Source organism: Larus michahellis, chromosome 1 (genome assembly GCF_964199755.1).
Source record: "Larus michahellis chromosome 1, bLarMic1.1, whole genome shotgun sequence".
Taxonomy (NCBI): domain Eukaryota; kingdom Metazoa; phylum Chordata; class Aves; order Charadriiformes; family Laridae; genus Larus; species Larus michahellis.
In genome coordinates, this window is record NC_133896.1 from 208,093,703 (window position 1) to 209,247,135 (window position 1,153,433).

Consider the following 1,153,433-nt stretch of genomic DNA (forward strand, 5'->3'; position numbering starts at 1 on the left):
AAAAAGGTAAGTCTTAGTATGTGTTTTGTGTTGGAGTTAGGTGTTACCCTGTAATTTGGTGCTTTCTAAAGCAAACAAGGTGTTTGAAGGTATATTGTGAAGTGTAAAAGGTCTGGGCTTTATAGTGAGCAGGAAATAACCATACTTATCCTTTTTATTTGTTTGTTTGTTTGTTTGCTTGTTTGTTTTTCTTTCACTAAGAACATTCTAGTACAGACCACTAGTAGAAACACTATGTTTCAGGACTTCAAAAGATGGTAGAAACTGGGGAGAAGCCTAGAGTAACAAAAAGCATGTTCTTTGAAAACTAACAGTGTGCTAGAAGAGAGTGAACTACACTAAATGACAACTCATTTCGACACCTAAGTAGGTAGAAGCACCAGTCCCTTAAGTAGAAGGCTGTAGTAAATGAGTTAGCCTGACGTTATCACAAGCTGTGAAGAGATGAATGAAAAGTGAGATACTTTTTTCTCTGAACCCTAGGGAGCTTTGTCCTGTTTCATCCACTTCTACGTTTGTTATTCTAAGCTTATCCTAAAATCTTACATGCTAATGAGGTCAGATCAATTATTGTAGATTTCTTTTCCTCTGAAGTGTAAACACGGAGCTATAATTTCCAATCAATGGCCCTACTCTGACTCTAGAGGATACCTGGGGCATATTCTTATCATAGTCCTATTAGCTAGGTTTTCCTGGGAAGAGGAAAGGAGGGAGAGGTGTGTATTGGTTCTGCTTGCTGCAGTGTACCTCCCCTGACTAGTACAGTGAGGAAATGGTACACGTGCAGTCCCCAATGTTGTGGCTCTTCCTAGCTCCATTAGATGCTGTTAATTTAGCAGTTAATGCAGGCAAGGACCATGAGTGTCTCTTATCTAGAGGGAAATATTTTAGAAGAGAGACTCTGCCAACTTCCATGTTATTTCTGCTGCCACAATGTACACAATTATGGGAAAATTAGTTATAGAGCTGCGTGGCATTGCTCTGTCGTCTGAAAACTTCTGCTTTCCCTTGAGAGAGTGGGAGATTATAGGCAAAAAGAATGCAAAGACACTGATGCTTGTAAGTCCACTTGAACTGCTCAATGGTACAAGATTAGCTTTGTACCTATATAGCACAGAAAAAATAGCACAGAAAACCCCACTCAAGCAATTATTTACAGGGTATTTGAATTCATTTTAGTTTCTCTAAAGATCTTGTTTTATCTAAGTTTCCCATTGGTTTCTTCATGGGAATTGTCAAGATTCCCAGTAACTTGCTAGGATAAATGTTATTAAAAGTTTTCAGTTTCTCCTTATTAAATTAAGATTCTAGATGCTAAGTTTATATTGGCTAGCAGTGACAAATTGAAAAAAAAATTGAAAATAAATAAAAATGAACTAGGGAAGTAAGTCTGAGTTTCATAATTCTTTGTGCGTATAAACTGAAAGTGATACTGCTGTCTCTGGAATACAATCTCCGTGTTGTTAACTGATCGTTAAATGATATAGCTGCCAATGGGTTCTCTTTGTTTTGTTGTTTTGGGTTTTTTTACTGCAAGTTAACATTGTCAGAGGAGGAGAGTAGCTAGCCAAAATCATAGTTTAGAAGCCAAACCATGTAATTTAGTATGTACGGATCATGTTATCCTGAGATATTGGTCTCTGCGCGCAAAGGTCTACTCACACATGCATTTCTATCAGAGTTTCTGATTGTAATCAATAATTACAGATCAATAATATTTCTTGAAAAAAAACCTGTAGTCTTTTTAATACATGAGCTAGCTCCAGGTGGTTTGGAGAAGCTTCAAACAGTGAAGTTCAAAGCTGAAATTAAAAATCATGTGTAGTCGCTCTTACGCTGTGTTTGCTTAAGCCTCCTGGGTATGTCTCTGTTGAATCTGAATATTCCCTAACTGGCTGTGGTTCTGCCTCCTGGTATGCTCAAAATAGCATTTACTTGAAGAAGTAGGTGTCTAAAACCTTGTGAGTTACAGACATTTAGACAAGCAGCTCCCAAATCTCGGATGGGATCGATACAGTACAAGTGACTGGCAGAGGAAGGCTACTCAGCATTCTATATGAAGCAGTAAATGTGGCAGCTTAAAAATCACAGCAAGGTAATGAGGACTGCTACTTTCATTTATATATCTTAGTAGCTAAAGTGTTTGCCTACAAAGTGGAAAGCTAGATGTTAGTTTCCTGCAGGCTTGATTCACAGTGTCCACCTCTAGAAGGGTGCAACTTCAGACAATGCCTTGCTCATATTTCTTCTTGACAGCTTTGGGGAGCTCCACTCAGCATGAAAAGTCTTTGGATCACTCTCTGTGTCTGTATACCATAGAGAAGTACCCCCATGCTTTAGTTTACCCCCTGGAAGCAAAGAGTCTGAGAGGTAGTAGATGTAACATCTTAACTGAAATTCGATTCACGTATTCTTTGCTGAGATTCTGTTGTAGCCTCTTCTCTGTATTATCCTTAAGTAATTTAGATACTTTATTTGCTGTAGTTTGTTGCATTAAGTAAGTAAGCAATGGGACTCTCAAAATCATAATCAAGGTGAAAAGCAAGAAACCCAGTTATCCAAAATTATTCTTTCACATACAGAATCTGGTTCCATAAGTGGATGCCATCCTTACTAGCTTTGTCACTTGTATCACCCTGAACATGAAAGAACAGGCTATAGGCAGATGTAACCAAATTTTGGTCCTGCCCTTAGTCCACTGGTGGCAAGTTTGCACCAGATAAGAACTGGGTGATTCTATGGTGCTAGATGAGCTAAAAGGCAGGGTATATTCAGCTCTTTACACAATGTTCGGGTCAAAGTGGATTTCTCTGGTTACTGCTGACTGTATACATGTTGAGAGACAGGAATAACAGAAGATTCCTGAAGGAAGCTTAGCCACTTTGGAAGATCACGATAGTAAGGATGCCACAGAAAGCTTAGCAAGAGAGGGAAAATGGGTAAACACCTCTGCTGTCTTCTTTATCACATGTCCCTAGATAGCAATTGCAACCATACTGTATAGTGGTAACAGACATCAGGACAGCAACTGGTAGAGGATCACGCATAAAGTCTTTGCTATGCTTCTTGTTTTTCAGGAGCAGAACCAGATCTACAAATACAGGGCAGTGAGATGGCATCATTTTCTCCAGCTAGTAATTTCATAGTATGATTTGCAGGTATGTAAGATCTTTAAAGGAAAGGTCTTTATTAATTTCTGACTCATCTTAATACCTCACTATTTGTAAATTTGAAGTAGTAATTGTAACCTTGTATCCCGTTTAACCCTGTGAAAAAACAGTTTATCCTTGCTGTCTGTCAGTAAGATACAACATAAAAATCAGTAAGGGCCAAGAGCTCCTTGATGTATCACATTAGTTGCCATTCACTGGAATACTGAAGTCCTCAGCGTTCAGTACTCTCTAGCACGTAACTTGCGTTTAGACTGGCTCAGCAGATAACTGGTGGAAAAAAGATAAGGAAGTCTTTTTATGATACAGTGTCATCTAGGTTTTTTTTGGGAGCATCGAGATCTGCTAGGGTGGACTGAGTGTGAGAAACAAGCTGACTCCAGTAACAACAGGCAAGGTAGGCCCATTGCTAATAAATACTTCCCCGTGCGGACAGGACACGGCTGAAATGCCCATCCAAAGGGCAAGTCTTACAAGCCTCTTGGCAGTCATAAAGTAGTGAAAGCATTTTGCCAAGGAAAAGGCTGGATTGAGTTCCGAAAGATAAATCTGGACTTGGCCAAGTTAAACACTGTGATAGAAATGTTGGATGACACGTGAACTACCAGTTTACCAAAAGCAATCTCTCCCCTGAAAACTAACTTTAATTACAGAAAAGTTTACTTGGAAAGTACCGCAGTTCAAGATTGAGAAAGTACCTAACAAATGCCATTTTGAAGTAAATCTTTAAGTATTTTTTCATTAATCTAAATATGTGTTTATGGAGGTAGATAAACCAGAAACTAAAGCAAAAAACTCCCCTCATTACCTAAAGCTCTGCTTTTGTGCATGCACAGAAGTGCCTAGGTCTTGACAGGGCTACGTAGTTTTGAGTTTATGAGTTCTGCTTGAATCCAGGAAAAGGTATTCTTTATGGCATATAAGGGCAGAATAATTTCTGTGCCTAGTGATTAAAGCCTACAAGGATGTGTTCTAGTCCCATTCTGCTCTAAAAACTAGTCAAGCAATTTCTGTGAAAGCCGTTGAGTAGCAGCCGTAGGGTGAAAGACACAGGCTATGACTCTGGGTGTCTAGGGTCAGCTTCAGAGCAAAATACATGCAGTGAAACGCATTTTCTTCTTACAGGTATGGAAACTGAGACAGATTAATGGGCCAGAAGTAAGTTACTTCCATAAACTTGTCTACACTTGGAAGTTTACTAAAATACCTATTGCAGAATAGCAGTGTCCCCTTGAGGATTTACAGCAAAATGATCGTACTAGAATAAATTAGGGATAACTATTTCAGTAAACCTCAAAATGCATAAAAGATATATAATGCAACATTAAATTCCCCAAGAATATTTTAGCCACCATATTCTTGTTCTGGCTGTTTTTAGCATTTTTTTTCCATTTACTGTATAATTGATCACTGCTGACGTGGGTTTTTCCCTTCTTCCTCTGAAATATGTAAGTTACATTATAATTTCCAAGATATCGAAGTGTTTACTGCCAAAAAGTAGGAAAGTGCTTCTTGTTTTAGTATAAAACCAAATCAAATAGTAAGTGAAATCTATTTTTCATGGCTCCATCTATGAATGCACAATAGATCTTCATGTGAACAAGGGAAATGTGCACTTTCTTTGAACTCTGTCCTCTTCTCATCAGTGTTTCATTTCTTGTTTAATTCATAATGTTTTCATTACATTAAGGGAACAACAGGGTAGCCCTCCTGTAGATAGTGGAATAGCTATGTTTCCTTGTACTATAATCTACAGGGTAACTTGTTTTGTTTGAGTTGAAGTCCTGTTGGTTTTGCATTTCTTTTTAAAAAACTACACATTTTTTGTTGTAACTGCTTTTTCTTAGTAGCAGTTTCATAAAGTGTATAACCAGAAATGTCATGTCAAATATATTACAGGCATATTTAAAATAAACAAGTCACACATCTAAAAAACAATTAAATTAGGCTATTACAGCCACCCTGGGTAATTCTTCATGTAACTGATAAAGATTCAGAATGGAAAATAGTGTGGAAGTGTTGAAATTAAGTTTGCTATGATATAAAACAATCCAGATTTCATTTTTTCATATCAGGAATGTAAAATGGAGTATTACTCGATAATAAACCCATATTTGGGAGAAGAGGGAGAGAAGATACCTGTTTCAATCTGCCTTCAACCTTCTGGTACCCATGGCCCACAAAACTATCTGATGTTGCTCAGAGCCATGGGAAATGAAGTTGCCATTGAAGTTGCTGCTAGTCTATGTTGCTATTCGATGTACAGTCGTTTGTGATGTGGTCCTTGTCTAGCGTTGTAATTATGCAAATGATGCTGGCTGAAGACAACTACCTTAGAGAGCTCATAATCTGGTATTCTAAAATTAAATTAGACGTTGATAAAGATTATGTATTTTGTTGCTCTCTCCTCCTTGTATTGGAAAAGGAATATTGTGTAATTTGTCTATCGTGATGATCTACCTTCTTTCTCTTCCCCACATTTTTAATGCAGTATGTTTTCACATAAAAATATAGAAATTTAAGGCTAGAGAGGATCAAAGGGAGCATGCAGTATGAATTTCCTCACTAAGGCTCAATCAAGTGTAGCTAAGCCATCCCTGAGAAAGAACTCAACTGCCTATTAGTGTTCTCAATAAGAGTATTTTCTTAGTTTCTTCAGATAATATCTTCTGGTGTTTCACTATCCTGCCAAAAAGCTTCTCCAACTTTAATGTTTGCTGTCGATCATATTTCTTCCTTTTCTTCTCCCTTGGACATGAAGAAAAATTGATTATGGTCTTTTTTTCTGACATTTTTACCATGTCTCCTCCATCTTCCTTTCTAGACCAAATTCACAGCCTTTTGTTCTTTTTTTCAAAAACTCTTATTCTTTTTAAAAAATCCTGCTCTTTAAAAAAAAATAATCAGACTTCTCTCTAGTTTCTTGCTAGACATGCAGTTCCTAAACTTGACATAGAACTTCCTGTGAGGACTCACCAAAGCTGACTTTGTAGAATTAGTTATCATTCCCATTATTACATCCTAAAAGGAGACGGCTCTTTGCGAGGACATCACTGTGTAAACCATTGTAACCCTAGCCCATTTCTGTCCACGCCATCTAGCTAAGTATTTGTCATTCTTTATTTTCTGTATTCTGTATTTTATTTTCTCACAATTGCACATTATTTTGTTCTTCTGTTTGGTCAAAACCCAGTAAGATGAAACTAGTTATCTTACTGATTTGTCAAAAGAATTTTAAATTCTGATCCTTTCACCAACAGTATTTTCTATTTAATCATGAGTGGTTTTGATAAATGAAAATTGGAATTTGGAAAGATCTCTTTGGAGTTGTGCAATGTTCTCCCAGCATGACAGGGAGCTACTGAAAACTAGTTGTTTGAAAGTGAGTTTGAAAATCAGTTTTTCCAACTGCTTGTTTATGCTTCTGGTGCTAAGACTCATTAGCCTTCTCCATTAGGATGCCAGTGCAGGCCAAAATTTAAAAGTTATGCTAATGTAAAAGCTTATTGCATCTTTTTATTTACTAGGCTGCTTACTCTGTTGAAAGAGGAAACTAATGAGGCTGAATATTTTCCATGCTTGCCAAGTCTATGCCAGTGGTTTAGTATTCCATCTTCTAGGTATTTTCACGTTCTCAGCATCTTTTGTTTCTCAATAATGTCTTCACTGTTCCCTTTGTCTTTCTGTTACATCTTACTTCTAAAAATTTTTCATATAACTCTTTATGCCACATTACTTCCCCTCACATCTTAGCTTTTATCGATGTGTCCTTTGTCTCTTATGTTCATCCTGGCTTTCCGTTTGGTATGATTCATTCTTCACTGTTTCAAGTTATTGAAGAGCTCTCAATGCAGCCGTAATGGTCTCTGCTACTCCTACTATCTGTCTTTTGCTCTGGAATAGTTTGGTTTACAAAATAATCTTTCAGTAATCCTACCTGTACTCCTTTCTTCTTCAAATTCTTTCAGAAAATGACTTTACTTACCATCTCCCTGTTTGCTGAAACCTGTTTCCTGAAGACTCTTGCCCTATTCAACTACTTTTGCAATGTTTGTTTAATTAGAATAACATTTGTCCTTTAATGATCATCCCCTAAAGATAATTTTTAATTCTTTCCAAGGATTAAGAACCATATCTAAAAGAAATATTGCTATGAAGGAAAAGACTACTCTGTAAAATAAAATTTGTCTTTTATATATTCAAAGGACTTAACAGATTTATCATCCAATTTACAAAAATAATCAACTTTTTTAGTACCCTCTTAAACAAAAAATATTTCTATTAAATTTGTAGGTGACACTAAGGTGCAAAGTTCTGCACGTGTACTGAGAAGTGGTCTGTAGTTCCAATGAAGAAGTGGCCTAAAAAAAAAGACCTGGAAAAAGTTATTTATTCAATAAATGTAATGGAAATATTCTACATTTATGTGCAAATACAGGATAAGGAGCAACTGTTTAAATAGAAGGTTTACATAAATCTTGAGGTTAATAGCAGATTCATGAGCTGAACTTGAATTATCAGTTATATCATTGCAAAAAGGCACATTTTGTGTCATTTCCGTTATAACAGAAAGGTCTGGGCTTTGTCCGCTTCTCAGGTATGGTGTTTCAAGAAGGATATGGAGTTGGTGGAAAGAGACAGGCAGGGAATAGTGATAATGGTCAAAGATCTAGGAAACAAGAGGAAATGTTGAAGGAAGGTAGAGTGGGTTTTATACAGAGAGAACACTGAGGGGTGATACAAGACTATTTCAAAGGGGAGGGAGTATCTATTTTACACGTTCAGTTTAGTTAGACAAAAGGTAAGTGATTTAAATTACAGCATGAGAGGTTAGACTAGAAAAAATGGCTAGTGATAAGGGTACTTAAATATTGGAACAGTCTCGTTTATTCTTAAAAACTGTAAATAATAGAGCACTTGCATTTTTTCACAGAAGACTGTCTAACCCATCCTTATCCTTAAGTAATGTCAGCTGTGTCTAAAGTAGAAAATCTCTCAAGGTTCCGACTAGGACCTGTTTTTTCAGGGTATGATATCTTAGATTACATCATCTCTCTGAATTGTCTCATTTTCTCTCCTACTGATAACTCCTAGCCATGGGGACTTTATCAGTTTCACTAAGAACCAAAAACATAATTGAAGTCCTAACATTTGGGTTGCAAGGCTATGAGTTCTTGGCCATTCACATTTTTATCTATCTTTTCAAAGGTTAAGCTTAATTAGGCCTAATTGAAAGCCTGTTGAAATCAAGGGAAGTTCCAACTGTTCAGTGGGCTTTGAATCTAATCATTTTAGCTTTGTTGAACATCTGTTACTTAGGTCTTGTCTTTCATTTAAGTTTCTGCTGAGAAAATACCTCAAACTCTTTTATCCACGTACTTAAGTTGCTGCAGATGAAGAACTTTCTGTGGCTTGAAACTGTCAGGGTGGTTGGTTGCTGTGGCACAGAGAGGTTTCCACTGATTTCTGAAAGTAAGAGTTTAACCTTATGTATCTAGAACAAACGAGTATGTTTCCTCTTCCTACATCCTTGCCACTTCAAAGAAAGTTCTCATTCATTGCGCTTGAAGAAAAATGTGGTTCAGTTTTTATGACTCGGTTTCTGCATCTCAATCTGATGCAAAGGAGTGGGAACACTGATTTGGAAGAAATCCTGCTGAGTTTTGAGTTGTGTTCATGGCTCATGAGAAGAGTGGTAGGATTTCATGCAGCCAGGGAGTTTCACAATAGCAAATTATATCTGTCTTTTCAAAAAAACATTTGAAGCATTACCATTATCTATATATTTAAAAGGTTGGGAAATTATAAAGCTACAATCATATATATAACTGAACTCTTTCTTATTGTGCATGTATCTAGCAGTAAAGTTTTTAATACTTTTAATAATTTATTTTTTTATTCTGTACGCTTGCAAGCTTGTAGTGTAATTACTAGTGTGTCTTTGACTTACACAACACAAATATTTTTAATGGCTCTTTTATCCTCCGCTCATGTCTGGAAATCTCTTAGAAGCTACTGTGTAATAAGTTCAAAAGTCTCTTATAAGGATCGTACAGCTTTAGAGACTCTATTTTGAAAGCCAGACTGCTGTGCTTTGATAATATCTGTCATGTGGGATATTAGGAAAAAAGCAGAGTGAGTGTAGATGGTAGTCAGCCTACACAGACACAGCTTTGCCTCATCGGTGCTGTGAGAAAGTAAGGTACCTTTCTGAAAGAGATCTGGAGCAAGTGACTTAAATGACTTGTTCAAGGTCTTACTGGAAGCCTATGACAGAGAATGGAGTTAACTCTCATCTTTTGAGTTCAGGTTTGGAGCCACAGCTCCTCGATCATGATTTTCTCTTGTTCTGATGGGCAGTTCAGTGAACGTAGTGATTATGTGAGCATGATTCTGTGTTAAGAGATTAGTATTAGGGATAAATTGTATAATTCTCACTCATCTGCTGAAATAAACTGATATAATTCCATTTTAATGGAGAACAGGTTCTATGTTATGAAAAACATGATTGCATAAAGCAAATGAAAAGAACCATAATCATACAGTATTGTGATAACAGAAACGTGGAGAACCAGTTTGAGGTCTGAGTGAAACAGTAATGCCCATGATGAAACAACATCTTCCAGGCAGTAGCAGAATCTTCCAACCACATAATTTAGGTCTTCTCAAAAGATAGGGTAGCGTTATGGCTTCAGATTGCTGAGGCAAAGGACAGGACAGAGTCCAAACAGAACCAGAGATGGACATATGCCAAAGGAACAGTATTTCTCATGCAAAAATCAAGAGGAAATGTGCCAATCTGCAGTGCTTCTGCCAACAGGCTGTCTATCTCGCTTAGTCCAAAGGGAAAGCCTGTCTGGGGGTTCTAGCAGTAAGGAGATGCCCTGGACTCAGTCTCTGGTACTGTATGATGTGGAACATAAAATGTTGATTGGGCACTTGAGAGTTGGGTTTGATGACCTGGAGAAGAGAAGGCTCCAGGGAGACCTCATAGCGGCCTTCCAGTACCTGAAGGGGGCCTATAAGAAAGCTGGGGAGAGGCTGTTTGCAAGGGCATGTAGCGATAGGACGAGGGGCAAAGGTTTTAAACTAGAGCAGGGTAGATTTAGACTAAACATTAGGAAGAAGTTCTTTACAATGAGGTGGGGAGACACTGGCACAGGTTGCCCAGAGAGGTGGTGGAGGCCCCATCCCTGGAGACATTCAAGACCAGGCTCGATGAGGCTCTGAGCAACCTGATTGAGTTGAAGATGTCCCTGCTCACTGCAGGGGGATTGAACTAGGTGACCTTTAAGGGTCCCTTCCAACCCAACACATTCTATGAACTTTGTAGGCAGAAGTAGGTCACATCATCTGCCTATTTAACAGGAAACTCATTTAAAGGTAAGTTACCTCATGTTGGAATTTTTTCCTCCCCTCCTACAAACAGCTGTTTTCATTATACTTAAACATCTTCGCCTGAGGTGTGATCTCTGTTGTGTCATAGGTTTTGTTAGGATTCACTCTCTGGATTGGAGGCCTTAAATGTGGGGGAGCAGAATGCTGAGTTGGCAGTATCTTTACACACCTGCAGATCTCTTGCTTTCTAGCTATTACCTTTCTCATCCCACTTCTTTGTATATCACTGACGCCTCTACTATTAATTTGATTTCACAACTGGATCTTTAGCTTTGATAGATATTTTTTTGTGGATTTGTGCCTTAACAGTGGTTTAATTCACATCTGAAATATTTGGAATGACGGTATCTGCTTTTACTTTGGCGTAGATCTTCGGCTCTCCTGAGGCAAACTAAACAACATAGACTTCTGTTTCCATATCTGTTTATGTCACTTGCCTATAATCTCTTTATTCTCATTTCTCCAATTTAACATTAGCTATAAACTGTTTCAGTCAAGGATTGTCTCCTTGTTGTGAATGTGTGTAGGATTCTTATTACAAGAGAATGGTTGTAAGCGCTGCAACAATGCGAGTAAACAACCCTGGATCTAACTCATCTGCTTTATCATGTGTTTACAAAACAACTCATTCTCCTGGAATGGGTTTAATCATGCTAGTGTTCATCCCATGAAGGATAAGTTTTGTGCTGATTCAAACTGCAACTAGCAGTTAAAATTCAGAAATGCCTACTTGTGTTCTGGGTTAAAATTTTCTATAAAAATTCTGAAGAGTAAATGGACGCAAATGTCACCAAAGCAGTTTTCTAAAGCTTTCATACTGAAGAAAAAACCTCAGACTTTGAAGGAGCAACTGAACGATTAAAGTATTCATCCTATATGAAGTTTACAGGCTGCTTTTCAGGATGCTCCATGCATCACATGGTCAAGACAAGAAAAAAATGCTGCAGTGTCCCTGAAAGCAGTGTACGGAACAGGATGGAGTGCAGGTCAAAATCAAATCCCCTTGTGCGGGATGTTGGGAACAGTGTGTGTGTGTGCTGTGGGGTCGTAACACAGCTGCAGGAAGACGGGAGAGCTGCATTAGGGAGTGCTCCTCAAGAGAGAGAGGGTTAAAATTTTAATGCCCTTTTGAGTTGAGGAGGGCTCAGAATTCTGGATGCCCTTACTTTTCAGAAAATACTCTGTCAGTTTGAACTGACATTGCCTAAGAAATGCAAAAAGAAATTAGTCTTTTCTTATTTTTTTTAATGAAAAGATTAGTTTTACTGTATTGGTACAGCACATGATTTGGTCTGTGTATGTTAGGCAAGTCTACAGTGCAATACCCAAGTGCAGTCAACGTGGCATCTAAGCTGAACTGCAGCCAGGGCTATGGAAAAGGGCACTTCTGTGCTCTTCCCTGCCCACAGCTGTGTGATTTTGCCCTTTTCTTTGCCCTCGCCATCTGACCCCAGTGAAGGCACACTTATCACATAAGTAACCCTACAAAACTGTCAACAGTGCCAGAAAATGGGGGGAAATGAAATGAAGTTGGGCTATTCTAATGCATTAGTTTAGCTGAACCATCGATCTGTGTTGTTAAAAAACACGACTGATTATTTCCGTAAGGGTTACTACAGAAACAACTATAGGCTTGCTTTGCCACGCCAGTTGATAGTCTGGGTATGTGCTGAAATCAAACCAGAGATCCACAGAAAATTTTACCAAAAGAAATTTAAGCACTATTTTAGGCAAGAGTTTTGAAGACTGCATTATAGGACTTGTACATCAAAATACTGGGTTGGGTGTCTTCTAGTTTAGGGCCATATGGAACTATACTGGTAAAACATAGGTGTTTCCTGCATTAAGGAGCATCTAAACTTTTAGATTAGGTTTCCTAAAATGTCAAATACCTCAATTTTTATCTTCCTACTTGCGATTTCTGGAAATTAAGCTAGGATAGTGAGCTCTTCTTTCATTATAGTGAAAACACACACAATCATTTGCCCTAATTTTTCAGGCAGTTTTAAAAAAGCTTACTTAAAATGTCTTTAGAGTTTTAATATTTTTAATTCATTTCATGCATCCTAAGCCCATGTGATTTAGGTCAGACACTGTACTGCTTTTTGTTGGTTTTAAAAAAAACATGGAAAAGATGACAAGTATATACTACGTTGAAAAAAGGATAGATTACACGGAAAAGTAAAGTCAAGCTGGTTTTGGCTTCTGTTATGTAAAAAATAATGCTTTAGTGAAAACTGTAAGCTGCTCTTGAAGAATCATGTGATTTTTATAACTCTTGGGAGTTTGCTTCTTCCTTTGCCATAACAATCAGGCATAACTATAAAGAATTGCTGTGCCTGAAACTAGTTTTAGTGCCGCTGCTATTTTGACAGTTATCTGTGAAATTCAGGGGGGAAAAACAATTCTGTTAAATTGGATTCAGTCTTTCAGGTAATCCCTTTCTTAACAGCTGTTGGCATTTTCTCACTTCCTTAAATTAAAGGAGATAGTTAGTTCTGAAAGTGAATCATCTTGGCCAGCATGTATCAAACCAGTGATCACCAGTAGAAAAATGTATCAGGTGAATACAGACAACAGTTCACACTAACTGGAAAGAAAATAATTATTTTTTGACTGAAGGAAATATAAAGGATGACCCTTGGGCAAGATAAACTAGGAGCATGATTGCTTCTACTGCTTTAATAAGGAACCTTGTTCGTTTGAGCCTTACATATATCAGCTGCAATGATATGTTATTTCTTTTGGTATGAATGCAAACCCATAACACCTAAAACTGCTTAGCTATAGGTAAATTCAGGCTTGTTTTTTGTTTTTCTGGTGTTTTGTTGGGGTTTTTAAAATTTATTTCAGGCTGGAATCTCCAGTTTCTAATTGATTTAATTTTAATTTTATATTAAAAAACATTGCTGTTTCATGTTAATTAATTTGATTATATCTTCTCTGTCTTATTCAGAGAAAGTTAATGAACAAGTAATAGTTTACACCAAGAAGAAAATTTTCCTCTCTGTTAGTAAGTGTTCTCTGGTCTTTATAACAAGAAATTACAGTATTTGTAGGTTTTTTTATGAACATTTGTAAATGTTTTTGTAATATTACCTACAACAAAAGCCACATGAATATGGTGAATGTCACACTTTCTTGGGATGTTAAAAAACAATGTGATTTTTCCATGTGCACACCACCTACCAGAAAAATACATGTTTTTCCCATTTTCTGAAAAATATCAGATGATTCGGGGAAAAGGGGCCACCACAACAAAGAAAGAAGTTTTCATAGTGTACTGCTCTTCTGATCTTTACCATGGAAAACCAAGAAGTTAGAACCATAAAATTAAAGCACACCATAAAACAAAATGCTATGTCTAACAGCATGTCTTTCAGATGTCTTCACTAACAGATTTTTTGTAGCTCTAAAAAATAAGCGATGTGGGATAGCAAATAAGCTTTACGCAGATTTACATTCCATGGGTTTCCATTCTGAAAGCTCTGCTGATTCAGCTACCAAACCTGTAATATGCTGCAGTAATTGTATATAAAATTGCTGCTGTGCTGGCACGATTTTGCTGCTTTTGGTTTACATGTTTAACATTTTCTGTTTTCTTTGGTATCCCAATGCTATGTTTAATATAAGGAAGTATTCCTACACACGGAGAAACAGAGTCTCACTAGAGTTCCGTGTATTTGAACAGACCTGAAGCACCGCTGCCAGTTCGGTGACACTCAGTCCTTGAACCTCTGTGTACTCAGTGTCTGCGTGGGCTATCTGCCTTACATTTTCATTACACTAAGACTGGCTGCTTTTGACTGTCCCTTACTGCCACCTCATGTCGGGCTTCTTATCTTTAATCATCACTTACGCAGTCTTATCTGCTCACTGTCTTATGAGGTAAACAGTCTTGGGCCTCACCACTTACATGGGAGGCTGCCAAGAAGTCTGACTCACTTAAGTAATACGAGACTTTTTAGCTTGTTTTTTATGGCCTCTATTACTGTAATATCTTCAGACTTTCCAGTTTTTATTTCTAGTTTGTGTATTTATTTCCCCACAACAAACAAGGAGTGTAGATTCCTCATTTGCTCTGCTCCTCTCCCTCCTTGGCACGGTAGAGGGAAATGTTGGTGGATCAAAATAAATGGTTTGAATTTCCTCTTGAAGTAGATGGCGACTGTATTCTCTGCTGAAAGTGTTAGAATTATGAGCCTCATGGTAAGAAACCTTTATTATTCATTCCTGAGAGATGGAATCTCATTGATTCATCCGAATGCGCCCTTTTAGGGTACACAACTTTTCCACAGAGTTATTTGGCATCTTGGGTGATTTTAAATTTTCCCCTTGAATTATGTTTTGTTTTGTTTTATTAGATACATTTTACATTGAAATTAAGTATCTTCTGCAGTCCAGCTCCGACAGGATTTGGATGCACAACTGTACAGAGGTGCCCTGACAGCCCTCCAAGGTCCAGAGTTCATCCTACATCTCCGAACACTCCCGGCAGAGTTGGGGAGGTATGTGCCTTGCTGAATCTAAGACCTCCAGCTCCAGTTATTCTTGCCATGTATCCCTAGTGGCTGCTTCCCATCCTCCTCAAAGCACGAGTGTGGTGTCCACCTTCCTTACATCCCCTGACCTTTGAGCTGATGGGAAGACATACCTCCCCTCTCACACCAAAGCGCTCTGAAGGCTGATATGAAGCCCAAGGCCTCCAACAGTCTGTAATTACAAAGCCAGGAGGCTGACCCTGACTGCCAAGAGGACCACAGGCACCAGTAGGCGGTTAGTGAAGAAGGCTGGTGTGGTAGAGGTGTGAGCTATGAGACATTTGGAACAAAATGCAGATGTGATCTAAATGACAGTAGGTTGATCTTCTCCATCCAGATGTAGGTGAAGGAGTTGGTATCATCCAGCTGGAGGCTGTGCTGGATTTTTAGCAGGAAGTGATGGTCTGATTTCCCTGAGGACATGTTTTGTGGGTACATACCTGTCCTTTTCCTGTATTCCTGTGCACCCAGGTTTTGATAAAATCTCTGTCCAGGACTAGGCACTTGTGAGGATCTAAATTGCTGAGGAAGACAGATGTCTGCTGGCAGAACTGGTGCATCCTGGTATTAAAGCATTTACAACAACAATATTAACAACTGAATTGCATCCTAAGATGCATCAGGTGATTTGGTAGGACTCAGTGACCTCAGCACCTCTCTGGCCCCACAGCTTGAAAAGAGAATTACAACCCTGCTGATGCCTGTGCGGTGGTTGAAGGCTCAGGAGCTGGAGAGGTGCCAATCTCCAGCAGGGACACAAAGTGCCTGCTTGCTTTACTTTCAGTCCTTCTCCCTCTCTATGGGAAGGTGCTGGAGGAGAAACAATGAGAAAATGGATCTTTGATCAAATTCCCGTTATCTATCCCTAGCTTAGTAACTGCTATACCAAACATACTGATTGCCGTGAATGCCTTTCAAAAACCTATACGTACCCTATCTATTCCATGGAGTGAATTAGACATCCAGCTTAGAACAGTGGCTGCCATTTCAAGAGCAAAGTCCCTTGAGGCTGAAGTTAAAGTTGTGTCCATAACAGACTTTGAACTCTTTATACCTCCTTTTTCATCCCTCTGGAAATTGTCTTTGACTGATTTTTTTTTTTTTCTCAGAGATTCATGGTTCCTAGTCTCCCTCCTGAAGTTGTTTGACTGAAAGTTAAGAACCAGTAAAATGCAATGTAAACCTGTTAGCCTGCCTATGAATTTTCAAAGCCCTCTATTATTCTACCTTTAGCCTGTCTTCCTCAAAAATTTTACTTATATCCAAAAATCTTAACTGTAGTCCAGTCACATGTTGTTTGTTCCCTTCTCAGATTAGAACTCCTCCTCTCAGCACAAACACAGGCAGACACACACATGCACCCTCCCAGAAGAGCTTTATTCCATAAAATCCCCTGCCTGGATTGGTTGAACTCCTGCCTTTATGGCAATTACTCAGGTCCTCTCAAGCAGCCTCATATTCTTCAGGTTTAACAAGGCAGGCATCTGTTACTCTTTTACTAACCACGGGGTAAAGAACAGCTGTAAATGACTCATCATATTTTCCAACCACTGACGTGAGACGCCAGTGCAGAACTCCAGTTGGCAAGATCTGCCAGCAGATAAGAGGACATAAATCAGTTTATATTGCCATTATTTCCTGAATGTATCATTGCCTAAAATGAGTGGGAGGGAGTCAGGGTATCAATATTAGCTACTGTTTTCAGCAATAGGAGGCTAGGACAAGTTCATCCATTTAATTCTTTAAATGATTCTTTAATCAATTCTTTCTGCAGAGGGATCTGGACAGGCTGGACCGATGGGCTGAGACCAATGGTATGAGGTTCAACAAGGCCAAGTGCCGGGTCGTGCACTTGGGTCAGGACCATGCAGCGCTACAGGATTGGGGCAGAGTGGCTCGAAAGCTGCCCAGCAGAAAAGGACCTGGGGGTGTTGGGGGACAGCCACTTGAATATGAGTCAGCAGTGTGCCCAGGTGGCCAAGAAGGCCAACAGCATCCTAGCCTGTATCAGGAATAGTGTGGTGAGCCGGACTAGGGAAGTGATCATCCCCCTGTACTCGGCACTGGTGAGGCCCCACCTCGAGTACTGCGTTCAGTTTTGGGCCCCTCGCTACAAGAGGGACATTGAGGTGTTGGAGCGTGTCCAGAGAAGGGCTACAAAGCTGGTGAGGGGTCTGGAGGACAAACCTTATGAGGAACGACTGAGGGAGCTGGGGTTGTTTAGCCTGGAGAAGAGGAGGCTGAGGGGAGACCTTATCACCCTCTACAACTACCTGAAAGGAGGTTGTAGAGAGATGGGGGCTGACCTCTTCTCCCTGGTGACAAGTGATAGGACAAGAGGAAATGGGTTCAAGTTACGTCAGGGGAGGTTTAGATTGGATATTAGGAAACATTTTTTCACTGAAAGGGTTATTAAACATTGGAATAGGCTGCCCAGGGAGGTGGTGGATTCACCATCCCTGGAGGTGTTTAAAAAAAGGGTAGATGGGGCACTTAGGGACATGGTTTAGAAGTGGTTTTTGTCAGGGTAGGTTAAAGGTTGGACTTGATGATCTTAAAGGTCCCTTCCAACCTCAGCAATTCTATGATTCTATGATATTTTAATTTATAAATCAGAAGTGTGTACATGGTGCATACACTGAAGAGACTAGAGACAAGTAACTTGTCCTTATAGTTGCAAGTGCTCCTAGTGATTTTGCTTTTTAGTACTATATTTTTCCATGATACAAATGTCAGTGCCTTGAGAGAACTAATATGCTTTAACTGCCCTGACCAGCCTCACCTGGGACCTTCATCCACAGTTGCTGCCCATTGGTCTAGGAGCTCCTCTTAAGCTTATGCCTGGGCAGCAAGTTCTTCTCTGAGCTGTGTTGTAGGTTGTGGCCGTGTCTCCTGGATGGAGTCAGACCTACATTGATTGTCTTCGAGATGGATTTCAGACCTATCTTTTAGTATTGTCTCCACTCTGGTGGAGTGTCCGCTGCTTCTGACTGGGCTATCTGCATGGACCATGCTGTGTCTGGGCCTGCTGTACAGATGCATGAGGAGTATGCCCTGGTTCGTGATGGCACTGCCTGTACTATGGTGACCCTTGGCTCCTGCTTATCCTTCCCCATGGGACAGCCTTTTCTTTCTGCTGCCCGCCAGTGAGGAGTGGCTGCACTCCCTCTCTGGCATTGCAGTCACCAAACCTGATGTGAAGAAGCACAGCCAGTGTGGGCAGGAGAGTGGGACAGTCCCTCGTCACCGGCAGCCAGGAGTTAAGCTGTGTTAGTTGTGGAGTGACCTTACACCTGAGAGGTCTTTCTCCTGCCACAATCACTTTTCTGGGGTTTAACTCCAGAAAACCAGTATTTCATCCACCGCTTTGAACTTCATGATCTCTTGTCGCTTGAAGTGACTGAAAATCCATATTGAGTTTCCTGTGTTGGTGATTTGAGGGCACAGTGTAGGTATGGCTTTGAAAATGTTGGCAAATGCTTAGATGGAGTTTGGAGGTGACCTTAAGCAGGTTCCTCATTTAGTCAGATCATGCTGGGAGAAAAGCCTGATGATTGATATTTTTTTGGGGGTGTTCTTTTCCCCTCTTTTCACCTCTCCCACAAAGTCAGGCATGTGGACCTTTGAGTAGCCATTTGACTTTTTTCTATTTTTTTTTCTCTGTCATTATGTTAGTTTTCTTTTCATTAGATCAGTATCACTCTCCTCAGTTGACTGGGAATTTCCCCCAGGAGTGTGCCTTGCCAAAAGTAGTATTATTTTATGACAGATTTACATGAGAACAGGTTTTTCAGGTTCTTGGTGGTAAACTGTATGGAAATATGTAGTTTGGAAAACTGCACTTTTCTGTAGAAAACTCAGCAAGGTCACAATTTTTTCTTCTTTTTATATAGCTGCTTTCAGCTCATCAAATAATTGCCAGCAGTGCAACCAAGGACTGTGTCCAGCATGCAGTTGTTATGGTCGCAGAAACTTTTATCTCCCTGGAGGGGTGTTGCACATCTGCCAACAGTTTTATTGAAGTTAGGAAGGTTTGCAACTTGATTTCTGTTCTTCCCCAAAAGAATACTTTGCATGTGGGAATTCGTGTTTAGTACCGTTGCTTAAATTGTGAAGGAACCTGAATATGTGTTTCTGGCAGGGTGGCTTGTCACGCAGTGGAACATGACAGCCACAGACAAGTAGGTCGCGTTAAAATTTCTCCTTCTTGTAAGGTGGCTAAAGAAGGGATACGATGAATACCTTCTTCCATGGCTAAATCTTGTCTCAGAGCCTAGTAGGCAACATCCTTGTGCACTGAGAGCACATATATCACTTCACTAGTGAAGTCTCTCCTCTGTTCTCAGTCTGAGCTAGTGGAAAGCTCTGTCATTCACACTTGCAAACTAAAACTCTGTAACATGAGGAAATAGTTAATTAGGGCACAGTTGTGGGTGATAAGTCTGTAGCTGGAGACTCCAAACCAACTGTATAAAGTTGCACAAGCACCATTAGCGAACTATAAACTGAAACCAACGCACCTCATTGAATACCTACATTTGAAAAGCCCAGCTGGTGTAATTGAGCATATAGTTAGGCAAACAGATTTGGGTGTACACCTTTTAAAACCAGCCAGTAAGGCTGCACTTTTAGCACTTGTTCCTGTTTATGCTAACTTGTAGGAATTGGGGAATTAAACATTAGCATATTTATTCAATTCAGACTTTCAGGTGATTTTGAAGAACTACATCTGAAATGCACAAGGTTTTACTGAAGAACTGTATAATTTAAGAAAATATGAACTTATGATGCGGTTTTAATCAGCCAATATGTAAAACTAGTTTTAACCTGATATATAAATAATCTCACTATTTAAGTAAAGAACATATCATTAAATGGTTAATATTGCTGAAATAAGCATTTTGCTTGCTAAAATGAAATCTTTCAGCCATTGACTTCTGTGCAGATTTTTCCCCTGCTTTGTAAGTGTATTCTACATAAAGTTTTAATGTCCCTATGCATTTAACCATCTAAGCATCATTTTTGAAGTACTTCAGTGTATGCAAGTTTGAAATAAATAAGTTTGAAAACATAGCTCTTAATAAAATAAATGTCGCATATGACATTTTACTTAAATGCTATGGATCTGATGTTTATGTTGAAAACAATTTATACTCAAATATTTATAAAGCTTCTCAAATATATACTCCTCCAACGTGAGTGAACTACTGTTTGTGGTTGATAGAAATACTTGTCTTTTCATTTTGTATTCACATAACTCAGTCCTAAAATGCCCTCTACTGGTCACAGTCAGCAGGCAGGCAGCAAAGCAAAAGTGTTTAAAGTTGGAAAAACCCAAGTGATAATGTGAGTTACATCATCCAGCACAGTTTCTGGATCTTGAAGGAATTCCTTATTAAAGTTATTTAAATTTTATGACTGTGTAATATGGAAAAAATTAAAAGGGAAAAAATTAACTAGTGCTAGTGAGACTTAAAGATGTTTCTGAAGAAAAAATATATTTTCTGGTACTGGAACTAAAATGCTTTTGGTTGACGTCATCTCTTTTTCCCCACTCCGGGACACAAACAACATTATTTTACTGAAGCTAATAGGTGTGCTGGGAAAAAAATCACAAGTTCTAACGTATTGATATTCTAAAATCATCGAGCAAGGAGAAGCCAAATGTGTAACATAAAATTGTAGCTAGGGGAGAGTAAAGAGTTTCACCACTGGCATTCCCTGATCTGTCAGAGTTGCCTTCCCTTACCCAATCTGATTATAATGTGTAAGTAGAAGTGGGAGATCTAAATTGCTTTGTATTGTGCTGATGGAGTAATGGGCCCTGAGAGTAAAAGATGTTAATGCACGAGAAACAGCTCAGTGTGGTTCTGGAGTATGTGTACAGTGATGGTATACTGCTTAGTAGTGTGAAAAGACATCATCATTAAAATCTTCCTGAACTTTTTTAAAGTCTTAAACATGGAAAGCGATTGATATATTTGAACTGTAAAATATTACAGCTTTTATTTTATCAAAGCCCTTCTGTTTAAAATATATGAACACATATATACATGAATCTTTTCCATGATAGACTTATAGATAGTCAGAACAAGGTTATAACTTTCCTTGTTAAAGAGAATATTGGCACAGGCTGAAGGTTGTTTGGCAATTCTTACCATTAGAGTAAGATCATGCTTCTTTTAAGACAAGAAAAATTTATTCAAAAAAATTTAACAGATGAACAGCATATTTGAAAATTTCCCATTTCTGTTGTTCATACCAGCAACCATAGGCTCTGGGAATGCATAGATAGTGTTCGGCAATACTGATACCTGACAAACTTGTAATATCCTCAGATTTTTAAAATATTGCATTTTATGCAAAAAATATACATTTATGGTTCATGGAAGTGTCTGTGATTACTTCATCTGATTTTTTTTGTATGTCAGATTTGTAAGCCTCACTGATGTCTGTAGAACTATAACTGGTCTTTGAACATCAGTTTAGTTTCAACTTCTCACTGGCAGTGTCAAATAAATCTCGGTGGTTTTTTTTTTTCTTTGTTTATTTTGACACAATGATATTCATCTTTTAGGCCCCTTAATTACATGGTGAAAATTATGGATCTAAGAAATGATAGATAGCTGTATTGGGTAGTATTCCATTCTTGCATTAAGTTTTCTGCCAGTTAAGTCTCATTTCCAGCATACCAATTCTAGTGATTTATTACAGTCTCATGCACTTGATTGTATGCTCCTAATATGGTTGCTGTGTGGTTATAGGCATTTTTGGAGGGATAAATGATGTTGTTTAAATTTGACAACATCTATAAACACTGGAACATAAGAGACTTAAGTTATAGTTCTGTTACTGTGGACAACTAGTAGCACAAATTTCTGTACTCAGGTGTAAACACTGGCCCTGTCTGAATCTCAGAGCTTTCAGGATCTGAAGCTATTGATTGGCTACCACACTTCATATTTTCTTGGAAGAATATGTACTTCCCTCATGGTTCAATTTGAAGGAATCGATAGGGCTAGAACTTCAGGAGTGCTGAAATACTCCTTTGTGAAGTTGAGAAGAGAGGAATAGTAACGTGGTGAAAAAATGACTGAGGGATCGCTTAAGTCTTTAGTAAAGAAAGACCTATGCATTGTCAGATATATATGGCAGCAATGATGACTAATTATTGTATATGTGGAGGGAGAAAATGGGAGGAGAAAAACAGAGGGAACAAGTGAAAATACCAGTATTCTGGGTCTTTTCAGTCAGTCAAAGTATTTCTTTTAACTATGGAACTCCATCTTCACAGTGGCTTGTGTGGATACAGAGAGAAAACTACCAGACATGCTGTTTCCAGCAACGGTTATACTGCTGTATCCTATTTTACTTGCTTTGACTCTCAAAGACGGAGAATTCAAGACTGTTTTTTTAAACTTTCACAAAAGCTCCTTCCAAAATCTTAAAATGTGGGCATTTGAATTATTAATTTTGTCTGCCTTGCATAAATATGAATATATGGATGATTTATGATTAAAAGATACTTTAATTATCTGTGAGATAATACTGTTATACTGTCTCCTAAACCATATTACCCTTTAGGTTGATTTTAGAACTGTGTGTAAGTAAAATGAAAGCAAGTAAAAATTTAATCTTGAATGATGTGTGCCACGCCTAAATTTTTTGTTGCTTGTATTTCTTAAATCTTATGAATAGATACTGAATATAGTCTAGATTTCTCTCTTAAATTATTCACAGATAAAAATTAATTTACTATCCACAAGATGCCATTATTGTTCCAGGAAAAGAGGATTGTCGGTATATTTATATGACAGTACTAGTAAAAAATTACTTAATATATTCTAGACATTTGTGTATTAATGTATTAATGTTTTAACCTCTCGCTTGCAATGGTTGTCTGTCTTCTCCAATACCAGTTATCAAAGCAAGGCTTTTTACCAAATCTCCCAAAATCTGAAAAGCACAAGGAGAAGTAAAGTCCAACTCCATCTAGAGGAATAGTGCATCTTTAATATCATTCTCTAGCCAAGACCATCAACTGTATAGCACTTAGGAACATTTTTCCATTTATTGTCCATAAAAATCTTCCTTCTCAGAGGGCAACGTGAGCAATGATGGAAACAGTGGTCTGGAGACCAAATAGAGAACCACCTTGGGTGAATTTCCAGTGGGTTAGCCACAAGAACCACACCATTTAGTGAAATAAAATCTAAAATGTATTTAAGCAGTCTGGGTATAGCAGGTCCTTGCCCCTGTGTTCCAGCTGTGACTGGCACCATGGACCTGGGGGAACAGGACGCTCACTCCGACCCCTCAGTGTGCCCAAGACAGGCCCACGCGGCCTGTCATGTACCTGTAGCTGTTCCAGCTTCTTGTACAGTCTGGATACCTTTGGATGCCCCTTGTTAGGACGCATTTACAAGATAATAAAGGAAGTTCTCTAATCTTTAGGCACATGTTCCACCCCTTTCCAGAAATCTTACTATTACCTATGCATCATTTGCATCACAGAACTCATTAAGATTCTTCCTTTAATGTTTGATTATTGTTAACACAAGTAAAACATATGTCTATAAACAAATAAGGGCTAGAGATTTTTAGCAGCGTAACATGCTGATCTGTTTATATATCTTGCTTTATAATGTGCTTAAAGACTGTGTTACTCTGTTGTTCCTTAGGCCAATAGTAGTTGCACTACTTTTGTATTCATCAGAACCAGACGCTGGTATTTTTTCCAGTCATCATCGAAATGTTGCCTGGAACAGATCAGAAAGAATCCGGACTTACAGAAAAAAAGTAGATTTGGAGTTATCCCTCTCAGGATATAATCTTTGAGTAGATGGCTGTTAAAAGATTTTTGTTGACTGTAAGTCCTTATGATGCTAATACTGTCTGCTTGTCATTGATCACTTTTTGTGATAACCTTGTCCAGTGCCGTTAGTATTGGACACAAGCCTCCACTTGTTATTGCTTTATATTTCCTCAATGTATTAATCAAACACGGAACTTATTTTTGGTAGATCCGTGTAAGTTGGTGTGTGAAATCAGCTTCAACTGCTTAACAGCATTCTACAAGAAATACTGGTATTTGTACTGTCATCCTTCAAGATCAAGTAACTTATCTCAAATCTTTTCAGATACAAGTCCTGGGCTACTGTATATTTACTCAGAACACATTTTTTTTTCCTCCTTCTGGAGTCTAAATAAAGAGTTTTCTCATAGGAAAAAAGCAACCAAGACTTTGGCATTTGAGTACATGAAAATAGATAATCTATGTTTTGGAGCTATTAATTCTTCATGATTAATAGGAAATATGCTAGAAATGATATATGTATTACATGCATGTTTTCTCTGTGCATACATGCAGTAACATAACCTACTGTTAGAATTCTAACTCCTGACTTCTCACATGTATTAGGGTCAGAAACTCTTTTTTGTCTAGGTGAATACTGATTAGTAGTAAAGGCATTTTAACTAAACTGAGTTAAAATTTATTTTAGTGAATTATTACACTTTGTTAGTATAACTTCAATTGTACGATGTATCTTGATACTGTCATGTAAAAATTTCGAGCTATTTCACATAAAAATAATCACAATAAGTGCTGGAGCTTAATTGAAAAATAGCAGCACAACTGAACCAAGAGTACAGTCTAAGTTATGCTCACTAAGCAGGCCAGACCTGCTGATATGCTAGGTCTTTTGTGGAAGTAGCAGGTCTTTCTTGACCAAGGCACTTGCCTTTTCCTAAGTTTTGAAATCTGTTCTAAAAAATGTGTTTGTCTAATCCATGATGTTACACAATAGGATTTAATATCTTGTGTTTGCTATGATAGGCAACTTCATGTTAGAACAATAAAAGAAAAATAATTATTTTTAGAAAGCAGGCAAGGAGGGAAATGAAATATCTCTCAACAGCTAAATGCTGGTGAGACTCAGAGTTCCTTAAATTGGTGCCTGCATCTTTCAGCTGCTTCTGGCTCCTTGGCATTGTACATCATCTGCTAAAATCTGCCCCAAATACCACTGTGACTCAGCTTACCCATTTATAAAGAATAAGAGGCCATATATGCTCTCCTGCATACTGCCTCAGTAAGCTGTGCTTTCAAGATATGTTTTCATTGTCTATGCCACCATTCTGTAGCTTTATACATGTCAAGAGACTGCTTGAATGCTGTCAGGAAAGTGGTCTTTCTACTCCCGCGGAACAAATATTCCCATTCTGTTACATTGTTTTCTGAATCTTCACAAGTTTTCAGACAGCATAACTCCACTTCTTAAAAGCTTGCCCAACTCCATTAAGTTGCCAGGTCTCATGCCACAGGTCCATTACTCTACTTACTACCTGTGTAACATCAAGGGTTTATTCATTTCAGAATGTTTGCACTTTTAGGTGCCTTAGCTCTCCTCGTTGTACTTGTCTCTAAAAAAATTTGCAGATAAAATCTTCTAGTGCATTTCCTTGTTGTTATGGTTCTGAGCTGAATTAGTCTATTTTAATTTACAGACCCATGTCTTTATTTTTCTGGGGGGGAAAAAAAGTTAAACGATAATAATTACATATTAAAAGAGAAAAAGTATCTCTAATAATTCAAGGAAGCTGTCTTAGAGCACTGAGATTTCACAAAATACATGATCACCATGTTGTAAACCATATGTGCTAGGCAATACATAGTTCTTGCTGGATGTGTGCAATAAGAACAGAGGTGCACGTATATTTCCCTTTTTAATCTAATAGGGAGAGTTTCAAAGTTTTGGTTTTGCCTCTGGTCAGCAGGATTATTTTATCTGATGGTGTAGCTGCTGAGAGTAGCCTGCTTTTTGTCTTCTCAATGTTTGAACAGTTGACAGTCTTTTTTTGACAAGCATTGGAAAATAATGCCCTAAACAACATGTCCAGTCCTTTTCTCAGCAAAAGCTGTCTGTGTGCATTGCTGAATGGCCTATCATACCATCACAACTATGGGAATTTTGCCATTCAAGGGATTAAGTATCCTCAAGGGCGAACTTTACATCTCAATTACAAAACCTTAATGGTTAAATCTTTTTGTTTTAAAAGCTATTGCAAGAATTTTTCCTCATGTTCTGTCTCTGTGTCAATGTCCTTTTTCGCTCCACCCTATCATACTATTCCCTACGCTTCCTTGCCTCCCCAAATGTCCTTCCTGCATATCTATGTTTTGTCATGCAGCTCTCATTCCTGGTCTTCCTGGTTGATCAAAATGGAGAGAAAAAAGAAGGAGGAACTTACCTATACCCTCTGTACAGAGTGGGTGTCATTTAATTTTGTAAAGCTGTCTCTTCACTTATTGACTGGCTCTATCAGCCGTCCAGGTTATTTTGGGCAGTGGCATGCTTGTAAGGCAATGAAGATGTTGCTGTCTCTGGTTCCTCTTTCCGCTGCCTTCTGTGCCTGAAGTGCTGAGTGGTATTTTGTAGCTGGAAACAGAACAACCTGCAGGGAATAGAGATGCAAATGTACGTGTCAAATTTATGTGACAGGAACGGTTTCTAAATGCTTAAGATTTTTTGTTTTGTCTCCTGTTAGAATTTTTTATAGTAGCCCATCAGCCTACCAGATGCCTCATAAAGACCGTATTTTTCTTCTGACAAGAAAATAAGAACTAGCAAACTTATACTGAGAAGTCCTGCCACATGAAAAGACTGAGAGGTAATATTTGACATTTTGACAGGAAGATAGTGAATTCAGTTCTCTTCTCGGTAATAATTAAAAAATAAACCCTATAGCCAGTCTGAATAAAGAATGTACTTTTCAGCTTGGTGATTTAGAAAACATCTGATTTTGTGATACTTGCAGTAAAATCACAGTGGCTGCCAGGAGATCTTTTGTTCATCTTCTAAAACTCTGAATAAAAATGCAAACCCTTTGCTTTGCTGCTCGCCCCTGCTTTAGTCACCAGATCTAATATCATCATCTAGCTGATTAGGTAAAAGACGTGGAAATTTTATACCTTGTGTGGTGGGTTGACCTTGACTAGATATCAGGTGTCCACCAAGCGGCTCTATCACTATCTATCCTTCCTCAACAGGACAGGGGACGAATAAGAGATAGAAAAGCTTATGGGTCAGGATAAAGATAGGGAGATCACTCACCAATTATCATCACAGGCAAAACAGACTCAATTTGGGGACAATTATATTAATTTATCGACAATTAAAACCAAAGTAGGGTAGTGAGAAACAGACAAAGCTAAAACCATCTTGCCCTTGCCCTTTCCTTCTTCCCAGCTTCAACTTCACTCCATTTCAGATTCTTCCACCTCTTGCCCCCTGAGTGGAGCAGGGGGATGGGGAGTGGGCATTGCGGTCAGTCCGTAACACTTCATCTCTGCTGCTCCTCCCTCCTCACACTCTTCCCCTCTCCAGCACAGGGTCCATTCCATGGGATATAGTCCTTCATTAACTTCTCCAACATGGGTCCTTTGCATGGACTGCACTTCTTCAAGAACTGCTCCAGTGTGGGTCCTCCATGGGCCACAGGTCCTGCCAGAAAACCTGCTCATGCATGGGCTTCTCTCCACAGGCTGCAGCTCCTGCCAGGAACCTGTTCTTGTGTGGGCTCTCCGTGGGCTGCAGCTTCCTTCAGGGCATTTCCACCTGCTCAGCTGTGGGGTCCTTGATGGGCTGCTGGGTGGATATCTGCTCCACTGTGGACCTCTGTGAGCTGCAGGGGGACAACCTGCGTCACCATGGTCTTCTCCATGGGCTGCAGGGGAATCTCTGCTCTGGTGCCTGGAGCACATCCTCCCCCTCCTTCTTCACTGACTTCAGTGTCTGCAGGGCCGTTTTTTTCACGTATTCTCTCTATTCTAGCTGTTGTGCAGTGTTTTTTTATCCATTCTTAAATATCTTGTCACCGAGGCACCACCAGTATCGCTGATGCGCTCAGCTTTGGCCAGCAGTGGATCCATCTTGGAGCTGGCTGGAATTGGCACTGTTGGACAGGTGGGCAGCTCCTGGTATCTTCTCACAGAGGCCACCCCTGAAGCCGCCCCACTACCAAAACCTTACCATAAACCCAGTACATCTTGCATCTTCTCAAAAGGAAGTGGAATACTGAAATTCCTTCTAAATGTTTATAAAGACATGTATAATCATTATTCTTCAATGTCTGTTGTTTTAAAAAAGTGCTACTATTTTACCCTCCAAAATACTATTTCTAATGAAGATAATATTTCCTATTTTCACTGTCAGAAGCATATGTGTCACATAAATAATGATAAGACTGAGAACAATTGTTTTTCTAGCTGAAAATAATTGATTTTACTACTTTGCCTCCTACATTAATGGTGGTAAAATTAGTTTTCTCATATCTCTTTTCATATAAATATTTTTTTTCATGTTGAGTTAAATTTCTGTTTTTACTTGAAATGGTGAATGTTTTGGATCTTTCCTTAACTAGGGCTACAGAAATCTTTGGTGTAGGGGTCAATGCTGTATCTGAGGTTTTTATTAATGTGGGTGTTTTTTTGTTTCTGTCTTTGAAGAGTGCTTGTTTTGCCATTTAGGCAGAAGCTGTTTAGAAGCCATAGAAAATGGAGTACAAAGTCTTTCTCCTGTTACTAAATGTCCTATTTTAATGCATAAAAAATAACTGATATGTTAATAATGTTTTGGGAAATTTTCTGGTTTTTGCATAGCTGTAAGTCAGCAACACATGTATAAATATGGAAAATTAGGAAACCCTACAGCAGACAATGTATGTTGATCTTCTTTTTATGAAATATATCCTGAAATTTATTCACTTTAATGTATGAAAAACAATAAAATTCTCAATGTAGCACGACACCACTTCTCTTATGGGAGGATATTTTACAACAGTGATTCCAATAATGAACCTGATGGAAACATGTCCTGTACATGACACACCGCTATTCTGTTCTTTCTTAGTCACTAATGCTTTGCTGAGAGAGATTAAGCTGACATTTGTGCTGTCATTGTTATACAGTTTATTTAATAGAACAAATAGCTTCTTTGCTTCTGTCACAAGACAAAAAGCAAAGAAACTAATTTCCACCACTTGTGACTTTTTAAAATGAACAAGAATTGTCCTTTGTGACAACAAATCTGACACGACTATGCCTTTATCGTAGCACCACATAATTACAGACTGTCATAGAACACCATTGGGAACAGTGAGTCTGTCTTCTTTACTCTCCCCCAATCAGGTATTTATACACACTTACAAGATTCCCTTGAGCCTTCTCTTCTCCAGGCTGAACAGTCCCAGCTCTCTCAGCCTCTTCTCATATGACAGGTGCTCCAGGCCCTTAATCACCTTTGTGGCCCTTTGCTGGACTCTGTCCAGTATGTCCGTGTCTCTCGTGTACTGGGGAACGCAGCACTGGACACAGCACTCCAGATGTGTGTCTCCTGCTGAGCAGCAGGGAAGGATCACCTCCCTCAACCTGCTGCATTGTTCTTTGTAATGCAGCCCAGGAGGCTGTTGGTGCCTTTGCCACAAGGGCACTTTGCTGGCTCATGGTCAACTTGGCATCCGCAGGACCCAGAGGCCCTTTTCTTCCAAGCTGCTTTCCAGCTGGTGCCTGGGGTTATTCCTCCCCAGGGGAGAACTTGGCATTTCCCTGTGTTGCACTTCAATGCTGTTCCTTTCTGCACGTTTCTGTTGTTTTTTGTGGTCCCTCTGAATGGCAGCACACCCATCTGGTCCATCAATCACTCCTCCCGGGTTTATATCATCTGCAAATGTGCGGAGGCTGCATTCTGTCTCATCATCCAGGTCACTGATGAAGATGTTAGACAGTATTGACCCCAGTATTGACCCCTGGGGCACACCACTAGTGATCGGCTTCCAGCTGGACTTCACCCTGCTGATCACAACCCTGTGGGTCCAGCAGTTCAGCCAGTTTTCAGTCCACCTCACCGTCTTACTTCATCAGTTTCCCTGTTTATCATTAGTCTTAGATCATGCCGGGAGTGCAATAACAACCTCTGGGAACTTGCATTACTTCTATAGTGTGATTTCTAAGTTTTCTCAACAATACTGTCGTTGGCTGGGGACTCCTTATTCCTGAAATGTAACTCTAAGCAGTAGAATCACAGAATGGTAGCTCATATTGTTTTTATCTTTTTTATATTTATTCAAGACTGTTTACAGCCCGAGTTAATCGGATAAATTCTACGTTTGGTAACTAGCATTTTAATGAAGGTGAATAATGAGCCCATTCCAGAAAACTGATGTCGTGGAGGAGTAGGTTTGCTGTGGGGAATAGAGGGAGATTCTCCCTTCATCCTCACGACCACAACTTGCTGCAGCAGGACCAATCCAGGGAAACCAACAGAGGAATTATTCTATGCTTGTACACCCTTTCCCCCTATTTAGATGACTTTGGGACCTCTTCTGTGCTTCAATAACAGATTTTGCTAAAATACTGCACTGCTGATAGGTCATTGGAAGATATTTTACTGTGGAGACGTGCCTTACTCCGACACATAAAATCCCTGTGATGGCAAGAGCCTCTTGTGCAGTACAGGGAAAGTCCAGCCTGTAGCTGTTGTCCTTTTTAACTCTCTGCGTATGGGTTGGTTTTAAGTGAAAGCTCTCATATTAGTGTCTGCCACATGGACTTGTTTTGCAAATGCCTGTCCTTTTTAAAAAAGATCTGTTAATATTTTCAACCACTTTATTAGCACATTTGAACTTTAAAAAGCAAGGATTGTAAAGTTAGGAAATCCTCCTTATTATTTCAGAAGTAATGTTTGCCTCTGGAAAGGGAAATCCCCTTTTTTCCCCCTTGAATGGATTTCATCTATTACTGGCAACTAATTTCTTTTTTTTTTTTTTGGCAGCTAATTTATCTATTTATTTTTTTTAACTATAATCGGTATACTTTTGCTTTATATGTTGGAATCCTGCCTCATCCTTAAGTGGCACATTTAATAAAAAGTTTGTGGTGGTGTTTTGTTTTTTTTCATCTTGGATATCTGTTCTCCGGTGGAAGCCTAAAAGTAATAGATGGTTCTTCCATTGTATCTGTCTTTTGCAAGTTTGGAGACCTAGACATCTAATTTTCAGCTTGATTTATAAGCTGTGCAGCTGGTAGTGAATTTATGCACATCGCCTCGTTTAGACAATGTATTCTGGGACTTATCTTGCAAAGTTCTCATTTTCAGAAATAGTGCTTTTTTTTCAAGATCCTTCATGTTGCAAAGAAAATTAACACTTTCCTCTGAAAGCAAGACGTTTAGGGAGAAATTCATACAGTCCTTTCAGTGAAAGTACAAGTGATCAATACTTTGATATGTTGTTGTGCTTTTTGTTTGTTTGTTTCTGCACTCTTCCTCTCAGTTCTTATGCCTAAGGAAAGACCTTACATTTGAAAGTTCTCTGACTTTTTTTCAGGTCTTTTATCAGTACTGAGTTTGTCCTCTTCAAAATTGACTTCTTTGTTGGTGTTTTTGTGATTAAGTCAAGATTTTGGTTGTTTTCGTGATTTATGGCCGAATTTTTATTTATCAACTTGCTAAGAAAAGTCTGGGCTTAATGCAGGCGTAAAATTCTCTCTAGTTCCAGTCTCTTCCTCAGTGTTTGGTGACACCAGTGTTGATATTGTCGTCTCTTTGGTGCCTGGAATATCTGCCATAAATCTAAAGATTAGTGGAGAGGAGCATCTCTCTCTCTCTTTTTTTTTTTTTCCTACAGAAACAGCAGTTATTGCTTCCAAAAACTTCAGAACATAAAATAAAAAAGTGAAGTAAGATTATTTTTTTTTTTAGTGTAAAAACTTGAGATAAATCCCAGTAGAACTGGAGCAAATGAAGGGATTGACTATTAGGGATTAGCTATTTGCTAATTAGCTGTTAATAAGTGATAAATTTTCTCTGCCAGCATATATATCATCTGCTTTGATAGTTTAGGGAGCACACTTAAGTTGTTCAATATGAGTGATGTCATTGTGGAATAGTACTTGTATTGCAGCTAAAGTAGTTGAAGATTTTCAGGTGTATTTTTTTTTCTTTTAACAATGTACCTGGGTCTTACAAACATTAAAATTTTCAGTAAGAAGTGAAAATTTTGAGATATTTTGTAAAAAGAAAAAGAGTGGAGGTGTCCGGTAAAAACCTTACAGCACAAGAATGTTTTGGTTTTCCATTTGAAATTATTGTATTTTGTGAATTATACAAAGTTGCAATCAATAAAATATTTTGATTTTCCTACTAGAAAATGATTTGACCAAACTGAAATCAGGAAGTTTTTATGGAGAACTATAATTGCAATGACTTTTTTGTTTTATTTTTTTCTTCCTATGACCGAAATATACCTGTTGCACAGCATGCTGTATTGAAGATCTGCGTCTCAATCTTTGAAATAATTAAGAATGTATCAGGTCTCCGTGCTATATAATTGAAAGAACTGGTAGGAAAGTTGCTATTATGGTGATCAAGAGTCATGGAAATACAGACCAAGAACAAGCTTGCGTCTTAATTTAAAATCAAATTTGTGCATTTCAAACAGATTTGGCAGCATTTTCAGTATACTGAGACTAAAACAGCTTACACAAAGAATGGCTTGCGCTCTGGGGGATCTAGCTGTTAATCAGTGCTCAGTATTGTGGGAGAGATGGATAGACATGGAAATTGATTGCTTACTCATCCAGAGTTTCCCTGGTGATAATGTCCTCCTAAGTAGAGGGCAAATTATCTTTTAAAATAAATAAATTAAAAGCCATGGTATGCTTTTGTCTGCCTCCTCTTAGTATGCAGAATTAATAATTTAAAATAATTTTGCCTAAGTTCAAATGGTAAGTATTGTAGGGACTGTCAATACTGTACACTACATCAGTTACAGAAGAACTTCAATGAAACTAAGTACCACAATCTGTTTTTTAGAAGTTTGGACCAATTCAGGCAGAAATGTAAGCCGATGCACTGACTTCATTCCTAATTGACCTGCCCTTCTGCTGTCTCCGCTTCCTGTACATGAGGAAAGCAAGAAAGGGAGTTTCACTGTCAGCCCATAGACATATTGATCAATGCAGCTAATAATCACATACCAAATAAACCTATTTTAGCACCACTGACACTAATTTCCTAGTTGAAGGTTCACGTTTTTCCCTTCTCCTCTGAGTTTTGGCAGAAATTTTTTCATCTAACAGCATATAACTTTATAAATTGAAAATTCCTCAGTCCTAGCCTGCTGTTTTGCTCTGAGCAACAGGGCAGTCAAATAAACAGGCAAAGCACTGGAAAACTGACAGACACGAGATTCATAAGGGCAAGTTTAAGTGCTCCTCTAAAACCAGTTTGAAAGCATCATTAATCATGCTGGGCACTGAGCCAGTATAAGCAACGAGTTACAATTGTATTCCTCATTTTAACAGAAAAGATGAACTTTTCTCTGCTTTCCTCTGCATGGTTCTTTGCACTGAAAGTCCACTCAGCCTCAGCTAGAAGTTTTAGTAGATTAGAAAAGAGAGACAGCAGGAGGTTTTAAAATGATAAAATGAACATATTTCAGTTGTTTCACAACAAGTTTCAGTTGTCTCACTCCCCCTTTCATAATCTTTGGGTTACAAAGGTGTTCTTCCCTCAAAAACATATCCCTTGCTTTGATTGTAAAACTAATGGCAAGTTTTCGTTCTTTCTTCTTCTAAGGGATACTCTACACACTGTGCAAACAGGCAAAAGAGAACCAAAATAGATCTCCAGATTATCCATTCCTCTACAGGAGATTACTAAAAGGACACACTGCCTCTACCAAAACTAAATTTAGAAGCATTTCTGTGCACCGCTTGCCTTGTCCCCGAATTTTAGTTTACCAACACCTCAAAGATCTCACCAATCAAAATTATACTGAAGACTTTCAAAATAAAATTGCCAATAGAAACTTTTTTCTGTGGTCTTGCTGCTCCTCCCTTGCTCCCTGTAAAACCGGGGAGCAATAATTTTTCCCTCTATAATTTACTGCAGTGATCTGGGGACTAATTTATGCTAATCAAGTCCTTTGAAGAGGGAAAATGCAATTCTTCAATGTTATGAATATAAATTTCAACTTTATGGATGTAGGTTTAGAGGCCTTCACTTCTCAAAGACTTGCATGTCACCAAATTCAGGAAGAATGTACTTTGCCCTTTACCTAAACACTTGTTTTATGCTATTTTCCTCCAAAGTAAAGATTAATTTTGAATATGTGTATTTCAGTGCATAAATCTAAATAAATTTAGGATTAAACCTGGGATTCTAGGAGGTACATATATGTCATCCACGTTTCTGTGGGTTCTGAGTCTTGCTGTTGCATGCTTCTTTATTTAGCTCTTCAGTTATAGACAAAAAAAAATGTGTTCAATTTTCTTGTTGAAATAAATACCGATCTCCTCAATTTAATGCAATTTTCATTTAGTTCAAGGTGAAGTTTCACAATGGACATTTAACTCGATAATGAGGCATCGGTATTAATTTCTAACCTTTGCATCAGCGAAATATTTTTCACGGAAATGAGGAAGTATATCTTCAAGTCAAGATAAACAATGGAAAATGCCTTGTTTTGTACCTGGAGGTGCTTACTGGTGCATTAGGGTCCCAGTAAGAAAGCACTCAGACTCTGTAAGCTATCATTTAAAAAGCTATTTATTACAGTTAACACTACAAGAAGAGAATAATATAGTTAATCTTATGTCCCTTTAGATGCTTGAAAGCGCAAGTGGTGGAGCATCCATAGAAGAGATTCTCCCCTTTTGGTTCTCGTTTTCTTACAAGGAAACAACTCTATTCATCATTTCTACTGTTAAACAGGAGGGATGTTCACTTGAGAACTTCTTGCTGCACTGTTAGATAAAATCAAAGCCAGGTAGGTGGTGTAATTGCCGGTACCGAGTGGGAGCTGCCTGCGGGCTCCTCTGTTAAAGTCAACTGACTGTGTTTATCCTGCAGCCAAAATTTGTGCAGCACAGGCCTGAGGTCTGTGCTGGTCATGCCATGTACAATGGGTGAGCAGTCGGGACCACTGCACCACTCTGTAATGACATTTTAAGAAGCAAGTTATATTTTAAAAATTACTAAGGGTGTGTTGATGCCTCGGAACTTTAACTTCAAGAGGCTTTTATATTTTCCTCCATTTCAGGGATAATAGGATAAATTAGGTTCCAAGTGGGAAACCCTAGGGAGGCTGCCTGAATTCCTTGTTAAGTCCACAAGCAATTTGTTAGGTAAATAAACCGTAAGTGTTCTTAAATCATTAATTCAAATTCAAGGTTATTTGTAAAGTTAAAGACTGCTAATAAATTGGTGTCACAGAGCTGGTAAAACCCATCATGTATGACCAACTTCGGTATAACTCCCATGATGTGAATGCAGTTACTTTATTTTACATTTGAAAAGCAAAAGAGAAAGAGCCAGGCAAAGAAAGCAACTAAAATGAAGTGAATGAGACTTAATGGAATATTTAGGAAATAAGGAGTAGAATGCAAAAGTAGCAGTGCAATGAACACTTCCCACTTAAGAGTGTGGGCTGAACACTGTGAAGATGCAATTTAATTATGCAAAGTACATTTCATTAGTTGTTTCTTCTCTAATAACGCATACCAGCGTGTATATCTATCTGTCTAAAACCACAGTTTATCTTGCGATAAGAGACCCGGTCTCACCAGGCCTTCTAGTACTGTGAGGTTCCCCCTTAATTCTCTTCCGTGAACTCTCATCTAAAATTTCTTGTATGCACAAGAAGTTCTTTTTTATTGTATAGCAATAATTCTTATCATGTTCTCTCTGTCATTTCACTCATGCAGAAGCAGGAGGTGTGGGGGGGACACTAATGGGTTGCTGTTTTCCACACTACTCACTGCAAGTAAAAATTACATTAGCTTGTTATGTATTCCGCATAGAGTTCTGTACTGTGCTGCACACACCCAACGATAAGAACAAGAAGACCACTGGTAACTAGTCCAAACACTTCTCTGTATTTTACCTGGACACAGTGAACATTTATTTCTTTTCTCTTCCCTTCATTCTTTATATAGCTCATAAGAAAATAATTGTTTTTCCTTTTAAGTTCTGTAGTGCTTTTAATAATCTATTTAAGCACCGATCAATAAAAAATAATCTTTCTAAAAGCTCTATATACTGAATAGGGGACTGGATAGTTCTTCATTTTCTCCCCAGAGCAAATTGCTAAACTGTATTGTAATGAGGCTGCAATACAGTGCGTGAAAACACACCCACATGAAACTGTGTGCCTTATAGAGCTTTTTCTTGGGTAGAACACAGGAATAGTAAACCTTTCATAATTGATACTAGTGATTTCACTTAATATTTTCTAGCATACATGAGACTAAAATGTGATTGAAAACAGGCTAAACACCTAAAAAGAACATAATATATTAGAATATAGTTGTCTCCTATGCTTGTGCTTGGCTTTATGGGAAAAGGAATTGACCACATGTTCAAGATCAAACATAGAATAAAAGAATGAAAAAAAGCACAAGGTTACAGTATATTTAGACTTTAAATATGTAAAATCTGAAGGTCTGGTGGGTTTTTTTCCGCTTACATTTAGAAGAAAAAATTATTCATCTTCAATTGGACTTCATCTGAATTTCTGTATTTGTGTTGAGAGACAGCATCAAAACCACATTAATCCAGCCAGGTTTAATCATAATGTTTAGACAGTTCCAATGCTAGAACTGGAGAGATTCACCTCAGGCAGCTTTAAATATGTGAAAGATGATGCTTAAATCTGAGCTTGTCACCCTAGTTGCTTTTGCAGTCAGTGGAAACTAATGGGCACCTCCAGAGAACACTTCATCTGGTCTATGGACACCAGGGAGAGGTGTCTTATAATATGTTGTGAATCACCCTGTGGAAGTGGCTGTTTCTGTGGCCTACAGAAGGAACATGCAGAGACTAGTTGAGATTGGAATATATATATAGCGAATGGATCTCTTTCCATGTTACCTATTACTTCAGGAGTATATGTTTAAGCTTTCTGTGGAGTTCACAAGCTATTTGGAAATCAAAGAGCTGTTCACACAATGACAGAGCTTGGGTTTTTAATAGATACAGAAGGGAAAGGAAATAAACAGAGCCTTCTGTGTCCATGCTTCCTTCTCAATTGTACAGGACTGAAGCATATTAGTCATAGAGTTACCCTCCAGAACAAATTATCTTCCTTATTTCGGTGTCCAAGGAGGAGATAAAAGGGGAAACTTTGGTCTTGTATACCCTGTAAGCAGCTGGCAGCTTCAGGAGACACTCTTGGTCTCCAATGTAATATTTTGTAAAGCTTGATGTGAATATTACATACTGCCTACAATATAAACCAACAAGAATTTTACATATCTATGTAATATAGATACATATATTACATTAAAAACCTATTGTAAACTTTGACATCTTTCTATCTGGAATTTTAAATACTTTATGCAGAACAAAAAAAACATATTTCTGTCAAAAGTATCACAAGCAAAACTGGCTGTGTGAGAAATTTCATGAGGAAAATATCCAAATATAATTTTGCCTGGCTATTTTTTGCATTTTGGAATCATTTATTAGGTTATATAAATCCTGTTCAGGTGTGTAAGTAGAAAGGAATAATTTAACATTTCTGATCTATTTGTGTGATAAAAATTAGAGGTTTTTAACTACTAGAAGTAGTAGTTATTTGATTTTTATTAAGTGAAACTGTTATTAAGATTCCATATTGGATATTTAACATAATTTCTTTGTTGAAGTGCTTGCTTGTTGTAACCAAAACAGGCAAAGTCTCATGTTCCTTGTCTTCTAAGGTTGTGTTGAGTTTTGATTTGAAGAAGTCCTCATTAGACTTTCATGTTCTGCTTTCGTTTTGGGATGGTCTGCTATTTTTGTTCCTTGCGTGAATGTTGGTTAAGTTCTTACTTCCAACAGTTGTTTTATTAGCCACAATTACATCTTCTGTGCTCCTCCTGTGGAGTAACACAATGCTGCTGTTGTGTCTAAGTAGCATGTTTCTTAAAATGAAGTAAGTGGCAATGTCAAGCAGGGAAGATGTGTTCTTGACACCACTTGACATTATGTTGAACCATTTGCTTAAGCCTGGGCTTCGTTTGAGTGTATGATCTTAACTGGGTGTAAGATCTAAAGTCTTAATGATGCTAATTATTTATTGGCATATTATTATATTTCAGTGCATTCTGCAATGTATTACAATGAAGGCAATGGCATGCATTTTTCAAAATCTAGTAAGATTATGATAAGAGCTTTTTGCTATTTGCTTCATTCTTTGGTAATTGTGCTTAGGACTGATGTTTGTTAAGTTTATGGTCTTCTGGGTAGGAACACTGCCTGCTACTTCAGCTCCCACAGCTTCAACCTGGCCTCTTTTTTTATTTCAATAAGATAAAATGTCAGTATGCTTTGTTTTTAAGCGGGCTTCTGTCATACTTACATATGCAGTGACCATGTTTTCACCTGCAAATATCCTTTGTGTTAGGTTTGCAACTATGCTGTCACTTTGTTTGTATTATGTTTGGTATTCTGGTGTCATGTTGGTGCAATTAATCTATGATTTTCAGCTCTTCTTCTGCCTGTGGTCTTTCCAAGACTTGTTAAGCGTTCTTCAGTTGCTACTCTCTTTATTCTTTTTTCTCTGAGTTGAGGAAAGCTTTTCAAGGTCTTGGTGAAAAGATTTTTTGAGCTGTGACTTAAACTTGTTTATTGTTGAATCCTCATATCACATTGGATTTGTATCTTTTTCATTTCCCTATTATTTCTCAAAATTAAGTTAAAAAGAGAAAAAAAAAAAGCTTGACAAGTTTCTGTCTTCTCTTATCTCTTTTTTAGGCAAATTTTAGATCTTCTTGTTGGGAACATTATTAAAATTGTTGTAATCTATGATAATGTCATGCAGAAGATAATCCATATCGTGTTAATGGTGATTTCTTTGAATGCAAATGCTGTAGTTCTCTGAATTATGCTTTAGTTTCTTTGGAAATTGTTTTTGCTTTAGATCAGCTTTTTATTCTAGTGGAGAACCTACTTTTCTTGAGGTAGATTTTTAATCATACTGCACATAAATTAACGTCACCTCCAGATGTTCTGAGGGGCAGATTTGTTTCCTTCGAGTGTCTAGAGCATTACTGCTTTTCTTGAGACTCCTGATTATTTTGGGGGTGAACATGTGGGAAGAATGATCTTCCAACTGTAAGCCTGATGCAAGCCACAATTTCATTAGTGCTTTACTATTTTGATTTTGAAAATGTGTGTCCAATTTCCTTCTCTTTGTATTTATCTGTCTTGACAAAAGTTCCTCGTTGCTGACCTTAATGTTCTTGGGAATTTTGTCAGTCCAAGTTTGTAGGCAGTTGTAGAATTAACCTTTGATCTCAACTTTGTGTCATCTCTTACTGTATAACATTGTATAATTACTATTTTCATGTAGTGTGTTTAAAACCTGGCTCAGAGCAATTGCTGTTAATTGACGTTTGGTCTATCAGCAAATTTTTCTGCTTTAGAAGTCATAATTAATGCTATTTGCTTTGAGTGCTAATCCTCTGGCTTCCTTGAATATTTTATGACCCTGTTTTTATTCTTAAATTGCTTTTTTTCTGCTCCTGGCCATTGACATGTGCTTATTACAGTGATTTTGAATTACATTAATCCAATTCTTTTAGCAGCAGCATTATATTGTTGCAGTTACCGTTGCTCTTCCATAAATCTACTTTCACAGTTTGTTACACCTTAATAAAAAGCTTTTTGGAGCCCTGGCATTCCAATCAGCAAGGCATTCCAAGAAGAGTAGGTTGGTTGGTATGCATTGTTTTTAAGGGGTACCTTGTTATAGTTCTGTAACTTCATTTTTTAGCCCTCTTTCTGGAATTCCTACTACACTGAAAAAAAAATGCAAAAATAAGTAATGGTTCTGGTTTTCTACTGTATTACAAAGCAACTGGGGGGACTGAATGCCAATCTATATCTGATAGCCCTCATATGCGACTAGTTAAATGACGAGCGTTACAAGTCCCATTGCTTTTCTGTAACGCAGCTAAGAAGAAGTGTGGCTGACCATGGTCATCGAATCACCTGAACCAACACACCAACTCCGGCATTTCTCTTCCCAGTGTCATCTGAGGTGATTATCTCATTTAACAAGGGAAGGTTGAAAGGCAAGAAAACTGAAGACATTCTGTACAAATAAGTACTTCAGATACCACACGTCTTGTATTTTCTGGGTTTGGAAAAATAAAATGGTTGTGTTACTTAGTAGTTTGTTTATAGTGAATGTTTTAAAGTTACCTACTATTCCATACTAATTTTCATACTGAAGGCCTGGAAAATGGTTAAACGAATTCTTCCCAAACTGTGCTGCAGAGAGGATCCATCTTCTGACACAGTTTTGTAATCAAGTGGCTGTTAATAATTCTACAATACTTTTTCACTGTGGACTAAACTGAATATTTGGATACTCTTTCTAATTAATATTTCTCAAGCAGCATAGTTAAGAAGGATTAAAAAAACAAATAACTTGTCAAATACAGTGAGTTATAAAGACTTTAACTTCCATTCTGATGTAAGTTGCACCTCTTCTAGTCCCTAATGATGTCATATTTATGCATTTCTTGAGAAACTGGGAGGAAAACAAAGATGAGTATGTTTAAATGAAATGCAGACAAAGAAAGATTAACAGAGATGTTTTGGGTAATCAAAATGAAATATAGCATGGAACATTTTGTCCTTTTTTACAAAGGCAAGAGAGTATAAACAATGTGATTTTTCTTTTTGTTGCTTATTTTTCAAAGGAGAACGATGAAAAGATGTTGTCCCACCTTAATGTTCCATTTTGCCTGCTGGATCTATATGCTAAGCACAGTAACCTGGGACAGGACTCTCTTTAACATACCAGTTATTCAAATTTATATAACAAGATGTACATGCCTGCAAGCTCATGTATCTATCATCTGGTCTAGCATAGAGTTAACAATCCTTCCTTTAACAATCCTGCTTCTCTAATTCCACACATTGCATTGGGAACCTGGATTGAAGTCCAGGAATAAGAGGCCTAAAGTGGAAATGTACATCTTAAATTCATTAATTTCATTGGATTTACCAAATTTTTATCTTTGAGTGGAAGCAAAATCATACCCTAACAGTTTGAAAATAATGTAAAATGGGAGTTCAATAAAGGCTTTTTCCTCTTGGCCACCAGCATTTATAGACACCCTGTTTCTCAAGTATTTTCCATTTTGCTTGTTCATGTCTCAGATTAGGCAACCCCAGTGGTGAAACAGAAATAAAAATGTCAACATTTTAAAAGCCTGAGTCCTTGTGAGATACATAGGTTTATATTTTGTGGTGATAAAATATTCAGACCAGCCAGGTAGTTTTATTGCTCTCTTCTTGGGGACAAATAAATCAATAAGGAGAGCACTTATAAAAGCACTTCAAAGTAGGTAAGATAATAAAAAAGTGGATAGCTAGTTTTAGCATTTTATTTATTTTACAATAAACTTTTAATGGTTTCTGTTGGTTTAAGTTATTTTGAAAAATACCCATTTTACTCATCTTCCTGTTTGTTATTTTAGTTTTGTGACCTGATCGTATGAATGGAAAGAAAAACTACTGATTTAACAATTTTTAAGAAGAAATATGACTCAAAAATACTAAGCATGTAGCATTTGCATGTGCACACAAGCAAAAAGAAATAAAAGAAGAAAACCTTGTGGGGCAGAGAATCCTCCATCTATTTTATAATAAATTATATCTTTCCTGAAAAACTTTGCAATATGCAGCAATTAGATGGGTTAATCACTTCTGATCTAGGAGCATCTACTGACATCATTAATTTGACTGTGTATTAGCAGTGCTAGAAAACGCACCATGAATAAGGTATACACATTCTGAGTGGTGTTGACTTAGCCTGTTTACCATTTTAATCCATTAGTACTTGGGTGTCCTAATTATCTTGTGCATAATATTAAATACATTACTTGCTGAAATAGCTAGCTGAATATTACTTCATAAAATCTTCACATGCAGCGTCTAATGTGTGTAACTATTGGGAAGACTTAATTGTATATATCAAGAGAAGTACAAGTGGATATTGTATTTAAATATGGAAAGAGTAATAATAGAGCCCTGATCAGAGGGCTGGAGCACCTCTGCTATGAGGACAGGCTGAGAGAGTTGGGGTTGTTCAGCCTGGAGAAGAGAAGGCTCCGAGGAGACCTTATAGTGGCCTTCCAGTACCTGAAGGGGACCTACAGGAAGGATGGGCAGGGACTCTTTATCAGGGATCGTAAGGACAGGACATGGGGTAACGGCCTCAAACTGAAAGAAGGTAGATTTAGATTGGATATCAGGAAGAAATTCTTTACTGTAAGGGTGGTGAGACACTGGAACAGGTTGGCCAAGGAAGTTGTCAGTGTCCCATCCCTGGAAGTGTTCAAGGCCAGGTTGGATCTGTCAGATCTTAATCTGACAAGTAACACATTCTGGCATCTTTCTCAAGGATGTACTTGAAGCAAGAAAAGTTTACGTTGTACCAGGTGCTGTGCATAAAAAAAAGTTGACCAAATTCCTTTTAACTTTATAGCTATACTTTTTTTCTCATAAAGAAAACAAACCAATTGAAATTGTGTGCATTAGCTTGTCTCTATTCTTACTATGTTTTATATTTCTAAAGGATTGTCATATTTATCACTTCATTGAAAGGTCGAGATCATTGCTTAAAATAGAAGGGGAACCTGAATGATTGATTCAGGCATCCAGTGCTGAAGAGGCTTCTGCTAGATACAGATTTTACAGTCTTTGCTTAAATCTACCTATGGTAGCTGAGATGGAGCATGCCCAGTCAACATTGCCTCACCTTTGGCAAATCAGAAGAGAATTAAAATATATTCCTCGTTTTTCCTGATGTCCTTCTTTTCCTTGGGCATCGTCTGCAGCAGGAATTTATGGCAGGTACCCTTTGGAAGGAATGGGATGCATTTAACGAATTGTAAAGTGAGGATGTAGTGGGGACGTATTGTATTTCCGCAGAGACAGTGGCTGGTCTTCGGGGGAAGGCCTTGGATGGGTGCTGTAAGCAGCCCAGTGTCCTGCACAGACCTTAGGCCTGTGGCACAGGGATTCTGTCCGCATGGACCTTGGACACATGTCACAGCCTTGTCTCTTGGTCTCTGTGTGGCCCAGTCCGCTGCTTTTTCTGACTGGACTTTCCAGCTGAGCCCTGGACCACATTTAGTGCTTGATCATGTCAGAACTGCACTACATTGGTGAAGAAACCTCTTATTATCACCACGTGTCCCTGCTCAGGTCTTGCCGGTCTGTGTCCTGGTCAGTGAGAGCACAGCTCTGAGCCTCAGCTCCTGGGTTGCTCTCCTTCACGGATCAGCCCTGCTCTCGCCTCCCCATCCTACCACCATCCACCAAATGCATATCTGGGGGACAGACATCTGACACCACGGCTAGTGCTTAAGCAATATAAAGCACTTGTAACAGAGCTCCGTTCGTCTACAGCATTAGTGCACAGAGCAAAGTTATAAGATATAAAAAGGAAAAGGATATTCCCTGGAAAGGTAGTGTCCTTCATAGTTGAGTTTAAAAAGAGAAAAATTGTGTGGATATATTTGATATTTGATTTTGATATATTTCGTTTCTACAGTTAGGTGTGGTTGTCCATGCCACTGTGTTGACTAATAACAGTCATGTTCTCTCTCTCCACACAAACGAAACCCACTGAAGAGATCTAGATGTTGGTGTAATTATCATTATTTTCTTATTTCTAGCACAGCAGCGGTGTACTGAATCCCTTGTCAGGGTCACAAACACGAAGTTCTGGGCACAGACATGGAAAGGCTCCAGGTATCAAAGAGTTTATCATCTGTATATAGAAGGTACGGAAGTGTCCAGCGTGTAAAGAATGAAAGCTGTGTCCTCAAGGCCACCTCAGATTAATGTCAGATGAAAAGAGACTACAGAATTCATTAAAGTTGTACTTTATCCACTGGGCCACGTTGCTTCACTTGGAAATGCATTGGAAGCATAGTGCAACAATAGCATGGGAAACAAGGAAATGAAGGTATTCAGCTGGTGGGTACTTTAAAAGCATTTGAAATACATTAGTGACAGACCTGGTTTTAAAAGCATCAGTTTCTGTTTTACCTGCAGCATTTGTACCATCAGTGGTTGTCTGCCTGGATAATTAAAGAAGTGTTAATGGTACCAATTAAGAAGTGAGAATGTGATTTATTGCTCTTTTTTACTTTCCAGGTCAGACGAGATGCAATAGGAAAATACATATCCAGCAATCTAAAGACAGTTTAAACTGAAATAGTTCTTTGCAATTTAGGCATTTAATTAAAAGCTTTAAAGTTTAATTAAAAAGTTAAATCATTTGTCTATTTCTGTGGAAATAAACCCAGTGCTTTTGTGTTTGGATCAATTATATAACATAAAGCACGGTGAGATAAGTATACTGTTTTCTGGTTTGAAGTTATAGCATTTTTCGTGCATAACAGCACAACACATAAAAATGTATTCAGGGTACTAGAAGCAAATAGATATATTGTTCTATTAAGCACAGTGTGAGAGTAAGTTTTAATCGAAAAGGATATTTTTTTCCTTATATTCTGGGATGGTACAAAGACAAAAAGCCTTTTTTAACACAGTGAAGATAATAAAGAGGAAAAACTGGGTCTTTTCTATTCTACTTTAAACTTTCAAAATAGCAACCTTTTGCATTCATATAGTGGTAATAAACACTCAGCCAAACATCAGAGAAGAATACTGAAGAATGAGATGTCAGTGGGAATTGTTTAATTAGCAGTGATTTTGAGGTTGTATTTTAAACAATATTAAACAGTAGGACATAAAATTTTCATCTCAATACTTACACCAAACTTTTCAAAAGGGGTAGCAAGTAGAGTAACAGACTTGTGAATGTCTCAGGAATTAAAAAATGCTCAGAACAAATACAGTTGGGAGTAGAAGTAAGTAAACTGTGGCTAGAAGTAAATAAATGCCTACTGAACACCCCTCCTTGAAAATAACAGGAGCAGCTAGATATTACTAAAAATAACTCTGTTCTTTAGGAATGTAAATAAGAACGAAGTTCTTATAAACTTTATTTTTCCTGTGTCAATGAGGAACCATTCATTTTGATAAATATCCTTTCTCTGGAGTATCTCCCAGGTGAGATCAAATCGTCAGTTAACTGTTTTAAACTACTCAGACTAGCACAGGCTAGCACTCTCCAAGACAGTTCTGCTTAAGATGGGACTAGTTCAAAGTGTAGACACAAACTGGAACAGATCCATGCACGGTGCACTCCTTGCAAATAATGCAAATTTACTGGGCTACATTAGAAAAAGACAAGTTCAGTGGATTGAAAAATGTTATCCCCAATGCCCTGTACAGTTCTGGGCTCATGGTTCAAAAGGGATGTGAAGAAACTGGAGAGATTTAGCAGATGGCTATCAAGATGGCTTGTGCTTAGAGCAACTTTGATGCAAAGAGGGTGCAGGATCTGTGACCCTTTACTGTGGGGAAAAGGAGGCTCAAAAGCAATCTAATTATCTGCCTAACACTATTGGAAGTGCAGCGACAAGGATGACAGAGAAAAACTTTCTTAGTTGTGCCTGATGATGTGACCAACTGAAATGGCTCTGAATTGTGGTTTGAGAAGTTCAGAATGAACTTCAGGGAAGAAAAAAATCTCTAGGAGATTGATGGAGCAGTGGAACAGGTTTCTTATTGCGAGCGTAAACTCGCTGATGCCACCTGGTCATGGGGACTTGTCTCTTAACCTGAGCAGTGTAGATAAAATGTCTGATACTGATAGAGTGCCTAGTCATTGAAATAATGTGTGCTATGGACCACTCCTGGTGGGACGCATGGACATGACTGATCCAGATTTATTATCTACTCTTTGTAATCCTCCAGTACTATCCCATCCGGCTGTATGTTCCTAGATTGTCTTGCTGCTTCATGCCATGCTCCTTAATACATAGCCTCACTTTTATCTTACAGAAACATTAATTTGATCAGTTGTCACACAACCTTCATGTAACATCAGTTTTGAATTGACACCTTCCTGCCAACCCCCCAACAATTAAAATAATGTCTTCTGGTCACAGGGACTTCACAAGGGGTTCAGAGGAGACCTGGAGTCAAATGTGATGTAGCCGGGTTGTGCCACTGGCAGGGTCAGAGATCAGTCCCAGACCCTGTTTTGTTTATGAGGGTACACATCATCACTGGCAAGATTCTGGGATGCCGTCCTAAAGATCTACATCTGATTCCTGCTATTTCCACAGTTTTTTCTACATGAGATTAAAGGTTACTTCATCCACTTCTTCCTCTACTTGCATTCTTTATTTTCTGGCTGCCCAGCTAGAGTACTGTAGGATTATTTGAAAAAACTGTCGTACCTGAAAGCAGGCAGCAGTTCCTTGAGCATATTAAACTCAGTCTAATATGTTTTTTGCTAATAGATAAGGCATGTGGTAAAGTTCCCAAAGTAGGGCCTTCTTCATTGGTCTGTGCCCAATTTCTCCATTTATAGAATAGGATAATTCCCTTTTACCCTCCTCAAATGACATTATGAATATGTAGTTTTATTAATAAAGAACTTTGTGTAGTACCATGAACTGTAAAAGCATTTGACAATAAATAATTTTTTTTCAGAGCAAGGCTTGAATCATCTACAGTAATATAGCAAGGTAGTATGTATACACAAATTATTCAGGAACAATTCATTAAGTAATCACTGATAAAGGTTGGGAGAAAAAAAGTGCTGTATGGAAGCCTGTGCCAAAATAATGCATGTACATAAATTGGCTGAATTAGGACTGCTAATAATAACATCAATTGTGGCATATCCTGATTTTTAAATAAAGGTTGTTAGCCATTCTAACATTTACAAAAGTAGTTTTGAGAACATTAAAAAATTTGTGCCTTCTACTTTTGTTGGAGAGTAGCACAGGTATTTTTCCATGCTCTTCTTATTTTCTTGTATTACTCAGGCTCCGTGTAGAAGAAACATCATATAAATTGCATTGAGTGTGCATGCCTCAACTCCTGGAATATAATTATTAGGCTGTACTTCAAAAGAGTGATAGTCCTACACTAGAGGAAATAAAGGGTAGAGTAATCAATGCTGGTGATGACTTTTATATGCAAAAGAATAGAATCTACTCAGATATTGTTGAATATGGAATGCCATGAATAGACTGTGAAATGTATATCACAGGTGCTGCGACAACAGTTCTCTTATCTGAAGGCAGTTGTAAAAATCTGAAACAAGTCTTACTATGTGTAAACCATAAGATTGGATTTATATAGCAGTTCAAGAGTGCATACATTTTATAGATGCTATAACAGTAACATGTATGAGGTAAAAATGAATCACCTGCTTAATTTTATCTACTGTCAACGTCAAGATTAAAGTGTTGTTTTAAAATACTCATCTTCTCTGTAAAATCTGTGACTAAATGACTGGAGTTATGTTTTATATATGCCTAATCCTAATTTCTCTGCCTTTTTCAAACAGGTTAATTATATTCATGGGCCATTGTCACATTATTCACTTGGAAGACCTTGATTATGCATTACACATCGGCATTTCATAACTCAACATCCAAAATAAGCACTGTACTCAAATGTGAGATGACATTATTAAGTCTTAAAGCTCTAAAAATATACGGGAATCATAATATGAGGGTTTTCTTAGAAATAACTTACCCAGCATTGAGGTAGACGTTGACTGTTCTATTCCATAATTCAAAAACTGTTCTGCATAAAGAGTACTCATGTAGAGCTGATAAAGAAAACAATGCTGAGGTTATCAATACACAAATTATTTTCCTAGGGGTTAATTTTAAGAGAACCTTTCTCAATTTATCACATAACAACCCATACTAAATATATTTGGACACAATCATGTAGAGCATTCTATAACTTAAAAACTATGTCTGCATGGCATTCCACAGATTTTGATATAGACAAATTTACTCCAGGGAAGTTGAGAATTCTGTTCTGTTAGATAATAGCTAAATAAAAAAATCAGTGCCTGGATCTCTGTGTAGAAAAAAGGCTCCCAGTTTTCCCATTCCATATAACAATTTACAGGCTTGTCAGGCTATATGCTAGATGCTAGCGGGGGGTGGGGTGGTAGGAAAAAGCTGGTGTACAATAAGCAACTCACTGAACTTCTGGCTACCAGATCAGCCACAGTAGTTACACACCTTTGTGAAATTTTGCTGGTGTTTCATCATCTTTCTTGATGTCATGTCTTTATATTCAGACGGTAGCATGGATATATTTCTCCAATTTCTCCTTTGAAGAGCAGAAGCCTTGAACTCTGCTGCTGCACTGAAAAAAGCGAGAAATGTGCGGAAATTGGCACTTAAACCTATTTATTCCAGGGTTGGCCCTGGAATAGTTTACCTACTGTTCAATATTATATTGATTGCTCCAAAGTTAAAATGTCCTCATTGAACTTTAACATGGAATTCAAGATTAGCTTTGTAATGCATGTCCCTTTATTGGATGTAGATGGCAAGTAGTTAATGTAAGACTGTTGTACTAGTGCTGCCATATTGTGGGGCTACCTGCTTAGTAGCCCAGACTAAAACACTCCAAATCCAAGATAGCTAATCTATCTGTTTAGCATTTTTATCTTGGTTATTATCTTCTGCCACATCTTTATTGCTTGCTTTTAAGGGCTGATTACCCATATGCTAAGTACCTTCAAATTCCAACATGATCTGTATTTTCAATTAATGTCATACATTCTAATGAACTTGTAACTAGATGTTTCCATGCCTGCAATGCTACGGGTGTCTTGCGTGGACCTTCATTAGTCCTTTGATGGCAAAGGAAGTCCTGCTCAGTGGCCTGTTGTTTATCTACTGATTGTTATTCATGTATATAGAATCGTAGAATCATTTAGGTTGGAAAAGACCCTTGGGATCATCGAGTCCAACCATCAACTCCACTCTACAAAGTTCTCCCTTACACTATATCTCTTAACACCACATCTAAACGAGTCTTAAACACATCCAGGGATGGTGACTCCACCACCTCCCTGGGCAGCCTATTCCAGTGTCTGACCACTCTTCCTGTGAAGAGTTTTTTCCTAATGTCCAGCCTAAACCTACCCTGCTGCAGCTTGAACCCGTTCCCTCTTGTTCTATCACTAATTACCTGTGAGAAGAGACCAGCACCAACCTCTCTACAATGGCCTTTCAAGTAGTTGCAGAGAGTGATGAGGTCTCCCCTCAGCCTCCTCTTCCTCAAACTAAACAGTCCCAGCTCCTTCAATCGCTCCTCATAAGATTTATTCTCCAGGCCCTTCACCAGCTCCGTTGCCCTCCTCTGCACTCGCTCCAGCACCTTGATATCTCTCTCGTATTGAGGTGCCCAGAACTGGAGACAATACTCAAGGTGTGGCCTCACCAGTGCTGAGTACAGGGGGACAATCACCTCCCTCCTTCTGCTGGTCACACTATTTCTAATACAAGCCAGGATGCCATTGGCCCTCTTGGCCACCTGGGCACACTGCTGGCTCATGTTCAGCCGCTTGTCAATGAGAACCCCCAGGTCCTTTTCTGCCAGGCAGCTCTCCAGCCACACTGCCCCAAGCCTGTAATATCATTGTTTCCACTGCACAGTCTCAACAGTTAGACTGCTTTTGTAGCAGGAATGCTACTGCCGCTGCCTGCAACCGGGGCTGAGGCTTTTCACTAATGAAAGCAGTAGATGTTGAACTTGGTCTAGAAGTAGGTGCCAAATAGAGAGAAATACCTAGGTCAGGCAGACTGCATTACCTCCTACTGGTTTTCAGAAAAATCTTTAGATTCTATGCATTATTACTAAAGCTATTTTCAGTAGACTGCATTGCCCCACTGGGGCAAAGCTATTAAAATTTTCATTTAAAAAAAGTACCTAAGTTACAATGAAAGCCATACAAACGCCCTTTTTCTAACCAAATCCAATATATAAAATCTTTATTAGCATATAGTAGAGTAGCATATCTTCCTATTAAAACAGAAATAAGAAATAACTTCCTTTTGGAAAGATAAGCTCCAGGGTTTACATGCATCTTGTGAATTGCTTTTTGTTGTTGTTGGTATTTGCTTTCTTTCTGCATTGTGACTCACAGTTAGAATAAATATATGTTTAGCATGCTGTGTTCTTGATTGCACACTCAGCTTCCTAATAATAGACGGTATACCAGGATAATAATGGTATTGTATCAACACTCTAACACATTCTGTGTAGGTGCAATTAACCATCTACACAGATGGGCTATCAAATTGCTCTTCTGCATGACACTTGCGTAATCAGATATCTTCTAGGCTAACATCGGCTTAGCTCAGGTTAAAAGTGACAAAGCAATCTTCTTAGCCATTGGGTCTCAATGATGTTTGGGCGTGTGGAGCAAACAGTAAAATGGGTTGTGTTATTAAGGGCTGGAACAGCATGAAAGCAAGAATATAGTGGGTTTCAGGGAATAGTAGGACAAATTATGGGAAGTTCTTTTGTGCATCCAACACTTAGGATGTCTCCAGGAGGTGACAAGATAGACAAAGGATGGTAGGATGGGTAAAAGCGGTAAAATTCAGAGAACCGTGCCTTTGTCCTTGCTGATATTAGTGTTCCCAGTAACCAGCCTATCCATTCTATATTTGAATGATGAAATATATGATTAAAATGCATGAAATTTCTCCTATCTTGAGTGCCTAAACAAACACTTAAATAAAGAAATTGTGCCATTTGTATATCATTCTTGCTTTTATGTTGTTGGTTGTGCAAGTTTTTTGCTGTATTTTTGATGGACATTTTGAAAGCCGATGCATGTAGTCATGATCAGTCTGTTAAACTCTATTTTCAAATAAATAGAAGAAATCATGAAGGGAACAAATCCACATGAAGGGAACAAATCCACATGAAAGGAACAAATTTGAAAGACTTTTTTTTTTTTTTAATTTATAACTTTTCCCTCATAACATTTTGGTGACTGGGAAATGAAAGTAAGATTTAAGAATTTATTGGCAAAAATAGATAAGAACAGCAAAGAGTCTGCTAACAAACTGAGTAGAGCATTCAGCGCTAAACTTAACTGGTAAATTAGTGGCAGTAGCAGCAGAAAGTCACTGCGCTCTACCACAATGAACTAAAGTATTTGTTACCCTTAATACGTGTACCACTTCTTAAGTATACCTGGTTTAGAGAAAGTAAGTTCTGCAATGGATAGTTTTCTCAAAAATTCAGTAATTGTTTAATAAAGAAAATTTTGTTCTAGATTTTCCTGTGAAATTAGCAATACTGTTACGGGCTTGAGTTAGGATACCGGGTTAGATGGATCGTTTCTTTAATTCTGCTACTGCTTCTGCACTTTCTGAAGGTCTACACATCTTTCTTACATCCGTAAATCATTTAATAAATCTTAAGGCTTCATTTTTTACCCTCAAGAACATGCATGAATTTTTTACATCAAGTTCAACCTCAAACACTCTATACAAATGTTACATAGTCACTTCAAGCTGAAATGTGTTTTCATATCCCTGAGGTATAAAGCGAAAAATTCAGAACCTGCAGTTCTCTTTCTTTTCAAGAGAGAACTTCTCACCACCACCTTTCTGGACTTTGTGTCCATGAATAAGGTCAGTGGAAGCTAGAGTGTTAGCAGATTACATTTAGCAGGAAGTGCCCAGATGGATTTCATCACCTTTTTTTATTCAAAAGTTGTGACTCAGTAAGCTGCTTCTAACTGTGTCTATAGTAGCCATTTTATCCTCAGCTTCTCCTTTTTGACTAAAATAATGAAACAGAATTATAAATAATACTTCAAATTAGATTTTTAAAACATATATGCTTATATATTATAACACTTTACTAATAGTTCTAATCAAGAGTACACTGGGATTTCAATCCAATGGAAATATATGTCACGTTTCAGTATTCTCTGTTTTCCGTAATACCAGATAAAGAGTAACAGCAGCCTTTGTTAGACAGGAGAGAACAGGAATGCAGTACTGTATTCTGACCCCAAAATAGACCTCAATATTTCTTTAATATTAATGAAAGCATATAGCATTGTGAATACTTTTGCTTAGGTATTCCTAAAAAACCCCAATAAGGCTTAACGTGGTTTAACCCCAGCAGGCAGCTGACCCCCACACGGCGACTCACTCACACTGCCCCAGTGGGATGGGGGAGAAAATCAGAAGGGCAAAACTGAGAAACTCGTGGGATGAGATAAAGACAGTTTAAAAGGTAAAGTAAAAGCCACGCACACAAGGAAAGCGAAGCAAGGAATTCATTCACCACTTCCCATTGGCAGGCAGGTGTTCAGCCATCTCCAGGACAGCAAGGCTCCATCATGCGTAACAGTTACGTGCGAAGAAAAATACCATCACCCAAATGCCCCCCCTTCCTTTTTCTTCCCCAGCTTTTAAGTGTGTCATAAGGTATGGGACATCCTTTTGGTCAGTTGGGGTCAGCTGTCCTGGTTGTGTCCTGTCCCTGCTCCTTGTTCACCCCCAGCCTTCTGACTGGTGGGGTGGTGTGAGGAGCAGAAAAGACCTTGACACTGTTTAAGTCCTGCTCAGCAATAACCAGAACAGTGCTGTGCCATCAACATTTTCAGTACAAATCCAAAACATATCACCATACAAGTTGCTATAATGAAAATTAACTTCATCCCAGCCCAAACCAGTACAATTCTGTATATGAAAAACAGCAAAATATCTTTTCCTCGCTCAGGCCATAGCTCGCTGTCTTACTTCCCTGATGCTGTTCTTTGTAACGTACAGATGATGGATGCCTTCTGCTGTAACGCTGCTAAAAGGTCAGGCAGTGCCTCATGGCCTCCTTGAGGGGCCTGGTCAGTCAGGAGTTGATAGTCTTTGCTAGATGTAGATAAAATGTTAAGCCTATTTTATATACCGTGCTTTGTACTTTTTAAGTTCTTCTGGGGAGGAAGCTGTGTTCACCTGGAATGTGTGTACAGGTCTCAGAATAAGCAGCCATACTACTGTTAGATTTCTTAACTATGGTATAGATTGTAATCACTACATATAAATTAACCTCAAAACTTTTGCTCTTCCTGAAAAACCACATTTTCTGCACCCTGTTCTGGAACGACTTCTTCCTTCTCCTTCCTGATTTCCCTGAAAATATTAAGGATTCCCTTTCAAATTACCTTGAGGGGAAAAAAAAAAGGATTGTCTATTACAACAGTTAAGAGCGTATTTCCCAGGGAAACCTATGATTATGTATCTGACAGGTGCTAAGCTCCTCTTTCCACGTTTATAATGCAATAGTTGGTGTGGAGAATTGTATTCATAATGATTGATTCACTGTTTATACTTTTTTTACAAAATTCAGCAGTTGTCCTAGGAAAGCATTGTTGTTAAAAAAAGTGTTTAAGCACCCGATAACATTAAATTATACCTTTGCCTCTTTAAGTTGTTGAAGAAAATGTTAAAATGTGTCTTGATAGCCTATAAATAAATATATAGGGAAAAAAAAAGATTTCTGTCAGTGGTAGTCTCTTTAATCTGTAAACTAGAAGTGTAACAAAATCCCTCAGCTGGAAGCTAGGTACGGACAAATCCTGACTTGAAATGAGTACGGATGATTAATCATTGAAACACCTAGGGATGAGGGAGTGCTCTGCCACTTCTAATCTTCAGATCAATATTGGGTATCTTTCTAAAACAAAAGCTTGAGTTTAGGTGAAAACTCTGGGTTTGATGCAAGAAATCCAGTAGTGGTTAGGCTATTTTGCATTTTCCTTTGTTCCTTAATTTTATGAATTTAACAGATATAAACAAAGCTAAATGGGTTCTTAGGTATCTTTTTTGGGGGGACGTAGATGGAGTTAAGCATAAATGTTAGAGTAGTTCTGAAAAAAGTCTTGTTTGTCTAGTATGGACAAACAATCGTCTTTGCTGTTGTACAATTGTCAAGATAACCTTTTGAATCATATATTGATGCTGACACTACTGCCACCAGTATTCTAATTAATTTTCCTTTTGACTTTATTAACTGTGCCATTATGCTTCTCAGATGCAGGGACTGAAGCTGTAGCTGTAGCTATTTTTATTACAAAAGAATGAAGCTCAGATGTGATTTCAGTAAAGCTTAGCAGCACAGTCTTTCCACTTTACACTAAGTTGTTTATTCCTTTCAATATTTTATCATTTGGTATAAAACTATACATGGAACACAATTTATCAGAGAGCTAGAAACTCACACTGACAACTTCCCATTATTATTTTTTTATTTCTCAGTACTCTGTACCTTTGATTTGCATCAGAGCAACTGTTTTGGTTTTCTCCTCCTTTCAACACAGGATGTGTCCATACTGGAATTCTCTGATATTCTTTGCAAGCTGTTAATAGGATCTGAAAAGTTTGCTTGTTCTTGTCTTTTGTGCCTGTGACACTTGTTTGAAAGTCAGTAATATTTGCTTTTCATTTATTACAAGCACAGAAACATTTTTTATAAGCCAGGTTTAGAAGGGGGGAATACAGCTACACTGCAGTGGTCTTATGATCAAATTGAATGGTGGGGGAGGAAAGAAGTAACTGAAGTACTAAGAAACAGTCATATAAAAGAGAGAGACAGGAATCTGGGAAAAAAAAAAGAAAAGAACTGAGACACTGACAGCAAAATTGGGTAGTAAACGAGACACCTGGAAACGAAAAAGACCTATTAATACCATAACACATCACTCCTCTGCTTGTAATGTGATATTTTTCTAAATATATAACCTAACATCCTCTCCAGTATCATTTTAAACATAAAATTGTGCTTCGTTCTTTTACTGAAATTATTTGTACGTTATGCCCTAAATATATGAGTCTTTTTTGCCATTTAATGACCTGCGCGATGTTTATAAACCATGTCATAACAGGAGTCATAACAGGAGTGTTTCTTGCTTGCAATCACCCTGATTCTTCTCACAGCATCTCCATCTTTATGTCAACGTGAAGCCAAACACCAAACAAAAAGATACCTGTGAAAGCTGCACTGAACTAGGTAGGATCCAGTAAGTTACAAGTTTTGAATCGAGCTCTACTATTGTGTATGTCTGCCTGTTCCTTACCTGAAAAATGAGGTAGTTAGTACTGTCTGAGCTCATAAAGCGAACACAGATACATGAAAGACTGTTACATACTTAGGTGTAGCAATAACGAGAGCCAGATAAATGGGTAGGCGCTGGTTGTACGGGCATGTGTGCTTGTGTGGAGTCAGAGGATGCATGGTATGTTAGCGACTTTAATGGGACGTGCCTGAGTGCACGGCTGCCTTTGGACAGCAGCTCTGAACCCATCATGGTGACAGATCGATGACAGAATTCAGGCACTGAAATACTCCACGGAAGAAACAAGCTTCTTTGGATGATCTCTGTAGGTAGTCAGCCGTTGCAGGGCTTTTTTCTTTTTTTAGCTATTTGCATTTACAGTGAAAGTTACTAAATATACTAAAAATATGAATTTGAGAGTTCAAAAAATTATAGCTTTTTTATCCATTTTGTATCAGTTTATTGTAAACTTGAATTATCAATTCATTACAATTTAATTTTATGCAAGCTTTCAAACACCTGAGCGTTGGTGCTTGAGGTGTGGCCTTTTGTTTGTGATATTCATAAAGTTACAGTATTCCTGCAGAAAGTACACTTTTACTGCTAAATTATGTGAAAGTATAATTTTAAAGGCTGTTTTAGAAATACAGAGGACAAATTTACACAAAAATTTTGCTTATATAGTGAATTGTTGTAACTCCACTTGAAAGAAAGCTCTTTGGAGGAAAAAATAGCTGGAACTTTGATCATACGGATGATTTAATGTTTACTGTCTCCTATCCTACTTTTCTAGTGCTAAAACTGATAAGAAAATAGTTTTAGTTTAACTTATAGCAGCCAGTTCCATTCTAAGAGTATTTGCATGTTACTACCCTGAATATCACTATACAAAGGACAGAACAGACAGACTTTCCTTTGACATAAAAAGCGATTTCCCTTTGCTGAAAGGCATGTTGTTTGAATAGGTCACATTCAGATACTGTTTGTAACATTATAAGTTATTCTATCATACGTTTGGTGGAAGATTCATGATAAATATTCCTAAGTGACTTAAAATTATTTGAGAATCTGAAAGTGTGTTACACTTGATTTACCTATGAACAGCAAAAAGCATTTCTTGAAACTGGTAATACTCAAGTTCGGTGTTACGAATTCATCACTCATACATGACCTGAGGAACCAGCCTAATTTTAAGGGACTGAGCGATAGCATGACACATTTATTTCAGCTGTAGTAACCCTTATACTAAGGGCAAAGATCTACTAACATGAATTAGCTTCCATTAGGAAGCTACACTATACATTACCGATGCTCTGATTTTATCTGAATGTCAAACATCAGATCTTCACCTCCCTTTCACCTTTAACTTCTTTTTTTTTGCTATTTAATCACAAATCATTCATTCGTTTCCTTGCAGAGGAAATATTATTATCTTTCGCTTGAGTTATAATTTTAACAAATGGTTAGTGAAGTCTGAAGCTGAGGTATTGTTTTTGGAGGAAGAGTCACTGGGTGGGGTTCATATCACTAAGCTCAACACAAATATTTAGACATCTAAAGTCTAAACATCTGTATCCAAACTAGTTGTCCAGACGCTATATTCCAAAAGAAGGAAATAAGGACCTTAAAGAGACCTGTCTAATTTTATTCCTCTACTGTAGCAGGAGACCATACTCTCCTTTTCTTTTTTTCTCTCCATTGACTGTAAGGGGAGTCTAGAAAATTATCTCTATGGCTTTCAGTGTCTACAATATGGAAGCACAAAGTTTGGTGTGTCGAGGAACACAACTTTCAGATGTGTATGCTTTCTTACAGAAAGGGTTTTAAAATTTCATCTTTATAGATGATAATATTGTTTCATAGTGTTCTGTAACCAAAGAAAAATATGAATATTCTTCAGTTGCTTGCTATGTCTTTAAATAAATATTGTGGTATTTTGGGAACAAATAAATATTGTTCTAGCTCTTACTTATGCCTTCGTTAATTTTTCTAAGTAATGAGAATTGAGAGATTAGGAGGGCAGAGTAGGAAAATGCATAAATGTTATTTTAAAGAATAAACAGAAAGGAGAGGGCATAGTATCTCAGCAGGCAGTTTACTAAGCCAGTGAAGGGGATTTAACTATATTAATCTATATATATATTCAGGATTTTAAGCTGAGGCACAGGAAATCTTGGCTTACACTCTTCAACTAAAATGTTTATTTAAGAAAATTAAAAACCCTGCATGGTGGTATGAGGGGTGCAAAAATATGAGAGAGAAACACACGTGCAGACACCAGGGTCAGTGAAAGAAGAGGGGGAGGAGGTGCTCCAGATGCCAGAGCAGATGTTCCCCTGCAGCCCATGGTGGAGACCATGGTCACACCGGTTAATGGTGTAGGTGGCGGTTGAGGAGTCAGAAGTGAAGGAGCGCATTTGAGACGGGGAAAAAGGTGTGGGGGAAGGTATTGTTTTAATTTAATCTTTGTTTCTCACTATCCAAATCTATTTCAATTGGTAATAAATTACATTATTTTTCCCCAAGTTGTCTCTTCTTTTTGTGTCAGTAACAGGTAAGCAATCTCCCTGTCTTTATCTTGATCCCTGAGCTTTTTTGTCCCATTTTGTTCCCCTGTCCTTTGAGGAGGGGGAGTGAGTGAGCAGCTGGGTGGGTGTTTGGCTCTTAGCCAAGTTTAACCCACCACAGGCAAGATATGACTATCTCTTTGAATATGATACAACAATTAAACAGGCGAGATTTTTGTCATAAGCCAAAGGAAGCAATTTGTTTGATGCAAGGCAGGGTTAAAGATTCATGTTGTATTCTAGGCATTGGAGACACAGAACCTGTGTTAAGGTTTGAGTATCTTCAAAATTCTGCAAGAGGAAAGAAGAATACTGATTGTGACAAAACAGAATTAGGTTTCAGAAGCAGAATTAAATTACTTCTATTGTTGTGACAGAAGATGTGATACTGGATAGGAAGATGTTGCTAAGAAAAAAGGAAGAAAAGATACAACCATGATGTAATGGTTTCAGCTGGGATGGAGTTACCTTTCTTGCTAGCAGCTGGTATAGTGCTATGTTTTGTATTTGGCATGAAGAATGCTGTTAATAGTGCACTAATGTTTTTGGTTGTTGCTAAGCAGTCAAGGCCTTCTCAGCTCCTCACACCACCCTGCCAATGAACAGGCTGAGGGTGCACAAAAAGTTGTGAGGAAACACAGCTGGGACACCTGACTCCAACTGACCAAAGGGGTATTCTATACCATATGACATCATGCTCAGTATATGAACCTGGGAGAAGAAGAAGGAGGGGGGACACGTTGCACATGATGGAGCCCTGCCTTCCTGGATAAGGCTGAACACCTCCCTGCCAATGGGAAGTGGTGAATGAATTCCTTGTTTTGCTTTGCTTGAGTGCATGCCTTTTGCTTTATTTATTAAACCATCTTTATCTCATCCCCTGAGTTTTCTCACTTTTACTTTTCTGATTCTCTCCCCAGTCCCAACGGCGGGGAGTGAGCGAGCGGCTGCATGGTCCTAGCTGCTGGCTGGGGTTAAACCACAACACATCAAAAACCCAAAGTGAAAAATTGCACTGAATTTAACAGAAAAGAACAGACTGATGAAAATAATGTCATGCTGTAAATGAGATTACTTACCTAAACCAGCTGAAACAATTCATTTGTAGCCTAGAATTTGTTGAGCATGAGCTGCAGTTTTGACCAGTCCTGGCTGTCCTCTAAACTATTGATACTATCTTATTTTTGTCAGTCTATCACAGAAGGTCCATTTCAAATTGTTTCCCCATCCTTCACAATGCCTTTTTCCTCCATTGATTTGAGATCAATTCAGTACTTGGTCTACTGATTCCTACAAGGCCAAATCTATGGCAAAAACCACTTTAATTATCTCTTTCTAATCAGTGAACTGGCAGGAGGTTGTTCAACCTGTCTTCTCATTTCTGTTAGTCATCCATCTTTACTTTCCAAAGGACTGGTGTAAGTCTCTTGAGACACTGAGCCTCAAATCAGTCAATATGCTGCATCATTGCTTTCTTAAATCTACAACACACTCTGTACCTTTCAACAAGATTGATTGGGCATGAGCATGGTAGCTTTGGACTTTGGCTGTTCTTGAGGGCCATAAATAAAGGAAACAACAAATTATTATGTTCATCTCTTCTGTGTGTAAATACAAAGAAGCAGAAAAAGGCAAGTGTCTACAATGCAAATGCATATGCATATATTTCCCTGTGTGGGTGGAAAGCTGACTATACAGCGACTTCATCTGTGAGACCTGGATATTTACCTGTGGGCTGCAGCAGACTAGATTATCTTAAAGGTCAGCGCTTGAAAACATGGGCTTACTCTTTGCTCTACTGTGAAGTTTCTAGATGACCTTAGTTAAGTCACTTTTGGTCCAATTCTTGGGTGTAGACAGCTAAATAAAAGGCTGACTTTGAGATGTGTTTGTTGCTCACAAATTCAGCTACTTAAATGATGCCTAAATATGCATATGTGTGTCAGTTTAAAATTATTATATGTATCTATGCTTTACTTTTGTTAGATGAAAGATGACATAATAATAATAATAATGCTTATAACAGAAAATAGACATGAAGTTTGTGTTCAGTAGTACTTCTAGACTGCTTTGAATCATATAGAACAAACATGTAAAACCAGATAAACAGAGATCCATATCCTACAAATTGTACTGATCCCTTGCCCTGCTGCTGGTTACCACCCTGGGCCTGGTCCCACTGGCCTGGTCCTCGTTACGTCACTTAGTCGTGGTTACCTTTTCTGGAACAGACTGTTGAGCGAAACAATGGCGTAGCACTGGAATAGGCCTGAACAACTTTGCTGCTCTGAAAGACAGCTGGCTATCTTTCTAAGAGCAATTTTGCATTTTGCAATTTTGGGATATTAATTAGTTTTCCTCCATTACAACTCATAAGAAGACTGTGAACAATGAAATGACCCAAAGTGTGTAATATATCCATAAGGTAAATCTGATAATGTATAGAACTGTTCTAGTCACTTCAGTGGAATTCTAATATGCACTCACATGACCTTCTGAAGAAAAGCATAGTTTGAATTTTTTTTATTTAAGCAAAATATCTGCTGCAGTTCTTTGGGCCAAATGGCAACATTATTTTAGTAAGCTGCTGTCTGGTAAGTGGCCTTGTTGACTTAAAAGACAGTTCACAGCCTCATCACCACTTGATTCCTAATGACATTTTTATTCTGTTTTCTTACACGTAGCTGATTTCCCAGGAACAATTAAATAATTCTTTTACTACTGTGTACTATTCCTTCTGTGCTGTGCTAAGAGACAACAGGCTTCCTCTTTCTGCTCAGTGTATGCATGTTGCGTATTATGCAGTCCAACAAGTAAGGAACTATGGATAAATTTGACTGTGAAAGCACTATCCAAGATCTCTCCCTGGAATTATCAAGGTTCCATACTCTCATCTTTGCAACTCAGTATGTTCCCATATGTTCCCACATAGTTGCCGTTGAACTATGGCAACTCAAGCACCCCTACTCACGTACTATTTAAAATAGCCTCTGGTCTTTGCCTCCTTGCTCAACAATATCTCTTCTCTGCTTTGCAGCCTGTTTTGTAGCTCCCCTATCTGGTAGGAATTGTTCATCGGACTTTCCTTCAGATCTCCTATTTCATCGCGAGTCAGAGCTTTTTTAGCATTCTGCAACAGGCTGAGTAAGAGGTCGGGCAGTCCTCCTCAGAGGTCCAAAGGGTGTGCTGTTTCTAATCCTTTCACCCCAAGCCATGCCATTCTCTGTTACCAGCAGGAATGGAGGTCTGGCAAAAGGTCTGCAGTTCCCAGACTACGCAGCTGTTTTTGTTTACTGTGATACACCTGTATAAAAGAAAAACCAATGACTTCTTACACATCCAATGGATAGAAAAAGTGAGCTATGAAAGAAAGAACTGCTGCCTCAATGCAAAACCAGGGAATAATTTATTAAGGTGTAGTCTTAATTCTGTATAAACTCACAGATATTGCTTATATGAACATTGTGACAACTGTGTCTCAGCAACTGTTCAAACATTTTTTCAAGGCAGTAGTGCAATCTCTGATCTCTGATAATTGAACAGATATAGGTGTGGTGATTTGATGTTACAACTACAGTTGTCCAGCTTCCTTTTCTGACAGAGGAGACTATCAACAGAGAAGGGCAGCAAACTGAATGGATTCAGCTCTTCCAGTTCACAGTCTTAGTATCTGAACGCAAACCAGCTCCACCTGCTGAAGTCTACTGGAGTTTGCCAGTCAGAGCATGAGATCCTTGCCTCAAATGCTGTGAGAAAATCAACATCAGCTTGGTTTTGTGCAAAAGTGTAAGTGACACGGTCAGTGACCACGAACCATTAAGGCCTAATTTATCTGTGAAGCAGTTCTGTAGGGTTCCTGGCAGGAAGCCGTCTCATACATTGACTTCAGTGGAGATGTAGCAGGCATAAATTTGGTACTCCAGGAGCAGTTTTGTGTTTGGGATGCTAAAATATTAACGTTTCCAGTATGAGCATTTAAGGTCTACTAAGCACTGTAATTGAACCACCCTAGTTTGACAATTAGGCTCAGAGTAAAACAATTATTTATAGGATAGTGGAAAAGCTAATGATATCTTAGATTTCATGGAGTAATATAGCTACGCTTACAGTGAACTTTAAAAACATTGCAAATAATGACTTACTACACCCTCTTATTTCTGGGCAATGAAACTAAGATAGATGTATTAATTTTCTTTTGCTAGTCTTCAGTGCCTCCAAAATCAAGCATAGACAAATTATCTTTGAATCTCTTTCCAAGTACATTCTGGATACTCTTAATTTTTTTACAGTATGATCGATCCATAACTTTCAAGTATTGAAATATAAAATGAACTAAATTTCTGAAAGTGTTGTCTGACAGGCCAAACTACCACAGATTACAGGCTGGCAGATGTGGGCTCATAGGCAGATGTACATCAAGCACTTATAGTATGCTTGCTTTTGCGTCCTTGTTTGAAGCTAGATTCACAGGGAGACAACTGATGTCATTCCTAATTATCAGGCTGGTTTACTTAGAATAAGAAGATTGTTCAGAAAGATGATTTAACCACATTGACAGGATTTGGACAAAAACCCCTCTTGCTATACAGAGAAATCTCTCTGAGCTATCATAGTATGTAGCCACATAGTGAAATTTGCTTGGTTTGGCTCGATGTCCAAGTGGAGAGCAGTGATGAGTGGCGTTCCTCAGGGGTCAGTATAGGGACCAATGCTGTTTAACATCTTTCTTGGAGACATGGACAGTGGGACTGAGTGCACTCTCAGCAAGTTTGCCAATGACACCAAGCTGTGTGGAGTGGTTGACACGCTGGAGGGAAGGGATGCCATCCAGAGGGACCTGGACAGGCTTGAGAGGTGGGCCTGTGTGAACCTCATGAAGTTCAACAAAGCCAAGTGGAAGCTCCTGCATGTGGGTCAGGCCAATCCCAAACACAAATACAGACTGGGTGGAGAACGGATTGAGGGCAGTCTTGAGGAGAGAGACTTGTGGGTGTTGATGGATGAGAAGCTCAACATGAGTCGCCAATGTGCGCTCACAGCCCAGAAAGCCAACCATATCCTGGGCTGCATCAAAAGAAGCATGGCCAGCAGGTCAAGGGAGGTGATTCTGCCCTTCACCTCTACTCTGCTCTGGTGATACCCCACCTGGAGTGCTGCATCCAGCTCTGGGCCCCCCAAACATAGGAAGGACACGGACCTATTGGAGCAAGTCTAGCCGAGGGCCACAAAGAAGACCAGAGGGCTGAAGCACCTCTCCGATAAGGACAGGCTGAGGGAGTTGGGGTTGGTCAGCGTGGAGAAGAGAAGACTCTGGTGAGACCTTATAGCGGCCTTCCAGTACCTGAAGGGGGCCCATAGGAGAGATGTAAAGGGACTCTTTATGAGGGAATGTAGCCATAGGATGAGAGGCAATGGTTTTAAACTGAAAGAGGATAGATTTAGATTACTCCTTACTAATAAGTTCTTTACTGTGAGGGTGGTGAGGCACTGGAACGGGTTGCCTAGAGAAGTTATGGATGCCCCGTCCCTGTAGGTGTTCAAAGACAGGCTGGATGGGTCTTTGAGCAACCAGGTCTAGTGGAAGATGTCCCTGCCCATGGCAGGGGGGTTGGAACTAGATGACCTTTAAGGTCCCTTACAACTCTAACCATTCTATCATTCTATGATTGTATGGTGGTGCAGCTGATGTTTACATGACCTGCGGATCAACATTATTGATTTTCTCTCATATATTGCAGAAATCTTTGAATGTCTGGATTGACCTATTGGCTATCTCATAGCACCAAACCTGTTGGGTGGGCCTCAGTTCCTTCAAAAGGCTCTGGATTAGGAAAATGAACTTCTGTTGGAAACACAAAGTTAACTTTACAAACATGATTAACACACAAACAGATCTGAAGAGCCGTTGATACACTTAAGCATGTCATATGTAGCAGTACACTGTAATGTAGTGTAACCCTGCTGCCTGAAAGCTATATATTTTTCATATCTTTTTCACAATGTAGTTTCTTACACCATGCCATCATTTTTTAATGTAAAGGAAATGTTATCACCTATTTCACATCTACAGCCTGCGAGTTAAAAATACAAAGACTTGTCATTCAGCAGCAAAGTGGCTCTTTGTACGGCAAGACATTATAAGGCAAAGTTAATTCTGGGGTCTCCTTATCCATATGGTCTCCATGCCTGTGATTTTCCAGGTCTCTAATTCTCATTTATTGTGCGTAACTGTCTATTAAGAATGAAGAAGGCTTAATTTTCAGTATTATTTGTGAACAAAACTTTTTGTTTAAATCTTTGTATTTTTGATTCATAAGCAAGGAAGCCTAGTACCATGTGCACAGTTCTTCAAGTGTTGCTTAATTATTGTTACTTTGGAGCCATTTATACTTAAAAATTGAGGAATAGCAACTCCTATGTCTCATTCTTGCATTTATGTGACTTAACCTTTCTTTTTAACTTTAGTAGACAGAGAGGAATTAAAAAAAATGACATGTATTCTTTATAGGTCTTTCCATGAAAACTTCAGATTTTTATAGTAGAAGAGTATGTGTTGATATTGTTGGATTGTTCAAGTTTGAGGTGTGTGATTATTTTTTTAATGGAAGTATAGCTTGTGTTCCAGGGAATGCAAAAGTATAAATTAATTTATATTCAATATGTATTAAAGCTTTCATTCAATGTATATTGAAGTTTTGACCGCTCTGCTATTGAAAGTCGCAAGTTTAGCTACAATCCAATGACTGCTAAGGAATTTCTTTCTTAAGTAACGAGTTGTAATTGCAGTAAACTTATGCTGTGATATTTGTATTTTAATAAAAAGTTATTGTGGAAAATACCACATTAATATGGTTTTCTTATTCTGGGATGTTTTCTATCATGTGGCAGATGACTCAGTGTGGTTTGTGGAGTCTTACAAGTTGTACCCAAATACTTAGACTTCTCAGGAATGCAGTGAATCGACCTAGTAGTAACTGGAATCCTAGTAAACCCTGATTGTTTGCAAATGTGAAACTAATGTGAACCCTGACCACATTTTCATATCAAGTGCTTTCATTTCATCTAGAAAAGCCTGTGAGGGAAGCCTTCGGCCTAAAGGTTGTTCTCTGGTATACAAAGATTTTATCATGGTCAGGAAGAGAAAATATTATTACTTTCTCACTTTTTAATTCCAACAGCAGGAGAATTTTGTACAGGAGATACAGTGTGCATAGCTGCAAGGCATACTTCATTATTCCTTCTATGCTTACATTTCTCCCTCTACCCCAATAAAAAATGCAGGGCCTGCCAGCGTGCACATTCCTTTGTGAGCACCTGTGCCTCTCACAGCATCACAGAAAAGACTCCGCACTCCCTAGAACTTAACAGAAAGCAACTAGCTCTCCACAGAAAACAACGACCTTGCCTCATCATTTCATTATATTCTGATTCAACAGGGAAAGAATCAAAATTTTCCTCTTGAGTTGTGACTTTTGCAAAGCTAGGTAGTTGGGTAATGCCCACACAGATGGTGACAATTCCTTGCAAAGCCCAGTCTGCATATCTGTGAGGATGTCAGAGTTATGAGAACTGAGTATGCATTTTATTTTGAAATCTATGGGCTAATTCCCCCTGTATTTGTCTCTGTGGCTCTTGGAAAATAGTTTCTTCTGGAAGATGATGCTTTTCTGGCAGTGATTTTTCTTCTGCAGAAGATTTTTGCAGTTGATGCAAATGTATATCACTGAGGCTGAGATGCCTGCCTGGATATATATCTGGAAGTGGCACATCAAAGGTTTTATTTGTACTTGCATATCTTTGTGAAGTGTGGATGGAGGTCTCACGGAAAAATCTGTTACAATTTTCAGACTGTTCAGTGGGGTGGAGATGGAGAGGCTGTTCCTTTTATGTGTCAGGAGGAAAGGAGCTTGGCGGCTCCAGTGCCTGTGGAGGCTACCAGAGATCACTTTTTCCTCTTTTGCAAACAAGTTTGAAGAAATAGCATTCTTCCCTGAAATGTAATCTCTTCCGCCCCTGAGGCAATAGAGGTTTGCTGCACCTACAATGGGTTGCTGTCTAAAAATTACAGTATTATTTTAAACATGAAGTTGCTGATTTTTGTTTGTTTAGTTTTCAAAACACTGAAACAAATTCACCTTAGTGTTAACAGACTAAAGTAGGCAGAGCTCCAGGCATTTTCATCAAGGCTGAATTTAGCTTCATGGAAAATCCTCAAAATATGTTCAAGAGGAACACAGTGGGCGTGAAGTGCTTATCCCTCACTGGCTTCCCCTGGTTTTACTCAGAAAATCTTCCTTCTTGTTTGAAAGTAGCCCTAAGAAATCTTCATACAGTGTGAATGTGGTATGTTGTGAATGTGATATATTTCTATTTTTTAAATGCCCATCAGCTGTTTCAGGTCAGAACAACTTTAAATGCATACCAATTATTTTTCATCAAACATATAAGAAATACAAAGACATAAATACAAGCATAAGGGTAAGGAGAGAAGAAAGGTTGATTAGGGAAGTATTCTAAGATGACCAGACGTGAGCAGGACCTCACAAACGTAAGCAGGTGAGTATTAGCAAAGCTACAATGCTTCCATGGTTGGAATTAGGGCATCAGTCGTACTGACAGCTTCCCAAGATCTATATTTCAAAGGACTTCATCTTTTCAGTTCTTCATTCAGAGGTATGTCACTATCAGCAGACAGCACTAGCTTAAAATGTGTAAATGGGCTTTCTATAGAAAATAGACAAGTGGCAACCTCTCTTCCCACACCTCGAGTGGATCAACTGCAAGGCAGGGACTGGGTGAGCAAAGACCCTCCCACTGTAAGGGAAGATCAGTTTCGTGACCACCTGATGAACCTGAACATACAGAATTCTGTGGGACGTGACGAGATGCATCGCAGAGTCCTGAGGGAATTGGCTGATGTAGTTGCCAAGCCGCTCTCCATGATATTCAAAAAGCCATGGCAGTCAGGTGAAGTGCCTCGTGACTGGAAAAAGGGAAACATTGCACCCATGTTTAAAAAGGGTAGAAAGGAGGAACCTGGGAACTACTGCCCTGTCAGCCTCACCTCTGTGCCTGGGAAGATCACGGAACAGATCCTCCTAGAAGCTATGATTAGGCACATGGAGGACAGGGAGGAGATTCCAGACAGCCAGCATGGCTTCATCAAGGGCAAGTCCTGCCTGACCAACCTCGTGGCCTTCTGTGATGGAGTGGATACGTGAGCGGACAAGGGAAGAGCTACGGGTGTCTCCTATCTGGACTTGTGTAAGGCCTTTGACATGGTCCCCCACAACATCCCTCTCTTCATAGTTTGGAGACATATGGATTTGATGGGTGGACTGTTCAATGGATGAGGAATTGATTGGATAGTTGCATCCAGAGGGTAGTGGTCAATGGCTCAATGTTCAGATGGAGATCGGTGACAAGTGGTGTCTGTCAGGGTTCTGTATTGGGACCAGTACTGTTCAATATCTTCATCCATGACATAGACAGTGGGATTGAGTGCACCCTCAGCAAGTTTGCAGACAACACCAAGCTGAGTGGTGCTGCTGACACGTCTGAGGGACAGGATGTCATTCAGAGGGACCTGGACAAACTTGAGAAATGGGCCTGTGTGAGCCTCATGATGTTCAACAAGGCCAAGTGGAATGTCCTGCATCTGGGCTTGTATGAGTACAGGCTGGGGGATGACGGGATTGAGAGCAGCCCTGCTGAGAAGGACTTGGGGGTACTGCTGGATGAAAAGCTGGACATGAGCTGACAATGTGTGCTCACAGCTCAGAAAGCCAGCTGTGTCCTGGGCTGCATCAAAAGAAGCATGGCCAGCAGGTCGAGGGAGGTGATTCTGCCCCTCTACTCTGCTCTGGTGAGACCCCACCTGGAGTCCAGCTCTGGAGCCCTCAGCACAGGAAAGACATGGACCTGTTTGAGTAGGTCCACAGAGGAGGACCACAAAAATGATCAGAGAGCTGGAACATCTCTCCTATGAGGTCAGGCTGAGGGAGTTGGGGTTGTTCAACCTGGAGAAGAGAAAGCTGCGAGCACACCTTATAGCAGCCTTTCAGTACTTAAAGGGGGCTTATAAGAAAGATGTGGACAAACTTTTTAGCGTGGCTTGTTGCGATAGGACCAAGGAATTCAGATTAGATATAAGGAAGAAATTTTTTATGATGGGGGTGGTGAAACACTAGCACAGGTTACCCAGAGATGTGGTAGATGCCCGATCCCTGGAAACATTCAAGGTCAGGTTGGACGGGGCTCTGAGCAATCTGATCTAGTTGAAGATGTCCCTGCTCATTGCAGGGTGTTGCACTAGATGACCTTTAAAGGTCCCTTCCAACGCAAACTATTCTATGATTCTATGATTCTTTGAGTCCATGAGTCTATGAATTTATAAGGCTATGATCCTATTAATAGGAAAAATGAGGTTTAAAGTGACTTGCGGAACAGATTAAGAGAACTGTGTTAGATGGGATGGAGTCTGGTCTAACCAAACTTAATAAAAAAAAAGTTGAGGGCAAGGGTATGACGACCTTCCCCTTCCTTATTCTGGTTTTAAACAGCTTTTTTGGTGCTGTCATCGGTTATTCCCATCTACTGTGGAAGTCAGCGCTCAGTGGCTATTGCAGTCACTCACAATGTAGAAAAATTGTGGTTCAGCGCTTTCCTTCCAGAAGCAATAAATTAGGCTCTTATTAGCCATGAGGCTAGTAGTCTTTGGGGGAAAATGATGAAAATTCTCATCTTCATCAGTGAATTTGCTTCACTTGATGGGAAAAAAAATAAAATCATCCTCTTTCTCTCCCTGGCAATATTCTGGTCCTGAAGCTGCAGAACTCCACTCCCCCCATGCAGTTCTGCTTGGGATGTAATGAGTCTGCCTCTTCTGCAGAGCTGAGTCACTCCAATAACACAGATGGATTCACAGTGCCTCCTTTATGTGTTTAGCTGTATATATTTAACTTTGGAACAAAGTCTTTCTGTACAGGCTCCTCTAGAGATTGTTCAGAGCGAGAGTCTGTTTCTGTGTCCTCATCAAGAACATGTAAGAAAACTGAGGAAAAATATTCAACCTCAGTGATCCTAAGGTGCTTTGGAGCATGTGCCTTGTTAGCAGTTTTAGAACTTGTAAAACTCTGGAGTTCTAATCATAGAATATTTATGTTAGAAACCTGAGCTATATTTAACTTTATATCTCTCTATATATCTAACTATATCTAACAAACACTTAAGTAAGTGTTTGATTTTCACTGAAAAAGGCAATTTTTTTTCCCCACTTGCACCATTTTTTTACTGGTGTAAAAGCACCGTGGTGGGTAGACCTTGGCTGCCCACTAGGTGCCCACCAAGCTGCTCTGTCACTCACTCTTCTCAACAGCACTGGGGGAGAAAATATGATGGAAAAGCTCTCAGGGCTCAAGGCCAGGGAGATCACTTACCAGTTACAGTCATGGAAACACTTGACTTTTGGGAAATTAATTCAATTTATTGTCAATTAATAACAGAGTAAGATAGTGAGAAATCAAACAAAACCAAAAGCACCTTTCTCTACCCACCTACTTCTTCCCAGGCTCAACTTCACTCCTGACTTTTCTGCCTCCTCCCCTCGAGTGCCGCAGGGGGAAGGGGAATGAAGGTTGCAGTCAGTACATAAGACTTTCTCTCTGCTGCTCCTTCTCCCTCTGCTGCACTGTTAACCCCCTTGGCCTGCAGGTGAACAACCATGGTCTCCTCCACTGACTGCAGGGGGATCTCTGCTCCAGCACCTGGACCACCTCCTCCCCCTCCTTCTTCTCTGACCTTGGTGTCTGCAGAGTTGTTTCTCTCGCATTTTCTCATTCCTCTCTCATAGCTGCTGCACAGTGCTTTTTACCCTTTCTTAAATAAATTATCACAGAGGCACCACCAGCATCACTTTGGGCAGTGGTACCTTGGTCTTGGAGCCAACTGGAATTAGCTCTCTCTGAGATAGGGGTAGCCCCTGGTGTCTTCTCACAGAGGCCACCCCTTCCAGCTGCCTGCTACCATAAACCCAATACACAGCATTTACTTTCGTACTATTTCATCAGATGAGAAACTAAGATACAGAAGATGAGAATCAAGTCATAAATCTTTTTATGATAAAGCTCCCAATTTTTAATCTCCATTAACCTTTGGCATTTTATTTTATGATTTTTTTTTATGATTGCTAGTGTCTTTAATGGCTATTTGCCATTTTCCTGGAGTCTGACTTGTCCAAATTTATTTCTCTGTCCATAATTTTAACTGCTATTTACTTAGTGCAAACACTGTGAAACATAGAAGGTGATTTTATAGATCCACTGTTCAGTTTGTGAAAGTGATTGGCCTGGTTATGAGTGAGAAGTAGGAAATTGCTCTCCTGATATAAAGTGTCATCAAATGACAATTTACAAGTTGTGGAAATATATATTTTTATTTAATTTTCTAACGGTAATAATAAATCATCAAGTGAAACCTTGATCCATTTCACAAGTGCACAAATGTCAAGTGGGAGAGGAATATTCAGAAAGTGTGCATAAGGGATGTATATACATTATAAGCAAAAGGAATAAAATTGTATTGGGACGATATTATCACTATATTTGTTGGTGGGCTTTACTTTTTGTTTTTTTTGTTTGTTTGTTTGTTTTGGTTTATTTGTTTCTCAAACACTGCAGTGCCTATATGCTTATGCATGGGGAAAGGCAGGAAGAGAAGAGGTACTCAGATGAACGAATTCTGTATTCGTCTTCACTGGTGATTCAAATCAATCTGTGAATGCCTATTTGAGATGAATGCTCATGTTATCGTGGGCTTTCTAACCTGCCAGGTGTGTGCATTTTTTTCTGGCACTAATAATTAAAATAGACTGCAACATCTGAAATTCTGGCTACATAAACAAGCTACTGTAAGATAAGCTGTTGACTAAATACAGCTAGTAGATGTTGACTCCTATTGTGCGTGGTTTTATCGCATAGAAGCATATGACCTATGGTAACATAAGTCCCTTTCATTTATGCACAAACTTTCTGGCAGCTAGTATGAGGCAACAGAGCTCATGTGAGTAATTCTAAGTCAGTGGCTAATGCCCTGTAAGTTTCCAGCTTAGCTGATGTCCTTATACAACCACAGTAATTCCTTTGTATAACCAAATCAATGTTTCTTCTCTAGTCTCCTTTAGGTTCAATTACCTCTTTCCCTCTTCACAGTGACATTGTTGTCTCTTCCATTTATGTCTCCCATTAATGTCCCACAGCTACACATGTACGTGCCCGTCCTTTCTAAAAAAAATATTTTTCATTATTGCATCATTATTGTATCTGTAATAGTATATATTGTTCTAGGACACTGAGCATACAACGCTTTCCAGAAAAGAATGCAGAACAATACAGTAAGAAACTCAAATCTAAAAGAAACAGGAAAATAGTTAATCTTAACGAGCTGTTTTGGGGTTATTCTCCAGCGAGCTCCACCCTGCCTGTGACACTCACCCAGGATGTGGTAGCCATTCATTCGAGAACCTGTCACACTGAGTCCTCGTTAAGATAATTTTTTAAGGGATTTTCTCTGGAATGGTGTTGCTAAGTATCTCACTTGCAGTGTAGTGTTATGCATGCTGCCCTTAGGTTTGCCCTGATAATATAACCAAAAATCAGGCCTCTGTCTGATGTTAAAAGTAAACAAGAAATTGCTTGGTTTTGATCCAAATAACATGAGAGACAGGGAAAGGATAAAATCCCTGGTAGCCTTCTCTGACAACTTGAGTGTCTAGGGCAGACAGCACATGCTGGAATTACTATTAGTAGATGAACCCAAACCTGGACTGATGAGTTAACTCGTTTTTTCCAGGTGTCTAAAAAAAATAGAAAAAAAAAATGGATGTATGATCATTTTATCTACCACATTTACTGAAAATTTTCCGAAGCAAGAACAGATTGCAGTTCTACGCTTGCACAACATGGGGAGCTGAGCATAAATGTGATGAGTCTAAAGTTTCTCTGTGTTATACCTCTTTCCAGGCTCTAGCAGAAGCTATGACAATATGCTACAATTATACATAGAATCATGAGTGTATCATTTAGTCTCTGCTCAAGTCTATATTTTGCCCCTAGTGGAGATAAAGACAGATAGGATTTCGTGTACTTACAATTCTGTGTAGTACAATGCGTGGTGCGGTCAACACACTGGAGGGAAGGGATGCCATCCAGAGGAACCTGGACAGGCTTGAGAGGTGGAGCTGTGTAAACCTCGTGAAGTTCAACAAGGTCCTGCACTTGCGTTGGGGCAATCCCAAGCACAAATACAATCTGGGCAGAGAATGGATTGAGAACAGTCCTGAGGAGAAGGGCTTGGGGGTGTTGGTTGATGAGAAGCTCAACATGAGCAGGCAATGTGCGCTTGCAGCCCAGAAGGCCAACTGTATCCTGGGCTGCATCAAAAGAAGCGTGGCCAGCAGGTCAAGGGAGGTGATTCTGCCCCTCCTCTCTGCTCTCATGAGACCCCGCCTGGAGTACTGCGTCCAGCTCTGGAGTCCCCAGCATAAGAAGGACATGGACCTGTTGGAGCATGTCCAGAGGAGGGCCACAAATATGATCGAGGGCTGGAGCACCTCTCCTCTGAAGACAGGCTGAGATAGTTGGTGTTGTTCAGCCTGGAGAAGAAAAGGCTCTGGGAAGACCATATAGCCCCTTCCAGTACTTAAAGGGAGCCTCCAGGAAAGATGGGGAGGGACTCTTTATCAAAGACTGTAGTGACAGGACAAGGGGTAACAGTTTTAAACTGAAAGAGGGGAGATTTAGATTAGATATTAGGAAGAAATTCTTCACTGTGAGGGTGGTGAGACACTGGCACAGGTTGCCCAGAGAAGTTGTAGATGCCCCATCCCTGGAAGTGTTCAAGGCCAGGCTGGATGGTGTTGCGTGAAAAGGGGCAAAGCGGTTTTGGCAGAAAATAAACCCCCTTGCGTTCTAACACTCCTCGCCGAGGTGGGAGGCTAGGTGCGGCTAGGTTTAAATTCTGAGTGATGCCCAATCCAGCACTATCAGTCCAGTCGCGTTTAATATGTATTAAACTATTACGATTTGGATACACTAATAGTGGACTGCACCTTCAGTCTAGTCGTGCTCCTGAACTAGCACGGCCACTCTCAAGTCTTTGGTCGCGTTCAGTGAGAACGCAAAGCACGTGCAAATAAAGATATTGCTAAGTATACAAACGCGCGACAAAATTATAAACGATACAGCCTGGCTATAAATGTAGGGTAGAGATTCTCTAGAGAAATTTCTAAGTTTCCCGAGGAAGCACTCGTTATAATCTAAGTCTTACCCAAAGGCGTCCCTATGGGGGTGAAGAGAGGCTCAGCCCATCGACTGCTCCCAGAAGTCAGTGATGTAATTCTTTGCGATGGTGTCTTCCCTGGGTATCCCCCCTCTCTCGGGCTATTTTTATACTATTTGTTACCTTCAAGGTGGAGTTTGAGTGACTTTAGTCATACATACTTTTATCATGATTGGTGTAAATTTCTCTCGCTTCACAGTTAAAGGTATAGTTTACGAGAAATTCAGGGCGCAGACTCAAGAAGGAGTGGTCGCACCTTGGAGGCGGGTAGCCTTCGGGATGGAGGTGTGTTTTGGTATTATAATGACATTATAATGAGCAAAGTTCGCACAAAGGACAGCATTTCATCAAAATTTGACAAAATGTTGGCTCTGAGCATCTAGCGGGCAGCTAATTGGCAGCTTATCTGTTTCATGGTATCATCCCATTCCCGTATCCGCCATACATCATAAGGTAAAGCCACGGAATAATTGCATCCCGTCCCGTACCTCATGTAGCTTATCAGGGAACCACAGATGTTGTGTCCTTCATGCCAGCTGCGGCTATTTTCTACCTCAGAAGCCTCTTGATTTTATACTTTTCCTTAAGGTGTGAACAATGCTGTACTTTTGTATTCTTTAGCCAATTTAGTATTTATTCCACAGATGGGGCTTTGGGTAACCTGGTCTAGTGGGAGGTGTCCCCGTCCATGGCAGGTGGTTGGAACTAAGTGATCCTTAAGGTCCCTTACTACTCTAACCATTCTGTGAGTATATTCTATGAATAAATTGCATAAACCAGAATTTCTCTTAAATGTTTCCCCATATTTGCTTTTTCTGGGCCTGAGATTTCCATGCAGTTTTGGGTACAGTGTGGTTGACTGGTAATTTTTAATTTCTGCTTTGAGAATAATTACATTGGATACTCTGTTAAAAGTGTGAGAGAGACTTTTGTTCCACTTTCCACCTCTCCTATCCTTGCCCTTTATTTTATTTTATTTTTTTTACCATGTGTGTGGTGTTTTGTGTTGCTGAATGGGTAATGATATGTAAATGCTGTGTTAGAAAATCATATTAAAAAAACATTGCTGCATATAATGGCCTTGGACATCTGAACAACAACTGATTAAATCTGTGACGTAGAACTAAGGTTAAAGATTCAATCATTTTACCCATGAATAGCTGAAACATTCATGTGATAGTTATTAATTAGAACTGAACCTACACCTTCAGTTCAAAATGACAGGTTTAAATATTAGAATTAAAAAGTCAACTTATCTGTAAGATGGTGGTAACCCATGGGGATCACACTTTCAAAGGACACACATCAGGACTTCACAAACATCAATGTATAATAAGGACATCCTGCCTTTAAATATGACACAATAGCTTTTTGCTCTTTATTGTGTGTGTATATATAAGAGTCTCTTTTCACTGTTACATATTTATCTTTGTCTAGCTGATCTGTCTCAATTCTTTGGTGTTTCAGCCGTATAAGGCTGTAGCTTGTATGAGTGCCTACATGGCAGAGGCTTTTTTTGATACTTTCTTCCAGAGCCTGCTAAGTCAGTGTCTTTCATTTCACAGTCCTGTGTGCTAGCTAGTCTCCCTGGACGCTTCTGAGTGCCCTTTTGACTTTATTTTAGGACTTACTGTTTCGGCTCGTGTTTCATCTGTTTCCATTCACCAGAGGGGCTTGGTTTCTTTTCTCTCTCTCAGTATCTTTATACTCATCAGCTCTAGTCCCTGTGGTATTTGCTACATCTGATAAGGCTCTATTTCCATGGAGCTATTATATGGGATTTGGAAATGTATCATCACAAAGCACAATAATGAAGCTGAATGTTTAATGCTCTTTACACTGACAGCAGTTGGCTTCATGTTGTTTTCTATGAAATTAAACAACAAAATATTATCACAGAAAACAGGAAAATACAGCAGAGGATTATTAGAATAACACAAAACCAGATGAATTTTAGATCTATGTTCCTGCTGTTGCAAAGATTAATTGAAAGGTGATTATAGGTAATTGTATATGTTGTTCATATGTGTGGCAATTAGATCTTCTCTTTTTAATTATGAGTACAATAACAGCCTAGTGACATATCTGTTTTCCCTATTTCCCCTTACATATCAGCTTAAATACCTCTTCAAAACAGCAGCTAGCACTCCTACGGCATGGACCAACTATTGCTACTGCAGCCTTTGCAAACAAAACACGATGCATTTTAGCATATTTCTATATTGACTGTTTTTCTGGTCATTGTACTGTGGACCAGATCTAGTCCTCCTCTGAAATTGTGAGAACAATCTTAGAGTCTACCTGAAACCCCCCAAAACCTGAAGAGTGTTCATGCAGTAGCTGAAAATGACACCAAGGGACACTGAGCATGCCTGCTTGGAAAAGGGAAGGGCTTGGGTTCACCCCGAACAGAGAAGAATCTGACTCTAATTCAATGGGATGTAGTAAATCAGAGTTCTCTATGCCTCCTGAGATAGCCCTATAACCAGGAGTGAGCGTCCTGGAAGCCTGATGAAAAAGCAGGCAAAGGGGAAGTTAATTCTGCTGGATGAGCTCACAGGGCAAAGATTAGTTTGTAGAAAAATAGGGTTTTTTACTTTGGACTACTTCTAGTGTGGCCTTTATGTATGTTAGTGCAGGGAGCATATTTGGGTCAGTCCTGGAGTGCAAATTCTGATGCAGTTATATCTGAAGGGAGTTTAATTTGTGAGCTTTGAGAGTCCTCCATGGTGAGAACTGGAAAGCATTGAATTAGCATGACCAGGAGATTCACTTCAGAAGTGCACTCCCAATCCAGATTAAAATGCTAATGTAGATATACCCTTAAACTCCTAAATAAGGAGGTCTAGGTTCTCATGCCAGTGGTGAATTTCAGTGGGTTATAGCGCACATATTATGCATGAGATATAGATGGTCTGTATCTGAAGATATGCCTTTATCTCTGCTTTGATACTATGAAACAGAATAAGACTCTCATCCCAAAGGAAGCCTCAGAGCAAGTGAAATGTCAATTCTAACAATAACAGTAAAACAATTTTGATATGAATTACTTAAACTGCAGTGTTGCAAATAGAATCCAGAGTGTGAAAAATAGAACTGCCATTGGGTCTAGCCAAGCAGACATTAGGATCAGATGCTTATTCATCTGTCTGATAAACTGGAATTGGTACTTTCAGTCTTTTTAATAGTGGACAAAGATCCACCTCTCAAAGAACATCAGTACAAAAGGAGCAAGATGGAAGTCATGTCAGAGAGCTTAACACAGAAGTTAATTTGATTAGTAAGGAAATCTCCACTTTCTATATTAGCTCTGGAAATGATACAAAACTTCAATTTTAATTCTATTTTAATGCCATTCATTTGCTCAGTTTATAATTTTTAAGTAGCAGAGAATTAACTTTGTGAATGGATTTTTTGATTTGCTGTTTTTTATTTGTATGGATGAAAAGAGGAATCTTGGGAACACACACATACCTATAAGAGTGACTCTCAACAGCTTTTACTATATCATAAATTCTTGTAAATCATATTTTCATGTTTTTAAAATATTTTACATTTTTAAACAGTTGTGTCATGAAAGCTCTGGATTAAGCAAAATTATATTAATCTGAGCAATTTAAATGGAACTAGAAAACCACTGGATTAAATTATACACTGCAAATGTTTTTACAAGAATAACACATAATACGGCAAAGCATATGAATGCTACTAACTTGTCTTTTTACAGATGTGCTGTCCATGGATTGCATCTCATTGGCATTAGAAACATCAAGACTGTAAAATACAGGTGTGTCGTGCACTTTTATGACCATATTTGACATCATAAGTCTTTAATTCTGGCTCCTGTGAGAAAGAGTTAGTCTATATATGTAATTTTTTTTTTTTTTTTTGCTTCCTAGTTTGTTCACTCTTTTCTACTGCAGGGGACATATTTGTCTTGTATGGGTGATTGAAGATGATTGTCTGCGTGGACAGTAGATATAATTAATTTCTGACACCAAGGCCTCTTACAGTGTACAGAAAAAGTTCAGCACAAATAGTCCACCGATTATTGTCGAGGGCAAGAACAATGTATTTCCCAAGCAATGTCTTAATGCTGTGAAACAGAGTTATAGTATATTGGGATTTTCCAATTCTTCCTTTAAATTTTTATTCTACAGACTCAACTTTGATGAACTTCCTACGGAAAGCCACAGCTGGGGTGTCCATTGGGCAAAACATAAGATTGCAGACTTTTTAGTTTGAGGTGAGTAATAGCACTTGACTGTAGTTTAGACAGGAAGGATAATGTAATGGAAAAATGGCATCAGACAAAGCAATGCAGATCTCTCAGTTATACTATTACTATGGAATTTTATTTGATACGTGGTGACAGGCAACTATTTTGTTACAGTTAGGCACAGATAAAGAAACATTAAGCAAAATGATACCTCACCATTATCTAAATATATGTGACTATCTTCCAGATAGTCATATAACAGCTTTACATAAATTTTAAATTAATTGTCTAGGGCAGAGACCACTTGGTTAATAACTGCTTGGTGACCTTTCTAACCTTAACACTAGGGACTTTTTTGTTGCTATCATTTTGTAAGGAAACAGATTTCCTATGATGACGAGTGCATAAATTCAATTACATAGACAGATTTTGTCTCTATTCTTTCTTGAATAAACTTTGCTAGAATTTTTCATATTTAAAGGTAGAGGCAGTAATGCTTCCATAATAGGGACATTTCAATGGTTGTTTAAAATGATCAAATATTTAACATTTTTAATTATCAATAATTAAACATTGAATACCTCTTTGTTAGTATTTGTCTGTGATATTTTCATATTTTGAAATTATTATTTTTATATATCTGTAGTCTGTAAGTAGAAGCAATATATCTAATCTCTCATCGGCTGTAAGGACACTACACTAAAAGAAGAATTGCATTTTATTGGTATAAATGCAAGAAATTATGTCAACAGGTATCAGTTTAGAGCATGCAGTGTCACTAATAGGGTTCATAGGATTCGTTAAAAATGTCATGCCTTAAAAGTGACTTATGGTACGTGGTTTCAACTCCACTAAAATTAAAGCCTCTGGCACGACATTCTGCAGCTGTTTGACAATATTCAGTAAGACTATAAAAGTTTAAGATTGGAAAGAAAAGAGAACATTATGCTAGTGTCATGGTTTCAGCTGGGATAGAGTTGACTTTTACTAGCAGCTGGTATAGGGCTATGTTTTGGATTTGGGACGAAAATTGGGATGAAATGATAGCGCACTAATGTTTTTAGTTGTTGCTAAGCAGTCAAGACCTTTTCAACTCCTCATAGTGCCAACAGACAGGCTGGGCGTGTACAAAAAGTTGTGAGGAGACACAGCTGGGACAGCTGACCCCAACTGACCAAAGAAATATTGGATGCCATATGATATCATGCTCATTATATAAACCTGGGAGAAGAAGAATGACGGTGCTTGTCTTCCCAAGTCACCATTACGCGTGATGGAGCCCTGCTTTCCTGGAGATGGCTGAAAACCTGCCTGCCAACGGGAAGTGGTGAATGATTTCCTTGTTTTGCTTTGCTTGCGTGCGTGGCTTTTGCTTTATTTATTAAACTGTCTTTATCTCATCCCATGAGGTTTCTCACTTTCCCTTTTCTGATTTTCTCCCCAGTCCCAACAGGGGGAGTGAGCGAGGGGCTGCATGGTCCTAGCTACTGGCTGGGGTTGAACCACAACAGACCTTTTTGGCACCCAATGTAGGACTCAAAGAGTTCGAGCGACCATCCGACCAATTCCTCATCCACTGAACAGTCCACCCATCAAATCCATCTCTCTCCAATCTAGAGAGAAGAATGTTGTGGGGGACCGTGTCAAAAGGCCTTACACAAGTCCAGATAGATGACATCCATAGCTCTTCCCTTGCCTGCTCATGTAGCCACTCCATCACAGAAGGCCACGAGGTTGGTCAGGCAGCACTTGCCCTTGTTGAAGCCATGCTGGCTGTCTGGAATCCCCTTCGTGTCCTCCATGTACGGGGAAGGTACCAGATGACTGGAGGGTGGCTAAAGTGATGCCCATCTACAAGAAGGGTCAGAAGGAGGATCCAGGGAACTATAGGCCTGTCAGCCTGACCTCGATACCAGGAAAAATCATGGAGAGGATCATCTTGAGTGAGCTCTCACGGCAAATGCAGGGCAGCCAAGGGATCAGGGCCAGCCAGCATGGGTTTAGGAAAGGGAGGCCCTGCTTAACCAACCTGATCTCTTTCTATGACCATGTGACCCACCTTCTGGATGCGGGGAAGGCTGTGGACATTGTCTATTTGGACTTTGGGAAGGCCTTTGTCACCATCCCCCACAGCATTCTCCTGGAGAAGCTGGCGAATCATGGCATAGACAAGCGTACTCTTGGCTGGGTTAAAAACTGGCTGGATGGCCGTGCCCAGAGAGTTGTGATTAATGGGGTGAAATCCTCTTGGCGGCCGGTCACCAGTGGTGTCCCTCAGGGCTCAGTTTTGGGGACAGTTTTGTTTAATATCTTTATCAATGATCTGGATGAGGGGATTGAGTGCACCCTCAGTAAGTTTGCAGATGACACCAAGCTAGGTGGGAGAGTTGATCTGCTTGAGGGTAGGAAGGCTCTACAGAGGGACCTGGACAGGCTGGATCGATGGGCCAAGGCCAACTGTATGAGGTTTAAGAAGGTCAAGTGCCGGGTCCTGCATTTTGGTCACAACAACCCCAAGCAACGCTACAGGCTTGGGGAAGAGTGGCTGGAAAGCTGCCCAGCAGAAAAGGACATGGGGGTGCTGGTGGACGGCCAGCTTAACATGAGCCAGCAGTGTGCCCAGGTGGCCAAGAAGGCCAACAGCATTCTGGCTTGAATGAGGAATAGCGTGGCCAGCAGGAGCAGGGAAGTGATCGTGCCTCTGTACTCGGCACTGGTGAGGCCTCACCTCGAGTGCTGTGTTCAGTTCTGGGCCCCGCTGTACAAGAGGGACATTGAAGTGCTGGAGCGTGTCCAGAGGAGAGCTACCAGGCTGGTGAGGGGTCTGGAGACCAGGTCATCTGAGGAGAGGCTGAGGGAGCTGGGCATGTTTAGCTTGGAGAAGAGGAGGCTGAGGGGAGACCTCATTGCCCTCTACAACTACCTGAAAGGAGGTTGGAGAGAGGTGGGTGTTGGCCTCTTCTCCCAGGTGAATAATGACAGGACCAGAGGAAATGGTCTGAAGTTGCGGCAGGGGAGGTTTAGATTAGATATTAGGAAGAATTACTTTACTGACAGAGTGGTCAGGCACTGGAACAGCCTGCCCAGGGAGGTGGTTGAGTCACCATCCCTAGAGGTATTTAAGAAACATCTAGATGTGGCACTTCAGGGCATGCTCTAGTGGCAGAGATTGTAGGTTGTTTGGTTGTTTGTTTGTGGGATTTTTTTTTTTTTTTTTTTGGTGTGTGTATGGTTGGACTCGATGATCTCAAAGGTCCTTTCCAACCATGAAGATTCTATGATTCTGTGTGCCTATGTGCCTATGCATAGCTTCTAGGAGGATCTGTTCCATGATCTTCCCAGGCACAGAAGTGAAGCTGACAGCACGGTAGTTCCCAGGTTCCTCCTTTCTATCCTTTTTAAACATGGGTGCAATGTTTCCCTTTTTCCCGTCATCAAGGACTTCACCTGACTGCCATGGCTTTTTGAATATCATGGAGAGTGACTTGGCAACTACATCAGCGAATTCCCTCAGGACTCTGGAATGCATCTCATCAGGTCCCATAGGCTTCTGTATGTTCAAGTTTGTCAGATGGTCACGAACTTGATCTTGTACAGTGGAAGGGTCTTTGCTCCCCCAGTCCCTATCTTGCGGTCTGTCTACTTCAGAGGTGTGGGGAGAGGGCTTGTTATCGAAGACCGAGGCAAAAATTTGCTGAGTACCTCAGCCTTCCCCTCGTCTGTTGTTACCAGTTTGCAAGTCTTGCTCATTGAAGGCTATGCTTTCTTTGACCTTCCTTTTCTGGCTGACCTACCTGTAGAAGCCCTTATTATTCTTTGCATCCCTTGCCAAGTTCAACTCAAGCTGTGCTTTGGCCTTCCTGACCCCATCCTACACAACCAGCCAGCGTCCCTAAACACTTCCCAGGATACCTGTCCCTGCTTCTTCTGCATGTGCATTTCCTTCTTGCCCTTTAGTTTGACCAGCAGCTCTTGACCCAGCCATGCCTCTCTATTGCCCTCCTTTCCTGATTTCTTACACCTGGGGATCAGGAGCTCTTGCACTCTGTGGAAAGTGTCCTTAAAGATCTGCCAGCTCTGTTCTGTTCCCTTGTCCCTGAGGACAGTTTCCCAGGGAGTCCTATTGACTAACTCCTTGAAGGGCTGGAAGTTTGCTTTCCTAAAATGCAGGGTCCTGACTTTACTGTTTGCTTGACCCACATCCCTCAGGACTGTGAACTCCACCGGTGCACGATAACTGCAGCCCAGGCTGCCTCCTATCTTGATGTCATTGATTAGCTCACTTGTGTTGGTGAACAAGAGGTCCAATATTGCCTCTCCTCTGATGGGACTATTACCTGGCTTAAGAAATTATCGTCAAAGCATTCCAGGAGTCTTCCGGATTGCCTACAGTTCATTGTGCTCTACTATTCCAGCAGAAGTTGGGGTGGTTGATGTTTCCCAGCAGGACAAGAGCTGGTGAGTGCAATGCCTCCTGTAGCTGGAGTAAGAAGGTTTCGTTAATAGGTTCCCCTTGATTGGGTAGCCTGTAATAGACAACAACCACAAGGCTCCCTTTGTTGTCTTGGTCTCTAACTTCTTGTGCACCCCCACCCTGCTCACTGGCAGGGCAGTGTGAGAAGCAGAAGAGGCTTTGACACTGTGTAAGTGTCAAGCAGTAACTAAACAAGTGCCACAGTAACTAAAACATTCCTGTGTTGTCAACAGTTTTCAGTACAAAGCCAAAACATATCACTATATGAGTTGCTATGAAGAAAATTAACTCTCTCCCAGGCCAAACCAGTACAGTAGGCACAACGGTCACTTTTTGCTATGCTCAAGTCTTTGTGACTGTCCTCATGTTTGTGCCGTTCTCCCATCCCGATCTTGTGCCGAGTATATAAAGCACCTAAAACTGGTTTGTATCATTGGGTTTGTGGCCCTGTCACTGTTCCTAGAAACTTCAGCAATAGAAGTGACTGATAGAGTTGAACAAAATGCAGCTCTCTTCCACTGTCGCATTAGCAGGCCGTGGGCTGGCCAGTCTTAACTTAAAGACAAGGTACACGGTGTAATGGGGCAGCTGCCTGTAGGACAACCCCTCCCAGCTCTCTCGATGGTGCAGTTCAAGTGTACAGCATCTTCTGTGCCTGTGACACTCTAGAATTTATCTAGCAATCTGTGTGCTATCACGTTCCTTGTCAGCGATAATAAAACCTGTCTTGCCTATAGAGGGTTTCCTAATGAAGCACGGAAGGCAACACAAGCAACACCTCTGTGCACAGGTGATCATTCAATAAATCACAATTATAAAAGGCGAGGAGGTAGCTCGATTTAAACACAGAGAATTCAAGACTTTTATTCTGCTGTCACTAATGCAGTAATTCCGTGTGCACACAAAGGTCCCATGATGCTTCAAGTTGTTAATTTAATGCTGCTATTTAATGAATAAGGTAATAGTCTTGTACAAAACAGTGTAAATTGCCACAATGTCAGGCAAATTGCTTCAGGCTGATCTGGTTTACATATGCCAGACTTCATGAAATTCTTTTTTCCCCCATCCTTAAACTTGATATATTTATGCATACGTAGATTATTCCCCGTATTGTGCTTTTTGAGATATCTTAGTGAGGGTTTTTTTGCATTGTTTTCCTCACTCCAACCTACATTCATAGAAATATTTCAAAGTAAAGTGCAAATATGAAGATACCTGCATAATGCTCCTCCTGATATGTTATGTGTGGAGGCAGAGGTCTTCAAATTCTTGTCAGGATTTATAAAACTTAAGCAAACCCATTTCCAATACATCAGCTGAGGACTAGCTGTGGCATTCCTACCTTTCAGTGAAATTGGAAGTATTTTCTGAAGTCCGATGGAGTCTTCTGCACAGTGCAAGCAAAGCACAGTGTAGCGATGCTCCATTTTCCCTTCTGTCAGTTCTGTAGTAGTCTGCTCTGACAGATGTGCAAACTTTTTTTTCTTTAGACTTTCATGTCCATTAAAAGTGGGCATTACTAATTGCACTGAAAGATGATGAAAAGACTTTAAGAGCAGCAATTTAATTTTGTTTTTATAAGAAAAATAAATTGAAGTCCCAAATGAGTAGAACAAGATTGTTCCTGACAGGAGATTTTTCCTGGTGTGTACTTTTCAGTAGTCCATTTTGGATCCCAAAATTTCCATCCTTATATTTTTCCAGAAAGACAAGTAATAATGGACAATTTTTGTATATGCTATATATTTTCCATTATTACACAAACTCTTGTCCCAGGAAACCTGCACAGGACTTCGGTGTAGTGTTAGCAGAAATGGGGAACCTGCAGAGTGTGAGGAAAGATCTCAGGATTTGACCCATGGTCTGAAAGAAATCTCGTAGCTTTGTGTACTTTAGCGTAAGGAAATCTTTCTAAGAACACAGCTTACATTTAGGTATGTCAACACGATTTAGCTACTGTGCTATCTTGGGCCTGCTGCACAATTGCTCTTTGCAGAGCTTGGGAGAGGACAGAGGGATTTGGAGAGCAAATGAGTACAGGCTGGTTTGTATCAGCTTCAGTGCATTTTTATATGCTGCATGCTGCAGGAGAAGAGCAATGGATGTCATCTTTGCTTGTGACAACTCTTTCCTGAAATAAAATGACAAGAAGACACCAGCGCACCGTGGAATAGCACAGTCCTAACACTCGCCCTGTTGGGTTTAGTTTAACCACATGGCTTGTCTGGGTTCTTCTTCTCCCTGGCAGATGCAGGCAGCTGTTTTTTCAAAAGGGAAATTCTCCTTTGCAGTGTTTTCTGTGAGCCATTAGGAACCATGCTTTTACCTAGTACACTCATCAGAACAAGTGTTTATAGGAGCTACTTTGCGGGGCCTTCCTCACCGCCTGTTGGGATGCCAGGTCCCAAGGAAAAAATGTGAAGGATCCAGAGAAGAGATTTCAAGTCTTCTAATTTACTTCCAGCCTAGCAGGCTTCCAGCCTGCTAGGAGCAGAAAGAAAAGGACATTGTCTGAACATGCTTTAAAATGTGTTTTCAGTCTTGAGGCATAACTTTTTTGCTTAACAACAATGGGACATGTAGGAGGTTTGACTCTCTGTCCCACTGATGTATGGCTGGCAAGGTCATCCTTCAAAAGCTTAGCTTTCATGTTAGCCTAGGCTGCCCTTTGAATGTGTTCCACGTCATTGCCACCTGCTGATTTGCAAACCTTGTCCAGTTGAAATACTTTCTTTGATAAAGCGAACCTGTATTCCCTAGCAATGGCCTAACATGTGACAGTTGATGATATTTATAGAAAAGGTTGAGAACTCTTTGAGAATATTCTCAAACATGTTCTGTAAGAGACAGATTAGAAAATTTGGTAGTTAAACAAAACTCAAGCTGTTTAAACTCATTTGAGCTAATGCCACCTACCTCTCACCTCTGAGCTTGTGTATGCTCACACATACATATATATTTTTCTCATTTCTTCAGATCTAATGTTACTTTTTGGCAGATTTATCTCTTGCAGAGCAGTATTCAAGTTCTGATAACACTTGAAATAAATGAAGGCTGTTCCCTTAGCAACTGCCAGCTGAATAACCTTAAAATGCAGTGGGAATAAATAGAGTAAATAATATTTGTTGAATGTCTGGGGTTTGTGAAATATTCCTTTTCATAAATCTAGTAAATGGGCTTCTGCTGAATAAAGGGTGGGTTTTAAATTGATGCGTTATTATTTTGATGTGCAGTGTAATTTGTTTACTTGGATTGGGATGTCCTGACTCTGCAGCTAAGTATACTGAGAAAAATTCTGAAAGCCAATTTAAATTTTTCTCCTATTTATTTGTGACTTATGTTTGTTTTTTAAACAGCTCCTTATACCTGAAGCCATTCACTTTAGAGATAACTGTTTATATTACACTTACATGCTCACTTCATTCATTCTCTTTCTTCACTTTCTATTAATTTACGTGAAAATGATACTTACATTACTTGGAGGCCGGCTCCAAAAGAGAATGCCTCCAACTTTTGAAGCGTGGTGCTTGGGACTGTGAACTTTTATTTGATTTCCAAGCTCTTTGGGCATGTATTGAATCTTACTCTATTGTTCGCACAAAGGCCTTGTAAAATCAAACCTTGTTTTTTGTTGTTCTTTGACACTTGTGTAATAAAAACAAATAATTATTAAACAGATCAGTTTAGCGAAGAGGTTTCCTCTAACTCCTAGAATGCTGGTCAGCTGGATATTGCTTGGCTTTCTGCCTCCTGGAAGGGCAAGATAAAGTCTTGTCTGTTGCTGTGTTCTAGTTAAACGTGTCCAAGGCAATGGTTGGCATGTTTATTCCTTTGTCAAAAAATCCTGGTAAATTCTGACTGGAGGGAAAAAATGATCAAAACATCATCTTGCAATGAAAGAACTGCCACTAATTAATTTTGAATATTAAAAATTTTTTACAAAATAGGTGAGAGCTGCAAAATGCTTGAAAAACATTACAGATGGAACTTCTTGGGGAATCTTTCTTGGATAGCTGAAAGACTGCTGAAAAGGCAACAGCAGTACTACTGTGCTGTAAGACTAATGTTATTATACATCAGTATGTCACATTTCCTGGAAAGAAAATAAGAGGAAAAAATATGGTTTATTGATACTTTAGAGTGGTAAAAACCAGTGTATACCAAGCTGCTCTAAGTTTATTTTAGTGAAGGCAGGTGAGGAATGTGCAATTAGAACAGAGATGATGAAGACACCCATGCTCTAGTTCTTGTAGAATTTCAGTCCCTATCTCAGAAAATTCTCAGAGGATGTCTGTCATGAGGAATGAGTTCTGCTTTTATGGTAGAAAGTTTGAGCTTGTTGTTTTGGGTTTGTTTTTTTTTTTTGTGTTTGTTTTTTTCCTCCCCCCTGAGAAATACAGCTGTTCACTACTATTTTTCCTCAGAAGCGTTGTATGAATTTTTAAATATAAATATATATACGCACACAGTGGACCCAGGTGATCAATCATCTTGAAAATAAAGACCAAAAGCATTAAAGTGAAGCTGAGATACTGGGGCAACCTAGTACAGAAGTGGAAGAATAGTTCAGATGTGTTCTCCAAAGGGCTGAGGGTTTCATGCCTCTGTACGTTGCTTTATTGCAGTCTAGGTGGAATATTACAAAGCCAGGACCAGGATGAGACAGCGGCTCCCAGACGGCTTAGAGTGGAAATTGCTGCGGGAGAGGCTCTCTCTGGCAAAGAAAAGCTAATACTCTGGTGGGTCCAGATTTCCTTAAGTGATATCAAGCTGGGAGTTTCACAACAATAACTACGAGCATTATGCTACTGGTGGGTCTGAGTTACACGGCATGAATGTAAGCAAAAGCTGTTTTATAGACACAGACATAAGACAGTTAATTTTTTGTACTCTGAAAAAGCTTTATCTTAATTAGGCTGGAAAACTCACTTCCAGTTAGAATAATTTTCAGTTATTAAATGAAAAAGCAGAAAATATTCATCTATTTGAATGACAAAATTTAAAAACACAGTAATGCTCTCTTTAGTAAAGTGTTGCTGCTGAATACCAACAACTGTACTAACTGTGTCCATAACAATCATCTGCACTACTGATCATTAACTTCACAATGAGTAACAGCGCTGATTTATTTAATGAACCCGCAGGTAATTGCTGTTTCCTTTACTAATTACATCAGGGAAATGAGACCTGTTAGCACTGAAATGGCTTGAAATGCTTCAGCAAACCTTTCTGAAGAGTAAAATGCCTGGCTATTTTTCTCTTACCTTCTGCCCTGAGATAAGTTTTTTATTATTCCCTGCTGTTCTAATTAGTGAGAAACCTCTTTTTCATTCCTTAAATAGTGAACCTTGGACGTACCATACACTTCAGTATTCTGGGAATTTCCCCCACGTAGTTAGAACATACTGTTTATAAAAACTAGAAGACTTCTACTGTGTTTAGAAGGCAAAATAACATAGGAAAACATTTAAAATTAGTCTTAAATGCTGAAATTGTTGAAGCTGTATTTTCAAAAGCTCAGCCTAGTGCAGTACAGCTCTGCTGTTCCTGCTGGTGGGGCAGGTTTGTGGTGAGATCTGCTGGGCTTCTCTCTCACCTCAGAGCTCTGCACAAGGAGATGGTGTTCTTGCAACATTTCTCAGCTTGCACAGATTGTCGTAATAGATGAGAATACCACAGCCACTTAATCTTAACTTTCTGAGAAGAACAAGCCATAATATTTGATCCAGAATTTCCTGAGTAGAAACCTCCACTTCTGGTTGTACCTGAATACTTACTGGTAGGCTTCTAAGCAAGCTGCTTCTCTCTTGTGGAGAGTCCATGAGACAGCAATTTTCCTAGTGTCTATTCTTGCTGTGAGAAATGTATATCTCGTTCACAATCTGATTTTGTTTAACTTCAGCTTCCAAGCACTGAATCTTTTTATGTTCTTGCCTGGTTTATCTACCACAAATTGCATTTACTCTCAGGTCCCCTTGTACTTAACCTACTAAAGTGCAGATGAGAATACAACCAATCTTTACCTCATCCTTGTTCAGACGCAAGTTACTGTGAGGACAGGCTCTTCATATAGTGGCTATACCAAAAATTTGCTATGTCAAAGAGAGGTGACCTAATTGCCAGGATGCAGGAATGACTGTAGGTTGAAATGCTTGGATTATCTGGGATACCGGTTTCAGTTCCTGCTATCACAAATACTTGATTTAATTGTTTGTTAATTATTGTCAGGGCCTAACAGCAGGACTTAATTCTTCCTGTCTGAGCTATTAGTGTTGAGAGTCATCCAGCAATAGCTTAATTCCGCTGTAAAAATGTGTCATGGATAGTACATTTTATGCAGAGGGACTTTTTTAGCAAATGCCAGCCTGCTCTGCCTGGAGGATGAGAAGGGAAAAAATTAGACCTCCTCAGGATTTGAATTTGTTCACTTCCTAAAGATGAGAAAGTTCACAAGCAAGGGGTGGAAATACAAGAATCAGAATGTGTGTTTGAGGAAAATCAGTAGAATCAATACAAGTTTCCAGAAGGTCTCTAAGTCCGGTCACCATCCATACTGGGGCAAATAGCAGGATCCTACTTTCTGGCGAAACATCCCATGATAAAGTCTATATTCCCTGATATCACTGTGCCATAGCTCCAAAGCCAAACCACAAAAAAACGTCCAAGCACTTATTTTACAATTGTGAAATACCTGATAGGAGAGAGTGGAAGTCATCTTCCCGAGGCAGAGTTTAATTATGCAGGAAGCTATTCTACCACATAATAGGGGCCACCTCTTGGAAAAAGAGCACTGACCACAAAGGTCTTAGCAACCTGCAGCTGGTATTATAATTGAAACAGAGCAAGCTTCTTTTCCACATTAGCGTAACTTTGATGTGAAAGAACAGAATGATCTTAACATTCTCTTGCAATTTATAGAGATTTTAAGTTGAATGAACGGGTCATCTGTTAGTCTTTTCATTTGTCCTCTGTTGTCTTTCCATGCCCTGAAAAAACCAATCATTTTAATTGAGTTGTTGGCATTCACAGATCCTTCTGCTAACCCAAGCGAACACTCAGTCACTACTCTCATCTTGCCTGGGTCTAAAATAGCTATGTTTTGCCAATAATTTTCTTAAGGACTATAATACATCTTTCTGTTTCATTATATCAGGTGTCTGGAATGCAATTTAACTTTAAAATAGGATTATTATTGAATCTAGTTTACTTTGAGCTGTGAATTGACTTAACTGTAAGTTTTAAAGAGTTATGTTTTTGAAAAAAACCTTGTCTTTGTACTAAAATGAACTAAAATATTTTTAACTTGAAAAGAAAAGTAATTGCAGCAGAAATGAAATAAAAGATTTGAATAAGCATAAAGCTATGGAATTAAAAATTGAAAAAATGTCTGATTGCACATCTAAATTAAACAGCATGACACTGGCATGACTCATTTCAAGGCATCTAATGAGCATCAAGATCTAATGAGCATCAAGTTCTGAGGTAAATATTAACAACTCAGCAGTACTTACTGGAATGAATAAATGTACATTATACTTTTAATCTAAAACTCTCAAACAGCATTACAAATAAATAGTTCCTGTTTTGCAAAAGTGATACACAGAAAACTGTATATATTTTCAAGTAGACCATTATTTAATCGGTCAATATTGTCTCTGGGGTTCCTAAGAATAGATAGCGAACCTGATATCTTAGAGTCTTACAAGGTAAAATAGCTGTATTTTATGCAGACTATGCTACAATCACTTTTAGCTAGTTCCTGGATAAGATGTTATTTTTTTCCCCCTTTTTCACGACAGAATTCTGGAGGAATGGTTCTACATTCTGCTGTGACTACCTGGAAATATTTCCTTCCCCCATCCTCTGCCCTTGTGTGTGTTTTTGTGGGGTATATTACTATAAAACTCTGTTTTATAGGGAAATAGGTGAAGGTAAGCTCATGTGACTCTCTCAACGTTGAGCTCGTCACTTCACTCAAGGGGAAGAATAAGTTCTTCCTGTGATACTTATTTACAAATAGAGAGCTATACAAACCGAAGACATCCCAGCATTAATTTCTCATAATCTTTCATAAATTTACAATCTCATGTATCTTATACAGTAAATATAATTTCTACATTCCACTCTATACCTTCTCCATGTGCCACCAGAATTTGATATTACAGAAAGGTACATGCTGAAAGGAGAGGTGGAAGGGTAAAAAAAAGTCCAGAAAATAAATCTCTGTGTGTTGTATTTCCAGGATTCTGCTTTAAGCAGAATCATATTTTTCTCATCACCACAGGTAACTCACTTCCCTCTCTTAAACACCCCAGCAATAAAAAAAAAAAGCAGTAGAGAATAATTAGGAAAGAAGAGGAATCTTTTTTTTTTTTTAATGGGAATTAACTTTACCCATATATGTAAACCCAGAAAATTTCCTCTTGAATAGATTTTATACGCTAGAAACCTGTTTGCTGTTACCTATGCATCAGAAGTCTTTGCACCCAATTATAGGATATATACTTAGGATCTTTGCAAGGTCAGTGTGAAAGATGCTCTAAGTATACGACAGTTAATTTAAAATTTTCTTCTGTGTGAAAAATCATCTCTGCCTAAAATGGGTTCATTGTTACTTAGAATTGGGCCTTAGTTGAAAACCTTACAGAGCTCACTGACATTTCCTTTGAAGTATAACTATTTTTCAAGTTAATAACACAATGCAGTGATACACAAATCACAGCTTATTTTACATATCTTTTTGAATATTTCACCTTTCCAGTAGAATTGTCTCTCTATACCTGGAATGCACTTATAATAGGTATTCTTATAAATGATGCTGAGTATATTACCTTATAAATTTTGTCACATTCAGCAAAATCATTAATATTTCACAAGGATTATACCATTAAAAACATACTTTCATGGAATGAAAAGGTTATGAAAATGAAATGTCACACGCTATGATTTTGCCTTAAAGATCCTAGTCGTTTACATAGCACTCTAGAATGGTAGCATAAAAGAGAACAGTCTTTCTTTTTGATAGGTTTCATTCAAGAGCCGGAGTTTCACATTTCATGCAGCATGTTATGTATGGAAATCGCTTGGAAAAGGTCACCATCTATCCTAGTCACTTCTTGCTTAATTAGGCACTGTAATATCATGCATTAAGCAATGCTGTTTTAAAGGAATTCAAGGAGATATAAGAAACACTAACGACGATGTCAACTGATATTTATTTAGGTACATCAGGCACGTGCACATGCCTGCATGTCTGCCTTATGATGAATGTGAATTGGATATAAAACTGCTATATCACAGAAAAAGAAGTTTTAAACTCCTACTTCCTTCCTGCTGTAATATACGGGGGAACCCTTGGGCTGAAATACAGACACTGCGTAACTGAATGGAAAACTCTTTTTTGCTAGAATGCGTCCAGACCTTAACTGAAAAATACAATGGCAAATACGCCCAGTTTGAACTTGGGTACCAGGGAGAAGCATCAGTCTGAAGGTGCGAGACACACTGGCACTATTACTGAGCATTGGAGCAAAGAAATGATTTCAGCTTAATGTTTCAGTCGGGGAGTGCTGTAAAAGCTACAAGTTCATATAAGCTAAGGACAATAGAGGCCGCAAGTATTTTAGACTCTATTCTGTAACTACACTTTGGAAAATGTGTTAGACCTGAAACATGCCAAATTATTCAGAAAACTGCATAGAATTTTTTTGTAAAGCCTGAAGAGAAGTGGTCTTCTTTTTTTGCAGTGGGAAATTATATTTCTTGGAACTTTGGACATTACAAATTTTTATTCTTTGCTTTGCTTTTATTCTCTTTTCAGTCTGTTGGGTTTTATACATATCTATATGGTCATCAGATTGTCAGCTTTATGTGATGTTGCAATACAGTTTATTTATTTTTTTAGTATAATTTCAAAAGTTTACTGGCATGGGAAGGCCACTTGGGAAGACCATTTTATGACTAACAGATTCCATTGTCAGAAGAAATGTTCTGGTATGTAGTCTTTTTCATGGGTTAGACCTTGGTATACTGACTTTTCCCTTTAAGGTAACTATCTCACTAGTGAATTCTTCCACCCTTCAGGTACAATTAACTCTTTTCCATCTCTGCTTCTGATGAGTTCCTTACAAGCATTAAAGTCAAAAAGTATCATTTAGGTGAATGGGTAAAATTGTAGAATCAGTTTTAAACTTAAACCTGGCCCAAATTTTTTGTAGCTTCAGCTTTTTAAAATATACTAACATTTCAAATGTAATGAACGCCTTTCTGCATATATGGAGAGTTTTTTTGTTGGTTTGTTTGTTTGTTTGTTTGTTTTTTGTTTGTTTTTGTTTTTTTATTCAGTGGTGGCTTTTCACTGTTTTGGACACACTTATGAACATTGGCTAAGTGAGGAGTAATGCAGCACATCTCTTTTGCATGTCTACATAATGTAATCACGAATATATTTAGGTTGCACATGGACCATTCTGAGATATTCAGTGGACAGTCAGGGAAGCTGCTGTTCAAGCAACATATCTGAAGCTATTTTCCAGGGTTGTGATGAAGGTAAAACCTTCTAAGATCCTCAGTTATGAAAACTGAACCCTTCAAAACAGGTTTAATATTCACAAGCCTTTGAAGCCCACCTCCACAGTATACTTTAGGGTGGGGTGGGCATTTTTGCTCCCAAAGCAGGTCATGCAAAGCTATGCAGGAGCTATACAGCTCAAATGGAAGCCGCTGCTCCTCAGCAGTTGCTCAGGTTAATGCTGTTATTGAGGGTCAGAATGAAGATCAGGGTTTTATCTTCAGTCAATTCAGAATTACTGATGGGTGAAGAAAGCTTCACCTTTCAGGCACGGAAGAGGCCATGAACAGAGGGAACCTTTTATTGGCATCTTCTTCCTATTATCAGCAGTTTAGAGTGAGATTCCCAGGCAACAACGGCAGGAGAAATGGTGGGCAGGATCATGTAGGAATACTGTGTGTCTTCCATTAATATTTAATAATGGAAGAATGGCCAAGAGATATTTCAAATTCACCAGAGAAATAAGAAATTTAAGTGAATTTGTTCTTTGCTGGATTTTTTTTTTTCCAGCTAGTATTATGCAGTTTCTGAGATGTAAAATCAGGTGCTTTGGAAGAATTTTTTTTTTTAAAGTTTCTTTTATTATGCTTTCCTGCATTCATTTCTCACTTTTGTTTCCACCATATTTGTGATCAGCAAGATCCCAGTTTTCTATCTGGGTTCCTTGAATTGACAATTTGTTTTTATATTTAGGTGCTGCTGTGAAGATAGCCCAGTTTTTGAAAACAGCGAATGCAATATTTTTATTTGTATAGGGTGCTTCCTGGGAATGATAGCTCAGTGCTTGTCCTTAGGAGGTCAGGGAACAGTTCAAGCCCTTCTGCATCTACACTAGCTTGAAAGATAATTTCCCTCCCTTCTGGTCTTCACTGTGCCTCTCCGGAAGCTGTGCCTCCTTTAAATTTATAAGGTAAGTTGAATATATGAGTAGCTTGTTTTTCCTAGTCAGTCAATTCAAGTTTTTCATATTAATTTGCAGAATTAAAATAGAATTTATTTGCAATTCCACTCTTTTGGGTTGAAATGAATCCATACAGATGCAAGATGGAAAATACAATCAATGCAGCTCTATTGACCCAGACTTTGATGGTGACCCAAGATCCTGCAGTCCAGGAGGAGCTTTGCCCACGGTTCAGTCAAACCTGTGACAGGCATGGCCGCCTCCTGGGAAGCCTCCCAGATTTATTTTGTGTCTGAAGGGGATTTTATCTGATATTGAAGAAGCTCATCTGTTAAAAATATAGACGAATATACTAAAGCACAGTCCTAACTGGAACTGAAGCTGAGGAACTAAAAAGAGTAGCTGAGTTGCCCATTTTTCAAATGTGCTTTCCTGCATTCATTTGTCACTTTTGTTTCCACCATATTTGTGATCAGCAAGATCCCAGTTTTCTATCTGGGTTCCTTGAATTGACAATTTGTTTGTATATTTAGGTGCTGTAGATGTAGATGTTCTGTGCTCTGTTAGTAGCATTTCAAATTACCTAAAGTATATTCTAAATATCATCCCTTTTTTTTAATCCAGGGTATCATTTGATGTATTTAATGTCTGGATGTCTCTACAGTCCAGAAAGTTGAATTATACAATGGCTCTAAAAACTTCCAGAGTAGAGCATACAGCCTCCAAAGTCACTGGGTTGCTTAACTGTGAGTCAGCAACAGCTTTACTGAGGCTAGTTTAGCTCAGCTATAACGCTTGGAGCATCTGGGACCACTAAAAATAAATTTGGGCTTTTTTAATGGAATGAGCCAAACATACGTTTTATGTGAAAACAGCCACAACAGTTTGAAAAATATGATTAATTTTCTTATAAACAGAAATGTAAAGGTTTAAAATGAAAATGTCAGTCATCAGATGTAGAAAGATGTCTTCCTATTTAAACAAGCCAAAAGTCCAATGCAATGCACACCAAGACTCGTATCAATCCTTAAAAAGTGCTACTGAGAGCTGAATGCCAAATAGCTTCCTTGGAGGCACGTTATGCTAATCACTATGGCAATCAGTTATTTATCATTCTTGCAGACATGTATTTTCCATTTACGCTAACAGGGTGGTTGATTGGATTTTGCTCATTAAATAGGCAGAGTCAAAACTGGCCTTATAAACTGCTGTTCAAGTTAATTAGTGAGTATGTGTGTACTCAGAAGCAGAAAACTTAGTTTTAAAATTATAGGCTTCATCAATCAGGCATCTCTTCGACATTATACCAAAGTCATTCCACTTAGAGTATTCAACATAAAAGAGAAAGTAAAAATGTTGCATTTTCATTTTCCCCATTCTCTGATGGTCTGGCAATAAATGTGATGTTGTTACTCATAAAAGAGTAAGAACAGATACTTGCTTTTGCTCTGCTGTCTTACCTAAAACTCTGTGTCTGGCTTAAGAGACGATACAGGGACAGGAAGATCTTAGAGTTTTGTGTTCGTTCTTTTACAGTCTTTAGTTGATTAGTTATTAGCAGGTGACAAATGTGGCCTGCAAGCACTACCACAAGGTTACATCCTAAGCAGTAATAATTAAAACAATAACAATAAGGATTTAAAGGTAATCAGTGTTGGAAACACTGGACTTTGATTCTGGAGATCCGGTTTCAGGTCTTACATTTTATGTCCATGTGGGAGGGGTGGTTTCATTATCCTGGGTACATTCACAAGTTTCCCATGTATGTCTGTGAGTGTCCCTTTGTAAAACGGAGGCAGACGTGTTTTTTCTTCTGTTACCACAAATGATTTGAAGATCCAGCTGATGATTTCACAGCTTTCAAATGCCTTTTCTTTCTGATTTGTATCATGTGTCTGGGAGTAGATTTGATTGCTCTGGCCCTGAGAATAGGAGATATTCTGAAATCCTATAGCTTTTTGTGTGAGTAGTCAATAGTAGGATCTTTAACTTTGAATTTAAAGCACTTGGGTTCCACAGTTTCCAAACAGGAGGAGGAGGAGGAGGTTTGAGAGTCAGTCTTTCACAGACCTTTTTAGTGCTTTGTCCATTGCACAGGAGAGAACAATGGGAGAGACAGTTGTGGTGTGATAGCTTCTTATCCTTTGCCCACTTTTCTCCAAACTGAGAAGTCTTGGTCCCTTTAGCCTCTCCCCAGACAGCAGATGTTCTAGATGATACCCTAGATCACTTTAGTCATCTTTCGCTTCCTTTTTGAGCTGTGGACACCTCAAGTGCATGCCGTACCAGTACTGAGATAAAACTAAAGTTTTGTCTTGCAGAAAAATGTTTCATCTTGCTCTCAATAACCTTCCTGATGACACACAACTTGTACTGAATTCCAGCAGCTGCTAGGTAAGCCATGAGTTTCTGACTCCCTTTGAGATTGTTCCAAGTCCCCTTTCCTGAGTTTCACCTGTCAGTTCCACACTCAGCATGAGGCAAGCACAGTTTAGATCTTCTTCACCTCACGTTTACTGTCATTGAAACATTCTTGGTGCCTTTTTCCTCCCTCACTTTGTTTTGTGCAGTCATTTTGGAGTGCTTCAACATTACCTGACATTTAATTACCTGAAAGGGCTTAGTTTCATCATCATTTTGAGATTTAGGTGTCCAAAGGAGATACAAGATAACCAGATGTCTCTCAACTTACTTCTGAGCTCGGTAAAACTGGCAACATCAACCACAAAACAAACAGAAAGCTTATTGCTCCCTTTCCCTGGCTGGCATTCCTCCTCTGTAACATCTTGCCAAGAGCCTTGTGAAAAGTTGTTATGGCACTACAGATCCTGTTCTATTGAAACTCAATGAATCAAGGTGGGAGTGCAGGGGAACAGACCCCCCACTTCTCCCCTCCCCCTTCATCTGTATGGAGAGGGTTATGTGGGTCACATAGTTCCATATTGTGTTTGGCTTGTTTGCTGGTCTGTACAAGACCTACTGGCTTTTGGGGCTTTTCCCCCCATATTTTTCTCACCTTTTTAAGATATTTACGCTATCTTAACAGCTGTACTCTTTGACTAGAAGTAAGAAAGAGTTCAGCAGCCATTTAAGAACAGAAATGCCTCACAACCTCACCATAGCTCATGAAGGTAAATATTTTCTTGGTGAAGGTAAGAGTTGTGGGTGTAGCTATGTCTTGAGCAAACTGAGCACGTTTGGCAATATGCTGTCACACCAAGGTTTAAGGTGCTGCAGATCTCTTATGCTGAAGGACTTTCAGTGTTGTAGCTCTTAGTAAATCAAAAACTTTCAAGAAATGTTTGGGTCTAATAAAAAATGATCCAAAAGGAAAGACTCTGCCATTCTGCAAAGCAAACTTGCCGAGATCCAGCAATATTCAAGCCATTTATGATCTAGAAATATGATGAAATTTTTGCCACTGCAAGCCTGTTTCTCATGCTGCAATAATACATTCAGTCAGCAACCTGCCAGCTTTATCTTCTGCATTTAATGGCCAAAGCGTTGGTGAAGAGCATTAAAGACTTATATTTTCTTTTGTGGGTACTCAAATACCTTTTTTATGAGAAAATTGTAGTGATGAAATTCCTTTCACTTCACATTCAAAAGCTGTGGGATCATCTTCTATTCCTCTGAGAAAGTCAGAAAGCACTGACAGTGAGCAACCCAACACAGTGGAAACCTAGCTTAGTTTTTTTTGGGTAAGCTAGTGCAATCATTCTCAGATGGGGAAAAATGCTTCCTCTCCTGTATGTTTGGAAGGGAAAAGGCTTACTCTTTTGGATGGCTTCTTGGAATGCAAACGCTGCTAGGTCAAGAAGCTGAGGGAGCTCCAGGTCACCCTCATGGGGAACTGTGCCTGCGGATTTCCTCCTCCTTTTGTCTCTCCTCTCCCCTGACTCCATACGCACGCGTACCGTTTTACACTTTGTGGCAGGACGAGGAGGAGGGGGCTGCCCAGGGACTGTAGGGTGGAGTGAAGGGCTATTTTTTTTCTATCTCTGTAAAAGGGGCACGAGAGAGACTCATTGTACCCTGGATTATCTCTTTTTTCCTAATAGAACTTAAAATAAATGTAGCATAACCAGAAAGCATCAACAATTTGCTTTTGAGTCTTCTCCATGTTAGGAAAGAACTAATACTAGGCTTACGCATCAGCTCGGCTGATCATCTGGCAGCCCATGTGTTATAAATTAATGGCCACAGCAGAGTGGTCATTCATTCATTCATTCATTCATTCATTCATTTTTTCACCTAAAGCACATTTGAGACTTTTTAATTTGAACAAACATACATATAAAATGTTTTCACCACCTAGAATGACTCCCCAAAATAATGATAGATTTGGATGCATATATTACTCAAAAATAAAGCGCTGAGTTATACAAAACTAAGAAGCTGGATAAGGCTTCTTTTCTAAATCAGCCAGTCTCTCCGCATGGTGAAGTTTTAAAGGAAAATCAGAAGGACTACCCTGTTTTACTATCCTGTCTTAAAAAGTCCCTTTTGTAGAAGATAAGAGATGGTGTCATTACAAAATGGAAATGCTTGCTCAGCCAGGCATTAGAGCAATGCAGCTTGGAGTAAAATTGTACTTGCTAAAGCTTTGACCCAGATATGTTTCAGATACTTTCAGTGTCTTTTTATTCACATGTTTTCTGTTACTGAAAGGAAATTGATGCATTTTCCCATCTATTTTCTGTATGAAAATCAAAATATGCTGAATACATTTATTTGTGATTAACATGCATAGCGCCAGCTTTTGCTATTCATCTTGATAACTATCTTTCAGGAAGACTCTCATGTTTTTATTCTATATTCTTTTAGAATTGATGAGTTTGAGCTTAAAAGTGAAAAATCCAGCCCAACATACCAAAAAGGAGGGTATTTTTGTCTAGCCAGATATATCTATTTCATCATAGTAAAAAATGAAACAAGACGCATCACAGATTTCTTTATCGGTTTCTTCTGATGACCAGGTAGGTTTCTTATACAAGCTGGGGTGCTTAGTTACTAGTCTGACAGCAGAAAAGTAGCTCAGGAAGGAAGAAGAGCTGCGCATCTGAACACTTGTGCCAGCTTGCTTACGCAGCTGACCACTTTAATAAGTCATGTGGATATTGAAATTGCTAGGGTATAATTTTCCATAGATTTTTCTTCTAGGCTTGCGTGTCTTTGATACATATACACTGTCGTTATCTTGTTTAAAGTATTAAAAAGATGTACCACAATAAAGGCAAAGTCAGTGCTCAGGTCTGTCTTTACTGGAATTGAGAGAAAAGTCTTAGAGCAAACTCTGGGCCTGAATTTTTGGAAGCAGGCTGTCTGTAGGCATGCTTAGGGAGGCTGTTTGTAATAGCCTAAAGCCAAATAACCTATTGTAATAAAATGCTCTTCATTTTCTCTTGTCCCTGATATTGCTTTGCTCGAAAGCATAGGAAGTAATTAAGAAGGAAAATGTCTTTCATCTTCAGAGGCACTGGGATGATGGCCATAAAAGGGCAGGAGTGGGTTGCAGTTTGGAAGAAGTTCTGATAGGATATGGATTTTCAATATGCACAGTTCTCCATGTCAGCAAAAACAGGTCATTACAGCTTTCTGTGACATTCATAACCAATTTAATGGAAGTCCTGATATAATACGCTACTTAAGCCATACCCATTTTGTAATTGAAGTCCCAGTACAAATGGTGACTGTGGCAATCTATTTTTATTTCCAGAATGGACTTTTTGACTTCGTACTGCGTTGCAAAGTCATTTACCCCTATAAATATGCATTTCATAAAGAAACGATTGGAGATTATTAAAAACACAAATAAAACTATGAAAAAGAAAAATATTTCCTGTAATTGGATCATCCATTATTACATTTTTTCCCTCAAAAAGGGTATGTATATTTTTGAAAGCTTTTTTGTTTTGATTTCTCACACAAAGTATTTCAAGTATAAGGCAAAACAACTAAACTTTTCCATTGAACATGAAATGGGCACGCTGTGCTTTTGTGTCTGCACAGCCATGGGGTAGTAGTGATACCAGAAAGAATGTTATACCTGCCAGAGAGGTCCCAGAAACTATATAATACTTCATTATATAGAGGATTGCCCTCAGTGGCTTCCTTAAAAAGCATTTCTTTTCATGAATTTTTTTTTGTTAAATGCAGAGACCTTTTACCTCTGGAGCTCATGTGCAGACTTATTTTGCAATTTTTGTTAGGAATAGTTCCATGTTGAGAGTTCCAGCCTTCTTGCACCTTTTAGTTATTTCATTATGAAAGTAATATCTACCCAGGGAAACAAACATATATGTGAAATTAGAAAGATGTCAAAAAATTATTTTATTTTAATGGCTGCATCGTCCATATTCACTATTGCAGATTCATCATTTTCTTCTTGAAAGTCATGTAATTAAAAGGTTGTTGCTGTTGGAATCCTCAATGTTTGCGTCACCCTGTCCTCTATGAATATAATTCAGGAGCTGACAGGAGATAAGATAAAAGTCAATAAAAAGAGAATTATTTATTAAAAAGATCTAATGTTACAAGAACAGTACACAGGAACTATTATATTACTGTGTCTTCCACATCGTATATACCATTATATATAGCGTATATACAGATTGTATACAATATATCTAACATTTTGATATGGGCCATGACAGTATCTTTCTTTTGGTCTGCAAAACAAAGTTTCTTTCTGGTTATTTTTTTCTAAACAGGTCTTGTGGCATTATACAAAAATACAGTCTCCTCAGTGACGCTAGACTGCACTATTACAATCTTTTACATGAAAAAGGAAAGAGCTCTCCATTGCAACTAAAAAATAGTATGTCATGATAAGGAAACATCTACAAAGTAACAAATAGGTAATACATAGGTACTTAAACATTTAAAACATGTTTATTAATATATTTAAGATGCAAAATACATAGTCTGTTCATGTTGAATATAAAACATACCCCTTTTTGTCCCTGCAATACAACTACGTTACCTGATGGTATGTTCAGTATTTCTATCTGTATCTTGACACTAGAGATTGAGATATAACTAGATGCAGCTCTATCTCCTTATCAGACTTTCATTCTTTTTATAAAGCATAGCCATTTATTGTATTCAGAAAGCTATTTGACCAAAACGCCACCAGCAGTGACTGTAGCCTTTTTGAATACTCTGAAATAAACTGCACTGGCAAGCAACCGTATAAAAAATAGAGGAAGTTACGCTTAACTAATTTATAAAATAGCCATTTTGCTTTTTGGTTCACCACTTTATTCTTGTTTATTTTAACCTTTTGAAAAACAATGCAAGTTCTCTGCACAGTAGCAATGCTGTTTTACAAAGGACAGCAGGTAGTTATTTTCTAGGAGTTTGCTCTATCAGCAAGGTACATTCCACCTTCCTTTCTTTGATCTCAAAGGCTTTTCCAGAAGCACAGACATAGAAAGTCTCCTTCTGTCTGTGTTCAGCTAGCTATCCTGCCTTTGTTTTCCTAGCAACATGGTGACTAAGTTGATTTAAAACCTATTTTTTTAGAAAATTATTTAAAATATTAGTGGGTAATAAAGATCTGAGTTGAACCATCTCTGAAAAAATTTACCGAAAAAATATTCAAAAGAAAAAATAATTTAGTCATCAGTCAGCTTCTTACCTACCAAGCACTTGATGTGCGTTGTGTTTTCTTGGCTACTATTTTAAAGCTGCTAAGAAAGGGCATAGAGTGTACTAACTAAATGCCAAGTATTGTTTTGCTAGTGAGCTGGCAAAATAATACCATTTGAGACCCAGAACCCATCAACCAAAACAAATTTCCATCAAAACTTTTAGAGGGTTGGACAGCTAGAAGAACTATGCTATTAGGACTTGCCTGTTAAATTCTTTTGACTTGATTTTTCCCAGGCAAGGCAACGTTCATCCTAGATGCAATCGCTAGACCCGTGGTAGTAAAACACCTTCCCTCATAACACCGTGCACACCATAATTGTACGAACACACACACCATATACACTGAGGATCATTTTGATTCAGGTGCCAATACGTGGAAAGGCCTTCCAATGTAGTAAAATTGTCAAAATTGTCTATTGCATGAAAAATTGTTCGGTACAGCAAAAAGTAGGGATTAAAACTGATAGCACACAGTCCCTAACTCTAGTGAGCTATAGAAATAGAGCCAAATAGCTAAATAACTGGAATGATGCTCAGTAGCACTTATCCAAGTATTTTTTTTCAGACATAACATTCTCCAAAGTACATCCTACTGGAGCCTGTATATATGTGAATGATTACATTCCAAAAAATGTTAATATTCTTTCCATAATATGCTTTCTTATACACTTCAAATTGATTACCAAATACTAAAGCACAGAATGTTACTAAAAAAAGGACCCAGGGGAAAAAAGAAAGTTATAAGTGAGAAGTGGTTGGAAAAAGTAGGTTTATCTCCTTGCATTGCTTTGTTTGTCCACTTAGCAGCCTAATGTATATCATATTTAAATGCCCAGTGGATTTTTAATTGTCATATGCAATAGGAATTAATTTTTTGTTTGCTATTTAAAATATACATTTGATTAATTTGACATTAAATCATGTGGTATTTGATGAAAAAAAACTTGTTTCCTTTTAAGTTTGTGTTTAATCATTTTCTGTTTACCTTGCAATAAAATAAATGGCTTCTGTTCTGCTCCATTTTGCCACTTTCTGAGGGTGCTGTCTAGTATTGACAAATCTTTTTGCTAATTAAATACATATTCATACATTTTCACATATTTTCACAACAAATTCTCTATACTTTTGCAGTGGGCTGTGTATTTAAACTATATTTTTCTGTCTTTGCAGTTGGAACAGCCAGCCATAGGGGATGCAAGAAGAGTATTTGACAAAGCTGTATCAAACTTTGCTCTATATTTAAAAAAGATTTTTTTTTTTTCAAACCAGAGGTACGGTACTAGACACCACTGTTTAAACACCCAATGGTACATGACTGGGGTCACCAAAATCGAACATATTAAAAAAGTAAAGTACGTTTGACAAAAATTACCTTTCCTTACAAAAGTTTATTACATACAATCTGCATATTTTTGGGCCAAGAAGCATCCCCTCCCCAGAGGACATTTACAAAAAATGAAGAGAAAAAAACCTGATGAATTATTGACCGTGTCTCCAACCCTCCTCTAAGTGCACCACAGGCATTTCTATGGGTCTTTAAGAATTAGCTTGGGTTTCCAGTTGTCCATGGACATAAAACTCCATCCCTTGGTGTCATCAAGCTAAAGCAAACGAATGACAACAACGACAAAGTCTGCAGTCTTCACCATGAAGTTGAAGGAACCACCAGTGCCAAAAGCAATGTTACAGAGGACGAGGAAGTGGACAACACATGTAAGGTGGATTGAGCACTTGTTACTTTCCCTCCTGAAATGAAAAGCAAAGTAATTAAGGAACAAATGATACTAACAGTTCCCAGTATATTTAGGTACTAGATTTTACCCAAAACTTGTATTCTATTATGCTCAGCAAAAACCTAACTTTCAGGCAGTGTATTACCTTGTGAGAACTGCAATCACAAAATAGGGTCCCTATACAGACACGAGGAAGCAGGGGATTTTATGATGATATCTACAGAAACTCATATGCTGAATCCTCATATTCAGTCTGCAAATGAATAGGAAATTCCAAAAGGGTATGTGGTTTTATGCCTTAATGGCATGGTTTAAACCTAGCTGGCAGCTAGAACCACACAGCTGCTCGCACAGTTCTCCCCCTTCTCCCCCAGAAGGGCAGGGAGAAGAGGGAGAAAGGAAGGGAAAGGGAAGGGAAAAATACCCTCGTGGGTTGAGATAAAGACAGCTTAATGAACAATATCAGAAAAGGAAAATAGCAATAATAAAAATAATAATAATGACAAAAGTCTCTCTCAACACTTGGTAAATCAGTGAATTCGCACCATCCTGAGCAGTGATTGTGAATTCCTGTCCCCCAGCCAACCCCCATGTATATACTGAGCATGATGTCTACAGTATGAAATATTCCATTGGCTATTCCATTGTTCTGCCTATGTTCCTTCTCAGCTTCTATGGGAAGCTGAAAAAAAGTCCTTGAATACTATAAATATCAGCTAGCAACAACTAAAACAATATGCGATATTGATATTCCTTTCATACCAAATTTGAAACATAGCAGCCGCTAGAAAGAAAATTAACTGTATCCCAGCTGAAACCAGAAGACTTAATCCTCAAAAAGAATTAGGCTCCAGAATAAGCCCTGAGTCACAATCACAAATATTCTTCTGGAAACAAGGAATGAAAGCTAGCCTTTGATCTTGATGTCTGTCCGGAGGAAGAAGTGGTCTTTTGCCCAATAGCCCAGTGATGGTGTTAGGTCACAGCAGTCCCTTAAAAAGCCGTGCTAAGGGGAAATACGCTGTGGGCTGGCAGTGGCAACAGATCACAGGACGGGAAAGGAACCAGACTGTGCTTCTTTGGACCACAGTAGTCCTAAGTGTAACTGATCAAATGTGTGTAATTTAATCAAAAATAGCAGGTTAGAAGGAATGAAAGATTTTGTCCCTAGAGTTCAGGCTGAAAAGATACATGAAACAAGTATTCCACGGAGTAGGGGTTGGTGTCTTCAGTATTCTGATGATAGCACTGTAGTTTGTGACTAGAGCAGAGATGAAATTTAGGTCTAGATTCAAGTTCCAGGCTCACACCTTTCGGACAGTACTCCTTAAGGACTAAAAAGCAATGTTTAATAGAATTTTAAAGTGTTAGCAGAAAATTAGAATTTAGATGCATTATAGTGTTTAGGCAAAAGTGAATGTTATTTTCTGGTTGTTCTTGCCACAAATGGTTCCATCCCTTTCTTACCTGTGTAATATTGATAATTTAAATTTTTTCAACATATTAGAGTAACTGAGGAAATAGAAGCTAGACATCATAATTTACTTCATGATAATATATTAATACGTTAATAATCTGACAAATATCTACTCAAAGGAGTCAATGGAACCTACAGAAAAATTCAGCTTGTTCTAAAGCAGGCACATACACAGGGTTCAGCTACCTAAATGCATGTCGTTGTAGCTGTGTTGGATCATACACCACTGGCTGGTGGTCCAGAATGATGTGCGTATCCTCTAAGTCCCACATAACATCTGCCAGCTCTGTGCAAATGTCTGGGATACCTCAGGACATCTCAGATGTCCTTGTGTGCCTATGTCTGAATATTTAATTTCAGAAGATCAGGCTGTCTAGGCTCCACTGTAGGTCTGTACGGATTACATCTCAGCTGATGATAGTGCTATTTGAGACACCTAGTGCATGTGTGGATATCAATTATGTTTCCAGATGTTATTCAAGAAAGGGAGAGGTTTCCTGTAAATCCTCGGTTTTGTTCATCAGCCCCACAGGGATGCCTCAGATACTCTTGAACATCTCAAATGGCATTAGGTACCTTTGTTTCAGCATAGAACTGAAGACTCTGGTTAATGATTTTATCTAATAGCTAGAGAATTGTGAGAACATTTTTTTTCAGGTAGAGGATAATAGGGTTAATGAGCACTGCTATAATTGCCACTCTTCCAAATATAAGTGTAACCTTACCTGAAAAAGATGGAACTCTGATCTGTGGACTAGCAGTCCCATCCCCTCCTTCGCTGACTGCACACACCTCAATGATGTAGACACCAACATCAGGAAGAAGCACCACCGCAGAGGTTTTCTGTGTTTCTATAACTTGACTGTTGCTCTGGCCTTCTTGCCTAAATAACACCTGTGGTCAATAAAGTAGATAGTAGTCATAGTGGTCGTTCAAGTTACATACCAGACATTTTGTGTAGGTAATGCAGTCACTGGAATGTTAACTGTTCTTGCTTTCTTTAAGGCTTTCTTGACATTACATTTGAACAGTCATCAGCTTTTACTCTCTCCTCCCCCCAATGGCTTCAAAACAATAATAGCAAAGTATATTAGCAATTAATGAATGTGAAAGGACGTTGATTACGATCTAGAGTGAAGATAAAGCATTTGCCTGCTCCAGCATGAGGTGTTACACAATTTTCTTCTGCAAACATTCTCCAAAATGCATTTGGGGTTCTATTTGATTCAAATTCTTATCCTCAAATTCATTTTTGTCTCAAGAACCCAACTGTAAATGTAAAGAAAACCCAAATGTAAAGAAAATGGCCTAAATAATGTCCTTAGTGTATTTACCTTAGCTGGTTAAATCAACTGAGAATAACTCAGATCTGTCCCTGCATCTCCTGTGAAACTCAGTACAAGCTTATGGCGTGTGGGAGGAAAGCAAGGGAGTACATAGCTGCCTTTTTGGTACTTCCGCGTAAGTTTCTGTCCCCAGACAAAATTGAAAAGGTCGGAGAGGTGTAAAAAAGCAAAGTAGTCGACTGAACTTTCTCAGAATCTCAGCTATTCTGATAAAGGTTAGAGCAATTTCTGGTTTATTTGAAACATTTTGTCATTTCTTGATGATATTTCCTGATGTATCAGAGGGAATATCAGATTGCAGTCTATAGAAATGATTGTATATATGCTTCAAAAAAACCTCCCAACCACACCTCTGTAAAAACAGCGAAATAATTCTGCTTTGATTTAAAAGGTTGCAGTGAATTCCACTGCTTTTTATGATTTGTCATGTAAAAGTTAATCTGGATTTTACTCCTTAAAACTTCAAAACTTTAAATGCCAGATGTTGTCATCACTGATTGTTGAACATGACCAACATGATCACAAAACAAACTGAAGTATTTGTGTTTCTGCTTCATAAAAATATTAATTTTAATGTCATTTTAAGATACCTCATTCTTCTGCATTTCTGTAAATCCTATTGCAAACACAGTTAAATTATCGTATTAGTAGGAATTTCATTGCAGGCTGGTCTTGTTAAGAGCCACTTCTGAGTCAGATATGATGAACCGATCCCTCAGATAGAGCTTACTCGGTTTGTAATCAGTCGTTGAAAATCACAACACAGAAAATGTTGGGACATTTTGCTCTTTTCAATTTTATTTATTGCTTTTCATAGTGAGAACTGATTTCAGACAGTCTGTATAACATACTTTACTTCCACAGAAAAACAAGAAAGGGGAAAAAAGCCAACAGGGAAGAGGAGTATTCATTTGGAAGAAAGAAAGGTGAGCAAGGAAGGGGAAGCACTGACCTTGTATCCCATTACGTCGGATTCATTAGCTAGAGGTCTGACCGGCTCCCACCCAAGAGACACATGAGAGCCATCCTGTATCCACATAATATTGCTTGGTGCTTGGCTGGGAGCTGAGGAGAAAAAATAACAACACATACATAAATATAGTTTATAGGGAGTTTCCTTAAAATCAAAAGAAAAGTATTTCAATCTTTTAAAAATGAATCTTTTAAACGAGTTTACAACTCGTTGTGTTAGCAGGGTCCCAATTCTAGCTGAAATTCTAAAAGATATTTTTTTTCCCACCAGAATAGTCATTTAATAGATCGTGGTGTATTTACCCAGCCCACCCCATGAACTCCACAGAGATTACGAATTTGAATTCTTTTCTGTCCCTTCTTTGTCAAAAATGCTTTGGTTTCTAGGAAGATAACCTTTGTTATGAATGCAAAGTCATATGAATTCATGTCTAAATATCAAAGCAAAGCCATGAATCAAAACTATACACGATTCCTGATTATTATACACTCCTCTTAAAGGAAAACGCAAGAAGGCAGAGGTTGCTCCCTGACTTCTCCCTTTGAGCAAAGGTACTGAGATCACTTACGGGACTTCTTGGTTGCTGCACGCACAGCAGTGCTAGGTGGTCCATACCCTGCAGCGTTGTATGCCCTCACCGTTAGGTGATATAATGTGTTTCCTTCTAATCCTGTCAGGAGGATGGATGATTCATTTCCTTCAGTTTTGACCTTTTCTGCTGCTTCTTCCTGCTCCATATCCTTCCAGTAACCAACCTACCAACAAGAGACCAAATGAAGGATTAATATAGACATCTGGGAAGCTCATGCTTCCAGATGCTCATACTTCTTATCCTAGGGAGGGTCCTTTGGCATTTCTGCCTTTTGTCTGATCATCAAGCCCTTTTAAACACGTGGGATTTGCTGTCTAAGGTCAGAGCCAAGCAATACAAACTTCTCCAAAATGGCGAGACTTGGAATATCATGGTATTGCCTGAAGCACGTTGAATTGCTGTGTACTAGCACGAGCAGATGTAACTATAAGATGGAAGAGCAGAGGACAAACATCGGCAGGAAGTCAAAAGTATTTCAGAGAATTCAAGGAGAGCTCATCCTCTGGTAGGTCACCAGAAAATCTACCTTCACCCTGGAAAGCTCTGACCCCATCTGTTTAGAAGTGCTGTGAGCAATATTCCCTTCCTGGCCCTGTGCAACTCAGAGCCACAAGATTTCTTATTGTCATGAATAGAAAATGACAGAACACTGAAGAAAATCTTTCATTCATGTGAAAAATCTTATCTGAAGAAAAAGAAGGAAGTGGATTCAGTTTTAGGTCTTGGATATAAACAGGTTTCTGGTAAAAGCAATTTTGATAGTATGTTTATGCCCTTCCTTTTCAGACATAAAACCCCTAAATGATCTTTGTGGTTCTTAGTCCATATTTCTGGTATCTGTACTGAGTTTATCATAATCTCAAAGAGGTTATAGAGCTGAGCTAGGAATTTGACTAGTTTCTTTCCTCAGGGAACAAGTATATGCAGGGCATAACAGGGAAAAAGCAGTACTGTCTCTTTTTAATGTATCTAGGTGACCTACACAAGTAAGGTAATTCTCATGGGGCCCTATTTTCCCTAACAGGAGATGTCACTAATGTGCCACTCAAAGACTTATATTCAGCTTACCGTTATTCATGCTGAGACATGCTTGCATTTATTCCACATTTTGACCTTTTCTGCGAAGTTGGTTATTTCATAATAAGTTATTCATATTATATCTGGACAACTTTTCCTCTGAGAAAAAGGTCATGGACAATACAGCACTCTTGTGCATGTATCCCAGAAAATGGTGAACCAAAAAAACCAAGGGGTTCATAGGAAAATAAGACCAATGAGTACAATGCTGACCTTTTATAATTGCACTAGGACTGCCATTTAACCAAAAAAAAAAAAAAAATCTAGAAAGACCTGGCTGCAAAAATGCACATTTAAGGTCATATCTTCACTTCAGTTAACTTTTGATCAAGTTTGTGCCAACTCAAAATCTACTTTTTGAGTTGTAAAATTCTTGTGAATATCTTTTTTGTGTGCCTGCATTATCGCCTGCATTATCTCGTGTTAAAATGCTATTGCTTTAATTCTTAGGTTAATTACAGCTCAGATAGAAAATGTAGCTGTAGTCACCTCTTGTTATTGAAACAAGTGTGATGCACTGAGGTATTTTTGCTAGCTGAGTGCTTGACCAACTCTGTTGGTATCTGAAGTAACACCTAGTCACATCTTTCTTGGAAATAAAAAAGAATCAACAGCCATTTATTCACACATTAGAATTGAATCTCCAATGCTTATTATGTCTTGGGCGGTCAGATTCCTTTCATTGTACTTGCAATGCATCCTTGCATCACTAGAGTGATGAGGGCCACACGGTATTAAGCACTGTACAAACATGTAGCGAGAGGCAGCACATGTCCTGGAGACCCTATCATCCAGTTAGTGGTCTGATGAGGATCCAACAGGGAAATGGTCAGGAAGGAAAAGCGACTTGCCTAAGCTTACACAGGTGGACAGAAGCAGGATTGGAAATGCAACTGAAGTATTGAAATCCTGCTTCTAGAAAACCAGGAGCAAAATCATAAGTAGCTTGGTAGCTCTCATTGTAGTAGTTTACTCACGGGGCACACCAAGTCTCACGTGAATGCAATGTACAAGACAGTAGCGAGCCGCAGCTTTTGCACTGAAACCTTTTTTTTAGTATAAAGAAGTTGTGAAAACTTGTTTTTCCAAATATTGGTGTTCAGACTATATAGATATTAAAACCTGATGAGTGTGAAAGAAAGCTAGGAGCATAACTCAGCCCTTTTGGTATTTTTCAAGTGTTTGGAAATGCTCTCCATCACTGCTTATATGGCATTATCAGTTTGGATACTAATTATATTTTGCAAATGTTAAGTCTGCAAAAATAACTATGACATGTTCCCTGCACCACACGACAAAAGTGTCCTCCTTTGGCAAAGGGAAATTCTTCTGGGAATGAATATACTGTGTTAAGCAGCAAAAGCATGAAACACAATTTGGCAGTGCTTCTATTTCAGTTTCCCCTGTACTTCAAAGCCCTTAAGTGTTTGGTCTCTGCTTTTAAAATTCCCTTCAAAGTTTTGCCAGGTGAGTTTGGACTTTGATCTCAAAAAACACATTTCTCTTTCTTTCTTAATGCACACATCCATGTGTTGATGGCCAAATGAACTAAAGGAAAAAATGGTTATAAAAAAAAGAACTCCAATGATTGTTGACTGAGGTTGATGATGGAGGAACATATCCAGTTGAACTGAAATGAAGATACTGCTGATGTTTAAAAGTGCTGGACATATTTCTTAAAATATAGGGTTGGTTTATTTACCTTATATGTGTGTTTTGTTTTTTTTTTATGTCTTACTATTTTCTGTTAGCTTAATTTATACTACTCAGAAGGGATTTACCACACTTAAGAGTAGGTTTTCATTAATGATAACTTTGAATTTTGATATAGCATGAAGCATAAATCACCCAAAAAGGTAGCCTATATTTTAAAAATGAAAGAAAAAGGTGGTGGTGGTGGGGGGGGACATTTCATCTGTTTAATGCATTATTGTTTGTGAGGTTTTAATTTTTTGCTGGATTTTCTGTTCTTTTTCATCTGATCCCCAGAGACCCGTCTCTTTGAGCTGGAGAGAAAGCAGTAATGGTATTTAAACAACTGAATAGAGGAAATGCAGGAACATACAAGCTGCTTTGTCCTGACTGTGGGTTAAGCAGTTGTTAAAAGTAAACCATCACATTAAAAAGACGTTTCCATCTAAAATTTTTCTACCTCTGATACTTACAGACTACTTCCTTGAAGTCTCATGTTAAAAGGTATCTTAAATAATATTATTCCTTTTACCAAATTGGTTTCTAGGGTATGCATAGTAGCACTTTGGTATAAATCCGTGTAATCCAGTTGCAGGCCCTCTTCTCTAAGTTCAGTAGAGTCAGAGTTACTGTCTGGATACTCTTTCTGTTGACCACAGAGAATTAAAGCAACAAATTCGACATTTTAAGTAAGAGCCTAAATTAGGTAGGATGAATCAAAGTGGACAAACACAGAAACTTTCCTGCGCTGTCTGATTGAGTCTTTACCAACATCAAAGTACTGACATAACTGCAAATGAACTTGAAGAGATATCAGAGTACAGAAAGCGCTAGGGGATAGAGAGCGGAGAGCTGAGACAACTGCTGCTAGCCCTAAAAAAATGATTCAGATTTCATTAAAACTGTTTTAATTATCATTACCAGAAACCAAATCAGCTCCTTGAACTGACACACCACCTTCATGCAAATGCTAGTGCTGGCACAACTGCAACAGTAGAACCAAGGACTCAGGCCAGGAGAAGATGCGCTTTTTGTATCTTCTGCTGCTGCTTTTTGTATCATCTCAAGATATTGGAGTGACTGTCCTTCAGAACAAGATGAGAGGTTTCTGCAAAAAGGTCAATCAACCTCAGTTTCTTCCCTCTCACCAAAACAATTGCTGACTCAAAAGAAGAAAGAAAACACTGTTCAGGACTCCTGGGTTCTGGGGTCTTCTCTGGAGTGTCTTATACCCTCCTCCTCTTTTCTCAGGTATTCTCTTCTCCCACATAGTCCTGCACACACATGGGACAAAAACTGGTATTTTACCTTAACCTTGAGGACTATCAAAAAATATCTAGTCATATTTTCTTATGAAAAATCAATAATTATCTAGGTTTCTGATTTTGGGTGATAGAAAGCTAGTAGACTTGTAACAAGCTATTCATGATACAGACATTTCAAAGGGTATGGCTCTCTTGAGGCCTTCATGACGGATCTCGAGTGCGATCTATACCTTAAGGACTTGAAAACCAGTGGTACTACTGTGCTATAAAATCCTGCTTGCAGTCTTCAGGACTTTAGAGGGCATTGAATTACCTTTTGAATAACTTTGTAGGCAAAATTGACTCATACATAAAACTATCCAATTGCTCATTTTGTGTTTGGAAAAATGCATCCATTCCAAAAGTGAAGTCTGGTAAATTGGTATTCATGCTGGTGAAACACTAATTCCTCTTTTTTTCTGTCTTGCTTTACCAGCCTCTGGTAGAAACATCCATATATTCTTTCTAAATTACTTCAAGGTATACTTCACTAAATTTAAAAAAAATCCCAAAGACATTCCAGTACCTTGTAGATGTAATTTTCTGTTCCACCATAAAAACAGATAAAGTACACCCAAGAAACAGCAAAACTCTTGAATATTTCTCTTTGAAAAGACAGAATATTACATCAACAAGTTATTATGTCAAGTAATCCTCTCTGAAAATGGCATTCAAGATTTTCTATTTTTTATACTTTTTTTTTGTTGCAAGTTGATTTTTTAATTAGGTTAGTTAAGCTCCTATCCCCTGTGGGAATTCCAGTGCAAAAGACATGAGCTTTGTGATCTATACTTTAGTATTAGCCTTGGTTTTCTGCAAAAGAAAAAAAAAAGATATCTGCTCTTCTGGCAAGTAATTCTTTCCTTTTCCCTCCCTACCAGTAGTGAGTGACAAAGAAAATACTGCCTAGGGCTGAAATAGGCTTTATAACCTTCAGGTTATGGATTCTAAACAATAAGTATGAACGGTACACTATATTTTTCTACCATTCTGACAAAGTTTTCAAGCTACTTCTACTTTATCAGAGTGGAGCTGACATATATTTAGTAAGGTCGGGCGGACAGCTGACAAATCTGCACCGAAGTCGGGAATAATATGTGCTTTGGAAGATGCAAATGAGTACAGCAAACCTTGCATAAAACTCATGTGACATAACAGTTAACACTGCCTTTCACGGATGACAATGTGAAATTGGACAGGTTACTTTGCCTTTCATTACTCCTTAGCACAAAGTGCAAACAGGGCCGGAGTGAAAGCGGGTCACTGCAAACTTGTCCATCTGTAGTAAATATTCTGTCACTTTTGGTTGGTTAGACCCCAAACATAAAAAAAAACATAGCTCCCCTTTTAATAATGATGCTGCTAAAAGGCCAGGAAATGTGAAGAGCACGTAGGTGGTTGTCACTGCTGTGGTGACCACAAGCAGAATACAAATTGCGACATGAAAACAGAGTGGCTAGTCAGATTATTTTACATTCAATTTGAATCGAAGGCAACATTTTACTTGTGGTCTAGAATAATTCTACATTAGGAAAAAATTGTTGAAAAAAAAGATAAATTATTCATCTTTTTATCAAAGTCACTGGATTTCTGTACATTAGCTATTTGCTATTTGTGGATTAAGGGAGTACTACAGGCTATGTTCTGCACTGTAATAGATACGATAAAACTTTCAAAATCAGTTTTTAAATTAAAATAATTTTCACAAAAGCTGAAGAAAGTGAATCATAGGGAAGGTATAAAGCTGCTCCATATTTTTGGGGTTTTTTTGGGGGGAGTTTAGCCCCAGTGTCTTGCTGCACAGAGTCCTTCCTTTTTACACTGAGGGGATGCTTTAAAGAGAAACTATCAGTATGTTAGCAAAATTGGGCTGATTGATAGTGTCGATTTAGTGTTTCTAAGTCAATACTGCAATGCACTGATGCACTATGCTGATCCTAGAAGTCATTTCCATGAAATAATTCCCCAAAATGGAACTGAAAAGATGTAGCAATAATGTCCTGTCAGAACCGGATTGGGTTCTGTCCTGCTGAATCAGTCAGGAGAGCAGCATTTAGCCTTCTGTTTATTGAGTAAGGGTTGCTCTGATCACAATGCTTCCTGGGAATCAGGACAGAAAAGAACAAAATACTCCCTGAAAGCTTCATCTGTCAGAAAGCGGGCAGAGAAATTCTGGCTAAACAAAGAGGAAAAAGGGAGGGGTGTGTATGTCCGTAGAAAAAAAGCATCATCCTCTCCACAGATAAAAGTAGTACCTCAGAAGGCTCCTCTAATTCCCTCATGGGATGAGGTAGAAAGGAGCAGTGAAGGAATTTTATATTTCATTTCTTTCTTCTGTCAACTGGCCTGAAATATTTACTCTGTAATCTTCACGCTAGAATCCTAAAATTGGTGTACAGCACAGTGAGGTGCCAAATTATTAATAAGGTTCAACATTAATAACCTCTGCTGTATCAATAAGAATTTCCAAATTCATTCCTAAGAAGTCCATGAGAGAAACAGAGCGGGTGAGTGTTACAGCTGGGGTCAGAATATGCTGAACTCTGAGGGTCTAAACACTTTCCGAGACAGGAAGACCATGTCTAATATGAAAAGAGCCCACTGTCCTACCTGTAACAGCCACCTATCACTGGCACACATCTGTAGAGCTAAGGGAAGTGTTATGCGATAAGCAGGTAAATGCAAAATACATTGAAGTTATGAATGAATAAGTTTCTAGAGACATAATTTTCACTTTTAGAAAGAAAATCTATTTTTTATTTTAAAAATACATAAAACGAAGTTAATAGAACATTTTGAGAATCAATGCGATTGATGAAATGAGAATAAAAGTAAAAATAATAGGTGTAATTTAAAAGACATCAAGATATCTGAGAGGGTGTAACAAAACAGCCATTTTTCTGAAGAGAAAAATACAGGGTGCAGTGAGTAAGTTATTTCAGAGAATAAAAGACTGGCCTGGAAATTGAAGACACAGGTTAAGAGCGAGTGGAACACTTCAACGTGGAAAGAGATAGCATTTGCAAGGTGAATATCATCTCTATCAAATACGGTTTTGTTCTCCTCACATATAGCAGTTTTAAAGGTAAAACAGTTAGGTATCATTTTTGCTGCATGAAGCAAGCCACGTGCAAAGAGGTTAAAACATGTTTAATGTAAGGAAGAAGTGGGGATAAAGTTCAAGAGAGTTTGCAGAGTTCAGCATGGAGGCATATATGGGAAAGAGACCTGGACAAATGGAAGACCTGAGGGGACACATCATGGTCACAGCCTGCTTGGACTGTGCTGGAGAGCAATATGGGACTGTCTAAGTATCAAGAAGCTACAGCAAATCAGGTAAAAAAATACTACCTGACTGTGGGGTAAACATGCTGTCCCAGGTCAAGGCCATCCAGCCTGAGGCTGTGCTGGAGAGTGTGGTGGCTCTGGTGCTGCCTGGGCACCTAAACTTCCTTCCTAAGGCCATCAGTGATGGTGACCACCCCCCAGGTCTTGTCTGGACATGCTTCCAGGGAGACACTCTGTGCGAGTAGGTCACAAGATACTTTTAGGCATCCATATCATTGGTATCTGCTGCAGATCTACACGTTTACCCTCTTTTCATTGTTACTGTAGAGAATCAGGAGTCAGCACTCTCCAAAGGACAAAAGGAGGTACCCCAAAATCAGTAAATTGTGTCTATCTATCTGAGCTATTTCATGAGGAGCAGCATAGCCTGAACCACAAGGTCAGGATGGGTCATGTTGGCCCCAAAGGACAGGTTTAGTTCTAGGTGTGACCTGTTCCTAGAGGTTTGGATTGTAAACTGGATCCAAAGCTACAACTGGATCCAAAAGCGCGAGAAGGTCCATTGCCAGGGCCGGTTCTCTTTCCCAAATCAGTAAGGGCTGTCTCTAAGCAGAGATTTATTTGTGGACAGTGTGGCTGCTGCTTTTCGTCCTGGCATACGACCTTTTTGCCGTCTGCCCAGCAGATGTCCCCCGGCCACCGCAGGACGAGAGCACGTGGACGGCAGAGGCTCTTTCCTTCCTCTGTGTTGATTGCTCTCGGTAAATAACAAGTTTGAACTGGTCACTTAGAGCTGGAAACAGTCAATACCTAATCTTACCTAGCCTCCGAGAGAGCCATGCTAGGTCACTTGCAGTTCTTTCAGCTATTTTTGAAGTGTCAAAGAGATGTTATAAGAACTGGTGTTGAAGAGTTTTCAAGCACAAATAAATAAAAGATGTGCCAGTGCTACAGCTGTGACCATTGTTCTACAGCTAGTCATATGTATGCTAAAATAAGCATAATTTCTACTGAAGTTTCACTACTGCACATGTTAACAGAATGCAACGCTAGCAAAAGCAACAAGACTTCTCGTTATGATATTCTGTGTTCATACCTCGAATCCCTGTGGTCTTCCTAGACTTTCTTTAATATGTTTCCATGCAACAAGAATCTCTGATACAGACAAACTCGTAGCTTTGACATCGATGGGAGCAGCAGTCGGTTCTGTATTAAGAAAAATTGAAACAATAAACCTCCACTGTAACAACTTGTATTTATCAAAAACACTCCATCTGAAACTGTCATTTACTTCCTTTGTTCTACCTTAATACTCACGAGAAAGTATGACATTACGGGGAACATGAAAAACTGAACAAGATGAAGAGATTTTTATTGTTGTATTTCTTTATTTGTGTCATGCTACATCAATATCTCATCACCGACAACAGGTGCAGCAAACTGTGACAGAATCTCTTGTCTGATTTAAAAAAAAAAATCTTTAATATTTTTAAATGCCCCCCTGCTTCCACACACCCCTTTCATACGCCTTCATCAGCCTAACTCCAGCAGTAAATGGAACATTCATTCCCTTCCTGGCTTTTTAGTGCCGTTCTGTCAGCTCGGGATGAGCTTGCTGGGATGAGCACCCTTGCTGGGTGCTCGGTCAGTCCTGCTCCGGCGTGATAGCGAGTAAGAAGTGATGCCCACTGTAATGCTGTAGTGAAATGCTACGTAAAAGGAATTTTTAGGACTATGTTTTTATGTCCTTGAACTCACAGACAGCAGTGTTTGGGGCATGCCATCTTCCCTCTGCTGTGAAGCATTTACTGTTTTAGGCCTGGGATGAACACTTTTCTAAAGAAGGCATGAAGGCCTAGGATTTGTCCCTCTGACTACCTTTGTTGCTACCATTGTCCCTATGTCCATGTTCGTATCTCCATGCTATTCATAGGACACTCTGCAGTCCTGACCTCCTGATTATTTGGAGCAGAGGACCCTCCCTGCCCTCCAAGCAGGGCGGGTGTCCTTCAGTGCTGCCGGGGTATGGCCAGGGGGCTCATGGGGGGCTTAGGGATGCAGGATGCTTTACTCATCACACCTGCCCGACAGTGTTGACACAGGCATGTTTTGCTTTGCACTTTCATATCACTGAACACTTTACAGAGGTCAGACTTCCGGTGGTTGGGAATTGGATAAACATACACCTGCCACGACAGGCCGTTGAGCGTACCACCAACTTATATCACCAGGTAGTGCATTGGGAGTGAAGTGTCCAAAAACAGGCACATGTCAAACTGAGACATGAGCTAAGGAAATCTTTCGGATCTTTTGCTCTATTACCTAAATATTACTGAAAATTTGTTTAAGACAAACTATGGGGACAAGGCTCGAACGCAGACAGCGGAGCACACAGTAGCGGCGTTTCTCCACCATTCTGGTGCAGTTCACTTGCTCAGCGAAAAGGTGAATTCACATTCCCCCGCAGCCGCAGAGCCTGCGATTTCTTCCTTGGCCTAATGTTCCTCATTACATTTCTAATGTGTTGATCTGCTCTTGAAGGGCAGGCAGAGGTCGTGGCTTTTATGTTATAGCGAGGCACATCAAAGAGCTTTCTAAAAAATGTTTTTTCGGAGGCTCATTTAACTGGGTTACAGAAAAGGAGTTTCCTTATGGAAAAGCCTGAGTTAAAATGATACATTTTTCTCAGTGATCAAACTGCCGTAGTAAGATGCCTAATATGAGTCTTGAGTCATTAGCTGCACTCCTTTCTCTGATCATATTGCAGGCATTATTTTGGCACTTCTGCCCTACACTTCTTCTCTGACATGGCTTGTATGAATTTTTCTTCCTTTTTGATGTCAGATTTTTAATGTTTGAAGCTCTTTTTGATCTTCTTTTTTGTTTACTTCTGAAGAAAAGAAGCATTTCTGATGTGATGCAAAATGGTGTTCGCCAACAATGAGTGTTACTAATAAGTATAAAATATATATGGAACTTTTCAGGTAACAAAGAACAAAAAAAGTATCTCCAGGAGTAAGTGAACCGATCTTCTGAATTCAATACCAAAAAAATTGCGCTATGAAGAAATATATTTCTCATAACATGATTTTCTGTTCAATAGTTCCTCCCTGCTTTCTATTTTATGTACTACTAAGATTTGTGTGGCAAAAGCTATTTTCTAGTTTTTGTATTATTGAAGCAATTACCTTGTTGTCAGAAAAGATTGCAGTGGGATAAATAATTTGAGATGTACACAAAATGTTGGTTGGCAGCCTTTACACTTTCTATAAATGCAGAAATCATTTCCTCTTCATAGCATTCACTAGGGGTGGTTTATGTATTGTTCCGAATAGAAGCACAGAATATTTTCTGATATTTTTAAAAATCGTTTTCAACAAATGGAGTAGAAATACTTTGAATTTTTTTTTAATGTGAAGAAAGTGCATTTCTTACATATCCAGAAATTATTCACTGCAGTTTCACTGATGTTAGACATTGACAATATAAGTGTTGAGCAAAAGAACAGAAATTATATATTTAGGAATAAGGTATATTATGACTGTCTGAAAGTTTATGGAGACTAAACAACATTTTTAATTAATTCAGATAAGATGAGGACCATATAATTTCTGGTGTTATAATACAGTCTGTGCTTCGCTCCAATGTCATGCTTTATTCTGTGTGTCTAAAACTAATGATAAGTTTGACAGGTTCATTAGGTTTTTCTGTAATGGTCCCTGATGTTATAATCATATCCTTTTCTTAATATCATAGCATTATGCTAAACCTGTTGGTGTCTGCCTGAGGTCATACTGATTGAAAAAAAAAAAAAAGGGCCAACGTCTTTAATGATCCCTTTAATATTCCCTGATTGAATTAAAGATGCAGCATGGCAAGTTCTCAAAAGGCTGTGTGCAATATCCACAAAACATTGTCTTTCCATTTGCTGCAATCACACTTTAAGGAAACATGTTCAATCTGTAGGTGTTTGGCTGCAATAAAGCAGGACAAGGAATTACACTAATTGCATTGATCTGGTGTTCAATCGCCAAATGAATCCTTAATTTTGATACTGGCAAGAGAAAGAAGAGTTAGATACTAGCCCTCATTGTGTTATCCCTATTTATGACCATAAACTGATTTGTTTTTCTGAAATATTATTCCGTAAAGATTTCCACATGATCTAACTTAAAAAGCATCCAAGGGTCTGTTCATGTTTTTGTTGTTTTAACTCTTGTGTGGAACAGAGCCTCAGTCGGGACTCCTCATACAATCACTTAATATCCGTTCACTTCTCATTTTGACTCCAGAAAGGACTTTTCCCCACTTGCCTAATTCAAAATCTGAGCTCTCATTTGAAGGTAAGAACCTCAGCCTGGGTAATTGCATTATGACTCCAGGCAGCTGCACATAGTTGATATTTTGGGACTTCAGCCAGGAGCCATGACTGGGATAATTCCTGTCTGTGGAAAAAAAATCACCAAAGAGATCTATCAGAAGAAAAATCATGAGGAGTCATCCCTCTTGTGTCAACCTGTAGGTAAAGTGGTAACATTTACTCCCTTGTGGGAAATAGCTACAGGGAGTATCTTCCAAATCAGGGCATTTCCAGTAAACTGTTTCCATTCCTGAGAAAAGCCATGAGACATTATACTTGACTCCACCTCTCAGCCTGTTTGATGTGTGTCCCTGGTTTGGGGACTCCACCAGATCTATGGTGGCACGGCTGCCACAGGATAAGACTTTCTCTGGAATCTTGTGCTAGAAAGTGAAAAGATGTCTGACTTCCAAAACACCAAAAATGAGATGACTGATGAGATGATGAAGCCCTGGACAGGCCCTGGGGCTTCTCACCTTTCCTCAAGTTCTTTCTATTTTCACCTTCTCTCCGACCAATGTCTTAGCAGAGGACTTTAAAACGGAGAAAAATTAGAAGGGTGAGGAAATGAGCTAGCAGCAAAGCAACAACCAGGCCAGCAGAGCTGACCTCTGCCCTGGACCTCTTTTATTTAGTGTATTTGCCTATCAGGTAGAGCTTCTGAAGCTTGCTCCTATAACGCTGCTCTCCTTCACGCTTGCTCACAGCATACATCCTCCTGCATCTCCCCCTTCTCCACGGAATAACTCAGATTTACTACACGGTGGAGTGTCACATGGGAATAAGGAGCTGCCATATTCCATGAAGGCTTTGCCAGCATGTTACCTACACGGGGCTCGCTCACCTTGGCACACAAGTAAAAGTTGGATAAGTGGACTGATAAAATTCAGGCTTTGTTAGATTGAAAGTTCAGAGGGGCGTTGCCGTCTTCAAGAATATAAATGGTTAATTTCCACCAAGTGACATGGCAGCAAGCATTATCCTCAGCACGTGAGGAGGGGATGTGCCTGCTACATTGATTGCACACCTGACTTCCCATGGGGGCTAGTGGCATTAATCCAATAAATGCTTAATAAACTCTTACATGTCAGGGTTGTGATTTCATTCTTTAAAACATCAGTAGAGACAGCTCTAGCTGAACTTTAACAGGATCTAATCCAGATGGATCAACTGGCAGAAACAGGAAATAATCCACTGTAGTTTACAGCTTTACAGGTAATATGCTGATTTATTAATTTTCAGGTTCACCTAAACCCCAAGTAGCTCTACTTCAGCTACGAAATGAACCACAGGATTTCATGAATGTAAGATTTTAATTAAAGAAATGGAGGCTGTATTTAAAAGCGTGTAACTGCATATTATTTCCTCTAAATGAAAAGGAAAGGGTAATTTGTTTGTTTGTTTAAACAAGGGCTCAGGGTGAAAAACGAGGGGAGATGGGCCTAACTAGAACAATCCTTCTCTTTGCAGTGTCTTGTTTAATATCACATCATCCACTAGCTGGCCTGATGCAAAACTTCTTAAAGTTATGAAGGAACAAAATTGCAAAGGCTGTTGCATGGCCCTTTGCCTTTCACATGACTGACAGCTTTGGTTCTCCATTGGCTAAAGGAATTAGTACAAATCCATAGAAAGCAAGAACGAAAGCTCTGTGCAGTATCATTACATCTTGTGTGTATTAGAGAAGTGCATCTGGGGTCCCTCAGGAGGTTTTAAACAGCAAAACTGAGAGTCTCCAGGCTTTACCTCATACTGCTTAGGCCTCTCTTTTTTACATCTAGAAGTTTTTAGTAGTATTCACTACACTGTTTATCAAAATTATAGAACTTTCAATTTTTGTGAAGATAATTTCAACAGGTGCCTGAAGGAGAAGGTGGATACTGAAACTAACAGAACTAGTTCTGTATCTCCCATTGTGGCAAGCATTAAAAAAACAAAACAAATGAGCTTTATAAAAGAGCTAACTCATCTTGAAATCAGTTAGATTCCCTCTTTCTCACAGAAGCTTATTTCTTTTTCCTTTTATATTTTCGCCTATTGCTATACTGCATTTATTCTAACTTGTATTTATTCTTGTGCTGATAGGTTGTGTCTACACTTGTAAACTAAACAGGGACAGGGAGACAAGGCACCAGCCTGAGCATGGACATACAGTTGTCCATAGCATGAAATAGCACGATCTGTGGTGAAGTATTGACTCTGGCCAATTAGTGCTGCCCCAAAATATGCCTGGGAATATGCTGGTGCCTGGCCAGGGATCGTTCCCAGGAGGTGTATTTTTGTCAACTGTTATTTCTTTACATTATTTTGGGATGGAAAAGATCTTGCCCCAGGTCCTTGAGCATATAAAGGGGACTAGCTCTCACCATCCATGGCAGTAATGAATTTTATTTGCAGTACATTTGAACAGCAAATTCTGAATTGTTTAAATTGGAAAGGGTTGAATTTCTGAGCACTCGACAATACGAGACGGTTTCACTACAGATGTAAAAATTTGCAGACTTTCACATTCTTATTAGTTATCCTGTCTGTATCATCTTATTTACTCAAAATAAATGAAAAAGTATTTCACTATTGTCGGTCCATTCTTTGATTATCTTTAGTATCAATACCTTATTTGCTTGATATTTTTCATGTTTTATATACTTTCCTAACTTTAAAAAAATATCTTCTTTCACCTAAATTTTTGGCACTACTTGGTTATTCTTATCATTTGCATTATTTGGATTTTATTATGTATGCTTTTTAGTTATTCTGAACATCTTTTAATGGTTACATCTCTAGGTCCTCAGAATTAATGTACTGCCTTAGAAATGTACCATTTCTTGCAGTATTAACTTCAGGTATCTTTTACACCTTTGCCTCAGAGACATTCCAAACCATTTCCATTTCTAGTCTCAACTGTTAATTCTGTCTTATTAAACAATTTCGTGCTATTTAATGATGACTTCTTCCGCTGTTACTTGTTATGATCAGCTTTTCTGTAGTGTCTTAATTGTTCATCAAAACAAGACTATAGTAGTATTATTTCTTTTCAGTTATTCAGTTATACCGGATAAAGAATCTGCTAATTATCACAGCCGGAACACAAGGTCATTAGTTGTATTCCAAAATGCTCTGAGCAGCTAAATTCTCTCATAAATAACAGTGTCCTGCAATATTCACCTAAAATTAGAAAGGTCTTTCTCAGCATCCAAATTTATCAGGGCCATCAGCAACTGACCTCTAGCTTGACTCTCAGTTTCTTTAATTTCCCTTTTCTGAAATTACATGAAACCCAAGGATATTCTGTTTTGTACTGGTTTTGTATTCCCTGATATGTTAGCACATCATCAGCATGTTATGATATCCAACCATTTTTACTTTTGTTTTGTCTTTCCTCTGTGGCTCACACTCTGTCTAGTCACACTTGCTAAAGCAAGCCTACCTGGCCATCACTCTTACTAGTACAGCCTTTTCCATCTTCTTGTGATCACGCCTTTACGCTATCGTATTTCCATCCATTGCTATATTTCTGATTTTCCCAATTTTCCTCTTCCATTGAATTCAAGCCATGCATAGAGATTGCATATGATTTGCCTGATACTGAAAGCTTGTATTAGTAGTCTTGGCATTCTTAGCCCCTCAGTATTTAAGTGGAATGTACTCACCAAGAAAAATCTCCAAAGAACATATAAATTTTAAAATAAACAGTGCTTAACACTGCTTTTGTTCACTGTTTTATTTTCAATATCTTGTGCCTTTACAATTTTTGTTCTCTGTGGATCAAACCCATCTGTGCCTGCACCAAAGTTTGGTGCTTTGTTTCAGTATGCTCTAGCATGAATCTGCTACTGCTATTTTCCTGGCAGAAAACTCAGTCAGAAGATTTCTCCCTACTCTGTTCATGCGCCTTTTCAGCTTCAGGCCTGCACATTGCGACCTTTCTTCTGGTAGGCAGCCTAACTTGCTGAGCTCTGTGTGTGCTCTGGTGTCTCCTTCTTTTATTAAAGGGTTTCTTTATGAAAGGTTCAGGCTTGTCTTTCCCTGGTGCTGGAACATGTCTATTGTGTCCCTATGTTCTGCCTTCTTATTGAAGATAATTGAGCATCTTTTTTTCTATCCTGCATCTTTTCTGTGTCATCCTCATTCCCTTTTCAGAACTGGTCCCTGGCTCTCATCGTCTCTTTTACTTCACTGAACCATCTGACCTCTCTTTTTCTTGTTCTCTCTGTGATTGTTTGCTTCCTTTTCTAAGGTCTCCAGGAAAGAATCCTCCTTCAAACTTTTCTAATGCATTAATCCATCTTTTCCAGAGGGTCACATTTGCTTTTTTCCTTCCTGGGTTATCCTGCTAGTTTTGTACAACCTTTTTTATCTGCTTCTCCATTCCTCCATTACGTTCATCTGCATCTTTAACTCCTGGACAGTCTCTCCCATGAGCTGTATGTTGGAGATGTTTCCTATTAAGTCAAAAGGCCAATGAAGGAGAAGAAATGTCTTAAAACATCTATAACCAGTCAGGTGTTTCCCCCCTTCCTCCCCCCCACACCCCTGATAACCCTAACTTTGGGTTATCAGCATCATTGATCCCGCTGTAACCGTTGGTGTCATGTTATCTTTTAAATATCTGACTTGGAGATTGAGATAAAAAGATTAGCCCCTCCAGGTACTTATGAAAAAGTGCTTGTGTTTGTTGAGATTCTTTACCCACTGGAAGGCAGTTTTTTAAGCCTTTTGGCTCATTCACAGACACTTTATGCAGCCATAGGTCAGTCAGCTGTGTTCACAGAGGAGAACATCTTACTCAATGCCACCTGCGAAGCTGCTTGCCTGGGCACAACTCACAGCCATCACACATGAGGTTTCAATGCAGATCAGAGAGCACATAATACACAGTCACAGTCACCCAGAAAAGAGAGATGCATTCATTCTTAATAAATGAGAAATTTCTTCCTTGTCCAGAACCTGTCCTATGCAAACTCTTTGGGTTTTTTTCCCATGTGCTTAGCAGAGGCACAAGGATTTAGACTTCCTTAGACATTTTTTTTTTTTTAATGCCAGCAAACAATTTTAGATCCATCTGTAGATGTAGGTAACCTTTTAATATGCAACATAAAGTTTCCTTAGCTTTTAATAATTTTATCCTAGGCCTTTATTCTAGATGTTTGCAGAGCAGTGAATTGAGTGTGTGGTGAAAATCAAGTAAGCTAAACGTTTGCTGGATCAGCCATAGGACTGTAATACATCGTACTGCCAATCTTAATTTAATATCTTCTCAAATGAAATCCTTGAGAAAATGCACCTTCTGTTGTTTAGCTCCTGAAGTGCGAAAGTCCATGTCTCTCTCACAACCAGTTCCCCATTTTTTTCATAGCAAGTTGAAATGTCTGCTGTCCTCAGTCTCCATCTGCCCAGAACTTAGCTGTAATAAACTATTTTGTTGCTCCTTTAAATTTCCAGTATATCACCTAAGGTTATTCTGGAGAAAAGCTTTTTATAAATTAATTTAATTTTGCACTGTATTGTCACTGCACCCCATATTTTTTCCTCAAATATAAGTCTTATAAAGTATTTATCGCCATAGAATTCCTCTTACCAAATGAAAGTCTGATGTACAGAAACTTACAGAGACTGAATTAGCAAAGCTATGATGGGTAGGTACTTTCAAGTAACTGAATTATAATCAGAAAAGTTGGTTTCTAGAGATAGTCTCTGGGAGCATAAAGTTAATTTTAATAATTCTATTCAGATCGTTTGTAAAGTTCATATTTTAAAAGAAATGTTAGAAAAATTGATTTATATATTACTGATTATTCCATTTCCTGTTCAATTAACAAGCAAAGGACTACTTATTACAATTTATCATTCAGCTTTTGTTAAAATAGCTTTTTCTATTAAAAAAAAAAATCCATTAAGTTTTTGTCTCCCTTCCCTTGCAAAACTCTATTTTTATTGAACTTTCTGATTAGAGTATGAAATTGTTAAAGAATAAAAACATCACCATCGGTCTCACAGTATCATTTTCCACTGAGGAACAGCCAAGTCAACTGTAAAAATGTCTAAGTTGTACTGGAAAGATTTTACATTTAAAAATGTAATTGGTTTTATAATAATATGAATACTTGGTAATGCTCATCCAAACAGTGGAACACAAACAAATTACTGGAACTGCTTTTAGCAAAAAGACCATTTCTAACCTCTTTAATTACTGTGAGAGAATAGCAGTAGGTAATCTCTGTTACATCATGGCTCCAAAATTACATGTTTATAGTGGGCTAACATGGAATAACATTTAATGTTTTCCAGCTTCACATGAAATACCATTATCTTTATACTACATTTCTGTAGAAACAGTATGAAATACCTCCTACTTGTACTAGGACTGTACTTATTTTATTTTCCGACAGTGGCATAACTCAAATATAGTATAGTAAAGAAGAACTGAAGTATATGACTTCCAATAATGGAGCTGCTCAAAATGTTCCTGTGGATAGCATTTATTTTCCTTTTGTGTGTATGGAAATTTTCAGACACTGGCTCCTGTCAATACAGAATAACTTATTTTACTAGTACAAATTAGGTTTTTTGTTTGTTTGTTTGCTTGTTTGCTTGCTTGCTTTTTCCACAAAAATACTGTTGAGAGTTATATCAAGTTGATATCATAATTTTCCAGAAATATTTTCCACTTGTTCTGTTGAACTATGCACAGAATCTTAGAATCATAGAATACCAGACTGGAAGGGACCCCAAGGATCATCTGGTCCAACCTTTCTTGGCAAAAGCATGGTCTAGGCAAGACGGGCCAGCACCCTGTCCAGCTGAACCTTAAAAGTGTCCACTGTTGGGGAACATAAATCACATTGAATATTTGGACATCAATGTAAATTCAGAAATTTCGTACTAATGAACTAAAAAAGAGAGAAAATAATAGAAAAAAAAGAATAAAATTGCATTCTGTGCACTACTAGTACCCATTAAGCAGGAAATGAACATTCATAAATGGATTTATTTAGTCTTTGAGATGTTTGATTAGCTCATCAAAAAAAGTATCATGAACCTCAGAAGCATTAGAAAATAACATCCTTTGTTTGCTCGTTGTTAGAGAAGCCCATCTCAAAGTTAAGACTACAGAGTTCATGTTAGGAATGTGCCTTTATTAAAAGAGATTTTGTTGGTTAGGGCTAATGTGACAAAGTTTGTCACTTTCTTTCTCAGTAACCTTGGCAAGTTAGTTCACCTCCTTCTCTGCAAACCACGTTTGGTGTTACTTAGCACTTCTGCAAAGAATTTTGAAATTTAAGATTGAAAAAGCATGGTATAATAGGGCACATCATATAAAAGTAGCATGATATAGTTCCTAATATACAAGTTAACTTTATGTTGAACTGACCTCCTTCAGCTGAGCAGATGACCACAATAGGGCTGAAGGGACCATCTCCTTTGTTGTTGTAAACACCAACTTTCACCTCAAAAGGAGTCAGAGGTGGCACACTTTCATCTCTGTAGATGAACTTGGAAGCATCTGAAGATGTTACCATTTTTTCTTTCCAGCCACGTGTTCCATTGGGTCTGAAGGCTACAATATATCCAAATCCTTCTCCATTCTGAAACTCTTCGGACACTGGCTAAAAAATAAAGTTTGCATAATGATCAGACATAGTTTTACTAATTTAGAAAGCAGTTACTCAGTGGCTGACCATAATCTGTCTGCTTGTGTGAGGGTCATCCCTTACAGTCGCATTATAGGATTTTACTTTTCATGCCTGGGAACACATTCCTCCTTCTGAAGAGGAATCTTGTAAGAGAGTTTCTTCACCTAATCACCCTAGTTAGGTCACTGTCCTAGGACTGAGTAAACTCTTGGGCTCAGAAAGACTTTTTTCTTCTTTATCTCCCACTTTGTGGTTAATGCTTTAACCATCAGTCTGGTAGTGGAATAGCCCCTTCCAGTGGCCTTGTTAAAAATACAGAGCAACATATTGTTAAGGGCTCCTAAATCATGCTGTGAGTGACATTTACTACAGTGGCACTCTCTTGAGTTTTTGGTGCCAGCCTGTTTAATTTCTATATCCAAACGAGGTGTCAAGTCTTAGGGATTTAAATCTAGGATTCAGTTTGAGACTTGGGATATAATGTAATAAATGTAGTTGTCCTAACTCTCAAACTGAGCCTTGGTGAAAAAAAAAATATCTCATTTGCTTTTCTCTTCTTAGAGGATCTGTGAAATTAACCACTTAAATTGGGACAGATCTGCCACGAGCAGCCAGTCAGCAAAGGGATTTATCTGTTGAGAGGGTGAGCACTGAAAAAAGCTAAATCTTACATGTCCAGCTCAAGGAATGGAATTTTTCATGTTAATATACTGCCTACATTTCTTATAAAGTCAATGGGCTAGTTGAGGAATTAGGTTATGTTTAACAGCTGTCAGCATATTAGGCCTACGGGAAATGCTGAAAAAAGGGTGTCTAAACTCACAGAATCACGGAATGGTTCGGGTTGGAAGGGACCTTAAAGTTATCACCTAGTTCCAACCCCCCTTCCATGGGCAGGGACACCTCCCACTAGACCAGGTTGCTCAAAGCCCCATCCAGCCTGGCCTTGAACACTTCCAGGGCATCTACGACTTCCCTGGGCAGCCTCTCCCAGTGTCTTACCCCCCTTACAGTAAAGATTTTTTTCCTGATATCCAATCTAAATCTACCCTCTCTCACCTTGAGGCCGTTAGCCCGTGTCCTATCATAACACTCCCTGATAAAGCTGCTGCAAGGTCGGTTATATTCACCATAATTTGTTTTGTGGGAATAAAATTTTGTTGTTTAACACCAGTGTGTTAAACTGGTGATTAACACACCTATTCAGGAACCTAGGTGTGTTAATCTTTTCCTGAGCTCCCAGATACCCATATAACATTTCAGTAGCTCCTCATACTCAAAGTACTTTGTTGAATTTCTTTTGCCTATCTAAGTCCAATAAGACTTTTTTGGATCCTGCAAAAGCACAGATTGACTGTGCTGGAGCTGTGCTGACTTAAATTGTGGTTAAGCCTCATGGAAGTGCAGTGGCTAAACCAGACAGTACAGTAATCTGTAGTGAGCTGTTGGAGTGTTATCCAATGCACTAGGATTACTTCTTTAGCAGAAATTTCAACACTTACTTTTAATGGCATATTTTTCTGTGTTATGCTCTATATTTTACCATTTCTTGAAGAGAGACAGTGACTATAATTAGAAATGGCAGCAATCTTTCAAACTATCAAAAAATGTAAATATGCCCACTCCACAATTTATGTTCAACACAGATGAAATACCATGATTTTTTTGTGATCTTAACTTGATTAATGACTTTATGCAGTTTAAGATGTATGTGAAACAATACCTCAACAACAGTAGGAAGAACAACACTAGATATTGATGGAAACAACAAGCAAATCATAAACAAGGGGGAAGGATCGACACCTTCTGCCTTAATGGCAATTTGCACTCCTTAGCTGTAAATGAAGAAGCATCAGCTGTCTTTTGTGGAAAAAAAAGTCAATGTATACTGAAAGTTATGTTACGGCAATTCCTAATTCAAAACTGTCTGTAGTACGCGTACTGCCGGATGGGACACCCATGGGTCTCTGGTTTCTTTTGGAAGAAAACTTCCACCCTTGACAGAGAGGGAGGTATAACACACTCCAGTGTCCCCTACTCCAGTCATATGGGGAACACTATAAACACACTTAATATGAGTACTACATACTAATATATGACATTAGGGACTGGGATTGGGCCAGTTTACATCAGATACAGTTCCAGCCACCTGATGTTTTTGTCTGATTCAGCAAATTCTCTCCCAATAGAAGAGATGCTGCTGTTTATAGTTATAGACTATAAAGGAAACCGAAATCAGCCGTTTCAGCTGTCTCAGGTAGCTTGTGTTGGAGAAGGCAGACGTGCCACCAGAAGACAGCCTCTTCAGATGTCCTAAATTTTTAAGCAGTTAGTCAGAATTCTGTGTGTCTCTTACCATCTGAATCTCTCTTGTTGGCTAGGCAAAACTTTTTCATTAAAACCCCATGTCTTTGTTTGATGGGATTTTCCTTAGTTTCATATATATATATATATTTTCTGAATCTGAAAGTCTTCATCATAAATCTAGAAGTTCTGAAAAGTTCTCAAGAAAAATTTCTGTTCTACTGTGTTATTTATGTTTAGCATAGAAAGCAACTCCCACTCCTTCAATTGCCCACTGGCATGGTCATACATCTGTGTTGCATCACAAATATCTTCACAAAATAAAATCAGGTATTCAGTTTTATATTTTTTATGAAATACTTAAAAAAATAATTCTTTCTTAATTTAAGTTTAAAAAAATTACAAGGCTTTTCTTCTCTTACCTTAGCTATTGTTTCATCTGGTGTAGCGTTTACGCAAGATCCAGAAAAGTCAAATTAACCCAAGCAGTAGATCAGGAAGAAAAGACTGATGAATTAGCACAACTTTGGAGCTGCTGCAAGGTCGGTTATATTCACCATAATGCCCTCTACTCAAACCACATGATAATGTACATTACTTTAAAACTTTAGAACATATTTATAGAACAGTATTTTGTGTTCATGTCTTGCCAAGATTTGCTGTAAGGAAACCCCACTACAGTATTCTTTACTTTGCCCTCAAAGAAGTAAACATGAAACAAAACCTTTAATCAGAAAAGTCCCTTACCTCCCATGCTATTACTAATTCATGTCGCCTTCCACTTCTGCCACTTACATTAGCTGGAGGTGTCTTTGGAACTGTGAGCAAAAAGGAAAAAAAAAAAAGCAAAACAGAATGTCCAAGTTATTGAAGTTTTCCCCATAGTAATAAGTTGCTGCAGAAGACATGAGGCTGTTAAATGAGAACAGAAATAACAAACATAGCACTCTGTGGTAAAGAAAATATGCTCAAGTTTAATTTTGGAGAATTCCACAGTCAAGCTGGTAAACTCAAACAAAGCATAAACTGAGAAGAAAAATAATATTGGAATAAAAAACTGCTTAAGCGCTATGTCTTCTGAAGATTAGTCAAAATTTCAATGTACAGATCATCTAAGAAATAAAACAGGAATTATCTTGTTAACATTTGTATTTTTTGAATAGACAACTCAAATGCCAGGGAACCTAGCGTCTTTTAGACTTCAGGTAGAATCTTGGGACATAAATAATATCCCTCTACTATTTCCCAGGTTATTCATGGTTTAGATGGTTTAATACTTGCAAACCCATTCTTGTATGCTTTACCAGGGAGCCAATTTTCAGAAATTTTGAAGTAACCATCCTTAAATACCCCTCATCATTTCTTGCAAAATGATGGAAGCAATACTACCCTCAGTTCTTTAAAAATGGAGACTATCATTTTGGCTTTAAAAGCACATATAAGGAGCTGATGAAATTCTTTAGAAGAAATTGTAACTATCATCAGTGTGAATAAGTTATGACATTTTGTAAAACTTCAGAAATTTCAATTGTTCCTTTGGAACTGTACAATTTTTATTATCTTACTCAGTGCCTCTAATGAAGCTCCTAAAATGACAAATGTCTTATTTACCGTGAGGTAATGCTTGCTTTCTTTATTTGATTAAATATGTCCTAAGCTATAAGCTTCCTCTTTTTTTCCTTTCAGCAGTACATTGGTCATTGGTAGAAATCTACTGTGAGGCATTAACTGTTAAGGCCTTATTGCATGCTGTTTAGCTTATTTATTGAGTAGCACTGTGCCTTTGAACTCTAAAAAGAAAAATACATTTAAATAAATGTACACAATCCTTTCTATTTCCCATGTTGATCGTTAACAGCTTAAGTTCAATGAAAGTGCAGTTTTTACTAGATCCTGGAAGTTCACATAAAATTTCATAATTCATTTGTGTAGTGTCTTTCTGAACTCTGAACTCCCCTTTAAAGAACACAAGCCCAATTCTGCTTTTTCTCATAAGTGATGCAGACCCATAAAGCTTATCAATTGCTTCTGATTTACGCTGTTGCAAAAGAGGCAAGAGCCCTGTCATCTGTGGTTCTCAGCAGACTGAAATGGGAGATTTCTAATGCATGAAGCATCTCTTTCCAATATAACTGGGTTCATCATGCCTTTGACTTTTTCTCTCCTTCCTTCCTTCCTTCCTTCCTTCCTTCCTTCCTTCCTTCCTTCCTTCCTTCCTTCCTTCCTTCCTTCCTTCCTTCCTTCCTTCTTCCTTCCTTCCTTCCTCCCTTCCCCTTACACACAGGCTAAATGGTATCTTTTGTAATTACTCTCTGCTGAAAGCTCTTGACTTCTGTAGGAGCAGGTGATTGAATTGCTTTGCAGTTTAACTTCAGCTAGTGGGAAACCAGGTATCCAGGCTGAACTTGTAGTCCAGGCACCTTCTCGAGCAAATGCAGAGCTTTGGGGTGGTTCATCCCATCCAAAGATAACTGTCTAAACAATGGGGAGGATTGTGTAGACTCTACTGACTGGAGATATGAACTAGTTTAAACTAAGAGCTAATCTGTACATGGCAAAAGTTACTCAAATTTTCCTTTCAGAAACAGGATTATACAATACGGAATGGTGAGGAATTGCCCTCTGGTTAAAATAAGAATAAAAACAGTGCGTAACACTGGGATGAATGTTCTATGGTGAAAAGATGAAGAATCATCTGCCAGTTAATTAACATGCAAAAATTGTGATGCTACCTCTAATGGACCGTATTTAAACCTTGTTTAGCACCTGTTTTTCTCTTGCCTTTCTAAGATATTTTTTTTGGTTATATACATATGTATATAAATATATAAAGATAAATTAAATTTTTATGTAGGTGCCATGTTACTGATGCAAGTACGCTGTGCTTCTTTGAAGCATCCAACATGATGGACTTATTTAACCAGCGGTGTCCTCTTTCTAGAGTTTTCTTGTTAACAGCTTTGCAGACTGAAGCCCAATTTAAATGAATAAACATTAAAAGAATAAAACTGTCAACACAATGAATTCCTTTTGCACGAAGCTAAAATGTGCATTCACACAGCGAAACTCTCTCAAATGAATAACCATTAAAAGAATAAATGTGTCAAAGGAATGAATTTCCTTTGCACTGCAGCAAAGTAGAGCATACACAGTTAGAAGGGGACATTTAGAAATGAGTAACTGTTAAGTGAAGAAAACTATTAAAAGAAAATACTTTTTGCCAGACACCGAGGTTATATTTTAGCAACCTTTTGGCAGCATCACCTTTATATCAGTGTTATATCTGAATTTACTCACCCATAGCCTAAGTTTATTGCCATGCAATTAGTGACTTCCCAATCTTTAAGTTGTTAATTCTTGGCAGTGACACTCACGGAGATGCACTTGCACCAAATTTGCAAATATGATGACTAAACTTGTCTCCCAGACACAGGATCCATTAGGACCTCTTTTCTTTAGTGTTTACCAAAGCTGAGAAATTCAGTATTGTATCTTCTGAATAAATACACTCCTACTAGTAGCAAAAAGCTCTTTGCTGGGTTAATAAGTCTCATTTAATAAGATGAGAGAAGGACACCTACTGGAAAACGAATCACTCCGTGGCTTAACACTTGTCCTTAGGATCATAAAATGTGACTAAGCTTGACTGTATGTTCTGTAGTTCTGATCAAAGCCTTCTCATTAGCCTCTTTGCCAGCTACCTATTAGCACTTGTCTCCTGGTTTATTCTTAGACTGTCAGCTCTTTGGGATCAGGTCAACTTTTATTTTCTTTTGTTTCTTCAGCCACTGGTAAGGTTGGGAGTTAAAAGCCAGGTCTCTGTCGTTCTGGTAATGTGAACATCAAATAGTAAGAAAAAACATGTTTTGAAAGACATGGTGACGAGATATGGGTCACAGTAAATAATGGGTGTATGTTGGCACACGTTGATGTTGAAACCTCCACTTAAGACAAGCAAACAGAAATCTTGAAATGACTTTGCCAGGAATTTGATTTGAACAGAAACAGCAGGATTTGTTTCTTATTGTTTTCCATTTTCATGGAAGTACTGTGATATGCTCAAAATGAAAGTGAAATTAAACACTATTAAAATTTATCTCCCCTAATCCAAACAAAAAAACTTTTAACATTTTCTCTAAGAGCTGGCATGAAGAATATCGCCCTTGGCAATTATGTCGCCCTTGACGGTATGCTTAAAATATATATGAAGAGAAGATGATATGAAAAGGTAAAGTTTATATATGAAGCCACGGCTCATTGTTTAATAATTCATATGTATCTTACCACTGCAAGCTAAATATACATGAAAAGCCGTGTTTTTTGTTTAGGACAAAATGTATGCACAGAACTGATATTGCTGAGGGCTTTGGGGTTATAAAGCGTTGAAAAGTGCTGACAATGACACCAATATGTTTTAAATCTGTATTTAAATGTAAAGTTTGGGGAAGCTTTTGGAAGTGGTAGGTAATACCATAGGTATGAAACCACAAACATTTAGATGTTAGCTTTCCTTCCAGAGTTCCACTGTGTCCAATATTTTGAAAATTACTCTGTCCTTTAGGGTACTTAAATTAGGTTTTTGGTTGAGAGTTTTGAAAATTCCTCTTTTTTCATGTTGCATGGCTGATGGATTTTCTGTTTTTTTTTTTTTTTAATGAAAACTGTGGTTTCTGGTAGACTGTAAAGATGAGCCCATTCAGAGATTTTGAGTAATCAAAAATATTTCAATATTTTGCTCACTTTTGGGCAAATATTGAAAATTATTACATATTTCATTTTGACATTGTTAAAAAATGAAACATAGCCATTTCTATTTTAAAAAGAGATATTATTTGAATTTTGCTTCAATATTATTTTAAAGTAGAAAAATTAAAACTGGAAAGAAAAAAATTGAGTATTTTGAGTAGACAAAGATTTTAAATTTTTATTCAGAAGTATTATTTTACTTCTATTTTGCTAAAGAAAATCAAGAAAATCTATGTTTTGTTTAAAATCAGTTTCATCCTCCCCATTTTTACTTCAGTGAGTGAACTGAAAAGATCTTTTAAACTGCCTTAGCTCTAGATTCCTTCCCTTATAGAAAGGAAAGTATAATGTCATGGAAACATGGAAAAACTTGAAAAACAGTTCATCCTCTTTTTAGCATTCCAATCTTGTAAAGAAATTAAAAGAAAATGTTATTGAATTAATAATTAATAATTTTAAAGTGTTTCTGTTTTGTCTTTTTTTTTCCAAGGAAATGTCAAGTGGCTTTTTTCAATACTGTTTTGTTTATTACAAAGAGAAATGACAGATTCTTAATTTTGTAGTGTGTCTTAATTTTTGTGCAGAACAAAAGTATTTAGCAGCCAAGATTATAATTGGTTATGGTATTGCTGTAGGAACACGTAGTTAGATTTAGTCCCTATCCTTCAATTTTGCAATCTGAATAGGTGAGATAGAGGGAAGACAAAGAGAAGCCAGAGCCTTACTAACCACCTGGTTTTAGAGTAAGAAATACTAATGTGAGCTGCCTAAATTTACAGAGACGTTTCTGATAAGCAGCTGAGTCCAGATTTCCCAAATCCCAATTCTATACTTTAATCACAAGGTCTTTCTTACTCTGCTTAAATCCTGTATTCATGAAGCTATTTTCCACATGGGTATTTTTTGTATAAATTCTGAAACATCTTGTCAAATAAAGTAAAATGAAACAAAATGTTGATATTGCTACACTTTTTGGGGAGATGAATTATTAAACTTGACTTTAGTCCTTAAGAAAATGTTTGCTGGAGGTACAGTCGCAGTTATTTTTTTTTCCTTTTTTTTCATATCTTTTAAGATACAGATATAGTTTGAAAAACAACTCTTCTTAGCTGTGGAAAATGTATGGGTGGGGAGAGAAGAATTTGTTGCTAGCTCAACAGAACTTCCTAATGTGAGGACCAAAGCAAGAACACATTTGGCAGTTTTTTCTTCTCAGTTGGCTTCCTTGATATTGATCGATGGATCTATCCATCTGTCTGTCTGTCTGTCTGTCTGTCTGTCTGTCTGTCTGTCTATCTATCTATCTATCTGTCTATCTCCTGCAGTAGACATCTGGGAAACAGAGGGACGTTAAGTGAGAATCCTTTCACTGTGTGAAAGGCCAGCCCTCAAGTTGTCACCCTCCCAGGAAAATATTTCACATCTCATCTGTTCAGGAATGAAATGTAAAATGTGCCAGCATCTCCAGAAGCGGGTGATGCACTCTTTTAAACTGTTGGAAAACAAGGATACCCCAACTGGTCTCAGGATCTGCGTTTCTGTTGTTCTCATTTCCTCTGCATTTTTAATATTTGTAATTTAGTGGGACATTGAATTCATGCATGGCTGCAGGACTCAGTCTTGATAGCTTCCTGATCACCACGTATAGGACTGAAATCTCAAATGCTGTGGCATATATGCCGGGGAACCAGTTCCTTAACTTTCCTGTTAGGTATTTTAGTAGCACAAACATGTGGATTCTTTGTCAATATATCCATATATACTGCATATTAGTTTGAGCCTGCAATACTATGTGTTAGTAGCCTATTTGTTCTAAATATACCCATGCACACAATGATTAACATCTACTTTCTCTTCTCTTTTTTTTTTTTCCCTATGGAAAAGCACGTTTTCTACAAAGGCCCAGGTAATCATCTCCAAATGTCATGGATACAGCAGATTATTAATTTCTGTCTAGAGCAAAAGTAGTTATGCTAATGGGAAAAGCTGAAACTTCTTTTATACAGGTCACAAACACATAAAACACTACCACCAAGAATAAACCCCTCCCCGCTCCAGACAGGGGCAGTGTGAACCAGGTGACTTTTTCCTGGGACAAAGGCACTTTTTCTTATGCTATGAAGAAATTCTCGCTGAGAATAATGGTGACTTAATAGAAAATAAGGACTTATTAAAAATAAAGCCTGTGTACAATCTGCTACTAACAGAGTGCATTACAATGTTACCTCATAAAATCAAGACTGCATGCATGATTAGCAGGTTAAACTTTGATTCTACTCAATTTCTCTCTCCCCATGTTTCCCCATGAATAGATAATGTAATTGATGCTTTGGCCCCAGGCTTCAAATGCCCGACTGCCTTAGTGGAATGCCAGATATGTTTAAATTCATGTTATTGGCTCTTTTCACCTTGTGGACCTGTAAAATATGTATCAAGGCTAGAACTGACAGAAATGCAGCAGCTGGCTACAGGTTAGATGTGCCAGAAAATTGCGGTGTTATCCATTCCGATGAAAGTAGCTATGAAAAGCAATCATGTTAACTAAATATGAACTAACTAACAAGATTAGGGTTTAATTAGAAAAGTAAAGCAAGTGGAAACCTGTTTATTATTCTGTTGATTTTCTTACACCATCCCAAGTATTGCTTCCATGGGTATTTTTAGATAATGGACTAATATAAAACATTGTTACTATCTTGGGGAAGAAGTGATAAAATAAGTGAGGTGTGGGGAGAGAGAAAAAGACTTTAGTCTCCAGTCAAATTAGCTTGTGCCATTAAATTAAGGATGCTGATTTCCATTTAAGTATAAAATAATGGAAGCAGAATCACGCATTTGCTGCCTCTGTGGGTTGTCTACACAGCTCTCATTCAGCCTTGTGGATCTCAACTCTCACCTGAGCATGAGCCAAGTCACTTTCTCTGCTGGGAGACCAGCATTTCTGGAGTTCTACCCAGTGCAGGGGCAGCCCGCCCTGTTTGCACTTGTGGGGCACATCCAACACCACAGCAAAGAGCCAGGTTACTCTGCCTGGGTCATAAGTAGAGAGGCCAATGCTGTGTTCTTTCTGAAATATAATGTCTTTTACATACATGACTTAAGAATTGAGATCTGTGATATTAGAACTGCAGCCCATGTTAATAGAGATTTTCCCTTGAAGCTTTCAGATAAAAAAGTTAGTAATAGAGAGATTCTGAAAAATAATAGATCAGTGGGTAATACACTAAGACAGATATTAATGTCCTGATTTGGAAAACCATATATGAAACCCAATGAAAACTATTACTAGCTTTCCTATCTCTTTGACTTTGGCATCTGAAAACTGTACCAAGGGTGATACTTCACACAACCACTGAAAGAGCTAAACAGGCTCTGGACTTCGGGAATATCTGAAGACCTGGAAAAAGTGTCTGCCTGAGTGAAGCAGATCATGAAGCCCGTGGCATTTCAAGAGTGCCATAAAAATTATAAGCAGCATGCTATTTTGCAAAGAATTATATGTGTAACAGTTTCTTTTTGTTTGATTATTTTTTTGTTTAAAGCAGAGTCCATTGTGTTGTTGTTCCAACTTTACAACTCTGCAGATTCTAACAATTGGGAAGTTATAACTTATTGAAACTCCTTCTTGCTCCCTCTATAAATTAAAAAAATGAGACTGCATCTATCTTTTTTATTAAAAAAACCCAACAAAACTATTCACAACTGAAACAGAAACCAAACTTTTTCTTAAAGAAAGGTCTTTTGAAATTGAGGTGATGACAATAGACTTCTGCTGTACCATGCCATGTTAGGCAGGCACACCAAGTAAATTCCGCTTCAATTTCTCTGAAGGCTGTTAAGTTGTTTTACTGGCACCTGTCTGGATTTCAATGTTGTGCTACAAAACACTCCCTTCTTACATGACATTTGTGCAGCTGTAACTCTGGTAGCAAAAAGGTATTCCTAACTGGAAAGCTGAAAATGCAAGTAAAGACCTAGTGTGGCCTTTTTCTTATTTGAACTAATATGTTACTGATTTATTATTCAAGAAGACCTGCATTATTATCAGCTACAGCTCTGTTCATCAGGGGAAGCCCCATGTACTGGAGTACAGGTCATTGCTACTTGAGTTAAAGACTCTGTCATTGCTACTTGAGTTAAAGACTCTGTTTCTTCTGATGGCAGCAATAGTGGAGTATTACTCAGAAATAAACACCTGTCACTGGGAGAAAATATACCGCACACTGCATGCTGCATCTGTCCCCAAATTATTCTGTTTTACTGATCATTATTATGATTTATCAATTCATTTTTACACAGGTAAAGTTGCAATGATTATCCAAAGGAATATTGAAAATGGATGCGCATGACAAAGGCTTTCACTAGAGTTGTAGGAATATGTTTTAGTAAATACAGCCTTTGTTTGATAAACATTGGGAAAGAAGAAGAAGCAACCTGAAAAACAAGATAGCTAGAAGAAATCTAACATTTTCAAACTTCATTTTGTGAGAAAAACATTCATTCACAGCTTTAATACATCTGGTAGATTAAAATCCCGAACCATCCTTTCAAAAATAGGGAAAGTATTCATAAAACTGAAAGTACATAACCCCAGGGGTGGAAGCAGTTACAGGATAAACCTTATCCAGAATGTTTTTGTCTGCTTTGATATGTACCACTTGAATAAATAGAGAAGTTGTTCAAACATTTGGGTCCAGCAGAATTTTCACTGCCGATGAAATATGGTACAAAATCAAGGAAAGAATAATGGTGGTGTAATAATGTTTTTTTGAAAATCATTTGAGATGAAAGCAGCTAGTGTTTTTTATTTCATTTTCCTTTCCTCTTATTCTTAATGGAACAAAGTATGTAGCATTTGAAGCTTCTGCTATAAAGTTATCGAGTTTCACACTGTGGGGAGCTTGCAGAAGATGGGGGAGAGTTGGAAAAGTTTCCACATGCATGAATGGGAATCAAATCACTTCAGTGCAGTTCTGTGATTGCACAGTGAAATTTAATATCAGCTAGAAACTACACAGTTATTTAAAGCAGAAAAAAATAAATATGTCTTATTACAACCCAAGATAGGTTTGTTAGACTTCATTTGAAATAGTGCATCCGATTTTGGGTGCCACAATGAGAAAGACATAGATCAACTAGGGCAAGGTCAGGGGAGACCACTGGGATGGTGATGCTGGAGTACTTGCCTTGTGAGGAGAGGTTGGGGGAGCTGGGCTTGTTCAGCCTGGAGCAGAGGTGGCTTTGGGAGATCTAACGGCAGCCCCCAGTGCCTATGGGGAGGTCATTGTGAAGACAGAGATGGGCTCTTTATAGTGGTGCAGGGTGGGAGGGCAGAGACAGTGGTCATAAGCTGAAATAGGGGGAGTTCTGGCTGGATATATTGAAAGAAAAACCACAATGAGATTAGTTAACTGCTGGCACAGGTTGGCCAGAGAGGATGTGCAATCTCCCTCCTTGGAGGATTCAAAGACTCAACTGGACAAAGCCCTGAGCAACCTGCTCTGAAATCAGTTTACCCAGCTTTGAGCAGGAGGCTGGACTAGAAACCTCCTGAGATACCCTCCAGCCTCAATTATTCAGATGATTCTGTGGTTCTGTCTAAGAAAATCAGCCTGAACATTCTGCTGTGAAGGTTTATGGGTGACATATGCGCAGACTGGTGGCCTATGGAGAGCTGAGGCACAAGATTAACATATCTTAAAAGATAAGAATTTTATTTCAGAATGAGACACAAGGACACATTTTGGCATTGCCACTTGTAATTCTTATAATCTCCCTTAATGAGAAGACAGAGTGCAACACAATGTCTGTATTCGTCCGTAATATTTGCAACTAAAAACTCAGTTATACTTTCAAATTCAAGTGGAATCTTTGAATTCGGCACTGTTCTATGATTAATAATCTACTTACAAATTATTCAGCTGAAGAAACATCAAAACAAAATCAAAACTCTCTAAGCCTCCTAAATAACAAAGAAGAATAAAGAATAATTTGAAAGTGTCCTGAGATGCAGTTTTCTTCTGAGGCTTTTTCAAACCCTATCTCTATCACTTTCTACCTCTTAAAACGTGTCTCTCTAAGATGCCTAGGGACTTTTCTCAGATTCCCAATCCGTCTTTATCTCCCTTCATTCTGCCCAAGTTATTGTCAATGACTCCAAACTTTCTGAGACCACTGCAATTTTCAAGAGACCCAAATAGGATATAAAACATTTTTCTTGGGCTCCCACAGCACCATCCCGGTCAGAAATATAATGAAATTTCTTTAAATGCACTAACAGTTCATGGTAGAGTGTGGATGACAAAGAAACACTTTAAAGCCCAAGGTATTTCAAATTAAGCAGCTTCCCATGGCTTCCCTACCTTGCTGAAAAAAACTCTGTGCATCTTCAAGGAGAGAAGTTATGAAAAATAAGGGGAGAGAGGCTGCTTGGGAGCGGCTATGTGAAGAGACCAAGAAGCAGCCTGCAATTGAAGAGCCGGGGAAGCCTACCAGAAGGCAGGCAGCAATGGCTTAAGTGTAAGATGAAGAGTAAGGCAACATGTAGGGAGTAAGACAGCAGGGAATGGATTTATTTGAAATTTCTATAAATTAAACAATATTCCTGTAATTAAAACGAACTGGTTCCCCATTACAAAGAATATCACCTGAAACAGTGATTACTGAACACACAGATGTGTACCAAGGAGAAGAGAATAGTTTTATTATTATACTAAAATAGTTCTTGTTTCTGGTAGTCTTGGAAAACTAACCTTTTTATCCTCTTACCTGCTTCGTTGGTTCTGATCATTCGTGATGGTGCGCTTGGGTCTCCAGTGCCAATTTTGTTGGTTGCTACAACTCTGAATTCATACTCCACCCAAGGGTTCAGCTCAACAGCCATAGCAGACTCCATGTCGCCACTTATCACATCTGGAACTGCAGACAGTAAAGAAATGTGTAGGTCACTCAGAGATCTGAAGCTCACATGCAGTGTCTCAATGGCAAGTGGACTTTGTGATACAATATGGCCAGTAGAAATGATAGACATCAAGGATCTAATATGTCAGAAATCACAGCTAGGTTTTTGGCACTGTGGTACTCCTGAAAAGACACAGATTGAAGGATATAGCGGGGAGCTTTCTGCTTATTCACAGGTGCATCATGGCAGGTGTCTTTGTGGTGTCCTGTCAGAGCTGTTGCTAAGTAACGTGAAAGGAATGAAAAAAAGAAAAAAAAAATCAGTGCTTTTAATTTATCATTGTTCTCTTAAGACTATCTGTTCCTGAAGTTCCCGGTGGTTATTATTGTGATGAGCAGGAGTTTTGAACAGTCTACTTGTGCTGTTTGAAAATTTTTCTCACCTGTTTTTACGGTCTGCCAGCCAAGAGAAAATGGACTGCGTGCTTGAAGGTTGTAGAGGGAGATAGGGCTGTGATTGTCTGCCCCAGGACTCCAGGAGAGTGTTGCTGTGGTGTCTGTAATTTCCTCCACTATTACAACCCCTGGGGGACCAGGAGGACCTGGAAATAAAGTGGAATAATCAAACAGACCACACCATCATCGTGGATGAGCAGCAATAATAGAGGAGATGCATTCTGTAGGGAACTGGTGGAGTGCAATAGCCATGAAATACAAGGGTTAAAATGCACGCTACTACATCACGGAGATACCTCATTTCCATGATTTCTGCTGGTAAATTGTGATTGTTTCTACTCTTTAAATGCTGTGTGGGTGAGTTCCAATTAACTTGTCAGAGTGACAGCAGAAGAACTAAAAATAGAAACAGATTAAGAAAAAAAATTCCTCCATTATAATTGTTCTGAACCTAAAATTGAAGGAAAAAAAGAGCCACTTTAAGAAGCATCCAGGCTAGACTGAAGCATTGCAATCACATCTCTTTGTGTGAGGCTTGTCAGCAGGAAAGACAAATAGTGATCAAAATGAAGCACAGGTGGATGTTATTCTTGAAGAACAATAATATTACTAATCACTGAATCAAGAATACAGCATTCATCCTTTTTCTCACATTCACTCACTCAGGGAATCCGCTTGGATTACTATCCCGCTGGAAGTCCATTGACTGTTTGATTGAAAGATATTAAAAACAGAACAAAACCCAAACCCAAATATTTTGAAGTCTGATAATTATTATGGTCCAATTAAAAACAAACAACAAAACCACAACAACTTCTCACTGGAGAAATGACAGGATTATTTATTCCATTTAGCTGCACCAAATGAGAATATGCTTGTCACCATTTGTATAGGCCATGTGACGGATCCAATAGGTGACGTCTCTAGTAGCAAACATGACTTTGTGAAGAAAAATGTGGCTATAATGTCCCACTCCCACACCCAGTTTTCTTCTTTAATTCTTCCTGATATTGATATTACTGGGGTTTGAAAACATTATCCATTTGCACTTGCCAAACTAAATTGGAGGTCCTCCTGGTTCAGGATCCTCTTCCACAGTTGTTGTAACAAGATGTTTAGGGGGAAATGTGCATGTCTGTCACAGATAAATGCAAAATAAACATCTCTCTTGTGGTTCTTATACTTAAAAACTGAAATAAATCCTGAATTACAGGACTTCATACTTCAGTAAAATATTAACATTATTAATAGCTATAATTACGTATGACGAATCTGGATTTTCTTGGCATGCAAGACCCTCCTGATTCTTTTCCATCCTCCTGTTGTTGAAGGATGAAGTTTTGCTTCTGCTCCTACACAGTTTGATGATTGTGAAATCAGAAATGCACTGCTGGACAATTTCTCCAGAAATGAAACTGCAGGAAGTGTGATGATGGAAACAACTTCATTAACAGAAACCAATTGCTGCTACAATGTTTTGGGATTCCAATGCTGTTTGCATGTATCATGACATGTAGCGGAGCAGATCCCTTGGGAACGTCCATGCCCGTGAGCTGTGGTGAGAGGTGAGGTCCCACTTGCTGAACTGTCAGAGCTCAGCACCTGCGGATCAGGGTGGCAAACACTTGGGTCTGGTGTCTCCATTTGAAGTGGCAGCTGTAGTCAGGATTTCTGTATTACTGAGCTCAGCATTATTTTTTTTTTTTTTTTAGTGCTACTTCATGCAATCAAATCTTCTGCTGGCTAGAATCCTCAGTCCATGAGTAGAAACAAACTTATCTGAATATGAAAGGCTAAAAACCCCCATTAACTAAAATATTTTTAATTGCTGGGACTTTTTGTCATTTGCAGCTGCAAACAGCTTTATAGTTCCTCTGATATGCCTTCAACAAAACCATGTTTACATGATCTATGACAACAGTATGATCAGAGTTTCATAATAGTTGGGCTCAATAGCTTCAGGATGGAGACGACATTGAATCCTTTAAATGAGAAAGCAAATTACACTATTCAGTCGATTCCGTTTGCTTGGCAACGATCTACAAGCAACTAATTGACATTAAAATGTTGAAAATATATGGCATTTAGAAATAAGAGCAACAAAAATAGACAAATGAATGTTTGGAATTCAGGGGATTCAATTCCTTCCCTTCAAACAATGGAAGGAATTAATCAAAGCTTAGTATTATAGATGTATGATGGAACAAGATTGTCTCCCCAGTGCACTGCAGTCCTTTTTGCAGGAGCCCAGTGTACAGTTCTGGGCTATAGGAAGAACAAGGTTTTCCACTTCCACGGGTGGTGAGCAGCTCCAGTGCCGGGTGTCTCTGCCTGCTCAGCGGCCTTGGCTTGGCTGCTGTCAGTGCCCTTCGCTGAGTCACAAACAGTGCTGGGGTAGGATGGTGCCCCTCCTTGGACACCTTGTGACTCCTGGTCTTCTCGAGTCCCATCTCCATTTGCAGTTGAAAGGTCTGGCTTTTCTTCCTGGGAGAAAACACGGCATAAAGATGTGTCCTCTGCACCCCTGCCTTCCTGACAAGCGTTTACAGTTCTGCAATGGGAAGCACCAGGTCAGGCCTCCGTCTCAGAATAGCAGGTCCCGGGGCTAATTTAATAAAATAGGTTGATCTTCAATCTCCATCATCTATTGTTTCAGGCTATCTGTTAATGCAGGAAAATACTAGTGAAATTTTTATTTGTAGCCATGAGGGAAAGTTTAAAGGAAAGCTGGGATCTTGATACAGTCATATGCTTTTACTGGGTTGCAGCCCTAGGCCCAGAATTATATCGTGCTCCCAAGCACAAACAAAATTAAAGGGAAATATTTTAGTACTTTTCCTCTATGACAATATTTCTCTCATGCACACCGAATATTGTTAAAGAGTTTCTAGCCACTGTATTATAGGCAAAAGAACAAGCGTCTTGCTTATATAAAAATATGTAAAATATATTTATGCAGATGTCTCCTGCTAAATTCTCAATATATTTTGTTGTTGGAGTTCTCTCATGTTTTTTAAACCTTTTAAATGCATTCCTAGTCATGACAATGTGTCATTATGCTTTCTGAGATGTGTGCTCTTGCACAGTTTGCAGGATGACTGCTAAAAAGCATTTCCATTTCCAACAGCAGGCATTCTTGAAAGCGGATTAATAAAGGACAAAAGCCTCAGTGATGACAAATGTATGACAGTTAGCCAGGACCTGAGTGCTATGCAGATGTCACTCATTTTTGTAGAAATCTCATTAAATTTTACGCTTGGATGTAATCATTCATGGTGTCAGCCGGATGGCTAATGCAGAGAAGCTTTTCTCCCAAGGGCTGTGTTATTGTTCAGGATCTCTAAAACAATTTTTTAGTTCAGAAAAGCCAATTGAGGGAAAAATGCGCGGTCTGCTCAAATGCTTCTCTGGAAACTACACAGAAAATGACTGGTCATAAATGCACTACAGTGCAGTCGACCTTCACAGAGAAGACATTTGGGGCTGCAATAAGCTCTTATGCTGCTCTAGGAGCACTAGAATCCCAGTGTCAAGGATATTAGTCTGTTATCTTCTTTCAGAGGAATTCCATAGATTGATACTTCATTTCAGGACATGCATGAGTGCATTTTGGCAAACTTGTTTTATGTGTCTTTTTATTGTTGGAATGATCATCCTGAGAGGTCCCTTAGATTACTTGCCATGGTACAATGTTAATGTGAGAGTTCTTGAAAGACTATTACCAATAATAGCCATAGTGACTCAGAGAGGCAGTGCCCTTTCCTGCGAATCCCAGAATGTGCACTGATTCACTCCACTGCTGCCTGACCAGGATAATTCTTACTTTTACCAAACAACGAAGAAGCCTGATGTGTAGCAGTTCATGAACTCAGATTTCTTGACCTGAAGATTTTGCTTTCTGAATGGCAAAGTGTACTGGCTTGTCATCAGGAAGATAAGAGGTCAAGAAAAAGAGGAAAAGAAAGAGGCAATAACTACAGAATGGTGGAAAATGTGCTCGAGAAAACAGGAGTTTGACTTTTCTTGTAGCATAAATCCCTTTTTGTGTGCCCACTTATGGTAGATGAAGTGTTTGCACGTGGTGGGGAACAAGAGGATGGAGAGAAATTTCGACGTATAGTAAAGGCAATAGACACCATGGCTTTAGTGGATACACCCATATCTCCATTCCCTCCATATGCGTGTGTGCCTAAGTGGTTTCTGTAAGGTAGCTACATAAGGGCCCTGGGCAGATGGAGAGGTTATACCCAACCAGTGGCAGAGCAGAGAGGGTTAGACTCAGGGTGGGAAAGTAAGAAAGAGAAGATGTTTAATGTTACATTAATGTTTCGACCTGAATAGTCTTGACTCATTCCACAGACGAGTGTCAGGAGAAATCCCTGGTGTGTTGGCTGAGAAGGCCTTTGGTCGTTCATATGTCATTTTGTGCTCTTTTGCCCTGGTGACTTCTCTGCCTTGAACAAACTGAAAAATAGAGGATCTGGGCAAGAACACCTTGAGAGCTGCTAAGCATTGTGAGCTCAGATGCCAGGCTTCTGCCCCGAGCCTCTGAGTTGGATCTTTGTGTTGTGGCAGTTGTGACTTGACGCAAAACGTACGGACAGTGCAGGGAACATGAACTGAAATTTCACCTTAGAAAGAAAAGTACCAGTAGCCTATGAATTGCATTGTTGATGGCATAACTAGCAGGTCCCAAATAGCGTAAGAAACTGACATTGGCCTCATTCATTGGTGTGTCCTACTGACTACCTTTAGAACTGTAGCGTGCCCCTTGTCAGCTGCCCCAGTTCTGGTCCATGCTGCCTCCTTCACTCTCTCCAATCACAGTGTGGGCACCAGCACTCCCAGAACTGCACGGGTCTCTTTTAGGCACTGAGTTCTTGAACATCACCACATCTGATTTGCATTTTGCACTTGTTTCTAGGCACTTTTTTTGACTGAAGTTATAGATATGAGTTAAGTTTCTTAGAACAAAGGGTCTTCTTTAAACTTTAAAGAAACCCACTTTTTAAATCTCTTTAAATCTCTTTCACTTTCACTCCATTGAAGATATTATAACAAAGGTTCTGTTACAAGATCAGATTGCTTGAAGTGCTTCTGTCTGGAGTCTGTGGGTTAAAGGGCTGATGCTCCACTACAGATACAGATACAGTACAGATACAGTACAGATACAGTACAGTACAGATACAGTACAGATACTATACTATCTTCCAATACCGTAAATGTTTAGGCTATATTAATATACTGAAAATAGCCAAAGCACAGATCTGAACTCTAGCACTGATCCTGGGCGCTGTTATGTTGTCAGACGGTCCCTATTGTAATTTCAGCCCTGTGCAATTATAACTTTCTCAGCCAATGCCTTGGCACAATTAATAGATTACCATGGGCTGGGGCAGATCCCAGCAGGCTGTTTGCCGTGCCCATCCTGTTTTGAGAGGGGACGGGACTGGGAATGTAGCTGTGTGGATGGGAACTCTGCTGCACCCATTGGCCTCAGGGAGCAGTTTACTATTATGGACATATTCTGTGAGTCCAATTAATGGGGTTTGTGCTTAGGGCATCTTCCTGGCCTTTGCTACAGCTCAAATGTAATTTCAAGGGCCAGCAAGAATCTGCTGACCTTGTTTACGTTCCATTTAATAATGTTGTGTCTGATGGCCTTTAAACCCAAGTGCTTGTCTTTAAGTTTTATTGGCAATATCACAACTGAAAGGAGCAGTGTGGTCAACCTAACCAGCAGTTCCTGCGTTATATTTGCTCCAGGTCAGTGGAGTTCAGAGGAAACATTACTTCTCCAAAAATATATCATGAGAATGGATTTCTTGCTTAGATTGGTAGTTTTGCCAGTCTACAAGATGAATAGCTTTAACCTCTTTTTTATTTTTAGACCACAAAATGTGTGCTCTTAAACCACAGTTTGTAGTCATAAAGGCTTTCATCCCTTCATACTACAGGATTGCTCTCTGCTCCATTTCAAGACCTTACAGCATCCAGGTAGCTGTTTGATCCTAAAGATCACTTTCCTAACAGTGGGCATTCACAGTGCCACAGTGCATTTGGTTCAGTGCACAGTCTTACAATACGTGTTATACATTGTAGAAGAAAGCTGATTTTCATTTTATTTTGAAGGAATCTTCCTGCCATGAACATTGTACTAATATTTATATAGTTCAAAGGATTTTAGTTAGTTTTTTATATGCTCAGAAGTTTCCAAGGGTGTACAGCATTCAGACAGAGAATAAGACTGGACTAGAAAAGTACAATATCTATTGACATCCATAACAACAGAAAACACATTTTCAGTGGTAACAGTGAAAAGGATAATAAAAGCAAACAAAAATGAGCAAGCTATTATTAAACCACCCAGAAAATATCTGGCATCTAAATCCACTAAAATCCTTAAGTACAGACCGATGAGATAGGACCGGAAAGAATGTTAACTGTATTAATGCTTAGAGAGCACAGATCTATTTGTAACAGAACTGAGACCAACGAATTTTTTATCTTTTAGTTTCTCCTAAAACATATTTTATAATATAGATGTCATATATAAAATATTTTAATATAAATATATAAAATATTAAAATTGCTACATGTGCTGAAACAAACTTTTACGTGATTATTGACAGAAACAAGGAAACACACAGAAATAATTTCTCCGCATTTCATTTATTTGACCTCTTTTTGTTACAGAAGAGGTCTCTGTTTGTTAGCACCTCAAATTAAAAAAACTGAGCAAACGTGCCTGGCTACTGCTTTACTGTAGTTCTCTTGCAAAGAGCTAATGGTCTTTTTCTTTGCTATGCCCTCTGAGACTCAGTTACCTTGTGGTGTCAACCTTTGCTACAGGTCAAAGTCAAGGTGAAAGTCAGGTGAAAGTCAAACATTGCAGAAAAGTCAAACATTGAATAAGTCATTTGGGGACTAGTAACCTTTACTTCTTTGCGAAACCAGAGATCGGGCTGCACTGTATCTAGAACAAGTAAGTGGAGCAATCTGAAAGAAAGTCTGGTAATTTGGAGATGAGCTGGCCGCTCCATGGACTGTTGTTGTAAGGCAGTGTGTAATGCAGCATCCAGTACCTGTCTGAGTAGTTTGCAATCAATGGTACTTACACTCTTGGGTATAATGTATCGTAAACCAGCTTTGCAAGAATAATTTACAAATAGGGCTTAACTGACGGAATTTAGTTGACAACTTAAAGTTACTGAACTTTTTTATGATAAAAATATTTCTTTTGTTAAATAACTATTTAAATACTGGAGGCTTGGTACTGTTGATTAGGCACTGCAGCTTTCACAGACGTAAAAAAATCCTTTAACTTCACAACCTTGTATTCCTAACTCAGTCGTGATGATCCTACAAAGAAACGTGATGTAAGAAAGGGATAATCCTTAAAATAACCTATATTGGTGTTTGTGGTGTCACTAGCAACACTAAGAATATAGAGGTTTATATAGGAAAAATCACTCAATTCTAAGTGTTTGAAGCACTGTCCCCATCCACATCAGATAATAATATCATGGTAAATTTTGCAGTGATCCTCTAATCTGCAAGAAACTCCCTAGTGTTCTGAGAAACTGCACTGCTCCGAGAGTGTACTCACCTCAGTGCAGGTGAAAGGGATCTCTACTTTTAACAGACTATAGAGAGCCTCACGTTGATCTTTTTGAAAGCATGTTAGACTCCAGCGTGATGTTCCCGGCTCCCAGTATCTTTGCTGAACTGTAGAGATGCTTTTCTAAGCCAGCCCTCCAAACTTGCAGAAGAAAGAGTAAGGAATATAAAATAACTGGTTTTATTAGGAGATTTTTTACTTAAGCTTTTCCCTATTGCAGCCTATGGAAAAGCAACACTTCAAATGAAATTGTTAGAAATTGTGTGTTTCAAGAGCAAAAGGATACTTTTTGCAAAAAGTGAATGTAAGAAGTAGCCTTCCACTCTTAGCTCTGAGTTCTGAGGGTGTTCTTCAAAACCTCCCTGTCTATGAGTAACAGATTTTGGGCTGATGAATTAAATACACATAAAGTGAAAAACACTGTTGACCTTTTTTAATGTAGCTGATTGGACCAACCTAAGGTAACAAAGGTTAGCCCCTTCATGGTGTCAACCTTTTTTATGACAGAAGTATTTGGTGTTTTAAATGTCTCTACAGTGAAACACAGTGGAAGCACAGGATCATGAAGATATCCTTTGTAATGAAAACATGAATGCACAGATTGCTTCAAATTTCTACCGCATAATAGGGAAATAAGAATATAATAAGCCTTTTTTGGAGGACAGGCTACAAAACCAAATTAACTTACCAAGCAGGCATCGTCTTGAGGAAACCTGACACATTGCTGGCTACAAGATCACCTGAGACATCTGTGAGATGCAAGTCCCCTGGCTGGTACCTGGGTGTTTGGTAACCATGTTTGTGATGATATCATTAGTGTCAGAACATGACATGCATATTTATCCTGTATAAGAGCCTTCTGCTTTGGTAATCACTTCTTTGTGAAAAATCAGTATCGAGACAGCTCAACTACTGGTGTGCCAATGATGGATGGAAAACCAGCCAAGCTGAAATGCTCTGCTATTCTGCTTCTCTGCTACTTAATATTCACTGAAAGTTGAAGATCTGGGTGGATAAATAAAGGCTGGCAGGCAGACAAAGCACGTGACACGGGAAAACTATTCTTGGACAGATGTCAAGAATGGGATTGACATTCATAAAAATCATAAATCACTTCTGTTTCTTAAATGGCTGATCACTTCATGTGCTGGGGCAAACATTTGTTGATTATGTAGTGAATATCTATATTCTCTTGTAAACACCCTTGTTTGCATGGCAAACAGCTATTCTGCACATATTTTCCTTGGGTGAATAAACAACGCAAGGCATAAATGAAGTGAAATCAGGCAATGACTTGGGTGTCAGGAATGTAAGTCCATAGCTGTGATTTTTGTTGTATTCATTCACTCCACTAAAACTATTCCTTTGGCCATCAGACATACATAATTCCTGTTATGGGATTCCTCTGAAGTAGCACATCTATGCGGGCCTGGTGCCAGAATGGTTACCACCCTATGTGAAAAGCTGTTTTCTCTTCTGAATGTCCTTGAGCTGTATCAGCCTGCCCTATATGCCACCTTCCGCTGCTACAGGCTCTGATGACTGTCTTCCAGAAAATCTTGCAGCAATATTTAAGGCTTTACCACTACCTGCTTCATTGCCCTGCTGCAGGGCAAATTCAGTGCAGAGGATGAAATGTCTGTTATTTAGCTTTTCCCTTTCCCAATACACACTTCAGTGTATTGGCTTAAACTGTTGACAATGGTTCCCCTAAGGACTATCTTCTTTTTTTTGGGCAGTAGTCAACTCAATGAAAGAAGCAAATATTTGGGTTGCTGGAGATACCCTAAATTGTGCCCTACACAGTCAGGTTCTCATTTGTTTGTCTCCTGTATTCTGTGCTCCTGGTTACTCTGCCTCAGAAAGTGGGTTGAACAAGTCTCAATCCCACCGAATCTACTGCCTGCAGGTATATAGCATGTGCTTGAGGAGAGACAAATGTGACTTTGAGGCTGGGTCTGAGACAGCTAAAAAGAAATGTCCTACTTTGTAGATGAGCATTGAGGCTACTGAGCTAAGCTGTAAGTGGTTGTCATCACCACTTCTGCCTTAAATCAGTTCTGGCCTTTGAACTGAATCCTCTCTCTCATCCTCCCCATATTCAGAGAATAAAGGACCTCTCTGGGGACTTCCACGGAGTCAGGATGTCTATCTAGAGGGGATGATGGATCTCGAATGGATGAAAAAAAGACCAAGACTTATTTTTTTAAATACCTAATAATAAGAAAATCTTGTGATGATGAATTGCAGATAATTTTGTGGAACCATATTTTGGAGAGGAAATGCTTTTACAAGTTAGGTAGTAGCCTACGCAAATCAGAGAATCATAGAATCATTTAGGTTGGAAAAGACCCTTGGGATCATCGAGTCCTACCATCAACTCCACTCTACAAAGTTCTCCCTTACACCGTATCCCTTAACACCACTTCTAAACGAGTCTTAAACACATTCACGGATGGCGACTCCACCACCTCCCTGGGCAGCCTATTCCAGTGTCTGACCACTCTTCCTGTGAAGAATTTTTTCCTAATGTCCAGCCTAAACCTACCCTGTTGCAGCTCGAACCCATTCCCTCTTGTTCTATCGCTAATTACCTGTGAGAAGAGACCAGCACCAACCTCTCTACAATGTCCTTTCAAGCAGTTGTAGAGAGCGATGAGGTCTCCCCTCAGCCTCCTCTTCCTCAAACTAAACAGTCCCAGCTCCTTCAATTGCTCCTCAGATAACAGATAATATAACAGATAATATAACAGATGATGTCAGGTACGTCAGGACAGCAGACCTCTGAAGGTCACTGTTGACTGGCATGAGACTACTGAAATACTTCTCATTCGCAACCCATTCCAAGGTTGGAATGCAAGACACTTAAGCTGGAAAGCTGAAGTACTGCCTGGCAGGTCCAGCTGCCAGCAGAACCTCTCTTCCGGATGAAATCCGCATTATTTGTAGCATTTAAAAAATCAACCAGATAGGGAAAAATAAATAACTCGAGCTGGAAAAACAGTATTTAAGGAGCAGATAAATTACTAGGGACCACTAAAAAGCTGTTTCTTACTTTAATATATGTAATTTAATCACATTTTCAAAGCACTTAGAAAAGTATTTAAGTTTTGGTTTTAGTAGTAAGTGCTGACGGGACTCGAATCTTGGTTTTGTCCAAACGTGATTCAGAATATCTGTTTACATGTAGTTTTGAAGTGCTCCTGAAAGAGATTAACTAGATAAAATCATAATGGAAATAACATTAGACATGTATTTCACTGCAACTTACCTAAAATCAAGAAGTGGGAGATAGTGAATTTGAAAATGGTTTGAAAATGACTTAAAAAAATATTATAACCCCTTGTAGATGGTTACAGAATAGAAACTTGCTGCTGTCTTAATTTGTTTTGCTGTTCTGCTGTTCACACACAGACACACACACACGTGTGTCTATAGTAAATTCAGAAACCATCTTGCACGATTAATTACCTTCTTGTAAGTAATTAGACTCAAAAGAATTGAGATTTACTTGGCACTATTAGTTCTTTGCTCTTTGGATTGTCTTTCATTGGTGATATTTTTTGTTTTTAACTTCTACTGTATAATGCAGAGCAAAGAAGAACAAGGGCAAAAATAGTGACACAGTTAGTTCCTTGGTATATATTGAAGGGATCTTCCAATAGAACAATTAGCAAGAATGGTTTCAAAAAAGATAAATATGGTTTATGGATACTCCACAATAAATGATAATGAGACATTGCAATTGCCTGAAAATGCAGTGGTGAATGTCTGTCTGTTGAAGATCAGCATGTTAGCTATGGGCAATAGGAGTCTGCAAAGAGTTTATTTCACTTTCCTCCATCTGAAGAGGCTGCAGCAAGGCATAGTTATCTTCCAAGTCCCTTGCAATAAAGTTTTAGAAAACTGTCCTTTGACTTAAAAATAGTGCACCAGTTGAATACATAATTCAGTATAAATTTAGTCAATTTGCTAATAGCAATAATTCTGATATTCATGAATATCTAAAGGAGGGAAAAGTAGGTGATTTTAATTTAATATATTCAGTATGTCCAATTTATTTCCTGTAGAAATGGTGTAAGCAGAATGATTTTTTGAGTAAAAATTCCAATGATATATTAAGAATACTAGATGAGCCTTACAATATAACTAATGGTTGAATTGCTATTGTACGCTGGTATGATATTATCAGCATTCAATACTGGCATTTTCTGCAGAGAGAAAGGAGAGAGAGTAAGGTCAGAACAAAGATGTGCTGGAACTTTGCTTATATCGGTACTTCTAAGAGCTCATAACAAAGCTTCTGCTATCTCAGTTTGGCCATGGGCTGTAACATTTAAAACACAAAGATGTTTTGTAATATCCATAAAATTAAATTATTTTACCTAGAAACTATACTGGAAATAAAGAATAATATAGCTTTGGATTTCAGACTTTACTGCATAGTAGCAATAATTTTTCTTCACAGATGATGACTTCCTCTGTCAGGTGGAATTCTTCAGAGTTTACTGAAATATTTATTGAACCATCTGTTGCCGCTGGTCTCTTCTCCTAAGCAGTGTCCAGTATCTCCAAAAGCTAGACCTAAAGAAGTTTGAGAGGTGCTGCAATTTGGGATCACCAGAGAGTGTCAAATTGCAGACCACCGAATGCACTCTATAAGCTGAGGTAAGTGGAGAAAAAAGAATCAGAGATACTGAAATGAAAATGAAATGCCTGTAACAGTATATGGAGAAATAGATTAGATGCTCCTAAACATTTTTGGTTTTTGAAATGCTGAAATCTATAAAGAGAAATCATTAGCAACTTTGCACTGAATATGCTTTAAACATTTTCTGCAATACAAAACCATACTACATTTTTGATGAAAGCAATACTGACACCGTAGGATCTTATTGCCCTCATTTGCATAAGTTTTACAGATATCTTAAAGAAATTAACTACTTCAGCAGACCAACCATATCCTGTAATTTCATGAAAACTGAATTATACATCAAGACAAAAGCAGTCACACGGCATAAAGCGTCTTGTGAAAGCGATACAAACATTTCTTACTGTATCCTATAATTATCCAATCATAGAAAAAAGAAAAGGAGAACATTGTAAGCAAAGTATATTTGAATTTACATTCCATTATAAAGCAGTCATAGTTTTCATTTCATCAGCAAGGTGGTATGGCAATGAGACACCCACATACATACATTCTGATACTGCTTACAACATCCTTCCTTTTTTTTTTTTCATCTCAAACCTCTTCCTCAGGGAAGCATTATTTTCTACATCAAATTCAATAAACTCATTTATATAACTGGTATTCTTAAAAAAATTTGTAGCCAGTCTGCAGTGTCCTAGATAATGGCAAGCTGAGAGATTTTTGTCACTAATAAGTTCAATGGCATTAAAGTTGAGATTGCCTTGCCTACCCATAGAGCCTCCAGCTCCCATCTGAGAGGTAAAGGTAACGCATAAGGTCTTGGTAACCCACAAGGATGAATTAGATTTCATAAGGCAGCTAAAATGGCATCATATGTCTGTGTTGAGGCAACTGAATACCACCATCCCAATGGTGCCATAGCTCATAGAAATCTGATGGTCCTCAAAGTGACTTTATGGAAATATTTAACAGCTACTTTCATCAAAACGTGAAAAGCCCTGCAGTCAGCCAGAAACATTCTTTGTGATTTAAAGCATTTATTTTTCCTAAAAGTCATGGGTATGAACATATCAAATCTAAAGAAGTGGTGGATGTGGTAGAATAAGTATTTTTGAAAGATTATAATCTCTAAATATTTTTTTTTCCTTTATCTGGTGTTTTTCAAATGTTAATAAAATATCTACCTTGATTTATTCTTTCAAAAAATGTATAATCCACAGTAAGGCTGCCCAGCTGTGCTACCTAGCAGGGATCCATCTATCTTGATACTGTGGGACCCACCAGTTGCAATGCCAGTAAATGGACTGCAAATCCTTGAGTCCCATCAGGCACCGAACACACCTGAGTGTGTACACACACACACACACACACGTAGCGCAGAACGCAGAAATACTCTGCTTAACGGAATGCACATATAGAGCTATCACCCTGCTCTATTGCGAACTAGGTGGTGTCCTAGGTATGATCTGGGAACCTGCAGGATGCTGACTCTGTGTTCCTGCGCATAACCAGGAACGTTAAGTGACAGGTAAAGTGCCTCAATGGAATACAGGGCTGCGTCTAAAGATGAAGTCAAAATTTGGTGGTGAAAAACTTTTTGGAAAAAACCTGAATCACTGTCATATCTGGGGGGTTTTGGTTCATTGTTCATACCTATCATTTTATAAAGCTCTGCATTCTCTTAGAAGTAAATGAATATTCCTAAACCTTTAAACCCAAGAGAATGGCTTGACCATATGATGAAATGTTAAGCATCACATAAAAAAGCACAGAACTCACCTACCTTACACAGGATGCTAATTGTCTACATTTTAACTAATCTAGTATACCTTTTGTGCTATTACCTCTCTTAAGACTCTACATCCATTAACCAACTGTCTTTTGTTTCTCATTGCCAGGTGTGCATGTGAGTTTATGGTGAAACTGCTTTCAGAGACAGTAGGTTAACCACAAATGTTTTCAATAGTATAAAATCTGAAGAATAATGCCTAGCACAGGTGTCCTTGAAGCCCACATATTTAAGTTCCCTGGTACAATAGTTTCTGGTGATTGTGTTTCCAGGTGGCACCACGGGCATACTCACCCCTAACGAGCAGCTCCGTCTCATCTGACACGGTGTCGGCTGCGGTCTGGACCCTGCAGCCGTATCTCCCGGCGTGCATCAGGAGGATGTTCCTGATCATCAAATCTGCAGAGGACGCTTGCTGAAACAGGGATGAAGTGCCGCTTTAAAAGCCAGTAAATCTGTGTTGAAGGTAGTTCACAAGGGTGTTTCGTACAGTGTGAGAAACTCATGATTGCAGCTTTCTTCTTACAATGCTTATGTGCCCTAATACCCTCTTTTGAGGATTATCAGAACACTGCATTTATACAATTATTAATAGGGATTAAAGAAGAGGATTTCAGGTTTTTAATAACTTTGACTCTGCTTAAAGCACACTGTGCATATTTGCATGCTCAAAGAAAATTATTTCAAACTAGCACAAAGAAATTCATTAAAGAGATGAACAGAAATATTTTCGATGCAATCCTTGGCGTTAGAAAAGTCGTCTTAGAAATGAAGGACTTTTTCTTCCTTTTCCTCTCCCCTTCAATGCAGTGACATTTGGAGTATGTCTCTCTATTGTAATGGAATTTAGATAACTTAAAAGATAATGTTGGTTGATTTTTATTGACATAGGGGAAATTAATACAGAATATGATTGAGGAAATATGAACAGATTCTTGTTTTTGCTCTCGAAAACTGTATATGTTTAAATCTAAAACATACAATACCTGGATGAGTATATACATAGAACCAGTTCAAATTTTTAGTATTCTAGCCAAGAGTAATTACAATGTCCCAAAATTATGAGGAAAAAAGAGAAAATTTGAAAATAGAACAACCTTTTGGAGGATAAATGACTTTTGCTAAGAAACTGTATTATTTAATAAATTCAAGCAATAATATTAGATTTTGCACATACAAAATCATTCTTGTATCTAAAACTTACTGGAGTCAATAAATGTTGCTCCATCAGATTTAGTGAGCCCCAGTCCATAGATATTGTTAATTTAATATTGTTGCTACTTAGGGAAAGAACAGGTAAGTGCGAGCAAAAGTCACCCTGTGTAGCAACTGTAGTTTACTTTCTTAATTCCGTGTCCTAAAAATGTTTGCAACTTTTTGATTTAGTATAAGCATCAATAGTTTTAGTAAATTACCATAATTATTTTTGTTTCTTTCAAAGCATTACTTTTCTCTCAAGAATCAAATGGAAATAATTTTAACATACCAACCGAAGATAGACAAAATGTCCTGCAAATATTTCTAAACATCCTTATCATTGCTCCTTTGTGTGATATGTGAACCTAATGTTGTTTTTTCAACATTAATGTCAAGTTTGTATAACATTATATTATAAATTACATATAATTAATATTTTTGATACAATTATATATTTATATAATTGATATTTAATTATCATATATATTTATATAATGATATAATTATGTAATTATGTGATATGTAATACATAATTATTACACATATACAATCTATAATATACAATTCATAACTAATAATTACATGAACAATAATATAGAATTTATAATATATATCTGTTTATTATATAAATCACTATTATACTATTCCACTATTCACTATATTTAAACTCATTATTCACTGACTTTATATAATACTATATGTTAAAAATATATAATGTATAATACATTTTATACAATAATATAATGTGAGATAATGTAGTGGTTTAATACATGGTATATAGCATATTATATATTCATTATATTACATTATATTTACCATCTATCACATATTGTATATTATGTTATTAATAATTGATTTCTATATAGATAATATAATGTAATGTAATATAATATAACATAATTAATATATGTTACTGGATGTTCTATACAAGTGTTTATATGCACCTCCTCGGTGTTTCACTTTCAGACACATTTGTTGAGTGTTGGCATTTCCTTTCTCAGATTTTATTTACTTTGCTAACCAAGCAAAGACTGGCAGTTTTTCCTTGAATGATGTTTCCTTTGTCATAATATGCCTGTGCAGTAGTTCTAATTTGAGTCATTTTGATCCTGAATGACTAGAATTGCACCCTGCATTAAAATAAAGCCTTACTATGGGTGTACATGTTGATACTTCTCTTGCTGGGCTGGAAATACGTCACTGATTCCACCTAGATTCATATTTCCCCTTTTTTTTGGCACATGCTCATTCTATGCTCAGGTAGTTGCACTCAGATCTTTATCCTTCTCGATCATTTGCAAATCATGAGCTTCCACCTTATAACCAGTCGTCCAAATATGCATGACCTTGTGCTTTGTATTACATTTCTTGTCTGTTCCCATGTGTTATTTTCATCATCTGCTCTATTGGTAATATATCCAATTTTGTACCATACAATTGTCATTTGCATACTTTTATCTCTTATGCCAAGGTCATTAAAGACAAGATGAAATAGGATTGGTTCCAAGATCCAATCTTCTATAATTTAGTTTTTTTTTTTTCTTTCTAGGCAGAATTCCTTTTCAGCACATCTTGGCACACCTTCTTCAGCCAATCTTCTCTTCATTTGCATTTTTGGAACTGAACTTGTCCTAATATTCCATGTAGCACTAAGGCGAAATCTTTACCGAAGCATATTCACATGCAAAGAAGGAAAAGAGAGGCGGGACATCAAGGTTGCTACTGAGACCAAAGTGAATATGGGCATGACCTGTAGCTTAATAACCCTGTAGATCTAAGAGTGTGAACACAATGGCAGTGTTTTGCCTTTTGAAGTGGTCTCATTAATGCTGTTGCTGGAGGGAATATACTCAAACCAGTCAGGCCATAATGCAATTCCTGTATTCTTGCTCTGGCACATCAGAAATCACAGCAGTGGAAAAGAATATCTGAGTACTCTGCAGCTCTAAATGCAAAGGAAGAGCACACACTCCTATCAGGAGTCAACTTCGGGGTGCAATTTTTTTATGTTGTCTGCACAGCAGCATTTACCAGCCATTGAAACACGGGTTGCTCAAGATGATTAGTGATTCTGGTACAGAGCCTTAGCTATTAGAAGGATAAGGCCAGAATCAGTCCACATTTGTCCTCTCTTGAGGGTAATTTACATTTAATGTGTGTTTTGTTGTTAAGTGGCAGGAAAAGCATAATGGATACAACTGCCTGGTTTGATTGCTCAGGAGCTGTTAAAAATCTTGTCTGTCACTCTAACTTCCAGAGGGTTCATGACTGTGTGAATCCTAATATTCTTATCAGGAAAAATATACGTATTTTGTCTGCACACCTGTGTAACTGGGCAGACAAGCAGCAATTGGAAGAATCATTGCTGTAAGTGGAGAGCAGTGCAGTACCATAGATCCCCATGAAACACATTTATTACAGCATAACAGGATGTGCAGCCAGCATGGCTTAGGATGTGTGAGCGGAAAGAAATTAAACTCACTGTGTTTCATACAGATGGATATATGCTCAGACATTGGATTCTTGATCATGGGAAATAATGAGACATTTTAGCTTCCATTTAGATGGGTAGGAGCTATGTTTGAACAGGACCTCTAAAAACTACCATATTATTTGCTGTTCAGTGGTATTTATAAAGTGGTCTTTATGAATTTTACAGACTCTTCCAAGTCTTGGAAGAATGATTATTTTGTTGGTCAATTTATCCTGTAATGAGAGGTTCAAGGCCATAACAGGGTTGGGGGGTGGGGTGGGTGGGTTAAACTGATGTGCTGGCCTTCCAAATCTTAAGAAAATCTCTGCACCATGTCATTGCAGCTGCTGCTTAAATGTCAGTGATTACGTCCAGTTTAAAAAAACTGCTAAGTGGGAATGCATCAGAGACTCCATTAGCAAAAGTATCTAAGGTCAGAAACTTTGTCTTGTGCTTTTAGTCTGCTCTCAGTGGAAAAATACATAATACTTCAGCAAAAGTAGAGACATACCCTCCCCTTTGGGGAAGACAAAAACTGGGTGATGTAGAGGCAAACAGCATAGAAAGATCTCTCATCTGGACTAATGTGAGTTAGAACAGCCTGGTGTATCAGCAACCATATGCTCCCACTGTTATTAAATGCTGAAATTAGTGGTATTCAAATTTATTTGTCTACATCTAAATTTCAGCTTTATTAAGGGTACATTTTTAAAAGCTGCTTTTTATTCCAGTAATTTTATGCTCTTCTGTGACACAGCATATTTTGTTATAAACGCACTATGTCAAAGTAGCACTTTATTAGAAAAATCTGTATTCCTTGGTGTTCTGAATATTATATATTAGCCATTTAGCCAAGTATCAAAAGTATTTATATTTGTTCAGTACAAACTTCTACTGTGTGGAATATAACTTGGACTTGGTTTAAAAGCCAACTTCTAATGATTTTAAGGAAAAGTAAATGTAACCTTCAAGGCCAGCATCAGCTACAGACCTACTGTAACACTGAACACACTCCTGGTCTTCATTAAGCACCGAATAAATAATAATAAAGCTGTTGATGCTATCTGTCATGACTAATAGTTCTCTCTAGGACAACAAATTATTGTATAATTCATATTATGCTCCTGAGTATCCCATTCATCAGGTTCTGGGCAGCTGAGTGCTGAGTGCTGTGTCAATCCATCGTCCTCTCTGCTTCAGCCTGGCGTGTTATCTGAGGTCATAACTGTGTCTGCAATATATCTAATTAGCTTTACCTGTAAGGTATTGCTTGAAGTAATTTTTCGAAAGAATCAGTGCCACCTATATATAGCATTTGCTTTTGGTGTGGAGATACTTCCCCAAACTCAAAAAGGCTCCAAGGAGCATGTAATATGCATACTTCACCCCGCGAGAATCACTGTGTTGGATTTGTCTTTTGCGCCTATTACCCTAATGCTGGGGATTTGCAGAGGGGAAAAAAAAAGAAAGCTAACTTGCAGAGACCTTACTGTTGGTGAATGAATGCTTCTTCAACCATCCCACATCCTCACAGAGAGGAAGTTGTGTGTGGAATTTTTTCCTTTCCATTTCATAAATCCCAAGAGGTTGTGGGTTGCTTTGCAGTAAAGTAACTTTTACATATGGTTCTTCAAGTGAAGAGAATTACATTTATTCTTCCTGTGAGAGTAAGTTCATTATCTTGAGCCAGTTGCTAGGAAACCTCCCTGTTAATCTGTCCATTCATTTGCTGAGTTTTTATCTCTGAGCCGAGGTGGTTCTCTCGGTATCCAACCTTTTCTTCTGAAGGCTTTGCACAAGAACAATCTATAATCTGCCTGCATTTGAAATGGAGCTCATAGTTACACCAAAGAGCACTTTTTTAACATCTAGTCAGTCTCTTGTTTACTTCCCCCTACCTCTTCCGTGGAAGAATTAAACTTTGGTTTGATTATTACACAGTTTATCACGTATGTTCAAACTACAGAATCATATGCGGAAAATATATATGAAACCTAGGAACCTTAAATCTTTGTCCCGTCACTATATCAATCCTAGCTTTCATTTAATCTGTTTCTAGTGCTGCTCATTTTCCACGTTGATCATTGTACTTCCCTTCCTCACTCCAGCTGCAGTTCTGTGAACATAGCTGATTTGTCTTGGGAAGAGGGACAGAAAGGCAAGGAAGTTTAAAATACTGGATAGTCAATAGAGATGATGTGGCGACTCGCAGCTCTCAGCTTCTGCACTGCAAAGGCCTGGAGTCTAGAAAGTCTGCCTATTATTGTACCAAGGATTCAGGTTGGGAACTCTACCTGGACAACATGCAGTGAAAATTGTCCCTCTGCTTGGGAAGAATATGTCTAAAAAGAGTAGTGAGACTATTATAAATGATAAGATTCAATGGAAGCTTAAATCAATGGGAAAAAAGAGTGGGCGAACACCGACTGCCGTTGCAGGAAAACTTTCATGATGAAAGCCTAAGGGGTGTTTAAGTCATTTCTTTACTATGACTACAGGGGTTTACTGAGGCTTGCTGGCTGTCATCTAAATCTTTTGACAGTAAGAAGTGAAGATGCTTTCCTGCAAAGTGCTTTCTATAGAGAAGAGAATGCTTGGGAGGTACAAAAATCTCTAAAAGTACCTAAACATTTTGTAAGGTCATATTCTGTATAAACTGAGAACAGTAAAACAATGGTCTATAATTAAATGGGACTGAGATTTGATCCTGAAGAAGACTGACCTAGATTGTTAATGCTATCTTATTCAGCTTAAATGATTATTGAAAATATATGGGTGTTTTTACAGATAACACACAAGTTAGGTGAATTCCTGACTGATAATTTGATTTAGCAAAATAGCCTTTATTAATGAAATTCAGTATGAGTAAATTGAAAAATGATTTCGCAGTTGAATCTTGATTGTTTGACATTTTTGATTAGCAGTGGAGTTTATTTTTGGTTTATTTTCATCTCTTCATCTGAACCAAATTAATGATCTTACAAAATAACCTCATGGCAATGTTAGTTTTGTGCCATTAACAGTAAGTGCGAAATAGCAATACAATAAAGTTCTTTTAAAGTATGCTGGCAATTTATATGTGCATTATGATGGATAGTTGGCCTCAAGCCAACTTCTGTTCATAACACATTTAGGACAATTTAAGTGCAATTTCATGCAAATTCTCAGGTTTGAACACATCAACCACTTGCCCGTTTACTGCTCATGATGTTTACAAATTGCAAATATTTAATCTGTTAAAAAGCAGCAGATTTCTCTGTTGATATAGTGATAAAGGAAAATTATATTCTGAATTCTGTCTTTTAATCATATAAGCACTTTTTTGAACAAAGACAATCAAATTATCTTTACTGGTTTTGTTGTGATTAATGGTATGTGGTAGTATAATAATTGTAATATAGTAGTACCCAGTTTGATGCAGGTTGACTGAGGGATACCTGATAATACACAAGCTGCATTTTCCTCATCTATAAGAAGTAAAAAAAGATGGGTTTCAGGGTTTTCAGGTTTTCAGAATTATCCAGTGGAGGTGCCCTTCCAGTGGCAGTATTTTTGAGCAGTTTTCATAGATAAAGCAAGAATAATAAAATCAGTTGCTTTGGGTGAGCAGTGGTGGTTGGGAGTGGATGTCAGAGAGCACTGATGTATTTGGAGAGGGTAGGGAGGACTTTAAAGTGCAGCTTGAATTGCTGCAAATGAGTTTGATTCATTTTACTGAGAGAAGGCAGAGGAAGAGATGAAGTTAAATGAGTATCAGATGTCAGGTATTGTGTCGTGTACTGGGGTAGTTTTGAGAAATCTAGGGATTAAAGAAAACGTAGAAAAAGTATTGAAAATGGGAAGGAATGAGAAAAAAAGATGGGGCATGAAATGGCAAGCTTCAGGACAGAGAGGCCCATTTTACTCATGTTGCTAGATTTGTGTTCTGTATCTGAGTTGTTATTACCAGGAGAAAAAAGGAAAAAAAGACCAAGTAATATGGGGCACCTGTGCTTCTGTTTAAAGATGTATAAAGCGGGAAAAGAAGAGCATGGAGCTACATATAAAATTTGAGTGGAAGGGTGTCGGTAGTGATGGATGAAGATGACAGAAATGAAAGCAAAACCCAGCTGGGACAAATGTGGCATTTTGAGAAGACATCAAAACAGGAAGAATAAAGAGCAGACACGTGACTTGGATTTCATTTGTGCGCTGCAGGAAGAATGTTGTGACAGCCATAGGTGAACAGAGATTTATTAGAAGGGTCTATAGATGATGGCACGCATCAACTCTAGCAAAAACAGCTTCCTAGGTGAGAAATAAAAAAGGCAATGAGGAGAGGGAGAGAGAAAAGGAAAACAGAAAACTCTTCCTGGTGGCCAGCCAGAAAGAATATTCTCCTCTTGAGGCTCTCTCCAGTGCAGTAGCTGGTGATGAGGAAGATGATGAGAATTATTTTTTGCCTATTTTTCTCCTAGTTTTGTAACCTTTTCTTTGGCACCTAGTCAAACTTCCTATATGTTAATGTTGATTGGAATATGTTAATTAAGAGCAATTGTTACGCAGTGATTGATTGTTAAGCTTCTGAGCACGTATATTGTTGGATAATACTCATTAGGTATTTACATGCCTATTATCTACTTCACTGCACACTGTGGTTTGGTTTACAAAAGAAGAGACAAAGAAAGGGGGCGGGAAGGAGGGGTGAATTTCAAGCCAGTGGGAGCTTCTTCCCATGAGACCCCACCATAACGACACGATTGGGGTTTGCCTGTGCAAGGCCACGGCAACAAAACCAAGAGATGAGCACAGTAAAAACTGCAAGGGAGAAATTCTGCCAGGTAGGCTCTGGAAAACACTGCCATAAGAGCTGGGGAGAAAGGATGCAGAGCTGGAAGGGAAAAACATCAGAGCTGCAAATGGAAGGCCTTAGTGTTAGTAAGGCTGATATTGATCAGGTGTTCAAACAATTGGACGCGCTGTTATAACCCAGATTAACACGCAGTTAAATGATCCATTAGTGCCAAGTAAACAAGGGAAAGAACGGACTGCGGACTGTCATGAAATATCCTTTATTTACCCCAGGATTTTTCTCTTTAGAATCTTTCTTGTAAACAGGGGAAATACAAAATACCTTAACAGAATAAACCATAAAAATTATGTGACTGTATTTCATGACTTTTTATTACAAATTCTTTTTATAGAAATTGGTATTCGGGAATGTTAATAGAATCGCATTTTCCAAAATGCTCTGTTATCCCCTGTCTCCAAAGTAAAATTAAATAGAGGAGACGTTACTTATCATCTCTCTCCCTTACTCTCTATTCATATCCAAAGCCACAAGCACTTGGGCACACCAGTTTGTGTGCTTGCGTCACTCTAGGAAATGGTCAGAGTGTCCCATTCTAACGTAGCATGCAGGTACGTCTATAAATTCCGTTAGTGGACTGGGACTGTTTTTATCTTGGAAGTAACACATGGTAAAGGGCATTATTAGACCATGGTCTTCATTGTGTTCAGATTTTGGGTTGCAGTTACCAGTCATAAAACACAAATTTAAAAGGTTTTTTGACGAGAAATACTTATTCCATTTTGTACCCTCCGTAGTTTACAAGAAATTTGTGTTACCAAAAGACAAGATATTTTTTTTTAATTTTGAAACTGCTTCTGATCACTCAAGTGTTTAACTACTGTAGCGTGACAAACGTGCAAAACCTGGTAATGAGCATAGGGCTGAAATATCTGGAGATTTGAGTTGACAGTAATGGCTCTGTTCAGCCTCTTCCATCAGCAGGAAAGTAATGCAACAAACAGTGAAACAAATTGATAGCAATGAGGTTGATATAGCAGTATTACCCTGAACAGAAATTCTCTGTGCGCAGAGCACGTACCTTCTACAAGACTTTTGACAACTATTGCTGTTTTCCTCAGCATGGGGAGGAGGGATTGTGTTAAATAAACCCCCTATTTAATTAGCCTTGTTTGGTTTTATGACCAATAAAGAGGAAAGACATTATTATTAACAGCCCGCTGTTTTAATTGATTCCATGTAGTGTAGAACTTAGTGCTGCCTATTTAGAAAATGCTTAGGAAATGTTAACCTTAACTTCTTAAATATGATTAAAGTACTACAACAAACTAACAAGAGACTTGAAAATGTAAGGAAAGGTACAAATTTATGCTCTCTTACGGGTTCTAAGTTATCAGATTGAAGTCTCCAGTGCTAGACAGTAGTTAATGTATTGTCCAGTCTGTATCTACTGGCCTTTTAGAAGTAGTTTTCAATTCACTTCCATGTGAACAAATGACCACTGTAAAATATAACATGACAAGTTGTGCTTATTGCTTCCCATGGTGGCGGTTTCAGTTAAGATCAAAGACCAAGAAGATATTGAGACTAAATCACTTTCCTGAGTCTGAAAGGTACTCATGCAGGTCAAGGTGAGGGACACTAAGAGCAATGCTGCTCCTTACTAGTTTGTGGGTAACCACAATAAATCACTTTGCTTGGCTGCTATAAAAACAGTATCAGCTTTCAAACACAGAGTTGGAATGATGATAGCTGGATGAAAATCTACCCGCAAAATCTGACATCTTTAGCTAGAAAAGGGATACCTCCAGGTCAAAGTTAAGGTCAGTGGAGATCTTGGAAAAATCTGAATAGAATTTTGAACAGGACTGCTGGATTTGGCATAGAGTACGGAAGATCAAAGTTACCCTACTAAAAACAAGAACACCTATGTTTTCTATGCTCAAGAGCTCACTGGTGTTGCTAGAAGGAAATCTTGGCAATTCAGACTTCCATGCAAAATTAGTTCTATTAATTACACAGATTACTCCTCACAGACCCTAAAATGTTATTGAATCTTTTGGTAGACAAAGACTTAAATAATGCCAAAGGATTCTGGCTATTTGTAACCCTTTGCCTTATTGTTCTGCTACCAAGTGTACTGTGGAGTCAGCATAAACAATATTTGGGATGTTTTCCTCTCCTAGAGTGCAGTCTGCAGCTGTCATGACAGAGGAGTTTGGTCTCTATTCCTTAATATACCTTTAATGCACAGCTTTGTTCAGCTTGATTCCCTTACCACACTTATCTTCTTGCCAAGCAAGTCCCTGAAATACCTAAATTGCTATAGGTGCTAATAATAACGGCATAAACCACCTTCAATTTGTATAAAAATTAGTTCTCAGTATGAAAAATGAGAACACTATTTTTTTTGGTACTAAAGCTACAGATATAATTTAAAACGAGAAAAGCAATATATGTTATTAAGAGAAACTTTTAATTTTCCTTTTAATTGCAATTGCTAGGGAGCATGTAATTTTAGCAAGTTGAAATTTATCTACAGCCCAAATAAATATTACTTTGGTGATAGATTTTATAACATCGCATCAGAATGTTCACCATACTTAACACGTGGGTCTCCTGAAAGTAGGAGAAATGCAATCAGTGGTGAGAGGTTGACAATGGTTTTGCAATTAACAAAACCCATTCAAATAATGTTCAGTTTCTCAGGCTTTCAAACAAATAAACAAAAGCCAGAAAAGTGAATGTTTTTTTATCAGATAAAGTATCTGTGTGCACAGAACAAAATGGATTTATAGTTCTGTAACTTCATGCACGCAAAGGATATTATTTTTCTTAAATGTACTGCACTAAAAAGTATTTTGTTCATGATCAACTCATGCAATTTTTAAAAAAATATTTCATTCAGAAATGCAAAATAAGGGATATAGATAGAACTCTATCAGATTTCAAGTTTTCTTCAAGTTCCTTTCTTCTGCATTCTTAAACCTGTGTCTTTATCACATTGTGTATCACTCCTTTGAAACCGGATAGGTGAAAGGAGCTTACGCGATAGGAGAAACAGGAGAGTATTATTTCATCTTGCTTTCCCCTAGTCATGCTTTAGGTTTTAACAGAGTAGAGAAATACATTTTCATCCTTGTGATTAATTTCACATGCTTATGTGGTTAACAGAAACGATATTGAAACACAATTGACAACATCCCACAAATGAGTAGTTATGGGAATTATAGAGTTTTTGTGTCAAAACACAGAAAAATCGCTGTATTACCACAATCGTTATTTTCGAGTTTTGCATCTCTCAACTGATATTCATCTTCATTTTGGGACAATGCAAAAATCAAGATATGCCTTTTGGTGAAGGGAGATCTACATTTATTTTAATCACTACTTTCAAAGAGGGAGAAGGATGTGTCATATTATGTTTCCAACAGCATTCAGAAAATTTCAGTGACGATTGTCCTAACAGGGTCAGGTTTTGGTATCTCTGTTCTGAAATGGAGTGTTTCCCTGCCCATCCCGCCTGTAATGTGTTAATAGGTATTTTCACTCCTCTTCCAGTTGATCCAAGCCTACTCTTCCATTTTGTCTTTAGAGTGAAAACCATAAAAGAAATATCTTGCAAGTTAAATGAGTTAGGAATGCAAGTAAATGAAGCATGGCCTGACCATCTCTTGTGTAAGCAATCTTGTAAAGGCAAATGAAGCTAGTACAGCCTAAAAATATCAGGGTTTGATGCTTCATTTTGGTATTTCTTTAGAGTTGCATAATATTTCACTATTTCAACCCTGGTTTAATAGTGACAAAGTAGGATCTAATTTTGTAATATTTTACAATATATGCAATGCCTTCTTTTCAGACTGATTTTATTTTCTGAACTGCTGAAGTTTGCTGTTTGTAAAACGGATACAGCATTGACTCTATTATGAGTGATTAATACTATTTTCACTTTGTAAAGTAGCAGTGACTCTTTAGCAACACAATGAGGATGAAGTCACAAACTTATATCAAAATAGCTGGTTAAATCTACTGGGTTTTGGCAAAATTTTAGCCATGTCAGGACAATTAAAGGAAACATTAATTTCAGTGAGTTTTGCATGAATATTTGCCTGAAAATAGTCCCAGTATGTCATCTACCAGGTTCTCAATTTGAATGAGCCTTACTTCTATCACTTTGAAGGCTTTTACTGGTACAAATGAAATTAATGAAGAATTCTTGTTGAAAGATCTACAAAATCCTATTTTCATAAACCAGATTTACTTTGATAGGAGAAAAGCTGTCAGAAATTTTCTAGCCTGAGGATTCTTCCCAGCAGTTAAAAATTCCCTTCATCACAGAAGATGCTGAAACGCACTGAAGGAACCATGTAACACATTTTAGATTTTAAATTTTTGGAAATGACTTGAAGTTAAATTGTAATCATAGGATGTTTTCTTGAATAAAAGAATGTTTTAACCTCTAAGTAAAAAAAAAAATAAAAAATTGTAGTTTTACTTCCTATATATTTAGTGCTGGATTTTGAGTATTGAACTTCCTCAAACGAAGATAAGTATGCTAAGAACTTTCACACCTTGTATATATCTTACTAATGTTTTTCAATTAAAAAGTTTATTGAAGTAAAACCAAACTAAAAAAAAACAAAAACAAACCAAACAGCCTGAATTGAATATAGTATGACTTCCACAGAGGCAAGCAGAAGAATAAATTGATTGTAGCTGACAAGATTTTTAATGCAAAGTTAACTTCGCTACATTGTAGTCAAATGAGATACATTAACTTTTAAAATTTCCTGACCTTTGTGAGCTCCATTTTTCTCTGTTAACATAGCATGGACATTTGATTTACATTTCATTAGTGGGAAGATTGAGTTAAATGACTGTAGATTCTATTTCCAAACTTGTTCATAATAAGAGATTTCTTTCTACTAAGAGAAGTTCAAACCATTTAACATGGAACAGGTTGGAATTACTTCATCATACCGTTTAATCATATTAAATTGTTTTTGAATCAAGAGGTAATATTTGAAATTGGTATGCATGTTTTTTCCATATGATTCTTATTGACTTAAATAAGGGTTGCACAGCTAGAACCTACCTCAGGCAGGGGAGTTTGAAAATATACTCCTTGCTATTCAGATATTAAAATATATGCTAGGCAAGTAAAAACATCGGGAGGTAAGGACATTCCAACAGTCATGTTATCTGCGAGACAGACGTCAATGCATATAGCATCATCCTTTCTATGTTAAAATCAGCAGAAGAATGTGAGGAGGATTTGATTCAAACTACTTTCTGTTCCCTCACAAAGTTCATCAGATGCCTCACCAATAATAGTATGTATAAGTGTACACTTAATATCTTCATGATTAAAACTACTTGAAGTAATTCTAGTGACCTGCAGTTTGCACCTCCTCTAGCTATCATTTCTTTCCAACATTACTGAAACCATTATCTGTCAATTTAGTCAGAATTTGGTAAATGGGAGACATGTAAAAGCATGCAAATTTCTATCAGTTCACAGCACACAGATGACAAACGCATGGTCACTTACTGCCTTGATGCTTTCAAAGTGTCCACCTTCTTTTTCAAAGTCAATTGGCTGCCCATTGAGCATCCAATAGAAAGTGACATCTAGTGTGCTGTCATGAAGGGCTTTGCAACTGAGGACAACACTTTCTCCAACCGTTAACTCTATCTTCTTGGGAGTCAGCTCTATTCTTGTAGGTTCTTGAAATATGGAAGGATTAAAAATATTTAGATGGAAGTCTAGTTATACAGCAAGGCCAAAATAATATGATTGAGTTCTGCTTAGTCTACTCAGAGCTTACATTTACTGTTTGTTTCAAATACATAATGTCAAATATTGAAACATTCATAATGCACACTAAAACATGGCAGTGGTGAACAGAAGGTACTGCCGGTTTCATGGAAGCAATAAGGCAGGATCCTAAACAATGATCTATAGGATTTCTGAGATTGAGATTGATTCCTGATGTAATGGGTCTTTCCACTTCACTCTAGAGTGGTGAAGTAGTTCTGCAAGGGCACCTCAAGCTTTGGGGGAAGTCTCTTCCTCCTGCTGGTCCCTGCTGTCACAAATTTCCATTCTTCTGCATTGATGCCCTCCTCCCCCCCCCCCCCCCCCCCCGCTTCCTTCTCTGTGTGTCAGCTTGGGAGATTTTACTTATAGAATTATTTATAATCAGAGAGATTTAATATATATACAAAGCCTTCTGATGTATGTCTACAATACAACAGCTGGAGTATGCAACCTGATACAGGAATACAATGTTTGACCAGATGGAGGTTAGCCCCCCAGCTTGTTGGAAATGCTTTTTTATTCTGCCTGTATAATGCTGGTGCATGGTTGTCAGGGGATTCTAAGTAATAATTAAATATTAGTAAAGAGAAATCATCATTATCATCAAAGTATTTTTTCATACCTTTAACAGATACTGATGCAATGATTTCTGCAGATCCAAATACATTTACACCTTGGCATAAGTACCGTCCTTCATCAGACTTGGAAGCATTCAAGATTCGCAGGCTCCCATGTGGAAGAATAGTTATCCTGAAAGTGATAAATACATAAATGTATAAATATATCTCCCATCCTAACAGCCAAATTCCATGATGATATATTTTAGAGCTAATAAATAGGATTAAGGACTGCTGCCTCTGTAGCAAGGGATGATGAAGACGATAATTGAATTCTCTTCTGTTTCAAAACGGTTGTAATAAACTCATTTTATTCCTTCTCCTTCCTTAGTTCAAAAAGTTTCAGGGCGGCATCAGTGGATTAGTATCCTTTGACACTTATCGGTGGTGAATTTTAATGAACCTTTTGTAAAAAGTAAAAAAGGTAATTCTTCACAATTTGTCTTTAAAGTTTCACTGCTATGGTATTGTCAAATCACATTTCAATATCAAGCACAGGCCATTCCATTTAGAAAAAAATGACCTTAAAAATAAAATCTGAGAAGAATGGTAAGTAAAATGTAAAAGAGGACTAGAAAAAAAACCATAAAATTAATTGTATCTGGTCAAAATATGATTTATGGCATAACTACACAGTGTAGCATAGGGACTTAAATAATCTCTGCTTTTTTGTGGCTCAGTTTTTATTTTTTTCTTTGAGTCTTGTATGATTGCAGATACGTTACATCTCTAGGTAATTAATCCCACTGAAGCATACTCACGAGAAATGCTCAACAGTTTACATTTAGGAATTTCAAATTTTGGCTTTGTTTACACAGTATTAATCATGAAGTCTATGAAGCTACATAGAGGTGAAAATTAACACATTTTTCCTGTTCTAAAATGACAAATCCCCTGAATTTATTATACGTTAAAACTGTGGCCCTGGAAGAGCAGTAAATGATCATTGCTCCTTTCCTGACACAGAAAAACTATAAGCCTAAATGGAGCATGGCAACTCTTACGTGGTGTTTAAGCCAAGCCCCGGTTGCAGAGGTTGTATATCCTTTCCCATGTTGGGTAGTGGTTATGGCTCTCTCAAAGGGCACGGGAGGTGTGGATTGGGAGCCCTCCAGCAGGCACGGACAGTGAAAGCAGATAATCCTCAGCAAGTGCTTTCAGGTATCACATAGAAGTAGAGGAGGAGATGACAGAGTGCTTTCTTGTCCTGTATTTTGAAAGTAAGACAAGACCTCTCCGTGTGTCAGAGAAAGAATCAGGCTAAGTGGGTGACTCTTCCCCAGCAATGGTTGGACTTTTAGATATACCTCTCCAGAGAGGACTTTCTATCTGTTAATATAGTGACTAGCACTCCTGCTGGGAGTCCCCTGTTGAGGCTATGATCAGAAATCATAGAGGGTACAATGTTGTGGTTTACTCTTGAGAAGTATTTAACCAGGAGTAAGGCACTTTGATCATCCTGATTAACAGGTCACGTTGGGCTGCTCAGCAGACAAAAAAAGGAAAGAACTCCCTTTCTAGGCTGGGTGTGTTAGCATGCAAAGCTGAGTTACCTTTGTTTTAAACTAGGAGTGATTTACTAAAGGCTTAAGATTCAATAATGTGCTCAGACTAAATCACTAATCTGAGACTGCATATCTTTTTTTTTTTTCCTGACTCTTCTCTGACCGTTTGTGAAAAATGGTGTTTTATTATCTGAGGTTTATAAACATTCCGGTGGAGAAAACTGAATTTCATTCCAGTAAAAAATGTACTCCCGTTCACTTCAGATGTGAAACCACTCACTGCCTTTAACGGAGAGACAGAAGAAAATAATAGCTTCAAAAGTGAATGGGGCAGAGGAAGGACATGTCAACTCTCAAATTCCCAGTGAAATCTGATGATGCATCTCCCATCTTGCTCTAAACAAATATGTATCAGTATTTGAATCGCATCATTTGTCTAAAGGTAATTTTATAGAAAATTTAATTATATTAAAAAATTGCCCCTGTATCAGAGTTTTGAGGTTTTGGTTTTTTTCAAACAAATTAGAAGGCCTGAAATCTTGTTATGATATGTCACATCTTTGAAGAAACAATCTGCTTTAGGAACTGACAGGGACGTAAGTTTCCTTCCTTTCCTCTTGGTGTAAGTTTTGTTCTCTTATCAAGATGCTCTGTGATCAATGCTCTGAGGACATCGTATCATTAGTATGACAATAACCTTTGCAGAACAGTAACAGTTTTCATCAATATACTGTCAGCATCAGAAAAATGAAAGGACACTCCTACAGTGTTTACAAATTATAAAGGCTTATACGCAGTGTAAGTCCTCATATAAAACTGTTTTTCATTCTGAGCTCGGAGGAAAAGAAAGTTAGCTGCATATTGAAGATTATCTAATGAATCTTATACATGTTATCAGCTACATTTCTATTTAGCTAAAAGCTCTTGCTATCCACGAGGAAAAGAATAATCGCTCAATCAAAGGGATTGCAAGCACATTTGCTGGTGAATTATTTGGCTCAGAAAATGATACTTTCCTTAAAATGCCTAGCGTTCATCTGTTCTCCCTTTTTTTGTGTTTGGGAAAAAAGCCAGAGGCTGGTTATGATGGAAACTGAAATGCTTTATTTATTCACATAACACTTGCTGCACACAGCGGGAACATAGACTTCTCCTCCCTCCCTGCCAATATCTCTCAGTCATGGAGAGACCACCTGCGTAGTATGTCTACATATTTTAATAAGAAAATACCATAGCAAAAGGTTTTTTAGTTTCATAAATAAAAGGGAAGCAAAAAGAAAAGAAATGGGGTCAAGGTAGAGTTAAGGATAATTCCGGGAAAAACCCTCTAAAATATTAACTTATTAAAAACTGAGGGAAAGATGATGATAATAGGTAAATGGATAGAGGAAGAATGGATGAGGCATCAAGGTGATAGTTTACAAATTATTTTATGTAAATATAAGAAAAACTCATTGTAATCACATAAAGGAGATAGATGTTGTGCAGTCAAGGACCTGAAAAATTGGCACATGAGCTTATCGTCTATGTAGAAAAATGTTTTCATCTGTCTAATAACACGGAGAAAAAGAGGTGAGCGTTGATGTCTCAGAATCAATAAGCATGTTGACTTAAGATCAACAGCAACAAAGGATTTTAGCAGGAATTATTAGGAAAAAATAACCAATTTACCACAGCAAATGGAGATGAGGTAAAATTCAATATGATTTAACTGAAGTACACTGACTGAGACTAAATTGTCATAATATTTAATAAGAAACATTTTCTAGAGAAAATAAATGCAGATTTGACCTTCCACAGGTTTCAACAATTTTTTGCATGATGAAATTCACGACTGCTTAAACAGATTTAATACAGAAATTTAAGATGGTTAAGAAACTTGTTGAACAGAAGAGAAATAGTTTTTTTGGAAGAGAAAGGATTCTTTGAACTATTATCTTACTTTTCAAAAAGAAGGATTCTAGAAATTTGATGAAATAAACAGTTCATTGACACAAAAGATCAGCAAACATGAGGGCTTTGATGACCCTGAGCACCAGACTCATAGAAAAGCAGTGAATGTGTCTCTGAACTAACATTACTGTGCAGCAAAGGCAAATGCAACCCTAGGACATATCAGCTACCAACGTGCATTGTGGAAGTATTAATACATAAAGTGCTGAGGAGATATAATATGGAATATAGTACAATTTGATCATCAGATCAAAAAGATACAATCAGAAAGATTAATTCTAATCAAGCTGGTAACAGGAGGGTCATCAGGATGACCAGGGAGGAAAGAAAACCTTTCATTCTAGAAGCTGTTAGTAAAATGAAAGCTAAAATATCTGCATGTGAGGTGAGTTTCTATATTACATGTTAATTTATGTGTCTTCTCAGTAGAGTCAGTGGAGCTTCTATTAATAGTAAAAATATTTAGATGTCTAATTCACATTGTAGGTATCTACACTCAGATATCTCAACCTGGAACTGAATTTCACCCTCTAATCTTGATTTAGCTCCCCAGACCTAAGTGCCTGTTATGACGTGACGTCATTTGAGGGACAAAGTCCTAGCTGCTGTTCACATCAAGAGCATGACTTGGAAATTAATTTCCCCATTGTCCCCAATTGCTGTGGCTTTGCTTTGTAAAATAAAGCAATCCAAGCACATGAACTTCAGCCTATACTAAACTGTGAGGGATGCACTCAATTGAGGAGTGCATTGCTTTTTAGGTACAAATGTACATCCAGTCGATGTCCCAGTGGAATGGGACTAGGACTGTTCCAAAGAGAAACTCAGAATTAGGCAGTGTGGACAGTGTCAGCTTTTTCCTGCTCTTATTGATCCATACTACCTGCTCATATAGAAATAGCCATAAGGTATCCACCTGCACAGGTCTAACAAATGTGACACAACATATGAGAGGACTTACAGAGGTTTACAGCAGGTGTAAGTGTGTCTTTCTGGAGCCAGAATGACAGTGTAGGGACTTTCAAAGGGCAGCAGGAGATTGTCTGGGGGTAGCTGACTAAAGCTTACAGTGTAAAGTTAGAAACAGTCTAAAGAGTTAAGGAATATAATGTCCTCTAATGATGGTGGTGGTGAGCACCAAGTGTGAAGCTGGTCTTTGAACTTGAACAACTGGTCTCTCTGAAATCAATTAAGCACAAGTTTCACTGCATACTGTGTACCCATGAAGCTAAAAACCCCAACAAATTAATAATAAAGAGAGTTAAATTGAAATTGAATGTGAATTTAAAAGTGTATCTGATATCTGTGTGTATTATATTTTTCCGCTATTACTTTATCTGAAATATTGCAGCTGTTGGATGCCCAGTTTGCAATGCCTGTTGTTTTCTTTTCTAGAATATCAGCAAGTTTGGAAATACATATAATACATATTAGTAATGTTTCTATAATGTCAATTTTGCTAATGACAACATAATCCAGTAAACTAGATTGAGAATTGTAACAAAGCCACAGAAGCATGAATGAGAGGGTAAATTTTCTTTAAGGCTTCAGGATTGGACTTAGATTGACATTGGAAGGCTGCGAAATACTCAGTAATTATAGTTTTCAGACTATATTTCCAAGTGATTATTTTCACTGTAAAAATATTTGCAATGTATTCAAAGCTATTGTTCAGCAGTAACACTTAAGACTGGAAACATTCTTAGTATATTTGTTTAAACAAAAATATATTATCACACACAGATCAATCATTTAATCAATTTTATTCCTCTTTTACCAATAAAGTATGTACCAGAGAGAGTAAGATCCCTGATAAAGAACATGCTGTTTTATCCGGAAGGATGAAAGTTCATACTGTTTGCATATGGGATGATGATTTGAACAGAAAGGTGTTCTCTGAGACCAAGTGTCTGCTGAGTAGCTGACAGATGGGAATTAGGCTCATAGGAAATGTTGGATCTTTGCGTATAGATGGTGTTTGGAAGTCCTCTATCTGGCAGTCAGAAATGCCTTCTCTTAATCAGTGTTGACAGAGAGATAAGGAAAAGCGCTAATGGAGATGAACAGGGTGGAGGGTCTTCATAACTGTGAATGACAAAATTCAGACTCCTTTAGGCTTCATGTGATTTTGAGAAGAGGACTGAGTAGAATATGATACTTAGGAGTTGCTCACATGGGGAGTTTGGGAGGATTTTAAAGAAGTATCCTTTATTTTACAGTATTCTGATTAAAAAGTAGCAAGCTATTTCCTTCCTGCTGTTTTATGCACAGAAAACTTGTGAGAGTGACTGTAATCTTTGGCCTATTTTGAGGGGAAGGATAAAGAAGTAGGAAAAACAGTCATTGTTGTCTTGGTATTAAAAAGGGAGATCAATTCTGCCTGCCATATTGTTGTGATTATTTTCCCTCTGGTTAGTTCTTAAGGATAAATGAAACGTATTAGTAGTCTGGCTACTGTCACTGCTCCGCTGTCTTACAGACAAAATAGTGATTCATTAATATCTGGTACCACCCACCATGGAAGTTCTCGGATGTTATCTACAGCCAGTAGAGGACACACTGGTTTAGACGGTGGAAATTCTCGTCTCTCTTTATCACCAGGGACAGTTTTACCTTGACCCACCAGGGCCAGGATGTGCATTTGTTCTTCCTATCACATGTAAAATCAGTGAGCGAAGACTTCCATCAAGATTAAGATAATGAGAGAGGAAGCTCTAATTTTCATTCTGTTGCATCATTCATAGCGGATTCTCACAAAGAGATGTCTCGGTGCTGTGGCTAGAAATGGTTTAAAAAGTCTGGAATGGACCCTGGAGTCTGGATGCTGAAGGAGCTGAGCAGTTGAGGCAGCAAAAGTTACAGGTTACAGCTGCTACACATCCTTCAGGATTTTACTGAGGACTTGTAGCAAAGACAGTGAACACGGTGTCTGGATCTTAACAGAAAGAAATGCCAGACAGCTCACATCTGGAGCTTTATATTTTTTAAATAACAAAGTCAGAGTAAGAAAAAATAGAAGTCAATTGTGTGGTCATTTTTGGTGTGAAGGAAGAATTAGCTATGAGTAGTTTGATTATGCTATAAACACTTTTACCTTTCTCTGCTTTCAATTCTTTTTTTTTTGTTTAATTGTATTTTTACTTTATCTTTCATACAAAAGTCAATTTTTCGAGGACTTTAGAAAAATAATCACAGCATTAAGAATCATAGAATCATAAGGTTGGAAGGGACCTCTGGAGATCATCTAGTCCAACCCCTGTAAGCATTACAGTTAGTTAAAGCCTTTGCAAACTTCATCACCTAGTAACTGGGTAAAAGAAAAATGTAAGTTATTGAAGTGGTAAGAAATTTTCACCCTGCATTTCTCATCGGGGTCTAAAACCAGGAGTATGAAATTGGTTTGTGTGCATGTTGGAAATAAGAACTTTAGAGATGCAAATGGAGAGAAGCTGCACTGACTCATTTAGCCTGTGGCCCCTCACAGTGTTCTGATCTGAGCAATCTGTCATTTCACGTTAGGTTGGGAAGGGGATCTGTCAGTATCCTTTAATGTAGATTACAAGGAATCGGAACAAGTATTTGTAAATAGTTGAAACCTTTATTTCTCCTTGAATGGCTGTGGGCTCTGTCATTTCCCCTTGCTTTCTCTTGCTCCTTCATAATAGATGTACAAGCCTCTAACTCTCACAGAAAATGGATATGAGTTATTGCTGTAGTAAAACCACTTATGTAAGCAGAATGCCATCTACTTTATATACATTTTTTATATCATCACCCTAGATAGAGTCTTTTTATTTAAATATTGTTGACCTAATTAGAAACAAGACTGTGTTTAGCCCAGTCCCTTGGCAAAACACAAAATTATTTGGATTTTCTTCATTTCAGATTTTCAAACATTTATAATGGTGCAATTCCTCTGTGTGATATCTTGGGTCACTGGAATATGCTGAGAATTATCATTAATGTACTGCAGACTACTTCCAGCTCTATTTAAGCTAATCTATGCAAACTGTCTTAGGGCAGTTTTTTTCAAAGGAGCCACAACTGGGTTTCTCATTTTGTCCTTGCTGTTTTGCTGCTCAGTGACATTTGTGCATGAAAATACACAGCTCTTGCTGGTGCAAATGGTGTCCACTTAAGTAAATATAATTTCAAGTGGCTGACACTAAAGTATGATTTCTGCAGTGTTGCTGAGCAGTAAAGGCTAGAAATTACCAATATGTCAGAATTAACATGGTCTCTTGGAGCATTTTTTTCTTTGTACAAGTAGGCTGGTCATTGGTTTTAACGGTGCTTCCTACTAATGACTTTATTCAGACCAGTACTTAAGCATATAGTTTGCTTTAAAGACTCTGTTAATAATATTTATGACAATGATGATATAAAGGTTCTAAAATCTAAACATCTGCTAAGGTATTATACTCAATCAGACCCTAACTGTAAATGGAGCAGAGGTTCAAATCAGTAATCTATTACCTACAGAAATTAAACAAACAAGAAGAGTTTTAAATTATTCTATATTTTCACTGGTACACGCAAGCAAGAGAGATTAGTTGGTACATTGTGAAAATTTAGCACCGCTTTGCTAATTGGCACCTTGCCATTCTGCTCAAATATTTTGCCCCAAAATGTGTTTGTTCTTGTGTAAAGAAGAAAAACTCGAAGAATTCCTCAGAAGATATCTCAGGGTAGTGTCCCAGAGGGCAGGAAATGCCATTTAAGGTCTTTTCTGCTCTGCATTGTAGCCCAAGAGATCTTTTAAAAGCTTTTATAAAATATGCTTGGTTTATATATCTCCAAACATGCTGAAATTACTCTAAAATGATGAAAATATTATTTTATATTTTTTACAATCCATATTGTACTCTTGCTGCTTTTAAAATTAAAATATATCTTAATATTTTATTATATTAATAATTAAATTTATTTCCTCTTTTTTATACACTATTTCAATTTCAGAAATATTCTGTTCCTTAGAAAAGGTTCCCGCTTTTCAAGGAAAAGACTTTTATCACAATAATTTTTTCCATGTTCCTAAGTGACAGCAATGAATTATTAACTTATTATATTTTCCTCAGAAGCTTTTAGAAATAACAAAGTGCTTGTAGGACTTCATAATTCCCCCAGGAAAAGAAAAACGCATGCGAAAACTTTAGTTACTTTAAGATATTTCCATGTTTCACTTGTTAGCTAGAAAAGCAACATAAGTACTCGAAGGCAGACTTGATATGAAAGAGGTAAAATTCAAATAGACCAGGTGCGCAAGGGGGCAGTTCTTTAGCCAGTGTAAAATGACATAATTTCAACAACTATGTGGATCTATTTTGGTTTATCGTAGATGAAGACACAGCTCAAACCAGCAAAACTATGCTACGCTTGAAGTGTTAACCTTAACATCATCAGTATAATATGAACAGCAGAAACTTTAATTTCATTGAAATGAGATTCTTGTAAATTTAAGACTGTTAATTAGATGTTTACATGGAAGTTTTTACGTGCTCAGGGCAGCAGTCATCTAGCTAAAGCATTATTATTGTAAGCTCTGTAATAACGTCCAGTCAGACGGAACCTGCTTTCCAACGTTGATTCATGTTCTATAGCAACACTACTAGAATATTAACTGCAAGCAGCATTTCCATGTAACACAGCAATGAAATTTAATCTTTCCCACCTCCCTGAAAAATTATTTTGTTAGAGATACTGTTACTGCTTTCATGTAAATAGAAGAGTTGGGTAGGTGAGAATAATTGACCAATCTGGATGATAGAAGAGACTTCACAAAAAATGTGAGAAAGGAGTGTGCACACCTGAAAAGCAACTTTCCCTCTCTAGGCCCATGATGCTGCCTTAGTCTAGCTCTGTGATATAGAAACATAGAATCATAGAATTGACTAGGTTGGAAGGGACCTTGCAGATCATCTAGTCCAACCATCAACCTACCTCTCACTAAAACCATCAGTAAAACATATCTCTAAGCACTATGTCTTTTAAACACCTCCAGGGATGGTGACTCAACCACTTCCCTGGGCAGCCTGTTCCAATGCTTAATAACCCTTTCAGTGTAAAATTTTTTCCGAATATCCAGTCTAAACCTCCCCTGGAGCAACTTGAGGCTGTTTCCTCTTGTCCTATCGCCTGTTACTTGGGAGAAGAGACCAACCCCCACCTCGCTACGACGTCCTTTGAGGTAGCTGTAGAGAGTGACATTAGCTATAGATTTCTACATTGGTTGCAACCGACACACTTCCTGACTGCATCCTTGATGAGTGGTGGGCTTAAAAGTCAGTACCTCCTGTGAACATGTGGTTGTTTATTAAGCTATTGGTGGCAAGCCAAGGATTCAGAAACCTCCATTATCAGTAGCAGTGCAGACTAAAGGCTGTACTGTTTCTGCAACACATACAAAATTATCACAGGAAGACCGCTTTTCTAGAATACTACTTTGTTTCTTAGCATTGACAGTTCTCTCTAGTTATGTTTCTCTTTTGATAGTAAACCCATGGGTTAATGAACATACTGACAAGAGTCTTCCAACGTTTAAATTTTCATGAGGGGTTAGAAAAATACACCTAACAAAACTGTAAAGCTGACTACATTAGCTTTCTTACATTTTGTGAAAGAACCAGCCTGACCTGTGGATGCAGACATCTTGCAGGAAGGAGAGATAATCAGCTCAGTGGAGCTGCAGTTTAAAAGCATTGGCTCAGCACAAATGGGATTTGACCACAATGGAGTAGGATCTTATTTACATCAGTTTTCATGTCAGTTGAGTTCATTTTGCATTCTGGAAGAGAATCTGGTACTATGGCTGGAAAACTAGGTAAAACAAGATTTATTTTTTTCTAGTGTCACAAGGTGAAATACAGTCTTTTATCTGGGAAAAGGCATTTAAAAAAACCCGTGTGTGTTCCCTCCAGAGAAATGTATTGCCACTAATACTAAGGGTGAAAAGGGTACAAAGTTTTTACTGAAAATCAATCTATTGATTAGAGTTGTTTGAACCTTAAAAGCTTTAGTTTACTTTGGAACACCCTCCACTTTAGTCACAACTCAAATGATTTTGATTACAAGTTGTAATAACAGTTCAGTAGGAAGTGCTTCTCTTTAAAACTGACATATCCATCTACAGCTGTATCACTGTGCATGAAAGAGAACAGATGGAATTACCCCGGTGACATAAGTTATGTGCAACAGAGCGTAAGAGACAATAATAATGATACAAGGCAAAAAATTCAGCGACTGTATTTGTGCTACTCGGTCAGGCTGCTCTCAAAGATGGTTCTTGTATTAGACTGGGGTGCCCCATCATACACAATGAGGTGGTCATAGACCTCTTTGAGAGGAACGCTCTGTGAAAAATAGGGTGCCCTCAGGCTCAGCCCATTTCGCTTCATGCATAAACCACCCATGCACAACCTCTACATCCTCTCTCTCAATGTCTGTATTGCTTGTGCAATGATGGCAAGTTGTGATAGTCACGCATTCTGAAGAGGACTAGGGAGCCAGCAAGAACCAGTGAGAAGCACTTGGGGAGAATGTCCTGATGCTGGATGCCCACATCAGTTGAAGGATTTGTCTTGTTCTTGCATTGCTCTTGCCGCTGCCAGCCACAAGCTCCCTGATGGATGGGATATAGTGCTCCTGAACTTATATTTATTTATCATGGTAAGTCTGGGTACACATCGCTACACCCCACTGGTGAGACCACATACTCCTAGATGGTACAGATGATCAGTTGTGGGTTGCTAATTTCAAGATACAGACTGTCATGGTTGCAGTGCCACAGCAACAACCGACAGCAGGCATTGGCGAGGACCTCACATTGGTCTAGAGGCAGGAGTGAATGGTTGTGTGGCATCAGCTGTGTTACACCTACAGACTGGAGGCACAGCAGTTGCACAATCATTCTAAGGTCTCTGCTGCTGTAATTGTAATGGAAAACTAATCCAAATAACTGTCTCCTGCTTGCTATTTGAGAGAGTCAAAGCAGCACTGGGGCACTCATGTGGCACAGAACTCCAAGACTTCCTGTCTCTCTTCATATCTACAGCCTTAATAAATATGCATCTTCTCTCACCAGCACTGGAACAAGAACATGATACTTCTTCAGTGACATAATCTTCCCTGTTTTCCTAAATTCTAGTGGCTTTCTTCAACCTTTTTTTTCTGGTCAATCTTTCTTCCCTAATCTCTTTTCCTGCACAAAACAGCATGCTATGGTCATCTCAACTGTGGCCCCACCTCTCTTCTTCCCTAACCTTACCTACAAAGTGCATTATCAATGACATTGGCATGGAGCTAGGAACATAGAGTATAGAAAATATGGATGAAAAAGTTACTGTGTCACTGGGGATAACCCACTGCCACACATGGAGTTGTGTCATATAATTAGACAGATAGACTAATCAGAAAAAACCATTTTATAAGTTTATATGACTGTGGCAAGCTCCCTTCTGACCATAGCAGAGAGAAGTACTGAATCAACAGAGACCGCTTTGCTCACTATACAGCCACTTCTCACTTTTGCACACAGAAATATTTTTTACGGCCATTCAAAAGTACTTTGAGCTCTCTTTAATGACTTTATTTGTACATTCTGAACCTATTAGTCCAGGTGACTATTTCCCAGGGACCTGGGAAGGCTAAGCTAAGTACCTAAAGCCAGTAGTGTGAATGTGTCCTTAAAGCAGGTAGTGACAGATGGCATCAGTTTTGCCTGTCATTTTGTACTTCACCATGTCAGTATCTCTCTTTCCCTCCCTTTTGAAGTCTGGGAACAGATACAGTCAGGGATCAGAGGCGATGAAAAGAAAAATATTTTTCCTAGGGATACAGAGAGGGCTACATACAGAGTTTCTTGAAACCTGATGAAAGTTTGCTGAACTAAGAGCAAATCTGAAGGGAAGGATGAGCCTTCCAAGGACACAGTGGATGGGGATAATCCATTTATAACTTCACTTTTCTGTCGCCAAGTTTGCTTCATTTAAAAAATGTTCCTTTTCTAAGAAAACATAGCCCCTGTGGTTCAAAGATTTTTGGTGCTTTAGGGGTGCTCACTTTGATGAAAAGTTGCAGACAAATTCTCAAAACTCTGGATGACTCATGCTCCTGTCACACTTATGTTTATTCCTGCTGAACTGAGATTACACTTGTAACCTCATCATTCATTTTTTCCCCAATTTTTGAGTGTTTGAACTTGCAACCTTTGCCATGCTCTTCATATAGTTGCTTGGATATTATTATAGCATTATTTATAAGCACAAAAGTAGAAGAATGTAAAAAGCAAATGACCTTTCTTTTAAACCAAGATTTCATAGCTTCTTCCAGGGACAATCAGCAAAATCAAAGACCTTTTTTATAAGATGATTTTATTTACTGCTTTTATTGAAAGTGGAAACCTAAGCTGCCATTTAGCAGCAGGGCTGTGGAAGGGAAAACAGTAAGATGGAGTCTTTGCTACAAGGATTAGGAAAAGTGTCCTTTAAGACTGGGGTGCAGTTTAGAACCTGAAAAAAAAAAGGGGGGGGACTGTGATACCCAAAAATATCTGAATATTCAAGGTGCTACTTGACAGGTTCCAAGATCACATGTGGACTTTTATTTATGGTAATTTATTAAGCACTCCAACCCCTGGGCCTATCTTTATTGTGGAGGTATTTTGATTTATAACTTCAAATATTGACTTTAATGACATTCCTAATCAAATAAAAAATGTTAGTATGAATTGGGAGATATTTGAGCTAAAGCAAATTAGCTCAATTCAGCATCTTTTTATAAGTCGGTAACCTTTTAGAGTCCTCTACCACTGATCTTTCGCAGCTATCCCTCATACTCTCAAAAGCAGCCTTTCATTACTGAAAGGAGGCTTATATGAACGATGGGGTATAACTTTTTAATAGTGCCTGTTCTGAAAGGACAAGGGAGAATGTTTTTTAACTAAATGAGGGTAGATTCAGATTGGATATAAGGAAGAAATTTTTTACAGTGAGGGTGGTGAAACACTGGCCCAGGTTGCCCAGAGAGGTGGTAGATGCCCCATCCCTGAAAACATTCAAGGTCAGGTTGGATGAGGCTCTGAGCAACCTGATCTAGTTGAAGGTAGAATCATAGAATCATTTACGTCGGAAAAAACCTTTAAGATCATTGAGTCCAGCCGTAAACAATGGTTGGATTATGTTCCTACTTATTGCAGGAGGGTTGGACTACATGAATTTTAAAGGTCCCTTCTGACTCAAACCATTCTACGATTATATGAACATAGGAACTGTTAGTGGAGAAGAAGAAAACAGACTTAATTTAATGACAGTGTAAAGGGACATGGGTTTTGTCTCGTACAAAAGGAGACACAACAAATGTAGAATCAATGCTCAGCAATTTGAGTGTAGCTACTTTTGTAATCCAAGCAGGGAAGATAAGTTCTATGCCTGTAGTCTGTAGCAAAACAAATGGACAGACAGCCTCTTCAGTTGTTCAGCAGTGACACAAGCAGTAGATAAATCAGTTTGTTAATCAGTTGGCCCTACTGCCAAACATGAAATAAGTATGGATTTGGAGTAATTATCCTTGCAAAGGGGACAGTAGTGATCACTATACCTGTGTGAAGAGTTTGGGACCTCTGAATCATTTATGAACCATGGTCTGTTGACTGCTCTTTCACAGCCTACTGTTTCTACGTAATTGGGATTTGCATCTAAATGCTTTTCTTGGTCAGGCTGGAATCAGTTGTATTAATAATTTGTCTCTCCACATTTGGTATTTATTTAATCAACAAAGAAAAGATAGCCTAAATCACTAAGCACATCTTACCTCTAGGCTTGATGACTATTAAACAAAGGAATTCATTAAAAGGGAGATTATTGCCATCCTTGCAAAGATATGCAAATAACAGTGAAAGCACAAGAAAACTTTCTTATTACTTTCTAAGCAGTTTCATGCAAGGACCGCACATTTTCATGAGTTTTGCATAGGGAGGATAGCAGATATTAGAAAAGAGTGGGGAAGGACAATTTGGAATGGAGAAGCTGACAGAGTTTCTTTTGCAGCCTGTGTTTCCTCAGGAGGAATTCCTGCTCTTTTTCTGAACTACTCTAAAATTTGGGCACTGTGATTCAAAAGTCACAATCAGGTTGTAAACTAAGAAGAGTATAAATGGCCAAGTAGTGTTGAAATTATCAAAGTACTTCACACTAGAGCCCTTAGGCAATGCTATCATAAAAAAAAATAAAAACCAAAGGGTGAGACGAAAGATTCGTGTTCACTTTGACTATAAAGGAACCTTATAGCTGCAAGCTAATATTACATCTTCTACAATTGTTTTCATCTCAAAATGAGAATATTCATTTTGTTGATATTATACATCATTATGAACTCAAAGACCAAAGTTCACGAGAAAGCAAGGGGTTTAGAATCAAGATATAGGCTTAATCCCATTAGACATTTTTCTGATCTGGTTTCACATCTGACAGATTGAAGATACAGTGTTTGAGTCTTGGTCAGGCTCAGCTATGCTTTAATTCTTACAGTTGTGTGATAACTCAATTTTTTTACTTTCTCTTCTTTTTTAGGTTGGCTTTAATCTAATTCTTTTTTTTCCCTTTAAAGGTGAAATCATCTAACTCCAAGAATACTTACTAGAAGGCTGGTCTGTCCTGGAACACACATTAATCACAAATCCTTTTCTTCTGCTTTGACCATAGAAATCTAATCAGGCTGTAGGCAGCACAGAAGCCTAACAGACCACTGGATACATTCATTTCCACATTCACCTTTTGGGGTAGGTACATTATGAAGGAAATTTTTGGCTGATGCTCTGCCTGAATTTCAAACTCAATCAGAATTCAGTAGCTCGATACTTTCTCGTTCATTATCATGAAAAAAATATACACCAACAAGAAATTCTTGGATGCAACACTGTCCTTGCACCATATTCTTAGCTGTGATGGTACAAATGTGTGTTTAAAATATAAAATGTATTGGTTTCCTTTCCACGTCTCTGATGATTTTCATGACAGAAAATTAGGCAATATTCTAGGATAATATTCTAGTACTAGATAACTAGAGGCGTAGATGACATTCAGGTATCCTAGAGGTAATATTCTGGTAACTAACTCCATAGAATTAGCCACGGTTGTGGAAGGTTCAAATATGATAGAGGGCATTATTTTTTCCCATCAAATTTCCAGAATTACATGGGTTTTGAAAAAAATTTTGAGCATATTTCAAACTGAATATGTCAAAAACTGGTTTAAATATTCAACTTTCTACATCACTAGACATATAAAAAATGTAAAAAATCTATATTCTGGAACACTTTAAGACCTAAAGTACAGTTTAGACCTTCAGTCAAAGTACTTAATATGAGAATGGCATGAATGGAAAAGAATAAAGTTTGTGATCAACGATAGGGACTTTAAAAATTAATTTGAAAGGGCTTATATGGCCAAGCTTTGTAGCAAGTCACAAAATCGACTTCCAAATAAATAATACCAAGCCTTACCTCCTTCCCTTTATAACTTATTTTAAAAATCAATATCCCTATGTATGGAAATTTCTTTAAATAATTCATTGCCACCCGAACAGAAATGTTGAAATGCCATTGGAATATTATTTCCATGTGCAAAAGGTCAACTGTTGGGCAAAAATCACCATCTTCATCATAAAATATCAAATATTAGAAATTTAAAAGGATTCAATTTAGATTAAGCCTGTGTTCATTGAGATTTACAGATTAAGTCTTGTTTCATTCAAGGCGATACTCCTCTCTCTAATTACTTTATTATAGAATTACCATTTTCATCTTTGCAAATGCAAAATGAATTAATTACCATGTCTAAACAATGAGAATCTTGGCAATTAAATAATGACTTGCATTTTACAGTATGTTGTTAGAATACTTCTTGGTCTTCATGTTGGGACACTAGACATAAAATTCCATTTTGATTGATTTAATTAATAGGAAAGTGTTAAAATGAAATTCACAAATGCAGAAATTCAATTTAAAGGTTCATACGCCTGATCGAAGACAGCTAAGACATAGATAACTGCACTTGAAAACAGATCTGCTTAAAATGGAAACAAGGTGGATTGCTAAAGAAGTCTTGTAAAGCAGGAATATATTTAATCCAAATTTCCTATTTTCAGCTCTGGAATTTATGGATGAACTGTGCATTCTTTTTAATAGATGAAACAACAGTTTATAATTCCTAGTGTCACTGGATCTTACTCTGTCATTCCACAATCACTCTGGATCATTATCCACCATAAATTTGAGCCAGAGGAAGAGTGGTCGTGGTCATTTCCATCCAATTAGCCAAAACTCAATATTAAGAGTTTATGACAGTGTTACGTTTTTATTGGCTTTCCAATGTCATGGGAGGGCAGAGTACTTAATTCACACAAAGTTTACTAAGACTTTAGTTATTTTTTTTAAGCAATTCTGAATCAGCAGATTGCTTTTGTGCTGGCTTCAGTGTTTTCTTACATAGTTTCAGCATGTTTGGTTTCAGAACAAGCAATCTAAAAGTGGATTTACATTCTTATGAGTCACAGCCATAAGAGGAGTTTCTGCAAAGCAAAAAAAATGTCACCAGCGTAGGACACAGGGTAGGCTCTATCACTTTCCTGTGTATTTGACAGACCTTCTAGTCTTAAAAGAATAGGTTTGAACTCAGTGCATGTAGGGATTGAAATTACTCATGTATCACAGCACAGGAATTTGGATGTATATATCTATTATTTAAAATCTTTATCTTAACATAAAAGGAAAATTATTTAATTTTAACATACTAATAGAATTTTCCCCTAATGCATGCTTTCATATTTGATGTAAGATGAAGAGGGAAGTCTTCTCAGCAGCAGCTGAACTATCTTAATTAATGAATGTAATAACTGCTTCCAATTTTTCTTTTGTCTACTTGTCTTTGACAGAGATATTTTTCAGTTTCAAACTGGTAAAACACTGACAATTAAAACACGGGTGTAACATCACTTTTTCACCATTACAACAACAAGTTCAATATTATAGTTCTATTATAAAAGAGCTTGATATGCAAAATGTCTGCAATATGTACAATGAAGATGCAGTCAGAGTGGAGCACAGTGGGTAGCACAGTGGTAACACATTATTTACCTGAGTGCTACAGACTGCTCTGTGGCTCTTTCTGGAACTGGGCAATCACCCTGTTAATGAATATAAAAATCTAGTTCTGGGTTGTTTGACTTTTGACATTGCAGAAAGCTCTACTTCCAGTCCCCATAGTATTTCTTTTTTTAATTTATATCTAAGAGAATTCCTTAACATTACTTTTAGGAGGAAATGTAAAATATTTCCCCTCTAACTCTACCCATTCTGTCAAAACTGTTATTATATCTGCAGTTCAGCCAGACCACATGCATGGCATCCTGCTTCTATTTAATAGTTTTGGTATTAGAGCTTGAACTTTGCGCATCTGCCCTGGAAAAACTTCTGACGGAAAAACATTACGATCTTCATGTCCTTTACTGTCTTTCTACCAAATAGAGAATCCTGTGAATGTAGCTCAAATACTTTTTGTAACACATTATGTGGTACATATGGCAGCACCTGGTTCTATTTAACCAAGGCTTCTTAAAATAACTATTAATCTGAAAAAAATCAACAGCTGATCAATGTGCAGAGACTCATGAATTTGGAAGACTAAAAAGACAAAACTCTCACAGTAGATTGCTGTAGTTTTAGAAAGTAATATCAAAACTTTATTTGATTTTCAACTGTATTCTTTGGCTAACAAAAGATAGTCCTTTTTCTTTCCCTTGCCTTATTTCTATCCTTAGGCCTTCATTGTGCAGCAACTCTGGATTAAGAATTCAGTCATGCAATAACTAAGACTATCCCACAATACTTTCATAACTATTTTTTAAAAATATATTGTTTTTTCTTAATTTTCCTTTAATTAATGTATTCTAGCTAACACACAAACCCATCTATTTTCTCATTTAAACAAACAAAATCTTGTGCACTTTATTATAAGGAAGAGAAGGAAGATAGAGTTGGGGATTACTGTCATTTCTGGTTTTGCATATTTGTGATTAATGGACATATATGAGGTGTGATCATAGAAATAGAAATAAATTTCTACATTTATTAAATTTATATTTTATCTCGATAAAGCACTGAAGTATTTTGATTCCAAAGTAGCTGTCTAGTTCAAGCTCAAAACAAGAGGAAAAGAAAAAGTTGTCTCCATAATTCCAATGTCTTCAGTGTACAGATGAACAAGAGCTGTACTATTGCATAAGAATTAAAAAAATTCCACTGTAAGAAACTGATGAAGTTATGCTCAAACATGAAAATAGAAGTGTCAGCTTCATTTATTATTTTGAATAAAAAAAAGTGAAGTAATATTCAAAGACTAAGTGACCTAATTCATATTCCCAATAGTGGCGTGTAGATGATTTTGCCCGATCCAGCTGAGTAAACTGTATAAATCATTTCTATAAAGTTAACTCGGTAACAGAGAAATCTATGGTACATAACAGTGTATTTGTAACTGCACAGATAATGGTGACAGATAAGTCACACACTGAAATCAAATAAATCACTTGCAGAAATGAACAAAGGACTAAATCTTATAGCACATTAAGGAATAAATCCAACAAAGTGGATGAAATGCCATTATGTTAGACATAATTGAACTAAATCCAAACAAATGATCATGAACCCAAAAGGTTGAAGCTAATAACAACATGTCGTGAAAGGGAAAGGTGCAGAAACATCAGGAAAAGGTACTCATTGCTTCTAGATCGGATCTTTACAAAACATTCATTAGCAAATGTGAATTGTTCTCTTTCTCTTTCTCAGTTTCTGTAATTTCTGAACCTAGGCATGTATTTATCACAGAGCTCTTAAAAAAGAGAATATCTCTCAAAATTGACAATTAATGAAAATTCTGTTATCATTCATTATCAAAAACCAAGACTCAAAGCTCGGTATGTGATTATTTATTTACGCCTATAAAATAGACAAGATCGCCTATGTTATTATTTTTTCTGGAGTCTTAGGAATTAGAACATGTATGGTACAAATTTGCGTAGTAACTTAAAATCCTCCTGATATATAAAGTTAAATCCCATCCTGTTGGAGTTGGCTGTATTTTTTCAAATAGCCGTTGTACAGCCACATAAATAAAAAGAAAAAAAAAAAAGTTAAAGGAAAAGTAAAATGAAAAGGAAAAAGGAAAAAAGAAAAAAGGAAAAAAAAATATTTTTAAGTGCAGATTTCCATACACTTGTCACCAAATATAAACTGCCCTGGGTGTGGCTAGATTTAGACAAGATTGGGCAATGCCAGTAACAGCCATACTTGGAGGTCTAAGGCTGCCTTTGGTCCTTCATCAGCTTTCAATGATTTACCTCTTTTTGAAGTTTTCGGATCTCAGGTTGTCTGTGCTTTTCCAAAACCACACAGGTGGCAGGGACCCAGAGAAAGCATAAGAATATTATGCACAGCCAGCGACAGCTTCCTTTTCCTTTGCTGCCACCTAAATTCAAGGGAACGTAACTCTGCCCTGTGCTATCATGCAAAAGATTGGTGGCCCAAAAATCCCTTGAACCAGCAGGTAATGGTTACACTCATGGAACAGCAAATACCGTAAAAATCCTATGATACTTCATTTTTTGTTTTAAAAGTTATTTCTATTAGTTTACCTTTTGCATTTTACTTGCCTCCATTAATAAAAAATGTGATAGAAGAAATCTAAAACCCAAAGTCCAAGTGTGATTTCTTCTGTACTAAACAGGAGCGACCTGTCAAAAGCTTGCACACCAGTGCAAGATGGTGATGAAGTATCGTTTGAAAACCACTCCCTTAAAAATAGCACTAGTATTCTTAAACTTTAATACGAAAAAGAAAGTAATCAAGTTCATCTTAGCCAGGTTTGAGTGCAGCTTTGTGTTTCGATATCCTAACACAGCAGCAGGACACTGCTGGGAGTATATCTGTAGTAGAGTACATCCTGAAGGTGAAGGAGACAAGCCTTGGTTAAATTTGTGGGTTTTTTACCAACTGCCTTCTTGTTTGCCTCCTTCTTCCCCTTTTGAAACTTATTTCGTGTTAGACTGCCGGGGGTCTGTGTGTGTGTGTGCAACTCTTCCTCTGAATTCATGGGTACTGGCTTCTTAAACATAAAGGGCAGTCTGAAAAACGTTTCAAAAGGGAAAGAAATGGATAGCGTGAAGTTCAGGAAGGAGCGGTGGGCTAAAATGAAGAATTTTGGAGCAAGCCAAAGGCTGTTCACAGATAGCCAGACAGACAGATGATCATACTGGCATTTCTACTGGACTGTGTGTACCTGTAAATATGAAGAAGGGAAAAAAGACTGGGCACCTCTATGAGAAGTTTGAGAACAGCTGTCCAAACTTGGTATCATTCATGCAACTAATAAGACTGCCTCAGTGCTGGCATGTCTTGAAACTTTCTGTGACTTCTTATACTAAACACGATAAAGAGAAAACACAGTGTTATTACCTCCCTCGGCAGCCAGTGCTGTTTGTATGAATGTTGCACTAGCTAGCTGTGAATCCTCTCCTAAAAAAAAAAAATTTTTTTTTTTTTTCTGTTCTAAAACCCTGGCTTGGACTTTCTGTCTCTTGCCACCCCCAACAAAGAAAAGACTGAATAAAACAGATCTTTTGCTTTTCACAGTATCTTTTCACATAGTACAGAAGTCTGTAACTTTGCCAGAGCTATCATTAAACAATGTTGCTAGAAACAGTGCATGCTGTGCAAAAACAAGCTGGGAAAAACTTCGTTTCTTGACTTGAGACTTGGGGGAAATACTTTCTTTTGGTGAGTTCCACTGAGTTTATGGAGCCTTTTCCCAATGAAAAATCAACAAAACATGAAAAAGAGCATAGCCTTAGGCTCCAGAGAAACGCATCAGAATCTCAGTCTGTAAAATTTTGAAGCTACTTTTGAGCTGTATACATAGAATATAACCTAATAATAAACCAAAATAAACCAAACTAAACTAAACTAAACTAAACTAAACTAAACTAAACTAAACTAAACTAAAATAAAATAAAATAAAAAGTAGTTTCTGACTACCTTATTTAAAAAAATACCATCTATATTTGGGCTAGGATTAAATGTGGACAATATTTATTTAAGGAACGAATTTTGAAAAAAAATAGTTTTATGAAATAATTGAACACTCTCACAGAAAAACCTAAATAATCCACACAATTTGGCACTATCAGTAATAACAATGGGACTATGATACCCTTACTACTCATGTACCTTGCAGTACAATTGACAAGGGAAAAATTACTTCTTTTCTAACATGTCTAAGTCCTTGATGAACAACAGATAAAATCACAAGAAGGTCAATGCTATTTGACTGTAAATAGTTCCTTGTTGTTCCAGTCAAAAAGGTTGAAGTAGGGGGGCTCAGCACACACAGGACAATGCTGCTGACCCCATTGCTTTAAGAAGACAGAAACTAGTAGATAAGACCACAGGCCTGTCTAGAGCAATAATTCATCTCTAATGGTAGTGTTCGATAAGTGCTTTAGAAAAAAAATAAAGAAATCTATCACAGCCTTTTTCTAAAATCCACATTAGAGATTAAGCCCCAAAACTCTTTTGAAAGTTCATAAATATAATATGTTCTTACTATTCAGATATTTTTATTCCATTAAATGTCTAATCCTTCATGAATCTTGTTAAAACCTTAGTTTCTGTGATAGTCTATTGTAATAAGCTCTACAATGAGAATATCTGGAATGGAAGTACCATAATTTACCACAGATGACAACGGGCATGGTTATGACCTGCATTTTCATCATGAAAGGTAACTGCACCAGATTGCATTCTGAACACAGCTGAACAGCTTGCCCCGAAATATTATATTGACTCCACTTTTGTACACACAATCAGAATTAGAAAAAGAATGTTGAGTCCCCAGGAATCTTCAAAATTATATTGCCAGTAAATTAATTTATATCTGTTTATCTAGACACATTTGTGTGCATGGGTATATTTTTTATAAAACTACCTTTTGGAGGAAAGAGAAATCAAATCATTCAGTGTTTTTGATAACAAATCAAAGAGACGGACGTTAACCAGGTGTTGTACTTATAGTTCCCTTAATCCTGTCTTGAATGGCAGTTTAGTGCACATTCATTGTTGGTAGGACACTTCAAGCAGAGAAAATCTACACCCTAACAGTAGTCAGCCAACTGGACAGCTGAAATGAAATATGATAGACTGAGCTAAATGTTTAATGACTTCATGAGTCCCTTCTTATTTAATTCAGTCAAGTATTTTTATCCAGAATCTTTTAAGTCAAAGCCATTGCAGAAGTCTGCCTGCGGTTTTAACTTTGCTACAACATAGTACTGTCCCTGTGAAGAAAGTGAGTAGATCATCCAGGATTTTAAGGAAGAAAGGTGAGAGCTGAATTGTCTAAAGAGCTGGCTCCAATTTAGATGTTGCAAATATATGCCGCAAATATATGCCCAACTTCAATCCTGATTTTTTGAAATGACAGAGTTAGACAGCTAGGCTTCCCATACTACCCCCTCAACAATTTTTTTAGTCAATATTTTATGGCAATCCATTAAGAATCCAATTAACACCTCACTTCATATCACAAAGGGTAGGAGAGAGAATGGGAAAAAAAAAAAAAAAACACCACCAAACCCAAAGCTTTGTACCTTAGTTTCTCAGACTGATGCTTTGGCTTACACAGCAATAAATCCAACCCTATCAAATCAGTGGAGACAGTTTTGGTCGGCAACTGAAAGACCCTACAGAAGTACAGTGAGCCACAGATAGCTAATAAAAAATACTCGCCAGGGAATTTTATTAGAAAGTTGTCAAAGCCTTGGCACACAACTCAAGTTTATGTTATTACTTTTCATATTCAGCAAAATACTAGAACTTCTAAATACATACGAAAATTCAGGAGCCAAAATATTAGGAACTTTTTTCTTTGAGGTTAGGCACAAAATGGAAGGAGCCTTTTTAACAATTAGGTTTGTAAACTCATCCAAAAAGCAAATTTTTTGGTTCTAATCCTGCTTGACCCTAATGGTACTCATATTTCTGACACCTCTATAGCCATGAGACTGTAGGAAAAGAAAAGAGTTGGTCAACTCCGCAGTCTTCCCTGGAAGTCAAGGGACAGAAGAAATAATAGATATTAACACTGTAGCCTCAATTCTAGCATTCTTAGCTGGTGAAATTTTGTTCTAGATGCAAAAAAGTTGTTCACGACTGTCAACACCTGATATATTTTGTAACAGACTCAACTTCGTGTTGATTTCTACATCTTTGGTGTGGGTCAGTTTTGAAAGAGTATCTCCAAATAAATTCTACCCACACTCAGAGGGGCCTAATGAAATTTCTCTAGCTCAAACAGTCTAGGCTTTTGACATTGTTTCCTTGAGCTTGGTTGCTTAAATTCTTATAGTCACTTATATGCGTATCAGTGAGGCACAAAACCTATACGGCCATTATGAGCTTCAGGACCATGATACAGTTTTTGAAAGGTCTGGACCACAGGCAGACCACAGGTTCATCTGTCTGTTACGTGGATGAACCCTTGCTTTTGTTTTGTTTGCCCCTGTTAAACGCAGGACGTGAATGTTTCAGGTCTTCTCAAACTCTCAGCCTGAGTGTGCTGGCTAGCATCTATTTTTCAGTTCTATACAAACCTTCTTTTGAGATCCTTCTACTGAGCTTGGTTCCTTTATGCTTTAACACCAAAATTTTATTCTGAGATCATTTTTTATTTGCTTATCTAATTGCTCCCCTTGTTTCATTTAACTGTGGTTATGACTTAGGCTTTCAAATATAACCTAATGGATTGTATGAAATGAAACAAAATCTTTCATCATGCATTGTTCATTTTGACCCCACTGTCTGCAGTACATCGGTTCGTTTTTTAATCTCTAAGATTCACATTCTTGTTAAGTGATGTAGCAAAAATCAGTGAAGAATACAGTAATTATCTTCATTTGAATGCATACATTAATAACTGGAAATTTATTCTCATTCAGTAGTAGCAAATGGGTATAGCTGACATTAAAACACTGCATTATTGCATTAAATCTGTGATTTTTTGTAGAAGCTCATTATATTGCTGTGTATTCCACCTAGAAGGTTTAGATTTATTATTTATGAATTTGATTCCTCCTTCAACATAAAATATTAAGAGTAGTTCTATAATTCACTGAGGGAAAGGATTCATTTTCATCCAAGATGTATACAACAGTAAAAATAAAAATAAAAATAAAAAAAAACAGTGGCAAAATCTACTTTTTGCTTTAAAGGCTGGAAATATTCCTTATTTCTCGGCAAGGACTTTAAAAAGAAACATATTTAGTTAGTTTTATCTAGTCACTATATTGTTAAATTGCTAAAAATGACTGACGGCTAAAAGCAGCATTTTTCAAGGTTTCTCTGTTTTCCCACTCCATTATCAAGGACGTGGAGTGGATTTTGCTGCTGTTTGTCATGCTTCAGAAACACAGCGATTGCCTGACGAATAAAATCAGAAGAATGACAAGTGCACGGAGTCGGACCTTCGGAAAGGCGTATGTACTTCATTTAGTAAGGATATCAGCTACTCCCAAGGCTCAGATGACTGCAGTGGAATTTGTCTTTGATCCAAAGTAAAGAATTGAGAGGACTTAAAAGCAGCATGCTTCAGTGCTGTCTTGCTGTCTGAAACTGCCACTCAACTCCAGCTCTTCCACATTCGCACTAATTGACAAAGATCGTGCAACATTTGACTACCGTCTCCCTTCCAGTCTACAAAGAAGAGAATTGAACAGCGCTTTTGGTTAAATACCTTCTGGTAAAAAGTAATATACGTTATGGGAAAAGAAGCTTTAACTCCTTTATAGTCCATGCTATGTGTCTAGTGGATCCACTTCTGCTTTATCAAAATTAATGTATCTGCTCACAGAGGTTCAAAGGGGCAAACCTTGTAAAAGGATTAATGCAATCATATTCAAATGGAACTCGATTATAGACTTTGGCATGTCCAACCAAGTAAGATCAAGGGAAACAAAAACCAGTTAAGACTGGAGATAGCAGCACTAGGTAGTATCTTCCACTTCTGCCAGTATCACTGTTCGTTAGCCTCACTGGCTGTATCAGCTTAATTGGGAGTGAAGAACCAGGGAATGCTTTGAAACCTCGGTTCTTTCTTAGGCTAATTCTTTATCTAGTCCCAGTGCCAAGCTGATGCCCACCATGCCCACGCAGGCAGCCTGAGCTCAGTCTGCCCCCGTGACACCAAGCTCTTGCACTATACGGCAAAATCAGTGTCACACATTGTCGCGCGCTGTCAGTGGGTTCTGCGTCAGTCGCTACAGTTCTGAAAATAAATGCCACTATGGCACGCTCAAACACTTTTGAAAGTAATTGTACATCTTTAGCTTTGCATGGAAGGGCTCAAAGTAGAAGAAACTTAGGAGGCCCTGCCTGATCTTGCCCTCCTTTTCACATGCCTACAGTTCTGTGGATTTGTAGGGTACTACACTGACTTCTTATCTGCACCATGTCAGAGGGCTATCGATCTAAACAGTAACAATTCTGTCAAAAGTAATCAGCACTTATATAATTATGCAAGGAGAGATGCAAGAAAAGAGTTGCAATTAGAAATAAGCTTATAAAAATCTCAATATCTATCATTATAACAGATTTATTAGTATATATTGGAATTATTAGTATACATTTTGTCATAGAATATGACCCTCTCTAGTCACAAAAATCAGTGGCTTAATCACCCTTAATATACTTAGGTCCAAGATTTCACTTTTTATAACACGTCTGATTGATTGCTCATTGCCTAAAACTTCCTTTCAGGAACATTTAAATAAAGGGTTTATAGGACTATAATTTCAATTATAGTCATAAAATACTGAGACAAGATGGGTCTGAGAAAATATCTAATGCCAAAATCTGTTATGAACTCTCTTCAGAAGAATAAATTAATAAGAATTTTTATTTTCATTTTATCACCTCTCATAATTCATTTCAAAAAGACAGAAACAAGCTGTTCTATCTTGAGCTCGTCAACTGCCGTCAGGTAATTTTGAAAGTGATAAAATATAATATTAGTGTGATTAATGCATGCATTTTGTAAACAAAACAATTACAAATAAAGCTGAGTATTAGTTAAAATTCATGGTAATTGCAAACCTTCATTAACACTGCACAGCTGAGGACATTAGATAAAAGTCTTAAGAATTGCTTGCTTTTCAATCAAGCCCCTGCTATTGAATGTTTTGTAAATAGTAATTTATTATCAACTCACAGGATAGTTCTTAATGTCCTTAAATCACTTAAAATTTTCATCTAGGCTGTTTTCCTGAGTTTGTTTTTCTGTTAAATGTAAGAACAGCAGAGGCGCTGGCTGTTGAGGAGTGCTATACGGCTACAGTGAAAGAGAAATCTGAAATGGTTATTATTCCTAAGAAAACTGATAACATCAAAACAGAAGCAATCTTGTTGCCACACTACTTTAGCATAATGAAAACTGGCAGAGCAGCATCTGTTGTGTTTTAAAGCCTGAGTGGGGAGATTTCCCTGCTACCTCTGATTGATACTGGAGATCCATCACTCAGTAGAGAGCCTGAGCACGGCTAATGTATTTTACTGGTATTTTACTCCATCCCTATTTGACAAGGGGTAAGAGAAACACAGCGACATATGAACACGGTACAAAATTTGAAAGTATGCTCTATAGTTTTTAGGGGTGTATGTTCATTTGTCTCTTTTTTTTTCCTAAGATGTCATGATTATTTAAGAAACATAAAATAGGACAATGAAATAATTTTGAATGGACAGTTTAGCCCTAATCTGTTAATATCACTCGCCAGTATGTGGTGTTCTCTCCTACATCACATGACAGGGTACCGCTTCACTTGTCCCTCCATTGTCATTTGGGCAGCAGACATCTGTGGCACTACGTTACAGCGCTTAAAGAGCAGCTAGGAGTTTGCTAGAGACGTTGGAAGTGCAAGTATTTCCCAGTTTTGAACAAAGCAAGTCCGATTCTGCTGCTGCAGAATGCAGACCTCCTCCAAAATAACGGTTAATTCTTTACTTACTTCTGAATTTCACTAACTCTTTTTGGATTCAGGGTATTTATGTAGAGAGAGTGGTCATTTTACTTTGACAGATCACACTTATGAGAATGACGCTGGAGTACTGCATAAATTTTATGTTTCTACATTATATTGCAAAAGAAAAAATAATTTTGGAAAGAATTCAGAAAAAAATTTCAAGTGAATCAAGAGCTAGGAAAAGCATTATATATTGAAAAACTGAGAGTTCCATCTGCATTGTTATTTAAAAAGATTTCTTTCATGAATCTTTTGGGGCCAAGTGAACGCTAGGTCCCAAAGGGCTTCTTAAGCTAGGAGGTAAAGGGATTAAAAGTGCAAATAGCAGGAAGATACAGACAAACAAATTAAAATTAGAAGAATGCATTTCAAACGTCAGAGAGATTAGTTGCTGGAAGAAAATTCCAGAAACTACCAAGGGAAAAGCCAGTTCCTCATCTTTTTATGTATTTGCATTAAATCTAAGTTCCTTTCTAAAAGAAGACATGCTATAGTCAAATATGGTGTTTGGCAGGGAATTAAGAGGATCTGAGGTGTAAAGCAATTCAGACTAGAATATCTAGCTGCCCATTACAGTTCTAACCTCTATAAAACTAAGAAATATTCAGTTATTGTGTTCTTTTTGGCTCTTCTCACTAGCATTGACAAAGGAGCATATGCTTGGAGGCCGTTAGATGTTTCGCCACATCCAGCAACACACTTCACGGCAGAAGAAACTTAAGACCAGTGACTGTTACTGGGACATCATTCCAACTACATAGCTTCTCGTGTGAAATGGACCATCCCCTGGAAGTGATGTGAAGCATGTGTAAAGACAAGTTGCTTCTTTCATGTTTCCATGAATGTGGAAGATCCCTCTTGTCTGCCTATTGCCACTGAATTTACGATAAAGGATGCATCGAGCCATTGTAGAACCTGTCCTGAGGTATCAGAAATTACAATTCCTTGGACCTGATAGTTGCTATCTACCTGTGTAGGAAATAGCTCCTTTGATATATTACAAAGAAGAGCACATCAAGATTTGTTCGAGTTACCAGAAAAGCAGATCTGGACTGAGCTGATAAAAACTCTTTGTTCTATTTCTCTTTGCAGTAAATCACAACACAATGCTTAACACAATAACTAGACTTGATGTCAGCATGTTTTGCCTTCTTTCATAAAAGTAGAGTTTGCTAATATTTGCTGAATATGCTAATTCGATCTACCTAATATTTGTGTTTTTTTAGAAAAAAACCAAATACATCTAATAAAAAAATACAAAAAAAAAATCTTATTTGATAACTGACACAGCCATTTCACTACAACAACTTCAACAACAACAAATCAGAAGGCTAACCTCAGCCTTCCCCTAGTTTGGAGTCAGGTAACTAGAGACATTGGACCTGTATGTATACCAGGCCTGGACACGGACATTAATGTCTGATATTACATGATAAAGCATTTGCAGGTTTTCTGACTGATAGATGGTTAATACTCCTTTTTCGTACAGACACTGTGGAAGGTTCTTATGTTTAGGTAGGGAGAACATACACCATGTTTAAAGGAAAGGCAAGACACATTCAGGTTTTCATAGAATCATAGAATCATGGAACAGTTTGGATTGGAAGGGACCTTAAAGATCATCTAGTTCCAACCCCCCTGCCATGGGCAGGGACACCTCCCACTAGACTAGGTTGCTCAAAGCCCCATCCAGCCTGGCCTTGAACACTTCCAGGGATGGGTCATCCATAGCTGCTCTGGGCAACCTGTGCCAGTGCCTCAACACCTTCATAGTGAAGAAATTCATGGAACATATTTTATTCACATCTCAGGGGAATCAGCTGTTTACTTTCTGACTGAAACAAAAATGTGTGTAGGCAGGAGGTGTAGTACTAGAAAGCTATTTGTCTGAATGTGGCCTTGTTAAATATGTTTTCTTTGTCTTTCAAAGGGACTTTAACAGTTTATGAGTAAAATGGATAAAAACAAAAGACCCAAACCTTGTTGACAATCCAAGCCAATGAGAAGTTAATATATGTTATTGAAGTTACTAACACTGAAAGAAAAAAACTCTACCTTTAAAAAGTACTATATTTACTTGGAAAGAAGGATTACATTGACAAAAAACAGTTGACAGCATTTCTGTTGTGTTCAAGAAGGAACTATTGAGAAATTGATAGTTTTCATGGTACACATGTCGTCTTTTCCGGTTATCACATCCATTGTCTGGTAGTATCCATCATGTGCTATATATACCTTTTCTAATTTTTCACAATGAGAACAATAAGCCATTGGAATAATGTCCCCAGGGAAGTGGTGGATTCCCCAACATTGTACACTTTTAAGATTCAGCTGGACACGGTGCCGGCCCATCTTGTCTAGACTGTGCTTTTGCCAAGAACGGTTGGACCAGATGTTCCTTGAGGTCCCTTCCAACCTGGTACGCTATGATTCTATGATATCTTTTTTAAAAAACTTAATTCACATCAGTGTCCCTTTAAAGCAGTCGATGCATACTTTCACATCTTTGCAAGCATGGAAAACTATTGACACAATTGCCTTTATGTGTATTTGCATCCATGCCATTTGTGACAATACAAGTACTTATTCACAAATGTAAAATTTTCTCCTGGTCATACATGACAGACCATGATGGGTTGAGATGACACTGAGCACTCCATCTCCTCTGTCACAGAACTGTGCCATTCAGGAGCAAAGTGTTTTCTTTACACTTTTTTTGGCAGAGATTATTAAGATATCTGTACACTGTAAGAAAGGAAGAGGCAAAGTTCACAGACATACTTGGTTTCTCTCAGTACAAGCTGAAGTGAAGCATCAAATGCATGAAGATTAGTGCAGCTTTCTCCATGTTTGTAAGAGTAAGAACTGCCTACAGGTTTGCCACACAAGGGAAATCCCCCGTCAGTCAAAGGCACCAGGGGAGATAATGAACCATGAGAAGACCATCCGGTCAAAACTTAAGACTTAGCATGCTCACTTGCCCTGAGAAATGTGCTGAAGGGGCACACGCATGCTGCTCTGGAACATGCTGTTCAGTGGCCTTTTACAAACGGGTCAGAGGACAAACGAGAAACTTTGGTCATGTTATTTCCAGGATAGAAAATACAGGGAAAAATAAACAGGAAAAAAAAGCATCAACTTGTAACCATAACAAAATTGTACTTGGAAGGCAATGCCAGTGGTTTGTCAACAATATAAGAAGCAGAAAATTTAAGGATTAGTGCCTCAAGAATGCTGCTAATTAGAATGCCCAATCTTGTTTTCCTGTAAGCTCGTTATAATAATTCATAACTGTCCTGAGTCCACAAGCTACAGAAGAAGATTGTGTGCTTTTTAGAAATTAAATAAGTGGACAGATTTGGGGCTAATGTCACCCATTTCTATTTACTGCCTTTACAGTTCCTATTGTTGCTTTGAACATAGATAAAATCAGGCAGGAACAATCTCAGCGTATTAACTCACAAGTTAAGGCCAATGACACAATCAGTGAGCTATCAGAACAAAGCTCTCCATCTCTTTAGTATTCCAGTATCTGCTCAGATATTATTTTTTTTTTCTGCAACAGTTTAAAAAAAAAAATTAGAAACAGATTTGTCTTATAGTTAGGAAAATAGGAATTTTCTGCCACACATCCTGGTATAAATTTGCACTAGAGACATGGAAACACAGTGAGTTGACGTCTCTCCTCTGCTGGAGTTCTGTTCCTAAATTTAGGTTGGCTTTCTGTGTCAGAATCCCTGAAAGTAGTAAAAAGGTACATACCTCCTCCCTTATGAGATTATCAAACAATGTCAGTGACTCTTGCCATTGGAAAATGCATTCTGACTGGCACAGGGCATTTCAGCAATGCCTAATCTAGTGTATACCTATTTTATTAACCTTCTCTTTTGTTTCAGTTTAAGAGCTATTCTCTACGATCAGTGCAAAATAAACCATGAAGACAAGTAAAGGGGCATGGGATTGCCTGTTGACTGAAATATGTAGGTAGTTATTCTGTATCTGCTGTGTATTGCTCATTCACCTACACAGGAGAAAAAAAAAAAAAAGAAAAAAAGAAAAAAGAGAAAAGCGAAAAAAAAAAAGAAAAAAATCTTGATGGTATATACCAAAAATGCATCACCTCAATTATGGTATCAAGAAATAAAAGCCAATTATTAGATGAATAACTTATGTATATATAAAAAATAAAATATGTATAAATCAATACGAATATTTGTTACACATAGTTACTATATAAATATGATATAGTTTATAAATATATATGGTATAGTATATATACAGTACATATATAAATAATATGTAGCGCATGATAAATAGCCTGGTATTTGCCCCAGAGCATAAAGAAAACATTTTATGTGATCAACATACATTTATTACAGCTATTTCATGTTGCAGTACACGTGGATGAGTATTTCTTATTTCTTAAAGTTTTTAATGCTAATGACTGTTTTGCTTCGTATATATACCATATAAGAGGAGACTGTCTGTAGTTTAAGGGTTAAGGTCCTCAGAAGACAGTTTTGTGGCACTTCTAATTAGTTCTATATTTTTTGGTCATTCTCCTGAATGTGGTTGACAGAGGTACCAGATGATTTCTGCGATGTGTAATCATTGAAGTCACTGATCTTACAGAGACCTTATCCTCATTACTCCAAAGGGGGGTCACATTGCTCTTTTTCAACACTCAAGATCAGTACTGTGCAGCTCAACATCTTAGAAATACTTCTATTCTAATTAGAAAGTTGAGGAAATTAAACATATTGAGCCTGAATCAGGTAACATAGGAGGGAACTTGAACATAATTGGAAGAAGGTAGCAGTGCCACCAAAATGTTCTTATTTTAACAAATGCCAATTAAAATCAAAGATATTATAAGCTGAAAGTCATTTTTTCTTTAAAGTCCATCAGCCTATGATTGTTTGTTGATTAACTTGGCTCAGGACCTATGAAGAAAAACAATCTCCAAATTAGAATAAAGGTATTCTGAACTCTTAAATAAACATATTTACCCTCCGTTTCAGTACTTAGATATTCAATCCCCACTTAACTAGGATAATGGCTATGCAAATTTTTAGCGCAATTTTATCTTGTGGTTATATGCAGTTCTTAGCATTAACAGAAGGAAGGGAATATAAACAAAAAGAAGCTAAAACAACAACAATAACAACAACAACAAAATCCATTAATTCTGCATGTCTCCATATCCAAAGCAGAAGTTGAATATGACTGAAAGTGGTGTAATGGCTGGATTGGAGTCAGAAAATTTATATCAGTGCCAAATCAATTACAGGTTGCAGGTGTCCAGAATTAATTAAAATAAATTGCTATAAATCAGGCATTAGCTATCTGCCATGAGTGGAGAAAAGCAGAAAAGAAAGTAAAAATAAAAAAGTATTTTGTTTGGAGTGAAATTTTGAAAAATACCATAAAAAAAAAGTCATAAAGAAATTTGTACACTGGCAGAGTTTTCATTCTAAAATCTGTTCGAAGGTCAGTTTTCAAGCTATATTAAAGTGTGCTTCATTTTTAAGAAAGGGATTTATATCAAATGACTTTGTTGTATCCAGTGTTTATACTTCCTGTGTTTAAGATTAGAGATAATACAGCTAACAGACATTAAAATAACCTGAATTCTGTATTGCACAGAGAGAAGCTTCAGTGCCGGTAAATAAATATTGATTTATACTTGCAAGTACCTAGAAAAAAATTATATATGAACAAATATTTAAGGATCCTAAATGTTAGAAACTGTATATATAAAACTGATGCTATGAAAATATGTATGAACATTTTTCAATATTATTCTTCTTTGTCATTAAAAATCATTACTTTGTGAAATCATAAATCAGGCAGTTCAAAGGTCAGAAAAATTTCTGTCCTGTAAAAATCCCTACAAAACCACACAAGCCCAACAACAAAAACTATGTGCTTTTCTACGTCTTTGGAAACGGATTGGACAAAGTCAGCTTCTATATCCACAAAATTCCAAGGAGAATGAAGGTGCAATGCACATGACAGAAGTCACAGCACCGTTGTTTTCACTGTAATGGGAGAATTTCCAAACTAAAAACATTGGTGAAATATATCAGTTTCCAGTGGTTCAAAGACCTGTCTGAACATCCAACACATCAGAGTCTTGCTTCTTCCTTTCTCTGAAGCTAAATTAAAACTTAAACTGTAACTAAAAAAAAGATAAAAGAAGAGCAGATAAAATTCCAGGAAGATGGAAGAGAAAAAGAAAGGAAAAGCAGAACTCCAGACAAGTGTATACACTCTGATGTAAATACAGTGGGATGAAGAACATAGTATTTGGAAGTGAATAAATCTGCTTCTGTAAGCTTGCAGCCATGAAAGTGGAGGTCTACTTGAATAACTGGGGCAGGAAAGTCACTACAATTTGGAAAGATCTTCAAATAGAAAGATCTTCAATCTGTCCCCAAGACTATGCGGATTTATTCTCACAGAAAACTATATTTGTGATGAAGTCTTGAAGATGGGATTTGTCTTATCTCAGTTACTTACAAGTGTTGGGTCTTGTCTGAACTAAATGTCTGGTTCTCTGTCCCTGCAGTGAGCAGACAGAAATAAGCTTATCAGGGCACAATTCACATCGTTAGTCTTGGATGGGCATTTTGGGCTGAGTGCAGCACTCTGACCAACTCTTGCTTTACTGCTTACAGAAAGACCAGATGACTGGCTTGGAAAAAGAACCCATCTTCTTGGTTGCTAAAGCCTGATGTGACTCAAATCCTAACTCTCTGCTGAGAAAAGGAAAGTAAAACCTGTTTGGCCCAAAATGAAGTGTGAGGCAACACGATAGTCAGAGACATGGCAGTTCCTCTCCTGACAAATCACACCTGCAGGAGCCGTGATGACCATTAAGCTCATGAGATTCCTGATCAATATGTCCAAGGACGCTCTCCTGCAGCCTGGGCAGAGACTGAGGGGGATGCAATCAAGAAGCTACTGCTGCTGCATAGCTGCGTAAAACACATGAAGACACTCAAATCTTCATGATAGGCCCACAAAGCGTCTGAATGAAAAGCTGGACTGACAGTGGATATCCAAATGCATCCAGTGCACATCCAGTTTTCGTAGACTTTCAGTTCTGATCTTTACTAGTAGAAATGGGAAAAAGTATATATATATAAACCAGCATATAATATGTATAAAAGTGTGTGTGTATATATATATATATATCCTGTGCCTAGAAATTTTGATTAAAACAACTGTGCTGTATGTTAGTCTTCATTGTACATTACTCAGATGGGTGTTCTACCAATAAAGCTATTGCTTTTTTTTATATCTTTTGATATTCGGTGAAATGTGGTATTTTAATTATTAGTGTTTATGAGTGCAAAAGGGACATATACTAGAAATTGAAATGGAGAAAAACAACAAGAATTTGATGGAGAGCAGAGGAGGGAAATTTGTGTTGTGCACAGGAGGAGAAGGTGAGAGAAAAAGTCATTGGAATCATAGAATCATAGAATCATTTATGTTGGAAAAGACCCTTGGGATCATCAAGTCCTACCATCAACTCCACTCTACAAAGTTTCCCTTACACCATATCCCCTAACACCACATCTAAACGAGTCTTAAACACATCCAGGGATGGTGACTCCACCACCTCCCTGGGCAGCCTATTCCAGTGTCTGACCACTCTTTCTGTGAAGAGTTTTTTCCTAATGTCCAGCCTAAACCTACCCTGCTGCAGCTTGAACCCATTCCCTCTTGTTCTATCGTTAATTACCTGTGAGAAGAGACCAGCACCAACCTCTCTACAATGGCCTTTCAAGTAGTTGTAGAGAGCGATGAGGTCTCCCCTCAATTTAGTGGAGTGAAGGAAAATGAGGCGGCACTAGCTGCAACACCCCCAACGCTCATGAAAACATCTAAAAACACAGTGTGGAAACTCAATGTGTTTCTGAATTGCATGCAGGGATGGTACAGGACTGTAAACTCCCTCTGGCTTTTCCTGTGTGATACAATACACATGCAGTCCCTTCTGCCTGACAGAAGCGTCAGTAAATTTAGTTACCCATATTATCTTGAAGAGGAGAAGGGTGAGAAGAAAGCATGGTAAAAAGAGAGCTACCGAAAGCGGTTAAGTCTACTCATGAAGCTATTAGCAATGAACTTCTTTAGTTACCCGTGCTACCAATCAAGAGACCAGCTTTTGAACTGCCTTTTCAAGTAACTTAGCTAAAAATGCATACACTTGTAAAACAAGGGAATGACGGAACATGAGGAATCTGTAAAAGAGATGAGGAAGGGAAGACTAACAACTCGACATTATAAACAGCCAGCTAGTAGACAGTCTCACTGAATCAGTTTAGTGGAGACACAAAATACCAGTAACTTGGTGACCGGGAACGTGACTCTGTCCAATGTCAGGGTTTGTGTACTGTAAAACGTCTGTGAGTTTCATTTGCTTCTAGGTTTCTGGTTTGAAAGAGGAAACATTATATGACTCAGTCCTGGGAACCACACAGTCTGAGTTACAGCCTCGTTTTTCTGCTAGCTTGTTTCACACAGCTCCCATTCACACACCACCTGTTTCTCAGGGCATAATTTGGCCTCAGATCTCATCCACCAAATCAAAGCTTCTTATTGTTTTTTAGAGGCAACACACATGGAGGCAGGTAGATAATAAACCTGCATCGTAGTTACAGCCTGCGCCTGAAGATTTTTAATAAAATGTTGCAGACTAAAATGACTGTTCTCATATATCACCATCAATGTGGTAAATGGCTCCCATGACCCTTTGCCTGTCTATAAATCACAAACTATGAAGATATACCATGGTGATCAGATCAGTCAGTAGACGTTTAATTAAGTGCCCAGTTTTTCAAGCTGCTATTTATAAACAAGCAGAAGTAATTTTTCTCCTGCAGTAGAAAATTAGAGTCTAGATGAAGGTTTACAAATTAGATTAAGATACACATTTTCTGGATTATACGTTTAACCAAGAAATGCAGTTACATTATCTCACTGAAAAAGCACATATCAAATCCTACACTCTTTTATGGACAGTATTTTGCATTTAAAGAGGCTCCGACGAGAGCTTCAGCATGTCAGAGAAAATATTTCTATTGTTTTCATGTGTCATATTGAATATCAGTCTCACTAATACCACCAATAATACTTCAAAGTATTTTATTAAGCTGTGTTTGTGTCTCATGACAAGCAACGTGTCCTGGGACAAACTGTCAATGACAACTTTTCTACACAGAAAACATGTGCTTTTCATCTTGACTTCTGGAATTTAAATAATGAATTGCGTTTCTTCCACAAAGAATGGAACCTGCTTACACAAGCATCATTCGTTGTAGCAACTTGCATCTTCATTTGGAAACGGCATATGCTTGAGCAGTGCCTAGCACAATGGATGCAAAGACAACATTCATATCAAGTGTGCTATTTGCACATCTTTGGCAGCTGAATTGTTATAACAAAAAATTTTCTTGGGAAAGTACAAATGCAATTTTATTTGTTTCTTTCCCTTCCATTCAATTTTCTGCCTTTGTCTGGATTATGAAATAGCCTTTTATGAAATTGCTGATCTCAATTCAGATGTTAGTAGATGAAGTTAAAGGGCCATATATAGATGAGTCAGGTTATGGTCCGATACCTTTTGGGTAAAACCTAGGGAACCCATGAAATGACAAGCAAGGTGGCTGTTCAACATTCATGATCCTCTGATTTTACTTGAATTCAGTTTTTTACCTTCTTTGATCTTTCTCTCATGACTCTGAATAATTTGTATTCATTGAAATATAACATTTTTTCTGTCTATAGACCTGGGAATGAAATCCCTTGGGATAGTTTTAAATGCTAAAAATAATCAGCTTGGAAAATACTCAGTCAGACATTTCAGCTCCTTCATCATGTTTTGGGCTTAGCCTATGAATCTTTTAATGGGAAACTGGTATATCCTGTAAAATGAAAAAGGTGCCTGTTTCTTGTTTTGGCCTTTTCTGATGGCAGTTCTTTGCTCACGGTCAGTTTACTGCTAAGAATGTGACAAGAGCAGCAGCTTGTAATTTGTCAAGACTCCTTGAGACTTTTAGTTGCTTCAGTAAGTTTAATGCCTATCCACTGAGTCCCTCGTGTAGAATCCTTCCTATTGATCAAAATCCTCCACTTACTAAGTGCAAAATCCAACTTAACAGTACATGGATAATAATGACGCAGAGCAATCTACTGCAGAGCTCCATGGAGTGCTGTTAAGAACCTGGGGCATCGATACTCATTTTTTCAATCACCCTGCCATAAGAAAGATAGCAGCTGCAGAGACATTTCTGAGCTTCCAGAATGTGCATTAAAAGTGTGGCAGGTGTTTCTTTTTTCCTGGCGCAGTTTCAACACCGTACTAAAGAACAATAAGCCACAATCTACAATAAAGAAGTTCCTGTCCTCAACATTTAAGGAGAAAGGAAACCGCTTCTGAAGCCCAGAATCAAGAGCTTTAAAGCACAGTACATTTTCCTTCACTTTGTGTTCACTGAAGGGCCACTTCTTTCGTTGGATGAGCTATTCTTAATCAATCTCAACATTCTTTTACCTTTTCCTCCATTTTTTGTATTGTGGAAACGTGAATGCATACTGTGCCGTCTGCAATATTAGCAGTGAAAAGATTCAGTTGCTTCTGTAATTAAACTGTTAATTCTGTACTACAGAGAAGGCTGAACCAGTTCAATAGGTGATAGCATTTTTGTCGTCAAATATTTCCTTTTTCAGATGCTTTTGAGGCACAATTAATTATACAGTTTTGATACTTTCCTGCACCTTAGGAAAGTATCTGCTTGATTTTCTTTTGGCTTCCAAATAGAAGTTAAGTAGTATTTTAACATAATTATCTGTGCCCAGAGTATCCTTTCCTTCAAATCCTTCTCCAGTCTACCCTCCAGCCATTCTCTCACGCAAGCACTTCCCAGATGGGGCTGATGGGGCAGTCTGTCTGTCTGCAGCCTCTTTGCTGTAATAAGGTCTGACGACACAGTGCAGAATGGTACTTTAAGAACTACTGGGAAGCCCCATCCAAATTTGTCAATGGTTACGTTCTGATAATGCTTAAGTACTGAAAATATTAGACATGATATTTAAAACCAACAGACTTCTCAGGGCTCATTTCTTTCAGTTTGATAAAGTAAGGAAGTCTGTAAGCCTGAAACAGTTGCAGGAAGAACGAGATTTGGTTTTCAGCAGACAACTTCAAAATACTAGCAAACAAGTAAATGCATCCTAAAATCATGTCACAGTTGGAGACTATAGTGTGGATAGAATAGTAACTACTAATCATGGTTAATGTAGTTATTCCTGAACATGATGCACAAATGACTCTTTTTTTCAACTTTTTTTTCTCACTGTCTTGATCATTCTGCATACAGGACCTGGGAGCAACGGCAGTGGCTCAGTGAATTGATTACTGAAAAAACCTTGGGAAGCTACTCACTGGACAAAGAACCTGAATGTAGAGAAAAATGATTTTCATTAAGTCAAAAGTGCAAAAATTATAAGGAAAATGTATCTCAAGCAAAGGGAAAAACTTACTTGTGGGAAAGGGCTCCAGAACTAAACTGGGTAAATAAACAGTTTAAAAATTATTGTAGAGGGATAAGGGAGGGAAAAGGGAATATAGAGAAAGGTAAACTACGTTTTGCTACACACTGAAAGCCAAATGATGTATTGCATAGGGAATTAGAGACTGGAGAAAGAACAGTTGTCTGGGTCATTTGAAAAGGAAGACAAAATTAAGTCTCCAAACTACAGTACTTTCCCACTGATGCCCTTAAATTCATGTTAAATAGAATGAATCAAATTATAAAACCAAGTGTTACTCTGAATAAAAGAGCCCTCTGAGTATAGGAGATAATAGCCAAAGTTATCCTTTGGCTTTTTTCAGCTGACCTCACATCACTGAGAAGTTAACCATATGTACTACTAAGGAACATGCCTGGCTCTGAAGAGAAACGTATTGTCCAGGAAAAAAAAGCAATGGAAGACTTGTCCTCTGAAAATAAAATCAGATGATATATCAGGGTAAATGGAAACGTCTTTTTTTGAGTATTTACAAAACTGATGAACTGAAAAGGGGAACAGGACTTCCTCTCTGCAGTGACCTGGCGAGGAGCTACCAACCAGCAAGACAGAGCTACCTATTGCTAGGCCATTTGTCCAGTCAAGCATTTTGAGCCCAAACGGTGACAGGGTGAGAATATGGTGCCACAAGTTCAAGACTTGAATATAGGCACTGTGCTTTTTATGTGTTCACAAAGCTCTGTGCATGATAGTACAGAAAATGCCACATAACTGTCATTAAAAAAAGGGCCACAATAATATCCATGTGTGAATTTCATTCCAATGACTTCATAGAAGCCTTTTTTTGATTTTACTTTACGTCTTATTTCCTAAATTGATACTCCATTCCTGAAATGAAGTTATCTACATTTAAAAAAACCCACGTAAAAATCAACACACGCTCACAAGCAAAAAGAAACAGGCAGATAGGGGTTAAATTAAAACAGCCTAATTACAAAATTAAAAGTTAAAAATTGAGGATATGATCTGCAAATAAACAATGTTCCCAGTTTTATTATCTGACCTATGCATGATCAGTTTTATTATACAGGTCTCTACACCCTGGGGTCCTGTTGGAAGTGTCTGAATTAGTTTGTTTCAACATTATGTTTAGGCAGTGACAATTTTTTCATTAATACTATAGGGCAAAGTGCATTCAACAGAACAGGAAACCCCTTGCTAAGGAATAAATTAATTTTAATAAATAAGGATTCATTTACTGCTGTAGTTGCAAGAGTTTCTTTTTATAGGAGTTTGTGTTAGACACAAGGGATTCTCTTCAATAAAAAATACAGATTCTACTTTATGGTGTATGCTTTTATCTGAGTTTCACATGAAAGTGCAATTGAGCCATAATGCAGAAGTCAAACATCAAGCAGGAATCATGTCTTAAAGGAAAAAAGCACATGTGCTTAAATTCAACAGTCTGGATTGCACGAGTCTTTTAAGCTGACATTAGAGTTTAGAAACCACTGTGTATTAATGGAATATCAAAGAGGATGTACGATATTCCTGAGTGGGTATTCAGTGGACAACAAAGAATTATTGTATTGCCCTTGATCCTGAAATGGGGCACAGAATGAAAACCCCAAACGAAACACAACAATGCAACTACAATAATACTGTGTGCCTTGCATGCGAAAGGGAGGGAGTGTTGAAGAACTGATGCAAGACAAAATGAATTGCCACTAAGGGAAATATGGTGATAAAAACTTGAACTGATATACTGATATACTTGAAGTACTAGGAATTTTAAGTCCCCACAAATACTACTTTTCATCTGAAGGATATTCAGTACAGAGATAAAGTAAATGGTGCCATTTATGGATTACTGCCATTAAAACCAAGAACCCACAGTGAAAAACAGCATCTCTGTTGTCATATAACCCAGGCAATGTAAACACAGAGGGTCTTTTACTCCCCTAGTTTTTACCTAGAAAAAAAAATGTAATAAGTACTATAATTCCCATTACAAGTTGTCAGAGCAAAATTAGTGCCTGGTGTGCTTGGAGACACGGATTGTTCAGAGCTTACTGATGCACGAAATCAGAATGAGGAGAAATGCTAGAACGAGGAGATAGGCTGAGAAAGATTTGTCTGCAGCTACAGAGATGCCAGTCATAAAGTCTGAACGGTTTAGTGTAATTTCTCCTGAATCCACTTAAGGTCTAAGGTAAATTAAAGGTATATTAATGTTAATAGTTCTTTTAGCTTTATTTATTTGATATATATTATATAAGAGATTTCAGTTTCTGAGTTGTAAAAGATTCTGTAAATGTCTGTTAAATAGCATGCTATTTTCAATACCTGTTAGCAGCTTACAAACACATGGCTTTGGCACTTTGTTTTACTTTTCTATGAGAACGTAGGCTGTGTCCTATTTGTAAAGAAAATAAGAGTTTATCCATTAGAGATTCTAAAAGAAGATTTTTAACATCTAAATTATGTTTATTATTTGGATCATTAAAACAACCACAGTAGGGTTTGTGCTGCGGAGAAAACAGAGTCCTTCAAAGAAATGACCTGTTTTCTTCAGTTCAAGGCCTCTAAAATCCAAAAGTGCTATTCATCAAAAGGTAAACTTTATGCAGAAAGGAAAATTTTGGGATGGAAAAGAACAAATGGACCCACGCCTCAACCACAAGTGAGTCACTGATTATTATACCACATACAAAGAGAGAAATCCAGGGTGATGCCACGGCTGTTGCAGTGCAGGGGTTTGTGTCTTCATGTCGCACAATCTTGTTTGGCTCTTCCATCAGGCTGCTGTGGAGCAGCCACTACTCTGCACAAACCTTGGTCCAAGTCCATACACTGCCTGATGCAGATTCTAGCTTCAGGCCAAACATTTACCGCAGGTGGTAAACCCTCTCCAGCACTGAGACATTGCTCACTTTACAGTAAAGCGATTTCTTTCCTCTCTTCCCTGATGAAAGAATTGCAAAGTCTTAGTTTAGCTTGGATTTATAAAGCAGAGTAATTATAAAAGGTGATTTTTTTTTTTCTTTTAACTTTTCTTTAGAAATATGACATGAAATGAAGTGGTCAGGAAAGTACTGAGAAAAAAGTAAGTTGAGAGTATATTCCCATCCCAGATGAAAAAAATACAAACAGACAATGAAAAAATCAGCTATAGACCAAACACAGTTCCCAAAGCACAGCAAGCAGGAGCTAGCCGTCATTGCTACAGGTTCCACCTTCTTTTGAGAGCTCTTTCTGGCATCTTCTGGTGTTTTGCCACTGCTGGTGAGGGTTGTCTTCTGGGGACTTTTGCTTCTGTCAGCTAACAGAAGGCTTCTGTTGGCTTTTTTGTAGTAGGGTCAGTATGTGCTTTCTGTCCCCAGCTGCCTGCTCTTAAGAAGTGACCTGAGCATTTCTTCAGCTGGTGCTTGAGGGGGAGGCGTGTAACTGTCAGGCTGGAGTGCCACCAACAGAGATCTGGCAGTTGTTAGTGCAGCAGCGCATGCAGACTGAGAGACATCAGGGAGGACAGACGGGAGAGTGACAGGGTTTTCTCAGAGATCTTGAAGAGACAGAAGCCCAAGCTATGTGAAACAAGGAATAACTCAGCTAGAAAATATACTCAAAGGAACAGTAGATGGAAACTCTCAAGATGGGGGAGACTGGAAAGGCAACAGCAGCCTTCCTAGATCTTCCCCTGTAGATCCTTTACACCTGTAGACCTGCAACTTCAGGACAGGCATAGTGCCCTAGGAGCAGATGAGGAGGAGGAAGACTCATCAGAGAAGGCATCAGAGCTAGCTGACCCTGCACCAAGCATTTGCATAAAGAGGAAAAGGTGGGCAATCTATCACTAAGGTCTTTTTTTGGGTGCGTTTGGTGAATTAATCGGTTGCACTGTCTGTTTCAAAAGTCCGTAATTAGTGACATAAAATTCAGCTGGTTGCTGGCTACAAGCTGGCATCCCTCATGGAATCAGAGAGGGGCCACAGCTGTTTACCAGTCTTATAAATGGCCTGTACAATGGCAAGGAGTGCATTCAGCAAGTTCATGGATGATACCAAATTGAGAGGGGGATGAGTGTGCTGTAGAGTAGGCTTGTTATTCAGATGGACTTCAACAGGTGGAGGAATGGGCTGAGACAAATGTCAGGATCTCTAGTAAAGTTCTAAATCTGTAAAGAATAGTTCTCTGCACAAATGCAGACTCAGCACGATTAGATAAAAGCAGGCCTGCAGAGAAGGACTTGGGGTCCTGGTTGATGCCAAGCAACATGAGTCAGCAAAGCGTCCTTGCAGTAAAGAAGGTCAACCACCTTCTGAGCTGTATTAGTAAAAATGCAGCTGGCAGAATGAGAGGCAACTCTTCTCCTCTATTTGGCACTCTGTCTTCTGGATTCTCTCTGGGGCACTGAGTACAAGAAGGACATTGACATACTACAGTGAGTCCAGAAGAGAGCTACAGAGATGGTCATGGCGTGGAAGCACATGAATAGAGTGTATCAGTAGAGACTGGGAAATGTTTCTTGTTTCAGCCTGGAGAAAGGAAGGCTAAGGGTAGATAATTTCTTCTGTTTATATCCACTTATTGGAAAGTATCAAGAAGACAGAGCTGGACTTGAAGATGCATAGAATAAGAAGTAACAGACATAAATTAGAACATTTGACTAAATATAGGAAAAAAAATATACCATGAAGGTGTCCAAATACTGGAACAAGTTGACCAGAGAAGTTGTAGAAACTCCACCCACAGAGGTAATTAAGACAGGACTGCATAAAGTCCTGAGAAACCTGATACGGTTAGTCCTGCAGAGGGTTGGACTAGATGGTTTCTAGAAATCCTATCCAATCTCAGTTATTCTGTAATAGTCATGCTTTCCAGGAGCACTGCAATGTAACAGAGCAATACAAAAAAGGAGGAACAGGAGGAAAATAAAGAAAAGACAAATAATTAAAAAAAAGGTATATTTTGTTTATAATAACTCTTTACTGACCAACTCCTCATGGATACACATTTTGCTTTGAACTGATGACTATGAAAGACTTGGATTTGGTATTGTTAGTAAAGGATATAAGAAACCATTCACAACAAAGAGGTACGAGAGATGTAGAAAGGAAACTTCAAAAAAATCTTGATAAAAAAGAGTAGAAAAGAAAAGGTGTTTCAAAGTTGTGTATTACTACATCAGGAAAATAGAAGCTGGCAATGAGTCAAAGAAATTTTTGGATGTTCATTTCTGTAGATAGAGAGATAAGGAGTTATCAAGATAGGCTGAGATTATTTGTAGATTTTTTTTTTTTGTTGCTTTTTCTAGGCTGGAACCTATTTTTGCATTTTTTGGTGGGGAGAAGAGCTGTCTCTTGATTTTTACTAGACAAGAAGCTTTGAGGAAAGACTCATTATTTTTTGGATTATGATAACTTTCCAGCCAAGCTACAGAAAACCTTTTCAGTTCTAATCTCAAAACCATAGAGAGTTAATGTTCCGTGGGTGAAAGGGTTTCTTTAAAAAAACAAATATATATTACCACTAAGTATATGTCACTTGGCCTGCTAGTGACAAATGAACTACACCAGAGGATGTTCTTGGGGTTATGGAGCTGCTGTACACATTGAACTGTAGAGAAAATTTTGAAGAGGAAAGGGAAGATAGTATGAAATTGCAAAAATACAATGATAAAAATATGAGACTAATAAACAGTCACTAAAATGTCAAAAGTCTAGGAGAGATTCGTTTGAATGGTGGCAGTTGTTCTTGCCAAAGAATCAGTAATGCATAGATCTGAGAATGTTGAAAAAGGTTGTCCCTACAAAAATAACAAAAAAGGGGAAGCAAAATGTCTTTCTGCTTTATGGTTTGAGAACTTTGTAAAACTGAATGTTTTATGGAAACAAATTAAACAGCAGGTTCAGAAAGTGCATTTTCTGGTTCTGACATAATCATACTTCTATCAGGCCATATCACCTTATTATTTTGGTACATTACCATACCATCACTTTTCAACAATATTAGAGTATGTAATGAGGGGATTTTATGCATTGTGACCTTAAGTCACACATACGACAATAACACACTTTTCTCATAGGTCTTCCTGAGTTTTTAACTAGAAGTTGTAAATTTTTAATCCTTTAAAGATGTTTCAATGGCTTTAGCACAGTTAATTTAATGACACTGTGGTAAAATTTAAATTATGCATTTCCCAGCTTTAGGCTGATTATGTCTGCTGTGAACATAGGCAAAGAGATAAGAGCCAATGAGCATAATACAAAAAGCATATTAGTGACTGTGTACAGAGACAACAGGCTACGGCTGCAGGGGAAGAAAAACCACACAGTATTATATTAGGTCCAGTGAAGTGCTACAGATACTAATGTTGGTGCTTGTTTTACTAACTATTTGTTAATAATCTGATGGAAATGGCATATTAATTAACTTGGAAGCTATTGCTTGCTATAGTTTTAAAAAAGAAATTACAGAAATAATTTTTAAAAAGATTTTAGCAAGAGGAAAGAGGAAAGGGAAGGGCAAGTTTGAGGAATGCTCGTTAAAAGTCTTACCAAATATCAAATACCTCCGTGTCTGCTCTTACTAGGATGTTTTCTCTTTTTTTGAGGTTGGTCTACTAAACAGAAGTCTCAGTATATTTTTAACATTCCTGTGAGCATTACACTCATGATTCTTTTCCCTATGACTTTCATTTGTTTGCTGTAAGCTGTATACAGCCACTGAAAAGAAAATGAGAAATACAGGAATCTCAGATATGTATGTAGAAAATCTGCTTCTATGGAAGTCACTAACATCAGAGTAATCTGATTTTCACTGACGCTAGTAATTTGCCATAGCAAAATTGGTGTTACGCACAACTAGATCATATTAGGAATAGTTTCTTTCACAGTGGTAAATGAGCTTACAATTTACAAGCGTTGATGGATCATTCATGTTGTTTTTCATAAATATTTTGAAATTCTTCCCTCCTCTCTATCATTTCTTAAGGAGAAACATTTAATTTAAAGTTCTTTTAAATTAACCCCTTACCCAAAGGAGAATTTTAGGTTGATAGTGTTAAAGAGAAGGAATGTAACTCATAATCAGTAATAGCATGATACTGATTTGTGACACTAATTGCCATATTACTTAAATAAAGGAATAACTTGGCTTCCCTTATAGATAAATTGGTATACAATTTTCATGAGGAAATACGTTGTCTATTTTTTTCACAGTGAAGCAAATCTTAACCTTGACAACTGCAAAGACTGATGTTCTACTTGAAAATATGCAAACGTGTAAACATCACAGATATCCTTTGTTCTGACCTAAAGTGTCTTTTTTGCTGGTTAAGATACAGTTTCATTACCATATATTGCTTAGAAATACGCCATTGAGACTGCTAATTGGATAGTAAGTTTATGGTTGTTTATGTATTGAAATCTGTTCTTAAAGTTAGACAAAGGCCTGAAAATCATTGATCTCAACAGAGTCATTATTTTTTTATAATGACTATGTGGATTAATTATAGCTTGTTCTTTTCTAGACTAACGTAATTTTTTTTTTGTTACAAATCCCATTAGAAAGCCAGTTTCAACCATACTTTTTTTCTAGATATCAAATCACTTGTTTAATTTTTAGCATACAATTTAATTTTTTGCAAAGCATATCTAACTTTAAAAAAAAATATGCATAGATCTATTCTTCTTCTCTAGGAGCAATTAGCATACAAATACTGACAGTCCATGAATTTTCAAGATTGACAAACTGGGGAATATCATATATAATGTGAGAGAAAATGCCAAATGCATCACAAATTCCCTTTAAAATTTCAAATTTAATAAATTCCATAATATAGCTAGAAAGATCCCTAAATGATGCAATAGGTGAATATCTGTTAAAAAGCCACCTTAACTAATTTAGATTTATGACAGATATGGAAGAATATTCCCTGGGAAGGTAGCTTTCTAGCACAAAATTAATTTTAGCAGCCCATGTGTAGAAGATCTTTGTAATCTCCACACAGATCATGGATGCTGAATAGTAAAACTAACAAAATATTGCAGAATCACACAATGATAAGGGTTGGAAGGGACCTCTGGAGATCATCTAGTCCAACCCCCTGCCAGAGCAGGGTCACCTAGAGCAGGTTGCACAGAACGCGTCCAGGCAGGTTTTGAATGTCTCCAGAGAAGGAGGATCCTTCAGAAGGAGTTCCTCCTCATGTTTAGGTGGAACTTCCTATGTTCAAGTTTGTGCCCATTACCTCTTGTCCTGTCCCCAGGCACCACTGAAAAGAGCCTGGCCCCATCCTCCTGACACCCACCCTTTAAGTATTTATAAGTGTTGATAAGATCCCCTCTCAGCCGTCTTTTTTCCAGACTGAACAGACCCAAGTCCCTCAGCCTTTCTTCATAAGAGAGATGTTCAAGTCCCCTAATCATCTTGGTAGCTCTCTGCTGCACCCTCTCCAGCAGTTCCCTGTCCTTCTTGAACGGGGGAGCCCAGAACTGGACCCAGTACTCCAGGTGCGGCCTCCCCAAGGCAGAGTAGAGGGGGAGGATGACCTCCCTCGACCTGCTGGCCACACTCTTCTTGATGCACCCCAGGATGCCATTGGCCTTCTTGGAGACAGGGGCACATTGCTGGCTCATGGTCATCCTGTTGTCCACCAGTACTCCCAGGTCTCTTTCCACAGAGCTGCTCTGCAGCAGGTCAGCCCCCAACCTGGGCTGGTGCATGGGGTTATTCCTCCCCAGGTGCAGCACCCTACACTTGCCCTTGTTGAATTTCACAAAGTTTAGTTTTGACCTTTTTGGTGCTATAAATTAAAAAGTATACTCGAAGAATATGCTCGTATTTTGGAATCTGACAAGATTTCTCAATTCAAACAATCTGGGTTCATTTCACAAATTTCCCAAAATGCCTTGGGAATTCCTTCTTTAACATTCCGTTTTTCCTAATTTAAAAACAGACTTGGTGCCTACAGATTTTAAACATTTTATTGCTATATAGCAACATGTCACTGAGCAACAATAATTATTGTTTATCTTGTCACTATTTCAGTGTGACTAATTCAGTGATAATGCCCAGAGATTCCGGCTGAGGTAAGACTCTCATGTGCTGTGCAACTTAAACAGTGATTATTTCTCTATCAGGAAAATCAATCGGCGTACTCCTTCCATACATTGAACCCAGCTATCACAGAACTATTTCCATCCTATTAAATGCTGCTGGCCTTTAAAACATGGTGGCAGCATGCAGACAGCCTAGCAGGAATGTTTTTTGGCATGCATAAACTACTGAGATGCCTAAGGACTACTTGTGATGCAGGCTAAAATCCACCCAGGGTCTAACTGCTTAATAACATAGCTGACTGCATCCCAGTGCCATCCCAGCAACATTACAAGGCAGCTTTTAATTTGCTTGTGTAGGTAAATCATCTGCCCTAAGTGGTGTATAGCACATATAGGCAGGAAAATATGAGATTTGCTTTGTGTGCTGTCACACTCCTCTGCTGCGAGCACCTGTCTTGGTCCATGGCCAGTCACTCCAGAAGGATTCTTCCCGGGCTGCTCTGGCACACGCATGTCTGCATCTGTGCGACCGACTGACAAGGGAAATGATCTAGCACAAAAACAGCCCAGGTGAAATAAAGGGGCTATTTTTCACCTGAATCAGATCCCTAAATCTTTTCATTGTAAAGCAAGAGGACTGAGATGAGGGAAGGAAATTCCAGCAATTTAACTTTGTCACTGAAACCAGACCTGACTGCACTCATAGGTACAGAAAAGCAAACATCTTGCCTGAGTTCCACAAAGCAAGAAACATTTCATGCATGATGGGTACTGGACTGTTTCTTTAATCATGTTCTATGTACAAGAACGTGATTAAAGAGTAAGAGTTGTTTAGGAGCGTGGTCAAAATCATTGTGTTGTCAAAACTCATGTTGTGTAACACGATCAATTAGTCAAACAGTGCTGCTTTTGAACAAAGATCCTTTTTTGTGAAGGGATGATCTTCCCATTTGTTTCTACTATTTAGTGAAGGTTATCATTGTTTCCCTTTTCTACTTTATAACCAGATCTCTAATTCCCATTATGAGCCTGCCACAGCTAAATTAGACCATGATTTATGTAAAAATTGAAAAGAAGTGACTTGTGGAACTCTCTCAGGAAGATAAGACTTTCAGTCCTGAAGTTTCTCTTTCTTAATGTCCTCAGCATTTTCTCTCTTCACTGCTTTTTGATCATTAAAGTGCCACTTGGGAATCTGGGGATCAGCTGGTGGCATGAAGTTAAGTGTTTAACTTCCCAAGAATTTTAGATGAAGTTCTATTAAGGACAAATTATGCTGAAAGTCATAGTCTGAGGAGCCTTAAGCAAAGAAAAACCTTTAGGCGACTGATGACTTGTCATATTCTGCCTGTGTGGCGCACAAACAGGCAGCCGTTTATAACAACAGCAGAGAGATGAATCATACTTAGAATTCATTAACTGTTTGCTCAACTGATAATTACTTGAGTTGTGTAAGCAGATATTCAAGGCATATACAGCAGATCAAATGTCTTGTGGTTGTTAGCAACTTAAAAATGTTGAGCTCTTCAGCTTTTTCTTTTCAGCAGGGCTGTGTGATATATATATATATATATGGGGTACTTATATTTCAGTAACTGAGAAAAAAATTAAAGAAATGCAGTTGTATGGAAATACCAAAAAGCAAGGTCATACAGGGTGGGACTCAGATCCTTAAGTATTGGTGTCTAGTCTGTAGGTGTCTGAAGAGGTCCAAAGCATCCACATGTGCTTGATGGATACTACAGAGACTTGCACTCTGCTGACAAAGCAGCTGGAGGCCAGGGAGGTTATTGTAGGGAACTGTATATCTGTTTTTACACAATTAAATCCCATTTCAAGTGAAAATTGGTGGAATACTTCAAACAGCTACCCAATGAGTGAAGAAGAGAATGCTTTTCTAAAATAATGTGTTCTTCAATGCACTGTTACCTAAACATACACTTCTGTATTAGAATCAAGCATTATATCCTTGAAAAGAGTCAGCGAGCGCCTAAAGAGCTGTATAACAGTGTATGAAGTACTGTAGTAAGGAGAAATAACAGAAAGTATTGTCCTGAATACAATTCCTGGGAAGAAAGACAGGGATGTTTCAGTTCAGATACATCATTTAGGATCTTGTAGACCACAATTTCCTTGAATATAACCACAGAATTCATGTGGTAGCCTGTGGGAAATTATATTTTTTAAACTAATTGAAACTCATGAGTGGCCATTTTCTTCGGATATTCAACTGGGGACACAAACTAAAGTCTTCCAACCGCTTAATAATCTGGTCCTATAGTTGAATTAATTCTGAAGATCTTTCTTTATTGCCAGGAAAAAAAAATTGTTGTGTTTTCACCAAAAAGTGGAAGGGTAGTAGACTGAGCTGTTGTGCTGTCTGTGTGGCGGATGACACAGATGCAGAAAACCTTGTGCCAGGTTGAACCTGGTGCAACTTGGGGACCAATACTCAAACTGAAAATTACAGTTCAGAGTAATTTTCCAGCCATTTTACATACATATATTCTTTTTTTGCCTTCACAGTGCATGGTTTTCAGCTTAAACAGATGTCACATGGCACAGTTATATGGAATTGAACTTCTTTTGGAAAGATACCACCGTGATTATGAAGAAAGCGTATAATATATACCTCTGTTACACACAAAAGCATGTTCATATTTAAAAACATAACACAACTTGTACTAACCAAAGCACTTTATAAAATTGAATAGAAATTTCTTCTGCAAACTCAATTTTTTTTCTTGTTTCTGCTCTGAAACATCCTTTTTTTTCTTTTCTCCTTAGATTTTCTTCATAGCAATTGAGCTATAAAGCCATTAAAATAGGAACTTACAATGGAAACACTGACAGATCCTTAAATATAGTAAAGTGAAGAGTAGAACTGTAATAAGAACCTGTCAAAACTGAAAATGAAGGAGCCTGAGAGATCAGAAGAATATAAAAACATGACCATTTCTAAGTTTTTGAATGATGATATTTTTAGATTTAAGTGCTCTACATGTTTCCACTAATTGTATAGCAAAGTATGACAGATTAAATGTCTAGGCATGCAGGTCAACTACTTCTGTAGTTCAAAGATTTCAGCATTAACCTGAAGGTGGGTAAAAGGCAATAGTCTCAGGCTTCCTTGTGTCTCTGTCTAGCAACACTATAGCAATCCTATATTAGTATTTGGAATTCAATATCGCCATATGAGATCTCTTTCTTCTCTTTCTTTCCTCTGACTTCTTTCACATCTGCTGAATGTTAGAGAAACATAACTGAAAGAACACAAAATGGTGCATACTTAGGTAAAGGCAAGATTTCAGCAGCCTCAATTTCAATTCACTCCATCGTGTATTATGTTATACACAGCTTGAACACTTTGTACTCTCCAGTGGATTTATTCTTCATTTAGTACCTATAGATAATGATTCTCACTTAATGGGAACTGTTTAGTGTTTTCATGTTCTTGATAGGTCAATGCAACTAATACAATCTACCTGGACTTCTGCAAAGCATTTGACACAGTGCTGCGTGACATCCTTGTCTCTAAATTGGGGAGATATCGATTTGACAGATAGACCACTTGGCAGATAAGGAATTGTGTGGATGGCCGCACTCAAAGACCTGCGGTCAATGGCTCGATGTCCAAGGGCTGACTAGTGACGAGTGGTGTTCCTCAGGGGTCAGTACTGGAACTTAATATCTTTGTGGGCAACATGCATAAGGGGATTGAGTAGACCCTCAGTATATCTGCTGATGACACCAAGCTACGTGGAGCAGTTGACACGCTGTAGAGATGGAGTGCCATCCAGAGGGACCTGGACAGGCTTGAGAGGTGAGCCTGTGCGAACTTCATGAAGTTCAACAAAGCCAAGTGCAGGGTCCTGCACCTGGGTCAGGGCAATCCCAAGCACAAATACAGGCTGGGTGGAGAATGGATTGAGAGCAGCCCTGTGGAGAAGGACTTGGGGCTGTTGGTGGATGAGAAGCTGAACATCAGTCGGCAACATGCGCTTACAGTCCAGAAAGCCAACTGCATCCTGGGCTGCATCAAAAGAAGCGTTGTCAGCAGGTTGAGGGAGGTGATTCTGTCCCTCTACTCTGCTCTGGTGAGACCCCACCTGGAGTACTGCATTCAGCTCTGGGGCCCCCAACACAAGAAGGACATGGACCTGTTGGAGCAAGTCCAGAGGAGGGTCACAAAGATGATCAGAGGGCTGGAGCACCTCTCCTCTGAAGACACGTTGGGAGAGTTGTGGTTGTTCATCCTGGAGAAGAGAAGGCTCCAGGGAGACCTTATAGTGGCCTTTCAATACCTAAAGGGGGCCTCCAGGAAAGATGAGGAGGGACTCTTTATCAAGGACTGTAGTGATAGGATGATGGGTAACCATTTAAAACTGAAAGAGGGGAGATTTAGATTAGATATTAGGAAGAAATTTTTCACAATGAGGGTGGTGAGACACCGGAACAGGTTGCTCATAGGAGTTGCTGGTGCCTCATCCCTGGAAGTGTTCAAGACCAGGTTGGATGGGGCTTTGAGTAACCTGGTCTAGTGGGAGATGTCCCTGCCTATGGCAGGGGGTTGGAACTAGATGATCTTTAAGGTCCCTTTCAACCCAAACCATTCTATGATTCTATGAATCTGTGTCTTGAAGTTTTATATCCACATGACTATGAAGATGGAATTTCTTCATTAGTATTTCTCCAAGTTTTTAATGTCTGATATCTTCACAAGTATTCATGTCTCCCCATTTTCAGTATCCACTAATTGACCACCACAGCACTTGCTATTAATATCCAGTACTTTGTTGTTTAATGTACAGCTTCTACTGTCTGCTCTGTGGCTGCAAATCAGTCCCGATGACCTCAGGCTGTGAGGCACACAGTAAATGAAGAACATATCAAGCAGACAATAACTTTGCTACACAGCAATACATAATGGACAGGTTTTGTATGAGCAAGTGACATCTCCATTTTATGAATTTGTTGGCCAAAGCAGGTTTGGGGCAGATCTGAATGGAGAATTTCATGTGTCATGGAAGATGCATTGATATTAATTCATGATACGGCCATATTTATTATACATCAGAGCCTTCCAGCTGATCAACACGCTGGTCAACTGATACACGTCCTGATGGGAAGGAATACATAGACAGAGATAGACTTTTCTCAGTGGTGCCCAGTGACAAGAAAAGAGGCAATGGGCACGAACTGAAATGCAGGCAATTCAATTTAAACATCAGTTCCATTTAAACATAAGAATATCTTTCTGTTTCAATGTAGGTGTGATTAACTGGAATAGGAAGAAATTTGCCACATAGGCTGTGGTCTCTCTGTCCTTGGAGATACTCAAAACCTGAATGGACATGAGCTTGAGCAATCTCTTCTAGCTAACTCTGCTCTGATCAGGGGGGTTGGAACAGGTGATATCCCCAGGTCCCTGCCATTTTCAGCTGTTCTCTGATTCCTTCATATCATTCGGAAAAAAATGGAATAACGTTTTTTTATCCACTTGCAATCTATAAAAAAACACCTGCAGGAATAGAGATGTTGAAGTTTGTGTCCCAGCCAAACCCAGGACAGGCAGTTGCATTCAAACTATCCAAAATTCCCTCTGCCGCTTAACCTGCTGAAAGTTTTCTTCACTTTATTTCCAGAACTCCTTCAAACAGAGACAGAATGCAGGAAAGTAATTGTTCCACAGAAAAAGTGGCTGAATTGAAGTGGCAGGTGGAGTATTGTTACCATTTATTTTCCTCACAGAAATGCTTAATATATTTAGGTCCTCAGGCAAAGTTAACCTTGGACCTAGGTAGATGAATATGAGCAATTGTACAACGGCCACAGAGAGACTGGCACTGTTGTTCTGCTCATGGTGATCTGTTGTTCATCTGACCTTCAGAGACTGTTAATGTTTTTCTCCAAAGCTTGTTCTGTCATGTGAAGCGGAAAGCTTAGACTGCCATATGGAAAGGGAGCAGCCAATAAATGCAGAACTATATTACCAATGCATACATATATGTTTAAACACCCTTGTATTCAGATTTTTTTTTTTAGATTAAATATTAATCTGCACACAAATTGAGATATACAAGAAACATTGATAAAATAAGCATTAATATTTGAGAAGCTTCAAAAGGAAAAGGGACAAAAGCAAAATAAAACACCGCAAAACTGGCACTATAAAAATCCTGCTTCCTCCATAACCAACGTTTGTTGGTTAAATTGTGCTTTTCTTTTTGTTTCTTGGTGTTCTAAATGGAGAGGAAAAAATAGGGACTCTTTGCACTGCTAGAGTGCTTTTGAATGATTTTTAACTATAATTAATGGATATGTAATGGAAATAGTGCGCTAAAGTGAAAATTCAATGTAAGTTTAATGAGAAGAATATTTTAGATGTAGGAGGAAGAACAAAAACAGATAAACAAAGACTTATAATGCTTTTTATTACCTATGACTCTTCAAGCACATCTGTTTAAACATCGGCTTAGTCGCTACTACTGGGCAATCTAGACAAGAAAGGTAGGTGACTTTAAGAAAGTGCTGAAACAGATTACAGCTCATGGGGTAATAATATCTCACGAAATTTTGTGCAGTAGTAAATCATTAGAAAATACCTACAATTTACAGAAGCCTGAACACAGGAACTGAATGAATTTATAAAAAATGCTTGTCCAGAATTTAATCATTGACTTTATTAGCATTACTAATGATTTATATTGATGTAACTGACAGCAGATTCCAGTCTATTCTACTGTGTATTATAAAGTTTACTGTCTACATAAAATAATACTATTAAATATCACTTTTGTCGCCTTCTTTTAGCTTGATGCATAAGTTTAAAAAAAATGTTTAATTAGAAACAGGCTCCTAACTGGCTGTCTCACCTGAATAGTCTGGGTCTGGGTCTTGTTTAGAAGCTGATGCTAAAATATCAAATGAGGTTTGATTACAGATTAGGGAGTATCTGATTGGAATATTCCAGAAGCTTCATAAAAATGGTTGTTGATCATTGTACTCTTGCCCAAAGGCCCATTTCTTCCTATTGAGGACCTAAATCAAAGTTCCAACCAAACATTTTATTAAAAATCAAAGCATAAACTTATTTCTTCAGACTTGGATCTCAATAGAATCCCCTTTTCTATGAAAACAAAACTACTTATGAACTAAAAGTTTCAAAAGTTCTTCACAAAATTCTTATGGACTAAAAAACTCAATGCTCAAATCAATAACCAGAGTATAAGTTATGTACTCTGGCACAGGCTATTATGTACTGTGGCACAGGCTGCCATAAATGACACACAATCATCTGTCAGCCTATGAGACAATAGAGTCCAGAGACAAGTGGTTAGTAAAGATAGTTAACAATTTTCATTATTGTGAGATGACTAATGAAAATAGGCAGCTTAAACGTGTTTCTCTACCTACACAACTCCTATTGCTGTTGTGCTCAGGTGTGCTCTAATTCCAAAATAGAAGTATAACTATAGCTTTTTCCCCGCACCCCCCCACCCTTAACTTTTAGGTGAAAATGCTGGTGAACTTATCTTTGTTTGAATGTATTAACAACTCTCTGAGATAATGCTCTATGAAAGAGATTTCTACATGTAGTTCCTTTCAAATGCTTATAGTGATCATTAAATGTCCTGTATCAGCAAGTTTCACAGACTATATCTTGTTCTTTGGAAGTTTTAATCTTCTGCGCAGTAGACCTCCAGTACTATGTATTTTATTTAATTAAAATGTGGCTTTTGCTGCAGGTCTTGATCTCCATTAACATCTGGTTAATAGAAAGAATTGTGAATACTTTGAAATCTTTATTAAATAATTATGTTTCTATAGGAGTAATTTTACCAATTTTAAAACATTTATGAGATTGTAACACTTAGAATGATATTTTTTGTCAGCAAATAGTTGTGAATATTCTGCTCTTTCGCACTATCTTATAGACTTGCCACTCATTGAGAAGCCAGTTCAAAAGAGCTGTTATAATATACAGATGCTTTCCGAGTGGAATCAAATTATGTGACTGCTCAAAATGACAATTGCTCACCAGGGAGAGCAAACCTAGCATAGACAGACTGTGAATATGAAGACCTTGAGTTGGATACTTTTTCAAAGGTGAAAACAAACCAAGAGATGGAGCTCATAAAGACTGTTTCCACAGTTACGTTGCCAAGTGGGTGACTTTAGCCTTTTGAATGAATCTGAAACACTTGAGGCTTTCAGGCTGCACTACATTCCAGGAGCTAGAGTCAAGGTCTGACTGCAGCGAGAACTGCACCCAGCCACGAGTCCCATGAGAACGAGCTCAGCCTTCTGCTCAGTTACAAACAGAAATGTCACTTGAGGTATTCCCATCAACCAGCTTTTGGTTGGTATGGAGGAACACCTAAGGAGGCAACAGGCAAAAGGAAGAGGTAGACCGATGATAGCAGATCCACTAGTCAAGTGGAATTTCTTATTCTCCATAGAGGGGAAGGTCTCTTTTGTATTGAGACTTTTCTAACAGATGTGACTAAACGGAGCAAATTCCTTTTCTGGGCTGGCAGAATTGGTAATGATGAAACACAACATGCACTTTGTACAAGCACTGTGCAGAAGAGGATTAAGCTGTTGCAGAAAAGAAAAAAAAACATTCTGCTGTTCTATCCTTGCCCTTTCTCATTATTTAATTAGAACATTTTGGGTTTTTTTTTTTTAAATCTTCGGTGGTTTAACATTCTATGCAGATGCATTACATGACAGTTCCTAAGTGTTTTTGTTGATTTGATTCTGATAAAAAAATGATTTTTATCAGAAGTCTATGAAGAAAGTTATGCAGTTGTTTTTTAAGTACGCAGATGTGCTTTTAAAGTATATAGATGTGCTCATCAAATTCTGTCAGATTATTCCTTTTTTAAAATGTTTTACACAGTGTTCTTCCAAAGGCTCCTTTCTAGAGTGCCCAAAACATAGGAACACACATAATACCTCCACGGATTTACATTTTCTTTCCCAAAATCACAATAGTCTTCCTCATCTCCTCTTCACACAGACTTTATTGTTGTTGTTTAAAGCTTACTGTATATATAGAGAGACTGAGTTCCGTTGAAACTGACATTCCCCTCACCCTCCTGTAAACAGAAGATGTGGGGGAACTGCTCTGAATGACATAAGATTCTCCCTGAACAGATGACTAAAAATTAAGTTGAACATAACCCGAGCCTTTCAAATATTTTAAATAGTTCAACCATCTTTTTATCTTACATGTTTCATCATTTCCCATTCCAGCCTCTGTCAAAGTAATCAAATATCAAAAGCTGCAAATACTAAAAATGTAGCTCCATATCTTATTTTTTTGGGATTTAACTTCAGAGTTAGGCTATGTTTGGACAGACATCAAGTAATTACCAAAATGCTTTGCTGGTCTTGCATTAAAATGTGATTTACATGTGGTGATCAGAGAAACCATTGTGGGTTTTGTGGAGATGAGAAGAAAAGGTCATGTAGTGACAACAGCTAACTGAGTAGCTACAGCATAGAGGCATCAGTTGCAGAATATTTGATATTATCAGCATCTTTGTAATATCATTCTGTCATATCTTGTCAATATGTACAATACAACTCATACCTGTTAGTAAAATGTTATATATAATACTGTTTCAGTCTAACCCCCCCAAAGAGCCAATATGGCATGAAAAGTTACCCATTTTTCCTTCTCAGAACAAAACAAACGGCATGAGGTGGAAATAAAATTCACCTGAATGAAATGGCTTTCGCAGCTAACGAGGACAGATCGGCTCTACTGCTTTGATCAGTATTGCACAAATGAACAAAAAGGCCCTGCTTTTATCTTTCTGACTAATGCCATACAAGTCCGTTTAAGTGGTTCATTCACATACATTATGAGAAAGAAGATAAGATTGCTCTGTGTTCTTAAAGCCCATGTGCAGCGTGGCAAAACTATTCTAGTGTACAGATATACAGTCTTGTAAAGTGCAATTACAGCTGGCATTTAACCCGTAGTGCTTAAACTATGTTTAACGTAAAGAGCTGGACGGAACTTATTTAATCAAACATATTCTGTTAAACAGATGTGCTGCTGAGTACAGAAATTACTTGTATAATTAAATCCTATAATGGAATAGTATTTTTCTGCTCTGAATCATTTTAAAGCTATTCTTAGACAGACTTCCGTTGTGATAAAGCTGCAAATCTACCTTATTTAAATTATTTCAAATGAATAAGCGTATTTGATATTTTATGTGGTCCTGGCTACTTCAGCCTCTATGCTTTTAATACCCTCATACACTACATTTGTAGTATCTCTACAGTCAAATTGAAGCATTTTTGAAATGAGTAACAGAAAACAGAGAAAAAACCAAAATAATAAATTCTTTTCATCTGCCAGCATCTCTGAACAATTTAAAGACTTTTCATTTCAATATTATGGAGACAATAAAGTCACCACTGTCAGAAAAATCAGCTTGACAAAATAATTATGCCGTACCCATGCTAACATATACACGTTCTCGTCATTTGCTGTATTTTCATATCATGTCACAAAATCAAACATGCAAACACAATATTTAGTTTACCGAACAGGCTTCTGACCTCTTACTCTCCCTTAACGCTTTGTCTCCTTTCTTCCAAGTGATAGTTGGCTTTGGAGAGGCTTGCGGCTTGCACTCAATGACAACTTCTTGGCCCTTGGTAACAATTATTGTTTTCCTCCTTTGATTTAGTGGGAAAATAGGAGCTGAAGCTGTTAAAAAGAAGTACGTTAACTCTGTAGAGAACAATCACAGCTTCTAATAGAAGATTAGCATAATAGATTTGTTTGGGGGATAGAATACCCATTTTTTGGCTTGAAAATTATTACGCAACAGATTAGATGGAATTGTACAAAATACTTGAAATCAGCAGACAAGACTAGATGGCAGGTCTATAACTTAATTCAGTTACGAATTAGTGAGATGTCCTTCACATCAACATATTAAAGTAAGATTGCTTGTGAGATCTGATAGCTTTAGAAATTAAATACTACAGTTCATTTAGCTCCACTTCTCCAAAATTTTTGGATTTCATAGGTAACTTGTTAGAAGTAACTAGTTCAAAATTAAAAGAAGTTTAAATTCAACAACTATCCATAATACTCTCTCTAGAGTTGATTCTTACAAAAAGTATTACTGGTAGAGAAATTTTATTGCTTTCCCTTTTAATATTTGTCTGAATACTGGGAACTGAAAACTGGGAACTTCTTATTAGAAGATACTTAACCCAGTCTCGTTCTTAGTATCTCACTTTTGAAGAATTCCCATTGGCTATATCAGCTAAGATAATAAATGTAACAAAATGACACTAGTTACTGTAATTTCATATCAAGAAAGGACAGTTGTTCTGAAATAATCTCATTTGTTTGTTTTTTTCTTAAACTAGTTTTGCAAAGCCAAAGCCCCCCCCGCAACTATATCCGCTACACATATAGGAACATATTACACTCCGTTGCCTCAAATATGTAGGAATTTCCTACCATTATTTTGGGTAATTTTCATACCAGAGCTATTTATATGGACAATTTATTCTCTTCTTTTCCCTTTAATAATCCAGAAAATTAAACACAACTGCTTCTTTAATGCAACATTATGGTAAAAATTTAACAGGGGTACAATTTCACAAGTGACAAAATGAAAGGCTGATTTTATTGGAGCAACATATAATGGCCATTTCCAATATTAGAGGACATAAAAGAAAGTGTACGACTATCTGATATAATAGGTATAGCTATTTTATAATAGATATAAAAAACAGAGCAAGAGAATGCTGTAATCAACAGGGAACTCTGCTGACTGAATCACAAATGACAAAGGAAAGTGATGGAAAGAGAGCAATCACTGACTGCGGGGTCTAATTTATGGCTAGACAGAAATATTTTGAAGAGTTATCAGTGAAATTCTAATGTTGGCCAGCTATGAAATACTAGAAATGTACTAGATAGGTTATTCTTCAGAAGAACCAAATCTTAGCTCAAATGCAGTCTATTATTTCGGTAACTTCAGCTTTATTATTCATTCGACTGGGAGTTTACAAGAATGATTCCCAGGTGCAGGTTTCAAAATTTGCAAGATTTGAGCAGTGCACAGACCTCTAATCTCTTATATGGCCATTGAATTACTTTGACAGACACCTGTCTTCCAGCTATATCATACTCTAATAAAGATCAAGTCTGTCTCACTTAACCCCGTGGAAGTCCTCTTACCACTATTGGCCCGTTGTGTGTTACCACAGCTTGCTTTAAGGAAAACTAGAGTGTTGGAAAGACATGCTTCAAGCTTTTCTTCATTAATTCCCCACTTCAACTTTTGAATAAGGAATTTTTTATTATGTTTCCATGTAACACTATGTCGTGTATTTGCTTTACTATGGGATGATATTAGCTCAAGTATGTAATTTCCAGTATTCAATGAGTTCTGACGACTTCATAGGAAATTTTTACACCTTTAAAACTATGATCATCCTTAATTACCTTTGAATAATGGCCGTGGTAGAAATAACAGTTTAATTGTAGCAGAGACTGAAATATATTTACTTGTCTTAAGTTTCTTCTCCTGCACTTATTTTTAAAAGAGTAAAAAATATTTTTCCATATATTTGAACTGAAATAGCCTTATTTGAGAAATAGTCACAAAATATAACCTAGTCAGTAATTTATGAAAGAAAATTTTCAGTTAACAGAAGGACCTGTGCTCTCTTGGGCAACAAAGGACCCGCTCACACGTAAATAACAAGACGAAAAAAGAACCTACTTTTATCTGCTCTGCTAAGTTTGGAGTGGCAGAAGCCGTTCCTTATCATAACAGACCAAGAACAAATGTAATTATCAAAGGGGAAAAAAAGGAACAGTCTGTTCTTTTTTGATAATACTCACCTAAAATCTTCAGCTCGGCGCTGGCATAAATAGTGCCATACTTATTTTCTGCTAAGCACTGATACATTCCAGCATCTGAGAGATTCACACCGTGGATCATGAGAACACCATTAACCATCTCAATTCTGCTCTGTAACGGAATAAAAAAAAAAAAAAAAAGTTCTATACAAGCAAACAGGCACTGGAAATTTGCTGTGCTATTAGTTTAAGGCAAAGGGACAAAAGACATTATCAAGCTAAAATAAAACTGAGCAACAAATTTCCTTGGGCTTACTTTTTTCTTGTTATATAAGGGGTGACAAGAATAAAGAGGATGGGGGAGGGCAGAAAAAACTCCAAAAATACTTAAAGGTAAATATTTTTCAGTGCAAGTTCACTGTCTCTAAGGCTTGCTTTTGTCTGCTTGCTCGTTTGTCGGCTATTACCATTATATGATTTTTTCAAAGCAGTTCATCCTGTGAACTTTAATGAGGCAAGAGGTTGTGGATGTAACGTATCTGATGGTCTTCACATCTCTAGCAAATGTTTGATTTCAGTCATGGTACTATTTTCATAAAAGTAGATATAAAAGATTGCTTGCATGAGTAAGAGTGAAAGGGTCTAGTCGCCTTCCTCATTAGTGCAAATTTCTTATTTGAAAGGTCCACTAGTAGAAAATAATTACCACAGCTGGAAGAGAAGGGGCATTAATAGCTGTTTATGGAAATGTGTACTTCATGGAGCTGTAAAATGAATAATTTGAACTGCTATAAAACATCGCTAAGTTTCATTACTACATCTGAGGGTTTAATTAAAAATTAATAAAGAATACAGTGTTTGGGAATGCAGAGAAAACTGTGAAAAAAAGTTCTCTCTGTTTTAAGGCCCTAGTTTAAACTGAAATTTAATTTTAAATTTCAGAGCTTGGTGCAACTAATGGTTTGGAAAATCAGAAAACAAAACCATACAGATATTTAAATTGCTTCAATTTCAGGACTAATAGCTCCATCTAAAAAGGCAGAAATGGATAAAGTAAAGGGATATAACCTTATTTTCAATGCCTCACAGCTTCAAAAGTAAACTGTGTTTATGTTTCCTTTCTCATTGTTTGCATAATTGGATGATGTTCACAGATAGAAGCGACATTCACTGAAAAGAAAGACATTACATCTTTTATATTCATAAATCCATTCTATGAATTCATTTACAAATGGAGACATTTTCTCCCAGAACTGAACAGCTTTATTTTAATCTGGAAAAATGCATGAAATAAATTCACAAAACTTCTCTTTACTCTAAATAATTTGAGACTATAAAATGGAAAGGTGCTAGGCAAAACCCACATGATGTGGGCTGATGTGTTGATGATTCGGTGAGAGAAACAGAACAAAGTGAAATAAAAGGCAGGCCATGCCATGAGTGGTATTTTTAAAGGAAGAGAATTTTATCTAGATCGAATTCTAGACTATATCTGTTGACTGCAGTTAAGGACTTTACATTCTAGGAGTCTTACATGAAGCAATTTAATGGTCTTGATGGTGAGTTCTGTTACTTGTAGAGAATTAATGGAGTTGAAAACTGATGAAAATATAATAGTCATTGTGCCTCTTACATTACCCTGCTGGTGTTTTGAAGAGTATGATTACGTACAAACAAAATGTAGTAAATAACATAACATCAGGGGAAATATGAAGGAATCTGATTCAGCAAATGCAACACTTCTCTGAGTAACTACTATCTTTTTACACAGAAAAAAAATAGATACAAATAGCATAATAACAATATCTAAAGACAAAAAAAGCCTACTGGAGATTGTTTAGATATACATTATAGTACAATGGCAGACACTGTTGCAGACACAGCTCAGAAGGTCCCATCTCCCAAATATTTCTGAACTACAGAGAATTAGTCTTGAATGCCATTTTACATTGCTTGAGATGGTTCAGAGGGGATCTGCGTAGAAACCCTGTCTGTATAACAACACTTAGGAAACTAAGACAGAAAACAGCATTTCTGAAGTGTTTTTCAGTACTTTCTTTAACTGACTTTATCTGAATGAAAGGAGAAACATGCAACATACTGGTGACTTCTCATCTAATGTACCTGTGGCCAGAGAGGAACTCCATTTTTCAGCCAACGATATGTGGGCCTTGGCTTTCCAGTGGCTTTACATTCCCATCGGAGCTGATCTCCACTGTCTAATTGAGTATCATTAAGTTTCTCCACCCAATGTGGGTAGGCTGCAAAAAAAAATACCATGCTATATACAAAGCATATAAACTGGTAAGTCTCTAGCTGATATGCAAAGATCTAATCAATTAAAGAGCTTAAATTGCAGCCTTTATGAAGTTTAGCTTACTCTCAGAAAGAAGCAGATTTAAACAAACAACCAAAACTAAGAAAGTAATAAAATTAACAAAACTCCATAACTTTCGAGGAAATGTTGTAATGGCACCAGGCAGTGAGCAGTATAATGACCAAAAATAGAAATCTGCCTGATTTAATAAAGTCTAAAGGGTTAAATTACAGTACTATATATTAATGCATTCATTATTATTGAATTTGAGAGGATTTGCTTGGTACTCAACACAGTATTTAGTAACATTTTACGATCTAAGCTATTCAAATTTTGGTAATGAAGTCAATCATCATAGACTTTGTTTCATGTAGTTTTCTCAGTTTACTAGGAAATTATATACTCAGATAGGGATGACTGGGGCATTTGGTAAGGTATTTGCACATATTTTTATTAAAGTGTCTTGGCTTTAATTCAGATTTCAAGGGAGAAAATGCTTTTAATGCTTTTAAGCACAGAACCCGCGAGATTTCCAGTATTCATCAGGAACATAAATTACACAGTAAGACAATGTTAAGACAGTGGGTTTTTTTAAAGGTAAACAGTTGTTAGGTGTACATGTGATCATTAGTACTTAAATTTAATGTAATAATCTGTTAAAAAGCAGGGAATGTTTTTTTTTTGCAGAGAAGTAGATCTTTAGTGCAGCAGTGGATGAGATAGCTATATGTAGGATCTTATAATTTGGAAAACTTTGTAAGACTCAGTGAGGAACTGAGCATTCATATGCAGAAATAAAAAAAGTATGGTTAAAAGCCAGTTTTTGGGTTTTCATACTGTAGCCGTATCAATTGGTACAGGAAAGAGGATGATAGATTAAATTAGTAACTTAATGATATTAAGTGTTGGATTGTTGGTTTGTTGTTTTTTTTTTCTTTGAATAGTAGAGAATAAGTAGCTAAAAGGCCTTCATTGTTAAAGGAATGTAAAATTCTTCTGCTTGGTATGAATAGAAGTCCAGATCTGTCACAACAAAGCCTCTGCTTCAAACGTCGGATAATTGATAACGCACTTAAACATGGGGAACTGAGTTTAAAAATAAATCTTTGAATCTAGCTGGCATTTGACAGGTCACCAATCAAAGACGTGAGAAGATATGAAAAGGCATGACAGGTGACTAACTGCTTCTAGCTTACATCTTGTGCATGGATGATAAAGAAAGTGAATGAGGTGTCCATCATTCCTAAGCACAGAATAGTCTGCTTCAGAATCCCTGACCAGACAGTTGTCAGAAGCTGGAAACGTACCTGAAAAAGAATCACTCATTTCTCTTTCAGTAGAGGAAAACAGGGATAAGATTGACCCAGCCTCACTCCCAAACTCAAGACCAAAAACATCTGCTCCTTTATTCTTCTTATTACAGTCAAGGCAATGCACAACACGCTCCATGTGTGCTCCACTGTGCTGAATCACTTGATTCTTAACTTATATCAAAGGATCCCATGAAATCCTCAGAAGCAGTTTGCAGGAGTCTCTGCTTACTTGTTGTCTGCTAATTGTCCTAAGAATATGATTCGATTGCGTTGTATAGTTGCTGCTGCTGTTTTCTGTTTGTGCGTTTCGGTATGCACAAAGGAAGCATGCTGAGAAGCAATTGTTTCCTTTGAAAATGAGTACGCTAATATGATTTTCAAAGATATGACAGTTAAATGTGTAACTAAAAATTCATAAGTTAGCCAGTGGTGCCATAAAGTCATGCCGTTTCAAAGAGGCGCTAAACAGTTCCTATTTATATTTCATTCTTTTTATTATTTTGTTTTTCTGAAATTTTTACTATATGACCCAAAGCATATCTAGTCTCATTTTTCTGTGCTGAATTTGGTTTCATCATGAATCAGAGCGTTCAGGATTAGAGTGTGCCCCTGCTTACACTGAAATAAAACCGTCTCCCCGAGCCTGGCTGCGGAGGCGTTCTCCCCAGTGCACAGCTGCCGTTCCCTGCCCTCTATCGCTGTCCTCACAGCACAGTCTTGGCACGAGTTTTCCTCTGTGACCACAAACTTGCGGATCACAGGGGTATGATTATTGGTACTAACAGCTTTTTTTTACTAGTTGGGGTATTATTTCTACCCTAAATTTTCTCCTCATAGCCTAAATGGCCTTTGGATTCATTATTTTCAAGCTATTGAATTTGCCATCAGCCAAAGCAATGACTCCGATTCCCACCCCTTTGAGAACAAGGTAGGAAAGCAACAGGTAGATGTAGCAGGAATAGAGCTAAATAGAGCACGACTGAGAGAAATATTTTCATTAACTTTTGGCTTCCTTTCCTCTCTCTGTGTGCTCCTTACTTTGCCACAGAGGATTCCCTCTCTGCTCATTAGCGAGCGTGACTCTCCATAGTATCGTAACACTTGTTCATAAACCTTGTAGATAATTTTAAAAGTTAAATGTTTAACTGGATGTACAACCTCTGACAACATCTGACCCAATGTATTATGTTCTTTTCTTTAACAAAAATGTGTTAACATCACCATGACATACATGCAGGCAAAGAAAACTTCATTCCATAATTGCACATAATCTTAAGTAGAAGATATAAATTCTAAGAAGCATTTAAACATATTTCAAAAGTAACAGGTTCTTTTTTCTTTCTATAAATGTAAAATTCATCTTCGGGCAAAAATAGGTGTTTGCCCGGTTTTTGTCTGTCCAGTGATGAGTTTTGGGTGAATGTAAGAATATGTTTTATTATTCAGTAGTCTTTATGGATACCGTGCCATAGCTTTATACAGTGCCCCTGAGATTTTAAAATCACCATCCAATTTTTGATTTATTTTATGCTGTATTTCTGCAGCTGTTTATTTGAGGATGTCAAAATATTTTACAAACAGAAATTAGCAATAAATCTTCAAGCTTGCAGGCAAGTTTTTATATCCTCTGTGCAAAACAAAATTCAGATGCAGAAAACTCAGCCTAGTTTCTAAACTTATTAAGCAACTTTTTTACTGAAAGGAAATTAAGGAAAAAATTTTGCATAGACAAATAACTTTGGATAGTGTTCTAAAATGTGAATGAGAACAGAGCTTGGGGTGAAAAAAAATTAATTTTCTGGACAAGAGGTCAATTGGGAAGTATACAGTAGGGGAAGAATAGGTAGCTATCACAGTGAGAAAGGTAAGATAGCAAATTTCAAACAAAGCTGCAATTCTGACCACCAAAACCTCTTCCTCTCTGGCCTGTTTTACTATATGTGTTTGGGGCTAACCTGTAGTAGCAGCAATGGATTTTCTTCCTTACAGTTTTTATAAGGAAGTTATTTAAAATCAGGATGGTTCAGTACACTATGTTACACAATGTTCCTGCCCTCAGCTGCTTGTTCCACTCAGGTGTTACAGCAAACCTCCCTTCCTGCTGTGGCAGCAGTGCTGCTCATGGGGCACTGCTGCAAGCAGGATCAGGGAACTGATCCAGCCAAAAGAAAAATGGCCAAAAAAATGTTTTTGTGGTCTTGTTCACACCACGATCCTCTACTGAACTAAGACTAGTGAGCAGGTAACACAGAAGGGAACCCAAGAGGTTTAGAGTAAGAGGGGAGCAGGAATTACACAAACCAGCTGTTACCATTGTGAAAATGCTTCTAGTCAGGATTTGTGGAGGAATTCTGGTAACAAAAGGTTATTGGTCCTCAGCACAGCAAAGACATGGACCTGTTGGAGCGGGTCCAGAGCAGGGCCACAGAAAAGATCAGAGGGATGGAGCACCTCTCCTATGAGGACAGGCTGAGAGAGTTGGGGTTGTTCAGCCTGGAGAAGAAAAAGCTCTGAGGAGACCTTATTGTGGCCTTTCAGTACTTAAAGGGGTCTTATAAGAAAGACAGGTAGGGCCTGTTGTGATAGGACAAGGGGTAATGGTTTTAAACTAAAAGAGGGGAGATTTAGACTAGATGAGGCAGAATCTTTTTACAATGAGGGTGGTGAAACCCTGGAACAAGTTGCCCAGAGAGGTGGTAGATGCCCCATTCCCGGAAACATTCCAGGTCAGGTTGGACGGGGCTCTGAGCAACCTGATCTAGTTGAAGATGTCCCTGCTCATTGTTGGACTAGATCACTTTTAAAGTTCCCTTCCAACCCAAGCTATTCTATGATTCTGTTCTGTCATTCTAGGAATTTCTCCAGCCAAATTTTAATTTTGTGCTCTCTTCTATTAATCACTTTGGGCTTGAATAAAATTTCATGGAAACTTACAGGATGAGCATATGGCAAAAAATCACACACCTCAAAATAGGTTGCAGTGCATATGAGGATGTCTTGCATTATGAAAAAATTATTATTTTTAATGAGACTATAACAATCTGAAATTGTCAGCATCCAAAATACCACTTTCTGAATGACATCTGAAGCATCAGCTGCATCAGACAGTCATTGGATTGGAGCACCAGGTAAGAAACAAAAAATCACTAGTTTGTGATTAAATGTGACCAGACAGGCAGACTGGGTGTCCCCCAAAATACTCTGTGGTGACCCAGATCAGATGCAACTGACAAAATGAAGAAAATTCAAACAGACATCAAGCGAGTTTCTACAAATATGCAAATTGTGAGAGTGCAGTATGACACAGCTGGTCCTACAGCCTGCTCTGAAATTTTACAAGAAACCCCTGGTAAGGAATGATGGTCTACATCTGAATTTCTGAGCCAAAATAATTACTGTCTCCTGGAGGAATAAGTTGTCAGTGAAAAGACAATGAACTTAAAGGTAAATAATTCATGTTGACTGTTGTTATGAATAAGAGGTGCAGCAGCAAATGCTTTTTCAAGTAATGCCTCCAAATCCTGCCGTATCAGCTGTCAGCAAAGGAAACTGAGAATTTTGTAAAGTAACATTTGATTAAACTTTGCGCTGCTAAAAAGCTTCTTACCCAAGCCCTTTTACGCCTTTGGAAAGGGCTGTCATGGTTTGTAGGTCAATGAGGCACTAATGCTGTCTTCAGGGGCACTGAAGGCTGTGACAGGCTCACTGGGGACTATTTAATCTTGAGGCCAAGAAAAGGCACTGGTTGGGAGCTGGTAACAGCTTGTGCGTCTTGTTCTGCTGTACTGGAGGTCACTGCCAGTCTCCTCCACCTGGAAGCTCTCTGTTACCTACTCTGACCTCACTCTCTGCTAATGCAGATAGGTGAAACTCTGATTCAGGTATGGTTTTGACTTATCTGCAAGATAGTATAATCATAGACTTAAGAGAAACTTAATATTATACTAGTCTCACATATCTGTTAATCAGAGGAATGAGACAATATCTGAAGCAGACCCCCTTTCTGTGATGTTAAAGAAGTTGCTCTAATATTATCGCAAAATATTTTTTTTTATGTCAAATAGCATAAATTGTGCACTACCCATAAAGCCAGTGACTGTAAAAAAATTTAATTTTGAGAATGGTGGATAACTAAAACTTCGTATTTCTATTTGGACAAAGTAGAATAAAACCGATGTAGAAAATGTTTTTATGGACTCCTAGGTTTAAGTACCATTTTGATTTCTGCTCAGAACAAAAATGTGTTCAGGCTAATGAGAAAGGCAGAGTTGTGTGGAACACTACATCATATTTCTGTGATTTTATGCCACAGGTATGCAGGATGCTCTTGAGGAAATAATTTCATTTTCTAGCATCTTAGTTTCTCTCTTGTAGAGCACCTTTTAGATTACTTTAACTCTGAAAGACGAAGGCAGAGGTAATTGTAACTTGTTTATAAGGTGCTTTGGCAACTGGTAGTTTCACAGCTCTAGGAAACAGCCAGTAAGTGTATGAGCTGGGGTACACTTTATAACTCAAATGAATTTTTTTTGAATTTCACACATTTTAAGAAATGTTGTTGAAAAAGACCAGGCATGCTGCTAAACGCTCCTGGACCCCAGGGGCTGCTATACTTTCATGGAAGTAATTGACAGTAAGAATTTGTAATACCGGAGAAATATCGCAGCGTATTGGCAAAATAGGATGCTTTGAGTAGTTCCTGGGCTTGACTGCTATTTTCGGTAAAAGCCTTATAATCAGAATCATATAGTTGTTTAGGTTGGAAAAGACCTTTAAGATCATTGAGTCCAACCATTAACCTAGCACTGCCAAGTCCACCACTAAACCATGTCCCTCAGCACCGCATCTACACATCTTTTAAATACCTCCAGGGATGGTGACTCAACCATTTCCCTGGGCAACCTGTTCCAATGCTTGATAACCCTTTCAGGGTAAAAATTTTTCCTAATATCCAATCTAAACCTCCCCTGGCGCAACTTGAGGCCATTTCCTCTTGTCCTATCGTCTGTTACCTGGGAGAAGAGACCAACACCCAGCTCTCTACACTCTCCTTTCAGGTAGTTGTAGAGAGCGAGAAGGTCTCCCCTCAGCCTCCTTTTCTCCAGGCTGAACAACCCCAGCTCCCTCAGCTGCTCCTCATAAGACTTATTCTCCAGACCCTCCACCAGCTTTTCTGTCTTTATTTTAGAAAACCTTTGCTGCAAGTGCAGTAGGATTGGCATGTCCAAACCAAAAGGTGCAAACTGCCACCTTTACCATCACATACTTTTTCCAGCATATGCCAAAAAAAACCCCACCGAAGACAAAGAATTGCCCTTGGCTCTAAATGGATGAGAATGAAAAGTAAGGAGAGAGGCATCATCCAGAGATATGCTGATACCCACTAAAAACAAGGGAGCTAAGATAAAGACATTGGAAAGCTAGAGGAGACAGGAAAATTGATTACGGACGTGGAAATATTGACATATGTGGAAAATAAACTAAATATATGATGCCAGGCTACAGTTATTTGATGAAAGTGTGTAACAAAGACAGAGAACTGTGTATAGTCAGTAATGGGGAGAAAGCACTAGGAGCCATAGGCTGAAATCAAGGACAGAAAAATAAAATTGATTAACAGGAGAGACTCCTTCTTAAAGGTATCTATTAGCCTGAGGACCTGTCTAAACTGTAGCAGTTGGAATTCCACTGACTGCGATATTTAAAGACAGGAAAGAATTCAGTCTGAAAGATTTGTTGCATGATCTCCTGAAGCAGACCTTTCCTGCTAAGTATTTAAGGTTGTAGGGTTCATGGAATGACAGCAAGTGATGTAGCTTTAATTGATAAGCGGTAGGTAGGACTCAAACACACATTCCATATAAGGAAAACTTTGACTGGTAAATATTCAGGGCATGCCTTATGTAAGCTTTTGTTTCTAACCTCTAGGATGCAGCAACAATATATAAAATTCATTATTTTTACTAAATATTTTTAATTTCAGGTTGTGTTTTTTCTTTCCAATGTGATGCATGATTCAACTTTTTTATGTCCTCTCAAAAAACTTTTGGGAAGACCAATCCTTGAAAGAAATTTTGCAGCACTTCCTGAAAATCAGAACCTTCAGAAATTGTGCATACCTAGATTAAGATTTTTTTACAAAAACAGAACCCCTTCTCCAGCTCTGATTCCTGTACAATGAATTTGACAAAACTAAGCACCCAGGCACACCAAGGGTGAAAAGTTAATAAAACCATGATAAAAATCCTAAGATATTTCTAATATTGTTTTCTGATAGATACATCATGCCTAGTTTACACGTCATTGCTATATATCATATCAGGAGAAAAAAACCAGACTTTTAAAATTATAGTGATACCCTTTAAACCTCCCCCCTCAAACCCACAAACATCAAACTTGAAATTGTATTTAAGCCAGTTCTTTGAGGGAGTCAACTTTATTTCTATTTCAGACTTTTAATGCATTACTAAGAAATAAAAATATATAGCTTAATTCAATACTAATTGTATTTCAGAAGAAAGATATCTCATTTCTACTGGACCTGAGCATCCTTCGTATGTAGTTAAAGCCTTAAGTGTGGACAAAGCATCGCTGGATAATACTGTGTGCAGTTACACTTACTGTACACTTGTAGTTGTCCTCTGAAGACATTTCTTCCACGAGAGTTTTCAGCCTTACATTCATACATCCCTGCGTCCTCTAGTTGCACATTAGGTATTTCAAGCACAGCTTGGGATTTTCTCAGGCGGGCTTTACTTGGGTTATGACCATTAACTTTCCTCCAAGAGATTGTTGGAACAGGGCTGAAATATTTAGTAAAATTGCTGTTAGCACTCTTCCACTGTTAAGAATATAGATTCTGTTATCTGGTAGTTTAAACACTTAATAATCTAAGTAGCAATAAAATATAACCACAATGAAGGTTCATATAATGCTTGATATACTACACTTGCTGTAGGGAATCCTTAATAAATGGTTTGTTACATCGAATGTGTCTCTTTCATCCACAAGGGAGGCCAAGTTTTTATCGAGATCAAGTAAATCACTTGAAATACTCTCTCTAGATCTTCTTTAGCCCTCTGTGCTTTACTCCTGAACACTTTCACTCAATAGGTAAAAGAAAATAACAACTTCAAAGCCTGGATAAATTAAACGAATTCCAACACTTCCCAATTTTCCTGCAATGAAACTGCAGTTCAGGAGATCAGTAAGTGATACATTCATCCAAGTGGGGGGTTTCAGTACCACTGTGTCTTGCATAGATATGTTGACCAAAGTTTTGGAGGCCTTTTCTGTTGAAATATTCTTTAAGTTGCAAAAGTGAATGTGTAAGAAATATGTATTAATGGCATTACTGCTTCTGACTCACAGCATCACATGCTTGCTTGCTGGAGTAGAAGAGCTTTTCACTGTAGCTTGCTATTCCGCACAGGTCTATGTGGAAAATGTGCTATTTACATTCATTCTGGGGGAAGAAATGGATTAGAAAGTGTTTGCACTTATTCCATTTTCTTTTGTGGCCAAACACTCATCAGTCTTTGTGCACCCATTGGGCTTTTTGGTACAGACATACATTTGCCTAAATATGGCAATGGATACTTAAGGGGGAAGAAAAGGAAAAAAAAAAGAAAAAAAAAAGACCTCTAGTTATAAAATGTTTGTGGGCTGAAAACTAGACTGCTTCAGGTTTTCCAAAAGAAGCTTGGAGGATATCAAAAAAGAAAATGTAACTGTTACATGCTGATACATTTTCAAAAAATATATTGTATTTATTTGAATCGCTTTCAAGTCTAAGCTTAGATATAAACATGGTTGGATCTCGTGGCAGTTTAGATGGGGAAAAGTACTTCATAGCATAGATTCAAATTCAAAGCTTCTATTAATTTCTGCCATCATTGCTAACTTCTACATGCTGTAAATATTTGAAGTTGCACTAAAAAAACACACCTTTCCCTCAGTATTTGAGTGTCCTATTTGAGACACAACAAATACAGACATTGCAATCACCCATGAGTAAATCTCTGTCTATTCTTCAACCAGTTAAAATCAGGCTGTTACTGCAGCTGTCCTCAAACTTCCAGACAAGATGCTCCAAATTCTAGTACTTCATTTAGATTCAGAAAATTCCCAGACTTGTATTTGGAGGTCAGAAGGTTTCTCTAATCTTATCTGCTGAATGTCACAAATCACTGAATTTCATTACCTTCACAACGCCAGCATATAGCCCTATATGGAATGGTATCCGCTATTTATTTCAATATATCATCAAGAGACAATCATTGTTGCTCTTATCACTTTGCTGAACTGATTACTTAACCTGACGAACGATACTTTATTTTGAGTGTGGATTCTTCTCTGAGACATAGTCTCTATAATACGTCTCTGTTGTTGCAAAATGGTCCTTTATCACTGTCCCCCATGGAAGAAATACGTGTATGGAAATCTGATCACCTTTTTTTCCTTAGTAAACAAAAGAGACTCATCTCTTTCGTCAGCACTCCAATTATGTATATCTTTTTCTTTTTATAGATGGTTGTGAATCATATGATGGGTGTGGACCATGTGAGCTCTGTTTTTTTTTCCCTCCTGTATCATGATGGAAGCTTTATAACTTGCTCATCGCCTTCTTGATGACTGATTTCAAATTTTGGTGTCCTGTAGGTTTGGTTTGAGGACTCTTCTGTGCAGCTTGTATGGGCCTAATTTAAATGGTTTGCTTCCTATTAAAAGTTATTTTACGTACTGTTCAATTAGAAAATAAAAAAACCTTCCCATTCTTATCTGACACAAGCCCTTCAACTTGTTAAATTCTAAATACAAAGAGTAAATAGGATATTTATATTCCTTATTGAGTGACTTTCTGGAGATTTTGTAACTTTCTGGTTTTGGGTTCAGCTTTAAGTGTAAGATCCTTATATGCTTGTCCTCTTTCTTTATGGAATATAATATTGTCACTATTGCTGGCTGCAAAACAGCCACCATGGCCAGGCAAGTGTTTCATTAATTATTATTGATCACAACCCAGGTGCACAGTAGGAATACTTATGCTGTTACAATGCAATACTACTCAGCAACTGCTGTTTTACGAATGAGATACGTGTGCAGGTACATTTTATTTGGCACCATAAGGGTTCCATTCTTGTTGCCCATTATTTCTTATTTGCCCTTCAGCCCTACTTCCAGTAAAATCAATGACAAAATGCTTTTGCTCTATTGTCATGGAAGAAAACTTGTTCTGCTGAATAGAACTGATAGATAACTGGATTTTTTTCATAGTGTTTATTTCTGAGAAACAATGAAGACATTATAAACGGGAAAGCTGTCCCATTTAGCTGCTATGAGATTATTCTGAAATTCAGGTATTTAGAAAATGTCCTTTAAATTGTGTTTAACTTTTTTTTTTTGAAATTTGCTTTCATGTATGCTACAGAAAGTAAAAGTGTATAGTATGGCAAATACAGAGGAAACTTGTTCTCTGAATCATTAGGAAACATTTTAAAAAGTTCAATTTTTTCTTCATCAGTGTGAGGTAGTAAATGGAGTTTATCAAGGAGATAAAATTACTTTATCTGTGTAGATTTAATGATTTCAAAGGAAAGCACTCCCAAACCGCAAATCACTATTCACAGACAACTTGTAGTTCTGTTTAATGAAGCTTCTTATTTTCCTTATTTTCCTTGCATAACTTACAAGTGAGGTATGAATTTTACATCTGAAATAAAAATATATCTCTACCTATGTCTCCTCTGTGACTTGCGTGAGAATGAAATGAAAGAAAGAAATACATTTGAGTAAGGATGTGAAAGAATAGAATTGTGTGACTGTTCTAGAAAACTCATAAAATCCACCATAAAAGCTAAGTAACATATGCACATGATGTTCGTCTTTTCAAATGATCCACAGCTTTTTAAAAAATAGAGCAACAGCAGAACTATCTCTAGCATTAATATGAGTTTAATGTAATATGCATAATTGTTAAATCTTATAATCGTTACAATAAATTTTTATTGTGGTCTCAGCAGACATTTATAGGAATATGGTTTCCTTGTTTATCATAACCCTGTTCGCATTCAACTCCTATGAGTACCTTCACTCAAGTTTAAATTGAGTTCAAAGATAAGATTTCTCCTCATTTTTGTAAAAAATCTGTTGAATACTACTGGTAAATCCTAGCACCACCAAGAAAAAAATCCTATTTGATTTCAAAAACACCATCATTAAATCTCTCATTCATCTGAGCTGAAATAAAAGTTCTAAGAGGTCATTGGTGACTGTGATAGACATAACTGTGGGTTTGTCCACTTTGAATTTGAAGAAAATATGCGTTATATTTTTACATTACATCTAGAAGAGATTATAAGAGTCATTATTCAGCAGTATATTATTTGGGACAAGTGCTGTTGAATTTGTTGGGAATTCTTCACAAGTTTCATTGGAAGCAGGAAGTTTACAGAATGTGGGAAAAGGGACTGGCCATTTGGGAGAAGTATAGAAACGTCAGAGTATGCAGGGATGCAACGAGGAAAACTAAGGCCCACTTGGAATTAAACCTGGCAAGGGATGCCAAGGGCAATAAGAAAGGCTTCTTCAAGTACATCAGAAGTTAAAGAAAGACTAGGGAAAATGTGGGCCCCACTGCTGAATGAGGTAGGTACCCTGATGGTGGGGGATGCAGACAAGGTGGAGTTACTGAATGCCTTCTTTGCATCAGTCTTTACTGCTAAAGCCAGCCCTCAGGAATCCCAGACCCTGGAGGTAAGAGAGAGAGCTTGGAGTAAGGAATACTCTCCATGACCAAGGAGGATTGGGTTAGAGATCATTTAGGCAAACTTGACACCCACAAATCCATGGGCCCAGACAGGATGCACCCATAAGTACTGAAGGAGCTGGCAGATGTTATTGCAAAGCTGCTCTCCATCATCTTTGAAAGGTCATGGAGAACAGGAGAGGTACCTGAGGACTGGAGGAAAGCTACTGTCACACCAGTCTTCAAAAAGAGCAAGAAGGACCCAGGAAACTACAGGCCAGTCAGCCTCACCTCCATCCCTGGTAAGGTGGTGGAACAGCTCATCCTGAATGTCATCTCTAAGCATGTAAAGGAAGAGAACATTATTGGGAGTGGTCAACATGGATTCACCAAGGGGAAATCATGCTTCACCAATTGGATAGCCTTCTATGTCTGGTGCATGAGGGGAGAGCAGTGGACATTGTCTACCTCGACTTCAGCAAGGCTTTTCACATAGTGTCCTATAACATCCTCATAGGTAAGCTTAGGAAGTGTGGGTTAGATGAGTGGACAGTGAGGTGGATTGAGAACTGGCTGAATGGAAGAGCTCAAAGTGTTGTGATCAGGGGCACAGAGTCCAGTTGGAGACCTGTAACTAGCAGTGTTCCCCAGGGGTCAGTCTTGTTCAACATATTCATCAACAACCTGGGTGAGTAGACAGAGTGTAACCTCATCAAGTTTTCTGATGACACAAAACTGGGAGGAGTGGTTGACACACGAGAAGGCTGTGCTGCCATTCAGAGAGATCTGGATAGGGTAGAGTGTTGGGCAGAGAGGAACCTAATGAAGTTCAACAAGTGCAAGTGTAGGATCCTGCGCCTAGAGAGGAATAACCCCATGCACAGGTACAGGTTAGGGGTTGACCTGCTGAAAAGCAGCTCTGCGGAGAGGGATCTGGGAGTCCTGGTGGGCAACAAGTTGGCCATGAGGCAGCAATGTGCCCTTGTGGCCAAAACGGCCAGTGGTTTCTTGGGGTGCATCAAAAAGAGCGTGGCCCACAGGCCGAGGGAGGTCATCCTCCCCCTCTACTCTGCCCTGGCGAGGGCGCATCTGGAGTACTGTGTCCAGTTCTGGGCTCCCTGGTTCAAGAAGGACAGGGAACTGCTGGACAGAGTCCAGTGAAGGGCTACAAAGATTATGAAAGGACTGGAGCACCTCTCTTATGAGGAAAGGCTGAGACACCTGAGTCTGTATAGCCTGAAGAAGAAAAGACTGGGAGGGGATCTCATCAATGCTTATTAATAGCTAAAGGGTGGGTGTCAAGAGGAAGGGACCAGACTCTTCTCAGTTGTGCCCAGTGACAGGACAAGGGCAATGGGCGCAAACTGGAGCACAGGAAATTCCATCTTAACATGAGGAAAAACTTCTTTACTTTGAGGGTGGCAGAGCACTGGAACAGGCTGCCCAGAGAGGTGGTGGAGTGTCCGTCTCTGGAGATATTCAAAACCTGCCTGGATGTGTTCCTGTCCAACCTGCTCTGGGTGTTCCAGCTTTGGCAGGGGGGTTGGACTAGATGATCTCCGAAGGTCCCTTCCAACCCCTGTCATTCTGTGATTCTGGGAAATAAAAATCTTTTGAAAAAAATATTGGAAGCAATTTTATGCGTTTTTTTTTCTTTGGCAATTTAATCTGAAAAAGAATTTAATTGGATTTATAAAGCATATGTTTATTTCAGAAAAGGGATGATGTGGAAATGAAAGTTATGTCTGAATTTTAAAATACCTTTTCCATGGATCTGAGCTCCTAGTTTTTCAGCAATATCTTAAATAAGAATGCATCGGTTACTTTTTCTGTTTTTGGTTTGTGCAAATTGATGTGCTCTTTTGAAATATTTTACCTTCTACTGTAGTTTCAGTTCCTCTCCACACTATTTCTCTTTAGCATGCATCACTGTTGTGAGCTGTGCCTTCAAACCCACCGGTTCACATCATAATATATCTCGAAAACCTCTGCCCGTGCATTTGAGACCAGAAAAAAACCTTTCTCCTTATGCCCTCCAGCCTTGCAACTGTGCTAAATATCTTCTAATTATTACAGGATAATTATGTAGGATTAAAATGCTGAGGAGTATTATGAAATTCTTTCCATCAGATACTTTCCAGAAATGCCCATCAACCACTACCGTGATTCTACCTTTAGAACATCCCATATAAATCTGTTCTGATCACATGCAAAGATTTAGGAGACAAGATAATAAATTTTCCTTTCATTTGATTATTAAAAGATAGTACTCGTGAAATATAGCAGCTGTGAGTAATGGTGACTTAAGAATAGAAATAGAATAGAAGAAAATGATGATAAGTTTGAAGCCTATATGCAGGAACAAGTCCAGGTCTGCAAGTCACATCAACACACATCTATGACCGTACTAAAAAGGTCTGATGCATGTATCAGTGTCATATACTAATGTGGATGTGCTTTCCCACCACTGCTGGCTTGTTCTTTATGGCACGGAGCAAGGACAGTGTGCTTGCTTGGCTGCATGTCTGGCTTCATGTCATTTTCTTCACACTTTAAGTCCTAAAATGTTAGGGCATCTCTAACATCAAAAAAAGTGCTACAGATAATGATTCATTGTCTATAATGATTCATTTTTCATAGTGAATTATACTCCAGAGGCTTTGCTCCACTGATTGATCAGAGCTTAAACTATTAGCTCAAACTTGAACCTTAACTGATAGCTGAAGTTAGAGAACGCAACTGGCACTTGTGGTAATTTAAAAGATTTTTCCAAATTCTCCAATTCAAGTTAATCATGAACACAAGAGTCATCTGATTCACAAGAAAAAAAAAAGATCCACAATAAGCAAGATATTGGTTTCACAAGTAGTGAGTAAAGTGGCAAAACCATTCCATAACATTTTTTTTCTCCATTTGAAAGTTAGATAGTGGTATTTACTCTTAATGAAATCACAACAGCACAGCTAGGTGGTGAAAAATTTAACAGAAAAGAGCTGAACACCTGTGGATTCAGTGTTGGCCACATTGCATAATTCCCTATTATTTTTTTGTCATTATAGCATAGCAAATGCTATACTGTGGGATAGAGAAGGTGTTGAGCTACTACAACTGTTAAATAAGGACAGAAGTAAGCCCTGTTTTTTCCTCAGCCATCCAGTGACCCTTTTTTGTGCATCTCTGTATCACGCTCTACCTCAGCTTGCTGGCTGGGGGCACGCTGGAGGAAGTGGACATTGTTCTGAAAAGTATTAAGACATAACAACAGGTAAATTGTCACCAGCCTGTGACTTGATCAAGGCTGTTGAGAAGAGAATCTGAAGCAGCTTGAAAAGCAAAAGACATACATGACATCTCCTTTGTTAGTATGGGGGATAGTACATGAAGGATCCACAATGCAGAAGATTTTCCTGAAGAGGTGACATGTTTTCAGTGGGTATGGGTATGGATTCTCAGGGCTGCAGTACTACGGTGCCACTATGTTTACTTGCCCTGTGTAAAGCCGTTTTATAACTGGACTTTCTCTCATGTAAGTTTTCTCTATTCCAAACTTTGTCCAGGCAGAATTTCTGTAGCTGGCACATTAATCTAGGATTTCTTAACTTTGCTGTACAGATATGGCCAATGTACGTGTACAGATCAACTCCAGAGGACTAGTTACGATGAGTCCAGGACTTCCAGAAAAAAGTCTACTGCCAGTCATGATGCAAATGAGCACCACATGTAAATCCAGTGTGACCGGGGTGTGCGAGATGGCTTTGAACCTGCTGATCAGCCACAGAGTTTGAAGACAGTGAGTGTGATGATTTTGGAAGTGCTGGATTCCAGGCTCTTGTACCACACAGTATTATATGCATTAATTTCTTTGTGGGAAGTCCTGAAGAGAAAAACCCCAATGGTAACTCTGGGAACCTACTATTGACAATTGCCAGAATTTGTTTCCTTCTGGTCCTCTCAACCTCTGACACAGAGATAAAGCCTACATATGTGCTTCTGGATAGTAAGTTTGGCATGCGAAAAAGGCTCCTACATCTTTAAACTTAAAGCAAAGCCGTGTAAATTACTGAACAGAGTTTTTAGCAGTATTTACAAGTTTTCTTTGATGGTTGTGAGAGAGAAAGGGAAGGGATTGGTAATATTGCTTCTTCGAGAATGACGTTCTACTGACGGGGACTTGCAGTTTGGTGGGTTTTTTTCCCACTTTCCCTATGCCATATGGTAAAAGCAATTAACTGTAAATTTTTAGATATAAGTATGAAGCATTTAGTCAGAGTGAGGCAGAATGAGGTCCGGGAGTGCTACTTGTAATTTACCAAAGAATCTTTATTACACTGCTATGAATGATCGAAATATTTGTAACAGCATTATAAAGTCTATGCAAGAACAAGTCCACTTAAAGGAAGGCAGAAATCAATCCAGCCTTAAAAATAGGAACAAAATCCAATCCTGGTCTAGCACCTTATGACATAAATTCTTATTCAGTATGAGCTAAAAATGAACTTTAGATTGATGAAAGTTTTAGAAAGATTTATTTGACGTAAACAATATGTGCTATCAAAGGAAAAAAAAATCCTGGATCTATTCCTGTCTCACAGAAACAAACTGAGCTTGAAGATGCCATGTTCATGTTTAAAAAGGTTCCTTCATCTCATCACAAGTTTATTTCCAGGGGAAAGGACATCCCTACTTATAACATTGACAAATGCTCTTCTACTGAGAGTGTTCATTTCACTCTTGGGTTTGTTTTGTTACTGGCAAACTTTAAGAGCAGCTTCCACAGCTTCTAGGTTTGGTATCTGATAAAATTAACAAAATCTTTTCCTTGAAGTGAGAATTGGTGTGAAGGGGCACGGAGGAACATGTTTTTTTGTCATATGGGACTTAGAAACATACATTTCTATACTATTTTTTGTCTCTATCCTGCAGTTTGATTTTGGACATATCTTTGTAATTTAATACCCTATGCCATGGTTTTCCTGTTTTAAAAAGAGAAAACAGTCATTTTATGCCTCTGTGACCTGTAGATAAGTACTGGTTTTGAGGGTGAAGGAAAATTACTACCTGTGAATTTGCTTAATAGTCAATGATGCCCAGATGCTAGCACTCCTCATTCTCCTAGTAATTCTCCTATATGTAGGAAAAATACTGAATATTTGAATCCTTACATCCAACAAGGAATTGGATGTATAGTATCTAGAATGATTTGCTCCATTTAACGCAGGCCAAGGATCTTGGCATGTCATTAAATTGTGAGTACCATAATACACGTAAAACATAAGTGAAAATTAGCTTTCTCTTTGCCTGAAATTTGTATATTAAACCTGGTAAGAATTCCTCAACCCTCCAACCTTCATTTATCGATGCAGTGATTCATCATGTACCTTCATACTTTGTTTTGACCAGCTGTTCCCATGCTGGGGATAGCAACATATGTGTTAGTGTCACAGGATTCAGTGGAAATGAGAGCTGTTAATATGCTCTGAAAGTCCTTAGTATAGAATCACGTTACCTGTAAAACCAAAGGTGTTTCTGTATGTCACCATACAGAGGTGGGAAGAGGCAAGAACTGGTTTATGTTCATGGAAAAGCACAAGGTGACTTAATAATTTCCAAAAGACAATACCTAGAAAGGAGCAGCTGCTGGGGCTGAATGGCCATCCCACTTCAGACAACACTTCTGAGCTACATCTCTTGACTGCCACCACACTGTAAAGATCTGCTGACATATCCCAAAGAAACGGCCAACAGAACTGTCATACTTGGCCGTAAAAACAGTGAAGCCTCTTTTATATGATGGATGTTAGTATCATTTTACACTCATGTTATATTCCGGTCTTTATACCCAATAATACTCAGCTGCTGCTTGCCACCTTGACCCTCACTCATCTCGATGCCCCTGGGATGTGGTGTAGTGCAGTTAACAGAGGTTAACTTTAAATTTGTTTTAAACTGTGATCAGTGCATTAGGTCTGCTACTCTTTAGCATAACACCAGGGTTGGAGTGAGAGGTGGATTCATGGATTTGTATTAAGGAGATTTATGTCAGAAAAGAATCTGATCTCAGAATAGAAATCCTCATGATATCTTTTTTGACACTGGATTAGTGGGGAGGGGTCAGGTTATGGGAAGGACTTGTTTGCTTCTCCTGACGATTTATAGCGGGAGATGCCTCCTGCCAAGTCTGAAGTCAGGAAGAATCTTGCCGTCTACAGCCAAAACACAAATACCAGTTCTGAAACATTCTGGACCAGTCTAAAATAGGTAATATTGGATTTGCTAAGATCAGCCAATAAAATGACAAAAGTCAGGGAGAAAGATATGGAAGACTTAGGGCATAGTTTTAACTGGTGGACTGAAAGGAAAAAACCATACTTTACAAATCTGAAGACCAGAGAGGGTTAAGTTTTGTCCTTTGCAGTTAAGAAACAGTATGGTGCAATGCTGGAAACTTCTGTTCTCCTGTGTTGAGGGACCATATGGATAACTGCATGTGTTAGAGAATTGTGCAACCTGGATCTGTGACTCATTGTGAGATTATTTGTCAATTTTGTGTTGCTGGCAAAAACCACATACAGCTGAAGTTCAGAGGAGGAAAAGAAAGGAACCAGATACTATAAAACCTTTGGCCAAAGATGCACTTCTTGAGTGCCTTTAACCTTCCTTCTTCTGTGAAATTACTCTCTTCCTCACTATATTGTTTGCTGAACACTGACCAGTCTTTACAGAAACATCCTTTTAACATGTGGACTTACATCTCCCAAAAGTTCTGCAATATCTAGAAAAGCCTTCTTTACAGCCATTATCCTATGTCATTGTCTTAATGAGCAACACCAGCAAAAATAATTTCTTCAGAGAGTTCATGCAATTCTCCACAGTTACAGCCAAATGCCCTTCACCGGATCATAAAGATTTTTTGTATCACCACCCTGATCTTTGCTTATGTATCATATTAACTTATCCAAACACCTTTTGCTTTTACTTCTGCATATTGAAAAATCTCCAGTAAGGTCTCTCTACATGTACATACTCTGCAATGAAAATATTGATCGTGACATAAAATAAATAATAGGAGTTTTAATAAAAATTTGAAGGAGGATTAGAAAAGTCTGTTAAAAGAAATCAGGTCAAGCAGAGAAAATAAAATCCTATATTCCATGGATTTAAAACTTTGAGATACTTATTAACCAGAATTGATTCAGAGTTCATTGTTTCAAGAGAACATTTTAGAACATTTCCTAGATTACAAGTCACTAAATTTCATGCATTTGTATGACTTAAATATATGTAACTTCACCTTCTTTTTATCTTATTTTATTTCATTTAGAAAGCAAGATTTAAAAATGGACTATCAGCTGAGTTTTTGCAAGCCATATTGAATGGGATGAAAGTTTATGACTGAGTTATAAATCTCTTCAAAACAAAGTTTACAATAGAAATATTAAAGCAATATTAAATATAACAGCATGAACAACACTTCTATCACAACAGCCTGATCATAATTCAGTAATAAAAGGAAGTCAATATCTCTATTTTATTCTTACCTTTAACTAAGAATAATTCACAATAAAAACCATGGTTTTGACATTACTAAAGTGAAGTAAGGTAGCATTTAGAAAGAATATTGATAAACTGTGTAGATGTTACTATCATATAGAAATAGCCCAAGCATAAAACAGTCTCTCAAAAATACAGAAAAGTAAGCTTATGGCTTGTAAGAAAAATTGTCTGTCAGCACTGTTCTCTATTGATTCTTTTGATCTTTATGTGTTGATCTATGTGGTTAAAAAATAACTATTATGAAAAAAAAAAAGGGATGTATAAAAGTATTTTTTTTTTTAGCAAAACAATCCTCTTGGCAGTCTACATAGCCCAGGGATCCCATTTTAAAGGCAAAGATTGAAAACTTTGGTAACCTACAGGTACAGCAATAGCCCCACATCCTCTAATTTGTTCTAATGAGAAATAAAATGTGATAACTCACTCAAAATTGTCTGTTGGCACTATCATAATACAAACTCTATATTTATTTTTTTTTCTGGACGGAGACAAAAAACCAATGAATTATGAAGTTTATATGGAGAATAATATAGAAGCTTTTGTATGTTGTGACGCATGACCAAAAATGCAGTGAGAAAAAGGCTGAAGTGTGACGGTCAAGTAGGGTGAGTGTATTATACAAAATTTTACATTAAAAAATCTGTGTGAAAGAGTGGCTGTAGAAGAATTATTTGAAACAGGAAAAAAAAGTAAATCTAGAGTTATATACCAGAAGAAAAAAAAAAGGAGAGAAAAGGAAAAAGAGTGATAATTTTCTGACATTTCCTTTTTCTTGCTTTACTTTGAGGGCAAGGATCTATGCTCATTGAGGAGGGTTGTAACCAACAGCTTTTCATGCGAGCTTGGATCATTGCTCGAACTATGAAAACTTATTCATTTTGAGGCTTTTAAAAGCCATATATTTCCATCTATGCCTGCTTTTAAGTCCCATGTTAAAATAATAGTGTTAAAATAATAGTATTAAAATAACTGATAAGATAACTATACTGCAGAGTCAGGAAGTGTTAAGGAACACTCAGATGGCCATCACTGGAAGTGCTTCACTAATTAATATGGCACATGATGGGGACAGAACTTAAAGTCCTTTTGCCTAACAGCACCATTAGTTTCATATCCTTTTAATGGGGAGAAAAATGAAGACATTACAATTCTTCCTTTTAAAAAAGTACATCAAAAAAGAAATGAAAGAATTAACCAGTTGCCTCCAGATGTTCTTGGAAAAAAAGTCAGTAATATTTGAGACAAAACGAAAATGGCAACCTGCTGTCACAGAAGGCAGTGCCTGACAGCAGGATAAGCCAGGAATGCTGTGATGTGTGCAGGCGTGTCAGCTGGGAAAACGATGGCTTCTTCACCAGAACGTACCCACAGAACTACGTCATGATCTGTCTTCCCAATTTACATAATAAACTTCAGTTCAGACATTGGAATGATGGACTTGGTAGAAAACCAGGATTATCTGGACTACAAACAACCACCTCATTACCAATAAGCTCATTTATTCGTTTTACCAAAAAATCACCTTGTCTTTTTAAATAACAGAAGAGACAAGCAGTGAAAATTGTGTTACTTAAAAACAAATATTAAAATACTGCTGGTTAGATTTAGATTTTTAATGTAGGTGTTTTGAATTCTTCCATTCAGTAAGTTTTAAAGGAAATTTTTTCCTTTTTAATTATCATTATTTTAACTATGTTTAATGTAAATCTTAATCAGGATTTAGCATTTATATAAATTTAAAAGATGGAGTTCTGTTCCTATGAAAATTTTAAAAAATAGAACATATTAATATTTTGTAAATGCCAGTGGGTATTTTTATTATTCTTTTTAAAAAAAGAAAAAGATCCTCTGTCTTGTTAGGAAACAAACAAAAATTTAAGTGTTCCTAATACAAATGACATAAATGGGTGGCAGAAACTGTATCTGTATGCTGTATATACAGATGTATATGAAACATAGACATAATCCAAACACAAGCTGTTGTGTGGATGTATCAGTGAATATGGCTATAAAATAACACTTCAACAAACGTGGGCCAGCATAAATATCCATCACAAATCACCATACATCACTAATTGCAAAATACACACTCTGATATATAATGCAGCAAATTTTGACTCCTCTGTCTGTCATCCCTCCCGTTATACCTCAGCAGTAAATCATGGATATATGCAGTGATTTCTTCGACAATGAATGATGCTCATTATAAGCAGTATTATCTAATAAACATAACATAATTTTGAGGTATTTTACTCATGTATTACTTGGAGTTATTTAGCAACAATGAAGTCTATTTATAAGTGACATCAGTAACATAATATTTTCACTTACAACTGCACTGGCTACATATTGCTTGGATCAGAATAAAATCCTTCTCAGAGAATTTCTGTCTGTCAGGCAATTAAGACATTTGATTTTAGTTTGGAGACAAAAGCTGCAGAGCTCCAATTTATTTAATTCCTACAGCCATAGTGACTGGCATTTCTAAATAAACACTATTAATAAATCATTGATCTGTAACTAAAGACTAGGCTCTTTCTGGAATATTTGCCAAATGCCTACTTCAGGAAATCTCACCAGAATGTCTGTCATTCTCACAGTTACAGAAGAGAGAGAAGAGCGAGTCTTTCAGACAGCTAAATTAAACTATGAGAAAAACAGGAGCACATTGGCTTTGAGACTGGAATAACTTCTGTGTTATTTACAATAAGAATTCAAATCTCAAAATGCTAAATAAAGAAGGAACAAATTAGTTGCTGATTCAGTTTGGTAACGAGGACCCGTGGCAGTGTAACAAGAAAAGATTCTTGCAAGCTATAGGGAATAAGAGATGAGGGCAAAAAATGAAAATGATGAAAATGAATAGGAAACGTGATCCGTTTCTACCTCACACCTCAGCCTCCAGGTTTCAAACGAGGCCTGAAATGTCATTCATGTAATTATTACCGCATCAGGTTGAAAGCAATTTCAACTCAGCTGATTTGATTGTGCATTAATGGCTGCAAAAAGAAGATAAGGAATGTGCATGGTAAAAATAGCTGCCCATTATAATAGCAGCAAATGGGGTCAACTTATTAGATAACCTTACATTCCTTGATGGTTCAGGTGTTTTTGTTTTTTTTCCTTTATTAAAGGTTAATGCCAAGTACAAATGTGGAAATAAGCTAATTGAAGCCGTTCCTGTCAACCCTCGCCTTCCTTATGTGGTTGTTTGAATAGAGACTGACACTGTTTGAGAGGGTTTACTAAATCCCAAGGTGCTGATGATGGAAGGTATCAGTAGCCGCGTTTCTTGCCTGTCAGTGATGGTTGTGAAGGACAACATGTGGCATACCTCCACTGGAAAGTGACAGTTGACTTGTAATCTGTCAGGAACTGCAATTTAATTCCAGCAAAATGAGGACAACAGAAACTAACGTGTTGGTTACTGCTTCAGCCATAGCCAAGAGTAAAAGGGCCCCATTGCCAACTACTGACCTGGCAGAAGATTGGTTAGTGTTGATGACAGGAGAGAGACTGGAGCCACCACCCTCTACAGAACAGCTCTTTTCCTCATACATTTCAGCATTTCTGAGAATCTCTCCATTTATTGCTTTTCTGTCCTCTCTCATGTAGCTCTTTCCTTATCTTTATTTTATAAAACATAAGAACTTGTCTTTTACCCTATAGAAGTCCTCCCCTCATATTTGCTTTCTAAACTACTGCCTACATTTAAGTGGGGAATGAATTTACAAAAGCCGCTCTTGCTGTCCAATGTCACATTAGCCAGTCTCACAGCCCTGTGCATGGGCTATGGTCGCCCACATTTCATTTGGACTGGTTTGGTTGTGTCCTGCCTCTCCTTCAACTTCACTGGGCCTAAATAGATACAATTAAAATACTTTGTCAGAATTCCTCTGTAATTATTTGTGAATACTTTCTGTTGATCTGCTCAATAAGAGTATGTGGATATTGGTCAACCAGGAAAAACAGACAAGAAGGGAAACAAATTTAAGACATTTCTTATCCAGCCAGTAAATAGGAACTGTTAAGAGAAAAATCTGAACAAAAAAATCCAGTGACCAGTGACACACGAAGGCCAAAATGACTATAAAAACATTTAAAAAGGCCTCTCAGGTAGTGGAGACAGGCTTTGAAAGGTTGTTCTGGAAAACCAGACCTGCCGAGCAAGCTGGAGTGGTGATCCTCAGGAAAATAAATTATTGCTTTAAAACTCCTTTCCTCTTATGCTTTGCACCTACTTAGGTAAATGTGTAAGAAGAATTGGTGTGGAGGATACGGTACCCCTCAACCTAACTGATTTCTGAAGTTCCTCCACAGGAGTTACAAATATTTTCAGTTTCTTAATCAAAGCCAGGCTGCAAGGAACCTGTATGTGCTGTGAACTAAAAAACCAAGCAGGATATATGATATTGAGCAGCATGACTTCGGTGGGTTGAAAAAGACCAAAAAGAACACTACTATCAAAAGGAACTGAAAGGAATTCAATACAGTGAGATTTCTTTCAACACCCCCACCCCCACCCCCCCCGACAAAGAATTTGATGGGGTATTTTCGAAAAAAACTGACCCTTTGTATTTGTTTATTAGTCTCTAGTGAAACATCACTGATGGAACACCAGTTTTTAGCTACATACATGTACAGAAGAAAGAATAATTTCTTTGAATCCCTAGAATTGCTTCTTAGTTCTGTCAGACTGTATACTACCCTTGACACCCTTATTCTTGGCAACAATAATAATAGTAACTGCCACAAAAAAATTGAACTGTTATCAATTTCATCCTGTGTTCTATGATCTGAATAGTGTATAGAAGTAATTTCATTTCTTGTTTAATTTGTATGAAATAGCGAAGACGTATTTCTAAAATCTTTCTCTCCCTAAACTAATTTATCAATAAACATATGAAAAAAACTCTTGCTGTGGATAATAATACAGACTAAACACCCGTTCTCTAGCACTTCGGTTACACTAATTATTAGGTCAGGTAGAAACTAGACCCCTGGCACTGCCACAAAGTGTGTTAGGACATGTTTAAAACATTGTGCTCTTAGCTTCATCTTTAAACTAACATCTGGGGAAAAAAACCTGCTTATCGTGTTTATTCTCCAACTATGATGTTCTGGCAGAATAAAATCTAATTTACTGATTTATCATCACAGTGAGTAAATGTGTGTCTGGTAATAAACTTTCCTTTTTCTGTTTACAAGAATGTTACTTTTCTTCTTGACAAAGAGTCTTTTATCTTGAATGAATTACTGTCCACAGAAATGGCTGGGCAATTCATAATTGGCTACTTAGTCAATTGGTTACTTTGAGCATGCAGTAAGAACTGCCTGTGAAAACAAAATCCCGTAAAATAACGAAATAACAAATTAGGTACGTCACATCTTAATAAACAATGATGTCTAATTATGAAAGAATCTGTACTTACTTGCCAAGTGCAAAACACTCCATCTTAACAGTAGTTCCTCTTGCAGCTGTAACTGTGTAAGGAAAATGGACTTCAATTTTTGGTTCGTATTCCCCCATCACACCTGGAAAATAAGGAATGTTTAAAATATGAAATATCATCAGTTTTCCATTTGTTGAGATTATCACAGAAAAGCTCTGCGTCTCGTTTTTCGAACCTGCCCAGGAGTAAAGCTAGTAATTGGTGGAGATAACTTTGATCTGATGTGCTTTGCTCAGGTCCACTGCATATTCTAAAATGCTCTTCAGGATTAACAGCAGTACAACAGTGAGCTTAAGAAAAACTGCCTATTTTCTCAAACATGGGTTAATATTTACATTTTGAAAGATTAAAGCAGGCAATCAATTATAGAAGGGCGAGAATTTTCATACACCAAAGCTTTCTTTACCAGTGCAATGACAATTATGACAAATAAATCAACATATCATGCTGTATTCGACCTCAAGTAGTGTGTTCAGTTTTGGGCCCCTCACTACAACAAACACATTAAGGTGCTGGATTGTGTCCAGAGAAGGGCAAGGAAGCTGGTGAGGGGTCTGGAGAACAAGTCTTATGAGGAGGGTCTGAGGGAGCTGGGGTTGTTGTTCAGCCTGGAGAAAAGGAGGCTGAGGGGAGACCTTATCGCTCTCTACAGCTACTTGAAAGGAGGGTGTAGAGAGCTGGGGGTTACTCTTCTCCCAGGTAACAGGTGATAGGACAAGAGGAAACAGCCTCAAGTTGTGCCAGGGGAGGTTTAGATTGGATATTCGGAAAAATTTTTACACTGAAAGTGTTGGCGAGCATTGGAACACCATCCCTCAGGGTATTTAAAAGACGTGTAGGTGTGGTGCTGAGGGACATGGTTTAGTGGTAACTCGACAGTGCCAGATTAATGGTTGGACTTGAAGGTCTTAAAGGTCTCTTTCAACCAAAACGCTTCTGTGATTCTATGATTCTAAGCTTAGCAAGAAAAACTCAAATTATGCAAGAGCATTTGTGTATGCAGATACAAACACAGATATGGAGACACGTCGGTTATTTCATTTCCAGTGGCCCTTTTAATTTGTGAGACAATTAATTTTATCAGGGTAATGTGCTTAGTACTGCAAGATACAACTAGAAAAACATTCAGGAATGTGAAAAATATAAACATTGAAATCAATAGAGTTTTCTGGAATTTTCTGTGGAGTGACTGACAGCTTTGGAGAATGACAAGAGTTTAGGAAATTAGAAACAAGCAGGGAAGGGAGACAGGTTTTATAAGGTGAGGTGAGAGGTTTGTATTTGATGTGACTTAGAGGAAATGTCATAGTTGGCATCGCAGGAGAAGAATGTGACTATAAAGCTGTGTTCAGTTAGACAGAAGATGGGCTGCTGGGGTAAGCGATACTCAAACTAAAAGCTATATTAAACAAAGTAAGACTTGTTCAGATTTTTAGGTGATGGAAACTGAATAAAATCTGACTTGTGGACACAGTATCAACAAGACAAGTCTAGTCTAAATCTATAAAAATCAGTCAAGAGTCTCCAAAGAATTCTAGAGCAAACAAATAGGAAGAAGAGAGGAAAAGAAAGGAGAGAAAATAAATATTTTATGCAAGAAAGAGAAAAGAAAAGAGCATAAGGAGGAACATGGAAGTAGAGAAATATGAGATTTGCAGCTGAGAGAAGACCAGCTGGCAGAGATAGACAGAAAAACAACTCACAATCTATTAGAGCAAAAAAAAGTATAAAAGGATGAAATGGTAAAACATATACTTCTAGCCCGTGAAATGTTTCTCGTGGGACTCAGGAGTTTCCAGTGGGGCTGTGCTCTCTTCCTGCTGTTGCCCCACAGGCTCCTGTGCATTTGTTTTGGGATGAAGTCTAAGCATATATGCATTTAAACATGTCTTTAGGGGCTTAAGTTTAGTTAGAAAATCTAAATGCATCTGATATGTGAATCAAATAACAGAAGTAGAAAGCACAAAATGGTTTTAATTCAAAGAATGTAATTCCATAAATAATCCATAAATAAGTAGCAGTAGATTTCTTTTTAAAAAAACATAATCATGCAAGTACTACATGTACTAGCAATAGTGATCCATTTTTCATCAAAAACATGACTAAATAAATGTTTTGACGTTGTTTTCTGAACTTGTGCAGAAATACTGCCCCTTATATGAAAAGGCAAATTCTCAACCAGTTCTGTCATTAATGCCTAAAAGGTTGGGTTTTGTTGTGGAAAAAGGTAAATTAATATTTGTGTCCTGGGTATTAAAATAAAGTCAGAGCATCAACCAAATTGTAGTCAACTAAAATTTTCCCTAGCCTAGACTGAAATAATTCCTAGCCTAATCTGTAATAAAAATATATTCCCACTGGTTTGCAGCGTAAATAAATTTCATAATTTAATTACATTCCTTGTGACTTCTTTTACTGTTTTCTGGCACTTTTTTTGTGATTATGAATACCAGTTTCTGATTCATCTTAGTTGAGTCATTCATGATTTTGTAAGATATCTGTCATATCGCTTTTAGCTATGTCCTTCAGAGACTGAAAAATCTCAGACTATTAATCCTTCCTTACGGTGAATCTTTAATAAACTTGTGATCATTCCTAGTGCCCATGTTACACCATTTCAAATTCCATTTGAACGTTTTGATATGGGAAGACGAGAACAGCACAGCAATACTGGAGCTGTAGATCTTTCTACCGCATTTTTTTTTGGCTTGAGTTTCTTTTGTATTTTTCTTTTGGTTTATTCCTTATTGCTTTCCTCACGATGTAATGCTATTTGACTTTTTTCACTTGAGTTGGTGTTCATCCACAGTGGCACCCTAATCTGGGTGGAAGTACTGGAAGGGGCTATATGGTCTTCCCAGAGCCTTCTCTTCTCCAGGCTGAACAACCCCAACTCTCTCAGCCTGTCTTCAGAGAAGAGGTGCTCCAGCCCCCTGATCATCTTCATGGCCCTCCTCTGGACCTGCTCCAACAGGTCCATGTGCTTCTTATGTTGGGGACCCCAGAGGTGGACACAGTATTCCAGGTGGGGTCTCACCAGAGCAGAGCAGAGGAGCAGAATCATCTGCCTCAACCTGCTGGCCATGCTTCTTTTGATGCAGCCCAGGATGCGGTTGGCTTTCAGGGCTGCGAGCACATATTGCCAGCTCATGTTCAGCTTCTCATCAATGAATGACTTCCCTCTTTAAAAGCTCTGTTCATGGAATATGACTGCATGGTAAGATTACTGTATGGTAATGTGATAAATAAAGTTCTACTGATTGTACTTTTCTATGTATTTTCTATCAGATCTCTTGACACAGAAGTCAGACTTACTGGTCTGTAGTGCCTCAGGTATTCCTAGGAGTCCATTTTTTAAAAAAGCAGCTTTTCTACCAACACTAGTTCTAGCCCTGAGGCCTGCCGAAGGAAAACAGTACATCCTGCTTCCTCCTGCATATGAGTTTGGCTTTAGGAATTTGTTAGTATTATTATGTCAGTATTTCTTCTAAAATGTCTTATATTGAAACTTCAATTATAAGAACTTTAGTCTTGATAGGGGAACCTCCCTAAGTTCCCTTGAAGTAAACACTACTGAAAATAATTCATTTAGGTTTTATGAGGCAACTTTATATCCCTGTGGTGCTCCTTTTAAATCTCTGTCATCCATTGACTGCGCATACTCACTGACAGATTTTGTGATTCAATCGATTTACAAAAAGGTTTTTTTTGGGTTTATGTAAAACTTTGTTCCTGAAAATCATTGTGTTGTATTGTCATATGCTATGAATCTGTTGCCTTTTTAGCCCTGAAAAAATGCAACTTAAAAAAGAATTAAATTATTCTTGCCTTTCAAATTATACAGCACTTTTGAACATATCTGAGGGACAATATTATCTTTCAGATCTTATGTTTTTAACTTATTTTAACTCTCTTAAGTAGGAGCAATCTGTACAAGTGTTGAATGCCCTTTGCGAGTCAGGCCATCATTTCATATTCCTAACAAAACATGGACCTACTACTGCTTTCTACTACATCCTGTTCTTCTGGGTTAGCAGCAAGCGACATGCCTGCAGCAACTGGCAGAAAGATGTAGAAAAATTACTGAGCAATTGCTTGGTGTCCCTATGAAAATTAGGAAACAGAAGTCTATTATTGCAAAGGGATATTTTTCATTCTTATTATTTATGATCTTTGAGACCAAGGAGGCCGTTACAGTTGCATAGTCATCAAGGGAATTATCAAGGCCTTACCTTCCCACTTTACACTCTAATTGCTTTGCTATGGCTGTTGTACCTCCAGGCTCTTCATCTTTCCCAATTTCTGTTTTGGTCACTATGAATCAGTAATGGTAATACAACCACCACCTTTATTTTCATCAAGATTTTTGTTCATTTGTATCAGGTGCTAAAAGGAACCTGAACTTTGAAGAAACATTGAGGCCTTGAGTTATGTGCATTAGAATCAATCTCTCTTAGACTTATATACATGAGTCACTTTCAGAGGTTTGGTTAAGACCATAAAAAATTCTCTCAGTCATTTTTTATTTCCAGTTATCAAACATGAAATATAACAATAAATAAAATTGATCGTCACCAAATAAAAACATGATATAGGATTTTCAAACAGCTAACAAATCACAGAGCTCATATCGTCTGAACACTATGGAGGAATGGGAAGCCACTCTCAATGCTCCCGTGCTCTGCCTTTCCATGAAAATACCTCCCTTTGGACAATCTTTTACCTTCCCAGAGAGACCCCCATGATTCAGTCTTCCTTAGGCTAATTAGTTAGTTTACTACACTCCCTACTTCACAAGCTGTGCCTTTCAGCTGAGTTCAGATATGAGTATGAAAGTGCTGAATTTGTGATCAGGATGAAATGCATCACTTCAAAATAAATCTAACTTACCAGATCTTGAAAATTTGTCTACGATTAAAAAGGGAGTTAAAAGCCAAACTTCCTGTTTGTTTAAGTAAATCTTACCCCCGGGCTTTATTCTGAAACAAGTCATCCCACCTTACTTTTCCCAGTCTCCGGGTCTTTGCCCTTTCATAGAATCGTAGAATCTTCATGGTTGGAAAGGACCCTTAAGATCATCGAGTCCAACCAAACAACCTACAATCTCTGCCACTAGAGCATGCCCTGAAGTGCCACAACTAGATGTTTCTTAAGTACCTCTAGGGATGGTGACTCAACCACCTCCCTGGGCAGGCTGTTCCAGTGCCTGACCACTCTTGCAGTAAAGTAATTCTTCCTAATATCCAATCTAAACCTCCCCTGCTGCAACTTCAGACCATTTCCTCTGGTCCTGTCATTATTCACCTGGGAGAAGAGGCCAACACCCACCTCTCTCCAACCTCCTTTCTGGTAGTTGTAGAGGGCAATGAGGTCTCCCCTCAGCCTCCTCTTCTCCAAGCTAAACATGCCCAGCTCCCTCAGCCTCTCCTCAGATGACCTGGTCTCCAGACCCCTCACCAGCCTGGTAGCTCTCCTCTGGACACGCTCCAGCACTTCAATGTCCCTCTTGTCCAGAGGGGCCCAGAACTGAACACAGTACTCGAGGTGAGGCCTCACCAGGGCCGAGTACAGCTCTCCACATTTCTGTCCAGCCAGGGTCATCCCTGGCCAAGTGAAGATGAAATTAGATGAAACACTAATAAGCCTTCTGTTATACCTCTGAATACTGAAAAAGCGCTGATTCAAATGACTAACAATATTCCAGGACTAAGTACAGCTTGACTTTTTTTTAGTTAATGGCTTGTTAGTCACACAGGTGGAAATGGAGCTCAGTATTTACAGAGGAGATGATTTCCCTATTCTTTCCTTCACAGATTTTGTTACAACAATGCAATTATCACAGAGAAATTATTACATTTTCTCCAACTCAGGTAAGGAAAAGTCTTCATAAAACCAGGTTTAATTTTAATAAATGGTTTCATTTAACAAGTTGTTCCTCTGACTTGGCTGCAAATCTTTGACTTAAGTTCAAATCTCCTCTACCCAAAGTGTCCTATGAACCCTCAGCTACACTGTTGTCTGCATTTTAGCTTTCCATCAAAAAACAGATAGCACAATTCACTAAATCACAATAATGTGATAAATTGTGATGGTGAGGTGCTCGCGTACCACAGGAATAAATGTAATAGAATTTCAAACATTTACAGATATTACTGCAGCTAAAACTGTTTATATTATCCCCTGTGGGCCACTCAATGGAAATGTAAAATTGAATAAAGTAGCAAGATCAGTTTCTGATTGTCAGTCCTTTCAGTCCTACAGGCAGGATATCAGTCATTTGGAAAGGACTGATCTACTTCTTAATTTAGCCTGTCACTCCATGACTTTTACAACCCCAAAATTAAGAGTAGAAAAATTGTGAATCTATGACTGTATCCACACAAGAACACTTTTTGTCTTCATGGGGAAAAAAAAAATCAGACTGCTGAGAAATCTTGACACATCATCTTCCTCCAACTGTGTAGACACTAATGCTTCTGTTCCATTAGTCTTCTCCAGATATTAACTACCCTCTTGAATCTCCCAGAAGATAAGCTTCCGTGATAGCTCCTTAAACCCTTCCAGGTAAAATGATTTGTTTTTGTTTCAAACTGTTTAAGCAATAGCTCTTTAACTTACTTTAGAAACTAATTTTGATCGGAACAGGTTGAATATAAGATTTCTGGCTAGACGTCATCAGAGTACTAGGGAGAAAATGAAAGCCAAAGATTTCCTATACTCAGGAGAAAGATTAGGCACAGATTTATACTTGCCATTATTTTATTAGCAAAAGATACAACCCCCATAGTTCAGTGATTAAGAGTGTTTGCCTGAGAGCTTTGGGTGAAGTCCCTGATGTTAATCAGATGGTGTAGGAATGTTAATCCAGTTGTTTTACAGCCTGGATAGTGCTCTAATCACAGAATTATTAAGGATTCTTATTGGTTTGGATGTTCCTCTCAGTCTCTGGGAAATCTCCTGAGGAGTGATGAACTTGTCCTGCTGCATAAGAATTTTCTAATAATTTTACAGATCAGAAATTGAGTTTCCTACCACATTGTAATGATGATCTATTGCGTGAATATGTGTCCAAACTCAAGAAAATTTTGACTAAGAAACTATGGCAGGAATGTTCATGTATAATTTCTTCTACGAATAATCCATGATGCAAACTAGGGTTGTCTGTCATGTGGGTCTTTTTGTGACAAATGAATATTTAGCATTTTTCCTGAAGACCTGCACCACTAAACATCCCCAAATATTTATTTGGAAGAGAAAGCCCTAAATACACATATTTACAATGACAGTAAATTCACAGCACAAACCAAATTAATTAAAATATAATGTTGATACACATATTTCATCCTGACTGCAGCAGAAATTGTCAATGCATTGGGAAGAATTTATTGACTCACCTGCCGTTAATCGTATTCTAAATGGAGGGACCAGTACCTGCTGTAAGTCTCTAAAAATTTACTCTGGGAATGATTGTTTTACGATAACTGTCCACAATATTCCTTCCACTTAGAGATCTCTTAGCCAAATTTTGAGCTACAATTTTATTCTTTGAGAAGCCCTAAAAACTCTCATGTGAAATTTCATTCTGCAATGCATTTAACACTGAAGTGCCAACAATGTTTTCATATGTGACTCAGAGAGCAAATCCTATCGCATATTACTACATGGAAAGAAGTTTTTATTAGAATCTATCTTAATACCAAAGAAAATTTAGTAATTCAGTTTCTGGGAAAAAATATCTTAATGAATACAACACAAGAAGGGAAAAAACTCTTCTTTAGTTTACAGCTAGGGGATAATATGTTCATGTATTTCTAATTATGGAGGTATAAATTTAGAAGAAGGTAACGTAACCAAAACGAAATGTTTAACTAAAGGTTAAACAAAACTTTCCTCTTCCCCCTTTAAAATCCATCTTTATATTATACTCCATTTCACTAGTCCAGCAATTACTCTCTTAACTCTGCATGGAAAGCCCTTTCTAGAAGTAGGATTCCTATCTTGGAATATTTTAGAAATTAGTTGTTTATAACTAATATATATCATGTATGTATGTCATACCTACACAAGAGCTTTCTTCCTCTCTTAAACAGCAAATACAACTGGAAGCACTTTATTTTCAGTTGTAAGTGGGTGTGTTATGACAGAAGTAAAAGGAACTGGGACCAAACCCTAAGGACACAAAAGCAATGAGGTAAACTCAGAATAAGCAATGAGGGGAGCTGTGGTATTCTCTCTAGTTCTTCAAATGAGAGGCCAAAATTTCTAGTCCACAGTTTGGGCTGCAGAGATCTCTGTTTACCTGTCTCTGAAAACGTCAAGCAGTAACTATGACCAAGACTGCTGCCTCTCTCTACATAGACAAGTCTTTAGAGAGTCATAACCTAGACTTCAATCCATCCAATTTCTCACATATATGTAATTTTGGCACTGAATGAAACAAAACTTCATCCTTTGGACATTCAGAGGTGAGTGAGGGCACCTGAATGGCTTGTACACAACATTCCAGTATGAGGATTTGTGCACATATAGTTGTATGGAAACACGATAACCTGAACATTTTCGCTGACTGTGTGTTTAGGTAATTTTTCTGAGCAGCCATACGCATCAAGAAAAATCAGGACTCCACTACACTAGACAACATGCTGTCTTGCTTGACAGATCTAAGAATATGAATCAAAAAGCCAAAAGATCTATCATTGTGTTTTTGTTCCATGCTTTTTCTAACAGAAGAGGAGATTGTGCTGAACTTGGCACGAGAAATCTGTGGCAGATTTCTTTTAGGCATCACTGCCAATGTTTATTGTTCATCCTTTCAAATTGCCTGCTGTTCATCCAGGTTAGGCTCACAAAAGTTTTTCAGAAACCTGGAAATTATTATATAATTTAAATGATTAGGAGGAGGATCTAATTTTCACAGGGTTTCTAATTATCTTACTGATGGCGTGTTCACCGGTCTCAAAGAACCTAATTTCTTCTATAGTAAATGACATAATTGTTTGTACTTCAAATATGACCTTAATCTCCATTTTTCTTGCAACCTGCCCTGTTCTTTTACAGGATGAAAACAAGATATCTGCTTTCCAGTTAGGTACCAAAAGTGTCGAAATTGTTGCAGCGTCCAGAGAGGAATTTTTCATTTGATTCTGATCAATTAGGATACAAAGTAGTGTTGCCGTGATATTCGTTGTTACCTAATTAACTGGAAAGAGCTTCCTAAATGGGAAATGTTTTTCAGTTGAGAGCCCTCATATAGCCATGTAAATACAAGTACCTATTATTTCCTCAATAAGAAATATCAAACTAACCTAACATTTCTTCTCCGTTAGCAACAGCTATTGTTTTAGACCCAATAGCAACAAATCATCCTTGTTATAAACTAACTGTATTCCTAACCTCAAGCAAAATTCCTGCTGTTCACAATCAAATTATTTCAGTATGTTGATAAGAACCTCAAACTGACAAGTTGTTCTTATTTGAACATCATGCCATACCCCACGATAGCAAAGTGAGCAGTCACATGTGAATTTGTATCAAAGATCTTGAGACAGTAACATACATAACATTAGGTATGAACATTCTTAATAATCTAAAACCATTCACAACCATAAAGGTTATTTTCATTATCAATTTGCAGAAATTTTAATTTAGTCACTGCTAATTAAAATATTACCAACAAACTTATGTGTGAAATCTTAATAGCTACAGTTTGAGGCAACATCATTCCTTATCCTGAGTTGAATTTAGAAGAACATTTTTTCTGCAGTTCATTTATTTTATGCTTTGTATACTCTGTGTATGGATAAGTTAAGTCTTTCCTTTGTGTAATAAATCATAAGAAGCAAAACAAGAAAACATGAGTGCAGAAGATGTGCAAGATGATAGATGTCTAGAATCTTTAATTTAAAAAAGCTAATTAAAAAAAGCAACAACTTAATTTCCAGCAGACAGTGTTTCTACAAACTATTGGGGAAACTTAGCATTTAAAACTCCTTGAACGAAGTTATCTTAACAGAGGTCAAAGTAAACTAAACTCAAAGCAAACTGTTTCACAGTGTGAGTTCTTGTTCCACATTGAATGCTGGAACTTAATCTTTTCCAAACCTTTCCCAGTTTTCCTCCTGAAATACTCCCTTCAGTTCAACCCTTTTATATGGTCAAAACCAACAGACCATGCCAACCTCATGAAGTTCAACAAGGCCAAGTGCAAGGTCGTGCATGTGGGTCAGGGCAAGTGCAAGCACAAATACAGGCTGGGCAGAGAATGGCTTGAGAGCAGCTCTGAGGAGATGGACTTTGGGGTCTTGGTGTATGAGAAGCTCAACATCAGTCGGCAACATGCACTCGCAGCCCAGAAAACCAACTGCATCCTGGGCTGCATCAAAAGAAGCGTTGTCAGCAGGTTGAGGGAGGTGACTCTGTCCCTCTACTCTTGTGAGACCCTAGCTGCAGTACTACATCCAGCTCTGGGGCTCCCAACATAAGAAGGACATGGACCTGTTGGAGCAAGTCCAGAGGAGGGTCACAAAGATGATCAGAGGGCTGGAGCACCTCTCCTCTGAAGACACGTTGGGAGAGTTGTGGTTGTTCATCCTGGAGAAGAGGAGGCTCCAGGAAGACCTTATAGTGGCCTTTCAATACCTAAATGGGGCCTCCAGGAAAGATGAGGAGGGACTCTTTATCAGGGACTGTAGCGTTAGGATGCAGGGCAATGGCTTTAAACTGAAAGAGGGGAGATTTAGATTAGATATTAGGAAGAAATTTTTCACTATGAGGGTGATGAAGCACTGGAACCGGTTGCCCAGGGAACTTGTGGAGACCCCATCTCTGGAAGTGTTCAAGACCAGGTTGGATGGGGCTTTGAGTAACCTGGTCCAGTGGTAGGTGTCCCTGCCCATGGCAGGTGAGCTGGAACTAGTTGATCTTTAAGGTCCCTTCCAACCTAAACCCTTCTATGATTCTGTGATTCTATGATAAACATTAGGGTTAATCTTTAAGCAAATGTTTTTAATGCTAATTTTAAGTTAATTAACAACTATCAGCTTTGTTAAGGGATGGAAATAATCTATTTCCTATGACCTTGCACTTGGCCTTGTTGAATTGTGCAACTATTGATTTTGTATTATTTATTATTTATTATCGTACTATTTTATACTGGCCCTTTTTATTGCTTAATTTCTACCATTGGGTAAATTATTATTACTTCTTCCAAACTTTTCTTAACGCTGGGAAAGTTATCTTTGGATGTCTCAGTGATTTTCATACAACATATCCCAGAGTTCAACCTGAATAAGCATATGCATAACATGTTCCGTCATGGAAAAGTAGAAATTAATATCCTTAATACCTTGATAACTCTATGTTCTATTGTTATGTGAGACTATTAATCACACAGAATTAGGACAGACAAGACTCAGTTCACAGAACTATGATGACACGGAAAAGAAAAAGAGGTGGTCAAGGTCTGCATTCAGTTACATGAGAATATGTCTGGTCAGACACACCAACCTCCGTTGAGGTATAAACTAATTTGCGCTAATGGAACATAGTAGAAAATGTCCTCCGATGTCTGAAATTGTACAGGTTCTCTGGGTTTTTTTTTTTAAATTTTACCATAGCAGGTAGTATCTTTTACCATATTGAGTTTATGATATTACCATATCATATCTTTTACCATAACTATAAAGAATTACCATAGCACTAGGTAGTATCTACACAGAGATAAAATGAAGAATTGCTAAATTCTCTCCTGTACAGTAATAATGTTAAAGTTAACATCTTTTCAAGAGAGATAGAAAAGATAAAAAAGGAAGAAAAAACTGGAATGAAAATGTGTGAACTTGAAATAACTGCCTTATGGTATCAAGCATCAAATGTTTTATACTCCCTAGGTTTCTATTTCCTAAATTTGAAGAGTCTTTCTGTTGTTTTTGTTAGTCAAGATAATTTACTGCTCCCAATCAGCATCCAAGCCTGCAAAGATCCATTTTAACAACCGTGTTTATTATTTGTAAACAGTTATTAAATAATGCCTCAAAGTTTCTAATGCATTATAAAGACAGTTAATGAAATGATGCATATTTTTTTTCTTGCTAAAACTTTTTATCTCCTCAGATAGAATTTTAGAGTGTTTTTATAACCCATCTTGAAGTGAAATTGAATTGTATGAAATGACTGATTGTCAAGGACATCTGAACAAATGAGGTATTCATTTTATTCAGAATCCATTGAAGGATTTCTTGATGTTTTTATTTAATTTGCTTCATATCAAGGAGCTAAGTTCCCCTTTGAGACACATAATGAAAGAAATAAAAGATTAATAAGAGCCCAGGAAGTTTCTACATCCCTGCAGAGTTTGACAGAAAGCCTTAATATTATTCCATTTCTTCCTCACAGATAAATAGAGACCAATGTTGTCACAGGAGTGTTTTTTGTCACAAGTTGTCCAGTCCCCTTGGTACGGGTACTGTTTATATATGAAAATCCGAAAACAATAATATCAAGTAGAATATTTTTGAGTTAATGATGCAGCGAATACAGACTATATGAATTGTTTTATTTATATAGTGCCATTTGTAGAAGCTGTTTAAAACCACAAACTCTTCCTGTGGTTTCTGACAAATGTGCTCACTGCGTAGCATAACCTCAGTTGTGATGCCAACCATTAGAACTCAGACAGCTGTATGATTTTTAAACTGAAGTGAATATTTGAAAAGTTGAATGCAACTCAATTCATTTTATAATCAAAAAGCTTAATATGCCAAATTCAAAATCATACAACAGAACTCAGTGACATAGGGTCAAGTAGATTTTCAGGTAGTTGGATATTTGTTTTAATGCCATTTCTCACTTCCTTATTAGAGTCCATCCTCAGCTGTTTCTTTCTCCACAAATTACTTTAAGTTTCTTTACCTCTAATGAGCACCTCTTTTCAGCAGCTATACTATCCTATATTTTGAAGTATAAGGTATACATATTTTTAAAATTCAGTCATCTCTCTTTAATATTTTTCTTTTGACAAGGCAATATAACCTAAATCAATTTCTATCAAAAAGAAAAAGTACAGTACTATTAATGGAATATTTTAATTGTGGTGCCAGATAGTTTTTAAAAGGCGCATATTACTGCATTCTGTGAAGGAGGTAGAACAAGGCAGATATTCTAAATAATAAATATGATTTAACAACCTGAATTTTCCTGAATATTTTTTCAAGGGAGGTTTACGGAGACTGCAAAGTTAAATAGAAAGTCTCTGAAAAAAGAAAGTCTCTGGGTCTCTTCACCGAGAAACTTGCTCAGTCATACAGGAAGGCAAGCAATATACTGAAAAATACTAAAGAACTCCATTACAAGAAGGGGGCTTTTCAGAAATCCCAACAGATGAAAACTAAGGCATGGAAGCCTGGTAGAAATTAATGCATGTGAAAAAATGAATCGGGAAATTGTTGAGGAGCAGTTCATCTATGTGCAAATGTCTCCCCAATACTCCAGCACAGTTCAGAAGGTTGGATTATCACAGTTGTATGACAGCCAGCCATGAAACCCAAATTTGCTTGAGGCTGGTACATACCATCCACTTGACATTTAAGAAACTCTTCAGAATTTTCCTTCGCAGATTTTGTTTCTTATCTCAGTGACGCAGACTGCTGCATTCATCCTTATTTACTCTCTCTGTTTCTTATATTGTGTGCCCTTGTACTACTGTTAGTATGATATGGATAACTAATCTGTTGAATTTCTGCACAAAACTGGAACCCAATAAAAGCATGAAGAAATGTCATAAAGAAACAGTAGCGCAAGATATGAATAATGAATATGGCAATAAAATTCTATCTGTTTTTGTCAGAGTTCAAACTGATTAAAAAGACAGTCAGTGTTTGGGGTTTTTAACTTTTAAAGGTTGATACTGAAAAGATCAGGTCTACTATGTTAGTTCAGTAAAACTAAACACCTGAAACTCAATGATTAACATAAATACTAAACCGGCAAATCAAATAGGAAATTATACAGTAAAACATGCAGCTTTTTGCTCCAGAGGCCGTATGCTGTGCAGACAGAAATTTTAACTTATTACAATGAATAAACATTAACTTAATTCCTTTCTAATCTGTGAACACATTTTTTATTTACTATGTTAAACTAAGTCATCTGTGTTCAAGTCCAGCTTTTGTAATGCTTCTACATCACAGGACTAGTCCTTGTTCTAGAAAAAGCCATAAGCAAAACAAAATCCTCAGTCTCTCTCTCTCTCCCTTTCTCTCTGATTTATGTAAGTATGGATTCACACATGCTGAATTGCTGAAAAGTCTTTCTGAAGAACTAGAAAGCATCATTAATTGTGGAACATCTTGGAAAAAGGAAAATATAGGCACTTATGGAATCATTAATGATTCTTCTTAAAAATAATATTATTTTGACAGAAAACAAAACCAAATGCGGTTATAATGTAATAAATATTAATCTTTTTGCTTGCAAAAGAGCAAATAACACAGTTGCCTCTATTGGCAGATATTCTAACAGAATCCGAGTTACATATCATTTATATTGAAATGTCATACCGCTCCATAAGACTTATTATTGGGAAGTGTTTTCTTTTGATCTTTAGCGAAAATATCCTAAGCCACTTTTTAATAATAAGATTTAGGTACTTATTTACAGAAAAAAACACTGCAGTGTAACGCCTTGATGAAATTCAAAACTGCCTGGATAACTAACTATCATTGTAATCAAAGCTATTGCGGTGTTCTTGGTGGTACTTAATCAGTGCATTGAATTGGAGCCTGGAAGTGTAACAGGTTTTTAGTACAGCAACAGGTAAAGTTTTAAGCCATAAGAACTCAGTTCAGTTGTCTCTCCATGTGTGGTTTGTGTCATTTGAGATGCATGAATCTCCATATCTCCTGGCATCCTGCCGTTGGTATGTATGCCCTATGTGATATTTGCCAGTTCCCTGCGGATGTCTCAGATGCCTGAGAGTATCGCAGTGTGGCAGTGGCCACCTGGGTTGAGGCAACTGAGCTGAGCCCTAAAGAAAAAGACACTACCGAGAAAGGAGATTTGCTTCTCTCTGTCAGTGACAGAGCACCAGAAGAGCAAGAAGGAGTAACTGTTCTAAACAAAATGCATCAGGAGGTGTCAGATTGCACCTCAGCCTTTGGAGGCCTAAATATTCTCACAACTGTTAGAAGTTTCAAAAGAAACTGTCTCCTTGAACACCTTTCCTTTGCTGATTGCTGCAGTAAATGCATGCATATATAGAAAAACAATAAAATCATGGTTCTTAAATTAACTAGAGCATATTTGGCTTAGTATTTTTGCTTCCATGTGGTACCCAGAAATAATGCTTTTCTTACCGTCGTTTCTCAGTGTCAGAGGTGTAGGAGGACTCAAAACTCTGGCATTCGTCACTGTGTTTTTTACCAGGCATATATAGCTGCCAACATCAGATGTTTGCACCTTGGAGATGTAGAGATTGCCTGTCTCCTGAGAGATGAAGCGTCTGCTATCTTCTGCCACGAAAGATGGGAATTCATTAAATACCCAGCTATAGATGATCTCTAAAAGAACACAGAAAAAAATAAGAGAAAGTAATTATGGACACAATACTGTGTAATGTTAATGGATACACTCAATAAATGTTCATTAGATTTATTTAAATAATCTATAAAAACCAAAAGCTAAAGGCTTTTTAAACTTTTTATTTGTCTGTTTTAGAACTGAAGAGGAGAATTTTTTTGTCTCCTTGGAATTTTGAAAATAGCATAAGTGTTGAGTCCACAAATTCCCTGGGAAGATATAGTTCAGGAAAAATAATTAAATTATTCTTCAGACACAGAAAACACCCATAAAATATTAGACAATTCCCTTTTCTAATCTTTCAGGTCAAGCCAAATGTAATATACAAAGCATTCTTTTCTCTGCTTGTTCAAATTTGCAATGAAATGTATCAAGATGCTTCCCATAGAGCTAGGGATGACTTTTGCAATTGTGTGTATAAACAGTTTTTATTCCAAACATCTTTCTTTAAAATCATCAGATTCTAGTAACTGTTCAACCTACCTTGCAGTAGGTACCTATTACTGCCTACACTTCTATCTTCTTCTACATCTACTTCACTGAAGAATCACAGAAACCCTTGCTATTTGCAGCTTAAATCCCCACAACCAATGAATAATTCCTTAAACCAAAGTTATCAACTGCTTTGCCTCATAATCTGACTCATCAAAGTAATTTTTAAAAATGGTAATTAAAGGCAGTGCCTTGGTTCTTATTTTTATCCCATGAATCATTCTGTTCACCTGAAAAGTATATAGTTTTCCCTTTATACTATTATTTCCTATTATTCTGTATGAGATTATATCATGATTTATTAAAAACTTAGATGCATTAATGTATCGGTATTAGAAGTATCAGTAAAGTTAATGAGATTCTGATTTAGCAGGGAATTCCTTGCAGGGAATTATTCATGTGGAATTCCACCAATTTAGACTTTAAAGCCTTAACCTTATGTATGCTTTTTTATATGTTGTTCTCCTTTCAGTCTTGTCTTCCACTGTTTCATTTTGTCTTCACAGTTAAAAAATACACTCTCCACTTTTTAAACTGGCACATTAGCTGTAAGACAATTTCTTTTGTAAGCTCTCCCCGTGATAGTCTTTAAAGAACTGACTCCAAAATCAGAAAAGCCAAAGCAAGCTCCAGTGTATAAAGTCCCTACTAATGCTCCAAGCTGCAAACTGCTCCTTTGGTATAGCAAGTTCCAAGCTTTTACATTCAAATTTCTTAGGTGACTACTCCCAGCTTCAGCAGCGATATGAAGACAGTAATTGCATATAAGTCACTCTGGCTCTCTCATACTTGTATCCCCACTACCGTCAAAATGTTTTCTTGATATAAAGCAAGTTGGAATTTGAAAGGGTCAAAGAGGTGAGTGGAAACACCTCAAAATTTAATTTTTTTCTGCGCTTTTCTGCTAATGATGACAGAGGAACTGATATAGCTCTTCATTGTATGAGAAAGAACTGTGCAACACATTAACATCCTAGTTAAATATATGCCATAGCCAGCTGTGCGGTTTGACTCTTAACAGTATAAAAAGCATTAGAAATTCCAACTGATCTGCCTGTTCTATCCTTACATTTTATTGTTTCCTGACACGGTGGTCAGAAAGGAATAGAAAAGCACGATGACTCTCTGTTCAACCAATATAAGCCAAGAGTGCAAGCGGTGATGTAGAGATGCAGGATGTTCTAGATCAATTTTGAAGAACTTCAGTCTAGTTTTGAAGTCAGATGAAAATTTTCCCCATGAAAAATTTATGGTATTGGTACAAAAATGTTATGTTAAAGGACTAAAAATATTTACCTGACAGTAGAAGAAAACTTCTCCAAAACGGGGAATTAAGCTGCACACGTTGACTTTTTGCTTAAAACCTTTTTCAGATCCAATTGTAATTCTGAGTGGTTACACAAGACCCTGAGGAATTCAGGGCTCATGGAGAGCTCTCTGAGTGCTCAGAATTTCTTTCCTCTTCTGTTATGTTTCAGACAAAATACTAATTAGCCCAAAATATTTTTCTCTGAAAATTTCATTGCCACATTTTGCTATGATGTCTTATCTGGCAGAAATGATTCATGGCAGCATAAAATTCTACAAAGCGATGATGATGAACATGCAAGTTCAAGGAAAATGCATAGCCTTTAATTGAAGACACCTGTTACCAACTCAAATGGAAAGCAATCAGTCTCACTAATTGCACCGGCTTAAAAGTAGTTCAACCCAAATGTAAAGTAGTCATCATTGTGGGTTCATTGGCAGTTCATGTAGAATAGAATTTCTCCATTTGTGCCCTAAAAACACACACAGTTAATTATTCATTTTATTAATTAGGACTACTCCTAAGAGATGGATTTCAGGCAATAATTTTTTGTGCCTTTAAGGAAGTGGAATACTTAGTCTTTGCTGGTGCTGTATTTAGGGTGTGGGGGGTTATGTTGTCATTTTATCACCTTCTAAATGATTTTTGCTGATAAAAATTGAGTGATGGATGAATGCATACTAGGATAGGGTACTGAGAAAAAAAAGTAACAGAACTTCTGCCACATCTGAAACTCAAATAATTTATGCTATTAAGCTGCAGTCAATGTTTTTATTTGTGCATTCCTACAGCATCTAGCCAGGATCCCAAACTCCAAAGTACAGACAAAAGTGCTTGATCATTGAAGGAATTACTCCTTTTTTTAATTTCTAAAAAGCAAAAGCCTGGGAGAAACTAATAACCAAAACACTTCAAAATACCTGAAGACTTTGCATCTGAATGCTCAGATCTGGAATTGATCTGGAATTCTTAACCTTCTTTGCAGGTGAAAAGCCCCTACACACTCTTTGAAGTTTCTTTGCTATTAGACCTGCTTAATGAGTTCAGTATATATCTTAAATATAATTTTGAGGGCTATGTCCATACAGAATCCATAGGCTTCAGTGGAAATATCTCAGGGAACCCTGCAATTTCCAATACATGCTATGCAGAACAGTCAGAAACAACCACAGCTGGCTTGGGATCTGGGGACCCAACAGTTTTTAGCTGACAAAAATAGATGGATGATCTTGCAGAAGTAATTTTACAAAAGGATGTTAAGAGAATGACTGCAATTATGGGAAAATGGGCGCACCTTGACATTGATCCATTGTACAAATGTGTCACACTTCTAAATTTGCAGCCATGGTAGAGGACGAAACGTGCATTGGTGCTCATGTACTGGGGCTGCTAGTATTCCCAGTTTGTATGCCAGGAAAATTAAAATTTAGGGTTCTTAAATCACAGAATTGCTAATAAATGCTGTCCAAGTACAAAAACCTGGGATTTTGTTTTGTTTTGTTTTTTTCTTCTGGCAGTATCATGCATAGAAGAATACCCAAAAGATTACAATGACATATAATAATAACTAATAATGACAGAATGATGGACAATCAAGATTTAAAACATTGCTGTCTATCTATAGACAAGTCTGTCATCTATAGTACACGCACAGTAAAATATTCGAAAACAACAGTGAATGTATATTTACATGCCACAAGTCCCACAGCTGTTCAGCACAGGAGCACATGTAAACTACATGAGTTTAAATGTTAACTGAAATCCCACTCTTACAAAATAGTAAAGTGCTGAGTGAACTTTTTGAATTTCAGAACAAGAACCCTAGGAACAATAGGCCCAGTTGACACTGGGCCTATTTGTACACTGCTCACTGCACTTGTTAGTGAACTTCAAGCCTGTATTTTCCTACAACGGTTTAGGTTAAAAGATTTTACAAGTGTCATTTGGCTAAGCACAAAACACAACTGTCATTGTATTAACTTTTTAATAGGAGACTAAACTCCAGAGTTGCATCTCAAGCCTGACAAGTAAATAACGATGAGCTTCAAGAGGTTTTGAAGCTAAGAGTCAGTGCTACCAAAATCTAAATAAACAAAGCTATAACTGTAAAATCAGGAAGTAATTACTCTAGATATGAACCTTCTGAATTCATCTCCTTTTGACAAAGACTGAGTAAATGGTTTCTCCATGCTGCACTCATTTTGCTTTCAATAGGGAAAAAAGTTTAAGTGAAAATAGGAAACTGTGAATATTGCAGTATAGAGAAATTTGGAGTATTTTTATGGAATATATGCAGAGCTTATTTTTTATTTTTACACTCATCTATTTTATTTTTAATGTGACACCAAACCAAAAAGATGATGCAGAGTCCTTCCTGGACATTACAGTTGATTGCCAACACAAAAGAGACTTTTACGTAGATGCTATTTATCAACACAAACAGAAACAGAGAATAATTCAAAGAAATCATGAATTATAGAGGCAGTTGTAAGTTGGCATTCTCCCGTGGCTCGGGCTGGAGGAGTTTTCTGCCCGTAAGTTCTATTATGTGCAAAGTCTTGGAGTGAAAATGATTTAAATCATTTTGGTAACTGCAAAACTTGTATTTGGAAAGCCTTCCAAATGTCCAAATTGCTTCTGTGTTTTATTAAGCACTTTTTAGTGGGCTATGTAGGTGAAAAACTGGGTCACTTGGTGATAAAGTAGTGAGAAGAGAGCATCTATCTCCTGCCAAAAGGAATTTACGGTGTGAAATTTTGTTTACTATAATTTCTTAAATGATTTTTGTAGATCTATTTTCTCCTTTTCACAACACTAATTCCTAAACTGTCACAACGTGATGTACTTCCCATAATGGAGGAAGCTGGAACACTGACATATCAGCATTTTTGTTAGTGCTGTGTTGTGCTTTTGGAGATATTCTGATGCAGAAAATGTCAGTACTATGGTAACGCAAAAGTCTTTCTGTCATTGTGGGTTGGTAGGAAATAACCCCTTAAGTATTGTGAGAAGAGCTGTGCTGGAGGCATTCAGATAGCACCACACATTCACTGCTGTGGTTGTTAGTGCCTGAATGCTTCCCAGATTTGCTTCAAGGCCTTTCTCCTGAGAAACTGCTTGGTTTATCCTTTTCATATGCAGTTTCTGGACAGCCCTTTTCATCAGTCCTGTCAGGTAAGTGGTATTTCAGGTGGCAAGTGAAGACGTAACAAGAAAATCGCCATACAAACTCCTTGAAGGACACCTAAAACCTAAATGTACAGTCCATACAATGGTTAAATATTGCATCTTCAAGGGCAAAGCATGCAAACACACACCCTATAATTGCACTTCTGTGGAGTTATGGTGTTTGTACAAGAAATAAGTCTGTGTTGTGTCTTTTTTAATGTGATGCAGTGGTGGGAGGTATAATACTCCATCTCTTCCAGTATCCCGTTGGCAAATATATTTCTCTTCTTTTGTTTAGGATTTCCTCTGATTACTCAAATTCCACAAGATGGCAGTACTTGATGAATAAATGGTACTGATGCCTGGTGGTAGCCAAAATCTGAGATAATCTGGGATTTTTAGCAACTCCGAAGAAGTTGCTGCTTCTCTCTTTTTAATTGATAAAAAAAGCAGCAAAAAGTGCACTCAAGATTACAAGCTGATTTTACTATTCATAGCTATAAACCATGACATTTGTCTGATGGTTTTGCTTTACCATTCAGAAATATTTAATTTAAACAAAACAAAGTATCAGGAAAAATATATGCCTGAACCTCATCTGCTGAAAATACAAAACATTATTTTTTCTCAAGCCCAGTTTTAACCTTTTTCATCACACTTGCTGTTTGGATATTCTGTGTACGAGCCACATAATAAGGGGGCAATACGCAGCACTCTGTAATGATGGAGAACACTTCACATTCAGAAGGGGGAAGGCTTCTTTTTAGCTAAGATGAATGATAACAATGGGTTGTTCCTGCAGCCTCCCACCACAAACAGATAAATAATTTTGGTGCATCTCTTTGTGCTTCTGTGGCTTATTATCAGTGCTCATTAATCCTCCAAGAAAATATTTAATGAAGGTAATTTATTTGTTGCATTGTAATGCACCCACATAGAGCAAACAGATATTGTCAATTTATCAGCTAGCAATGAAATTGCTTCTTTTCTGCTCTGGGGGCTCTGTATCTACTGCTCACTTACCTGAAACACAGTTCTACCAATCACATATTTGTCTTTGTTCAGATTTAATTATAGTGATAAATTTTCAAATATTTTCTTTCTTATAATCATTCACACAGCTAATAACTAAAAATATGGTAGAAAAGGTAAGTGTACTGTCAAGACTGATTTTGTACTGGAGCATACAAATATTATACTGTCATCACTAGTGTACCCAGCCAATATAGTCTCATTTGTACGTTTGACATGTATGAAATGTGGCCAGGCATTGAAACATGTAAAGACAGATGAAATCTCTTTCTCATACATACACTCTTTAAAGAGACCATATAGCATACAACATAAATATGGCTACTGGGAAAGGACAGTAGATTATTATGTGTATTTGACCGTCACTGGCATGATTTTCATATTAAAAAAAAAAATATCTGTTCCAGAAATAATCAAAATACTGTGACTAAAATGAACTCAAGAACGCATGTCCTTCAGGGTCTTCTTTTTCCCTCAGGCAAGATCAGATATTATCAGCCCAGTCTTTAAAAATGTCCAGTGGGTTAATTTTCTAAATTTAGATCTTCAAAATAATCTATTTCATTGCTCAGTTAATAACGAGATAATTTTCCTCAATATTTGTGTATATTTCCTATTTTTTGCAATACTGTTTATTACTTATGCAACTTACCATAACGAAAGTATTGAAAACACTTTATTAATGATTGATATTAAACTTTTACAGTTACAATGGAAGATCATTATCCTCATCTGTATCAGCCTTCTGTTCTTGAGGCTAGATCAACCAAATCTCTTCAACTTTTCCTTAGAAAAGTCATGCTTTTGAACCATCTACTTGGTTTTATTGTTGTCATCTCTACTGATTTTCTACATCTTATAATATAGGACCCAAAGAGATGGACATAGTATTCTATCTGAGACATTAACACTATTGATAATTGCAAGAATAGTCTCACATACTCTATTGGTAGCAGCCTTTGTAGCATGTCCTAGAATTGAAGTATGCAATTTTCCATTTACTAAGTATTCCATTTTCTGTAATAGCAGTATTTTTCAGAGGAAGAATGATGTTAATCACTTGTCTCCCTTTATTCTATCTATAAATTTGATGTTTTTGTTAGTAATCTGCATTTTGCTGAATTTTGTGTTACTCATTGCAAACCGTTTCTCCAATGCACTGATCCTTTTGGATTCTCATTCTGTGTTCTGCAGTGATTGTAATCTCTTGCAGCTTGGAGTCATTCACAAATGCTCCATATAAATTGATGTTCTATGTTTTATAACACACCAGGTAACGCAGATGTCACCATATAATGCTATTTTCCATGAAAAGCAGAAAAAAAGTGGATGGTAAAAAGCAATATAAAGTTAAACAGTCTAAATAAGTAATACCAGAGAATTTAATTCAGAATTTAAGCTTTAACTTTGCAGCTTTTTTAATCAACACTACTGACTTTACAGAACTATTGAAACAAGCCTTATGAGGAAGCTGAGGGGAGACCTTATCGCTCTCTACCACTACCTGAAAGGAGGGTGTAGAGGTGGGGGTCAGTCTCTTCTTCCAAGCAACAAGTGATAGGACAAGAGGAAATGGCCTCAAGTTGCACCACGGGAGGTTTAGATTGGATATCAGAAAAAATTTCTTCATGGAAAGGGTTGTCAAGAATTGGAACAGGCTGCCCAGGGAAGTAGTTGAGTCACCATCCCTGAATGTCTTTAAAAGACATGTAGACATCATGCTTAGGGACATGATTTGGTGGTGGACTTGTTAGTGTTAGGTTAACAGTTAGACTTGATGATCTTAAGGTTCTTTTCGAACCTAAATGATTCTATGATTCTGTGGTTAGTAATTTCCAAAGACAAGAATTAGAGATAATTTTGTTCCAGCATTAGAAAGGGTAATCAGGAAAACTCACATCATTATAAGTTCATCAGCTTCAACTTAGACAAAATAATTCAATGACTAATAGGAGACTTGATTAATATCCAATTTAAAAAGTGAGATATGATTAACAATATTGGAAGAAAATAAATCTAGTCAAACTAACTCATTATATTCTTATTGTTCTTTTTATTGATAAAGACAGCATAGTCTCTAGAAGCACACCCTAATTAAAAAGAACTGGAATAACCTTAAAATTAACTTAGTGTGCTTTGAAAGGACTAAAAACTCACTTAAAAGCATGATCAAAATGATCAGTTCTGGAATTCTTTGTCCTCTACTGCTGAACATTTTAACAGCCAAAACCAAACCTCTGCAGTTGTAATCACTGATCTACAGGAGATATGAAACCTAGCAGTGACAAATGTGCAGGAAGTCACTGGTACACTCTGATTTGGATAGCTTATTATTATTAGAATGTTTTTTTATGATGAAAATATGCTGAATGTACAGTAACACAAGTTTATTATTTCTTAATAATTTGGATTATTTCTTAATAATTTGAATGAACAAGAATTCTATGGTAATGACTAACTAACTATTGTACTCATATGAAAAGTGTGGCATTGGAAAATAGTGAGGATATTGTTTAATGCTCAGGAAAAAAATATCACTGTGTAGAATATCTATATGTGAAAATTATTTTCTCTGGCAAAATGTTAAAAGGAATTTAAAGTATTATTTTTTTTCCTTTTTTTCTCTTTCACACTTTACATCTCTCTTTTTCTCTGATCATTCTGTGATACTTGAACGTCTCTACATTTTAATGGCACTGGTGTGATAGTTACAGTTACTCCAGCATGGTCTGCTTCTTCTTACTTAAGCATGCTGCAGGGGTGAGCACAATGAAAAGTCATACTCCAGAGCAGTGTTACCTGCAGTGAACCCCAGAATCCTGTACCGAAGTGGGGTGCTGCCTTACATGGACATTTCAGTTTATGACTACTGCAACAATACCAATGGATTAATGTATTTCGAAGGCATAATAAGGACATCCATCAAAACAAAAAAATAACGTGAAGTAATAGGATGATGATCATCCAAATTTGTGGAATATCGCCATTAAGTGCAAGAGTGACATTATTTCTTCTTCAGCTGAGAGATGCAAAAACTCTGCATTCCTAGCCTTCCTCTACTCATCATTTAGCAACAGAAATTCTGTTAAGCAAATTCTGTAATTTGGCTGAAAATATTCACTAGTACTCCAGTTATCAGAGTATCAGTCACTCAAGGAGTTTATTGTATGTTTCAGTTTGGCTTTTTGTACTTCCAAGAAAGAAAGCAAGTTAAATTTGTCACTTTATCCCCCATTCACCTTGATTCCTAGTGCCAGAAAGGATTAATAGTAACAGAAAGATCTATTTAACAAGATTTCACTTCAGGCTTCTGGATATGGAAATGGAAATAAAAGGCTACCGCATTTCTAGTTTATACTTCAAAACACAATGTTTTTTAACAGCCTTCACCACTCTACACGCAGTTATCATGGGAATTGTGTTGGCAAAAACTGAGTACAGGCCATAGAGTTGCCTTTGTATGGCTGCACATATTGAACTTAAGATACACTCCACTGCCTCTCTCCTTGTTTTAATATAAATCTGAAGGCTTTGGCTCAGTCTACATGCAGGTCAGTGTTTGGTGAATTTCACCATGTCCATGGCACAATATGGTTGATGGATTTTCCTTGGGCCTGCTCCTTTGCTCCTATCCTAAGATCTCTAACCAAGGGCATTACCGTTATCATCACTTTTACATGGTAAAGCTAAAGAAGATGGAATGAAGTGACTTCCCAGAAGTCATGAATCAGGCCATAGTAAAAGTGAAATCTCCACTAATACATAATTCTTTCAATTTCCAGTATTCTTTCCTCTCCTTGCCAGCTTTCTACAAGAAATGTCAAAACACACCAAAAAAACCCAGTTATAGTCAATGAATCCTTAGGAGCTGTGTAGATGAACATCGGAGATGGGTAGCTACCCCGCATTCTCCCTCTGTATTTGATTTTCAAATGTTAAAAAAAAATCAGGAGTATAAATCATATAATCCCCCAGATGCTCAAGATCTAGTGCTCAGCTCCTTCTTGGTGTATTTCCTAGGCTTAAACGTACCAAGGAATGGATCTTCCACTACATCTTTGTGAACGCAATGGAACATGTGAACATACGCTTCAGAGAACAGTATAAAACCAAATTTATAGTCCCCAAAAGACAATTTTTAAGTATTAAGAATGACAGTGACAGATGATTTTTTCACCTTAATTAAAAAATAACTCAAAGTGCAGATGAAGAGAAAGATACACGTCACATTAGCAAACTGCCCTAGAATGCTGATAATGCTGTTCAACCATGTTGTACAAATAAATCACTACAAATAACCTCAGTAACAATCAATCATTTAAATCTAACAGTGTAGAGACTGTAACTCTTACCTGTTTCTACATATAGACAATACACTATTGAGTCCCTGTGTACATTGTTCTGCACTACTGGAAACCTAGTGAACTGCTTCCATCCATCTTCTACTTGTCATATAATTGTTATTTAGAGATAATACATAGCCTTCTGTTGTCTTACTTTCAGCCTAGGGCAGTGTCCCATGATTATAATCTCTGGTCCTCAACCATGTAGCAATAGCAGTCAATGTGACACATCAGGTATATATTATATATACATATCACAAGAAAAAAAGAAGTTATTTGTTCAACTCTCCCTGATTTTTTTTTCTATAGAATAAATGTCATAATAATTATGTTTTTCAAAGCCTTTTTCCTTTCAGGTATGAAGCATGATGTTGTAAAGTCACATAATCTGGACTGTAAATCAGTGCAATTTTATTGTTTTCTTGAAATTTTCTTTCTAGATCATCCTCTGTTATCCTCTGTAAAATGGGTAGTCCTCCTTCCCTCCATCTTTCATTTGACAGAGCTGAAAATGGGCTCTTCAGGATTGAAACTACATGGTAGTTTGCTAAACTCCTAAAGGACCTTGTGGTTCTGAAGAAAAAGCCAAACCGAGACAAACTCTTCACCAGTATTACCTGTATCCTTCTTTCCATTCTACCTTCCTCTTCCTGAATTTTTATCCTTGCAGTCTCCAATGGAAGACTTTCTTAATTATTGAAAGAGGAAAATACCATGAAAATGAATGCTTCAATAAATGAATAAATGAAGTGAAATTTTCCAGTTACAGATTCTCCACTCTAGGGTAATAGCATCAACACAACAGGAATTGTATTAGCTGGCTAATGAAGTCATCAGCAATGATTTTAACAATATTGGAACATAGCATGAGAACACAGGAAATAGAAGTGGGCAATCAAAATATCAGAATTAAGTGTGGTATTAATTATTACATTGTTAAAAAGATTGCATTGTGATCAAAAAGAAGTTACTTTTCCACTGTTATTGCTCTGGAAAACATCTTTTGCTGTCAGAAGATAAAGGATGCACATGTGGTGCTGTATAGGGGTTTGAATTTGGCTGTAATCATTCAGATGTTTGTCTGAACTCTATGATATTATGCTTATATATATTCAATAATTTTCTTCTTGAAAAATCCAATTGCCTTTAACTTATTTACTGTTAAGTTATAACTATCTTCACACAGGTTACAATTGTATTGGGTAGGAAAAGAACATAAATACACCCAAATATATAATTCTAAACAATTTCTAATTTCCCCTTTGAAAGAGAAAAATGAAAACTAGATATCCAACTGGAATTGTTTTCATACTGCTTCATTTATTTGGAACAATCTTCCTGAACTGATTAAATGAGGCTATATGAATATTTATATCTCATTAAGCATTATATCACCTCAAATGGTTGTAAGTTCATCTAGTAATTACAAAATAAAGAATAACTGACTTTATTATATAGGGAAACGTGTTAATGGCATCTAATAGAAGTCAGATCAGTTCAGTCCAAAGCTTTCTCCTTCTCAGTCAAGACTGACCTTCTAACATTTTCAGTAGTCATCTCTGCCAGAATCACAGCTGAATTCAGTTAATCATGCCTAGTCTGGGAAGAGGTGCATTTTCCGAAAACTCCACTGTTTTCATCCTTTTATTTAATCCTTTAAGATTTCCACACAATGGTAATCGAGAGAAAAAGCTAGACTCGAGACCCTTAGGAGTTAATAACTTCTTATCTCTTCCTCCTTCTTATGTTTCCTCTTTTTCTCATCTGGCTGATCAGCATTGTATTCCTGGCTTCTTTTTAGTTACATTGATTAACGTGCACTCTCACTCTATTTTTTTCTGTGGCATGAAGTGGAGAGGTAATTGGGATTAATTAGGAATTTTCTGTCTTAAACAAAATGGGCTTTCTGACATTTAACTATCATCTGATGTGTTTGTAAAATGGTATTGTTTCAGCCACCAGCTTAGTAAAACATCTGAACTAAATAGCAAATGGATTGTAATAGGAAGGTTATTATGAGAGGGTCAATTCTGCAAGAGCCTACCTCTGTGACTGTACCTGCTGTACATTATTCCAGTCTTAAATCTACTGATGTCGGTCTCCTGATATTTTACAAATTATATAACCCGTGCCACAGAAAAAGTTTTTGCAACACCATTTCCTAATTTAACTGGTACCTTTACAATACTAGTTGCAGAACTGTGGTTGTGATACCATGAACATACATTTCTGTTAAACCCAGCAGAACAATGCTGTCTTGGTTAATCACTAGACTGAGGAGTTCCTGATAGTTACATCTATAATTTGTTGGAGCATCTCAGTAACAGGGTAGTATCTTGTCTCTAGGGAAGAGGAGCTTGTCCACTACAGAAACTTTTCATCATTATTGTCCCATTTGTCAAGCTGTAGACAAATAGCCACGTACGGCTATTGCCTGAAAGGCAGTAGAGCACGAGCCAGAGGGCCAACATACTCAATGCATTTTTAAAATTTAATTAATCTCCCTTGCTTCCTCTCTCTTCCCTCGATATCTTCTCACACTTTGATTCTCCTGAACTGGCAGCTGGGGTAATATTTGTTGACAATAGTGTGGCTGTGAAACTACAGCACACGTCCCTTAAGCAGAGACCTGTCAGGGCTGCCCCTTCATCCAACGTTGTGCACTGGCTTAATTGGCCAAGGTCAACCAGCTTTCTCTCACTACATTTTCATGGTCCCTGAGGGGAAGAACAGCTCCAGTGAGTGATCCAGTGGGTCTAGGGACATCAAACTTTCAGTTCCTAGTATAGCTGAGTTTATTTTTTGAAAGAATTACTGGAGTTCTAAGGGAGTGGGAAAGATTTATCAGTAGTGATAACATTTGCAAAAGGCTTTTAAAAAAATACCAAATTACAAGTTCCTTGGGAGAATTTACCACAGTTGGACCAGTAATGAATTTCCGTCCATTTATTACTTTTCAACTTATTAAAAAAAAATAGAGAAAATCTAGACTTCTACGTAAGAAAGTTTAAATCAATAATTATTTATCCATATGCCTACTATACAGACATTGCCTAGAATTTGGGGCACATGCAGATCATTAAAATGTAATTAAAATCTAATAACAACACATTGCCAACAGACTGGGAGTAACTCCTCATTGGCAAACATAGCTTGTTACAATGCTACCCTACAGAAAATTCTATCATTCCCAAACTCTTAAATTTCATATCCTCAAATGCATGCCTTCAACAAGATTGAGGAAGTAAAACCCTATAAAGTGCTCCAGGGAAGTCAGCAGCAAAATTACTGGTCATGTATTGAGTAATGAAAAGACCATAGAAGAAAAAAAAAAAAAAAAGACAGAAGTTAATTGTATTTGTTTGTTCTGTAATGAAAACTACAGGCGTAGTCATCAATCAGTTGCACAGATAAAGAATACAGATTCCTATATTGAGCCATGTCAGGGGCCATGGACATTCACTTTAATGATAACACACATGGGAATTAGCATTACTAGACAAGAAAGTTTCAAAAGCAGTCTAGTAAAAGTGATAATGTAGTGGATGCAAGAGGGAAATATCCTTATGATTCTTCCAGGGAAAAAGGTAGATGAAGAGATGAGAAGACCCTATGGAATGAACCCAGAATTAGGACAGGGACACAGAGCTTAAAGGACTGTGAACCTGTCTTCTAATATATTTTTTTTTCTCCCATTATTGAAAAGCACAGTTCAAGCTTCATTAGCATTCAGTTAAAGTCAAATAAATGCAAAAACACAGTAATGCCTAAGAGGGAAGTGCAGGAACCCTTCTACTCATCATAGCTAACTCACACAGTTGACACATGTGGCTCTCAACACAGTATTTTTAAAACTTCTAATATGTACATTATGATCATTTATATGTTATGGGCATGCAAAGAAGTGATAGAAAAGTTGTGTCATTTTGTCTTCTATATATGACATATTAAGGGTTTATTAAAGAAACTTTTCTGCCCTGTACAGTTAGCAATCATTTTCTAATACCATTACTTCAGTGGCCTGTTTCTGTTACTCAGCATCATACTCCCATAGTGAATTAAAATGGGTGAAGAATGAACTATGTCATGCAATTATGAGAGAAACAAAACAGAATTAAGATAACTGCCCTGTATGTCTTCATATAGATCCCCTTACTACAGGTCAGCTGTTCATTAAGTACACATATTTGGCTTTCATTAAAACATTAATGAGTCTTAAAGAAACAAAACCAAAACCAAAAATGGAAAACCAACCCCAAACTTCAATGTTCCTCTAAATATCACTTTTACCAGTAGAAAGAGAAGCGTCAGGGTATTAGACATTTCTGCCTTCCCAGCAAGCCTAGCAGTTAGAAGGAGATGATAGGTATGTTCAGTGAATGTGAAATTTTCTATTTGCCGTCACCAGTTGCACACATATTCACGTCTACAGACTACTAACAGAAGGTACTGACTGATGAGTAAGTTCTGCTTAACTTAAGGGAGAGTCACATTTGGAGGCATGGCCTGTCCAGCTATTGTTTTGGGAATACTGTAAGTGGCCAGTGCTTTGATAGGATCCAGGAAACAGTCTGCCTTGTTCTCAAGGTGAGAGGAGAAATGTGACTTTCACCCACACATTGGTCTCTCCTGGAAGCAAATTACATAGATTTCTATGCTGACATTGATTTGAAAATTTAGATTTGAAAAAATACATAACAGAAAAAACCTGGATGTTACTTTACTGTTTAATACACACACAACTATATTAATATCACAAATCATCGTCAGGAAGAAATCTCACCCGTAGTGACAGGTCAGCATCCAGTCACGTCTAGAGAGAGATGGAGATTCAGAGATCTAAGTTCATGCAGTCTTCCTATGAATTTGAAGAGACTGGTAATGGATAGATCCATATAAATATGGACGTTCTCTAACATTGTGCACTGAAATACCACTGTTAGATGCTTGGAACCTGGGACTGAATCCAGAGCCTTAAGATAACCTTGTGACCTTCATACACATAAAGTTAGACATCTGTGAACTGCATTCACAAAAGCCAGCTTAGTAAATGAAGAGTCGGAGGGCGCATGGATGCCTTCAAAACGGAATTTGCTGTGTCCTGCATGCCGATACCAGAGCCAATTGCCTGTAAACAAGCTAATGAGCATACTGAGGGCAGTCCAGCCCAAATATAACGATCTTGTTATCATAGCTAATTTGCCTGGAGAAGTCTACTCCTAATAATTCTGTACCTGAATGAGGTCGTTTAGAGCCTGCCTCATTATTTCTATGTATAATTTGTGCAGCATGCGCCCAACCAGAGGAGTTCCGACTAGAGAGCTACTGCACTTCAGTCGGACTTGGTTTCCTACTTGTAGCAGAGCTGCAGTCCAAAGCTGCGGTTTTAATGCAAACACAGCTTTCAGATTCATTTTGCAGACCCTGAGCAGTGAGAAATGATTGGTTTGTGTTTCCTTCTAAAGTAGTTTTCTGTGTATTTACAAAGTACACATAAACAGGAGCTCTGAAGAACTTAAAAAAACATTATTTGGCATGATTTTCTCCAACTAATAGAGAACTAGGACAGTTGTGTAGGAACTAGAAGAACAGGACAACCTCTTGGACCTTGGCAGAAAGAGTTTTGTTTTAGCAGCTTGCTGGACTAGCAATGCACTACTGTCCAGACATCCAGAAGATGCATGGGAAGGACTGTGATCCCCATAGCACTGACATTAATCAACTTTGGTGATGCATATCTCATGAAAACTACGGTTTTATAATACCAAAGGGGAGGCAGAAAAGATGCAGCCTACAACACAGTTTCCAAACTGTGTAAGAACAGCTTTGTCCTTTAGAAAGAGATAAAAAAAGTTATAGATTAACATCTGTACAGATGTTACGTGCTGTGGAAAGGTTACACAGCAGTGCTCCCTCCAGAAGGCAGCGTGCCTTTGAGGCGGGAGGGAGCAGGCATCTGCCTTCCCCTGCGTGCATCAGCGCTGTTCTCTTTCTAACAATGGGAATCGGCGTTCTCTATTAAGCTCATACTGAAAGCTTGGAATAAAAGCCTTAAAAAGCTCAGCTGAAAGTATTAATTCTGAGGGAAACATGTAAATCTGGATGAAATCTTCCATTCATTTTTAATTTCACTATGGTAAACCTTGTAATTAAGATGATTAAATGACTGAATAAAACCCTATATTTACATCCTTTAGAATACGACAATGAAAAGCCATAATCCTGTTTACAGGAAAAAAGCAGTAGAGGCCTTTTAAAATGGAGATATCAAAAAAAGCTTGTTATTTAAGCATTTGGTAATTAATGAACCTCTTGCTTAACCTAAGAGTTAAATGTCTAGGAAACCCACCTTGGAGAAAAAACTAATGGGGGGTGAGGAAAAATCAAATGTTATGTTCATGGAAGAAAAAAAAAAAGGATAAAATTTTATGCCTATGGATGATCAAATTACCTGCAATTAATATATTTCACAAGGGACATCTTAAGGATTTGCAACAAAAAAAAGTATTAGTGGAAAAACTTCTGGAGTAGACACATTAAAATGATACAGGACTCCCAATGAAGTCAGATGCAGCATTGTTCTGGAGTGATGGTCTAGGAAAAGCAGGAGGTGAGAATCTGCTAGTGGCTGTTTGTCCTAAGGAATTTGCCCCAAATCCTTTTTGTTGAATGTATTTTCCTTTGCCATTTTGAAAGAGGGGACAGTGTCCCTCCCAAAAAACTCCCTCATTTTTCTGCACAGCTATTTCTCGGCAAAGATGACAATAACTTAACAAACTCATTTATTACAACCAAGCAATAATTCTCTCATCTGAATCTGCACTGCAAATATTCTGAATATATTTCAGGTGTGCTTTTTCTTTTTTTGTGTGCCTTATTTCCACTGTAAAATATTTGGACAACATTCTAATGAAAATCTACATGAATAATCTATATATATCACGAGTTTGTGTTTGTTTGTTTGTTTATTGCATTACCTCTTGATAATATATCACAGCATTAATAAACAGAAATCCACTCTGTATACATATGAAATCTGTTTTATGATTAAATTCTTGTCAAAATAAATTAGTGTAGTATTTTTTCAGTCAGTGGTGTTTTGTAAAGACTTTCAGATTTTTCTAGAATTGTGGTCTGTAAGAATGGAATGCAGGTATTATTCAATCAAAAATATTTACTTTATCTTCCATTTGAAAACATGTTAATAAGCCTAAATATCTTTTCACATAGTGTTCTTTCACTAAGTCATCTTTCTTTTCCCACAATGATATTGTGATTTTATAAGAAGGCTCAATCCTGAAATTCTTATGCTAGTTTATAAGTAGTTATTGACTTTAGAGATTGAGGAATGGGATTCTGTTGAAGGATGAATTGCTTACGAGGTTGTGGAGAATGATTAGGTTTTATATTATATTATGGGTTTATCTCCTGGGATAAGTAAGTGAAAATTATTTGTAAAGGTGCTGATCAATGTGAATAAATCAATATAACAGAGCTTGCGGTGTTCATCCACAAAAGATTCTCTGTCATCAAAAACACCTCCATAACTCATGGTCTTGTTGATGTTAGATGTTCACACATTTCAAACATGCTTTAAATAGTCTTTAGCTTTGGTATATCCACTACAATAGCTTAGCGCTCACTTGAAATTTTGTCTCCCAGGTGATTTTAAGGGTCAACATTTCTTAGAACTATTTAGAAGGCAATACCATCCATGCCAATCAGACACAGAAAATAAAATGGAGTATCCAGAAACCCAATGCTTTCAAAAATAATTTAAAAATGGATTCTAGATGTTCCTGCACACAAAACCTTGAAGTTCCTCTGCTCTGCAAAACAGTTTTGTAACTGGAGAAGTTTCATATTCACTGCTTAATTTCAGAATTGGATTTACACACTTCCCCTGTTAAGTTCTGCTTCTGTCCAAAACAATTGTTCACAAACTGACTCTGATCTAGCAGTCATCTTTCATTAATATCTTGTACCTTATTGCCACGTCTTCATGGGATGATTTATTGTTAAAACATCACCAGGTGCGGAATTTTTTGGAAGGCACATGGAGGTAGATTTTCTCTTTCCTGGGAGACTCCAGCCGCTGTATTACCACTTGCAGTCCCATTGCAGGACCACAAGGACTTAATCCCCTCAGTATTTTGCAAGTAGGAAGCTGGAGGGAAACTGCATGTGATTCTGCATTACATGACAAACAAAAGGAAGGCCAAGTCCCCTTCCCATTCCCATGAGGTTGTGTTTACATCTGCATATCAATGCAATTTTTCAGCTTTCAGTGATTACTCCTCTACACTGCAGAACCTTTCTTGGCATAGCTATGGTGACAAAATTATGCCAACAAGGATTCAAAATATTTTTCTAGAAGTAATTTTCCTGCTGGCATAGCTTGCCAGTGCTCAAACAATATAAACTAAATCAACTGAATACTGTCTTTGAGCACAGTAGTTTCCACAGCAGGGGTTTTGCTGTCCCACTGATGAAAATGAAAGATACCAGGTTTTCATCATCAAAGGCAATGTGCATGTTATAGTAGAACATTGCATTGGAATCTGCCTAAATATAAGTGTAAGAGCGTAACTTTAGGGAAAAAATTATAAACAGCCTGATGACATATAAGGCGCATTTTGTGGAATGTCAGCTGTTACAAGGCGTATGACTACTTTGCTATTGATGCCCATCTATCCTTACACTCTCAGTTTGTTTGGGGAAATCAAATTCAGCTGTGGTGTTTAAACTGCCTCTCACTTTTTCTGCCTACGTCTTTTCCCTCTCAGTTTACTTATCATAATCAAGCCTTAACATCATGTAATCAATTCCATCACGTAGAGATTGTAGTGTCAAACTCAGAAATGGATTATAAAGGCAATCATAACAAGGGAACGCAGTCAGAAGAGAGAAAAGCAGAGAGGTGGCCAGAAGATAAAAAGTGTTAATTGCATTGATAATTGTCATGCAGTAATAACAGTCATTCCAGAATAAATAGAAACTGAACACATTTCTCTAACAGAAACTCAGAGGAGATTTTCTGTTCTGTAACTCTTCTGTCTGCAACGTGATTTTTTTCCAGGGCTCAAATTTGGAGGAAGAAAAAATCCCCTCAGTGTAGACCACATTTCCTTAAGAGGAAAAGGATATACTGCATCTATTGAAAAACATGATATTCTCTCTAGCATTGTGTCTCCAGGTGTTATGTGATATGTAAATATAAAGACGTACTTAGCTATCTGCAGACATTGCCGGAGTGCCAATTTGAAAAACAAAAATGTAACCTCTCTACATTTTCTTTTGGGAATCCACAGGCATTTCATGGGACTTATGATATTTCTGATTTCCAGCAATGGTGCAGTTGTACTGGAAACTAAGCTATACAGCGAGAAGAAGCAACCAAAATCACGGCTGTACTACTGAAAACAAAAGACAATTTGTATTCAACAGCAGTGTCTTGACACTGACATTTGGAACAATTTCTGAAAGCTTTTAAACTCTAAAAGAAATCTTCTGTGACCTCAAGGCAGCATCTTCACCACTGGTGGCACAGAGACTATTGTTGTTACATTCAAGTTTTATACTGGGAATAAGACAATCTTGTAACAGAAATTCTGCTGTTAGTCAGTGGCATTTGCAGCATACAAGCTTTAATTACTCCTTTGGTGCTCCCAAAACTGTCAGCAGAATGGTGGATATTTCATTTTTGAAGTTCTACAACCAAATACACGTTGTATCTAAAATACCGAACGTCCAATAATGAGCAACTATAAAGGACCAGCATGCATACAAGCTGCAGCCTACTGTACCTGGTGAATGAAGCGGAGGGGAGCACATCAAAACAACTCCTTGACCTTCACGTACAGAGACAGCACTTCTCGTCCGACCGCTAAAATTCCCCAGATCTATCAAAAGAACAGAGTGTTTCAGTTACATACCAAAGATTTTAAATTGTGTGGCTACTGTGACTTACATTTTATTTCCTCTTGTAAAGCTGACAGTTCCTGTTTTCATACCTTAATCTATAATAGGAGGGCCTTTAAAAATAAATCTATTTCAATTACAAAAAATTCCATGTTGCATTAGCACTTTATTACTCTCTTTAGTGCATTTGGATACAGTAAGTATCAAAAGCAAAGCAGTAGATGATATATATCCACCATTTACAGAAATATTTAATAGTGCTTTTTTTTTCTTTTTGCCATATCCTGTTTGGTTTTTTTCACCAGTAGAAGTGATTCATACGCAGTGAGGAAAAGAAATAACAGTGGAGAAAACACCTTGGCTAACATCCAGGCTGATGATGTTGCTAATGTCACATGGAAAGTATATGACACGTTGTGATGAGATGGGAAAATCAGCTGCATTGGTTCTAAAATCAAATCTGGTCTATAGCACATTTACTCTTTTTTAAAATACATTCCTTCTGACTTCTACAGTGTTAGAAATACAATTCAGCTGTGAGTAAACATATTTTCCCTCCAAAGGTTCCCCTCTAGCAGGGGAATAACAAACATTTCACTCTTTGTACAAAAACTTTTTAATGGGGCTGTAGGGCACTCCTATGAGCTCTTCATTGTGTTTATTTAAAGCCTCTCAACCAGGAGATCCAATTGGCCCATTTACCGCAGGGAACACTGGACCTGGTTCACCTTTGAGGTGGATAGCTATGCTCTAGCGTGCGTATCTGTAGCAGAAGGGATATGACAGCTCAGTTTTGCCATCTGACTGGTGCCTTCATCCATTCCTCAGCAATGGCCATTTTAAGACTCTCTTCACTCAGGGGTTTTCTAGAGACATTTCTCTCTGATGTGGATCAAGGCAAAGAGAGCTGCAATAAGAGTACCCAAAGATATCTTAGAAAAGGACCAGAAGCTTCAGTGGGCGTTAAATGAGGATCCAAAATATGAATAGATGGGGCCAGTTGGAGCATCTCTCAGTGACATTCAGCGACCTATAGCCATACCTCTTCATTTCTGCATCCAGACCAAGGTGAAGGTGCTGGTATGATCCAGACAGCACCAAACAGTTTGAACAGGTTGAGAAGAATTATTACTTTCTTAACTGCACTCAGTTGACAGTTCCCTGTCAGATGCTGAAACTCCACATCTTGCTCCATGCTTAGTAGTGCATGAAACTGAAGTTCAATGATTTTTAAAATATGAGTTGATCTTTGATAGATTTCATAATGGGGATTAGGTACCCTTTTTTAAGTAGAAAGAGACCTATAATCTTTCCAAATGCTTTTTCACATTTCTAAAAGACGTTTTGAGCATAGGCAGAATCCTAAAATTTAAGTGTATCTAAATTTGTGCTGTCTTTGGCCAAAATAAAACAGTGCTCTGATTTCAACAGCAGATATCGTGTTTGAATAGAGAAAAGGTGGATGGGCTTCAGTAGAATTTTAAAAAATAATAGGGAAACATTCCCAAATTATGCAAAATTTTGCTAGGCAATAGTTAATGAAATATTATATTGCATTTTAAAATAAGCACACCATGGGTTATATTATAATCTGATGTAATTTCACTTAAAAGTGACACCTAATGAATGTTACCCGATAGTATATTCTGTGGAAATGTAATTATTATTAGTTTATGTCTAGAAATTAGTGGGCTGGTGTATCCCTGCATAAACAGTTGTTTTGGATGGGAGAGCAGCTTGCAATGAAGTTAAGGATGCCAATTGCATGTGACTTTGGGCCTTTATGTATGTTTGCATTGAGTCCTGTATTTTTCTAAAAGGAAACTGATCTATCAACCAATAATGTCTGCAGCCTATTAAGAAACCAATGTTTAGCTTTAATTTTAATGCACAATTTAGGAACACAGTAATCTTTTTTAATGCATTATTGCTGAGTCCTTGTGAAAACACTGTGTGTCCTTAAAGACTTTTTTCAAGGTCAATTTTTCAGGCAAGAATGACACTAAATTACCATAAAATTGTTCTTGTAGCCTTCCTTCTCAAGAAAATATGATTAATCTTCTCTGTATGTGTCCTAAAACATTCAGTTTGATTTACTCCTCAAATGCCTTCAAAGCTCCAGACTGTATGCACAAACAAACCTCAGTGAATTTAAAATGTGGACAGAACTTAAACTGATGTGCCATGGCTTCAACCTGTTTTGGGAAGATGCTCAGAAACCAGAATAGCTGCTCTGTGAGAAATACAAAGGCCATTTCTCTGTGTGTAGGAAGAGATATTATCGTAGCAGTACCTCCTTCCCCAGCATTTGGAGAAAAACAAGAACTTATGTTGCAGACATCAGAAAAACAGTTCTAATGCTACTGACTACCTGAAACCCATGCTGCAAATTTGCTATATACGCTATAAAAGGAGATTTTAAAAAAAATAAAAATTAAAAGCATTTGGATCGGGGAATCACAGAGCTGAATGAATTAAAGTATTGTGCAATGAAAATGTAAGTGAAACTAGCAAAAATTCATAGCGGTGTAAGGAGAGAGCCTGCAATTTGCACAGAGAGCAGGACAAGGAAGCAATCTTTTCTACTTCTGAAAAAAGTCTCTGAGATTTGTTTTCACAGACTGTTTCTGCAATTTCTTGTAAGCCTGGAAATAATTAATCAGAATTTTCAGAAATATTTTTATTTTAAAAAATATTAAGAACTCCAGCCTTTTGATTTAAATTCCGAACTCAGTCTGAACTATTAAACTATTTATTAAAAGTCTTTAATTTTGGAAAATATTTTTTATTTTCTTGAAAAAAATTATAATTTACATATCTCTCCTGGAGGACAAAATATTTTAATTTTAACGCAGAATCCTGCATCTCCTAGGGCTATATGTTTTCATCCTCTACATTAAACATTTACTATCCATGATGAACAACCTGGAAGCCTGTCAACACAAAAGAAGGGAAATTTGTGACATCTAAATTGTAAACTCTATAGGCTGAAGTAGAAGTTTTATAGTTTTTGCTTTTTTTTTTTTCCCCTCAGGTGAATAAATGCTATTTTCTGATTAGCTATAGTGACCTCAGGATTTTTTTCCCATTTTCTGCTTTGTATGTGCACTGTCAGGGACAAATATTCCTTTTTTTCTCGAAATGAAAAACAAAGATCTTCTTTTATTTAAAAATAAAAGTAATCTGTGTGACTCAAGTTTCTATTTGTTCAAACCAATTAATTTCAAACTAAAGAAGGGAGGTAACAGGGCTTTGAATTTCAGCTCTTTTTGGCTATCTGTTGGTTCTGAATTGCATTTCATGTTAGCAGACAGTGAAAAAAAGGATTAACAGGTACAAAAGCAGGGATTTAGCTGTAAAACAAACAAATGTAAGAAAGCTTAAAAGGAAGGAAAGGTGAAGGATCATGCCTGCAGTTCCCCCACAATAAAATAATAAGTCCAATATGGAAGAATCAAATGAAAGGGACATGTAATTAATTTCCTGTAAATCTCAGCCATTTCACGTCTAGCCACATTGAAAAAAAAAAAGGAAGAAAGACAGCTAGTAAAAAAGTATTCAAAACACTATCATTTTACTTTAAAAATTCTAAAAAAATAGATAATGAAAGAAAGGTTGGACAGAATACATCTTTAGAGGTGGGTACCGTAACCTCTCACACAGCAGTGCTGGCCATCGGCTCAGTATTCTTGCTGCAGTATAAACTCGTAACGTGTGACATGTCAGACAGCCCCGCACAGAACGAGTCTATCCTTCATATTATTACGATGCACATGGTTGATTGATAAGAAAATGCCTTTTTGTGCTCCATAGGCGTTCATCTTCTGCCCTGAAAGATTAGATTTATTTACTCTTATCTCAGTGCTAGCGGCAAAGATGATAACACCTATTATATTATTTTCAAAGCAGTTCCTGGGGTTTTAGCTACATGACTTTCATACTCTTTAACATGAGGCACAGCCTTGACCACTTTGAAAATGGCTAGTTAGGTGTCAGACACCATTTCTAATGTAGCTATAGCATTAGCAATTGTATGCAAAACATGCAAAGAGCATTTAAGATGGAGTGTGTGCGGCAGGAGCAGCACAATTGTCTTTATTGCGAAAAAAATACTCAATTCAAGAAATATTATACAGTGTCACTAGAGAACAACCTGTGACACAGAAGTGTTCTCCACTACGAAAAGGAAACTGTCGAGAAATTCCAGAGCTAGTGAAGATGCAAGACATTAAATCCAATGGGTTTGCTGCAATGCTTTCTGGATGTCCTGCTTGTACTTCAGGTATAATTAGCTCGGTGTAGTATTCGATCTTTCACAGAAGTTATAAACCTGGGAAACATTCCGATCTCTGATCCAAAGCAGCTGCCAGGTAGTATGTCTGTCTCTGCAGCGGCTGTCCCCGTTCTTCTGGAAGCAGCTGAAGCATGGGTTTCTCTCAGCACACGTACTGATATAGGCTGTGGAAGAATGACACTCACCACCACAAGACTATCAGTTTAAATACGACTCAACAGACTTCTGCAGAAGGTGAAAGGAGTAATGGAAAATAAATGAGAAAAACCTCAAGGCAGTCAAAACAACAGAAAAGCTTTGCAGGACTAGCTGTAATAAACAACTAAATAAAGGGGGAAATATTCTGCCATTGGTAGAAAGACTTCTACAAAAGTTAGAGCAGTTTTTACCACTTAGTAACCTTCCAATTTGCCTTCACTGTACTTTGCTTTTTAGGCATGCATAGGAGGGATCATTCATTCCCTGTGTTCATCAGTTGGCTGCAGCTGATGGGGGCAACAGCGAAGGGGCAGGTTTTTGTGACCCAGACGGTGGTCCACTGATGATTGCCATGAAATTAGAATCAAATTAAAAATGAATAACAGATCTTGTTTTTATTTTAGGCAATTACTGCTTGGTGACCTAGCATGGAAGCTGTGGAAGGCTCTGTAGTTCATTATCAGTGACTTAAACCAGTCAATTAACTTTTAAAGGAGAAATTAGATTGGTGCAGAGGAACATCTTCTGCCAGTCCAATTCTACGAGTTTAAACTATTTTAAGTGCAAATTTATTATGGAGTTTAAAATGGACATCATATGATATGTATTAAAACATTTAAAGACACATGCTGAAGATATCTAAAGAGAAATATAAAGCAGGTGATATTCTTTCTAATAGGGTAAAAATAGCTCTACACAAGGTAAAATTCTTCTGTCAGACCAAGGACAAACTTATTCATTGCATTGTCACTACAGAGAGGATAACCTTCCTCTCCTTGTATTTGAATGACATAACTAAGAAATAGACCTTGAGCTGGAATTGTAGCTCTTTAAAAAAGGTAAGATTTACAGGGAAAAGAATTACATTTAAAATATGTTTTTCAAAATTCCATTATCACCTACATCAAAAATGTGGCTTGACTGTACACTTGAAACAATGGGAAATATAAATGTTGTGTTTAATAGCCCATAAACACAGGGTACACAAGAATGAAAAGTAGGTATTAAAAAGAAGTGACACATGTGATTGTACAGGGGACTTTTAAATTGGATGAATTAAATACCATACTGACAGAATATCAAGATGTCCAAATAAATTAATAGATCCTTTTGTATTGACAAACACCTGTTTTCTGGGAATACCAGATTAAATAGGTGGAGCCCTGTTATTCGAGTCACTCATTGGACCTAAGAGTAACTTTCAATACTGAAGACGTTAACTAGAAAAGGTGTGAAAGGAAGCTCACATAAAAAGATTTCTGCCATGACAGAAACATCATCTCACTGTGGTTAATGGGACAAGCATACATCTCGAACTTTTAAAAATCACATTACCATATGACTTTTAGGTGACAAAATAAGGGCAAGATTCAAATACTTCAGAATGTATCACGCTTATTATCATTGCTGCTGTTATTGTTTATTACCAGAAAGCTTTTGATTCCTCCATGGATCATCAGTCTGACATGACCTGAAAAAGGTCATTTTTTTCCTCAAAGAAGTTACTATGCAATCATATAATGAGACACAACAGAAAGCGAGAGCACAGAGAAGCAATGGTGTGTTTTAAGCTTGTACACCGGCCACCCTGTGTCTCCATACACCTGCAGAGCCATTGAAGAGTTTAAAGGAAGGGGGGTGGTTATAGATATTTACAGATGTTTTCAGGGACTGCCAACAAAAGATGATGAGAGGCACAGGAGAAAGCTTAAAGATTCCTGTCTGAAAATGTAAAAGATGAAGAGAAGAAGATACAAGATACTGTATTTTCTCATACCACCATCTTCCAGAAACTTTCTCAGATACTACAAGAAGTTTTTTTCTCAGGCAAAAAAAAGAAGTCATTGCGGGATCTTTGAACAATGGTGGTCCTTGAGCATGTTCTTGTGAAAAAGAAAAGAATCTTCTTTTTACCATGCAGTCAACATGAACTAAATGTATCCAATATTGATTCATTAGCCCTGAACTAAATCTTCACTAAGAAATGCAGAGTAGTTAACTAAAGGAACATTGTTTTTTCCTGTCACAAAGAAGTCATGAATCCATAAATGTGGCTAATACATGCTACCATAATATACTTTATTATAGTAATAATTAGCTATTCTGGTGAAGATAAGAAATATATAGAACTATTTCCTAAAATGATTTATTGATTCTTGTATAAAATATAGTACAATATTTTTTCCTTTTCCATTTCTTCCACAAATTAGATTATTATTTATAAGTAATTAATTATTATTAATTAGAAAATTAGAAATTTTTATAACAGGGAAAAATAGAATTTGCCTCTATTTACTGTGCCATACTTTTAAAAAGGGAATACTACTATACTACTTTTCAATTAAAATATTCACTACCTGTCATCCTACATAGATTTTATATAAAATATAAATTGATGTTCTTCTTCCACAGTTTTCTCTTCACCAGCTAATCATTTTTTATATAATCTAATCGTTCATGGCAGGTTACCCCAGGAGTCTTATGTATATTGGGAGCTTTGAAGAATTTTTTATTTGGTTACACCTAGTTTCAATAGCATCAATGAATAGCATCAGTGTCATCAATAAAGCTTAATTCTTCCCAGAGCCTTGAAGAAGAAAGGGAATTTGTAGATACCAAAATCTCCCTGAACTTCAGTAGGATTTCTGCACACATAAATCCTGAAGTGCTGGATCAAAGTGAATTAGAAGAAGAAATATTTACATGCAGAATAAAATAACAAGATTCTGTTGAAAGTTATAGAGCTGCTATATGATTCAACTTGCCATATTAATTGCACAATATCTGGGATGTTTGTGGTTACAGTTGTTGATGATCATGATTAATTAACTGCAATCTTTCTGTGTCTGTCAGGTTTCATCTATTCTCCTAAGAATTATTTCAGCATGCTTCTCAGCTGGCTCTTGTATCTGCATACTGAAATATAATGGCAAAACACAGAACCAAATGCAAATATTATAGTTAAGACTTTTTCATTCTTTCATTCTATTCATGATCTGTCATTTAGGAGCAACAGCTAAAACCAAACAAATAAACAAACAACCTTAAGTAACAAATGAAAGGAAAGATTTTCAAATACAGTTGCCAACATTAAGTCACCAAAATAAAGTGGATCAATAAATGGTACTATTTCCAGATGTCCTGAGCAAACAGATTTTCACTTGAGTAATATATGCAAAGTATTTTTTTGTAAACACATTTTGTTACATAATGTTATCTGCATCTTGAGAAACATACATTTCTGTTTGCATCCTTCTTAATATGCCTTCCTGGCACTGAGTGGTTTACTAACCTGTATAAATTCTATATACACGATATTGATAATTCTACATTTTAACTTTTTTCCTTTGTACTTATGAGTGCTTCTTCCCTTTTTCTTTTTTGCTCTTTTAGTCACTTTTTTCAATCAAATTAATTCCAAACATTCAAGGATATATTGCAAACACCATTTCATTTTTGTAACTTTCTTCAACTAGATGTGACTTTTCCTTGCTTTAATTAGGGACTAAAGATAGCAATGCCAGTTAGAATTTTGCATGATTAAACACGGAATAACTAGCACAGTACAGTTTCTTATCTTATGAGATCATATAGAATTGACAGTGACTAATCTCCTTGCTATAGTTTATTGGAAAATCACTATATATGTGTTGTGGTTCATAGGAGGCTGATCTGTAACAGTGTTAGTAACACAGAAAAAAAAGCTTTTATGACCAGTCTGTGTGAACAAGTCATTAAGGATAAGATATTCTGTATTTCATTGATCTAATTCATATTAGAGAGTAAAACATTGCTTATATATATTTAATGCTTCACTTCCATATGTACAGGACATTGTTGCAAACCTTTGGCCTCAAGGATCCTTTCTCCTACGTGTCTTAAGTTCCAAATCTTGCTTTGCCAAAGCCGGAATTGATCAGAAGAAAGGGTATAAAACATTTAAGAAACTAAAATTTTTTCGTCAGGGAAAGGTGGTAAAGGAAGTAAGCTTCCCCAGGTTCAGAAGAGATGGTGTTGAGCTCACCTAAATTAAATCTTTACAACTCTCACAGTTTTTGCATTCAAGGCTATCTTGCTTCTTTTATACTACGCTGACAGAATACCACCGTATTTCCATAACTTGTTTCATCTGACCTAGTTCAGAGCTCTAATTTGAAATGAGATTAATCCTACCCAAGAATTGATTATTTCTCTTTACTAACTACAAAGAGGATGTAGATTTACAAATTCAGGCACAGCCTTTTTTAACTTTGTGGATATTTCTATTTAGTTGGATAAATCCAGGAAAGGTGACACAGACAAGGACTCTGTAGAAAATAAAAGCCTGCCCTACCAGGGTTCCTGTTCTGAAGATAACAATGTAGAGATGTTTGATAATGTTTTGGTTGTTGGTTTTTGTTTGTTTTGTTTTTTTTTTTTTCCTGACTAAATTGTATTTTGTGTAAATGGAGGTTTTGTTTCAGAATTGCAAGTTATATGTGCATGAACTAGGACCAATATAGTATCTGAGAACTGCTGTTCAGATCTAAGGCTTGGAGAATGGCATGACTGTCCAGACTCCAGTAACAGCTGGAGACTTGCAGACACCGAGGTATGACATATCCAATTCTGACTCCACTCTAGACAAGTCATTTCACAGTGCTGACTTTTCACTAGACTAATGTGTATAAATGCCTCCATACTTCACTTCTGGTCTGTCATAAAGAAAAGAGGAAGGTCATAATCTCCCAGAAATTATTTATTTGCTCTTCTCTAAGAGTTGTGGTGCCCAGTATGACCTACAAGTCAATTGTGACAAGATAACTAAGTGCTTGGACACATCCAAGGAGTAAATCTGGAAGACCTTGGTCTTAGTTGAATAGCTCAACTGGAAATGAAGGCCTTACAAACACGGAGTGTTTCCTAGGTATCAGCTGGTTGTTACATATGATCCCAGGTAATATTTTTGATAAGGCAGTTTGTATTGGAACACGTTATTCTGTTTTATATCAAGGTGATACGAGTCACTGCAAATCACAATTTAGGATATGAGCATGTAATTGAACAAGTAACAGTCATCAAAGATAAATAAATTGTCACCAGTCAGCTGAGCTACTATAAATTACTGTCTATGTACTTTAACCTTTTCAATCTGTAAGCTAGAACACATCAATTAAAAGGTCTGTGAAGGTGGTTTGACCATTCATTTAATGATCTCATGTGTGGCCAATGAATGGCACACAATTTATTTATTTGTCATATCAGTAAACTTAAACCTTTGTAGAAGGTTTCATAATTTCATGAGATCTTGGCTAAAGCTATTTCATACGCTCTCTGAAGGGCATTTACTTCTCCCACCTCTCTTTTTGCATTCTAACGCTATTCTTCTATGCCACTTAATTTCCAATTCTGCCACAAGCTAATGTCAGAGAGCTTGTTCAGCATCCAGTATCTCCTCTCCTCTCCTCTCCCTGCCTCGCCTCGCCTCGCCTCACCTCTCCTCTCCTCGCCTCTCCTCTCTTCGCCTCACCTCTCCTTTCCTCTCTTTTCTTTTTCTCTCTCCCTTTTTTCTCAAGACTGTTATGCTACTTATCAAAATGGTATCCTACCTAAGGTATCTATATAACAAACCGTAAGACACAAGGTTGCACAAAGTAGTAATCACAGTCTTTGTTTTAGGAATGTACATCAGGCAGCAATCCCACAGTAGTTCATCTGATCACTTAAAATCCTTATTTATTTGTCACAATTATATATTACTGCTCACTGATCAATAGAAATAAAAGTAAAATATGTTTCCTGAACTAAGTCAGTTAGATGCTCCACAATATGGATTGATTTCTTTAAGCAATCTAATAATCGCTTCTCTTTTTAACTGACCTTCCTAGGGCAAAGCAAATTACCACCGAGTATGTCCCAGCTGTAACAGTGGCACAGACTTCTGATACTGCAACTAAGCATAATCAAAGCTGTGAAAGCTGTTGCTTTGGAAGTTAGGGGTAATTGGTAGTATTAATAACGCAGCAGGTAAGAATAGCAAGACAGCTTCTCTTCTCATATGGACTGCTGACCATATAACTTACAAGAGAGAATCAAATTGACGGTTGGATTCGATGACCTTAAAGGTCTCTTCCAACCTAGATGATTCTATGGTTCTATAAATGTTAGACCACGCTATCTAAGCCTGCAGCCATACCTAACCATAGTAGTATACAATGCTTTAAAAAAAAAACAAAACACCCTGAAAGGCAGATATTTACATTTAAGTCAACTGAACTTGCTCACATGTGTCTGGGTGTCCTACCAAAGAACGATACTTCCTCCTAGATTACTACTAGTGAATTGCTCAGCACTTTGTAAGCCTTAAAGCCACGATTGACCATAATCACAGGCCTATATTTAGACAACGTTTTGCCACAAGAAAGCACTGGGCTCCGTGATACAGGTATTGAGTATGTGGGCAAAATCAATCAAAGAGAAGTTAAAAAAATAAGTATCAGGCTGGAGAAGTTTTGAGCTCTGAATACATGAATTCTCCGTGTAATAGGATAACATCTGTCAGAGGAATTAGACCTGTTAGGGACCAGCCTTGTAGGATAAAGCATTTGTACCATAAAGCATTTGCAACTGTTATTCAGAGAAAGTCAGGCATAAAAGAGGACGTAAAGGAAAAATATTAAAAAGAAGTCTAGCCGTTTCAAACTCATGGTGAGCATTTGGTAGATCAGGCTAAATACATAGTATGTTTTTACCAGCAAGGAAAGAATCCAAGTTTCTGTAGTGAACATGCTGTATGAAGGAACAAAAGTGGTGATGTCTGGATTTTATACTGAAGTGGACCAAATAATTACAGACTGTGACATGAAGACTATGAAGTTGGTTGGTCAGATTTCAATATTATGAAATGATGTAAAGAATGATTTGGATGTTAATGAATATCAAAGGGAAAGTCAGAAAAAAAGCCACAGATTAAATACATACAGAACAACAGTTTCTGCAGCAATACTGCCAGATGATCACTGAATGGCTTAGAACAGGCAGATCAGTAACCTCAGACGTGCCGAAAGGATTGTTCCTGCATATAAGGTACTAATTTACAAAGGACGTCACACGGCCAAAGAACCTTACTAACCAAAAATAATAGGCGAAACTCTGGATATGTGAATCTGCAATATTTCAGGAGGAACATCTTATTCATACCTGTTGGGTTCCAGATGGTTAACTTTATATATATTATAAAATTGGTTTGTTTTACACTACTCCACTGAGAGTTATAGTTGTTTTTACCAAAAAGGGATGAGTTTTTGCTATCTGAAAATCAGGTCCTTTGAAAATGTCTCTGTCACGTAAGTTTGATATGTTGTTCTGATACCATACTTCTAAAAAGAGGTTGACAAATCCGAAAGGCTTTAGAGAAAAGTTATGAGATAAATTTGCATTACAGAAAATATCTTAAATGCGTAAGCCTAAGAAAAAATATTCTGATGAAGGTAAAGGTGAGAAAAGGAAAAAGACTTTTCCATCATTTCGTTTTCTTAAAAGAAAATACCTGAGCTTCTGAGTCAATCTCCTACTGAGATTTATCCTACAGATAAACATTATGTGATTGTTTAAAATCACTCCTAGAAATGGCCCCCTTGAACTCAGTGCGTGTAGTCAACTGATTTAAATATGTGCATAAATGTTTGTATACATTGGAATATAATTTTTAACACAGATTTCATGCATAAATTGTTTACACAAAAAATAAGAGCAAAACAAGAGATACTCTTAGAAAAGAAAAGAAGAAAAAATAATGACTCCTTTTCAATGATGTGTGGGAAAGAATAGGAAAATGATACAAGATTACTGCAGTGTTATCACTTTAATAATGATTAAACAAATCTCATTTGAAGGACTGACGTTTAAGGAGACGGTACCTAAATACCTGAGGAGAATTGCATCCATGCTATCAATGTAATTTAAAATAAACCATTTTGTTTAATTAATTTCAACCCATTTTATATGTTTCACATGCTAAGGAGATGAAATGGGATTTTTATCAGTGTAACTGCAAATTATTGACAAGAACAACTACAGTGGTAGCATACATTCATTTTATCCAAGTCAATTAATACTAAATATTACGTTTCCATTTAACAATACAAGCATGGATTGTAGGTTGAAATTAACTGTGATTAAGCTCGTTCCGAGTAAAAATTTTAGAATATTTACACTAGCTGATTTAGATAAAGTCATATCATAAATGTCTATGGCCTACCAAACATGAATCAAATGCAAGCAAACCGAAAATGAATGGTAGTGTGACTAAGTAGTGGTGACTAGTCATCGACGAGATTCATGTGTGACTATACTTTAAGGTAACAGTATCATGTTAATGCTGAGAAGGCCTTTTTTAATTGATTTTTGTGCCAATGATTTTGAATGTAATAGAACAGGATTTTCAATTCTTATCCCTATTATTTGGGAATATTTTTTTTTTGCTTGGAATATAGATGAGTTCTTTCCTTCTAACGTGTCACCACAAAAGCAATATTTGTGAGCGCTAAATTTTATTGTGTGGGGTTCAGTTGTCTGATAGCTACGTCTGAGCCAGTCATCCTAATCTTCCTTTAAAGACAATGCAAGAAATAGACACTTCAAAGGCCTGATGCATTTGACCTATTTTAGATGTCAAATTGACATGAATGAATTGCATCCTAGTAGTGCAATAGATTAAGTAGGGAATATAAACAATTAGATCAGTTGCAGCTGCCTATAGTGTAGATATCTGACATTAAAGGGGAATGAAAACAGTGAATTTAGAAGCACTTTATTATTTCCTTGATCTTCAGATTGTTTTCTTAATATCATTATTTTGTCTATAATGCTCTGATAAAACTGAGTAGAAGATGACAAAGGATTCCTCTGATATATGGAAGAAAAGTAACAAAAGGCAAGTAAAAAATCCCTTAACTGTGTTGGCCTTTCATTAGTAAAAGGTGAAGCAACAGTTTTTTACTCTTATCAATACAGCAGTGAACTAACTAATTTTTTAAAAGGTGCGCAGGAGATTAGGACACGAGTGTAGTACTTTTCCAAAAAATTTCCAGATTAAGGCAAATTCAGCCATTAACCTCATAGACTAATCTTGTCGTGGGATGAAGATACTCTTCCTGAAGGACAAAGAGGATAGCTTTAGATTTAAATCAACTTGGACATACACATTTAATTTTACACCTAATATGTTTCATATTGTTCTGCAGTATAGAAAATCCAGAAGTTATATGTATTAAAGAATTTTACATTGACTTTTAAAAGAACTTTACAATGCGGTGAACTCCACCTTTTGCCTTCCTGTTTGGTGATTAATGTACGTATGCATGAAAACCTCCACAGCAGTCTGCTGAGCCTGAGTGATCCTTAAACAATATAATCTCCTGCATCTTGGGAAGACACTTATTGGAGAAAGAGGGTGGCAGAAATGCCAGCACCATAATGCTGCATTAAATGTCCAGCTTCAGATGACTAGCAGACTGAATCCAGCATGCGTAAAAGCAGCTAGCATTTCATATTTATTGTTTGTAATTTCAGTGGAAGCAAAAGGCTTTCAAAATAACAAGGAAGCAATGGAAGTGTCTTTGTTATGCATCTACTTTACTGCATTCACTTTATAAAGAATGTAGGAAACTATTTCCCTCTCTAGAAACACCTGTAATGTCAGAGAAGCAGTGCCTTTGGGTAGGTATTGATTTTAAGTAGACAACACAAAAGACTATAGCTATCGTGTAAACCTACTTCTCAGCTTCACAAATGCAGCTTGAGTATTTCTGCCTCTTAAATTCTTCCTTTAAAATGACACCATTATTTAAACACTTCCAAGGTATTTGAGTGCTTCTTCGTTAAGTCAGAGCTGAAAGGTACTTAACAGATACATATGATGGGATATATGTACAAAGGCAAGAAAAACTTCCTCATTAAAAGTGGAGGGAGGATCGATACTGTTTTCTTGCAACACTAATTCCTAATGTACAACAAGTGAGAGTGATGGAAGAAACAAGCAAGTCCTAAACTCTCAAAATATTTCTTCATAGTCACACTCTATTGAACTGCAATACTATCGGTAATTTTTTGGATATATCTTGGCCTATCCTAGAATATTTAAATACGTTCATATATTTTAGTGTCTATAATCAAACTATACAAATAGCAGCTCTTTATATACATACCTAACATAAAGAAATAATGTGAAATCTATTCCATGTGAAAGGATCTCATTTGTGTTTCATCACTTAATCCAACTATCTTATTATTTAATACATGAGGTTGCACTGCAATATTGTTTATGTTCCCAATGTCTTGTTAGACAACATCAAACCTCTACACCTTTAAAGACACTTTTATTGCTGGTCTGGAATGGTTTTGCTCCCCTGTCTGCACTTGTCCTCCTTTAAAATAATAGGTGAATGGGACTATGACATAATCAATATGATAAAGAAAATCCAAATAGTTGAACAAATACTTACACATTTGGCAAGTAAAGCAGTAAAACAGTGACTTCTGACAAACAGTCCTGGAATCCTCAGTGGGTCATGAAGAGGTGTTACAGAAATATGTAGCTGATCAATAGAAGCCTATTGCTTTTAAAAAGATTTGAATTAAATGCTTGAGGCTGAAGGTGCAAGGCAGTCTGTAAGAACCTCTGAGAGACATCTCTGAAGTCTGGAAATAACTATTATAGAAAAAAGCCTAAACACATATAATTGCAGATTCAAGAGGTCAAAGGCAAAGGAATTAGATGCAATATAAAATAATGTGACAATGGAAAATAATGTAATACAGTCACGTCTCATCAGAGAACAGAAATCAGTTATTTCAAAAAGTTAGTGTGAAAATGGTTATCTTAGTACAACATAAATAAGGTTAAAGTTCATCAGCCGAGCAAACAGAACTGGTTCATTGAAAATAAAACTACACCCTTTTATGCCAAAAAAATATTTTTTGTTCTTCAGTTTGATGTTACCCTTGTTTATCCCAGCCTTGAGTCAGATACATTGTTTTCTAGTTAAATTAATGGTTGTTACTGGGGTACTGGGATCATTGGGAAAATAAACAAAATTCCAGATTTATTTTCTCTGCAGTTTTTCTTAAGTGTCATTTTGTCATCTTATATTACTGCAGAGAAATTCTACAGAAGACTTGTGAACCTTTCCTGAAGCGTTTTGTAGCAGAGACAATGACTGGTCAGTCTTGTTAGATCTTATGGACACTGCCTTTCAGGAGAGCTGGCATAAATGCTCGTGGCACGGTGCCCGTAGAGAAGGCATGTCCGATACATCAGCTATGAAGGGAATGCAAATTCCGTTTGCCTCCAGCAGACTGCTCAATAGCTGTTTGGTAAAATAGCTGTTGTCCTGCCTTTTTTTTCTATAATGGGAAATGTAATCTTCAGAATCATTAACTTTATATTTAACAATATTGGGGGGAGGAGGGGGGAAGAAAAGAAGAAAGTCTTTAAATGTTCAAATATATTTTTATTAAAGGTGAGTCTCAATAGAGACTCAATTGCTCAGCTAGCCTCATCCTAAGCCTCCACCTTAATGTATGTCAGGTATGAAAAGTCTCAGTGAAGGTTCGCAGATCTTACTGTGTCTTTGTTTTTTATCTTCGTGTGTAAATAAGAAAAAAGCAAATAAGCGATGTGTTCAAGGATATACATATGTATGTATTTGAGAATGTATTCCAAGGTTGTTTTGCACTGAGAGTCTACACTAGTCAGTTATAGCAACAATGAGAAAGTGCATGCAGTTTTTGCAAGTATTCTGAGAAGAGCTCTAGTACACTCGCAGTGTGAAAGTGGTCGGCATGCATCTTTGTTATGGAATGATGGCTTGTCATTCAGAAAGCACAGAGCCAAATAACCTTTCAGGAGTTGCCATTCAGAACAATTCTGAACCTAAGTTCTTTCTCATTTGGTTATGCAATATGAATATTTTCATCTGGCAGCTGATTCTAGCAAGCTTTCACAAAAGTCTTAAAAATATAAGTTTTCTACAGATGAATTCTAGCCTGTATCTGGCCTCAAATTGCTTAGCTAGATGTGGAAGGTCAAGCTTAGTATGTCTTCAGAACTGAGAGAAAGGTTTCAAGTATAGCTAATAACAGCAAAAACTGGCGGAACAATGTAGGACATTCCTCTTCTCTCCAGAAGGAAGAGCAGGACATCCTCTGTAGGTGCAACTCACAACCTTATGGTTAGCATACAAATGCAAATTTGAAATGCAGTTTAGCTACTGTGGATTAAAATAATTTCAGTTTTCTCCATACTATATCTTAAAGAAATTTACCCACACTTTCTGTAAAATGTGTGATTTTTACACAAGATATGCCTGTTCTTACTGGTTGAATCACAGAAACAGTATCTATAGGGGGACATTTGTGATTCCTTTGCAAGTCTTAACATAAGTAACTTATGAAAGAACAAATACAATAGATAAAGACTATTTATTAAGTCACCCTGTATGTTCTTCTACCCCCCAAACCATGTCTGTGGCATTAATCTGTTCTTTCGTAAGTGAAGGATTGCATATGCAGGAGGAGATAGACCTGAATCTTATCATCCAGATGGTACGTAGCAGTGATGGCCAGGTGCCAAGCAGGGGAGAACATGCTCTCCCTAGATGGCAGACATGAAGATTTAGAAGGGGAAGATCAGGAGGAATTGGACTGCGTCTCATTTGTGCCTGGGTGCCCTACAGTATTTCTACTGGTAAGCAGAGCATTTGTGCCAGATCCATGGATGGAGTGGCAGTCCTGTTTTCATCATTTGTCCTCCTACAAGGAATTCTGGCTGATAGAGCCAGAACGTTCATTGCAATTTGACCTTCAAATGCCACAGCGCCACACAACTAGATGACACAAGTCCCAGTTTGTAGTGGTTTCTTTCCACTTGCATCATATAAGCTTATAAATCTGTCCTTCATTTTTTCAGGGCACATGTAAAACCACTATTTTAAAACTAAAGCTGATATTTCTTGAGGATACTTTATGTCTTCTGCCCGTTAACCATACATTCAGCCAAATTCTGTGAATCTAAAGAGACAGCTTGTCTTTTAGATGCTCTGTCATATCAACAAACTCACAGTACTGGGGGGGAGGGGGAATCCCTTACTGTTCTCATGCTTTATTTTGACTTTTTCCCCTAACCAAATATCAGTTGCTGAAATTTCTAAACTAACAGAAAAACCCTCTTAGTAATAAGATCAGAAATCTAAAGCTATATGTTTAATGTTCTATTTTATGTTCTTCCTACAGTGAAGGACTTAAGTAATCCTTAAATGAATTTTCCATATTTAAATACATACAAATAGGTAATGTTTTTCTTCTAGTTTCTCTGTGTAATCCAAATTGGTGTCAAAGGGCTTCTGCCAGTCCTGTCTCTCAGAACATGGAAATACCTGTCTTTGCTTGTCTTCTGAATAAACTGAAAATACTGCACTTCACAGCCCTACCCTGAAGTAAATTTCACTTGACTGCAACAACATAGACGTGGTGCTTATTGCAATAGCAAAGTGAAAGTTATTTACAGATGGAGGGACATGCAGACGCTGGAAATAAGAGAAATCATGTGATCATAGGACAATTCAGTGTGGACGGAACTTCAGGAGGTCGCTGGTCCAATCTCCTGTTTAAGCAAGGTCATCCACAGGGTCAGACCAGGTTGATTGGAGCTTCATCCAGTTGGGTCTTGAAAACCCCCATGGACAGAAACTGCTCAACCTCTCTGAGGAACCTGTGCTACTTGCCTACATGTACTCACAGGGAAAAAGAAGTTTCTCCTCATATGTCTCGCTCCAGTTTGTGCTCATTTTCTCTTTTCCTCCTGCCAGTCACCTCTTTGAAGAGCCTGGATCCATCTTCATGATAACTTCCCTGTAGGCACTGGGCAGATGCTGTCCCAGAAAGCCATCTCTGCTCCAGGTTGAACAAATCCTGCTGCCCCAGCTCCTCCTCAAGGGCAAATGCTCCAGCCCCTACCACCTTGCTTGATCTCCCCTGAACTCCCTCTAGTCTATCAATGTTTTTTTCTCTACTGGTGAGTCAGAAACTGGACACAGTATCAATTCGTTGTCTCATGGAATAAATGGGTCTCATCAGTAGGGACTGTTTCTGCTAAGTTTCTGAGTCCTTTTTTTCATCTCTTAAACTTTACCTGATTACTGCTGTAATTACTTAAAGAATCTTTAAAATACTCTTGAAATTATTATTAAAATAATTGAAATAGAAGTACCTGCTTGCCTCAGTATTTATAATAGGCTGCAATTTAGGTACCATGACAGAGCCCATCAGAATTTCTTAGTGCTAAAAGCATGAGCCTGTACAACTTGAGTAAATGGGCACCTTTTAATGTTGACAAATATAAGGAGCTCAGGGGACAGTTGTGACATTCAATGCACTCTGGTGACAAGTTTCATTTTTATCAGACAAATTATCCAGTATAGTCATGGTGTAGTTCCTGTTAGAGGCAGGAAGACACTGTTCATCTTTGTAAGGCTGGATTTTTCTCTCATTTACATCAGCAAAGATTTTGTCAATATTATCTCCTCAGAAATCATGCTTTGAGTAGTCCATTTATTTTGTTGCCATGTTTTTTCCTAAATCCTTTCTGGGCATTCAACTCTTTCTACTGAATTAGTACCAAGAAATTAAAAGCCCCAGGTACAGTAATACCAGAACGACAGAAGCCCTCCACATGGACTATCTTTCTAAAAAGATTCTGACAGTTCAATAGGTAATTACATTGTCCTTTATGTACCAGCCCTCTTTGACTTGATTCTCTCGTATGCTTTGTGTCACTAAAATAAATAGAGTTATGCAACTACAACCCACATGCAGATCAGTTTCCTTGTGCCTTTGTTATCTAAATAGGAAAAGCCCAGAGGCACAGAAGGTCAACATGGGATGTAATATTTTCCAATAGCCTAATGCTGTGTAAAGCACAGCATAGAAGATAGACAAAAATGTAGGTAATGAAAAGTACAGGTGATAAAGAAAATAAACTGCAATTACTAATCTCTTGAAACTGTAAATGAAAGAATTCTAATTAATCCCTTATATTATTCCATTGACTTCACAGATCATCACAAAGGGTAAATTTAACAATTAAATACTCAGGTGAGAACTGAATGATATCTTATTTATCACTTTGTGACTTTATTTTTGTGTCAGTATCGGTATTACTGAAAAGCAGCAAGAGCTTCTAAGGGCAAAAATATTTTCAGAGAATAATAATTCACCAAAAAATACCTTCTGGGTTTCAGATCCGAGTGCCAGCCAGACAAGTTACTGTGAAGGAACTTAGCTGATCACCAGTATCTGAAGTCTGTCCAGAGTCAGCTGCTGTTCTTAGACACACGTAAAGCTAACCTTACTCTTTACAGCATGTAATGTACAGGAACAAATATGCCTACAAGATACACAGGTTTTGTGCAGGGGGCTGAAAAGGTTTTTTATGGGCATCCTGGCAGAGATCAGTTCTGCGTTTTCCATTGGGTAGCAGTATGCTCACAAGAAGATCATAAGTCATTTTGTGAAATAATACTCCCTCACCAAAACCAGTGTTTAAATTATATAGGTATGTAAAGGTATGCAATCAGCATTAGCACTAGAGAGGAAAACAGCCAAGGAGCTACTGCTCTGCACGGTATGCATCTGTGAGACACAGCAGCTCCAGGTTTCGACCCGCCTTGGAAGTGGGAAATGCAGAAGACCTTTACTTCGTACACAGGCATGGCTCCAGCTTCCCTTTGAACATGGCAGCACCTTCCATACCTTCATAGTCTACTTACAGAAATAATATACCACCAACCAGGATCTTCCATCCATCTCAGAAAGAGGAATTATACACAGATTTTTCCCTGGCTTGACCACTGTATGTGTGTGTACAATTATCTGAGGGAGCTCGAGCCATTTCCATCTTCTATTATTTCATCCTCATAGAAGAGAAAAATGATAGCTTATGCTGCAGCCAGATTTTTGCATTGTTTTTCTGTTTGGAGTACAGTAAGTGTGGATGGCCAAATTTGAGTCACGGGTATCCAGCCTACTATCCATAACAAATTAATTCGAATTCTGGTTGTTGGAACTGGAGTTTGATTTTGGCCAAGAAATTTCTCCTTTCTCCTCCATAAACCTGTCCTAGAGTAATTTAGGTTGGAAGGGACATTTGGAGATCATTACAACCCTCTTCTAAAGGCAGGACCAGTTTTGATTAGGCTACCCTGTCTGATCAAGTTTTGAATCTCTCCAAGGAACCTCTCTGCCAGAAGAGTAGAGTTAGCAAACTGCTTCTTGGGGCCAGATAATTTAGGACTTAAATATAGGGAAAATAAAAATATGTTACTCGTAATTTTGGTTACATTAACAGCCGCTTACTTCATGTCTAAATGTCTGAATTTGTTTTATATGGTTAGACATGACAAGCTTAGTACAATGATTGTCACTGAGAATAAATCAGGTATCTCGTATGTAGTTGACTGGAGAAGAGAAAATGTGTGAAAGTAAATTTCAGAGATCCCATGAGTAAAAAGATGGTACGTCAAACTCAAGCAGCTAATCAGACTACATACCCTAAGGTATACCAATAAATCAAGTTGTCATGAGCGCTCCTAATGAAGTACCATTTGTGAAAGTTTTACCTTTACTGTCTTCAGCTAGTATTTGGCAAGTGAATAACTGCCATGTAGCTCCAAACAAAAAATGCAAGAGACTCAAAAATATAGAATGCAATTTTAAAACATCTCTAGATACATTAAGAAGTGATAAATACAGAAATCACCGCTGCAATCATCTACTGTAACTCCCATGTAACATGAACTATAGTATTTCTCTAAATTAACTGCTATTTAAGATAGACAACTCTTCCAGGAAAAACAAAGCAAAACAAAACAAAACAAAGCAACAAAAAAAAAAGATTTGCACCTCTTTCCTAGCCAAGTTCTTCCAGTGTTTATTTTTATTTCCTGTGAAGTTGCAGCTTATTGCCAATAAAAAATCTTAGCTTTAAATTTTAAATGCTGAATTTTCTTACTGCTTCACCTGCTAGATTGCAGAGGCCACTGTGATTGTGTTTTTATTGCCTATGTATCAGTGCATCAGTAGCCTTCCTTTACAGAGCTAAGTAAAATAAATTCAATTTTTTAGAACAAATTCTTGTTTTCTACTCAATCCTCCAAATCTTCTTCCATTCATCAACGTCCTTTTTAACTTGCAGGCTGCAGAAGGTAGAACAGAGAGATAGGATAGGTCCCAGAAGTGACAGGGTGAAGAGGATGATCAGGAATCTTTATACTTTCAGTAGGAAAAGAATAATGATTTTTGATTAAGACCTCCAACAAAATGGAGCCTGGAATAACTCAAAATAGTCATTCCCTTAGAGGAGATATGCCATGGCCAACAAGAGGCACACTGCTACTCTGGGCTGATCCATAGGGTAATGTGAGCCACGAAGGAGCAACAAAGAACATCACCTGAGGAAACCTTATAGCACATCTTAAAGTGAATGATTGCTGGTAATACAAGATCTCTTGCATCCTATTAGGCAAAGGAGCTCAAAAACCCTGACCCTAATAAGTCTCAGATGAGAAATCCTACAGCTAGATAAAAGAAAATAAACTGCTGCTGAAAACTTACAATCAATTTTTTCTCGTTAACTTTTTTTTTTTTTTTAAAAATGCAAAGGAGCTCTATGTGAGCAACTGAACTCCATAGGAAAATCTTGTTCTGGTCACAGGATATCTGTTAGCTTCATGGAAGGTGGCAGATGCTATGTGTCAGTACAGTTCCTTGGTAATCTCAATAGTTTTCCAGCAGACTTAAGAAAAGCAGTTGTGGTGACAGACACAGAGTGAGCAGATTGCTGCGTAGCAGGAATAAGGGGATTTTTCTTGATATTGCTCTCACAGGAACAGAAAGAAGACCTTCCATCCACTGACACTCTTGAGACATTTTTAATACTATTCTCATGAAAATCTTCCTAAGAATTGCAGCTTTTTAACATATCTAGCTGAACCCATCAGGACGCAGTCACCTAAATTCAACATTTTATATCTGTTCTTAAGTCTAGATTCTAGAAGAGACAAGGATTCATTTTCTGACAGTGAAGAAGTTTGTGATTAAATATGTGTAGGAGGAACCAGTCTCTTGGAAGTTCAGAGTAACCTCAAGATGCAATTGCAAACAATTTCTTACTAGTTTTGCTTGTGAATACCTTGAAGAGAAAAAATCATTTAAGATTTAATTTCACAAAAGCAAATTTGGAGGTTAATAGCAGGCAATGACTGTTACAAGACTGCACGTTCTGTGGTTCAAATGTCCCTCACATTACACTGTCTTCTACCAAAAAATCTTGATGTGTGTCTCAGCCTTGGAACCTGCCCCTATTATCTCGCTCAGCAGCTGCTTTATAAAAGCTTGGGCAAACAGGGTCCAATGGATACAGCAGAGAGAGTCAATAGTACAAAGAGATGGCAAATAAACCAGTGCTATATAGAGTGGGATTAAGTAGAAAAGTATGGGAATAATGATTGACTCTGAAGTTTTAAATCTATACATATATGCGTGTATATATATACACACGTATGTGATTATGTCTATTTATATTCATATTTATCAGCTAGATAAATATAAAGCATATGATTGTATTTTAAAAGCACACGTATGCATATATATGGCTTTTGTGACATTTAATTAGCTGATTAGCAACAGTGTCAACAGGGAGACTATTCACACTAATCTGAGCTCTCACTTTGAGATCCAGACCTACGCGCATACAAGATGATGTAGAAAAGTGAGGCAGTAAAACCAACAATTTCAGGCTATCTAATAAATTATAGCAGAGCTGAAAAAGTGGTGTTACACCATTGCACAAATATCTGTTACAGGTAGGCTGAAAAAACTGAGTTCAGACTCCGAGGATCTGCAGGGAAGAGAATAAAATGATACATGTGCTATGGTTACTAGAGAGAGGTGAATTATCATCTGCTTGTGTTCTGTTAAGAAAGAGTTTGTGAGATATGGAGCTCAACATCAGGGGAAAAAATATCCACTGGTACAAGCCCAGGAAACATTAAGTTGTGCAAATTCCTGCAAATGGAATGAGGGTTCACACTCCTTATGACTAGCAGAGCTTTCTTCCTCATGATGGTTATGACAACAACCCATAGCAGTTCAGGATGAAAGGAAAATTATTGCAAAATACATTAAGAGACTGCCTAGTGTTACTGTAATGCTCCCGATACTGCTATATTTATTTAATACTTGGGGAAAATTGTAGTATGCACTGACATTGCTTGAAAGAATTAACAGCTGAAAAGTATATAAGAACAGTGCTTTTGTTATTAATTGGGGTTATTAGAAACATTTTTGCCTCAAGCTTCCTTTAATGTTTTCTGGTGCTTCTGAATATGAATGGAAAGAGTGATAGAAGAGGTGGGAAGGAATCATAATGTGGTGAAGAAATGATGCAATTTCTTCACTCTAGTCATATTTGTAAGGGTATGATTCTATCTGGAAGGAGAGTGTCTGCTCCTTTAAGGGTATCTGGTCATGGACCTTTTCCAATGCAAAAAGGGATAATAAGAAAAGGAGTAAGCCATAAACAAAACATCCGGGGCAGCGATCAGAACCAAACCTGGTCAGTCACACTAGTTGATGAAGGCAAGTGAGATTGTGAGAACGTTTATTCCAGCAAGGTTATCTGATGGGGGACCCTGTCATCTGGGAAACTAAAGGAAAATGGGGAAACTGTAAACAACATATACAGAGACACAGACCTGGCCAAAAAAATGTGGAGCCAATGACAGGAAACAAACATCACCAACTACACTACTTGATGGGCTATCAAGAAACCACAGGCATCACTTCCAGGAAGATCAAGCTAGACTTTGCAACTGAAAAGACTGTAAACCATGGGGACCCAGACAGAGAGGAGTGCGGGAATGGGTAGAGCTGTACAAACCCATGGGCAACAGGGAGAAACCATGGGGAAGTAGACAGAAAAGGGTATAAAAGGGGTCGGTCACACCCAAAATGGGGTTGGTCAATACCCATGTCTGGCTGAGCCCTGTGCCTGGTCACTACAGTCTCTCCTATCTTCTTATAGTCTATTATCAAACTTTTTATTAACTCTTCATAATCTCACTCTCTTTTTCATGCATATATGTGCTGGAAGGACTCAGTGCCAGCTACTGGTGACGCCTCTGTGTGTGAGTGAAAATTGGTGCCAGCTACTGGAGCCAGCGGGGTTTTCAACCTCCAGCCACTGGGGCGGCAATGGTGTGTGTTCCCAAAACCAGCTACTACTGGGAAGACCAGGGCAAGTGAGGTGAGTGAGGGGCTCTGTGCCAGCTGCTGCAGTGGGACTACGGGTCACAGCCTGGTGTCCCTGGCTGCTGAGGGGGGAAGTGTCTGTATCTTCCCCAAACCTGGTGGGGGGGGTGTGTGCATGTCTATTCACTAGCAAAATTCAAGCTGGACTAATTGGGTCTGTACTGGGGTGAGAGGCGGGCAGGGGGTCCATCCTGGTTTGCCCATGGGGATGTGCGAAAGTGCAGTGCCCGAGGGAGGAGCGTGTGAGCGCTGCATGTTTGACAGCGAGCACCAAGCTGGACCAGATAGCTAGCAGGGGACCCATGAAGTGGGTAAGGGAGCCTGGGATCTGGGCAGGGGTGGTCGGGGGACAGAGAGGCCGTGCTGGTGCTTAAGGGATCTGAACACGTAAGCGTGCTTGTGAACCTGGAGAATGTCATGTGTGTGCCTGCACTAGTGAACTTCTATCTCTACCAGCTTGAAGAGGAGGAGACTTCCCTGTCTGTGTTTTGTTCTCATAGAGAAGAGAAAAATCATCTAGCAATGAGATCAGAGTGAATTTCCTGGACGTGCCAGACCAGACCAAACACACTGTTTCAAAGAGGAACCAGGGTTTTTGCCAGTCTGACATTCCTCCAGGCAACTCTATCTTCTGCAGTTTATTGTAAAATGTTTCCACCATTTTTCTTTAAATAAAATATATTGCTATCTACTTATTGAGTCTGAGATTACAACAGTTCTTTCACACCTTCAACCCTTTATGTCTTAATGTGCATTCTTGAGATGAGAATGATGAAGTAGCACCCACAAGTTTCCATGAAAAAGTAAAAGAAAAATAAAATTTATGCAAACTAAGTGTTCTACTTTTACCAAGTAAACTATGCAAAGAACCTGCATAAAGGTAAATAGCCATTTTATAAATCAAACCTTAAGTGCCTAAATGCATTCCCATTTCAAGCAGTAATTTAAAGAGTTGAAGCAGAAACATCGTCTTTGCAGACATTATAATTCAAACACTGAAACTTGTAAACCTTTTATTATAGCCCTTTTTCAAAATGCCTATGCCTAATGCAGGAAAGGTATTTCTACTTCTGGTAATTTGTGCTATCAGGGAGGTACAAACAGTGAAAGTACCCTGTAGGTACTTTATTTGTAGGCTATGTCTGTAAAAAATACCATTTTTGTAATTACCACAAACATGATTTCAGGTATAATATGACGTAAATCTTTCCCAGGCTGAGTGTTTGTTGACAAACTGGTGCACCTCGGATAATTTATAACAGTGTCAGTGATTAAGACCCTTCTAATGGCAAAACAACCCATGGATACAAATTCCAGATTGCATGTCCCATAGATGTGATAACACAGATCACATGGAGATGTGAGGTGTTCACTAATGATTTAGTTTGGGAATCAAGTCTCAAGATGTTGCCTGATTGTTGGCTTCCATCTTGAAAATCCGTGTCACTGGTTTCAGCTCTCTCCTTCACACAGAGACAATAATTATTATCACTGAAGAGGGTGAAAAATCTTTAATATACAAATTACCTGTGTTTAAATGTCTGCCTATTTATTTATTTTTACTAGAGGATTCCCAGTAATTTGTGTCAGCAAAAGACTTAAATGAAAAAAAAATCAAATTAAGAAAATATGGAAGTACAGGTAACCTGAGGGAGAAGGTATTTGAAAAAGCTTTTCGGAAAAGCCAAGTTACTGATGGAAAACATTTTCTGTGATATCCGTTTTCCCTTTCTCGAGTTCTACAGAATTTTTTTTTTTTTTCAGTTTAGGATCAAAGACCAAATACTACTATGATGCCCTGATGCATAAGAATGTGCTTTCCAGCTACTTTGCCACATCGTTATAGCATTGGCCCATATGTGCCAATATCATGGTGCTCACAAAGAGCAGTATACCAAAACCTCACATGAGTCTGCATCTCATAAACTGTTAATTCCCCAAAAGGTGACCCAATTTGTCAAACAAAATGACCGCCTGATTGAACTAACTCCAGTATAAATATTTCATCTCAGTATTAAGGTAGATTTGAGCAAAACCAGGAGCAGAATCCTCTGGAATCTAAAACATTTACAAAATGAAGACTTATCTTCCAGCATATTGCAGCACTGACCTAGTTTGCATGCATTTTCATAGCAACAACAGACGTATCATTAGTCTTTGCTTAAAAGATATCAATCATAATTACAATCTGGAAACAGTATCTCCTAAAGTGGGTGAAAGCATTTTAAGACCATTAATAGTGAAAGCATGGAGCTGTATGACAGACATCATTTACAGATTTTTCAGCTGCTTAATCACAAACGGTTTTTTTTGCTTTTAGAATGGGTTGGGTTTTGTTTTTTTACATCAGTGACTGATTCACTTGCCTTGACTGTTTTTCATTAACAGAGATAAGAATAAACAAGAACATATATACAACGTACTAGAAAACCCATCATATTTCAGGATACTTAATAATATTAAAATAAAAAAAAGGAATAAAAGTTGGCAGCCCTGACTAACTGAAGTAGACTGCTGAACACTGCCTTCATTACACTACACTGTCACGGAGTGCTAGGCTCTAAATTAATAAAGTCTGAAGACAAGAATTCTTTGTAAGTGATCTGGAAAGCTTGGCTATTTAAAAATAGAAACCATTATGTATTTTACTGATCTCCAAGCGTTTTTGTAGGAAGCGAAAGGACTGCAAAGCAAGTTTATTAGATAGGGTTGCGAACAATTCATTGGATGTAGAAAACAACTGATGTGAGGCTTTGTTATTATTTTCAATAGAATGTCTCCTAAAAAATGAGATGAGCAATATTAGGCACTGGTTTGTGTCTAAAGGTATTACCTAGAAAAACACGAGTACTCTCCAAAAAATAATCTCTCTGACAGGGGTCTCTCCATCTTTTCCTGTATACAATGTAATTTCCTTACACAAACTGTGCTGCTTTATAAGATAATGTATGACTGCTTTGAAAATGAATGATAGGGGGCCTACAGGAAAGATGCGGAGGGACTCTGTATGAGGGAGTGTAGCGATAGGACCAGGGGTAATGTTTTTAAACTGTAAGAGGGTAGATGTAGATTAGATATTTGGAAGGAATTCTTTACTGTGAGGGTGGTGAGACACTGGAACAGGTTGCCCTGAGAAGTTGTGGCTGCCCCATCCCTGGAAGCATTCACGGCCAGGCTGGATGGGGCTTTGAGCAACCTGGTCTAGTGGGAGGTGTCCCTGCCCATCATTAAAATACGCAAGTCATTAAAATACGCAATTTTCATTATTCTTGTTACATCATGTCATAGAATCATAGAATCATAGAATCTTCATGGTTGGAAAGGACCTTTGAAATCATCAACTCCAACCATACACACACACAGAAAAACAACCCTACTATCTCAGCCACTAGAGCATACCCTGAAGTGCCAAATCTAGACATTTCTTAAATACCTCTAGGGATGGTGACTCAACAACCTCCCTGGGCAGGCTGTTCCAGTGCCTGACCACTCTTTCACTAAAATAATTCTTCCTAATATCTAATCTAAACGTCCCCTGCCACAACTTCAGACCATTTCCTCTGGTCCTGTCATTATTCACCTGGGAGAAGAGGCCAACACCCACCTCTCTCCAACTCCTTTCAGGTAGATGTAGAGGGCAATGAGGTCTCCCCTCAGCCTCCTCTTCTCCAAGCTAAACATGCCCAGCTCCCTCAGCCTCTCCTCAGATGACCTGGTCTCCAGACCCCTCACCAGCCTGGTAGCTCTCCTCTGGACACGCTCCAGCACTTCAATGTCCCTCTTGTACAGAGGGGCCCAGAACTGAACACAGCACTCGAGGTGAGGCCTCACCAGGGCCGAGTACAGAGGCACGATCGCTTCCCTGCTCCTGCTGGCCACGTTATTCCTCATACAAGCCAGAATGCTGTTGGCCTTCTTGGCCACCTGGGCACACTGCTGGCTCATGTTAAGCTGGCCGGCCACCAGCACCCCCAGGTCCTTTTCTGCTGGGCAGCTTTCCAGCCACTCTTCCCCAAGCCTGTAGCATTGCCTGGGGTTGTTGTGACCAAAATGCAGGACCCGGCACTCGGCCTTATTAAACCTCATACAGTCGGCTTTGGCCCATCGATCCAGCCTGTCCAGGTCCCTCTGTAGAGCCTTCCTACCCTCAAGCGGATCAACACTCCCACCTAGTTTGGTGTCACCTGCAAACTTACTGAGGGTGCACTCAATCCCCTCATCCACATCATCAATAAAGATATTAAACAAAACTGTCCCCAAAACTGAGCCCTGAGGGACACCACTGGTGACGGGCCGCCAAGAGGATTTCACCCCATTAATCACAACTCTCTGGGCACGGCCACCCAGCCAGTTTTTAACCCAGTGACTCAAATTGGAAGGTACCCATAAAGACCATTGAATCCCACTCCCAGGTTTTCTTTTATTTAAACTTATTTCAGTAAATATTTTCTTTAAATCAGATAAGGTACCTGTGATTCTATGAAAGTAAACATTTGAATTTCATTCCCTTTCCTTCAAGTTTGAATAAATTTATACATGCTTTAGATCTATGTCACTTAAAAATACTTGGTTGAGTTTGCTCCCAAATAATGTGCGAATTATTTTATATGCTAGTTTACTATCTCTCTTCAAAGGTCCTTATAAAGCATGTTTCTTTTCACTCCATTGGTCTGATACAAAGTCCATATGAAACAGTCAGAGAATTCACAGATTTTTAGGTCTGGATAGTTTTTCCATTGTCTCTTCTGTTTCTAGTCTCTTTTATTCTACCCTCTTTTATATAAATGTTTCCCCGGGGAAAAATATTTATACATACTATAGTCACACATTTAGGAACGTACATGAAATAACAGCAAATGAAGTTAAGCTTCTGGGCTGCAAGTAAGTCTCACTTTAGGTCTGGGTGACTAGGCAGAACGTGCATGCCCTTGTCACCGGGTAGCTACACTGAACAAGGAGGGTTTCTTGGCTGTGGATCAAGTAGTTTAAGGAGAAGCTGTATGGAAGAGCTTGGGATAGAAGAAAGGGAAGGAGTTTAGACAAAATAGCGCTGCAAAAGCGGCAGATGCACTACAACTTCATCTGTGGCCTTACCTTCCTCATCAGATTATTTTCTTATAACTCCAGCAATTGAATAACTATAATGGAATGGTAAAGACTTCAAAGTGACACAGCTTTCAGAAAAAAAATAGTCAGATCATTATAGAGTGTCAGTATTGTAAGTGTTTTGTAATTTTGTAAATTTATCAGTACAGAAATATTTTGTAAGAACAGTCTTATGCATAAAAATAGTCATTTAGGCTTTTTCTTTTGGCAATGCTGAGTCAAGTTTTACCATTTCTAAGTACCTATTACATACACATATAAATTGCATATGATATTTTTAGTATACTACAAAGCTAAACTTGAGGTACTCAAAATGATGTGGTAAAAATTATTTCACTTCACTATAATAAGATTTTCTTAACCAGGGGATATAAAACTATTTGACAAAATTAAAACACCATATTTCATTGACTCCAAAACATATTGTTTTGGAAGTTTGTTGTGAAAGCAATAATAAAAAACATAAAATTTTTATTAAAAAAAATGAAGTGCTTCAATCTCCTGTGGAACCAGTGTCACAGTTTTTAAAAATCTTTCGTTCACATAGTACACAACTCTGTACATTTCAGGGAACTTTAACCAAAATATGCAGCAAAGATCTTTATCCTGAATGCAATTACAGTGACTCGGAATGAACTGCTGGTGATTGTGTTCTTCAGGATAAAGTACTTCAAGAACTGCCTCCTTTGATGAGATTGCCAGAAGGCAATCCTGAATTGAGAATACTTGGTGTCTTTCGTTCAGCTAGCTATGACTTTCTTACCAATATTCCAGTTCAACTTTTACATTCGCTGAGAGATTTTATCTATGATGCTTCCACTTTTTTTAGCAGATATGATTTTAATGAATTGACAAGAGTTTTAAGAGTTAATTAAAAATTAAAAGAGGTGCCATTTCCCAATATCACATTAGGTACACATTACCAGACCTTACACAACCAGCAGCGAAACAAAGAAAATCTTAAAGGAGGTCTTATCCATATTTGCAGTTTGTCATGGCTAGTGATGATCATAAATTAAAATTTTTTATATTTTCTATGCTCCAGTTTAGATGGATCAATAACCTTTCATTTCTAAGCTGTAAAGGAACACAGTAGACAAGGACAGGAAACGGAGAACAGAGTAGCGCGGTAAGGTGGCAGTGGAATTCAGTGGGATGTGACTGAATAAAGGCGGTCTTAAAATCTCAAAATCTTGCAGTCACCAATCAAAACAAAGGTCACAGTTAATTGTTGTTATATTAATGAGGAGTGAGGGAGATGGTTGAGACCTCACAGTAAAGAAAATGTTGATAAATGGCAAGTATTTAAGCAGAAATGCCTTTCCAGGCAGAAATTTATCCAAGGAGCACCTGTTTCATTATAGTGTGTTCTGCAGTAATGATTTAATAATTTAAAAGAGAAAGCACCAGCTACTGAATTATCAGCAGAACTTCCTACTCAACATACTGTAACAGTTTGCCATTCAAAGCTTTGACCCACTTTGCCTATGAGAGCTAATGGAGTAGCAATTTAAGTGATTTAGCCTGAAGGTATATAGAATTTTTCTAATTAAAAAAATCCATTCTGCCAGTGGATATTTGTACGGTCAAGAAAACTATCCATTATTATAAACACAACAGGTAGTAACTACTGTGATTAAATGAGACAAAACTTTCCATTAGAAGATCCTGTTTCAGTTACTCCCAGTTTTAGTTAAAAAATAACTAAATGTTCATTTACTCTCTTAAGGGTGCAGAAGGTGGTGGATGGAAAAAGCACACTATAGAAGGTATTGATGAAGGACAAGGAAGGAAACTGAGCTTAGGAACCTGGAAGTTGGAAATATGAGAAAGAGGAACTGCAGGCAATGAAATAATATGAGCACAAAAGGAGAGCTAGAAACATGTTACTATCCTTTTTAGTCAAATAGATGCTTTCAGTAACTAAGGAAATGACAAATGGGATCAGTGGCCTAATCGATAGTAAGAGAGAGAACAGAAACCAGATGCAGGATTGAGATATGACTGATACAAAGGCTGAGAAGAAGATTGGCCGGAGTGATGAATAGGAAAGTGATCAGTTCTGGCTCTGCTAAGCACTTGGCAAAAGCAGCTTCTCATGAGCTCATGTACAGCTCCCCAAATTATTGGATATTTTACATTAATCTCTCATGTCTTAGTTTTCCATTTATAAAAAAGAGATATTAATAACCACTCACTTCACAGGGACATTGGAAAAATAAATGTATTAATGCTCATGAAGCACTTGGATGCTGTAATGATGAGCATCATAAAAAGCTTCTTAGGAAATTAATTTTGTCTTCAGAGTAGGTTTTGAATAGTCTGAATTAATGAAGGTCAGGGGCTGTGCGTTGAACAATAGAAAATAGAACACTCTTTAGTAAGTGTGCAGTAATTTTTCTGTGACCTGAAGGAGTCTAGGGGGTCTAATGTGAAAAAAACCCACCTTGATTGTGTGACAAATCTATATTGTAGGACTCCTGCATGCAAGGCAAAATTCAGATTGCATAAACAAAGATAAATCCCTCATCCTATAGCTCAGATGTTTGACCTTGTCAAATTCAGAGTAATATTTAATGTGTAGTTAGATGCACATTCTATAACTAAGTATAAAAGTTTCTGACTTAATGCATTGTCTTTTAATTAGTGTGGTGTATGGAGTGGGTAGGTGGGTGGGTTCAGAATTAACATATTTATGGAATCCTGAGGGCATTTTTATATAATTCCATGCTAGGTGAGATATTGGGCTGAAACCTAATTAAAGGGTTTGTTTTGGGTTTTTTATTGCTTAGCTCCGTGTGTGTGTGTGTTTGTATATGGAGATAGGTTACAATATGTTTTATAGAGAGGATTTGCTCCTTTTTATATATGTACCGTGTTCTATGAAACCAACTTCTGACATCCGACTTTTAAAACCAGTACAGAAGAAATTATGAGCTTCTGGGTCCTGGAGTGCAGATGCAACACATCTACCCAATCTCACTGAATTTAAGACTTGTCATATTTGGGGACGTGACATTATCTTCACATGGTGGTCATCAGAGGATGCTTTTAATGTTATCATTGTCAAGGGTGAGAAATTATTCTTGGAGCTTGTTTTGATTTTATCCTCAAAATAATTACACAAAATGGCATTGACTTTGAGCACCCAACTTTACAAATAAAATGTATAATTATTACAGTTGAGAACACAACTTCTCTGTTGACATTACTTTCCGTCTTTGTAGCATTAGGCAATTTAACTTTATCATTCTGCTCTTAACACTAGTGAAAACATCAAGAAGAGCAAAGGGAAAACTGGCTCTGGAACTGTTCTGAAGTTCTATTACCATTCTTGTCTTCTCCCATCCCCAAAGTGAATGCATATCTGTTTCTGGTATCTCAAGCTTCGTATGGAATGAGCTGTATAAGCTATACCGTCTATATAGAAAACCAAAGAAAGGCAACCATTGAACTTGGAGTCATATGTAGATTGACTTTAATTCTATCTCATCATCTTTTCCTGTTAATTTTTATTAGGCTAGCTAAAAAGCTTATCTGTATTTCTTTTTATTTCCTCTGTCAGTCTGACTCAGCTTGACTTCTGCTAATTCTCACTTTATCCATATGTTTCACAACCTTCCAGATGTTGTTTTCTTTGATGATCAATATCCTTCATTCATTGAAGGCTTCTCTTAAATTTAACACCTCCTTTGCAGTGTTTTTAACTCCGCTAGAATTCAACTCTTACCTAGAATTTTTCCCCCGAGTTACAAAAGTATTATCAAAAGTGACTCCACTGCTTCTATTTATATTCAGTGGTGTTCCTGAGTAGGTCAGCTTAAATGCCCTGTCCACTTGTCTCTTCTTCCCTCCCAGCCCTGTGCTGCTCCCTCCCTTGTACTATCACAAGTACTTGTGCACCTGCGTTTATGTCAGACAAGTTTATTTCTCAACGCGATCAGGAGCCTGATCTCATTCTCAGGAAAGCCACAATACAGTTGTGTCAGGATAATGGAGGGAACATGGTGAGCGCAGGAATGCCATGGCACCACTATAAATACCACACAAGACATTTCAAGTAAAACTACACCTTTAACTTGAAAGAAGGTAGAGTTCTGCTCACCGCAACCTGCAACACCTGGAAGACTGAAAGTATAGAGATGACATGATAATTGCCAAAAGTCAATCTGAGTTAGAACTTGCAAAGGAAATTTAAAAAGTGTTGTCTGGTCTTGGCACAGAATTCTCCTTCAGCCTTTTAAAATTGCTCCTATTTAGTAATGCTACTCTTAATTATTGTCATCTATATTTAAATGCCAAGACTAATGGTTCATTAGCATGATAGATTAGATTGTGAAAGATAGGTAAGTAGGTTATAGGCAGGTTAAACACCAGCCTTCCCATCCTGCAGAGAGATGCACAATGCTAAAATGAGAAGTCAGTGGATGTACTGTGCATCTTTAAATGACTGCTGTAATTACATTTCAGACTGTGTCTCCCTACATGACTGATTTCTATTAATGCTTCCACAGAACACAAAATATAAAACGTATTTTCAAAGTACATTTTCAGAGTTAAAGACTGAGCAGAACTTAAACCTCAGAATACTTTTTTGGCATCAAAACTTATGTAGCAATAAATGAACTTGACAAGATTAATAAATCTCATTTGCATTCAAATACTTTGAAATAATCATAACTTTTTTGGCATTTGATGAATATGAGGATCAATGAGGTTGAAGTTATGCCTATGTGCAATTCAAATGCAATGAGATAATAAATGTTGCTCAATGGAGTACATCCAGAATTGATACCCTTTTCTGAAGCTAGTAACTTATTATAATGAGAATCAACTTTGCACTGTATTGATATATAATCCCTAATTAGGGATCTGACCTCAACTTTTCAAGCTGCCTTCATTCTAATGCTATCATGCCAAAGACGAAATGCTTCTGCGTTGCTGCATTAGAGTTTCCTGAGTTTTGGCTCTCTGCTTTGTCAAAATGCCCCTCTCAGGCTGAGGTATTGTATGATTTCATGACACAAAAATCAAATGAAGTAAAGAATGAGTTAGTTGTTTGTAAGGACACGCATAGAATAACCACCTTCTTTCAGGAGAACAATGAAAGTCTAATATTTCTGCCTTATGGAATGTCTCTGGAACACAGTGCTGGTAAGTATGGTCTTCTCATGTTCCTGAGTGTGGCCCTACAGTATTTTACAATATTTTACAATATTTTATAACTGAAACATCAAGATGCAGACTGAGAATTAAAGAAGGATGGCCACAGACTAGATCAAAATTTGAGTAGCTTTGTTAGTGCTTTTTTAGCATTAACTGTCTTCACAGTTTTAGGTGACCTCTCAAGTGCTGATTACATTTATTTCTCCAGACTTGCTTTTGGACTTGGATGAAAGAGTCACCCATGTAAAGCAAGGTCAAAGGCAGATTTTCATCAACTATTCACCATAGTCACAATGATGAACCCAGATCCGCCTTTTCCAACGGGAAAACTTTGAGAAGTGCTGGATAAAAGGAATTGTAATGAGTTCTGCTATTTTTAAGGCATGAAGTTTATTATTCTAAGCTATTTATTCACTTCAAGAAAGAAAGGATCAAGAAATGAAAGGCAGAAGGCTTAATTAAACCTATTATGTACATGTCATGATGACACTATGGTAACAAATCCATACAGACTGTTTCAACTCTTGCTTTAGAAATTGTCATGTTTAACAACAACAAAGAGTTTAAGCATGTGGTTAATTTTAAGCACATACATCATCCCTTCTACTTCAAAAAGATTACGCAAATTTTTTAAGATTAAATTTTTTAGACCAGGGCCAAAGTTCTTCACATCTTGCACCATCTAACTTAGTGGTATAAGCTGAATGTTTCTATAAACGACAAAGTAAGTATCACTACAGCTAAAATTCAAATAACTTGTTTTTCCAAAGTTGAAATTAAACAAAAAGTTCTAATTTGTCTCAAAACTTCATTTTTTCACCAATTTTATATGAAAAAAATAAATATCTTCCCACTTAAAATTCTTTCTGTTTCTCTTAACAAAAGAAAGGGCTAGATTTACAGAACTGTAAAGTAGATATCTGCAAGTGTTTTGAACATTTACGTGGGAAACTGTGGCCCAGGCAGTTGATCTGAGTCCTACCTGAAGACCTTAGCCATGAAATCTCACTTTGCATGAAAGATCTCTCAATCTTTCCTTGTGAAATTGTCCCACCTCGCACAAATAAATAAGGCACGATAATTTCCACATCCGAACAAGAAGTTAGATCCCTTCAGTAAGATAACACAATTTCCTCAGTCTTCATTTAGCTGAAACTCTTTATGGAGTGTGACAAAAATTCTTATAGTCTTAGGTTCACTGAATTATATTCTTCAATTAATAAACTATTTATGAATAAAATGCAACCAGTCCTATATACAATTAACTTTTTCTGTCACGTACACCTGGTTTGCAGGTGTATCTTAAGCATGTATTTCCTAAAACAAGCAATTTGAAATTATGCAGAAAAAAATTCAAAATTTTTGTGGTGCAAATTACTATTGTTGCTGCAGCTATTCTTAACCAACATAGAAACATTCTTCACATTGCTGTGATGGTTTCAGAACAAAACAATGCCCAACTTAGGCTGTATTACAGGATGATCAGTGACGTTTTTACAAATGAAAGCCTGACTAGTTGCATTCTGATTTCTTTTTCCACTTCAGCTTGTTCTCATCTTTCTTTCCTAGTATTTAATACCGTTCAGCTTTGTATGTTGATATGAAAATGTTGATAGTGTAATGTGATCAAACATTCCATATTCTGGAATTCAAATGAGAAATCAAGGTTTTTCTCATGTCTAGTGGGTTAAATCAACTCTTTACAAATCAATATTAGGAAATTATGGAGTAAACTCAACAAGATGTCCAAGAAGCATGATGGCAAGAAAGAAAACAGAGATTTTTAAGTTCATTTCTTAGGCAGTGAACTTGCTAACAGGCTGTCAGAAGTGTGCTGTGGTGGAATGGGCAGTGTACAGGCTGTCTCCCCAGAAGAGTATTGATTTATATGTCTGCATCATGGCCGACTTCTTATTCTGTACATCACTGGACAGTCACGGTAGCTCATCAATTGGAAAAGGACATTTAAACTGTATCTAATCAATACCCTTCCCTGTAGATTAAATGAGATAGGAGATTTAATAAAAAAATAAAAAAGGAAAATGATACAAAGAAGCCAGTGACAATCAGATTAATAAAATTGCAGTGAGAAGTTCCATAAATGACAAGTGAGAAGTTATTTCCCCCTGTCACTTCTTTACTTTTTACAGCCCAGGCTGTAAATATCACGGAGATCCTAGGCTTGTGAAAGGTTGAATAATCCATAGATAGAGAAAAGCAATTTTGTTCTGTGACCTAATGGAATAGAGAGATTGTACATGTGGCAAAGGTAAGCAAAAAATACATCCACTATTGTAGCCCAAGTTGTAGCACACTGTTCCAAAGAAAGGCTGTGGAACCCAGCACAAAAATTTGCAGCTGTTGTACAGTAAGGCGAGTAGATTTAGTCAGTTTGGAATCTCTTTATTGTTTTCAGTTTCCCATCAGGTTCAAGTCACTTACTCTTTCTTAGCTTACGTACAGATGCCTAAAGCAGCCGGTAATGAGAAATTAATATTAAAGTTTAATTTTTAAATCCTCCCTTTAGGTTATACAAATTTCTAACAACAGAAATAAAAGGAGATAAGAGACCAAACTAAAACCATCTAATGATGTATCTGTGCTCAGTGCGTAAAATACTTCATAAAACTTTTACACTTTGTTATTAAGTTCCATATCCTCAAAATACTTATGAACTTATTTAAAATTACTAGGTGTTCAACAAAGTTGGGTTTCTGCTTGCAGCAGCTATAAGTTTGCTATAGTTGCTTCATTTGAGTGATGGTCTTGCCTTCATAGATACACTTTTTTAAAAAAAAGCAGTAAAAAATTAAGCTAGAATAACTGTCTTTCCCTTTTCTATTTACATTGACTGCAGTATCTTTAAAGATGTGTTTGGGATTTGAATGACCCTTCCATAGAGCCATCCACACCAAAACTACAAAATTCATTAACATTAAGATGGGCTAAAGGAATTCAGTAATTATTCTTCTAGTCCTCTTACATTTTAGTGAGCTGATTAGAATCTTGTTAAGAAAACAATATACTTCATATATGAAGTATTCCTTGTGATTGTGAAGGATAAATAACATTTGAAGCTGTAGCAAACTGTTTGCTTTTTATCTTTTTAACAGCTATGAGCAAACTTCTGAAATGTGACTTTATACGATTTTTGTGATCAAGAATTCTGATTTGCCTGACAGTTTCTCAATGTTATCTTTGGGCTATTTAACCCACAATTTTTCTGCATAAAATTCTGTTGAAGACAAAAGAAATTCCTGGGAAACATTTGCCTTTATTGAAAAATATATTTTTCCTTAATTTCTGTTGCAGCATGGGGTTTTACCTCCTTTTTTTTTTTTTTGCTTAATTTCTTGGAATAGCATAAAACAGCATGACCTTGGGCATAAGAAATCATGGGAAATGCAAAGAGCAGAAAAAGAAAAAAGAGAATTTTTTCTGTGTTTAAATCTTCTTTAATATTTGCTATGATAGTTTAAAATTTCGAGCAGACCTTTAAAGGCATATAACTGGTCTTTCTACTTTGCTCCATAAAAATAACCAGTGATACAGGAGGCTATTTTATATGTTATATCTCTAAACACATATAAAATAATGTTGATTTTATACCTCTTTCTCTTTCAAATCCAAAGACATTGTAAAAGGATTTCAAAGTCCTATTTTAATTATACACACATATGCAAATGACATAGAACATAAACATTTATATTTGTAATGCATGACCAATACCGAACTACACGATAATAACCATAGCAACTGTGCTTTTGGCCATGCATTTGTGAGAAAACCAAGTGCCAAGGCAATAAACATGCTCTCCTTTTTCAAGTTTTGTGACATTTTTGCATAGGCATGTTACAGCACATGCTTTTTCCTGTAAATCAGTGTCAAAGGCCTTGTTTAATGGTCCCTACTGTTTCCTTTTGAGCTGTATGCCATTTTTCTCTTTAATTAGAAGAAAAATTTTCAAGCTGCGAAGATGTAACTATTCTCCACAGCAGTACAAACCGTGCACTCAAGCAAATCTTTGAACTTAATTTTTAAATTTTATCTGTGAAAGTGGTAAGTTTCTAAGCTTCTGGAATCCATGGCTTTCAGTGAAAAAAAGGGAAACTGAATGCCGTTATGTGTAGTTCTGTATCTCATAATCAGAAATGCCTTGGTTTATCCTTGGGATTATAAATTACCCTTCAAGACATTACAGCCCAGTAAAATTGCAGGGCACCAATTACTTCAATTACTTTAAGGTTAGGACCTTTCCTTACAAAAATCTTTTTCAATGCTTTACTTTCTGTCTTACTGAAAATAACTGGAGACATGCAAGCCTGTTGTTAACAAGCAATACTATAAAATGTCCTACTTCAATTATACAGAAATTTTATCTTACAGTGTTTCATCACAAACACAACATTTTTAAAATTCTTACATTTATTTGAGGGTAATGTAAGCTAGTCTTTGTCTAGTCCAATCTATATAATCCTTTAGAGCTCAATGCTAATTACTGAATGAACATAGTGTGATCTAAAGACCATTTAATTGTATACTACATCACCCAAGGTTGTTTTCAGGTAATTAATGGATGTAAATGCAAGAAAAAAAGTTATTAATAAATGAAATGTTATATATTAATTCGTTAAAATATCTTAATATGGAAAATTTCCTAATTTATTTCAGAAAGACTGTGATTACACTACAGCAGTTTTTCTAGATAGGAAGTAAGAGGTCTCCAAAATACTATGTTTTAAATAATAAAACCATCCTTCATGCTGTAAAGTATGGATATTCCCTTTAAGCACCTGAAAAGCACATTTAAGTTTCCTAAAGGAAATAGAGTATTAGCACTTAGGGAACCAGTGCAAAGTTTATAACACCCAAGATATTAGGATGAAAGTATTCCATTCTTTGCCTTAAGAAATTTTATCTGAACTTTCTGGTCAAATTCGAGACAGTGTCTTAGATATTTTAAAGCTAAAATGACAAAGAAAATCTTTATTTTAAATTTACTTTGGACCTGACTTACTAAACCATTTCTGTGATATAAGCTTCTGTTAGGTTGCTATGAATTTACAGTATGGTGACACCAATTTATACTGTGAGTTTCTGTATGATGCAAATATTTCAACAGGAACATGTCAGCTGTTTAAGATCAGGGATTTGAAGAAGTATTAAATCAAGAGCAGAAGAGACAGTGTCATGCTCCAAATAAATACACATTGAACTTGAAATTACTCTTGTGAAGGGGTTGCACACGTAATTCTAAAAGAACTGCAACCATTTATGACTCTCTATCCTTTTTTAAAGATTTCTATGTGTTTATAACAGCCTCCTCTCTCTTGCAAGTTCTGCAGCATTGTTTGCTACACCTCAGCTCTTCCAGCTAGCTTTCCTCCATTAACCTTACCTGAGAAATTTTCATTACAATTCCTAATACTTTAATGAATAGAAATCATATTCAAGCCATTGTAGTAAAGCAGGTGTGCAAGCTAATAATAATTTAAAAATCCAATAAAAATAAACTCACCAAATGAAATCTTTTCTTTCTTATTATTTTATTTGTTTTTACAATCTTATCTAAATTTGTTTTATTGGAAGAGAAAATATTGTAACTAGAAGTACATGGGGTCCTGAATGAACCTTGGATGTAGCTACCGAAACCCATAGGCCTTCTGTTGTTTGAGCTCCAGCTCTCATGTTCTCCATAATTTTTTTCAGCTGGAGGTCAAATGGCCACCTGTTAGCCACGCTCCTGAAATGGGAACAGAAGTCCGAGGTTCAGAGGCCTGGAACTATCTATATTCACCAGTCGTCAGGTTCTCTAACCACGTGATTTGCTTTATAATAGTTTTCTTGTCTGAAAGACAAAATGTGGCAGAATTTTCTCAGAGCTACATTTAAGATTGAGGTCCAATAATACTGTGATAAGACCACTGTTGCGATGTTCAGAGTTCCAACCATACTGACCTGAGATGAAGAAACTTTGACAAATGTCAGTATTCCTCCAAGCTCAGAAGTAGGTGGATAGTGCCAGGATCTCGCTAACAAAAAACCTTGACAGGATCTGCAGCAGATAAGACTAAAGCTATAGATTTGAGAGGTCTGGCTTTACCAGGGAGGGGTGGAGTAAAGGAGTATCTCAGAGCCCACACTATCTCTGCTGAGTTCTCCATGTCACCCTATGTGTTAGTAGACATGCAGGTGGGCAGCTTGTCCTTAACCCCACTGTTTTCCAGTTGTGGCTATATGAAGATGGGCCTCATTTTTTATGGTAATGTCCTATTTTCAGCAGGATCTGAGAAATTAACGATGGAGTTCTTTTTGCATCCCTGCCTCTTAAAAAGCCCTCTATTTACCTAGATAAAGTACTAAAATGGTGTTGGTTGCCTTCCTGTAAAGTGCCGAAGGGAAGTCAGGGTGGGAGGTAGAATATCTGAAATTCTGGACCCATTTTTCCTGATAGCATGTTTGAAAAAGAGCATGCTATAGATAGACCAGAGCATTTACTCGTGATCATGAATTGTTGATAGCTTCTGGAAAGTATATTGTAGTGAACGAGTTCAAAAGCTGTGACATTTTCAGTTTCCATTAACAACTACAAAAAAAATATAATGTCAGTCTCATAATGTATGAATGTAGGCAAGATATGTATGCATAAACATAGATATAAACCATGTATATTTATATACATATATATATACAAAACTATGTTCACACACACTTAGTTACAGGTACAGACTATCCTGCAGATATATAGGCAGTTTATCTAACTCTGTTCCTAAGTTTTCTTTCTCTTCTGCTCAGATACTGTGGCAAAATGATATATATTTCAGGAAACTAGCAATAAGTGAAACATATCGTTGTGGACTATCCAAGTACATCAATAAAGGATAGCATTTGGGATCATATACTAGAGTTATTTTCCCTGATAGTTGATTCTATTTTAACAGTAAAAAGTCCAGAGAAAACCACTCCTTCCCACAAAGCATTTTATTTCTAATTTTGAGATCCTAGCCCAACAAAGTCAGTAGACAGTGTAACTTTTGTGTAATGCACTCAAATTACCATTAAAGCCTTATCAAGCAATGTAATGATCTCATTTATCCATGTTAAAAAAATTGTTACTCACATGCAAACTGAAGAACAGCTTCCCTGCTTAATATACTGCCAAACACGTTGGTGGTTAAACACTGATACTGTCCCGAATCCTTCATTTCACTGGGGTTGTTGATGATCAAACTTCCTTCTATTAAACTGAAGCGATAATCACTTTCAATGTCGATTTCAGTTCCATTTCGAAGCCATCTTAGGAAAATAGAAAGAAATGAAGTGAGCTTTTTATGGCCAAAGGCAGGCATACAGAAACTGGTAGCCCCAGCTGTTATGACAGCTACTTAAAGATAGCCTGTGCAGTAACCTGTTATTTTGGCAAAGCTTTGGATGAAGACATTGTACATTGCGTGCCTGACAAAAGCTAAGTTTTTCTGAAAAAAAAAAAACACAAGTAAAAACAGATCTTCAGCCTCTGAAGAGAAAGCGTGTTCTTTGTTTGCCTATGCTGAATCAAATTGGTAATCTCTTTTTTCTTTTTTTCCCACCAAAGGCTTCCATCCTTCATGTCAACAATATGACATTTAACATGCTTATAATAATCAAATTTTCAATTCATGTTCTATCATAAAAGCCTTAGGCCGAGATGAGTTTAGGGATTTAGCAGAGCTGAGTCTGTACCGCACAAGTCAGGAACCTTTCTTTTCCATTCTTTCAGCATTTGCTTTTCTCGACCCATGAAACAGAGAAACCTGATTTAAATACAGAAAAATAAGACCTGTGAAGAGCAGGGAGGCAGATTTATGTACATAGGCCATTATGAAAGAAAGGATGTTGTCAATGGACAAACGCAAAACAATATCAGCTGGACCAGGATACACAGAATTCAGAGAAGACTGGGACAGGAGAGACTGGAATTAGGTGGCGACTGGTCAAGGGTAATGCCTGGCAGCTACCAGGTAAATGGAAACTAAGCTTAAATGAGGAGTCAGAAGTGGGAATGCTAAGTTTGGGAGGTGTTTGGGAGTGAAATGAGTAGCCTGAACAGTAAAGACAGGGATGGGAGTGAAGACAAGGTGAGAAAAGCCAGGCTGTAGGAAACATATCAGAAAGTATCACACCTGACCCAAAGGATTTAATAACTCCCGAATGAACAGTTCTTTTTCTGAGGGTTCAGAGGTAACCTGAGAGTCTCATAATTTTTTTGCTGTATGAATGGCTTTTGGGGTTGGGTTCCCCCCTCACCCCCAGATATTGTCTGCCAAAAAGCCTCACTCTCATTCATCTCCAAAGGCTGAAACAACAAACCCTTCAATAGTCCACTGGCTGCAAGAGAAAATACTTTGTGTGGTAGATTAATAGACTCCAGCACTCTGGAATAACCTCTGGGGGGGTGCAATATCTCAAATAAATAATAATAATCCACATAAGAAGACTTTTTTGATTTGCTTTTGTGTCAAACTGTATAGAACATGAAACTGTTAAAAGAGTGCTTCTGATATACAAAGAAGAGATAAGCAGTGTAAAGAGGTATGGCACAGCTATTACGATGCACAGATATTAACTTCATTGCTAGTTCACAGTCATTCTGCAGTTTCAAAGTCGCCTTAGGAAACTGCCAAACACTTCCAAGCTTTGCCAGCGTTCAGCAAAGACTGGAAGAACTTGGCAACATCAAGACTCCAGAGGCAATTTTAATAAAGCAAAAGGATCATCAGTACACCCCAACTTGTCACTATTCACGGTGAATGAGGTACAGACAGCAGAATTCAGATGAAATAGCTCCGGGTTCTTCTTAATCCAAAAATCAGAATTGCCAGAATTAAGATGAAATGTGAAACTATTATTTGCCCCTTTCTTTTCATGATAGGACTTTTGATTGCAGAGGATCCCTGTTTCATTTAATGTAAGAAATTAAACACTGTTGACAATATCTTTATATTGCAAAAGATATTAGGGAAATGTCTAGGATTCACTGCATTTTTAGAGAGATTCATACACAGCAGAGCTAAAAAGAAGAGGAACTTCTAATCTTGAACAATTTATTAATGAAATCATAACGAAAGTTAACTTTTATATATATAAAAATATATTTATATGAAATAAAAATGCAAAATTAATTGATCCAGTAATGATGAGACATTTAGACAAGGAAAAAGTCAAAAATTCATGTTTTGGCATTTATAAATGGCATTGGACACAAAATTCAGTTTGCTTTAATTAGCTTGCTTTACTTAGTTTCATTTTCAGTTAAATTCAATGCAAAAACATGTTTTTGTAATGCTACCCCAAAATTTTGGACCTCGATGGCTGCCTGCCTATATATCTGGGGGTCCATCCTGAATGATTGTATTCCCCTCACATAATCCAAACACAGTAGAGGAGAGGCGACACTGAATTGTGTGACGTGTTTTCTTCTAGGTACCCTGACTGATCTGGGAGGACAGAAACCCAAATATAATACTTAAAAGGTAACGAGCTGATAGGGAAAATCAGCTAATTTTTTTCTTGAAGTCAAGTGACAGATAACATTGCAAAATAGTCTAATTTGGCTTAAGCAGACAGAGAGCAATTTTTTTTTTTTCAACTGCCTTTTCTATCAGGAAATGATGCTGACAAAAAATTCTAACCAGCTTATATGTGTCCTAAGTAAAACAGGAAATTTAGTGTTGCAAAAGCAGTGAAAGCAGTGTAATGAAGCATCATATCAGGGAATTCTGCACCTGTTTTTTCTCAGTAACACTGGTGACGTGTGAGATCCCCCAGGAAGCTTGTGAATGTCTGTATTCCACATCGAAGGTGTCTCAGTTGCGTTCTTCATTGTGCAGGACCTGACTTGTGATACTAAAGTATGATTCACAGAAATGCTGAGCAAATGGAATCTTTTGATCTTAGGGAGTTATTCCCTAAGTCAATGCATCTAGATACCTCAAATGACTGAAACTCAAGAAATTAAAAATTGTTGTTTCGGGGTAGAGCTTGAGCAAGGGAAAAAAAGCTCTTTGCAAGGATGAAGAAAATCTAACATGATGTGAGCATTTTCCATTCTGCTAAAATGAAGTAATGTCCTAGCAAAAAAAAAAAAGAATTTTTAAACAGGTTATGAACACTGTTTCATAAGTTATACAGACTGAGGAAATGAATTAAACTGTCAGAGACAACTTGGTTTTGGAATTTCTGAATGCTTTTAAATGTTCTTTTAATGTAGCTTTAAAAAAAAAAAAAAGAAAAGAAAAAGAAGAAGAAAAGAAAAGAAAAGTTGTACCATGCTTTGCTTTTGTCTGAAAATAATTCTTAGCAGCATGGGCCTCACAGCCCATGGAAACAAAGATGTCTATTGTCCAATGCTCATAGATAATAGGACATGGTCTTTGGTGATATGGAAATAACCCTTCTCCTCACTATTTCATATGCCAAAAGCTGGGCTGTGAAATACAACAAACCTTTGCTTATCTATAGCCTTTTTTTGAGGCTAAATTCCCTCTGAACCTGCCCTGGAGAACAGTATACCCCTCACCAAGTAATTTATGTCTCTTTTCCCTTTCCCTGAATGGCAGTGTGTATTGCATATGCTGTACAGACAAGTGGCAGCAACAGAAACTGCTGTTAAAATAAGGCCATTAAGGCCAAAGCTCTCCTTGCATGAACAGCAGTTAGGAAAGTCTGTTTATGAGGCTGCTGACACCAATTAATCTCTCGGAGCTGAAGGAATGGATATAACAAAATCATAAAACAGCCCAGATTGGAAGGGACCTTATGATCACGTTGTCCAATCTTTCATGGGAAAAGGAGCCTAGATCAGATTATCTAGCATCTCGTTCAATTGCACCTTGAAAACCTCCAGTGATGGGGACCCTGTCATGTCCCTGAGGAGGTTATTCCAGTGAATGATTGTTCTCACAGTAAAAAATTTATTTCTTACATTAAGATGAAATCTCTCTTGTATGAAACTTCTGTCTATTGCCCCTTGCCTTCTCCATGTGGCTCCTTGTGAAGAGAGGACCTTTGTCCTCTTTCTAGCCACCCTTTAAGATATGCTGCAGGTCTGTATTTGTTGATTGCATTCCAATGGGAAAATGCCAAAAAAAAAGTTGGACCAAGAAAGAAAGGAAATTACATAGGTTCTCCAAAGAGAAGATCTCCACAAGAAGAATGAGGTTGTATGGGAGGGCTGAGTATAGGGTCCCCATCTTTTTTAGGAATCTGTGACTTTTCCACAGGGTCACATGCTATGTTTAATGGACTGATAGCACTTTAACAGTGTATGAGACTAATATACATATTTTTAATCAAGAAAGCAACAAATATGTAATTGAAATTACACAAGGAATGTCAATAAGGAAGAATGAAACATAGCTTTCATCCCACATGGTGAGGAGTTCACGCAGTTCAAGTCTGAAGAAGTTCTGGCCGCTCATTCCTAGTTCCATGTTACGTGTTTCAGTCATGCCTGTGCTGTTTGGGGAGGTTGTGCCACGCATCAGATCCATTTAACAACTGACATCTGTTACAAAGAGGCAGATTCAGTGCTGCTGTGATGGGGATATCTAAAATGGGACTGCCTCCGAATTTCTTCCAGACATAGAATTGCAAGTTTTGTGACTCAAATGCATCTAAGGAGAATTCATCCAGAATGCTAAAGAATCCACAAGTCAAATAATATCATACGTGAAAAACAAAATGCGGAATAGATGATTGTTACCTATGACAAAACAACGGTAAGGGTCCTTATGTTCCCATTTTAAGTGAAGAATGATTCTATGAGAAAAGATAAAGGGTGTATGAGGAAAAAAAAATCAACCATGTGTTCCCACTACATCACTTGTAATTTGTATAAATTATGAGTACAGTCAGATACAGCAAATGGATAAGGTGGCTGCAACATGCTGTTCCCACCTGTAAGTGGGCACCATTAATAACCTGAACTCAGACTCACAGGTGTGTCATAGCAGGTCTGTATAGTAGAAAACTGTGGCATAATAGTCTGTATGGGAAAACAGGCAACAGACAATGGTTGCAAAGGAATAAAATGGTGGACTTGTGAGTGAAAAGACACCAAATTTGGCTCAGCCACGGTACCCTGCATTGCATAGTCGTGTCATTTAGTGTACCTGTTCTTTACTGCTTTTCCTATAAAATGGGGTAGTATTTCATAGCTTTATAGATGTTTAGAAAAAAATTAATCCGAGTTTTTGATCTTGTCAGCTGTTACAGACAGAAGTCAAAAAACTGGACGAAAGGAGTCCCTCCACATGGGTAGGTACGATGCACAGAAAACACAATTTGAAACTTCACAGATTGCTTTGCCTTACGTGAAGCGTAGTATACCACTACCGCTTATCTTTCTTGCTTATTCAGAATCAGAAAAAGCATTCAATCAGAAAAGCCATTTCTGTCATGGAACTGTTTCTGTTATGTTGTTCTACGAAGCACACTGACTCTCAGAGTGGGATTGCAGAGGCTAATATTCTGAAAATTAAAAGAATTATTTCTGAAACAGGTACCTGTATGTGGGAGTAGGATTTCCATGAGCTTGACAATTCAGAGATACTTTCTTCTCCTCAGAATCAGTTGGAAAAATCACATCATCTGGCTCTTGTACAAACACCGGCCCATAATCAACACTTTCTGTGGAAATAGAAGCGGTATAGTTTAGGGATTCTGAATAAATGTAAGTGTATTACAGCTTTTATAAAGTGAGACTAAAGTATGCAAAATTATGTTTGTTTTCCAGAGGTTCATATCACATTACTCCAGATGTTATATTAAAAGGCAATAGTTAAAAGAAAACAAAAAAGATAGGGAAGAAATATTACTAAGTTAACAGTAAAATATATAGTATGATTTAAGTGTTCATCATGCCTTAAAATGGCTTTCTCATCAGACATATTTTGACCTGCAGTCTAATGAGCAACTCAAGAGAATTAAGCCAGCAAGAAGAGTTAACTCTGCTTATAGACGAGGGAAAACAAAAATTTTCCTGCTGCTTGCAGCAGCTTATCTCATCAAGAACTAAGATACAGTTTTCCCCTTTATGTCAAGGTGTTGCTAAGAAAAATCACTTGTAAAATTAATGGCAGCAACTGGTGGCTGCTATTAAACAATATATAACAAAATCTGACATTTCGTTTTCCTGCGCTGTCTTCTCTAATTTTGGCATGTATCTATATCTTCATATGAATTCACATTTCTGAACAAGGAAAGCCGGATAGACCCATAGAATACAGCTACGATTCCAATTCATTCATATTATGAAGAGGGAAGTGTAACCTTCAGAAAAGTAAAAGGTTCCTGATCATGTAGGTCTGAATAACTAAAATGCTCACTGTGTGCTGGAAGACTGTGGAATTTTAATCAACTTAGACTTGCTCCAATCTCATGAATGATTTAGTCCCATAATGCTCTTAAGATTTAGAGCACTAGCCTAAAAATTTTGTTGAGGGGAGATAGTTACTTTGTCCTACTGCTTGCAATGAAACATATGGGAGCAGGGTTTTCTCTGTCAGTTTTATGGTTTCATATGTTCACGTCATAAAAGTCCTTCAACTGTTACTGAGGACAGCATGACACCTTAAGCAGTTTATAACCTCCTGATATATTTATCCTATCAATACCAGCTTGAAGTAAGAAAGGTGCACCTGAAGACTTTGGGTTCGGGCCATTGACTAATAAAAATTATTTGCTGCATTGTTCTACTAAGGCCCCACAACTTCAACCACATATTATGGGTTCACAATTTTGTGAACTGTGACCTTTTTCACACTGCTAACAGTTTCAGAAAGTTTGAGTGGACAGGAGAAGGTGCACAGGACTACAAGTCTTGGTACAAGAAGAAAGTCTTGGAGTCTGAAGAAAGGATGAGAAACATGGGAGACATAAGTCATAGTATGCTCCTTCTGAGATGCAAATTTCCATGTCCTTAAATTCTGTGACGTTTTGGGTTTCTCAGTTCTATTATTATAATGCAGTGAAAAGACCACATGAGAACCTATCCTGCTATTCAAGCTTCCTTTTTAGTGACGGTACACTTATAACACACTTAGTTTTTTGTCTTTTTACACCGCTATTGAAATGCAGATTTTGAAAATACCATTATTTTCAGGTACGTATGCTTCTACTGAAACAGATTCAAATAATTATGCTGTCAATTTGTAAAGACAACAAATAAGAGCAGCAGCAATTAGTAGTTTCTGTTTTGCATCATTTCCAAGTTTATTAGCCCTTTTTGTAGGACTGGGTAAAGGAGTGTGGATTGCTGTTCTGCATATTTACACTACATCTGTGTTTAGGTACGTTACTTCAGCTGCATGTATTGCAGAAATATATTTTCTGGGACAGATATCTACATTATTTAAAAAAAAAAACCCAACCACAATGAGCGATTTCTAATATATGCTTATATTATTGAAGTTCAAATAACTCCAGTGCTAAGTTTTGAGCATGACAACCGAGGCTGCCACAGGGGCAAAACCTCTTTTAAGAAAGGAAAATGTGAGTACGAAAACTTTGTATGGATTTTTTTCTTATAATTTGGTAACCTTTTGCACAGGAGAAAATACTAATGAATGTAGGCGTAAATAATCAGAGCTCTCATCAGGCGAGAGTCTAGCAAAACAAAGAATTAAAGAATGAAACCAAGGGTTTAGGTTTAGGTGTTATTCCATGCAGATTAGTAGGTGTGTGGATAGGGTGTATATTCATGACGATTAATGATTTTATCTTCTCCCTGGGAGTGACTCTGTAGTTAAAATATGTCACAGTCTAGAATTGCTGGAACGAAAAGAAAAAGATGCAATGGTAGGTAGGTGCTGGTGTCACTAGCAGTACTGGTGTTCTTTCTACCTGTACTATTTGCAACAGTAATACTGAAATGCTGTGGTGCACTTTCCTTTTAGAAATATAGTCTGAACTCTTTATGTGGAGGTTGTCATTCTTAATGGTAGTAGCTAAATGGATGCTTGTGCTATGTGGAATGAGAACAGGTTTTACTTCTGCTTGCAGTGAAGACAAAGGTAACAGAGAATGTTCAGTGCATGCAAGTCATCTTCCTAAAAGATACAAAAATGTAGACAGCTGCTTATCTGCATTTCAGATGGAGTGTGGAGTACCGGCAGAGATTATTTGGAGACTCAGAAACAACATAATAATGAATGATAATGTTCATCAGTTTGTAGCTAAAGTGACTAAATGAATTCTTAGTTAGATCATCTTGACTGCAACAGAATAATTGAAGAAAAAGGTCTATTCTGAAGACATCAAAGCACTTGTTGAAAAGACAAGACTGTATTTTTATAAATTATTAGGCTTAATAAAGGGGTGATTAAATAAAATACAGTGAGGTGTCATATGTGATATGCAAGAAATCGTAACAGACCACCTAATGATACTGTCTTCATTTAAACTCCAGTGACAGACTTGAAATTGAAAATCTTAAGTGTTCTACGCCTTCTTTCTTTATTTCAAAAGCAATGAAGGAAACACACTACAGATGTAAATATCTAATTTAAATATTTCAAAAAATATTTTAAAACTATTTTTTTCAAATTAAAACACAGGCTGGCTTACAATTAGAGAGAAAAAAATTAATTTTCTTATACATAATGCTACTAAAAGCTCAAATTAAATGAAGCCTTGTGAAGGCTTCAATAGTTGTCAATATCAATGATGGGCACATAGTTTAGCTGTCTACCATCCTGTTAGAGGTAATGGGAAGTACAGACTCTTCCAAAATTGACTGGAACACCACTGGAGGCTTACTGTCTCCTCTTTTCTATGCAGAGAGTTCAAAGCTATATTGAAACTACAGGACTTGAGAATATTTCCCAGGAGGCAGTGCACACTCTGCTAATGTTGCTGTTTCATGTGGGGTGAGAGTCAGGGATGCAGACCTCATTTCCCTTCCCCTAATCCAGACAATGGAGGTAAAGCCAGGTTGCGAGGCACGCAGAGAGCCATAGTGTGAGGCCGCACGTCTGCAAGAGTAGTCAATCATGGAGCCAGGGCTGAGGAGTGAATTGGACCAAATGGTGACTCCACAGCCTGAAATCTTGGAAACTGAGGAATGTGAATATCCACACTAAATGTGCATAATTAATCAATTTTCCTAGAACAAACTTAAAAAAAAAAAAAGTGTATGCGCATGGCACTCATAATACAGAGATTTCTAACATTGCAGGATAAAAGTTTGATTTTCAGGAAAATGTTAAATAGAATTCTGTCTGCCTTTTACCATTTTACCAACCTATCAGCTGTTATTTTAAGTAACAATTACTTATTAACATTTCTCAACATTTTCATATCAAAGAAGTAACTTAAAGAACCATAATCTTAATTTATAATTTAAATCATTCAGTTCCATGGTAACTGAATTGTTGATATTCAAGATTCAGGTAAATGACTTCAAATTTCTCCTGGAAATTCCATAATCACCATACTGCTTCACAATTTTCAATTTGTCAAAACAGTTTAATTTTGATTCTTGGATAACATTGTGACTTCTTCACCCTTTCTGCTGCCCTTATTGATTCTGAGGCAGACATGCCCCCTGACAGAACAATGTGCAGATTAAAATCTGAAGTGCTTGGAGAAAACATATATCTAATGATCAGTATGGGATCTAATCAGCCTTCTCAGGAATAAGTGAATCTCACCTATCCCTGGTTTTAGTGATGTGAGATTTTAAGTAGGTGGCAATGAGGTTCAACGGTTGAAAAGTAGATATGGGTTAAGAGTTCCCTTTTCAATAACTTTGGTTTCATTGCCAAACCACTGGTGCATTACTTGACTTGGGAATTCCAAGCTGTAACTACAAAAATAACAGCAGCAAATGCTTAGGAGACCTTAACATCATTGTGCTTGAAATTTCCAGTCTGAAGTGGGTGACCACGTGAATTTCGCCTGATTACAAATGGGAATTTCTTAAAATCTCTTTTAGGAGTATTGCATCACTTATTCAATACCATCAAAAACCTATAGACAATTTCTTCAGTGTACAGCATAACTGAACATTGATTAATATTTACAAGGATTCTTCATGTGCCCTTTTACAAACTAGACTGGAGGACTGCTCAATTATCTCAAGAAAGCCAATATTAGGATTAATAAACTCTGGGGTTTAGTCCCAGGTCTAATCAACTGCATCAGTCTGCTCTTTCTGATGAGAGTCTTCCTTGAAAAATTAATCTCTGGTTCTTGCCACATTTTGATCATGAACAGTTGTAGCAGTATGTTCTTTTGATACCTTATGCTAATCTCAAGAGTAACCAAGGTGAGAGTTATACTTTTAGATAACAGTAGATATAGATGATTGCCAAGGAAAAAGAGAAAAAAAGTGCCTGATTATAAAATCCGACTTTATACATATGAACTATTCTATGTAAGCAACCAGGTTTATATATGTGTTCAAATTTTTACAGGGTTAGAAACACTAACCATTTGAGAACGATATAGCAGAAGAGTTCATAGGCGAAAATGACCACCACCCCCACCCCCTATATCTACAGTACATACAATCCAAACAGCTTTACTGCAGGACATTACACACTGGGGCAGGTTAACCTTGGGCGGCTGCCAGGTGCCCACCAGCTGCTCACTCATTTCCCCAAGGGAGAACAAAGGATGAAAAAGCTCCTGGCTCAAGATTAAGAAAGGGAGATCCCCTGCAAGTTACTGTCATGGGCAAAACAGGTACAACTTCGGAAAACTTATTTCCAGTTAAAATAGACTTGGGTAGTGAGAAACAAAGACAAAAATTAAAGCAATGCCTTCACCGCCTTTTTCCAGGCTCAACTCCCCTCCTCCGCCCCCAACTCCTCCTGGCCATAGAGTTGCCATGTGCGACACGGGATCTATGGGAGGTCTCTGAAGTGGCCTCCTGGGATCAGGACAGACACCCCAGGGTGTATGAGGTGCCCTGGAGACCCAACCTTAAGCACATGAATTAATCTGTACAGGGCGTTCAGTTTCTAACCAATAAATACCCAGTGCCACTGGGAGGTGGTGGGGTGTCTGACACTCTGAGGCAGAGCAGACCAGCATGGTGCCACCTTCACACCAGCCTTGCCCTGTCCCGGTGTAGCAGCTCTAGCTCAGGTGAGGCTCCTCACAGCCCCTGAAGCGACACTGCGGAGCCTGTTTCCAGACACCCGAACCCTGCTCTGTGCTGCCAGCTGTGATGCAGGTCGCACCTGCCAGTTTCATGTGTATTCATAGGATATTAGGCTGTAAGACAGCCCAAGTGGCACTACGTCAGTGTATGTTAAACACCTGAATTACTCCCCAGTGTTTAGACACCACATTTGTCTGTCTGCACCCTCATGCTGAGCTTCACCTCGCTCTGCCCCGGCCCTGACAGCAAGGAGGAGACCCAGGGGAGGTGGGGTGGGACAGGATGGTGAGGGGCCGTGAGGTGACCACAGCCCCAGGCTGTCCCCACACAGACAGGAGTGACAGTGGGCTCTCCATGTTAGCTGGTTTCCCCATGGGCCTGAGTTATGGGGTTTGTCCATCCCACTGCATTTGATCAAGGCTGAAGAGTGACACCCTGACACCCCTTTTTCCCCAGGCAGCCTAGAGCTCGGACTTCCACCAGCTCTGGAACACCTGGTGACATGGTGACCGTATCAGAGAGAGCAGAACGCTGGTGGTTGCCATGTGACGGGGTTGGTGACAGGGCGCTCAGGATGGGCACAGAAAGGGCTGCGCGGTGCCGGCCCAGAGTGGAGGCGAGCAGGCGGGTGAGCGAGGGCTGAGGCGAGAGGCAGGAGGAGGGCAGGGAGGGGAGGGCAGGGCTGCTGGGCCTGGGCAGGGAAGAAGGGGTTGCCTGTGGCACAACAGATGGTGGCTGCTCCTCCTTTGTCTTCCAGAGACGGAGGCTCGTACAGGGACAGGACCAGACCATGGCACACTCCTGTCCTCGGCCACACAGATGGAGATTTGCTGCCTTCTACAAGGATACCGACACTAAGTTAAGGCATCAAGAGTCTGGCAGAGCCAGGGCAGGGTTTGCACATGGTCAGTGAGGGTGGTGGCTCCTTTGTTTGTTGTCTTTTGCAGCCACAGACCCAGACAGGGACAGGACCAGACCATGGCGCACTCCTGTTCTCAACCACACAGACAGAGATTTGCTGCCTTCTACAAGGACACTGAGACTAAGTTAAGGCATCAAGAGCCTGGCAGAGCCCTGGGCAGCGGTTGCCCATGGTCAGTGATGGTGATTGCCCCTTTGCTTCTTATTCTGCCTTTTGCAGCCACAAGCTCACACAAAGACAGGATCAGTCCATGGCGCATTCCCGTCCTCAGCCACCCAGACAGAGATTTGCTGCCTTCTACAAGGATACCGACACTAAGTTAAGGCATCAAGAGTCTGGCAGACCCCTGGGTAAGGGTACCCTGGGTAAGGGTTACCCTGGGTAAGGGTAACAGTGAGGGTGGTTGCCCCTTTGTTTGTTATCTTGCCTTTTGCAGCTGCAGACCCAGACAGGGACAGGACCAGACCATGGCTCACTCCCATCCTCAACCACACAAAGAGAGATTCGCTATCCTCTATGACACTGACACAAAGTTAAGGAGTCAAAAATGACACCAAATCATGGTGCCAACCTAGTGATGCAGTGACACTGTCACTGTGGCTAGCAGGCTCATGGTGGCCCATACCACCATGGGATGGGTGTCTCCTGGCAAAGGAGGAGGGATGACAAAGATGCGGGACTGACAGCCTTGGCCTGAGGCTGGCAGAGCCCTGGGCAAGCACTGCCCATGGTGAGCCAGAGTGGCTACCCCCTTTTTTGTTATCCTGCCTTTTGTAGCCACAGGCCCAGACAGGGACAGGACCAGATCATGGCGCACTCCTGTCCCCTCCCTCCGCAGCTACTCAGCGAGACATTCTTCCAGGTTTACAAAGCTATTGACAAGGAACCACATACAGCCCCAGTCTGGACCATGCCATGGTCCCACAGGCGACTGGAGGCTCCCCACAGCTATGGACAAGGGCAGCCCCGCACCACCCGCCCTCTCTGTCTGAAACTGACCTTGGAATAAAATTTTCTGATTCTTGAACCATTGGCTGGTTCTGCTGCTTTGTGTGGTCTTTTGGGGGAAACCTCCTCGACCTTTTCCTTATTGTACTTATTTCTTTATTATATTTAATTTATATATCTTTGTATGTGTGCATATATATGATTGATACATATATATATATACACACACATTTTTGTACACATGTATGTTTTCTGATCCATTCAGGGATCTAAAAGCATCAGGTTTGTTTGCACTCGTATTTTAACTAACATGCTCTTAAACAGGACAGTCCCGTGTGAGTTTGCATGGGAGGATTTGAACTCCATACCTTATTTTTATTTTCTAACTTAAGCAAGAACATAACAAGAGATCAATATTTAACATAAATATTAAGTATATGTATATTTCAATTTACTATTTTAATTTCTCAAGGGAAATATTTCTATTCCTCACACAGGCTTGTATTAAAACAACCAGTTTTCTGTATCTTATTTAAGTGCTATGAGACTGGTGATTTATTATAGTGGCATATATCTTTTCAGATTACAGGTATGCATTGCAACAAAGCTAGTTTGTGGCCCCTTTACAAATTTTAAGTTGCCATTTTCAATCTAGGCAATTAAAAGCACTAAGCACTCTCCTTAGGATTTACTATATAAAGTGGTATTTTCCAGAACGGTGTGGATACGGAAAACATTCCAAATATTAATAAAATCCCTCTTTTTAAATTCTTGAATATTCTTGGAAGTAGCACTCGAATATTCTTTGAATTCCAAGGTTCTCCTTACAACACATTTGCACTTACACAATACCAGACTATATGACTTCTTAGTAACAAGTATTTAAATCCTCAAGGGAATAGAAACTGGAACCTGTGTATCCTGGACTGCAGACATTAGCCAAAATGTGGTTTCTCTCTCTTACATACAGAGACACTTTAATTCTCTCCCCCAATTACTGATGAAAAAAATCAGATGTTCATCTTGCTGAGCATTGCAAACACCATGAGAACAAACTGCAGATGAGAATAAAGTTTCCTGAACTTTCAATTCTGCAGTAACTGAAAGAGTGTCATTCCTCAACACTCAGCTTTCTTGCTGCCATCCTTGATATAATTCCAGGTCAATAAATACACCATGAAAAAGAATGCATTCCTGGAACCCTAGGAACACACAGGTGGGCAGGAAGGAAACATAACCGTGTTCAAAGACCAGCATCAAAGCTACATTGGCAATATTATTTTTAGCATCTGATAATTCTGTGTGCTGTACCTTTAAAGAATAAAAGAAATAATGTTCTTTTAAATGTTTTCTTAAATAATATTTTTAAAATATAATTGTCTGCAGAAGGGGTAGCAAATTCTACACTGCACTGGTCACTTGCATCAAATATCGTTAGTGTAGTTTGACCACTGTCTGCAATGTTACCATACCATTCAAGCTAGTCTTCTTCGTGCCCTCTTCTCAGTCTGAGCTACTGGTGGGAGGAAACACAGCTCTTTTCACTCTGGTATTTTTCACCCAGCAGACAAGGTATCCAAAGGGAAATGCTCAGGCAGCGTGTAAACATGGGCGAAGGAGGTGTTCACGGAATCATGGAATAGTTTGCGTTGGAAGAGACCTTTAAAGGTCATTCAGTCCAACCCCATTGCAATAAGCAGGGACACCTTCAATTAGATCAGGTTGCTCAGAGCCCCGTCCAACCTGACCTTGAATGTTTCTAGGAATGGCACATCTACCACCTCTCTGGGCAACCTGTTCAGGTGTTTCACCACGCTCAGGGTAAAAAATGTCTTCCTTATATCTAGTCTGAATCAGACCTCTTTTAGTTTAAAACCACTAGCCTTTGTTCTTTTGCAACAGGCCCTGCTAAAAACTTTGTCCCCATCTTTCTTATAAGCCCCTTTTAAGTGCTGGAAGGCTGCTATAAGGTCTCCCGGGAGTCTCCTCCAGGCTGAACAACTCCAACTCTCTCAGCATTTCTCATAGAAGAGGTGCTGCTGCCCTCTCATAATTTTTGTGGCCTCCTCTGGTCCTGTTCCAACAGGTCCATGTCTTTCCTGTGCTGTGGGCTCCAGAGCTGTACAAAGTACTCCAGGTGGAGTCTCACCAGAGCAGAGTAGAGGGGCAGAATCACCTCCCTTGACCTATTGTCCAGGCTTCTTTTTATGCAGCCCAGGATACAGTTGGCTTTCTGGGCTGCAAACACACATTGTCAGCTCATGCTCAGCTTTTCATCCACCAGTACCCCCAGGTCCTTCTCAGCAGGACTGCTCTGTTCCCCAGCCCGCATTGATACCAGGGGTTGGCCCAACCCAGGATCAGGACCCTGCAGTTTGCCTTGCTGAAGCTCATGAGGTTCACACAGACCCGCTTCTCATGGTTGTCCAGGTCCCTCTGGATGGTATCCTGTCCTTCAGGCCTTCTCCATTTAATCTGTTCATGTCCTTTTAGGACCACTTTTTTTTTGCTACAGGTAATACTGGTAGATAGATTTGCTACTCCCTCTGAAGGTGGACTAGAGAGATCTTCAGGCAAACCATTTATTTTCAGCTGTTATTGTGACACACTGACAGAATTTTTACAAGTGGCAGTTGGAAAAAGGGTGAGGCAATTCTCCTTTGAAAGCAGAGTATCTCAGCAAAATTTAAAAACAAAAAGTTTTTACAGGACCGGGAAAACAACGTTTTCTTATCTCTATACTTTTTTTTTGGTCAATTTTTCAAAGGCCAGTTGAACCCATGTGGAGATGGAAGGATTTTCTAAAGAAAACATACAAGAGGGTGTAAAATGATAGAACTTCTAAAGCAGCCTAAAGAGAGAGGTCACTAACAGATCTTCCATCCTAAAATATACATTGGATTCTGTATTCAGATCCCACCCAGAAAAGTATCTACTTGACATATCATGGGCCAAACCATATCTCAATGACCTGTCAGTCCTGGGTATTAATATGTTCAGGACACTTGCAGAAAGATGCAGGAGTTATATGTGTTGCTGAAGTGTGCGTATCATCAGACTTTATTAAAATAAAACAAAGATATTTCATATCGAATTGGTCCTACAAAATGAAAGACACTTTTTGGTAAAGGTGGATCAGGTTTTAGCGCTACTCATTATCGAACTTGCTTTTGAATTTCCTTTCCTCATTTGTTTTCAGTTTGTGCTGCTTGTATGCGTTTGAGGTGATGACTCTAAAGCATCTTCTGATTAACCTTTGTTACCATGGAAACAAACAGTTTAACCGGTTTGGTATATTCAGAAAATATTTTAGATGTATAAATAATCACCCTGCTTTCAGAGAAAACACATTGCTTTCTTCAACTAAAAGCTATAAACCCTCTTTTTTTCAGCTTAAACACTGAAAAAAACATATTAACTTCAGTGCTAATATTGATTTTACAAGTAGATTCTATAATATAGACTTTCACTTAACACCTAAGAAATAAAGAATGACTATTCATTTTAATATCCCTATAATCTGTCAAAATATAAAATTTATTTTAATATAATGAAATAGAAAAAGCCCACTAGTTCATCACACCAAAATATATTAAATCTATGTGTAACAGATTCTAACAATAAGAAAGGTGGCTGCAACTTACAATAATTATTTTGCATATATAGAAGCAGACATACATATGTATGTATATATATTTATACACACATGCATTTATAAAATACATTTAATCTTAAAACTATGTTTCAGTTAACTTAAAAGTCAAGAGAATTGGAGGAGACTTTCCTTTTGACAGGCAAGTTCAGGCAGATACACATGCCCTGAGGTATCTACATTGATTCCAGTATGCTGCATGCTGGAACGGTGTAAAGTACACTCATGATTGAGTTTACACTGCAAAGCAGATAAAATTATTTTCTCATATTTTTAGATTTACCTCTTCTGAAGCAGATATGTTTATTTGCTTATTGGGCAAGATAGGACAAGTATTTTTCTGTGGCTTGAAAATACTTTCTCTGTTCTGTGGCCTGAAAAAAACCATATCTGTTTTAAACTTAGTTTATACTATCTAAATTGCATGCCACATTAATCAATATTGCCCAATATGTTTAAGAAATTCAAAATTTTTTAGTAGTTTGTGTCTTTAATTCAGACTTGTAAATGCTGAATCTAGCAGATGGTGTGAAGTCAGGAATCCTCCCTGAACAATAATTAGATTCAGATCTTGCACATCTTGAGGTTCATTGATTCAAACACTTCCAGTCATGAACTAGACCCTGCTCTTTATTTTCTTCTGAAAGATATCAAACTAAAGATGGAAGGATAAAAAGAGTCTTTATTCAAGGTTAAGTTCAATTTTATTTACTGCAGCATTTCCAGAAGGTTTTGGAACGGTAAGAAAGTATAAGAGTTTGCAGCTTTATGATTCTTCGAGAGTATTTAATGAATAATTCACACTTTCTATGCACATTCTTTAGTCATGACTTTACACATTGATACATAGCTTGAAGAGGACTGTATTGCCTTAACTGCATGTTTACGCTAAGAAATTCCATATAGTTTAAATTCAGCAGTGAGCTACAGCATAGTTCTTTTAATTTGAAATATCAGGAAACACATGTTGAACTAAAGAGTGCAAATTAAATGGCATAAAGTCAGTATAAGAGGACCTTTATTAGAAGTCATGTCAGGCCTCTGAGCGTGCCTCCTGGGAAATACATTAAGAAGTCGCTTGAGAACCTGTATACTTGGACAGATAATAAAAGAATTTTGTTTTTTCTTATGGCAAGCCTGGCTCCTGAGTGTATGCCATATATTGGATATTTGTATTATGCAAGTTACTAATCATAATAACATAAAATATATTTCCCCCCCTCTTGTTAAGTGTCCTCTCACTTGTAGCAGTGGTCGCTCATGACCACACATGAGCACAGGCTGCTGTAGCATTTCCTCATTTAGGAGGCCCCGGCTAATAAATACGATCATTTAACTCTATCACTTATCACATACCTGTTGTAGGAAGATAACTAAAATATCTTACCTTCAAGACCTCTGAAAAAAGCCTTGAGTTCAAATTAAAATGATAAACTTACTAATTTAAGTGGATGGAATGCCAGATGATTGAGATGATAGTTATTTCTGGTTGCTAAATGTCAAAGATATCTCAAACATAAACTTATTAACAGAACTGACAGAGGTTTAGAAAACAAGTTGTATTCAGCTGCCACAGTAGACGTGTTCTTGCCCTCTTGGATGATGCAGAATATCCTACCCGGTCTCCTGCCACAGACTCCTCAACCCTGCCACGCCAGCAGTATGCTGGGCTTTTCTAAGTCCCGTTTCATAGCTGTGCTTGTGCCATGCAGGTGCTTCAGATAAGCAAGGGCTTTAAAAATCTTACTCAGGTGCCTCAGGTTTATCTGTTTGTACAACTGTCTGCACAGCTGGATGTACAAAGACCGGTAAGTGGTGGAGTAACTCTCCTAGGACTGTTTCATGCAGTCCTTGGAAGAAAGAACTGAAGTCTCTCTCTTTTGAGTCAAGTACTCTATTCATTGAGGCTTATCATTTATGGCCCTTTTAAAATTGTGTCTCCAGTCAGTGGATCTTCACTTCCTGCTGCAAAATAAAAGCAGCTCGACCACGGAGTTGGAATGTGGCCCCTAGATGTCTCAGAGACAAGATCATGCTGTCTCTAGACATTCATCCCATTGTAGACAAGGATAATACACTCTAGTTCTAATCCTGAACTTTGATTTTCACCTGAACATATCAGGTTGTCTGGGAGGAGTTATCACTGTCTGCTGCATGGGCAATAACTGAGTTTGGTGTAGTCACTGCTTACAAAGACTGTTGCAGAGGAAGGACAAATGTAGAAACCTGCCCCAGTTCCAGAAATGTTATCAAACAGAATTTATCTGCTTGCGTGATTCAAATTGTTGGTGTGGTGTTCTAGATCAACCTTAATTCATGGAACATATTTATGCTTGTATATAAGCCATTTCTGTTCACAAAAACACATGCATACCCCATTAGCTTTCAATACATGCAAAGTACTTTCTAGGGGAATAAAAGGAAAAGACGTTACCAAGAGAAGCAGTAATCCTGTAATGACAGCCATACTGCATGAATGTTGTTGAACTGTGAGGTATTAATCACGATTCTTTCCTCTGTTACTTCCTTACGCTACTATGTTTAAATATCCTCTAACCTCTTCCTTCCTCCCTCTCCTTCCTTCCGTCTTTTCTTTCTGTTTAAATTTCTACTTTTCTTGGAACATTGATTCAGATAAATATTATCACTAAAGAAATGGTATCAGAAATGTGGCTTCTTTAAATGTAACCAAATATGAAAAAATGCATATTGTTACTATGAATTATTGCATTTAAAGTTAAATGACACCACATCACATGGATATGTCTATCCATGCGTGCATGCGTGACAGAGTTGACTATGCAGAGTGGGTAATTTAGAGAAAAAGTAGTTTTATAAGATTTACTATTCATGTTTAATTTACATTACTATCAGTCATTATTAAATCAGAAAAATTCCAGAGAGAAAAATATATATAAAAGAGGGACTGACATTTTACAGCTTTGCTTTTCAAATATACAGATACCAGCTGAGTAGATGAAATTGTGCTGTAATGAAATTTCAAACTACCAGTTTACTATTTTCACATGGCAAAAACTGTATAAAAGTATTCTGCATAGGAATCTTTAAGAAAGAATGTTTTAACTGGTGTCTTTAAGGCTAATCTGAAGAATCTAAAGGGAAAGAGGCCCGTTTCTGCTTTGAGAAGTTTAATAAAATTCAAAATTATGTCTGAGAAACACTGAAGTAAGCTGATAAAAATGTCCTGCTTTTGAAACATCTTTCAAAAATTCAGAGAGGGAAGACAGACTTACCGTCATGTTTGAAGGCCTCTGAAAAGTGGTAGGGGTTTGTTGGGGAGTGATAATGTGCAGCTCCTCTCCAGCCTGGTGAAGGTACACTTCCTAGTGAAGGACTGCTTAATCGTGGTCTGTTCTTTGAATTAAATGAGGTTAAAGATGAACTACCCGATTTGATTCTTAGGATAGCAGCATATGAAGTGGGGAGACCAGGAACGGCTTCTGAATATTCTGGAAAAAAACCAAGGAGTGAACACTGAATAAAGCTAAAATGTATCACTCTTCCAAAGAATATTTAGTTATGCAGTAGAAAAGTTTTATCTGTAAAAGGAGTGTCAGAGACGCCCCAAACTCCATAAGGGACTCGGCTTCTAGACAGAACTGGGTAGCAGCATAGAGCTCTAAGACAGAAAATTCCCCTGCAGTTTCAGCACAATATAAAAATCAGGTGTTTATTAAATTTTTTACTTATGGTAATATGAATTTTCAATATTTTTAATTCTATTTCAATGACCCTAAGTAAGATTAGAAAAGTGTCTGTTCACAGCCTTACATTACTTTGTGTATGCAGTGCAGAAACATTGGTTGAAGCTAAATATGCTCCTCATTTCAACAGCACTCTGCAAATCAAGTGGGTTAGCTAAAATGCCCAAGAGACCACATATGCACAAATATCTCTCCCAAAAATATGCACACGCCAGTGTCACCTCCTTTTCTGTCTCTTCAACTTCCCCTTTTCTTCCTTTTCTGCCTGTACTTGAAATTTCAGTGTCTACAAATAAAGAACAGTGCCCAAGTTTTTGGTCTCCGTATAATGGCAAACGTAAGAGAAATAAATAAACTATTTTATTATAATAGATTAAAAATATCACTCAGGAGCTGCAGGAACAAAGCAAGCACAACTATTGAAATGAAGAATCCTTAACATGCAACAGTCTTAAGGAGGCGAGAAGAACATTTAAAAATTCATTGATATAGATGAGCAAAGGCAGTCAGGCTGCATAACCTATGAAGGAACTGATTTTTTTAGGGACAGTGGAAGTGGCTGGCAGAAAAAAAAGATAATTTTTCTGTCATGTTCATTGAAGATAAATATTGATAAATGGGACATTCTTCACATTGGCATAATATAAACAAGGAAAAAGTGTTCAAAAGCTTTGAAGAGCAGCACACTCAACTGAAATAAAATCTCTTTAAAATATTAGATCATGGCCTAGCTGGAGAGCTTTTGGAAAAATATTCTAAGCATAAATATAGTCTGGACTATTTTATGTTTAAAATGGTTTAAAATTAGAGAAATCTCTATTTTATTTTATGAAGATTGTGACAGTGAACATGTAGAATCTTTCAGGTTTAGGAAAATGTCATTTCAATACAGTATTTATAGTTTCAGATCAGATATTAAAAACACACCTCTTCTACCTTTTGGAAGAAGCTGTCATTTGGCAAAAACAGGTATTTAAAAATTACCTTTTTCATCTATGCAAACTTTAAATACCCAGATTATTTTATGATGTCGTATCTCACATTCGAAATCTGGGTTTAAATACAAGTTTTGGCAATCAGATGGGAAAGGCACAAAAAGGAGAACTTAAATTTTTTTTCATCCTGTTCTCCCAAACCTACTTTATAATGTGCATCATAATGTTTTGTATATCATATACATAAAAACTTTCCTGGCCCACAAAGAGAGGGAAAGTAGAACACCATCATGATAAATTACAATGTTGTATGAAAATACATTTTATAATACCTCTTAAAGCATTATCATTGGAATACAAGTGTGATTTCACAAAAAATATCTTTGATTGTCTTTCAATACATTTCTTCAACAGTTTGCAATATTTATGTATTGTAGTTCTTTTAAAGTAAAATTTTGCCATATGGAGAAATTAAAGTAAAATCTTTCCATTTCCAGAGGAATATTAAAAAAATAATAAATCTTTAAAATTTCGTATTAAAATCTATCCCCATTAAAATAACTTATTTTCATTTTGTTTTCCCTGAGGTCAGAATCTTAAGGTTATTGAAGTTTCTTGAAGAAATTTTTGTATTTTTGACTTATTTTATTCTCACTAATTGTTAATTTGTCTTATGAACAAAAATATTTTTGGCCTTACAACCATAAATTATTTCAGATAAGTGAGCTGCAGTGGAAATGTCCGTGTTTAAACTTATCACATTAAATCTTTAATGCAGAATTGACGTCTTGCTTGTGAGCAGAGAAGGACGATGTTCCCTGGGGAGTATGGACACAAAGGAAAGGGACAAAATTCTCTCTAGCACATTCTACATCAGAGGATGGAAATGCTGGGTGGTGAACGTAGCAGTTCTGGTGGCAGGACAGCTAATTAGCTGTACTGCAAGTGGGCATTGGACACTGTGGAGCTCCTCAGATCCTTACAGCTCAGATCCTCTGATATCCCCAGGGGTGCTGATGCCCTCCCTGGAAATGCTGCAGGAAATCTGTAAATGGGCAGATTGGGACGCAGGCCTGTTTTTCTCACATGGAGCTGGGACGTGGCCAGATTGTAGCTGGTAACAAGGATGCAAGGCACCGTGCAAAGGACTCGTGCTTTGAAAAGACGCCACATCTCTATGTACTTCTGCTTCTAACCCAAGGTGAATAGATGATCTGTAGTCTATGTGAGATGGACAAGGAAGCAGAAAGAAAATGCTAAATTAAAAAGTGTGGTGTCACATAACTATTCCTGTGTATATTTTTATACATAACTGAACTATTATATAATTCTAACAGTGATAAGTATTCTGGTTTACAGGATCAATTTCTACAACTTTAAAAAAAAATAAAATAGTGGAAACAGTGGTGGTTGCTGTTGGGAAGACACTCCTCTCCTGTGCACACAGACACAGAAGAAATACACACTGGAAGGAATTCTACTTCACAATAAAAAAAAAATGCAGACCTGCCTTTGGTCCAAACTTTACAACACAGCAAAATAAACCTTAATAAGATTTCCAAAGCAAACATGATTACAACCACATCTATAATGAATGTACTGTTCCTTGAGTATTTTCTGCAGATACAGGCACTTTTCTATTTCCAGCATGTTACTTTAGCTCTATGCAATTTGCCCTATGGCAAAGGACATGGATTTGGGAAACCTTCATGTCAGTACTTTTTCAGCAAATTATACTTACTTTGTGTGACTGAAATAATGTGTTATTAGGCTGTTAAATGTACTATATACCATCCATATGTCAGTAGTAAAACTCTAATGTCTGAAGACCTTTTAAACTACGCTGTTGATAACAGAAGATCGCTCCTTAGATCGTGTTCCTGAGTATATCAGCTATTCCAGCTTGAGAAGATTCAAATAATTTTTCTTCTGTCATTTCATTGGGAAAATTATGAAACAGTCTTCCTTCATGGGTAGACAGAAAGGCTTCCTGTGCAAGTTAGGGAGTCTGAGCTGTATATTGCTTCTTTTGCAAAGAAATGGAGATTAGCAACCAGAAATTAAATACTAACACTAATAATCCTGATTCTTAGATAGATCATTTAATATAGCTTCTATGTTCCTATTTCCCTGCCATCTTGGAAAGTGGGTGGAGCAAGCACACAACTCTGCAGGTTTCTACATGAACATACAACTTTACAATTCTTCCTTTTGTTTTCAATAGTGATTTTTTCAGTTTGATGAGACACTGAGAACACATTGCCGCCAGGCCCCTGCCCCTCTAGTGAATCTGCCACTTAGTTCTCCTCCTTCCTGCGTCTCATTCTCTGCCATCTCCACCTGCTTCCATAGAAGTCTCTCAGATGGTCTTGCTCACAGGAGAGAAACATCCTTCTACACTGTTCTGCCAGATCTATCACCCAGCAAACAAGTTAAGACAAATGAGCAGCCTTCCTCCCTCCTGCCCAGGCACGCAAGAGAAACAAAAAGTAGTAGGCATATATAAATTTATAAACAAACATGTCAAAAATTGTATCCTCCATTACACTTAATTCATTTGCCACCAGGCTGAATTGCAGATTATACACACATGGGAGAGCAAAACAACCATTAATCCTTTCAAAATTGTACTATGCAATACTTTTTCTTTTTAGTCTTTTTAATTGGAAGGGCATGCCAGCTTATGAGATGAGGCACACTACAGTTTCTAGTAAGCTTGAGCTAACAAGTACTCCTGACCTAATTAGCTTGGGACAGAATTTCTGTCATTAGGGTGAGTGCCTGGAACAGCTTCCAGGCAGAGGAATGCATCTGGAGGGAAGGGGTTTTAAGGAGGTGCAGGAGCCAGACAGACGTGGAGGGCTAAGCAGTAAGCGGGACTGGTCAAAGGAGAAAGTACAATAGCGAGACTCACGCAGGCTGACTAAGTTTTGCCGACATTTCACCTTGCTAAACAAAAGTAAATAGAAGCCATACTGAAGTCTCCAGTGGTATGCAGCCTCCCTTTCTGCAGAAGTTTGAATCAAAGTCCAGTTTTTGCTAACGCAATATTTCTCATTTTTAGGCCGCAACTCTCCTGTTTCTTTGCATGCATAACACAATAAGCTACTCCAGTAAATAGGATTCAACAGCCCTGAAATAGTTTTGACAACTTCTTTTGCTGAAATAGTATGTGTAAGAAGCTTGGTGAAATGAACTTTTTCTGTGCTGCCTCATCAAGTCAAGAAGACTCTAATTCTTTTCCTACTTAAAAAGAAAAAAAATATTTTAAAATTCTTTGTTATCTAGTTGAATGGGGAACACTTGTTCCACAGTGGTAAATCCAGGGTTTGAAAGAACAGAAGAATCAACGTGATCTCAGATGGCATGAATATAAAGTACCATGGGAAGAAAGAGAGGAAAGGATACAAAAGTCAGTCTACGCGGTGAAAAGGTCCCACAGTAATGGCAGTATTACGCAAACTGGTTTCTGACCTTTCATGCTATAATTGTTTAGTTTGGCTGGGATTAGTGATCAATGTGAAATTTCACCCTGACTCTGGTTGCTTTGTCATGCTCCTGCGGATGCTGTATCTGAGTAAAGCTTCTCTTGTAAGACATAACTGGAAATGGTTAATAAATTATACATAAGCAAATATTTCTTGTTTTATTTACTGAAAGCCTGTAGCCTGTGATCACTACTGACAACTAGAGCAGAAATCATGCTTACCTGAAAACAAAACCCACTTCCTAATCTGAATTCGCCTCCAGAGATTTAGATTTCTGAATTGCCTAGTTGCAGTGGCTTAATTAGAATCTATTTTTATTGGAGTACTATTTACAATAAAATTATTCCTTTAATTTGGTTTAGATTAGACTGCTGAGACTTGGGAGAATAAATTCGTTTTTCATTATTTAAGTACATAGTTAAACTTCTGGAGAGTAGATGTTACTCTTGAATGTGTTCTTTAGCATTACCAGTCTACCCTTAAAATCCTTGAGAAATGCTATCAAAGACCTACGAGTAGCTCTCAAAACTTTGCTGCACTTGAGCTTTGCAATTAAATTATATTTTCCCTAACAACATTCTTAGAAATAACTTAAGTATTTGGGTTGAAGCATCCAAAGGTTTTTCAGATGCAAGCAGACTCAGATGAGAAATATATAGGCCCAAATGGTAAAGTTATTAAGCAACTAGAAACCAGGCAAAATAAAATCAGTGGCTTGGATTAGCCTTCATAGTTCTTTGCACTAGAACTACCAGATTTATAGTCATATTAACAACAGTATGACAGTTTTAAGATAGACTATATTTTTTTATTCCAAGTGCCCATTTTCCTAAATGTGATTTCCAACAGTAAACTATGATTTGAATTAGTTTTGGTAACTTTTTAATGAATCTGTGTCAAGTCATTAAATTATTCATGCATCTTTTATTATTTCCAGCACATGCTGCTGTTCAGCGTGTCTTTGGTCAGATTCAACACAATGAGGAAAAACAGTGCCACAGGTAGTAGAGGAACTGTCTTCTACTGATTACTGAGGGCTTTTTCTTTTAGAAAAAGCAGCAATATGAATTTCAAGATCATCTGAAAGAAGTTTTCTCTTATAAGTTGTAACAGCTGTGTCAGGTTAATTTTGACTTCGTTTCATGCATGCTGTGGGATAACTAAGCTGACTCAGAGAGAAAGGGGATCTTTTCCCACAGCTGGCACACGCTTATACATGTTCCTTAGGCACAGTCCATGGGTACAAATATAAAACCCAAATAATATCCTGTTCTATTTTATCTGACAGATTTGTTTCAAAAGGCACAACCTATGTCAACATAGCTCCAACAATGGTACTATGTAATTTGACCAAATTACATTCTTTCTTCGAACAGAGAAAAATGACAAAGCAAATTCACTGAATCCATCCTCAAAACTTCTTTGAAAACTGTCTTTGTAGTGTTTGAAATCTAGGGAGAGTAAAGGATTCTGACTCTTGGGGTGATGTTTTGTTTTCCTTCGTTCCTTTTTTGTTTTTTTTTCGGTGACTCCTGGTCAGTTACTAACTCATTGACATTTCTCAACTATCTAATTAAAATGTAGTCTATCTTATAATACTTGCAAATGTGACCTTCATTTGTATATTTTTGCTAGCTAGCATGTTTAATCAAATGTCACTAAGAACGCTAACCCATTTTTTTCATTGTAACTTTTAATTACATTGTTTCAGTGGAAGTGTTCAGTCTTACAAGCTTATGAAAATATGTGCCTTCATTCTGTAAACTTGACTGTATTACTGTTCCTCAATTTTTAAGCAGAAACATATTTTCTGTCTTGTTCTGTGCATGCACGTTGGTTTCCTTTTAGACTGCTTGATGATATATACCTTGGCTATAACCTGAGAGAGAGATGCAAGAATAGCAGGAACCTGTGTTGATAAGGTGCCCATCAAGGGCATCTCCTTATGAGAGCGAGGATTACTACTAAAACACAGCAAAATGTCAATAAATTATGTTTTCCTGATGAAATGCCATTAGCTATAACAAAAAAAACAAAACCCAGAACAAAATAAAGTGGAAGCCAGCAGATTTTCTTGAGAAGAGGTTAGTGCATCTGATCCTCCTCTGCACAATTCCTACTGTGCGTGGTTTAGTTTACATGTCAGAGATTTAATTTTAAAGATGCTATTATATCCCAATTATTATTCAAAACAACAGACAATGCAACAACATATACAGACAATCATCAAAACCAAACCAAATGAAACCAAATGATTGAAACCTTCACCAGGAACCTCATTTTAAACATCTGGAATCTGGATGTCTAAGTGTGAGCTAGTGAGGTTGGGTTCACTTTACAGGTAGTGAAGAGGAAGACAAACATGGCATGTGAAGTGATGGACGTGCTCAGGAAATGGCTACTTTTTGCCATTGACTTTAAAAGGAAAGTAAGGTGAGTAGCTGAGGTGTGAACATTTCAACTTGGTCAGCAGTCCATTGTCTTAGTCCTCTCATCACACATCAGTCAATCTTCATATGTGTCTTTTCTGCTCAAATGTCCAGTTGCTCTGCATAGGAGTGAAGATCAAGATATTTAAACTGTTTTCCAAAGCAGCAGTGGGGAATGATTTATTTGGAAGCTGGAAATTCTCAAGGAAAATATCCTGGTGGTCTCCATCAACCTTTTTCACCACATATTTTATAATACGGGAAAAGGTGAAAATTCATCTATTTAAGACGGTCTTTCCTTTGGGAAAACAAAGTATTTTTGCCAGGATTTTGGCCAAAATAAGTAGCATTCAATCCAAAAATTGTTCTGTTGAACCTTTCAGTAGTCCAGTGTTCAAGGAAGGTACACAATAATTTAATCTGAAAATCCAAAATAGGCTCTCACTTTGTAGAATTTGCTTTTCTCTTAGAAATCTGGTCACGCAAGGCAGCAAATTTGAGAACATAGAATACTATGGACAGGTATGGAAAAAAATAGGGATATATTTCATTTTCCTTTAAACTAACAAAGGGAAAGTGTTTTGAAGACTTAAAACATTGACTGAAAGATAGTGAAGAATATTTCCAGTGGCTATTAGCAAATGTATCAGCATCTTTGGAATATTATACTGTTAGAGCTAATTTAAATATCATGAATTTTTATGAGGAATTATTTTGAATAATATAAAGATTCTTTTGTAGAGTTAGTCATTGTTTCCCCTCCTACTGAAAAAACAATCTATTTTCCATCTTACTTCCACTTCATACTCATAATGCAGCAAATAGATGACTCAATATACGCCCAATTATTCCCACTTTGCATCCAACATACAACATCCACCAGATCAAGCAAAATATACTTTAAAATAAAACACTTTCAGCTACAGAATGCTTACAACTGCAGTAACAAAAATAATAAAAGTAATAATATATTCCAATTATGGAAGAATGTTCATCCAAAGTAAAGTAGTTTTAAACTGAGAAAAGTGCTTTGAGATTATTGTCATATTTTTTCTACCAAAACACTTAATATTTTCTCTTTCAAAACATGCTAATATAATATACAGATTGTAACTAGTTAGGGTATGTTTCTGCCATAGCATAGGCTTCAAACACAGTGATTATGTTCAGTAAGTGCTTTGCACCTTTTTAAAATTCACTGGAGTCATGTAATGAAAACTGCTTTTCAGATATAAAAAATATAAAACTCTTCTTTGAAAACTCTTCTCATGAACTTATTGAAGGAAAACTTAACTCCAAATACTATCAACAAAACTTTTCAATATAGCATATTCCATCTAGCTCAGTATTTACTACTACTGTTTTGTGCACTCTTTAAGACCACAAATGTGTCTGACACTTTACCAATGTGTGGAATTTTTCTACTTGTTTATCTAATAAAAAGGAGTTTTAGGCTAGCTTTGTCTGAAAAATAACACTTAGACCAGACAGTGTAGGTAGCTGAGTGCATCACTACTCTCACACCACCCAAAATGGAGAATGTAGAAATTAGCTGCTTCTACGTATCTTGTGATCTTTGGCCTGAAGGAGTAGTGCTTGAGTAGCACTAGCTGTAATTTATAGGCACATATGAAGAATTGCCCTAAGACTCCTAAGTGGGTTTTGTTTGTCAATGTTTAGATATACTTCATTGTCCTAATTCTTCAGGTACTTCTCATACAATACTTTGCAGCTCAAACGTGACATGTATTCTCTAGCAGGAAAGTATGGACCGTTACTAATGTGAGATCCATAGATTAGCCTACACTGCATGCTTTTAATTGAAATCTTAACTTATTTTCCCTGTGGCTGATGATCATCAGAGTGAGCTGTCAATTCTGAATGTGAAGGGAGAACCAAGTACCAAAGGTCAACTATTTCAGTACAAATCAATTAAAGTAATTAGATGGATAGAAATCCTTATTTACAGCCTTTCCTTCCTACAATGATATGCATATCAATGTTAGATGGACAATAATAGATCAACCCACAGCAAAGGAGAAATTTGTAATTGACATTGTTAATACAAAACGCTTGATTAAATTATTAATACCATCATGAAAACTGAAGCAGTCAGAATCTTAATAAACTGTGCGAAGGGAACTGCCTGCTGATTTTCTTGGCAATGGAAATGTGTTTACATTTGTAAAACCACAGTTGTTTAAGAGATCAAATAGCTACTTGGCCAGAAAAACATAATCTAGGGTGTTGCTCACTTTTCAGAAAGGTTTTGAAATGCATCCTGAACTAACTTGAAAATACCAGTCTGTCTGTTGCGGCTCAAACACAAGCTCTGATACTGCCTTAAAACTACCAGATATTTCTTTCAAAAGCCACATTTGTGCTTTCTCCTACATCCTTCAAACAAGGAATTAGCTTCCCATGAACATTTTTATTGCTGTTTTGTCATATTCCCCCAAAACTACACCTGAAAACTTGCTTTTTTGGTGATGCCAGCTGGATAGCTGGTGTGAGAGTTCTTATTGCTTTGTATTTTCTCATGTGCTCATCAGACTCCTCCTTTGGTTTGTTTATGCAGGCTCATGCCCCAGCAGAAGCAGGACTGACTCCAGACTGGTGTCCCATGGTGTCACTGGGGCCGTGACTGGGCTGAAATGGGGCCCTGGACCCCGGGCAGGGTTGGGGGGAGCCCTGGGGAGGTCGAGCAGGATCACTTAAGGCTAGCAGAGCCCTCAGGGCCCTGACAGCAGCTCCCATTCCCACAAGGTGTGCCTCAAACCCTGCTGAGACCTGGGCTCAGCAGGGACCTGCTGAGGAGTGGTTTAGTTGCTGTGGGATGGCACGGGGATATTTTAAGGGACACAAAGCCAGGGCAGGGACAGCGACTGATACAGGGAGATGACATGGGGCTGTGGCATGGTGGATTCAGGCTGCCCATGAGGAGTACTGTCAGGCTGGAGGGGAGGATGGGGGAGCTGGGTCCAAGCCTACGACTCCTGTGTTTTATATATTATAAACAGAAGCACGATTCAGTCTATGATCTCTACTATTAAAATGCAGATTTACTAACAAAATATTGAAAACAAAAAAGGTTATCAGAGTATATGTATATGAGAGAAAACTGTGTTCACTTGAAAAGAAAGGAGGCTACTGCTTCAGGCTCGCATCACCAGGCAGAGCTTTCATGGAGGCATAGGCACACCTCACTGTTCAAACAGCTTCCCTGTCCTCAAACCTACGTGGACATAAGAAACTGAAAGTTAACAGAAATTATTTAAGAGAAGCTACTGGAAATAATCTTAAGAGCGTATTATTACTTTTTATACATTGAAACAAGCGTAGACGTCTTTTCATCCTTGGATGAAAGAATCTGTGGCATTTTTCATCAAAGAATGGAAGTACCATGAACAATAAAGTCATAGAGTTTCCTGAAGTAATGAAAGACAAATATAGCTTTCTGAGAAGAGATCATGTAATAATAAGACTGAAAAACTAGAATTTGACAGGTTTATGTAATCTACAAATTAAGATTAGTTTGCAGAGGTAACAGTTGTACAGTGTATGACTTGTTTAAAGAATTCTACAAAATTTCCTTTTATTATAAGGGAATGTCCACAGTGTGCAAGTTGTGCAAGTAAAAAAAGATCAAATTAACATTCAATGCAATGAGTAAAAGAGCAAGAAATTCTCACAGTGCTTAATTAAAATAATAAAGGAATCCAGTAAAATTTTGTCAATTAACATTTAGTTTTTGAGAAGGATCGATTTTACTTTGACATAGAAATTTGTGGACCAGCTTTTGATTAGCACAGAGACATTTATGATTCACAGCTAAAGTAAAGCTTTCTTTAAATTGCAGTTAATTAAAGGTCACTTAAGATAATATAAGTTTTTCTGTTCCCTGTGATACACATTCTTACATATTATCACAATTTGTGTTTATAAGCGCAGTGGCAGCAGACAGTCTGTCATCCCCTTCAAAATATCTGTCTCCTGGTTCAAAGCATTTATTTATCTTTGAGGCAGCCAGTGTATTCTTCCCTGCCCTTGGGTCCTTCTCTAGTTCTGTGTGGTTTGCTTTAGGGTTGGCTAAATATTTTACAGTGCACTCTCCACCTTGGCTTGCATCTTTGAGGCCTTTGTGTGGCTTAGTCTTTCCTTAGGAATCCTATGAATTAATCACTGGATGTATTCTCAGTGTAAACAGCTACTGCTAGCAATTAAACAATCCTTACACACACAGAGTGAAATTCATTCTTGTGCTCTGGACAAATACACCGGCAAAGCACTTCCTAAGCAGTTTTGAGTATTTAAAGTGGCACATAGGTCTACAGGCTGTTAAGGGGGGGAAGATTTTATGTTACTTCTGAAGTGTTTTCAAAAATAATAAAGCAAATTAAAAAAACCCACACACCTTGTTATGATGGACATCATTTCACTGTCCTCCTGCACGGAAACAGCAGTTCCATGAAAAGGTACATGCCGAAGCTTGTCTCTTCTTTTCTTTGTCTCAGATGTACTAATAGAGATGAATACACAAACCTTTCAAAATATCCAAAATTCTTCGTCTTTGCAGTGAAATAAATTAAAGTGCACCGTGCAGGGATTTGTATTCGCATAGGGTAAATCCATAACAAAAACACATCTGCACACCATTTTCCTAAATTGGAAATAACTCTGTTGTATTAGACCCTTAATATTTCATAGTCATTTCAGGTGATTCTTAATTCTTCTCCTCTGTGTTCATAGTGGGTTTTTTAACCATAGGATCTGGTGTCTGCTTGTGTGCATTGACAACTATAAGCCTACTCTAGTGGTGAGCCTGGCACCCTCAATGAAATATTTGCAAATTCAAAGGAAAGCCATCAAAAGGATGCAGCCATTGAGACAGAATAACAGCTCCTTGAAGGACACGGACTTGAGCTGTTCATACTGTCTTTTGTAATGGAAAAAAGAGAGGTCGCACAACAAAGTGCAAATTATTTAAAAATAATAATAGGAGTACTGAGATAATTCCCTAACACAACTGTTTTGTTACCCAGACAAAGCAAGAAGTGCAGTTCAATAAGGAGCTACCTAGTGGTTTACTAAACCTTAGAAATATGATGATCTTAATTTTCAAGTTCAGCAATATATTTTATGGATTTGAGGAAAAAAATCAAATTATCAAAGTTTATCTCACTTAGAACTTCAGCAAACCAGTCCTGAACAGTCCTTCCATCAAATGCCTGTAGAGGTTAGTCTGAAAAGACCTAACTTTTGCAAAATGATGTCATATAAAGGTGAAACAAAGGACTTTTAAGTTGTGACAAGATGAAATATTGAGGCAATATTTATGTTTCTGTTTGCATGCAGAGAGATAACTTTCAAGTTTGATTAATTACTACAGGTAAGAACGAGCAGCAAATTTACTATAAACTCAAACTAACACTTTAAAATAGTTGATAAGATTTTTAAAGGAATATAGATGCCCAGGATTTAGTCCCATTTTCAAAAAATATTAAGCACACAGGGTCTCACTTTAAACAGATGTTCCCCACATCTAGGAAATGAGTTTGGAATAGGGTTTAATGGGAAGGCAATAGAGAATGAGACAAGCAGGTGCAGGGCATGGCAAGATGAGTGTACCAACCAGGAGCTCATCTGTACCAACTGCCCCTTTTATCACAGAATCACAAAACCACAGAATGGTCGAGGCCGCTAGGAGGTCATCTGTCCTAGATGGTCACCTAGACCCAGTTGCTCAGGACCATATCAGAACGGCTTTTCAATATCTCCAAGGAGGGAGACTCTGGGAAACCTGCCCTTGGTGACCCTCAGAGTAAAAAAGTGTTTCCTGATGTTCAGAGAGAACCTCCCATGTTTCAGTTTGTGCCCATTGCCACTGGCCTTATCACTGGCTCCATCCTCTTTGCACCCTCCTTCCAGGTATTTACAGATAAGATCCCCCTAAGCCTTCTCTTCTCCAGGCTGAACAGTCCCTGCTCTCTCAGCCTTTTCTCATAGGAGATATGCTCCAGTCCCTTCATCATCTTTGTTGTCCTTCATAGGCCCTTCTCTCCAGTATGTCCACATCTCTTTTGCACTGGAGAGCCCAGCACTGGACACAGTACTCCAAGCATGGCCTCACCAGTGCTGAGGAGAGGGGAAGGACAATCTCTGACATGCTGGCAATGTTTTGCCTAGCGCAGCCCAGGATACCATTGGCATTCTTTGTGGTAAGGGCCCATTGCTGGCTCATGTTCAACCTGGTGTCCACCAGGACCCCCAAGTCCTTTTCTGCAAGGCTGATTTCCAGCTGGGCACCCCACAGCATGTAGGGTAATGGTATTTTAACCTCGGGCCTTCTGAGAATTCAGTCAGAACATTCAAATAGATACTAAAACTTAATCCTAAAACTTTCCTGCCTCTTGTGCTAGTGTTTTAAGGACAGACCAGATGATGGTCTTACATTCCACATATCATTACAGCTCATGTAAGTGCAGTGTATTTCCCTGGAAAGCATCTGAGAGTAATAGCCCAACCAATGGTTTTTTTGATTTCTTTTTCAGAAGAGTTTCTCCATTCACTATAGTGGGGCCTAGGGAGGCTAGACTTCCTAAATGTAGCCTTTGGGAATATTATCTTTATTCTCAGTGGAAGTCAGTGGCACGTACATACCTCAATCAGGTTTAGAAGTTGGACTTAGATCAGCCTCAGGCTATTTATAATCATTTTGCCTTTCCAATAACTTTCAGAAAACTGAAAGATCCATTTTATATGTGTCATAAATGTCAATAGCATATATGTGCCTTATGTGTTTATGGTAATTTATCATTATTATTGTTATGAAATATATATATATAATGGCAGTATAGAGGTTAGCCTCTTTGAGCAAACTGGACAAGGCATTGTATAGATTTCCAGTGACTGAGAATAAATAGTTAACAGGTGAGAAGGCAAATATTAAATAAATTACACAAAAAAGTTGTCAGATTACAACTACTTTACATATTACGCATACATCTAAAAAATATCAGCATTACAAATAGACCTGACAAGTTTATCGGGGTGTTTGAGGGAGGATGGAGGTATGAAGTCTCAAATAAAGACTCACAGTCAAAATGATTTGACAATTAATATCATAATGCAACTCAACAAAATGCCATGTAACAACATCCCATCCAGCAGTGGGCAGTCAGACACCTTCTGTAGACTAGTCAATGACTTATTACAGGCCCAAAGAAATTATCCCAAGTGCTTTGCCTAATCTGTTCATAAAGTCATCGGGAAGAATACCTATCAGGAATTAACAAGAAGAAATACATGATATGGTAATTATAAAGATAGACCTAAAGTGTGTTTTCTTATTACCAGCAGCAACAAGTCTAAAGAGAAAATTATACCAGCAAGCAAAGTTATTATAAATTCGCACACAGGATTCTAATAAAACATATAAATGCATTAGAGCCATCTATGTGGGAAACAAATAATCTGCAAGCATTGGCACCGTAACAGATGTAATGGGATTACAGTTGGAACCGGCACTGAAACACCATGACAGGCAAACTTAGTCCCCATATGTACATCGATAATGAGAAAAGAAAACGTAAAATACAGCAGAGAAAAATCAGCACAACTGATTTTAGAAGTCACCACAAAGGACTTTTCTAAGTCAATCAGAAACATCTATTACATTTCAAAGTCGCGTTAGTTTGCCAAGCACTTAGGGGAGTACACATGGGCAACAATAAGAAAAGACTTGTCATGTCTTGAATTGTTTTGGCTTTATTGCTGATCTCCATTTCAAAAAAGTAGTTGCCATTTTATAGACATGCAACACAGTAGGAATATTTAAGTAAGGAAGATTTTTGAATCAATAAGGCTGTCTAAAATGTAGATACCTTTCCAGGAGAATTTATAATAGTTCTTCTTGCTACAATGTAATTTAGTACTGTCATAAAAGTAAATTTTTAAGTATGAATAGCACAGAACAGAAAGATTTATTCTAAGTCATCTAGTTGGTATCTAGCATAACTGTAAACACAGTTAGTGTGACTGTTTCGAAGCCTGAGGTTATAGCTTTCATTTCAAAAAACTCTCTATAAAGAAAAGATATTGAATCAATAAGCCTGTCATTTCAAGGGAATTTGCATTCCGTGGGTTTTATGTTCCCATCTATGGTTTTGCATTACTAAATGACAATGAATGTCAATCATGATAATAGAGAAAATATCTTTGCTTACCTGAAATTTCCCTTACTTTGAAACAATAAAGTCCATAGAACTGTTATTCTGGGAGGTTTCAGCCAGTGCAGCACAGACTCAGACAAGACCTATCAGTCACCAGTAGGTAGGACGTATTTTGGGATGCACTTCAAGGCACATGGCTTCCAGATCCAAAATATTTCTACTCAGTTTTGATGGAAAATAGCTTGAGGGAAAAAGGCTACGATATCTACTAATGAAACATATGGGAAATTCAACTTTGCAATCACATACCAAAATCTTTTTATGTCAGTGCCCATCTCTATTTGTCTCCACAGCAGGTTGGATTTGTGGACTTCATTAGTCAAGAAAGTCAACTTCATGTAATTCTATTTTATTTGCCTTCAGACTGTCCACAGATCTGTGATGATGGCACCTCCACTGTACTGCGCACACTGGTCACATAGGGCGCCATTCTGACACTTTGGCCTCCTAATTGTAGCAAGAAAAGTCTACGTTTCTACTATGTATTTCTTGTGTGTATGTAGTTGAGAATTTATGTTGTCTTCTGTACAGACAGAGGTTTCTGCTTTGAGACCTTTGAACATTTACACAGCCCACAGATAAATTTCAGACTTGTCACCATTGCTCTGTGTATTCAGATTTCAAAATTTTGCAGACTCTTCTAGAACTAGGCTTTAACTCAAAGGTCAAGCAATGTTTTAAATGACTAATTTGGCTTGCATCAGGCATACAGAGCCTCCCTAGGCACACTTTAGAAATTTTACTCTTGTCTGAAGGAAGTTTACATTTTTGACAGTTACTATTTTAATATTTGATCCTTAAACTCTATTTGAGCTGCTGGGTCTTCTGTCCTACAGGGAAATGCCATAAAGGCACATCTGGAAGGATTAGAGCATATTTTTGGCCATGTCTCTCTTGTATTAATTTCACATCCCTTCCGTATAAATGAACAGAGTTATGTCCTAAGGATTATCACCCTACTGCCTTCCATGAGGATGAACAACAAAAACATTGAAATTTTATTATTCATTTGTTTACTTTTTATAATCTCCTCCAGAGGGAGTGAACTTGAGCAGAGAAATGGCTCTAAAAGTATTTTAGAGCATGTGGCCCTCTCATCGTTCCCAAGGCTGAACTTTTTTGTCTCCCTTCTTCCAATTTAGCACCAACAGGCTCTCTCAAAGGAGGAGAGGGCTCTGATCCTTGCTGCTGCATGGGATCTGTGTGGATCAGATGTTTCTATGCTTCTGCTTTTAGCTGTCAGTATGGAATACAAATCGAGTTTCTGAAAGCTATAGCAAGCAACAGCAGGAAAGGGCTGTTTCTTTCAAAAGTCTTTTGAGAACAACCAATGCTGGATTTCTCCGTTCTTTGTCTTCTGGCAGTGAGCTTCTGGGAAGCATAAAGTTAGTGAAAATAAACTTCGTAGGCTGACATTGTGGGCAGCAAAATCAAGCAGGCTCGTCTATTTCATGTGCTGTTTACTTAGATTTACATTTACCCAATTTTTGCAATCTCCATTATTTCTTCAAAGGAATAAGCAAGAAGGCCCTCTGAATTTGAAAATTGTTCTTGACTCTGACTAAGCCCTGAGGTTTGAAAATTCAACTTTTAAAAGTTAGTTTTTTAAATTTATGTTCATTATTAGCCAGTGGAACCACATTTGAAGGCAAATCCTCTGCAGAAACTGTGGAATTTTAAACTCCAGTATTACATTATTGTTTTCCATCCACATACATCCCCCATAGATGACTGACACCGAACAGCATTGGAACGAGGAAAAGAAAGAGAATAAATAAACACAGGAGAGAAACTGTCAAATTTCAGGTTATAGAAGATATATAGACTTAAGAAGAAAATGAAAGTGAGTCAGTTGTGTCTCTTCCCTCTGCTCTTCACAATCACTTTATTCCTGGCAATGAGGTAAAGCAGGAGAGAATATTGAAGATGCAAAGACAATCAGAAAGTCTGATATAGTGAAACCAGAGAAGTTAAAAGAATCACAGTATATTGCTGATAGTAGCAATAGGAATTAAAATCTGTCTGGTTCCATTTGTAATTTTGCTATCACTGGTAACAACAGAATCAGGAAAAAAATACAGTCACCAGCATAATATTCCTGGAGCTAGTAGAGGTTAATTAGACGAGATTGCACCCAGACCAAAAATAAAGGTGAGATGAAGAATTCTAAAAAAGATCAAAACTCTACACCAGCAGGTAACTGCATGGTACTTGGCCAAAACACCTGGGTTTTTTTAGAATCAGAACTGCACGTTACGTTATTGATGAGCGCTTACTAACACAGCAAAAACAAATATCAGCTGCTGCTATTACTTTAACCTCTAAAAAGAGATGGTTCAGACTAAAAAAATAGCACCAACTCCCTTGTGCTCAGTCATTTAAAACATTGGTTGACCTTTGAGTGAAAACCTTACTCTAGGAGAGTTTGCAAAATTTTGAAATCTGAATACACAGAGCGATGGTGACAATTGTGAAATTTACCTATGGGCTGAGTAAATGTTCAAAGGTCTCAAAACAGAAATCTCTCTCTGTTTAGAAGACAACATCAAATCTTCAGTATAGAGATTGCAGAGGAAAAGAAAAGTCTCTTATTTATGTACTCTGCTATGTTTGTAGTAGGTTTTTCCATCACTTTCTTAGGTAATCCTCTTTGCAAAGATTTCTGCACCAGGTTATTTATACAGTTACACTGAGACAGCTGTGAGTATGGCCGCCACGTGGCTACTGAGTTGATCGAGAAGACAAATGACCAATGATGACCTTTACTATCTCTGGGAACTTACTTCTGTAGAGTCTATAGAATAAAACTCTGTTCATCTCTTCACTTCTGGCCCAGCTGTCTCCTTTCTCCACACCTAATCACTATCTGTGAAACCCTGTGGCAGGGAAGTTGGAACTAGATGATCTTTAGAGGTCCCTCCCAACCCACACCATTCCATGATCCTAGAAGCAGGAGATGGTCAAAGAAGATCCAAGGATTTCTGATCAGATGGGCAGATCCCAAAGACAAATCACACGTGACATTACTGACTGTCTCAGACTTCCAGAAGAACCAATAATCAGTGCTAAATTTACTGGAGATTTTCACATATATACTAGTATACTATATACTAGTGTCTTCTAGAGACCACACTGATCCTGGACAAAAACTGAGGGCCAGAATGACATGAAGGGATTCTATAGAAACCCATCCCATTTTTAGCAGAAGTTACTTGAAGGTATCATTAATTGCTCTGAAATAACAAGCTTTTGAGTTCATTAATACCAGTTGATAGCTCTCCAAGCTTGCATGGGGTATGAGAAAAACTTTCTGCTTAAAGGACAGCATAACTAAAATGCTTACACTGCTAGAGCCAGTTTATTCTAGATGCGTTTTCCATAGCTATAGGAAAAGAGATATGTATTTTTTTTACTGTTGAAATGCAATCAGAGATTGTCTTCTACAATTATGCCGTAGCTCTTTGGTTCTATCCATAGTAATCCAGATTGGGCGTGGTTTAGTACTATATGTGTTTGTCAGCAGTACCAATGTTCATGAAGAGTAACAGCCCAATAGATCACAGGACATGGTTTTTCATTTCCTCTGTACTGTTCCTGCAAGTCAGGTTTTAGGTGCTGTAAAGAGAATGTTAAGAACTTGCTGTGGCAATAAAGGTTCAAACTTGGAAAGATAAAATAAAAAAAAAAAATAGTTTGAAGTAAACAAATCTTAAAACTTCCCCTTTCAGGGTATGAATTGTAGCAGGTAAGGCTGTCATCATGTAAGGAGCTGTTCATAAAAAACTGAGGTCAACGTTTCTATAGAAAATGTTCCTAAGAAAAGATATAACAGAAAAATCCTTTTTCCATCATATAACTCAGATTTCCACTAAAAGTTCACCTGTTTTTACTGCTTTTTTTGTTTGTTTTCTTTAAAAATATTGTTCTATTGGAAAATATCTATTTATAAAAGCAAAAAAAAATTGCAAGAATATATCAATTTGGACAGATATTTCACTGAAATAACTTGTTAAATATTGATATAATCAGAGAGTGAAAAGCATCCTAGAATACCCAGAAGCACAGCTATATGTGGCATTCACATAGGGTGTGGGAGACACGTATTCAGGCCCCTGTTCTTTTCATTTTTTCAGATAAATATTTACTAAGCATAAAAGAAAGGCTGATTCTTGAAGCCAATAGTGAGAGCATTTCCTTGCGCTGTAAAAGTCACTGGTTAAAAGGCCTTGATCCAGTTTGTATTTTGTTATTTACAGAGGTGTAAGAGGTAATGGGAACATCAAGACTACTGACAGTCCACTTGTAAACGACCCTGGCGTTTAGAAAATTCTTTCGTGTTTGGGAAGATCTAGGATCAGGCTCTGTAAAAGCATAAACTGAATCTAAGCGACATGTCCTCGATATGCATTTTAAACACTAAGTTACTGAATATTAGCAGGGTGGACTTGCCACTTAGTTTTGTTCTTAGATTATTTTTTCATAGACGTAGTCAGGCAGTGCATGTCCACATCTTAATATTAAAATGTCTAAGAAATGCCTAATTCTATTCTTTATAAAATGAGGACCTCTAATTATTCCACTCAGATACATAATTTAAGATGAAAATAATCATCTCTCAAACAACTACCGTACATGTTAACATAAAAATCCCGTGGCACACCCACTAAGTACTAACCTAGTGTTTACCCAAACTGTACCTTCCCTTTGGAGAAAAGAATTCCACCCTGTGGGACTGACGTGTACATGCTGTGAACCCCTGAACCTCTTCAGAGCTTTCTGAATTTAGTAATTTTTTCCTGTCTGAAGCTCGTGTAATAGGCTGCTGGGTTAAGGCACTGCTCTGGAAAGGGCTGATTCACGCCAGCGTGTTTCTGACTCTCAGGGGTTGATACGGTTCACTGCAGGGCACAGAGGAATCTCCAGCCACCAAGGACCAAAAGCAGCCACCAAGGACCGGAAATTTTTCTCAGCCGTAAAGATAAGCAGAAAGCATTTGAAACACGCTTTCTTAAAGGAACATTTTGAAAATGCTATTCAGGTATTAAAGGTATTTTATTTAAGCAGCATAGATAAATGAAAATATAATGTAAATAAGCAAATATTCATCTCATAAAGAATACTACTGACTATATCTTTCTGAATTTTGATCTTATACACATATGTAAATATCTTAAATATATGGGTTTGTGAGATAATGACAATGTAAGAGCATGTTACAACAGGGATCATAATAGCATCTAATTGCTAAACAAATGCAACCACCAAACCACCCTTTTCCAGTCCTGTAGTAATTGCAAAATCTACAGTTCATGACTTTTTTTTTTCCCACTTTTTCTTGTTGTGTCTCAACTAATGTTTATTTCCCAATTAAAAACATCTTATTATTCCATATGCCCACATAACATTATTTTCACATCACAGTTGCACTTTAGTCTCCAATGATTTTGAATGAGTTTGAAAATAACCAATACTTACAATTGACCTCAAACCAAAAAAAAGAAGTAAAATAAAGAGTATGTTTGTGTATTTTTGAGAACAAGACTTTTACAGCCCTTGGAAAAAAGAAAGGAAGTAATTTCTTTCTCTTAGTTTCCAAAATCAGAACCAGAGGCACCTTATGACTCATTCACTTCTGCAGTATAAAGTCAAACAAATAGTACTGAAGTCATTGCAGGCTATTTTAACTGTCATAAGCGGACAAACCACACAGAAAGGACTTTCTGGGAGACCTATTGCATGGCAGGCCTGTTTCGCTAGTGCAATTATAAAAGCTTGCTGTCACACACAGAATTAATAAAAACTACTTTTCTTTTCTTGGATGCATAACAGTTTTTAGGTTTTAATGTGTCAGTTGTTTGATAAAATATTAGATGTCATGATACTATTGAAACAATTAAATACATCCACTTTTTCCAAATGGGTTTCGTTTCAATAGGACAGAAATTGACCTTTCACTAGCAAGCAGTAATCTCAATGTGTAAACGGAAAATAGGCTGTATAATTAGAAGGCCAAGTAATAGTGTTTGCTGATGCAAATGAAAATCCTCTTTAAAGTCAGGGACACAAAGCCTGGCTGTCCCTGCGCAATCCCTGCTACAGCTCTTTGGGGTGAGTCTACCCTTTGCTGTGCAAAGGGAAGCAATCTTCATTCAGCTTAGTGCCTCGTGATCTTCCAGCATCTTTGTGTCTGTCGCAGAGATCTTCCAGACACATCGTCCTTTTCTGCCCTACTACGGATCCTCCTACACTGAAATGGTCTTTCTGACAGCAGATGAATTTGCATTATAACAAATTGCTCCTCTTAACTCTAATTGTATACTAGGCACTCCAGAGCTGGCCCAGAATCAGATTTGGTAATATGCTTCATTTTAAAGAAACACTCATATTTAAAGTTAGTAGAAAAGAATATCCTAGAGGGCTCATTATTTTATAGGTACAAATCATAAGGAACTACATTAAATAATAAATGGATGATAGGTTGAATTTTTAACAGTATAAATAGATAGTAATCCATTGTACTCAACAGCATTTATTTACACCAAGGGAAAACATATTTCTCCTAGCTTTTATAAAATTTCAATTATTTCATTTAGTAAACTTTTTCTCTGTTTTAGCAGTATTATTATTAGTAAGTTACATTAGAAAGACCTATACCCCAAGTTTAGCTCGAGCCTAGACCATACACTCCAGTCTGCCTATATAATTACTCAATGAGGAACATCCACTGAAACACCAGGCAAAAACTCTGCAAATTACTTTTTTCCCTACTCACAGAAGATCTGTAAAATTACTTGGAAAGATTGATGTCTATTTATAAGAAGCAGACATAAAGGAAAATAATTGAAAGAGTGAATAGAAAATTGAGCTGACTCTTCAAACGCCAGTGTTTTATTTCCCTTCTTTTGTGGGTACCACAGTAAAAAGTACAGTACAAATACACAGAGACAGAAGATAGCATATCTAAATTAACCAAGAAAATAGATCTGGGATAACAGGCCTTGTGGAAGTACAGTGGTTCTATGTATAATGTCTATAGGATGCCTATAGGCTCTTCAGGAAGGATAGGCAAGCAAGGAGAGGCGGGGGTGTGGCCCTGTATGTTAAGGAGTGTTATGAATGCTTTGAACTAAATGATGGTGATAATGAGACTGAATGTTTATGGGTAAGAATCAGGGGCAGGGCTAACAAGGCAGATATTGTAGTAGGAGTCTGTTATAGACCGCCCAATCAGGATGAGGAGGCAGATGAAATATTCTATAAACGGCTGGGAGAAGTCTCAAGATCGCGAGCTCTTGTCCTCGTGGGGGACTTCAATTTGCCGGACATCTGCTGGGAATACAATACAGTAGGGAGGGAAGAGTCTAGAAGGTTCCTGGAATGTACTGGGGATAACTTCCTGACACAGCTAGTGAGAGAGCCAACTAGGGAAGGTGCCCTGCTGGATCTGTTGTTTGTAAATAGGGAAGGTCTTGTGGGGGATGTGAAGGTTGGAGGCTGTCTTGGGAACAGTGACCATGAAATGATAGAGTTTTCGATTCTGCGAGAAGCAAGGAGAGGGGTCAGCAGAACTGCTACCTTGGACTTCCGGAGGGTTCCGGAGGGCGGACTTAGGGCTTTTCAGGAGCCTGGTTGACAAAGTCCCCTGGGAGGCAGTCCTCCAGGGCAAAGGAGCCCAGGAAGCCTGGATGATTTTCAAGAAGGAAGTCTTAAAGGCGCAGGAGCAGGCTGTCCCCATATGCCAGAAGACAAGCCGTCGGGGAAAAAGACTGGCCTGGCTAAACAGGGAGCTAGTGTTGCAACTTAGGGAAAAAAAGAGGATCTATGGCCTCTGGAAGGAAGGGCAGGCCACTCAAGAGGACTACAAAGAGGTAGTGAAGCTATGTAGGGAAAAAATCAGGAGGGCCAAAGCCCAGCTAGAGCTAAACCTGGCTTCTGTTGTCAAGGACAACAAAAAAAGTTTCTATAAATATATTAGCAATAGGAAGAGGACTAAGGATTATCTCTGTCCTCTAGTAGATGGGGCCGGCAACATAGTGACCAAGGATGAGGAAAAGGCTGAGGTACTTAATGAAGTCTTTGCCTCAGTCTTCAGCAGTAGGACCAGTTGTTCCCTGAGTACCCAGACCCCTGAACTAGAAGACAGGGATGGGGAGCAGAATGAAGCCCCCGTAATCCAAAGGGAAACGGTGAGGGACCTGCTTCAGCACCTGGAGGTGCACAAATCTATGGGGCCGGATGGGATCCACCCAAGGGTATTGAAAGAGCTGGCGGAGGTGCTCGCCAGGCCACTTTGCATCATTTATGAGCAGTCCTGGACAACCGGGGAGGTCCCAGCTGACTGGAGGTTAGCAAATGTGACACCCATCCACAAGAAGGGCTGGAAGGAGGATCCGGGGAACTACAGGCCAGTCAGTCTGACCTCGGTGCCTGGGAAGGTCATGGAACAGATCCTCCTCAGTGCCATTACACGGCACATGCAGGAGAACAGGGTGATCAGGCCCAGTCAGCATGGGTTTGTGAAGGGCAGGTCATGCCTATCAAACCTAATATCCTTCTATGATAAGGTGACCCACTTAGTGGATGAGGGAAAAGCTGTGGATGTTATCTACTTGGATTTTTGCAAAGCTTTTGACACTGTTTCCCACAGCATTCTCCTGGAGAAACTGGCTGCTCATGGCCTGGACAGGTGTACTCTTTGCTGGGTAAAAAACTGGCTGGATGGCCGTGCCCAGAGAGTGGTGGTAAATGGAGTTAAATCCAGTTGGTGTCCAGTCACAAGTGGTGTCCCCCAGGGTTCGGTGCTGGGGCCGGTTCTCTTTAATATCTTTATCAATGATCTGGATGAAGGGATCGAATGCACCCTCAGTAAGTTCGCAGATGACACTAAACTGGGCGGGCGTGTTGATCTGCTTGAGGGTAGGTTGGCTCTGCAGAGGGATCTGGACAGGCTGGACCGATGGGCTGAGACCAATGGTATGAGGTTCAACAAGGCCAAATGCCGGGTCCTGCACTTGGGACACAACAACCCCATGCAGCGCTACAGGATTGGGGCAGAGTGGCTTGAAAGCAGCTCGACAGAAAAGGACTTGGGAGTGTTGGTTGACAGCCGGCTGAATATGAGCCAGCAGTGTGCCCAGGTGGCCAAGAAGGCCAACAGCATCCTAGCCTGTATCAGGAATAGTGTGGTGAGCCGGACTAGGGAAGTGATCATCCCCCTGTACTCGGCACTGGTGAGGCCCCACCTCGAGTACTGCGTTCAGTTTTGGGCCCCTCGCTACAAGAGGGACGTTGAGGTGTTGGAGCGTGTCCAGAGAAGGGCTACAAAGCTGGTGAGGGGTCTGGAGGACAAACCTTATGAAAAACGACTGAGGGAGCTGGGGTTGTTTAGCCTGGAGAAGAGGAGGCTGAGGGGAGACCTTATCACCCTCTACAACTACCTGAAAGGAGGTTGTAGAGAGATGGGGGCTGACCTCTTCTCCCTGGTGACAAGTGACAGGACAAGAGGAAACGGGTTCAAGTTATGTCAGGGGAGGTTTAGATTGGATATTAGGAGACATTTTTTCACTGAAAGGGTTATTAAACATTGGAATAGGCTGCCCAGGGAGGTGGTGGATTCACCATCCCTGGAGGTGTTTAAAAAAAGGGTAGATGGGGCACTTAGGGACATGGTTTAGAAGTGGCTTTTGTCAGGGTAAGTTAAAGGTTGGGCTTGATGATCTTAAAGGTCCCTTCCAACCTCAGCAATTCTATGATTCTATTCTATGATTCTATAATAATGTGTTGTTAACATGTAATTCCTTCTCCTGGTAAATTTTACATTGCAAATCCTGTGTTTGCAGCTGGACAGGCTGATGAAGACCACACCTGTACTGCCTGCTGGTGAGGGCCTTGTGAGAGGTATCTGTGGCTAATTCTGTATTATATTCAACATTTTGAAAATAATAACCAAGATTAAAGCTGTAAATGAGATTTCTAAAGGCTTGTAGGACATGGCATGCCACTGCTGTTTACACATTTGCAGACACCCCTGCATCCCATACATCATCAAAATATATGTGTATGATTTAATATAGTATACATTTTATAAATTTTAAGACCAAGGAAAGTCTTGATCATACTCTGGCCTGATTCCCATATAATTTCCACCAAAAATCTTCATTGAATGAGTCCTCCTTGAGCTCCTGAACATCATACAAAACAAACCCAAAACATACTCAAAAGTTTTCATTGTTTTCATCTCACTCTTCAACTTCTACATATTTCTACAGTCTCATCTCTCATCAAGCAATCCTCATTTTGGATATATCTAGTAAACTAAAGTGACCATCCACTACTGGAAAATGTTCCAATGTACCTGTATACAGATAATATTAAATCATTTTTTATACATCACTTTAGAACAAAAATTTTGTGGTGTTTTTTTTTTTTAAATTTATTGTTCTCAAATAAGAATGTTGTGCAGACAAGAGGGGTTTTTTTATAAACATTTTCTTTGATAACACAAACTTCCCTTAGAGATTTTTTTCATATTCACATTTCAAAAGCATTTTTAATTGAAAAAAATATTGGAAGAATGCATAGTGCACTAATTTAAAACTATTATATGCATATACATAATTGTGAGAAAGCAGGACATATCTGCTATCATTTCCAATTTGGAGTTTGCTATGATTTTGTGATTGTGCCCAATGCAGAAAGGCCCACATACTAATCCGTTCACTGTCAAAGAGCCCAAACCAGTCTTTTGTTCCATTTCTGCAATAGCTGGTGAAATTAGGATTGCTCATACTTTTAGAAAAAGTATGGTGCAGCTGCTGCCTCCCTGAAATAGCAGATGACAAGATAATAACGGTCTGAACAAGATTTTGAAGTAGAAAGATTGTCTGGATTTGGGGTTTTTAATATATATTTTTGACTCAGTGAGGATTTCAGAGTGTATTTACAGAGTTCTTATCTATGTACAAGTTGTTATTCCTGCGTATGTTCATAGCACAGAAGACAGGGCAGCATTAACCGAAGACAATGCTACAGGCAGGAATTTGAAGGACTGGCTAATACCTTGACTTTGGTTAGGCACCGCGTTTGGTACAGCAAAAGGATATGCTCTATGGAGAGAAACAACAGTCAACAGCAGAGAACAGCATCCCCAGAGAGAACGCTGAGAGGCAAACTAGAACAAGAAAAACATACATTTCCTTTGCCTCCATCTTCCTCTTAGTTTCCTTCTGCTCCTGTCATGACTGACTGGTCAGCCGTTCACATTCCCCACTCCAGCTAATGGGCTGCAGGCTCCACAAACTCCCCAGAAATGCCCAAACTCTGCTGATTTACACAGGCAAAGATTTTTTTTGTTTTCTCATGTCGCCCTACTCATTAAGCTAGAAACTTCATGAGTCTTACGGATATTGAATTTTTACAACAGCAAGATCAATGAAAAATGAAGCAACAGGAAAAGGTTATCACAGACTCAACCACTTTTAAAACACAGAAGCCTCCTTTTTTGTCACTATTTTTTTTTCCAGGTGAAGGATCTCACACACACAGACACAGACAGACACCTCCTCCATACACTTCTCCCACACAGAGACAAACAGGCCATCATCATCAAACAAATCTCCTCTTTCTGGAGGCTGGAAAGTCTATATTATTCTTTCTAATTTTGACTAATTTGTAAGTGTCCACATAATGTGCATACAGAAAGTTTCTGAAAGAACCCAGAATGTCACAAAAACCTGGTCTAGTACAGTCTAATATACCAGCATGGGTTCTCTCTTACCCGTTCTGTTTCTGTGTCTCAGAAGTTGTGCTCATGCGGTGATTTGTGTTTTTTTCTGGACACAAAATGATACACTGCCCTCAGCCTGTTCGTCCTAACCTCTCTGATGAGGGAGTATGATGCTTCCAGCAGTAATGGCTCTCGGTTGATTCACTATCATGATATAAACTAAGGCAAAGCCAAGCGCAGTGAACCAGGCTGAACGTTAGTTCATCTGAACCAGCTCTTCTATTAAAATGTGCATTTCCGTGTTGTAATTCTTCCTGAAGGAGGAAGAGAAGGAGGGAAGATAACTCCTGGCTCTGTGTGCCAGCTTGCAATATAGTTTATCAGTGGGTTTATGTCATGCTTGGTTTTCAGGTCATGATTCAGGTGGTCTGTCTCCATGTTAGAAATTATTTCTCTTTTATAACAGTATCCTTCGTATTAGAAGATCCTACAATATTTCTGACAAATGCAATGAGAAATCTTGTTTCAAAAGTGCCGAACGGAGATTGTTTCTGAAGTGGAATCTGATGACAGCTGAGCAGCATAAACCAGGACTAATGTCAAAATGTTAGGGCAGGAAGAAGAAGATGTATTGGTTCTTTGCCTACGCATAGTCTTCTGTATTGGAAACATTGCACAGAAGTGGGCAACCTTCCAGAGACTGGCTTTTCATCCCCAAAGGAAAATTCCTCATGTAAATTTACAAAAGGCTGGCATTTCAGAGAAGAAATTTTCCATAAAAAAATAATTTCTTATAACTACTTTCAGAGCACTTGGTTATGCCAAAAAGAATATTTGGGCTAGACAGGCAAGTAGAGAGATATGGAAGTTTAAAATACGATGATTATAAAATTATTACAGCTGTTCATCAGGTGATAGCCAGTTTGTTAACTGCCAGTTTAAAACTGGTCAGTGGTTATTTTAAAAAGAAAAATAATTCTGCCAGGAATCTGCCGAGAAAACATTTTGAGCACCTGCATTTTGATTGCAGTTCTGTTTTACGTGAAAAAGTTTTCATACGTTTTACAGTGAATAAAAATGCAAAACCAGATAAATTTTGGTATAGAGACTATGTGAAACCCACCCTCAAGTCTAACACTGATGTCTTTTTGTGACACTGGGTAAGTCTCTCGACGTATTTCTGCCTCAATCTACAAAACAAAATAATGATTCTTTAGGATCTTTGCCTGTGTGTTTACGCTGAAGATATCAAAAGAGGTTTAGTCAGAGGATTACATAAATAAATCTTACCAATATCCAAGGTCAACTGGCAACTACACTTTGGATGCCAATAAACACGCACCATACTACTTCTGTTTAACAAACTCTTGATAAATTGTACGCAAGCAGACTAGATATTCAACACTGCAGAGCTCTGTTTCTCTTCCAAGGAAAATTCTGATATTTTGTGCAGACAAAGGTGCAAAAATATAACGTATTGCAAAGAAAGATGTGTTATTCTTCAATGACTCCTGTAATGACTTCTTAATGTGTGACTAGCTTGTGTTCAGACTCTTACTGTACTTTTTGACTTAGAATCTGTAAAATAAATATTTCATAAATGTGAAATATTACATATATTTGTGGGTTCTTCATGGGTCACTATGGCTGCACTAGGTTTACAAGATGGAGGAAGTTGGACTGGTCTTCGTGAAATCTGTTTGCACTTGAAGTCATATTTAACATCTAATATTATAGGTAGGTATAGAAATATATCCTAAGTCACAGAATTGCAGAATCACAGAATGACAGCGTTTGGAAGGGACCGCTGGAGATCATCTAGTCCAACCCCCCTGCCACAGCAGGTTGCACAGGATCATGTCTAGGTGGGTTTGGAATGTCTCCAGAGAAGGAGGATCCACCACCTCTCTGGGCAGCCTGTTCCAGTGCTCTGCCACCCTCAAGGAAGTTCCTCCTCATGTTGAGATGGAACTTCCTATGTTCAAGTTTGTGCCCATTACCTCTTGTCCTGTCCCTGGGCACCACTGAAAAGAGCCTGGCGCCATCCTCCTGAGACCCATCCTTTAAATATTTATAAGTGTTGATAAGATCCCCCCTCAGCCGTCTTTTTTCCAGACTAAAAAGACCCAAGTCCCTCAGCCTTTCCTCATAAGAGAGATGTTCCAGTCCCCTAATCATCTTCGTAGCCCTTTGCTGCACCCTCTCCAGCAGTTCCCTGTCTTTCTTGAACCGGGGAGCCCAGAACAGGACTGAGTACTCCAGATGTGGCCTCCCCAGGGCAGAGCAGAGGGGGAGGATGACCTCCCTCCACCTGCTGGCCACACTCTTCTTGATGCACCCCAGGATGCCATTGGCCTTCTTGGCCACAAGGGCACATTGGTGGCTCATGGTCATCCTGTTGTCCACCAGCACTCCCAGTTCTCTTTCCACAGAGCTGCAAAGTCAAATTACTAAAACTCAATTTAGTGAGATCAGAAAAAAGCCATTTGAAGATCAGATAAGTAATATAGGATGTCACTAGCAGAAGAAATAAAGTCCTAAAGTGCATGGGGCTAAAAGAAAAAAAGGTTGAGATTTTTTTTGTCCGAACTCTGATGTGCTGTAAAGGGCATTAACAATCTGCCATATTATATGTATTAAAAGCAGACTAGTAATTAGAATGAGACTATGTTTTCATTTTTTCAAGCTTCTATTTTTTTTCATTATTTTATCTTAATTTAGAATATATTGTTTTAAAACAGATTTTATAAACTTTTAGATCTTTTTCATATAAACATACACTGAGGTCATTGCGAGTAAGTGTTTTATAATCAGATTTCACTGAAAACAGTAGACCTGTCAGAAGTTCCTGACTATTAAAGGAAGGACTGTATCTGTCATTCGTTTAGGGGCCAGCCCAGCCCAAACCACAACAACCGTACACCATTTGTAGTTAGTGCTCAGCAAAGAGTTTAGTTGAGCAATGCAACTTCTCTTTTTGGGTCCGAAAACCTTTGCAAGCAAATATTGATTTCCTTATGTTTATTTTTCAGGTTTTGTCTTTTATGGATACAATTAAGAGAAGGCTATTGTTTACATTAGATCTTAGGGGCTGGAAAGTTCAGTGAGATACTTAGCTGGGACTGATCAGATGATTCATGCATCCATGTTTCTTTTCTCTGGCTAGATTCAGAAACAGATGATTTTATAAGTTTGACAGTGCTGCATGGAGCTAGAGTTCTGCTTTCCGAACTATTCAGCATGTAACATTTTGAATTTTCCTAGGGACAAATTTCTAGGCTAGAGACAGTCAAACACTTAACTATTCACCAGAAGGGCACAGCAAAAGTGTTACTGCAGCTTGTAAATCTCCACCTTTTGGAAATTACACTGTTAGGTTTTCATCACACAAAGTTCTTTTTTTCATTAAGAACATATTTAATAACAACCTAATGGACAGAGCACTATCAGAGCACTGGAACAGGCTGCCCAGGGAGGTTGTGGAGTCCCCTTCTCTGGAGACTTTCAAGACCCACCTGGATGCAGTCCTGAGTAATGTGCTCTGGGCAATCCTGCTCTAGCAGGGGAGTTGGACTAGATGATCTCTAGAGGTGCCTTCCAACTCTGAAGTTTCTGTGATTCTGTGATTCTGTGACAAACAGAAATTGATATGATTCCTTCTCATGTACTGATCGTATTATCTGACAAAAGATGCGACAAAAGCACAGAGAGAAAATAAGTAGCTTTATGAGAAGAACTAATTCATCCTCATTTCTTATAGATTTGTATCTTATGTTGGATTGGTTCTGTCACATAAACTCCGAGTGTCTGTTTGTGCAGGTGTGTCTTTTACTCTCTCGTAAGTGTGACCTCAGATCCCAACACCTTTCTCTCTGTCGGTACTTGTTTGCAGCCCTTCTTGAAGTTCTGCCCGGACATCTCATGTCACAGAGCTTGGAGGTATTTGAGGCTTCTCTTTCTCTGTCCAAGCTGGCAGAAATCAGTCCATTGGCAAATGTGTTATTATGGAATGAGTTAAAATGATGAATCACCAACTAATAAGAAATTGTGACCAAATGATTTCTTTGCTTTGTTTCTTAGGGTGCCATGCTTTAAAGTCACGCACCATTTTACTTCCAGCAGGGGACACTGGATTTTCACAGCACCTGACTCTAGAAGATGTAACTATATTTTCAAAAAAGAAGGAAAAAAGACTATGATTATGAACTTGCTAAAGCTGCTGTGTTTTTTTTTTATTTTTTAAAATCTGCTTTAAAGAGATTCTTTCCGCTACATACCTCCCTGAAAGTTTTTGTACTACTTTGTCATGATATCTATGAGGCGAGTGAAAAGCTTAGCATTAGGCAGTCTGAATAATCCAAGTACAAAACAATTTGCATAAATTGAACAATTTCAAAATTGACAGCAAGCAGATAAAATGAGAAATGATACATTCTTGTGGAGGTCATACGCTCAGTAATAATGCATAGAAATTTAGGCATCTTTATTAAATTGCCTACTATAAATTACAGAAAGAAGACAGAATAAAGATCAAAGAGAGGTCTCAGGAGATCTTATCATCCAATCATACGCTTGATATGTTTGTATTACCTACCACTTACATAACACAGGAGCTACAGTACAATATTTTTTAAGGTAAAATGAACAATTGGAAGTAAAAGCTTTAACCTTACAGCTATTTAAATAAAACAATACAAACACAAGGTCTGTCTTGCCTTTCCACTCTCTTTATATAGCAAGAGCTCCATTCTGTAAAATTATGCCAGAAATACAGCAAATTTTCAATGTAAATTTCCAGAGTTGACCTCTCTAATCAATCTGCTGAAGAAGAGCTGCTCCATGTGTCTAACAAAGTGATATCCACTTAATCACACTGATATGACAGTCGTTTTGGTTTTTTTTCTGGTTTTTTGTTTGTTTGTTTGTTTGTTTTTCTGGGAAAAAGCTAATTGCAAATATATTTGTTAAAACATGATCCTTGTCTTGGAAGGAACTTGTTAATACAATGTAAGGTTCATACCTCAATATGGGATGATCTGTGGAAAGAACAGAGGAGTAGAAAGGATTTTTGTGATGTTATAGCACTTGGACTTCAGAAAATGAGGATTACTGATCCATCTGCAGGAGTAAAGGTAACTTCTAATATAACACATGAGCCTCCATGGAAATGTGTAAAAAGGAGTACATCTCCCCTTAAAAAGGTGTAAATGACTCTTGTATGGGACAACTGAATGAAGGCACCCTGCAGAAGACAAAAGAACTTCAGTTTCAGAAAGAAAGGTGCCATGAATCTCCTTTCTTTCCGTGACGGCTGTATTAGATTGTGGTGGGTAGAGGAAAGGAGGAGGGCATTGTCATCCTCGTTGCTCAAATGCAGACCTCGAGACTATGTGAGTGTTTACACTGCACATTTTATACAGTAGAGAAGTAATAATTTCAAGTTGAATACATCTTCCCTGTGTGAAGGACAGGTGAAACTAACAGTGTAAGAAGAATGAGTTTTTCAAGACTACTTAGAGTAGAGTGTTCAAGGAATCCAGGATGACACTTCAGTATTTCATTTAGCTAATAAGTTAAGGTTTTGCTAAGCTCAAGTATTATGTATTGAATCTTGTCACATTTTAAAAAACAAAAGGGTGTTTTGAAGTAACCACAGAAGTCATTATCATTATATTTGCACTGAAAAGTTTGAGTGTTCTTGTATTATATATTATGCAAACTATGTACGCTGGGGCTGTGCAGATGCATTTATAAAATAGTTATTGTTCCCTATTATTTTATTATGATTGGAACCTAGAGATCCATGACCGTTCTCAGGAATTCAGTGTTTTATAAGAAGCTCCCTGCTTACTTTTACTTATGAGTTATGCAATATTAGGGAAAAACTGTCTCTAAAAGCCTAGAATATTTAATTCAATCTCTAACTGTGTAGAATAAGAGTGTTTGCTGCTCTGAGGTGTGATTCAGTGATGGATAGTGTAGTGATTTCTGGAGGAATGCAGTTTAGAAAGTGCATCACCCCCAACTCCCGTGAGCTTCAGAAGATCTCTTTGCGAGTAACCAAGCTATCTGGATTTTTAGTGCTAATCAAAGAAACTGGTCAAGGGAAATAAGAATGTCATTAAACCTATTAAACCTAAGCTCATACAGTATAAAAGACCCAACTTTATTACTTCATGCATTTTTTTCAACTACTGCCAATTACAAAACAAAAGCAGGAACTTTTTTATTTTAGAGAAAGTAACAACAGCAATTACACTTTAAAGGCATGTAATTTTTTTCAAGGTTTTTTGTCTGAAATTCATTTATTTTTTCAAAAGTAGACTTGCCATGGGAAAGCATTTTTTAACAGGCTAATGTCTTCCTAATTATTTTAAATGTTACACATCCTAATTATTTCAAATATTACAATGACTACAACTATGATTAAATATTTATTCATATGCCTATTACCAGTATGTATGGGCATCAATAACTTACTATCTAAATTTTTTCCAATCAACAAATATCCGTCTATATTTAAAGTTAGCAATTTTACGTATATGCGTATAGAAGGTGTTGATTCTTTGAAATTACCCTTATAGCTGGCCTTCAATTTTTCAATATCATTTTTTATTGAATAATGAAGTATTTTATTGAATAATTCAAGTATCTATGTCATATTAAATTAACATCACTATGTGCTGCAGTCTCTTAACTTTATGCATGAAATAACATTTCTGATTTACAAAGACACAGTAACCTGGACTGCTTGATAAAAAAGAAGAGAGGCTTAACTCCAAAAATACCGCACCTTTTTTTCCTCAAACTACAGACATTTGGGAAGATGGATAAACCTTACTAGTCTAATTTTAGAGATGAAGCAGCATAAATGGTATTTGAAATATTCATGCACTTCTCCATTATGTATTCGATGATGTGAATATCCAGGAACCTCAAGGAGACCAGAGGCCACTGCTAGTGCCAAATATCCATACTTTTAGTTCCTATTGAATGAAAGGCTTGAGAAAGGAGCAAAACCAATACCGATCCAACAACCAAGCAAGAAATAACACAGATTTACCAGTAAGAAACAAAACTTGTTTCAAGGTTTCTAAGATTAGTCACACTACATTAAAGCCTTCCTTCTGTAGTTTTCCTTTTTGGGGGGGCAAAGATGCTATCTCAGTATTACTAAACCATCTGAGTATGGACAAGAAACATTATAAAAACTGTAACCTCACTGGAGAAACTGAAAAGAAGAAAGTGCAATAAGCTTCAGAGTGGTATTGCACTTTTTCTTGAGAATTACCCACTGTTACTATAAAAACATTGTCTTTGGTGTCCTAGCTTTGCCTTGTAGAAATTTTCCTGTCATTTTTTTCCAATTTTCAGCACCAATAGTTTCTGTAAAAAAGTGTTTAAATGCTCTCTATGATCAGCACTGAATACTGAAATGATGACTCGTTTTTATGGCTAATTCTAGAGACAGGAAAATACATTAGTCCCTGCTTCAGCTTCATCATTTGTAATACTGGGGTAATCTTCAAATTTTTCACAAGAAAATGTGTTAACCTCCATTAGTCTCCAAGGAAAAACAAATAAAATGCGTCTTCCACATTGAGAGTAAATGCATGCTTAATCGTCGTACCAAATACCACAAACAGACCAATGTGGCTTAGTCTCGTTCGGGCTCTGCTGAGACCAGTTTAAACACTGAGTGAAATTCCATCTTTTGATTTCAACCATACATACAGCAGTTCTTAAATATCTATTTCTCCATTTTTAGCTTCACAAATCTTTACAGTAAATTGACAGACCGCACTAAATGAGGTGTTAAGAGTACCATCTGTATCACAGGTGGGGGTTTTTTAACGCTGTTTTTGACCCACTGTGCATATTCCGTAGATATCAGAGTTACAGTGGCGTTTGTTGTGGAAGTATGCTTACTTCCATTGCATCAGCTTTTGAGACCTGATCAGCACAATTATTATAGGCATTAGAATAACTTATGACCTATGGGAGGAGTCTGGCCTCGTCCCACAGCGGGATGTCTTCCCCTCACAAAGAAACTGTAGAACTCCGCTCCGGTAAACTGTAGTCATGCTCAACCATCTGTCCCTGTGGTGCTGAGTTTGGGGGTCCAAATAGGAAAATTAAAATTAAAATCCTGGGAGTTCAGTGTATAATGATTTACACCCTTAGACATCCTGAAGCAGGTGTGCAGCCTGCTGTTGAAGTTAATTACCAACCATTATCAGTGAAGCTGGCACATTGCCACTTTTCTAAAAGTAGTTTTTTCTCCTAGTGTAGGCTGAAAATACTCTTCCTTTTCATTTTAGCCTTCCTCCCATTTATGTAAGTGTGTCTCAGATTTCACCTTCAAATTAATCACCTTCAAATAACAATAAACTCTAGACAATTACCAGTTCAGAAAGCTTTTAGAAACACCAAATGGGGTGAAAACCCCCAGTACCCTACAGCTTAATTCATTTACTTTCGTTAGTAGCTATGATGAACTGAATGGGTAACTGAAATACTCAATTCAAGTATTGTTATTTGTAAAATCTGTTAACAGTTTTGCATACATATGTATAAATGAAATGATAGGAGTAGCACTCAGAAATCAAAATACAGACTTAGCCTTTTGTTACAGGCCCTGTTACTGTGACAGTGTAACTTCCTGTCACACCACAGTTTGAACAGAAATATGATTTTTCCAGATCAGAAATGTGCTATCATACAATGCACAGTGGACGGATTTGGGGTTTCGTATGACATTATGGCAGATCTGCTACTGGTAAATCTTGTCCAACTTATACAAATACCAGAGAAATGTACAAAATTCTCAAATTTCAGAAAATTTCAAGGAGGAAGAAAAAAAAGTCACTGAAACATGGTTATGCCGTAAGGCTTTTTTACAGTCATGGTCAGAAAGCAGATAGCTAAAATTAGCTGATCAACTGAAAAATCTAATAGCTAATTAGCTATTGTAATTTTAAATCCATTAAAGAACTCCAAAAGGGGAAGTGACAAACTGTTTCGCATTGCCATTTTCTTTGATCAAAATTCTACCCTCAAATGCATCATCATATCTGTGTTTACTTTTGAGGGAACTGTAAATGCTACCTGCAATGTGGGAATTATAGATAAGTGTGGAATTCAGAAAACTACATTTCATGATAAACAGTGCATCCCCTGTAATATTAAAAACACTTGAACTGACATCACATCACTACTATAGTAAAAAAATAATAGGATGGGATTCACACAAGCAGATGCAGGTGCCTACAATATGCAAGTCATTCAGAAACGTTTTATAGTGAGTGAAGAAAAATAAACATATCCCAGGTGAAGAGCATAATTAATCTCCCACCAAAGCGGATGAGTTCTATTCTTAAAGTGCCTTCCCCCCCCTCCCCAAACTAAACTATCTTCATTTTTAAGAAGAGAAACTGTATGCTCCAGATTCACTAGCCTAAGACTGTTAGAGGGCCATTTGGGCTTCAATTCCAGAACAAAACAATTTCCACTACAGAACCTCAGCCACCACCTCCATGATCATTGTCACTGATCCACAAAAGCTGCATTGTAAAAAATGTTACAGAAAATTAAAAAATATCCTCTCCTCCCCAAATCTTTGTTCTTCTCATACCCTCAGACTACCACGGTAATAATCATAATTATTCTGTAATTACCACTGATATGAAACCCCTCCACTGATCTGAAACCCCTCCAAAACATTATTTTCTGACATGACTGGCAGCACTGTTGATAAGGGAGAACCACCACTAACCATGGACCCACCTCTCAGTCCTTTTGCCTACCATGACTGAGCACGTCTGCATGGATATCTCTGCCCGACATAGATGATATCTCAGATTCAAAAATACTTTGTTAGTATCCATGAGACCATACCATTATGGAGAAAAATATGTTCTCACTTTTTTGATATTTCCAGAGAATATAGCATTAGGATGGTAACATAAACCCGTAAGAACTGACATAATGCATATAACAAGAGAAAAATTTAAAAATAGTGTTGGGATAACTTGTTAAAATACTCTTGGTAAACTTTGTGTTCTTTTTAAAAACAAAAGGAGAGCTTAGTGTGTAATGTGAATTTCATTAAAGCTAATGGAACAGCAGGACTAATATACTACTACATCATTTTGACAGGTCTTGAAAGACCAAGAAAAATCTAAATAGAAAAATATTTAAAGATGGTCTTCAGGGGTTCAGAAATGTCCATAGTATAACACTTTCATAGTTCCTTGAAGCACGCAGCAGATCTTATTTCTTCATCAGTACCAAATACATAAGCTATGTTACTTCATACTACTCTACATGTATATGTAATATACATAAAGCCAAATAAGGTATTTAATGTTCGTAGCAAAATACAGAATGTAAAGGTACATGTAAGTTGAGAACATCTGTTTCTTTAAGCTCATCCAATCAAGGACCTTTGCAATGCAGAAGGGGATAATATGTAAAGGGAGAAGCAACGAACAGGAGCAGTTGGAGACAGAAACCTGACAGATGCAGGATGACAGAGATGGTGCCAAAGACCAAAGTCTCCAGTCAATAACTGACGGGCCACTAAGAAGCTCCAGCTCCAGCTTTGGAGGGGGTCACCTAGACGTTGTACCCGATAGGAAGGGGTAAACAAGGGGAACATGAGGACTTGTTTAGTAGCAAGCCCCAAGCTGGACGAGCAGGTGAGGAGCATACCCACCCTCCCATTGTGGCAGGTGAGAGGGCTCAGGGTACAGGCAGAGGTACTGGACAGGCAGAAGGGCCACGTTAGTACTTGGGGATCTGCAAAAGTGTGTGCGTTTGTGAATCTAACGTGTGCTTTCACCAGTGAACTTCAATCCTGACCAGCTGAAGAGGAGGAAGGGTGCTTGGCTGCTTGTGCTTACATCTCCTGCGAGTCCTGGTGGTGTCACACGAGGCTGCAGTTCAAGGCGGTGCCTTCTGCACAGCAGCCTGTGTAACCAGTCGCCTCAGCATCCTCTGTGTGTCCTCCGTCTTTGTGTGTGTGTCTCTGTGACACACGTTCAGCCTTGCTACTGGTTGAACCTGCAAAGGGGGAAGCAGCAGCCGTGTCCATTGGCCTGGGACGGAGACCCCCGGGTCCCCGGGTGCACCAGCCCGCACTCCAGCGCCAGGCAGGGGAAATCGCCCTGGGATACAGAGCTGCCAGAGCTGCCACGACCACTTGTGACACCCCTTAACACAAGAGGATCACAGTACTGCATGATCAACGATTTTTAGCAATCTGTCTGGAAAAAAAAAAAGTACCGTAAAAAACCCAATATGCCAGAAAAACAAGTGAATCTATTTCTAAAATATATAATGCTGTCAGTGAAGACAACAGCTCTCCTTTAGTTAAGTGAAGACTGCAATCTCTCCTAAGTATAGCCTTTGACAACACACCTGTTGTACACTTAGACACAGAGAAGGTTTTATTGTCCTGAGAGGTTCCACTGAACCACAGGTCACCTGTACCCTACTGACGTACCTTTCTAGAGTGGCTTATTTTTCAAATGTGCAAAATTCAAAGACCAATTTAGAGAACAATATTGCTCTGAGTGGCAATGGTAACAGAGACAGAAAAGATGCTGAATTTGTTTCACTTAGCAGGAACGATAGAAGCCTGTGAAGCTCGAGTGCAGCAAGGATGGCATGGGGTGGCATGGAAATGGATGACATCTCCATGCATACAGCTCTAATGAAACTTGCTGAATTTAATTCGTTATTCCTGCATATCTGTGCAACACATTTAGGTCATCATGGGCTGAATGCAGACACACTTTTACATGCCTTAACAACCACGTATTAAATTCAGCCCCGTAGTTCTGTGTCTGCAGGCTCTCTTGTTCTGTTAGTATGTATAATTGCAAGACGAACATTTAAACTTAATAGCGTTAGAAGAATGGTCCGAGGTTAGAGCTGCTTCAGAAACAGCAAGATCACATATTTCTTTTATCACAGTTGTTACAAAAATGGATTGCATTTTTTGCCTTTTTTAATTAGGACTGTCCTATTAATCTATTATTTGAACTTGTTTGCCTTTACCTCTTCAAAGCGAAGATGAAAAATAGTCAGGTTTTGTGTTAACTCTGGTTACAAAAGCTGGTGCTGCAGAACTACTGACTGGGGAGCAACTCTGCAATAACAGCCCTGGGGTAACCAGGAGCCCACACTGTGCCCTGGCAGTAAAGAGCCCAAAAGCACCATGAGCTGTAGGAACAGGGGCAGAGCCAGGAGACCCAGAGAAGTGATTTTCCCCCCTCTGCTTGCCACTTGTAAGAACTGCTCTAGATACTGTGTCCAGTTTTGGACCCTCCAGTACAAGAAAGGCAGTGACCAACTGGAGGGATAAAAGGGGAGGCCACTGAGATGGTGGGGGCTGGAGCACTTCCCAGTGAGGAGAGGCTGGGGGAGATGGGCTTGTTCTGCCTGGAGCAGAGTCAGCTTTGGGGGGACTTAACAACAGCCCCCAGTGCCTGTGGGAGGTCTTTGAGGAGATGGAGATGGGCTTTTCACAGTGCTGCTGGGGAGGGGGACGGGGCACGGGGGATGGTGGGGCGAGAGACAGTGGACATAAACTGGTAAGACAGGATTTCAGACCGGATAGAGAGAGAAACTTTTTCCCAACTAGGAAGGTCCAGCAGTGACAAAGGTTGCCCCAAAACGCTGTGCAGTCTCTGTCCTTGGGGGTTGCCAAGACTTGACTGAATAAAATGTCTTGAGTAACCTGGTTTGTCCATACAGCTGACCCTGCTGTGGGCAGGAGGTTGGACTGGAGACCCCCTGAGATCCCTCCCAGCCTGAACGATTCTGTGATTCTGTGATGACATTTAACTCTCTATTGTTTGCAGCATCAGCCACTGATGAAATTACACAGGGACATTCCTTAAGCGGTTATTCCAACCTTTTTTTCAAATCGTCAAATTGATTGAGGGTGTGGGAGAAAATAATTATTCTGCATTGTACAGGGATTTTTAAATTTGGGGTTTTTTTTCCAAATCTTTTTTTTTTTTTTTAAATATAGTCTGTTATTTCTGCTGGCATGTCCAAAGTTGACCCTCATGAGATCAGTAGTTAATCCTTTCATGATCTGAAAGAGTAGGATCAAGTACAAAATTGTTTATGATACAACAATAACTTGTAAAAGCAGCTGTCTGGGATCCACTGCCTTTGATTATTCAGTTTTTTCTCCTCAACCAAAGCGTAGCATTTAAAGTTATATGTAGCAGACAGCACTTGCACTAACGGCGGCCACGTGGGTTTTGCTACTGCAGGGAGAAAAGACAGCAGAGTGCCAGGACAAGCAGGTGGAGTGAACAAAAATACAGGTGCAGGCTTTGTCTCCTCAGCTTTTATTAAAACAACAGAGCACTGGATATTTTATTCCCAGGACGGGAGAACAACTGGCACAGCAGATCAACAGCAAGGATGATGCAGGTGTGTGTTTTGTAGACTCAGCTTTTGAACTGCGTTAGTGGTGAGCAGGCTGACATGGAAAGGACAACAGATGACATGGTTAGAGAAAATACTGCATTGCCTTTTATTTTGTGGTGACATAAAGAAAAAAAACAGACCTAGTGGCATGCTTTAATAAAAACTTTCGGGCAGGCAGTATTTTAGGGCTGAAGAGAAACCAAAGCTACCTGTGAATATGATGTATAGTTTCAAATTTCCCGGCTTTCTGATTTGGATTCAAGTCCGGGAAGTGATCCTCCCATTTGGCAGCACAGTCTAAACATCAGGGCCATATTGTACTCGGAACTGGTTCCCTCAGGTTTTCTGATCAAATCTTCTCTAGCTAATTAAATGAGAATTCCTCAGGCAGAGGGGACAATACAAGAGAGCTTCATGGCAACAGCAATAATATGGAATTGCAGGATTGTAGATTCTTTCCAATACCTGGTTAAATACAAAGATTTTGTCGTGTACCTCAGTTTTTCACTTATTCAAGGAACTCTGAAATTATTTGTGTTTCCTTACATTCACATAATGTTCTTCATAGAAATTAACAGTTTAAGAGCAAAATTTAGCACTCCTTTATTCTCTCAGCAAGCTCCTTGATGATGGACAGTCTACAGGCTATTTTTCCGTACCGATCTGAGCGGTAGTTTCTGAGCATGCTATAGGTGGTTTCGGTGTCTAAACCTACAGTTCTTTCTGCTTGCTTGTTGCAAACCTTCAGGATCCAGTAGTACACCAAATCCTCTTTCCTCTGTCTTCAGCTAAAGCCAGATGATCTGTATGTGGGAAGTCCAAGGTAAAACTGTTACCTGAAAGTGGTTTATAAGGCATTAGGAAGATACTGTGGGTAAAAACATTTTGCTGCTGAAGAAATAGCCTTTGAATTGATGCCTTTCATTGCAAAGATTTTCCACAGGCAACAGTTTCGCCTCTTATGTGTGACTCCGCTCGCTTGACAATTAAATAGTATATATTTAGAATTCTAATTGTTCTGCAGTTTGCTTAGTTTGGTTAAGCTTCCTTACATATGATTTGAAGAAAACGGATGCAATAAATTGAAGCAATTGCTAGAAGTCTTCAAATTTTTTATGCAAATTAAGGCAGTCAATGTATGAAAAGACCTTTAATAATTAAAACTTTTAAAATTTAAAACTTTAAAACAGGGTTTGTTTTTTCTTTCCCTGCTTCCAACAGTGTTTAACACTGATTTGATATTAGTAACATCATTTAACATGCTCTGCAAGGTAGAGTGACGTCAAACCAGAGGAAGGATTTCCATGGTCAGCTCTCAGTAACCAAGCAGCCACAAGATATTAGGCAACAAAACAAAATCACCTTTATGTGCAATTAAACACTGACATTAAAGACAGTTAAATTAAGAACGTGTTTAGTCACAATATCAGTCTAGCTCTTTATGCAAATATGACCACGTGCACCTAACTAGTTGGAGGTGGTCAGTTACTTTGCTGTGATCTATTAAGTCTGAAATCGAACACTGATCAGAGACCTGACAGCTCTTAACATCACCATGGAATATTTCAGTTTTTAAATACAAAAAAAGTAATCGAATAATAATTTGATGGATATAGTATGGATAAGTGGGGAAGGCTGGCTAGCTGGCTGGGAGGGATATAAAACCTGTATTTCATAGTAATTGCTATAAAAATTACAAAGTTGTGGTTTCACTTACCTATGACCAGATCTGAAGACCCTGTGTAGTTATCATTCTCTATTAGATCAGGCAGTTGGTCTGCTCTTCTGCTGGCTACGGATTTTTGGGTGATAAATTCCTTGCAGGAGTTATGTGTTCTGAATTTTTAAAATGCCCAGCACAACGGGCTCCTGGGCACTGCTATATTATTGACAAACAAACACAATATTTTACCCCCTCCTGTATTTTATGTCAGTGAATGCATAGGGTTGGATGGCTTTTGCTGTTTTTTGTCTTCCTTATTTCTATTGCCTGAGAGAAATTAAAGGCTCAAAGCAGCACTTCTCTAGGGGATTAATGTACTTCTTAGGTAAAGCATTTGACCTCAGGACTTAGAGCATATTTCTTATTCTCGTTTGTGTGTCTCTGGAGGGCGTTCAGCAGTTACCCAGCTGTATGGTGCCTGATTTGTCTTGATGCATTTCGCCTCTTTCTGTGATATACTTTGAAACATTAGCAGCAATTTGTGACTGATAATGGGATATATTTCATGTGAAGGTTTCCAAAAGATAAGCAACAATAAATCTGAACAACTGCCTCAGATTGTGATGGACTTGTAATGTAGAAATAAAATAGTGTTTAGGAAAATTTTAAAATGGACCACTACTGTTATACAGAGTTCAATGTACCAGGGAGCACACATTACGAAATACAACTTGAAAATTGTATCAGTCACATTGGCAATATATGGCACAATCAGATGCTTTATTTGACTAGGGCATATGTAATGCATAAGCAAGTGTCATTTCCCAGCAGATTTTTCTTTATGTCCATCATTTCTGTATATTTAAACTGTACCCTTGAAATTACGCTGCTGAATATATGCATAATCATCAACTGGTACTAAATTTTTAAACACACATTTATTTTTCTGCTCTCTTGCAATAATCTCACTCTTATCCCTATAATTTGAAACCCTTAAAACAAATTTATTTTAACATAATTATTGAGTAAATGATAGACCCGAAGGACAATTGGAAGCTCTGAAAGCATAAGCATTCTGACTACATTTTCTGTCAGTCTACATACACATTTGAATAAGAGAAAGATTTTTAAAGGAAAATTGTGCATAAATATGATGGTTTGAAGAGTCTATTTAGACAGCCTACGTTTTTTATGTAAAGTTATGAATTCGCCACGTGGTCCTTAACAAAACTCCAGATTACGCACAGAGCATCTAACCTCCCTCCTTCTCCACTGCCTCCCCACCACCTTCAAGCATCGAAATTCCAAGAAGCACATGCCAACACTCAAAGGTCAACGAAGATGCCACTGAAATGTAGCTGCTCTAAAACACAGGTTTTGCTCATTAGAAAGGATTGAGCAATCAGGCGGTAAATCACCAGAACAGCAGTTTTATCTATCAAGAACCAGTGAGCGCCAAACAGGAGCTTTTCAGGCATTCACCCGACAGAAAGCCTGGAAAGTTGTGAAAGGGCAGGGACTGTGCCCATCAATCCCACTCGTCAGCCGGAGCTGCCTCCACCAGACGGCTCTGAGACAAACGCCGCTTGTCTGAATGCAGATAGACCTTGACGCACTCCCGTGGGAAGGAGGAGTTAGATTAAGGAGCAACGCATTAGGAAAATAATAAACATGCTAATTTCTTGTACTTCCTTTAGGTAAAGCACCATCACATTTAGCAATTCTGTGCAAAGCCTATTTTCTTGCAGCTGTACACTTTTAACTCTTCGGATGGCCCGTTAAACCAAAGACGTCTTTTAAGTGAGGTTCTGAGAGAAAAATCTGCTTGGTCTTTATTGCAAATCCCAGGCATTAGTGCAGCAATTGTATTGAGGGCTTCAGGGAGTTAAACAGAAATTCTGCCTTTTAAAAGTATGGGGTATGAAGTGTAGCATCCGTTGCTTTAACAGACTTGAGAGACTTGAAACTGCGAGATTCAGTGTCTGAATCTTCTGCTAATCATCTACTGATCGGATGGAAAGTGTTTTATCCTAGGATGTAATTAGTAAAATGACAATGCTAAGGCAATTTCTAGGCCAACTGAGCTTACTGGAGTTACTCCAGATTTAAAAGTTCCACTGTAAAATGGAATTTAGCCCTTAATGTATGACTAATGGTATGAACCTAAATTAATGCAGGTTTTCTCACTTAAGCTTTTACTTGAAATGATAAAAAAATGAATAAATTTAATATAATCATATTCTTCTATCAATCCTTCCAGAATGTATCATTTACCAAGTCCTGTCTTCATTACATTCTGTGCTCTATAGATTTTCAGGTATATCAGAACAAAGAAAAGGACCCAAGAAAAAATCACTTGCCCATAAAAAAGAAATGTAAACTAGTTTTGAATGCACATCATGCTTTTTCATCTTTGACAGCAGCAGTATTTCAGAAGATACCAGATATGAGGTATTTATGGCAGATGCATTACTACTTAGAAACTAATCTCACACACATGGCTGTTAACGTGAAATATGGATTTTAATAATCCAGCTTGGTGAGATATGTGAGCCTGCCTGGTGGGGATGTGATTAGCCACAGTCTGCAAGATTAATTGAGATACACAGCTGAAGATTACATTTAGTGAACTCCAAGCCGGTCTGATTATGCAAGAGACCACTTAGTTAAGGCTGTATCTTTATGGATACAAAAACAGATAAATCACAAATTCTACTGTGACAGGAGAGTCAGAATGGAGACTGCTTAAGTCAGTGAGCCCAGTGAACAGATCATCAAAGTAAAATACCTGGATATTTTGTAAGCAGGAAAAATAGACCACCAAGAACAAAAAAAACCTCATGTAGTTCAGAGCAAAAGACATAAGAAATGAGATTTAAAATGTCTGCCATCATCATTATTTTAAATTGATGATATGAAATTTACTTTTTGTCTAAGTATGGTGATACTCGTTCAGGAGAGTACTGGTTTTAAATGTTAATTTTCTTTTTAGTTTACAGTGTATTTTGAAATTGCATCGACATCAGAACTACACGAGATACCAGCTTGAAGGATTAAATAACTTCATAATGACACTATCAGGAAAACTTTAAGTAAAATCTTTAAAAAAAACCCTAGTTTTAATCCAGTAACATTATTTTTTCATAATGAATGTATGTTCTAACCCATTGCGCTACTGAAAACACCAATTTGTAATACAGATGCAAAACGTACAGGGCGGTACTTGCAGAAACCAGTTCAGCCTGTGTTCAATGCCTTTTTCTACAGGCTATCAGTAATTTGGATAATTTACCTACTCACTCCTTGCCTCAGTTTTCCTGTCTGTGAACTCATTAGCAGTTGACAGAGATACTGAAGGGTATTCAGATACTACGGTTTTACTTTTAAAGCCACACGAGTACCAAACATGGAGAGTGCTTTCAGAGAAAATTCGTTGTTATACTTGGCAATAAGTTCAGAGGACCAAAGTCCTGAACAAAACACTTCAAATCATTCAGTAAAAATGTAGATTTCCTTTACACGCCCTTAATTCTTCTAATCAGTACATGGGCTGCTAGCTGCAAAATTAGTAACTTTTGGAGTCATCTAACAAATTTTTTGCTCATGCTCTCAAATCTCAGCAAGCCTTGTACAGATTAGTCACTCTTCTGAATTAGAGATGAAGTAAACACACACAATAAGAAATGCCAGAATAAGGCATTGTGAATTATACTTTGTTCGTTTACTTTGACAGGTATGGTTTACCTTAAATTATCCATTGGAATACTTTGCCCCTACTCGTACATGTCATACCTTATACGTAAAAATACTCAGCTTTTAGTAATGTGAACATCAGTTAATAACTTTGCTACTAAAGGTTCTTCTGAATAAGAAGAATGTGTGTATGTATGTACATGTCCCAAGGAAACACTACAGCAGTAACATGCAAAGTCAACGGACACTGAACTCACTTTTACTTCAGCTGACCAACCACATCATACCAACCTTGGATTTAGCAATCCTCTACAGTGTGACAGTCTAATATTCAGTGCTACGGCACAGGCTCCAGTACCTCTTTATTGTTTTTGCCTTCCTCAAGCTATGTCTCCTGAAGGTCTTCAGGGTACTTTCTCCTCACTTGAGTGCTTTAGGACACTAAATAAACTAATATAAGCAAAACAGAAGAAGCGATAGCCACAGATAACAGTGGGGAAAGGATGAAGGAGAATGATCAAATTTCAGACCTTGTCATTTGATTTCCAGCTTATGACTGGCCACCAGGAGGAAAAAGTAGAATCCTGAAATACCCAGAGACAGTTGTACACCAACACATAGTGCAGAAGGGCATCCCATTCAAACGGGACGAGACTATGCCAGTTTTGCTAAGTTTTTAATGTTCACAATATATTAAGTCATAGAATCATAGAACATCTCAAGTTGGAAGGGACTCATAGGGATCATCAAGTCCAACTCCAAGTCCTTCAGGGATTCTGATACTGCCATATATTTTCCAGAAAAAATATTTACTAATTTGTGTGATGTACAAGAAGTTACACTGTTCAGACAAAAAGAAGCTTGACAATCTATTATAAATTGATATTATCTTTGCTTTTTGATGCAATTGAGAAAAAAACTGTGTACAGTAGAATCAGGGTACAAACTTTAGTACTACTACCATAGTGAAAAACTTCTTTCTGCCCTATGTTAAATCCCATTACAGAAAACACTGATGTGTTTCATCTTTGACAGACAAGTATTCTGTATACACGTGTTTACTCTAGGATTGAGTTTTAATATCTATCTGCATGTTCTTACTGAATTCTCAGAAGACCTGAGAAATGAAGACTTTAAATTAAGGTACCATTAGCTATATGCTGGGGGCCACCTAGCTGGAAAGCAGGTTGTAAGAAAAGGACCTGGGGGTCCTGCTGGACACCAGGTTGAACATATGCCAGCAAAGGGCCTTTACCACAGAGAAGGCCAGTGGTATCTTGGACTGCATTAGGCAAACTATTGCCGGCAGGTCTAAGGAGGTAATCCTTTCCCTCTCCTCAGCACTGGTGAGGCCACAGCTGGAGTGCGGTGTCCAGTTCTGGACTTTCCAGTAAGAGAGACATGAACATACCACAGAGCGTTCTTCAAAGTGCCACAAAGATAACAGAACCATAGAATCATTTAGGTTGGAAAACACCTTTAAGATCACCAAGTCCAACCATAAACCTAGCACTGCCAAGTCCACCACTAAACCACATCCCTATCCACCACATCTACATGTCATTTAAGTACCTCCAGAGACGATGACTCAACCACTTCCCTGGGCAGCCTGTTCCAATGCTTGAAAACCATTTTTGTGAAGAAATTTTTCCTAATATCCAATCTAAACCTTCCATGGTGAAACTTGAGGCCATTTCCTTTTGTCCTACGACTTGTTACTTGGGAAAAGAGACTGACACCCACCTCACTACAACCTCCTTTCAGTTAATTGTAGAGAACGATAAGGTCCCCCCTGAGCCTCCTTTTCTGCAGGCTAAACAACCTCAGCTCCCTCCGGTGCTCCTCATAAGACTTCTGCTCTAGACCCTTCACCAGCTTCGTTGCCCTTCTCTGGATGCACTCAAACACCTCAATGTCTTGTAGTGAGGAGCCCAAAACTGAACACAATATTTGAGGTGGGGCCTCACCAGTGCTGATTACAGGGGTACGATCACTTCCCTAGTCCTGGATTTAATTCCATTCACCACAACTCTTTGGGCCTGGCCCTCTAACCAGTTTTTAACCCAGCAGTGAGTATACCCATCCAGGTGGCCAGTTTCTCCAGGAGAATGCTGTGGGAAACGGTGTCAAAGGCTTTACTAAAGTCTCGGTAGACAAAATCCACAGCCTTTCCCTCATCCACTAAGTGGGTCACCTTGTCATAGAAGATCAGGTTTGTCAAGCAGGACCTGCCTTTCATAAACCCATGCTGACTGGGCCTGATTGCTTCGTTGTCCTGTAGATGCCGCATGATGATGAAGCGTCTGGAGCATCTCCTGTGATGAAAGGCAGAGAGAGCTGGGACTGTTCAGCCTGGAGAAGAGAAGACTCAGGGGGGATCCCATCAATGTCTATAAATACCTGAAGGGACGAAGGGTGCAAAGAGGACAGAGTGAAACTCATTTTAGTGGTGCCCAGTGACAGGACCAGAGGCAATGGGTGCAAACTGAAACACAGGAGGTTCCTTATGAACATCAGGAAACACTTTTTTCTGTGAGGGTGACTGAGCACTGACACAGGTTGCTCAGAGACATTGTGGAGTCTCCATCCTTGGAGATATTCAAAAGCTGTCTGGGCAATGAGCTCTAGATGGCCCTGCGGTAGCAGGGGAGTAGGACCAGACAACCTCCAGAGGTCCCTTACAACTTGACTCTTCTCTGATTCTGTGAAGGTCTTACTATTACTTGAAGAAAGTCACAGCATGAGTATGAATCCTTTAATTAAAGTAACAGCTGCTGTACTGATGAGGTAGATTCCAACATTCTATACAAGTGTTTGTTTTTGGCTTCTATTAAAAAGACCACACAAAGTAATTTTGTCAAATACATCTTTGCTTTACATTAAAGGACAGGATTCTCTGCAGCAGCTCAGTAACTTAAGATAATTAATATATTTTTTTTTCTTTTCATGGATCACCACAATTCTTTAAAGCTGGATATTTAAAATTAAAACCAAATAGTTCACCCTTCAACAAATCATATGCAGACACGTAAAATGCCTTTGACTTTCAGTGAAGTTTTGCTGGCTGCTTTGAAAAATCAGTCAAGTTTGAAAATTTTATGTGAAAAATAAGAAAAATGTAGGCTGTAATATTACTGTGCCATAAAACTTCAGTCAATGAAACAGATTTTACAGTTCACAAGCATTCTATGCACATTACTACATTTAAACAGAGAAAAATAATTTGATTTGTATTTCACCCCTTCAAAGTATTACTCAAATATCCGACCAATGTTAACATAGGCTTTAGGTTTGCAAGACTAAATGAATTATCCTTCACTTCCGTTTATATTTCCTGTATTATTTCTAGAAAGTCTGTAGAACATCATTATATAATACTCAGCGTTTTATACTCTGACTCAAACCAGAAATCAATTTACATATATAGAATGTGTATAAATAATATGTTCTGGGTAGCCTAGTTTAGAATCTTATTTTCCATGAATACAGACATTGATCTAAAGAAACATTAGAAATTCCCCAGAAGTTCCTAGGTGGGTCTCCAGTGTTTACTATGTGAGAAAAGATGCCAGACATCTTCCATAAGAACGAACTTCTTAACAGTTAATAATAAAATACTTTTTTCCCTTAGTAATGTTTTTTGAGATTTCTTCTTTCCATGGAGATAAAACAGATGCAGATATCTGCACAAATTTTCAAAGGAAATTCAAAAATATTCTGAAGTATGACAGCTTTCCCATGAGTTTTTTGCTTATTTGTATTTTTCCATGTATCTCAAATCTAAATCTTGTGCTCTTAGTGATGTATATAACAAAACCACTATCTTTGAAATTATCTGAATGTAGAACCAGTTTACAAAGTAAAAATAAGCCTATGCAAATACAAGCACCATGTGATTTGAATAATGAAGGTGATGTGTTGCCCATGAAGTAACATCCTTGGGAGTATGGTAGGGGTGTCTTCCCAGTTATGACTTTTGATATTGCTGACATGAGAACTTTGCATAAAATAATGTAAAAATAATGATGAAACAGCAGCAAAGTGTCCAGTTTGTTTCCCTTTTATGTCTAAATCAGACGTTTTCTCCCATCCATTCCTTTTAAAGTTGTGTAAGCATACAAGTTTGAGTCTCTCTTTTCTTTAGGATAAAAGTGATGTTTAATGACAGGAAAAAAACCCCTTTCAACTATACCATATAAAAAAGCATATGTTCACAAGAACATACATGTAACTAAAATAAAGATGATATTTACGATCTGCTGGATCAAGCACTGGCTGGATGGGCGGTCCCAAAGAGTGGTGGTCAATGGAGTTAAATCCAGCTGGTGGCCGGTCACAAGTGGTGTCCCTCAGGGCTCGGTGTTGGGACCATTTCTGTTTAACATCTTTATTGATGACCTTGATAAGGACATAGAGTGTATCATCAGCAAGTTTGCAGATGACACAAAGCTAAGCGGGAGTGTTGATCTACATGAGGATAGGGAAGCTCTACAGAGAAACTTGGATAGATTGGACCGATAGGCCAATGCTAACGGTATGAGCTTCAACAAGGCCAAGTGCCGGGTCCTGCACTTGGGCCACAACAACCCCATGCATCGCTACAGGCTTGGGGAAGTGTGGCTGGAGAGCTGCCTGGCAGAAAAGGACCTGGGGGTTCTCATTGACAAGCGGCTGAACATGAGCCAGCAGTGTGCCCAGGTGGCCAAGAGGGCCAATGGCATCCTGGCTTGTATTAGAAATAGTGTGACCAGCAGAAGGAGGGAGATGATTGTCCCCCTGTACTCAGCACTGGTGAGGCCACACCTTGAGTATTGTGTCCAGTTCTGGGCACCTCAATATGAGAGAGATATCGAGGTGCTGGAGCGAGTGCAGAGGAGGGCAACGGAGCTGGTGAAGGGCCTGGAGAATAAATCTTATGAGGAGCGATTGAAGGAGCTGGGACTGTTTAGTTTGAGGAAGAGGAGGCTGAGGGGAGACCTCATCACTCTCTACAACTACTTGAAAGGCCATTGTAGAGAGGTTGGTGCTGGTCTCTTCTCACAGGTAATTAGTGATAGAACAAGAGGGAATGGGTTCAAGCTGCAGCAGGGTAGGTTTAGGCTGGACATTAGGAAAAAATTCTTCACAGGAAGAGTGGTCAGACACTGGAATAGGCTGCCCAGGGAGGTGGTGGAGTCGCCATCCCTGGATGTGTTTAAGACTCGTTTAGATGTGGTGTTAAGGGATATGGTGTAAGGGAGAACTTTGTAGAGTGGAGTTGATGGTTGGACTCGATGATCCCAAGGGTCTTTTCCAACCTAAATGATTCTATGATTATATGATTCTAAGATTTCATGTTTTAATACACTTTGGGAAAACAGTGCTTCATTTATTGAATGCTTTGAGATATCTTTATTTTGATATCCTAGGCATTCTTTATCGTACTTCAAAAGTAACTATGAATAAGGTAGGCAGAGTTCATAATGCAACTACACCTAAGTTATGCTTTCTGTTATGTGTAATTACAATTTAATTTATAGAGCCAAATGCTTAATTACATGATGAAGATGAATTACAACATGCATTAAATATAGTACATCTTGTTTCTGAACAATAAACTCTGAAATCAGAAAAGGAAGAAGTTATTTATTCTATTAATAATGAAAGGGGAAGAATAAGTAAGACTTGCTCTTTATTAACTCTCTTTTGTTTTATTGCTAGAAAGTGTTTGTTTTGACTTCACCTTGTATGGAGAAGCTTTCTGCTTCTGCTAGACCATTTGATTTTTATGGTATGCTTAAAAATACCACTAAAGGAGAACATAATTACTTTCTCTTTCATTTAGCAAAGGTGAAAAATCGCATCCATTTCACCCATCCCTTTAGATTTGATTGATTTTTGGACTTGAGAATTAACTACATAAAGTGTTTGAGAAATCACATAATTCTGTTTTCTTCTTCAGCAAGTCATTAAAAAGTAGTGTTTTTTCCCCTCAGAAGACATAAAAGTTAGAACCCTAACTGCATTATTAATAACAGAAGAATAACATTTCTACTAAACACTTTTTAAAGCACTTTTTTGTGTCTCTGTACATATTCTAGCAAAACAATAAATCCATATCACATAATATTAAAATATACCACATGTGGAGTGGAATCATTCTTAAAGATTTTTTGAGAACAGCCCTGTTTCTAGCAACTTTTATTAGCAATAAGTAAACTGAAACTATAAAATAGTTACCACTCTTCAGATGTTATTTAGACAGCTATGTAAAGAATAAATGCACAATTTGTCAGGGTTAGATCTCTGTGAGTGCTGGCACATATAGAAATAGTAGTAGATTGTATCATAACTTCATTTGATCTAAGTAGTTTGTTGCTTGTGTCTTTTCTTGTCAGAGAATTACATAAAATGAACTGATACTACCTGTATATCATTTCTGCGGTAAGGGCTTGTCAGCATGCATATGTCATACTTCTTTATACAATACAGGTGCAACAATTTTTGTACAGCCCCCTTTACATTGTTAACAAGGTACGGAGTTACATCAAAGGAAAACAGTTAGAAAATCAGAAAAAAAAAAGGCTAGAAGGGACCTCTATGATCCATTGAGGCTGCTGTGCCCCCCCATGCAGCAAGATCAACTGCATCTAACTATTCCTGACAGTGTTTTGCAACAATATATATTCTACAATGTCCCACAGCAATTTTTCCAATGTTTAAGTACCCATATCAAATTAAAAAATTTTCTTTAATGTCTATCCTAAATCTCTTCTGTTGCAATTTATTCCTCCTATTTCTTATGTTGTTCTCAGTTGACATTTTATTTGATTTCTTCTTTGCAATTACCTTTTATTTACTTACAAAGAAAAGCCAGCCAAACCCAACTGCTATATCCTTCCTTCTTAAAGTTTTATCTGCTTTAAAATAAGCAATCCAAACAAGCAATCTTTCTACCATTCTCTATATGCCTGCTTGCTTGTTTGTTTTTGCTATTGTGGTTTTCGGATCCCTTTTCGGCTGAGCTTGTCGTCATACTCTGGGCTGAGCCCTTACCTTGGAAGCAAAGGTTTAGTTCCCACCTAGCCAACGGTGTCAGTGTTCACACATAGCAGAGTAGGGTCTATCTGCGTCCGCATGTATGACAGCAGTTAACTCTGTTTGGCTTTTGATCCTTCTAGTCTGCTCTGAAGGACTCCTGCACCTACAGGTGCATCTACTTTACTACAGGAATGGCCACACGGGGACAGGACATTTAACCCGGTACCTCCAACAGTGGCCATAAATGGGTGCCTAGGGATGAGTAAATTTGAGGCAAGTGTACATGTTGCTTCCCACTCTGATTATTCCCACTCCCAACCTCAGATTATTTTCAGATTGCGGAACTTCTTTAATTGATTTGATTATGTTTTTTCTTGACATACTGCAATCTTCTTGTTACTTTTCAGGTACTTCCTAACCTGTTTTTTTCCTTATTTCTTTCACTTATTCCCTGTTATTTTTATCTTTTTGTCACTAGTGTTAGTTACTTGCTGTGTCCTGAAAGCTCTCTTTTTTCATTTGAATGTTAAAAAATATTAAATATTTAAGTTTTTACTGACCAATCTGTTGTTGCCTTTTCCGTTTGCTGAATCGTAGACTACAATTTTCATTGTTCCTTCTTTTAATGCTTATATACTTACAGAATTACTTTGTGTTACATTTGCTATTCCTTGCTAGTTGTTTCTGATTTTATGCTATATTCTTACTGATTCTGCACACATATTCATTTTCATACTTATCCTAATGTACTATTCCACATTTGGCACACTTTCTTTTTCTGTTTGAGATCAATGAAGAAACGCTCACGGACCAGCAAGTTGGTTTTTCCTGCACATTCTATTATTTCTCTTCAGAAGAATAATTCTGGTTTTGTGGATTTGCTTCACTACTTTAGACCTTCAGACTTTCTTATGATAATATCTGGATTTATTGAAGGACGCCATAGTGAAATTCAGTGTCATTACTTTGTTGTTCTTCCTCCTTTTTTCCATAATAATCATGAACTTACCCAATTCCTGATCACCTTACCCAATCTGCCTTCTACCCTCATGCTCTCCCCAAATTTCTCTCTATGATTACAAAGTCTTAGGAGCACTTTCTCTCTGACTGCTTTCTTCACAACAACATTCAGGAAGTTGCTGTAAAGATTTCACAGGTTTAAAAGAATTTAATTTCTATAACACAGGTTTCCCATCAGATGTTCCCCGTTGCCACTAATTCTCTTGCTTCTAACAGCCCTACTAACTAGTCATAAAAACCCCTCTTTAAGCTTCCTGGTAGGTATCTCTAATAAAATTCCAATATGACTAAATGTTTGCTTACATCGATTTTATTATTAATAGACTCTTTCAACAGATATATTTTCCAGTGCACTTTTTAAACCTGAGTACATCAACATGCACCCTGCACATGTGGGGCAACGCTTCCTCTCTTTTCTCTCTTCACGTCTCCACTTAAAAAAATAAAAAAATAAATCTGTATCAATATTACTGCCATAAGAATTATCACAAGTCTGTGTCATGCTAATAAAGTTACAAGTTAAGCTTGTAACTTTACCATTTAAGACCCCCGGCTTCTGTTTATTCTCCGTATTTACAGCAGATGCACGCACGTAGGCGCACATGCGCACACAGCTTCTTCCAAAACTGCTGCTGCTTTGTCACACCTGTGTGTCCATGGGCTGAAATTTCCTCGAAACCATGGAAATTTTGGAACTTTCTGGATTAGGTCAAAAGAGGGGAAAAGATATGAATTAAAAGTAACAAGCGATAGAAAATTATGACACTGCAGGTATTTCATTTGAAATACGCCTGGCTCCTGAGGATTCAATGAATTTGTAATGCTTGCTTCAGGTGCTTCTTATAGCAAAAAATAATAAGGGAGGAAAGGAAGTGTGGTCTTCCATACCAGTGAAAATTTAAAGATTAATAAAAAATGCTACATAGATTCAATGCAGCTTTGGATGAAAAACAGAGAGAGTAATAGATTAACAAGGATGTTCTGCACACAACTGGAACAGGCAAGACTTAAAAATGAGATAGATTAAACTCATGTGCCTATGTTAAGTTTGTGAAACAAATCTACCAAAGACAAAAATCAAAGTTATTGCACATACAATACTTGGTCTCTGGCTAATGCAACTTTAATAAGGAAGCTAAATTAAATTTAAAAGTGGAAGAAAAATATACAGGTCACTTCACCAGAGTTTGATTTCCTGCTGGTTACTGATATAGGTTATAATTTCAGTAATCAAAGCACCTGTCACTGTACTCTGTCAGAAGCATCACAATTTTTAATGAAAACATATATATTTAATTATTAGCAATGGAACATAGAGGGAAAAAAAAAAAGGTGGGAGGAACTTTTGGTTCAGATGTGCCAGGTGTGCTGCAGTCCTGCAACCATCAGCTCAGTCAGCTGTGGCTCCGGTCCAGCAACGCCCGCTAAATACAGCAGTACCCTCTTGGTGCTGACTCCTGCTGAAGGGAGACGCGTATACTGCTGCGATGAAGTCATTCTGCTGGGTATTGCCCATCTAAAATTTAGGATTAATGACCCGATGGACTGTAGTGCAACAGAAAGGACAGGGAGATTTTGCACATGCTGGGCTAATGGTGTTCTCAGGGATGTGCACAACAGGGAGCCATGAGTGCCTTTACAGTCAGCAGATCTCAGTCCAGCTTCACAAAAAAAATTAATAAATCTGTCTGGGACCTAAGAAGAAAAGAAAGACAACTAACTTTCCCTCAAGAGAAAGAAATTTTCGGGACTCCACAAATGATGAACTTTAGAGGTGCCACAAGGTGATACGAGAGAGGAAAACTGCAAGCCTCCATTCAAGGAACAGATTTGGGGATTTCTATGGATATGTTTCTACTTCCTCAAAGAGAGGAGCTTCATAGAGAACTAAAGTGTTAAAGTGATTGATCTGTGTTATAATATTAAGTCTACTTTATATGCTTTTTAAATAGGCTACGTTAACTCCATTTAAAGACTAACGCACGGTTAAGAGGTATCCTACTTATTATAAATGAGATAATTTGGGAGATAATTGTTTGCCTGGGCTGCTTGAGAGCAACCTGTTTAAATGGCTTCATGATGGTAGTACTTTTCATTAAATATGTCTGTTTTCTATGGATAATTTTAACACTCAAAAAAAAGGGTTTTTTTTTTGTGTTTTGGTTTTGGGTTTGGTTTTTTAGTAAGGAGAAAAAAGAAGGGAAAGAACAAGGTTCAACCAAAAAGTAATTTTCATTATTCTCTGAATAAATGAGTTTCTGAAAAGTATGTGCGTTCATCGACAAAGCACAGTGATTCTCCTGTGATGTAATTATAAATAGGGTTTATAAGTTACTGCAGTACTTTCTGTTGATGTTTTGAGCGTCATGCAATGTACACTGCTATTATCTGTAATGCAACCATTTCTTCATTCTCAGTTTTAATGAATCTGTGGATTTTATCGGGATATTGGAAATTTATGTGTTGCAAAGAATCTGTTATAGATGTAGGTGATGACATGAGAAATTACACACATAAAAGTCATAAGGGCTAAAGCACACTGCTTCAGTTGCAAAATACAGAGACACCTAAATCAAAGGGGGAAGTTGCGGGGGGAAAGTGGGAGGGAAAGTGACCTTCAACTTTTAGGAGCAAAGCTGGTAAAAGTACTGAAAGTCCAGGGCAACAAAACATCAGCAATATGACAGAGTGGCCCAGGTAGAACAAGGGCTAATGGTTTTAAACTAAAAGGGGGTAGATTCAGACTAGGTACACGGAAGAAATTTTTTACAATGAGTGTGGTGAGACACTGGCACAGGTTGCCCAGAGGAGTTGTGGATGCCTCATCCCTGGAAACATTCCAGGTCAGGTTGGACGGGGCTCTGAGCAACCTGCTCTAGAGCATATATTTAAGCCACCGGATCTAGATATTTAAAAATGTCGAGGTAACCTGCAGTTGAAGATCAGCAAAGAGCAAGGTCTAAAAGCAGGGTAGAAAACATCGAAAGAAAGATTAGTCTCCAGCGAACCTTAGAGCTGGAGAAACAAGACTATCTGCATCAAACTCCTGGGCAAGACACGGGTGACTGGCTGTAACACACCACTCCTACTGACACCAGGAACTGTAGGACTCGGAGGGGCCGGGGACGACTGAGCGCAACAGCAGAGAATGGGGTAAATGGGGTAGGAACGGTTCTGTAACCAATTCCACTGTGTCGCTATGGAGACCTTATGCACAACAACATTCTTTACTGCACTTTTTGTTTCTCTCTTTTTCATAACCCAGAGACCTGGACTAATATTATTTTTTTTTTTATTAGATTGTTCAAATTTCAGTTACGTTAACAATACATTCCTGATTTTACATACAAGTTGTGTTTCCTTTTGCTTTCCAGATTTGGAGTGCCACACTAGATTTTCATAGATGGAATGCTGTAGTGGGATATCAGTAAGGTGCTTCGAGTAATGTGATTAGCACGTGACAGGGGGTCCTGGCTAAAAAATTCTGTTTTGGTAACAGATGCATTGTTCATGATAACTTGTATTTAAGAAATTCCAGTGGCTACTCAGATGGGCAATATCTCTGTGCAGTGTGAACATGAACAACCCACACTGCTATGAGCAATTCTTTCTTGGTGGTGTTGTACAATATGTTTAAAATGATCTCTGCTTTCATGTAATAATAATAATTTTAAAGGGAACAATGTACTACTACCAAAAGGAAACACAAACTCTAAGTCCTCATTGTATGACATTTTATAGAGTCTTTTGTAACGCAATTGTACATCACAGGTACGCTGATTGTGGAGGCACAGAAGGAAGATCTGCCACAAAGATGTGTGATTCTTCTTAGGCAAACGCTAGAGTCTGAATATAGCTGGAGAATGTAACTGCATCCATACTATTAATTTTCCATATGTGTACGAATTCACCTGTTTTATCTAGTATCTAATCTTGCCTAGTGTCTTCAAGTTTTTTTGTCTTACTGTTATTTTCGATTTTATTTCCCTTGCATATCAACTTTCTTCGGCACAGGCAGTATTCTCAGCCTTTAGACTTATTACCCGGCCTACTTCAACCTTGAAAATGAGAAGAGAATGCTTGTCTTAAATCCCGAACTTTGAGTTCTTTTGGACAAAGTTCAGGAAAACATATAGTACTGTAAATTACAGAGGCATCAAGCTTAAGAGTGGAAAAGATGGAGAAAAGGTGCATCCTTCATTAATGAAAAATTGTTTTATAGTGAAAATATAATGGAAATGTTAATAATAGACAGAGATAGAGGAAGAACGACTTACAAAACCAAAGCTGCTATATATATATATAAGCAGAGATTTCTTAATATAGAGAACTGGCTAGACAAATAAGATATATATGCAAATATTAATTAACGAGCTATATGTCCTTAGTGATCACTTCCTGCAAAACAACTGAAAAAATGCTGCTGTCAATTAATTCTAGTTTAGACTGATGAGAAAGTTAAGTGTTAAATGCTCATTCAATACTACATATGAAAGAGAATCTAAAAAGCATGTAATAGTCCTAATGACACATCATTTGGGAGTTTGTTTTTATTACCATTTTCAGTTAATTACTTACAGGAATTACAGTCTAAAGCTTTGTTAAAAAACTATGGACATCCTTAACCACTTTCATTTTAGGTCTAATTTTGTCCATGTCACAAAAACATTTTTTTTGACATTAGGCACACTGTATTTAGCTAGATTTTTCAAAAGTGATAGAAATAGCACTACCTGAAGAATAAGAGGAATATGTACCATAATTATATACTGTAATTATATATCTAGAAATAGCTCTAAGAAGTAATGGATACACCCAGACTGAGTTCATTGTCAAGTGACACATTTTTCAGGGGCCTGCCATGAACACCAATCCATTGCATTCTTACTCTCCACTTTTTACAATCTTTATACTAAAATGGATTTCCCAGTGAGATTCATATCTATCTGAGTACTGTGCATACCGTTATTCACTGTAAATATCTCCAGCAGCCCTATTAACTTTAATGCATTAGCTCTTCTTCTATTTATTGCAACTTAATGAATGCATAATAATTTTAGTTTAGGACACCATTAGCAGAATAGATTTTCCAAGCTCCTGTAGCTCAGCAGATGTACTATCATAAATTACCACAACGCTACGTGCTCTTTTTATGACGGTCATAAGACAAAATTATTAGAAAACCATTTTTCTATTCTCCTGCAGACGAGGCATCCAGAAAGGCTACAGGTTTAGTAAAAGCATCATGTCTGTGTGTTATAATCAGCATATGTTCCATAAGGAACCAGGATTTCAGCAGAAATGAGGATATAAAACTGGCCCTACAGCATTCTTTCAGGCACGGCAAGGAGACAAGAATCCGGAGGTTATACCAGCAAACACGAGAGAGCTGCTCGTGTCCGACAGTTGGGACTATTTATTTACGTTGTATTCATAGCAGGAGTTCTTTCCTTATTATTTGGAACAACACCGAATAAAAATTAACCATATCTTTGAGGGCTTGTTGAGAGCCTACACGAGCAAATGCAATATGTTTGTGTCATTCACGTCTATAAAGATAAAGTAATGAAATGGGGATGGCTGAGTGTATTTCAGGGGAATTTTGATGTATAAAATATTTTCGGAATCCCTCCCACACTTGAAAGCAATGCTTGAAACCCTGGAGAGCAGTTTAAGTAGCTGTAATATGCACTTTGGTAATTCATGGAAATCCTACGTATAAAGTGTTAGTACGACAAACAAATCAGCTTGCTTTGATCTAATTTTAGACTATTAAAAATACTAACCCAGCTGCAAGATCCAGATTATAAATCCTACAGACATCAAAATAAGTTAAAACAAATAGAGGTACCCAAGAAAGACCATCACTTCCTCGTGCGAAATGTATGGTGAGCAGTGGATGACTATTTATGGCTTAGACAACTTGTGCTATATTTGGAAGTACAAATATACATTAAATGAAAAAATAGCATTAGTTTTTCATATTCATCAAAGTAAAAACAGCTATCCAGAGCTGAAGCTCAGTTGCATACTGAGCCACTGAAGAAGTAAGATATCGTCTTCTTCACTTCATGAAGAAGTAAGATATATGTTTTCCACAACAAAGTTGAATTCTGTTAGCAAAAGCTCTTATTTAATATTTCAGAGTGTTTTGGCTCTTTCATTGACCTGTTTGAAATACATTGCAAGACAGATCCAAATCTAAAGTCTTCAAGTTTTCACATTTTTCAGTGCTTCCTTTTTCTCTATGCGGCCAATAAGAAACGTGTCTTAGAATGCCCTGTTATAGCTCAATGTGTTCACACGATATTTGTCATCTGGAATGATTGCCTTAGGCACAGTTCTTGAACCATGCTATTTTATGTGTGCGTAAAACCTCAATGTCTGAAATTAGCTCAATTATGTAAAGATTTTGGTTATCATTATATCAAAATATCCTGAAAATGTTCGTTTGTACCCCTTTTTTCTAAACTGCTGGTGCAGGACCGAAATATGCAAACCTCTCTAGAAATCCTGGGACACGTCAGCTTGATGTGCTGCAGATGACAGTGCAGACAGCCTGCCCGCCATCCAACAGATGTTCCTTTGCATTAATGTTTCTTGCAATAAACTGTGATTGATAGAACAAGCATGCAACTGTGAGAAGTCTCATATTTACTCATGATTATTATATTTTGTCATAGGATAAATGTATACATTTAATATACTCTTACTACCTGCTCCAAAAAGTATTCTTCATAAGCAAATCGAAGTCTAGCTTCTTTCCTGTTAGCTGGATGAAGCTTTTCTGGATCAGGAATTCCTCATGTCCATGGGACCATGAATTAACAGTTCAATACTACGTGTACTTCTCCATAAAACCCAGGGAGAGACACAAGGACATATCACATCATCTATTCTCGAACAGAAATCAGAAATCCTATGGAAATCACTACATTCATTTCTGACTAAAAGTTCATGTGTGAGCAGTTAATTTAGGTCTCTCTGCTTTGCATTTTGCATGGAACACTGCGTGTTAGCAGCCGGAAACTCTTGCACATGACTCATATAAAAGAGACATACATATTCCATGTTAAATTTGGTGAGATATGTCAAACTGCATGGAGTAAATTTCCAAGAACCGTCTTCCAGGGCAGACAGCTTTGCACTGCATGTCATCGGCTCTTCTTTGTACGGCATACAATGATGGTAGGGACATCATCACAGCTGTGCTAACTCAGGGGTGAGGCATCTTGCAAGTGGCTTTTTAAATAACCTTTTGTCAAGGGCACAGTACCTTCCAAACACGCCAAACAACTTAAACTGTATTCTACTTCGTAATAAAGGTAAAGCTAAGCATTGCAACATTTGGCCAATGGCTTTCCCTTGGTTTAATATATACAGCTTTCTCTGTGTTTATGTACACATATATATGCGCTATCACAGACATGTGCACACTGCGTGGAACGTGTGGAACCGCAGCAATCACACTATTTAATCAACCTCTTTCTGGTAACTAAGGAAAGATTAATGAAACCCTTTATTCTGTTTATTTACTTAATTCCATTGGATTTGAAAACATAATGGGATAATTTTTCAATTTAGTTCAGTACGTTTTCTGCATAAGTAATAAACATTCAATCAAATTATTCTTGTTTACACCTTAAAAATAATATTCTGGGAGAACTACAACTTAAAGATTTACCAGTTTTGAATTTGTCGTCTTCTGCAAGGAATTTCTTTCTTTCAATAAGTTGTAACCTTTCTTTTAAACAGGAATTTCTAGCGTTACATGGGACCTTGCTGTATTACTGCCTTTTCATATTATGCATTATACAGATATTTTGCTGTGTATGTTGGTACTGTTGTATCTGCCCGAGTAACAGTTACACACAAGTCAAATCATCAGTCCTGAATTCACACCCCCTAATTAAGTTAATGTTAAAAAGTTAATTCCAGCTTTAGAATTACTTCAATTTCCTGGTTTTAGCGTATATGTCAGCATGCAACCTTAACTAGGCATACACGTACTCTGGATCCAGAAGGATCGATAGCACAACTAGTGTGGAGTCACTGCTGAACCCATAGGAATAACCCTGCAGAGGGTCCAGGTCTCAAAACGGTAAGCTGACACCCTGTGCTTCCCAGCACCACACCACAACTGAGAAGACTGGAGGAGGAGCAAGAAAGGAAAGAGGATGGGTACTCCTCAGCTACCACTGAGCTGTAAAATGAGTGAGATTTCATGTACACATGTTCTCTGGCACAGGCTGGCCAGCGAAGTTGTGGATGCCCCATTCATGGTCAGCTTGGATGGGGCTTTGAGCAACCTGATCTAGTGGGAGATGTCCCTGCCAATGGCAGGGTGGTTGGAACTAGATGATCTTTAAGGTCCCTTCCAACATAAATCATTCTATGGTTCTGTGATTCTACGATCCTGTGCGATGGCCAAGCTCTTGCTTGGAAAAATAAAACTGTGGGAAAGGGCAATGGGAGAAGATAACTGTAACTGTAGTTCAAATGAATACAGCATTTTTGCATCACAGAAAACATCATTTCTGAAGCTGATCAAATAATAATTAAAAAAGAAAACCAAAAAAAAGCAACAAAAAGAGAGCAACTTAACTTTCCCTGTCAGTTCTTCTGTCGCCATTTTTTTTATTCAACAAAAGCTGAAAACATAAGCTGTTGTATAATCAATTACACATTTTTAAGCAGGAATGATCAGTATAAATAACAAGAGAAAAGTATGCAGAGATTAGAGTTAGCGGATTAACGTTTTCTTGACAGGAAATTTAGGAATACACATAAACACTTCCTTTTCTACAAAGAGTGGGACTAGTATGGCAAAGCTAATAAAGGTGATTTTATGGACCAGCACTTGACTTGGACTCAAAACATCTGGATGGGTTCCCAGGCATTATTCACAATCCTATCACAGATGTAATTCTAGATTTAACATGTCTTCTCTCATTACTCTTGGTTTCCTTTGTAGGCAATAGAGAGAGGCATGCATCCTTGTGTAGGCATCCTACTTCTTCTTAATATTTCCTCTGAAGTCTCCTTTAGGAATGTAGATGGTTAACTACAAAGATTCACCAGAATTCAGTGTCCTTGTACACTTAACACATATTATCCCACACAAATGAAGCACTAGGCTACAACCGCATGTAATGGAATATCAGAGTTTGTAAATGAATTTAAGTCCCCAAGATAAGTCCATTTCCTGAAGAAGCCTCTGTTATTGAATAAATACTCATTTCTCTAAAGGTATTTATGACTGCTCTCCAACTTGATGGTGACCTACCAAACTACACATGACTGCTTCCCTCCAGGGAAGGTGTTGTGCTGAAAGAGGCAGAATAACTCAGGCAACAGAAGCGCAGAAGCAACTGAAGAACAAGGTGCTTACAATCAAATGCTGCATTGGGGCCCAAGGTAGCCTGACATAAGCCTTGACTAATTATTTAATTCAAGCCTTCAGCATGCAGGTGTATCTGTTCTATCATCTAGAGGACATGCAAATCACTAACACATGCAAAGAAGGAGCTGATGTTACAAGATAATGGTAATGTGCATCTGTGATTTAGAAGGCAAATGAAGGCCTTAGAACAGTAGGCTACATAAATTATTATAAAACCTGCTTGACTCTAGAAATCAAGAGGCTTGCTGTATATAACACAATAGTTCATCGCTTATATTTTGATATCTTACCAAAGATTTAAATCTAACTACAAAAAAAAAAAAAAATCCCTACACTAAACTTTATAAACAGTCCCAGATATTCGTAATTTATGACTGGTTTATGCACAATTGTCAAAATAATCTTGCTGGAACAGAGAAATGGGGTGATGTCAACAGGCAGTGGCTGACTATTTGCCTTCTCTTTCTTTGAGTTAACATTTCAGATTTGGAAATGTCTAACCTACTTAGATCAAAGTAATTTACTGATAGTACTTCATGTTTTCATCCTTTCACTCTAAGATTAATTACTTTGCAGCTACTTTACAGAATTTTGGTTTGCCTTTCTTTGTATGAGAGCATATTCACGTATAAAGAGGAATGAGGGACTGAGACTAGGAAATTGCTTTCATTTTCCTCCTATCACTAAATAATCTGTCTTCTCAATATCAGGCTAAAAGGTCAATATCTAATTTAGGATCCTGTTTCTATAATGCTTGAGATGAGTAACTCTTGACTTCAGCCGAGATGGTCTTGTGATTTAGTGCTTTTTTAATGTGAGAAAAAGCTGAGAAGTGTGGCCCGTTCTTAAAAGCAGTCATCGAAAAATGCACAGTGCAGATTTTTTTTATTATTATTTTATTTTATTTTTTTCTTAACATCTATTTGCTGCAAATTCCTGCAAAACTCTTGGGGCAGTTGCCACAGGTTTGACGAAGCTCTCTGAGTGCTTTTCAAGTGGCTGGTTTTGGGTATATCAGTAGTCCCAAAAAAAGGGATTAAAGAATGAGTTTGATCATTCTAGATTATACAAACTGCTTAACTACCCACACTTTCAACGGTCAGGGTGCGTAAGTTTTAACTTCATACCCTACCTCTCTTTTGGGGAACCCAACTCTCTCTAAGCAAATCTGACAGTGGAAGAGCTAGACCTAAACATTTTTCACTTTGGCTAAATGGTCTTTTGCTGGCATTTGTCCTCCCAGCCTGGACTTGACCTCTGACACACTTTTATTTGACATTTTAGACACAATTTTTGAGACCACTTCTCTGGAATAGGATCTGCAGCCTATTATGTCTCACATTTTTCTTTGCCTGAGTAGGTTGCATCAGTTATTGCAGAAAAAAATCTGATAATACCTGGTATTTTATTTTTTTTTAATCTCTGTGATAAAAAAATACCAGGTTCCCACAGTTTCAGTGCGGTGGGTACACAAGTTTTAAGTTCATTCATGCAAAACGGACATTTAGCTTTATAGAATACAGAAAATAATTTATTCCTTCTTTAGTAAAAGATGGGCATCCAGAAAAAACAATAAAGCCGTCTGTATATATCTGTATTTTTCCCTCAACTACTTCTTACAGTCTTCAGAATTTGGGGGGTGTAGGTCAGACCATTCCTTGGAATTTCAGGGTATTCTGATGCACGTGCCTTTTCTTTCGAATCAACGTATACTCCTCTCACTCCTACAATGAAGTTTGTTTTTTTCTTAAATGGCACTTCTGTTAAGATGAACCTCACCTTAGCAAACAGAACCTTTCCATTGCTTTTCTTTGCTACTTTTTCTCTATGTGGTGGTGCAACCCCTACCTCCTGCCTCCTTCAGGCCACTTCATACTTGGCATGATCTCCCTGCTAACCTGGGCCACAGAACACAATGGACCAGAACATAACATAATGGTCTAACATGAAAGAAAAGGTAGAGGGCAACAGACCAGAACACAGTAGTGTGCCTAGTCCCTACGGCTCCTACCGTTTGAAGATAATAACTATAATCAATCACTCCTGACACCATATTGTGGTGGATTGTGGCCACAGAGTGGGGAAAACCAGGACCCCAAGATCTAGCAAGCTCTGGGGTTGTGCAACTATTGTCCAAGTTGGGCCGGAGTGGAAAAATACCTGATAAAAATCAATTGTCTCGGATCCTGTAAGTAGTGATTCTAGTAAAGACCCTTTGAGCTCTTCTAGCTTGCAGTGGGCTGTGGCCAGTAACTCCCCTGAGTTGAGATACCTCCCAGGCCAGGGCAGGAGAAGACCCTTCTCAAGCCTCAACTATCACCCACTGAGGAATGCCGATGCATGCGGAATATTCACCCTAAATCTGAGAAAGGGAAATTTTAACTATAGGCTAGTCTCTCCCTCTCATCCACCTCTCCACCTACATATTGTGAGATACACGTTAGCTTTATGGATGTGGATGCTCTTCTGTCCATCCGTGCATTTGTAGGACCCAAAAGCGACACCTTTCAGCTGGCTAGCATTGCCTGCTATTAAGAAATCCCCAGTTGGAGACCTGCATGTGTGCGTGTGCACGCACACTTACATGCTTTGCTTAGATATATACATATATATGTATTAATCTGTGAGTTGTACCTTTACTCATATATATGCGTATTGATTTGGGATACCTTCTAGTAAGTTAGTATGATCCTTGCCATCTTCGAATCTGTAACTAAGTCGCCATTCAATTATTTTGTTCACTCACTTTGTAAACCCCTAAACCAGTTAGTGATTAAGTGCTGCTAAAATTAAACCTCTCCACCTGCCTTACGTCATTAATAAAATTTGAATAGCTGCTAAATCATAACCGTGTCTGGGGAGGGGCTGCTTGCAAGGGCATGTAGCGACAGGACAAGGGGTAATGGCTTTAAACTAGAGCAGGGTAGGTTTAGATTAGACATTAGGAAGAAGTTCTTTACAATGAGGTGGTGCGACACTGGCCCAGGTTGCCCAGAGAGGTGGTGGAGGCCCCATCCCTGGAGACAGTCAAGGCCAGGCTGGATGAGGCTCTGAGCAACCTGATCTAGTTGAAGATGTCCCTGCTTACTGCAGGGGGGTTGGACTAGATGACCTTCAGAGGTCCCTTCCAACCCAACACATTCTATGATTCTATGTTTTTCATCCACGACACTCTATCTCAGTGAATGCTGGTGAAATTATATATATATATATATACATATATAAAATAATACAGGTATAACTGAGAACCAGCAACTTGAAAACCATGCTTTTTTCTGAGGGATTCTCCACACCAGACCTCTCTCTTTTTTTCACCCAAAAAGTTTTTCCCAGTTCATATTGCCTTCTTAGCTTAACTGTTGTTTGGCCACAGTCCAATCCGTCAGGTTAACAGCTGATGCTGTTTGTTCTGCCGCTTCATCTAGACAAGCAGATTGATTTCTGTTAGAGAATTTGTCAGTTTGTGATAGACTTACTTAATACTCCTTGAGGCATTCAGTAATATAGTGATTTTAGGAGTTAACCAGCATTCTTCAGTGATACACAGACAGATGCCCCAAATTGTTCCAGCAGCTATATTAAAACATAAATTTCTCTGATTGTAGGAATGGGATGTGAAGCATTTACTACAGTATTATACATGTCTGTTAACTAAAAAAGTCTTAGTATAGCATGCATTTTAAGTTCACAAATTTCCCTTTTCAGAGCCTTTCTTTATTTCCTCCATATGGTTAATAAGCTACACATTCTCTCACAACACTACAAATACACACTAAACAAATATTTGAAAAATTTCAAACTCATTCTAACTGCCTTACAAAAGGCTTTCAAACTCATTCTAACTGCCCTACAAAAGGATAATTCATTATACCTGATACACAGAAAGTTACTGTTTCCATTTTAATATACAAATCAGAGCAAAAAATGAGGATGAAAACTACAGCAAGAGACTGTTCAATGACATTTTAATGGATGCAGGCATGCAGCGATCTGAACTGTGGCAGAAAAGCGTTGTTTGCTGGTCATTCCTATGCCATCGGCCTTTAGGAAAGAAGGATGTCTTTTGATCTCTTTCTAGCTCTGCCTCTGACTTTGTGTGACCTTTGGCAAGTCACATTAGTTGGGTGTGCGGCATCCATAAAAATTAGTAAACTATTGCTTTACTTGTTCTCTTGAGGTTTGTGAGGCTTAATTAGCGAATTTTATAAATCTTTTCTAGACTCACAAATGCAAAGTACTAGAAGGACAAAGTTTTATTGTCACTATTCCTTCGGGAAATGAGTTTCTTAGCGCTATGGAGATAATTAGTCACATTTTGCAGGCTGTGCTGCAGCTAAAACCATCATTAAAGTAATCTCTTACATAATATGAACAATACTTTTTCTCACAAGTTTGGTAAAATCAGACGTGGGTTCCAGGTTTGTGATTTGGCCTTTTCCTGCCCTTCCACAATCTGAAAACTGTTAGGATGCTAGGATATCACCACTTTTAAATGGTCATAAATTTTCACTTCATTTCTAGAAAACTGCTCATATTGAATGTTTAAGAAATATGTTTTGCCTGAAAATTTTGTGTTATTAAGGATCCCATTCCCCAGTTTCTTGCAGTTGTTCACAGTTGTAGCCATAGAAACTATAATCATCCTTTTCAAAATACTTGGAATAGCCACAAAATATTTGTGCTAAGAAAATTTGTAATTTAAATAAAATAATTTGCTGTGGGTTTTCTTGTACAGGCTGTAACTGATGGCATTAAACCTAACACAAGGTGCCTCTCAGCTGGCCATTTGCAAATGGACTGACTCTGGTTTTGAGCAGCCAATGTCACCTTTCTTCATTATTTGGAGGAAGAGCACATCAACTGTCTGAGTCAGACTTGCTCAGAGAAATTACAGCAGCCTGACTCCCTTTGTGACATTAGTAAAGGCATTAAGGCACTTGTGAAAAGTTCATCTTAAAGTCCAAACTTTTTAAAGTAGACGCATTAAGGTACACATAGACTTCTCTCAACTGTTTATTCACCTGATGTCTCTGTCTCCTCTATTAAACTCTGTGAATTTTCTTTCTTTATGTTTATCTAAGTTCCATGACAATTCCATTTTTTCAGACAGATCCACTTAGTCAGAGAAAATCATCAGGTTATAGGCAAAACTAGATATACCTTCCCTCCATTTATTTTGCCCCTTAACTCTTTTTTTTTTTTCAAAAATATGACCAACATATTCCAACACTTGCATGTCAATCTGGATTCTACTGTGTGTTCTTCTGCATGCTTGGCCAGGTAGTTTAAATCTTTCACTGCATCTAAGACCTCTGCTTTGGGGAAGTCCACTAATTGCTCACAAAAATATCCTTATCCATGTGATCATTCTCATTTAGCAGCAACGTCAGTCACAGTATCCATGTTCTTCTCCCATTTTATTATCACACGCAGACTTTAGCAGGCACAATTTCTCAGGTAACTCAAAGAAAGTGCTTACATCGCTCATAAACTGTGCCATGCCTCCTTTTTCACTAGTCAATGCTTCCTAGGCAAGGAGTACTGTTTCTGTTGCTGTTCCAGTCGTGTGACCTCACAAAATTTCTGTTATGCCAACTTAATTGTATATGTGATCATAATCATAATACAAGATGCTGCTGTTTACATTTCTTGCATTAATAAATATTCATATGTTAATCAATTTGATTTACTACTCACTTTCTTCTCCCTCCCTTCATTATGATATGAGTAATCCTCTCACCTTTGGTTCACAGACCCTCTGGCAGATTGATTAAAAAGGTAATAATGCCATGACCTGATTTAAAGTTCTCAGCAAGTCAGTATGGAAAGGCTATCTGGTTTTATTCTTCTTCATGAGGCAGCTATCACTTGGAAAGCTCATAGAACTTCATCCTGTGGTGTAGAAAGCCACTGTATGTAAATACCACCAACATGGCTAGGCCTTAGCATCCAGGGTATCCCTGTCCCTTCCAGGGCCTTATACCTCAGCTAGGAAAACTGACAATAACGCTATGTATGCCTTGAGGATCCAAGTCTAGCAGTATCTGCAGTAGCTCTGCAAATGACAGTCACGGAGGAGTCGCCTGTGTGAAAGATAGGCCACGGCATACTTTCCGTAACAGCTTGAATTTGGTCTCCCTATACTTGCCGTGCCTTGCAGACTAGCAGCCAGAGCAACCTGGCATCCCTGGCGTGCACTACTATTGCTCACTGGAAGATCTGGGCATCCTGAGGAGTCTGGCCATGAGATAAAGAGTCTGTATCTAGGGCCTTACTGATTTGGGAAAGCGTGCCATGGACTTAGAAAAGTGTACCCTGACAAAAGAAACCATGACAGCAAGGTACTCCTCTTGCCTTCTTTCGGTAGTCCAAACCATAATCAAGAGACATATCTTGGAATTTTTATTAAATCTTTAACAGTCCTAAAAAAATCATAAAAAACAAGGACAAGTGCAAGACTATCTAAATGATGCTAATACAGTAAATGCCAAAACAAGCCAAATTTATGCTGATGGTGTGAAGCATTTCAGCATTTCTGATGTATTGAAGAGAGTTTCCTTTGCTCCTGACATTTATAGAGCTTATGCATGAAACCTCCAGAGCCTGCAGGGGGCCAAAAGGGCTCAATCCTCTCTATAGTCCATTTAACATTTACCTATAGTCATGTACCGAATGTTCAGAAGGTGTCCCCTCAAGTGAAGCAACATATCAAAGGGAACATTTATAATCATTATATGTAATCACAGTAACAGTACCACAACAGATAGGATGTGGAAAATAATTCTGACTTGTAGAGAACGTCCACTACGGAGATTCATGTATTGCAACATGTTCTACCTCAAAAATAAATATGGTTCATGTTTTTATAATAATAATAAATGGCCATTTGTGCAGCGGGTGAAAACAGTATTCTAATCAGTCAGTGGAAACCAAAGTATAACATGTGTTGTGCTTCATCCCTGCAGTCTTACTAGATCATTCTCAGCAAGAAACCCTACAGTGAGTCATAGATATAGATTATATAAATCTTTTTGTTTCTTCCTGTAACATAGTTCTTTGAATATTAAAGGGTTGAAAATCTTAAACCTGATGCTAGGAAAAAGCTTGCCAAATATTAACATCAAAAATCTTTTTGAGGACAGAACGAAAAATAATGAACTATGCAATCTATTTTCTATACAGAGTTTATATTTTTCAAAGTAGAACAGTGTTTATCGAATCTAGCTGTTTTACTTATGTAACCACAGGAAGAATGGTCTCAACCCACTGCACAGAACAAAGGGACTATTATAGACAGAAATACTGCGGACCTATGCAAAAAAAGTGTGTTCCTATCATTTTGCTTTTCTTTTCTACTAAATATTCATTCATGCATCTCATCCTGGTGAGAGAAAACAAGAGGGGAGCAATTTGAAATATGCTCATCCATCTACTGCATAATCTTTTCCTTGTTCTCAGCACACAAACAGTATTAAATTCCACCTGAACAAGGATCCACAGAGAAACAACTTAAGATATATCTATAACGTAGTGCTCACCTGTGTTTGGAAATGCTTCATTCAAAAAAATGGCAGTATATTTGTTTGCACATTTTTTGCTGATAGACGATATGTTACTGGCATCCTGAAGAGTGGCATTTTGATAAGCACGCCCAGGCTGAACTATGGGAAGCAACTTAGTACATCCTTTCTCCCCACTTGCTTTATAATTGTCATCAGCTCCTGACAATTCTGGTTTACCTTTCAGAATTGTAAGACAAAAGTTAATTCTATGCTTTTCTAGTTGCTCCCCCCCCCCCGCCCAAATCTGATTTTTTTTTTGGCAGAACATTTGTATGAAACGATGCTCCAAAGCGATAAGATATTAAGTCTGAGAGGTGGGCAAATTTTAGTGTTTTCTTCTTCTGCATCACCATGATGTTTCTCTTAACTTGATAATGTTAAATGCCAGCAGCAGATGCTGTTTGAATCAGTGCTGGACAGTTTGACTAATGCTTTACAATTTAGGCATGTCTTTTGAAAACACTGCTGAATGCAATTTGCCTGTCTAAACTGATGAATGTTACGGTTATTTGCCATCATCATCAATACAGTTAATGTTAAGAATTAACACAGACAGTTTACAGGTTTCCAGTTAATTTTCTTCTGGGGGAAAACCCCACTCAGGATGGTGCTGAAAACACTGTGTCAAGCCTGCGACACAGCACCTCTCACACTGTTGCCCTCACTGTTGTAACAGATGGGCAGCATTTATTCCCAAAGAATTCTTAATATACTCAAAAGCTTGAAGCTGTAAGAGGCTCTATGTTGGCCCCGTGCACCTGCTACTGATAATCATTGGTACCCGTTGTGACTTTCATTGGTTAGGCTTTTGTTATACCAGTTGACTAAACTCATCAACAAAACAGAACCAAAATGTTGCACAGCAACCTAGCAGTTTTGAAAAACATACTCCTGGGAAGGAGTTTCAAATAGACTTTTTTTTCTTTTTTTTTTCTTTTTTTTTTTTTTTTTTCTCTGAGATGAAACAGAAAGAGACGTGGTCCTTGCTACACGCAGGGTACGTAGACAGGGAAGACCTGGTGTCAGTTGTCTGATTCATTTTGTTTAGAGAAAGATTGTGAGCAAAAGTACCTCATCTTCAGAGAAGCGTCAGGGCTGCTAGGCTACAGGATAAATATCTTAGGGTTGATATTCCCAGAGTTTCTCATGATTAAAGTTTTATATTTAGGCTAAACCTGATTATGATGGGGCATAAGATGGAGATATTCCAGAATGAATACTACTGAGTAGGTTACTTGCCAACTTCTGTGAAACTTGAAATCAAACGTACTATATTTGTGTTCCACAGATCATTCAATTCTTTAACAGTGCTTCACTTGCTATTTTGTTATTCTCTGGCTTGCACATTTTAAATTTAATTTTCATTCTGAGCTATATTTTTCAGTGCAAAACCTTGTAATTGTTTATGAACTGAAATTGTCATTTCCTCTCCCAATAAACCTGGTTGCTAAGAAGGAAGCCTTAATCTCTTTGGAATAGGCTTTTGTGCTGTCAAGCGTGATAGAATAATAAAATGTAGTTGTAATCCTTTATTTAGATTAAATGGCACTAAAGATTTTCCAGAAATTTCTGTACAAACTACAAGGAAACTAGCTTTTAAGCTGATGCCCTGAACTTCATGAACAGAACGGGGAGATACTTGTCTAAAAAACGGAGCTATAAAAGCCAGCTGACAGAGTGCAAAACCCTTTAACATAAGAAATAAGGAATTCCAGACAGAGGAATAGGCCCTTATTCTCAGTGTAAGATATTCACTGGTGCATCTGGATATAGGTACCTGGCTCTGGCTCGGGATGGAGCCATAAACTGCCCTCTCTGCAGAGCAGTGCTGAACCAGCCCTCCCTTGTGAAATGGGACAATGAGCAAGAATAGATTCCTGTCTTTTATTCATTAGGAAAGATTCACACTCCTTCTCGTACTTTGAGGGCACAAGAAGTCCTATCACTCTGACAGGGCTGTTCTAAACAGTGTGGCAAAAACATTCAGGATGAACCTATCTCAATCTCTGCTGCTGAAGATGCTCCAACTGCCATGGGATATTCCTTTATCCCAGGAAGGACAGAGAAAGACTTCCTTGCGTAGTCACTGGGGATCGCCCTAGGGAAGGAGAAGACCAGGGAAAAGTCCAGTTCTAGTCTATCTTATAAGAATTTTAATTACTGCAGCTTTAATTTTCCTGCTTCGTGTCAGGCTGGCACTGTGTCTGTCTGGGACCCGAGGCCTGAACTGTTCCAGCTCAGGCTCCCCAGGCAAGGGAATACGCCACTGGGGAGTCCTTATGGGGCTGTGATGTGAGCGAGTTATTTTGCTGCTCCGTTTCACAATATGGATCGTTGAGTGCACATGTCCTGGCACAAACTTAGGCACTAGGGGAACATCTAACAGAAAGTGTATGCACCCAGAGTCTAAGTATTCAGAAGTTTAGGCAAAGATGGACCTGGGATTTCAAGGGTTATTTTTTCATATTACGTACCCACAAACCATTATGAAATGAATCCTGAAGTACTTCACGTTCCTTCCTCTGTTTTAAAAAAACCTCACAAATTTCAATTGTATGAATATATGCAGTGTCCACACTGGAATAATAAAAAAAAAACACAAAGCAACCGCTTTTAGCTGCAAAAATTCCAGCTCCTTGCAATGTATTGCCGAAAAATCAATACTGAAAAATGGACTCAGCAAAAACAAATTAACTGTGCAAGTGACTTGGACTTGCTCTGCAAACTTTTCATCTGTTATTTTTAACCCTTTAAGATATCAGATGACTGCTACATAAGGGAAGAAGTGCAGTTTTACGATTTGCTTGTTTATGATGTTTTAGCACAATTTGTTAGCACGGCTGTCAAGGTGTCTCAACATAAGTTTTCCAGGTACATTCTGTTTACTATGATAAAAATTGCTTTCTATTCAAAGATGGATTAAAGAATATATGGCACTTGTGGGACTTGTTTTAAATATCAACGAAGGAAAATCACATTTGATCACTCAAGCATGACTTTATGTTCCTTACTGGTATATACATATGTAATTTACAATTTTGGTGTACTTTATCTACTCATTCTTCTTTTTTTTTCATGAAGCACTTTAGATGTTTTTGTTATGCAGTTTACTAAATGATGGCTGTGTTCCAAACAGATTTAGGAAAGTGATCAAACCAATATATCATAATACAATTTTCTAAGACTGACTGATTCAAATAGGCTGCTGACTAAGACTGCCAGAAAACAATGAATGTTCAGGATTACTCAGACTGTTAATGTGAATTTTGCCTTCTGTCCCCTTAGCGTTAATTAAAATAAGAACAGACTCTTTCATCCTCTTTATCATTACAGCTTAAACAGCTTCTGACTGACATCTCAGCTGACTTATTTTCCTTCCTAACTTTTACACATATGCCAGCCTGGCCACAAATCTAGGCAGTAATTTTTCTTAACGTTATTTGCAAGTCTAAACAGTGTTGATGGATAGAAGGAACTGAGAATTCCCTCTGCTTCCAAGGACAGGCTTTTCCTTCATTCATTCCTTATGCGCTGGACAACTTAGACCTTTGCAAAAAGTGAAGAGTAGAGGTATATGTCACCTAAATGGTTATAGAAGTAATGGCAACTGAGGATAAATATAAAAGTACTAGTTTTGATGCTAAAAGATTGTGGTAAATTGATAATACCATTAGCTAGGTAGCATTAAGTGTTCTGTTACTTCAAGATATATTTATAAGTATACAAACGTTATATTCTATAATGTATTTCTTTTCCAAAACCTGGTCCTCAGAAGAATCATGTCATGTACCTGTTATCATTTCTATGATTCCACACACCATTTAATTCCCAGTTAATGATTAGAAATACAGCTGAGAGGGAGGTTACCCATCAGGAATTTGCCTTTGATTCTGAGGACTTTTCTAGACCAGTCCCAGTGCAGATTGCAGCTTCCAGGACTTTTTAAATAAACATTATTGAACTACATAACCTTTGCAGTGATTCCAGTAATGAACTTTCATAGTGCAATACACCATGAAAACATGCCATCTAATTCCAAATATTGTGTTGGTATCTTCTTTTTCTTTAAGAGAGAACAGGCCAAAAGTTATAAGAATATGTCTTTAATTCTTACATTCTTACAATGCCAGGACAACTCTGAACGTGAAACCAGTAAATTGCCTGTTCTTTGATACAGCTTTATAACAAAAACTAAGACCTTAATATTTTTTGAAACATAGTAAAAGCTGTACTTAGGACAAAACATTCATTCATTTTACATTGGCCATCGGGAAGTAAAAAGTCATTCGCTGATTAGATGGGCTGGGAACAAAACAGTGGTCACAATGTGAATTTATAAATGTTGAGGTATAGGGCTCCAGAAAAGCTCATTTATATCACAAGAATAACATGGCAAGATCTTCATAGATCTTCCTCTCTTTCTTTTGTGCTGTGGGATGATTAATGGATTAGGTGTGTTTGTGTGTTTGTTTTCTCCCACACCTGGGATTGCCAACATAGACAAATGCCTCCCTGCTTCAGTACCACCACAACATTTATTCATTTTCTAAAAGTAGAAACAAGTAGAAAAGAAAACAAAAATAATTTTTAATTGAAATTCTTCATCTTTTCTTAAGGATATTTCTCCCTTTTCACATTCTCTAGTAAAACAGAAGTTCTTTCTGTAAAACAAAACAAAACACGCAAAAAAGAAAAAACCTGTTTTGGGTTTTCATTTGAGATATTTTTCCATCTATAGCTTTTGTACTTCTAAAGCTTCATTACAAATGACTGCAGTTAAGTGAAATCTTCAAGCCCCTAAGTAACAGCTTGAGAGAAACAGCAAAACTGGCACTCGCAGAAGTTATGCACATATTCCTTCAATTAGCAGGGAGATACTTATCCTTATCAGGGACATTTTTATTTGTAGAGCTTCCCTGCCTCCTCATCTGTTTTCACAGCAACACTGAATACATTTGAAACTGAAGAATGATCAAAATCTGAACAGCTGTCAGTTTGCAGAGTCTCCAGCCTCTGTGTATGTGCTGCCACTCTGCCAAGGCCATGCCTAAATACAGTTATATCAAGGAGGACATGCATATTGTATTATATTAGCTGCTACTAATTTTCCCAATTATTGTGGCTAGCACTATTGATTCTTCCATCAAAACGAACAAATTGGACAGCACAAAATACTGGAAAAATCTCTGTCTAATTATAAACACCCTTTAAACAACACCTCCATCAGGAATAATCATGCCCTTATCATCATTGCCACATATTCAAAATCCCAACTGAGGAAAAAAACCTCACTAGCTTTTCCTTACAATTAGTGCCTTATTGTCTCCTTGCTCATACCAATTTTAAGCTCTGTAAAGTCTGGCATGTTTTTTTTTTGCCTCTCAGTGTTTAGAAGCTGAGTGTGAAATTGGCAGTCCCTGTGTGTACAAGTCCCTCACAGAGGTCTGACTGTGGTACCCAGTATATACCTAAGAGTTGTCTTAATAATTTCTTTTTGTAGTGTATTGCTCCTAGACTGTAAGGTACTTCTGTAATGTAATATACCACCTCTTCGTGTGCTAACCTCTAGCATTGCAAATTACAGCTCAGGCATGGCAGCTGCATCTAAAGCTTCCCATTACTCTTTCTTGGTCATATTCGCTTTTTCCCACCCAGTCTTTCTAGACATTCTGATCGTCTGCCGATGTCTTCCAAACTGATAGCATTTTAATAAATATCTTGATGTTTGGAAATGAATGCAACCGAAATGAAGGTTGTACAGCTAAAAGAAAGGAACAACAGATCCAGAGACAGAACCAAGACAGAAGGATGTACATCTGTTGTATTAAAGTGTTCCCAAAACACTGAGGAAAAGAAAATGGTGAAATATTCAATTGAAAACCATGTAGTTCTCAGGTCTCTTTGTGTTATACAATGACTCTTGATTTTTGGAAGTGAAAAGCCACAGTAATCATGACATGGATAAGAATTAAAATACTGATTATATAAATACATTAAAAAGGGAAAATGGGCATCCAGAGTGACTAGGACAGTTGCAGGGATGTATTTTGCTGGTTTGCGCATCAGCATACACTGAAAAGATGAAACTCATGAGAGTTGTAAATTCTTAAAGAGACAAAGATATATAGAGAGACTTCCTTTCAAATACTGTATTGCATATATATATCTATGTTACCAGTAGTTTTAATTCAATGGAATTCCTCTCTCTGTTTACATTACTTTCAGGACTGAAGCTAAGGAGAGAATTGTCGCTTTTCATACAAATACAGATAATATGGTTAGCTTCCTGAAACAAACAAACAAACAAACAAATAAAATGGCTTGTGTGAATTTATTTTCTAGCTAAATCCCCCCAAAGCAGTTTTAAGTAGCAATATCAATGCTGTACTGTTGCAATTGCTATTTGTCCATACTGGAATTTACATATAGACTATAGGACTTTAGTCTACCTTCTGGTGGGAGGCTGTTATCTATTAACATCTATGGAAATTGCTGCCTAGAGAACAAGAGAAACCTGACCAGGCAGGGTCTGATTCCATACTCTTTTCTTTTTACAATGTTTTGTCACAAAACAGATTAGTGAGTAAGGTTAAACTAGCTTGTTAAATGAGCTAAGACTATGATAGGAAGTAGAATTCCACTCTTCTTATTTGTGGAAGATGCTGTAATCTGATGATAGGAGCATTAGAAATACTTAGATAGATACTGAAATTCAATGTACACATGAAGGGCCGCTACATTTCAGCAGTGAATTAAGTTACCTCTGAGTACTTTTGAGACAGGCATGCTGAGTCTCTAAGCACATTTAGGACCCTCCATCGTGAAATGCACTATATAAATGTAAATTTATACCAATATCTAGACATTATCAAAGTTATTCCATAAACTGCAAAGTGGCATGTGAAGTAGAGTAAGGAATTAATCATTGTGTATGACAGACAAAGCTACTTGCATACAAGTAGTTTATGAGAAATATTTTACATAATATGCTTCATCCAAGAAAAAAAGTTAATCTGAATACATAAACACAGACACGTATTAGCACATACTGCAAACAGTAACAATGAAACATGAGTATAGTGGAAATAACTGACTGAAGAAGTAAACTATCTACCAGCCCTATTTGTAGATGAAATGCATTATTATTTTCGTATGAGGTAAGAAGCACAAGACTATGGAATAGCCTAGCCTTGTTTTATAAGAATCCAGTTGATTTTCAAGTGGCTAATTTTGGGGGCAGTAAAGGGAAGCAAAACCAACAGAGACACTAGTTTTTTGATTTGTTCATGCAAAGACAATTTTCCAAATGGACGTTCTGGAATCAACCTTGCTGTGCTCTCAAGTCTGATTCTACCATCCAGATTCAACCCACCAGACTTCAACCTTTTGACACGCTTCAGAAATATAAAAACTAGAGTTTTTCTCTCAAGTCAGGGGCAAGAAGAAAACGCTCTAGAGAGCAGCATTACTTGCTGAGGCCTAATCCAAGGCAACCAAAATTTGTCCTTCGTATTAAAATCTCCCCATGGGTACACTCACAGGATTCGTACTTCATTTTTCAGGGGGAGGCAGGAAAGGGAAGCAATGCCCTGTTGATGCCTAGTTGCTTAGAAAAAGGCAACTGCAGTATTAAAATGTCAAGATGCTTGTTGTTATTAACAAGGCCAAAAATAGATCTTTTAAGAATGTGAAAAATAAGGGCAGCAGAATTTAACATGATCTCTGTTGACCTGAAAAAAGCCCATTTACTGTTCTTTTCCTGTGTACTGGAACAAGCCAAAATAATGCTAATTTATCTTAAAAACAGCAAATTGCCTTTTAGTAAATGGCCCACGAGGGGGCAATAAAAACATTAGAGAATCTTTGACATGATAAATAATTAAGAGGCTGGTCAAACCTTGATAGAAAGTCCCACTGCCTGCAAATTACAACACCTCAAGGGTATTCCTGCAGAAAAGGAAATGTACAGTAACACAGGAAATGACTCAGGTGCCAAGTCCAACACAATAGCATTAAATATTAAATATTAAGTAACAGCAAGCCCCAAAGGAAAGGAACTTTACATCATGATCTAATTTATGCCCTGCATCATGGGGACTTATACATGTTAATGGTTCAAGTGATAAATTAAAATTAAAAAAAAAAACAGTGTAATCGTCTAAAAAAGGAAGTACATTAATAGGTCATGTATATGGTAATAACATCTGAAATTGACCAATTAAGTCATAAAAGACAAAATTATGTACGATAATTAGATATTCTATCAGCCACTGTCTAACAAATACTCAACATTTTCCTTTCATTTGATGAAATTTTAAAGACAGTAGACTGAAATATTTTTATTTCACTGAGCTACCATAACTCCCGAGCAAGAGTGATTTTGATGCCCGAAGCACTATAATGATGTTCACCAAAACTACCGTTGCATTTAATAACCCCAGATCTGTGCTGCTCTAAATTGGTCAAATAATATCTCCTTCCGAACTGCAACAGCAAAGTCAAGTACCCAGTCCTCTATATAAAATGTCAATATTGTTCCCATGAGCTCTACTTATTTTCATTGGGGATTAGCTAGATTTGAAATTAATAATAAACACAAAACCAATGAAAATCATGTCATAAAAAATGAGCTAATGTGCATTAGCCAAGAACAGAAACAGATTTTCAGAATGTCAGTCACCCTACACTGTAAATGCAAAACAGTATTTTGAGTTATTCTAAAAATCAAATAAATATAACAGAGTAAAATCAGTTCTACTAGGTTAGCCTATATCAAAATGGAACCTTGAAATAATCTTATACAATACTTTTGTAACCCATTTCAGCCAAAGTTCCATTCCTTTTTTTTTAGTTTTTCCTCAACCATTACACTCGTGTTACAGCTCTTCGCACCTACAAACAGCTTAATGTAAATTAGGAATAAAGGCATTAATTAACAAACATTACACTAACCTTATATCTTGAGATAGCACAACAATTGACACCTACACAAGGCAGAAAAGGGCTGAAAAGTAGCCATACATTTATGTCTGCCGGTACATTGCAACCCTACTAATATTTAAGGTTTGAGCAGCTGCTTAAAGTCCACTTTATGCTAAAGAGTATGGCGATCTTCTTGTGTGAACAAGTATGGCTCTGTGACTAATTTAAAGCTAGGCCATGTTTGAACATTGGTCACAAATTGTGAAAAACTATTATCCTCAGCAGGCCTTGGCTCATTAAGGAGGTAGAGATGAGCATACTTGTGTGTTGTCCTAATTCTTTTCAGATGGTGACAGTGTGCTTAGCACTATACAAAACTCAGAGCTGAAAAGGACCCTGTTAAGAGGCATATAAAATCCAAGTATGGATCCAGATATGGCTAATCTTATCACAAATTCAAGGTGAAGTTTGATGAACAAGTGTTATGATTTTAGGGGAATATAGCAAGGTGCTATGTTAGAGAAATCAATAACATAACAATGCCCCTTTGGCAAATTGGAATTGACGAACTTGACAGAAACATGTAGCAGGACCACTTTGAAATAGGAACCAAAGCATCAGAACAGGAAAATAGTTTGAAGCACAGGAAAAATAATGGCGAGTATAAAAATAGGAGAAAGCAGTAATATTGTCTGTTATGAACACTGCTTGAAGAAGGAAAACCAGGAGCTTCATTTTTACTAAGTAAGTCCAAAAACATCGAAATGACCTGAAAAAAATCACATTTTCAAACTAATTTAGGTCGATAATCTCATATGACTTTCAGTGAAAAAAAGAAGTTACAAGCAAGTGCAAGAATACCCCTCTGAGCCTCTAATTCTCTTTTGCTGTTGCAGGACTTTCTAATTAAAATGTTATACAGTACTCACAAAGCAACATCATTTACAGACCACAAACAAATTTGAATACACTTGTGCGAGGGAGATGACATCTATGTGTTTGCACATCTGTATGTGACACACAGAGGCTTCTATGTTACTTATGTCATATAGTTTTGCATCTGGCACGAGCCCGGGCACCAGGACAGGCTGAGGTCAACTGGTTGGAAAGCAACTAGGCTGAAAAGGACCTTCAAGTCCTGGTGGTAGACAAGTTGACGATGAGTCAGCAGTGTGCCCTCATGACAAAGAACATCAACAACCTCCTGGTCTGCATCAGGCAGACCATTGCTAGCAGGGAGGTGATCCAGCGGCTCCTTTGCTCAGCACTGGTGAGACACGTCTGGAGTGTTGTGTCCTGTGCTGGGCTCCCCAGTACAAGAGAGACATGGACAGACAGAATAAAGTCCAGAGAAGGGCTATGAAGATGATGAAGATGATGAAGAGACTGGAGCATCTCTCTGATGAGGAGAGGCTCAGCGCGCTGGGGCTGCTCAGCCTGGAGAAGAGAAGCTGAAAAGGAAACCTTATCGTTACCTACAACTACCTGATCTGAGAAGATGAAGCCAGACTTCTCAAAGATTTACAGTGGGAAATTTCTTGAGGAAATTCCTTTAGCAATAGATCTAGAAAACGCCAGGGTCTGTAAGACGAAACATCACATGGTCTTCTGCTATTGTGTCAAAATACAGGAAACCTTTGAATATTTACTATCAATCAGTACAGCACTGATATAGCAGTTATGATAGTGCTTTATGTAGCTTTTAGTATACTGTAAGAGAAAAGAACACTGACAGCAGAAGTGGAACTCAAAGCAAACTTATTATTTATTTATCTAGGTTCCTGAGAAAAAAAAATATTTGCACCATCAACCACATTCATTTTAGCAGAACTTTTATAGTGTACTGAGGGCATTACAGTCCATCACCTGACTACAGTCCAGAATATATTATTATTTTTGTATAAGCACCGTCAGAGAAAGCTTTTAAATGTACTGTTGTGGGGTCTTTTTTAAAGGACAACCAGGAATTATCAAGTAGAGAGGAGCTGAATTAAAAATCCAAGATGTCCTTATGGTTAGTAATAATGTATTCATTAAAGGCCAAATCATCTGTATTTCTTCTGCAGTAAGAGATCATTACATCAAGGTGTTATGACACTGTATAACAATGTCATAATATTGATACTTCTATCTCTTTTTGATGGATGATCATGTCATTACAGAGGATGTGAAATACAACATCACAGTAAATCAGCCATGTAAGTCTATGTAACTTCTGATAACTGTGACACCATTTGTGCTGCCAAAGCTGTCTTGCTGAAGGTACAATGGGTCCATTACAAGGGAGACGGCTCCATTTTTATTTACATGTATGTGAAATTCTTGAATGTCTGTGAAACATGGAGGTAAAATATTTTTGTTTGAAACTTCCTAAAATTAGAATACATACATAGAATACGTACACAAAATATACCACCAGACTACCAAGAAAACAATCATGTGCACACAAATACACACATATACACGTAGAAATTCTAGCTAAAAATGATTCATGAAAAGTATACCTAAAAGAAAAAGAAACAGAAATGTACTATTTTTAATAGTCTGCAGAAAAAATGGCCAAATTATAAATATTTGTATTCTAGAGTAATATTGTTAATCTATACATACAGCATTTATTTCCCTTCCTGTTCCCCTTGCTAAAAACGGTCCTAAGTATCAACATGCATTTTCACCATCTCTTCAGAAAAAGTCCAAGAACAATGTAGATACCTGTGTAATTTGAATTTTTTTCTTCTTTCTGAACTCTGCTGAGCAAGTAGAAAATAAATGTAAATGAGGAAGGAAAGCAGACAGGGTTCCTCTGGGTTCCACTGGGAATGTAAAGAACATGCTGCTGGTGATATTTCTGCTGTTGTATTTAGTGCCAACAAATCTCCAAAGAATTTTTGTTTCACAACAGCAAACTGTTGAAAACGTGTTAATGCACTCCGCATAATAGTACTTCTAAATTCATACAACGTTTCTTTCTGCTTTCTCAAGCTAAGCACCTGGAGACCCCAAAGCAAGACAGGGAAAAATAACCGCTGCATACATTAGAAAATACATAACCACAAAGCCTTAGTCTGTAAAATTACTAAGCTTTTTAGTATTCTACTTTAATGCCAGTACAAGGTATTTTACAAGTATTGAAGCCAGCAAGTCAAATGGGTAGACTAGTGTAATGGGTAACACAGCAGTATCAGGAAGTATGTTTTGTCTAATAATGAGTTGGTAAGAAAACGTATGAAAAAAGAAGACAAGAGAGAAGAAGTGAGAAAGAGAGACGGAAATGGTAACAAGTTGCTACACTTAATCTATCACATATGTAAAGGTCAACTAACAAAAAGAAAAAAGGTTTTCTCATTTTGGTTGGCAGAAGTAATGCCTCTATAACTTAGAAAACTTAATGTCCAACATCTGCTGACTTCTCTAAGAGCAGAGAAAGGCCCAGAGAAAGAAATTAAGATCCACAGAGGCATAAGGAAGATTAAACCATAGAATTCTATCCTGCATTAAACCATATTGCACGTATCCTTCTGTTAAGGAAAAGAACTTTGGCATATGATTGCTGCTACTTGGCAAACTCATTGGTGCCTACATTGATTGTTTGAAGCCTTTGACTGTCTTAACCTGCTTCAGTACTGATTGACTAATTCACAGAATGGTTGACATTGGAAGGGACTTCCAGAGGTCATTTAGTTCAAGCCCCACACCATAGGGCCACCTAGAGCTAGTTGCCCATGACCATGTCCAGACAGCTTTTGAATATCTCCAAGGAAGGAGACTCCACAGCCTCTCTGGGCAACCTGTGCCACTGCTCAGTCACCCCTAAAGTAAAAAAGTGTTTCCTGATGTTTAGAAGGAACCTGTTGTGTTTTAATTTCTACACCTTGCCTATTCTCCTGTCATTAGGCACCACTAAAAAGAGCCTCGGTCCATCCTCTTTGCACCCTCCCTCCCTTCAGGTATTTATAGACATTGATAAGATCTCCTTGAGCCTTCTCTTCTCCATGCTGAACGATCCTAGCTCTTTCAGCCTTTCATCATAGGAGAGATACTCCACTTCATGGCCCTTCATTGGACTCCCTTCAGTATGTCCATGTCTCTCTTATACTTAGGAGTCCAGAACTGGACACAGCACTCCAGGTGTGGTCTCACCAGTGCTGGCAATGCTTTTCTTAGTGGAGTCTGGGAGACCATTGTCATTCTTTGCAGCAAGGGCCCCTTACTGGCTTATATGCAACCTGGTGTCCACCAGTACCCTGAGGTCCTTTTCTGACAAGCTGGTTTCCAGGTAGGTGGCCCCCTGCACATGTTGGTGCATAGTGTTGTTCCTCCCCGTGTACAAGACTTTGTACTTCTCCTTGTTGAACTTCATGAGGTTCCTGTCAGCCCATTTCTCCAGCCTGTTCAGGACTAGATGGCAGCATGACCCTCTCAGCCACTCCTCCTGGTCTTGTGACAACAGCAAACTTGCTAAGGGTACACTCTATCCCATCATCTAAACCATTAGTGAAGATGTAAACCAGCACTGGAACCAGTCTTGACTCCTGGGGCACACTGCTAGTTACTGGGCTCCAACTAGACCTTGTGTTGCTGATCACCACTCTCTGGGCCTGTCCATTCATCCAGTTTTCAATCCATCTCATTGTCTGCTCCTCCAGCCCATACATCCACAGCTTGCCTAGGAGGATCTTACGGGGACAGTGTAGAAAGCCTCACTGAAGTCAAGGTAAACAATACCCACTGCTTTACCCTCATCTATCAAGCCAGTAGAAGGTTCATAAGATTCATCATTGGAGGTTATCAAGTTGTTCAAGAATGAATTCCCTTTGGTGAATCCATGCTGACTACTCCCGATCGCCTTTATGTCCTTCGTGTACCTGGAAATGATTTCCAGGATCAGTTGTTCTATCCCCTACTCAGGGATCGAGGTGATACTGACTGGCCTGTAGTCCCCTGTGTCCTTCTTGCCCTTTTTGAAGATGGGAGTGACATTTCCTTTCCTCGAGACTGCAGTCACCTCTCCCAATTTGATTATTCAAATATAATCAAAAGTGTCCTCACAATGACAGCAGCCAGCTCCCTTAGTGCTTGTGGGTGCATTCTATTGCTTCCCATGGACTTATGTGTGTCCAGTTTGCTCAGTTATTCTCTCACCTAAATTAAGCAGTTTGCTTAAGTATTCTCTAACGTGATCTCATTCCACTACAGGTACAGCTTCCTTGCTTCTGACTTTCCGTCTTATCTCTGGGTCCTCGAATTTCTGAAGGCCAGTCTTACTAGTAAAAACTGAGATGACGAAGGCATTCAGTTTCTGGTTTTGAGTAATTCTGTGTTTGAGGAATTACACTTCTAAAATTATAGTTATATAAAAAAAATAAATTCCATCAGTAATAATCTCAATCTGGATTCCGGTACTTCTTCACTTGCTGTTAGTCTCTTCTGCATTAGAAGTACTGGACCTATAGGCTAATGCCTGGAATAAACCCATCTCGCTTAATTTTTCTAACTCACATTTCTTATTTACATGACTAAACAGTATGCACAGAGAGACGGATTGCCACAGGATAATTTCATCATCTTAATCTTGGTTGAAGAACCTTCCTGAGGTGCCTTCTTTTCCTTTTTTGATACTATAGGGCGTCAAGGAAGACTGTGCTCTTGCTTTTAAGCTCTTCAGTAAATTCCTAAAATCTGGTTGAAGGACTCCACTCCCATAAATATAACCCATTTAACAGCTTTTGCTTAGCCTGTCATTGTCACACAATTATGCTGCTTACTCTGAGAGTTCGCACTTACAGAGATGATGTGAAAAGGAATGCAAAAATTAACTGAATGACAAGAAGAGATAAACCTGGGAAAGAAGGTGAAACACCAGTTGGAAACTGTACATCTACTAACATCCTGTATTTCCGCTTTTCCTAAATATTCTCAGTAACTGTGAAGTAAGAGTGAAAGTGGCAGTGTCCCTTATAATACACTGGTAGATGATTTGATTTGACGACTTCTCAAAGAATAGTGAATTGCATGCTTGATCTATCCAAACGGTCCCATGAAAATTTTGTATGCAGAAAATTGTGATGATGTTATTGCCTTATCTCCTGAAACACTGTAAATGCTGTCATTACTCTTGAATAAGGCAAGATGGCTACATTATCTGGAAAAAAAAAAAAAGTACCAAGAGAAGAAATGGAGAAATAATCTTAAACAATTGTCTATTCAACATGTTATTACTACTTATACTTTTGTTAACCATTATCTAAATTCTGTTTGACAGAGATATGCTGAATTAATTCTATTCTGATTTCTTTTTTTCTGAAATTACAAATGAACCAAGTGAAATATTCCCATTGTTTTGTCTGGTAAATAAATGACAGCTGAGGAGAATACTATTTATCTAAGCCTTGACAGTGAAATGAAATAGAAGTATCAGTGCACTAAAAATGCAGTGCTAGGCATTTCCCAGTACAAAAAGTTATGCTTATATAAGTATTATGAGATTCTCTTATAGGAATAGGTGGGAAAACTTAGAAAAGTGCTTTCAGGGTTTTAACAACTCCCTCACATGAGAAAGTTCGTATTTCATAACTAAGAATTGTCTGATTTTAAAAACTGTTTCCAAATGTCTCATTTTATGTAGACTGAGAGACCCTAAATGTGAGCTCAAATTATGGTTACCTTGTAGATTAGTAACACAGCTTGGAAACAATTAGTCAAAATAGCCACCAATTAGGCTTTTAGCCTGGATCCTAAAATAATCTCTCAGGAGTGTTATTTTTGCCTTTGTTGATGATACACAGAGGATAAACTCCTAATTTAATGCGCTTGAATTGGATTCCTAGTATAGGTAGCAAAAAGATGTCCACTTATTCCCAAAGCTCTTAAATAGAAGGATGATATGCAAAGCAAATGTATGTATACCAGTTTTATAAGTCAACAAATATTTTAGCATAACTACATCCTTTTTTTAGATAAAATAATGCTTTTAAAAATTAAAAAACTCAAAAAACTAATTGTTATTCAACTTAATTAGAAAGCAAATGAAACAAATGCTACAGACCTCAGGATCATTTCTGAATACGGCTTGTGTTTGGAAGATAGATCGATTTTGTTCGGTAGTCTACAGTTAAACACAGAAGAGATACAGCTTTACAAGGTATCTGCAAAACAACTTCCACAGATTAAACCTCTATATTTCCACAGATGAGATAATTAGAATTTCGTAGATGGATGATTAACTGTAGATGGAAGCTATTCTAAACCTTTCCTTAGTGTTTTGAAAAATCTACATTTCCACATGATGTGTTTGGATTTTTACACTTGTATCTGTTATGGATTCAGGCAAGTACCAAAGGACTTACTCTTCAGTCATACTCTATGGCTTTAATTTCATTAAAGCAAATTCATTGCAAACGAGTTTAGTGTTAAGACAGCAGGGTGTTGTAAATTTTGTTTTAACTGTTTGGAATGTATGATCCAACAAAATTAACAGAAAAAACCAAACCCTTCTGCCGTTGTGAACGTACTGCTGTTAGGCTTACTTGCTAAATCTCACTTGCCATTGTGGGATGAAAAAAAGTAAAATAGCCAGAGTTTTAAAAAGCTCAGGAAAAGGCAACAGAAATTAGATTTGAGCAGTGATTGGGCACAGATCTATCATGAGGATGAATGATCTTACAGAAATCTGCACTAATGCATTTGTATAAGATAGATGGATTTGATTTAATCTTGCAAAAAAAGAACACTGTAACTGACATGCCTGACTTATGAGACTCAACTCACTCCATCACGAAGAGAAAGAGAGCGAGCCATTTTCACCAGACTACTCAGCTCAACCAAGGTCTGATGCAGACTCCCTTGAAGGACCAGTATTATTTAACAATTGTTTGGCTTTTCCTTTCTTTTTTCCTTTGCTTTCTTTTTAAGGGGCAAGAGGGATACCTGAAATTCATATTCCTGCAAAATGAAGATCAGAGAATACTTGGTAGTACATACCGGTACAAAGATGCTCTTGTTTCTACATCATCTAAGAGGAAAATATTCACTGGTTGTGAATTACAGGGATGCTCTTTTGGGCCTGGTTGAGGGAATAGAGAGATTAGAATAGTTGATGTGACTAACACGTTTTGCACTTGCAGGAGCTACAGGTCAAAATTCTCTAGCTTGTTTTAAAAGTCCAGATAAACCCGTTTCTGAATTTTTGATCTCACATTATTGTGATGTTTTAACATTTCCTAAGAAGCTCATGGAGAAGTCTTAAATAGGTTATACCAACATCATATACAAGTGTCTAAAGGGTGGGTTGAAGGAGGATGGTGCCAGACTCTTTTCATTGGTTCCCAGTGACAGGACGAGGGGCAACGGGCACAAGCTGGAACATAGGAAGTTCCGTTCAAATACACGGAAAAACTTCTTTACAGTGAGGGTGAGAGAGCACTGGAACAGGCTGCCCAGGGAGGTGGTGGAGTCCCCTTCTCTGGAGATTTTCAAGACCCACCTGGATGCAGCCCTGAGTAATGTGCTCTGGGCAATCCTGCTTTAGCAGGGGAGTTGGACTAAATGATCTCTAGAGGTCCCTTCCAACTCTGAAGTTTCTGTGATTCTGTGATATCTCTAAGTAGCACAATGTCTCATTTTCTGACTCTTCTCAGTACATAATAATTCAACACCGTCCTTGAATTTTTTTTCTAACTTCAGTTTGAAGCAAGAATGAAAGGAATATAGACTTGCTGCTGGGAGAATGGGGTGTAGCATGTGAGGGACATGCAAAACCAGCTCTACTGGCAAATCTTAAAAGTTGCATGATGGAGAAATTTTCTTAAACAGCAAATTATTTCCTAATATGACAAGGGGATGCCTGCATTTTCTTATATACCAAAATATAAAACAATTGTGTAGGTCAAGCACAAACCTGATTAAATAGCATATGCACATAAATCAATAAATCCCATTAAAAGCAATCCCAATTTGCATTTTGGCCTGTTTGACACCATTAAGGTGAAGCTGCTAATCTATTAATTCCATCAATATCTAATACTCTGAGATTAGAAATAAGAGGGACTAATTGCGAACTGATTAACAGAAATCTTTGCCTGCTGGCGTAATAATATGTTGTTAATCTAAAATTTGACTTACAATCTTGCTATATTATTACATGAAGAACATAGGGGCTTGTTTATCTTAGCTAGCGTATGGCCTTGAGTATTAGTCATGTCTAAGTGTGTGATTCCTGGAATTCCTAACAAAAGCTTAAAAGCAAAGGTAGATATTTATCCATTTGCAACTTAAACTTGGCATGCAGGAAAACTGCTACTGGTATCACTGCTAGCTGTGGTCATGTCTCACCAGACACAAGAACAAAACAACTTCCACACTAACAAAAACATCTCTGCCAGGAATAAAACACGTTTTCTGGGTTCAACTGCAAGAACTTTTCCAACCAGTTCCCACAATACAGACTCTTAAAGACATGAGAATCCTTTTACAGCGTTGTAGCACCCTGTGCAGGCAACGTAACATGCTGCAGATACGCTTTCATAACCAGAGCAAAGACGAGTTTCAAGGCTCCCAACTGGAAATGAATTCATCAGTTGCTACTTTTGGCACTAATTTTTTGTGTGTTGGTTACTCTTAGATAAATTAAGCAAATGCTAGACAAATTTACTTCAAAATGAATTATGAGAATATTGTGATCAGAGCCCTGGAAGGCAGTTTTGATGAATTTCTCTGCAGATACATTAAAATTCTTTGTGGATTTAGAAACAGGACATAGATCTATTTTTAATCCTTTACTTTTATTTCATGCCACAAACCCCTCATTAATAGCATGCTGGGACTAGAACTAGCTTTTTTATTTTACAATTTCTCATTTCTTAAACATCAAGAAAATACCACAAACACTATGATTAATTCTGTCTTTAGTAAGACTTACCTCCCTTGAGTCAGTCTGATAAATTACTTACATCTTTATATATTTTACACAGATGAATAATATCTCTATTTGATACCTCCAAATATTGTAGGAATTAAGAGCTTTTTAGAATATTCTGCAGCACTGCTGACACTGCTGAATGAAATAATATGGGGCTTCTCCCAAACCAGCTGTTGTAGAAGGAAAACTGATGGATGTGTGTAAGAAAAAGAAGGAAAGGAGAAATTTATTCAACAGTCCACAAGAACAGATATAATAAAAATTTTCCAGCAAGACTCAGGTCGAAAATCAGAAGCCTTTGTAGGAAGGCATATGCCTTCTTTCTAGTTGGAAGATTAATTGGTATTTAAAAATGAACTTTTTCACTGACATGAATAATGTAAAAATCAGGATAATTAAGAAAAGTTAATTACAGAACTCTATGAGAAAATATACTTTATCAAGGTGGAAACTATTTTATTGGAACTCAATAATTTCCTTTTCAAAGTATTGCTAAGAATTAGAAATATTTTTAATCATAACTTTCTTAAGTCAGAAAATATTTCATTTAATCATTGTTAAAGTATTTTGCTTGTTATAAAAATTCTTATCCCACGCATTTTAAAACCTTATCATCAAATATAAGAACAGCTGACCAGAAGAAACCTAAAAGTAAAAAAGACCTTGTGGGTTACTTTGAAAGGCTATTGAACTGAACGAATATTTTTTTTCATATATCACACACAAGAACTAAATTTTTGCTTTAGATTGCCTATTTAATTTTTCTTAGATTTTTTTTATTTATTATTATTTTAAAGGAACTTATCCTTTCTTATTGGTATAGGAGATATTTTAAAAATTCAAGCAGTTGTAATAAATGAGAGGAGCAATAGAAGTTATGGCAAAAATGCTATCATTACTTCCAATTATTTTATCCGGTGTTAAACTCTGTGGATTTTTTTCCCTGTCTGGAGAACTGAAGTTGTGACAGGTACAACAAAACTCCAGAAACCTTAAAAATGCTGCTAACAAAAGATAGTGTGGTACGTCCGCTATACCGTCACATTGCACTACAGTCCGCAGTAAACGTCTGTGCAAGTTGGGAGACATGCAAATTTATAGCCTTAATGACCAGAGACTACAGTACAAGTTACAGCAATTATTTAAGACTATGATGAACAGAAGACAGAAGACTGAGAGAGAGTTTTAGAGGAAATTTCTTTTCTTTTTTCATTTGTTCACAGAAGTACCTTTTTTACAGTCCTAAATCTACTCTAACAGAGGAAATTCTGAACTGCAATGGAGCACACGTAGGATAATTTTCCAAATCAAGTATTTGCCATTTCTTTCGACATCCTTAAAGATACAATTGAACAGTTCTTAAATATTTAACGATGACACAACCTTAAAACTCAAGAATGCAATAGAATCCTAGAGGTACAAACTGGTCAGCTTTTAGATGTTTTTGTTTGTCTTGCACTCTTTTCTGTTGGACAAGCTAAACTAGACGTAGACAAACTATACCAAATGTTAGACAAACTAAATCAGATTTTAGATTTCACCCAATGAGTTAAGCAATGCCCAAATAAATGATGAAAGTAACTTAAGGAAAAATCAGGTGTAGTTTCTTGTTCATTTCACTGTGGGCATTCCTGTCTGAGTTCCCTAATTTGGTCATTATTTAAGTCCATCGCTACTTGTTGATAAAGTTTACATATTCACAGACTGTATCTCATACTCTCTAACAAATTATTGCAACTCAATTGAAGAATTAATTCTCATATATATTTAGGATGTCCAAGAGGGAATACTATAACATTTAGAAAAATGTTCTTGTATATCTAAATATCTGATTTCACACATAACAGAAATTATTTTATCTTTCAGATTATCAGTAACTGACATCTTCCCACAGAGTTTAAAAAACAAGTGACATTTTGAAATTCAAACAGCACAGTGAAGTTTTGAAATACAAAGAGCAAAAGGGACTAATCAAGAAAAAATGTACTGGCACCATTAATGGCCAAGACAGTTGCTTCTAGGTCATTTATTTCACATGAAATGAATAATAGCTAAAGGATAAGTAAAAGTATTTGGTTAACTTTTGGTATTTCTGCAAGTCAAGGGTTTAGGGTTTTTTTTTCTATAGTTCTAAGGCACTCAGATGCTATAAAATTCATTTTTCATGAATGAGGCAGACCATTTTCACCATTCTCTTTGGGGAAGATTTACTGGATTGTCAATTTACAACTGAGTTCACTGGTCGAGTTTTTAAATTCTTGGTATGCTAAATAGAGATATTATTATACTACATCCACAGTGGTTTGTGTGGTGTTTCTGCAAGTCACAAATTAGAGTGAAATCAATATTTTCTAAAATTCTGCAGCGTTCAAATATTTTATTGAATAACAGCACTGCTAATTGAAAAGTGTCTTCCAGATTACGTAAGATAATCAGAATTACTGATTTGTAAATGCCATACAAGCCTACTACAGATACAAAAGGAAAAATTATGAGAAACTAGCTTTTTATTCTCTATATACCTTTTCATTCTTAATACCAGTTTTATTGATTTTTTTTTTTAAGTTTTCCAAGCTTCTGCTGAAGTGAGGGGATTTGATGAATCATTATTAAAATGATGGGTTTTACTATCTTCAGTTTATCTTAATTGTCACGCTCGTGGACTTAACTATCATTTCTTTAACCTCTATTACGAGTGTTAAATGTATTAGAGTGATAAATCCAAACCAGCAGATTAGTGACTAAGAAGTATTAAGCACTGTCCAGCAAATGGAAAACACAGATGCTATCCAAAATGATCACCAAACAACAAGTATACAGTGAAGAATAAATATACTACAAACAGCAAAATATGCTACTTTGGACAGTAATTATATTAGATAAAATGTAATTATTCTACTTTATTACAGAAAGCAAACTAAGGGCACAAATGTAAACTCTACACAAATGTAATGTTTCCTATAGTCCCAGGTGAGTAAAGTCACCAAATCAGAGCACAGGTACACACCATTGGCCTGGGTTTATGTACCTGCAGATGTAATCACTTCGCTTCTCTCCTTCTGCCCATCTGTGATGTAAGCAGATTTATAACATTTCAGCATGTTTTAGATATTAGATATTAGATATTTCAGCATTTTTCTTTCTACTTTTTATTGTGTATTTTGTATTCTAAAATCCTTTGTGAGAGGTTTTCCACTCTCAGCTTTTTGAGCAGGTTAGTGCTTCAATGGCAAGTGAACGCCATTTGGAGAGTTAGAGAACAATATTCACACCACTTGCTTTAGTCATCTAGCTCAAACACCTCATTTAAGAGCAGTTTCCACAGGACTAAGAGAAAAGCAGCATCTCCAGAGAGGGATTCGGAACTGCTAAGTTACATTGGTGCTCATGTCAGGAGTTATTTATGAATATACTCGTATTTTTTCTTCTGAAATCTGCTGACTCTGTGATTCATTGTCCTTTTTTAATCACTTTAAAAAATCAATGCTAAATTTCAGTGATGCCGCATCCTCTTGCAGATGATGAGACTATATTCTTTCCTTATCTGGCTCGCTTAAATCACAGGCTTAGTCAGAATGCCTGTCTTCACATTTCTTCCTGGACAAGATGAGAACGCTATCATTCACAGTGTTATAGGGAGTTTAAATACTATCACTTGCAGTTCTGTGCTGAGCAAAGATGATAGTGTTAATGGCTCTGTGGTGAGCCATAGAAAACCACCTACAGCTTTGTGCTGAGCTAAATTGACACTACCTGTAGTGCCCTGACTAAAACACTCCTTTTCACAGTTGCACACCGTATTAAGGGCAAACACTAGAAGCAGAGGCCACAGGGCTCATGCCCCACTGGACACCATCAGTACATGAACTATTTAACCACTGAGCTCATGAGCGGCATCAGTTGTAGCGATGCTAAGTCAAAAAAATTTTAAAAACTACGCAATCCCCTCACTCCCCCAACACACACAACCACACAAAAATCCCAACCAAAGCCAACTCTGGTGGAGCATTTACCAAATTATTAGATAAAGCCTTTCTACTTGAATACCCAACATTAAGGTTAATAAATCCAATGAAGTAAACAAAAATCACTACAGAAAGTGGCCTCAGTACATAGCACAGCTAGCCATGCTGAATAAAAGCCAAAATCGCAGGATATGTTCCTCAGTATAATCAGCATTTTCACACTACTGCACTTAATAGGGAAAAACCTACCTATCAAAGCAGTCCACTGAGCAAAACAGTTACCAGTCACGGTGCTGCACGGAGCTCAATAAACTCTGCCTCCCACAGTCTTAGCACTGAACAATATATGCACATTTCATACCCTTTGACAGATGAGATATTTATTTTTCACACTTTATTTTCATTCAGTTTAGGGTAGAGATTTAGTTACACTGCAGTTAAGAAACTGCTCTCACCAAACCGCTAGCAGCAATTTCAACAAAGGCAGCTATAGAGTTGACAAGTGCACTTTTAAGTTTGGAACAGCAAGAAGTTCACTCATAGCTACCTGTGTTCAGGTGTTCATATACGTATGAAGTGTATTTATTCATTATTTGACAAGCTATGTGACCTCTCCACATCAACCAGCTTGCCTCCAATGTCGAGAAAGTGGCAGATTTCGTTCTTACGTAATTTATTAATTTTTGCAAATACAAACCAGGTTCTCAACACAGGGGTTCATGCCTACTTTTTCGGGGTGGCTCCAAAAAGGAGTGTTTGCAAATGGTAGTAAGGCCATGATCAACTGATAAACAAACAGAGAAAGAAAACCCCAGTAGTTTTTTTAGCACGTGAAGACTTCTTCAGGTGTCATGTAGGCAACTAACATTAACTTCATATTGGGTAGGATCGCTCAGAGTTTAACCTACTGCCACTACTCAGATGGGCAAATCTGCAAGAAAAAAATAGTTAGCACCTAGGGAGCAGAGGAGAATATTTGCAAGGAGGCAGGTTATCTCATCACTACCCCTAATGCAGTTAATTATCACATGTAGAGAAGCTATGGACTTAAGCTGTGGGAGAAAATTCGTATCATTGCAGAAAGTTTATAACCTTAATAAGTACGTGACTTTTCATTCCAGTACAGAAATAAGTTTAGTTCCCTGGATCATTCTGATTTTTTTCCCCAGAAGTTAAACAAATACTTCCATCTTTTATTATTTAAATTTATTCAGTCCATGGTAGCCATTTGGTTTCCCCCATATAGTTTTTGTGATTTCGTTTGCTATAACAATCTTTTGCATTTGAATGAGCAGGGAGCTTTCATTTAACCCAAACATGTGGTCTGTGGTTTGTCAGTTCAATCTCTTCTTGTTGCCAAATATATTTGACCATACTATGTAAAAACTGAAGAGATCCCCATACACGTTTTTCAGTATACCACCTGAAGAGTCCTGCCTGGAAAGTTTAATCAAAGAAAAGTAAAGTCTGGAAGTCCCAAGGACACAGGGAATTCTTCCAATAATATGCTTGCTACCTAATGTTGGAATTGGGCAGTGAGAAATAAATACATAAAACCCTCTTACGGTTGTTTTTGGTTTGGTTTGGTTTGTTTTTTTCTATGGTCTTGATGTACAGTGTAATATTTTCTCAGCCATTTAGGGCAAATTATCACCAATTAGAAGAAAGAAGGTTTTTCATACTCCTATATTGTATTTCTATAGGTAGGAGGCAACCTGTAAATTAAATTCTATGAGGTTTGAGCTTCGCATTTCTTAGGGTTAAAAACACTAGGTACTATTGCTTGAAGTAGGAGCTGTTCGTGAACCAACAATCTGGTTGTTCTTCTACCTTGCTCATCTGGTTGTATGACAGTAAAGACAGGAAGACTGATGAATATGTCTAGCCTGATAATTTGATATCACATTGAGAAACTTCTGACCAGAGCAGTGTCAGAGAGCAATAGAGAGCTTGCTGTGCTCTCAATGAACTTGCAAGGGAAAAATGCTGGGGGAGGTGGGGGGAGAAGAACATAAGGATTAATGCAATCCAAAATTATTTAGAAGGCAACCCAGTATTAAGCTATTCCAACACAGGCACATGCACGCACACGCACACATTCACTCACATCCTTTATAGAATTTCTATTAGAAACTAGATAAAACATTTAATTTTTAAAGATATTTAATTTTGCTTTCTGACTTGAAGCATTGTCATATTCGCCAGCTCTCCTAGTAGAGCTGTTCCAATATTGTTTTAACCTCATTACTAGCAAACTGTATCTAATTTCAAAGCTGAATTTGTCATCATTTCAAAGATTTCACTGCCTTTTTATTGCATTCCTATTAGAAAAGCCCAGGCCAATGCTTAAGAAACATTGTTCTAGCCTCTAATGACTTTTTGAAATGAAGTTAATGACTTATTTTATTATGTATTTGTTATTCTGTTAGTGCTTCACTGAAACTGGAAATTATTCTGCATTATGAGCTAACCGTTCCTTGTACATGGCTGGCACTAGAAGAATGGGAAAACAGACTCAGTTTCTTGTTGAGACACAGTGTTATTGTTTTTATTATTTCTGATCATGAGAAGTGGCCATCTAGAAACACACTTTGGAAAAATGATAGTCACTTCATAGAATGAATTACTTTTTCTAGCAAGCCTATTACAAATATTCCTACAAAAAACCCTTAGCACTGTTGCAGTGTTGCACAGCTGCTGGATTGCCGTTAGTATGGATGAAAGCAGCAGAGGTTCCTGGGGATGAGGACTTCTGGTGAAGTGTCACCCACCCTGTTAGAAAAGTAAGAGATGGAATATCTGGGGAAAGTACTCAGAGCTACTTTGAACATCTTGCTGGCTGGCAGTAGGAAACAGACTTTATGAATTAAACCAGTGGATCCTGAGTGCTGCCTTTAGTTGGCAGATGCCATCTTCCACTGCGCTGCATAGAGCTGGAAGGCTGTCCTCCACGGTCCTCTTCAGCTGAACTTTTGGCTGAAGGTAAACATTTTCCATGCTAGCGGAGAGGTGTGCTTGGTGGTTCGTTCTAGCGATTACGCTAAGTTAGTATCTACGCAGACTCTATGACCTTGTTTGCAGTGGCTACAAATTTTAATGTTACTTTGGGGTAAAGAAAAACAACATTTATCAAATAGAACAGATTGACTGTCCTAGTAACCAAAGTGCTTTATTAAATATTAACTGTGTGAGCCTCTTTTAGTGACAGGTTAGAGATGTATTGCCTTGCCGCAAATGGTACCTAACTGGAGGTGCTGGGTGTAAAGACAAAGTTCCTGAATATGCTCAGGAGCAAATAATGCAATTCACCACCTGCTGTTACTGCTTAAGACATTCAAAGTCAGGAAGCTGCTTGGGGGTCAGTTATCTCTTCCTGGCACCCCACGGCAGGAGCATTTTCCGTAACACATGCCTGACTATGCTGAGCCGTCCCACAGCCAGGAGAAGGAGACAACCTGATGAAGCAGTATTCATAGTCTACCCACAGTCTGGACACTTCTCACTGACCCAACACTCAAAACTGTTCATTTTTCCTCAAAGCTTTCACTGCTATGTTGAGATAGTTTTGCATACGCTACCTTAGGACAAAAGTTGTGTTTTTCTTCCATATCTACCATTGTTATGAGTATTTAATATATGTCCAGAAATATTCTTTCTCTCTATGTTCTTTAATCACGCAAAAATTTGAAAAAGGTCTAATTTCATAGCCTTAATGTTAGCAATTAGTCTGCTTTAGTGCGGAATTCCAGAAAGTAATTCAGATTCAGATGGGCTTAGCTACCTTTTACAAGCGCTGTCTCTGTCCATTAACTATTTAGGGAAGGAGGGCAATTATTCTCTAACTCAAACATTCAAGTTAAATGAGATGAATCTGCCTGCATGGTTGCTGTTTTGCCTGGCTCTTTGTGACAGCTTCTTAGCAGCAGAGTTCTCCCTACTAACAGGACTTTACAAAGATGCTTTTGTGGTTTTATTACAATTATTTTCCTACTAGCCCATTATCTTTCTATTAGCCCATAAAAGTAAACAGGCAGTCTGAAATCCCTAAGAAAAAAAAAAAATCAAAAATCAGGCAAAACATCAAGCAAAACACAATGACTCACTCTTATTGTACTCTGATATAAATGCTAGGTTATAACAGTGCTATAGACATTGAGCATCCTTCGTCCTTCGCTTCAAATGATGGAGTTTTGAAGTTAAGAGATTTAGTCTTTACTATTTTAAACACAAAGATGGAGAGAGATGAGCAAAGTTTAATCTAAACCATTATAAACTGGTAATACTGATTGACATTTTGACTCCAGGTCCAGATGAGACACCAGGAGTACAATGTCAGGACTGAATCCCTACAGCATGTCATCTCCAATATCATTTTAAAAATATGAAGCGAAGTAGTAGAGTCATTATCCTATTGTGTAATCTTGAAATCAATACATATTTCTGAGTAAATTGCCAGACAGAAAGGTAAAATCACTATCTTAACACAAAAACATTGCTTCGTATTTTTGTAAAATTCTATCAGCAGAAACCATGTGATTTAGTATCATATCTAATGTAACAGAAAATGTTTTAAAAGCAGCAGATTGCAATAGGCTCACTCTAAAGAGTTTGTCACATTAAGACTTATCCACCAACGAAGGGGAAACACAAAAATGAGGACAGATGTGAAGGTTAAGGGTTCTCCAGATTGATGGTGACAACAGAATGACTGGAATCTATTTTTCAGCAGGTATCATAATTTTTTTCTGGAGAAAGAAGGTTTGTCATCCCAATTCTAAACTAGAACTAATATGAGTACCAGTTTGCTACTGGTACTTTTTGATAAGAGCTTATTAGGAAGTAGGAACTTTTTAATGAACAACCGAAGCGTATTAAACTGAGTAAGTATAGTTAGGTAGGTAATTAAAATATGTTCTAGTATGCCAGTGATATTACCAGATGTGTTACTACTCTTATGTCATGAAATATCAATTATTAGTTTAACTCTTGTATACATTATAATGTTTTTGTTCTGATTCTAATTATTGCTCACATTTACTATGGTCTTAGCCCTGAAAAGGCCTAGCACATCAATTACTTCCATGATAAAAGAAAGGCACCTCATGGTTGCCTAACGTTTGGTATCCTGCAAGTTGAATCACCACATCTCAGCAAGTCAGCGTATCATTACATAGCCCCAATTAGGTATAAAATCTAAATAATTTATTCCAGAAATTCGTAAACACAGAAAAAAACCCCACACATGCAAACAAGCAGAGGGTTTCTCATAAAAATATTTTCTTATGTACATACTCAAAGTGCCACTTTTCATGACCACAACTTTTCCCATTTTTAACGCTCCTGATTGATTGCTTAACATTAAACACACTTCAGGATTCTGGCAGCAGTAAATAATGTTTACCTTTCCATTCTCCTTTTGAATGGAGAATTATACAAAGTGCAACATTCAGCACGTAAGTGCTTTCCTCCCCAACTCAATTAAGCACTGAATCCAGGAATGAGAATGTGGGTAGCAGTCTACCTTGGATTTCAGCAGTGTGACAAATTGTTCTTCTCTTGTGTTGCGCTGTCTGCAAACGCAGTATTTCAGGATGGGCAGTAGAAGGGTTAAGCGTATTCTGACTTTTCCATTTCACCTGGAAGACTGAGAAGGTGAAAGTCCCCAGGCACCAGTCCTTATCTAGAGCTCTGTCTCCAGCTTTTACGCTCAGCTATCAAAGGTGACAAAGTTACATGGTATTTGCTATAGTGTCAGTGCAGGGGCTGGGGGGTGGGGGAGAGGTGGTTAATTGTATAGGCTTATCAATGCTGAACACTGGTCATTCATGTGTTCATCATTCATTTGGCACAGCTGCAAGCTTTCACATACTGCCTGCTCTGATATAGAAAGGACATTGTCTAAAAGGAGAAGAAATAAAAACAAGAAATAGTCCTGGCAGTCAGAGTGGTATGCATATTTTATACGGTTTGGTTAATGAGTTTATGAACCTTAGGCTATGAATTTTAATCCTGGCAGTGGCTGATGGAATTCTGAAAGTCACATATTTAGCAGGTTTGAGATGCATTTTGGAAGCTGATAAGCACAGATGATAAAGAAAATTCCTAAAAGCCTCCAAGTAGCCAGATGGAGTGGGATGGACATAATAAAAGACAAGAAGCACCTCAGATCGCTGCCAGCTGTAGGTCAAAAATGGACAGGACACTGTGTTTGTTCCACATATGCTCTCTTACTTCAGAGCATTTTTTCTAAGTGTCCATTCATATCATATTCTAGCAAGCAACTGTTCATAGAAAGTCATGCTGTTTTTAATTTTGAGCACCATACTGAGGGATACAGAGAAAAATTCACTATTTAGGGAGTCTTTGCTTGGTAGTGAGAATGTTTTATGTGAAAAATAAATGAACAGTACATAGAGATTAGGTTTAAGGACAAGAGTTTATCCACTTGGCACTATGAGCAGTGACCACTGTGTCTCAGATGTACTCCCCCCATCTTGCAAAGCCTTGCTACTTTCATTATACCCATAATTTTATCGATGTCATGAATTATAAAGCCTTACAGAGAAAATGAGTCTTGCTTTGACCCGATTAACATGCAGCAGGTAATAACACAGAAGAAGTAGATAAATGGGCAGGGGAACAAAAAGGCATAAGGGATATAGGTTAGATTAAAACAGAACCAGAACTCTATAAATGTCATTCACTCTGTTATGTAATCTTTAGCATACATTTAAACTTTTAAAAGTCTTGTCACAGGAAGCAATAATTATCGAAAAGAATGACAGGAGCCCTACTCTCAAGCTGGCTTTTGTCAAGTGCCTTACATTTGCAAATAGGAGCCACAGTCTTACTTTTTCTATTAACCATGAGCTAATAATCTGATGTGGTTTTGTTCTGTTTAAAAAATATTTCTCCTCGTCCAAAACACAAAGAGACATATCTGTTTGTCTCTTTCAATGTTAGGGTGTGCTGTTTTAAAACAAAGCCTTTCAGCAATATTCAATTCCAGCTTCTCTGAGAAATCAGTGCAAGGAAACCTTAGCAACTCCAGACAAAGAAAAGGTTCTCTGCTTACCTTTACTAGTGTGAACCAAAAATAAACAGCCTTTACTATACACATAAAAGCAGACTGCAAAGTGATTATGGGGAACCAGGACAGTAAAACCCCAGGAACATACCCCCAGTCCCACTGTACATAGGATGGCGCCATCCAAATCATAACGTCATGATTACGTACGAGGAACACACAGGTGACCAAATCATCCACAAGACAAAATTGCTGATGCCATATCCTGTAACATTCTATGTATTTTCGTCGAAAAATCACAATTACACCTGTTAAAATGCCCTGGACCTATAATTTGTAACTGTATTTGTATATATAAGCTCATGAAAGTTAAAAATTATCAACAGATTAAATTCTGATGAACTTGATTTTAATTTAAGGTGGCCACCTCTGAACTCACTTCAGATATTATTGTAACCAAATCGAATGTGAAAAGCTCCTCTGAACATCAGATTAATTGTTCCTTCTTGGTAACCTGTTCCCTTACAGCTTGAGGTCTTTCCCTACAGGAAAGCCTCACAGGAAGAAGAAAAAAAACCCAAAAAACTCCAAAATACGTATTTTTTCCAACTGCCAGTTAAGAAGTGAGGAAGACTCTAGGTCTAAAATGACAGCTTAATTCTTCTTAAACTCCAGTTTGATTTGAAGGGCGATAATACACCATAAGAAAAGAAGCAACATATTATCAGTCTTGAGACCTTCTTTGCATCTGCTAATTTTCATAACGTCAGAAATGTAAAGTTTCTGAGAATGTAAGTGTGTAACTGTAAGCTGTAGTCCCAGACTACTTTTTGCTTACACTGAAATACTTAAATCTAAGTAAAAGACATAATTCAGTCCTCAGTCTTGTATTCAGAAAACAATATACTTTTCTCCATCCAAAAATTATTTTCCACTTAGCTTAAGCACACTTGCATACATTCACGTATAAGCAAACCCCAAAATAACAGGGTCAGCTTTGAGATAAAAATAATATAAAAATAGAGTTGACACACACTACAGAGGTCATCTATTCTCTTCTTGGATGATTTCCCTCCCCACTGCAAAATCAATACAACAATGTGGTACTCTCTTCCAAACACTGGCTGCTGCTAAGAGTGATCCCATCATCTGATGATGTAATGGATAAGTACTGAATTTTAACAAAGCCCAAAACAACAGGAATTGAATGAACTTTATCTTACTGAAGGAGCATCAATATCTATTGCTCTATCGTTAAGAACAGCGCATTCAGGCATCTAACTTCTAGGCCACCTTGAATTGCATCAGCTGTAGGAACTATTTGCAGCTGTAAACATGTTCTAGCGAGTGCTGGAATATAAAGGCAGCTGCAAATGCAGAATGATGTAATCAAATGTGAAATGTATGGAGACAGTAATTTATCAGTTATGCTGACAATCTAATTAAAATAACTTTGAACCCAATTTTATCTTTGCTTAATTTCAGCTCTTACAGCATCACATTTTCTAATGAATGATTATTATTAATTAAATCATTACAAAATTATCTTTGTGTATGGGAAAAATATATGTGTTATCACACTATATTCAACAGCATGTGAAAACAACTACTGCGGTTAAAAATTATTTCTTATAGGAGTCTAAATCTGCTCCAGTAATATGGAATAAATCTTTAAGAATCCTAAAGAATCCCAAATCAAAATGAAATGTAAAAAGAGGAGTGCTTTAGAAACCATCAGATATAAGTAATACATCAACAGATGAGAGGAATAGTCACTTAATTTTAAACATGGTGCGGAATGACTGGGAAGAGTTTTCAGGGTATTCTGTTATTTAAATAAAATACTTGTGTAAATACTGACTTTCAGTTTAAATTCCAAAGTAGTTATGTATTTCAAGGCTATATTGGAATTAGTGACTGCTAATGCTCTAATGCCTTTGCAAGATGTTGGTTTAATAAACGTACTTAAACAATGGCTGTGATAAACAGCTGAATCTCATTCCTGTATATGAAATTTCAGTATATAGAATTGCCAGCATATGGCAATTCTGTTTCTCACAAATTTTGCAACACGTTATCGTGTTGTACAGAGCTAAATAATTCTATTTGGAGCAAACCCTACTATTTACAGGTATTCTGTTTAACAGCAGTTGCAGATAAGGAGATTTTAGCTATGTGAAACCAACTGCAGGCTCAGGTACGTTAATTTTACTGTGTAATACCTTCTGCCAGATGTTGACTTCTAACTGTTAAAATCTGCAAGCTTGAAGATACAATTCTTATGAATAAATTCTAGATTTGAATTTCTGAAATGCTTCAAAATTTTGCATCAGCGTTCTTGGAAATTGTAACAATAAAAGTATAATTTTCAACTTAAAAATATTAAAATTACATTAATGGTGGTTGTAAGACACTACTACTAGAATCACCAAAATACAAATGTTACCGAGACTGATAATGTGCCTGACAATACAAGACAAAAGAGAAAGATATTCCCTGTCCAAAAGTGATGGACGTAGGTAATATATGATAAGGAAGCTACATGAGGAAAACCAGATTAAATTAGTGTTTCATGTACGCATCCAAAGCATGTACACTGATATTCACGGGCATTTTCCATTATTAAATTCCTATGTCCAATATCAAAATATTATAACAAATTAAAATCCCTCATTTCATTGATTTTTACTAAATTTCATCTTGTGATGACACAAAACCAATAAGTTTGGGAATAATCTGAGAAAAGAGTAGTTTAGTTGAGAAGTAGTATAAGGGGCAGCATTAAGAAAAATGGGCAGGCAAAAAAGATCAAGTAGAGACAATAAGCTATCAAATTACAAAAATTCTCATGTGAGAAGCCTAAATGATTATTGATTAACTCATTTGACTACTTGCAAAGGTAAAGGCAACTAAGCTAATGCCAAGAGAAAAACCTGCAAAAGAAATACACTTACTACACAGACAAAAATCGTAATGATCAATAAAACATACAAAGAAAGAAGAAAAACCAAAACAACCTAATAACTAGTTTCCAAAACCAGAACATGATCCCAAAGTGAAACATTCTTCAGCATTTAGTCTTTAGGTAAGCACTATGCTAATTAATAATTTTCCAATTTTTTATTTTTTTTTAATAATAAAGTTGTCATTGCCATTTCAAATAAGATATGTAGCTGTCCTTGCTTTTAAACGTTATTCAGATTTATGTGCAAATTTAAGGCAGATGGACAGCGCTTGTAAATCTCTCAATATAACTTTTTACAATTTCACCACTTAGGCAAATATTTTTAATAATACTGTTGATCTTCTCTGGAATGCTTTTACATCTTCCTATTTCTGTTTGTAGTTCATAGCCTTGAAACAATAAGCAGAGTTTTCTCGGTTTTGTTTTGATTTACCTGAAAGACAGCCAGTGAGTGACAGAAACAGAAACAGTTTCCATGACAACCACATCATTGGTCGCAAAGGTCTTCAGTCCCTCTTTGTGCAGTTGTTAGCAACGTTGACGTTTCTTCATTAAAGCTTAGCCTAGTGAGACAAAGACAAATCTCTGTTAAGAAAATTACAAATATCTTGCAATAATATGACAGACAATTCAAAAGACAAAGCTGGTCCTAATGCAATTAAAAGTCTAGTTCCAAAGAACTCTGTATGCACAGGGGCAGGTAGCCTGACAGATACTCAGACGGATCTTGTTCCAGTAGTTACCTGTGTTAATAGCTGAAATGTCTGTGGCAGCGCTTTGGATATATGGACATTACCCCAAAGCTGTGTGTGTACTGAAGCTTTGAATTTCCAAAAAGCCAAACTTAGACAGGTCTTTCACAGAAAACCTGTTCAAAGCATACAGCTTGGCATGTGGTCTTCTTTTCCTGAAAGCAATGTGTTGATACTTGGTATAAAGCATTTTAAAAAGCCACCCCAAAAATAATAATTTGCTCTAGGAAATGCAGGCATCTTTATTACTTGCAAATTGAGTTGAAATAGATTCCCGTGTCTTGCAATTTATTCATTGTGCAATGAATCTACCAACACGTTTGAAACAACCACCATTTATACAGAACAGATTTTTCATACTTACCTTCCTCTACCACTCCTCAGGTTTTTGTTTCCTATCTGTCCCATGATTTCCACATACACCTTGGTGCAATACATCTTTGATCTCTCTGTCCTTAGCTATTGCTTTGATAATATCCATAACATCAACACATCAAAACTTAGAGATTTGGTGTTCAAATGACTGAAAACTCAGTCCAAAATATGAGATGTTTCAGCTGGTGATGTATGGACATGAGTGTACTTCTGGTCTTTGACTGGAAAAAAATTAAGCTGCAAAGCTAAAGTTCATTTCCTACACTTAATTAGTCATATCTCTTCAGGAAGCCATTGAGATCCTCTTCTTGGAGCCTAAGGAAACTTTAACCCCTATAGGTTGTGATCCACAACTACAAAAGCAATCCCACACGGCAGAACAATGAGACAAAGGAGAATTTGGCTTTGTTCCCCTATCAAAACCCTTTCGAGATGACTCCTTCGAATTATAATCACCTTATTTACATGCCACAGTTGCTGTTTTGGGAGACCTATCCTGTATGTTACAACATTCACAATAAGCGAGCAGAGGCAAAGCTCTACACGTTTGCCAAAAAAAAAGTATTTCATAATGTAAGAGTAGGTCCCTGCTGGATTATACAATTTCAACTGCTCTCTGAGCATCGCCATTTGTAAACTACTTTGACAGTCTTTCCCTCATATATAGGGACAGACATGTACATATGCACATATAGAGACACACACAGTGAGCACAAGATGACAGGATCTGTTTAGGTGCTGGTTTAGATTCGTGCAACAATATAAAGGTGTAACTTGTCAGTTTTCATTTTTACAGCACAGCACGTCCAGCTTTCGGCACGGATAAAAATTCCAATTAGGACTGCATTTCTTTCCAAGTAACTCAGACCAGGCAAACTTAATACCGGGTGTACACCTTAATACAAGCGTTTCTGAAAGAGAACATAACAATCTGGTAGTCAAGTGACTTTACACATAGTGCCTGTAACTCATCTAAACCTCCACAGGAAACCTCCTCAATTAATTATTAATGTCAGCTGCCTTTGATTTTCACTTCAGTGATAATCTGCTTTTCAGTCACTGTGTTCCTTTGGTTAGTGAATTATCTCGTTCAGCATTCTTTGCTGCCCAGGCCTTTGGGAAATAAGTATTTTCATTAATATTTAATTTTTTCCCTTATGGCCATATCTATTAAAAAGGGTAGAGCTCAGCTTCCCCCCTCCCTCAACTTCATCCCTCTTTCTTCTTTCTTTTTTCACTTCTCTTGAGCTGCTTTTATAATGGTGCAACATGGAAATTAGTTAACTTGGTGATTTCTCTGTTGCATAAATAGGTAACAATGTACCAATGTTTCCAGCATTAAAGTGTGAGATTGTTGTTGTTGTCATTATTATCATTAGGTATTATTGTGCAGATCATTGTGTCTGATTATTGGATCAGACCGTTAGAAAATAATATTAAAGGTTGTGGTTGGTAGACCAGAAACAGAATGAGGAATGACTGAAAACAAGCAACGGGAACACCATAATAAAAGATTAACTTATTGCTCTTTGCATCCTTAAAACACAATGATTTTAAGCTCTCTGTGAAAAGGATATATTTTTAATGAGAGTTTCATTAAAGACAACAGAGTTATGATAACTTCTTCAAGATAAGGAGCCTATAGCTAAATAGCTGTAACAACTTTAAAGTGACAACTATTAACTGTGACCTACATAACCTGACCCTATCAGCGTAAAACAAACTTCAGTCCTGTTACACAGGCATATTAAAATGTAAAAGCAAAGTGCAATGACAGGGAGATGCTCTGAATTAAGTCATGAATGTTGGACACTGACCTTTCTATTAGGATATTTGTTGTATAGATAAGTTGGTTTATCTCAGTAGGAGAATCGCTAGCAGAACAAGCAAGGGGAAAATATGTCACTGTATATTGTTTTAAAAATATACCTAGAAATCTTGATTATTACCACAATTACATGATCTCACATCTTTACTTTTTTTTATATTTGTTTCTTCAGGGGCACCTGGCAACACTTACTGGCTATATGGACAAATGGAATGCATAGCAACATGGCAGATACACGTACACCTAAGAATTGAGGAGTACAGTTCTTACAGTCTGACAAATACAATGACACGGCATGTATGGGGCTACCACGTGGGTGGCATGCAGGATAACCACAAAGGTACTTTCTGTGAAATAATATAGGCAAGAGCATGAAAATGCTATAGTTAAAAAATATAGGCATATAGTCTAATTTCTGATCTAGCTTTAATGAGGGGATGAACTCCCGACTTTACTATCAATGGCTCCTATCTGATATTTTGGATGACAAGGCTCTCACTCGTAGAGACTCTTGTGTGACTGAAGAATTTCTTCATGCTTATAACAAAAAGGCCAAAGCTGAACTAAAACCATTAAGAAGACCATCTTCTTTCTTTAAAAAAAAAAAAAAGTGTTACTCCTTTAAAAACAGTTAATGAATATTCTCTTAAATCTTGTAAGAAAGGTTTCGTTCTTAAAAGTGGCTTATTCTTAAAGTAGCTTAAGGGCACATACGCAAACAGTATTCAGTTGTCCGTGGTTTGAAAATCTTGCTAATTTTCTGGATTTGCTTTCAAGTCCTGACTACCTTCATCCTAGAATGAGGAATATTTTAAAACAGCATTTACATTTTAATCCTAAGACTATAAACAGAATATACAGCCACTTACTACTGCAAAAGAATACAGTTGAAGATGCTGCTTAAAAGGACTTTAAAATGATGTCAGCTGAGCAGTATCTTTTTTTTTTTTTTCCCCACCAAATATAAATTTGTGCCTCACAAAAATCCAACTGGCTTGTTTGGAACAGTTTGTTGGATTCATTGGTAATTCAGTGCAAGAAAAGAAAATGAAGTTGTCCAGCATATACTACGTTCTATAGATTTCTTTTACATAATAGCATGATTTGACAAAGCTCTACAGTCTAGTTTTTCCAAGTAAGGATGGAATGTCTACATTTCTTGATTTTTTTTCTTGTCCTGTTTTCATTCTGATTTCTTCACAAAATATGCAAATTCAGTGAGCTTTTTTTTTTTACATGGAGGATATGAATTTTCCCTGACAGCAATTTGTAAAAATCAGAGATCTAAAATAAATTTGATGTATATAATGTGCAGCAAGTAATTTATCTAAAAAAATTGAACTTCTTGTTTTGCACAAAGAATCAGCAGATGCAGTTTTCAATTTCCGCATGGTACTACCCATTCTTCTTTGTTTTCCCCAGAATTTCTGCCAAATTGCTTTGCAATTTGTTTTAATTCCGTGTACTAATTGTAGACAATTTATTAAAACATTCCCTATTCAGTGTGTTTTAATGAATTGTTTTGGCTAGTAATGAAAGGGTGGATATAATGAAAGGGTCTCGTGGTTCTGATTCCCAAAAGAATTTGTGAATACTTGGAGCACGAGTACTTATGCAATGTTGTCAACACTTATGTGCAAAATGCTTGAACTAGATTCAGTCAAACTGTGGTCTTTTTAGTAATACTAGCACTTACTGTCAATAATGTTTGTTTTCTGGCACTTAGGATAAATTTATATACAACTGCAAAGATTTCTTCTTTTTTTAATTCAAATAGTTAAGAAGTGAAGCTTTTAGCATAGATGCTGTGATACTGATATCAAAGTGCTTTCTTCCATTATCACTACCTCAGTTCCCCTTTCCATCATATGCATATTTATCTGTGCCAACATGAAAGGGATGATTACTTAAATCCACATCCTGTCTCAAAGCAGTGTAACAGAAGTCTTTGTCTCTACAGTGACTTTACTGCTCAGAGGAAAGGATGTGACTTGTCTCAAAAAAAGGTTTCCCGTGTAATATTTCTTCTTCCTATTTTAATATATATTAGAGGAAAGCTCAAGTTACTGGCAAGTCCAACTATTTCATTTCCCTTTCCTTAAGAAAAGGGAAGACGCTCACAGATAATGGAGAAATAACACCAGTGATAAGCAATTCTGATGTTCTACATGGACTTGGAAGAGCAGGAACTGAAGAGAGTAAGAAATTAAGCTATTGTCGCTCACACGTCTGAACTGAAAGAAAAGCATATCCTACAAAGAACAGATATACTCACTTGGTTTTATATAGTATTTTTATGAAATATCTTTCTTCACATTTAGTAAGTGGAGCATGTTGGCCTAAGGTGCAAGTAGACTGCTAGTAAGATTCCTCAAGGTGGCAAACCTATGAAATCAATAAATGCAACAAGCTAAGTATCACTGACTGGGCCTTCTATAAAAAGCTTGTTATAATCTTGGAAAAGGATGGAGGTCTAAGTGAAGATCCACAGTTTAAAGCACTGAAATAAAGCGTTCTAATCAACACCGAAGTCTCTGTCCCTCCCCACGTAACCTTTACTTCAATCAGGGCTTGGAAGACACGAATCGAATTGCCACAGTCAGCAGTTCAGCCCATCTCCCTTCTTCCCATGAGTGTCAGGCCTGGTAACACTCAGTCCGTGGAGAATTAGAGGCTTTGGAAAAGCAAAGGCTCAGATGTTACAAAGTTCATCATGAACAGAGGAGATAGCTTAGCTGGAAAATTTTAAAAAGAACTTGTCTGTTGAGAGTTCCCTGATGATATATTTACATATAAAGTTAACTACTAGACCATGATTATGACAGACACTGGTTATACAGAATATAAATAACCTCTATTGAATTCGTGTTCCTGCTTGCTTTCAATAAAGAATTAATTTGCTCAGTCCAAAATCTTTTTGACAATACTATTTACAAAATGGTTTAAATTTAATAAAAACATATTAAGTTAATATTTGATAAAAGTCATACCATAGACACTTTTACAATGAAATGTCAGTGGAATTTGTTATAGGACAAATGAAAGTGAAATGATATTAAGCCAATGTAAACAGCAAGGCGTCTTGTAGGATTGATTATCACCTCAAGGGAAGATCATTTCTTTTCAAGGTTTAATAATAGTTCAACCTATTGTAAAGAAAATTTAATAAAGCACAAGTTTTAGCAGTTTCATAAAACAATTTCTGAGTTGTTTTATGAACACTTAATTTATCGCTAACAATATTAAAAGTTTATTCTGCAGTGGAACCTTTCCTTGTCAGGTTCCTCCTGGCAAGCAACCAGGACTTTCAATATCTAAATTAATATTTTATAAGGTTTTTTTATTCATGATGTTAATATAGCTTTCGAAGATACCAGTCAAGTTCTAGGAAGAAGCATAGAATGCTACTGTACAGAAGAAGCAAACTGGCTATTTTTCAAATGTTGATCAATCACAATTTCTATATTGTTGAATGACCATCTGAACTACTGCTCTGAAAAACAAAAAACACATCCGATTGCAAATCACAGAATCACAGAATCTTAGTGGTTGGAAGGGACCTCTGAGATCATCGAGTCCAACCCCCCTGACAAAGCTTGATCACCTACAACAGATTGGACAGGAATGCATCCAGGCAGGTTTTGAGTATCTCCAGAGAAGGAGACTCCACCACCTCTCTGGGCAGCCTGTTCCAGTGCTCTGGTACCCTCACAGTAAAGGAGTTCTTCCTCACGTTGAGATGGAATTTCCTGTGTTCCAGTTTGTGCCTGTTGCCCCTTGTCCTGTCACTGGGCACAACTGAGAAGAGTCTGGACCCATCCTTTTGACACCCGCCCTTCAGATATTCATAAGCATTGATGAGATCCCTCCCAGTCTTCTCTTCTCCAGGCTAAACACACCCAGGTCTCTCAGCCTTTCCTCATAAGAGAGGTGCTCCAGTCCCTGGATCATCTCTGTAAGCCTCTGTTGGACTCTTTCCAGTAGTTCCCTGTCTTTCTTGAACCGGGCAGTCCAGAACTGACACAGTACTCCAGATGTGGCCTCACCACGGCAGAGTAGAGGGGGAGGATGACCTCCCTCGGCCTGCTGGCCATGATCTTTTTAATGCACCCTGGGAGACCATTGGCCTTCTGCAGATCTGCTTTGCAGCAGGTCAACCCCTAACCTGTACTGGTGCATGGGGTTATTCCTCCCTAGATGCAGGAGGTTGCCTTTGTTGAACTTCATTAGGTTCCTCTCCGGCCAACTCTCCAGGCTGTCCAGGGCTCACCGAACGGCAGCACAGCCTTCTGGTGTGTCATCCACTCCTCCCAGTTTTGTGTCATCAGCAAACTTGCCGAGGGTGCATTCTGTCCCTCATATCTATGGGTCCAAGACGATCCAAATTATTGAGATGAACTAAGCCTGTTTTGAAAACTCTGTACAGTACCCGTAAAATAAGAAATTAATACTGTATTAAACATTGATTGTTTTATAGCATTTGAATATATTTACACATATATATTTAAAAAAGAGTTTTTGAAATGTGAGAGACAGAATGTCTCCTTTTCCAACACAGGCATATAAAGCTGGTGATGAAAGTGAGGAAATGATAACATTTCATCCAATTGACTGCATTTTCATTGTGTTTAATATTACTTTTTTTACCAAATCAATCATAAATAAGTATAATGGAGATTAACAAAATCATTTGACCAGGGCAGCAGGTTTAGTGCTGAATTATTTCATGTTAGTTGCTAGAGGAGCTAGATCCTTTTTTGGGATTCTTACTGCAAATCAGACATAAAATGTCATCAGCATGCTCAAAGGATGGCAGAAGGTGGCAGAAATAGTTCTCAGCTTTTCTAAACGAGCAATAGTGAGGTGCTGCTATTTGGCCACATTCACGTGAATATAGCATGAAAAAAATAGAGTACTGCTCAGGCAAATCAAGTGATTCAGGATATACCTTTAGGTGCAGGGTACTTTGGAGGGGTGCGACCATGGACTCCTGTGCTACTCCCAGGCACTGAGGCAGCTTCAACATGCTGCTCCCACAATAAGGCATGGACATGTTCTCTGGTGAATAAATACCTCTTGGATAAGGCCTTCTAAGAAGGAAAGCAGTGGAATTAACTAGGTTTTTTTTTTCCCCACATCCATTTGTCAAACAGACTGACAGTTTCTAAAATTCAGCTCACATTTCAGAGAACAAGCAGCTGCTGGTGATGAAGCAGTTTAAAAAGCCTTGCTGCTCTTGCTTGGGTACGTGAATGAGCACTCTGCAACATGGAACGACCTCATCAGCCTGATTTTTCAGTTTCTCAGTACTGCAAGTAACATGGATTTGCTCACAACTACGACAGTTAAGCTCTCTGATTTCTTGTATGAACTTTATGAACCCTTACTTCTTAAAGTCCCACAGGCTTTTATGACACTCTCCTCAAATTTTTTCGTAGTAGTGTCAATATTAATCACATGTAAGTAATAGGAAATATAAAGAGGAAAATTATGTATAATTTGACACTTTGGAAATTAGGTATATAAGATCTCTTGTTAGTAAGTGAAGAGAAATAGACAACGTGAAGGAAAATTAATTCAAACCATTTTTGACAGCTATTTTGGAGTGACATGAACAACCTTATTCTTTTTGCTAACTGTGGTGGAAACCTAATTGCAGCAGAAGCCTAGACAGCTACACTAAATTATTCAATTAACTTTCAGATGGATAAAACCGAGTGATAGCAATCTTTACTTGTTTGTTCATGCCTGTATGAAAGTTTCCACAAGACCTGAAAAATTGAACTGGTCATTTAACTTCTATCCCAGTGGTCTCGCAATAAAATCACTCGTCTATGATGGACACGGCTCAGTATTTTGCTTTAATTATTCAGGAAATATATTCAAGCACTTTTATTAAGTCCTACAGATGCCCTCAGAGAACTTGAGAAGTTCAGGGAGCAACAGATATAGAATTGTGGGTGGTATTAATAACTTGCCTTCAACCTGCATTATTTGTGTGAGACTTGATTTATTTGCAACAAAATATTTCAGGAAAAAAGGTTCTTATGTTCCTCTTTTCGGGCCCATTTATTTATTTCCAAGTTCCTCTGAGTGACTGCAAGATGTGCCAGAGTAATCACATCTGGAAATTGTCTTTTCTCTGCCAAGCAGGGGGATTAAGGACGACAGGACCAGCACGACACTGCTGCTGTTGTGTGTCTCAGCTGTACTCGGTAGATCCACCTCTGATGTACAAGAGGAGCAAGCAGCTCATCTTGACCTCTCTTCTGCAACAGCCAACTAGTGTCAAGAGGGAAGATGACTGCAGTTACATAAATATCCTTGACTGACTCTTGCATCTGGTATTATATCAGCCAGCATGCATAAGCATAGCTTAAGACTTCCAGTTAATTCAACTGCCAGACTAAGGATATTACGCATTTTAATAACACAAACCAGCATCGCCACTCAGCTCTTTACAAGGATATGAAACCCTGCAGATTGTGTGTATATCATGCTCTGAAGTAGTGGCCACAGTCTCTCTGTGGACCTGTAAATTCAATTGATTCTTGTGCTCACTTCCAGAGAAATCAGCTCTGGGATAACAGGGTATATTCTCCACCAGGATGTTCAATATTACACATGAAAAGGATCAATAAATTTTCTGTGTCTAAGACATGAGATCCTATTCACTTTATAAACCAGGTGCAGGGCAGGCTCCCAAAAGTGCTTTAAAGAAAAGATCCTCAGTACCCTGCTTACCTTCAGCATATGAGCCCTACATGATGCTGTCAGCCCACGAGAAGGATGTTCATACAGAAAGGATGTAGGCTACATGTAGTGAGACGAGGAGGATGTTTCTGGCAACAATCCGTCAGTGTGTGTATGCTCCAAGTCCGCCTCAATGCCAAACCACAAATTAGAAAAACGACAGTACTATATAGAAAACTTGTCTTGACATCTCATTCGTGAGGTCCCTAAACAATGTCCCTAAGCGCCACATCTACACGCCTTTGAAATACCTCCAGGGACGGTGACTCAACCACTTCCCTCTGCAGCCTGTTCTAAACAAAACACTGTTCTGCTTTTCAAATATCAGGTGTCTTTCTGTAATTTTTATACCATTATTTGAGAAACAATAAAGCACCAAGTTGAGGTGATCCTTGTACACAGACCCCATCACAAGGGTACATCACCATTTTACAAGGATTTTGCATAAGCACAAAGGTTTAATTGCTTATATATTCAGATGAGAGGATTCTCCACAAAAAAAAAATGAAACAGGTCAAAAGGATTGTATCTTAAATTCAAGATAGAATAAAAGTTTGCTAAGCTTAAGAGTCACAAGTCACTTTAGACACTTTTGGAAACAAGTCTTAACACTGAGTGTATTTTAAAAATATATACCTAATTCAATCTCAAACTATTGAGATGAATAAGAAAAAAGGAATAAAATATTATTTATTTAAATGGTTGGACTAGACTATCTCATTACAATTAATAGTTTTCACATCTCAGGATAGCAAAGAATTTATTCAATATACACTAAAAATAACCCATTATCTTTGGAATTTAGCTGTTAGAGCTGTAGATAAAGATGTAGAGTTTGAAAATGCGTCTGTAAAAACAAAATTAATTTGGAGAAGATACTTAAAACACTCAGTTGTTCTGAAACAGTTATGGTGGTTTAAATGCTAATAATTTGGGGGGTTTTGTTCTTAGCTATTTTGAAACACTGCAATACATTTTGAAACTGCCATACTGAAGAAAATTAAGGATGCAACAAATTGACTGGTGCTGCAGAGATGTATCTGGTTTTTTTTATGAGCATATTTAATTGCACGTTTCTTAAGTTTCTAATTACAACCAATACTAAAAATGTCTAGATGCTTAAGGATGCATTTTTATCTTTAAACATACCTCATTATTGTTACTTATATGGCAGATAGTTTGCTAAGATATAATGATAGGATATTAAAGTGGATTAGAAATCTCATTATTAAAACACAAGCTTGTCTGAATAGAAAGAAAAAAAAGAAAAGTACTGTAAATGGAATAAGTACCTCTTCATTTTCTTTCACAAATCTCATTTTATTATGAGCTAAATGTCAGAGGCATAAAGACATAACCGGTGGCATGATCCCATCAGGGAGGTTTGTATCTGTTATCATAGTGTATTTAACATTATTTTTCCAAAGGTTTTAAATAAAGACAGTGAACTTTACTAAGGGCTAAAATTTCAACTAAATGTGCTTTAGCCTAGCTGGGGGTGGTTTGTTTATTTTTAGAGTAAGATATAACTGCAGTCAAATAACACCTCTTCCTGTATTTTAACTCAGTATTAGGGCAGACACCAATTATGAAATTGTGCTGTCAGGTTACCCCTCTAAGGGCAGTCACACACTTCATGTTTTCAGTGGCAAATTGAATTTGACATTTAATTTGAAGCCCAGGATACCATAATGTAAAACCTTCTGCAACATTAGTGATAAAGCAGGAGGGCAGACATCCTGGCTGCCTCTTTTGAATAGTCCTCTCCATATTACCACTGCCTTCACTATTTTCTATGGGGATTTTTCTCACGATGTTTAAAGAAAAATTCCAGTAAATGTTTAGAATCACAGTAGCTCACAAGAAGAACTTTTCAAGTTCCTTTATAGATTCAAATAAATTATCTACTATAAATTTCATCCATACACGCTATCCAGACACCCTGTCATTTCTGAGTTTAGATCAATCCTACATAGCGTAACTCTTAGTAGCTGGCGATGCTGACGCTTTCCCATTTGTTTATTCTTTGAAAGATAATTTAATTTTATGTTGCACAAGAATGCTTCCTAATAGTGGCTGAAAGACTTCTATTGATTGAAGATTCATTTCTTGCAGAGATTTCTGTGTAAGTTGGCAGCCCTTCCTTTAAGGTACTTCAGAGTAAAGCACTGGAATGTAGTATTTTCAAGAAGCAGCTACAATTCCTCTTTACTTGACGGAACAGACAGATTTAGGGTCAGAAATTAAGAATGTCATAACTTGAAAGTGCAGAGGCTGTTTTGGTACACATGCAAGTGGAATTTAGCCAGGATACTGGTTTAAGCATCAACTTGAATGTTCCCATTACATGTAAAAAAAAAAAAAAAAAAGAAAAAAAAGTTAGGACAATTCCTTGTCCCTGTCATAATACAGCAGCCGTGAATTAAGCTGTGAAATGTACACTAGCTCAGAATCGGGCCCAGAGATTCCAGCTGTGGAGTACAACGTTAACTAACAATGGGTCTCTGCACTATTCAATATTCATACACAAATACAATCAAGACCAAATAGGAGCATATTTCTGTGGAATTATCCAGCCATTATCCAGCTATTATCACACCTAATTCAGCATAAGGTTAATTTTGCATAAACTGGCACTATCTGACCTGCACAAAAGTCTGCAAAGACTAAGTTATTTCCCATTTTTTTCCCTACCTTTTTTGACCATTCTGTGTCAAGTGGCTGAAGTGGTTTTAGTACCATTTTTGCATTGTTGGCATCCTAAAATGGAGTTTACTGTCATGAATATCAACAGCTTTAGCACTCCCTACAGAGTACCCACATTTCCCTAATTATACCAAGAATTTGTCACAGTTCTGCCAGGAGAACTGGAAGGATATCTCCTGATTTTTTCCTCATTCATTGGTTTTTATTTCTGAAATAGTTTCTGAAATAATTTCTTATAGTTTCTGAAATAATAGTTTCTGAAAAACTAGAATAGTTTCTTAGAAGTTTTCTGGGGAGAGAAAATCCTTCTTACTGGTTTCCAGAGAGCGATGTCATTGACTGTGTTGACAGAGCTTATTTTCATTGATGTCCCCCAGTTCTTTTCATATCTATCAGAACTTCTCTTGCAACAAGTTGTCATTTTTCTTTAGCTTGTGAGTTCCAACTGGTTGTAGGTTGTGTTCAATGACAGAGGACAATTACTTTTTAATTTCTTTCCTCTATTGCCATTCACAAAGGCAGAGAATTTAGAATTTAGAAGCAAGAACACAAACCATACACAGCTTAAAGTTTTCAGCATTTTCTTTGCTGTGTAAGATCCTTCACTTTGGCAAATTCATGTTGTCTATAAAATACAAACTAAGAACAACAATTCAGCAAAATGCAATGAAACCCAATGAAGGTACTATGTACCTTTTGCTGTTAGTGTACTGAAATTCTGCTAGTGCATCAGGCAAAAATCAGCCAGTTAAATACAAGCCTGGGGCTACTGGATGTTCTGGTACATGCTGGACAGGTGCTGGCAAATCCTATTAATTACCCAGAGAAGGCTGTATCAGGACAGAGTTTTCAGTCACTTGTTTGACAGGGAGAGAAGTATCAGGCCCGTCACTGCACCTACTTAAGATGATTTTTTGTGCTTCTGGAAGATATGTGTAATGATGCCTGCTTTTATTAAAAGTTTAGCAATTCCCTTCCAAGAGACAGAAAGCCCCCAGCACAGTCCCGATTAGTGGTTATAAGGGAACCGAGGTGGAATTGAGGTAGGAACTGAATGTGCTTCTCTTCCCTTCCTGATAATTAGTTGGAATCGTAAGTGTTTTACAATTCAATTTCTAACCCCTGCTGCCAAACAAGAATACCAGGATGGCTAATAGACAGAGTGACACTTCTATCTGAAAATGAATGCAGTCTCAGGACGCCTTGTCACCTTCCTGCTCTTCGCTAGAGGTTTCATGCAAAGCAGCAGAGGGAGAGAAGATGCCAAGAAGACACAGGGTTATGTAAAATAAGCTCTTAGAAACAGTCTGGTAATGCCTTTTGTTAAATGTGATGTTATGCATTCGCATTCTATTCTTATCCTGAGTGTTCCCTTAAATTCTAGTTATATTAGTTTTTCATAAAAATTAACACGATCTATTTGCACAATTTAGTATTGTAACAGGTCCCACCATAAAAATATCCAGCAACTGGAAAGAGAAAATAAACCCTGGCATATTAATTTCTTTTCTTTCTATTTTCCATGTTATGTTGGAATATTCAAAAATTCTGAAAACTAAAAGAATGAGGATGTCATTAAGTATTATTATATAAATTACTACTGAAAATGGAGAGGCAGGTATTGTCTGTGCTTTGAACATTGTTTTTATGTGCGAGTAGTGCATTACTTGCAGTTTTTCTATTCGTATTTATGGGACTCCTTGGCCCCAAAAGGTTACCTACTAAAGGGCCAAACCTTTATATTAATTTAAGTAATAAATAAATTAAATAATGAAAGAAGATAATTAAATAAATTAATCTGTTTTTAAATTAAACTGATTTTATAAATTGAACCAGACTTTAACAAGGACAAAGGGACATTAGAAATATAATCCTTCATAGTTTAATTATACAGGAAAGCAGGCGTGTTAGCTTGGCCTAATTCCAGTAAATTGAAAGAGAAAGTTTCTAATTGTAGATCCTTCACTTCAGCACTGAAAGTATATAATAACAGATAATCTCCCATCTAAGGAAGATCCAAAGCTGAAAAAACACGTGAGAGTTCAAACCAAATGGGTGGGTAACACCTTATTTATATCACTATTTAAAATTTTCAGTAAAGATGACTTCATAATGCATACAGGGGAAAGAAAACCTCTAATTTGAATATATTACCACCAGTTTTACCATACGTCCATTTACATCTTGTTAGTATTTCAGAAAATTTAGCTCGTGGAAGTACAATTAAAAAGAATTTCAGTTTCAAGTTCACACTTACGTGTGCGGATCTCTTCTGACAATTTATTCACTAAGGAAGCAGACATTAAGAAACTAAATTAGGCTACACTCATTCAAAGTGCTTATAATGGTTATGCAGACATAAAAAAAGAAAATTGGTTAATACAAATATTACAGCTGAAAGTAGATATTATCATTTGTTTTGAGCTTATTCTCATAAGCCACAGGGTGGATAATGTTTCCTGAACCATAGAAAACTCATGACCTTCAGAAAAGACATAGAACACTGATGTTGTAAGGAATTAAATTAGGATACTATTACATAATTTAATAAAATAATTAATTTCCTCAGTATATTATTTGTTCTCAAATAAATTGGGGTAAGGGGGGAGCTGAGTAATGGCTGATAGAGTAAGAGGAGGCAGTAGCTGATGAGAGATGTAGAGCCTGGTTTCTCAGCTTCCCTGAGAAGGCGGATGATGGACATTCCTTCACATCCATCCACTTTGTGTTAACAAAATTTAGTCTGATTATTCTGTCATACTGGGGACAGAGGCAAGGAATCTCACCCTCCTCCTGACGGTTTGAGGATTCACTAAATGTAGCAAATGTGCCACAGTTTTAAGGAGAATCATCCAATATTTTTGGTGTTGCAGAAGAGGCAGGAAATAACGAAAATAAAACAACTCTATGATATGAATTTAGTGAAGGGGAGAGATTATGCAGTAAAAGTAATCTAAAAACCAGAAGAGAACCAATGTTACCTTTTCTTATTTGCAATCTTCAGATTTTAATTAGCTGGTTTACTTTCATTCTTTTTTATTTTGATTTACTGATTTTCCTCAGCTGTTCTTTTACAATGTAAATTGTATGTCACCATCGCTGACCGAGGCGAACAATTAAAGACAGATCATGGCATTCTGCCCCCAGATAACTTCTGTTTTCATAGCACAAGCAGATTAAATATTACCAGATAGCTACAAATCCAAAAATAAATCTGCTGTGTCTCCCATTCCTATATACACTGCTGTAGCATGTCTTACCCGCAAATGTCCTTTCTCATTGGCCTCTACAGGCCAGTCTTTGCCCTTGCCTATTTGCATATAATATACTAGGAAGTTAATGGAGTATGAGTTGCCTCACTGTTTAGTGTCTCTGCTTTTTTTCCTTTCACAAAAAAACCCCATAAAATTTAGAAAAATCATTTTCTCCCTCGTGAATACTTGATTTTTATCACTCCCCATCATCTTCAAGAGTCTTTAGAAAGAAATACAATCCAAAAAGACAGAAAGAAATGAAAAAATAAAAATAAACCAGTCACACCTCCTTTCTGTGGGTATTTTTATCAGAGTCTCTCTCTCAGATGATCAAGGGCAGGACTGAAAATTCTCTCCAGCGCACCATTTCCTGCTGTTGCTTCAGCCAGTTTCCCTTGGCTACTGCCCACGAACAGCAACTCCAAACAGCCATTGGCAACAACAGCTTCCAAGCTGACAAAATCAATTTTCATTTTGAACAGGATTTATAAAACAATAACACCCTTTTTTAACCTTTGTCCACCAAACAAAAGGAGATGATTTCATTGTTCATAGAGTCATAAGGTGTAGTTCTTTCGGGAATGTAACAGGAAATGTAAACACATTATTTCAGATATACAATGTAGTGTCACAGTAATTACAAGTGCCTGATGCGCCAGTTTTTACAAGCTGGTTTATATAGTAGTTTAAAATCAGGTGAGAATAAATTAAGAAAATCCACAGACCACTATTTTTAACACCAGGCTCTCTTTCCTACAGGCGTTGCAATGTTCATTACATTGCCCCACATGCCCCTTCTCCTCTTGAAGATAAAACACCATGCTTCTTCCACCCTTCACCACCATTGATCCCTTCAGCTTTCCTAACACAACGGCCATTGGGCCCAGGTTTCTGGCTGCCACGTGCATCACTATGTCCAGTCACAACAGCACCTGTTGGCTGGGTCTGAGCAAGTTGTAAGATTAAAGAAAATGCTTCAGAGCCTCTCTAAGTTAGTTACAGCAGTGAACATTTGTACACACATGTACATACGGATGTACATGTATTGTACGTACACTTACGTAGGTACACATATACATTCATTTAAACCTTACCTTATTTTCTTATACACTGACAAATTTAACTTGGCAAGACTTTTATCAAACCTAAACAATTCAGTTTAATGTCCAGATGTCCACCTAGTATGATCTTTAAAAATTTTGGTTTTTTACTTTTAGCATTTTTACCTTAAAAAGTAAAAATAGCAAAACTGTTGTGGTTTGGGGTTTTTTTTTTTTTCAAAATTAGAAGGCAAGTAAAAATATTTCTTTTTCCACGTGTCAAGCTACTCATACATTTACGTTTTTACAGACAAACTTGTCACATTGGTATGTAAACTTAAAATATTGGAAAGATTAAGACAAGCTTAGAGATAAATGATGCATTTGAGTACTTAGCTGTACATCAGTGCTTTGCATACAGAATTACAAAGTAAACAGTAGGTAATTCAGGAAGGCTTTAGTATGAAAACACAACCGTAAGAAACAAGAAAACAAGAAATATGTGACTATAAAAGAAGGCGCTTAAAACACAATTACTTGACTTTGAATGTTATGTACCTTTAATAGAGGTTCATCTGGGCAGTCACAACCTTCAGCTAAGTAAACTCCTCTGTCTACATGTTTAGCCTTTTCAAAAATTAGTGAGACAGAATGAATGAAAGAGACAATATCATTCGTTTTTCTCCTTCAGGAGCAATTCTGATCACAAAAGACAGTCCACAGAAAGTCACGGACATGTTTATCACTCTCTGGGTATACCCCATGACAGCTGTAAACCTGTTGTTGTTAAGATTCAAACACTATTATTTTCTACCTCATTTGCAAGGTAGAGATCTTTCTATGAAATACGTTGATGCTTCTGGTCTTATTTTTCAATTTTAACAAGAAAGACAGATATTAAAACACAGATTTTCCTGAGGCCACAATTTCTTGTTATTGGAGTAACTGAAAATATCGGTGGACTATAAAAAGATCTGTTTAATACCAAATTAAGTGACATGCAGATAGAGAAATTGAACTTACACAAACAAAGGAAAAGTCTTAGAATGATTTCTTCTTCAGCTGGTACAAACTTCTGTGTGCAAATATATATTTCTTCCCTTAATATAAAATGTTAGTTTAGCTTGGTATCTTGCTGAGAGAAATTCTTCTAACATAATTCAAGTTAAAGTTGCCCATTTAATAACGTCCACAAAGCAGTATAAACTAGTTCAACCTAACTGGTTTTAAAAATCAATTCAATTAACTCAGTGAAATGTACAAAGCAGCTTTAATAATCAGTGAAATCAAATAAATATATAGTCTAAATGTAATTGGTGACTATGTGGTCACTTGACCACATCATGGTCGGGTTTACTGATCAGTGCGATGATCATTGGAGTTTTGAATGCTAGCACTGAAACTCACACAATTAACCTTTAATGTTTCATGGTGTTTAGTCTTGCCAGAAGCTGAACTGGGATTGCTCTTCCTATCATAAAACATGAAGGGACTGTAACTACTTAGAACTTCTAATTATTTATTTCTCTGTTAGCCTTTAGGCTTTATATATTCATCCTTCTGAAGAGTGACAACAAAATTACTGGACATGTTATAAAGAAGGGTTAAAAAAAAAAAAAATCTAAATAACTTCACTAAAAAATCCAAGTAAGTTCCAGTAAAAATCATACAAAGACTCCTGTGTGGTAGAGGAAAAAAAAAAAAAGCAATCAAAAAAAAACAAATGGCAGGAGAGATGAAATATTTTACTGGGTGCCAGCTCCAAAACCTTCTGCTTTTTTGTTGCACATCAGATAATTTACTTATTCATTAATTAAGTGTCATAATAATCTTGAAGTACATATTGTATTGATTCCCTTCATTAACACAAAATGATGTAAAACTGCCCTTAGAACATGTTTAAAAGTATGTGAAAGACAGAAACTGATTTTTTCTTAACTATTTTAACTACCTGCTCCCACCACCATGTCTGAACAACATCTTTTCTATTAAGTTTTCTTTGCATTTGCCAAAACAAACTCTTGCTTTAAAACATTCCATCCTTTTTTAAAAAAAATATTATTATTATTATTTTCTAGAATATGTTATTCCTTAGGTGGGTTTCTAACTTTCCCACTTCTTTCCTACAAACCTTGAGATTGTCTCCATTTTATCAAATACTCTAGCTTTATTTTTGCTCCCAACAGGGAGTGTTATAGACAAGCAATAAGCCCTTCTGGTTTTCTGGCTGCTCTGCCCAGATCTCCTCATTCTTAACCAGAAGCAAGGCTAACCTGGGCACTTCCTTTTCTACACTACCTATAATAAGCTCTTTCTTAATTCTTAGAAAAAGTGATACCTGTTACTAATGACAGCATCACAAGCTCCTACTTTGAAAATCATTTCATAAACCACGTACTTCAACATGAACAGCTAAAGAGAAACAAAAATAAATGAGCCATTAAAATGAAATCATGTTGTCTTATCTTCTGTTCTTATTAGTACATTACCATTTTTTTTTTCCTAATTGAGAGCAGCCATGGAGTGTTAAAGACAGATTTTGTAATCCACGCCACTCTGCTAATCCTTCAGCAATAAATTATTAAAACTACAGAGATATGAGAATCACATTAAATCAGAAAAGCATGAGAAAAATGAAGAGAATCTGAAAAGGCTACTAAAAGAAAATAAAGCACCTTTAAATGTTATTTTTGCCTAAAGTTTTATATGGCCTTTTGTCACTAAAAAGCAAGAGGAGACCAGTTGCAAATACAGCTTCTGGAAGGAAACAAAACCAAACATGCTGAACCTTGAGCTATTCTGTCCACCACCATTGAGTCACAGACAACACGAGTTTTCATAACTGCTGTACATACACAATATTGTCTCTGAATAGATATTTCTCCTACACACTTTCCACTGCAGGGCTCCATCACCCACAGCCGGCAAGAGTTGTGCATGTACCCGGGGAAATCTTCTGATGTTGCCACATTAACTACCTTTAGCAGAACCGCAGATGATTCTCTTTGGTTCACACAATCCCAGAGGAGGACTGGTTTTTAACTTGAGAAAATCCTCTGTGTGGGGGGCTTTACCTCAAATTTACTGCACTATGGCATCAATATTCTGGATTTTACAATCCAGTTGTGAGAACACACCCTGAGCACCTACGTAAATGGACCTGACTAGCATAATTAGCAATATATTGGGAAATGTGTCTGGCAAAGTTGTCTTAAATGGCAAACTTTCCAAATGGAAAGCAAAATTCCTTATTTTTGCAGTTATGACTGTGTTAATGCATGTGACATTCCAAAACTCATTGTGTTACTTAACTGAAGGTCTATTCAACAGGCCTATTAAATAAATAAGAATAAAATATACGACAAATTATGACTACCTCCAATGTGTATTAGGCCCTTGCCATTAGCTGATATTTGATCTGTGAATGAACAACAGAGGAGGTGGGAAACCAGATCAGTCAACATCTCAGATTGAGAAAAATAAGCCATTATAGTAGGGCTTTCTGGAGGAATTTAATTGCCTTCATCCCGCTGATTATTAAGAGAGAGAACTAAACAGCCATCTTTATAACTTTACAAAAATGAAGTAGCTCTTCAAGGAAGTAGGAACAGATGGATTAACATTTCATGTACTAACATTTATCTGCAGAGAGATGCAAGAGAACTGAGACAAATTTCTTTTCCCTCCCTAAGAAAATGTAAAAAATTTATCAGTGCTTTATAGGAGATAGTCTTTCATTTTTATAATCAATTTGAACATTCTATCCCAAACAAGCAAAATTATAGGCATGAAAGTGTCATTCAAAAATAATGATGATAACAAAAAAAGGTGTAAAAAGTTCATAGTGCATTTTAATGAACTTTTTTGATCAATCAAGAAAGATTTAGTCACTTAATATTGTCATAATTGTATACAGATTTGAATGGTAGAATTCAAGTACATGAATCTTCTGGTATCTTAAAATGGAGAGTAAATTTATTAAAATTTATTAAATTAAAAGCTTAAAAAGTATTTTTAAGGAAATAAGTGCATGTACTAAAGCTTTAGTAAAAATGAATTTACAGGACAATGTTCTGCAGACAGGAGAATCCGTGCACCCTGCAAAGTTGACAATACCTTCCTCCTCCAAGTGACAGAGGAATGAACGAGGAGAGGTGCCATGCTGGACATTGTTCTCACCAACCAGGAGGGACTGGTGGGGAACGTGAAACTCAAGGGCAGCCTTGGCTACAGTGACCATGAAATAGTGGAGTTCAATACCCTTAGGGCAGCAAGGAGGGTGCACAGCAAACTCACTACCACGGACTTCGGGAGAGCAGACTTTGGCCTCTTGAGGGATCTGCTTTGTAGAGTACCATGGGACAAAGCCCTACAGGGAAGATGGGCCCAAGAAAGCTGGTTAATAGTCAAGGATCACCTCCTCCAAGCTCAGGAGCGATGCATCCCAACAAAGAGGAAGTCAAGCAAAAATACCCAGGAGGCCTGCATGGATGAACAAGGAGCTCCTGGACAAACTCAAAAAGACCAAAAAGAAAGCCTACAGAGGGTGGAAGCAAGGACAGGTAGCATGGGAGGAATACAGAGAAATTGTCTGAGCAGCCAGGGATGAGATTAGGAAAGCTAAAGCCCTGATAGAATAAAATCTGGCCAGGGATGTCAAGGGCAACAAGAAAGGCTTCTCTAGATATGTTGCTGATAAAAGGAAGACTAGCGAAAATGTGGGCCTTCTCTGTAAGGAAAAGTGAGTACTGGTCACCCGGGATTTGAAGAAGGCTGAGGTACTCAATGACTTTTTTGACAGCAAGTGCTCCAGTCACAGTGCCCAAGTCACAGAAGGCAAAGGCAGAGACTGGTAGAATGAGGAACTGCCCACTGCAGGAGATCAGGTTCAAAACCATCTGAGGAACATGAAGGTGCACAAATCCATGGCACCTGATGAGATTCATCTGCTGGTCCCGAACTAGCAGATCAAGTTGCTAAGACAGACACTATCCATCATATTTGAGAAGTCAAGGCAATCCAGTATAGTTCCCACTGACTGGACAAGGGGAAACATTACCCCCATTTTTAAAAAGGGAAAAAAGGAAGACCCAGGGAACTACAGGCTAATCCATCTCACCTCTGGCACATGGAAAATAAGGAGGTGATCGGAGACAACCAACATGGCTTCACCAAGGGAGAGTCATGCCTGACAAATCTGGTGGCCTTCTATGACAATATTAGAGCATTGGTGGATAAGGGAAGAGCAACTGACGTCATCTACCTGGACTTGGGCAAAGCATTTGACACTGTCGCACATGAAATCTTTGTCTCTAAATTGGAGAGACATGGAATTGACAGGTGGACCACTCAATGGATAAGGAATTGGCTGGATGGCTGCACTCTATGAGTTGTGGTCAATGGCTCAATGTCCAAGTGTAGAGCAGTGACGAGTGGCATTCCTATTGGATCAGGTGGGGTCAGTATTGGGACTGGTGCTGTTTAATATCTTTATCAGTGACTTCAATCAGTGGGATTGAGTGCACCCTCAGCAAGTTTGCCAATGACACCAAGCTGTGTGGTGCATTCAACATGCTGGAGGGAAGGGATGCCATCGAGAGGGACCTTGACAGGCTTGAGAGGTGGGCCTGTGCAAACCTCATGAAGTTCAACAAGGCTAAGTGCAAGGTCTTGCACATGGGTCATAGCAATCCCAAGCACAAATACAGGCTGGGTGGAGAATGGATTGAGAGCAGCCCTGAGGAGAAGGCCTTGGGGGTGTTGGTGGATGAGAAGCTCAACATGACCTGGCAATGTGCGCTCACAGCCCAGAAAGCCAACCGTGTCCTGGGCTGCGTCATGGCCAGCAGGTTGAAGGAAGTGATTCTGCTCCTCTACTCCACTCTCATGAGACTCCACCTGGGTGCTGTGTTCCAGCTCTGGGGTTCCCAACATAAGAAGGACATGGACCTGTTGGAGCAGGTCCAGAGGAGGGCCATGAAGATGACGAGAGGGCTGGAGCACCTCTCCTCTGAAGAGAGGCTGAGAGGGCTGGGGTTTTTCAGCCTGGAGAAGAGAAGGCTCCAAGGAGACCTTATAGCGGCCTTCCAGTACTTAAAGGGGGACTACAGGAGAGATGGGGAGGGACTCTTTATCAGTGAGTGTAATGGTAAGATGAGGGGTAACGGTTTTGAACTGAAAGAAGGGAGATTTAGATGAGATATCAGGAAGAAATTCTTTAGTGTGAGGGTGGTGAGACACTGGAACAGGTTGCCCAGAGAAGCTGTGGATGCCCCATCCCTGGAAGTTTTCAAAGCCAGGTTGGATGGGGCTTTGAGCAGCCTGGTCTAGCGGGAGGTGTCCTTGCCCATGGCAGGGGGGTTGGAACTAGATGATCTTTCACGTTGCTTCCAACCCAACCCATTCTATGATTCTATGATTAAAGAGATAGAGAGTTTATTTTAATGACAGTGCAAATAGGATTTTTGTAGTAGAGTTATGTTTGAGCTGGTGAGGAGTCAAGCAACGTACCAATGAAACTGCCACGAGCAATAGGAAATACCCAGATTATGATCATGGAAAAAGAAGAGCTGCAATACTTGGAGCAGTACAGTTTTCTCCAATCTCAGAAAATGTATTGCCAGAACTGCCTTTTTATGATAGAATATGAGGGACTTAAAAAGACACTTGTGAAAACACTTTTTTATGGATACAGCTGACATGGATATATTACTGATAACTAGCAAAACAATGGACTGAAAAATAAAACAAAAAAAAAATCAAGAAGCTGGATGTTTTTTGTGAAAGCTTGTACAGCATACCCCAAAAGCAAAGGACATTGAATAGTCTGCTACAGTTAATAGTCACCAGGAGAAGGGATAAATAGTTTTACATTTAGGTCAATAGTCTTTTCATATTACTTTTCCTTGAAGAAAATTAGTTCTCTAAAGAGTTTTCTCTCTCTCTCGAAAGAAAATCAGTTACTGAAAGTTTGAAAACACTTCAAACAATTAAAACATTTCAGAATGTCAATGTTGGGGGTTATTGACACTAATACAATTGTTATTATAAAACTATGGGGCTTTATTCATCTTCTGTTGATTCATGTATTATTACATTTTACTACCTTCACAATAAAGTATCTATATGTCTAACATTTAATAATCAGCATTTGTGTCGCCTGTATTGTTAGGATGTCAATTGACAAGATTAAATCTTTTCTAAAAAAATGCCATTGTCTATTTTGTCCCATTTCTAAATATTGTAAAACAGAATCATGTTAGAATAACATGTTTCCTGGAAAAACAAGATGAGATAGTAGAAGCAGCAGAACAGATTATGAACTGGAGTTTCTGACAAGCATGAAGGTATGTGTTTGGTAATAATGAAACTTTCCTCATTTATTAGTTCATTCTTTTTTCTTGTCAACAACACGTGTTCAATTCTCCAATATATGTGACCTATGCATGCTTTGCAAGGGCTATGGGTTTCATTATGAATATTATTTGAGATGTGGAAATCCTCAGACGGAGCGCCAAATAGTTATTTTGTTGTTGCTGAGAGTTAAATGACAAGAAAAAGAAATATTTATTTCATATTCCCCATATAAATACTCCTTGCCAACAATTGTCAGCAGCAAATGTTAAGAATGAGGGCTGCCAAAGGACAGCTTGACAGTGCAGAACTTCCTTTTGGATTGATTGTCAGCTAAAAAGATCAGTTGAACAGAGAGCTAAAGTTAGCCTTTTGAATTTATTTGCAAACTAATACTAATTTTAAAAAAGAGTTTGGAGTCAAATGAAATATTTTGTTGCTGTTAGGTAAACTCCATCTAATCAGATTTTGGTTTTATTTTAATTGGTTACTAAAATTATAGTAACTTTTTGATATGAAGCTAATTATATGAAGACATTTCATTTATGTTCCTTCACGCTGCTTTTATGTTGCACAAAAGTCATATTCTTCCCTGAAAAAGGAGAGAATTTAAAATTTCAGCTAGACTGGTATCAAACACATTTCAAGCAATAAAATGAATTGTCTGAATCATAAGTTTTATGTCATTCAAGATTATCTCAACTATAGGCACAGGCGATGCTCCACAGCCCTGCAAAAATGAAATTTAAGTGCTGTAGCCATGCAAGCAAATGGAATCACAGAAAGGTGTAGGATGCGATTAACAAGAACTTCATGTTAGAACAATGATGAAGATCCTGGTACTATATCAAAAGATTGACCAATGTCTACAGAAGTCCTGTATTATATGCATGTAGAGTAGCAATTTTTCAAACATGGCACTGCAACATGCCCTAAATGGATTGCAGTCCATGATTAGAGCTTGCATGTGCATTTAGCAAAAGAGTAACTTGATCACCTAATTTATAATGCACAATAAGGGATGCCACTTAATAAGAAAACATAGGACATATGCCTGTAAGGATTATAGGATGCAAAGAGTATAAAGATTAAACAAAATCTGAGACCACAGACTCAAATTGCTACAAGGTGAGATCCCACTGTATGCCATCCATCACTTGCTGTAACTGCACTGAATAAATAGAACTGTGGAGTCAAACTCTGAGCCTAGAAAAGTCTGAGTGAATTCAGCCTTTGAAAGTGGAATTTGAAAGACTCCGGATGAATCAGTAACAGCTTGATGCTGAATAGCTGTGTCTCTAAACGCCAGTGCTGGGCACTCATGGTAGCAGTCCCAGCTGTAGTTTAACTACATGCTTGGCCTTCCACAGAATTGTCATCAGCATTATTTGAAGCCGTAAATAATAAGAATCTGTATAATTGGCTTTAGTGTCTCTATAATAAAAAAGTCATCAGCTATTGTCTCTGGAACTTGTAAGTTCCTAAATATCACCTTATACTGATTTTTACTGATTGATTTATTTATTTATATGTTTTATTTTGTTTTTTTTTAAGAGAGACACAAATGTATTTGGGGAAGATCTGTGATACTGGCTGAGATTTTACATGTGTTTTGCTCCATACAGACCTTAAAAATCTTCTGAAGCATTTTGTATGTCTTGGGGGAAAGCTGAAATGAAATATAATTACAATCTTCATGCTTTCCTTTTTCTTTTTTCTTGCCAAGAATGATGTATCAGGTTTTCAAGTGGAAGATGTATTCTGATACGTAGCAGCATTACACTTGTATTTTTCAGAAGACATCTACAGAGTGATTGTGATAGCAGAAAAAACAGCTCTGCAGAGTAATGGAAATACAATCACACAGAAGTATTTGAATCCTTGGAAGTTATGGGTGAAAAAATTATACTACTGCTTTTCAACACATTGATTACTTTTTCCATTGGAAACTCACTGATGGGTGAGCTGCACATAGTAACCCTTTGTGCAGACATTGAGATTAAACTATAACATGCTTTGACTCTGAGAGGAATAAAGGGAGGAAATATTAAAAGATATCACTGAAAGTTTAGTATTGCTTTTAGAGTACTGAATTTAATTTGAAGAGACACCTTGATCATTATTTAACTCTTTTGAACAACCAGACAGGCTGCAAATAAATGGCATTTTTTTTTCTTTATTTTGTTCTATACATGGTCTCAGAGTTCCAGTATAATCTCCTGAATTCTCAGTTTAATATGTGGCTAGTAATATTGTCTAAAAAGATAGCTGATGCTTCTTTCATTCTCTTTTAATCTTCTAGAACTCTAGATGCTATTCTTGAACTTGAAAATCAGGTAGGTCTTGCCTTTCATTATACAGTCATCAGGTCCTCTCCTCTCTTGAACTATTTGGAAAAAGAAAAATGTACATTCACTTTAAATAGAATAAGGTATTTGCCCAGTTCTAGAACTATGTGTTCTACTTTAAGGGATTAAAAAACCTGAACTAATACATCTCTAGGTATAAATATCTTCCATTTTGGGTTTCAAAAGAAGAGGAGATTTCAAATCATGAAGAGTCTAGGAAAAAACCTGTTGTTCTTGACATTTCTTATATATGCAGAAAGATCAGACAAAGGTATAATGGAAAAATAAAGAAACTGGAAAGTCGAAAGTCAAAAGTCAAAATATAAAAGACCTAAATGTCACAGAGTCTGATTTTCAGATCTTTTGTCTAATGCAACTTTAAAAGCTTAAAGCAATGCTGCTTACAAATTAAGACCTTATCTTTCTATAAAGAAAGATTTCTATGGTGCTTTCTAAATGACGTAGGAAAAAGTCACAACAAATTAATGAAGAAACTAATTTTATTCAAAGAAATTATTACTTTAGTCTTGTTATTTTAAACCTTGAATTACTTCTCTCACGGATGGTTGTAGAGCCTCCCAATGATTTTGTATCTGCACTGTGATCCAGTGATACAGACTAGCAAACTCAAACGCTGGTAGTGGCGTAATGTTACAGCAATAACTTTATAACGAGGTTTGATCTTGAGTAAATACCCCTAGGTCAAAGCAGCCAGCCAGTCCGAACGCTGTGGTACTGCTGATAACTCTTTTTGCCTTAGTAATATTTTAGGGCTTGTATGACAGTGTCTAGCTGTAAACATACCTTTAAATTGCTATAATAATTTCTAACGATTCAAACAATTACCTTCTTCAAACTGTTCCTCTTTGGTTACACTAGTCTTTTTTTTTTGCTGCATGGTCTCCTTTTTTCTACCTTTCAATTTTTCTGCATGTATCAGAGAAGTACGCAGATCTTTATGTGGTGTTCAGAATACTCCCCTTCTGTCTAGAGTGTAAGACTTTCACAGACACACAAAATTGATCCACATCTAAAATGAGACCCAGCATTGTACTAACTTTCCTCAAACTGCATGAAATTGCATTCTTTACTTGTAATTTGCTGTCCAAAATGAGACCTCCCAGTGGAATTGGTTAGATCAATCAAAAGTCAAAAAACAGACGTGACAGACTTCTTCACGTGGTTTCGGTTCCCTCTACAATTTATGGAGTTACCAGTTCTCAGCTGCCCTTCTGCAGTAGCTCAGAGAAGGCTGGAGGTAAGACAGGGCAGAAGAACGGAGGCCAGCACTAATATCAAGTTGTGACACCCTCCTTGTCTGAAGGATTGCTCATAGGTAACTGAAAGCTGTTACAGCAAAAAGGCATGGAAATAGCTAATGCAAGGAAATTCCAGTGAGCAGGAAATGGTGAGGATTTCCTCATGGTTCTTTCCTCAGGCTCTTACACAGTAAAATCCAAACAGCAACACGCAGAGAGATCCAGTTCTGTTCATTGCTTTTCCTTGAAACTGTCCGTTGTCACAGATTGGAAATTTCCGTATCTAAGCAGTAAAGATTGGATCTGATTTTACTATTCACCCATCAGACTGTGGTAGGAAGCAAATTACTCTGAGTCCTCCAGAACTTTTTTGAGTTTTATAAATAGTAACATTGTAGGTCTGTTTTAAAAACAAACTGTACTTGTCTCAGCAAAGGGCTTTGGAGGTGCCATGAGGAATGCTTTCACTCTCTTCACTGAGACATGGAAAGTCATTTGGAAAATTCTGCAAGTGACTCACATGGCTTATTGCCTACAGCATCTGCAAAAGCATTGATAAGAACAATGCCTAAATTAAACTGGCACTGCTGTATTGAGAAGTTTTTCTGAGTTGCACATGGGTAACAGGCAGCCTTACAAAGTGGGAGCACAAATGTGTTTCTTCTACATGGCAGGGGACGGAGAACAACATTCCTTCTGACGGGCATCAGTCCAAATATTAATTGCTTCCAGAGAATAACTTTACCTTGTGATAGGTACAATGCACAAAACCTATCTTGCAGTTTATGATTTTGGGAGGGAGAAAGGTACTGGGGTAAAAGTTGGTAAAAAAACACCTACAGAAACTCATAGTTGCTTTCCCTCCTGTTTCTGGAGCTGTGAATCTCTTTTTAAGCATGTATGTAATGAAACCCCCCAACTTCTATCAATATCCAGTTCCCAAATCTTGTCTCTTTATCTTGTACATGGAAAAAAATCTTAGATAGTTATACTACACTGCCAATTTTAACACTAACCTTTTTTGTCTCTTAAGAGGAATTGAGGGTATAATCATATATGATGCTTGATATTTCTTCCCAAGTCAGTATTGAATAATCTATCAAAGTGAAACTTGCTACTGCAGGAAATCACTAAAACCAACATTTTACAGTCAAAACTGAAAATGTAGTTTTTACAGACGCACACACAGAGGCACACACACATTCATCTCAGCTGGCTGATGCTTTTAAGCTAGAGACCATAAAACCCCCAAACTTTTCACCTCCTAATATGTTGTTTATATAGTTACTAAAGTAGTTTTACTGAACCATTTTCAGTTACTCATTGCTGGACTGCTCCATTTCTTTATCAATGTTGGGTAGGAATTTTCGCAATGGCCTTAAGGAGTCAGATACATGTCTGGCATCAACACTTTACAGGGATGAGTGAGTAACATTTGAGATTGCTCTGTCAATCAGGTACTTGTGTGACTGCCTGTTAGATGCAAAATTGTGGACGGAAAAACTAGATTATCCTTTTCAAAAGCTACTATATAGTGAAAACAGTAAAAGTTGTCTTGTCTGAGGAGTCATTTTACATGTTAGACTTCCACATCAAAACCTATGAAAGGTTTGATTCTCAACTTTTTATAGTCTTGAGTCTGGATTTTTCTATGGCTTGCAGATCTCCAAATCCCTGAATTTAGCATGGACAAGTACATAAACATTAGCCCCTTCAAAAAACACAACTTTTTTCAAGTTTTTCTTACTTGTCACCAAGCAAAAGCAATACTAATTTTGAGCAATACAACTGTGTAAAACAGCTCACTGCAACCTCTGCGCATCCATAAACTTTTGTTTCAAGCACTAAACCATCGGCCTCTTCTGCAACCTAATGTTTATCTAAGTGACTTCGTGGTATTAGATCCTAGGACTCAAGTTATGAAGAATGTTAGTTAATATTGAAGCATTTTCTTCTTTCCATTAAGCACAAGGGTAAACAATTGAAAGTATACACCATAATAACTAGATGTTTTATGCAAATGGCTATGCTTAAGAGCTAAAAATATTTAATCTTCAGTTGCTTTACAATCTGGTGCAACAGAAATGCCAAAAAGGAAGGAAGTTCCTTTACTTGCTTGGGTTAATCTATATGTTTACTGCCTCTTCCAATAAGTCAGTTGTAGGTACTGAACTCATGGAATTAACTGCCATGGAAAATGAGCTGATGCCATATATATCAAGCCCTTGTAATAGTAGAGCTAAAGAGTAAACCATTGAAACATTTCCAAGAACAGAGAATAATTAACCAAGCCTTAGAAGAGTTAATACTATGCTACTATTGCCTTCATCTCTAAAGATAAAAGAACTGTTTATTTTTCACATCCGTCTCCTGCGGACTTCAGTTTTCTTTTTACAAGCTGAAATGAAAGTTGACAGTGCTAAATTTAAAAGTACACTAATGTATGCATATCACTGCTTTTTTAAGCATGTCTTTGGCCCTTAAATATCTTTAGGTTTTCCAAGAAGTTAACAGTGCTTTGAAAATTTTCCTACTAATCAAAAATTGTTTATGGAAGGAACCCAATGTGGATTTAGAGATGAAGGAACAGAATTCAATGAAAGAACTTTTTTTTTTTTTTCACAAAGAACCTTCCCAAAAATTGAAGTGATTTCCTTTCATAAAAGATCGGCTGATAGTCAACCTCATCAAAACATTTGATTACTAATACAGAACAACCACCCACAGCAATTTTCATAATAAGCACCTGAAAGAAAATCAAGATTAACATTTTCAGTTACCTGAAAGAAGTATTAGGCTGTATCTATTTAATAACTGCCTGAAAGAAATAAAGTACAATACAAAATACATGTTATATGCATTGCTTTAGGATTTGTATTCTTGCTTTGTGGGAATGGGAAATTACTGTTAGAACTACAAAGGTGACATCAAACTTGACAGTTTCTGAAATCAAGTACCTGTCAAAAAAGAACTGCCCACCTACCTGCCAGCTGGTTATTTAAATACTTAAAATTAATTCCATTGCCTTACTGTTGCGTAACACTTGCTGCAGAGAATAAATCTTTCCTTAAAAAGAAACGACAACTTTAGGAAATAAGGTATACATTCTCCTTAAAGAAGATTCAGGATTTCTTTGAGCCACAAACACAGGAGATCAGCGTTATAAGAGAGAACATTAGGAAATATGTACATTCTTTTACAACCACAATAACATACCCTGTTCTACTAGTTACCTAAGAAAGAATGTTAGAACTAAGAATCAAATAACTGTTAATTAAGAAATTTGGGTCTGTTACTACAGGATTTTCAGGGTAGATGTGCATACTAAGGGAAAGTTTGGTTCATGGAACACAAAAGTTTTATACTATGCATATGAACAAAATCTTCAAATTACCTAGCAGGCATTCTTCAAACAAGAATAGAACAAAGCATTATTCAGTATTACATATAATGCAATACTTGAGTAATTTCTGTCTGTTAGACCATGAATACCTCAGAAAGATGTATTTTACAGAATTGGATAAGAGAACTTTGCAATAAACATTTTAAAATACAGTTATAACTAAAAGTCAAAAATGTATCTTCCTTTTGTTGCAGGGTAAGAAAACCTGGTTAGAGCTACTAATGTTTGGTAAATTGTCATCTTCTGGTAGCACAGGCTTTTCTTTAAAACATAATCTAAGATGCCTCTCAGATATTAAATTCCTGCAAGAATGGGAAAAAACATTACGTTGCTTTCAGATAAATACAAATATAAATATTATTAGAATAAAAGAAAATAAAATTATAGCACTTGATAACAAAGATATGCTTTGTAGTGCTTAGTAGTGAAATTACTTTTTTCGCAATGTAGTTCAAAATGTGATTATTTTTATTAAACCTAACACATCTAAGATATTATTACCATGCTAAACTAAAAGTGTCCATTGTCTAAAAACTTCCTTGAGATCTGTGCTAGATGCATAAACTAAGGAATCGTGTCTTGGGTACAGACCTGTTAAATAACAGAGCATCGCTTCTTCTACGTGAAATATGACTATGCAGGCAGGTGATGATGGACAGGAATTCACTCTATGCATGCCAAGCAAAAGAGTAGCATGAACTTATGGCTTCTATGCTAGAGTCAATTCATGAGTTTATGTTTATCATAGGTATATTACAAGTGGGATTACAGATGACACAAGTTAATATCAGTGTAGGAATTTCTGTTTTACTGGTAGTATAGCTAGCCACATAAAACAGTGTGGCTTGCTTGGGGAGTTTATATTATTACGTAGGAAACTTATGAATGAGCTCACAGCTCTGCAGGTTATTGTACTGGTATAGTATTTATTGTATTGTATTGGTCTAGTTTATTGCATTCAAAGTTTTCATTTCAAAAGTTGTTACTTCACTAGAGCTGTGGGAGAAACGTGTACAAAACTCTGCAATATCTTTATGAAACACATCACAGCTAGGAAAAATAGTTCTGGAAATTGTCATCTTAGTTCCCTGAGTCACTACCTCCAGATCCTAAACACAGAAGTGGAAATGTGAAAACTGTGAATAATTTTCTCTTCTAGTGTATCTGACAGACATGCTATATAACATGAAATAACCCTGAAGTCCCTCCTTAGATAGGCAGTACCACATAACTGTCTCTGTATCCAGATGTTAAAGGTTGTCACTTTCATCACAAACTTTTTTCATACTGCACACCGTATTATGCTATCAATATAAGCACATGTCACAAAGAAAAGTTTATTTGTGGAGGCAGAGTCTCAGAAGAGGAGGAAACATAAGACAAAATCAATACCAAAACAAAATCAATAAAATGAATTAGATCTACAGTATTGTTCATCCTATTCCTGTTTATATTTTATTTATCAAGTCCTCAGCAGTTTTTTACTGTAAATTAAGTTTTTGCAATTCCTCTAGTGTGCTACATGCCATGCTACAGAAACCAGATCTAACTGTAAAACCCAGAGGGTACACAAGTCTTGCTTCTTCAATTATGAAAAAAAAAAAAAGGAATATGAAAGTAAATAAATATTAAATAACTACAGCAGATAAACTGAAAGTAATTAATAGTCTCTAACTTTGGGGAATGTGTTTATCCTAGCAAGGATTTACCAAAGGGTGTGTTAAAAGGGGGACATTCTGATCCTTTGCTGACATGAACCACTGTGGCATATGCGCTTCCACAAGCATGGGGACTTCGTACTCATGAGACTACAGAAAGTCTTGTGCTATGGATTGGGACTAAAAGTCTTTGAATTTAGCTGATGTGAACTTGGTGGATTGCTGCTTAAAATAATAGTCACGCAACATACCGCAGTTCTTAAAACGGTAGCAATGTGGGCTAAGCAGCGATATTCAAAGTGACAGGTACCCACATTTAAGAATGTTACCTGTATTGGGTTTACATGGCAAGGTTTTGGTAGTGGGGGGTGCTGCAGGGGTGGCTTTTGTAAGAAGATGCCAGATGCAGTCTCTGTGTTGAACAGAGCAGGTTCCACAAGATGGACCCGCCTCTGGCCAAAGCCAAGCCCATCAGTGTCACTGGTGGTGCCCCTGTGATAACATATGTAAGAAAGGGTAAAAAATGCTGTGCAACAACATCTGGGAGAGAGTGGTGAGAATATGTGAAACAATTCTGCAGACAGCAAGGTCAGCGAAGAAGGACGAAGAGGAAGTGCTCCAGGTTTTGGAGCAGATGTTCCCTGGCAGCCCATGGTGAAGACCACAGGGACACAAGTTTTCCCCCTGCAGCCCATGGAGGTCCACAGTGGACCAGATATCCACCTGCAGTCTATGGATGACCCCACACTGGAGCAGGTGGCTGTCCTCTGAAGGAAGCTGTGACCCCATGGAGAGCCTGCACTGGAGCAGGCTCCTGGCAGGACCTGTGGCCCTGCGGAAAGGAGCCCATGCTGGAGCAGGTTTTCTGGAAGGAACCTGTGACCCCATGGGGGACCCACACTGGAGCAGTCTGCTCCTGAATGACTGCACCCCATGGAAAGGACCCCTGCTGGAACAGTTTGTGAAGAGCTACAGCCCTTGGGAAGGACCCACGTTGGAGAAGTTCATTGAGAACAGTCTCCCATGGGTGGGACTCCATGCTGGAGCAGGGGAAAAACATGAGGAGGAAGGAGCAGCAGAGACAATGTGTGATGAACTGACCACAACCCCCATTCCCCATGCCCCTGTGCCACTTGGGGGAGGAGGAGATAGAAGAATTGGGAGCAAAGTTGAGCCCGAGAAGAAGGAAGGGATAGGAGGAAGGTGGGTTTATATTTATTCTTATTTCTCATTCTCCTACTCTCTTATTAATTAGCAATAAATTAAATTAATTTCCCCCAAGTAAAGCCTGTCTTGCCCATGATGGTAATTGGTGAGTGATCTCCCTGTCCTTATCTCAACCCATGAGCTTTTCATTTTATTTTCTCCCCCCCATATTGTTGAGGAAGGGGAGTGATACAGTGGCTTGATGGACACCGGGTGGCCAGGTAAGGCCAACCCACCACACCAGCAAATTAAGTGTATACGAAAATAAGGACGGATCCTGAGGGGGGAGAAAAAAAAAAAGCTCCTCTGTTAAACCAGTGCTTTCCCTACAAATGATGATTGCTTTAATAAATCAATCAATCAATCCATCCAAGCATTGATGAAGAATGAAGGCTTAAGGAGGGCTTAAGAGCAGGGTATGGAAAGAGTGGTCCAAAACCTGGTGTGAACAATCAAAGTAATGATGGTCTTTTGCAAACAACAAACAGTACTAATGTTTCTAAACTCCAGATGAGATGACTAAGAAGAATCTCTAAAATACATTTAACTTGAACATGGCACAGGTGAAAAACAGAACTGAGAACAAAATGCATCAGAAGAAGTAGGAGGATATTCAAAATTAAAGAAAATTAATTAGTTACCTCTACTGATCTCTGGAGTAAGTGTTCTTAAGAGCATGTTCCTGTAGCATTAGCTGATCCTTTCTATATGTACTTTTATAGCTATGGTTATTCTATGCTGTGGACGTCCCTAGTATGAATGGCAACTCCTATATTTCGATTTTAAAATATAAAAATTTCATTACCACAAAATCCAGTTGTTTTAATGTGCAGGAAGTGTAGCTGTCTAAAACAAAAGAAATTTATGCTAGTCTTCTGATGTACCAAAAAAAAAACATGAGAGGAAAAAAAAAAGCATTAGTTCACAAACATGAATCACCAGTATTTCTGGCATGACATTTCAGGCTAAAATTAATTTTATCAAAAAAAAACCCAAAACAACCAAAACACCCAAACTCCCCCACATCTTGTGTCTATATTCGAAATAGGCATCTAGAGACAGCTCATGTTTTCAGGCTAATCCCCCCCCAAAAGTGATACAGAGTTTTAGCTTACTTTTTGCAGTCAGCTTTAGCTTGCAAACACACTTTGTTAATGTAGCTGAAATAGTCTTTACATGTAGGAGGCATGTACTTTAAAATAACAATGCATGTGTGAAGCTTAAAAAGTGTTACAGCATAGTGGCTACGTGGAGGAGAAAATAAACTTGTTAGCTGTCACTCTAAAGTGATCCATTCCCTACTTCAAGTGATGTGCTTGAGGCCACAATGAGCCAAATTTACCCTCAGGAGAATGATGAGTATTTACTTCACTACAATAAATCAATCCCAAATGCCAACAAAATACACTGGTATGACTTTGTCATAATACCTGCTTCGTCTGCTTACTATCTGCAAAATTTTCAGCAACTCTAGCTCTAGATTACCAGGACCTGATTTTCAGACAGAAGTCAGACCTGACTTCTTTTGTCTGTCTGTGCATTTACTTTAAGTATAGCTATTGCACCAAAAAGTCTACAAAGTTGTCATCTGCTCTTAGAACCCTTCCTTGACAGTTAACATCTTTATTATATGAGCGTGCACTTCAATTTTGTGTGCATGTCCCAAATGGATTATGCAGTCAGGTTGGAAATCATGCTTAAGATAACTTTTTTTCCATTGAATTCTATCCTGATTAGGTATAAAACAACCCTCAAGATCCATTCACATTCACTGGTTTCTTTTACTGTCTCTGTCTTTCTTCAGAGCTCTGTCATTCACATCTCAAAGGCTCAAAAGTTATAAAATTATATCAAATGTTACAGGAGTTTTCTATAGACTTAACAATATGGTCAGCTTCAGTCCCACATCCATTTGCAATCTTAATTTCCCAACTGAAGGCACTGGAACTGCAGAACTATTAGCAGAGTAATGACATCTCTCCATCTGCCCTTTTATGACAGAAAGAAAACTATCCTTCAGGTCAGCTCATTGTAAGCTTTATACATCTCATCTATTGAAGTTATCATCCAATTCATTCATAGCAGATTTGTCAATTAACTGCTAGTTCCCTCACTGGTTGTGCCTATATCCATGCCTAACTGTATCACTAAACATTGCCTCCCTTTTCCTTAAAAAGTGTGGCTCTCTTTCCTTGGGAAAAATATGTTCTCTAAACTGAGATGTGATCAAATATCTTCCTTTAGGGGAAAAAAACCCAAACAACAGGATGTATTTGTTCTTTCTGCTCTTACCACTATGCTTCTCAACCCATATTTATTTTCTTCCAAAGCAAGAATTCCAAATACAGTTCATTTTTCTTCTATCTCTACCTTTTTTGGAAATTATGCCTACTGCCACCTCCGTAATATTGTCAAATTCAGTCCCTACTTTCACCATGACTTTGTTGGTATTCTTATTGTTTCCTACTCTAGTGCTGCAGTCACTGCATTATTTATGATACCCATGTATCCCTACTTCAGGGAACAACAAAGCGATACAGTCTGATTATCATTCTACTCCAAGGCAGCATCAACCTCTTGAAATAAATGAGGCAAAAGTAAAGGAAATAAATACCTATGGAATAGGTAAATGACAACTAAAGAGGAATATATTAAGTAACAAATAATTTAAAAGTTGTAGACAAAAGTCTTGAGTTAATAAACCGACTGTTTATTATTATTGTTGATGGAGTATAATATGCAAGCTAAATATCATGAAAATGATATTTCAGAATGTCATCTGACTCCACTGCTTTTAAAAAGATATTTGAAAATTACAACTTTCTGCATTTACGTATAAGACATTTATCTTCTTATGTTTATATTCATGACTATCTGAGGCAAACTAATTTAGGGAAGATTTGAGTAAAATGGGTTTCAACATAATCTTTAAGAACCCTGAATCAAGTCGTTCTTTTAGGAAAGTACTTAGGAAGCCAGAGGGGCTGCCCTTTGGCATATTTAAAGAGCATCCAAGCAGCAAATAAATAGTTCAGTTTGAAGGACATATGCCATTTTTCCATTACTATCAATTTATAAATTTATATTTAAGGGATAGAATTATTCCATTGTCTATCTGGATTAGTCCAGCAAAGAGCAGCTGCTATTCAAAATGCCTTCTTCAGATATCCTGTTGAGATAGGGTACTCCTGCATGTCAAGGTTTCACAGAAGGTCAGGGTCCTGTAGAAGGCACAGTACCAGGACCGTTCAAAGCACAGTCACCCAGAGCTAACCAAAAGGAATTATCGATCAGAGAAGTATCTCTGAATTCTCATTTTGTTCTGAAATTTAAGCACGTCACTCAAAATTATGCCTCTGTCCATGCAAATGTAGGATGCTGAATACTTTCCTGATGAAAGAATCCTAAGTAGAACCCCCTCCACCCCCCGCCCAAAAATTCACTTTGTTTAGGAACATCAAGGTGCGGAGGTATGCGGATTTTACGTTTATTGTTAAAACACCAGCAGGGGAAATGGGTTATTCTTTCCTACCTCAGTTCAACTTTGAAAACTCAATGCCATGCTTTGCAGTTGCCAGTTCCTAAAATGCCAGAATACAAAATAGCACACGTTTCTCATTCCTCATGCTGAAGCCAGTTTTGAAATATAGAATTATCAGACTGGACAGAAAGAGAAAATAAGAGAATTTGATCTCTTCCATCATTGGCAAGCCTGCATTCCAATTCTTGGTCTATGAATTGCTTCTGTGTTGAACTCAATAGATGTTTAAGACAAAAATATTCCAGCAATCTGCAGTGCAAAAACGGGGAATGAAGTCTCCTCACTGCCAAAAGATGTAACAGGAGAGAGAAGCCCCTGTTTATCTCTGTGTTTAATGGCAGAAGGGGAGCATATCAAGATGCTATCAGAGTAATGACCAGTTCTGATCTGCAATGACAGACAGCTGTTAAAAGAAAGTTGCTTAGAAAAAAAACAACCCAAACAATTAAAAGGCAGTTGCTTAAAAACAAACAAAAAAAGACCATATATTTAGCAGATGTCACTATGGTCTCAAAGGCTGTTTTGAACTGGACTGTGGTCATGAGCTTCGGAATATTTGATGCATACATAGCAACCAGGTTTTTTTACCACTTTTTAGGCCACAATAATTATTTCTTAGATCATTTTCTATAGACAGAAACTGAAAGGTAAATGCTAAAGGAGCAGCAAAGTCCAATATGTGATGCCTTTTCATTTCAAGTAAGCTTTCTGAGCTTCTCTTGAATTTAAGCACTTAAATTGTTGTTTAAATCCTGTAAGCCTCACATCAGCACTACAGCAGGCAGTCTGTTCTTACACTACCCCTCATTCTGCTTTTTCTCTCCTCTCCCAGATTATACAGCTAAAATAGACTTTTCTAAGGATAAACTTGTTTTTATGAATTTACCGATATCAATTTCAGATATTTCTATAATATTCTTTTTTATATATTTACACCTTGTCACAAAAGGTTATGTAAAGATGTAAACGGAGTTCTTTTTTCTAGCATTCCTTACAGAAAACAGTTATATGCATTCTATCTAACATTTGATATGGTAGGACATGAATCTCACATTGTACTACCACGAAAATGCAAACTATTTCAGTGCTGCTTTCTTAAAAGTATGTTTCTGAATAGTCATTTAAGGCCAATTTAATTTATTTAGCAATTTCCTTTTGGAAAGAAAATTATAGGTGATATGAGAAAATTCAGTGAGATTTTGTTGTATTACTTTTTCTAAAAAATAAATCATGTGAGTCTGTATTCAAATTTAGTCCAACAGACAAAATTTTTGTGTTTTGAATAATTGGATATTGGAATATCTTTGGACAGAGAGAGGGGGCTTTTTTCTTTGCTTTGTTTTTTTTTTTTTTTTTTTTTTTTTGTGAAGAAATGCAATTACTTTTTCTCTATACTATAAACTCTACTAAATGGCTTTAAACCAGAAAAAGTTTCATGATACCCTAATAAACCAAGTTTTAGATGTGATAACATTTTTAGCTCATTCATTATCTTAGGAAAGCAGAGATAGTTTCATTTTAGCAGGATTGGTACTGGTTTGCTACTCAGTCTCATTTACTGCTTTGATTTTTTTGCCCCCAAGTCTTGTTTTTCCTGTCTGCTTCAGCCTCATACAAGGCTCAGTCATTCTCAAAGGATCTATCCCGTGACCTACTGATCTTAGTTTTCCCTTTTGCCCTGACTTCCTTGAATTGAATCACTATGTTCTCCCTTTGTAGAGACAGAAGGCTGTGTGGCCCGTACTAAGAAGTCAGCAGAAGGAAAAGTTGAGCCTCGTGTATAAAAAGGATTCTTACTCCTTCTGTGGGATTTTGTATTTGCTAACATGCTTATTTCTGTCCTCAGAGCTTTACTGTGCTTTTGCTAGCTCACAAAGGTGATAAACCTCTTTTCTCTGGAAATCTGTCCTTCGACAGTCATTGTTTAAAACCTATGGCTCTTCCCTGCCCTCCAATCTGGAATGCTACCTTACAAGCATCCCTTCTCATGGTAAATTTAATCCCTGAAGAGAAGAATAAATTTGTGCACTGGATGATGTAGCAACGGCCAAGTGCTGTAGTTGCATAGTGATACAGGAAGGAGTGCTCTGCATGGCAGCCAAATCCAGCCAAGAGCCTTATCACTCCAACTCCATCTGCAAGCGTGTGAAAAATCCTGGTGAAGGAACGAAGGCTCAACTTGGCCATAGGGGAGCAGAAGCTAGACAGCTACATGGTGCCATAACGCAGTGAGATAAGAGAATTTATTGCTACAGTTCAGAGCAGTCCCTCCCATGCACCAATATCTTGCTTTTCCCAGTCCCTGCCTGTTTTTCCTTCAGCCTTCTCTGTTATTTCCAGTTCCCCTTTCTTTCTACATTTTTTCCTCTACCCTTTAGTCTTTCGCAGCCATATTCCGCTAACTGTTGCCTCAGGGCAAGAGTACAATTAGTACAATACCATCTATTGTACTAAAATACCAACTCTTATCCTATTACCTAAAAAGGCTTCTTCACAGCTATGCTGTGTTTATAGTCAGCTAATATCCAGACATATCAAGCCTATAAACTATTTTTCAACTTCAGTCTCCAAATGGCACTAATTAATATACCATATTCATTATCACAAAAATGTTTGCTTTCTTAGATGTATCAGAGTTATACTTTATGGAAAATTCCACTTACACAGGCATCCGCTGTCATTTGTTTACTCATCAAGAAGCTGCCAAAACTGTTTGTAGATGCTTCACTAGAAGGTTCATAATGTACTTTTGCATATCCAAAGCCAATATTGTCACTGACAGTATTTCATTAGCAAGTTCTTCTAAGATGATAATTTGATTTGATTAATTACGAAGGCTGAGAATTTTAGGAACCCCCCCAGCGAGCAGTAGCAGTCAATGGGAATCACAGTGACTGGCAATGAGGGGAGGAGACCTCCCAGGAGACAATGCTTGTTATCAAATCTGTTGGTAATAAACACTGCTAGTAATATTAAGACAAATAGTTCCTGAATAATTTCAATTCCTTGCATCTCTTCTCAGTGCTAGTAATGAGTTTTCAGTTTATGTCTTGTTAGAATCAGGAGGTGTTCATTTTTCCATTAAATTTCACACAGACTGGTCTGGCAAGTACCAGGAATGACAGTCCTGGAGGACTGAAGAAAAGGACTGCCAGGTCACTCTTGGAGTTTCATGTATTTCATTCAGGCTGTCAGGAAAAAACAGGGAGACCCTGCATCAGAGTAAAGCCACAAAGATGAGAGTGTTGATTGAGAATATTTCTTCTGTTTTGGGAAACATTACTAAGATAGACACCTATCAAAACTTGATGAATGAAACTGCTTGGTCAGAGATCTGAATGCTACTAAAGGACATTAAAATGTCATCCACATATATTTTGTAAAAAAAAAAAAAAAAATCTTATTAACCTTCTTTAAAGATCAAACATCTTGCCCTTGATGCAATTATAAAATAACTAGAACAAGTATTAATAAAAAAGGAAATTTTCCACTAAAGTGAAGATGCACCCTGTGGTCAGTCTAAGGACAGCACACAGCAGGAGCTAGTCCTTTTCTTTCAAAGGATGATAGAGGCTTCAGCTGATATCACTGGAAGAGTCTTTCTATTAAAATAGCTTGACTACAATGTCCGGTGATACTCTTTTCCTAATCCTTCCATTTGCATGACTCTGTTAACTAACATAAAGCTTGCAGTATGCACTGAATGCAAGACTAGCTATTCTCAGTGAAACCCAAGGTGACAACAAGAGAATATGCATTCAAATCAGAAGGAATTATTTATCTAAAAAAAATTCAGAAATTGTCCTAAATGTCATGATTCCCTCAAGCTCACGTTTAAAATATGAGTCAGATTTATGCTGACTAGGTTACAGCTTTAGAGCGTCCAGTACAAAAATGTGAAAGGCATGGCCCAATGTACCGAGAAGCCCACCCCAAAAAATAATGGGCTTCACAGTATTCATCTTGAAGTTCCACAGAAAGATCACAAGTTCTCTACTTGGTTTTCTGTGTTTGGTGTTACCAGAAGGTTAGAATGCTTAATAATAAGCAGAATATCTATGTCAGCTGCTGTTTGTGTATTGATTTAAAACAGAGTTTTAGATAAAACCTATTTCCATAATCTAATTTTGAGGTGACAAAAGCAGATGAGATTCAGTGATTAAAACTGCAAGATAATGTCTGCTTTAAAGCATATGTCACTTACTCATACGGAGTGTCAATTCCTAAATTAAAGAAACAGACCTGAATGTCATTTGGCAAAATCAAGAAAAACATCTGCTCTGTGTGCAGCAAGTGTCTCAAAACGTACTTGAAGCTTATTTTCTGGAAATGACTAGGTATTACTATCCCTACGCTATCTATTATTTTTTGGAAAGGAATAGGTATTATTATTGCAATTAAATTGCCTTTTCCTTTTCAAGCTTGAGGTTACATTTCTTTTTTTCCTTTATGTGTCTTCCTCTAGTTTATTACAGAAAACAAACAACTGTCATTCATTCCATGCATCATGTCTCACCACTGAAAAAATATCCACTCCTGATCCACAGTACAATCTGTTGCTTGCAATTTTAACAAGCAGACACTAATGTTTGTTGCCTTATCTCACATTGTTGCTCATACTTAGGACAAATGCCTGACAAATAGACGTCTATTCTGTCTTTTTTTTTTTTTCAGAATGCTCCTGAAACTTCTTAAACAATGATTACTACTGAAAACATGAGAACAGTTAGGTTGCCATGGAGCCAAAAGGACTTATCCATTCCTCCTCCTAGGAATGGCTGTCTGCCTCCACCAATCTATGTGTTTTGCTTTACGCTCCACTTTCCGCCTCAGAATGAAATTATCTTATTTTTCTGACTTCTTACACTATTAGTTGTCTTTAGGACTCCCGAGTGCTAGTAGTATGAATACAGACTGCTATTCCCCTCCACAAAAAAATAAGTCCAATAACTCCAAGTTTTCAAATAGCTAGCTTTGTAATAAATGATTCTTTTGTAGTAGTAACTTTTACAAGCGTGATGGATAGAAATTAATTTCAGTAAACTCTGCTTTTCCTCTGTCCTCCTTGGTATATTAAGACTAGTTGTCTAGAACATCAAGTATTTTGGTTATTACAGCATCTTGCCTTCTGACTCCTGTCTTTCCTAATGAACTGTCAAGTCATCTGTTCTGCCTATGGTCATGATTTACTAACCATAACTGATGGTGATATTTTATGACATGCCTTTGCCTAATTTGGATGCCATTTCCATGTAACAATTTTACCAGTGTCCACCTTATCCTATTGGTAGACCAACAAAGTTCTTGGAATTTTTAATCAACTTTTTCAATCCATTCGAAAAATCTGCATTTCATTAAAAAAAACCAAAACAACCAAAACCAAACAACCCTCTCTTATAAGTGTACACAAGAACATTCAAGGCCGAGTTTTTCCACTACAAAATCTGTGCAACCACATTGCATAAACTCCCTGAGAAAAAAGCCAATATTAAGGAATCAGTCGTCTCCGGTAACTGAGAACGCAGGTGAAGCCTCTTGACTCTTGGACACTAATCTTAGTTGTAAACAACAGCAAGCAAACTCTCACATTGCAGTAGACAATTTTAATATCATTATTTTTTCTGGACAAGAGCAGTCCATAAATCATAAAAAGTATGACATGATAACAAAGTCTGTTCTTAAATTCTTTCAAATAACTTAAAATGTCTTCTTTCTTGGCATATGTAAGATTTGATAAAATTTACTTTATATTCTTATTATAATTGGAGGCCTACTTCTCTACATTTAACTTCTATTCTGTAAGTTTTTAGCCAATACTACAGTTAAATGCATGAAAGAGAGACGCAGCAGTTCTTTCTGACAGGTCAAACACCATGTATGAACCAGAGACTGTAACTATTAAAACTATAATTGTGTGTGCGTGAGAAAATTGGTATATTAGTATTAGTATTAACTAAAAGTCATGGCAAGCCTTCAAACTTCAGTTGTTCTAAGCTTACACTACTTAAACAAAGTACAGATCAATGCATTGTGAGCATAATATTTCACAGACGGCTTCGTTTAACACTTGTAAAACTAGTTTGATGACTATTCTAAATTTATCCTTATTTTGGGGGTTTATATTAAGTGCTATTACTAGTACTTAATGATTTGTCAAATGGTATTCTCAATAAAAAGTAAAAGTCTTATTTGGATATGACCTGTTTTATCTTTCTAACATGTAGAGTTCACCAAAAAAGAGATTTACTCCCAAATATTATGCTAATAGTATTTTTTCCTAGCTTTGAACATCTCTTACTTAAAAATCAAAACAGACTACCAGAAAAAAAAAAATACTGAATTACTATGTATCCTCACATTGATGACATAGTAAAAAGCTATTACTTCTGACAACGGAAGGTTTTCTCTTATAGCGAGATGCAGTGATAGGACACTTAGAAATGTTATCACTTTCCAATCTCAGCACCTTGATCAACATGAAGATAGTCTCACCGTACTCGACTCAAATAGTGTTATAAAAAGTCTTCAAATGGCCAGCAACTGCAACAAAATAATTCATACAAAATAAATAGAAATGGCATCTGCTCCTCAGAATACTTTAGCCTTATAGCTGGAATTTGAAAGGCATATTCTAAGCAAAAATGCTGCTGACTTAGCGTTTTCTTAGAGGCTTGTGGGAAATTAGAGGACTATCAATGACATGCATCATCACTTCAAATGAACTGTGGAATCCAATAAAATAAGTGTGCAGATTCCACATAGTTGGAAGTGGGCACAAAAATTTTGTAATTTCTCATGATTTCATGCAATCGCTTTTTCATTATTATGTCATTTTTTGCACTTCTGAAATTGAAAATCTAATAAGTAAATAGACTAAAGCTTAAAATAGCTTAGTAGGAGGGGAAAATGACTTAGGAGGAATGAGGATTATGCCTAATGTATTACTTGGACCATGAAGTTCTATGTCAATGGTAGAAGTACCATCAGAGCCTGACACGCTTAGCTGACACACAGAACCTACGCAAATGTATAGGAAAGGATGTAGGCCAAAATCAAAGAGCTCTGCTGAATGTCCTCTTTTAAGGGCAGTTTAGCATATTCCTGCCCCAATGTGAATGTCCTGCCTAATGCCAGAAACTTTCAGCCCTGTAAGAGAGAACTTACATGTCCTGGTCTAGCAAAACCACACAAACCCCATCTTTTCATTAGCAGTTTAAATTAATGCATCAGAAAGCAAACTGAAAATGCTAGAACGTGTTTTCTTTTCATCATCTCCTCCACAGGGGCAGTAAACTTTACTAGGAAAAAAGCAGGACAGCTGGAGATAGATGTGTCACACCAGCCTAGCAAGATTCACTAGAGGATGTGTATCAAAACCCAAAGCATTCTGTATTAAAGGGGTGTCCGGCACTGATAAGGAGGAGAAAGAGAAATAATTTTTTAATCTACTTAGAAAATATGGCAAAGAATGTACACTGTTTTCTGGATGACCAAGATACAGACCAATGTGTTAGTACATCTGAGAAAACAAAACAAAAGTCTCTTTGGAGGCTGGGAAATTATTACCTGTTACTTTCACAAAAGATATTTCCCATGGAAAACATTGCCTGCATATAGGTACTGCCTATTCTGGCACCACTCCTGAAATGCAAAACAGATCCCTGTATATGTCTTTATGCACAATGTTTTCAATAATTTAAGACTGATAACCATTTCCATGATTCATTGACTTAGGCATTCATCATGTAATTTTCCCTAATATTGATGTGATTCTGAGGCTAAAACGATTTCCATGGATTCCATAAGCATTTGTTTCTTTTCTATTAACTTGGTCATAGTGCAAGTTAGTTATAATTTCTAGAATTTTTTTTCCTCATAAAATGAAAAGCATAATTCATTTCTTCTTTTATCATCTTTGCAGAGAAATATGTAGGCTGCACAATTTTGCCAAAGAAATCTTAGAACGGAAGCCCCAGATGAAATCCTGGCTGTACTGAAGTCAAATGCAAAAGCCAAATTTGGTCCCTAACTTTTTGCACATATGTTTTTATCTGAGGTTACCAGATAATCGAATACCTTATAAATCTTCCTTTTCAAAACAGTAACCCTTCACTGAATATTTCTGCTTTGATAAGAAACGAGACTAACACATTATGTCAAAATTACTGCAACTAGAAGAATAGTTATTGATAATACTAGAACACCATAATTATATGGTATTATCTTGAAACTACCCTTTTACAAAAGGGCAGGATTACAAGCAGAGTTGATACGGTCAGTTTTAAGGATAGCAACTGGCTGCAGTTTTGAGAGACGATCTTTATCACAATGTTAAATTAAATGTGTCATTCTAAGTCTCTTGAAACCCATGCTTAGAAACATGACAGAAAAGGTTTCAGATAGAATAAATTCCAACAATTCTATGCCTAAGGAAGTAATTTGTTAATATAATAATCTTCTTTTCTCTTTAGGCTTAATCCCCAAAGAGAACTGTAGTATTTAAAATGCATTTTTAATATTGATATTTAAGATTAAATACAAACATTTTTTATTTTAAACATATATATACAACAAATACCACAGTTCAAAAGTCATAAGGTTAGGTGTATTTGTGCTTTCTGAATTTGTCTGTATCAGTTTGTTTAAAGCTTTTAGCGGGTACCTTTTCTTAGAAGATTTTTCTTCTCGTTAGAACTGCCTTATTACCTAGCTGTTCCTTAAATAGTTCTTAAGAAAGCCATTTCAATTTAATTTCCATTTTCACTGAATTAATAATATCTTAGGAGTAGAGAGCGTGATGCATGAGAGTGAAAAGGAATTCTAGTCAAGTCCCCCAATATTACAGAGAAGTACATTGTAGTATCACTTTCCTGCACTTGACAGACCCAGTTCTCAAATACAATCTTTTGCTCACACTATTCTATTGGAAAGACTTGCCATTCCTTAATGGGTAAGGACTGCTGCATTTCTTGTGCTATTTTACAGCATGTATCCTTTTTTTTTAAATGTTATTTTTTTGTTTGAGTCCCTGTTAAGTATTTCTTCTTCTGGTAAGTGCTCTTTGTACCTATTCCTTTCCTGAACATAAACACTCACTCCTACCTAGTATTCCACACAAAGTTTTAACAGTATGTGACAACACTGCATTAACATATCACCATTGCTACTGAAAATATTTTGCTTAATACATAAAATCATACCGGTCTCTTTCTCAGCCACGTCAAATAGGTAGCCCACAGCCACTCACTGTACTACTAACTAAAACAGATAATTTCCTCTTAGATTTCCAAGAACTGAGTTCAAAATTTATAAGACCATTCTCTTCTTTCTACTAATTCCCTTGAGTGTTCTCTCTTTCCTGAAATTAGATAATATTGGGAACTTCAAAGTCTATCTGATTTAGTCAAACAAAATTGTCACTGATATTCAAAGCACAACTGGACTTTTGACGATCACTCACAAAAGCTAGAGCATAAACAGTTCATGAGGGCTTCTACTGTGTGTAAAATGTGTTGCAGATCTATCTGACTTTACAAGCATTAATACAAAGGTTTTGCCTTTCACTTCAAGTTATAGTAGTTTGTGGGTTTTAAACCAGCAGAGATCCTGTTTCAAAAATCAGAGCATTGAAACAAGTTCAACTTTTGTACTCCGTAGAGTACAAAAAAAAAAAAGTCATCTCTGACTCAACTTAGTCTATGAATATCCAATATTCAGATTTTGCGTTATGTAACTCAAATTTCCAACTACTTGCTTCAGAGGACTAAGGCTTCAGAACAGATATTAATAAAAATAAAGGATATTTATATGAAAGACTTTAAATAGACTAAAGGTCACAGTGAATGATTCTGTGATCATCTCAGGAGCAAGACATTAGACAAATAAATCTTATTATTGAAATTAATTCTTTAAAGAATCTTCTCACTATGAAAATATAAGATAAGACTAGTACGAGTCCTCATTAAATACTGCATTTACTACGTTGTGTACTCTTTAGATTTATTGTGCTCAAGGAATTGGCTGGCTCAGAAGACAGTCAGTAATTTTTTCTATTTGCAATGAACAGATTAGTACAGAATGCTCACTTCTGACTTTAAAATAAGACAGACATATGGATGCTAACTGACATACCTCCTCATCTGTTGCAAGTCAAACTTTGCCAGAAATAGGGAGATAAGACAGCAGAGAGCAAAACCAATATAGTTTCTTAGAAAGTTGTAAAAGTATTCCTCACTGTAAGTATAAATCATAGAAATATTATTTTGCAGCAGTACGTTGGCTCAAAGTGCTGCAATTACTGAAATAAAGATATAAGCATAAACAAGCAAAATGCAGTTCCACATAAAATCCCGGATAACACATGGTTTGTAGTTAGCAACTACAAACATAAGAATTCTCAGTGGTAATTGAACAATATATTTCAAACCAAATTAAATAATTACATCTTGAACTTTTCCCCATATTTGTAACTTTAATTATGATATACCTTTAAACTAAAAACAGCAATCAAAGGAAATGGTTCTAAAACATTAACAATGAAACACTTAGGAATACTTTTAGGAGCCTGTCAGTCTTACTATAAACAATCTATTTTTTAAAAAATACAGTCTAAAAATCATAAAAGTCCCAAAATATTAAAAATCCTCCAAAGCTTTAGATTAATGTGCTGTATAGGTAAAAACACAATTTTTAATATAAAGCATGCAAAGGAAATTGCTTCAGGAGTCTGCTGAAATCCAGATACTCTAAAGTTCAGGTTAAAGATTAAAAATTATGAAAGTGCAGGAAAAAAATAAAGCCAGTAATGTATGATTCATTGAGCACGAGATTTACATGAGTGAAATAAGGGATCAAGCCCTAAAAAACCCAAACCAAAACACTTCAATTATTTAGATGCAGAAATACATGCTTTACATATAAAATAAGACTTCAGTAACTTTTATCTCTTTAGAAAGCATAATAACCTGAAAGCTGTGGTGTTACATGAATAAAAACAAAACAAAACAAAAAAAGCATGACCAAAGACAACCAGGTTAATAAACAATATTAATATTTCAGAAAAATCAAGTTTTCCTCCTATAAGCCCAGAAAACAAATATTCTGAGTTAGTCTGCAGTACCACACAATTTCAACATAATTTTCAATATAAGCTGCAGAATATATATTGACTACTCCTTACTAATCCAGGCTGTAGTTCAGGGAAACTGTAGTTCAGGGAGTGCCATTTTACAGGGCATCTCAGAGGGCAGCTAGAAAGATAACTCACAGAAATTAATACACTTCTGAGGAAGAGCAATTAAAAAATACGCTCCACTATTTTCCATGAGAACATCAAAAAGTTTTAAGAATAATTCCACTGTATTTTCAGAATACAGCATTCTCAGATGTCACAAGCACTTGATACATTAATTTAATGCAGGTTGCCTGCAGTTTGGGAGAAAGTTTATACATTGAAAAAAAGAAAATTAAACAGTATGTTCCAAGTTGAGTTTTATGGCTAATAATGATAGTTAAATTCTTTGTATTAAGAAGATTAGTCTGCAGTTTTAGTTGTAATATTAGTATCTAGTTCTCTTTCCACATATTTTTTGTGTGGTTTTAGTTAGGAAAACTTCAGGTTGTATTCCTCAGGTGTTAATTTATTTTTGGGTGGGGTATCCCAGGCCTATGCAATGGGGGAAAAGAGTCCCTTGTCATGAAGAACACCACCCTGAATTAACAACTTGTCAATTTGTAATCGAATAGAGATATTTAAAGCTAAAATGACTAAAACAGCTTCCAAATTATCCAAAAAACATACAACAGGGAAAATTTCTGCTCTAGTAGCAAGGACTGAAAGAATAAGCAATGTATTTGTCTGCCACACCTATAATTTCTATCATTCTAAAGAGGAAAAGTTGTGTTGACAAGTTAAAGCTCTCCGCATCATCAGAAAACTCATCAAGACACTTAAAATGGTTGAACGGAGACTTCATGTTAATTCAACAGAGGAACTGTTTAGCTAATTCAGTTCCATATTGCAAAAAGTCTCCGTATAGAACAAACCCCTTAGATCTTGCATGATCCTAAGGCAGTCTGGTTTTCTGCACTATTCCAAGACCATTCCTATTGCAGCCATTCTGTATCGATTGTCATAGATAATTTCTCATCTTAAGTAGGTTCATTTTCATTCCTGGTACATTAAGTACTGTTTCAGCCTCAATCTGAATTGCTGTTTAATAAGTTAAATAATCATAAGAAGTAATTACCCAACATTTAAGCTGATTTGTAGCTGTAGCTGTGAGGCTGCAAGATTATCAGGGATATTATGTACATATTTCTGTTCCTTTGTCTTCTATCTAAGAGAACAAATGGTTTTAAGTTGTCTAAACTTGGATTAAGAGACAGGAAATTTCAAAATTTCTCACACAGTTTTAAATTGAAATACTTAATTTATCCTCAAGAAAGCTATTCAGTATTTCTTGTTCAGTTCTCTCATCTGTCTATTAAGATTTACTTACACCGTGTTAAAATCTAAAGAAGAATTCATAAGAATTCAATGAGATAAATGTGGTTTCTGAGCCAAAAGCGATCGGTGGCTAAAAGAATTTAGGGAAAAATATCTATCATCTGCTTTGTCCCAACCCTTGGCATGCACTTTGGTCAATGTAGAGAGGAATATTTTCATGATCCAACATCCTTGGTCTTTTGCTCACTCCAAGAACATCCCGAACCACTGCTATAAAGTGAAGCTAAGGAAGTGTTTGGCCTTGAAGGAACGTGAAATCATTTATTGGATTGTTAGATTTTGCCAAATACTGCATTTAGGAATTTTTTTTTTTAAGTTACTAAAGAAGAAAAGTTCTTTACAGTTATTGACTCAAAGAATAAAGACTTCTATTACAGGCAAACGCAAGTCTGAGACAAAATAAACCCAACTAACTTGAAGTTCTAGTAATTAGCTTTTATCCCCCAACAGCCTTTGATACTACTCATAGTAATATAATGTGCCATAACACTGTCACACAAGTTAAAAAACTGACCAAGACTAAGATTACTGTTAGTAAGAAATCATGTTACTGTTGCATCATGGAGGTCTTGAATATTACTATACTCTGTGTTCATGAAATACTACTGGAGGAAAGAGCCTTCTGGAGTAACAAACAAGACAATAAGTTTGTTTTTTAAGTGTGCACCTGTTTTTCAGCATGGTTACACAATGTTTTTTCCCTGGTTTCTAAATTTCTAGCAAGGCTTCAGACTTTCAGGAAAGATAGTTGGCATCTCTGCAAGCTAAACAAAGTGGGAGGTAATAGAGATTGACAGAGGGAATTGTCTAAGGTTTTGGATAAGACAAGCTCTGCAAGAGCTGTCTCAATTAAGGGAGTTTGTTAGCTTAACAGAAGGGTTCACTACTACAGGCCCTAAGTAGATTAAATACTGCTACTGCCTTTTCAGATTTACCATGGAAAAAAGTGTTTTTTCATCTGATGCTGACCATTGGATTATGGTCTACGATGCTGGAGGAAAATCACTGCACGGGAATACTGTAGTGTATTGAGGAGAATTCAGAAGTTACATTAGTGCAGGAGGCATTAAAATGAAGCAGACTCTTGATCATTTTGTACTCCCCAAAAGCTTCGGCTGGATGTTGAACTTCATCTCCATAGCTAGTTTTGTACAAACTCAGATCATGCGTCCACCCATCAGACTCCGGGTCAGCACTGCTTCAGCTTTGTGTAAGATTAACAGACATCACCTACTTGGAGATTTGTATCTCAATGGGAAGCTGAATTAGAGTCCTAGAGGGTTCATAGTTTCTAAAAATACCTCCCAAACCAAACTATATTAAACAACATCCTTTTAAAGAATTAAAAACTGTCTCCTTCAGAGTTCAAAGGTTTACATACAACTGGGATTGGTGAGAGCTAGTACAACTCTGTTTTCCCAAATGTTATCCTAGGAAGTATCGTAGATTTCTTTCTTTCACGCTTTTACCACTCCAGTTGTACCACTCAGGTTCTGTTGCTACGTGCCTGGTAAAAGACAGAAGAGAACTCTAACGAAGAAGTTCAACAACATATTTTTTTTTAATTGACAACTATTTTTGGTGAGAAAAGTCCTGACCTGTGGAATTTGATGCTGAAATGAAATATACTTCCTAACACCATTATATATCATGAACAGTAGAGTCTCCAAATTTTGGCCCATATGGCAGAATATGGCTTAATAAGCTGCACTATACATAAGCATGTAGTTAATCAACGGCTCTGTTCAGGCATGTGCAAAGTAGAAAATTGTTCCCACATGTAGATTTATGTGCACAGGAGAACTTCTCTGGCCACGCTGGACTCCGAGGAGATAACAGTAGAATTCCTCTGTCAGAGCAGCATTTGCTCCAAATGCCCTTCCCACCCCACCTCCTTCTTTTCAGTCTCAGAGGCAGAAGCACAGAAGCCATCGGCTTCTTTCAGCATCTTATCCTTGCAATAAGTTACTGATGAGAAAACTTAACCAGTTCTGTCCCAATATAATTCTTAACAGAAAAAGTGAATGGGATAATTCATTCTGTTTAATAGAACTAGACTGGTCTTTTAAAAATATCATTCCCTGATTCCTTTTATGTTCAATTAAAAAGAATATTTCAAAGTTTTTCCAGTATGCACTCTGGCATGTATCCTATTTTATGCAAATACATAATGAATCCTTTTACGCTTCTCATTAACTGAGTTATTTTCAGCACGCCTATGTTCTCTGCTGTTCATATCCATTTTTACTACATATTCCAAATGAGAACAGAAAGAACATATTTCAGGCTTTTACTGAAGTTAAATATTTGCACAGAAAAAGGCGGAAAGTATTCAAAAGTTCAATGATTTTATCAAGATAACAGTAAGTGTCACGATTATGTAGTATTTCAAACAAAACTAGGAAACGCTGATTTACAAAGAAGTACATTGAACATATCCAGCATTCTGTCCTAAACCCAGAGTAATTTGCATCTACCTATCTCATTCTTTGTTTTAGATGGCTGACCTCTAGAACACAGAGTCTAAAGACAAAAGCAAATTTGTATTTGACCTAGATTTATTAAATATTTATAAGTTCATAAAGCTCAGCACTTTGAAAATAAGAATTCTCTGTCATTTACATTTCTTTCCATATTTCTGAGATTTTATTGCTGTCAGCTATGGCCAACCGTCTTATATTAGGAAGCAGTCAGGACTGAGAATAAGATGTCCAGCGTTAACCTTTTTACCTAATAAAACATCAGTACAGCTCAATTGCTCATGGCACTGTCCTCAGTCATTTAATTCACTTTCTATCTGCACTCAAGAGAAAGGACCGCAACATTTTCTGCCACTCTGACTACAAGTAATTCACCTCAGCCTGTGAAGGATTAAGAGGTAAGGCAGTTTCACGTCTTAAGTTTTCAATCTCTTTCCATGAATTAGTGCTGACAACACTGTTTTCACATACCCATTTTCATCTCATGATTGAAGCTGCGCTTCTATTGGTTAAGAAAAATGCATCTCTACACATATCATTTCGAGCCCAAGTTCTTAATAATCGAAAAGAAAAAATAGGAGTACAATTTACAGACATATTGCCAATATACTAAGGCCCTTAAGTCAAAGTCTTCTCAAAAACTGTACGGCCTATAATTAATACTCCAGCAGAACTCCCACAGAAACATGACCTCGGTTGCAGTGGGCACTATTCAGGCACGCACATCCCTGTTCCAGAGAGATCACTGTTTAATTTAAAGGAAGAAAATTTAACAGCAACAAGAGACGCCAATAGAGACAAACAAATTAAGCTCAGGCAGCTATTGAAGACAAAGTAAAAAATAGGAGTCAGGCATGGAGTAATTTCTTCCTTAGGAGGCTAATAAAGAAAATTTGGTTCTGTCTCATGGAAGCACCTGCAAGTACCCATTTCTCCTTTTATTTTTCTAAAACCTTTATGTTTTCCACTTGTAAATGACAGAGACATGTACACACTGCAATGGTCTTACAATAGTGGTTCATCCACTTGAATGAAAAGTGACTAACACTAACTGCCTTGAAGGAGCAGGAAGAAACCTCTTACAGCAGCCAACTGTGCGTCCTGTGCATTCAGCCACAGTTAGTGTTTACCAGCAACAATTTCCTTTCAGTTACATGCAGAGCTTTGGTGAACCTACCGCATTTCCACACCATTAACTTCCAAACATTTTTTTCTTCCCACTGTCACTCACCATGATCTCTTCTGTGTTTTTCTGTCGAATCCAATAGCTTCTCCAGCAGTCTCGCTCTGTCTATCTCAGAACAAACTCAGACCTTGCTTCTTCTACACAGCCTTTCTCTCATTCACATCTGTCTTTCTGAGTAGTCTAGGCAGTACCTTGGAAATTATCATTATTCTGTGTTTACCCCAAAAGTATGAAGCGTCTCACGATCCCAGGTGTGGTAGGCAGAGCCAATTTAACTGGGTTACTTAAAGGAGCAAGACACAATGCTTCACTTGCCTGGGCAGCAGTATATTATTGTGCCAAACAGCAAGCAGTTCATGGTTGGCAGTGCTCTGAAGCATGGGGCTTTATCTCCTGTAAATAGGATTAGCAAATGAAAATATGTATTCTAGTTTCATACAGCAGGATTATCTACAAAGCAATGCATTTCTGTGATGTTCCTTTTAGCTCTATTTTCAGATGAGTACTAAGACAGCCTTTGTTAACCTCTTCTGTAACAAAATGCACACGTTCTAACATGTTAGATTGCAGATTTAGACTATAAATTTTATATCAGCTCTTTAGGAAAAATAATAGAAATATCTCAGTCATAAATTTTCCTATTAGAAGAGTAAAAGTTGTGTCATAGAATTACTACAAATCACAGAGCAGCTTAATACATCAAATAAATAGGCACTCATTACAGTATTTGAAGTATTGTGTGCTTCCAGTTTTAAGGTATCCATTTTATATATGCGCATTTTTAAAAACAAAAGGAAATACTGCTGCACAAGTTTTTCTTCATGACTCTCCCAAAAGCAGATTCTGATAGCCAAATATTTTTGAGAAGTCACTGAAAATGGTAAATTACCTGCTTATGTTAATTCAATGCCAGTTCAAGAGCACTGTATTTGTCATCTGAAGCTTCATAGTATGTCTCCAAAACAGACTCATGAAAAATTATCATGAAGTGTTATACTGAAGCAACATAAGAAAAACTTTCCACTTCCCTGAATTGTTTCCATATTTACTATAAGTTCATCCTTATTACTAATTACTTAGTTTTATTTACAATTTAAAATATAATATAACACACTTACTTATGCACAAAAAACCTAACCCTCTGAACTTTCACTGAACAGCAAAAGTAAGTTTACCAGCCTGAGCATGGATTATCTGAGTTGATTCTGCATGACGGCTGAAATATCCAGAGACTTACCTTCCAAAGAATGGAAGGCATTTACTGTCTGCAGGACACACTTCCTGTTAAATATATGAGGGAAATAACAGCACAGCCAGAAATTGTGTTTCCCTCTACAGCAGTCAGAAATAAAGACATCATGTTACACAGAATGTAAGTCTCTCGTTTGTGTTTCATGATTTACTGAAAAACTAATAAAAAGGTTATCCTTTAAAACGCATACACTTCATACACCACATAATGCAACAGTTTCTTCTCCATAACCAATTAACATGAATCACCCTGCCGACTTTTCTCCATTAACAAAATTTAGTTCTTGTTATGTACAGAAATCATAAATATTTGTAACTATTATGAAAAATTTCAAAATATTTTAAAGCAACAGGGTGCTCCCCTGCCTGCTTCAATATTGTTATAAAAGGAAGAAAAAATATTGCATATGAGTATCTTCTGATCTTTCCTCATGGTTTGTAAAACAAAAGCAAAACATTCCTTTTCAGTACAACCAAGGGATACAATGCTACCAGCTAACAGGCTAGACAATTGTTGCCTTCCTTTCAGACAACGTCTGATTGACAGAACTAGAAAGATGTATACTAGACTAATAAATGGCATTTTATGTTGTACCAATGTCCAATCATTAACTAGGTGAAAGCAATTTCCAATACTGACCAACACTAGGATCTAAAGACCCAGGGTAAAAATCCAAGCTACTAAATTCATTGGTTTAAACAACTAATAGACACAGGGGAAGGAAAAGAAAGAAAATAAATAAATAAAAAAGAAATAGTGCTCCAAACTGATGCAGACATTCATAAGGGAAACTATTTTCAAAGCATGCCATTAGAAATGCTCTGTTTGAGGATTGACACAATAACACCCTTCTTTTGGGGGAAAAATAATAGACGTGAGCTTTAGCATATTTAACAGCCATCTAATTTCACATAATCACATCATTTGAAATATCACTACAAACAAAGAAGCAGTAAAATACATACAAATTCTCTTTATTAATTCTCCCTTCTGCAAGATCTGTTCTGGTCTCTACCCTCCTCCCCCTTCTTTTTTCACCCTAGCAATGATTTCTGCCTCTCACAGACTTGATTGCTCTGATGACCTCAATCAAAAGGCAATTATCCAGTGAGGATGGAAGGTAATTATTCCCATCAAGGAGAGATTGAATGCACCTGAATAGACAGCTGCAGTTCTTCCAGGGATTACATTATTACTATAGCAATTGCCTCCATTAATTTGTGATGCATGTCAAATTTATGGTAAAAAGTTGATTTGTTTGCAGGACAACTACTTTTCCCATTTCACTCAACACGCATTCTAAGGCAGGAGCAACAGTCAATTGTAAGTTACTTTAGCACATATGTGACAACTCTCAGCATGAAACCATCTGCTCAGGAGTGAGCATGACATAAAACCAGGAAAAGGGATTGAAGCTCTATACAGATGTATTTTATATAATTCACAGACAGAGCCAAAAGCATGGATAATTCAGCCCAAGCTTGCCACAACTCTGCTGTAGGGACAAAAGTATAGGGACAATAAACACTAGTAAAAGAAAAAATGGTAAGGCTCAGCAAAAAAATAAGTTTACTCAACCTATTTACCTTCAACAGTAGATGGGAAAATGTTTAATTCTAGAGGAGAAAGTTATTGTGAAAGATTTGTACTTCAATATTTACAACAACGTCCTATTTTTAAAAGAGGCTGACAACCTACCTCCTCTCAGATTGATGAGGACTTGTAAGTCCTCAGACTTAAAAGGTACTTTTTGAATGCTGAGCCTTTTCTGGAAATTCTAAGGTAAGGACTCTAATCCCTGTAATCACTCCACGTGCTAAAATTCTGCCTTCCTTAGGCAGAGTTATATGATTGAGAAATAGGATTTCTAACATAAAAGTTCAAATTTCAGTAGATTTGTATATACTTCTGTAAGTAGTCTGGAAGTGATCAGATGCTTCAGAATTGCAGTAGGTAAAACTGGTCCCCCTGAGTGCTGATGTTTGCCCTGCATTAAAAGGGACCAGGCGTAAGGCATAGAAGGCTGAATAAGAATGCATTTTACTCACTGATGAACTATAAGGAATTCTAATGCACAACCAGCCAACAAACATGTTGTTACATTTTATTAGAGGTTATTTTTCTGCATAGGCTACATCTTGTAAATGTTGCATTTTAATGCAGGCAAAATATGTAAAACTTACCATTCTAATGCTAATAAATTGTCATAAATGTCAGCAGTAAGGTCATACAGCGTAGTGTTAATTAGGCAGATACATGGCATATTTAATTTAGAAATAGGGAATTTTCTATTGTATACTTACATCCCTTCATTCTTGGAAGTATGCTATCTAGTCCTATCGGCTTACTAACCTTAAATTTACCTTTTTTTTCTATAAAGTTCTTCTGGGACACTAAAGTCTCCAAAACCATTTGCATTCTTATTATCTCAAAAGTGTATCACAAAACACTCTCTCTTTTGAAGTGTAGTCCTAAATAAGTAAATACTTTTCTCAGCATCGTCAACTTTTCACCATCATCTCCATCTTCTCTCTGTAGTTCACTGAAATATGAGAGGGGAAGGGAGAGGAGAAGGGAGTTAAGTGTGAAGAAGGAAAATAAAAAAGCTGACAACGGAACGGGGCAGGTATTTGCCTTGCCTATTTAAAAATTCTTCTTTTTACTTTCCAAAGTAAAAGACACAGCTTAATTTCCAGTCTCCAAACAATAGCTGTTCAGTTCAACTGGCTTTGCTCTTGCAACACATGTTTTTCTGCTTTCTTTTTTCGTTCTTTGTATGTTACAGAAAGTTTAAAGTACAATCAAAGTTCACTTCCCTAAGCCTATTTCACCACTGACTAAACATACAAGTCCTAGTTTGGCTTGACCTCTTTTTTATCACTACTTAGAGCTGTCTATCTTGAAATTCTCAATGATCGATGTCAGTTCATACATAAAATAACTTTTCTTTTTCCATGAAGAGAATAGCAGAAATGTACCGTAGAGTTTGGGATCCCTATTGACCAGTGCTTTATTAAGTTTGTGTGCATCAGATATGGATAAAACACAGAACTTTTCTTCTTCCAGGAGAACTTCTGATACTTGTACGACTTCTATACAAGTCATCTTTAGATTCATAATTACTGTGGCTAAACCTAGCTTTTGCAAGTTGCTAAATAACTTTCATCCCATAAAGTTTTAAAAGATTGTCAGTTTCTGATTTAATTACAGTCAACTGCTTCTAGATATTGAGATACACTATATAAAGATCCTAAGAATTCAGGCATGTTTTTCTGTATCTTAACTAAGATGCCAGACGGCCTCCTGGTAGACGCTTTTCTCTTTGGTCTTGACACATATAACAAAAGCTCCTCACCAGGGTCATACAATTTTTGTGCCCGAAAATTCTCCAGTCTATACTCTCCTAGGTATTTCAGAGAACATGGGGGAATCAGACACTTCAGGATGACAAGTGGTCATGTTTCTGGATTTGCCTTGCTCTTCAGTGAGAAACGTGTTATTGTTGGGTTATATTAAGATCATTTTTATCTCAAGCTAGGTTAAAGAAATATGCAAATAAAAGAAATTATTCAAAAACATCAAAAAGTAGTTGACACAGTGACAAAAAAAAAGGGAAGGAAGTGGCACTTAATGTACTTGAACTATGATTAAAACAAAAATCCCTTTATGTAGCAGGTGTGATGTGGACTTCTCTGGCATCTGTGGATTTTATTTTCCTACGTGCCTTGTACCCCAGGTATTATCCCTGAAAGAAAACCTAGGCTTAGTCAGAAAGACTTGGTTTTAGAATTAATTTCTATTTTGGAGCCCTCCAGTGAGTCTAGATACATTTAATCTGTTTTTCTAAAATGAGTTTACTTCTCTTTCATCGCAGTAATAGTCTGACCATCCATCTGAATCAAAATAAACTTTCTCTCACTTCCTTAAAAATGCAAATTGCTTCTTGGACCAATCTGGTCCAGTTCTTATATGTGACAGACAAATTACCCATTCCTTGACTCAAAGATGGTATAACCTTCTCCTATCTCTTTCTCTTTGAGTGATTCAGGGTAACTTTTTACAGTATACATAATGCAGCAGAACTCAGGCCTTTGGCTGATAGGGCAATATAACTGTTTCTTCCCTCTCCCTTCCTGACATCCTATCTAAGTGAAACCTAAGGTAAACTGAAGAGAATCCTTTATTTTGGGTTGGGTAGAGAAGTTTTTTCCAAACAATCTGCTGGTTGAACTTACTCACCTGTGAATAAATTATTATTAAATCTGATGGGAAGGAGACAACAGTGTCTGTCTGAGAGGGAGGTGAAAAGGTGCTTCACGACAGCAGCCTGCTATGAGTTGGACTATGCACAGTGATTACACCTGCAGCACAAATGCTCTCATGTGAGGTACCTTCTCCACGGACTCTTGCATGTCTACATTGATGAATATAGTGGAAACAAATACCTAAATGGGATATAAGATTCATTACTGGTTCTTTACAAAGACACTGACATGAGTGTAATTAGCTTTTCTGGCATGACACTGCGCCTGGGAATATCAAACCCCAGCCCCAACATCCCTTCTAGGAGGATGTTATAACACATAGCCTTTTTATTCAAATCTCTACTAAGCTCTTCCAGTTTGCCAGTGAGGAGCTCCTCTTTCCTTATCGTGCTTAAGCACTGAGGCAAGCTAGTTTGCAATCAGAAGAGTAATAGGAATAGCTGCTGCAGCAATAACCCCTTTGAGAAATAGTGCAGTAAGAGGTTATCAATTTGTAGCAAACAGACAAATTGCGCCCTGGGCCTCTGGATATATCTGCTACTGCATCCAGTACTGCATTGACTCACAAAGTTGAATATTCAGTTTGTTGCTGCAGAACAGTAATCGAGGTGTCTTGGGTAATCTAAACAACTGAATTAGTCATGGTCATCCTCTACTAATTATGGTTATGGATGAACTGCTTTTGATTCACCAAGAAGTTTATTAATAAGTCCAGAGACCAACTTAAGGGTAAATCAGAATAAGGTGACTTACAGGAAAGAGTACATTACCTGGTAGCACCAAACATATCAATTTTATATGGCCAAGAACTGCTGATAAGAAAATTTTATGGCATGCTGTGATATACAGCTTTAAATTATGGAGTTACCACTCACACTGTATGTGCCTTACAAGAGATTTATCCGCATCTTTAAAGGTTTATACAATTAAATATTTCTTTAAAGAACTATAGAAAATGTAGAATATTTTAAAAGACATACATTTAGAAATCCTAAAAGCTCATAAATAATTTAAAATGAGAACACATTAATATAAAAAGAAGCAAAAATTAATAATAAATCACACTATCAGCAGACAAAGACCAAATTGCCCTTTTAAGAGTCCTGGTTTCATTTCTAATCTCTAGTAACTAAGCAGAGATAAATGGAAAGGAAAAAAAAAAAAAAAAGAGGAAAACATGACAGCAGGTCAGCTCTGTTGAATGTGTAGAAGTTAATAAAAGAAATGTGAACTTTCTACCATGCTTTGTATATTAACACCTATGTTCTTTTGGGGCTGTAATGCGAGATTGTTAAAATACATGATGCTGCTCCATATTCATTGCTTTCCTAATAATAAACAGTGATGAATGACTGCAAATATCTGTTGCAGAAGTGGATGAGATATGGATATAATGAACACACCAAGGGGGTATATTTTAAAGCCAGTATGTGATTGTAGTATGCACAAAACCAATTACATAAGTAATGCCCACATCACTCATGCTCTGTTTTGCAGATCAGCACACATTTTAAAGTTCCCAGTAATGAGAACTTTGCTGATTGTTACCCAGAGAGGGGATTTCAGGCAGCTTTTTGAAAAAAACCAAACAAAACAAAAACAGCAACAACAAAAAAACAACAAAAGACCAACCAACATATTTTTATAGCCTTATTTCCTGCATTAGAAATTGATGGCCTTTATCAAATTATGGAGGAGTACAGTACAAAAAGCACACTTCTTAGAAATATACTAATTTCTTGCTAGGGAGACCATCAGTAGCAGGAGATTAATCTTCAAATTCAGTTTCTCTCAGCTTAACTCTGATGAGGCTAATACAGACAGTGAGTGCTAAATGGAAGGCGGGAGTCAGAGTTTGACGACCAGACATAATTCACTGGTTTATAGCGATCATGGTTTACACTAATCTGTTTTCCTCTGCTCTGAAGCTAGCTAGGAAAGATAGTGAAGCCTGGCGTTACCTGCAAAGCTCTCGATGGACCCACATCGATGGACCCACCCAGGCTGTGGCCTGGCAAGCTCTTCTCTCACCTTATCTTTCTCGTCTACATGGTCCTCTGCCTGTCTCCAAATACATGCTTTTTTGACCCAGTATACAAAGTAAATATTTTACCAAACACTATTAAAAAAATTATGTAACTTCAGAGTTGTGTGGTAATTCAAAAAAAAGTATATCTCATGCACACTTTATGTATTCAGAATGACTTACAGAATTTGTGCCCTCTCCCGTTGCTTTAATTCTGGTATTGATGTGACTCTTTGCAACCTCAGTCCTTGTGCTAACCTTGGAGAAAACTCACCTGAAAGTTACTAGTTTCTGCAAGGTTCGTGTGCTAAAATGCCTCAGGAAAAGGGCTGAGGAGTTGAAAGGGAGGCAGCAGGACTGCACACAAGCAGGGAAGCAGGAGGGATGGCAGGTAGCCCAAAGCTGAGCTTAGGCTACAGGGGAGCCCCAGGCTCCAGTGCCACATTTCTGCAGAGGAGAGGACACAGGTAGAACTAAAACCATTTTACTTTTCTGTGGCTGCGTTGAAAATGAATTTAAGGCTTAGATGTCTAATGAACTGATATGCATCATGGCTGCTAGTATTCTCCAGCATTTCCACTCCCCCTTACAACACCCAAGTGTGCTTTCCAGTATCCATCTGTTGGATATTGTCTCTAGCAACGAGAATTCATAAATATTTAGTGATCCCAAAACTCATCCCCGCCACATAACCTTAGTGTAGCAACGGCAGTCACCAAAAGTATGGGTATAGGCTACGCTAGATGTCAGCGGCAGAGACAGCTGGGTTACTATATTAGAAACCTCAGCATGCCCTGAGCACAGGGTGACCCACACTGAGAGACATTCAGCCTCAGAAAACGCAGCATCAGGGCATGATAATTCTCATATTTTACAATAAGATAAAGAAAAAATATATATAATGCCTCTAAGACACATGCATGAATGTCATCTCCCATCATAAAGCTTTTATAAACACCTTTTATTTTGAATTTCTTCATGGAGAAGTCAGTAGAAATCAGGGGTAAGTACAGAACTGCCATACCAAAAATTCTGATCCATCATTGTGTATATTTCAACATCCTAAAGTAGACTTTCTCCTAAATCATTACTTAATTTCTGTGTAGATATAACATTATTTAGGGAAAGTTCTACAAATACTGTAGTGACATTTTTTTTCCTACTGACAAACATTTAAAAATGAACAAAAAATCCACATCACATTTGAATCCGCATACACAGAAACTGTATTCAGAATAAAGATAATAGCTTCTCTCTCCAAACACTTGCTTACTTGATGTGGTAAATGAATTAATTATTCCACCAGACACCATTAAAAAGACTTATGTAACTGCAGAATTGTGTGCAAACTTAAAAAATACCTATTTCACACCTATTTCATGTATACCAAGTGATTTAAAGAATGTCATCTGTAACCATAACAACACAGAAAAAATGGATAAACATTTTCTGTATTGAAAGCAATTATGAAAAAATCATTAAATAGCACTATCCAAAAGACTACTTATGAAAAGCACATTTAAATATTCTGGGGGGAAAAAAAAAAAAAAAAACGACCAGGAAATTAAATTTCTAAAAAATTAAATTTGTTCTACAGGAAGAAAATTGAATAAAGCCTATTTATCTGCAGATCTTTGTCCTCAAAACCATGCACCCACAAATATAGCATCATCAGCTTCTCACAGCATCCCTACAGTATCAGTGCAGGTTAAGAGAAAGCATATTGTGTGCTCAGTCTATCACTGTAAGTAGTGGTTTGCTCACCAGATATATTGAACAGAATATGGAAAATCCACATTCTACCTACATTTCTCCCAGTAAAGAATTTGGCGGTGTTTTTTTTCTTTGCTTAGTTTTTTCATGAGATTTTGATGAACATCAACATTGAATATTTTTTCAAAATTCTCTGGAGTTGACTAATGAGTTCTGCTATTACTAGGATGGAAGAGAAAGAATGTCCTCACAGACAAACGACAAAATGCATAAACCTTATCTCCTGTTGAAACTCTCTAAAGAATGCTGTCAAGACTCAAGATTAATTTTGTCTTTCTACATATTATCATATGTATTCTACATTTCCACACTATAATGAAGTTTGTTTGTGGTTCCTACCCTTCAATCACATTTGGGAAGAGAAACATGAGACTGGGTTTCTTTCCACCAGAGAGAAAACAAAGAGAAGAAAACAAACACCCTCTATCTGCACTAAGCCTGCTTATCATAAATAGGAACACGTTGGGATGACACAGAAAAGAAAGGACTCTCTTCATTTAAGTGGCATTTAAGTCCAAATGTGGAGGACTTCAAGACCCAAAGGATTTCTCCTGGCTCGGCCAGATGGACCAGCAGTGTGCTTACAGTGTACTGGCCACTTTTACCCGCCTCCTCTCTGTTTTCCAAACCTGTTCCTCCCCATTCACTTTGATCCCCCCTTTTTCCTACCTTCAGCCCTTTCCTTAGACATCGTATAGGTTTCATGTATTCCTACAATCCCCTTAAAACTTCCCACAACAAGATTTATACAATCCTAGAAACCTCTCAAACATCCCGTAGTAAGTTTGTTCTTACTTACGAGACCCACGATGATCTTCTTTCCTCCCAGAGTTATGAAGCTCTGACAGAATCTCTCCACGGCTATGCTCCTCTGATTCTTTCAGTGTCCTGCAAGCTCTTGGACTTTGGTGTTGTTTCTATTACCTCCTAATCATTTAAGTTTCTGTATCTAGATGTTTAACTTATTACTTCTGACTCTTATTCCTGTTTTTTAAGTTGAATTGCCATTAACCAGGTATCATTGCAGTCCAGATGTTCTTACATTTCAGGTGCCCACATACTTTTACCATCTACATATCCTTATATTTTTTTCAAAGAGATAAACACCTTAATTAAGGTATTAAAGTATTATGACAACTGCCATTTAGTAGCCTCAAAACAACAAGAGTCTGACTGTGCAGGATTGTGACCTTACTTTCTGGATTATTTTCAATTTCAATGAGCTACTCTTCAAAATCACTGTATATATTGAAACATGAGAGAAATACACTCTGTTTTAGGCTTTCTTGTCCATGAAAATGTTTTGTTACTGATACATTGAGTCCTTTGTTCATCACACCAATGGATATTATCAATCTTTCCTTGCTTTCCCCCCTCTCTTATTGTGTTGGTTTACTAACTATAAAGAAGAAAAACAATGTAAGTTTCTCCTTTTCCTTCAGCTGTAAGGTACATGGTATAGTGGAGTCCTGGTCCATGACTGCTACTGCTACTGCCTCACCAGTAGAAATAACAAAAAAACCTAAGTATTAAAGAACATGCCTATAGAGAATAGTTGAACTTCCCTCTGCAGCCTGGCCTTTAGCTGCTGATGCCTCTCCAGTTATCTACTGCCCTAATTTATTGTACCATTTTCCTGTATTAAGGCCTCTCAAAGTAGAGACCCTATCTTTCTCTATCTGGTGTAGGAGGGTTAATCTCCACAAGGCCACTACGAAGCAAATAATAGAACCCAACAATTATGAAAATGTCACTTTCCTTTTTCTGGCAGGTCCATATGTCACATTTTAGAAAAATGTCAGGGTTTCCATAGGCCACAATGTTGTTATTGATGTTGTTTGTATTGCACAGTAAAGCACATAGATTCAGAGTTTAATGATTTTATAATGTTTTCGAGCAGAATGCAAAAAGTGTTATCCCTAAGGATGATGCAAAAAAAAAAAAGCCTCAGTTTTCAACATGACACAGAATTCTGATTTTCTATGCAAAGATAATTTTTCATCATCAGTACAAAAAGCTCATAATATAATATAATATAAAAACCAAACAACAGAATCAGAACACTTGATTTCAAGTTCTATAAGGCAAACTCCTTACTTCTTTTACTAACATTAAAGTTGAGTCATTCTGAACAACAAGCAAAGCCTGAGGAGTATGGGTGTCTCCAGCTCTTTTAGTGACATGCCCTTGAGGAGTTATGCCTCATCATTCCTCACTAGACAAAATCTTTGAGGGTTTTCAAGGACAGCTCTAAAGAGACCTTGTTGGAATATTTTAGCCCAAAGGCACAGAGCACTATGGGCAGGTTTGTGGTCATTATCATCTTTGAATATTTCAGAAATTAAAATGCCTATATAAATGTGATGTCTGAACTATTTCACTATGAGGCATCACCAGTCTACACTTTGATGGTACTGAATTTTACTAGAGACGTCAACTGTAAGTGAAACAAGAGAGAAATCGCCTGTATTCTTAAATAGAATTTGATGCAGAGAGAAAATCTTAGGTTTCAGTAGCAATTGTAGAGGTGGAAAAGAGGAAAGGCAATCAAAATCAAGAGGAAAAATGGGAGGAAAAATAGACAAGGAAACCTATTTGATGCCGTTACAAGGCACATAATTCTGAGAAGGAAACCTATTCAGAAGTTGCTCTAATCTGCGGGATGTACTTTCTGAAGTTGTTTCGGGGTTGTTATTTATTCCGTGGCACTAGATTACAAATTCAGTGAAAGGAATCTACGGAAAGTTATCAATTATTTACACAGTCAAATGTACCTCATTGTTTAACTACAATAAGATGATTTTATTTCTTTCTAGCTTTCATTAAGTTTCTTTAAATAATTGAGATCTTTGGGTGTTCATAGATGGGGGACATTCATTCTAGGGAATGTGATGCCTAACAACTAAATCAACTTAAAAATAATTTTCTTTAAGCATTCATGAGATTTTTGCGGAAAACAAACAAACAAGCAAGCAAACAAATAAAACGCCTCTGTTCCTAGGTCCAGATAAATATATCCAAATTAAAGAAATCCAAATAAAATAAAGTAAAATAGAAATTCACAACAAAACCAAAGTCACCTCAAAGTATCATTTACTATTTACTTAGTTTTCACAGAACTAAAAATTAGAAACAAATTAAGTAATTAAAAAATAATAAAATTAATTAATGAGATGTTAAAATTGGAAATTTTAAAAAAAAAATCTCTTAAAAGTATTGAAAATGAGGTTTTAGATAATTTTACACATTTTCAGCTTTTCAGCTTTTTTTGTTAGATATTCATTGACACCAGTGCTTTCTAACAGACTAAAAATATTCCTGAATCTTCCACTTAGACATTAAGCTACATAGAGAAATAATTATGCAATTCAAATTATTAATCGAAAACATACTATTTCCATTACACATTGTAAAGCAGTGCTTACAAGTAAAGACGACATGCAGGAGAAAAACCAACTTAGCTTTTTAAGGCCCCTGAGTATTTTATTCTTTTTTTTCTCCTTCAATAGTTTGCAAACACAGAGAATGTTGAGATACTGTGAAAAAATCAATGTAACACACTCTCTTTGTGTGAACTCTGTATCTGGTAGTGGAACAAAACAACTCTCATAAGATACTAGTTGCAAAATATTCACTAATTCTACAGTTTTAAACAGTTTGGTTAACCATCAAATACTTAACCAAATGTAACTCTGAACCAAAATAAAATCCACCTTTCTGAGACTTCTGCAGTGTTCAAAATATACCCCGACACAAATTAAATACAGCATTGTAATAATTTTTTTTATTATGAAATATTTATAATTATAAGGATTCTTATTTTGTAAAAATGATTGTAACTAAGTGAAAAACATCCTACTTGCCTTTTCTCACAATTTTCCTATTTCACTGCCATAACTGCCTGCAGGTTTTTCCTAACCTGCTACATTATCTAGTGACAGCTTTGTTCAGAGCCCTTTTGAAATTAATCAATTGAATTTGACTCACTAGGGTTAAGCAGCATTATAACAACTATTTCTGAAATTAAACTGTAGTTTGATTTCAAAAGTAACCAGTCTGTTGGGCTAGATTAAGGAACGGCACTGTTCTTATAAATGTGATTTTATTAATTGAGAAATCATTAAGGAATTTTTAAATGAATCCCTGTGTCATGAGTGGCAAAAAGTTTCTTCAGTTTCTAATCATGATCTGTTTAAACTCCTAGGACCAAAAAGTAGCTTGTGATTTTATTTTCTTGCATTTTAACATCATTGAGGAACACCGCACTTCTACAAACTTCTTTTTAGGCATGTCCTGTTTCTAATATTTCAGATGTTTCCCAGGAAAAATTAATTTAATTGAATGAAGGATGTCCATGTTTAATGAATATTATTACTAAATTTATCCTTCTGAAGTACTTTAGATTTCATGAGCTTTTTTTTTTTAAAGGATTAGAGAAAGTTGCTACTGAATTGGACACAGAATTAAACAATTTTTTATGACTATAGGCAGAAAATAAGTATTAAAGTTTAAGGAAATTCCAGAGTAGGTATGCCAAATTTACCTAGCTTCTTATAGGATGATTATCCAGTGGTATCTGACTATTTAAAATATATAAAGACCTGCTGTGTGTCTTTGGAAATATTATTTAATCTGTATCAGCAATAGAGCTAGCCAAAATGCTAGAACACTTAGCAAAATGTTCAAGCAAAAGGAGCTTTTTTTTCCTTTTTTTGATAATCTCTTTTAGCTGAAAGGGTATTTTTCATTAAAAACATAATTGATCACAAACGTTTTGACAACATATTGATCTTTTTCACAAGCAAGTGATTATATTATGTCTTGTATGACTGTCACAGAGACATTTTTCTGTAGATATTTGCAAGTGCTCCACAGAAACGGTTACGGTTGCTTCCTATAAAAGGAAAGAGAAGCTAGAATTTAACCAAAGAAGCAGTCATGGATGTGCACAGCTATTTTTTTTTAATCATCGTTGAGGAATATTATCACACCAGGCAACAGGCAAACTATATGGCCATAAACTTCAAGTTAAGAAAGACTGATGAGGATAAAAACTAATAATTAGAGCTTAAGACTTGAGACTGGCAAGATCTTGAAACACTACTTTTCTCAGCTTATTTCCTTGGACATTCTCACCAATGCATAGCTGGTAAACTCCTGCTGATGTCGACTCCACCACTCGGGCAACAAAACCGAAAATTAAAGTGAAATGTTTCCATGAGCATCTTAGGTCAGATTTGTTGAGATCACTCTCATCACTTTTGCTGAGGCAATGCCTAACTTAGTCTCTACACATACCTAACAAATTTTCTGCTAACGCATAGAAGGTGCTCTTTATCTCCCATATTCTTTGTATTGTATTTGGTCCATTACTATTTATGAATAAATTAATCATTAATTTTTCTGTAGGCCTTCTGAATTTAACTTCCAGTCTGTTGACTGGAATTTGAAGTGATCTTGTGTTATCCTTTTCACTCCTACATTTCTGTGATTTAAGCCTCCTTGTTTAAAAGCAAATGCTATCCTCATACTTAAAGGTAAATTAAGGCAGGCTGGCCTAAACCCATCAGAACAAAAAGAGGGAAGTGACAGATAATGCTGAAGTGTAAAGAGAATGTTGTTGACGAAATCATGTTAAAATATTAGTATTTACTGATGGTATTTAAGGTTGTGTCTTGCTCATCACAAGTTTGAAGCTAGAAAATCAGCAAAATGGCCTTTAGTTTCCTCCTGTTTCCCAGCCATTCTCCAAACACAGGCAGCACACAAGCATTTATTGCCATGTCTTGCAATCGTTACCACCTCTTCAGCTAATATCATTCCATTTTATGTCCAAATGATAGAATAATCCAATATTCCGCAGGAAAGAAACCAACCCAAAACATAACAAAAACCACACTATTATGGGATACTTTTTCTCTTTTTCCACTTAAATACAAGGTTATGACACTAAAGCACTTCATAAGCCTTTCATGTCTACATAAATGGATGCCTTAATTCCAGATTTGTCCCTAAATACCTCACCCCTAACTTCAGGGATGCTGTAGTGTTTAGCAATCCAAGTGTTGTCTATGTTCGAGGAGCTAAACTCAGCTTCCATTTCCTGGATTTCCCGTGAACATCTAGGTCAAGGTGGTCTCAACAAAGAAAAGATTTGAAGAGGCATCCTCAGTGCTGTGAGAGTCTACTAATGCAGCCTTCCTTACTCGCACTCAGTAAACCTCTTTCTTTCATTATCAGCCTTCCAAAATAGTTGAACACACTTGAAATACTTGCCTACTGAGAGAGATGCACAGCTGTCAGATCATTAACCCTTTGCTACTCTCTAACTCTCCACAAAATGCTGCAAAAGTATAAGCTTCCAGAGCATATTATAATTCAAACTAAAGTTGGTATGGAGAGGCAGAAGGACATGTTTCACTGTATCCTGGCTCTAAACTCAGACAGAACAAATTCAGCCCTCTGGTGCAGATCACCCATGTAGCACACTGTGCAGGAAAGGGCTTCAGCCGCAGCATAGATGCTGACCACCCTAATTTTGTCAGCTTAAAGGATACAAGTTATAAAAGTAACCCTGTCTTAACAGTAAAACAGAGTTTGATGTGTAGGCCTGTATTTTAACAACGCTTTGCAAGAAATTCTGAACATTTTGCTTGGTATCACCTATGAAGCCATCGTCACAACTCTTACTTGCTTTACATCTGAAGTTTACTTTGGTAGGATTGTTTACAAAGTAGTAATATCTCCAGGTGCATTTGGAGTTTTCCAAGAAATAAGTAGGATATTTGCATTTAATCATTACCTATTAACTTCAAAGATGGTGTACCTCTCCTGAAACAGATATTTTAATAAATCTAATGATGTCAGAAAAATATCCTCCACCTTTTTGAGAGTAAGAAGGAGGACAGACTGTCTCAGTTTAATATATGTAGATTTTTTTTCAGACATGGGAATAGAAAGAATGACTAGAAAATCCTATTATCTAGCAATATCCCGTTAACGTGGCAGGATAAAGCCAAGTTCTCCCTTGTTCTTTTAATACTGTTCCCTGAAGAATGAATTTAAACGTTTCACTTTTTCATGTAAGGAATTAACATATATGATAAAGGATCAGGGACAGCACCCTGGGAACTGTGGTATTTATGCAGGTCTCACAGGTCTCCAGAATCATACCTATCACTCCTGGAGACACATCCTCGTTGCCAAGAAATCCTCTGAAGAAGCCTGCCTGAGTAAAATTAGTGTTTTAAAACAACCTGAATTAAATATTTGAGCAGTTAGAGAGAATAAAATTAATATTTGAAGAAATTACTGTTTCACAAGTGTACGACTTTAAACACAGTGCTCTTGAAGCACTCTTTTTTTCTTTAAGAAAGCCCCCCATTCAGTGATTACCTAGTTTGGGAAACTATAACTTCCTATATTTATTTCATTGCCATTGGTGCACGGACTGTCACTTTGGCATTAGTAGTGTTACATGCTCTTTTAAAGGGTCACCGTTACCAATTCCAGTCCAGGCCGGATAGTCTGACATGACAATAACAGGATGGAAAGGTTACTTCTTAAACATATTAGCCATGACACACTGCACTATCTAACTCAAATGAAATTTGACAGGTTTTGGTGTGCAATTCCATCAGTTTTAAAAATGGACTAATGATCTAATTAATTCATACTGCTGAGAAACATCATAGTCTCAAGAATGTGTACTCTTTAATGATTTTATATCGCAACACTTGAATAAATGTTTTAAGAAACACCTTAAGAAAAGAAATCAAAAAATGCTCAGTGCATTTTAAACCTATTAGACTGAACTGGTGACCTGCAAGCGCAGTAGTTTAGGTGTGCTTCCATATGAACTGTTTCCCTTTTGGAAAACATCCCATGGAATGCTTTCTGCTGGCTTTGGAAGTGATCTGCCAAAAAGATGCTACTGCAGATGTTTCTGTTTGAGAGGAACTCAGGAAATAAGTAGAGGGAGAGGCACATCTCCTCCCAAACTGCCTGTCGGTCTTGTTGAAGAGCAGATCCAGAAACTAAAATTTATCCCCTTTGACAGCAGAGTCTGAAACATTTTTAGAAGAAGATTTTTCATGAAAAAATATTCCATAAAGTGTCATAGCACTGGTGAGAGAATAAGGATACACCCACTCCGAAAGCTTCATGTAAAATTTTTACCTTTCAGATTCTATTTTCACAGGAGGATGGTGTAAATATGTTACAATTTTTTGAGCGGGACCTTTCTAGTGTCTTGTTTATGTACCACTCAGCAAGAAGTAGAGTGGGAGCATTGTCATTACTTTGTGTATTATTAATTTGATTTCTGCAGACTCTCCTGTGACACTCAACAGTCATCTACACCTGTGAAGTCATGTATGATGACACCAGGCTGACTGCTGCTCCTTTCAGAATCTTATAAATGGGTTATTATTTCTGAATTGGCAACCTGAGTACAGGGTACTATTTGTATGAATAACATTAAGATGTAAGGGCAATATGTAGACATACCTAGGCTGGCAAAAAAAAGTGAAAAATCAACTGACAGGAATCAGGAATTAAAATATTTCCATCTAATGAAACGGAAATTTTTACCTGTACATTTTGCAATAAATTTTCCAACATTTATATCTTAATCAAGGTTAAACACGATGTTAGTTACCAAGATACCAGAGAATAATGTTACTCTTGGCTAGAGGAAAAATCAAAAGTACATTCCCAGTTACAACTGACGTAATAGTAAGAGAAAATCCTAGGAGGGGGCCATTAAAAGACATTTCAAACAGCAGAAGTTATCTATGGAGAGACTCTGTATAGTTTGTTCAGGCATACAAATTTCATAAAGTAATTGTGATACCAGAGAGCTCAGAAACATTTGAAAGATTTAAAATAATTGAATTTCGTTCCCAGAAGCTAGATGAAAAATTCACCTTTTTTAGAGTATGAAGAAATATTTGCCATAGCAATTATAAAGTAAGGAGAATGATAAACAAAAGTAATCATGATGTGCAGTTATAAAAGAGTTGGCCAAGGAGCAATCTGGTCTGATGATGTCCTGTTTCAAGCCTTGAAACACTAGAAAGACCAGGGCCATGGAAGAAAGTTCATGCTGTGGCAATAAAAATAAAAAGTTTCATCTGGATTAACCAAGTAATTACCGATCCATCAACTGCATACCATTCTGTTGAAAAATAACAGGTAGGACTCAATTAATAAAGAAGGACAAGGCCATGTTAACTGGCATGAATTATACAAAAGGGCTGATAGTGTACTTAATAATTAAAGGAAGGCAATTAATCCTAATCAGCATGGATTTATGGAAAGTAGATCTTATCTTAGATTTTAGGTATCTTGGAAGGATCTTTCTTTTTTTATGTGGTTATAAATTTGGCTGATAAAAACAATAGTGCTGATATAGTATGCTTAGATTTTAAAAAGGCATTTCTTTTGATAGCACAACTATTCAAATTAAATTGTTCTCATTTCTTATTCAAAATGCAAAGTGTCCTGAACACTGAAATCAATGAAACACTGATTAGTTGATAATGTGAGTAAAAAGAAGAATTGTCTGTTACTAGGGTGGTTGTCTACTGGGGTCCCAGATACCTAGTCGTGCCTAATAACTATTTCATATAATCTAAAAATGACCCTAAAAAACATCTAGTCCTAACAAATAAGATTTGTAAATGACACAATAATCAGACCAGTAATCCTGGATTACCTGATGAATCAGAAATAAAAGCAACACCCCCACCCCTCAACTCCGTGGAGTTTGCTTTTCAATGTCACTAAAGGCAAAATTGCGTTGCTAAGTACCAAGAACATGGGCCATACTTCTAGGATGAAAGACTCTCAATAACTTCAAAATCAAATCACTAAAAGCCAATATCACATGCGAAATAATGATAATTTAAAAAAGCTCTGGTGGGTAAAAGAATAAATATTGTGTATGTATGCCCGTTCTCTTACACAACTCCTACTCGAATACACTGTTTAAAATTCACAGAGAATGTCAAGGAGTTCAGAGAAGCACTGTTATTGATTTAAAAGTGTGGAAATTATGCCTTCTAGTGAAAAATTCAAGTCCTTATACTAATGGAAACGTTAAAGGTGGCCTGTCCAGGAATAAACTACCTTTAGAATACAGAATAGACAATAGACTTTTATATATTAACAGCATGATGTCAAAAAATTAAAGCTGGAAATTCCTAGGCTGAAATAAATACACTTTTAATACTCTAAGAGATTAAGCACTGGATCAACTTTACCACAAGCATTTGCAGCATCTTTGTCAACAAATGTGTTTTGTTTTAAAACTTGATTTTTTTGTCCTCCAATATTTGCTGTAGTTACAGAGATTTTACAAAGTCTATTGTCTGATTTAGAGAGATCAGACTAGGTAATTGCAATAGTTCCTCTGGTGTTACTTAAGAATATTATCTCACTTTAACACTGTATATTGCATTCCTTAAAGGAGACATTAAATTGGCACTTAGACTAATAAATTATTTTCATAATTGTATGGAAAAGTTCAAGACTAGTTTTGAATATGTCTTAAGTGAAAGCTACAGAAACCTTCTCAGTAGGCTGAAATTTGTTGGCTTGATTTTTACTTTCATAATCCTTTAAGGGCCAATGTATTTTGTTGATACCATCCCCTGAGCCACACTCATTACAATTTTTTGTATCTATTCATATCTGCACTGCAGGATGATATCTGGAAAGCTGTATTTTCATCTTCACAAAATCGGTAAAATTGTTCATAAAGCTGTAAAGTAATTCCTTTGCAATTACCTGTATTTATATTACATTTTCACTTAGCCAATTGAGATCATTGGCCCAGTGACGTGAATGCACATATTTCCGCATAAAAAAAAGGAACAACAAGCTAATGAAATGTGGTGGAATATTGCACTTCATGGCCTTATGTTAGATGAGAAGAATTCAAGGCCAGTATCACTGTTTTGGAATTATGGATGTGGATACTTTAGATTGGGGGGAAAAAAAAAGAATGTTGTTTCATATCTCATTTGAAAATTCTGAGGTACACTGAAGTTATGAATTATAAGCACTTTAACATTTCTTGTACTCCACATAATTAACTACAAAAATATTTAAAATCTTTACTTTTTTACATGTTTGCTTTTGGGATTAAATCCTGAGGTTCTAATTCAGGAAAAAATATTTTTTATGACTTTTTTTCCCCCCTTAAAACCAGAGTTATTCATGACGTAAATCAGAAAGGTATTAATTTATTTTATTTTATCTGTGAAAAAATAATATATTACCTTCAAAATAAATTATTTTTTTTCTCTTTAAAGCTAAATGTTGCCAGATATTAAGGAGCAGCATGATGGTTGGGTAATGTTGTACCTTTCTTTTGTTCCATCTCTGGAACATGTACATGGACAAAAATATTTTACCCCAACTAGATACTGGCTTCCATATAGGAGTATCAAAGTGAAACTTAAATGAAGTCTAGAGAATCTAATGATTTTTCCTGGCCCTCAATTCAGCCAAACTCTGCAAATGGTTCCCTTGGTATTTTTTGAATCAGGAGAAAATAACAGGCTTTGAATTCATGCGTGCAATGGTGAATCAGTACTTGCTGAAATACACTGAGTACCTCTATTAATGATCAGGCAGAGAACATAGCAAAACAAATACTCCTTCTCTTGCCAATATTTCCTTGACAGCATATCCAGACCTCTTCAAGGCTCTATAATGTCCAGCCATACCTTCACTTCCAAGTCATCAAGCCACCATCATCTTAGCACCAATGTTGCTTATTTTGTAATGCATTACAATTTAAATGAAGTTTAATATCAATGCCAATTCAGTTTATTCAAAACATTTGACTTCTGTTGTCTTATAGCAGAATGGTAGTCCAAGGCAATCAATGTAGGGCTCTTTGGCTCTGCATCCCACAATATAAACCTCAAATACGTACTCCTCCAAAGTGCACAAAATATCTCTGCCAGAGCTATCTTTTATAACTGAGATGACCATCAATTTCTCAACTACTTCAGGCCAATTCTAATGAAGTATCAGCGCAATCCCTCTCTCTCTCTTGGAATTCATCAAAATAAAAAAAGAATGCTGTAAGGGTTTTACATCATGTCTTTGAAGTGTAACTGCTTTTCTATTTATTTGATATCGTGGAATAACCTTCACCTTTCCCAGCTCTCCCATTTTTGTTGACTGAACTCTGCTAACCCTAGATGGCACATGAAGGATGAAGTAAATTAAATTTGACATCTTTATTGACTGAGTCATTGAAAGACAAAAAGCAAGCACCACAGATTTCCTAAATGTCATTTTTGCATGGAAAAAAAAATCCACCCTTATTTTTATAACAAATAAAATTATTTTCAGAAAAAAATGTTTCCTCATACAATAACTGGAATTACAGTATAGGTGGCTCATGTGCCACTTACTATTAAAGTGACTGATTACTTTGAATAAACATTCCTTTATTGCAGTTTCTCAGAGTGTTTGACCATTCAGGCCACAATTTTACATGTTTGTGATGTTGCTATGTCTATTTGTTGTTTTTCTGACAGTTATCATAAGTCATTTATGACACATTATTGCTGAAATTAAAATAAATGACTGTTCTCCTTGTGCTAAAACCCAAGCTGTTACAATCATAAAAATGAGAAATACTAGCACATCTATCTCATATATTTGTGACTTCATTTTTATAAGGGTTTTGCCCAGATGCCATAGGTGCTCCTTGCTCGCTCTTCTGAAAACTTCTATAAACTTCTCCTTTTATAAATCTCTGCAATGCCAGTCCACACATGGTCAGATCTGTTAGGTCTCAGCAACTAAACACTCTGGAGACTCAGCATGTTTCAATTAATGCAGTCTATATCAACTACTCATATTGAATCTTGACTTAGTGGAGAAAGCAAGATTCTTTTCTCCAAATGCTTCTCCTAGGGCTAAGCACCATAATGGTACTTACAACAAAATAAATAAGGAAGACCACTGTATTTTTCTGTAGTCAATAAGACCGAAAAGAAGCAACAACTTTCTGAAATATGGAAAGAACGGGAAAAAGAGAAAAAAACAGAGGATGAAGTAAAGGGGCAAACACGAGCAGCAGAAAGAGGAAAAAAAAACATCTCGTGGCCTGTCAAAACTTCCTGAAAACCAAAGCAAACTACAAAGCTTCCCTAGAGGTACGCACAAAACAAATGACTGCTTTCCTGTTTCTATCACTTACACACATCCCTTGGTAAAGTACTATTGAAAATTCCAGTCTGAAGATGAAGATTAACAGGAAATTAACAGATAACAGGAAGCCACTGTCAAAAAAAAAAACTAAACCCAAAATCTCCAACTAATTAAAACCAACACCCTCCTGCCCTCCCCCAGCCCTGTGTCACCCCCACTCCCCCCGCAATCAAACAAGAATGCATCACCCGTATGGCACGCTGTAAAGAAAAAAATGAAAAGTTAGAACGTGCCAGACTAAATGTAACCTGAAATCACCCTGGCATATGTAGTCATTCTGATACAGTTTTTAGTTACATGATCACGTAGTATTTCCCACAGGATTCCTACCTCAATTTAGGTACCATGTACTGGAAATAGACAGGATTATATGTTTCAGACACCTGCAGTTCAATTTTCAGGGGTCCTAAGTGTTGACAGTCGAAACTGAAATCAGTGGGAGCTCTACTCTGAATTAAAGTTCTGTGAAAGTGCTAAGAAAACTGGAAAAAAAATCAGTCTCTTAGCTTTTTGGGTAAGGTCAGCACTTTTGCAGATGCTGCCTATCATTTGTGACCAAGTTCCCCAGTGAACTGGGGATAATATAACGTCACCTCAGAAAACCACTGTAAGGATAAATTCACGGGCAGCCTGGAAGAGTGAAAATATTCTGAATGAGGACTCCAGAGTCAAGCCCTTATGAAAACTAGTAATTCCTAGTTTGTTAAAGATTTGCTTGGTATAGAACAGGCAGGAATAGATAGGACTGGTACAGAATAGGTAGGAATAGATAAGACTCCATAAATAATGAAAATAAATAATGATTTTTTAAGAAATACACTAAATGCCTGTGTTTCAGAATTACACAGAAATGACTGCACCACTCAACTTGGTGTCATCTGCAAACTTGCTGAGGGTGTAATTAATCCCACAGTCCATGTCATTAATAAAGATATTAAACAGTATCAGTCTCAATATGGATCCCTAAGGGACATCATTTGTCACTGATCTCCACTTGGACATTGAGCCATTGACTGTAACTCTGTGGACATGGCCATCTAGCCAATTCCCTATCCATATCAAACCCACATCTCTCCAATGTAGCTACAAGGATGTTGTGGGGGACCACGTCAAAGGTCTTACAGAAGTCAAGATAGATGGCATCAGTTTCTCTTCTCTTATCCACCAATGCAGTCACTCCATCGTAGAAGGCCTTTGTTGGCTGTCTCTAATCACCTCATTGTCACCCGTATGTGTTAACATGTCTTCCTGGAGGATCTGTTCTATGACCTTCCCAGGCACAGAGGTGAGGCTGACAGGTCAGGAGTTCCCAGGGTCCCGCTTTTTATGCTTTTAAAAAATGGACATGATGTTTCCCTTTTTCCTGTGGCTGGGGGCTTCCTCTGACTGCCATGACTTTTCAAATACGATAGAGATTGGCTTGGCAACTGTATCAGCCAGTTCCTTCAGGACCCTGGGGTGCATCTCATTGGGTCCCATGGACTTGTGTATGTTCAGATTCCTCAGACGGTCTAGAACTTGATCTTCTCCTATGAGGGAGGGACTTCATTACCCCATACCCTGCCTCGAGATTCAAGGACTTGACAGAGGTGGAAGAGCAATTGCTGAGACGGAAAAAAAACCAGTGAAGTACCTCAGCCTTCTCCATATCAGTTGTCACCAGATACCCTGTCTCATTTATCAGAGGGTACAATTTATTTTGTCTTCCTTTCCTGACTATCATAATTTTAGATGCCCTTCTTACTATTCTTCACTTCCCTCAATTTAGGTCCAGCTGTCCTATCCCTACACTCCTGGGCAGTATCCCTATATTATTCTCAGGATGCATGTCCCTGCTTCCGCTGCATATGCATTTTCCTCTTGTGTTTCAGTTTGACGAAAACGTTCTTTCTCAGCCATGCTGCTCTCCTGCCTTATCAACCTTATAGTCTGAGCAGATTCAGCCCTACAGAGTGTGTATTGTTTGGAACAGTCTGGCATTATCTACAATGGACATTTTTTATTTGCCTTTGGGACTAAACCCTGAAGTTCTAATTTTGGGGGGAAAAAAAATTAAAAAAATCAATGTACCAAACTACCCTGTCAGGACAGAGAAATCTTCTCCAGTTTTCCTTTAACATAGGCAATAAAACAGACATCAGGATGATTTGAAAAGGTGTACCACAGTTTTTAAATTGTTTCCCAGTACATCTAATGCAAGGGCTGCAAGGTGTCAATTCTATAAGACATAACATATGTCTGTTTATCTTTTCTTATACATAGGAAGGCCAGCACTAATTTCAAATAAGTTAAAAACTCCTGTAAACTCCTGAACATTAGAATCCATTGTTCGACTCCTTCTCAAATTAATTTTGCCTACTTGATGGTCTGAGAAAGATGAAAAAAATTCTAAAAATTAATTCCTCCAGGCCTCTGCCAGTTTTGGCCCAATGAGGAAAAAAAATCTTCTTGAGCCTAAAGCAAACTGACAGACTTTTAGCACTTCTAAAAACACCTAAAAGTACAGTAGAGGGAAGGAGGATGGGGTAGTGACAATGAACTTTGTAAAATTTTTGGCAAGCATTATAAAGGAGAAGGAAGGGGAGCGTACAGAGCCAGTTTCTTTCCTCTCTCTCCATCTGGTAACTGAGGCAGAGAGACTCCATGCTATGAAGTGGCCTCCCCTTCATTTTCACATGATTTTCTCTCTTTTTTTGCACACCCTTCTCTATCTTTTATTTGGTCATTTGCACCATCTGTTAAAGCAGGTAGAATGGTGATAACGGCTGATCATCAACTTCCCTGTGGCTTCCAGGCAGATATTGCTTGCACAGGCAAAACAAGTTCAAATATTTTTTCAAGCAATGACAATTAATTTGGCTAGCTGTTCATTTCAGATGAGTACTTAACATGCAGTTTTTAAAATAATTTATGTGATTTTTTAATGTTGATTCAGATTTTAACACTATAGATCATAACTTCATTTGTGTATCAAGGTAATAAAAATTTTGAAAAGCATATTAGAATTCTAAACATTGCATTAATGTATTTATGCTTTATAAACACATATTAAAGAGTGTTTATTCAAATTCCGTCAGTGAAAGAGAATTATCAAATAAATGAGAATTAAATTGTGTCTCTTCAGCAAAGATCTACATAGAAGATAGATACCCTAATTTCAAACTACATTTTTATCATCTGTATATCGATGTAGTTCCAATAACTTCCATGGATTTCTCTGAAATTTTTGCCTTTTCAAATTAAAGGAGAATGAAGCTCAGAGTCTAGCCAAAAAAAGCAAGTAAGTAACAATCATCTAGAAAAGGGTTCCAGAAACTGCAGCTTCACTCTTTTTCATTCAAGACAATGCCAAAAATCCCACTGGTACCACACTAAAGAAATGTCAAGGGGGAAGGAGGAACCAACCATTTATTCCCACTTCTATAGATCTAGTAAATTATATGTTTATTTGCACACATACACAGTCTTGCATTGTAACCAGACCTAAGTATTTGCAAGCACCCCTTGAGTTGCTTTGTGCATACCTTTTCAATATTTACTTTTTGAAGAGTGAATTTGAGAGAAATTTGGAAACTTCTCAGTACAAGGAAAGCTTAATGTAATTGCACAGACATTGTATCTTGAACTGGCGTTTGTTTTCATATTTTTAGGATTTGTGAAGAATTGAGGCAGAGAGGACAGGACTAGAAAAGGAACCTACTGTCTGTGCATTCATCTAATTGCAAATTTTAAGTAAATGGCAGAAGAAACACACTACAAACCTGAAAGCCTATTCTCAACAGATATATTTGCTGTGAAAAGCAAAAGTGTTCTCTAAGCTTTGCCAAACTGACAAAGTTCTCTTGCAAATCTACGGGACTTAATAAAAAATTAGGGCATTGATTGTCTATCAAAGTTAAGTTTATTTTCCTACATGTAATAATTTCATATTATGCCATTCTGGAAGTTACGTACTTCTCTGAAAACATCTTATGCTATTCTGCAGTGTTTCTATAATGCTTCAAAGATCATATTTAATTTAAAATAACACAAATGCAGCCATTTGTTTAAATACTATTTGTAATATAAGCACTGTAAATTCATTCACTAGACCAATTATTAGATATTCTAAATTCATATGGCATTTGATACCACTTCCACTGACTGACCAGGTAGGTGTTCTGCTCTTCGAAAGATCAAGAAAACGTAACAAAGGTCATTTATCTTCCTGAAGTGGTTTTGTATCATGTGATTAAATCCTTAAAACACATTTCTGAACTAGATGATTTACTTTTGTCAGGTAATTTTAAAATGCTCCCTACATAAGGCCTCAAAAATTTTAACAACCTTGATGTTCCTTATATTTTTTTCAAATAGTGAATATATTAAGACTTCCTCTGAATGGTATCTGTCAATATCACAATATGATAGCATTCAAACATTTGTTATCTGCAAATGCAGAACATCTGCTATTTTGTCACTTAGCAACACTGTGCAATAATTTTGCCCCCCACCCCCATTATTATGCAAAATGTGTTCAGGACAAGAAATGCTTAGAGAAAAATTGTTCCTGCGGTGAGATATTTTGACACAAAAATCTTGTCTCATCAAAGATGAAAAGCACCTTGTCATTCATTTCTAATTACAGCCTCCGTTCTGTCAGTACAGAAAGATGCCAACTCCCCGTGGTGATGTCATACATTGACATTTACAAAACAACATTGGACTTTGTCTACTCTTGGTGTTTGCCAAGATCAGTCAGTGTCAGCACTGATAGACACCGATAAAGGGAATTTATAATTATGAGCGTTAATTGTGTTTAAAGTCAAGAAAAGGGCATTATGCTTTCTGATATCAATAGTTGCTGAATCATCTTCTAAAACAATGGAAAAGCTTCATTTCATATTCCTATTCTGAGATGCTAAGACGTTAAACTGCAATGACAACAGAGATTTCACACTCCAAGAATCAATTTGAAAAGATGTAAACTTATTAAAGATTAAAATGAACTATTTAGTGTTCTGCAATTAGTGTTAACATCCAGGCTAAAACTACCAACGGGGAAATAGCTGAACGGAAGTGGTAACCATGTGAGAATGCAAAGCCTTTGAGAAATTCTAATCCTGGCCAAAACAGCATTAGGCAGACTAATTCAAACCACAGACGCGCTCATATTAGCATAAATCAGGAGAAGAGATAAATAAATCCCCCTCATTAGTTCTAGTTAACATACTGTCTCTTATTAATTTCCTGCAAGTAACAGAAAATACTTGAGATTGTATGAGCATAAGCTAGAAGTTTATTTTACATCTTATTAGGAATTATTTACAGCTGTCAAGATAACGACAACAGCAAGAACTTCAGAGCACTTGACTTAATTGTCCAATAGGTGTTTTTGGTAATTTCAATGTCTTGATTTAGAAGTCCAGTTATAAAATTATTATAGGGTCTCCAAGTTATTAATGAACTTACCACAGGTATGAAACATTACTGAGTTACCTATGGTCCATAATATTTTGCTTTCTTTAACCTCAAGGAAGAAACTTTTCTCAAGGACAGCATGATATACTATATTGCTTCTAATACCTTGCTCTGAACTAAGAATTGGTTTTTCTTCTTCTTGAGCTAAGACTATTCTTAGTCTCTTTTTAGCTATGTATGCCCCTTCTAATAGAAAACTGCCCTTGGGAAAACCTGTCCCAAAAGGTTAGGAAAGCATAACCTTGAAAGAAAAATAAAAGTGGGACAAAATCAAATGCTTATTGAAGGATCACATTTTTAAGAGACAGTCTGTATGAATTACTATTCTACTTTCCATCTAAATATTCCTGCTCCAAAAAGAAAATAAAACTAAAATGCACTCAATGTATTGTGTTACACGGATGATGATCTCTATGGGTATGGCATTCAACAAGTTCCATTTTAATATATAGATATATAAAAGAAATACCTGGATTTATATATATATATATATATAAACACACATACATATACACGCATATGTATATATAAAAAATACTCTGTGGTGTCTGGCTTATCATATATACCTCACTTACAAGATAGATATCACAGCCTACAAGATGCTTATAATATAATATGCAGTCACCGTGGAACCACAGATTGGTTACTACTGCTAATTTGTATGTGGGGGACAAAGGCATACAATCCCAGGGTCTTTTTTTTTTTTTTTTTAAATTAGTATTCTGCAGTTTTATTACATTAGTTTCACAAACGATTCCTTTGGCAAGGTTTCAAGGTGAATCCACCCTCCCAGTGCACACGTGAATCTGCAGTGCAAAAGGGTGTCCTTGTCGAACAGTCACCTCTAGGGCAGTAGGGAGTGGGTTGAGGTACCAGTTATCAATAGACTCCTGCTGTGAATCTCTTCTTTTGAAATTCACTGCAGCCGCTCATGCCTACTGTTGGTATTCTGGTGCTTTGAAGCTGTCCAGTTGACAGCTTCAATAAAGCAAGTATTGTTGATAGCTGCAGGGGACCCAATGCAGACATCTATTTATCAATTAAAATATATGCAGCAGAATATTTTCTTCTGTAGTTATCTTAGGTTTTATCCTTATTATAGAGGTTAAATGCTACAAAACCAGTGTCCAGTAAAGAATCAGAGGCATTTTTGTAGAGTGGAATTTTCCAAGTAGCCTGTGCAAGTTTACTGTCTGGCCTTAGCTGGATTTTTAAAACAGTTTGTCAGAAAAAAACACCTCTAATCTTCAAGAAAAAAACAACTACCTAGTACTCAAAAAGTTCAAGACAGATGTTCCAAATGAACTAGAAACAATTACAAGGAATGTTATTTCTCAAAGATTTTCATAATTTATAGCAGTGACAAAGTGACAATACACACCACCAGGAAGCTCTATGAACTTCACTCTCTAATGTTTCTCCAGATGAAGATATCTCCAGATCTAAGCAAAATCAGGAATATTCATAAGGCACATGCAGTACCTAAATGAGATTTCATTCCTCACATAGTCATTGAAAATAAAAGGCTGCTTTGTGTCACCCTCTGGAGGTACCTCGGGGACATGCTCTGAAACTTCTGTGGCTTTGAAATGAGGGGATGGTACAGTATGAAGATAACCTTGAATTTCATATTTTAAATAATAAATAAAGGAATAATAAAAACAAAAAATGAGGAAGGTAGGAAGAAGAAGGAAGTTCCCTCAAACACAGATCTGCCTACCCACGTCACATGTACCTGATGCATATATATAAAGGGAAATATTTGCTGAAACTCATACAAACTGTAGCAGTTATGAACAAATGACACCTCAGGCACCACAAATGTGTTTTCTTGGTGCAAATAGCAGTGAAAATACTATGAGAGTGCAAAAACCGATTCTGGTTTGTGAGTGTAAATGCAGCATATTGATTTTTCTAATCTTTCCAAACAAGCAACTTAACTGAGTTACACGATATCTCATTTTAAAAATAAACACAATTATCACCTTAATTAAAATCTAAAGCTCTCCAAAGCACTTCTATTCTACCACTGCTAACCAACTGAAAAGCTATATTAAATAGACTTCTTTCATTTTTAAACTTTTATCAAATGCCCATAAGGCACTAAATACTAGAACTTCTTAAATAAAAGGACAATGATTTTTTAATTAGTTTTGTTAAAAAGAAGACTCCCAGAAGAGATGCATATTACCTCTCTACCTCAGCTGTGGAGACAAATACCAAGAAATACCTATCAATTTTACTTCTTATCCAAAATAATGGCCATGAATTCCAGCATAGACAATGTCTTGTTGCAGGGGTTACAAAGCTGGTCAGCACTGATTGTATTACAGGAAATGGAAACTTATCAACTAGAACTAATGTAGGACAGTGAATTCCCTTTTCCACCTTCATAAATTGATACCTGGTAAATTCTACCTTTGAAACTCCTCTAAAATGAATGATAAATCAAGGTACAGAACATTCTAGGAAGTGAAAAGAGGGTATGGATTACTCTGGGAAGGTAAAGGGACCAGAGGAACTATTCCTGACAAATAACCTCTCTCGTGAACTCAGGCATGTATTTTGTTTTCTGTTCTAAAACAATAATCAGTGTAACTTAAATACATGACTCTTATGCAGACATTTCATAGCATCAAAGCTCTGAAGCCACATCCTTTTATGTGTCACATAAGGAGGAGAAAGCCACACCTCAGTCAGTCTCTGGCCAAAAGAAAGGATCTTTAAGAGTTATTTTAGCTAATGCAATCATGGTAAAGAGAACTTTGTTCTTCATCTAGCCTGTGGAAACGTCAAATTTTACCCCTAGCGTTAGGGTCCTGGAGGAGGCATCATTACATTTCATCATGACATAAATCTTGTTATTGATCCACATTTGTCTTCTGGAATTTAAAACACCCAAGTCATGGGTGGGTTTTGAGGTACAGAGAAGTGGAGAGGCAAAGCAGCAGTAGTGTGTTCGTCTAAAATTAGAATACTAGAGAAAAAACTGAAATATTAACTAAGAAACCTAAGCGAAATTAGCGCCACGATGAAGTGGAAGTTCAGTGGGAAGGTGAACTGAGCCTTCTTTCCTCAACTGTGCCCAAACATACTTTAGGTGCCTGAACTTTTACGGGCTTCATACATAAAACTTCTGCTCTGTTAAATATGACATAGTTAATTCCATAAAAATTCTGAAGGCAATGATCATTTCCATTTGGCAAGATCTTTCCAAAGCTCAGTGTAAAACTTCACTAAGAGATTAGCATTACAAGGAATCCTCATAGCTTCTAAGGACACAATAATAAATTGCCTTTTTGAATTCATTCTATAGTAAGAATTGGATCATTTTTTTAAATAAAATGCAAGTGTAATTTTTTTCAAAGAAATCTTCAAAGCAAACTTGTGAACAATTTCTTTACAGATCAAGGGGTAGCGTAAGAAATCATACAAAAAATCTTTCAGAAACCAAGAGAAATTAGAAGTATGGAATGCAAGTTCTCTTTTCCTCATGATAATTTCATTTCCTGCTGAAATTTAAGTGACACCAAATAAAGATCTAATGTTGTTTTACAAAGGTTACTTGGCAACCATTTCCACAGAATTGCCACTGTTTTACTCTGATGTTTACTCTAAAACAGAATTTAGGCCACAGTGAGATGAAGTGAAGATACCTTGCACATATCCAAGTAGACTCTGAAGTTTCTAAAGAGAACACTGTTAGAACTAAATAAAGATTATAAACATTTGCTTTTCCAAATGCTGTGGAATTAAAAGCTTTCACATAATTCTGATAATGTAGAAAACTCTGGACACATTACTTGCTCTTCATTGCTCTTAGTGACATTAACCTATTACAATTTTAGTTTATAGTTCAAAACAGAATTATGATGAACCTTAATTAATGTTTTATTCATTTTTAAAAGGCAATTTGAGACATAAGAAGCTTGACACTAGTCACACAGGGGTATTCTAAAGTCAGCTGCACTGTTTTAAAGGTGCTGTAAATCTGTAACTGCTAAAAAACTTTTGTTTTTTTAAAAGAAAAAAAATAAATTCCACTAACTGAAAGATGGGTAAATGTATAAACTTTCTGTTTCAATTTAGTAAATCCACTAGATTTGACCATCTGCCTATTATATGGTGTTTTTTCTTTTAAATGAATTTAAAACTAGATGATCTCCAGAGGTCCCTTCCAAACCTACCATTCTGTGATTCTGTAAAATCCCCCTTTGAAAAAATAAGGATTTAAATTTTAAAATGTGCATAGGTAGCTGTTTAATCAACTGTATTTGATTTCTTGTTGGGTCCAAATCTCTTGTCAAACACGCTATCCACACCTACTAAAGAAAGACTGTACTAAATCAAGTTCAGAATTTTTTTTGTTCTTCAAAAGAAAACATTGGCTAGATATTTATTACTCTATTCTTGAGCCACATCCAATTACTTTTACAATGTATGGCATGTTTCAGTATTTGACAGAAAAATAAATTGCAGGCAAAGAAATAAAAAAATAAATAAAATGCTTTCTCACATCTCAAAGCACAAATGACATTAAATACCAATTCCATTTCGGAGTAAATATATTTGATTAGCACAATGACTTAAAGGAATGATTTGTTTCACAAGATGCAGTAAATCTGCCTTTTATTCAAATATTGGTAATCACTCTAGTTGAATTGCATAAAGAACATGGAAATTAGAGGAAAAATAAACAAATGCAAATTAGTTATCACATGGTAAATACACTATAATGAATTCTCTATCTTATGTAAGCAGCATCGTCCCCAGCAGCCTACTTTGCTCTTAAACCAGCGAATATATACACATAGATGCTTAACACTGACTTTAATTCAAAACACTTACAGAACAGACTTTTAAGCTGTGTGGCTGTAAGAGATCCTGTAGCACCCGAATCAATATGAACTTTTGCTTATTTCTTGACTATGGTGTTAGGATTTCCTGCACGCTTGTTTTCAGCAGATTCAGAGACCTCCAACAAAGCTGCCTGAACTCTGCAGCCCCGTGACTTTCTAGGCTCTTCTCTCCCTTGCAGGGTAGAAACAGAAGTCTGGTACAGAAGCAGCAGAAGACAGTAACAGGCAAGTGGGATTCCTCCCATGCGGGGTGCCCACATGCTCCCCTTGCCATAGGTAACAGAAGCTGGGAGAGTGGTAATGGGACTGCATGCCATGTGAGTGGATCACCCAGCACAGTCCGAGAGCCTGTTTGCCCAAACACTGATAACCCTAGAGTGGAAGATGCCACTGACCACTAGACTGAACAGTAAGCAGGGGATTACCAAGAGATTTTGGAAACAAGGAAGTGAGCTTGAAAAGAAGTACAAGAAGACCATGTCAGTTTGAGAATGTCAGAGTCGCCTCACTATCATTGCGATCTCTGCCTGGTGCTGGCAGAGCATCCTCACCACTGGGGGCGTGCAGTCAGGGCACTGGTGGTGCAGGATGCAACAGAGGACTCACACCTCCGGTGTGCACCCATGTGGGCTGTCTCACCAGCGGGTGGGCTGATATGGGTGCAGGCAAAGCCGGAGCACGCAGGCAACTGTGCAGGTCTGTGCAATTCACACTTCTGGGGGTTAGTTATAAAAGGCTGTTTAGAAATTCAAAGGGGTTTATTACAATTTTATACATTTCTAGCATTGTGGTTTATCTTCAGTATTATTGATATTGATCCTGAATATACCGTTCATTGATTGCTGATTAATTATGTGTCATTAATAAATCAATAAACCACTTGGAACCAGATTTTATTTAAACCATCAGGAGTTGAGCAGTTTTTTTGTCCAACATTGTTATAGATAGACTTCATGCTCAAAGAACATGTCTTCAAACAAGCTCTAAACATATGATAGAGAAAGAATATCCAGGAGCCATACGAGGGGAACACACTTCATACCCAAATGTTAAGCGGAAGCTTTCAATAGTGGACTGAATTGTGGTAAGAGAATGAAGGGTGTTGAAATCAGGATATTGCAACAGAAGTGGCAAATATAATTATGTATTAGTAGATATATATAGTATGGACGGGTCAGAAGGTGACTAGTCTTGACCATATAGGTATAGTCCCTTAAAGTAGGTGAAGGCTCTAACAGATAAACAAGACTCAGATTAGGCCACTTGACTGAGGTACGTCAGATGGGAGTAACTGCTTTTTGAAGAAAAGCCAAATGATAAGAAACTGCTCTTATAATAAGAACTGTGAAGCTCTGTTTTGCTAACCATGAGGATGTAATTTCCTCAGCACTTCATAATAAAAAAGTTATATGATATACAGGTTGAATGCACAATAAAACCAGCACATACTCTGAAGAATACTATTTCACACTAAACACAGGTTATATTTATTAAGGTTTACAGAGTTCCATTTAAAATCCTGTTATACATTCTCTGCATATCCCATTCCGCAAAACCTTAACAAGATGACTTCTTTAACATGACACTGCAGAGTGTTGCCAAATTAAGTTCAACACGTAATACTGGGCAATTTATCCTGACTAGGCATCCCAGGTTCCTTTTATTGACAGACACCCTGAGGATGATTTAGATGTTGGTTGAACAGAATTATGTTCTTTTATTCCTTTCCACTGATTACAAACAGCGACACAGCAATGAGGCTCAAAGCCAATGTGCCTTAGGCCTGCACTATAGCGCATGGTAGAAGAGTGACTTCTTTTTTTAGTTTAACTTTTTAAAAACTAGGATCAGGGACAGGCTGTTTCACAAATGACAAGTTTTGTATAAGCAAAGTTAAAGAAAAATAAAGAAACCATGCTCTCTAAATCATGAATGCATTTCTAACCTTGTACAACTGGAGTTGAAAAATGTACATTTGTAAAAAGCCTATTTTAACCACATACAACTTACAATGTATATGTTACTGGCTAAGTAGACACTACTGCATATGCATCTGTTCATTCAGTTGCTAAGATCAGTACAGTTGCATTTATTTTCATGTGCAAGTTCCAGATTCTCGTTTAACTGAACATTCATTTGTCTGGAAGACTGAATTTATGTGGGCACTAATTCGTTATGGAAAATGAATGCACAATGCAAGAAAAACACACATTTCTTCTTCATCAGCCAAATTATTTTTAAATTTAGCAACATGACTGATTACTTATGTATGACAATTACCACATTTTCAAGTACAGCCATTTCATAGTTACTTATACTGAGGTCTTAAGAATTATTAAGATTTTATTTGTTTTTACCATGAAAATCCATAAAGAAAAAAAGAAATTATATTGATAGATTTCATACATGCATAAAAATATTATAGAAAAGCATTTGGCTTTAAAATTGAGTCATTCTTCATCCCCAGTTGAATTATTACTCTTTTGGTATGTTCACAAACAAGTCTCTTGTACAAATTATGATCTACGTATTTGAGTTTTAATACTGCTGATGACTTGGTAGAAACTCAGTACGATAATGATATATGTTAATTTTCGTTTCTATGAAAGGGAAAATAAGAATAAGTAATAAAACCAATGTTTAAAAATCTCTTAATTCTTCTGATGCTCAATTATATATTCCATAGAAAAAGCAAAGGTAGAAGTGGAAATTCAAACCTAGTTCCTAATATTCCAATCTGATTCTCACACAATCCCTTATGTTTCCTGTATCACCTAGATGGTTTTTTAGTCAATAGTTACATCACCACCATCTAAGCTATGGATTTTATTTGACTGTTAAAAACAGGAGCAGACAATGTTGGCCCCTTGGAGTTTTCCAGCTACATCTGTCTCACTAGGGTTTTTTTTTAAGTTGATGCAATTTTATGAATATTTTTGATTGTCCTGTTCCTATTTATTTTTGTGCTCTGGTTCTCACACCATTCTACTGAGTTAAAAGGTTGCAATGTGTGGCATGCCTTCTATTTGCTAAATGGTTTGGGAGATTATTTGACTGGCACAGCTGTCCATCTTTTTTCACTTTATCTTCGCTTAGTGTTTATAGTGGGTCATTTGTTTCCCTACTGACATGATGTTGTGAGTCATTCTACAAGCTCTGTTGGATTTGTCTTCAGAGAATGAAATGTTCACTTAGCAACTGATATTGCTTTAATCAGATCCTCTTCTGAGGGTTTTCTGCCACCCTTTCCTACTCCACTCCCAAATCCTAAAATGTATTTTAGCTATGAAGGGGAAATTCTAATTGTAACTGCTCAGCAGTGGTAATTTGTGACTCAGGAATGATCTGGCATGGAGGGCAAGAAGGCCCAACTAAAAGAATGGGTTAAATTGGCTGGAAACAGGAATGCCAGAGACAGAAGGACTCCTTGCTAGGGAGAGAAGTTTCCCTTGGTGATGAGATAGGAAACGGCCTCAGCATTGCCTTGTAGCCATCCTGGAATGTGAGCGCTCAGGCGCCCAAGCTCAAGAACCTCCTTTTGGCAGTAGAGCTGCGCTGGGGGATGGACCCATGGCTGGCCTGAGGTGCCCCATGCAACTGCTCTCAGGACTAGTGCTGGCACGAGGGTATATAAAGAATCGGCTTATGACGCATCTTTGCAGAATCCATGTCGAACTGTGTATAGTAGTAGGACTCTGCTCAGTGCATTGTTCACTTTTTTTTTTTTAAATATTTAAGCATAAACATGTGTTTAATTCACCTTGAGGGATACCATAAAAATTCCCTAACAGCTACCAACACTGTAGAGTTTTAATGACTTTTGGTTGGTTGGTTGGTTTGTTGGTTTCTTTCTTTTGTTTTCGTTGGGTTAGTTGGTTGTTTTTTGTTTTTTTCTTTGTTGTTTTCTTTTTTAATATAGTCTATTTGACACAGAAACACAAGGGATATACTGCACCTTCTAGTTCCACGCTACCTCACATTTTCTGGCTTTCCATGTATCCCTATCCCTACTCAGTTCCTACACTACTAAGTTTGAACTAATCTGGGCTTTCTTAGTGAAAGTTAATATGATCACTCCAAATTCCTTGTAGTATCAATAGACGTTTTGTATTTGAAAAGAAGACATATATAGAATTTTTATAGGATTCTACTTCTCAGAGAGACTGTATGTTGTTCTTCAAATTTCTATAAATTTTATGGACTTATGCAACCCTTAGCACTACTGGAAGCCTTGCCATTAACTACAGTGAAATTTGAACTAGGTTTTTAGTTGTTTGTTTTATAAATTTTCTACTTTCAAGGTCTTTCATAATATGAAAATTAGCGATTCAGATTTTTCAGCTATATTGCTTGTTGTTCTACCTTTCCTTTTATTCCAACAGTTTGGATCAAAGGTTCTGTGTATACAAATAATCATATAGTTAGCCTGTAAAATCCTTAAGATTCTTCCTAAGCATTTTATCAGATACATCATTGAACTGCAATAGTTAGGTCAATTGATTATCAAACAGAAGAGATAAAGTGAAAGATCATGGCTTGTAACTACACTGTAGTGAGAAAAGCATAGTGCTACTTTACTATATTACTTACAATCTCTTGAGTTCCTCCTCAAATATAGCTCTGGATTTCCAGTGAGCAATATTACTTATGGGATATAGCAAGCTGATCTTCATATAACCACATATCCTAGCTAGGACTTTAACCTGCAGAAGCCAATGGAAACGTGTTGCTGACTCCCTGAATGACAGAGAATAGCTTTTGTATTTCCACAGTTCCTGTACAGGGATTATTGTCCTCATCAAGAGAATTCCCCTACAGAATCAATTTCGATCATTGTGGTTCTGACCTTATCTCTTATCTCCTTCTGATGTTTCTGAATGCAGGAATTTTTAAGAGGAGTTACATAAGATCCTCTTTTTAAAGAAATTTCGCATCCCTTTGGATCCATGTGTCTGAAGGCCAAATTCTGCTTTGGTATATCAGCAAGAGTCTGATTCATGCTACTGTAAATTAAAGTTGGTCTCAAATCAGGAAAAAGTGCCAGATCGGTCATGCTTCTGAATCTTGTCTTATAAGGATAAAGAATGTCTTATTTCCCACTTCGCTGAGAATTTCCAGATCTAGAATAATGCATCTGGTTTTGGGCCACTCAGTACAAGACAGACATCGACCAAGTGGAGGGAGTACACGGGAGGCCACCAAGATGGTGGAGCTGGAGTACATGCCCCATGAGGTGAGGCTGAGGGATCTGGGCTTGTTCAGCCTGGAGCAGAGATGGATTTGGGGGAACCTAACAGCAACCCCCAGAGCCTATGGGGAGGTGATTGAGGAGACAGAGCCAGGCTCTTCAGAGCAGTGCAAGTTGGGAAGATGAGAGTCAAGAGGTGTAAATTGAAATGAGAGAGTTTCAGCCTGAATATAAGAAGCTTTGTCACCATAAGGACAGTCAGGCAGTAGCACAAGCTGGGAGAGGGTGTCTCTGTCCTTGGATGATTTCAAGACCCAACTGGATGAAGACCTAAGCAGCCTGGTCTGACCGCAAAGCTGACCTGCCATGAACAAGAAACCAGACTGGAGACAGCCCAAGGTTCTTTTTCCATCTGAACACTATGATTTTATGAACTTCGCTTTTTATATGGAGCTACTTAATTTTACCAGATTTGGCAGTTATCTAGTTTATTTCATGTGATAGAAAATCCAGGCAAACATCAGTTACAGAAAGTGATTTTACAGTTGCAGAATCAATAAATCTGAAGCCTATACTTTCAAAAAGCAATCCCATAAAAAGAAATGAAAACCAAGGTAAGAGCCAATTATGTGTGACTGCCAGATTCATTAACATTAACTAACAAGACTGTTGACTTCTAAAATTGCTTATGTCAGGTGGCAATGAAAAACTTGATAAGAGAGTACATGCAAAATATCATTAAATATTTTGCAGCTCATTTCTATCAGTAACAAATATTAGATTAAGACAATAACAACGTTCACATGAATTTGAAAGAATTAATTACAAAACTTCTTTAGAAACCACACTCCATATGTTATTAAAAGGATGAAACTAGCTTTCATTCTGAGGACTTCAGATAGGAAAAATACTCCTACTGTAACAAATAAATACCAATAATTAGTATAATGACAACAAGTAATACTGAGCTTTGGTTCTTCTCATCCTGTCAAAGCAGAAATAATTATTGTTTCCCCGAAACTGCTGATAAAGGAGTTGCGCTGCATATTAGGGATGTTTAATGCTTATTTTCAGAGAGTCTCTGTTATACTATGTAATGTTTTTATGTTTTTTGTGAGGCTATGGATTCTATACTATTTCCTTAAAAGCACTGCAAAACTCAGAAATATATCTCATTTGCCAAGGCCTCTTCTCTATTTCACAGCCTAGAAAAGTAATCTTTTGAAGTGTTTTATTTTGCTATTTGTAGCCTAGAACCCTTCTAAAAAACCCCATATGTTATGCAAACAATACACATTTTAAGTCATATGGATATTTGCAAGACTTGAGGTATGAACATGGATTCAGGTTTGAAAACCTGAGACAATATCAAAGTGTGTTGACAGCCTCTTTATCTCTCCTTCTAGTTATGTAAAAAGCAGCATGGTATAAGCATCTTTATGGCATTTTAGCTTTTTTTTTATTTCCAAGTCTAGGGTGATAAAATAACACAAAAATTATAAACATATGTTTTACAAGTACTTCTGAAAACTTGAAATGTATATGAATGTAATACAAAAACAGATACACACATGCTTATATAAAGTGAGTTATTCTGAAATGTTGTGACTGTATAAACTGTATAATGAAAAACCTACATGAGACTTAAGGTCTATCAATGGCTTTTTATTATCAATTGCAGCCCCTCAGTTTTCTGTGCTGAAAAAAAAATCACGAAAAATACAGGCATCTTCCAAAATTACTGCTAGGTCAGGGATTTCTACAGCTGACTATCTCCCAAATATCTGAATCCCATATAAAATGGTAATAGTTACACAATACCTGAAAAGACATGGTCAGTTGTCTGTCTTCGAGATTCAGATGCTTGTCGCTTTGAACATTTGCATTCACTACTCACAAAATACATACAGCTAACAATATAAAACTTTGTCCTGCTCATTACTTAGGAAAGGATGGATGGCTGTGCAGTGTCTTCCCCGACATCCATCTGCCTGCATCTAACTCTATCATGAATGAGTGGCTGCCTTGTGGGTAATCTCAGCCTGGCTGCTGAGAAACAGTGATACAACAGGCACAGCTGGACATGCCATAGAGAAGTTAAGAGACTGGGCTTTCATATTCGCTATATGGAAAGTAGGTATATTTGGTCTTTATGAAAATTTTAGAAGTGTTTTTAACAAACACTGGAGCCTGCTTGGACCTTACTGGCTTGACAGGCTTGACCCATTGCTGCTTTCCTGAAGAGCACGGTGCCTCTGCAAAATCAGACAAGAAGTGGGGGGTGAGGCTCTACCCCACTTAGTTCTGCAAAAGCAGCTGATCATTCAGCAGTGGCAAGAGGCATCTGCAGTGCAGTGGCTCTGCATGCAGTTCACATTGGGATTTCTGATGTTATACCAGTGCAGGGATCTTCCATGCTTCTAAAATTAAAGCATGCTTTGTGGCTTAGTGCGATAGCAAAGCCAATCTGATAGCAAGCTGCCACAGAAAGTGGAATTCTTTCTGCCTTGAAATTTCCCTTGCATCTACTACGCTGGTTTAGGCACAAAACAAAATAAAAACAAACCAAACCAAAACTTTTCCACAATTATGCATTGGCGATACAACCTGTAGATCTGCTACAAGGGAGGGAGTGTTGCAAGGAGAGAACTGAACCACACGTTTTGCAGTGATCTGTCATTGATTAGGCTTCATTGTAATGTCAGACTGAGCCTAAGTAACCTATGTTAGGACAGAATTGTTTCTTCTTTTGATCACATTGAGATATATACAAAATGGCTTCTCATAAGGAGAGAAATTTATAGCAGATCTGAAATCTGAATACATGCAATTACCTAAAGTAGTATTCCTAGTTTCCTCATTCTGCTATAACAGAAGGCAGTGAACCACTATTAATATGTTACACATTAGATTCTCATCAGTCTGTAGTGAACTGTAAACATATACATCACAATTTAATCCATCAAGTTATGTACTCAGTATTAATAAAAACGATACTAATATTTGAATACTTCAGGACTATAGTCTAATAGGAATTCAGACATTAATCTGAAGACTTTCAAAAAATTTTATATTAACATCAAGTCTTAATTTTATAGCATTTTAACCTTTGCAAACCTATGCAGCAGCAAAATAGAAGAGTTCATCACAAAATTAAAATTAAGCAATTTGGTATAACATAAAATTGAAGTCTTAAAGTAAATGGGTTCAAAGTCTAAACTCTCTGATATTCTGGTTATTTCTATTGTAAACGCATAGGTAGGAAAGAGGGGAATCAGTATAGCCACTTCAGGCCTTGAAAAGACAAATTTTCTCAGAATATAAGCATGCCTATTGGCAATAAGATATCAGGCATACAAGTCCAAAACCTTTTAAACCTTTGTTTTAAAATTAGTGTGATGCAATTAACCTTACTACCTGTGATAACTCTCATGATTCCCCAGCCTATGTTGTTCTCCCCACCTTGAGAAGGAAGTTGTTAGTCACGTGAGATGATTCAACAGCTAGGAAAGCAGCCGCTGAACTGCCACACTTTACATCCAGCAGGCAAAACTCTTCATGTAATGCTGAAATTTGAGCCCTTTATGCATGAGACAGACTCCAAAAAAAATCTTTTCTGATTAGAGCATTTATACCTCAAATAGATTTGATGTTTTTTTCCACCTTGAGTATTTCTAGTTCTATAATCTATAATGAAGGGAGAACCATGTAGGTGACTTACATGCTCAACACAAGCTTGAATATCAGTCCTAAGTTAGAAAACAAAGACATACATGAACAGCCTAACTGATTCACTGGTGTAGTAAGTAAGCTTTGGTAATACCCTTACCTGAAATTTGCAATGATATGGAACAAGTATGTTGTATCTAGCATTTCTAGAACTTAAATGTAGTTTGAAAAAAAAAAGACTGCAGTTCAAATCTTTTTCTAACACCCAAGATTAGATATCAGTTTGAATAACCAGTAAACATTTAAAATTTTAGATCCCTCTAGCTCTTCAAAATTAAATAGAAGTAACACACAAGAGCAAAGGATATCAAAAGCAAAACTCCCAGGAAGAATCTCTTTTACAAAATTATTTTGTTCTGATTGGAATGGAGAAACACTGAATATTCAAGTAGACAATGGGCAGATTTCTATACATTTATTTATTTAAACTAATTAATTAAACACAGGCTCATATTTTCATGGCAAAAATCACACGATGTATATGATTTCAAGCTTCCTGGTTCTCAGAAAATTATGTTAAAACTAGAGATACAAAAAATTAGGGTACAAAAAATCTAAACCGATCAATGTTTGAAACTGAATGCCACTATATATACAGGTGGTGAGACTTTCTACTTTCCACTTTTCTAAGCTCATGCACCCCAAAAGTAATCACAATTCCCAGGAAAAGGCTACATTCATCACCTTCAGAGTCACAGCTATTTCTCTTTTAGCAAGAATAGAGTTAGTGTGGATTGCTTTAGCTGGCTATATGCTGAAAAAACAACCTTGTTAGATTGGGGGAACTATCCCCATGAAATGTGAACTGGCAGAAGGCCAGAGTCTGCAAGGAAAATTCAAAACCAGCTGCAGCAGAGCAGCAACCCAGATCTAAAGTATCAATTTTCAAAATAATCTAATCATTACTTACCACATGAAGTACTCAATAGTACAATATATTATTGTATTTGCCCTGAATACATTATAATAACCATTAGAAGATAATTCAGTAAACACTTTTTTTCACCCATAGTTTTGAGTGAGTAGAATTTCTGGCAGCTACCCAAACAGGTCACCACGAACAGGATAATGTGGCAATCTGTTATCATTAGCTCTGTTGGAAAGGTTTTGAAGACACTACAGAGAATTAAATGACCTGGAAAACTCAGTGTATGGAAAAGTCTATTGTACTCATCTCCGTTATTTCCACCTCTACGCATCACTGGAACAGTGGAACAACATGATTTGCAGTGGTGACAAAGATAAAGGTCATTTTTCTGTTTTTCTTTAATCCAGCATGAGCCATTTAAGGATTGTTAAATTCCACAGATACAGAAAATGACTAATTTGTGTCAGGTCCTTCCAATCTCTCAGTATGTTAATCTATTGAAGTCTTCACATTTGGAAGACAATGTAGAGCTGTATTTTTGAAAATCACTGCTACTTTTGTTCCTGTCCATCACTGTTACAACTGTCAGAATTTCAGATCATCTAAAATAACAATATACAAACCCCCTATATAGCCCTTTTTAGCAACTGTTTTTCCTAACTGGTGCAATTTTTCCAGCAAAATTTGAAAGAAAGAGCAGTTCTAAAAAGATCTATTAAATGTAATCACTATGCCAAGGTCCACATGGTAAAGACAGGTAGTATAAAAAGACTGACATGACCTATTCAAAAATGTGCATCAGAGAAATTTCTTTTGTTTATGTAAACTTTGCCGCTGCTGTTCTACATTTATCTGAGTGATTAACTTAAAATGAAGATGACATGCACCAACTATTCTGATTTAACAGTTGTGTACATAAGCCTTATTCCTGGGATATCCAACAGCAGGTAAGTCCACGGAAATGAAAGAACAGAAACAGGGGAATGAGCGAAACCTTAGGCAAAAGAATGGAGATCGTCTGCATTTTGGGAAAGGAGGGATGACGTATTCCTGGATCTCAGAGCTGAGAAAAGATTCAAGGGACTATAGTCAGGGGAGCTGAGTGTTTTCCCTAAATCTGTTTTATTTCACACTGTATACTTACTGAGAGGTTGAGGGCATGGAGTACCAAAGATATTGTTTTGAGGGCATACTCTTCCTCAGTAAATAAGAAGCTCCTGCTTAGGTATAAAATTGTGCCAAATCATCTTCCTTCTTTATAGAAGTGGAATAAAACACAGCATGATTTGTGTTTTATTTACCAGTGATAACTGGCAATTTATGTTATTTTTTTACATAGGAATTCCTGTAAGTGAACACTTTAACATTTATTAGGAACAAACCACATGGATTTAAGAAACAGAAACAACACTCATTTCTGATCTATTGCAAGAGGATGAAGTTAACATTGTGCACAAAGGCTGGCAGGCCAGAAGTTAGTTCTGTCACCTGAGATTATAGATTTATGTAGAAAGAATATCTGCATAAATAATCATGGCATATTTGTCAAAATTGGACTATCAAAAGCCTCCAGCCTACAGACTAACAGAATTCTGACACAGTATACACAATTATTCAGCCTATAAATAGTTATTATTTTGAGAAACAGAAATCTGTAGAAAGTTAAATTTTCAAACAAAACTAAGTCTTAAATGTATCTTTGCTGTTCTTTGGCAAGAAAGAGAAGAGTGATTTTTCATTTATAGCTTGGGAAAAAACTTTTCCCTATTCTCTCCTCCTCTTGCTCCTCAAGGACATTAAAGACGCTTCTTAGATGCCAGAATGCCCACTTTGCATGTGCTCAGAGCCAAAATACTTTTTTATATAAAGAATATCCTTTAATAAATCTGCTACTCTAATAATGCTTGTACAGAGAAAACAAGTTAAAATTCACCTGCCAATCTTTCCTATGCTTTTAGTGGTTGCAATACATCGTCAGGGGCAGGAAAATGAATTAAATTGTGTTATATTTAAAACGACACTGTGAATCTACTGATATCAAGTTCATCAGCTCTAACTCAGTTATGTCTGTTTGGAGGTCACTGTCTGTCTCACTCATTACAATGGCTTTCTAGTTTTCTGATATGATTCTCAATTAGTTGAGTAGGCAGGTAAAACATCCGACATCCAACAATGAACTATGTGCTTCCAAATATGTTTGCACAGCCACACATTACACTTCAGCAAGCTCTTTATGTTGACCTATTAATAAACCATAGTTTGAGGTTGAGAATAAAGACTCAACTCAAAAATTAATTAGAGGTGTTCTGAAATGAACTACATGATCATAAGTCATTCAGCTATTAAATGATGAAGCACACCAGTTAACAGATAACCACAGACATTTACTCCATCTTATTTCCATCTGTGGCTGTACTCATGATAAATTTAAAGTGAATATCCATCGTTCATCTGGATAATGAATATCAGATTGAAATGACTCATACCTACAGCTGCTATATCGCACTGGTTTGTATCACAATAGGCTCTTAATGAGCATAGAACTTTTGACATTCACCTGCTTCATTAAAACAGATTTGTATTTATTTGAATATTCTAATAAACATGCACTGAGTTACACAAACCACTTGATATTAGTTGTGAACAAACTCTAGCTGCATAAAAGGGTGCATTATCCTTGACCTTTAGGTTACCTTCATGAGAACTTGCCTGTGATTTCAGACTCCTGTAACGAACCCACCATATTCTTGAACTAGGCCAAGACACATTGAAATACCTGGGAGGCTAGAAGTGCAATACAGACTTTGTCTTTAAAACTTGTCTACAGAGTTTTCCAGAACTAATCAGATGATATTAAATATGAGACGAAAATTATTTTTAAAAAGTGCACCCAGGTGAAGAGTATACTGCAGTGACTATTTAAAAACATTTACAAGGAGTGGTAAACACTTTCAAGGCAGAACCTTCTACAAAACCATGGTGAGAAAAATAATAATATTATCCGGAAAACTGATTTCTTTTTTCTGATCTATGTTCTATTTGTAAGCTTATTCAGGTTAAACTGCTGGTGAGCACTTTTGTGTTTGATTTTTATTTTATAAACTGATAAATGCAAGCAATAAAGCTCATAACAAAAGCAGTTTAGTTTAAGTATCCACTACCTCAACTCTCCTATTGGCTGTACAGTAGTTGTCCTTCAAAACAGAACTGATGTCCACAGAATAGTTCTTGGATGAGTGAAAACTGATGATGTTCAGGAGTGGAACTGTATCACAATGTATTAGGACTCCTTTTTGATAATCTGTGGAACAGAAAAAGAAAAAGAAGTTATATGTATTTGTAGAGCTGTATTTGAAGCCTTAGATCCCACAAACCTTGTTTGCGGAGATCTGTTCATTTGACTCTCATGTTTCATTTCTTGGATGTTGCACTACATGGCAATGTTGGTTGGCTGTATGAATTGAATCTAAGATACCTTTCTTGTTTCAGAATGGATGCAGGATTCAAAAGTACTTTGTTTTCTGCTGTTAGGGGAAAAAATGGTATTTCTTACAACAACAACAAAAAAGAAACAGGAATGAATAGTTCTTTTTTATCAGCTACCCTATAAAGAAAGGATAGTACTGAGAAGAATGGAAAAGTTACAAATTTACACTGTTAGCCTATTATGTTTACGTATCTTATCTATAACAGAAGGAATATAAAATAATTTCTGTTGTTTGAATTTAAACCACCTCATGAGTGCTTCTCTAAAGATACTTTCTCATATTATTATTTTTTTTAAAGTGGTCTTTTCCAGATAACATGCAATTACAACTTCATTGATTACTTCATTTTCAAATTGCTCATTTTAAATTATGCTAGAGGCATGCATCGCCATTTTGCTTTTCATCTTAAAAAATACAGCATAAGACTTCCTTAAAATAATCATTGTTTGAACCAGTCTCTTCTACCGGGGCATCCAATCATTAAGTTAAATTGGCAACAACAAAGAAACCACAACACTTTCAGTAAATTTGTAAAAATTGTTTGCCACCTCAATTAGAAAAACAAAAAACAAAAAACCCAACCAAACAAAAAACCACCACTGACGTGATGCTATGTGAGCTTTTGGATTAATTAACTTTCACATGAAGGCTGAAAACCAGACTTTTTTCTGCAGAAGTCTTTATTAACTGAACAGTAAACACAGTTACATCATCTTAAAGCTTTGCTTTTTCCCAGTTTTTCCTGTACCCAACATGAGTTATGTTCTCAGATGCTTCTTCCCTTGGCTTTGGCAATACTTTATCTTGATTAAAGGAGTCACAAGAATGTCTTACTGTTCCAAATTATTCTATACTTAAGATATTTTCCTGGGAATCAGTCAGCACCTGGGAACTACATCTATTAAGTAATTTAGTGCCTAATAAAAAATAAACAAATAAATAAAAGCCAATTAACTGTCCTAGTCATACCTGTCTATGTCATTGCCAGGAAATATACTAGATGTCCAAAGTTCTACCAAAGGCACTGTGGTAGAACTAACTACCAATTTCATGGCTAATGCACTTGAGAATTATGAACAGTCTTTCCTCACTGTATTGGCATTGAAGGTTGAATTGAAAAATTTACCTAGACCTTGCCTTTAGAAATGCCTCAAATTCAGGGACTGGACAGTAGTTTTGACTTAGATTGCGTATTCCAACACAACGTAAAAAATCAGTACAAGGGAGAAATTCTGATGTTGTTCTCATTAACTTTTTGTAGACCAGCCTAGTCGATAAGAATTTACCTAAGTGATATTACAGCTCCATCCTGTACTGCTTGAATGATTCAAAGCTGCATCTGCAGTTCAGTAACCATTTAGATTTGTGAGGTAGAGGAAGGCAAACTTGTCACCCTTCTGTTAGAGCTGCCTCACCTTGCAGAAAAAAATGACATTTTATAAAGATTATGAAGAGAAAGATTACAGAAAACCAGTAATGAAGCCACCATATTGGAAGAGAGAGAATTAGATCTCACTTCTCTTTCCTTTACAATATTTGTATTTTTATAATCACTAATGATAATTATTGATGTAAGTAAATATCCATGTCGGTAAGCCTGCGAATACACTCTTCTTCTGGTCTAGCTGTTTACCCAAATCACCGAGTGGTAGAAATTCATGATCTAATAAACTTTCAAAATTCTATTTCATGGCATACCTTTGGCACCTCTAGTAAGGAATGTCATCCCTTCCTCCCGTCTTCTAAGCACCTGTTTGTTAGCAATCATTTAGAGACACATCCTGAAATGGGTGAACCATTACCCATCTTTGAGAGGAAAAACTTCAGCTCCCACCTCCAGCAGAAGCACTTCCACGCAACCACTATTTATTTCTTTTGACTAAAATATTACATTCTCCAGTCAGCACCCGGATATTGCAGACCTCAGCCATGAAGCATCTCATTTACCTAAAAGGTAGAAACGGCACGAGATACTTCTCTGAATGGAATGGATTCTGTAGCCTAGTGAATAAGATATTACCACTGCTATAAACAGGCCATGGTCTTTGTACTAACTTTGCAAGGCCTGTAGACTAGGGCTTGTCAGGTTTACTTTGCCTGAACTTGTTTTACCTAGCTAAACTTTGTTTTAGCTGGTAGAGCTGTAACAGCAATTTTCGAAATGACCAAGTTAACTATGTCCATTTAATTTTGCTTATGCTTATCCTTCTATGGTACAATTTTCATATAGGTAGTGGTAACAAGTATTTATTCTGTGTATGATCTAATATTTATGACTGTAACATAACAACATAGCATAGAGGAATATAGCCATGGTATGACAAAAGAGACGTTGAAAGCGGGGATGCAGGATGCAGTGTAGAGAGGGGCAGGCACACAAGGACAAGAGAAAGGACACAGGCTGAGGATGGAGACCCAATGGCTATAAACAACCCGCAAATGGCCAGCTAAGGAGGTGCAGACCTGGCAAAATCAGTTTTGCAGGCAACAGAGAGAACAAACAACATGTATCTAACATATGTAAAGTGTGCCATAAATAGTAAGTCCAGGTGAAGCATGCACTTGAAAACCAGCGAAAAAATAGCAAGTTGTGAGCATATTGGCAAACACATAAAAATGTGAATGTTAGATGAGGAGGAATAAATCATCTACATGAGTCCCAGTGAAGGACGCAGGGTGCTGACAACTAGTTGTACCCTCTTCCCAGACTGAAGCCAACCTTTGGATCCAGAAGGTGTTGGAAAATCAAACGGTAACATCATAAAAGTGGTAAATATCAGGAGTGTGTGTATGGAAATTTCAACTTCTTCTGCAATAGTATAATTTTCTTTATTTTTGATATCTTTCTTTTTTTTTCCACAATAATAAGAGCTGAACTAATAAGAATTCTTCAAGTAGACAGTTAGGATTTAAACTATACTTACAATAAATTACTAAATTTACATATAAGATGTGTTTCTTTTTCAGCCATAAAAATATCTTGAGCATAAAAATTCCACTTCCTCACATCACCTTTTGAAACTAATTCCTAGATGTTATTAAGATGATCAATCATTTGCCTGTAGAGTGTACAGCCATACCTGGGAAAGGAAGACATTGCCCTTAAGAATTGTGCCATTCTGTGGTGTTTTGTGTGTATATATATGTATATATGTATATGTATATTGTTGGGTTGTTTTTTTTGTAGTGGAAATTAGAAACTAAGAGAGAAATTCTCTGTTGAAATAATGCCCAATCACTTACCCTAGGTATGATTTGCACTTTACTTTTCTGTTTCCTTGATTTTCTTTCTCTTGACTAAGTTACAGAGGTATATCTCCATGATCTATTTGAGCATGTGTTTAACATAAGCTATTAATGTGTGTTCATACATATCCATATGCCTATTTATTAATATTTTTTATTTTTAGACTGATTTAAATGAAGTAACAGGAATAATTAATCTGGGTTTTTTACTACTGATAGTCATAGATTTCATTTTTTAAAACTTGTTTTGTTTTTAAAATAAAAATAAATCCGTATTATTTTCAGCTTTGAACCGAATGTCAAAAAACATAATTGTGCAAAAAAGGTTGCACAATAACATGAAAGTATGATGCATTAAAAGGAAAAGAACCACAATTTATTCAACCTTTTTATTAGATAGAAACATCTGCAGATGACTGAACTCCATAGAAGGTGGGCTAGCCATTAGGTTTCAGTAACTGGAAGAAACAATAAATCACAGCTTTTACTTTTACAGCCCATTACACCCAAAGGTCTAAAACCTTTCTCTGGTTATTTGCAAGCCTCAGAGTACTCCAGCTGCAGTCTTATACTTTCCAACTTTCTGTGACTAATAGATGCTATACTATTGAGTGAACAGGAAATTAGAGTAGGAGAGAGGTGTAAAATCAGTATCCACAGAAAGGCTATGCAGGGAGGCTGTGAAGAATAGCTCACGCTGTAGGGCTGTGCAGTCTCCCAGTGAACTTCAGACAAGACAGATTACATTCTCATTAATGACCATTTAAGAATCAGTGAATTTTTATATGTTAGAAAGGGGAAGCAGTGATAAAGTTATTAAATATTGTGGAAGGGCAAGATAGGAGAGGGAAATAGAGAGGAGAGATATTTGGGGAGATCTTTGATTGAGACCTCCTGTATTTAGAAAAAATAGCTTGAGAGATGTATAGATCTTTCTCCCACTTTTGACCTCTCACAGGGAAGTTAGCCCTTTTAAAGTTTCATTCTGTGTAGAAGCTCAATATCCTTCATGTTTCCTTAAAATATCCTGGCAATTGACTTGCCCTTCTGCACTTATTAAACAAATCTACTGCTTCTGATGCAGCATGGTTCAGAAAAATAGTTACCTTTTAGCTCACCTGCCTATTCAGTAATTCCACTTTTCTTCTTGAAGTGGGTAAATCAGATCTTCCTCCCACTTTGTTTAGCCTCTTTCCTATTATGTCAAATGGGCCCACAGTTCCTAGCTGATTCGAAAATGTGTAGGGGCAAACTCAGCTGTATAGAAGAAAGAAGCTTCTCAGAAATGTAATGCCTCCTGCATTGAACTGGAGGAAACCTCAGGCATCTTTAGACAGTTGAAGCGGGTCTCGCTATCTGTGTCTATACTACAGGCAAGAGGTTCCTGCTGTGCAACCAGGCTACCTGGTGACTTCAAGGCAGACAGCACCATCCTCAGTAAACATAGTTTCCATTAAAATCAAAGACAATTGTTTTCCTAAATGTCCTCTGGGAGGCTTTGTACTGTAGGTTGCACTGAAGAATATGCTCGCTATAAAAAACCTGAGTATTTCCACTATGTGTGTTTCACAACTGCTTTTGGATTCTTAATGCAATGTTTTCCATTCAGCATCTTTTTCTTCTGCTTTCCTGCTTCAATCTATTTCTCATACTGTACAGTTTTCACAGATGAAAAGAGAATATGAAAAGAGATGCAGAGGGTAGGTATACCAGGACATCTTAAAGGTAAGAAATGGCTCCTCAAGCTCGTTATCACGTGTACTAGTCGTTACATAGGTTGTCACATTTCAGCCCAAGCCTTTTAACAGACTGTAGTTAATAGACTCGACCTACAGGAAAATTTTTACAAAGTCTGTGAATATAAGAATTTCTTTCAAATATATGCATACTCTCTGGAGCTCAATAACTTAAAATAATTCTTAATACATTTTAGTCTGGCAGAGACAAGTGGAGAGTGTTACTCAAGTCTTTAAATATATAGCAACAGGTCCATCTTTAAAATTAAAGTATGTCTTGATATTCACAAGTACTTCTGTACTGACTATTTACATTCACCTTCCTTCTGCAAGCTTCAGAAACAGTAGGCACGATCCCAGAACAGTCCTTCTTCCCCCCCTGCATTATAACAATAATAATGGTGACTGTAATATCTGTAACACCTAGCACTTGTGTTGTCTGCAGTGTATCAAGATTTTTTCATAATGGAAGTAAATGTCCATTTTCCAGAAAGGAAAAATGGAGAAATGAACTGGCAAGGTCACCAGGAGCCAAAGCTATTAAAGATGAAGGTTATAATGAGCATTAAACCGTAGAGTTCAGTAATGGAAGAATTACTTAGATGTAGATTTTGACAGAGCAAAATTCTACAGCAGGAGATAATTCCTAGTCTTATACATGAAACTTTGAGGACACGCACTCAGCTCCAAAAGATGATTATTTGCCCAGTGGGCAAATGTTTGTAGGTGTAATATTTAGCTTCTGTTTCCTGGTTCTCTAACATCAGCAGAGAAGCCTGTAAAAAGTGAGTAATACAGTGCTGTGTGCTTTAGTTTGGGATTTTACTCTAAATCATAACTAATACTATAACTTTCTGATGTGAGCAGCCAAAAACGTAGCCTGATTAGAAAGGGGGAAATTACTAACAAAAGAAAATGCCTGCCAGTCTGGGAGCTGTGAGCCTGGGATCTAGCCCTTGGGGACCAGAAACATCCCTGAAAAGTACAGCTGGCCTCTTTGAAGAACAGGTAGGGAACCTAGAAACAGGTGACATCCTGAGATACCATCAGTAAGCGCAAAACCCAAGAAACTGTAATGGCAACCTTCTGTCTGAAAAAGTGGAAACAGTCTGCGAAAACAAAATTGGGCTGAAAGAACAGAAATAACCTACTGGCTGTTGCAAGTGAAGAATAGACATTAACAGCATCTACTGGCTGGTCAAAGTGGTGGTATCCTACGCCCTCTTTTGTCTCTATGATATAAAAAGGGTTTAATTTTTATCCAAAATGGAGCCTCTCTCTCTGAGAACGTCCTATGCTGTATATACTTTTACTTTCCTAAACCAGTTGAATTCCACACAAACTTTCTATGAGATTTGGCCTTTCATTGGGGATGCCCAGCAGACTCCAGACTCTGTGACATGGATCATTTTTGAAGTGAGACTCTGTTACCTTGTTGGGCCCTGCTTTGGGCCCACTTTTGGGGTTGCTAGTTGTGATTATTTTGGTAGCATTCTTGCTAGTGGTGATTTGTATGGTATTTGTGATTATCTGTAATAAATTAGAGAAATTTAGAGGACAAAAGCCTCCATCTCCGTGCGTATAACAGAATCCTACAAACCAACAGTAGCAATCTCTATACACTCACAGGCTGGGTAACCCTTTAGGTTGTAACACTTTGCTACTGAGTTTAGTCTCATATTTTTTTCGTGCATATTGTCTTGTCATAGTGTAATCTTCCCTAAGTGCCCTGTCATGCAAGTGGGCTTGCTCCAATGCAGTAAAACGTAGGTACATTGATGGGAGAAGGAAATTGTGAGCAAGTTCATTGGCCAAAGCTGTGATCAAACTCCACTCCAGCTGGATCTTTGTGTTCACACACAGGGACGTGTTGCTGCACCTTTCTACCAGAGATGATGTTTCTGCTGGCACTGCTGCTGCTGTCGCTGTCGGTAAAATAATACCTTTTGGAAACCAGCACACTGTCACTGCTGGTTGCCAATGCAAGTAATCATCTCATGATGAACTCAGAATTCTGAGTTCGACTTCTGTTACATCTGTTTGCTCGGATACTTTTTAATTGTGGCAAAGTACTTATTTTCGAGTTTAATTAACAGTGTGCTTTCTTTCACCTTTGTAACCACAGATGATTTTTCACAGATGTATGCTCACTTTCTAGGAGGAAAGACAGGATTATGACTAATTCATTTTTTTGTTTTGACTCATAAGGTACCCAATAATGTGGATCAGCGTGCAGTGAAGACTGACTGAATCTTGTTTATCAGAAGTCCTGGCGAACAGCCACAGTCTAGCAAACTGAGTCGAAGTTTCAGCTGAGTTATTTCCATCCTGTCTTGTTCATAACGTTTCCAATATGTGCAACTTCATAATACTAATAAGGCTGGGTAAACGTCTCATTCTATAACACAAGGAATCCTAAAAAGTTTTATAAACACTTCCAATGAACAGACCTTGGGAAGGCTATCATTTTCTATTTGCAAATAGGGAAATCAAGGGACAGTATTTTTCAAGGCAACATTAAAAAAATGCTTGAAATCACCTGGGGTTTTAAGATGTTGACTTTGAAACACTTTAATACTATCCTGATTTTTGAATACGTCAAACCCCTGCAGCTCTCGCTGCCTTTAACTGTTGTTCCCTGTGTTGGAGCGCCTTTCGGAACAAAACTCTGTGGTAGGTAACAAAATGAAGACACCCAAATTTTGTGCAGATGCTTGTAAATTTGGACCTCCTAAGTGATTTGCACAAAGTCAAACAGTGAGTCACTGTCTAAACAGTAAAAGAAATTAAGTTTTCTGCCTCTCGCTGTACTTCACTTTGGAAACATGCTGCTTCTCAGATAGCGGAGTTCCTTCAATTACAGAAGAGTGGTCTATTAGAGCTGCAAGGAAAATAGCATTACTTAATAAGTCACTACAAGAGAATAGGTAATGCAGGAGTAAAGATCAGACAATACACAGTGCCTGTAACTAAAAAACAGTAAAGGCAAAAGGTAACTAACTGCTCTCTAATCCAGGCAAAGGTACTGAGGAGTAGTATCAAGACAACTGCAGAGTGAAGAGGGCTCAGCTGCTAAATACTGGCCACTGTGGTTTGCTATGTTATTCAGAGCATTTTCTACTCAAGCCATGGTAAGAGTAAGTTACACTGAGAACTGACGCATAGACATCACGGCTGTGTGCAAATTAAATATAGGTGGAGTAAATAAGATAAAAGTCAGAGATACATGTTAGGGCTAGTCATATAAGAATTTAAGGAAGATCAGCAGAGTACATTTCTTTGCTTATGAAGTGGTTCTTCAGGGGGAAAATATGTGCTTTGAATGCTTTTAACATAGTAAAATTCCTTTCTAAAAATACCAGTTTAGTTAAAGCCATGTTGAAATTGTGATAGACAAAGTATGCAGGTTTGGACCAGATCCCAGGTTTAGAACTATCAAAGGACCAGTACCAAAGACATTCATTTGTATTAAAAACGTTATTGCAACACATGTGAATGTCTGCACCCAGACATTCCTTTCATTGTCTCCTTAATGGGAGCCCAGCTAACTGGGCTAACAACTGAAGCCTGCTCCATCATCCTAAGACCATTAAGTGCCACAGTTGTCCTTTTGCTCCCCTTCCCATATCGCCCTGTGCTTCAAATCCCAGTTAGGTTGGAGCTAGTACAACCATTTGTCCCAGAGAGGCCATTAGATCTTTCTTTCTCCTCATTGAACTGATGTTCTGAGTATCCTCCTTTCTGCCCCACTTCTCTTGCTTCTCTCCATCAACTTTGGAAGTTCACCTCTGATAGAGGCTAAAGCAAAATGGGGCGGGGGGAATACGGCTACGTCTGGAAAGAATTCTTTATAGATTCAGATGAAGCTGCCTGGCTCAGCTAAGCATACGCCAGCACCTCTGTGTGCTTTTCATGATTTATCCTTTTTAATTTTTTTAAATCTCTCAGTGGTTTACAAGCCAATAGTTCTCTTCTTATTAGAGCTGGAACACTCTTGAATATTCAGACTTGCTTTGATACATTATTGAAAAAGTCATCATGTTACTAGTGCATGGAGAAACACAGGGCGTTCCCTCTGAACTTCACAAAACACATTTTACTGTAAGGATGACTGAGCACTGGAACAAATTACCCCAGGAGGATGTGGAATCTTTCACCTTGCAGGTATTCAAAAGCCATTTGTACAGGGTCCTGTGCAACAAGGTCTAGGTGCCCCAGAGGTACCCGCAACCTCAACCATTCTGTGAGTCTGTGATTACTTAGTCCGCGCGTCATTATTTTCTCCAAATCTCTACATTCACTAAACCAAAACTAATAGCAAAGTCTTTCTTTCAGTACCAATACCTGAACCAATACCTGTGTTACAAGCCAAAAAAAAGAAAATGAGATTAAACTGTTGAGTTTTGCACTGTAGTCTATAACAGGCTATCCATACACCTATCCTTAAGAACACCAGTGTCATGGTTTAACCCCAGTAGGCAGTGAAGCTCCACCCAGCTGCTCCCTCACTCCCTTCCCAGTGGGATGGGAGAGAGAATTGGAAGGGTAAAAGTGAGGAAACTCGTGGGCTGAGATAAAGACAGTTTAACAGGCAAAGTAAAAGCTGTGCACGCAAGCAAAGCAAAATAAGGAATTCATTTGCTACTTCCTATTGGTAGTGAGATGTGCAGCCATTTCCAGGAAGGCAGCGTGTCACCAACGGTTACTTGGGAAGACAAACATCATAGCTCTGAATATCTCACCCATTCTCATTCTTCCCCCAGCTTTTATTGCTAAGCACAATGTCATGTGGTATGGGATATCCCTTTAGTGAGTTGAGGTCAGCTGCCCCAGCTGTGTTGCCTCCCAACTCCTTGTGCACCCCAGGCTACTCACTGTCAGGGCAGTCGGAGAAGGAGAAAAGGCCTTGACACAGTGTAAGCACTGTTTGGCAATAACTAAAACATCCCTGCGTTATCAACAGTGTTTTCATCACAAATCCAAAACACGGCACTATACCAGCTAGTATGAAGAAAATTAACTCTATCCCAACCTAAAACCAGTACAATCAGTTAGCCCAATATATTTTTTTAGGCTTCCCTACAGCTAAAAAAGGCAAAGTAAGGAGCAATTTACATTAGGGACCAGTCCAACACAGCAGTACAAGATCAGTGTATCAAAGAGATAGTTGAGTTCCCTACATGAATACGAGTAGCCACATGCGGCACATGAGGTTTACTATGGGGTAGGCTAGTCTGTACTGAACATTCCTACCCATGCATGTGGTTTGAAGCCCTCCAAAGGACTGTCTGTTGGTCCTCGTGTCCCATCAGGGGCTGGAGAGCCTTTGCTGCACTCCTGGAGTGGAATTTCCCATTTTATGTCCTTAAAAAGAAACCTGTTTTGTGTACATCAGAACACACTGTAAACCAAATATAGACACAGAGAAGAAGGATGGTCAGGGTATTTACATCAAAACTGCACTAGTGCTTTGAATCAAAATGCTGATGTGTTCCTTTTTCCATCTCATCCTCTTCCCTTTGTTTTTCTGTTTCCCCTCCCATTTTACCCTTTCCCTCTTTTCTCCTCAACAGAGGACCTCTCATGATTGATTGACATTTCCTAAGGAAGAGAATTATCTCCTGAGTAGCTGAGTTGCTAACATGTAACACTATATCATGCTTAACAATTATCATCAATATTTATAACACTTTTATGTACAACAAGTTGAGTCACATTAGCAGACAGAAATGAAACCTACATAGATTCACTGTAAGAACTGTGAAGCAGAAGCAGAAGGTCATCTGCTTAAAATTCAGGCTGCATCCCTCTTGAAAGGAATTGCCTCTTTAACCAGTTTCTCCTTTTTGAATGACAGACTCACTGGCTTTTTAAAATGTCATCCTCTTACTCTGGACACACGAATGCAAAATTTTCCAAATTTTGATTTTGACTTTGATAAGGAAGGATATTGGAGAAATAAGTTAGATTTGGATTTGAATATGCTCAAGGGTGGGATGGGGAATCTAATATTTAATGTATTTGATTATTGGACTTTGGGAGTTTTCTTGTTAAGTTTACCATGAGAACACTGAAGAAAATGCTACAGAAAGAAAAGACTTATAATTGTATGAAAGCACTCTTCAGGATGCAACAATTAATACATTTATGTAAGTAATATAAATATCTGCAGCTTATTACTTTCAGCATGGAAAACTGGAATGCACCTGCCCTTAGACAAAATTGTCAGAAGCCACCTTAGCAAATTACTGTTCCTTATATGCATACTTGTCCTGAACTTTTTTAAAGATATTGATCCCTTGTTGCATAGGGTGAGCACACACGTCTTTTTCTCCTATATAGCTGAAGAAGCAGTTTGTTGTGAAAAATTAAAAGAATTTGAATTTATGTTGACAGCACAAAATATCAGTTAAAAAGTGAGCAGATAGAAGTTTGTTTAGTTGTGTGCTCATGCAGGTACAAAACTAAAAATACTCCTGAATTTTTTTCTCAACTTAAAATTAGTAATATTAAAAAAAAGGAAAAAGCTATAACCATTAACCACTAGAAAAATGAACCTGTTCTTGAGAACTCATTTCATCTAAACAAATTTTTCTATCTAACCATGACTTTTTGTATTAATGAGTATTTTTCTAAAATAACTATTATTTAAATAAACATGCTATTTATTATCACAAACAAAAAATACAGTTTTATATGAACTTTCATTATTGCAACAACCAGCACATAAGCCATAGTACCACAAAGGTTACTACGTAGCTAGCAATAGCTGTGGTCTGAGTCAATGAATGATCCTGTGTTCACAAAGAGATGACCTTTTCCTTGTCTTAAGAAAACATTTTTGATATGGATTTTAGCAAATAACAACAATTTAATACACACATATTAAGTCAACTGGAAGCAGTTAAGAATTTCAAATACATTCTTAAAGCAGAATTGATTTTGGTATCCTTTAAAAGCAATATAAATTTTGTACTACTCTCTTCTATTAACCCTGCCTTAATTAAGATCTTTTCATTAGACTGGAGTTGAAGCAGTGTAAGGACTGGTTTTGGATGGAATATAACACAAAGTAGCGCTAAAACTTGCATGAAAACATGATTTGCTCAAAATTACCCCCATAAATCTATAATGAGATTACGGTGACCTTTGTAATGTGTGAAGAATTGCTTTTTTCTCTACTTACTGTACTTGTATAAATAGAACTAACTGGAATTTGGGTATCATCCATATTCAGCATTGAATAAGTACTGTGGATCTAACTGAAAAACTACCAGATTTGAAGCATGTATGTTGTTTTGGCCAAGACAGTTGTAATGTGAAAGCAGGCTTGTTTTGCCTTGTCACATGTATTGATCATCTTTCACTCCATCAATTACCATTTGAAATTCTCTGTATTCATAGCACTTCTCGCTCCTTAGATTCATTGTCGGGAGAGATGTTAACATACATATAGTGACATAAAATTCTTTCTTGCACCATATATCCATTATCTGTTTTTTTCTTCTTTTTCAGAATGTCCTGAGATTATTTGATTTTTAAGTAATAGTTTTCATAATTAATGGCAGAATACTAAGAATGTGAGATTAAATTTGATATGACTATACATTTTGAATAAAATATCTTTAGATTTCGATATGTAATCTTAACATTGCATTCACTTTGGTACTTCTTATACATTTATTTCTTCAGCTGTTTTTGAAAGTCATAAGGAAAGAAAAAGAAATTAAAATATCTCAAATCCTGACCCTTCAATCACAGCCAAACAAGGCAAACACTGAAGTCCTCTTTTCTGACATTAACTGAGTTGAAGGGTGGTTTGTAATACGTGCTTCATGGTTTTCCAACTCAGTCTCAAAACACTTCCGAAAAAAACGGTAAGTCTTCAAAAATTCATTTTCCAGTTAGTCAAAACAGACTTTATTATTTCTATGGGAGGTTTTAGAAATAAATATACATTGAAAGATAGTGACAGCATTATATCCTGACAGGTTTTCACCTTTGAGCTCCAATGAGGAAACTGGTTGTATGATCAGTTTTAGTCCCTAAAGGGAAATGCACTTAATTAGAGCAGACTCAATGTATATATGCTGACAGTTATCTGCAATATAAATTTTGAGGTTTAAGTCCATGGAAAACATAAAACTTAAGTAGAAAATAACTTCTGAGTTTCAAGAAATTGTAGTAACATTAACTAAGCTCAGTTTTTCAATTAGGTGAAATATTAATAACTCATAATACTTATTTTCTTCAATTTTTTTGAAACTTTGTAAAACGTTGCCTATGACAGTAAATGCACCAGTTTTTAGGTCAAAGGAATTTGCAAAGACAAAGAAAATGCAAGTAAAAGTAGAAAGTAACAGTGTTTAAAACTAAAATATAGGCCCAGTGCACTTCCGTAGCAGCATTTCTCTACAGCAAAACAGGTGTATTTCTTGCAAACTGTTTAATATAGACATCTATCTATTGATTCATACACCTATCCTCTCCCCCTCTTTCTGTGTATGTCTTGTAAGACTATGAACCAATATTCATTGCCTAATAAAATGAACGTACTGTAGAAGTTTCTGTGAAGTCAGCTAATCAACTAATTCCTAAGGAATTTTAATTCCTTTTCATATTTTCAGAAATAACATAGAATTCCACTGCAATATGTGTTTTCAGACAAAAACGCTGTTAAGGAAAAGCTTGAGGATATTTTTATAAAGTGAAAAATGATATTGCAAAGCAGCGTAATGAAAATGGGACTTAAATATTTTAAACAAAAGCTTTCTACTAAATTCTGAAATGAAGATATTTCAGTGCAATTCCTAAGAAAGCTAAGCCAAGTAAAGCTGAAATTTGAAATGCAAATGATGAGTTGTGGAAATCAAAGCCTTTGCGATATGAATTACATCTTAAATTTCCTGTTCTGTCAAGGAGTCCCTGTGTGACCTTGGGCAAGTCAAGACAGGCCCGACATCTATGGACCTGTCATCTTTAGCTAGAGTATTGAAATAGAAAGTGCAAAACTTGCATTTGATGCTTGTATCTAGCCTCTTCAGACTGCAAGAGCTATTAGATTAATACCTGGTGATTTCTGTTAATTCCAAAATGGGAGCTAAACGGCTTTGAGAGGCTGAAGTTAGCCCTTGTTTGAACAGGGGATTGGCATAGGTGATATCCCTTCAAACCTAATTTTTCATATGACTCTGTGCTAAACATCCCTGTGGATCTTTTCCCTATTTGTAAGTGTTTTCTCCCTTACTTTGAGCAACTAGTTTGCTAAGTCAACAGCTGCCTTTTACTGGTTTTCTTAGAGTATATAATACACAAATCGTAATTCATAACCTAATCCCATAACATACACAATCAAAAAATCAGGAGGGTATGTCACTATGACTCGAAATCTGTTTCTGTCTTTAACCTGACTATACATCAGATTTCTACAAGATACTAATATAGTTCTTTTAAAAATTATGCTATTTTAAATTATACCTTAAACTGCATGCAGCTAAGGGCTTCCTAAAAGTCAGTAGACATCTTTGCACCCAGCCATTCATATTGGAATGTTTAGGGAACAAGTGCTGCAGCATTCCAAGATATGTGAGGAAAAATCGTTCTCAAGTTTCAGGTAACTCATTCTTCGGCTCTTTCAGATATGCATGCTTTGGTCAACAGCTCTGACCATCATTTGCATGTTTTAATTCATGTTACATCATACTGAACTGAATAGGGGTATCTCAATAATTACTGGTCCTTGACTGATCAAGCACAGGCCAGCTGAAATTGTATTTGTTTAAAAATGTATTGTGATTGAGATTCTCCAAAATTAATCGCAAGTGGGGTCAGGGAACGCAACCAAAAAAATCAATTCATAAAAATACTTTCTTAAATTTTTGAATTCGGTAAAAACAGAAGGACATCAGCTTCCATATACAATGGAATGTTAGTGACCCTCATTTGAGTTTGAATGCAGTCTATAAAAACAGTAATTAAATTTAGTGCACATATCTCCAGTATATCCGTGCACTTCATTTTATTTTTAATATATATGAAAACACTCCTTTTGCTTGTAATGAAAAATATGACAGTGTGACATTTTCTTTAATTACAAACTCTGATGTGTTTAATAGCACAAAGTTGGCCTCCAACTTGATAGTTCTGTCTCTTAGAATCAATGGTTAGACTCGAGGGCACCAGCTTGGTCATCAAGATCAATATTAGAAAAAATACAGCTTGTCAAGACCTCTTGGCCCCTTATTGATTCAAATAGGGTACTGCAGAGAATTTAATAATGATGTTACAGCTGTTGGCCAACAAACAGAAGCTTCTTACATTGATTTTGGTAAAGGCAGAAGAATAACACAAAAACATGATTACCCTCAATAGTGTACTAAAATCTGTTACGGAGCTTCCAAAGCATGCATTTGGGAGGTGTGGTGGTTGCATGGAAGAACCTTCAGGCAGACTAAATTGGATTCATGTTTGAAAGAATTCAAATTGCTGAAACTGATTCAAGCGAAGGATTTTTACATTCCCTTAAAAGAGTATGCCTCATTTTGCCAACCTGGGCAAAACCACTAGTTTTTCTAAGACTACATGAAGGGCTTTTTGATGTGAAGGTGGTTCTCTCCCACATTTTTATCCCAATGTAATGTAATTTTCTCAGTAACCCTTTTGGTGTTCTGTTTCTTGCAATGCCTCCTCCTCAAATTGAAAATGTCAGGTATCATTCCAATGCTGTAGTTTTAAACAAATAAACCCCTGTCATTTACTCCTACTCACTGGAAAATTTAAACTGTCATTTTTTAATCTTTTGTAAATAACGAAAGGTTTTACAGAGCCTGGGAAGGTCTGAGCTCTTCATTTACCCTTAGTGCTTAGAAAAGTGCTTGGAAAGAAATTTTCCCAGGGGTCAGAGAGCACTTCAAAGAAAACATAAAGGCCTCTTAGGATCTATTTTTATTTGTAATTTATTCTTTAGGGTGTTTATGATAATAATTTAAGAGGAATTAGTTAACATCAGCAGTGAGTAGTTAAATAGGATCCTCTTTAGCTCACTGAAGGAAACAGGAAAAAACCTGCAATTTAGTGTATCACTGTTATTTTCACAGATGTTTTGCTCCAGTTTCATTTCCCTTATATTACGACAAATGGAACTTTTTTAAAGCTTGGAAATACTTTGCTAATATTTTTAAATGATTAATAAGTATAATACTTTAATTTAGCAATTGTAATAATTGAAAATAGAAGCATAAACTGTGCTATAAAATAATGGAAAATAATTATATTTGCTGAAGGCCTGCTGTGACACATGAAAAATGTGTCACATTCTGCACCAAAAGAGAGAGGACAGGAGCAGAGGAAAAAGCCCAGAGTTTTCCCAACTTTTTTTTCCAGGAGACAAAACCCTTCCATCTCAGAAACAGATTTTGTGCAACCAAGTTTTCTCTTGTTTTAAACTGACAGACAGATTCCTGTCCACATATTCCTATCAGTGGCCTTGTGGATGGAAATGTAGTGTTGCTGGTTCCCACCTACTGAATCTATTCTCCATCCCCTTAGAAAAGCAGCAAACCTCTAAGGACGTGCATGTCCCCTCATCTCACGCAGAAACCAAAGTACTGAGAGCAGCAGAAGTTAAGGCCCAGAGAGGCAGAGGAAGTCTTGTCATATAGTCCTGTCAGTCCCTACATGCAGACTGCAATCAGCAGGAGAAAGTTCCTGCAAGCCCTCCAAAGCTCTAGTCACTAGGGTGTGGACTGGGACCAATGCTGGAACATGCTCACAGGGAGACTTTACTCTTGCATTGCTCACGCTCTTGCCAACAGTTTATGTTTAGAAGCAGCCTCAATACACTTTCAACTCCATGCTTTAGTTAGTTAGTTTAGGCTTGTCTATTTTTTATTATGCCACTTTTTTATTATGCTGACAAGGTATGGGAATACAGCTGTATGGCTGATGACTGCTTAGATTATTCTAGCATTTCCTTTGTTTAATAAGCCATATTAATTTACTGGAACTCAGACTCCTATGCGTTATAAACAGCAATTTGTGTTTAATTTAGCCACATAGAATTGAGATACCACTGGGATACCTGGTTCAACATAGCTTAATCTTATTGAAAAAAAACGCTTTCGCCTAATGAAAGGACAAATTATAAGAATATGTTTTTTACCGTGCTCCTTTCAGTTGCACCTGAAAAAAGCAGCATTTTCCAGCCAGCTACTGAATCTGACACTTAAAGGTCCCTGATGAATCAATTATCTTCTAGTGGAGTTTACTTCTTGCTTTGCTACATGCAACTGTCAATTCAAGGTCTTCATTTACCTCTCCCTGCCTTCTATGTCTATTACTCTTTTAAGATGTATTCTTATTGCCTCATGTACCTGGAGGGCGAAACAGCAATCAGGCCTTCATTATACTTAGCGTTATCCAATCCAGTAAGGAAGCTGTTTGATGAAATACTTACTCAATAGCAGTGCTGGCCTAAACAGCACTGCACTCCCCTTCACCCTCCCCTGCTGCAGCCCTTGGATTCTCATCCCAGGCTCTGTTTTGATCACTTGGACACTGACAGTGCAGACACTCTGCAAACTGGAGATCAACCCTGGCTAAAAAACCCCCACTATCAATATTCCCACCAAGTACGGAATGACTTCCTGCTACTTCTCGCCACCAACTGTATGAATTCTGGGATAAGGAAAAAAACCGCAGGGGACAAAATGCTACTCTGACCCTCTTTTACCTGTTTTCTGTTAGACAACATGAATAGGAACATGCAGATTATGTTCTGATCTTGCTTGACAGACTTTTTTTCTGTCTGCAGTTTAATACCAAAGTTAGCTTCCCTCTTTTTAATTCCCATCATCCCACATATTTTCAAGGTAAGTGGTAAAATCTTGCTGCTTGGATGCTAGTCACCATTTCTTCTCTGTTAGTCAGGTGTCTGTTTTCCAGATGATACCTAACTTTGGGAGTCAGGTGCATCTGACTTTTCCCATCAGCTCTCATCTTTCTTCTCTAACCCAGTTCTCTCTTTACCCAACAAGTTAACCTCTCTGCCGTTACATCATTCTGTTAGTTACAACAAAGAACAAGTTAGACATGGATTTTCAGTCAGAAATGCAGATGTCATTTCAGCATCAAGAAAGAAGAGACAAAGCAGGAGTTAACAAGAATAAAAAATTATTAAAGACCAAGGAACAAGTCTAGAGAGAAAACATTTGGAAATGCTTGAATGTTGATTTTTCTTTCATAGCATATCATCTCTCATTTATTACTTACAGAATGTGGCAGGTTAATGAGAAGTCATGTGATTTAAATACTGTGGCTACATTACAACTAATGTATAGGGCAGAAGTAATAATAATCAAAAAAACCTCAAGGGTCGTAAAAGTTCAGGAGTAATTTGGTTAGTAAGTTATGGGAGAATCTAAAACTAGGAGGAAGAGATGAAATTAAGAAAAGAAAAATGCACATTAAATATTAGGGAAGAAGTTTGTCCAAGCATTAAATATTTTCCAATATGGAATAGTCAGTACCTACTGGGAAGTTAAAGATGCTGTTTCTTTGAGGAATTTACATTTTCCTGGGAAGAGGTGTAAAACAATATAGATAGCTATGCTACAGCTGCAGGTCAATCAATCAAAAAACCTAAGAAATTCAACGCTTATTTATTTTAGTGAATTTGAACATGACATTCTGAACGCTGCAGACACCAAGAAGAAACCCAGAAGATATTTTACAAATATATCAGCTATTATGTGCTAATAAACATATTCTGAAACACTGTTCAATATTAATAGGTGAGGATCAACATCAGAAAATCCCAGAGAAAGCTAATATAGTTTTAATCACCATTACTTTTGTAACGGGTACTAATTAGTCTTCAAAATGGTCGATTATTTTTTAGCAAAGCCATCTGTATCCCATTAAATACCATTTCTTTGCAACCAATAAAAGCCCACAGATTTTGTATTGAGCTGGCAGTCTGGAGCTGTCTATCTTTGGTTTTGGCTGAGGTGATTTTACCTTGTTTTAGCTATGACAACAGTTTTCCAGCAGTCAGGTTACTATTGTCCAATTTCTTTAATTGTGAAGATCACATACCATAAAGCTATAACAAACTCATGTAGTGAATGAATAACAAGCATTAGCCCAGGGAAACATGATTTCGTTGATGTTAATCGGTGCTGGGGAAGCCTTCAGTAGGTAATGGCTGAAAACAGCCAAACTTAAGATAGAAATAAAGGAAGGGAGATCGCACCAAGCAATCTATGTTGCAAGAGCATATAAAAAAAACATTGAAGTGGAATCAAGACTGTGTAAGAATTTTTTTCTTATCAGTGTCATGCTCCTTTAGATGGAAACTCCAGATGCTGATGAGCTGTTATAAGCTCCCTTTTGAGGAAGACTGAAGCTGTCAAAATTTGGATGCAGAGAAAATTGGAAGAGTGAACATTGTACCAGAGAAATAGGATAGGTACTGGGAAGTTTCTGTGTATCAGCCTTAACTATACTATTAATTACAAGTGTTTATCATTGCAAGTGAAGAAATAATAATACCTGTTTCTGTATTAGATTGTTAAAATTTTAGACAGATTAACAATAAATTCTTATCTGCATATATAAGGAGTGTTCCATTTTCACCTGTATCAAGGTTTTGATTGCAACATATTTGCTAAACACATAATTTTTCTTCTGAAGGCATAGAGCTGATTTCTACCTCATGTCACACCTATATAAAGAACTCTGAATCCAAAACTCATGGGACCACCAAAGACTTATCACAATTTAAAAGGACACCATTTGTCATCTGTGTTAGCACATAATTTAAGCTCCCACAGGTGTTAAGCAAAAAGCATGAGCTTACAAAAACTATTTTAAAATATAGCCTGATTCCTAGAGCTTTTAAACAAAACTGCATATTTTAATAGCTTGTCACCTATGAAAAAGTATAGGTAACATGTAAACCTCTGTTTTGACTTCCTTACCTCAGAAATACATATGAATTATTACATCACAGAACCGTAGGGATTGGAAGGGACCTTCGGAGACCATCTAGTCCAGCCACCCTGCCAGAGCAGGGTCACCCAGAGCATGTTGCACAGGAATGTGTCCAGGCAGGTTTTGAATGTCTACAGAGAAAGAGATTCCACAACCTCTCTGGGCAGCCTGTGCCAGTGCTCTGGTACCCTCACAGTAAAGGAGTTTTTCCTCATGTTGAGATGGAAATTCCTGTGTTCCAGTTTGTGCCCGTTGCCCGTTGTCCCGTCACCGGGCATGACTGAGGAGAGTCTAGCCCCATCCTCTTTACACCTGCCTTTTAGATATTTATGAGCATTGATAAGACCCCTTCTCAGCCTTCTCTTCTCCAGGAAGAATTGCATGTTATAAATGAAGATAACAAAACAGTACTGAAAGTTTTTAAGTCTCAATATGTATGATTACTGACGGACTACTGGTTTTTGCATGTCTGTTTTTGTTATTCTTATGTTGTAACCTTTGTTACATGTATACAATGACACTCATCTCCATCATTTTTCCACCTGTCATGATCCTTTACACGCTCCTTTGCATCCAATAAATATTTTACCATTGTTCCTTTAAAAGGACACAAAAGACTAGCACAGTATTTTAATTAATGATATGGTGGTCTCTCCTTTTACTGGAGCATAGAATTGTAATCTGTTATGGTTTAACCTCAGTAGGCAGATAAGCCCCACACAGACACTCGCTTGCTCCTATCCCAGTCAGACGGTGGAGAGAATCAGAAGGATGAAAGTGAGAAAACTTGTGGTCTGAGATAAGACAGTTTACTAGATAAAAGCTGTAAAAGCTGTGCACACAAGCAAAGCAAAATAAGGAATTCGCTCACTATTTCCCATCAGCAGGCAGATGTTCAGATGTTTCCAGGAAAGCAGGGTTCTATCACACGTAATGGTTTCTTGAGAAGACAAACACCCTAACTCCGAATGTTGCCTCCTTCATCTTCTTCCAGCTTTTATTGCTGAGCACAACATCATATGGTATGGGCTATCCTTTTGGTCAGTTGGGGTCAGCTGTCCTGGCTGTGTCCCCTCCCAACTCCTTGTGCACCCCCAGCCTACTTGCTGGCAGGGCAGTTGGAGAAGGAGAAAAGGCCTTTGCACTGTGTAAGCACTGCTCAGCAATAACTAAAACATCCCTGTGTTATCAACATTGTTTTGGTCACAAATCCGAAACATAGCACCGTATGAGCTGCTATAAAGAAAATTAACTCTATCCCAGATCAAGCCAGTACATAATGAAATAAAATTCAGGATGTTGGTTACACTGAATTTCATGTAAAAATTTCAGGCTCTTGATTTTTGGACTTTTAGTTCCATAAAGGAACAGCCATACAGGGTGAGACCAAAGCTCTATCTAAGCCAGTAATCCATAGGAAAATGACTCTATAATACAGACTTAGAAATGAGGCAAACCTATTGTGAAATCTTCGCAGCTTCAGGAATCTTTGATGCAGAGATCTTTCATCAGAATTTGTCCCTAAAATTTGCCATGTATGAAAGGCCAAAATATACATAAATATTTTTATAATATTATCCATAATAAGAGATGAATATCTGAAGACAGAGTGGAAATCATTACTTGCCTAAAAATAGATCTTCTGCATTATATCTTCAATATTTTGCACCTCAAGACCATAAAATAGCATGTGAAGATGTCATTTGAATGATAGCAATTGCCTGAACATTAGCGTTAACATTGAACCCATTTGCACAATCACAGTCCAATTCAGCACATATCCATCACTATTTATCTCCATTCTGTTAGCTTCACCTGCCTTTTCCTTAGTATGAATAAATCATTAGAACAGATGGCAAAAGCTTACCAATAAAAGGCACTGTCATTCTCAGCATAAGCCCATCATACTCAGTCACCGTATATTTGCTAAAGCAAAACAACACTTCTATGTTTTGGGAATGTATTCTGTTAGAACTGCTGATCATATCATTAAAACAATTAACCTAAAAGGGAACTATTCACTCATTCCATAAAACTAGATTCTTTCACTACAGTCTTTAGTTAATTACAGATTACTTGTTCTGATTACGTTCACTTCTTTGAAGACTATGCACACACAAACCACACACATTCAATTTCATATCCTGTGGTAAGAGAACAGGACTCATCATAAAGCAGACAGATCTTGAAGATGAAACATTATTGAAATGCGGTGAGACTATTAGTCAAAGATCTTACTGATCTATGATTGGTTTTGGGTGTGTTTAGTTGCAACTCAGACTGGTAATATCACAATTGTTAAAACTTCCTGTCAGCATAGCAAAGTCAAGAGTGAATTAAGGTATTTTCTGCAATCCTTTCTATAAGTAATACGAATGGTGTAGCTTCACCATTGATCTAAGTAATAATGATATAGATTTTCACTAATTTTTTTATTATCACTCACACTGTAACCACCCATACAATATAAAAAATGTAGATATAAAAAGTGAATAAGTATAAGGATAGCATAAACAAACAAACAAAAAAGATTGAAATAGTAATCTTTGCTTTATCCCTAATACATCTCTGAACTGTCAGATCTCATTTCTATCCTTTGCATCCTTTGTTTATGATTGCCATTTCTCTCAGATTGTGTTAAGAAACTAACCTGGAGAATGTATTTTTTATTTAGAATCAATTTTCTGTTTACATCTAAGTCCTCCTGTGCCCCATTCAAGTCACCAGCTGAATATCATCCAGAAATCCTAGCATGTTAGTGAAGCAGTACATACTGACCTTGTTTTATACTGATGTGCACACTGCACAATAATGCACTTCTCTACAATACTAAGAGACAACTTGTAAGTCAAAACTATAAGAGCCCAGGAGTAAAAAAGCCTGGGCATGTATCCTTAATCCTTGCCATGAAGAGAAAGGAATAAAAAATTTGCATAGCTTGCTTTCAGGTTTTTTTTTAGATTTGATGTTGTGTGAATTTATGCAGAGGTGAAACATTTGAGTTTTGTGGTTTGCTGGTTAATATATTCTATAAAAACTCAGTGCACCCATTGAGGGTTAACCATTCTGGGGCCTCACAACTTAGATTATAATGAAATGGTCATTATTTCATTTTTTCCAAGTGACATATTTCTGAAATTTGTAAACTGCATAAAGAAATTTTGACTAGGATTAATGCCATTACTGAAAAAAAAAAAATTCTGATAAGTTAAAAATGTTTTAACGTAACTTTTAGAAGGCTTTTGAAGTGAATTTAGTGAAGATCAAAGTGAGAGATTTGACAGTCCTAGAGCTCAAACTGAAAAAAAAAAATCCTAATTAGCATGTTGCATTAATCACAGACTGAGGCAGTGTGTTTCCACAGCCCCCAGTATTATGATTCTAACTGAAATGAAACTGAAACACTTGTAGGAGCCAAAAATATATAACAAAGAAGATAAGTATCCCCTGTGCAGAGCAATCACTGATGAAGAAAATATCTAAGCAAAACACAGATAATAATGGAAAGTTCTTATATTAATACATTAAATGGGTAGTTCTTATTTATTACGTTCACAGACATTCTTCCATTGTATTACTTTGCAGTTCAAAACCTTTTAAATGATCCAAGTGTTACAGAAGGTTTCATCTTAAAACCAGTAAGGACCATTAAATTATGAAGTCTGACCTCTTCTATAACACTGGCATTGTAATTTAACCCAGTTACTCTTGCAGTGAATGCAATAGCATAAATTGTTATGAAGCAAGACTTTCCTTCAAGAGGTGAAGAATCTATCACTCCCAATATCTGATCAATTATTAAGGTGTTATACCATATTTCTGACTAGAATTACTCTGGATTTAAATGCCAGATACTAGCTCTCATTACACCTTTCTTAGCTAAATTAAAGAGTCTTTTGGTATTCATTATTTTGCCCCCATGAAAGCATGACTCTAGGAAATATAGAAAAATGTACTTGGCTAAATTGCACTAAGACTTTTAATACACTATAAACGTGGTTTAATGATAGTATAATCTTGCACAAAATGCTTATGAGTACTGAACAATTACTTGTAGATATCCGACCAGTTAATTACCCATAATCATTTGGCTCATTTACTTACATAGCCATACTGGTGTTTTAAGCAGAAGTATCAAAAGACAAAAAGATTAAATCTGCTTCTTCTAATCATTCAAATATCCACCTTTACCTGTGTGGAAGATTTTGAGATGGAATTCTATGAATGTAAAAAACAAGGATTTACAAAGTGCAAAATCTGGAATCAGGTGAAAAAAATACAATGAAATTTGGGTTCACAGGTCTAAGCGAAATTAAAGCAGTGTAATAAATATGCATCTACATCAAAACATCTTTGATTTTCATTGTTTTTGCTGTCATCAGAAGATGAGCTATAGGACTGTATCTATGCTTTAAAATTGATAAAATGAGTAGCTGAAACAATCTGAGCCTAAATACCATCTAAAATATTCAGAATTTAATTTCAAATACTCAGATTCACACAGAAGGAAATACTGCAGAGGATTTTCAGTGTAAATTTCAGGTGACCACAGACTATTCTTCTGATGACTTATAAAAAGTCATAAACTAGCTTTAACTGTGAGCATCACATGTCCTGGGGTGAGTCTCTTAGCACGGTTTTCTTACTAAAAGATGACCATAGTTCATGAGTCTGTGTATGTGTTTCTGTGAGTGGCTCTATTTAATTCAAATTCATATGCGTGTTACCTCTCCCCCCATCCCATGATCAATATCTAGGAAATAAAAAAGGTAAGTAGAAATCTCGATGTTACTAAGAATTCACAAATTTTGTCAAAATCAGAATTCCTTAGATGAAAAGAGGAGAGAGGCTTTGTCAGTGAACCTAATGAGAGACCCTATGGAGGAAATGTGGAGTGCGAGCTTTTTCTTGACTGGGCTTCAAATAATCCAAGGGGAGCAACGAAGTTACAAATGTTTCAGCAGCAAGAAGAGTTGTCGGCCTCAGTTAGGGCCTTGATGGATGTGTCTAAGTTTCTACAGGACTCAAATCTGTGGGAAAATAGACTTCATTAATTCTGCTGCTCAAAGAATAGCTACTTTTTTTTTGGAATTCCATTTCACTCCTGATCTGAGTTGATATTCTTAGGGATTGGTTATATGGAAACAGCATTAGTTATGCCAGCATCAAGTTTACTAGTTGAACTCCACAGTTTAGACACTACATTCTAGACTAAGGGTAGCTTTTCAGCATTTCTTTCTTTTTATTTCAAGGCAGCAAAAACTAAGATAGCAAAGAGACTATTACACAGTGTGCAGTGTCTAGGGACTACAGCTGTTGAGCTAGGAAACTCCTTTTGGTCTTATCATCCATAGTGCTTATACAAGCAGTTACACTGTGGAACACAGTATTTTAGTTCAGACTTGTTTGGAAAAATGTGGCTTCTGGTTCCTGATTCACTCTGACATATATGGCATAAGGGCTATATCTCATATCTTTTGCACTTACAAGAGTTTGAATTAAACTCACCTTGGAGAAAAATATAATAAAGCACTGTTGTATGGCAGAGTAAAGAATTATTGATTACAGAATATAGATGAATAAGTATGCTTTCATTACAGTTTGCTTAAATGCTTTTTGGTTTGTTGTTGCTGGCTTTTAACCTGACTCTGTGCATATTGAAATTGATAATCTTATTTAAACAGCTTGAGAATTTGAGCCCAAGTAAGTTTCTCCAGAAAAAAAAAAAAATGCTGTTCATCTCTACAAATGACTACTGACTATTAGGAGTTATAAAATTCTATTGTCTAGATAATGTGCAGGCTAAACCTTGCTGTACTGAATTATTCATAACCAAACAGTACTCTCTGGAACGGTTTCATGTTTACAAACCAGGCATTTTAGAATTAGCCCAAATCAGCAACCACATTTCTGTATGCTACATATAATGAGGCAAAATTGATGGTAGACTTTGATTAAGAGACTCCAAGCTGACTGTGGCTATCAGAAGTGATTTGTTCAGCTGATTGAAGCCAATTGCTTCAAGCACTTTCATCCAACTAGTCAGAAAATTACTACCAAGATCATGGAAACAAACAGCTGTTGAACTCACTCCTTGGGCCAGGAAAAGATGTTCAGCAAAAAATACCTGAAGCAGTGTCACTTGCCTTTTTTTTTTCCCCCCAGGCTTTTGTTACTTTGCTGTATAATCTTTAGTGGGAATGTGGTTTTTATCATTTGTGTCACTATAAGGCTTTCATTGGCACTTCCAATAATCAAGATTTGTGTTTCTCAAGCAGTCCAAGAACCATACTCCAAAATCAACTGACTTTTTATTTTTCAAATCATTACTTTTCAAATGGAAACATACTGTTCACTGAAGTAAATACTGGAGTGCAATTTCCCACCCATACGACAGCACAAAAAAGGAATATAAGGATTACCTATTATGCTAAGCCACATTCTGTCATTATTTCTTTGTATATCCATTCCTGTCTTTCCCGTCTGTCCATCTCCTGCCTTTCACTTTTACATTTTAAAGTTATGTGTAGAATATGATTATATATTATATACATTACCCATAAAAAGCCATATAATTTTCCTATTTTGAATGGTTATGTTAATATTCTTTTTCCATATGTGTGAAAAGATTGCATAAAAGCTTTTTTCATTTCATTACATAAACATAAATACATGCAAAACCATAATAGAGCTCAACCCTTTCAAATAGTTTTGTTGTTCTGTATATAAAATCATAGAACTTATCCAGCTTTTGAATCCAAATAAAGATGGATCATAGACGCAATTCACAACAGTAATGTAAGCAACGTATTTGAAAGTGGTCAAAGACAGCTAGAAAGGAGATGGAAAAGTTAAATGAAATAAATTTCAGTAGATTTCTCTTTTTGTTATCATCTCTAACTGATGTAGAAAGTTCACACATGATAAGAATTTCACACATGATGAAATACATGGTTTGATGAACAGATTCAAAGAAAGCATTTCATATAATACGAATAAATAAGAAAAAAAGCAAATAAGTTATGAGGAGAGAACAGTCCTGACTGATAAAGGAGAAAGTAGCTTTAGTATTGGTAGGAGGACTGTAAAAGGAAGCCACAAATCTCCTGATTATAATGATCTGGATAGAAAAACAATATTCCTAAGTATGAAGAAAAGCAGTTGTGAACTTCTGTGGGTTTTGTGGGTTTTTTGTTGGGTTTATTTTTTTTTCCTTTTTTTTTTTTTTTTTTTTTTTGGCAGTGTTATACTCATGAATCCTTTCAGAGCGTTACCTTTACCTACTTTGGAAATGAAAAATGGAGATTCCTGTTTCTACCAATAAATGTCTACTATCTTCTTAGGGATAAATTTGTGCAACAACATCAACAAAATAACTAAAAGGAAAAACCTTTCAAACACTTCTGTGAGCACATTTCACATACTCCTCTGCATTTGAAATCTGGGATAAATGAGGTTTTTCCTTTTTTCCAGCCAGTACCCTATCACAGGATATCCAGACTCTGTGTGTGTTGTGGTTTAACCCCAGCTGGCAACTAGAACCATGCAGCCACTCAGTCACCCCCTCTTTTTCTCCGCAAAGAATGGTGGGGGGAAGAGGGGAAAAAAAGGAGGGGAAAGTGAGGAAAAAAAAAAATCTTGTGGGTTGAGATAGACAGTTTAATAGAAACAATAACAGAAAAGGAAAAAAATAATAATATCAATAAAAATAATTACACCGGTGACTCTCACTGCCTGGTGAATTGGCACCATCCCAAGCAGTGACCGTGGTTTCCCACCTCCCAGCTAACTCCCATTTATATAGCAAGCATGACGCCTATGGCATGGCATATTCCACTGGCCATTCCACCACTCTGTTTGGTCTTCTATGTGAATCTGAGAAAAGTCCTTGAATAGTGTAAATGTCACTTAGCAACAACAAACAACAACAGGTATTACTGACATTCCTTTCACAGCAATCACCAGAAAGAAAATTAACTCTTTCCCAACTGAAACCAGGACAGTGTGTTACCTAGATGTCATGAAAATACTCAGAGCCATGAAAGTATCTGACATCATACCTTCAAAAATACATAGATCAAAACACTGGAAGATTAGCATACATATTAATAAAATTTATGAGTGACAAAAAAAGTCCAAAGATGAAAAGTAATTATTTCATTGGTGGAATACAATTAACTTAACCCTCCATCATAGAAGTCCTGCTGTAATGGAAACCCACTTCAGAAACACTGCCAAAGGGGCTCTCCTCTATACCAGCCTCTTGTCTTCTCTTACAGGTTACCTTTTCTATGCTGGTTTACACTTTTATAGATGAGAGAGTAATGTTTTGGTTGTTTGTTGTCTTGCTTTTTCAAATCACAAACTCGGTGCAATGTTACATAGTTTTTCATAATTATTTTGCCTGTTTCTGCAGCTATTAAAGTGCATCTTTGCACTCCATTTCATTAAAAATGTAGTTTATTGAAGTATATATAACTGAAAAGGAGGCAATAGTCACAGTTATTCTTTTTCTGGTAGGAGTTTATTTGCATTAAGGCTTTTGCTTCTCAGTTTGCCTACATTTCTCTCTAGTACTTCCACCTAGCTTATGCCTGCTCTGATCTTCCAGCCAAGCTGTCATCCATTACTCATGAAGTCATCCTTCCTATGCCAAATTTTTTTTAATTAACCCACATCTCCATGACTTAAATAAATAAGAGTTATATGGATAGGGTATTATCCAATGCAAAAAAATTGTCAGTTCAAAATGAAATTGGAGGGGGTTCCCTGAAAGAATGATAAGTTATAACAGGAAGTTTATATCTAAGGAATAAAACTTTTCAAAATTAAGCTTCTAACTCTTAGTAAAATATCAGCAGCAATTAACTGTTCAACATTGCTCTATGAATACCTCTGAAAGGACTTTTCATTAGTTTGTTTCTCTTCGTCTTAAAAAGGGACTGACATTTCCACACCTCAGAAGAGCAGCTGCAGAAGTCATAAAATTTTGGACTTCTCGTGGCTTTTGATCTTAAGGTTACATAATACAAGGCATGTTACGTATACACATACACAAAATGTTAATCTATGTTTCACTTGATTTGTGAATGCCTTTTGATATTAGTTTGTTGTTATTTTTATTACTTGATTTACTATATTACTTGGTTCTGAATATTTTTTTTTCACTAAGAACAACGAATAATGTAAACTACAACATTTAAATAGACAAAGTATGTCATAATCATTTTCCAAATAAGGATACAGTTTTTGTGTGCACTTCCATTCATCAACAACTACAAAAGGGATTTTGTTCAACTGTGTGCAAATACAAGAGAACCATATACTTAACAGTATGAAAAATTACACTGAAATAAACAGCCCTACTTGTGCTTAAGCATATTTAAATTCAATTCAGTTCAATTAAACTGAATTGAAATAGGGCAGAACACAATTATGAAACCTCCTAGATATGCCAAGTCCTTTCCTCTCTATTTTTATTCAGTTTTTTGCGTGTTTACATCTTTGAAACTCTTAGGCAGCCACGGACAAAAAGCCCATTTTAAGTAACAAGAATAAAGTGTAAAAAAAGTAAAGTGTAAAAACAGATATCTTGACCTGATATCTTTAAAATAAAGATTGCTGATAAAAGTAAGTTTTCTACATATATAAAATCATTTTGTTTAAAGGTTAGCTTTGATATTAACTGAGATTTTAACTTACTGCGTGTGTGCTTTATAGTGGCACATTGTTGTATTTTCATGAAAGACAGAGATTCCTACTTCAGAAGAGTCAATAGATTTGAGGTTAAGATACTAAACTAATTAGGTGAACGCGGATTGCCATCATTTATGGTGTTGACTGTAAGTCCAGGCAGCAATAAGTGATTTTTTTATTCAGTTTGGAAAAAAAAAAAACAAACCAAAAACCAATGGTTTGTTTTCATGCAGAAGAAAAGGAATGACAAAACCTCATCGTTTTTCATGAAATTCAAGTTTTGACTTCTAACCAGGAATAAAATGACATATTGTGATTGATAATGACTGATGAGAGACTGAGATGCACTTCAAAATTAGACCAGAAGCCATATATCATGAATATTAAATCTTTGAGCATTTTTGTCAAGTTCAAGTGAATGAATGCCATAAACTGGCATTAGTTAGCTGACCACCAATGAGTTTAATAATGTTTTTCTGATTTAACCCATCTGAAGACCCGGCCAAGGGTTCTACACATGTAGCATGTACATTGACGAGCTTTGTTCAATTTCTTTATTTTAGCACAGTTCCTTAACATTACAGTCATATAAAGATTCAGAAATTTATTAATTTTCATCCAGAATTGCAATTAGGAGGCATTATTACATGCTAGCCATTCACAAAATCATATCTTCAAAGATGTAATTTTAACATGAAGATGTAAAAATGAAAGAAATGCTTAAGTCTGTTACCTCAGGTATGACCACAGCACTTTGAAGCACTGACATATACTTCCGTAAGTCCAGAATTAAAGGTTCAGAAATTTATTCCATTTATTAGTTAAAAAGTACATATTTCAAACATAGATCTTCTACAATTATTACATACTCTACTTTTATCTGCTAAATAGGAAGGAGATGTTAAAAAGAGCCAAAGTTTCAGTTACTTAATGGAAACTAATTTTTTAATAAGTTTGTTATGTATATGGGGAAGATATGTAGAAGATAGAGCCATCATAATGAAAGTTTTGAGAGGAGGAATATCTCCTGTCAGCATGCCCCAGGTCAGTTTACCTGAACATAGTTAAAACTGAACTTCTGAGATTTCTTCCGGAACCTTGTCTGTTTTCTGGTACACAAGATTGGGCAAAACCTTAAAGTTCATCTAGTGTATTATCTTATCCATAATTTCTATTTCACTTACTTCCATCTTTAAATGCCAAGCATTTACCCGCCGCAGTGTTCTAAATCTGCTTTTTAGTCTCTTGTTCTCTGAAAGCAATGCATTTATTTCGTGTTCTAAGTCACTACTTATGTTGACATGTCTGTCTTTATAAAAGATATCTCGTTTTTCCAACTTTGCTTCCTTGTATATTAGCACATAAGAACACCAACTTTGCTTTCTCTTTTATTAGACTGTAATAACAACAGACAATAACAGCACAGACGTTCACACATGTAAGAAGTTCAGCATTATAATATCACCAAGGATGGAAGGAAAGAACTAAAGTAGAGATAAGAGCAATCAGTCATATGGATTTTTGTACCACTGGAAGATGTAAGATACTACGGTTGGGAAGACTGCATAAGAATGTGGGAGAATAAACCAGACTCTACCGTTGAGTATGAAGTTGAGGACCAATTTGTCAACTTCTGTTTAGAACATGTTCAGGCTGATTCTGCTACACCGAACATTTCCTTTGAATTGATCTACACTATTGCAGTCTTCTTTTATATCCCCTTTCACTTCTTGTCATAGAAAACTGATAGCTACCACGACTTTATCAGTAGATATGCAGCCTAATCACTGCAGACTGAAGTGTGTTAAAGACTTTTCTTTGACTAAAATGAGCTGGATTATGGCAGTATTGGTTTTCAAATAAAAATATTTGTGAAGGATTCAGAGACGTCAGGCTGAACGCTGGACAGCCCCATATAATTTAATCAATACATTCCATTATTTGTTATAGTTTCTGTTCTGTTTTCAGTTATTTGCCTGCTTTTGAAATGTTGAAATCACGAAAGAAAAGTAATCATTTACTGGATTCTATACCATGTCTTCAAGTTGTGTCCTTAAAAAGATACTTCAGCTTTTCAGCCTTGCACACTTCTGCATGACTCTGCATTAAACTTTTAAATCAAAAGTCATACTTCATCTGTGATTTCAATTAGAAAAGTACGGTTTCCAACCACCATGCTTTTATTAACAAATTAGAAATTACGCTTGATTATTTTTTTTTATATCTTAATAGAGTATTTATAAGAAAAGAATGGTATATACACAATGTAACTTGAAATCTAGTCATACTATGATCAACATGTAAGCCACCTCCAGAAAGTGTACCTTCTCCGGACCTTCTACAAATCATCTTGTCGAAATTCTTATTTTTGTCTTCTGACTTGATGAATCGACACCTGGCTAATTTATATTCTTCAAATAGATGCTTAATATCAAAATTTAAGAAGGAAATTAACAGAGGAGCAACAAAAATACTACTAATACAAGAAAAGAAACTGTGCTCCGTGAAGTAGAATGCCAAATAAATTATTTCAGAAAAAGGATAATAATGAAGGTATGCCATATACTGTAACAGGCACTTGAAATATCCCTATGGTAAAGAAAGAATTAAAAACAACAAATGTAACAAAGACATCAGCATGTAGTCATTTTCAGTTCAATAATTCAAGAAAATAATAATCCAAGGGTCAATGCCTAGAAAATGACTGCAGAATATATACCAATTCTTAAAGTGCGTCTAAAATCAAGTAGAAGGGTTTGGGTGGACTTTTTAAATCAATTTTTTTCTATAATGACTCCTGTGCATTCACTGAACATTCATTTGCTTATATCAAGAAAAAGAAATAGAGGCTGGTTAAGCACCAACAAAACATTAACAATAGTGAATAATACAAATATGAAAATAAGAAAAGGACAGAAAAGCAATTATGAGAGAGTACTTCTTGCAGGGGTTCAAGGGACTGCCTATTCAGTCTCTTACTTCTGAGGACAAGACTGAAGAAAGTGTGCATACATTGATTCTTTGAGTGAAGGAAAACCTCTCTCCATAAGAGATGCTACAGATCATTGCCCACTGTTTCCAAGTGCCTATTTTAATAAAAATAATTTGAATAAATTGAAAAATGATTCAGGTACCCCGTCTGTTATCAGACACCCTTGGTATAGTAAAAATGCTCTTCTCAAACAGTGATGAACTTCTTCCTTCTTGACCTACTCTTAGATCCTACTCATAAGGAGAGATTATGGACTATCACCATTTAGGGCTTAGTGCACAATCCACTTGAACCCCTCAAGATGAAGCATTCTCCTTACTAATTGCTTGCCAAGGAAAATCTTTGACTAATTTTGACCACTAGAAACATTTCTTCAATGAGGTAGCTATCAGAGCTATATACAATGACAGCTTGTACTAGCCTGTGCCTCAATATTGAGATTGACCCCTTACTGTCTGCAAATACGGCACTGTTAACTGAACAATCAAGAATTGTCTATGCCTACAGAAGCTTTCCAGAACCTGTTGTTCCTATGGAGTAAGGGGAACAAAGATGCAGAGGAAAGAATAAGGAATCAACAACATAATTCTGTAGGCCCAAGCTGTGTTTTTAGATTATTTTTGCCAGAGCATTTACCAGTAGGCGACAATGTCCCTAGTCTTCACAGTGTTGTTTTTCTATCGTCTATGTATTGCAGACTCCAGGGTGGGTGTTAGTAGCTACCATGGAGGTGATCTTGTCTCTCTTTTTCCTCTGGGAAGGAAGATATTCATATAAAGTTCTGCTGCATAGACACATGTAAAAATAATACATAAACATCTTTGCAGCGATACTCTGTTGTTTTTGCAGATTTTGAATCAGTCCTATTTGTAAATAGCGACTTCTTCCTAAACTTCAGCTGGGAATAGAATAAAATAAGATGTTACCTCAAGTATCTCTAAAACTCTTCAGTGCACTGCATTTTTTTTCTTCCCAATTAATTGAAAAGCCTATGTATGATTTAAAAGGTGTTCTAGCCTGTAGCTATATAACAGGCTGTAAAAAAAAGGTATGTAATTTCAGACTGATGAATCTAGCCTGTGAAGCTTGGCAATGTCTTGCTAACCTCATCCTAAAGTAATCACAGACAGGAAGAGAAATTTTAAGTATTTTTAAGCTAAAAACATTTTCTTATCTAGCCTGAAATACACTGATCTCTATCTAGCTACCTATCTGTATGACCTATATGTATTTAGTTATTCTATTGTAGAGATCAGACATTCTAAACACACACCTTATGATTTAATTAACAAATTAGTAAGCACTGTAAAGCTGACCTTCACCACTTCATATGCAAAGAATTTTCTTTTTATAATTGCCCTTTTTAAACACAGAACATTATGAGTCTATGTTATTAATCTGCAGAAGATATAAAGAACCTGGCAATTTGGGAAGGCTCTGGGGAAAATGGAACTAAAACCAAGGCGCCTCACTAGAAATCCTTTTGAAACTCCCAGGGCTTGGTCTCCAGACAGGTCAAACTATGAACACTGTTCGATTATCAGCACTGATGAATCAAAGAGTATGAATGTGTGATGCAACTTTTTGCCACTGATCACAGAAATTGATTGCTGTAAATGTTAGCTTGCATTTTTTTGCAATTTTGGACTCAGATTATTCATTGTTGTTTCAACACCAATAGACACATAAGAAAAAGAAGACAGACTGTAGTGACAGACTGTAACAGGAGAGCTAGCCAGATCTCTGTGGCGCAACTGCTGAGATATCAGGTAGAGGTCCAGAGGAAACAAATGTGGAAACTATGGAAATGAAACAGTGATGGACTTTGGGTGACTTCAGTTCCCTGAGTGAGTTATAGAAGCAGCTATAGAAGATGCTCTCTCAAGCTGGAGAGCATTTGGTTTCTGAAGATTTTTTAAAAAAAGGAAAATTTTCAGGAAATTGAAATGTAGATGGTAAACACAGTTTAGACTCATATCATTAGAACATCCCTGGTTATGGGAGAGAGATGGCTGATATACTGAACGAGTTTATATGAAAAAATAAACCTGAGGGTGTTACAGTAAGAGCTGAACTAGACTGTGTGCAAAGTATTGATTATTCCAGAGTTAATATTTTATATAAGATTAATATAGTGAGTCTAAACGCTTTGTGTCTCTGAAACTTTGACACGCGAGGGCAGGGAAAGTATCCAGGGAAAGACAGAACCAGTGGTCCTACCTACAAACAAAAGGGGAAAAAAATTGTACCAAACAATATTTATATATGAAGGTAAGAATTGAAAGCCCGTGTGTGTCTCACTGTTATTATTTATTTTTCCGAAGCCTAAGAAAAGTCTAAGAAAAAATATATCACAATAGGTGACTATTATCTGTGTTCCACACATGAAGGTTTGTTTATAACTCTGGGAATTATGGTATGTAAGTATTTATTTCTGGTTTAGAATACCTGCTCTGCTGTAACACAGGCACCTGCATGATATTTATGGAAATAAACACTAGAGAATGCATCTTGCCTTCTTCTCACACAGTAGGAGTAGGCAAAGCAGACAAAATCAAGCAGAACATTATTTAGAGACAGTTAAGGCAGATGTGTGGGTTTTCAAGCTATTTTAGTGTACTGGAATACTACAGTGAAAGGCTGGATTTTCTTTTGTGATCTTTTTCCATTTCTACAAGCAACAGCAACAGTGAGAAAAAAAACAGAAAAAGTGTTAAATCAGTAGTTTCACCATTCAAGAAAAATAGTCTCATTCAAGAAAGAAAACTCCTCCCACCATGGTGAGAAAGCTGACAAGTCTCTCCTGGGTTTGGTTCTATTTTCAAGTAGTTTACTTCATTGCATAGATTTTAATGTAGAAGTTAAGCATCATATGCAGACTTAATGTCTGTGCTATCACTCAAAATAGGTTGAGAAATTCAAAATTAAAATAATCCGTTTTACCAGTTACATTAACAATAAAGTAAGTAAACAAAACCACAAGGAAGTATGTTGTTTAGCTTACTTAGGGAAAATGCCCCAGAAGACTAGCAAATTTGGATTAGATCTGAATTTTAAGGATGCTCACATGTCCTTTTAGTGTCCACTAGGTATCTAGTGAAGAGATGCAAATCAGAAAGAAAAATTCAGATTGTGAGTGAGATATTGACTAGCTACTAAAAGTTCATGATTTTGTATAGTGTCCCAGAATTGAAAGTTTATGGTTTTGCTTTAGAGTACAGTGATAGATTGGGTAAGCATCTCCATTTTTCAGTAGTCCTGTTTATTAAAATGATGAAAAGTGAAAACAAATACCTTATTTCTCTTCTTTGTTTAGTCTCCTTAGCTAATATTTGAGCAAGTAATCATTATTGCTATGGATGCACATGATAGCTATAACCAATAGGATGCTGATTTTGGGTAGGGCTTGCCATATATTTTGTTACAGTAGGGAAAAACAAAACTGAAAACTGAATGAAAATGCATTAAAACCTCATAAATAGATAGATAGGGATGGAAAGATGGATAGAAAAAAAGCAATTTCAAATACTTTTTAATTCTAGACAGAGTTAGATCGTATCTTGAATGAAAGGGAAAAGGTGGCTTTTATGTTATAACTAAACATTAACTCCTATAACTGTTTCAATTTGACATAGTTTGAATTTGCTGTATCACGTGGTGTATCCACTATTTCCTACTGAACCTGGGAGCATTCTTGGAAAAAGAGAAGTGATATAGGTCAGAACAATGGGAGGATATAATGCTGTTACATTTCTGTCATTCAGTTCTACAACAAGCCTCATGAGACAGTACTTCTGACAGCAAATCCTGTCAAAATAAGACTCCTGAATAAATAACATGAAGTCTGCTCTGTGAGATCTTGCCCAGAATGAAATAAAAAACCCAATAAATTTAATTTACCCTTTGACTGCCTTATACAGTGATGATGTCCAGATGACCATGCAGATGGTCACTGCATTGACAAAAGTTAAAAAGAATACGTCTAAAGCATAATCTCAAAACTCTCTCATAAAGAAAATGGCAGGCAATTGGATAAGGTCACTAGCCTCTTAAATAAATCAGGAAAAAAATATTCTTTGCTAAGGTGAATCGATTACCAGTTGGCAGTATAAAATGCACTGTTTCAAAGTTATTTTCCTTCTAGTTTATTACATTCATCGAAACTAAAATAATAAATTAAAAAAATAGGTGTGTTCAGACTTGGGGTTTATACTTCTTACCATAAAATATGTATTTCACAACTCACCTGAAGAGCCACAAAACTCACATAACTTTGTAGAAATTAGGCTAATATACATCATGCTTTCATAAGTTGTGAATTTCAGGTTCAAAACCAACACCTGGTGCAGCACCACAACCCACACGGGGAACAGGGTTGTCCCACCGCCCCAGGGCCTACACAACCAAACCGGAACCCTCCCAGACAAACGTCCCTCTAACCTGTACTTGAAGTCCGTTATTCTGTCTCGCTTCCGTCTTGCCCTCTCCAGACTGATTTGAATTTTGTCTTTTTTTTCACTGGATTTAAGTGCGTTTGTGCCAAGGTGCTGGCAGCACGGGGGGTGCTCCTCTGTGAGGAGAGGCTGCGGGGGTGCTGGACACAGCCGGTTCAAGCTGGTTTCAGCCGGCTCCAAAAGACCCACCACAGGACACAGCTGACCCCCTCAGCCACAACCGGGGTGCAGCTGGGAAAGCATAAGTAAAAAAGGGCAAAACCGACACAAAGGCGGGAGGGGTGTGTGAAACAATCCTGCAGACGGCAGGTCAGTGAAGATGGAGGAGAGGAGGTTGCCCTGCAGCGGTGGAGCAGATGCCCTCACTGCAGCCTGTGGAGAGCCCCACACCAGAGCAAGTGGGGATTCCCTGAGGGAACTGCAGCCAAACTTTACAAAATAACTTTACAAAATACAAAAGAACTTTACAAAATAAAGGCTTACACTTGGCAAGTTTTCCTTTTATATATATATTTATTTTATTTTTTAATACCAAACATCATCCAGGGGCCAAGCTTTTATTCCCAAGGCATCATAGCCAAGTTTCACAAGAGAATGCATTTGCACAGTTTCAAGAAGAATCTTGTCAGAAATTGAAGCCTATGTAAGAATAAAACAAATTGCCCTTGTGAGAGGTTCTCTTCTAGATGCACAGGTCAGTTTTGACCTATAATTTCTACTTACATCAGTCAGGATTCAGGGTTGTATGGGTCTCAATGGTTTCTGCAGAAAATCGCTTTAGGCTACAAAAATTGGTGTTCAAATTTTCTTTGTTTGGGAGGGTTTTTTTTAATTTTATTTTTCGGATCAGTATTTTATTCTAGTCTATTTAGGATTTCAAACCGTGCACATCATTGTAATCATCTGAATCTGGTCCCCAAAGCCAAAAGTGCTTGCAATCGCCTCAATCATTATCATTAAGGTATAGCTGTGAAACTACCACAGCTTTGTTTTAATGAGCTACATTTCTTGTTCTAACAAACCTCAGTGACAATTCTCATCTCAGTTTTGTGAAAGCAGAAGAAACACAGTGCTGCTGAAGATTTTTGTTTTCTCTTTTACTGTCTAGTCTGTTCCCTATTACAAGTTTGTAAGGGCAAAATACATTTTTAAAAAAAAATTACTGCCTTACAACATAAGGCCCAGTTACACTTATTCTGCAATCAGAAGCCAGGTCTGTATACTCAGTTAGAATGAACTGGTGTAACTCTAGTCGCTTCACTGGATTGGCATAATTTCATATCAGATACGAAACCTCAGCAATACCCACTAAATTAGAAAACACAGTAGAGTCCAGCCAAAGCATCACTGACCTGTTTTCCCTTTAAAAAGTGCAGACAGCAAGCAAGTATTTTCGGTTAAAAATGATTATTTTAATATAGCAATTTCCCTAAATGCAACTCATTAGACACACACAATTTATAATGACATTATCAAAATGTCTTCAATAAAGAAATCGTATAGACCACCACAGTGAATTAGCACACTTGAATAAGAAATGCGCTGCTGCCTGCGGCACAGAACAACAGTTGGATTTGGCTGTATGTGTCAGATCAAATCATAGTTACTAAAAGCATTCACTTGTCTGATATGAACAGAGCAGACAAAGACACCTTCTTGGAGAAGATGTTTACCCCAAGGATAAATGGAGCTAGAGATTAAGACATTGAGGAGCAAGATACCACTGAGCAGATGCTAGGTGATGGCAGGAATCAGGGATGCCCATGGCAAAAATGCCTACTGCCAGCTTCAGCCACCCTAATCACTGTGAGACAAGGTGCCAGAAACATGGGAAAATGTAAACAGGAGTAATCAGGAGTGTGCGAGAGAAATGGTTGGCTATGGTTGGCTATATTGAAATGTGTATTTAGGAATGACTGTCAGATTTAGAGCAGCAAGAAATGACTGAAAGCCACTGAGAATTTTAAAAAATACTCTGTTTTAAAAGGACAAAGGTCTGGATTCTTGAAACCACTGTGACAGAAAGATTTAGAAAATAATCCTTCACTGAGTTATGACGTTCTGTAATGTGATGCATCAACAATGACTGCATCATTTCTCAGGCCATATCTTCCAAATTTCATATCTAGTATCACAGAATCATAGAATAGTTTGGGCTGGAAGGGACCTTAAAGATCATCTAGTTCCAACACCACTGCCATGGGCAGGGACACCTCCCACTAGACCAGGTTGCTCAAAGCCCCATCCTGCCTGGCCTTGAACACCTCCAGGGATGGGGCATCCACAACTTCCCTGGGCAACCTGTTCCAGTGTCTTATCACCCTCAGAGTAAAGAATTTCTTCCTAATATCTAATCGAAATCTACCGTCTTTCAGTTTAAAAGTTCCGCTTTGTCATATTGCTATACTGCCTCATAAATAGTCCCTCCTCACCTTTTCTGTTAGGCCCCCTTTAATTACTGGAAGGCCGCTATAAGGTCTCCCTGGAGCATTCTCTTCTCCAGGCTGAACAACCCCAACTCTCTCAGCCTGTCCTCATAGGAAAGGTGCTCCAGCCCTCTCATCATCTTCACGGCTCTCCTCTGGACTCACTCCAACAGGTCCATGTCCTTCTTATGTTGGGGACCCCAGAGCTGGATGCATTACCCCACGTGGGGTCTCATGAGAGAGGAGCAGAGGGGTAGAATCATCTCCCTTGACCTGCTGGCCACACTTCTTTTGATGCAGCCCAGGATGTGGTTGGCTTTCTGGGCTGTGAACACACATTGCCAGGTCATGTTGAGCTTCTCATCAACCAGCACCCCCAAGCCCTTCTCAGCAGAGCTGCTCTCAATCCATTCTCCACCCAGCATGTATTTGTGTTTGGGATTGCTGGGACCTATGTCTAGGACTTTGCACTTGGCCTTCTTGAATTTCATGAGGTTTGCACTGGCCCACCTCTCAAGCCTGTCCAGGTCTTTCTGCATGGCATCCCTTCCCTCCAGCATGTTGACCATACCATACAGCTTGGTGTCGTTGGCAAACTTGCTGAAGGTGCATTCAAACCCACTGTCCCTGCCGCTGACAAAGATGTTAAACATACCAGTCCCAGTCCTAACCTCTGAGGAGTGCCACTCATCGCTGCTTGCCAGTTGGACATTGAGCCATTGACCACAACTCTTTGAGTGTGACCATCCAGCCAATTCATTATCCACTGAGTTGTCCATCTGTTAAATCCATGTCTCTCCAATTTAGAGACAAGGAATTCATGCGAGACATTGTCAAATGCTTTGCACAATTCCAGGTAGACTATATCAGTTGCTCTATATGAAGACAAGTGTGCTCATACTGGAATTTGTTTTGACAGTTCAGCTATTTCTGCTTCAATTTACAGTTCAATTTAAGGTCAAAATCCTGTTTGATTTATCTGTTATGAATTGCCATACATAAATCACTCAGTAAAACTCTGAAGATGCATCTTTAGACCAAGGTTTGCATCACTGAATTTTGCTAAGGAGCTCAAGACCAGAATTGGACCCTGGTTGTTCTGTGGACCATAAGCATCTGTGGGAGTGAAGACACAACCATCAGGAGGCTCCCTCAGTTGATTGTCCCTCAGAGAAAGAGGGGTGTCATTGCACTGTGCTGCCACTACCTAGATGAATCCCACTGTGAGACAGCACCTACATGCAGTGTTCCCACCCTTGATCGTTTCAGCTTAAATTCAGTAATCAGAATTATCTGCAGCTATTTGAGATTTCTTACAGTGTCTGAAACATCTCCACTGTGCTGACACATGTTCCTTTCTGCATCTTTGGTGGTGGAATTCAGGCCTAGCTTTAGGTGCCTATAAGTAGGTATCTGCACATACAGTAGATGTCTGGGTGCCTAATACCAGCCAGCACAGCCTTGAGAGTGATTTAGCTCCTCTGCAAACAGGTGCCAGCACTGCTCAAGCAAGTGCTTAGGCATCAGAAAAGCACTGACTTTGTTGCCTCGGGAATGTTTCTGCTGCTCACACTTAGGCACCTGCTTTCATCTGAGACCCTCTAGTGAAACCCACCAGGCCTCTGGACACCTCTCCCAGCAGGCATTCAGGTGCAATTCCCTGCATCAGATCTGCCAGCCCCACAGATATCTGCAGCAGATATCTGAGTAGCCTGGATGTATCAACTGACGGTAGACAGATCTGTATGGTCAGTCATGCTCTAGATTTGCATTATTTATAACACAGGGTAAACCCATAACGCACAGTTGGGAGTCACAGTTTAGCTATCTTGATTGTTAACCAAACCCAGTCCTGGACCTGGGCACATCAGAAGCCAGGTAAGCCTGAGGTCCAATTGATGTCAACAGAAAAAGAAAATAAAGAATAAAGAGGACAGATAAATTAAATCTTCAACTAGTCCTTCCTTTGAGGAAGGTGTCTATAATCAGATACATACTATATAGCCCAAACTGAGTAGATAGAGCACTTTTAGATATTTTTTGGGAAGTGACAGCAGGTCTAATTTTAAAAGGGCAGGTCAGACTGTAATGGTACAGCTAAGCTTTTATTTCCTCCATAAGAAGGTTAATACACTTTTAAAAGGTAAGAAAAGAAAGAACACGCTGTAACCTTTTATCCTTGTCTTTAATCTGACACTAACAAAAACCGAGGAAATGCAGCCTGCCACCTCCTCTCACATCACCACGCGCTGCTGTGTGCCTGGAGTTCCCACAAAGCGGTATCAGCCGCAGACACACGCAGATGGGTGGACAGATGCTCCCAGGAGACAGACATACACACCAGCCCCCTCACACTGCACAGGAAATAAGAAATTAACTCCCAGGAGAGCAGTGACATGGAAAGAAAGAAAAAAAGGTTGCTTTCCCGTGATTTAAATATCCATTGATACTGTCAGTGCTGTTAACAGTCCAGCTATTTGGACTGAAGTCTTCATTGTGCCCACAAAATCCTACTTAGGACAACTGCAGAGTTCTGCTGCTCCCACTGATAATACTGCCAGCATGATCCTGCCTGTATCTCTTCATGAAAATTGCCCCATTTGCATGGTGACATAGGAGATAAGCACGTTTCTCCTGTGGAGACTTCACTGCCGGCCTAGGGATGGGGAGAGAAGACCTGGTGTGGAGGACAAAAAAGATACTTTTCATTGGCAAAATGATGGTTTCTGTAGAACGTTTGGTATATATCGGGACTAGAAGTTCTGGCAGTATGAAGCTATCTAGTACTAGAGAAAAAAATAAAAGGATCTTCAAATAGTTAAAGGCTGGGAAAGGCTTGCTATGTTTGAAGGAGCTCCCTTGAAGTCAAGCCATACTGCTGACTACGGCAGGAGTCCTGGGATGGAGAAGAATGGTTTTATGGGGTTTGAAGAGAAGCATGATTTGCAGGCAAAGCAGCAAGGGGAGATCTAACTCACGGATAATTACTGCTTTTTATCGTTTTTTTTCCCCTGTTGAGTGCTTCTAAAAAAAATAGTGCCACAAATTTCAATGAGTATTTTAGACAAATTCTAACCTTATTAAACCCTTAGTTAAATGGCAATTATAAGACTATAAGACTATATACAGTAATGCAACCTGCTGACTGGACTCCTGCCCTGCCAGCCCACACCTGGAAGAAAAAAAGCAGACAGAGATACTGCTAAGCACATGGGGAAGTATTAGCAGGTTCATTTGTAGGGAAGAATCATGAAGCCGTCTCCCATCATGCTTATTAGCATGTTCTCGTCTCGCCTATCAGAGAACAGTGGCTTTTTATTGCTCTCTACTGGACCTGGGCATACCTGCATGTAAAAATAAAATAACTACACACTGATAATACTGAGAGAAACAAAAAAAAAAAAAGGAGGCAAAGATTCAATTAGGAGACATCAGGAATATTTAGGAAATCTTACTATGTAGTATTTATTTGGCCTGTTTAACTTCCATTTATTTACATAAATGCTAGCTAAAATATAGAAAAGTCATGAATATGTAGGAGGGATTAATGAAATTATTCTAAGAAAAAATAGTTTCACGCAACTACCTTCTTGTGTACTTCTCAGTAGGACCGTGGAAAATGAAAGTCCTTCTTATCCAAGCTTTTGGCAACTTCATCTCTTCTATTGAGAAAGATCCCAGCTGACTGACTGCAGTACAGTATTTTGTGGAATATTTGAAATGCTGCAGTTCTTACCAACACAAGGACTAAAAAGAACTTTTACAGAATGAACAAAATTAGAGCTAAAATTTTTATTTTTAATTTCTATAATAATCTTGAATATTGTGAAAATCAGAAAAAGCAAATAAAATCATCACACTTGAGCTTTCATTTTCCTAGAATTCCAAATAGGGATATGAGGTCAATGCCAATCAGGCAAATGAGATGAGGTAACTGCATAGAGAGAACAAATAATTTACTACAGTAACTGAGGTTTCCATTTTTAAAAGCCTAGAAGTTTAACACACCAGTGTTAATGTTGAAAAATGTGGCTGATTCCTTTTATCAAAGTATAATACAGATTTTATATTCCTGAAAATTGTAACTAGACCATACACAGTAAACTTAAAATATAAGCCCATGCTTTCTCCCATAGCTTGCAGCATTATTTTATGTAAAACCTGTAAAGGGGGCCTCTAAGAAAGATTAGGACAAAATTTTTAGCAGGGCCTGTTGCAATAGGAGAAGGGGTAATGGTTTCAAACTAAAAGGGGGTAGATTTAAACGAGATACAAGGAAGAAATGTTTTACAATAAGGGTGGTGAAATACTGTCACAGGTTGCCCACAGAGGTGGTAGATGCCCCATCCCTGGAAACATTCAAGGTCTGGTTGGACGGGGCTCTTGGCAACCTGATCTAGTTGAAGATGTCCTTGCTCACTGCATGGGGGTTGGACTAGATGGCCTTTAAAGGTCCGTTCCAATCCAATCTATTCTATAATTTTATGATTCTATGTTTCTGTGTTTCTATGATTATGCTATTATGTACTAACAATCAGTTATCATAGAATCATAGAATAAATGACTACACAATCAGATATCAACAGTCTAACAATCAGAGATCATAGAATCATAGATAGATGACTATAAATAAGATCAGCTACTTTAGTTGCTCCTCAGCATCCTAAAATAATATGAAATTAAATAAAAAACTAAAAAAACTAAACTAAACTAAATAATAGAATAAGTTTCTATGGGGTTGCCAATGTGATGATCGTTTCTAAAAATTTCATTACACGCATCTACGGCCATCCCCAGTCACATTTTTGTGATTGCCCATACCTGAAGGAGGATAAACATAGACATAAGAAAACAATGCCATGAAAACAGAACTGTTCAGTTATGTTTTTTTCTGTAATAGAATCTGCGTGAAAAAGACGCATTTTCTCCAGCAGTCCCTAATACACAGACTGCAGTGTATTTCAGCAGGTAAACAATATGTCACAAGTTCTCAACTACAAGAATGCATTTATTGAAATTACAAAGATATAATAAATCCTTTTTATTTCTTATTACAATATTTTCTTATTCCATTATCTGCATGTAATAGTTTTAAAAACTAACTTCATTACAGACAGACCTAGAAGCAAATTAAAGGATATATAACTGATAGCAAAAAAGAGAACTCCAGTCTGGCGGAGCTTCCAGTCTCAGGGCTGAACCTACTGCCAGCAAGGCTCAAAATTTACAGAGCTTCTGTACCCTTTCTCTCAGATTTGTTCTTCTTTAGAAGTCCTTCTACTTTTTTATGCATCCAAAAGCAGCCAGCGCTAGAACTAGTTATACTTCAGTGGCATTCCTCTCCCTGTGCCGCTACCTTGAAAGGTTTTTGCAAATACATGTAGATTTTAGAAAATTAAAGGAGTTATTTATTTGTCTGTATTGGGTTTACATGGCAATGTTTCCGTAGAGGAAGGACTTCAGGGATGGCCTCTGTGAGAAGACACCAGGAGGTGCACTAATGTCAGATGAAGCTGGTTCTAGCTGTCTCCAATGGACCCACCACTGGCTAAAGCTGAGCCCATCAACAATGCTGGTAGTGCATCTGTGATAACATATTTAAGAAAGAGTAAAAAAGCCTGCACAGCAGCTGTGAGAGAGGAATGAGAAAATGTGAGAGAAAAAACCCTGAAGACACCAGTTTGGTGAAGGATGGGGAGGAGGCACTTCAAGGACCGCAGCACAGACTCCCCTGGAGCCAGTGCAGTTTGTACTCTTGCAGCCAAAGGAGGACCACATCAGAGACCACTGAGAAAATACTGCAGTGGGAAGTATCATGCTGTTTCTTAAACTGCACTTCTGAACATTTATTGGCTACTGTTGGAAGGAGCATACAGACTTACATGGACCCTAGGTGTAACAGTATTCACTTCTGATCTTATTCTGCTAAGCAAAGTGACTTCTTAGAAGTCTTAGTGTTTGCTGAAGTCTTAGAAAGACATACTAGACCTCAAAAAGAAGTGATAAGGTAAAGGTAGAAATTTCCATCCAAGTTTCTTTGGGATACACTGAGTGGAAGGTTTGGGGAAAAGATTTTTGGCCTTAAGAACTGCTAAAACAGTCATCTGCAATTGAATTAGATCTGATTTCTGAAAGATGATATTTAAATAATTTTTGAACTGCTTAAGTAAGCAGTAACTCTGAAGTGCTCAACACCCTTAACAGACTTTGATATGCACTGTGAGAACTAAAAGCACTCAGTACAGGCTCAGATCCAGAAATAAAACCCACTTATTTGAAACAGTTTTTACACCAGAATATAGTAAGGACTTTTTCTATGACTCTCTACTTTTTAATAGATGGACATTAGAGACCTTAATGTAGTAGAATATTATAATAAAACAAGATGGGTACTAATATAAATGTACATTAACTCATTTGCTAATGATCAACATCAGCCATAGGGACAGCTGCCAGCGGTTTCATGTCCTTTCATCAAAAGGGAGACAGAGCCTATTTAAATGTTTTAATTGTTGGGAAAGAAATGGATTTGCTTTTATCCAATCAATATTACTTTGACCAAGAATCAATTAAACTGACAAGGCTTCTCTTATTGAAGTAAGTAGGGGCTTTAATTAAATTCCATTCTATAGTTTAAGCTAGGCATAGGAAGAGAAGGAGAATGTAAAGGCTACTTTTTATTTGGTGTGTATATTGGTTTTAGGAGCAAATCATAAATTAAACTGCAGATACATTAACATTTTACTTTATATCATGTTATCCATCAAAATAAAACCCCAGATATATACTGGTCCCATCTATTACAATATGTATTTCTATTTTGAATTAGCACAAAATTGAATGCTCTGCATGATCTTTTATATTACAGTGACACAGTATGTAAAAGGGCATCCTTCCATTTCCTCAGAAACTATCATTAGTACTAAACAGACTCTCTTTGCCTATTTCTTTAGAAGATCACTGCACAAAAATGAGACACTGTGGAATAACAATGGGTTCCATTTAATTGGTGCAACCCTTCCCCCTGCCTATCAGCAGCACAACTCAATATTCACTCTGAGGCAAAGGAGTTATTAAAGCATTTCAAGTGATATTTTCAAAGGGAATTTTCCTTTTTTCTTATTACCTCCTCAAATCTGAATCACTGGGTGAGAAGGGAGGCCAAGGGGATGAAAAAAGAAGATTAATTCCTAGGAAATTATTGAAAATGATGTCATGAAATCAAACAACACTTTGGTATAAAAAAATCTTCAGAAGAGAAAATACACTTTAAGCAAAGGACCTAGAATACAAAGTCTTTCTGCAAATGGCAACACCTCAGATCACTTAGCCTGCAGCTTCTATCATTTCAGTCTCCTGATGTGGTGCTATTCAAGTTTATTTTCTTCAGGCTGCTTTGCTCACTAAGGCAAGTAATTAGAGTAGCAAATAATAGAGCCAGAGTCCCAAATTAACTTTCAATATTATCATCTTGTTGCTAGTGGCTAAAACAATGCTAACATTGGTAGATCTATATACCTTCCTGCTAAACAGCTATTAAAATAAATGATTTAGTAAAAATCATCTTCAGCATCCTTGTTCTAAAATATGCCCTTTTTGTGCAAACTAAATAGCATACTAAGTGATTAGCAGTTTCCTCTGGTTAAATATTCTTCTTAATTGCTCAGTGGTTCAGTCCACATGTCCTTCACCTACAGCATCTCTTATGTCATTAAGTATCTCCAACTTGTGGCTTGGTAGCAAGTTTTCTTTTGACAGTAATAGTTTTCAAAGATTAGCTGGTTATTCTTAATATTCTGGGCACACTAGGAAAAAATAAGATCCTTTTCGACTTAAAGTATATTTCATTTTTTCCTCAAAGTGTGATGGAAATTACAATCCTCAAGATCTAGTTCAGTGTTTTCCAGCCTAAGAGTTTTTTCTGCTTCTAAATGGATTTTTTCAAAATCACGACATTAATTTGTTGGTTGGATAAAACCCCCATATATATATGTGCATATTATATTTAAAATTTTATATGTCACTATATACAATATACTATTTCATATATGCAAATGATCTAAACTGAAACAAAAATGTTACAAACATAATTTTTAATTTCTATTTTCTAGCGAGTTGAAACTTTCACTTTTTAATCTGCTTTACAGCATCTACAAATTCTGAAATGTTGAAAATTCCTGCAAAGAAATGACATTTTTTAAACATCTTTAAGTGACTGCAACAGCTGTGGGTAGTTGTTCAAATTATGCTGGTATTTATGGCCAAGGTATAATCCTTCTGTACTTTAAAAACAACAAATAGTTCAAACAAAAACCATCAAATAATCATGAGGGGGCTGGGCATGTTTAGCTTGGAGAAGAGGAGGCTGAGGGGAGACCTCATTGCCCTCTACAACTCCCTGAAAGGAGGTTGTAGAGAGGTGGATGTTGGCCTCTTCTCCCAGGTGAATAATGACAGGACCAGAGGAAATGGTCTGAAGTTGCGGCAGGGGAGGTTTAGATTGGATATTAGGAAGAATTACTTTACTGAACGAGTGGTCAGGCACTGGAACAGCCTGCCCAAGGGGGTGGTTGAGTCACCATCCCTAGAGGTGTTTAAGAAACGTCTAGATGTGGCACTTCAGGGCATGCTCGAGTGGCAGGGATTGTAGGTTTTTTGGTTGGACTCGATGATCTCAAAGGTCCTTTCCAACCATGAAGATTCTATGATTCTATGATCTGGAAAAATATGAAGAAAACAAACAAACAAACAAACAAAACCAGAACAAAACAACCAAACCTGTAAAAATAGGCTTTATGCTTGCCTCACCTCTGTTCACAAAGTTATAGCATCGTAACACCAATGGAACGGGGTACAGTATTTATGTTGTATGGTAATGCTAAATTTACGAAACTCCCTTTCAAAAGTAGTTCACTCCTGATTTTTTGCTATGGCTATGAAAATAAAAGTTTCTTTTGTACCTCAGCAGTTTTGATACAGGTTTTCATTGAATTTGCAAATACTAAGCTTCTCAATGCCTTTCTGTAGCTGTCTGCATGGGATTTAAGAGTAAAGCTCGTGTTACCTACTTCTAATTGGTGGAGAAGTTTAAACTGCTACTAAATCACAATGATATAAGGGGCCATACTCTGCAAAATGTTCATGAACTCCTACATAGACCCCATTGAGCTACTGACTTTCTTATGAAGACTTAAATACTTTGTAACTAATCATAATGGCCATGGCACGGGCTTTAAACCCGGAAGACGTCATTACATAAAGAAGTCTGTAATAAATTTCCAGAAGGAATGATCTGTCACGCCCTAAGCAGATTTAGTCAAATTCTGATCAAACTCTGATCTAGTTTTGAATTGATAACTTGCCGGTTGCTTCTCCAAGCAGTGGATAATAGCCACAATGAAGCACTTTTTCCTGTCTACAGTACCTTTGTGCTGACAGCAAGGTAGCAGCTTCTTTGTCACCTTTTGAAAGATTTTTGGATTTTATGAATGATTTGCTGTAAACAGATCATAAGCTGTTTTGTAAAATGTGGCATTTCGGATTTATGGAGAACTGAACTGCTTTTTAGTACCTTTATTAATTTTCCCACGAGTGCACAAACACAACACAATGTCTGTTCTAATAGCAGCCTGAGTCTTCTCCTGTGTGTCTCCATTTTCTAGCCTATTTTCTAGATAAGGAAAGGACCAAAGACTAAAGACCGAAAGAAAGCATTGATGAACATGTAGCATATAGCTCATGCTAGAGAAGATAATATTTTTTTAACTGAAATACTGAATTATTTAATCTCAAATGTTGTATAAAAACAACTCCATTCCAACAAAACTGCAATAAAGTGCTCAAAAAATATTGAAGAAACTGCTTTCCACATTTTTGGACTTTTTTTTTTAAGGAAATTGTCTTGAAAATATAATTTTCAAGAATTTGAAACTGAATGAAGAAGTAAATATTTGAATTTTATAAAAAAAATTCCTGTTTTGATCATCTCGCCAAATACGCTTTTCATATTTTTGCTTTATAGGAAAGGTAAAGGTTGTCTTTGAGTGTTATCTCAGGACAAAATATTTCAGAACTGTAGCTATTTTCACATAATTAACAACCTTTTTTCCAACATTTTTCTATTCCTTTAACATTAGAGAAAATGTCTTCCTTCCTGCAGTAATTTGTACTTCAAGTATTTTGAAAGTCTTATGATGTTGTGTAACAGTTGAATAAACATTTGCTTTTTCCCTCAAAGATATCAGTAAGATATCAGTATCACACAAAAGGAAATTTCTTTGGTTTCCTAATATATAAAGTTTGTAAGAGAATCCTCATCTTTTGCTACCTCCCTCTCCAGTAACAGCCGCAATATCCAGTTTTAGGCTCATGTTAAAGGGCCATAACACAGTTGTATGGGCAATTCTGGGTTCTAGTTTTCAGAGTATTTTTCCTTCCAGACTCTTCCTTTGAAAAGGAGGAGGAGAACAAACAACAAAATCAAGTCCACCAATTGTAGTTATTCTTTAAAAGGGTCAGGGACACTGTAAGGACAGCATCAGTAGAGGTGAGCACAATTTTTTTTTTTTTTTATTCTTGCATCTGTTTAATAACACCTGTTCTACAAAGAACTTTGCAAGCAAAAAGCCCTGTTTGGCTAGCAAATGCTCTGTGACATTGCATTTAATTAACATCATGTTGCACTTATTCTGGAGCAGTCATAGTTTATTTTACTAATTAGACGATTGAGATTTCATGCTTTTATTTGACTGCTACTTCCATGCCAATAGCTCACATTTAACTATGTTGTCAGCCATAATAGACAGAGCTAGCAAGGGAGATGGTAAACATGCTGTCATATTATGACATGGATGATATAACAAACTTTAAAAGGGTAATATGGGCCAAGGAATTTCTCTCCTCATGTATGACAGAGAACTGGGGAATTCTGAAGATTGGATTTCCTATCATGCAACCTGGGACTATCAGGCAGTGATGCAAGGGAATAAAGGCCTTTGCAGAAATGACATACTGCATATAACCTGCTGGAGTTCCTCAGGGGTTGGTATTGGGACTGGTGCTGTTTAACATCTTTGTCAGTGACATGGACAGTGGGATTGAGTGCACCCTCAGCAAGTTTGCCAACGACACCAAGCTGTGTGGTGGAGTCAACATCCTGGAGGGAAGGGATGCCTTGCAGAAGGACCTGGACAGGCTTGAGAGGTGGGCGTGTTTGACTCTCATGTTCAACAGGGCCAAGTGCAAGGTCCTGCACATGAGTCAGGGCAATCCCAAACACAAATACATGCTGGGTGGAGAATGGATTGAGAGCAGCTCTGCTGAGAAGGGCTTGGGGGTGCTGGTTGATGAGAAGCTCAACATGACCTGGCAATGTGTGTTCACAGCCCAGAAAGCCAACCACATCCTGGGCTGCATCAAAAGAAGTGTGGCCAGCAGGTCGAGGGAGGTGATTCTACCCCTCTGCTCCTCTCTCATGAGACCCCACGTGGGGTAATGCATCCAGCTCTGGGGTCCCCAACATAAGAAGGACATGGACTTGTGGGAACAGGTCCAGAGGAGAGCCGTGAAGATGATGAGAGGGCTGGAGGACCTCTCCTCTGAAGCGAGGCTGAGGGAGTTGGGGTTGTTCAGCCTGGAGAAGAGAAGGCTCCGGCAAGACTTTATTGCAGCCTTCCAGAACCTAAAAGGGGCCTACAGAAAAGGTGAGGAGGGACTCTTTATCAGTGAGTGTAGTGATAGGATGAGGGGTAATGGTTTTAAACAGAAAGAGGGGAGATTTAGATTAGCTATTAGGAATAGGTTTTTTTACTCTGAGAGTGGTGAGACACTGGAACAAGTTGCCGAGAGAATTTGTGTTGCCCCATCCCTGGAAGAGTTCAAGGCCAGGTTGGATGGGGCTTTGAAGAACTTGGTCTAGTGGGTTGCGTCCCTGGTCATGGCAGGGGGTTGTAACAAGATGATCTTTAAGGTCCCTTCCAGCCCAAACTGTTTTATGATTCTATGATATGTGTTTTTTCTGTCTAAGCCAGCCCACTAGAGATTGGTGCACAGCCTTGCCACATGCAGATATTTTTGAAGTGTAGACCTAGAAACGAAGAAGCATTCTTAGTAAAAAAGCCTATTTGGACTTGATGATGGCAGCGTCTAGAGCAGGTCACCTCTCATTTCTATCTCTGAGTTCTGTTCTCAAGTTTATCAATTCTTTTGTCAAGATTTAATAATTTTGATAGATATCTATAAAGCTTCTAGAACAATAAGCATATTTAACAGGACTGAAGAAAACATCAGTTTTCTCTTTGAGAAGGGAGACTGTAGAATCAACCCAAGTACTTTCAGATTAAGACCACAGAGTGCTGCTACAGCACAGTTGATGGCTTGAATCTTTTAGACATGGGAAAAAGTACATGATTTAAGTGTTACATGACATTTAGCTGGTGAACCACTTACACCCTTTTTAAGGTTACTTTTTGAGGACCTGAAGACTGTTTTTTTGGCTTTCTGTATTAAACACTTGGTGTATTTGTCAGTGCTTCCTGATGAACAGTAGAATTTTGTATCGTAAGTGACTGATAACGGGAAGGAATCTGTATCAGCATGTCTTTTAAATCAGTTTATAGGTTATCATTGCTGGGGTTAGCAAGGTTGCCTACAGATCTTCACTAGGAAAAGGTTATTGCAGCATACCATATTCAAACTAAAATAACAGTATCTAACATGAAAAAACACAAACCACCTCTATTTTTTTCTCCTCCAACATCAGCTAGAACATAATCTGCTCACCCCATTTCTCCCTGTTCAAGCACTAATTTCACACAGAACAAATCTTAAGTTTCCCCTTTTTCTCAGATACCGTATGACATATGATTTTCCCCATCATTAGCATTGAGTTTGATAGCTTACTAGATTGCATCATGATGTTCTTTTAATTGGATGATTACGTATATGCCCCAGGCAAGTTAGTATGCTAACATCTGATCATTTAGCAAACTGATCTGATTTTATTTGTTTATTTTACTTCTGGCTGAAACATTTTGTAGTCTCAATGTTCAAAGTGTAATGCCTTTGTGAAAGCAGCCTAGATTCAGAACTTCTGGGTATTTGCGTTAGTGGTAATGAGGGATGCCTTGAGCCACGGGAAAACAATATGGTTTTTTTAATCTACATGCTTAACTGTTGTGCTAGGTCCCTAAATTTAAAAAAACCCAGCTTCATATTTATGAAATGCTAATGTTAATTTTGAATTGAGTAATGACTGATTATATTTCATAGAGAAATCTGCAAGATCTGCAGTTGGGTTTCTATGATGAGTTGCAGGGTTGCAGATGTTGGTTTGGCTCTCCTGGGCTAAAGGGTTCAAACTACACTAAAGTTTTTCAAATTAGAATTTAATTGAAATTATAAGCAAGCTGTGGGGGATAGTTCAAATTGGGTTAATGCAGTTAGAAAATAGTGATTTAGGATGATGGGTTCAGAGCTTGTAATAGATAACAATTTTCTGAATTTATTTGGCATTTTCTTGTAAATTATACTGGTTTGCACATCTAGGCTGTGCCTGTACAACTTGTATTGAATGTGTCTTTTTACCCTTCAGCTCTAAAGACATAGGATACTCCAAGTCTACTGCATGGCTTTTTTTTTTCCCCCTTCAGTCCTTTAAGAAAGGAATTTCTACAATAAAGTCTGTAGGAAATGCAGTAGATATAGATCTATAAACAGGTTTAATTACATGCCTCAATGAGAAAAGAGTTATTGCGTACACATTTCAACTTGTAACATGAATGTTCCATAAATCCGTTCTTTGACATGAACAGAAATTTTCAGTAATATCAGGCAAAAATGAATCTATAGCTTTTTGGCTGGAAGAAAAACTCCTCTAACTCAGTCCCTGTGAGGATAAAAATTACTGGATTAATAATATTAAGTTTTGCTTCATTTGAATAAATAATTATTTTGTGCCAATACATTACTGCTTACATAGACATTTCACCTATGCTCTTCTTTATTTCACTTGATGATAATTCTTTCCCCATAGACAAACCTGTCTATGAGGCAAATATTCTTGACTGGATAGTAGTGAGTATTTAGAAAAGGTACCAATGGCTGTAGGGCAGCTGCAATATTCAGCAATTATATGTACAATACACCATGCCCCAGTGGGATTCCTGCTGAGAATGTGCTTTGCATTGTGTAGAAACAATCAAGGGCAGAAAAGAGCCACAAATATTCACATTAGGCAGTTTAATGTTGGAGACTATTTCACAGGATAGGTTTAAAATAATAGATACCAGTGGAGTAAGAACTCTGGGAAGAACCTGCGACAGCTATTTCCTGAGGAACAGAAACCCTTCTGTGCGATTAATGGCATCTGTTACTTCTGCTCTACTAGTTCCATATTGTTTCCTCTCCCCAGACCCGAAGGAGAAAAATAAAGCCTTTCTAGCCAGAGTGGAAAAAAAACCTCTTTAACTTAAGTCAATAATAGTAATCCTGCTTATTCCAAGTTCCACTGTGGTTACTTGGCCCTCTGAATAGCATAACGAAACATTAAGTAGCGCATTTTCAAAGAACAACCTTGTATTGGGGCCGTGCAGCGTCAAGTATCAAGAAAATGGCAGAAAGATTTTAGACACCTGAGTTAAAGAGAAAATTAATCCTTTGAAAAGGGCTTGTCTGGACTCTATTATTGCCGTTATGAAAGGCACATTTAGTGAAACAAATAAATTGGTTATTACTCATACATTGGTGATCAGCACAGACTCAACGTAAAGCACAGTTGCTAAACAGAAAACAAGTTCTGCAAAGGGTATTGGGTTGATGACCCCATTACAGCTAATGACCTTGAACACCATTCAGACTTAGTTTAACGCTCCAAAACCTGTCAGGCACTGCTCTGTTTTTTAGTTAATTAACTCTCAACATTCTTACATGCCACAGTATAGAAGACAGGAATAAATTCCTCAAGGCTGCTTAAATTTAAACACTCTTCATTTATTTCAATATCTCTTATGGACACTGGATTTAGACATCTCAGCTAAGATATTTGAAATATCCATGTAAAATCAGATATTTAATTTTATGACGACACATAGAAGTCACTTTGAAGGCACAGTCATTACTTACAGTTCAATAAATGTCCCAGCATCTTTGTATGATTAAGGTGTGGTTAACTGTGAACATTTCTCCTTATTTGCTTGTAATTTCTTTTCTGTCTACCATCTACTTGTTCTTTTTAAAAGTCTGTCTTCTCTGCAGTTTCAGCTAAAAGTTTTGCTCGAGAGTGCCCTTAATCTGGTTCCTGAACACACCCCAAAATGCTAGCTTGAATTCCATAATAGCTGCAATTTATGTTAGCTTGACTATCATGGGAGCTGGGCTGAATCTTTAGTGCTGCAGTGAAAGGCAGAAGCTGAAATTACAATTCCTGGGGTGCCGAACCTAATCATTTTGTTCTGCTCATTCAGCCAAGTTCTACTCGTGCAACCTGACTACATAGTGGAGCTGGCCAAGTAGCAGCCTAGATCTGGCCCAGGGGATGAGTTAACCTACGTCCCTGAATGAGAACAGCAAAACTTGCAGGTTAGAAGTGGAAGTAGAGATCTGTCAGAGTTCCTACCCTGTTGAAATTGCTCCCGAAGAAGAAAAAGAAAGCAAGAGAAGAGAGAGGATGTGGTAGGCATGTCACAGGGCATGTGGCAGTAAGGGTCTTTCCACAGACCACTGAAGAACTGTAGTGACGTTGTCTCTGTGTGATTAAAAACAGGTGGACAAATTGTAGCGTAGAAGGGGAAGAAGGAAAGAAAGAAAGAAAGTGCTGAGATAGACAATCTGCTTAATCAAGGCCTAGAGCAAGGTGCTAAAAGCCATTTGCTTCTTGCACACATTGCAATAACGATTGCATAAAGGCATACAAAGCCTGTAGACAGATGCGTGGACTGAAGTAACTGTGGTCAATACTAAAGTTTTCATAGCATCGCAAAGCATTAGACTTCATCACCATTATGTTCATCACGAAATGGAAAGTTGTGTTGCTTTAAAGCAGCACAATTGCCCCAATCCCAATTGTATAGATACTTACTGGTATAAGGAAGCTAACAGAAATATACCTATGGGAAGATTCTGTAATAAATACCCTTCTGTCAAATATATCTAGGTGCATGTTAAGGATTTTACCATAAAAACGAGGGCCAAACCGTGGGAATTGGTCTGGCTGGGACAAGATTGTGGAAAGCATATATTAATGGGCTCACTTTTTATGTAGAGATGTTGGGGGAGCATAAGGTCAGATAGGAGCCTGGAACAAGGGGCCAGGGATATAAATAAATAAAGGAAATGTGAACATAAAGAACATAAGAGTGCAGAAGTAGAGGGATAGGATTAAGGGATAAGGAATGTTGGTAGAATTAACATAGTTACAGGAAGAAGAATTGAATGGAGCCGTAAAGCTCATCCTCCGCTCAATAACGTTCAGTAACTCCAAGTCGTCCACCATGACTTTATCTGGATTACCGTTTAGCTATACCATTGATGAAGAGGACATCCAATATCAATCCTTGCAGGGTTTATTGCCTGACATGTGAATAATGTGCAATGCCAGATGAACACAGTCACTCCGCTTTCCAAGGCCAAATATTAATCTAAAGAGCATGGGTTTGCATGGAATGAATTTGGATTTTTGTTTTGCTAATCCTTGATGGCAGTGATATACTGACATGTTTGAATATCTTCTCATATTCCATTATGAACATTTTTCCTTTCACAGGGCTATCTCAGCCTCCCTCTGCCCAAATAATGGAGCACAGATTATCTAGTATACCCCAGTGTATTTTTTTTACTCCTAAGTAGCCATCTTGGAAAAATCATCCCTCAAAAATCCTAAAATTGGCCAACGCCAATAGACAGCTGTGTTTTACAGTATAGTCAAACTCTCTTTCCATTTTAAATACGAGCTGCTTAAGTAAGAGGAATTTAGTTGTAATTTACACCCACAGCATGACACAGTTTATTTATTTATTGTCATCTTCCACCAATGCCACAACTTTCATTACTTGTAAACAAGGCTTTTCCAAATTGAAGGAAGAAGTCTGAAAAATAGCCATTTTGCCAGTACAGGCAGGTCCCCTCTCAAGACCTCACCAACAGACATCTCTTCATGTTACTTGCATACAGTTAACATGTCTACAGTACAAAGGCCAAAATACTCTTGCCTTGCTCTTGACAATAATCCTTTTTAAACTGATATGAGCGAGCTGGGACCTTAGACTGCAGCTGTATGAGTCTTAGCTCTAAGAAAGACATATTAACTATGTAGGCAGTAAACACAAATGAGCAGAATGTCTTATTCAAAACAAATGATTAGTTACACATTTTCTGTGAAATTTTGATGACAACAGTGCAGACTGTACAAACTCCTTTTATTATATCATAGAATCATACAATCATAAAATTGTTAGAGTTGGAAGGAACATTAAAGAACATCTAGTTCCAACCCCCCTGCCATGGGCAGGGACACCTCCCACTAGACCAGGCTGCTCAAAGCCCCATCCAGCCTGGCCTTGAACACTTCCAGGGATGGGGCTTCCACCACCTCTCTGGGCAACCTGTTCCAGTGTCTCACCACCCTCATGGTGAAGAACCTCTTCCTAACGTCCAGTCTGAATCAACCCATCACTAGTTTTAATCCATTCCCTCTAGTCCTACCATTACCTGACATCCTAAAAAGTCCCTCACCAGCTTTCTTGTAGGCCCCCTTAAGATACTGGTAGGCCACTAGAAGGTCTCCTCGGAGCCTTCTTTTCTCCAGACTGAACAACCCCAACTCTCTCAGTCTGTCCTCGTAGGAGAGGTGCTCCAGCCCTCTGATCATCCTCGTGGCCCTTCTCTGGACGTATTCCAGCACATCCATATCTCTCTTGTAGTAGGGGCTCCAGAATTGGACACAGTACTCCAGGTGGCGTCTCATGAGAGTGGAGTAGAGGGGCAGAATCACCTCCCTCGACCTGCTGGCCACGCTTCTCCTGATGCAGCCCAGGATATGATTGGCTTTCTGGGCTGCTAGTACACACTACATAGCTATTGTCAGTGTTGCCTTCTGTCATGGTTTTCTCTGTCGTTTGTGTGTCTCTTTAAAAAGACGGAGAAACACATGAGAATGGAACAACAAAAACCAAATGAGCTCTCTGTCTGCTTTTGGTTCTTGACTCCATTAGAGTTTGCATCTGATAGGAGTCAGCCCGAGGTCTGGCATCATTTCCATGGACTGTTTGTGCATTTTATATTAGATTACTGGGTAAAAAAAAGAGTTGATGTTGAGACCAATGTTCTGGTCTGCTGTCTGCTAGATGGCTGCCTTAACCACTTAGCTAGGGAGTCAAGTTTCCAGATGTTTGTCCTCCTTTTGTCCTCCTGGTAGCTCTCATACAGAGGTTTAGATTGAAGAAAAGATGAAGCAGGTGCCTAAGCCTAGGAGTGGTATGCTTCCAGAAGCTATTTTACCATTTCAGTTAAGAGAAGCCTGAAGTCTCAGGTCTCCTGCTTTTTAGTTTAGAGATTTTATCTTTGGACTTTAAGCAAAAAGTAAACGGTATCAATGCCCCCTCCTCTTCTGCTACTTCTAAGTAAAAAAGATGGTGGTCCTGTATCAGATAGTGAATTTAATTATGCCAGTATGAGACAGACATATAACACTTACCAAAGACCTTTACATTAACGCCTTGTAAGAAATACTGCATCCATCAAGGAACTTAAGACCTGAGATATTTGTGAATGAGCTTTGAAAGAAATATATGCAGAATAGTTAACTTGACAGATTCTTAGATATCTACAGTATAATATCTACAGAAATTTAAGTAACTAAGCAAATGCTATAGCAGAAATGGATAAGATACAGTGTCTCAAATAGTTACACAAGCCTGTGGATTTTTTGTTTTAGACTTAATTGTCAAAATCTTAAATATCCCATTGCACTTCTTATTTTTTCAGAAGTCGCAGCCTTAAACTCTATGTCTGCATTGAAAACTTAGTCCTTGTGAGCTTTTCAATTAGTTTGGACTGGACTAAATTTATACCTAGCTACATGACTGTGTTCGGACTTCTTTCATCCAGTCTTTGCTGTCAGGTGTTCTAGTGCTATAGGAAAACATATGTCTGTGTAGACGTCACAGGCCATCTAAGCTGCACATTGGTCCTCGAGACTTTAAGAAATAATTTGGACCTAGTCACACCTGATTTGATTATCCGTGACTTAATACATAAACTACATGGTGCAATTGTTCCAATGGATAAGAGAGAAGACGGATAATATCCTTCTGTGAAGGTAAAAAAAATAAATCCTTTCTGGATCCAATACCAAGATGGTTCTGCAGTCTTCTCAGAACCATTTACAGTCTCACATTAAGAGGTGTGAGTCCAGGCTATTTATATGGTGAAAGCTCAGAAAACTGTTTTGGTCAACTGTTGGGGCAGTCCATTGCAACTGGGAGTTCATCTTCAACAAATAAGACAACCTGCCATGTGCAGATAGAGCAGAGTTTTGGAACAGGAACAGAACTTCCTGTAGAATCAGGAATTATGGGCAGAGCAACATGGGACTGTGAGCTTCTGACTCATTGATGGTCAGCTTCTCCTTACAGACTTTTGGTTTATATATTATAGACAAATAATATTTTGAAGCATTTGGATGTATGCACACAAGTAAAATACCTTGTCAGACACGTGGGATATAAATAAAGGCAACCTCAGTAGTTCAGTTCATATGTTAGTTCATACTTGTTAGAATCTTATCCTAAAATGCCATTTTGAGCTTTGCAATGGGAACTTCGGTTGGAAAAAGTGTAGAGGTGAATCTGCCCACATGTTACCATTGAACAGTGGTGACACGACTGGAGTACAAAGTTTCTGAATAGAAAAAATGAGATCTCCATGGTGACACAACAATAAAAAAAAGGTGTGTGAGCAAATCTCCCCACTGTACTCATCTAGATCCCTAGGACAAGTTTTTTTTATTCTGTCCTCACTAAGACCTCAGTGCACGTCTGTCCCCTGGTCTTCTCCAGGGTTACCCTGTGGCTGCCTATGCAGTCTCTCTGTGCTTGCTTTGCACCTTCATTGTGCTCTTTTCTTCTTCCTGCACATCTCATCCTGCACTTGAGAAATCCCCCAAGTGACTTTACGAATTTCTAAATGCCTTCAGGGAAGGAGCAATCCCTGCCTGCTTCAGTTGGGTTTCATTTGACCCTGATAGCAGGCTGCCTTCCTCTCCAGAGCCCACCCTCTCCTAACAAAATAGCACGTACTAGACAGCGAACAAACAAATAAATCACTCACTGTAAACTGCTGCAGTGGCTGGTGTTCATCCCCCCACTCAAAAAGCAAGAATATGCCCTCTGCAACTAAGTTGCTGGCAGGGAGGGAACTCTCTTTCTTGCTAACTTAGGAAGACAATGACAAACTTGGAGACCTTCAAAGGCTGAACTGCTAATCTCTAGTCTTTAAAAAAGAGTATTCTTGTCCCCACAAATCCATAATTTCCCCAGCACACTAGAGGATCATTGCTTTTAAGAAAGTTTTGTACTCTGCAGATTTTTTGCAAAAAAGACATTTTGGGCTAAGTGGCACTAATTTTCCTCCCTCCCTCCCTCCCCTTTGTCTCTGCTGACCCTTGACACCTACACATACAAATAATGAATTTTCTCCTTTTTTTTCTAAAACTGTGATGATTTTCTTACCTTTCAAATTACAAAATTCAGGAAAAAATGGTCTCTCTGGATTACTCTGTCTTCCTCCATTTGCAGTAGAAGGTTATTTAAGTGTACGTCTTTGACTGTATTACTTAATGCCAGAGCCATTATTATTTCCTTCCCTTTCAGTTGATGCACATATTCAGTTAAAAATCAATTGTGTGCCGCATCCGCAAACATAACCTCAGTCTTATTTCCTCTCCTTTATATTTTCCACTCTTTGCTTGGATAGTTAAACTTCCATTAATACCACTCAGGACATCTCAATGTTTTTTTAAAAGTTCCGTCATTTCACAGTCCAATTGCCATCTGTGGCAAGACGACCTCCTACATAACGTTCATAGAGCTATTTATCGTGCAGAGCTATACTATCAGTCTATAATGTCTCTTCACTCTTAATTTCATAAATACATTTTGATAGTTGTCTCACGTGCAGCTCTGAGTGCTTTTTCTTTGAATGTTAAGGGTTGATAGTTTTTTAACAAATGATACGTGTTAGCAGGTTTGGAATCCACATATCTGTGGCTATGTTTATTCATGTATGAGATGCTGACACTTGTCACAGGGAGTATTAAAATAAAACGCTGAATCTAAATGCCATTAAAGTTTGGTAAGAATAAGATCTGGGTTTTGTAAGCAGCTATAATTTGTTAAACCATAGGCAGATATTAACATCTGCTCTGTTCCTGGTGATGGAACGGTATTTATTGAATAATAAATAGTAGAAGTACAGCTGAATTCCTGCTCCCTGCAGTGAATTTATGTTACATGTGCAGCTACAATACAAGGCAAACATATGCAGCTAATTGCTGATGTGTCATAAATGCAAGAGGACACGTAAAATTAGAGTCTATAAACATTTTTGATGACGACTGACAAGATTTAAGCCTGCTGTTAGGTTGGGGTTTTTTTTTGTTAAATACTTTTTTCTTGTAGTTCATCTTCAAAAATACATTTCCTTCTTACCCTTTAATGTGAATATCCCAGATTTAGTTGTCAAAGTAGTTTTCATTTAAGCCCATATCTTTGCATTTTTCTTTCTGTGAATGACTCATTTATTTATATAGGGTTTTTGCTGAATATCATACGTTTATATATAGGCAGTTTATTATTCCTGCAGCAGAACTTACCTGTCCTTAAACAGCTGCTCATATATCCTAAATTTAGCTGTGTTATATAGCTCATCTCCATTTCAAGTGTGTACCCTTTATCTCCTCTCCCCAGGAAAGTACTTTACATTTTTATCTGCTTACCTTTCTCATCTTTCTGGTGCTATGACATTCATATGCTTTTCCCCTTAAATTTAAATTTAGATTTCTCTTTACTTCTTCTGTTTGTCTTAATAATCATAATCGACTCATACCCAGTTCTTGTGTACCCTAAAGTGCTTTTGTCTTGCCGAGCATGTGGGAATGCAACTGAGTTTCTCTTACTATGTCTGGATTTGAAGGCAATAAACAGAATAAACAATAATTTCTTTAGGTAGAGCTTCCTGTCACTTTTTTGTTGTGGTCGTTTTTTTTTTTCACCTAAGTGTGATATAACCTTTATTCTCTCTGTTGAGTTCAAAACTTAAAAGGTTCTTGATGAATTAAGTAGCAGCATAATCAATTACCATTCTTTGTTTCCTTGCTTTATCAAATCCATATAGGTGGTAGCAATAGTAAATTCTGGTAGGGCAAACATCTTACCAATATTTATATATTTATGTGACAACATCCTTCTAATTTATGTGAATTAATTATTTAGAAATTGTTATTAAAAATGTAGATACAAAAATCTGATTCCATACACTATCAGTGTCCATTTTCCATCTTTTGACATGTTTTCTGTTGGTTCCTGCAGTCAGTCCCCTGATGGTGAAAATCAGTCCTTGGTACAGCTCTGATTTAAATTAAAATAACCTATTCTTTCTCCAGTGAAAATACCTGCTGTTGTCACTGAAAGTACTGCATGAATTTTCTTCAGATAATCTTTCAAAAATGTGCATCATTTCTTTTACTTCAGTTGCATCCTTCTAGAGGCAATTTAGTTAGGGAGGCAGAACTGGAAATTTCTCCTATTAACTGTTATAGAATCCAAGGGAACTGCACGTCTAACTTAAGGATCTCTGTCAATAGCTTAAAGCTGATAGCTGAGCAGGGTGAATCTCAGTCCAAAGTCCAAACCCAGACATTTCGCACAAATTCAGACAGTGCTCACAGCTAAGTCTCTGCTGAAAAGCAGAAGTCTTTGGATGTATTCATGTGGAGGAAAGAAATAAGGAATATGAAAACTCAGGCTTTTCTCTGTACTCCACCCAGTAAATCCATACTCTCGAAACTCGTTATTGTCTGTTATTTGTTCATAGTTTAACTGCTAGACTAGCCATAAACTATACTGAGAGAAAGGCTGTGAATTTTCTGCTCAAGTGGTTAACACTAAACATATCAGAGAAATCTAAGCACTGCATATCTGGCACTGTGTATTAAGGTGCTTAATATCTGGCTAAACTATGGGAAAACGTTTCCAACTAGTGTTTAGTTTTGGAAACTTCTGCTTTTATTTCAGACCTGAGGAAGACCACCCGTGCCGGAAGTTCTCTTTAATTGTTTCAAACTAGACTGGCTGATGTAATAAAAATATTACCTTCTTCTGCAAACATTGTTCTGTGTATGTGCTGAGATCACCATGGTTTACAGCAAAGCACTGCTGAAGTGCTACATCAACTTTAATTCGATTTCCTTCACCTTCAGCACGTACAAGATCAAGTTAAGAGCAACGGACAAGTTCATGTCTGGTATGCCTTGTGACTCTCCTTCTGATTGCCTGATTTCCAAGAAGCAGGAAACAACCATTGTATTAGAATTGTGTTAGGTAAAGTGTTCATTGATTAATTTATAAGCAAGTATATATGCCAATATTTCCAAGTAATACTGCTTTTCCTAGTTTTACAGTATCAATACTTCCACATATGAGAAAATATTTTTGTCTCTATTAGCCAGAAAATTCAAGTCCTAAAGTCCGAAAGGAAAAAAATCCACAAAGTGGTGTCTGCCTTTAAATATATGTCCCCAGTTTATACAGGGGTAAAATTCTACAATCAATGTATTATGTCACGCAAATGAGAAGAGGTGGGTTTTTTTTTTCCTTAAATTGCATTGCTTGATATTTTTATTATCACTGACACAGTTATTTTTAAATTCTTTTCTGAAATTGTAAAAAAAAATCAATAATCGAACAAACACTTGTGATTTTGCCTAGTGTTAAATAAGTTCAGTTTTCACTTAGGACATACAGATATCCTTCAGTTCCTCTAAGAAACAGAAAAGAAGCAGTTTACAGCTGCAGTCTAAGCAAACATCATGGACAATTTATTACTTCTGTGAATGGACAAACAAGCACAATAAAAGACTTAATAATTTAATGTGCAACAAATCCTTGTCTCTGCCTAAGTATGGCTGGGTTCCTTCTATCCCTCTCACATTCTTAACTTTACAAAGTTCAAACAGTTCCAGGGACAGTTATTCCTCAGTTACTGTGTTCTGAGTAAGAAGAATCCTGTGCAACCTCAGCAAATAGTGTCTGTCAGCCATTTATATTTCTGGAAATAGCCCCACTTCCTTTGATAGTGGGTAAAGCAAAGACCCCTTTAAAAATCACAGGCTTCTAGATACAGTCAGTGCATCAGTGGAGGTTAGGAAGCCATGTATACTTAGGAAATAAATTTGAAAAAACACGTAAGTTGTGTTATAAAAATGTAAGTTTAAAAAAAAATACTTATTTCTCTTACTCCTCTATACTCAAGGACTTTCACTCTTCTCTTCTGAATTCCAGAACAACCAGGATACAGGACAAATAAATTTTGTGCTTAAAGTACTGCTGTTGAATGCATCATTAACAAATTCCCTTCATTTTAATTTTACAATATTGGTAGCTATTACATAGTAAAATTATGAGCCTGGAAAAAATGCTAAGCAAGGCTTTTGGTTTTTTTTTGTTTGTAATAGCTTTTTAATTACTAGAGACTGGAGTTTTCCCAGTAGTCCAGAAAAAAATCAATTAAAACTAATAAAAAAGGGAGGAGGAGAGACTGAGCCTGTGTTTGAAGAATAAAGTATCCTTGTAGCTTCCTAAAATTCTGAATTTGAAACAAGATTAGACTCATCTGACTGTCTACTTCTATATACTGCCAGGGTTGGAACCTTTCCTCAAAGTGTGGTTAATGGAACATTTTCTTCTGTTCAGAAAATTAAAAAACAAACACACAAAACACAAACAAACAAACAAAAAAATAACACTAAAACCCAACCTATAAAATTTCACTTAGAAAAATGTTACCAAATGTTACCAACATATTTTTAAGCATTGAGGTGTTCATTAAAAAAAATAGAAGTGTCTGCCTGAAGAACCATTTTGCAGATAGAGAATAAAACTGATTATAGGCACTGAAATAGGAAATGGGGGATCATTCAGTATTACTTTGTATGGAGAATTTCAGTCCAGTCAGCAAAAATTTCTTCTTTTAGAAATATTATTTTCTAAATAGAATCCCTCCTCTTTCAATTTTTTTAAAAAAGTGCTATTACATTAGTTTCCCCGTGTTATAGAAATGTTATACTAGAAGCACAAGATTACATAATTTTCTTTGGAAAAAAAAACCCTATTCCCCTTTTCTGAAAAATGTATTTATTTGTTTCCATTCAATAAGCTATTTTCTGCCTGCTGACCCTTCAGAAGTAAGAAGACAATGCAAAGTACCCCTAATCAAGTAAAATGTATCTCTTAAAAATGTAAAAGTCATTAGGTGATGGTTTTAAACTAAGAGAGGTTAGACTCAAACTAGATATAAGGAAGGAAACTGTTCTATTATCTCCTTGAATAACATCTAAAATAATATGGTCAGACTTGCTCGAGTACATGAACACATTACTTCTCTTTGTTGGACATCAGCAATGTAGATGACTCCATTTGTTAAGATGAATCCTACATTATGTTATTAATAAAAAGACTTACTGTGCAGGTTATTAACTATGCTATGATTTTGAAATGATGATAGAGGTAAGTGGTGGAAAGGTTGAGTTTGGATAAACCTCTGTCGTGGATCTATTTCCACTCTGGTAAGCATTTCTTCCCCATTCGATAGCACTTTAGGGTAAGTAGAGAGTATATATTGCCTATTAGAGGCAAGAATAACATTTGAAAGAAAGTCCTGTCTTTATTTCTTCATATTTGCATGACTCAGTGACTGATAGAAAAAACGTAGTTTTGACTGTGCCTATCAGCCAAAGCATCAGCTTCTTTAAATGAAAGGAGAATCTTTCAGTTACCTGCTATTTCTAACTGAGATATTGTACAAGGCACTGAAATACGTACTTGTTAAGGAGAAAGACAGTGCCGCTCTGATGCAAGGAAAAATAGATGGTCTAGTGCTCCACACAATACACTTATTTTGTCATGCCTTACTAGTGGATAGTGCCTGTATGAAGTACAAGCGAGATTATTTCTGTGTCTCTCTGATGTCACAAAGCATGTCATAAGCTCCATTGACATCACACATACTCCTTGCTGTTAACGATGGTGGCGCTTCTGAAAGAAAGTGGGTGGATAATGTCACGCGGATTTCTTACTAAAGCTCGATTCCTTGCAATCCTTCTGTGTAGCCTGGGGACACCAGTGATGGATGCAGTTTAGAACCGGTCTCTGTTTGCCCCAGTACTGAGTATGAAAACAGTACTCTGCAAGACTGGCTCAGGGTGAGTTCAAAGACAACTTTACTCACTGGATTCTCACTCAGCACTACCTTAAAGTCACAAACTGGGCTGTGGCACATGTTACGTACCGGATTTGCCAGTTGTGCTGTTTGGATTTACACAGGCCTCTCCCACACCCTTTTTGGAATAGCTAAAAGGAGAGATAGAGAAAGCAAACTTAAGACCTAATAATTTTAGTATAATCATAGTTACTAAAATGAGATTTATTTACTGGATAATAAGCATTACATGCTGTATTTTTTGAGATTAGACAGGATCATAATTCACAGTTTTATCAGCCACATCACCAATTATTAAATTAAAACATATCAATTATTTAGAAGTTTTTTGTTATTTTTTTTACTAATATTTGAATTGGTGGGAAAAGTTACTATGTATATGTATAAAACAAAATTGAACTTGGTAACGCCAAAGCTGAGTGCTGTTCACAGCGTACAGTGTGGAAAATTCACAGTGCCTGAACACGTGAGGTTACCTTCACTTTCTGGACTCTGTTGCGCTCCTGATACTGCTTACTCCTGATTACTACTGGTACTGCTGAAAAGAGGTCACATTGCCAAATTTCAAACAGGGATATGATTTTGAATCAAAGAGTTTCTAATATATTTAAATGACTTTCATTACTTCTAAAGCCAGCTACTAGCTTAGATCAGTGTTGTCTCATTCTGGTTAAATCAGGGTTCATACTACAGATCTGACTATAGCTATAAAAACAAAAGCAATAGCTGTTCTCTGTGATTCCTCTCAGGACCAGTTCCCAGGGGTGACTAGTGTGGATTAATACAACAAATACCCATCCTGCATCTGAGGCATTTATATGCAACCTTTTGGTCACAACTAATTAACTTTCTGAAGTAAGCTTAAGGTACGGTTCTGTTATCTAGACTGCAACACATCTTTTATACTTAACCTTGATCATTGTAGCTGGCAGATCTCACTGTATGGAGCCACAGAATGGCTTTTTTGCAGTACAAATTTGGCAAACGATGTTAGACCATATCAACTCAACATATTGAGAGGACCTCACGTCTTGTATCTCATAGAGACAAATTTAGAATTTAAAGGCTCACTTTAGTAAAGACTTTATGGAGAAAAAGACACTAAAGAGCAAAAGGAAGGTAAGTTTCCTATTATGATATATCATTTCTGTAATACTGTGAAACAAATAGATTTTACTTTTGTTAAAAATATACAGAGCCATGACACTAGTTCCTTTTATGTAACTCCTCAGTGGATAAAACTTGCTTTAACAAGACTTATTAAAGTCTTATTTAAGACTTATTAAAACATCCAGGTAACAAGAACACACCATTGCTTAAAGTTCCTAGGTCTTAAAATCTTGTGTGACATCTTTAGAGCAAGATTAAATTCAGATAATTAAATACTGTCATTCTAAAATTCTCCTTGCTATCTTAGTCAGACTGTTTTCTTATTATGAAGACTGCTGTCTGCTGTTGCTCTGTGAAATATCTGCTCAGTGAAAACAACAACAATAAAAAGATAAGACCCTATATGCACCTTTATTGTGTTTAATGCAGGCTTCTACTAAATTTAGAGGTGCCATATAAATATAATGTGTATATCTATGAATAAATATTCATAGCTGCCTGTCGTGGTTTTGGCCAAATCGGCCAATGGCCGGTGGCAGATGCTGCCCCCCAGCCTCTCGTGCACAGGGAGCAGGAGGAGAGATAAAGAGAATTACAAGATTAGAAGAAACTAAACTACTTTAATGAAATATTAATAATAAAATAAAAAGGAAAATAATGAAATAGATACAGTATATACCAAACCGTACTAAGCTCCCAGGATGATGTCACCGGCAGGCACTGGGGAAGTCCCAGGCTGGACTCAGTGATGGGTGGGAACCGGGTTGCAGAGTTGGAGTCAGGCACACACAGATTGGGATCAAAGGCAGATGAACAGAGAGGGTCCTCCTCGGATGTCAGCCATTGAAGGAAGAGAGAGCTGACCTTTTGGTCCCTGAGCTTTTACACTGAGCATGGGACAGATGGGATGGAATACCCCTGTTGGTCAATTTTTGGTCACCTGTCCTGTCCGCGCCTCCCCGCAGGTGGGACCCCTCTATGCCCCTCCGCTTCTGACCCTCCAGCAGGCAAATAACAAAATTAGCTGACCTTGGTTGTCATAGCAATAAGTATACGCAAGAGCCTCTGTGCATGCCATTCCTTGGCACAAACTGTCTTATCACTCTGAACGAACCATTTTAGACACAACATGCTGTTAATTTCAGAGAGTTAGAAGAGGCCTAGATAAGAAATAAAATTACTGAACAGAAAGTTGGTTCTATTTTACCTCAAACCAGGACACTGCCGTTAGTGATAAAATTCTTAAGACTAATATTTTAATTATTGTTGGTTTTGTCAAAGAAAAAAAGATTTCTTTTCCATATTATTTCAGCTCAAAGAATGAATATCTGTAGTTACAGTTTCAGAAAGAACAGTCTATATTACTGTTTTAAATGCTCTCCTATTGTCAGTAACCTACCAAGGTCTTAAAAAATTACTGACAAATTAATCCTGGCTCATGTTTTCATTGGTTTTGTGTGAAATATGAATTGTTCTTATAATTGGGCACTGCCTGTGTTGTTAAGGTAATGTAAATGTATTAGTGTATGCAATTGTTACTTGAATGTATATACTCCAGGACAAAGAGAAAAACAAACTTTGTTCTTCTGTTGCTTTTCTGTAATGTAAACTTAAAATACATAAATAAATAACAGTGAAGGAAAAATAACACCAAAAAAGACACATTTGCAGCTGCAACTGTCTTAAATTCCCCAGGTTTCTTGTTGGCGCTACATTGTTTACAATGATTTGTGGCACTGGTGGATAATAATACATAATAGATATTGCTATCTCTTATTTAAAACAAAATAAACCCCTGGTTTTGCCTCATAAGCAAAATATCTGTTGGTCCCATACTGTAGTCTGAATAATAACAGATACACTAAAGCATTAGAACCATATTGATTATCCTTTTTTGTGAATCAGATAATAACTAACTGCGTATAAGAGGTGTTCCCATGTAAAACCATAAATACTTAATTCTGTATGCCACAAAACATTTTGATTTGCAACCACTTTTGGGAAAATCTACTCCAACAAAAAAAAATTAATCTGGAAGTTTCCTTGTGGTGATATTTTCATTTTGGAAGTTAGGCCAGTGTTCAGCAAAAACAAGATCATTAGTTTGTTGCAGAGTTCTTTACCCAAGGCAATACTAGTGTTAATTATAGTTTCTGTTTATGAATTAGAATAAATTCTGTTTAGAAATCAGAAGAATTTATAATTCATTGCATTGGAGGAACACTCATCAACTGTTTAACTTTGAAGTCTTAGATTGGGGTTTGACTCATTCTTTATCTACAATCGATTTAATCAAGTTTTGCCAAAACCAAGACTACAAAAGCCTTAATAACACAATAGAAATACAAGTAAAACAGCCAAATTCAAAGATCATACGGAAGCCCAATATGATAAGACTCAAACCTTGGGCAGGAAAAAAAATAATAAAAATATTGCCATCATAACTGTTAGTTTACTAAGAATTATTGTCTCCTGTCATGTATTAAAAACTTCAGTTCCATGAACTGTATGATGCAGTGAAGTGTAAGTCTTTGACTTAGATATACACTTGGCCTCATTTTATGTCAAAGTAAACCAAATGCAATATTCAAATTTTCTGATCAGAAATTAGAATAATTTTTATTGTACCAGATAAAATTCTAAACACATTAAGGAAATTTTGGAAAAATATAAAATTTTCTACCTTCTGGAGATTTTCAGTGAAACTCAAGATTAATTTCAGAATTAATACTGGTCAAGTCAGTAGTAAAACTACTCGAATAAACATAGAAGTGGTACAATAAAAAAAAAAAAAAATTTAAAATCTCTTTCCCTTCCCTTCCCTTCCCTTCCCTTCCCTTCCCTTCCCTTCCCTTCCCTTCCCTTCCCTTCCCTTCCCTTCCCTTCCCTTCCCTTCCCTTCCCTTCCCTTCCCTTCCCTTCCCTTCCCTTCCCTTCCCTTCCCTTCCCTTCCCTTCCCTTCCCTTCCCTTCATTTCTCTCTTTGTTTCAGAAAGAGAATATTTATAATCACCACAATATAGGTAAAGTACAATCAAAATGCTTGATATCATTGCTGGGATTTATATTTCTTTAGTTTATATACCTCTAGTGATACATTTTGTCCTTATTTCTAAGTCTAAAATAAGTTAGGTGACTTGCCTCCTGGAACTGCTACTCTCACTCATTTTCTTCAGCTCTCCAAAAAAAAGTCAAGATGAACTCATATTTCTACACTCTCAATGTCTAAAATTAGGTGAGATAAATCTCTTGAGACTGCACTCAAGGGGTGCAGTCAATGGCTCGATGTCCAAGTGTCAACCAGTGATGTATGGAGTTCCTCAGGGGTCAGTGTTGGGACCGGTGGTGTGTAATATCTTTGTCAGCGACACGGACAGTGGTATTGAGTGCACCCTCAGCAAGTTTGCCAACGACACCAAGCTGCGTGGCGCGGTTGACACGCTGGAGGGAAAGGATATCATCCAGAGGGACCTGGACAGGCTCGAGAGGTGGACCCATGCAAACCTCATGAAGTTCAGCCAGGCCAAGTGCAGGGTCCTGCACCTGGGTCATGGCAATCCCAGGCACAAATAGAGGTTGGGCAGAGAACGGCTTAGGAGCAGCCCTGAGGGCAAGGACTTGGGGGTGTTTGTTGATGAGAAGCTCAACATGAGCCAACAACGTGCGCTCGCAGCCCAGAAAGTCAACCACATCCTGGGCTACATCAAAAGAAGCGCGGCCAGCATGTCAAGGGAGGCGATTCTGCCCCTCCTCTCTGCTCTCATGAGACCCCACCTGGAGTACTGCGTCCAGCTCTGGGGTCCCCAACATAAGAAGGACATGGACCTGTTGGAGCATGTCCAGAGGAGGGCCATGAAGATGATGAGAGGGCTGGAGCACCTCTCCTCTGAAGACAGGCTGAGAGAGTTGGGGTTGTTCAGCCTGGAGAAAAGAAGGCTCCAGGGAGACCTTATAGCGGCCTTCCAGTACTTAACAGGGGCCTAACAGAAAGGGTGGAGAGGGACTCTTTATCAGTGAGTGTAGTGATAGGATGAGGAGTAATGGTTTTAAACTGAAAAAGGGGGGATTTCAATTAGGTATTAGGAAGAAATTCTTTAGTGTGAGGGTGATGAGACACTGGAACAGGCTGCCCAGTGAAGTTGTGTATGCCCCATCCTTGGAGGTTTCAAGGCCAGGTTGGATGGGGCTTTGAGCAACCTGGTCTAGCGGAAGGAGTCCCTTGCCATGGCAGGGGGTTTGGAACTAGATAACCTTTAAGGTCTATTCCAACTCTAACTAACCTATGATTCTATGATTCTAAATGACGCATATCAAGTATCTGAGATCTTGCAGGTTTAGAGATGTTTATATGACATAACATTATATATTACATAATCCTATCAAAAAATGTGTTCAAGTTCTCAAAATGTTTCTGTCTTTAATTGTGTAAGACAACATTGTCACTGTCAAAATCAAGTTGGAAGACTCACGAGTAGGCCTTTCATGGCTTTCTGAACCTGAGTCTGACTCTTCACAGAGAGTTCAGAAAGCCCATCAGCCTTTGGAAGCCATTGGGAGGATGAGTCTACTCTCCAGTACGCTTTTGGTGATATTCAGGGCTGAGATGAGCGAAAGTCCTGGAAATCTTTAGATATTACACATTCTGTATATTCCCTTCCTGTTTACTCAGTTTTCTAAGAGTGGTCTTTGAGGTCTTTGGTCAAGTCCACAGCATCAGGCTGAGTGAGACAGAGTCATCAACTCCCAGTCCTAGCAAAAACATTATTAGAGCTGGGAGTGTTGCTTATCTGTCCATCCTTCAGCTAGTGGCTGTATTTACAGTGACACTTTCACTCCTCAGCGTGGCACAGAAGTAGCCACAAGGAATATATCTATGTTAGTGAAACATTAGTGTGAGGCTACATACTCATGCCCTGGTTCCCATGCATTGGTACTGAGCATCCTCCTGAGACAATGTTGTTGGCCCATGACAACTAGTACTCAGCAACTTAATGCCCATGTATTATACATGATGCTGCAGTATATGTTCAACAGGAGCGGACAAGTATCCATATTCTCCGAATATATCCAGATGGATTTGCAGAGTGTTGCATGAGCAAAAAATTATTCTGAGCAAAAATTCAGGAGCAAAAAGTTATTCTGAAAAGTTAACCAATAACTGTATTTTAAATTATGTCACTTTTTTTTTCAGTTGATGCTTGTTTATTTTCCATTTACTTGGAGTTCTCCAATTCACAAAACTGACATTTGGTGCACACAGTAATATTTTTAGTACTTTATGAGAAATCAATTAAATTATGATTTAGACTTTGCAGGGAGTTAATGGATAGCAATTTAAAGAACTATTGCTGCGCTTCAAGTAACATCAAGTATCTTACTCTGCCTACATAATTTTTGTGTTCCTACCACTTAAGCAGCTATTAGGAAGTGCTCCTGACACTCTTATGCTGTGTATCTGCAGAATTTCACCCCATTGCTTCTGATCCAGATGTTTTATATTGGTTACCATAGCATTTAGAAGACAAGATAAGGCCATTTCACAAAGGTAGTGTAGCTGCATTTGTTTAAAAAAAAAAAAACAAACCAAAAAAAACCAAAAAAAAAAACCCCAAGAAAACAGATTCTAAGCTGAAAAGCTATGAAAATCAGGATTTAAAAAAATAATTAAACTTTTTCAGGAAACTTAGGAACTACATTCAGTCAAACTCAGCCTGGAATAATTGTGTATCTGAAGATATTCAATATGCTAAAAGCAGGTGTGATCAAAATGGATTTGTAAGCTACATGGGAAAAAAAATGCTTATGATTAGATGCAAGCAGTAAAAGAGTGCAATAAGCAGCACTTCCCATGCAGCAGAGCAGGGAGACTGAGGTGTTGGAGCTGCAAAGTGCTGCTTTGGTGACTCAAAGCAGCCATAAACCTCACATATGGATTCATCAGCCTGAACATACCAGGGAATCTGACCTTTTTGAATATGAAGCTGTTGCACATTACATTCTGTTTGCTATTTAAACTTATTTGTGAGAAATTTAAGCATTTAGTCTGATTTGCATTTTTCTTCACTTGAATTGGTATTGGCGTTATGTTGATCTGCTGCAACAAATGTATAGCAGGAACAACACAGCAAAGGCTGATGCCTTGTTTGCTCGATATAAATGCAAACCAAACAGAAGAAACAAGATAGTCCACTTACACCTCAACACTTTAAGGGTACAGCATAAAGTAGATGATTAATTTTTCTCCTGAAGAAATATGTCCCTATCCCATGACTGGTAACATGAACACTCCGGAGAGAATATGAATGGAGAGACCTTGATGAGACGCCTATTTGGCATTTCTTCCACTGCTACATGATTGCTGTTGTCCACTTTGCAAGTCTATTTCTATTGGCCCTGCATGTGGCCATTACTATTGTTTCATAGAGTTATAGTCAATTGCTAGTTTACGTTCATCTTTAACCTGCAAAAATCTAAATTCTATTATATAGTTTCTCTAGCTGTAATGAAAATATATACATTATGTATATAAATATTCTGGTTTATGATCCTCTCACAATTAAATGTGCTCTTTAAAACTACATCTAGCATATGGGCATGAGCACTGACTTTGCTTTGTCATGCCTGGGCACAGGTAAGCAGAAAGTATGAGATCAAAGCCAAGTCTGCTGAGTCCTAGTTAACAACGCAAGTGGAAATCGGGAATCCATATCAGCAGCTATCCTTGGTTTCCATATGACAACACAGTAAGTGACATCATTTTGGGACATCACAATTCACAGCTCACCCCCTCATTGTCTGGAGTAAAGATTAACATTTACTGCATTGTAAACATGAATTTATCTAAGATGTACCAAGAGAAAAGCCTTTCAAGAATTCTTGACTGTCTCTAAATGTTTAGATTTGTACTCTGTTGTTCTCAGTAATAATTATTTAACTTCTCTGTGAAGAAGAGGACCTTTTACTAATAGGCTTCACATTGCATGCTGACATTTCAGGAGGTTGCTATATTAGTTCTATCATTCAGAGCCATGAATTATTGATTCACCTACACTTTTCTCCTTCAAACTACTCACCATTGTACTGATAGAAATAGCTAGTCAATAAGCAGAATGTAAAATGACTTTATTCAGCTTTAAAAGAATATCATAAAGTTTTAGTGTAGCCTGTACTATTACTAGTGCTAGCCAGGTAGTAAATTTTGTTTGCAGCTTTCAGGCTTTATGCACCAGACTGCCATCTGCAAATTAGTTTCAGCTTCATATTTCATGTAGATTATACATTCATTTGTAAGGTAAAACTGCTGCTGTTCTTCCGGCAGTTCTTTCCTACCTTTACATTCTCAAACCTCAATGTGCTGCTCCAGGGATCAGAGCTGTCCTTCACCTTCCCTTTATTTACTACAGGGTGTAATTCTTTTCTAAGTTACATTTGTGCGAATCAGGAAAGATTGTGGCAATAAGCGGAGTTGCACCAGCGAGAGAAGTATCGTGTACTGTTTATTTTCTAAGAAAGCATTTTTTATTAAGGTTAATAGCTTATATTGACAAAGTGAGATAATAATAGACATTCTAAAGCATAGCCCCTGACATTAGCTTTTAAAGGCATGTACAGTCTGCTGTAAAGGCGGGGAACATTATACAGGGTATTTCAGATATTCCACAAGAGCTGTAGAGTATTCTGTTACAGTAGCTTCAAAATACAGATAACCTGAAAAACGCTGATTGTAAAGCATCCTGCTACACTGGGGATATTTTATCGGAAACCTCAAAAGAGGTTTTGGTGAGCTCATCCTCTTTGCTTTTGTTTACTGGCTGTAGAAATTTTAAATTTTTCTTTTGCTGCGAGAACTATAATAGATTGGCTATTGAGATACTGATACAGTGTGTGCAATACAAAGATAATCGCAAGAATAGAAGGCAGTTTTGGAATATTTCCCTGTTGTCCAACCTCACACAGAAAAATAGCAAAAGCAGTGATTAGTGACACCAGGACCATTTTCTCTGAAGGTAGTCATTATGCTACAGCACACATTTTAGACTTTTTTTTTGCGAAAGTGTTTTTCAGTCTCTTTAGGTCTTCCATATACTTCTATCATTTGAGAAGATTTGAATTTTCTTTTAGACAAACTAGAAATTTTACTAAGAATGATCTCTGTAAAATATTTTCCTTTCCATATAACATAAAAAACCCCACCCAACCGCATTGTGGTTTTATGGGAAATTAGGAAAAATTAAAAATCAAAAAGCATCACTTGCCTATTTTAATACTGTAGAGATCATGATCAGATCATTTGTGTCCTGGCAATATTAAAGAGAAGCTATCTAGCTGAGTTTTTGAAAACCAAGTAAGTACAGACAGACCTGCTCAATCATTTGGAAATAGCTGCACAGAAACACCTAGAAAACATTCAAAATTCCCTTGTTCTAATTTCTGGGAAAGTGTGTGTGTCCCACAGAATTCAGCTCAGCAAAGCTCAGCACTATGGGGATGTCAGGTCCAGGAGAGGAATGAGCGCTAAGAGGAGGACGTTGATGGCTGTGAGCCTCCCGAGCGCGTGCGGATTTGGCATCAGCCTCTCCTTTTGCGTTGCACTGGGGTATGGCAGAGCTGAAGTGACAGAGCAAAGCAGGTTTTATAGCTTAGGCTCCAGCCTTGGGGGGTGGCCATCATACCTGAAATGGTCCCTTCAGAGCAAGCTCAAGTGTATCTACAGTATACTCTAGCCATTCCTATGACTGCAGTGCTGAAGTACTTTTATTTTTATCCATTGCGTTGTCCATGCTTCCCTCATAACTGGCAGGGCAAAAAAAATATTACCTCAGCCACAGTTGTTAGGCGCCCTAATTACTTCAAATGACATGATTCTTCCAAAAAACTTTCAGAATTGCTTTAAAAGCTCTCAGCATCTTACAGCTGAAAGCCAAATGTATAGGTTATAATTCATTTACACTTTGTAGAAGTGTGTAACTTCTCAATAGGTGCCACAAATCATTTCAGTATGGTGTGTTTGTCCTTTAACCTCATAAGAAATTAAATCTAAAATCTTTCAAGTAGGAAATTCTGGGTTTTTTGGTTGTTGTTGTTTGTTGTTTTTTTTTTTCCTTTGGCATAATTCCAACCTCTAACTTCTCTTGTTCAGGTCTTGATAATTAGCCAGCTTCTCCAGAGACCACTCCACCTGTTCCATGTCTAAGGAGAAAATATAGCGTTAGTGTTTTATCTGTCTTCAATTTTTCTTCGTTACAAGCTCCTCTGTTCATTTGACCTGTAAGGTTCTGGGGTTTTGAGTGCACTGTAACAGCCAGCCATCAGTAGGTGTGTGTATATATAGGGAGATTTAAGTTCCTAATTACAGAGAGAGGAAATGTATGAAGAATATTTCTTGAATGCTATTTTTATGCAAGAGATTTATAGGATCCCTTTTTACTAAGCATTATGGTAGTCATTAATTACATGATAAAGTGTTATTTTTTGCACATAGGATCCTTTGTGCTCAACTTCCTAATGCTTGAGCACTGCAGTTTTCAACCTTAATGTAGTTTCAAGGTAATACACAGGAAAAAACTTGTAAGATACAGCAGACTGAAACAATATTATGTGTCATTGTTTTCTTGCCTACTTTCTTTTGGAATATTACTGATTTTTAGTGATTTCGTGTGTACCAGTGCAACTATAAAGCTAGGCAAGGCTATGTAAGATAGACATCTTATTGGTTTTAACCCTCCACTATATTTTCATCCCTGTCTTTTCATCCTGTTTCAAAAGTGGCCTACATCTGTGATAATATTTCTTATTCTCGTATTTTTTTCTTTTCAATGAAGGTTACTTTTTTTCATAAACTCAAACTGAGATGGGTGTCAGTTAAAAAAATTTGTCATGTAAATATGGATATGCATCAGTTGAGGTAACTTTAAAAACAAACGGAAAAGGAAATTATATTTACAGTAGTGAAAGCAGAAAATCAGTTCCCTGTCTGTCTCTCCATCACCACCCCTGCAAATCCTCTGTGTTTGTGGGTTACGTTTTTCTGTGGGAAGGTCTACATGCTCACTTATGACAGTGATTACCAAGAATCCTGGACCACTTTAGAGAATGTTTATATAAATGGTATAGAACGCACTGAGCTAACGGCATTTCCAGTTAGCTGAAGGGTTAGGGAGAAATATGGGGTTTCATGATTTGCTCCGTTGTCGTTAAAGTGTCCCTACTTGCATTTGGACAGTTTTCACCTACATGGCACAGTACACTTGGAAAAATGGAGTAGAAGACATTCGGCTATAAAGCTAGTGTACATGAGAAAGGAGGATGCATATTGTATAAATTAATTTAGCTCCAAGGTACTGTGATCATGCTTGCAAACAGTTTACATGTGTTACGTAGAAAATTTACTGCACAGTAAAAGTAACATAAAGTTTTTATCAAATTTTTTGGTACTGTTAAATGATATTTATCCTATCACTGAGATATAAAAAATAATTCTGAAGATCTAGTACAATATGTGGATTTTTTTACCCTTTTTAAATTGTTCTCAGGAGAAAAGGGAAAAAAGAAAGATAATCCCTACTTTAATTTTGCACTTTTGAAAAAAACCCACTACGTATGTGTAAAGCATTGTGAGCCTCATTAAGTAATTTCCTTTCTATTTTTAATTCTCATAATTTGCCTGCACTTCATAAGGCATTCTGGAATTGAGCCAGTAAGGAACGCAATCACATACTTTGCTTTGAACATGTGCAAAGTCTTCTGCATATACTGTCTTTGAGATACATTTTTAAATTACTTCCACAGAGAGTTGGTGCAAACTTATCTCGTTAGTGCATGCGTAGTCACTTTGTACAGCCAAAGACAGTGCAAAGAGCGGTGCCACCAGCAGCTCCACACACAGTCTGTCAGTCCCTGGAGGGGCCGGGCACCAGGTTCTCTGCCAGAAGTGTCAAAGTCGTGATTTTAAGATATTAAGTAAAAATAATGTTTGTTTGCCATGTGAGCAAGTAGAATTTATGGGTTTTACAGCATTAAAACCAAATTTCTCTGACCACAGCGATTCCACAATACCTCTTAGTAAAAATTAAAATATTCTGAAAAGAGAGAGAAAAATGGTAATAATATAGAATCATAGCATCATAGAATCACAGAATGGTTTGGGTTGGAAGGGACCTTAAAGATCATCTAGTTCCAACCACCCTGCCATGGGCAGGGACACCTCCCACTAGACCAGGTTGCTCAAAGCCCCGTCCAGCCTGGCCTTTATCATGTCAAATACTGAAATACATACAGACAACATATCCAAATTGTGAAAGTACCCTTTCATTGTAGAAGATTTTAATCAGGAAGTGGATATATGCTTCTTCTGGAGTTCAAAAATGTTCAAAGAACAGGAACTATAGCTCAAAGAGAGTGCTGGATTTGGCTATATAAGATAAAAAATATCATTCCATACAAATAAATAAAATGTACATACCAACCCAAAAGATATACTATGTTAAATTTAGGCTGATTGTCAAAGTACACAATAGGTTTAAAATACAGCTAGATTTTTTTTATGATGGGAAAAGTGTTAAGCCAAAGGAAGAGGCTGAAATGACATCAGACTTATTTGAGACCACAAGCCTAATGCAAACATACATTAGTATGACAAAGTTTTATAACTACCAGATTGCATTTCTTAGTGTTCTGAAGTATAATTCAGTTTAACAGGCAAAGTATTTTGAATAACTTCTTTGTGGAAATACAGTTTAATTACTTCCTGAATTTATCATATATTCACCTGGAAGTGAAATATTTGATATGTTTAGAACATATAAAACAGAACTTCAAACAGGTGTTCCAAATCGGCATACAGGCCCTCCATAAAAATAGTCCTTGGCTGAAATAAAGTACTCTTTACCTTTTTCACTAATGAATGAAATATCTAGCAATATTCCCTTTATTAAATAATGAGAACGCAACATTTAATTATTTTTGCTTTACGAGATAAGCAGTACAATTGAAGGCATATGATTGTCATATATTCTCTGTAAGTTTAGAGGTGTTTGGATTTTTTTTCCTATTTTTTATATACTCAGTTACTCATCTGTCACTAAAAACACATTGTGTGTGCATTTTAGACCACTGCTTCTCAAAGTTGGATCAGAAAAACCTTTCTAGAACTACCTGCAGCACAATTCATGTGGTTCTTACGTGATTTGCTCAAAACTTTTTACAAATAATGAGGCCTTAGTGATTTATTAACCATCTTCAGGTAGCATGTCGTGTGTTCACAGGGAAAACTACTCAAATCCAACAGTCCTTTCTTGCTTAAACATACCAGGGGAGCTGACCCAATGTCATCTCATTGACTTCAGTGGGCTGCTAACCACAGCAGAAGCCAAAACCTCCTATAACAACTCACAAAGAAGAAAGAACTTAAGTGAACTAAGGATCATTTTGAAACACCATAATTCTTTATGGTAGAAGAATGCTTTTTCAGAATGGCACTTTGTTGGTGTACAGTTGGCACAAAATTTTGAGTTCTGCTTTTGTTAACATAGCACTGATGAAGAAGAATATAAAAGTTATGGGATAGCAACTAAGTCCTTTCAGAAAATGAGGATAAAAATAACAAACAAGCAACCAAAAAAATCCCAGGACTTCATTGAAATTGTTAAAGCAAATATGACAGAGGTAAAAAGATGCTGAGTTTGAATCAGTATTTTATTCATGTTGGACTGGAAGTGTTTTTCTCCCCCACCCCCTCAGCAACCTGTTTGGTGGAACCATGTTTTAGGCAGTATTTAATAGTAATTTCTAAAATAATAATCAGCACACTCCATGCTGAAGGTTAATCCTTTGGGTATTAATTTAGCTTTATCACAAAGCAGATAGAGTGTCTGTATTCATCTCACTGCACTTAACATATTACCAAAATTAAGGTCTCTATAGGCAAAAATAGCTCTATTTCAAAACAGCAAAGCTTAGTTAATGCAAAAGTAAATACAGTGTTTATTGTAACCACTTCAGTACACAGCACAAGAATGTGCATTTAGTACTTGAAGGAAGTGAATCATCTGAATCATTTGAAAAGTACTGGCTCTCCAGCTCTGCCAGTTTTTTATACATCCCATATATTCTGCAAATTTCTGTTGGCATACAGAAAGTTCAGTTTCATACTAAAATAGCCTCTGATACTCAGTCTTTTAAAAATTGCAGTCAAATATTGTGTTAAAGCAGAAATCTTTATACAGCATACTAAATTTCAAAAAGCTATCAAAAAACATTCTCCGCTGTAATTAAGATCATTCTACAACTTTAAAAAGATTGTTCCCACTATTAAAAATAAAAATGTAAAAGAACTAGCCACAGTCACTAAACCAAACTTATTTTTAGTCATGAATTTAGCAACGCAGAACATTGTCCTTGTTTAAATGTGTTTCAACACATGTTGCTCACTGCAAAAGTGAGGATTTACGTAGCCATATGCCACCATGCTTTATTTCAAAGTGTTAACGTATACAGGGTGATCAAAGTCATGTTACTTTCCTCAGACTCACTGAAAACATTGCCTGAAATCACCATGAAACACTGAACGAATAGCTAAAAAATGCCAGTGTTTATATGGAAAACTATTATGTGACAAAGAGGCTCATTTTGTCATTACCTATTATTAAGCACTCACAGGCTTGTGAGGCTTTTCATCAACATATCCATCAGACTGGTACAAAACAATAAATAAATACGAGACACTATGCTGATATCATGATCAGTTACCTGTGTTAACGTGGTCACTTGGAATACGGTCAAGTGCTAGACCTGTCCCAGCTCCTCCTGAGCAGATAGCGTTCCCATTAGCAATCCAGTACGGCAGAAGGACAGTGACAGCTTAGCTGGGTAAAATTCAGTGTCTACGATACAATTATTGCGCTACTGATTACTTCAGACTTTGGCGAGTTAATCCTTGGGGTATTAATTTACTGCTCTGATTGTACAAAACAGATCCTAGTGCTTTACCCCTTTGAGGGCTGTCACTGTAATTATTCCATATGGCACCACCAGTAAGGTTTTCTTGTGCATCTTTCCCAGTAAACAGATTTTAGGATATTTTCAAGTCAGTCAGCTAACAAAAAAGAACTTTATGCTGCTTTAGAGCACTGCAAAATACAGCAATCCTCTTTGGAGAAGAATTCATGATTTCAAAGCCTTGCTATATTTCAACTAGAAAGAATCCTCCTTATTTCAAAATGTCTTTCCGAAAGAAAGTTCTAAAACATTATTCTGATCAAACAGAATTCTGGTTTTATATATACTGATATAGGTACATGTTCATCAACATGTATTATGAAGAAAAACAAAATGTAAACCACTTTATTGAAAAATATTGAAACCAGGCTATCTCAACAAGTCTGAATTCTCCAATATTATTTTTTGAAACTAAAATTGACAAAAAAAATAATAATCCCACTTTGGTACATAAAGTGCATTGATTTCACCACAGTTTTATATTCTAGTGCCAAAGTTTTTCATAGCAATTGATATCTACTTGGATGTAGTTGCAACCTTAAAAGGAAAAAATACTATCAATCAGGAGTAAAAACAATCAACATAAGAAATTCAGTCTCCAAAGCTGGAAACTCCAAGGCAATGGTGATACCTTCTGACTATGTGGTTAACCTTGAATTTGACACATTTATTCTATTTCCTTCATTGTTACAGTGTCTTATTTCAGTGCTACATTTCTTTGTGTGTAGGGGAAAGTGAAGAACAGAGAAGAAACACTTTCAAGAGGTCTTTGTCAAGATCTTTCCTGAGAGAGTCCTAAATGAGCTAATTAAGCTTGGGAGATAGGGCAGTATTGTCACGGATTAAAGGCTGTCTAGGAGCAAAACGTCAAAGTCTGTGATTGAACAACCATTTTTCCCTACAATAAAGGTCAACAGTACACATCTTAAAGTCTCAAGAAGAGTATATTAATTAATCTTATGTATATTACCTTAAAAGAGAGCTAAGAAGCAAAATTTTGCAATGAGACAGCATTACTTAGATTTTGGGAAGACTGGTAAAGATTTCACATCTCCACAAAATTGGCAAGTAGGCAAAATAAAACTGAAGAAATTGACCTGAGCATCATTTTAGAAAAGGCATATGTCCTTGCAAATTATAAAAATTATTAATAATAACAGATACCTAAATAAGATGTTTAGAAAATAAGTGAGATAATGAGCAATCTGGAGCATATGCTAATCCCTCCATATGAATCAATGCTGCAGACTCATTTGGTTACGCTACCTGAAGCTGCCTTAAGACCCTCTTCTTACAGAAGAAAGAGAGGAATACAGAGAAACGCAACGAGGCTGACTGAAGGCAATGAGCTCTTGCACAAGAAAGACCATCATGATAAGAACTGTGATAACACAGGTAATACAGATCAGATAATAATATTGTAATTTTTTTAAAAAAAGTATATAAATATAATTATTATTACATTGGTTGAATTACTTATTACTGTTATTAGCCCTGAATGGAGTTCATGAAAGTCACTTTATGATTATACATATATAAGCCTGGATGGAATTTCACAGCTTCTTCTCTAACTGCTTTGAAAGATTTGTGCTGCTTTTTTTTCAGGCTGCAAACTAGCTCCTTCAGGTTTGCCCACTGCTGACAAGCTTTTGATAACACTGCTCATTTGTTCTTTGTGGCTCATCTGAGCTGTTCCTTCCTTTTACACATCAGAACGTTGTTGTGCTGACAAATGCAAGCAGGCCCTTTGATCTGTGGGCATTTTTAAAAGCAGTCCATAAAAGACTGCATAGCAGCAAATTAATAAGTGTTAACTAGTAATTTCTTTTTTTGAATTTTTCTTCTTTAAAAGCAAAGCAGTGCTTTACAGAAATAAGCTCTCCTGATTTTTGTTTTTAATTACAATTTACAGATGTAACTTAACATTGTCATTGTGTGTTTCCAACAGCATTGGGCTGTTATTTAAAAAAAAAATCATGAATATACCTGCAAAGTGATTTGTTCTTGCCATTGTTTGCAGTGTTTCAAAGCGTCATTTATTTAACCAAACATAGGCATCTTCATGTCTGCAGCTAAGCTAGACATTTTTGTATCCCTTTGTAGTCAAGGAGGAGAAAAAGACACTTCTTAGGTGGGAATTATATCATCCCAAAGAAGACATCCAAATTCCATCAAATGCATCCATCTATAAAAGCAGCTGATTCTCTCCCTTGACTATAAAGGGAATCTGATTAGCAACACCTGCTTGTCTCAGACACTGATGTCTACACTGCACATGTCTAAGATGACATGAGATAAATTCCTGGTTTCTGCTTTCCTTTCACCTCTGGCTCTTTCATTTGAGTATCATTTCATACACCACCTGTACCTCTGGAAAGATTAGTATTCCTCCCTGAATTTCATATTACTGGAATTTCAAGCACTGGTTTAATAAGCCGCTAAAAAGCAACTTCAACCTTAAGGAATCAAAAATAATTCCCTCTCAATATTCACTGAAGAAAATGAATGCCAAATCCAAATTCTGATCTCTTACGTGATAGAAACAATACGGGGCTGCCTGGTCAGCCATGAGCTCTCTCTTACAAGACACTGAGGTGGAGCTTTAGTAATCAGAAAAAACTTTTTCATGCCTGAGCGACATTACTTTGCTGCATTTGCCCTTCAAGTCCTTTGAAAGAAAAAAGAAACTTCTCAGCACCTTCAAGCTATGATTGAATCAGAATGTATAATGCTTAGGTGATGGCGAATTTAAGCAAAATCTGATGCACAATTTAAAAGCAAAGTGATAATAAAAAGTATTCCATTCAAAGAAACGAATCTTAAAATACACTAAATAATACAATTAAATACACAACTGTATGTCAGTCATCTACCTAGCTGCAAACACAACTGTTGGATCAGTAATTTTCAAATTCTTAGTTTAAAATAAGGGAATACCCAATTAAACAAAACCCGCTGAACATTCTTCAAATATCCTAATGTGATACATTGAAAATTGAAGTAGGCTTTATATTCTGAAGCAAATTAAGTCAAACACCATTGTGCTAGATGCACAAGATCTGCGTATGCCACCAATCACTTGTCTACAGAACACGACACAGGCCTTTTGCTTTACTTAAGGGGACTGACAAGATGGATGCAATGGGAAAGGCAATTCATTCATTACTGTGGTTTAGAAAGTTTACTTTAATCCACTCAATACTTGGGTTCTAATTTTCTCTTTTTACGTGCACAAATTGAAGCCTTAACAGGTAATAATTTTATTATAGATAGGTTCAGATTCACTCTGTAGCTTAAGTGCATTCAGTAACACTCAGGAATGCTCCATGTTCCAAAGCTTTGTGAGGTTCTCAGATGAGCAAACAGAAAAGTGCAAATATTATCATTAGTTTCACAGGAAAACAAATCTCCAGATTCACAATTTGGCAAATTCACATATCTAATATGTGACATTAGCTGCAGGAAGGAGCGTAAGAGAAATAATCAGACTGTAATAGTCTGTTCCTCAGTGGGTATCTTCTCGATCTGTTAGATTGCCTTAAACCTTGAAATACAAAACTTAATATACCTTCCAAAGTTGCAATAATTACGACAATTCTGTTAGATACTTTTATATTTACAGAATTACTCGCTTCTTTTTTGAATCATCTTCACATTTTGGTCTCAGTGATACTCAATGATGTTTCACAAATAATTAAAAAGCCCACCAATTTACCAGGTGACCTTCAGTGACTCTGAACACTGTAGTTTAAATGAATGTATTGTCATGTTCATATGTAATGAGACAGGAAAATAAACACTCTCGTCTTTCTGTTTCAGTCCATAATACACTAATATCATGTCCACTCTTCTCTTCTAAGGCAAACTGGTTTTGGTGAAAGACAGTCCGCTCTTCCTCATTTTTATCTCCATTCCTCCATTACTCTCTATCCCATTCTTTATTCATAATAATGGCTTTGATGATGTTTTGACTACAGCTTTACCAAGAGTAAACTCCTCCTTACCTTAAATTAAATTCTTCAATATTAGCCTTGCTTGCAGGCACAAAGAAAATGAGCCAGCCTATTTTGAGGGATCTCATGTGCTCATGTCCAACACAGAATAAGAGATGTGATGAAATGATAAAATCAGAGTAGAATTGATTAAATTCCAAAGACCTAGTTTTTGTTCAGAGCATGCTGTCTTCCTCCATGCCTTCCCCCTTGTAATAGTTTAATCTCATATATTTTCAATTTTGAAACTTTCTACAGTGGTAGCCACTTATTTCAATGAGATTCAACAATATATCAACTGAGTGATTTATGATTGCATGCATAGAACTGTAGGGAAGGAAAAAAAAAAGAAATGGAATGTTACTTATTTTGCCAACATCATTACTATAACCATTTATTGACCTGACTCCAATAATAATAAATACTCTTTTACACTGGGAGAGAATATAAATATTTCCAGTGGGAAAACAGTCCTATGTTTACCACACTCTAAAAGTTTTCAATGTTTTTTTTGTCTTAAATCCATGGAAGAAATTAATATAAGGCTCATCCTTTGAGAATTGGTACACATTATCTTTACTACAATGCACTAATGAACGTAGACTGATTCATGTAGGACAACCCTTTTGTAATAAATGAGGCAACTACTGTTGTGTCTTGTCACATTCACTGCAATCACTTGGCTTTTTTAATACTGTAACAAGAGAAATGTACTACACTACAATGTCTTGATATTGACAAAAAAATCACCTGGCCAGAACTGAACCGTGCCTGTTTTAGAGAGGATTTTCAGGACAATTTGAACTACATGCATGCCCTGGGACAGATTATTGCACACACCAGGGTGGCCAGTTCTTTAACTGATTAAATGGAGGTCTAAGTATGCTTCCCATCAGAGTGCCAGGCTCACCAAATGTGCATGAGCTTACTACAGTGAGTGGATTAAAAATAGCAAGGATGGAAGAATGTGCAATAAGGAGAGTGGAAAGAATATGAAAAACATTTATAAGAATTTGAGCATAATTTACCTATATGCAAAATCTCAAACACTTCTGAAGATCCAAAATGTTTTAGGCAATTTCTTTTAAGTTAAAAAATAATAATAATTTAACTACAGATTTCAAGCCTGAGGGCAACAGAATCACAGACATACATGCATAATGCACAGTATGTGAGGGAAATATTGGAACTTTGAGGGAAAAAATAGATGCGCTTTTTTAGGTTCTTGATCCCTACTGGGATTTAAAAAAAAATGTGCATGACAAATATTTTAAAATATGTGTTACTTAATTGAGAAGCAAAGAAAAAGTGTACAAAATACTTTTCTCTCATTCAGTCTTCAATATACATCTTAATCTTCAATACACATCTTAATCTTCAATGTATGCCCATTCTGGACAAATTTGCTGGAGAGCATGTACAATGCATGCAGTTATTGCCATGGATGACTGTGAAGTATGTGTACAGATAGTTTCTGTTACACTGATTTTGTCACTTCTTCCAAGATCACTTTACACAGACTGCTTGTGACTATCTATTTATAGATAACTTTTACAGGTTACTTTTGCCAATGAAGTGTCATTCTTTTTATTTACAGAGGAGTCATATTTTAGCTTCCTTAGAAAAGTCTATGCTTCCTAGACCAAATGTTTCTGCCATCTACAGAATTGAGGACACCAGTTCCAATTTTGCCAACAGGGCTCCTATTCAAGGGGCAAAGGGCTGAAAAGGAATTAATTTCCACCCTTCCCTCATCTTTCTTCCACAAAAAAAATGAAAACCAAAAAAAAAAGCAAATGAAACACAGTGGTAGAGGTGATTTGTTCATTAGAGTTTAGCAGAACGTTTCTGCAGCTTGAAAACAAATTTCTCTTTCTGCTGTTTGATGTGCCTTCCATGAGGCCAGGGAGGTGGGGACAGCTTTTACCTCTAACAGCTTAAATGAGGTCAAAAGGAGCAAACTAGCCATTGAAAAATTGAAAATTTGCTGGAGAAGAGAAAGGGAAGAGCTTCTTCTTGAATTCCCAGTTACATCAATGCCCTGCAGGAATTAATTTGAGTGGTTGTGTTGCCTGCGTTTTTGAGACTTTCTCTCCCTCCGCGACATGACTTCTCTTGACACTATTGCAATGTGCACATGCATTAAAGTACTGTCGGCATGCTTTATTTTTTGCCTTCCAAAACTATCTAGATTCTGCAATAGCAAAATCTCTAAAAGCTTTGAGGACCAGTTCTTCTCTGAAAACTAACTCCAGCAAAAAGCATCTCAGTATTCCACCCTTGTCCCTTGATGATACGCTCATCAGCTCTGCTCCATTTACAAGCAAAATAACCCTTCTCTCAAAAAACCCCACAACATTCTCTAAAAACTTACTTGATATCGAGCAGGATTTGTACACGGCTAGGTCTCTATAATCCTATAGCACTACATTGCCATCTTTTTCAGGTTGTGCCCTCAGTCAGAGGTGCTCCGTTTTCTCACTGTGGATAGGAATTTAGATTTTGCAGTACAGGATCTGACAGAAGAGTCATCAAGCTTAATACCCTTTCTTCAACAGCACGGAGTACTAAATGCTCTACAAACTGAAAAAACTTCTGACTTTGATACTGGATGATATAACATTATAGCTCTTATCCTGAGCTGATATAACTAGAAATCAGCTGAATTCTGGAAATATGACATTGTAAATTCCTCCAGAAACTTTTAAAGAGGGTTTTGAAAACAGCAGATATTCTTTTATTCAGTGCCAGTCCCTTTTTGAGACTTATAAAAATTACTTGCCTTCAAAGGCTGCTGTTTTCAAAGAATTATTATCCCTGTTTTATTGAAAAAGCATATTAGCTGTCTGTTCTAGGCACCTTTAAAAAAAAAAAACCCACATATTGACTACAACGATTAAAGTACGCTAAAAGCATTTGTAGATTATATGAGCTATAACAGCTCATAAGCACTCTATAGGACTGGATAGAATTTCAACATGATTTTGATAAATTGAAGAAATGGCTCAAAAACAAGAAGACAAAATTAAATAAAGAAAAATGCAAAGTACCGCTGCTGGAAAGGAGAAAAAATGCACAAAGTGAAGAATAACTGGTTAGCAGTGATATACAAAAGGATGTGGGAGTCGTGATGGATCATAAATTGAATATGAGTCAGTAATGCCCCACAGTTACAGAAAAAGAGCAACTCAATTTGGTGAGTTTTAACAGAAATTGCTTATATAATAAGGCAGAGAGATTATAATGCAAATTCTAGTTGACTCTTGTGAGGCCCCAGATTTAGGACTACTTTAGATTGTGGGGACACCACACTTTAATATATATGTAAAAAATGGAAAGATGGACAGAGAAAAACAAGCAGGTTAAAACAAGACTTAGAAAATGTGTCTAGTAGAAAAGCTTGAAGAAACGGATTAATTTTTTTAGAGGAAAGGCTCAAGGAGACATAAAGACAGTCTTCCAACTTATAAAATACTGTCAAGAAACGGATAATGGAAAAGAATTCTCCATTTTACTTGGGGTGAGCAAATGTTGTAAGAAAATTTTCAGCAAAGATCAACAAATGGTATATGGGACAAAATTCTACAGTGACACTTGAATAGGACTCTTACATACATCTTACAAAATCACTTTAGAGATTTTAAAGATGTGAATATATGTTGAAAATATGCATTCCTTTCCTATTTGATTAAGACCACCAATATACATAAAGACATGATAACAATAAACAGGTACATTTTAGCAAGCTGGAAATTATTTATAGAGTCATAGAATGGTTAGAGCTGGAAGGGACCTTAAAGATCATCTAGTTCCAACCCCCCTGCCATGGGCAGGGACACCTCCCGCCAGACCAGGCTGCTCAAAGCCCCATCCAGCCTGGCCTTGAACACCTCCAGGGATGGGACAATATATTAAATATATTTTGCCTATTTTTTGCATATATTTCTGATATATCTATAGATAAGATACATACCTAGAAATTATCAGTATGACTTCGGTGGGAGAAAAAGCAAATTGAAAAAAAAAAACCCTCAAAGATAACTAATTTCATTCAAAGCAATCACTGCAGTAGTATCAGCCTCTGATAATATCAGCAGTACTTCTCCAGATACATGAAATTCTCAGACTCCTACCTTACCTGACTTTTGCTGCCAGCAAAGATTCACTGGCAGGATCTCTAAGGGCATCAGGTGGACTCTGTTAGTCATTATATTTTAGTATTTTGTGTTATGCTACTATAAAGAGGCCTTCATCGGAGGGCAATTATTTTCCCTATTCTGTGGGGACAGGACAGGTATAAATGAGCTTAACAGAGAAGATTAGGTTTGATATTAGGAAAACATGTATAATTATACACATAGTTAAATGCTGAAAGCAGTGAGCCAGGGAAGCCATGGAATCTCCTTTGCACTTGAGCAAAGGGAGGAAGAGTCAGGCCCTGGATGATGAAGTTTATGAGGACTGCAGGCATTTGCCATGTGCCCACAACTTTGTTTCCACGAATAATCTACAAATCATAGAATCACAGGACCAGAGAAAAAGAGGGCTGGCAGGTAGCTGAAAAAATTGTTTATTTCACAGCAGAATAAACTGTATTTGTATGCTTTCCATCATTAGTTTAACTAAACTGTTCTTAAAAACCTCCAGCAATGGGGATCCTGCGACCTTGTTAGGCAAGCTATTCTCGTGTTCATACTCTTAAACCAACATACGTACAAATCCCTACAGAAATAGACTCTATGACAATATCCAAAAAACAAATGAAGCAAAACAGAGACAGAGAATGGGGGAAATATTGCTAACAGCAACTTCTGCTGTTATTTTTTGATGCAATTGGTACTTTGGAAATGTTACTGATAGCAGAAATTATTGTCATATTTTCCACAATCCTTGTTTTACTAAATCATGAATCCCACACAAGGGAATAATTTAATCAGCATAAAACTGTAGAAATCTAATTTACAGTCTGATCAAACTCATTACTACAGACAGGACTCATAGTGAGCGGGCAGACTGGCCGGGCTGTGAATGCAAGATCAGACAGTATCTGGTATCCTGCAAACCAAGCCTTCTAAAATAAACACAGAAATGCAACTTTCTGCAAGAATGCACCATTTTTAAAAGCTTACTATATTTTTCCAATTCTGTGGCCACTTGAGATCAATGAACTCCCATTAGTGGGAGATGAAACAAAAAATAACACTAAGATACATGAACAGAAACCCGTTTGTTTTTAAAATATGCTAAGTTAGCTAAATATAATTTATGTTACACGGGTGACAAAAATAAGTGTCAGGAGCATATGGATATGGTCATTTATGTTGGTGTTTGCTTTTTTGTGCTGATGGTAAAAACCATACATCTGCTTGAAACAGATGCACTGTAATATTGCCTTTAACTAAATTCTACAGTGTATGTCTGTGTATGGAAGAGCCAATAAGCAAAACTGCCCCTTTTCAGATTTCGTAGCATCAAGGGAATTTTCTTTCCAGAGCATGAATTTTTTGAATACATGATATAAAGTGCGATGCTGTGACTAACATTGGTTTTAAAAGTAACTTACTTGATACGAAGTATTAATACCATATGTGCTAATACAACAAGTGCTAAGAGCAGATGTTTTCTTCAATAATTTTTGCAAAGTAAAATTGTATCCTACTAAGCTGAATGTTTACTACACACATACATAACTGCATTTTAATAATCTCATTTTAATTGACTTTTAATTCAGTGAACAAATTTAAAAAAAACCCACAATATCGAACTCCTTAAAAGAAAAATCAGTGTAACATATCCAGTGATTTCTTTCTTTCTTTCTTCTTCAACCTACAGCCAGACAGACTGAAGTGGGGAAAAGAAACAAAGCCAGAAAATATTTAGACCATATGGTTTCTCAGGTTATTGTGAAATGACCCAAAATTGCTTTTACACTGATATTCCAGCAGAGTCATGCAAACATTAATTGTATGTAAACATGATGCATCTTTCAAAAACTATATTGCAACCAGGGACAACATTCTTACCGAATTTTGTTAGTCACTAACAGTGCTTGAAAGTTCTGTCACTGACTCATTCTAGTAAAAGAGCACTAGATGTTATTTAAAAAAAAAGAGAACTTTTAAAATAGATTATTTTTATTGGCTTATATTAAAAATGCATTTTTTTTTCAATCCTCATTAATGCTGAATCCATTGCTACCATTTTTGCCAGGTCAGGAAATCATAATAGGAAAATTGTTCTCATTATTTGAAATACAAAAGAGAATTTTTGGTTTTTTTCCTATTTGCTAATGGCTTCGTTACATGTAGCTAATAACTAAAGTATTGTTATTACACCAAGAAATATTTAAGAATGATTTATATTTCCTAGAAGCTGTAGACCAAGATCTCCATATACTAAGTCCTGAATACACACACACACAGAGGGTATGCTGCTGGCCAGTGTGACTCTTACTGCCATCATAATCACAGCAAGGGAAATACAATCATCTTTTCTTAGGCTAAAAAGAGAACACGTGCTGTGAAGCATAAATGCTCCTCCTGAATGGATGCATGGCTGCCCATAGTTTGATCTGGAAGTGTATATCCCATATTCTTTCAGAGCCAGGGACGTGGGATGAGATTTTCAGAGGCCTGGTCTGGCCTCCGGATCCGCACCAATCCTACATGTTCAACACCGCAAAGTTCACCCACTGGCTTCTCTGATCCATGGGTGTCTGGTGAAGAAGACAAGAAGACATCTAAAGCCCATAAACTTCCTGGTGCCTATATAAACTGATAGATCTGAATATAAAATAGGATACAATGAACACTGTGCACACACATACATATTAAAAAAAAAAAAAAAGAATAAAGTAACAAGTACTCCTGGACTTTCTCTGTTTTGCAAAACTGAGTCTTCTGCAAAAGCTTTAACAGTTAAATATTTTATTTTCTGTTATCAGCAACTCAGATTTTTTTTAATAAAGTCTTCTAGAAACCATTTCAAGTACCTATGCATTTAATTTTGCTCCTTCTCCTCCAAAAGGAACAATTGATCATAAAATGATAGAATGTGTTGGGTTGGAAGGGACCTTTAAAGGTCATCTAGTCCAACCCCCCTGCAGTAAGCAGGGACATCTTCAACTAGATCAGATTGCGAGGATGACCAAGACTTTAAGAACACAGAGAATCATTTAAGTTGACCCAGTGTTTACAACGCCATTACATTTCACACTAATACATCTTTATGGCGTCTAAGGAAATTAAAACTCCTTAGAAGTCTTAAATAGTGAGATGACTTGATGATATAAATCAGATGATCTTAGTAGGTGATTTTTAAACTAAACAGTGCAGACAAAGACAAAATTCTATACTCTGGGCATTTTTAACAAAATACAGCAAACAAGCAAATGTGACTACCAAATACTCATTCATCCTTTGCTATATCCTTAAACTGTAGATGAGAATGTTTTCCGTTATTTTGGAAGGAAGAAGATATAAGAAATAGAAGACACAGTGAATTTTGCATCTGTTTAAAAAAAAATAAGTAAACAAACTCAGAAAACTCTTTCCTGAAGATGTGAGGGATGTGTTTGGCTGTATTAAAATAAAGTTGAAAGAGCACAATAATATCATTATAGGCAATCTGTTCTCTCCCTAGCCCCTGGAGACAGAGGATGAAGAGGAAACTCAGAAGATCACATATTTCAAGGCCAGAAGGCAAAGCTGTGAGCATCCAAAACAGCATACTGAACAAATGCAATGTGAAATTCATTATAGCTTTTCTTCTTAAATAAATAAACACCCAAAATTCTTCTTTAGAGTCTCCACATATTCTAAATGTCATAGTTATTCTGGGGTAGATGAAAGTAACTAGCTGAAAGGAAAGCAATATAGCTTAGTTTCCTTTAGATTGCTTTTTATTTATGAGGAGAGGAACCAGCTATCACTTTTTGACATATATAAATAATTATTTAAATGCAAAGCACTCTGAAAAAAGAAAGATGTTAGCTAAAGACATTTTCTCAACAATAAGAAAAACTACCAACCCTACTGAGGGCTGCTTTCATGTTGTCCTGGTTACCATATCTCACTCGGGGAAACTTTGTCCACAACTCAGGGAGAGTTAAGCATGTGTAACAATATTGGAAATTATGGTGACAAAACCTTTATAAATGCTTGTGAATTAAGCAGAGAAAAAAAAAACTTACTGTATTTTTTTAATATAGTGTATGAAAAAGCCATTTTTTCTTTATTTCTTTTAATATCCTCTATGAGATAAGCTAAAAGACACTAGCTAAAAGACACTACTCTTTTAAAAAAAGAATCTCCTTATAGACATAGAAGCTCCTTAGAGCTTCTCCCAAGTGGCAGAAGATCTACCATGAGTTGAATTGCCCTGTTGAAAAAAAATGCCATCCAGCACTGTTATCTTAGAATTAAAGGGAATCACAATTCCTTCAAAAACATGTAATTCGGTTAAAAAAGGAAAAGTACTAACATGCAGGGTTTAGGTATTTGTTCACTATATTCACTTCACTATACTATGAGCTGCCAATAATTGGAGTAAATTAATTCATTCAGCTTGTAGTCTTTCTTTTCCCTAATTTGAAAAGATCTTAGCGATAGATTACAGAAGTAATACATATAGCTAAAACATTAATTTCTGCCATGAATTATTAATGAACTACTTTAAGGACAGTTTAAGTGTCAGCAAGGGCCTCCATAATTTATTAATGAACAAGCTTAGTGGTCAAAGTCTTTATGTCACTGATATGAGAAATTTGGACTGACACTATATTTTTGGACTTGATAGTGAACTCATGACATCAAAAGATTAAATGGAGATTTATTTGAAATATATGTCAATACACTATGTATCTCCTGTGTGCTAAATATCATTCTGAAAAAGATAATTTTGAAAACAAGGACCATGTTATGTCAGTTACAGAGTGTTTTAGTGAAAGCGATATTAAAAGGGATGCACAAGGCATCCCTTGATTTGGGGCAATCAAGGAACTGCAGACAAAATAAATATTGCAATCATAAAAATTTTTGGAATGCAAATCTAAATAAATGGTGATTTATAACCACGATAGCTACTACAGTTTTGGTCATGTGATAGACTACACTCATGTCTGAGGTGTGAACTTTTCCAGCAAAGATGAGATCACGGCCAGCAGGTAGGCCACAACTACCTTTGACCTCAGTATAAGCACATATCTGATGACAGCATACTGTTTGACTCATGTTGCCATTAAAAAGGTGGGATTTTGGGTAAGGAAGCCATTTCCAGCAGAATGGCTAGAGGGTTCATTAGGACTGACTCAGTAATCTCAGAACACGTAGCTATACTATAAGCTTTGGGGCACTGGAAACATCTAAAGAAATTCCTGCTCCTGATTCGCTTTCTGTTCTCCACCTTTTCTGGGGGGCAGGACGGGAGCGGGTTTATGAATCCTGGATTCATTTAGGGTTCATGTATACAAAACATCTCTAGTTGGCAACATGGCTGCTTGGGAGAAGGTGAGTAAGCGTAACCATCGTGAGCGTACAGGAACCCCTAAGCCTTCCCACCAAGGGTAATGCAGTGGGTAATTACGTTCTCCATTTCTTATTTGACTGGCTTTGAATATCTTACTTTCCTATTCCAATATATATAATATAATTTTATAATTCAGTCATTTGGAAGGGCTTTTTATGTATTTTTCTCTTTTTAATAAATTTGACAGACTTGAATACTTAAGCCATTGAATTTCACTTAATACCAGGAGTTATGAGTATGACCCTAAGTTTCGTTGTCTGATTGCTTCATGTTCGGTCTCTGGAAAGCTATTTTTTTTCATGTTTGGACTTTCTGGCTGTATTCTAGACTAAAGTTATTAAAATTTGTTTGCAGGCCAGCTCTTTCAGAAATGTTACCCTATGATTGATGTAGACTATGGAACATTTTTTAATTCCGTATTTGTTACTCCAGTATACTGGCTAACAAGCTATTTCATGAGCCGATTCCAACATGGCACAACATTTCAACGAACAACTTATCATTGCCAAACCCTATTTAGTTTTGAATATGAATTCGTGAACCTCAAAAGTCTGGAGTTGATTAAGGGATAACCTACAAGTCTGGCAGACTGCCCTGAATCATATAGACAACTTTTCCACTTGCTGCATGCCAATCCCTGGTACGGCTGCTTCCGCGTTTGGAGCTTAATTATCCCTTCTGCCTCCCATTCCTATCTTTGCATTTGCAATTACTTTTGATATAACAAACGTGATAACGATGAACAACAGAACTGTTTCAGTAAGTACCCACCTATGAATGTCAGCAGCTGCACAGAAACTAAGTGAAATGAAGGCTACTGTCTTGAATACCCCATCAATCAAAAATAAACAATGGCATACAGAAAAGCTTCTGTCCTATCTTTTATGGAATATATTTCTCTCATTAACCTGAATGTATCTCATGTTACACTGCATAGAAATCAGTGATAGCAAGGATTTTGTTAGGTAAAATGAAAAATATGGAATTTTCGTGTTTCCTTGTTATCTTCAATGAATTATGTTAAATAGAGACATTTAAATCAATTGATCTATTAAACTTATGTCTGTGCTACCTGGCCTCACAGTCTGCGTGGTGGGACAGGTCATGCAGCCATCTGCATTTAAGTCAGTTTTAAAGTTTGCTTTGACATTTACTTTTATGCTTCAGGTGCTGTGATTAAATAGAAATGATGAATGAGTGCTGTAAATGACTACTCAATTGTCTGGGGTACAATGTTACCACTTCTCCGGCGTGACCTCTAACTAATTTCCTCTATCACTTTCTCTCCTGATTTATTCAGGGTAGTCATTTCTGACTCCCGTACATTTCTAAATCCCCACACTTTTCTCCCTGTTCAGCTATTTCTCCCTCCCCACGGTTTCCATTCACATTTTTAATCAGCAGATGTAATTGTGAAAGGTGTTAGAGTTCCTACAAACATTAGGTACTGAGGTATTGTCTGTTTCAATTGCTTTGGGACACATTTATATCAGCTTATTCTAGTCATACCCAGGTTAGATGTCTACACCATAGCTACTCACCCGGGCTTCCCTCATAGTTGAGAGAGTGAAATAACTTTTGGACATAATTTGTCTTATTCTAGACTAAAATGAATTGTGATCTACAAATGCTTATTTCTTATAAGTGACCATCAGGGGAGCAAACAATTATTAGCTTAGGCATAGATGTTAAACCTTCAGTGAATAGATCTGATGTATATGTTTATGTCTGGTCGGAGAATCAGATAATCTTACTCCTTCCAGATTCTCAGAGACCCCAAATGCTAGTAATTGTATGAGCTGGATGGATTTCAGAAGAATTTAGTTCCCCTTAAAAAGGGAAGAGGAAGACAAGACAACAATATCAAAGTGATTAAGATTCTGTTGCGCATTGCCAAAGAAAGGAAATTATCAAGACAGTCAATTACAGAGTTTCTGTACAATCTTCCTGGCTGTCTTATTTCCTTTTTGGTAGAACTAGAATTTATTTGATTTTAAGTCCACTTACATATCGAAGCCAGATGTACAAGTTATGTCCACACTGTTCATATCATTGCATTGAAAATGGCACTATTTAGGGATGTCCTGAGTCTCAAGCTGGCCACGTTTGGTCTTCTAGCCAGTCTGAACTCTTGCTACTAAACCCACTTGATCTTATGCCTCACAGTATCCTAACACTCCAATGAGTAGCTTCAGATGCCTTCAAGGTAGGACTTTGCTTTTCCCTGCTCTGCAATGACAAAACCACAAAAAAGAAAATACATTTGATCTTTGGGAACATTCTATATTCCACCTGCTAATCATAACTATATTCCCTCTGCTAATCATAACAGGGCCATCCCAGAAACAGTTCTCATACGTCCCCATGTCCAGCACAGGTGAGGGCTGTAAATGTGCTGGGGGCTGTTCCATACGGCACTGAAAACATAGCCAGGCAGTTGGGACCTTTTATGAAGAAAAAAGTCAAGGAGTCTAAAACGCAAACACTTAGACAGCCATTTTGTAAAAAAGTGAGGAAGTCTTCCCGCGTAGAACTGGGAGAGGGTCAGGAAAGCTTAAAGAAAAGGATGCAGTGGTGAGCTCAATGAGCAAACTGGATTCAATGACTATATAATCATCACTGAAGGGATTCTTTATTCTGCCACACTCTACTTTTGCTCTTTCAAAAAAATGAGTGATTCTTTCTTCATTTGCAATGGAATTTATCTTCTGATTTATGGTAAAAAACCTAGAGCTCTTGATGGAGCATTTAAAATCCTTGAATAACTCATTATGACATTTCTTTTTACTTTTTATTTCCTAAATAATCTTCACAATTGACTGTAATTCAAATGCAAGAATTGATTTTGATTCATTATCTTCCTTTGTGCAGTCAGTAAACACTTTAGATTCTGTTTAAGGTGTGCATACACTCTTAACAATGAATTCTGGAAGACAAACATGGAAAAGACCATTTTAAATGATGCTCTGAATGACTGCATTATTAGCATGTACAGTAAATTTCTAAGGACTGGTCTTAAAAACTGAGTTGTGAAAGGAAACTCTTCAGTATTAAACAATATTTCATTTCCTATGGTATTGCCCATTATTTTTCCTTCTACTATGTTCTGCTGATTCGATGAAGATCATCATTGCTATTACAATTTTAAAATAATTCCAGATAACGGCGACATTATCAATGGATTAAACAGATTGACATATTGCTTGGACATTTTAATTTGATAGTGTGACTAATTTATTATATTTGTCAGTTGAATTTATTTTATGAAATCAATATATTATTTTGCATTTCCTGACTACTTGGAGCTCAGGCCTCTGGTAAAGACAACTATAATATATTTCTGTATTCTGGACAGAAGTCTTCTACTCAGTCACCAACTTTGCTTTGAAATAAGACTGACTTCTATTCCATATCTCTTAGTATTCAGAAGAAGCTGATCTTCAATCAGAAACTTGTCATCAACAAGGAAAAATATCTTTGAGGAATATGTTCAATTCCAAGTTAATTCAAAACACTTTAGTTACACAGTAGATTATATGGGGCGAAGACATTGCTTTTGTCAAGACTATTTTTTCCTATGAGCGACAACATAGTCAAATCTAACTAGAACTGTCATTTCATTTTGCAGTACATACACTCCTCCGAAGACCTACATACCACAAACTTTGGAAAGCAAGGAAAACTCAGCAAGATTCTAGTTTTTAGCTGCTAATAAAGCCTTTATCTAGGCATTGTATTTCCAGACTAGTAAAATCTGGACCCTATAAAGATCCTGTAATCCAAGCACCAGATATCCAGCATGTGTTTGGGACAGGCGGTTAGTACAGTGGCTACAACAGTTGATTAAATAGGCAACAATATTAAAAACATTCCAAATGTAGCATTTAGGGAAATATCTACACACTGATATTCTGTTTAGATTATTGCATTTATCTACATAATCGTTGGCCAAAGCCGTTGATATGACCCAGTTTTGCACTTACATCCTTCCAGCTGGATACTGTTAGTAATACATTCTTAATCTGATCCTTAATCCGTGGTAAATGGTTAGAATTAAATTCTCTCATAAATGTAAAGGTCTTATTTGAGTTTCATGAAGCGTGTTTGTCTACTCACATAAAAAGGTTAATGTGAGTAAGACATCTGTGTACTCTGAGGGAAATGGTGTAGAACCTTTGTTGGATTTCTGTTCAAATAAATCCATACCCAGTTCTCAGCACTGTAAACAGGCTTTTAGTGCAAAGTGCTTGTGTAGTTCTGCCAACCTATCATAAGCAGAGTTTAGGTCTTTTGCTACTTCTGTCTGTAGAGGATCTGAGTATCTTTGATATAAAATCAGTAGAAGATTAAAATTTTTGTTCATTTTTTAAAGTGTTGTGGCTCATTTTTACACAGGCCAGCCTATATCTCTATTGATACTAATTTGGGCACCACTTTCTGTGGTCAAGCATCAGTACTCTGGTGGGAGTAAAACACCAAAGGGAGGCGTTTGATTGCCGTTTTTCCCTGTTAGGGGTCAAACTAGAAGGAGACTAGAAAATCTCCAATCAAAGGAACATTTTATCTTACTTCCCACTTCCTCCCTACCTCAGCAAAAGAGTTAAGTGGTCAAAAATGTGGAGAAGCAGTGCTAAGTATTTCTTTATATATCATGTCTAAACTTAGTGTTTCCTATGAGGTAGAAGTGATCAAATGTCATCTTTCCTCCAACTACTAATATATGTCTAGTTGTTACCTGATGCAAAGTATGCATGCCTTTGAGGGCCATGAGACCATGACAACTTTGCAGAAATTTCCTATTCGTTTTATCCTTATCTACCTCCTCCTGAAGTTTAAGTCACTGATATTTGGCTGATGCTTTATTTTTACAGGCAATGGGTTGGCAGTGTTTTCTGTTTCCTGATGCAACAATACATACAGCTGTGCACCATCAGCATATGGCAAGCATTTAAGCCTGTAGCATCTTATAATATTGCTGTCTGGTTTAGCACATATGTTGAACGGGGAAGAGGAAAAGATCTACTCATTTGAACCTGCAGGGAAAAAAATGCCTCTCATTATTGACAGTATTGTCACAACTGAGATTTATCTGAGAGAAATGAGTGTAATCGTGGGCGATCCATTCTTTCAATTCCTACTGAATAGTTGAGATAATATTGCGATATCCTGTGGAAGACATTGTTACAAACAATGAATATATATACGAGGAACAATGTGGATGCCTTTGCTCTGTCTTTGGCTAGGAAGAGATAATGTCTCGGGAAGAACGGCGCTCTCTCTGTAGCAAAAGTGAAATATAAAACCTGATTCTGAATATGGGAAAGCGGCGTAAGGCAAATGCTGCGGGAGATAGGGAGCAACTATTGTCAAGACATTTAGTTAGGCACGACCGGAGATGAAAGTAGAATACCTAAGCACCAGCTGCGGTAAGTGCTGAACGTCCGTGCTGGCACTCAGAGCATGCTAAAATATCTTTTAAGTGCGGTGTCTGCTAATCTATTTTCAGTTTCCTGGTAAACTGCAGGCATTCTGAAAAAAATAATAATCCAAAACAAAACAAACCTCTGCCCCCTAACAAAAAGAACAAATATTCCCAAGTTATGCATTTGTCAGTCAGCAGCTTGAATTTAGAACTGATCATGTCACAGCCACTTGAATGTCTCTGGAGGACCTTAAAGTGTATTTTATTTTATGCAAAATGTGAATCCCCCAGCGTTAACAGCACAACAAAATGCTAAACTCCTCCTTCTGATATGTGTCAGCTGCACTGTTTCATACCTGTCACCAAGCGTTTGTTTTGATCCCGTGGTGTAACTTGACGGAATAATAGTGAGATAATGGAGGACTGTGAACGTTCACTATTAAGCAGCTTAACAACTTTTCTGTTAATATTTCAGCATAACAATGCAATAATTGTATTCTACATCTAGTGGACTTTTTGAAGAGTTCACCCTGTTTTATTCCATCTCCAGGAGCCCAGAGAGACGAATGGAATTACCTTCGTTACCTTCCTGAGACATTTTGCTCCCTGTCCTTGTAGAGATGAGCCTCGCCGGAGGCTGCCGTGGCTCAGAAGAGCAATGCCTCTCCTTGAGTGCTCACTGTACACAGGCGAGAGGTGACCCTGTCTCTCTCTGCAGCTCTTTCTCTACGACCCCTCACAAAACAGAAGATTCACGTCAGACTAACGAAAAGGCCATTGACTTGAATTAGGTATTTTTAACACATTTTATGAAGTTATTATATAACACATATTATACAGTTTCATCACGAGAAATGACAAGATAACAGCTTTGCAATATTAAGGAGAAATAACAGCTACGGTGCTGCCGGTAGCCACGATGGGTGCAAGCGTATGGCCAGAATCTGAACATTGCTGCTCCTGAAAGATATAAGAATCAAACTGAAAGGTGTGAAAAAATTAACTAGGAAGTATTTTCAGAAGCTGTAGTCGGACATTGTGATTTGTGTATTTGTCCGATAACTGAATCTCATAGCGGGATCTAGAAAAATTACCGCAATACAAAATATGATCTTAAAAGTGCATCTGTACGAGGTATCATTTTAAAGGTGTTTAACATCTGCATGTATGCAGCTGTGATCATAAGCCTAAAGTTCTGCCTGACATAGGTAGCAGACAGAAATAAATGTGCAACTCACAGTGCTGAATTATAATGCAGTTGTAAAAAGAGAATTGCTAACATTGCTATGTTCTGTTTCCTTGAAATAACTCTGAAAGTCAATTCATTTGAGGAACACAACTTGTCGTGGCTAGCTAGGTAAGTCTGCAGAATTCAAGGTGCTGGAAAAAGCATTCCTATACCCAGTTTCTATTTAACTGATTAAGTGGAGATGTGCTCAGTTTTTGATCTGATATCCCAAGGCTTACAAAGAGCAGAAAGCAGCACAGTTACAGAGGGACAAACATCACAAATTGCTGCCATATCTATAAAGGAATCAGACACCAGTGTTTCTGATTTCATGCTCTTTTTGCTTTTAACAAATGCTGTGGCATTAACCTTTATAATAATAATAATAATAACAACAACAACAAACAACAACAACACCTATTTTTAATTTGGATACTTGGGGAAAGTAAAAAATAAAAAATCATCGATTAGTTAAAAGACACTGACTACCTTTTCTTCTGCCAAGCACAACCAAGATGTAAAGCAATATGTAAGAAAGAGAAAGTGCGGGGGACCCACACTGGAGCAGTCTGTTCCTGAAGGCCTGCACCTTGTGGAAGGGACCCACGCTGGAGCAGTTCATGAAGAACTGTAGCCCATCGGAAGGGCTCATGTTGGAGATGTTTGTGGACAACTGTTTCCCACGGGAGGGACCCCATGCTGGAGCAGGGGAAGAGTGTGAGCAGGAAGGAGTGTCAGAGACAGTGCGTGATGAACTGACCACAACCCCCATTCCCTGTCCCCCTGTGCTGCTCAGGGGGTAGAGAAATCAGGAGTGAAGTTGAATGTGGGAAGAAGGGAGGGGAAGGGGGAAGGTGTTTTAAGATTTGGTTTTATTTCTCATAATCTTACCAATGATTTGGTTGGTAATAAACTGATTAAACAAGTCTGTTTTGCCCATGACGCTAATAAGTGAACGATCTTTCCTTGACCTTGTCTCGACCCACCAGCCTTTCATTGTATTTTCTCTCTCCTGTCCTGCTTTGGGGGGCAGGGGGTGGTGTGACAGAGCACCTTGATGGGCACTTGGAGTCAGCCAGTGTCAAGCCACCACACATACCCTTTGTTGAATTAGTTCAAGTCTAGAACTTCCAAACCACAGTGAAGAACAGGACACAAAATTCCCATTACTTTCAGAGCAGGTAATGGGGAGAATTTTTAAAACAATTTTGAAGACTGCAACTCATGCCTCCAGGTCTGACAGGCCGCGCTATTTACAGCTTCGAAATAAAATGAGACTTCAGGTCAGGCGTAAGACACAATGCACACCATTTATGCCAGATTTTTGTATGATTTTGGAGGATAATAATTGGACCTGTGAGCTCAAAATAAAATGCTTGCGTTTCAAACAATGAGTTAGATGACATGAAATGGGAGCAGGGACCTGTTTCATGTCAGTGATCTTTCATGTTTATTCAGAGAAGTTGCTGCTGCTTGCATTTTGGTATTTTTACCTTTGCTCATGTGCGTACGGCTTCATGGCGATAGAAACAGCAAAGAAAACTAGTTTGTTACTTTGAAACCTATTATTCAGATGTTTTCATCTGCTTTTTTTTTCTCCCACCCCCCCATGTTACTTTGTTGCTCATTTCTCTGGTCTGAAGCTTTGAAGATAGGGAGCAGAGGGTTTTTCATTGATTTTTTTTTTTTAGTGCAATATTATTTCAGGGAAGACCAAAAAAACCCCACCTTCTTCTATTATGCTTTAAATGTCCAGAATGGTTGAGTCAGATTTCTTCTGGGGAAAAGCTGCTTTCTCATCTGAGTCCTCGAGCAAGCACAGCCCCTGCTCACAGCTAATGGGGGGGGGGGAACAGATGGGGTGTAGGAGACAGGGGGAGCCAAAGCCATGCCACAGTGCAGCATGACAAGCAGCAATTTGGTTTGCTCCATGAACTGCTAATTAGCAAACAATTAAAACAACAATATACACAGTGGTGTCAATAATCTCACAGTTATGGGAATTATCCCACGATCTAGGAAGATTAAATGAGAATTTTGCTGTTAACTATTTTAGTCTCTTTGAAGAAAATGTTCTTATGTTATTGCCTTGTTCAGTAAATCTTTCAAGATGTTGCTTTTACTGCTTTTTGCTTGGAGAGAAGTGTAAGTGTACACATCACTTTACAAAACATGCTGAATGACTAATGCCCGTTGCAAAGAATTTGCAATGGAAATAAAAAAGATATGAAGAACAACTGTTCAGAAAACAGATGAGGTAATGTCAGGGAAAAAAGAGAAAAAGAGAGAGAAACATAGGACGGTTAGGCAAAGAAGAGGACTCTAATTAAGTATTTGCTAATGAGTTCTGCTAGAGTATCATCAGCACTGTTGTATACAGACGTTGCTGGGGCGGAAGCAGCCGTATCCAAGCTGGGAGCTCTGCTGCACTGTAAGGCTGCTGCGACAAGCAGCACGAGTGGCTAACGGGGCGGATGGGCATGTATCTCAACCTTTCTCTTGTGTCCAGTCTCACTAACAAAAAACAGCAGAGGATAACGTTTCTGAAAGGAAAATATGGCCTGCAGAGAGCACAGCTGTGCTACGCCATCGACTGAAGTGTCGATTCTTTAACCATTAACTGCAGCTCCGAAATCACTGGGGCAAGGCTTTCCAACAGCCCTGCCCTGATGGCTGTCCCCAGACACAAATCCCTGTGGCTACTGCCAGAAATTCTCCCTATGAAGCTGGAATGTCCAAGACCAGAGCACCTGGGTTTCCCGCTGTGGTAATAAGAACTCAGATCTATTTTGAACCTCTGTTTCTGGTAGTTTTGAAGTTTACCTCTACATGGCAAGAAATGCAATATGCTCTAGGGCCAGCTGCTCTGGAAGTGCAACCACAGCAGCCCTGGGACATTCCCACTGGCACAGACACATATTCATATGTCATGAAGACTAGGTTGAGGCTTACAATATTTTGGTCTCACACTTGGTGGGAGGACTTCCTCCAGTTCTGCAGACCAAGAGCTTCCAGGCATCCCAGCCCTAGACCTTTCCAAGCATCCCTATCTACATGTCACTGAATGATTGACTAGTTTATTTTTATCCAAGCTTACAAAATCCTTATCAGGATATCAGAGATATCATAGTACCATCAGTTCTGCACAACAGCTGAAAGATGAACAATATCTTGTCCAATTCCTGCTGAGTCAATATAAATACTCTTAAACATCAATTAGGGTCCAGTTAATCACTTTATCAGTTAAACAGAAGAGTAGGTGTTGCTTTCAGTGAAAATGGAAGTGTCTGTCTATGTTATATTTTATACAGCAATAGCTGTAGAAATTTAGATTTTAAAAAAGTTGTCTGTGTTTTTAACATGAAAGACCCCAGATGAAAAAGAAACAGACCTTCTGCTTATTTGGGTGTGTGTGTAATATTCTATGCCAGATTTAGTTATTGCTATGTACACACATTACATTTTGTCTCCACTTTAAATTGAGAAGGGGGAGAGAGAGGAATTACATCCCCAGCTCCATTTAGTCCTTCTGCATTTCCTTCTGCATTAGTCCTTCAACACATACAAGTGTTGAAATAGGTACTAATCCAACCAAAACCCATTTATTCAATATGAAACATATCTACTTGTGTAAATTAGGCAGCAACTTTGTGTTTTAATTGAATACACAGAGAAGTCCTCTGGGGCAGCATTACTGCTCTGCGGTACCTGTTTAGCAAAGCAAGACAGCTTGCTCTGAGCATCCTGGAACTGGGTCTCTGTGCTAACCATAACAGGAAATTATGGGATTTGATTAGAATTAAATGTTAATTACTCAATAATATAGAAGAAAAATAATCTGCAGCACTTAAGCTTGTTAGTTATGTAAAAGTCATAAAGGAGGTCTACTTATTAAGAGATTTAATTAAGCAAACAGGTCTTCATGCCAAAGTCAGCTTTCCAGTCTTATGGAACAACAGTCCGATGATTCTGCTGGGTATACTTAGCTTATTTGTTGTTCAATTTTAAGTCTCTATTCAGTAAAGAAGTCAAGAATGTGCCTAAACACCAAAGAGATTTAATCTAAATGATTAAGACTTAAATTTAGGTGCATACTAAACATTCTTCCAAAGCAAGAACTAAATGGTGGAACCAGTGTGATGTTTAACAGCTGTGTGTACAATTCAGCCTTAATTTTAAGCAGTTGCTTGAATTGTATATATTGCAAATTGGACAAAGGACTTGCTATCTAATTCAGAAACTTACATGGCTTCACCACTGTAGTATCTGAGCACCTCATAATCTCTAATATATCTCTGAAAGAATAGTGTTAATTCCATTGTAGAACTAAGACATGGTGAGACTGAAGTGAGAGTAAACTCATGTCCTGTTGATTTGGAAGAAGTCATATTCCAGCCCTACATGCCAAACATCCTTGTAGAGGATTTTATAAGAATTAGGAGCCGAGAGAGGTATTCACAAAAAAAATCAAGGAAGTCAGCATGAACGGTTAAGGAGAGAATGACATTCACTGATCATGTACTGAAACCAAATTTCCGAGAAGACAATGCCACCATTGACTTAACATTTTACGTAAATAGATCAAATTCAGCAGCTTTGAGGCACTGTCAGAATACCTGACAGTGACTAAAGGACTATCATGGGAGTCTGGATTCAAATCAGGGAGCTTGGGGTTCAGACGAGGGTAGGGATTTGAATTTCAATGAACTCTAGCGAGGATATAATCGTGGTTAAAGGAATGAGGAAAATACACCTATTCCCCTTTCCTTCAGAAACTCACATCTCCAAAGTGAGGTCTCATCAGGAATAGGGAAGGGCTAATATTTAATATAGAGAAGCTACCAGCTTTATGGAGACACAGTTTTTGTGGCTGTGGGCATGAGCCACAATAGAGGAACCTGGGGACCTCACTGATAGAGGTGACAGGCAGACAGAAGTGCCGGTCTTGGACAACTCAGGGACTAGCTAACAGCAGAGTTTTTTGAATGCAAAAAGTTGGCTCTAAATTGTGTTTTATTACTCTAGCCTTGAGCAACCTTGCACAGGTGTCCCAGTTCTCAGATTCCCGGCCCTGGATGTTTTGGGGGGTTCAAACAGAGACATAAGAATTCCCACACCGACACAGAGCCAAGCTTAATCTAACCTACTACCACATGTCAAGTACAGACTTTAAAGAAAGTTTCCATAAATCCCAGTATGAATAGAATATGGCTATTTAGCAAAACCTCGTGCCATTCAACAATTGTTCCAAAATTTTTTATTAGCATGATGTAAAGGAGCTACTGGGTTTAACAAAGTAAACCAAGCTCGGATGCTTTATTGGGAAGGATGATTTAGAGGATACTCAGTATTCAGTATCTGCTTGATAAACTGTGTGCACAAGGAAAAAATAAATAGATGACAGTGAAGATTAGTAAAAAGTATTGATCCTCATCAGCCAGATCAAAGAGAAAAATATGCTATTCTGAAAACTGAGTTATCTAAAATCTAAACTCTTTCATACAGTAAGTAATGTGATAGACCCTCCATTTCTCATTAACATTTGCAACAGCAAAGTTTGGAGAAAATGTTCTATACGGGCACAGTGAATTGAAGGACCAATTAGAGAAATAAATCATAGTCAATCATACTTATGCATATACTTCAATACTTTGATGAATCAAGGGTTAAAGCAACACACTGAAGGACAAATAATGGATACAACTAGTTATAATACTGCATCAAAATAAGAAAAGTAAATTTAATGAAAATACTTTAATTCAACTAAAATGTCAAATATTCAAAATCTACAACACAGCTCTGCCTTCCTAGATAACTCCCTCAGTACCTTGAGGCCTTTATGTACAGCTTCATGGAGATTTATCAAAAAAAAAAAAATTTGTCACTGTGTGAGCAGAAGACCTTAGTTTTTGCTGTGTAGATATTCTAAAGTCCAAAGTTGACTTTGCAAATTACACCTGCTGTTTTTTGCTAGCAAAATTCCAGTCCTGCATAGCTGTTACAGAAACCAGCACTGCGGACCTACGGAAATTGTTCAGATGACATCTGAAATATCTCAGATGGGTCCTGACACATGAAAATTTGGATTTGATCATCAAGGACCTAACCTCAAATTAACAAAACAGCACAAAAGTTTGTTTATGAGCAAAATACAAAGAAACAATAAACACTTAAAGAACCACTCCCAAACAAACAAATAACCAGCAATCCCACACCACTCCCTCAGCCTTTAGGAAAAAAAAAGACAGTAAGGAAAGTCTGCTGTGAAAAGACGTCTCTAAAGATCAGATCAGTAACACCTTGTTTAGCTTCAGTCTGATATTTTTTCTTTATTACAAATTTTCTATAATTCTGTTCCCGTGCAATGGCATATACCTTTCTAGTGATAAATAAGTACTGCCTATTTGACTGAAATTGAAGTATGAAATATGTTAAATATTACCAGTATTGAGAATGAATTTAGGTAATCTACAGACATTAAACCACTGAAGAGCGCTTCCGCTACCAAAATGAGCTGAGTAATCCAGAGTACAATAAAAAGTTAGTGTAGGAATTTTAATACTGCCTTGGTTGTCAGGAATAAAAAGGGGAAATAGCAATATTGATTTTTGCTGAGAGGTCTATGAAAAAAGGAGAGTATTACAATTCCAGTTTATATTTCCATACAAAAAATTGCCACTTGGGGAAGACTAAATATGACAAGCCTATTAAATAATAAAACTACTAGACAAGTAAATATTCCTTAGAGAGTTTCACCATATAAAACAATATCAGAAGTTGGATTTGCACATTTCTTTCATCAGTAGTGCTCCTCTGTTTCAGAAATGGAAGTATATTTTATCTGGCTTGTCTGTAATAGTGGAAAAAGCAAACAGTACTAATGTCCAGGATTTTGACTCCGAAGTTAAGCCAAACCACATCACATGCTCAGTGTAGACAATGCTACCTGCATACTACAAGATTCTGCATTTGTGGCTTAATCAAAAAAACTAACTGAATGCTGCCCTAATATATATCCAAAAAACCTTTACAGTCCTGCTTCTATTATTCTGAAGATGACAATCCTTATGCCTGTTTATTTTCCTTGAATAGATAGACTATGTTAAGTGAATGAACATTCTCTTTTTTCCTTTATAGTTATAAAACAGTGGGTAATAACCATGTTTGAGGTATTTTTTACTTATTTTTAAGTACCTCTTTTCATAATCCTATGATATCAAGAATGTGTTTGCTTCAGCTTTTAAATGAATGAATGTGACCGTTCTTACTTCCTTACTTTTGCATGTTCTTGATGCTGGGGATTTATATCAGTGTTGCTATTGGCACCCTTACACCTTCCAATCGTGCAGCCGTTTTCTCTGGTTTCTCTCCAGGGTAGCCTCTCACTCACCCACAAACTGACTTCTTCTACAAGACTAGTCTGTCTTACTCTAGTCCTACTGTCCTGCCTTGTTAGTGTTCATTTTTCTGGTACAATCGTCTTAATTTTCAAAACATACATGACATTGTTGAGATACTTCAAAATATGCTCCAGTATCAAGAAAAGGGGCTGCCTAAATGCCTTTATACCCAGTGTTCAAGTTGCTCTTTCACTTCTGGTTTATTACCTGCAGTCACAATAACTGAAACACAATGTTGACATCTGCCTTTTTTTTTACTGGTGTGTTATAGGGATTTTTATGTTTTCTTCCATAAATTTCATAGATTTTTTTTCCTCTTACGTTCATTTGTGAAATATACCAGAAAATACTTTGAATATTTGAATGAATATTAGCTATGAGCCTTTATCTCATGGCAGTGAGACAGGATATCATTTGAGATAGCATTTTAGGAAATTAATAATATCATATGAATTCTTTCTATTTCAACTATACTTATTCCTTATTTTTTCATTAAGAATATTTACACATACACACAAATCAGTATTTAAATGCTACAACTATAATGAATACTGACATTGGGACAGGAAAATGTATGACACCTGGAAGTCAGTACCACTGGAATTATTGAGTAGGATAATTCAATAATCCCCTGGCTGAAAGACTAAATATAGCAAAAATGTAACATGATGCTTACAAAATTTGTGTATAAATACATGTGTGTATGCGTAAACTGTGATGTTTAATAATCTCTCCTGATCTTTGCTTTCACTTATTGAACTAAAAATGAAAATCTGTATGCAAGGTTAGTTGAACATAGCTTTGTTAAGTGAATATTTTCAAACTACTATACTACTTTAGATATTTTTCTCTGGAGATCTCAGTAGCACTTCTCCAAGATAGGGATTGATATTTACATCTTAAAGGTAGAAGAGGTGAAGATCAGAAAGGTTAAAAGCCTGCCTGAGGTAGTAGAATTGGTCGATAGCATACCTGGGATTGGACTCTACAGCTCACAGTTGCCATCCCTGTACACCATTTTCTACTGGAAAACAGCTTCCTACTGAATAAAGCTCTCAATAACTCTCATCATCATCATCAACTCTCCTCCCCCCCAAACAAAACAACCAATACCCCCACTAAACTCCTACAAATCTCAGGACAGTTTTTCTGCTCCTCGACTTGATTCATCTTAAGTCTATAACAATGAACAAATGAAGGAGTTTGTAAAACAAGTATGAATCTTAGCCCAGGACTTGAAATGAACTGATAAATAAATAATAACAAACATTTATGTGAACTTCAATTACGAATAAGAAACTGCTGTGAAGCTAGACTTACAAAAAAGGAGTGAAGGAGATGAAATGTAATTAGGAGACCTCTCTACTTGCTCTAAGACAGAGAAAAGACAGAAAAATTGCTGAAGGAAAGAACTGCATCAGGAAAGGGATCTGAATAAAATGCTGAGGGTGAAGAAAGAAAGTACATAGTGAAGCCGTACAAAGAGCAGAAAAAACCCTAAAAAGTTCTAGTGGATTCTCGTTTTCTCATAGGATCTAAATCAAAAATTTGATGCCCCCATCCCTTTCACAGTGGGGAGTTTTTACAGGAACTCTGTACGGAAGGAGCAGCGCTTCTACGCCTGCGACTTTTGTGGGTACCACAGCCATCTCCAGGAGAAATTGTTGGACCTGGAAAATTCTGTGTGCTCATACTGACCTCTAGTGACTATTAATAGTGTCCTCCAGCGACCCTAGCCCAGAGGGTATGCATCCCTATTACACGCTTCACCTTCAAGGTCTGACCTTGGTTACTTGGTCATGCTGTTGTCATGCTCGTGATATTTTCCTGTATTACAGATATCAAAAAGGTTGGCGACAGATGTTATGGGTATTGCCATTAGAATATTTTAAACTGCCTCTTGTTCTCTTCTCCCACGCCTGAAGCAGCAGGGTGAAAACTCCAAGACCTTTGCTTGCAAGTGCTGTGGAGAGGGAAGAATCATGGTGCCTCTGAACAGTGCCACATCCTCTGCAGGCTACAGCATCAGTATTCAAACCTAAACTATACAGCTGTAGAGCTTAACATACTAAGTAAAGAATTTCTTGCGGCAAAGGAGGTAGTGTGATTGAATACAGAGTGCTGGTGTCCATACTGATGCTCTGTCATGGTTTAACCCCAGCTGACAACTAGAACCAGGCAGCTCCTCGCTCACCCCCACCTTTCCCCCTCACCAAGAAGGGTGGGGATAAGAGGAGGAAAAAAAGGAGTGGAAAGGGAGAAAGAAACCCTCGTGAGTTGAGACAGAGACAGTTTAATAGAAACAAAAACAGAAAAGGGAAAATAACAATAATAATAACAATAAAAATAGTGACACGGGTCTCTCTGCCCAGTGAATTGTCCCCATCCCGAGCAGTGATTGTGGATTCCTGCCCCCCAGCTAACCCCCATTTATACAGCGAGCATGACGTCTATGGCATGGAGTATTTCATTCGCCATTCAATTGTTCTATCTATGCTTCTGTGGGAAGCTGAAAGAAGTCCTTGAATAGTGTAAACATCACTTAGCAACAACAAAAACCGATAGGTATTATTGAAATTCCTTTCACAAAAATCACTAGAAAGAAAATTAACCCTTTCCCAGCTGAAACCAGGACACAGTCATTCTGTTCTTCCAATTATTATGATGAAAACACTTTTCTAGTTCAGACTTATTTCAAAACGATATTTATCTTGTGCTACTCACTTCATCGCATTTCTATGCTTCTTGCATTTGCCGTATCCATCAGAATCCTATTTGTATTTCCTGACATTTTCCATCATTATGTAATGAAACCACTTCATTTTTAATGGGTCTGTGATGAAAAATTGCACAGGAAATTAATCTAACTAATGCATTAGTTTTAGCACTAGAATCTAAGTCATATTTGAAGGACACGTAGATTCAGCGATATCTGGTTTTGTATAATCATTGAAATATTTTAATAATTTGATAAGCAATTTTAGCACATAATCATATCAAAAGGAAAAAATGTACTAGTATGTGCACTGTACATGTCACTGCCAAGAAGTCCTGCAACATAGATGGTGAAGAATAAAGCAGTATCTTTTTAAGGCTTGCTAAGTAAATATCACTATCACTAAGTGTACTGCCCTTCTGAACTAATCTGAGATAATAATTTTTGTGCTTATCTGATAAATATCACTCCTGTCATTATCTGGTAAATGTATTAGTGTAAACTCTGAACATTCAGACGAATTGCTATGGTCAATAATTTAAAGGACTTACTCAGATTTCACATGTACAGCTTTCTTTTAAAAAAATCAACATAAAATGAAAGCAGGTGAGGTTTTATCAAATACTTCTGTCTGGTTATTCGTCAGGAAACACTGACAGAACAGCACCTTTTACTTTATTTGACTTTTCAGATATGAAATCAGCAAGAAATCTGAAATTAAGTAGCATTCAAAACATTTTTACTATTACCATAAATATTGTGAATTTCAAAATATAAATTGAAATTATACCAATGTCTTTATCTTGTTTAATGATCTCTGGTGATCCTTTAATTGGTCCATCTCTTATCAATATCTGTGTATCCATCTTAGTACTGTACTTTTTCACTATACATGTAAGACTGTAGATACATATATATTCACACACACATTCCTTTTCAGGAAGAGAAATACTGAGTCACAGAAACAGACCTGGAAAGCCAGAATGTATTTACATTGTTGGATGAAAAATGCGATTATGCTGGGTTAAGTCTGGATATTTGTAAAATGTTTTAATGTTTTTTAAAAATATTTTTATATGCTTTACTTTTTATAATCTATGTGACTTAGATGTGGATCATAAAAAGCTTATGATGATAAAGTTACCATTTAATATACAGTAGTGCTCAAAATCAACATAGTGATTATCATCGCAGAGAAACCTATACATAACATAAGGAAAAATAGACTGTAATCAGTGTCTTGAGGAAACCATTTATGAGAACCCTTTATCTGGGTACTTAGACCTAGCAATTGACACACTGTGTATGTAAATCATTCACCTTATTGTACTTCTCTTCAAGGCATCCTTTACTACAAGATGCAACCAGTCTCTTCCAGGACCCTTTACCCTCTGCAGGACAAGGAGATACAAAAGGCAGCTATAGTCAACAAGATCTGCCCGTGAGCTCTTAGAGCTGTATGTATGTAAATCAAAAGACATCGGTGTTCAGTTTTCCCATCTGCCGGTTTTGGCATATGACCTCAGACAAGATATGACCTAAGATAATGGTGGATTTCATCTCACCAGATGTAGAAACCCTTCCCTTAGTCTTGGACTACAGTTAATAGAGGTGAATATACGCTTTTAATTTGTGATTTGCGTCTTTTCAGTCTGGAAAAAAGACGGCTGAGGTGGGATCTCCAGAGGTCCCTTCCAACCCTGTGATTCTATGATTCTATGATAAGCATTGCATCTCATCCTAATGTAGAATGTTAAATATGGGGGTCTGAATCATGCCTACAGTCAGTTTCTTTCTATAAAGAATGAAAATAGCCAACAGAGCCAACTGTGATATGTGCACCTACATTATAGGTATAAAGAGGTAAGAGATTAATTCTATTTTAAGATTTTGTTTTGTTTTGTTTTGTTTTTCTGTGAAATGGGATGGTAATATTCCCCTCCCACTTTTCTTTGTCCTGGACAATTTATCCATGAAAACTACCATTTGACATGTATGGTCACAGCATCCCGCACGAGGTAATACCAACATTGATTGGTCTCAGAAATTACTGCAAAACACGTAAGCAGTCAGGCCTGCTCACTGTCCCATATTATATAAGAATAAAACATAGAAACACAAATTTGAAAATAATTCAAATACCATTTTTTTCATGATTTATTTCAGCCTGTATTTTCTGAAATGTAAGGGTGTTTTTCAAAAGGTATAGGTTATCATATAAAGTATTACTTGGACATTTTCACACTGAGAAAGACAAATTATGTAGATTATATTTATCAATATGAAGCTCAGAATTTTGTTTACACTGACATTGATAGTTGGGAAGCTATACCTGTAAAATTATTTTATACGTTTATTTTGCATAAATTATACAGCTAAAATTAACATAACCTTACATAGAGTTTTCCTGTGTCTATAATGCAAAGTCTCATAAATATTTCATCTAGAATGAAAAATAAATATTACTATTACTAATGCCAGTGGTCAGAAATCCTCATTAGGAACGGGAAAAGGGTGAACCAGGAAGACATCTCTACATCTTTTCATACAGGCATCTTTAATGCAAGAAGAAATAAAGCAGAGACTTCCAAGCCAGAGGAAGGAATTCAAACATAGAATTGATACATCTTCCACTTTGCTCAGGTTCATTTTTAAACAATGACAGCCAGGTACTGCTTTTAACACAATGGTGAAAGGTTCTGCATTATGACATTGTAATATAATTGTAAATAAAAATAGTTTGTGAAAAATACAGTTACATGACCACACAGTAAGCAACAAATCTAAGTGGGAGGCTAGAGAGCTAGATCCTCTCCAAAGAAATGCCAGCGAGTCATGGGCAAAATTACTCAGAGACTTTAAAGAGATGCCTTATTACTTTGCATTCTCATTAGTATTTATCTTACCTAATTGGAATTTAAGTCCTCCAGGGCATGGAGTAATATTAATTCACTGTGAATATTCTGATAGAACAGGATCCTGACCTCCATTAGTACATCTCAGTGCTATGTGAGTATACATAACATTGTAGACACAAAAAAGGGATATATCATTTTAATACTTTGCATCTATTACGAACTTATGTTAAAAAGAAAAGTCTCTAAGAGTTTTCTGATGACTACACTTCTTTTTCTCCAATTGTCCTCACAGAGAAAGTGGTTCTTTATGACCTATCGCTCGATATTACTGATACTGAAAAAGCCAAGAGTATTTATGATGTAAAACTTACAAGAAGCTTCCTACAAAATACAAAGAAATAAATCCTTCTCTTTATGAAATTCTCTGCCTTCTTCTTCCTTTTAACCTTTCTAACTGTAAGAAATTCATTCTTGTCCCAGTCAATAAATTGGTGAATCTAAACAGCAGTCCTTCACTGGGCCTACATAAGAAATCAAGATTCAGCTAGTTATTTGAAGCTTTCCTTCTTAGTCATCACTGGTCTCCAAATAAATCAATTATCACCTCAATTACTGAGATTCAATCTGTTTTACTTCACTTACTCTCTTCATTTATCCTTTAATGTAAAATCACTATCTCATCGCTGAATATGAATAACCACAATTGTTAAGTGCAGATGATATACCACACATTTAATTCTTAATCAGTATTATTGTGCCCATTATTGTGTTCAGCAAAACCTCACTAATCAATGAGCCAGCAACCACTGTAAGAGAATCAGAGCCACCTCATAGGTCTCAGTAAAGATTCATTTTATTAGAACTCTTTGATTTTAATAAACATTATAAAGTATCTCACAGTTTTTCTCAAATTCAGAATTATTGAATAACTAAAAATAACACTTTTAAAAATAAACAACATACAATAGGCCTTAGGATTTGAAATCTTTGCTTAGTGTATTTCACCTTTATCTTCAGCCTCCTTATTTCACTAACTCACTAACCTGCTGAGTTCAGATTGTTTTATTTGTCCAGCTTCCTTCCAAACCAAGCTAGGATGATTGTATGTTTTTCAAGTTTAAATTCTTGGGATGATTTACTGAGTCGAATAAACCCTCTTCAGTTGACCATCAACTCAGTCTCTTTTGCTCAGAACTTTTCTTTCTGCATTTAAAATTGTGATTCAAAACAACTGAAACAGCTGCTAGGACTTCCCAGGATCTTGAGTTCCCCTTTGTTGCTAATGACTCGAGTCTGGATTATCCTGAGGTATATTTCCTTCATGTGCCTGCAGGGAAAATCTAAGATAGTTTTGCCCTCGTGCACATCACCCAAAGTTCCCGGTTGTTCACAGATCTTACAAGTTCTTATTGCTCTTTTAAAAAGAAACTACAAAAATCTGTGAGGCATATTGAGCAAATTTCCCTGCACAAATGTAAAAAAAAGCCCCTGCTTTTCTTCTAAATCTTTTTCCCATGACCATCTTACCTCCTTTCCATATCAATGTTCCCCTCCTGGCTAATTGGACACATCAGTATTTTGTTTCCTCACCCTTTCCACAGACAGTTTACTGCTTCCTCTAACAATAAACTCAACCAAGCAAGCATTTGCTTGCAAGCACCTGATATTTCATGGCTTATCCTATTTTTTTTCTTATGGCTCCAGCTGTAGAGTTCCTGAGTCTCCTGAGTTACTGAGCTAACTGTTAACTTGAGTTAATATGAAGCTGGTAGGAGTTATGGATCATTGGTAACTTATAGTATCAAACTGTGCTAAAATGTTATCATGTGGGCAATTCCACTGAAGTCAGTGAGACATACATGCTAAAATTTAGGTATGTGCTAAAATATCTTATTAAATGAGGGCTTATACATGGTGGGGACGGGAGTGTTAGCATATTAAAAAGTTTGTCACGTTATCAAATATACCACCTTCCAATACGATCTTCCTGATGTAATTAATAGAGAAAACAAATTTGCAGTCATAAGTTTTGAAATATTCCATGATGGGCTTGCAAGTATTGAAGCAAAAACTATGTATAGTTCGTCTTTGGACACTGCTAGGGTTGACAAAGGGCAATTTAATTTAAAAGATACAGTAACATACTATAAATCATCCTTGAACTCCAACTGCAATTCTTTTAAAAATGCTTAAAGAGCCTCATTAGCAGTAAACAGACAGGCATAGTTGCATGAAAGAAAATTTGACTAACTCTACTGAACACAAGAGGGGTTAGCTTCCATTTGCAACTGACTGTGTATCCCTAACCCTGGTAGGGTTTTCTGTGTAATCTCTCAAAATTCTGTTCTCTTCTTTCAGTTTCACACACAGGCCTGAGGAATATTCAGCCTATCCAAACATATAAACTAGCTAAATGCTACTGGCTCAAAACGCCTCACTAACTGAAGGTAATGGTTTTAAACTGGAAGAGGATACATGTAGATTAGATATTAGGATTAGAAATTCTTTAGTGTCCGGGTGGTAAAACACAGGAACAGGTTGCCCAGAGCAGCTGTGGATGCCCCATCCCTGGAAGTGTTCAAGGCCAGGCTGGATGGGGCTTTGAGAGACCTGGTCTAGTGGGAGGTGTCCCTGCCCATGGCAGGCGGGTTGGAACTAGATGATCTTTAAGGTCCCTTCCAGCCCAAACCATTCTGTGATTCTATGATGATGTGAGCAATAAAGTGGGCACAGTGATGTCAAAGCCAGTTATGTAATTATATGTTTGTACAATACATTACACTTAATATAAACTCCCAAAGTACTTGAAATCAGCTCACATTGTTAAAATATATCTGAGATATAAGGAATGTATGTCAAAATAAATAATTGCATATATTTTCCAGTTTACTTAAATAGTTAATATAAATATCACCATCTACTGGCAGAAGAAAATATGTATCAGTGTTCACAAGTTTGTAGAATCAATAAAGTTAAAGACACAAATGGATTCCAGTTCACAAAGCTCAAAAATTTGCAGAAATGCCATTAACTTCTCTCCTGCCTGGAAATGTCGACTTATTTTTCCCAAGTTGCTACATGGAGCTAGAGGTGTCTTGCTGAGCAGCTTCACACACTTCAGTAAAATTACCCTGTGTGATGAAGATGCTCATCCTCATTTAAGAAGAATAATCTTACTTTGATTTTACACTATGCTGTTTCATATTCACTATGCTGTCTGACCCATATGAAAAAAACTTCATTTTATTGTCGTGGTTTATTTGTATAGTGATATTGGTTGCAAAGGGTTCCTCATATCAGTGCGAACTTTTTTTATTTTCTGGGTTTTTTTCACAGGTAAGTATATCTCTAACTTTGATGTGGAAATATTGCTGAGAAAGGAATTCTCCTATTTTTTCAAAGGTGAGGCTAGTTTGCTTGGTAATGGAAATAGGGGTAAAATGTTAAAAGAGGGATAGCCTGGGTTTTTATTTGCCTTTTTGTGTCTGAGTCCTTAATATGCTCCATTGTGTTTTCAGGTTTTTGTGTAATCCTGAAGGCTAAGCTTTTAGGAATTTTGATAAAAGCTTAGAGTTTCTTGTTCTCAGTTGCCTTCAGGAACTGAAGCTTTAAGTAAAACATTAAATAGCACAAGACTTGTCATGAAATTGTGAGAGTTTGCAAGATTGAGATTGCAGAAATCAAATCTTGACCTGATTTGAGCTTAGACAACTAAAATAGTTGTGAATAGAAAGATATCAAGAGAAAAAGAAATAGCAGAATGTTATCACAGTTTGGACAACAGGAGATCAGAAAGAAACAAAGGAAAAAACTAAAATTGAGAATGTAGCAATAAAGGAATGAAAATACTGTATGTGGAAAACAGAGATAGCAGAGTAGATTTTAGAGGAAAGATCAATAACCTGGGAGACATAAAAATGTCCTCTCCGGAAGGAAAAAAAAGGAAAACCAGGGAGGGCAATGGCATGAAAGTCATAAAAGATCAGGGTGTTGAGGTAAAAGTATTGATGGACCCAGAAAGACTAGAAGGAGTAAAGATAAGGTAGAAAATAAGAAATTTGGCCAGAATCTCCAGATCACTGTAGATCTGAGCAAGATTCCTTTAAATAGAGGAAACAGCTAAGAAGGCATATTTGAAATAAGACAATAACGCAGCTTGTTCATGTGTTGTCATAGACTGAGGTCTTCTAACTGTTTTAATACTGTAAACTGGTCGCTTCATGCTAGAAGACATCCTAGCAAAGAGTAGGAACTGGTGTTGCTCCTGCCACCATGCTGCTGATCAGGTAGCACTACTGGAAGATAGGTGGCTCAGCAAAATCTCTGCTTTAAACAGAGCTAATTATGAAGGAGATTTGAGATGCAATCTTCAAGGATAGTAACCCAAGCAATAGTTCTTTGCGCTGTGGGTGTAAGAAATGGCATGGTCTGTGGACAGTAGGTAAGTAGTGAGCTGAAAGTAAAAGCTTTCAGAAAGCTTTGTAAAAAGATGTCAGCAGTTCGGAAGGGCTGAAGGGATGAGAAATAACAAGGCTTTTCTTTTTATGCCATTAATCACCCTTAAATTGCAAGGCCACTTTTCTGCAAATTTGAATCTTGCCTTTAATGCTTTCAAACACAGAGCACACAGCCTGTGTTCAGGGGAAATAATAAGCAGAGTCAAATGCTTGTGCTTGGAATTTGTCTTAAGGTGATGTCTTAAGGCATTGGTACAGAGTAGATTTCTGCAGCTCTGAGACCTCACTTATTTTTCTGTGCTGTTGGATACACATTATCCTCTTCTGCTTTCTACTTCCTCCCCCTCATTCTTTTGGTAACCATCTCTATTTTTGCTTCTTTAGCCAGAGGAGCACTTTGGAACAACGTCAGAGCTTGTAACAGATTCTTCCTGACAACTGCATTAGTACTAAATGGCCCAAGATCAGGATATCTAATGGGACTGACAAACTCATCACTAGTCTTTTTGGCAAAGAGGTCAGCAGATGATTTCACAACACTCAATAAAAATATACAAAAATAACTACACTATCTGGAAAAGAAAAAAAAAACACAACACATTTTGTTCTTTCAAACAAATCTTCTGTTCTACATTACACAAAGCATTGAAGATCATCATCTTTCTATCAGTTAGCTACTGATGTTGTCTAATTTTATTTACAAAACTGTCTTTGAGAAAATAAGAATGTGAAAAGACTCATCACAATCCCAGATTGATGCCTAAGGTAATTGGCAAATAAAGTATCATTCCTTACAAAGCAGAGCAGGGGAAAGAATTCAGCATCTCATGCATTAAAAGCCACCTTTTCACTGTTTCAGCAAAGGGTTATCAGATATAGAGGTCAGAAAAAAAGACCACTAGAAATCTGAATTCTTACTTTTCCAAGCTATATAGTGAAAACATCATAAAAAACACAGTTATGTTCAGGGTGCAATTCTACATAATGCCAACAGACTCCTGGGGACTTACTCTGACTCCTTAAGTATAAGTCCTTCTTTCTGTAGCACATGAATCAGACCGCCTAGCACATTTCCATACTACCCCTGACAATAGGCAGTAAGTTATGATATCTAGTTCACTGATTAGGACTAAAGCACAAAAGTGATCCACACTACCTTGAATTCACGTTGTAACCCATGACTCTATATGTACCATTACCCTATGTCCTGCCCCATGCTCTCATTGCAGTCTGGAATGAATCAACTCATTTTCCATCCAGAGAACTCCAGGCACAGGGTGGGAGACATTCACACCTGAATTTTGACAGTAGGTTTGGACATAACTTGCTTATGCTATTTTGACTCTAAGAAATTGATCCAAAACTCTTACACAAAGGTAGTTCAGATATTTAGCTATTTGACTTCATAGGTCAGTAATATAGCTGGGGATATCGCAGACTATCACCCTAGAATCCTTCTATAGCGAGTGGAGACAAATAGGCATTTTTAGGGTTCAATTCACCTGAGCTGTTTTAGATTTCTAAGCCATGATGAGATGAATCATGTCCCACAAGTGGCTGTGTTTCTTCCCTGACTATAAAAAGTCACCATGCTGCCTAGCTCAGACAAATACATCCATATTAAGGAAGAATGTTTCAAGTTAGGTGAGATTAATCTCACACGTGGAGGCTAAAGATTAGCTTTAAGAGTATGTAAGTGGTTTACAATGTAGACAGGCATCATAGTGGGACTTTCCAATATATTTAGATGCTTTGGCAGTTTTAAAAAACTCACCAGCTGCCTACCTGTGATCTTTGGTACTTACATACTCCTACCAGGTTTCCCGGTAGAAATTCCCCACGGAAATATTCACACAGAAAGATCAAATGAAGCTGCTTATCCTTAAAACCAAAGCAAAGCAAAACAAACAACCCCACCATCACGCCCACAAAGACAAAGTAATAGTTTTAAAAGCTGGGCTGCCAACCCTATCCAAACCACAAGACGCTCAGCACCTGTTAGGATCAAACCTTCATACCATCAATCTTTGTCCAAAAATCTAGAAACAGAGGGTTTCTTTCTGATTACAGTCCTCTCCAAGGCAAACTGAGAAATGTGCTCCCTAAGCAAGGGAGCAAGACATTTTCCCATGAACACTTTTTATGCCCACAATTTTCCAATCCTAAGAGTAACCAAAAACAGTCCTGCAAAATCTGTGAGAACTGGGACAAAGGCAATATTATGTATTTCGTATGGTAGCTTACTTATCTTTCCTAATATAGCACAGAAATGCAAATAAACAAAAAGCCCATCTACTTCAGTCAAAAAAGAAATAAATTATGTATTCCAAATAATATGTTTCAAATGACGATAGAAATGGCTTGCAAGAACATATCAATACTTATTTGAACAGCAGCATACGAGTGCTACAAAATCAGCCACAAACATGTTCTTCTAGCAATTACAATACTTTTTGGTTGGTTGGTTGGTTTTCAAAGACTGAAACCTCTTGTTGTTTTACCAGGAAAATATCCAACACCACTAAAACCAGGAAAATATTTCTGCAGTATTCCAGAAAGACATTTTTTTCTTTAGTACACAAACAAATAGATATGTCAAGTGGCTACCCTGCATGTTTTCTAACACTGGATTCTCTGGAAACTCCTTAGATGCTGTAGACTTTCAGACTCCTTTGCCAATGTTAATCGACCAATACAATAATCGGAAGACACACTAAAAGGCTGTTCCAGCTGTTTCTATTGACTATAATATACAGTCATAATCATTTCACTCAGAGAACAATGCCATCTTAGTTATGTTTTGTACTACTTAAAGTTCAAAATAAATTTGTAAATATGACATTATTCTGCTCATACTTCTAACTGCAGTCATAGTAAGTTAATCATACAGTGTGTAATGGAAAATATTAGCTAATGTCCAAACATTTACTGCTTGACATTACTGTCAGTTGTGTGTCATTAATATTCTTATTAAGTGCTATGTAAGGTTGGTCGAATGGGCATTAATGGCCTTTAAAGATACAGATGAGAAAAATGGATGCTTGTACACAGTTCTTCCAGTCGAAAATATGTATTTATACAGCTAAAGACTGTAATTTATCTGCAAGGGAGAGTGAGGGTTATCAAAAGTAACACACCACTGTTACATTGGGGGATATTATATGACATTTTCTATATATTTTAATGGCAATTACATCTATAAAACTTGTGATAGGAAGAAATGGCTTTACTGCAATTAGCACGAGCATACCTGCACACACACTCGAATCCTATAAATTCTTAAGATCAGTTTCAACATTTGACACCATTTTCTGTAAAAACTTAGTTATTTCTGTCAGATTCTCCCAACGCTTGTGAGCTTTGCAGGTTATGACTCTTGCACAGTGTTAAAAAGCTCCTGTGTTATAAAAAGAATAAAGGTTTTGATGATTAATTACCAGTAGTCACCTGCTGTATTACTATCTGGATGAGAACATTAACATGGCAATCATCACTGCAGTCTTCTGAATAAAATAACTATAAAATGCATGAAATCAGACATGCACAGAGTGAATCACCAGTGGAAATGTATGTCTATTGGCTCTGTGAGGCATATGATCAAAAGGATGATCTAGACAGAGCCACCAACTCCGCAGAGCATGAAAGCTGGAAAAGTGAAAAAAACAGATGCGCACGGAGCTAAGAATGACAAAGGGGCTAAACCTGCAGAGACAGAAAGCCAAATTATAACATTCTCATAAAGGTGTAACCACCTGTCAATCAGGGTTTTGTCTGCTGAGACTGCTTCAAAGACTCTAAAAAAACAACCAACTAAAAACGGTCAAAATGAGCTAATGTGTTAATTGCTGTTCGGATCGAGGCTAAAGCTACAGTAATTTCAGAGAGTGCTAAGAAAAAAACCTTTGTAGCTACAAGAGATCTGTGCAATCTTTTTGTTGAGTTCCAAGATGCCTAATAAGTGAATCCTGAAATCTGGCCCTTAGGCTACAGAAATGGGTTCTCTTGGCTGATGCGTTTCTCTCCAGCTGGGTTGCGAACTATTTAAACTTTGTCCTTTCTTGTGCATCACTACCTTTTCAGCCAGATTTTGCACCTGGGACAAAAGTAGCAGATAATCACAGAGACTGTTGAAAAGCGAGTTCATATTACGACCAAAGTCTTGTGCTATGACTGCCAGGAGCTGACAATGTGGGCAGAGCAAGAGGAGGGAGTGCCGGGACCAAGGAGCTTCTGTCTGTAGGACCCACTCATTATAGACCTCTCCTGTTGACTGCAGTGGGCAAAGCATTAACTTCCTTAGAAGGAGATTTGACCATTGGGGTGGATGAATAGTGTTCAAAAGGCAGAGAAAACATTGATATTGCAACTAAGACAGTCATCGCAGAAAACGCCATGTTTATTATGTTGCAAAGGCAAATTTTTTAGAACGAACAAAGTGTATTTTTGCATCTGTTCAAAAGCATGCTGGGGTAGTTGTTTGGGTTTTTTTTCCCCTTTTTCCACAAGACCTTGCTTCATTCAACAGATGGGGTGGGTAGGATGTAGGGAATGACCAGCTGTTCACTTTTTCTGTATATCCTCTTATGCTCATCACTCACTGTGTGACCTTTACCTCACATACCATACGTCACCCAAACCATGCACTGAGCTCTGAATAAATATTTGCTTCCTAAATCTTATTATACTTATACTACAGCCATGCAATCTCAAGTTACCTTGTCTATCATTACCATCTGCCCTACGAAAAAAAAAACACTTTTTTGATCATTACTTTATGCTAGGGGAGCCAGAGACAAGGAAGCTTGGCAGGACTCACAAGAGGAAACAATCTTGCAGAATTGCAAAGAAGGAATAGGAAATATTTTTCCTATTTTATGAAATGTCCAAAATGTTTTCACTGCTTCACTGAAATGTTTTTGGCACTTTCTCAAAATTAATCTGAGCGGTTGGGTGGGGAAGAGATTTTGAGGGTGAGAGAGAGGGAGAGAAAATTAGAAATAATCAAAGCTTCATGATTAACCCCTCTTTAGATACAGAGGGGCCAAGTTTAACCCCTCACATCTTCTAAGCCTCCAAATAAGAAATCACGGAATCACGGAATCACGGAATCTTCAGAGTTGGAAGGGACCTCTAGAGATCATCTAGTCCAACTCCCCTGCTAAAGCAGGATTGCCTAAAGCACATCCCTCAGGGCTGCATCCAGGCGGGTCTTGAAAATCTCCAGAGAAGGGGACTCCACAACCTCCCTGGGGAGCCTGTTCCAGTGCTCTGTCACCCTCACCTTAAAGAAGTTTTTCTGTGTATTTGAACGGAACTTCCTATGTTCTAGCTTGTGCCCATTGCCCCTTGTCCTGTCGCTGGGAACCATTGAAAAGACCCTGGCTCCGTCCTCCTTAAACCCACCCTTTAGGTACTTGTAAACATTAATCAGGTCCCCCCTCAACCTTCTCTTCTCCAGGCTAAAGAGTCCCAGCTCTTTCAGCCTTTCCTCATAAGGGAGGTGCTCCAGTCCCATAATCATCTTGGTTGCCCTTCGCTGGACTCGCTCCAGTAGTTCCCTGTCCCTCTTGAACTGGGGAGCCCAAAACTGGACACAGTACTCCAGTTGTGGCCTCACCAGTGCAGAGTAGAGGGGGAGAATGACCTCCCTCAACCTACTGGCCACAGTCTTTCCTATCCAACCCAGGATGCCATTGGCCTTCTTGGCGACAAGGGCACACTGCTGGCTCATGGATAATTTGCTGTCTACAATAGTTAACTAACAATAGTTAAATGTGTTAAGTAACAATTAAGTACATATTTATGGTGTGGAAGAACCAAGTTAAAGACACTGTTCTCCCATGGTCTGCTATTTCCTTTCATGTCTGTTGTGGACATCCATCTTCTTCTCAAAAGCTGCACTGAAGCCTACTCATTCTTACCAAAAGTTTCATCCTAAGAAAACATTTTCACAGCAAACTCTGCTTGTGACAAGTACCTCATGGAGCCGTGCATCCATTCACACAGCCCAGCCAGATGTGTGGAGCAGAAGAGTTCAATTGGCAACAGAAAGATCTTGAACAAAGACACTTTGCACGTGATAGTACATAAAATATTCAACAGTAATCCACGTGGAATTATTGGACTGCTTTGTGGTTGCCTGTGAAGCTGTAGCAATTGTGATTGGTGTGGACTGAGGAGGACACAACAGATCCAGATTAGATACAGGCAGTAGCATAATGTGGAAGATATTGCTTCAGCCCACACACCTGAAACCAGAATCATTCCTTTTTCCCTTTGTCCCAGCTACATGTGGCATCAGTACCGAGCTCAGGATTCAGGTCATTTCCTTTTGCCTTTGAGGAAAATAGGTGCACCTTATGTATCCCCACCCTGTTAATAGACGTTTTGAATCTTACTTTCAGCTTTTGTATCCAGGGCACTTATACTGTTGTTCCTGTTTAATAATAGTTTGAGGTTAAAAAAAAAAAAAAGCAACTTTTAGATTTGGTGTGCAAGGCATAAGAAAAAAATCTTACTGAACAGGGATCTAAATAGCAAGACTTGTTTTCACAGTTTTGACAGCAAATCTATGCTGAACACTGAGGAAAACAGATTGGGTAGGTCTTGTTCAACTCTTTGTATGTCCAGATCCTCAGGTGCTTACACAGGTTTGAGTTTTCAGCAAAGTTTAATTGACATTTAATTGAATTCTTGGGAGGTTTGTGTCTCCTGAGATTACAGAATTCATCCATGAAGTACTCAGGCACATGCTTAATTTTTAAATCTAGCTGTCTTCAGCAAAACAGTCCACTGATAACTGGATTTGAGCTCATGCTTAAAATTAAGAGTATGCTGAAATGGCCCATATGAGAATTATACTACAAAGCACTGTCTGAAAGCACGAAAAGCAATTACAAATTAATGGGTAATTCTTGCACAATAATTTTCTTGGTTTCTGAGTCACTTAGGGCAAGGTCCCAGTGTGGTATCATTGAAGAAAGTATTTAGTCAAAATTATTCTAATAATCTAATATATTTCTGTAATTTATACGTTTCTCTGCAAACGTATACATTGATCCTACAATCAATCACTTTTTAGCAGAAGTCACTAAGTCTATTATTCCATAATCATACATACATGTATACATAAATATATATATATATATAAAAATAAAAACTTCCATTTTAGCACATTAAAGCAATACAACACAAACAGACACTGCCCAAGCATCCATCCATAGGGGCCACCTCACCACTTCTCTGACTCCATAGGAAAGTCTTAGAACCAGAAGCCAAGGTATGTCTAAGCCACTGAGAGACGAAAGCTGGATCCCTGCTTCGGCAGAGGCAAAGGACCATCATTCTCTTCCCCAGTGGAGACACCAAAGCAGAAAGCATGGTACTTTAGCCCCACAGAAGTTAATCAAGCTTAGAAGAATAATATTATTAGCATAAACTTGCATCTAGCTGCCCTAAACTTCACAATGTTCACAGAACTAAGCTTAAATACTGACTTCTAGACGTAGTCATGTTTCCATTTTATGTCAGTCTATTGAACCCCATGACTGGCATGTTATCACAATGGCAACTCCAAATTCAGATAGTGATAATAAGAACTGAGAGAGTATGTGGAAAAATATGAGTATATTTTAAAATGCATTTTGATTTTACAGGATTCATATGCTTTAGACTTTGTGTTCTATAGCTATGCAGGCATTTAAAGTTTTTACGTGTGCATGTTTAACAGAAAGACAGTGCTCATCTCCAATCTCAAGTAGCGAATGAGAAATACTTCAACTTGCATAGTCAGTCACACAGTGGAAAGCTGATACTTTGTTAGCTTCCATATGTCATTGATTTTGCTCTCTTTTGGACTGTCTTCTAACTAATTAATATATTTATCTAACTGATTTACAGAGACCTTTGACTGCAAGCACTTATTTATGTGCTTAGATAACAGCACATAAATAGTTCTGTCACAATAAATTTGACTTAACACAAACCTAGAATTAAAGGTAAAGTGTTCACAGAATCAAAATACAATAATTTCCCTATTATACTTATTTATGAAAATAAAATAGCAGAAATTGTAAACTAAGATTATTTTCATTAAAAATGCTTGACCCGAAATAGTGGTAGACTTTTCTCTACAAACAACTCAATACAGAACTTAAATTCTAATTTTGAATTATTTTGAAGACTTACTGATCTGTTTGCAGCTAGTACAGTGCTAATAAAAATTCTAATTATAAGGATAAATGATTGTGCAGAACTTATTTTTCAGTCTTATCAGAATACATCATGAAAACTTACACATATAAACATCTAGCACAAAATGTATTTAGTCCTTTGGAAAGCAATTATGAATACAAAATTTCTTATATCAGCTTTTAATTAAAATACCTTAATTTCTTCATAAATCTTTTTTGGGGAAAAAAAAACAAAACAACAAAAATAGTCACAAACCTTTATAGTCAGGATAAAGCTCTCAGAACAAGTAAAAACCTCAAAGTTGAATTCTGGGATTGTACATTTTTTTCTCAGCTTGGAACACGTTCATAGAGGACAACTTCTGAAAAAAATGTACAAATTTCCAGGGCTGTGAAATTATGTATGAACTGCAGCATTTTTTGTTTCCCAAATCAAATCCTGCAGTTGGATTATTCATTCATCAGTTTTACCATGGGCAGTGGTTCCTGAATATTTTAGTTACAGGATAAAAATGAAGATAGTTACATTCAATGAAAAAAGCTACAGCTGTGATGGATATACATTTCTCTAGCAATTCTGCCAGTTTTAGCAAAGGGAAGAAAGGAAGCATCAAGCTCATACTCTGACAAATGCACAACTATAGCAAAGAAAAGAGCACGTACAAGAATATATGTGCATATTTGGGTGGATGCGTCTCAGAGCTTTGGCTTTTTTCTAGCCAGCCTGCAGCACTTTAATGGAACATAACTTCCACTTCCTAAAGTTCAAGAGGCTTTAAAGGCTTCTTAAATTAGGCAGCCAAAACCATTAATCTCCTTAGAAAATCTTGGCAAAACACTGAATTCATATTGACACAAGGACTAGGAGGTAGCAGACTCAATTAATGAAACCATTTCTCTCCTCTGATGGCTTTGCTCTTTCTCTCTGAAATCACCAGGGTAACACTGACTTTATCGCAAGAGCAGAGAAAGAGCTAATGTTTTAGGATGGGAACAAACAGGTATTGATAAAATAAGTACTGAGTCAAGCCTGAATCCAAACATGAACTCGATCTCCTTTCCAGGCTCAGGTGAGCTGAAGCCCATCTCCTGAACCTAACGTTGACAGTCCAATGCTTACTGCTGGAGAGCCCAGGTTGGCACACTTGGAGCATCACTGCAGATCCAGACCCAGCTGTGACGGTGGAACAGGTTCATGTCCTCACCTGCTCACAACCATCCCTTTGCTAAGGTAGGAGTGGTTCACTAAACGAAGCAAGGTCTTACAAGGGAGTGTGATACCACGGAGGAGACCGTGTGGCACTGCTCTGACTTTCAGTACCTTGAAGACACAGCAGACAGCTTGCTTCTTAATGGTACTGTTAATTACCTTATGGAGAAGGAAATCAGTGATTGTAATGTACGTGTTATTCATCAGATATTACAATGGCTTGTGCCAAAATGCCCACAAATAAAATAAGGGTCCTTTTCAACATTTGCTTTGTAGCCTATAAGAAATGATTGGACAGGACAAGCACAATTCAGTTTCCACAGAAACATTCAGGGCATTTTTTCACTCACAATACAGCTGTTTCTCACACCTATTTACAAAGAAACTGCACTCTGCACATAATCCCAGCAGGACAAGTAAGCTCCTATTTACTCAGCAAAAGCAAGAATGGCCATATTTGACCGTTTTCGTTTCTTTACATCACTAGTTTTATGGTCTATAACCTTCATAGCATTTTGCTTTCACACTGTAATGCACTATTTCAAACAGAACCTGAACAAATGCTTAAGCGCTGAGACTGAGTCAGGTTTCTAGCCTATTTGATACACTACATCATTAAAATGTTAAACCAGGTAGACCGTCCCCTAAAGGGTATATTCTCAAGGCATATTTTTCTCCACAAGTTCCTTGTCTTCGGCTTTCAAGCCCTCCTAATGATTGAAGCATTTTTAAAGTAAATAAAGAGATGCAACATGTACGTCGCCACAACGGGGCACATTTTGTAGACTGTACCTGTCCAATCTAAATAATCGGATGAGAGAATAAACAGATTTACTGGGAGAAGAAAAATATTGCAAAGAAGAAAAATATTGAAAAATATTGAAAAGATCATCCAACGCTCTTCTTTGTGGCTAGAAAGATGTCTCATCTGCGCGGTTTCCCTGAGCCACACTTCCCCAGTTATTCTTCGTTTATCTGTTGCTTCAGTTTACCAAAGTATCCCCTCAAATGCTCAGATCCAAAATAACATCGCCATGTTAAAAGCTGATTAATATGTACAGCCAGTGAAGACCGGGTTAAGTTTCATTCACTGTCTGTCTCCTGGTTGTAGCTATATAAACTAGGAGAGTAGGGCTCAGTGTGTGGCAACTCTGCCATGTTAAGCTTACCTAAGTTTCAAACACAAAGGCTTTTTAAAGGTTTAGCAACCTGGATGAGGAATGCTCATTATTATTAAGCTAGGCATGGATTTTCTGGGTTGGTGTGTGGTTGTTCTCCCTCTCCCCAGCAGGTCCCGGAGAGCACAGAGTGGTAGTGGGCAGCACAGCCACGCCATGAACACCACCACTTCTCTGCCTTCTACTGGCAATGTAATACATCACTGCATACCTGTATGAATTAACAGATGTTAAATTAGCTACCAGTGAGTTTCCTTTCATGAACTAAAATATTTCATATTTTAATGAATTAAAATAAATAAAAATCAATATAAAGGTGACAGAATTCAGGTAAGCAGTGTCAAACTCTCATTGCAATCTATGTATAATCAAAAAGTCCCTTACTTTACATCTCTAACATATAGAAACTAACACTCACAACTACAACATTCATATAAAGAGGTCTAATATTTGATTCAGAGTTAGTTCTGTTAAACTTTCTTGTGCTTTTTTTACACACCGCACGCTTTCAAAAGCAAACTTGAATTTCTGAAGTTGCTCTGATGTAATTTGCTCCTGATTTGTATTTAAGCTTTATCTCCATATTCATTGGATTGTGACATAAAAGATTTTCACCATCTCAGAAAATTAAGCTATACACTTAAGCATGGGTCTAATATCAAATATTAGATAATCAATCAGGAAAATGTAGGCTTCTGTCTTTATGTACAACTGCATCTATACTGTCATGTAGATAATGTATTTGTGAGCATGTGTAGATATTTGTGTATGTATGTAATCAGCTTCTCCACCTGCAAAGTGGGGATAATTATTCTTTCTTTACAAGTATCATGAGGTTTAGCTTAATAATTTCTGGCAATTGGTGTGAGATACTCTTAATGAATAACTACATATGGTAAGTGGTAAGGTTAATTATTCCACTATGACAGAAATCAATCACTATTAAATCCTTTCTAGCTACATAATGAGGCAATCTTAAATTTTTTGATTTGGCTAAACTGACTTGACAGAGTCACATTGCTACCATATGTTGGAAACCCAGGAGACTCTCATGGAGATTAGAGTTTAGCTCACAGAAAGTCCCTGTGCAGGCTCTAAAGGACTGAAAGAGACTATAAAATAAACTATGCCAATTTTTAATTCTTTTTTCTGGTATGTTTCCATTCAAATCAGTTGTGTTACTCTAGAAGATTATTTAATACCCTAGCCATGGCATAGAATGAGCCCATGGCTTTCCTCATAAATTGCTGTTGCAATGTTAAAAAATAATTATTGAAGTGCTAACTTGAAATAACAAAAAAAAAGAATTGTGATTTTTATCCTTGACTGTAACAGTCCTTCTTCCATTGAAATGATTAAGATTCAGAACTTGTTTATTTTTTTTGGAGTCCATAATTCACCACATTTGTCTTTGATATTTAAGTAGGAATGTAAGGAAGAATATTAAGTTCATATGTGAGGAAGAATAGCAAATGAAGAGTGATTTGTGAGGCCAAAAAGCCTATATATACTTGAACGCTTACATCTCTCCTACACCAGCAATAAACTAGTAGCTGTCTTTTATTCAAAATCCAATTTACTGGTTCTCTGTTAATGACATAAAACATGCAACAGTACTGAATGGTGTTCATGGATGGCTAGATGAGCAAGCCTCTTCCAAGGGTGGAACACAGACTTTCACAAAGAGGGAAGTTCAAGCTTTCACATCATTAGTGGAGTTTTAGACCATATGCTGCCAAGCTCAAAGGTAGCCAGGCTGAGCTTTCTGTGTCAAACTCATTATCTCTCAAAACAAATGTAGTCTCATGCCTTCTGCAAACAGGAGATGAAAGTCTCGGCTTTCAGTCAAGGTCCGGTTTGTTCATAATTAGGATCTATAACAGTGCAAAACATTGTCTTTCTTAAAAAAACCTTTTTTCCCAATTGAATCAAGGATCTTTCAAGTTTCTCTCTCATTCTTGACATTTTATTGCCAGCAGTTACATGTGTACAGCAGTTCTAACAGTAAAGGAGAAACCTCACTGGAAGGTGGTTGTTTTTATCTGATTTGCCATTATGCGGCGTTTGAATTTCTCCCTGCGTGCTCTCAGCATAAAATAGTTACAAATTCATGAAAAATTTAGGTGTGCACTGTTGGTCGAATGTTTTTATAGGAAAATGCGATGGCCTAGGAAATGGAGAAGGATACCCCACTCCCAAAACTTGGGCATTTCTTCTTCCCCAGCTCTTCTATTGCTTTCTACTTGTTTTTCTTGTTTATTGCCTCTGATCCTCCCTACCTTTTCTTATATTTGTTTTCTCTCTTGTTTTATTAATCGCACAAGTAAGGTCAGTTCCATCTCAATGGGCCAGAGACAAACGTAACTCTGCAAACAGCATTCCCCACAGGAGCCATAACAAGCTTTCAAGGCTGTGAATGTTTGTGTACAGAACTGAACAGACAAATATTTCTTGCTAATAAACTCGGAGAGTTTTCTTTTTTCCTAGCGTGTTTGTCCTAATTCAGGCTGCCATCCTTAGCACTGTAAGTCAGCGTTAATCAGCAGAAACAGGAAATTCCTCAAACTATGACTAAGTGGACTAGCATAAGCTTCTCAGGGTTTTATCAGATAATTTTACTGTTTTGATATTTAAGAAGCAGTACCTTTAGCCCCAAAATTATACAGAACACTCTAAACTGTATTAAAAAAAAAAAAAGATTTAATGAGAACTAAGCTTCTAAGTATCTGAGCCATCAAAGAAAATAAGTCTTAGGGGCCTACGTAGTTCAGTACTACAAGACTTGAACAGTATATAACTAACTTTATATTTGGTGTCTCACCACTCTTTCACAGAAAGCCTGGGACAGAGAATTGAACTTGACCTTCACAGTCCCAGTCAAGGACCTGATGCCACTTGCTGGACATCTTCTAACTAAACATTTCTTTAATCCAGTCCAGACCATGCCCAATATTTGCAAAGAACTTCAAGTTCATGCATAAGCAAATTCTGTGCTAACCACTATGGGCCAACTCCTTATGCTTAGCAGAGTCTGTGTAGTTCAGTGTCACAAGAGGTTATAAAATGTGTTGGCATTTTTTTAAAGGGATGTCTGTGAATAATTTAATTTGTGAATATAAATGGCGGCAAGTGTTTGTAAAGGCTAAGTTTAGCCAAGGCTGGATAATCTCCTCAAGCTCTTACTGTAATCAGCAGAGAGAGAAGCTCCTCCAGAGGATGTCAGAATAGGCACTTTTCTTTGTGCTAACTCCAGAAGGTGCCAGGGAAAATTAGGTTTGCAAGGACAGAATAAATCTCATGAACAATTAAGACTAACTCTATGGTGAGCTCTAAAATGCCAAGACAGAGTTCTTGTGCGTGTCTATTACTTAACAAGTGCAGTAGCAGAATGCCAAACAGGGCTGGATAGATACAGTTATATCTATACTGCAAAACAAATTCCAGTGTCTAATGCCAAGTTGTTGTGGAGTTTTCCGGGATACAGGATGCCTTCACGTTTTTTAGATGCAGTCTCTCTGGAAGTCAGAAAGTAGTTTCTGCCTAAAAATTGTATATATTATATATCATGTTCTCATTTCAAGAAGTTGTTGTTGTTTTGTTTTTTTTCTCTTGGAGAATTCAACACCCAAAAAAGTTAGTGTTATCTCACAAAATTACCATTTTCATCATGTGTGTTTTCCACCTTTTGCTAGTCCTGAGCAATCACATCTGACAGAAACCCATGCGGAAAAGTAAAAGAAAGAAAGGATTTTATTTTGGTGCTTGCTGGATAAAGAATCCTTATTGAAAATGCAGTATGCAAGGCAAAGTTAATGATATTAGGCTGTTACTATGCTTCAGTTAATTAACCAAAGCAGAAAAAGATATTTTTTAGAAAATAACCAGAAGAACTTGGCAGAGGAGAGGGGCTGCGTGAGTATGAATTCAGTGAAGAAGTGAAGGAGAGGGATTGTCTGTGCAAAAAAGAGGGAGAAGTGATCTTTGATGACTTCTGGAAACAGGACAATCACTGCTTACATGGGCAGTGCTCTCTGGCGGAGGCAGAGTTGTGGCATGGCACTGGTGCAGTAAATAACAGTGGCACATAACGCTTCTGCCCAGTGGCTCTCCAATGCCCCAGCCCGTGGCCACACAGCAGATGAGACATGGCCAGCAGAACACTCCAAGGGCAGATGTCACGACCCGTGGTCAAAGATGCCAGAATCATAGAATCATGGAATCTTCTAGGTTGGAAGAGACCTTTAAGATCATGGAGATAATCATAGCTGGAAGCACTGATTTGACTATGATAGCAGTTTCCTCAGTTCCTGGTTCACAGTCAGGTTCCTTGCATGGACAAAAGGTAGCCTAAGCACAGGTTGTCCTGGGTACTAAGAGTCTGGAGTCCTGCACACTGGGTTGCAAGAGTGAAGAATCAGGTGTGGCTTGGTGGCTGAATCAGATAATAACAGTAAATCCTCTCTAGCAGTGAGAGGACTAACAATCTGGTGAAAGTTCTCTCTGATACTCCAGACCTAATAATTTAGATTCATACAATCATTTCGGTTGAGAAGGACCTCCAGACATCACCCGACACAACCCTTTCACTCAGAGAAGGGCCACCCTCAAAGTTTGAGCAGGTTTCTCAGTGTTACAACCACTTGAGTGTCGAGAGTCTCCAATGATAGAGATTCTGCAACTTTTCTAAGAAACGTTGCATTTCTCAACCACCCACACTATGAACAGTATTTTTCTTTACATCTAATCAGAATTTCTTTGTTGTAACGTGCACCTATTGTCTCTTGCCCTTTTGCTGTATCTATGAGAAGAGCTTCTGTCATTTCTATAGCCACCATTAGGAGGTTGAAGACAGTAATCTCACCACCTTTTCTTAGACTTCTCTAAACTGAACAAAAACCCTATTCTCTTATTTTTTCATCGTAAGCTGAATGTTGGCTTCCCAATGGAGGGGAATTTTTTTATGCAGAGTCTTCCTAAGCTTCATCTATAATTCATTCCATATATGGACCAGCTCTAGAACAGATCTGTACACAATCCCTTTTTTCAAGAGTCTTATTTTAGTCATCCATACTTTGTATACAAGCAGTATATCTGCTTCAAGAACTAGCTTTTCATTCAAGCTTTAAACAAACAACTCTCTCAGCCAAAAGTAACCTGAGAAGCTGCGAACTACAGTAATTACAACTCTTCCACTACCTAGGTAAAGATTTTGGAAGTTTTCTTTTCTCTTGTAAAAGAGAACAACCCCCCCTCGTGTGAATAGTAAAACAAAGGTAAAATTAGCAAGGTTTTACGTAACATGTAGTGATCCTTAATTTATTGTTTCCAAAAGTAGTTATTCTAGCTGTGCCTAGGTGTGGCAGACAGCTTGATATATAGGATTTGGATATTTGTGGAGGACAAATATGTAATGAGGAGGGTGATCATTTAGTCAGCATACTTCATTTTGTTTACATATTCTACATGAACTTTATAACATTGACTTTATAACTTTAGAAGCTGATCTAATCAAGATAAAGTTAATCAGTTTTCTCCAGAAATCTCAGTTTTCTAGGAAGTTGTACAGTAAGTGTCATTAAATATAGAACATTAGGGAGAAAGACTGTTCTCTATTATCTGTCACAGTGTCTCTTAAAAGCTTTGATCTAAAAGGCCTTTGCTTTTATGGTTAAGAAAAAAAAAAGTTTGCAATGAAATGGTACCATTTGATGATCTCTGACACATAAATGTTGTTTCATAGAGGGTTTGTATAGAAAACAAAAATACTTTAAAATGCCACCTATAACTGGTTTCTGAAAGAGCACATATTTCAGGTTTGAAGAACAAAATTGTTTTTCCACATATAAACATTCATTTAGGTCCCACTCCCACACAGCACTGACTCCTCCAATAAAGAGTATGACTCACATCATTGCTGGTGAAGGATATTGACTTTTCTTTCCTGTACTAAACATCACACAGGCACCAGAACTACGAAGTTATTAACTAAGATATATCACAGACTAGTATCCACTGACCCTGGAATAGCTTCAGTCCAGTAGTTATTGAGCTCTCCACATCCTCTCCGGGTGCAAGACTAGGTTTTATTGTTTCGGTAAACCCACTAATGTCATTTGCTACATCAAATGACACATTTTAAGTCACCTATATTGTCTCATCTAAAACCTTTATTTGTCAGTTAAATGCAAATCAAGCAAAAAATACCAAATTCCTTCTTTCTTAGGTAACTTCCAGAAACTCTTTTCTTATTTCTCCTTTCTTTCATATTTTCTCAGACAATAGTCTTTCTTGTGCTAATATTCTTCACTCCCTGAATCACAGGTATGTCCCTCCCTGCTCCACACCATTCTACTTACTGGCTTTTCAAGTAGTCACCTAGTCTTTAGACTACCCCTAAAAGACCAGGATGTTGAGACACCTCTTTCTATTCTCATAACAGCTTGACTCATATCCTCTGATTTACTCTACTATCACTCTGTCACAAACACTTCTGTAATGATCTCACACGCAATCCATCGGGAAACAGTGCATATCAATGTATTTTTTTGTTTGTAAGGTAGTAAAGCTGATTTAGGTGTAATTTTCCAGGCACTCTTTCAGAGTGGAAAGATAAGATATGTGGTTATGTATAGTAGCTTAACCGTATTTCCAAGAAAAAGCATTCCTAGAACGGTGCATTTGTCCTTCAAACAAGTGAATTCATGCATGAGCCAGTGCTACTACTCTCACAGGCAGCCAGATCTGTATTTATAGTGCTAAAAAGGAAAAACATGTACTATCATTTCCAGGCGTGTAGAAACGCAGTCACAGGTGCTTTGAGGACTAGGAGTGCCACAGCTGTTAGTTTGTCAGGGGTAAGGTCTGTTAATGAAACTGAATTGCTGGCTTATGGCAAATAAGCATTGCATGTGAATAAACTGACTGTGGTACATCAGTGGCTGAAAACCAACAATATGACAGAAAAAATGTTCGATATAAAACACTGACCTGGGGGACTCAGATGGAGGGTTACGCCTAATTAAAGTAAGTAGAGTCAAACACACAATTCAAACAACAACATCTGTTAGGAAACAAAGCAACTGAAAAAGCATTTATTATTACACTGAGTTTCAGGAATAATTCATTTCAGGCAGGTTAACTGTGTTTGTCACATAACTCCCAGGCATTTTTCCATGCTTTGATAATTGCAAGGCAACTATGGGATACTTAAATACAGAATGCCTTGAAACAAAGGCATTTAAGCCCTTCCTGGAGAGCCAGCTGTGGTTATTCCTGTGTTTTTAGCACAGAAGCTCAAACAAGAATAGGAAAAAGCCATATTTCCCCTGAATCCTGCTGCTGTCTTCTTTCACTAAGTTGTTTCATCTAAAATGGGAAAAGGACTACAGTATCATAGGATATCCAACTGAGAGAATGATAAAGTTCAATTCATGCTTTGAAAGTTCCACGTTGGGGGTAGGAAATTCACAGTTCAGGTTTTCATTCTCCTTTCTTTTATAATCTTTTTTCCTTCCTCACAGGTACATTGATGCAAACTCCTGCAAGTCAGAAATCAGTCTCATAGCACGTAAGTACTGGGGCCCAGTGGAGTCTCTCCATTGACTTCAACAAGCTTCCAAACAAGTAAGAAACTTCCTCTTTGTGACAGTTTCCTCATTTTAGGTATGCAAAAAACATACAGAAGAGAGAGGGAAGAGGCAGAGAACATGTGATGGTTCCCATCTGGAATCTTCCCATTGCATTATTTATATTCATTCTTAAAAATTTAAATGAGTAATATTCCCCTCCTTTCTCTCTCTGTGACTGATGCTCAAGAACATTGCAGAAGCATATTTAACAACATGAGTTATTAGATTTGCTTATACAAATCTGAACGATGGTAAGTGCTTATATCCTAATTAACTCTTCATCCCTGGTTACGTAACTAGGAAGTACCAAATGACTATGCTTGCTGCGCTACAGGAAATCTCAATAAAAATAATGTGGAGTTCATACAGTGAATCATTTTTAGATTAGTGAAAAAAGTGAAGAAAGCTCAAGTAATCTCAATTTATATTAATAGGACACTATCATGTTATATACACGTAAAGCTGTGTGATCTTTGTAGCAGTTAATTTCCTTTCGAAGAGACTAGAACTTTTCTCTTCTTATTTCTATTAATCATGATACTTTCTTTTTTCTTTTCCCTGTGTCAGCCATGGATTTAGTTACATATCTGTTCAATATTATATGCACAAAAATAAAAAGAAGACTCAAGAAAAAAAAAATGTTAAAAGCAAAATTTTTTGGAGCTATGACTTCCTGAACAAAGGAGAACAAAGGACTGAATTACTTATGAGTTTTTGCTTTGTGATAGGGGCTTTTTGTTTGTTTTTAATGCCATTTGAGGAGGCTTTGGTCACATTTCTTTATCCTCTTTTTTACAAAATTGCAAAGTTTTTTTGATTGCCCAACAATAATCTTCTCATCTGTCATTATTAAAACAGTTTTTCGCACTATATTTTTCTCATCAGACTTTTCTCTCTTCTAGTGTGAAAAGATATCTGGAGAGAAAGTTTGAATATTTTTGTATAATCCACTTTATAAATATCCTAAATCTCAGTATCATAGGACCTGGAGGAAATCTAGACTCTAGTGACGTTACTACTTCAGGAATGTTTTTTGCTTATCATTTCCTGTTTTTGATTTAATGGACAAAAATATATTATGTGTTCTTTAATACTGAATATCCTAAGACAACTGGCTGAAACCTGACTGAAAACTGTGACAAAAAGCTAAACCTACTGGCTCATTATTACAAAAATATATTATCACTAAATATATATACAGGCATTTTTCAACTCTTATCTCTTAAAATTAATGGCTAATTCTCTGAAGTTTAAAACCAGGCGCTAACGTTTTGATTCAAAGCATTGGATTTTTCATTCATTTCATAGCCTTTGGACCAGAGGTCAGTTGTATTGATGAGTGCCATGTTTAGTACTCACAGATATCATGCTAGATTAAAGCAAAGCTGGACAATACAAAAAGAACCTGGGCGTTCTAATTGACAAGCAGCTGACCATGAGCCAGCAGTGTGCCCAGGTGGCCAAGAAAGCCAATGGCATCCTGGCTTGTGTTAGAAATAGTGTGACCAGCAGAAGGAGGGAAGTGATTGTCCCACTGTACTCAGCACTGGTGAGGCCACACCTTGAGTATTGTGTCCAGTTCTGGGCACCTCAATATGAGAGAGATATTGAGGTGCTGGAGCGAGTGCAGAGGAGGGCAACGGAGCTGGTGAAGGGCCTGGAGAATAAATCTTATGAGGAGTGATTGAAGGAGCTGGGACTGTTTAGTTTGAGGAAGAGGAGGCTGAGGGGAGACCTCATCACTCTCTACAATGGCTTGAAAGGCCATTGTAGAGAGGTTGGTGTTGGTCTCTTCTCACAGGTAATTAGTGATAGAACAGGAGGGAATGGCTTCAAGCTGCAACAGGGTAGGTTTAGGCTGGACATTAGGAAAAAATTCTTCACAGAAAGAATGGTTAAACACTGGAATAGGCTGCCCAGGGAGGTGGTGGAGTCACCATCCCTGGATGCGTTTAAAACTCGTTTAGATGTGGTGTTAGGGGATATGGTGTAAGGGAGAACTTTGTAGAGTGGAGTTGATGGTTGGACTCAATGATCCCAAGGGTCTTTTCCAACCTAAATGATTCTATGATTCTATGATTCTATGAATACAAGTTCATTTTGGTCTAGATCACTTTGGTCACTCTCTTAGAGATGAGAGGGCACAGAGCACATGGGTTGAGGTGTTGCGGAGTGCAGGCCAAAATGCCTGACCTCATGCCATGCCCATCAAAATCTCTGCATGACTTGGAGCCATAAGTCAAAGCCAACACACGGCATAAAGTCAAAGGCATGAGCAGCTGTGAGAGAAGTTTCTACATGTGAGAAACATGGAGTATTTGGAATTTATGAATCAGTTATTCTGCATTTCTTAAATAATTAACTCAACTGAAAAGTCACCAAAAAAAGTACAAACCAGGAGTTAAGATACTACCTGAATAGATCTAGAAGTGGAAGAAATAGGAACCACGTTCCTACACAGCAATTAACCCACAGCAGGATTTCTTTCAGCTATGACACGTCTTTTCTGCACTGGAAGATCTGGAGAATATTCAGGACAGGAGTTATCTCTGTTGACTTTTCCTCTGAATACAAAATCACTTGTAAGAGAGCTACAAACTCCTTGTAAGTTCTCCCTTTAGTTATAAGTTATACATGATGAGAGATTTGCAGAGGGTGAAAAAAGACCTGCTAAGTCTGGTTGATACAGCAATAATGCAGTGAAATTCAGAGACTACAAAACTTCAAGGTTAGTTTTCATCCCAACTCCCTGCAAAATTCTAAAATTTTAATTGTTTTTTCTAGAAATTATAATTCTGAATAAATTTTCTCCAGACGTAGTAAAGCATTTCACTAAGATACTTTTAATCATTTCATAGGTCTCTGAATCTAAATAAATAAATAATTTGTTCTGCTAGGTTTCATTTAAAATCAGCTCTAATATTAAGCTACATTTGAGTGTCACACTGTTAAGAGAAATGTCTCTACTGATGTTTCTGGTATCCTTACTTTTCATCTTCTCTAACACATCCAGAGTTGTATTTCTCATGAAATTGTATTGAGGTTGCATTCCTATCTGAGAGAGATCTACAGCATGCTGCTGAGAGACACAGAATTTCTGCTGGCCATATGGGATAAAAGAAAACAACAAAAAAATATTCTGAAAACACCCCAAAACTGCAAGTGACTCACAGTTTTCATAAGCACTGATAAGAAAATTCAGTCTTAAATTTTTTGATGTTCCAAAGCTAAATTCTTTGCACCGGTTAAAAAACACGAAATGTTCTTGGGTTTAACTGATCAGCAGATGACATTTGGATTTTTCTCAGACTTTTTTCCTCATTACAATTTGATTTTGAGAAAACTGCAGCTTCCTTTTGGTAAACAAACAATCAAAAAAGTAATCCCTTTGTGATATTTGATTCCTAGGTAGTTACTTTGGTAGCATTTTACATCTATTTTGTGTTAACTGGCAATGGCTGGCAGAGGAGTATATGCAAGTATATAACAATGTAGCTCTATTAATAAGAACATAAATTTTAGTAGGAATGCCAAGGAGCAAGCTTCATTTCTACAACAGGCTATTATATTATGGAAATGTGTTTTCTAGCTGTTGTGCCTGTCTAGACTGCTATCAGCAGCTTGTATTCGTTATGAAAGCCTGCAGCTGGTCCATGCAAAGTTTGCTGTTTTGCAGCCCATCTGCTCGGAAGAAGAGATCTGTAACACTGCCCAGTTTGGAGTAACGCTCCCTTATCATTGTAGTTGCAGTTTCTAAATAGAACTCTGAAATAATGATGGTTACTTTTCTACTTTTAGATCCCAGTAAATTAACTCCTGTCTGGGCAGATGGCTATCCGCTGGTGAAACCAGGGACAACTGAGAATCAAGCAAATGGGGCTGGGGAGTAGCATCCTTTCATTTCTGTGGCTTGCTTGATCCCTGTAGTCCCACTGAAACTGTGATGCTGAATGTTCTCAGGAGATGAGAGGATGGCAATGAAGCTAAGTAAAGTGTGAACAAATGGAGGTGTTAAATGCAGGAGACAAAAATAGAAGCCCGCGCTTGGAACTATGTGCACTACACACAGCTAATGTGCTATGACATTTCCAGGATTTCCTGAGCAAGACCTGAACTTGATCTTAACTTTAGTCAAAATTTTAGTAAGCAAGTCCAACACGCTCTCTTCAGCAGTAGTCAATAGCCGTGTCATTAGTAAAAGTTCAAGAAAATCCACATCAACGCTGTTCTTACTTTTTACTGATAGTAGTAGAATTATTTTCCATTGTCTACTTATCTTTTAATATTCTGAGGGGAAATATTGTTTTTTTTCTTCAGCTCATTTAGGTTAATTCTGTTCTGATATTAAGTGTTTAAGGAGCCTCTTTCTGAGTGACCAAGATCAGCAAACTGATTTATATTGGTTTAAGTTTAGCTTGTTGCCTTGGGATCCCAAATACCCTTATTGATATCAATTACTACTGACTCAAAAAGGAACTGGGAAAGATTATTGAATTTATATAACATATGTCAGTAATGAAAATATTCTCCTTTTTTTAGGCACAGGTTCAGTTATGGGACTCTGCAGTGGACCACCTGTTCTTATTCAAACTCCTGCTGACCTGAGAAACTAAGATGCGGAGAGAGCCAACAGAAACTGTGTAATATTGATCACAGAGACTGATTAGTGTCCCTTAGCAGCACATATGAGTCCTTTGCATGGATTATTCTTGGCTACTTTGTGTGCAATTGTGGCTCGTTCCTTTGTTCTGTCACTTGCCTGCTTAGCTGTGATTTCTGGCACCTGCTGTTCTGCTTTCGCCTTCTTGTACCTGTTATCATTTATTTTTTGCTATAAACCTCTCTTGCTGCTGATCACTTTCTCTCCACAAATTCTTAGCCTGGGAGAGCTCTTAAACTCCTCCATCTCATGACTTGTAAATCCATGTCTCCACCTCTGGTTCTAGCCTCATTATAACCATCCGGACCAATCGTGCAGGTTTCTAGTATGATGAACCTGACACAACCAGGTGATGGTGTACAATGACAAATCAGGAGAAGTAACCAGACAAAGCAAGAGATTTCAAATCCAGAAATATACTATATACTAGTAATTTATTTTTTCAATGCTTTTAAACTCAAAATTCCTAAAATCTTAAAATGGAAAAAAAAAAATCATAAAATACTACTATGTCATGGTTAATATAGATCTTAAAGTAAGGTTTCTTTAGATTCTCTCTTTGATTAATCCAGTTTGCAAGGAAAATATGTGTATTATTCTCTTAAGGATTATATCACTAGAACAGATGGTCTATCTACAAGGCATAGAACTTGACCTGGGGAAACTCTGCTCCCACATACGGCATTCCTGGGGCCTGTTGATGTAAGTGTTTTTTGTATGTGTATGTTTTCATAGTGTCTGAGAAACAGTAAAGGCTGAGTTGTGACCCACAAAAAACACTGCTTCTATAGCATGATGCTAAATATATGTTTTATGCCCTGGGGCAGAATTGGAGGTTGTGCAAACACATACGAAAATATGAGGGCAGTGTGAGTAGTGTTGAATCGTGTTGGAAGATCAATGCATGGAACATGGCTAAGGGCAGAAACATATGAAATAGTTCCTTAGAAAAGAATAAAATGGTAGTCAGCAAACCATAGTAAAATAAGAACAGGGAACACGGAGCCATTCTTTCTACCCCTTTGAATGATACGCATTGCAAGAAATTAAGAAAAAAGCAAACCTCCTCTCTTCTGGTAAAGGAATTTATGCTCTTTCTGGCCTTTGCTGTTCTATGGAAAAGGAGGAAAGGAAGAGAAGGCATCTCAAAGACTTTCCCATGATTTACATGCCCTAGACAGGCAGAATCTGACCTTTAATTTGGCTAGATGTGCATTGATTAGGACTGAATCTCATTAAGACACAATCTACTGGGGGTGGTGCAACTGAAAATATAATATTGATTAAAAAATAAAATAATCCTCCTCTCTCTCTCCCTCCTGACTGTCTTAGTTCATAATTAGCCTTCCCATATAGCTTTCCTCCTACATGTTATGTAGCTGCCAGTCTGACAGGAAGCAAGAATGCAATTAGAAATTTCAAATTAGCAGTCAAGCACAGACAAGGGAAAAGGGAACCTGCATCATGCCCAGTATGTGGTTTGACTGAAGCTTGATTGCAGCAATGTGAGTTAAAGATTTTTAATTCAGCATAAAAATATGACTGCTATTATGATTCTGTTACAGTTTGGGAATTGCGTAATTCTTTTCTTATGCAGGATGACCATGAGAACCAGCTGATATGCAGCAGCACAAATAGGGTCATTTTTCCCCTAAAATACAAGACTGAAACCATAGAATCATAGAATAGTTTGGGTTGAAAAGGACCTGTACAGGTCATCTAGTCCAACCCCTCTGCAACGAGCAGGGACATCTTTAGCTAGATCAGGTTTCTCAGAGCCCCATCCAACCTGACCTTGATGGGTTTCCAGGGATGGCACATCTACCACCTCTACAGGCAACCTGGGCCAGTGTTTCACCACCCTCATTGTAAAAAAATTCTTCCTTATGTCTCGTCTGAATCTACCCTCTTTTAGTTTAAAAATATTACCCCTTGTCTTATTGCAACAGGCCCTGCTTAAATTTTGTCCTATTCTTTCTTATAAGTGCTCTTTAAGTACTGAAAGGCCGCAATAAGGTCTCCTCAGAGCCTTCTCTTCTCCAGTCTGAACAATCCCAACTCTCTCAGCCTGTCCTCATAGGAGAGGTGTTCCAGCCCCCTGATCATTTTTGTGGCCCTCCTCTGGACCCCTTCCAACTGCTCCACATCTTTCCTGTGCTGAATGTTCCAGAGCTGAACACAGTACTCCAGGCGGGGTCTCATGAGAGCGGAGTAGAAGGGGAGAATCACCGCCCTCGGCCTGCTGGCCACACTTCTTTTGATGCAGCCCAGGGTACGGTTGGCCTTCTGGGCTGCCAGCGCACATTCCTGGTTCATGTCCAGCTTTTCATCCAGCAGTATCCCCAAGTCCTTCTTGGCAGGGCTGCCCTCAATCCCTTCATCCCCCAGCCTGTATTGATACCAGGACTTGCCCTGAACCAGGTCCAGTGGGCCTTGTTGAACCTCAAGAGTTTCACATGGGACCCCTTATTGAGCTTGTCCAGGTCCCTCTGGATGGCATGCTGTCCCTCAGGTGTGTCAACCCCTCCACTCAGCTTGGTGTCATCTGCAAAGTTCCTGAGGGTGCACTCGATCCCACTGTCTATGTCATTGATAAAGATATTAAACTGTACTGGTCCCAGTATGGATCCCTGAGGGATACCACTTGTCGTAAGTCTCCATCTGGACGTTGAGCCATGGACCACTACCCTCTGGATGTTACCATCCAACCAGTTCCTCATCCACCAAACACTCCACCCATGAAATCCATCTCTCTTCAATTTAGAAATTAGGATGTTTTGGGGGACAGTGTCAAAGGCTTTACAGACGTCCAGATAGACAATATCCGTAGCTCTTCCCTTGTCCACTGATGCAGTCGCTCTACCATAGAAGGCCACAAGGTTGGTCAGGAAGGTCTTGCCCTTGGTGAAGCCATGCTGGCTGTCTCGAATCACCTCCCTGTCCTCCATGCGCCTTAGCATAGCTTCAAGGAGGATCTGTTCCACGATCTGCCCAGGGCACAGAGGTGAGGCTGACAGGTTGGCAGTTCCCAGGGTCCTCCTTTCTACCCTTTTTCAAAATGGGTGCAATGTTTCCCTTTTTCTAGTCACTGGGCACTTCACCTGACTGCCATGGCTTATCAAATATCATGGAGAGTGACTTGGCAACTACATCAGCCAATTTCCTCATGATTCTGGGATGCATCTCATTAGGTTCCATAGGCTTCTGTATATTCAGGTTCCTCAAGTGGTCATGAACCTGACCTTCTCTTACAGTGGGAGGGGACTTTGCTCTCCCAGTCCCTGCCTTGTGGGACTATTTTACAGAGAAAGCCTTAAAAGGCAAACTTGGCCAACACTGACTATCTTCTAGAGCTGTGGAAAGGAACTGAATCAGAAAGGGTAACATTCCCCTCCCTCCCTCTTCACAATCTTTTAGGAATGTTCAGTGCCATGATAAAGGATCAGACAGTAATGAGACAATATCAGAATCTTCCCAAACAAAGCCAGACTTCTTAAAGAGTGACTGCAGCACCGACGCAGTGTTTGAATGAAAAGGATATGTTTATTTTTTTATTTTAACAACAGAGAAGCAGTTCAAATCCTACTTTATTGGGGAAGTATTTGAAATTATTTACTCAGTGGTATCGGGGGACATGATGCAAGGTGTTAGCAGTTTATAGGAGTCCAGGGAAAGACTGGATCTATGAGTTTGGATTAGCTTTGCTGAAATTTCATTTAAGACTATCAGCATCTGTTTTAGCATTTACAAGATAGTAAAGTTCTAATTTAAAAATTATCCTCACGTTTATTGTGGTTGTTACTTAATTGTAGGGAAATTTCATGGGAAGGGATCTTTACAGAGAAAAAGAAAAGTAGCAAATTTGGTGTATTAGCAAGCTAATTTTCTTTCTGAGAGAAAACTGTTTTTGAGCTGACCTATTAAAAACATGACTGATTTAGTGTTTGGGCTCTTCAAAATGATCACTCACTGAGTAATGAGCACAGAAAGCCACAGTAAGCATCTTCAGCTGGCCTGTATCGCCATAGCACCACTGAGTTCACGGAAGGGATGCTCTTCTGCTCTCTGCCAAGATCTGGGTCAAGCTGAAAGTTCAGTAAGCTTTATTTCTAATGACCATTTAATAGATTGCTGTGTTTCCATGTTTGTAACCCAGGGTTTCAAAGGAGTTGTTCAGTGTTACATGGTTCTCCTAAAAGACTTAAAGCAAAACCAGCAGCTCACCTTCAGCACAGTAAAAGAGAAGCAGCAGCTCGCATTGTCTAAGAGGGAATGGTACTGGAGGTAAACCAGATAGGAGCTAAAATGATGGAGTCTGGGAGAGGAAATATGAATTTCAGAGCTTCTGCTGGAGCTTGTGCATTGCTACAAACCATGTTTGGCCCTGTGAAAACAGAAGAAAAGCTCGCTCCTCATAAAGAGCTTTCAGACATGTAGTTTTTTCTTCTCACCTTGGGAAGCAGAAGACCAGAAGAGAAGGAAGGAAGGAAAGGAAGGAAGGAAGGAAGGAAGGAAGGAAGGAAGGAAGGAAGGAAGGAAGGAAGGAAGGAAGGAAGGAAGGAAGGAAGGAAGGAAGGAAGGAAGGAAGGAAGGAAGGAAGGAAGGAAGGAAGGAAGGAAGGAAGGAAGGAAGGAAGGAAGGAAGGAAGGAAAAAACAACCTGAGCAGAATTGATGTAATGAAGCTAAAAAAAGCGCTTTTTTGCATTTGGCAATGTTGTTTGCCATCCAATCATTTGTCCAAACAACAATGGACAAAATCACATAACAGCAGCTACACAAAATCCTGAGTGGGAATAGTGTGTGGGGAGTAGGGATGTCACTAGAGTTCATCATCTGAAGAAGGGAATCTGCCCCAAAAACCTGAAGTTTGAAGGAGTGGGAGCTCTCTCTCATCTGGAAGACATTGTGGTGATGTTATCATGTTTTTGAAATCAAAAGAAACCTGGACCCAGAGCGAGGTGGTGCAGTCCCTGTTAGAAATCATGCGTCAGAGCCCTCAAATCTTCTGAGTGAAACCCTTCATCAGGAAAACATTCAGTACTTCTGTTGTCAATGCTTTTTAGCATGGTAGGAGCTACTGGGGCCAGGAAAGTTAAATCTCAAATTAAAAAAAAAAAAAAAAAAAAAAAGAAAAAAGAAAATGGAAAAGCAAGATCCCACTATGACTTGACTAATAGAATGTTGTGATACTGAGACTGAGGAAAGAGCAGTAAATGTAAAAATGTAAAGATATTTAAAGAAACATGCTGAATCTTAGACACATTGTTTGGAGTTTCATTTTACCCGCTCTAGTATTAGAAACACCCTGTTCTATCCACATCTTACTGCAATTCTGTTCAGATATTTGCAGTTAATACTCTGTTTTAAGCCTGTTTTCAAAAACATTCAAACTCATCTGTGGCATTCTTTTAATTTAAACCAAAGTTGGCATTTCCTTTTTTATATTTTTTCCCATTACTGCAGGGGTTCAAGAGTTCATTTAAAAAATGCATGTCTTTTGTCTTGCATTTTAAGGGAAGAGGCTTCCTCCTAGGGTTTCTACTCCTGCCTTGTGCTGTAGACCACTTCTTCACATCTAGTCATTTAGAAGAGGTAATAGCTCTGTATCTGAAGATACCACTCCAAGCATTTTTCTGTTCCTTTACTCAAAACTGATAGGTATTCCTTAAAATTGTAGTAAGAGAGACAACAGTGCAGATCTTCTTTGAGGGGTAGATAATAAAATCCACTGTCAAATTCCCATTAAAAATTTCCTAAAGATTATTCTATGCTCCACTTAACAATGTTGATTGTATGTGATTAGAAGGTAATTTTTACCTTTGAGGTTAGTGGATAACCTTCTTTATGTAAAGCAGCAAAGAAAAAAATATCTTGCCTTTTTTTTTCTTCCTACTTTCACTTAGATCTACAAAAAATGGGACACCAACATCAGCAGGTAAGAGCAGAGCACAGTACACAGCATTGCAACTACTTTCTGGAAAAGTCCAACGGAAAAATACGCATCTGTAAGATCCGAGAAAAGAAAAATGTCTGTGAATGTACTGTTACTGCTGAAAATCTAATTAACAAAATAATTATTTGGTTTGTGTGCAAACAACGACACAAATCCTGAAAAAAAAATATGGAAAAACAAAAGTCAACTTCTGTATGTCAGAGTTTAGTGTTGAGGATGAGAGTTAAAAAAAAGTAGAAGTACCATTTCTCTTGAGAAGAACAAGCGTTAAATTTAGTAAGCAGAAACATTACCCTAAGGAGAGACTGGAAACTTCAAAATGAGTTACGAATCAAACACAAACCAATAGCTTATGTTAGATTTTTTTTATTTTTTTTTAAAAGCAGAAGCTGGAAAAAAGAACCCCAGCATCAAAGAAATGAGAAAAATGCTGATCTTAACACCTGTTTAGATATTCTTGAATGCTCACATTCACAGTTTGCAGGAACCATCAAAATACGAAAGTCCTCCCTCTCTCTTTCCTATTTTTTTTTTTTTTTTTACAAGGAGTTTACAAGGTTTACATGGAGTTCATAATTTATTGCATGTAGTAATTTTGGATGTTTCCATATTTGGAAATGCTTATGGGCTTGGAGCCATGCTCACATTTTACCAAAGAGCTTCAGGGAAAGATGCCCAATGTGAGATTTAGGTAGTTAAATTAGTTCAAGAAAGTGTGTGTTAGTCGAATCACTTGATCTCTGGTGCAACCTACAGTTATAAATATAGACGTATATCTATATATATAGACATACATGAATGAAAATAGGAATTTGGTATTTCTGGCACTAGCCTGGGTTTACTTAGGAGATCTCCTTACAGACTTAATTATTGCCTCTAGTGATTTGTCAGCTTTTCAAACCTTTTAATTTAAAGTTGTTTAGGTGGCAGTGCCCTCAGTGGCTGTAGCTCTGTCACTGACTGGAATGGCAACAGCAGCAGCTCCTACTTTTGTAGGACTGACGCGTTGCTTCTCCATGGTTCCTTGGACAAATTCTTTTCTTCTGACTAACAATATTTTCTGACTGCATTTCAGTATTTTCACCTTTGACTGTTCACCCTATTACGTGGAGCAACAGCAACCAGAGAATGCAGGGAACAGGGATGGCAACGTGGGACCGCCTGTTGGAGCAGAAGGGAAGGTAAAATGCCCAGAGACTGCATGTGAATGTCACAGTTGGTGCAACACTAGCAGTGACACACCAAGGGCAACTTTGCAGACCCAGTTTGAATGATGGCTGCTCACACATCCTCCAAATCCCCAATGCCTGGTGCAACTCCCTGGGGCTGGGGAAAAAGCAGCCTCGCCCGTGGGAGATCTGCTCTGGTGGAAACACTGAGTCACCAGCTGAAGGAGCTGTAGGAGGAGATGAGCAGACTGCGCACCATGAAGAATCGACATGCGATCAACAGGTCCTTTGTCAGAACCTGAACCCACATCGTGTGGAAGGAGGGGCAGACAGAAGCTGCACCTGAACAAGTGGAGGATGCAGAATGCCAGGAAGGGGAAAGCCAGATGCTTGCAAGTTTGGTGACAGGAGGAGAGACCCTTCCCCTCTTTGCAACTCTGCTTTTACAGAGTAGATTTAATGCCCTGATAAAAGGTGAGGAGGAAAAAGTTTTCTCACAGCATAATGTGGAGACATCTGAGCTTTGATTTAGGTTTGGATGAGATAATGTCCAAAAGTCTCTTCTAAAGTGTTGTTTGATTCTATTCAATGATTCTATGATATTAGTACATTTGAAATTTCAGAAATGCAGTCACAAATCAATATCCAGAATCATTTGCAGGAAGGCTGGTGTATCCTATGAGCTTGATTCAACTGACTGTGGTAGAGTCAACATCCCTGGAAGCACCAGCCTTAATGTTTCCATACTGCATTGCCCACTTTTCCTCTACAACTTATCACATGCCATCACCCTCAAAATTGAGTGTTCCAATCTAATTTAGTGATGCTGCAGGATACATCTCACCACTCCAACAACTGCATTACATCCTGCTTCCATTTTCTGCTTAAGAAATACAGACTGGCTGGGTTATGTCATGGTTTGGGCTGGGCTGGCCACTGAATACAATACCGTGACTTTGGAGCAATCAAAATGCTACTTGTTTCCATTTTTACATGTTTTCTATACCACCAGTAATACTTTGCAAAGCAATGCTCTGAATCTTCTTTCATTCTGTGCCTTATAAGTAGTGAAATTTTTGAAATTATCTGTACATTTTATATATCACGGCCTTAATCCATCCTCAGAATCCATGAAGAACATCTAATAAGGAGGAAACATTTCTACCTTTCATTTTGCAGCAGCAGGTGGAATGGGACTATTTTTAGAATATTTTAAAGCAACCTGGGTATTACATTAAACAGTAACCACGTCCCCATAATCCAAAATAGGTTTTGTTTCTTCCCATACTCCAGATTCCCCGAGAATTGCCTCCTAGGAGGCATTTTGGTCTTTTGGTTTGGCAATCTGGTCTTTTCCCATCTGATGTTAGACATCAGATATCCCCAGAGAACTTCTTTGTATTACCATAAAATGAGAAGAAAAATAAAGCCATCTGGTCTATAGGATTTGGAGTTCACCAATTGTCATGAATCATCTGTTCTGGGAACGCCATCAATCCATCTTGTTCGATGCTCTAACAATTTATACTTGTTCAAATACACAGTCTTTAGAGAAGTTAATCTTCATTTAATATGACAAGAATTCAGAATATATGTCAAATCAATCAATTCTATTTTAAGGAACTGAAACTTCTATTTTGACTTCATTGTTCCTATTTATTCCATTCATTCAATTGCTATTTTGTAGGTATTTTGTAACTACTAAAAGAAACACTCAGTATATTTTGAATTCTTTTTTTTATGCCAGCACAACATGAAAAGTGCATACAAATGAGCCAGAAATGAAAATGAACAAGAATGTTGTAATGAGTGAAATTATTTTTTCATTTTGAATTTTCAGTTAAAGTGATAGATTTGCACAAAATGTTTTCATTTCTCATAATCTGTATTTTCCAACAGAATAGTATTTAATTGTAGAATTTCAATCAACTACAGTAATAGAATTTGGAAGATTTAAACATTTTTCCTAACTTTTTACTAAAAAAATATTTAGTATTATTTTTTTGAAATATTTTGGGATAATTTTTGCCTGAAATAGACACTTTATATACCTTAACTGAATACATGTCCCTGCCACTGAAATCAGACCATCTGTATGATAAGCAACATATTTGCATGGAAATGAATAGATTTTTATTCAAAGCAGCACATTTTTGCTAATTCCAGTAGCTTTTATCCGAACACAGTTATTTTTCAAAACCAATGCATTTTAATTTATATCAAGATGCTTTTTATCACATTCTTCGTTTCACAGTCTGATACATTCAACTAACCTAGCAGGTATTATCTGTAGAAACAAATTAATTTGCAGTAAAAGCACTGAAAGTTAATTTAAATTTATGCAGTTTCTTTTAGCAAATTATGTAAATTTAAAAAAATAAGCCAAATCTTTATATATCTTAGAGTTACATTAATGTCTTATTCTCAGAAGATATTAGGTCATTTTTAATGACTCCATATTTACTAGTTTTATCATCACATTTATAGTGCTCACAAACATACACCCAAGGTTTGGGTTGGAAACAACTATATGATTTCATGCAAAAAAAAAAGCAAAAGAAACAAACAAAGAAGGGATCATTTAGTACATTGTAGAATTACAAGGTGTCTTGAAATTGCCTAATAAAATAAGCAGGTAATAAGCATGATTCAGCTCACATTGAGGCAGAGAAAGGGTTTTTTCAAGCACCTGCTTGGTTACTGGGAGTAACATGAGTGTGTTTTTCCTAAATCACAGACTAATCATCTAAGATCATTCAGGTCCAAAGTTTCTTCAGAAGATCTCCAGTCCAACCCCTTGGTCAGTGCAGGGCCTCCCATGAGATCTGACCAGGTTGTTCTGGCCTTCGTCCAGTTGGGTTTTGAAAAAACCTGCAAGAACAGAGACTGCACAACCTCTCCAGGCAACCTGTGCCACTGACCAACTGACCCCGTGGGGAAAAGGTTCTCCTTATAGGTTCCTTATAGGTTCAGTATGCATCTCAAACTTCTATTTATGTCCATTATCTCTCATCCTCCTGCTCTGCAGAGCTGAGAAAAGCTCAGCTTCACCTCCGTGATGACCAATGACACCTGCTTAGTCACTGGCGGGTGCTGTTATGTCTCTCCTGAGGCGTCTGCTCCAGGCTGAACAAACCCAGCTCGCCCAGCCCCTCCTCACAGGGCAAGTGCTCCAGCCCCTGAAATTTTGGCTTGATTTTCTGCTCTCACTCTCCTAGCTAAGTCTGCAAGAAACTCACCCACTTTCCATATTGCACAGCTCCAGATGCAAAGCTAGAACACTGAATAGAAGTGTCTTCTACAAGCAAGCTTTAAACAAGCCAAAATTATATAAGGAGCTTTATGGGCAAGAGACGAGGAAGATTTAGGAAAAAAAAGCTTGTATTTAGTGCCTGGAGGATTTAGATAAATAAAAGCATTGCTTATACACACCTCATTCAGCTCCTTTACTCAGATTCTCTGACTGACATACAGACTAACATTTGACCACACATGGATAATTCATTGTTCAACACAATTTTTTGATCTCTGTGCTTCTTTTGACATTGCCAAGTATATGCTTGTCTTTCCTCAGCTTTAATATGATCATCTGCTCTTCCTTCCTCTTCCTGACCTCCTCCTTCATCCGGTTTGATGTGTTCCCCTGACCATTTCTCTTTGCACAACAGCACCGCAGGATCCTGCTCCTGTCCTCCCTCCCTGCAGGCCCACCTCATCTTCTCACTTTCTGTAAATCCCATTTCAACTCCAACAATGTCTCCTAATCTTCAGATTTTTGACATTTGTGCTCCAGCCAGTCTCACATTGCACTCTCTGCAAAACCTCTTCGTAGTTACATCTGTCACAGCTGGTCTGAAGCCTGCTATTATTTTTGCCAGTGACATTTTAAATCTTTAGTTTGTTCTACTGCATTTAGCTGAAGACCAGGAAGATAATACCGAATCAATCTCTACTCCTTTGCACACCTTTGTAAGATTATTACTAACACCTCTACAGCTAAACCGAGGAACTGCCATTGTACGACTTTCTCCTAGTATTTCAAATTATACAGATGTGTACTTTGCATCCAAGCCTTGTAATATTTCTATGATTTGGATTTTTTTTTTCTGTCCAAAAATTATCTGTCCTTAGTCCTTATCATTTATAGTTCTCTTGGTTTTGGTCCTGTAAACAGTTGGACTAGTTGATCGTTGTAGGTCCCTTCCAAATGAACTACTCCTATTCTGTTCTGTTCTGTTCTGTTCTATTCTATTCTATTCTATTCTATTCTATTCAACACCTTCTAGCTACCTCCTTCAGACTGTGAAAATGAAAATTTATTCATATTTCTGACCAGTTAGTTATCTGCTGGTCACAACTACCCTTCCAACCTGTTCTAGTATCCTCCTCTTCCACCTCTGCATTTTATGTGTCAATAGTATGCTGTCAATATAATTACATTCCTGAAGCTCATTGCATACCTACTTTTTATATGAAAACAGAACTCCTAAAAAGTAGTAGAAATATCAAAGTGAAATTTTAAACACATTCCACACTTGTGTACATCAGTCTTATAGGGATATCTCAATTAAAGTGGAAGAGATTATAGAATTACTTAATTTCTGCAGATTTTTAAAATATTTTCGTATTAGTCTGCTTTTATTAAACAATTCACCAAATGATAATTCAAATGAAGCTTACAAGTTGTTCTGACAATTCCCTGTATAGATATTATAATGGCAGTGATGATGAACAATGTTTTAAACATGTATGGCTACAGTGAAGACATTATTCTTTCAATTATTATCTATGTCTTGATCCTGCAAACACTTCATCGTGGCAGCAGCTTTCCCCATCTGAGTAGTCTGATTGTTCTCAAAGGAACTATTCATGTGAGTGATATTTTCAGGTTTCAGAGCCAGAAAGCAATTATAGCATCACCTGACCTTTTGCTTTACACAGAACTTTACCCGAAGATATTTGTATCAAGCAGATACTTTCTCTACGGGTGACGAGGCTTAGAATGATAGGTACCCATGCTACTTGGTTACTTTTACTCCATCTATCCCATTTTTCTCTCTAACACCCAAAACTTGCAAATTTGGTCAAATGCTTTGGAGACTATGTGAAACTTGGACTGCACCTACATTAGCATCCTAGCATGGATCAGAATGCAATTTTGAAGTAAATCTCTTGATCGTTCTAATTTATCCAGATTCGGTTTGCATTGCATAGTGGCCTCAGAGTACACGAACTAGATTTTTTAAATGAAACTAAATTAGGAGATAAACTCTAGGGGTGCACCTGAGGCACTGCAGCCACTAGCTGGTGCTCAGTTCGCAGGACTGCATTACATCTAGTCTAAAGTAAAACTCCCCAGAATGGCTATAGTGTAGACAATGGGTCATCAGCACAATTTGTTTTATAGTAGCAGCAGTAGCTTTAAAAAAAACACAGTACACAAACAAGGTGTGCCTTATTTCTTATTTCAATTGGTTAAGTTTCATTTTCCAGCTATTAGGTTCTATGAGTGTTTTTTGGGGTTTTTTTTTGTTTTTTTGTTTTTTTAACGAGGTAGAAATTCCTTCCCTTCTAGCACCATTGTGCATTACTTAGCATACCCACATTCTTCCGTGCACTTTTTATTGTCATTCCCACTTTAAAATTATTTCTAAATTAGATTGATGCTGTCATCTGCTGCAGAATGATTTCACTGATATTACACAATGGCCTTCCCTGATATACTGGAGATCAAGACAGAATCCTGGAATTATTTTCATATACGGCAAAGGGCAGAAATAGAGGGCAGATTTTCTGGAGTTACAAGAAAGTTCGGTGATTCACTGTGACATCTTACTCCCATTCCAGTTCTTTAACATAACCACAAAGAGAGCAACTTTATATTTTCAGGAAAACAGGGAGGTAACTAATTTAAGACCAAATAGTTCAAAGTTTAAGTAATCTGAAAAAGGAAACAAAAATGTAATACAGATTGAGTTCCTTTAAAAATGCTTTTTTACCATTAAAGCTCATATAGGTAAAAATTTGTCTGCTTTCAGAAATAGCTGCATTTCTCTATCAATAAAACTATTCTAATAAACAACTGCAGTTCAAGGAAGATTCAGACTTGGGCATACTGTCAACAGCCATAAGTGATAATTAGTTGTCTGTGATAAAATTTATAAAAAATAAGAATTTTCATTCATTGCAGTTGCTAAAAGCGTTTTTAATCCAGGGAAGTGTAGGCAGATCTAAGATTTATAGTCATAAATGTGCCAAATGCATGTAGTTCTGTCTGAATTACATTTTACAGGCACTTACCTGTGGTTGTAAGACATATGTCAAAAGGACTGCCACATAAGAAGTGCCATTGTACAATAGTTTCATCTCTAGTTCCTTGCTGAAAATTCATAATAAATGCCAGTAGTGCTAGAGCCTGCAGTTACACAGCTTTAATATTCCAGATCATGACCATGAAGATACACGCACGAGAAAAGAAAAAAAAAAAAAAGAAAAAAAATCATGTTTAAAATTCCTTTAGTGCAAGCTGAAATTTTAGAAATAAAAACTTGTCTGCTGGAAAATACCATTGAAGAATATAGATATAGAGTGTAATAAGGAAAGAGAAAAATATAATAGAGAAAGACTTCATGAGAATGAGAAGGAGCGATTTAATAACTAGGCTTTTACCGCACTTGCTCAGAGATTTCTCCCTCTTTTGTTTTCAATTCCATTCATGAAAACTTATAACTGAAAATGTGTAATAAAGGTTAAAGTTGACATACTCCATGACAGCAACATAATTTTACATAGCGAAGGGAATTGTGTTCACCGGGGAATGAGAGAAAATGGAGAGAACTGTAACATCTGACAAATTTTAACTGGTAACATTTTTTGCTAAAGGGCAAGGATTCAAAAAGTACTTGCATTTGGTTAAGAACATCTCCTTTCCTTTGTGATAGATACCCCTGATCAAGGAGAAGTATAATAATCACTGGACTATCTGTAAATGGTCTCATATAAAGCACACTGGTTTTTTAGAATATATCTTGAATTTTTACCTAATCTTATACATTTCCTACCTGTCCTATAGCTCTAAGAGAAGAAGCTCTTATTAGTAGAGATTTCTAATAGCGAATTCAAGTTGTGTCAAACTATTTAGTCCCTCATAAATGGTTTTTATTTTTTGAGGTTGGTTTTATTTTGACAAACTAGAAGAATAACAGACCAGCTTATTGCAATTCACAGTCAAGTTCTGTTTTTTCACCAATTCCAGATATGAACCAAATGTTCAAATGCTTTCTTCCTCAGTGTAGCATATCAAACCACAAGTGATACTGTACTCCAAGGCCAAAATATATTCAAGTGATGCTGGCTATATATGCTCTTAGGGTGTATCAGAGGGAGCCAACAGATACATGGGAACTGCTGATGACGGTGGTGACAATGATGAACCTGAAAGATACATGTGTACCTACGTGGAAGTTGGAATAGATACACCCTGAGGTCCCTTTCAGCCTTAATTATCCTATGATCCTATAATTACTTCTTAAAAAAAAAAAAAATGAGAATGTACAGAGAAACTGTGCCACATCACCAACATCTGATTTCACTGAATGCTTTTTTAAATTACTTCCTTTCCAGAGATGCCCATTGCCTTACAAGACTATGCCTTCCACCTCATAATAATAATAAAACTCCTTCAAAACCCAGCACCTTTTCTTGATGACATTTTTGTCTTATTTATCAAGGAGAAAAGCAACATTTATTTAGGTGAATGTCCTCAGGTCTGTGCAGTGATTTTGTCAGAAAACGTAAGGGGAAGCAAGTAGATGGAACTTGAGAAATCCTCTTTATTATAGCAGTCTCTGCTGTTTTCATTAATTGAACTAGGATTCCCTTCAGTTACATTACTATGTTTGCTGTTTCACAGTTAATTCTGAAGTGTTACACTTCCTAAAAAACACTAAAGGGCTGGAGAACATTATTAACAGTGGAGGGATTTATTTTTTTGAAAGGATAGCATGGATTTTTTTTCCATTCAATAGGAATAGCAAAAATATGAGTCCACTCATTAATATTAGGAAAGCATAAAAAAAATAATATATGTAGCTAGCAACATATTTTTTCCACTTGTAATTTGGTCATTGGTTATTTATAGTTAATGGCATAAGAATTCAGTGCTGTTTCCTGTCTATTTACTTTTCTCTTATCCCACCTCTTTTCACAGAATCACAGAATCACAGAATCTTAGTGGTTGGAAGGGACCTCTGAGATCATCGAGAAAAAAAACAAAACAACAAAACAAAACAAAAAAACAAAACAAAACAAACAAAACAAAACAAACAAAAAAACCACACCAACACCCACCTACTAAACTCCACACCCACAACTCCACACACAACACCCCACCACAAACAATAATCTTGGGCACTAGAGCATGCCCTGAAGAGCCATGTCTACACGTTTCTTAAACACCTCCAGGGATGGTGACTCCACCACCTCCCTGGGCAGGCTGTTCCAGTGCCTGACCACTCTTTCAGTAAAGTAATTCTTCCTAATATCTAATCTAAACCTCCCCTGCCGCAGCTTCAGACCATTTCCTCTGGTCCTGTCGTTATTCCCTTGGGAGAAGAGGCCAACCCCTGCCTCTCTACAGTTTCCTTTCAGGTAGTTGTAGAGGGCAATGAGGTCTCCCCTCAGCCTCCTCTTCTCCAAGCTAAACATGCCCAGCTCCCTCAGCCTCTCCTCATAGGACTTGTTCTCCAGACCCCTCACCAGCCTCGTAGCTCTCCTCTGGACACGCTCCAGCACTTCAATGTCTTTCCTGTAGTGAGGGGCCCAAAACTGAACACAGTACTCGAGGTGAGGCCTCACCAGTGCCCAGTACAGAGGCACGATCACTTCCCTGCTCCTGCTGGCCACGCTATTCCTGATACAAGCCAGAATGCTGTTGGCCTTCTTGGCCACCTGGGCACACTGCTGGCTCATGTTAAGCTGGCCGTCCACCAGCACCCCCAGGTCCTTTTCTGCCGGGCAGCTTTCGAGCCACTCTTCCCCAAGCCTGTAGCGTTGCCCGGGGTTGTTGTGACCAAAATGAAGGACCCGGCACTTTCCTCCAGCATAAGCATACAATATAGTCTGGTTTTGTGGCCATCAGGAGGAAGTGATGGAGAGGAAAGCCAAACCATGTTCGGTTTCTGAATTATTTAAAATATTCTTAATGCAGCAGTGATAGATACTATGGAATCATGAAATCATGAAAACCATGAAATCATGAAATTTGCCTCAGTCTTCACTGGCAGCCTCTCTTCCCACACCTCTCAAGTGGAGGGACCACAAGGCAGGGACTGGGAGAGCAAAGTCCCCTCCCACTGTAAGAGAAGGTCAGGTTCATGACCACTTGAGGAACCTGAATATACAGAAGCCTATGGGGCCTAATGAGATGCATCCCAGAATCATGAGGAAATTGGCTGATGTAGTTGCCAAGTCACTCTCCATGATATTTGATAAGCCATGGCAGTCAGGTGAAGTGCCCAGTGACTAGAAAAAGGGAAACATTGCACCCATTTTGAAAAAGGGTAGAAAGGAGGACCCTGGGAACTACCAACCTGTCAGCCTCACCTCTGTGCCCTGGGCAGATCGTGGAACAGATCCTCCTTGAAGCTATGCTAAGGCGCATGGAGGACAGGGAGGTGATTCGAGACAGCCAGCATGGCTTTCACCAAGGGCAAGACCTTCCTGACCAACCTTGTGGCCTTCTATGGTAGAGCGACTGCATCAGTGGACAAGGGAAGAGCTACGGATATTGTCTATCTGGACTTCTGTAAAGCCTTTGACACTGTCCCCCAAAACATCCTAATTTCTAAATTGAAGAGAGATGGATTTCATGGGTGGAGTGTTTGGTGGATGAGGAACTGGTTGGATGGTAACATCCAGAGGGTAGTGGTCCATGGCTCAACGTCCAGATGGAGACTTACGACAAGTGGTATCCCTCAGGGATCCATACTGGGACCAGTACAGTTTAATATCTTCATCAATGACATAGACAGTGGGATCGAGTGCACCCTCAGGAACTTTGCAGATGACACCAAGCTGAGTGGAGGGGTTGACACACCTGAGGGACAGCATGCCATCCAGAGGGACCTGGACAAGCTCAATAAGGGGGCCCATGTGAAACTCTTGAGGTTCAACAAGGCCCACTGCAGGGTCCTGGACCTGGTTCAGGGCAAGTCCTGGTATCAATACAGGCTGGGGGATGAAGGGATTGAGGGCAGCCCTGCCAAGAAGGACTTGGGGATACTGCTGGATGAAAAGCTGGACATGAACCAGGAATGTGCGCTGGCAGCCCAGAAGGCCAACCGTATCCTGGGCTGCATCAAAAGAAGTGTGGCCAGCAGGTCGAGGGAGGTGATTCTCCCCTTCTACTCCGCTCTCATGAGGCCCTGCCTGGAGTACTGTGTTCAGCTCTGGAACATTCAGCACAGGAAAGATGTGGAGCAGTTGGAAGGGGTCCAGAGGAGGGCCACAAAAATGATCAGGGGGCTGGAACACCTCTCCTATGAGGACAGGCTGAGAGAGTTGGGATTGTTCAGACTGGAGAAGAGAAGGCTCTGAGGAGACCTTATTGCGGCCTTTCAGTACTTAAAGAGCACTTATAAGAAAGAATAGGACAAAATTTAAGCAGGGCCTGTTGCAATAAGACAAGGGGTAATATTTTTAAACTAAAAGAGGGTAGATTCAGACGAGACATAAGGAAGAATTTTTTTACAATGAGGGTGGTGAAACACTGGCCCAGGTTGCCCATAGAGGTGGCATATGCGCCATCCCTGGAAACATTCAAGCTCAGGTTGGACAGGGCTCTGAGAAACCTGTTCTAGCTGAAGGATATCCCTGCTCTATGCAGGCTGTTGGACTAGATGACCTGTGAAGGCCTCTTCCAACCCAAACTATTCTATGATTCTATGATAAATCCAGGTGGGGTGAAGCTTTGTACCACCTCCTCCTCTCCATCGAGCTGAAGGATTGCTCTCCTGAGCTCCTTGGCCTTCAGTGGCAGGGTTTGACTCCAGAGACCTCTTGGTGTAGGCACTGCAACTTCTACTTCTTTGTCTGTCAGACAACTCTGTTTAGTACTAATCTACTTCTGATCTTCCAGTATTCTGGAACATCTGATATGTTGTGATTGCACGTACACATAATACTAGTCTAACGTAGGGAATATTGGTCCTATGGCTACTGAATCTACCAACATTGATACCATCTGATACCAAAGGTAAGGTGTATTAGAAATGGATTTTCTCCTTTAAACCAAAAAAAGGGAAAGTAGTCTATGCAATGAAAATCCACTTTTTGTAGAGGTCAAGATGCTCAGAAAAGGCTACTGCGTAAATTCCATCAAATCCAGGAATTTATGCAAGGTGACTGAAACTTATTTCTTCAGACTGGCAACACAAATAGAAGGTTTGGACATTTCAGGATCACATTTTTTTTTATAAATACTTACAAAAGTGATACTTACAAAAATACTTGCAGATATGGCCCCAACATCATATTTTCATTAACATGAAAACACTTTGGCATCAAATGTATCAGCATTGCTATCTAAATGCTTGCCCAATTCTCCTGCACTGATAAGACAAGTTCCAGTTTCCAATGAAATCAATTACAAGGCTGCTGCTAGCTTCAATGGGCTATGGATCATGTTCACAACACATCATGTCATGCAACTTTCTATTATAATTCCATGCCCTTTGCTAAGTTAAAATATGTGGCTTCGAACTACGCAAGCTGGAGCGAAGTCTCCATCTTGGTCTCTCTAAAAATGTTAATATATACCTTTAGGCACAGCACAGATACTCTAAGCCAAATAAAATCCTATCTCTAGGTTTCACATGATAAAAACTACTGACACTCATGCTCAGGTCTCCTGAGTGTGAAACAAAAGTAAATTAGAAGGAGCTCTGTAACTGCCTAGGCAGCACTCAATTCTTACTTGCAACATCTGTAAAAAAGTTTTATTGGATCTGTGGAATAGAGGAAAATACATAAAAGAGGTTACTTTCTCCTGAGAACGCAGAGAAAATACTACTACAAAATACACAAAAGACAAAGGTTTATAAGGGTAAAGAACTGTGTTAGAGGATAAAAGACTTCCTGAGCTTCTAAAATGCACAGCTGGTTGCACTGCATCTGTGTACGTGGAACAGATCTTTGTTTTCATTTGTGAGGTATTTGTGTTACTATCAACTAGCTGTAATTATGATATTACAGCTAAATTTGTCCTTTTTTGTCAGGGATGAGGAAACTCTGCTCTTTTGTGTCTTTTTTGTATTCACCTACTCAGTGGATATGTCGTTGTCATTTCATAATAATGTACAAAGTTATTACTGATGCATTCTATAGCACCAAGAAACAGTTAAGGTAACAGACCCTGTAGGATTTCCACGGTTATGGTATAAATGTTAGAACCATTCAGCGGTAAATGAATTAATTCAAATTTATGTCATAAATTAGAAAAAACTTCCTCAATGTTGTTAGTTTTGCTTTCAAACACAGATGGTTGAAAAATTCTTGGTGCAACAGCTTTGTCTCCAAATGACAAATTTTTGTTAAAAATGAAATTGAATAACGTTGATTTCAATAAATTTTTAATCTGGGCAAAAGTTAAAAAGAAACATTTAAGCTTTATTGATTTATTCTTAAAATACTGAACAACGGTGGTATGCTAACAGTTAAATTTCTTTTTTATTGGTTTGCTGCATTTCAACCTCTACAGCAATGTATTACTTTTTTGGTGATTGTATATATACAATATTATACAGATTACATAAATACCAGAATGTGCTCTGATACTAAACCAGAATACTTGACTTTACTGAAACACAAAAAATTCTTAAGTTACATATTTTAAAGACATTTTGGAAAAATCTGCCTTTCATTTTTGATGAAGAACTTTATCTCGTATCAAAATGTCACATTTTCCCATGAAATTAAAATTCCAACCACCACCAATCTTGGTACAGCTTCCAGAAAACTCATTATATGACTGAGTTCACAGCAAGACTTCTGTGATTCTTTCAAATGTAAAAAAAAATGTAAAGGATTTGACAAAGTGACACATTGTGTTGCTCTTGAACAAAGTGATGTGCTCTTAAGATATTAATAAGTGAGATTACAGGCTTACGGGAGAAAAGCATAAGCATATGAGGAAGGATAAGGACCCAAGGAAAACACGAGTGGCTTAAATGAGTCGCTTAAAATTAACTGGCCAAGAGGATGCTTATTTTAAGCAATTCTTGGAGCTTTTTCCCTTCTTAGGGAAGACAAATACATTGGCTTAGAAAACGAAGGTGAACTAGTAGGTAGCAGCAGCATACCTTACTAGTCATGGTACCGCTTTTGCATTGCCCTCTGCATTACAAATCACAAATCCCCAGTCACTGTTTGAGAGAAATTTTAAAAGCCGCCTACAAATTAGGTTACATATGGGAGAAAATCCATATTCATGAATGCCTACCAGCTGTTACACTGCATTAGGTGTGCTCCTGGAGCACAAATTTAGTTCATCCAAGAGGAACCCAGTTCACGTTCTCCAAGCCTGCTCTGGGGTGTGAAACAAAGCGGAGTTAGAGGGGATGATAAGGACATTCAGTTCAAATGTGCACTCTTGATTTGAATGAAAATGCTTTTGTAGACTCATCTTCCACCTCTGGGTCAGATACAATCCACACAGAGAAAGCTCAGCAATGATTTGCAAAGAAGTTAAAGCTATGGCCATGTTCCGTGTCTCTCAGCATATACACAGGAATAGTGAAAGGGCTGCACAGCTTATAGAAAAGGTGTGTTAAGCTTAGATCCTAGCAGAAGAAAAACCATCAGCTCTTCTGCATATGTAACGCTAGGCTCTGAGGATATAAAAATCTTACAAAAATCTTTCTATACTTCTCTCTGCTTGCCGAATCAGTTACTGCTGAAATACATGTTTCTCAGAGCCAAACAACAGAATTGAGCATGGTGAGATAAGGCACAGTGATGCCAGAATATCTATCAGCAATTGACGGAGCACTGAATTGGCTGAATTCCCACAACTCTGGGATTTTAGGAATAGCCATGAGGTGCATCCGTTACATTGAGATGAGCATTTGCCCAATTTCTTGTGGTATCTAAACCACACAGGTTTGGCATAAAGAAATGTTTTAGGTCTATATACAGCAGGTATATAAAATATTAACAAGCTTGGTTGTGTCAAATGAAAAATAATTGGCAGTATCCGTTTTCCTCATGGCAGATCTTAATCTTTTGTTGTTGTTGTTGTGCTGCCTGATTTATTAAGACTTTAATAGTCCACATGATAATTTAGTATATATTTTCCTTCCTGTTTTATTAACAGTTAGTGAAAAGGTTCTGATCATTCACTGAAAATTTGTATCATGGGAGATGGGTAGTTAAATCTTTTTTTTTTTCCTAGTCTGTAAAGAATGCATATTAATATTTTTAAACATGCACATTAACTCAAGCATGTTGTACAAATATCTTTCTCCAAGACTGCACCAGCCAGCAAAGACAACCAAAACTTTAATTATTTTTTTTTTTTATTTTAGATATATATGCATAAATGTAAGTAACAAAAATATGCAGCTATATACATATATATATTTCAGAGATGGCTCAATTGCCATAAAGAAGGAAGGATTTTCAAGAAAGTTTAGGGGAAACATAAAACAAATCTCGTCAGTTTATTGATGTGTTACTGGAGATGCTATTCAGAATGTGAATAATTCATAACCCAGAACTGTCAGAAGTTAACTTTAAATACCTGAGGGGATATCTAGTCAAAGCAGATAGTTTTTGGGGTGTTCACATTTCAGCATGACATTACCAAGAATCATATTTTTCAGTGGTAAGCGGCCTGTGATGGTGTAGAAGAATATGGAAGTGTTTTTCATAAAGAAAAAGTTTGACTAGAGTAAGAGAAGAAAAGTAGCGCTTCTGTCACTTTCACAGATAAAAGAGCATGAAGAAAGATATAGAAAAGGAATTTTTGGCTGAGACTTCATAGTTAGATAGGCAGGATGATATATCAAAAGGTCATTATGCCATTCTAACATTAATATCAATATACAGCAATATACAAGTCCCAGATGATCCTACTATGGTCAACTATTTTATTACCCTTGGAATCGAAAATTTAATTTCATTATTTTTTCCTGAAAAATACTTATTAATTATGAAAAAACCCCTTTGTGATGAGGGTTAATAAATTGCCTTGAAAAATGAATTTTAAAAAACCTAACTGTCTAAGAAGCCTGTTATGATTTTACTGAGTATTAAGAGTTTTCTTGTTTCAGAATGTTTTTTTGTTTCAAAAGTCATGTTTAGTAAAGCACATTCTAAAAGATTAAGCTATAGTACTTGCTATTCAAGTTGAATAAAAAATAAAAAATGAATTATATTGTAATTCTGATCATTTAACTCCTGTTTTATTTTTCTTCATGTCTTTTGTTATGACTAATCATTTCAGGTTGGGACTCAAATGGTCTCTTTAATCCTCAACATTTTCAGAGGATAAGAATTATTTTTTCCTAGTTCAATGCAGGTTTTAATTTTATAGGGACCATCAACTCAAAGGATAAGTTACAGTGGAGCGAGATTAATTTACAGCAAAGCTCTTCTCCCAAAAGCATTATAATGTAAACTGCTATGGTAGAAGGATTTAAAAGACAAAAAGAATGGTGTATTTTGCAGATGATGAAGGCATCACAGGGCAAGGAAGTTTTAGACATTTTTGGAAAAGAAGGAGAGAAGGATGCCTGTGGTATTTAAGATGCAGAGTGTTGCAAGTCTGCCCTCTGAGGACAGCTGTGTACATTCAGCACACAAATGAGAGAATCAACTCAAGTTAGTGGTGGATTAGGAAGGACACAATGGAAATCCTTGCCTCCCCTACCAAAGGCTCCTGCTGAGGTCTTAAAGGGAATGGTCTAGTCAGGAGTTTAGCTCAATGCAAGTTCATTCCTAATCTTAATATCCATGCTTGCACTTCCCAATCATTCCAATTTCTGTTTAAGACGACTATATGGCAAAAATGTGTCACGCTACCCATTTCTTAGAGTTTATTTGCCTGTGGTCATCTCAGGATTGTGAAAATTTCTGGGTTGTTTGGTGAAAAATCTTAGGGTCCCTTCCTTCTCAATTTGTATAACCAACAGCTTTGATTTATTCTGGTCAATAGAGTCATTCTAATTACATCAATGAGTATTTATATCTAAAAATCTTTTAACAAGCACTTCACACAAGTAACGTGGGCATTCATCTCACATAACTGCATACATCTAAGCTTATTCATCTATATCTACGCAGGTCACCCTAGGCTCCCTTTATAGAGAACAGAAAAAACCAGTCACTTTTAGGACACAATTAATCTAATTTGGTTTCAGTATCTAACTTAAGGTAAGACTGATGATGCTTTAGAAATACATATAAGGGAGGTTTAAGGTGACTAGATTAGATGAAGACATCCACATTGTACGTCTTATTTCATTAGATTTTTTTTTCCTTTAGATATAGTACTATGTAATAGAAATGTTTGATATTCATATAGCAAGGAATGTGTTTGGTCTTTGTAAAAAGACAAAAATACACAGTTTATGTCTTTCTTAGAAGTGTTACACACAACAGAAGTGCTATGGGGAGAAATCAATGTCACTTTGAAACAAAGTAGACCAACCAGTTTTGAGTCCATGTGTTTATCAGTTGAGCTTTATACCTTGATCTTTTCCAATAAATGGACAAAATTAAATGACCTTTTAATTCAGGACTTGTCTTTCCCTCAGTTTTCTTTACCATTACTTTTACTTATACAGTATTGAGTAAATAATATATTTAGGTTTTGCTTGTATTGCTTAATCCTATGCAGGTGTTCACTCCCAGATCTCAGTGTTTGTGCCAGGTGTAACCAAGATCTACTCATTTTAGCTCCAGCTCCCTTTGCTAGAGGAGGGTCTATGCTTTGTTCCAGTACCTATTCCTTAAGAAAGATTGCTTCTGTGAAAAATAAAATAGCTTTTTGTGCCTAGAGGTGGTGCAGAAGTAAACCAATGATCCTGTTTCTGACTACAATAGATCATGTTCTATTATCATTTACGATAGTGTAAAGCCTGAGCTGTTTGAGAAGAATGAAATGAGGTGAAATTATATGGCATTCCTGAAAAGAAAGAAAGAAAAAAGAAAAGATTTCATCTTTCTGAGGCACAGATGGAATATCCAGCTATATCTGTACTGCTTTGGCTAGCCATGCCTCTGTTTGGGCTCAAAGTCACTAAAGTGGTCTGGGTCAGTCACAGTCATGCTATAAGCATAAGCATAAGCATAAGCATCTTTCCTTTATCAGTTGCATCATACCTCGCTTCAAAAGCAATGAACACCAATTACCTAGTAGTAACACACAAATTCTTACTTCACCACAACAGAATTGTAACACATACCTTATCAGAATAATTTCCTCCATTGTCCCCCCTCTGTCTCCTGCCCCTGTGTGAACTCTGAACTGGCCAAACACGATGTTTCCTGTTGCTTTTGAGTCTAATGAAGGTCTGCGATTGTAAGATGTGATATAGATGCACCAGTAGCAGATGACCAAACAATTCCTTGACCCTGGTATAGGGGAGGATGGACTTTACTTTCTCCATCAAACAGACCCCAGTGGAAAGAAAGGTAGCCATAACTACACCTTCATATTCAACATGAAGTTCCAAAGCAGAAAAGGAGTGTGTAACTAGAAAGGACTACTACTCTATGATAACATTGGCCTGAGGGACCATCACGACTCCTCCTGAGGCTGCTGGTGTTTTCCTGAAGCTGCCAGATGTCATGTGCCTGTCCTGGGTCAATGCTTGAGTGTGATTTACAGAATCATAGAATGGTTTGGGTTGGAAGGGACCTTAAAGATCATATAGTTCCAACCACCCTGCTTTAGGGGGGTTGGAATGATCTTTCATAGTTGTACACATCTAAAAGCTTCCAGTCTAAGCATGTTCCTTAGTTTTCTTCTCTAATTAATTGAAAGAAGGGGCAACATCCAAAAGTAAACTGTTACACCTCTCAGAACTTGAGGCCTTGGGGTAGCATAAGACAAATGGTACTGAGATGGTTTAAGATTATTTTCCTTTTTTTACTGCCTGACTCAACATCACACTGATGATGGCTCTTGCCCCACCTTTTCTGCACTAACCATGCCTATTGCCTTACTTGACATTCAAGCCACAGTGTGAGCCCCCACAATGTGGACAGGGTGGATGAGCTTTAGACTGAGCTAATATGAGATTTTAAACTTACTCTTTAGAGTTCTAGGACTCTGTTACTTACCTATTCAAGCCTGAATCAGCCATTGTGTTTTAAGAGATTAAAACTATCAGTGAAAAATTTGAGTTACTAGAATACATTCAAATGCAGTAATGGTGGTTTAAACCATCATTGTTGATTCATATATGGCATCAGTTAATTGATTCTGAAATAACCATGACATTGCATTTAGAAGAATCTATGCTATCTGGTTCAAATTCTGAATTACCAACAGAATACTAATCAAGGTAAAAGATGTCCCTTTCTATTGTGTCCTAAATGCAATCCGTATTGTTGCTCCTGGGGCTATTATTTCTGAAACATTAAACAAAACTACAGGTAAAATGATTATTTCATTATATCAGTCTTTTGCGATTCTGTTAGAAACTCTACTAGTGTCTCTCCTCCAAGATCTTTCCACCTATTACAAATTAATGATCTTCATATTACCTGCCTTATAGCTTCTTATTTCAATTTTACTCTCATTATTTATGCCCACTGGAACAATTAATTATACTGGTTTTGTGTTGACCAGCCAAACACAGAATTTCACTCTTAGCTTGGATTGGTGCTAGACAATACTTACAAATATTTCCCCCTGAGATGTGTGACAAAGATTCTCAGACTTTGCAATTCATCACCGAATGGATGAACTTACCGGTATAATTCAAAGAAGTCTACAAAGGCAGCATTTTCAAGTTTGTTCAACTTTATTGTAGGAATGAAACTAAATGATAAAAAGCATCAAAAGGATAATTTTTCAGAAGTATAAAGTAACAGTAAATAATAGATTACAAAAGAGTACATTGTTGCTATTGACTGGCTTTGATTGTCACCTTTGTAAGTTTATCCACCAAGAAAACAATTATTTTGCAGAATTCCTACTGCAGCAACAGTACATTAAAAGCATAATTGAAGTTATACTATCATCTTATTTCTCCACAACATTGAATCCAACCCAATCACAGGGTACTCTTAAGTGTGCCATATCTAAACAGCAATAAAATATTAAAGATTGTATTACTGTTGCAGTTCCTAGTATAAAAATAAATAAATAATAATTACATACCATAAATGAATCTGACAGGTGAAAATCTGTGTGTGTTAGATCCACACAAAGTAATTTTATATCTCTGCAGTCATATGCATGAATTTTAACTGTGTATTTAGCAGTAGTAAGGGACTTTAACATGAGTGAGTTTTTAATTTGTTTTTCTTTTATTCGATTAATTGAATTTTCTGTGTATTAAATTATAAATTTCTTCAGTAGTGCCTTTACCTAGCTACTCTTTCTTATTCATTAAATACAGACATGGATAATTTTGTTGACTAATTTTCAGCAAAATTTATTTTAACTGTCTTCAGTAGAGCTTTGTTGGTTTTCATCAGATAAAGACCTGTCCATAGAATGAGACAGTTGCATTGTAACAAAGAAGTATTTATCTTGAGCCAGAAACTTAAAATAATTTTAAAAGCAACCTGGTGTCCTAACACTGTAAAATCAAATCTAACCTTGGGTGTAAACAGCAGTATTCTATATCAGAGTAACTCGGCCCATTGTTATCTCTTCTGTAATAGACAAACAGAGGTTCAACGATAATCCATATTAGATGCTTAAAATTTACCATGAGTCCAAGACATGATTTCAAAGTAGTACTTTTTATTAGTGTGGACTAAGAATAAAATATGTCAGTTGAAAGGAGCTTGCATACAAAAGGTTGGCTAAAATACAGAATAGAGATCATTAGGACAGAACTATCTGAGAAACAGAAAACACCACAAATGCAGACAACGGTCTGAGGTTTTGATGAAAAGTCAAAGCCAGGAGGCACCAGTCACTTAGATACTTTCAAAGAATATAATTAAAGAGTGGCCTGGAAAAACAGAACCTAGTCTGACATGCATAAGCCTAAAAAATATCCTGGTATGGAAAAAAAATTAATAAAGGTTGAGTGCATTGAATTCTTAAATCCCAGATCCCGAACACGACAAAATAAAACTTTCAAATACCCATTAGCATTTCAGATGTACTCCTTTTTCAAACACCTTTTGTAAAATTAGCTTACCTATGAAACAAATCAACAAAATCTTTCCATGTTTACCTTTTCATATACCATTGCCATTATGCTGCTGAAGGCATACTATCTGTTCTTTTAAAAGGGATTAAGGATTGCTCAAAAGAGAAGTCTTATTTTAACTTGGAAGTGATTCATGTGACCTTGTTGCACAAGATTTCTCACAGAACGTATTTTGGGAAAAAATGACTTGCATTTTGCTGTGTACTCAATCAGGAAAATCACATCACATTACATGCTTTATATGTCAGTAAACAAACTTATTTATTTATTTATCTTAGGAATACTTCAACATTGGGTTTTTTTTCCATGGTCTTGCACCATTCACTTCTGTTGAAAGTGAGGATAAACAAGACCTTGGGATATATTTCCTTCCACACACACATGGTTAGGAATCTAAATTCCATTTTCAACAATGAAAAGAGACTTTAACAGATTACTGTAAGGTAACAAATAACTACATCTCAGCTACTCAGTGCTACTTTTCGCGTGCCTTTCCTTGTCCTACAGCATCCCACAGAATATGTGATGTAATGTGACATAGCTTACCTTAATAAAAGAGCAATGAGACTGAGCTTTTGATGGGCAATACCAACCATATTTCCACGGAAACCTACCGTGGAACACACGATGTATAATGACTACTTACTGTCTGGTAACTGCTGATTTGTCAAAACTCTCACATTCCTAAATGCCCACATCCCATGGCCCTTCTAAAGTATCAACCGTAAAATTTGTAAATGCAGGGCTAGATTTATTTATTTTTTTTTTAAACAGATAAGGAAGTTAAAAGCCTGTCTCCTCCTTACTTCAACAGAAGTATGACAAAGTGATTGCAACAAAGGGAAATCAAAGCAACAGACTCCAATTAATCTTTAATGCACCAAGGGGCTGTTTCGAGTGGTGTTAAACCCATAAGAAACAACCTTTTTGTTATTGTAGGATAGATGTCAATGTAGTATTAGGTTTAAAGAGTTTGGGTTGTTGCTTTGTCAAACGGGTGTAGAGGGGGATGGAAAAAAAAATGAAGGACACACTAGAGTTTGTTTCCTGTAGGAAGCTACCACTGGAGTTTAAAAAACTTAGGAGAAACAGTCCAAAAGGCCATATGTGTTTGGCCCACACAATACAGATGTACCCATATTGAATAATAATCAAGACTCATGCTCTGGACCGTGCTCTGCATCCTGATTCTCCTGTCCTGGCCCTGTGCAGTCTTTCCAGCTACTGAACCCCAGCCTGAAGAAACAAAGTTATGCAGGTAATAAGTGAATATTTCTACAAATCAGTTTAGGATCCTATTAACATCCTCACTAACTTGGCAAATCTGCCCCATAGAGGCCTTTGTCCCACTGAAACTCATGTAGCTCGTTCACTGGGCTTCTTGTAACTATGGTTGATAGTTCTGACATATAGGGCCTGAGTTAAATAACCTCTGATGAGATGTACCTGTATTCAAGGGTCTAAATAGCGTCTCTTTGTTGAGGGGAACAAAGACAACTATCTTCACATTTTGAACTTCAAGGATTCAGACATATAAATTACTTCTGGGAGAAAACAAAAATATCCTCCTCCTGAAAAGATTGCATGTGTCCATATTCACTTTTACACTAGTCCATCTCTGAGACAGTGTTTTGATCTGGTTTAATATCGAGCTTGTGCATCTCTAACAAGGAAAGGCTTTAGCACAGTATATCCTTTGTACTTTCTCTGCATGTTGCAAGGGAACACAGTAGATGCAATGGACTGAAGTATCTGTGTTTTGAACATCAAAAAATATACTATAAAGCCCAGTGAAAGGATGAGAAGCAATGGGCACAAAGTGCAATACAACAGATTCCATTTAAACCTAAAAAAGCACCTTTTTTACTGTGATGGTGGTCTAACACTGAAACAGGTTCCCCAGAGGGGATGTGGAGTCTTCATCCTTGGAGATATCCAAAACCCGACTGGACGCGGCCTGGGCAACCTGCTGTAGGTGACCCTGCTCTGAGCAGGGAGCTGGACCAGGTGATCTCCAGAGACGCCTTCCCTGTTCAGTTGCTCTGTGATTCTGTGTGAAGCAGTCACATGTAATCTTACCTCAGCTTCTTCCTGCCCCAATGGAGCAGAATATAGTTTGTCCTCGACAGAAGTACTGCATGCATGAAATTTTGTAGGACAAGGAGCTGAAATGAACTGTTTTTCTGGAAAATCTCTAGGGTTAACCCAGTCAAGCACACTGAAAGCAACATATGAGAGAAGTGAGCAGTGCTGTGTGGAAGTGTATGTAAATTATAAAGGCGACATCCCAAACATTGGCACGCAGGCTATCAACCTTTGGCAATTCAGAGGCACCTTTAAATGTAATACTGTCATGGAAGGTTCAGTAATGAAGGCTTGTCACTTGGAACTGAAGACTCCAGTAAGCACTAGAAGGTATCATTGCATAGAGACATGGACAAATCCTATGAAGTTCGATGTAGCATTCTAAAATGTTTAAAGAAAGCACTTGCACTTCTTCACAAAAGGGAAAGCATACTCTCTATCCATTACAGTTCTCACGTTCAAATACAACAGCAGCTTGCAAATGATTTCAAGAAATTAATAAATAAAAAATTAGTGAGGATTCTTGCCACTTTGCAACACAGAATGAGAGTAGAAGTGGAAACAATAAAAAAATCCTGAACAAACCAACTCAGTGAATATTGAGAAATGTAAAAAGAAAGTCATCATCAATGAGAGCAATGCAGTCTAACTGACGCATGACACAAGAAAATACCAAAATGGAAAGTCTTTTAAAGCCAGTGGGTCTTTAAACCCTAATACTGAACCTGAAAGGTGAAAATCTGAGGGCAGCAAGAGTTCCAACTCTGAAATTGAAACTGAAAAGAGACAACCCAGAGGCAACATTCATTCAAACCCTGATGATCAGTCTGAAAGAATAGAGCCCTAGGGCAAAAAAACACTCAGACCCTGGCAGTAAATTTGAAAGGAGAGAGCTTTAGGGCAGGAATTGCTCAGGCCTTAACAATGAGCAGGGATGGACAGATCTTCAGGACAGCCCCCGCTCAGGACCTGGGACTGGAAAGGTAAGGAGTTGGCAGGGGAGACTGTGTGCATCCTACAGCCTCTGATAATGAGCCTCACTGAACCTCTGTTATAGTCTAGCCATTACCAAATACTGAATTTAAATGAATGCACTGCACTGCATACTAAAGGGTCTGGAATTAGAATGAAGTAAGGGAAAAACCAGGGGAGGCAACACAGCTCATCCAAGAATGATGCTACAGCCTTCAGTGTGCAAATCCAAGCTATCACTTTACATTAGCAAAACTGACTGGTCAAAGAGTTTGCCTAACGCAAGATATGTCTAACCAAATGGCATTCTCTTTTTTCAGGATATGCAAAATCTGCAGTAAAACTTAACAAAAGTGACTTTCTCTACACAGTACATCGGCTATATAACTCCATTTGCTTTGCTTTGTCTTACTCGTACAGTAATCATACCCAGACTGACTAAGTAAGATATCCTGGTATCCAAAAAAATAAATGTTTCTTTCCCATTGCACAATCCTGACTTCATAAATCAGGATCCTAAAATTCCTATGTAAGGCAGTTGAGTGAGAGCCGCACCCTGGAGGTCTCCAACGGGCAGCTCAGAGCCCCGACAGTGGTCAACTGCTCTAAAGATTCAGTTTAATAAAGGAGATTTTGGAGTTGTGCTCCTTGAAAGTCTCTGTGTTCAGCCAATTAGCATCTAATGTCATAAACACCCCCTGACGGCTACTGATAATCAAAGCATAAGCTCTGGAATAAACCTAAAAACTGCAAAATGGAATTATATCTCTTTAAATGCATAATTACTTTCACTGCATGTATAGTTCTATTACATACTGAATCAGGTTTCATTTTTTGTGAGTTTTTTTTTTTCTTTCTTAAAAAATACCTTCAATTAAAAGCATGTCCAATTTTCAGAGGTCAACTGTAACTGGTTTCAAGCTTTACAGGGGTTTGTCATAATATTTCAACCATTTCAAACGTATGCCGAGTGTGCTATTTCTTCATAGGAAGTAATAAGCTTCCAAACCTTTATTCTCATTATCCTCAAACTATTTTCGGTTTTAATTTAGAAATGGGATGACTTGTAGATTCTTCCCATGTCCACAGATTCTCTTTCTTCCTTTAATGAGGTGGCAGTTGATGCCTCTTATTGGGAATGTCTGACTGTTCTGCTTCGCAGCAATTCTTATATATTCAAGAATTATGGAAGTAATCATGCTCCGTAGGAATACATCCCACTACAGCTAGTGATACGGTTCTCGGATTTCCAATTTACATGTTTTAAATTAATGACGGTTTACTCTGCTGTATAATAAAAAGGGTAGTTATCACCGGAGCTAATTCATTACATAGTACTTTATTTCTGAGATTCACAGTCTTTCCATGCACAGGACACAAAGTAAGCAATTACAATAAAGCATGTATCTTCAAGATATAAGGAAATGTTGAGAGTACCTAAACCAAGAAAGACACTTATCACCATGTCATTTAAAAGACTTTTAAAGAATATATTTGTCATCTGAAACTGGTTAGAAAAAAAAGTAAATCAGGAGAAACTGAGGGAAGGAGCTTTAAGTACCAACAGTCTAATTTTTAATATAACGTGGATTTCATTCACCAGAATCGTAGAATGGTTCAGGTTAAAAGGGACCTTAAAGACCATCTAGTTCCTACCCCACTGCCATGGCCAGGGAACCTCCCACTAGACCAGGTTGCTCAAAGCCCCATCCAGCCTGGTCTTGAACACTTCCAGGGATGGGGCATCCACAACTTCTCTGGGCAACCTGTTCCAGTGCCTCACCACCCTCACAGTAAAGAATTTCTTCCTAATATCTAATCTAAATCTCCCCTCTTTCAGTTTAAAACTGTTACCCCTGGTCCTATCGGTACACTCCCTGACAAAGAGTCCCTCCCCATCTTTCCTGTAGGCCCCCTTCAGACACTGGAAGGCCACTATAAGGTCTCCCCAGGGCCTTCCCTTCTCCAGGCTGAACAACCCCAACTCTCTCAGCCTGTCATCCTAGGAGAGGTGCTCCAGCCCTCTGATCATCTTCATGGCCCATAGTAGTTTCATTTACACCATTTGTTCAGCACTGCCTTCAGCATTTAAGGGAAGATCAGAATGATGTTGCGTGGTCTCCAAAATAGCACTCAATAACTATCCTTGAACATATGTTTAATCATTTTTACTTCTTAGTATATTAAAAATTTGAGTATCTTTATCCTTCAGAAAAGTTATGATCTGGTATTACCAGGTTAGTTGTAAGCCGAACAGGCAATGCAAATAACCTACCAGCAGAGGAAAATCCATCTAAAAAGGGAACTACCATCTACCTGGTGTTTTTTCCCGCTTGTAGTGCTGTCTGTGCTGTCTCAGATTTAAGGGCAGACGGATAACAAGGTCTGTTTAGAGACATTGAGCTAGGAATTTAAAATAGAATTCTCAGCTGAAGATTCTCAGCTGAAGATGGCTATAGTTGCCTAGTAGATACACAGATACTACTTTAAAGGACAAAACTTAAATATGGGCAAAGAAGAGACTCCCCTCAAATGTTATCTGCTTTGTTGTTTTATCATCATTTGCAATGATTAAAAATATGTAAATACTACATATTTTTATGAGGGATGAGGTATTAGAGCTTTTAAAGGGTAACTACAATACTGAACAACTAATAATATTCATTTAGAATCATAGAATCATAGAATTGTTAGGGTTGGAAGGGACCTTAAAGATCATCTAGTTCCAACCCCCCTGCCATGGGCAGGGACACCTCCCACTAGATCAGGTTGCTCAGAGCCCCATCCAGCCTGGCCTTAAAAACTTCCAGGGATGGGGCTTCCACCACCTCTCTGGGCAACCTGTTCCAATGTCTCACCACCCTCATGGTGAAGAACTTCCTAACGTCCGGTCTGAATCGACCCATCTCTAGTTTTAATCCATTCCCTCTAGTCCTACCATTCCCCGAAGTCCCTCACCAGCTTTCTTGTAGGCCCCCTTAAGATACTGGTAGGCCACTATAAGGTCTCCTCAGAGCCTGCTTTTCTCCAGACTGAACAACCCCAACTCTCTCAGTCTGTCCTCGTAGGAGAGGTGCTCCAGCCCTCTGATCATCCTCGTGGCCCTTCTCTGGACGTATTCCAGCACGTCCATATCTCTCTTGTAGTAGGGGCTCCAGAACTGGACGCAGTACTCCAGGTGGGGTCTCACCAGAGCGGAGTGGAGGGGGAGAATCACCTCCCTCGACCTGCTGGCCATGCTTCTCATGCTGCAGCCCAGGACATGGTTGGCTTTCTGGGCTGCTAGTGCACACTGACGGCTCATGTTGAGCCTCTCATCCATCAGCACCCCCAAGTCCTTTTCTTCAGGGCTGCTCTCAAGCCAGTCACTGCCCAGCCTATATCGGTGCTTGGGATTGCCCCGACCCAGATGGAGGAACTTGCACTAGTTGAACTTCATGAGGTTGGCATGGGCCCACCCCTACAGCCTGTCAAGGTCCCTCTGGATGGCATCCCTTCCCTCCAGTGTGTCAGCTGCCCCACGCAGCTTGGTGTTGTCAGCAAACTTGCTGAGGGTGCACTCTATGCCACTGTCCATGTCCCTGATGAAGATGTTAAACAAGACCGGTCCCAGTACTGATCCTTGAGGGACTCCACTTGTCACTGGCCTTCACTTGGACATGGACCCATTGACAGCCACTCTTTGGGTGTGGCCATCAAGCCAGTTCTTTATCCACTGAATTGTCAGTCCATCAAACCCATATTTTATCAGCTTGGAGACCAGGATGTCATGTGGGACAGTGTCAAAGGCTTTGCTCAGGTCCAGGTAAATGACATCAGTTGCTCTCCCCTTGTCTATTGATGTTGTGACCTTCTCATAGAAGGCCACCAGGTTTGTCAGGCATGATTGGCCCTTGGTGAAGCCATGTTGATTGTACCCAATCACCTCTTCGTTATTCTTCTGCCTCAGTGGTGCCTCCGGGAGGATCTGCTCCATAATCTTACCAGGCACAGAGGTGAGACTGACTGGCCTATAGTTCCCTGGTTCATCCTTCTTTGCCTTTTTGAAAATAGGGATTATGTTTTCCCTTTTCCAGTCAGAGGGGACCTCACCAGACTGACTTGACTTTTGGAATATAGTAGAGTGCGCTTTAGCAATCTCATCCGCCAGTTCCTTCAGTACCCGTGGGTGTATCCCATCAGGTCCCATGGACTTGTTCACTTTCAGGTTCATCAGATGGTCACGAACCTGATCTTCACTCACAATGGGCAGTTCTTTCCAACCCCTGCCATTATCTTCTGTGACTTCAGGAGTGTGGCTGGAGCCCTTGCCAGTGAAGACTGAGGAAAAGAAGTCGTTGAGAATCTCGGCCTTCTCCATATCGCTTGTCACCAGTTCTCCTGTTTCCTTTCTGAGGCGGTCCACACCCTCCCTAGTCGTCTTCTTACCATTAATGTACCTATAGAAATTTTTGCGGTTTCCCTTGATCTCCTTGGCTAGATTTAATTCTAACTGAGCTTTAGCTTTTCTCACCAGGTCTCTTGCTGCTCGGACAGCTTCCTTATATGCCCCCCATTCCAGCTGTCCTTTCTTCCACTCCTTATAAAGTTTCTTTTTGTGTGACAGTGTGTCCAGGAGCTTCTTGTTCATCCAGGCAGGTCTCCTAGCATTCTTTCCTGCCTTCCTCTTTGTTGGTATACTTTGCCCCTGGACACAGAGAAGGTGATCCTTGAATACTGACCAGTTGTCCTGGGCCCCCCTTCCCTCTAGAGCTTTGTCCCATGGCTCTTTGGCCAGCAGATCCCTGAAGCGATCAAAGTCTGCGTCCCTGAAGTCCAGGGCTGTAAGTTTGGAATACCTCCTCCTAGTTGCCCTGAGGATCTTAAATTCTATCACTTCGTGGTCACTGCAGCCAAGGTTATCCCTGAGCCTCATGCTGGTCACCAGCCCTTCCCTGTTGGTGAGAACGAGGTCCAGCATAGCACCTTTTCTTGTTGGTTCCTCTACCATTTAGAGGAGGAAGTTCTCATCAATGCATTCCAGGAACATCCTGGATTGCTAGTGCCTTGCTGTGTTGTCCCTCCAGCAGATGTCAGGGTGGTTGAAATCCCCCACGAGGATCAGGGCCTGTGAGCACGAAGCCACTTCTATCTGCCTATGGAGGGCCTCATCTGCTTGGCTCTGCTGGTGAGGTGGCCTGTAGCAGACCCCTACTGTAACATCGCCTTCCCCTGTCTTCCCTTTAATCTTAACCCATGCACTCTCAACCAGCTCATCATCCTTCCCCATGTGGAGCTCCACTGATTCTAGCTGGTCACTGATGTAGAGGGCAACAACTCCTCCCCTCCTACCCTGTCTGTCCTTCCTACATCCCAGTCATGGGAATCATCCCACCAAGTTTCAGGAATAGCCACTATGTCATGGCTTTCCAGCAGCACGGTGCCCCTTAACTCATCCTTTTTATTGCCCAAGCTGCGTGCATTCGCGTAGAGGCACTTCAGCTGGGATGGCCGTGTCACCCTCTTGCGCGAATCCCCCTTGATTCCCTTGGGGTGTCCCAGTGCCTCATCTCCAGCTTGCCTTGGGGCAACAAGTTGAGAGCCCTTACTAGGACTCCATCCCTCTGCCCCTGATGTGCTGCCCCACTGTTTGTCACAGGCAAGCATGAAATTATTGACCTCTTCCCTCTTCAAATCTAGTTTAAAGCCCTATCAACAAGCCCTGCCAACTCCTGCCCCAGAATCCTTTTCCCCCTCTGGGATAAGTGCATCCCATTAGCTGCTCGCAGCCCTAGTGCCTCATATACCAAGACGTGATCGTACAATCCTGGGCATTTAATCCATGTGTGTATGGTTACAATGCTGAAAGAGCAACATAAGTGAAGGGCTGTGAATTACGAAACTGTCAGTCTTTCCCAAAATTCTTGGTAGTGTTCACCTTTACAGTATTTAGGTCCTTAGTCAAAGTCAGCGGAGTTGGGCTTTGCTGCAGTTTGCAATGGAAGAACAAGAAAGGTTTTAATATTGTTAGGAGGCTTTTTCCAGAGTGTATATGTATTTTCATATGGATTTCCTTAATTGCTTCTCTGAATTACTATTCCCAATTTAAATTAGGTTAGACTTCAGAACTTAGTGTTTTATCATGAAAAAGAAATGAATTAATTAATTCCTAAGAGTACATATATTTCTCTCTTCCAGCATTCTGTACTGCTGAACTCCCAGAAATATTTATCTATTAAGATTATTTTTGTTGAATATTTCTAACTATGATCATTTTATATTTTTGGTGTAAGTTATGTGTTCATCTCTTTTTCTCTTCTTAAAGGCAAATAATGAATGTGCTATATAAAGTCACATTTTGAAAGGCAGATTATACTGCAGTCTTAAAGCTCTCAGTAACTAAAAAGCCACTGGTACATTATGGAAGTATTGAAAATAGATTATTATGTAACAAAGGAAAAGATGTTTCCGAGCATGAGCAACTTCATGCTCCCTCTTTTACGAAAGAAGTTGATCTAATAAAAGACTTCAAAGCTTTAACATGACTGTTTGAGAAATGCTATGCTTACTGCTTTAAAAGTTAACAAAGCAAAATAATAACAGAATGCTCAAATCCTTACTGTGACGCAAAATGTTTTCAACCGACAAGAACTTATTTTTTAGTTCAAAGTCAGAGAAAATACAATTGAAATTGTGATTTATTGAAGCCTTTGAAGAAATAAGAGATGTTCTAAAGTTGCACAAATAAAGTCCAGTGGCCAACACTATGCTAGATTAAACATCAATACGAAATTCTGAATCGAGGAATCACATTAGTGGAAGACTTAATCAGGATGTTGTCTCAGATATTAAATTAGGGTTTTGGCCAAATATCAGACCCGTAGTCATGATTCTGAAATTCAGTGTGTCTAGCTAAATACATTTGACTTCAACAGAAGTTAAATATGCAGAACTCATCTCAGCGTCTGGTCCTTGTTGCAGTTTAGGTCATTTTCCATTCAGTCTATGAACCAGTATAAACAATTTGACATCATAAGAGCTGGTCATTGACTCTAAAACCCTTTGTGCAAAATGATAGACTTGAAGAGAGTTATTCTGAAAATTATTTTACATGCATGATTTTATTATGCTTCTAAATTAAAGATACGCCAGCTCATTCCTACCTCATTCATGAGCCTGCCATTGTAAGAAAAAATAAAAATAAAATGTTTTTGTATGTATATTAAAACACTACGTGCATATATATGTATCCACACACTTATTCTAATTTGTATGGAACTTCTTCCTAAATACACCTTTTTAAAATCTAAATCTAAAATTTTAATACAATGCTGATTTACTTCTATTGTATATGACAAGTAAATTGGGGATCAAGAGCTGTTATTTGAAGACTTAAGGGTGACGTTTTCTTTTCCTTAAGTTTTTTTTTTTACATTTAAGTAACAAATCCCTGGTTAGTCACTAATGAAGCCTAAAGAAAATCTTTTTAAAGTAAAAATATTTCACTTCATTTAATAAGATGTGAAATCTTTAATTTGCTTTTTGTTTGCTTATGGGGGTACCTTCTCTGCAAACATCTCAGAACACACGCAATTTCAGTTAGGAAGATTTACAGTGTTGAAGTATTCACTTGAAAATGTAAAATACAAAATCAAATAGGATAGGACAGAAAAGAAAAAAAAAGAAAAAGACATATATTTTCTTTTGAACGGGTCATTTTTCAAATAGTGAATTCAGCCCTTTAGAGTCAACACAGAAGTCCATGTAATAAAATTTCCAAACAAATATAGCACACAACATATTGAAAAAGGTTTACCACCTTTAACAAGAGCATTCTCTTCTTTCATCAAACACTTCTGTGCTGCTTTTGAGCAAACAGATCTGTACACAAAACACTGCACTGCCTCGACAAACAAGGCAACACTTGACATGAATTCATGAATAGAAAGCAGCGTTAGTGCCAACGTTCACAATGTAGCACAGGCCAACGTTCAGCATTAATATCTTGAATTAAAGCCTAATGAACTCACTGGGAGTGTTTCCACCGAGTGCAGTGAGCTGTGGATCAAGCCCATTGGTGTCCAGCTTCTCACTAGGCTTTGCACCACGCAATGCGACTCTACCTGCATTTGAACATCACCAGCTCGGGCTCAGTAATGCAGACATGAGTCTGACTTTCTTCCAGCTGTAGTCACTGGGGATGTTAAAGATGGATAACTATCCTATCTGTCTCACAGGCAGTGAGGCTAAGGCTCACAGGCTCTCCAAACTCCATCTCTCCTTGGCCTGCATAGCGTGTTCCTTCTTTCCCTGCCTCAACATTTCCACTGTAACACTGGAAAATTAACAAATTCATCTGCGATTAAAAAAAATCCTCTGTTTGAGGATAAAAGGAATGGCCACAGAATTACTGAAAAGGGTTTAATTATTGTGACTTTAGAGCAAAGCATGTCTTTTTCTTTTTTGTCAGCAAAACCTCCTTAGAAATCAGGATAAAGAGTCTGAAGAGACCTGTGCAAACACTTTCCACAGATCTGCTCTCCAAGTATAAATTCCACTCTTTATTAATTGTTTAATAATTAACACAAAGTATGAGGTCTTTCTGAAGGTGGGCTGATGGAGATGGCTATGAAGTACCTACAGATGCTGTGGTTTACCATGTGTATATAAAGTGTTGAAGGGAAACACCAACAGGAAAAAAGTAGATGAGCATAAAACATCTAGAATGGACTGCATTCCTTTGCAAATTATTATAGGTCTTGTGGTGAAATATCAAAACTGACACAGTAATTGCCTACATTTGTTTAAGTATTTCCCAGATCCTTGCCAGCTTAACTGACCATTAGCTTTCCTTCAGTATCTTTCTGTCTGTACTTTTAGAAATAAAATTTAAATGAAGGACACATGCTGGGACACAGCAGCCCCTCTCATGCTGTAGGTTAAGCTGAATACTGTATTAAAGACGTAATAATTTAAGGAAGATTTTCAGAAATGTATTCTTTTATGCTGTATCAGCTAATCCTAAACATAAAGCAGAAAGACATCAATCTGCCACTGAAAGAAGACAAAGGGAGCCGCTGGGAGCTTAGCCTTTCTGAAAGCCAGCCCACTATATTTGGTATCTGAATTTGTTTTTTGGAACACATTCTCACCAAATATCCTTACATCTTCCAGAATTTTCATTTAGTTTCATAATGGAATACCAAGTCAAATCAATTAAAAAATACACGCCTCTCAATTCCTCCTACAATTTATATAATTTACCTTAAAGTTACCATATGATTTATAACAAATGGATATTACGACCTTGTTTGCCCTCCTTTCCTCATGACAATAACGGTGCCATGTCCCATGGACTACCTGGAGACTTGGGTGATGATCTCCATGCTGAATCTACAGCTTAGAAACCACCTAACTAACACAAGAGCGTATGCAAAGAAGCCTTTTGTCACTCCTCAGGCCTCTTGCCTTTTCCCACAGCTCTGTGACAGCATCTTTATTAAAGAGTATCACCACCCACTTTCCTTCCCTGTCCAAGTTCCTCCTTCCCCCCCACCCCAACATTTCACTACGCACATGCAGATTATAGAAGGCGGCCTTCAACCTTGATTCAAGAGTAGGGCTCATATAATTTTCTCTCCTTCTTCCATGAAAGACAGTGTCAGTTATTTCTGAGCAAAAGTCCAAGGGGAACGTTCACACTGCTGCAAAGACAGACTAGAGCACCCAAATCACACAGAATCACAGAAAGACAGCGGTTGGAAGGGACCTCTGGAGATCATCTAGTCCAACCCCTCTGCCAGAGCAGGTTCACATCAACTAGTATTACTCAGTGAGCGTACTTCATCTTTAAGGAGTCATTTATTGCTGTTACTTCTGTTGATCATCTTTCTCCTTAATCCAAAACTGGAAGTTTTATTTACAGCCCAATTCAGTTACTGTGGAATCGGTGCACAGTGAATGTACCCAGCACCTCATAAAAATAAGGCAGCATCCAGCAAGACATGGGTTTTATGCTGGTTTAACTTCTGACAGTGTTTCCATTGACTTACAGTATATTTTTTCAGCATTCAGCAATGGCAGAGAGAGTGCTAAAGTAGAGTGTTTGCAAATTAAATGGAAAAACCTAAGGAAGGCTCATCTTCTCCTGAAACATTCTTGTGTGTGTGGAAATGAAGATCTGCATGCATTCATATTCAATAGAAATGGCTGGGCAGAGGATAATATCTCTACATGAATTTTAAAGCTTTCAGACACCCACATTTTTAACTGTTTTAGTCCAATTGCTTTGTAGATAATGCACTATGTTTAACTCCTACTAGAACACCTGCTTCACAGTGCTCAATCTTGACATTAGAAAATTAATTAAAATATATTAAATTCATAATACTGCATCATTGTGTGTAATGCAACATTTAGTGCTAAAGAGCAGCTATTGAATGACACTTCTGGTGAATGGAGCCAGAATGTCTGGTCATTAGATGATAGCAGCAATATTTTAGGTAGTAAACAGATGTCAAATGAATTCATCAATACAAATAAAAATCTGCTTAACAGGATCTAAACCCAATCTTTTAAAGCATCAGTAATTTAATTGTGCTTTCCACACACAAAGAACAAACTTATATTTTTTACTTGGAATGACCTTTGCTTTAGAATGCTACAGCAACAAAGCAAGCAAGGGAGGAAAACATACATTCAGGAAAGCCTCCAAAACCAACACAGTTCCTCCTTCCCTTGTGATGGGCTGCAGAACCTTCCCATAACACATTGGCCATCACCTTCTGGACCAGAGGCACACAGAAAACAGTATTGCTACGATGACATCCAGTACAAACACATACAACCCACTTCCCCGTTGATAGTGTTCACAGATGAGAAAACTGGATGGAATGGACTGGAATACATCTATAACTGAAGAAACATAATGTAATTAGACTACTCTGTCGCCTTCTCCATGTTATGCTTTTTTCGCTCCTATCCTTCCTATTTAAATCATCTATTTCCAGAAATTAAAATAAAATGAAAGCTCATGGGCTTGTTTGAATCTGCGTCAGTTTGCTGTATGATTCCAGGTGCTTTGCTTTATCTTTGGCACTCAGTGTTAATTAGGGAAAACTGAGCCCTGAATTTGGAAGCCAAATTTTCTACAACAAATACAGAGTCCTGGATTACTCAGAAAACCAGAATTCAACAGAATTAAGCACTGTGTAGTCTGAAATACCATATACACTTCCCCTGTACTTGTGTTGTAAAAAAAAAGAGTCCTCTAATCTTTTTGTCTTCTCACAGTGATTCTCCTATCATATTTTCCACTCTGTTTGGGCTTTTGAGTATGTTGATGTTTCTCCTCAACATGCTTTCAGATGCTGAATCCTACAAAACAAACACATTTAACATCCCTGTATAAATTAAATCTTCTATAAATGTTGGAAAAGACCCACTACTCATGTCATTTTCTCCAGATTATCCTACAGACATTGTTTTTCATACAGTAAAGAGGATTACATTTTTAGGGCCACACAAAGCTCTGGGGTTCTTTGTTAAACCCCCTTCCTCTTCAGCCATCTCCCATTGCCCAGTTCTTCACTATTTCTATGAGAAATCATAAGGAATAGTGACTGAAAAATAGTTGTTGGTACCAAATGTTGGGAATAAAAAAAGGATTTTTTTTTTTTTCAGAAAAAGTTGTAATTTGATTTATATCCTAAAAAGATAAAATTTTAAAGCTTATTTTTAAATTTTTGTTTCCTTCAAAATTCTATGTTAAAAATTTACTTAAGACCCAAACCAGACTGTCTTGACATAAGAATTTTTAGTTTTAGATCACCAGTGACTATTTAAAGTGCAGCCTTTTATATATAAAAGGGTAAGAATGCTCAAGGGTAAGAATGTAGTTTTTCTATTTCAGATTTGTGGAGAAATGGAGGAAGATTTCCCTTTCACCTCTGCTAATGTTTTTTTTTCCTGTTGGTCTTTTCGTAGCTACCCAGAGGTGGCAACTTGGGAACAGATAAATCGCTGCATCCCAATGAAGGGGGCCAAAATTACCTCACCAGCTTGGCCAGCCAGGTTAAAAAGCTAGTATTCAGGCAGCAGGGAGCTCTGGCTATATTTGTCTTCTCCCCGTGCTCTTTGAGGTGATTTGTACTCTTTGAGGAAAAATACACAGTGACCAATTTTGCCTTACTCATTCACAGAACATGGGAGAGTTTTTCCTGTGACCCCCCAATACTCTCAACGTGACTAGTCAGAAACTTGGCCAGAGAAAATGATACAGATCCTTTTTTCTTTTTTTTTTTTCTTCTTTTTCCTCTTCTCTCTGGATTCCCTTGGTATTCTCTTGCTATAAAATAGGCTGACCTACTTCTTTCCATTTAACATACTTTTAATAGTTTCATCATGTATAGTCAAATAATTCTTGAAGTCAAGTCTATCAGTGTTGCTTTTCATCAACGTAAAATTCTCTTTGGCTCTTCTATAATTATACTTCTGCCTTCTTCTTGTCTACAACTCTTCAGATTATTTAAACATCACCTGCATGATCCAAATCATTATTTGCTTTAATATTTTTAAGCAAGATAATGTATACTTTATCAATCTGAACCTCCTGGTGTAGTTTGCGTTTATTGTGGAATTCTGAACAAATTCCCACTGTGTAAGGGGGATAGACTGTCACTAAAAGGGGATGCTCCTAGCTGTAGTTTTCCAGTTATGACAATCACAGTTTACAACAGAGCGTAGGCAGGCTGGCAAGGGACGAGGTGATCTGCAAGAGGATAATTTGTTAGAGGACAGAACTGCCGTTTCCCACATCTTTCCTTATTAGTCCTAAAGCGAACGGAGCAGGAATTGCAGATAAACTGACGCAAACAGGGTGGGACCGTAGAGACTTAAGGTTCAGGATGGAGTGCTCGGATCCACTGCTGGCTGTTTCATTATTTTCTGTTTAGCAGATGCGGTCCTGGCAGCAGAACTGAGGACTCCTTCTCAGTGATACAATTATTAGCAGCAATGAAGTATCCTCTGGCATGTGCTCTGTCTCCGTCCAGCAGCGAGCATCTAATTCCCTTCTGCACAATCAGGGAGCACTAACCATGCCACGCCAACGTACCTCCGCATTTTCATCCCCCCCAGCTCCTCACGAAACCGAACCCACGACTCAGACTTGGGGCATGGCTCTAATCAGAGAGATGTTCCAGTAATGAAACATATATTTTAACAGAATGAGTGTTATACTTTTATTTTAAAAACATAAGTCTCTAAAGAAGTGGTTCAGCGATACGCATTGTGAATGACCGGGTCAAATTCTGGTGCTCCCAGTGGGATATCGGGTTTGTCCCTGTCATCATTGTTTGCCTTTGGCATGCTGTAGGCATCTACACGCTGAACATACAGATTTTAATTGGCTTCTTGCTGATGCCCAGCTCTCCTCCTGCTCTGCACAGTGAATCTAAGTGCTAGAAAAGGTTTCTGGATCCCGTTCTGGTAGCTGAAAGTGCTGATAGTGATATATGGTACCTTTAATAAACTTATTAATTAGTCCATTCTTCCATAGATTCACATTCCAGTGTTGATAACATACAGCACGCTAGGAAAAATAATAAAATTTAAAAAGGCCCAGCACACTACTTCATCATACTCATAGCCTGGACTTTCTCTGCAGTAATTATCCTCTGAATTTTCAAATCAATTTTTAATTTTCACCTATACTTTCAGTAAAAGGAAATACTTAAAAAGTAGCAACCATGCTATGGTCTCCTATTCTTTATTCCTGTTGATTTCCGAAATGCCCATGACGGGAGGGTGAAAGACGTGTTGACTAAACTAGCAATCGCGTCTTAGTGACTGCGTCTGCAGCCAACAGCCGGCACCCTGGTACTGACTGAGGCTTGCAGAGCTTTTCTTATTCCCAGGAGCCCTTTGAATATTGAGAGCTGATGCTTTGACACATTCTCTTCCTCCTGCAGCTGGGCCCAGGCTTGCTGACATTTGCAAAACGGACGAAGTGCCCGCAGTTTTCACACGCTCCACACACATCGTAACTACCGCAGTCACCCTGCACGGCTCTCGCTGACATGTAGATGTTGGCCTTAACTATTCAGAGCCAGTGGCTTATGCACAATGATTCAGAATATTCCCCAGCACATATGGCCAAGAGTTCGCTGCTGCGTGCGGGAGGGGTGTGCGCGGCTGCGAACACGTGTGTGCGTGTGTGTGTGCGTGTGTGTGCGTGTGTGTGTGTGCGTGTGTACATCCATCCCTCCCTGGCGCCGGCAGTGATGCAGTGGCCCCGCAGCTGATGCTGTGAAGCAGGAAATCCAATTATACCTAACTTAGCATGCATAACTAAAAATGTTATTATTGGTCATAAAATTACCCAGCCCTTTTAAAAATCAAATCTATGAACTATGTGAGCGTACTCCTCAGGCTGGCTTCACGCTGTGTGAGGAAGTGCTCCCTTTAATTTGTTTTAACTTTGCCTGCATTACACAGGCCTCATTTCAGCGCGAGAGAAGGTTGAGGGAAAGTGGCTAATTTTCATTGTAAAGTGTCTGGAAATTTGAGCTTAAGCAAACTTCTGCCACTCCTGTGACTGCACAGAGCCTTCACAGACACTATACGGTATTTCCCAAGTCAAAGCGCCACAACAACAAGATCTGTTTTCCAAACATGTCCTAAAATGAAATGTCACCACTTTGATGAACAGCTTCTGCAGCAAAACAGCGTGTGTGTGACCAAATGGCAACACATCGTTTACACAAAAAATGAGCATAAGAAAATAAAATGACGCTGAACAGCAAAATTTCATGTTATTAAAGAAAAAAGAAAAAAAAAATCCCCATTAGAGCCAGTAGCAAACCACATTATCTTTTAAAACCTTGAACGTATACAGATTCATCATCTTGACAAACGAGGTAGATGAGAGTTAACAAAGATCATCACTATTTGTTGTACTGTAAATTCCTCTCATAAAACTTCGGTTCCAAGGGGAAAACTCACTCACAGCCCCACAGTGGACAGGCTGCAAACATGGAGGTTTCATGAGCAAGGCAGGTGGACTCTGCCCAAAGCCCTGGGCTATCTTTTTCCTCTGCCTGGAGGGATATTTTGTGTCCACTAAAATAAATTCTTTCCCCCCAAAGTCAGCACCTTGGCAATATAAGCCCTGACATGACTTACTTCAATTTTCCCAGAAATATCCCCTGAACGTTAACTTCCATAAATGTATTTCAGGACGCAGATCCTTGAGGATGCCCGCACAAACCAGTCTATTTGTATTTGGAGAGTGGAAAAAAAACCCGTTATATTTGTGAATTTCCCCACGCTGCTAGTAAACCAGACAAGCTTAATGGAGCAGTAAAAAACATATTAATCAAAAGTTCAAGTCAGATTTTTATACACTGATAGCAGAGGTTACAAAAACACAAACAAAATCCCAACTGAGACTGAGTGCTTGCAAACTGACTGCTTCCTCGCTGCGCAGCCTCCCGTACTGAGGACAGTAGGACACCTCTCAGGAATCCCAGGTGACACCCACAGTCCAAAGTCTTCTGAATTTTACCCGCAATTCTGAAAAACCGATCAGCTTTCCCTGTGCACTCATACATACATACATTTGAAATTACTGTTTGGGATACAAATGCATTGGGTTTGGCCATCTTTGGTACTTAAAGATCATTTTCTCCCCTCCTTGGTTCACACCTCATCTAGTCGAGGCTCTGCAAATTGCCCAAATGTTGCGAATTGCTATTCCAAAAGATGGGCACCTTATCCGTTACGAAAAGCTGTCACCTTTTTTCCTTAGTCAGCCACGAACATTAAATATCATACAAGATATCTGCTTATTCTGAAAGCTCATGGATTTTATTACCTTGGCAACAAAGTGATCTGTTCAAACTGCTTTTTGCTGCCAGTTTTAGAGGTTTCTGTGTCACAGAAAAAGCCATGAAGAGCAGATGAAAAGGCAACTGACCCCTTCCCTTATGCTTGCACTAGTTTTCACAGAGGGGAGAATGGACATACTGTGAAAATGAGGTGCCTGGTTGCTCGGAACCACTGGTAGTTAAATAGATGAACTGCATTAAAAATAGATTTTCAGTTTTGTGCCAATCAGTAATAAAATCCCAGTTGGGAATGGAACATTATTTTCAACATATACAACAGAATTATTTTTAATCTAGAGAAGAAAAACAATGGGAAAGAAATAAAATACTTGAACAAAATAAAATGTTTATTTTTTTCACATCAGTCTTTGGATTTTCATTAACAAATAAGCATCCAAATAATTTCATCAAAGATTATTATAAAAAAAGAAAATAAATCAAATCACTTCATATGGAAGCTCCTAATAACTCTCCATTTTTCCCAGATGATTGTGGTGTTTGGTTGATTGTTTCCAAAAGACGAAAAAAAAAAATAGTGACAGTGCCACACACCTCTAATGTTTCAGTGCTGTCATACTGGTGTGTCACTGACAGGTGAAAAGCCTCCCACCCCAGCACGAGGACGAGATGGAGCCTGTTTCCCACACGCCAGAGTCTGTATCCCTGCCCAGACAAAGCCCCCGGTTGCTGAAGAGCACACTTCCAGGAAACTTCTCCAACTCAAATGGCAAAAGACTTGCAGCACGGTCTTTAAAATGCTGAAGGCAGCAGGCTCCACTGAAAAACACAACCGAAGCTTGAGCTTTTCCCTAAAAGACAACCACACACAAATGGCATGGTGGGCTTCTGTATTAATCATTGCGCCGTGGCTCTCGTACCAAGCACAACAGGTTAGCAGATATTTTTGTGGGTTTTCTGTCAACCCTGCAAATTCAGTATGAAATATGAAAATCAAGCAAGGCTCTCTCCTAAGTAAAAATCATGATTAATAGAAGAGTTGGAGGGGAAAACCACCCTGAGTTACAGCTCAGGAGCCTCATCGTGGGCTGCAGTAATAGAGCCAATTCACCGAAGTGGGCACAGTGAGTGAACCTTCTGGACGTCTTTCGAGTGGTGCACCACCCAGAAAATAATATTATTCACCGGCCTCACTCGGCACTGGCTGCGCTCTCAGCTAGTCTCCAGCAAAAAAAAATATAAATAGGAACTTGATTTTCTGAATATTTTATGCTGTTGAATGTGAACTACATTTGACTAAATCAAACAGCTTGTTTAAAATTAGCTTATGGTGTATTTATCAGATAGTCAATGTTTTTGAGATTTTGAAAGTAAGAAAGAAAAAAACTGATAGAAAAGAAGTATTTGGGTTTACAAGACATAGACTATAGAAGTGAAGAGATTTTGAAGGTTAAGGAGTATGGTTTTTGAATATTTTGGATAGAAATATAAAATGGCTGTAATTCCAAAAGTACTATTCCATGCCATGAAGTAAAGATCAGGTGTAGTTATCATTCCCTTCTTAAAGGTACTTGTCCAGGACCTCACCTAAGTTTAACTAAATTGCAGTTACGGTTGTTTAAGTGTGTGTTCAGTTTAAGATTGTGTATGGAATTTCTCAGAACATTGCATGCACATTTCCTGAAGTCAAAACTGCAGTCACTGCTGGTTTTCAGCACACTCAACACATAAGCTTTGTCTGCTCTGTGGGCAGGGCGTTTTCTCTTCCCCAGACCATCAATATTTATGAGAAAAAGCCAGTACATTTGACTAAGAGGGATGTCTTTTAGTTTTTCTTGCCCTGAATATACAAAGGGATGAGAACAAGTCAGCACCTGAGATTTAAATGTGAATGAGATGCTTGCCTCCTATAGGACCTTGTATGGAGATCTAACTAATCAGTTAGTCATTGAGCTGCATTAAACTGCTTTCTATCAGCTCCCTCTCCTGACTGTTTTTTTTTACCTTTTCTTTTCCGACAGCTTCTACATTTTCCTACCCTCCTTTTTAACATTATTTTTAGGTCTTCTTCCATCTCCTGCCACCCTTGGGGGTGGGCAGCAGTTATGGGAGCCCACCTTTGCTCACCACTCAGCTTCACTGCCCGGACTGTAGCTGTAACCTGGCACCCTGCAAGAATTGATTGGTCACTCCAATCAAAACATTAAATATTTAAAGTGGCACCACACCATTCATAAAGTGAAATGTGGAGTGTTTGTTTACTCTCTGCTAATTATTTTAGTCCAAGCAGGCAGACTCAACTGTCTACATTATTAATTAAGCCTCTAAAAATGAGCTAAGGATAGGAAATGTTCCTCTCTGCTGGTAACTGCCAAAGAATAAGCCGTAACTCTCATTAGCCGTACGATAACATGAAAACCTTTTTCCCCAAATTGTGCTAATACAAAGCTAAACAAATCATATCAGTCTATATTTCCAGATGGTTTGGACAGACGTTTACTAGTCCTGAAACCTCAGATGTTAACCGTCTTTAGGAGGTACAACTATTCTTACTAATTTACTGTTGTTTGAGGTTATCTGTGGACTCAAGTAGAAAAGACGCATGGTCTCTAAAATAGCAAGCTTCAAAACAGGTTAGTTTGGAGGTTATTTTAAAGGAAAATGGAAGGTTTCCCCACAGGTCATGCAATAGCAATATATCATAATCCACATACAAGTTCTACCAGTGGTCTATTTCTTTACAACTAGATTTATATTTGCTGTAGGAATATTATATAAATAGTCATCAATGGACTTTGTGATCAGGAACAGTGCACAGTGGTGGAAATCACAACAAAAATTCACATTCATGCTGAAAGGAACGGAGCAAAAAAACCTGAGAGTTACATATTTTGATAGAAAGTTCGATAGTTTCATTGCACAACCTGAAGCAACGCAAGAGTCCTGAGCTGGGATCTTCAATGATGACCTGAAAGTCTGTTCCATTCTGTCAAAAAGTCTCACGCAGTGGTCGAGTGCTGATTTGCAGTTTAGGACCAGAAACACTCAAAATTCTCATTTTTGTTAGACACAGGGGGACAGATCCAAAGGGAATGGAAAAGACGAGTTACAGCATGCAAAGAGATGGGATAGATGTAAGCGCACATGCCTGTGAACTGCAACTTTTGAGTGTTGCAGAATATAAAGCCTACCACTCTGCTGTGTGTCTCCACAGGACTCTGGAGCCTAATTATAGAGCTGTATGAAAAAGTTGTGCTTGTCAGCAGAACTGGCAGGGGGAAAAAAAAATATATATAAAAATCCACATTTTTGCACATTCACAGAAGAATAAAATATTTAGGCAGAAAATCATCATTGCTGCAGATGGACACTTACAGAACAAAAATGGGTAATTTTTGTGCAGCTCTGCTTGCTGCGAGCAAAGCCAGAATACATTTGGTCGCAGATTTAAAATCCAGCCCAGAATTCCTCAATCACTGTCAGTGGCAAAATATGGTTCACAGGGCAGCACGGGCTGAGGGCTGCAGGTAAATTCAAGGCGGGGGAGCCACCCTAACATGAGCAGGCAGGACTCCCCCAAATTTAATGTTGCAGCACTTGCTTACGCCAGCACGGAATTTGGCTCGGGGTGGTTTTGAGTCCTTTTGAGTAAGGATTAGCCACAAAAGCCCGATCACAACTGCGACAAGGGAAAATGTGAGGGTATGCCCATGTCGCAGCGATGAGGAAAGAGAACTGGAAGAAGCATAAGAGATATGAATAAACTGTTAAAGAAAACAGCAGTTGCTAGTGGCCGACGGACTTCCAAGTGCCCCCTTTCTTTATATTTAAGGACATACTCTTTAAATGCATGCTTTGGGTAAGAAGAAATATGCCTATAAAAGAACTACTCTATACCCAGAACATGTCATAAGGATCACTAAGGTATTTTTAGGAGAAATCTAACTTGACAGGATGGTAGGTACGACACCTCTGATTCCCAGTGGTGCTCAGGTGACAGCCTCTACCCAGTATATCAAAAAACCTCAATAAGCCAGACCAGTGCTCTGTGCGCGTGTTGTGTGACCCTCCGTATTCCCAAGAGGAATTGCCCATTTGCAGGCGCAGGGCCGGGACACGGAAGAGGAATAATTTATGTGGACTCTCCCCTTCTTCCCCTCACTTAGTATGGAGCAGAGAAAGGGGGATTCATCCCTGCACAGTCCCCACAGTTCTGTACTACCCAGCCCATGTTTACAGCCTCTCAGTGGAAAGCCTGGCTCTTCAACTCAAGCTGTAGTGACCTGTGCTTTCAGCTTTGGATAAGTGTTTTTCTCTTAAGGTTGTTAAATGCGGTGTGAATTTTATGTGGAAGTGCTTTTTTCTTATTTCTTTTTTCTTTCTTTTCCCTCAGCATCATCTAATTTGGCAGTCCTTGGAATGCTAGAGAGTCTCTTTAATGTCTCTCAAGCCACAAGGACTCTGACTTTACTGCATTAACAAAATACATTTATTTGCTGCCTTTATACATGGCAATGGGAGTGATGAAGGGTTGTGTTCTCAATACTTCCCTCATCTCCTTCTTCTTTGTCTGACATTGGCAATAAAATCCAAATTACAGAAAAGGCAAATCAAGCATACAAATTAAGAAAACTAATTTCATGCCAGCCAACATGTGGGAAAATCTCAGGTGATGAGGAAATCAAAGGAAAATGGCAATAAAATAGACTGCATTAGAGAGAAAAAAATTATAACTGAAGTCACAAAATCCAATCCTATGTTTATACACTTGTAACTAATAAATTCAAAATAAAAATTAATAGAGAGCAACAAAAATTTCCTGTGATAGGACCTTCTGTGCATAGTCTGCAAAAGTTTCTATTGACTGAACCGTTGGGCTGTTTTCTAAAACAAGGAAAAAGTATTTCTTCCTATGTCTTGGAGGTGTCTTAAAATCTGTTGTATGGCATAAAGAAGTAAAATAACTCTATACCCAGTGTGCTTGGTCCTGGAAGTTAGTTTTGTTTGGTTTAGTTTTTATTTTCAAATTAACAGATGGAGTTTTTCTCTGCCACTTCAAAGAACAAGATTAGGCCCAATAAAAGGTAAACCTTTGCTTTTGCTTTGTTCTGTTACCTCATCACAATACTATACTAAAACCAGAAATAATAACAAAAAGTCCAAAATGACTGCCTTGCATATAGCTGTTTACAGTCTGTTTCTTCCACTGACAAAGTATTCCAGATCTTATTATACCACCTACAGGTAGTTTTTAGAGAAATACGTGGGATCCCCTAAGCTGCTGAGTTACACTCCTGTAGGTTGCAAAAGGCAAGCGTGTCCATTACAAACCTCCATTTTTTGGGGAGGTTTCTCATAATCCACATGCTTTGAAGTTTAAACCAGTCTCCACGAAGCAGCCTGCGTCTTTTCTGAAATCTTAGATAACACATGAAACTAGCACAGAGTTGCCGAAATAGACAATATTTTCAGTAAATACTAAAATTGTTCAACTGATAATACTCTTATGTGCCAGCTTTTATTTGATACGGAACATCACATATGAAGTCGTGTCATCATTTTCTGTTGAAGCAAAATAACCAAAGACTATGATACGTCTCTTTTTCCCTCATACTTGATTCTTGTTTACAGATCCTATAATCCTATATAATCATGCACACATTGTTTCAATGCGTCAAGATATTTTTGTAAGCTTTGAAAGAAATCCTCAGCAAATTCCTTTACATTTCTTTATTAATTGCCTTTACAACTGAAGTCATGCTCTTTCAAAAGAACTATTTTGCAAAGCTTGACAGAAAAGAAATCTTGATAGTAACTTACGGATATTTACTGAAAACGTACAGACATAACAGAAATTTTGAACAAGTAACTTCTGGTGGTAAATGACCTTTTAAGGGTATAATCTTTAGTACTCCCATACATTTAATGCTTCTTAACTTGCTCAACCTTTCTTATTTATTTTCTAGTTTTTGCAGGGCTTGATCAACCAGTCTGTCTTGCTTTTGCTTTTCAGAAAATATGCATGAATTTAATCCAAATTCAACCGAATTATGCTACTTTGATGCTGCATATTTTCTCCTGTTGTTGATTAATATGCCCCCTGTGCAAACATCCTCCTCCTACCTGATGCCTTCAGTAATGTCTCAATTCGTTGCTGATGACATTCAAATTTCCTCCAGAGATGCCTTGTGAAGTCACAAACTCAGGATTATGCCCATCAGCGAATGACTCAGGCACAAAGTGATTGATAAGGCAAATAAATACTTAGGTGTTAGCAATCAGTCAGTTGTGATATGCAAGGGGGAAAACAAGACTGCAGACATTTCAGCTATATATCATGTTTTCTAAATTATCTCTTTGTGTGCTGATGGTCCTCTTAATAAATTATCCTCCCTCGTTATCTGATCTGTTCTATGTTTTCAATTATGCCTCTTCTCAAAACCATGTAACAGTCAGTCTTTCTCAGCCTAAAGCTATTTCAATGTCCAGCCTGCATCCGCAAAGTCCAGACAGAGGAAACACTACAAAACTGGTTTTGAGCTGAGAAGCTGTGCACACACACGTCAAAGAGATGCTATGGCATCAGAGAAGTCATGGCTTTATTCCCAGATTCCCTGAGCTCAGTTTTATGTAAGCAATAATACATGACATTGCATATGTTACAGTGGAGTAAGAACATTTTGAGTATCTTCCATAGCATGAGACTGAGAAATCAAGAACTTGTTTCACCTCAGATCTGCAGAAGTCAAAAACCAAAGACTGAGGCCATGGCACAGGAATGAGTAGATTATTTGGTTTCTTTCACTCATTATTTTTGTATTGACAAAACCAAAGTTTTTATAAGGAGAACTTATCTTCTTGTAGAATCTCATGTGAAAGTCCATATACTTGTTTTTAATAAGATTTGACCTGCGTGAGATTTTGGATAGCTGAAGAACGAATTTAGAAAAGAGATCTAAAATGTACACATTTCAGAAGTAATTGTGGACTGCTGGTACAGTCTTCAAACAAATTTGCAAGACATTTTACAACATGTATGTGTGCTCATTACACGTCATAGCATTGCAGATCATATCTTGGGTTTTGTTCTGGTGTGGGAGGTGATCTTGAAGAAATCCGTACATGATCATGGTAGCATGGCTGTGAAACACAGATGTCTTCCCTTAGATGTAAGCTTTTCAAAGGTCACAAATAACAGCAAAAGGGGAAGAGCTCTTGAGTTAAGCCATACGTTCTTTGATTCAAGCACCATTTTGTGCTTACAGCTCCTAGTACAATGGAAACTTGATTTATGATTATAGTGCCTAGTTGCGACGATGATGATAATAATGATAAGGTTTATACTGGAGTCAAAAGGACTTTCTAATAAAAAAACAAATCTCCTATGACAATCATAGTTCTAATCTGAATACTATTTAGTACGGACTTGTGATGTGGATTAGACAGTTGGGGCAACTTCATTTTAAAGTGGCATCTGCATTTTTGCAAATACATATAAAAAGATCATAGAATCATAGAACAGTTTGCGGTGGAAGGGACCTTTAAAGGTCACCTAGTCCAACCTCCCTGCAATGAGCAGGGACATCTTCAACTAGATCAGGTGGCTCTGAGCAAGGTCCAACCTGACCTTGAATGTTTCCAGGGATGGGGCATCTACCACCTCTCTGGGCAACCTGTTCCAGTGTTTCATCACCCTCAGCGTAAAAAAATTCTTCCTTATATCTAGTCTAAATCTACCCTCTTACTCTCAAACCATAACCCCTCGCAACAAGCCCTGCTAAAAATCTGTCCCCATCTTTCTTATAAGCCCCCTTTAAATACTGAAAGGCTGCAATAAGGTCTCCCCAGGTGTACCTACATATTATGCCATAATAGAAAAATCTACAATTTATAAATTGGTGAACTGTGCATCAAAGCAACTTAAATAGTAGGTACAGAACTATATTTGGTATTTTTTTCATCTTTGAAAGTGTATATGTGCAACTTTAGATACTAAGTTTAGGATCATTAATTTGGTTCAGAAAGTGGGCTGTATAACGATAACATTCCAGGCAGTGAATGCTTGTGGAAAAGAAATTGCTAAGCATAGAAAAACAAATGGAATGGAATTTTAATTTGCCTCTACGTCCAGAACTTCAGATGCTTGTTTGGAATACAACCACGTTTTTGCATGCTAGGCATACTGAAATTCCTATACAGGAACAAGGCAGCTCATGAAATTTTCAGTATTTTCCATTCCATCCTTTTCAGAATCTGTCCATCCTGTCCCCTGTCCAAGCCATCACAAGAATAAATATAAAGATAAATGAATAACCCTGGTTACATCACAGTAATACGAACACTACAAACAATACGAACACGGTAATACGACTCTGCCAGACCAACGGTGCTGAACGTCACAAAAGTGTTTCAGTGTGTCCAGAATCACTTATTTGAGTGACTATAATACTTAACTTTTCTAAGATGTTCTCTGTGAGAACCATCTCAGAAGAAAAGGTGAAATATACACTGACTTTGTTTACTCATTTTCATGCGGTTTTGTTCATTACGCTCCAGGTCTATGTGGAGACCCGCAAATAACTGAGAGTAGACAGCATATGAAAGCCTGTGGAGTAAGCTAATGGGGGTAACTGGTCATCTTTCAGAAAAGATAACGCCTGTGTACTTAAACAGGTAATAATTAATCATTTTTTCCAAAAGTAAATTTCTGTTTAGCTCCTTGCCAATTTCTACTTAGTTTTGAGAGCACATTTTGCGGGTGATTATTGCAACAAACACATCTTCTGGCTATGTCTTTTTATGGCTAAGCAAGAACTACAGCTTTCCAAGTTTAGTGCCTGAATGTCTTCTCAAAATAATACCATGACCACAAAGTCTTTTTCATTTACCTGCCCATCTGTGTAGCTACTGCTCTTGGTGAATGCACTGCTACAGCAGGTTCGTTACAATGTACAGCAGGTTCGTTACAACGTACAGCAGGTTCGTTACAACCTATAGCAGGAATGTTACAGCCACGGGGCAATGTTCCTCACATACTTAATGAAGACTATAAAACCAATAAAAATAAAATGGGGTTTGTGAATTCTTGCAAAGCGATGCTATTTGGTAAGGGAAGACACCAAAAAGACTGAGGTGATACTATGTCTACACCAATTACAAAGTCGTACATTTAGTCTTGATCAAAATGATTTGCAGGCTAGAAGTCCCATTGGATATATAGTAAATCTTAAACTTCTGGCTATTGAAAACTGAGCATTTCTCACTCTCAAGGAGACTGAAGCCACACTCCTGTATGTTGAATGGAAAGTTGTCATCCTTAACCCCTCTCGGTAACTGCGATGAACTACCTTCAATGTTTGTCTGCTTTTAGTTACAGCAGCAGAAGGTTCTCCAAAGATATCATCGTGTTTTAACACCATTTACAATAAAACTTTTAAGAGCAAACTGAAAAAGGAAACTCCCAAAAGAGGTTTCTGATGGATGGAAAGAGTTTGATGCATTTTCTATTTCTAGGTATGGGAACGGAGAAGATTTATCAATTTTTCCCAAGACTGACATGTAAGTTTGGTCCCGAAGGAGATGTAAAGAGGTGAACTATGGTGTTAGTAACTACTACATGACAGCACGAATTACTCTGTCATTCTGACATAACCTCATGGCTCTGTAAGCTTAAGAGCTAGTCTGAATGGATGCCTACGCAGAGTAAGTATGGGCATGTGTGATCAAGAACATCAGCTGGTTACCATGGATGGTAATTCTAATGTTTTGTTGCATTCACAGCACACAGAATCTGACATCATATTCCCTTGTTATACATCCACTTGCAACACTTAAAACTTGATTTGTGGTCTTTATGAAGTACAGTGAGAAATCACCCTGAACTTCCTTCTAGAAAGCAGCACATAAGCAAAGACCACATTTCCTTATGATTCATACACTTTGGGATATTTTCATAAATCAGCCAAGAAATTAATTATAAAAACAAACAGATTACATTTCCTTCCACTAACCAGAAAATGTTATTGTTGCTTCCATTCCAGCTTGTAAAGACGCAGAATCATTACTCTAATATATAGTATATGCGTGTGTATAAACACAGATATATGTACATGTACACACAGTATGAGGCTTTGAAATCCTAAATTTAAGTAAGATCGCAAGGTATTTATCTTAACAAGTTTTAACAATTTCTTAATTCTTTTAAAAGGCACCGGCCCCTAATGTAGTCTTATTGATCAGAATTGCTCAGATGATAAAACTCTGTAGGGACTCCATCACCTCACGAGAGAGTATTTTTCCCTTGTAAAGTGCTAAGAAGTTAGTAATACAGGGTGTAACAGACCCTGAAAAAAGCATCAGAGAAGCTATGCACAGAAGGAGGAAAATAAGTTCTGTGAAACACCTATCAATATAGTATTAGCAGGCAAATATCCATTTGACACTGATTCTCGGGAATTAAGAATGCAGTATAAACTGCAGCGGGTTTCAGTTTAGTATTTTAGAGTTCGAGAAAGTGTTCAAATGATTGAGGTGGTTCTGCAACAGAGAGAAAGTGCAGCGCAGAAGCGATTCGCAGGAGCATATGGAGGGAGCAGACCAACAGTGGCAAACTACGCAGTGAATTCCGAGGAACTAAAAATCTGTGTTGCAGGCTACATGCAGAAAGACAAAATCATTCAGAAGAACCAATTTTTTTTCAATGCCACTGAGCCAATCACCTCAACTGGCTCAATGCCAGCCCCTGGGCATTTGTATCCTTAACATGGGGTATCCGATGCTTTTAGTAAGGACTTGCATTAATTACTTAAAATAAATATTCCTATCATTAATCTAATCAGAAAACTTTCAGTGTGCTGAATCTGTTCAGTGGAACAGATTTTTTTTCTGCATTGCTAGGAAATCAGAGTTATTTTTTTTAACATGTCAGCTTCATAACGAGCAAGAAAGAAAACTGGATCTCAGCCTGTCGCGTAAAGCATCATACTTTTAACCTCCTCCTTTCATCCAGAGCTCTTTACCTTTACTGACACCCTCTGGTCCCTATCTCGAAGTCAGGTTTGAATTCATTCCAGCACTCCTTCCAAAATTTACTTTCCAAATCAATATTTTGTGGAGCACAGAACCGGACATTTTCTGAAACCCCCATAAATCATACCACTGATTCCCCAATAGTTTACCATGTCAGCAACTTATTCAGGGGACTCAAGCAAATTTGCCAGTCACGACCTTCCTGTATTGAATCTGTGCTGACAGTCCTTTAAGTTACGCATTTCTTAAAGTTGCCATTTATTATTTCCTAACAGCAGAGTTTTTAATCATACCTTTTATCTTAGCTGCTAGGATATTTTTCCTCACGATCTGTTTTCAAAGCTGCGTTCTTCCAAGTTCTCAGCTTTAATTCAGCCACACAGAGTTTTTGTATTTTCTGTTTTCATTCTTGGTACATCTGCCCTCATTATAAAATGAAATTAAGATCCCTTCCCCTGACAGTTTAACCTAGAATTCAACGCATGACCTTCAGCTTCATATTGACCAACAAACCTAAAATCTGCACTCTTAGTCTCCAGACCATCTGTAGCTATCTTCACACTTTTATGTCACGCTCTGCTAGTTCTGACTTTTTCCACGGGCATTTGCTTTCTAAGTGTATGAAACAGAAGAACTGCATGTTGAATAGTCCACTTTTAAAGCTATTTAGCTGTGATCACCTTCAAGAACATGTCACACTTCATCCTCCTTCTTTTATATATTTTTTGTCTTCCAGGACTTCGTCTTCTTAACCACATCTCTTAATCATTCACATAGTTAAAAGTATATTGCCACAGAGGGCCACTGTACATGAAATATTCCTCAGTTACTTACTATAGTTCACATCCCAGTTTTCTGTCTTCCTTTTAGTACACCTCATGCTAGTAAACAAGTGTCTTCCCTCCCAACAAGACAGACACTGAAAAGGGTTTGGGTTTTTGTTTGTTGGAGTTTTTTTATTTGAAACTTTGCAGATAAATGCTAGAATAATTAAAAGCAATTTATGAAAATCTATTTTTACAAATTCTAATAGATATTTTTATAGCACTTTAAAGTAATGGCCCAATTATTGCTAATTCTTTTGATATCCCCTGTAATAATATTAATCACGATGAACTGATTTTGCGTTAATATTGATTGCCATAAAGTACCGCTGAAGGAGTTCTAATATAACTCAGCAATAATTAATTGCGCTTTTATTAATTGGAAAATGTCATCCAAATTTTAATTATCAGGAATCCCCCTTAGTTTTTGGCTAACAGTGAGCATGTAATTTATTTGTAGTTTCAAACTTTAAGGTCTGATCCAAAGCTCACTGAAGACTAGGGGAATGCTGTAACTCCTTAGAAAAATTTGGCATCAGGTTCTTCATTAAAAAACATCACTGAAAATGTGTCATTCAAGGAAAGTATAAATTTTTAAATTAAAAAAAATGAACAAACTTTGCAAAAATGTTATGTTAAATTTCTGAAATATTGCAACACGTAGAATACTTTAATCCTGAGCAGTCACATCACACCATCTTGTGTAACTTCTGTTTTATGAAGTTTCTGTGCTCAACAGGAATGAAACTAAACATCTGAAGAAGTACAGATACAGTAATGAATGCCGATTTTTCCTCTGAGATAAAAATCTTAAAAACACGGTTTCATGCTCAGTGTTACAGATATAACTCTCAGTTCATCTTCTTGCCAGCTCATAGACATTCCACATAGTCTTATCCACTGTCCTCATATCAGAGAGGAAAAATCAGTGCATCTTTATGTAATTCCATCTCCTCTGCCTGTCAGCAAAGGAGAACAGTCCAGGCACCGTACTTTTCTAATTCAGGAGATAATTGTTTATCCCAAAGCCAAGTACCATTCTGAACTTCATAACAAACACAACTTTTAGTGCATCACTATAAACTCAATACGCTAGGTTATTTTGTTTCACCCTCAAGCATTAGCACGGTAGCTCTCCCAAAGCATAAAAAATTGCTTATTAAAATAGGCATTCTTTCTCTGGAGTACGTATTTGTTCTAAAAGCCCCACACCTCCCTTCACAACTCATTCACTGCAGTAGTTTGCTAGCTAGTTAAATGACAGAAAGCATATACAGCAGATCACAGTAATTTCTGCTTCAACTTTTCCGCTCAATTATGACAGCAATTTCAACGTTAGGATTCAAAACAACAACAACAACAACAACAAAAAAGGCAAAACAGATAAACCTGGAGCAGGAGCCCGAACACGGGATCTCTCTCACCACCGCTGGCTTCACAGCAGACCGCTCACGGAGATGCCGCGATGGACATTAACGACAAATAACCTGCACACACTCCGCAGCCTGACCCGGGGAAGCGGTGCCTGGGCGGGGGGAACGGCGAAGACACTTACCGCTGCTGTGCCACCGCCTCTCGCCCGCCCCGACTCTCAGGCTCTCTCTCCCATCCTCCTGACAGCCTCAAATATAGCAGTCCCTTATGGTGCTGAGCCTGTGGGGAGCAGAGGATTGCAGAGTTGGGGCTTTTTTTTTTTATTTTTTGTTTTTCCTCCCCCTTTTTTTTTTTTTTTAATTTTTTAAACCATCCAGCGGTAGTTCTCCAGACCCGACCGCCTCTCCTGCTCCTCCTCCTCCTCCTCCTCCTCGCCTGGCTCACTGATGAAGAGCCCCAGGTGAAGGTATCCGCGCCGGCAGCTCCCGCCAGCCCCTCCCGGCCCCGCCGTGCCCCCTCCCCGGCGGGGGGGACCGAGGCACCTCCCCCGGCCGCTCCCGGGGGGGCGGTGGCGGCTCTGCCCGCCCCCGGCTGGATGTGGTGGGGTGTGCGTGTCTGATGCGTGTGTGTTTTGATGTGTGTGCCGCATCACACCGCGGCTCTCCCCTACCCCTAAGCGTACAAGGATCCCCCTCCCCATTCCTCCTCCTCGCCGCCTTCCTCCCCGGTTTTCTCCTCTTCCCCACTCCTCTGCCCTGGAGCGTGAAGGCAAAAGGGCGACCTGAGGAGCGCTCTCCCCTCGTGTGCCGCTCCCCTCTAACCCAAGCCACCAGCTGCCCCCACAAACCACTTTCTGCCCCCATCCTCTCCCTCCCACCCTCCTTCCAGCTAGATTTTTTTTTTTCCTTAAAATGCATTTTATTCGCCTCCAGCGGTGATGACCGACCCTCCCATCCCTCCGCGCCCTGCAGAACCGCCTCTGCTGCCTGCTCCGCACCCGCGCAACCTCCGCCTTTATACCGCAGCGGCTGTTGACTGGAAAACAACCCCCCCCGGCGCCGGCAGCTCCATCCCTCCCTCGTCCCTTCCCCGCCATCCCTCCGCTCCAACACACGACACCGCTTCCCGCCCCGTTCCGCCCCTGCGCCGGCACCGCGCGGGCCGCGCAGCCGCCCCCCGCCCCCAGCACCGCCCCCGCGGCCGCTGCGCGCCCGGCCCCGCGCGGGTGCGGAGCGCGGCCGGAGCTGGCGGCGCCGCGCGTTCCCGTCCGCCTTTTCCCTGTGCCTCGGCCCCTCCGTGCGCATCCCGAGACGCGGTGCGCGCTCCCGCCCGGCGCCGCTAATGGCTACCCGCGGGAGACAGCCGGATTTTAATCCTTCTTTTCTTTTTTTTTTTTTTTTTTTCTCGTGGCAATGACAACTTTCTGCTTTAACATTTAATGCTTCTCTGTCCTTCTATACTTTTCTTTCCTTTCTTTATTATTTTTTGCCTTTTTTTTCCTTCCGCAAGTAATTATGTCTTTTTTTTTTTTTAACTTACGCATTAACTGAGTAACTGTTGTCTACTGTCTATTCCACGAGATTTTTCTCTACTTCAAGTGACTCCATTTCAATGGTTTATGCTTTCTGAACCTGTGTGGTGTACAAATATGTGTGTGTGTGCATTTTTCTTTACTAATTTGGCTTTTTATTTAGTTATTTATTTTCCTATCCCAGGTATTTTCTGATTAATTTTTAGAAATGGTCCTGTATTTGTTTTAGATTCACAGGGAAGAGGAATTGTTTCATTTTGGAATTTGCTGGGGGTTCTTACACAACTCTTGTCTTAAATCTTGGCAATAAGAATGTGGGGGTTTTTCTCGGTGTCTTTTGCTTGTCTTTTGTATTGAAGCCTCTAGCAAGATAAGTTATCAGTGATGAGTGAGACAGTTTTATACACTTGTGGTCTTGTATACTATATGGAATTCTGTCAGAGGATTTACAGCTTAACATCACATTGAATGAATTCTGTCCACTAATATCTGTGAGGATGAGTTGAAGAAAACCCCCTCACTCTCAATTCCTTTTTTCATTATTCTAAAATTGCAAATTACTGTTTCTTCATGACCATCTATCACTGTCTTAACTATCACAGTGAAAGAGGGAGAATGAAGCCATCCTTAGAAATGGACTTTGTCTGCGTACAGGGTCCCATACAAACACAGAAGAAGATGGTCTCCACAACCATGGAAGGATCTCTAGGCGTATTTCTGTTGGGGAAGTAATGGTGCAACGTGACATATCAGACCTTCTCTTCATTGACTCAATTTGAGAAAATTATCATCTGGTCATTATTTCCAGTGTTACTAGGTTACAAGACAGCATTTAATCAGAAGCCAGGAATAGTGACTGCATTAATTCTGATCTTATGAATAACTTAGGAGACTCCATTTCTCAGTATTTCCAAAGTGAATGTTAAAGCCAGAAGCATTTTTGCTAATAAATGTATTTTTTTACATACATACATAATTTTTTATGACAATACTGAGGAATTACTTGTGGTGACTTTCATTGGTTACTTGTTTTTACATGTAGAGATGGAATTAAAAGAAATTGAGATTTTTTTTAAAGTCATAGAGACTGGCCTTTATGGCCTTCATCTTCCCTTGTGAAGTTTACAGATCAGGATTATTTTTAAGGGCTACTACAAGGCAGACATGCCATACCCATTGGGCGACATTATTTTTGCTTTTAGCTCACTTTTACTTAGAGTTCCTGTTAAGGTACGCATTTATTTTGATTTGCAACTTTTTATGTTTGCTGCCTTCTTTCTAGCTTCACATCAGCAATATTTCTACAAGGACATATGTTTACCTTTTCTGTTAATATAATTAGGAATGGGCTGTATATGTATGAGTACCAGTTTTATCTTTCTTTGAAATAGAAGTGGCATGCAGCTTTTAAACAGGTTAAAATTTCGTTTGATTGTGTGTGTCCTTTGCAAGGTCAGTTCTGGGTTTACTCCATCGCTATAAGATCAGGAGATGGTTTATGGCATTATGTTCAATGTTTAATTCATGGACAGTGAATTATATTCACCCCTTTGTTACAGTATTATCGTTGCTATAGACTTTAAGTCAACTTAGCTGCATTTTGCTTATCTGATCTAGTTGTCTAACCATCTCCGTATAAATGCCTTAATCTCTCTATCTCAGTGTCCCCAGTGGGCAAGCAAACAGATGCAGCACATCTGCAGAGTCTGAGTTGTTTCTGAGCTCTCCTCTTATTTGTTTTGCACATCTTCCCTTTTCATTCAGTCCCTCTTCTTCTTTTAAGCAGAGCATAATGTATTCTTTTTCTTTGCCACATGGAGAGCTGTCTGAGCAATACCATTATTATTTGGATATTTCACTGTTCTTTCTTAACCAGTTGCAGAATATCAGTAAAAGATAGGGAGTAAATTTTGAAGAAAATAATTATCATAGAATCGTAGAATGGTTTGGGTTGGAAGGGACCTTAAAGATCATCTAGTTCCTACCCCCCTGCCCTGGGCAGGGACACCTCCCGCCAGACCAGGCTGCGCAACGCCCCATCCAGCCTGGCCTTGAACACTTCCAGGGACGGGGCATCTACAACTTCCCTGGGCAACCTGTTCCAGTGTCTCACCACCCTCACAGTAAAGAATTTCTTCCTAATATCTAATCGAAATCTCCCTTCTTTCAGTTTGAAACCGTTACCCCTCTCCCTATCATTATGATCCCTGATCAAGAGTCCCTCCCCATCTTTCCTGTAGGTCCCCCTTAGGTACTGGAAGGCCGCTATAAGGTCTCCCTGGAGCCTTCTCTTCTCCAGGCTGAACAACCCCAACTCTCTCAGTCTGTCCTCATAGCAGAGGCGCTCCAGCACTCTGGTCATCTTCGTGGCCCTCTGCTGGACCCATTACAACAGGTCCATGTCCTTCTTGTGCTGAGGACTCCAGAGCTGGACGCAGTACTCCAGGTGGGGTCTCACCAGAGCAGAGCAGAGGGGCAGAATCACCTCCCTTGACCTGCTGGCCACGCTTCTTTTGATGCAGCCCAGGATGCAGTTGGCTTTCTGGGCTGCACAAATTTCTCCCCCACATCTGTGTTTGCAACAGCACTGGGGGTGTAGCTTTAGAGTCGTATGAGAGCTTCTCTCCCTCTTCCCCTCCCCATTTATAATGAGACGTTCCTTCAAGAACTGGAGGACAGTATTTGACAAATCCTAGTTTTTGGATTGGCCCCGTTCTAGTACATAACTGTACCATTTTAGTGGCAACTGCTATATTTTGTCCTTCCCTAGAACATCTGGATAGACTCATTCAGTTCCTCGTGGCTGCATAATTAGAGTTAAAAGAAAATTTTGTAGGGTGATAAGCAGAATTATGTGTAAATGTGACACATAATTCTTCAGGCCTTTGGCAAACAGCAGAAGATTCAGAGCCTACCATGCAAGCTTTCAGTTATAGCAGATAATTAACAAACTGGAGATGTTAGCAATGGGAAGAAGTTGCTGCATAAAATGAACCAAAAAAAAGACCAACCTCTGGGGACTTGAGCCTCCTACATTTTCAGAAGTGCAGACGGATGACAGCTGGTCCAACATAAAGACTGGGAGAAAGTTAAGCTGTTTGAAAAAGTTTTGAAGCAGCAGAATGAAGCATGTTCTGTATCACAACCTTATATCAAGCCACTATGGTCTTTTTGATTCTGCAAGAGAAACCTGTAAACTGAATGTATTGTTTCACTGAGCCATGGTCTAGGTAAGAGAGGATGGCAGAGCTGTACTGCAGGTGTTCGGGCATCTTAAGGATGGTGAGGCCAATCTGTTCCTTGGTGGAAAACCCCAGCGTAAACTTCCACTGCTGCCTGGTTGAGGAGAAAATTGGCTGGCTACTACACATTTTGATATATCCAGGTATAGGCAGTATGTTACTACCAAAATAATGGTCATCAAAGAGCCAACTAGCAATGCTGTAGCATTCCGTTATTAACAGAAGGGGAGAGGCTGGGAGTTCCCTTGTCTCTCCAGAATAAACACAGCCGCTGCGAGAGCCATAGGGAAGCTACAGATGTGAATACCTTAGTCTTATACCAAACCCATTTATACACTGATTCCCCAATGAGTGTTGCTGGCTTTGTGAGGAACTAGTCCAGGGGAAGCCAGAGGAACAGGTTCTTAAAAATCAGTCTCATGGCTACTGACAGAAGCAGGATAAAATGACCATCAGAAAGGGTTCCTCTTACTTTTCTGTGTGTGCTTTGTGCAAATGCAATATAGTTTTGTAGTTTCAGAGGCAGAATAAAGATCAGAAGGGATTTGCAGATTCATATTCTCTCCTGGCTTTCCTAACCTTCTGAGAGACATACCTGGAACATCTGTTATGAGATACAAGGCATTGCTTTTGATGCTGTGATACAACTGTACTAGTTAGTATGCTGGGAAAAGCAAAACCATAATTTTCCTCATTTCTTCCAGCTTGATCTTCACCGTATGGACAGGAAGGATCTAGCAGCCCCTGGAGACTGATTTTAAAACACGGAGCAAAGCTTCTGCTGCACATGGGAGCAAAACGCACAAACAGGTAAAGAGTGGAGAAAGGATAGATGTGTTTACCACTGCAGCCATCCCATGGTAACATGAGCTGTTCAGATAGAGAACTAGTTTGGGGATGTGGTGAGTCATAATCCTCAAAGTAGAGAAAAACAAAAAGGGAAATGAGAGGTTCTGTGAGCACCACAGAACTTTAAAAGAACAACCTTTAATTATACCTGAATGTTCTGGCAGCAAAGAAAACTGGGTGCTAACAAAGGTAAAGCCCAGAATCTTCCTGATCCACATATCAAAAAAGGCAAGAGCAGGAAGGATGAAAAGACTGTCCTCCGCTCAATTACAGAATGGTCAGAGTCCATGACATTTGAATGCAGACAGAGGTAGATACTGAATTTAGGTTCTTAACTGATATTTCAATACCTAAATATAACTGGCCTCATTTTTTCAAAGATGTTGAACAATTCCAGATTCCTCTGATTTTTCTTGGTACTTAAGAAAAAAAAAACACGCTATTTTGTTTAAGTATCTAACAATGGTACTCATAATTCTGCCCTTACACACCAGACCATTACAGTCTACTTTGTAAAATATTTGAAGATATCATTGTGCCTCCCAAAGATGGAGGATGCTGCAAAAGAAAAAAATATTTCCCTGTGTCTACCTATTAACGAAGCAAATGAGGAGCAGCATTCCCATGGCCCTGAATCTGTAGTTACAAACGCTTTTTTTTTTTTTTTTCTCCCCTCACCCTCAACAGAAATACACTAAAACTGGAGGCTTAGTGTGGGAAGCATTCTTGTCACTAAAACTCTCCTTAAGAGTATAATACACCTGTAACTACAGTAGCAGTGAATTAAGCTTTTCATTACTTCTAAATAATGAGCCTAGGTGATTTTTTCTGTTGAGGAAATAACAGTCGGGAATTTATGACATAAGCATTTTATGTAATCCACAGTATATGCCATTATCTTTTTTTCCAGAAGACTTTGTGAAGGAAGTATTAGGAAGACAAAGTTCCTGTAGTTTTTGGACACCCTTGCCTTCTGGAATAGTCACTTGAGCATTTCAGGGTCACACAAAGAAAAAGGGTAATTCTGGAACATAAGACAATGTACAAGACAATACAATAAATAATGTAATGCATACATAAAGCTGTGTAAAGTTATCCTCAAGAAACCTAAGTGACACTATTAGAAAGTCTTTATTTGGTGACATGTGTATAACTGAATTAGTGAACTCTCATTTGAAAACAAAAAGCAGGCAAACTGAATAGCCCTTTTTCCAAACACCATTATGAAAGGGAGGAAGAAAAATGGAGGAAGAAAGACTATATCTATAAATCACTTCCCTGAGTCTGAGAAAAGTCTGTTTATTCTTAGATCGTTCCGTTAATCTCAGTCTCCCAGAAGCGTTGACAATTGTTGAGTTCCTGACCATCATGTCACCCCATAGAAGAAAGCATTTGACTGGGAGCGTCTGAAACTGAGAGAGTTTGTAGTAGCTGCAATTAAAATAGCACAAATCGAAATTCCCTAGTTTACCTGCCTGCCTGCCTAGGGGGATTAGATTCAACATTTGACTTCTCCCTTTGATGTTTTATCCTTTATATGACAGTTTCCTAGGAATGGCAAATTTCAAGCACCCTATACAAAAATAATACAAAAGAAAGCTAGAATGAGGTTATTTCTTCAAGTACAGCTGGAACAGCCTCCTTGATTCTAGTATTAACATGCTGAGCACTTGATAAATCTAGGTATGTAAAGATGGCATTAATTTAATAAAATAAATCGATTTAATCTAATAATAAATTTTATTGATGGTGACTTGGCAAGTGAAAGCACAAATGAAGATGACTTTGAAACCTTTAAATGTTTTCTGAAGGAAGCACAATTATCTGATGATCTTTCATCTTGAGACCCAAAAACTAAATAAATTGAACTGAGGCTATACCATATAATTTATAAGATATGTACATAGATTTCAGTGTAACCCACAGAACATTAATTATAGAACTTATTTCACAGCTGTTCTATGAAAGCTCAAATAAAATGTGTCTACAATTAAAACTGAATATATACTGACTTCATTAACTTAACAGCTGCACCAATAACCAATACCAAGTAACATACTCTACTTTGTTAATGTCTTGGTACCATCTGCAACAATCAAAACTATTGGGTTTTAATGCGGATGATGCCTTACTAGTGTTGTGATCACAGCTACCACAATATGCTTACACATGCTACTAAAGTCAATTGATCTATTTCAAGGGAACTTCAAGGGTTATGTGCCGCAAGACAATTTCCTGAACACAAATGTGTTTGCCAGAAAGTCAGAAACAGAAATTCCTGGTGGCTCTTTTCTGATGTTCATGTGCCCAAACATGGATTTCTCATGTGCCTACAGAAAAATTCAACTTCAGAGAAAAAATGGGTGAGGAGACAGAAGTAGGGTAGGAGACTTATGGCAATGGTTACTTTTTAACGTTTTGACATTGCGACTATGTCATTTTAACCCATGTTTCAAAGTGTAGCTTCCACCTTTAAAAAGAAAAAAACCCACCACATGCACAAAAAAACAGAAATCACATCATATAGAATCATAAAGGCATTCAAGCAAGTGTATTAGTTTTTCAAATCTGCTTCACAAACTCTCCTAACACGAAAGCAGTAACAGATAACAAGAGGCATAAAACCATACACGAGCAAGGCCTGATTCCATTAAATTTATACACCACTGTGTCTTCGGTGGTGGGTTCTCCTCCAGGCCCTGTTTTGGGGTGTGAACTTAATCCCTTCCCTCGAGTTTTTGTAGGCAATGTCCTAGGCATTGCAATCTGACTCTTACTGCAAATGTTTAAGTTATGATGTTACACAGTTGGGTCCTCTCTGTCTCTGCAATTCTTCTGAATTTCCACTACAAGTCCTAGTTTTCATTTTTACCTTTCCTGCCTTGTTTCTCATTTATGTTCGTCCACAGTCTTCTTGTCTTTTGGGCTCAATTTATGACTCCTGTAACTTTCACAGTTCTAATTCCTGTGTTCCTTATGTTACTCTTCCCAGACTCAACTTCCTCACTTATTAATTACCATGTCTTCCCCATCTTCAGCCTTCCTGCACTCCTTGTCCCAGTCTGCTCCTTCGCTCAACAGTTGTCTCTTGCCACCTGGTTTTGGTCCTTGCCTCAGGTGTCTTGATGCTTTTTTTTCATATATGCCAAACTTCCATGTTACTTAAGCACCAACAAAGAAATACTTTCAAGCTCTAGGAAGATAATCTGTTAGTTCACAAGGTCACATCCTGTGGGCCATATTAACTGAAATGGAAATTCAGGAAGAGTCTTCCTTGGTCTTTGTAAATGTGGTCTGGATCATGCTCAGTCACTCTCCAGGTGTCAAACTTGCTCAGGCAAATCAAAGCTCCAAGTTGGAAGGCAGAAACTGTGAGGAATGTATGTGTCAAACCTTTAGGATTTTCCAACCTGCTATGGAGAGACTTTTTTCAGGGGTTTACAGCATGGAAAAATGCAGTTTTATCACTGGGATGGTATGAGACGCACCTCTGGCTTAAAAACAAATTCTGCTAAAAGGTCCAGCTCCTGTTGTAAGGTGTTCTTAAAGTAACGGCTGAATTTGTTATACCTTAACATCAATGAAAGAGTATTTTTTCTTTAGCTTTTGTTCAGAAATGTCAGAATAATTTTTGTTGAAACATTCGTAAAAAAATTAAAATAAATCATCTGTCTGACAGACGTCCAGTGGATAAAATACCAATCCAAATGTAAAAATTTGGCAAAGTTAAAAGTAGCTTCAATCAGAATCCTCTAATGAGAAGTATCAAGCGAGAATAACACCAAAGACACTACCAGCTCCATCTATAATAAAATCTTTTTGTATTAAATTATCAGCTATGTTATTAGTAATGAAAGTGAATATTAAACATCTGTCTGTTTTCCTTTCAAAGTGTTAACATAAAGGATGTAAAGGCTTTTAAAAAGTTGTCTTATGTTAGTCTTCTTTGTAAAAGATGTGACAGGTTGGATAAAAGTTTATTTTTTTAATGCACAGCCGTATATGTTCCTTTAAATAGGAATGGCCACCCAGCTGGATAGATAGCTGCTTTCCTGCTTGTCCCTGGAGGCTAGAGGCTCAGGTAGGCGGCATTCCCTGAAAAGGAGAATTGCAAGTCTCCAGGAGTAGTCAAACTGCTGGCGGGGAGAAAATCGTGGAAAACTTCGTTTGTCTCTCTGAGTCAATTGAGGAGGGACGGACAGACAGACAGAGCTGGCATGGGAAGTGCAGTGTGGTAGAGGCTTCTGAGAGCAAGCTCACAACGGGGCCTCAGAGACAGAGAAACCAGCTTTTATAGTCAGCATGGGATTTGCTGTTGAAAAGGCAGCACTCTGCAAGGATATAACAGGAAATGGGGAGGTGTTTGTTGTGGTTTGTTGGGTTTTTTTTAAATCTTGTTCTCAGTTTTCGTTATTTTGAAAATGCTATTTTCTAGTTTACGTTTCAAGCTTTTGAGCTTCAGACTGCATTGGTACTTTTGGAAGGTGTCTCTTGCTGTAAGGAATTGTGGAGACAGATCCACCTCAGAGCTCTGTCTTAAGGTTCCACCTTAGAAGACTTACTTTACAAAAAAAAAAGAGATAACTTTTACTCCATACTGAACTACTTCTGAATGATTAGGTAAAGGATGCATTTTTAGGAGGATTTTAGTTGTGAAACATCAGTCTATTAGCGTAAAGCACCTTTACCATAGGAAAGATTTGAAATAGTGTTATAAAGTTAACTAAAATCTGTTCTATAGGATTTGTATTAGCATAGAATTAAGGTTTTGACAAATGCATTTCTGGCTTTAATTGCACAGACTGAAGGCAAAACTGTTCACGTGTGAAAGACATTTTGGCAGATGTATAGCCAAGTACCATTTAGTGAAATTTAAAGAGTGATGACAACATGTAAGAATTTTTTTAGCATACTAATAACATAATTTAAAAGCAGGAGCAGTTCATTAAGAATTAAATTGCATACTCTGCATGGGCAGTAAAAATGTTTCCTGCCCCTCAAAAGGTTTTATTTTCTTACGGTTTGTATACATACTAATTGAATAATAAACTTAGAAATTGCGTTTTTCAAAGCATTCTGCTCTATTGTCTCCATAACAAATTCAGAACACTGATAGACTAATTCAGCTCATATTAGGTACATAATGCATGTTACATAAATGGCATAATTATGTTTTTACTGTACTTGATAGATTTTAACGTGCACTTTAAATGTCATGACACTAAGAGAAGCTGCTGCAAAAAAATGCCATCTTGCTGCTTCTTATTTATGTCCCCGTCAGGGACTTCCATAGCAGTTTTGAAAGCCTGAAGGAGTGTTAACTGCCACTGTTGCCATCTCAGGATGGTGTGGGAATATCTTGCTACCTGACGCATCCTCCTCCTCCCCCAGTGCCGATTAGAACAGGGGTGGTCTCCAGGGATTACTGACAATTTCCTCGGTGATGTGCGAGAGCAGCCATTGCCCACTTGGAATGGCTCTGAAACACTCACAGTGACTAAAAGTTGTGTGTCTTGGCTGTTAAGTGTAGTTAATAACAGTATGCCGTTTTGTGTCATCTCTTGGACCTTGAGAAGAGCCATATTTTCTCCATATGTCTGTTCATAACAACTTTCTGGGTGCCAATGTGACTGAAGGTTCGCGGTTCCAACAGCAGGTCCATATTGTCCATTTGTATCTGCATATGTGAAACAGGAGGAGTGAAATGTATAGGATTGCTAATTGTGTTTGCTGTGTGCATGCCAGGAATTAGCTGACACTGATCAGGATTGCTAAGGTGCCAATAAAAAGCAAACTTCTGGTAGAGAGTGAGGAATTAGTTACACCTAAAACTTTTAGTTCTTTTTTAAGTAGCAATGCTGAATCTTGTTTGATTATATTGTGATATATATATATCACAATAAAGGCAGTCTGGAATATATATATAATATTACTAGTGATTCAAATGAGGAGAGGCATTTAGGCATTTACATTGGGTTTTGAAAAGTACCTAAAATTTTTATGGATTATTTCCTCCAGAGCATGCAAAAAGTATTAGTAGTTCTGAAAAGAAGTGTATTAATATTTCTGAAATCATGTAAGGTATCGTGGAAATCAGCCGAATACGCAGCCACGGCTCATGCACCTATCAAGAACCCTATTAGAATTTCCTTTGAGTCAAAGATGACTCTTATTCATTTTACTAGCTTTTAAACAAGGCCTCGTGTCCTCTTACAAATCAGTTGGTAAAACTCAGGTGTATCGTCAAACATTTGTACTCGCTGTATGGGAAAAGGAGTACTTCATGGTGTATATCGATATTCCTGTATCAGTAATGGTCACTACAACATGGTCTTAAGAGGATTAAAAAGAGTAAGAGGAACTGCAGGTTTCCAGGATAGCTTTAATTCCCCCAATTCCATGAACCACCTCCTCCAATTTCCCTGGTTTTATGCAGGGAGGAAGCTGAAATTACACTCTGAAACTGCTGCACATTTCAAGTCTCTATAAAATCTCAATGACTGATCAGTCGTCTCTCTAATGTCTTGTGGTTAAAGCACTGAGACAGTTTTCATGAGATCTGGATTCAATTTCTTGCCTTACTATAAAACCCTCGGTCAGCCCTGGACCAGTGATTTGGTCTTTCAGTTCTTCATACTTACTTTTCCTAACTTTGTCAGAATACAGAGTATGTTATCTGAGCTGGAAGACTGTGTAGTAATAATTCCTATTATGTATTCATAAGGGTGTTTAATGTAATGGTCTGATTTGGGGTATTAGTTAGAGATAGGGTGTCTAGATATCTGTTTCATGGCAGGGGGTTAACTTTCTTTCATGGTGAGTTGCAGATTTCTTTGTTAATTGATACCTAGGAATAATGGTTTAGCTCTGGAAATACCTACGCAATTAATTTAATAAAATAAACTGTTCAGAATATGTTTGTTTTGAATTATATTTCTACACATGAATGTTAATTAAAATTCATTGCTGCTGATAATAACATTATTAACATGTATACAGTGTACAGTTAACAGAAACAGAAGTAGAGGCAATTAGTGGAATTAGGTGTTTTTTCTACTGAGAAACAATAGCCCAAATGGTAATTGCTTATATTCATACATTCTCTGCAGATATTACTAATAGCATCATTAAATCACTATAACACCACTTCAGAAACACTAAATAGGTTTAGTGATTGGGGACTTGATAGTGACTTCACTATTTATTTTTTATAAATTGTGTATAACTGTCAATAGAGTTGGGCATTTCTGGGTGACAGTCAAGACCTGACTTTGTGTTTTGCATCACAGTAACTAAATTAATGTATGTGGAAGTCTGTTGCTGCCAAGTTATTGCTTCTCAGGTGCTTTTGAAGCATTCATTGTCTTACTAAGAGACAACTGTGTAAGTATGTATGTTCGTGTAAATGCTCTCACCCGTTTTCTCAGAAATTTAATTTTGGCACCACTTGAATTATTGTGGACATTTATTTTCCTGTGTGTGGTATCTTGTCTGAGTGCTAGAAACTCCAGCAAGAATAGATAAGTGGAGGAAGAAACTTTTCTCCTTCCCAGAAGATCAAGTAAAGCCAACAATAAATGAAATCAATTTTATAGCCCTTCTCTGCCCCTTCTGTTGGGGAAGGAGCGAGGGACTGTGGCAGCTGTGACTGCTCCTAAAGTGCCTTCTTTTCACTCTGTTGCGTACACTGGGGGACTGTGTAACCCTTAGTCCTGTCCATCCAGAGTACAGTGCAATCACACCAAAGCCCCTGGAAATCTCTTCTCTTTTAGTGATATCCCAACTACAATTTTACAAGGATTAATTCTCCTGACACTTCTGTGAGACAGATATAGTAAATAAGTTTACACAGGGAAATGCCATGACAGGAGAGTTAAAAGGTTTCCCCAGAGGTGTTACACTCTATGTGAGACAATTTACAATTTAGCAAGCCTGACTGACAAACCCCACGCTCAGACCACAAGTCCAAAAGACTCCTTGAAATTTAGCTGCTTATTTTTAATAATGTAAATAGTGTGTTATTGTTGCAATGAAGTTGAATTATCTTTGTTATCGTCTTGTAAGCAGAAAGATGTAGGAGGTATGTGCTGTATAAACCCTTCTATGGATAATCTGGAGTAAAAATCAATGCTGGAAAAATTAGGTGTATGTGATTAAGGAAGCTAAACATGACATTATATCACATGAATGGTCACCTTGTACTGATAGAGAAATTGACTGATTAAAGTCAATGTTAGGCATGCTAACATGGACTATGCTAACACAAAGAGGAAAGTAAAATTAATATTGAAATTACTAAAATTTATATATTATCAAGGCACTGTCATATGCCTGAGTGTTGTACTCCTGGAATAACAATGAAAGATGCTGACAAGTCTTTACATTTAAATTTAAAAGGTGATACTTACCTGGCCAGCGTGCATTTAGGACAGTTAAGTGTTACACAGGTTGACAGTGGTTGGAGAAGTGTGTGCCCGTATTGGGACTTTCGATAGATGCTGTTCTGTATGTGTGCCATTGAGCAGTTTTGCAGGGGCATCCAGCTGCCATTGGTAAAATAAGATTAAAACCCAAAACATGTAGGGAATGGAAGAGAGCATCATACATAAACTACATGAAGTGAATTGAAATAGGATTTAAACTGCAGACAGTGAGTGTGGCGCCAGACAGAAAAATATGGAAAAAGACGGTAAAAAATCTCTAGATTTTACATGCAATGTACAGCCTCTCAGCTCTTTCCCTTTTTCACGTCCTCAGATGCCATTGCTGTGACTTACTGTCAATGGATGCCATGGAAATCCTGCCAACGCCGTTTCAAAAATCTGCTAGTGGTGGAAGAACGGCTGAGGCACACGCATCCTTTCAGGAGCTAATTCCCTTCCCAGAGGTCAGTGTATGGCTTAACTGTTCAAAAATCCTCACCTCTACAACCAGGGAAGCGGAAACATACCTGGGGACTCAAACAGGAATGCTCAGCTGCGACTGGGGCACAAGGCTTGGCTGGAGTCTCATAATGACAAAAAGTTTGTAGCAAAACCAATTCCTCATGGAACAAAGTGTCTGAGAACATGAGAAAATACAGCAGAGATGGTCCTCTATACAAGACCCACAGAGAGTATACTGCACAGAGCATCGCGAGGAGCAATAAATGTACTAACTGGATCTGGAAGATTAAATCTTCCCCTGTATAGGCTATTCTTTTGGGGAATCTGGATATAATTTGCCCAAGGCTTCCTTTCCCCAACTTCTTTGTGAGGAGTGAGAGGGTTAGTCATGATACAGCCTATAATTCTCAGGTTTGTAATACTGCTACCTGTGTGATACCTGCTGTCGGTGGCCTGCAGGCAAACTATGTTGAGGGATACCTACCGTCGCTCTCATTCACATTGACCTATAGCTTATTTTATTACTGGTCCCACAGATTAATAATGCAAACCACATGGGCATTTCTAGAGGACATTTCAATTAAATCACATGAACTTACTACTGAATATACAAATATTATGAAATCATAATGCATTATGTACCCTAATTTTTAACCTACAAGAAAGTTTAAATAGTGTATTTAAAGTCACCTTGGAGTTAATTTAAAAACAAAATAAACATACCAGATGAAAAAAAAAATTATCCTCACTAATCTATCACTACTTACTCTATTTTATGGAGAGCAGGGCTGAAAATAATTACTGCCCGTCTAAAATGAGCCTTCTAAAGAAAGAATGCAACATTTAAAATGAAATAATTGTATTCTTGTAAGTGGAACATTAAGAAAAAAATGTGGAGTACCGAAATATTTTTACTACTTTTAAAGGGTAATTATGTAACTGTATAATTAATGATATATTTCTAACAGGCAAGGTAGTGGCATTTTCATGGAAAAATCTAAAACGTGTTACTTTTATGTTCTACATAGCTGTAACCTGTTCTCATATCTGAAAACATTACGGTGTAATAAAATGTGACATTTTACAGTATCTATTGTTATTTTTTTTGAATATAAAGAATATTAAGGAATACAGACATAAAACAAATCCAATCGTAAATCTCATTTGTTATATATCTATGCCTACTTTCGTTCTGATTACACTGTGAATAAAGAAGTAAGAACTCTTTACTTACAACCTTGTACCATCAATGTTGTCGTATTAATATATTTAAAGACAATATTTGGATGACAATGCGTCTCTGTTCCCATCAGTCTCATTCCGACCGCCATAGGTCTGTCACATAATGGATGGCATATGGGCAAACAGCTGAGTTGTAACTGGGTGCATCCGACTGCCCCAGGGCTGCCAACTGCAGGAGGGGGACGTTGGTTTATATTAGTTCAGTAAGTGGGGAGTGTATACAGTGTGCTGGCGCTAAGCCTGGTTCCTTGGCAAGTGTGATCCCAGCACCCTGCCATGTATACGGTGCTCTGGGAATACACTGTCAGAACTGCCATATTTCTCAATCACAGGGAAATATCCATATTCTCCAAAATGCACAACTATGTCTGGAAGGTGACACTTCTGCAGGAATGTATCTGATGCCAATGAGTTACTAGATGGCAAGCCATGTATGCATTATTTATAGTACAAAGAAAGATGAATGAGTGGAAACAAAAATAGAGAGAAAATATGGAAGCTGAATACCAGGAAAAGTACACTGATTAAAAATGAAGAATCTGTACTCTCCTAGTTCTCCAAAGGCAGACACTGCACAGGCACAATGCTAATCTCTTGGCTGCTTGTACAGGCATTGTGTGTCTAACTGCTTGTCAAAAAGTATTTACCATGTAAGCAGTTTAAAAACAAAATAAATCATGCTTTGTTTCCAGCATTTTTTGTTCATTTTTTTCCCCACAGTTTACTTCTGTAATCTAGTCCTTGCCACTGCTTTGGTTTTCTGTATTCCTGTGAAAATACAGTCTTCTAAAACTGGCATTCCGTTCCCTTGCTTTCATTCCCAGAGAATATGAATCCTTCTTCCATCTACTGTCAAATCATCGAACAGTCCTTGTACTCTATGGCATGATCAAAACTGGATAGGAGCTGACTTTCCCAAACTGGCCTCTGTTCTTGTCCCTTTCTTCTGTGTATTGGCGTCATCTGCCTGGCACCTGGAGCTCAGCACTGGGGACGGCCCCTGGATTGCATCCGCGTCCCTGGCACTGACTTGGTTTGTGATCTTCAGAGATGGCAGCACGATGCAAAAAAACTGGTCTTGCAATAGATAATCCAAGCATTCAGAATGGAATTCAAGCACACGTGGACCTGCTGAAAAATACCACATACACTATTTTCTAACAAAGCCAGCTTTTGTATTAGTGTCTTGGTAAGTATTGGCAGTCTCAGTTCTCATCCTCCAGCTGCTGTGAGTAGGAAGCTGCCTCTGTTTCTACAACAGTGCTTTTAACATATTTGGTTTTGCCTAGGTTTTTCTGTCTGCAGAATGAATTTACCTGTCCTGCACGGCTATGAAATTTAATTAGTACATAAAAATAGTAGATGTAAGTTTTTATACAAGGAGGGAACATTCTTATCCTCATCCTTATCCCCATCCCCAACACTATGCTCATCCTCGTCCTCATTCCTGTGATTATTATTCATATTTTCTTTCTGTTATACTGTGCAAGGATATTACTTTTTCCCTCCTTTGAATTTACATCCTTTTTTTTTTTCCGTAGCCCAGTCTGTCTCTGCACACAGCTTCCTTCCTTTGCTGTCTATGTGAGAGTTGCAATAACCTCTTCCGTAACAAGTTATCTTGTCATTTTATCTCTTGCTATAAAGCGTTTTGAGAGGCTTTGTATGAAAGATGCTATATGAAAATGAATTGAATTTTACTGTTTTAGCCTGAAGCAGGTGTTGCACTATGAGTTGCTTCCCCGCCTCTCTCCCTTCTAGAAGTAGCTTGTCATCTTTGTGTTGCTTTTTTTAAATGTTGTTTATCAATTCAGCACACAAACCAACTTGGATTTAGCAGTTTTCAAAAACATCCTTTTTAGTAAGGTCCTACTCTCATAAAATAAAAAAAAAAAAAACGTAAAACAAAACAGAACCTTGGGAATAATGTAGCTGCTGAATCCAGATGCCTCGACAAAGATCTCACAATGAGCCCAGGAGTCACAACACAATTGAAAAGACACACATGAAAAAGGCCAAATTAGGAAAAGTCCCTATTCTCTTTGGTAACATTGATGCTCACAGTTTGTTTTTTAAATTCTCAGCTCTGAGGCTTTGTGTAAACTGGTGACAAATTCTGTCACATATTAAATTAAGTTATAATTTGTTTCTCCCCCTAGTTTTATATTTATGAGTCATTAATGGTGTCAGAGTCTTTTGTGGGACCACCTGAATAAGCAAAGGAATATGAGTAAGGGGACCTCTGTATAAGACTTTATGACTCTGAAGCTATGTGCTGGCAAAATGAACAGCAATGGTTCAGTCAAGTGCCCACAGCACCATCGCTGCTCATTAATGGACAGCCTCTGGCTCTTCCAGTCACCCAACCAACAAGGTCTGAGAGGACATTGCTTACCCCTCTGTTTACATCAGGAGGTTGGATTCGGACATAGGGAAAGATAAGGTTTGAAGCTCACACGGTGATTACTCAAACTAAACTTGCTGCATGGATGAAAGACTAATCCGAAGACAGGAAAGCATGACTTCACAGAAGTCAATGTGAGTTTTACCACTGACTTCAGTGGACACCGTATTTCATCCCTGTTTATTAGTGCTTTCAGGAGTAAAAATCTTCACAAAATTAAGAGGAATCTCGTACAAACACCATCCAATAAACAGTTCTGCACGAGCTGATTATTTCCATCAGAACAAGCCGCCCCCACTTGCAGATCAGTGGAGAAGAGACAAAACTGAAAAATTAGTAGGAATCTCAGCCTTTTGAGGGATTAAGAACAAGACATGCAGGTAAACTCCAGAGAACCATACAAGGAAAATGAATCAGTGACACTTGTAGAAGAAAGCTGACAATTATGGTTACACTCTGTCTGCTCTGCTACATGCGTATTCTCCCTTACCCCTTATCTTTAAAGACAGTGTTTTCTTCCTTTAAAAATCCCATCTCTTGCTACTTATTTCTCACTTAGAATCATAATACACTGTAATAATATGATTTGTTACCGTGCTAAATATTTGTGCAATCACAAATACAGGATTAAGGCTTTAGGTAGGGGATGTGACAATTAACTCTCATAGAAATCTAATATACTGACACGAGGCAACATGTCCTGACAGATCTCTGCAAAACCATGCAAGGTATCAATCATCAAAGAAAGCCATCATAGGGATTTACTTATCCCTTTGAAATCAGTGTGAATGCTTTTACTTTATTTTTGTACTTCCGTATGTTTGGTAAGGCTGCAGTCTCCAGAATAACAGAGACCCTCGAAAATAGCCAGTTTGTTGGGTAACTACCACGTGGATAGCTTCGCCCATCATTACGCATGATATTTTGGTGCCATTCATTCTCGGATAGGAAGAATACGTTGTGGTGGTGTGACAGATTGTTTTGCTGTTGGCAATAGCCTGCTTTTGCTGAAGATTGTCTTCTTTCCTTCAGGACTCCACTCCATATAGTCTTTACTTCTCTATTTATTTTAGCTGGTCTTTGATTACTCACAAAGTATATACACGTGTAGAGAGGGATCTATTCCAATAAATACTCCAAATTTGGGTGTTCAGTCAGGTCTTACATAGAATCATTTGGGTTGGAAAAGACCCTTGGGATCATCGAGTCCAACCATCAACTCCACTCTACAAAGTTCTCCCTTACACCGTATCCCTTGACACCACATCTAAACGGGTCTTAAACACATCCAGGGATGGTGACTCCACCACCTCCCTGGGCAGCCTATTCCAGTGTCTAACCACTCTTTCTGTGAAGTTCTCCTTAGGCTCTCTATGTAGAGGATAGAGAGTGAGAAATTCCACAAAATGACAAAATTCCCTGGACAATGCCATCTTTCTGCAGTAATTTTACAGGGAGATTATGGACACCATTTACCACTCTTTTATGAGGTGAAAGGAGCTTCTTACAAAATTGAGATACACAAGAAAGTAAATGTATCACCAGTGTAAGGCACTCATCAGACTTAGACTTCTAAATTTTACCCTGTGAAAATGGTACCTCTTGTGTGTCCTCATCTCTTCTGAAACACTGAAAGGAAAGTATCTGTTACTGGATTGGAAAGGGAAGGGGTAATTTAGCCATCCATCTTTTGATTTCAGTTAATAGGCTGGCATAGTAAGGGGAAGCTCCTGGAATGAATCTTGTCCTTTCTCCCTTCTGTTTCCCACCAATAAGAGAAAATCTTCTGTTCTTTCAAGAAGAAAAGTGTCCCCTCCGAGGAAAAGTGTTTTTCAGGCTCAACACATCAAACCAGTTTAAATTAGGTCTCTGGACAAGCTGCAATTCTGTGTCTCAGCTGGGACTATCTACCTACTTATCTAAAGTCCCTAAATCATTACAGGATTGTTTAACACGGTTCGTCTGAAAGGCTGCTGATTTCAGCGCCTGTGGTTGTAGCCAAGCAGTTTGTCCCCCCGTTTACATGTAAAAGGTCCTGGGAAACCTGCGTTTGAAGTTTTCCTCATTTCCCCCCAAGCTTCAATTGCAAAGAATTTCTATAACGCTTCCAGGAAAGAGCTCTGGCTTTCTAAATGACACAATATTGCTTCAAGTTTCATTCATGTAGCAGTAGGGTATTTTATATTATAGGGGCAAAGAGCAACAGGTCTTACCATTTGCTCAATGACCAAAGGTATGGAAGGGGTTGGAGATCACTGACATCTCTATTTTATCTATTAGGGCAATAAAACATGTAGTTGTTACTAGGATCGTTCTGCATATTCTCAGATCAAGGCACTCAATGCAGCTTTAAGGAAATTATCTGGAAAACTGAATGGGTAACAACAACTCTGCCGCTGTTCCAAATAAAAAAGAATTACGAAAGAGACAAAACATACACTGAATTATGTGAAATGTAGTGAAAGCAAGTGCTGCTTTAAAATGAGATGAGGAAAACAACTGGAGAGACAGAATGCATGACAGATCTATAGGTACTTGGGTGTATGCCCAATGTCTTTCCAACAGTTGCATATCCGTATGAGAAAACTTGGAATGTGCATTATAAAAATGAGCTAGACTCTCACATGTTGGTATCATTCTTCCTCAGGAACAGGCTGTACAACGGTGTGCACATTTGGCACATTCTGTTTGCTCCAGTTTGACTTTATTAAATTTTTGGTGAAAAATCAGCAATATTGTTCAAGAGGGGGATGGCTCACTCTCCTAAAAAGTATAAGAATAACAGAGTACAAAACCCCAAATAAACAAACGGATAAACAAAGTCCGCTATGTTAACCCTAAACAGGTAGATGGAGTTAGTTGTTAGTGGTCCAGTTAGTTGTTAGTGGTCCAGTTATTAACCTGAGACCCATAACACTTTGGTTCAATTTTGTCACTCAGTTGCATTCTTTTATTTGACACCTGCTTTCAGTGGAAGACAAAGACAGTCACGGGTAACAAAGCTGGCTCAAAACAGGAATTGTCTAGTCAGTAGTCTGTTAGAACATTTTGCTTTTTTTCCCCCACTTGTCCGAGGAAAATCATTATGTGTTCTCAAATTATCCTGTTGTATTACAAAAATATGTTTGAATTTCTGACGATAGACTCACAACATGTATGTTGTTCATTCAGGTTTGTCAGAAGGGCTTCTTTTTAAGAAGTTACTATTATCAGCAAAGAAAGTAGAGGAGAAAATGTGTCTATCTCCTGCATATTTTTTAAGAAACACAGTTGCAAAATGAAGATCAGAAGGCCCAATCCTACAGCACATTGAGTACCTGAAGTATGTGTGTCAGATAATGGATAAACACCCAGAAATTATTCTGCATACATACATATCTTTGAATCACCAAGGATCTGACAAAGGTGATTTTCATTCTGATCAGTAGACAAAGGCAGAATATTTACAGAACCACAAAATCATGGGTTGAGGCTGGAAGGCATCTCAGAAGATCACCTAATCCAATCCCCTGCTCAAAGCAGGGTCATCTAGTGCAGGCTGCCTAGGCCTATGTCCAGTTGGGTTTTGAGAATGTCCAAGGATGAAGGCTTCACAACATCTCTGGGAACCCTCACAGTAAAATAGGGTTTGTTTGTGTCGCGGTTTAACCCCAGCCAGAAACTAGAAACACGCAGCCACTCACTCACTTCCCCCTTGGCAGGATGGGGAAGAGAATCAGAAGAGTAAAAGTGAGAAAACTCATGGGATGAGATAAAGACAGTTTAAAAAGTAAAGCAAAAGCTGTGTGCACAAGCAAAGCAAAACAAGGGATTCATTCGCCACTTGCCATTGTCAGGCAGGTGTTCATCCATCTCCAGGAAAGCAGGGCTCCATCACGCGTAACGGTTACTTGGGGAGACAAACATCATAACTCCAAATGTCCATCCCCTTCCTTCTTCTTCCCCCAGCTTTATATACTGAGGATGATGTCATATGGCATGGAATATCCCTTTAGTCAGTTGGGGTCAGCTGTCCCTGCTGTGTCTCCCCCAAGCTTCTGTGCCCTCCCAGCCTGTTCGTCAGTGGGGAGGTGTGAGGACCAGAAAAGGCCTTGAGGGCTTAGCAACAACCAAAACCACCAGTGTGCTATCAACACCATTTCTCATCCCAGATCCAAAACACGGCACTATACCAGCTCCCAGTAGGAAAGTCAACCCTATCCCAGATGAAACCGTGACAGTTTGCTTGCTAGTTTTGCTTGTTTTTGTTTTTTTTTTTTTTCCTTGTATGAATCATACTAAATTAAAGACAATACTGCAATTTAGTATTAACATTTGGACCAATGATCAGAGAGATGATTCAGGAACAAAAACTTTTTTTGTGTGCATTCACTGACTGTATTTATGGCACCAGTTATAAATTTTTGATGGTTCTTTCCAGGAGTACAGAAAGAGTACATAAGAAACTGGGGCTCCAGGGGTGCTTCTGGGCTTTGTGCCGTGGTCTGCTGTGTCAGTACTTGTCCTCTTCTCCCTTCCTCGCTTAATGTGATTTTCACAGAAAGGAAAATTCAGGCACGTAGGTTGGATGGGTGCTGATCATATCTTGTATCTCTATGTTCTGGGGATGAGAGGACACTCCAGACTACACCTGCAGGTCATTTCAGAAGTGGCCAAAGGGAGCACTGACAGTGCTGGAGGCATTTTACAGGAGCAGGGGACTGCAGGTGCTGCCTTGTCCTTGCTGTGGCGAACGGCTTGGTGCTGACTAAGACTCCATAGGTCACTTATATTTGCCCTCAAAATATGAGTTGTTAGAAAATTGTTTCACCTGCAATCTAAGCCATTTTCAGAAAGATTTATGGTCTAAATCAACAGCATGGCCTCTTTTGTTAGAAAAGCTTAAAGCACTAAAAGTACATTTTGGTTCATTTAGCTTTCTTTCTCAGATTTAAAACAAAGAAAAACCTTAATGATTTACAATGCAGACCTTTTTGCCTCAATTTCGTTTTGGGTTTGGGTTTGGGTTTTGGGGTTTTTTTTAGTTGGGTTCTTTTGGCTGGTTTTAATCTGGCAGATTTCAACATTAGCACAAAAAGCAAGAAAACAAAACTTACAGACTGGAGAGAAGTGGGAAGAAGCAACTGTTCCAGCATTCTTGTCTTTGACCTCAACAGCTCTTTAGAATCCATACCTGCGTATATGCTCATGCATATACATCTGCATATGTATAATACATAGGAAAGTCAAATTGTGGAACTGGAGAATTTATTCTGTAAGGTTTCATTTTTCGTGAAAACTTTGTGAAGTCTGTAGGTCATCCCACCGCACACTACTCAAGGTTTTGAAATTTCAGAATCTTCCAGGCAATGGAAAATCCCTGACCTACTCCTGTTTTACTTTATAGCACTGTGTCAGATGTTGTTAAGCACCCCCAACATTAACAGAACATGAAATTTTAACATTTGTATGTGCCAGGTGAATAAGGGCAGAGACTTTAATTAAGATATACTTTGATTTATTTAAAAGAAAAAAAAACAAAATTACATACACACAAAATATCTCAGAAGGTGTATGAACATAAAGGAGATTGATGCAGACAGGTGGATCAGTCCAAGACCCAAACCAGGAGTCTGTGGGTTTTCTAGTTTGAAGGCAGATAAGATACAAAATGTTCATAGACAGTCATGGTTGCACAAAGCATTAGTCTAGGACTCAGTGAAACTGTTTGATTTTCAACCAGTCAAACATAATATGTAATAGTTGATTGATTTTTTAATTGGAGTTAAAAATCAGGTATTAATAATGTCAGCTCTTTTCCACTCTCCAGTTAGTGGAGAATTTGGGATTCTAACGTATAATAAATTGGGAATATAGTCAAAGATATAGGGCAGAGGCAGAACTAGATGCATTATGAACAGGAGAATAGGGAAGGAGAAACTTGATGTGATGATCCAAAACAGAGAATTTAGAGAATTGCAGACAGTCATGGCATTTTAATTTATCTGAGAGAATGAAACCATGGCACAAAAAAAATAGGAAAAAACCCTCATATTTTCTGATGAGACAATCATATTTAAAGTATTAAGTGCCTGGGGGAAATTATAAGATTTCCTTCCTTTCTCCCCCAAACTGATAATGGACATAAAGGAGCTCTTGGATAAAGCTGAACTGAGGAATCAAAAAGCAATTATTCAAAATGTTCATAGTCTGGAAGTTTTCTCTCTTTCCCAACTTTGCACGAAAACTTACCTTAGGAGACATTTGGAAATTATCCCCGCAGCTTTGTCATGGCATTTTTTTCTGCAGCTAAACATCATTATCAGATAGAAACATCCTTTCGCTACGAGTTCTTGTCAAGGCCATGATGTCACCTGCAATGACTGCGGCATTATTGCAAACATCAGTGGAACGTGAAATGTGTGGTCTTAAGGGTGTATGCTTATGAATACAGGCATGGCTGTTCTGAACATATGCTGTATATCCAAAGGACATCTGTGATGAATATCTCCCAGGTGATAATTGTATAAAGGGCCCTCTGCTCTGAAAGGAACAGCTCCACCACTGAAGCTAAAGAATATAAAATGCTGTTAATGACACTTTATGCTGACACAGCACCTTTGTTCTAAAGATATCAGGCATTGTACTAATGTAATGGGCTTTTATTAACTGATTTTCAGACTACCTCTCTGATTTTGGCTTTCTGAAATAATTCTTTTCAGGTACCTGATAATGCTCATGTCTTCTACTCTAAAAGACATAGCAGTATTTCCTGAGAAAAGTATATACTTAAAAATGTCAGTGGAGCTTTAGACAGATTTTTCACATGCTGCCTGAATAAAGCAATACTGTACCAGGCCTGAGCCCGTGTCCAAGACATCACTCTCCATGGGATGTCAGAAAATTATAGTGAGTTTGAAAAGAATGATGAGACACGAACATTGTTGCCCACTTCACTTGCTCACAGGAATGGATGTCAGAGAGACAGAAGACCCTTTTACAGTGTGACTGAGGTATTCTGTACATTCAGTCTTATCAGCAGTCATATTGTGAATTTTGCGATATGATTTCTTTTTTTTTAGGCACAGTTTCTGTAGTTGTATGCTTACTTGAAATTATCAGCATTCTTTTAGAAAGGAAAAACCTGATAATGTGACTCAAATGCATGTTACGATCTCAGCATTCATGATGGGAGAGCATAAAAATCCAATTTATATTACCATCTTAGTTTTTAACCTCTTTATTGTTCTGGGAGAATGTTGGCTTTAGGTGATGAAAATAGCATTGCCGCAGAGATATGCAGAGATAAAATGAGAACTTTGGAGATATAATCTAATCCCCTACTCCCTTCCTACAAAGCATTTAGAATTGATCTCTTTCTGACATAGGATGTAGGACTGATCCTTGATCTGGTGTAGTAAATGCCATGTCCCTGCAGTGCTGGTTGCAGAGAAGACTCCACAAACGTCCCAGAAAGACAGATAAAGAGAATACTTTTTCTTTTCCTTCCTGCCTTCCTGCCTTCCTCCCTCCCACTCTGTCCCTTTCCCCTTCCATTTTCAGACAGTGACTTAAATTAGTTGCTGGAGTGAAAGTTTAGCAAGCTATTTGGGTTTTGTTTATTTAGTGATCACTACCACACACTTGACTCTGGCTCTGCCCTGTTTCACTCTTCAGTCCGCTCCTGCTTTCTGTATCTCTCTGCGGTTCCCTATCCCCCACGGCTGTGTTACAGCCAGGACAAAAGCCCCATTTTCAACACAGCACAAACCAGTTGTGTCTAAGGGAAGCAGTACTACCGAAATTAGCGCTACTATTATATTCTTTTCAGAGAGCTGCCAGTAGCTGACGTAGCTTGTCTGTATCTGTGATTTCTACCCATAGTGATTACCTTAGGAATGAAGCTAAACAGAGAAGCTTAATTTTTTCCCTGCAGTTATATGACTTCTTTTTTTTCCAATGGGTGCTTGAGGCTTTCAGGAGTTCCTTTATTCACATTCTTGGCAGAGAATTGGTTTTGCTCAAGGTTCAAAAAATGAAATAAAAAACCCAAACAACCCCACCCCTACTGTCAAACCCAACGACCATCCTTTTGTAATATTTTCAGACTTGGAGACTAAAAACATGGAGAGACCATAGGCTGTTTGAAAAAGACAAGCTTGTGTTACCTTTATAGGCATCTAAATGCTTGAGCTATTAAGTTAGGATGTGGAAACCCCATGTTTGAGTCCTTCTCTGTTCTGAAGCAGGCTGGCTACACGTGTCTCCCACCCTACAGGCGACGCTTGGATCATAGGACAGTGTTTGTTCTCCTTCTTCCCTCCTCACTTATCTGCAGGTCTCTATCCTCCCCCTCCCCTGCACATTACCCTTCCGCACAATGACCAAATATCTGATGTCCATAGTGATTTCAGATGTAGGGAGAAACATATCATATCTAGTTCTAATATAGATTTTTTTTTATACCTTACTCTTGTGGTCCCTATCTATTGAGGTAGTTTGCATGCAAACATTTTTTAAAATTTACCAATTATTTCTTTTCCATTAGGCAATATTGAAAAACTTCACAAAGACTTGCTGTGAATTCATCATCAAAAATTGTACAGAAGTTTTCCTCTGGTTGTTTTTAGGATTGACAGATTTGATCTTAACTGCTCAACAGGATAGAATTTTGTGGACCTTTGTCTTATCCAGACAGGGTATCCTTGACCGATGCTGAAGTTTTGAGGTTTACTATTAGCTGCGTTCTTTTTCTTCTTGCAATATTTCAACCTTGAAAGTTCTCAGGCAGAGCCTTTCAAGACAGAAAAAAAGCTCATTCAGTGTTTAAAATATAAATAAAGTAACAAATTTTCTACATAGTCCTTTAAAGAAAACAACTATTAAATTATCCTGTGACTTTCTTCCAAGGCTTCTGTTAAACTGTCAAACTCTTTTTAGGCTTTCTACCATCCTTTTTCAACTCAATGTTTTTTGTCTGTGAAAGGAAGAGATGATCAACATTTTAGAAAAAAAAAAGCACCTTTGAGAGTACAATACAAACCCATTTGCGTGATAGCAAGATCTCAAATTGTAACCTTGCCATAGTCCACTATCTGAAAAGTCTCTAGTTTTCAGTGACAAATGACAATTTCTGCTGTCCTGGAGATTTCTGGGTAACACCTGCATAAAGCTACGTCAAGTATTGCTCCAATTATGAAACTGTTTTCCAGGTGCTACCCAGCTTGCAGAAAGGGATGGGACTGTTTCCACAATTTATTAAAACTTCAGCACCATCAGCTGTGTTGATACTGTAGGTTTATTACATAGTTTTGATAAGAAATTAGCTCTTCTGTGTAATCATTATATGTCTCCATCTTGCTCTGTTGGGGTTGACTAATGTTCTTTTCGGGTCAGAGTTCTGTAGAGAGGTAGCTGGAGCTGAAGCTCCATAATTCAGGAGAAATGGGAAAAAGGGTGTGGATGTGGGCTGGGACCCGGGACTGCAATGGGAGAGTCCAGAATAGCACCAGAGCTGAGGTGGATGCTGTAACCCTTATTTTATCAGGATACGAAACCTACTTCCTCTGTGAGTCTAGCCCTCACTGTCTTTAAAAAGTGAAAGTGGATACTTTTCAAAAGAATATTGGCAAGATTATGGGGGGAACGTGTACTTTCTTTATAATATTAATCATAGAGAATTTCTAATACAGTTTTAGACTATAGAAATGCATTAAGGCGGGTGGGAAGAGAAACAGGAGAATTTCAAGTTGGTTAAGAAAAATTTTTCCATCCTGGTAAAAATAAAACAAGAATTTTAAAGTTGAAGAAAAAATCCAGTGAAAACCTGTGATTTGGCAACAACCACCACAACAAAATTACAAATGTGTGTCTCCAGGATTTTTAAATCAGTTTAAACTGATGAAGTTTAAATCAGATAAAAACTTGAAAAGGTAAAAATGTCACAAATTTTCAAGGAGACATTACCTTTCTTTCAATTTTTTCTTCCATTTTGACATAAAACAAAAAGTATTTGAAAAAAATGGAATATTTTGTTTTGGTTTGACTTGAATAATTTACTTGTTCAAAGCATGTTTTAATGGACGTGCCCGTGCAGAGCACAATGCATTATTCACAGTTCGCTACTGTGCATTGTACTTCAGAAACAGGTCTACATTGGGATTTCACAAGATTTGCTCAAAAAATTCAAACCAAATTGGGAAGGATTTTTTTTAAAAAAACACAGCAATAGGCAGGATGACCTTTGGGGACATGCAGTTAATTTTCTGTCAGTAATTCAAATGCTCAGGATACCTTGTTCAGGATGCTGAGATAGGGCAGAAAAGCTGTAAAACCTGCCTAAACCCTAATGAGGGCTTTGGCACGATGTGGTTCTATAGCAATCTTTTTTCTTTTCTTTCCCCCCCCCCCCCAAACAGATCTGAATGTTAATTAACTTTCAGCGCTTTGTGGTTCATAATTTTTTCTCCTGCAAGCACTATTCACATCTTTACTCTTACAGACCCGAATATGCCAAAGTTGGCATAAAAATGAATTTTCATGTGCCACATTAAGCATACAGACCAGTGTTTACAAGATGAGGGCAGTATCAGCTGCACTTGACAAAGTGACAGACCAAAGTCAATCGGAGTTCACAACTGCAAACTGCAAACTCAGTCCTAAAATGAGATTGGCTTCAGGTTAGAAATAGCTGGGGTTTCTCTGTGCTCAGTCTCAGGTTTACCTCAGATACAGTCCTGAGCTTCCTAAAACCAGAAAAAGAAGTAGAAAAAGAATCCGGTAAGAAGGCAATCAGAACATTGCTGCCAAATCAACATGAATTTTATTAATAGAGTCATTCCCTTACTACTTCCAAATATTGAACTGCAAAAATCAAAGCTTAGATGCACTTTTCATCTGACAGTTTCAGAGCTCTGTGCCAATAAGTTCAACATAGAATTAAATTTATCCCTTTTTTACAGATTGTTTTTATAAGACCTATTTGGTTTTATGTCAAAATTACCTCTTATGTACCTTGCAAAATTTAAAGGCAGCTATAGCCATATAAAAATTAAACATCATTAACCCTAAACTACCTATGAAGCTGCCCTCGTCAAGCTGCCTACTGAATAACAATTTGTCATTTATTGTGATGCCCTATTTTCTCCTTTTCTAAGAAAAACCTGGGTAATTACATCTGTCTTTTAACTTTTATCAGCTATATCAAAGGAAGCCGGCATTTGGCATTTTTGGGGCTACTCCTAATGCACCATGGTTTTCTTTCATAAGGAGTCAGGCTAAGGCTTTATCCCACTGAAATTATTTAACAAACCTCAAAACTAAAGCTCAAATGCTGTTGTGAACTTGCTGACACTTCAACACGTTCAGCATCTGCAGGCAGTTGGTTCAGATCACCCACTTTAATCCCATCACATCTAATGACTCCTCATTAAGAAATTAAAATGAAAAGTCTCTTGTTCTAGGCAGAAGGCTCTGAAACATGCTTCAGTATTAAAAATGTATGTGTATCTAAATATATATATTGTATAAATTTGTATGTGTATATGTATGCATGTATATTTATATACACACATCCCATATTCACATATGGGAAAGTGAAATTGAGAAACTTGAAAATATGAAGTACAACACATAAATATAACCAAAATGCATTTCATTAATGATTGACTTTCAGGCTTAGGAAATAAAGTCAGAAATATATAATAGCTGTAAGACCTTCCTTTCACTTTCTCTGTTTTAAAGGTCTCTGAATGATGGAAAATGGTTACTGTTGTGTTGATTGCTATTCTCCCTTCAGTTGCCCATTTAAATTCAGTAATATTATACCTGTCTGTACTTGCTACGTGAAATAAGAACATCTCTATTCTGCTTTGGCTCTTATTGCTTTCCAGTATTCTGGTAGAGCTAATTCTCCACTGACAAGTCCCATTGTGCTCAGTTCCACATAAGCCTCCAGTAAAACACATCTCTCCCTCCCTGAAGGTTCAGAGACGAAATGACAAACTGACAAAAAAATAGGTTGCATAAAATATCTTCTGTGTTTTAGGGGTAGGGAGAAAGGTTAGCAGAAGGAAATGTGACTTGCTTCTCAGTGCACATGCAGCCAAATCAAGAACTGACTTTAGATTTCCTGTTTTCCTGGTGCCATCACTACAAGACCTTCAATCCTACCTTTGATTTAACTTTCTTTTATACTTTCCCCACGCACCTGCTGTTCAATATCAGGGGTTCAGATTCTACAGAATGACAAGGTGAGCATACAAATGTGCAAGGTTGTAGATGTAACCAAGATAATTAACATGGAACGGCATGCTCAGCATTTTTTTTACTTTTTTTCTTCACAGATAACAACTTTCTTGCCTTTGAATTTAAGAAGAGGTACTGTGTAGTATTCCTACTGCAATTAATTGATGAATACATTCTTCCCCCCCAAGAGTTTCTTCTTTGCCTAGAAACCTGCCACTATGCAACCTAAATATGTATAATGAAATAAGGAAAAGAATAAAGAGACAGAGAGAAGGGGGCGGGGGGGAAGCAAGGAACTAGCTGATATGTGTCAGTTAAGGTATTTGTATTCTGAATTTATTCTTCTAACCTCACTCGCAATCCTGGAGAAATTCAGTGCTTCAGTTAAAACTGACCTTAGGCAGTTTCAACTCACATGATGATTATTTGCTCAGAAGTTCACTAAAGGTCTATTTGACTGGGGCTGTATTACAGGAGGTCATATTTTTTCAAAGATGAACTATTCTTGAACAATTTTTACAATCTATTGGGCAGAAATAACCTCTCCATCAATACAAAAAAAACCACTTTATTTTTTTCACGTATTTCTCTTGAATTGTTTTCCGTTGTTTTTTTTCATCACCGTTTCTTGAAGATTTTACAAGAAAATGCCACATTTTTCTCAATAATAGAGTTCTCTGTGCCCTCTGCTACAGTACAACAAAACAGTGATAGATTATAGTATTTTATGACATTCTCAGATTTTTAATTTTACAGTGTGAAGATCTGGGACCAAGTAGAGCAACAGAGCAACAGGTACTATTTTCAAAGCATCTGGAAACTTTAAGTAGGATATAGGCCCATTTTGCTGGAACGTGAGCATGTATTTGGTAAGTTTCTGATTTAATTGCAGTTTGAAAAGGTGAGATAATTATTGAAAAAATGAAACTATGCAAGAAATTTTTAAGAAAAAAAAGAAGAATTAGATTCTGTTTTCGAATAACACTGTATTTCTTTTTTGACAAAAGCTGAGAGATTGTTCTGATCAGACATATATGATCCCACAAAAGTACTTCCCTCTCTGTTTTGTTTGTCAAGAATGTAAAATGGTACAGATGTATGAAAGCTGTTGCAATATAAGCATTGGTATATTGAAATCTGAAGATTTTTTATAGCTAGCCTTCTGGGGCTACTCCATTGAGCCTGAGCCGACACTCTGAGTCATGCTATTGCAACAGAAATAAACATATTTCATGTAGAATAATTTTTGTTTTTGTTTTTTTTGGGTCATTCTCATTTTACGATAAAGTCTATGTTTTTCAAAATTAACTGACAAGGTTTCCAGAAACCCTGGAAACCCAGTCTCTGTATCACAAGCAAAACACTGTTTTTGGTGGGCTGCTGAGGAATTAGGCTGGAAATAAAATCTGAATTCTACTGGTACTTTGCCTGAAGAGAATCGTTACTGTGAAATATTTCAAATTTTAGGAACCACTGGCTGGTTAAAAGATGTTTCATTATAATTTTTCCAACCAACCCTGCAACTTAGGGATTTTTTATGGGAAAATAAATGAAAACTAAATGAAAGTGTCTTTTCTTAAAGGAACTAATGAAACAAAGGAACATCCAGAAAAAGCAATATCCATTTTTCTAACACCCTGATGCAACTCTCTCAAAATCTGTACATTTATTATTGGCTCTACTTTTAGCATCATTATACAAAGTACATTTAAAGAATTATAAGAAAACATGTTTGGAAGGATTTTTTAGTAATCAATCACAACATACAGGTTTCCATAGGAAAAATTATATTAAACCAGACTTTCACCTATGTGTTAAAAAATTCTGCCTCTGGCAGAATTCCAGAGAGTTTAGAGCAAGGGAAACACAAGATCCATGAAGCAAGAGTTTTAGAGATGTTTTCTTTAAAAAATGTAGTAAGACGAATAAGCGAGACAAATATGTGAAGCAATACATTGTTAGAGAAACAGAAAGCGCCCTAGACTGCAATGCAGAGATGAGGAAACATACAACAAAATAGAAAAATTCCAAATGAGACAAATTATTTTCCTCACCTGAGACATGACTGTGGAGCTCATTACCACAGGATATCAACAGCACAAGAGATTAGTGGGATTCAAAAGAAGGTGAGGAATGTACATGAACTAGAAGAAGAAGAATTATATCAGTAATTAACGTTTTTGAAAGGAGCAGAAACCTCATTCTTCGGGAGTTAAAGTTGAACTGGAGTTAGAAAGGAGACGTTTCCTGGTGGCAATTAGCCTCTAATTGTCTATTACAGGGGTATTTTGGTATTCTGAAATTGCTCAGTGACATAGCAAGCTAATGGATACCAAAAAAAACACAGCTCTGTTCCAGAATGGTGTCTGGTGTTATCATATTTGGAAGTCTCCAATTTTTCACAGTTCTTGTCAGTTACCACTATGTGGTTGAAATCACGATGTGTAAATAATCACTGAGAGGGTGGTCTAGCACTGGAACAAGCTCCCCAGGGAAGTGGTCCATGGCCCCATGACTGTCAGTGTTCAAGAAGCATTTGGACAATGCTCTTAGATATATGATTTAACTTTTAGGTTGCCCTGTGTGGAGTCAGGAGTTAAACTTGGTGGTCCTCATGGGTTCCTTCTGACTCTGAATATTGTATGGTTCTGTGATTCTATGATACGATGAAGTGTTTTCTGAACTAAATTCACTAGGGTAAAAGCTGAATGGAAAAAAGACCGGAGCCTAAATAGATAACTTATTTGGGTAGCATGTTTAAGACATTTATCAAGCCCTTTCATTCATGATAGAGGGAGACTTAAAATTTATATTTTTGAACCCCACTGAGAGTAATTAGCATTCTTGTATCAAACTTCACCTCCTGTTCACTCTTCCAAATAACACCTGTTATTCATGATGTAAGCTTTATAGAAGTCATTGCTTCCAGATAGTAGCAGCATAAATTCATCTGTTCTTCCTTAGGCTCCATTTCATGCCTTACTTAATAAGAATAGCACAGCATTATTTTTTTTTCCTGAATTCCCACGTAATTCTTTCTTCTGCAGCAAAGATCAATCAATTGGCGTTACATTACTCTTGATACTGATACCATATCATTCTGTAAAAAAAAATCAGCTTTGAACAAGGCCATAAGTCCTCTTGTTCAATTAGTTCCATAGAGATAATAGTTAATGAGATCAGGAAATGCTTGTGCAAAGGAATAGCTCCAGGGAGCTATTCATTTGAATAGACTAAGGGGCATATCTAGGGCTATTGCATACTCCTTTCAAGGCCACCTCTTCTTTCTTTTTGAAGATTGAAACGTGCTTTGCTTTGAAATCTGTTAAGACAAATGTCTTTCAGAGGCTGTGGACTTGATCAAGAAAGGCAGGAAATCCCTACATATTTTATTTGTATTTTGTTGCATGAATTGCAGTTATTACTGGCCCTGACTGATTTAGTTCACTGTATTTTTCCTACACTTCAGAGTACTCTATAATTCAAAATATATCTGTGTGCTCAGTAGGCCCATAATATAGTTCAGGCTGGAAGGGATCTTTGAAGGTCTGTGGTCCAATCTCCTGCTCACAGCAGGGGCTGCTGGGGGGCTGAACCAGTTGTATCCAGTCATGTCTTGAAAACCTTGAAGGACGGAGACTGCACTACCTCTCTCGACAATCTGTGCCATGGCTTGAACAGTCATCATGGGGAACAAGCTGTTCCATATAGCCAGTCTGAACCTCTCATGTTTCTACCTGTGTCCACTGTCTTTTATGAAGAGCATGGATCCAACTTCTTGATTACTCATCACGGGTACCGGGGGCTGCTGCTAGGTCCCCTGAAGCCGACCTGCTCCCGGCTGGCCAAGAGCAGCTCCTCTAGCCTGCCCTCACAGGAAGAGTACTCCAGCCACCACAATCTTGGTGATGTCTCCTGAACTCCCTCTTGTTTATCAATGTCTTTTCTATCCTGGGGATGCAAAACAGTGTCCAGTTGTCATCTAATATGTGCTGAGTTAAGGACTTATTACCACACGGGAGAAGAGACTAGTGATTTGATTTCAATAACAACTCAATAGTGCTACTTACGACCTTACTCAGATACTTGCATATTTGAGGATTAGCTTAGTTAATAGAGAATCATAGCTGCACCATCACATCATGGCCTGCTCTGCTGGCCTGTTTTCCATCCTGAATGTACTGGTACCAGGCCTTCATAGCCTTTAATGGAAAATCTCAAACTTGTGGATTAGGGTTTTCTGTTTGTTTCTTGTTTGTTTGTGGATTTTTTGTTCTTTTTTTGTTTTTTTTGTTGTTTGTTTGGGGTTTTTTTTTTCAGAAAAAAAACCCCACCCTTCAAATATTTAATGTTTATCTCTTCTATAATCCACCTGATGCTCATCTAAGGTCCTTTAAAAATTCTGTTCTACATAAGTAAGTGGAGACACAGGAATACAGTTATGGCCAGTATTTTCCAGAGAGCCTAACATAATTAAGTATCTACCTTCAGCAGGACCAGGGCTCTAAAGTCCTTGTCACATCTTGAAAATTTTCCAACCTATTTCCTTACTTTCTATCTCTCTTCTCCCACCTCTCCCATCCCATGCCTATCGTGACATCGTGTCATCTGTCCCCCCCAACATCTGTTGGTCCCCCCCACCAACTTCCCCACTTTTCTTTTTTTGGCATATCAAAGTCTGTGTATTTGGAAATTAATTATAATTTTCAGAAGGGATATCTATTTGCCAGCACCCTTTAAAGTACATGAAACAGAATTTTAAAGAAAAGGAATATTCTTTTCTTAAGGGAAAATAACATAGCTGTATTCACTATGGTCTAAATTTTGCTTTGCTTTGGATCCTTATGTTGCAATTAGCTGGATACTGGAAGGTATCATGACCTGAGGCCAGTCATTGTCTCCACAGAATATGGTTTTACCTGCAGAAATGCATGAAGGAAAAACATAGTTATAACCATCTAGTATTTCCTGAAGCTATCTAGTCCTCATTGCTGAATCTCACGCTTACTCTAAGGTATCCCACAAAACAAATCAGTGAGATTGACATAAAAAAAAGTTTGTGAAAGGCACTTGAATGTCAAGATTCAGAACATCTTTTAATTTTTGTTGTTATTGTTCAGAAATACCAATTTTTAATCTATGGTATAAAAATAAGTTTAAAAACTTCATTTTTTTTTCTTTTTAGCAAACTAGGAAAAATAATTGGCAGATATACTGAGGAAAGATTTTTTTCTTACCTGTAGGAGTGTGTGAAATGTAAACAATTGAAACAATTGGACTGTGGGTTCAATTTCTCTTTGCATCATTTTTGCATTAACATTAATCTAATGGTTTGCTCTTGATTTAGCATTCAGTATGGAGATTGCTACCATGGTCAGAATAACTCTGTGAGGGCATTATTGAAATTCTGAAAAGGGTAATTTGCAGTAAGGGAAACAAGTGGCAACTATAATCATTTGATAAACAATATATATACACATTTTTTCTTCTTCAAAACGAATGTATTTAATCTATTTTTGTTTATTAAATAATCTACATAGCACATTCCACTTTTTTGAAATAAACACTAACAAAGCTGTGTATTTACTGTTTAGTAGCTTCAAAGATAACCCAACAAATTTGGTTTTTTGAGGCAATTACTTTTGTCGATGTTTTTAAATAGTTCCCAAAACTAGGTTTTTCTTTAGGGGAAAAAAAAATCCATATAATCCAAATGGCCAACAAATTTATATTGAATGTAGAATTTCAGAATCAGCCTTTTAATATATTTGATATTTTTTTAATATCCACACAGCGCTGAAAAACAGTACTTTGAATCTTTGCCCATAGAATCATAGAATGGTTTGGGTTGAAACGACCTTAAAGACCATCTAGTTCCAACATCCCTGCCATGGGCAGGGACACCTCCCACTAGACCAGGTTGCTCAAAGCCCCATCCAACATGACCTTGAACACTTCCAGGGATGGGGCATCCACAACTTCCCTGGGCAACCTGTTCCAGTGTCTCACCACCCTCACAGTAAAGAATTTCTTCCTAATATCTCATCTAAATCTCCCCTCTTTCAGTTTAAAATCATTACCCCTTGTCCTATTACTACAGTCCCTGATAAAGACCCCCTCCGCAACTTTCTTGTAGGCCCCATTTACGTACTGGAAGGCTTCTATATGGTCTCCCTGGAGCCTTTTCTTCTCCAGGCTGAACAACGCCAACTCTCTCAGCCTGTTCCACCTCTCGTGACCCTCCTCTAGACCCGTTCCAACAGGTTCATGTCCTTCTTATGTGGGGAACTCCAAAGCTGGACGCAGTACTCCAGGTGGGGTCTCACCAGAGCAGAGTAAAGGGGCAGAATCACCTCCCTCAACCTGCTGGCCACGCTTCTCATGATGCAGCCCAGAATACAGTTGGCTTTCTGGGCTGCAAGCGCATATTGCCAGACCACATTGAGCTTTTCATCCACCAAGACCCCCAAGTCCTTCTCCTCAGAGCTTCTCTCAATCCATTCTCTGCCCATCCTGTATTCGTGTTTGGGATTGCCCCGACCCACATACAGGACAAAAGATAATAAAGAGAAGCTGAGCATCCACTTGTTTTGTCATGCTTTGTGGTGCAGTCAAGTCAGACTAATGCAAGACCAATGCAAACGTTCATTTCAGCTCTGCTGTGCTCCCTGTCCAGGCAGGCAGAATACAAAGCAGTTGCAAAGTGTTTGAACTGATCTTATCATGACAGCTGTTTAGGAGTACAAGATACAGTGGTGACATTAGTTATAATACACGCAGAATAATCACAGAAACTGTTGCAAAGCATTTTGAAACATGCACAGCAAAAGTTAGTCCCTTTACAACTCCTGAAAACTTAAAACAATACGATATTAGTTGACAGTCATAATTCTATGCTTCCGAAATAATATGTATCTTATGCTTAACACAGGAAGCAGTAGTCTGCAAATTGTTGTCAAGAACATAGTGTCTTTTACAACCTTTGACATCCAAAAAATAAATATCATTATTTTAAAACCCAAGTTGGACATCAGGACACTGAAAACTATTTTTAGAGCCCAGCATATATGTTTTATGATCAGCTTAACTGGTGAACCGTACAATTCATGAACTCGCTGTGCCATACACTGTTGCAGCTTTAAAGAACACTAAATATTCTAAGATATTGCTATCTTGTTGCTGTTAAAAAAAATGAACACCGCACTTCTCTTAATGAAATCCGTATTCTCATATTGGTTTTGTTAATTAAGTACTAAAAAAGAAGAATTGCATCTAATTTAGATGGCTGCTTATCACAAGGATTTTTCCACTTACATAATGAAAACCTTTAGAATACGTGTGATGGCTTTCACTTAATTAACAAAAAAGAAAATTCTGAAATACCCCCTACCCATGCAAATTTATACTTCCTTTCATGAGTGATCTGCTAGACATATTTGTTCTAAAGTAGGAACTATTGCAGAGATTTTTCCCAATTAACTACTTGCAATTAGAGATTTTGCCATTTCTGTTCAAAAATACAGTAGATATGTTTTTGATTAGAAGGGTGCTAAAGATGGTTCACTCCTCTGGAACTTGTACGACGGCACTAGTATGTTATTCATATGTTATCATTTCTTCAACTTTGTTTACATCTCCACAGATTGCCCAAATAATTATATTTTATTTAATTTCTATATTGCCATTAACCCCAAACTTTCGGCTTTCACAAATTACAATGCATCCTGATGCTTTTTAAGTCTCCATACCTCCTGGTCTCTATTGGTAGAATTTGTGTTCAATTAAAAACCAATGCCTTTTAAAACTGGTCAACATATTTCAATGATAATATTTTTAAGTGAAACATGTTTTTGTAGGAGGCTACCGCCCCCCTCGCCACCTTTCCAGTGTAGTCAATTTTGATAAAAGATTAAGGAATAACAAACTGAGTTTATGTTATTAACTAATGCCCTATTCCTACATTCTTAGTCCTAAATATTGAAAGAAAAAAGAATGAAAAAAAGATGACTGGTAAGAAAATAGTAGTCCACCATCATTTACTGCAAAGACTGTTACTGAACAAAACCCCTTTGTGATAGCTCAAGTGGATCAGGTTTTTGGAACAACCAACCTTGTAAAAATCTTATCTTTTTTGGCATGGAAAATTGCGTATCATCTCGGGCCAAAAGCTTTGGACAACAGACCAATTGTTTTGGAGACCAAGCACACCGAAGACCCTCCCAGGTCTCTGCTCAATTTTTCATTAATTGCCTCCCAGAATCCCAGATGGCTGTAGATAATATGATTCATAGTTTAATTATTTGAGCACCATGAAGCAAGAAAAAACTTAAGAAATCCAAGAGTTTATAAAGGAATTATAAAACCATCCATTTTGCTTTGAGACAGCACAAAAGAACTAGAGATTTACACAAAGCAATAAACAACTTTCTGTTATTAAATAGCACTCAGAACTAAAGGGGCTGGCAGGTTGTCTTTGCCCAGCTTCTCTTAGTTTTAAGTAATCTTTGTAAAAAGGGTGTCTATATGAAACAGCGATCGTAAAAAATTGTATCATCAGTGCAGTTCTTCACAAGCTGGAATAATGCTGTTACTGCGCACTGATGGCCTGATCCCACACTTCCAGTTGGGTCCTATGCATCTCTCTCTCTGGTTGGATGCTCCCATATAAGCACCACAGCTAACCCGGCTTCCTGGGTGCTCTTGTCTTCCCTACACAGAACACTTTCTGCCTTTGTTTACTAAGAGCCTTCATTTGAGAATTTGGGTTTCAGTCATAGCAACTTCACAGATAACTTTCTATACCAGAACAAGCAGTTCTTGGTGTGATTTCTTGTGGAAAAGCTTTTCCCAATTGAAAACAGAACAAACATAGGAAATCAAAATTCTTGAATCACACAACGCAAAGTATGTCCCGATATTAAATGGGTGTTGTAAGTAAAATTTTTTGTATACAATCAGAATGAAATTCTTTAACTGACACAAACATATTCCAAAATTATTATAATCTGCTTAGCACCAAGAGCCGCTGCTTATCTGAAATCAGCGTGTCTAGTTGTTTATATGGTTATATTCCTCTGACTAGACCATCCTTTTATGCCCGAATATTCTGATAGTTAGTCAATGTACCATATATTGCCATGTGTAAGTTCCAAAACGTGCTAAAAATGAAGACTTACTGTAGAATTTCTAAGACTGACACTGGATGTAAGTGTCTTACCAAAAGTGCTATCTTTTATAACAAATGGAGTTGGAAACTTTTTCTGGCAATGGAAAATATCTGCCCTCTAGATTTAGAAGAGATCCATGTCCTAAACAGGCCTTTAATAAAGAGTACTATCTTTAGATAATTACTGCCTTTCTTTGTATGCTTAAAACCTTTATGGTATGGAAACTGATGCATTGAATTACTGCAGAGAAAAAACTGGAATATACATTGAAACTTCATGTGTCCTAATACTGAAAGAAAAAGTGTCAAATAAAAAGCAAAACAGAGCTAATAAAAAGCAGACAAAAAAGACAGTGCCTGTAATGATTTGAAAAACTTCAGAGGCTTAGTTCACAATTTTACAGGTTCACAAAATATATCCTTATGTGTGAACTGACAGATTGACACACTGAACAAAATCCTGAGATTGAAAAAAAGGTACAAAAATGAAACAGAAATACAACAATGGAACATCAAAATTTCTTAATACTGTGGAAAATCAAATGCCACGTAGAGGCAGGTGTAGATTTAATGCATAATATTGCTTTATATAGAAACACAATGTTATAAATATTATGTGTATACATAGAGTTCAGGTATTTGCTTTAAGAAAAGAATTCCAGTATGCCAGTGTACCCGTTTAACATGTACAATTTACAATGTTGGAGTGGGTGCCTGTGCACATGAATTAGTCTGGAACATATTTCCACAACTGGATAGCCCTAAATTTGAAATTCAGTGCATATCCAATTGTTACAGAAAGTCAATGCCAGTGCCACTCAGCAATTACTGGGAAAGCCGTGTATAAAAACTGGCTGGAAGTCATTTCCGGATGAAACTGGCTTTCAAAAATTCACAACAGCAATCATTATCAAATGAGATCACAAACATTCATGGTCATGGACACACAGCAATTTCAGGAAGTGAAAGAGACAGAAAAGGATGCTAATCCAGGAATTCAAATAATAAAGTTGAATAGCAATAGGTTTCTTCCCATAGACCTCAGCAATAGAACTACTGGAAAAAAGATCACAAAAAATTGGTGAAAAAAGACTTTTTTTTTTTCATTTTGATTGTAAACCAACATTTTTTAGTGGGTACAGCAGCAGAAAAATATATAGGAGACATAAGGCTTGAAGGCCCTGAGAGTGGAAATGTGATGGAACTGAATTATAAACATACTGAGGTCTGTGTGATACTTCTAGAGGTAAGTTCAATATCACACTCATTGTGAGTTTTCATCTGGTTCTAGGGAGGTGTGTGAAAAGTGGAAGAGATTCAGCAGACAAAGAGGAGGGCTAACCGCAAGTTCCATCTGTCTCACATCCAGAATCTCATGTCTTCCCTCCATCTCCTTTCTAAAACAAGCTATTTAACTGCTAGAATCTCCTGCATAATAAATGTTAGTTTCTCACTAGTGTAACAAAAAGGCTGATAGGTAAGGCATTCAGCTCAAAATTGGAAGAACATTCCTTCAGGAAGGGAAGGAGCATGAAACAGGGAGACGATGAAGGTGATGTGTCCTGTGGTGTTGTTTTGGAGTGGGTGGAGCTAGAGGAGGAAAAAGACATAGTGTGGCCGTGGTTATTGTTAGTGCTTATGCACATGAAGCCCAACTGGGCAACAGTTTTGAAAATCTGCTGAGACAAAGACACACAGAAGTTGTTCTAAGGATTTAGGCAACGATATGCACATCCAGTAAGAGGAATGCGAATACTGGAAATTTCATATGAAGATTCCATGTCTTTTGTTATCTAAATATGCCTGGCTCAAGGAGCTAATCCTTACATTTGATCTGATGAAGCAGAAAGCCTGGGACTGAGCACAGAACTGGGATCAGATATATCAAGCTTAGTGCTTTCCCCATTGAATCATTCTTTTTCTTTTCCAGGCATATTCAAGTTTGAAAGTTTTCCTCCGCAACGTCTCTGGGGTATGCTTTGTTTTGCAATTCACAACTCTGCTTGTGAAGTAAATACCAATAAGTCTCACGCTGAGCATATAAAACCTTTGCCTGGCAGCACGTACAACAGCTTTGTTGCTCTCCTGCACAGCTCTGTCTACATTTTCTAACCTTCACCTACACCTTCTAGGGATGTGAGGCTGGTTTGATCTTCATCTGCATTCAATCTGTTCCCACCCTCAGCAGAGCAGGAATCACCAAGGGATGCCAGCTATTGTGTGCCTTTTGTGAAAGGGACACATGCTTACTGAGGATTAATCCAAACTTGTTTAAAATGACTAAACACTTTTTCACATGGTCCTGTGACTAAATCTAAGCATGGGACTTTGCATAAATACCTCAAAGAGTTGGAACTTTATTTTTTTATTTTTTTTCTTTTCCCCCCAGGGAAAATAGTGAATCTGTTTAACATTTTATAATTACTATAATTTACTTTGAGACTTTGTCATTTTACCCTTTGGTCGCTTAATGATTCATTTAAACTTTTAAGTGAAATTCTTTCTTTTTTCTGTTTTATATAGAGACCAAAAAGAAAAGGATGAAGAGCTGGGCTCTCTTTACCAAGTTCTTTTTTCTTCGTACCTTTCTTTTATAGTGATTGATCTTTCTTTTGCCGTCAGACACTCCTCTGATTAGTTGCTTCGGCCTGTCTCTTTCTACTGTGTATAATATTTGCATAAAAAAAGAAAAACTAAAATCACAATTAAGAAAAAAACAGGTTTCTAAGGCTATCTTGTTTTTCTTACGTGTGTAAAAAACGGTAATGTAAAATGATGTGCTGCTTTATGTTAGTGTTTCATAATAGCCTGCAACATTTGTTGTTATTTTTAAATAAATTCTTTAAATAATCACTCACTTGAGGAAACAAATAATAAGAAAGATAGTATGTAGATGCTAAAACAGTGTAGCACATTAAAGAAGTGAAAAACTTACTGTATAACCTGCCCATTCCATACTCTGCTGTTATTCTCCGGAGAGAATTCTCCCTTACTGTTTTCTATTTTACTCTAATAAGATTATATGGGGATTCAGGATGTAGACTTCAGCGGCCTCTTTGTTATTTTCCCTCTGGGGCTGCCGCTCATGTCAGTATTTTTAAATCATTACAGACATGATATTTGTTTATAAGTATATTTGGATATGCATGCATGGATATGTATGCAGGGAGACAATCTCAAGAAGTACAGATATTAGAGACTGACGAAAACATAGCAGTTAAAATGATACATTCTTCCTGCTTTAATCGCACAAAGACATTCTTCAATGATGAATGGTTACAATTCTTCCTGAAAGTCATCCTGCTTACGGTTACCTCCTTGCTGACTGCAGGAAGTCACATCCTCAGCAGGCTAAATTGGCATTTCTCCGTCAGTAGCCATAGAGCTACACCAGAGGACAATCTGTCCCTGTACAAGCATAAACAGTACAAGCGCTAATTTTCCATTGCCTTGAACCCTGTATAGTACGTAGCATGTAAGGGGGCAACAATAAAGAATGAGTGAAATTCTCATTGAAATCCTAATGGCCAGTGTTTGCAGATAGAAAGGAGTAGTCCCAGTGCATGGTTCTGCAGAATTAGGTTTAAACTAAATAGAAACAGAGATGAGTCAAAATAGACAGAACTGTAAAATAAAATTAATCACACAACCACACCCCCTCCACGCCCCCAGGGAAAAAAAAAAACCACCAAAAAAAACCCAAAAAACAAACCAACAACCAACCAAGATTTTATCTCCGGAAATTTGTTTGTAGACAATGTTTTGGACAGAATTACCAGGAAAAGTGAGTGCCTGCTTGCTTTCCTACCATATATCTAGGGCTCACTTTAGTGTCTGAAAAAAGCTTTAACGTCACTGATATGGACTCTACAAAAAAGCCTTAATGTGCTATGAATAGTATGTGTGAGTTTATGGGGTTACAGAAATCAGCAATGTTTTAAAGAAATGGTGGACTGGTGGTTTTATTACGAATCTCTGTATCCAGCTAGGCATTTGTATTACTAACTACCCTTTATTTCCAAAAATGTCTCATCTGAAAGAAGGCTAAGCTCATAAGCTTGAGGATTGATTTGAATAGAAACCAGGAGAAGCTTTAGTTTCAAGTGGCTTTTGACTCCCCACCAAATGCCAAATGTACGTCTTGGTTCAGTTTCATATTGAAGCAAAAGAAAAGAAAAGAAAACAAAAAAGTCCTCCCCCTTGGAGAACAGCAACATTGATAACCAGAAGCAAATCTGAATCAGTGTATGAGTGAAGTTTTGCACAAAGCTGCACACGTAAAGCTTTATTTGAAGCTCTGGAATATAATTATAATTAAGACTTCAAAACATCTTTTTCATTACATTCAGTGCTTAAATTGTGTATCTTATTTGCATTTGAGATAAAAAGAGGTGCATATTTTGTATGTTGAAATTAGATTTGTAGAAGCACAAGCTCATTCCCAATGGCAAATATTACTAACTCCAATACCAGTTATGAAACGCTAAATTGTTTTTTAAGTGGGAGCCAGCTCTCTTAATAGGCTTTCAATATTAATCCTCCAATGCTTATTGTTGCTTTACTTTCTAGAGGTTATGTTAGAATGGATGAACCAGGAAAGTCTGAATTAGATTTAAAATAGATTTTAGTGTTAAGAATTAGAAATACCTGGCATGAGATTTGCAGTTTAGATTTAATAGTGTTAAAATTGTGGCTGTAATTTTAGCCATGTTTTCCAAAAGTCCTAGCAATTCCTATAGTTCAGATGAGCGTGAAAGTCTTAGACTAATATTAGAGTTCTCAATATCAAACTATTTTTGAAAGTTTTCAGTATGGTTATATTCAGAAGATACCTGTGCTCACACATTCTTGTCAAATTGAACAAGAGGATCTTGTTTCGTAGAATAAGAACATTTTGCATTTTGGAATCTTATCTTTGACAGGGAAACCAAAATTATAAATAAAACATCAGAAATATAAATTCTGGCTTTGGTTTATGCTGCAATGGCAGACACAGGAGTGTCTGAGTAGTTCAGCAACCATATAATGCAATACAGCAGTGTCGTGGTTGGAGGCAAGGAAAAAATTCCCTTTACTTCACAAATCCTGCAAACCTGTGCTGGTATTAACCACAGGCCTTAAGGAATGTGAATAATCAATTTTAAGAAAAGAAACTAAATACCATTAAACTCAAGAAAGGATAGATCTTAAGGTCTGAAACCACCCTATTTTCTAATAATAATAATAATAAAAAAATCACACATATGGATTTGATTGTATATGGCCCAGCAGGGTGTGGATATAGTTCTTTTCTGAGACAAATCTCTGAAATCTCTAAGCTTTCTTGGTTCGTTCTCTGATCCAGCAAAGCTTGTCCTCATACAGCTCTTGACTCATAGATAGGGTTAAAATTATAGTGGTTAAAATTAAGCATGTATCTAAATGCTTTGCTGCACCAGCCTTCTGTAAGAACAAGCTCTCTGTCTCTGGCATCTCTGTTGACAAGTTGTGCCAATAATGATGCTAATTAGGACTACGGCTGCTTCACAAGAGGTAGGAGAGTGTATTGAAAGCTTTCAAAATTTAGTATAACAACATGAACAACTTCATTCACTCAATATTAACAAATACTTGTCAGTGAATTCATATGAAAAAGGTCAATAAAAATACAACTCCCCAAATTAATTTCCCTTGTGATACTGAGTATCCTGCTATTTTAACGGGCCATATAAATTGTGCCTACAGAAGACAAGCCTGCTCCACTCTGGGATACTCCGGCATTTCCAGGGGCATCTCCAGAAACATGCCTCTGATAAACCTCCATCAGCCATGAAGCATGAGTGTGGAATGACCTTTCTGTGTGTTCCTCCTGTTATGGTCATGTACTTACCCAAAAAAACTTTTCCACCTTTTGCAAATTACTGGTGGGACTTCAGTTACCCATTTTTCATAGATCTCCACACACCGGCTCTGTCCAGAGCAAAGCAGTAAATACACCCTCTTCACTGACTTCCCTTTCCATACCCCATCATCAAATTTTCCAAGAGTACAAACATGAGCTAGGCAGTGAACTTTTGCTTTGTCTTTTTTTTCTTCAACGTCTAGTTGTGTGTGACTATCTGTTTTGGATGGTGCTCCACATTTAGAGGATACATAAGAGAACAGAGATTGAAACAGGAGCCGGAATTCAGGTTTCTCAAATGCAGGCTACCACTCAACACATCGTGTCTACAAAAACAAGAAAACTAGAAAACACAACACTAAAATACACATGTTTTGATCCTCCATCCTCACCTGACTGTCTTTGCTAGGAAAGGAATAGCTTAGAAAGAGCTTTCCACCTCTAGGAGTACTCCTTATTTTTAAGGCTATATTGCGTAAATGCCAGTTTCACTGCTACTTCACACTTTATTTCTTCTAGACTCTCTGGTAAATATCATCCAGTTCTGTTGGTTTAATGCAACTGAATTTCCAGATCGCCCTATAATTTCTTCTTTATGGACTTCAATCTCTGCAAAGGCTACACATGAGAAAGGCCTTTGGAAATTGAATTTTCCAGCTATCCAGGTTAATACATACCAATACAAAAAAAAAAAAGTATCTAAATATCTTTCTTGCAACGTCAATTATATTGCTGCTTATGTTTACCCCTATGAAAAATTAAAACAAGCTAGAATCTCCAGCAGTCCTCATTTCTTACTGTTGTAAATTTTCCTTTCCATGAGGGTAAAAAGAGAAGCAAGCACACAGTCCACATGATTTTGGCATTCTTGAACCACAAAAATCTTAATAATAAAATCAAATCCTCTTTGTTTTTGTTGTAGTTTTCACAGCTTCAGTTTCAACAGACTCGAACATTAAATACTGAACATGTGTGATTTAAGACAGGGTAAAGGACAATGAATTCACCAGGCAGCTTTAGAAGAGCGTAGGACTAGAAAGTCAGATGAAGCCATTGAAAGATTAGAGTGGAGTAATCTCTGTTGCTTCTTGGAATGATTTGAAACCTGCTTTGATCTGCTGTTACTCCAGCAGCTGTTTGCTGCCAGGACACAAGCTAGCCAGTTGCAAACTATCCTGAATATATTTATAATAATTTAAAAATTTAATGCAAGCGTTTTTTTCACTGTGTCTCCTCCATGGTGCTAAGCTTCTTTCCCTATTTTTAGAGCAGCACAAGATTTGTAACTTCTATGGATCCTACACCAACGGTGTCATGAGACTAACACAGGTAATATACAAAAAAGATACAGTAAATACCTTTAAATTTGACCAGTTAGGCATAAACATATCTATGAAAGACACAACATTGAGCTGGAAATTAAGTAGTAACTCTTTGCTTTGTAACTCCCATAAAAAGGGAAGTTTATTTAAAGTTTGACTGTGTCTTTGGAAGGGGAGTCAATAAAGGCACATGTGGAGAGATTAAAGTGTATTCGCATTTGTTTAAGAAAAAGACTTGTCTGAAGAACAGGAACCCGCCCTACAGGGAAGTCTTTCAGAAGTCCCTGATATTTTGAAGAGTATGAGCCCTGGGATGAAAAGGCTAAGTGTAGAGTAGCCTAGACTGAGAAAATGGGGATTTTACTTCAGTTACTAGCTCTATCATTCTGTATATACCTTTCATAGCAAAGTTTCTTCTGAGAATATCAGTACTTAGTTTGGTGGTGGGCCCAGGATGGGTACTTAGGTATAGCACTATGAGAAAGCATAGAAAAATGCTATCAGTGCTTTGTCTTTTCCTTTCTCTCTTCCTTCTGTCTTATGTCTTTGACAATAATGTGAAGAGCACAACATTTTTTGAGGAAACGAAAGGCTGTTTTTCCACCTGGTCCATGCTTTGCCCACATGTTTTGGAGTGACATAATTCTTGTTTTGCCCCTTGAGTTCTGCCTTATAAAAAGATGTATAGAGCTAATACAGAAGGATGTAGGGAAACATCTGTAACAACAGCATCTTTTCTCCCTGGGGGAGCCTAGGCCTTTCTGTGGCAAAGCAGGCTTTTAAAAGTTTATATGTCAGGTGATTTAGCAGAGAGATCTTTGCACATATAGGACAGGGGAGGAAAATGGTCAGAACAGCGATGGGAAGGTCCTGGAAATCAGTAGAGAAAAGAAGGGAGGGAGGGACTAAAATGTTTGAGAAAGTCTGTCCTAAATCTTTTCATTATCCTCTTCTCACTCATCTTTTGCTACATTTCTAAAGGAATGACTGCATATATGCTTTGCGTAGAAACAGATACCAACCGGCATGAGATTAGATGGAGGAAGATATTCAAAGAATATTTCATAGATTGCCAATTAGAATCAGTGAAATCTGAACTAAGTATCAAAGACTGTCTAATTTGTAAATCTGAACTGTACAAAGTGGTCTTAAAGGGAGTGAGTGAAATTCACTTGGTGATTCACTTGACATAGAGACAGTTGAAAAGGTGACAGGACCTTTTTGTATGTCTAACAGATATAATTCACTGATATATAGAAAGCACTCTACACTTAAGTCAAATAAGAAATGCTATCAAGAACAATACCAAACACTATCCTAAACTCAGTCTGAATTGATTTTTTTTTTTAATTTCTTGATGATCAGTACAAGATGTAAATAGCATTTAAGATCTTATGCTTGAAGAAAGCAAGTAATTGAAAGTGATACCTGATTAGGAAAAAAGACACCTAAGATATAGCTCCTTCCAAGGGTCTAGTTTAAAGACCATTCATCTGAGTTTTATATATGTGAAAAACACTGGAAGGATTTGTTATTGCAACAATGGCTGATGAAGTGCTCCCTAGTGGAAAGGATAACAAAGTCAGCGGCAGGAGGCAGATGCGGCTGTTCTACAGATCACATTAAGCTAATATTTGATGATGTTTATTATGTTCTGTATGTTCCTTTGCATGACATATGAAGGTTTTATCCAATGTTAAAATACTGTTTCAAATATCTTCCATTCTTAGCTGGTCTGTGAGCTGGTTGTTATGGTACGATGATTCTACATGCTCTCACTGTCACCAGCAAAATCTATGACAATTTTCCCATACTTTCGAACAACTCTTCTTAGGTGGTAGCTGCTAACGAAGTAGCATGACAAAGTGATGTGCAATGAAAAGCAAACTCATGTACTGAACAAAAAGTTCTGTTGTCAATTAATGAAGCCTTGCATCCTATGGATTTGTGTCTAATGGTTGGCTGCCTTTATAAATGAAAGAAATTAAAGCTGCCACTGGAATCCACATCTTATTAGGCATCAGGGAATGGTGGTGATGGGGGGAGGCAATGGCTTTATAAAAATATGGAAGGATAGGAGTCTTTGTCTTTTTTTGACACTAGGAATTACACATGACAGAAAAACCTGGACTGAGGAATACGTTCTCTTGTTTCCCAAGCTAGGTAATTCGTAATAGAGCTTTTCTGCATTGATTCTCCAATGTCTTGTATTGTGCTTATGCCAGGACCTTTCTTTCCATATGCACATTCTTACTTGGGTACCCATTTTCATGACCTGTGTAGGCACAGAACACCTCTGAACACTGACTCAGCTGAAATTGGCAAAGGGTTCAAAAATTGCTGAAAACTTACAGACTTCAGATATACATGCAGAAATAGCATGATCATATGACCCTTAATCCCACAGGAATCAAAATTACAAATTAATTGTGTTTGCAAATGAAATAACAACTGTCTATGGAAGATATAGGATCGTACATTTTTGGAATGAATATGGATGTAGATTGTGGAAGTGCCTATTAACTAATTTTGTTAAAATAGAGTTGATATGATTCTGCATTTACTTGGGCCATTCATGCTATTCATGGCCTAAATAATACATGTATTTTGGCTACCTCCCTAATAAACAGTGCGTTGGAAAACAACAAATGTACTTAAATTTATATATCAGACATCTCAAATTAATTGTCACAATAGAAGTCTGGAAAATGATATAAAAATATGAGACAAGTAAACATATTCTTTGGTAGATTTACAACAATTCCCTAGGCACTTTTATTTCTTCATTAGGGCTGAATACAAAAAATCCCTTGGCGTCGTTTCATTAAAACTTCTTTGCACTTTAAAGATGATTATTTTTCACAGAGAATTTTAAATCCCCCAGTATGAAGGAAGATCTAGATTGTCCTGAGTCAGCTGTATAACTTGCGCCTTTTGGCCTTTCTCTATTAATAAAAGGCCTCTGGCATATTTTCTGTGCCGAAGAATATAAGAAAGAGAAAATAAATACAACGAAGAGTAAAGGACAAGCAATTGTTTTGTTCTTTGCAGAACCGTTATATTTCTAAAACTAAAAGTTATTTTCTTACAAGGTCTTTTCAGTCTCCATTAATCATTTCTTTAGCTAAATCTGCCTGTTAGCATATTTCTAGCTGCCATCGCATGCTCCTAGCAGTTTCTTTAAGCAGCCCATGCATTTGTTTTTGACAGAGGTTGGCCTTAAGACAAAATCATCCATTCAAATCAATAACCATCATGCAACAATTGTTGACTAAGCCAATGCCTTCTCCTTCAGAACAAAAATCCGGTGGGAATACTGTATAATTTTAAATTTACTTTTGTATTAGGACTCATCTATGTAATGCTGCTCTGTCTCTCTCCACCTCGTGGGTGTTTTGTATCATTGCAGTCAATTATTGCAGGGCACAAACTGAACGTTATTGTTTTCCTCTGCATACATCAATTACTTAAGGATGTTATCCTTTTCCATGCAGTTATCTATCTGCTAGCTGACATAACTGAAATTTATATCTGAAAACTTACTTTTAGCAGAATAACTTTCTCTTTGTTCAGAAAAAGACAAACTGTTGATTACTACATCCTTTGAGCTTGCTATATCATGTCAGACATACTTTCTTTGTGATGCTTTGTCTTGAGACCTCAGCTAAGAGCACCTTAAAAACACGTGGTTCAGCAACCTTCAGTATATTTCCTGTAAATTAAATTGTTTAGTCTTTAAAAAGGATGGGGGGCAGGGGGGAGGGAGGGAGAGAGGGGAGAATTCAATTCTGTAATCAATTCCCTCTCCCGTTTTTCCAAAGTCCAAATTGGAGTAGATCAGCAAAAGGCCAGTTCTGATTATTGCTGTGCTCACACTGTGAGTTACTCATCTGAGTGTTGGGAAAGCCAACGGTTCAACATCCAGATTACAGCTGGCACTGGAAACAGCAATATATCCTTAATCTCACCTGCAAATTCAAGTGCTAGCTACATCTTTGCCTGGAAGCGGGACTTCGTCTTCAGTTGACATTCATACTTATTTCTGGACTCTCTCTTGTGTTTAAATCACAAGTATTTTTTTTTTTTGTGATAGAAAATACATTAAAAATTCAAGATTACTCATTTTATTCCATCTATGAGTAATTAGCTCAAAAGAGTTAGAAGCCCAACATCTGTCATTCACGAGACTCTTTTCAGTTCTAAGGGATGAAGCAGAAATCATCTAATTCCCTGTGGTTAAAATGTTTTCAGGTTTCAATTTATAAACTGGAAACTTGAACCTTACTCTAGAGCCTAGTGGTTAAAGCCTTTGGGAAGGAAAAGAGAGACCTGGAGGCCCTTCATTAATCTAATCAATACTGAATATTAAAGTATTCACAAAGTGGAGCACCTGGTCATTTTTTTCTCCCAGATGAATACATCAAACATTATAATCACACTCATTCTGTCTTCTGTTCCAAATGAATGTTCATCGATCCCATGTAAAGTGGAATGATTTTAGCCTAAGGAAAAAAAATATGCAAAAGCACTTCCTTTCCCTAGACTCCACCTCAGTGTGGTGATTATGGCACCCTCATAGGAAGCAAATATTCCAGGACCAGAACAGCTAACCACCATAGCACAGGTGCATGCTTTTTCCATGTGTTCCTAGATAAAAGCAGATCAAGGAAGGGAGAGTGGTTGTTCCTGGCTTTGCTTTTTGTGGAACTAAACTGTGTTGCGTATGCTCTGAGAAAGCCAACAGAAGCTATCCCTGTCAGTGACATAGGCAGAGATTTAGGTTATGAACAGAGACGTGAGTAAAGCATGAACTAGGCCTGGAGCTGCTCAGGCTCACCATGGTTCCGCTCAGGTGGGCGGCTGGATTTTAGAGGTAACCATCATCTGAGCATCTGCAGTAACAAATAGCAAACTATTTCAACATTTTTTTTGTATACTGTCTATTATGCAAGATACTTAATCAATATGGGTTTTTTCCCTTGATTAGAATTTCCTGTACTTCTTCCTATGCCTGTAGTTTGGGACTGCTTTTCTTCCCAAATAAAAGCTTCTCAAAGCTATCAGTTGTGCAGGGTTTCTAGCAGGTAAGTCATTAATTATTCAATTTGATGAGTGTGACCACTGCTGTGAGACAGCCCCAGGAGGACTTCCAAAGGACCATTTGGTAATAAATATTCAACAATTTGTAATGTTTAGTTCTGATACATGTCCCAGTACCCGTCAATGGCTGGACATGTCCACTGTCCATACATAATATCTCCTTTCACCATCATTTAATGACATCAAAATCATGCATTGCACCATCTTGAAACAGACAATTAACAGATTTTTAAAGTCACCTTGTCGACTCTAAGACTACACTTCAGCCTTGTAAGTCCATAAACTCTCTTTAATGCTTATTAAAGCTTATAAATGATACTTCTACTTCAGTGGAGCTGCTCTCATTTACAGTGTAAGATGATTTGGTTCATTATTTGCAAGTGGAAGTACGGCAGAATGGAAAGGTGCGTGGAAAAATGACAGTGACAGCAGGCAGCATACTCTTAAAATAATAAGAATGATAGATAGGAGGTATTTCCAACCCTAACCGCACAGTAAGTAATCAAATAAGATGGATTTAGAATCTAGTGATTTGTTTTTTGTTTGTCAGGCAAATTTATGCAATTCTTGTCAAGCTGATTTTGCGTATTTTTTCTAAGTAATAGAAACATGAAAATCATACTTATACCAAAGATATGTGAGGGTATGAATCATCAAAACTTTTTAACAAGTGTTTCGATCTGTCATTTTCATGTGTTCAAATCAACCCATGATTCCTGAGAAAGAATTGAAAACTGAATGAACATTGACAATGCCCTTCTCATTTTAAACAAGCCCACACAGACAGAGGAATGAAATGTTTGACAGTCAGGTGCTTCTTCAACAAATGCTAATGCTGATGACATGGTAACACCAAAGTGCCAGGCTGAACTGAGTTTGGCATCACAAAGGTCATGGAGAATAGTATGAAAGTCAGTATGAGGCTGTAGTTACTACAAGTGAGCAAATCTTGGTAAAAATCAGTGAATTTATTTTTTTTCCTTCAACCTTCTTTATTTCTGTTTTTCATGATGTGATAGAAAAAATGCAACTTTCTTCAAATGAGATTGTCAAGCATGAAGAGCAGGAAAGAGTGAAGATAAGGAAATAGGTGTCAAAGTTGGCAGTATAAGGAGAAAGAATAAAATTACCTTGGATGTCTCTGATACTGAGATTATGAATAGTTATGCTCTCATTTACACTTTCGGTAGCACCCCTAATATTAATAGCATGACACACCCTACTGTGAAAACAAGGTCAACTGGAGTAAAAGATTCCTTATACTAAGCATTTAAAATTTGTCAAACTTGAAAAGTAATTATTAGATCTCCAAATTCTGAACTGGATAAAACTTTCATATTGATAGGTTAAACAAATTAACTAGCTTGACTATTTATATGTTTTAAAGACAAGCCTCTCTGCTATCCAAAATTTCACAATGAAAGAAGTAATCCAGTAAATAAAAAATGTCAGATTGTTAGTCACAGGAACTGGATTGATTTTACTTAACTTTAACCTTCTGAAAGTTAAGCATCTTGTCTAGGCTAGTTGACAAGACTCCATCTGTAGCCCATGCAGGGAGAGAGACACCCCCAGAAAGTAATTTATCAACTGCTAAGATTCTGTCTGAGATAGATAAACCTAATAGAAAACCTAATAGATAATCCTAATCCTCAGGATTTACCAATCTCTTTCCCTTGGCACTAGAGAAAGTCTGCACAAACCTCTTAGGTGTGATGCCTAATGCTGGATGGTTAATGTTAGGTAAGCTGAATCCTGCCTTAAGTTTCCCGGGTTGTTTTGATTTATAAGGGACTGCAGTGTTTTCATACTGACTTTAAGCAGCGAATTCTGTTGGATTGAAAGGGTGAATCACTCACTATGGATATGTAGAAATAATTAGTATAATTTTAGAAAGAGTAGCTATCAATAACAAGACATGAGAACTTCTAAATATTCCTATATTTATAAGACTCTCATTTCAGGCCCTCTCACGCTTCCAGTACGTAATGAATCAGAGCAGTTGTAGAGTTTGGACTCCAGAAATCTCAAATCAATTACTACTTTCCTTGTAGTGAATCCTTATCACCTATAGGTTTTTGACAGAAAAATTACTTCTCCTCCCAAATATGCATCAAATAGAACTGAAATAATGGAGGTACATTTTGACACGTCTCAGAGGACAAGGTGCTGAAGAGACATGCACAGAGTCTGCTTAGTTGACTGTGATGGCTAAAGTTACATACTTCAGATCTGCTCATTAGCGCGCCTTTAATCTGAGAAACAATATCCTAGTGATAAATAGTATTTCTCACAGCTCTGCTCTGACATACTGCTATCTGTATTTATTGTATTCATTTCACGTGCTTGAAATCTTTCTATTTGTCTAGTAGAGTTACTCAAAATGGAGATTTGGTACCTCCTGAAGCAATATGACTCTTAGTGGGAATTAAATAGGAAGGGAATGAAAAGGTGGTCCACGTTGAGTTCTTCAAGGTATTTTAAAGGTCTTAAAACCATTAGCTAACCAAGTAGCTGTGGCAGCCTAGAGATTTATTCAAATAACAGAATAAACTCTAAATAAATAAAGAAAATTAGGTAGATATTTAGGTAGCTTTAATAAAAAAAAAAAAAAAGACAAGTTGTCTTGTATCAAATCTTCCAAATAGTTTTTTAGTCATTTCTGCTCTTTAATATTTAATAACATCACATTAAAGTTATATCAAGTCTTAATTAATAGAACTAATGATGTCCTTGTGGAAAGAAAGTTGATCATGCAACCATCACAGAGCCAGGAATCAAAAAAATAAGATCCTGAAGAATTAGTATCTCTGGCATTGCGTTAATACAAAGATGTAAAGTAAAAGTTTTGTGGATACCTGTAATTGAAGGACATCTGGCTTATGAGGATATCTCACTAATAGGTATTCAACATAAACAAACAAACAAAACCCCCACAAGACAAAGGAAAAATAATAAATTAAATACCTAGATACAGAAACATTAACAAATGGGAGACATCAGAGACAATACCGAAGGCCAGAGCTCTCAGGTCACTGAAGGGACCTGTGAAGTGTAGCCTCAGAGAGCTCAGAAACTGATAACAAGGAAGAAAGGTTATCATGGGTCTCATAAGAAAGATGAAAATTGTGGGGAATTCAAAGGGAATTATGGAAATGTGAAACTTTTTATGAGAGGCTTAGGGGAGGGGCTGAAGGTAAGGAAAGGGAAAGATCAAAGTTCATAGGAAAATCTACCCAAAGCGCATAGGGGAAAATGGAAAGGAGAGGACAAAAGATGCCATGTAAGCAGCCTCTTGGTCCATATATCCATCTGGGTGTGGTGGGCTGATCCTGGCTTAACTCCAGGTGCCCATCAAGCTGCTCTGTTACTCCCCTCCTCAGCTGGACAGGGGGAGAAAAAAATATAAGAAAAGGCTCGTGGCTCAAGTTAAGGACAGGGAGACATCACTCACTAATTACTGTCATGGGCAAAACAGACTCAACTTGGGGAAATTAATTTAATTTATTGCCAATCAAATTAGAGTTCAATAATGAGAAATTAAACCAAATCTTAAAACACCTTGCCCTCACCCCTCCCTTCTCAACTTCACTCCTGTTTTCTCTACCTCCTCCCCCCAGGCGGAGCAGGGGGACAGGCAATGGGGGTTGTGACCAGTTCATCAAACATTGTCTCTGCTACTCTTTCCTCCTCAGGGGGAGGACTTCTTATGCTCTTTCCCTGTGGGGTCCCTTCCATGGGGTGCAGGCCTTCAGGAACAGACTGCTCCAGCATGGGTCCCTTCCATGGGGTCACAAGCCCTGCCAGGAGCCTGCTCCAGCACGGGCTTTCAGCGGGGTCACAGCCTCCCTCAGGCATCCACCTGCTCTGGCGTCAGGTCCTCCATGGGCTGCAGGTGAATATCTGCTCCACCATGGACCTCCATGGGCTGCAGGGGGACAGGCTGCCTCACCATGGTCTTTGCCACGGGCTGTAGGGGAATCTCTGCTCCAGCACCTGGAGCACCTCCTCCCCTCCTTCTTCACTGACCTGAGTGTCTGCAGAGTTGTCTCTCTCACATATTCTCACTCCTCTCTCCCAGCTGCTGTTGCTCAGCTGTTTTTCCCCCTTCTTAACTATGTTATTGCAGAGCCGTTACCACCATTGCTGATGGGCTTGGCCTTGTCAGGCAGTGGGTCCATCTTGGAGCCAGCTGGCATTTGCTCTATTGGACATGGGGGAAGCTTCTAGCATATTCTTACAATAGCCACCCCTGCAGCCCCCCTGCTACCAAATCCTTGCCATGCAAACCCAATACAATGGTCAAGCCAAACACTTAGTCGCTTCAGTCTGTCCTGTCTCGTTAAACTGTTCCTGTCCCTTCTCTGTGGGACTTGATCTCTATTGTGTGTGATTTGCTAATGAACCTCAAGCAGGACTAACCTGTAGTCAGGAGGCTGAATCTTGGCAGACCCAAGGCTGGGGCTGTGTCTGGGCATTTATAGGACATGCCCATGGGGCCAGGGCTCAAGGGACCGCAGATGCCTGTGCCCATGTGTTGGGAGAGTGAAGGCACCTGGATTTTTACAAGCGAACTCTAATCCTGATCACTTGAAGAGGAGACACAGGATCAGCCCTGTGCTGTTCACAGGGATGAAAGTGCTGCTGGTGCGTTTATGGCTGCCAGTAAAGGCACATCTGTCTCTCTCTGTTGATCTGTATGGCCAGATGTATGTCTGCGTGTGTATTTTGCAGGTGTTTGTGTATTGTATGTGCATTTGTGTCTTCACAATACTTGCTTAGCCTTGCTGCTGGCAGCACATACGCTTGGGAGCAGGAGCAAACAGACTAGAGAGGAGAAATCCCCTGGGTCTTCAAGTCCTCCGGATTTGACTTCCCTTAATACTTAGAAAACCAAATGTCACCTAAAGGCAATGTTCAGAGCATTCAATTATTTGTGAAAGATAATATGTGCTCTGGCTGATAAATACATACACAGATTTATATGCGGATTTTTAAATCTAAACTCAGATTTTTTTAAAATCTTGATTTGGAAATATTAATTATAGACATATAGTTAAAACATTTAAGGTAAGTTAGATGTATTTGTATTATGTTCTCAAAGAAGCAGACAAAACCTAGGAGACATTGGTGATTAAAAAGCACATGGAAAACAGGTGAATTCCCTAAAGAATGAGGAAGGACAGACATCATGCCTATTTTTAAAAAGGGGTAAGAGGGAAGACCTAGGTCCATCAGCTTAGCCTCAATACCAGAAACATTCTGGAACAGCTTGTTAATTAGTCTGGATACACCCTGCGGATAAGGTGATGGGGAACAGCTGACATGGATTTGTCAAGAAAAAAAAGTCACATCAAATCAATCCAAGTTCTTTCTGTGGCAGGGTAATTGCCCAGTGGACAAGGGAGAAGCTATAGATTTGATATATCTTGACATTAGTAAGCATTTTCACACGGTCCCATTTGGCACTGTCATAAGCAAACTCCAGAGGAACACAGTCTAGCAGTAATTGTCACATGGAGGGTGCACAATGGTTTGAAAAGCTCAACTCAGTCACTACCCAATGGAGACCATCAAATCTGGAGGATTTTCCAGTAAAATTAACCAACATAATTAACAACAATGTAATACCAATTACTAAATGAGTTGCAAAAGCCAGTACCAGTATAATTAATTGATTGAATAATTAATTAATTGATAGCACAAGGAAGGCTTTCTAGGGAGTCTCTGGAATCTTTGTCATTGGAAGCGTTTAAGAGGGAGTTAGACTGCCAACATTGGGGGGTTGATTTCTGTAAGTCTGATAGATGCGACTAGACAGATGTTTGATGTTCCTTGTGGCTCTCTGGTTTCTTCATTACTTTCTTTCTCCTTGGCTCTGTCACAGCTTCTGACATTACTTTGGGGTGGTCACTTGCTTCTTACCTCAAGCCCTACTGCATCTTATAAAATCCTTTAACATCTTCCACAGTATCTAAAACAGAAGCTCAGCTTAGCACAGCTTGGAAAGGTTTTGAAATGAAATCACTGCATAAGCACAAAGTTTTCTCATTATGTGTCAAATAAGAAGTTATTTGTGCCATAATTTTCTAGTTATAGCTAGAAGTTAAAGAGTTATCAGGCTGCCTATTGTGTGTGTGCATTTATAGATGTATTAAACAGAAAGATTGTATATAATTTCCTTTAATTATATCTTTGCCTATTAAAAGCCAACTGAATGCATTTTGTACCACATGATCAAGGGTGTTAAATCACTTGCATTTCATTGCTGGAAACTTATTTTTGAGATTCAGTACTTGAGGCTGTAATAGATTACCTAATTGTAAATCTCAAAATTATGTTCTGCCTAAATTACAGCATAACTTGCAGCAGAACATGCTTTATATCCAAATATAGGGTTTCATGTTTTGTGTGAACTGGAAAAGCATTCTGTTAAAGATGGTTTTGCATAAACTTGCATTTGTTTTACTGTATTCAGTGTGTTTATAGAATAATCTATATTTATGTAACATCTTTCTTTCCCACTGCACACACACACATATGAACACACTCAAAGAACTATGAAGTTGTGAAGTCAAATATTTCAATTCAGAAAACCAGAGTACTGAAATTCTGTGGGTAGGATGGGTTTTTTTGTTTGTTTGTGGGTTTGGGGTTTTTGGTTTTTTTAAGCCATCTCCTAGGTGAACATCATCAGGCAGTGTTTGATTACAGAGTCTCATAATATTCTTTGTATTTATAGGCTCTGCTCTTGAGTGTGGTCTTGGAGCTGCTCTTAACTGACAGATAAATAGACTTGGCAAACCACCTGCAAACTGCAGAGAAAGATTTGTTTCCTTGTAATGAAAAGGAAAGCAAATGATGTCTGTAGCTAATGGCAGCCAAAATGCTCTCAAGAAAACTTTCATTTCCTCCCTTTACCAACAGACACTAAGCTCAAAAAAGAAAACTGCAGCATGAGAGCTCAGAGGAATCTACTAGGAGTATGGCACCTATTCAGATACATTCCTCATGTTACGTGTACTGAGATGGCTGCTTCTAAGCAGCTTCCCACCCAGCGTGCAGGTACCCAGAATCGTCTTTCACCTAACGCAAGTGATGAGGTTCTCCATATAGTTAGGGAAGACTCTCAGCGTAACCTGCCAAAATAGCTATGTAGAGGCTTTCAGAGGCACCCTGCTTCTTCTGGGCTACCCTATGGTTCTGGGTTTTCTTCTGCAGACCGAGGTAGAAGAGGGAAGGAATGTGAGATAAAGGTATCTTGGACCTTATACCAGCATTGATTTAAAAATAAAGCATTTTGCCATAATGGATAGCTAGCTCATAAAACATCTCTCAGTACTGTAACTCAGAATGAGTCACTTCTCAAACTTCTCACTAGTGTTAGTTGATGGATCAGGGTGAACTTGATGAAAAAGATGAAAATATGCTTTTTAAGGAAACAGTTTTCAGCCATTTTAAAATGCTGTCATTTACCCCACTTGCACTTCCAGAGGTGCAGTCTTTTTCAGTTAAATGAAACCGGACCTCAAAGTATTCAAATGGCCTTAAAATTAAAGTTATTAAGTAACAGAAGTCTGTAATTAAGTGAAAGCAGTTTTATAGGCAGGAGGATAAACACCACTTGCATCTTTGGAAGCCATCTTAGCACAATTACTCCATTTATGAGTCTAATATGTGTGAGCCTAACACATGGATGTGAGAACATAGCTTAGTAGAATAACCAGTATAAAATCAATATTATGTGACAGATAGTTGTCCTTCACATAGCTTCAGTCTTCCCAGTCACCTAGAAGTTTTGTTCCCTTGTCTTTGAGTTTCTTCTCTTGCCTTCCTAATTGACAGGATTCCTATTTGCCCCCAAACAGTATGACCTTCAGTTGGCTTATTTATCAGTCTGTGGCTTTGCTTCATTGTCTTTGTGGAAGACAGTCTCTGCATGGGTTAGCCACTGCTAACACGTGAGCTTTGCATGATACGGACTTTAGTTCAAATCCTGTCTGATTTCCTGAACCAAACCAAATGCTTATGCAGATATTTCTGTCTTGCACAAAATCAGAGGCCTGAAAACCTATGTAAGAGTGAAAATTCGAGACTTATTCCTATCTGTGTTTTCCCAGTCTGGGTAGCCAAAGAACTGACCCATATAACAAAAATAACCTTAAGCTCAGCATTTTCAGTTCTAATGGATGGACATTCTCTGACAAAAAAAAAAAACAAAAAAAAAACAAAAAAGAAAAAGCAAAATCAACCAAACTTTGTTCAAAAATCTCTGTCTAGCTGAAGATTCAGTTTTGCTGAAATACCTAGAAAGCCAGTCTCATGGATGGTTAAATCGAGCTCAGTGAGGACATAGTGAGAAGACCACTGGAAAATTCATATCTCAGATAGGCGTCATCAATAAATTCAGTATCAGCTATCCATAAAACAGAAAAAACAGTTGTACTGCTGTTATTCTTGCTTTACACAATTATTTCCATTCGATTTGCTACCTCTGCTTAAGCACAGATTCATCTCACCTATGTCTATGCACCTAACAGAGGTACTTAAGTTGGAAGCATAAGCATACTTAACAGTTAAGGAGAGAGAAAGGCAGCTCCGCAGGACAATTCAGAATTAAGGTGGTCTCAACCCCCAATAGAGATGTTTGTCTGTGTCCTCTGACAACAGCCAGTGCCTACAGCTATCATGCTTCCAAATTAGGTCCTTCAGTTAATTGGGTCAATCAGGATCCATCTGGGGCGTTGTCTTAAATTAGAAAAAGCTTTGCTGCTCTCTTTCTTTATGCTTTTTTTTTTTACAGTACCTGAACAATAAAATCTTAAACTGCATTAGTTTTTGCTCCATGCTACAATCTAATATAATAACACAGAGTAAGCAAATAGATAGTTGATATTATGCTGTGATCCTGGCAGACTTTCTAAGCCAATTAGGGTCAATGTAGATCAGTTTTACGCCTGCAGGGAGTAGTCATAGCCATACACTGAATGATTCAGAGAAGCAGCAGAGAGTATGGTAGCAGGAACAATAGGACTGCCTTGGGTCTTTGTATTAATTTAAAAAATGCAGTGGAGGAAAATGCATGAATGAGTTGGTAAGACTTTAGCTTCCTGGCCTGTGTAGAAATGCTGGTTCCAACTTGTAATATCCCTAGTGGCAATAGATACCCAGAGGGTGTCATCTTATCTACTGGACAGCTGTATGTCTGCAAATGCTGACTGTACTTAGTATATTGGCAGGGACTATGGGGATGGAGGCCAGAATTTACACATGTGGTTGTTAAATTCCTAAGCTGAACCCTCCAGCGAATATTGTAAACATATCTTCAACACAGCAGGAACAATTCTACATGAGCATTATGTTTCTTTTCCAGGAGGAATGTTGACACTAATTCTTATAAAAAAGGAATGAGCACAGGGAGTCTGTTGACTACAGTGTAGCTGAAATGGGTAAACGAATGAGATCCTATTGCTACGGGAAGGAGAAGGCAGACAGTAATGATGTGACAGTAAGCACCAATCACAAGATATCTGGGAAGACAAAGAACAAGGGTTAAATCACAGATGTGGCAGTTCAGCTTATTCTCCTATACGTTACATATCAGGTGTCATGCTCAAATACTAGAGAGCTGAAAAGCTGTACAAGGAGGCATGCAGGTGACCTCTGTATACCCAAATGCTGTATATATGGTTTTTTTTAAAGCATGAACTGAAGTTCTGTTACATAGAATATAAAATTGAATTTGTTGGACTCAAACAAAATATCTGTAACGCATTGTCTCCTTAGTCTTTTTTCCTCATCTGTAAAATAGGAATAATAATCTCACCCTGCTGCCCACTATCTACGCAGTGAGATTCCCATTCAGAAATTTTAAGGCCAGAGGCTCAAATAGTTCATCATATCTGCTATGCTTGGATGCACAAAATGTCATTCATTATTCCTGTATTTAGCCTAATAATTGGCATTTGAATAAACAGTAGCCTCTTTTGTAAAGGGTCTGAGCTTTTTTGAAGACTATAAGATGTGGAGTCTATCTTCACTGATAGCTTTTGATTAAAAATATATGTCTTGTTTCCAGCTTGAATCGATCTAGCCTCAGCCACTGTTTCTTGAGATGTGTTTCTTTCCTAGTCTGTAAATCTCACAGGAGTAGCACAGTGGGCCTTGAACTCAATACCGTTAGATATCCGTGTAATACGAGCAAGAATAGTTCTTCATTTTATTCAGCTGCAGTAATAATATTTGATGTGGGGAAATGTGGGGGAAGGGTTTGATCTACAGGCATTTGAGTTACCAGCAGTTCTCCTCAGCCTGCCTTAAATGTATTAACGTTCCCACTTTCAGTTGGTAAAGGGGGAAATAATGATAAGTGTCACATTACAGGGCAATTTGAGCCTGTTCATTATAAGTCTACAGGAGATATTTTCTCAGCAGCGCCAGCACCAGAACACAATGCAAGTCCAAGAGCAACAAATCACTGCAATAACCCAGTGGTCAAAGAAATTAATTCAGATAAAGAATAAGAAAGCCCAACAGTTTTAATTTCTTTTTATTCTTTCAGACATAAAAATGACATTTAAAGGCTGAGTCATTACACTATGCTTTTCACTTGATAAAGAAGCAAATCTCTGCTAATATTTTTTAACTCTTCCTTTGCTATAGTTGAACCAGTTTATGTTCATTCTGCCTCCTGATGGTTTGTTGAGAATCAAATGATAGGGTAGACTTACAGTTCCAGCCCTGTGTATTGAAATAAGGGTATGTTGACAAAGGTGGATTATCGTCTGTGTTTGGCATAATACCTCTATGCCATGTGAAGGCAAGTGTTTTAAAAGAAAAAAAAAAAAAAAACAAACCAAAAAAAACCCCAACCTAAAATGCTGCAGCTTTTAAAGCATGCTCTTCTGTTAGTTCTGCTAGGCTACTTTGTGAAAGAAGGAACAGGACTGGAATGTGGCATTATTCACCTGAGTAAATATCCCTGTAAAGGTAGGAAAACCTGAAATTTATTGACCTCCAGCTTGATCTCTCTGGTCCTGTATTGCTGGATGGTAGCTGATGAAAGGAAAGGAGAGGAACTTTTGTACTTCCTTACACAGAAGAACAGAGGTAAGTGACAAACCTATAAGTCTAGGGGACATCTACCCTTGATATGGAATGTACTTAATGTTTTGGAGTAGTGACAGATTTGTGGACCGAGTCAGAAAAATAAATAAAAAAACCCCGAAATACTCTTTAAAGGTTTTCCTTTTAGGTTGTCACGAAAGAATAATATGGTTGATTGTCACCATGGTCATACACGGTTGAATTCGGAGGGTTTATCTCCTACTTCTGTCAATTTATACCACAAATTACAGTACAATGGCACTGTACCTGAAAGACACTACATACCGCAGCACACCACCCTTTCCTGCTTTACATATTCCTGTCTTAGGCAACAAATGCATCCCTGATGAGGACTGAGTCACGTCACATGGCTGCAGAAGACGGAGTCCACGGAGCTGAACTTTTCCAAGAATTCCAAGAAGTAGATGAGGATTAGATAACAATGAGTCATTTTAGCTACAGAATTATTTTAATTGGCAGTTGGTTTTGGAAGTGGGTTATGTGTATTGAGTATTTTATCTGTCACAATCAAAAGACATAATTTTTTACATTTTCTATTTCCCCTTTCGGATGTTTTTGGCATTTCTATAATTTCTTTTGATACAGAAATCTTTTCACAAAAGCTAAAGCTCTCAGTACATGTATAAGGATGTTTATAGACAACTGAAGTTGGAGTAATTGCTGTTTTTCAGAAAAGTTTGGATTTTTTTTTGTATTATTTCAAGCTTTAGTATTAAAAAAAAGTAATTGCAAGACTGATTAATAATCTTTATTTATTGATCACAGTGTTTGAAAATGTGGAAAGTCAAAGCTAGGGTTTTAGGAAAAAAGAGCTCTCAGCAAACTGCATAATCACAGCTCAGCAGCTCGTACAATATGCTTGCTGACATGTTTAAATACTAAGGAACTACTTTTTTATGAAAACAAAAAAAAATCAACAGCCTGTTGGTAAAGGAAAAAAAGTCTAAAAAGTAAAAAATAAATTTGAAATCAAGCACTTAAAGGCCTGCTCAATTTAACATATGACTCTTAATAATCCAGATATTTTCATATTGACCAGTAAAATTCAACCATTTTAATAGCATTTCGTTTAAGTGCTTACTGACTTGTAACTGTAACCCCTTTTCTTTTTGCTTGTCATTCTTGCAGGTGCAGTGATAAAGCATTGTCTAAGAGTGTGGCTACTCTACTTTCCTGACCATTTGTGGTGCCAGACTTGTATTCCAGAGAGGTACAAGAGGTACAAAAGTGCAAATGGTTTAGATCTAGCCATTCATTCACACTACACTTTGCAGTTAAGTTTCCATCTATTTCATAAATTATAGGTCTATTCCCCATAAGATCAAAACTATCCCCTTTGAATTTATCAAAACCCTTCTCTCTTTCTTGAGATTAAATCGCCAAGGATTTATTTTGTGAGCTGCTGGAGTGGAGTACTCTAACACTCTGTATACTGTCTGTCAGTTGTCTGTCTTTAATGAACCAAGGATGATCTCTGTTTATAAAAATGAAGTTACGTTTTATGAAGGCCATTATTTAGAACTCTAGTTAGGATTTTTAGAACTGCATTTAATAGCGAAACAGATCTTCAGGATTAACATACCATTAAGACTTTTTCAGGTGTAGGCATAATGTGATAATAACATCTCACAGAAATAAGAGGCTCTTCCCCATTTGACAGTCCATTAAATGTATCAGTATCATTAGTAGTAGTATTGAAAATGTGATTTTGGTCACAGTCTTTATTCACTGTACTGGGAGCTGTACAGATATGTATTAAAAAATCCTATACTACAGTTAGATTATAAATTAAGATAATATCTATTAGGTAATCAGTATCAGTAAGTTAATATCCATCAGTTTAGTAGTTAAACAGTGAATTGCACATATCATAAACCTGACACATGCACAGAAAAAGCTGTGCTAAATCTTCATAGGATTATTACCCTATGTATCAAAATAAGATTGATTGGACCTTGAGGCTCTACACACAGAGAAATTCAGGAAGTCAGTTCTGTCATTAAAAGATTCACTTGGGGAGTACTAAATTAGGAACCGTGATTACACTAATTGCATAGTGGTCATATAAGGACATAAGACTGGAGTGAATATTTGGAAATTTTAAAATCCAGTCCCTTGTTGCCATATATAACCCATGTAATATTTTACAGTGGTCACCAGCTCAGAAGATCTGACTCTCTGGCTCTATGTTCTGCTTTAAGAAAGTAGAATTAGTCTTGAACTCCTCAGTTACAGACTCTCCATTGGGGGAAAATATCCAGAGAAGGGAGAAATACTTATCCCATTACATCCTTCTCCATAAATCCTGGTACAAGTGACATGAAGGAAAAGGGATATTAGAAATGACGAAGAAGAGTATTCATGAAATAATTGTTCTCATAGTCATTTGATTGTAGAAAGGGCATTTTCATCCAATATATATATAAGACTCCAAGGATTGCCTAAAGTAGGACTGAAATAAGACTTAAAAAGCTAATTAGTGACTTCGCAAGTAATTGTCTCTCTTTAAACACTTACTTATGTGCATAATAGTGTTCTCATTTTCCCACTGACAATGTTCCAGTTCTCCATTTTGTATGATAATATGAATGCTTATGGCCTTCTTGGAAGAGTTTCAAATATGTTCTACCTATGAGTTAAAAAGAGATTGTGGAGACAGATCTTTCTTACAATTTTTCTGGTCTCAGGAAATCTTTTGCAGCTAGTGATGTCGCTCTCATGGAGAAGAAAAGATTACATTTATTTTACTGGCTTCTGAATCATGTGGGTAAAAGAATCACTGGAATTAAAAACAAAACACATTTTTTTGGATTAATAAATAATGCAAGCTACAGCTGCTCTTAAAATGGGTGATTTTTTGCAATAATTCCCTATGTTCTCTTTTACATACAAAATTGAGATAAAAACCTGAAATTCAATAGGCATATAGTAAAGATGATGCATTGAACCCTGATTTGGTTTCTATCCATATTATTCCCTATTCACGATCTTTTCAAGGTTTAATCTCCTTTATATTATTGTAGTTCCAATCTTCTGTGATTCTGCCCCTTAATTTGTTTTCTCTTTGTTCTTCAATTTATTTCTTCCCATGAGTATTTCCAAGATGTTTTGTCAATTAAAACAGAATAGGAAAGTAAGACCTGCCTAACTTACATAGATTCATATAAATGTCCTATGCCATGGGTTTAGAAATTGGACAAGCAGTTCTCCTATGTTTAAAGTACAATTGCATTTACTGTACTGTTTACCTCATTAAAGGAATCACACTACTGTTGCATTGAATTCTTGATTCCATACCATCTTCTGATTTATTTTATGTTTCTCCTGGTTTGCATTCCACTGAGTAATATTAAGTAATTGCTGGTTAAATGCAAAGGTGTCTTTCAAGCTTTTTTTCTTGTAAGGTTGGTCAGACACTGGAATAGGTTTCCCAGAGTGGCTGTGGAGTCTTCATTCATGGAGCAATTTAAAACCTGATCGGATATGACTGAAGCACCCTTCTGTGGGTGGCCCTGCTTGAGCAGGGCTAGATGATCTCCAGAGATGCCTGCCAACCCCAGCCATTCGGTGATTGTGTTGCAAACTGATTAAGTCTGAGAAATTTCCATCAAATCAGTTACTGTTTACTTGGTTTTGCCAAATGTTGAAATTTTCCTCTGAAAAACATAATCATCTCTAATTTTGATCCCAGTCCAGAAAAGGCTGTGTTTAAGGAGCTATTCCTTGATGTAGAAGCTGCATGTTTAGCTTTCCTCCAGAATGTGGCTAATTTAAAATAATTAAGAGATATTTAGATCTCAGTTGCCTGTTAAGCTTGTTCTTCGAAACCAGTGGCAAATTCTGAATCATAACTGTAACTATATATTAAAAAAACTACCACAGAGAAAACTTCCCTTCTCTGACCATGGTGTATCCAGTGGTCAGAGATTTAGTCAAAACTCCCACATTTTATCTTCAGCTTTCTCATCAGTTATAATTTTGGGAAACCTTCCTCCTTTTTTTTTTTTTCATTTTAAAAATGCATGAATTCTTGCTTTATTCATAAGGATATTGTCAGGTTTAAGAACTATGTGTTAAAGGCTTTGTTTGAAAGTGCTATCTAAAACCAGATCTCTTTATAAAAACTATTATTTTATAAGAATGCATCGATTTGTATCCTGCAGGACATCCTTGGTAGGTATCATTAGTATGAGCTTCCATTTACAGTCCTAAAACAATCAAAAAAACCCCAAACCCCAAGCTAAAACGTTCTCCCCCTCTCCTCCCTCCAAGAAAATAACCTTTACCCATTTAGAAAAAACCTACAGGACAGCTTCACTATATGGGTCATAGGATTTTTGTTTATATGCTTCAAATACAATGATAGCCTTTTATAAAACTGTTGCTTTTGTTTTCCATTTTCAGTTACCCAAGAGTAAGCATACGCATAGACATGGCTCCACTCACAAGAGGCCAGTTTGCAAACCCCTGCTTTTACTTCAGTTTAATAAAAAATGTTTTAATAAAAATTACCTTTTCAGTTAAAAGACTAATTTCTCTAATTTCTCTTTGAGATGAGAAGCTTCAAAAGGGTGGCTTACAGAGTCAGAGCAGTTTGCCTTTAAACTGCAACATTACCACAGAAAGCCAATACCATAGAAAGCTTTGGATTCTTGCTGGGCTTTAAATCTTGTAGTATATCATCATTTATTTAACACTGCTTGAAAAGAGCAAGGGTTGTAGAAAGAGATATTCATTGTTCCTCCTTTCTTTTAGGTCTTATATTTCAACCAGAGCTAAGTTTGACAATGGGGGGGAGAAAAAAGCCTCTCATAAATAAGCACAATATAATAAACATTAAGTTTTTTCAGAAGGTGAGTATGAACACTACCAACTGTTGTTAACAGGTAGTTGTATGGATTTGTATGCTCTAAGAGAGTTAAAAGAACAATTAGCCCTGACTGGCGCACTCATTCTTCATACCATAAATGTATTTTATAGTATAAATACAATAGACAAGCAATTCATATAAACACAATATAAAGTTGGTTTATTATTGCCAAAATGATCATGTTAGGAAAAACTTTTAATCTGAATGCAAACTAAAACATCCCCCCTCTCTTCTCCCTCCAAGAGGTTGCTCAGAGCCTGTCTTCATAGGAGAGATGCTCCATCCCTCTGATCATTTTTGTGGCCCTCTTACAGACCTGCTCCAACAGGTCCAAGTCTTCCCTGTGCTGGACGCAGTACTCCAGGTGGGGTCTCACCAGAGCAGAGTAGAGGGGCAGAATCACCTCCCTTGACCTAGTGGCCATGCTTCTTTTGATGCAGCCCAGGAGACGGCTGGCATTCTGGGCCACTATACTCATAAACTTCTAAGACAAAGATTTCTGTAAGCTACAGTATTTTCAATGTAACTCCAAAGGCTAGTCAGGAACTATGTCGTTCTTCGGTAAGAAAGACAGATGTGAAAGTTTTGGGTACATAGCTTATTACAGCTTTCTGCTTAACTCCTCTTTAAGAGCTATCCCAAAACCATAAACTTCTGATGACTGCTTAACACAATGCAGCTACTAAAAGATTTTTTTAAAAATTATTATAACGTTAATTGTTTTTCCCTTTCTTAGTTGTCTTTTGCTTTCAAATTTCAAGCCTTATCTCCTTTTGTTATAGGACAACTCATCTCCAGTATATTTTAGACAAACCTTTGATCTTGCTCTCTTCCCTGTAATTAATCTATCCATGTGTCCATGTAATTTAAATAAGTAATAAACAATGGAGGGTTTTTTGCTTTTTTCCCCACTACAGCACCTTATTTTGCCAGCATGTTCTCTTTTTATGACCCATCATGAATTCGTATTTTGTTTGCTTCCTCAGCAGTTTCCCCTGGATTACTGGATTCTTCAAACCCTTTTCTTGTATTCTTGTCATGGCTGATGGACATGAGAAAATCATGCTGCAGTCCATTCAATGCATTTGTACTATAGGTGTCTCTCATAACTGGGCAGGCAGCAATTTAATAACTTCTGGCAGATTTGGGGGTGAGGAAAAAAAAAAGGTCTTTGGAGTACATCAGTTCAGCTCAAGGGTAATTCATGAATTTTCAGTAAATATCATTAATTTAGTGATGAACTTCCAGCTCACTTCTGATTACATTCCACACTATTGCACACTCACACTGTTGCAATTTTGGAAATCTCTAATTAAATTGATGGTGCTATTGCAGCAGAACTGTTGATGGAGGAAAAAAACCAATACAGTATTTGAAAATGAGGTGTATGTAGTAGAAAAAGCATCCAACATCTTCAGTGTTTCTCCAACCAGGTATCACTTTGCACATGATGCTGTTCGTAGGCTAACATACTTTAATCAAGACCAAACAGAAGTTACATTGATAAATGACTTTCAAATACCCTACAATACTGCAAACGTCAGGCAAAAATTAGCATTTAGTTCAGATGGGATAGTTTTCTCAGCGTATTTGGTAAGTGGCACATCCAGGCCAGGGGAAAATACAAATGATAGATCAGTGGGCTAAGTGGCTACTATTCATCCACTTTTGCAGTTAAAATCACAATCTTGGTTTCCCCCTCTCAGCTCTTGGTTTCGTTTTTACTAAGACACACTTTTTGGAATCTTACTTTGCTCTGTGTTGCCATACAATAAAACTCATCTTTTTACTAATTTATGCACAAATTAATTATATGCTGTTTTCCTCCAATTCCTCTACTGCTTTTATTTTTCCTCTAGGAAAAAAAATATTGAAAGATCTCTAAAAGTTTTAACTTGAGAAGACAAAATACAGAAATATATAACTAAGATGAATATCTATGATTTTTTTTTTCTATTTTTTACTGGTAAAACCAACCCCAATTTTCCTCCAGTCTTGAGACACCAAATAAAAGCTAGAAAGGCGTCATATGAAACATTAGCACTGACTTGCAAACCGTACATTAATGACACTTTCATGATACCCTAAAGAGGGTGTTGGATTGGGTAAGCTAAAGCAATACTGAAATTTGTACCTTTTAAAGAAGCATTGATGTAACAGTATAAATAAGAGCATGCTAAAAAGCCATAGAAAATTAAAATATAGACCCTTTAACCTCAACAAGAATTTAACTTCTCTTCTTGAGAGGTACTACTAATCTCGGTTAGTAATGAAGTAGAACAGAGCCTTCTATTCATAGGTACAGAAGAGCTGTTCCTTTTTTAAAGATGGGGAAAGAATGGCAGAGAGGAAAAAGGACAATTTTTCATCTGGGAGGTTGAGTAGTTTAAGAGAGCTCAGAATTTGTAGTGATACTAGAAATAGATTACAGTGGCCATGTACAGGCACTTGATTATTTTGATCATTAAGCAGCTGGGCAAAAGCTGTCTTCTTTTGCTATCATGTTGAATACATCATCAACCCAGAAGCAAAGTTAATTATCTCTCAGTGACTAAAGTAGGATAACGATTGCTTGTTTATCGAGTTACATATGAGGGACGCAAACTGGGTCCAACCTGAAAAACATGCAGTTTTGAATTCTTTTGATTCCTGTCCATGTTCTCAGACAGTAAAACCTATATATAGTAGGTGCTGCTTGTCTGTTTGTTTTTTTAAAGTGAAAGGGACTCAATCTTGTCACCTTGTAAATATTCATCTCAAACTCCTATGCCAAAATGGAATCCAAAATTCAGAGCCAAGTAAGTTCCGTGAAGCATCATTGCTCTCACAGAATGATTAATTCACCACAGTGCATGTAATTTAGACAGAGGGTAAACTGTTTCTCTTCTCCTGTAGCACCTTTTCATTCCTGGCAGCATTTTCTTACATCTTGACCCATCATACATTTACATGCTATTTTCTTCTCGTCTGCTTCACATCTGCCTTCTCTGTATTCATATCTTTAATCCCAGCAGTTCCTTTCTAGTGCTTCTGTGATTGCCAAAGTGCATGTGTAAATCCTGCTGTAAAACTCCATGTTCCAGTAGGTGCCGGCTGCCCTCCACGGAAGGACGGCAGCTATTCACAAACTGAAGGGCTGCCTTTTTTTCTGTCTAAAGTAGAAAGCTGCAGTCTTTAAAGGCTGGAAGAAACAAAGTCAGTTTATTACTCTAGACAGAATGATTTGCAAATGCTGCCAGCCTAGTGATGTTCGGCTGCCATATGTGCCCTGCCTCCCCTTGGCATTGCAGTTAAATAAATGAATACAACCACTAATGGATCACCTGCTTCAGACAGGTGAGGCTACCAAGTGTGTTCCAAAGAAAAATATGTGAAAAGAAAATTTAGATGAAGCTAATGAAAAAATGCAAGTGCATAAGTCTTTTATTGACTGTTACGTTGACTTTACCTGCTTCTAGCTCTGGGAAGGTATCCTAGTCTCTTCATGTACCTTTCTGTGCAAAAATGTGGAAAAGCTAAGTTTTGGAAAAATACAGAGGCGGTACCAGGAGTGGTATCCTGAAGCTGTTCTCTTTCTGCTGCTGGGGCGTTTAGTAAGTCCTAGGCATTGGAACAGGATGTTCTGTAAGAGACAGCCATCTGACTGGAGAAATGTGGAGAAGGGAGTAATTTTCTTTACCATTAGGGAGCCTTGTGCTCTGGAGTTCAGCCCATCAAATCACAGCAGGAAAATTGCCTGTCAGACCTTCCAAGCCTTGCTTACCTGTACCTGCACTCACCTTATTGGTATTCAAGCCCTAGTGCTGGGATATAGGGAGGCAAATTGGCCTCCTTAATGTTGCACAGAACAAGGACCTCTTAGAAAAGGGTCTCTGATTCAATATCAGCTGCTGTCAGTGCAGGAGCCTTGGCTGGCCCTTGTTGTGGTTCACTTTTGTATATTTTCAAAGTGATATCTGTCTGGAGAAAGACCGAAGATGTTGGATGCCTTTTCTGCTACATGCATTGCTAATGCATATGGAGTATCTTGTGCCCAATTAGTTTTATGGAGTCTGTTGTGTAATGGTTGATTTATTTGCTAAATAAAATATCAACCTACATGTAACTCTGTATGCTTTCTACTTTGGGGACATGCAGTGCCATTTAATTGGCTTGTATAGATGGCTTGTATAGATAGCTTGTGGTTTTTTGACTTTTTAATAAAACCTTCTGGTATAGCTGTCTCTTCACATTTCCTCACAATTAAGTGGATGGCAATATGGTCAACAACAAGTGCTTAAGAAACACAGAACTTTATTAAACTTACATTTATAATGCAAGGAAAAAATTAGGAGCAATGAAGTCAGACTGTTCAATGCTAAAAAGATGTAAATAAGCCCTTAAACTAAATTTTAAAGTTTAGCTTGCAGAAGTGAAGTAAGTGAAAAAAGGAATAAAAAAGACAACTTAATTAGTTGTGATATTCACGGCCATCAGTGCCTCTTGTGTTTTCTTTTCCCTTTTCACCCTCTCTTAAGCATTTTCTGTCCTGAATGCTGCTCTCTGGCTTGTCCTCCAAAGCTCGTTTGGTTAATTCTGTAAAAGTTCTGTAACTATCACTTGTACAAGTAAAACACTTCTTTTTATTTTTTCCCTTTCAGGACCTCACATTACTAACTTTAGGCTGATACAGGAGCCTAAGTAGAAATGCACCCGATTAGTCTGGAAGTGGCCCTGTTAGAGCACCTTGGTATGTTTGATTTAATGGCCACACCAGTAGAAGACAAATGCTGAATCGCTAGATCATCATCCAAGAGACAGTTTTTCTGTTACACAATATTTAAATGTATTTTTATTTAAAAGCAAATACAGTGCTTACCAAAAAATACTTTTTCAGTATTTTAAGTTACAAAAAAAGAAAACAATGAAATGCCTTATTAAGTTTAAGCCTGAACCTGCAGCCATTTTTATTTTCTTTGTAAGTATTTCAATCCTAACTTAAAATGAACTGTCTTATTTTTATTTTTATTCAGCGGGTGCTTTCTTCTCCTTCTTTCTCCTTCTGGTGCTGCATAAGAGACTGAGTAAAAGCTATGTTCTTTGCTATACTAGAACATCCCTCCCTTGTCTTTTACTAAGCGTTGTTTTTTTTTGCAATAAGACATTGCATAGTCCTCCAGGGGTGTACCATGGTACTTCTGAGGCTTGTATTACTTCTTCCTATCCCTTTTTTCAAGTTCTTTGATTAATTTAGTTCTACGATAAATATTAATTAGCACCTTCCTGGCTCCTGGTTTCTTCTCTTTATTAAGGACTTCTGAAGACATAAGAACACAAGAATGGTTGTAACGGGTCAGATTAAAGGTCCACTTAGCCCCGTAGCTGCTTTTCATAACTGGCCAATAACACATAACGCATGTTCTAGAGAAAAATATGAAAAGGATAAGGAAACAGTGGTGCTCCCTTCTTCTTCCCTTTTCCCACAAACACCAGGTAATATTCTGCTTATAGGCTATCTGAACCAGCAATGATGTCTTCATTCTGAATTGCCTTTGATTAACGTTTCTTCCAGGAAGCTGATAAAACCTTCTGCATCTTATTCTGAGGTCATTAAATGCATAGCCTTCATATTAGATGCCTCTCAATTTTTTCTCTTGGAACATTATGTATAGGCTAAATACTTCAGAAACATAATATGATATAATACCACAACTAATTAAATTAGGAACGGGTTGGTTGGAGTTAGCAAAAATCCTTTCTCCCTCTCTCACTGCGTTTCATGTTTTCAGTTTTATGAGGGTACTGTGTACCTGTCTAGACCGACTTTTCTCATACAGTAGTAGACATCTAAATGCATTAGGAGCCAAGTCACCAGTCCCTGTGAGCTTTGTCAATGGAGCACTGAAACAAAGACAATGAAGTTTGATATATATTTGAGGCATACTCAACCCATTTAAAATTGGAGTTGTCCTCTAAATTTTGCTGTATTTTCTTCTGGAGCTGTGTGCAGCCAGAATGACTGTGTGACTCAGTAAGGTCGCCAAACTTACTTATTTTCCAAGCCTGTATCAGAAGAAAAAAGTTTGAATGTTTCCTCCTTGCTGTCTATTTTGTGCATGTAGCTCAAGTTTCTTGCTGAAACAGTTTTCTTGTTAGTTAAAAAAACCAGGAAATTAGTCTTTAGTTTACCTTGTATTTACATTCCTGTGTTGTTTGGTACATGGTTACAGAGTTCTGAAAGGAAATAGCCTTACCATTCTCAAACTTCCTTCAATCAATGTTAAGCAGATACGTTTGAACAAGCACATGAAAATGATTCCCAGTTAGAATCTGACAAAATATTAAAATAGAGATGATTTATCAATTATATAGTCTTGGTTCCAAAATCATCATTACTTTTAGGCCATGAAAATGGCATTTTAGAAATAGCTATTTTTCTGTGGCTTCCTTTTTGTGATCCTGTGTGTGTTTTTGGAGAGGTTTAAGAATGAAATACCAGGAATAAAAATGGAAAAGCAAAAAAACTTCAGTCGATTTTTAAGAATGTTTAAATCTACGTGAAGGATACTGTGTGGAGTGTTCAGCTGAAGATGGAGACAGTTCCTCTAGCTCCAGAAAACGAGAAGACAAAAAAGGCTGTTCTATAATGCATTTTCCTAATTTGACTGAGAATCTCAGGATAAAAAAGAAATCATAGTTGTCCAAAATCTGAATCATCAAGACATGTTGTCATCCCTTCTCCTTCCAGACCCAAGGCCCAAGAGAGGAGAAGCCAATAAACATCTCTCACTTCTATTTCTACACTTCTTTTCAGTCTCATCCCATGAGCCACTAGCTGCAGCCTTTTAGGAAAATTATTTCTTCATAGTTTTTTTGTTCCTGTTGAGAATATTACAGTGACATCAATGAGGTGACATAAAACACATGTACATTACATGGATCACTACAGGCCCAGGAGAAAGTTAGTTTTTTGAGTATTACAGAAAAAATATATACATTTTTAACTAAAGTTTTTCTTTAGATATATTTTATTAGGAAAAATACTTTTACTCTTTATCCTTTAATTTTTATACTTCCTGTTTAAATCAGAAGAGATTGAGGTTTTTTTTTCCCCTCCTTGTGATACAAACCTAATTCTTCATTTAGAAGTGCAGAAACTTAGTAAAAGATGATATTTTTTTGTTGCTTGAAATGTCTTGTGAGATGGTTTTTCTTTTTTTCTTCAGCAGTCATGCAGCAGCTGTGCTGTGACAGTAGATTCTGTAAATCAAAGGGTTACAGAAGCTATTAAATAAACTTTAGCATTTCTCACTTTGCAAGTCCTGGTCTCATCTTCCACGCATAGCTCCAGAGTCTGTGAAGACTTCATACTACACTCTCTGCGCTTCTGAGAAAACACTACTTGAACTTCTCTTCACGAGTACCATATCATCTCTCTGGTCTCCTCCATCCTCCTTTCTGTGAACCACCCTTCTTAGGCTGAAACTTATTTGTACCTTGGTAAGGAAATTACATCTTATACTATCTGTTTCGGGGTTTTTTTATTTCTACATAGAATATATAATTCCAAATAATTCAAGAGTGAAGAGAGAAGGAGTACTAAAACAACATAATACAAATTTCACACTTTTTTGGATATAATCATATTGTTAAGAACAATACCGTGGTGATAGCACAGCAGTAAACCAGCTCCCCAGTCGTTGAACCTGTCAGAAGCAAATGCCTCATTTACTGAAAAACATGTTTCTGATTATCCCAAATTTTTCACAGATTCAACACAAATACATTGGGAAAATATGCATAATTAGGAGAATGGATCACAAACATTTAGTTTCCCAGATGACTGTTCTAATCACTAGAATTGGGATAATCTTTACTTGGACTACTTGGAATAATCTTTTCCTCTTTTTCTGCATTACCAGAATGGTCTCCTCCCTACCCAACAGACATTTAGAACTTTTTTTTTTTCTAAATTGCATTCCCCCCTTTAAGATTGTATGCGGTTATATTACTTTCAACAATATTTCAACATTTTCATAAATATTTAAGCATATTTTGGGAGGTAAGGTATATCACTGTCTACAGCAATGGAAAAGGATCACCTTTATCAGCCTATCACTACTGCAACAGTCAAGACTTGTAAAAATTCTGTTTAACATTCCTTCTGGAAAGGGACTGAATATGTGTCTCTTAATACTGATAAAGTGCCTGAATAACAATAATTTATTCTATTTCCTAGCACATCTCACACTTTTCTATTTGATTTCAAAGAATATTTGTTTGACTAAAATTAATTTTTATTTTGTTATCTATTGAGTTCCACTTCCATAGAAAAACAAATAAACAACAAAAAAATCCTTCCTAGAGTCCTATTTAGGGCATTTCTGCTGTGTGTGTGTGTATGTGTGGGGGCATGTACATAAATACAAAAACATAAACAAACACACCTATTTTTTCCTAAATAATAGGAACTTTAACATATTTAAATTGTAAGGCAGGATTACTAGGTTGGAGGTAACTAGAATATCTCAGGCAGCCAGCTAGGCTATCAAAGGGAAGTACAGAAAAAGAAAGCAAAATAAATTCTAGTTGCATTAAGTATAGAAAGATAGGAGTTTGATTTTGAGATTCTTTGTATCTTGTGCCACATCATTAACAAGAAAAAACACATTATGAGGAAAAGACTCTGTGTAACTAAAAAGGAGCTGTACATTTTTCTAAAACACAGCAGCAGAAAAAAATTTTATTAGGCCTGAAAGTATTTTAATTAATGAAGATATTTTTTAAAGATATATTTCTCCACAGCATTTCTCTGATAGGTTATTCTAAGTCTTTTTCTCATCTTTGAATAAAACTCTGTGTTCTCTTTACTGATAACTTGCTCTGAAGCAGGCAATGTGATAATATCCACTGCTTATAGCATCTTCCAGACTTAAGAGAGATAAAATATTACCCCTTCTTATTCTGAACTCCACGGTTAGAAAATCAAACTGTAATCTCACAGCTTTTCTTAAAACTTGAACAATCCACTATCCTAAAATTCAAGATGTTAAACATCTGTTTAACACATCAAAACTATGAAATGTGGGGTTTTGATACATCCTAGGCACTCAGATGGAATTTCAGGTTTGTATACAGACTTTGTGCATGGGATTGTATGACCAGCGTGAACCATCTTCCCTATTTAGCTAAAAAATATTTTGATCTGTATTGTCCTGCCTTCATGTAGTGGCAATTAAATAACGTCAAGTAAAGGAGAAATTAAATGAAATCAAGCACATACATTGGAAGGATTTGTTTCGTCCCATCCATATCTCCCTTTCTAGTTTGGTCAGTGCTGAGAAATAAGCCTTTGTAGGTCATGATTCATCCCATCCTAAAGTAGACAGCTAAAATAGGTCAGATGAATCATACTCTGAGAAATGCTGCTATTTTTCCATTGATTATAAAGGGAGCCTAGAGGGAAAATCATAGATAAGAATGCTTCTGTGTAGATTTCTAATGTTACATGAGATGAATCCAACCCATGATATATCTCCTAACAAGCAGCACTGACAGCAAGCATGACCGCAAAAACTTGTCACGTTTTTGAAGGAAGGGACATAGAGAACTGAATTTGAAGGAAAATTACTGATCAGTTAATGATTGTAATCAAGATGTTAAGTACCAGTGTTTGTCACGGACCAGTTTCAGCATAAGTCAAGGATAAAGTTATAACTCATCAATTGAATTAGTTGGAAATAAAAAGTAGAACAAGCTAAAATGCTATCTGAGTATTCAGCAGTTCAAATCCATATGTTTGATATTGATTCACAGTCCTTCTCTAGCCACTAGGCATCCTAACATCCCATGGGAGCTATAGTGTAGGAGTAATCGGCACAAACTCTATCAGTTTGTATGAATAAACACAAGTACTGCTGCTCTCAACTTTAGCACTTTGATTTTCATTTTAACCATGAAAAAGAAGAAAATTAATGTCACTTCAGTAGATTTTAAATAGAGCATTATGGAACTTCAGTAAACCACTCCTATTGAAATTACACACAGAACAGTATACCAGATGCGAACTGACTGATACTTGCAAAAGTAAAGCTATTGCTAAACATTATCTGAAATAGTTTCACTAAGCCAATGTAGAGGAACTAGTACATTAAACTCCAATAAACTACTGTAGTGGAGCATTACTAATTTGCTGCTTCTGTGCAAATGAGTTGAACAAGTAGCTGTACTTGAAAGATGAATAAGAATCAACAACATCTGCAGCATTAGGATGAAGATATTAGGTCTGAAGTAGTTGGGAGAAATTAGTAATAACAAGAAACTAGGAAGAATATGAATAAAATTGTTGGATCCTTGTAGAAGAAAGAGTGACCTCAGCTGTGAACCGTTGCTCAATCAGTTAGTTTGCTAAGCGTGGAGCTTAGCAAGAGAAAGAACCAAAATCAGAGCTCCAAAGCAGATTTTTTTCTTAGCTAAGCTTGTCCTTGGCACTGATAATTGCTATTTGTATTTTTGTCTTCCATCTTATTTGTGTATGAGTGGTTCTTCTATTACAGCAGTAGCCTCCAGAGTATAAAGGCTTACACCAGAATTAAGTGAAAAGATAACAGTCTTTGTGCATTTTTGCTAACAAAATAATCAAGCAAATTTTAGCAAAATACTGGCACATAAATGAGTCTTCTGAGCAACGCACTGGTTTGTAAGGCAAGCTGGTTTGCAATAGCGTAAAGAAAACAGTCCTACTGTATCAAAGACTTTGGAAAGTATGATTTTTGTAAATGAACAGGAAATGTCCACCGATCATAATGTTTTCAATACCCTGAATATCAGACGACTGCAAATATTCGCGTGTAGAATCATAGAATGGCTGAGGTTGGCAGGCATCTCTGGAGATCATCTACTCCAACCACCCTGCTCAAGCAATGTCATCTACAGCAAGTTGCTTGGGGCTGCATCCAATCGGGTTTTCATTGTCTCTGAGGATGGAGACACCACAGCCTCTCTGGAACACCTGCTGCAGAACCCAATCACCCTCACAGGAAAAAAAGCTTTTCCTTATTTTAAGTGCAATAACCTTGTTTTAGTTTGTGCCCATTGCCTCTGATCCTGTCACTGTGCACCATGGAGGCATGTCTGATTCCGTCTGCCGTACTCCCTACTGCCATCAAGTATTTATACACAATGCTAAGATCTCCCCGAGCCTTCTCTTCTCCAAGCTGAACAGTCCCAGCTCTCTCAGCCTCTCCTTGTATGACAGATGTTCCAAGTGCTTAATCATCTTTGTAGCCCTGTGCTAGACTTGCTTCAGTAAGTCCATTTCTCCCTCGTACCAGCCTGGCACTGGACACAGCACTCCAGATGTTTCTCGCTAGGGCTGAGTAAAGCACTGGGGCAGGGGAAGTTCATCCCCTTTGACCTGCTGGCAACACTCTGCCTAATGCCACCCACAAGGCTATTAGGGTTTTTTTTGCTGCAAGAGCACATTGCTGGCTCGTGGTCAGTTTGCTGGCAGCCTTGACCCCCAGCTCCTTCCCTGCCAAGCTGCTTTCCAACTGGTTGACCCCAGCCTGTCCTGGTGTTTGGAGCTGTTCTTCCTCAGCTGCATTTGCCTTTGTTGAGTTTCGTGAGATTCCTGTCTGCCCATTTCTGTAGCCTGTGGAGGTTCCTGTGAATGTCAGCACACTGCTCTGGTACATCAGCCACTCCTCACAGTTTTGTATTATCTGCAAACGTGCTGAGGGTGCATCTGCCCCATCATCGAGGTCATCAATGAAGATGTTAAATAGTGCTGGCTACAAAATTGACCCCTGGGACAAACCACTAGTCTCTGGCCTCCAGCTGGACTTTGTGTCTCTGATCACAATCCTCTGAGCAACAGTTCAGCCAGTTTTCAGCCGTTAGCTCCCCAACCTACTGTCAATCCTTTACTGTCAAATCAATTACTGTCCATTTATCTGGTCTGTATTTCATCATTTTGTCTATGAAAATGTTATGGAAGACTAACTAAAGGCATTGCTCTCCACTGAGCTGGTCATTTCATCATAGAAGGCTGTCAGGTTGGTTGAATATCATTTCTGCTTTCTAAATCCATGCCAACTATTCCTAATCACCTTCTTGTCCTTACTGTGTTTGGAAATGATTTCCAAAATTATTTGCTCTATCACCTTCCCAGTGTAATATTATATAGATCTTTTTAAAAAAAAATGGTTGTATTGGACAGATTGTTAATCTTCCTATATGAAAAATCTCAGTTTTTATATCGTACCCATAACAAATCTTTGGGTTATGTGGAAATTTTTTTCAAGATAGAAACTGTCACGTCCCACTCTTAGGAAAGAAGGTGGGTAAGTGACATCAGATCCGTAAATTCTCAACGGCGCGGAGTAAGGTGAGATAAATCTCAAGGCCCATATACAAACATTTATTAGCTTCCCAAAATGGTTAGTATAGGTCTTAACAAGTCCACAATAATTGGTTAGGTATATAACAAATTATGGCAAATGGTGAGTATGCATTGTATTACTTAACAACAGGTATAGGACAACTTACCTAACAACTCTAACTGTTACTTAACAATTCTAAGAGAAGAGAGAAACTCAGGGATAGAGAAAAGAAAAGACAGAGGAAAAGACAGAGATAAAGAGATCACCGGTCCTGGTTCCAGCGTCTTTTTCAGGGAATCTTCCCAGGCATAATCTTCTTCTTTCTTGGAAAAATCTTCCCAGGTACTGTCTTCTTTCTTGGGAAAAATCTTCCCAGACACTATCTTCTTCTATTGTTTCTTCTTTGTTCCCCACTAGGGGCACTTATTTTCCCCTTTTATGTTTGCTGAATTAGCATGGTCCACCCCTCTTGCTGAGGACAGTCTCATCTCAGGTTTCTCCCTTCTCCCAGGTGACGTGTAGCATGATTTGGGTGGAGAGACTAGTGCCATAGTCATACATGTTTAGCATGATCTCTATAACCTTCATTAGCATATGCAGGGTGTGTGCTTTCATATGCATTTTACAGATAATCAAGCAAAGGTTACTTGCGGACACAATGGCCTTGAGAATTGAGAACTAGCAAGCTCACCACACGAGTGGCAGAACTATCCTGTCTTCACAAGACAGTTCTCCCACACTTTCAGGCACCAGAAGTGTTAGCCTTATCAGTTCTTTGAAGGCCAGGCCTGCATTATTTATTTCCTTGCGAGTGTTTGAGGCATTCCATTGAAGGCTCGGAGGGCCTTCTGCCCCTTGTCGGGGAATTTATGGTCCGTCTCTTACAGAAACCTAAAGTTAAAACAATACCTGGATCAAACAAAAAAAGAACCTGCATTCATAAAAATCGTTTAGGAACAAATCAAAACAAAACCACACAGAACTTGAAGGTAAATAATATTTAAACGGCATTCCAATAAAAGCAAAACTGAGGAAACAGGTAGGCTTTCCACAAAATCATGAATTTCATATTACCCCAGGCAATAAGGCAGAAGGGAGCCAGTTGCAGGTCAAATGCCATCCAGTATAAAATATTTTTAACTTAGCATATAAACTGGAGGTTAAAGAGTAAAAATCTGTCTGACCTAAGGCAGAGATACTGATCATACATTTCTGATAGCAACATCTGAAATCAGATGGGAAAAACATCATTAGAAATGCTTAAATGTATCCAGAAACAGGACAGAAACCAGGAAACTGTACTGTCCATGTAAATCAGCTTTTACAGTTCGGAATATCTGTAGATTTAAAACAATCCCCTTGTATTGCAAGGTTTTTGTAGTCGGGGGCTGCAGGGGTGGCTTCTGTGAGAAGAGACCAGGAACTGCTTTACCTGGACACAGCCACTTTCAATCGGCTCCAAAACAGACCCACTGCTGGCCAAAGCTGAGCCCATCAGCAATGCTGGTGGCTCCTCTGTGATAACATAGTTAAGAAAGGGTAAAAATGCTGTGCAGCAGCTGAGAAAGGAGTAAGAAAAAATGTGAGAAACAACATTGCAGATCCCAAGGTCAGTGAAGGAGGGGAGGAGGTGCCTCAGGTGCTGGAGCAGAGATTCCCCTGCAGCCTGTGGAGAAGATCATAGTGATGAGGCTTTCCTCCTGCAGCCCATAGAGGACCACGTCAGAGCAGATATCCACCTGCAGCCCATGGAGGACCTCACAGCAGAGTAGGTGGACATGCCCTCCATATTCTCAGTAGCCTTAACTAAATGAGCAAATAGAAGCAGAATGCAATAATAGTGGAGAATCAGAAGATCACAGTATCACTGAATGTTTAAGGTTGGAAAGTACATGTGGAGGTCCTTCAGTCCAACCCCTGTGCTCAAGCAGAGTAACTTACAGCAAGTTACTGCAGTAACTTACAGCAGAGTAATTTACATCGGGACTGTGTCCACACAGAATACCTTCAAGTATGGAGACTTCACAACTTCTCTGAGCAACCCGTTCCAGTGCTCAGCCATGCTCACAAAAAAAAAAAAAAAAAGGTTGAAAATTCTGATGCTTGTGAGTCACGCCAAAATTTTGCACCAGAAAAAAAAGCATGTCTTGAATCAGAAATAATCAGAGAACTTGAACTGTTCTGATATCATACAAATCACAATAGCTTCCGATGTATTCCATGTTGGAAAAAGCCATCTGAGCCAATATGGAAACTGCCTTGCAAATGTTCAAGTGTAGAATCACAATACAGAAGCATAACATGCTTCTTAGGCTGTACCACAAGTACAGAACACTGTTAATTATCTTACCTTGAGGGACAGGATCTGACCTCTTTATGCCCCTTGTAATTTAGACGTGCATAATTTAAAATGGGAATCATTATTCTCTGCAGTTGAAAATAGATAATTGTGCCGTCAAAGAAATATGTTCTCAGGGAACTTTCTCAGGTCTACATATGCAGGGTCAAGAGATGTGTATTTTCTTCAGATATAAAATAGAAGACCAAAGAAACACATTTGGTTCAGATGCCCTTGTGCTTTTTAACTTGTAGAGTGCCTTCAGCCTGGGGAATCAAAGCACTTAGATTGTACAAGTTGCATCCACATTTAAATTGAAACAATAATTCCAGTATTCCATAGAAAAAGAATGCTATGGCTCTTTATTTACTTTTATGGTCAACATCCCATTATTTGTTTACTTATCAATTATAGAACTTTTTTTTTCCTAGAAGCTATTCACTTAATTTTGAATACGTTCTTTGATGAGAAGTTCTGCAACCTGTTTCTTTTCCAGCATTGGTCCCTGAGAACGGTCCTTAAAATATTACTGCAGTATCCTTAAGTTCTGTGTTAAGATCAACCACTTTCCTACTCCCATTACAGATGAAAATGGAGTATATTTAAGAACTCAAAGACAAACTGTTTGTTGGGGGAGGGATTGTTTCTGTTAGTGTCTTTTTTTTCCTGACTATCAGTGCCTTAGGAGCTCTGCCTCAATGGCTTCAAGAACAGAACAAACATAAGTATTTCTGCTGCAATATTGTAAAGGACAAAATCTCAATGTCCGTATTTTGCATACGTAATCACTTGTATGTAATCTCGCAGAAATCATTCATAGGGATTGTCTAGAGCAGCTATTAGATCAATCTCCTGTGGTGGGCGCCATCCAAACTCAAAACGGCCCTGGGCCAGTATGTAGATAATTTAGTTAAGACAAGCAAAAGGTACAGAAAGAAATTTCAAAATGGAATTTAATTCTACTAGAGATTCCAGAATTTGGGAGTAAGTATAGTTCAATTTGAAGAAAAAAATTGCCTCACGACATCACAAGTCTCGGATTTCTGTGCCATCATGAGCACTCTCGCTTATGATGGTGCCAAATGGTAATAGCATGGTTTTTCTTTTCTTATGTGAATGATCACACTCACCCTTCATGAGTGTAAAGGTCTTCCCAATGCTCAAGGCCATGTTTTTTGATCAATAACAGAATCCATGGCAGAGTGTAGGCTACAGAGGCTTTAATCCCACATGACTATTTTCTGTGCCAAAGAAACACGGACTGAACGTCAAGACTAAGCACAAGAAATTTCTCTTTCTTTGAGCATGTTCAAACTTGAATTTAGACCCACAGGAAGCTTTGAAAGAAGGAAAGTCTCTTGAAAAATGTCATCTCTAACTTCCTGGGGTTTGTCACTTAACACTTGGACAATCTAATCTTAATCTACAGTCTGTTTTCATTGGGGCGGTGCAGAGGGTGGGGAGGACAAACAAAAAATAAACAAACAAACAAACAAGCAAAAAACCTTCAGAAAATTAATTCATTTTCATGCTAAATTTTTCCCTGAAAAAAAAAAAAAAAAACCACCAAACCCCAACAACGTTTTTCAACCAGGAAACTTTTCTAATCCCAATCTTTTAAAAACAAGGTCTCCCCACCACTATGTGGTTCTCTCTGTATTCATTATACAATAATCCTTTGCTGTCTGCTATCGTTTTATGTTCCATCTTCAATTAAATCAAGACATCTAGTGTGACATTAAGTTTCCTTACCAGGTTCCTTATAAATAGACAGAAATTTTCTGCACCGGTTTGCTAGAAAGCCATGATTTTTTAGTAAATTCTTAATTGTAAAAGGTGAAGTAAAATTTGAAGGTCTTTCTGATGTCCAAGAGGGGAATGTGGAACAAAAAAATATGAGAACTTTGTACTGTTTTTTCATCTTCAAAAGGGAAGTTCACAGCTAATTCCTCAGGTTTGGAATTTGGGATAGCAAAGACTCAAGTACAATTTGGCATAGTGAGATACTTGTTTAGCTTATTTAAGTATTTATTAAACAGAACAGGGAAAGAAAAATGTTTGTCCTCCAAAATGGATTTTCTTGAAATTGAATATCAACATGACCTCTGAACTAGTTTCTATTTGCTGTGAAAACTGTTTAGATTCCAACACGCTAGGTGCTTGACCGTGGTCCCAATACACTAAAATACTAACTGGGGGTATAAAAAGATAGTAAAATTCTGAGGAAATCTGGTAGATGTTGATGAACAACTCCATCGAGAGATCATGGATCAATCTATAGTGCGTCAGGGAGAAAAAAGATAAAACTGTAAAGAAAAGGTAAAAGAAAAGAAAATTTGTGTTTAAGAAACCAATAGGTGAAACACTGTTTTTCTGACAGCTGTGGAGTTTTTAATACAATTTCTTAAGATTATCACATAGAAAAGGATCAAAGGGAAAAGGAGTATACAGTAATAGGCAATGATCAAAGAGTTTTTTTAAATTTATACACTGCCACACAGGATGAGACTTCATGTATTCAGGCACAGCAGCAGCCCAAAATAAAGGTATCATCTTTCTTTTGTACTGGCTGTCTAGAAGCATTTGTTTAAGAAATCTTTTCAGGAATTTCTTTACCTGCATGGATTGTTTGATCCATTGTGTGACATACTGTATGGAACTCCTGATTTACAGATCTTCAAGGAAATTTACGTTAAATATTCAGTGACGGGATAAGAAGCAATGGGTACAAACTGAAATCCAAGAAATTCCATTTAAACATAAGAAAAAAAAAATTACTGTGAGGGTGATTTAACACTACAACAGGTTGCCCAAAGTGGTTGTGGAGCCTCCATCCTTGGAGATGCTCAAAAACTGAGTTTTGAATAACCTGGTAACCTGCTCTAGGTGACTCTCCTTTGAGCAGGGAGTTGGCCTAGACACTCTGCAGAGGTGCCTTCAAACCTCGACTGTTCCGTGACTGTTTGGTTAAGTGATTCTGTGAAATAGCACCTCTATAAGACTTCTGGTGAAGTCCCAAAGGATGAAACTTTAATGTTAAAAGAAGTACAGGCATGTTTCCACATAATTTGCCCCTTTTCCCAGTGAGTAAGGCAAGCATTTGTTTTTAAATTCTTAATCACTCAGAACAAAAGAGTTATTTAAATTTGTATCTAAAAATCTTCATGAATCCATAGGGAAAAAAACAACCCTTAGTTCACAGTATTAAGAATGAGGTCATGAAATATTGCAGATAGTGCTTGTTTGTGTGGTATGTACCATCTTTTCCCAACTCTCAGTTTAAGTACACTGTCAAGTCATCAGAGGAAACCAGAAATATACTTCCCTTTCTGAAAAAATCAACTGAAAATATTGCCAAGAGACAAATTACCACACATTTGTGAAAGGCTGGAAAAGATGCAGTTTAAAAGATAAAAAAACCCCACCAAAATCCAACCCCCCTCCTCCCCCAATCTGTGATCCACCTCCAGGACAGAAAAAAGCAGGCAGGTGGATGACATTTAGGAGGGTAATGACAAAACAGGAAGACGGAAAATTTTCTCCATATTAATCAGAATTTGGCTTGCTTTTAAGTTTAAAGTTATGCAGCTAAATTTAATCTGATTTTCAGATGTAGCAAGTGCTGCAGCTTCATTAATTTCAATATGGATGCTCAGCCTCCTACGAGAGTAAGGTCACCTTTCGTTAGGTGCTTAAGTATGCGTTTCATGGACTGACATAGAGGTGCTACACACCCATAACATCCACCGAACTCTGAGGAATTTCAACACCTGTGAAAAATAGAATGTTAATGTCTACTTCTAAGCATGGAGCTTTGTGATTGATTCTCATTAAAGAAATTACTAACACAGTTGTGGAAGAACAGAGTTGATTGTATGCAAGAACAGCACTTCCAGAAAATTTTATATTCTCATTATACTGTGAAAACAAGAAACAATAATGTTTAAGATCCTTCTTCATTTCAAGTGACATTAAATTTCTCAGGTTAGTCACACTTCTTCCAAGAAACTGTGTTTTTATTTTTCTTATATTTTCAACCTACCATAACATACTGAAGAAATATTGAAATAAATTGTTACTCAGTTTGAACTTAGAAGAGGACTATTAATACCTGCACAAGTTACCGACATTCCTAAACTGCACTGAAGAACCAACAAAGAAGTTTCTGTCACTCAGTGAAGCTGGTGGCAGATTGTAGGCATCAGTGATAAAATACGTAGACATATAAAGAATATTATATGTTAATAAACTGATATTACTGGTGGTGGCTAAATAAAAAATACATTATCAGTTTTGAAGAGTATTCTGTTTTGAATAGCTTTCAGCTAAAGACTTCAAACTTTCTTTAATGGGAGGGGCTTTATTTGAACTGAAGGAGTTCTGTCCTAGTAACCCTGACTGGAAAATAAACTGATAACAAAAGGAGGGAGAGTGATTGTGGAGAACCATTTTACCATTTGTGATCGTGTATTGCCATGCTGAGGCTCCAAATATAGTTATTAATTTGGATAGGATGAAAGCCTTCATTGTCCTGTGTGTTTCATGTGGACCATTAAAAATACTTGTACCTAAGTCAGCAGAAAAAAATCATAATATAAAAAGTTGAAAAGTTATGCCTGTCTTATTTATGGACTGTTATAGGAGTTCATTGAGTTTTTGAGTATGCATCATAAAGAACTTATACCTAGAATATTGTAAATTATCACAAAATAGATACTGTTAAGGGGAAAAATAGCAGATCAGTTTTAAATTTCATTTTATTGTTCAGGTGGGACTCGCTTCCAGACTAAGAAACTTATATATCAGTGTCAACATATATGGCTAGGAGTGTAAGTTCCTATTATGTAGGCAGTGGAGATGTAGTTAAACCTGAGCTGGAATGGAATAGAGCTATGGAGTGTTCGCACTTTTGCTAAAGCACATGGTTAGGAATCAATTCATTTGTTAATTTATGTGTTCAATGTCATTTGAGAGGCTGTAGGGGATTTAAGAACTCTGCAAAGGAATGGTAAATGTGACAAGACATTTGAAAGGTCTGTGCAATTCCAGGCCACAAGCTGAAGGCCAGACAGAATATCCCACAGAAATTAAAATGGCTCTAGATGTCAACTGAATCAAGACTTTTTCCAGGAGAGGATTCAGTTACCTAACCAAAGGTGTCTAACATATAAGGTAAAATTTCTCCCCCATATCTAGTAGTCCTTAGGAGGTGTTTCAAATACCATCAGGGATCTGCCATGGCACCACTCAACCGATTCACAGGTAACTAAATGATGTATGGTCAGATGAATAGCCAAGAAGGCACTAGTCGCTATATTGACTAGATCTTTTTTGGCTTTATTCTTTTAATCTGAAAATGATTCATGCCTCGTCTTCTGAAAATCATTCAAATTCACTGACATCATAGGTGAAAAACAAGAGAGATTCTAAGGAAAAAGTTAAACAGAGACTAATCTTTATAAGTTTTGTGATGTAACAATACAGGCACACATCTGATCATTAAATGGCTCTCCTTACTGCTAACAAGTAGTGTAAATGCAATTCCCAATAGAGGTTCTGCCAAGTTCTAATCATTTTACGCTAATAATAAAGACCATTAGCAATTTCTGTGATATAAAGATGCACACTCTGCCAGTATTGTGTTAAACACAATAATATGTTCAATACCATTTTTTCCCCAAGTGAGCTTAGCTTTGCCATAGAAATTTATTCCCAAGACTGTTCAGCAAGTCTTGAAAAGGGCAGTTCTTTCTACTTTGCAATGGTAAGTCTGAAGCTGCACCAGCATTTTGCTCTCCTGCCTGCAATGCTGTCTCACTCAGTTATTGACTAGTCATGCGTTTAGCGTTTGTCACTGATGCTTTCTTTTAAAGAAACAGAATTGGTTTTAGAGAAAAGCTATTCAAGACAATGAAGTTCTGCAGTGATCAATGCCCAGAACACTTAGCTTTCCTAAGCAGAGTAATAAATATATTGTCATCAGCAGAGAGCTTGCATGCAATAGCATTTATTTCATTAGATATGCAATACTTATTGCATGCACTTTCACAAATACATTTTAGCATTGGCATAATTCCGCAGTAATTTATGTGTGACTCTTAGCAAGACTGCTTCTTTATGATAGAGTTTCCAAGAAAATACTCTAATGTTTTCTTGTAATTCCTGAAATGGCTTATGGCTTCCTATTCCAGTAGAGTATAGAATTGGGAATCTTTATTTAGACAAATTATTTATCTTTCTTTAATGGCCTTTATAGGAAATGGATGTTAGAAAGCGCGTAACTTTAGGAAAGCAATATTCTTCTTGATCTATATCATACCAGATAGACAAAGAACAGAAAATCACCAAAAGTACTTTCTTAATGCACTCGTTCCATTGTTTTTACTTGATTTTATTTTATTATTTTTTTTTAATATGTATATAAATTGGGTTAAGGCAGAAACTTAAAAAGGAGGTTTGGAAGAAAGTAACTTGTCAAAAATTAATAGTTGGGATGGGGGTCCATATTTTTGTTGCAAAAATAACTTAGTGTAGCTATACAAACACCATGATTTTCAGGATCCATAGACAATGAGAGGAAGGTTAAACACTGCCATCTCTTCTAAAATAAGGTGACCTTTAACACTTTTAAAGAGCTAGAGTAACAGCTTCATTAGATACCAACTAAAAAGATTTTGTATACCATCTGTCTTCAAAAGGGAAAAGAAAATATCCTCATGATGTATAGGACAATTGTGGATACACACAGAAAACTTTAATTTACATGGTACCCAGCACCAGTGAGATAATTCATATCTATCAGCCTCTCACAGGCACAAATGAATTCCAGTTTTGAATGATCCATGGTTGCTTATGTTGCAACCCTGCAAGAGACAAGTTCTTATTCCTGCAAACTAGCAGGCTATGAATAAAAAAATAAAGAGATGAAACAAAGAAATGCAATGAAGTGAATGGGGATGTGTATGTGGAGGAGGAAAAATAGCATAAATGGTAACAAAATAAATATTAACGCCATTTGTTCATAAACTGAGAAAAATAGGCACAGTTTATGAAAGGTCTTGAAGAAAGGGTTTTTTAAAAGCTTGTTTTTCTGGTGTTTCTTTACCGCATCTTTTGAGAAGTATCTCCACACCTCAGTGAGCAGGACAGGAGAAGGTATTAAAGAACAAGGCTGGACTAATCAGTGGTAGAATCTGCCTCCAAAGGCATATGCCGCATGATAATTGTTGACAAAAAGCAGAGCCCTATAAAAGAAGGCTGTATCTGGTGAATGCTTGGTACTTAGGAAATTCACAGCCAGTGCTGGATAAAAAGTAGGATACATGCCAAAGAGGTGCTGTTTGTAGCATTAATAGTAGGGTTGCTAAATGATGGGCTTTTAACCACCTCATGTCCAAATCATCAGAGCTGTTAAGCACCTCGACACTAATCTTCATATGCATCATCTTCATGTCCAAGGTGACATTTTTTTTTACATTTCCAATTAAAAAGTATATTTGCTAGAGTTAAATTTACAGGCTGTGTGCTGTGGCATTCTCAAATTTTCCTGTACTACTACTTGTTGCAGATAAGAAAAAGACATGCTAATTTCTGATGTTAATACTACCTCCTTGTATTTTCTTCTTATGGAAAGTGGTGAAAGACACCTTTCTATCTTGTGTAGAACTCTCCATTTCCATTGAAACCATATTACTTTCTCCATCAAATGATCTGGGAAAAAAACCCACATACATAAGCAGTTTTGATTTTAGAAGAGCTTGATCTAAATCTAAACTTTAGACCTTTGATTCATCCATAGTCTGCACATTCCCAGATATTTAAGACCTAACTGAGCTTGACTGGAGCAGGATTTAAAGAATAAACCTTCTGACTGTTGCTGGAGGTTCTCTATCTGAAATTTTAAATCCAAGAGTGAGGCAATGTTACTTGCATACAACCAAAAACTGATCTGAGTGGGAGATATTACTGTGGCTGAATTAAAGGAAGGGAAAAAAAATATAAAAAATGAATCTATGAGTCACACTCAGATGTAAAATTATTTTTAAGAAGACAAAGTTTATTCACTGTGTACCTGTCGTATTAGAATCTTTTATCTAACATTTTTGTTGCTTGTGCTGTTGTATTAAGAACATGTTTCAGAATACTCCTTTGATGTTGACAAGATGTTGAAAGGTTTTATGGTTACTTTTTAATGATCAGTGGGAACATTTAATCATGTTTGCCATAACTACAACGTGTTGTATTTAAAATTTACGGCATATTGTATTAGTCAAGTTTACTAGTCTTATAACCTAGACTTGCTTAGGGTAGGAAGTTATTTATCCTGTCCAAAAAGGGAAAAAGCTGTAATATTCTTCATTAAAAATGTTGGCATCTCTTCTATGAGGTAGGCAGCTTAAATTTATTTTTCAAATCTTCTGTTTATTACAGTAATAATTGTGTGTCTTAGTTCAATTCCATAGTTTACTGTGAAGAAAAATCCTGTATTTGTGACATATATTTTAAAAAAATCATGGATAATTTTCAGTGAGTTTAAAATTAAATTACTTATTTTTTAAGAAATTTTGTCTATCTGTATATTTTCCAGAAATTCCTGACCTTAAAGAACCCAAACTTTTGTCTGCCTATTCTGGACAGCAGTTTCATTTCCTTGAATGACAGTTCCATCCATAAAAGAGAAATTGCAATGCCCTCTGAAACTTCAAACATATCCACTCATACAGTCTCCCACTCAGAACTTTGAACAAACAGTCCTGTGATGAATTTCACTCCTTGGTTTGTAAGAAACAGAAAAAAATGGGATTAAGCGTACTTAGGAGATATGTTTTGTATATACCAATGGCATAGTAAAGTGCCATTAATAATAGACGATAGAAAGATTTCCCACTCTAGCTATTTTTAGTTTAATGTTGCTCATTTTTTGCAGAAGTCCTCAGAAAATATTAGGTGTAAGTGTTTCAGTCCTCTCCATTGAGGAAACTCAGAACCAGTCATCAGTTTTTACATGACTTCTCAGGGCTTCTGTTCAATAACAGTAATCTCAAAGTGAAAAAATAAAAGAAAGAGAAGAAAAAGAGACCAGGTTTGGAAACACCATTGGTCGAGCAATTTACTTTGTTAATGAATTACAATGAAAAATTAAAACATTTTCTCTGTCTTGTGAACTTTGAACTTTTGCAGCACTTCATTCCAATTTAAAACTGGTTATCAAAATTCATTTATGGAAAAGTTAAGGTTCTGCACACAGTCTCTAAAGCTAAAAAATCCTATGTTGAAAGGGCACATAAAATTTTTTACTGAATTCAAGTTCATCATTCTTCAAAATATCCTAATACTGAATAATCTGCTCCAGTGAATGATTTCAACTTGAATGATATTTGTAGAAAATTCTTGCATTTTAGTTTACCACCATCTAGTTCTACTTATTTTGCTTCCACAGCGAATACTGGATTTGTTCTATAGGTGAAGGAAATTCAAAATAAAAGTTTGATGAAATGATTCTTAGTTTCTACATGAGAGAGAATAAGGGAAGATGTTTCCATACATAAAATTCACTATTTGCCTAAATTCTGGCATCATCTTGTCAAATTCAATGGCCTTTTTCTGGCTTTTTAACTATTGAAACAAAATTAAAAATCTATTTAGTGCTATACATACGTGAATACTAGGAGCAACAACTCTTAGCTTTTCTTCATGGTGTAAGAAAAAAAAAATCTTCTACAATGGGGTCCAAAAAGTTATTTGAATTCTATGCTTTTTCTAAGTTCAGTATACCGTTAGCAACAGCACCTTTCTCTATATAGACATATACTTAATCTCTTCCATTTTTTTTCTGTATGTACCAGTTTCAATGTATAAGAAAGTGCAGCAGGGCAACAACATCTATGAGGAAAGGGCTGTCAAAAATGCCTAAATTCTTTCTGGTTTCAGTGAAGTCCCAGGCTCTATTTAGGAGTATTTATGACAAAGCAAACCTGAAAGTTTGAAGTTTTGAGGACAATGAATCTGTGATTGGATTACTCTGACTCTTCCTTTCAGAAAGAGCATTAAATATATAACAGGAAGTCCAAAAACTGAGTGTGCTGCCTTATGGACTTGCTCTGTTAACTCTCCAAATCTAACTTTTAAAATATAAATAATATTTGACATTTTTTTTCATTTTAATGGAAAGATCTTTAAAATATTCCCAAACAAAATTCTTTGTGCAATTCTAGATGAAAAATATACTTGGTTACTGAATTCTAACCTCCCTAAGGAAGCCTTAACAATAATATGAACAGAAAACAAATAGATTTGATTTTTCACACAGTTGTACCATTAGATGAGCACATAAACAGAGGAGAACACAGCTTTTGAGAGTGTTATTGTTGCCTAAGAGAAGTACTTCAGCCACAGAGGAGATGAAGAAAGCAGTCTCATTTATAAATCCTACGGCAATGACAGAGAACATGAATGCTTGATGAACTGTTTGAAAATGGAATCAGTACAAAAGGTAAAGATTATTTCTAAGTAGCCTCCTAAATAAATAACCTAGTTGTCAGAAATGCTTAACATCCAGAAAGTCTCATTTATCTTAATAGTTCCTTTCAAAATCCACATGGGGGGAGTAGGGTGGATCTTTTTCAAAAATCACCATGACTATCTGAATTTTTATTTGTTCTGCATTCTTGTATTTCTCTTTTCACCATTTTCTTAATTCAGCTCCCTGTAAGACTCTGCCTTCATTAAGAATATTTGTATGGTAATTTACAAAAACTCTGTAAGGTTTATTTTAAATGGCTATATTGTACTGACATAATTATTTGCACTGTATACATCTCTCTATTTGGCATATACAAGACTGCTGCTTTGAATCTGAGAGTTACCTAATTTTAGTGCTTTATTATTTTTTTCTTGTGAAAAGGCAGAATAGTTGATAAAATCAAGTGAAATGGAAGATTGACAAAGATAATGTAAACTATTAACTGCAAAGAAATGGAGTGTTGCTGTTTTCCCAGGAGGCTGGAGCTCTTATTGGGGACCTCACGGCAGTGCTAAGTTTCAAGGGAGAGTGTGTGAGATTCATGTCATCTAACTATGGACACTGAAATAATATAGATCATATCCAGAAAGTGACTACTTTATTAATTTTAAGGGAATCTGAGATGTATTGCTCAAATACATAGGCTTGCATGAATCATACCAATTTTGCAGACATTGCTTTATTTCAGTATTTCTTTCCAGTTGCTATATTCTAGTAGTGAAATAAGTACAGTTTAGAAAAAAAAAAATAAAAAATCATCATATGTTTTGCTTTCCTTCACAGTTTCCAGGAGTTCCAAACACATCTTACAAGTCTGAAGAAACTTCATTTTTAGAGAGATGTTGTAAATATAAGCCACATTCTGCAAGTGGGATGGAACATGTGATACCATTCAAAGACGTGCAGGTGCCAGACATGTTACTTGGAAGGATACTCACAAAACACAGACAGAAGCTGAAGATATCACTAGTCCTGGAACTATGTCATTTTCTTTGAGAATGCGTCTTCTACTTTCTTGCCACCCAGATTGCACCTTTTCCTTCAATAGGAAATATGATTATTGGCTGCCTTCCCAAGTTCCCTCAGTGCCCTTCCTAGTCATTTTAATGTTAGCAAGTGCTATTCTTAATGATATATTCCCTTTGTCAGGAATGAATCAGCTTAATCTCTCTCCTGATGTCCCTCTGCATATTACATTGATGTTAAGCATGGACAGGAAAACTCACAAATATCATACCTGACCATGATATCTTATATATTATCTATTGCATGAAGTCACTGAAATTCCAAAGACTAGTGAACAGTATTATTTCCATGCAGTATTAAATGAAATCTAAGCGTGATTCTCTCTGCTTTGTCTTTGTCATATTCAGCTATAAACACAACATTTGCATTTGCGATGCCAACTTTGAAGACACTCCCATCTAAGGGTGAAACTTTGCCTGATGTAAGTTTTAGTGAAGATACGCCTGCACTTTTTTATCGATCTGGTCTGTGACATCAAAAGGATCCTTACACATCTTTAACCACTGAAGTTTTGAAATACCTCACAATCACTAATGTAGTTTTAAATTTTCATATATCCTCTAAGATAGAGATGTTTTTTTTTCTATAATTCACATTTATTTAGAAGGTTGTCAAAACAGAACATAAATAGGTTAGAAAATTTGCATTAGATCCGTAAACTCTCAGTTTGAACTGACTCCCAAGATAACGTTCAGCTGCATAAACATAAACACTTACTGACATTGAAATTACCTGACTATGGCAGAGATGTCTGCAAGGGCCTAGAAGATATGACAGAAGACCTGCTGGAGACTTGCAACCTTTTGAACTGGCTGCAGAAAGTAAAGAAGATGACCAAATGTAACTGAAAATGCATTAAGCTTCTCAGGTTTAGGCAACTGAATCAGTTAGGAACCTATCCTTTTTGCTCAAGCTTAAAGTTTTTGTGCTTAGAAAACTGAATGAAGCACATACTGCCTTAAGTTACTAATGAGGCCTATATTTCCTAGATGTTCTTTGCAACTCTAACTCTTACGTGGTACAAAGAAGGGAAAAAACATATTCCAAAATTATGCAGCACTAGAATTTCTCTAAGATGTGACCTTGAAAAACAAGGGTGACTGGGCAGCCTTGGATGTTAGATACTGCCACAATATATCTGGACTCAATGAACAACCTGAGAAAGATTGGGTTTTTTTTCCACAAAACTTGAAAATGATCACTAGCGAAGACCTAGTGCCAAAACAGGATTCTATATGAATTTTTGTAATGAGGCAAATTCAAGAAGTGTGTATGTCAGTTTGGGCTATCTTGTGATGTTGGTTAAAAATGACAAGCCTGGCAAAGTCACAACACAAATTGTTGAAAACCAGATGTCGCTAATTTAAACTATTGACACCTTAAATCAACTAAGGTTTCTAAGAATTAGTTGAAGGAAAGGCTAATAATCAGATCTCTTGGTTTTTAAGAACTTTAGCAATGTGACAGATACAAACATAACAGGTGTTTTCTCACCCAGTTTTGGTGTTAGATGTCCCAGAGAGCTGAAATCAACCCACACTGGCAGCATTTTTCTTCTAATAGAAAATTTTTGAACAGACAAGTTTTACTGGACTAATCCAAACTGAAATTACAGAATTTTCTATACTTTTTGTTTGGGTGGTTTAAATACTTGAAACCATATGCAACTGACCTTATTCTTGTGCTGAGAGGTGGCCTGGCGACGATACTGTATGGTTTCCTGATTGCCTACTGAGAACAGTAGCGACAAAAGTCTTAGGATTCTGTTTCTTCTCTCCAAATGTTTGAATGTGTGAAACCAGTGTAGAGAAAGATATCATAAGGATGATAGCAACTGCTTTTAGTCACTGTAGATCATTGGAAAACCCTAAAATTGCATCATGCACGCACACCTGATTTGTCATGCAGTGTTTTTATTTCCCTGGAGCAAAAATGACTGGAATCAAACTGCAACAGGAGAAAAAGCTTTGGACTGAGGAAAAGTCACTGAGCAAAAATGGTAAATATTCTTACAGAGATAAAAGTCTTATGATTTTTGTGGTGTAAGCATTGCCTTCTCTCTTAATTTCCTAATTTTGTACTTTGTATCTTTTTTTCTTCCTTTTTTTTTTCTTATTGCAATCCCATGTTTAGGAAGCTTGATGGTTTAGAAAGTATGCCAGGCCCCATGACAGGGATGAAAAAAGCTATGAAATACGAGACTGAGGTCCTCAAAACAAATAAAACCCATCAAATAAAACCCACTTTCCTTCAGCAAAGTGACCTAATCCAAGTGACCCTTCTTTTAAGAATAGACTTTATGAAAGCAATCCCCTTCTTTGGAAACTCTAGAGTGTGTTACTGAAATACAATACACATCAACGAACACATCATATTTTTTAGTCGGTGCCCAATACAGCTTTGTGCTACCTTAGTGGAATTTAAGGATGAAGTGTAGATTTCACCCGTGATCTTGTTACATGGTAGGCTTCAGTTTTGTGTTCTGTTGCAAATCCAGGTGCTGATTTTACTGTTAAATACTTCTTGTTCTAATATAAGTATTTGTCTGGTTTTATAATTGTACTTTAACAAAGGAGTTAGCTGAGATGCTAAGACTGTCAATCCCTAAATTTTCATAAGGAGATTTGTTTATTTTTTTATGGCCTACATCACAGTAGAATTTAGGTTGAGGCAGTGGTAAAAATAGAACCACTTCACTGATTGCCACAAATTTTAGATTTTTGTTTACTGAACAGTATGTGCATAGCAGGTGGATAACTTTCTGTTTCAAAGTTTCTATACTTCTGACACACTCATTCACTCTGTACAGAATACACTCACACCAGTGGAAGTCCCTGTCCCTTTGGTCCAGCTGTAATCAGCACCATAGACTCACAAGGACAAGATGCTTTATTTGAACTGGTCAATGTGCCTGAGTACTGGAAGATTTATATATGTAGTGGTTCCACCTCGGATTCAGCCTTTCTCGTGGTGTTGGATGCTATGGATTTGTTGCATGGAGGGGCTAGTATTTTCACTATTTATCATTTTCTGACTTAGAAGGTTGGTAAAACCTGACAATGGTCTCACCAGCCACATCACCCAATCCAATTGCTTTGTCTTTCTCCATAGCTAAAGCTGTTTTCACCTAGTTTACTAACCCGGTTTGGTCTCCTACCCCAAATGTGTTGTAAGTTAAAGTTATTTAGTGTTCACCTGTGCTTGTGTCTTTTCCAACATACACCTAAACAAGTAGCACAGCAGATGCAGACTAAGCATTTGGAAAAACTTCACTCATACATTCTTTACTCTGAGAGTGGTGAGACACTGGAACAGGTTGCCCACAGAAGTTGTGGATGCCCCATCCCTGGAAGTGTTCAAGGCCAGGCTTTGAGCAACCTGGTCTAGTGAAAGGTGTCCCTGCCCATGGCAGGGGGGTTGGAACTACATGATCTTTAAGGTCCTTTCCAAATCTAACTGTTCTATGATTCTACAGCAATTACCCGTGCTTAGTTTGTTTTTCTAGTACTGCTAGAGGTAGAGTTGAGCAGAAGTGGATGGAGTCTCCCTCACCTGAGCAATACTTTCAGGCAGGCTTTACTCCATGGCATGGTAACATATAGAGTAAAACTTGTTTGAAGCTGGAGCTTTCCCTCCACATCATCCAAGACGTAACTCCATACCAGCTCATCATTTATTAGATCAGAATATCTGAGTGTATTTGGATGTCTAACTTCGGATTTTTTTAGTTTAAATGTCAAATTTGGGTTTCAGGTACTAAGAGGAAATCACAAGAATCACATCCCAAGTGAAAAACACACCACCATTTCAATGAAGGGTGCGGACTTCTGACTAGCTGACCAGAAGCCTTCCAATAGGAAATAATAACATCTTGAGATTTTAGTACAGAATATTTGACATATGGTCAATATTTTTATATTTTCACGCATCTAACATCCATTCCTAAGGACTGCTCAAAAAAACAGGCAATCCTGTCAACATGGCATCACTGGAAGGTTAATCATTACTTATGGATGAGAAATTTCTACAATGTAATATGCAGAACCATATTTGCTCTCATTCTTAGGAATACCTTTACCTTTGTCCTTTCCGCAACAAAGCTCTTAATCATTTGCCAGTGCAAGGGGAATTCTGTATTTTAATTACACCTTGTTTTCCCTGCGCTGTTTTTAGCATTATATAGCTTACTACATTTCATTCATATAAGTTGATTATTTCACTTTCTCACTAGCACTGGGGAAAATAAGTAACAGAAAGCATGAAAAGAACAGAGCATATATTAGGAACAGAAAGCAGAGGCATTGAAAGAGAACTGGAATTTGTAGATACAGTGACTCCCTCATGATCTTGTGACCATCGTATTAGTTGAACTATTGAAACTAAAAGCCATAGCATAGGTATCGGTATTATTAAATTTAATACTGAAACACACCTAAAAATATTTCAGGAAATGTAATAACGACCTAATGCTTTCTCAAAACCTCTATGTATTCAAAGCTCATCTTTATGTACATAGTAGATTTCATATGTTCTAGAAACATGGGGATCTTTGTGCATGCAAAGAGAGTAATTGTAAGTAATATACAAGTGTGTGTGTGAGGATCACATTTTTTCTTGGAGTCATGGATTATACTTGGTTTTATGACATTCAGAATTCATAAACAGAAGTTGTACTCAGCCTGTTAATTCACTGATGGGGTGATGGGGTAGCAGATTGTTGAAAAAGGCAGAATTGAAAATCTTTCCGTATAGTTACCTGAAAAAACATGGATGTCACACTGTGTGCAATCACATGGTAACTATTAAGATAGAACTGCTATTTAATAACAACTGTCTTATCACTTCCATTATTGTTTCTTTGAGGGCAATTCTTAATATATTGCTTTTAATGAGTCAGGCTTGATGCAGGTGTTTTTGAAAATCCAGATGTTTCTATACTACTTGGGGAAGGTGAAGAGGCATATATAAAAAGTGGAGAATTCATTTTGGAGTCTCATTTGATATTTAGTATAACAGGCCTCTTGGGATACTAACAGGGATACAAGATTCCATCCTCTGTTGTTAGGCTCTGAAGACCTTCACATGAATATCTATGGACAAAGAGGTGCCTTTCATTTTCTTTTTCTGTTTTCTTTTTTTTTTTTTGAAGAGATGTAATTAGACTTATTAGTGTCCCCTCAATTTCTAAATAAATTTAGGTTAGCATCCAGTTTATCCACTAGGTCCATCTATTCTAATCAGTTTTTCCATAAAACTTTATTGTAATGTGAGCTTTCTGTATTACCAGCATCATAAACACCATCAGTATTGTGTCATTTCCTTGTTTACACGTGTACAAAGTATTGCATTGGGATCTCTTAAGAGCTACTGATTACTGGTATAACGTTTGACAGTGCGTTGCAATAAAGAAATGATTAGAGGGTGTTCCTGTGAGCACCTTGCTACTAAGTTATTCCCTCTTCAGTCCTATAAGAGTACCTCTGAAGTACTCCAGAATCAATGCAGTGCTCCAGAACAGGCCTTCAAACCTGTTTGTAAATATACTTTTCAAAATGTTGCCTTCTGTAAATAAACTGAGAGGAACATGCAGCTTGATTCTAGCCTTGCAACAGGAACTTGCATGTGAGGGAAAATAAGATAAGGACCATAAACAAAACTACTTCTTTTGTGGCATGCCACAAATAATTAATTTAACTAATTGGCTTGGAAGCTGGCTTATTTATTTTGATTTTTCTGTTCAAATAAATTTATTTTATGCAGGAGAAGGTACCATTACCCTACACACTAAAAAAAAAAAAAAAAAAAAAAAAGAAAGAAATCACTGTAGTTGGGAGGGACCCTGATAATCCCTAGTCCAACCTGCCTGCCGAAAACTGGCTGTTTGCTCAGGGCCATGTCCAGTGAGGTTTTGAATATCACTAGGGATGGAGACTTCACAAAATCTCTGGGTAACCTGTTCCAGTCTTTGACTACACTCACAATCAAAAAATTTCTGCTTATGTTTAAGTGCAATTTCCAATGTTAATATATTATACTTTATTACTATACCTATTACTATATATATTTCTTGTATTGCTATTTTGCTATACATATTACTTTTGCTATACATATTATTCTAACTATGCTGATGTGTACCACTTAACCACTACGGAAAACAGAAGTGATGAGTTGTTATTCCAGCAGTTTCAGTGAAGAGATTTTAAGCCTGATGAAAGCATAAGATATACACTGATACTATTGCATATTAGTTAAATAAGATAAAAGCTGTGAATACTCTCTGTCTGTATACGCAATTAGCCCTTCCATGGGGTGCAGACCTTCAGGAACTACTGCTCCAGCATGGGTCCTTTCCATGGGGTCACAAGTTCTGCCAGCAAAACTGCTCCAGTGTGGGCTCCTCTCTCTCCACAGGGTCACAAGTCCTTCCAGGAGGTTACTCCAGCTGGGGTCTCCTTTGGGTTACAGCCTCCTTCAGGCATCCACCCACCCTGGCGTGCTGTCCTCCATGGGCTGCAGGGGACAGCCTGCCTCACCATGGTCTTACCACGGGCTGCAGGGGAATATCTGCTCCTGTGCCTGGAGCACCTTTTCTCCCTCCTTCTTCACGGACCTTGGTGTCCGCAGAGTTGTTGCTCACATATTCTCACTCCTATCCTCCAGCTGCTGTTGTACAGCAGGATTTTTTTCCTCTTCTTAACCATGTTATCCCAGGGGCACTACCACTGTCACTGATGGGCTCAGCCTTGGCCAGCAGTGGGCCCAGCTTGGAGTTGCCTGGCGTTGGCTCTATTGGACAGGGGGGAAGCTTCTAGCAGCTTCTCACAGAAGCCACCCCTGTAGCCCTCTGCTACCAAATCCTTGCCATGCAAACCCAATACAATTGGAAATATCCAGAAGGGCTTATTTGAATGCCTGAATTTGGATTCTCAGTGAATAGCATAAAGCTGGCTCTTCTTTAAAGTACATACATTAAATGTATATATCTGAAGATATATCTCTAGAGGCAGCACAAAGAATATTGATTACCATGGAATAATAAAGAACTGTTTGCATTTTGTAGTAAAAACTCATAACAGAAATGAAAACACACATCAAAATTGGTTTTGATTTCCTGATAAGTCCTATTGCCCAACAAATTCCCTTCAAAAAACCGGACTGAGTCTCCCATCTCTTCAGTAGTAGTAGGCCAATATTTTATTCTTCTAAAATATAGCTGAAGTTTAACTTTATGTTTCTATTAAGTAATAGTTTACAGATGCTAAATTACAATTGTATGCTGAGAAAATACATGTGACGTCCTTATAAACGTCATATGAATTCTTTGAGTACTATTGTAATGAATACCAAACAATTCCATTATAATTAGTGCTATTACAATGAATACCAAAGGAATTCATGATAATGAGCAGCACTAGGCTGAATAAGAAGTGAGCTGAAAATGAGATACTGGAGAAGTCTCTTGAAAAGAAGATTTAAACTTCTGTGATTTAGTACAATTTTATGGTTATTTAACAGTGAAAGGACAACAACATTGCAAATGCTGTCTTCAAAGCAATAAGGTCTGTTTTACCCAGGCAATCTCAAGAGATGTGACTTTGCATCGGTCAGACTTTTAGTGATTCTTCTGGGAAAGGACATAGAGAGATGACAAGAGGGATTCTTCAGGTGTCTCTATGGCCTCACTCTGTCCCACGCTATACTCAAGTAGAAAGGGAACTAGAATGCAGATGTGTTAATCTTTAGAGCTGCTTGGAGGAATAGGGAAACAGGGAAATATGTGTTATCATGCTCTGTTTAAAGTGTGTTGCCTCTAGGTAGTGTAAATCACGAGTCCTTTAATTAGGCTTGTATCAGGGGTAACACATAGCACTCAAAGGTACTAAAGTCAGTATGTTGTCAATCCTATATAATGCAGCGCTACTCACGGAGTTCCTTGAAAACTGAGGTAATGGCTGCCAGTCTGACCAAGTAGATGAAGCTTTCATTTGCATATAATTTTCATTTTTTAATCCAGTAATTGTAGGAGGATCTGTCATGTAAAATGCAGTGTCTCAGTGTTTAGGGTTTTTTAATGGTAACAGAAATGAATTTCTTTAAGTAAAACTCTCCCATGGTTTGGATAATAATGCATTTTTTTCTAAGGGAAAAGACCACAGGGATAAAGGATGTGTAGGATCACTGACAAGCTTATCAGTTTTTGACAAAGAAACTTAATAAGATTTCTAAAAGAATTGCCCTCCACAGTGTTTTATCTTTCTATTTCAGTGATGCTTGATGTTCTCCTTTGCTTCCGTGGATTTCTTTTTCCTAAAAAGAACTGAAAATACTTTCCATGTTGCCATTAGTTTAGCTGCAGGAGAGAAAATATTTGTCTGATTGTTCTGTATAGTTATGGCTGCTATTCATTAGCTGCAGTTATTATTTATAAAATGATTGACTTCCATGATACGCATGGCTAAAATGGCACATTCTTGTAGATCCTTGAGATAAACTCCCATATAACCTAGCACTTGTTCATCCAATGCTTGTTTGTTCCACATGTTCCTATTACGTTTCTTCGGAGTCTGTGCAACTGCAATGCTGTGTTCAACCAACAGTAACAAAAGTTTTAAAAGAAACAATTTAGTGTATCTTTCATTTTATAAAATGAGAAGAGATTTCATAAACCAGAATGGAGAATGCAAAGACAAATAGATTACAGTTGGATTGCTTTTTTTAAAGAAAACCCATGTATCTGCATTTATATTTGTATCTTCATTATCCCAGCTGGCTTTTCTGAGAATTAATGTACAAATAAAACTTAGAAAACATATTCAGAATTTTCCTTCATGCCTCATACTTTTATTTGAAATCTTCAATTCTTAAAGGAATTCAGTTAAATAAAAAATATCACAAAACATCTATAGGATGTAATTTACAATATTACATGAGCCCTATAAATGGCCCCCTTGATTAAGATCTTAATTGAGGTAGCATAACTCATCCCTCCTGGCAGTATAAAATGAGGGAAAACATCATGTGCAAAGTGAAATGAGCAGGCAAGACCTTTAGATTGACTTTTATCAAACAGAAGGCTTAATCTGCACTGTGACATGTCTTAACAATTCCCACGAGTTTCATCACATGAGTCCAAAGGCCTAATTTTCCCTCTGAAGGAGAATATGTCATCTCTGCCAAAAGAGAAAAACAAAAGACACTGAAATATCGGTAGGACAAGAAATCTTTGTGTAAAGGTCAGTTACCACAGCCCTTGTACTTTTTACCTTGTGCCAGAGTAGGAGCAGAGCACAATCTAATTGGTAAAAAATGAAACCAAACCAAAAACCACAAAAAAATCAAAAATCTCAATCCAAAAAGCAAAACAAGAGCTATGAGGCATTTGACTAACCTGAAGTGTAGTTACAACATTTTTGGAGGAAATAATGGGTTGATAATAGCTTTTGATAAAATTGATGTCTGAAATTGTATCCTAAGCTTTTATGAAATTTTTAAGAAAATCTTAGGATTTTTGGAAGCTCGAATTAAAACTAGAATTAAACATTGCTTCATGATTGCCTCTTTGTAAGGTATCTTAAAGGAAAATTTGAAGCCGATGTTGAAGGAAGCTGAAGTAACTTACACATTTTGGTGTAGAAGTATTTCACTGCACAGGGCGGATAACATATTGCAAACTTCTAACTAATAGGATAAGAGTAATGTATGTGGGAGGTGAAATATTCTAAAATGAAAATGACTGGAAATGTTCTTATATCTTGGGAAAATTATGATTGTGAAACATACACAATAACAAAATCGCTAAATGCCAGTAGCTCTGAAGCAAGGGAGTGGCTTCAGTACTAGACCTGTGCCTCGTGTGTTCTGGTTAACTTCTGAATTCCTGTTGCTCTTGCCAAATCTAAAAGCATGGTACATGGCCTTTATTGCTCCTGCCACTTTCCTTGGTAAGTGAAAAGGGGCTTAGAGGTACATGATATTTCCTTCCTCTTTCCGCAGAAAAGGAATTTCTCTCATAAGTATCAAAACGTGTGGGATCAGTATGGGTCTGGGAGCCCAGGAAGGGATTGTTTAATGATTAGTTTATTCTACACTCTGTCCATCTTTACATGAAAACTTTCACCATGGGATGACAGCTACCCAGGGCAGGCTCAGCCTGAGGAAGAAAGAATCACCTCCCTCATAGACCTCCCTGAAACTGTACCATAGTTCATGACACTTTTTTCAAGATAGTACCACGCATTACTCAAATGATATTACCCGGACTTTACAATCTTCTCTATCAGCCACTCTCTGCCATCCCAGCAGAAATAAGATGGTTTTACTTCCAGTACTGCTTAGGAAAAAAAAAACCCAAACAAAAAACCCCCCAGAAAACAAAAACAAAACACCCAAAACAACCCCCCCGCCAAAAAAAAAAAAAAAAAAAAATAGAAAATTTGTACTGGCATAACTCTATTGGATCATGAATTAGCTGATTCAGAATTTCAATATAAATAATATATTGATCAAGAATAATCCTGATATTGTACTGTTCTACTTCCTAAGCTCTGTGGGGATCACAGACTGTACACTGCATACAATGCCATCTAGCCTTATTTCTAATATTTTTTTAAACTTTATAGTAAGTATCCTGATGGTCAAAAATTCATCTTCTCCTTAGTAGGACATTTATTTTCTGAAGAGAATTCCTGTCTGAGGCAACAATTATTATTTATTCATTAAGACAATTCCTATGTAGAAACAGTGAAAATGCCTATCAACGCTAAAACCCAATAAGCTCAACCTTCACAAAAAACAAATTCCTCCTTCAAATTTTGAAGAAGGGCTGAGTTGGGAACAAACAGTTTATTTTTCTTCTTGAATCAAATCACATTCATCAAAGTGATGTTTTAGGCACAGATCTCAGTATCTGCACTTTTAAGTACGTCAAAATCCTAGTAGATTGTTCCTTTATCCATGTGTAGACAGCTCATGACAAAAAGACTGGAAAGAATTTATCCAGTAATTACAATTCTCATTTGCACAAAATCTTCAGTCTGATAAGGATATTTCCCAGTTCCAGTGCAGTGGTTTCTTTATCTGCTGTTTACTCAAAAAGTCTTTCACTTAGGTGAATAGGGGTGGGGGGAATTTGAAGGATCAAGGTTCAAAATAAAGCGTTATAGTTTTCTCTTTCAAAATCTATTTCATTTTAGCTAAATTATTTCTTGTTGAGTAAAGACAGCTTTGAGAAAAGTTGAACGAAACATTCATTCAGGCCAATGTAAGCATGAGTTTTCTTATTATATGAAGCTGAAGAATATGCTTCATATACATCCAGACTGTTAGTGATAGGTGTGTTTGAATACTTTATACGATGCTTGAGAAAATAGAGTAATAAGAATAAAAAGTAAACGAACAAGGAGGTGAGTCACAGTCTGTGTTAATTTGTGTGGTTTTAGGCTGTCAGACGTAAAGCATTCACCAATGAATACGGCTGCCTTTACAGAAATATCAGTACAGCAAAACACTAAAAATAAAAATTAATACTGTGTTTAAGTAAAGTTGCAATTTTAAAAAAATGTTAATCCCCCTATCTGCTTGTGTACCATGAGGTATTCGTGCCTCCTTGCTTTGCATTAGAGCTTCAGAGTCTATTTTGTCCATGTTCTAGCTAAATTAGTTTGATTCTGGACTACAAATAAGTTTACTGTGTGATCTCCCAATTACAGAACAGAAAGATGAATTTGTTTCAGGTCTGTGCAAACTGAATGGAACTGATCTGGTTTAAGGTGAAAATACAGTTGAGGCGCAGCTCCCTACAAAGTGCAGGATGCCTCAGGAACTCGGGGTTTGGAGCAGAGATAGTCACAGGGGAGATACAGCTGTCTGCCCAATGAGATACGCTATTCAAAGTAAGATAAACCGGTATTCTACAATATGAGAGATTAAGGTTAAAGTTTTATATCTGGATTTCAAGGTATGAAAGGGAAAGACTTTTTTGTAGTTGTTCTCTCTTGTGTGGACAGAACATATCCATTATTTTGGCAGTATGTGTAATACTTAGAATCATAAAATCATTTAGGTTGGAAAGGACGTTTAAGATCATCAAGTGCAACTGTTAACCTAACACTGCCAAGTCCACCACTAAACCATGTCCCTCAGCACCACATCTACATGTCTTTTAAATACCTCCAGGGATCATGACTACACCACTTCCCTGGGCAGCCTGTCCCAGTGCTTGACAACCTTAAGCACTCATCAAGACAGATGCATTTCTGCCCATATAAAATTTAATGTGATTTATTGTTATTTTTTTCTCTGTAGGATGAAATGTATAGCAGTGCAGGAATCCTAGGATTGGCTGAGATTCCCACACAATTCTTGGTTGTTCACGGAAGGGCAACAATAGGCCCAACTAAACTGAGAAGGAAAAAGACCCTACCATGAATATCATAGGTCTCTCAGGAAAGGACTGAGGATGCTGGTGGCTCTTCATAATCCCAGTCCCTATTCTTCTTGACAAAAACTCTCTATGGACCTTAGGAGCTAGAAAATATTAGAAGGAGGAATATAACACAGAGAAAAAGGATAGACACTAAGACATTTTATCTGTAACAGTTTTAACTGTTTTATTAATGAAACTTTTCTGTAATAATTAAATAATTTTGAATAGGACTGTCAGTATCACTGTGATTGGACTAATGGTAACTAGTTGTTGCATTTTGATTAGACTGTAAAACTTTTGCTAGATTAGCAATAAATTCTCTGCTTCATAGAATCATGGAAACACAGAAATGCAGAAGTTAGAGATGACCTCTGTAAATTATCTAGTGCAGCCCCTGTGAACATGAGATTTCTTCCAGTTGTCTGAAGAAGATGTCATTCAGCTCTTCTTTCCGATCATGTGGGCTGTAGCAGAAACTCACTGTGATGTTGCCATGTTACACTAGTCTTGACCCATAAAATCTGTTTTGGCTCCACATCCATTTCCAAGCGGAGCTTCATGCATCATTCCATGCATGCCAACATTTAATTCCTCCTGATTGTCCCCACACTCTGTGCATTAGCACACAGACACTTCAGAGAGGTACTGAGTCATGTACGTTTCCCAGAAAAGGACCATGAAAGCCAGCACCATCATGCTCACCACCTTTTGGTATTTCCATATTTGTGCATACATTTGAGATTGGTTTCCTTCTGCCTTGTTTCACCAATCATAAATTCTGTCTTATACACATTGCCCAACAAATTGCTGTCCAGCTCAACTTCCTCTCTTGATTGTGGATCACAATCTCCCTCTTCCGTTTCTCCTAGTTTAATGCTCTCTTCAGCAGTTTGGCCTCCCTGTTTGCAAAGAGACTTTTGCACCACCTAACAGTGGATCTTGTTGCCACCTAACAGTCCTCAGTCCTCAAAGAAAGTCCTATGGTTGTAAGAACTGGTCGTAAGACCCAAACCCTTGTTTTTGACACCAGATGCACCACAAGTGTTGACCTTTAAGATCCATCTACTCCACCTTAAGCCCTTTCCCCTCACCAGCATGACAGCTCTGTATGTCAAATCCGCCAGCCTGCTCCAGATATTTCAGACACACCGGAATGCCAAAAATGGCATTCCAGTCATGAATGTTTAGGAAATGAATCAGTCCCCAGGCCACCAAATAGCTCTCTTGTCTCCACTGATCATAGGGACTAGATTTAGTTGCTTAAATATGGCATCTAGTGACATTCGGGATGTTCCATGCTGACCTCCATCTGCCAGCCATAAAGGACACAGGTCCCATATGTTCTGGGTCATATCTGCCAGTCCCAGTAGGGCATTTCAGGTACATGCAGTCATCTCAGATGATATTAGGCAAATTAATAGATCCCTAGATCTCCACTGCCTATATTGGGAATTCAGACACTCAGCACGTAAACATATTTTAATCTACATTTCTGAATTTAGGCCTGAATCCCATCCCCTTGGGGTGTGTGAGATGCATATGGTGTTCACATCCATGCTGTAAGGAACTGGATATTTTTCCTGTCAAAGTGGACATAGTATGAATGCACACGATCTGTTTGAGGTAGCATTTGCTTTGAATTGTGTAGATGTTGTCCAAGACATACTCATCAGCTTACTAAGTAGTGCTCAAGTCCTAATGCAGAGATAATGCAGACATATATACTAAACTGAGTGGAAATTGTGCCAGAATTTCACCTCAGAGGGAATGTACTAATCTTCTGAAAAGTATATGCTTTTTTCGGATTGCAGCCAAAAGGCTAGAACTGAGCCTGTAATGTGTGACAGAGTTTTACATGGTTACACCTGTCAGAACTGTATGTAATAGAGGGATTAGTTTGCTAATATCACAAGGGGAATTTAACTAAAGCAGAAGAATGCATTTTATTTTATTTTATTTTTTTTTTCCATCTAGTACTAAATAAATGTTTATACATTTGAGTACTGGGTCTGGCTGTGATGAAGTTAACTTATTTCATAGCAGCCTGAATGATGCTGTGCTTTGGATTTGTGACTGAAACAGTGTAGAGAACTCACCAGTGTTTCAGCTATTGCACATCATCAAGGCTTTCTTTTTTCTTACTCTGCCCTGCCCCTCCCTTCCCCCTGAAGAGCAGGCTGGGGGTGGGTAAAAAACTGCAAGGAGACACAGCCAGGACAGCTGACCTGAACTGACCGAAGGGATATCCCATATCATGTGACATTGAGCTCAGCAAGAAAAGCTCTGGGAAAGGAACATGCATGGGGGGCATTGTCAGTCTGACCTCGGTACCAGGGAAGGTCATGGAGCAGATCATCTTGAGTGCCATTACAAGTCATATAACGGACAAGCAGGGGATCAAGCACACTCAGCATGGGTTTAGGAAAGGCAGGTCCTGCCTGACGAACCTGATCTCCTTCTATGACAAGATGACCTGATTATTGGATGAGGGAAAGGCTGTGGACGTTGTCTACCTAGAATTTCGAAAAGCATTTGACACTGTCCCCCATAGAATTCTCATGGAAAAACTGGCGGCTCATGGCCTGGATGAGCATACGATCTGCTGGATCAAGCACTGTCTGGATGGGTGGTCCCAAAGAGTGGTGGTCAATGGAGTTAAATCCAGCTGGCGGCCGGTCACAAGTGGTGTCCCTCAGGGCTCAGTGTTGGGACCATTTCTGTTTAATGTCTTTATTGATGACCTTGATAAGGACATAGAGTTTGCAGATGACACCAAGTTAAGTGGGAGTGTTGATCTGCATGAGGATAGGGAGGCTCTACAGAGAGACTTGGATAGATTGGATCGATGGGCCAATGCTAATGGTATGAGCTTCAACAAGGCCAAGTGCGAGGTCCTGCACTTGGGCCACAACAACCCCATGCATTGCTCCAGGCTCGGGGAAGTGTGGCTGGAGAGCTGCCTGGCAGAAAAGGACCTGGGGGTTCTAATTGACAAGCGGCTGAACATGAACCAGCAGTGTGCCCAGGTGGCCAAGAGGGCCAATGGCATCCTGGCTTGTATTAGAAATAGTGTGACCAGCAGAAGGAGGGAGGTGATTGTCCCTCAGCACTGGTGAGGCCACACCTTAAGTATTGTGTCCAGTTCTGAGCACCTCAATATGAGAGAGATATCGAGGTGCTGGAGCAAGTGCAGAGGAGGGCAACGGAGCTGGTGAAGGGCCTGGAGAATAAATCTTATGAGGAGCGATTGAAGGAGCTGGGACTGTTTAGTTTGAGGAAGAGGAGGCTGAGGGGAGACCTCATCACTCTCTACAACTACTTGAAAGGCCATTGTAGAGAGGTTGGTGCTGGTCTCTTCTCACAGGTAATTAGTGATAGAACAAGAGGGAATGGCTTCAAGCTGCAACAGGGTAGGTTTAGGCTGGACATTAGGAAAAAATTCTTCACAGGAAGAGTGGTCAGACACTGGAATAGGCTGCCCAGGGAGGTGGTGGAGTCGCCATCCCTGGATGCGTTTAAAACTCGTTTAGATGTGGTGTTAGGGGATATGGTGTAAGGGAGAACTTTGTAGAGTAGAGTTGATGGTTGGACTTGATGATCCCAAGGGTCTTTTCCAACCTAAATGATTCTATGATTCTATGATTTGTGGTTATGGCATTTGCCTTACTAAGCAACTGTCACACGTGCTGAGGCCTTGCTTGCCAGGAAATGGTTGGACACCTGCCTGCTGATGGGAAGTAGTAAATTAATTCCTTATTTTGCGTTGCTTGTGCGTGCAGTTTTTGCTTCACCTATTAAACTGTGTTTATCTCGTTCCATGAGTTTTCTAGCTTTCATTCCATTTTCTCCCTATCCCTCAGGTGAGGGAAGCAAGTAAACATCTGTGTGGGTGCTTGACTGCTGGCTGGGGTCAACCCATTACAGTCTGAGACTCCTTGTGAAAATCCTATCCTTAGTTTGACTTCTATCATGAACAGCAATTTTAGTTTATTTTAGTCTGTTCTCAACAGAAAGCAAGCTATTTTACAGAAAAAGCATACACTAACTTGACTTTAGCTGAGCAGCTGGCAAGAAATATTTAATACTGTTCCGTATTTTTCTCAGCTTAATTATAATTTCACAGCCAGCTTTTATTTCACCAGTCTTAAACTCAGCAAAGTAACTGTCACCTTTGTAAGAGCAAACACACAGTTCTTCCTAGTAGCTATTTCTCTCCATGCAAACATTTCCCCCGTGACATCTCTTGGAATTGTGAAACTTGCTCACATGGTCTCTTTGCACCTCTGTAGTCATAACACGAAGGATGACACTCTCAGAAATCAGTAACTGAATTAGTTTGAGAAGTGTGGGATCAGCTGCAGAGGCATGTAGGGAAAATAGTCCAATTCTCCTTTCATTGCCTTCAGTCCCTCATCTTCTCAGGATGGATTCCAAATGTGACATTGAGTGCTGCTGAATTCTTGCCAGCTGGAGCACAGCAGAAGACAATATTTGCAAAGTGTGAAAGGCAACCAGTGAAAGGCAGTCCAGATATCGGTGGGAGTGGGGATGGGAGGATGGGGTAGGAGAAAAAGAAAAAGTCACTTCAGGCACAGATATGGCACTGCAAAGTCTTTTTCTGAGCTGAGCTAAATACACTTTTAAAGATGACGTGTTGCTGTGAAAACAATTTGTAGGTCACAAAGTCTTTCGTGTTGGAATGAGTTTTGAAATGAGCCTAGTTCAATTCATTAGCCTCATGTCACATTTAAGCTGTCACAAATCCTTCCATTAGGTAGGAAATTAGTTTATCCACTGGTGAACCAGAGAGATGAAACATAGGAATTGTATAACTGGAAGCCGGACTCTGCAGAAAAACTGACAGGATTGCTTGATAAAGTAGATGAACTTCTCTGGGGGTTTGTAAATCCTTCATTCAAGCCGTGCCCCTAAGCAGGAGCAGATGCACTGTTCTGACATGAAACAAAATTTCAAAGGTTTAGTGCCTGAATGGGAGATCAGGCCTCAGTACATTTCAAGCCCAATAAAGCTCCATCACAAATCGTCTCCCTTCTAGAATACTCTGACATTGGCAATGACTGGAAAGAAAGATATTCCCCAAAGTCTGATTAGCATAACAGGCAATTGATGCAGTGGAAGGCCACCCAGAAAATAATTAGCAAGTTACCATGATGAAAATTTGCAACAAAATCAGTATATAGTAGAAAGGTAAAAAAATTTGTTACTTAAATGTTGACTTTGAATCATAATTACCACACGGTGATAGATACTAAAGGTATGAACATGTTGAAGATACTGTTTTTCAATGAAAATTGCAATTTCAATTAAAAGCTGTTCAATTGCTAGAGCTAAAAACACAGTTAAGGGCCTGAAACATAAACCAGCTGCTGGCCAGCAGAAAGCTGACTTACATCTGCTGATCTGTGGTAACTTGTTATGTGTTATGTAGATGCAACTCGTCCCACGGCAAATACAAGGAAACCCAAGTTAACATAGCCACTAATAGCAAAGGAATACTCTAAATTCAATTATTTTGTATTTGCCATGAGCTAGGAGCACAAACATGGATATTGATAGCAGATCAGTTAATGTGTGCTCTTACTTGAGATGACTTGTTCATGTTCCTCAGCCTTAAGTTGCAGTTGTGGCAGAGTATCCAGACCTTATTTATAGGTCTATATATTTAAAGGTTCAAGATGATAAACTTAGTATTAAATTTCTGAGTTTATCAGAAATGGCAGCATTTTATTCTTTCTGTTTATGGAACCATCTTGAAAGATTGAGGGTTTTTTTGGTGAAAATCAAAATAGAAGTTTAAATTATTTGACGTAACTGCCAGAATGGTTTTCTGCTGAGAACAATAAAATTGTCAATAATACAAGCGAAATATTTTTAATATGCCCAGCCTAATGTAGTCTAATGCGCCTTATGCTCACAACCATTAGAAACGGTCCTTCCTCATCATAACAGAAGATCAGGTTTGAGATCACCTGAGGAACCTGAACATACAGAATTCCATGGGACCAAAGGAAATGCACCTCAGGGTCCTGAGGGAATTGGTCGGTGCAGTTGCCAAGGCATTTTCCATCATATTTCAAAAGCTACAACAGTCAGATGAAGTCCCCAGTGACTGGTGAAAAGGTAATATTGAACCCATTTTTAAACAGGGTAAAAAGGAAGATCCTGGGAACTATCGACCAGTGAGCCTTACCTCTGTACCTGGCAAAATCATGGAACAAATCCTCCTGGAAGACATGTCAAAACATACGGAAGACAGAGAGGTGGTTAGAGACAGCCAACACGGCTGTTCTTCAGTCTGTGGAAGAGAAGGCTCTGAGGAGACCTTATTGTGGCCATTCAATACTTAAAGGGGACTTATAAGAAAGATGGAAAGAACCTTTTTACCAGGGCCTGTAGTGACAGGACAAGGGCAATGTTTTTAGCTGAAAGAGAGTAGATTTAGGTTGGATATAAGGAAGACATTTTTTACAATGAAGGTGATGAGATACTGGAACAGTGGATATCCCATCAGTGGAAGTGTTCAAGGTGAGTTTGGACAGGACTTCGAGCAACCTGTTCCAGTGAAAGATGTCCCTGCCCATGGCAGAGGGGTTGGACTAGATGATCTCTAAAGGTGTATGATACTATGAATCTACCATTGTATGGTTCTATCATTCTATGAAATTGTCACAAACTGCTGCTTTTTGCTTTCTCATAAAGTTTCGGCGAACTAGAAATATTTTAAGAAACACAACTTGCACTGATAAACATCACCAGTCTACAAGGCTATTTTCAAGACTGGCAGCTCTCTGAAAAAGTCAAGGCAGTATGAAAGGATGTAAAATTTTAAAAACAAATGAGATGGGTTTTTTGGTGTTTGGTGGTGGGTTAACAGATGGCTGGTGAAAGAACGCAGATACTTACTAAGAGTGAATGTGTTTGCATTTCAGGAAAGAGAACGTAGAGAAATTTAGAAAGTGGAGGAAGGGTAGTGCTACAATAAAAATAACACCTACAACAGATGTTCTGGAATTGAATTGTCCAGGATTTTTGGTTTTTTTCTAAAAATTATTTTTATTTTGTGAGGCATTGAAAGAGAACAAGAGAGGTACATTGGAAATGTAGAAAAGGAAACGAATTTGTGAAATTAAAGATAGAAAAGGATATAAAATATGGTTTTTTTAGCTGTCTTGAAATAGTAATTTTCTCTTTCTCATTTACACATATCTAAAGGAAATTTTGAGATGAGTGAATGAGTTTGTATAAAGCCAATGTGACTTTGTAAAGATGCAAAATGAAACCAAATCACAGACAGTAAGGTAAATTAGAATATGATTTATTGTTTAATGGATCATTTTGAAATGTGTTAGGTGAAAACACTTTCAGTTCTTTCAGAGTTTACATACATACTTTAGTAAAGTATATCACCCTACAAAAATGCTTTCATTTTTAACTTTAAAGATAACTGTAACTACACTCTATTGCTTGTATTTCGGAAACTCAAAGTGCCAAAAGAAAAATGCTCCAATACCATGAGAATGAGTACCAAAAGAAAAATCCTCAAACATGATGAAATTGAGTACACTATAAAAAACCGTGCTAAACAGGAAGAAAACTTATTCTATGATGCATAGACAATATTCATATATAAAAGCATGAAAGCATGCTTTTGCAGAATCAGTGCATGTTAAAAGAACACACATTCAATAGAGCAGGCATTTACAACATCATCTTTGGAGACAAAATAGTCCCCAGTAGGCAGAATAATGGATTTTACCCCCAGAGGTTCAGAGGTTTTGTTTAACTCTGACATTATCTGCTGAATTATCCTGATTAAGGCAGAAATCTGTGAAGTAATCAGGTTAACATGTTTTTTAAAAAACTTATTTATATTTATACAATGATATAACGCATAATAAATGCAAATGACTAATCTTTGTTTAGCAGTGTAGTTTACTTACAAGTCCAACAGTTGAAAAACAGGGTGGAGTATAAGACTTAAGCAAATTTATAATGTTCTAGTCTCTAAGGGATTACCATTTCTGGGAATCAAGTATGATGATAGTGTACAGGATGACATCTGGAGATCATGAGAAATTTAAATTGTTTCTAGAATGAAAAAACTAAATGACTACACATAGATTGTCAAAGTTTATTTTTACAGTTGGGAAAATGTAATGAAGGACAGGTTTTAAGGCTAATCAGTTCTCCAATATAGTGTATGAGATCAGACTTCTCCAAGTTAAATCCTGTCAGAAGTTCAAACCCTATGGTTAATTTACCTTAAAAAAACTCCTTTCCTGATTTAAAAAAATGGAGAATCACCACAACTCATGATAAAGTATTTAAATAGTCAATTATCTTAACTTTTTAAAGAAATGGTCATCTTATTTCACTGTGATGTTAGCTGCAATTTCTTGCAATTTGACTGTAATGTATTGTTAGGTTCTAAATTTAAGAGCTTTTTATTAACACGTGTCTGTTTCATTCTCTATTAGCAAGTAAAGGCACTCATTTACCATAACATTCATAACCATTCTTTGATAATATAAGAAACTGAACTACCTGAGTATTTCATTGGAATGCATATTTTATAATCCTTCATGTATTTTGGTTCTACTCTGAGCCTTCTTCAATTTTTCAGTAACCTTTCAAAATGGGTGCCAGAAGTGACTACATATTTCAGGATTGTCACAGTAGGACCAAATAAAGCAAAAATATAATGTCTAAAGATACTCAATATTTACCTCTTTGCATATCCACATGCCATATTAGTCCTGTTGTTCAGAAGATCCACTTGGAATATAATGTCCAATTATTTACAAACTGTCACACTTTAGAGCCCTCCCCATACCTCCTCCATTCCCTAGGCGTCTGTTCCTCAAAATCTTACAGCTTTGGCCTACATACTTTGTTGTGCATATCTATATTTGTCTGTGAAAAAACACGCATCTTTTTGTTTACAAGCCAACTACCACCTTATGAGCTGACTTTTCTGTTACTCGCTTTTCCTCCAGTTTTGATGCCATCTGAAAACTTCATCGGTGCCTATTTAATGTTGCCTTTAGAGTCATTGATAAAAATATTAACCCTTAAGGAACCAAGAAGGTGTTCTCTTCAGGTCTTTCTTACAGATTACTTATCATTGATTCCCAGCTACAGTTTTCATTTCAGAAAAAAATACCGACGGGAAATACTGTAGTTTAAAAAGCCCTTCTTGTTATCTAATGCAACGCTGACAAGTTTCAACTCTGAGCTTTGGCCTTTTGTGTCTTCTCCCTGTGTATGCAAACCACCACTATATAAAGAATATATAGAGAAATACAGAAATTAATCATGAGGCTAAAGTGTCCTGGAACAGTACTATTTAGGCAAGCTGTATTTCGCAGTCAGGCTTACAATGTTTCTGTAAAGGAGAATTGTACATATGTTGCTTAATAACTTAAGTAGCTAATAAAGCAAGATATTAAATACTTGTTTTCTTTACATTTGATGAAATTCTTTCTCAAAGATTAGGGACATAAACAGGCATAGCACAATAGACAAAGTTCTGTCACTTTAAATTTCCTGACTATGTATGTGAAAAAAGGATTCTTAATCCTATATGCACTATTTTAAATGTATATACTTTTTCTTTTGTTGTCCATAGATTGCTTAGGAATCACAATGTCTCACAATGTTCTCACGAAGTTCTGCAACCCTTTGCAACTGGCTCTTCTCTTCGCCATCCAGCAAACTTTCTCATGGCACTATTCACTCTGTTTCCAACTGCTGACGTTGATCTGAAAGAGAAAAAACATCATGTAGTACAGTTCTCCAGTGTGATTTTCTGTCCTTTGACCTTCCTTTTTCCTGTGGAAACAAACTGAAAAACATTGGTTTTTTATTACTTATTCCAGGTCAAAGAGGAATAAAATGGAAATAAAAACACATCTTTATCTGCAACTCCTACCTGTCTCCGTACGTACACATTCCCTATAATCCCAGTGATTTCTGCATACCAGGATTTTTCTTCAAACATATCCTTCTGAAAATGTGAGTGTTTGTTAAAATATGGATGTGATTCAGCTCAGGAATACTTTTTGCAATAAGTGAAATTTGTCCTGTGGCTATCAACTCCCACACACTTCTTTTCAGTAAGCCATGTTTAGACTTCACCAGTAATAGCTACATTTTGCTTAAAGCAAAAGTAATGTGAGCTGCCTTAAACCTCTTAATTCTTTCACATTTTTAAGAAACCATCAGAAAAGGTATTATTACATTATATATACTCACTAGCCCACTTACTTACTCCAAAAGCAGTGAAATTATTTGATTATCTCTGTTCAGTACTCTAGTTTATAACAAACCAAAAGCTTAACTAGAAAGAGGAAAGTGATCTCTCACAGTTACAAGCTAGGAGCCAAGGCTCTCTTACAAGATTAATGAGAAAAGATAAGCAATTCCAGCATTCTGAAGTTAAGAAAGGACAATATTTCTCCTTAGGGATTAAAAAGAAAATAAAATAATTAAGAACTTTGACTCTAAAAAAAAGGGAAAAGTGGTACTTCCAAACCAAATTATTTTACTCGATAGCTGATAAAACTCGGTTTCAAATTTATCCTTTACTTGTACATAGCAGAACTTATTTCTCCAAACGGAGAAACCTAACTGTCATGGTAGTCAGAGCTCATGATAGTCTTCAGTGTCTCTTCAACATGGACGAAATGTCATTTTGCATTTGATGATAGTGTAATTTTCTTCTGAGTTGGTGATGGAAGGAAGATTTACTCTTTGGCTGCTCCAAATGGAAGGCCTTAAGTGATGGCTTCTCCTAGTCTCTCAGAAGTAAGTATTCTATAACTTTTTATGTGAAATGGATTGACTGCTTCAGGAGATATCTCACCAGTTCCTGCTAGAATGCCATACAGAGTGGCAATTTAAGTTTAATTGTTAGAAAGAAGTAGTCTCAGGCAGACAATGATTGAGCCTTTTCTCCCCTCCTACTTTGCGAATGAACTGATCATAAACCCTTCTTGTTCTGAATAGGCTGGAGTAGTCTGAATGCACACTGACTGCATTAGGCACAGTAAGTGACAGAAAGGAAAATAAGTACTTCAAGTGTATCACTAAATCAAAATCTTAGCTAAATCAAAACTTTAGGTAAAAAAAAAAAAGAAAAAAAGTCTAATTTCAAGGAATTAGGCTTTTTCTATTTACTCAAAATATAGAAATTCTGGACAAATTAATTTCAGACTATAATTAATTAAATATTTTCCCACTAGTTCAACAATTATCTGTGGGCAGACACAGCGAACAGATCTGTGACTAATTTGATGTAAGTTGTTTATAAGAAAATCTGCAAATATGTGAAAAGCACATGACCTAATTGCCATAATGATTGTGATTAGCCAACTTGTGGTTGATCAGTTAAGAGATATGTCTTATTTCTAAATAGTTTATGGACTAAATGCAGTATATGTCCTATTGCAGTATCTTGGAATGCTTACACGTTGCTATGTACACAAGCTCCAAGTCACACTCTTGGGGTTAGAAGACTGTTCCTCATGTTAGATAACTTGTAATTCTATCTACAGGAGTCTGAAGCTTCATATGACGTGAACATTCACTATCATATTTAGTCAAGGAATGACATTGTCCCAAGAGGACTGAATTCTCCATAAACTTCCCATTGTACAATGGACACCAATAAATTATGTAAATAGGATAGTCCCATGTCTCTGCCATGCATGGACTATGATACTGAGTTTCTTTGTCTTCTACTGCTGAAAACAATGCAAAAATACAAAGAGTTTTATTACTCCTAGTACCCCAATTAATATAGTACAATTAATTTACTGAAACCTACTATCTGCTGTCAGGACTTCACACAAAATAAAGTGAGACAACTGAGCTTTGTGCAGCAATTAGCAGGTTTTCAGAATAGCAATGTGAGACTTAGTTGCTACTTTTCACATTCAGCTTGGTTTTGCGATTTTGTGCTGCTAGAGAGACTTGTGAATGGAAATACAAGTGGGCTGAACTGCTTTTGGACTCCTCAGGACCGTGGAAAACAAAACAAACAAAAAAAACCCCAAATTACTTCATATCCCTTTAGGATGAATTACTAGCAATGCCAAAGACATTTCTGTATCAGTATTTAGGGTAAATGAGAGGTGAATTGGGTTTACAGGTGACATTCTACTCTAAGTGACTCAAAGGGGAAGGGGAGGGTGGTTATTAATTCAGTAGTGCTGGAATTTCTCCTGCAGACTGTAAAACCTTTCCAGTGTATCAGTTCATAGTAACATTAAGACATAGAAATGTAGTTTGTCTTGCTATAAAGTTTACTAGTTCAGATACAGAATGTATTTTCTCTTGGTATGAAGTTGTACTAGTTCTTGTCTACAACAACTAATGTTTGTGTCTTTGAATCACAGATATTTTACCTTGTAATTTTATGAAAATGGTGATTTTATGAAAAAATGTGAAATCTCAAGGTTTCTAGTTGGGAGTACCATGTCAGAGGCTGGTACACATTTCTAAACATGTACAGAATAAATGTAACAAAATAAATGCAATATCACTTTAAAAATAAAAGCCTAGAGAGGTTCTCAATAGCATCAGGGAGCATAATGCAGAATGATGGTATTGTTTATATTGTTTAGAATTCACTACATGTGATGATATGCATTGTAGAGGGGGACAAGCTTTCTAAAATCTAAAAATATTATTTGGATTTTATTTTTTTTTTGTCTTTGAAGTTAGTTTCTTTTTTGTGTGTATCCTTAGGCAACAATGACAAGACTTGGATTCCATTTCGTGCTATAGGACATTATTGCAACATGTGCAAATAAAAATTTAGTGCTAATAGTAATAATTGAAAGGTGTGAGTATGTAGCAACATAATTTCTGCTACTCTTCCATTAACAGCTGTTCTTCAGGCTTCTTCAGAGAGGAAATTTCACTTAATGAGTAACGAAAAGGAAGTAATCACAGACCAATGGGTTGCTTTGCAATGTTTCGGAGGTTTTGTGTCTGTATGGGATGGTGTTGCTTTATATCATCCCCTTCCAACTGATGTCATTGGCTGACATCAGAAATTTACGATATGGGGATTATCCATAGAGTGACTATCACTGAAAGGAGTAACATGGAAGAACTCTCCCATTCTCTGTTGGCTGCAAAGGCAATGTTTTATCTATTGTTTTTGTCCTTATTTTATTTTACTACCAGAAATCCCAGTAAAATAGCAGGGGGTCATTCACAGCTCAGTTAATTAACATGCTGCCAGTGCTGATGAATGAATTCTGATAGAAAGCACACACAATCCTGGAAGAAGCACTGCAGGAGTCCCTTTTAGCTCATGGCAATTCAGTATGAAAATAATAAGAAAAGGAATTTAAGTGGAGGATTTAGTAGAAAATCAAATATCTCAATTAATAATAATTAATAATGAAAAGAATAGTCAAAAAAATTATTGGAGTATTTGCATAGTTTAGGTTTATAACCTCTAATTAGTTTTGTTGCGGCTTCTTTGGTATGCAATAAATTGTAAACAACAACTATCTGGAAACTGAAACACATGTAGATATAACCAGTCAAAGTATGTTTCTCCTTGGAAAAATCATTCTGTTAGAGTTACATAGTGAGGCGACTTTATGTTTTCTGCATAAAATATGTGCCAATCTAAAATTTTATTCTTTTTTTTTCAAAGTAGAAGTTTTTTCTCCCAGCATAGGCCTTGACTTAGGAATGAGATTATCTCTCTCTCTTCTATTTTTTTGCATCATCACTGAATATGTAGGTTCTGCAGGCAAAACATGGTCTTCTGGGAGCAACCAGACAACTTTATTGCCTGCTGTTTACACACTGCATGAAACTGGAAACACAGCTCTGCTGAGGGAGTATACTCCAGCTCACTAATCCTAGAAATGCTGACTCTGAGTGCTGCTCTGAAAAAGAAGGCAATAAAAGATTCATTTTTCTTGCTCTAGGACGCTGAGAACAGAAGGGACGAGCACTCCCTTTTGAAGGGACCATCTGGCCCTGTGCTCTGCCTGTACAGGATGCAGATTTTTTTCCAGAAACTGGCTTAAAATATTTTTCTCAGAGAACTATCTAATCTGGTTGTAAAGACTCCAAACAATAGCAAGTCCATGGATTCTTCTAGCAGTTTGTTCCAAGGGTTATTTAGCTTCACCAATGTGTCTTAACGCATCTTATTTCAAGGCTGAATAAGTCTAATTCCCAGGCACTCGATCTTCTTAGGTCTTCATCTGCAAGATTAAGGCACCCTCTACTATCAAATAACATTTCTATGGTTAACTATCTATGCAGCACGATCAAGTAACTTCATTTTCTCTTCAGTAAACTAGTAGATTGAATTCCATAAGCATCCCACTCAAGGATTGGTTTCTAGCACATCTAGGTCATTTTTGGAGTCCTCTAAATTCCCTTCATTAAATTCATATCTTCCATGAAGTGCAGACCTCAAACAGGATGAAGAATTCTTCAAATTCTTACAAACACTGTGTACAGAGGTTATCTGGTTCCCTCCTTGATATTCCTTTATCCAGTGACAACATTCACCAGGCATTATACTGAGCTTCCGCATAGATACTGCTCTCTCTGATAGTAAAGTTTTTCCTCTGGTTGCTGCTTTCCAGGAATAAATCTCTCATTCTGCTGCTGAAGTCTGCACCGCTTCCCATGTGTAAAAACTTGCACTGTCAATGCTGCACTGAAACACATTTTGCTGAATTATGACCTTGTACCTGGGAGATTTGGAACATTGTGTAACAACACCCTCTTCTCCTTGTTGTTTAGTGCTTCCATTGATCTATAGAATATAGTAGCAAAGATCTTACACAATCATCTAAATATACAAAATATTATTGATGAAAACATTGAGTAGTATCAGATCCTGAAGAATTCTCAGTGCCTCCCGGCTACCATAAACCCCACCACTGATTTCTTCCCCTTTACATTCTATTTGCTACCTCTAAATACACCAGGATTTGCCTAGCTAAAGCATGACCAATTGATTATATACATTGCATGCCTTCTCAGAATAAGGTATTATATAATGCCGTGTCAAAAACTTTGAAATATTTGAAATGTGTAATTGCTTTTATCAAGTTGTTTCATCATCTGATCAAAGACTATCACAGCATTTTCGTGCTCTGGTTATATTTTCTAACAAAACATGGCAACTACATTTTTGTACTAATTTCTGTTGGCACATTGCATGTGCTCTGAATATAAATATTTAATGAAGAAAGAGAAACAATGAAATTTCCAATATGATGTTAAGAGTTCTAGTTTATATAAGGTTTTTAGGACCCAGATCCTTCTATGCAGGATGTAATAAGAACAGGAGACTGGTGAAATTACTCTCCTCTCTTCAGGATGAAATAGATGGAGACCTTTAAAGATTAAAAAGTCAGAAAGGATCAGTGATGTAATTATCCCAGCAAACAGCACCATATTTGATGAAACACAGTATTCTTTTTCTGTAATGATTCTATTGATAGTGTATGAATAGCAGTCTATAAGCTGTATTTTCTAGGAAAAAAAGTCTTTTGTTTCAACATCTGTAAATGATGCTGAGCATTTTCATTGTCTTTTGCTGTGTGGTCTGCATTTTCTCATTCACATGACATTGGCTCACCAGATCTTCATTTTTGTCCTCACCCATTGTACTGGTTTTTACTGGGATAGCGTTAATTGTCTTTGTAGTAACCTGTATGAGGCTATATTTTGGATTTATGACCAAAATACTGCTGGTAACACAGGAATGTTTTAAGTATTGCTGAGCGGTGCTTACACGGTGTCAATGCCTTCTCTGCTCCTCACACCACCCCACCAGTGAGAAGGTTGGGGGTACACAAGAAGTTGGGAGGGGACACAGCTGAGACAGCTGACTCCAACTGACCAAAGGGATGTCCCATACCATATGACATCATACTCAGCAATAAAACTGAGGGGAAAAAGGACAAAAAGGAGGATCTTCAGAGTGATGGTTCTTGTCTTCCTAAGTAGCCGTTATGCGTGGTGGAGCCCTGATTTCCTGGAAATGGCTGAACACCTGCTTGCTGATGGGAAGTAGTGAATGAATCCCTTGTTTTGCTTTGCTTGTCTGTGCAGCTTTTACTTTACTTTACTTATTAAACCGTCTTTATCTCAACCCATGAGCTCTCTCACTTTCACCCTTCCAATTCTCCCGCCCATTCCATGGCAGGGGGATGAGTGAGCAGCTGGGGGGTGCTTAGCCTGAGTTAAACCATGATGCTCATACCAGTGGATTGCTACAGGAGCTCTGGCTTTCTGGCTAAATTAAAGTACTTCAAAACATTTTTTAGAAAGTTTTTTGTTTTCCTGACATTATTTTACCTCTTTTAAAGTTCCAGTTTCTACTGCTGTATTCTTGAGAAGCATGTATGTCTTCTCCTCTGGTGTCTGGACGTGCTGACAAGACGATGAATATGAGCAGCTGAAATTTCTTTTAAGTAGTTTGTTCTCAGGTCCTTTGTGGTCCTTGCTTTGAAAACTGAACATAACTGGGTTGACTGAGGGTTTTTCATTCTATGTCACCATCAGGTTGAGGATCTCTTTCTTGTTCAGTTGCCATTTTTATGCTATAATGTTTTGACAACAAGTCAAGTATGTCTATCTCTATCCCTTTCTTGCTATACACATCAAAACCGTAGCAGTGCAAATTCAATGAGGGCATTTTGGAACTGTATATAGTATATTTCTAAAAACACTGTCCTCCAAAACAGCTCTGTGACTTTAAGCATACTGATAAAACTTTATACATGCAAGCACTATTGCAAACACTTGCTTTCTGTATGGACATATTAATTCTAATGGCAACAATGACCGTGATTTAAGTTATTCCTTGTTTTCCTTTCTGAGGAAGATGCACAAGCCTTCTCACTCCCGTTATTTTGTATGAACCTTTCTTCATTCGTAACCAACTATTTGAAGGTGACAGGTAATGAAAATAACATGGTCAAGCAATTAAGGTAATTTCTATCTTTCTCCAAGGCTTTTCACACCTTGGAAATGCACCAGAAGAAGTGAACAGAGATTTCATAAGGCTTTTTATTTTCTAAAACACGTAGATCTATGCATGGTATATACAGCTTTACATTCTGAGAGTCAGACTATAGCTTTTGGGTGACCTGCCAGCGCAACCTGTCTGATCCTGTGCCAGTCATCTTTTCATAGAATTTCATCTTTATCTCCTGGCTCCATTTTAACAGAGAGATGAGTTGTGTTCATGATCTCCCACAGCACTGACAATGCTGTGCCTGCATCCATACATCAGAATGACATTGAAACCTGCAAACTCTGTTAGTGTGCTTTGCCACTGATTTTTCTGCTGCAGGTTTATTCCCCACTAGCATTTTCAAACCGTACCTACCTGCTGGCATGCCAGATGTGGTGAGGTACTTTCTTTGTCTTTTCACATAGCACGTGCCAATATACATTTTTGGCATCAAATACAATTTCTCTCTTATGAAATCAGTTAATTTTTCTTCACCTGAGAATTTCTTAGTAAGTAGTATTTTTATTTTTTTTTCTTACACAGCATTAGGAGAATTGGCACTATGCACCTGAGGAGACTTTCATGCATTTCACCTGCAATTAACCTGATTATTCGATCAATGAGTTCAGTAAATTAACTACCAATGACTTCACTTCTCATTTACTATCTTGTTATTATTTTTTCTATAAATGCGGTAGGAATGCTATCTGAGAGTAATGATTGCAACACACAAGAGGAACTGTGTGCTCTCATGGTTTTAGGAGTTAAGCTAGGAGATTGCTGGATCTCACAGGTTATAGAATTTGAAGAACAGTGACCACGTGGCATCTTACAAATGACTATTCTGTAACATCCTCCCTGTAACATAAACACAAAAGTAAGCATTGTTTTAAAAACTCTCAAATTCTGGAAAAATACAAATAGTTATATGATAAAATAGTCAGATTTGTGGAAAATGGACCAGAAATATGGAATAAGAACTGAGAATAGGACTACACCTTTAATCATTCTGTTGTGAAAAATATAATAAAGCCAAAAGTATAACCCAGCATCTGGCAAAACACAACTGCCAAAGACAATTTTTGTTTCACTTGAAAGAAAACATGCATCCAGGCAGAAGTATTACTGTTCTGGGAGCATTTTTAAAGAGGATTATTGCAGGATACCTGGCAATCTAATAATAGATAAAGAATGAAAATGCTTTGACCACAAAATATTAATTTAAAAACTCCATAGTAACACTGAGCTGGATAAACAAGAAAACAAGACTGGTTTGATTAAACTAATTGTCAAAGTCGCAACTGGTTTGTGAAACAACTGCAGCAATCCTACTGTCCCCACTCTGCTCTCCACCCTTGCTACCTCAGTTCCTGAATTGCTTTTTACAAGTGTTTCCTCTTCTCCTTTCCCACCATGTTCTTTCCTCTCTTTTTCCCAGTCATCAGGTAGCCTTTAATTTGGTATTCTCTGCTCTGCTGTCATGATTTCTCTTTCCTACACAGTTCCACCCCCTTTCTTTCCCCAAATTGCATGACATTAGATGGACAGGCGTTACAATTTTCAGCAACATGAACCGTCTGAAGATGCAAATTTTGAAGACATTTAGGAGACAAACCCAAAGCAACAAAGCAGGAGGTATTGTAATGGCAAATCAGTAAAGAATGGATGATTAACTTAGATGTTCTACAGAATTGTTTCATTCATATGAAGCATTAAAACAACACAACAAAATGAGGAAATAACATGTCCCATTTTGGAAAAAAAAAGGAAACGTAATGGGCATGGCAGTGTGGTATCTCCTTCCTTATTACAGCCTATCAAATGTAATATTCAATATATACATATTCCGATTTATGAAGAGAGTATAGTGAGAGAAAATCAGTTTTGTTTGGGAAAAATAATTCAGTTATATAATACAGTTATAGTGGAATAAGCTTCAGCTTCATCTATACCTTTAATTTTTACAGATTTTAAGAAAGCACATGCCTAGCCTGTACGTGCTATAGGGTATGGGATAACCTCTATACTATAATGCAAGAATGTGAAGTATCTCTTGAAATTGTCATGCTGGTGAAATGTTGTATTTACATTCAGAAAGTCTAACATGAACACAGAGTAAAACTTCTGCTGATTGTGACTTCAGTATAGGATTAAAGCCAGAAAATTAATTATCCACACGACTTACTGATGTGAGTAAGAAGAAGAAATATGAACATGAAACACCTTGATGTAGTCGTGATTTGACTTATTACTGAAAGAACTGAGCATAGAGTTATAAAGATGGCCAGAGAAATGGAAAAAGTAACAGGAAAGATTGCGCTCAAAACTCATAATGATATGAGTTGCCCAGATACATGGCAAATATATTTGGTCAGCAAGCAGATCTGAATGTATTTCTATACTCAGTCTGAATACCTAGCAGCAATGTCTCACCAGCTTCAAGGAGAAATTGGAGATGGGTGGAGAGAGAACAAAGTAACATTAAGGGTATTGGAGAGTGACCATTTATCTTAGACAGCAGCCTGGTGTGTCTAGAAACAAATTCACAACAGTGAACAATGGCATCTGATAAAAATTGAGACGGTGGGAAAAAAAGAGAGACTTTCTTGTTATTTAGAAGTAGTCAAGAAATTAATGTAAAAAAGTTATATCATTGTCCTGGTTCCGGTGGGGATAGGGTTAATTTTTCCTGGTATTCCATGCCATGTGAGCCACGCCCACCCTGAGCTGCTGGGGGAGGGGGCAGGAAGTTGCTGCTTAAAAGCGGGCTGGGGCGTCCCGGGTCCGGCCTGCGAGCGGTGGGGAGCGGTGGTTCCGTAATGGTGTTTGTATATTCCCCTATCCGTGTTGTTGTTGTTGTTTGCCTGTTCCCTTTGCTGTCCTGTTAAACTGCCTTTGTCTCAACCCAAGAGTCTTGCCTTTTCTTACGATTCTTCCTGTATTAGGAAGGCGCGAGCGAGCGGCACATGGTTCTTTGTTGCCGTCTGAGGCTAAACCACGACAGTCCTTTTTGGCGCCCAATGTGGGGCTCGAAGGGTTGAGATAACGACAGAATCCAACTAGAACGTGGAAAAAAACGGTTTTGGTTTTTTTTTTGTATGCATTTATTTTATTAGGTAAATAGTCACTGGTCATCATGTTGCTTGGTTTGTTCTCATGGCTGTGTTACATAAATTCCTATATGGCTTATGTACTCCCTGCGATGCTGTTTACCATGTCTGGAAGAGGGATGAGGATTATCATTCTGCTGTCCTGTGCGATATCTGTTTATGATATGATAACATCACTGTTCAGACGGCTATTTTGGGGTGTTTATGTGGTTTTGCTGTCCTGTCCGTACATTGGACACCGTCTCTCAGAATTTGTTAATAATTTCCCCAGCCCTTTTGCCTCCCTTTTCTCCTTCGGGTCAGGTATGACAGCTTTTGAGAATCTTGAATATCCTTGGGATACTCAAACTAGTGTGTTCCTAGTGCTATGTCTCCTGAATACGTTCCAGGTCTTGTTTAGGGTTAAGCGACTATTTAAGACTACCACCCGGAGATCTGCTCCGAGGCTGGATAGTCAGGGGTGGCATGGCATGTGGGAGAGCATGGGCAGGTACCTAGAGAACTACTCACCTCCAATGGTCTGGGACTTCACCCCTGAACAATTACAGGACCCTGATAAAGTGGTAGAATATTTGAAGGGAAAATGCTGTGGCTATTCTAGAGAGGCACAACTCACCGCGCTGTGCTGGGCCCTGGCCAGTATCTACCAGGCACTGCTCAGAATTATGCAGCACCCTCAAGGGGAAGAGATGGAAACCAGACCGGCAGCCCCTGCGGCTGCTGCGGCCCCTGCGGCAGCCCCTGCGGCTACTGCAACCCCTGTGACGGACACTGCGGCTACTGCAACCCCTGCGGCAGCCACTGTAGCTACTGCAATCCTTGCGACAGACACTGCGGCTACTGCAACCCCTGTGGTAGACACTGCAGTTACTCCAACCCCCATAGCAGCCACTGCCACTGAACCAGGGAACCAACCCGTGCCGGTATCAGTTGCCCCCATACAGAAGAAGTACACAAAGAAATCAGTTCGCTTAGTAAGAGATGATGATGAACCAGGGTCATCACGAGAGCAGGAGGAAGAGGCAGAACCAGAGATAATTACTCGATCCCTATCCTTGAGTGAGCTGCGGGATATGCGAAAAGATTTCAGCCGACTTTCAGGCGAGCACATTGTCACCTGGCTGCTCCGGTGCTGGGATAATGGGGCCAGTAGCCTGGAATTAGAGGGTAGGGAGGCCAGGCAGCTGGGATCCCTGTCTAGGGAAGGCGGCATTGACAAGGCGATTGGGAAAAAGACCCAAGCCCTCAGCCTCTGGAAACGACTCCTGTTAGGCGTGAGGGAGAGGTACCCCTTCAGTGAGGATGTTGTATGTCAGCCAAGCAAGTGGACTACCATGGAAAGAGGTATCCAGTACCTGAGAGAATTAGCCGTGCGGGAGATGATTTATTATGACTTGGACAATGCAGACTTACCCACAGACCCTGATGAGGTGCGATGCACAAGGCCCATGTGGCGGAAGTTTGTACGGAGCGCACCATCGTCATATGCCAACTCCCTGGCAGTAATGGAGTGGAAAGGTGAAGAGGGACCAACGGTGGATGAGGTAGCTGGCCGGCTCCGGCGATATGAAGAAAGTCTCTCTTCCCCCCTTGTCTCAGCTGTGGAGAAACTGTCGCGGAAGGTCCAGCAACTTGAAGAGAATATGTTCTACTCCCCACCTGCACGGGCCAGCATCTCAGCTATTAGAAGCAGGCATTTCCCCACTCAAGAGAGAGAGTACAGAGGGTACACACCACGAGGCACCCTGTGGTTCTACCTGCGGGACCACGGAGAGGACATGAGGAAGTGGGATGGACGACCTACTTCGATCCTGCGGACACGGGTACAGGAGTTGCAAGGAAGGACAACCACAAAAGGGGATCCCTCCAGGAAAAGTGCCGCCCCAGTTTCCAGTGGGCCGTTCCCCAGACAAAGCAGAAGGCCTGATCTTGCTTCTGATCCTCTTGAAGGAACTTCCAAGTCATTTATGCAAGAAGTGAGTAATGGATACTATGACGAGTATTAGGGGGGCCCTGCCTCCGGCCAGGTGGAGGAAAGGGACAACCGGGTTTATTGGACGGTGTGGATTCGATGGCCTGGCACATCAGACCCACAGGAGTATAAGGCTCTAGTGGACACGGGTGCGCAGTGTACTTTAATACCATCAAGCTATAGAGGGGCAGAACCCATTTGTATTTCTGGGGTGACAGGGGGATCCCAAGAGTTGACTGTACTGGAGGCAGAAGTGAGCCTAACTGGGAATGAGTGGCAAAAGCATCCCATTGTGACTGGCCCAGAGGCTCCATGCATCCTTGGTATAGGTTACCTCAGGAGAGGGTATTTTAAGGACCCAAAAGGGTACCGCTGGGCCTTTGGCATAGCTGCTTTGGAGACAGAGGAAGTTAAACAGTTGTCTGCCTTGCCTGGTCTCTCGGAGGATTCTTCTGTTGTGGGGTTGTTGAGGGTCAAAGAACAACAGGTGCCGATTGCTACCACAACGGTGCATCGGCGGCAGTATCGCACTAACCGAGACTCTCTGATTCCCATCCATGAGCTGATTCGTCAACTAGAGGTTCAAGGAGTGATCAGCAAGACTCGCTCACCCTTTAACAGTCCCATATGGCCGGTGCGAAAATCTAATGGAGAGTGGAGGCTAACTGTAGACTATCGTGGTCTGAATGAAGTCACGCCACCGCTGAGTGCTGCCGTGCCGGACATGCTAGAACTCCAGTACGAACTGGAGTCCAAGGCAGCCAAGTGGTATGCCACGATTGATATAGCGAATGCATTCTTCTCAATCCCTTTGGCAGCAGAGTGCAGGCCACAGTTTGCTTTCACTTGGAGGGGCGTCCAATACACCTGGAATCGACTGCCCCAGGGGTGGAAACACAGCCCCACCATTTGCCATGGACTGATCCAGACTGCACTGGAACAGGGTGAAGCTCCAGAACATCTGCAGTACATTGATGACATCATTGTATGGGGAAACACAGCAGAAGAAGTTTTTGAGAAAGGGAGTAAAATAGTCCAAATCCTTCTGAACGCTGGTTTTGCTATAAAGCGAAGTAAGGTCAAGGGACCTGCGCAGGAGATCCAGTTTTTAGGAATAAAATGGCAAGATGGACGCCGTCAGATCCCAATGGATGTGATCAACAAAATAGCAGCTATGTCTCCACCAACTAGTAAAAAGGAAACACAGGCTTTCTTAGGTATTGTGGGTTTTTGGAGAATGCATATCCCAGATTACAGTCAAATTGCAAGCCCTCTGTATCAAGTAACCCGGAAGAAGAATGATTTTAAATGGGGTCCTGAGCAACGACAAGCTTTTGAACAAATCAAACAGGAAATAGTCCATGCAGTGGCCCTGGGGCCAGTCTGGGCAGGACAAGATGTTAAAAATGTGCTCTACACCGCAGCCGGGGAGAACGGCCCTACCTGGAGCCTCTGGCAGAAAGCACCAGGGGAGACTCGAGGTCGACCCCTAGGGTTTTGGAGTCGGGGATACAGAGGATCCGAAGCCCGCTACACTCCAACAGAAAAAGATATTGGCAGCATATGAAGGGGTTCGAGCTGCTTCGAAAGTAGTTGGTACAGAAGCACAGCTCCTCTTAGCACCTCGACTGCCGGTGCTGGGTTGGATGTTCAAAGAAAGGGTCCCCACCACACATCATGCAACCGATGCTACATGGAGTAAGTGGATTGCACTGATCACGCAGCGAACTCGAATGGGAAACCCCAGTCGCCCAGGAATTCTGGAAGTGATCATGGACTGGCCAGAAGGCAAGGATTTCGGAATGTCACCAGAGGAGGAGGTGACGCGTGCAGAAGAGGCCCCACCATATAATAAACTGCCAGAAAATGAGAAGAAATATGCCCTCTTCACTGATGGGTCCTGCCGTATTGTGGGAAAGCATCGAAAGTGGAAGGCTGCTGTGTGGAGTCCTACACGACGGGTTGCAGAAGCCAGTGAGGGACAGGGTGAATCGAGCCAGTTTGCAGAGGTGAAAGCCATTCAGCTGGCTTTGGACATTGCTGAGCGAGAAAAATGGCCAGTACTTTATCTCTACACTGACTCATGGATGGTGGCAAATGCTCTGTGGGGGTGGTTACAGCAGTGGAAACAGGGCAACTGGCAGCGCAGAGGCAAACCCATCTGGGCTGCTGACCTATGGCAAGATATTGCTGCCCGGATAGAGAATCTGGTTGTGAAAGTACGCCATGTAGATGCCCACGTACCGAAGAATCGGGCCACGGAGGAACATCAGAACAACCAGCAGGTGGATCGGGCCGCTAGGATTGAAGTGGCTCAGGTGGATCTGGACTGGCAACGTAAGGGTGAACTATTCATAGCTCGGTGGGCCCATGACTCCTCAGGCCATCAAGGGAGAGATGCGACATATAGATGGGCTCGTGACCGAGGGGTGGACTTGACCATGGACACTATTGCACAGGTCATCCATGAATGTGAGACATGCGCTGCGATCAAACAAGCCAAGCGTTTGAAGCCTCTTTGGTATGGAGGGCGATGGCTGAAATACAAATATGGGGAGGCCTGGCAGATTGATTATATCACACTGCCACAAACTCGTCAAGGCAAGCGCTATGTGCTCACAATGGTGGAAGCAACCACTGGATGGCTGGAAACATACCCTGTGCCCCATGCCACTGCCCGGAACACTATCCTGGGCCTTGAAAAGCAAGTCCTGTGGCGACATGGTACCCCAGAGAGAATTGAGTCGGACAACGGGACTCATTTCCGAAACAGCCTCATAGACACCTGGGCCAAAGAGCATGGTATCGAGTGGGTGTATCACATCCCCTATCACGCACCAGCCTCTGGGAAGATAGAACGATACAATGGACTGTTAAAAACTACACTGAGAGCAATGGGTGGTGGGACTTTCAAACACTGGGATACTCATTTAGCAAAAGCTACCTGGCTAGTTAACACCAGGGGATCTAACAATCGGGCTGGCCCTGCCCAATCAAAACTTCCACGTACTGTAGAAGGGGATAAAGTCCCCGTAGTGCACATGAAGAATATGCTAGGGAAGACAGTCTGGGTTAGTCCTGCCTCAGGCAAAGGCAAACCCATCCGTGGGATTGCTTTTGCCCAAGGACCTGGGTGCGCTTGGTGGGTGATGCGGCAGGATGGGGAAGTCCGATGTGTACCTCATGGGGATCTGATTTTGGGTGAGAATAGCCAATGAATCAGATTGTGTGCTGTTAATTGCTAAGTAACACTGTCACTGTATGTCCTCATTGCTATAATTGCTATCAGTTGTACTACAAGTAAGGCACAGGGATGATGGGATAAGAACTGATCTCAGCAGCTGGCGCCCAGCAGTTTCCTCAAGATCTACATCTTCAGCCCACGGACTGCGTGCATGAGCCACACCAGGTGCACCAGTCACAAGCTCCGAAAAATACAGCATGCAACAGACCAGCACCACCCAGCATCTCACCTGCCCTGAGAGACTGTTCTAACAGATGGAGCCCAAAGCCGTGGATTAAAAGAACTCAACGGACACTTTGGAGGGATGGCCCATAAACTAAGGGCATTATATGTGTGTATATATATATATATATATAACAGGGGAAAGTGGTGGCAATTCATTGGAACCTGCTGGGCATGGCATAGATGGTATGGAATAAGGGGTGGATAATGTCCTGGTTCCGGCGGGGATAGGGTTAATTTTTCCTGGTATTCCATGCCATGTGAGCCACGCCCACCCTGAGCTGCTGGGGGAGGGGGCAGGAAGTTGCTGCTTAAAAGCGGGCTGGGGCGTCCCGGGTCCGGCCTGCGAGCGGTGGGGAGCGGCGGTTCCGTAATGGTGTTTGTATATTCCCCTATCCGTGTTGTTGTTGTTGTTTGCCTGTTCCCTTTGCTGTCCTGTTAAACTGCCTTTGTCTCAACCCAAGAGTCTTGCCTTTTCTTACGATTCTTCCTGTATTAGGAAGGCGCGAGCGAGCGGCACGTGGTTCTTTGTTGCCGTCTGAGGCTAAACCACGACAATCATTTACTTCTGCCTAATGGAAAAACAGGCTGGCAGTATATAAGAATTCTGTCTTTTCTTCTGTAGGGATCCTCAGTGAGAAGGATGAGTTTTAGGTCTACATTTCAGGTCATTATTGTTCTTATTTCTGATATAGATGTGAGCTCTGGGATCTTATTACTGAAAAGTAAGACAGACAATTAAATACTTCTGATAATAAAGTGCTATAACAGATTATAGGACCAGGAAAAGGAAAATAAGGTCTAATAAGGAATCGTGAGAAGTCTACAGACATCCAAATAAAATAAACACAGTGATATCTCAACAGTATCAGTAGGTAGAACATATGACGATAGTGAAAAGGGTAGACTAATTATTTGTCTTTTGAAGGAAAAAGAAGAAAAAAGAAAGAAGGATAATAATAAAACTCTAAAAATTCTTAATGTGAAATCTTAACAAGAGAGACAACAATCTTGACAGGATGAGTTGAATAAAACAGTGAGACTAGCTAAGGGTTTAAAGAAGCAAGGGAGTAATAACTGCAGTACTTCATGAGGCAGGTGCTGTACAGGGTGAATTGTTTTATTTATTCACCCATGTAATATGAGGGAAGAATCCAGATCCTCAGGTATGCAAGGGATCTTAAGAACTTTCTGCAGGCTTGAACAGGGATGTATCACCTGTTCTAGATATTGTTGCTTTGCTTGTGTGACTAACTGTTTGAATTATTTGTTCCAGGTAATAGATCCCACATTCTTGCACTCACTAATTTTAGTCAAAAGTGGAGGGGTTTGGCTTTTGCACACTTCCTGCTTGCCTGGTCCATTCACTGCTCCCTGGAATTTGGGTTGTAAATTACACCATTCTAGTGGTGTTAAGATGAATCCATCCTACTAAGTTACCATTTGTCTTTTTCCTCTGTAAAATTCCAAGCAAGGCTGTCAGCACTTCACTGCTTCCCCCTCAATGTCAATTTGGTGCTCAGGTTTTTGCTTCTGGGCTGCTGCTTAGTCTTTACACCTGGTAATAGTGTGAGATATACAAACCATTGTTTTAGTAATTTTTCATTGAATTAAAGTGATGTATGAAAAACCTTAGCCTCTGAGTCACAGTTTGCTGCCTTCCCTTGCCTCCCCCTCCCTTTTCTTCCCTTCCCCTTCTTTTCTGATTTGCAATCTTCAGCATAATACATTTCTTCCCATAATTATTGCATAATAATATATGAAAACGGTATTATGAGTTGTCAACGTGTTCTTCCCAATGCCCGTAGATCATGCTTGGTATTTTGTCTCATCTGCTTGTGATTTTCCTTTTTTTTTTGTCCCTTCACATATAGCATTTACATATTGAAATGACACAATCATACATCATAGCGTCTATTTGAGGTACTTTCAGACTTTTCATATGTGGGCCTTCACCTTCTTAATTCTTTCAATTCAGGAACTTGAAAATCTTCCCCCCTGCCAAGAAATGCTACTGGCAAGTTACGTTTCATTTCTGGATTAATGTTATAGTTTTTGGCCTAAGCAATATTTAAGTGTGAAATACTCACATAAAGAACAGAAAGGAAACTCTTGAGTTGTAAGGCTTTTTTTTAATCCCTTTCACAGGGTTAAAAAGAGTAGTGTTAATTCCTTCCTTTACCTGAAATGGAAATCAACTGCTAGAAGTCTCCTAACCAGAGGTTTGCAGGACAGTTAGCAGAAGAAGGAGAAATGGGAATTTTAAACTTTTCCCTTTACTGCAGTTTAACTCTTCGTCACTACGTAACATGGTACCAGGGAAAAAGTGGACTCAGAATAGCCTTCCTGTAGATCCAGATATTTTCCTTTATTTTACAAGATTATCAGGCTTTTACTGACGAGGGTGGAAGTGGCACTGCCTTTTGTTTTCCTCTTCCTTTCTTTACTTCCAGAATCAGGTTGATGCCAGCCCAGCTGTGACATGATCAATAACATGTGGCCACTATGGTTTGGCCTTTTCCTTCTTCCCCATAGCATGCTGCTGCATGTGACCAATATCCCAGTATTATTTAATCAAATAAAACTCATTATCAGTTAAACATATTGGTGATTTTTACTGCCACTTTACAAGATGACACATCATCTTTGTCTTGAACTGAACCCTACCCCATTAGTAGAATTCCCTTAACTAAAATTCATTTTAGGGACAATGCAGTATTCTATCTAGTCTTTGGCTGTATCTTCAGACCATCCATTGAAAAGCCCATGTGAAATTTCACATTGTAATGAACTTGACATTTATTGTCTTCCTAAAACATACCTTCAAAAAAAAAGACCCTATCTCATTTTGGTCTCAAGACCCCAAGAGGCAGAGAATACAGTACATTCACCGCAAATGGTTTTAAGTGTCATATGTATAATTCAGGCATCTTTGAGTCTTTATTTTACATTTGTTTGGCTTAGTCTTTAGCTTACTTTAAAAATATTATTTACTAGTATGTTTTTAACAGCATAACATTTACGTATACTTAACTAAGCATACACAAATCACCTGTTTTGAGATTTGGATTATAGCTTTATTTCTAAACCTTGGTAATTTTTGAAGTATTAATGATCACTAAAAGTGAAGACAGAAGACTGAAGATGTTGTTAAGATTATTCAGCGTTGATAAGTATACTTTCAATTACGACAAACAGTGACACGCCACAAAAGCTACAGGGCATATTCTGAAAGTTACATAGAGCTTGGAGGAAGGAGACAACTTATTTACATGGAATAGATCAAGGGCTCAGGTCACTTTGATTACATCTTGCTTTATTCTACAGATCTTTCCTTCAAAGTTAATGGTACAAGTTCCGGAGGCAGCATACACTGGAATTCTTCTATAATCATACATGAAATTCTGTTTTGTATTAAAAATCATTCATATTTAACAGATTTCTATTTGAATTATGCATTATAGATCTGCAAAGCGATTTGCTAAACATTATGTAAACCTTAATTGTTGTTCTGATTATTTCTTTTATTACTAATCATTTATCTTTCTGTATATGAAGATTCCCTTCCAGCCCTTTAACATGCCATTTACCTGTCATTAAAACAGCACATACCTGATTTTTCTTGTCATTCTTATAAATAATGTAGCCACTTCTGATTTTCTTTTTTTAGTGATTATATAAAGAATGGTTTGCATGATACAGAAATTGTTTTTGTGTGTGACTTTGCAGCTACAGAGCATTGGCAGACACCAGGAAGGCTATATACCCAATGAAGAACATTGCTTTTTCCTTCATCTGTTATCATAAGCTTGTATGTTATATTGCTGAAATGTCTCATAACAAAAAATGGAAACAAAACATACCATATGTTTATTCCTTTTTAATTAAAAGAAGGGAATGCTGTCAATTTATACAATATGATCCTCATTAGCCCTGAAAGTCTACATTTATCTGGCCAAGCTTATTACCCTTAAGGGTTTTCTCTCCTAATTGGTAAGATGAGGTCACAAGTTATGTGACTTCTGCTTATTGAACTTTGAAAACTCTCTTTAACTACTGTGGCACTGGGAATAAAACTTGTCATTCAATTCTGAGGACCTGCAATCTTCTGCTCCTAGGCTGCCATCTGGTCCCATGTACGATGTCAGCCTAACGAGGCTTCCTCTCCGGTGGAGAGGGTGTGGGGCACTACGGTTGGCATTTTCTGCATGCATGTCATTCTGAGGCAGAGGGATAGTGCAAAGCCCTTATACCATTGAAGTTCCCCACTTCTACTAGTAGCATTTCATTAAAAAAAGAACAGAGGATGAAGAAGAAAATAAGCTTTAACTGCCACCTAATCACAAGGATCTCAATTACTTAGTTTTCAGTCGTGCCCAGTCATTTTCCATTCAATACTTCAGGCAAATTACAACTGCAGTAACTTCCAGAGATCCTGTTCAGGAACCAGAGCTACATTTTACCAGGGAGTAAGAAGACAACTAGATACAAAGCCAGTTCTTTCAACAGAGTGCTGTGACTCTATAAATGTTTTTTATGTGGTGCAGTGTTGTGCCATGTAAGAAATTCTCAATTTGCCTTTGAGCTAGCTGAGATAGATAGCTACGTGGGACGTACCAACACTGATCTGTTTCTATAATCACAGTAGCAATGTTAATGCGGGCATTCAGAGGCTAACTATTGAGCCTCTAAGCAGAATTACTTCGGCAAGATGCAGCTCTGTAGAAGGTTGCTTGTTCCAGAGCTGGTTTCTATTGGTCAGTTCCTGCTAGGGTAGCTCCACTTACACCTTACATAAACAGACCCAAAGTGACACAGATGTAGCCTTGGCATTTTTTAGCTATGTAAACCTAACTGACCATGAGCTTTGTTATGCATTTTAAGATTTATGTATAGCAAGAAATCATAGTACTTTAATATTTTTCAAGAAAAACTACAGGGAAAGTCTTAAAGAAAGTTTAAACCAGTGGTGAGTAGGAGAGAGGTTGACACTTAATGCATTTTTGACACTTTTCTAACCTCAATTCCAATAAATTTTCAAGTGCTCTTTTTGGCAAGAAGTTTGAGAAGAACTTGTGTATCCTTAATTTTGAAACTTACTGTACCAAAATGAGGCATAATTTTGTTTTCAAATCCACATGTGTAGAAGTTAGAGTGCTTTGTGTTTATCCAAAGAACTGGCTGTTCTTGTTAGGTTCATATTTTCAGTAAAGGTTTTTGCAATTTTCTCAAAATAAAATAACTTACGACAGAGGAAAATCCTATTCTTAAAATTTCCCCCTAAGGTTAATAGAAAAAACATTAAATTTATCACATCAATATTTACCTCCTTTTGCAGATCATTTACTGAGGATTCTATGACCTACATCTCAGCATCTATGGTATCCTACCAGCAGCCTTTGCCTGCTGTGAAAATTGGACAGAGGTTTCTATTCTTTATTTCTGTCTTTTTTAGCTACTCACTGACCTACACAACACCTTTCTTCATAGTCATAGTTTCTTTAGGAGCCTCTAGTGAAGGTCTGAAAGAATATCTTGTTAAAAGCTACCAAATAATCCAAGCATGTTGTTTTGACTATCTACATGCTCATGATCTGTTTCAAAATCTGTTAATACTACTTCCCTCCAGAAAAAAACATCCTATCAATTTCATGTCAGAAGTGCTTGTTGTTCTTGTCTATACTATTTTGATGGGAGTATTAGCAAGCCAGTACATGAGTCAAAACAGAGAAGAAAGAATCCAAAATTAAATCGTCAACCAAAATGGCATTTATAAGTTCACTAACCTGCTTATGGTAGCCTGTTCTCACGGATCTTGTTGTGCCTAGTTTATCCATTATTTCTGCTTGTCTTTTTTCTTAAAGGAGGTCCTAATCGTTGAAAACATGGCTGAGGGGCTGTAAGATCACTGGGTAGATGGAAGTGGCATAAAATTACTACAGAGTAACAAGTGTGTGAAGAAATTGACCTGCGAGCAAAGAATCAATATGGAACAGGGATGTAGCAGGAGACATAGTGGAAGTAAATAAAGGCAATTTGTCAAATTGACTTTCTTCCATACACAGTTCACCCTTTATGGATAAACATGATCATCCAATACAAGGACCAGGTAAGCTTAATCACAGTGTGTGAGTTAATATGATTTATCCATTAGAAGCTCAAATCAAGATTTAAGGAAAACCTTGGGCACAAACCTGTGTAGCATGAAAGAGAGAAGGACATTATTTGGTTAGGCTAAAAGGCAGCAAAGAATCAGAGGGCAGGAATAGCCAGAAATTGCTGAAGTCTCCAAGATGGGAGAGAATAAAGATGAAATGGAAACTTTGGGAGTAGTTGAAAGAACTGGAGAAGTGTGTGAGTCCTGGAAAATGATAATGAAGATTGCAATTTGACGGAGAAAACTTGAGGTTGGTATGGTTAGTCAGAAGGGAACTGCATGCCAAGAAGAGGACAACAAAGAAGATGGACAAACTTCAGACAAAATGAAAGAAAATGTGTCTGAGAAAGATGTCAAATCACCTAAGACCATAGAAAACCTGGAACAGATTTAGATGCTCTAGATGCTCTTCATTTCCAAGTTTATACTTTACCAGTTAGATCACTAAACAATCTCAGTTTAACTAGTGTCCACAAAAAAAATACCTTCCATCAGAACTGATCTCAAGGAGCAGTAGATGGGATAGAACTTGTCCTGAGGCTAAGTGTAAAATTGGCTGACACAATATCTCTGACACATGCACACATATAAGTCTTAACTCAGATGTTGTAGCCTAGTAGATTACAACCCACACAGGAAACCAAAGCCAAATGAAACAACCTCTCTTCAGCTGCTGCATATTTTCCAACCCTTTCATCAGAGATAAACCTGTATCTTAAAATAACAATAAACAAAGGAAAACAGCTCTTGCAGAAATGGATAATTTCAATAGATAGTTTATTAGTCTCATTTGGTGGTGAGCTATCATGTTCCCCTTCTTACAATCTTCACACCTCTTTTAATTGAGTAGCTTTTTGTTAGCTGTCGAATAGAAAATATGTCCCACTACTTCTTTGTATTTTATAAAGAAGTGTATTTTTAAAAAAATCTGCACTTTCCAATATGTGAATAAAATTTGGGATAGGATGTCCTATTATATGGTATTTGTCCCACATCTCTCATTAGAATCTTTATGGTGACTCTTCAGGTCCATTAAACCCAAAATCAAACTATTAATTGGGATATATTCAGAGGAATTATTAGGCCCACCATTCTTTCAGGGACATCCTGTATCCTTCAATGTACCATTACAATGTGCTTATTATTGTAGCATTGGTTAGGTGACAACACTTCCCAAGAAAGCACTGCTATTTCTATATCAGATTTTGGGAGTTTCTGGTTAGTTCTTTATTTCCTCTAGAAATAAAGTTTTCTTCCATATCAGTTGTAGACTATGGGCAACAGCAACTGCATTGTGCTTTATAGTCATGAGAGCGACTTTTGCTTCAGACTGGATACTAAAGTTGAGGGCATGAAGTCTAAATGTACTACAACACAAAACACTTAATTGCTAAGGCACTAGAAATTAATTTTATGTTGACTGAGACATCACACGTTATTGACCCAAACACCAGAGAAAAAATGGTAAATGTTACAGAGTCTTTGCTTGGTACAACAGAGTAAAAGAGACCAAGCATCCATAAAACGTGGGAAAATCACAAAGTAAATATTTTGTCCTATAGTAATTACTCTGTAATTCCACCGAAATAACCACTAATGGCAGAATATTGATATCCTGGTGTTTCAGGAGAGAGAGAGAGAGAGGGAGAGAAAGAGAAGCAGAGAAAGAAAGGGAAGGAGGAAGAGAGGATGGGAGGGAGGAAGGAAGAGAACAAAGAAGGATGGAAAAAGAAGAAACCAGCTTGATTTCAGAATTACCCAGAATGAAATAGTTTTCCAAAAATGGTAAAATCTTTTGCTGTTATTCTTTTAAGTGAAATCACTTGGAAATCTTTAGCTCTGTGTAAGGAGAATCTGCCCATCGGATATACTTAGTTTAAATGTATATAATAATTACTTATTGGTTGACACACACAGAAGATAGATAGTTGTGATTTAATGAACTGTTAGGGTCCATGTTCTCACCACCCTGAAGGCTTTGGCTGGCCAGCAAGCTCCTCTTGGAAAGAGCAGTTCACCTCCATATCTTCCTATACTGAGTTCTCAGCCATCTTTTAAAGCCTCTATCGACACTGAAGCACCAACTCAACCTGATGGTCTGACTACTCATTAGACTCCATTATTTTTTCTTTTAGGATTTTAAACCTTTTCATGTTGGTGTTTCCCATCTTGAACTGGAGTAGAAAACCTAGTTCAACAATGTGTAACTTTCCATCTTCAATAGTTTGCCATCAGTGTGAGAATATCTCCACAAGATGTTAGCTCAGGTGATAAATCTTTAATCTGCATATCCATGGCATGGTTTTTGCAAGAAATTAAAAAAACCACAACCCCTCAAAAACACCAAACCAAACCATAAATTATTTAACAATAAAAATTAATTAATCAACAGGAAGTTATCAATCCTGATAATGCAGAACTGTATACCTGGATTGTTTTTCAGTGGTCATGAAACTTGGCAAATATAAGGTACCTCTGTATAATTCTCTGCAGTATGTCAGTTTGGTCTGCTCTGTTGGTAGAACGCTTTAGTTAAGTCTGCTGCAGTTTAGTGACACGAACAAGATAAACTACTGAGGTATTTAGAAAATGTATATTCTGAATTGTCATTTGAATTTCACAACTCCAGAGATGGAAATTAAAGACTTAATTTGGGGAGTGATTTTTATGGTGTTCATAGCTTTCAATGTAACTCTCTGTAGATGTAATATAAGTGCAGCAATTTTCAGGATTGGGACATAACTGATTCTTAAATCATAATGCACTCAAACTCAAAGAAATGTTAAAAGCTAATAGTGTCTCTACCTTGTTGCAAATTCTGCCTATGGTAGATGATGATATAATATAGAGCATGCAGTAATTGTCTTCTCCAGATGGGAAGTCCTATGAAAAATAGTTTTATTTGTATTCATCAGTAATACATCTGCTTCCAGACACATTTGTTTCATAGACTTTAATGTTCACATCATTAATTTCAATCCATGGTGGAATGCCTAAATGAAAATAAAAAGACTCTTGTCAAAATTGTAACTATAAAAATTATTATATACAATCATATATCAAAGTTTGGTGGATTTTATATTTGGTCTCCAACTCTTCAACACAGCAGATGGAATTAGGACATCTGTCTTCTAGAAGAAGCCCTGACATAAACAGGTGTGTGACACTCGGTGGCTTTCTGGAGATAGATTCTCAGACAACAGGCAGAAAAAGAATAAAAAACCATTTTGCTTCATTTGTAAAATGGAAGAATCAGAATACTTGCTGGTATTCCCTGTAAGTAAAAACATTCATTGCTCTTCATGATTGTTTTCACAATTGTGAAAACACAGATGTAAAATTTGCCTTAAATTTCACTCATTCTTTGGGAATATATTGTTTTATGATATTTCATTGAGAATTTTCACCTGTCAAGCTTGTGGTCTTTTTTCCAAAAATTCCAAAATTGCTGGAATAAGAAGTTATTGGGAAAATATAGGAGTGTTGGAGACACAGATTCTAGTCTCTCCTCCTGTGCAGATGAGTGGTGCAGCAGTAATGATGAATCCAGATGTTTAACAGACCTATTCTGGAGTCAGTCATATGACATGTTTCATGAAAGATCTAACCAGGGAAAAAAAAAAGAAGCATACAAGCCTAATATGTTTCTCAAAATTGATTTTGTTTTTTGAGGCAGTCACTGAAATTGTTACCTTGCACTTGTGAAAATAAGAATAAAAGGAAATAAATGGTTGTATGCAAGACAATTATGCTGCTGGATTTTCTGACTAGCTGTGCAAAGCGCTAGATACTTTCAGGCATGTACAAATTAATGAATTAATAACAAGTACTGTACCCAGCATGTAAGGATGTACAGTCATGCTTTGATGCAAAGGCATAATCTGGGAAAATTTCTGTTACAGTGCTGAACAATGGGCCATATGCCATCATTAATATCTTCCAGATTACTATGAATATAGGATGAATAAACTCGTATGTTGTGTTGGGACCCTGAGTCAGCAGCATAGCTTTGAGACAGAAGTTTCTAGACCTTCTCTTTATGCCCCAAAAAGGCAAAAAGTTTTTTTAAATACACCCACCTCAAAAAAAAATACCAAACCAGATTTTATTTGAGCATAAACCACAAATACTTGAAAAAAAGTGAATGAAAATTCGCCCTTTGCCACCAAGTTGTTGAATGCAAGTTCTTGCTTTTGGCCTTTTTCCATAATCGACCAAGAGTACCCAGTATCAGAAACATCTCAGTTACCTCTGGTCCTCAGGAAGTGCTGTCTGTATCCTTTGTGGTCTGGCTGTCTACTGTCTCATCTTCAGGCAGTCTCTAGGTCCCCCTGCATGAAATTCAGGCTTGTGCCTGTATCCTGCGCCTTTCTTTTCATCTTTGTCTGTAATGTCCTATAGGCTCTAGGAAACGTCCTTTCTAATTTCTCATGAGGCTCGCTATGTGAACCGTAGTCTACCGCTCCTCTTTTAGAGTTTTGTTTTATTTGGTTAGTTCTTAAAGGAAAGTAACTGGTAAGTATCCTGAATAAATAATACAAATAACCTTGCTAAATACAAAAATAAAAATAATTTTTTTTTCCAGGCTTGATAATCCTTTGTTCCATCTGTGCTTATGTGCAGGCCGCAAGCATTTGTTCTCCATGTACCCTGACACATTATTTTTGTTTCAGAGGTCTACAGACTGAATGGCTGGAGGGACAGCAGGGAAACTGCAGGGAGTCCTTTGTATACTAACCTGGCGTGCAGCTTTGGTTATTATGGCACATATATACCTTAACTACAAGAATTTCAATAGACTTTTTTTGTTTCCAAATATCAAATTAAATAATTGTTTGCAATTATTTTCTTTGTGAATTTATGAAAGGTGTTCTTTCTCTTAGACCCTTACTCCCAACATTTAAGAGAGACTTAAGATGGCTGGTTCTAGCCTCATGTGTCTCACATTCTCAGTAGATGATCCTTGAGTAGACAAGATCTTTTCTCCTGGTCTCTGGCAGAGCCTGAGCAAGACAGAACTTGCCTTTGGTAACCTTGTGACTAGTGAGGCTGGTACAAGGCTGAAACTGGATTTCTCTGTGGAAACAATAGATGAGTTTGACTAAATGGCTAATGCTCTAACAGATTTACTCTAGTGAATTTTCTGCAGGCAAAGATAGCTCCCTTATATTGATGGTAGCAGAAGGCAATACATTTAATCACCACTAATTAGGGTGGACACATTCCTCTTGTTGTGGCTCCACTTCAGGACAGTGTCTGTATTTGGTAGAGGTAAAAGGAGGCCAACTAAGGAAAGTAACATTTTAAACTGCCATGACAAGACTCACTCAAATATGTCTGTCAGTGCACAGTGCCACGACATTTGCATCAGTTCACATTGATTATTTGGAGCTTTACATTGGATTTGATTGCTTTGACTGTCTAGGTTCCTAGAGGCCAAACAACGTGTGTTATAAAAATGGCAATTTAAGGAGTTCAACTTAAAAACCAAGAGGGGAATTATGCCAGGATAGGAAAAATTAATCTATCGACCAAAATTAATACTTATGGACTAGAAAGTACCATCTCTAAATAATTGTACTTCTTGAAATAAAATATTAGTGCTGGTGCCTAAGTATTTGTAGTTTTGATGTACTTATTTTAGGTGTATTTCTTGCAAAAAAGGAAGTGTCCTGTTTAATGCTTCCTAACAGAATTAGTGTTTGAGAAGGGAAACATGTTGGAGGTTCAGTTCTGATCTTGGTAGCACAGCTTATTTCCTCTTAATGGTTAAGCATTTACCCTTAGCTGTGCAGTACAGAATTTTAAATCATCGCATGTGTCAGCAAATCATATGGATGTATTTGGATCTTTGAGGGTTATACATGAAATTGTTCTTTACCAGTATGTAATTACTACCTGTACATGAAGATGTGTGGAAGGCAATTTTCATGACCATTTGGAAATCCCTGTCTTCTCTACTCAAAATCTGGAACTTAAATATGGTGTCTTAAGTAGACCCAAATGACAGAGTTGTTGGTGTCAGGTCAGCTTGCTTAACTTAAGGAACACTGTGACTGAAAAAAACAAGACCCATACCTTTTAATACCTTTGCTGCTAAACAAAACCAAAAAAAAAGATCCTGTTGAAATTTTTTTACATGATAAGCAGCAGAACAAGCTGAGTGAGGGCTCTGTGTTCAGTGTCTCACAAGATCACAACAGTTTCAAAGAGATATTGTGAGATTAAATACGGCAGGAGACAAACATGGCTATGTCATAAAACATTACTGTTAACAAGGACCTGTGTTAGAACTCTTCATTTTTGCAAGATAAAAGGCAAATAATCATGTGGAAATGTCAATGAGCACTGCATTAGAGTGGCATATTTTCAGGTCTAAACATAAAGCATTCTCATTATTTCTACTATTCTGCTGTTTCCAGTGAAGATTTTGCTCACCTCAGTTGATTTTAATACATTTTCAAATTAAACAAATGTTATTTTTACCAAAACAGAGTAATCAGTGTGACTCACTTCTAGCTCCTACACTGCTCCTAGTGTATATCCCAACTTCGCTCTGAGAAGCACTCCTAAGGACAAACCCGGAGTTTTCTTCCCATGGTCAATCTGTTCTCAGACCAACAGCTCAGGCAGCAATTGTCATGACGACTGAATATAATGTTTTCCTATGAACCTCATGAAAAAACATCATTTCTTACTTCCTGTAAAATAATATGCATCTCTGTGTGTCTTACCAGCCTCACTTTGGATCCTGGACAGAAAGAAATACCTCTGGTTTAAAAAAGTGATAAGACCTGAAAAAATATTTAGAGACATTTAATTTTATCTTACTGATACAACCTGGGAGGTGAATGGGACACAGTGCTGTAAGCAGCAAAAAATTATCAAGTTTATATTTATCCCCCTTGTCACTTTTATTTGCAATATTGTTGTTGTTGATGGTTGTTAATATGGGGCATTTCAGCTTTTAGGAGTAGATGACCTAAAAATAAATTGTCTCAAAGCCAAATCTAAAGCCCCAAGGAGCTTTTCTTGGACAACAGTTCTGCCCTTGGGCTCATTTACTCTTTTTACCCTTCTCCACTGCCATTTTTCTTTTAATGCTTCTCTTGTCTCCTTCCCCTTACTCCTTTCCATTTATCAGACTTCCGTGAGAAGAATATGTTCAGTTCAGTGACCCTTTTGTCCTATTTAATAGAATCACAGAATCATTGCATTGGAAGGGACCTCTTGAGATTGTTTACACCAGGGTCACCTACAGCAGGTTTACCAGGACCAGTCAAGTTTTAAATATTTCATGAATGGAGACTACACAATCTCCCTGGGCAACCCTCACGTGAAGAAAAAAAAAGTGTTTTCTTGTGTTCAGGTGGAATTTCTTGTTTTTTAATGTGTACCCACACCCATTGACTCTTGTCCTCTGAGTGGCAGCTGCTGAAAGAGTCTGTCTTCTTTACACCCCCCAGCAGATATTTATACACATGGATGAAATCCTCCCTTCTTTTCTCAAGGCTGAATATTCTCAACTCTCTTAGCTCTCTTACCTGTCATAACATGAGAGATGCTCCAGTTCCTTAATAACGTCTCTCTTGTACTGGGCAGCCCAGACCCAGACACAGCACTCCAGAATTGTCTCACCAGGGCTGAGCAGAGAGGACGGATCTCCTCCCTAGACTTGCTGACAATGCTCTGCCTACTGCAGCCCAGAAGGCTGCTGGCCTTTTTTGCAACAAGAGGACATTGCCAGCTTCAGATCAGCTTGTTATCCACCAGGACTCCCAGGTCCTTCTCTGCTAACCCGTTTTCCAGCTGGTAAATCCCAGCCTGTCCTGATGCTTGGATGTTGGACTATGTGACCTTTACAGATCCCTTCCAACCCAAACTACTCTATGATTCTATGATTTATTCCTCCCCAGGGGCAGGACTTGGCATTTCCCCCCACTGAACTTCATGAGATTCCTCTCTGCCCATTTCTCCAGCCTCTCCACCCATCTGGTCTATAAATCAGGCCTCCTGGTTTTGTAACATCTGTGAACTTGCCAAGGGTGTACTCCATCCCATCATACAGGTCATTAAGGGAGATTTTAAACAGTATTGGCTGCAGTATTGACCTCTGGGGTACACCACTAGTGACTGGCCTCCAATTGGACTTTGTGCCACTGACACAGGATTTTGTGTCAAAGATTTCAGTTGTCTATGTCCATTTTCTGGTGTGCTTTATAACATTACAATAACTATTTCTTCATTGATAGTATGTGTTCTAGTCTGTAATGCCTGTTTAACTAGCTAGCATTTGATCTTTCTTCTATAATGCACGATGCCTTCTATTATAATGGTTTCAATTAAAGAATAGCAGGGTACTATTTTCCCAGATGTTTGCCAAATATAATGAAAATCCCCCATGAAATGAGTTATTTTTTAGGTTGCCTCAAGACAGATATGGACCAGTTAGAGAAAATATGGAACTTAACAAGGATATTAAGAGATTTAGAAGACATGGTAAGGTTGAAAATTTTAGGGCCACTTAATCTAGACGGAAAATAGTCAAGGAGGACACAGTTGCAGTCTTTAAATCCTTAAAAACATCTGCAAACATGAAAGGAATGAGTTATTCTTCATTTCTATTCTTTCTGGCATGAGTACCATTTGAAGTCATGTATTAAAAGAAATTAATACTGGACTTAAGGGACAACTTTCTAATGGTTATAATAAGGGAGAAATGGAGCAGAGATTGTAGTCTTTAGTATTTAAAACTTCAGAAACTTCAGAACAGGTTAGGAAAATATTTTAGGGGAATGGCCTAGATATCTGGGGCAGAGGTACTCTCCTGAGGACTGATTTGACTTAAATTCCTATGATTATGACTGTTTCTATGCCATTTGTTGCTCATGGGTTATCACCTCTTTTAATTAAGTATAACATGACTGGAAAGTTAGAGCAAAAACCAGCTGAGCCATTTTTAGGGTAAATCAACAGTTATGACAGACTTTGCTTAATATCTCCAGCATCAACATTATTCAGCCTAGCAGCTGAACATTTGCCATAAACAGATAGATTTATGTCCATCTCCCAATCAGAACAGGACAAAAAGATGAAAAAGCATAGTTCACAAATTTACCTGAGCTGCTGCTTTTTTACTGCTTAGCATAATTCTGCCTTAGGTAATCACCTTTTAACTTTCTGAACGAAACAGTCTGAACAGAGACCTCAGATTTTAGTATATAGTAAAAAAGCAAAAATCAGATACATGTTGAAATGGCAGTGTAGTGACAGAATGTAGATAGTAGCAGTTAAGAACTTCAATTAAAGCATGTAAGGTCAGAAGAAATGTTCTCTCCGTATTAAATAAGACGAGAAGTATTCAAATAATCTTAGATTTTTTTAAAAATCAATAGAAAAATTAATTTCCATGACAGATAGATAAATAAGAAAAATGAGCATAATGAAAACACTGTTAGGCCTTCAAGCTATTTACTAATAGCAATCAAATCTGAAAATGAGGTAAATAAGTTATCTGTCTACTCTTCATGTTATGGTTTTATTCCTGGGGTGTTTTCTCAGAGAAATAATATTTTTACACATGACAGTTCAGAGAATACAATTCTGCTGGAGACAAGTTTGTTTCAGATTACTTCCTTTTCAGAAAAAAAAAAAAGAAACAAAAAGGCTAAAAGCTGATTTTAAATAAATACACAAAAACACTTACATGATACAAAGTTAATAAGACAAACAAAACGTATTTTTTTTAATATCAGTACAGTTGTAACCATCGTTCCCTTTGTCACTGGGGGTGTGTTTTAATCTACTCCTCTTTTTCTGTCCCTGACACCTGTCTGTTTTACACATCAAGTCCAAACTGCAATATTTGTCTGCACCTTCTTGAACTTGCATATCTTTGCTACATGTATGACATTTCTTTGTGCCCCTGGCTCCTTGACGTGTGTTTCTCTTACTCTGGTCTTCATACTTTCCCACCTCACAGTTCAGTACCTGAAGATCTCTGTCTGTATTCAAAGCACACAGTAATTAAAAGGTTCAAGCACATAGGTGAATTACTGTAAAGTAACAAGTTACTGCTTGGCTGGTGAGCTGCCACCATTCTCCTTTTGTATGTTCTTACATTTTTCAAATATCACGTAATTCACTCAGCTTTGCGCAGAGTGGAAAACTGTTGATCTACAGTGAAGTGGACTGTCTCCCGGGGGTTAAGAATGGATGTATAGTGAGTTACCATGCTTTCACTGATGGCTATTAACTTTCTGTTTGCACTTAACAGGAATGTGTGTTTGAGTTCCATTCCAAAGAATGTCACTGGGACCAAAATGGATTAATATGTTCCTCCATTTTGGTGGCAGGAGAATCAAAAGAGGAAAATGGGTTCAGCAGTGGTGACCTAATTCTGAGCTTGGACTTCTATGAAAATCCACAGTGACATCCAAAGCATTGCTCATGTTTGGGATTGTGCCCTTGACTTTTCATGCTAGTCAAACGTTTTATTCTTTCAAGTCTTTCCTTAAAGTTTATAATCTTTATAGTCTGATTATAACCTTACAATCTGTTATAATCTATAATGATATGATAAATTTAACATTTCTATTTCCGTTCTGCACTAATTTACATCTTCTAGTTTCATTAAATGTGATTAAAGTTTTTGCCAGTTGCCAAACCAGTAGAAGACCTCCCTTGATTGTAAGCTTTAAGCACCAGATGCTTTTCCACCACAAATATCTGTAGGAATGTACGCAGAAGAAATGCAGAGTAGGATTGAATTGAGGAGTAAGGTTTTGGTACATAGCTTGCATGAATATACCTCAGAAATGCAAATTACCTCAAAAATGCAAAACTTTGTAATTAGGTCCACAGAATTTTTAAACTCCTTTTTATGAGAAAAACTATACTCCTTTCCTAAGAAGGGCAAAATGAAAGCTAGGCCTTCTGCCCTTGATATTGAACACTTTGTAAGCTTGTTTATAATTTAAATTGCTTCAAGTAATCATGTATTCTTTGAGGTACATAATTAGATGTTGTTTTTAAAAGATATTTTAAGATTGTTAGTGTGGTGGGTTGACTCTGACTAGACTCCAGGTGCTCACCAAAGCTGCTCTATCACTACCTCTCCTCAACTAGAGGGACATAGGGGAAGCTCCTACCAAAACCTTGCCACAGAAACCCTATACAGTTAGTGTAGCTCAAGTTGTTCGTGTTAATAAAGAGCTATCTGGAAGTCAGTACGTGTGATATTATATTCCCTTTATACTTTAATTCTAGGAGTGCACGAAGTGCTTACAATTTGCTAGCTTCTAATACCCCACATCTCTTATTCTTCCCTACAGCCTCATTATCTTTACTTTGAAATTTTACTCAAGGGATGACATGATAAATTTGGAAAGCTAATTCAGTGAGTATTCTTAGGTTATTAACTCCATGACCTACTCAGGATTAGTTAACCTTTTTGTTTAACACTTTTCATTAAATGATGCAGTGTTAACTTTAACACCTTTGATTTAAATAAGTGGCCTGTATACAGTGGATGTGATTTTGCACTTGTCACAAGGCATAAAACATTACATTCAAATAGTAAATGGGATGAAGTCTTTCCTTAGAGCAGGCTGTCTTACAAAGATGAATTCTATTCATATAAGGTCAAATTCTTCCAAGAAATCTGTGTAAAGTTTCCAGGGATTTGGTGCTTGTCCCTCAGCTGAAAATTATGTTAGAATCTTCTGAGTTCACAGGCTGTATTTTATTTGACTCAGAGGTATGTCTCCTGGATATAGATCTTATATTTGACTTACATCATATTGATCTGAGTCTACAGAAGACAACCTCCTCCTGGTCATCAGTCTTTTTCTGTTTATTACTGTGCTATTCATTAAGACCAGCAATTGACAACATAAGTAGCACTTCAGGAAGTCTTTCACATAATGCTTTTGTGAATGTTTTTGCCCAGAACAACCTGCTTTCTTTCCATCCTACTTTTACCCATAGCTCGAGCTGTCTTTCCTGCCTCACCCCTACTTCAGCATTGCTTCTTTCTCGCATTTTGGGTACCAGGCTGCTGTAGTGCCAAAAGCTCAGGAGAGAGAGAGGCTTCCTTTTCTTGCTGATGGTGCGTTCTTACAGAAGATCATGGATCCTGAAAAAGAAATCACAGGAGAACCAGGATGTGCAGCCCTGGCATAGAGTCAGACCAATCACTCTGGGAGTGGATTATTACTCATTAATTTGGTGACAAAACTGTGAGGATGTGAACATGTAGAGATAGAGCTTTCAAATACCTCAACCTTCCATAAAATTTTGCAGATTTTTAGTGATATTTAAGAAGAAAGACTCTCTTGAATTCCATTGCTTGAATTTGAAGTTCTTTAAAATGAAGTTTTGGGGTTTTTTTTTTTATTTATTTTATTTTATTTTTCTCCATATTTGATTTCAGGTGTGATTTTTATCATCTTTGTTAATACTCATGAAAATAATTAATCCTTCACTGGCTTTAACCACAGCTACAGCCACATGGTCAACTTGCAGTTCAGTAGGAATTCATTAAATATTTCATTAGACATTAGATGAAATACGTAAACAATTTTGGAAGGAGATGTTGGAATCCAGTTCTGTATTTCTGCTGCTCTCTTCCTTTCCTCCTTCCTCTCGACTCACACATAACAAGTCAGGCTTGCTCTTTCTTACTTTTGACCCTATGAATCTTTAACGCTTTCTAAAAAATATTACAGTTGAAGCGAGAGAAATTAATCCTCCCCTTAATTCTACATCTGTTATTACACATAAATACAGCTTTGAATTGCAGTTGGCTACTTGGCAGATGGGGAGGGAAGTGAGTTAATGTCTGCAAGGAGGAGAGAACCCAGGTCTTTCACATTCACAGGGAGGGGGATACTGTTAAAGTAAAAATGTAGGGTTGCTTTCCTTCCCTAGCCATGCCAGTGTTTTCAAAAAGAACCACGATCCTTCTTTCATTTCTGAAAGAAAGATTCAGATACCTAATTAGATAGTGTGTTTCAGAGCTGCAGTTTCCAAGCAAAGATGTCAGGTGACTTTCCACAGCCTGAAGTTTGATTTTAAGCCTCAGGGAAAGCGGGGATCCGATACACACCTTTGTCATCGGCATTCTTTATTTGCTACTTTGATGATCTATGCCTTCCACTCAGCGCCCTGGCTATTATGAAATTTTATTCTCTCCCTTAACATCCCCCTGGCCTTACATAAAGCATAGGGTTTCTGATCACCTAACTGAGGATTCCATCCCAGGAGCTCAGGAGCGTTTAAGTTAGGCGTTACAATAACCAAATCCTTCAGTGAATCTATCTCTTAAGGTAATTGCTCAAGATACCATGGTAAATTTATAGCAGACTAGATAATTAAACTCTGATTCTGAATTCCAGGCTTGTGGACTGTCATATTTTCTGTCCTTTGCAAATAGTCAACCATCTGAAGAAGTCAAAGATGCAAAATATAGTGGAAGCAGAGATAAACCAGATGGGAGTTATGGTCAGAAATGTAACTTCAGAAAAGCTTTTAAAGTGAGTGTCGCAACAAGCAGGCAAGCAAACAACTTTACCTGACTGCTTTTCCACCCCCTCACTTTATCTTGAACAGTAGGAGATATTTTACCTCTCTGCCTGGAAAGAAAAAGGCTGATTGCTGGCCAGTTTAGCAGCTATTCACAGCCACTTCGGTGTTACTGCTTAACCATCTGTGGTGCAGTCTACATAGTCAGCTCTATTACTCCTACAGGGCTGGCAGCAGAAACCATTCAGGAGAGGTGGTCTAATGCAGACCCAAGACTGGAGGTCAGGATCACTAGAGTAGTGAGGGACATCATTACTTTTACTGAGACATTCTAATGAAGGAAAGAAATAATCACCCATAAAGAAAAAAACAACCAAAAGCCAAAACTCTGAGAACTAGGCTTCCTTTCACACAACTCTTACTACTCAGGCAAATGGGAAAGGGTACCCTGGGACATCAAAAAGAGAAAAAGCTAGATATGATTTCTCTCTACAAAAATGAAGGATTAGTTATTACCAATGGAAATTTTTTATGTAAATACATACAGTAATAAATAATTGCCAGATTATGTGCATGTATCATACATAGAGCAAGATACTCTTTATAACTTTCCTCCAATAATTCAAAGAACTTGACATAGCTCTGTTGTCTAAAATCTGGTTACATTTTGGTTAGAGATTTAAGGTTATTTGGCTAACTCTGCGTGTTCATCATGATCATGAAAGTGTTCCATAAACACTTCTGGGGGTAAGTACCTCAATTTCTCATGTTCTACCTGAATCTCAGGTTTGCGGAGTGAAAAGTAGGGCATTGTTTCCACTTGGTACTGTTCATAATAAGGTGTTTTTAGAATGTAAGTTGTTCACATCCTGGAGTCTCTTGAGGCACTTCTAAACAGTAATTCATCTTGTCCTAAAGTAAACTTCTAAAATGAATCAGGGGATTAATATACCAAACTTGGCTTTTGTTTTGTTTTTTTTTTTTCCTGTTAACTGTAAAGGAAGTTCAGGGTGACAATTTTTCGTTCTTAGCAATCTCTGCAATGCAAAACTTTCCCAAACTGCTTAAAGAAAACTACATTGATAACTCAAAGAATCACAGAATGGTTAAAGTTGGAAGGGACCTCTGGAGTTAATCTGGTGCAATCCCCTTGCTACAGCGAGACTGCATAGCGCCAGTTGCCCAGGACCATGTCCAGATGGCTTTTGAGTATCTTCAAGGTGAGAGTCCTGCTGGGGCAACCTGTGTCATCTGCAAGCATGTTTGTGCATAGATATCTGTGCCTTTCTAGTCCCTTAAATATATGTTAGTATCTCTGGGAGCACAGTTATTTAAGTCTTCTGATTAAAAACATACTGTATCATGAATAAAAAGTTTATCATTTTATGGGACCCGCAACTTTTTTTTTATTTGTCCTTCATACTTTAAGTTGCTGTATTTCATTTTTCTGTTCCCTATTAATCAGAGATTTTTCATGGATGCACATTCTTCATTTTTATATTGCCTGTGTTCTCTAACTTCTTTTTTTATATATTTATATAGATGAAGTAATTCATTTCCATTGCAAATGTGAGAGGGGGAGATTTTTACTACTACTTTCACTTCCCCTCTTGACCCAGATTTTTAATAAAGGTCCTTTAGGTAACTGAAGAATTGGGAATTGTAGGCAATTAGAAAAAACATAATAAATCATTCTTAAACATTTCCTAATCACTCATAGCTTTCATTAATTTTTTTATTTTTTTTTTTTGTCTCCCCACTGAGTTTTGTTCATGACTGTTTTCAGCTTAGGAGATAAATCCTTTTAAAGTGTTATAGCCCTGATCCTCAAAAGCTTTTGGATTCTTAGCTCTGACTGAAATAATGGGATTTAGTAGCTTCGGAAGCACAGCTGAAAAAAACCCTTGTCTCTATATCTTGTTGGTTAGGATATTCTGCTTCAATGTAGGAAACCAAATTAGTCTGTGAGCCCTTGCAATCACGTTGTCTTTAACTAACACAGTGAAGTTTCTTAGAGAATTGTTCTATGCTATTTCTACTTTTTTTTTTTTTAAAGCACCTGTTACAAATGTCTGCTTCATTGCTTTTTAAAAAATCTGTATTAGTCACTGCTTTTTTTAACCTTGCTAATAATTTTTTATGTTCTCTATGATTTCCAATCTATCACGTGGCAGGGATATGTCACTTTTAGAGTGATTCTGTGCAGAGATGCAGTGTGTGGTTTAGATTTAACGTGCCTCATTAGCATCTCATTTGCTCCTCTTTTGAGGCACAAAGAAAGGCCATACTAGTCCGCTGGCAGCCCTTTGAAGACTTCTGTTCGACATTTCCTTCCTGAGCTCACACAGCACAGCAAGACTTTTCCTCCCTCGGAAGAGGTGCATAATATACCTGGTGAAACAGGCTTGTTTTGTTGACTGTGAGTAAGGGAAAAGTGCCTGTCCCTGCCACCTGTAGGACCGAAGATGTTCAAGATGCTTCGCTATAGGTTTATAAGCACTAAATCTTGCCAGGCAAGGCTGATTGCTTTTTGATGTTATTACAAAGCTAGCAAATGATCTTACTCTCAACATTAATTAAAATCAACTTGGAAAATTACTCTTTCATATTGACAGGATCTAACTACATGGCTGTAAAATAGAGTAATGATGAATAATAATGCATCAAGTTTTGACGAATTATAGTCCTTTGTTTGATCAGGTCTTATTTTAACATTTTCATTAATAAACTTAGGTGGAACCTCGGCCTCATTGAAGAAGTGAATGTCAAAACTCTTACTCACTTCAGCAGGCTAGGACGGGCAATAAAATAGTACATTAATGAAAGCCCCATCTGATATTACACTCAGCTTCAAATAATGCTGGGCACAGAAACTACATTAAAAAAAATGCAAACAACCTGTTGCAGACAATAAAAAGAAGGCAGGAAATAAAATTAGTTTAGGTTTGAAAATATATCGTCTCATTAGTGTGTGAATAGACAAAAATCCCAAACTGTAAAATCTCCTATTCAGGCTGTGGAGGGAAAAAGAAAAAAAAAAGAAAGAAAAAAAAGAAAAAGAAAAGACCCTCCCAAAAAGTCGTAAAGCTGGCAGAAAGATCTTAGAGTAATATGTAAAAATATGTTTGCATTTTATATGTGAAACATCTGAAATTTTGCATAACACAAAGTTGACCATAACATTATTTAGTTAGCAGTTATCTTAATAATTTCCACACATATACAGAGGAAAACCTGCCATTGTTTATGGGGTGAAAAAGTTATTGTTTGTATTCCGTGTTTGTATTCTGTATTTGTCTTCCTAAACTGCAACTGAACAGAAATAAAAGATACACTCTAGAAGAGCCAAGACCTTATTCTAGACTCTTAGAAAAATATTGATCTGTATGATTAAGGACACCATGTAAAGAGTGGTTAAGAGGAAGACTGAGACTAGACATTTTTCTACAATTGAATGAGTCATAAAGAAAATATTCATATACATCGCTGGAATGTTAACATGTATTTTCTCTTGTTTTAATTTAGAATATGCAGATTCTATAAGAAAAACAACTATCATCTGCATGTTAATATCAGCGTCATCTGGGCATAACCAGAGAAGAAACCTGGATTCATAAACAAGAATTGTATTGATTTACCTAATCAATGTTCGTTGCTAATTGATAACATTATTAAGTAGATTAAAGATTTGGTGGAAAATATTTGTCTGGCAAATGTCTTCACATTGGCTTGCCCTCACATCCCTCCACTACTTTGTCCTATGTCAAGTCATGTAATCACCAAAGAAAAAGCAGAAACTTGCCTTTCTGAAGAGACAAATTCTACAGACTTCTTTCATGGGAATAGTTATTAAGATCTCTAACATTTATACTGTGCCTCTTATCCACAGCTGTCAGAGATATTTACAAAGAAAGGAAAGTGGTCAAAGAAAAATATCCTGAAAATCTGAAAAGAAAATATGAAAAGAAAACGTAAACAGGTTTTATGAGCAAATAGAATATTTGCAATGGCCAAGGCAGAATACTTTCAATCCCTCTTTATATGAATCCAGAGTATTTGGAGTGAACATCCAAAATCCAGTCAAGAACATGTATTGGCCTGACAAATACACCTGGCTGAAAATCAGTGTTCTAGCTTGCAGAAAACTGTCTATCTTGTCATCTGTCTATCCCGTCAAATGGTTTGGCTTCTGAGTTAAGACCAAAGCCCTGATCCCTTGACCTTCTACACTGCAAAAATGTTAATTTGTTTCTAAACTTTCTTTTGAAGCACTATCAATCAGTTCCCCATGATGCAAAATCCACCTATTATTAAAAAGAGAGTTTTCTATAGAGATTGTTTTCAATGGAGAGAGTGGATGAAGGCTGCAGCCAATTAGGTTTTTATCTATCTGCTCTGTAGCATTGCCCAACATTATCTGGTGAGCACTGATTCTTAACAACTAAAACAACTTCATGTGCCATGCCTTGGGGCAAGCAATATACATCCTGAGTCTCATGCTATAAAAACCTCTCCCTAGTGTGACTAAACACAGATTTCTCATTATTTCAGAGACACACACAGGAAAAAAAAAAAAAAAAGAATAAAACTGGGCGGGGGGGGGCGCTGCATGTGACGGAGATCCAGGGCCATGTGTTTTAGAGCTGTGGCCCATCTGCCCTGAAGGCATCTGGCTCTATATGGTGTGTGTGTTTGAACCACTGTCTCTGTTCACTAAGAAACAAAGACCACTGTGTGTCATAGATACCTTTAGCAATGTAGATATGTATTTTGTTCCTTGGAAAGTTTGATCCAAATCAGACCAAACCCTAAAATTCTGGAATTTCAAGCAAACCACAGTTAACAGCGAAAACTGCTTGTGTGTACAGTAGTAGTATACTCACAAGAACACCAAAGCTAGTGGCAAGATGTGCTACTGTCTATGGCATGGTGCCAGACATCCTCTTCTTGCAATGGATTCATAAAATGTCCTTTGAAGTCAAGATTTTTCAAATGAATACATAGGACCCAGAGGATTGAAGCCAGTCATGCATACAAATTCACAAGAAGGATCTAAAAGCTGAGATGAAAGGCCTCTAAAGGTGTTAAGATTTTAATAACCTGGGACACTAAATAGTTTCTAAGCCCACACACTGATCCGGTAAATTTCTGATATGTGCTATGCTCGGTATGCATTGCTGAATCTTATTTTTCCTTCTATTTGGATAGATATGAAGTCCATTGTAGCTGGAATAGGGTATGGATACAGTACAAAAGTATCTTCAGAGTTTTGGATGTTATTATTGCTGCTGTCATTATTGTTGTTGTTGTTGTTGTTATTATTATTATTATTATTATTATGCCTAACCACTGGGTTACATTCTGTTATCACCAGGCAAATGTACCTAAAATGTTTGACAGAACATTACATTTTGTGAGAGATAAAAGGGCACAGCATTCATAAGTGTATATGTCAAAGTGCTAGAATTTACTTTAAAGAACTGATGGGAGCACTAGATTATTTTTATTTGCCCGCACTGTATTTATGGACAGGAAATTTATTGAAAAAAATTAAAGAAACACAGCAGGTGTTAGGCTGAAAGACTCTTTCGTTACTGTAGCCTTCATAGCTACTGTAAATACAACTAAAACAGAATCTGAACTGGGACTATATTACAATCTTCTGCTCCAAAATCTCAGATATTGTTTTTATCACAAGGAAGAAAACCCTTGAAACTTGATGCGTATTAAATGTAGTAGTACAAAGCTTTGAGATGTGAATTCCTCCACCTCTCTTTGTGAGAAACAGACAGCGATGTCTAATATACAAGTAGAGTTTGGAAAAAAGTACTACTTCCCTCCAGTAAAACCACTGAGAAAGAGACTGGCCTGAGAACAGCAGTAAGCTAACTCACTTAGTAAGTCCTACATTTTGTTGTCGCTGGGTAAAGGCTTAGCATTTTAAAATAAAAGGAAATTGTGTTTATTGAGATCAAGATTTTGATTAAAATGGTGGTAGATGATTTGCCTACCAGATAAATTCTCCTCTCACAGTTTTCTTCTCTGTTTCTCCAACTCAGGAAAGGGAGGAAGGGAACGTTTTTGCAGCTTTTGGTGTTTTGTGGCTCAGAATGGCAATCACATCTTCTCCCATTATTCCCTTTTCCCACTAATTCTCTTTTCTGAAATTATGATCTTGAAACACCAACCCATTCCTCTGCTCAGATTCAGTAGTAATATTCCTCTGTGTGGCAAAAGTGCCAACTCATTTTACCTGATGGCAGATGCGCCAACTCATTTTACTTGATGGACACAAACCATAGTAATGCACAGAATAGCTATAACAGAGTCATGGCTCAAGCAACATTTGACACACTTCCTTCCACGAGACCCTGCCACCTATTAGGGACTTTGCTCTTTCTACAGGAAAGATCTCATACATCACACTGATAAAGAGCAACAGAAAATCCTGGCATAGATAGGAAGAGCAGGCACCGCCCACAGATTTTGTTCTGAGAATTTATCGACAGTAACATGAGAGTTTAAAGGCTAAATGGAGAAATACATAAAAAGAGCAGGCTCAACATTGGTCTATCTCTCCTCTGGCTGAAGGAAATGATACAAGTTTTTGTAGGCAATGTTAATCCCCTATAGAGCAGAGCCTTCTAGACATGGATTTCATCCGATGGAATAAATGTAGCTTTTTTTTCAAAGCAGATCTCTGCCAGTTTACATTAACTGAGATTCTTTCCCCTCAAATGTTGCAAGATAAAATAAGAATGTTTTCCACTACACAGCTGAGGTCTATTAGTTTTCTCTCAGAAGCCTTAGCTTGTGAGTGCCGTGCACAGTGTAAACTCAGAGGTAACCAACAGCAAAAGGAAGCTAAAATGAATGTTATCCATCCCTTTTCCCTTTAGAAGGAAAGAAAACAGAACCCTGCTTTGTTCATGAAAGCCCACCATTCACAGCTCAGCAGTCAGTCTTTGATTTGGAGCTGGTTTGCACCAGGGATGCCATGACACTGTTTTTTTATGGGGAAAAAATGAGGATAACGAGGCACTTAAGTGATTTAAAGATACATCTGCAAAACATAGTTTAAAAACATCAAATGTATTCTTTTTCTCTCTTTCCCTCCCTTTCCATCTCCTACACAGGAACAGAGAAACAGATTTCTGAATTGCTGTGGTGCTTTTTTTTCTCTCAAAAGCTTATGTCTTTATTTAAATAATAACAAAAAATCCTTTGCAACTAGTTGACATATTTGTCACTACAATCATAAAAGTAAATTAGAAAAGGCATAGAAACAAAGAAATAGTGAATTATTTTTTTTTAATGACAAGAATTACAGAAAAAAACCACAGTTGAGTTGCTCCTGAGAACACTAGAATTAATGGCACCTAACTGTCCACAGAATTATTTCCAGCATCCTGTGACTACTTCTTTCCTGCTCTGTGTCCGCCCCCCCCCTTATTCTCAACTCCCTTCTATGTCTTCATACTCAAATCACTTGTTGCTTCCTCAAATCCCCTTTTTATTTTTCTGGATCAGAGGCAGCATATGCTCTGACTGATTTAAAGGTTCATGTTAGTGTGCCCTTAGATTGGTCAGGTGGCTCCTGTCTCTCAGAGCAGGTGAGGGAATAATTCAGAACTACTTTTCTCCCTTTGTCAGGTAGCAATGATTGAAGAAATTACAATCTTTTACTAATGATATTCATGAAACCTGAAGAAATTTTGTCTCTTTAAGACATCATCTGTTACTTTCAGTGTACTTGAAAGCTGTTTGACAATTTCAGCCCTATTAGAGAAGGACTGCAAGATACAGATAGCGTGATCATATAAAACTTGTTGCCTTAGAAAAACGTGCTAAAGGATACAAAGATAGCTTATTTCTGGCTTGATATGGCTTACTGTTGCTTCCAGAAGGATTTAACCTTTAACAATAATTCAACTCCAAGGTTCCCACTGTAAGAACGTGTTAAAGTTCTTTATAGAAACTGAATTTTAGTGATTTCTGCTCGTAGGATGTCCTTGAAATAATTTATTTTCAGTTTCTTTCAGTTGGATTCACAGATAAACTGAGAAGATCAAATTAAGAATGTCCACTCCTGAAAAACATTGGTTTCTTTTTTTATTGCAAATATGAATTAAGATGTTGAAAGTTAAAAGCAGAACCATGAGGATAAATGCCTAGGAAATATGGTTCAGAGAAGTTAAATTGTTTCAGACAGATTTTTAGTCCTGAAACAGCCAGTGCTACTTCTAATGTCTGGAATCCCAACACTCTCCTGTGCCAGTAGAAAATTTAGTAACTTGCTACCTATGATGGAAATGGCCTAAACTGTGAAGAAACTGTGCTAATCATTAAGGAAGCTCTGAGATCTATTGGGAAAAAAAACATCTGGTGGGCAAAGATGTATTAATCTGATAGTTTCCATTCTGAGGATACTCAGCGAGTTTAACCTGGCTCAGAGTCACAAACTTTGGCATTTTTAAGACAAGGCAAAAGAAGGAAAGGCTGTTTTTTAACACAAACTGAAATGAAATAGCATTCTAGTTTCAAATGAATAGAAAACTGAATCTAAATTTTGAGATTTCTTGCAGAAAACTGGTTGAAATAACAGTTTCAAAACACGTGGAATTCAAGATTTTCTCACCCCCCATTTGTGCATAGTGAGAGTCAGCAGAGCAGTACACAGATACTCAAGGAATCACAGAAAGGTTGAGGTTGCAAGGAATCTCTGGAGGCAATGTGGTCCAATCCCCCTGCTACAGCAGGACCACCTAGAGCTTGTTGCCCAGGATGCTGTCCAGGCAGCTTTTGAAAATCTCCGAGGTGGGAGACTCCACAACCTTCCTGGGACACCTGTGCAAGTGCTCAGTCACCCTCACAACAAAAAAGTGTTTTCTGATATTCAGGGGGAACCTGCTATGTGTCAGTTTGTACCCACTGCCTCTGGTCCTGGCACTGGGCACTGCTGAAACAAGCCTGGCTCCATCGTCTCTCCACTCTCCCTTCAGGTGTTTAAACACATTGATGAGAAATCCCCTAAGCCTTCTTTTGTCTAAACAGTCCCAGCTCTCTCAGCCTTTCTGCATAGGTGGAAAGTCCCTTCATCACCTTTGTGGCATTTTGTATGACTCCCTCCAGTACGTCCATATCTCTCTTAACTGGGTTGCTCAGAACTGTACACAGCACTCCAGGTGTGGCCTCATCAGTACTGAGGGAAAGCATCAAATCCCTCAACCTGCAGGTTATAGTTTGCCTATGTAGCCCAGGATACTATTATCCTTTTTGTGGCAAAGACACATTGCAGGTTCATGTTGAACCTGGTGTCCATCTAGACCCCCAGGTCCTTTTTTGGCAAGCAGCTTTCCAGTTGGGTGGTCCCCAGCATACGTTGGTGACTGAGGTTGTTCGTCTCCAGGTGCAGGACTTTGCACTTCTCCTTGTTGAACTTTATGACGTTCCCGTCAGCACATTTCTCCAGCTTATCAAGATCTCTCTGGATGGCAGCCTGACCCTCTGATGTGTCAGCCACTCCTGCTGGTATTGTGTCATCTGTACACTTGCTGAGGGTACACACTTCCCCATCATCAGGTAATTACTGAACCTGTTGAACAGGACTATGCATGGACCCCTGACAGCTAATCAATAGCCTCCAACTACTCTTTGTGCTGCTGATCATCAGTCTCTGGGACCAGCCATTCAGCCCCTTTTCAATTCACCTCAGTGTCTGCTCATGCAACCCATACATAACATCTTGTCTGTGATGATCTTATAGGAGACAGTCTCAAAGGCCTTCCTGAAGTCCAAGTAGACAATATCCATTGCTCTCCCCTCATCTACCAGGCCATTCATTTCATCATGGAAGTTTATTAAGGTGGTCAAGCATGACTTCATCTTGGTGAATCCATTCTGAATAATCATAGAATCATAGAATCATAGAATTGTTAGGGTTGGAAGGGACCTTAAAGATCATCTAGTTCCAACCCCCTGCCCTGGGCAGGGACACCTCCCACTAGATCAGGTTGCTCAGAGCCCCATCCAGCCTGGCCTTAAAAACTTCCAGGGATGGGGCTTCCACCACCTCTCTGGGCAACCTGTTCCAGTGTCTCACCACCCTCATGGTGAAGAACTTCTTCCTAACATCTAGTCTGAATCGACCGATCTCTAGTTTTAATCCATTCCCTCTAGTCCTACCATTACCCGACATCCTAAAACGTCCCTCACCAGCTTTCTTGTAGGCCCCCTTAAGATACTGGTAGGCCACTATAAGCTCTCCTCGGAGCCTTCTTTTCTCCAGACCGAACAATTCCAACTCTCTCAGTCTGTCCTCATAGGAGAGATGCTCCAGCCTTCTGATCATCCTCGTGGCCCTTCTCTGGACACGTTCCAGCACTCTCGTATCTTTCTTGTAGTCCTTACTGTGCCTGGAAAAGGTTTACAGGATTAGCTGCTCCATCACCTTCCCTGAGATCCGGGTGAGACTGAGTGGCTTGTAGTTCCCTAGGTCATCATTATTGCCCTTCTTGAAGTCCAAAGTGAACATTTACTTTCCTGCAGTCTTTGGGCATTTCTCCCAGTTGCCATGACTGATCAAAGATTACTGAGAGTGACCTCACAATGATGTCAGCCAGCTCCCTCAGAACTCATGGTTGCAATCCCCCTGAAAAACAAGACAGGAGATCTAGAGACAACTGACATGGAAAAGGCTGAGGTACTCAACAATCCTTCTGCCTCACTTACTACTGGAAATTGCTCTTCCCATATCCCTCAAGCCCCTGAACCACAAGGCAAGGACTAGGGGAATGAAGTCCTTCCCATCATAGGAGAAATTCAGGTTTGAGACCATATGAGGATGGTCTCAAACAGAAGTCCATGGGACCCAACGAGATGCATCCAAGGCTTTTGAGGGAACTGGCAGATGTAGTTGCTGAGCTACTCTCCACCATATTTGAAAATCCATGGCAGTCAGACAAAGTCCCTGATGACTGGGGAAAAGGGAATATCACACCCATTTTTAAAAAGGATAAAAAGGAGGGCCCTGGGAACTACCAATGTGTGACGCTTGTTTTCGTGCCCAATAAGATGATGGATCAGATCCTCCTGGAAGATATATTGAAACATATGGAAGGCATGGAGGTGATTAGAGACAGTCAACATGACTTCACCAAGGGCAAATCATGCCTGACTAATTTACTGGCCTTCTATGATACAGTTACTGTGTCAGTGGACATCAAGATGGCACCAAGGTGACACAAAGATGAGTGGTGCAGGTGATTCACTAGAGGGAAAGCATGCTACCCGGAGGGACCTTGACAGGCTTGAGGAGTGGGCCTATGCAAACCTCACGAAGTTTTACAATGCCAAGTGCAAGGTCCCTGAGCTTGCACACCTGAGCTGGGGCAACCCTCATTATTAGTACGCGTTGGATGATGAATGGGTTGAAAGCAGCCCTGCAGAGAAGTACTTGGGGGACGAAAAAAATTATATTTGCCGGCAACATTTACTTGCAGCCCAGAAAGCCAATCGTATCCCGCAGTACCTAAAAATAGGCGTTGACAGAGGTCAAGGGAGGTGATCCTCCCCCTCCACTCTGCTTTTGTGGGACCCCACCTGGAGTGCTGCATCCAGTTTTGAGATCCCCAGTACAAGAAAGACATGGACCTTTTAAAGTGGGTTGAGAGAGAGGCCATGGAAATAATCAAGGGGATGGAACACCTCTCCTATGAAGAAAGGTTGAGAGATCTGGGGCTCTTTAGCCTAGAGGAGACAAGGCTCTGGAGAGACCTTGTTGTGGCCTTTCAATACTTAAAGGGAGCTTAAAAGAAAGATGGAGAACTTGTTGCCCAGAGAAGTTCTGAATGTCCCATCTCTGAAAGTGTTCTAGATCAGGTTGGACAGGGCTTTGAGCAATCTGATCTTTTGAAAGATTTAAAATGTTGCTTCCAACCCAAACCATTCCATGACTCTATGACCCCATCAGTGCCCATGGACTTAAGTATGTCCATTTTGCTTAAGTATTTCCTGACCCGATCCTCTTTCACCAAGAGTACATCTTCTTTGCTTCAGCCTTTCCCCTTGATCTCTGGGACCTGGGAAATACTGAGGTAAAGAAGGCATCCAGTATTTCAGCCTTTTCCATGTCCCGTGTAACCAGGTCCCCAGTCTCCTTGAGCAATGGGCCCACGTTTTCCCTAGTCTTCCTTTTGGTGACTATGTGCCTATAGAATCCCTTCTTGTTTCTTTTGATATCCCTGGCCAGACTGAATCGCATTTGGGCTTTAGCTGTCCTAACTTCATCCCTGGATGTTTGGACAATGTTTCTGTATTCCTCCCAGGTTACAAGTCCTTCCTTCCACCCTCTGTATGCTTCCTTTTTGTGTTTTGTTTTGGCTAGGAACTCATTGTTCATCCATACAGGCCTCTTGACACTTTTGCTTGACTTCATGCTTATTAAGATGGAACTCTCCTGAGCCTGGAGGAGGTAATCCTTGAATATTAACCAGCTTTCTTGGGCCCTCTTCCATGCAGGATCATATTTCCTGGGACTCTTCCAAACAGATCTTTGAAGAGGCCAAATTCTACCTGCTGAAGTTCAGGGTTGTGAGCTTGCTTTTCACTCTGCTCCCTGCCTTCATGATTCTAAACACCAGCATCTCATGGTCACTACAGGAAAGGCTGCCTTTGACTTTCACATTCACAAGGAGGAAGTCGGTGTGTATGAGGTCTAGCAGAGCACTGCTCCTTTTTGGGTCCTCTATCACTTGGAGGAGGAAGTTGTCATTGATGGACTCCAGGAACCTCCTGGATTGCTTACATCTTTGCTATGTCGTCCCTCCAGCAGATATCAGGGTGGCTGAAATCCCCCATGAGGATGAGCACCCGTGAATGTGAGCTCCTATCTGTCTGTAGAGGGCCTGATCCACCTGTTCTTCCTGGTCAGGTGGACTATAGCAGGCACCTACTATAATGCTACCTTTACCTGTCTTCTCTTTAATCCTCACCCATAAACTGTTTATTGGATCCTCATCCATCCCCAGACAGAGCACCATGCACTCCAGCCGCTCTGCCGTGTAAAAGGCAACTCCCCCTCCTCCTCTTCCCTTCCTGTCCTTCCTAATGAGCATGTATCCCTCCATTGCAACACTCTAGTCATGTGAGCCATCCCACCACATCTCTGTAACCCCAACAAGATCTTAGCCCTGCAACTGCACACATATCTCTAACGCTTATGTTTGTTCCCCATACTGCGTGCACTGGTATACAGGCACTTTAGAGAAGCAGCTCAGCATCTTGAGTTGCTGGAGAGGGTTTGGGGAATTTATCCATAATGGTTCCTTGTAGGCACTTCCTTGCTCACATGCAAGTACCAGAGATGACCTCACTAAAGCCCCATTTTATTGTTTCTGTAATTCCTTCCTGTCATATCACCCCATGCCCTTTGCTCAGTGATCCCATCACATTACCCCATGCCCTTTGTTCATCTTGACATCATAAAGAAGTTATTTTACAGTGACAGCAATCATTCACTGGAACAACCTTCTCAGGGATACAACGGAGTCCCCATCACTTGAGGTATTCAAGATGCAACTGGACAGGGTGCTAGATAATCTCGTCTAGCTTCCCTTTTCCATGAAAGTTTGCACCAGATAATCTTTCGAGGTCCCTTTCAATGTGGGCTATTCTATAAGTCTATGATCCTGTCTGTCACCCTCTCCCAGGGCTGCTGGTTACTTTCTCCCTCCCCCCTTATTCTTACTCCAAAGCCCTCTTAATGAGGTCAGACATCTTATTGACAAAAATAGCTTTACTCTGCTTAGAGAGTTAGATCCCACCTCTCCCAAGGAGATGCTGATCTGTAAAAAGGATTCCATGATCATAGAACCCAAACCTCTGTTGCCAACACCAGTTGTACAGCCACACATGAATGCAGTGCAGCCTCACAGTGATATACAGGGGCAACCTGACTCCAGGGATGGTCTGGGGATGTCTCATTAATCAAATTAAGTCTCATCTCATTGATGTTTCTGAGGCTTCAAAGAACTTCATTTGGTTCATTGTCTGATTAGAATATTTAGATTGATTTGGACTATAATAAGGAGGGAAGGATTAACATCACAAAGCAAAAATTTCAAAACCTGTGCATTTTGCACTCTGAAAGGGTTAACAAGATTAGGACTGGTAGTTGATATTTCAAAAGTGGAACTAAATACACAAAGTATGCAGATCCAAACCTTAATTCATTTGCTTATCCGCCACATTTGGAGCTATCACTGAGTTATATAACATTTCTTAAAATTAAAACATTTCTAAAACCTATAAAGCAGCTTGCACTGATGAGTATATTGTTCTGTATAAACTGCCTTCAAAAAAACCAACCATATGGATGTGGCTCTTTTACAATATCATTTACTGAACCAGGCTGTCTTTAAAAAAGAATTAGAACAATAATAACAACAAAATGCTGTCAGTATTTTAAATGTTTTGACCCAAAAGCATTTGGCATGGATTTATCTAATGTATTATAAACCAGAAAAACACTGAATTGATCCCATCACCTTAGAGTTCTGGTTGTATTTATCAAGCACATTTTTGAAATGTTTGTGATAAGTCTACACGTTCTAGGAGATTAAGAGTTAAGATGAATAAAAATTGTTGGATTACCTCTAAGTTACTGTCATTTTTTAATTTAAAAAGTTAATTGCTGTCAATAAAATGAAGTCTCTGTGTATGTTACTGGCTGAAAAACATAACACTTACTTTTAGAAGGTCTGCTTTCATTGCAAAAATAAAAGACAAAACTGCTGATTATTCAGCTGACAGTGTTTTTACGTAACTAAAAAGGTGTTAATTGAAAACATGTTAGATTGATTTAGAAACATGTGGCTCGATTACCAAGTAAAATTATGGATAATTAAGGGAGTATTTTACATCCTACTTGAAATTTAGCTTCTCCGCAGTGTAATAGGAGCTTTGCTAGTTCTTGGAGTGAAGCAGGATTTCATCCTTGTGTGTTCAACTATTATCAAAAAGATTTCCACATGAAGTGTCAAACGCTGAGTACCTCTGCGATGTCTTTATAGAAATACACTTCCGAAATATTATTTTTTACAAAATATGGCCTAAAATTAAACAGTAAAATTGCTATATCAACACACTTATCTAAAAAGTAGGTACAAGCCTAGGGATTTTTACCCTTTGCTTCAATTAATTGGTTTTCTCTCAACTCGTTTTCTACTTATGCTTATATCCAGATTTGTAAAGATCTTTTTGCTGAACTTGAAACTCAAGGCGCCTTCCTTCCTTATGTGTCTTCTTTGTTAGAGGTATGTGTTGCAGAGAATTGCAGTGAGCTTTGTGATCCAGCACAGCACCGCACCATGCCCTGCAGAGGATGAGACATAAGGAAACTGAGTCCAGATCCCCGATACTATTTCAGAGAGCTATGACCAAGATAAAGATGATGGACATGCAGAAATACCTGCATATTCCTTCCATGCATAGGCCTGACTTTGCAAAGCCTGGTACCTAATACGTATCAGCTATAGTGGAAATAAATGTGGGTCTGCAGTAGCTAATGTTTCATATAAAGAGTTACGGATTGCATAAAAGCTGAGTTATGCATCTTGAATTTTGTCTGAAAACAAACACTGTTTCTATTTCAGTCACAGAGAGAACTGAGCAATGATACGCCCTCATCTCATCAAAATTCATTTTCTGTCTCTCTTGCTGTGGAGCCTCCACTGCCATCTGGTATATTTTATTTTCTTCCTCTTCAGATGCATATCCTTAAGAGCCAGCTGCTTTACAGCCCTCAGTCTCTCAGTGCCTTTCTGCAATAGCTCGACACCTGAGTTACATCGATTATTCTATTCACTGATGGTGAGTCTTTAACTTACACCTGCTCACAGACCCCAGCATCACAGGTTGTGACCTTGGATGAAATTACAAGCTTTTAAGCTTAGTATTATTCAAGCTAAGCATGAGCCAGGTGAGTGAAGAAAAGTCAAGACTCAGGAATCTATAAGAGAGTTGATTGGACTTCATTCGGGTTTTTCAGAATCCATCTCTTATTAGTTCTGCATGAATACTGGAATGATCCTTGCAGATTTTCCAAAAAGGCATTTTGGACCCTAATTGTTCTACAACAACTATTAATGGATGTTCAGTGGTTGGAAGCATTGCTAAGAAGTAGATTGTCAATTACAATATCAAATGAACTTCAACTGATTTACCTTGCAAGTGGAAAATCAGAAACCATCTAAAAGCAACTTCTTTGGGGCTTGGTTTGGGCCTGTTGTTTTTCTCCCTCCTCCTTCACACACATACGTTTTGCAGCAGTGGTAGCAGAAGCAGTTACAGTCTGGATACCAGATGTCATCTATATGCTGATGACACTGCATAATAGGTTTGGCCCAGCACCTCATGAAATTGAATCACCTTTGCAAGCTGACTTTGTGGTATTTCAGAAGTGCTTGGTGAGTAATAAATTAGTGCTAAACTTTGAGGAAAAGTTATAAAATTCAGCTTTAATTCCAAATTAAGAGCTTTAGTATCTCAGTTGCTGTTAGGTAATGCATATATTAATGATTTTTTTTTTTTTTCCTTAAGAGCTATTCAATTTCTTTAAATACCCTGTTATTTGCCCATCTAAATTACTTTTTGCCTGTCCTGAAGAATTTCAACGTGGTCCTCTGAAATTATATCTGAATACATTATCTCTCAGGAACAACTGTCACTGTCCTTCATGTAATCACTAGAAAATGATTTCCTGAGCAAATTCAAATAGAAAGCTCCAGATCTAGAAGTCACATGTTGATTCACAGAAAGAGTATGCTCACTGACTGAAATCTATTTCGGCAGGTAGATCTTTTAAGCTAACATCTGTTGCACTCCAAGAGTAGTTTTGCCGCCTTAAAGATGTGTGGCATGGCTGGACCATTCATTCTCATTTTCCTTCACATGGCAACGTGTGAAACCCTTAAAAGCACCCTCCTCTGTGGCCCAGGTCTGCAGGAGTTCTGTTTTGTCCTGCTTCATTTTCAGTGCAGTGCACGCACAGCTTCCTGGCCTCTGCTTTAGAACTTCGTATATCAGGTTGGATGAGGTCAAGTTTCTAATGTCTGTTCCTTTTGTGCTAAAATAATATTGAGTTCTTTTGCTGGACAGGTCAGTTAAAACTGTTTTTATTGACACTGGTATATCTCTGCATCTTATATTCTATCATAATGGCTTGCATATGTTCAGGTCAAACGTATTCTCAGTTCGTGAGGTGTTTTTTTAATGAGGTAGTGGTAAAGTTCCAGGAACTTTATTAATGCTTATAAATTTTCTGTAATGTCACAAAAGATTATAACGTATATATTTCTATATAATAAAAGCATTAATGTAAAGAAAGCATATAGTTTCTTATTCTGTTCTTTTAATGGTAGGCATTTTCTCGGAGTGCGTGTTGATTTCAATCGTATTTCATTCACTAAACATTTTTAAATGACGTTTGTGACATTAAAGTTCTCCCCTGAATATTGAATTTGGAGGTTACAATTACACTACCCAGGCAAAGAATGTTTCGATACTTAATACAAAATTCCTTATGATGTTTTATATAATGTTTTTATTATTTCTATAGTTATTTTAAAGAAATCATAATTTTCCTACAACAGTATGAACAGTATCAGCTTTAGTAAAAATGAAAGGAGAGAAGTATCAGAAAAAGCAGGGAAAAGAAAGAAAGGAGGAAAAATATGTAAGAAAAGGAGAATGCCAAAGTATCTATTGGGTGAATAGTGGGACAGTGAGTTGGCAAGACAAAATCTATGTACCGTTATGAACAATTCTTGTTCAGAGGGTTTTACTATCAAATTTACATTCCCAATCTTGTCTGCTTGCATGAGAGTTACAACAGAGGAACGAAAACTAAAAGGAATGATAATCAAAAGCAAAACAGCCAGCATGGTTTTAGGAAAGGGAGGTCCTGCTTAACCAACCTGATCTCTTTCTATGACCATGTGACCCGCCTTGTGGATGCGGGGAAGGCTGTGGACGTTGTCTATCTGGACTTTGGGAAGGCCTTTGACACCGTCCCCCATAGCATTCTCCTGGAGAAGCTGGCGAATCATGGCATAGACAAGCGTACTCTTCGCTGGGTTAAAAACTGGCTGGATGGCCGTGGCCAGAGAGTTGTGATTAATGGGGTGAAATCCTCTTGGCGGCCGGTCACCAGTGGTGTCCCTCAGGGCTCAGTTTTGGGGCCAATTTTGTTTAATATCTTTATCAATGATCTGGATGAGGGGATTGAGTGCACCCTCAGTAAGTTTGCAGATGACACCAAGCTAGGTGGAAGTGTTGATCTGCTTGAGGGTAGGAAGGCTCTACAGAGGGACCTGGACAGGCTGGATCGATGGGCCAAGGCCAACTGTATGAGGTTTAAGAAGGCCAAGTGCTGGGTCCTGTATTTTGGTCACAACAACCCCAAGCAGCACTACAGGCTTGGGGAAGAGTGGCTGGAAAGCTGCCCCGCAGAAAAGGACCTGGGGGTGCAGGTGGATGGCCAGCTTAACATGAGCCAGCAGTGTGCCCAGGTGGCCAAGAAGGCCAACAGCATTCTGGCTTGTATCAGGAATAGTGTGGCCAGCAGGAGCAGGGAAGTGATGGTGCCTCTGTACTCGGCACTGGTGAGGCCTCACCTCGAGTACTGTGTTCAGTTCTGGGCCCCTCTGTACAAGAGGGACATTGAAGTGCTGGAGCGTGTCCAGAGGAGAGCTACCAGGCTGGTGAGGGGTCTGGAGACCAGGTCATCTGAGGAGAGGCTGAGGGAGCTGGGCATGTTCAGCTTGGAGAAGAGGAGGCTGAGGGGAGACCTCGTTGCCCTCTACAGCTACCTGAAAGGAGGTTGGAGAGAGGTGGGTGTTTGCCTCTTCTCCCAAGTGAATAATGACAGAACTAGAGGAAATGGTCTGAAGTTGCGGCAGGGGAGGTTTAGATTAGATATTAGGAAGAATTACTTTACTGAAAGAGTGGTCAGGCACTGGAACAGCCTGCCCAGGGAGGTGGTTGAGTCACCATCCCTGGAGGTGTTTAAGAAACGTCTAGATGTGGCACTTCAGGGCATGCTCTAGTGGCAGGGATTGTAGGTTGTTTGGTTGGACTTGATGATCTCAAAGGTCCTTTCCAACCATGAAGGTTCTATGATTCTACCATCATCCTGCATATATGTCTTTACAGGAAAATGGAAATAATAATTAAATTGAAATAATAATAACCCTCAAATTTCTTAGTGGAATTACTCCCTAGTAATTCCTGCTGTAGAGAATACGGCAATACAGAATGTCTGCATTAGCAAGCGTTGTGGGTGGGAACAGATCAGTAGGTCATGCAGTTGATGGAAAGGTCGCATTATATACAGGTAGGAGCATGTAGATCAGACTAGATTTAGTCTGTTCCATTGGACCAACCATATCTGCTATATATTCAGTTCAAAGCTTTCTGAAGGAAAGTTATTTCACAAACTAAATCGTCCTCCTGTGACCCTCTTAAGAAGTCTCACCCTGTCCTTTCAAACGTTTCATGCAGAAGAGGATTTCATATCATGGGCCCTGACAATATTGCCAGGCAAGGACTCACATCTGCTGAAAGCTACATCTATTTTCCTGTCTGTTCCATTTCTGTCCACACCGAAATGTGTACTGTTTAACCCGTCTTTGTTCTGGGTGTCAGCAACGTTCAATCAGAGGCCTCAGTAACCTGGGCCGTACGCACAAAAAATGTTTATAGCAAAGTGATATCCAAACTAGAAAATGGATCATGAGCTCCTGGGGTTACTACTGTGACCAGGGTGGACCAAGGAATTGTGTTTGAATGTGCCTCTTTGGGAGGATCCAGAGAAGGAGACCTGGAATGACACCGGAGGGCACCACCTCTGGCTTCAAACTCTGTAAAAGATTAAAGTCCACTCCACAAAGTGCAGTTGTTGTCTCTGGCCTCAAAGACATAGTTTTCACCTTTTTGAATGGTCTGCACAATTTTCTACCTATCCTTTTGCATTCAGCAGCAAGCATGTGGTTAGCAACCGCCCAATATTGTCACCCTTCCTGAAAAACTTTTGGTTCTTTCACGCTAGGTGCAGTGGTGTTTTTTTCCTGGACCCATGTTGTACCTTGCTGGATTTTCTGTATGTGGCAGAGCAGACCTTATTTCTTTATAGAAATACCATGCTAAGAACACATTATTAAAACTAAATAATAGGAATAATAGGGAATATAATAATAGTATTATTATGTTACTTCAATAAGAGGTGACGGCAATAAAGATACAATAGGTGAAGGAAGGAGAAGACAGGGAAGGAGCTGCAGAGTTGCAAAGAGTTTAGGGCTCATGATAAACATTAGGCATGAAGGCATGTGTCTCTTCTTTTCTGTAGCCCAGGAAGCACTTTGGGGTGGCACAAGAACTCAGTGGTCTAAGAACACTCTTTTGGCACAAATACGGCAGATACATACAGCAGGAAGCTGAGAATTGCATTGAGTACTGGACCAACATGTGGTGAGTGGAGAAAGAAATACTACTTCTCTGAAACAAACTGATAAAGTCCGAAAAACTTTTTACAAGCTGAGGTAGCAGGATATTGGCTCCTATCCGAAAATCAAATGAAATATCAGTAGGTACCATTAGTGCATATTCAAGAAAAAGTAAAACGTTTCTTGAAAAGTTAAACTTCTTGAATGTAGATCAGACTCCAAAAAAACATACAAGAACTGGTGTTTTATTGAAAAGGGGTTTGGGATTCCTTCATACTAGCCTATGTAATTCTTTTACTGGTCAATACTGCAGAAACAATGTTTAATGTTTACATCAGTAACATACACTTTATTTTTTCACATTTCTTTTTTTTCTTTTCTTGATTAAAACTGTTCTGAAATGACTCTGTAGAAAATTATTGGAGAGGCCCGAACTGTAAAACCTTGGGGAACTTCTGTAGGCAGTCAGTGACCTCAGGACAGAGATAAAGGGTAAAATTATACCCCCAGTAGACCAAGCACTTTCTGGGCTCACTCAGTCCCTGGGTTTCATATATGTTTCTAAGATAGCCATAGCCTTGGTTCAAAGCTCATTCTTTTGTGAATATTGACAAGTTGTATACTACAGTTATCAAATACTACTAATTAGGGGGCATCCACTGCAGATTTGCTCTTATGGAAAGCATATTAAGTGTCTCATTGAGCTGAATTTACTTTTGTACTTGGTTTACCATTTTCTTATGGGGGAGGGGGATTTTTTCTTTATTTTTAAGAAAAGGTATGAGAAGGTTTCACCACCAATTATGAAGGTTATTCTGTCTATCCTTCTGGTTAGCTGCCTGGAGAGTGCTGAGGAATAACACAGGAGTATTTCTAGGAGAGAATTTGAGGCAGTACTCTAATAGCTCTGACAGAAGATTATCTGGATGCAAGTTCCTAGTCAGAATAGATTTTCTGTCTGTCAAATGAGATCCAAACCAGGTCTTTCAAGAATCATTAATTCTCATAGCATTCAGGCTTTTAGAAATAGTTCACCAAGCACTGAATAAAAAGCTTTTTATAAGATTTACCAGGATTGTACCGGCTCTGAGGCTTTTATCGGTAATTAAACAAACTCATACAGGCTGAAGGTTCCATGAGTAATTGGGTAATGATTTTCTCCCCCCACACACACCTCTTCCTCACTTTCCTCACTTTCCTCACTTTCCTCACTTTCCTCACTTTCCTCACTTTCCTCACTTTCCTCACTTTCCTCACTTTCCTCACTTTCCTCACTTTCCTTATTTTCCTCTTCCTTTTCCTTATTTTCCTCTTCCTTTTCCTTATTTTCCTCTTCCTTCTCCTTTTCCTTTTCATTTTCATTTTCCCTTTCCCTTAATTTTTTTCTCTTTTATAGGTAAATACAATGCTTCAGTATGACAAGTAAATTGCTGGGCATGTCAAATTTTGTTACCTTGACTACTGCAGCCACTTACTTTACAACCTTTTGTTTCTGTTATTGCAGCCCTCAACTTCATCCAGCAACTGTCACTAAAATAATTTTCCTTTGTCAGTGCTCAGATCGTATCGTTCCACTGCTCTGTAGCTCCCTGCATTGCTGTCTTATCTTCTGAATCAAAGCTATATGTTTTATCTCAGCTGACAAGGCCTTTTTTTAAACCTGCTTACATTCCAATTTTAGATAATAATTAGGTCTCTGATTCAAGTTTACTTTTCTCTGGGTCACCTTTTCTGGACATATTATTGTGAAGTTTTCATCTCATGATGAACTTAGTCACAAATAGTGGGGAGAGGGAAGCACACAGTGTGTATTTCCTATTGCTCTATCCTGTACTTTACTATGTGAAATAGAAGAAACTCCAGGAGTTGAGGTAAACCATGAGACAGAGAACCCACATTACAGTTGTGCAGTTACTTATTTTGTCAATTCCCTCGTTAACCAAAATACTAAAAAAAAATATTTGGGAAAAGCCAAACATTTTTTTCTTGTTGTAACGATAACAAGAAAAAGAGACATTTCTTTCTGGTTCAAACAAAATTTTTGATTGCAACTCAGTATGTTGTTTCTTTTCCTTTTCTTTCTTTTTTTTTTTTTTTAATTGGAGGACAATTTCTTCAGAAATCGATTTCAAAAGAAATATATGTTGAAAATAGACATTTTACTCTTTCAGCTTTTCAATATTATTTTTTTTCTGGCTAAATCTTGCAACACTCTACAGGAATTTGCAAGTAGTCACTTTTTATAATGAAATAGCTAAAAAGAAAACTGATGAGTCCATTTGGTAGTCTCAATCTGTATAACATTTTTGCGTGAGGGTCTGACTGCATGGAAATCTTCCTGCTAGTAGTGATACTTAACAACCCTGTGCAGCAAGGAATACTGTTCCAGTTCCTAAAACTACTGCTATTTAATCTGCACTTAAAATAGACCTGTGTTTTACCGGTCCAAGTGAGCTCAGCAGTTAGACAGACACAAGCACATTGCTTGAAGGTTCATTTACCCCTCTCTCAGCTTGGAATTTCTCTGTACTGAATCAGTCTTTTGGGTTTCTTATACCACCCCCCCGTATCTCAAATCCTTTCATGCTACTTTGTCTTGAAGAATGACTAGAGTTCCTTCAGGTACAAACTGCTATTGAGTATTTCACAAAACAACAGACTAACTTACAGGCTTCAAGACTTCTTCTGAATTCCTTCTCCCAGACTTTTTGAAGTACATCTGTCAAGGACCTTTGCTATTTGCCTTCACATGGTCTTTTAAAAGGGGAAAAAAGCCGTAAGTTTTTTTTCATTGGAGAGATAGCAAACCATTTGACAAAATATGCCCATGTTACAAATAGATAAGCAAAGAATCATTAAAACAATCTTGGGATTAGACATTTTGGAAGCAATATCTAATCTTAGAAAGTAAATTACAAAGGAATCCAAGATGACACAGATGAATTGATTTTCATACAGTGATATCAGCATGGGAATTTAGCCAAGTGATAACATCAGAAGTCAATTTACAACTTTAAAAAATACTTTTCTTGATAGTAACACACTTGAGGTTTAGGAGTTAAGTGAGGTGAGCCAGGCAGATGAAAGAGGATTTTCTGTTACTCTTTGGAGGTTTTTTCTTTTTTCACTTTTTAGAATGTGGAACAATTCTGGAAGAAGGTTCAAATCAAAATGAATCTGATGATAGTCTTTCCCTACAGCATTGAAGTAGTAAAACAAATTATGGAAGAACAAGCAAATCCTACTACATAACAGGGATGAGATTATGGAGGGGAATAAAAGCCAAAAACCCACAAAACAATTTTTCACATTTCTAGATAAAGAAATTTTTAACATATTAACTTAGAAATTAACTAAGGCCAAGGATGGTTTCTTTGGGACCAAGCTATGCCAGTAAGTCACTATGATAGCTGCTCACCCCCAATGCCCTGCTGGAAATTATTGCCACCACTGATCTGTCAGGAGCTTAGTTCATATGTATACCTTGTAATATGCTTCAGGCAAGATCAGTTAGACAAGCTGGAGCCACCATTATGCACTGTTTAGGGAAACCTGGCTGATTTTTGCCTGAAGCAATGAAAGACACTTGCTGCTCTCCTGGCAATACTGAAGAACTGGAAGTGATCACTGGATGTGACACTGGCACATCTGTGTCAACTGGAAAGGCATTTGTCCGGAGTGTTGGATAGAGCTTGATTCTGCTTCTCTTGCTCTGACCAAGTAATAGCGTATTGTGCAAACGTTATCATGGATTGAGATAGCACTGTGACTTTAGACGTTTTGCTTGATAACACAGTCACCTCTACATAACTGTTACCCCGTGAACAATCCTGAGGATGTCAATTATCAGAATCCAATCACTTTCAGTACTAAAGTCAACATTAGTAATCAGAGGGATAAACAAGAAATTAAATCTGGAGAACACTCAAATATTAGGGAGGTATTATGCTTCCAAATACACACATAAATTCTTATTTTACTAAATTTTACTAGACACTGACAGGGTATGCGTTATAGATTAAAGAGATTCGTCTGTCCCTTCACGGATGAACGTTGGAAGCCCTGCATTCTTCAATTTATGGCAGGGGAAAGAATGATATATATCACGGGCCTGTAAATTGGATACGGCTAACATTTCTGGAAACATCCCTGGCTTTTTAAGTAGAAAGGCACAGCCTGGCTTCTCTTTGGTGTTATAATTAAACCAAATGAAATTCATGGGCCATGGACATGAGAGAGAGAATGAAACAGAGTACATAATCAAGGGCTTGACTGAACAGAAATTTTTAGGATGACAGGGTAATTCCTGTTGGAAGGGATCGCAGGGGGTCTCAAGTCCAATTTCCTGCTCACAGCAGCGTCACCCAGCTGATCAGACCAGGTTGCTCAGAGTTTCATCCAGTGAGTGTTTGAAAATTTCCAAGGATGGAGGCTGCACAACCTCTCTGGGCCACCTGTGGCACTGCCTGACTGTCCTCATGGGGAGAAAAAATCCTCCTTATATCCAGTCTATCGTGCTATATCAGGAAGGTGATTTGATAACGTGATTACCCATTACATAAAGCCACAATAATTATGTTTTAGGCAATAAGATGCATTTGTAATTGTGATTTTTATTTCCAAATCTTTGTTTTTAGAAAAGGAGGAAGATTGACCTGATGGGAGAAAAAATACGCATCAGTTCACAAGTTAATATAAATCAACAAAGCTCTCTCTTAAAACAATATGTATACTTTCTGTAACATTGTGTTTTAACAGCATTTGTAATATTGTGATCTTTGATCAGACACAGAGGGATGGAGGTGCGAGGATAAGAAAATATGCTGATTTGGTAGATGGACAGGTGGATTGCACTTCTTTCCTGGTTTCTAATTTTAAATAGTTGAAAGGGAGCTCAGAGGATTGCAATTGCTGATTTTTAGGCAATCTGTCCCTCAAGTAATAGATCTAAAAATATATACACTAAGAAAAGAATACAAGGTTACTAAATACCATGCCTTCTAATTTCTTCATGTTCACTCTACCATAAAGACAGTGAAATGGATTCTTTCAATGTATGTTTTTAATAATAGAATGTGTTCTGGCATGTGAAGTGCATTTCGGCAACACACGAAACTGAAGCTGCAATAGATTAGATTGTACCCCCAAATCAAATAATACTAACCTAATTAACAAGTTGAATTAAGAACCATCAAGTATTCATCAAGAAGATTTTCCTTTTCATTAATCTCTCTAATCACGTAATCCTCAGAGTACCAACCAAGTTGCTTGGTCACATCAAATATTATGAGGATAATTAAACTAAAGAGAGAACTGAAATTCTTTTTAGTATTCACTCATTCCAAAGTGATAAAAGCTAGTAGTACCAGTGTTCCACAGTAAAAGCGTTTCTGAATTTCCTACTAAATCTTATGGGCCACAAACCGGACGTGTCCAAAATTTAATTTCCTCCAATATTTGGCAGAGGCACTAGGACCTCCCAGCTGGTAGGTATGGGCTTTGCCTGGGCAATAGACTATTCATTCTCTCTAATAGCTAAGGAATGTCTTACTGCCTGAGTAAGATGTAATCTCTTTCCTACCGTCTTGTTATTAGTTGCTATTATATTGGACATTTATATTCAGACTTACACGTGTTCAATCTGTCTTTCATTCTCAGTCCCAGCAATCACATGTGTGTTTCCAGGTTCCATAGGTTGCATGAAAAAGGTTTCTTTAGACTCCTTCTAGGAACCAGAATTTTTTTTTCAAAATATCTATTCATATTTTTTTCAAAATATTCACTCAAGAAAACCAATATACATAGAAAATTTATGAGACAAATCAGAAGCTAGTGGGAGAACATAAAATCCTACAATGAGCCACTTCTTTCCTAGTATCCCAAAGGACCTGGACACCAGTGAAAACCTGCAGGGTTTCCTGCTTTATTGTGTCAGCTCGGTTTACAAATATAAGATTTATTGGCTGACTCATTTAAATTAAAGCATTTCTGCCATATGCCATACTGGTTATATTATATAAAATAGAATTTCAGTTACTTGGACATTTTCATTCAGGCCTTACATCAGATGAACATCTTCTTCAGCGTCACAGCTTCATCATTTTAAATACACATGAATCCATTTGAAGTCAAAATTGTATGTATTTCATCATCTTTAATTGCACAGATGGAATTTATCCTGTGTGTCTAAATGGAAGTGTTTCCATACAATTCTAAGTTTAAAAAAAAAAAAAAAAAGTCAAGACCTCAGTTTGGTCTGAATGCCCAGACTGAATAGCCCTTTGAAAACAATATAATGAGTTTTACTGTTCCAGTCTTTCTAAATCATAGGAGGACAATTTATCAGATAGAGCACTGCATAATTTATGGCAGTAACAGACTTCTGGGCACTCAGTGAAAGAAATCTGTGTCTCACTTTTGAAGGACTTTCTGCTCATCCTAGATGTACCTAGCAGGTGCAGAGCGTTTTTTGCAGTATGTGTCTCAGTGACTGGCCTTCAGTGCATGATGACTGTGATCTAAATTCAGCATCTTTACAACTTGTTTTGGAAAGGTGATTTGAATGCAACTTGCTTTTAACCCTTTTATTCCGGTAACAGTGACCTGGGATATACTTCTGAGTACCTCAAAATCAAATAATCATTATCTTTCCCTATATCGTACCATTCCCATCTCTCTCTTTTTTTTTTTTCCTTTTTTTTTTTTTAATATATATATACTTCTTGAGTATTTCTTTTTCTTCTTTTTCTCTTTGCCATTTCTCTCTTGTTTAAAGTTGTGGCAGGCAGAGGATGGCAGTGCTTTTCTAACTGCTATGGCCAAGAGACTATCATATGAGTAATCAACTATATATTAATCTAAATAAAAAGGAACAAAAAGGAATCCTCACATTAATGTCTTGATTTTGCCAGCTGTTCCAGAAGAGCCAGATTCAGACCTTGTATTTTCAGGCTTTACTGTGCCAATCTCTGTGGACAGTGAAAATATATGAAACGTCTCATAAAATTTGTAAGTAAAAAAAAATTTAAAAGAATCAGATTTATGTTTGAGGGAGTAACACTGAAGATTGTCTATTCCTTTATTTAATCCCCTAAAAAATTGACACAAAAACTGTCTGTCAGTGATGTCATGCTCAAATCAAACATATGTAAGAAATAGGCCTGCATATCTTTTTCTAATATCACTTCCACTTCATAGCAACAACACTGTACTCCATACACAATATTCCTACAGCATTAAGAATATCTAACCCTTAGGTATTGTGTTTATCAACCTCCCAGATCATCAGTAGCTATTAAAGTAGCTATTGGTTCAGTAATATATGAATGTAAATATATTTACATTTTATTAGCTAAATATTAAATGAAAGGCATATTTCTATTTTTCACAGTTGTGACTTCGTTTTCCATTCCGTATGTCAAGGAATTTCTCTTCTAGTTACCTTGTATGTGAATTATAATAAATTTTGTAGTTAAATGGATAAAATTGTGTCCAGTTAGGACATAAGTATTTATAACACAATTTAAAAATTCATTAAAATTCATAAAAGCTTTGGGTCAGATACTTTAATGCATATCAGTTTATCTTCCTTTTATATGTGGAACAAGCTGGATGTGAACTAACTAGAATAATGTGCTTAATATGGTCTCTATCATGTGTATACTAAGCCTCGAGCTTCTATCCTGGATCATCTAATCGCTTCTATGTGTTACTTTCCTCTGGGCCACTGTAGAGGGTAAAAGCATTTATCAATTTATCCCAGATGACCGAGAACTTTTAATGTTCTTTGACTCATTTTCTAATCTCTCTATATGAACTGACTGTTTTTACCTGTGGCTACAACACAGTTTCCTGTTCATGAATGTTTTGAAGATCTACTTGATAGCCCATAAAAAAGAAATATATTTTTTTTAAATTGTAGATGGAAGTATGTATGTATATCATCAAACAGACGTATGTGTGTATATATATATATACACATGTATGTATATATGTGCATATAAAAGTATTTTGTAACCAGATCTTCACTTTGCACCCAAACTAGAAATATCAGTCATCTGAGTTTGGTTCAACTTTTACTTCTCCATTGACCATAAATCAAAGGAATTAGAAAAGGAGAAGATCTGTCAGTTCTTCAAACTGTACTTCAAACCCTGGTGACAAAAAAGGATTGTTGCCTACACTATGTCTTGTGTGCTACCTATTCGCATTATAAATGTCTCAAGTGACAGAGTTTGAACATTTCTCTTTGGAATTTGTTACATAATTTGAAATCTATGACTGGCAAGTAGTTTTCCTCAAACGTAGTATTTTTCCTGTCTTTAATATCAGCTGTTATTCCTTTTAATGATGCATTGTACTTTCCCAGATCACTCTTATTATCTCTAACTATTAATATCCTTCAAAAAAAATGTACTTTCTACTAAACAGGCTATGTTATTTCACTTCTTAAATTTCCCATTTCTACAAGTTTTTTCTATTTATTGCCTTCTAATATAGACTTTGTTCACATGAGCGAACAATTATACCATTTGAAGAAAATGGAGAAATTATATAATTCAGTTCAACTGCAAATTTAGATATATTTTTCTTACAATCCTTGATCCAAGTTTAACACATGTCCTTACGTAGTCCAGAGAATAATGTGAATTAGATACTGTGGATACTAGAAAACCCAAACTCCACAAAAATTATTCTGTAACTCACTGTTATCAGTCTTGCTAGTCTGTTCATTACGACTGCCTCTGCGGTTGACATCTACTTACAGTGTGTTATCTTCCTAAATAATGTTTTAATCTCTTCTCAGTATTCAGTTCCCTCTGAAAAAATAAGATCATAATTTAAAAATCTCCAGTGGTCAAAAAGATGACTTTATAGCTTTATCTGTGCAGTTTTCCTAATTTTTGTTAGTCTGACTTGGTTTAGGGAGAAGATTTCTTTATTCTCGTGGGTTGTATATTGTTAAATAATATATCATTGCTAAGCTTACGTTAAATAAATTAATCCCCTGCGGCCCTCAAGACTGGGAAATGCGTGGTTATCATGCTAGTGAGAAGCCACAGTTTTTGTATTAATTTAACAATACAACTCTCAGAAATCGCTGAACCCTGACTGGACTTGTCTAGTCTTGAGTTTATGCTAGACCATTTTGTCTGAAACAACAAATCGTCGAGCTATGAGAAGATCAATGCATGACTTGTTTTAGTATTAATGTAGCTTTTTGCAATTGCAAAGTCTTAACCTAAAACTTGTACAAGATATGGTAATGATCGGGCAAACAAAGTGTTTATTGGTAACTAACTGTGTGGACCGATATGGAAAGAAGCCTTAGCCTTAAATAATTTGAAAACTTTTTAAAAAGCACCAATAGCGCCCAAAGAGAAAGAACCCTTCACCTTCAACATCATACTGCTCCCAGTGGAGGACTAGGGATTTTAACAAGCTTTCATAACAACAGATAGGAAGGGTGAGCACAAGAGAAAGGGGGTCATACTCAAAAATTTATGCATACCCTTTTCAACTGCATTTTAATAACAATTTGAAGTAATTGTTGGGGTTTTTTTCTCTCTAAATGCTATTATCATAAATGGATTAAGAAGGGCATTTTTTTAAACTTTGATTAGATCATTAAGATATTAATTATTTGAATAAACCGATGCTTTCTTTTTTTCAGAGCTGTTTAATTTTTTTTCCCGAACTTTTAAATATAGTGTACTATAAAATAGTTATGACTGATGAGTTTTCATCATAAACAGAGGTATATTTTGAGCTGATCTTTCCAGAATTGTAATTTGATGTTGGATATTCACTTTGAAACAACCTGGAACCCATTTTTTAGAAATTTCCCTAAGTATTTGAAAAAAAAAAATAGAGAGAGGCCAGAGACCACTGTTTGAACATAGAAATCTAAAAATATGTGATGATTACCTTTGGTGGTTATTATATCTGAAAATATGACCAACTGCTTTTCTAGCTTTTTTTTTTTTTTTTAAACCTTAATTTTACCACTTTACAAGAGCCCAAAGTGAGATAAGGCAAATGTCAGTTTTTACCATGTTTTGAGGATGAGCGCGCCATAGGGGATTCCAAACTTTCTAAGAAATATAAAGAAAAAAAAGTTTTTTCATCCTAACCATGAAAGAGAGGTTAGCTAAGATAGTAAGCTAAAATGACAATACTGGAACACCACCACGCTGCTCTTGCTGCTTCTGCCCCGCTCCCTTGCCTGCCATAGTGACAGCTGCATAGACCCAGCTCCTGCCTCATTAGCAACAGCCTCTGAAACCCTGGGTTTTCAGGACTCTGGCATAAATAAACTAGGCAGCAGGCTCATGGCTGTTTTCCTGCCCTTGGTTGTGTGCTGTTTTCCACATCTGCTTACTTTTCTTGTGCCAATGGAGAGCTCTGGATATTTCTCATATGCTTTGGCCTCCTGCCCCTTTGCCCACATCTTTGGCACTTTCTGAGTTCTTCCTGACTTTTCTGTAAGGGTTGTCACTTGAAGAACCCTACAGTGCTTATCAAACTTCATGAATTCATCAATATTCACCAAGTCTCCAGGTGACCACAATTCTTTCCCAGTCTCAGCTTCCACTGCCTTTCTGTCTGTGTACTGCTTTTATTTCTGTTTCCATCTCTGAGGAATATTCTCCTCCTGTCCTTTTTTTAATATATCTACAGCCTGATAAATAACTTTATTGAATGAAACCATACCAAGCTATGCAATCAACACATGCTTCCAAACAAATAGGCAGAGATTCCTTCTTGTTATGATATTAATACAAGTGGATAGTGCCTTTGTACAAGATAAGACCATTCTGTTCTACTATTCTTTCCTTCTTTCTAAACATCTCTTTATAACCTACTCTTCTGAACCGGCAAGTCACAATTCTGAGAGAAGAATTAAACAAGTGATTGTGGAACACAGATGAAAATGTTTTATAATTTAAAATAAAGAAAACCTGACTTTCCTACCTCTTGAATGTATTCTTCTTTTAAGATTTCTCTGGTTACACAGAAAAACTATGGCCCCAGAGTGCTCCCCAGCTTGCAAATGTGGTTTCCATCTTGGCCACATGTTATGATGAGATTTACGTGTTGATCATTTGTCTCCTAGTTCCTCCCTAGGTGCCCTCTAAAAAAAAAAAAAAAAAAAAAGAGGGAATGAGGGTAAGGAATTAGTGGGCTACAGTGTATTTCAGGAAAACCCCCAGTCTGAGAGATTAGAAGAATACCATAAAAAACACATACTAAAATATGGCCTATCTCAATCTCTTGGACTGCAAGCCAAGGAATGTGGTATTGGCTTATGACTGTGCTCATTCATCTGTGTGTTACTGTTACACAAAGTAACAGTAAAAGTTTCTGAAAGTAATAGTCACTATATTAGAATTCAGTAATAGAAAACATAAAAAAAAAATACAGAATATCTTGTTTCCCTCTCCTAGGGCAAATAGGAAAGGCAAACTTCCCAGAGTCTGTCTATTTAATTTATTCTCTTTCTGTTAATGTTAAGTTTTAAATATTTTTGTAGCTACTGAAATAAAGCTGCTAATAGCCATTCACTGTTTGCAAATTTAAATTACTAGTGCTTATGGTCATAGATAAAGTCAAATGATCATATTTCATTGCCATCTCCTGTTGTGATTCTGTTATACTTGTGAAAAGTAATCATTAGCACAATAAATCTGTGCAATCTAACTCATGAATGACCCGTGGCACAGAGTCATAAAATCCAAAGATGCCAAAGCTTATTTGTCCATCAGTATTTTTTTCCAATTGCACGTAATTTCAGCAGATTATTTTTAAACTTTAATTTTATAAAATAAAAGAACATTCTCTGTAGTATCTCAGAAATAGTCTACATAACTCGGTATGTTTTATTCTCAGGAACATTAACATTTATGCAATCTATATTTTCCTTTTATTTATGTAAAGAACAGAGATGGTACGGGAAGCATTTGTTCTCACTTAGTCAGTGTATTCTTTTGGCAATATTTGGTGAAATGTCCTGGGAAAGGAGTACTATGATGAAACAATAAAGCAGATGGATACTTTTCAGGAAGGGAGAGAGGTTATTCTACTTTTCAGTAAAAGTTGGTGTTAGACTTCCTGCCTAAATGGCTGAAGAATTAAATTTGGACAATAATGTTATTTTTTTGTGTTGTTAAGAAGTTATGTTTTATTCCTTAGTTTGAAAATCTGAAGAGATCAGGATGATTTTAGTAGAACTGGTCATTGCTTTATTGTTTTTAATAAAAAAACAATTTTTATTCTCAGAATGCTAAATCCTAATTTTAGAAACACCATTATAATGAAATATTTAGAGTATATTCCTTTTTTTTTTTTTTTTGTCAATGTCAAGCAGTTGAAGAGGAGGGAAAAAATGAAAAATTAAAAAAATGCATTACTTTCTTTATATAGAAAAATATTTTTGATGTAAAACACTTCCCAGTGGTTCTGCCTTGAATGTTCCTAAAATCTAAGTAAAACATTTTAATTAGCTAATTATTCCCAAGACAAATATATACACAATTAGGATTAAAACTTGTCATTTTCAATTTTTTTTTTACATCTTTGGTTTTATTACTGTATTTCAGTGCTACTGGAATCACATATACTATTAATTCAAAAATGAAAACGTTCACTTCTATACCAAGTCCTTAAAAATCTACATATCTTTTGAGTGATGGGCAAAGCATGAAATATCTACTTTAATAATAATTACTTAAATCAACTGTTGCAATCAGAATATTTAGAAAGAGTTGCAGTACCACAAAAATTGTTCAGATTGATTGATAGCATTTCAGTTTCCATAAGCTTTTAGCCTGCTGTTGTCTTTGCTTTTACTAGTTTGAATACATTCATTTTCAGCTGGTTTAAATTGGGTACTTAAATTAATGCATTGTCAATTTGCTCTTATGGCAGAATAAAATTAAAGTAGGAAACATAGATGTGGCGTAACGATAATATAGTTTTAAAGATGCTCCTATATGCCAAAAATACACACTGTCACTAGCCAAATAAACTTAATGACACTTGCAAAACAGTATTGGTGAAGTCTATTAACAAGATGTTCTCCTTAAAAGTTAAATCGTTGTTCAAAAAGAAATTATATTATTGAATTTAACTGGCTGAATGCACACCTATTACTTTTGCAAGTACTTTAGATAAGGAAAATACAAGAACAAAACATAATAGTAGCAATTAGTATTGCCACATGCTCAAGCAATTGTTTCCTTGATATTTAGTGTTCTTGGGATAAAAACTGGAAAATCCTAGCACACCAATATAGTGTTTAAACATTACTTTAATTTAACTGGAAGGAAATCAATAAATAAGCAACAAGAAGTCCAAATCTTAAAGGGTCACATTTTTATCTCCAGGATGCATTCCAATGTTTTGTAATAGCCTATCTGATGACCTCTTGCTCATGCCAAACAGCCATGCTTAGGTAGTAGCATATGGGATAATCACCACTTGTTTGGTCTAAACTATTGCTCTTCATTACTTAATTGCTACCTCACAATGAACCATGAAGTTACACAGGAAGGAGGAGGGGTTTTTTGCAAGAAGCCACTTCCTTCTTTTAAATCTGAGGGGGCTATGGACAGCACATTGTAAGAACCATTTGGATTTTGTAATTGTTTTTTAATTTGGGCTTTCCCAATTTTCTCTTTAGCAGCATTGCAGAGCTATTCACATATGTAATAACTATAAGATTTTAGTTTGCTATTCAACATCTCAACTATAGGGTTGGTTTTCACCTTTTTTGAGTTACAGACCATTTATAGTAGAAAACTTTATGTGCCTATTCTGTGATGTTTGAGAGCATAAGCACTATGTGTACAGTATGAGTGGGTCACATTGTTCTTGTTTGTGTCAGCAGAGAAAGAACTGCCTACCTAGCTGAGTTCAGTGACAGCAAAGCTGTTAACAGCGTGGTGCCAAAGCCCTGGAGTAGGAGGGACAAAACCAGCTGAGGTCCTGGCACTCCCTCTGGTTTGGTTGTGCCTCAGTGCACAAACTTGGCGAGTGCTGAAGGTGTCCTTTTGCATACATCTTGGGTAGGCAAACTGGCATTACCTTTTCTAACTCAGTCCCAATTTTGCTAACAACTGTACAAAAGTATTAAAAAAAACCTAACCCAAAGAGTTAGAACCTATACTTTCAAATACAGTTCTGAATTACTCCATTTCTGGAGCGTCCTGCTTGAGAACCATTAAAAAGGCTTTAGGGTTGAGGGGACGGGTTGAGTGACTGCTTTGCCCTTCTGGAGAGAACAGAGTTTGGAGACTCAGTTTTGGCATCAGCAGTGCAATAAAGATCTTGTGTTGTCTTGGATCAATAAGTCTGTGGACAAAACAAAACCCTGGAAGCATGCTTTCACATAGTAGGTCAATACCCACCTATCCTTATTAACAGAGAGTGAAACATAATCTCTCACTGCTATGGCATATTTTTGCTTCGTTACTCAGCTACACATCTTGTAATATTTCTTTTCCTGTTTAAGGTTTAGAGCTGACAATGTACTGTCTCTGTAGTTTGAAAGCCATTTATGTTTGAATGCCACAGTGCACTCTGCACTCTTTTTCAAATTCAAATCTGCTCGAGTTAATTCATTTAACTACAGAGAATCATCTTCCTCTGGAGATTAGTGGAAGAGGTCACTTCTTTCACATCAGACATTTTAATCATTGTGATGAAGATTGTCTCCAGTGCTTGCTGCTGAGAAAGTGTCATTTTACTATCTTTCTTTGTTACTTTGTAAGGATTATGCTGCAACCGTCTTTTTATTGCTAAGTTTTGGTTTTGTTTTTTTTTTTGCATCTTGGAGAAAATCACTGGTTTGAGCAGGGGAGAATGGGGGTGGGGGGGTTGGTTCTTCACACAATGTTACATACAGGCAGTTACTTCCACACACTGAAGTAGAGAAGTTATACTACAATACCTAACAAGAAAAGATATATGTTTCTAAATGTAGTGAAGTTGGAGTAATTTTCTTGTCATTTTGGAATTGTAGACAAATCAGTCTAAACCTTGTCTACCAACTGAGGCAGAAAAAAACATAAATTTTGAATGAACTACTGATGTGATATGAATAACAAAAGTCAGTGCTGCTGGAAGACATATTTCTTACTACAGATATTGAAAAACACAACGTTGAAAACTGATAATGCTCTTCAATTTTTATTTTTTATTTATTATTTTCCCATGAGAAAAATATTTTTAACATTATGTGTACTTATAGTGCTAGATCAATATTGCATATGAACATGAAATCAAATATTTAATCATGTATGATGCCCAAACCACATATTAAAATTTTCATTGTATTTGTTCAACACAGATGCATTCACAGCAGAACAAGAACAAGATGATCTACAAAGACAACAAGTGGGAACCTATTTTATGACAAAATTAAAGCAGGTCTCTTTGTAGCACTATGCCACTGTGCTAGAATGCTGTAATAACATGAGCTGGCATTTCTAAATGACACAATCTATGTGGTTTACAGTAGCATTGTAGTCATTTTAATCAGATCTGGAAGAAGTAGAATAATTATCATGGGCATTGTTTTATACTATGTGTTTTCCAGCCCCAGAGCTCATTGGTTTGATGGAAATCCAGGCATCTGCACTGTACTGCAATTTGTGATGTGGGCAGGCCCCAGAAGGATCTGGATTATTTTTTCTAGCAAAACAGAGGTCAAGAGCAGTATTATTGCTTGCTATTAATATAGGAGGGAGATAAATACCAAAGAGAAAAAAAAAAAAAAAACCAAAAACTTTTTAAACTAAAGGACAATGTTGGCACAAGAACAAACTTGTTTAAATATCCCTGAATTAATTTAGGCTCAAAATCAGAACAGGATTTCCAGCCAGAAGTAAGGTCCAGAATAGTTTTCCAGCAGTTATAAATAGGTACAGAGAATATTGACTAGTGTTAAGATGGAGTGCAATCTATTTATGAAAGAAATTGTTTCATGTAGGTACCTGAAACAGCAGGAAGAAGATAAGCTCTAGAGGACTTCTCCAGTTGTCACATCACCTCCCTCCCATCCCCTCCCCAGTGACAGGTTGGGACATCAAACCACATTCAATAAACCTAACCTTCAGCATCTAACAGAATCTGGTTCGTGTAGCTCATTTCACTGTCAGTGGAGAGTACTGATGTACAGAAAGCTGTCCCAGTCGCTAAAAATTAAAATTGTCTTGAATAAGTACTATTTCTCTTTGCTTTTGGTCTATTAAGCATACGTTGTGTTTTATGCCAGCTCGGCCAATGACGAGACAGATGCTTTCCCCCCACCTCTCACTCCAAGGAGAGGAAGAGGAAGGATAAAGAGATTTAAGAGTTTAGAAGGAATTAAACTACTTTAATGAAATATTAATAATAAAATAAAAAGGAAATAATGATGTACTTACAATATATACAAAACTGTACTAAGCTCCCTGGATGATGTCACCGGCAGGCACTGGGGAAGTCCCAGACTGGACTCAGCAATGGATGGAACTGGGTTCCAGAGCTGGAGTCAGGAACACACGGATCAGGATCAAAGGCAGATGAACAGACATGGTCCTCCTCAGAAGCTGACCATTGAAGAAAGAAGCTGACCCTTTGATCCCTCGGCTTTTATGTTGAGCATGATGCAGGTGGGATGGAATACCGCTGTCAGTCAGTTTTGGGTCACCTGTCCTGTCTGCTCCTCTTGCAGGTGGGATCCCTCTACGCTTTTCCAGTTCCGACCCTCCAGCGGGACAAATACGAAATTAGTTGACCTAGGTTGTTATAACAATAAGTATAAGCAAGAGTCTCTGCGTACCATTCCTTGGCTTTAACTACAAACATAGGTCTTATCACTCTGAGAACAGTTTTCTGCACATTATGCTGTTAATTTCAGAGAATTAGAAAAGACTTAGCTAAGAAATAAAATTAATGAACAGAAAGTTGGTTCTGTTTTACCTCAAATCAGGAGGTATCTTTAAATTGTATCCTTAAATTAAGTACCTAAAGTCAGTGGGATTGAGGTTGCCTGTTATCATCTCCTATCAGAGTGACCATTATTACCGCATTTCCCCTTGTTTTCTCCAGCACTTAGTTATTTCTTGATATAGGTTTAGATTACACAGTCTTATTAACAATTTGTCATGGCTTCAAGCCTTACTGCAATAAAAAGACTTTTAATACATAAATAATGGTAACACACACAGTGAATTTTTAATCATTAAAGAAAGTGCTATTTAACCAGTAAATAATAGTTTATCTGGGGTTTTTTTGTTTTGGTTTGGTTTGGTTTTTTTTAGCTCTGTATCTTTTTCCTCATGTGATGCCCCGTGGAATAAGTTAAAACCAATATTTAAGACGATGTCAGTATAAACCTATTTCAATAATAAACACAAAAGACAACTTTCATGAAGCCTAAGTAGTCCTTAGAGTACAGCACATAGGACTGGAAGCATGACAAATATTTTAACATAGTTATATTACCATAGCTGAAAAAAAATATCTTTAGGACCAAAGAATCTGATGCAGCAGCAATTACATTTGCAAGACTATAGCTGATTTTGACCAAACTCAAAGCAAGACTTTGCAACCTGGGTCAGATATATAGGAAATAAATAATGATGTAAAAAATGTTGGATAAGGAAACATTTCTGCCTGTGAACATTTAGTCTCCAATTATACTTTTAAAAGGGAAAATTTAAGCCATCATAGCATTTAATGTAATAAAAGTTAAACATCAGCTCAAAGATTGGCACAATGTCTACTTCATCTGGAAACTGATGGCAAGAAGACTACTAATCATAAACCAATGCCAAATTATGGGTTAAGGTGTTTCTGCTTTTCTCTATAAGCTTTAGTGATGAAAGAAGATACAATTTTGCTCAGCTTGTTTACTGTTGAAGCACCTATTTATCACAATGAGTCAGCAGTGAATTAGCATTTACCCGATTCTTGTGCACAGTGGCATTACCTGGCGTCTCTCTGCAGTCTGTGTTCCTCTCTAGAAATACCACTTACAAAGGCTCCAGCTTCTTTGGACAGTGGCCCCTGAGGAGGAGAGTCACAAAATCCTCCCCGCTAAAACTCTGAGCAGCAATAAAGCCACTTCTTAGCTTTGCTGCATTTCAGTTCTTTCTGTGAGGAATTTACTATCACTGCAGGATTTGGCTGCAGTGTTTGCCTTTGCTGTGCAGTACTCCCACTGAAGCCACTTTGAATTTGTCCTACAATACCATGAAGACTTGTTTCCTAATTCAAAACACAGAGCTACATTCACTTTTGTGTTACCACACTACTCATTCCAGCTAGTCAAGGACACCGTGACGCCACCGTGGAAAGACCACACTGGGAGTACAGTGGCACTGCTGCTGAAGTGTTTACAGCAGCTGAGGAGCAGATCTGTATTTCCATGGATCCAGGTTGTGATCAGATATGACCAGATACCATGTCTTAGACTTTAAACTGCTCTAAGAAGAATGCAAATGCAAGTCTGACCCTGCCCAGAATCAGGCCCATGGGGATATGTCTTAAGTGGGAAAATATATTTGGACTTCACATCACACATTCTGAATTTCTTACTAAACTATTTAAGCATAATAATACAGTATTATCTGGCCATGCTCCAGCAACATTGGTAATAGCTATAGGTGAAGATTTCCCTAGCCTCCCCCAAGCCAGAGACTCATTTCCTTATTGATGCAGAATGAAAAGTTTATAAAACCTCTGGGAGAAAAAAAAAGTCTTGTTTTATCCAAATGAATCTTCCATCTGAATGAACATACAGTACACTTTTAAAACAATAATTAGCCTACCATCAAGCAGGAAGAAAAGAACAGGCTCAGAGTATCAGTGCTTCAAGAAACAGAAACAACACATCTTGGAACTGACTTTGCAGGTCTCCTAAATACGAAATCTAATTAGCCGGTGAGAATTTGAGCTTAATATATTATTAAACCTTGAAGCTGAAAATTAATTATTGCTATCAAGATTAATTTGAATCTAGGGGAAAAAGAAGGTGAGCTATAATCTAACAAATTCAAATAAATGTGCTCCTCTTCATATACTTTTGCAAATTGCTGTGAAGGATTTCTTACCTTCATCACCTGTGCAGGTCAAATACATTGGTAACTATTCAAACATATGAGGTTTTTTGAGAAAAATAACTGTATTGGCATGTGTGATATGATCTCATTATAAAGAGAACCTGTTGTAGAGTCACAGAATAGTAAACTGAGGCACTAAAAAGTTCATTGAATTTCCTCCTCTTACAAATCAAATTCAAAGTGGCAGAAGAAATCTACGTATGTTTCATCATTATAAATGCAGTTTTCAAGAAAGCTGAGCCTAGAGGCTTTGCTTTGACTTCTGCCACTGTAAGACAGGAGACCAAATTCTCCCAGGACTCATTTTTTACTGTGGTTGCTAGCTTCAGGATAAAATTTACAAGCTTCATCCTATATTCCTTTTACATTTGTCCCCCTCCGTCACCTGTTAAGATGGGTTAGCTAAATTATTTTTTCATATAAATTCTCTCTGAAGATACAGAGTATTTACTGAAATATAAAGACTCACAGATATTAATATAACATTATAGCAAAATTTAGCCTTCGTATTCTGTTTTTTAATCTGTACACATCAGCTAGAAAAGTGTAGAGGAGTATTTTTAGCTTCATTATACAGAAAATAATACTGAACCAAAGTTATATATTCATAGCCATACAGCCATTTTTGTAGGGGCTGGGAAGCCAGGGTACCTCATTCCTCTTCAACTGCTCTATTCACCACTCTGCCTCAAAGGAACAGCAAACCATCCCAGATATTCTTTTTTGTACTCTTTTTTTCTAAAATGTCCACTCAAATTATTTTAATTTTATGACACTTAAGTTCTTCCTAATTTTTACAGTCCCTCCATGGGAAAGGCATAAGATTTAAATTAGGCATCCTCTCATTCTTCTTACTTTCGTCTGCTGTATTACCTTTGGGGTAGGAAAGAAATACAATCAGTTTCTATGAGTAATCCCTTTAGCTTTCAGAATATTTAAGACGACATGTGCTAAGGCTAGCTGGAAGAAAAGATCTTGGGAGTAAAAAGCCCACCCTTTATGTCCAGGCATTGATTATGAGCCACAGTGAAAGCCACTTCTGTAGTTATAGCAGTATTTGAATATCTGAGTCTAAGATGAACGCAGTCTTTAGTTATCTTAAGGTACCTACATGAGACAAAAAAGATCAGAAAGTCTACACATTTGAGCTTTTATAGTGGATAAGCCCTTACTGACCTCTTAAAAGAAGGGGGAGAAAAAGTGCTCTTAATTTAGGATGGAAAACGAAATGGCGCTGGGCATGGACTGTTTGTTATTTATCAAATCTTTAAGATCTTGTCTAGAGTACACTGCTCATGAGAGATTACTGGGACACTGAGTGTAATGGTAAATATTTCGTGAAAAAATCTAAGTTATTTCTAGGTTAACATTATGATTCGTTATGTCATGGAGTGAATAGAGCTTCAAAAAACATGACAATGATTTCAATTTAGTAAGTGGAGCAAATGATGGATAGGCTGTGTCAGCAAAAGATTTTTATACATTCCCACCCAAACACATACACACGATTAAGGGAGACGTGCCCCAATTAGCAGTCCAGTGAGTTATTACAGTTAAGCCAAGGGGACTCCCAGGCTCCTTCAAGGCTTGGAATACCTCCAACCAATCTTGAGAGCTTCAGAGAGCTTGGGTTGAACATTCACTTTTCTTTACCTTTGTTACCATTGTAGAAGGCAACAAAGAAAACCAAGTAATGGACAAGCAAAAAGACAGCAGATACTAAGCATCTGGTCACAGGTAATTGTTCATTGTTCATTCAGTAATCTGATGCCAGGTCTTCATTCTACTATTCTTCTACCACCACACTTGCTGGAATTTCTCATAGGCAGGGAAAGACCATGGGAAAAAGAGTCTCCATCAAATCCATTCTTCATGTTCCTTCAGAGAGGCTTTAATCTCATTTGCACACAATTCTGATTTAGCATGGACCCAGAACTCTAATGACTAGTTAATTGCTTTTTCTGAACAGATATTTATTCACATAAACAGGCTTGTACTGTGTTAACTACAGACTTTTATGGTGCAAGCTATTATCATACCTGCAGGATGCTGAAAGGGAGGTCCCACATTGCTAATGTGCATTTGTTGGCAAGGCACAAATAGACAACTTGCGTGATAGGCACAATAAATTTTAGTTCCCTGATGCACTGCAATACAAGTTGAAGGGTGGAAAACTCTATATTCTCTCTGAGTCTGGTGTACCCAGATAATGGAAATGGAAGTCAAAATCAGGCTTACAGACCAAAGTATCTGCTGGAGAATCTCTCTCTTGACCATTGATTTCATCCCCACAAAATTTAAGCATGTGACAAGGTGCCTAAATTAGGAGTGCAATCCTATAAGGCTACATGATGGTAAGAGAAAGATCCTACTGGAGGCTTGCATATATATGGATAGGTTTTTCTTGCTTTGATTTAGCAGCAGAGGAAGCATAAAGTGACCACACTCTTCATTTACGTGTTTAAGAACATATATGTAGGTGGGATGAATTTGGGACTGCATTTACAGTGTATCTAGGTAGAAGTTTTGGTTTTTCTTTATGTTTTGCTTTCTTTTTCTTACTAAGCTAGAAAATGATGTTTTTTCTATGAAACTGCTTTTTCAGCATGATGGAATATTTTGGCTTTCACTATTTAAAATGTTATGGTTTGGAATGGAAACCAATAGTAACGTTAAAAATCATACACATACTATAGTTATGTCAGCTTGCTCATAATAGTTAATTCTAAGACAAACTGATTTATCCAATAGCTCTTTGCTGTGGGACCTTCCTTGGCAGAAAGCTTAATTAAGAAGAAGAGGAAATCTTATTGCAAATTCAGTCTCATGCTTTTGAAAGATCAGAATTTACAGGCTGGTAAAATATCACAACTACAGTCTGCATAAGTGTAAAAATGAACCTTATCTTCTGTTCAGTGTTTCCCCTCCTTTGAAATCCAATAGCTGATTGATGGCTTTTTACATTTTTTTTTTTTTTAAATGACACAGATTAATTCTAATTAACCATACATAAAACTGAAAAAGATAAGACTAAAATGGTATTATTCTAAGTCCACTAGCAAGGGTTGTAAGTGTAAATAGGTTGAAACTCCATTACTTTAGCTTTGTCCAGACCTTTTGGAATCCTTGGTAAAATTTTTATAGACTGCTATAACACCTGAATCGTACACCACCTTAAAATTATTATTCTTAAACTGTACTGGTGTCCCTGCTTTTTAGCATCAAACATCAGATTTTCCACTGCCAAAGGTGGATTGGCAGGATAACTATGGGAGATACAGAATTCTATGTACAAATAACAAATCAAAAGAGTTACTCACTTACTTGGCACATTTCCATAAAGCTGGAGAAAATTTTCATTTGGACTGCTTGAGACTTCAGATCATGAAATGAGTGACATTGAAAATACCCACAACAAATGCGTATTGACAGTACTCTCAAACACATTCAAACATGTATTTTTGAAGAAAATGAAGTGCATCGAAGAAAATGTATCAGAAATTCCTACAGTACTCTACACCATCTTTCGTGCTTGGTAAGACCATCTTCTGTTTTCATCATTGCTGCACGGATGTTTTTGGTGGGCTAGAGAGGTATTTTCCTCTGCTGTTTGCACACAAGAGTCTCATGGCAGAAACATGCTTGTGAAGTAGCTCCTGGCCATTAATTATGTTGCTGGTAATATGGTGTCTATGCTGTCAAACTGTTCAGTGAAGAAGCAAGTAGCGGTGATGTTATTTGTTTGTAAATCAGCTCCGCAGTTTTCTTCAGATTTTGACTTCAAAACTGAGGTGTAAATTTTAGGCATATTTGTTTTAAAAGTTTCGCCCTCTGTTTCTCACTCCCATACATATATGTATCTGCATTTTGAGCAAGTACTATGAGGGTACGGAGCACTGAATAGTCACGATATCCCAAGGGACCACAGGGTGTATTTCTCCTTACAGTCTTATACAGACTTCCTCTTTTGACTGCATGACAGTGACTGAAGAAAAAGTAATTTCTGACACTTCCATAAAAGTTTCAGTATATTTCTCTCAATTATCTCTGCTTCTCTTAACTGAGGGAGCATCTCTACCTTCAGCTCTTCTTTTGGGATCTGACTTTCCTTTATCAAATTGTTCTGTTGTTCAAAAGCAACTCAACAGAAGCATTAATGTTTCCAAGAACTCACATTTTTAATAAGGATAGCTCCGATTTTATGCATGGAAAGGAGAAAGGCATTTTTATTTAATTTTATTTTAATTCCTCACTACTGTGCAGTGGAATTATACAGAAATACAAAATCATGCTAAGAAAGTGGAAAGACCAGTGAACTATTCCGAACAGAAAGATGTGCAGTTAAACTGAGTCAGAAAATATGTTCCTCCCAAGGGAAAAATGTAGAGTTATTGGTGAAAAAGTTTAATATCTAGATTCTCAAATGCCATTGTAGGGCCTTGGAGTTTTGGAAGAATAGATGCTTCCTAGCTTTTTCCCTCTGTAGACCAGGCTTGAAAATCATTCTGTATTGTTCATTGCGAGTTGTGTTCTCCCCTTTGGAAAGGTGAAGCAGTACATCTGGAGATGGCCAGATCCAAAGCGTACCAGGTGAGTCGGGAGTCTAATAAGGGAATGTCAGGTGTAGAAGCGTGGGAGAAAAATGCACCAGAGTTATGAAATGTTTCAGAACTGTTTTTTGGTTTTGAGATGTTTCTAGAAGTTTGGAATGGGATTAATTTTATCAAATGCATATATAAGCAGAGTAATTCCACATCTGAGCCAGCCATATGCTGTCTTTAATTGAATAATGGAGAAAAACAGGTATTGCTGTGTTGCAGTTCATCTCTTTCTATAGTAGTTGTCTAAAATTTATTAAAAAGAAAGCCAAAGGCTTTGGTGAACATGTCTATGCTACAAACTTTTAAAGCTAAGTGAGACAAATCCCACCTTACATTCTTGGAAACTTTATTTTCCCAAGTTTTTCAATGAAAAAGAGTGTTTTCAAGAATATATTTCATTTTAGTTAAAATCTTAATTTCAATCTAAAAAAGTTTTGTTGGAGAGCCGTGGGCCAGGTCTAAATATCACATGAAATGTATACTAAATTACTGTTTTATATACATTTTTCATTTTTGATTTGTTGATCTTGGAACAGAAACAAACTTGCTTTAAAATGTATCAACTCAGAGCCAACACAATTTAGTTGTGGTAAGAACTCCTTTAGGACAATGAAGTCAGCAGATTTCCTGACAGAGAACAAACATTTGGAGCTACCCTGTGTTACAAGAATTTGGTATTTTTTTATAGTCGCAGACAAGATGAGAGCTGTGGTTTCTAATCAATCAAAGCCTACTGAAGATAGGAGACTTTCCCTTTTTTATGTGGCTTTGGGATGGTATGTATATGATACTTGTAGATGGTACATATATAGTACTTTGAAGATATAATCCACACATCAAATATTTTAACTTCCTTTGTGTACCTCTTACACATGCCAGGGGTCCTTCCATAATGCAAAATAGTACTATTATTAACACTGTAAATTTATAACTACTATACAACATTTCTTTAGATCATTTTGAATATCAGAAGCATGGTAATTACAAGTACAACTTCATTATGTTGGCCAAAGTTTGACTTTAACCATATTACGTAGAAGTGTTCCATTAAAAATAGTTTGTATCTATTTTTTTTTCTTGAAAAGGTAGATAGAAAAATGCCATTTTATACAGCTTGACTTACCTTTGTAAAAGTTTAGAGGCCATCAGCCTGTTTCTATTGATCATCATTTACAAAATATAAAAACTGGCAATAATCTTATTAAGCCAGATTACCAGAAAGGCTTTTAAAATTTTTTTATAAATATTGCTTTTCCACAACAGGGATATATTTAAACACCATTCTGCTTTAGGTCTGTGAATTACATTGAAAAACAGATTCCAGCTATTAAGAGAGTTATTCCAGTTTGGTGCACTTCATTGCTCGAGCATTCATTATCAATCCATATTTACTGTCAGGAGGTTAGCCAATATAATCATCTTATGTTTGAATGTGGTCTTCAATTTTAAATTAAAGGTAGACTTTTGATAGCTTCTTCCAGGTTATCTGTAGAATTGCAAAAATAATAATAGGCAGGATTAAAATAACATATAACATAATATTAAAGGGGAAAAAGACTTTAGTTTTATTCAGGTTTTTGACAATGATTCAAAGAGCAAAAGGAAGTGCAAATAAACTAAAATTAAGGTTGCACATTAGAGAAGTTAGGTCCAGCAGACAGAAAGATTTCAAAAAGTAATGCTGAAACCTCTATGTGAATTCCTGAACAGACTGGAGACGGCACCAGGAATCGCAGCCATAGTGCTGAACTGCAAAGTGTAAAAGTCCCATATTTTTAACAGATCATTTTTACATTGAAACTCCATGGATCTTGTGTGGTTTTTTGGAATATTTTGGTTGTTGATTGATATCCTCTGAGATAAGATATCCCATATTATGGAGTTGTTTGATATGCCCCACAATGCTGCCTGATAAGAACACTGACTGTGAAGCTGGTATTCACTGTGTCTCAGTTCTCTGCCCCCGGACAGGCAGAACTGTGAATGTTCCAGTTCTCTATTCACCAAGGACAGTCCTTCTGCAAAGCTGTGGTGGTTGTTTATGGTCCTTTTATGTTTCGTTGTGTAGATTTTCTACAAATCCTCTTGAACACTAAAAATAGTTTACCATACTTTTTAAAAAATTGGAGCTAAATTAAATGGTGTGTAGTTTCCCACTGTGCTCATGGTTTTTTTCTCTCTAGATAATGGTAGTACAGTGGCTATTTGCAGGTATAAGGGCCCTTTCTACCCCTCAGTGAGTTTTTAAAACTGTCACCTAATGTCAGCGATTCTGCAATTTCAGATCTTACCTCATGCTGTTCAGGGCTGTTCTGCAAAGATTTTAAAAGCATATAACCTTAACATCTTTGTCATCATCTTCATAATATGCATATGTTTGCATTTATAAAACAGTCTTACTATTTGCCATTTTGGTGAAACTTTTCCTATTGATTTAAAATAAGACTTCGATTTAGTACTCATTAAAGTAAACATCAAAAAACTTATTGATGTTAACTACACAGAAGTGGGACCCTACATACATCATTTCTTCTTAAGCTGCAGAAAGTTGCGCTTGTAGCGTGGACTAAAAACTTACAATTCAACTAATCTCTTCTTCAATGCCTACTACCTTATATCATCCTAATTTCCTTTATAGTCAGTAGAGAGGCATAGGCATTCATATCTCACAGCAATGACCTAATTTAGACATTGTTTCAGGAGAATGAATTTCACAGTGTCAGGCTCTTCGTTCACTATTCATTCACTAGGGCAATCTATGAGATAAGGTGAGGTATCAATGTCATAGACCCTTACAGTCAATTTAATTGTCTAAATAGGTATCTAGTGTCAAATAGGATGTCCCAAGGTATTCACCTGGTCTCCAGCTCTCAGTCCAGAATGGTGCAAATCTCCTTTGCTTTGTCATATGTCAGCACCTCACAAATAGCTCAAGTACTGGGCGATGTCTAGGGCCACTAGTTGGCTAAGTTAGGTAACCGAACCATACTTCTACTCTCACCTCTCTCAGATGAGATAAGTACCTCCCAGAGGGTGGGCTTCAGCTCCATGTTAACGTATCTAAGTGTCCACATGTAGATGCCTCTATGTGAAGTCATCTAAATTGCAACCATCAGGTGAGACAAAGTTGACATAACTCTACAAAGGCTGGAGGGGGAGTTTCATCCCTCCATGAAACAGACATTTGGGCTCAAATCAATTGCTTCAAAATACGCATCTAGTGCAAGTTGAGATTCCTTATGGAATCTGCTGGTCCGGAAATGCCTGGTCTGTTTCAGGTCCTGTGCCCCACATGCCACCCTTGTGCAGCTGTACTGGATAGTCTATCAAGTCCATGCTGTCCTCACTGGAAGACAATGTAGTGAAGCTGCTCTTCCGTGAATTCTTTTTCTGGAAGAAAAATTTGTGCACTCGAAATTAGTTCCGATACCAAGTTTTTGTTTCTGATGCCTATGGTCTGTCACTTAATGGCCTGCCCATTTACTCTATCATTTCTTCCTCTTTGTATGTTTTTGTCTTTGTTTATATTATTCTGCTCAGTGCAGTCATATTAATGCAGGATTTTTGAATGTTTTTAGTTTGTTTTCCAGCTGAGCTATATTTCATTCTCCAGGCATAGTCTTTGTTACCCTCAGAAGTGAGGTCTCAAAACAGCAGATAATGCCAGATTTTTGTCCATGTTACATATAAGGACCATATTTATCTAGCAGCCTCTAATTTACCGCAACTTGCTGTTCTTCAAAACACAGTACCAGCCTCAGCAAAGATGTTGCTTTATCTTCTGGGACACCTTTCCTAATCCTGTTACGAGCATGGGGTGACTGAGATGTAGTCACCTCAATCAGTAGCACCACAATCACAGCCCAAATTTCGTCAGTGGGTATGTCCCTGTCACCTGCAGTTTTACACCATTATAGTGTTTTTGTTAGAACTGAAGTATAAACTACATGAAAGGAAGTCATGGCCTTACCGAGATGAAAAAAATGCGCCAGTACAGCAAGATTTCCGCTCTGATTCTTTTCTCACAGTATTGTAAAACAGGTTTCACATCAGTATCACCTTATCATAAAGTCAGAATCAAGCCTTATAACTCCTTTTTCAAAAATGACTGATCACATATGACCTTACCTGGTACCAGGTCATTGACTCACAGCTTGGCAGTGTGCAGACATTTGCTGTCAAGCAGAGCTATTCTCAGCTGACTCTGAATCAACATATTGCCTCCATCATACTAAATTGCTTGCAAATCTCAAAACAGACTTGTAGGGGGAAAAAAAAATTCTAAAGCTTGTTGAAAATCAACTAGGACAACTATCACTAAACAGAAAGCTTTGGATTGATGCACAGTTTGTTTTCTGACTGAAGTTTCTCCAGAACAGTGTGTTCCCCACTGTGCAAATTTATTACTCGCAGCCTTTGGGATTTGTTTGTTTCCCTTGCAGTTTATGCTGCTGGGTCTACTTCAGCTATGCCATCTGTTGTTCTTCTTTCCTCTTTCTTTGTGTTTCTTTTTCTCTGTGTCTCCAGTCCAAGCTACGTTAACTGCTGTGTGTCTTAAAGGGTATTTGGGATCTTCTAGTAGTACGGCACGACCCTCTCAACCGCCAATGCTGGAGAACCCCGAGTTCCTTTTCACATCCTTCAAAAGTATGAAACTGCTTCAAAATATAAATTATTTTTAGCCTTCTTTAAGGTTTCTTCAACTACACTTGGTTCTTGCACCTCTATTGCAAAGTGTGCATGTTTATTCTTTCTCCCAAGGTCAAATTTTCCTATCTCAATACTGATAACTCTTGCAAAGGAAGGAGTATTGTCACAGTTTGCATTTTTTTTAGTCCTTAATCCATGAAATCATCTAAATGCAAGGAAATTTTCAGCTTTTATTTTAAAACATATTTCTGGATCTTTTTTTTAAAGAGCTATCATGAAAACCCTGCCAGAAATGCATCCAGAATGAACAAGGGCTAGAAGACCGTAACACTGAATCAAAAACCGACACACAACTATTTCTTAATTCTTACAATTTTTAAAGAAATCACATAACTGAATGATTTTTAAAATATGATAGAGGTTTTTCACCTGTACATTCACCTGCCTCTGTGTTTTAAGGAAAAGAAAAATCTCTCTTGGACAGGTGTTCTTAGGTGTAAATGTTAAGGGAAAGTTGGAGTATGTCAATGATGTCAATCTTTTGAGTCTGAATTGGCATTACAATATGCATGTTCTATATTTAGTCTGAAAAGAGCTTGCTTTTTAAAGCAAGCCACAGTCATTTGAAACACTGTGAGTGCATGGAGTGCTGGAACACTGTGTTAGCTCAGCCACGTGGTTATGTGCATTTACACTCTATTGTTTGGATTCTTGTGTGTGCTTTGTAGCTTATATCCCCTATGCACAGCTTTATTTACCTCTATGCAGTGGCCAGAGTGACTTCATGAATCATGGTTTAAGTAAGAGGGAGAACCCACAGAGCTGCTTTAATAAGGAGACAGTAAATGGAGGAGTACTTATTTTGTACATAGGTACATAATAATAAATTTATGTCACAACTAACTACTGTGTAATTTTATGGAGTATCAGATTTGGTTGTTTTCTTGCTCATAAACTATAATTTTATATTGAAACCCCAGTATTTGGTGAGGGAACTCTTAACACAAAAAGCCTAGCCCATTCATTCTTCCTCTTCATATAGTGGCACAAATAGCAACTGAGAAATTGCAAAAAATTTGCCGTGTGGGCAGCAATAGAAGTGATATGAAAGGATATAACATGGACTTTGTGTTATTTCCAGTGTCTTGTACTGTTTTGCAACTGTGGGTTGCTTTTCATGATTGTTTGTTTTTTATTGTAGAGGGGGAGGCTGGTGCCCTTGAAAAAGCATTTTTCAGATGTTACAAAACATACACATTGAAATGAGTTCCCTCGGCAGAAGAGGAGGGCAAGTGTGTTAATGCAAGTATTAAAAAACTTCATCAGCTTACCAAGTCAAACCAGTTACACTGACTGCATAATGTAATCTGTGCTACGCTGTAAATTATTATCTTCTACCTTTTGAGAATGGCAAGCAGTTGATAAAGCCCTCAGAGGAATTTGCCATCCCTCTGCCTATCCATCTGTCCTACCATCTCTGGCTTTTGGAGAAACAGCTGTCTTTAAACATTATACACAGTAATTCTATGCCAAAGAAATGCATGCATTACTGAAGCTAGTATTGTCTTGTGCATCCTAAAGGTGATTAATTTTTTAACAGGTTTTAAGACATGCATTCATTTATTCAATAGGCTGAACAATAAGCATGAACTGTGGAATGTAGATTGCTTCCTATTGTTTCAGTTGTTTAAGTAGCTGATACCTCCCCGTGGAAAAGCAAAATATTTATCCCACAGTTCATGTTAGTGTCACACAAAATTATATACAACATTCATAATGAAGAGATAATAGTAATGTTGCACAGTTTTGAACAAACACAAACAGTGAATAAACTTCAAGGCTCTACAGTTTATTCCAATGAGAAAATTAAATTCTTGCAAAGCAAAGCAACAATCCTCTTATATACAACATAATGTGTACTATTTACATACTACTATTACTAAATCAGTGTTTTTCAGCTGTGTGTTTTAACAAGTAACAGGAGTTACGAAATACTGAAGAAAGAAGAGTAGAAAATTACTCAGAATATGATATATTCAGTCACTTAGGTGGGTTTCATCCTGTTTAAGGGTGTAACTTGGCTGCATAACTGTAGTCAGTTGGGGCTTTAATACAAAGTCAAGGGTACTTCCCACTACAGCTTCCATCCAGCACTAGAAAATAAAATGAATCTCCCATAGACCTTGTATCGTATTTGTGTGCCTCATGTAGATGTCTTAGGTACCCTAGGGCACCTTAAATGCCAATACAGAACTATCTTCAGGCTTATGAATGTTGATGTAGATGACCACAGTGTAGATGTTTGCACTTGAGCTAACCATCTGATTTTAATATTCATAAAAAAAAAAACACGCAAAAAAAATTAGGACATGACTTGTATTACTGTGCTCTGTGTATAGTTAACTGCCTGCTAAAATGCTTATTGCTTTCTGCTGTACAAGGAGCTTAGCACTCAGCTCAGATAGAGACTCACATGTGGTCAGATGAATCCCAGGCTTTTTTACTAATAAATGAAAAGTACCTGTTGAAAATATTAAGGCACTGGCAATCTGGATCCTCTTTTTGATTAAATAGGTAACTCAGAGAAACTCTAATCTCAGAAAGCATTAACTTCCTTGTCACTGCTAAGCAGAAGCAGATCAATCCAATTACTAGATTAGTACGAAAAGGTATGATAACGTCCACTTATATTATTTACCGGGTCCTCACTTCATCCAAGTGGTTAGTGCACTTGGATCCCTGAAGTGTGCTGCTATCGTTTTGAAAGAAAATTAACGGGGAGCAGACAAGAGAGTAGTAAATTACCTTAATCTCCTTTTAATTACAAATGTGCAGTTCCTGTAGACAGGCTTTGAACTGAGTGGATTTTAATAGTAGAGCAGCACAATCCTGGCTTGCACATTAGAAATCAAAAGTTAAAATTCCTCTTGCTGTGCTGTTTTTCTCCAGCAAAAAGCCAGATTTTGGTACAGTTTTTCCTTCTTATCTCTGTGTTCAGTGGGACCCTTTCTTGGCAGCTGACATTATAATCATTCTTATTAATAGTGAACAATTAAATAATGTTTTACTTTTGAAGCACTTACTGACTGTACTGGTTTTGGCTGGGATAGAGTGAAATTTATTCATAGTACCTGATATGGTGCAATGTTTTGGATTTGTGACCAAAACGGTGTTGATACCACAGGGATGTTTTAGCTATCGCTGAGCAGTGCTTACACAGTGTCAAGGCCTCCTCTGCTCCTCACACCACCCCACCAACGAGTAGGCTGGGGATGCACAAGGAGTTGGGAGGGGACACAGCCAGGACAGCTGACCCCAATTGACCAAAGGGATGTCCCATACTGTAGGACGTCATGCTCAGCAATTAAACTAGGGGGGTGGAAGTTGGTGGGGACTGCCCTTGTTTTGGAACTGGATGGGAATCGTTGAGTTGGTGGTAAGCAATTGTTTTCTTTTGTATCACTTGCTTTACTCCCCGCCTGTTACTGTTTGCCCCCCCACCCCCCACCTCTCTTTCCCTCTCTCTCTCTGTTGCCTTTCTTTTTTTCTTTCCATTTTTTAAAAATTATTAGCTGTGTTTATCTTAACCCACAAGTTTTCTCACTTTTAACCTTCCGATTCTTCCCCCCATCCTTCTGGGTAAGAGTGAGCGAGCGGCTGTGTGGGAGTGCGCTGCCTACTGGTGTTAAACCGCAACGCTGACCCTAGGTTATTGGTTGGTTTAAAATAGGCATATTCACAGCAGTCACTCCAATAAGGTCTCTAATTTGGAAGAGGATATTGGATTTGATTGCTCTGTTACTCTGTTCAGATTACGAGTATCTCCGGAATAGAACCATGTTTTACGCGGTGTTGAACACATATAAAACAAATTAATGACATCACTCTAACATGTTCAGATTTGTCCCTCAGCTATCAGGCTTACCAGTAAAACTAGTTAACAACTGCCTTTTGATGATTATTTACTATGTTGGCCAGAAAGCTTCAGGATGATATTTTCAGTAAGATTAGACCATTTTACTGGAGTGGGGGACAGAGTGCGTGGGGAAGTTATAATAAAAAAAAAAATAATCTGAAGAATGAAGAACCAGGGAGATTTCAGCAAGATTTCTATTGAAATTCCAGGTAGATTCCTGACAATGCCTAGTCTGATTTTCTCCTGCAAGTACTCAGCAGCCTCAACATAAAGAGCTTTAAAAGGCTTTGGGATAATATATCTGGTAGCTTCTTTAGCCTAACATACACTATTACATGACTTCTCAGGCTGTCAGCTGGCTGCTTTCCAGTTTGGTTGTGTCCTAACACACCAATCTAGCAATTCATCCAAATTATCCCTTTACTGAAGAGGACATCAGTAAAACTTTATGTTGTTAATTCAGCCATTTTTTCTCAAAAGCTACACTGACATAAAGGGATGAAATAATTAGAAGTAAAATAATGTCCCTATTTGTATATAGTTAATTAGAATACTTCATTTTATGTCCCTTGTCTTGACACCATGCCCTTCTAAAGGCCTATCGTCTTTAAAAATGCTGGAAACATATTCAAACCCTTCATTATAATCTACTAAATTTTTATTTTTTATTTACTCATATCTTGATTGTTAGACTGGTTGGTGCTTTTTCATTTTACTTATCTATGATGTCCGTTCCATTCCATTCCATATATATATATTTATATATAAATAAATACAAGTGTTGATTGTTAGAGGTGTTTGCAAAACATAGAATGGATGGAGTTTGATAAAGCCCTGTAAAAGTTAGAGTTTGTGACTTTATATATTAATTAAGTAACAAAATTCATTTTGGACATAAGACAAGAAAGAACTCTGGGAAACTGTAAATCAAAACAACTGAAAATGTATGCCATTTCTGTAATTTTTATTGGCAGTCTACTCCTTTTTTTCTGGAATTTTAAGATTATCAGTAGCCTGGTCAGGTTGTTGGACAAATCAAATGGCTGCTGGGCATGTGCAGATGTTATTTTACATTGTGCAACCAAGAGAGGGGTGAGATGTAGCAATAGTCTGTGCAGCTGATTTATGCACGTACCACAAGCCTAACATGATTTTAACTCACGGAGCCAAATAATCCCAGAGAGAAACACAGGGCACTGCACCACAGAAGTAATTTTCTGCTTTTTGATTTTTAAATGTTAGCAGGTATGGAAATGTTTTTCCAATAAGTCAAGGGAAGGATAGACTGTCCCTTTTGTCCCCAAGAATCAAGAAGTCATTCAGTTCAGTCTCAGCAATCTAGAAAATGAATAATGATCTCAAAGAAATATTTCTGTTTTTTCTATGCAAATATTTTAGGCATTTATATCATTGTTATTAATTATATTTTACACAATAAAAGCAATGTTGCTACGTTTTCCAAAAATATGAAAGGTTATATTCTTTATATGTTCCTCATCGTGCCCAATGAATGAATGACTGGATGAATAAATGGCAAAGAGACAAAAAGGTTAAAAAGACAAAAAAGTAAAACAATATCACTGTTATAGTGATGTACTTATGAAGCCACTGCCTTTTAGGATGTATAAAAAAATGCTTGTCTTATTCATAATATCAAAATATCCATGGTATCGAATGAGTGCAAAGAAGGCTTATGTTTATGAGAATAAGATTTGCCTATTTAATTTTGATAATATTATTAAAAGAGGGTAAATAGGATGATTAAGCTAGTTTTTTTGATAGTGATGGCACTGTGACGAGGGATTCTGTCTGTGAAGATTAAAATGGCAATCAACATACTGTTATGGAAAACGTACCTTGTCAAAGAAATGTAATGTCTTTTTATATAAGTTTAGTTGATAACTGCAGCTGATAACTGCATTGACATAATACAGTTAAACTACTATAAAACAGTTGTCCCTGTCTTTTTTTTAAATTCTGATGAAAATACTGCTATGTGAGATCAGCAAAGCTTAAACATCAGCTATGAAAAATGTTGGAGAAAGTAATTACAAATGCAATATCATTGTACAACAGGATGCATAACCAGATGCTTCAGAAAAGTTAGTTCTTGCTTTTCAACCTCTTCATCAATGATCTGATTAAATTTGCTGATAATAAATAATTAGCGGGTGACACGTAATGCAGGAAGACCAACTCTACTAAATCATATTGCTTAAGAAAATGACTATTTTCTGGACAGCATATGTTTTAACAGAGCCAAATGAGAGGGCATAGATGAAGGAACAAATATGTAGGTCACACTTGCAGGATGGCAAATGGTGTCCTGGTGTTCAGTGACATTGCAGGACTTAGAGGAAATAGTAGCTAATTAAGTGAACATGAGCTCCCTGGGCAACACTATAGCTAAGTAGGTGAACATGTTTTTGAGATGCTTAAGTAGAAAAATATGTTGCTGTTCAAGAAGCATTTGGACAACACTCTTAGATATATGGTTTAACTTTTGGGTTGCCCTGTGTGGAGTCAGGAGTTGAACTTGATAACTCTCATGAGTCCCTTCCAACTCAGAATATTCTATGATTCTATGAGTCTTTTCTTTCATGATCCCAATGTTTGGATAGATTCACATGCCAGCTGCTATTTATATTTCATGGGTCATGGTGACATTTTGAATACAGAATCTGCTAATGCACGTGCAGAAAAGTTGTAGTTCTTCAGATGTTTGATCATATTTTTTATGCGCATGGTGGTAATTATCACTGAATATTTCAGAGTCCATTTAAAGATAGAATTAACACTTTAATTTATTTGATACATTTTCTCAAATATTGATTTAGTTTCACTAGGTTTTAGTGGAAGATGAACTTTTGCTTCAAATGCCTACCTTAAGTAACAATGCTCTTTAGTTCCTAGAATAATCTTTTAGAACTTGTATGCTACTGAGATTAAAACTGAAGTCTTCATTGGTCACTTGAGATCTAAAGGAGGTAGTGGATTTTGGTTTTGTTCTTTGTTTTGATTAATATTTGTTGAGGTTTTTCTTGTTTAAAAAGTGTCTACCACACAAATAGTCTGTTTCATAGACCTACAAGCTAATATTACATTTACAGTCTGCAATTAAATGACGCTTTTCAAATAACTTGTGTGAGTTACAGATCAATAACTGATCCATGTGTCTTTTTCACAGCATGAAGGAAAAGAGTATAGAGTGTTGAAGAAAGATAGGGTTTATAAAGTTGTAGTTCAATCAACATACAAACTCATGACGATTATAAGCACATTTTTAGGTTTAAAATTTTAGGTTTAAAAAAAACCCAACTCATTTTATGTGACTATTTTGGTGATTTCCAATAAATATCCTTTAAAACTAATACATCTATGGATTATGCATCATATATATAACTACCTATGAGCATTCCTCAGAATCCTATAAATGAACGTAATAACCTGAAATTATAATAGACAACAATTTAAAACAATGATTTTTAATAAATATTTAGACCTTCGTGTAATTAAACTTTCACTATTTTCATTGTGCAATGTATAAGTATATACCTATACTGTATACAGGTAGTACACAGGTATAATAGCAACATTGCTAAGATTCACCTCAAACATACAAAAAGAAATATTAAAAGCCTGGCTTTAATCCTCACAATTTATAAAAGCTTACAGTTAAACAAATGACCTTTTCTTCTCAGGATGTGTTTAATGCATCTGTTCTTTAGATTTCTAGTGTCTTAGAAGCAATAAGGTAAAAGTGGTGCTGCTAACTGAATTAAAAAGAGCATCACTACTACTTGCAACTCTTGCCTTGAGTTCCAACAGAAGACAATCATGAATTAGCAATTATTTCTGTGGAAAGTACCCTACTGCAACTTCTAGCTGTTTTCCTGTTTCCAGCATACGGTGACTGGTTCTTGTTTTCTGTGACCCTTTGCTTATTACAGTCTCCCTGTGTATTTCCATATCCCCTGATTCCGGAGCATGCTCTCATAGTATTTGCTACCTTTTCTTTCTTCTCTCATTCTTTCCCTGAACTTTGAGACAGAGAATGTGGCTTTGCCAGCCTGGGAGTTGAGAGGGAGCATGTGCCTCTCCAGGCAGAATAATCAAAACACTTGTGTATCCTTGATAACTCAGATCTTGTGTCTAAATATCAAGTGTGTGGAGTTCTGCCATGCTATCTCACCACTCACCCACTGGACTGTGTCTACAGATAGCAGGCATACTTTCAGGAGTTTTGCATGCAGCATAATCAAGTCCTGGGTAGCCCATGGAAAGAATCTTTTGGGACTCTGATTAATTATATTTCTGTTGCAGTTACTGCAGCTTATACTTGCAAGATATAGCTCAAATGTTGAATTTTCATCTTTTTAATGAGATGGATCAAAAAAGCAGATGCCCATAATTTCTGTCTAGTATTATTCACACAAATCAATCATTAGTCATTTAAATCTTCAAAACTTTTCACTCTCCTTAAACTCCACCTGATTTTATGTAGAATTTGGTGTTAAAACAAGCAGAAGTGCACTCAAAAAAATTTGCTTCTGCAAGTATGACAGTACCTATATTTTTTTCACTTTCGTGGGTAATTTCACAATTAAACAGTTTTAGCGAATACTATTAGACAGACCAGAATGGTCACCAGTCAGCCCTGCATAACATCTTGCATGCAGTATAGTCATGAATGTTTGTAACATTGCCAATTAATTTGTGGTGCTAATATTTGACAAAGGATGATTTTGCCAGCTGGAAGCAAAGTTATTCCCTATTCCCTATCCTCCCTACCACCACCACTTCCCTCCAGCCTGCATCATGAGGTCTTTATCATCTCAAAGTGATGTTAAAAATAAGCAGATGGGACATCATTTTAATATCTTAAGGATAAGATCTCCCAGTAGTGCAACTGCCCTCTTAATATTGGCATCAGCACACTGCAGAAACCCACTCCCAGTTTTAGATTCTTCCCCTCGTATGCCCTCATTACAGGTCTTTTGATTACTACCTCCTTTATACACAGATTCATCCTGACAACTGCAACTGACATTTCAAAAGCTAAGAGGATTTTACATAACAGGGCCCCTCTTGTCATTCTTCATTTCCTTGAAGTCAGCTTTCGTACTCATTTGCTGCATTTTTATTATGTAGTAGATCAGGGAGCACACCAGTGCAGAAAGTCTCTTCCTTCCTGACAGCAAGGTACGACTAGAGTAACACTCAGTGCCAGAAAGTTATTCTTGCACAGGATACAGAAATGTCTTTTATTAATTGGAGCGACTTGTTCTGGATGTCATTTCCAAGCATGTTCAAGAGCAGGAAGTTGTTGGAAGTGGTCAACCTGGATTTACCAAGGGTAAATCACACTTGACCAATCTCATAGCCTTCTGTGATGTTATAACTGGTTGGCTGGATGAGGGCAGAGCAGCAGATGTCATCTACCTTGACTTCAGCAAGGCTTTTGACACTGTCTCTCATAACATCCTCCTTAGGAAACTGAGGAAGTGTGGACTAGACGAGGGGACAGTGAGGTGGATTGAGAGCTGGCTGTGTGACAGGATTCAGAGGGTTATGATTCATGGAGCAGGGTTGAGTTGGAGGCCTGTAACCAGTGGTGTCCCCCAGGGGTCAATACTTGGTCCAGTGTTGTTTAATGTATTCATCAACAACCTGGATGATGGGACAGAGTGTATCCTCAGCAAGTTCGCTGATGATACCAAACTGGGAGGGGTGGCTGACACCCTAGAGGGCCGTGCTGCCATCCAGTGTGACCTAGACAGGCTGGACAGCTGGGCAGAGAAGAACCTAATGAGGTTCAACAAGGAGAAGTGTAGGGTCCTGCACCTGGGGAGGAAGAATGTCAGGCACCAGTATAGATTAGGGGTGGACCTGTTGGAAGGCAGCTCTGAAGAAAAGGATCTGGGGGTCTTGGTAGACAGTAAATTATCCATGAGCAAGCAATGTGCCCTTGTCACCAAGAGGGCAAACGGAATTCTGGGCTGCATAGGGAAGAGTGTAGCCAGCAGGTCAAGAGGGGTCATTCTCCCCCTCTACTCTGCACTGGTGAGGCCGCAGCTGGAATACTGTGTCCAGCTGTGGGCTCCCCAGTTCAAGAGAGACAGGGAACTACTGGAGGGAGTCCAGTGTAGGGCAACAAAGATGACTGAGGGATTGGAGCATCTCCCTTATGAGGAAAGGCTGAGAGAGCTGGGACTCTTTAGCCTGGAGAAGAGAAGGCTGAGGGGAGACCTTATGAATGTTTGCAAGTATCTAAAGGGTGGGTTGAAGGAGGACAGTGCCAGACTCTTTTCAACGGTTGCCAGGAAGAGGACGAGGGGTAACGGGCACAAGTTGGAACACAGGAAGTTCCCATCAAATATGAGAAAAAACTTCTTTAAGGTGAGGGTGAGAGAGCACTGGAGCAGGCTGCCCAGGGGGGTTGTGGAGTCCCCTTCTCTGGAGACTTTCAAGACCTACCTGGATGCAGTCCTGAGTAATGTGCTCTAGGCAATCCTGCTTTGGCAGGGGAGTTGGACTAGACGATCTCTACAGGTCCCTTTCAACTCTGAAAAATTCCGTGATTCCGTGATTCCGTAATTGGGGCTAACCAAGCCTATTCCAAACAACTAGTTTAACATGGGCAGAGGAAGAAGCTAAACAAAAGTTTACAAATGTTCTCATACAAAACATTCTACCATTGCAACAATGATGTGGAGAAGATGCAAATGAAAGGCAACTGACTAAATTAGTTGGCACAAAAGACCTATAACTGTAAACAGAAGATTCTATTGGGGGTGATGTCTGGTTAAAAAAAAATAAGGTCAGAACTCAATAGACAAAAAAAGTGATCTGCTGAAACCCACATATAGTTAATGGAAAATTTAGTTATGGAATAGATTACTCAATCCATCACCGCGTAAACAGGTTATTAAAAAGGCAGCTAGATGTTGGCAGGACGTAGAGAAAATTTTGGAAAAATACTTCTGGGAAGAGGAAGGTTGTCAGGTTTCTGCTTTTCTCCACAGATTATGGCTTTATGACCACCATGACCTCCAGTTTGGTGCTCCAGCAGCACTAAAAATGGGCAGCACGTGGTAGTGCTGCACTAATTGTAGCTCTATTGACAGTCCTCTGAGATCCACTCTGCCCTTGCTGCTCTTGTGAATCCTTTTCTGTTCTTCCCCTCCTTTCTCAGTAATAAAAAGAAAATAAATCTGATTATTTAACCAGTAGCACAGGATTAGATAGGTTATGTCTTACTATAGAAAGAAACAAACCCTGTCAAGCGCAAGCAGAGTATCTCACATTGAGGAAAATGGAGGAGGAACCAAAGTCCCAAAGCAAAATCTATTGCCATTGTCTCATTGAACCCTGATACTCTGAGGATATAAACAAAAAAATATATGTCCTTTTATGTCCTCTATATTTCCTATTGCTTCTCCTTTTCTGTTTGAATTTATCTTTGATTTTCTTGTCAAAATAGGAAAAGTGACTCAAAATGAAAGAGCAGAACCATCACTTTCTTACCTGCTACAATGGACTGCCTGACAAAACAGGAGAGTGTAACCAAAATCCACAACCTGAAAATAGAATTTTGATATTTTTTGATTGATTGCTCTTCACAGCCATCTGATCCAACATATTCAGTGCTACCTTTTGATTATTTTCTTTTTGACAGATCTAGTTAACACATGTTCATTTACTTTGTAATTTTCCAAACTTCTTCATAAATTTACAAGTGTGCTTGCCATGTCAACCATGCATTTCAGAAATCTGAACCTTTTCTGTTTAATGCTGGACTGAAACTGCTTTTGATAGTGTGTTTGCTTATTTCTGTGATAATCGGATTATTACAAATGGAATTCCACAACACAAGTCCCTGATCAAAAAGAATTTATGCCTACTTTCCTTTGTGACACCAACATCCTGACCAGGGTGTGAAGAGAAGAGAGAGTTAGGGGTGAGGGTTTTTCCTACCTATGATTTTATGATTCTATTGCATAGCTGGGAGCATTTCTAAGATTTGTCCTTCCCCTTTACATTCCTGTGAAACAAACCATGTGTTAGAAAGCATCTCCCTCAGGTATGACCTAACATTTCCAAGGCATGTTTCTTTGTATTGATACATATACTGGGATTTTTCCAGATTATTTATAAAAGTGCTCAGGCAAATATAATCAGTCCCTGAAACATTCTGCCAGAGATCTTCTTGCTTAACAATTTCTTGCTAAAAAATTAATTTTGATGTAAGATAAGTACCACTCTAAATATGCACCATTTAACCAAATCGTTTTGTTTTCTCAAATCAAATGTCCCACAGAGTTCCCACTACAACATGTAAACACTATTACCTTTTCCAAGCAATCTTTAGTCTCTTTCAGAAACAAGCAGAAGAAAGTGCTAGATAGATCTAATTTAACTCGATCCATTTTACGTACGTTAATTACCATTAATTATTCTATTTTGCTTTAATTTTTTAGTAGTCAAGTCTAAGTCAGCTATTGACCTCAGGATTAATACTGGGCTAGCAAAACTGTAATGATCCAGGTAACACATCTTTGTTTTCTTCTAATTTAATAGAACATACTCAGTGTTCCCACTTTTCATCCAGAGTTTCACAATGGCAATGTTTTTTTCTATTTGAAGTTCAAGTGTTTGGACATACATAAATAGTGCAGATGCTTGGATTTCATTTAAAGAGAAAGCTTCAGGTCTTTCAGTGGACCAGTACTCAACTATGGATTTTCAAATGCATCTCAAAACCTCAAAAAGGCAAAAAAGCAGCAAAGAAACTTAATAAGTATTTATTTATTTATAGAGATATAGATCATAATATATATGAGGTAAATAATAAACATATATGTTATATATGTGTGTATATATATATTTTAAAGACTTGTTAAAAATAATCTATCCTGCCACATAGTACTATGAAATAAAAATCAAGACCTTATATACCATATCCTTCTCCTCTCTTTACCTGCCTTTTTTGTAAATCATGCGTTTTTTAGTTGCTGCTACTAGTCCATGTGTCCATTCTATTGCCTTCTTCACATTCTATTGCCTGAACAGAGTCTGTGGAAGATAATCTGAAATTGTTTATCTCTGTCTCACTGTACACTTCTTTTCTAACGGCTGTTTTAGCAGTTCTGATTTACCCTCATTTACATGAAAAGCGGATAAGATTTGGAAACAGTTGTTTGAAAAAACGGTGTCATTATATATGCCCATGCACAACTCTGCATTTGCCTCTGTACTGTTTGCCTCACAGGGTCTTCTTCCCCTCAGACTGTTCTTCCTCAGCTTAGATTCCTCCTTAGATTCTTTCTGAGCCTAATTTAATTTTTTTTCCTCAACATTATGCTGTTGCATGCTGCTTTTCCACTCTGAAGTTTTTTAAACTAAGTCAATTTGGCAGCAATCTGCTTTACCCTTCAATAACTACTACATTTATAAATAGGGAACTTCCAAGTCAGCATGAGGAGAAGAACTTCTCCCTGATTTACTAATTATGCTGCTTTCAATGGTATTTTATTTCTCCAGCAGTGACATCATCTTGAGATGCAGGAATGCTGGCAGCTTAAAGGAGCTATGTTTTGTGGAGACATTCCATTTTATATATAAATTTCCAAGCCTGAAAATCCTCAGGTGGATTTACAATTCTTTCAGATTTCTTTTTCCACTATCCTTAGTTGATAATATATTCTTCAAAGCAATTTATATGCAAATGTTTATTTGAGGAAAGGAGAGAGCGAGTGAGGTAAACAGGCAAGCTATACCACATGAATTACAGTATATTTTCCTAAAAGCAAGAGTTCTCCTTTCAGCTACAAGAGTGCAAAGACAGAACAGAAACAATGGTTTTGGTGTAGGACCTCTTGCTCTGTTTCCACCTCCCTGTGCTAGGGAACAAACCAGAGGCCATGTAGCACTTCGTCCAGGTGAGCTGTGGTACGTTTGTATTTTTGGACAGGTCCTCAAGCCAGCTTTGGTCAGTTAAAGTCCATGTGGCAGCTGTGGTGACCTGCATGGGTCACTTAGTCCCTTCTGACTGCATAGTGCCTTATGTAGTAAGGTTTGGGGTTAGCCCATGTAACCTGTGCTTAGAGCCTGGGCTAGTTTTGATGTAGCTTCCCATTGCTGCAATCACACTTCTGACTGCAGTAGGCTTACGGCTATTCATTGCCATGGTAAAAGGTTAAATGCCGAACAGATTTCTTAAAGCAGTGGGATAACGGGGAAGAAACACTGCTAAGGTTTGAATGTCAGGAGCAACACAGGAAAGAGGAAAGAGCCAGCCCTTGAAATACACAACTACGCACACATATTATCTATCTGTCTATCTATCCATCTGTCTGTCTGACTGTCTACCTATCTACTGATCTATCTATGTGTATCATATGTGTGCACATATGATGAAAACATGCAACTCTGCATGCTTAAATGAGCTGTGACTCAGGAATGAAGCAGAAGAAGCACTGACCAATTTCCTCATGAAAAAACAAAACCAATCAAAACAGCAAAAATCAGAGTCCAAATTATGGCCGACTTTAAGAACTATATACATATAGGATGTACTCAGCTTTGCATGTACTATTGCTGAATCTGCAAAGAAAACAGTGATGACTCTTATCCTCATTCTCACTGGGAAAGGTTAACAAATGAAAACAGTCATTTTAGAACAGACGGGAAAGGCTTTAACTTACAGTTTCAAGATGATCTCTTCCATTTGAGAATTGCTAGTCTGGACTTTTTTTTTTCCACTTACATGCTACATACCACTTGCTATATGATGTGATGTTGAAAAGGAAAACATAATTTCTCAGTCCAAAATGTTACACTTAACAGAATAATAAAAGAAAACAGTGTCAGTCATCAGTCAGCTTCCGGGACTGAAATCTTTTGGGATAATGTTTTTACTTGTACATCCATAAATATAAACCTGAGCCTGATCCTTACTTTTGAACTATTGATATATATGGTGAACAAATTAATAACAGTAAGCTGCTCTCAAGTCTCTGTCACGTGATCATTAAGCCTTCTGTTCTAAGATTTCTGCCTGATACCATTCTCTCATGTTCCCTCATAAAATTATGACACTGGTTTTTATTTCTGCATTATTTCTTTGAAATATTTTTTTTGTGAAAAATTGTACATCTGAAGCATCTTTCCTTTTGCAGCTTAAAAATTTGTCATTGGTTTAATAGTTGTGGTTTTGTATGATTATCTGAATTATTGTGCACTGGAGAATGAATAATTGCATTTGAAAGACTTACTCTTTAAAACTTTTCAGAGAGAGAAAAAACCTTGCAAGCTTAGTACACTGTTTAAAACATGAAAACCATCCGAGCACTGAATAAATATTAAAAAAATCTGAAAGAATGTTTTAGGACTATTTTGGCTTTAATTTTAAATTCAAGGCCAGATTTCACTGTTGACAAGATAGAGATCTAATGTGGGAATACAAATAAGCCAGTGATATTGTAGGCCTGTTCTCGTTGGCTTTGTCTGCATAGAAATAGGATTGAACAAAATTGGTTCTGAAGGTAAGAAATGTAAGTCTATGCAATTGAAATGACTGAATTTTTGAACAGGGTATTCAAAAAAAAGGTAACATTTCTTCTATTAGCCACAATTCATTATTTTGTAAATTATTTTATGAACACCTTATTTAGGCTTCCATATGGAAATACAGCTTTTCATAGTCCATGGATTACGTTTGATTTTACAATTTAAAGCTAAATGCCAAAATTGAACTTGGTAGAAGTTTGAGCACCAAAACTCATGCCAGATCACCTGTTTCACTGCCTTTTTTTGTAAAATGACAACTTTTAAACATTCATTGTGCCTTTAATGTGCAGAAGGAGGCTGAGCTTGAAAATCCTAGATGGACAAAGCAGTCTGAGTTAAACAAATAGAGGTCAGCTTAGTTGCCCACTTATCTCCACTGACTTTAACAGGAGTTTGCACACATATGCAACTACTGCTTCAAGAAGCAGAGCTTTGATTCATATTGTAAAGCTGGGTGTTAACGCCAGGCTCTTGAAGCAATCTCTGCGCCCAAGTGCAACTTCTGTCTCCTGAAAGTCCTACCATCTTCGATCATTTCCATAGGTGGTTCCTCCTCCTCCATCTGTCCTCCTGGCACTAATGGTTTGCTGAAGAAGTTTTTACTCCAAACCATTGTGTCTGTAACAGAAAAAAAAAAAACAAACAAAAAACCACAAAACAAAACCCAGCCAGATTTTGCCAGATACGTGACACTTTATCACACGTCTACATAATAAACATTTTGACCACATCTGGCAGTTCAGTATATTTGGACACATTTCCACTGCCATTGAGTGAATTCAGTTCCAGTCAAGCTTAAGCAGAAGAAAGCAGTAGGCATGCAACGCCTGCTCTTCAGTTAAACATGCAAAGGATGCATCTCAATTTCTGTGTAATTAATACCCACTAAAATGAATCACATGAGGTTAGTGGAACAGATTTTTTTTTAAATAATTATGTCTTTAAACGTATGTTTTACCCTTATCTTCTCCTTTTTAAGCAAACAAAGCATTTTAGGAAAAACCCAAAATTATCTTGACTAAAACCGAACAGATTCTTTCAACCAAATGACAGAAACCCATATATCTAAAATCACGATTAATTGCAAAAGTAAACACCAGAATTGCTGTTTGCAAATGGAAATATCCCACTGTAAACGCTAAAAGGTTTGCAAGACAAATTCTTCTAAATGCACCAATAAGCTCATTAGGTGAATCAGAAACTTTCATTTTGCCATCAGTCTTTATTAGTTGCAGTTGAGTTCTGGTATTGAATCACAGCAGATGAATTCAGCTCACGTCACAGGTATTTACATGCCTGAGCACTTCGTCATGTAGATAGATTAATCTACTTGCAAAAATTTAAGCATGCCTATAAGAGAGGTTAAAAAAATAAAAAACTTTTTACATCATGCATTGTAAACACGAATAGATTCCTCTATAACCTAATACCAAATATTGTAATATTTTCTAGTCATCCTTTTCTAATAAATGTGTATGTATGAGACAGCTAATTACAAGAAATGCAATCAGCAACCCTTTCCAAAATCATACTTCTTTAGGACAGAAAAAAAATTTAGACTAATATTTTGGACAGAAAGGAAGAGTTTGCAGTGGACTGCTTTAGGAAGCAAGTGCAAACACATAGAGCTGTCACTCTCTTGCTGTACTGGAACTTAAAGCCATATAAGCACATACATGCATTGGCTGACCCAGACTTTTATGTATTTATTTCCTGAAGTCATTTTTTCTGTTCTGTATGTATTCCCAGTACACGAAAACAAATATCACTGTCATTGGACGTGAAAACAAATGTCACCTTCATGGGTCTATTTTCAGGGTTACAGCCTTCTTAGCATTGAAGAGGCTGCTTCTGTTCTGATTTAAGGTTAATGAGGTCTCCATGTAACAGTCTAGCATTAGAACCTCCACACCACTGCTAAGTAGTAGAGAACACTAATCACTACAAATTAAATATTAAAGGTGGATTTTCTTGATTGTCTTCATACAAAATTAGTTTTCAATGCGTTATTCATTCAGTAGGAAAGTTAGATAACCATATACTACTTTCACTTTTAGGCAGTCGACCTAGGGCACGCAAAAGGCTTGTTGCTATTTTAGGACAGCTTTATTGGCACATGAATATCACAGCTAAAGAAATGATGACTTACACAATTTTGTGGGTAGTATTAAGCTATTAGCTATTTCTTTTTAATGAGGTGCCCAACTACAACCTACATTAGACCTCACCAATGAAATAGCTGGCTAGCGCATGAACTGAAGACCTGCAAGTAAAGGGCACAAAGGCTGAAATCCTGGTCCAGAAGAGGAATGGAGATACAGACGAAACTTCAGTGAGGTTAAGATTTCATCTGGCCAGCTTCAGCTTCTCCAACGCTACCACTGTCTTTTTAATGAGATGGAAAATAAGTTCCTAAACAGGTGTATTATTAACGGACAGTGACAGTTTTAGCAAAAGCTGACAAATGTTAATGACTTCTGATCAAACTCCTTCCTGAGTAATTGCCAACTGTCTTAAAGCATTGCAATGCATAGTTAAAGTGTTATGTCCTCTATCCACATGAGTAAAACAACTCTTCCTTTCTCTCAGCTGTCTGTCCATTGCCTTTCACATCTATGCAAGCGAAGATGCAGTTTCCATCAGCTGATGCAGTAAGAATGTAAATCTAGCCAATTTTTTACTTCCAACAGCAATCAATTAATACAAGCTCAAGAATTGATAATAGGAGTCTCCCGTATATAAATATCTCTCTTTGGGCAAACAAATAATTTCTGATTTTATCAAACACGAATATTACCTGTAACTGGTCTGCATCCATATTTGGAGCAGAGCATGGAGATGATCCGCTGAATAAACGTACAGGTGATATGGCTCTTTCTAGTATGTATCTTTTCAATCTGTTAACAAAACACAGCACTTTGCAAGTGACCTTAGTGCTTTCAAGGTGTGGGAAAACTGAGCAATTGTTTCAGCCTCTGATGTCATCAATGATGTCAGTGACATGCAGGCTAGCAGTCCACTGAAGACAGTGACTAAGTTTGCAACAGTTCTGTTAGCAGCAGAACAATGATAAGGTTTTCAGGCAAAAAGTCAAAAGACAGAGAAATATGAAGGCTATATATAGGAAGTGAAGTGTAAATATAGGTGGATTAATGATACATATAAGCAAAACCACCTGAGCGCCATTCAAAATAGCAACATTGAAATTTACTATTGCAAACATTCTCCAGAAAGCTGGAGTTACCTTACAGCTGTTTGGTCTTGACTTCTACTCTGATATGCATAATGTTTCGTAAGCATTGCTTGAACATGTTTGTGTAAAAAGCTGCTTTCTTGTGATTCTGACCAGTGCGCTGAAAGTCTGTTTTAGCAACTCTCCCCACTCCCGACTCTTCCCTGCACTACCAGGCTTTAAAATGTGTTGAAAATTAGTTTGGCACAATCTTCTAAAATATCAAATGTCTGAGGTGAAGAAAACACTCACAAACACATTTCAATTCTTTCTCAAACCATACTGGGGGAACAGGAAGCCACAGAAATTTGTTATTCAAAGTAGGCCACAGCATGGTCTGTGGGTTTTGCTTTGGTTTTGTTTTGTTTCTCTATTGTTTTGGGTTGCTTGGTTCAGTTTGTTGTTGTTGTTTTGAACTGTTCTACGGCATGGATTGTGTAAAGGCAAGTTGATGTAACAACTATGAGGCACAACTAAAACAGGGGATACATGGCATCTTTTCTGTTACTGGTGTACCTGCACCTAGATACTGCTGTATTGAATGCTTGCTAGAGATAGAAGCTAAATCAAAAGTTCATCTTCCTGTGCAAAAAAAAAAAAAGATATTATCAGCTATATATTTTTCCTCAGAGTAAAATAGAACTTTCAAAATAATATTATTTGCTGTTTTATTTACTAGTAGACCTAAAACTGATCACATTGGTGATAGTCAGTGGAAACCTCATAACCATTTAATGACGATACTTCAGCTAGCTCCAGTAAAGCTGTGTCAGCGTGGGACAGTACTCAAATGGATAAGCTGCAGAGTTCCAGTGTTCCAGCCTTCTGACTCTGCAGCTTCCAGGACACGTGCTGTAGCTTTGCATACCACACGCACATACTGGGAAAAAAACAAAAAGCCTTTACTGTTGAAGCCAGAGGATATTTGTCCATTGGTTGCGATGGACTAAATTAGAAGCGAATGAGAGGAATCTGCAAAGACCAAGAAGTGAAACAGATGCTAGGTGAATGTATCTGTATATTTCACTGGAATGCTTCAGCAAATTATTCTCCACCCGCCAAATATACTAAGATAATTTTCTCTTAATCATGTATAGAGTAATATCTCTATACATTGCATTATTTAGTATTGATTAATAATACAATTGTTGTTTTTTATGTATATATAATTGATAATGCAAAGTTGCATAAATTCATAGTGGAAGACAATTATTGTAATTCCTATGGGATTTAGCATGTACTAACTACTGATTTTAACCTCAGAGGAATTCTGTCAAGTAGTAAGCAGAGAGAAGACAAGTGACTTGTTCAAGTTCATACAGAAATAGAAAGCCAAGAATGGAAATCCAGGAATAGAATTCATGGGGCAGACTCACAGCTCTACTTGAGGTAGAAACCTGGCCTTTACACTTCAAAACAGGTCTGCTTCTGTGGTTGTCAGGAAGAATTATTGATTTTAAGTATTTACTCCTTGCTAGTAATGAAAAATGTCATATTCGAAAACCCTTTTCTCTTCAAATTGATGGAATAGTAAAAGGAAGATGTAAGTGTGACCACGTATTGTTTTTACATGGCAAGGTTTTGGTAGCCAGGGGAGGGCTGCAGGGGTGGCTTCTGTGAGAAGACACCAGGAGCTGCCCCCATGTTGGATAGAGCCAATTCCAACCAGCTCCAAGTCAGACCCATCACTGCCCAAAGCTAAGCCCATCAGTGACACTGGTGGCACCTCTCTGACAAAGTATTTAAGAAAGCGTTAAAACCACTGAGCAACAACCAACTGTGAGACAGACGACTGAGAAAAATATGAGAGAGACAAACTGACAGACACCAAGGTCAGAGAAAAAGGAAAGGGAGGAGGTGCCACAGGTTCTGGAGCAGATTCCTCAGCAGCCCATGGTGAATTATAGAACAGAATCATGGAATCATTTAGGTTGGAAAAGACCTTTAAAATCATAGAATCCAATCATTAACCTAACACTGCCAAGTCCGCAACTAAACCATGTCCCTAAGTGACATGCACACATGTCTTTCAAATAGCTCCAGGGGTGGTGACTCAACCACTTCCCTGAGCAGCCTGTTCCAATGCAGGACAATCCCTTTAGTGAAGAAATTTTTCCTAATATCCAATTTAAACCTCCCCTGGCGCAACTTGAGGCCATTTCCTCTTGTCCTATCATGTGTTACTTGGGAGAAGAGACCAACCCCCACCTCGCTACACCCTCCTTTCAGGTAGCTGTAGAGAGTGATAAGGTCTCCCCTCAGCCTCCTTTTCTCCAGGCTAAACAATCCCATTTCCCTCAGCTGCTCCTCATAAGACTTGTGCTCTAGACCTTTCACCAGCTTTGCTGCTCTTTGGTTGCGCTCCAGCACCATGAAGATGGTGGTGAAGCTGGTTGCCCCCCTGTAGCCAATGGAAGACCACAGTGGCACAGATGTCACTGGCCACAGGCCCACCCTGCATCCCACAGGGAACCCCACACCAGAGCAAGTGGACATGCCCCGATGGAAGCTGCAACCCATGGAGACCTCAAAAAGGATCATGCGCCTAGCAGGAGCTTGCAACCTGTGGAGAGGAGCCCATGCAAAAGCAGGTTTTCTGGCAAGAGCTGTGGCCTGTGAGGGACCCACACTGGAGAAATTTGTGAAGAACTGTACTCCATGGAGAAGACCCACATTGAAGCAGTTTGTGAAGGACTGTACACCACGGGAGGGACTGCATGTTGGAGCAGAGGAAGAATGGGAGGAGAAAGGAATGGCAGAGACAAAGCTTTATGAACTGACTGCAACCTCCATTCCCTGTCCACCTGCTAGGGGAAGGGCAGGGAAGGAGAAGAATTATGAGTGTAGTTCAGCCTGGGAAGAAAGGAAGGATGAAGGGAAGGTGGTTTTACTTTTGTTCTTATTTCTAACTATCCTACTCTGTTATCAACTGGCAATAAATTAAATAAATTTCATCGAAGTCGAGCCTGTTTTGCCTGTGATAGTAACTGGTGAGGGATATCCCCATCCTTATCTTGACCCACAAGTTTTTTTCATCTTACTTTCTCCCACTGTCCCACTGAGAAGGGGAAGTGGCAGAGCAACTTGGTGGGCACCTGGTGGCCAGCCAAAGTCAACCCACCACACTGTTATATCTGTTCCTCTATCAAGGCCTTCAAACAGATGTGAAATTGCTCTCTGGATCTGGAAGCCTTTGACTGAGATCAGACATACTCCTTCCTGGATTTCAATCCCTTGGGATGAAGTGACTCATAAGTGAAATTACATAATAACAGAACGATGGAAGATGAAAAAAAAATACAAAATTCTTTTCCAGCTGTAAACACTGCTGCTTATGCTCAGCTGTTCTTCATTACACGTTAATGTGAGCATTCTTGACTATGACTTTGACAGGTAAATTGTGGCACTATCTGTGATTTCAAGTGCTGTATATATGATCTATGATCTTGAAGTGATCAGCTTACAGTGCTGTTATTGATGCTGTTTTTTGGATTTTTTCTTGTCTCTGGGCTTTGATCAAGTATCACTGTAGGAATTTGACTGATATAAGCCAGAACCATGCAGCTGTTGACAGTTTATGGAGATCAGATCTCCACTGGTCGTAGCAAATTACACACTTTTTTTTTTTTTTTTTATGAAGCCCAGAATGAGAAATAACAGATCAATTGCACGTCAGGGTTGAAATAACTGGCAGAGACCTGAGCTGGAATACTTGTCTGCTTCTTCTCAGAGTAGAAAGAAATCCATTCAATACACTGTACAAACTTTCAGATCTTTATGGTGATCTAGAATCACCATAAAAACAGTTCACAAAGAATTGCTGAAGAACTGCAGTTACCAAAGAAAACTCACTCTACGTTTGTCTGGTAATCCTTCCCCTGAGAAAATTACATGTATGCTAGGCCATAATTAGTTTATTACCTCAACAGTCATCCTGAAAACCAATAAAAAGGTGCAGCAAGTATTTTCTTTCTGTCTTACAGGGACTTCTGAACTGCTCCTGAAACATTGCTCATCACACCATTCCCCAGGTTGTGCATAAAGTTTGAATCCAACCTGTACTGATAGTCTCAAGGACAGATGTGCTAATCTTTCTCATTTACTCTGCTTGGAATGAAAATTAGAAAAAAATTAACACGGTTTAGAAACGGATCATTGGTGCAATAGCAGCGAGCCCAGTGGAAACTCCAAATTGTCATATAATATACTAAATGCCAGGTTAGAAGTAGCATAAAATTAATTCAAGTTAGACTAACTCTTACTTTCGCTTATGCTGCCTTAAAATTGTTTACATTTACATCTGTGTTTAACAAGATCAGACTAATGAAAGCTAAGATAAACCTGTAAAGTGAAAGTAAGTGAGTGGTGTTTAATTAGATACACTATTCATCTGCAGGGGAAAAAAAAAAATATCACAAGAATGCAATAGAACATGACAAGAAGCAATTTTGTCAGTGAGAAGTTTTCATCAGATAACCGACAATCCTCAGGATAGATGACTTGGTCCAGCCGTTTTCGAGATCATTAACTCTTCCTTGAATGTCATATGCACCTGTGAAGATTCATTTAAAGAGTCATTGTTATTATTAATATTACGTAGAATGTAATAATAATTTCTACTTTACCAGAGCACCTCATGCTAGGAACTTCACAAAAATGGAACAGCGACAGTGTCTGCCCTGAGATCCTACAGACTGTGCGCAGCTGCTGATGCTCAATCAATGAGACAAGCAGCTTCCGTGATACAGTAGGGACAGGAGAACCAGTGGATAATGAAATAGACAAAGTAATAGTCTAGGAAAATTATCTGTGAGGGAGTCTTCTTAATGAATAGAAGAAAGAAAGGCTGCAGCTGATAGGACTACAGTATGGTGTAGCAAGCAGAAAGATGATAACTAACTGGAAATTTTAAGCCCTTTAAGCAGTTATTATTTTACAAGCCAGGCTATAAAGGCAAGCAAAGGGTCAAAGATGATGCTCAAGACATAGTTTGGATAGTGATATTCTCTACAGTGGTTGAGAAAACGAATTACTAGCAAGAGCTTGCCAAAGCAGGACTCTCATTTCACTACCCTATTTCATCAGACAGCACGTTTCTACACATTATAATCCAAATAAGTTTTAAAAAGGGAAAAGTGAGGTGGTTATGAGTCACCATTCATCACTCCACTCAAAGTATCTGCATGCAGAAGAGCAACCATTAATTTATTCAGGATTTATCTAACTCCACCTCTATGTTTCTCTGACATTTCCAATTGTCTGTGGAAGGATTTTAGGGTGGTTTAGGGCATTTGAATGTTTTTAGTGCTGTTATTGATAAGAATGTAATGTTCCAGAATGTCTTCCACAGGTCCAGTACCCTATTCTGTGTCTACACACTAGCCCCATGTAGATGTCTTGGATACCTTAGGAAAACAAAATAAGTAAATACTTATGCCTCTGAACTCTGCCATTGATGTCCATTGGCTATGATGGCAGTTTATGTACCTCAGTCACAATTAAGCACTTTTTAATGAACAATAAATCTAAGTCTCTTAATCTTGAATGGAATACCAATCCGATTTCAATCTGTCAGTCTCAGGCTGAATCCAACCTGTATTTCCTAGCACTGAAGTCACACCACTGGTATGTAAAGTTTAAGCATTTATTGCAGTTTTGCTGTATTATCATCTGGTATATATTGGCCTGTCCCTAATTATCTGAATAAAATAACCTTTCTCAGCTAAAAACTCTGAAAAAGGATATTTATTTTAATCCTGTTAGTTCACTGTTTCTGGTTCTGCTTCCTGAACAATTTTCAGGGCTTCATATTCCACTTCTATCCTACTCATCTTCTGTGAAACATAGAACACATTTTAAAAGCCGATTGCTCATTTTTTTGTTTGTTTGGTAAGAGTTTTCAGTCTTTCTGGATGGTGAATGCCTCTGTGTCTTCCAAATGGATGTCCCAAAGCTGCTTCCTCAGCTCGACTACTGTCTGGTTTGCTCTTCACCTTCACTGTGACTGTTTCACATCTCCAAAAATAATTTGATACAAACTTCACTTATGTCCTCTTTGGACTTTCACTATCTGTTCTTTCAGATAGTTGCTGTTCCATAGTAAATATTCCTTTCCTGTCATTCTAAAAGTAATAATATCTATGTTTTATATATGTATGTATTGTTAAATATATAAGCTCTCCTAGAGACTTTGGCACAGATTTGTAACAAAATAACAAATCCGACAAGAAAAATCTGATCATAAAAAAAAAATCACCTCTGAAATAAAGTTGGAGACTTATTCTTAGAGGCTCTGTTCCAAAGAACTTCACGCAGCCTTTATCAAACTGAGTAAAGGTGGGCAACCAGCCTTTTGATCGTGAGAGCAGAAATAAGGCGAGGAGAATGGAGCTGAGTGCTGTGGGAAAGTAGCCATTATCCTGCACATTTGCAGTCAAGCAGTTTCATTAAAATTTGCTCCTTACTCCTGGTGTTCTGACTCAACAGGGAAATACTTTGCAGTTTATTAGGCTCCTGTTTCTCCTGAGAGACACAGGATATCACAGGGCTTGTCTGTTTAATGCAGTATCAACATTTCCTCTTGGGAGAGGATACCATTTTCACTCCCTCAAGTGAGCAGCATTTGAAATCAGTTCTGATTAGCGCTCTCCCTATTTCATCCAGGTTCAATTAGTGGAGGATATTGAAGCTGTGAATTACCTGTCATCCAAAGCTTCCTGGTATGTTTACAAAAGCAAATGGACTATATTATAAGAGTATTGTATATGAAAATGGAGCTATTTATTAATATTTTTTTACAACACCCTAGTGCAAACTTTAGCCAGGAAATAAACCCAATGGTTATTTCTCCTTGCAGTACAGGCTTTGATTTCCATCCCATCAACGCTAACACCCATTAAAAAAAATTCCAAAATACGACAAGAATACTGAATATTTTCACTGCAGCTTCAGGAGTATTTCACTGCAGAAAAAATACTTTGAGTTTATGGAAAAAGAGAAATTTTAAGATGTCTAGTGGATTTCTTACCAGACGGTCTATTTTACTGACTCTCCATGTGGTATCTAACTTTCCATGGAAGAAAGGAAATTACATCATGTTTTAAAGATGTCTGAAATGCTGTGAATGGATGGCAACTGAAGGCTAGATTTTGCCTATATGCAAGGAGCAGACTTGGCTATAGCAGAAGAAGGCTAACTTTAAAACCTCATTTGCCTGCCTGCATGAGGTTCCATTTGAGTGCTGCGTAGCTGATGTTTGTGATCAGACAGGGCAGGAAAAAAAGTGATAAATGGGTAGAGTAATTTGGTCAGGAAGAAGCTGAACACTTGGGAGAGGGTACATGCTTCGATTTTTCTGTTCACCTTTCTATCTCAATAGAGTAAATAGGACTACTTCTGATTTCTTGGAGCTATTAATGAGACTTGCCTGTCACACATTTGTTACATTTAATGCCTGAAACTGCTCTTTATATATCTGAAACTGACTGCTGTATTTGTCAACATATTCTATAACTGATGTCCCCAATTTTCAGTATTAAAATAAAAACTATCAGCACAAATTACTACCCACTGCAGTTCTCAGCATCTATTCATGTGCATGCAGAGTATAGAGTGATTCATATATGCCTCTGTAGCAAAAGACACAAGATACCTCATTATTGACTGTGGAGTAAAAAAAATCACATTTTGGTATTTACCACCATATAGCTGCATACAGCCCATCTTCATGGATTTTATAATAACTTTTTTTGTGGGCCCATGGCCACAATATTATGCCACTTCTCTCTGCTTCAAGAGGGAGTGATTAGCCAGCAGATTTTTTCGGAGCATTTAGATATCTAAACATGTAAATTAGTACCTACCGACATTTCAAAACCATGCAGAATCCTAAATATCATTGATTCCTGTGGGGAAATGATGCTTAGGGTCCTCAAAATTGTAGTAGGATTCTACCTGCATCCTTAAGCGCCTAAATGCCTTTGAAAGTCTGGCCTAAGGTCTCTAAAATTACACTGCATTATTGGCTAATGCTGTATAGTGGTGTGAATAATCCAGATGCACACAAGTTTTTGATGGCATGGATTTATTTTCTTTGCACCTGTGCATCACTAATAATACTGAAGGATAAAGACGTGCAACAAGATATCTGCAGCAGGAAAATACATTCTCCTAGAGTATTCTGTATGCTAATTACATCTGCAGTGTTTTATTACTTGCAGTATATTTAAGATAAATTACTCTTTACTAATGTAGCTTTCTAAATGAAATCATTTGATTACTGTTTATTTGAGTTTTTTTAACTCACATTTTCAAGTAAAGGAAGAAAGATACTGTAAAAATCTAGTAGTTAACTATAGTAACGACTAATTTTCAGAAAGTTATTGCTATTGTGAACCGTATCCTGTGTTTTATAGCAGCAATAATGTATATTTTTTTTAAGTTGGAAGGTGGAGGACAGTTGAGTATCTACATTGCAAAATCAATTGCTCCCCAGTGATGAATGAAAATTCCTACCAGTCAGAATACAGAAGTCAGTCAGGAAGGTAATAATAATTGGAGTTCCCTTGCTCATCCAGGGCCTCTAAGCCTGCAGATGATGCAGAAGTTCAGCTTCTTTCAGTCTTTTTTTCCTTATTAGACCTAAAAGAAAATTAAGCCCTAAGAATTAGCTCCAAAGAATCCCTGATTAACTCTTTCTTGGTTCATGTGGTATTTGCACACATAATAAGCTAATGAAATATTCTGTCCTAACATTCTACAACACTACATAAGGCAGACATCGTGACGGGAGTTTGTTATAGACCCCCTAATCAGGATGTAGAATCTGATGAAGTATTCTATAAGCAGCTGGCAGAGGTCTCACGATCATTTGCCCTTGTTCTTGTGGGGGACTTCAACTTCCCAGATGTCTGCTGGCAATATAACACAGCAGAGAGGGAACAGTCCCGGCGGTTCCTGGAGTGTGCGGAAGAAAACTTCCTAACACAGCTGGTGAAGGAACCAACTAGGGGAAGTGCCCTACTGGACCTACTGTTTGTTAACAGAGAAGGTCTTGCGAGGGATGTAAAGGTTGGAGGTCATCTTGGGCACAGTGACCATGAAATGGTAGAATTTTTAATTCTTGGTGAGGCAAGGCGGGGAGCCAGCAGAACTGCCACCTTGGATTTCCGAAGGGCAGACTTTAGCCTGTTTAGGAGCATGGTCGAGAGTGTCCCTTGGGAGGCAGTTTTGAAGAGCAAAGGTGCCCAGGAAGGCTGGTCTTACTTCAAGCAGGTGCTCTTAGAAGCACAGGAGAAGGCCATCCCCATGTCTTGAAAAATGAGCCGACAGGGAAGAAGACCAGCCTGGATAAATAGAGAGCTTTGGCTGGACCTCAGGAAAAAAAGGAAAGCTTACATTCTCTGGAAAAGGGGGTTGGCAACTTATGAGGATTATCAAGATATAACGAAGCCATGTAGGGGGAAAATTAGAAGGGCCAAAGCTCAATCAGGACTCAGCTTGGCCACTGCAGTTAAAGGCAATAAGAAGAGATTCTTTCAGTATATCAATAGAAAAAGGAAGACTAGGGAAAATGTAGGCCCACTGATGAATGAGACAGGTGCCCTAGTGGTGGAAGACACAGAGAAGGCAGAGTTACTGAATGCCTTCTTTTCTTCGCTCTTCACTGCTAAAGCTGTCTCTCACGAATCCCATACCCTGGAGGCAAGGGGGAAGGTCTGGAAAGAGGAAGATTTTCCCTCAGTTGAGGAGGACCGGGTCAGAGACCACTTGGCCAATCTGGACATTCATAAGTCCATGGGCCCTGATGGGATGCACCCACGAGTGCTGAGAGAGCTGGCAGATGTCATTGCTAGACCACTCTCCGTCGTCTTTGAAAGGTCATGGGGAACAGGAGAGGTGCCTGAGGACTGGAGGAAAGCTGACATCACTCCAATCTTCAAAAAAGGCAAGAAGGAGGACCCAGGGAACTACAGGCCGGTTAGTCTCACCTCCGTCCCTGGGAAGGTAATGGAGCGACTCATTCTAGATGTCACCTCCAAACATGTTGAGGAACAGGAAGTCATTGGAAGTGGTCAAAATGGATTTACCAAGGGTAAATCATGCCTGACTGATCTGATAGCTTTCTATGATGTTATAACTGGTTGGCTGGATGAGGGGAGAGCCGTAGATGTCATCTACCTTGACTTCAGCAAGGCTTTTGACGCTGTCTCCCATAACATCCTCCTTAGGAAGCTGAGGAAGTATGGGCTAGATGAGGTGACAGTGAGGTGCATTGAGAGCTGGCTGAGTGACAGAACTCAGAGGGTTGTGATCAGCGGCATAGAGTCTAGTTGGAGGCCTGTAACCAGGTGTGTCCCCCAGGGGTCAATACTTGGTCCAATTTTGTTCAGTATATTCATTAATGACCTGGATGATGGACAGAATGTATCCTCAGCAAGTTCGCTGATGATACCAAACTGGGAGGGGTGGCTGACACCCCAGAGGGCCGTGCTGCCATCCAGTGTGACCTAGACAGGCTGGACAGCTGGGCAGAGAAGAACCTAATGAGGTTCAACAAAAGCAAGTGCAAGGTCCTGCACCTGGGGAGGAAGAATGCTAAGAACCAGTATAGGTTAGGGGTGGACCTGCTGGGAAGTAGTTCTGAGGAGAAGGATCTGGGGGTCCTGGTAGACAGTAAATTATCCATGAGCCAACAATGTGCCCTTGTTGCCAAAAAGGCCAAGCCAATGGCATCCTGGGCTGCATAGGGAAGAGTGTGGCCAGCAGGTCAAAGGAAGTCATTCTCCCCCTCTACTCTGCACTGGTGAGGCCACAACTGGAATACTGTGTCCAGCTGTGGGCTCTCCAGTTCAAGAGGGACAGGGAACTACTGGAGAGAGTCCAGCGAAGGGCAACTAAGATGATGGAGGGATTGGAGCATCTCCCTTATGAGGAAAGGCTGAGAGAGCTGGGACTCTTTAGCCTGAAGAAGAGAAGGCTGAGGGGAGACCTTATGAATGTTTGCAAGTATCTAAAGGGTGGGTTGAAGGAGGATGGAGCCAGACTCTTTTCAATGGTTCCCAGTGACAGGATGAGGGGTAACGGGCACAAGCTGGAACATAGGAAGTTCCGTTCAAATACACGGAAAAACTTCTTTACAGTGAGGGTGACAGAGCACTGGAACAGGCTGACCAGGGAGGTTGTGGGGTCCCCTTCTCTGGAGACTTTCAAGACCCGCCTGGATGCAGTCCTGAGTAATGTGCTCTGGGCAATCCTGCTCTGGCAGGGGAGTTGGACTAGATGATCTCTAGAGGTCCCTTCCAACTCTGAAGATTCCGTGATTCTGGGAATTTGAGACTTTATTAGACACAGACACCAGACTTACAAACCAGTGTTCTGTACTTTAACGTTAATTCATTGTTTTAGTTAAAAAAACTTTTTTTGATGTGAGAAGGAAAATATTAAAAATTGTTTTACAACAGATATGGCAAGCAATACATAAGTCTCAACGAAGTATCTTCCTAAAATAGTATTCCAGTTGTACCCTTTAAAATTACAGTAAGCTTAATAAGGTGTTTTTTTAAAAATATTTTTCAATTTTTTTCAGGACAAAAAGAACTTACACTTTTGTGTACTTTAATGTGCTTATGTGGTTTCTGTAGTGATTAAATAAATGCATAAAGATAAGAAAGGAATACGATTCATAATGTCTTCATTATTTAATGACATTAAATTCACTCACTTGCTCTCTGTTTAGGGTAAAGACGAACTACGTTCCTTACCTATCAGAAAGGCAGGAAGGAGGTTTGACTTCTGTTGAATACATGAATCCTTCTGGTTGTTTAAATTGATATTTGCACTGTTGCAATGCAACATGGAAATGTTATGTAAGTAATATGAATACTTGCAGATGACATTATGGGTTGTCATTGTGAAAATTATTTTCATATTGTCTGCATAAAAATGAGTTGTAAAGTTCATCAAGATTCCTGCAGTGCACTGAACAGTTTGCTGACTTTTATAAAAAATCTTAAATCTGTTCTGTGTTTTACTATAAATTAAAAAAGAAACCGAAAAAGCCAGACATCAGAGTGTTCTTTTTTCACTTGAATACTTACTAGCAAAAAATGTTTTTCTATAAAATGAATGAGCATCACACAAAAAATTGAATACAAGTTATGTGAAGCAACAAAAAAGAAACAACTTGTTTAAAACTGTGATGAATTGCAAAGGAAAGACTCAGTAAAAATAACTACTGCTTTGAGTTTTTGAGCAATAAATTATTCTGCAGACTTCTCCCTTTCCCACGAGTCTTAAGTGATTTTTAAAATAACTTCTACTTTTCTGTCATGCAAGCTTCATATCTGAAAAGATTATTGCAGGGCAGTGTTTTGGTTTTGGTGGGGTTTTTTTTGCTATTACATGTTTCAACATTCAAATCAAATCACCTTCCGGATTTGCTGAAGTTCAAATGCAAACTACACCGTTTGGCTGTTCAGCTGTCCCGTTGTGAACTATTCACATGGTCTTGACTACAGAATCACATCAGGGAGAGGATTTTTGAAATGGTTTACTTTTTCTCTTTGCTCTTAAAGACTTCCAAGCTTTATAATAAGTTATTCCATATACAGTGTCAGTGGTTGGTAATAGGGGACTATGTGCAGCAGCTGTTCTTTTTGCCTGTGCTATTAGAATGTCATTGTATTTTGTGTTTGAGTGAGAACTCATCTTCTTTTCCTGAAATTCTTTGCTTTGGAGACACAAATCCTATCATGCTACTCTAATAGTGCTAGAGATATTAACCAGGGCATAAAAAATGACATGAAGCAACAAATGCCTCTTGGTTTGAGCCAAACTGATTATTAATCTGCCCACATCTCTACATATAATACTTGCAGTTACACACTTCTTCATTCCAAAGCAATAACATTTCCAGCTGGAGTCTTCATATGCAGTGTACTTTACTCCTGTTAATAGGATCTTCAGTAATCAAAGATCATTGTAAAATGTGATTACTGCTGATAGCAAGGGAGTTCACATAAGGAAAGGTCATACATGTGGAAAACAGTTTTAGCTTAAGGTTGAATGAAGATGTTTTGTTAAACGTGTGTAAATGAGCACACGAGTTTTTGCCAGTGTGTAATTACCCTAATTGCTAGGACCATGACTTAGGTTAGCAGCAGTATCCTTGTTTATCTGTTTCTGTGGTTGAAGCTGTCTGCCACTCCTAGTTGTGTGTCAGCTACATTCTTTAAGCAAAAAGGGCAGGGCAATTTCACTGAACTCAGGCCATTCATTCATGAAATGCAAAAAAATCCTTTAAAAACAATAATTATTTGTATGCTTGCCATCTCTGTGTCAGTGACAGTGACATATTTACAGAATAAAGTGTGATTATAAAATGGCATTTTACTATAAAATAGGAATAAAAATAATGACATAGACCACTTTATCTTTTTCCCTGAAATCCAGTGAAACCATATGTTGTTCTGTTGAAACATAACATTGTTTAAAAATTGTTCCCAGTGCCATATACATACTGGCTTCTCTTCCAGCTCACTCTAGTCACATTCAGTTACTGATCCAGAGTATTTAGGTGTTTAGTATTTCATTGATGTTCACTTCTAAATTCTTGTTATTGTACTACCCACCACGTACATTTTTGTTGTGACATTACTAGTTAAATTGCAGGAATATAAATAACATTTTGTAGAATAACTAAGAAAAGAAGAAGGGTAAGGAAAATACCCACTAGCATCAATGTTTCATATAAGGCTAGATTTTGTTTATATTTGATAAAGGTATCTGTATTTGATAGAGGTATTGTGTACTCAGTAAATGACAAAAAGCTTAATGGCTAAAAAAAGATATTAATATTCCTTAGCAAAAAGAAGCAAGAAGGACTGTTTTCAGGGCTAAACTTCTCTTTGGGCTCATACATTTCTAGATGTAAATCACATTTGTAATGAAACTGAAAACCTTTCTGAAAAAAAGGTATTTTAACATTTAATTATCCTTTCTTTCAGCTTGGACCAACAGTGCTGTCTTTGGACGTACTCCTTGAAGAGTAAATCTGCTTTCTATAATCTTAAAAAAGAAACAGTGAAGTCTTTGGTGGAGGTAGATAGTTATTATTTTAATTTAACTAATATTTCCAACCTTAATATGGATAAGTCTTTCTGATGGCATGTAAAAATGTCCAGAACCATTTGGTTTTCTTTCACTGCTTTAGTTTAGCAAGAAGCTGTTGCAGTCTTCAGCCTGGAGAAGAGAAGGCTCCAGGGAGAATCTTCACCAGCCTTCCAGTACCTAAAAGGGGCCTACAGGAAAGATGGGGAGGGACTCTTTATCAGGGAGTGTAGCAATAGGACGAGGAGTAACAGTTTTAATCTAAAAAGCCGGGAGATTTAGATAAGATATTAGGAAGAAATTCTTCACTATGAGGGTGGTGAGACACTGGCACAGGTTGCCCAGAGAAGCTGTGGATGTCCCATCCCTGGAAGTGTTCAAGACCAGGCTGGATGGGGCTTTGAGCAGCCTGGTCTAGTGGGAGGTTCCCTGGCCATGGCAGGGGGTTGGAACTAGATGATCCTAAAGGTCCCTTCTAACCCAAACCATTCTATGATTCTATGAATTTATGATGGTATATAACTTCCGAATGTTCAGGTTAATTGTAAGTAAGATGCGACTTTAAGAGTCTAAGACATTATTGGAGCTTTACTCTTCAAATTCTGAAATCTTTCCTAGTGATATTTTTTCAAGTCCTTTATTTTTTGTTGTTAAAAAATATGTTGGCCCAGTACGAGAGTTTAGATGGTAAAACTCATAACAGACGAATTGCATATGAAATCTAAAACAGGTAAAAAAATTAAATGTCACACTGTGATTTGGAGAAATAAATAAATAATAACTACTGTTAATTTCCAAAGCAACCAAGGAGATGAACTAAGTTTTCTTGTAGCACAAGACAAACAGAATTATGGAAATTTTACTTAGGGATATCTTGTACCTCAGGATACGCTTTGGCAATAGGTTCTGCTAGAAAAATGCCAGAAGGACATTACTGGTGGAAGGCAAAAATCCATGACCTTTCCAATATATGAAAATCAGGATATAGTCCAAAATGGTAACTGGTACCAGGGTGTGGAGCATGGACATTTCCACCTTTTTTTGGGAGCTGCATTAAGATCATGCCCTTGCGTCTCACTGGGTCTTCATATGTGCATATGTGTTAAACATCCCACGAAAAGAGTGGGCATCGTACTGGGAACTGGTTTATGTTCTGCAGATACAACAGTTACAAAGCTCAGAGTTTCCTGGGTCCCAATTCAAAATTCAGTGGCAATGCTACACTTTAGTCTGTTTGTGAATCATCTTTGTCTCTTTTATTCCTCCATCTTTCATTACCTGCTTCATACTGAGAGTTCAAAGTAATTAACCCTTTCAGCACTTCAGAAAGTTAAGGACACTAAAGTGTGCGTTGAGAATTATATAGTATGGCTTGTCTTTGACAGAAGGGGTTAATTTATTCTTGCTTTAAAAGAAACCAACAGTGAACCTTTTAATCCCAGCTCATTTCAACGTCTTCAACAATTACATCAGAAATTGACAGTAAACTGAATTTCATTCAGCTGCTACTGATTTATTTAAAAGAACAAACCATATGAATAAACCTAGTTTTTCTCATGCTGATAATGTAGCATGTCTCTCTGCAACATATTACATCATTCAAATTCATGAGTCCCATTTTGCAAAGAAGTTGCCCGGTCTTTTGGCACCTAAACTGGAATCTAAGTAGGAAAAACACCTAATATGGTCACCTGTAAGAGCTAATTTTAAATTAAATAAGTATTTAATTTTCACTAAATATTTGTAGTGTCGCTTAACTTTCTTCTAAATTATTGCATTGAATTCCTGGGCTACTAAAGGTAAGCAGATACAGTTATTTAAATTATTTGGACTTGGGAAGATTTTAAGAACAGACAACTGTAAAGTTTGATCTACCATTTTGGCTTTTATTTTTATTGTTGCTAAGTTTTAAAGTGAACAGATGCAAATTATAGCACTTTCATGTTGGTCGATTCTGACTGACTCAAATAGAACTTACCTATATGAAAAAAAATCACCTTTGTGAACTACAGTCCTGTACACAGCCAAGAATATTAATTCTACCAAACACTATGAGTACGTTAATTTTGTCCATTGTGAAAAATGTAAATAATAATATTTAAAAAACAATCTAAAAAAATCCCATGTAAATTAAGTGCTCCATTTATCAGACTTTTTTGCACCCCTCTTTTTAAAAACAGTACCGATGTCTTGATGTAGTGATGAAAAGAATTATAAGTTATATTTAGCTACTTTTGGTCCAAGAGATATCTTTTAAATATTCAGAATAAATGTGTAGATACGTAGCCTAATCATACCTTTGATCAAAATACATAAATCCAATATGTCAGGAAAAAAAGATATACATAGATAAATAAGTAGGTCAAGCTTTCCTCTTCGCTATTAAATAACTTCCATTTACTGCCTTTTCTAAAATGTAAGGATAAATTAAAAAATAGTAATTTGAAAATGTACATTGTTAAAAGGAAACAGAAAGATAAACTTAAAAGAGAAAGCATGCAAATATTTTGTATAAAACTTGCTTATGTCATTCCAGGGAAAAACCTGTTGAATATTCAGAGGGAATTATAAATGTAAAGATTGCTATAAACTGAAAATCTTTATGGGAACTAAGGAAATTACGCTTAATAGTAGGAGAAAGCATTTTTAAACAAAAGTATTGTGTTACATTGGATAACAGTAATGTTTGCCAGGAAAAAGTTGACACAAAATTGGTTTTAAGAACACACAGATTCTCCTATTATTACATCTTTCAAGGTTATATACTCATAAGAAATAATTTTCATATCATTACCCTTGTACTATAAAACTAATTTTCTATTTCAACACTGACGTGAACATACTTAGTTGATTGAAAGGGATGGAGGAAATCCATGCATAATTTTCTTTAATGGGTTGAGTCTAGGGAGAATCTACCTTTCATAAAAAATAATAAAGGCTGAAATGAAGGCACACAGAAGACTTCAAGTTTTCAGTGATGATCCATGCTGTGACTAACACCATACGACCATGCTGAAGAGATCAGTAATGGTTTAATTTAAATGTTTTCTCATATTTCAACTGTTTCAGTACAGGTACACAAGAAAAAAAATTGTTTTTGTTGTATGCTATTAAATACTCTTCTTCTTCCCGCTCTCCCCCAAATGCATTGTCTTGCAAACACCAACTTCTGTTATAGAGAACAGATTCTGAAACTGTTGGTTTGAGGGGACACCTTTATGAGCATCTTTTACCATAGGAATTATATAGATATTAGTATTTTGAGAAAATCACAATTAAATGGCACGAATGTATAAAAGAACTGTGAATTTTTGGAGAGTGTCCAATTCTCAGGAGGTACATTATCATGGTCACCAACAAAGTTCACGGATGTTTGGTACCCACCTGGCTGGATGAATCCACAGCACTGGGTGATGCACCCAGTTCCTTATAGGGTGAATGGGGAGAGTTACATACTTCAGAGAGGGATTTAAAAATATATCATGCTCAACTGGAATCAAGAGAAAAAGCTGGCAAGCGTTTCTTATGTCCCACCAAAGAGAAGGATCTGTGTTTCCGTGCTTTCATGTATTTTCTGCAGTAACTGCTTCCCATACATAGATGCAGTCATGAGATCAGCCAATTAATCCCAGATTTTTCCATCTAAGTGAAAGTGCTGTTACTAACCTAAAGAGTCAAGTTATCTTTGGCATCTTATCAGTCTTTAGGAATTCCATGATCAGTGGTTAGTTTTGGTAGGAGGGCTCAGTGTGTCCAAAATAGTCTTTAGGTGTAGTCCTGTGGGTAATGTAGTCTCCAGAGAGGTAAAAGAACATTTCAGTCACTTCAACAAAGGAATCTTGCCTCTAACTAGAAGTTAGCATAGAAAGAGGAAACACCTTCAAGGAAAACGGAAGGTGTTTCACAAGAGAACGCCTACCTTCTGACTACAACGAAGGACTCGGCATGAAATGTGTTTTGTGTTGCTCATCAGTGTCATGACTAAAACTGACAGTGTCAGAGTAATAAAATATTGAGTACCTGTGGGACTTCGTTGTAAAACAAAATGAAACAAGACAGAACACAAACTTAGGTACCTATTTGATTATACAGTAATTGAATAGGATTTTGAAGGCAAATATTTTACTCAGTCACTGAGATAATTTTGGAAAACTGGCCCATGACGATTTGTCCAAAGTTGCATGGAATATTTTTGGAAGCACAGGGAACAGAACAGCTGTATCTAAGCTCCCTGAGCACCTTATACTACATTACTCTGCTCACTATTATCCTGGCAATGAGTTGAGCTCCTCTGGTCAGGAGCAAATTGATGCCAGCTCTTGTCACTCTTCGGGGTTTGCACAAACCATTACAGAGCACAAACAGTTACAAATTATTTAAAGTTAACCCAAACAAATAAAATAGCATATTCTTTTCACTTTTAAAAATAAAATTATTGTAGATTGATAAGATTTTCCTTTCCCCCCACACTTCAGAAATGTAACTTCAAAAGATTGAAATGTGATTTCAAAAGAGAACTATTAGAACACAATACTGCAAAAATTGTTCATTATTCATATTAATTTGGATTTTTTCAAATTGATCATTTTGGAATTTTTAAATAGTCTCCTTTTTTTAGATTAATTTAAGTAGTTTCAGTTGACCTGAGCTTGTATTGTTCAGTAAATAAGCTACTCTCCAGAAACATCTTGCTCAGCTCTCTGACAGCTGCACCCTCTTGAAGTTTCAAGCAGCTCCTTGTTTTCTGTCATTGTGAACTGAAGAAGGGGGAAATTAAAGGAAAAGATATGACAGATTTATCATAATTTCTTGTGTATAATTGACCATTGTCAAAAATAACCTCTTGCCTGTAAAAGAAATGAGGTTAGTCAGGTGCCTGTTGAAACCTCTGCTGTTGCTTACTCATGACATTTTTTCTCACTCTCACAGGTGCCACCACCTGTAGTGAAGAGGTGACAGTCACACCAGAGGCCATGACAGAAGCATTGGCATGAAATGAGGTTGCAACAGGAGAAACTGCAGTGTCAAGAAGCAACAGTGGAAGGTAACAACAAAAGCAGCACTTGTATGCAACTTGAAAATATGGTTAAATCCTAAAAGATTCCTCTGCATTTATATTTCACTTATCTTTTCATTATCATCATTTAGTGATGTTTTGAGGTGGGTTTTTTTGGGTTTTTTGGGGGTTTTTTGTTTTTTTTTTAAATAGCAGTTGCCAATATAAAATCTTTGTCTACTAGAAACATTTTGTGGGAAAATACTGGACTGCACTCTCCATCTAAATGTAGTCTAACCCACGTATCTTCTGTGTGTTTTCATTCCAAACAGCTGGCTTTATTTAGTCTGACAAATGAAACACTTCAGATAGTTTCTCAATTGTTGTAATTAAAACCAGGAAACAGGAAGGCAAATAAAGTAATCATGGGATCAATAAAGCGTTATTATTTTAATGACGATCTCAAAAGCCCAGATTGTAAAGTTCTAGGTTTCAAAGTGCAGGAAATCTTAGCAAGAGCACTGTGGTCTCTGATGGAGGTCTTGAGCAAATAAATGAACAAAAATGAAGTGTCTTGCTAAAAATCAGCTATTTGTCTCTGAAAATAACAAAAGAGATTTTTTGGGAATTACCATAAATGAAGATGCTGCAGTAAGGTTGGAGGGGTAGAAGGATAGACAGGAATCATGACCAAAAGAGAAGACAGGGAACAAAACCTAATATTAATATAGGGGAGATAGCTCCAGTGACAGAAATTATCAAATACCAATACATTCTACATAAGGTGTGCGGAGCTAATGCTTGTGAAGGGAAATAGAAACTTGCAGTCACTTTCAGTCACCTCATGCTTTTCTTGAAAAACAAGGAGCCTAACAGGTTAAGAGAGGCTCCCCTCGTGTTAGATGCAACAAGTGAATATCTCAGTGAAATGATTATGGGCTGTGACCGAGACTGACTTGAGGACACAGAATACACCACAGGATCCAGTTCAGTGTCATGGCTGAGAGACTGTTCCCTTTCAGTGCTTTCTCCATGGATCTTGCAGAGCATCTTTTAGCATCCACAGTTTTCTCTGCAGTCACCACCTCTTTTGTGCATTTTGCTACACTTTACCCTTCCCATAACTGTGACTTGGCCAGACGAATTGAAAGCTTTAGTGACGCTCCATGTCATAATTTGTCTGTTAAACAGTATGACAGAGAGCATGAATACTTTTGTATTCCTTAAAATAGGTTTGTACTTTTCTGTCATCCATTTATATTCTGGTATTATTGTGTCTGCTTTTCTATGTTCTTTGGGCATAACTTTTTAAGTATTTAAGTCTTAAATCTCTGATTATTATAAGAGCTACATATTTGTCAATCTTTACAGGTTGTGACTTGAAACTGATTGCCAAAGTGTTTACCTCGTGAGGGTCAGTAATTTCACTGTGTGTGGCAGAAGTACCTTGGCAACTTAGAGATTTAGAAGAACTGTGAAGCATTTGCTTTGCTGATGCTGATGACCTTCAGATGAACTAACAGCAGGCTTATATTTTTTACAAAAAAAATGTTTAACAGTAAATGCATTCTGCAGTGTGTGATAAATGTTGAATATTTTTCTCAGGGGTTTGTATTTCCTTTTGATTTCTTCAAGAACAGTCAAAAGAGGTCAGATTCTTTAAAAACTATGCTTGTAACTCCAGTAGGATTTTTGTGAGAACTTTAAGCATTGTGAGAGAAGTGCATCTTAAAAAAAGCTCACAGAAATACCATTGTAATCAATACATCTCTGGAGTTAACTCATAAGTTCTCAGGTTTTGGGTTTAAAAAACAAATATGCTTAATGTTGAAATTGACTTTCACAAAGCAGGAAGATCAAAGGCTACCTGATGCCTTCGTGGGTGTGCTAGTGAACAGAGAGCAGTTCAGAACAGAGAACAGAGCAGAAGCTTGGCAAAAAAACTTGATGTAAAAAAAAAAATGCTGTGATAATAGACTGAAGCTATGAGATAGGAGTGAAGGTAGATGGGGGAAGGAAACAACAGGCAATAAACAGATCATTTAAGAGCAAGCAACAGTCTGCAGAAGGGGTAAGCTTGAAAGGGAGAGATGGGGTGCATGGAAAGGTCTAAAGAAACATGAAGAATACACAGAGTAAAGTTGTCTGAGGAGGAGATGCTGATTATCAGTGGGTAGTGCAGATGTTCCAAAATCAGGCTCTCTAGATGCGAACTTCCTAAGGATCTTGCTTTCTGGCAAGACTCTGTAAAATCAAAAGGCAAAATACCTCTAATGATGTGTCAGAGCAGGGATTAATAAACATAAAGAGTATGTTAAATGCTCATTCATTGCCTGGGTCATTCATATCTGTTTTCATTTTTTGATATTGCCAACTTGGAATCACGCCTTTGAACCAAGAGGAATCATACACTACAGGTTCTGATTCACTGTAACTATGCAAGGTTTGCTCTTACACAGTTTCAGTGAAAAGGATGATGCTCTTGATGTTCTGACAATATCTTAAATTCTTTCAGCTTCATCATTCACAGAAACTGTTTTCTTGCACTTCCTGTTGGAAGCTGTCATATAAATTTTGTTAAGTCACGTCAAACATCTATTGCTGTCCTGCTAGATGTGGCAATAATGCTTGTAAGAAAAGGCAAAGAAAAGAAGAACTTTAATTTCCTTGAGTGTGTCGTAAGATCTATAAAACTATTTATCAGACGTGTGATTATTGAGTGAAAGCTCCATTGCAGCACTACTAAAATACTTGAAACAAAATTCTTGCACATTTTAAGTGACTGCCATAAATATAATGAAGTAAATATCCTAACCTTCATCAAATCTTTGTAAGAAAAAATTGCTGAATTTTTAGCAGTACAAAAATTATGTATATATTTCATCCAAATTCCTCCAAATTCCAAATTTTGTCCGAATTACACGGCTGCAGATCCAATGACTTTGCCATTGTATTATTAAAATAGACCAGACCATTTGTGTTTGTCAAAAATATTCTTTAATGAGTAAGAATTTCACAGGTAATTTGGGAAAAGCCAAAAAATTGAGCTATATACCTTCTATATACCTTGAACATAGGAAGTTCCGCCTAAACATGAGGAGGAACTTCTTTACTTTGAGGGTGGCAGAGCACTGGAACAGGCTGCCCAGAGAGGTGGTGGAGTCTCCAACTCTGGAGACATTCAAAACCCACCTGGACGCGTTCCTGTGTAACCTGCTGTAGGTGACCCTGCTCTGGCAGGGGGGTTGGACTAGATGATCTCCAGAGGTCCCTTCCAACCCTATGATTCTATGATTCTATGATTCTATGATTCAGAGGACTTTGGTACTACTGCATCATCTGCAGCAATAAGCTGAGATTCCTCTACTTTCCAAACCTATGATTCATAGCACCCCATGAGTTTCTGTTAAAGTGGCAAGAACACCCATAAGGAATATGTTTCTGCTTATGATCATCTGGATATCATCAGAGTTTTATTATTATTGTTGGTATCTTTTATTTTTTTTCCCTGAGAGTCCTCTATCTATCAGTGAATAGGTACGTTTAATAATTGTTTCATATGTCTATATTTTTAAGGAATTACTTACATAGGCAGAAAGGTGCAACACTGCAGAAAAGAAACAGGTAAACTTTCCTAAAAGGAGAGACATTGATCCTACTGCTAGTATCGAGAAAAATAGCAACACATATTGAGAGAGCAAGAACATATGAAATTCAAATGTAAAACCAGAACAGATCAGTGATCTTTCTAATATGGCAGTTTGTCTCTGACAATAGCATATAGATGGTGCTTAAAAAGCACATTTGAAACCCTCTGTAGAGCATCTAATTGAGCAATGCCATTGTTGTGGTTTGGGCTGGCCAGTAAACAAATAAAACCAGGACAGCTGTGTTATAGAGAAAAAAGTCTTGTGGCCTTTTAGTGCTGACCAGGGTGAAGTGTTTACACATGAGAATGGATAGACTTCATTGTTATTTCCTGTACATTGTATGCATCTGTATTAGAGTCAAACTGAGTTAGGATTCATCAAAAATGGAAGTACATTCAAATGTTGGTGACACCTCAAAGTCGAATCAGAACTAATTACTGCATTCAATTTTTTCCTCAAACAGTTTAGTACACAAAGCTCTAAACATTTCATATCTTCCTATGTATTTTGCTGACAGAAAGATGTGTTACTCAAAAAATTCAGAATAATTGTAAACAGTGTATTGAGTTAGTCATTGCACACGGGCATTTTAATTCTGTGCTGAATTGGAACTAGAAGCAAAAATCTCCCCTCTTCTAACAACTCTTCTTACATCAAGTGTGAAACTACTTTTTAAGCATTGTCCTCTTCCTGTCACGGAATTGATCTCCACTCTTGACAGTCCAGGTAAGCAAGGAATGAATACTTTAGTTTTGTCAGTGCAGCTAAAGTGCAAGTAGATTCCTCTGAAGATGTGACACAGAACTCAATGAGGACAGTGTAAATAATCCCTTCCGTATCAAAACTCTTCAGGTTTATCTATCTGATGTTGTGTGTGTGTAAATAATGTGGCAAATTAAAAAATGAGGCAGTATAGACAGAATAAGATGATTTTTATCATACAAACTACTCAATTTTCATTCACTGTTTCATACTCACATTCAAAAAATGAGACATTTATGTTTAATGTTGTGATTATTACTACATGTGATGGGACAGAGGACAAGAAATGCTGCCTCTTGATTCCATTTCGTCTCTTCTGGGCTTATCTTGAGTGGCATTGCTCTTTGCAGCCTTTACATTTGCTCTTGATGAAGGCACATCGTCATGCTGAGAACTGAGATTGCCTCACATGGGTGCTGTGGACCTAGCACTTGTGTGGCCTTGTTGCCATCAGCACTCTGATCGATTCCGTCTTGTTATCCACAGATGGCTGCTCTCAGTCTCTTGACTGGCTGCACGTTCACCACTTGTTTAAACCCTGCTGTGACATTTCTTCTGGTGCCTTTATATGCACGCATACTCTCTCATTTGTACTCCATGCAAACTTCTATATTGACTATACTATATATTTCCTTTACAAATCTCTATATAGAAGCTTCAGCTTGGAGAATGGAAGGTAAGGAACTAAAATGAAATACATTATAGCAATTCAGCAGCTGTCCCTGCATTATTTATGCTTAATATTGAGGCCACAGGTTAATGGGAAGAAGTTAATCAATGCCTTTACAGATGCCAGAAGAACCATTCCTGTGAACTATTTCTTAGTTTGGTATTGCAACTGCCAGACTGAAACCCAGGGACTACAACTGTCTTTATTACAGTGTGTTTCATCTCTTTGCCATTAAGAACATTGAAAGGACTTTTTTAAACAAAAACATTTGCAAAGTTGGTCTTCTTAAACAGAGCACAGGAGGATGTCAGGTCAAGACATGTATTTCCAAGGCTTCAGATGACTTAACTCAGACTTTATTTCTGTATATTAAAAAATGTAAATATATCTGACACAAGAGTATGCAATACTTTATACAGTCTCTAGTTTTTTTAAATAGGATTTGTTACTCATATTAAAACTAGAAATGGCCTTGCCTTCATCAGAATACTGCAAATTCAAGTTAACGCTATACCTTTTTCTGTGGGAAAGTCCTTAGCTATCAAATGGACCTTAAGCAGAAAACAGATGTTTCCTTGCTTTATTCTATGTACCTGAGCTTACTAAATTCAAGCAGGATGAAATCCTCAGGTCAATACTTAGAATTTTTTTTTCCTTTGGATTGTATGAGGAGCAGATCACATTCTGTTTTGATGTCTATTGTGCAACTGCCTCTGACATAAACAAAGAACAAACTTTAAGCCACAGAAATTTAAAAAATGTAAACTAAAATATAAGCAATGGAAAATATATACTAAAAATACTAATTGTGGATGTCACTATTTGCCTTTGGACTTCTGAAACTTTCCATTTCCATGGAAAGACTATCATAGTCTGTAGTATTTATAACGAACTCACCCAAGAATCCTGACATCCATTATGAAATTGAAATGCATGTTTTCACAAGTTTTAACTAAAAATACTCTTTTGTGAATGCCAGATATCTCTAATGGGAATGTAATCATCTTACAGAATATACATAAAAATAACCCTAGACTTGATTTTTAGTTGTTAATATGTTTGAATTGCATAAAAAAAAAAATCATGATGAAGTGTCATTTATGTTTCCCCAAAGTTCTTCTAAACATCTCCATGAAAATGAATTTTTTTCCTATTGTCTGAAAGCATAAAGCTCCCTTCAGCAGAGTATATCATGGCAGATGCTCTCATCTACTTAAAATAGATCTATACCTGAAATGTCTTTGTTGGGCTATAATGTCTTGTAATGCAATATTTTACACACCTCATTAATTTCACAGTACATATAACCCAAGAAAGAAATGAGGATTGCATGCCTTTGTTGGAGATCTCTAGTTTTGAACAATTTCGACCAGTGAATTAGTACTACAATTTTGGATTGACAGATGTTCAGTATCTGAAATGCTATCAGTCGAAGTCTGAAAAGACTTAAAAATTGTGTCATTTTTTCACTACCGCAAGTTTAAATTTCCTTCTCCTCTAATATTAAGGAGAACACACAATCTACTACTAGGTAAAGGATTAGTGGTTCACATAGGAAACTAAATTTCTCATTTTAGGTGCTGAACAGTACAGAGAATGGGGATCTATTTTTCTCATACTGTTGCTGGCCTTTCTCTAACAGCCTTCTTTTATTTGTAGGAAATAACGCTAAGTGAAATACAGGCAATAGTAAAAAAGTTATTAATGTTATTATTTCTATTTTCAAAAAAAGGTAGTTAAAATGATCTTATTATGCAAATAAGGCCTAGTTAATGCCAGTAAAAGATCCAAGTTGTAATATATGGTATCTTGGAGTAATGTCAGCATGTCTATTTCCAAATATTTCAGTGCTCTATCAAACAACATTAAATCCTTAACATCTCTTTCAAAACCCACTACCTGCAATTAAGACAAGTTTCAGGAACCAAAGGCAATATATCTGCTGTTTCCAAACTAGGTAAAACAGTCTATCTGATAGATAGATAAAAGTTTTAGTTTAGCAAAGGAAGCCAGAGCTTTGTGTTAGTTCATGATACCATATTATTAAGGGAGAGATGAGTTAGTTGAGTGTATGAAAACAATGACCAAGAACCAAAGCTGAACCCTAAAAGCTATTTATTTTTATTTATTAATGTGATTAATTCTTTGTCCTTTTTTTATGTAGAAAACTATTCTTTTGGGGGGGACAATTCTTCTTTAGAAATGAAGCGGGCAGAATTTTGAGCTCCTGCAGAATACAGCGTACACTGTCATTTCTGAAATACTTCAAGTTATGAAAGAAAAAATTCTCTGCTCTTGAGATTTTTACCTTGTCAATTAGATTTTAAGAAGTTCAGGGAAACTTAAAAAAATAATTAAACAATATTTACATCAAGACCTGCTCTGCAAATTGAACAAACATTCTGCAAATACAATATTCCACATTTTATGAATGTAATATTCTATAAAAGTCAAGGTAGGGAAATTAAACTGCTTTCCAAAAACTAAGGAGAAGTCAGTGCTTAAGTAATGAAGGCAGGGAAGACTTTAGGACTTTATTCTTTCTAAACATGTTGATTGTTACTGCAGATGTCTCTGAAGATCCGAATTTCAGTGTTCTATCTAGTGTTTTTATTTGATAACTTAAAAAGCACCATTTGTCTGAGAAGAATGCAGAGATAAAAGTAGGTCATACATTTAAACAGAACATATCAGAACTTCTTATCAGTAAAAGCACAATGCAAACAAAATATAGGCTCCACCCATAACATCTGACAAATACTTTTGAAGAGACATGTGGATGAAAAAAGTCAAGCTATGTGTATTTACTGCCTCATACCATCTATTCCAAATTGACCGAGACATTGCCAGAGGGGAGGTGCTGATGTTCCAAAGAGGCTGGTCATCTTCTCTTACCTATTCCCAGCACAACTGCAGGAATAGGAGGCAGGACCTCCTACCTCCTCAATTTGACCTTACTAGTGTGAAGACCTGAAATATCTGAAGAATAAGGATAATTTTACCTATATTCTTTCCAGTCACTAGTCAGCTCTCAAAAAATTTTTGATAGAGGGGAAAGGAAGATAGAAAGAAGACTTTCTGAGGAATGCAGTACAAAAAAGTAGACAATCTTCAAATGTTATTCTCATCTTTTTAAAATGCTGGCATCACCAAAGCTTTAATTTGTAGCTTAATTTATTTGAAAGAACACTGAGAATGGCTTGTATCCAACTCAGCCCATCAAATTTTTCTTGGCCTGTAATGAGCAGGGTTATCCTTTACAGACTTTTTAATGCAACCTAATAAACCATCTAATATTATTGTTAGCTAAAGTATTTTGTTTCCAGACAACTTGATTTTAACTGAATAACCAATTAACTGAAGAATAATGAAAGAAATCCATTCAAATAATAAAGTAATACCTGCCAATTCATTGTAAAACCATTAAGACATTGAGGGAGGACAGAGGCCTTTGGTTTATGGGATCTGAATAACCTTTTGTACTACAAAGAGTTAGACAACATTCTTATTATGGAACTGGATTTGCTTAACCTGTCTCCTTTCCTGCTTTTCAGTGAAAAAATGAAAGGTGGTTGACTAGAATGTGTCTTGTCTACAGTATAGGTCCAACTATAATCACCTTACCGAAATTGTGTGGGTATACTCCATTCTGAGGCCTGTCAGTATGTTATCCTTTCTTATAAATCACAGGGAATAAAAGAGCGTTCTAATCTAACATTTACACTCTATACGTTTAATGTGGACCTTTTACATTAATTAGAGGAGAGTACTGAGGTAAGAACTGAATTCACTGTGGATTGTGCTTGCCTACGGTGAACTCGGGGAGCACAGTCATCCTTGAGATCAAAAGAGAGCCATAAGGTGAATTTTTTAAAAGGGCTATATAAATTAAAACCCTCAGATTTAAAACCAAAGAATATTCTGTTCCTCAATTAGGTCAGATCAAATCTTTCCAAATGTCATCTGCAGTTAAGTTTTGCTTCAAAAGAGAGGTTAGTCATTCTATTTTTGAATTTTTAAAGGAAAAGAGAGGGGGAGTCTAGAGCTGGTCAGAGTGTTATCCCTTTTTGTGGTCTAGACATGCTTCACAAGCAGCTTTATCTTATCTCCTGGTTATGAATCACTGTATCACTTTGCTCAGTCCACTTCATAGGTACCAGCTGATTCATTGCTTCTTGTTCTGCTTCCAGATTTGGTGATTGCACTCTTTTGTCCAGTCTTTGTGGAAGCTGTAGACGCTTCATATTTCTTGTTCCTTTATTGTTCACTGATCACAAGCAGAACAGTGACAGTTCATGAAAGGGTACTGTCTTTTGCATCCATATGCTTACCATAAACTGATTTAGAGATCCATAGCTATTACGTGACATTCTAAAATAATATATTTAGTTGTTTTTTTAGAAGTTTATTATAGCTTTGTTTTTAACATGAGCAGTGATATATAGGTAGTGAGCAACCTAATCTTCCTGTTGAGTAGTATTTTTTTGTAAAATATTTTAGATAACATGAAGATTGTTGCCAAATAATGTTTCAGATTTGACTCCTTAGCTAATAGAGACCATTTTTACAATCTAGATACCTTTTTTTCCCCTACAACACAGCTAAATTGTAGATAACCTTGACTCAAGTAAGTTTAAAATAATGGTCTTGTAATCCAATTAACCTTGTGATTATTATAATAGAATTTCTTATTTATCATGGTCATATGCCAGCATTTTGTAGGTGACTATACATGCTTGGCTGACGTAGTCTCAATAAATGTTCTTTATGGAGAGCGAAGCGAATATCTCTGTTTGTGAGACATAAATAAATCACCATCAGCTTTGGACCACATTCCACAGTTTTCTTGAAAATGCCATATGGGCAAATCACACACCAGCCTTTGTTGTATATTTTCTATGTTTTTTTCCGAATATTCTGTCCCATTATCGTCTTCACAGGATTTGGCTCATGCAACTCACTGATTAAGACAAAAATCTCCTAAGCGGCATTACGTTGTAGAAACAGTATATTTCAAATAGTTACCTTGTCATTTATGGAAGAATCATATTCTTCAAAGTTTTAATTTTTAATACCACTATATTCAACCAGAATTTTGGTAGTATAAACCCCACAGGATGGGTCCCAGGAAAGAAGTTCTCTTGGGATCAGTGTGATTACTCACAAATACAAGTCAATAGTTTGGGAAGAAGGGGAGTTTAGTGCTCCAGCAAAACCCTAGTGTTGGATGTAACTCCAGCACTGGTTGTAACATAGCACAGCACAAGGAAGCCAAGTCTTGTCATGGAGTATTAATTAGAAAAAATGAATTTGTTCACGGTTTGATTAAACATTTTGGGTTTTTTGTTGTTTTTTGTTGTTGTTGTTAGTGGTGGTGGTTTTGTTTGTTTGTTTGGGGTTTTTTTTTTTGTTTGTTTTTGTTTCCAAAAGAAAAGATTGAGTAGATGCTGCAAATATTAGAGTGTCATCATGAAAGGAAGCATAGCATCAACTCAGTCTAATAAGTAGAGGTGAAATGAGAAAACAATCCCAAGTGAATTTCTGCTTTTTCACTAACTTAAAAAGTGCTGGCTAGGGAGATCTGATCAGGATAGTAACAGTTAATACAGTCAAAACATTCCTGAGACACACTTTGGAAGCCAAACGCAACTTAGTTTAGAGATTTATCCAGAATGAGAATAGAAGCAATAGCAATTTTTCAGCATTATTGTCCATCTAGACTCCCGTATATATCAGGTCACTTTACAGTCTCCCAAGAAAATGCAACATGTTTGTAACTGTGACTCTGCCACCTTTGTCACATTTATTCCTCTTGGAGGTTTACTACATTTAGTGTTTCTAACATAACCATCATTGTAATTTTTCACTTGTGTCTCAAATCTAACAATAGTTGGACAGAAAGAAGTGGCAGAAAGCTTCTGAAAGCCAATTTCCCTGAAAACCGGGTATTGTGTACTGAATGAAACAATCTCTGTTTTAGTCATTCTGTTGTGCTGCCATCAAGAAAGTCATTCACCATTTCCCCTGTTTCGCTAGCTCTTCAGCTTTTCCTGAAGATAAAAAAAGACAAAAAGCCTTCCATAAACAGGTAACAGAAAAAATTTACCACTTTGGGATTTTTTTTATTTTTAAATCACTGTATCCCTAAGGCATCATAATTTCTTGATTTACTTAAATTTTGCATGCAGCTCATTCCGCACATCTTCCTCGCAGTGAGAGCAGCTGAGGTAGATTTTTGTATGAAGTGGCAATTTCTTCCCTTTGCAAACACATGGAGCTGCATGATTTTAATAGATGTTGAACAGGGACCTGCTGAATGGATCAAATTTAAGTCACATATTCCCAAACATGGGCAGCCTGCCAACCTGCTGTATGGGTATTTTCCTTGCTAACAACAAAGCTGAAACTGCACTTTTGCTATGTGTTTGGCTAGAGATGTGCTGGTTTGTATGTGAACCATAACAGAGATTACAAATTTAAAGTGTTAAATATAATTTTCACTGAATATTTTCAGAGTTTTATTACATCTATGTTGTGGGTTTTTTTCATGAAAGAAAAAAAAATATTAAAAATCTGTGTTTAATTTTACAGGCTGGGGTACCTTTTTTTTTTTATTTGACATTCAGTTGTACCAGCAATATTAGTTCTGTTATGCCAATAGAATAATGAAACATGACTGAAGTAACCAGACACAGCAATGAAACAGGCCACAAAATGTAACAAGTTGGAGTTTTCTGAACAAAAAGAGAAAAAAAAAAAGCGCCTCTATATTTTTGTAATTATAATGCAGCTTCTTACTTGAGCATCAGTTAAAAAAAATGAAAATAATTTCTTCACTTTGAAAATATGTTATATACTGAAGTTATGGGAATTTTCCACGCTTGATCTGGACTTGTAATTGCTACGATTATGCTACTTCATGCTGAAGGCACGTTTTAATTTGCCACTTTACATTTAAGAATCTTAATTGTACTTCCCAGATGCTAAATAATATGATATTGCTCTGAATAAATGCATACACATATGTACATGTGTGTATGTACGTGTGTACACACAAATGCACACACACAAATAAAAAGGCCAGCTGTGAAGTGCTAAAATATGTCTCTAAGGCCAAGCACACACTGATCCTCATGATTAGCACAGTTAATTCAGCAGAAGTTTCTAGTGAAATTTCACTCATACTGAAGAAGGGCATTTTCATACTTGCACCTTATTCTGGCTCTGAGGAATCATCTTATTTTACCAAAAAAAACAGAATAATTTTGCTGTTCTCTGATACACTGCAGTAATTTTCTATATGAGGAAGCATTCCTAATTCTAATTAGAACTTCTAATCTCAAAGTCATGGCTTGTCTAGAAAATGAGGCATGGAGATGGAAACCTAGGTAAACATCATGGTTTATGACAGCGTTAGCCGATATTTATTAGCTCAGGCTTGGCATGCTGCTGCCTTTGCTTCAGTGCAAACTAAAGGCACAGGATGTTTGTTTTTGCTTAGAATATGAATACAATATAAACTACTGTCTTCCCACATCCCATACTGTAAACTTTTTATTGAAAGGATAATTATTCCACTTAGTTGAGTATATTGACTAACCCAGAGGGAGACTAGTTCTGAGTCCTTGCACCTTGTCACAAAAAGGTATATAAAATACTTAAACACCTATCTCCCAAAAATAGTGGTAGAGAGGAGGGAGCAATTTCTTATTTGGTGGAAGCATGGTGAATAATACTGAGAAAACCTGTATTCGACATAGCAGGGGCAAATTAGAGACCAGACAAAGAATCTGTTTCTGTGTGTTCAATGGCAGATTTCATATAAAATAATGTTTTATAGGCCCTGTCTTTAGTTTCATCTTGAAACAGCATCACAGCCTGGTCAGTGCGTCCTGATCACATATGTGGGGTACAGTAACGTTCAGGTTTGGAAAACGAAATGAATCTAAGTCATTCTCAAGGGCTGACACTGAGACTGATGTTGGATAATGTCTTTGCTCGTGGGCTGAACGATGGGATGAAATGCACCTTCAGAAAGTATGCAGATGATATCAGACTGGGGGAAGCTGGCAGAAACTTTATGAGATGAACAAAGAATGTGACATCCTGCACAGGCTGGGGACATGCCGGATAGCAAACAGCTTAGCAGAAACGGATTTAGGTGTCCCAGTGGACAAACCAAACATTATTCAGCAGTGTGTCCTTGCAGAAATAAAAAATAATTGCACGTTGGGCTATATGAGGAAGGGTGTAGCCAGCAGGACAAAGTGATTCTTCTCTGGCACTAATGATGCAGCATCCAAACTATCATGCCCAGTTTTGGGCTCCCCAGTACTCAAAAAACATTGACATAAAGAAATTAGTCAGTGCGGGGCCACCAAGGTGTTTAGGGGGCTGGAGCACAAGATATACAAAAAAAAGAGTAAGGGCACTGATTTTGTCAGTATGTAAAAGAGAAGGCAAAAGGGAGCGGTTTTCAACTACCCAGTAGGATAGTGTAGAGAAGATAGAGCCAGATTCTTCTTGGAGGTGCACAATGAATGCATTAGAGGCTATAAACATGAGCTGCAACAAGGGAAATTCTGAATAGATGTTAGGAAAGTTCATGATTTGAGTGGTCCAAGTCTGCAACAAATTGCAAAGAGGGGTTGGAGATATTCAGTGCTTCACCGTGATCTAAAATTGAAACTAAACATGACTTGGAGGTTGGCCATGCTCTGAGTGGGAGTTTGGACCAGATTACCTTCAGACATCCCAGATAACCTTCAGAAATCCCTTGCAAGCTAACCATGAACAGAATATAAGGTTCCTTGAAGTTATACTAGCAGGCTCCGTCACAGGTTTTGCCTTGTCTTAGATGTCCTATTCCAAAAAAAAAAATCTTGATTTTTAATACAAACAATTTTTCTCCTATTGCAGGGACTTAAAACAGTGAACTCTTGATAACGTTCTCTTTGTACCTTTAATGTTTTGCACAATGTGTTTTAATGAACCAAGCAAATCCTTCTAGCCCTGTCTTCCTATGTTGATCTGTCTTTGTGGATATTCTACTGTCAGTTACAATTCTCTGAGCCCTGGCTACAATTATCCCCTAAAATAAGCAGGAAATATTATTGAAGTTTTTTTCGGGAAACAGTTTTCTTTTATCCCCTTCTTGATATTTTCATGGCAGAATAAAAGAATGAAGAGAGATACAGTATCACTGTCTCACTCCCATTTTGAATAGTAATTTTCCTGGGGTTCTTTACTTTTATGTTAGAACACCTTTGTACATGACAGGATAAAAAACCAATGGCATTAAAGAAAACATGCCCATGTCTTTTCTCTAACCTCTGAATTTCTATATGTCAGTGAGAAACTCGACGGAATTGAAAAACCCACAAGTAAATTTTATTCCCTAATGTAGATTTATCTGATGTAAAAAAAGCTAAGAGTTTCATTTCTCTAACTGAATTTAAGTGGTAAAGATTTTTTTTTCTTTTTTTATAATTTGTTATCAGGCTAGAAAATGTCTCAGTGTACTGAACTCGGAGGAATTCACACCCAAAAGTAGAGTCAAACATCAATAGGTTGTTTATTAGATATTCATTTGCGTTTGTAGATTATTTCCATCTGTTTCTGTTTTCAAAAGACAACCATTTGCTTATCAAAGCTTGAAAAATAAATCTCACATCTAGAATCTTGAATGTTATGACATAGTTATTGGGTAGTTTTGTGGGGTTTCTTTTTTTTTCAGGGGGATTGATGGTTGTTTTTTCTTGGGGTCTTTTTTGGGTTGTTTTTTTTTTTTTTAATTTTGTTTTTGTTTGTTTTTTTCTTCCACCTGGACAAATTTCCATGCTACCATTTCTGAAGTTTCACGCAGCACACAGGGATGGTACAGACACTTACCAAGAGTTTACGTTTAAGAAGACCACTACCACAGACCACTACCATGTGTTCCGAGGAAGAGAGAAGAGCACGTCCTGGACTTAAGTGGCATGTCATAACCCAAGTGAAAGCACAGCGTAGTGGCCTTTAATATGCTATGACCTGAATACTGTTGGACATAGGCTGTTGTTATGAAGCACAGCTAGTACAGAGATTGGCTAGCTGTGAAGTCCTCTTTAATCATAGTGTTCTGGAGGCCCTGTGATCTGTTCATATGGTTTCACAGACCATTAGCAATCCATGGATTGACCACAGTATGGCAATCAATGTTATATTTTCTGTTTCTCCTGCTGGGATTTTTTATTTCACTACTTCACTAAACTGTCAGTTTCTGTAACTGGAAAGAAAATGCAGGATGTTAATTTCCCTTCTTGTCTATTAATGAAAAATGTGGAAGAATACCATTCACTTTCATAACTCACAAAACTTTTGAAGGCCTTTTCAGACTATAAGCAGGGTTATACAGTGTAGTTCTTCCTCCTATAAAATTCCCACATGGATCATTACTTTCTGCCTTCCAAAATTTCCAATTCACTTTCAAATGTATGAGTCACTGTTGAGCTGAATATGTATTTTATTTTGAGTCCTGGTATTCCATCAAAATGATATCAACAGAACTGCATCCTTCACTTTCTGCCTTATATTTTCTGTGCACTGTTGTTATGCCCTGGTGAGTAATGTATAGTATGGTGCAATATGGAGCACAGCTTGTGCTCTGTTGAACTGTGCTTGTCTTTCACTCTAGAGATGTAAGTCTGTGATCAGATAAAAAAAGTTTTGCAACATGAAAGCATCTAAAAATAACTAATTGTTTTAGAGGGACAGTAACATATCGTTTAAATTGGATATACCTCAAAAAGCATAACAGTGTAGTGTGCAGAATGGTATAAAAGGAGTATGTATGATGGGCTTGTCACTGAACTTTAATTAAAAATTTTTCTGGTGACTCATATGAAAGTGCTTATGACACATATGATTTGAGTATCATGTCCTATGACTCAGTCACAGACTAAGCAGATGCAAAGTCGTCACATACTTTGTAACTATGTTCTTCATCTTTGTAGGTATTGGGAGTTCCAAAATACGCTTTTTTAAAAATGCTTAATACTATTTTATTTTGTTACAATTCTTAGCAACAGAAAACTAAAAAATGTTGTTTGATTGCTATAAATCCAATCCCTGACTCCTTATATGATTCAGAATATTTGTATGAAAAGGAAAAATACAGTGATTATCAAAATAATGTATTGTTTTTAAATAAAAAGATGATTCTGATCTTTATATATGTATTTATATTTTTTTTCATCTTTCATGATGGAGACTTAACTGCATCAAAAACAAACAAAGAAACAAAATATCTATTTTTAAATTTTACAAGTTTTTGACCTGCATCCAGAGTTTCCTTTTTGAGCCTTCGTATCAATATCTTAGTAAGCCACAAAGACAGAGAAAATCAAATGCCTACATATTCCTAAGCTCCTATCATCTATAACAATGGACACATTTCATTCTCTTGATGTGTCATGGACACTAATGCAGTCATCTAACATGTATGAGGCATGACATACTGTGTTTCAGAAATGAAGTATAGAGAGACTGGCACCGCGTAGCAGCAGGAATCGTCTATCATGTAGCGAGCCCCCTTTGAGACTCTGATCATACAATGTGAGAGCCCCGTTGCCTGACCTACCAAACCATTAATGACTGATAGACCATGGGTTTGGGAAACTCATGTGGCCCTGCTTATCACTGTTACGGATACTGCCAATTACTGTGAAACTCATGGGTTGTGGTAGGTCAAGGGTACATGTGAAAGGGAGCAAGAGAACATGAAAGCACATTGCAGTTCACCTCCACAAAGGTGGAGGTGTGACAGACAGTCAGGCTGTACTCCTGATGTGATCATGATAGCTAGCTATTATTTAGTTTGCTTCCTGTGGTATTATTTCCTACCAATTAGATAGGAAATAATCAACCAATTTTTGTGAGAAGGCATAGTATAATGCCTACTTATGGCACCATGTATGGAGATTTGGTACATTGCCTTTGAAGTTGTTATTAACTGGTGTTAATATACAGTCTGCATTTAGTCTTTTGCTATTGAATAATAATATGTTCTGTGAGGAAGGTATATTATTTGTTATTCTTCTCTTTTTATGTTTTTGTCTTGTGGTCTAGAGAAGACTAGAGACATTTCTTTTTTTTTAAATAACCATAACATTTTAAGCTAAGTCAGCAGAGATTACTAGACCAAAGCCATGATGATGAAGTAAGTTTTTTAAGTCCTTTGAATGATTATCCACTTTCAAATATCCTTCATGCTAGGTAGCAAGTCTAAAAATCACAATTTTTTTAAATAAAAACAAGATTTCAGTAATTTCATATCTAAAGATTTAATTATGTCTGGTTTTAGTTTTGGCTTTTCTTTTCTTTTCCAGATGATAACAGATAACCAGGTTTTCTGTATATATATTTGTCCTGTAAAGGTTTATGAAAATAACAGAAAAGGATACGTTATTTTTTACTCAAGATCTTGGCTGGGAGGGATGGCATTTATGGTTTTCTGCATTGTCTTACTCTACTGGCAAGAATGCTTTTAACACACTTGGATGCTTTTATGCACAATGATCCATACTGAATAGGGGGGGCAGTGGGTGATGTGTGGTATATTCAGATCCAGTAGAAAACTGTTTTAAAGGAGATGTACAAACTGTACTACTGTCTTGGAAACTGCTTTATTTTTTTCCATAAAAATACAAACCAAATCATTCAAATGGAAAATATGAACTTGTCCTTTTGTGCCAGAAGATAATTATGATGGGCGCTAAAGTAAAATTTGCTTTCAGGATTCTACTTATTTGTTTATTGATAAATCTTCACTAAATAGTTTTGGAATTCATTTATCTGTTATTTCCCACTTTTTTTTTTTCTCATGAAATAGGTAATATAGAGAACTGTTTGATGCTCTCTTCCTCTTTTCCACTCTGCCTTTTTTTGTACATAATTGAGCTTTTATACACAATATAATGAAAAAAACCAAGTAGTCAAGCACTGGTATTGATGGATGACAGTGATTTAAGACCTGGTTCCACCTCTTTACACATTTTAACATGGCATTTATTCACATAAGCAATGACTTTGAGACCAGGAAGAAGGCGGACTCTGTCACAGTCATCATAGCTCTTGAAGCAACAGGTTCACTCTTTCTGGAAAGCAAAACATCACCAGCCAACTTAATTAACAGTGGAAAAACCCAGTTCACTTAAATTATTCATTGGGATAAAAACTGAAATGACAGAGGATCAGAAAGGGTTGTCTGGTACCTATGATGGTGGTATTAATGTTAGCATTCCTCTTGTTTGTGAGCATTTCTGCTTAACACTCCTTGTGAGCAATACGTGTGACGCTGATGTGACTCCTTCACCTATCAGAAAAATACAAATACCTAATTTGATACAATAGCCATGGGAAGAAAAGGTTAACATTAACCAGAGTAGGTCAGATGCAAGATAATTCGTTTTTTTTGAATGATCTACCCTTTGTTTTAGGATGTTGACAAGTACTTGCCTTCTATTATCCTCATACCTCATGAAGAGGGACATGTAGGAGTAAAATAATATGGAGGTGATGAGCTGTGATGGCCTATATAAGAAAGTGCACAATTTCAATTATCTCCATGTGTCATAGTGTGTCAAATTCAGCAGCCACAGCCTCTGTTTGACATTAGCTATGTAGAAAGGGGGCTGAAACCAAAGAACCTGCTCTTGCAGAGATCCTTCTTCCTTTGTAAAACAGTCACAGACAGTCCAATAAGCCTTAAATATCTGGTACCATGCTGAGATTCTAGATACACCCTAAATTCATCAGTGCTTAAATGGACTTGATCTAAATCAAAAACTCTGTAGAGTAGGTCCAAAGACTCTTTTCTGTCTTTTTCAATTCACAACCTGCCCCGCCCCCCCCCCCCAAATTACATCAACATATATTAAAAAGGTTGGATGCTTAAGTTATTTTCAAATGGTAGATAGATATTATTAGCAAACCCATACATGCAGATAGTGGCATAAGATTATTATTTTCCCACTACAATAAAAAAATATAGCATTTTTAAGTGCCCAACACACTCACCTGAATTAGGAGTCAATCATCTTATACAACAATGTTGAGAAGTGGAAACATCTGTTGGGATGAAATCACCTTTTGCAGGTGACTGTATCTCCCTTAGCTATATAGGAAAAGCTTGTAACCTAGGTGTCCTTACTTAGGTATATAAAGTTAGATAAAACTTTCAGTTCACTGTAAGCTATTCAGGGAGCCTAGACATTGATCTTAGGGTACTTAAAATTGTCTGTTGATCTTTCCATACTTGTATTTCTACTGTGCTCAGATTAAACATGCATTGATAATAAAAGGGATGGATTATCCAGCACAAGGGTATTCTGAGCTTTCATTCAAAATTTTCTTGTAATTTCTTTTTCATATTTGGCCATGGAATGTTATTTGTGTGGGTGTAGTCTCCTACAAAAGCTGTTGCAATTCCTTTTGTTTTTTTTCATTGGTTGTTTTTCTCAGTTTCACGTTGTTTTCCTTCTTGCAGCATCCTTCCTTTCTTTTCCCTGGGCACCCTTCCATTCCCTCCTCCAGGGTTACCATAGAAATACGCAGTCACAAATTTCAGCGGAGAAACTCAGGCTGAAGCAATAAAATGAAATGTCAGGAAGAACTACTTTGCATAAGTCACAAAACAAATTGTACATTTGGATAATTATTAATTATGCAATATTTTTACAGAATTTGGGCATAGCTGTAGGAACTTGCTTTTAATGTTGTGCTTTTAGTTTGTACTCCACTATTTGCATTAATAGCATTGGCAATAAATACACTGATTCAAAGCGTATCAGCTTGGCAAGGCCTTTTATCTTCTGCCTACAGTATTCATTTTAAACAGCTACAAAAATAAAACTTGGCACTTTCCAAAACAAGACTACAAACAAAGCTAAATATACTATGCACAGTATATATCTAAGTGCGACACAAACACTTTGTTGGCTTCATGTTGGTAATTGTGAATAGGCAAGGCAGAGGAGTTCCCCTCGAATAAGACATCTAGAATTAACTGGCTGTCCTTGGTCTAAATATTAGAATACGAAACTTACAAGGGGGGAAAAAACTCCATATTTAAAAAAAAAAATCTCTTTACTGTTAGATGTGGGGACATTATGAATATTTTTGCCACTAGATATATAGCTAGTTAAACTATTCATTGCAAAGCCATTTATAAATCTGCCCTGATTCTTCATATATTGTGTAGTGAACTGACCTCAGGTAATGTAAAATTTGTTTGATGTGCAACAGTACTATGGTAACAGTTTGAAGTGGCAATTTTCAGCCTTGTAGTTATTGGTTAATTGTTCAATTTGAGAGTTCATTCTACACTTGTTACGGTGTCTCATTGGTCATCTATTGTTTTTGCTTCTAGATTAGCTATTGGGAACTATTAAAATAATGGAATGATTAATATGTACCTATAAATAGGACTGAGTAAATTATTATTAAGATATATGCACACTAATTCTACACAGAAAAACTGTCTGAGACAAATTTTTCTGTTTCAACATTTACTGTTCTAGTTAATGGAAAAAAAGCATGTAATTATTTATGCAGGAAAGAAAATACCATCCTAAAAGAACCTTATCTGGATATTAATCTCTAATATTTTTAGTACCAGTTTCTGGCTCTTGAGAATTTTACTCTATAAGGTTAGATACATCAGAAGACAACATCTGAAAGCATCTTTTGTCTTTTTTGGAGTTCAATATAAGTATAAACTTATAGTTTCTCACAGTGCAGTTGGTAAAAACCTTTGGTTTACTATTATTCGTATTTAAATGTAAAGAATCTTGGGAAGAGAAGAAAAAAGGTAAGGTGTAATTGTTCACAACTGAAATTAGAATGAAATTTAGGTTAATCTAACCCTTCTAAGTTGACAACAAAGTAACTGCATATGGAATTGACATAAAAAAGAATGAACTCTTAAAAACTTTAAATATAAAGAAATGTTTCTGTCAGTTACTTTTGTATCATTTAATTCCCTTTTTAACATTAATTTCACTAAATTTTGTAAAATTCAAACCAAAATGTTGCTTTCACACAAAGATTTCCAAAATGGTCAATAAAAAAATTTAACTGTAATTTATCAGAAGTTTCAAAATTGAAAAGGATACTTTGACTTAAGAGAGTGACAGTCATTAACACAGTTTCAAGAAAAATTTCAGTTCAACAAGTTGGAATATTTCAATTAAGCATCCAAAAATTATGAACAGAATTGTTTTAAGGCACCCAATAATTTTGAGTGCTTCACCTTAGTGCTAAGTGTGTCTCAAAACTGTATTTTTGAAACTGAAGGACTCAAAATTAGAGGCTAAAGTGCTGTTCAATTTGATATTGTATAGGAAGTCCTTCCTTTATTTGTTTTTCTCCAAGAAAAAAAATAGCAGGAATGAAAAACCTGATTTGAATATTAATAAATATTCATGGTATTCAGTATTCATGTTTATCTCTTAATATTAACTTTCTTCATGGAGGAGTACCATGAAGGTAAAGTCTACCTTTACCTTTAAAGGCTAAAATAGTGGTTCTCATGTTTTAGAGTTGATCTACAAAAAAACCTACCAGAATTAGGGAAAGAGACAGACCTTAATGAAACAGTCAAGTCATATTGGTTTGTGTCTGCTGGTCACGAAGTATTATAGACCTCTTTGGTGGCTTAGATGATATATGGTAATTTGTCAAAATGAAATAATCTGTTTACAAAATCACAAGAAGCAGAAGGGGGAGGGAATCTGAGTTCGCCAAGACAAACCCTGTCTTCCCCTGCCCATCTCACACTGGGATCAAAGACTCCCGACTGATGTTTATCTAAACCGCTTCTTACAGAGATTTAAGGTGTATTTTCAGCCAATAGCTTTGGCAAATTATTCTAAAGTTTGACTGTACTTACTGCTAAGAAGTCTTACCTTATTGGTTAAACTAAGGGCTCTGGTAGATTTTCCTTGGCAGACAAAATCAGATAGATGAAGCCATTAAAGCTCCGAAGTGTTTGTCTCTTCCCCCATCCATTAATGCAGGGATGCCTGTTACCACAAGTGATCAACCTCTGACTTATCACAGTGTTCAGTCCAGTATATTAAGGTAAATGAAAACTAGATGTCTGATTTTAATCTTCTGCCACAAACCTGTCAGAGTCCTAAATATCTTTTGCTGCAATATAAGACTATTGCTCCTTATCCTGTCTCCACTGAGCATGGGGAGTGATTTATTTATTTCTGTTATGCCACTTCTTCTTATGTATTTGAAGACTCAGAAGGATGCAGAGTTTTAAAGTGTAGATTTGTCTGACTGCCCACAAGGAATTGTGTGTCAATACATCAAGAAAAAGCTGAGAAGAAGAAAATGTGGGATTAAGACAAGCCGGAGGGCCAGTGAGCCCTCCGAGAAGCTCGGGTGTGGAGTGTTCTTCCAGCGATGAAGGGGGAGTTTCATGTCTCATGTTGTTTGTGGAGTGCACTGTGTGGCAGATGAGATCCATAGCTGGCCTTTCTTTGTGAAAATCTGTCTTTGAGTAAGACAATTTTAGCATAGCTGGTAGAGTTTCCCTCACATGATTATCATGAGCCCCTTTAATACAATGCCAGATTGCATGATTTGACTTAGGGATACAGCACTCCTTGGATGAGTCATCCTGGTGCCAGGTGTTTGAATGCTCTGGAGATTCAGAGATATCTCTACTGAGTGCTTATATTATGTCTAACCAGGATACAAGAGAGGCTGGAATATTTATCTAAGGCAGGAAAGAGTGCACTGAGAAAAGCTAGAAAGAGACAAGCCTAAGAATAAGGGATGTGGCAATGCTTGTTTAATCATTGTTCCTTAAAAATAAAACTACTAAGAAAGAAAGAAAAATGCAATGATAATATGTCAGAAACACACAGCTAAGTTAGTAAAGGGAAATCATCCATGCCATTGACTTGCTGCACAGCTTCTCGCCAGCACTGCTGCAATACGAGGCCATACCAGAGATCTGGGAGGATTCCTTTCACCATTAAACAGAGATTTTGCCACTTCATCATTTTAATTTCTCTGCATAGACCTTGTCTCACTGTTAATCAGACTGTACTGTTCACTCATCCATCTCATTATTCTAGAGTATTAAGGAAAACTTTGTTTCAGGTTTGTTTCAAGAGCATACAAGTTATTGAAAAGTGTCCACCTGGGAGTATCAGCCTGAGTGATAACTGTTGTTTAACTATATTTCACAGGAGGCCTGTGCAAGCAGAAGCAATGAGTGGGCAGTGTCTGGGAATTTATAAATTCAGAAAAACATATCCTCTTTTGGTAACTGCACTGATATCAGTCAGAAATACCTTTTACTTATTGCTGTAAAGTAGGGATGGAACTAAACCAATTGTATTTTACAAATGGTTGTTGTTTTGTTCGCTGTGCAGCCAGATGGGATGGTTCGTGATGTTACAAAGGATCATCATAACGTATGGAAGACATTGTGGTCTTTCTGGCTAGAAGATGTGTGTGACTGCAGGGAATGGCAGAAATTCAGAGCCTCAATTGCAAGGAGACAAATGGCAAATGTGGCAAATCCAGCCCTCAGGAGAAATGAAGGTTACAAACCCATCACAACCAGCCACCAGAGAAGTCAAGAGCTGTTAAGATTATTGATATCAAAACTTGTCTTACAATTACTTCCTTAAATTAAAGAGGTCGTGAGATGGCTTCCCATTGTCAACCCATTTGCTGGGATACATGCTTAACCTGGGGGCTGCAATGGAAGGAAGGCTCTTCAGGATTTCGGCAAGCCACCATCACGTATCATCACAATTACATGCCTTCTTGAAAAATAGGAAATGGACTGAACCGCTTCAGCCCACATCAGTTGCTGCGGACACGTTGTTAAAGCTGCAAGTGAACTCTCAGGCTGCTAAGGAGGCCCCGGCTTGGGGTAAGTGATTGAGCTGGAGGTGGAAATCTGCTGGACAGGACACCAGAAATTGCTGAACATAACAAGTACCAGCGTGGGAAGCCAGAAAAAGTTATAGTTGTGAGGGATGGATGAATCTCACAGGTGGTTAAGTGGGAGGTATGTGAGAAACTGCCAAACTCCACAGATAATTGGAGGGGAGTATTGGGAACCTTTGGGGGAGTACAATCTTGTAAGGCCAACAGCACCCAGGTAACCATCAGTAATAACATATAATGCCATGATTGCCTAGGTAACGGTATCAGAAATAACATATGTGGGTATGGATGAAGCAGAACTAGGAGAAGTTGAGAAAAAGAAGCTATGGGTTAAGTTATTCATCTGGGGGGAAGCTGGAAGGAGAAAGGGAGGTAAAAGGGTGGTGAAAAGGAAGGCCAAGAAAGGTGAAAGGGATGCTGAGGTATGGAAATGCTGTGAGGGCAGTGTATGGGGGTACTTGTGCGGGGGCCTGCACTTGCTCGCAGCAGCTGCAGCAGAACAGGGAACAAAACCCTCTGATGTGACTCTGAAGCAAGGGTTGGACCTGCGCCCATGGTCAGTGGGTCTGGTGTGGGCACGGGATGGGTGCTTTACCTCTCCAGTAAGGGAATGCACAGATGGATGGATCAAGCATCCAGGTATCACTGTGTCAGTGCCCGTTAAAGGCCTCATGGCACCAGCAGCCACCCACCTTTTCATAATGCGAGTGGGTTTTTTTCCTCACATGACTTCAGAACCTGTCACCCCTTGATTTTGAGGCAGCAGCAACGCATAGACTTCTCATTTGCAACCACCTGGCATTTGATTTCAGTTTGCTCTTTGATCTGTGTCTTTCCCTAACCTATCTCATTCATTGGGATGTCAATGAGATGCTGTGAGAACACTTTCTAAGTGACAGGTTTTGGCCCCAGAGTTGCCTTGAGTGAAACTTTTCTATTCACCCTCATGTTCCGTATTCCCAAGCCACTTGTACGGTGACAGTTTACCAGCTGTGCCTCTGCTACAGCATGAACCAGATTCTTCCACCTCTTGGAGCTGCCCTTTCAGGGTTCTGTAAAAAGTCTGTGAAAGAGAACAATCTATAAAAACAAGTCCTTTAAAAAAACCACCAATAACGACCCTCCACAAAACCCCACACAACAGCAACAACAATGACCCTCCAGAAAAAAAAAACAAAACAAAAAAAAAAACCCAAAACAAAACAAAGAAAGAGAGGGAAAGGGCAAAAAACTCAGAAGACCAATATACATGTTATTATCCCACATATGCTTCAGGCTTTAGTTGTGAGTTTATTCAGTAACAGTAACCTGAATCTTATCTTTCCAGGAGGGAACTATACACTCAAGCGATTTGTCTCATTGCGCTCATCATTGAAAATTCCCTGCTTAGGTTCACAAATTATCATTTTATCTTCTTCAGAGGCACCCTGGCTCCCCACAAGCTCTAAATTGGTCACCCTTCCCCATTTTTTCAGCAGATGAGTTGGCAACAGTCTTCCAACAGGGTTTGTACTATATTGTCCTATTGTACTGTATCCGGCAGCAGAATTACAGTCCTTATCGGATTTCTGCATAGGCAAGTCAGGCTCCAGAACAATTAAAACTGCAATATCCCATATAAAAACCTACAACACACTCTTCAAGCTAACATATTTTATACACTATTCACAAAAATAGGAAGTTCTTCTTAGACTACACGCTGAAATTCAAGGAAAGAAATCCAATCTTATTTCCTCAGAAAATGATAGCTCACTTCCAATGGGATGGATTTTATCTGTAAAGAAACATGAAAGTTTCACACTGCAAAGAAAATTATTCTGTGATAAGTGGGGGAATGAGTCAAATTAAATAATTCTCCAAGCAGACGCTGAAAGAGACCTTGCAGAACTATTGCAGTTATAGCACAGCCTCCTGCTCAGTGGGACCCTCCCTCGGCTGCTGTATTTGAGTCTTCCTGCTCTACAGACATGTTCCTGTGATTTCTTTGGTCTGGGAGGTTCCCTGGCGTGTTTGCAGCACATATGCTTTTGTTATCACACCACAGGATTATGACTATGTGGACCAGGCGTCATCGTCCCACAGAACGCATGCTGATGACTATTTCACCCTTCCATCTTTTAACTGCATTGCATTTTGTGGGTACTCCAGGCTTGTGAGGGATGAAAAACAAATAAGTAAGGAGAGCTGTCAAGGATTTTTAGGCACCTTTTTTGTTTTTCCACTTCAGTTAATGAATGAGACTTACAGATCTATATAAAATCTTATGCATACCCCAGGATATACATGCACACAGTGTGTGACTGTTGCCAACACTGTAACTTGAAGCTTCTTATAAGGTCATTTCTCCTGCAAATAGTTTCTGGAGCTCGAGTTTCTATCTTTCTCAATCATATGGTGGTGTTTTCTGATTTACTCAGCAATAGTCACACAGACCTTTATGATACCAAATATGCATTTCCCCCCACCCCTCCACCAACACCTTTGTGCTTTCTCTAGAGGACTGTGTTTGTAAGTTTGTCAATAACAATCCAAGAAATTGCTTTGTTCTGCCTTTTTGCAAATGTTTCATTCACCTGCCCTCATCCTCTATGAAAAGTTTACAAATCAAAGAAAGCAAGCTGATATCCAGCCTCCCCCCAAGTGTATCCCAAGTCTGCCTGCTCCAGATTCTTTCACTAGTTAATAGCCCTTCTGAAATACTTTTTACTAATGTGGTTTTATAGATGCCTTTCCTTTGCTTGCTGGTGTAAAAAGCATGCAGCAAGTAATGGAATACAGACAAAGGGGGTTCTAAATTATCCAAGACTTCTTCATAGAGCAAGCAGATATGACACAAAACCTAGGGAAGACCAGTGCGCTTCTAAAAGCAGCAGTTGCAATCCAAGCAAGTTTGTCTTAAGTGGCAATAGATTTTTGTGTGAAGACAACTGAATTTATTTTCTGATCTGTACTGCCAATGGAGCCAAGAGCAGTCCAGCCCACCTTAAGTGAGGCACTGAGGATGGGATTCATATGCCTAAATGTAGATATCTAGTGCCATTTAAATGCTATGGGGGATCAGCAGCAGCCTCCAGTTGCTTTGCCTTAGGATTCAGGTCTCTCATGGATCACACCTTCTGGTCCCAGATGCTTATTTTTGATATCTTTGCATTGTTCAGATGGTACTAGGCAATTCTGAAGCAGATGATTCCCACACTTTGTGCCTGGTAAACTCAGCCAACTAGGCTCTACTACCTGTAATGGCTAATTATCATTGACTATATCGGTAGCTTAGAAAACCAGCTTACGTGTGGCATCTACAAATAGACTCTTAAAATATACTGACTTAGTGTTGAACTGAATCCCAAAGAAAAATCACATTGGTTGAAAACTGCAATTCATAGCTTGTATATACAGAAATTTCCTCATTTCGTCTCAGGAACTAAAATAATCTTCTCCTTTAGCACAGACAAAATAGCAGAAAAGTTCAGAAGCTGGAATGATTTTTGGTTTGGAACTCACTAATTGCTCTCCAGGCTTGCTCTTTTTCACATCATCTGTCAGAAGTCCTCGGTAAATGTCGAAGGATGGAGAACTAGAAAGAAATCGTGAGCATCTACTACCAGCTTAAAAAGTCAACCCATTGGAAAATTTGACTATGAAACAGAAAATAGAATCACGGCACACATTAGGCTGAAGTTTTCTTTCCAATGGAGGTTTTTATTGTGCTTTACTAAACATAATGTAGACAAAGCTAAGAGAATTACAGCAATCATCTGATTTTTCTGCTGTCTGGCTTCCCTAAAGTCCATTACCTTACCTCTCAGGCAGGCATAGAAGGACACTTATTTTTTGGTCAGTTCTTGCCTTTAATATTTGTTTATTTGATTAACTCTGTATCTGGTAAGCTACAGAGCCCATAAATTCATTTTTAAGAAGGCATTTTTAAATGGAAACACAAATTGCACACTTGTTTTGTGTTAGTATACCCCAATGGCACTTTCAGACAGCTCGGTATTAAGTCAGAGTTAAAAAAAGCAAGCTGGAAAAAACCAAATGAGTGTTTGGAGAGGATGAGGAAGAAAAAGACATGTTTCACTGAAGATTTCAACATATTGTACTCCAGCTTTTACAGCTTTTTTATTATCATTGCAGTGTAACAAATTTCAGAGCTTTCAAAGCATCACTCAGATGGCTAATTTCTGCACAAAGTGTGATCTGAAATGGAGTGAATGCCTGTTATGTTTATTGGGAAATTTCAAAAGCAGAAATAATGTTGGTTTTTTTCTTAATAATTAATACATAAAAATGCAGTTTATATTCTTTTTACTTGAGAAACTCACAGGATAATGTTTAACAAAGGCCTGTTTCTTCTCATAACTACGGAAACCTATTGATTTTAATGCTCAGACAGCAGTAGATTCATTTATTTAGGTTCTTCTTCCCCAGAGGAATAACAGATGTGTGGAGACATTAAAAAATACACTATTTTTCTGCTAAAGAGAAACTTTTAACTCCTTATTCACAAATACGCACACACATGCAAAAGATAAAAGGAGCATCATGCTGCCAGGAATCTGAGTTTTATCATTAACCTATTAACGTCAAGATATGAGAGTTTAAATCTCTATCAGAAAGGTCTCATGTAGTAGTTTTGAGCTTTTTTCTTTCAGTAAAACATTCATTTGCATCTTTTGCAACACCAGACGGGATAACAAAATCGTTTCCTCATGTCTAAACCAGCGAGCTTCTATTCTGACTGGCAGAGTTCAACTCCAGGGATGAGGAAATCATTTGCTCTCTGTAGTCTCACTTAGCAGGTGCTAACAAGGGCGGCTACAAAAAAAGAAGATAAATCCTTGCGGTGTTTGTTTGTTTATTTTTCTTGCCTGCTCATGTTCACACCTGCTCACCAGAACTCTTTTTTTCTTCCCCTGTTTAAGTCATCTGGCTCACTATATCTCAACGGAAAGAAATTAATAATGCTGCATTTTATGCAAACAGAAATTGATCTTAATTGGCCTGTGCAGCACAACATTTTTACCTTGTATTCCTAGGCGCAGTTAAGTAGGGCTAGTGCTCAGAAGGCTTTCAAACAGATTAGTTACCATACATTTTAAAGAGTTTGTATACTGAAACCTGTCTGTACAATTACACTGTAACCTAACAAGAAAAACTCAAACAAAGGTGAATGTTTGTGATTTTTTTTTTTGCCCTGTGCTTTCCCACTGTAAGCGTTGATTTTCATATGGAAGGGCCAGCAGTCCAACACAGGGAAATAAAAGGTTAGGCAGGGAAACAGTCTTGAGACACTGAAGCATTCAGGAAGCAGGAGGTTAAACAGGGGCAGGCGGTTTTAGGCAGCTGCCTCTTCATCTCATTCCTTATGGTGCAGGGGGCTGGAGGAAGTGTAGATATGGATTCTAATAGTGCTGGGAAAAAGGGAATTTTATCTAACTCCGAGCCAGAAACTTTTACAGCATACTAAACCAGCCCTGCTGCAGCTTGAGCTGCAGTTTGAATGCAGTTAGCAACGGTGTGTTGGGAAGGCTTCTTCGTTTGCCTAACCAGATGTGATATGTTATTCATAAAGCAGCCTTTATCTTAAGGCTGCTTATTGACAAATGTTCAGCCAACGATAATTCAGAGTCTGATAGCTAGATAGTCTTGATAGATATTCTGTAGAGATAGCAGAACATGTTAAATGGATTTGGTATTTACCAAACGCATGGGCAGTAACATTGCATAAGATTATTGATTTCTAATAACAGTGCAGGTTCTCACATTCCCACGCATTAATATAATAACTGATCTTAACCACATTTATGTTTTTCTTTAGGATTGCTAGCAGCATATGCCAGACTTTTACTGAAATACAAATAATGGATGGAGGCTAGCTATTCAGTGCCACGTACATTGGCATTAGTAAGAGCATTCGTTGAAAGCCTCAGATGTGCTTATTATTTTTATTTTTGTAGCACAATTAATTAACATTGTCAGTTCTTTATAACTTTGCAAATTGCACATAGACACATTGACAACAGGGAAATACATATATGAAGAAAGATAATGAATAAGGGAGAATACAGTGTTTTCTGACTCTCTGGCAGTCAGGCTTCCAGATGAGGAATGTGTAAATGTTTGTTCTGGCACTAACTAGCCTTTAGTTCTGTGACTCAGGTTGTCTGAGCCACAAGTCCAGTCAGCAACATGTCATGTAGCCTGCCACACAAGATCACTAGCCATAGTTTTTCAGGTGTTACGTTGGCCATGTAGTTGGCCACATACAGCCAATGTAGTTGGCCATATCCATACAGATAAGAATTGTTATGACAATATTCATGTTTGTTTAAGTTATTTTGCTTTCAGCCTTCCATGTGCACACCTCATCACTAGATGCCTCCTCAAAAACAGTTTGTTCAGCACAAAAACATTGTTCAACAAATCTGAGGCGGTGTGAATAAGTAATTTTCCAAATATTGGTAGCAACTTCCCTTGGTGATTTTACAGCATGCCTCAACTGGATGCTGTTGCCACTGCTTGCTGAGCAATGTATTAGATTATATTCTGGAGATATGGTGTATCACGAAAAAGTCTTGGAGCCACTACAAGTTTCATGTGGTGTCCTTTCATTACTATCCAGATATTGAAAGATATCAATATTTTTTGTAGATATGAAAAATACAATCACTGATAGGGATTTAACAGGAATTACAACATTCATCCTGCTTGTTCAAATTCCAGTTTTGAATTAACCTCATTTTCAGAAATAACTTCCTCCTGATTTGCATACATTTCTGAACTTCTATCCAATGTCATGGCTACCCTACCAATTATTTCAAATAGGTTACTGATTTTGGGACCAACTCATTTATTGGTCTTGAACTCCTAGTAGGAAAAGTAAAAGTGAAGGATGTCTGAACCTGAAATAGTCAGAGAAGAAATACTGTGTTGGGCTTAAATATTTTGCTTTAAGCTAGATAGATGACTGACAGATGTAGTGGTGTAGAATTTTAGCCTGAGTTACGGACTTCTGAGTTGCAAGCTCTATATTTGATAATTCTTTTGCAGATACTGGTTACCAGACTATTTTGAAGTAGATAAATTGAAGCTTTGTAATATCATACACGTGTCAATTGCTTATTCACAAGTTCTGATAACATAATGTTAAGTTTGATAAATTAGCTATGGAGGCATTGTAAAGGGCTTCAATAAATAACATTCAGGAGGGAGAGACCTTGCTCAGTAAACAGAATATTAGCAGTAATGAACAATGCAAAGTGTTCATAAGGGAACATAGTGTCCATGTTTCAAATAAGTCTCTGGAAGAGGTCACAGCTATGTGATTTCTATGTTTTAGAGGTCATAAATTCAAAGAGGTAAACTTAGAGGTCATCTTGCATGAGAAAAATATATCAATTTTATTCTATCGTGTTAGCCAACACACAAATAACCTCTTATTGAAAAAAAAAAAAGTAAAACATGAAGAGTAAACACTTTACTGTTAAAACACATGAAACTGAAAACAGTCAATTTGCTATGTTTTATAACTGAAATATAAACATTTTATGGAATCAAGAAGCTATGCATATACAAGTTATATAAAGAAATAATGGGGCAACTCATACTTTCACTTCATTTAGAACTGAAAATCAAGTATACACAAGAGAGGTGAGGAAAAATATTTCCTTTACTGAACCTGTGAGGTATAACTATTCACTTTGACATTTTTTCATGCCATCCATTGTGTCCGTTATGCCCATCCTTTCTTCAACTGACCAAGCCCTTTTGCATTTATTCACAGCTAGAAAAAAAGGACTTTTATATCATTAATTAATATCACCTCAGAATATGACACATTCTTTTACCCAATTGTATAGTACTTTACCACTTTTAACTATTATTTGTTGGTATTGAGAGTGCTTAAAGGTGTGAGCTGACATTAGTAACTCTCTGTAACAGGAATTACTGTACAGAAACATTAGGGCAGTGCGGGCATCTATCCTACATGGGGAAGCAGGATGCTCAGACAGATAAGACCCACTGGTGAAGCCCATAGCCCTTTCGGACTTAACATGCAAGGATTCACATGAATTTATATGTGACAGTGTATCTGTCATCAATCTGCCTGATTTAAGATTGCCTGGTTTGCAGTGACGTAATTAGTTTTCACTCTCTACTTACCATAAAGACCCAAATGACTTAAACGGACAATACAAACCAATATGGGAGAGGGAAGAGGGTGGCAGATGTCAACTCAGACCTCTATAGCAAGTAACTGACAGGGTGACTATACACCTCAGTTCTCCTGCCTGCCCAGTCAATGCCCTTTCCTTTGTAATATGTTGCTTTCTCTGTAGACAAGAAAAAATTGACAGGTAACACTTCGGGAAATTACAGCATTTTTCTATTGCATTCTCATGTTTAAAAATGGTCCAAGATACTATTTATTGATATCAGGAGAGTCACTGGGTTGTGCGAGGGTTAACATATTATCAGAAGATAAACTATGGCCTTTTCTTTCACACTAATGTAAGGCTAGGGTTTTGTACCAACAACTGCAATCTTTGCTTATGTTTGTATTGGACAAGATTTCTGCTGAACTCAGTATACAATAGATTGTTAATAAAGAGAATTGGGACTTTGTCCATGTATATTTTTGTAAAGAAACTGATTGCTCTGTACCTCCATTATACAAATTTTCTATCATCTAAACAGAAGTCCCTGATTTCAGTTTAAGTTGTCAGCAAGGAGTGTAGCAACATGATCAAGGAAGGTCCTTAAAATCCTTCTTTTAAGAAAAATTTCTACTGAAAAATATGTAAAATGTAAAACAATAATGCAGTCAGCTGAATTTTTGCTGAAGTAAATGAAAAGACATCTTTAGACTGGGTCTGACATTGCTTTATGAGAAAATATCTTGAAAGTAAACTTGATAAACGTGAAAATTTGAAGATGATATTTCTATGTAAAAAAATACACAGAAACCTCACTCAAAAGATGCAGTGACAACAAAAAAAATCAGTTTAATGTGTCACAAAGCATTTGAAATCTATTAGCTAATCTCAGCATATAACATATAACATGATTTATTAAGGTTCATCAGTGCAGTTACATTTTTCACTTTTACTAAATCTGTTAGTGCATTCCAAGATTTTATGGGGAATCCTTTGTCAACACACTATTGATAAAAAGGTTTTTTACGCTGTTGAATATGAGAGCAATAAAATAGATGCATGAAAATGTTTTGTCATTTATTCATAGCAGAGAAAAGTCTGGAATAATTGCTTTCATTACAATGTTTACAAATAAGTTATAGTCCATGGTTAAGTGAAACTGAGCATTTAAAATCTTTCTGTTTCTTGATTAATAATAATTGAATTCTAAGCTGACACTGCTTACATTAGATAAATGAAATGAAAACATTACTTTGCGGTATTCACAAAAAACATATTTTTTATTATATGAGAGGTGTCATTTGGCTGACCTGGAGATTATACCTCTTTGTTTACCTACCAAACAAGGGCAGCAGGAAAATTCAAAGTGCAAGATCCCCACCACAGCCCTGCCCAGATGACTAAGTTTTGCTCTGTGTTTTCCTTGGGAAATGTTGTGGTTATTTCCCAAGGAAATTCTCAGCCTCTCCACTGAGGCAGTTCACGGGTGCAAGCATCAACTCCATTGCACCAAAGGGACTGGTATATGATCCTCTTGCAGTTAAAAAAATTTCTGTGTTGACCTCATCAGAGTGTAGAAAATTCTGAGTATCAGAAAATTCAGGTTAGGTTTAAACTCTACTGAAATGTTTCTAACAGGTGTTCTCATTCATTAAATAGAATGCAAATGTTTACATGCTTGATGCTTTAAACACAGTTTCTTTCTAACACTAGTTCTGTAGGTTCCAGATCCACTACTCTATCTATAATGTAAGGGATACCAACCCAAGTCCAAGTGGGACAGTAAGAAACAGAGTTTCTTACCCTCTTACTGTCTGTAGCGCTTGACTGAAATTTCTAATTAAATTGACTTGCCCTCCTTGTCTAAGAAAAAAATAATAACACAGAAAATAATTTTTTATTATTAAAAAAAGTTCTGGATTGCAAAGTTGATAGTAAGATTTAACAGTGTTCCACAGTCACAATAATCTAGTTTGATATAGAAGATGGTGAGAAAGTCTTCAAAGGCATTACAAGGTTATATGAGTTAGAGAGGATTTATACTGCATGTGAAGAAAAACAAAACTAACAAAAATTTCACAGTGGCAGATTAAAAGCAAATACTAAATCTGAAAATAACTCTATGAATGAGTTCAATTAGCTACCTTTGAGTCAAGCAATTTTAAGAAGATTTAAAATGTCCCTTAATGACTACATTTGTTTTAGCTCTATTAAAATTATTCAGTGATGAATAGGGTTTTGATTACAAGAATATAGGCCATAGTTTGGATTAAAAATTGATTGTGCTGGATCTTTGCTACATAAAGTGTCATGTATTAACTATTCCATTTGAGATTTTCTCACACAGTCTAGGTGAATCAAATTGTCCATCACACTTTTATGTATATTTACACGTTATCGTCTGTCACACATTTTTATTGTTTTCTAGAACTTCCCTTGGTTCATTGGCAAAATCAACCATGCATCTAACCATGTGTGCTCCTATGTTACCAATAAACTAAAAACTGTTTACATGCATAAATATAAACAAGAAGTTTTATTAGCACATACAATCAAACTCATATCTGCTAGAAATAAATGACTGAAAATTCACTATAGCTAGCAAGAGAAGCCATTAATATCACACCAGCTTTTAATTCTGTAAAACAGAGAAAAATAACATTGCTAATTCAAGTGAAAGAACAACATTAACTTTCCAGGATCCACAAGAAATAAATATCCTCAGTTCCCTAAGATTTGACATCATGGTGGTATGAACTACAAGAGCAGAATGAACTTTAGAGTTCCAGATTATTAGTACCAAAATATCCTGTAAGTGTTAGGTTTATCTCTTTAGGAGACATACTCAGTAGTAAGAGACAGGTGTATTTTCTGCATGTTCAGTACTATGTACAGAGGATCACAATAGCTGTGGATTAATTATTGTGAAAATGAGAGGAGTTAAATTAGCCTGAACATATGTCTTGGCTAAGTTACCCTTTCCAAGTATGGAACTTGGTCATCTGTAACCTCTCTTGCACCATGACATGAGTTCTTAACATATATTCTGAACTGTCTGCTACTACATACTGCGTTGTAAATAATAAAAACTAGCAAGCAGTTAGTCACAAAACGAGGAACTGGCTAAATACCATTGATAAGTATTATTTCACTGAAGTCACTATACAATGAATATTTTGGAGAAAAGTGCACTCCTGTTAACAGTTTATGAAGGTCAAAACTCATTTTAGTTTATGTAGTTTGGGATACTGCACTACTTAGGGTAGGATGCTGCGCTACTTAGGGTAGGATGCTGCGCTACTTAGTGTACTACCCAAGCAACTTCTAGTCAAGGATTCTATGGTATGACTAATATCTACGTGATGAGTAGAGATTTTTTTTCTTCAAGATCAAATAGTTAAATACAGTAGGGAAACACAAGTTTGGAAAAGTAGATACATTAAATGTGAACTTCAAAAGGGAAAAATTCCTTTGCTTGAGCCCTTTACTGATTCTGTATGTTTTGTAAAGAAGGCCCAGTGGCTTATTTATTTATGTATTCTTTATATAAGATGTTGGTGATTCTGTGTTATTTAATCTTAGCTATGTGAGAACTGTAAGTTCCAGTCTTTTTTCTTCTTTTCCTTTTTTTTTTTTCCTTAACAGGAAAAGAACCACAGTGAAATATTTTTGGCTTCCAGTGTGAATCTTAGACAAAGATGATGTTTTCCTTTGTAGTAGTCAGTACTTTTGGATTCAACAACATTTAGCATAACAGCAAGAAAATTACTTTTTTTACATAGATACATGGGTTTTTTTCACTATTTACTAAATTCAGAATTCTGTAAGGCTATATTCTCATTGGTTCTCATCTAAATTCATTAGAACAAGAGGTAGGTCTAGTATATGGGCATTGAAAGAGCACAGAACATCCATCCACCTTGCCCTTTTTATCTTTCATATACAACATCAAAATTTTTCAGATTACCTAAACCAAAGAGAGAAACTACTTCTGGAACCCTCACAGTCAGTCCTCACAGCGGACTTAATTATGCAAAACTCAAAACATTGACCCATCTATGGGGATACAAGTTCTATGGAAGTACGGTTTCCTAGTTAGTTATTTCAAGGGGGAAAAAAAGAAAAAAATTTAGGAGAAAAACATAGACTAGTGCGCTCTGTATTTTCACTTTCAGAAAGCTTTTAGGCTGTGCTCACTACTGTGTGGTTCACGAACAATCACTTTGGTGCTGCTTGTGGATATTAAGAAGTTAAAGAGCAGAGTAATAGAGAGAACAAACTGTGTTGTTTGCGGTGTTACTTTCAGATGCTCTTGAGCAAAGTTTGGGGATCAAAATCTGCTGGTACATTATTTCTGGTCTGTTTTAGTTTTCACAAATAATTTCTGAGTAAAGAAGTGCCTTTGTAAAAATTTCTGTCTTCATTCTACCTAGGGCTGAGATGAATGATAAAGAGTTTACATGATACTTCTAAACAGGTGATGATATTGTTTTCACATATGGTTTTCCACTTCTTCAAGCAAATTGATCCACTTGTATGAAGTCATAAAATGGAGTGGCTGGGTTGTCCTATCAGTTAACAATCTGATACTTGATGATGTTGCAGAAGGACGAAAATATCCCTTAATATAATCTACTCATGTTCTCTTTCAGATACTTACTGAGCACATTTTGAAACCCCTTCCTAATAGTTGCAATTTAATTAGCCTCCTATTGGCTTAATTTTTCTTTGCCCATTTAAATACTGTATTATAAGCACATTTGTAAATCACATTGTTCTTAGGCCAAAACATTTCATTCGATGAATGATTGCTTATATACTGTAACAATTACCCCGGCAAATGAATGTCTTTGAATAAGGATGGCACTTACTGATGCTTTAGTTCTTTAAATTCCTGCATTTATGTTTCAGTTAAACGGGATCTGTCACTGCATTGTACTAATAACAAATTAACTGCTACACTATGGAGAAATAACAACCTATCAATGATATTCTTCCCCTGTAAATTAGCACCAAAGCAAATGATCTTCTTGGATAGCTGTTAGCGTAAGAGTTATTTCGTTAAGATTTGGGGGAAGAAAAAAAGTGTAAAGAAAATGGAAATGATAACACCGATCCTAACCCTAAGGCACTGCCACTCCTGAGGCAAAGATACATAACGTCAGAGATGTGTTTTGCTTTAGAGTCTTCAAAACCTGCATTTCGTACATGCTTGCACAGTTACTGCAGGAGGGAATTACGTGAAGAAGTCTGTTTGGCCAGAACAGGATTACCAGGATGAGCGTATAACCTTCGGTAAGTCTGATTTATGTTAGGGAACTTTATGTTTTCCATAAGGGCAGTCATGGGGACTATGTCATGATAGTAAATCCTGCGAGAATTAAAATTGATAATGTTGCCTCGTTCCAGGGCAGATGGAGAGGCAAGATTTTGAGAAACATGGCACACATCAGTGAAAAGTGGCTGAAGAAGCAATATTGCCTCTGCATTCTTTGTACTTTTAAAAAGAAGGGATGCGTGGATAAATAATTCAGCATTTCTAATTAGCACAGCTGGACCATTAGGATCCAAACCTAGTCTGAAATCTTCATTTTCCAAGTTCCAAGGGTATTCAGACTAGGAGGTTTGGTTGACGATGCATATTAAACTTTGCAAACCCCCAGCATCTCAATGAAATAGGGTGCAACTTTTTTATTAGATACTTCATTTTAATTACATAGTGTGATCATTAGTCTGGCTTAAGATTTCTATGGTTCTGATTGATTGGTTTTATTATTTCTTTTTTTTTGCAGGGATATGACTCTTGTATAGAGAAGTTGCATGCTAACATTCAGGCTCCTTAATGCTTTATGGACCTGACCCAATATTTTGAAGATACTAGACATCACTCTGAAAAGAATTAAAGTAAAAGGGGGAATGGAAATCATCTTTGGGAAAATCAGTCTTCATGGGTGCTCCTGTCATTGTTCATAGTAGTTGTTAATAAGGTGAGAGCTATTAAAAGAGAGAATGGGAAATATAATATTAAGGATGACTCCAAATAAGTTAAAAAAAAAAAAAAAAAGGTTCTTTATGTGGAAATATTTGTCTACCTTGTGGATAAAGCTTCTGAAAATAAAAACACCTTAGGCTCAAGACTGAGCAAAGCAGAGCAGAGGCACCAAAGACAGACATAATATTATTAATTAGTGTGCTTAATTCATCACTATTTCAAAGGATATAAGGCATTACAGAATTTGGACTTCTGTTCTATAGTAGATCTCAGATATCTTCTTGCTTAAAATGCTGAGAGCACCTTGATACAGTTTGACTATTAAGAGTTCAGAGTTTTGTATTAGTGGGCTGAATACCCAAGTTTCCGTACTGTTGTGCTCAGTAACAGATCTGCTTTCAAGTGATGTTCACGACACAATGCATCTTTACACAGAAAATAGTAAGAACTATTTTAGTAAAATTTCTTCTCTAGGCCACCCATGAAAATCAGCTTTAACTATAACTCTTAGTCTCACCAATCAACATTTTAAACTAAATTTTAGATCTCTATACTCAATTTACATGGTACAAGTTAAATCATTTGTTAAAAGATTTTTGTTTATTCACTGAGTTTATCCATTTGTGTTGTTTGTATGCTTGTGTAACTTGTGCTCCGTAATACCCCATGTCATTTAATCTCAAAAGTGCAAGCAAATCAAGCAAAGACCAAACAGAGTAAACAGAATAACTTGCTAGAAAAGTGCATGGTAAAGACGTAGTAATGAAATTCAAATGCAAAAAAAAAAAAAAAAAAAAAAAAGCAGCAAACACATACATCAAAAAATTGAAATAAAGCAAGTGTATTTATAGATAACATTAAATGGCTTTTATCCACTTAGCCAATCCTAGTGAAAGCATACTGCAAATTCAGCCCTCTACTGATGCAAGTGAATGAGATTTGGGCAGAGAGAAACCTTATGAAGTTCAACAAGGGCAAGCGTAGGGTGCTGCATCCGGGGAGGAATAACCCCCTGCACCAGCCCAGGTGGGGGGCTGACCTGCTGGAGAGCAGCTCTGTGGAAAGAGACCTGGGAGTCCTGGTGGACAACAGGATGACCATGAGCCAGCAATGTGCCCTTGTGGCCAAGAAGGCCAATGGCACCCTGGGGGGCATCCAGACCATGGCCAGCAGGCCAAGGGAGTTCATCCTCCCCTCTACTCTGCCTTGGTGAGGCCGCATCTGGAGTACCGTGTCCAGTTCTGGGCTCCCTGGTTCAAGAAGGACAGGGAACTGCTGGAGAGTGTGCAGCAAAGGGCTACCAAGATGCTGAGGGGACTGGAACATCTATCTCTCTTATGAAGAAAGGCTGAGGCATTTGGGTGTCTTCAGTCTGGAAGACTGAAAGGGTGGGTGTCAGGAGGATGGGGCCAGGCTCTTTTCAGTGGTGCCCTGGGGACAGGACAAGAGGTAATGGGCACAAACTTGAGCATAGGAAGTTCCACCTAAACATGAGGAGGAACTTCTTTCCTTTGAGGGTGGCAGAGCACTGGAACAGGCTGCCCAGAGAGGTGGTGCAGTCTCCATCTCTGGAGACATTCCAAACCTGCCTGGACGCGTTCCTATGCAACTTGCTCTAAGGTGACCCTGCTCTGGCAGGGGTGTTGGACTAGATGATCTCCAGAGGTCCCTTCCAACCCTATGGTTCTATGATTGGTCTATTCTAGGTGAGTTTCTAACACTGGAATTTGAGAGGAGCTGATGAGAGGCTGAGCAGCATTCAGAGCATGGGTCTTCACCCATCTTAAGGTAGTTCTTAAGGGGAGGTTCTCAGTGCCATCTTAACATAAGACTGGGCAATCTAGCTTTGTTGCAAACATTAAAACAAAACTTCTATGGGATTACAGTTGGTGGCAAATTATTAAAGATCCTAACAATCAAGAAAAAACTATTAAGCTGAATTATGTACTTACTCTCCATGACAATCCTGAAATTCAGGTTTAGGGTTTTGAGTTTTTGAATTATTATTGTAACGCAGCTCTGTTACCACCCAAAGTTAACTTCAGTGGTTCCTAAAGAATAAAAAGACTTTATTGAGCTGTTTGCTGATTTTTAAAAGAACTGTATTAACAGTGCAGTAGCTTCAATAACCAGTTCAGCAGAGCAGTCAGTACAGATAGCAATACAGTCTTATTTCTTTTCACAAGTAACAAGGAGTTTTAAAGAAAGCACATACTAGCAGGTGTTAAATGGATTTATTTACTGTCCTGCTTTTAGATGTCTCATAATCTCATTATAACCTTCTAATTTATTCACACCTTTATTCATTTAAATTTTCATACATCAGTACGAAAGATAAAAGAGGTAGAAAGTAACAAGAGGTTTCACTGTTTATAAAAAAAATTACACATATTATCCATGAAGAGTATGATTTCCAAAATTCCATGGTTATTATCCTAGCAATTTTTGTTTCTACATTTTATTTTTAATACTGATTTCTCTTAAGAAGCTAACAGCTACTCTTGGTTGTGGCAGGAGATCATTCTGGAGATATTCAGTTCTGCACACCTTTTCACACAATCTGTCAGCACAGGCTTAGCCTGTGCTTTGACACGTGTGTACAAAAGTAGGTGTAATACCCTGATGTTATTGGATGATCAAGGATAGCCTTAGATTTCCAAGGTTAGTAAAGGATGCACAGTTTGAGTGCGCTGTGGGCTGAGTTTTGCATCTGAATTATAGCAGGTATAAACCACCAGCATCGCCAGGGCACGTGTAATCTAATGGCTGTAATTGATGGATGTAGTTCCTTGCAGAGGTAATTATTGGATCAGAATCTAGAAGTACAGGAAAGAGTTGCTTTTCTATATGATACTGGGGAATTGAATTCTGCTCCAGTGCTCTCATACTGCTGACAGCTGTAGCAAAGAAGCAGCACTGTAGCAATTGGCCATGATTGATATTAAACTGCTGTTTGTTACTGTTAAGATCATTTATTAACATATGCAAAACACAGTTGCTGTCATAGGTAGTATCTTGTATGGTCAGAAGCACTTTATGAGAAGTTGCTAAAGGAAATTTTATGCTTTTGTTATAAGCAACCTATTGATCAGTTAAAGAACAAGGTAATGCAATTGTTCTTCTGAGCAGTGCAAACACCATCAATAACTGGCAAACCAAGTTTCTACTGTTGAAATATTAAACACCCTGTTGCTATATATTTGGCAAGGTCGTCTGCTCCTCTAACTACCTTAGTTTAGGTGTCTTGTATTATTGACACCCTCTTGATAATTTTGTTACTGTCTCTTCATCTAAGCATGAAATTAGAAGTATTACAGATTAAGTAGTTAAAAATTAAGAAGAAAGCTACTAGTCTCTAGAAAGAGCTTGCGGGGAATCCAGTGACCCTAAGGCATTTGTTCAAGAAATCAAGCTCAGGTAGAAAAGGAATAGTGTTCTGACCAAGGGATTAAAAAAATTAATTGCTCGAAGTGGAACATTAAGTATTGGTGGCTGTTCATCTAATGGACCTTCATTGTATATTTGTGTATGAAGAGAATATGATTCAGGGATGGCTCATGCTCCCACTATGTGCTAAAACATTCCCAGTGACGGTATAGTACACTATAGTGGTATTGTCTAGAAACAGTTATGGGCTGCAATCTTCTTGAAATCTTATCTTTTGATAATTTCATGTCACACTCACTAGTTATGAAAGTTAGTCTTGGACTGAAAAAAGCAGAGGCTAAAAAAAAAGAGTTAAAAATTCCATGATAAGGTGTGACTTTGCATTTAGCTGCATTTCGTTACAATTATTCTCAATGAATACTAAACATATTAAAAAGCTAGGTAGGTTTTGCATGGCTCACATTACACTTTCTTTACAGTTTCACAGCCTTTTTTTTCTTATTAATAATTACTTTGCACTTAGATTTCTTTCATGTAAGAAACAAAAGACAGGGCTACATACATCCATCATGTATAACTTTTTTTTTATGTCATATGCATCCTTATCCCTTTTACTATTCTGCTCATTTATAACGGAAAAAACAAAGATGCTTAACGTTTCAGCTATATTTTTAATTCTAAGCAAAAGGATAAGTCAACAGTAAGGTTTTAGAGCTCTGCAGTAAGAGATCAAAAGTTCTTTAAAGAGTATCACCTAAGAGAGAGTTTACTCTGAAGGCAAGATAGTAGTCTAAATTTCATGAGAGCCCGGCTTGGGTGTCAATCAGACATAGCAGTATCTTAGAAATATGCTATTCCCTAAAGGGGAAACTAGTTAAAAAAACAAAGATATAGAAAGGTTTAGGAAAAAAAATTGTTTTGAGAGACTGTGCAAGATTGTCAGCAGTAACAGGGAAAGTAGAGAAGTCATATAGGGTCTCCATCTGTCCTGGAGCAGAGAAGCAGAAATTCCCCATGAGTGAGGGTGAGCCAGGAGCCAAGAGTGACTTTGGCATGGGCAGTGACCTCACTGATGAGGTACAGTCCCACAGGAGCAACGAAAGGCTGGGGTGGTAACATGTTTTGTTGGCTACCCTGTGATTCTCTACCAAGAAGAGGTACTGAATCAGGCTAGGGTCCACCCAGGAAGCCCACTCAGTGCAGCAGGAAACAGGATCGGAGATGAAGATAACTAGAGCTCAAGACAGGTCTGCTAACATTTACACTGAAATGGGGCTCCTAGTTCCATGGGCAGATTGTGGTCAAGGGACCCAGGTGAGGATAACTGGCGCCATTAAGGTCTATTAGTACTCTCAGTGTCCTTACAGCAGCAGCAGCAGAATTTCCAGGGAAGAGTCATGAATTCAGAGAATTATTATTTTTTTGTACAGTTTTTTCTATAGTTTTCCTGTGGGGTTCCCTTTCTTTTTACAAATAAGAGCATTGTTATGCAATGAGAAGGATTAGCAAGAGTATATATTACGAAACTCCCAGAAACTCTTCATAGAAGCCAAGATCCTTTAATTTAGACTTCCAGCTCTGCTAAGTCTAGGGTTGCAGTAGACGAAGTGTTATTACCATGGCACTTGAATCATATTACAGAATCAAAAAATCACAGAATGGCTGATGTTGGAAGGGACCTCTGGAGGTCACATTGTCCAACATGCACACTCAAGCAAGACCACTTAGAGCACATTGCTGGTTCAAATTCAACCTGTGTCTACCAGGACCTCCAAGGTGTTTTCTGCCAAGCTGCTTTGTATCTGGGTGTTCCCCAGCATACATTTGTACCTGGGGTTGTTCCTTCCCAAGTGCAGGATTTTGCACTTCCCCTTAGAATCATTTTCATAGCATCATTTAGGTTGGAAAAGACCCTTGGGATCATCGAGTCCTTGTTAGACTTCACGAGGTTCCTGTCAGCCCATTTCCCCATCCATGTCAGCAGGTCAAGAAGTGGACCAATTTGAACCTCATGAGGTTCAACAAGGCCAAGGTCCTGCAACTGGGTCAGGACAACCCCTGGTATCAATAGAATTTGGGGGCTGAAGGGATTGAGAGCAGCCCTGCAGAGAAGGACTCCCCCAAGTCTGCTAGATGAAAAGCTCAACGTGAGCTGATAATGTGCGCTCACAGCCCAAAAGGCCAACCATATCTTGGGCTGCATCAAAAGAAGCATGGCCAGCAAGTCAAGGGAGGTGACTCTCCTCCTCTACTCTGCTCTGGTGAGACCCCACCTGGAGTACTGCGTCCAGCTCTGGAGTCCTCAGCACAGGAAACACATGGACCTCTTGGAGCAGGTCCAGAGGAGGGCCACAAAAATGCTCAGAGGGATGGAACACCTCTCCTATGAGGACAGGTTGAGAAAGTTGGGGTTGTTCAGCCTGGAGAAGGCTCCAATGGAATCTTATTGCAGCCTTTCTGTACTTAAAGGGGGCTTATGAGAAAGATAAGGACAAACTTTTTAGCAGGGTCTGTTGTGATAGGTTAAGGGGTGATGGTTTTAAACTAAAAGAGGGAAGATTCAGACTAGAAATAAGGACGACATTTTTTATGCTGAGGGTGTTGAATCACTGGAGCAGGTTGCCCAGAGAGGTGGAAGATGCCCCATCCCTGGAAAGGTCAGGTTGTATGGGATTTTGAGCAACTCTAGCTGTAGTTGTCCCTGTTTGTTGTAGAGGGGTTGGACTAGTTGACTTTAAAGATCCCTTCCAACCCGAAACATTCTATAATTCTATGATTCTACGATTCTTTGATCCTGTTGAGGTCCTTCTGGATGGCAGTATGACCTTCTGGTGTATCAACCACACCTCCTGGTTTTGTGTCATCTGCAAATTTGCTGAGGGTACACTCTGTCCCACCATTCAAATCACTAATGAAGGTGTTAAACAGGACTGGACCCAGTATCGACAATGCTACTTACTGTCTCCAACTAGACTTTGCGCTGCTGACCACCACTCTCTGTGACCGTTCGGTCAGTTTTCAATCCACCTCACTGTCTTCTTATCCAGGCAATATATCAACAGTTAGTCTGTGACGGTCTTATGGGAAACAGCGTCAAAGACCTTCCTGAAGTCCAGGTAGTTAATATCAGTGCTCTCCCCTCATCCACTAGGCCAGTCATTTAATTGTAGAAGTTTATCACAAAGTTTAGAAGGGATGTTTGCTTTCCTGTAGTCTTCAGGCGCTTGTCCCAGTCATGATGACTGATGAAAGTTTGTTGATAGTGGTCTCACAGCTGCCTCGGCACTTGCATGTGTATTTCATCATGGCCCATGGGCTTATGCATGTCCAGTTTGCTTAAGTATTCTCTGTCTTGATCCTGTTGCACCAGGGGTATGCCTTCCTTGCTTCAGACATTTCCCCTGTTCTCTGGGTTCTTAGATTTCTGGAATTTGGTCTTACAAGTAAAGACTGAGGTGAAAAAGGCACCTCAACCTTTCCCATGTCCTTTGAAACTGGGGGTCCTGCCCCTTTCAATAGCGGACTTATGTTTTCCTTAATCTTACTTTGCTACTTAAGTCCTTATAGAAGTCATTGTTACCTTTAACATTTGTGTGAGATTCAACTCTGGGTGGGTTCTGGCTTTCCTAAGCATGGTCAGACAGTGCCTCTATATTCCTCCTGGGTTACCTGTACTTGTGTCCACCTTCTAGCCTGAGTTTTGCCAGAAACCCCTTGTTCACCCATGTAGGTCTCCTGGGGTTTTTGCCTGATGTGTTGCATGTTGGGGTGGACTGTTCTTGAGCTTGGAGGAGGTGACCCTTGATTATCAAACAGCTTTCTTGCACCCCTGTTCCCTCCAGAGCCTTATGCTATAAAACTCTTTCAAGCAGACCTCTGAAGGGGCCAAAATCAGTTCTTCTCAAGTCCATCAATGAGACCTTGCTTTTTGTCCTTTTCCCTCCTCTTGGGATTCTGAACTCCACCATCTTGTGGTCACTGCAGCAACAGAAGCCAAGGCTCATACTCCTCACAGTCAGGTTTAAGACACTAGGGAAAGTATTTCATTTGACAAAGTACATGGCTGGAAAAAAAAGCAGACACATTTTGGAGTATATATACTGAAGAATTCCTGTATGGAGATGAAGAATGTAAAATTAATTGATGCATTTTGCCTACAATTAACAGGGTAAGAAACTCATTGCGTTCTAATCCTGGTTTGGCCCCATGATTCTTGCATGTAAAAGTCTGGTGTTTTTTTTCTAGCACTTTTGGTCTTTGTTTTTTTGGGGGTTTGGGTTTGTTGGGGTTTTTCTAGGTGGGAAAATATTTTTTTTTTATTTTACAAGGTATTTCAAGGATGAACAGCAACATTTCTGAAGCTCTTTGATCATTTGTCATCAAAGATCCTCTGTAAGTGCAAAATATCAATTATTGAAAAGAAATTTAGGAACTGATAATTATTGAGGTATGTCTTCTCTAGTTTAAGGCAGCCGTAATGTAGGGAAATTTCTGATTCTTACCAGAGTATGTTCTCAGAAGTAATTCAGAACTTAAAGAACACATCAGGGCAGGCCTGTTGCAGGTGGAAATCGTAACAGGCCTTTAGCTTTCTGTTACATCCTGTTAGTTTTTCCACTTCTTCCGACACGTTCTTCCAGGGCAGATCTCATTGTATTGTTTTAAGAATGCTTAACTAGAAACAAACAGTTTCTAATTCTCAAACGTTACTTTAGCAAGTGTAGTCTTTTGTCTTGAAATTGATTCTGATATATGAAAGACTGCTGTGATTCTGATATATAAAAGATTAATGTGTAGTTAACTTTAGTTACCTGAGTTTTGTTGCAGGATTACCTAAATAGAAATAAGAAAATGCACCAACTATGGTAAAAAGTAATTTTTTATCCCTTTTCATCCCTTTATCCCATTTACATTTCCTTCTCCCTCACTGTGTCAGTTTTTCCAAAGTAACTTTAAGGGTATTGTTGCATCTTTTTTTTTTTTTTTTCTCAGCAGTTAGGCAACATGAGGGGCTGATTACAAGAAATTACGTCAAAGGCAAGTATGTTGTTGCAAGATTACCTACATACAAAGAGGGCTGTTTCTCTGAGCACTCTGGATGTGTGCCAGCTGGGAAATTCAGAAGTATTTCCTAGCTCCTATGTCTGCAAACTGCTTCTGGCTTTATTGCACAGACTTTGTCTATCGAAAGAAAATTTAGATGTGCAGAGAGGGAGGTGTTGCGTGAAAAGGGGCAAAGCGGTTTTGGCAGAAGATAAACCCCCTTGCGTTCTAACACTCCTCACCGAGGCGGCAGGCCAGGTGCGGCTGGGTTTAAATTTTGAGGGATGCCCAATCCAGCACTATCAGTCCAATCGTGTTTAATATGTATTAAAGTATTACGATTTGGATACCCTAATAGTGGACTGCACCTTCAGTCTAGTTGTGCTCCTGAACTAGCACGGCCACTCTTGGGTCTTTGGTCGTGTTCAGTGAGAAAGCGAAACGACTAGCTACTTAAACAGTGCAGTTTATTTAAACAACAGATATATAGGTTCTTAGGATTGCTGGTGATAAATACACTGTCTGCAAAGCACATGCAAATGAAAGTATTGTTACATCTACAAAACGCGCAACAAAGTTATAAAGATACAGCCTGGCTATACATGTAGAAAAGAGAGTCTCTAGAGAAATTTCTAAGTTTCCCGAGGAAGCACTCGGTATAATCTAAGTGTTACCCGAAGGCGTCCCTATGGGGGGAAGAGAGGCTCAGCCCATCAACTGCTCCCAGAAGTCAGTGATGTAATTCTTTGCGATGGTGTCTTCCCTGGGTATCCCCCCTCTCTCAGGCTATTTTTATACTATTTGATATTTTCAAGGTGGAGTTTGAGTGACTTTAGTCATACATACTTTTATCATGATTGGTGTAAATTTTCCTCGCTTCACAATTAAAGGTCTAGTTCATGAGAAATTCAGGGCGCAGGCTCAAGGAGGAGTGGTCGCACCTTGGAGGCGGGTAGCCTTCGGGATGGAGGTGTGTTTTGGTATTATAATGACATTATAACGAGCAAAGTTCACACAAAGGACAGCATTTCATCAAAATTTGACAAAATGTTGGCTCCGAGTAGCGTATAGGCTGCTTATCTGTTCTGTAGTACCATCTCGTTCCCATACCTGCTATACATCACGAGGGAAGGCCATGGAACAAGCGCGTTCTGTTCCATCCCTCGTGTAGTTTCGCCTTGTACAGGGGATCGCAGATGTTGCATTCTTTGCATGCCAGCTGCAGCTGTATTCTACCTCAGAAGCCTCTTGATTTTATGACTTTCTTTAATGTGTGAGCAATGCTGTACTTTTGTATTGTTTGGCCAATTTAATAATTATTCCACAGGAGGCAATTGCAAAGAGCCAGAAGGAGTCCCCAGTCTGTGTGAACAGGAAACTTCAGGAGCAGTTGCAAAGGAGCTGCTTGTATAGAAGTCAAATTATACTCTCAGTTCCTATATCCTGAATTGTCTTTTTAGTCAGAACTTTTTTCCAATTATCTCTTTTAATTGATGGCTACTTAGGTAAATATTCCTCTTGTCTTCTTTTTGACTTTTCTCCCCTCTAGGGCTGTTTCAGAGTCATGAGGCTTTTGTCATAACATTTTTAAGCCTTCAGCTCCAGTTGCTGGTATTTCCATTTAATGTTGTTGTGGGCTAGCGGCTTCCGTTGTTTTGATTACTGCTGAGCATAGGGTTGTTTAGTTATTCCTTAGCAGAAGCCATTCAGAATTCCCCACGGTTTTAATATGGTAAGTAATGACACATGGATAAAATATAACTATGAAAGGCTCATCCAGAAGAATACTTGTAGGTAGAATTCTGAAGTCTTATTGTTGCCAGAATTCCTTAGAGTACTAACCATTTCTGACTTTTTATTTAATTTTATATATGTGTGTGTGTGTCTGTGTGTGTCTGTTTGTGTGTATATGTGTCTGTGTTTGTGTATATGTGTATGTGTGTATGCCTATAGACACACACAACCTTTTACTAAACCCCTACTAACTCTGAAATACATATTCAAAATCATTTATTTTACCAAAATGTCACATGTATTTATCAAAGGTCATTCAAATATCAAACTTAGCTTAATTTCCATTTCCCAGGCTTTGACTTTCCGAAGTACTAAGATATTTATATACTTGGCACTTCCAGAATATAGTGGAACACACATATTTTAGAGGCATCACAATTACTGTGTGATTTCTGCATAATGTAAAGTGATGGAAGTTCTGAATCAGAGGATGAAATTGCACAAATTAGAAGAGCAAATTTAGTCATTATCTTAGATTGCAGTAGATATCTAGATCCTCATTTAGATTTCACACCATATTTTCTGAAAGTACCACAAGGAAATTAGTGAATTTATCCTTGTAACAGTGTGAAATAACATTTTTCCCCAATCAAAGCAATCAAAGCAAAGGAAGATTGCAGAGTTGAATAAGGAAATGTTTTGTGCCCCATGCAATTTTACTTGTCATAGCACTAGGTGCAGTATTGCAAGTTCAGATGTTGTCTTGGATACTGGACCAACGTCTTCAGCAAAAGTTTCTCATTCAGCTTTCTGTTTCAGGCCCCTAAAGTACTGTAGAACCTGTATAATTGGGTCTTGGTTTGCATCAGAATGAAACCCTTAACGTTCATAATTTGCCAGCCACACATGAACATATCAATAAGCAAGTAGTAAAGTCATGAAACTCTGGAAGCAAACCTCTTCTCTGCCCAGTTTGAAAACAAAACTCCATTTTCACAGCCTAATATTCCATTTTATTGAGAATAATATCTGCACATGAATACTTTCATAATGACATTTTCAGCTATACTTTTTAAAAACGCTTCAGCTTGACAAACTGTTTTTCTGATAGATAAAATATTATACTGAAAAAAAATCCTGGACCAGCTGCAACACATTTGAACTTCTAATGCAACAGAAGGATGTCCACTGCTATCTGTTGATAAAAGAGCAGAGTTTCTATTTCAGGTATTCCTGATCAACAATATATTCTACTTACAAAAATGATTGACTATATAATCCAGAGATTTTTCAGAATGCAGTCCACTTTTAAGCTTGTAGAGGAGCTTATGTTTGACAAGATCTTCTTTGCAGGTATGGGATGACAAAATTATTATTCTTCTTCTTGTTCATCTTTTTTTTAATGACATCTCAGATTCTCTGGTAATTATGGGATTCTATGAGATTTAAGGAAAACCAAAACAGTTAGAGATCACACAGTACTAAAAGGGTAATCTTCACAGAGTGCTCTCCCTTCATTTTGCTTCTGACAGAAGCACCTTAACCACCGAGTCACCATCTCATTTTTTATGCATCTGTCTACTTTTTATCACTGCTTCATTTTGCATCTCAGCAGGCCTGACTACCCTGAAAAATACACCTGCATAAAACCTGCAAGGAACAGAGAAAATACATAAGTAGGGGTGAAAAAGGAAAAGAGAGCTTTCTGCACTCTTATCACACCTTTTAGCGTCTATCGGTTTCAGTTCTCTTGTGATTCTTTCACCCTATCACTATGTAAAAGGCCAAAGAGAAGCTGCAGTGATACTGGTATTCAAGATGAATATCAAGGAGGCAGGGACTCAGAGGAGAGCACTATTCAAAAGTCCCATGGGAATAAAGGTCACGGGAAAAGAAGGAGAGATTAAATAGGAGCAGCATAGAGCAATCAGTCAGACAAGTTCCTGCATCTGAGTGATCTTTGAATAGTAAACGATAGGAAAGGAACCACAAAAACAACAACCCAAAAGACAGCATTTTGTGAAGATGTTGCTTTCCTGTGTTGCATTTGCAAACCTTGGCAAACCAAAATGGTGTTTTGTAATAAAGATAAACAAGCTTTTGTTTAGGATCAATTAAAAAAAATGTAGAGGAAGCTGTTTTATGATTTCCTAAAAGACAAGGCATATTTACTTGAGCCCATTAGTTTATATAGCTAGAGAGCTTCCACTGTGTCTTCAACCAGAGGGTGCAGGGCAGGAGCAGAGCAGTCTCTTTCTGTGAGAAACCATCTGGGAGCAAATCCGTGTGTCCTGACCCACCACAAAATTATTTTTTTGTCTGCTGCCACGTGTTTTCTGTTTCCTTGTTGTACCACGGAAAGTTTTGCTGCCGCTGCCAAACACCATCAGTGGGCCATCATGAGAAATTTCTCCATGCCAAAGTGTGGAAGTTGAAAAAAGTCAAAACAATTCTGCTTTTCCCTTTTGTTTTTCCCTTAGCTCCATCTGTGACACTCAGAGCTGTTTTCATACATCCAGAAAACAAAGTTTTGAATAGTTAGGTGGTGTAAATTTTTAATTTGGGGAAAAAAGAAAGAAAAGCAGCTTTTATTCCACATGTGACAGGTGGGAAATGTGATGAACTGAGAGGAAAGTCAGGGAATGCTGACTGGTCACTTTAATTTTCCTTTTCAAACATTTTATTTATTTTTCTCCTCTCCTTCCAGTTCTTAAAAATTGAGCAGAATTTTTGGGTGCTTTTCTTTTTGACTCCCCAACTAGTTTTATAGAAAGCATGAAGACACTGTCTTCTCAAAATCAGGTTTTATTTGAAAGCGTCTTTCTTAGAGAGAATATGTATTAATGCATGTGCTACTATGTGTTGTATGTGATACTATTGTAGGCACAAAAATAATCTAAACTGTGAATGCCAGCAGATAATTGGGGTCTATGTGTGTGCATATGTGTGGTGAATGTCCAAAACCGAACTTTTGAACTCTCAAACAGAAGCCTGCTACTTGCTAGCTGCAAGGTGTGGGCTGATTGTAACTTTTGTTAACACCTACACTGAACAAAAGGGTCAAGTACTGAATCCTCTAATTAATACAGAGTCATAAGATAGAGTCAGCAATTAGGTTGATCACATGTTGTGCTTCTGCACACAGACTATTTAGCTGAGAAAAACTACAGGCTAGTGGTGGAAAAGGAGGGTTCCCAAAGAAGTGGTCTTAAAAGGAAGAAGGGGACCAGGAAAGGAAAAGGTGAAGACCCTGGCTAGAGGAAAGATCCCAGAAGTGGAAAGATCCTGGAGATGGGCAAGATGCATGGAGAGGAACATCAGGGGATGCCCCATGCCCAGGGACACATGGGACTGTTAACTGTGAGCGTGGACTGACACGACTTCCTGACTGACCTTCCTAGACCAGCAGGGACCTCCCTGCCAGGAAGGGAAGTTGAGATCTAGTGAACATTGCGCTGACGGGGAGTGAGCGAGTGCACACTGCCAGCAGTGTGCCCAGATAGCCAAGAAGGCCAACAGCATTCCGGCTTGTATGAGGAATAGCATGGCCAGCAGGAGCAGGGAAGTGATCGTGCCTCTGTACTCGGCACTGGTGAGGCCTCACCTCGAGTACTGTGTTCAGTTCTGGGCCCCTCTGTACAAGAGGGACATTGAAGTGCTGGAGCGTGTCCAGAGGAGAGCTACCAGGCTGGTGAGGGGTCTGGAGACCAGGTCATATGAGGAGAGGCTGAGGGAGCTGGGCATGTTTAACTTGGAGAAGAGGAGGCTGAGGGGAGACCTCATTGCCCTCTACAACTCCCTGAAAGGAGGTTGGAGAGAGGTGGGTGTTGGCCTCTTCTCCCAGGTGAATAATGACAGGACCAGAGGAAATGGTCTGAAGTTGCGGCAGGGGAGGTTTAGATTGGATATTAGGAAGAATTACTTTACTGCAAGAGTGGTCAGGCACTGGAACAGCCTGCCCAGGGAGGTGGTTGAGTCACCATCCCTAGAGGTATTTAAGAAACGTCTAGATTTGGCACTTCAGGGCATGCTCTAGTGGCAGAGATTGTATCTTGTTTGGTTGGACTCGATGATCTCAAAGGTCCCTTCCAACCATGAAGATTCTATGGTTCTATGATATATGAGGTAGCCAAATAGGATAAAAACTCTGATATCATTGGTTCTTGAATAAATCCCTGTATTCAGATACACTATGAGTTGTCTTTTACTTTGTCCTGCCTGTGACAGGTACTATACTAGTACCACAGCTAATCAGTTTACAGCTTGAATGGTTATCTGTAGATTCATTAGCAGTTGCTGCTGTGATTGCAATTAAATTTCTCACAAACATACCAGATTATCTGAAATCTTCACTTTTTAATATAGGAAACTAAAAATGCCGATATTTTTTAATCAAAATTATTGTATTTTTAAATATTATTTTATATTTTTAATAAGTATTTTTTTCCAAATGTGTATTCTAATAAGTTTTAGACTATTACCTCCTTTTATTTTTAACCTTTACATCATTTCCACATTTCCACCAGCCTTAAACCCTGTGGACTACTTTTGGAAGCTGCCTCTTTGTACATGTTTCCCAGCAGGCAGGCAGCTCCTGAAATCTGCAAGTGAGAGCTCTCCTTCTCAGCTAACGGTTGCATGCTGACTACCTATAGCTTTCTGACCCTGTTTCCACAGAAACCACCAGAACATGTTAACTTTAAGCAATCTTATTTGAATAATGGAATGTGTTGAACTTAAACAATATCACTTTTGGTAAAGAAACTGCTGTTCTTTTGTTTTTAGTTCTGCATTATGTGCCTCCCAGCCATTTCATGATTCTTTGTCACTCTACTTCCTTCTTTTTTTAAATAGTAACATTTACATCAAGCATCTTAAACTAATTAGATGATGCAGTATGTGGTCTGCCCCTAGTAATGTAAAAGTTTAAAGTTTCAAAAGGGAAAGTTGGTTTTGAAACCAGACTCACGTATTATTATTTTTGGTATGGACAGAAAGATGAATGAATAACCCAAAAAATTATTTATGGAAGGGAACAAAGGAATGAGCCCCAAGTCTCCGTCCCATCATCCTTTATTGCAGACAAATATGTTATATAATCCCTCTGATAAACCAATAAATCTCTATATAAAAGTACCTTTTCTCCCATACATCTCTGGGAGGATGTTTGGCATCTCACTTCTGTCAAGGCCAGACAATTTCTTTGGATTTTTAGCTTAAATTTATGGGCCTATTTGTTCTTTTGGGAATTGCATCTTTGAAATTAAATCAGTAAGAACCTTTTTTTTTTTTTTTCCTTCCAGGGGAAGCCACACAGCTTATTAGAGAGGCATCTGAAGTACAACAGAGATACTATGATCACACACATAGAATCATAGAATCATAGAATCACAGAATAGTTTGGGTAGGAAGGGACCTTTAAAGGTCATCCAGTCCACCCCCCGTACAATAAGCAGGGACATCTTCAACTAGATTAAGTTGCTCAGAGCCCTGTTCAACATCTTAATGTGTAACCGAGTACACCTATTCCTAGCAAAAGACCTGACCTGGGATCTCTGTGATCACACCTCATCACTCAACCGGTTATTCTTGCACCTTAATTTCCTATCCCACCTTTATCTTCCACATCTAAATGTTGTACAAGGAGTTGCCTAAGCTGTCAGAACAATTCACACAAACTCAAATCTCACCATTATCATCATCATGAAAGATTTGTCTAGTCAAAGACTGGATAGTGCTCAAGCAATGCTGCAATTAGGTAGACGCACTGTGGTAAATTTGGGAAATACTGATGTTTTACTTATTCCTCTTGGCATATAGTCACCTTCTCAGATGGACACTGACAATATCCTCTCCACGTTTCTCATTCAGTTTAGCAAAACCACTAAATTAATTGCGTTCCATTTCATAGCAGAGACTCCTCATGTGTCTTCTCCTCCTAATAACCTTGTCTGTTCTACTTAGATTCATCTTCTGCAAATGACATCTTGGTGGTGCTTCATGCAACAGTTTTAGTATTTGTTAGCCTCTATTGGCAATACCACAGCTGAGATCTTCTCATATTGTGTGTGCTTCTTTTTCATGCATACAGTGTATGGTTAACTCACTCTAACATGATTTTCTTCCTTTCTAATTTCCAACTAACAAATCACCATTTATAGCAGAAATTCTTATTATTAGTTCCCAAGTAGCTAATCTCACACTCTGTACTGTAGCACTCCATACACTTTTTACTATTTCAATAATCCAGTTTTTCTGATATACTCTTATGATTTCCCTCTGGATCAATGATGTATCTTCAACAAGATCAGTTTTTGTATTCCTACTTTTTATTGCCAACATGCTTAATTACAATATTACCATTAATAAGATTGCCTAGAAAAAAAAATAATAGAATTGCATTATTTGATGAACTAGCCTTACCTAGATTCACTGGAAAAAAAATGAATGCTAACCAAATAAATGCATTTGAAAGTTATTAACATATAAATGAGAAGTTGAGGAATGTAAGCAAAGCCCACTGTACCCTGCTGAAAGGTAGGACTACCACTACTATTAAAATGTAAAGAGTGATGTCACTAAACAGTGCCCGTTGGGACTATTATGCTTTAGTGATTACTAAAGAGAATTCTGAGTAGCACCTTTAACATAGCCTATGAGTCTGTATTAAAACAAATAGGTTAATAAAACAGAATAAAAGAGCTGTAATGGAAGATCTATGTGTTTTAGGTAAACACCGATATAAGAGGTAACTAGTAAATTCTGCAGTTGATACTCCAAGCCACAACTAGATTCGTGATAGGGTAAAAATCAATATGAAGTATAGTATCTTATTTTTTGATGATTGCAAATAGTTCATATTGAATTAATGCAGTAAAACGCTACGTTACTTATCTGCATTTCTGCCTTGCTTTATGGCAGATAGCTAGTGCCTTCATCATATTCTAGAGAGTCAGCTTCACAGAGATTACATTCCCCATGATGTAGAACAGTCATAAATTTCAGGGTCTACATCCATGCCAGTTACATAAAATATGACCAGGAATGTTCCTGGGCATTGAGGACAACCAACAGAGAAATGTCCACATGGCTGTAGCAGCAAACTCTTTTACTTCCAAAGTAGGCTGCATGCAAACTCTGCAAACACCCTGAGGTGTTTTACCTGTCACAGTATGCCTGGAAATTGTTTGAAAAAGCGACAGATTGAATGGACCAAAAGCATCCTGGGGTATATCCTATCAAACCATGAGGATAGATAATAATTTTCTTGAGACCAAGGATGTTCCCAGGTTAATTTACTAGGTGAGATGTAGCATAATTCTGCTGTAGACCAAAGTGACCATAGGAGAGGCTCCTAACACGCTGTGGGGAGGTAACGGCCAGGATCACTCTGGCCCATGGGAGGCCACATCAGAGCAAACTCCCCATCATGAAGCAGCCATGCCTGGGACTGATGACGGCCCCACTGTTTCAGTTACCAAACCATGGGCTGATGTTCCGACATAGCCTTGGCCAGTCCTTGTCCCCACGGAGATACCTCTGGCTGGGGTCAGCACCCTGGCCCACAGGGAGCCGCTCCAGTCCCTACGATGCCCTAATTTCAACTCAGTAGAGCTAAAAGAAATGTTTCAAATTTGGGGAATATTTAGCTCTAAAATATATAAGCAAACTCAGTATATTTCTGACTCAGTTTCTAAATTCATGTGAAACAGTCAACACTTCAAATTTCCATCTTGATTTGGGTTTCAAAAAAGAATTTGAATTGTCAGATTTCCTACAAGGAGAAAACTGCAGGTTTTCTCAGTTCTACCTATAGCTGAGGTTTAAAATGCCAGAGAAGAAAAAGAAAATGTCTACTGACGATGAGAAAGAAAATTCAGTAAAAATCCAAGCTACGAAGTGTTAAGTGTACTGCAAATTATAAGCTAAGGCTGATTGCAACCTGGCTTGAATAGGTATAAGCTGTAAATAATATTAAATGCATCTGATACGATCCTCTCTACCCCAGTTCATATTTGTCCTGTAGCCAATTTTGTACAAATATTGAATCATCACCTAAGTATAGGATGAATCTATGATGTTTCTCCCCTCGTTAATCCTAAGAAATAGTATCTTATTGCAAAGAGTCTAGGAACATGGAGAATGCTTGTGAGTCAACTATTTAAATCAAGCTATTTAGTTCATTATTTTTTTTGGTAGCAAGATTTTATACATTTTTTAAAATTATTTCTCTTTATAGTATTTGTTTCTTAGCCACAGTATCCTTCTAGAGGCTTCAGAGTGTGAAGGTTTCTATTAAAAATACTTGTCAGAAGTAAGCATAAAAATAGAATACTGGATTATTTCATATAACATATACAATATGCATGTCGTATAATTGACTGAACAAAGGAAAGGTATCTACTATTACAGCAGTTAGAGCAGATTGACTTTTAACAGAATAATACTGTATTCTAAATTATGGGCTATATTAAGGGTTTGAATAGTCCCATAATAACTACAAAACCTCAAGCCATGACAGAATTCTAAAGAAAAAAGGAACATTCATGAAGAGATACCAGTTACCAACAGGATATCAACATCCTTGGGAAGAGAGAGGTTGATCAAAGAGATGCTATTGCTTTTCTCACACAATATTCAAGATATAGGCATCCAACAGATTGCCTGGAAGGCGTGCATACGGAATTCACCTTCTGACACTATATGGAGAGTTCCTTTCTTCTAGACAGTACAAACCATCCTGCAGTCCAAAACCTACCGTTCTTCAGATCTCATATTAAAGTGCTGGGGCATAGGGGGTAAATGATATCTGAAGAACAGCATCTTAAATTATTTAAGACTTTATAGACAATAATATCTTGAATAAAACAGAGTGGAATACTGATATAAAATGGTCTCTCCGCTGTGTTGAAACTTAGATGAACAGCCACATTTAAATCCTGATTGCATAAGGATTCTTTTTGAGGGGAGCAATTAACTTGCATGGATTTCCACTGAGAAGGATATGGAGAGGAAGAGAAACAACTTGAAAGAAAGAGATCTTAAAACTGAAAAGTTTTCACACTTTCTGAGCATATAATTTTACTTCTCTTATCATCTAAACTTCAAGGTATCCCCCATCCCTGTCCCCCAGGTAAATTTAATTGGATTGAAAAGAGACTGGGGTCTGGAAAACACAGCAGGGAGGAGACAAATGAGAAATGGAATACTGTTGAGACAGGGAGGAACTCTAGGTATATTTTTAAAGTGAAAAGTTAAATTCTGTACACTTTGCAAAGGTCTGAAGATGACTCTCACCTTTTTTGTTGTATTCCCCATTCAGGAATATGTTGTACCCAAATCTGACTGAATGTGTTCAATTTTTGTGGACTAGTGGAAAAAAGGAATAAAAAGTGGTGCAATTTTGCGCAGAAATTGTTCCATTCAGGCCAAAGTATCTTAGTTTGCACAGTTTTTAAGGTGGGCAGGGTAGATGAAGTTGTGACCTTGAGACAGCTGCCCTCACCCACCGGCTGCACGGTTATAGCTGCATGTGGACCTTGAGGTTCATAAGGCTTGAAAGCAATGCAGGAGAGGCTCTCACATTGAGGTTTAGCACATGGCTGGAACACAGGGACGTGCAAGTACAACACCTTCAAGTCTTCCCTGGGGAAGGAACTACGAAAAGAGCGAGGCTGATGTTATTAGGTTACTGCTGGCCTCATATGTACAATTTGTTCAGCTTGGGTCCATCTCAAAAAAGATTAATGGGACCTTTGAGAGAATTATTCCCCCTGCCCTAAAGCATGATGTTTTCAGTAAGTAGCACATAATATCCAGAGGATTAAAATGGATTTATGACTCAGATTCAAGTTTATGTCCTTCTTGATGACATTCCTATCCATTGGGATAGTCATCAGGACATAAAAATCCAATTTTTCAGGTAACTATTATGTACTAACAAGTGAAACAGTTGCTATAACTCTTTCAGTATTCCCTGTGAGCTGAAAGACCTCCAAAGGGGATCTGTAAAGCTACCATCCAAGAATGTCTTTTGCCTGTAGACTGAAGCTGTCAAGTACAAACCTACTCTTTTCCTCTTCAGAGATGTGAATAAAATTCTTAAAGTTTTCAGGTGAATGTCCTTCTCTCAGAATATTGAAATTTCTCAAGTTCTTGTCTTAGGATCTTTTTCACTATTAATAGTCATGTTAAGACTCACCACTGTAGACTGAAGTCTCTGAAAACACAGAATTTGCAGCTCTCGTATGCTGAACAAGTATCCCAATTTCTCCTCTTTTTGTTCCGACAGCTCACACATATGTCCTGGTTTATCATTTATATATGATATTATAATCATATATATGATCTGCTAATCACATATATGATATATATGTGGCATTATAGTTTTATATGTGTGTTATATATAGTTAGCTAATCATAGAATCATAGAATGGTTTAGGCTGGAAGGGACCTTAAAGATCATCTAGCTGCAGCCCCCCTTACCATAGGCAGGGGCATCTTCCACTAGACCTGTTTGCTCAAAGCCCAGTCCAGCCTTGCCTTGAACACTTATCTTGGCAAACTGTTCCAGTGCCTCACCACCCTCATCGTAAAAAATTTCTTCCTAATATCTTTCTAATATTCCTAAATCTACCCTGAAACTGAAAGGTTTGAAACCATTACTCCTCATCCTATCACTACACATCCTTGTAAAAAGTCCCTCTCCAGATTTCTTGTAGGTCCCCTTCAGATACTGCTATAAGGACTCCCTGGTGCCTTCTCTTCTCAGGCTGAACAACTCCAACTGTCTCAGCCTGTCCTCATAGGAGAGGTGTTCCATCCCTCTGATCAGCTTCGTGGCCCTCCTCCGAACTTGCTCCAACGGGTCCACATCCTTCTTACGTTTGGGACCCCAGAGCTGGATGCAGTACTCCAGGTGGGGTCTCATGAGAGCAGAGCAGAGGGGCAGAATCCCCTCCCTCCACCTGCTGGCCATGTTTCTTTTGACGCAGCCCAGGATACCATTGGCCTTCTGGACTGCAAGCGCACATTGCTGGCTCATGTTGAGCTTCTTATCCACCGAGACCCCCAAGTCCTTCTCCTCAGGGATGCTCTCAAGCCATTCTCCACCCGGCCTGTATTTGTACTTGAGATTGCCATGACCCAGGTGCAGGACCTTGAACTTTGCCTCGTTCAACTTCATGAGGTTTACATGTGCACCACCTCTCAAGCCTGTAAAGGTCCCTCTGGATGGCGTCCCTTCCCTCCAGTGCGTTGACCGTGCCACACAGTTTGATGTCATTGGCAAACTTGCTGAGGGTGCACTCAATCCCACTGTCCTTTGTCTCATTGACAAAGATGTTGAACAGCACTGGTTCCAGTACCGACCCTTGAGGAATGGCAGTCATCATTGGTTTCCATTTGGACATCAAGCTGTTGACCGCAACTCTTTGAGTAAGACCATCCAGCCAGTTTCTTATCCACCGAGTGCTCCATCCATCAAATCTCTGCAATTTAGAGACAAGGATGTCATGCGGGACAATATCAAATGCTTTGCACAAGTCCAGGTAGGTGACATCAGTTGCTCTTCCCTTATCCACCAACACTGTAACTCCATCGTAGAAGTTCACCAAATTTGTCAGGCATGACTTACCCTTGGTGCAGCCACGTTGGCTGTTATCAATTACCTCCTCATTTTCCACACGTCTTGGCAGAATTTCCAGGAGGATCTGGTCCAAGATCTTGCCTGTCACAGAGGTATGACTGACTGTGTAAATAATAATATTTGTAAATCTGTATTGAATTCACCAAACAGTTTTGGGATGACCAAATTTTAGCAACTCTACTGTTCCCACTGAGTTTTTCTCTGGCTCTTAATGAATACCTAGTAAACATCCTTGTTCGCATTCTCTAAAATACTGACCTAGCAGTTTAACATGTTTACTTTCATCCTATTTGTATTTCAGGTGATTCTTCTAGCAAAATCTCCTACAAAAGCACCAAGATCTCATACATTCTACACACACATGCTTTGGTAAAATGATCGTTGCTGCTACAGGAAAGATGGAACAGGAGGTAAAAAGAATCAAAGCAGAGGCTAAAACACCCAGTATCACCTTTACAGAAATGCTAAGGGTTTGACTGAGATTTCTGAATGACAGCAGTTGAGTCACTTCACAAATTGTCTTTTTTTCAGAGGCAAGTCCCTGCAACTGGTATATATCCCCAGACTCTTGTCAGCCTCTTCTCCACACAAACTCTTGGGGCTCTTCATGGGTTTACTTAGTTTCTGCACAGCTTACAATCCTGCGTGTGAGTTTCTGGTAAAATACAATGGTAAACTATACTAAGGAAATGTAAAAATGGTGTTTACTGCTAGCAAAATGAATTTGTCTTACAAATACACAATAAAAAATATATATTCTTAAATGAGTTCATATCAATTAAAGGAAAATTTATACACAGATAATCCAATTTCCCAGTGATTATCAAGCTAAGAAATAGAGATATATTTTGAATGATAGAGTTTAAAAGGCTTGCTACTTGAAAAGCTCTTTTGAAGTAGTTTTCATGTAGCTTGTCCGTAAAATCTTTTTCCAGTAAGGTTTGTACCCCTCTTTTTTCCTTTTCCTCAAAGGGCTTCCAAGCTAGAGTTCGGAGTATCGCAAAAGAATTACTTTCAGATTTCTGCCAAGAAGATGCAAATGAGACTTCAAGGCCCCCTATTGCTAGGTTCTGCATACACATGTAGTAAAGATTTAAACTACAAGGCCTTGACCCTGCAAATACTTACACAGCTGCTGCTTAACTTCGTGAATGTTAATAGATTCTTTGAATTAGCTAGTAAAATCAGCCAGGTGTGTAAGAGTGTGGGATCGAGGCCTGGTTTACACCACTCAGTGAAGCAAAAAGGAAAATGTAGACAAGGATACGCAACTTGATAAGCTGTTATTGTCTAATTTGGTTACTAAGTCAATACTTTGATATTAAACTCCTTGGAACAGAGACTGTGTTCTTATTTTGTGTCTGAAGAGCAGTGACATTCTGATATGCAGCAGGAATTATTCATACAAAGAAACCACATATACAAAGAAGCCTCTCTGAAAAGAAAGAAATATTTTTGAATCAAACTGTGTCTTGGTCTAGAGCTCCTCAAATATAACATTTTGTTATTTTGTCAGACGATGTGCAATTCATACCAATTTAAAGTATGTTTGCCATTTAAAAGGCATATCTATAAACGTATATAGCGATCAGTCCGAGTTATGAAAGTAAAGATTTGTTTTATGAGTGACAATTAAAAATAGCAAATAAAACTCATACTGTGAAGATTAGATAGTTAAAAGTCAGATGATGACCAAGATTGGAAATCTAATAATTAGGAAACAATCTATTGTTGCAATGTAACATTGTTTAACTACCCACACCATTTATTCCACAGCATATTTTATCTCACTAGAGTGTGAAGACCTCCAAAATATTCTTTTTATATTTCTGGTCATATCTGTACTTCACTTAGTCAGTGTGACTTGTTGCTTTCACAAGACCAGCAGCTCCTAGCAAGACTTTTCAGCTTCAGCAAAGAAAATGATAACAGGATCATCCTTGGGTATGCTATTGCTAATATTTGGTTGGTTGGTTTGGCCTGTTTTTCCAGACAGCGTAATTGCTAAAAGAGAAGCTGAAATGGGGTGTTAGACAGTTCATCTTCAGTTCAGTGATCTGGATATTTTCACAGGAGATAGGAGCTTATATTCCTTATATTCTTCAACTAAGGAAAGTCTAAAATCCTTATCTTCTTCTGCACCACGTGTTCCAGTTACTAGGAAATCATCAGGGAAAAAGAGAGAATCTGTTACTCTTCTAGCAGATGTGTCTCCAATTCAAAATACCGGCCTTGTTCTCCCCTCTCAAACACGGTTCTTTGGAAGAATGACAGTGGTCATTTGCCTTCTGGAAAGCAGTTGGGCTTTAGACCCTTGAGAGAGCTTAAAAGAATTTCTGTCGCCCTGAAAGTTTGTCCACTCTGAGGATAAAGAATGAAACACAGAGACAATTACCCTTTCCCATGCTTAGAGCTTCACAATGATTCTCCCCATAATGAGCTCGGTATGGGAATGGATCAGACTGTCCTTATGAGGCAGATAATAACTCTTTTCTTATCCTGTGCAGGAAGATATGCCTATCTCCAAAGAGATTGCACTTCAAAGGTAGAGTGCATTTCATCTTCTGTAGTCTGTCCTTTGCAAGCACTTACATATCCATTAACTTTGAAAAGTCCTGGAGAAAAGGAGAGGTGCCTGAGGACTGGAGGAAAGCCAACGTCACTCCAGTCTTCAAAAGGGGCAAGAAGGAGGACCCAGGGAACTACAGGCTAGTCAGCCTCACCTCCATCCCTGGAAAGATGATGGAACAGCTCGTTCTGGGCGTCATCTCAAGGCATATGGAGGAGAAGAAGGCTATCAGAAGTACTCAACATGGATTCACCAAGGGGAAATCACATCTGACTAATCTGATAGCCTTCTGTGATGGCATGACTGGATGGGTAGATGAGGGGAGGGCAGCGGATGTTGTCTACCTTGACTTAAGCAAGGCTTTTGACATGGTTTCCCCCAGCATCCTCATAGGGAAGCTTAGGAAGCGTGGGTTAGATGAATGGACAGTGGGGTGGATTGAAAACTGGTTGAAAGACAGAGCTCAGAGGGTCGTGATTAGGGGCACAGGGTCCAGTTGGAGGTCAGTGACGAGTGGTGTTCCCCAGGGGTCAGTACTGCGTCCAGTCCTCTTCAATATATTCATCAATGACCTGGACGAGGGGATAGAGTGCACCCTCAGCAGGTTTGCTGATGATACAAAGTTGGGAGGGGTGGCTGACACAGCAGAAGGCTGTGCCACCATACAGAGAGACCTGGACAGGCTAGAGAGTTGGGCAGAAAGAAACCTTGTGAAATTCAACAAAGTCATGTGTAGGGTGCTGCACCTGGGGAGGAATAACCCCATGCACCAGTCCAGGTTGGGGGCTGACCTGCTGGAGAGCAGCTCAGCTGAAAGAGACCTGGGAGTCCTGGTGGACAACAGGATGACCATGAGCCAGCAATGTGCCCTTGTGGCCAAGAAGGCCAATGGCACCCTGGGGGGCATCAAGAAGAGTGTGGCCAGCAGGTCAAGGGAGGTCATCCTCCCCTTCTACTCTGCCTTGGTGAGGCTGCACCTAGAGTACTGTGTCCAGTTCTGGGCTCCCTGGTTCAAGAAGGACAGGGAACTGCTGGAGAGGGTGCAGCAGAGAGCTACCAAGATGATGAGGGGACTGGAACACCTCTCTTATGAAGAAAGACTGAGGCATTTGGGTCTCTTAGGTCTGGAAAAAAGACGACTGAGGGGGGATCTTATCAACACTTATAAATACTTAAAGGGTGGGTGTCAGGAGGATGGGGCCAGGCTCTTTTCAGTGGTGCCTGGGGACAGGACAAGAGGTAACGAGCACAAACTTGAGCATAGGAAGTTCCATCTCAACATGAGGAAGAACTTCTTTCCTTTGAGGGTGGCAGAGCACTGGAACAGGCTGCCCAGAGAGGTGGTGCAGTCTCCATCTCTGGAGACATTCCAAATCTTCCTGGACGCGTTCCTGTGCAACCTGCTCTGGGTGACCCTGCTGTGGTAGGGGGGTTGGACCAGATGATCTCCAGAGGTCCCTTCCAACCCCTATCATTCTGTTATTCTGTGATCCTATAATATTTATTACTGAATTGTAACTAGACAACTATGCAAATATTCATAGAAGAACTGGCTGTCAGTATTTACATTTGCTAAGAAACATCAACTTTGCAGGAAAAAAAGGTTCACCCTGTACTGGAACATTTATTTATTCTAAAATACCAATAAAGGAATTTTTCAAAACTATTTCATTTAAGCTCAATCAAAATATTATACCTGATCTTATACTGACCTTTAAGAATAAATTATTTGTTCAGAGAAACTAAGCCCAACTCTGGCTTATACACAATAAATAGATTTCCAAGCAAAAAGGTTCAGAGTTCTGATATAGTTAAATTTCTGACCACACAATATTCTGATTTAGATGAAATAATGTATTTCTAATGAAAAATATTCCATGTTTTGTATAACTCTGTTCCTAAGGATTTGATTCCTTAGATTTTCCTGTTCTATTGAATATAAAGTTATTTGTTTTCTGCAGTAAAGAAAAATCAAATTCTGTTAATACCTTGAAACCAGAAGAAAATAGTTATACATCTTGTTATACGTAATTGTTATATGATCTTTATAGATCATAACGTAGGGGTTTTTTGAGGTACTAGAAAGTAACTTTCAGTTGACGTAATCTGGCACGCTGTTGAGATTTATTTTTTTTTAGGTGGTAAGAATGCCACATTTATACATTAGAATCTCATATTTTCCCATATTTTTACTGTTGGTGTATCAAGACCTTTTTCTTATTTTACATTAATGGCACATTATACCATCTACTAATGAAAATTAGTAGATCACTCCGATCATACACATGCATTTTAAAACTCCTTAAAATTACCAGAATAACATAAATCAGCTTACCTTAGATGAGAATCAAGTACTTCATATTTAAATCATGCCAAACATCTATATATTTTTAGACAGATATCTTCCTTGAAGTAAGGAAAAAAATATTTCTGTCTAAAAAGTAATTCTGTGTTGAGCTTCACAAAAATGGCAGCTTCCAGCACATGCGTGTGAGCTATTTTGAAAGTAATTTACCTGGTGGTATTGAAATAGATCAAACATTTAAATAATTATATACTTTCAGGATCTCCGTGCTTCAGTTTCAGTGTGTAAATGTGTGCACGGTGAAGAGAAATGCAAGAAACTATGTGAAAAAGTCTTGTGAGTAGAGTTTTTGTTTCCTCAGGAGCGGAACATGAATCAGTATGGCAGTGAGTTTTTATTTCCACGTTGTCAAGCAACAGCTAGTTTGCAGATATGCACTGCAACTGTCTGAGAGCTGATGAAAACCACCAAGTCTTTCCTTTGTTGTATAATACTTCAAGATTTATTAGTGTTTCTTGGAGAGATAACACAATAGAAAAATATTTTGCTTAGAACAAACTTTTGTCGAATAAGTAACTTCAGTCCCAAATATATTTTATGGAGAGTAACAAAAGGTTGTGGTTTTTTTTCCCCAAAGTAGAATTATCTCAATAGTTGAGGATTTCTCTTAGCATGTAGGAGGATGAGACTTAAATCCTTGCTCCTTTGACTTGGTTGTGGGATTTGAACCTAGAGATTTAATATGCTATGTAGCACTCAGTCCTGCTGTGTGAAAACCCAGTTTCTTACTAGCAAAACAGATTTTAAACTATTTTTCTATTTTTGCAATTTGAATACACCCAGACAGTTCCTATGATTAGGGACCAACAAGAACTTGAATATGGACCTTTCAAGATCCATAGGAATCCCAACCACTGCCAATATCTATTAGCTGGTTGGAGACAGAATATTCTAATTTATTTCTGATTTTAAAAAAACAAAACCCAACAACATATATCTACAAAACTAAAAACTCTTGTTTTCTTTCCACAACAAATTTAAACAACTTCCAAACCCCTAAAGGTTTACAGAAAATATAATTTTTATTTTCTGGCCTCCCCTACTGCCAGCAATCAGTTGCTACAAATGAATAAGTGCGAACTCTTTTTATTTGGTTCTTCTGGGATGTACCGATTGAGAGAATGAAGGTTTAGAATGATGATGTGTCATTTTTCCGTTCTCCTACTGGGTGTCAAGTCACAGCTCTAGACTTTACCACTGCCGTCTATTACCCATGCAAGTCAATTTTACATTCAGGAAGTAATGGTAGATAATTATGAATCATAAGGATGAAACAGAAGGACGAAAGGCATAAATATTTAACACAGAAGGCTGAAAAAAGTGAGAATAAGGCAAATAAAAGGTGTAAGGGCTTCAATCAGAATGTGTCTGGAAATAGGATGAATTTCAGGAAAAGGATATAGAATAAATTAAAATACACACAGGTCAAACTAACATTAAAGTGGGTTGGCGACAAAAAAGGAATACAATGATGGAAGTCTTGGTTAATACGAAAATGTTATGATAGGTTCTGCACATCTCATAACAAGAATCATGCTCTGCCCAGGTGGCTTGCAGTGCTAATGGGCAACGAACTCAAAGAATTCAAAGAAATGAAATTAAGGTGCAGAGAAACCAAGCCCTGAGAGTGCAATCATTTTTCTGAGTTAGGAGGAAGATGAGGAGGACATGAAGGTGCCTAGCCCTTCTTGAGGAGATATATAGGACAACTGACAACTTGAAGTGTGCTCTTAGGTCAGTGTCTTACACGGTGGAAAGAGTTCAAACAAAGGGATGATATATACTGCCCTCTTACCATCCTGCTCCCCTAGAATCCTTAAATTGCCCTAAAGCCCATTAGCCCAGAGCTCTCTGCTTTTCATTAAACACGGTACTTGTCCTCATAACAAAGTTCCTCTCAGCTGTGCTCTCCACTCTTCTTATACTTCACCTGTGCCTCCTAATTTATCTAAAAGTCTCCAAGTTTACACTCAAAAGCTGCCTCTGTTTACTTACACCAACTTAATCCTCACTCAATCCTTTAAACCTCCTCACTCCCAAGGGATTTAGCATTTGACTCCCAAGTCCCATGGTCCCAGCCCTCTTTCCCACGTGATATTAGTATTACCAGTCCTCCCCAAACTGTAGCTGTGTTACATCCTGCACCACTCTGGTTACCAGGATCTTTTGCTGCTCTCCCTGATTGACGGCTGGGGCCAGGTGAGTCCTGACTCTTTTGATAACAAAAATGGTCCAGTCCTTGCATTTTCTGAGGATTTCAAAATCCAGGATGCTGAAGATAGTTATCAAAATCTACCTGAACAAGAGATTGGGGAAGAATTGGCTGCTATCTTTCAAAAGACACTGATTTTCTAGAAAAGCAACAAAATTCCTTAGCCTTATTTCATGGTGAAAAGACTAAAGCTTCATCACCAATGGCTTCTGTCTTGCAAAAGGCCCAGAGCTGAGGAGGTATGATTTTGTTCTAAGCTGTTTTTACGTTTACTGTAGTCAAGGAAAAATATGAATTTCATTGCTCCTGTTCAGAAATGGCAAGCTGTCTGAAGGATGAATCCCCTGCAGGACTAGCCTCATCTCACCATTGATTCTCGTCCTCCCCTTCCTGTAAGGAAAAAACTCAAACCACTGTGTTTTCCTTCATTAAGACCAAGCAAAAACCAAGAACGTTGTGCAAAATTAAGCTGTTTTGCTGGCAACCAAAATGCCCAGGGTAAAACTAAGCAGATAAGCCACCTAGGCGAACATTAAGGTAGGAAAGCACATACTCTGATGATGTTGAGGCATAAAGAGAAAGTAACAAGCCTTGACACAAAAATCTAGAGAGCGGGATGTCCAAGAAGGGAAGGTCATTCTGTTGACACCTGGTCATCTGGTGGAATGAAGGACAAAGAGATAAGAAAGGACTAATGAGCAAACTAGGAGAGATGTAGCAACCGAGGCACTTGGATGTAAAAAGATGTTGCTTTACAATAAAGGTAAAGGTTAGTAACACAGAACTGTACCAGGCAGCTCTGAATGTGCCTCTGGTGAGTTCTCACACAACTGATGGCTTTTACTTCCAGAACTGAAGCACAAAGGCTAAAGGCTGGAAAAGAGAATAAGGGCACCATACTCAACCTGTATGAGAGACAGAAGAAAGCCTTTAAGATTTTTTGTGTGCTGAAGAGGCTGTGGTTAGTTCACAACACTGCACTGACTCTGCTGAGAATTGAAAACTGCAAGTAAAGCTACCATAGTTACCTTCATCAGCTTGTGAAGTACCAGTGTGGTATAAGGCATGGCTTGTGGAAGCAGGTAGGAAGGTGAAAAGTAGCATTAGGTGCAACATAAAGCAATAAGATTTTGTATTTAGAGAAGACAATTTAAAATAGCATATTATGCTTCAAGAACTGGTTATCATTATCATATTCATCTGTGTTTTAATAGTTTTCTTTACCTCCTAAATTAAAATATTGCTTTTTAAGCTACTTTATTCACACTTGTGAATAAAGCTCCCAGAACACCAGGAAGTTTAGTATAACTCTCCCAAGAGTTTTTGTAGTAATCTCAAATTTGAATCAACTCTTGCTGCTGCCAATTAAGACCTGGCAGAGGGTTGCAGCAGGAAAACCAGGCATATGGAATAAATCTGTGGTGCAAATAGAAACTAAGCCAAGATCTTTTGAGTCCCAGCCTTACCTTAACTGCAAGACTAGCAGGTGTCTCATATTCAGCAGATGTGCATACTCCTGTTTAAGTCATAGTTTCTATAGTCCATTTTCCTTTTACTTTTAATGTCTTCTTTGCTGGCTCAGATGTGAGAGAACTCAAAAATAGAGGGAGATTATCAGCAGTAAAACTGACCCGCGCAAGATGTCAGATGAACAACTGAAAAATTAAATTATTTGTTTTGTGTAATTTCTTATACTTATCAGAGAAACATATTTATCAGGCAGCTAGAAAACACAATATATGTTAAATATAACACCTGGTGAAATTTTTGCTCGTAAACATCTACGCTATTATATGTTTGTATTTCTGTAGTACTCACTCACAATACTTAAGTGGAATTGGATCACAATGGGGGAAATACATTAGAGTTTGAGAAGGCTAAAAGTCCATTAGTTCAAGTGAGATGAACTCCTTTTTCTAAAACGAGATCCATAAAATATGTCTCCATAAATGGGGGAAATTTGACAAAAGTGCCCCTGAGACTTAATTACATTTTTGGAGTGGCTCCATGCTGCAGAATGAAAATAACATTGACCACTTTTCATTTTTAATGGAAAATATCCATGTTTTCTGACAGGGTCAAAGAACTCACTATGCTTAATTAACTAATGATTCCTGTGATGATGATTTTTCAGCCATGAAATGTTGTTTGGTCAAGTTGCTCCATCATACCTATAAAAAAGAGTAGAGAGAAAGGTTACAAGACTGACTTTAGGTAAGATTTCAATTCCCTTAATCCTAAAAAAGAAATCATGCTAGTCTTCTCCCTTGCTGTAAGTGAGAACAATTTACAAGCAGACCTCTCTTGTGACAACTGGTATCAAAAGCTAGTCCCAAAGGCAGGGAAATGATAGTTTTGCCTGCCAAATGTATTAAATTCAAAATAACTTGGGTTCAGCTAACTTCTGCTGAGCTGATGGCAGTATTTCACTGGAATTTACCTAGATTTTTTTGCAGGTCTGAGACCTTGAAATGTGAGGGGAGCCTGGGCTAAGGGCAAACATGTCTGAGAACTCCAGCAGCTGAAATACCACAAAAAAATAAATTGTCCTGGCCCAAAATAAAATCCAGTGCATATATAATTTTGAGTCTGGTAATATAGTTTATTCACATCATTGTGAAATAAAATAAACAAAAAAAAGCTGCTGCTGGATCAGTCTGAAAAGATTGATTCATTTGCCTCTGAAATAGTGAAAACTGTTTCATTTTAAAAAATGAAAAATGACATTTCAAAACAAATTAAAAACATTGCCTTACAGCTGTCAAAATAACATGTTTGGACACTTATTTCTAAAACAAAATGTTAAAATGTAGTATATTTACAAAATTTGAAATATCTTTTTTTTTTCTCATATATGTACTAATAATTTATATCCCTCTAAAATTCACTTTTTTGGTACCAAATTACCATTGATTAGAAAATGTTTCTAGCTCTGTGGATAGGGGACAAGGAGCCTCCACAGATGCAGGATTCTATTTATTATATTTTTTTAAAAGTAACTAGTATTGTAAACTTTTATTAATTAAAAAATCTCTCGTTTTTTTTTTCCCTGTCTGTCTGTTTCACTGAACTTTCACAGATAGTACTCCCTTGCTAGGGAACCTAGAGATTAATTCTTTGTTCCTTATTATTCTTTTGTTACTGTTGGTAGCAGTGGTCTAGATTCTTATAAGTAGATGGTGAATTACTCTGGTTTTTAAGGATTCTAAAAAGGCCCAAATAAACAAACCAACCACCTAATCTGTGCTTACATGGTAGTTTTCACCCAGAGCTCACCGTCATCTACAGATGTGTAGTACGAAGCATGTTATCACTGTCCTCACCCCTATGGGGGGACCCGATAGCTGATCTATGGAAACCAGGACTATTTGCTACCCAATATACAGATTTTCTCTGAAGTGCTCCAATTGGCAAAGCACTGGCAAAGCACCCAGTCCCCAGTGTATCTTACAAAAATTGAGATCATTATTATAACCTGCCTCGCACATAGATTTACCTTCAACTGTGAGAATTCTCAAGAATCTCATGCAGAGCCAACAATTCTGTTTTATCCACCTTTTCTGCCCTGGCAAAAGGTGACTAAACCACTGTACTCTGTGGAAATTGGAAATTTAACTGCTGGTATGCTCTCCCTTCCTCCACTGACACCAAAAAAGACTATGTAAGAATAATTATAGTAGCCATAGACTGCCCTAGTTTGCATTAGTGCCTGCCTTCAGTCAGTCTGAATTATTTTTACCATTATCATTTAAAACATTGAAACAACATATTTCTTTTGCTTTGCAGGCTTGCAGCACTATCTGGACTACCATTGCAAGGTGGGGAAAAAGCCATTAAGAAAAGGATTAATTCTGAGAAATGGCAAATTGAATTATTGATTGAGAGGTTTCCTGATACTTCACCTAATCCCAGGAAAAAAATAATGTGTCTGCTTTTGGAAAGCTTTCAAACATCTAGAGGTCCCCTTTCCATTACATAAAGGAGATGTCGTATAAATAGCCTATAAGAAGCATTTCATTTTATCATGCATAATTATCTTACATTGTGTGCAATGCTTAGTTTTGAGTACCAGCCATTATTGCTGCCGTGATGCGTGGTGTGTAGTGTAGCCCTCCATAATGAACTTTTAAAGGAACTAAGACCTTTGTTCTATTATGCATTATATTTATTTTTGTTTTCACAACACCAAAAATGAAGGCAAAAGGGGCCCTTATCATACACTGTTTAGCTTTTACTGAGGTTCAGAGATTGCCTGGCTACAGAACTTGTTGAAGAATATGATCCTTTGCAGAATTATGCTCCAACAGAATTTCAAGCAAAAAGTAAATATAATGCTATACCTCTGTATGAAAGGGAAGCTATTGAACAAATTTATTCATTTTCATAATTCACTTGCCATATCCCTGTCTAACTTTAAATCTCAGTGATGTCAACAGGAGAACTGCAGTCTATCAGAGAAACCCTCCTCTAAATCTCTTGTAAGAGCACATGTCCTGCTTGGAACTGCACAGAGCTTTGCTTGTGGATTGCCGTAATTGATCCAAGATGCAGAGAGGTGATAGTGCAGGAAACAACAGAAAAATTAATGAAATACCCTGGAAAAGCAAACTTGTACAGCATGAAAGTTGTCTTTCCAGCTGTGCGTTCAGCAGAAAATTCTCCAGGAATTGTTCTCAGCCCTGTGTAGGGTAATTACACAGAGACGACACACTGAGGAAGCTCCCCAGCAGTCTGCGCAGCGGGGCTTAGACAGAGCTTAGCAGGAGCAGGTTCCTCGACATGGTCCTCTGCGTAGTACTGCATACTACTTTGCTTCTTGAAAGTCCAATGAGCTCATGAATATTCCATAAGAGATTAAATTTTGAAACAAAGACAACAAGGCTGTTCTTAAGGATAGGCCTAAGATGTTTAAAAGTCTAAGCTTCTCATCTAACCTAGTCAAAGCTGTCCATAATACAGGAGTGAAAGTTATCAGAATGAATTCATCCTACAAAAAAAACAGTTCTTAATAAAAGCAGAACTGGTTATGTCCGTCCTTTCCCATCAGCTATAGATGAACCCTAGAAAATAAGTTTAAAATACATCTGCCTCATTATTTTATATAGCTGAAGTCAGGTGATGTTAGACTCATGGTGAGGGTAGGGAGTGGATTGCTTTTGGAGAATAAAAGCTCTTTTGGGTCAGTATAATAGGTTGAATTGATTTAACCTGATCTGTTTCTAAGCCAATCAACCTCATCACAAAACGTGTGTGTAGACAAAGACAGAACTATGCCTGTAACATTTGTTTGCCAGAAGAATTTTACCTCCATGAAGTATATTTCTAGGAGTGCTAGATGGAGCCTGAGTTGTAAGAATACTTATTACCCCACAGAAAACCTGTGACAAGTGCAGCTGACTGGAAAATCACTTGCTTTATATTTCTTTTCTAGGGAATTCAGGCATTTTCTTGTTCTGCTGCAAAATAGTTAGAGGTGAGCAACTAGATACGGTCTTAAAGAAGTGTGTGTGGAATAACTGCATCCCTCTATCTCACAGAACCATTACGTGGGATGCAGTTGTACCTCTAGAATTGAGTATGTTGGTCCTAAATACTGAATCCTTGGGGACTACGTGTCTCAAATTACTGTTGCTTCATTGGCCGTTCCAGAGCTTCCGTTCCACAGGGCCAGAGACGAGATCTGGGTAGAGCTGCAAATCCTGGCTCTGTCTTCTGCGGTACCTGCCTGTCCTGAAAATCACACAGGGCACATAGGTACTCGCGTGGTCCACGATTTAAGGGAAAGTCTGCAGGCAGACTGATTTAAAACAACAATGGGAATAGGACATTTCCATGACAGGAACTGGGTTTGTTGACAGAATCGTGTTTGTTCTCCCAAACGTAACGGGTACAATGCCAGGTAGAGCCAGCAGTGTTGAGAATGCAGGTGGTGGTGTTAACATTAGCACATTAGGTGTCCCAGACCTGACCTGCCACACTAGGAGCAATATGCCAGGAATCTGGGCAGTTTTGTGCGGTTTACTGTGTTTTTGGTGAAGGTTTGCTCACTTAAAGCTCAGGAGGTTTTCAGTGAAATATTTTAGACACAAACAATTCATATTTTCCAATGAAACACTGTTTCATCAAAAAAATATCTCTACAGTTCTTGTAGTATATGATCTACTTATACCGCTGTCTCAGCATTAGCTGGTGAAGAGACAGAGAGGTAAAAACATCTCCTATGGCCAGATACAGCTTTATTATTATTATTATTATTTATTTGTGACATCTAGAGTTATGTTATGTTTGGCTCTGCCCTTGGGCTTTGCATTACCAGCCCCAGTGACTACTGCTTCCTGAATGCTAGTGCTGTTACTTTGAGAGGAAGAAACCCCCCATCTTTTTTTGTTGAATACACACCTGGCCACCATAGCCTAACGTCTGCCATAGAAATCAGCACTGCCACAATAAAGTGTGTATACCTAAATGAATGTGCTTGCACAGTGCAAACAAGAATAGCGTTTGTTTTTCTTACCTCAGTGTGAATTTTTGTTTTCTGGTATTGGAAAGCCTTTCCAAATGCGGTATCTGCAGAATGCTTTCTCCTGGTTTGAATTTTGTGTTTTCAGCACACTTTAAAGTTGCACAGTCTGACATTTGTGGGCTGTTCACACCACATACTGTTTTCAATTGCTTATGTTGCCATCTTTTCAGGCTTCTGTGCTTTTTGCTATTTATGACTTCAGGGACTCTCCTAATAACATCCTTATTATCCTCCATTATTGTCAGGAACAGGCAGTTGCAGAACTTTGCTGATCACCCCACAGAAAAGGCAGGACTCTTTGTAGTGCAGGGAGGCTTATTAGCCAATATTTAAACAGATGTGAAAATCAGACCTGGAATTCAGGTATAAAGTTTCTTCTGAGATGTTGGTTCCTCCTTTTGTGTCCAATTCAAAACCTGAAAAGATAATGTTGTACTAAGAAATTGAGTACAAATTGAAGATATAGAGTAGTTTCTTTACAAATACCTCTTCACGGATAGGGATGTTCCTCACAGCTAATATGAGTATCTTTGCAGTTTACTACCTTATTTTCTAAAGCTAAAATTTATAATTAAATCCATCACAGCTTGTCACATTACTGAGCATCTCTAGCACTCTCTGTACACACTCTCAGTCCATGGCAAATGAGAGGTCATTCAAGTTAGGTAACCTAACAATGAAAAAAGGGTAAAGGTAAACTGCATTGCTACGCACTTGTCATAGTGCATATGCGTACAGGTACTTGCAACCTGGTATATGATAAATTGCTAAGCTATAGTAATTTGAAAACATGTTGGAGTCCCCAGAGTTGAATACATTTCAGTGCTGCTGGTTTATGTTTGAGGATCTTCAGGCTCCTTAGCCTAGAGTGTCCATTTTAACAGTACGACGCTGGATCAGCTCTTACTTCCCTTTTAAAACAATGCCTACAATCTACAGGGTTAAGCTCCACTGATAATAAAAAAGGGAAGTCTTATTAATAATTTATTTGGGAATATAAATGCTATTTGCAGCACAGAATGTTTTGGGTTTGTTTTTTTTTTCTAAAAATTTGCAGTGACTTCACGTCTGATTGAAATCCATCCTAACATCATGATTTTGTTTCTAATGACAGGGAGGATAACTTTATAGGATTTTCTTTAATCTCTTATTGGAAGCACAGTGATTGAGCACCATGTTGAAGGCATAAAGTAATTTAAAACCTAATCGGAACAGTTCAAACTCAAAATACCAAGTCAGGAATTTCTGTGTCTAAACAGTAAAATGAATTTAATGCAGTACATTCACCACTTAGCTACCCTGATTGGGTAAAATAAGGATATAGGGACATGGGTGTTTTGGCAGAAGCAATAGCCAAGCAAAATGTCTGGGCTTAAATTGCTGAGAATAGTCCCTATCCTCTTTGCAAAACCAGACCCCTGTTGACTGTAAGTTTTCATAAAAAAAATGAATATGAAATACTGGAAGTCCAAGAATTTCATATAGCTCTGTGGATTGGATTCAGTCACTAGCATTTCCTGGGCCACAGTTTAATAATCTCTGCATTATTAAACCCTTGGAAAATTTAAGGAATTGTATAGTCTTTTTTTACTCCTAAAAAAACCCACAACAGAATGCTAGTCTCTTCTTAGGACACTATTGACAGATTTTTCTCCTCACCTAATCAGTTGTATAAGCAAATAGACTTTAGTTTTCTACTTGAACCCAAATACTCCAAACTGTCCAAACATCCCTTTGAATATTTCCTTTGTGAAATAATACATTTCAGGTTCACTATTCCTCTCTATCCAGACTTCTTATTCAGATTTGGTTTTCCTTTTTTCTCTGTTTACATCAGGTGTTAAAGATAGCCAGGTACACTATAAAAACCTTAGGACTTACATACATAAGAATGTGCATGAGGCCAGATTCAACCCTCATAAAGCATCTTGCTTATAAAACTTAAAACAAATTAGAAAATCTAGACTTTAATAATTACATGTCAGGTGAAAATACAGGGGAGAGAGCTGCTCTTGATTCTGCCACATTTGTAACAGTCTAACTCCAATGACCTAAGATTCACAATGGGAGAAGGTAGATGAAAGTTACTCCCCTGGTCTTTACCCTGAATAAAATATATTTTTAGCACCAAAATGTGTCCAAATGTCCAGAAGTTACTTAGGATTCTACAGCCCTTTTACTCCCAGTGTACATCAGTAGTTAGCAACCTAAGACATTTTTTTTTCTAATTAAACATAGATTCTTTTATCAGTTGGATACCATTAAAATTTTTATCCTGTGTCTACTTTGCTGCCCATGACCATGCATTAAGTGGCTGATTCTTCACTATCCCTCACTCACTACATAGGACACCCCATATGAGTGACTCAAATTGCCTTTGAACCACACAGCTCTCTGCTTGATTACTTCTGCAAAGAACTTCACTTCCTATAAAAAAGAACTCAGTGTGTTTCCTTTTTCCCTTCTGTGCAGAGAAAATTCACATCCCAAGCCTCCATTCACAATGGATTTAACTGCTTTTTTTACCTTTTTCAAAAACTCACATGTAGAGCATGAGTTCAGCGTACACTGAAGAGCTACTCTTCAGGGCACCTCTGACCCTCAGGCTGTCCCCCATTAACATTTCTTCCACAGTGCAATGTATGTTTGCAAGTAGTTATGTACCTCCTTTTAGAAATATTGTCCTCTCTAACAGGAAACTTAATTTCTGTGCCACTTAGATGCGGTGTCTTTATGCACATATCAAGCAAGCTGAAATTTTGTCTGAGTATTAAGAGAGGTAAAAGTTAAAGGAAGGAAAGATGAAGGTCTGAAATAATAAGCCTTAGGAAGAGCCTGACAGAGCCCAAGACAGTAATATAGAACTGCAATTTCCAAGAGCAGAAAGAGAAGAAAAGAAGGAGGGAAGAAGGAAAAGAAGGAAGATATGGGTAAGGGGAAGCATAATGAAAGCTGTAGACTAAACTTGAGTCAAGATACCAGTGATGAGGATACAATACCAGTCCTCATTATGACCAGAGTTGTCAGATAAGATGAATTTTTCTTCCTTGCTTCCAAACGTACTGGAAAGAGAGTAATTTTCCTCATTTGATCTAAACCCATTCTTTATTATCATATTTATAAAGTGATTACAGCAATGGAAAAGTATATTGGAGTATGGAAATGTATATGGAAATACACAGGGAAAATCAAAAAATATAATGGAAAATTATACTCTTCATCTATAAAAAATAACTACAATATGCTTACAGCATGTATATGAAGAAACAGCTTTCATTTGCAGACAACAGACTGATGCAGCAGCCTCTTGTCTCAGTAAACAAACAAACAAACAAACAAAAATACAGTTTATTATTTATACAAGAAAGAAGGGTTAGATCAAAAAGTGTGATGCTCAGTGCCGGTAGATGGGTTGCAATCTCAGCTCCTCTATGGGAGGTACATTAGGAATTGGTAATCTTGTCACATTTATGGTCATGCAGACATTCTGGAAGACTTACTGGGGTGCACCACAACCACCTTAGCAGGGCTTTCTACAACACTTTCTTCCTAGCTTGCAAAAACCTCTAGGACTAATGGTGAAATTTTGAAGAAAAGGTTTTCTGGTTGAAAAATGTCATTTCATTGAATGCAATATTTTTGGAGATAAATATTTGGTCTTGATATATATCTCCGGTTAAAAAATAAGTTCAAGTGTCTTGTTTAATTTTTTTGAAAATGAATAAGGAAAATGTCTTAGTTACAAAGTGTCACAATAATGCATAGCCCACTTAAAAAAAAATTACTTTAGGGAATTTAAAAAATAATTAAATATTCTGTGGGCACAGCAACACCTGAACTATAATCTTCTTTTAATTATCAGCTGGCAAATATATGTGCATTTCTATATACTTTTTTGAGAGACACAAAGACACAAAGACAGAGGAAGAGAGAGAGAGGGAGAGAGTGAACTGAAAGAAAAAATGTTGCATAATGAAATTCTTTTCCAAACCAGTAAAATTATTTCCCTTTCTGGACAGATCCCCTCTATGCCCCAAACATAAGGGCAATTCATTGATCTCGGAGGCAACTTATCTGGATTGAATTGTTGAGCAGAAACACTCCCACAACTATAAGCAAAGATGACATCACTTACAAAATCCACTTAATATTTATTCCATGTTTGTCCCTGAAAACAAAACAGAGCTGGGATAAATTTGGTGGGTGGTTGCAGCAGCCTGAAGGATGGAGGCTGCCGATGAGCATGACTTAGTATGGAAACTGCTGCTGGGAGTGTGATGAGGGCAGTAACAGGGCTCCTCACATCTATCCTGAGTACATTTCCATGCCCCATAATGACAGTGAAGAATGTGTCTGACTTGTATCAGCTGCAAGCAGAAATGAAGGCTTTGTCCCAAAACTGCTAGGGAATTCTGGTCTACCAAGGCTGGCTGTTGAGTTTTAGGATTTTAATGGGACTGTAACAATAGCTGCATCAACAGCTTAAACTGTTAAAAAGACATTGAATAAATATGAAAAGGACTGGAGTGTTAACCTAGATGTATGTGAGTGTGTGTGTAAAGATGGAGAGAATTAGGGCCTAGTTTCTCATTGTAAACAGTCAAATCTCAGTGCATCTTCCTGAGGGAAATATTTGTTAAGTACCTGACTTCTGAGGTAATTGCATCCAATTGTGAGTGCATTCCAACTGCACTTCAGAAATACTCTGTGACAAAGACAATTTATGTGAAAAACAGCAATTTCTGACAGTGACAGAGAAGTCATAGTCCTCCGCGCTTAGCTCTCTGCTAAATTTGAAAGAGTTATCTCGATTGTGTCCACGATTAATGTTCAGGATGTCACTCCTGGGATTTCTCAGTCAGAGACGCTCTGACTCCTCTTTTTGAACCTCTAGCTCTCTTATTGCCATAGGTAAATGTGAAGCGTCCTTGGTGGGCATGCTTTAGGAAGGCAGAGTATTCAAAACAACAGACAATCAAAAAGTTTTCCTAGCGAACCACTCCAGAATAAATAAAAGTTGTATAAAAAAATCCAAGTGAAAACAAAACTCACACATTAATAGATTTTATCACATAGACTAACTTAAGGAAAATCAAATTTAGGTGCCTGTCTTCAGAGGCTAGTCCTGTCTGGCTGCTTTTGTAGTTACAGAATCACAGGTCATCGAGTCCATCCAAACAACCTACAATCTCTGCCACTAGAGCATGCCCTGAAGTGCCACATCTAGACGTTCCTTAAATACCTCTAGGGATGGTGACTCAACCACCTCCCTGGGCAGGCTGTTCCAGTGCCTGACCTCTCTTTCAATAAAGTAATTCTTCCCAATATCTAATCTAAACCTCCCCTGCCGCAACTTCAGACCATTTCCTCTGGTCCTGTCATTATTCACCTGGGAGAAGAGGCCAACACCCACCTCTCTCCAACCTCCTTTCTGGTAGTTGTAGAGGGCAATGAGGTCTCCCCTCAGCCTCCTCTTCTCCAAGCTAAACATGTCCAGCTCCCTCAGCCTCTCCTCAGATGACCTGGTCTCCAGACCCCTCACCAGCCTGGTAGCTCTCCTCTGGACACGCTCCAGCACTTCAAGTTCAGTAGTTCAGTAGAGGGAGGTCCGTATCTCCAGAGGGAGAGAACCTGGTGAAGGCACAGCCTAGCTCTTGCGGACTCCCTTCAAAAGATACAGGATCCAGCAACTAAACTGCCCTAGTTACATGGAATTAATCCAGGATGAGGCATCTACTATTTTTCCATTAATGATAAAAGCTGCTCAGGGGAGGTAGTCTCCTAGTTTGGACCCCTAAGTTAGATAGCAAAAATTAGGTAGAATGAATGTTCAAAACAAGACACAACCCAAGCACTACCACTAATTTCTGAAAAAAAATAAGCTCGATCACATTTATCAAACTGCTTAGTCAAACCTTCATCCTAGAAACAATTTTAAATGAACGTAGGGTCATAAAAAATAATAGGAGACAGGCCCTTTTGGTCTCTCTCACCTTTGTGAACACCTGGATTACTGCCAGTTATTTCAGCAAATATACTTCACAATAACACCATGAAATATGACTAGGACCTTTCCTGATGTTTAACGAATACTCATTGTTAGGACAGGCCTGGGCTGTGATGTTCTTGCCTCAAACTGTGGCATAAAGCAGCTCTGAAGATGGTACACAAAGCCATAAAAGCATTACGTAACGCATGGATAGTCTTCCTGTGATCTTGATGATAGAAAAATTTCTAACTCACCTCTCTTATGTCCCAAAAAAATGAAAAACAGGCTATTGTGATGGGTTTGTCATCCTTCATGTACAGCTGAAGAACTATTTAACCTTTGCTTCCAACAGGGGATGCTAAGGACAAAGCAAAGCTGTCTCTGAAACTCCACCTGTTTATACTTGCTTGTATATAGCTTTTAGATTTAGCTGTAATTCAGATAATGACAAGAAGCATAGGTGTCCCAAATAGGCCATATGGTTAAGCCCTTTTTCTAAAAAGTGTGTTAATTTGCTTTAAAAGGAGTTGAAGTCCTGTCACATTCACAAGAAGTGTGTATGTGTCACATGTGCAAGAGGCCAGAGAACCAAACTCAGCCCCTCTGTAGGCTCAAAAGGATTGATTTCATTTTCCAAGATAATTACATCACTAATCAGAAGATCGCAGGTTTTTCTGGAAGTCCTCCTCTCCTCTCCTCGCCTCGCCTTCTTTCTATGAGGCATGTAAAAACTCTTGATATATCCTTACTTATTTTTTGCTAGGAGGCAAAAGTTTTTAAAAATGTAAGAAATACAGTTTCACTCAGTTTAATCTAAAAAGAAGAAATATCATCCTTGTAAAGGATGACAAAAATTTCTTCCCAGGAAGAAATTAGTGATTTGGGATTCCTGCAAGAAAGTGGTTTAGGTTTTTCTTTTTCTTTACTCAATTCTACTAAGATAAGCATCGAATTTCCAGCCCCTCAATGAATTTGTCAGTAGCTTGGAAGTGAAAGCAAGATTGTCCAGACAGTGTTGAATTGGCAGGGATTGGAGAAGAAATTAACAGTCTAGCTACAAAGGAATTAATATTAATTAAATATCTAGGCTAATAAATAGAAAATATAGTCCAAACAGACAAAACTGAAATAAACATGTTTTGGAGCAATGGATAAACAAACTTTATCTCTTATAGCAAGAGTTGCTACTGACAAAGGAATGGGATTTGACAGTCTCAGAAAATTCCCCAAAGCTTCAGCTTCAGAAGGAAGTAAACATTGTTAGGAAGGAAATTACCAGAGGAACACAAGAAATCAGCAGAGCATATCACTACTATGCAAAGATATATTCCTGACTTCTAAGGGTAAAATCCCTTTGCAAACCCACTAGGACTGATGAGCAGAATTCACTAGGGCTTTCATCAAACTTGTCCTTAATGCACAGAGAGACAGCACTAAATTTTCTAACACAGGGTTTGGGTAGCACTAAACTGTTCTTGGTGTCCCACAAACATATTAATTAAAGAGCATGAACTCTAATAAAAGCCAAACATTATTTTTTTTTCCCTGACAAGAATGCCTGAGGGGTGGGGATATTTGTGTTCCCTAACAGGATCCAATTTTTTACTTGAAGGAACTAAAACCCTAGCCAGTACCTTCACAGCTAAATGGCTTGATGGCAAATCTGCATTTCAATCATTCTACAATCTACTTTTATCCAGTGCAGGTAAAGTGATATGAACTTACAAAAAGACTATGCCTTGACCGTTATAGAACTGAAATCAGTAAAAGAAATAAGGAGCCGCCCATGAATTACAAACAGGAGGCCAGCAGTGGCCAGTGACAACCAACAGCTCCCACAATCTAATAAATTTATTTAAAAGGATGCTGTGTACTGGGTGTACTGTGCACGCTGCTGTGTATCCCTGAACTTGCACAGGAGGAAGAGTTCTTACACAAAAGCACAAAGCAGGGAGAGCAGAGGGTCAAGCCTGTGTCCTCAGAGAGATCCAGCCAAGTTAACATTGTGCCGTGATCCAGTTCCGGCCCTCTACAAGTCTAAATAACATCAGTGCTCCACTGAAGTGCTTTTACTGCTTCCAGTTCTGCAACCAGTTTTCTCTAAACTGTGCTTCATCGCCTGCTGTACTTACACCCAAATATTATTTAAATATTTAGTGGCTTGTGAAATAATGAAGGCTTAAGTGGAAATGGCCAATGTAGAAGGTTCTGTACAACCTTGGAGTATATTTGTTTTGGTTTTGCCACCATTGTTTGATTCTACAGTTTCACACATTTGATAATGGGTGGACATGACCTCACCTTCAGCTGTGTACAACTACTTCAGCTCTTCCTCCTTATACTGAATAGCTACAATAATTACCTAGTTCTCAGGTATTTAAAACATATATCTATTTACCCTGAAGGTAAAATCCTTTAGGTGCTTGACAAAAAGTTTTAGTAATGTTAATAATCAGTGCTCTGTGTCATAAGCCACTCTCCATCTAGTTAAGGGCTAGTATTCTTTTTAGAGCACCAGCCTCAGCTATGTTCCTTATAAAGACTTGTGTTCTTCTGTTAGACCTTTCAAAGCAAAGGCCTTGGCTCTGCAAAGAAGATGCCAGGTCTCAGCAGAGTTAGTAAGCAGCAATTATGCCTTATCACACAATCATATAAGCCACACAGCATGAGCGCGTAAGCATCTGCCACCTCACTGTAAAATGGTAAATAAATTGCATGGAAAGGCATAGGGAGTAACATCCTAAATACTTTACAGTCCCACCATTTATTGTCTCATCTATAATGCAAAGGAAATTAGTGGTCAGAGCCTGGATGTGCCAAATCTCACTGAGAATGGCAGAAATCCAGAAAGGAGAAGAAAAGTTAGAACAATAAAATGAACCAAGCCATTGCCTGCCAGGAGTAAAACTCCAGTACAAGTAATAATGCTACAATTTGGACTGTGTTGATAAGGCATTGTTAGAAGAAAATGAAGATTTCCTGGATACCTTGCCTGGACAATAAGAACTGTACTGAAGACCAGCAGAGACACCTTCCCCATGCAGTATTACATGTATCTAGTTGAAGATACATTTCTTCTTTTTTTTTTCTTGCAGAGGCAAATTGGTTTGGTTCCAATTCAGCATCCAAAAATTGTCACAGTTTCCTATGAAATTTAAAGATGGAAACGTTTTGAACCATTCAAAATAATATTATTTGACAAAGTCAAAATCTCTTCTGCTTTTGTCTTGAGAAACATATACTATGATTTCTGGGAAAATGAAGGAGAAGGTGGTGATTTGACACTCTATCCCACAATATTCTTGTTTCCAAATTGTGCTTTTACAGTTTGAATGGGTGGATGGTGTGTCCCCGTGGGTACCCCAAGAACAGATGGGTAAAAAAATCACTGCATAATCATGCTCTGAGGGTGGTGATTAATGGGAAGTTCCCTACCTGGAGCCTGGTAACACGTGTGGTACCACAGGGCTCTGTTCTGGGACTGTCTCATTTAATACCTTTGTCAGGGACCAGAAGAAGATGACAGAGTACATTCTCATCAAGTTTGCAGATGACACCACTTGAAGGGGACTAGTAGATGAGTTCTAGGGCTCCACTGCCATTCAAAGGCGTCCAAGACATGCTGGAGGAGTGACCCAGCAGGAACCTAAAGAAATTAAACAAGAAGAAATACAAAACTCCTCACCTGTGAAAGACAAGGCCCTGCAACAGCACAGACTGGGACTGCCTGCCTCGGAAACAGCTTTGCAAGAAAGTCCTTGGGGGTCCTACTGGGCACCAGTGCTGAGCATGGGCCCACAGGGTGACCTGGAAGCAAAAAGGTTAACAGCACCCTGTGCTGTATGAATCGGACAGAGCCAAAAGATCCAGGGAAGGGATTATCCTCCTCTACTCACTACTTGTTAGCTCATAGAGCCCAGTCTGGGGCTCTGCACTACAAGGAAGAGACTGGTAAACTAGAGAGAGTTCAGTGGAGGCCACCAAGATGGTGGAGGCTGGAGCACTTGTCTTGTGAAGAGAGGCTGGGGCAGCTGGACTTGTTCAGCCTGGAGCAGAGACGGTTTCAACGGCAACCTCCGGTGACTAAGGGGAAGTTATCAAGGAGCTGTAGCTCCTTGGAGCACTCTTCTTCACAGCAGTGCATCGAGGGAAAAGAGACAACGGGTACAAATTGAAAAAACAGAGGTTCAGATTGGAGAAACTTTTTGCCCATGAGGACAGTTGAGCACTGCCATTGGCTGCCCAGAGGTGCTGTCCAGTCTCCACCCTGGAGGTTTTTAGGCCTTGACTATATGAAGCCCTGAAAAGCCTGGTCAGATGTCTTGGGAACCCTGCTTGGAGCAAAAGGTTGTACTGGACACCTCCTGAGCTCCCTTCCAACCTGCGTTGTTCTGTGAGCCTATGATTCTCTAATTTATAATATGGAAGAAAAAAATCCATCGGTTTAATAAGAAGAAATCAAAAATCAAAATGCTCCATTTCGATAAGAGAAATGAAACTTTGTTGTCTTTTTTGAGATATTTATGACCTTTTAATTTCAACCCATATTTCAGCAAAATCATCAAATTCCCACAGGAAGTTTTGATGCTGATGGAGCAGCAAAATTGGATTGAGTATGGTCCTTTAGGAAATTTTTAAATTGTTCTGGCAGGAATTATTTACATTAGGAAAAGGGACCTTAGTTGTCTGAGTGCTTTATTAACATAGATTGGAAGTGATCACTGCATGAGAAAGCCACTAATCTTAAAGACACACAGGAGATAACCGGGGGAGACAGGAATCTGACAGAGGAGATCAACACATTTAAGGTTTAACTTGTCTCTGCATAGCTTGGCTGCATGCTAGAGGCATTACTTCTGGCGATACGTCTCTCAGAACTGGTAGCTTCAGGAACTGTTTGGGTTTTTTCTGACCATATTTGTTAGTTCTTTAGAAAATCTGTAGGAAAATACAAAGAGGAAGGTCACACTCTGGTGGCTGGAACTTTTCTCTTTTTTTTCTTCTTGTGTCCAGAGGCAGGAAAAACAAGAGTTTGAGATCTCTCTGTTTCCTGCTTCATTTACACTAATGAGGGACCCACAGAACAGCTGCATTCACGAAGTGGAAAATAACATTTGTTTTCAGTGATCTGATGAAAGCAGCTTTGCGACAGAAAATATTAAAGTCTTCTGTCTGAAGCAGTTCAGCAGTGCTTCAGGAAAACTGGATGGAACAGCCCTACTCTTAGTCCTCCACTTCTGTTCTTCAGAGCAGAGCTTCCTCCACACTGTCTGTTTCCTGATGGAGCCGATTGGTAAAGAAAACATGCTTATACCCATATGGGAACAAGCTAGGAAAGTCACATTCAAATAGTCTGTTCAAAGAAACTCATTTAAATACCTGCCTAATGCTAAATTTTTCAAACAATCAAAGCAGAAAAGCTGGTTTCTAAGCAGTGGTCTGCCTATCTGGTGGAGGAATTTTCCTTCTTTGAGAGTGTCCCCTATAGTCACCAGAGAGGAATAGGTACTTCCATGTTTTTAGAGGGCTATTTAACCCACCTATGGTCATTTTAAGATGACATGAATCACCCTCTGGAAATAGGTATCTATAGAAAAGACAAATGCCATGATTTTAATACCTTGGGAGAGTCCTTGTGCATTTTGGATTTATTGATGTAGTCAAACACATAAATGAAAAATGCTTTTTAGATTATATTTGTTTAGCTAATCCAAGTACATGACTAGTGTTTTTGGCAGTACACAGGTGGTAATCATTTATGAGTCTGTAATAGCAAGAGATAAATACAAGCAAAGAGTGCAGCATCTGACAGACTTGTACAAATAGATTGGTCACTCTCCTCCAGAAGTGTCTGACTTGTCTTTACGCCTTAGTCAATAAAGTCCTCAAGTGATTAAACAAGTTGATCCGCCCATTGTTTTTAGAACATCTCCTTGCTCATAACATATCAAAGTCATGTAAAAATTGCATGTGATACTATATTATCCGCTAGCAGGCTTTTTCTTTCCTGCAGGAAAAGTTACATGTTGTCTAAGAAAATCACATCTTCAGTAATATATTATCTGTCATTACCAGTGATTTTGAGAGGCTTTTTATGCAGACCTGATATTTTTCTTCTAGTTCCTATGTAGTTAGCATTGAATGGATGCATGCCTTAGTTCATTAATGGGTAGTATTTTAAAGAGTGACTGGTGGGTTGACTCTGGCTATCAGCTAAGTACCCACCAAGTTGCTTACTCATTTCCCCATCACCAGCATGGTGAAGAGAATTGGGAGAGCAAAACCTGAAAACTCACGAGACAAGATAAAGAAAGGTCTATAAGCGAAGCAAAGCTGTGCACACAAGCAAAGCAAAAAGACGATTTTTTTTTCAATATCTCCCATTGTCAGGCAGATGTCCAACCACTTCCTGGAAAGCAGGGCCTCAGTACACAGTTGCTTGGGAAGATAAACAACATGACCAAAAACATTCCTGCTTCTTCCTTCTTTCCCTGGGTTTTTACTGCTCAGTAGGATGTCATAGGATATGACCGTATCCCTTTGGTTAATTCAGGTCAGCTGTCCTGGCTGTGTCCCCTCCCACCTTACTGTTCACCACCAGCCTACTCACCGCAGGGGGAGCGTAAGAAAAAGAAAACCTCAGTACTGTGCCAGCACTGTTCAGCAATAGCCAACACATCGGTGTGCTATTAGCACTGGTTTAGTTACAAGTCTAAAACACAACAGCATACAAGTAGCTATGAAGAAAATTAACTCCATCCAAGCCAGATCAAATATCATGACTCAAATAATTTTTTCCTAGAGAAAAAAACACTCAATGCAAAGGTAATGCAAGCACAAAGTAGATGGGCAAGAGAGCTGAAATGAGTGGCATAATGCAGTAGTGTAGAAGCCTAAGTAGTACTACAATAACTTATGTCTGATACCCCTTTCTAAGCAGGTTAGGCTGGAGAAATCTGAATAGATAGTCAGCTTTTCCGAGGTGTTGAGCATCTTACAAAATTTATCTGGTATATGGCATAAATTATGGAATTATGTTCTGCAAAATAAGGAATTCTGGAAGTTAACTATGTTGTTTATTAAGAACAACTATTTGTTCAACATTTTAGAGTTGCTGTAAACATTTATATCTAGTGATATAAACATGATAGGTTTGTAATAAAAAGAAATATCTTTTATTAGACTATTGACATAGCTAGGTAAAACAGATGAGCTTTCAAATACATAAATCTTTCTTTCATCCTTCTTTGGTGTAGACAAATACTTGTTTATTTTTTCAGCTTATTCAGGCATAAAAAGGAACTTAAAAGAATAATAATTTAAACATTAAGGTCTCTTAGAATTAGTTAAACAATGTCCATTGGCACAGGAACTCAGATGTACCACTTCCACTACTTTCTCAACTATCGTACTACCAAAGTCTGTCAGAAGTTTTCACTCCCTTCCTTTTCTCACCATGTTCTAGTGAATATTTAGGTGTAAATCCCATTTCTACCATGTTTCTTTGATATATTTCTCTTCAGCCTTTTATTTTTTTAAGTTAGCTTAGACTGAGTCTGCAATCAGCGTACTGAGTAAATCCTATTCCTTGGATTCTACCTCTGAAACATATACAGCATAAAAAACTTAAGTGTCTAATTTAGGAGTTTGAAGTGGACCCAAGGGACCACTTGCCTGAAGGTATGCTTTAAATGCTTACATTCTGTATTAGAACCAGCCCTAATACTTGGGGTTAAGAAAAGCACTAAGCACCAGGATGTCTTAAATTTAGGCTTTGGAATGCTAAGCCTTAATTCCCACTGTGAATCTAGCCTCAAGAGATTAGGTGATTTTTTGAACCCAAACCCTCCAAGCTGTGGTGTAGAAAGCCCTTTCTCAGCCCAAAGCATATTTGAATTTGGATTAGAATAAATTTATTTCCATGAATTAAACTATCAGTTTAAGAGAAATACTGGATCTCTCTAGTTGTAATACATAGTACGTGAGCAGTTTCATGGCCTCACTACAAGATGCTATGGGGACATGATAACCAATTCCAGCAACCATGATATAATCACAAAGAGGTAACATCTTCAAAAAACTCTTCTTTCTTTGATAAAAGAAATTGCATACTTAGGAAAGAAATTAATTCCAATAGAAATAACCCAAATCTCATGAATGTAGGGAATGAAGAAACTTGAATTCTGAGTTTTTAAAAACACACAGGGCTCTGGGGAACCTGTCTTCCTCTGTCTGCCACAAGCTTATCTGTGGTAAGATAGTTCTCAAGGACAGCAATACTCAAGACCAAGGCATGAAAGAGTGTTCAAAGTTTCTCAGGGCTGACTGATGAAGCCAGTTCAGGCTACAAGTGTCAGGTAAGATGCCTACCTTTTGATAATTTTACAAGTATATTTCATCTTTCTCTTTCTGATATCTTTGTATCTCTTTGCATTGTTCTGAGGTGAGTCAGTTTGTCTACAGTCAGTTTTGCTTATGGGGCAAAAGAAATGAACTTTTGAGACCCAAAGAAGATGCTAAATTTTACAGAAGCCTTGTTTAAAGGCTCATCTTCACAATGAAATTACCACAGCAGTGTGGTAAGGAAGGTTTTTGTGTCTGCTTCAGACAAGCAGGGTTACAAGAATTCTTTCATTATGGGCTGGGAGGAATTAACATTTTCTCACATTTGTCATAGGTAAAATGTCCAGACATAGGTAGCCATAGTGGCACAGCAAATATAAAGTAAGTTGTTAAACTATGATTATTAGATTACAGGTCTGTAGCTTGCATATTAGGACTTCCCCCGCATTGATTTTAATGAAAAATATATTAAGCAATTACGGCTTTTATGTACCATACACTGTCTTTAAGGACAGAGAAATCTTTTCCAAAGGAGAAATTTTTATTATTGTGTTGGTTTTTTTTCTTTTGTCTCAACACCTGGGAAGCAAAGGGAAGTTTCATGTTTCCTATTTCAGGATTGGCATAAGATCTGAGTGTTACCCAGTTTATACACTTTTATATTTAAAATCAAGCCTGACGCCATCATACAAAGTCCCTTCTGCTCTTCATCTTTTACTTTCACACACCCTACCCCCACATTCTCTATTTCAATTTCATCATATATAAAAAAAAATATTTCATAAATGAGAACAGGCCTCAGCTGTCACAGGCATTCAAAGCATGACCATCGTTTTTCACAGATTCTAAAATCCTTCTACTGGGATCCTTGTTAAATACTCTCATGGGAAAAATGTTAAAAACATGTTCTTGTGTTTGTTTTTTTTTGTTTTTTTTTTCTTTTTGCCTTTTGAAGTACAGCTTGATATTTACGTATATTCTATATGTGACAATGTAGAAGGTCTTTTTGCCCCCTCTCTTTAACATGGCTCCCCATGGCAATGTGGTTGAAGTGTCTACAATGCTACATCTTTTGTCACAGTCATTATAGGCATGCCTCTTTTCATCTATTTTAATCACTCATGGGGAATAACACCTGAATTCTGAGTGGTGGTCTAGGAGACAATAATCTGCATTCTAAGAATCTGTGTGTATAGCTATGTCAGTTCCATGTAATTACAATAATGAGGTATACGTAGAGGCATTAGGTAATACATTACACTCTGCAAAGTCAGACAGAATAGTAATCAAGAAAACACTGAAAGGTCTCTATGAAAGGCGACTTTTTTTTTGTTATAATCTTGGGCAATGCCTAGTCTTTTATATTTATATAGTATTTTATATAAAAATGGTTTATAAACCATGTTTATATAAACAAAACAAATAATGATATTTCTACTGCAGCCTATATATGTATGTTTTTCTATTGTTGTTATTTGCTGTGCTCACAGGTTTCTCTCTTTCTCAAGTATGAGAAGAACTGTGCTTCTTTATGGAAATTTTCCAAATTATGTATGTGAAAAATTAAAATACTTTAAGATCAGACCAAAATCAAGGCCAACAGTTTTCCTTTAAGCAACCCAGCACAAATCCTGCTTCCATATGTTAATTATTTAATCTACTGAAACACCACCACAGGTAAAATCTCCAATTGTGTTCATTTCCCTGAATCACTATTCAACCTTATCTTGTATAATGAAATTATAACAAATTGTAAATGTCTTATTTTACCAAAAGTTACATTTAGCAATATAATTTTGCCAGCTTAAAAAATTATTAAGAAATGTATATACAAGCATTTTTCTTCTTGATTAACTAAACAAGAAAAATGTTGCTATATGTCACATCTCAGAATGAAACTTAAGTCAAAGGAAGAAATTCTCATCGATTTTGATAGGGCCGAGATCTCACTCACATATTTCCCTCTGGTTCTATAAAATATTATAGTTTTATTTCTAGTGTGTCTCACTCACAACCTCATCTTCTACAGCCTCCATATCATGTTCATTTACTACTTTTTCAACTAACACAATGAGTACTTTTAAAAGATGCCTCTGAGTGATTGGTCAGTGATCTGCATTAGTAAATCTCCTCCTTTGCAGAGTTTGACCTTGCAAATCATTACACATTTTCTGAGACACGGTGAGTTCCCAAAGCTTACTGGAAAATGATAGAATGTACAGCCATTAATAGGAAATTGTTAAAACCCAACATACAGACTGAAAGCATGGTTCTTCTTCTACTGTAGACTCAGATGCTGAAATTTTTTCCTGTATGGCTAGTTGACGATTTCAAGATAAACTAAGATATTTTAAGCCTGTTAAGCACCACTGTGATAGCCTAGTCTGAATTTACATATAATTAGGCTATTTATTTCACATATTTACATTTTAACTTGAGTGGGTCAGTTCTCTTCCTTATATTCCCATTCTCAAATAAAGCTGAATTTGCCACTTACTCATTTTGGTATAACACCACAAATACTAACCAGCTCATACTTGAAAAATGCATTGAACATGAATGCTATGCATGATTTCTACGTGGAATCCTTGACTACTAAAATACACAGTTGATTTTTTAAAACTTTTCAGCCTTACGTCACCAGTGGCTTATGGGAAGGACAGCTTTAAACTCCACTTGGCACTCTGGAATAGCTGTTTTGAAAACCTCTCATCTTTAGAAAGCTCACAGTGATGCCTACTCACTTTATCATTTACAAGGAAACAGAAGTGACTCTTCACATTCCTAAAGTGTTCAGTATTTTCCTGGGCCAAATTATTCAGAGGATAAGATTACTTGAACAAAGATTTACTTGACCTCTCATTTGAGTTTGAGTTCACCACTGAAATCCATTGCTTCTATGGGTTTCAGGGTGCACAGGAACAGGCCCTAGATATTTGAAGAACATAAATCTATATGCATAGATGCATGCGTACTGCATTTAGACTGCCAAAATAAAACATTCTATAGCAAATCCGACAACACAAAGAACTGTCTTTTGTCATGAGATTATTCTGTCACTGTAATGTTGTGTCTTAAAATAAGAGTTCTAACTATTTATTTATACCATAAGCTTCCTGAATGTGCAAGAGAATTGCATAAATTCTTCTAGTGTGACAGTTTTAAAAGCAGTTAAGTAATCTTCTGTAATAAACTTGATATGTCTGAAAGAATTCTATGAAAATCCTGTGAATCAAAAAGTATGACTCTGTTCTTCTCAAAAAAATAAAATATTTACAAATGAAATTCAAATAGCTGAACATCATAGCAGAATTGATGATCTAATTTAAATAAGAAAGTCTGGTATTATATATTTTATCCACTTCCTTGCATTTTCCTCAATTCTCATTTTTACCGTTTGTTCTAAAAGTCCCATCAAGTGTCACAGTAATTCCCATGTTGCGCTACCAAGATAGGTTTTTATGGACCCATGGTGGTTTCAGTACCCAGGTGTCAATGGATGAAAACCTGATTTTCATCAGGCAGACCATTTTTCAGTGGGTGGATCACTAAAGTCAAAGGACAGCCCACAAAAAACTTTTCAGTCGAAAGACAAGTTCCAGGAAGAACCTTTTTGTGTGTGTGTGCGCGTTATTCACTTTAAATGAAATGGACAGAAGCTTAGACAATTTTAATTTCTATGGATGTTAGTGAAATGGTAATGACTAAAGATTAACAAGAAATAATGTCTATTTAACTGGAAAATATTAAGTTTCATTCCCATCAGGAATAATTCTTCTTTAGGCAACTGCATTTATTCAAATAGCTATAATAGCAAGGAAATTCAGAAGCCAGAAGCCAATCACAAAACTAGGGATCTTATCACAGTTCTATCATGTTCAGAAATTGTTGACCAGCCTGCTTCATTTTTCCCTTCGGTTAAACCCCACCTGGAAACAAATTACCTAATGAGCCTACCCATTTTGCCTACCAGTGCTGTGGAGGTTCATATTTGAATTGGTTTACTTTACACGGTACTTCAGCAAAATATTACATTGGCACAGATTTGGATTTTTACATCAATTAAACAGAGCAGATGACAGAATTGTACAGTTCAAGTTGAAACTTGTTTTGTAGTGTAATTAAATATTTCTTTTACTAATCTTGAGTGTTCTGCAATTTCTGTCTTCTTTTTTGTTATTGATGATTAGAACACCAATATTTTTTACCAAAACGTCATTTTATGTCCAGAATTTCTCCCCAAGACCTTTTATATACTCATTCCTCACTTATATAACAGAAATTAACTGCATTAATAACAAAAAACAATAATGTTTGAAAAATTGCCCTAAATTTTTTTTTTCAAAGTTTTTACTTATCTTTGAAAGTTAATAACTCACCACAAAATATCAAAAATGGAAAAATGCAATTGCTTAGACCTTATTTAGGGAGACTGACACACAAAACAATGTAAGTGGTTTGACCAACATTGTATTCCTAGTTAGAAATATAATCCATAAGATAGAATGAAATTTTATCACATTTTGATCACATTAATGTTCACAATATAAATTTCCAAAAGAATAAAATAATTTGTTTATTGAAAACAGAACATTGTGATAAAGTATGTTTATTTAAAGGCACTTTAATAGTGGAAGATCTTTGACTTTCAAACTTACATGGGTATGTGGATTGCTTGGTCTAAATAGTGAGCTTATGGAGTTGAAGTTTTGCCAAGTTAATTTGAATTCTGTTTTTCAGAATGTCCACTGCTTTAGTAGTATCCAATTAAGGAGCTATATTAAATTGCAGACATTAGTGTAGTGCTATCTGTTACTAATTTAAGTTTTATGGGCACTATCAGAAAGTTTTATTTCTAACAGGTTGCATATATAAATTACTTATAAATGAAAATTACCTAAGCACTGCTTTTTACAATGCCTTTAACAAGTCTGAAATAAAGAATTGTGTTAAAGGAAATAGCCTTTTTCAGTAATTGTCTTTTATAGCTATTTATATAGATTTTAGACCAATGTGGATTTGATTTAATCATATGGAGATTATATTTGTACAAAAGGTGACCAGCAGTGAAGCAGTACACATATATCATAAACTATTTTTAATTTCCCTTGCATTTCATGTCTGCTCCCTTTAGCTATTGAAATATGGATGCTTCAAAGTGCATGTAATACTTTATGCTATTCCTAAGGTAAGGTCACTTGTGTTCAATAAAAAAAAAATAATTACTGTTCTTTTTAAAGCTATTGTAATGAACATACTCATGTATTAGCAAAGGACTTAAAGTGTACTGTTTTTTAAGGAATATTTTTCAGACACTATAAATTTAAAGCTATTCTACTAGAATAAAAGAGATTAGTATTGGATAGACAAAGTTTCCAACTTCTATATCTGAGTAACACTCCTGTAATGAATGCATCAATCCTATAGGAGAGATTTCAATGATTAAAAAAAATTAAAATGTAGAATATGTAGTATCTGTAGTCAGTTCTAGACTGGGAAGAATGAAAGAAGAAACCTATATACTCCAAGAGATTTTGTGTCTGAATGTGTAGCCTCATAAAGCAACTAACATTTTCTTCTTTATTTTTCCTGCTTAGACAATCAACGATTTATTGTTGCGTGGCAATTCTGTGTGGCCATGTCTGAGGTCCATGTCTGTGGGTAAGAAGTTCTTTACAATGAGGGTGGTGAGACACTGGCACATGTTGCCCGGAGGTGGTGGAGGCCCCATCCCTGGAGACATTCAAGGCCAGGCTTGGTGAGGCTCTGACCAATCTGATCTAGTTGAAGATGTCCCTGCTTAGTGCAGGGGCGTTGGACTAGGTGACCTTTAAGGGTCCCTTCCAACCCAACACGTTTTATGATTCTATGATTGATTCTATGATTTTATGACAGAGCAACTAGGGCATAAAACTTTTTTTTTTTTTTTTTAAATGACACAAGATCCTAGTTGTACTTTCCTACCAGGTCGGATGGAAGGTGGAAGGGGAAACCATTGTCATGCTGTTTGCAAGATACTAATGTCCCATGGCCCAGGAGATTTACGGGGACTCTGTTTTCACTACTGCACTTGTCTTCAGATTCAGTGCTTGTGTATCCCTCACAATAGCCTTCAGCACCATTTCAGAATCGCATGTGCACTTTTGAAAAACAACTTGGACCACTTGCTGATGTCCAGATGCTCACTTCCTGCAGGATCTCCTCAGGCTTTGCTGGTGTTGAACAAAAGACAGAACTGTTACGGCTTGGGTGATCAGTGCTCTGCTGCTGTGTGCTTGTTTGATCTCAATGCTTTTTACCACAACTTTTGCCTTTGAGCAGAGGAGAATCAGTGGTCAGCTTTTGTTGAAATGTTGGGCTTGAGACACAGTTTTGGCTGAAATCCTGTTTAATTTAGTTCACTTACAGAGTTCTGAGCAAGGATGTTCAATGAGAGGGCACTGAAAGAAGATGGCCTGTTGCAAGACATGATCAGTAGCTGTGTACAATGCTATATAAGAATATACATTTGTAGGTAATACAGCTGGCAAATAGTCTTCAAGCTGCGTGCAAAAGGGAAAAGATCATAAATAGAGGATTTAAAGACAGCTGGACTAATTTGCTTGTCAAGAATTTTTTCTCCTGTCAAGTGTGACTTTTTGCTGCTCTTTTCAACTTTCTTTACTGCTGAATGATATTTTGATAAGGTAGAGGTGAACACACTTTGAGTTTATTTAGTAGGGAAACTTTTTGTCATTAATTCAGTAATTCATCAGAGGGAGATTGGGGACCTGCAGATGTTACTGGAATTGGAACAGCTCCAAGCTCTGCACTTACCAGCCAACTTCTGTAAACTATTGTTCTGTCATATTTTAAAAGAGGACAGGTGAGTTCTGTATGGTCCTCTATATATCTTGAATTTAACAGACTTATTAAGTCTGTCGGAAATACTACAGAGTGGCAGACAAATAGGGACCCAAATAGGTTTTTTTTTTTGTGTGTTTATTTTGTCTTTTTAAGCTGTCCCTAAAAGTGTAGTAGGTTAGAAAGAGGATAGACCTTTATATTTCATCAGTAGCTTGAAGACCAGTGAAATGCTAACCCAGTGGCTGAAATTATAGAAGCTGTGCTGACCCTCAGCCTGCCTGTTTTCAGGATCCTGAAATGTTTGGAAATTAACTGAGACAAAACATCAGATTAATTATTATTCTATTTTGTTAGTTTTGATTCCACTTTTGTCATTCAAAGACAACTTGTAGAGGTGAAATATACCTACAGAAAATAATCTCTGAAAGAATATCAGAGAACTGATTTATTCATGTTATTAAAATGCAAAGGTTCACATGTAAAGCTGAAATATTTCATTTAAATTGAAATATGTAACAGGAACTATTATCTAGTGATATGTAACAGGGAAGTTTGTAGAAAACACACCATCGCTTTTTCAAATTAGATTCCTAATATTTCATCTATTCAATTATCCAGCTATCAAGCACTGTAACTATAAATATTCTACCTCCTTAGTTGCTCCTTATCCTATGTTATGTATGGAACCTTCTTTCTGAAGCTGAGTAGGAACAGTTAACAACTACTTAAACTAAGAATGATGAAGGAGGGAGAGAGTAACAAGCAGCTCTGCAAGGGACCTATGGACAGGGTCAATCAGCAAAAGACATGGGGTGATGTGAAGTCCTTAAAAGGCACTATTATGGAGGAATCCTCCAAACCATCTCCAGAAACTCAGCATTCTGGGGTGCCTCTCTAAAGTGCCTTTATGGGGAATAAACATGATGAATTAGAGAAATGTGTGCAGTTGCAGGGATATAATCTTGTTGGGATCATGGAGATATCGTGGGGCGGTTCCTATAACTGAAGTGTTGCAATGGAGGGATATGGGCTAATTAAGAAGGACAGGAAGGGAAGACAAGGAGGGAGAGTTGCCCTTTATGGGAGAGAACAGCTGGAGTGCATGGAAGTTTGGCCTGGGGATATAAGGGATGAATCCAGGGATGAAGTTAGGATAGTTAAAGTCCAAATGGGACTGAATCTGGCCAGGGATGTCAAAGAAAAAAAAGAAGGGCTTCCGTAAGCATAGAGGTGACAAAAGGAAACCAGGGTAAATGTGGGCCTATTGCTCAACAAGATGGGGCTTAACAACCTGGTTACACAGGACCTGAAAAAGGCTGAAGTACTGAATACCTTCTTTGCCTCAGTCTTTACTAGCAAGACTGGCTTTCAGGAAACCCAGGTCCCAAAAATAAGGGGAGAAATCTGACACTGTCCTGTTGACATCATTGTCTCTTAATTGGAGACACATGGATTTGACAGATGGACCACTTGGTGGATAAGGAATTGTCTGGATGATCACACTCAAAGAATAGTGGTTCAACGCCCAACTGGAGATGACTGGCATTCCTCAGGGGTTGGTACTGGGACTAGTAGACCAGTACTGTTTAAAATCTTTGTCACTGACACGGATGGTGGGATTGAGTGCACCCTCAGCAAGTTTGCTGAAAACACCAAGCTGCGTGGAATGGTTGACACACTGGAGAAAAAGGATGCCATCCAGAGGGATTTTGACAGATTTGAGAGGTGGAACCATGCGAATGTCATGAAGTTCAACAAGACCAAATGCAAGGTCCTTCATGTGGGTCACAGCAATCCCAAGCACAGACACAGGCTGGGTGGACAAAGGATTGAGAGCAGCTCTGCTGAGAAGGACTTGGGGGTATCGGTTGATGAGAAGCTCAACAGGAGCTGGCAATACAAGCTTGCAGCCCATAAAGCCAACCACATCTTGGGCTGCATGAAAACAAGTGTGGCCAGCATGTTGAGGGAGGTGATTCTGTCCCTCTACTCCACTCTGGTGAGACACCACCTGAAGTTCTATGTCCAGTTCTGGGGCCACTAGCATAAGAAGGACAGGGAACTGTTGGAGCAAATCCAAAGGAGGGCCACAAAGATGATGAGAGGGTTGGAGGACCTATCCTTTGAGGACAGACTGAGAGAGTTAGGGTTGTTCAGTCTGAAAAAGAAAAGGCTTTGGGGAGACCTTATAGCAGCCTTCCAGCACTTAAACGGGGCCTACAGGAAAGCTGTGGAGGGACTCTTTATCAGTGAGTGTAGTGATAAGACAAGGGCTAACAGTTTTAAACCAGAAGAGGGTAGATTTAGATTAGATATAAGAAATTCTTTGCTGTGAGGATAGTGAGACAGTGGAAGTATCTCCCTGCCCATGTCAGGGTGTCCCTGCCCATGTCGGGGCTGTTGGAACTAGATGATCTTTAAGGTCCCATCCAACCCAAACCATTCTATGATTCTATGAAAGTATTGCCAGCAGGTAGAGCGAGGTGATCCTTCCCCTCTGCTCAGCCCTGGAGAGGCCACACCTGCAGCACTATGCCCAGTGCTGTGCTCCCCAATACAAGAGAGACATGGAATCACAGATTCATAGAATATCTTGAGTTGGAAGGGACCCATAAGGATCAATGGACATGGACATACTGGACAATCCAGCAAAAGGCCACAAAGAGGATGAAGGGACTTTCCTCCTATGAGGAAAGTCAAAGAGCTGAGACTGCTTAGCACTAGAGAAGAAAAGGCTCAGGGGAGATCTCATCAAATGTGTGTAAATACCTGACAGAAGAGTGGAAAGGAAATGAGCCAGGCGTCTTTCAGTTGTGCCCAGTGAAAGGACTAGAAGCAATAGGCACAAACTGAAATACAGGAGGATTCCTCTGAACATCAGGAAACAATTTTTTACTGTAAGGGGGACAAAGCACTGGCACAGGTGTCTCAGGGAGGTGGTGGACTCCCCATCCCCGGAGATATTGAAAAGGTCCTGGACATAGGCCTCGGTGACTGCCTCTAGGTGGCCCTGTTGTAGCAGGGGATTGGACCAGATGAGCTCCACAGATCCCTTCCAACCTTAACCCTTCTGGGATTCTGGGATTGTGTGACTCTCTGAAGTCAGTATTCCATATACTGTGGATGCCTAATACTATGCAATGTTTCTGAGAAATTGTGAATAACCGTTGTGCATCTCTTCCTTGGACTTCTTATTTACTGACTCTTCTACTTAATGATAAGATAAAAATGTCAATTTCCCAGTCCCTGCAGAAAGTTACTACTCATTCATCTTGACTTTGGGAAAATATTGAATTAACTCCTACTATAGTAAACAGACTTGATTCATGTATGTTTTCCAGCACTTCGAATTGCCCTTCATACCAACAGATGAAACATCTTTATACAGCTTTAACCTCCCTGCACAAGCAACTGCTTGCTATCCTTTCCCTTTTCTTCACTGATAAGGACAGGTCACTTGGGTTTGTACAATGTTTCTAACCAAGCTGTTAACAAGCCTCTGTGGCCATTCACTTGCTTTGGTTGGGTTTGCCTTGAAAAGTATTGCAACATAATATTTCTACATTCTTATTAAATGCTTTGACCGGTTCTTGATGTCACATGGATGCCTTTGATACACATCTTTGTGTCTGAATTTTTATTAATTATCCTTATTATTATTAATTATCCTTATTAATTATCCTTATTTTGCCGAGGAGATCAGCTCCAGTGCAGGTAAGTCTGTGCTGGGGAAGGAAATCGCGGCAAAGAAACGGCCAGGGGCTCGTTTTTGAGGCTTTTAAAGCCAGGAAGAGGGGCCAGCCCGAGCCGGTACCCGGCCCTTCTGGGGGGCGGGGACAGCTGAGGAGCCGAGGGAGGAGCCACCACCCCCGGCGGCAGGTGTTAACGAGCAGAGGGTGGGACCACTCTCCCCCCTCATAAAAGAAACCCTTTGGGAGCGCACTGAGCAAACACTGAGCAAGCGAGCTGCAAGGGGGCGTTCCCTGGGTGTGACCCGAGGTATCACCCAGGTGCACCACAACGAGAGTGTACTTCCTGGGCTGGAGAAGGGGGTGGCCAAGCAGGGTGTGACACACCAGTCCAATCACTGCGGTCTGCACAGCAGTCGTGCAGGACAGAGCTGAAAGACTGCTAACCCGGCTAGGTAGTGATGGTAACTACTCGCAAGATGACTGTGGCGTCCATGAGCTCCACAACCACCAGGTCTGATGCCGCCTCTCAGACGGAGCTCTTGTGGGAACATGCTACCACACAGACATCGGGCTGTAGGGTATGCCCTACTCTTACGCCAGTGTCGGATGGCAATGATGGGCATACCTGTAGGAGATGTGCTCAGGTAGAGGATCTTCTCCAATTAGTCATGGAGCTCAGGGAGGAGGTAAGTAGGTTGAGGAGCATCAGGGAATGCGAGAGGGAGATAGATTCCTGGAGCAGAATCCTGCATCCCATGACAGAAACCCAGCAGGCAGATAAAACCCCTGCAACAGAGAGCTCCATATCCTCTCTCACCTCAACTGAAGGCGGTAACCTGGAGGACAGGGGGCAATGGCAGGAAGTTCCTGCGCGGCGCAACAGGCGCTGCACTCGAGACTGCCCGATGACTACCCCATCTTCCCAGGTGCCATTAGTTAACAAGTACAGTGCTCTACAGAGGAACCTGGATGATGACGAGCACAATATTTCTCCTATTTCTCCTACCCTGGAGCCGCCAGCAAGGTCTAGTCAGACCTCCCCCTGCATCAAAACCTCTGTGGTAAAGAAGAAAAGACGGGTCCTTGTCATAGGTGACTCATTACTGAAAGGAACAGAAGGCCCAATATGCAGGCCGGACCCGGTACATAGGGAGGTCTGCTGCCTCCCTGGGGCCCGGGTCAAGGACGTGAAGAGGATGCTTCCTTCCCTGGTACGGCCCTCAGACTACTATCCACTTTTGCTCTTTCAGGTAGGCAGCGACGAGGTAACAAGAAGAAGTCCAAGGGCAATGAAGAAAGATTTCAAGACCCTGGGACGGCTGGTCAAGGGATCGGGAGCGCAAGTTGTGTTCTCGTCTATTCCCCCAGTTGCGGGGTATGATGAGGGGCTAAATAGAAGGACCCAGCAGATCAATGCCTGGCTTCGAGCTTGGTGCTGCCGGCAGGACTTTGGGTTCTTTGATCATGGCCTGATCTACAAAACTCCTGGCCTGCTGGTAACAGGCAGGAATACCTTGACCTCCAGGGGAAAAAGGGTTCTAGGACAAGAGTTATCGGGGCTCATTGAGAGGGCTTTAAACTAGATCTGAAGGGGGGTGGGGATGGTACTGGGCTTGCTGGTGAGGTGCCAGCGTGTAGTTGCTCAGCGCTCGTGGGCCAGTGTGCCAGTATTTCTGAAAGCCAGAAGGCACACCACATCTCAAGGGTCAAAACTACACACACAACTCCCTCTCTGAAATGCTTATACACCAATGCACGCAGCATGGGGAATAAGCAGGAAGAGCTGGAGGTCTGTGTGCGGTTGCGGGGCCATGATCTCATTGCAATTACTGAGACGTGGTGGGACAACTCGCATGACTGGAATGCTGTCATGGATGGCTATGTCCTTTTCAGGAAAGACAGACCAGCAAGGCGTGGTGGTGGAATTGCACTCTATGTGAGAGAGCATTTGGAATGCATCGAGCTCTCACTAGGGGCGGATGAAGAGCGGGTTGAGAGCTTATGGGTGAGGGTTAAGGGACAGGCAAATACGAGGGACACTGTTGTGGGTGTTTATTACAGGCCACCTGATCAGGATGGGGAGACTGATGAGGCTTTCTACAGACAACTGAAGGTAGCCTCGCAAGCGCAGGCCCTGGTTCTCATGGGGGACTTCAATCACCCCGATATCTGCTGGGAAGACCACACAGCCAGGCATGCACAGTCCAGGAGGCTCCTCCAGTGCATTGATGACAACTTTTTGACACAGGTGGTACAGGAGCCAACAAGGAGAGGAGCACTTCTAGACCTGGTACTGACAAACACAGAGGGATTGGTGGAGGACATTAAGGTTGGGGGCACCCTAGGTTGTAGTGATCATGAAATGATTGAGTTCAGGATCATGGGTACTATCAACAAAACAACAACAAGAAGTAAAATTACAACCTTGGATTTCAGGAGGGCTAACTTCGACCTCTTCAAGAAACTGCTTGGAGAGATCCCGTGGGCTAGGGCTCTGGAAGGCAAAGGGGCTCAAGAAAGCTGGTTGATATTCAAAGACCACTTCCTCCAAGCTCAGGATCGGTGCATCCCTAAGAGAAAGAAATCGGCCAAGGGACGCAGGAGACCTGCATGGTTGAGCAGGGAGCTTCAGAAAAAGCTCAAGTGGAAGAAGGAAGTTTATAATAAGTGGAAGAAGGGACTGACCCCTTGGGAGGATTACAAGAATGCCACCAGAGCGTGCAGGGATGAAACAAGGAAAGCCAAGGCCGCCTTGGAATTAGACCTGGCTAGGGACATCAAGCACAACAAAAAGAGCTTCTACAAGTATATTGGAAGCAAAAGGAAGACCAGAGAAGTTGTAGGCCCACTGCTGAATGAGGCAGGAGTCATGGTGACGGAGGATGTGGAGAAGGCAGAGTTACTGAATGCCTTCTTTGCTTCGGTCTTTTCTGCTCGGCCCAGCCCTCAGGAGTCCCAGGCATTGAATAAAGTAACAGGGAAAGAAGACGACTTCCCTTGGGTTGAGGAGGAGCGAGTGAGGGACCAATTAGATCATCTAGATATTCACAAGTCCATGGGCCCTGATGGGATGCACCCGAGAGTGCTGAGGGAGCTGGCAGAAGTCATTGCTGGGCCGCTCTCCATCATCTTTGAAAAGTCCTGGAGAACAGGCGAGGTGCCTGGGGACTGGAGGGAAGCCAATGTCACTCCAGTCTTCAAGAAAGGCAAGAAGGAGGAGCCGGGGAACTACAGGCCGGTCAGCCTCACCTCCATCCCTGGAAAGATGATGGAACAGCTCGTTCTGGGTGTCATCTCAAGGCACGTGGAGGAAAGGAAAGCTATCAGAAGTACTTAGCATGGATTCACCAAGGGGAAATCATGTCTGACTAATCTGATAGCCTTCTACGATGGCATGACTAGATGGATAGAAGAGGGGAGGGCGGTAGATGTGGTCTACCTTGACTTAAGCAAGGCGTTTGACACGGTCTCCCACAGCATCCTCATAGGGAAGCTTAGGAAGTGTGGGTTAGATGAATGGACAGTGGGGTGGATAGAAAACTGGTTGAAAGATAGAGCTCAGAGGGTTGTGATTAGGGGCACAGAGTCTAGTTGGAGACCAGTGACGAGTGGTGTTCCCCAGGGGTCAGTACTGGGTCCAGTCCTCTTCAACATATTCATCAATGACCTGGATGAGGGGATAGAGTGCGCCCTCAGCAAGTTTGCTGATGACACCAAGCTGGGTGGGGTGGCTGACACACCGGAAGGCTGTGCCGCCATACAGAGAGACCTGGACAGGTTGGAGAGTTGGGCAGAGAGGAACCTTATGAAGTTCAACAAGGGCAAGTGTAGGGTGCTGCACCTGGGAAGGAACAACCCCATGCACCAGTACAGGTTGGGGGCAGACCTGCTGGAGAGCAGCTCAGCTGAAAGAGACCTGGGAGTCCTGGTGGACAACAGGCTGACCATGAGTCAGCAATGTGCCCTTGTGGCCAAGAAGGCCAATGGCATCCTGGGCTGCATCAAGAAGAGTGTGGCCAGCAGGTCGAGGGAGGTCATCCTCCCCCTCTACTCTGCCTTGGTGAGGCCGCACCTGGAGTACTGTGTCCAGTTCTGGTCTCCCCGGTTCAAGAGGGACAGGGAACTGCTGGAAAGGGTGCAGCAGAGGGCTACAAAGATTGGGGGACTGGAACACCTCTCTTATGAGGAAAGGCTGAGGGATTTGGGTCTCTTCAGTCTGGAAAAAAGACGGCTGAGGGGTGACCTTATCAACGCTTATAAATACTTAAAGGGTGGGTGTCAGGAGGATGGGGCCAGGCTCTTTTCAGTGGTGCCCGGGGACAGGACAAGAGGCAATGGGCACAAACTTGAACATAGGAAGTTCCACCTAAACATGAGGAGGAACTTCTTTACCCTGAGGGTGACAGAGCACTGGAACAGGCTGCCCAGAGAGGTGGTGGAGTCTCCAACTCTGGAGACATTCAAAACCCGCCTGGACATGTTCCTGTGTAACCTGCTCTAGGTGACCCTGCTCTGGCAGGGGTGTTGGACTAGATGATCTCCAGAGGTCCCTTCCAACCCTATGATTCTATGATTCTATGATTCTATGATTATGCTTTGTCTTATTTTTTTTTTAATAAGCACTCTCATGATGATGTTTTCTGTTTGCAATCACTGGTAAATAACTACTTTTTAAGTTACCCTTGTCATTTCAGTGTGGCTTTGTACAGAAAGTTTAAACAACTTCTGGCAATCACTTCATAACTGGAATCTTTAAAATCATTTTTTCCAGATCCCTAGTTAACAAAAAGAAATCCACAACAGATAGTTAAAGCATGGAGTAAGGCAATAACAGCTCATAGCAGAAGAAATTGACAGAATGCAACTTGATGTTTAGAAATCAATACATGTTGATAATAAATTTTCCTTCTCCAGGCAGCAGTTCCCTGCAGTCACTGATGAGTTCCACAGGGTTGTCTACTCCTGGTCATTGTTTCCCAGTTGGTATTAATATTGGCTGATCAACAGTTGCTCTCTGAAAGTCCTGGTCTTGTCATGGACCTTGGTTCAGGACTGAATTTGTCATGCATTTTATTTACTATCTATGTTTAACATTTTCATGGGTTTTTTTTTCCTCTTTGATAATATTAAATGTCTCCACATCCCCTATTCGTGTTGAACTGTATCCCCTGATCTCTGACAGTCCAACAGCCAAAATGCAAAAAAACCCCAAATATCCTACTATTAGAAACATGATAAACTACTATGTTTATATATTGAATCTGCTCCTTACATACTGTATAATAAATTTTTCTGCCTGGTTATTTTAATTGGCTAGTTCCTCAGTGAGTGTCCTAATCATGTAATCAGGCTCGAGTTATTAGCTATGCCTTGTGTTCAGTTAATTCTACGCTTTTCTGAATATATAACACGTCTTGTTGTTTTTCAGTATTACTAAACGGTGCATAATGTCTTCAGTGGCGCAGCTTTAATAAATTAGACCTAAGGTCTGAATGACACTAATTTAGCTTATTCTAGGAGGGCAGAAAATTAAAAAAGTTCTGCTTGTTCTTTAGTCATTTGTAGAACTGGAGGGAACAAGTGTATTTTTAAGCTATTAACCTTCCATTATTTTTGAGTTTTGAGGTCTTATGAAGGTTCTATTTTTTTATCAAGTGATCATAATCATTTCATATTAATTTTTTTGCTTTGGTCAGATTAGTACTCCACCTTTGGCTCTGACAACCAGAACTCCATGACACACATGAATGTAACTATCCATTTCTTCAACGTAATCAGAACTCCAATCCTATTTTTTGTTATAGTGAGAACTCTCTTGTATCACAGCATACAGAAAACAATCTGTCAAACAGTCATATTACAATTTCTACAATAAACTTGTATGATGACTAGTAACATAATCAGGGCTTCTTTGCTGTAATTGAAATATTTTGGTCGCCAGAGTAATTTTTTACCTGTGTAATAATTGTAACATAACACCGAATACCTGCAACATCATCACTACTTTGGGCAAAGCTAGAGGTGCATTACAGGTCCTCATACCGACATATTGTTATACAAATCTCTAAACAGGAAGAGCCCCACTCTTGGCTTAGTCGATTCTGTGGCAGGACAATAAATTCATCCTGGCTTCTTCCTCGGCATTTCTGCATTACTCTGTGAAATCCATTCCTATGTAGCTCCATCATAAATGAGTACAAGAGCTCTGTGCCTTTCACTAACACACAAATGACTGAAGTATCAGACGTCTGTCCCCTGTGGATGGAGGATAATCAAATCTCTGTCAGAGAGATGTATCCAAGGCAATCGTATAGAACCACAGAAATACTGAATGGATGACGCTGAAAGGAATCTTTGGAGATTATCTAGTTCACCTCCCCTGTGCAAAACATGGTCAGCTAGAGCAGGTTGCTCAGGGCCTCCCTGATTCAGGGGAGCTGGAAACTCCACGACTTCTCTGAGCAACCTGTTCCACTGTTCTGGGAACAAATCTCTAAACTAGTCAGAGACCTGGAGTCATCCCCATCTTGGCATAAACACTATTCTTTGACAGGGATATTTTATGGTCCATCATTGCTTATTGTCAGTGCACGGAGACATACACCCACACTTGGAAAGCCACTGCATCAGCTCTACAAATATCAGGAGTCAATGGTCACCTCTGATGTACAGAGGAACACCACTCTGACCCAGGCAGACTTCTATTCCTTTATCTTATACTAAGAGCTCTATCTCTGTTACTGCATACATTGACTCAGTGCCCACCTCAACATAGGTGGGTCTCTTTTCTAGGGCTTGATCAGGATCAGTTTCTACTTAGGCAGAATTGTGGTGTGCCTAGAGAGACACGAGAGTACATTTCTGTTGCTGGCACAGGTTTCATGAAAATCACTGTCATGGGAAGTATTCCAAACCCAAATTGAGGCAAGCAGCTATCTAAACACAATTTCTAAGTCTGCAGAGTTACGTAAAAACCTTAACCTTACTGAAGCTTGATCTCTGTTTTTGAAAACTACTGGGAACTATCAACATATCTATATACCAGGGGCTCTTAAAAAATCAAATATGCTTGTATATTGAAGACTCATCTGAACACCTTGGCTTGCATAGCACGGTACCTATGTAGATGCATACACATATATCTTCTGGTCACTAATACCAGCAAAGAGACTAACAGCTACACTCAAACAAGACCACCTTCTGTAGCAATAGCTTTATCTTTTTTATATCATTTTCATGTATCTGATGTATCCAGAATATTTTCCTCTTCACCAATATCAAATGGCTGTGTACTCCTTATGGACGGTAAAGTGTATTCCCATCTCTCACTTTAGAGTTCATCCCCAACTTGTCTCTTTTTTGCTAACGTGTGGACATTTACGTGATCACTTCTGTATGTCCAGGGTTGTTTCCTTTGAACAAACACATCACAGCATGCAAACCTATGCACGCACAAAGGTGCATCTACACCCCTGGCAGGAGTTCACTGCATCTGTTACATTTTTGAGACTACACCATAGACCTGAAGTGTCTATTTTTCTATCTGTTTCCTTGATATATTTTATATGAGTAAGGATAGAACCAGGACAACACAATAGTGGCAATCCAGCTTCCGATTTATGCAAGGTTCTGTATGCATCATTCACATGAGAATGCTAATATGTAATAAGTATGAGAACAAATTAATAGTTTTCCATACCATCCATTTTTCTGTTCTGCACAGGGATTTTCCTCCCTCTTTGCCTCTGGGTAGAGATCCTGTGCTCCCATCTTTGGGATCCATTTCCATCTTTGCTGTAACAGGCTTCTGTTGAAATATTGAACTTCTTAAAACTGGTTCCTCATGTCTGACGCACTCTAATCTCTATTTCTTACAAAAGGAAAATGTCATCCCCTGGTCGGGGGTATTTAAGGGTCCATCTCTGTTTCACAAATAGTTGGATCTTCATCTGCACTTCGGAGAGATGAAATTTTGCCTACAATTCTGACCTACTCAAAACTACAATTTTCACTCCTGACTCTCTATCCCCATCTAGGGCTCTCTGTCTATCTCTGACATAGCAAGGTTCCAGACATAAAGAGAGATGCATCTCTATTTATGTATTGTTAGCAGATACACATTCTTTCTACAGTCCCTTAAGGATGCCATAAGTAACTATTTGCCAGTAGGACTTGATACTGCTGATGACCAGCCTTTGAACATTGCAGTCCAACCAATTTCATATTTGTCTATCATACACTTATTCAGTCCATATCTCACCAATCTGGCCTTGATAACATCAAAGTACACAACCTTGACTTCTCTCATCAAGACAATGACTAGCAAGTCTGGTACAGAGGTTTACCAAGATGGTCAGGAGCATATGCAATATGAGAAGACGCCGAGAGAAATTATTTTCTTCAGCCTTAGGAAGAAAAGGAAAGGAGAGAGGTTACTCTTATGTTCAACTCCCTGATGAGAGGATATAGAGAAAACAGAGCCAGATTCTTCTAAGCAGCGCTCAGTGACAGGAGGAGAGGCAATGGACCCAAGTTGCAAACCTGGAAATTCTGATTGCATATATGGAAAAAATGTTTTTGTTGTGATTATAGTCTATCACTGACAGAGGTTTCACAGGAACCTCCACCCTTGCAGTTGTTCAGGATAAGGCTCTGAGCAACCTGCTTCAAGCAGACCTGCTTTAAGCAGATAGTTGGACTACATGAGCTCTGGAGGACCCTTTCAACCAACCATGGTGCCCTGATTCTCTGATGTCTGAAGATTCACAGAACTGAGATCATCAAAATCACAACCAAGTTTGTTTTCAGAACCTTGCACATAAGGGTAAGAGTTTTTCATGATCCTGGGAAGACTTATGAACATGCTTTAACTTTACAGAATTTGAACAGTATCATTGACTTTACCGGAATAATTTACAGTGCTCTGAATGAAGCAAGAGTATAAATCTTAACAGTTGTTTTACTCCCTCTTCTTGTAAATGCAAATATTTGCTTATTCTTGAAGCATATATATAATCCCTTTGGACTGTTCTCATTTTCAAGTTTTAGTAGTAAATTGCAAGTAATATGAGATAAATCATGAAGCAGTGTGTGTTTTGTAACTTACGGTTCAGTATATTTGGATTATTTCATTCTGCTTTTTGAAGAATGAACAGGCTTTTATCATTCAGGATATGGGAGAGAAAAGTTGAACCAACAGTTTCAAATTCAACCTCACTGCTTTGCCTTCAGAAAAGAGTGAGTTAATTATGCAGAGGAAATACTTTGAACTTTCATTTTTTGGAAAAGCTTGTTAGATGGAAAGCTGGTATAGGATAGGAACCTCCACAATACAAAAAAAGTGCAGCACTCTAGGTGGGGTTCAACTGAAACTTTGAAACACTTTCTGAACTCTGGTGTAAAATGCTTCCTCACTCTTTAAGAAATTTTACCTAATGCCTTCCCCCAGCCCTTCCATTTTCCAACAAAATTTCACTGTTGGAAATCTGATCCAATGGTAAATTCACAGATTTCAAATAAGATTAGAAGACTACCATTTTCTTCAGAACTGGAAATGAAGAGCCTAATGAAAGTACGTTTATTCTGAATATTTCCCTGGCTGATCACTGAAAATATTCCTAAAGACCTTCACCGTAACAAAATTAAATTATTTGGTTTATATGTTATCAATGAGTCCCTGCGGTGGTTTTTTTTTTGTTTTTTTTTTTTTTTTTAATTGGCATAATCATAAATATTGCTCAGTTCTGAAAAATATTTAAATTTAGCTAGAAGTATAGAACAGTTTTCTTAAGGAATTAGAGATATAAGGGTTTGGGTTTTGATATTTTCTGTATGTTTAACCAAGCCTAACTTTTAGGAAAAAAAACCCACAAAACCAAACCACCAACAAAAACCAAAAACCAAACCAACAACAAAAAACCCATTTCAAAATTCTTGTTAATATGCAGCACATTCATTATTTTCTTCCCTAGTAATTTTGAATTCAAATCTAGCATTTTTCCAATAAAGACATGCAAATATTTTATTTATGGCCCTTTTTTTTAAGATAGCAAGTAATTTCCATGGAACAGTTGTCTCCTGCATCTGTGCATCCTTTTATTACTAGATGAAACTTTCAGAGTTATTCCCTCACCCAGATGAGTATATTTAAACTATGACCTATTTATCCATCTTTCTTCAAGAGCTGAATGTTCTCTCTCCCATCTCCATTCATGACATATTTATATGTTTATGTAACACATTGATGGGGGTGCAGATGCCAGTTTTAATTCTTCCTACCTTTGCTGAAACTAGCAGCCACCTCTGTACTATGTTAAAGCAACACCTTTGGAAGCAGAGACACTGGAGTGTTTTTTCAGTTGCTGATTTAGTATCAAGTAAGAAGCTGAACCAGATGACTGGCTGCATATAGATGTATGGTAAAATAATGAAGGCTTTAGAAGCTGTTAAAACATGGTAGTGATAACAATAACATGATTATACAGACCAGTGGTTTTACAATGCTGAACAGATACTGTGCAATGTGGAGCATTCTCTCTCATAAATAATGGGACTTGAAAATATGTAGGGAGGCATTCCACATTCTGCAGGACAAGGCCAATATGGTGAGATGTGGTCTCTAGCTGTTAACACTCATAGAAAACACAAGAATGCTGTCCTTTATTCTGAGAACAAAAGATACATGGGGAATGCAAGTTCAGTTCATATCTTATGCTGCAACATGCTAGAAATGTTTGAGATCTAGTTCTGGCAATCAGACTAAACCATGCTTCCTAACAGACATAATTAAATTGGCCTGGAGCTATAGCTAGAGCAAGTAAGTTTCTTTCTAGGGTAAAAAAAAATACATTAATAGTTCTGTCGACAGTACTTAAAATATGATCTATCACTAGACTTGAGGATATAAAACCATAAGTCTGTGAGTATTCCCACATGCTTGAGTTTCTTCATATGCCTAAGAGCCTAGTTAGTTCATGGTGTGCCTGCATCATGGCCCAAATAGCTTAATTAGTTATTCTAAAAATACTTATAATTGAAAAATTAAGAAATAAAATCAAAGCAGTAACACCTTTAGTATCAGTCAGAAAAAAACCATAGCTTTATCCACCATCATCAGCTTCCAACAGTTTCCTCAGAATTTTTCCTTACTTCTCCCAGGCACTCTTTCACAACTGCCCCTCACCCTTCCAGCCTTTGAAACTGTCAGTGACTTTTCCAGATCCCTCAATGACCCCCTCAGCTTCCTTTTCCCTCACAGCTCCTCAATCCCCATTCTTCTCTTCAGCCCTGATACCTTGCCTCTGGCAACCAAAACCCCAGCTCTTTCTTCCTCTCTTTCAGAACTAGCTCTATCACCTCTCACAAACTGAGTTTAGCCCATGTTTCTGATGAGCACTGAACTTGTTCTGTGCCAATGTTTTGAGCAAGAGCTGCTGTAGGTGGCCTGCCCAATATTACTCGTTCCAAAGTTTTCTGGTTGATAAAGACCAGTGAACAGAAAAGGGAAAACCAATGGAGACAGAGAGAAGAACAAGAGAGATAAAAAGTATACATTTTTTTTCAAACAGATACTAAATGAGATATAATAATCCTGAACTTTTTGATTTATGAAGCTGTATTAGATTTTTGTATATTGATGAATAAGTAAACCACCCAGCCTTTTCCTGGGATTCCTCTATTAAGTTAAGACCTTCATAATGCACAGATACATACTATTACTTTTCTATGTTTTCTCACAGTCCTGGTTGTAACTGTCTTTTTAGCTACAGTGCCTTATCAACAGCATTCATATAAAATTTTGACTTTTTTATGTTGAAGAGTTGTCTGATTTTTGGAGAATGATGTTACTGTCTAGGGCTGCATCAAGTATGGTGACTCTAATATGGTTCTTAAGGTTGTAGGCTAGTTTGCCTTTGCCTTAGCATAATTAATTGAATCTTAGAGATTATTTTTTTTTCTTGTATAATTTCCTATATTTGCCTGACAAATCATTAAAAATACAAGGATTAGACAACTTTTGGGGATGCTAAGGTTTTCCCTGTTCTTTCAGCTCTGATTTTTTCTTTTAGCATACCATGAAGCTCTTTCACCTATTCTGAGATGTCATGGCCTAAGTAAGTCATTTTGATTTTTGATTCATTGTTTGTGTCAACCTTAATCCTTCCTTTCTACTGTTTCTTTTTTAGCCATTCTTAAGTCCCTCTAATCACTGAAAATATCTTGGTTGTTGACTTCCTAGTCTAATCTAAATAACTGTATATTTAGGCAGTAAATCATTTAAAGAAAATATGTCAATGTTTGACAGACAAAACTACGAAGAAAATGAAAGAAATTTCTTCTCTAAGTAGCTTAAAAGTAGAAATAAGAACGTTTGAAAATGAGAAGAGGACTAGAGTGCAAACAGTGACATTTCTTCACTGGAGAATAGCCTGCCAAGCGAAAATGAGCCTTCTCCAACTCTTGTGACAATTACAATTGAAATTTTACAAGTCCTGGGAAATGTGATCAGTCCTCATTAGAGAAGATAATCCTGTTATCAGTCTGGGGAAAAAGAAAAGAGTCATCTTCCTATGGCTGCTCTGATGCTACTTTCCACCTCTGCTTTGCTGAAGTGACGTAAGTTAGAAGATGCATTCTGGCTGGTATCACAGCATAAAATCCATAACAGTCCCTCTGCATGTGTGCTCCTTTAGCTTTAACCCTAGATGCAGCCCCACCCATTTCTCACATCATCTCCATAATATACAGTTCAGTTGTTTTATCCTGACCCAGTTTCTTTTATGTTCTTAAAGTTTCTCCTTTCTAGCCTTGGACTTCCAGACTTTCCACTTTTTGTTCATTAGCCATTCTTCTGTCCTCAGGTCTGAGTCTGTGGCTTCAGCAATTTCTTTCCTCTCATTCAGTGAGCCCAGAATAATGAAAGGTCTTATTAGGGATCTATTCACCCTGAAAGGCAGACAAGCAGCAGACATTCATTTAGTATCACAAACCAGCTTTTTTTTAAAAGAAATAAACCAGAATTCTGTAGTCAACTGCAAGACAATATCTAGGTTTTGTAGGGAAAATTTGTAAAGAATGGTTCATATACTTGCCAGGTGGCAGTATTAACTGAAGTGTCAAATTTTCTTTTGTGCATAGTGGCCAGTTCTTAAAACAACATCATGACACATCAGAGTTTTGTTGCTGTTTTTTGCTTGTTTGTTTGTTTGATTTTTTGTTTGTTTCTTTTTTTTTTTTTTCCAGATTTTATTAATGTATTTTTTATATTGACTATTCAGGATCTCTTAACAATCTTTTTTTTTTTTTTTTTAAATCACTGAGGTACCAGCGTCACAGGCTGATATTCCATGAGATTTCTCTCTTATCAAGCTCAATAGTTTATTTGACCAATTCTCTTCTTATCGGAATTCAGAAAAGAAATTAAACTCTACAGGCATAATAGGTACAGTGTAAGTCTAACTGAGCCAAAGATACTTTTCCCAAAAATACAGATTTTGTTTTTATCAGTTCTGTGCAATAGGTCACTTGGGTCAAATACTGGCTTGTAATTTGGCAGACTTAAGGATTCCATGAACAAAACCAGGATCAGACACCTGGCTGGGATTCACACGGCCAGATATAAAGTCTATAATGTAAATAACTATGTCTGAGTGAGTTACTTTCTTTCATAGTTCAACTGGAAACAAACTTTTATAGATTAACTGGGAAAAAGAACATATCAAAGGAGGGGTTTATCTCATTGCAAAATATCTACCTAAAATAGGTCAAATGAATAAATGGTCTGTAGGTGTCTAAATTTAGATGAGGTGAATCATGCTCTGATTCATTAGGAGACATGAGTAAGCTGTGCACTGCCCATTAACTCAACTGTAATTTAGCCAGGTGCTTGACTGGCTGAAAGAGAGAAAAATCGGATGTTTTTGAAAATGAAATTCTAATATGGCCAGATGAAGTAACGTTAAGCAACGGCATACGGAAAAGATGAGCGGACATACAGATGAGATGAGATGAGATGAGATGAGATGAGATGAGATGAGATGAGATGAGATGAGATGAGATAAGATCATTCGATATTAGTTCCCTATTAGCTTAGACACAGAGTGAATTTTTATCTCAGTTTGGATCGTCTTACAGTTTAGGCAGCTGTTTGGACTTATTTTTGCTATACTGTTTTATCCTTCCTTAATTCAAGCTCTGTCAGCAATCAGCATGCATCACTTCTTTTTTGGAACAGGAATCTATCAACTTATAGTTTGGTCACCAGAATGACCATCTTCATTCAGCCCAGTGTTCATTCCTGTTTATATTGTACAGTGGCTTCTGACTATCCTTAATTATTATGTAATAAAATTATAATAATAACATTGTAACTTTATAGCAGCAAACGTCATGTTTACTGCTCTTCTTCTATCTTACATAAGCAAAGAGAAAGTCTTTGAATTTGTAATGAGTTCTTTGAATTTATACTTCTTCTTTGTTTCTTTTCATTCTTTAGATTAAGTATTCAGTAACTTCACTTTTTAAATGTTATTTGCTGCACCTAGAAATGAAGGCAGACTTTCTGCTGACTTATGCATACGCCTTGTGGTAGGTTTTTCGTCATTAATTATTATCCATAACATGGATATAGGTCCCAGTTTCACATTGTAGGAAGGAGACAAATGAAAGATAGGGGTTTGTTCATAAGAGAGTCTTGACAGCAATTAAATTATTTTTTTATTGGAACATGGGAAAAAAATGAATTAAAAACCTTAGTTCCAATCCACAGAGTACACTTGCATATCAGTTTTGGAAACCAACAAAAATAACTATGTGTAGATAGAAAACAAAATCCAAGTTATTTTAATGTATAATACTAGTGTTGGGATCATTTTAAGACTCTGTCAACATTAAAAAAATATACTTTTAATATGTTGCTTATCAGCTTAGTGATAGTACTGGGTCTGTCAAACAAGCAGAAATGTCAAATAGGATTCAAAAATAAGATACTAGTGCTTTGTATTTTTTTTATTTTCATTTATTCTACTATTGTTCTTTAATCCTTCTATTGATGTCAGTAAGCTTCTCTTTCTCCTTAAAATAATGGAAATGTCTTTTGTGAATTAGTCAATAGTAACTAGGAAGTGGACTTTAGCCACCCAGCCTGATGGAAGATACAATGGCAACCGGCAGGATTGCCAAAAAATCTATATACATAATGTAATATTAATGTGATTGTGCAGTGTATAACACCAACTGATGGTTGGAAAGGCCTAAAATAAATTTAAAAAAAACACCAATGAGCCATAATAACAAAGTATTCTTCTGTATAGTGCCACTAACTGACAACAGATGAACTCTTTTTACATTATTTTGTAAAAGTAGATTAGCCCTACTCTACTACTGCTTCCTAAATAATTGGGCATTAGTTCTGAGATGTTTTAAATAATCTTACATCCTGAAACAGAGCTACGTGTTCATATTTCATGAAGTTAAACATGTATGCCATTTTCAGCAACATATTATATAGCAATCCTTCTCCAATTCATTCATCATAGATTACAAAATAACAGTATGATCAGGTACTACAGCTCAGCTTTACTTGCCACACATGAGCTGAATTACATTAGTAGATGGGTTATCAGCTGTGTATTAGCAATGGCTAACAGTCCTCTTTAAGCTTGAGCATTCAAAACTTGGAATGAGGGTTTCATATGAAATGTTATCATTTTAAGTTTGAATTAAAACTTAGCAAACCATCCATAAAACATCCTGCCAGGAACAATCACTTAGAGTGAGTCTCAAATGAAAAGCAGTCCATAAAATTCAAAAAGCAGGTAAATAAAACTGATGTTAGCATTGTATTTCTGCTGCTTCTCACCTTTGAGTAGAATCCATCTTTGTCTGCTTCTTTTAATATTTAATCACTCTGAATTTGGTTTAATTGTCATTCGAGTTTGTCTAAATTGCAGAGCAGACACTGTATAATCTATTGGCTACTTAAATGCTGCTTTTTCACTTTTCTTCTTTATAGTTTAAGAATGAGCAAATAGCGATAATGTGATGCCTAATGATCCCTGCTTTGTATAGCCTAATGTTCCCCACTTCAAAACTTGTAATTTGCTTTCCCTTTCCACCTTTTAGTGGATGGGCTGGATATTCAAAAGACCACGTGATTGAAAACCTTTAATCCTACTGCATTATATGTGATTGTTTAGTATTCTTCATGTTTCTATCAAATCAAGATTAGAATAATACGAAAAGACATGATGAATTCATGACAGATTATGTATTTTCAAGTCTTTACTGGCACCGTAATAAAATATATCTACATACCTCTAAAATAAAATAGCATGCCTTATCATGTATTGGTGCTAAACTGTTGCAACCATTTGGCATTTCAGGGATCCAAGTACTGTGTTTTCATTGCCTCCGTAGTCTATTGCTCTGAAAAAAATGATGTCCCATTCCTAAAAAGAATAATCAGTGGATTAAATCCATCTTTATGAATTTATATTTAAAGTGTGTTCAGGTTAAGTTGCTACAACATAATTTTCTTTTCTATTTCATGGAAAAACTACACTTTACCTGGGAAAAAAATGAAAACATAAAGGTTTCAAGAATAAAATAAGTTTAATAAAACTCAGAAAAAAATATGGGCTAGTAGAATGTAAAATTCTTCTGGCACAAATGTTTTCAAGATTAAAAGTGCTGATTTAGATTTGGTACAAGGTCACGTTCAGACTACTTCTAGTTATGCAAAAAAAGATTGACAATTCCCAACTGTCTCTACTTCTAGAAATTTGTTTGAAAACGGAAAGCAGAAGAATGGCTTTCATTACTAGAAACCACATTGCAAGAATGATTACAAATAAAAATATCAAATAGGTTTTTAAGTCAGTCCCTACTATTAGTTCTGCTAGTGCGTTATAGAGTCATAGTTTTAATATGGGAGTCAGAACGAACAGGAAAAAAAAAAAAAAAGAAGAAGAAAAAAATAGTAAAGAAGAAAACCCAACACAAACCTAAAAGTACACTGAGAATTAATCAGAAGTTTCACACTATGTTTTTTAAAGTAATTACTGAGGACACATGCCACTCTCTGTGCTTCCGTCCTTCACAGGCCTTGGATAGAAAAACTCTGAAAAACTAGCTCAGATCGGTAGCACAGTTTTGGTGCAGACACCCACGTGATCTTCTCTTACCATTTTACGGTTTATTTTGAAAAATAGTGTGTACAAACTAGATTCCTTTCTGCGGAAATTAAAATGGAAGATCTAATTTGGTATGCACAAAGCACACTCCCATTTCTAATAAAGGCGTAACAGTGCAAACCATTACTGATTACTGTTTCAGACAACTTCAGAGTATGCACATAGTGGCGATATCCATCCCAAGAGACCTAAATAAGTGTAATTCAAAATAGAATGTAGAGATCACTGCCATAACTGTTGGCATTTGCTTATCTGCTCTTTCTGCAGTTTGCTCCTTTGTAGGTGCAATTATTAACACCCGCCCTGTGTCACATTCTCCATTCACTCAGAAAACAGTTCAAAAAGTTTAAGGAAACGGCTTAAGCATTCAGGCATTCACACGTAGGGCTGGCTAACTGTACGGATGGATCTGTTTACCTTAATGTCTGTTTCTGTCATGTCTCAAAAAGTTAGAAAAGAATGCGTCAGCTAAGGAAGACCTGTGATTTTTGGGTCTCAGGTCTCTCAAATGAGAGACCAAAAGATCGGGGGGGTGTTCATTGGTTTGTTTTCTTACAGTGTTTTTAGATATATTGTCAGACTTTTGCTTTCCTGCTTTTCTGTTTCACAGTTACATCTGATATATCAAGAGTTCTGTGGGAGACATGCACTGTACATTTTCATGGTTTGCAACATGTGGCAGATCCTCTCCACAACCATGCAGCAGTAACCATTCCCGATATCTGTTCCTCACTGTGCAGCCCAGAAGAGCAACAGTCTTGGATTCACGCTGTGGTCTTTAAAAGCCTAGAATATGCTGTCTAGCACAAGTATTTGGACATGTGCTGCTAAATCTGTCTTGTTAATGATTTGTATTGAAATGATTCTTGACGAAATAAATTAAATTGAAATGAGGTTGCAGAAGATGAAGATGTACCCAGGCCTGGCAAAAGAAGACTGACCTTGTTTTGAAAGCATCCTCAGTTTTTTTCTTCACTGTTCTGTTCATTTCCTTCTTATGATACATGTTTTTATCTACAGAAGAGAGAAAGCATCTGACATATGTCTTCCTATCGGTCTCTGCATACTGTACTAGATAAATATAAATACTGCATCGGCAGAAAATTTCCACTCCACATTTTCTAATTTCATTTTGTAATTATTCTATACACAATGGCTGCCAGGCAATCATATAGTTTTTTTCTCTACTGTGCTGTTAATTCTAATGTCTTTTGTTTATTGTCCAATTTAAAGACCTTAGGAGAGAAAGGAATATTTCTACAAATAATTTCTTTAACACTTGATGCCTATATATTTTTTTGAGTACATAGATTGAAACTGGCTGAATGACCAGGCCCAGATGGTGGTTCAAGGCAGCAAAAGCTCTAGTTGGAGTTCAGCAACCAGTGGTGTACCCCAGGGGTCTATACTAGGTCCAGTCCTTTTTAACAGCTTCATTAACAATTTGTATGATGGGGCAGAGTGCATCCTCAGCAGGTTTGCAGATGACATGAAACCAGGAGGAGTGGCTGATACACTAGAGGGTCATGTTGCCATCCAGAGGGACCTCAACAGGCTGGAGATATGGAATTACAGGAACCTCATGAAGTTCAACAATGAGAAGTGCAAAGTTCTGCTCCTGGGGCGGAACAATACCAGGCATCAATATATGCTGTGGGCCACCCAGTTGGGAAGCAGAAAAGTGCCTGGAGGTCCTGGTGGCCAGCAAGTTGAACATGCGCCAACAACATGCCATAGCTGCAAAAAGAAGGCTAATGGTATCCTGGGCTGCAAAGTATTTCAAGCAATGCAAGGGAGGTGATCCTTCCCTTCTCCTCAGGCCTGGTAGGCCACACCTGGAATACTGTGTCCATTGCTGGGCTCTTCAGTACAAGAGAAGCATGGACATACTGGAGAGAGTCTAACCAAGGGCCACGAAGATGATGAAGGGATTTTCCTCTTATGAAGAAATTCTGAGAGAGCTGGGATTGTTTAGCCTGGAGAAGAGAAAGCTCATGGGGGAATCTTATCAATGTCTACAAATACCCTGAAAGAGGGTGCAAAGAGAATTGAGCCAGGCTCTTTTCAGTGGTGCCCAGTGACAGGACTAGAGGCAATGGGCACAAACAGAAACACAGGAGGTTCCTTCTGAACATATTTTTACAGTGAGCATGACTGAGTGGTGGTGGAGTCTCACACCTTGGAGATATTCAAAAGCCAGGTGGACATGATCCTGGGCTTTATATGGCCCTGCTAGCGGGGTTGGACCAGACGGCGGTCAGAGGTCCCTCCTAACCTCAACCACTGGTTTGGCTAGCTCAGGAAGACATTATCTCTACTGATTAACTAAAAGAAGGTTATTTAAACAACCAGTTGATCCACTTAACTGACATAGCCAGCTGTTCCATTGATACAGCATCTGTCTAAAATGAAGCATACTCTGGTCCTGTGTGTATTCAGATAAATTCAACTTTCTTTTAAAAGATCGAGCGCTCCTGAGTCAGGTTCTTCCCTGAACTTGCCAGGAGCATAGTCCTTGCCACCTTGCCAATCTCCTCTGAGCTTTCTCCCCTTGTGGAGATGTGTTGATTGATCACAATGTTTCCAGTAAACGTGACCTGGAAAGAAGTATTTTCGCAGAATCGCAGAATCACAGAATCTTCATGGTTGGAAAGGACCCTTAAGATCATCGAGTCCAACCAAACAACCTACAATCTCTGCCACTAGAGCATGCCCTGAAGTGCCACATCTAGACGTTTCTTAAACACCTCTAGGGATGGTGATTCAACCACCTCCCTGGGCAGGCTGTTCCAGTGCCTGACCACTCTTGCAGTAAAGTAATTCTTCCTAATATCTAATCTAAACCTCCCCTGCCACAACTTCAGACCATTTCCTCTGGTCCTGTCATTATTCACTTGGGAGAAGAGGCCAACACTCACCCTCTCCAACCTCCTTTCAGGTAGTTGTAGAGGGCAATGAGGTCTCCCCTTAGCCTCCTCTTCTCCAAGCTAAACATGCCCAGCTCCCTCAGCCTCTCCTCATATGACCTGGTCTCCAGACCCCTCACCAGCCTGGTAGCTCTCCTCTGGACACGCTCCAGCACTTCAATGTCCCTCTTGTACAGAGGGGCCCAGAACTGAACACAGCACTCGAGGTGAGGCCTCACCAGTGCCGAGTACAGAGGCACGATCACTTCCCTGCTCCTGCTGGCCATGCTATTCCTGATACAAGCCAGAATGCTGTTGGCCTTTTTGGCCACCTGGACACACTGCTGGCTCATGTTAAGCTGGCCATCCACCAGCACCCCCAGGTCCTTTTTGCAACATTTTAGACCATTGAGACCAAAGAAAGAGGTGTAGGAATGGAACATAGGACGAATACCTGAAAAGAAAACTCTAATGCATGTTATAGAAATTTGTTTATTGTAAAGTAGACAAGAGATTTAAACAAAAAAATTCACAAACAAAACCTGTCATGAGGATTATTATCATGTTCTGTTAACATTTTTCCTAAAAGCTCAGATGTAAATATAAAAGCCATAAACAACTGAATTTTTACTCAGACTGGAAAAATTCTCTTTCGCATCTGACGAAGATTTAGAGCAAAAATGGAAGACTTCACGCCAACTTGCAAATTCTATCATGTCTAAAACCTAGGGCTTAGGCCTGAAAGGGGTTCCACATTTAAAACTGGTATATTGCAACTTTACCTGTGGACTCCATTTTTGTAACCTTGTACAGCCCAACTGAAATTTCCACAGCATTTCACAGAATCATGACAGCTAATAAACATAACTTCTTTTGCGAGTTTATAAATTTAATTTTTGGGAAATTACTTAATATGCTTAAGGGACTATAGCTTTGGAATGCACGTGAATACATAGAGCACTAGATATGACAGTGGAACACAGGTATATCATTCGTCTTCTGTTTATGAGATAAATTAGCATGAAAAATTACTCAGAGTTTTACCCCACATTTCTTTTAATCTCTTTTCAGGTTTCTAAAATCCATCTGTTTTCACCATTTTTTCCACCCCCTTCTGCTAGGTAGAAATATTAAAACAGTCATAAAAATCATCATTTTGCAAGTCAATAAAACACACTGAACACAGAAAGTTACTTAGGTGTTTCAGAAATTTCCTGATTTAGTCCATGTATTCTCTATAGATTAAGTCTGTGTTTGAAACAGAATGGGATAGTTGTCCCTAACAAGTCACACCCCCTTTTTTTTTATTAAACTTTTTGATGCCAAAGACCTTATAAACTGCTTTCATTATCCACTATGTACAGTTGATAAGCATCCAGTCAGTAGTCTTTGGAGATTTCTAATCATTATTACTCTCCTTTTAGTCATGTCATGTTATCCATAATGCCTACGGAACAGAAAAGACTTTGATTTAATGTTTTATTCAAAGGACAAATCCTTCAGAAGGATAACAGTCCCTAATGCAGGGTAGATATTAGTGGATGTAAAATATCCAGTTTACTGCAGCCTGGGATGTAGATTTACTTTGACCCTTTCAGCCTGGAGGTGAAAGAGCTTTCTATTAATGGCCAGTTACAAAACTCATAGGACTATTAGTGTTTTTGATATCCTTTGTTACGTTGATTATTGATTATATATCCATGTAACTGCTTTACCATCTACACTCTGTCAACATTCTAAAAATATGTTATTCTCTTTTGCTCTCTCACTGAGATATGTATTAATCAATACAGTGCATTTACTGTTTTCCTAATATTTTCATATTTGTATCATCTACCCTATTTTATTACATTTGTTCTCTAAAGGAGTGAAGAGTACAGGTCACAGAGCCAGCCATCTCACTAATTTAAGGAGAGAAATGAACTGGCCTTAGATGAGACCATGGGACCTCTAAACTCTGAGATGTTTGTATTCACTTTAATGAGAGCAGAGTAGGCCCAAAGTAGAGGAATTTATGAATGTTCTCCCAAATGCTCTGTTCTTTTTAATGTGATTATTCAGTAAATTCCTGCTGCTACTAGTGAAGACGTAGGTGTTTGTATTTGAAAGTCTTACTGCACTCAGATCTGACTGATGAAGCATATCTTTAACTTTGGGAAGGCAGTTAATGACTCTGGCTTTGGTGAAATGACTTACATTCTGAAAAAAGGAGCAAACGATACCCACATTGGATTCACAGTTCTTCACAGATTGAAAGGTTCCCATGTAAGAAATGTATCAAACGGACAACTGGAAATTCATAAAATGTCAAATTTTGATTTTACTTCCATGAGTGGTGGATGTCCCATTTGCTTGAGTAGCAGAAACACTAGTGTGATTACCAATTTGGCTATCTCATGTGTAACACAGCAACAACTAAGAACCAGCGCTTGGAATTCTGGTTTAAACACAGTGAGACACTCATCCAGTATATTCTTATCTGCAAGAAAGTTTACCTTAAATAAATGACACTTTCACCAGACTGCGCAGCTACTGCTGTCAAGATATTGCACATAAGTAGTTCATAATATGCCTACAATTTCATGAGCCATTTAAAGGAACTGATTCTAAATAACTGTATTTCAGTGTTGCTAACATAACTTAGATGACATCTGTAACATCTGTATTAACCTTGACTTACCGATTTTTATCACAAATTCCATAGCTACCATCTCTCCATCATCCAGTCCTGACATGCTCCTGCACCAACCTCAGCTGCAGCTTCCTTGCTATTAATTCAGACACCAGGAGTAGCATAAGAGATGATAAACTGCAAACTGCTCCTACAAACTGCTCCATATCTCACAGATCAGGAAAGCCAGTAAAAATCTGAAAAACATCAAAAAGGGTATGATGTACAGCCAGGCCATTAAAGCATTTGCTTGAGATACTCAGCTCATCTGATTAAAAGAAAACTACACCACTAAACTATTCTCCAGACTGTATCTTTGAATGACCTCCCAAAGAAATACATGGAAACTTAGTACACTACAAGCAAAATATGCCACTACACCACTAGTAATCATATACCACCATAACCTTAAACAAATGCTATAAGTTACTAAAGAAATTCTATTAAGATCTTGAAATATATTTTCATATGTCCCCTACTAAATTTCAAATTATACCCCCCAGAGCAACCTGTGGTGCCTTCAAGAACTCCTATGTAGGTGAAGCTGAACAACCACAATAAAATGAGGTGAGCTCAAACAGACAGCTGATAAAGGATAAACTAAATAATTAACCCTAAGTAAGTGAGAAATTCGTTTTCACAAAAACCAACACTTACCAAGTTCTCGCAATCCTGGGTCTTAATTTAGAGTTTCAAAGCTCCTTTCCAAAAGCTCAAATCTACTGAATACCCTCAGGCACATACTCAGGACATAGGATCTTCTCTATGCTATACTTGTCCCACCCCAGGCCAACCCTGCAGTGTTGCTAGCGGGGTAGGTTTACGTCTGTTTCTCTCTCTTGTATATAACCTTAACATGTCTTTCTTTTGTATTACTGTCAGCCTTCCACTGCATTACAGGTGCCAATCATCCCTTCTACTCAACTGTCCTGTAGAGAAACAGTATATTAAACTTAGAGCAAGTGTCCTAAACCTTTATCTCGCTAAAGGGGGTCTACAGGAAGGATGGGGAGGGACTCTATCAGGGAGTGTAATGATAGGACAAATGGTAACAGCTTCAAACTGAAAGAGGGTAGATTTAGATTAGATAAAAGGAAGAAATTCTTTACTGTGAGGGCAGTGAGACACTGGCCCCGGTTGCCCAGAGAAGCTGTGGATGCCCCATCCCTGGAAGTGTTCAAGGCCAGGCTGGATGGGACTTTGGGCAACCTGGTCTAGTGGGAGGTGTCCCTGCCCAGGGCAGGGGGGTTGGAACTGGATGATCTTTAAGGTCCCTTCTAACCCAAACCATTCTATGATTCTATGATTCTATGATTCAAAAGTTTCTCCTTCTAGTTCAAAACAGATTATGAACATGAACCTAGGAAGTCACATGTTTTTTTTCCCAATTATATAAACTGATCTAATACAGGATCTGGTTTACCTGTATCCTCAAACTTTCATAGATACAGATCATGGTGAACACTGACTCTGAATAGCACCATTAACTATAAAGGTAAGTATACTTAATATTTACTTCAGCAAAGTTGCTTTTGGAATACAGAAAGCTCTACTCTTTTTCTGTATGGATTTTGGCCCATAACTATCATTCTCTTGTTTTATCACTGACTACATTATGAGTGAAAGTCCAAGTCAGGTTCTTGAGTATTTCTCCTCAAAAATGGCATTAATCTACAAACTTTTCAGAAAAGTGTGACAAAAATAAACTGCAAAGTTCAAGTGCTTCAATTTAAGGCTTCTGTCCTCTCAGTATACTTCTACTGATGTGCATCTGTCCTCCCTCAAATTTATAAAAGACTTTTTTTCCTTAATGTAAACACTTTCCTGGTTATTTTGGGGCTGAGGGTTGGATAAAACCATAACAAAATTGCTGAGTAAAACTGCTAGCTTCATTAATGGCAAATGTAAGTTTAAAAAAAAACAAAAACAAAACCAACAACAACAACAAAAAACAAAAACCCAACAGCTGATTTCTATGATGGAGAAAATAGTTGGAACAATAGACATTAACGCGCAACACAGAGCCCATGAACTAGGAGATAGTAGTAGATGAGCTTTGCTATCCAAGTAATTTCACAGGGTTCCACAGCAATTAAGGTTAGCTTTTGATTGGTTTTGTGGTATCTGTGTCTTCATTGGTTTTCAGAGAGCAGAAACAAAGAGAAAAGGATTTGGGTTTGTTCCCATGGGGAACTTTAGAGACAGAATTACTCTGGCTAAATTGGTGGTTGGAAGAAGCTTGTAGTTTATTCCTAAAACACAGTGCAATGCCCTGATGAAACTAAAAACCTCTGGGAATGTGGAATATCACATTTCAGTCCTGTTCACAAACTGATTGTGAGTGTATTTCATTTCCTTTTGCTAGGAGTCATATAAGTTATCTTGTTTTGGGCCCCACCAAAGTTGGACTTAGGCTGAAGTATTGTCATGAGGGGCTCATTAGGCTGGTAGGTTTAACATCTTCGCTTTTGCAGAAATAATATGAAAATGACATTGGAGTTCTATATGAATGAATTAGTTGGGACAGCAGGAACTTACATCCCAAAACTCCATTTGTCTTTCTTCCAGTCACAGAATCAAATACCAAAATGAGAGGATGTCACTTTTCTACAAAAAGACTGGCTTCCCATTAACAGTTTGAAGAAGCACTGCAACAAGTGTTCAAGGCACTTGCATAAAATCTGTCCTTCTGATGTGTCCTCCAATTCTTTTTTTTCCTCTGATTTATAGTTTCAGATTTCCATGAACTTTACTATGTGAATCTTGCATAAGGCTGTGGTGGGAGCTGATTCTTTGGGTATCATATAGACAGAGATATGTGGATGGTTTGAATTACAACCATCTCAGGGGGAGGGGGGGTGGGGGTGGGGAGAAGAAAGAAAAAAGAGAGAAAACCCAAAAACAAGCAGGGAAAGAATTAGTAGCTTGACTGTGAAGACTGGGAAAATTTTACTATTACATCAGGAATTCGATCATCACTTTCTCTTCACAGGAGAAATAATTAACAAGGTCCCAATTTTCAGTTAATTGTTTAGTTTGAACATATTACACTCGCACATTTTTACTACAGTGTTTTACCTGCATATCATTTTTTAACATCATAAGTCAGGGTAAAGCTTGAAATAAACTACAGTTTATGCTTAATAATGTGGGAGTAATTACCCAAACTGGCATATGATTTACATAGCACATGTTGTGTTACAAGGTATACTCCATGTTTCAAATTATTCCTTCTGTGAAATGTTTATTATTTCTGTAGTTACCAACGTTGGAAGAGTTTGCTATAATTAATTTTAGACCAATTTATCTAGTAAGCATAGTTTCTTCTTATGTCAATCCTTTTGAAGCATTCCTTCCTTTAATTTTCTTTCTACATTTTTATGTTTAAAATAATTATGAAATAAACACTCAATTTTCAAAAGTTCTCAGAAGGTTCTCAAATACTGTAGTGATGAACTGATACACAATACACATATAGTGACAAGAGGGAGGAAAAGGGAAGGGAAGGAGAGCAGGAGGGGAAGGGAGGCGAGAGGAGAGAGTCTTGGATCTCATTGTAGATATGAATCATGATAGGGTTTTTTAAATTGTTTTGATTGTTTTGGAAGAGCCCACAATTATTTCATTGTAAGTAATTAAGTCTTTTTTTTTTTTTGAGTTTGTTTTTTTTTGTTTTGTCTTTTATTTCAGTACCCATTTTTCACACTGTGGTCCAGCCAATTATTTTTAAATTTTAGTATGAAATTTGTATTTATTTATACTTATTACCATAATATAAAATGTCTATTATTTATTATTGTTCTGTACTATTTGCCACAATTCAAGATGTGATTTGAATGGATATGAACAAAGACATATTTTCTCATGAACAGAAGGTTTGTTTGTTGAATCTCATACAATGTCATATAGTATATACTATAAATGTTTAGCATGTAGAATTTCTCTATATGTTTAAAAAACCTTGGGACATATTTTTTACATGTCCACCCCAAACATGCCCATTGAGAATTGTTATATGATATTAAAACGTGTTTAAAACAACGTCTCAGAGCACAATGAGAGGTAGAAACATGCATGTAAGTGCATGTGAACTGCTTTTGAGACTCACAACTTCTGCTAGATGCTCAAATGAGCCCTGACAGATGAGCCCACTAGAGAAAGAAAATTCTGGTTTGTGACAACTTCAGACATTGCGGATCACAAACTAGATTATTTTTGAAAAAATTAAACCAGAAGGTTCACTCCAGGAGGGTACTTATGCTTTTCAACTGCTAAAGAGTGCTCAGACCAACTCAGCAGACTAAAACCACTCCAAGGTAAACTCTTAAGAAATGCACATCAAGTCCTTGGAGGGAACCATTTGGCTTTACAAACCCACTCTTCCTGGGCCACACAGCATCCTACCATAAACAGAGCTGCAGTCTTCAAACAGACTCAAAGGGAGCTTACTGGTACAACTTGCAAACCAACTTCTTCCATTAGGATTTTTTGGCCCAGCATTTTTAAAATCCATGCTAACAAAAGACACCCGATCTGATGTTGAATGAAAGATCCAGAACCTATAAAACAGAGATAAAACCACAGGGAACTTCAGCCATTCAGATTATGGGATTCCTATATTACCAATTAGGCCAGACCCCTTTGATTGTCCACTTGGTCCCGTACACTGATGTGTGTTACAATGCTTTGTTTTTTTATAGAACACATGATGCCATTTTAAAAGGATTATAAATAAAACTCATACTCGAATGAGATGCTTGATCAAAGTAGAAAACATTGTGACTAATACGATTTGGATGGTTTTGGGTATCCACTTCTGCTTAAATATCCTATAACCAAATCTGAAAAAGTCAGTGAAAATCATAAACTTTTTTTTTTTTTTACTGTAAAACTGACTTACAGATTAATCTGCACATGCATAAAGTCAGACAAATTTTACGGGTACAAACAGCAATATCTGTTTATGCTATATCAGTGAATAATTTTTTGCATTTGTCAAATAACCGGAAAAAAATAAAAATGCTTTCACTAAATCGTGTTTGTATCATACTTTAAAGGTCATTGAAATAACTTTAAAATATTGTAAATCATCAGAAAATACAACTGTCAAATTTTCCATAAAATAACACTTAGCCACATAAGCTTTGGCTTTACAGAAAGTAAAATATTTTTATACCAGCACTCCATACCCTCTGTCTGTACAGTAGAAAACTAGCAAGAAAAACAATTTCAGAGGAAGAACAATCAAGGATTTTTATTTAAATGTGTTTCTTGACTTTACATTTCCTTATGACCTTCCTTCTTGTTTCCTAAACTGCATTAGTTTTACTGCTTTTTTTTAAAGTGATAATCTATTTTCCTCTTTTAGGCCAATCATGTGTGTTCTACATTCTGTTGCAGAGATGAACAAGTACAGTATCACTTTATCTGGCTGGTTAGATTTATGACTAAATATATTACCTAAACACATAAACGTAGATACACATACACATGGAAAACTTTGAAAGATTAGAAGTAATATTTAATAATTTCCAAAGAATGTATAGGTTTGGATGCAATTTTTAATAGCATTTTTTTATTTTCTGACTGAAAAATCTTTCAAGAAAAATAATGAAGTACAGTAAATCAATGCTTTTTTAAACTTTATTTCAGTAAAGAGTTTATAATATGTTTAAACTGAACAATATGCAGAAGCAAGTGATCTACATGATGCCGTAATACGATTTTTTTATTATTAGATCATAGAACCTCTTTGTATATATTTTTTCTCAGTTACACACGTTGAAAATATGCATAGAAAATAAAAATGTCCATAGCAGAGTAGACGAAGGTGATTAACATACAAATAAAAACAGGTAAGGGTGTACATATTCCTTGACCATTGTTTGGTTTGTTAAGCCTGAACTGAATCTAAGATTTGCAAGAGGAATAAATATTGCAGATTTGAAATTAACAGCCATCAGGAGAAAAACTCTAGAGGTTCATTCACCCTTAAAATCAAGCTTAATGATGTCTAAAAAGTTTTTTATCGACAGTAAAAAATCCAATAGAGTTCCTATAAAAAGAGTGTCCCCTGAGTAGAGAAGCTATTGGAAATGACAGCAATTAAATCAAGCTTATGAAATATTTAGACCCCTTCCAAGGTGAATTTGTTTCAATGAATATCAGCTATTAGACCAGGTAATGGAAGTAAGAGAAGAAAGAGAAGAAAAGTATAAATTAATAAATGTAGCATTTTCATAAAAAGGGAGGGGCTTTATTTAACCAGGAAATATGCTAAACATTCTGTGAAATCCTGACTAACTGGATGCAGAAGAATAAGTAATGAAAGAGTTATTGCAAAGAGCAGTATAGGTGTGTAAGCAGTAGATTGCCATTGCAGACTCACCAAACACAAAATGTGGTATTTTTTAGTTTTACAAAAGAAATCAAAAACTACTTTAATTACTTGCAAATGCTTTTGATGTCTTTTCTTTTTTATATGCCTTGCAAAAATGGAGAATTTGTAGATAGTAATTTTTATATATCTCCTTTAACAACTGTATTATGCACTGGGAAACGATAGCATATTTATCCAGCTTAACAGGCCCCTCTAGAAGCAGCGATAACAGAAAAATCCACCTGAAGCAAGCAGGGATTTTGATGTTCTGTATACATGAAGATGATGTTGTTCTGGGGTCATAAGAAGAGCTACTAAACAACTTGTATGGAAGCGAATATTACAGTTAAAAAGGAGTATTTTATGTACTCTTCTCATAGCGACTCTCACATAGCAAATTAAATGCTTTTATCCCTACCTAATAAAAATTCCATTTTAGAAAAGCAAAGACTGTAATCTATGTCACTGATAATTGTTCTTTTTGATAGAAATTCGAGGATACTCTGTTTCAATACATTGCAAAGGTTTTCTTTATGCTCTAGGGTATGTCAAGACATACACAAACATGGTAATTGAAAATTACTATATTGAACAGTTCCCTCTACAAATAAAAAAAATGGAAAAAAAAATCCAAACCACAGAAGCAAGTAATGGAAATCTAGGAGCTAAGCTACAGCCTTTTGTACTTCTGCTTGAGAAAGCTTCCATCTGTGAAAACAGCTTCAAGGAGTTTGTCTTCAGTGTAAACTTAAGTTATAATTTCAAGGGATTGTCTTCATCCAAATGCTATTTACAGACAGAAGCTTGTAGCATCCTTTTGGGATGATTTACCAGCCAGCAAAGACAGTTAATACCTGTTAAGACCACACCACTCAAATTTAACTAGTTTTCTGTTTGTTAACATCCACTTACATAAAAGCCCTTTCTGCAAGTAGGTGGAAATGAATATGTAGAACAATGCAGTTTACTGACCCACTGTGCTCTTACCTGGGTTGTGGTCAGACAGTCCTTCAGAAAAGGGTGCCAGAGCTTCAGAAGAAATCTCTCACCTCCTTGTGATTTACCCCATCACCTGAGGTTACTGCTCTCATTGTTCAGTTTTAAAACTGTGTGTCTTCTTCTCACAGATTTCTGTGTGAAATCACAATTATGTTCATGGACACTTTTGTACGAAGAATAGCTATCTAATTCAGCGTAACAAAATTAAAGTGATATTGTCATTAATGATAGATTTAACAGTTCCTTCAATGATTTCATGAATTAAGTGTGCCGATTTCTGTACTTTTTGACATAAATATTTGTTGTGTTGTTTATTTTAAATGAAAATTAATATACAATCTGGGAATACATATTTATATACATATAGAAGATAAGAAAAAGTAAGCTTAATCTACCACCTTAAATAAGTGCTTTTGTTTGAGCAAAACAGTAAAATATAATCAAATAAAATGCCTGTAAAAGAAAATAAAACATTTTTGTGTACATATGAATCTTGGAAAAAACCTTGCACAACAGATGCATTCCATAAGAAAATTCATCATTTTAACTTTCCATGACATCTCAAAAGGTCTGATTAAATATAACTTTTATTCTTCGTAGAATGGAAATGTATTTCACAGCTACCTTTAAATCACCAGGAGAACCAATGACAACCAATATGGAGAAGGCTGATGTATTCAACAACATTTTTGCCTCACTTTTCAATGGTAATTGTGCTTCTCACATCCCTCAAGCCCCTGAATCTCAAGTACCCACCAAGTAGGGGAATGGAGTCCCTCCCATAATAAGTGAAGATCAGGTTAAAGACAACCTAAGAAACTTGAACATACCTAAGTCCCTGGGACTTCTTTGCACTCTATCTATGTCTTGATGTAGAGGGCAATGTCTCCACCCCTCCTTCCTTGCCTGTCCCTTGTGAACAGCCTGTAGCCATCAATAGCCACACTCCAGTCATGGGATTCGTGCCAACAAGTTTCAGTAATGGCAACTAGGTTGTAGCTTTCTAGCAGCATGGTGGCTTCCAACTCCACCTGTTTGTTGCTCATGCTGTGTGCATTGGTGCGTATGTTAGGATAAATATATTTCTATGAATGTCACACAAAACCCTTCTGTTTAATCTCCAGAGTTTCTCCCATCATTTTCTCTACTGTGATCTATATTTTCTTGACCTTGTTTCCTCATGGCACTCAGTGTGATACATCATATGATATTTAATGTGGATATCTCATCTATATTTTACAATAGGAGAGATTGTATGGTCTGTATAAAGTCCCAGAAATAGTTCTTTGGATAACTGGGAATCAAATACAAAGTGCTTGAGTAACATCCTAATATTTTAGCCTTTTTATGTATGCAGCAAGCTAAATTTAACTGGCAAATTGGCATGTTACATGCCCACATTAAGTATTTCACCAATACTGAAAGAGAAGGACCTGTTACTGAATAAATTTCTGGGCAGATAATCTGTGTCCCTTCAGCATTTCAGGTTTTCTTAACATCCTACAGCAGGTGTATTGTAGCTTTTCTGTCCTGACAGTCCTTTTTTGGTCTTGTGGGTTTGATTTTTAAAAAATAAAAATAAAAATATTGCCAGGGATTGAAAACACTAGCAAGAAAATCTGCACATGTAGATACAAATAATTTTCAGTTCAAATTACTACTCATTAGTTTAGAAATATTATAACTTTCATTAGCATTTGTCAGTTTTCCTGGACAATTCAGCTATTATTGCTCATGTTGATTAGTGGAACCACTATGAAGCAGAAATAGTTTAATCTTTGTATATTTGCATTTTTGCTTTAATAAAATAACACTCTACACATTGTTTACTTATTAGCATCACAGATCTCTGTGTTGCTGCTTCCTTTTCTCTTACAGATGCTATTCATCCCAGTGACTTCAATAACCCTTCCTACCATGTGCTCATTATTTTGTTTTCTATGAGAGTCCTTCTCCCACTAGTCCAACTTCAATTGGAAAGATATTTCTATCTGCTATGTTAAGGGCTTGAAATGTCTTTACTTGTCATATCTGAACTGCGAGTTACTACACTGCATGACTTACAGCTAACTCAAAGTCCCAGGAGCAAAACTGGTCACAGATATGAGTAAGAACATTTTTTTGGAAAGAAGGCACTGTTGTAAAATTCTAAACTTTCCAGAGAAAACATTCATCTAAATAAAGGCTGCAATCTAACAAAGTGTTGTAACAGTAGAGTTTCTCCTTCAGCTGCATTTTTGCTGTCCATCATGGTATGAGTAGCCTTGCCAAGAGTTCTGCACTAAAGAAGAGAAAGAAGAAATCACAAATAATACTTGACACTTGCGTTTAGGTAGCCAAACTAATTTCTAGGTATGGGAACAACAGTCCTTTTAAAAATGGTGCAACACTGTGAGAGGACTTGAAAATAAATGTTTCCAAAACATGTAGGAAGGCCAAATCGTAACCAGAAGCAGCTAGACACTGGTTGTGCAGTACTGCTTTGTGTTACATCAAACACAATATTTCAGTGTTATCTTGTTCACCTGGTTCCCCATGTTTATTCTTTTACTGTCTTTCTCCCAGTAAGCTCTTTGTGAGAGAGACTTTAATTTTTATTATGTATATAAAATGCCTAAAGCAAAAGGTCTCTCAGTGCTAGTACTGCATAACTTGTAACAGTTGATGGGTGAGGAGGAAGAAAAAGTAGGAACTCATTTTCAGGGGTATTTAAGCAGCAACCTGTGATGTCTGTAATTTATCCATTTTTTAAAACATGAAAGTTGTTTTCATTTTTACGAATAGAAATTTAAACTTATGGAACAAAACGGAGCAATCTCCCCAGACTAGACTTCAGAAATGAAGGGATGAAAACACAGAAAGCTTTGGAAAGAAATTGGTTCTGGTTAGTGATCTTGATAGAAACTGATGGGCAAAAAAATATCATGTGGGTTATGCAGTGAATGACCATTCACTGGAGACCAAATCTTCTCTTCTTTTTCTAGAATATCATCTAGCTCAAAGAGTAAAGAGGCTATTAAAGTGCTAAATTACAATGTCTTGGTGTGGTGTGTAGTAATTAATAAGTTAGACTTGAAAAAGTGTTGCAGAAAAAAAAAAGGCCCAGTGCCCTAGATATTGAAGATCAACAATAGGCAAAACTGAATATTTTATAATAGAGAGAATAAGCATTGCTATGACAATACTCAGTTCTATTTTAAAACTCCAAGATCATAGCAATCTATGAATATTCATAATACCATTTTTGCTGCTACTCTGGGGAAATCTTTCCTGGGCTCAAAATACAGATTAAAATTGACAGTAAAGAAAGGGGGTGCAGGGAGGAGAGAGAGAAACAAAAAATGGCAAAGCCAATTTGTTGAAGCAGTGTGAGAAAGAATAAAAGATCAGGCCTATCTGCGGAAGAATGTAAACTTCCTGGAAGTATTCAGTAATTAGGAATAATATCTGCAGAAGCAAGGAGAAAGAATCTGAGACATAATTTTAGTATAAATTCACTGACCAAGTGAACTAGAAAAATGAGACAAAAATAAATCAGAACAGGAGAAGTCTGGGAAATGGTGTTTCTCCTTCCTAAATACATGTATAAAAACAAATACATAAATACATAAATATATACATATAAGACTATAAATGTTGATTTTTGAGCTTCTTTTTTACATCACAAATGAAAATTAAAACCCTTCTCCATCAGTTTTATTGAGCTCAGATTCTACACTTGTGTAATATTTTTAGAGTGCAATTGTTGTATTATTCCCAAACCCAAATATTTGATTCTGCTCCTTGGGTGCAGCTTCTTTTCCTTTCTGCCTGTCAAACAGAAGGGCAACAATGGTTACCTGGAGAACTGAGAGTGTGGGTACCTAGTAACACTGGTAATCAAGCTACCAATTATGAGATGTGTGAGCAACATGAGGACCATACACATAGGCGTCCAGTTGGTCTATTTTCTGGAGATCCTCAGCTTTCACCTGAAGAGTGAAACAATGGGGAAACCTATCAGGAAGAGGGACATCAAGGTCTACCGCAGGTTATGCAGAGCATTATCTGCCAAAGCACAAACCTAAGTTGATGACACGCGTAACTCATCTGGACTGGAAGCAGCAGAGTGACATTCACACCAGGAGGAAAAGCAACACCAATTAGCTCACATACGATGCCATACTGAGATCCCTGCACAGCACAGGACCAGGAAGGATTGCCAGCTTGTTCAGTGATGTCTCAGACACCTCAGTATCATTGCATTGTATATACATGCCTTAAGAGACCTGAGAGCAATGGAAACAGCAACAACGATGAAGTGAGTTTCAGTAATCTACGTTTATTTTCCAGCCCATTTTCCAGCACAAACCATGTAACCTTGAAGAGGGTGAGGAGGATGGAGGCACATGTGGTGTTCTCCTAAATCTTTGCAGTCAGTGGAAAATCTCTGTTAGAAGCCATGTTTAAGTGAGAGTTTAAATGGAACAATTATTTCAAACAGCAGGGATGATCAAGAACTTCATGTAACCTACTGGAGATGAAGATTGACTTAATATTGTAAAAGAGTCTCTGGATACAAAATTGCTCTGAATAAGCTGTTTGGATCTCTGAAGTAGAATTAAGGAAAGGATATTAAAAACCTGGCAGGCAATAACTATCCTAGTACTTGATTATTTGGAGAGATTCCTCTAGGAATTAAATGCTTACAAATGTAACTGGACATTTTTCATTCTGATGGGCATGTAATATGTTTAAATTTACTATAGAGACCATCTTGACATGCAGAGGCAATCACTGAACACTCTAGTCACCAAGTATCATGTCACACTGAGTGCACTTCATTCTCAGGTAACACAAAAAAAAAGGCTGAACCAATTCCAGAAATGTCATGGTATCAGTTGGGATAGAGTCGACTTTCTTACTGGCAGGTGGTATAGTGCTATGTTTTGGATTTGGGATGAGAATGATGTTGATAGCACACTGGTGGTTTTGCTTGTTGCTAAGCAGTCAAGGCTTTTTCTGCTCCTCACACCTCCCTGCCAGCAGGTAGGCTGGGAGTGCACAAAAATTTGGGAGGCAACACAGCTGGGAAAACTGACCCCAACTGACCAAAGGGGTCAGATCCATATCGTATGATATCCTCATTATATAAAGCTGGGGGAAGAAGAAAGAAGTGGGAGACATTCCCAATTATGGCATTTGTCTTCCCAAGTCATCATTACACGTGATGGACCCCTGTTTTCCTGGAGATGGCTGAACATCTGCCTGCCAATAGGAAGTGGTGAATGAGTTCCTTGTTTTGCTTTGCTTGCATGTGAAGCTTTTGCTTTACTTATTAAACCGTCTTTATCTCAACCCATGAGTTTTCTCACTTTTACTCTTATGATTCTCTCTTCCACCCTACCCGGGGAAGAGTGAGTGGCTGCATGATGCTTAGCTGCTGGCTGGGCTTAAACCACAAAAAGAAGTCTCACTTTATCAATCTCTGTGAAAAACACCTGCCAATGTTCTTCATACAACGGGCTAGGTTGATATGAACCTAGTGCGCAGGAACCATCCATTTGCTCAGGTATGATGCTGATAAGGAATAAAGTGACGGTATCATGCATAGTGGAAGGACCAGAAATAAAATACATGTTAAAAGCCTATTCTCCAACTTTTTCACAAGGCAAGGTTATATAAAGATACATGGAAGAGAAACATCCAACTATTTGAATAATAAGTAAGACTTCACCAAACCAAACCAAACAAGAAACCCTAAGTCTTTAGAATCAATCAAACCTATGTATTGTATAGGTCATCATTGCTTGATTCTGACATCACCTTGCTGACATTCAGAGCCTACAAGATAAAGCAGTTTTTCATTTAAGAAAAACAAAATTGGATGAATCATGAAACTGTTCAGAATTAAGCAGACTAGTGCTTTTTGCTTTTATGTGTGTCCACAGAGATTATATTACAGACCAAATATATGTAAAACATAGACTAGTTTTTAAATAATTTTTTGCGGAGATTATTAGAAGGAAGAAAATCAGCCACATCTGCTTATTCAGTGTCATGGTGTTCACCTCTGGACACCACAATTGTTAAAAGGGAACATGTTAAGCACTTAAACCCTACTAGATAGATCCCATCACCAGTTACTCTAAATGAGTGTCATCCTTTCAAAGTCAACAAGGCTAAGAAATGACGGTCTATACTTCAGAAAGTTTAGCAATGCTACTAGCATGGATCAGTGGCCTAAATGAAAGTGCTTAATGCCATTTTAGCTGCTATGGATTATCCCGCCTGGCCTCAAGTATCTTCTTCATAAGGGTGTTCATGACCCATTGAATCAGCCTGTTACATCAGCTACCTCACAGAGAGCCTTCAGTAGCACTTGGCACTTCTCTTTAGGCAGATGAATTCTGCCTTAGAAGGTTAATTTAGCTAGAATAAGAAGGAAGCTAATTTAGGTGGGGGTGATAATCTTCCAGATATTCCCCTAAAACTACATTTGTGCATCAAGATCAAGATGACCAGATCTTCATCAAGGCCAGGTGCAAGGTCCTGCACCTGGGTTGGGGCAACCCTCTGTATCAGTACAGGCTGTGGGATGAAGGGATTGAGAGCAGCCCTGTCAAGAAGGACTTGGGGGTACTAGTGGATGAAAAGCTGGACACAAGCCGACAATGTGCACTTGTAGTCCAGAAGGCCAACCATATCCTGGGCTGCATCAAAAGAAGTGTGGCCAGCTGGTCAAGAGAAGTGATTCTGCCCCTTTACTCCACTCTCATGAGACCCCACCTGGAGTACTGCATCCATCTCTGGAGCCCTCAGCACAGGAAAGATATGGACCTGTTGGAGCGGGTCCAGAGGATGGCCACAAAAATGATCAGAGGGATGGAACGCGTCTTCTATGAGGACAGGCTAAGAGAGTTGGGACTATTCAGTCTGAAGAAGAGAAGGCTCCAGGGACTGCAACCTTTCAGTACTTAAAGGGGTGTTCTAAGAAAGATGGGGACAAACTTTTCAGCAGGGCCTGTTGTGATAGGACAAGGGGTAGTGGTTTTAAACTAAAAGAGGGGAGATTCAGACTAGATATAAGGAGGAATTTTTTTATGCTGAGGGTGTTGAAACACTGGAGCTGGTTGCCCAGAGAGGTAGTGGATGCGCGATCCCTGGAAACATTCAAGGTCAGGTTGGACGGGGCTCTGAGCAACCTGATCTAGTTGAAGATGTCCCTGCTTATTGCAGGGGGGTTGGACAAGATGACCTTTAAAGGTCCCTTCTAACCCAAACTGTTATATGATACTGTGAATCATATTTTCTATGAAAGGCAATGGGACTAGGCAACTAGACTTTTTTATGAAAGACAACTTTTAATCAAGGCTGTGAGCTTGAGGTCTTTTGTTTAGACATCTTGAAAAGAATTTATCAAATTAAACTGAACATTTTCAATGCAAATCAGGACCATTTTACAAGGGATTAAAGTGGGACACATCAGAATCACAGAAGGGTTGAGATTTGAAGTGACTTCTAGGGGTCATCTGGTCTAATTCCCCTGCCCAAGCAGGGCCACCTAGAGCCGTTTGACCAGGATCATGACCAGACAGCAACTTTAGTCAGAAGTAAAACACATAGTCTATCTAGTCATCGAGGGCTTTATATAGTCAGCATGTACAGAGCGTCATGACCGCATGGCCTAATGAAAGGTCAGATTCAGCTCCAGACTTAGACTCCTGAACTTAGATTTGTACAGCCTCTGTCAACACATGAATTAGATGTCTAATATTGGCTGCAACCAGTAAAGACCTACTCAAAAGAGTTTAAAGAGCTAGTCAGCAGACTATGTAAAGTTATCAGCTTTAGTGTATGTTCTCAGAATTCAACGAACTGTCCTGGCCAGATCTGCACAGAAACACTAAGGACTCTTGTAGATACTTATATTGCAAACAAATTTCAATGTCCAAGTTCAGACCTGAATTCCAGCCCTCTCTTCTCTGGGAAAAGTTTTTTGCAGTTCACCAAATAGTGTTTCCTCTCTAGTTTGATACCTTTTGCAGTCTAAAATCAAGATTTGTTCTCCGATGAGGAAAATAAACGCCTTCATAATAATGTTTATTAGGAAAAAAAAAAAAAGCACATGTGAAAAAATCTAGATGCAAAAGGAGAGAACCTGCTGAAGATAAACAAATACTTCCATGAGCAACAGAATCAGCTGAGCCATTGCTTGTGAATTCGCAGCTTGAGTATGAAATTGATGCTTAATACTGAACGAGTTCTTTTTCTCCACTAGTTGACACACCCTCCTTTACCCAGATTTCTTTAGTTAAAAGTAATGTTTGTGACCTCTGTCACTGTCAAATTTGGCTAAAATTGGTAGCAGTTATTGAGTAAAAAGTAACATGATCCCATGGGTTCATTTAAGAAACCAAAGTAAAACATGAAACTGGTAATGTGAATATCAGTTTCTGCCATCAAGCCCTCTCAAAAAGTCCTTGACCTTCTCTTCTTTGCAGTGGTGAGAAATAACTGTCTATTTTTCCATTTTTTATCTCCCCCCACATTGACAGTCTTACTCTCCAGCGCTATAGAAAAGAAAGTAAAGCCCTAAAGTTTTCTCACAAAATTGAAGAATTGAAACAAGCAAGCAGGCAGTCTCTGTCTCACAAATAGCAGCTGTACACAGACTGAAAACAGCTGTCTTCATCCTTGGCTTCTTAGCTCAGGAGGCGCTTACATTCTTAAATGGAAATGGGGAGTCTGTTCTCCTGCAGGGACACATCAATGGAAAGATTTTGCACTGTCACTGTCCTGGGACAATATTTGAGAAAAGAGAAAGCAAGCTGATAACAGACAATAACTAAGTTGCAAAAACACCATGTCTAATTTTGGAAAACAGCATTTTGGAAATGACCGCAACATGTAATTTTCCAAAACTTAATTTGATGGTTTTACCTAATACTTTTAAAAGTTTTTTTGCTGTCAGCAAACATGAGTTTGGATTGCTGTTACAAATGACCTGATATCTGGTTCCTGGATGCAAATCTAACCCCAGTGACATCCGTTCTCCAGGAGAATTCAGACAGCTTCAGTGAAAAGAACACGAAGAAAGAAATCACTAACTGGGTTTTCAAACTGTATAGGAAATGGGTCATGCAAATTCTAGCTTTTCACCAACTAAGGAGTGACTTGAATAGAAAATGAAAAGGTGATGACAATATGGCTGTAATGATTTAAAAAGCTTCAGAACCCTTTCAGAATTTTTTTCATCATGAGCATTATGGTGTTGCACTCCCTAAAAGCCTATTTGTCTAAAACTAAAAGGAAAGATTTCCTTGTAAGTCAGGGGATGAGTGTTTTTTTTCTTTTTTTTCCTTTTTTTTTTTATTTCCATGAGCTATAAGACAAATAAAGACAGTTTTCTCATTTCCTCTGCAAAGATAAAACTGAGATAGTGTCCCCCAAGGCATGTTGAAGAAATAGAGACAGAAATTTAGGCCAAAGTATTGTCAGGTTAAAAAGCAAGATAGCAGTCAACGTACAATTATCTTTTGGTTAAAATTGTCTGCTGACCTGGATATTGCCAAATGGGTTTTGATAATTGAAGGTGACTGACAATTACTACTGCGTAGTTTGTATTCATTATTTCAGGTTAAAGTATTTGTGGTTGCACAATTCTCTAAATGAAACACCGAATAAGATTTTTTTGGTGTCACGATGAGTATATTTAGTGTTTTTATGACCTTCATGCAGTAATAAAAGGGTAAAAGTCAGTCATTAAAGCCAGTCTGACTGTATATAGCACAGGACTTTGATATGTTAGAAAGAAATCACAGAATCATAGAAATGTTGACCTCTGGAGGTCATGTAGTCCAGTTGCCAATTCAGAGATAAACTACTGTACTGGATCTGGCTGGGATAGAGTTAACTTTCCTCATAATAGCCCATACGGTGCTGTGTTTTGCATTTGTGGCTAGAGCAGTGTCGATAAGACACCAATGTTTTGGTGCTTGCGCAGCATCAAGGTTGTCTCTCCACCTGCCCTCTCAACCCTCAAAGGCTAGTAAGCTGGGGGTGGAAAGAGGTTGGGAGGGGATATGGATCCAAACTGTTGAAGAGGGTATTACAGACCACATAATGTCATGCTCGGCAATAAAAGCTGAGGGAAAGGTGGCAGAGGAGGAATTCATGGCTATGGCATTTGTCTTCCAAAGCAATTCCTACACACGTTAAGGCCTTGCTTCCCAGGAAATGGCTGGACTTCTTCCTGCTGATGAGAAATACTGAATAAATTCCTCTTTTTGCTTTGCTTCCATGCATATCTTTTGCATTTCTTATTAAAATGCCTTTATCACGCACCATGAGCTTGTCCTTTTTTTTTTCTCCAGCTGCCCTGTTCAGAAGGAGGAGTGAGAGGGCGACTGGGTGGGAGTCTGGCAGCCAAACTGGGTAAACCCACCACAGCTGCCATCAACACTAGATCAGGTCAGCCCTGACTTTGCCAGCCAAGGCATTAAGACCTCCCAGGACGGAAATTTCACCACCTCTTTGAGTAATCTGTTCCTGGGCTGCACAAGACTCCTACAGATTTTCCTTTTCCTGATATGCATCCTGAACCACCAAGATAAAATTTGCAAGTATTTTCCCATGTTATATTGTCTGCTATTACCAAAATGAATGTCTGCAACATCTTCAAAATTGTCCTTACTTGTATCAAGTAAATGTGGCATTGTCCAATGGCCCCACGTATTAACGTCCGTAGATTGTACTGCTTCTGTAGTTTTCATTATTCTGAAGAACTTGGGACCAAATTAAAAATGAAGTCACTACTAGTTCCCATTTATAGATGTAGCACAAAAAGATTAAGGTCTAGATCAAAAGACGAACTTGTGATGCTTACTACTCCAACGTCCAAAAGTTAAAGGCCATTCTCAGTGTAGATCTCCAAATTAAAGACAAATATTCCCTACCTAGTCAACAGAAAAATTTTAGGTCTATAGAAATAGGATCCACAATAAGCACCTGTCAGCTGTTTTTTGAATTATAATACATAATTTGTGAAGAAAGGAAAAATAGTATATGCTTAGGTCTTCTGAAGAACAGAGCGCACCATGAAGAAGTGAAGAAAGCATTTGTTTTCACACAGTCTAGAATTGTTGGTGTGACAATCTGCCCTGAGAAAGAGATCCAGTACAGTGCTTTTCTCCGGTATGCAGGTGGGTCTGGACTGTCTGGGATCCATGTATCAGCTGGTTCACATCTGCCAATTCAAAGCATGAATGGAGAAAATCATAGAATCATAGAATCATAGAATCATAGAATCGTTGAGGTTGGAAGGGACCTTTAAGATCATCAAGTCCAACCTTTAGCCTACCCTGACAAGAGCCACTTCTAAACCATGTCCCTCAGTGCCCCATCTACCCTTTTTTTAAACACCTCCAGAGATGGTGAATCCACCACCTCCCTGGGCAGCCTATTCCAATGTTTAATAACCCTTTCAGTGAAAAAATGTCTCCTGATATCTAATCTAAACCTCCCCTGACGTAACTTGAACCCGTTTCCCCTCGTCCTATCACTTGTCACCAGGGAGAAGAGGTCAGCCCCCATCTCTCTACAACCTCCTTTCAGGTAGTTGTAGAGGGTGATAAGGTCTCCCCTCAGCCTCCTCTTCTCCAGGCTAAACAACCCCAGCTCCCTCAGTCGTTCTTCATAAGGTTTGTCCTCCAGACCCCTCACCAGCTTTGTAGCCCTTCTCTGGACACGCTCCAACACCTCAATGTCCCTCTTGTAGCGAGGGGCCCAAAACTGAACGCAGTACTCGAGGTGGGGCCTCACCAGTGCCGAGTACAGGGGGATGATCACTTCCCTAGTCCGGCTCACCACACTATTCCTGATACAGGCTAGGATGCTGTTGGCCTTCTTGGCCACCTGGGCACACTGCTGGCTCATATTCAGCCGGCTGTCAACCAACACTCCCAAGTCCTTTTCTGTCGAGCTGCTTTCGAGCCACTCTGCCCCAATCCTGTAGCACTGCATGGGGTTGTTGTGACCCAAGTGCAGGACCCGGCACTTGGCCTTGTTGAACCTCATACCATTGGTCTCGGCCCATCGGTCCAGCCTGTCCAGATCCCTCTGCAGAGCCAACCTACCCTCAAGCAGATCAACACGCCCGCCCAGCTTAGTGTCATCTGCGGACTTACTGAGGGTGCATTCGATCCCTTCATCCAGATCATTGATAAAGATATTAAAGAGAACCGGCCCCAGCACCGAGCCCTGGGGGACACCACTTGTGACTGGACACCAACTGGATTTAACTCCATTTACCACCACTCTCTGGGCACGGCCATCCAGCCAGTTTTTTACCCAGCGAAGAGTACACCTGTCCAGGCCATGAGCAGCCAGTTTCTCCAGGAGAATGCTGTGGGAAACAGTGTCAAAATCATACTTGTCAGGATACAGCAGCAATCTTCTATGTCTCACAGAAGCATAAATTTATGTTCTGTGCCAAAATGAACTCAGTCAAAACACAATTCCTGGCTTATTTCTTTGAACATGCATCTCTCTCGGTCTTCTTTCCCGAGAAGTGCTGTTACTGTTGCTGAATGCTCTGTTTTGTATGAAGAATAATAGTTGCAGCATTGGCCATAGAAGCTTGAAAGACTTCTTCAAGCCATAGCTAATGTTTACCAGACAGCACTCTACCTGTTGAAAGGCACAGACCCTTCTCTTCCACTTGAAAAGTTGTCTCCATGGATTCAAAATGCAACTTCTGTGGCAGCTGGATGCAAACAGACAAGTCAAATCATTTCTTAATAGTTTAGTGGCCTAGATAGGCAAAAGGAAGTCTGAACTAAGCTGCTGTTCTTGGAAAACTAGTGTATTTTACTTTACATAAACAACAATTAAGGAAAAAGAAATTATTTTAATCTCACTGTAACTGACTTGCTTACAGCACTCAGAAAGATTCTGGCAAATCTGCTAATTGAGGCTGTATCATCTAAGTGTTCATCTAGTGACTTACTTCTAAAATCATCTCTGATCTTAGTCCTGACTCTGTAATAATAATAATATATATTCAGTGCATCTGGTTGCAGTTGGAATTCCATTTCCAACTAAAATCTCAAAATGCTCTTCAGAAAATTAATACACAGAGATATAATAAGGGAGGGGAAAACAAAATACCTCCAAACTATACAAAAAGAAAAACTTTTAAATTTTTTGTTTGTTTTCACAGTGTCCCAACACTAAAATAGCCATCTCATGTGTCCCCTCAGAGAAGGTGTGAAGCACTGCGAGATTTGTGTAGAGAGCTACTGTGTGAAAGCTTTTACTGAAAAGGGTGGAAGGACTGTTTTCAATGTTTCAAAGTTTCACGTGCCTTGTATTTAACTTTATTTCAATTGTCTCACCAGACAATAAGCACTTGTAATGGGAATATATAGAGAAGATCATGGACACCTGGACCACAGTAGTTATTTAAGCAAGTAGAAAAGGAAGTTTGGTTTTCAAGTGAATGACTTCCTTCCTGTTTTTTTTGACCATTAAAGTTGTTTGAGGGTGTTAAACACTGGACTGGACATATAGGTCCCATATGGAGACGTTAAATCAAATTCTCCTTTTAACTGCACCCCGATGAAGTAAAGAGGACAGCTGATGTATAGATGTAATTCAGAGCACAGTTTAAATTATTCTGTGAAGGAGATACATAAGAGAAAAGTTATAGTGTCAACAGGGCCCATGGGAATAGTAGAGGCCTTAACTAATTTATGAAGCAAATAAATTAGACTCTCAGATTAATCTTAAGCATCCTCATCCCCTATTCAAAACAGTTTTTCATAATATTTAAGCTAAGTGTTTATGTACTTGCTTATTTTTGTGGTGTTATTGAATCTTCTCCACTCTGAACCCAACACTATTGAGATCAATGGGCATCTTTTCACTGACTTTCTCAGGGTTAATGGTAGTCTTATTTAAATAAAGTTTCTCTTTTCTGTGTTCAAATATACCTTTATAAGGGTAGCACTATAGTGTCCAAAAATGAAGTGACTGTACAGTAGTTCCTGTTTGTTAGTTTGTGTTTCACTTGACAATAGTATTGTCTGATTTGCCTTCAAGTATTGTCTGATGTCTGATTGCTTTCAAATATTTAAATACATGTCCAAACACGGGAGTCTTGAACATGAACCATGAAAAGAATAAACTTTATCAAAAGGCTGCTCTGCAGCCTCTGACTACTACACCTATGTTTGCTTCTGCAGAAGCTTTCTTGTCTCACAAACACTGACATCTCTGTTGGAAGTAATTGCTCCCCTGAGCTTGTCAACAGCTTTTAGAAACAAGAAGCTCTGGGGATAAAATCCTTCCGGTGCCTCTGAAATAAAATGTTTCCCTCTGAGTTCCCCCCTCTTAAAAAGATCAGGAGCTTTTTAAAGAATTTTTTTTTCCCTTTAAATTGTAACTCTTTGTTCTATCTGCGATTCAGGTAAGGGAATCCATAGACAATCTATAAAAGCATGTCTGCCAGCATGAGCTGTCACAGCTGCTTCATGAGCTCATCTGGCATAGCACATGTTTGGGAGGCCTAGGGACATACCACAGTTCCAGTCCCATTTAATGTACTGTACTAATTGGCATGTAGCTCTCTTAATTAAAGTAGGTCTGGGGCCATTTTCAGGTGTCTATGTGTGTACAGAAAGCACCACTTCTGGAGCACACCTGCAAATCCAACTAATTGTACATGTCAGGATAAAAACACTGGTCAACTGATGTCAGCTGGAGCTAAGTTTGGTTATTCTGCCTTCTCCTGATTTTGTGTTGAAATGGGGTCTTGACTGTGGGGAGGTATAGGTAAAACAATGAAGGCAAGAAAGCCTTCTCATGCCTAAAGAAAAAGGAACGCGGTTCTGTGGGTCACATTATAAAGGAGGACTCGTAGTCCCCTATAGCATTAACTTTCTTTATCCGTATCAATTGCATCGTATCAGTAAGCACTCAGTGTCCACTGGCACAGGGAACAAGAGCCCTCAGCTATTCTCCTACATGGCAAAATGCTGTGCTGATGTTGCAAAGTCACACGGCAGGCACGATTATTTTACAGAAAGGTGAATGTATTTGAGCTAACAAAGGTCAAGGGACTAGTTGTATTTTTAAAATTTTCTCTGACCCTGGTGTCCAATAAATAACCTTTACTGAAGGGATCTTAGTGCTGGGGACTTTTTGAACAGGCTGTCACTTGTGTTGAATTAAACCATAAAGGTTTGAGCCATACACTATTTTCTGAGCTGCAGCTGATCCTACAAAATTCATTTCACTTCGTACCATAATTCAGCCACAGTTTATATTCCCAAGGTTTAAAGACTGGTGCTCACAGCAGGTAGGTTGGCAAGACCACTTTCAAATGTGCTCCGTTTTTTTTTTTGTTTTTGGTATCAGCTGTCTCGCACTGCTTAAATAGAATATGTCCATGGATGTGTAGTTTGTAGTTACATCAACCCTCTATTTAATTAATAGCTTCATTACTTGACTTTTTTTTTCCCTTAGAAAAATGTGTCATTTGCTCCTGAGTTCTACTGAGGTGTTTGAATTTTTCTGGGTAAGAACTAAGTAAAGGATCTCAAAAGACTTTTAGGTTTGGTTTTTTTAAAGCAAATGCTATTGCTGGTTATTTGTATGAATCATTTGCCTCTACCTTTATCTTCCTGATACAATATCAGTGGTATTTCATCCTGTCTATCAGAAGTGATATGCATCTTAAAAGTTCCTCTCATTGTGTTAACAGTTGTGGTATGTGTCTGTTTTCGACATTTTTGAAAGATTCTTAGATGACAGATAATGTTTTATTTTTGTTGTTTCACACATGGTATGTTGCAACACACTCAAAGCCACATAGCAATTGTAACATAGTACCACCTCAGAACAACCGCGTGTCTACTGAAGTATAACTCAAATCTACTTTCTTAGAAGTAAGAATGCCATAAAACAAAAACAAAAACAAAACAAAACAAAACAAAAAAAACCTTTCCTGGAAATAAACAGGAAAATATACAGACAATTATGATTTTTTTAATGTATTTTCCATGAACAGCCCCAGTTCCCTCAGCTGCTCCTCATAAGACTTGTGCTCCAGATCCCTCAACAGCTTTTTTGCTCTTCTCTGGACATGCTCCAGCACCTCAGTGTCTTTCTTGTACTGAGAGGCCCAAAACTGAATGCAGTACTTGAGGTGGGGCTCATCAGTGCCGAGTACAGAGGTACAAACACTTCCCTGCTCCTGCTGGCCACACTATTCCTCAAACAAGCCAGGATGCTGTTGGCCGCCTTGGCCTCATGGGCACGCTGCTGGCTCATGTTAAGCTGGCCATCCACCAGCACCCCCAAGTCTTTTTCTGCCAGGTGGCTCTCCAGCCACTCTTCCCCAAGCCTGTAGCGCTGAATGGGGTTGTTGTGATCCAAGTGCAGGACCCGGCAGTTGGCCTTGTTGAACCTCATACCATTGGCCTCGGCCCATCCATCCAGCCTGTCCAGATCCCTCTGTAGAGCCTTCCTACCCTCAAGCAGATCAACACTCCTACCCAACTTGGTGCCATCTGCAAACTTACTGAGGGTGCACTCGATCCTCTCATCCAGATCATTGATAAAGATATTAAACAGAGTTGTCCCCAGTACTGAGCTCTGGGGAACACCTCTTGTGACCCACCACCAACTGCATTTAACTCCATTCACCACAGCTCTGGGCCTGGCCATCCAGAGAGTTTTTAACCCAGCAAAGCATACGCCCATCAAAGCAGCCAGTTTCTACAGGAGAATGCTGTGAGAAACAGTGTCAAAAGTCTGACGTCTAGGTGGACAACATCCACAGCCTCTCTCTCATCCACTAAGTTGTTATCTTATCATAGAAGGAGATCAGGTTTGCCAAACAGGATACATAAGACTATCTTCACCTTGTCGAATAACCCCGTACTCCTCTAGATGTATGGCCTGGAAAGAAGCCCTGGTTTTAGTGTAAGTAGCAGCAGACTTCTGCAGGCAGCCCTAAGACTTGCAACCTAAACTAGCCTGAAGTCCCCCAGCACTCTGCTGCAAGCTCTCCTTTAGCAGTTTCCCCAGATTTCTGCCTGGTTTCTAGAATTTAAAGATCTCATCACCTGGGAATAGCTTATCTTTTCAGTGTGGTTGGTTTAATTCTTTTTTCCTCTATTTTTCTCATGTTTGTCTTCTGTTTTTACAACAGGCACAGCTTTGCTGATTCATCTCCCTCCACTTCCCCTGTCTTTCAAAGCTGATTTTAAGAGATCTGTGCAGTTATCCTTGATGGCCTTCCCTCAGGCTGAATGCCTTGGGTACTTACAAGTTATTATATATGGGTCACTCCTACTCAGCCCAATAGTCAGCTACCTTTGTCAAACACGGACTGTTTAATTAATTCCCTAATCCCAGCTGGAACCTCACTACCTTATACTGAATACTAAACAAGCTGAGACTGACCTGGTGTCTGGTATATTACCAGCTATTTGAAGAGACCACACACAATTCATTTTTTTATAAAAATGAGAGCTGTGTTAGAAACGCACTTCAGATGCATTTAAGAGACTGCATAACCCTCTCCTGTCATCCTGCTAACTTTCTATTTATCAGCATCCCCTTATTACGGTTACATACAATTTACATTAAGCAGAAATTACCTGCTGAAAAGAATAGAGTATCTAAAAGTTATGAAAAAGCCCCAAATGAAGTGGGCACAAGCATAGATAGCAGTAAGTAATAAGTAAATCAAGATGATTATCAATACAGCAGTACAAAAACCTGATCCAATCTTAAGAAATCAACACAAAAGAAATTTGAATGCTATCGCAATGTAAATATTAGAAGAAGACTTCAAGGGCTAGGAGCTGAAAACCCATCAAACTCCCTATACTATTCCAGATTTGAAATGTTGAAAGTAAACTGGGCATCATGCTGAAGTGTTCTCTTTAAAACAGTCTACACGACGAAAAAGTCTTGCCCGACAATTTTTACAGTCAGAGTGAGCAATGATGACATAATTTTTAATGAATTCCCTAGGAATAAAACAGTGAAAAAACACAACTTCTAACCAATACAGATTGTGTGATGAATGGCAACATATTTCCAGAGAACCTAAAGATTTTATGGGGAAATACGGCCCACATATATTCATCTCATGAAACAAAACAACCTTGCATAGTTTGATAAAGTAGCAATAGCAATACAAACTGTATCCAAGGAAAAGGAGTCTGATTTCTTTAGTGGAAGCCTTATCAACCCAACTTCACCAACCTACCCTTCCCATTGAAGGTAACTCCAATCATATCTTTGGGTATGGTTAGCCCCACCACTCTTTTAAGTGTAGTTGTAAGTGCGCTTACTATTATTTTAAGTGCAGCGTGCAGTGTGCAGTATGCACGCAGTAATTATAGGTGCAGCATATAGCTTTTTACTGTCTGAGATGGTATTTATGTAAAAATTTCTTATTTACAAAGGTATTTTGCCATAACATATTTTTTTCCCTTTGAGCCTTTTGGACCTAAGAGAAGGTATCACACCCTTTTGCTCATTTATTTTATTACTAAACACTATTACAAAACCAACCCAAAGCGAGGTGATTGGAGTATGTCATATTTAACTTTGTTTGCTGTGTAATTACATCTTGTTGTCCCCTGTTGGACCCACACTGGGGGTCCAAATTAAAGCTCTGGAAGCACTGGAAGAATTTCCATTAATGTCAATGTTTTTCTGGCTCAAGCATGTAGTGTTTTGACCATATTTTCTATCACTAAAAGTGTAGCCAGAGGTTTTCTCTATCAGAAAGGATCATTTAAATGTTTTAGAGAGAGAGAGCATCAGTTACTAATAAATGTATTCATTTTCCCCTGTTCTTTATTCTGCCCATTCCTCTGAGCAGTAAATTAAAAGGAACAGATGTATAATTTGGGAAGTTTTCCAGATTCTGTGTTGTTTTTTTTTCTTTTTCTCCTAAGTGAAACATTAAACAATGACCGCTGTATGCAATGTTCTTCTGTCTACATCAGTTTCCATAAGAATCCTAATTCTGTGCTGCATGCAATGTGAATACTCCAAATAGAAGGGAGATTTTTCTAATATATTTATTTCGGGACACGTGGGCATCTGATTTTTAGTCAGAAATTTGTAACTATTTACAACATAGACACATATATCTGAGCTTGTCATAGAGTCTTACTTTACAGTTTGTGGTGAGAAATAGATATTTTAAGGTGTGATTCACCACAAGCTAAAGTAAACGTTTGAAATATTTTAGATGGATCAGGTCCTAAAATATCTGTTTATCTTATCACAACAACTAGTAAATGCTTTTACTAGTCTCTCCTTTCAATCATCACTTTCACACTTAAGGTTCCAACTTTGTTTGAATATAATCCTGAATATAATATTCTGAATATAATATAACATCCTATATATAATATAATAACTTGTATAGAGTGTTATATAGAATAGAACCATAGAATCATAAAATGGTTAGAGTTGGAAGGGACCTTAAAGATCATCTAGTTCCAACCCCCCTGCCATGGGCAGGGACACCTCTCACTAGACCAGGCTGCTCAAAGCCCCATCCAGCCTGGCCTTGAACACTTCCAGGGATGGGGCATCCACAGCTGCTCTGGGCAACCTCTTCCGGTGTCTCACCACCCTCATAGCGAAGAATTTCTTCCTAATATCTCATCTAAATCTGCCCTCTTTCAGTTTAAAACTGTTATCCCTCATCCTACCACTACACTCCCTGATAAAGGGTCCCTCCCCATCTTTTCTGTATACCCCCCTTAAGTACTGAAAGACTGCTATAAGGTCTCTCTGGAACCTCTCTTCTCCACGCTGAATAACTCCAAGTCTCTCAGCCTGTCCTCATAGGAGAGGTGCTCCAGCCCCCTAATCCTGACATAACGTAGTCTGTGATGTTTTTATAATAGCAACAGAATTATCAGGAAGTTCAGTAAAATGGGGCTGGATCCAAAATTCTGTTAATCTGACAAGACTCTTTCCTCTGCTCTTTACTCTTGGGGGATGTGTCTCAGTCCCTAAGGGGTCTAAGTTCAAGGGTTCTAAGTCCCTGAATGCCAAAGGACCCTAGTTCAGATTCTATTTTTATTTAGGCTCCCTTAGTTAGGAAAATAAAGCTATTTACTCAAACAATGGAGAATTTAGAAAACTGCAATAAATCTGAGCTAGAGTTGAAGTGATCTGGAACTTGGGTTTGATGGAAAGGCTCCCAAAAGACCAGATATTCTCTCTACACATGACCGGAAATCCCCCAGAATCAGATCATGTCAGCACCTATCTCAAAATAAACCACAAGTGAGGTCCAGAAACTATTTCAGAAAGACTACGTAAGTTGCTTGAAGTAGCGCTAACAGAGTGCAGCTAACAGAAGAGTGTCCGAAGGGCCAAAAAATTACACTTTTCCAACAGTGAGGTTGTGAAGGATTGGAGTCATAGCCAAGCAATTTCCCTGTCACAAAAGTACAGGGTATGTAACAAAATCAGCATCAAAGGTCATCCTCCCTCTGAATACAATCAGAGCATTTTATTTGCCTAAACAAAGAATTAACCTAAGTGTGTTTGGACAAACTACAGAATCCCATAATCACAGGGTTGACTAGTTTATTCTCCTTGTTCAAAGCAGGGTCATCTAGAACAGGTTGCTCAGGACACTGTCCTGTTTTTAGTATCTAAAAAGGTGGAGACTCCACAGTCTCTTTCTGTGGAGTAACTGGATAACCCGTTCCAGTTTTTTTTCTGTATTTCAGTTTTTGCCCATTGACTCTTATCCCATTCACTGGGCACCACTAAGAAGAGTCTGGCTACATATGATTTACTATCTCCATCAGGTACTTACACACACTGAGATCCCCCTGAACCTTCTCCAGGCTGGACAGCCTCAGCTATCTCAGCTTCTCCTCATAAGAGAGATGCTACAATCCTTCCACCATTTTTGTGCTTTAGCAGTAGGCACAGTTCTCCAGATGTGTCTCGTCAGTGGTGAGCAGAGGGCAAGGATCACACCTCTTGACCTGCTGGCAACACCCTTCCAAATAGAGTCCAAGAGACTTCTTTGCCATAAGAACACACTGCTGGTTCATGGTCACTTGGATATCCACCAGGACCCCCAGGTTCTTTTCTGCAGAGCTGCTTCCCCCAGCCCTTCCTGGTGTGGGGGGCTTATTCGTCCCCAGGTGCAGAACTTGACATTTCCCTTGTGTTGAACCTCATGAGATTCCTCTCTGCGAAGTTTTCCATCCTGTTGAGGTCCCACTGAATGGCAACACAAGCAAGTGGTGACTCAGACATTCCTCCTAGTTTTGTGTTATCTGCAAATGACTGCTCACATAGGTGCAGATACCAGTCCAGTTCTTTAGGCTTTTTAACATTTCTATTTAAATTGTTTGGTACCACAAGGTTCTGGAGTAGCTATGGAGGATGAGCTCCTCCAAGTGATATGGAACTCATGCAGAAGGGATTTTTATGTTAACTTCACAACAAGAACACAGCAAACTAGAATTTCAAACTATGATTGCAATTAATATTTTTAGGAAGGTAAAATAATGAAAATAAGAAATGCTTTTATTTCTAAGGCAAGATGAGAACAGAAAGAAGTTCATTGAAGTGTAAAAACTTTCAAACTGCTGAAGCACAACAGGGCAACTGCAGAGAAAAGCTCCTGGGGGAATGGAAGGGTCTATAAATACTACAGTGATCAGCACTTGATGGTAATTAAATTAAAGATCACTGTTGCAGTGCAAAAAATCATTATTACTGTAGTATAAGAAATGTAATATCGGAAACTCAGATGGAAATCTAGAAATATAAGTGTTAAAATTACACGTTTGGATCTTCTTTATTTATTTGCCATTAAAAACATTCTCAATTTCAAAGCCAAGAGCATTCACAATTCAGAGTATTAGAGTTTAAGGACATTTTTTTGAAAACTCCAAGGACTTAGAACTGCAGAGAAGTATTCAAGATAACAGTGGCTATAAATACAATAAAATTAATGAAAGAGCTTAACTGGAATGGATCCTCACTGTAGCTCGTGTTGCATTTCAAAGACTGCATTTAGATTTCCTCTGTAACATTAGAAATGATTGCAAGTAAAGTAATACTCCAGTAAATCCCAAAGGGAGTTGCTATTTGTGGCAGTTTTCTGCAGATAGAAGAATGAAAGCAGAAAGAGAGAGTTTGGAGAATCCTCATAATGTGATAAAATGTTGTATGCAGGAGAAAATCATAAACATTGTGATTAATAGTGTGATTCATTCTTGAGTCAATGATGGTGATGGGATAGGATGACGATGATGAAGAGGAGAATACAGAGCAAAAGAAGTCAGGCATTCGAAAGCATGCCTTGTTTCCAGGATACCACTTGATGAAGTATAAAATATCTTTCCCTGCCTGTTTTTCCAGCATGCTTTTCTGCCTATCTCCCCTGCTTCCTGGCAGAGATTGCATCTTCTCTCCTCTACAGTTTCAGGTATTGGCATGGCCGCTGCCTGTTCTCAATCTGAGAAGTAACTGGATCTTTGTGGACATGACAATCTATTTTTATATCAGATGAGTTACAGAGGATCTATCATTCGAACAACAATACATGGCTGGCAGAGAAATGAATAACAACAACAACAACAACAAAATAGTCTTCTTTGAACTGAAATATTTAAGAAACATTTTTAAAAAAAAATCAGTTCATGTCAGATTAAATAGTCATTTTTTTCTCTCGCACAAATACATGTGAAACTACCACTTTTATATGTTCTTACAAGAAAGAAAGAAAAAAAAATGAGACCCTACATTTGAAAACAAAGAACAAGTTGGGGAAAATTTTTTACGATTAATCTGTGGAGAGAGTAATTAAAGTGTTAGTGGAGATGGTGAGGTCTTACGCCAGGTTAGGAAAACTGAAAGTGTAAATATGCTAATTAAATTAGGAAAAGAGGACTCTGGATACATTTTTCAAAAGATATAGTTTCCATCCAAGACACATATATTTTTAATTTTTATTATTATTAATAATAATAATAATAATGATAATTCTAGGCTTAGATTCCCATTGTGGGTACAATGTAACAAATAGTAATAAGCAGTTTTCATCCTTTAGTGAGGACTCAGTGACTGAGTATGATTTCCATATTTTTGAATATTGCGTAGTATCCAAAATCTTTCCTGCAGTAGTAGGAGAGAGAGATTATATAAGTGGGTTTTTGTCCCCCTTGCAATTTCAGAGCAGGGTTTAGCAGGCAGCTTGGAGGCAATTGCCTATTTTCAACGGAATTGTCTTCACTGGTTAGTGTTAGTATAAGCCTTCTTTTGGTTGTTGGCTTAATCATTGATCGATGTTTCTCCATATCAAGGTTATATAAGCAAGGAAAAATATTTGTTAGTTGTTTTGCACTGAGTAATTCATCTTAGAATAGAAATCAAGTGATGATCCTGATGAAAGGTGGGTTTTTTCCTCTACAAATATATTGTTCAGTGTATATTATTATTCTCAAGGTTGTCACAGGGGAGAGGATTTTGAGGAATGGAACTTCTTCGGCTGTCGGAAAAGTATCTTAGGCATACACCAGAAAATACTCCTGTAACCCCATTTTTACTAGTACGAAATTGGACCGCTTTTCTGGATGAAATGCAAGCCTTCGGAAAAGACAAACGATTCCAGCTGTCTGAGCAGTTGTTTGGACGGGTTGTTCAGTAACGTTCATGAACTCACTGTGTGCTGTATCCTGTAAAATCTCTGCTGGCTGTGATCTGTGAATATTTTGCAGTGTATCAGAGGAACCCTACAAGATTATCTCAGGGCTGCAGATTTCAAATGAGAAGGACTAAAGAGAGAGCCTTATGAGACACAGCAAAGTGCTTTAGCCCTTCCTTAGATTTAGCTCCATACATCCAAGAACAGAAAGCACCGCTGGCTTCCACTTCATTTTCTGCTGTGACAGGTGAAGATTTATTACAGTACACCTTATCAGTTATTCTACCTGATTTGAACACTGGACATCGCTTGTAATGGAAGAGATGCCAAAGGCTGCTGTCATCCCTCTTTCTGCACATAAGGTTGGAGCAAGTTGTTCCTGCTTGTAGAAAGCTGGCTCTAATCTAGCTGTTCAAGAGCAAGACTCTCATTGCTGAATTTTCATTCATTTAACATGACCCCCTGCTAAATGGCATGATTTTGTGCATTTCTCCTTTGATGATTGCTTTTATATTTACTGCTTGCATTGAATACTGTGGTTTTAACAGCTACAGTGTTTTGAAGTTGATTATCACATCAGTGAGTGGTGCACAATAACATAATGTGCTGATGTGCTATTTAGAAGCAAATATTCAATTGCCTGTAAAGAAAGAGATTCACTCACCTTGCTGATGGGAGTCACCAAGGTAAAGATGTGGTGCTCTGCAAATGCAAGAGAACACACAGATGCAAAATGTGAATTTTCTGTTAATATACATGGTGTACACTGGAAAATATTTTCTGTTGAGTTCCTTATGAGACACACCAACACGCTTCCAAAAAATGACGCTAAATTATATGTTTCTACTAAGAAAGAGCCCTGGTAGCCTTTGGTAGCCTTTCAATATTTCCCACAGTGAAAATAAAAGCAAGCTAAATGTAAATGACATCACTAGTTGAGACTGTTGTAGATGCATTTTAGATCTGTTGGGACATTCTGTGCATGCAAGTGCTCTGTAACCTGACAAAACAAGGCAAAGTGATGCAGTGAGAAACCTCTTCTGCCGTATTTCTGGGAACTAATTTCTTAAGACAGGTGTCTATTCCTGGCCCCTGGCTAGCCAATCAGAAGCAAGTTGCTCATCAGTATTCCCTGAGGTTCTTTTGAGGGGCTGTGAAGTTTTTGGGTTTGGGTTTTTTTTCCTTCCAGCTGTATTTCCAGATTGAAATCTGTCTACCCATCGCCCTGTTGCTATCACATCATTTTCTTCCTTTTTTACTTCTGAGTGTTAGAACAGTTATTAAAATAGCACTCTATGGGCAATTTTGTTTTCTCTTTACCACACCAGGAACCATCTGCTATGCTCGCTTCCCTGAGGACTGCTCAGAATTGAAACTCTCAGCCGTCTTCCACTCTGCATCATATTAAGATCTTTAGGATAAATGGTATAACCTAACCACCATAAGAACTGAAACATTGCAGGTCCTGTAGTTGTAACAAATCATTATCATTTAGAATAAAAGCATTTTTAAACAAATGCATAACATAGCTTGATTTGCAACATGTTGTCTTGATGCTCTGTGTTCTAGACTGGCGCACATTGACCATTGGTTGTAGACTTCTATGTTTTACAGCAAGAGGACGTGCTGGATGTAGGGTGTAG

The 1,153,433-nt window shown here is 37.8% G+C and overlaps 1 protein-coding gene across 4 annotated transcripts; it reads right to left on the bottom strand.

The window, feature by feature from the left end:
* Positions 1-99,714: 99,714 nt before the first annotated feature.
* On the bottom strand, positions 99,715-761,437 carry CNTN5 (contactin 5). Of its 4 annotated transcripts, none has more exons than XM_074570954.1 (25): positions 761,113-761,437; positions 559,379-559,518; positions 460,342-460,471; positions 356,022-356,237; positions 341,643-341,766; positions 336,218-336,393; positions 293,873-293,968; positions 273,500-273,703; positions 258,129-258,231; positions 241,017-241,198; positions 232,890-233,026; positions 230,808-230,937; positions 228,494-228,644; positions 169,734-169,861; positions 168,842-169,017; positions 155,126-155,246; positions 140,755-140,913; positions 140,180-140,329; positions 129,413-129,483; positions 126,100-126,334; positions 115,464-115,573; positions 106,983-107,169; positions 106,394-106,506; positions 104,821-104,989; positions 99,715-102,631 (listed from the first exon to the last, which is right to left on the bottom strand). In XM_074570954.1, exons 3-25 carry the CDS (start codon positions 460,397-460,399, stop codon positions 102,528-102,530), a joined length of 3,300 nt encoding a protein of 1,099 aa, XP_074427055.1. In that variant the 5' UTR covers positions 460,400-460,471; positions 559,379-559,518; positions 761,113-761,437; the 3' UTR covers positions 99,715-102,527. The 4 variants fall into 4 exon arrangements, with proteins under 4 accessions (XP_074427055.1, XP_074427066.1, XP_074427077.1 ...); XM_074570965.1 differs by having other exon boundaries at positions 760,947-761,150; XM_074570976.1 differs by lacking the exon at positions 559,379-559,518 and having other exon boundaries at positions 761,113-761,429.
* Positions 761,438-1,153,433: the final 391,996 nt, after the last annotated feature.

Bases quoted from the DNA above. Each gene is read 5' to 3' on its own strand.
- CNTN5 (XM_074570954.1), bottom strand. From the start codon at position 460,399: ATGATGTGGTTGTCATGGAAACTGTTTCTGTTTCTGTCACTCACTGGC. The intron at 155,247-168,841 runs GTAAGTGACCAT...TCCCTGTTTCAG, and splicing joins ACTTTGAAAGCATCAAGGCA to CAAGCGTCCTCTGCAGATTT. The intron at 140,330-140,754 runs GTGAGAAAAATT...TACTGTCTGCAG, and splicing joins CTGGCAGACCGTAAAAACAG to TTCCAGATGTGATAAGTGGC.